The sequence below is a fragment of the Ambystoma mexicanum genome, chromosome 5q, assembly GCF_040938575.1.
Source record: "Ambystoma mexicanum isolate Mex_15411 chromosome 5q, UKY_AmexF1_1, whole genome shotgun sequence".
Classification (NCBI taxonomy): domain Eukaryota; kingdom Metazoa; phylum Chordata; class Amphibia; order Caudata; family Ambystomatidae; genus Ambystoma; species Ambystoma mexicanum.
Window position 1 is genome coordinate 360,653,608 of NC_090933.1, and position 1,028,596 is coordinate 361,682,203.

General features: G+C 46.4%; 1 protein-coding gene across 4 annotated transcripts; it reads left to right on the forward strand.

The window, feature by feature from the left end:
- The first annotated feature begins 130,425 nt into the window (after nt 1–130,425).
- LPIN2 (lipin 2) lies at nt 130,426–949,723 on the forward strand. Of its 4 annotated transcripts, XM_069620856.1 has the most exons (21): nt 130,426–130,548; nt 314,230–314,333; nt 314,838–315,038; nt 330,827–330,922; nt 385,189–385,496; nt 456,969–457,076; nt 488,073–488,196; nt 531,495–531,855; nt 566,631–566,730; nt 603,374–603,561; nt 666,693–666,786; nt 667,228–667,297; nt 667,422–667,511; nt 682,137–682,216; nt 694,698–694,842; nt 732,176–732,324; nt 777,454–777,540; nt 780,640–780,792; nt 805,678–805,792; nt 918,862–918,965; nt 938,532–949,723. In XM_069620856.1, exons 3-21 carry the CDS (start codon nt 314,847–314,849, stop codon nt 938,674–938,676), a joined length of 2,709 nt encoding a protein of 902 aa, XP_069476957.1. In that variant the 5' UTR covers nt 130,426–130,548; nt 314,230–314,333; nt 314,838–314,846; the 3' UTR covers nt 938,677–949,723. The 4 variants fall into 4 exon arrangements, with proteins under 4 accessions (XP_069476957.1, XP_069476956.1, XP_069476958.1 ...); XM_069620855.1 differs by lacking the exon at nt 314,230–314,333; XM_069620857.1 differs by lacking the exons at nt 130,426–130,548; nt 314,230–314,333 and adding an exon at nt 135,010–135,056.
- The last annotated feature ends 78,873 nt before the right edge of the window (nt 949,724–1,028,596 follow it).

Here is a 1,028,596-nt window from a genome sequence, read left to right on the forward strand (position 1 = left end):
TACTGACATCCATACCCTATAGGTTCATGTACATGTACTCATAGAATCCATTACAAGTTCATAAGAAAATTCATGTGATTTCATGTACTCATAAAATCCATAACAATTCATGGTAAAATTCATATTAGAGAAATTCATGATTAAATTCACATAAAGTACATATTCAAGGAGTCAACTGAATACAAAGAGCCAATAGTGTTGCCAAGTCATACCTTTGTATTACTAGTGCTTCTTATTGAAACATACTAAAATAACTTTACAAACTTAATATAGTACCATGTGCACGGATTCCAAGTCAGTGTTTAAACAGTAAGACCAAAATTTGCTTTTAATTGCGTCATAGCTTCCAACAAACTGCCCCAACTTTGTCATATACGTGGGTCCCCTTCTTGGACACAATGTCAGTACATGTCTTGGTGTTTCTTCATGCTCTTCTAGTCTGTACATACGACAAACACGCTGTTCCGCCTTTAGTCTAACTTGTGCACCCTCCAAAGCAAGCAATGACAACTGGTGTGTCCGCAGTTTCAACATAAAGTTCCGAACTGCCGGACTAGGGCACTTCAGAAGATAGCGTTGGGTCTTAAAATAGCAGTAACTAATGCCCTGCACATATTTAAAGTTATGCCATTTTTGCGGGTGTGTATAATTTCCCAGCCAGTCCCACTGTTTCACCTTGCTTTCATATAGGTCCTTCAGGACCTCTTGGCTTGTACCCAGCTCAAAGTCTGGGGACCAATCTATGTTTGTGAAGCACGCCTCATTTAGGACAACGTAGGCTTGATGGATTCCCCTTTCTTACATCGAGCCCATGAGTTGCAGCAGTTCACAAATAGGTAAATTCCTTGATTTCATATATAGTATGCCCCTTTGTATGAGTGCTTGGCTCATGAGGGATACTAGTCCCAGTTCTAATCTTAAGTAGGCCATTGGCGTGGTGTTTGGCAAACCCAGGAACCGCTGCCAGAATTGGCCCTCCACCACGTTTAGCCATGTCAGCTCCCTAATGGCCAAGGCATCAAGTCCATAGAGGATGACTGGTGCAAAGCTCTGTTTGTAGAGCTTTAGGATTCCTTCAAGCGAATACCCTGCTGTTTGCTTTGCAAATGTGTTAATCAAACATGTTAGTTGTCTAGCCTTTCTCTTTTTGCTCTCAACTATGGCTCTGTGGTCCCCTTGTGCCGATAACTCCATTCCCAGGTATAGGTAGCTATCGATATATTCCACCTTGAGTGAGTCCATTTGCAGGCCGACCCTAGCTATCTGACTTCCTGAGACCACCATCATTTTGGTCTTACCCAGGGTAATAGCTAGGTTGTTCTGTTTGGCGTATTCTGACAATATCTTGAATTTATTTTTCACACCTCTTATTGTGTGGTCCAACAAGACAAGGTCGTCTGCATACAATAGGCTAGCTATATGTTTAGAGCAGATCTTGAATGGGTATCCCTCCCCCTCCAATAGTTTAGCGGGCAGATCAGCCAAGTACAGACAGAACAACAAGGGTGCAAGATTACACTCTTGTCTGATGCGCCTATTTACTTCCACCGGGTTTGGCAAGAGACCCATACTGTTCAGACACACGTGCACACTGTTCCCAGAGTGGAGTTGGATCAGTATTACCAGCAGCCATTCTGGACAGCCGCATGTTTGTAGCTTTTGCCACAGAAGTGCCAGATTAACCGTGCCAAAAGCCACGCTGAAGTCCACCCAGATCAGATATAGTGCAAGGTTGCATTTTGTTGCTGCCTCACTAATTACTGTGTCAAGCAACCTGATATTATGTGTGATTGCAGAGCCCGAGCCAAAGCCGGTTCGTGTGTAGTCCAGGATGTTGTTTTCCTTTGCCCAGTCTTGTAGGGCTTGGAGCACAAAGCCAGAGAGCAATTTACCTGTAACATCTAACAGAGATATTAATCTGTAGTTCCCCCGACACGCTCTGTCTCCTTTTTTGTAAATTGGCAAGAGGATTGCCTTCAACCATGTTCCTGGAACTACACCTTCTTCGCACACCTTAGCAAATAGAATTTTCAGGACCGCTGCCCATGCACTGGGGTCATCTTTCAGTACAGCATTCCAAGGCCTGTTGGGGCCTGGTGCACGAGAGGCCTTCAATTTCTTTATTGCAGTGCATATATCATCGAAATCTGGGGCCATTGGCCATCCTCCCACCATACCTATCTCTATTTTTCGATCTGCTTTTGTTCCAAAATGTGCCTTTATGAACTCAGCCCATTTACACTCCGGAATGGGGTTAAGCAAGCTTTTTCGAGTATCAGCCATGACCTTTGCCAGCAATTGAAATATGGTCCTAGAATTTCTGCTTCAGAGCACCACAAACATCTGATGCTAACGGCTGTTTACAGCCGAAGATCTTCTCCTTTTCAGTCAGTTCTTGTATTCTATTTTTATTTTCCTTATTTTGGCCTCTAATATGGGAATGGGTTGTATCACTCCTCTTGCTTTCCTCAACATTCTACGCATCCTCCTTTTGGCGTTGCGGATTTCGATGTGAAAGATCTTACTTACTTACTTCGCGCCTTAAAACACTTGTGTATAGGCACGTTACAAATGCCATATCATATCATATATCATATCATATCATACTATCCTTTCTTTCATGTACTACCACCTGACTATCCTTTGCCGACCCTGTTTCCACAGACAGTTTTTCCAGCCAAGCACCAATTTGACTAACTGTCAGCCCCTCCCAGCTTTCCATTTAAGTTCGGTCTATGCATTGATACATCTTGATGTCCTGGATATGTTTTTAGGTGACCAACTGATCCTGCTTGGCCCGTGATTGACCTCCACCTTCGAGCCTGGACTCATTTGTAAGACCATGGAGAGTATTAGCATGTGGTGATCACTGAACTGCGTCTCTCTGGCTTCCAATGCCTGCACTCTATCAGAGCAGGCATTGGTGCCAAAGAAGTAGTCCAGTGTTGATTCTTGCTTACCCATAGTCCATATAGTCCAGGTACATCAACATGTCCCACTGTTTTAACATGTCGACCCATTTGTTCCCTTTTTGTTTCCCCAAGTGATTTTCATTCTACTGACGGATTTAACACATCAGTATTCCGGGCTGGGTTCCCCGTCTCTACAGCCCGCATTAAGGTCCCCCCCACCAACAGGATGAATTCCCGATCCCCTTCAACAACCCACACAGAGCAAATTTGATCAATGTTCTCATGTATCTCATCAAGATTTTCCCTGTCAGATGGTACATATATATTGATTGGCAACACTGCCATTTGTTTACCCACCCCATTCACCACCGCCTCAATAGCCAGAATATTTTGTCAACTCATAATCAGGTTTACATTCTTCAGAGGAGGGACCGCTTGCTTAATACCTTCGATTAGGCCACCAGAAGGGTGTCCTCTAGGACCCTCAGTCGCCTCTTGTTGAAAGAGTGTAAAACCCTCTGTGGATCGTGGCAGCAAATTCATTGAGTAGGGAAAGGGAACGATTATGGTCCAATAAATGTGCATGCCCCCTGGTGTTCCATCTGGCTATCTTTATAATTTACCGTGATGTCACTATTTTCTGCATAAGGATCTTTCTGAACCAAGCCCATCGCATGTCATCATCCAGTGCAACCTCTTTGCCCGCAACCTTCATGTCGGAGGCTAATACCTCTGTGGGATGATCACATGTTTTGGACAGTCCAGCACATATTCCACATTCCGGATAGATTTTTGGTGGCTCTGTATCAGTGATGTCACCTCTGCTGAAACACAGTGGGCTCTCATTATATTTCCTTTGTTGATTTTCACTGGCTGGACAAAACTAAAGTTAGTGGATGACAGTACTCTCAGTGCTAGTATGCTGGTGCACACTTTGAGCAAATCTGACCTATTTGTTTGGTTTCCTGTAAACGTCAGGGGCCATCTACCCAGGGTAAATATGTCGGACTCCTTCACAGGGCTATTTGGGACCAGGGGTGGGCCGTGAACAGGGCTTGATGTATCTGGTAAAGACACTGCCCCCTCTTCCAGACCCAATAGGCCATGTGCTTCCAGCAACTGTGACAGCTCCCCCTGGACTGTTGATGTTGGTTCATCTGAGTCAGGCCATTTTATTTGTGGCTCCTTGCCCAGCAACCAGCTGGTCAGTGTACCAGCGGGCTTTCATTCGCCTATCCGTTTCTTTGTAGACTTCCTCTGGGTTTCCTTGGTTTGTATTTGCTCCTGTATAATGGATGTAGAATTAGTGGCTCAGCCAGTTGCTTTTGGCCTTTGGTTTCTACTTGCTGCTTGTTTTCTCATTTTCGTCCTTTTTGCCATCAGCCTTTCCTTCTGTGTTTTGTACAATGAGAGGCCGTTTTAGACTTCTACACTGTCCTGTGCGGTTATTCCTGATGGAATGATGATTGCCTCTTGATTGGCACATTCTTAGGTCCGTTCTCTAATTGTACCAAGTTCGGTCACTTCAGAGCTTTTTTCATGTGACTCCTTGTTCTGGGGGTAATTAGACAGTTGACTTAATACGGCTCCCTGTTTTTTCACCTCCTCGAGGATTACCCGACATAGTGTCAGCAAGATCTTTACAGCAAAGTGTAACACTCCATCAGTGTCAGGGTCCGAGTTGCCCACGTAGTGTAGTGGACGAGTTCTTCCACCTGATGTACCCCGCTGGTACTGTAATCAGACAACCAGAGCAGCAAATCAGAGGAAAGAAAGGATACCAGATGAGACCCAGGTGTCGCAATAGGAGACAGCTTCCACGGGATCAATGTCGTAGAAGCCGGTGTCGAGAAGGCAAGACGAGATGCGTAGGGCAGGAAACACAGTGAACCTACAAGCGATGTGCGAGGTTAATCACAATGTGCATATGCAGGGCAACCACTCTTTCGGAACAAAAACGTAGTTTGCAATAGTATACAGTTAGACTAGATGCGTAAACGGTAGTACTAATGCTGTCCTTAGTCAATACATATCTAGCCCCCTCCCCTTATCCAGGTTGCACCAAGAACACGAAACCCCTTACGGGCTTACCATATTAAAGTACGTGCAGTCTTTGGAAGTTCCAAGCAGAGAGGCAAGATGAGACAGGTCCGGTTTCCAGAGGAAAAAGAAGCACACCCTAACCCGACGGCACGAGGACGCCTAAGTACACTGTGGCAGTCTCTAGTCCGTGTACAGAAATCACTGTTCCAACAAAATCCCAGGATCCCAGGTATCCAAAATTCTTTGCTTTCCAAGTTCAGCAGATGAAGAAAAGCACCGTTCAGAAACGGCCTTGATCGTGAAGAGCAGCACAACAAAAGGGGCAGAGACAAGGCAGTTCCGTTAGCTGTCCATGGTCATAACACACATCCGGCAGACACGTAGCAAAGGGCAATCCAAAACGAAAATCCAATAAACAGTCCGGGTCAAGGCACAAGATTTCCAGAAGCAAGGAGGGGGAAACAAGGGCAAGGAAACAAGGAATAAACAAGCAACTTTCCGTAATGCCACTAATACGAATCAGAAGCACCGGGCAACAAGTGGGAGGTGCTTAAGTACAGATCATGTGACGACGTTACGTACTACTCGACGTTGACGGTACCAGGAACAGGGAAGGACGGGACGCCAGCATTGCCATGCCAACTTCCAGGCACCTGGCTGCAGCATTCTTAAAGAGCCATACGCGTATGGTCGTGGACCGATCGTACGCGTGGACATGACAGTATCCTCCCTCAAAGGAACCCTCACCCGCCGGGCGGACCAGAAATGTGACAGAAGAACAGGGGCATGGATGTTTTCTGTAGGTTCCCAGGTAACGATCCTCTGGCCCATACCCTTTCCAATCGACCAGATAGAGGCGTCTGCCCGTCGAAACTTGGTATCCAAGATCGCGGCCACTTCGTATTCATCAGACCCTTGTACCTTGATAGGCAGAGGGCGCGAAGGCAGTCTGGCCGCTGGGTGACATGGTTTTACTAAGGATACATGAAACACCGGGTGTATCTTCCATTTAGAGGGAAGGTCCAAGCGGATAGCGGCTGGATTGATAACTTGTAAAACCTTGTAGGGGTCCACAAACCGAGGTAGCAGGGTTTTTCGGCCTGGAATGCGCAGGTTTTTTGCAGATAACCACACCTTAATGCCCGGAAGATACTCCGGGGCCGGGGTACGGCGTGCATCAGCATACATTTTGGTCCGAAGCTGAGCCTGCAGTAGCTGTTTTCTAACAAAGATATGATTGTCTGATAGTTTTCGCAGGCAACCAAAGGCCGCAGGATTGTGTGGAGGCAGATCAGTAATACTAGGCAAGGAGCGAGGATGTTGTCCATATAGAGCAAAGAAGGGGGACAAGCGTGTCGTGGCATGTAATGAATTGTTATAGGCGAATTCTGCCATGTGAAGGACAGAAACCCACGTATCCTGACGTTGAAAGGTAAGGCAATGTAGATACTGTTCCATGGTGGCGTTTAACCGCTCGGTTTGACCATCAGTTTGGGGATGGTAAGCGCTGGAATATCTGCCATCAATGCCTAAGGTCGTGGTCAAGGCTTTCCAGAAACGGGAAGTGAATTGGGACCCGCGGTCCGTGATTATTACGGAAGGCAGACCAAATAATCAAAACACGTTCCTCAAGAACAGTTGGGCCAGTGTTGGAGCGGTTGGTACACCACAACAGGGTACAAAAAGTGGCATTTTGGAGAAATAGTCGATAATGACCCAGATAGTATCATACCCCTCGACCAATGGAAGTTCCACAACAAAATCCATAGATATTATTTTCCAAGGAGTGTCGGGTAAAGGCATAGGCTGCAACAAACCCACGGGTCTACCACGTTGATGCTTGCACTGAGCACACACAGCACAGGAGGCTACATAATCCTTAATGTCCCAAGCCATAGAAGGCCACCAGCACCATCTTCTCAGAAGGTCTAGGGTTTTCTGCATTCCCGGATGCGCAGCCAGAGAAGAGTCGTGGCTCCATTGCAAGGCTGTATTCTGTGTGTCTGAATCAGGTAGATAGAGCTTTCCCTGTTTGTATGGCTAAGAACGGATGATCTCCAATCCGTGGGTAGAGACTTCTGGAGGACTGGTGGAGACCCATTTCTGGATCAAAGCCTTTAGAGAGGGACGTAATGTACACCCACACACTACTTGATTCGGTAACAACAACGTACCCTGAAGATTGGATGGTTCAGAAACTCCATGGAGACGAGAGAGGGCATCGGCCTTGGAATTCAAAGATCCTGGACGATAAGTAATGGTAAAGTTGAACATGGCAAAGAACTCATGCCATCTAGCGTGGCGTGTCGTGGTACATTTCACTGATTGAAGGGCTAAGAGGTTCCTGTGGTCAGTGAACACTTGGACCGGTTCAGGGGTGCCCAGGAGATGATGTCTCCATACCATAAAGGCATCTCTAATGGCCAAAGGTTCCCTTTCAGTGATAGTATAGTTTCTCTCATAGGGTGTGAGTTTTCTGGAATGGTAGGCAACCGGGTGCAAACCAGCAGTCTCGGGCAATGTTGTGACAAGATTACTCCTAGGGCAATGTCGGAAGCATCGGCTTCCACGATGAATGGCAGGGATGGGTTTGGATGCTGGAGCACTGGTGCAGAGGTGAAAGCGGATTTCAAGGTCTCGAAGGCCTGTTGTGCCTCCTGATTCCACTTAAACTCGCGCTTGATGCTGGTTAGTTCCGTAAGCGGGGATACAATAGCAGAGAACCCATGGACAAAACGCCGATAAAAATTGGCAAAGCCTAGAAATGATTGCAGGGCTTTTCGTGTGTTAGTGCAGGGCTAATCCAATATGGCCGCTACTTTGGACCGACTCATCTGTATCCCTTGGCTAGTGATATTATAGCCCAGGAATTCCACTTCGGACACATGGAACATGCACTTATCCAATTTGGCGTATAGGTTATTTTCTCTTAATCTTTGGAGCACACTAGAAACATGAGTGACATAAGTGGAGATAGATGGCGAGTAGATCAATATGTTGTCTAAATAAACGACTAGATACTGGTCCAACATGTCGTGAAAAACCTCATTGATAAAGTATTGAAAGGTCGCCGGAGCGTTACATAGGCCAAAGGGCATGACACAGTGCTCAAAAATACCATACCTGGTTTTGAAGGCGGTCTTCCACTCGTCACCCTGACGTATATGCACCAAGTTATATGCCCCCCTCAAATCCAGTTTTGTGAAGAGCTTAGCTGAACCCAATTGGTCCAATAGGACCGAAATTAAAGGAATGGGGTATTGATTCCGGATAGTGACCGCATTAGTTCCCGGTAGTCGATGCATGGACGGAGATCCCCTTCTCTTTTGGGGATGAAGAACATAGGGGAGGCAGCAGGTGAACGTGAGGGTCGTATGAAGCCAGACTTCAGGGACTTCTCAATGTACTCCTTCAAGATCAAATCCTCCTTTGGGGTCAGGGAATATATACGCCCGGACGGAATCTTGGCTCCGGGGACAAGCTCAATTGGGCAGTTATAAGGCCGGTGCGGAGGAAGCACAGTGTTAGTAACCGCCCCGACGGTATGAACATTTTCTGAGAGTATCTGACTCGGACTGACAGTGTTTATGCGGGTTGTTAAACAATTGTTTTCGCAATAGTCTGAGAAAAAACTAATCTCTCCAGAATGCCAATCCACAGTGAGGTTGTGCAATCTCAACCAAGGTAAACCAAGAATGATCTTGAACTGTGGCGCAGCTATCAGATCGAACGTTATGTCCTCCTGATGGCCACAATCTGTAGTCATGACAAGATCGGTCGTACGTTCTGTTAACAGACCAGATATTAGTGAAGAACCGTCTACTGCGTTCACCACTTCAGGACATGATTTGGGAACCACTGGTAAACCCAGTTCCCTGGCATAAGAAGAGTCCACATAGTTTCCCGTAGCTCCCGAATCCAAAATCACCACCACATCTAGTTTCTCAAGTTCAATAGCCGAATGAGAAACCGACAAGCAGTAAAGGCTATATAACGTGGGACCAACAGAGGAACCACCCGGCGTCTGGATCCCTTCAGTCACCGGGTTTTGGTGTTTCCCTGTTTCTTAGTGGGTTTTTTAGGACATTCTCGAAGCAAATGGTCTGATGATCCACAATAGTAACATAAACCATTCTTTCTCCGATGTTCCCTGACTTCGGCGGATAAAGGGGCCCTAACTGCCCCTATCTGCATAGGCTCTGTGGATCCAGGAGCAGGTAGAGGGGTTGCAAGGACAACTAGAGGTGTCACTCTCTTTTCTCCCTTCCTAGCGGCCTGCTGAGAATCGATTTGGAGAACCAAATCCAACAGTTCGTTGAAAGCCGTGGGTATTACGGGTACTGTAGCCAGAGTGTCCTTAAGGGAGTCTGATAAGCCTTTATAATACAAAAAGGCCTTCTTCTCTTGGGGCCACCCTGTCTCCGCCACAAGCTGATTGAACTTGGCTAAATACGATAATAGGGACATGTTTCCCTGCTGAAGACCAAGTGGTTCTAGGTCAGTAGTCTGTGTGGCGTAACGTGTGTCAAATACTCGACTCATAGCGTCAATTAAAGCATCACAGTTATAGAGAAGATGACTCCCTTCCTCTAGTAACGGGTTAGCCCAGGCAGCTGCCATTCCCCCCAAGTGAGATAACAGAAATGCTGCCTTAGTAGTAGAATCCGGGAAGGAGGCAAGGCGCACAGAAAGTGCAGCCTACACTGATTCAAAAAGGTTTGGAAAGCCTTGGGGTCGCCATTGAAGCGTTCCGGTGGGGCTAGGGGAAACTGGGCGCTCATATAAACAGGTCCAGTACCCTGTTGTGGAGGCACCACACCCGAGCCGGAAGCAATAGCGGGGGCGGGAGCTTCGGCTCCAAGGGTTTGAAACCCTGCTTGCAACTCATCTATGTGATGTTACATAGCTGTATGAGCCACCGTCATATCGTTACGCAAATCTGCCACTAGTTGCATGATAGTGGCCAATGCCTCATTAGTATCCATAGTGAGGCTTCTGATTATGTCAGGGTCCGAGTTGCCCACGTAGTGTAGTGGATGAGTTCTTCCACCTGATGTACCCCTCTGGTACTGTAATCAGACAACCAGAGCAGCAAATCAGAGGAAAGAAAGGATACCAGATGAGACCCAGGTGTCACAATAGGAGACAGCTTCCACGGGATCAATGTCGTAGAAGCCGGTGTCGAGAAGGCAAGACGAGATGCGTAGGGCAGGAAACACAGTGAACCTACAAGCGAAGTGCGAGGTTAATCACAATGTGCATATGCAGGGCAACCACTCTTTCGGAACAAAAACGTAGTTTGCAATAGTATACAGTTAGACTAGACGCGTAAACGGTAGTACTAATGCTTTCCTTAGTCAATACATACCTAGCCCCCTCCCCTTATCCAGGTTGCACCAAGAACAAGAAACCCCTTACGGGCTTACCATATTAAAGTATGTGCAGTCTTTTGAAGTTCCAAGCAGAGAGGCAAGATGAGACAGATCCGGTTTACAGAGGAAAAAGAAGCAAACCCTAACCCGACGGCACGAGGATTCCTAAGTACACTGTGGCAGTCTCTAGTCAGTGTACAGAAATCACTGTTCCAACAAAATCCCAGGATCCCAGGTATCCGCCGAAGTTCTTTGCTTTCCAAGTTCAGCAGATGAAAAAAAGCACCGTTCATAAACGGCCGTGATCGTGAAGAGCAGCACAACAAAAGGGGCAGAGACAAGGCAGTTCCCTTAGCTGTCCATGGTCATAACACACACCTGGCAGCGCAAAGGGCAATCCAAAACGAAAATCCAATAAACAGTCCGGGTCAAGGCATAAGAGTTCCAGAAGCAAGGAGGGGGAAACAAGGGTAAGGAAACAAGGAATAAACAAGCAAATTTCCGTAACGCCACTAATACGAATCAGAAGCACCGGGCAACAAGTGGGGGGTGCTTAAGTACAGATCATGTGACGACGTTACGTGCTACTCGACCTTGACGGTACCATGAACAGGGAAGGACGGGACGCCAGCATTGCCATGCCAACTTCCAGGCACCTGGCTGCAGCATTCTTAAAGGGCTATAAGCGTGTGGTCGTGGACCGATCGTACGCGTGGACATGACAATCAGCCGCATAAGTGCTGTTACTAGAGTCTGGGCTAACTCTCCCCGGGTTCCATTAATTGTCACGTCCCCATCCTCCACTGTTTCCCTCACAGTTCCTGGGAACAGATTACAGCCTCTGGGTATTTAAAATGTGTGTGCCAGTCGCTTATTTCTGTACCCTCTGATACAGCTGGTACAGTACTAACCTGGGTGTCCAGACTCGACATGTTAGTAGTCAGATGGGAAGCAGTTGCCTGCACTATAGCCTGGGTTACTTCTGTGACACCCACTTTGGGAGCCTGAGCGTCTTCACTTTCTGCTGGTGTTATGCACCTGGCCAATGTGCCGGTGAGTTTGTAGCACAAGGCTAGCAGGGAGTTATTGTCAATGTCCCCCTAGTCAGTGGTTGAAAAGTCCAGTGTCGCTGGGTTAGTGTTGGCATCATTGTGTGTCTGTAAAGATTTGTGGTGGGGATCTGTGCACTGGAAATATGAGTTAATTGTCCCCTTGTCTCCCGTCCAACTCCCCGCTGCTCTTGACCCTCTGGCAGATGCGCGGGTCTGGACAAGGGCTTCATCAGACGCCCTTGATTGTTTACCCCCGCACCTAGGTGGATTCTTGGCCAAGGAATTTCCATTGCAGTGTTTTTGTAGCCTGGGTTTTGTATTTGTATTTGCCGGCATGATTGCCGGCCGGTGGTTATCAGACAGTACAGACAAAACGTTGGCATTGCCGCCTCTCAGCTCCAAAACATGTGTTCCAACAAACCACCTCACCTAGGTCAGGCACTCAGTTCCTTAGTTGAGCTGTGCTGACTCGCAAAGGCCTTCAGTCCGCCGCCTGCAGCCCACAGAAACACAGCAACACACTCCCTGCACACTCTGCGCTCACTCCGCGAGGTGCTGATTTTTTTTCTCCTTCACTAGAAATGGTGAAAAGACCATTGAGAAGACTGCTGCTAACGGTTCTCCTCACACAGCAACACACTCCTTGCACACTCGGATAGTTAAATATCATCTAGGTCAGTTCTTGTTCGAAAATAATCGGTAGCTATTCATTGCATTTATCAAGCTTACAGCAAGACATTCAGCAAGACCAGTTCAGAGATGACTCCCTTCCTCTAGTAACGGGTTAGCCCAGGCAGCTGCCATTCCCCCCAAGTGAGACAACAGAAATGCTGCCTTAGTAGTAGAATCCGGGAAGGAGGCAAGGCGCACAGAAAGTGCAGCCTACACTGATTCAAAAAGGTTTGGAAAGCCTTGGGGTCGCCATTGAAGCGTTCCGGTGGGGCTAGGGGAAACTGGGCGCTCATATAAACAGGTCCAGTACCCTGTTGTGGAGGCACCACACCCGAGCCGGAAGCAATAGCGGGGGCGGGAGCTTCGGCTCCAAGGGTTTGAAACCCTGCTTGCAACTCATCTATGTGACGTTACATAGCTGTATGAGCCACCGTCATATCGTTACGCAAATCTGCCACTAGTTGCATGATAGTGGCCAATGCCTCATTAGTATCCATAGTGAGGCTTCTGATTATGTCAGGGTCCGAGTTGCCCACGTAGTGTAGTGGACGAGTTCTTCCACCTGATGTACCCCTCTGGTACTGTAATCAGACAACCAGAGCAGCAAATCAGAGGAAAGAAAGGATACCAGATGAGACCCAGGTGTCACAATAGGAGACAGTTTCCACGGGATCAATGTCGTAGAAGCCGGTGTCGAGAAGGCAAGACGAGATGCGTAGGGCAGGAAACACAGTGAACCTACAAGCGAAGTGCGAGGTTAATCACAATGTGCATATGCAGGGCAACCACTCTTTCGGAACAAAAACGTAGTTTGCAATAGTATACAGTTAGACTAGACGGGTAAACGGTAGTACTAATGCTTTCCTTAGTCAATACATACCTAGCCCCCTCCCCTTATCCAGGTTGCACCAAGAACAAGAAACCCCTTACGGGCTTACCATATTAAAGTATGTGCAGTCTTTGGAAGTTCCAAGCAGAGAGGCAAGATGAGACAGATCCGGTTTCCAGAGGAAAAAGAAGCAAACCCTAACCCGACGGCACGAGGATGCCTAAGTACACTGTGGCAGTCTCTAGTCAGTGTACAGAAATCACTGTTCCAACAAAATCCCAGGATCCCAGGTATCCGCCGAAGTTCTTTGCTTTCCAAGTTCAGCAGATGAAAAAAAGCACCGTTCATAAACGGCCGTGATCGTGAAGAGCAGCACAACAAAAGGGGCAGAGACAAGGCAGTTCCGTTAGCTGTCCATGGTCATAACACACACCTGGCAGCGCAAAGGGCAATCCAAAACGAAAATCCAATAAACAGTCCGGGTCAAGGCATAAGAGTTCCAGAAGCAAGGAGGGGGAAACAAGGGCAAGGAAACAAGGAATAAACAAGCAAATTTCCGTAACGCCACTAATACGAATCAGAAGCACCGGGCAACAAGTGGGGGGTGCTTAAGTACAGATCATGTGACGACGTTACGTGCTACTCGACATTGACGGTACCATGAACAGGGAAGGACGGGACGCCAGCATTGCCATGCCAACTTCCAGGCACCTGGCTGCAGCATTCTTAAAGGGCTATACGCGTGTGGTCGTGGACCGATCGTACGCGTGGACATGACAATCAGCCGCATAAGTGCTGTTACTAGAGTCTGGGGTAACTCTCCCCGGGTTCCATTAATTGTCACGTCCCCATCCTCCACTGTTTCCCTCACAGTTCCTGGGAACAGATTACAGCCTCTGGGTATTTAAAATGTGTGTGCCAGTCGCTTATTTCTGTACCCTCTGATACAGCTGGTACAGTACTAACCTGGGTGTCCAGACTCGACAAGTTAGTAGTCAGATGGGAAGCAGTTGCCTGCACTATAGCCTGGGTTACTTCTGTGACACCCACTTTGGGAGCCTGAGCGTCTTCACTTTCTGCTGGTGTTATGCACCTGGCCAATGTGCCGGTGAGTTTGTAGCACAAGGCTAGCAGGGAGTTATTGTCAATGTCCCCCTAGTCAGTGGTTGAAAAGTCCAGTGTCGCTGGGTTAGTGTTGGCATCATTGTGTGTCTGTAAAGATTTGTGGTGGGGATCTGTGCACTGGAAATATGAGTTAATTGTCCCCTTGTCTCCCGTCCAACTCCCCGCTGCTCTTGACCCTCTGGCAGATGCGCGGGTCTGGACAAGGGCTTCATCAGACGCCCTTGATTGTTTACCCCCGCACCTAGGTGGATTCTTGGCCAAGGAATTTCCATTGCAGTGTTTTTGTAGCCTGGGTTTTGTATTTGTATTTGCCGGCATGATTGCCGGCCGGTGGTTATCAGACAGTACAGACAAAACGTTGGCATTGCCGCCTCTCAGCTCCAAAACATGTGTTCCAACAAACCACCTCACCTAGGTCAGGCACTCAGTTCCTTAGTTGAGCTGTGCTGACTCGCAAAGGCCTTCAGTCCGCCGCCTGCAGCCCACAGAAACACAGCAACACACACCCTGCACACTCTGCGCTCACTCCGCGAGGTGCTGATTTTTTTTCTCCTTCACTAGAAATGGTGAAAAGACCATTGAGAAGACTGCTGCCAACGGTTCTCCTCACACAGCAACACACTCCTTGCACACTCGGATAGTTAAATATCATCTAGGTCAGTTCTTGTTCGAAAATAATCGGTAGCTATTCATTGCATTTATCAAGCATACAGCAAGACATGGTTCATTTTTAGCATCATTTCATGCTCATTTAAGTATACATAGTTATATTTCTTGTGACAAGAAAGCAATTTTCTATGTGTACCTGCTTATCAGTAATGCTTCTCTTCCTTGCTGTGAGATACCCAGTTCAATCTCACATAATTTCTCTTTTTTTTCTCTTAGTCAGGATAACTATTCTTATCCCAGTCTCCAGAAAATTGTCGCAAAACGCTTTATTACTATTACTATTCTAGGTAAATTCTTACTTAAGTGTAATCTATAGCGAATATCGGTTTCTAGCATGCATGCTGCAAAATAAAGTACATTTTTCTTTCATTTGCTTATACATTCTTATATTTTCTGAAAAGTCATAATTATGTCAAAAAGGTACCTGCTTTTCAGCTTAATTTCACTTCCTTTCTGTAACATTCTCATTTCTATCTGGAATGCTTTCATTTTTTTTTCTTTAGTCTTGATCGTATCACTGTCTGTAAAGAATATATATTGCTTATGTTGTGTTCTTCATGTCTTTAGGGTTGAAAGCAATATTCTTCATGTATAAATGCATATCTTACCTAGTGTCCTTGTTTCTTCATGGTGAGTGCATATGTATTTTGTGTCTATTGCATGCATCGATATGATCCCACATTGAGTTTGTTCATTCTCTCCATCTTTAGTTACATTAGGTCAATTTCCTGCTGTACCTGCCTGGGATACGGGCGGTACGGTCACCTTAGTGAGTAACGTTTCTCATCGATCTATGCGATAATGGGGTGAGGAAGAGGCAGTATCTATGAATGACTTATTCATCTACCTGTCAACATTCCCCCCTTCTGGTCGAGTCCTCGACCACTCCGCTTTTAGCGCCTTCCCCATATAAGGTACCTTGAGAGTCCAAACCTGCACATCTTATGTGTTCATCTACACTCTAGGTCCTATAGCAGCACTCCAAGTCTGGCTTGCAAAAAACACAGCCTCCAATGTAGTTGGTGGGTCTGGGGGAGAAGTACATTTTTATCCTGGAGGTGTAATAGGGCTTTCCCTTACTTGAGCATGGAATGGGTCATCTGTTTGTGTATACTCATGTGAAGGAGCATTCAAGTCTATTACTATTTCCATTGCAACTGCTCCTTTGGAAGCCTTTTTACACCCATTATTTCTATTCTTAGAACACATAAGGCCAGTAGTATGAATACTACTATGGCAATTAGTATCTGAAATGTATTGGCCAACCTGGTGGATAGCCAGGAAAACAGATAACTGAACCAGTCATCATTTTGAGGTTCATCCGTCTCCTCCTCCATTTTTTCGTGTAATTTGGTTAAAGGGGCTATGGCATCTGTGAGGGTCCCATTTTCCTCCTTTTGGGCAACAAATGGCCTGATCTTTGCAAACACGCCACCCTCCATGGCAGTTATTAAATCAAGGGCATACCTGTACTGGACGGCCATAAGTCTGATGGCCCTCAGCTCTTCCCTTATATCATTGAAGCCTTCCACAGTCACATTCATTATTTGCAACAATTCCCATCTTGTTATTTGCAGCCATTTTGCATTTACAACTGTCTGCAACCCGCGGAGAAGGATGGATGTGAAAATCATTGCTGTTTTGCTAAATAACTTGTGCTTATCTAGTATGTCCTCATAGGCCTTTTTTGTTTTTTCGAGATGTAATTATCCCTTTTACTGCATGAGGGCAAGGGACCACTTTTTTCTTAAATGTGTGTTAATTTGGGAGAAATTGCCAATTTGTATGTCACTCTGGGGTATCACCAGAGCTGGAGTACTTAATAGTAGTATGGAACATAGGCCTCCCCAATTTGGGGGAAGTTGCAGATATGCTTTTGAACCACGAGCCCAACAGTGGTCCATCAGCACTGCTGTTACTGTTTTCATGCCTGGTACATCAAAAATACGTTTGCACCCAGTGTTTTTCCCAACATTTATGGCACTATTATTTCAGAAACATAGGGTGCCATTTTTCTGGGTTAGTGCCTGTACTGGTCCTCCCTCGTTATTGATCCATGTGAGTAACTCTGTGATTGTGAAGCATAGGTTGGTGCATTCTGCATTTTCGTTTACCACAACCTCTTCCCATTGTTCCAAGATGGCTAGCACTTTGCATACCACTAATGCTTCAGTCGACTGCTCAGGTGTGAGTACAGTTCCCTTTATTTGTAAGTTGCCCCTTTCCCAACATCAAGGTATTTCCTTCCCATTCCTATCGGTGCACTGGAGCATTTTATTTTCTTCCATTCTAATCCAATGGATTGGTATATATCTAATCACGTTATGCTGTGTCTCAGCCTCTGTCATCATTTTCATCTCTTGTAAGTAATTATCTTCCCGTTTGGATTTTGCTTTGTTCACCCATACGAGTGAAGCAGTCTGACCCTGGAATTGCCCTATAGTCAGACAAAGTGCAAGGTGTGTTAGGCAATGTGCTGTGTTTGCGGGTACTTCTGTAGCCATGAAAACCCTGGACACGCTCATGGCATAAGGGATAAGAGAGCATACATAACTGCTCTCATCAGACGTCTATCTCCCTACTCAGGTCTTGAGCTGGTAGCACAGAATATTAGTGACTTGAGCAGAATTGGTCATATACAAGTTCATGTGCTCAAAGTCATTCATCACACTCGTTTAAGGCTTCTCATTTGCGTACTGACTACAGGAAATTCTTGGGTTAACCTTTCATCATTCATGATGATAGGAGTTATATTGTTGTATATTGGTTTGGATACATTATAAAGAACAAACTCTCTTAAGGCAATGAGAATAATAAAGTAGAGACTGCAAAATGTAAAAAGCATTGCTATGAGCTTTATTGTCAATGTTTCAACTCTGCAAATAACCATGTGCACTATTGTGTCTGTTTGCCAAAAGCGAATATCTAACAACATTGAAAAGTCCAATTTTTCTTTCCTCTCCCATACATTTCTTGCTGTTCTTCAAAAGGTCAGTGTTCACCGAAAAAAACATCAATACAGCAAGAACAATCCTTTAAAAATAGAAACATGTCTCCAGATTCACCAAAAGAATAGCAAGGGTTATATTTCTCACTCGTAGAGAAGGTGCATTGCTCGCCCAGAGTGCACGGACAGTCATTAATCACCAGTGCAATTACAGAGCCAATACTTTAAACACAGGTAGAAGCAATAACTTGCAACCACACACACTCTTAGAAAATAATGAGCACTTATACGGCTATTTATTCAAAGCTTGGAAGCAACAAGTGATAACATAGAAATAAATCACAGAAGAAACAGAGAGTTCAAAAGAAAATACGTCACCGTGGGCGTAACTGGATCCCTCATCTCGCCAGAAGCGGCTGGAAGACCCCAATGACAGCCAGGCCGAGAGCACAACAGCCCACAGGTATGCCGGACGAAAGCGTCCTCCCTCCGGCTGAGGTCTCACCTGACCGCTAAGGGGTTCCGCATATATGCACTCCTCAAAAAGGGGTGGCAATTTCTCGAACCTTCTGGCAACGCACTTGCGCATTGATGAGCAGCCGTTGGTTGCCAGCTGGGTCAATCGACAGTAACCTCAAGGAGCAAAGTGCTTCCCTCCTCTAAAAACAAGCACCACGGAAAACAGTCCCGTAACTCATAACAAGACATAACAAAGCTAGCTTTCCCAGCAGAAATGTCCTTGACTGCATACCAGGTTTGGAAAGCATGTTTTCTTCAGCATCGTGAATCTAGCTCTCAAAAAAATGAGTACATCTTTTCACTGCGGCATGAAGTAAATATCCATCATGGCTCTGAGTGCTCCCAGAATACACTGCGCACCAGCGCCATGTTTTAGCTCAAGCATAACAATTCCACCCTTGGATATTTATCTTCCATAGCCCAGTGGCAGAGGAGCCGGTCTCTGAAACCAACGAAATATTAAAACTAAGTTGGGAATGCATTGAATACAACAACAACAAGCTATTATGATAGCTAATATAATGCAAATACAAGCAAAAGCATAACGCAGTGTACCCCCAACATCAGGAATCCATGAAAATAACCAATCCCACCAATTCCCAGTATGATCTTGGGACACTTGAGAAATGAGATCCCTCAAACCTCGAATATGACTTTCAATGGATCGTGAATGGTCACTTAGATTGAAACAACACATACCTTCAACTGCGTTACAATCTAAATTATGCTTTAGCAATAGATAATCAACAGCAGCTCTGTTTTGCAAAGTTGCTTTTCTAATAACTTTACTATCAAGGAGTAACTCTTCTAATGCCTGAGAAGTATGATTAAGTCCTTTAACTACTAAACATGCTAATTTGATAAAAGATTTGTAACCCCCAGCAGCTAAACCCCAAACTCCCACTAATGAAAGGGTTAATGCTAGAACCTCAGCTTCTGATAGCAAATGCACATGTGAATCACAATCGGGGGATAGACCCACAGACTCAAAAGTTGACCTTTTGCCTCGAGATATCGCTGGGTGTAAAGGGAACATCATTAGTCCTAATCGAGTTAAGGCACATGGACCTCCGGAAATGTTAGCTGGAATATAAGTGTATGTGATGTTGCCACATGAAAAGAGCCATCCTGTTGGAAGTTTCACATGATTCAGGTGACTGGCAGCTATCACTGTATGATTACAAGACATAGTGTTATTCACGCTGGTACATGTGCGTGGAACTCGCGAACACAATTGTTGCTCGAACACAGTGTGATTTTGCTGTTTGGTTAAATTGAGCTGTTGGCATTTGCCAATTTCTTTTCCATTGCATGTCATAAGGTAACACACATTGCTTTGGGTTATATTATAGGTTATAATACGTGTCAAATTTCTCCATTTGCGATCTGTTTCCTGGCAAAACCTACAGTACTCATAGACGGAAAAAGATTGCCTGATATCGGAATCTTGAACCAAAGAATCATTGTGCGTGACACCAAAAATATGCTTTAGAACCGGAACTGGCGTCGGCACTGCTACTAAGCACGTAGTCAATAAGGCTTCAGCATTGGGCACGTCAGTAAGGCAAAAGTGCGTAATGTTGAGCACCTGTTGTGCCAGGTATACCCACATATTCTCCGTTTGGGTGATTATGGGAGAATGTTTTCGCCGTCCTGAAGATGCCTCTCGCATGACTGGCATCAATGTTGTTTTCACTTGCGCTTGACGTGTTTACCGCATTTCACGAATCCATGTCTTCGGTCTGGCTGGCTTTTCAGCATCGGTATAAGGCTGCTTTTGGACATCATTATTCATCATTATCAGTTTCCCTTGATCGCTGGCACAGATGTGACTTTTTTCATTGGTAGCAGCAGTTTAACTCTCCCAAACATAGTTCATTTAGTCCCACAATTACACCATCCAGACACAGGATCTACAACGCAAACCCAGAAAAGAGATATCAGTGTTGTACATCACTCTCTCAGGTAACATTTGTCTGCAAGCACATATTGCCATTTCTTTCTACCGGGCTCCATTACTAAAACTACTTGGTCTTTGCCTGATGCAATGACATCTGCGGGCACTGGTGGGCCACTTGGACTTTCCACCCACACCTTCGCACCCGGTACCATACTGTCTGAAGAGCCAAAACCACGATTCCCACGGGTAGTTAACACTGTAGGAGGCTCCCCCTTCTTAATCATGGACAACTTAACGAGAATGATAATCAATTGGGCCACCAGATCACCCTTGTGGATCGGTAACAATTGGTCCCCACTATTCATCAGGATGACTTTGATCTCGCCTTGGTGATCTGCATCAATTACCCCTCCCAACACTTGAACTCCCTTCAATGCTAGGCCAGATCTAGGGGCAATCCATCCCATATGCTCTGGGGGAATTTGTACTCCAATCCCTGTTTCAATTACAACAAACTATCTTGGGTCTAATCTGATTTCCTCATGGGAATGCAAGTCTACCCCTGCTGACTCTGGAGTCGCCCGATAGGGAGCTAAAGAACCCGGGGTAATTTCCCAGTACAATAGGGTTTCTCTGACTGAATTGGGTTGAATCTGTAAAGCAGGAGTCATTAGCCGCATCAAAGGAGTTTCATGCTCATTCACTGGCCTATTGTTTAGCACTTGCACCGCATCAAACACACGATCACGCCAGCCTGCCAAATTGCCATCTCCAGATTTGCGCAGCTGTTCTTTCAACAACCCATTCATTTGTTCAATCAGCCCTGAAGCGGCAGGGTAATAAAGCACATGGTAGAGCCACTCAATGCTCTTTTCCTGACAATATTCCTGTATTAATTTGACTTTGAAGTGTGACCCATTGTCACTTTGAATCTGCAAAGGCACTCCATAATGCAATATGATCTGATCTAACAACCTAATGGTGTTCAATTGTGTGGCCCGCTTGCACAGCAAAACCATCATATATCCTGAGTATGTATCCACAATGGTGCATGCATACTGATAACCTTTACTTATTGGCAGGGGACCGATATAATCAATCTGCCAAATTGACCTGGTAGTTTTCCTCTTCGCAATGTACCCCGAACAATCTGAGGGATAGGCCTGTTGGTGATGGCACACTGGACATTGCAAAATGATCGTTTTCACTGCCTCTAAAGGAATACTGATTCCTGGAGCTTGTGCCCACCTGATAGTAGCCTTTTCTCCAAGGTGCCCACATTTCTGGTGAGCCCACTTGGCCAAACCCTCCAAATCGTCTTCCTGAGCCTCCACATCCACAGATGAAATCTTGATGTGTTCATCTGCAACAGAATTAAACCAACGTTCTAATGAGTCTATGGCACAATGCGTGTCCACATGATACACAGTGACTTCACTTTGTGATAACATTTCTGCAATATCTTGCCACAGTTCCTTTCCCCAAAACTCTTTTGAATGAATCTTCCACCCATTATTTTGCCAGGTTGGCAACCACACCGCCAACCCATTCGCCACTGACCATGAATCCGTGTACGCATGACATCGACCAGGGGTCTCTTGTTTCAATGCCTGGTAAACTGCATAAAGCTCTGCAAACTGACTGCTCTTCCCTTTCCCTGACGTTGTCAAAATCTTTTTAGTCTTGGGATTGTACGACACTGCTTTCCAGTATCGCTCAGTTCCCACATATCGGGCTGAGCCATCCGTGAACCAGGCATGCTCTGTCTGCTCCACGGTCAAATCGCCGTAAAGTACTCCACATTTCACGGAAGACTCGCGTTTTTCAGGCACTTCCGGTGGTATGTAATATGAGGGCGGTATGTTGGCTACTTGCTCATGTAATTTCGCAACTCCACCCTTCCCTGATTTGGCTCTGTCGTGAATGTACCATTTCCATTTAATTATGCTGGCTTCTTGAGCATGTCCTATTCTATGTGTTTTAGGAGAGCTCAGTACCCATTGCATAATTGGTATTTCTGGCCTCATCAATACATCATGGCCCACCGTCATCTGCTCGGTATCAACAAGGGCCCAATAACATGCTAGCAACTGCTTCTCAAACGGAGTGTATGAGTTACCAACATCGGGTAACTTACGACTCCAGAACCCCAATGGCACACGTTTCCTGTCCTGTTTCTGCCACACACTCCAGTTAGCATAATTGTCTTGTACAGACATATTCAATTCCACTTCGCCTTCCTTCAATGGCCATAAATCAAGCACCTGCTGCATGGTGTCTTTCGCCAAATCAAATGCTTTCTGCTGCTCTTCCCCCCACTGAAACTCATATTTCTTTCGTGTCACTTTGTAGAGGGGGGCCAATATATGCCCTAAATGTCTCTAGAACCCAAACAGCCCTATAAACTGCTGAGCTTGCTTTTTGTTCATTGGAGTGGTGAACTCAAGTATTTTCTGTCGGGCCTTCTGCACCATTTCTCGCTGCCCATTATGCCACTGAATCCCTAGGAATATCACTGTTTCAGCTGGGTCTTGAATTTTATTCGGGTTAATCTCCCACCCTTCCTTCTTCAATCCTTCCATAATGACATCTAACTGGTTTTGCACACTGTGCTCATCCTTGCCCTGAATCAAAATATCATCAATGTAGTGAGAGATTTGTATGTCAGGTTTACACGGTATCTTGTCTAAGTGCTCTGCCACCAGCCAGTGACAGATAGTCGGGCTATGTATGTACCCCACAGGTAACCTTGTAAAGGTGTACTGACGCCCGCTCCAAGAAAATGCAAACTGCTCTTGACACTCTTCAGCAATTGGCACAGAGAAAAATGCATTGGCTAAATCTACCACTGCATACCAAGTCCCCTCAAACTTTTGGACATTCTCAATCAAGGTAATGGCATCTGGGACCGCGGGCACTAAGGGAAGAGTGTGTTTATTCAACCCACGGTAATCTACCGTCATCCTCCAAGACCCATCCCCCTTTTTAATAGGCCAGAGAGGATTGTTCCATGCGGTGGTGATAGGGCGTAACACACCCGCCTCCACATACTCTTTGATGGTGTCTGAAATTTCCTTGTGCCCCCCAGGAATGCGGTATTGCTTCATTGCTACCCGCTTGGTTGCCACAGGCACTTGCACTGGGGGCATCTTCAATTTGCCTACGGTAATGGGTGTGCAGATCAATGCACTCACCCCAAACTGGTACATTTTACCTCCAAGTCCCAAGGTCAACCCTTCCAGAATGTCAAAGCCAATTATATACTCAGGTATCGGGACAATCAACACTTGGTATTTCTGCCTATTCAAATTGCCTATTTTCATCTCCACTTTCGTTTGTACTGCGGGGGTCTCCTTTCCCCCCGAGACCTGTAATAGTAAATTGTCTGCCTTTGAATCGTGCTGCATTGCCATGAATCAGAGAGGCCTCCGCCCCAGTGTCTATCAATGCTCGCACCCCTTGCGTATTTCCTGGGCCCCAAAAAATCTTAACATTAACATGGGGCCGCCTATCAACTTTTATGCGAGTAGCCCTAGTCAAATTTCGAATGAGTGTGACTTGACACTGCCTCTAGCATTGCACTCACCACCTTCCTCAAATCAGCATATGTTGGCTGGTACGGGGAAGGTGTCCCCATAGACCCTTCTTCGTGTTCTTCCTCAGGAGGAGCGGAAGGTGAGGTGTCCCCCTGTGGCTTGGTTACTACCTGTTTCTTAACCTGTTTATAGCGCTGTTTGGCTGCAAGTCCTCTTTTTTTGTATAATTCATACATTACCCTAGTTTCAATGCCATCAATTTCTTCTCGTGGCACACCATCTTTTAACAAAGCCAGAAACATGTCCTTTCTGGACACTCTGGAGGGTTGCCAGACATTTGGTCGAAAAAAATTGGTCGACCAGACAAATGGTCGAACCAATTTGATCGAAAACCAAATGGTCGAATTTTTTTTGTTTTTTTATTTTAACCCTTTTTTTTCATTTTTTTGGGGGGGTCCCCCCCCAACCCCCTTTTTTTCTCTAAACACCCCTTTTTTTACTAAACGAAAACCCGAAAAATAAATATATAAATAAAAAAAAAAATTCGACCATTTGGTTTTCGACCAAATTGCGTCGACCAAATTGCAGTCGACCAGTTTTTTTTCGACCAGTTGACTGGACACCCTCTGGAGTCTCTACTATCTTGCCTCCTGCCTTCAGTTCTTCTCTCACTATGCCCCTCTCTCTCCCGTGGCTTGTCATCACTCTTGTCCCACTCCCCTAAATCTGGCAGTTGCCGAATGGCATCCACTACCTCATCAGTGGGTTTGCCCGTCATACCTACGTGCAAAGTCATAATGACACTTTTGTATGCGGGTAATGCAGTTCTGATCACCATGTTTCTAGTTGAAACTGAGAGCGGCACGGCCCCCATGTGTCCTGGAGCATCTACGTGAATTGCCTCTTTCATAGCATGCTCTCTGACCTTTTGAATTGCCTCTTTCAAAGTATACCACTTTGTCTCCTCACTAGGCCAGTCTGTGGTAATGGGGTATTTACGGTTACATGCTTGGGCTGCTAGGTGCAACAAAGACACCTGTGAATCGTGACCGTTCTCATCAGGGGGCGGCCCTGCCCTTAAGACCTCCTGTACATTGGTGTCAGTTGACAAGGGTAGAAAACGCGGTGAGTCCGTGGAATCTACCAACAACCCCGCAGCGCCCCCATCTAGCAACCTCACCATCCATGTCAATAAAGGTTCCCCTGATTTTTGCCTCAAATGGGTAATCATTTCCCCAACCTCCTGCTGGGTGTAATCCTCCAGCGTGGTTAAATCCACAACTCCGCCTGCAGGATTCTGCGGGTGGGGCCCGGCTCTCCGTCTTCTAACTGGCTTAGCAGCCACTGTTTTCTGCTTAATTTCCATTTTGGGGTCTGACTCATTTGCGGAACTACTCTCTGGACTGGCTGAGTCAAAAATATCACCATCCCAATTATCCGGGTCCCAGTCCACACCAGCGGTAGCGATTACAGCTGCCACCTTTCTTTGGTTGACCCCTCCACGTCTTTTCCTATACTTATACCGGGCTACTCTGACTGCTGCCCTCTCGGCCACAGCCTGGTATGCGTCAGCCTTATCTTTAAAAAGTTTCATTTGAATCTGCTGCATTAACGCAGTCTGCCTTTCTGCAGCCAGCTCTCTTTCCAATCGCAAAACCTCATTTTTCATTTCCAAATTCCTTTGATGTATTTTCCTATAGGCATGCAAGAGAACCCAACCTCGCCTACCTAGTGCAGCGCATTCTCTGCCCCGTTCCACTGGAACTTGTTGTAAGCACAACATTACATCAGACGGATCAGCATCTCCCAATCCCTGATCCCATGTTTCACTTAGCCCCGTGCCGCATGCCCACACCTGGGCCAATTTATCATATGGGCTCTTAGTCCAGCCTGGAATGATAACATCAGAACATTCACCGCCAGCGGGAGCGCTCTTTTTCCTGAACAAACCATTCATTACTGCAAAATGGTACAAAACCTCTTTATATCTAAAAAAAAAATTCTTTCCACACTGCAATCACTCACGCAAGCACGCACACACCAGCAAAGAAAGAGAAAAAAAAACAGCTTAACACAGTTCAACACTCACTGCCAAATTACTTTCGCTTGCAAGGTAAACAAAGCCTATCTACGTTCAAACAGATTCTTTGTTAAGAAAGGAAGAAGCCAATGAATATGGCAAGGGAAATGTGCACGGACTCGCACAGTGAACAACTTTGAATCTAACAACGTGCATACAAATCCCAAGACTTGTGTATACTAAAACCCAGGAGTGCAAATAGAGTGAAACAATAATACCAATATATGAAAAGGGATGTGGGGTAAGCACTTAGAACCTCCTTATAACTGAAAGGAAAGTCGCAAACTCCTTACCCACTATGCTATTACAGATACTGACAGCGCTAAGCCCACGTAGAGGGCAAGCAAGGACAGGATCTGTGAGCTGACACTCTGGATGATACTGAATAAGGAACTTAGAAACAGTACTCACGAGGACCGGAAAGACCACTAGAATGTCAGTAAACCCACGAACCCAGTTGATCAAACAGGGACCCAGAAGGCTATAACAGCAATGGGTGGAGGATAACTAAATACATAAGATCCAACTCAAGGGGCAAGTAGGAATTGTGATTATAGAATAGTGAGGAAAACAAAAGGCATGCACACAGGGACTAGATACAACAGCACCCCACACCTAATAATCAATGGGAAATAAATTCAGAAGTGCAATGGAAAACATGGAATGGATCCCAATAGAAAGTAAGGATCAGGAGCAGGGAAAATGATATCACAAAAGGAAACCTTTCCCACCCATCCAAGGAGAAAAGGCAGGAAGCTAAATCTATAAAGGGAAAAACTAATGCATCAAGTTTTTCAGTAGCAAAGGACAGCATCAAAGAAACAGAGAACACAGGCAAATTGGGCAGCATCAAAGGGTAAAGCACAGAGAAAGGCTGCCTGCAGACAGAGGAAGACAGAAAGGGAAATCCAGAAAGCAGAAATCAATTAAGCACATAAATCCGAAATCCAGGGCAAAGGAACAAGAAACAGGAACTAGGAACTAGGCACACATGCTAGGAACAAGGAACAAGGAACAAGGGACCAGTCACAACAGGAACACTGCAACAATGACCAGCGCTGGACTGAAGTAAACTGAGGCTTTTAAAGCTCCTTAACGAGCACACCCCTCAGGTGTGCCGCCTGCTGCACCTGCAGCCACATGTGTTGCCCATCCTCCACCCAACCTTGTCCTGCAAGGGAAGAGGTGAGGCAGTGAGCCAGGCATTCTGGGAAGCATAGTCATTAGATTAACGTAGCATGCTGGCTGCCAAAAACCTGGAATGGATCCGGATGGGAAGTAACTTGGAAAATAAGGTTTTAGCGCTCCCAACTCATCACAGCACTGTGGCATAAGGTTCGGAGGAAATGTCCAGTAGGGAAAAAAAACCAAAACATGCCCCCAAGTGACGGGAACGGGAGCGAAGGGAGCGAGCCGTGACACTATACCCCCTCCCACGGCCGACTCCAGGCAGTCATCACCCGCACAAAACATCTTCCTTCCATGACAGGAGCGCTTTGTCTTCGGAGGTAGCACTGACGGAAACGATGACCCGCGGGCAAAAGCAGAGGGACTGGAAGGAATAGAATCAGGCCGCAGTCTAGAAGAGCCATAAGCAGGTTTTCGGTGAGGAAGAGACTCATGGGTCGAAGAAAGGCATGAAGGACTTGCAGGACCCGAAGCAGAGTTGGAAGGTCCAGGAAGCTCAGTCTCTAGGAGCGAACACTCATACATCATTGAGGAGGGAGGCAGGCTGGTGCAACATGCTTTAGACAATGGTAGATGCTCTGGTAGCTTCCCTGCTGAGAGCGGACACACAGGAGGTGAGAAAATAGCAGGTTTCAGGAAATGTTCATGTTCAGAAAAAGAAGGTGGCGGCCGAGGTAGAGGTTTGGATCTTCTCCCATCATCCATCTGGTTAAAGGCCTGTGGTTGAGGGTGACCAAGGTTCGACTGCATCTGTTCCACGCCTTGGGGGCCTGGAAGTCCAATGGGTTGTACGAGGCTGGCACTCCTGGTGTCAGTCATGTAGCCACCTTGTTTCACGTGGGATACAACCGCAGGGACGTTTGGCATACCGATAGGAGTGATAGACGCAGTACTTGGTACATCAGGCACACTCGCAGCAGAAGCAATAACAGGCACATCTTGAACTGCAGCAGTCATACCCTTCCTTTGGCTACTAGCACCCGGATGGTGCAGCAGCTGGGGGGCCGTGCCCGTCCCCTCCCTCAGGCTCATGTGGGATCCGGCAACAAAAAAGCTGTCAAGCGGCTGATCCAAACCGGCCCCCAAATGCAAACCGTCCAGCCCGTTATCCTGGTCGGCTACTTGTTCGGTGACTGGGCCATGGCGGATGGTATCCGTCTCCCTCTCGTAACACTCCAGGCAAGTCCAACGGCCTTGCATGTAAGGCCCTCCCGAGTCGTGATCCAGCTTGATGTTTCTGAAGAGTGAGGTGGCAGAAGTCTCAGACTCAGATGTTGCATATTCGGGAGGCGCTGATTCTACAGTCAAGCAGTTGGGAGAATCAACTTGTGTAAAAGGCAGGCCTTCTGGTGATCCTCCTGAAGCATAAGAAGGGCAGGCTGGACGTTCATCCATAATAAATGGTTGGGATTCAGGAGGTAACTCTGAAGTAGAAGAATATGCAACATGATCAGCCAGAGTAGACAGGTGCACTTCCGATATTGGCAGCGAGGCTGAGCAGGATATAGGTCTCTCATGAACTGAAGCCAAACTAGCAGCAGACTCTGGGACCGAAGACAGGCACTCAGGATGTGCTACCGGAGGCTCCATGGCTGAAGGATAATCCTCTGGATGAGTCACTGTAGCCAAAAACAGGCATGCCAGAGGAATTTCTGAGGCTGAGGGCATGCAAGCTGGAGCTGCCTCGTTAGCTGAAGACAAACTTGTCAAGGTCTTTGGCTCTAACCACGTACATGGTGAAGGCTCTTGAGAGACTGGCAGACATAGCAATTGTTCATTGATTGAAGACACGTTTGACAACGATGACTGCAGAGCCGTGGACTGGATAATCGAAGAGTCAATAGTTGTAGGAGGACAGACTGAAGTCCCAGAAGTAGACAGACATATTTGTGGCTCAGGAATGGAAAGCACCTTTGGGGCGGCTGACTCCTTGGCACCAGTAACCAAAGACTGAGCTGTACCCCTGCCGTCCCTTTCCTTAGTGGATGACACAGAGTCTCTTCTTTTGTAGAAGTCAAAACCAACCAGAGGAATCACCATAGTAAAGTCTCTGTTAATCAGGATTTCGTCAAATGTCCATTCCTCTGTCTTAGCTTCTGAAAGTGGCATATTAACAATGAACAGTTCAGGAATCGCCTGCCGGGTCTTTGGTTCAGTATACTGTGGAATGAGTTCATCAAAACATGAATTCTGTACTGTCTTTGACTGTTCGTTGTGACAAAAATTGGCAGAAGGAGGAGCGAACACAGATGTAGCATCGTTTTCCACATCAGCTTGAATGTCTACTTCAGTCTCAGCAGCTAGATCAAGGGCAGAACCTAAGCCTACAGTAGTGACTGATTCTGTGTATGCCTCCATTGTGGATTGTGTTTGGAAATCAGAAGCATGTAAGTGTTCAAGCTCAGAATTATGACAAACTGCTACACAGGAAATCTTAGGTAATGGAGTGGCTTGTAAATCTTCAGCTAACGGCAATTCCTGACAAACGGTAGGACAATTGTCAAAATCTGTGCCCTGAATAAGTGCTGTGCTGGAAAAAGGACTTTCACTCCCAATAGATTTTACATATTGACAAGTCTCATGACCTACAAAAATCTCCGCACTCAGGGACTGAACAGTATTCACTTCATCAACGGATAAAGTTTGAGGTGTATTCAGAAAAGACTGTAAGGTTTTATTCTCCTCTTTAAAGTAATGTATTCTTGTTTTAACTCCTCAAGTTCAGCTTTTAGCATGCCCCGCCTTAACTGTACATCCCTATCAGTAGGCACAGGGGAAGGCATGGTGGCATCAGGGCTGGATCCTGCCCTAGCCATCCGTATGTGCACTGATTGTACATTGTCATTTACTGCTTGCAGGTTTTGTGATCTATACTCTCTCTTACCGACTTGGTCTGTGTTACCCTTAAGCAGACTACTGACATCAGACCTCTTGGTATTAGGGACTACAGTAAGTACTTGTGCAGAGGAGTAAGCAGTAGACTGAGGGCTGAAAACAGAAGATATGCAATGAACCCCTCCATTCTTTATGTTTGAATCATGAAACTGTTCAATCTGAGGTAAAGCACAACCGGAATCATGGGGTTCAACAACAGACGTACTCGTGTGTAGTAAATCTAGCAGTGTGTTGTTTTCCGCTGCTAAGGCTTGTGCGGACATAGAATCTGGATCAAAATTAAAGACAGAACTAGGATCAGGCAATGTACGATGGGCCATCCTGTGGGAAAAATACTTTGCACGTAAATACCCATTTGTAACAAGGAGTTCATTTAAGTCAGGATCAGTGATTTGATTGTCACAGGTAAACTTAAGGGAAGCTTTCTGTACAAACTTGTTAGTGGCCTTGCTGCCTTTCTTTCTTAAACTGGCCATATTCAAACGGGAATAATGGCTGGTCATTCTGTTAAGAAAGGAAGAAGCCAATGAATATGGCAAGGGAAATGTGCACGGTCTCGCTCAGTGAACAGCTTTGAATCTAACAACGTGCATACAATTCCCAAGACTTGTGTATACTAAAACCCAGGAGTGCAAATAGAGTGAAACAATAATACCAATATATGAAAAGGGATGTGGGGTAAGCACTTAGAACCTCCTTATAACTGAAAGGAAAGTCGGCAAACTCCTTACCCACTATGCTATTACTGATACTGACAGCGCTAAGCCCACGTACAGGGCAAGCAAGGACAGGATCTGTGAGCTGACACTCTGGATGATACTGAATAAGGAACTTAGAAACAGTACTCACGAGGACCGGAAAGACCACTAGAATGTCAGTAAACCCACAAACCCAGTTGATCAAACAGGGACCCAGAAGGCTATAACAGAAATGGGTGGAGGATAACTAAATACATAAGACCCAAGTCAAGGGGCAAGTAGGAATTGTGATTATAGAATAGTGAGGGAAACAAAAGGCATTCACACAGGGACTAGATACAACAGCACCCCACACCTAATAATCAATGGGAAATAAATGCAGAAGTGCAATGTAAAACATGGAATGGATCCCAATAGAAAGTAAGGATCAGGAGCAGGGAAAATGATATCACAAAAGGAAACCTTTCCCACCCATCCAAGGAGAAAAGGCAGGAAGCTAAATCTATAAAGGGAAAAACTAATGCATCAAGTTTTTCAGTAGCAAAGGACAGCATCAAAGAAACAGAGAACACAGGCAAATTGGGCAGCATCAAAGGGTAAAGCACAGAGAAAGGCTGCCTGCAGACAGAGGAAGACAGAAAGGGAAATCCAGAAAGCAGAAATCAATTAAGCACATAAATCCGAAATCCAGGGCAAAGGAACAAGAAACAGGAACTAGGAACTAGGCACAAATGCTAGGAACAAGGAACAAGGGACCAGTCACAACAGGAACACTGCAACAATGACCAGCGCTGGACTGAAGTAAACTGAGGCTTTTAAAGCTCCTTAACGAGCACACCCCTCAGGTGTGCCGCCTGCTGCACCTGCAGCCACAGGTGTTGCCCATCCTCCACCCAACCTTGTCCTGCAAGGGAGGAGGTGAGGCAGTGAGCCAGGCATTCTGGGAAGCAGTCATTAGATTAACGTAGCATGCTGGCTGCCAAAAACCTGGAATGGATCCGGAAGGGAAGTAACTTGGAAAATAAGGTTTTAGCACTCCCAATTCATCACAGCACTGTGGCATAAGGTTCGGAGGAAATGTCCAGTAGGGAAAAAAAAAAAAACCATGCCCCCAAGTGACGGGAACGGGAGCGAAGGGAGCGAGCCGTGACACTCTTTAGTATTTGGAACAATTCATCACAAATACCCTGCTCACAGCGCCAAAATGTATTGCTCGCCCAGAGTGCACGGACAGTCATTAATCACCAGTGCAATTACGGAGCCAATACTTTAAACGCAGGTAGATGCAATAACTTGCAACCACACATACTTTTAGAAAATAATGAGCACTTATACGGCTATTTATTCAAAGCTTGGAAGCAACAAGTGATAACATAGAAATAAATCACAGAAGAAACAGAGTTCAAAAGAAAATACATCACCGTGGGCGTAACTGCATCCCTCATCTCGCCAGAAGCGGCTGGAAGACCCCAATCACAGCCAGGCCGAGAGCACAACAGCCCACAGGTATGCTGGATGAAAGCGTCCTCCCTCCGGCTGAGGTCTTACCTGACCGCTAAGGGGTTCCCCATCTATGCACTCCTCAAAAAGGGGTGGCAATTTCTCAAACCTTCTGGCAACGCACTTGCGCATTGATGAGCAGCCGTTGGTTGCCAGCTGGGTCAACCGACAGTAACCTCAAGGAGCAAAGTGCTTCCCTCCTCTAAAAACAAGCACCACGGAAAACAGTCCCGTAACTCATAACAAGACATAACAAAGCTAGCTTTCCCAGCAGAAATGTCCTTGACTGCATACCAGGTTTGGAAAGCATGTTTTCTTCAGCCTCGTGAATCTAGCTCTCAGGAAAATGAGTACAGCTTTTCACTGCGGCATGAAGTAAATATCCATCATGGCTCTGAGTGCTCCCAGAATACACTGCGCACCAGCACCATGTTTTAGCTCAAGCATAACAGAAGGGTGTTTATTAAATAAGATAAAACCATAAGAAATATAATTGTTAGAGAAAGCATTTAGTGAAAACACTTTTTTTCGTTAAAATGCTACTCCTCGTCTCATGCAGGTATGGTTGGAAAAGGTGTCTACTAAGTCTCCTGTGTTGCTGTATATAAACAAAAGGAACACTGTCTCTTTATAGTTCTGGTCTCTGGTTTGCTCTGGTTACAATCTGGTCTGGATTCCACTACAAAAGGTCCTTCAAACCACAGCTTCTGCCAGGGATGCATTAAACTCCCACAGAGGATTTTGCCCCCTGTGTACAACACAAGTCATTTCAGAACTGCTGTAGTGTCCATTTGTTTGTTGTCTTCATCAATTTTCTTCGACCTCCCCTGCCTGCTTGAAGCTGGCGAACATAAAAGTATCACTCACCGTTATAGCAGACAAATAATCATGCATTTCAGTTCCCAATATGTTTGAAACACCATAGTGTTTGCGCTCGAATGGGAGGAGCAATAGGTACAAGTATATGGCATACTGTCACCAGCGACCCTTACCCCAGACCCCTACTGGCAAGTATACTTGCGAGGTAAGGTCAGGGTTCGGGGCTCCATTAAGGCCTTGGAGGCCTTGTATCCACTCCCAAGACTCTCTTGGAATCAGTCCTGGCGCCTCTGGCGCCAGGCTCATATTCATTGTGGAGAACATGTTTGAAGGGGGACTACTTTTCATTGGGCCTGCAGTTAACATGGAGGCATTCGCATAGCTTGGTTCCTAAGAACTAAGCTATGAAGTATAGTGTTTTGGGTGTGGTGGCCTGGGACTACTTTACTTGGACTACTTTGCTGGGAGGCTATGTAAACCACACCCAAGCAACAGAGCACGCTTTGCATTACTTTGCAGTCTGCAACGTAACACTCACCGTATCCTGTGATACCCGCGAGCCTCAGAGCAACGAGCCTGCAGAGGAGACAAAAGGAACATCATTAACAGAATCTTACCTGCAATCTCCATCCTGTCATCTGCTCTCCAGTGAACAGCTTCGTCTGGGCACCGCATACCTAACGGAATGAAGCGACCTGAAAAGGAAAAGGAGAAAGACAACATTAGAAAAGGCAAACTCCGGCATTGCTTAAGCCACAAACATCACAAGAATCTTACCCGGCTTGTCACCTCCCGGCCGGCATCGTTCTGGAGTTCCACACCCCCTGGAGAAGGACAGTGTGACCTGTAAGAAAGAGAGGAGACACAGGTTAGCAAAGGCAAGACAAAGCAGCGCAGCGCATAGCGCATTACTTACCGCATTGCAGTGCACATCTTTCGTCATCATTTGCCGGCAGTGCTCAAACCAACCAGCACGTCACGCTGAATCCCCCGCACGCCTAGGGAGAAAGAAAGGACATTATTAATCACAAAAGAAAGGCAGGCAAGAACAAACAGCGCTAAACAAAAACTGCTGCAATAAGACCTACCTTAAAGACACTTGAACGGGCACGCACCAGTGAAGTAACTCGGTCGCCCACGCCCAATGAAGACTACGCACCCCCGCTAAGAAAGCAGGATGGAGAGTACTCCTAATACCACAACAAGGCTAGACTTCCTCCGAAGACACCATCCGGAAATCGGGGAGAAGGTTCCGGCAACCAAACAGGGCTGAGTGGCGTCCCCGTGGATACCAGGTGAGCGTAACAGAACGCGAAGCCTACAATAACTAATCCGCCTGGGCGGCATGGAGACATCAGAAATCGACCAATTGGCTCAATTATTAGGACAATTACGTGCCGAACTTCATTCAGCCAGGCAAGAGATCAATGCTCTCCGGAGGGACCTAGTAGTAACCAAGGATCGCACTGAAGTGATCAGTAGGCAGTTCCTACAATCACAGGCAGGACAGACTCCTTTGCCTGGAAACAACCCATCGGCACAAGCACCCACCTTATCATCCGCCCCAGTACATATTACGCTACTGTTAAGAGGGATTTCTGAACTCTGACCTGGAGGGGCAGAGGTTCAGAAGGCCAGCCTAGTTTCTTGGAACAGGGTAACCTCTGGACAAGCCAGACCAATCAGGGTAGCTATGGCAGGCCGTCAAGACTAAGTCTCAAGAGGGGTGAGGGTGACTGAAAGACCTCAATGAGCACACAGAGCAAGGACACTTACAAATTACTCCAGACAGGTGTTATATAAAAAATATATACACTTTTATTACAAGGCCTTTGTAACATAGACCATAGCAAAAAATCACAGTAACACTAAAGTAAACCAATACATCACAATCAATACAATCTATATACAAGACCGAGGGGTCTAAGGAGTTAAAGCCCGAAATGTGTAGACCACCTAGATGGGGAGGAAAACAGGCAGTGCAAGTAATCTTTAGACCCAGTTCAACATCAGAAATACACCTAAGAGGCAGTCCAAGCCCTACGAAGAGAGGAGCCTTATGCTCAATAGTACCTGCATGCGCTGGTGCCAATGGACAAAATAGGGTCTCTTCAAGGGTCTCTAGCAGCTCAGGAAGGTGGATAAAGCGATGAAGAACAAGTTCCCACTATCCAAGCAGGACCTCCACTGGAGGGCAGAGGCAGTTTGAGAGTGCGGGAGGGAGTTGCTATTTCGCAATAGCTGTGGAAAGGAAAGGGGCCCTTGGGGGCCACTTCGTGCGTAAAAAATGGGCTCCTGCGCTAGGGGCCACCGTTTGGGGTAAGCACTACTCACCAGTCCCCAATGCAGGCAGACCCAGACTTTGCCAGTACAATCCACTTCGCTGGCAGGTTCGAATGCGACAATCAGGACGTCTCGACACCGTGTAGTTCCCGAGATGCAGGGAGGATTCCCAAACGGCGCAGTGGCGATTTCTCCGCTCAGGGTAGAGGAATCGGCCCAGTTCCACTGCAGCAGGCTTCAGGGGCAAGGGGGTCACAAATGCAGCGAACGTGCACAGGTCGTTACCACAGCAGGGCAACACGGAAACCGCATTTACTCCGGTCCGGGTACACTCGTCTCACTTCAGACATGGGAACGCCAAGTGTATGAAATTCAGTGTGAGGGTGCTGTGGACACAGAGCTAGCAGTATGCCAAGTTTCGAGGGCCTCCTCGAAACGGCAGCGGTGACAGAGCAAACGTCCTGGGTAAGCTGGTCAGCCCACTGGTTGGCCCAGGGACACTTCCGAAGAGGCTTACTTGCAGGGTTTGATGAAGGTGCCGAGAATAGTTGGTCCCACTATTCCAATGGGTCGAAGCGTCTTCACAGACCTTCTAGGATGATCAGAGGCAGAGGGGTCCCACAGGACGACAGCAGGCTCAGGGTGCCAAACATTCCAACGGGTCACCAGCGGTTCCTCGACTCGGCTCCTTGTTGCAGGATACTTGTCTCCTTATCCTTTGTTCGTGTGAACTCAGGAGATCGACATGGTAGTGGTGTTTTCAGCCTCTTCTTATCCAAAGTTCCCTTCGCGCCAAAACGGAGAGGACTCAATGGGAGATCTGCTCACAAACACTAACTCCATACGTGGACCAATCACGGACCACAGTGGTCCCAGGCATTCAGGACACTCTAGACTCTCTGGCACCCAGGATGTGTATTGGGAACAGACATCTCAGCCCACATCCTGGAGGCACACACACCAGGCATGCAGAAGCGGGAAAGTGCATGACCAAATAAGGACTAACCCGGGTCGACTCGACCTGGGGAAGGTGAAGGGGCAAGATGACCAATGACAGGACAAAGAACCTCATGGCCTGGCCATTTTGGAGCCAGGCCACCTATTCGTGCCAAACGCGGTTAATGCGGTTAACATGGCAAGAAAGGGTTAACAATATATGGAAATGAAAGCTGCCACCAGTCCTGTCCATGACACATCTGCACAGTTCATAAAAAGTCCAGCGAGAGTTTCTAGGGCTTTTGGAAAGACTAGAGACCCAAGTGTACGGTAAGGTAAGTTACATTGTACACCTGTTACATGTTGCACAAAAGTTGCAACATGAGGAAAGGACTAAGGGAAACACAGTCCCCCAGTACTGACTGTCTTAAGGGCATGTCAGTTTCCCCATAAAAAGTCAGCGAAAGCCCAGAGGAGTGCAGCTGAGGGCTGTGCTTCTCTGGCAAAGTTTAGTTCAGGGTGTAAAACAGCAGCAACAAGTTTGGGGGCTGACACATGGAGGGAAAATTACATTCAAATATGAAATCTTTCCTAACAGCTACCCGGAGCAGTTCACCTAGCATCACTGGAACGGTTCTCAGGCGACCCAAGGAAGTATGCTGCATTAATGAATCAGTGTCGTCTTCACTTTCTTTGTAGGCCTGGTGCATTCCCCAATGACCAAGCACGGGTAGCTTTTGTTTTATCATACCTGAGCGGTAGCGCAGCGGATTGGTCGGTGCCACTTGTGAGCCATGATGATCCGTTGTTACTTGACTTTGGGGGGTTCCAGAGGGAAATGGAGAAGTTTTTTGCTCGTCATACCAAAGAACAAGCAGTAGACAACAAACTCTTGTCACTCCGACAGGGGAATCAAGACATATTAACGTACATTGCCACCTTCAATAGATTGGTTGCTGAAGCTAGGTGGCCTGAAAACAAAAGAACATTCCACCAAGGCCTATGAGGCGAATTGAAGAATGTTCTAGCCCAGGTGGTTGTTGCACCCAGAGACTGTACCGAATTCATTAACTTGGTTGTGCAACTAGATCACTGATTGCAAGATCGAAAGGCAGATCTGTCTAGGTCAGACACTCGGGCCGTGTATGTTCGACTAAGGGACAATGCATCAAGTGTGCCAGAAAACACAGTAGAACCCATGCAAATCGGAGGAATACGACCCCCGTTAACAAAAACAGAACGAGACAAAAGAAGGCAACAGCAACTATGTTTGTTCTGCAGAAAACCAGGACACTTCCTTAAGGACTGCCCAGTGAAACCTCCAAGGAGAACAGTCGGGGTCACAGAGAAGGACGAGATTAAGGAGTCAGAAAACTACCCAGCTCGGCAAACGTAGAGGTCAGTTTGTCGAGGGAGAAGAAAGAGCCACCGACCTCGGACTTTGAAATAGCAGTTATCTTAATTAACCACCAACGACCGTCTCGGATGCACGCCGTTGAGGCATACATAGACAGTGGAGCAGTTGGGAATTATATCGATCAAGAACTGGCAGCAGAGGTGGGGCTTCCCTTATGTTCAAAGCCGACCACGGACAAGGTAACCACCGTGGATGGGACAGAAATCGCTTCTTGACCAGTAACCTAATGTACAGCCGGAGTAACCTTGCTGTGCCAGGATGGGCACTGGGAATCCATTTCTTTTGATCTCATCAAGGCACCTCAGTTCCGGCTAACATTAGGGATGCCATGGTTAGTTGCTCACAATCCGTTGATAGACTGGCGTGCTCAGAAACTGACCTTCCCCGATGAATGCGCTCCTGCCTGCTATTACCAAGAGCAGAAACCTGACTTCTGTACCCCTGCGATTCCCAGAACAGCAGCATCAACACTTGGAGTAACTAATACCCTACCAAGTGAATACCAAGATTTCCAGGATGTGTTCCAAAAAGAACAAGCTAACACACTACCACCGCACAGGCCCTATGACTGCCAGATTGACCTCATTCCAGGTCCACAAATTCCTTGCGGCAGAATCTATGCACTCACAGAATAGAAAACCTCCATTTGAAATCCTATCTAGACCAGTACCTGGCAAACGGATTTATCCACCTGTCTAAGTCCCCGGCAGCCAGTCCTTTGTTCTTCGTACCAAAGATAGAAGGGACTTGAGGACCTGTATCGACTACCGCGCATTAAACCAGATTACCGTGAAGAATCGCTACCCCTTGCCACTTATTCCTAAAAATGTTAGACCAAGTTAAAGATGCCCAGATTTATACCAAATTGGACCTTTGAGGAGCGTACCACCTGGTCCGAGTTAAAAAAGGAGATGAATGGAAAACCGCCTTCCATACCAAATATGGCTTGTATTGATTGATTGAAATTTTATTTCTATCGCGCTCGTACAGAAGTGTTTCAGAGCGCGAAAATGAATACCAAGTAATGCTCTTTGGGCTATGCAACGCCCCCGCGGCATTCCAATACTTCATGACCAATGTCCTGAGGGAATTAATCGATGTGTGCGCCTTGGTTTACATAGATGACATCTTAGTGTACTCGGCCTTGAAGCAAGACCATATTAAGCACGTTCGCTCTGTTCTCACCAAGCTCCGCCAACATCAGTTATATGCGAAACTCAAAAAATGCTTTTTTCACGTCACCGAAGTGAAATTCCTTGGTTTCATCCTCACTCCGAAAGGCATCAGAATGGACGTACACAAAGTAGACGCCATTCTTAAGTGGCCATCACCAACTTCACTGAAAGGGATCCAAAGCATGCTGGGCTTTGCGAACTTCTACCGCCGATTTATCCCAGACTTCTCTCAAATTGTACACCTGATCACAGTACTATTACGGAAAAAAAAAATAAGAAGTTCATTTGGACCGAAGAAGCAGAAAGAGCCTTTCAAGAACTCAAACAAAGATTCACTTCCGCTCCGATCCTGCGACACCCTCGTCCAGACCTCCCTTACATCGTGGAAACTGATGCTTCCAGCATGGCTATGGTCGCTGTCCTCTCACAGAGGGACCCTGAAACCAGCCAGTTACACCCCATGGCCTTCTGGTCGCGAAGGTTTTCACCTCCGGAAATCAATTATGCTATAACCGACAAGGAACTCTTGGCCATTAAATCCGCTTTTAAGGCATGGCGACACTATCTCTTAGGAGCCAGGCACAGCGTTGCGGTAGTCACGGATCATCGAAACCTGCAATATCTGAAAACAGCAAAGGGCCAGTCCTCGCATCAACTGCGGTGGGCCCTTTTCTTCGCCGAGTACGATTATGTAATCACATTTCGACCAGGAGTCCGGAATGGGAAGGCTGACGCCTTGTCCCGCATGGGCATTGACGAAAAGGTGTATACAACTCCAGATCCAGTACCCATCATTCCTGAGGACAAAAGCTTAGGTCTCACGACAGCTTTGACACAAACCGAACTCCGAAACGAAATCCAACGGGTAATGAATCCCGACACCTTGCTTGCATGGCATACTCAGGGAGAACAATATACCATCAAGGACCAATTGCCCTATTTTAGGGACTGTCTGTATGTGCTCAAAGGGGAACTACAACAACAAATAATTTCAGATTACCACGATTCACTGATGGAAGGTCACCCTGGAATCGCCAAGACCCTAGCCAAGGTGAAACGGAACTATTGGTGGCCTACTTGTCGTAAAGACTTCATCCAGTATGTTCAGACCTGTGATGTGTGTGCGCAAAACAAATCACAAAATCAGAAACCAGCTGGTCTCCTTCAACCATTGGACATTCCTCCTGCCCCATGGCACACCATTGACTTCATTACAGACCTGCCTCCCAGTCAAGGGTTCAACACCATTCTGGTAGTTGTTGACTTATTCTTAAAAATTGCACACTTTATTCCTCTCAAGGGCCTCCCAGATGCATCCAGTTTAGCAAAAGTGTTCCTGAAAAGTATTGGTAAACTACATGGCTTCCCATCAGTTCTGGTCTCTGATTGAGGCAGCCAGTTCGTGTCCAACTTCTGGAAAAAATGTTGTTCAATGCAACAAATCGACATCTGATTATCCACCAGTCACCACCCCCAAACGGATGGCCAAACAGAAAGAACCAATCAAACCCTTGAGCAATACTTACGGTGCATGCTGCGTCAAGTGGAAAGAATTGGAGGGACTTACTATGGATAGCAGAATATGCTTATAACAATTCATTGCATTCTAGCACGGGACAAACGCCTTTTTACATCCTTTAAGGCAGACACCCGCGTACTTCTGAATTAGACCTTCCAGCCAACTTGGAAATGCCAGCAGTGAGGAATCTTCATGCAATCATCTCTCAGGCCTTTAAAAAGGTGACAGAAGATCTAACTCAAGCCAAGGACGGACAAAAGAAATTCCCTGACCAACACTGAAGAAAAGCTCCCGACTATCGAGTAGGGGACAAGGTTTGGTTAGCAGCAAGGTACGTACCCATTAAGGGAACTCTGACCTTTCGTCCTCAATATTTGGGACCCTGTTCCATCAAAGCAATCATCAACCCAGTAGCTGTCAAACTAGCATTACTACCCAATATGCAAATCCACCCGGTGTTCCACGTATCACTCTTGAAACTGATACAACTCGGTACACGGGTTACAGCACCACCAAAACCCATAATAGTTGACAGAGAACCAGAATTCGAAGTTAAGGAAATTCTGGACTCTAAATACACTAGGTCCAAATTATATGATCTAGTCTATTGGAAAGGGTATGGACCTCAAGATAGATCCTGGGAACCCAGCGAGAATACCCATGCACCACGTCTGATCAAGGAATTTAATCAGAACTTTCCATCCTGGACCGAACAGAAGAACCACCGTGAGAGGGACCTTGGGGGGGAGTGCTGTCACGACCCTTACCCCAGAACCCCTACTGGCAAGTCCACTTGCCAGGTAAGGTCAGAGCTTGGGGCTCCATTAAGGCCTTGGAGGCCTTGCATCCACTCCCAAGACTCTCTTGGAGTCAGTCCTGGCGCCAGGCTCATATTCATTGTGGAGAACATGTTTGAAGGGGGACCTCTTTTCATTGGGCCTGCAGTTAACATGGCGGCATTCGCATAGCTTGGCTCCTAAGAACTAAGCTATTGTCATGATCACTGCTTCCAAGGAGCCAGGACCAGCCCAACGTCCTTGGAAGCGGGGCCCTAACCCTAATCCTAGGCACCAGCCGGTCCCCACTGGGACCTTTTGGACCTTGTCCTGGCGCCGGTGGCACCAGGCTCATCAAAACCATTGGTCCCGGCACTGGAAGCGCCGGGCTCATAATAGGTGTGAGGATGCTTGGGTGGACTTACCTGCAGCAGACCATGCTGCTTACTTACCAGCCACTTAGAAGCTATCTAAGAACAGGAACTACTTTCTTACCTGGGTGGGGCAGCTCCACTCCCTGGATACAGCACTGGAACTCTTCTGGAAACTGGACCTCTTTTCTTACCTAGGCGGGGCCGTGGAAGAAGACGCCTCATCACTCCAAGGCTATTTAAACCACACCCGATAGATGAAGCGTGCTTCGCGTTATTCTGCATCTGCAGCAGAACGCTCACCGAGTCTGCTCCGGCTTTTCTTCTTCTGATCCTGGACCTGCAAGAATCATACTTACCATTTCAGTACCCAGACATCATCAGCACCTGCAAAGAACAGAAACAACAGGTTAGCAAGGTGAACTTTACACGCAGTACTTACTCACCTGATCCATCGGCTGTGGCCGCTTCGTCACGCCGCATCTCCACCTGCAAAGGCAAAAGCATTGCCATACTTACCGGCACGCTGTGGATTCCGGATTTCTTCGTTCTGCATCGCCGCCTGTAAAGACAAAGCATCGTTAACAACTTACTGGCATTCCGCGGACTCCGGCGCTGCAAACCAACATCTGAAAGGCAAAAGAAAAGACATTAAGCAGGTATTTACTTACGTCCATCCCGCTCGTCGCAATAAAACGCCTGCAAATACTCCGGCGTCTCTTTAACACGAACTAAGCTGCAAGGAAAGAGACAATTAGAGCGCTTGCCATACTTACAAACTTCCAGGCGCTTTACTTCATCTTCCATCTCAAGAGCCCTGCAATACATAAGGGAAAAGCATTATATAGAGTCTGCATATAAACGTGCCACGCATTTAAAGACTATAAAGACAAAAGGTGTCCAGAAACTCACCGCTCGTGCAGACAACGACGGTAACCATCCTCTGAATTCAAGAGGCCTATGTTTCACCAGTGAAGGAACTGGCAACGGCACCCTGCACCAGACGCAGATGGAGAGCCCAGCATTCACCTATATAAGGTGAGCACGTTGACCTGGGGGCTCTACGAAAAAGCTGGGAAGAGAGAGGGAGAGAGGGACATTCAACTACCCAGACCATTAACCCCCATATTCTTTCACCTGCAGAAACCTCACTCTTCGAGTCCGACACACAGTGCGAAGAGGTTCGACCCCAGAAGCCAATCGAGTCCTGCACATCACTTTTCGAGTCACAGACAGCTTCCTGCCAAGACCCGCGCCTCCGTGGGAATCAGGTGAGCGTTACAGCTATGCGGTATAGTGTTTTGGGTGTGGTGGCCTGGAACTACTTTACCTGGACTACTTTGCTGGGAGATTATTTAAACCACACCCAAGCAACAGAGCACGCTTCACGTTACTTTGCAGACTGTAACGTAACGCTCACCGTGTCCTGTGATACCCGCGAGCCTCAGAGCAATGAGTCTGCAGAGGAGACAAAAGGAACATCATTAATAGAATCTTACCTGCAATCTCCATCCTGTCATCCGCTCTCCGGTGAACAGCTTCTTCTGGGCACCGCATGCCTACCGGAATGAAGCGACCTGAAAAGGAAAAGGAGAGAGACAACGTTAGAAAAGGCATACTCCGGCATTGCTTAAGCCACAAACATCACAAGAAGCTTACCTAGCTGGTCACCTCCTGGCCGGCATCGTCCGTAGTTCCACAACCGCTGGAGAAGGACCACGCGACCTGTAACGAAGAGAGGAGAGACAGGTTAGCAAAGGCAAGACAAAGCAGCGCAGCGCATGGCGCATTACTTATTGCATTGCAGCGCACATCTCGCGTCATCATTTGCCGGCGGTGCTCAAACCAACCAGCATGCCACGCCGAATCTCCCGCACGCCTAGGGAGAAAGAAAAGACATTATTAATCACAAAAGAAAGGCAGGCAAGAACAAACAGCGCTATACAAAAACTGCTGCAATAAGACCTACCTTAAAGACACTTCAACGGGCACGCGCCAGTGAAGTAACTCGGTCGCCCACGCCCACTGAAGACTATGCACCCCCGCTAAGAAAGCAGGATGGCGAGCATGTCTAATACCACAACAAGGCTAGACCTCCTCCGAAGACACCATCCGGAAATCGGGGAGAAGGTTCCGGCAACCAACCAGGGCTGAGTGGCGTCCCCGTGCATACCAGGTGAGCGTAACACCAGCTCATGAGGAGTCAGGTGATGGTCTGAGCTGGGATGATTGCATAATGCAAATAGGGCTAAGGGTAGGTAATGAAGTTGCCTTTTTTCAGGGTCACTTTTAGTTTGGCAATGTGCGCCTTGAGGAGGCTGTTGAGGCACTCACAAAGGCACTCACAAATACTGTTTTCTTGTGGGTGATGTAAAGGTAACAGGAAGCAAGACGCATACAACATACTTAAAGTTCAAAATAAAATACTTTATTAAATCAAATGTCAGGATGGTAGAAGGCCTACCTTGCCCTATGCTAAGGTGGGATTTTCCTACCTGAACGAAACTAAGGAAAGTCTGAGTCAAAGAGTACAACTTAAAAGTCTGTCTGTGTCCAAAACCTATGCTTGCCCTCACAACTAAAGCTAAATAATGTGTAGGGATGTCAAAACCAAAAGGAATAGTGTTCCACTCACAGTTATGAGCTTCTTCCAACTCGCAGCTTTCTCTCAGCTCTCTTCCCCAAGAATAAGCAAGTTCCACGAAAAAGTCTTAAGATGACCTTTCTCAAGTTCAAGGTGATACATTTCAAAACCAATCCTTGGGGTTCCCTTCCCCAAGTTCCAAGCACCACAGTTCACAGAAATAAAAGAGGTCTTGAGGCTGCATTCTCAAGAACACACATTTAACTCTTAGAATCTCAGGGTTCCCTTCCCCAAGACTTTAATTTTATCATCACAATGTCTTTGGGTTTTCAACATTTAAGGCTCACTGGTCTAGGCACAGTTGTCAAACCAAACAGTCCACCCATTACAGGTCACGCAACCAGGGGCCCTGACTCTCGGCCTCTTGGTTTTGATGTGTAGATGTACAATCTTCTGGCTTTTCCTTATCAGCCTCTTGGATCTGCCATTACTTGTCACACCTTTCCAGTCTTCGGCCTTGTCACACTGCATCCATTCATAAAAGTTCAATTTAAGCGTGTTTTGCTCACAACCACCTTCTTATGATGCTCTGTCACAATTGTACCCATTTCGGTAATTCATTTTCACCTGGGCACTTGCGTAATTCACTTTATTTGCTTGGCCCATGAAGGTTTTCATTCCATTCAACTCTTAGAAGGCTTAATTTCAGGGTTTCATTCAATTCAGTATTATTTAAGCATTCATGCCGCTCAATTGTAAAGTTCCATTCAGTGCGGTATTAAATATGCATTGGTTTCACTGAGTTTTAAAGTTTCATTCGGTTCAGTATTCGGTGAGTATTGGTTTCACTTGATTTTAAAGATCCATTCAATTTGGTATTAAATACACATTTGCAGGTGTGCCCCGGTATGCGAGCATCCTCTCTGACACTCACAGGCTTGCAGCGTCTCCTGCTGGGGGTTCCCGCTGATTCTCCTTCAATGCTGAACCCAGGAATCTCATCCGCTGGAGCTCTGCTCGTCTGCCGCGTGCCTTTCTCTGCTTGCCGGCAAGCAGAATACTTTGTTCCGGATGCAGACAGCGTCCGTGTTTCTTGGTGCTCTCTCGCAGCTCCTGCTGCCAATCCCCTATACCGAAGGCTCCCAGACCCGCAATACTTACACTGCCCACTGGCTGTTTATGTCTTCTGGGTAGTTTACCGGCATCCTGACTCCTCGCCAGTCCCACCACAGCTGCCTCCTCTGAAGCACGGCGCCCACCTGGTCTCACCCACACAGGCCTCCCTGTTGCTTCCTGTTCTGCTCCACTGGTCTCTCTTTATACACCTGCAGTCCCTTGACAGGCTGGAGGTGTGGATCTCCAATGAGACTTTCCTGACTATATTTAAAGGGACAAGCCTGACACTCATACCTCCTAGTTGGCATCTTTCTTGTCCCAGTATTAAAGTGGTAAAAGGGTGTAGTGTTCTATTACTCTTAGTTGCTTCTTCTTCGTCCCAGTACTGTCAAGTGTCCTACATGGCGAAATGAGGGAAACAGCTTTACAATAACCTATAAAGGTCAAGGAAAGGTTTGGTTGATTCTCAACAGGATAAGGGATACCATGTCTCTTCTAACGGTACACCCCACTCACAATTCCCAAGGACCCTCCACCCAGGTGATCCTCACTCACTTCTCCACTTCCAGGGTCGGGATCCAAGAAGGATGGCCTTCCCCTGGCCACCTGAGAAGAGGATCCAGGGGGTCTTCGGAGTGAGAACACTCTTAGGCTTCTCACAGTGGTATGTAGGAGAGAATGTATGCTTATTTTATTTATTTATTGTGTGAATTAGTTTGTACATAAAACTTTACACACACATATATATATATAAAACAGTATAGGCGCATACATTAACAAGTGATTCAACAATTCATGGAGAAAGAAACAGAGTTAAAAAAAAGCAATTTCATATAACGGTAAAAGCAATTTCATTAAATGCATTGCATTAATTAGCAGCCTATCATTTGGGTTATTTAATAGATTCCACCACAAATCTTCCCAGGATAAAAGTGGGCGAGCCATAAAATATAATTTAAAAGTCTCTTCCCGAAGGACAGATAAAACTGAACAATCAATAATAAGATGCTTCAGAGTTTCACCTCTTAGTTTACAGCAATGGCAAAGGCAGTTAGTCAAGGGCAACCGTGCCCGGACATCTACAACATCATTAGTGGGGAAAAGGTTCAATTTAAAATGCAACCAAAAGTTTCTGAGTGATTGTGCAACATGTTTAGTTGGGTAATTTTGCAGGAGATTAAATGGTTTGATATCCATAGAAAAATTATCAAAGACATTGTATGAGCAGAGACTGTCTCTATTTCTAATCCAATCGTCTTCAAATAAAAGCTTCTTGACCTTACCAGGATTACGCTCAAGGTCTTCCAAAGGAATAGGCTTGTCTGCCAGCACAATCAATATCTAAGAGCAACACAATTATCTTTCTTGAACAGTGAGTTAAGTTCAGTAAAGAGAGTGATTGCTGGCAGAGACAGGATAGAGCACAGAAGAAGTATTCTTCTCCAATCCACCTTCGTCTTTCGTGAAGTAATGCCCACAATGTGTTTTACCAGGGGAAATGGAGTACCACCTCGGAGATTCAAGAATCATTTGCACACAAAAGCCTCCTCTTTGGCCCAATTCAGGTTGGCCTCCCTGACTAATGCCCCATAGATCAATTTCGGGACAATCACTTGATTATACAGCTTGAGAGCCTGTATGACGGAAAAGCGACTACATTTTTTTATCAAGTGCCCAAGGTTGGGATGCCGCTGTGGTAGCTCCTAATCTCAGTTTGTCGGTTGGAGATGACATAGACATAGACCGTTTAAAGCGAATGGTCACGCCAAGGTATTTGAACCCAGTCACCACCTGTAACCTTTTTCCATCAATATGCTATCCGAAGTCAGATCTCCCCGATAAGATCTTTCTACGGTTGTAGATCAGAACCTTGGATTTTGTTACACTGATCTCCAGGCCCAGTTCCTTAAAGAAATTCTGAGCCCGCAGGAGGGACTTCTGTAATCCAACTGCTGCATGATCGAGTAAAACAAGATCATCTGCATAGAGAAGATACTGAATACTAACAGTCTCCAGCCTCTGAGGATTCCCTGCAATGCAGCCCTTATTCCCAAAATATATAAATTAAAAAGAAATGGGGCAAGAACACAACCCTGTCGTAGGCCTCGATTCACTGCTATCCACCTTGAGTAACCGCACCTCCTATCCAGCCTAACCTTAATCTTCAAATCTCTGTGAAGAAATTCCAAAAGTATAACCAAAGCCTCAGGGCACCCCCAGTGCCAAAGCATCCCCCATAGCTTATTACAGTCAAAACAATCGAACGCTTTAGACATTTCAAGAAATGAGTGATTAATTGAGCATTTTGTTTGAAACTGCCAGGTTGGTAAAAAAATTCTGACACTTCAGGAAATGCATATCAAGAATCAAGACAAGGGGAAAATCCGAATCAAAGGATACACACAGATCATTCAAGCAAATGACTCAGAGAAGAAAAGAGGAGTACTGACAGCTTTCGCCAATTCGCTGAACATTCAAATTCAGGAAATGCTAGTAGACAAACAAGGAAGATACCTGTTTGCTAATATACGAACAGAAGGTTTCCCACTAACAATAGCAACGATATATGCACCCAATGTGGGCCAAGACGGGTTCATAAGAGACTGCATAGACAAACTGGAATCCTTCGCGAAGGCAGACATCATCCTTACAGGAGACTTCAACATCGCATGGGACCCATCCACACACCGCTCAAATCCAAAACATGTGGGGCAGGGCACACCCTCAAAAGCCCTCCAGAAGGCAATGACAAAACTAGCTTTGGAAGACACATGGAGAAAATTTAGAGGCCTGACACCAGGATACACTAATTTTTCACATGTACACGGAACGAGCGCCAGGATAGACTACATATGGACGTCCACAAGCCTACTGGGGAAGATCGGTGAAACAGAGGTGAGCAACATCTCTCTTTCGGACCATGCCCCCCTGTGGATAAGCCTCCCAACCATTTGCAAACACACACGCCTTTGGAGATGCACATTACCAGTGGAAATCCTACACGACCCGGTCGTGAGAGAGACCATCAGGGAACGAACAGAAGAATACTTCAAAGAGAACAACACACAGGACGTGTCCAAGTCAACCCTGTGGGAGGCCTTCAAGGCGGTAATACGCGGCCAGATCATCTCAATCACAACACAAAGAACCAAACTGAATAACAAATGGGAGGCAGAACTAGAAGCAAAGAGCACGGAACTAAGAACAGAAATGGCACACAAAAACTCACAGAAAGTTAAAAGAGCATATAGGCATATCCAGGGCCAACTGGAGGCCCTACGAACTAAGCGAGCAGAAAGGCATCTCCTATACTTGAAGCAATGGTACTACGTGAAATCGAATAAGGCAGACAAACTACTCGCCAGACAACTACGGGGCAAACGACAAGCCCAATCGATAATAGCCCTTACAGACGATCATGGCCAAAAACGCACGCTGACAACCGAGATTGGGAGGATCTTCCAACAATACTACCAAAAGCTGTATGCCACGGAGAACCCAAGAGAAGAAGACCAGACTGCTTACCTCAAAAACGTGACGCTACAATCGGTGACCCAAGAGGAGAAAATAAGACTAGACAAACCCATTACTGAAGTGGAGGTGGAGGCGGCGATTCGGGACCTACCAAAAAATAAAGCACCAGGGCCGGACGGATTTACAGCACAATTCTATAAAACATACATAAAGGAACTGTCCCCGTACTTAACAGGACTGTTCAATACCTTCAAAGACCGTGCAGACATCACCCCCTTCATGAATGAAGCAAAGATCCTAGTCTTCCATAAGCAAGGAAAAGATCCGGAATCCCCAACCTCGTATCGCCCCATTGCACTAATAAATTTAGACACGAAACTCTACACTAAAATCTTGGCCAAAAGACTGTCGGAGGTGCTCCCCAGGCTGATCCACCAAGACCAGTCGGGTTTCATCCCTAATAGAATGACCCACGATAACATCAGAAGAATTACTCACCTGATTGAAAAGACTGGACACACAAGATCAGCGGCCATACTCCTAGCGCTCGACGCAGAAAAAGCGTTCGACCAGGTGGAATGGTCGTTGCTATTTCGCATTCTAGAGAAATGGGGAATGGGGGAAGAATATATAAAGATGATTCGCGCAAACTACATACTCCGTCAGCTCGGGTCGCGGTGAACGGGGAACTCTCAGACTCGTTCAAAATACGAAGAGGCACCAAACAGGGATGCCCACTTTCCCCACTTCTGTATGCAATATTCCTGGAACCGCTCCTACAGAAAATCAGAGAAGCCCCCGAAATTCAAGGAATCGATATGGGAGGGACATCACACAAAGTGATGGCATACGCTGATGACATGTTGCTGGCGCTATCGAACCCGAAGGATTCCCTCCCGGCATTAATGAGAGCAATAGAGACCTACGGCTCCATTTCAGGTTTATAAATCAATAGACATAAATCCGAAATCCTAATCCTGGCAGGCAACCACGAAGACATTCGCAAACCAAGCGGCGGATCTACAGTTGAAGATAGAAAGGAAAGGGATCAAATACCTGGGCATAACCCTCACGAACAAAATCCCAAACCTCTACGCAGAGAATCTTACGAACCTACTAGAAAGAACCAAAGGAGATCTGGCAAAACGGAATCCACTTACGACCTCATGGTGGGGCAGGATGACAGTAATAAAGATAGTGGTTTTACCAAGACGTTTGTACACCTTCCAGGCACTCCCAATCCGGATTCCCCCCTCTTTTGTCAAAGCAGTTACGAAGGCAACATCAGAATACATATGGCAGAAAAAAACACTGAGACTATCTAATCAGACGTTAACAGCACCTAGAGAGTGGGGGGGTATGGCGCTCCTACACTTTAAAAGATATAATGAATCGGCCCAGCTATGGGTTCTCAAAGAATGGATTCCTGATAACTCCCAAAAGATAGGGGAGGCACAAGACAGAGCAGTATCCAGGAATCGACTCCGTAAACTTCTATGGACCAAACCAGAGTATAGACACCACAACGTCTGCATTAGCGAAGTGATGAGTACCCCACTAGACATATGGAATAAATCAACCAAAAAAGAAATTCTAACAATCGATCCAGCCCCCTTAATGCCCATACTAGACAACCCAGAATTCCAACCTGGCTTAGAGAAGGGAGCATATCAGAAGTGTGAGGATGGGGAGTGCACGAAAGTCGGAGACATGTTTGTCGGACAACGAATCAGATCGTTCACTGAATGCAGAGAACTTCTGAACCTATCGCAAAAAGACAAATTCAAATACGACCAACTCTGCCATTGGCTTTCCACACCACAGATAAAACAAGCGGTGAGCAGAGACCCGACCCCATTTGAGAATTACATACTGACGCACACCGGATCCAAAAAATTCGTATCGGCCACTTACAGATTCCTCAACACACCTACAGAAGATGTCAAGTGGCAATACATGAAACATTGGAACACAACGCTGGAGAAAGAGATAACAAAGCAACAATGGGATTATTTATGGCGCATTATACCAAAATGGTCTAAAGCCATCCAAGTAAAGGAAGCATGGAAAAAAGTCATGATTCAATGGCACTATACTCCAGAAAGACTACATAAAATGTATCATACCACCCTCGATAAATGCTGGAGGGGGTGCAACGCGGCAGGGAACTGGAGACACATCTGGTGGGACTGCTCCAAACTAACACAATTCTGGGCAGACGTAAAAGCGCACATGCAAGTCTTGTTTAATGGCGCCGAGAATCTGCAGGAAGAGATGTGGATGTGTGGACTGTGGAATTCAAAAGACAGGACCTTGACGATCTCCGAAAAAAAAAACCTTCATGGGACTGCTAACAGCGGCCTGGCTAGAAATAGCGCAAAAGTGGAAACAACAATCCCCTCCGACCAATCTGGACTGGATCAGAAGAATCTGGTCTCATATCGCCATGGAAAGAGTTGCCTACAACATCCAGGGAGAATCCCAAAATTCTACACAAACTGGGGAACAGCACTAGAACATTTGCATAGCGATTATATGCTACAATGGTGCCCCCATAAACTTCGCATATTGGACCTATTTACCTGACCTAAAATTCCTAGGACCTGAATCCAGAACAGAGCCAATCGTCCCAAACCGGTGGGAGGGAGGGGAGGGAGGGGATGGGTAGTTGTTAGGACTGTATTTCAGTCCGGTAGTATGAATGTTTACCTTGTATTTAGATGTAAATCACAATAAAAATAATTTGAAGAAAAAAAAAAAAAGACTTTCTCTGTCTATGCCCCAACACTGTGAACCTCCTACCCATCAACACCAGACTGACCTGTTGCACCTACATTCCAGGAAGGAGCCTCCCTAAAACCTTGGGCCACACACCACTCTGCACCTGACCTGAGACTGGGGGATCTGCCCCTGTTTCCCTCCCTGTTTGCATGTAGATCCCCTTCAGCCAAATTGCCCGTCCTCCTCCTCCCTGTTAGCTCTGCGCTCCCGTGTATCTCTGATTTCCTCACCATGTCCTTCCCCCATGATTTGTAAAGTGCGTTGTTGCTTCCCAAAGCTAGCTTTGTGCTCAATAAATACCCTAATAATAAGGTAGGCCGGTCTTGGAAGTTGGGTTGCAAAGGCTGGTTTTACTGATGATTTCAGCAGAAGTGGCATTGATGGTCCCTGTGCTTGCCAGGTTTGCCACGTTTTAGGACCCAAGATTCTCCTGAATGGCCAACTCATTAGGTCAATGCACATTGCACAACCACACAGCCCAGGCATTTTGGGTGCAGCAGGAGGTGGATTTTGCATCTGCTTTTAATAGTTAGATCTTCATGAGGCCTCCCTAATCTACAGCCTCAATATTCACATGACCTTCCTTCCAGGCTCCCTGTGCTGCGCATACCCATGTAACCATGAACACCTGCCCTTCAGCCTACTTTGCTAATGCTTCCACAACAAGTAATATATCAGTTTTGCCTGGGCAGACTGAGTGGCTAGCATTCTCTCGCTTTCCTGGCCCATTTTACGCTGCCATTCTTCTCACATCACTATAGAACCTCCTCCTTCTGGGCCTCCATACAGAAATTCTTTTTAGGGTGCTGCAAGCAACATGCTGCTCCCGAGCTACACGTTGGGGATCGCTATGTCATTCGTGTTAATCATTCTTAATGGCAGTATTTCAAGTAATAGGGCCAATAGTTAGGACCTTTTTAAAAGCGTTTGTCCATTAGAGAACAACTCCTCGCACCAGAGAACAGAACCGGTTGCTGTTAGAAATTCTTTTCAATAAGTGGGAGGATACATCACTTTTTCTGTTTTTGCATCCTTTCTCTTCTTTCTACTTGGTCCTCTACGGCGATTACGCACACGCCAGTTGCCTGTTCGCCCATCCTTGTAGTTATAGTGGAGCCATTTCTAGTTGCACTGTCAGTTTCTATTAAATCTATGTCCACGAGAGATGTGACAGTTGTCAGCATTCTGCCTTTCTTCCATTAGTGAGGATTTGTTGGAGTATCTAATTGCCCAATTACCTTTTCCCTCCCATTTTCTTTGGAGAGGGGCAGTTGTAGTGCCCCTATCTCCCTGGGATCTCTGCAGGCATCTTTTTTGCCCCCTGTCGAGTTTTTCTTTTCCCCAGAAATGTGTATTTCCTTGTCTTTCTCATGGCTGTTTGCTTGGCTTCAAAAGTACCATCTTCTGTCTCAAAAAGATGTGCATCTTTTGAGCTCACTCTTAAGTCTTGTTTTTTGGACCCTTACTTTGAATAGTAATTGTAACTTTTTTGTTTCCTTTTAGTTGTCTTTTGGTACTTTTTTCTTTTCACATTTACCTTTGCTTCCTATTCTGCTTCCTCACAATGCAATAGGAACGCAAGCATCCGAAATGTCATCACTGGGGCATGATTCTTTCATGGGGAGCCAATGACCTAACTCACATGTACATTTTCCATAGTGTCATTAGTTTTGTATACATGACCCTTCTTGCCTTGTGTACTCAATCCCAGGAGACTGACAAGTAGACTTTATTGATACCATCCTTACTTCATTGTACTGGACCTCTTTAGTCTTGTGGTTGTGGAACTTGACGATTAACCTGAGGACTAGCTGTAGTGCCGGTAGTGATGATGGTGCTGGAGGGGACCATTGCTAGAGGTGCCAAATCCTTCCTCCTTTTTTCCAACAGCAGCACTATCTGACAGAACCATTCACATTCCTACCACACTAGTATATTTAGGTGGCAGTAGGTATCTCTAACTCCCAGTTATTAAGGAAATTGCAGGACTCTTCCTAAGTTTAATTATCAGTATCATCTTTTTGACTAATTCTCAAATTGCAACTATTTTTCAAAAGAGAGTCATTAAATATCTTTTCCTCTGACAGTGCATTCATTTTATTCAGAGTGTTACTCAGGCAAATCGCCTTCCACTCCGTGTGGATGTCTAAGCATGTTTGTATTGGTACTGAGAGATCTTGGACAGCTGCTCTGACCCTATCATTTATTGTTTTCAAAGAAAAAAAGGTGATCATTTTACCCTTACCTACTTTATTGTCCATGCCTTTTAATATTGGATCTCTACTTTCAGTGTTTTGCAAGGATGCATTATTTTTAATATCCCCAGTCACATTTGTTAGCTCCAAAACTCGATTGAGGGCAATCCTCCATTTTATCATTTAAGTGTTAACTTCTTGGGTTATAGCTATTGCCTTCCATGTCATTACGCACCAAATCCATTCAACATCACTATTCTTACCCTATTCCTAAGTGCTGCGTCCTGTGGTCGCCAAGTCTACCGAAACGCAGAAACTGCACATATGTGCATTTCGTGGGCGCTTCGCGTCTCGGGAGTGCTTTTGTAGAGAATGGCATGGTACAGAGCTGGTGCTAGGAGTCACTAACATTGAAGAGGCTGGTCTCCAATGACCTTGACGAAGCCATAAAACCCACAAAAAAGCTTAGCAGTAACTATATTTCCTTGCACTGCATGAGCACATCGCATCACAGAAGTGCTTTGTCCAGAGCAGGGACGTCATTTGGGAGTTGCCAGGTGTAGCAGCTGCTACCTCTAGTTCCCCTCCGCTACCCCTAGATCTGTCCTTGCTACCCCATGGCCACCAGACAAAGAGGCAGTGCCAAAAGCAGATATCTGTGTTACACCTGAAAAAGGCGGTTGTAAATGCGGCTAAACGTGCCACAGCTTTTTTCAACTGGAATCTCGACCTTGTTAGCTGCAGAAATAATAGGGATGCAGGAGAAAACATGAAGCCGCCATCACTAACAGGAGGGCAGTCCATTAGTGAGGAATGCCTGGGTGGTTGGGTTCATAGGCGGGGCTATCTGTGCAGCTCATACCCAGTGATGTAGCAACATGAAGAGTACGAGGGCTGGGTCTAGCTAGCAGGGAATGGGTACGAGCAGCCTGCGGTACTCAGTGACAGCACAGCATGAACACAAATCTCATCAGTGTTTCTCGTTGTATTCTTTGCACATCCAGTGAGCCACTCGACCTGTGATGAGAGGGGTGTGCCCAAGTGGGTTCTGCCACCAATGCTGCCTGGGCACTCTGTGACCTGACCCAGATCTGCCAGACCTGCATCACAGGCACACTGTAGATAGATGCAAGGTGAAATAATTAATTTACATGAAGTTGCCCCCCGCCTTTGAAATAAACCATCTGTTGCTTCCTCGAGCAAAAAATATATACTTGGAAGGATATCTCAGGGGCAACGCACTTGCTTTGGGAACAAAAGGATGCAGTGCAACATGGGTTCAGTTCCTGTTCCAGTGCTTAGAAGCTGGAGGAGGCTGGCATTAAGCAAAATATAAAGGATCAACGAAAATAATGAAATGGGCCTTTTCTAGAGGTTATGTCATGGAGCTGCTGCTGCTGTTTACATTTTAAAATAAAATAAAAAACCTGAAATTACTGTGACCTGCAACACATCCTTCCTCTCTATCTTCCATCTAACAAAGCCTTCTCTGGGTTACTTACCAAATAAGCAAAACAGAAAGGTGTTCTGGAAGGTTTCAAATCTTCAAATCATTCATAACCACTGGCACAGCTCTTTGCAACCCTCCAGACCATAATTTTTCTGGTTGGACTTGTGTTGGTCAGTTGCTGTTTCCAGTCTGTGGCCAGACACTTGGCAGGCCACAGCTCTTTTAAACACATTGTGTATAGGCGCTATACAAATAAAGCATCATATCATATCAGGGACTGGATGTCTGCGCTTTGGGGTTTAGGCCTCTTCGAGATGCTCTGGCTGTTAACAGTTTAGCCCGAGTGATGTACAATAGTCCAGGTTTTTGTGTTGGACGTCTGCTTCCATTACAGTAATTTGGTAATATGGGCATATACACACTGATATTAACGCTACTTATGGTGATCCATTCTTGTATGAAATGTGTATCATATTACAGTGATATTGTAACCATTTTTTTCTTAGAGTACTGAAGAAAAAAGCTTTGTGATGCCACTTCCAGCTGTGTCAAGGGGGGAAAGGTTGTCTGATGTTACTTCCCATGATGTCACTTGACGGTGGGGGACAAATGACATCACTTCCTGTGATGTCATCAGAGGTCACAGGTCATGTGGTGTCACTTCTGCTGCCCCTGTAACTTTGGTCAAATGACGCCCATGGTCCAGAGCAGGTTTGAGGAGAAACCACTACAATTAAAGGGAGTGCTCAACAACAACCTTCATGAAGCCAAAAAGCTGAGAAAGAAAGTGCTGCAATAACTGCACTTGTACTTAGTATATATTTGATCATACTAATGTACTTGTCAATGGGTAAACAAAAGGCCAAATTAGAAAAGAATTGGTGGAGGTGAGATGTAAACCCAGTTCCCTTTGCTGCTCTGTATACCCGAGGCAAGCATCTAAACCACTTCACAATCAAGGCTGTAACTTGTAAGTCCGTAGAAGCGTGCATTAGCTTAAACACAACTGGGCCCCTCCACACGTTACACAATGCACTCAACCTAAACCTTGCAAATGTCTCAAATGTCTCATGTGGTGTCTGACTAGCACCGCACATCAAAGAGAATTGAGCAGTTCCTTTATTTCTCTTAAGGCCTATTGATGATGAGAAAAAATAAATTAACCAGCCTCACTCACAGAGACAAAGGGTTATGTATTGGGGCAAATAGTGCATCAAGTGTTGACTGATATTACAAGTGTCAATGGCAAGAACTCTAGGCATTACTAGAGAGCAAAGCCCTATAAAACCCCTAGGACGCAGCTAGTAGGTGGTAGAGGATGGAGGAAGAGCTCATACAGTGCTTGCTGGCGAGAGGCGGAGAGGAAGCTGGAGAAGGAGCTGAAGTAAAAGCTGGAGGCAGAAGACTGAAGCAGACCCCTGGATCCCAGAGAAAGCAGGAGACATGAGATTGGCGAAGAGACCAAGAGGGCTGTTACAGGGAAGACAGGAAGCTTCAGAGAGGACCTTTGGGTTGGGTAAAGGCAGAAGGTGGGGATTTAACAGACCCAGTGGTCTTGGAGAAGGAGGACCCATCAATAGAGAAGAGGGAAATGGTGGTGACTATGAGGCAAGTGCCCAAACGGGTGAAGAAAGTTGGAAGGTAAGGAGTGAATTAGGGAACCATAGTTATAATAAAAGACGTGCCAAAAGGTTTGAAGACGGTGCCCAAAGGGGTGAAGACATTGTGAGTGTTGGAGTGCCTTAAGTGGCATGAGAGAGAGGAGCCCAAGGTGGCCAAGAAAGTGAGGAGAATAGACAGCTACTGCAAGAAGCTAATGATAAGTGGTAGATAAGGAAAGAACAGATATAGAGGAAAGTGAAGAACGGTGGGCAGAGGAAGTATTAAAAGAAGTGAAGGAGTGAAGAAACATCAGGAAAGTGGAAAAGGGGGTGACAGAAAGAAGTGAAGGGAGAATTATTTGAATCCTCCAGGAGGCGAAGAAGGTAGGTAAAACAGTGGCTTTAGAGCAAAGTGAGGAGAAGAAAGGTGTTAATACAGAGGCGGTGGACCCCAAGATAAAAAAAGGGTACACCCAAAAAGAAAAATAACAGAGAGCCAGGATTTGTGGATGCGTGACTTGAGGAGCAGTCGAATCCTGACAAAATGTGAGGAAGTGAGTGACGTTGGGAGAACCCTGTCTCAACTTTGAGGCAGCCTTCTGTCACCCTCTGGCACCAGCCCATCTTGGAATGTCCGCCACTCCGACCCACTTACAGAATCCTTCCTCTGCTCCAAGGACAGAGCTAGAACCTGGGACTGATTACCAAGTAGAAGAGTCAGAAAACTGTGAGGAATAGAGTACATGAACCCTTAAAATCCAAGACTGTAAGCTCATGATTTATCGTCTGGATTTGCCTGGGTGAGGACACCTGGGAGATGACTTAATGAGCACTGGCAGAACTTATTGAAACACCCTACACTCACGAGAGACACTTTCTTTTTAATGGGTTTTCCCAGAACCATACCCCTCTGAAGAGAAAACCATCCTGAAAATATTTAGTTTATCTCAGACACTATTTGTTTGTTTTGGCCCAAACTGTGCACATTTATTGAAAACATTTGTTAGCTCGATTACTTTGTCTGGCCTATTTGTCGATCGATGTCCATTGTGTGGCATATGGTGTTATCTATGGGATAGACGGGCCTAGATGTGGTAGGCTACCATTACCAAAGTGCATTCTGGCCAGTGTGAGGAATACCAACCTGGAGGCAATGCTTGAACTGGGGTGGAGTGATAAAGAGCCCTTCTTGATCCCAACTCTCCCACCCTTAGAGATCCAGTGGCCCCTATCCCAGAGTTTTCCTTATGTCACCAACCTCCAAGAAGTCGAACCCCTTGAATCCCAGGACTGCACTTCACCCATTTCACTTGCAGATTTAGGATGCACAACAAACGATCTCCGGCCTAGCTTCACCTATAAAATGTTTTCATCATATAATTGTTACATCCCAGGGAATGAGAACACCTTAATGGAGACTGATGTGCATGTGGACCTGCCACCTGGCTTTTGTGGAATCTTGTCACCACCAACATACAAGTTCATACTTCACCACAGAGTGACGTGTTCTAAGGTCCCCACAGAACTCTCTGGAAACCTAGTGGCCTTACTTCTGAACTATTCAGACATGCCCTTCTATATCCATCAAGGTGGGGTCATTGGTAGCTTTACCTGTGAGAATATGTGGTTCACTGAGAAAACTCAAGAACACCATGAACCCAAAAAATCAGAAGACAGAGATCCCAGTTTCCTGAAGCCAACATCATGGAAGATGCCAATGCGAGGCCCAGAGACACACTGTTAGCAGTACCCACACCGCCGGACTTTAGAGGTGCTCTAACACCACCTTGCCCCCTGGAGGTGCCATGTGAACCTTTCCCTAACTTGGCTGAATTACCTAAACTGTGGCAGGGGGCTCCCTTTGAACACTGGGGAATCCCAGCAAGCAACAGAGGGCTAAGCCGATTTCAAACTGATGCTACACTGGGAGCGTCAGTTCACGTAACCACAAGGAAGAACCAGTGCTGTGTTAGTCAGCACCCATGATATCTCCAAGTCCGCTACCCACCACTGGAACATCAGAGAGCATTATAGCCCTGTCTTGACCTATAGAGAAGCCAGTGTGACACGTAAGGTCTTCAAGGAGAATGGAAACATGAGAAGACAAGAATCACTTTCAAACTTCAGAGTCACCTAAGGAGGAAAGGCCTTTAGACCCAGATGGAAATGAAACATTTCGAGCTTCTGGACTCCAAGCCAGCCTGGACAAAAGACCTGTTTGGAGATCCATAAGGAGATGTTAAGCAACTACTTTTTTGAAGAAGGGTGTTGAGAGGAAGCTTTGCCAACAGGGGAGCCCCCTGGGGAAATTGAAAAAGAAGCCCCTTGGAGAGGTCAGAGGTTGGGCTGATGAGCAGGAGACCCTGGTCCTTAAAAACACTCATCTGAAAATTGGGTAGAGTCACAAGATGATTGACATGGAGGACCCTCTGGAGTTTCCAGACAGAAGAGGCAACTTTACTTGGCTGCAGTAGTCCAGAAAGAGAATATTGTAAATAAAGAGGAAGATGGTTGGCATGGGAAGACTGAGCCGAAGACTGAACAGTCACTGGACTCAATGGAAGTAATAATTACTACTACAGGAATGAGCACCATGGGGAGTGAGACCCAGGGGACCTTGACTACTTCTTCAGGGGAGGCCTTTAAGGAAGGGGTAGAGGTATGTGACAAAGTGCCCTGCTGGGATGCATTGGTAGATGGTGGAGTCACAAAGAGGTACTTCATCACAGCATAACCGTAGCTCCTGCCTGTGGCCACTTTACAAAATTCGAGGAGTGGCCTTTCAAGGGAGCTGGCAGTGCTGGTACTCTCGGCTCCACTTGCGCAGATGCTGAAACTATTCTAGGACCATTTAAAGATAGAGGGAAAGCCAGAGCTGGATCAAGGTATCCCTGAAACAGTTAGCCATCAGATTAAAACATGAGGGAGTTAGGAACTCCAATATGGTGAACGTGGTTCTCGAATCTGCAGCCCAGACCCATCAAGGTGCAGAGAGCTATCACTCTGAAGTTCTATATTCTAATGCCCACACATGATTCTCATTACACTAGAGGGGGGCTGGAAGAAGGCGCCAAAGCCTTATAAAACCTCTAGGGCTCAGTGAGTAGGTGGTGGAGGGAGGAGAAAGAACTCATTTGGTACCGGTACCGGCTAGTGAGAGGAAGAGAAGAAGCTGGAGAAGGAGAGGTAGGAGGCACTGGAGATAGTAGAATGGAGCAAAGCCATTGCAGCCACGGGAGAGCAGGAGACAGGAGGCTGCAGGAGAGACCAAAAAGGCTGGGCTAAGGATAAGACAAGGGGCTACAGGGTGGGCCTAGAGCAGACGTCTTCAAACTGTGGGGCGCTAGAGCCCAGCATGAAATGTAAAAAAAAAAAAAAGAAAAAAAAAATCTTTTTTTTTCTTTTGTTTCTTTTGTTTTTTTAGATTGGATGAAATGGACAGTCTCACTTGGTCAGACTGGACCATAAAACTGTCTCAGGCACAAATGGAAAAGTGGCCCGCTGTTGCAAATGGATATTCATTCCTTTAGTCACAGACTGTTTGAATAGTACCCAAGGGGGTGTTTTTAGTTAAAATATAAGCAAATTGTGATATTTAAAAAATATTTATTCAGCAATAATGGTCAAACCTAATAGCTGCATAGTGAAGTAACTCATTAAACTGGCCCATATTGGCCAAAAAAGTGGGCCATTTTAACTGGCCTAAGGTAGCATTTTGCATTTATGGTACAGGCATAGGCCGGTCCGAGCCTGGCGGCTCAACCATAAAGGGCGAAGGGGCGTCCACCCAGTGCCCCCCTCACCCAATGTAGAGGAGCTAAGGAGCCATCCCAGTGAAAACCTGAGCACTCCCTCAGCTGCTTTTTCCAGCTTAGGGAGTACTCATGGGCAGGCTGAACTGTCAAAGGGAAACAGTGTTTCCCTTTGACAGTTCAGTTCCCCAGCCGCACATGCTCACTGAGCCATGCAAGGCTGGGGGCATTTTGCTTTGTCAGCCTTGCATAGCTCATTGGAAATGTTGGCTGGGCCACTGCATGTCTGTATGGGCGAGGGGGAGCTCCTGTGCCTCCTCGCACATGCGGACAGGACAACCTGGAGCGGGGCACTTCAGCACCCACGTGCAGGCCCCTGCAGAAAGTATGTTTATGTTCATTTATTTTTTATTTAAATATGTGTGTGGATGCGTGTATTCTTGTGTTATGAGTGACTGTATGGTAATGGGTGCTCTTATGAAGGATAGAGTGATTGCTGTGTGAATGTGTGTGTATGTGTGTGTTGTGTCTGCCAAAATCAGCTCTCCTTCTGAGGCGCTGTGTTGCCCAGGGGACAGGGATGGTATTCTTTTTGCTGGATATCTATCAGATGTCCAGTCAAAAATACCATGCTTCCTCCCTTGGCCCCCCAGCACCAATTGCAAACTGTTTGGCTTTTTACCCATTATTTGTTAGAGTATGCTCTAAAATGCAACATTTTAACCCATTATTTAAAATCAGCTCTCCTTCGGAGGCACTGTGGTGCCCAGGGGACAGGGATGGTATTTTTGTTACTGGATATCTATCAGATGTCTAGTCAAAAATACCATGCTTTCCCCCATTGCCCCCCAGCATCAATTCCAAATGGTTTGGCTTTTTACCCATTTTTTCGTTAAAGTATGCTCTAAAATGCAACATTTTAACCCATTATTTAAAAATGATTCATGGGGGGAAACCCCCTGGAACTCCTTTCATTGGTTCGGGCTCACTCGCTGAGCTCGGTCGTTAAGGCATTTTGGTGGAAAATATTTATGCCCCTCCACTTAAAAAATTTCACCAGCTCCCACTGGCCCTCAGACTGCGTTGGGAATGGAGTGGGGGGAGCAGGATGGGCGGGAGCACTGGGATAGTGGTGGGAGCAGGGTGGGGAGAGCCCAGGGTCTGTGATGGGGTGGGGAAAGCCCAGGCGCTGGGTAGGAGTGGGATGAGGGAGCCCAGCGACTGTGATGGGAGCAGGTGGGGGAGACCAGGGACTATACTAGGAGTAGAGTGCAGTGAAGGCGCACAATAGTTCATAGCCATTTGTACATACTGTCCATTTGGCATTTGGCATTTTTGGGGAGGCTCGGCTGAGTCAACTATTGAGATATAGACATATAATCTCAGAGGAAGAAGAGTTTGAGAGGAAATAAGTTGACCTCACGAAAAAGTTTTTGGCATGAGGCTACGATCAGCATAAAATCCAGACACAATCTGAGGAAGTGTAGAAAATGACAAGAGAAGCAACATTGAAACCAAGTGCCAAAGCAACTAGTACGGATTTGTTTTATGTCACAATTTACTCGCAACAGAGTAGTCAAGTGAAGAAAATTGTGAAGTTATTATCGCTTGATCCCACATTGGCTAAATTATTTCCAACAACACCTTTGTTTGCATACAATAAAAGTAGAACTATTCGTGACTTCATTATTAAATCAGATTTCAGTCACAAAAGAGGCACTACCCCAGGGAATTACAAAGGTAAAATACTGTGCAACAATTGCAATTTCTGCCACAATGTTATGAAAGGAAACTATGTCAATTATCTGCACAAAGGACAGCCCATACCATTGAAACACATGTAAACATGTGACACTACTAATGTAATCTATGGGATTAAATGCCCTTGCGGATTGTACTACATGGGTCTAACAGGCAATCCTCACTAAAGTCCCCAGTAGCGACTCACTTCAGAGAACAAGCGACTCACTTCAGAGAACAAAAACATACAGTGGTACAAATCAAATGTATCATTCTGGAACATGTGACCTTGCCTAAACATGGGGGTAACTTAACTAAACTTCTACAACAGAGGGAACTATATTGGATTGATAAACTCAATATGATGCACCCAAAGGGGATGAATTTAGACTGACACCTAAGCTGCTACCTATAGTAGAAATGCGACATGCCCAAATGTCTGATAGGGACTTTTTGACATCTTGATGTTTATACAAAAGTTAACGGAGAATTGGGATTGAAACAACAAGCCTCCTAGAACATACTGTCACGTAGTTGAGAAAGATATATTTGAATCTGTATGTTTACTAGAAAATTGTTCATAGAATATGTGTATGAATTAGGAGACTATAATGTTTTTGGTTACTCTATGATTATTACATCTGATCACGAATTCGCTACAATTCAGAGCAAGGAATGAAGAGTATACCTGTGTAAATGTTTTGTTGCAATGGTTATCGGTGAAGAAATGTATGCACAATTACAGAAATATTTTTATTTTTATTTCATTTTTACTTGCACAGTTACCTTTGAGGAGCTCGCAGACGCAGTTGAAACACTACAGTGTAGTGTTGCTGTGAAGCATTGTTCATTTCATGGCTTCCCTGAGGCCGGTGCAATCAATCGACTATTGCTAATTTTAGGCAGACGATCACGATGGAAGTGATACCAAACCTCGGGACCCATTAGTAGCCGCACCTAGGTGCGTTGCCCTCCATGCCTCGGTTTAGCCCTTGGGAAATTGAATTTTGTATGGGGGACTTGGAGACATGGATTGCCCAACATGTTACCATGGAGTTTTCCAACTGTGAGGGGAGGCTAGGCAGCCATGGGGGGCCCTCTCGCTTCACTTGATTCTGGAGATATTGCCAGCCATGTGATTCACGGCTGTTTAACATTTACATTTATCCTTGCATTTCAGATCTAATCCATAGAGATCTTTTTTTGGCATGGCCCATCTCATTTTCCTGGATTTATAGACAGGTTTCTGGGACCAGCCGTTAGGGTCGAGATAATGGTAATTACCTTTTCTCCCTTATTAAACATTGGGCCTCATTACATGGTAAGCGCTAGCCATGGCGCTATTAGCGCCATGGCTACCCCCTTACCGCTTTCCGGGTCCGTGTTCCCGGAATAGGGACTTACCGGGTCATTCCGACCCTGGAGGACACGGTAAGTCCCCATTCCGGGAACCATTCCCCATTCCCATTTGAGCCCCCATAGGGCTCAATGGGAATGGGGATGGAGCTAATAACGGTACTGCAATTTGCAGTACCGTTATTAGCTCTGAAGTCCCTTAGGGAAGGGACCCACTAAGGGACTTCGTAGTAGGGCGGTAAGGGATTACCGGCACGGTGCCCTTACCGGTAATCCCTTACCGCCTACCGTGTAATGAGGCCCTATGTCTCATGACTTATCTGAACTCTATAGAATGGGAGCTGCTCCCCTTGTAATCATATATATCCAGTTTTTAATCTGTTATTGATTATGTGTCTTTTGTTTTTTATTTTCCTTTTTGTTTTAGGTATGACTTGTGCTTTTTATATATTAAACTGCATTATTCAGCTTTTTAACATTGGGTGTGTAAACAAAGACACAGATGAAATTCTAAGAACCATGACGTTTATGGGAATGCTTTGTCCTGAAGAAGATGGGCATCATCTGCATTTAAGTTAGATGCGTTATTTCCATCGAAACTACCATTAACTAACAGTGTCAGGCCTATTGTATTATTTGTAAATTTTTCGCCTTGACATTTGAGTAGTTGACGCACGGCACCCCATGGTTAGTCTTAGTGTGTTCGTTCGATTATTGTGTGTTTGTTTCATTTTCGGTATACATTTGGTTGCATCATTAAAACTGTCCAAATTGTCTGTTTGCTACAATAATTTTGTTTTGTTTATCTAGACTTATTCAGGTGACCGGGGGCTCCCCACTCGAGTGATCCCCTTCACTCGACTGGGTGAACCGTTCCGGCACGTGTATACCAATGTCTAGGATTATTTTGAGTGGTTGTTTTTTTCCTCTCTCCCTTTCTTTGTAGTCAAAAACAGTTTGAAACAAGCACTTTATATTTATATTATGCACTTTATGATTGGTGTATAGGTGTCTATTATTGCACATTGTAATATGAACTTTAGATGATTTAATAATTATTTTAATGCAAAACATTTAATAAATACAGTATTTTAAAATGATTTATTGTGTCTTGTTGGATGATCTGTGATGTAGAGCAGGAGGGTCCTCCCCTTCTTGTGTTGGTCTGATTAAACCTTTTTGATTGAACATAGTTACATTCCGCTAGTTTGACTTTTCTTTAACATTATTAGTTGCTTCCCCTCTGCCAGCGAGGTAGGGGTAACCCATCTATTGTGTTGTTGTTCAATTACAGAAATATATGCACAACAATTGGTAGCCCTATTAAGAAATATATAGCAGGTGACACGCGTACAATTACATATGCACTCCCTATCTTTTGATAGGATGGTCAATATCGAGCTATGCCAGAATTTAAAGATACATGTTTACTGTTTAAAACACCTTCCAGTTATCTGATACCAACAAAAAACACAGCAACACACATCAAAGATGGCGTACGTAGCTGCCTAAAAAAACGAATGAACACAGTCGCGCTAGACGTGTCATGAAACCCCGGTACTGCCTCCTTTGGTCTTCTTGGTCTCTCCGGCACCGTACCATGGCGGCCTTCCAAGCCCTCCACAATGGCGACGCCGTGTGAGATCTGCGGTCTAGCTCCTGGCACATCCTCACTAGCTTGATAAGAGCCCCGCCCCTGCGGCACAGCGTGTCTCAACGCTCAGTAGTTTCCGAACTCTTCGGATGCTGCTTTACCCTTTGTTCCTGTTCGCTTACCCTCGGAACCGTTGTCCAGCAGTTCCTTCTTCTCTCCACCCTTCCTGGAGTGTTCGGCCTCCACCGATTTCTTGCAGTCCTGCCGCGTTTGCCTTCGGTCCGCTTCTAGTCCTTCCTGGGCTTCCGGATCCTTCAAACTTGCCGCGGTTGCCTTCGGACCACTCTTACTCCTTCCTGGGTTTCCGGAACCTTTGAACTTACCGCGGTTCCTTCAGACTGCTCCTAATCCTTCCTGTGGATCCTGTCTTCTCCCTGGATTTGTTGAACTGCAGTCAGACGGAGACATCCTTGGGATTAGTGCTTTCCCGAGTTACCGCTCCACCCGTGGCAGGAGCCCCCAACTGACTACTCGACAGAGACATTCCAAGCCTCCACAGGTGAGCCCAAGTACAGGTACTGACAAGACGTGCCTAAAGGAGGTACTACCCAGTAACACAGAAGTACACACACCTAGTTGGAGCCGGTAGGAGAGACAAGAGCGGAAGGTTTAAGGGAGATTTATGGGCTTCTAGACTCACGCGTCTTGCACGTATGAGAGAAAGGGCATTAGTATCGGAGTGGCTGCGACAGGCAAGGGGAAGAGGAGTGTTTGAAGTGAGTTACCATGCTACAGGCGTTTTTCAGAAGAGAAAGCAACTGCAGCATCGAAATATAAACAACTACAACAAAGGGAAGGTAAGGGACCAATTAAGCGCGTATTGTGGAGAATTACACATATATAACCTTTGGGTAGCTAAGGACCCTAAGCATATACTTTCTGCTCATGATAGATGATGCTTGAAAACACAGAGGAGACACATATGCTAATAAGAAAATAAAGCTACAGGGTGCTCTAGTACTCCGCGCAAACCAAGTTGAGATCCGGGGGACCATCTTTACCAACAAAACAAAACAGGTATGACAACGTAAATGTCAAAATTAATCACAAAACATGAATAATTTTGATTGGTAATTAATATGAGATCTACGAATCGGTATCCAGTCATTCCATCAAATGACACTCCATCTAACACTAAACCATCACATTTTTTCCATCGAAATTCCTTTCCATAGAATGGCCATTTTGTTGAATAAAATTCAATGGATCCATCGAAATGTAATATTAAGATTAGGTGTTAGATTAGGGTTAGGGTTGGGGCTAGGGTTATTTTAAGGGTTACATTAGGGTTAGGGTTGGGGCTAAGGTTAGATTAAGGGTTACATTAGGGTTGGGGCTAGGGTTAGATTAAGGGTTACGTTAGGGTTAGATTAAGGGTTACATTAGGTTTAGGGTTGGGGCTAGGGTTAGATTAAGGGTTACGTTAGGGTTAGATTAAGGGTTACATTAGGTTAGGGTTGGGGCTAGGGATAGGATTGGGGCTAGGGTTAGATTAAGGGTTACATTAGGTTTAGGGTTGGGGCTAGGGTTAGATTAAGAGTTATGTTAGGGTTAAGGGGGTGGGCAACCCCCCCAATATACAGAAAAAAATTAAAACGTTGCAAGGAGCTGGCCAGTGCCAAAATTTCAGCACTGGACAGCTCCATGTAACGTTTTAACGTTACAACAAATGCATTGAAATGCTATCTTTTACATGTAGAAGTGCTTTTCCATTGAAACCAGTCCATTTATATTTTCAATTGACTGGTTTAGATGGAAAGGCACTTTTCTATGTTAAAGATAGACTGTCGATGCTTTAGCATTAGATGCTTTGTTTTAGATGCTTTGGTATGTCGACACCTTTTTCATTGCAATCACTATAAACCCTACGAATCTCATTACAGCAACATCCTTTCAGACTGCTCAGTGAAGAAGAACTGACATGTGCCATACTAACCCATTCCCAATGACCAAAACATGTGAGTACATCTTGTTCAAAATAAGTGTGGTTAGGAACAACTTAGGTAGTAGGAGTTTGTAGTGGGGCACAGCGCAGATTTATGCGACTGATCCCACACAAACTCCATTTTGTAAAGGCTAACGGAAATATCATATTTGGAATTGGCATATAACTCTTTACAGATTCCTCGAATGAAATAGAGAAAGGGAATAATCAGTGGCCCAGATTTGTCGCTTACTTGTTGACAGTTTTTCTTTAAAAAATCTATATGAATTAGATTTGATGCACGGTACTTAAACCCATTACTTTTCTGTTTAAACTTACAGAATTTTAATATCCAGATAATCCTTACCTGAAGAAGGGCAAATTGACGCCCAAAACGTGTAGTAAAGGAGGATAGGAATACAACACTCATCAACCTATCAGATTATCAGGATAATGTGGAAATATTGTGAATACTTGTTAGACTGTGAAAACTAACAAAAACATTTTTTGCAACTGTTTACCCAACAATTTTTATTGATGTTAAGATTTTTACTTACATGTGATTTCTGTTAAGAATTGTATTTACATGTGATTTCAGAGCAAATGAGTATAGATATGTCTACAAATTGATGTATTGTTTGGTACAAATACCTCACACTTAAAGCAGACCAAAAATAATATAGAGAAATATATGTGATAAGTTGTGTCTCAGAGAATCCTGTAGATCAACGTTTATAACTTGTGAGTTAATGTGTATGCCCCTAGTTGTATCCCGTCTAGTACGAGGTACCTATTTTTTGCACAGATCTTTTAGGGATCCCAACGGTGACCCCTCTTTCATTATAAAAAGACATGAACTTTCTTATTAAACATTTCTGACACTAATCCCCTTCTAGATTCCCTTGGCAGGCGTCCTTTATAAAGGGATATGCCCCGTTAGCCCACCCTTCCTTAGTGACGCTAAAGGGGGACCCCTAAAGTGGACCTGATGGAATAACCCCCTGACCTATACCTGGCACCACTCGCTCTAGAGGGGGGCAAGTAGAAGGACGTGGTAGGTGGGTCCCTCCCTCTAGACAGCCTCTGGCAGGCAGACACTTCCTGTACCTACCTCACACCAGGTTACATAACAGTACCTTAGATTTCCTATCCCCTCCCACCTTGTACACTTAAAGGATAGTTCCGGGCCTTTTTTTTTATTGTTCCTATGGTTCGGCCATGTGTTTTTAAGCATAAATCGGTAGATCGTAGAAAACTTTCCTATGGACCTTACCCGACTTTTCGTCCATTAACGCACTCGAAATCAGCCGCCATTTTCTGATAATCCTATCATTTCCCCCCATCGCCCTGGCTCACCTGCTTTTGCGGCACTAAATCAAATCCCCCGCCCCTGAAACAGACTTGATCAAAACATTCATATTCCCCGCCTCTATCCGTGACGTGACTGAGCTGCGTAGGCAAACGCGCCCAGGCGTCTTCTACGCGACTCCACACAGAACCAGGAAATCAACACAGATGAGCTCACACAACACAGCGCGCCACAATTGGGAATATGAAACTGTACTTTTAAATTAAACCGCAAGATTGTAAATTTGGTAAAGTACATTTATTTGACATCAAATGTTTTGAGAATATTCAGCGATTTGCATTTTTATTTGCTCACGTTCCAAAAAGTTCGTTTTTGAGGCACACGATGTTCCTTTGCTGTACACAGGGTCTTAGATCATCTCACAATACAGCGCCACAATTCGGAATATGAAACTGTGGTTTAAAAGCAAACGGCAAGATTGTACATTTGGCAAAGTACATTTATTTGACATCAAATGTTTTGAGAATATTCAGCGATTTGAATATTCAGCGGTCGCACTGATAATCGCATGGCTGTTCCAACAACGAGGCACTAGGCCACCACAACGGTCTGTATGTTGCATCTAGCCGTTAGTACCGCGTAAGGGCATACTTGTACTTGGCGATCGTCCCATAAAATGGTCAGGGTGGTAACGTTGTTCACGCGGAGAAGCAACTGGCGGTTGAAAAACCCATCCGCCGGTGTCTGGTACTCGTGACACAGACAATAATGGATGATGTACCTGTTTGACAAACATAAAAAATGAAATTAGTCTCACCATCAGATCTTTATTAAAATTATTCATTTTATATATTAGGTCGGGAAATTATTTCATAGCTAGGACAGTGCAGCTGGGTATTATACGTCAAGGGGGGGCTGTAGGATACTGAGACAGTCCCCCAGTGCAGGGGTTGACAGGGAGGCAGTGCAGGTGGAGAGTGGAAGGGCCCAGGACCGAGGTCGCAGACAGTGGACCAGTTGTAGCAGGGGAGAGGGAGAGAGAAAGCAGAAGCAAAGAGGAAGGTTTTGAGGTGCTTCCGTAAAAGGAGATGGTTCTCCTCAAGATAGTGCGCGGTACAAAACAATATGCCACATAGAACGAACAAGTACAATTTAACCCGTCTTTAAAGCTACTGTATAGTAATTAAATTGCGGTATAAACTCATCTAAAGAGTTACTTACATTATATTTGCATTTTCCATTGTGTCTGTGCGTAGGGCAGCCCCGAAATACCACTCCTTCTATGCCGACGTTATTTCTTCTAATGAACGAACATGAAATGGCTTTCGTTTCTGAAATTATATTCATTATCGTTTCTTACGTTATTGCCCCACACCCCCAAAAAGAAGTCTTTCGGGATGGTCCCGGCCTGTCAAGGTCAAATAACAATAGAACCTTATACTGAGTCGTGGGCCATTCCGGCACCCGAGCAAAAAATCAAAGCAGCTGACCTTCACTTTGAACGAGCACACATTCCTAGTTAGCTACATTCAGTGTAAGGCCATCTCACAGGACTTGAAATTTACACTCCATCTTTGCATTTCCATCTTTGCAGCCCCAGAGAACCATAAATACGGAGACATTCTATATTTTTTGGAAAATGATTTATATTACTGTTTGGTTGGATAGACACATTGCATGTACACTGAGCAATCACTTTTATTTACACATTACATAGATACACATATTCAATGGGCCTGCGACATGAGGAGACTCGAGAGAACAGACAATCAAATTACAATCATTTAAACCGTGATGTGTATTTCTCAATGAGCTCTTCTTTAGGTGGACATGGAACAGAGGCAATGTTGGGTGGCAATGCAGTTGTCCCCTGCACAGGTTCGTTCACAACTCCATTTATGTGCCTATCTAGGACGTCAACAATAAGTCTCTCAATAAACTCATATTGCATATCCTCAAACACTGGTTTGATCACCCATTGTTTACTTCTTTTAGTGAAGGCCTTATTGTAGCGAAGCGTCCCTAAAGTTCCGGTCGTCCTACTTTGTTGACGGCCAACATTATGGTTATGTGCCAAGACCGCTAGAAGAGTCCGATTTATCATGCCCTCCATGCCAAAATGCAATCGTTTTGGCCTGTACTTTAGGCACATATTGTGGAACACCTCCAAATCTCCTGTGTGGCAGAATTCCGTGAGTCCCCTCAAATCTCTTGTTATAGTTTTATCAAATACAATCTTTTCCATGGCTTTGTGAGTGGGTGATGAAGGAATCAACCACTTCTTCCGTGCCTCCTCTGTGGACAAATGGCCATGTTCACAATTGTGGAAATGTTGGTTTGTGTTCCAACGGTGAACGTTGGTACAGTGTAGCATTACTGACCGCCATTTTTCCAGTAGAATTTCCAACGACCCTCCACATGTTTTTGAGCTCCACCAAAGATGGTTGCTGATTGACTTGGACCACTGTGAAATACCTTGCATTTCTTTTTTTTTACCTGCAGCAGACATTTTTTTATTGATTGTTTTTGCAAGATGCCAAACGTCAAATTGGTGATTTATATTTTTGTACTCTTCTCTCATTGTCTTGGCAATTGAAACGTGTCTGTCCGTGGCTATCAGGTCGATCACCATTCCCCGCGATTGTAGTTCTTGCAATGATGCTACAAAGCCAACTTTCTCCATGGCCACTGAGGATGTACTTTGTGACACCTGCACGACCACCGAACTCACAATTTTCTTACTTTCCATGTCCTGAAAGTGGTAGGTGCAGTACTTGGCTGAAAATCCTGGGCTGTCGCACTGTCCATCACCGGCTAGCCTGAACCGTTTGCTCGCGAATGTACTATCAATAGACATTTTTTCCATTCTCCAAGCTTCGTTAATGGCTGGAAATAGATAATCGGTTTGGTATTTGTAGAACTGAGTTTTCGCAATGAAATGGATTCCCACAAACTGAAAGAAAGACTCTAATTTTTTAAAACTTGAACCACTAAAAAGTGCAGCCGCTGCACAAAGTAGATTGCCTGCTGGCAGTTGTCCCAGCATGGGTTGTGCAGACCATGAGAAAGGATGATATTTTGTACAGGTGGCATGTATTTTAAGGTTAGTGCCTCGAATTGCACGAGTCACATTAATCAATGGCTCCCCACATACTTCCCCACCTACCGAATGCCCACATTTCAACCGAATAATAATATCAATCAAACAACTATCGAATACAATGAATTTGGCCTCTTTCCTTATACTGTCACTCTGCATCCCAGCTGGTTCGGCCTGTAACGTTGAGGACATGTCACTCACATGAAAGGTAGAATCTCCGATATCGTCTTCCGCTATGTTCTGTGATATTGATGGTGTTTCATTGTAGTCCACTTCATTCTCTTCCATTGCAACATCTGTTCCTTCTCCGGCGATGGGTGAATAAGACAATTTGTTCAACTTTCTCGCGGTCTTAGTTTTTGCGGGTGTGGATTCTGTGAATTGATCTCCGACTGCATCCGAACTACCAGGAGGACATTCACTATCAATGGCTGGTGGTGGTATAGCTCCGTTGTCAATCACTTCATATTCTTCCCATTGGCACAATGCATCTCCAGTCTCAAGTCCCTGCCAAAAGGTTTGACAAGCAACATCTCTCGTTCGCTTCACTGTCTGTGTAGATCTAGTTCGTACACCCACTCGCAACTAGAGGACAGATTGGAAAAGGGATGTTCAGTTTAAACACAACTTACAGTATTGAACTATTAACAGTGAAAAACAACATAATATAGTGACCAGGACACTAACCTTCTTTTGCTTTCTTTTCTTTGAAACTTTCTTGCCTCGAACTTCAACATCAGGACGCTGTTGCTCCGACTCGTGTGTGCATGTCTCCACTTCCTCTTGCGCTGCAACGACTATATTTTCATGATAAGCACATCCATCACGCACTGACGCTCCATCAACTCCCTGAAACATAGAACTTTCATTAGTATGTATAATAATATCGAAAACACAAAATGTACTTGGGGACCAATACCCACGTACATCTCAATAGCAAAACACGAATGAACGCTTTGTGTAGAACATTCAAACGACAATTATTCACGCATAGTTGATCTAGTTAGATGGAACTGTCTCGATCCATACCTCGGGCTCCTCATAGACTTCCATTGATGATATTATTGAAGATGATGCTTCAGTGACTCCCTGAAACACAGTAATTGCATTAGTATGGTTTTCTATTTTGATAAAAAGAACAGAAACTTTGTGCAGGCGTCAACGGCTCATCTAAATAGACCTGCACAAATGATCAGTTGTCTAAAATAAATAATGGATATGTAAATATGATTCGATTTGCTTGATCGTTGGAAGTGTCACCACCCAGAGATCTGCATCAACTACTAGGGGTGATGTTCTTGTAGAAGAAGGTCCGTCATCTCCCTGAAACATAGTACTTGCGTTAATAAAGAAGGAAGTATAGCGGATGTAATCACGTCATATGATTTCGCTTGATCGAACTGTCAGTATCCATACCTCGAAATGCATAAGAACATCAAGGGACGATGTAACTGCGGTGCACACTTCTGCAAGCTGTTGCGCCGACCCGTAACTGCATGCTCCCCCTTCTTCTTGGACTAATGCTCCATCGACTCCCTGAAACATAGGACTTTCATTAGTAATGAACACAATATTGAAAAAAGAAGACACATAGGAGGGCGACGACAGAAGGACATATCAATGGCTAAAAACGAAAGAAACATTGTGTGTAACAATCACGCTACAAGAATGCAAGATCTGATGATCTCCATCGATGGAACTGTCCGGAAACGTACCTCGAGCATCTGAGTGACATCAACGGTAGTCGTCAATACGTTGGACTCCTCAGCATCTCCCTGAAAGACAGTACTTGCATTATTTTGGATAACAATAATTATAACTGAAAACAAAGACTAGAGGACGAGTAAAAGGGTGTACCATTAGGTAAAATAATTACACGATAAATTAAAACTATTGATTTACATGCCTAAAACAAGTCAGTGGCAGAATAGCCAAGTAAGATTACCCGATAGGCGCTTGAAGTGGCTGATGACTGCAATAACGACACGGATGGAGAATCTTCCGCCTTCATATTGAGTGGATACATAAATGGGGAAATTATTGTTAGCTAATGCTACACACTACCGCAAGGCCGAGAGATAAATACGTAAACTTGACTCACCAGTGGAGGGATGTGGACGAATAGAGTGGGAATAGCGGTTGAGAGCAATTTTCGCCTCGCTCGCGGTGTGTTCTTCTTTATTAGCAATGATGTGGAGTACATGTCAGAGGTAAAGTGCCTGCTGCAGATGCGGTATCGATCACCCCTCTTGTCCGCAAAGACTTCTAGGACTCTACTTTCAAGCTCAGACGGTGGATATCCGCAATATCGGACCCATTCTCTTATCTGATCTATTGTCTTAGGGAAAACATGCATTATAGTACCTTCAGATTTATTATGGGTCTTCGAAGGGCAACCGCCAATGGAACAGGCAGGCATTGTGGAAAGTTCTGAAAAGTAAAGATCAACAATTCTCTATGAATACCAATGTGTTAAAAAATTAAATGACACATAAAAGGTTCAATGCAAGGTTCGTTTTGGTTCTTGTAACTATACACGTTATTCACATGCGGATAAGTATTTGAATAACTTTAAAAAAATAGAAAAATAATTTGACTAAACTCAGAACATGTGACTAGTTCCTTGCATGTACTGTCTTGAACGAAAAGAAATTGGACGCAAAATGATTATGGTACATGGCCTTACCTTGACGAACAAACAGTTAGATGCAGGGATCAGAGTAGTTTCTTGTCGTAGAACAGGGAGCAGTTCACAGGTTGCAAACTGAGGAGTTTCCTCGAAGTGGTCACGGAAGTTCACAGAGACGAAGAGCAGATAACCAGCACCTTCACGGGTTGACTAGCAAAGGGCAAAGAAGTGCTCATTAGAAATATGAAGTGGGTTATAAAGGATTCGAAACAGGGGTGTGTTTGTGAATGAATGACGTGTATATGTCGTGACATTATGCGGTTTGCAGGGGGGCGTCCAGCGTGAGGGGGGGATGCTTGGCAGGAGACACGGGGTCTGGAGGTAGACATGGGAACAACAACCCATGCTCTATAGACCACTTTGAAGTGTACATGGTCTTTGGCACCTCTTGGCCTTTATCGCTCCCCGACAGCTCCACTTGCCAGCGCAAGTACCCCGGTGCGAACTGCCTTTGAGAGGGCGGGGGGGTGGATTGGGGCGGTGGTCGTGCAGACAAGACACAGGAAGACTCGTGAATGGAGACACACTTATGTGGATTGCAGGGGGGCGTCCAGCGTGAGGGGGATGCTTGGCAGGAGACACGGGGTCTGGAGGTAGACATGGGAACAACAACCCATGCTCTATAGACCACTTTGAAGTGTACATGGTCTTTGGCACCTCTTGGCCTTTATCGCTCCCTGACAGCTCCACTTGCCAGCACAAGTACCCCGGTGCGAACTGCCTTTGACAGGGCGGGGGGTGGATTGGGGCGGTGGTCGTGCAGACAAGACACAGGAAGACTCGTGAATGGAGACACACTTATGTGGATTGCAGGGGGGCGTCCAGCGTGAGGGGGATGCTTGGCAGGAGACACGGGGTCTGGAGGTAGACATGAGAACAACAACCCATGCTCTATAGACCACTTTGAAGTGTACATGGTCTTTGGCACCTCTTGGCCTTTATCGCTCCCTGACAGCTCCACTTGCCAGCGCAAGTACCCCGGTGCGAACTGCCTTTGATAGGGCGGGGGGGTGGATTGGGGCGGTGGTCGTGCAGACAAGACACAGGAAGACTTGTGAATGGAGACACACTTATGTGGATTGCAGGGGGGCGTCCAGCGTGAGGGGGATGCTTGGCAGGAGACACGGGGTCTGGAGGTAGACATGGGAACAACAACCCATGCTCTATAGACCACTTTGAAGTGTACATGGTCTTTGGCACCTCTTGGCCTTTATCGCTCCCTGACAGCTCCACTTGCCAGCGCAAGTACCCCGGTGCGAACTGCCTTTGATAGGGCGGGGGGGGGTGTGGATTGGGGGGGGCGGTGGTCGTGCAGACAAGACTCGTTTGCCGCAGGGCCTCACCAAGGAGAGGCCATCTAACTGCATGTAAGAGGCAGGCTGCAGGATCTAGTACATGGAAGGCAGGGAGTGAGTTTATAAATACCTCACCCTCCCAGGAGAATATATGGGTGCAGTTCACCCTGGAGACCCTGGATGCCTAGGCAGTTAGTCAGCAGCAGGCTGGCCTGTGGTGGCAAGGCGGCACAGGCCAGAGGGGGTCATCTCTGTACCCGGTGCCCAAAAGGATGATTTATTATGATCAACCATATTGATTATTTACCTATAACCATGTTTTGTGTCAATAAAATCCAACGGCCTTCCTTTTATTGCCAACGCTTGAACAAAGTGGTGTGGTAAGTATTTTTGGGGGAGGAGGCAAGGCCGGGAGGCTTGATGCCAACCCGCAAAATAACATATGTATGTCTGCTGCATATGGGTTCAACGAGACATGTGGTGTGACAAGACAAGGCACAGGAAGACTATTCAATGGAGACACACTAGATTCATTTAAAAAATCAAAACAACCATTGTTAAAATATATGTTGGGTTTTATTTTAGATCTTAATTTCAATTGAACATAAATAATAAACATTACACATTATAAAGTTCCGGTTGCAGCACATCCAGGGAAAATCCGCGGCATTGTCCACTGTCGCTGGGGAAATGTTGTCTAATGGCAAGTACCGCACAGGCAGGTATTACTCTCCGAACGCGGTGTCCGAGCCTCCCGTGAAGCCACCAAGTGAAGCAACGATAGGCCACCAGCCTGTACCACCTGTGAAAATGAAAGATGCAAACTGTATTAAAATGACAAAACTTTCTTATCACTGTCGATTCAGGTAAAAAATGTCATTCTGCTTTGAAAAAAATTCTATCTAGAAAATGCACAATATGGAACCAATTTACATGCATTCGAATATGTAGATGTAATTTTATATGTGGGAGACGACCATGACATAGTAGTGGCATCACTGACATCACAACCAGAGTATACTTACTCGTTACTCGGATTACGCGGACGAACAGTGCCGCGAAGTTCGTGCATAAGCACCATCATCATCCTCAACACGGTCCGTGAGAGGCAGGCTTCCCTGAACTCTGGCAGCTCGGTGATGCATTGCGGACTTGGCTCGCCTTCCGAAATGTAGGCCAAGCACCCGGAATTTTCACAGCAGCAGCAGTTCTCCTCCTCAGTTGGCATTAGCTCGCACCAATTGCACGTGCACCAGGTGGAGACGCCGTCCATGCGACATGGTCCAGGCTCTTCATCCGTTGACTGGTCCTACCAACTGCCGTCCGAATCCCCATCGTTTCCGCGTGCTTGCCTTTCCAGTAGTTCCTCCTCGGTGTACTCGGGCTCGTACATATACGGCATTATTGTAGCCATTGTGTGGTAAAGAAAGTAAAATAATTTACAGAGATGGTACAGGTGTTCACAAGGCCTAGAAGCGGCGAAGGTAGCTGACCAGAGCACAGAAACGAGTCACAGAATACTCAAAGTAACACAGAGAGAGGAATGGAATCGAAAATCTGCTGCTGTGTGTTGTGAAACGGTGTGTTTATACTTATTGAGGAAAGAGGCGTCCTGCCATTTCCATGGCGACACTTCATTAGCTGAGGCGCAGCGATTGTTGACACGAAACGTGCTTTGGCGTTGGGAAATGGGCGGTACGCGTTTGCTGATGTCAGGCTCAGGGGCGGGGGATTTGATTTAGTGCCGCAAAAGCAGGTGAGCCAGGGCGATGGGGGGAAATGATAGGATTATCAGAAAATGGCGGCTGATTTCGAGTGCGTTAATGGACGAAAAGTCGGGTAAGGTCCATAGGAAAGTTTTCTACGATCTACCGATTTATGCTTAAAAACACATGGCCGAACCATAGGAACAATAAAAAAAAAGTCCCGGAACTATCCTTTAACCATAGAAACATCCCCATACTTAACAGTTAAAATACTCTGCAAATAACTATTAACATACATTCTTATAACTGTATACATACTGTGGTGGCTATGATAAGGCCCCTTCCCAAGGGTTCCCCTCCTCGGCCACCCTCTGTTTGCATCAAATAAGGAGATCAGGCACAGACTGGTGGTAAATCAAGCTTCTGGTATTATATAGCAAATGCACAGCATACAGAGTGATCAGCAGGGAACACTGCAGGACAGGTGTTCAGGCAGTCGGCACACATAAACTTCTCTAGGGGCCCACTTTTAGAGTGCCGGTTATATAGCATATCATAGGCAAACACTAATATGTTACTGTACTTTCACAATGGGGTGTTACTTGGCACGATATTGCAGATATTTGCCAAGAACTGTTGACATCTCACTTGTGACCTTGTGATGCATCCCTGCGGGGACATTGTGTGATAAATAGCATTCACAGAAACCCTACTGTTATCTCCCATATATGGGGCTAAAGTTATACATGTAGAGAATAAGCGGGAGAGAAGGTCTGGTATGTCCTCTGCCCTAGGAGGGGTTTGGGCCTGTCAGGGTGCTGCGTGCAGAGGAAGCAGAGGGAGGCAGGGGGTGCTGACATGGAGGGTCTGAGGCCTAACTGTATGGTAGAGCCTAATGTAGCATAGCATTGCATTACCTAGAATAGCATTGAATAACATAGCACAACATAGCATTGCATAACATAGCATAGCATTATAATCCTGCCACATCAACCACCATTTGCATTATAATCCTGCCACATCAACCTCCCCCCCCGATTTGGTCGTCCCTGCGACAGGGCGTAGACCACTGTGTCCAGTCAAAGGATAAAAAAAGGGATCGAATGCCCTTCTATTAGAATCCAAAAGGGCCAAAAAAAAAGAATCGAATGCTTTAATATTTATTTATTTATATGTTTTTTGGTTTATTGTGCGTAACAAAGTGTTTTTATAAAGGAAAACAGGGGATTAGGGGGGGGAACCTCCCCATAAAAAAAAAAAAAAGCCTTTGAAACTTTTGGGGCCTCATTACATGGTTGCCACCGGTACCGTACCGAGTCCGCCATGGTGAATGGCGGAATTACCGCCACATTCCAAGGTGTGTGGGGGCGGTAATTCCCCATTCACCATGGCACTTCCCCATTCCCATTTGAGCCCCCATAGGGCTCAATGGGAATGGGAAAGGCGGCAATTACGGTATCGCAAATTGCTGTACCGTAATTGCCTCCAAGGTCCCTTTGCGGGCCTGTTCCTTAACGGCTGGTAAAACCAGCCGTTGAGGTCGGGTCCTGCAAAGGGACCTCGTAGTAAGGCGGTAAGGGTTTACCGGTACCGGTACCCTTACCGGTAACGGTAAACCCTTACCGCATTCCGTGTAATGAGGCCCTTGGTGTCATAAAAAAGGCATTCAATCCCTTTCTTTTCGATGTTTTCACCTATAACCGTAGACCACAGGGAGCAGGATTGTTCCATAATCTCAATCAAAGATACAGGTATATCAGTGATATAAGGATAGGGAGAAGAGGCACATGGATTGCTACTGAAATTATGTTGTTCCTATAGGCAGAGATTGTGGGCATAAAAGGTCCTAATTCAAAAATTCAGCCCAATCGCTGTTGGACATTTGACCTAACACATTTATCATTTCCTGTTCACTGGAGGTGTCATTCAAGGCGTCCTTCGCAATTTGAGACGTCTCTATTTCAAGTGGCAGCAGTCTGCCTCGGTGGGCAAGTGAGAACATGTCTAGCATAGCATGACAGAAGGCAACGAATGAGAAAAACTATCATTGCAAAGGCGGCATTATAACAACAATGATAAAATACCACGTAGAACGCAAGAGCACATTGAACCAAAAGTGTTTTGAATCCAAGTTAACAGTGAGCTGGCATAACCTTCATTTATACTGTGTAAGGTGGTACCAACCCCTTGGAGGTGTTTTATGACGTTCTCAACCTGGGAGGAGTTTCAGGTGCCCATGTGCAGCATTTTTGTCCTATAATTTTACAGGTACCCCCTTGGGCCACTAGTAAATAATCAAGCGACATTCTATTCTGGAGAACCATAGTTCTGAGTGCAGCTTGTCTGCTTTTAAGTGTCTGTATTCCTTTGGTAGTGTTATTGGCTACCTGTTCGAGCAGGAGTGACAGGGCATGCAGATAGGCCCTGTTGGTGGTAGTGCCAATGCTCGGAATCAGAAACCCCTATGAGGCCTTTGAACCATGTCCAGGTGTCGCGTTTGGACCGTCGGGGTGTGTAGTGAGCCTCTGGAAAAAGGGACACATGGCGAATTGCTGGGCGAATGAACCCAATGTTGCACTGACCTGTCCAGTTAGCTGACAGCCAGTGTTAGGCGCTAGCCCCACTAAGCAAATATAACCTCTGTAGGTGTAGAGTGCTATATTGGCGCTATTACTTTCACATCATCCTATCTTACTGAATACAAAATGTGGTACTGCAAGGTTTATGTGGTGTGCTAGGGCGATGTTCTCAGCTTTTGTAATGAGAAGGGCAGTGCCAGATACCGCTCCGAGACATTTGGGAAATGTGGAGGCTACAGGGTTTAACTGTGAGCTAAAATAGGCTATAGGGCGTTGTAGGTTCCTGTGATTCTATATGAGTATGCCTAAGGCATAGAAACACTTTGCGCCTAGAAACACTTGTGTACATGCGCTATATAAATGCCAAATCATATCATAAGGCATACCCCTCTTTCACATCACAGAACAGGGTGAATGATTTAGAGTAGTCAAGAAGAGCGAGGGCAGGAGAAATGGAGAGGGCATTCTTGATCTTGGCGAAGACTGTGGAAGCGTCAGGAGACCATGTGAGCTTGTCAGTCTGGGTAGCATCTGGATAGGTGCAACAGTGCAGGCATAATTAAGGATCCAGGTGTGACAAAAATTGCTCAGTCCAACAAAGGAGCGCAGCTGCCTTTTAGTGGTGGGCATGGGATATTTTAAGATGCAGGACACGTGAGAGGGACAAGGATCCTAGAGCTGTGGTAAATGTTGTGTCCTAGGTAAAGGACTTTAGGTAGGCAGGGCTGTAATTTTGCTTTGTTTACTTTGTGACCTTTTGCTGCCAGCACAGTGAGGAGCACTTCGGAGTCGGCGAGGGAGACCTGAAAGGAAAGTGATGCTAACAGGAGGTCATCCATGTATTGGATAATAGTGAGCCCCCCGGGAAGGTGACATCCTGGAGGTCTTCCTGCAGATCTGGGAGAAGAGAGATGGGGAGTCAATAAAGCCCACTGGAAGGGACCTGTAGGTGAGCTGACATCCCTTGTAAATGAATGCAAAGAGATACTGAGAGTCCTGTTGGCTGGGGACAGAGAAGAAGGCAGAAGATCAATACAAGTGAAAAACTGTGTGTGGGGCGGGATACAGGAGAGAATGGTCAGGGGGTCTGGGACCACTGGATGTGAAGGTATTAGTGCCTTATTAAGTGCTCGTAAATCATGAGCAAAATAGAATTTGCCTGTGCCCTTTTTCTCAATGGGGAGCACCAGAGTATTGCACAGGCTAGTGGTGTAGTAGAGGATGCCCTGATCAATGAGGGAAGAGATGATAGGCTTGATGCCTTCCTTTGCTCAAGGGGATATTCTGCACTGGAGCACACGTGGGAAGAGTCACCTCTGGATTGAGAACGATGCGAACAGGTTTAGCAGAGAGAATGCGGCCTAACTCATTGGCATGTGCTGCCCAGAGGGACACTGGCACTAAGTCAATATGGTGTTGTACCTGTTTAGCTTGTGCAGGTGTGAGTAGAGAAGGAGGCTCTGAAGGAGGCTTAGTGTGGGTGGGCTGTTGGAGGAGAAACATCCAGCTTGTCTAGCTTGTGGAACCTCTAGATAAATACCATCAGGAGAACAATAAATGGTACAATGCATCTTGCATAGCAGATCAATACCTAACAGATTAGCAGGTGAGCAAAGGCTTAACAGAAAGGCATGGTGTTCAGTGATGGGACCAATGGAAACAGACAATTCATTTGATACTGGGTGTGGGATAGTGGTATGAGATATGCAAACAGCATTGAGACATTCTGTATTGCTCTCCCCAGAATGCACGGAAAATCATAAATCACCAATGCAATTACAGAGCAAATACTTTGAACGCAGAAAGACTCAATAACTCGCAACCACACACTCTTAGAGAAATAATGAGCACTTATACGGCTATTTATTCAAAGCTTAGAAGCAACCAGTGATAACATAGAAATAACTCACAGAAGTAACATAGTCATAAATCACAGAAGAAGCAAAGAATTCAAAATGAAATACATCACCGTGAGCGTAACTGGATTCCTCATCTCGCCCAGAAGCGGCTGGAAGACCCCGGGAACAGCCAGGCCATGAGCACAACAGCTCACAGGAATGCCGGACGTAAGCGTCCTCCTCCGGCTGAAGTCTCACCTGACCACCTCCGGGTTTCCGCATATATACACACTCCGAAAAGGGGTGGCAGTTCTGGAACCTTCTGGAAATGGCACTTGCGCAGTTGATGAGCAGCCGTCGGTTGCCAGCTGGGTCAATCGACAGCCACCCTCAAGGAGCAGAGTGCCTCCCTCCTCTAAAAACACGCTCCACGGAGAACAGTAACAAACCATAACAAAGTTAGCTTTCCCAGCAGAAATGTCCTTGACCGCATACCAGGTTTGGAAAGCATGTTTTCTCAGCACCGTGAATCTAACACTCAGCAAAATGTGTGCAGCTTTTCACTGCGGCATGAAGTAAATATCCATCATGGATCTGAGCGCTCCCAGAATGCATTGTGCACCAGCACCATTTTAGTTCAAGCATAACAATTCCACCCTTGGATATTTACCTTCCATAGCCCGGTGGCAAAGGAGCCGGTCTCTGAAACCTACGAAACATTAAAACTAAATTGGGAATACATTGAATACAACAACAACAAGCTATTATGATAGCAAATATAATAAAAATGCAAGCAAAAGCGTAACACAGTGTACCTCCAATATCAGGTATCCATGAGAATAACCAATCCCACCAATTCCCAGTACGATCTTGAGACACTTGAGAAATGAGATCCCTCAAACCTCGAATATGACTTTCAATGGATCGCGAATGGTCACTTAAATTGAAACAACACATACCTTCAAATGCGTTACACCCTAAATTATGCTTTACCAATGGATAATCAACAGCAGCTCTGTTCTGCAAAGTTGCTTTTCTAATAACTTGACTATATAGGAGTAATTCTTCTAATGCCTGAAAAGTATGATTAAGGCTTTTGACTACTAAACATGCTAATTTCATCAAAGATTTGTAACCCCCAGCAGCTAAACCCCAAACTCCCACCAATGAAAGGGTTAATGCTAGAACCTCAGCTTCTGATAACAAGTGTACATGTGAATCACAATCAGGAGATAGACCCACAGATTCCAAAGTTGACCTTTTACCTCGAGTTATTGCTGGGTGTAAAGGAAACATCATTAGTCCTAATCGAGTTAAAGCACATGGACCTCCAGAAATGTTAGCTGGAATATAAGTGTATGTGATGTTGCCACATGAAAAGAGCCATCCTGTTGGAAGTTTCACATGATTCAAATGACTGGCAGCTATCACTGTGTGATTGCAAGACATCGTATTATTTACACTGGTGCATTTGTGTGGCACTCGAGAACACAGTCGCTGCTCAAACCTTGTATGATTGTGCTGTTTGGTTAAATCGATCTGTTGGCATTTGCCAATTTCTTGTGCATTGTAGGTCATAAAATAACATACATCACCTTGGGTTATATTATAAGTAATAACACGTGTCAAATTACTCCATTTGCGATCGGTTTCTTGGCAGAACCTACAGTACTCATAAACGGAAAAAGATTGCCTAATATCAGAATCTTGAACCAAAGAATCATTGTGTGTGACGCCGAAGATATGCTTTAAAACCGGATCAGGCGTCGGCACTGCTACTAAGCACGTAGTCAGTAAAGCTTCAGCATTGGGCACATCAGTAAGACAGAAGTGTGATATGTTGAGTACTTGCTGTGCCAGATATATCCACATATTCTCCGTCTGGGTGATCATAGGAGAATGTTTTCGCCATCCTGAAAATGCTTCTCGCATGACTGGCATCAAGGTCGTTTTCACTTGCTCCTGACGTGTTTACTGCATTTCACGAATCCATGTCTTCGGTCTGGCTGGCTTTTCGGCATCGGCATAAGGCTGCTTTGGGACAACATTATTCATCACTATCAGTATCCCCTTGATCACTGGCACAGATGTGACATTTTTCGTTGGTAGCAGCAGGCTGTTTAACTCTCCCAAATGGAGTCCATTTAGTACCACAATTACACCAGCCAGACACAGGATCTACAAGGCAAACCCAGAAAAGAGATATCAGTGTTTTACATCACTCTCTCAGGGAACATTTGTCTGCGGGTACATATTGCCATTTCTTTCTACCAGGCTCCATAACTAAAACTACTTGATCTTTGCCTGACGCAATGACATCTGCGGGCACTGGTGGGCCACTTGGCTTTTCCACCCACACCTTTGCGCCCGGTACCATACTGTCTGAAGAGCCAAAAACGCGATCCCCACGGGTAGTTAACACTGGAGGAGGCTCCCCCTTCTTAATCATGGACAACTTAACAGGAATAATGATCAATTGGGCCACTCGATCACCCTTGTGGATCGATAACAATTGGTCCCCACTATTCATTAGGATCACTTTAATCCCGCCTTGGTAATCAGCATCAATTACCCCTCCCAACACTTGAACTCCCTTCAATGCTAGGCCAGATCTAGAGCAATCCATCCCATATGCTCTGGGGGAATTTGTACTCCAATCCCTGTTTCAATTACAACCATCCCTCTCGGGTCTAATCTGATTTCTTCATGGGAATGCAAGTCTACCCCTGCTGACTCTGGAGTTGCTCGATAGGGAGCTAAAGAACCCGGAGTAATTTCCCAGTACAATAGTGTTTCTCTGACTGAATCGGGTTGAACCTGTAAAGTAGGAGTCATTAATTGCATCAAAGGAGTTTCATGCTCATTCACAGGTCTACTGTTTAATACTTGCACCGCATCAAACACACGATCACACCAGCCTGCCAAACTGCCATCTCCAGATTTGCGCAACTGTTCTTTCAATAACCCATTCATCCGTTCAATTAACCCGGAAGCAGCTGGATAATAAGGAACGTGATACAACCACTCAATGCTCTTTTCCTGGCAGTACTCCTGGATTAGTTTGCCTTTGAAATGTGACCCATTGTCACTTTGAATCTGCAAAGGCACTCCATAATGTAGTATGATCTGATCTAACAACCTGATGGTGTTCAGTTGTGTTGCACGTTTGCACGGCAAAACCATCAAATATCCTGAGTATGTATCCACAATAGTGCATGCATACTGACAACCTTTACTGATTGGCATGGGACCGATATAATCAATCTGCCAAATTTGACCTGGTAATTTTCCTCTTCGCAATGTACCCCTAACAATCTGAGGGATAGGTCTATGCAGTTGGTGTTGGCACACTGGACATTGCAAAATTATTGTTTTCACTACTTCTAAAGGAAGACTGATTCCTCGAGCTTGTGCCAACCTGATAGTAGACTTTTCTCCAACGTGCCCACATTTCTGATGAGCCCATTTGGCCAAACCCTCCAAATTGTCTTCCTGAGCCTCTGCATCCACAGATGTAATCTTGGTGTGTTCGTCTGCAACAGAATTAAGCCAACGTTCTAATGAGTCTGTGGCACAATGCACGTCCACATGATATACAGTGACTTCACTTTGTAATAATATTTCTGCAATATTTTGCCACAGTTATTTTCCCCACAACTCTTTTGAATGAATCTTCCACCCATTCTTTTGCCAGGTTGGCAACCACACTGCCAATCCATTCACCACTGCCCATGAATCTGTGTACACATAACATTGACCAGGGGTCTCTTGTTTCAGTGCTTGGTAAACTGCGTAAAGCTCTGCAAACTGACTGCTCTTCCCTTTCCCTGTCGTTGTCGACATCTTTTTTGTCTTGGGATTGTACGACACTGCTTTCCAGTATCCCTCAGTTCCTACATATCGAGCTGAACCATCCGTGAACCAAGCATGCTCTGTTTGCTCCACGGTCAAATCGCTGTAAGGTACTCCCCATTTCACGGGAGACTCACGTTTTTCAGGCACTTCCGGTGGTATGTAATCTGAGGGCGGTATGTTGGCTACTTGCTCATGTAATTTTGCCACTCCAACCTTCCCTGATTTGGTTCTGACTTGAGTATACCATTTCCATTTAATTATGCTGGCTTCTTGAGCATGTCCTATTCTATGCGTTTTAGGACAGCTCAGTACCCATTGCATGATTGGTATTTCTGGTCTCATTAATACATCATGGCCCACCGTCATTTGCTCCGAATCAACCAGGGCCCAATAACACGCCAGCAATTGCTTCTCAAACGGAGTGTATGAGTTACCAGCATCAGGCAACTTACGACTCCAAAACCCCAATGGCACACGTTTCCTGTCTTGTTTCTGCCACACACTCCAGTTAGCATAATTGGCTTGTACAGACACATTTAATTCCACTTCGCCTTCCTTCAATGGCCATAAATCAAGCACCTGCTGCACGGTGTCTTTCGCCAGCTCAAAGGCTTTCTGCTGCTCTTCCCCCCACTGAAACTCATATTTCTTTCGTGTGATCTTGTAGAGGGGGGCCAATATCTGCCCTAAATGGGGAATGTGCTGTCTCCAAAACCCAAACAGCCCTATAAACTGCTGAGCTTGCTTTTTGTTCATTGGAGTAGTGAATTCAAGTATTTTCTGTCGGGCTTTTGGCACCATTTCTCGATGCCCATGATGCCACTGAATCCCTAGGAATATCACTGTTTCATCTGGGCCTTGAATTTTATTCGGGTTAATCTCCCACCCTTCCTTCTTCAATCCTTCCATAATGACATCTAACTGGCTTTGCACACTGTGCTCATCCTTGCCCTGAATCAAAATATCATCAATGTAATGAGAGATTTGTATGTCAAGTTTACACAGTATCTTGTCTAAGTGCTCTGCCACCAGCCGGTGACAGATAGTCGTGCTATGTATGTACCCCATAGGTAGCCTCGTGAAGGTGTACTGACGTCCACTCCACGAAAATGCAAACTGCTCTTGACACTCTTCAGCAATTGGCACAGAGAAAAATGCATTGGCTAAATCGATCACTGCATACCAAGCCCCATCAAACTTTTGGACATTCTCAATCAAAGTAATGCCATCTGGGACTGCGGGCACTAAGGGAGGAGTGTGTTTATTCAACTCCCTGTAATCCACCGTCATCCTCCACGACCCATCTCCCTTTTTAATAGGCCAGAGAGGATTGTTCCATGCGGTTGTAATAGGGCGTAATACACCCGCCTCCACGTACTCTTTGATGGTGTCTGAAATGTCCTTGTGCCCCCCAGGAATGCTGTATTGTTTCATTGCAACCCGCTTGGTTGCCACCGGCACTTGCACTGGGGGCATCTTCAATTTGCCTACGGTAATGGGTGTACAGATCAATGCACTCAACCCAAACTGGTACGTTTTACCGCCAAGTCCCAAAGTTAACCCTTCCAAAATGTCAAAGCCAATTATATATTCAGGTATCGGGACAATCAACACTTGGTATTTCTGCCGAATTAAATTGCTTATTTTCATCTCCACTTTCGTTTGTACTGCGGGGGTCTCCTTTCCCCCTAGTCCTGTAATATTAAATTGTTTGCCTTTAAATCGTTTTGGATTGCCATGAATCAAATAGGCCTCCGCCACGATGTCTATCAATGCTCGCACCCCTTGTGTATTTCCTGGCCCCCAAAAAATCTTAACATCAACATGAGGCCGCCTATCAACTTTTATGTGGGCAGACGCTGCCAGAGCTTGGCCGAAGCCCTAGTCAAACTTCGAATGAGTGTGACTCGACTCCGCCTCTAACATTGCACTCACCACCTTTTTCAAATCAGCGTATGTTGGTTGGTACGGGGAAGGTGTCCCCATAGACCCTTCGTCTTGTTGTTCCGCAGGGGGAGCAGAAGGTGAGGTGTCCCCCTGTGGCTTGGTCACTACCTGTTTCTTAACCTGTTTATAGCGCTCTTTGGCTGCAAGTCCTCGTTTTTTGTATAATTCATACATTACTCTGGTTTCAATGCCATCAATTTCTTCGTGTGGCACACCATCTTTTAACAAAGCCAAAAACATGTCTTTTCCGGACACTCGGGAGTCTCTGCTATCTTGTCGCCTGCCTTCGGTTCTTCTCTCACTATGCCCCTCTCTCTCCCGTGGCTTGTTATCGCTCTTATCCCACTCCCCTAAATCTGCAAGTTTCCGAATGGCATCCGCTACCTCATCCGTAGCTTTGCCCGTCATACCTACGAGCAAAGTCATAATAACACTTTTGTATGCGGGTGGCACGGTTCTAATCACCATGTTTCGAGTTGAAACTGAGAGCGGCACGGCTCCCATGTGATCAGAAGCATCTATGTGAATAGCCTCTTTCATAGCATGCTCTCTGACTTTTTGAATTGCCTCTCTCAAAGTATACCACTTCGTTTCTTCGCTAGGCCAATCTGTGGTAATGGGGTATTTACAGTTATATGCTTGGGCTACCAGGTGCAACAAAGACACCTGTGTATCTTGACCATTAGCGTCAGGGGCGGTCCTGCCCTTAAACCTCCTGTACATTAGTGTCAATTGACAGGGGTAAAAAACGCGGTGAATCCGTAGAATCTACCAACAACCCTGCAGCACCCCCATCTAGCAATCTAACCATCCATGTCAATAAAGCTTCTCCTGATTGTTGCCTCAAACGGGTAATAATTTCCCCAACCTCCTGCTGTGTGTAATCCTCCAGCGTGGTTAAATCCACCATTCCGCCAGCAGGATTCTGCAGGTGGGGTCCGGCTCGTCGTCTTCTAACGGGCTTAGCCGCCACTTTTTTCTGTTTCACTTCCATTTTCGGGTCAGACTCATTTGCGGAACTACTTTCTAGACTGGTTGAATCAAAAATATCACCATCCCACTTATCCGGATCCCAGTTCACACCAGCGGTAGCGATTACAGTTGCCACCTTTCTTTTGTTGACCCCTCCCCGTCTTTTCCTATACTTATACCGGGCTACTCTGACTGCTGCCCTCTCAGCCACAGACTGATATGTATCAGCCTTATCTTTAAACAGTTTCATTTGAATCTGTTGCATTAACACAGTCTGCCTTCCTGCAGCTAGCTCTCTCTCTAATCACAAAATCTCATTTTTCATTTCCACCTTCATTTGATGTATTTTGCTATAAGCATGCAAAAGAACCCAACCTCGCCTACCTAATGCTGCACATTCTCTGCCACGTTCCACTGGAACTTGTTGCAAGTATGCCATTACATCAGCCGGATCAGCATCTCCCAATCCCTGATCCCATGTTTCACTTAGACCTGCACCACATGCCCACGCCTGGGCTAACTTATCATATTGCCTCATAGTCCAGCCTGGAATAACAACATCAGAACAGTCACCGCCAGCGGTAACGCTCTTTTTCCTGAACAAACTACTCATTATCACAAACAAAACAAAACCTCTTTATATCTATATATTTTTTCTCTCCACACTACAGTCACTCCCACAGGCACGCACACACCTGCAAAGGAAAAAACTCCACTACTCAACAACTTCACTTGCAAGACAACCAAATCCTATCTACGTTCAAAAAGATTCTTGAATACTCAGAACAACTCATCACAAGTATCCTGTTTGTGACGCCAAAAATGTATTGCTCTCCCCAGAATGCACAGAAAATCATAAATCACTTTTTCTCTGCCAGCTGTGACACTGTTGACCATGATAACAGTGGGACATACCTCTTCTTCAGAGGAGGCCTCATCCCTGACCTCCTCACTCTGCACCACCGTCACTGATTTCTTACCTCTCCACATGCAGACCGAGGCAAAATGTCTGAACCTTCTGCATTTGGAGCATTCCCTGTTCCTTGCCGGGCAATCTCTGCTATTTGCCAAATGGGTGGTGCTGGCGCACATATGGCACTTTAGTGGCTCACATCTTCCCGTGATTTCTTCCTTGGTTTCACGTTGCCCTCTATCTCTCCATCCTTTGTAGTGTACAACTTCTTTTTCGGGTACTGAGACGCTACCTGCCCATTCCTTGAGCCTACAGGAGATTTCCTCAACTGCTCTCGCAATCTGGATAGCTTTATCTAGTTGAAGCTCCTTTTCAAGGATTAATTTGTCCCGGACTTTGCGGTTGTTGGTGTGCACGATGAGTATGTCATAGATCCTGTCTTCCGATGTGCCGCCAAATGCACACATTGTTGCCAATTCTCTCAGCTTGACTACAGAGTCATTGACAGGTTCTGCAGGCCCTTGTTTTCTGCTGTAGAACCTGTTCCTGTGCAGGACAACATTTTCTTTGGAAGAGAACCTCTTCACTATCCTCCTCACTGATTCTTTATACACATCGCCATTATCCACTTCCTGAGCTTCAGGATTCAGGCCTACAAAGGTCCTCTGGCCCTCGACTCCTACAGCATTGAGGAGCATGGCCTTCTTCCGTGCAGCGGGGTAGTCAGTTCCACCCACCACCTCCAAATACGACTCAAACAAGGGCTGCCACTGAAGCCATGGAATGACTGGCCTGCCCGGACCTGTAGAAATGGCAGGGGTGAGGTTGCTCCTTGCATCTTGATGGATGTAGGCTCTCCATGGATCCTCAGTGCCAATTATTTTGTGGCCCACCCAATAAACATGCGTGGACAGGTTGCTTCTTAGAGGGCCTTTATTAGCAACTGGTACATAAATATATATATTGCTGCTTACTGACCTTTAGGAAGGTAGATGCTCATCTGAGTGGGATGATGCAGGCAGAACATATGTAGGGGCTTAGGCTGGAGCTGGGCCAATGTCAGGAGGATTGCCGGGGCTACCGTGGCCTCCTTTGTGCTCCTCGTGCCCAGAATGGGTTTTTGCGGGTGCGCTACTCTAGAATGTGGACTGTTAGCTGGCCTTTTCTGTTACTGGCACAGAGATTCTGTAGCACCAAGAGAACGCTGTGAGTTGGAAACCCCAGCTCGTTGCTGATATGCAGAAGACGAGAGCCGGTGGACCGGAGGTACAGGAGGAGCGACTGCGGTAAAGAAAAGGGCGGACCTGTGGGGCGTGAAGACAGAGGCGATACCCCAGAGACTAGTGGAGAGCAGAGGCTGGTGATGAGCAGTGGGATCCAGCCATCCTGGACCGGGTTATCTGCGTGGATGGCCGTCGCAGGGTAGCATTTGTCGACATGACAAGAAGCACTTATAACACCACACACATATCGCAGCTGTTGCGTACAGCGAAACCGGAGCAGAACAGACAGCTCCAAGCCTGAATAGAAGCCGCGGTGCAGAGACTACGACACTGCGGTAAGGAGAGGGGGCAGCGGGTAAAAACCCCAGTACTACACAAGGACTCGGGGCCACCAAGTGTGCACAGCCCCCCCCTATTGGGCTGCTCTATTGGGGTTGCACTGAACCCCAATAGAGCAGCCGTTGAGCGAAAATTCCCATCCCCTACAATGGGCCCAAGGAAGCGGGAGTCTAGCGGATAAAAGGGCAGCTGCTCCTGTCCCAGTATCCCACACGGAAGGGAGATACATGAATCTACAGCCATAGGAAAGTATTGAGGGCCATTACACGCTGCGTTAGGCCCGCAGAGCCAGTGCTCCTTACTGATGACAAACAGGGCTATGTGTGGATAACACAAGCTTTGAACCAAATGTGTCTGGAGGTAGCACAGGCTCAGTCAAACAGGGCTAACAAGCAGGGCAGAAACCCACCCTGGCACAACTGAGGCTCCAGTGGAGTTCTATACAAGGCCACAGGACAGATACCCAAGGGCAATTGAGCACACATGGGGAAGGACACACATGCGACACAGCACTTATTGCCAAAGAAGCCGTGGAGAGCACGCAATACTTCAAGGCCTATAACAGCCGGCGGACTAGAGGAAGGGTGTGATATTTCCTGCAGAATTGCAGGGCGGATAATACCAATACAAGCCCAAAGGCCCTGATAACAGTACAGTAAGCGGCGAAGAAGCAGAAGCTATGAACCAAAGATAAGGCCGGCACCAAAGAAGGGATTGCGGGGGATCAGAGTCAGGGGTATACCAGCACCCTAACAGAGGCAAGAGTTTTATGGTGAGAGGTTGGAAAGTGGGAGAAGTGGAGCAGCAGGTGGAGGAGGATTGGGAGGCCCAGAAACAGCACACAGTGTGAAGATGACTACTAAATGCAACAAGACAAAAACTAAGCAGACCATGATGAAATTGTTTGCAAAAGGACAGGCAAGCCCGATTGACACTGGTAGTGGTGACAACGAAAAGGGATCCACTTCGCACCCCAGAGAACCAACGGACTCAGGGAATCAGCACATTCTGAACGCAATCGCAGTATTACAGGCAACACTGGAAGCCAAGATCGACGCAGTAGTGATTGATGTAGGCCTCTTGCGATAAGATGTTATATCCTTGGTGGAATGCAGAGGCAAACTAGAAGATAACGTCCAGAGACGTAGATATCCTGCTGCAGAAGGTGAAGTTACTAGAAGACAGAGCCGAAGACGCGGAGGGACGAGTGCGTCGGAACAACATTAGGATTGTGGGACTGCCAGAGGGAATGGAGGGGTCAGACCCTACCACATACATCGAAAACGTACTGTTGCAGGAAATTGGGGCTGGGGTCCTGACACAGGGATTCACTATCGAGAGGGCGCACCGTTCTCTGACCAGAAGATTGCCACCAGGAGCCCCGTCTAGGCCCATCATTGCCAAGGTCCTAAATTATAAGGATAGGGAAAAGATCCTTGAATTTTCCAGGAATGGGGGCAACATACAGAGAGCTTCTGCAAAGATTTAATTATTCTCAGACTACACCTTTCATGGTACAAAAGAGGAGGGGTCAATTCATCTCAACAAGAGTCAGACTTAAAAAAGCAGGTTTAAAGTATATGGTAATATACCCAGCTAAATTGAAGATTCTACACAAAGGCAAGGCCCTCTTCTTTGAGACACCATCGGAAGCACAGGACGGGTTGGATAGCGCGCAGATTCCAGACGCAGAGGAATAAGGACTTCGACCTTAGGATTGGGTCGGGGCATGCCAAGGAGATCCATGGGAGAAGCAAGTACTATAATAACTAATCATACAACAAAGGTGACATGTTGCAAGCTAACCCAGGAGTGGTTAGCCGCCAGGAGCGTTGAAGCAGCTGTTTGAAATAAACAAGTAGCAGGAGCATGACTGTACAGACATGGGAACCTAGTAGAGGGAACACAACACGTAAACCCTTCTACTGGGTTGCTTTTCTAAGGGTAAAGAATAGTGCCCGCCCGTTGGGCACAAGGAGGATGGTCTGTGACTAGGTTGAATGGAGCGTGAGCGGTGAAGTCTTAGTGTGTGCAGCACGACTGGACAGTTTCAGTTGAACTATGTTTTGTTGTTAGTTATGGGGGGCTTGCAAACAGAAGGGAGAGAGGTAAGCCTGGTATAGTAGCAGGTAGACCTCATAGGATCCTGGTTACAGCCCGGGGTAGTCTGGCGGCCCGGCCAGAGCCAAAAAAGGAATATAAGATGGCTGAAGAAATTAAAATCATGACCTGGAACATCAGGGGTCTGAACAATTATGTCAAACGGCTGAGGGTGATCTTGTATCTTAGGACACATAAAGTTGGGATTGCGCCATTACAAGAGACTCTCTTGAATGAACAGAAACAAAAGAAACTGGCTAATGCATGGGGTGGGTTGTAGTGGGTTCCACATACTCATCATACGCTAGAGGAGTCCTTATATGGGTCTCCACAGCTATCACATTCAAAGTGTTGAATACTAAGATGGACAACGAAGGGAGGATGGCTATAATACACGGCATGGTAGAGAACCGAGAGGTATACATAGTTAACACCTACGCACCCAATCACGATGCCACTGTGTTCTTTAAGACACTATATGCGGAGGGGGCGCTGCTGCGCAACAAGATGGCCGCTTGAGCGAGGAGCTCCTCTCCGGCATGAATCCTGATTGAATTATCCCCTGTTTCTGGATCGCATCGAACCTCGTAAGCTACCTGCGCTGTTCCCGGAGAACATCCTGACCTTGCAGGCAAAATCCCGACTGAAATCGGACTTCCCTGGCCTGGGAACCCTGGTGGACCTTGAGGTCACATGCTCGTGCCGCTTCGCAGTTCCACGAGAATCTACTAGGGCGCCCCGGCTCCCTCTTACGCTGGGCCTCACGGTGGGCGGAGCGGGACCGGCGGACTGTGGCCACGACTCTTCGCGCCACACTTGCTCTGGGCATACTGTGGCCATCCCTCCCTAGGTGGAAGGTGCTCGCACAGGAGCCTCCCGGACCATCGTTGCTGGACTGGTCGTTCCCGTCCCTTGTTCCCGAGGTGAGAGCTGCGTGAGACTGGGCTGATGCGGCGGCTGGGCGCGGGGCACGTGTGGGACTCTCTGACCCGAATCAAACATATCCTGTGCCCCCCCACAGGTGGCTCGGTGCTTCTACCAACAAACTACACCGGGAAAATTCATGCCTTTGCTCTCCTGAGCCCTCCTTTAACACGCGGCCCTCTCACCCAACCAGGCACATGCCGTTTCTCCACCTCCACGATGCCTGGAAAAAACGCGGCCAAGTCCAGGAAGACGGGACCGATGGACTCCTTTACTAGCTCACAATCATCTCCTGAACGCCCGGACCCGCAGTCCCCAGTCTCACCCCTAAATACAGAAGATACAAAATGTGATCACTTGCTGACAACAGTTCAAAATGGATTCCTGGCCATTAACGTCAAACTTGATGACATTGTTTCCACGATAGGCTCCCTAAAAACTCGCCTAGACAAGGAAAGTGCCAGAATCACAGAGGCTGAAAACAGAATTGACTCGAATGAGGACTCTATTCGACAAAACACCCACGACATCGCACTCCTCAGAGGGGAAATGAATAAACTCTGTGATAAATGTGACAATTTGGAATCCTGATCCAGACGGAACAACATCCGCATAGTCGGCCTCGCAGAGAACTTCTGCAAAGGCCCAATGGAGTCCCGAATCGAAGACCTTTTGAAATCTCTCCTCGGGGAGGAGGCACTCTCACCCCAGTTCCTCATCAAGCGGGCACATCGTACCCTCGCTCCACCACCCAGACCAGGGGCTCCTCCCTGCACAGTGATTGCCAAACTGTTGAACTACAGGGACAGGGACGCCATCCTCAGACTGGCAAGAGAGAAAGGACCCCTTAGGTTCGGTAACGACAACATCCATGTATACCCGGACTTCTCCGCAGGGGTCCAGACTCAAAGATGATCCTACGAAACTGTCAAGTGCCTGCTACGTCTGAGACAGGTCCCCTACGCCCTTCTCTTTCCAGCGAAACTTCATATACAACATGCTGGAAGAGCACACTTCTTCAAATCTCCTGCCTCAGCCTTGGCCTACATGGAAGCCTCGCTACCCCTCCCGCCGGGGAGACAGGAACTTGATCAGAACGACTTGCAACAGCCCGTATAACCTGTTTTCCTACGCATTGATCCCAGCCGCGGCCAGGACTGATCTATACTGGCCACTGTGAACGCTGGAAACAGGATGCAGCAGGGAGAACCCACCTGCCCCCCATCCTTTAGCAACGCCGGATGAGATGCGCTCGACCTCGAAGCGGAGTTGCTGCACTCGTCCCCTTCTTTGGGAATGTCCACAAGTTAGTTAAAAGGGTTCAAGATGAAGTTAGGTACGATGGTGTGGGAGGGGGTGGGTACGGGCAACAGGGGACTGTTTTACTGTTCGAACACTACGTTAATGCTGCAGGTAGCCCCTGTTGGGCACCAGGCACAATGTTCGGTTGGCTTAACCACTGGTAAAATTGCACTCACGGTTTCACTTGCTGTCTTCCACTACCAGACAATCCACTTCCCCACGCTCTTGTATGACATACGGAAATGGCGCAGAAAACTAATGCACTCGGGGGGCTTAAACTAAAACTGCTCACCTGGAATATCAGGGGGCTAAACAACAGGGCGAAAGCCAGCAAAGTAGGCGCCTACATTGACAGACACCACCCACATATCGCTATGCTCCAAGAGACTCATGCATTAAAATCCACCAACGAAAGTATCCTGCGACAGTGGGGAAACAATAGGTATTACACGGAATACTCCTCCCAAAACAGAGGCGGCATCACGCTAATACATTCCTCCCTAGGGTTCTCCACCGAGAAAACTATAATTGATCCACATGGCAGATATGTTGTGGTCTGGGGTACCGTGGCTGGCAGAAAATGTATATTGGTCAATACATATGGACCGAACCTGGATGAGCCAGAATTCTACACATACCTCCTTTCAAAGATTGGCCCTACAACGGAAGCCTGGGTATTGTGGGGAGGAGATCTTAACACTATCCTTGACACTACGTTAGATAGGTCCTCAAATAAGCCTACGGCTCTTACTAAAACAGCCAACATTATACACCAAGCCCAGGAGGAACTAGCTTTGTCCGATGCGTGGAGGGGGACCCACCCCACAGACAGAAAATACACCTTATATTCCTCGGTCCATGATTCTGAATCCAGAATTGATTACTGGCTCATCTCCTCCCCCCTCATCAACTCCATTGAATGCTGCGACATTCTCCCGCGCACACTCTCGGACCATTCCCCCGTCATTCTAAATATATTGCTCCCTGACATCCGTCGCCCTGCGCAGCGATGGAGGATGCCCTCCAATATACTGAAAGACCCGAATGTGGTGGAGGTTCTATACACTGAGACGGAGGAGTTCTTCCAACTGAATAAGGGCTCTGTGGGCAGCTGGGCTTCCATCTGGGAAACATTTAAGGTATGGGTACGAGGCAACCTTATGTCCAAGAGGTCTGGTCTCCTCAGAACAGTTAGAACCAACTTGGGCAACACAGAATCAATCCTGCAATCGCTCGAATCTGCCTATAGTAGGACCCATGACAAATGTCTTTTGGCGGACATTAGTCTAAACCTCCAAACCTTCAATGATCTGGCTACCAAAGAACAACAATGCATGGCCATCCCGTCCAGGGCACGCAAATACGGGGAGGGCAACAGGGCGGGCCACCATCTGGCTCATATACTCCGCAATGACCATACCCACACCCCTATTGCGAGTATTCTAACAGATGGGGGGACGGCTGTGCATGGGGAGGATAAAATAAACTCTGAGTTCACGGACTATTACATCAATCTTTACGCCAACCATGATAGGTCCACACGGGACGACGTGAAGTTGTACTTAAGTAAGATTTCCCTCCCTAGCTTAACGTTAGAAGATAACTGGTCCCTTGAACAACCCATGACGGCCGAGGAAATAGCTGAAGCGATGAAGGCACTAGCAGCGGGTAAAACGCCGACCTGTATAAGGCATGCTCTCCGATACTCGCCCCAATATTGTCCCTCGTTTGAGAGGAGGCTATGAACACTGGTTCACTCCCTGAGTCCATGTCAGACGCAGTCATTACGGTGCTCTTGAAACCTAGACGCCCGGCATACGAACGCTCCTCCTACCGTCCCTTGTCCCTGATTAACAAGGACGCCAATATTTACGTAAAGGTGCTGGCCACCAGACTGCTCCCCAAAATGACCACCTTAATCCACCCCGACCAATGCGGATTTATCCCAACGAGGTCCACGGCCCTGAATCTGCGCAGACTGTTCAGTGTTCTAGCACAGATCAAACCAGAGGCACAAGCAGCAGCCATTTCACTTGACGCCAAAAAAGCGTTCGATTCGGTCTCGTGGCTGTACATGTTTGAGGTTCTTCATAAATTCGGATTCAGCCTTTACCCGATAGGATCTGTCAAATTACTCTACTCCTCTCCCAAGGCCAGAGTTCTAACCAACCGTACCCTATCCGATCAATTTATGCTATGCAGGGGTACGAGGCAGGGATGCCCCTTCTCACCCATCCTTTTTGCCCTCACCCTTGAACCAGTGGCGGCTGTAGTCAGAGCTGAACAACACCTTAGCGGTATTAAAATGGCCGGGGTATACCAAGCAATTTCATTGTATGCAGACGATGCACTACTATATGTTCGGGAACCAGAAAAGAACCTGTCCCCCATTTTAGCAGTGATTACCAAATTCACTACACACTCAGGCTACAAGATAAATACATCCAAATCCGAGATCTTTCCATTGACACATGCCACTGCTTGCCCCACAAACACTCATGGCCTGTCGTGGGCTCCCGATCACATTCGATACCTGGGGATCCTAGTCTCCCGCGACAAGAATTCTCTTTATTTAGATAACTATGAATCCACGCTACAAACCATACACTCTAAGCTTCAAATTTGGTCCAGACTCCCCATGTCTCTTGCTGGCCGGATAGCGGTCCTCAAGATGACGGTACTCCCTAAACTCCTATACATCTTCTGTAATGTACCTATATGGCCGGGCAAACTCTTCTTTGACAACCTGCGTTCCATGGCCACTACCTTCGTATAGAACGTTGGCGCGAATAGAATGAAATGGAACAAATTGGTCGAGCCCTGTGATATGGGAGGCTTCGCCGCCCCTGATTTCGAATTGTACTACTATGTGGCACAGGCACACTATGCAAAGTTTTGGCAGGACCCTTCGGATAACACACCACATATACCCATCGAGCGTCAGTCGGTCCGCCCGACCGATTTGAGATCCATCATATTTACGAAGTCACATAAAGACGATTGCAAGTTTGACCCCGCCTCTTGCACAGTTGCGGCATGTGCTGCAATAAGCAAGCGTCTGCACATAGTCTGCCCTTATGATTCCCAAGCCCCGCTCTGGAACTTCCCGGGCATTAAGCCGACGTATGACATTGCCATCCAGAAAACCTGGCTACCCGAATATGAATTCACAATGAAAACCATGTTCCCCTATGGTAAATTTGTAACTCTTGACGACTTCGCAAACACAGTGGGGAGCAGTCAACTAGCCACCCTACAGTTTCACCGTATGAAAGCCGTGTTCAAAGAAAGGTGGCCATCATTCCCAGACAAACCCCCTGAGCATGCATGCTACCAATCATTGTATTCTCAAGCAGGCACTGGGGTGTCCAAATATACAATATTGTGCAGGCCCACACGACATCATCGAACACCATCAAAGCATTGTGGGAAAAAGACATGGGTACTATAATCGAGGAGGGGAAATGGGCCAGATATTGCCTCCTATCTAAGAAAATCTCACTCAATGCAGGCCTGAGATTGATACAATTCAAAGTTCTGAACAAACTACATTACACGCCAGCCAAAATGGCAAGGTTCTACAAGACCAAACCCCGACAATTGCCCAAAATGCCAAGCCCCTGGTGCAGATTCATATGTACTGGGCCTGCCCCAAGATAGCGGGTTTCTGGCTCGCAGTGGCCAACATCCTTGAAGAAATAACACAAATCCCTGCACACCTCAATCCACCTAAATACCTGTTTGGAGACATTGGCAAGGCCCTGGAAAAAACGAGGAGACTATTCAACGTCGCCTGGCAAGTAGCGAAGAAATGCATCCTCCAAAAATGGAAGAGCGGCCAGGCTCCAAGAACAGAACAGTTCCTTGCGACCCTCACTTATGTGAATGAATGTGAGGAAAACTATGTTAATATGATATCTGCTCCATGTAAACCAAAGGACATCTGGGCCCCGTTCAGGGCATACTTAGATGAAACCTCCACAGACACTGAAAACAAGGACAATGATAGCGTAGGAGATGGGCCATGCCACACAGCTAGCTGTATGTAACCTCTCTCTGTGGGTATATACAGGGACATGCACCTGATGTAAATGTTTACAGGGGGAGTGGGGTTGTCAATTTTGTAATGCGAATCTGTATTATGTAGATGCGAAATAGGCAAAGTGTACTGTGACATGCAAGCCAAAAAAGTTCTTAAAAATAAAATAAAGACACTATATGCGAGGCTCGGACCCTATAGAAATGGAATCATGATGTGGGGAGGAGATTTCAACTGTACCCTTAATCCCACATTGGACAGGTCCGACATGAGATACAAAAGACCGGCCCCACCGGCCAAAGTCCCAAGTAACCATTTGAATAATTTTCATTTAAAAGATGTCTGGATGACTACGCTGGGACAACAGAGAAAACTCCCATTATTCGGCCCCACATAAGGTACACACGAGACTCGATTATTTGTTCATAGAACAAGACCATGTAATGGAATTTATGGAGGCTCAATACTTAGCCACGGTCCTGTCGGACCATGCTCCACCGTCAACAAAATGGATGAAATCCGCCCCAAGACCGCCTATACCTACCTGGAAACTCGGGAGTGACACATTACATGATAAGGCATTTATCGAACAGATCAGGAAAAGCACGGTAGATTTTATGGAAGTGAATGAGGGAAGTGTCAAGCATGTAGGTACGATCTGGGAAACGTATAAGGTGAAAATTAGTTGAGAAATGATCGCGCCAGCAGGGGGGTGTCCTAAAGACCATCACTAATGACTTGAAGGAGACCGAAAGTAAACTGGAAGTTGAGAGGCAAGCAGGAGAAGGGGAGGAGCAATTGGAAGAGGAAATTATATTGAGGCAAGAATGTCTAACACAATGAGATAGGCTGGGTAAGTTTAGCTACGCGAAATACCTGGAGAGGAGTCATGCACAAGGAGATAAACCGGGGAGAATGGTTGTTTGGCTGTATAAAAACAGAAATAAGATATCCCCGATATACTCCATTCAAACGGAGGAAGGTGATGAGATAAACACGCAGGTGGCCATTAACAACGTTTTAACTGAATATTATAACAGTATATATACAGACCCACAAATAGAGTGAGAGGGCGAGCTGCAGGATGCCCTGGACCTTGTCACCCTGCCGCATTTAGACGAACAGCATGTAAATATGCTAGAAGAACCCATAACTCCAGAGGAAGTCTTACCACAATAAGAACATTGCTCTCGGGAAATACCCCAGGTACAGATGCGCTACAGGGGGAGTTTTATAAGGCATATGCAGACATGCTGGTGCTGCTCTTAACCAGAGTATACAACGAAGCATACAACTTGGGAATCCTCCAGATAGTATGAGGGAGGCCTTGATAATTCCGCTCCTCAAACCAAATAAAATAGATACAGACTGTGGCTCTTATAGACCGCTACTGAGGAAAGTAATTCCCTAAATGGTACATCAGGATCAGACTAGATATGTTCTGGGTAGGAACATTTCAGGGAACCTAAGAAGGTTACACGTCATCAACAGCACAAGAGACAGACAGCAATAATGCGCTGTGGCCTCATTAGATGCGACCAAGGCTTTCGATTCTGTCCATTGGGACTGGTTGTATGCCACCATGGTTAGGATGCGAATAGGTCCACACTATATGAAGTGGGTTAAGCTAATATATATCCTGCCGACAGCCAGGGTCAGAACAGGTACCACGTTCTTGGACAAGTGGCAGCTGCATAAGGGGACGAGACAGGGTTGCCCCCTGTCTCCAATGTTATACATAATTGCAGCAGAACCCATAGAGGCCTTATTGAGACAGGAGTATGGTGATGCCGGAATAGAAATAGATGGGGTCAAGCATGACGTTTCAATGTATAGAGATGACATGCTGTTGTACCCGAGTGGCCCCGCACATAACCTCCCCCATATGTTTAAAGGTGCTGGACAACTTTGGCATACTGACCGGGATCCGAATAAACAAGAGTAAATCATGTCATCCTGTTAGCAAAATTGTCGACTCTTGAAGATAAAGAGCTGCCAGCGCTTCCCCTGCCGTGGAGTAGGAACACCTTCACTTATCTAGGGCTGAACATATATCATGCCCCGAAGATAGAACATGAATCCAACACAATACAAGCTAGAGGGCCAAGTAAAATCAATGGGATTTTGTGGCAAGCTACCACTGTCAATGGCAGGAAGAGCGGCTTTATTAAAAATGGTAGCTCTATGAAGACTTATGCACAGTTTTGGGAATAACCCATATAATATTTCCAAAAAGTTCTTTGTGCAACTCGACAAAGTATGCAGGGGCTTCTCATGGCGGGGGGGGGGGCACAGGGTCGCACTCAACATACTGCAAAGGCCCTACGAGCAAGGAAGGTTGAAGATCCCTAATTTCGAGTTGTACTTTCTGGCATGCCAAATGCAGTATGTAGTGCAATGGATGGCAGATGACCCCACGGGAGAGACTACTCTCCTACAGCCTGCAATAAAGAGTTTATATCTCAGAGATTTGTTCTGGACTCCCCCTCGGGAGACGCATGTTCATCCACAGTTAGTGAAGTTGGGAATACAGATATGGCAGAGGACCTGTAGAACTATAGGCCTAAAAGACCCAATATCACAACACACACGGAATTAGAGCGAGGGTGCGAGCAAATTGAGAGACTTGTGGTATAGCCACGATAGGGGATCTGAGAAATGACAATAGGTGGCTGGAATTTAAAGAATTGCAAGACTCTGCCAGGATACACAAAGGTCAATTTTTACTACATGGGACTATGTTAAATACAATTAAGGGCAGCTGGCCAGTTATCACAGAGGATACAATGGGATGTGAGGACATTGAAACAATAATAAAGACCTCAGGAGGGGGGCACGCAATTTCTAGGATTTATGAGGTATTGATAGACAGGAACTCAAGGGTCGAATTGAAGTGCAGGAGGGGATGGGAAAAGGAATTGGGGAAAGCATTAGAAGACGGAGAGTGGCAACGTATAATCCTATACCATAAGCAGGTCTCTAGAAATGCCAGGCTGCAGTTGCTCCAAATTTATATCACAAAAGGGCATACCTGACGCCTGCTGCAATTGCAAGGTTCAAGGGTGCGGGTAATTAGGCCTGTCCCAAATGTAAGGAAGAGAGCATAGGCATGATACACATGTTCTGGGAATGTCATAGAATACAAGAAATTTGGAAGAGCGTGGCAAACAGAGTGGCCCCAGGAGGCATTGCCCTTGACATCCAACCCCCAGAGGTATGCATGTTGGGACTGTTTAAGAGAAGCACTTAGCACAAAACCCTGGGTAAGATCAAAGACCTCATTTATGTCCTGTCTAAACATAGCATAGCCATGCAGTGGAAAGCCACTAGAGGACCAAGTGTTGATAAATGGTGGGGAAACCTGAAGAAATGGGAAGGAGCAGAAACAGGAGTATGGGAAAAGGCGCTGGGAGAACAGAAACAACAATTAGGAAAGGACATTCAGCAGTGGATTGCACTAACTGTAACATTGTTTAACCAAAGCGAGAACAAAGATGCTGCACAGACTGCACAGACCTGGGCTGAGGAGGAGGGATCGGAAGAGGAATATAAATGTCGGGACTATACACAGGCAGTTAAGGGGAGGTGGGAAGTTAAAGGGGGAACATTTGCACTATAGTTTTAAGTTTATGGTTATTGTTGCCACTGTATTGTAACTATTGCATGTTGAACAACAATAAAGCTATTTTAAAAAAAAAGCAATCCCCTATGGAGGTTAAGGGTACTAGAATTGCCTAAGCAGTCCTACGTAAGAAAAGCACTGCGGCTGATAACAAGGGGATGTACTAAAGAAGTAACTGCCATGGTCTTGTTAAGGTACTGGCTGCACACCCCCAGTCACCGGTTATCATCTGTGCTCTGTCACTCAGGATTCTCAAGAGCCAAAGTTTCAGAGCAGGTGGCAGGTAGGGGCGATCCCAAGTTACAAAGGAAGATGTTCCTGGAATCATTCTGGAGTCATCCGGTGACTCCATCCTAGAGTCATCCATGGCTATTTCAGGGAGATCAACCGAAACCATCCTGAAGTATGTGTATAGGCTGAAATATTTAAATGAGATGACTCTAGAGTTATCACATAAACTACTCCAGGATGAGTTCTGATTACTTCCAATGATGATCTTGTGTTACTCCAGGATGACCCCATGACAACTTCAGGATGGGTGGGGATTACTCCAGGATGACCCCATGACAACTTTAGGATGGGTCGGGGGGGGATTACTCCAGGGTGACCTCATGACAACTTCAGGATGGGTGGGGGGATTACTCCAGGATGACCCTGTGACTACTTCAGGATGGGTGGGGGATTACTCCAGGATGACACTGTGACAACTTTAGGGTGGGTTTGAAATTGTGAACGATTATTGCAGACAACTTCAGGAGGAATTATTTCATGTTGCTTCCAAACGATTTAGGAAAAGGGTTTTGATTCCGTTTGTGTAAAACGGGTGTTTTTACTGTAGGGTGAGTCTATTTAGACTTAAGGATAGTGTACTGGAAAACCTTAAATGAATTTGCAGCCGTTACTTTCCATCTTTCTCTTCTATGCTAGAACACTCAAATGTCATTAACTAAGGTTGCCTGATTTAGTGCACAAAACTATAAATCCAGTCCACAATGTCACAAACTAACCTGTAAACTCCCTTATTTCAGTTCTCATTTCTAGCTAACATGGCATCACACCCAATAAACTCCCACAATTACAATTCACTGCACTAAAATACACATTTTCAGTGACCTAAACAGAAGCCGTTAAAGGTCTAACTGCATGACAGACTGCTGATCAATTTCACCTAATATCACTATGACCAGCTAGCAATTAGTTTGATCATTCACCACAACCAAGAAAACACTAGCTGACCCCCAACAATCAATAGCACAAAAACATGTACCATTTACAAGTTGGCACCAACCTACAAATTCACCAGATCAATTCTATAGTTCTACACACAAGAGCACTTGCATCACTAGTTTCACAGAGCAGTTTGAGAGCTACAATTAAGTAGTTGATTAGTAGCAGGGGGCTGACGTAGCAACCAAACTCTGTTGTGGGGATGTTCCAATTCCATTGTTTTTTAAAGACCGTAATCTGAATGATTGCCCAGGTGTGGGGGAACATGTAGGTGTCACTTAACAGGCATGACCGTCATACTGTAACAGTCATACTGTAACAAGGACACACTGTTGAAAAAATGTGGTGATAGAGTTGAGCTTGTCAAATTAGATCTGTCCGACAAAACATTTGTAGCAGACAATTGACTGTTACTTAATAGTCCAATATTTTGTAGTTGTTGCGCAGCTACATCTTTGAGAACTGCAACATTACACTGAGACATCTTTCGATTTAATGCTGTGTCTTTCAATTGTCCAGGTGATGCCAGAGGCGGGTTCTGAGGAAGGAATGTAGGAGGAATTAAGAACACTAGCCATCCCTGGCAAAAGACGTAGGTTTTCCAGCTTTTGTGAACAGCCATTAATAAGTTTTGGAATAGTCAGTTTCCACCCATCAGCTTTTACAATATCATTCTCTTGTTTTTTTCACTGCATCTTCTTCTTGTAGTTCATTCCAGATTCCACCAGTAGCTGCCTTTTCTTCTCTACCTTTCTTTTTAAAGCCTCAATTAATCCCTCTGTATCACAATAGGTTTTCATTATTTCGTCAAATGTTTTCTGTGTCTTAATACTGTTTCTTGGCTTTGGGTATGAAAAAGGCAAGTTGAAACTTCATAATGTGAATACCAATACAACAAACATTTTGCTTGAGCTGTACACAAGTGACTCCCCTTAAGTGCAATCCTATCCATCCCCTTGGATTTTTGCTTATTTTTGCTCCTTGACACTTTCCCTCCCTCCCCATGCAGCTACCCACAACTCAGTCTAGCTGCACACATACTCTGACCTAGACTACGGTCCCCAAGGGCGTGCAACCCATATCGATTTGCCAATGACATAAGAGAAATCAGTAGACTATCTATATTTTAGAGAGTTACTTTAGAGGAAAGAGATGCTGTAAAAGAGTGGTTGGCATTATGCAGCATTCATCTGTATGTGTGAAAAAAGGGCATGCCTCCAAATAGGGACATCAGATGTACCCTTCTCCCGCAAACATCAAATAGATGAACAAAAGAAATACATTGCTTATCTGACTAGAAAAGCACAACTGCCTTGAAATCCTTTTCTTCACGTATTTCTCTTCTACTTTCATCAAGACCTTCTGTCGGCTATTTACAATTAACTTGATCAGAAATTGCAAAAGGCTCAAATTCCCCATCCTTTCTAATACACAGAGAATTGTCAGAAAAAGCACATTAAAGAGTGCCATGATTTGGGTTTTTGTCTAAAAGAAATAAAAAATGTAAATTTAGTGAGCTCAAAGTATTTGTGAACCAGGTCTGTACCCTAAACCATTAATTTTTAGTGTGCTTACTTTGGATGTCCCTGCCTGATGTGTCCCGATTTTGTGAGTGAAGCGTCTCTTGGTGCTTGGTAACTTCCTCCAAGACTTTCACCCATTGTGGCTTTAACTAGTTTCAACTGCTCGCTAATAAAATTAGAGGTGGGTGTTCTGGAGAGGCAATACGTTCTTAACTGCAGAGCTCTTGTACCTAAAATGCTGCAATCATTTTGTGTGTGTCCTTTAAAAGACAAGCACCTGTTTCTATAGTTGATATTTACATTTAAGAAACTGAGAGTTCCAGCTTGCAGACAGCAACATGTACAGGAAATGATAGGGACCCGAAATAAGAGGGTATGCAGGGACAGAACCCATGACCAAAGTGATCTTTACTGGGGGGAACAAAAGTAAATATTACACCTTAGCAGGAAGGCCTTTGCTAATATGAGCCAGGTACTATCCTCCAGAATGGTCAGAAGTCTCCCCCCAATCCCAATAAGCATTGCTAATGTGCCATAAATTATGCACTACAGCTGAACTAGCGCAGCACTCATAGCAGTGGAAAACTCCTGCAAAAAAAGTAAACCAAGCCATGGATACATTTTGCAGAGGCATGGTTTCTCACACATGCGCCACAGCCTGATACATGTAGATAACTTATTACTTAGAGGGTCGGGTGCACCTATCTGAGGAAGGCATGGACCTATTTGTGTGGAACATTGTGGGGGCATTAGAGCAGCAACAGTGTTAAAGCCAGAGAGAGGCAGCCAGTAGGAGCATTTATGCTCTACTTGACGACGGTTTGAAAGCGACAAGGCTAATCTGTAGAACATTTCCTTGGGATTGGAACCCTGTTGTACGCTGCCGAGGGATCTGGTTGTTACCCATTGTCAATTGACAGTACGTTAGTTCCTTCCACAATAATAGTAGACACCTTTAAGGCTTTGAGAAGGTATTTATTTTTATTGTGTCAGTTGGTCACAAATGCTCATGGGTTGGCATTGGTTGTCACTTGTGTGACATACATCCTAGAGAGTACATTGTTCAAAATGCAAGTCATAAACTACATGCTTTAGATTTATGCGCCGACACGTGTTTCAACCGATGGTTTTTCTCAAAACTGTGCATTTAAGTGAGGTGGGTGTTGGAGTGCAGGGTGATAGTGAGATGTAGTGACATAGGTGTTGAAGTTATAATACACGTAGCGAGACCAGTAGCAATTAGTTTACATTGGGTATACGAATAATACACAGTGTATGTGCAGTTCACATTTCAGTAAATTATGGTTATCTGCATGCCAGATTTCATGATTGTTACATGTGAGTGACATATTGTTTTTTATAGACAATGGTTGTTTGCATTATAATACATTTGCATGTATAGTGTTATGGTAATTTTGAAAGTCATTTGGAAAATCACATGAGTGTTGAATTACATTTTATAGTTCGATCGATACATTGAACTTGAAAGACAAGCCGTATTTTGTGTGGGAAGAAGAAGAAAGGGAGAAATTCCATGTGTATCTTGTTGGTTGTTTGATGTGGCTATTAACAAGATTACTTGATATGGGGATTGCTTACCAAGTTGAATATGTTGGGGTGTCCCGTGTGGGTCTCTGCCTTGGTGATTCGAAGTGGTCGGCTGGATAGCATCTGAGGACGGAAATTGATGTTGAGAGATCCACGTGGGATGAGGGCACTGGTGCAGCGCAGTGCTGATTAGTGCTTGTCTTTTCTCATTGGGGTGGCTGGATCGGGAAGTGCATGGAGTGCCCTGGATGCCCAGTGCATTGGTTGGTGTGATGGCACGTGCCAGTGAGGCTGGTGCGAGCTATCATGGTGTTGGGTCCCCCTGGGCTGTTAGTGAGGTGGCTTCTCTACCATGGGAAGGTCCTGGGCGCATTGACCCGTGAGGCACGGCTGGGTGGGTGTGGCTAATTCGCATTGGGGTCTAGTTGCATGGTGAGGGCTGCTGAGGAAGTGATTCTCTCTAAAGGGCTCTGACCGAGTGAACTCGGTCGGAGTCGTCTCTATTTCTGTAATTCTTTACTATATCCATTGTGTTGCAGCATATCTTAATAGTTGGGTTGTTGGTTAGGCGATAAATTGTATGTGATCTATGTAAATATCTGCACATGTAAATTACTGTACATCAGTAGCACCATCAGAGAATTGCGCATCAGGATTTGGGAACATTTTGGATCGCTCAAATCACAGGGCGCCAAATTTCTACTTGCACAACACTGGCAAGAAAAACATCAATGGGAACGAAAAGAGGCATCAGATTTGTAGGACTCGAAGTCATCAGAAAATAACCCAGAGGAGGAGACAGAGAACTAAGACTGTGCCAGAGGGAGGCAAAGCTTTTCTGTAAATATAGGAATGTATTGTTGGGTCTAAACTCTGACCATGAACTAAATGTATTTTTACGAATGCTTGCAACCCTACATTAAGTGGCAACCGGGTCTCAAAGTCGCCACCTCCAAGACACTGCACCAACAGACCCACACATTGGGACATCACATAGAACCGCCCACTTAAACACCACACAAGCACACCCCCAGTACCCATCAAGGGCCAGTCACCTCTTAGCCTGCAAACCGCAGGAGCCATTACCCCTTTCTCCGCCAACCCTAACAGTAACCCACCCCATAGGGCTCTGGACTAACAGACCTAATTTTCAGACTAGTCAAGGTCCTAGCTCTATATACACCACTAAGGGACTGCAGTCCACTCCATTCCACGGCAGGCCATACACCCAAAAAGGTACCCGACTAGGCAAACACCCGCCACAGCGGTTCCTCAAACCACGCACCCTAAAATGGCACTGGAATGGAAATGGGATCACTACTCCCGGCCTCACATTAACTATCCATCTGAACACAGCTGTCGAGTCTCTCCCAACTGTCCAGAACAGAGTGAACACCCACATTAGGGAGGCACCGTTATAAGGAGTCTTTTCATGCCTCTTGCCTACGCACTGTAAATTCCACTAACAAGCCAATCAGTCTCTCCAAGGGTTGGCCAACCCGTCGTATCCCGCACAACAACAGATTACCATCTGTGTTGACATACGTCACCTGCCCACCCTGATCTCGACCAATAGGCTCCCCTAACCCTCCAGCCAATCCACAGCACCCTTTCTCACATATCATTCTGAGCCACACACTCACGGAATCGCTAACCAGCAGATCACCGCAGGACCGTCGGCGCACACCCAACCCAACAGGGAAAGGGTAAGTTCACTAAATTGTGTGATTAATACCCCATGTCACCCTCCTTGAATTGCCAGCCGCCGTCGTGGACGTGCTCTATGTGCAGGCTGTAACCAGCACCTACATGTCACCCTCTCTCCCGCACACGCAGGCGAGTTCCCCACAACTCAGCGCCACCCCTTAGGCACTTGCCATTCTCCACCCGTCACAGGGCTCTCTCCCCCCCTTCCTTTGCCCCGTTGAAAAGATCAACAGGGCACCCAAACACTCCACAACCCGGCCCATCCAGCGGCATTAATAGAGTGGTAAAGCACCTATGCATCACCCAATCTCCCGCACATGCAGGCGAGTTCCCCACAACACAGCGCCACCACTTAGGCTTTCGCCATTAGGCACCAAACTTTTTACCACGTGGCCCATGCAGCGCCATCAATAGAGTGGAAGCAAACAGCCGGATGCAAGTCTCATGAGCGGCCGTTCTGGAAGAACAGAGTATGTTCTTCTTACACTCTCTTTCTTCAGTTACTGCGTGAAAACAAAGCGGCAGGCCTCAAGTGATTTTTCAAGTACACAGCTCAATGGCCAATGAGTCCAGCATCTTGGCATAATGAGGAGTCCAAGTGCAATTGTGAATTGCCTTTTGTAGTGGCACACTGTTCACAATAGTGATGCACCCAAAAGAATGGTTTACCGAAAAGGGTACAGACCCAAACCCATCCAATCATATACATCTACATCCGGAACCTCTCTAAAGGCACCAGCGCCAACCCAAATGTATCGCCTAACCAATAACTCAAGTATTAAGATATGCTGCAACACAATGGATATAGTAAAGAAGTACAGAAATAGAGAGGACTCTGACTGAGTGAATTCGGTCGGAGCCCTTTAGAGAGAAACGCTTCCTCGGCAGCCCTCACCATGCAACTAGATCCCAATCCGAATTAGGCACAGCCAGCCAGCCGTGCCTCACGGGTCACTGTCCAGTACCTTCCCACGGTAGAGAAGCCACCTCACTAACAGCCCAGGGGGACCCAACACCATGATAGCTCGCACCAGCCTCACTGGCACGTGCCATCACACCAACCAATGCACTGGGCATCCAGGGCACTCCATGCACTTCCCGATCCAGCCACCCCAATGAGGGCAGACTAGCACTAATCAGCACTGCCCTGCACTAGCGCCCTCATCCCACATGGATTTCTCAACATCAATTTCCGTCCTCACATGCTATCCAGCTGACCACTTCAAATCACCAAGACAGAGACCCACACGGGACACAGTGTCCCGTCATTTTTTCAAAAGCAAAACTTTCGAATGCAATTTTTGAGAATACATTTTTTCTAATAGTCATTTTTTCGACTAGTCATTCTTCCCAAAAAAATTTGAATATGGTATCTAAATGCAGGTAAGTATTAGTGCAGGGTTGGTGCTTGGGTTAGTTTAAGGGTTACATTGGGGGGTTACATTAGGGTTAGGGTTTAGGGTTGGGGTTAAAGTTGGGGCTAGGGTTAATTTAGGGTTAGGGTTGGGGCTTGGGTTAGTTTAATGGTTACATTGGGGGGTTACATTAGGGTTAGGGATTAGGGTTGGGGCTAGGGTTAGGGTTAGTTTAAGGGTTACTTTGGGGTTATGGTTGGGGTCAGGGCTAGGGTTTGGGCTTGGGATAGAGTGGGAGGGGTGGCGTGGGGGAACACCCCCCCAATATACACAAAAACTTTAAAACATAACAAGGGGCTGGCCAGTGCTGAAATTTCAGCTCCATGTAACGTTTTAAAGTTACAAAAAAGCATTGAAATGCTACTTTTAACATGTAAAAGTGCATTTCTATTGAAACCAGTCCATGTCTATTGTCGACGGATTGGTTTCGATAAAAATGCAGCATTTGTTTTCGAAACTTTTGTTTCGAGACTTTAGTGATTCAAAACTTTTGTTTAGAAACAATCACTATAAACCACGGGACACCCCAACATATTTAACTTGGTAAGCATTCCCCATATCAAGTAATCTTGTTAACAGCCACAACAAACAACCAACAAGATACTCAAGGAATTTCTCCCTTTCTCCTTCTTCCCACACAAAATCTGGCTTGTCTTTCACGTTCAATGTATCGATCTGACTATAAAATGCAAATCAACAATCATGTAATTATCCAAATGACTTTCAAAATTTCCATGGCATTATACATGCAAATGAATTATCATGCAAACAGCCCTTGTCTATACATCTCTCACATGCAACAATCATGAAATCTGGCTTGCAATTAACCGTAATTTACTGAAATGTGAACTTCACATTTACTGTGTATTATTCGTATACCCAATGTAAACTAATTGCTACTGGTCTCGCTACTTGTATTATAACTTCAACACCTATGTCACTATCACCCTGCACTCCAACACCCACCTCACTTAAATGAACAGTTTTGAGAAAAAACATCGGCTGAAACTCGTGTCGGCACATAAATCTGAAGCATGTAGCTTATGGCTTGCATTTTGAACAATGTACGCACTAGGATGTATGTCACACAAGTGATGACCAATGCTAACCCATGAGCATTTGTGACCAACTGACACAATAACAATAAATACCTTCTCAAAGCCTAAAAGGTGTCTAATATTATTAAGGAAGGAACTAAAGTACTGTCAATTGACAACGAGTAACAACCGGATCCAGCGCCAGCATACAACAGGGTTCCAATTCCTACTGAAGGGGGTCGGTGGGGGGGGGGGCTCAGCATAAAAAGGCTTTAAGACCTCTGCCTTATGGGAATAAAGTGACCTCCCACTTTCAAATAGCAAAGCAATTAACTGCACTCCTTTCACACCCAGGTCAGAAAACTCCTGCTACCGCGCCAGTCCTCTGATATACAAAGCTGCTGAAAAATCCAGAAAAGCAAGAAAATAGCTCCAAGCACTACATCATCTAACGAGAATGAACTGGTTCCATCATTAGAGAGAAAGAAAAAAAAACATCACCATAAAAAGCATTCACCCCAGATCATCATAAACAATGATCAAAAAAGATATTTTCAAAATTAATGACCCTAGCAAGCATTCTGTAAAGTTTACAGGCATGCTAACTGCTGAGGTCAAGTGGTTGGAAAAAACAAACCGCGTTGAAGGGGCAAAAAATTAACTCCGGGAACCTCATCAATCTATATAGAGAATGTGACATAAGTATAACTCGAACATGCAAGTAATCCCGAGTCCATGAAACTTACATTTGTATATATTAAATCATGTAGCGATTTCCCCAAATTGTTGAACAAACTAAACGTAGATGGAGTAGAGCACGAGTCATGGGGGAATTAGAACACTGTCCCCCGCGCATAAAGGCTGACACACCTAGCCCTACTGTGAACCGAAAAGGCAATGGAAAACAGGGGTAAACAAGCCTACCATGTGTTATTTAAAATAAATGGCATAAAAAGCACTGCCTCACGGGTATAGCATTCGTAAATGCCAGAAGCGAAAAAATTATATTCAAAAGCATTACAATACAAAATGACAGTCTTTGAATGCCAGACAGTTCGCTTTTTATGGGGGGGGCAGCTTTACAGAACCTCTTTAGGGGTGCTTTGACCTTGAACTTAACAGAGTACCTGTCCTGTACACTTTTCACATTACACAAATCTCAAACTGATGCACATATTGTAAACAATCTTCCCCAGCTTGAACAAGGTGGGATGGGGAGGAACAAGAGGGTTGAGGGTCGAGACTCTCCTTTAATGCAAATTCAGTTGCTGGACAAGAATGGATGCCACTTTTTTTTAGTTGGCTGGTGTTGAATGGCTTAAGTGAAAGCAATGATCAGGTTGCAATCATTGTTATGAGAAATAATTAGATGGGGCATCTGTCCACTGTTGGTTAGAGAAGCCTTTTTTCTCCCTTCTTAATGAGAGTTTGGATGGACAATATCTGCAACCATTCTATGTGCGCAGAATAACAACAGCAAATCTAATTGGAGCTTTTGTAAAGTAAAGCTCAAAGCGCCCTGTGCCACCAGCAATGCAGGAATCAAAGAACGCATTCATCAGGACATTTCAAACATCCCTATTCTGAGACTACACCTGGCAGTGTGTGCAGCACCCCTTACCACACAGCGGCTCCAACAGTCTGCCGCACACTTCAAAACTTAGCCACCCTTCATGCCAGCCAAACAAAACTTTGCCACTTGGCACCCTGCTTCAGAATTAAGCAATATTAAAGATGCTGCGAAAGTCACACACGCTTCGTATGAGCCACACATCAACAACCCCCACACAAGGGAAATCTATGCCAGCGGGCGTTTGTGCACCGGGATGCAGCTGTCTGGGCATTTTATTGAAAATTACAAGCACTGTGCCCTTTATATACAATAGACACATTCGTACAGGGGCTTTGCGACTGTAAAGACTGGTAGGGGGTGTCTGTACTTCCGCTCTCTATAAGGTAGAGGAGAGGCATAGAAGACCCCAGCCAAGATTCTCTATAAGGTAGCAATGGACGAGCAATCAAGGCCTAGCTTCTCAGGAGGTGATGCAGGCTGGTTCTTAAGTACAGTGTAGTCCCCGAACCCCCACAAAGGAATGTCCACACACTGTATTACTGAAAACACAGTCTTTATATAATTAATATTCAAACGTATGTACACGATCACAATAACGCACTTTGTACTCGGAAGTCAATAATGATAAATATTTTCAATTCTAAAGTGGTACCACTAATGTTATCAAATCTCAGTAAAGTGCATCAACTGTACGGTTAAAATGTCACACAGATTAATAACGAGGAAACCAGCAATAGAGATAGGAAGGAATGCAAGATGGTTGAAACAATAGGCAGAATACTGACCCCTACCACTAGGCACAGTTCTGTGTGGAGATCCCCCCCACCTGGGCAACCTGTAAATAAAGATATATAGCACAAGCCCAGTCCATATAATGTTCGATAGTCTTCTTCCTATTAAGGTTTTACCCCCCAATGTACCTGGTGGAGTAGAGTTCTCCGACGATGTGTCGACCGATCCTTCTTGAGTGACTCCCTTTCAGGCAGGAGCCACGGATCGTCGAGAGGTGTCGAGGACCTCAGCGTTCAGTGTCGGGGAATCGATGGCCCTTCTTGAGTGCCCTCCCTTTAAGGCGGGAGTCACGGGTCGTCGAACGTCCGACAGTGAACAGGTTGAACTACGGCAGGGAAGTGACAGCTTCGTTCCTAGCGGTGCTCGTCGACGACAGAGCGTTGGCGTCCTGCAAGGAAGAGGCATGCGGGGCACCTCAGTGACGATAGTTCTGGACCGCAAAGAGATAAAGAAGAACTGTGGCCCAGCAAGGGCGTCGAGTCGTCGGCGTCTCTGTGGTCCTTAGGTGGCGGGAAACCCACCGGTGGATGCTCCTCGGTGCGTCGACGGTCAGGCCTTCTCCAGCGGGAGACAAGCGGATGACGATGCAGACGAGAGCGTCCGATGATCAATTAAAGTTCTTAGGCAAACGGGAGCATGGCGGCTCCGGTTGGCGACGGCGGTCGTCGACAGTGGCGGACAACAGTCCGAGTGCTTCTCCTTGGAGTTCCGCAGCAGTCCCCGTATCGGGTCGGCAGCCTGTCGAAGGTCTGTCTACCAGGGAGCGTTGGTAAAGATCAGCTGTGCACGATGGTCCCTTGTAGCTCGGGAAGAGGGCGCCTTACCAGGTCCTCTCTGGGTCAGTCCTTGGAAACACAGCAGCCTTCAGATTGTGAGGGGGAGTCACAGCACTCCTTCTCATCCAGCAGGGCTTCAAGGTCAAGCGTCAGTTATTCCAGTTACTATTTGTAGTGGACTTCAACTTCTGAACACGATTCCTAGCAGTGAGAGGTCCCCAGATATATTGTTGATCTCCCATTCATTTCGCTGGGTCACACTCAAGCATCAAATCACGACTACGGGCATTCATGCAGGCAGGCAGCCAATCAGGCACACAAGGTAATCAGGCCATTCATTCTCTCCAGACACTCACAACAAGTTATGTGTATTGGGACAAGTACCGAGCCATTCAACACTCCAAGCTGCATTCATACCGGTTTCGGGCAGGGTTGTCTCAGTCATTGTGTCAACCACCAGATACTAGACACCCATAACACAGAATGCATATTCGTCACACACTCTATTCACCCAGGTCCCACCCACAGGAGGTACCCACAACATACATCACCGGGAAGGCTCCAGCTAGTCTGGCCGGGCCTTCACAACAACACCATATATGGCATATATGGCACTTCCATCCAACAGCCAGTCAGGGGGAAGGGACAGAGTCAGGGCTTCCCAGGACTTTGGGAAAACAAGGTAATGGGTAATAGAAAGCAAGAGGCCACCGGGGCCATCTTGTTTTCCATCAGGAATCAACTGATCCCAATGGCAGGGATGGGGTATCCCAAAATGGAGGATACTCCGCGCACCTGTCAACTTCAGCATGGAGCTGCCACCAGCCCATACCCTGCTCTGTGGGCCACCCACATACACTAGGGGCACAGGGTTGTACCCCCACCCATGGGTGCCATAAGGGTATCCCACGGGTCCGTTCACCAAACCAAAAGAGAGAGAGCTGCACCGCCAGGAGTCCCACATGAACTCCTGCGCGGAAAACACGACGGAACACACGGTAAAAAGCAGTAAAGGACAAGGATACGGAGGCCCTGTCCCTCCGATGCATTTCCAGTATCACAGTCGCCCCCCCCCAGACTGAGGTGGAGGGTGCCTAATCTCCCACGGGATAGGCACCCTCATCCAGACGGTCAACATACCTTCTGGAAAGGCCATCTGCATTATCGTGACTCTTCCCTGGTCTGTGCTCTACGGTGAAGTCTAGCCCTTGCAGGTTAATGGACCACCTGAGCAGTATCGGGTTCTCACCCTTCATCTGCATAAGCCACTTCAGGGGCTTATGATCTGTTTGGACCTTGAAGGTTGACCCCATAAGGTAGGGCCTAAAACGCCTAAGGCTCCAAACTATACTAAAACATTCCTTTTCAACAGTAGCCCACCTAAGTTCTCTACCCTTGAGTTGTCTACTGATGAATATGATAGGATGTTCTCTCCCTTTCGCATCTAACTGGGACAAGAAAGCTCCAATTCCGGTGTCGCAGGCATCCGTCTGGACGATGAAGGGTCGGCTGTAGTCAGGCGCACACAACACGGGTGCCCGACACAGACTTTCTTTCAAGCCATCAAAGGCCCTCTGACAATCTTCAGTCCAATTAACCTACCTAGGCTGTTTGGGTGAAGTCAGAGCTGTCAGTGGTGCAGCTATGGTTCCATAGTCCGCCATGAAATTGCGATAGTACCCGGTGAGACCCAAAAAGGCTCTCACCTGGGTTTGAGTAGTGGGAGTCTCCCAGTCCTGTACATCCTGTACCTTACTGGGGAGAGGTTGGATTTGACCCCCTCCTACCTCATGACCAAGATATGTGACTTTCCCCTGAGCTATCTGGCACTTGGTGGCCTTGATAGTGAGGTTAGCCCTTTTTAAGGCCTGCAACACTCTACCCAGATGTGTCAAGTGCTCTTCCCAAGTGGAACTGTAGATGGCAATGTCGTCTAAATAAGCCACACAAAAGGCTTCTAGCCCACTGAGAGCATGATTGACCAATCTCTGGAAGGTGGCAGGGGCATTCTTCAACGCAAAAGGCATGACCCTAAACTGGTGGAGTCCCTCTGGTGTTGAGAACGCCGTCTTTTCCTTGGCATGGTCCGTCAGCGCTATTTGCCAATAGCCTGAGGTGAGGTCAAAGGTGCTCACAAATTTGGCAGCACCTATGGTGTCCACGAGCTCATCAGCCCTGGGCAATGGGTGCGCGTCAGTTTTGGTGTCGGCATTGACTCCTCGGTAGTCCACACAGAACCTCCAAACCTTGGTACCTGCCTGGGAACTTGCCTTGGGGACAAGGACCACGGGACTGGACCAGGGACTGGTTGAGGGTTCAATAACACCCAGATCCAACATCTTGGCGACCTCAGCCTGGATGTGGTTCTTAACTGTATCTGACATTCGGTAGCTCCTGCTCTTGACAGGCACGCTGTCACCAGTGTCAATCTCGTGCTTACACCACGGTGTAAGGCCTGGCGATAGCGAAAACAGAGAGACATACTGCTGGAGCAAAGTCCTGCAGGCCCTCTGCTGCTCGGTTGTCAAATCTGGAGAGAGCTGCACTCCCTCCACTGAGCCATCCTGAGGGTTGCTATGCAGCAAATCAAGAAGGGGCTCACTCTCATCCTCTTCTTGCTCTGAAGCTAGCAAGAGACATGAGACGTCTGCTTGCCTGTGGAAAGGCGTGAGCCTATTGACATGGAATACCTGAGGGGCTACCCCTGGGACTCCCATGTCAACCAGATGGTTGACCTTGCCCATCTTGGAGATTATCCGGAGGGGTCCAGTCCATTTATCTGCCAATGCCCGAGGCCTGGTAGGCTCCATCACGAGGACCTCTTGTCCCGGAGTCCAATCCACTTGCGATGCTTTAAGGTCATGCCAGTATTTGTTCAATTCCTGGCTGGCCTTGAGATTCGCCGTTGCTTGACCCATCATCTGTGTCATCCTCCGTCTAAGGCCTAACACATAGTCCCCCACTTGCTTGGCGGGACCAGGAGGGGTGGCTTCCAAACCTTCTCTGATCAAGGCGAGGGGCCCCCTCACGGGATGTCCAAAGAGTAACTCAAAGGGGCTGAAACCAACGCCTTCTTGAGGTACCTCTCTGTAAGCAAACAGCAGGCATGGCAGGAGGAGATCCCATTTCCTCCTTGGGGGCTCTTCCAAAGCACCTAGCATTCCCTTGAGAGTTTTATTAAATCTCTCAACCAGACCATTGGTCTGAGGGTGGTAAGAAGTGTAGAACTTGTAGGTTACCCCGCACTCTTTCCACATGGTTTTCATGTAACTAGACATGAAGTTGGATCCTAGGTCAGAGACAACCTCCTTGGGGAATCCAACACGGGTGGAAATGCCCAGGAGGGCCCGGGCAACCACCTTGGCAGTAAGGGGTATAGCCTCAGGGCACCTGGTGGCATGATCTACCAAAACCAGGATGAACCGATGTCCACCTGACGTGGGAGGGTCAAGGGGACCGACGATGTCGATGCCCACCCTCTCAAACGGTGTGCCAACCACTGGCAATGGCTGCAGTGGGGCAATGACACTGCCTCCAGTCTTGCCAGACAACTGACAAGTTGGGCAGGTCCTGCAGTCGGACTCCACTTCTACTCCCATTCGAGGCCAGTAGAAATGGGCAGAGATTCTCCGCTTAGTCTTCTTGGTACCAAGATGACCAGCCAAGGGCACCTCATGCGCCAACTGCAGTAGGAAGGGCCTGTAAACCTGGGGTACCACCAACCTCTTGAGGGCACAAGGTTCAGGCTTAGTGGGCTCACTAACAAGGAGCTCACCCTCCCAATAAATCCGGAAAGTCCTAGGCACCTCTCCTTGTGCCTCGGACAGGGCCTGTTTCCTCAGACCCTCGAGAGAGGGACACTCTCTCTGTCCTTTACAGAAGTCTGCCCGGAGGGTCCCCCTTCAGCTAACAAGCATTGAAGATCGGGATGATCCTCCGGGTTGAGAACCTCTCCCACAGGAGAGTCTTCTGGCTCTTCTCCCACAGGAGTTGAGACGGGGTTTACCACTGAACCCAGCCCGTCCGGAGCATGGATCCCAATGGATGCTGTAGGAACAGCAGGAAGAGAAGGAGCTCCCTCCACAGAGGTGGCCTTCTTGCTCTTCCTTCGTCGTGCCTTAGGCTGCGCCTTCGGCTCGGGTACCTGACTCACAGCCAGACCCGGTGTCACCTGTGATCTAGTGACCACAGCAGCAGTCATGGGAAGACCATCCGTGATCAATCCCAACTCGACTAGATCATTACCTAACAGAATGTTAGCAGGGACATTGTCCTGAACCAGGACAGGAAGCTTTGCTGTCTTGTCTCCAATTACGAGTGTGACTCGGGCTACAGGCGATAATTTTGGAGGCCCACCAGCTAACCTGGTGGTTCTCAGAGGAGCATCTACATAGTCCTCTGGCTTGAGCACTGTCATGCTTGCCCCAGTGTCTCTCAAACCAGTAGAAGGCTGGCCATTCAGGAGGACACTTCTCAAAAATCTACGGGTGTTCTGTGAGATAGTTGCCAGTACTTCCGCGTACTGGTCCCAGGCCCCAAGGGACACTAAGGAAATCTCTACGGGAGCACCAAAGGTGATTCCTGTAGAGGAGGGGAGGACAGTGGCCTCCACCTCAGACATGGGGTAAGGGTAGGTCATGCTGACAGCCTGTACTCCGAGTGCCTTACCTTTACACTTGGAGTCACCCCTTTTGTGATCCAGAGCCCCACAGTCCCAACAAGTGCCGGGAGTGAGGGGTACGGTACTGGAACCACCGGGAGCCTGCTTTGCAGCAGGTGGACCACTACTCTTATTCCCACCCACAGATGACTTATCCCCACTAGATTTTTGGGTCTTAGGAGAGGAGCGTTTAGGTTTATTCGACTGTGACTGCTTTTGGGACTCCTCAGCTTTCTGAGAGGCCCCTTTTTCTTTGTCCTTGTCCTTCCCACTGGAGTCCTTAGGGGCCACCCGGTGGGAGATCCACTTGTCAGCCAACCTAGCCAGCTTAAAGGGATCCAAAATGTTCTGGTCAGCAACATACTGACGCAGCTCTGGTGAACAGGCTTCAGAAAAATGCTCAAAAAACAACAGGTGGGACAATCCAACAAATGTTTTCACCTTGTAACCATCAATCCACCCCATCATATTCATGTGCGCAGCACTCACCCAGTCGACCCAAGACACATTCTCTCTTTTCTTAAAATCCCTGAACCTTTTAAGGTATTGGGTAGGCGTCTTGCCAAACTTGGCAATCAAAGCAGATTTCATACACTCATATTGACCCCTTTCTTCCACACTCAGCTTCAGAATACAGTCATATCCAGTTTGAGGCACTCTGCTTAGCAAACACTTAGCCCAATCTCTTTTGTCAACATCATGAATTGCACAAGCCATTTCAAACACTTCAATCCATTGGAGGATATCAGAACCCTCCGAAAACACACCAACCAAATCCTTCATAAATTTAGTTGCCGGGGACCTGACACTCTCACTGACACTGAGAGCTGAAGTCTCCACTCGAGCTTTCTCTAGTTGGATTCTCTGACATTCAGTGTCCTTGTCTTTGAGTTCAAGATCCCTATTCTTGAGTTCAACTTGTTCAGCCAACTTCTCTTTCTTAAATTCAGTATCTATTTCCAACTTGCGATATTCAAACCTTAATAACTCAAGTTCCAAGGAATTGCTGGGGTTCGGAACAGAGGCAGCAGGAATGGCGGCATTCCCAGAAACAGATTCAGCAGAAACCCCAGGGGCAGAGTCCTCATTGGTTGCATTCCCCCCTCATCAAGAGTTTCACCATCGGTCTGGTAGTCCACCAGGGCAGCTACCAGCTCAGCCCTAGACTTATCCACAAAGTCTAACTCCCTGGCTTTACAAGCTTGTAATGCAGTTATTTTGAACACACCCAAACCTTAATCTAATAAAGTGCAGATTTTTTGTAAGTGGCACGGTTATACACTGATTCTTAAAACCATAAGCATCCCACCGCTGCCACCAGTGTGAAGACTGGTAGGGGGTGTCTGTACTTCTGCTCTCTATATGGTAGAGAAGAGGCACAGAAGACCCCAGCCGAGATTCTCTATAAGGTAGCAATGGACGAGCAATCAAGGCCTAGCTTCTCAGGAGGTGATGCAGGCTGGTTCTTAAGTACAGTGTAGTCCCCGAACCCCCACAAAGGAATGTCCACACACTGTATTACTGAAAACACAGTCTTTATATAATTAATATTCAAAGGTACGTACACGATCACAATAACGCACTTTGTACTCGGAAGTCAATAATGATAAATATTTACAATTCTAAAGTGGTACCCCTAATGTTATCAAATCTCAGTAAAGTGCATCAACTGTAGGGTTAAAATGTCAAACATATTAATAACGAGGAAACCAGCAATAGAGATAGGCAGGAACGCAAGATGGTTGAAACAATAGGCAGAATACTGACCCCTACCACTATGCACAGTTCTGTGTGGAGATCCCCCCACCTGGGCAACCTGTAAATAAAGATATATAGCACAAGCCCAGTCCATATAATGTTCGATAGTCTTCTTCCTATTAAGGTTTTACCCCCCCCAACGTACCTGGTGGAGTAGAGTTCTCCGACGATGTGTCGACCGATCCTTCTTGAGTAACTCCCTTTCAGGCAGGAGCCACGGATCGTCGAGAGGTGTCGAGGACCTCAGCGTTCAGTGTCGGGGAATTGACGGCCCTTCTTGAGTGCCCTCCCTTTAAGGCGGGAGTCACGGGTCGTCGAACGTCTGACGGTGAACAGGTCGAACTACAGCAGGGAAGTGACAGCTTCGTTCCTAGCGGTGCTCGTCGACGAGAGAGCGTTGGCGTCCTGCAAGGAAGAGGCGTGCGGGGCGCCTCGGTGACAATAGTTCTGGACCGCAAAGAGATGATGAAGAACTGTGGCCCAGCAACGGTGTCGAGTCGTCGGCGTCTCTGTGGTCCTTAGGTGGCGGGAAACCCACCGGTGGATGCTCCTCGGCGCGTCAACGGTCAGGTCTTCTCCAGCGGGAGACAAGCGGATGACGATGCAGACGAGAGCGTCCGATGATCAATTAAAGTTCTTAGGCAAACAGGAGCACGGCAGCTCCGGTCGGCGACGGCGGTCGTCGACAGTGGCGGACAACAGTCCGAGTGCTTCTCCTTGGAGTTCCGCAGCAGTCCCCGTATCGGGTCGGCAGCCTGTCGAAGGTCTGTCTACCAGGGAGCGTTGGCAAAGATCAGCTGTGCACGATGGTCCCTCGTAGCTCGGGAAGAGGGTGCCTTACCAGGGCCTCTCTGGGTCAGTCCTTGGAAACACAGCAGCCTTCAGATTGCGAGGGAGAGTCACAGCACTCCTTCTCGTCCAGCAGGGATTCAAGGTCAAGCGTCAGTTATTCCAGTTACTATTTGTAGTGGACTTCAACTTCTGAACACGATTCCTAGCAGTGAGAGGTCCCCAGATATATTGTTGATCTCCCATTCATTTCGCTGGGTCACACTCAAGCATCAAATCACGACTACGGGCATTCATGCAGGCAGGCAGCCAATCAGGCACACAAGGTAATCAGGCCATTCATTCTCTCCAGACACTCACAACAAGTTATGTGTATTGGGACAAGTACCGAGCCATTCAACACTCCAAGCTGCATTCATACCGGTTTCGGGCAGGGTTGTCTCAGTCATTGTGTCAACCACCAGATACTAGACACCCATAACACAGAATGCATATTCGTCACACACTCTATTCACCCAGGTCCCACCCACAGGAGGTACCCACAACATACATCACCGGGAAGGCTCCAGCAAGTCTGGACGGGCCTTCACAACAACACCATATATGGCACTTCCATCCAACAGCCAGTCAAGGGGAAGGGACAGAGTCAGGGCTTCCCAGGACTTTGGGAAAACAAGGTAATGGGTAATAGAAAGCAAGAGGCCACCTGGGCCATCTTGTTTTCCATCAGGAATCAACTGATCCCAATGGCAGGGCCGGGGTATCCCAAAATGGAGGATACTCTGCGCACTTGTCAACTTCAGCATGGAGCTGCCACCAGCCCATACCCTGCTCTGTGGGCCACCCACAGGTGCCAAAAACATACACTAGGGGCACAGGGTTGTACCCCCACCCATGGGTGCCATAAGGGTATCCCACGGGTCCGTTCACCAAACCAAAAGAAAGAGCTGCACCGCCAGGAGTCCCACATGAACTCCTGCGCGGAAAACACGACGGAACACATGATAAAAAGCAGTAAAGGACAAGGATACGGAGGCCTTGTCCCTCCGATGCATTTCCAGCATCACAGCGACACTGCAATGTTCTTAAGCAGATGAGTGAGTCAAATCTTGAGTGTTGCTGGGCCCGTGAAACTCGTTCTTTCACAGTAAAGCACTGGAATGATTTTGCTCATACCCACTGAAGGTGCGGTCATGTGTACAAGTTGTCCATGCACCGTACACATAGCAACATCGCAAACAAGGGCAGAGCAAGCACATGGATAATGGACCACTTTAAAAAGCAACCAGGGATTTTGCAAAGGTTTGTTTAGTCCATTAAGCTTCTGCTGTTCAAGACCACACGTGCACTGTCCCCTAGGGACCGGCGAGGGTATAAGTGCTCTTCCAAACTCGCAATCAAACTATATGTTAACACATAGCGGTGCCAGCAACATAGCAATTGGGTTTTTTGCCCCCCTAAGAAAAAGGTACCTGGCTTGGGCCCCCCAATACACATGGATTTCAAAAATGTTATCGGTTGCGAACGGTTATCGCCCGCTGGTGTAGAATGGTGCCCCAAATGGAGGTGTGGGTGCCAAACACCAAATTCTTTCAAAATAATTTCTTGCAATAACTCAAATTAGATAAGAGGGCAAACATTTGTAAACACAGCATTTAGAATGTTTTGCTACAGAGGACTTGACTAAAAGTAGTGTTGGATATGTATTTCCTACAGTAACGTTTGACATGTAACAATTAGTTTCTTAAGTACAACAACTTGATTACTATCAATGCAGTCACTTGCAAGTTGGACAGTGGCATACTAGAGAACTAGTGTGAAGGGTGGGCCTGTCTTTCAGCAGCCAGCCTGTCACTATTGGGATCAATTTTTGCAATAGCCAACCACAGGTTTTCTTCCAGCTTTCACCGATATTTAGTCTTTAGGGCTGCAAGTGCTGAGAATTTAATCTGGCAAAAGGTACGAGGTGCTGAAAGGTAACAGTACATTTGGATAAAGTTGGAAACTCTGCATTTTGCCAAAATCCACCCAAAGACAATTTTATGAATTGGCTATCCAGTAGGCTGTCCATTCGAAGCTCCATTAGTTCCTCCTGGAGGTGTATTGGGAGGTGGGCCCCTACATCTGCTAAGAAAGGCTGAACCACTCAATCATTGATGCTTCAATTGTCCTCTGGAAAGTACTTTGAGACTGGTTCTGAGATGGTTTCCTATTAGTTCAGCAACACATGAAAGATCATACTCCGTCTCGAAAGCGTCTGCTAATAATGTAATGGAAACGCATCGGAATGCAGACATCAACCCTCCTCCTCCAAAGCTCCAGCTTCTTCTTGAATGCTGATATTTTTGCATTCATAGCCAATTATGAGGTTTCTTTTCTGTGCCTTGCAGGGAGAGGTTTAGAAAATGTAGCTTTTCAAAGAGGTCGCCATAGAAAGCTAACAGTACATGCCGGTGTGAATCACACAGAGGCTCTTCTTTTGTCTGGTCTAAACCCAGGAGAAAGTATCTCACTTTGTTCCAGAGTTCCTAAACGCGATTTAAAACATTTCCCCCTTGAAAGCCACCTGACCTCCATGCGAAACAACAAAGCATCATGTTCAGCTCCCATTTCTGCACATAATGTGGAAAACAGACAAGCTCTTGTGCGGTGCATCTTAATAAAATTTACAATCTTTACAACAGAAGTCAGCACCTCTGAGAGTCCATTCCCCATATTGTGTGCAGGCAATGCTAACCGGGGAAATCACGTAGTATGCCCACAATATATGCGGAGCTACTGCCAACACTTTTGCTTTTAAAGCAGTTCTAGCACCACACATTGAAGCAGCACCATCTATGCAAATATCAACACACGCCTCCCACTTTAGGCAGTGGGAATTTAGGAAGTAGTTAACAATGTCAAGGACTACAGATGCAGTTGCTCTGCCCTAAATTGGTTCACAAAATATTTATTTTCCACCGCAGTACCTCACAAAAGCAATCAAATGTGCTTATTTCAGTTGCCTCATCCAACTGTTGGGCAAACAGACTGTTTGAAGTGCGATATCAATTCTGTACTGATATCAGAGGACAGGTTAGTGATGCAGCGGAATATTGTGTCAGACATAGGGATACTTTTGCATTTCTCTGCTGCACCGTCACTAAGCATTACCCGTTTGAAGGTGAGCATTTTTGGCAGAATTACTTTCTCAGCATCTGTAAAGGGATTTTTGTTTTTGCCCAGAAAATATGGTAAGAAGCTTGCAAAGCATTTGCAGGTACTGAGGCCACATTTTTAACAGCGTCTTTTTGTTTTTTGCAGCTGCCATACAAACAAATTCCTGGTCTTTTTTGCTATATCGGCATGTTTTGTTTCCAAATGCCGCCTTATTTGTGTTGGCTTCAGGCTTGCTAATGTAGCGCCACAAACTGAAGCCTAACTTGTCTAGAAACTGCGATCATTGTGAACCCAAAGTCCAAATAAGAAACATCATATTTCTGTGTTTTTGCATTTCTTTTGTCTGTTTCCACCTAATCACCTGCTTTTACTTGGAGATTCCTACCATCTTTGGGCACTAGGAAACAATCCAGTTCTATGTGATGTTGCTACATTTTAAAGCCTAAACACAAAACAGACTGATTTTTTTCGGACATTTTTTTGTTGACTTTCAAATGTGGAAATATCATACCGACACCCTCCTTCCCCACCCACTCATTAACTTGTTAATCGGGGGGGGGATTAATCCCCCGAACTCCCAATTTAGCCACCCACAACCCCCATCAACACACGCATACTACCCACATGCACTCACACACACACATACAGTCCAAAACTCACCTCAGCCTCCTGTGATGACTCCGCTGGGGCTCACAGCACCAATCAGCCCCTGCATGCACTTGTGTGCAGCAGGGGTTTGACACGTATGATAGTTCGATTTAGAAAGACCGCTCTGTGCGGTCATGCAGCGGTCTTTCTAAATCAACCTCCTCCCCTCCCAAATCGGTACAGTGAAAAGGATCTTTTCACTTAGCACCAATGATCCATCTAAAAAAGGGACCTGAATGTGTGAAAACATTGCAAACCCCCACTTTAATTTATGTCACTTTAGTTTTTAAAAACCATTTCAAGTTTTCAAAAATTAAAAATACTTCAAAAGATTTAATATGGCAAACACCACACGCAAAGATTTAAAACGAACCACGTTAAAAGGATAGGGAAAAAAAATATTTAAAAAAAAAGTCCCCAAAAGAAACCATGTGAACAGCTTGTGGGGCCAAAAACTCCACATTGATACAAGTCTCAGAAGACTCCCTATTCAGATCGTGAAGTTCTAGCTTGAATATTTTTTTAAGTGTGGTCCTGTACTAGGTCACAGATTGGCAGCGAAAACCACACCTGGAAGCACATTGCACAGGGCCGATATAAAACTTCAGCACTTCTACTCAACCAATGGTACATAGGGAAAGGAAATCCTAACCTGCCTGCGTGACTGGGTCAGGTGCTTCACAGGATTTTTCTTGCTGGGACACAGGTGCTTGGGTTAACACACCGACGCTTGGAGCAATGCTGCTGCAATGAAAACAGTTAGCCAAGTATACATGGTCTACCTAAGACTTCAGAATTAAGATTAGATGAGCAAGGGTTAAAACCAGCTCTTGGCGGTTAGGCATCAGCTAGTAAGCAGGATTTAACACTGGGAACCCGGGGGAAGAGTACACAGTGCACTGTAAATGCAACTCTCACATGAGATGTGAAATTTCAGTACCGCCCCAAACTGGAAGTGAGAAAGGAACAGCCTCAAAAATAGGTTTGAAATCCCAGATTGTGACTCCTAACTATACCTTTAAAATTGTCCCACCATCACCCACAGCAAAATACATTTGTTTTTAAAAAAGGCATTCTTACCGTCAGCAAGTCCTACTACAGATGTCAGGATTTTTTATGGACAAAGTCACAGATAAATACAAACATTATCCAATTAATGATTGACTCAGGTAAGTGTAGGGAGGAGAAAAGGCTCAGTCAGGTATTAAATTGTATCATCATATTTTAATATTATCAAAACAAATCACAATAGAATAAAAATCATTCACACGATAAGATCATAAAATGTATATAGATATAATATAATAAAAAGTCTAAAAACAAACCTATCAAACACTGCTAAACATAATTCATTCCCATCTATATATCTGGAGCAGTGTGTAATAATCAATATAAAGGTGCTGTCAAAAAGTGCTTAGTGCCTTTGCTGCTGTGGACGTTGATGTCCAAGATGGGATGATAGAGCCAATTTGTGTTCCTGGAATTGAAAAAGTACAATGAAAAATATTATAGACGTACCAGATTGACCGTACCAATATTTGCGCACGACACTCTGCTAGTCGGCACACATCCGCCCCCGCAAACAAAAGGGACCTAGGGTTCACGGTCCTACTGGGAAATTTCCTAAGTTCCATATAGGCCAGTCCACCCCAGCTAGCAGAGAGAACAGAGAACAGTCAGAGCACATACCTGAAAATGTGACTCATACTCAGTCAGAGGCAAAAAAATAATAGAGCTCATACTCAATCACAGAGACAAAAAATAATAGAGCGAGAGAAAGGGAATCAGCTTGTTATATTTTACCCTTTCTATTCCCTGCATAGAATAGTTGAGATGTCCAGCCTGCAGGCATTACAATAATTCATCTACATATCTTACATAGACTCCGACACGGTAGTTCTTCACTAACCAAGCTAAGTTTCGGAAACATCAAGTAATAGCCATATAGCTTTTACTGCAGTACGGTGACAGCGCTGACGTAGCAGCAGACTGCTGCGGCTGCCAGGCCAGACACGAGGGCCCCGGCTTCTCTGCACCATATGGTGCCCCATGCAGGCCAAGGCCCGGTACCCACAGCAGGAAGATGTACATGAATTCCACTTTAAATCGCTTCTATGGCAGCGGTGCACCCAAAGTACTGTTAACATCTTTACAAATATAACCTGTGATAAAAACACAAAACAAGGGGCACACAAATTACAGAGTATTGGTGTGATGCTCCGACAAAAAAAAAAATCTCGAAGAAAATTAGTGAACGCAGGTTTCAGCAGTGTTTTTGAATTCGGAAATTACTTTTTTCCCTATAAACGTGTACAATGCACATTCGAACAACAATAATGTGTCCAGCATGTAGAATGCCTTCTTTCGACAGTGACACCCCCCACCTTCCCACCACAGTGATGTTCATGGCCCATTGATATCCGTGGTGTCCCTTTCAGGACAGAAGAAAACAAACGGGATGAGCTAACAGAGCCAGGAAATGCACGAGTGATGGCTGGGGAAAGGAGCACTGTAAAGATTAGGTCACTGATGCCCCAGCTCCCCTCTGCAAAGCTAGGGTCTTGGTAAAGTCTGGTCATGGCCGAGGCAGGTCCCAAGATCCGGCCAGACATCTGATGCCAGATCTCAGACCTGACCAGAGCCGTCCCATGGACCAGAGGGGTGACAATGCAGGGGGGCCAGTGTTGTATGATATCCGGCTCCCCCATGGCAGATTGCTGTAGACCATAAAAATGAGATCGGCAGCCGAATTTGGAAAAAACATCTACCCTGTAATTCCCTCAGCGTGCATGGCACGGCCACAAATCACTTCTGTTTGGGGGAGGAAGGAGCCGGGATGGGGATAATACCAGTCAAGAAGACACACAAAGATCTGCTGTTGCTGCAATCAAAATAGGAAAAACAAACCTACCAGTACCTAAATGTACCTTGCGCTTCGAAGCTCTCACGAGAGGTATAAGCGCCTCATAAATACACAAACATTTGCCCGTGCCCGACATGGAGTGCTCCTTCCTCTGTGATTCTCTTGCTAAGCACATATAGACGTCCTATGTGAAACGTCACGACTTAACAGAAATATGCCATGACGCCGTAAAGGCATTTTAGAAAGTTTCGGCAAACTTTTAAACAAACACACAATGCTATTGGGTATCAAAGGGACTTTAAATGTGTGATTGATAATGAAAGCAATATAAGGCCTCCCTTTAGCCTTCTCTGTCACACATTACAAAGGGGAAAGTGAACAACCCCTTCCCCAGGAATGCCAAATCGGCCCCCATGCACGAGAAAAAATAACTGAACTGTTATGCTGGAAATTTGTACCCAAATGCGTCTGTCTGCATAAAACACATATCCCCATCTGCTGCACATAAATATCCCCATCTGCTGCACATAACAAATCCTCCAACCCCCCTCCCCTCTTCAGAGCATACCTGCCTAACCTCTGGGTTTTCCCCAAGGACTATGGGTTTTTAGCCATTTCTCCGGGGAAGACCCTGGAGTCTCCAAGTTTTCAGGTCCCGTCCAATCCTCCATCCGATTGGCTACTGGCAGCGGTCTTTTGCAGCCAATTGGATGGAAGATTGGATGGGACCCAGAAACGGCGCGAATGCAGTATTACGGCATTCATTTTGCTTAAACTTTTTTTGGAAAGGTTGCCTTATGTTTTAGTCGCCCTAAATTGAAGGCATTGAAGGAAATAAACTGCGGAATACTGCTTTCAATCTGGTGTTATTAATGACACCGGATTGAAAGCAGTATTCTTATTTTTTCAGCTTCATTCTTTTTGGCCAGTTTGCCTGGGTTCAAGTTGATGGTACATGCGGGTGGACGCGGTTCCCCCCAGCTAAAAAGAGAAACATTGAAGGTCCTCTTGAATTCATGCACGTATGTTAATGTTTTTAAAAACATTATTTGAAGAAAATATCCTTTCTTGGATTTGTGTTTATTGCTTTTATGGAAGGCGAATGCCATTTATCCTATGCAATTTGGGTGGTTATGCATGTCCCTGGACATTCACATTTATTGCATTCCACTGTAAAGTGCAAACGTATTTCAAATGATGGCTACAACAGCCAAGTTTACCTTTTTAACGGGTGGGCGGGGTGTGTGGGCGGAGCCGTGTTTAAATGGGCAGTCGTTTATGACTGTGGGCGGGGCATACATCTCTGGGTTTTTGATTTTCAAATGTTGGCAGGTATGCTCCAGAGGGGAGGATAACTAACTATATTCGCTGTTCTGTTCACTCAGGGCTGGCCATTGGGCCGGCTCTCGGCGGATCCGAGATCCGGCACCAGATGTGTAGCTGGATCTCAGGATCCGGCCAGAGTCAGCCGCCCCAAACCCCTGTGCTGCGCAGAGAAAAAAGAAAAAGAAATTGCATGTGAGCAATCTGTAACTTCCTCTGGTGACGCCATGCAAGAGGCCACAAGCGGAAGTTAGTCCTCAGCCCACCCGGTTTATTTATTTATGCAATGCTTGTTGATACATGGACCCGGATTATTTATTTATGTATGCAAACGGGTGGGCGGGGTGTGTGGGCGGAGCCGTGTTTAAATGGGCAGTCGTTTATGACTGTGGGCGGGGCATACATCTCTGGGTTTTTGATTTTCAAATGTTGGCAGGTATGCTCCAGAGGGGAGGATAACTAACTATATTCGCTGTTCTGTTCACTCAGGGCTGGCCATTGGGCCGGCTCTCGGCGGATCCGAGATCCGGCACCAGATGTGTAGGTGGATCTCAGGATCCAGCCAGAGTCAGACCCCCTAAACTCCGCCCCCCCTTGTGGGATCCCCCACCATTTTTTTTTCCATTACCACAACTGTCTAAACTGGTAGTCCCACTGCTGTGCCCAGCCCCACCCCATAAAACACATCTCCCCTGGGCAAATTGCCCATCTGCATGAGAAAACCCAAACAAGAACTAAATCCGCTTGTACTTAAGTAAATCTCACACCAGATGCACATTACAAACCCCCAAAATACATAGAAATACCCCCTTCCTAATAATGCCTCTCTGCATTAAAGTAACAATCAACAGGAGATAACATTAAGACTTAGCATAAACCAAATTCAAGCATCAAATAATCAAATACACGAAATGCGCTTTGCAACGGCGGAATCTCTCCGGCTCGTGTAACGCCATGCCTTCGCGCTGATGCCTTTCCGTTCCTGCAAAAAAAGATGACGTGAACGATGAAACCCACGTGATGCAGAGCAGCCCACGTGACGAAGTGGAGGCGGAGCGTTGCTATGGTCCGTTTCTCGGATGGACACTAGACACTGCCGTTTACGAAAAGCTCAATTCCTGATTCCAGGCAGCATAAGGTGAGTGTGCGCATCCGGCTCTTGCAGTGAATTTGATATGCATTTCTTTTAGCTTCCATTAACGCATACGTTCTCACCCCTTGGTTATATTGTTAAGAGGAGTCCTTTTGCAACCTCTACAGATGCACGTTGAAGCTGTAATTCCTTGTATTGTAGTTATCACATGTTGAAATTAAACGTTTCAAGTACGTGAATTTCTAAACATTTGGTTTTGAAATTACACAGGGCAGCCTGTTGTTCGTATCGTAGACACAGTAGCTGTTCCGAAGCTCGTTTACGGTACGGTAAAGGCTCTGCAATGCTCGCAGACGCAGTAACATCTGTGCAGCTACTACACAGACCCTGATCTGGTGTAAGTGACTACATATACATACTTGCCAACCCTATAGATTTAGGCAGTAGGCTACTGCTTTTGATGCAGCCCTAACGCCTACAGATTTCAGTGACAGGTCCTGTGTTAGGTTTTGACCTGCCCCTGTCCATGTGCAGTATGCTTGAGTCATACTTAGAATGTTAATGTGGAATGTTTATGCTGGAGTGTGCAAGAGAGTTCCAGGGTAATACAGTTGCGACCGGGCACTGAATGGACAAGGGGGCCGGTGGATGTCTCCCTTACCTATATTACCTGTTTTACTTCCCTTATGTACTTACCTGTGAACCTGACCTAGTAAAGACTTGTGAAACCCACCAGCGGCTCCCGCGTGCATATTTGACCCCAACCCCTAAACTTAACATTGGCGACGAGGATGGGATTTGGCTTTGACCTTGGGAAAGTTGCTCGAGATGGTTCTGCAAGTGAAAGGAGAAACGCTGAATGACAGCAAAGGAGATCTTGAGACAGAGGGCACATGCAGCACAGAGAAGCAGGCGGTGCACCACAGGAGACATCCACCGGCCACCCCATCCTGTCCCTTGGCTGGAAGGTGAGCATGCCCCTTTTCTGATAGAGCCGGGAAAAGACTGCAATTTTGATAATTTGGGGGCTGGCTTGCACCTTAATGGTGCAGTGAACATCAAGAGACTGGTATGGCCGGGGAAGCAGCTCTCTACACACCAATTTGGCACGTGTTTTCCCCAGTGTGTGAGCGCTACAATATGTATATGGCCAAAAGGTTGAGGGGGTGGTCCCTTGAACAAAACAATAGGCTACTGTGCAGCGTGCAGGAGCACCTACGGCTGGCAGGAGTTGGAAAGTGGTGCGGGTTGTGCCCTCCTTACAGGCAGCAAGGCGTAAATATCCAGGCACTTACCTCTTCTTTATTGGCTGCATTGATTTTGGGCCGTGGAGCGTGCGGTCCGGGCGGCCGTGTTCCCTACATGGTCCATGTGGCACTCAATGGCTCTTGTTGAGGCTGTTGCTCCTGGCGGCCTTGGGGTGACGGTTGGAGCGGAGCCGTCTGTCCGTGGCCGCTCTCACAATCAGAATGATGACGTCAAATGATTGCTGCGGGTGTTGGTGATGGTGGCTGGCGTAGGTTCTATTCTCCGTATTCCAGGACCTGGAAGCGCAGTGACCGCATTGCTTTCAGATTGACGAAGGTTTAAAGAAAAGGACCTTCTAACGTGAGATACGTGCTCTGCTTCCGTGTTCATATAGGAAACACAACGTTGGACATCGGATGTTTCAGCAGCCACTGTGAACTGTACAATCCCTTTATTCAGGTACTGCATGTTAAAGGAAAATTAAAAAGAGAACAACCTACGCAGTTCAGGTTCTGCAGCGCAGGATGTTATACCTAATGTCTCATTATGTGGGACTGGCTGACAAGCTCTATTTAGAAGATATGTCATTCTTTATGCTCATGTCCGTGTTTAAATGAAAACAGAGACACGCTACAGAGCTATTTGGAATTTCGGCCATGACTTTTGGAAACTTTATTGATTTGATATTTTGCATCCCAGACTGAATTGTCACATGTGCTAACCTTGCAAAGTGTTTTCCATGAACTTATCAGTGGGGCTCTGAGGACTTTAATGCTTGGATTAGGGAGGCGTTATTTTTGAATTGCATTATTTCCACTTTTGGGTCTGATTCGTTCCACTGATATGTTATGGGAAGGGCACAGTAATGTAACAATTTGAAGTAGCATTATGATCTGTGAGAGAGAGTCTGGTTTGGGAAATATGTGACATGGTTTGGCACATCAGGTGTCAGCAGTCTGGCATAGTAGGTGCCATTGGTTTGGCATAGGTTGTGCCATTGTGGGATATTAGATGCCATTGGTTAGGCATGTATTGTGCCATGGTTGGCATATTACGTGCCATTGGTTTGGCATAGGTTGTGCCATGGTTGGCATGTTAGATGCTATTGGTTTGGCATAGGTTGTGTATTAGTGCACAAGAAGTGCCATTTGTTTGGCACAGTTGTGCCACAGTTTGCTTTGGTGATGCCATTGTTTTAGCATAGTAGCTACACAAGTTGCATTGTAGATGCTTTTGGTTTGGTGCATGATGTGCACATGACGTCGCTGATTAGGCGTTAGTAGTACATTTGAAGTGTACAATTTGTGCCTTTGGTCTGGCATAGGATGTGCATTGGAGTTGCATATGAGATGTGTGCATGCCATTATGGGTTTGTGCTAGGCGCAATGTTGTGTAACACATCAATAGTAATGTGTTATGTGTCGAATTGACCCATGAAAAGGAAATGTAAATGAAATACTTGTCATGCATGGTATGTTAACAAACCATTTTTTTCCACACGTACACACAGATGAAATGTTTGTTTAACTAATTAATACCTTTGCCACATGTACGCACAGTATCTCTCTGCAAGCTTGAATTATGGTTCTATTCCGGGCGTATATTTTGTGTTAATGTTCACCATATTTAATGCTGAATTCGAGACTGTGTGGAGGTGTGAGTGGAGTTAGTTATCGGTTTGTGTGGGTCCTGGACAAGGGTCGGTCATATGGTTAAAATGTCGAAAATTGTTGATGGGGATAGTCCTGTCAAATTCATTTGTATTAGAACAAATCTACGCCTGGCATATGTGCTAGGTTTGAAGGTGTTTGTGCACATCTTTTAGTATGAAGTTAGATGATTAGATGGTTTAGCATGATACATGGTGGTTATGACTGATCGGTGAATGAGGGCTGGTTCCCTATTAGTTGATGTCTGTAGTGGGGCCCGCTACATAGTTGATATTGGTCCGAGGTTAGTGTTTAGCCGTTTTGAGCTAGAGAAAGGTAAAGTGAGGGCAGCAAATTTTGCTCTGAGCTATAGCTTGGTTGGTGAAAGTCATATTGAACAGAACTTAAAAGATCTGACCTATGTAGAATGCATGTGGTTTGTTTGTGTTCAGAGCAGTGTTGCATCTTCTCCCTGTGTTTCTTCCTATTGTTGTGTGGTATAAAGGGGGAAGATGTGTTAGGTTTTGACCTGCCCCTGTCCATGTGCAGTATGCTTGAGTCATACTTAGAATGTTAATGTGGAATGTTTATGCTGGAGTGTGCAAGAGAGTTCCAAGGTAATACAGTTGAGACCGGGCACTGAATGGACAAGGGGGCCGGTGGATGTCTCCCTTACCTATATTACCTGTTTTACTTCCCTTATGTACTTACCTGTGAACCTGACCTAGTAAAGACTTGTGAAACCCACCAGCGGCTCCCGCGTGCATATTTGACCCCAACCCCTAAACTTAACATCCTACTGCTTTTTACAGTGGAAAGTAATTTATGTCCTTCTAAGGCAGACTGCTTGAGACCAGCCCAGGACAAAGCATGCAACGCATTAATTAGTCTGTACAGTGGGCTAGTAGGTGATTACTTTGATTGGGCTCAGTCATTCCACCGACCTGTCAGCGACGTGACTCTCTCCTGCACTCTTGCCAGTACAACCCTTAGGTGAACCAGCAGTGAAAGCAAGTGGTAGAGTGTAACACCATTGCACAGCATCTGCCGTCAATTTGGTGTTAGCATTCAGAATGATACATTTATAACATTTCAACATCTTTCCATGTTGTGCTGTTTGTATTTTTGTATTTTCCTGTGATGTCATTGTTATGGGAATTGTTATTTTTCAAACTTGAAAAATCCTACTTTTTTTGGTCACAGAATGTTGGCAAGTATGCATATAGAATAATCAGGCCAGTTTCTTGACCCGGGCGAAGTGAGAGGCTGCGCGGGGCACAATTGGCCCAGTCATTGGAGGGTGAAATTTCCCAGGGTGTGGGGCGCGATTGTCGTGGGGAGAGTAGCCGCAGCACAGTAGTCGCAGCTGCTGACTGGCAGTCACATAGTACTTGCGTAACGTTATGGAAGTCAGAGGCTCTCTGAACTTTTGGGCCACTTGGGTTGGGGGCATAAAAGGGTGCCTTTCCTGGTGGCCGCCTGCCTTTGTAATCAAGCAGGAACAACCCACCACGGAGGGAAAAAAACGTCTGCCTTTGAGTGTTCCCGGCTTCCCACCCTGACACTCCAATTGCTTTCTACCCAGACCGGTGCGCAAAGAAAGAAGACTGCATTGCTTCCCTGACTCGCTTGTGTGCAGAACAACTCAGAAAGAATGTAGATACAGCTCGATGCTTCTGTTGACATTTTTTGAAAATGTTCCTTTAAACTGTGTACATAGCATTCGGCTGGTGCTCAAACAGTAGTTTGCATAGTTCAGAGTGCGCTCTGTACAAGAACGGGTACATGGGAATATTTTGTTTTACACTTTCCTAGCCCTGATTTATTATTAAAAAATCCAATGTCCAAATGATAATTATGTGTTATTATATAGCATTTACACTTAAGCGCTTTATATAGAACAAATAGACATACAATATCTCCCAACCTGTTTTGGCACTCATTAATCGACCTCAGAAGGATGAAAGGCTGAGTTGAGGTGTTTAGGAACAGACTAAATCAGTGACTCACCCCCATAAGTGTGTCTGAAATAAACTTTTAATGAGTCTAGCAATTATTGTATAGAATTCCAGAAAGACAAATTATTTGTTATTTCTATTCTTTCTTGTATAGGGTCACTGCTCAAAGTGTTACACTTTTGGAACCCCCTATTTTTTTTTTTTTTTAGAGGCCTGAACAAAAAAGCTAGCACTCCACAAATAAAAAGCCACATGGCGCTGGCCACAGCCCTTGAGCTTATATATATTTTTTTAAACGTATTTAAAAAAACCAAAAATGGAGTAGCAAGGGAGGCCACAGGGGTCACAACTGTGGCCCCTGGCGCCCCCCAAATGATGTCTCTGGTAGGAACCTCCTCCCTTTTCCGCTTTGTGGGTCCGCCCATGACTGTGCGGGGGGGTTGGAACTCCCCTCTAACTGTGCGCAGTTGAGCCTCCTCCTCGGGTTTTAAATGGCCCTCCTCCTGGCCTTGGTGCCAGGATCACTCTGGCCTGAGCCCGACCAAATGGCCTCTCCCTTATTCTTCCTTGCCCACCACGGATGTAGATGGACTCTTTAGCCCTCTATTCGGCCTCAGGTTTGGCCTGGGGAGGCCAGGGCCACACCGGTCACTTGTCTCCTATGCGTGGTGCGCCTCTTGCTCCCTTGTCTCCCTTGCGGTGCTTCTGGATCGGGGTGCGCTGGCTGAGGCACTATATGCCTTTCCAAAATGTACCTCAAATGGGCCTCCAGCTGCCCCGGCTATAACGCCACAGGGCCTCCCCTGGTCCTTTCTGCAAAATGCTGGCTTCAAAGCTTGGGCAGGGGCCTTCCTGCCAGGTTCCCCCACTCCTTAACATCACTCTGCTCAAAGCTGGTGGTCACTTCCTGCTGATCACTGCCTCCACTGGCCAGCCTCTGCCTGCTTGCACCCCTTCCTTGGACCAGGGCACACGCTGACCTGTGATGGTTCTTCCCCAAGGAGGATCAAGGGGGAGTCGAGCCCCTCATGGTCGCCGCCTTCCTGCCTCTTCGCTCTGCCGCTATAGGTGCTCTTATCCGCTGCGCAGCTCTAAGCAGTGAGCTACGGTTATGGTCCCTCTGGATGTCTCTGATGAGATGCTGTTTTGCCGGGGTGGCTTGGTCCCGCCTCGATCTTCCCGCTGGTGCTCGCCACCAGGGGAGCCCCTGCTCCACGAATCCAGCACCATGTGGGCCTCCAATATTGCAGGCAGCTCCTTCCTGATGGCTGCTTTCTGCCACCCCTCCACGCAGCCGCACTGGATCCTCGGCCACCCTGCGTCTCCCCGAGTGGTTCTTCTTGCTCGCGGTCTGCGAGCGGGTCTCTCAGCTTGCCCTGCACTGGCTGCGGGTGTAGTGCCCCCGCACCTCAGACACCGTGGAGACAAAGGCCGTACACCTGCCTCTGCAGAAGTCCCCCAGCAATCCGGCCTGTTGCACTCCACCACTGCAGCCTACACTGATAAATCCTCGCCTGAGGAAGGCTCTTTTAATCTATCTTTATTGTCTATGGCCCCGGGGGGGTGAGAGCTCCACGATCACGCTGCTCTCACCTCGGTGGCCATCTTAGAATCCCAGTCACGATGCACTTTGTAATGGGTATTCATCATAGATGCCAGTACAAAATGCTGTGGCTTTTTAATTTTATTTTTTTTAAAGTATATGTGCTTTCATGTGGCTGCACTGGCATTTTGGGGCACCCAGTCTAGCCATACTTGCTGTGGCATGTTTTACTGTGATTGTATGACAAAACAAGCATGATGAGTGTTATTATGTGTCTAGGCTGGCATTTAGGGCAGCCAGTCAAGCCATTTCTTACTGTGGCATGGCTTTTATCACTATCAAGGGTAAAGCGAACCTGATGAGTATTATCACGCATCTAGACTCGCCTGCATTGTGCAGCCAGTTTGGACATATTTTCTTGTTGTGAAAAGACATTTTTAAAGGCAAAGCGAACAGGAGTGTGAGGCAAAGCCATGGCTTTCTTATACTATCATTACTGGCATTACAGATAGTATACAGTTGATTTGTACTGCACCGCTACCACCCAGGTGCAGTCTCCAGGTGCTCGCGTGGATCTGCAAAAAAGTGGGGTGGGGGTGTTAGTGGGGGAAAAAGGTGAGAGGATAGGTTCAGAACCAGGAGGAACTGACGTCTGTGAGTGTTTTGCATTTGGTCACTTGTGCATGGCCTTGTGCATTGTAACCGTATGGGTAAGATTCCATGCCTTGGGTTTGTGGTAGTGTTGTGTGGTTATGATGGGTTGGTCGTGTGCACTGGTTAGATAGTGTCCATAAAGGATTCAGAGTCACAGGTGGTCATAGCTGTAAGGTAGTTCGGCATCTTGGTGTGTTGCTACATTTTAGATGGTATTGGGCTATGTGGGTGGTTCACTCTGGATATCGGCATAGTAATGGTTCTCTGTATGCTTATGAGTGTGGCTAGTCCAAGATCTGGTATAGAGACATCAGTTATGTAGGCAGGAAGAGAAGAGGGTTAGTAAAGACGGGCAGTTTGTTGTGGTCTCTCTGGGCGGGGCCCTTTGGATGACGCTTGACGGTATCTAGCCAGATTTTTGTTTGCGGTTCTTTGGCCCCTCTTGTCTCCTCTGTAGTTGTTTGTCTGCTGTGTTGTTGCTGATGTCCCTTCTTGGTTGTCATTGTCTGCTGAATAGCCAGGTTTTGAGCAGTTTCCTGAAGGTGATGTGGTTTTCTGTGGTTCTAATTACTTTTGGCATGTTGTTCAGGTGTTAGCAATTAGACCTGAGAATGCTTTTATGACGAATTTCCTTTTTTCGTGGTGTTTTGCCTCTATTTGTAGGTCGTTGCTGGATCTTCATTCCCTTCCTGAGCGATACCGACTAATCTTGTCTTGGAGGAATTCCGCTCCTTGTCTGTGCAATGCTTTGTGGGCGATGCAGAGTGCTTTGAATTTAATGCGCTTTTTTACTGGTAACCAGTGTAGGATTTTCAGTGCTGCAGTGATGTGGTCTCTTCTGTTTAGTCTTAGTAGGATCCTGGCTGATGTAATTTAAGTGCCCTTTTACTCCTGGGTCTGGTGCGCTATATAAAATAAATAAACAAAAAGAAACAAATTTTAGACCCTTTGGGGTTTCTTGGTGTCTTCCTGGCATTCCTAGGTAGAAGCTGTTTGCGTAGGTAGTTCTTGTGAGTATCAGGGATCTGAGTAGTTGTAGGAGGAAGAAGCATTTTTTTGGCCATTGCGTTGACTTGCGGTTCCTGTGATAGTCCGTTGTACATGAGTATTCCTAGGTTGTTTACTACATTGGTAGTCTCTGGTTGCGTTCCCACGCCGATTGGCCAGTCCAATTGTGGGTTCCCTCCGTCGAACCCTGCGGGTGAGAGCATTATTTCCGTTTTTGCCGGGGTTCAGTTTGCGGTTGTTCGTTGTCATCCAGTTGTATATGTCTGTGAGGCAGTTGTTGAGGGTTGTTTGTTCCTGTTTTCTGTTTGTTTTCACAATCAGTTGTGTCGTCTGCGTAGTTGTAGGTGGTAAGTCCGTAGGATTGAATGATTTTAATCAGTGGGCACATGTAGATGTTGAAAAGTAGAGGGGAGAGGCTGAAACCCTGTTGGACTGCGCAAGATATATTTTTGGTGTTTGAGGTGAACATTGGTAGGTAGGTTCTTAAGGTGCGGTTTGCTAGGAATAAGGTAATCCACTTCAGTGCGGATTCCTGCATGCCACTTTCCATCAATCTTTTTAATAGAGTTGCATGGCTGATTGTGTCAAAAGCTGCTGAAATGTCCAATAGAAGGAGAGCCGATTGGGCGTCGTCTGCATTTATTTTCAGGTCGTCCCACATCGATAGAAGTGCTGATTCTGTTCCTCATCGGTCTGAAGCCAACTTGTGATTGGTTGAGTATTCCATTTGTTTTGATGTGTTTAAGATGGATTTTGTAGACTTGGTTCTCCAGGATCTTTGCTGGGTAGGGCAGGTTGGCTATCGGTCCGTAGTTGCTTGGGTCTTTGACCTTTTTTTTTTTATCAGTGGTTTGATGTATGCTGATTTGAGGACGGTACTATTCCTCTTTTGAGTGATAGTCATTAGGTTCCGGAAAAGTGTCGCTGGGGTTCTGTGGTTGAGGATTCCTTTGAAGACGTCCGAGGGGCAGGAGTCCCTTGGAGATCCTGCAAGTTTGGTGTGCTTGATCAGTGTAGCGAAGTTTCCTCTGTGATTGGTTCTAGGTAGAGTTTTTCCTTAATCTGTGTTTCATCTGGTGTCTCTGGTACAGTGGTTGTATTTGCCCCGGCTAGGTTGATGGTCTCCTGTATTGTCTATCTTTGTTCTCATGTGGTTGGTGATTTTGTCACAAAGTGTTTGTGTAGGGGTGATAGAATTTTAGCAGGAAGAGGTTTTTTTATCTCTGATTTTTAAGAGTTCTTTCTTTGAATTGTTTGCCGATTCTATTCTTGTGGCGTAGTAGAGTATATTTAGTTATTTTATTTATTAATTGTTTTGCTTTGAAGACTGTTGCTTTGTACAGTTTGAGTTGTCTTTGGTATTTTATTTTGTATTGCCTGGTGTATTATTGTCTCCATTTTGCTTCCATTTTGAGGTTGTTTTTTGGAGTTTTTTTCAGTTCTTCTGTGAACCATTTTGCTGCCAGTTTTTTTGGTGTTGCTTTGAATGTTTTAGCTGGTGCTAATTAGTCAAGGGCCTTGGTGATCCAATTGTTGAGTGTGTCTTCTGTTGTATCTGTTTGTATTGGTGAGATCTCTTTTGCCTAGGTTGTCGTGGTGGGTTGATAGCATGGCGGCCTTGTCCGCTAGTTTTGTTGCAAAGTTGGGGTTGTAAGAAGATGGCCTCTGTAGATCAGGAGGAATACTGTGTTGGATTGGTTGTTGAGTTCTATCTTGATAAGAAGGGATTCATAGTCTTCCGCGTTGGTTGTGATGATTCGGGATGCTTAGGCGTTTTTTTTTTTGTGTGTGTGTATAATTGCGATTCCGCCTCCTTCGGTTTTTTCTGTTGGCATTTATTCATTTATAATTGTTGGGTATTGCTTCGTTCACAATGGCTTTATTGTTGGCTGATAGCCAGGTTTCTGTAAGGAATAGCACGTCTGTGCCTCCTTCGCTTAGGTCATTGATTTATCTTGAGTATTTTGCCATGGATCTAACGTTGAGGAAGCTGCAGTGTAGTTTGCTTGATTTCCCTTTCGTGTTGTTGTTAGTATTTGTTCTGACCAGTGGTTTGTTGGTTGGGTTGCCGTTCCAGGTGGGTTTTTCCTGGTTGAGACTTTTGGGTGGGGTGGTTCTTTGTTGGTTAGTCTCTTTGTCGAGTAGACCTGATAAGGTTTATGGCGGGGTTGGTTTGTTCCGGGTGGTAAATAGGGTACCTACCCCTCTGTTGTTCCAGTCTTGGTGATATAAGGGGTGTAGAGTGTGATGGATTCCAATTTGTCCCTTGTTCTGGTTGGGGTATTGTCCATGGTGGAGGCCGCGTTGGCATGGTTTATTAGTTGTCATCTTCCGTTTGGTGTCCTGGTTGGGTCTGCATTCGTGATGCTTGTTGGCTGTCTGTTCGTTGTTGCTGTGCTGTTTTTGTTTATCACGTTGTCGTATGTGGGCAGGTAGTGAGCATTGCAGTCTGTCTTTGCTCTGTTATTTGTAGGTCTCCTTGGGCCATCTTAGATGTTTGTCAAGTTTTTTGGGGTTGTGGGATCATGTGGGTTGGGATTTCTTATTATTTCTGTTGTCTTTTCTGGCTTCTTTTTTTTGTGGCGAGGCATGGTGTGTGGGTTGTGTTTCTTAGAGGACGTCCTCTTCCGATAGGTGTTTTTCCTGGTCTTTTGGGTTTAGTCTTTGCTGTTTGAGGTTTGTTGTTGCTTGCATTTGGTAGGTTGTGGGTAGTAGAGACCTCGGTTGATGGGACTTGGTGGTTCTGTTTGTTTATTGCTTCTTTCTTTTTTGGATCCTTTGTGTTTTTTCTTTTTTTTACCCTGGTGTTACTTTTGGGTATGGTTTTTGGTTTTGGGAGTCTGACAAACTCCATAGGCATCTACTTTTTGTATGGTGACACACAGCACCTTTAGTGCAGTGTCACTGAAAAATCCTTTACATTTCTCATAAGGTTTAAAATACCTTTTCTTAAAACTACTGTTCCCAAGACTAGTAAAGTGAAATTGACTTTACTTACCTTTTCTCTTTGAGGTTCCAACACACGCTATTTTATGTGGAGTGCTTGGGGGTTACCTAGTATCCCCTTATCCTACATTATCATGTAACATTTTTATCAAAGTGGCCCCTGTCTTCTTTTTTCGCCATTTTCTGTTTGTGAGGTCTTTCTTGGGTTTTACCATGTGCGTCGAAACAGATTGGAGCCCTTTGTTTGTCTTGTCTTTGGCGGGCTTCAGCCCGCCTATGGCTCCAGTGTGTCTGGAAGGATAGGATGTGAGGGAGGGTCCCGAAACTCTCGTCCTTTTTCTCTAGGAATGCCTGTATGCAACCAGTCCTATTGGCTGACTGGCTGGCTGTCGATTTCAGGACAGCCAAGCCACCGTGCTGTCTGATTGACAGTGCATGAATGGGAGAAACCTGCTTAAAAGGCGAGGGTTTTGGGACTAGAGGCAGAGTCGACCACTAGGAGAAACACCCGAAGAAGAAACGAAGCTTGCTGCATCCTCCTGGTCCTTTGAATTGCCCGGTGAAGCCTTGCTGCTGTGCTGAAACTCCTTTTTTCAATTTGACAGAGAAGCTCCGGAATGGACGACTTCTCCTCTTGGGTTAATGGGACCAACTAACCCAGAGACTAACTCCACTGGACCATCTTCCCTGTCTGGCTGCACTTCTTCATTGCTGCAAAAACTGAGTGCCGGGGGTCGAGTAATCTGTAGTCGAGTGAAACGTCTGAAATCCGGCTAGAAGTTCCAGGAGTCTCCTAAGGCACCTCCAGAAGCAAGACAACCAGAGCTCGAGTCCCCTCGCCAGAGTGCAGGACCCAAGAAGTGAAGGAAGCCCAACCGGTATCTGAGATCCGCGATGGTGATGTTTACTAAGCGCTGAAACCGCGAAGTGCTGCTGAACCGAAAAGAGCCCGTAGCTGCCGACTACCTCCCAAGTACCGCAGCAGGAGCCCTACAGATGTCCTCCCTCTTGTCCCCATGGCTAAGGCTCAGGAACACGGGGGTCTGTATCGCTGGACCACTCTTCTTTAAACCAGAGGTACTGTTTAGACTTGGGGTACTTACCTCACTGTCTTGTAGCCATGCTTTTCTCAGTTGGGAATTGCAGTGGCTTACTTCTATAGTTTATTCCAACTCTGTTTTCACAGGCTTAACTGCTTGTGACCCTACACGTGATTTTGGAACAAACTCTCTAACTTTGTGCAAGACTTTTGATTCTAAGAAGTGCCTCAGCTCCATAGACTGTTTCAAATTGACTTTGGCTGTCCTGGCTCCCTGCAGACTCTTCTAGCCCATTGGCTTTGATATTGTTTGTCCCTCATAGGTGGTAACTTGTTTTAGAATGTTACTGATAGGAAAGGCTTGTCTAGATTTCATTGGAAGATTTAGTTGTCCTCGCATATACAAAGACCCTGTTTAACCATTTTCCTTCCTTTAACCTTTCCTTTCTGCAACCTCAGAATCTGCAAAGATATAAATGCCATTACTGTCCTTGTGATTGAAGTCTCCCCAGGGGGTAGGAATTGTGTGAGAAGCATATCCAAAGATTATCCACTAACTTGCTCTGATTCTGAAAAGTAATTTTAAAGTATATTTACATTGTTACATGAATTGCCTTTCTAAAGAACGCTTATTTAAAAATTGATGTTAATTAAATAAATATTTATAACTGAAACTTTGAGTGTAAGTGTTACTTGGCTACTTGTATTTACGGATTTCATTTGTACAGCTCACAGTTATCCCTCTTGAGATAGGCTTGGCTGCTCAGTCACACTACCAACCTGTGTAGTACAGACCTATACCCTAAGGTGGGTTACCTAATACCAAGCAGATAAGTGTTGTGTAGTCTCACACAGTGGGACTACACCAATTCTTCCATAACTAGTCAGCATGGAAATGTATTGATTGTGAGGGTGCTGGGTTCCTGCTTTTGACTGGGATGGCAAAGGATTCTCACCAGGAGGTGCATGCTATGTTTAGGCCTCTTTCTTCCACTTTGGCCCAACATAGTCTCAAGCTTTACCCTTGCCACAGTGGGGGGGTCATTCAGCATAAGTGCAACTAAGCAAAAGCGGAATGACAGTCTGTATTGGTCCGCATATCATCCTACAAACTCTGATGTTCTGAATTAATCAGTAAGTCGTCCCCAAATCATCAAGAACAAACATGTTTCATGGCAATGCTCTTAAAGTAATCAGCAGGTCATCCCAGAATCCTTCTCAAATCATCGGGGACAAACGTGCAATCTCTTGAAGTGATCAGCAAGTCATCCTTAAACCATAAGGAACAAAGAGTTTTCTAAAATAGGGATGATGTTAGCATATTCATTAAGTCATTCTAAGCTCATCCCCAAATCGTCACCCACCATTCTGAGATATGTGCTCATGACTTTAACAGCGTGATGACGTCTGATGATGTGGGAATGACTTCTAGTGTAGCTCGATGATCATCAGATGACCTGTGGATGGTCTCTTAAAGTCATCCTTTTACCCACTGATGTTGCATGCCTACACCCCAAAGACATCCATACTAAGGCCGAGTACTGCATGGCTGAGGCACGAACATTGATAGGGGTGTAGTTACTGGATTCGCTGGTCCTCCTATCCTTCTACTTTGAAATTGCCAAAAGATGCAGAGATAAATAGGACTCCTCAGTGAATGAGGCGGTCCTTAACAAATAAGTGACGACCATGTAACTTAACAAATTTAATTTATTTTCATCCGTAGAATTAATTCCATTCTCCTGTGAACAAAACTAACACGAGTTGGCCTGTAAATGGTATTACCCAAATTGTTCGAACACAATTGTTCGAATTACCTAATTACCTAATTGACCGAAAGTCAAGGGTCCGAATTGACCTTTGCACAATTGACCGTATGTGTGTGTGTGTGTGTGTGTGTGTATATATATATATATATATATATAATGGGGGGGTTGCGGGGGTCCCACCGCATATATGTAACAATTGACCTTCACAATTGGGTCAATTGTGCAAAGGTCAATTCTAATTCGAACAATTGTAGTTCGAACAATTCGTATACAACCCTGTAAATTCCCACGTGCCGCACATATGCATGTTTTGATCTTCCTCAGGTGGCCGCCACGTCAGTGCACAATGTTCAGCTCGCGGGCAGGTGCTGTGATGCTCCTAAGCGTCCACATATCCCTCAACATTGACTGTTTTTAAACGGTGTCTTTTGCTTCATGCTACTTCTTGGAATCTTGTTACCACCCTGGTAGTGTTACTGAGTTTTCAATCTCGCTCCTCTGCCAATTGCATGGTCTGTTGGCGCCTTGGCGGATCGGAAAGACACCCCTGAACATGGCTGTAATTAACCATTAACAGGTTAGGTGCTTGGAACACCTAGATTTCGTGCCCGCTCACTGCTTTGAGGGTAGTTTGGCAGAAAAGCCTCCTTCCTGTCGGGCTCAGGAGGGGAGTGGGGAGGGGGGGGAGGGGTTGATGCCGGTTGTTTGAAATGTGCTGGCGGCACACAGGCACATATAACACTGGGAAGCACCGTGAATTCCGGGGTCATCGCTCTTGAACAAAAGCCTGCCTGTTTCTCGAGGAAGGCTATCTTGTTGGAGTAGCTTCTGTGCCAAGGAAAGGTTGTTTTATTTTTTGGAACTTCCAGCAATGCTGAATGAATGGGAACGTTCCAGGAAAGCCTTGTTTTTTGAGTCTGTAACTTGATTCCTTGATGCTCATTCGCTTACACTTTCAAAGTGCACAGCATTTTACGGATGCATTAAGCATTCACTGATTGCCATTAAGAGTGCACGCAACGGATTGATAGTTCACGTTAGCACCCGGTGGAGTTGACGGCGGCCTCCCGCTTCTGAGGGGGCCTGAGCAGGGGCTTTACCTGACTGGCTGGGAGGCAGGCTTGGACTGGCCTATAGGGCAATAGGGCAATGCCCGAACCAAAAATGCAAAATGCCAGTGTGGGCCACTTTTTTGCCCATTGTGGGCCAGTTTGATGAGGCGCTTCACTATGCGGCTAGTAGTTTTGACCCCTTATTGCCGAATAAATATTCTTTAATTCGCATCGTATTAAAACAATTATTTTAAAACTCGCACTTGGGGACTATTTAAACAATCTGTTACAAAGGGAATGAATTGCCATTTGCAGCTGTGGGCCACTTTTTTCATTGGTGCACGAGGCCCTTTTGTGCCCCAGTCCCACCCACACCCCTTTGCTCGGGCTTCTAACTAACTGGCATGATCGTTACCTGGCCTGGTAAAGCACTTGTCCGTCAGGGTTAACTGATTAAATCAAACGAACGCTTGCAGTCAATTTTGACAAACCGCCACCAATCCATTTACTTCTCTTTGGTGTCTTCCTTGAAATATTGTTTTTTGTATTTAATCATACGAGGGGTTTTATGGCTATCCTTGAAACTGCAATTGTTGTGTCAATATTTTTTGGGTGTTTGAATAAAATGTACCTGGATAATGCCAGACAGGTTGCCATGATACCCTTTCTATGAACGGAGTTATGAAGTGGGTGAAGTGGCTAATGTTTTTAACCAATACTAACACTTGGTGACTTCCAAGTGGCAAATGATTCTAGTGACAAAGATGTCCTCTTAGGTGTCCACGTCTTGGCGGCAGTATGTTATATTTACGGCTTGTAAGTTCAAGGCTAATACAGTATTTGTTTTGTCATGTAAAGTATGTTTTTTTTACTGCAGGCGTCTCTACACAGGCCAAAACCTGCAGTTCTTTCTGGAACCTTCCTTGTTTACCTGACACTTTGAATTGCAAGGAAGATGTGTGTGGCAGCAGGCAAGGCTAAGCTACAACAGCACTCTTCCCTTTATTCTTAATCTGACAGCTCTGTGCACTTCAGAAGAGCAGGCAGCCTCTAGATGGGCGTGGTTGGGGACACCGAACATTGCAAGAGAAAGCTCTAAAGACAGTGGCACTAACAACCTACACCGTGTGGGGAGAACATATAGGCTGAAACTGGTTGGAGGTTCACCCACTCCCTCCCTATTGGGCAGAGAGAGGGAAGGGGGGGGTAACGTTCCAGAATGTTCTCCGTAGCTATATCTGCTCAGGGACGGTGGCAGCATACTGGCTGGCTGCAGAGGGCTATTTGGATGTACCTCAAGGCGAAAGGGGCACCTCCCCGGAGTCTCCTGAAGATGATTTGGTGGAGGCTTCACTAGTGGCAGCTCAGTTTGGAGTGCATCACAATATTGGTGGTCCTAAGTGGACCATTGAGAACTGTTTAGATTGATGCTATCTCCAGGTGCAAGAGCCACCTAGTCGACTATCCACACATGGTCGCCCAAGGCATAAAGGTTGCATAACAATTTGCTATGCAATTCTGTAGGTTTGCTAATTAAATTGAGACTTGTGTAGCACAACTAGCTATTTAAAATACCTTGTTCAATAAAGGCACAGCTAACCCTGCATTCCTCTCTTGGCCTCAGAGATCCACCCACCTTCTTTTATCTGCTCCCTGCAAGTTCAAAGGGGTTTATGGCGATTGTGCAGCAGTAATTGTCTCCTCCGCTCTCAAGTGCCAAAGGCCTGTGTGGGAGTGCCAGGCAAGAACCAGCTAGGCAAGAAGCATTCTTTTTCAAATCCCAAACCAGGAGAAATCGGGATGATGTTTTTATCAAGCTAACTATATCCTGCCTGGCAAAGAACAGTATGTTAACTATTTTTTTTTTTTAAGACAGTCCCCCCAAATCCATTCCAAAAAATGAAAGTTGTTACATGATGCAAAATTACATTAGTGATACTTTAAAACACTACATTGTATCCATGTTTTTCAGTAAAGTTTAGGTTAGTGCATCTAAATCCCAGTGTAAGATAGATTTCATTTAGTTGTCAATTTGATGTGAATTTTGCATCATATTGATGAGAACGCTTTTGCAACTGTGCATTATCACAGGGCCCAAATGTTTTTGATGGCAAACCTAGTTCTGTGACCTGCTGATTGCATACATCTGTGCAGCTGGTGCTCAACCCAGGAACGGATCCCAAACTCCTTGACACATATTAACACCCTTTTGCTTTATACCAGCCATCTTGAAAGTGAGATGGCTGCAAAACTACAATATTACACATAGTTTTGCCCAGTTCTCTGCCTGCTATGCCATCCACTCTGCTTATTCACTTACTTTCTTTCCTCTCACATAATGAATACACAAAGCTAACTAGATATTTACGAAAAGTAGCTATCAATAGTTCCATCCAGTCTGTACATCTACAGATGTACTGCAATAGCATACAGTGTAGTAGCCTCCAGAGCTCGCTTTGCTCTCCCATTATGATTGCATTATTTGTGAGCACCTGCAGGAGATCTGGCCAATCCGGAGGATGGGAATGCAAGTGAAATCTGCAAGTAGTGGCCCACATTTCAATGCCGGTCCTCTGCGCCTCGGCCCAGCCTTCACCCTGGTACCCCAGGCTGAGTCTCCACTGAAGTGCCACACCTAAAAGCCCTGCCTACTCACCTGCACATCTTCATCTCGCCTACAGGTTCTGTAAATAGTTCTTTCCAATCCCGGACATATGGGTAATCTCTTTTGAAGTGAAGTATGAATTGCGCAAAGCATTATTCCTGTAACGACAAAAAAAGTATCAGCGCCCCAGATGGCGTCTCTCAGTGCTAATAGCGATCGTTGGCGGCCCTGCCCGCCCCCCAAAAGTGATACTTAATGTTATATTGAAAACAGTCGATATCAATGACAGGCAAGGGCCATCTTGTCCACCTGAAGTTGACAATTGCCCTTCCTACTGCAAAACCATACTGGGTACTTGGTCTCGGGCTATGACGTTCTTTTAATATTGAGCTTTCTGGTTTGTGAAACTTCGGAACTTCTCCTTACACACCAAATGATGGGTCAAGCATACATTATACCGGACACTGCCCTGTGTAACACTGACTGCGCTCAGCTGCATAGAGCCTTGCACTGAAAACTTTTTCAGAGTCTTTTTCATCATATTTGTCAATTCATGCAGCCGTTTACATTTTAGACACTCCTCTCACTAATGTCTTCAGCGGTACACACAAAATATTGTTGCTGATTTTATGACTTGGGTACCAATAACATCTGGTGACATTTAAAATATTAGTAGAACATTGCTAATCAAGAGCATTTTAATTTGCAAACTCTGCTAATCAATTTCTTTAAACTGATTTATGCCTTGCGTTATATTTTCTGATGCCTCCTCTCCCACCCCGCTTATGACTCGATTGAACTGTTCCACTATGCCATTCCTTTGGTGTGTTACAAGATGGTGGTGGTACAATTCTGTATAAGTTTCTTTGTAAGGAATGCTATCATCTGAACAGAGAGAAAGGGTACTACCTTTATCAGAGATTGTTCTCTACTCAACACTCCAACCAAAACAGATCTCTAATAAACTCACTGAGCATAGTTGTGTTGATGGCACAGACAAATTCTATTGCTCATTTTTTGTTAAATGGTTTATAGGAACAATGGGATAGCACTCTTCTGGAGAGGGCTTGTAAAAGGGTCCCAACTGATCAATAGCTACTTTGTGCCAAGGCCCTTCCAGAACCCATAATAGGTGTGAGGGGACCCTGCTTAGTGAATAAGACTTTGGCTTCAAAACAAACTGGACATAGGTGCGCACAACACTGAAACCCATGTGTTGAGGCCAATGTCGGGCCAACAGAAACCTCTCAGAACTTCCCTTTTGGGCAGCTGACTCTGAACACCAGCTGGATAGACCACTGGATCGTCTTGGCAAAGAACCCCTTCTTGCAAGAAAGGTTCACCCTTCACTTTGAAGAATAGGTTGAGCACTTTTTTCTGGTCCCTGTGTGGGACCACCCAACTTGCACACAATAGATGATGTTGCTGAGGATCATGTCTTGTGCATGTTGTATCTGCTCTTCCTTTACAGAAGATAGACAAGGGTGGGAATGTTGTCTTGTCGTTGCTTTGATGTCTGTTGGTGCTGTGGTTGGCGGGTCCCTGCAAACATCCAGCAGAAGGTGCGACACGTTATAACATTGCATTGTCTGGGTTTAAATGCTGTATCGTTGTACTCCTGGATCCTCGCTGACAACCTTGCCAGCCTGGAAAACGCCCTGCTAGTGCAGGCTACTGTGAGCATCTGCAGAACTGCTGCGTAACACATGGGACACCCAACAGGAACTACCTGAAATTTTGGCCACCCCACGTGCATGCAAAGGCATACCTTTTGATCATTGGGTAATTGAACTCTGGGTGCTGCAGTGGGATGCAAAGGCAACTTTAAGCAGCATAATTCCATAGACGTGGAAAAGGATGGTCTCAGGCCCTTAATGCTGTGGTCTAAAGTGAGAAATGCCCTTTTCTGTGTTGACAAAAAAGGGCACATTTGGGGCATCAACTATTTAGTCTTTTGCCTTCTTGGAAGGTCCATTGTACCTGGCCCCATGGGAACGGGCACCTTTTCTTTGTGTGTCTGCGCAGAGGTTTGACCACCATTGTGAAGTCTTTAAGACATTGTAAAATTCTGCATAAAACCCTAAGGCTCAAGAAGGTGAGACATTCTCCTTTGGCTGAAGGGGTGATAGGTGTTCCTTGGACGGCAAGAACCAAATCCAATGTGTGTTTCACACCTTGTACAGGGAGGAGATGTCGCAGGTAGTCTACCTTCCTGACATTAAGCTTGCTCTTGCTCCTCTTCACCTTTTTAGGCCATTGTGTAGCCCGATATTTAGGTGATTGATGAGAAATTCATCATGCCTGGCCTTGGATACCTTTGTCTTGAAATTGACCAAACGGGAATGTGCTGGTTTGCAAGGGGGTAACATACTGCTCAATCATTTTGCTGGGAAGATGTTGTCTGGTGTAGATCCAATGCTCTCCATTGCAGTGCTCTTTAGGATGTTTTATTCTGGAAATTGTGCACCCCAAATGATGTGCACACCATTTCTTTTTTTTAGCACTGGTCTTTTTAAGAACCTTGGACACGCTAGTGCTGATTCCCTACAGCCTCCGTCCCCTTTTGGGACAAGAAACCAGCAGGTCGACATGGAAGCTCTATTCAAAAAAGAAAAAAAAGAAGGGGAGAGTCTATCAACATGCACACCATTTGGGTCTATTTTATCAAATCCAAAGTTTCCAGAAGCCCTTATGCTTCTGAAACATTTACTAATATCCAGGGATTTGCAGTTAATTGATATACCCCGCTTCAGTGCTTTCACAAATAAAAAGGGCCGGGATTTAATATTTTTCTCCTTTTAAAGTATACCGTACATCTGAATTATCTTTCCCCCTAGCGTTCTACTTGCATAGGAATTTCTTTTCTCTGACTGTCTCACGTATAGGTGGGAACCCTCTGAAAGGCTGGTTCAATTCTTCCCCTCTAGTAGCCGATTGGCACCAGTCAGCAAGATGGTTCATCTTCCCTCTGTATCCTTGTTTCTCTGCTTCTGTATTTGGCCTGTCTGCTTCCTCTTAAACCGAGACCTGGGATTGAACTCTAAATAAGCCTCCCACATGGGTCTGCCCGCAATCCAAAACAAGTGCAAAGGAAAGCAAGATGTTCTAGTCTCCTTCTTTATAACCCCTTCTTTCAGTCAGTGCCTTGAAATCTGGTGTTTGGACATTTATAGGTTAAAGACCACCCCCTTTTAGAGGTGTGTATCATATCTCTACTTTAATTGGTCATTATATGGAATTGGGACAGTGCTCCAAAAGTGACATCACACTAAACCACCTGTTTTGTACATAGTAATGGAGATATAAGGGTGCAGTTCTAGGAGAGTAACATTCTAACTCTGTTTCCCTCCCATTTGATGTGCTGGTATCTTGGATATTTAACATTAAAAACATTGTGATTTTCTAAAACCTATTCCACCCATGTAATGAAGTTACTAATTAGTTTGCTACACTGCTCTCTCTCAGGTGAATCAAATAATGCTGTCACTCCGGTGAATCAAATAACGGTAGTCTCATCTCGGCACAACATCTGATGTGCATGTCACAGATTTTTGCTTTTTATTCTCTCATAATTCCACGCAAAGATATTTTTCCCATCTCAGGATCTCTGCCTAGCAGGCAGGGACGCAAGAACATATGAACCACGGACGTGTAACTTTTCTGTGCACACATCTCCATTAATATAATTTGAATAATACAAAAATTCCATAAAAATATACTTTTACATTCAGCTGATATGTTTTCTTTTGATTGTTTAGCATGAGAAACAAAGTTGCTACAACACTCTTATCAAGAGATAGTCAGGAAAATGTGATCCCATGTGTTAAATTCAAAGATGTGTTTTTTTTCTCCATGTAATGGGTTTAACAAAATATTAAATGTTACTTCCATTCCCTGGCCTGGCAAAAGGCCATGTGGTGTCTGTCCTCTTGGGTTCAGAGCTGGGCCATTCACAACACTGGAGAGCCCTGGTTGACATGGCACCATTGTCACAAACGTCTTTGAAATTAGACAAATCTGAGCCAAATGTTGACACAGCTCTCTGCCCCATAAGTGATTATACAAGCTGATGTTGATGCCAGACTTCATTTCTCTGCAAGCGTAAATGGCACCCCTTAATGTAAAGCTTATGTGAGAGTTGCTGATTATTTGGGCAAATTCACTGCAGGCCTAAGAATGTTTCTATATTTTTAATGAATTTTTGGATAGACCCAGTGACAAATGGAAGCTGTTAATTGGCATCATCTATTGTATTACGAAGGCTTGATTTTCAGAACAAAGAGAGCATTGGATCATTTTCTGCAAGGACTTTGTCATAAAGTTTATGGCTCAGCCTCATAGGCGTTGGTTTCGATTCTTTTGGCAGAGCATCTCCTCAGCACTGTTGCGGGGTAATTTTGCTCTTTAGCCAATGTTGCTGGTTTCATGTACAACTATAACATATGAAGTTACTTTTCGTTTCCATGTTTTAGTTTGTTCTTTAAATAGGGGCATTGTAACAATTTTTCAATCGGATGCCAACAATTTAAAAATGTACACTTCACATTTCTGTATGTAAAATGTATGATATGATATGATTGATTATTTATAACGCACTTAATACCCAGAGGTTTCTAAGCGTGTGAGGCTGATTCCTAGTCCTGCAAAGAAGAAAGCAGAAATAATTCAGGCCCAAATTTGATTTTCACTTTTCTAAAAAATGCTGTGCTGTTTCATCCCAGATTGACTTTTCTCCATTTAATATAGATTGCTGGATAGCTTCATGCAATTGAAAATATTTATTTTGGCCTTTTCATTTACCTTGGGGCAATACACTTTTGTTGTAGGTGGGCTGCTGGCATTCCACTATTCCCTTGCATGTATTTCTTTCAAATGCTTTGTTTCTTTCAAATGCTTTCTGCAGAAGGCAGAACGTTTTGGCAAAATCCAGTCAGTGCATGAGTGTGGCGTACATCTTATGAAGTGATGTTAAATTCTCCATCAATATCCTGAAGTTTTATCAAACCATTCCACCATCCATCTCTGCTATGACATTGGTGGCATGCAGGGATGGTATACTAACTCAGCAGGCAGTCTATATGCTAGAGGGTGAGAGGGTGTGGCATCAGACAAAGTTGGGTGACGAGCATTGGGGGGATTCCCTTGTGTATGTCCAGGACAGTTAGAGAGGGTTCCCCGCAGAGCTTTCAAGGCCCTGCCGGTTCTTCCTGTGACTTGAGGTGACCAGTTGATTGGAGAATAGCACGGTGTACGATAGGTGAGCAGGTCACGCCATGGAGAACAGCTGCCAAGGTGTGCCCTGGCAGAGAAGCTGACCGCAGGTTGAGTGTGAAAGGGAATGAGTCTGGGAGCAGAGCTTGAAGAAGCATGATATGAAGAAGGGCACAGAACCATGGTCTTTGGCAGACCAACATGTGAAGAAGGTCTGCAGAGAAGTGAAGTGAGGTAAGCCGGAATTGCTGCAGAAGATGTGATAGGATTGCATTGCACACAGGTGGTGTGTGGGTTGGTCATGGCTGTGCCTTACTTTGAGGTCACTTTGTGCGTTCCTTGGAGCGAGAAAGGCTGCATATTTGACAACCTTGTTGCGGTTCCATGTGTTTATAACGACAACAAAATAACGACATACCTTTTCAGTGACACTTTTTCTATTTTTTTATTTGTGGGGGTGCCCCAAGTCCCTTGTTTCTACAGCTTTTTTTCCTCCCACCCCTTTAAATCCCTTACCCCACCGCCCATATATACTTTTACAAAAAAGTCGTTGTTCAGGTGTCACTGAAAAAGTTTGTCATTATCATTACTAACACTACATACCCCCTGTCGCAATGAGCCGCTGGTCAGACAGAGGGATTCAGGACACGCTTCAGCGGTCCCTTGAAGTGTGTCCTACATTGTTGAGTTGTCTGTGCCAAGTCTCCCATTACAATGAGCCTTGCACTGTGGATTGGGGTCCACAGTGAAACACTGAGGTATTCTTGTTCCTAGGCAAGGATGCAGCTCGAAGAGCCAGCTACGAGGGTTGCCAAGCAGCATGGTTTACGCTGCGGTGGCACACTACAAACGGGAAGCTGCAGGAAAGTAGATGTCTGGGGTCAAGGATTCAGGGGGTAGCAGCCCTAAATGAGGAGCAAGGTTGAGGAAGGCAAGGACTGACCTGGCTCGGGGGACGGGGGGAGGTTCAGGGAGGTGCAGAGGCAACAAGCAATGATGGGACCGGCTGACCAATTAAGTGGCAGGGCAGCATAACGGGACGAGTGAGGGCAGGTTCCTGCTTGGACATGGAGGGTGGACATGCTGGGTGGGGGCAGCCAGGTCCCAACCTCGTTGCTGGTCAAATGAGCAAGGGTTATGGGTAAAGTGAGGCACGTTTTGGTGGAGACCAGAAAAGACAGCCCCCTTGTGTCCCAACCAACAGTTAAACCTTGAACATTGCCTACTGCCCTAACGCTCTGAATTCCAAGGAGGCTGATCTCGTGGCTGCAGGCAACTTGAGAATAAAACGTACATCCCTGCAGTTCTGACAGAAGGTCGGTAGGCCAAACAAACTGTCTTGTCAATAGTCACAGGGTATTTACTTGTATAGCGACATGCCAGGTCTTAGTTCCCAGAGGTTTGTTGTAATGTGTATCTGAGTGTATCTGAGTGTATCTGGTGGTGACATCACCGTTGGATGGAATGTAGTGAGGTCAGAATGTGTGGAGTGTTGGGGATGTTATGCTCTGAATACTGGTTTCGTGAATGGTGTTGTGGGTCAGTGTGGTTTATGGGCATTATGGGAATTTCAGATATACAATGTCTATAAATTGCTTAATGATATTTTCATTTTCAGCTTCTGGGGACTCAATGGTCATTTGACCGCGAGTGGGATTGGACTAGTGGAAGTTTCTTTCACAAAAGACTCGCGGGTGGGTTCGATATTTCTGGGTGATGTAATTTCCGTTAGTTGTTCTGAACTTTATCAACATTGCACCCAAATGTGTGCCAACGTTGCCAAAGTTGTGGCTGTTGAGTGAAGAGTTTTGGGGAAATTTTTTCACGGCGGATATGTGACCCTGGTTGCTAGATGTGTTGTGAGTTGGAGTGTTCCATTTAATGGCGTATAGCGTAATGAGTATCCTGATGGTAGCCTAGATTAGTCTAGGGGTCCCATGTGGGGTTGTGAGTGCATGGCGTTTTAAATGCATTGTGGCATGGACATGGTGTCCTTAGTGTGCGGTTATACACTGCTTTTGGTGCACTGCTTTGGTGGAGCAGTTTGGCTGGACTAGGGGTCCTCTGGTGTAGTGTGGATGTGCTGCGTGGTGCAGTTTGGCAAGGACTAGGGGTCCTATGTGGTAGTGTTGTGTGTTGCTGAAGTTCAGTTTGGTGTTGTTTATGGTGTGCTGCGGTGGTGCAGTTGGCTTGGACTAGGGGTCCTGGGTGTACGTGTGTTGGAGTACTGTCATGGGTAGTTGGCAGGGACCTGGGGTCTCGTATTTTGTTGGTTTAAGGAGTGTGTTTGTGCGCAGTCTTGTTGGACTGTATTTTCTTAGGCGTTCGTGGTTGTTAGGTGTGCTCTGTATGGGCGCTGGTGTTGGACTGATGTTGGGATGGTGTGCTTGTTGTTGCGCTTGATGAGCTGGGATTGTGCCCGGGGGTGGCTGCCCTGGTGTCCTAGGGTGGAAGGTTGTTTGTGCACGGATGGTTGGGCGTGTTAGGTAGTGAACTATTTTTTGGGAACACTGGGTCGTGGCAGGTCCCAGGTTTCAAGGGGCAGCTTGAAACAGGTGGTAGTGCTTAGTTTATTATTTTCGTTTCTCGAGTGTATTTCCAGTTCTGATTTTAAGGGAGGAGTTAGCCCTTATTCGACTTCGGTGGATTCCTCATTGTTTGTGTTTGAGAGGAAGGTGTGGAGTTGGAGTTGGGTGTGTTTTGTTGACACAGGTTTGGTTTTGTTGTCCAATTTCTTAGGGTGTGTATTCTTGGGGTGCCGTATAGGTTATATATTTGTCCCATATTCCATGCTCTTATAGCTAAGCATTCCGTAGTGTTGTATATGTTGGGGGTGATGGCGTGCTCCAGGTGGCAGTTATTCTTGTCGTCAGTGGAGTCCGGTTAGTTGGCACATTTACATGCTGGCCACACGTGTATGCAGGGGGTTTGTGTTGTGATAGTTTTAGTTAAGGCTTCCCTGTTTAAGAAATGTAAGGAGGGAGAGGTGTTGTAATGTGTATCTGGTGGTGACATCACTGTTGGATGGAATGTAGTGAGGTCAGAGTGTGTGGAGTGTTGTGGATGTTCTGCTCTGAATACTGGTTCTAAGTTTGACAGTTGAGAGCTAAGCTGGCAAGAAGGGACATGCCGATGTTGATCTCCTGGCAATTACTTACAATAAACCTACAAATAACTTACTTGTCCGGGTGTTCTCCAGGTACCAAGTTGTTACAAGGTTCCACAGCGAAGCCTCTCCATTTTTTTAGCCAGGTACTTCCAAAATGCTGTATGTTTACTGGCGTGTATGTAGTTGACTTCACAACATAGATTTTAAGATATAAAAAAATAGTAGAAAGGCCCCTTTCCTAACAGCGAGTGGAGATCTGGAGCGCAATACCCTGAGATTCATAGTGATTTGATTTTTATACCACACCGTTTTTTTTTCTCACTATGGTTCGCATTGCATGCCTGTCCTTTTTCACAGATCCAGAAATTCTTGCCCATACCTTTCCTTTTGGGATGTTTTCAGCAGCCAGCGAAAACATCCCATGTGTTCGCCAGGGTGCATTCCAACACTTCTGTGCTAAGTGAACGACTTGTACCATAGCCCAGGGCAGATTGCTTGCAGTATCTGCCCCTGTGTTCTTGCCTGCTGACGCTCCTGTGCTGGATCATATGATCGTTTAAGAAATAATGGAGCGCTGAAGTCATGATGCAGGGCTGGCAACCGCTAGAGCTATCCCTAACTCTGGGCACCGAGCATCACCCAGTCAGCAGGAGCTACGCCTGGAGAAAATGGTGCACATACTGTGCAGCACATCTAACTTCATCATAGGATTCAAACAATGTCCCCTTTCATCCAGAATAATACGTTTTTTAAATAAAGAGAAAACTCTCTGCTCCATTTCCTACAATTATGAAAAACTGAATGCATGCACACCTGCTCAAACCTATGCGTATGATGAACACCTGATTTTGAGGTATTAAAAATTCCAAAACTTAAGCAAGGTGACTTGGTAATGATATTGCATAGTTTTCAAATAATCTCACCATTAGAAATGTGATTAGCACGCACAAAAGCTACTAACGGCTCCAAAATGATGTGTATTTATGGGCATCCAAGATGGCTAGCGGAGGTGTATGTATGTTTGGTACCCGTTGTCTTTGAGTCGGTTATCTCCAGATGATGGGCTTATAAAAACTATGGGCTGTAGCTAAATGGCTCCCAGCTCACACTTATTTTGATCCCATGAAAAACTCTTATTAAAAACTCTTATTAGTATGGGGCTAAAGGCAATGGTTTGATTTCAAGCTAGCAGGCCTGGTCCATATCGAAGTTAGAAAGGAGTAGAACGCTTTCAGGAAGAGCTAAAAACCTGGAAATATAAGTAAACGTTTGTACTGTTCTTAGCATGCTATCAATATGCTATACTTAAAAGCGTCTTTGTTTTCTTTTCCTCGAACTGTACTTCGATAGTTTATTAGAGAATATCCCCTGTTAAAGTCACAGAAAGTGGGCCATGCTGCATATCTCTCAGACCTGGCCCTAGCTTTGTGCGAGTACATATCTACTAATTATAGTATGTTTTTAGTGGTGTTAGATTTTCTTTGCGTCTAATCGCGAATAATGGGTGTTGTTAAAGGGATGGTCTAGTAAAAATTTTTATTTAAAAAATAGATAGGCAACATAAAAAAAAAAATACTAGCATTCTCCGTTTTAAAACTTCCTATGTAAAATTTTGAGCTATTCAAGCTCAAAATTCGCAAAAGCAAGCACATGGGCGCATCCATTTTGTGAAATGGAGGCCATCCTGTGCTGGCTTTTGCTTTTGCGGCACTAATGAAGGAAAAGCCAGCCAGCTGTAGTAAACAAAGGCTACGGCTGGGTGGCTTTCCCTTCATTAGTGCTGTAGGCGGAGGACGTGGACCGGAGACCAGAGCAGGAAAGCTGCAGCTGAATTCCGGTAAGTGCTATTTATTTATTTTTTAAAAAATAAGCACTAGCTGCGTTTTTTTTTTCTAGGTTTTCCGGGCTGGAGGAGCCCGGAAAACTTAGAAATAAAACTGCAGCTTTAAAAACGTTGTATTTATGTTTGCGGTCGCTTTTGAAGCGACCGCAAACATAAATACAACGTTGTGTTGGAAAACGCTGCAGTTTTTCTTTCCAAGTTTCTCAGGCTCCTCCGGCTCGGAGGAGTCTGAGAAACTCGGAAAGAAAAACCGCAGCGTTTTCCAACACAACCGCGTTGTTTCTGCCTGAATCTGCTTTACCATTTGGGGCTCTCGGGCTCCCCACGGGGAGTAAAAATGTTTACTAGACCATCCCTTTAATGCCCAGTTGAACAGTACTTCATGTATCGCCCTCAGATGGATGAAGGGTTGAATTGGCCTCACTGGTATTCAAAACTGTAAACTGTGTCCCGTAGATGGAACAAAGATGTTCGAATCATGCACTTAAACGGCTAATCTACCTTGCGAGCTTGTTGTAGGTAATCTATAGTCACGCCCCACAATGAAGCAAATTCATTAAAAACGCATGCCTGTACCTTGTCTTTGCAAATAATGATGCTTTAAAACTGAAAGAAATCTTGCACCTTTTGCTCTTGGTCACAGGAGTAAGTACTTTGATATGACCCTAGAAACAGTGGTGAGCAGTCTAGATATTGCTTCACTCTCTGCAAGTCCAACCGCTTTTTTTCTGGGGACCTGGGAATTATTGGGACCTTGTTGTGCAGAGGCTTTCAATCTTTGAGCACTTAGTTCATGGTGACTCAAGTCTATTTAAAGCCTCGCCCAGACTTAATAGGATAGCACTTTAAGCCTGAGGGGACCGGATGACCAGATGACCGGCGATGCCCTTTGAGTAATCGCTGCTGTTTGACCCCCTTTATCCAAGCATCAAGAGAACCCCGTAAAGTACGTCTCTCTCCCTTAGACTGGTGGGTCCACTCAAGTCTGAAGACGACCTGCATTTCAAGCCATCCCACGACGAGCTATGACCTTCAGTCTGCAAACCGCCAATACCCTGGGACCTGTGGTCACTGTGCAGTGCATTGACATCCAAAGCTTGATTCCTCCCAAACCTTTGGTGGACTCCTTCTGGACTTCCAGAGGCACGATTCCACTACTTGACGTCCCATTGCCAGAGGGCAGGACCGAGAAAGAGGCAAATTGACCGGGCAGTAACTTTTCTTCACTGGTGACTTTGAAAATGGTGCCAAAATCACAGAACCCCTCAGAATCCTTTGTCTGAAGCCTCTTTACTCGACTGCTTCTGTGAGATCCATTCCAGTGTCCCTTCTTTGTTCTGCCTGACCAGGAATCCGGTGATCATGCTGCAACCTCTTCTTCATTCCTGAGGTACTGTGAGACTCTTGGTAGAACTTACCTAGAGTTTCTTTGCTGCTCCTGTGTTGCTGGAGTGCTGATTCATGTGTTTGGGAGTTTGCCCCGGCCTAACGCATGTGAGCCTGCAGGGATCAGTCTCTGAAGTCCCTAACTTTTTTTTTTCAAACCAAAAGTGTAACTTACTTGCTACAGAAGACTTCCTGTGGAACTTGTAAACTTTTTACAGCTTGTGCCTTACCTGTTTGCCCTGGAATCTGACTCTGAGACACTCCTAAGTGTTTGGGGATAGACTTCTAAAAGTGCTAGGCCTCTGTGAATTAATTACAAGTATTTGCCTGCTTTATGTTAGTTTAGTTTCACCCATTTTGTACCTGAAACAGATATTCTGAAAGTTATTACAAAGGTTTTACATACCTGTGAATTGCATACTGCCATTCTAAAAGTATTAGAAAAGTGATTTACTTAATGTAAAATTGGATTAGTTCTAAATGTACTTATTGTGTGTTATAGTACTTAAATTTCTGAAGAATTACTTTACCTTGTTTTTTTTTGTACTGCCTACAGCCCTTTCTCCCTGGCTGCTCAATCATTGCTACCAGCAAGAGTTGGAGCCCTGTGTCTCAAGTGTTCGTCTTCACGAGTCCTACTATTGGTGGACATGTGTTAAACTCCCTAACAATAAATGAGCCTGTGTGAGCGCACTGCTGCTGAGCAAATCTCTGGTATGACTCCCTAACCGCAGCTCCCTCTTCCTAAGCCTTAAATGCCACGATTCACAATTTGCTGAATGTTGAATCGGATGTAATCGGCTGATTTCTGGCATCCTACTTTGATATTGCATCCCAGCCGCTCTCTTCAAACTATTCTGGCTCTTCATCAATATTCAGACCCGGTTAAAAGTTTGACCTAAAGAGCAACTTACTTATCAAACAAGCATACCCAATTTGCTTCTTTTGAGTAGATCAGCCACAGGGGCAGTATTTACACCCACACACTCCGAGGTCAGTGTGTCACCTTTACCTAAGATAGCCAGGATAAGACCCATATATATGCATAGGTTCAAGAAGCCTGATTACCTGCAAATAGAGTCGATGGGAGCACATTTTGCACCATGGTGATGTAATGAAAGCCTTTTTGCACTGGTATTTATTCTCCTGGTTTGATGCCACAAGGCAGTAACATGCAATAGGGTTGTTCAGAAGGAAGGCAGCCCATGAGCCGCTGTACATGCATAGGGGGATAACGTGTAGAACATAAATCTATAACCCCAAATTGTTCTCCAGAAATTGTACAAAACATTCTCCTGATTGTCTTGCCCTGGCTTATCTAGAAACATGCTCATGGCAATAATACCCCTCTCTAGTCAATCAAGCCTGAAATCTTCCAACTTTTTGTAACATTAAAACAATCTTTATTGTTTGCAGCAACAAAATACACTACAAAAAGACAACCATGAAGAACAGTGGTTTAGTGGGTCAGCCCCCCACATCATATTTCACCAAAAGCATTTGTTCATCACCGTTACATACATTAATCCAGCTCCAGCACATCATTTGAACTGGTCAATAGTAGTGGTATGTGTGCTCCCTGAGTGTAGGGTTCCATCACCCACCATAGCGTTTGCATAAACGTGCCGCTTCAATGAACACCATGAATAATTATGATTTATTGTTTCTCCAGAATCCAACACACAGTTCTGTGCTGGAGCAAGAAGATACCGTACATATGGACCCCAGATTTTTCTTGGCCTGGCATAGGGATGCATCAGCCTACCATACTCCTTTTTATTACAATAAAGAATGACCTCTCACCACTGTTCCAACTTGGGCCCCTGCGGTCTACCCCACATCATTGCCACTCCACTCTTCGCCAAGAGTAGGAGCAACCCTGCCAATCTCTTAATTCGTCCCGGTATCAGTTTGATATAATCCAACAAGGCGGTGACTGGTGATGGTTCCAGCACAACCTCAATCAATGTCTCAAATACCTGTTCCCAGAACTGTGACACTAACAGGCAGCTCCATGCCATGTGCATGAAATCCGCTGGTGCAGCGGTTCATCTAACATACCCCTCTGAGGTGTCTGGAAAAAATCTGTGCAACATGGCAGGGGTGTAATAAAATTGATGCCGGTATTTAAAATGGATCAGCTTGAATCGGATATTGGTGGCCACCTTCCTCGTTTGCCCTCAGCATTAAGCCCACACCTCTTCCGACCCACTACACTCCCCAGTGACTTCTTCCAGGGGGAGTCTCCCGAGCCCGCTCAAACACTCTGTATTCTACCAGACACAGCTTTACCAGATTCAACGCTCTCCAGCATTCCATTTGGTATAGGGTCCACCTCCAGTTCTCTGGGAAAGGTAGGGAAGAGGTTTTTCAGAGATTTTGTTTTAAATCAAAACTATAGAAACAAATCCAAAGATCTGAGAACTAATTTACTCCTCATCTCTTCCACAGAAACGATTCCCGAAACAGGATATATTCAATCCCTTCATACAACTCACAAAACCCAGCTCATTCGTTTATTTTTTATTTTATTTATTTTTTATCCCCGGAAGTCTATAATCGGGAGTTTCAGAGAATAGATAACCTCACCCTTTGCTTTTCTTTCAATACGAACCCATGATCTACAGGTCAACTCCACCATGTTCCCTGCTTTAGAAATTCTATTGGGAGCTGTTAATACGACCGCCCTTAGGAGATATGGGGCTGCGAGAGCTCTCGCTACTTCCACATGTCGTCTATCTATATGTTCCCCAAACCAATATATCAGGAATCCTGCTTGGGATGCTTCATAGTACATCTCAAAGTCTGGGAGTGCTAATCCCACCATCCTAACCCCCCAAACCAATGGTACCACCACTTTCTCCCAAGACACACTCGCCTGTTTACTCGCCAAAATGAACCATAGGATTTCCAACTGTATATCTCGGAAATACGACTTCAGCAGTGCCAGGGACACATTGAGAAATACATTAAGAAATCGTGGTAACAAACCATTTTGACTAACTACATCCTCCCATAAAACGTGAGCGGCAACTCCATCCACCTAACCACTGCTGACCGAGCACATTCCAACACCTGCCCATAGTTGCATCTGTAGAACTCCTCTGGGGACAGCGCAATATTAATCCCCAAATAGCGAGTGTAAATCGCATGCCGCTGGAATCCATAACCATCATCAAATCGACTTGTGCTTTCTGTGAGCAGGAAAAGTACCGATTTTTGTGACATTAATCCTCAACCCAGATAAATCTCCAAAGGTTAACAAATCCACCATAATTGGGTCTAGATTATCCTGTGGCTGCCTAACATAGCGTACCATATCGTCGGCGTAGAGTACCATATCGTCCGCATAGAGGGAAACAACCACCTTGTGCTTACAAAGCTGTATTCCCCTATGGACATGACGTTCCCTGAGTAATTTGGCCAAGGGTTCTATCGCTAAGGCAAACAACGGTGACTGCGGGCAACCCTGTTGCGTGCCCCTTTGCAACTGTATACTTGTAAGTTGGCCATTTACTCTAATTTTCGAGATGGGTAAGGTATAAAGCAAGGAAACCATGGAGATGAACACCCTGCCCCATCCCCATCCTCTGCAATATCACGAAAAGAAAGGGCCACTCCAGAGTCAAATGCCTTTGCAGTATCCACCAATGCCGCCATAATTGAGTTTTCCTGTACGACCACCAACATCAAGCCGAACAACTGTCGTAGACAATAAGAAGTGGAACGCCCTGGGATAAATCCCCATTGATCTGACTTCACACATCTGTGCAGTAAGGGTGCTAACCTGGTCGTCAATATTTTTTGCTAGAATTTAGTAAACCAGGTTAATAAGTGAGATGGGGCGGTAGGAATAGCATTCGTCTGCCGCCTTACCAGGTTTCAACAATACTGCAACCACTGATTCCCCCATGGACTCTAGAGCCGGATTTCTCTCAGACCCTGGTGAAACACCTCCAAAAGATGTGGAGCTTTTTTATTGGAAAATGCTTGTACAACTCAGTTGTGAAGCCATCAGGACCTGGCACCTTCCCCAACAATAGTGACTTGATCACCAGCAGAATTTCTTCAACTGTTATGGGCCGACCTAGTCATTCCGTCTATTCATCTGTACACCAATACAATGCCACCTAGTCTAGGTAACTATGCACCTCAGACTGTGAAGCCCGGGTGTGTGAATTGTATAAGGGGGTGTAAGACATACAAAATTTAGAACAATATCTCCATCCCCAACCTATAATTTCCCCTTGTTCGCTTTTAATCGATAAGACGTATCCTCTTGTGTGTCCGTACTTGCGGCCCTTGCAAGCAACCTACCAGGGCATTGTCCCTCCCTGTACCGCCGAATGGCCGCTTTCCCCAGTAGAAATGTCACCTACTCTGTGCCAGGTCCATAAACAAATCAAACTGTTCCTTCATCTCTGCTTGTCTATCAGGTGTATTCACAGGCATGTCAGCTTGCAATTGTCCTATCCGGGCCTCGCTGGCTGACAATTTTTTCTGAATTTGCTTCAATATTCCAGATTCCTTTGAGATAACACTCCCCTTGTATCACACACTTAAAACTCTCCCCCAGCACAGCATACGACTCCACTGAACCCATATTCTCCTCAAAATATTGGTCAAAAGCACACGCTATTCCCTTCTTGGAATACCTAGTCTGTCAATCCCTCACTTTTAAACCTCCAAGGCAGCCTCCTACCCATTCGTCCCAGTACCTCCAGGGCCAACACAAAATGTTCTTGCCAATATTGCGGTCTCACCCACCCAACCAACTATTGTGTCAGAAACCAAAACATAATCCAATCGAGAAGCCGACTGATGGACAGAGGAGTGAAATGTATACTCTGCCTCTACTTCGTGTCTGGTCCTCCAAATGTCGATCAAATCACAGGCCCAGCTCAGATCCTGTAACTTACAAGTTGCTTTCAGGAGCAGTCTCTGAACCGCTCCCCCTCCACCACCCAGTCCTATCAAGGTTGGGCTGAAGTACCGAGTTAAAGTCTCCGGACTATATAATCGCCCCAGTTGAGGTCTTATCCAACTGTTGAGCAATCCACTCTAGGGTTTCCACTGAATCCCGATTGGGACCATAGTAGTTAATAAGACTAATTGCCTGTCCATGTATAGCCCCAGACACCAGCAATGCCCATCCCTTCCAATCTTTAATCACAGAGGTCAGGCGAAACCCAACAGAGCTCTGCAGCAATATGCACACCCCTCTTGAATAGGAGGAGAAGTAACGGTGATGGCCCCAACTCCACCCAAATCTTGTTTTCCCTGATGTGGTTAAGCGCGTCTCCTGAAGAAACTCTGTCAACCTGGTGACGCTGCATATATAGTAGTACCTTGCAACACTTCGGTGGACAGTTCAAACCCCTAACGTTCTATGTCATGCATTTAAGTATCTTAGCCATATTCTGGAGTCAACTCCATAACATTCCTGGAATTCCCTAACTTATATATAGTGACATTGCACCACCCCATGAACCAGTAAAGAGAAATCCGAGAGTGATAGAAAGCAACCCTAGAACCACTGTCTTCCTCCAACTCCCGTTCACCCCCACCAGCAACCTCAACTCACCAGTTACCACCACCCCCCCTCACAACCCTCCAACAAACATATGCTTCATCATGAGGACACACTAGCGCCCAGTTGCCCTAACACCCTTACAGCAATGTAGGTCCACCCTTGCCACTTCTGAGGAGAAGTGTTATGACAATCTTCATCGACTACCAGTCCATGCTTCTGCATCATGGGGAGTTAGCCGCCCCTGCCCCTGTTCATTGTTCCCTCTTTGATGTGGTACTCTCAGCAGTGAATCTAGAAATGCGTTGGTGTCCTCCGAGTTTTGAAAAAACAGCACTCGTCCTTTGTGTTCTACCCCGAGTCTGGCGGGGAAGAGGATGGCATATTTCATGCCTCTCTCCCTGAGTCTCTTTTTAACATCAATATAAGTCTTTCTGGATGCTTGCACTTTGTCCAGAAAATCGGGGGGAAAGATGCATTGATGCACCCTGATATAACAATGATCCTTTTTTCACTGGCCTTTTGCGGGGCTAGGTCTCTATCATTATAGTTCAACATCCGGGCTATTGTCAATCTGGCTGGAGCCCCGAGTATCGGCTTTGTCCCATTGGGAATTCGATGAGCTCTTTTCATAATGAACACTGCCGAGGAATCCTCGCCCCTAAGGGCCTCCCACAAAAGGCCCTCACCATGGGTTCCATACTGCATTGGTCAGCCACTTCAGGTACACTGACTATTCGCAGATTATCCCGGCGTGAGCGTGATTCAAGATCTTCCTGCCTATCAGCTAGTTCCGTAAGAGGCCTCTGAACTAGAACCAGTTCCCTCATAGCAGAGGAGGATTCATCTTCAATCGTTGACGCTCGTCCCTCTACCTCGTCGAGCCTCTCCCCATTTTTGTCTTGCCGTACCTGCATGTGGTCCACTTTGCTTGTTATTTTTTTTTAATAAATCTTTTTTATTATTTTGAACCATACATAAAACGTACACACATACATACACTTCCTTACAGTTTAGAGTTTGTGGCCAGAAGTGCAGGTCAACAATACAATAATATAGCTGAATACTGTCCAATCCTGGAAATTGAATGTTCCTGCCCTTATAATGTCCCAAGTGTTCTGTTAGTTCCCCTCCTGTGGGGTACATTTACCCTCCCAGCAGAATTCCCCTCAATCACCAATCTGCACTTCAGCAGTTAGGCTGCACTGGCACTGTTGAGCACTATCGCCTTGCCTTACAACTGCATTTTGCAGTCACCAAAATAATGGCTGCGCTGTCTTTGCCAAGCACATATGGGGCAAGATGGAACTGGGAACACACGAAGAAAGGCTGCCAGTGTGTTTCCTGATGTGCACCAAAGAAGAGAGTTGAAAAGCAGCGCTGCTTTGCTGGTAGCTCAGAATTTCCCATTGAAAAAGGAAATATTTTACATTTAAAATGATGCCGCCCTGATGCCCTTTTTCATCTGTTCAACAATACACAGTCCTGATCCAGTGAGACCCAGCTATGCCCAGCCATATTCAGGTTGTACCCCAGCTAAAGATGGCATTTCTCACTGAATGACAGGCTGTGTCAGGAAAAATCTGTGAAATCACAAACAACTTTACTGTCATGATCTCTGCTTCCAAAAGGTCAGGGTTTTCCCAACTCCCTTGGAAGCAGATCCATAACCCAGGTTCCGAGTGCCAACCAGTCCCAATTGGGACCTTTTGGACCCAGTCCTGGCGCCAGTGGCACCAGGCTCATAAATATGCCCAGTCCCAGCGCTGGAAGCGCCGGGCTCATAATGCTTGGGTGGACTTACCTTCAGCAGACCATGCTGCTTACTTGCCTGCCAGTTGAGCCTCTGATCCTCTTCTGTTTGGAACTACTTTTCCTGTTGGGTGGGGCTGGAGCCACTCCCTAGATTCAGAACACTGGAACTCTTCTGGAAGGCAGGAACTCTTTTCTTACCAGGAACTCTTTTCTTACTTAGGCGTGGCTGTGGAAGGAGACACCTAAGCACTACAGGAGGCTATTTAAACCACACCCGGTGGATGAATCTTGCTTTGCGTTATTCTGCAACCTCTGCAGCAGAACGCTCATCGTGTCTTCTGCATCCGGTCCTGGGCCTAGGAAAAAGGCTTACCATCCTGAATCCAGTCTTCAGCAACACCTATAAAGACAAGAAAGAACAGGTTAGCATTCCGGCATCTGAAAGGCAAAGGCTTACCATCCTGAATCCAGTCTTCAGCAACACCTATAAAGACAAGAAAGAACAGGTTAGCATTCCGGCATCTGAAAGGCAAAAGCTTACCTACTCTATGTGCGCTCCGGAGGTCTTCACTCTGCATTCCGGCATCTGAAAGACAAAACAAGGTGCGTTTAAATACATTGGGGAACTTTAATACTCACGTGCCATTACTCCTTTCCACATCTAATCCAGTGGGTATTCCGGCACCCTGCAGCCGCTCCGAACTCGTACCTGCAAAATAAAAAGACAGTTAGAGCGCATCGTGAAGCAGGCAACAATTACGTGCTTCCAGGCGCTTCTATTCATCACACGGGCTCCATCTTCAACTCACTTCAGCCCGTCATCCGCCATCGCCGGAACCCTGAAAAACAAGAGACATCATTACTAAAGACTTTAAAGACATTTGAATGACTCGAAACTTACCGTTCGTGCAGTAAACGACGGACAGCAGTCCTCTGAAGTCAAGAGGCCTGCGCTACCTATCCAGTGAAGAAACTGGTTACAGCACCCTGCCCCGAGGCAGATGGAAAGCTCGGCATTCACTTACCTAAGACATCTTACTCTACACGTCAGGCATACAGTGCACAGAGGTCCAGCCCAAAGAGCCAACCGGGTGCTACACATCACCTTTGAAGATACGGTAGTCGGCCAGTCAAGACCGGCGCCTCTGCGAGAATCAGGTGAGCGTTACATTTACTCCCAGCCGTACGGAAAAACACTTGACTTTTTGCTACAACATATCCCAGATAAACTCTTCAAAAGAAACCCTATCTCTGTGTGCATATGTCGGTTTCAAGGGATCTTTATTTTGACAGATGCTTGTGCATTGGAAACATGACTGGGGCTTTGGAAAGATTCCGAAAAAATGGATGTAAGAAGGCTGCATTTGAAAGTGACATCCCAGCAGAATTAACCATGTGTAAAAAGTGTTGCTTTTGCAAACAAGAAAAATATCTGTTTTAAAAGTGCAATGTTGAATAAGGCCCTGTCCTTGCCTAGCAATGTAAAGGGGGGTTTGCTTGAAAACATAAATGGGATGTTTTATTTCAACAGACTTGCTTTTTGGATCAAGAAAAAAATATATATAATAAATGAATTTGCTGTACTGGGGAACCAGAAAAACAGGTTTTCCTGCTTGGCTTAAAAGGACATTTGTTTGCTGGGAACGGGAGTTGCCTTCCCCCAAAAGGGGCCACCCCCTTGTGGAAACTCTGAATGGACCAAGTGGAAGCATATCACACGCTCTTCAGATTTTGTGTCTGGGCTTGGGCCTGTTACAGTAGAGTTCCAGGACACTTGGGTGTGAAATTGCAAATAACACCTCCCCTCAACTTCACCTGGGGGGCTTCAAATCAAACTCCAGAGCAGCCTTGGAAGCTATGCCCTTATTTGGGAGACAATGCTGGCCATCTAGCTCAAAAGACTATTTTAATTAATAAACTTTAAGACTGTTATGTCTGCTATTAGACAACACAGTAATGCTCCTAATGCAAATGTTTCACAGTTTAAATGCAATTTTTGTGACTTAAAATTAGGACGTGCAAGGCATAAATTAGTTTTCAAAATTGATAGCAGAGTTTGCTAATTAAAATATTTTTGATTAGCAAACGGGCCCATTTGATTATTAATTTTGTACTAATATTGTTAATGTCACCAGATGTTATTTGTACCAAAGACATGAAATTAGCAACAATACAGCAGTTTTGCATACCGTTGAAATAAGACCTTAGTGAGAGGAGTTAGGCCTTGCAAATACTTTAAACTTCAGCTAGACCTGCAAGTCGGATAACTTAGTTTACATATTCAAACTAATAGAAATTCATTCAACCCATAGCCACGGAGGACAACCAATTTAAAATGAGATTTCTGTAAAATGGTGCATGTCACTACAAACACGCTTTGTTTGCCACACTGTTGCCACTCAGAGGCCAGCCATGCACAGTGAAACTTGTATTTGACATTTACTGCAAACAAAGTAAATGTTAAATAAAAGTTTCAAACATCTCTTGTAATTGCTACTCGCCCTTCATAAAATCTACACGACTGTGTGAAAAGACTTAGCAAGCCAGAAATGAGTGTCTGTAAAATGTTAAAGGTTAGCTGCATGAATGGACACAAATAAATAGATATGATAAAAAGGCTGTGAAAACAGTTTGGCCAGCTGTCTCCTGCAGGTGGTAATATATAATACAACCAAAAAGCAAAGCGATCACTAGAGGCCAACTACAGTGTTTGGTATTGCAGTAGATCTGTAGATTTACAGACTGGATGGAACTATTGATCACTACTTTGCATAAGCATTTAGTTTGCTTTGTGTATTCATTATGTAAGGGGAAAGAAAGACTGAGTAGAATGGATTGCATAGCAGGTAGACAACTGGCCAAACTAGGTAAAATATTGTAGTTCGTGGTCATTTCACTTTCAGGGTAACTGATATAAATCAACTGGGTGATAATGTAGAATGACAATGGTTTGGTCATGGGTTTAGCACCAGATAAAAGATATATGCAACCTGCAAGTTACAGAACTAGGTTTGCCATCAAAAGCATTTGATCATGTACATTTTCAAAAGTTCACTAGTCAACATGATGCAGCTTACCCAACAAAATGAAATATAGTTGACACTTTGAAATTCAGATAAGCTAATTTAAACATTACTGTAAAGCATGGAGATGATGCAGTGTTTTACAGTATCAATACGAAATTATGCATCATGTAACAACTTTCATTTTAGGAACGGAATTGCATGACTATCTTTTTAAAAAGGTGTAAAGTTATTTCTGGTTTACAAAAAAAAAAAAAGAAAATCTTGCAGACAGGCCCAGCTGTTTTCTGCTAGGAGAGTCCCGCCATGGTGCCGTGACCAGATCCCTTGAGTCCAGAAACTCGGTTGGCTGTCCCAAAATACCAAACACAAGCGCTGATTCTAAGTATTACCCCATCCCATAGCAATAGATAGTATACCCCAACTTGATACTTTGTCTTTGTTCCACCTTCTAAGTAATCCCATTCATACCCTGATAACTTGTTGAAGATAGTCTGAATCCTCTGTGTATTCTGTTCCTTGATTTTCTAGTGTTAGTGCAATTCTTCCATTCATTTCTGTCTTGCATAAGTCATTTAGCTAAAGCCACTGTTTCACTTTCATATGATCCCTGTGATGTGCATCTATCACCCAGCCCAAAAGCCGCATTCCGATTCTTTCTATTTCACCCGTTTTTCAAACCGTTTTTTTAACCGTTTTTTGACATTTAAACCAGTGTGATTTAGCAAATTCTGTGCGCATGATTCTGGCTACCCTGTGTTCTTACTTTCAAGTTTTTTTGAACTGTATGCCCTTGTTCATGGCTAGCCTTATAGTTGCTAGTGTTCTTACATCGCTGATACTGTTAGAAATCATATTTACCCCATTTATTTAACTTCACATACAAAGTAATTATTTAGCAATTCCGAGTGTCATTTATGCAATTGCAAAGGTTTTCAAACCCGATTGTGCCACCCATATCGCGAGGGAAGGTCAGATTTAAATTCTGTTCGCTGCCTAGTACCCCTGACTCCTTGCTGCTCCTTTCTATCCACTCAAAGGTCGATTAATAGGGGTTTGAGTGAACATTGCAGGGGGAAAATCTTAACTCGGGTGCTGTCTACCCAAACAGTAAAATTGCCAGCTCAATCTGAATTCTAGGAAATAAAGAAAAAGTATTCTAGTTGAGCGCTACATCCTAAGCTAAGGGTAAGGGCCCTGGTCCGGTGAGTGATGCCTGATTAAAATCCTAAACACTCCTCCCATTTGCCCCATATTTTTGTGGCCTTCGTTGGGCATCCACGCGTTGTATATATGCGGTGTTCCATTGTAGCACACATGTCCATGTCTGCTATCCATTCAGCCAGTATCTGCTTCCTCAGTGAGCCCCACAGACGGACAATGCTGCGCTTAATCAGTCCAGCTGCTGTGGAGATAAACAGTTTTTACCATTTGTTAGTAGTGTGTTCATCGGGTATACCAAACAGTAGTAGCTTAGGGTCCATGGGTACCGTTCTCCCCAGTGCTTCTGCCAGTTTATTGCAGCATTTTTGCCAGTACTGTTGGATTTGAGGACATTCCCATAGGATGTGTATGAAGGTCCCCTCCCCCTCACAGCAGCTCAAACAGTTTGGACTGGAGGCCCGGCCCCATCAGCACAGCGCTACCCTAGATAATACACTCTATGTAGTATCTTAAATTGCACCAGGCGAATTCTAGAGGTGATTCCTATTTCCCTTGGGTGCATCAGTGCTACGATCCAGTCCTCCGGGTCAATAGCGCCCACGTCCACTTGTCATTTCTGTTTTAGGGTAACCAGTTCTGGAGTGGCAAAGGCCGTTATGGCATTGTACAGGGTAGACGTGACCTTGGCGGGCACACATTCCATTAAAAAATTACGTTCTATGGGAATACATTGTGGTAAGTTTGTAAAAGAGGGTATATTCCTGCGCAGTGCATGTGTGGCTTTTGTGTAGTGGTAGTGTTCCTTTTGTGGGAGGCCATACTTCTGTTGGAGAGATTCGAAAGTGATTAGATTGCCGTCTGCGAGAATATCGCCGACCACCGTTATCTGGGCCTCGCCTCATCACGGCCATATCGGTAGTGTGTTCAGGTCGGCTAGGTTACTGTTATTCCACAAATGCTGCATCTGGGTCACCTTGTGGTTCCAGACGATTTTATTTGTGTGCTCTTCTCCAAACCATGGCGATGTGTGCTGCTGTCGTTTGCTGGGGGGTTTTAGCGAGGCAATGACTGTTGGGTTTTTAGGTATATCAACTCTAGTTGCTCGGCGCCCAAACCTAAAAATTGTGTCGCAAGCCCGTGGAAGTAAGGAGTTACCCCCTACTCAGTTATAATATTTCTATCACATGGGCTGTGCCATTGTAATAAAAGAACACTTATACAGCAAGAATTGCTTATAGTAATTAAGTGGTTGGTTTATTTGAATGGTAACCCTTATAAGAGACACATGTTTTTGCACGTACTGTGTCTTTTTCAATCAGGGCAGTAATTTCTTGTTGTTTTTAATTAGTATGGTCTTATATATGGTTGTGGTCAGTACTTGGTTAGAGTCCTGGGTTAAATCCCTCCTGCATTCAGTATGGTCCCCGCGCGTCGGCCAAGTCCCCAAAAAATGCGTTTTTTATAATTTCTGGAGGTCGTGACGGAGAAAGGATACTTCTGCTGTTATGCTGTCCATCTTTTTCTCCATGGAGGAGCGAGAATTGGCATTGGCGGCCATCGCGTCTTTCAACGATAAAGGCTCAACTGTGGAAGGGGAGGTCCTCTACGGCTCAGAGTCAGTCGTAACAGTGGAGGCATTGGCTGCGTACTGATCCATGGTACTATGTGTGGATGCTTTCTTTGTCTTATCTTTGCCCATGTTTGGTCTGATGGCCACCGGGGAACAAGGAATTTGCTGTGTCTGTAGGCTCCGTTTGTGACCACCAAAAGAAGGGTAGGGGGTGGAGTGTCTTTAGTAGCATCCTCCCAGGTGGGCCAAGTGGGCCAGGGCGGCTAGAGGCATTTCACTTCCCAGGGAGTCTGGAGCCAAGGCCCTGCTGTGCGGGTACTGCGCTAGTGGTGTAGAGGGAGCAGCAAGCCTTGGGGAGGAGCGCCGGGTGCAGTCTCCACGATGCTGTGCAATTTCTGCCTCAGGAGTCACGTGTGGGGAGCGACTCAGATCCGTATACTTGTGGACCTTATGTAATCCCCATGTCTGCCCAGCGGGTCTATTTTTTTAATTTCATGGAGATGGGGTAGTTAGGCCTTCAATAACCCCACAGTCTAGTTATAGGTGTGCCCAGGTACAGCGGGGTCACCCCTGCGATAGGGTGGGATTGGTCCGGGAAACCAGCTATTCCATGGGCCACCCAGGAGTTCCAGGCAGGGCGAGGTTACGTCCCACTGCGGATGCCGCCGCTGCGGTAATGGGAAGGTCAGGCGCCTCCGAGATAGACTAACCTCTGTCTTGCTGTTTTTTGCTGGTACAGTTATAGAGGAGCCGGTTGGTCCTATGGTCCCACAGTTTCACCGCCGCCCTGCTTATAGTGTACAATTAGCCGTCTGCTGTTTGGTTAACACCCCGGGCAGGGATGTTACACACTGTCAGTTGGTCTGTGGATTATGTATTTGCACAGCCTGGTGCTGCATGGCTGTCTTCTAATGTGCCCTGTGAATCAGACCCCTCTCTTCCGCTCCTAGTAGTCCGTTATCTCGGAGGCTCCAGCCTGCGGGTCCTCGCAATGTCCTCCTCAGTATCACACCGCCTGCTCCGGCTCCCCCAAACTCACTTCTATCATGGGTGCTGCAGGTCTCCGGTCATTCGCCACTGCTTGCCTTCTCAGCCGCGGCCCAACGGGCCGCCGGCCCCCACTCCTGCGAGGAGCGCCTCGGAGGGAGACCAGGGGGGCAGGAGGGGTGCCGAGGGATATCGTGCGTTCGTAGTATGGAGGATGTGCCCGTCCAGGGACCGGACCGCGAGTAAGCCCTCCTCCATGTTCTGCAGCTAATGCAAAGCTCTACCTTCAGCTCAGTCTCCAGGCCGGTCTTGCATGCAGCTGATCCCTCCGGATCCTCACCCGCCACGTACACCGCACCATTTCGGCCAGCAGCGCCCGCCGGCCATGCAGATCCGTCCCTAGCGTTCTGGTGGGGCCTCCTGCAAGCCGCAGCATCCCTGTCCCTCTCACACCCATTCACCAGCATCGGGCTGTAATCTCGGCTGCAGACGCTGTTCCAGCGCCGGCAGCCTTCCCGTTCGTCACATGCAGTCTGCGGCGGCCATCTTGATGGGGCGCTTTTGCACTTAGGAACTGCGGCAGTCTATTTCAGGTAGCTCCAGCAGGAGTTCGGTTTTGGAGCTCCAACTTCACACAAGTGTTCAGGGTATGTTCACCCCTCGATGGGTGTATTTATGACAGCGGCCACAGGAGTGCTCAGGGACTTGCGTCCTTATCGCTCGCATGATGGCCAAGCCCTGGTGCCACTTTGCATGTTAGGGTCTCCATTTTCCCATCCAGTGACTGTATACCTGCCTGCAGCTGACCAAGAATAACTTAATATCACTGTCTACCAGGGTCTAAAGAGGGAGACTGAGAGGTGCCCCCTGGTGAATCCTCTACAATTGCCTGGTGCTTGGCCGCAGTTGAGGTCTGAAATTGCAGCTTCTATTGCTGCTTACCAGCTTTCTGTGATTTAGACATGGCACCGCTTTTCTGCTGTCTATTCCACAAAACAGTTTTGCTTCTCGTTGATTGTGTGAGCAGGTTGGACCGTACAAGGCAAAGTGGCATTGACTGATCTCCTCCACTGGCACCCCGTCAACCAAGGTCCATACACTCCAACGATCTTCACACACTCCTGGGTAGTTGGAATAATCCTATTGTGCACTGCCACTTATGACAATTCTCCCTGTCCGCATTCACACCAAATTTGCGGGTTTATTTATTTGTTTATTTATAGAGTGCACCAAGCCCATGGGCAACTAGGCGCTGGTTACAGTAGAGTGGGGGGGATGGAACAGAGCATTACAATCTGCTTTACTCCACTACAATATGTTGGCAAGAAGGAAGGGGACATAGGCATTACAGCTGGCCTGTTAGTATCCTGAAACCCAATCGGCCAGATCCCCTCCCAGGGCTTGCTTATCCAACCACAGTGGTGCTACAAGTAGCGCTCATACAGAGATCTGGCACAAGTTGAGTGAGTGGAGCAACACTACATAGCTTGTTATCGATTAGGTATCCTCCCTCATTGATCCATACCCATTCCGCATTTGTCTCTTCTGGGGTTGCCGCCCACGTGGATTCCATGCGCCCCCTCATGCATGGATCTCCGCAAGGATCCTGCCGTTCAGACCGTGCAGTAGTTGTGTGTGACGTGCCTCCAAGTTCGTCGAGCTTCTCTGCGCAGTGGTCTTAGCAGGGATCCAGCCACTTAGTCAGTGTAACAGACCCTACTTGCCAAATGCAGATACGCACTCTTCGGGTATGACTCACCGACTCTGTGTCTCCTCATAAATCGATGTGCCCTCCGTTCCTCTTATCGCCACCTGCACTATGCATGGGTGTTATCTGCTGCACATGTTATCTTTCCAACCTTAGTGGATCAGGCTTACCTTTCTACCGTTGTGAAAGTACAGGACAGGAAAGCACAGCACTCATGAAATCTGGGTGTGCTCCAATGCTGCTTGAAGCTGAATCGCCACGCAATCACAGAGCGCTATTGCACAGTTCTCTCCCTGGGCCCATATCGCGCATATACTCCGGTGTTTGCCTGTCTCGCTCGAGCCTCGTGTGGAGGTAGCAGATCTTGAGACAGGCTCACGGAGCCCTTCAGTATGTTTCCCCGGGCTTGGCTCTGATCTGCACTCTGGAGCAGCCCTTAAGTCCACAGATGCCGAGGCTCACCTCACCTCAGCGCAGGTTGGTCTTCTCGTCCACTGCCAGTACGGCGGTGGGCATCCCCCACACGGTACCACAGAGACAGTTTCTGCACACTGAGGCCTCCCCCTGGACAGCGACCTCCCAGGCGGTGTATTCGCCAGGTGCAGTCGTCTCCTACTTCTTAACCAGCAATGTTGCAGTCGGCTTCACCCGGGCCTCCAATCAGTGGAGCAGTACACCCTGCGGTGGTGGGGGGAGTGCTCCCAGTCCGCACGTCTCCCAATCTGACTCGGGCCATGCGCAGGTCCTTCAGCTGACTTCTTCACTGCGCCATTAGCATCACTGTCTCAATCTCCGCCAATAACACATATGGGAACGCTAGACTTTCACAGCATATCCCCCACTTAATTGTATAGTCGACCAGGCATGGATCGTGACGGTGGCAAGTCAGGATTCTGCAGGATACTTTTCAGATTGTCTGGGGTGCTTGGGAGCTTACAGGCCTGTGACCATCTTCACTGGGCTCTCTAGCGCCCCCCTCTAATCCTCCAACATTTGAGAGCATCAGGATGGGCTACCTAACTTCTCAGATAGAACCAAAAATGCCTCACCCTTGTCTGTCCCCAAGGTCCTTCACAATCGCCCTTCTGTCCAAAGCTTAATGAAAACCGACCTGCGCCAAAGTGCTGGACTTTGAAGATAGCTTGCCCCCATATCCAAGCAAAGGCTCACTTACTGTTAGGAAAACTATTGGAAACTCCCACCCTTATTTCACTAAAACCTTTTCCTTCACCACTCCAGCTATCTGGTGAGTACAATCCCTGGTTAACTTGCCATTCCTCGACCCACCCTCTCGCTCTTAGCAACTTCAGCTATTAGGGAAAACATCAAGATTGCTCACAAACAGATTCCTATATTGCCAGAGTTTAATATGGCACAGGTTGCGATAAATCTGTATACTAAATGTACCAACAAATTATTGTACGTATATAATCTGAATATTACACAAAATATATATTGTTCAGCTTTTGTCATGCCTTTGAAGGGTTCCATGTAATAATATGGCCACAGAAATATCGCCATATAAAAATATTGCCGAAAAATGGTCATTTTTTGTGGCCACATTATTGCATGGAACATGCGGGGGACACCCCCGCAACCCCCAAATGGTTTTTTTTTTAAAAAAAATGTTTTACATTTTTTTTTTTGCCCCTATCGCCACATATATGGTCACCCAAATAATATCGCTACGACATTTTCCCGTCAATATTATTTACGGCGACCATATATGTGGCGATATTAATACCTGATACCCTTTGAAGTGGCATATGGTAGTAAATAAAAACCTTCAAAGCATGCAGCCCCTCTGTCAGCCAGAAGGGAAATCTGGAAAATGAGGGGGTATCTTTCATTAGTAAATGAGACTTCCACAATCAGACAAGATATAACATGCCCCTGTGCATCCCCAGCAATCTCCGTAACCTGTGACGCGTTTACGCTTGTACCGCTATGTCTATGCATTTATTCCCTTAATTTAAACCACTCTTGAAAGACCTACTTGCACTCCATCCCAAATCACCCTAGAGACTTATTGTGTGGCCAAACAACTGAGACATTACAAAGCGCACAAACCTTTTTGCATATATGTTCCCTGGGAAGAATGCAGGAGTGGGACGAGAATAGCTCATAATAGGACTTGATCAGCCCAACTCAAGTATGAAAAAAGATTAGCATAGAGTTAGTCAGTCCCTCCCTTTGTCACGACAGGATCCACTTGAATTTGAGTGACTTTAAAAACCACCCAGAACCCATGGAACCTCAGCCTATACATCCCAAGTCTCTGATGAAGTGGGGCGTGGAAGAAGAACCATTCACTGGCAGGAATGTGGAACAGAAAGAGAGATTTGTGAGTCCCCAGACTTCTGTGGAACCTCCCCCCACTTGCCTCTTTCTAGGCAGTATTTACCTAACACAGAGGCCTATGGCCCGGATACCCGTTTGGGTGAGATTTCGGTGATTAGTACCTTGGATTAATGAATTGGAAGCAGTGATCTGTGCAAGTGCAATGAGCCCTAACATGCCCTTAGATAATAGTATGACAAAAAGTGTGGAGAGTCCATGCTATGATCCTATTTCCACAAAAGCATGAACAATCGGGTAGAGCAACATCGCACTCGATTTGTAATCTCTTTTGTTAGTTAAGTGGCTTTGTTGTATGGCCATGAAACGGCTCCTCCCTTTTCTGCGTGCCAGCATGTCCAGACCTGTCCAAATGCCTGTAATGAGGATTTTGGATCAGGAAGAGTTTTTCCCCGTGCTACTTCGTTCGTCCTGTTCCAGGGGCAGTCTTGGTTTTACGAGATGGGGATTGTTGTGGGTGGCCTGCCATTGACGTCAGGCAGGCCCCCATAGTGCTATAAACCTCAGCATCTGACGGGCTCAGTGCCTGTGTGGGGTGGGGCCTGCCCTGTACCTCCAGTACAACTAGGATATGCCACACCTATACACACGGAGGTAACATGGTCGTGGACATACTATACATACTAACACACTATAACCACAACTCGCAGGTGACTGTCGCGATTGGTTAACGCTGGTGAAATGTTGGCAGTCCGACCACATGTTTCAAAACCCTTTATTAACCTGGGGTGTGGAAACTACAACCACTGAATGACGGCATTGTTAGCTGCTGGCCCCATATAGCCCACACCTACGAACAGCGAGAGAACCACTTCATCTGGCTGCTCCTTACCAAAACACCTTTAAGCATATAACTAATGTGCAGGCTATCAGCATCAAAAACAAGTGTTTGCGGAGTCCTCGTTGAGCAATTGCAGGACTGCTGGAGACCAGTTCACTTTCACTTTCCACCAACGTTTGTTCAGGATAATTATTTCCCTGGGTCCAGGTCCGTTGGTGTTACAGTTCACAAAAACCGGCACTGCCGCACCTGCGGATACCAGGGGCCACATCAGCTTAGTCCTTTGATGTTCCGACATGTTCACAAACCGGCAATGCCACACCTGGGGATACCAGGGGCCATATCGGCTTAGTCCCTTGATGTCATGGCATGCAGTGAGACGCTGACAGCCGGGCATCTAGGCAGTGCCACATGATGTTAACAGGGCATGGGGTGACGGCATGTTACTCAACCCCTTTCTCCTTTGTCACATTCTGGCAGGCAGGAGTGCCACTACTGCAGTGGCACAGGAGGGCGCACAAGCACTCTTGCGGAGCTGAAAACCTCACTTGCTTGTTGCACTTCTTCCTGATGACGGGTATCAGGGCTGCATGACGTTGGTTGGCCAGACACAGGTGACGGGGTGCCTGGGCCATTTCTCCCCCCTGCCCCCCCTGGCTGGAGCCACTGCTGTTGATGGAGCAGCAGCAATGACCAGTCCTTCTTCCAGGCCAGACAGTTGATCTGGTGACAGCCAAGCTCGGGGCTGGCAGGAATTGCACCCAGGGCGACATGTGTCTGGGCCATAGATGGAGGGCCCGGTCGGGCGACACTCATGGCTAGGTGTCGGGGCCACTTACGATTCCAGTTTCTCCCTCTCTCTGGGACACCTGCTTGTCCGTGCTCATGCTTGTGGAGGTGAGGTGGCAAACATCATCCGCAATGGATTTTGCATACACACCATTTGGGGACTCCAAACCAAGAGCTGGTTGAGGCATGGACATGTGACTTCGAAACTCCATGCCTTCTTGTCCCCGGAGCTCAGATCACAGGAGCTCCCCAATTCACTGCCTCGTCTTGCTCCAACATGACTCACCTCAATCCGCACTACCAAAACAGCAACACTCCTTCACTTCACTGCCACTGGTCTGTGCAATGGCATGGCATGGTACCTTCTTCCAGTGTTGGTTTACACTTTGGAGTTGCTGCTAGGTTAGCCAGGGCTGATTAACGTCCACAGTTGCGTAGACAGGATGGCAAGTATCACCTTCGCCAGATTGCATGCTCACCCGCATGTGGAAGGATGCACGGATTAGGTTGACCGGGCACAAGCCGTTTCCCCTTACCTGTCCTGCTATTTCCTCCTTGGCAGTATAGGGTATATCTTGTTGCCTTCCTTATGTCGTTACATACCCTCTCACGAGTAGAAAACAGGCTGTTCTCAGCGCTGTTCTTGCCTTCTCCCATCTCTGGGGTAATTTTGGCAGGGCACACGCTCTTTCTTATTGAGGCTTTGGTGCTTCTCGTGCTGCACGTGGAGAGCTTCTAACTCTTGCTCGCGGCCTCTGTTACTCATTCCTTCCCATGCCGCTCTCAGAGATAGTGTGTCCTGTAACCTCTAGTCTTCCTCCCACTGGTGCTGTGCCCAAAGCCCTGGTGTTGGAACCAAACCAACACCCCGCCACACCTCCAATAGCTGGCACTGCTACCGACTACACCTTGGAGGTGTGTGAGGAAAGCCATTTGGAAAAATGCTGGCTAATCTCTGGACTACACCAAATGGACCTCAGTGTGGGGCATCTGGATGTGGTCAACCCTTGAGGGGCAGCACTGGGATCCTCAGACTTTTACGATGCCTTTTGCATACCCATGTCTAGATGAAGACCGTGTGGGACCATGTAGCTGCTGTTAAGGTTCATTTGGTTACCCTGGCAGCATCTGCCAGCGTTTTTCAAAAGCGTGTTCCTTTATTTATTTTTCTTTTCACAGAAACCCTCTGGCATCCGATGCTCAATTACCAGAGGGTGTGATGGACAGCACAGTGAAGATCTGGCACACACACAGCCTGCGGCCACCACAGGCACTACAGTGGACTTGCTGGTGCGGCACTGTGCAGGAAGGCACTGCCTGCCCCCTGTTGCGACATGGTGCAGGCAGCCGATTTCTTCTAAAAATGTCCCCTGCTCCAATACAGCATTACATTTCACTATACTTTGCCAAGTATGTGCTTGGATGGTTGATCCCCACACTCTTCTGCCTTAACGTTTATCCTAATTCTGGAGGCAAAGATGGATGTGCAAGAGGCGAGGGCCAGTTTTCTGGGGATGCCCTTGGACTTGGACAAGCACACTCTAATCTTCAGGAGGACTCTTTGAGGGAGGCGAGCACTGATCGAGCCGTGTAACTGCGACTTTCATGAACTGTCCTGGTGATGGCCCGGGAGGGGCTGCTGAGCCAGGATGACGTGAGTTGGATACTTCTGAAAGGTGCTCTTTTTGGGGGCTCTGTCCCACAGGCCGTGCAGCGAGATGCAGAAACCCCATGCTGGGCACCCGCCCCATACCACATACAGATAGGGTTCAGGATTTCCTGCATTGCGCTATAGATCTCTCCGCCCACTGTTACAGAGCCACCTGTGCTGCCGACGTACGTGTTGATGGGGGCTCTGGCTGCTCTCATGCTGCAGGCACATCATGGAGCCGGTACTCGTTCGCCTCTATCTCTTTAACCACAGGGTGGCCTGGAAGGATCCATCCTGGGCAGTCGGGTCTTAACTTTCACCTCCGGTGGCTCGGGTGTTTCTGTTGAATTGGTCCGACCCCAGACCACCTCCAGTTTAGCTCCGACCTGGAGCTGTCTGCACCTCCAGTGCCGTTGGCCCAGTCCCACTTCAGTGTGGGCCACTAGCACAAAAGAGTGCTGGCCGCTGCCCTGCTTGTGCAGTCTTTCCACGCTCCGACTCAGAGCAACTACTTCATCTTGCCACCCGCCTAGCCTGGGATCTTCATGAGGGCTCGGGAGGGCGGCCAGCTGGAGGCTTCCTGGGGCTCTCTGTTGCTGAGTGTGGGTTGGGAGGGGGGCAGGCACTCGCCTCCCTCTCCTTAGTTTTGTGTCCCCAGTCGCGAGCCCGGGCTACGGCCGCTCCACTTCTTCCTACGGCTGCGGCCGTTCGACGCTGCATTCCCTTCACGACATTGGATGCCGCAGGCCGACCCTCCCCTGGCCGCACAAGCACCCTCTTCACAGAGGGCTGCGGTCAGGGAGGGTCCGCCAGCAGGGTCCCGGTCTCCCCTCTTTGTTTTGGGTGCGGCCACCCCATTTCTCCACCACGGGAAGTTGGCGGGCACTCACCTCAATCTTCCCCGCGGCAGTTGCCACACCATCATTCAATTAACGGCAGGGATCACAAACGCGGGGGAGCAGGGGCGAACTCCCACCCCGGCCGCACGAGCACCCTGCTCAGATGGCCGCGGCTGGGGACAATCGCTGTCGGGACTCCCCCTTTCTTTTCCGCCATCCCAGCTGGGATGGATGCTGCTCCTCCCTCCTTTGCGGCGAAGGATGCCACAAGCAGCTCTCAAAACAAAGGGAGATGAGCTCTGGAACCTGCAGGGTTCGTCCTTGCCGCCAAGGTTGTGGGTGGCCTGTCATTGACATCAGGCAGGGCCCCATAGTGCTATAAACCTGAGCATACGACAGGCCCTGTGCCTGTGGGGGATGGGGCCTGCCCTGGACCTGCAGAAGTACTACAGGACACCGCCATCAATGAGGGTGGGGGCACAGCCAGCCATGCCCTTGACCGTGCGGGCCTCTGCCACCATGCTGGCATGAGGGTCCCACGGCAACAGGGCATGTGGGCCTGTGCCTCCCACATGAAAGGAGACATTTCCTTTCCAATTATCGAATGCGTGGGCGGACCCACGCAGGCGCTTCCCCATCCAAAAGGATGATGTGCACCTACCCCCAATCTTAAACACAGCCCTCACCTTCTCATAACTCCTCCCACCGCCCCGTCTGCTCCACAAAATCTAGCATCACACTGCTCCTCTCCCTGCCTCTCACCCCGACTCCTCCCAGCAAAGCCTTCCCACTCAGTTCAGCCAATCCCAGCGCAGACAACCGAACCCTCATCAACTCTCTCTCCTCAACATGCCTCTCACACGCAAGCAAAAAATGTCCCACAGTCTCAGGCACCCCACACACCGCACAGTCCCTCGACTCACGCTTCCCCACTCGAAACAGACTGTCATTCAGCCCCACATGCCCTATCCTCAACCGGTTCAGCATCACCTCCTCCCTCCTCCTCCATTCCAGTTTCCCTGAAAAACATCCACCTGCCCTTCACCCCACTTTCCCACCTCTCCTGCCACTCATCCATAACCCGCTTCACCACCACAGCCTTCACCTCATCCACACTCAAAGGTATCCTCACATCAACCGCTCCTCTCCTCATACACAGACTCAGTCGCTCCTCTTCTGGAGTCTGCAGCCGCTCTGTTCACGTGTCTGCAGATCCCCTTTTATTAGCTTGGGCCATGACCGTCATGGCCCGTGTTAAAAAGGCAATACACAAGGGGAGGGATACATTCCCTTAAAGGGGCAACACTCGTGGGAGGGTGTCGCACCACAGGGATGACCTGCTTATTTGCCAGTTCTTCCCTCTAGATGCCATCTTGGGTTTCGGAGGCCGAATTACGGAGTTGCAGTGATCCTGACTTGCTATGCACATGAGTGTTTGCTGCCTTTTTTTTAGGATGGGTACACGTCGCCAGTGTGTAGGATTGGTGGCTGAAACCTCTCCACCAATGTAGTGGAAGAGAGGGTGTAGGCAGGGGCTTTGAGTACGGGGGGCTGCGGAGCCCAGGCCCCCCCCGCAGAATGATGTCGGGGCTGAGCCCCCCCTGCCGGAGAGAAGAGACGCAGTATGGATGGTCCTTTGTTCCATCCATACTGTGTCTCTCTCTGGCGGCCTGGGTAAAAGCCGGGGAAAAACGATGTTTGGAAATTGTGGGACAGATGCAAAGCAAGAGGCTCTTGCTTTGCATCTGTCCCTCAATTTCTAAAAATCGTTTTGAGTTGGGTATACTTCTACATCTGTGCACCCCTCTTGGCAAGAGGGGTGAACAGATGTAGAGGTACACCCAACCCAGAAGGATTTTTAGAAATGGAGGTACAGATGCAAAGCGAGGGAGGGGGCAGGGAGAGGGCAAATGAGACTCTTTGCATGTCTCTGAGTGTGCACATGGTGAGGGTGAATGCTATGGGCGGGGAGCAGAGGCGTATGAGCCAGCACTTTCTAGTAGAGCTGCCATATTTGAAATGGGGCAATGCTGGTACTCCTCAGTTAGCTCGCTATACTCTTGATGGGATAGTACTGCGGTAACAGGGCTTTTATAATTGTTGAATCTTCTCAGCGATAATACTATGCTTTTGTTGAGGCAATGCTAGTTCATCTTAGTGGGGCTGCTATACTTTTGATGGGACAACATCAGCACTTCTCAGTTGAGCTGCTACACTCTTATTGACAAGGCCCCAGCACTTCTCAACAGATGTATTTCTTTTTATTTTAATTGGTTATTTATAATGCGTGTACTACCCAGAGGTTTCTAAGCACGGACCGAGGGAGCGAACCTGTGTTGCGCGGACCGAGGGAGCGAACCTGTGTTTTGCCGGACCGAGGGAGCGAACCTGTGTTTTGCCGGACCGAGGGAGCGAACCTGTGTTTTGCCGGACCGAGGGAGCGAACCTGTGTTGCGTGGACCGAGGGAGCGAACCTGTGTTGCTCTGTGTCGTCTTGCTTCCAAGGCAAGCACGTTGCTCCTGAGCTATCCTTCCGATACTCTAAAGATCTGAAGTACATTTAATGATACAGAACCAGAACTATTGAGCAAGTCTGTCATCATCAGAATAACTCAACACTGTCGTGGTTATGTAAGAGCTCATATATTTAAAGGGGTGGAATTACTCGGAATGTAGCAGCACTATTCAATAACCCAAAGTTCTTAAGCATAGTTAATGTGAAAATACTACACTTCTCGCCATTGGGACAGTACTGCCACTTCTCACAGAGGCTTCTACACCTTTTATGGGGCAGCACTGATCCGGCCTACTGCTCACATGCTCAGAATTGTAATTTCTCAGCAGAACTGCAACACTATACCATTGTGTTCTGTATGTTAAGTGCTTCTTCACCACCAATGTGGATTCATGGCTCTCTGTGTCTAAATAGTAGATCTGTCTACATTCAGTTGGCAACAGGCATGTCCGGAGCTGCCTGCTGTCCATAAGCTGCCGCCCAGGATGTTGGGAGCCGTGATGGGGCAAGGGATAGAAGGCTCGAGCCTGTCGGATAGCAGAATCAGCAGAGTCTTAAAACCTGCTCACTCCTCCTGGAGGTGCCATGGGGCAAAATGAGCCTGATCCCACATACAGGGGGTTGTTACCCCTTTATCTCTCCTGAATGAAAGAATGAGCTCTCTCAGACACAAGTTATCACCCCTGCACACATATTGAATGAATATGGTATGGATCTATAGATCGAGAAAAATGGAGTGACAATTCAGAGTGTTTTAACAGAAATATAATTGTCTTCCCAGATGGGAGACTGACTCCATTAATATACATGGGGTCACTGAGATGACCAAGAGTGAAACTGTACATTCAGTTGTGAGATTACCAGCAACGGTTGATACTATGCTCCAAGGAGTGAGGTGCCCACTCAATATATCACACTGTTTATAGGTGTGAGACCCATCCTGAATGCTTGCCCAAAGAGCCTTGGCCTGAGTTTCACACTGAAGAAGTGAGCATGTGATCCGGGGTCTGCAGCCCACACAAACGCAGGGGATTCCCATGCTCCCATTTGCGAGATTTGCACCAAATTAGTGAGATTGTGCTGTAAGGTAGGAGGCACACGCACAGTCTTTGCTCTGACGTTTGACATACTCCCAGGATGGGACGGCATTTCGCTCTCCCATCCTATTTGTGTTGCTCTGCCTTTTGAGGGCTACTACAACCTGGATGATTATAGAGGGGTGGAGTAAGGGCAGTGATGGCCTACTGGAATGCAACTCGAAGGCTTAAATCTCCTTACTTGACTTTAGTATATGCAGTACATGCTAGCCAATGTTCCCACTGTTCTGTGCTGCGCGCGCCTCCACCCCCCTGCGCATCGTTTCACCAAGTTGGCGATTACATGCAAATTTGCGGTCCTATAACTGCCAGTGATGTCACTTCTTGTATTTCACCCCCCCCCCCCCCAGAAATTCATAAGTCTGCTCCCCTGGGTGTAGGCCAGTTTTTGTAGGGTCCGATCTTGTCAGATGGGGTAGAGTGAAGTGATGCACAAAGTTTAGCACCGTTATAGGGATGTTTCGCTGCATGGGGTTAGTGTACTTTAGATTTAACGCAGGCTCGTTCTAGGTTTAATGTAAGATCAGGTTTCCGCAAAAATGCTGCATTTGGTTCAAATGCTGATTTTAAATAGGCAGCGTGAGTGTACGTTTTCTACAGCTCACGTTCCTTTAGCTACATTGAAAATACAAGTACCGGTCTGTTGGACATTGTGGGTGACCACTGTAGCCAGTAAGATTCGCATTGACCAGTCGACTACCTGGAATCTCACTCCAGGAGTAAACCTGCAAACACAATACACAAATGGAATATTTCTAATCGAGATTCTCTTTTTTTCAGACTATGCGCGTCTTTTTTTTTTTTTACTTGAGTTTTTCGTCAACTTCTGCATGCCAAGAGAAGTGTTGCCCGGATTCGTGGTTGCCTGGCATTCCTGGTTACTTATCGGAGGCCTTGTCCTTGTGCCCCGGGTTTGGTTCACGCTGCCGTTTGTAGATTGTTTGGGAGTGTCTCTCAGAGTAACTCGGTCCGCCTTTGTTTATTACTGTTTGTTAATGATAATAACAGCTCGTTGTGTCTCTGGAATGTCTTCTCTGGAGGGAGATTTTTTTCTGAAGCCGTGTGTCTGGTTTCTTCGAAATGACCCCAAGCTCCGTTACAAAACCGGAATAGGGTGAATCTAACAGTAAACGGCAGTGACACACAGACATCCACCCCAGGACACAAGATAATAGACAATAATTCATTTTCAATAAAAACTAGAATTGAACTGCAATTGAATTTGAATCAGAAGACTCTGATTGCAAAGAAAAACAAGCAGTGACAAAGCCAACTTTTTTTTGCTTTGTGTAGGCATGGGATAGGCATTTGCTGGTACTGTCTTAATGATACTTTCTGGCCATAAAATGGCAACAGCTGGAAAATGGTGTGGTTAGCAGTGGTGGAAGTGTTAGAAGAAAAGTAGTAGTGGAATTATGATCCCTCTACCCCGCTCCCTTTCTGCCCACTCCCCTCATACTCACCCTCACCCCCTTCTCCCATTCAAACCCCATACCTGGGTCCTTCCTTGCCTCCGGTCTACCCTGCAACATTGTGTTTTACAAACTGAAGAAAACACAATGAAAGAAAATGTATTTAAATGATATCCGTTAGTGTGTCATTGTCCCACTCAGCATGCACCTTCATGCAGCCCCCCTCTTGCCCCCATCCTCCAGTTCACACCATGGCCAGCCACAGACACACCCCTCCCATTGCCTGCAAACAGGTCTGAGCCTACAGCCATTCATATGCAGCTAGCGATCAAGCCTGGTGTTTTGGCTGCTTAGGAATGGGTTTTTTTTATCTCAAGCAGGCTATTGAAATAAATAATTCTCTTCCAGCACCTGCGAGATAGCGCAGTGCAATGCTGCACTAGCTTGATATCAGAAGGGCTCAGGTTCGAGTCCCCAATGGGGAGGAAATATAAACAAGTCTTTTTTAAAAATGTTGCCCACCTGGAGCGGTATTGTGGGCCGCATAAAGTAAGGGAACGATGACAGGTTACCCCGAGAAGTAAGGCAACGTCGTACCCTCTGGTTCCCTCCCACTTTGACCCCTAGTGGGCATATGATATTAGTGCATGTTCAATGCCTATCTAATACCTTCACATCGAATACAACTGAGTCCCACACAGAATTCGGCCCAGCTGTTTACATAGCTTGAATCTTCTCACAATTTGACACAGCACCCATCCACACCTGTTAATATGTGCTGCTGTTAGGAACCTAGTCATTCCTTACCTATCTTTGATTAGGATATAAATGCACACACACATTTTATCAGTCCTCGCTCTACTTATCAACTGTGACTACAGTCTTTCAAAGGGCGTTGATCCTCAGTGCTTTGAGGCCATACCAATGGCAGCAGGCGCTATATAAATGCTGCATAACCTAACATAATGCAAACCAAAGCTGTTGACTTAGTATGTTTTTAACAGGACTTCAGCCCAAGGAACAGAAATAAATCTAGTGGACGAAGGCCTGCGTGGTTAAGACCTTTTCGAATACACCAGTAGTGCAATTAAGCCATTAACTCTCAGCAGACTGATTAGAAATAACACTGATCGGTTTGTTTGCTCCAAGAGTTCTTAGGTGGATGTGTTTTGGGTGACTTGGGCAGGTAGTTAGGGGGTGGGAATTGTCATTCCATATCATCATTTGTATAGCGCCTTTCACCATAGGTATGGTCCCAATGCACTGTAGGTTGAACGCCCTCGGTGGGACCGAAGTCCAAAGTATGGGAAAATGGAGGGTGCTATTTTGGATGTGTGCATTGTGGCCAGGTCTCAGCTAGCCACCCATGTCTAAATGGCATGTGGATGGGTGGAGAGAGGTACACCAGAGAAGTAAACGGCAGGGGCTGTGCAAGAGGATAGTCAATTATGCGTTTAGCTACAGTTCTAATTTTTGTTGTAAAAGGTAGCTGCAATCTTATGAAAGAAGTGTTGTGTAAAGTGTTGCTTGAGTTGTGCATGAGAGAGGATGTGTATGGGATTGTGGCAGCGCCTTTTGCTAATTCCATAAACACGGAGTTTGAGGGGACAAATGCAATGGTTGTGTTCAAAGTAATTTGGAAGGGGCTACATACCTTATTAATTATGAAATCAGCTGAGGATCTACATTGTCCCTGACGATTGAGTTGTCGCCGTAGAAGCCAGAGAAAAGATGGCAGACAAAACTGGTTCAATCCTGTCTTAACTCTCAGAAAACCACATTAGTATTAAGGTTAGAGACTGGCTACTGAGTGGTGTGAATATTGACTGCTATTATAGGATAGGAAGACAAAGGGAATGGAGAAATTCTGTCTTTCCCTGCCTACCTGTGGGGACTATGCCTAGTCGGCGCTGGTGTGCTGCTGTAGATGGATTAAGGAAAGAGGAAATATATTCAAATTTTTCTTTTTTCTTGCGACTTCAGTACCAGTGTGTTTCATGCGTGATAGTATTCAAGACAGGAATTACCAGTTTGATATCTTACTCGTATAGAATGTTTGAAAAAAGTTAAAAATGTTAGATAGGATAGTTGCCGAACAGTATTGTGGCAATGATAACTTTATTGGCCAGTACTTTAGGGTCAACAAATCCCTATTAAGAAAACACTAAGTGAAGAGCAAAACATATTTTATTGTGAATATTACTGTAGGGGGTCATTGCACTTTGGTTTCTAGATGGACCCCTTATTTTATGTTGGGGACTGCAGCAGAATCATTTGTGCTGTCTTCCCGTATCTCTTGACCGGTTTCGGTCAGCAAGGATTTTTTCATATAACTGAACTATGATTCTTGTTCCTTTAGTTGGTCATGGAAATCCTCAGTGACTTCTCTGTTTACACATTTTTATCAGATTGCTAAATAAGCAGTTAATACAGGAACAGGTAAACCATTTTTAAACAATTATATACTCTCAAGTATCAAATCTATTACAATTGATCAATAACAAGTTGAGCAAAATAAGAATCCATTAGCTTTTTATGCTGAATAATAATTAGGACAAACAAGGGGGAGATGAGAACAAAGATACAAGACGGAAGACAATAGGGAAGGATAGGGCAGATATAACTGTGATTAAAAGATGATGGTATTTAGTCAGGAGTGTTGAGGTATTGAATAATCACATTCAATTTTTTGTTAAGTTTGTGCAAACAGTTAAAAGAAGAAGAATGGCATTTCTCAATCCGGTGGGTGGAGGAAATAGAATTCCACCAGCTATTATAAGATAAATTAGTCGTATTCTTTCAGTTATACGTAATGTTATGAAACGCAATACTTCTAAACAAATTAAACAGTAGGAGATCCAATCTGTCTTATAGCTGGATTAACAATGGAACCAATCATAAGGTTAGAGAGCGTTAAAGGTTCTAATAAATGAAAGATTCATTGCATGCGTGACCAAATCTTAGACAATAAGCATATACAAATTTACATTTAAAAATTACATGAAGAAAATCAGCATTTGGTTCATGACATGACCAACAGTTATTGGATAAGTTAACTACTACTTGGCAATCCGTCGGGGAGTAAAAAAATCTTGGTGAAAAATTAAAATGTAGGTTTGGGTAAGATTGGCAGCGACGGATGTAGAATGACACATTTTCCAAATTTGGGTCTAATAATCCGAGGAAGGTTGAAAGTTAGGATTTAATGGGTTGGGAGAGGGGGGATCATTTAGGGATGCATATAGCTTGGCGGCATTAATAGAAGGATTGCTAGTCAGAAGGTGAAGGGGATGTTTGGGTTAATTTGGGCATGGGTTTAGTTATTGATTTGATAAGGGATGTGTGAAAGGGGAGGTCCGATTCAGGGATATTGTGTTGTAGGCAAATCCATGTAAAGGGAATTGCTTCGGAATTGTGGACAAGTTGTTTGACAAATTTGATGCCTGACGAGTACCACCTGTAAATGGTAATGAGATTGGATTTGGTGGAGTTTTGTTTATTAAACTAGAGAAAGATGTCTGAATTGGTTTTAGAGAAAGAAAAAGTGGGAAAGGGAGAGTGGGGAGATAAAACTAGCTTCAATATTAACTCATAGAGGAGCATTTTCACAGAGGGATTCATAATGTTTAAAGTTAATTGTTTTAGGACAAAAGCTTTATGGTACAGTTGGCAATTAGGGAATTTAACTCCAGATTTAGAGAGTCTTAATTTATTGATGGCAATGCAATGCACTTTATGATTCCATAGGAATTTAAGAAGAAGGGAATGGTGTGTTTTGTAAAAAAAGTGAATTGCAGTGGGGATCATGGACAATGAATAGAGGATAATGGGACTGCTCATCGTTTAATATCTAGGCGCCCCCACCAAGATAGGAAAAGAGGTGACCATCTTGAAGTCAATTCTGTAATTTTCAATTAAGAGATCAGTGTTGAGATTAATAGTGGTGTGGATATCTTTAGCGATTTGAAGCCCTAGGTACTTAATATGTGAGGATTGCCAAGACATGCCGAAAAGAGGGGTTTTGGCTATATTAGATGCATTAGTGAGAGGCATGACCTCTATTTCTCAATTTAATTTTTTATCCAGAGACAATAGAAAATGTATTACTAGTAGTTATTAAATGTTGAATGGAGGAGGTAGGATATTGTCTACCTAAGCAGATAGTTTTATTTCTATATTAATAGGTTGGTGTTCGTTGATACTTTGAAGGAGGGGTTCTAATGCAAGGTTAAAAAGCAAGGGAGAGAGAGGACAGCCTTGACGGGTGCCTCTTTTGATTTGGAAAGAGGGGGAGAGAGTTATTAAGAATACGAGTAGAAGGAGAAGAGTAAAGGACTTGGACCAGATTGATAAAATACAGAGGGAATCCATGCCAAATTAAAGATTGAAACATGAAAGACCAAGAGACACGATGGAAGGCTTTCTCCGTGTCTAGGGCTAGAAGAGGTAAATAATCATCAGTGTATAAGCTTTGGAAGATCTAGCTCTAAGCGTTTTTTGAGGATTTTGGCAAACAATTTTGAGTCAGAATTGATGAGAGAAATGGGTCTATAGTTTTTAATTAAAGAGGGATCTTTATCTGTTTTGGGAAAAAGTATGAGAAGGGCCTCACTAAAGGAACCAGCGCTCGGACGGATTGTAACAAAGTACGAATATAATTCTAGATGTTTGGAAAAATCTGTGGTAACTCCGTCAGGGCCAGGGGCCTTATTGGGTTTAAGGTCTAGAATGGCCTGCTTGATTTCTGTCAAGGAAATAGGTTTTATAACGGGAGAAAGGTCAACTGGGTTGGAAGGCTTTTTTGTTGTTGAAGAAAATTGATTTCAGAAGTATGAATAGAGGGATAAGATGAATAAAGGTTGGAGTAAAAATCAAGAAAGGCATTATTCATATCTTTTGGTTTGGTTAGTCTGTTACCGTCAGAAGGGAGAATATGGGTAATAAGGGATTTTTCTTTTTTAGGTAGGAAGCTAGCATTCTGCCAGCTTTATTGGATCCAATGTATAGTTTAGTTCTTAATCCAAGTATGGAATTAGCAGCTCTGAAAATGTTGTTAAATTGAATACATTTGATCATGAGGGCTTTCATAGTATTGGGATCCTAGTTAACATAGTAGGGATTGTTCAAGATGATTAATTGAGGCTACTATAGCGTTCACATTGCCTTTTTTAATGGCGACGAAGTGAATTATGAACCGCGAAGAGTGGCTTTGAAAGAGTCCCAGTTGTTATTCATGGAGGTGTGTTGGGGACGGTTATTGAGAAAGAACTCTTCAATTAAGGATTTGTCTTGAAGGAGAAACAAATTAAATCTCCATCTTGGAGAGAGTTTAGAAATGGGTATCCATTCTAGAGTGGTGGAACCAGGTGCATGATCAGAAATAGTTAAGGGACCAATTTCAGAGTTTAAAATGGTAGACGTTAGTGAGTGAAGAATTAACAAAAATATAGTCTAGTCTAGAAAAGGATTTATGGGGGGGGAATAAAACGTATAATCTTTTTTTGCATCTGGAATACCGAAGCGGCAACAGTCAACTAGGTTGAGGTTTTGTAGTACGTTTAGGAAACTATTTCGGGACTTGGAATTGATAAAATTCTAGGAGGATTTATGGTTGAGGGTAATGTCAAGGATCTGGTTCATATCGCCACATAGAGTTTTGGAATGAAATTAGACAAAAAAAAGGGACTGGGGGCGTTGGGGCCATAAACATTGATTATAGTAACAGGTAAGTTGTTAATGATTGCTTCTACAATGATCCACTAGCCTTCAGGGTCATTTTCTTCATTAACTAATGAAAAGTTTAAGTGCTTATTGATCAATATAGAAACCCCGCCTTTTTTATCCAGAGCATTGGAAAAGAATGTATGACTGATCCATGAGGCCTTGATCTTAAGATTTTCACTATCGGAATTCAGATGAGTCTCTTGGAGACAGACAATGTCTGGTTTCAGCTTAGTAAGTTGGGAGATTATTTTACTACCTTTGATAGGATGACTCAGTCCTTTAACATTCCAAGTAACAAACTTAATGGACATTTGCAATGATAAAGAAAATAATGGCAAAAACAAAGCTAAACGCAGTGAGAAATAAAACAGTTACATAGTGCAATGAATGTAATTTTTGTTGTTGTTGTTTAAAACAAATATTTTATTAGATTTTCAATTTATAACACATAGAGCAGTAATGATAAAACAGTTCGATAAAGTTCCTCCTGAGTACATTCAACAAAAATAAGCATGACAGTAGGTCATCTCCTAGAGCCGTTGAACAATTATTAAACAATAATCGACCCCCCCCCGCTACGTTTAAAATCCTTATTACATAATCTGACTTAACTTGAGATCGAATATGCAACATATGGGGTAGATACGAGAAGTATTTTGCCCTCAACAATGGATTCTAACTTAAGGTTCCCGTTGTGGGACTTTACAATACATTGCCTTCCTTGCTTCATCTCCCCGCCAATGCTTTACTAAAGCGTTTATACACTCGGAATACCTCTGAAGGCATTGTAAATGACAACTCTGTTCAACTCAATTAATTACCACCAGGGCTTAGTTCGAAATTGACCATGCTTCACCCTCCATTACTAGTTAAATAGCTGTCGTAAATGAGTAAGTCCATCATTTGACCTTAGGCCATGCTCTTTTGGTATTGTTTCGAAGAGAAGTTGTGCTTTTAACCAACTTTATATGTACAAAATCAATTTCACTTACATACGTTGTTTAGGACCGAGTTGTGTCTTGGTGACATTCCATTCTAAGGCTGTTGCACAGACTTTGACATTACCATTTCGGTCTAGCTTCCATGTCTATTTTTGGTTCGAAGGCATATAAGCAATTACAGCATAGCTTTTGACCACATTGAACTCTCGTGCTCTACATTTTACTCATGTTCCTGTTTTATAGAACGTTATAGTTCGCATTACCGCCTGAGATTCCCCAATTCTCTCCTTCCCTCCCTCATCCCTCCTCCCTTACCCTCCCACTTCTTTTTATTACCCCCCCACCTCTATACAGTCCTCTTCCCCCCTACTGTAAGTATTATTTTACATTTCAGATTCTAGGCTTTTACGGTTTTCTTCCCCTTCTTAACCACCTCGTCTCATTATCTTTGTTTTGAGAGAGTTCAGGTTACGTGTGTGTTTCGAAGCAGGCGGGGTTTGATGAAATTGGCTTCTCTGTCCCGTACATGTTCATGAAATGGATTCCATATAGTTAGGAATCTTAGGTATTTACCAGTGCTGATGGCGCATATCTTCTCCATAGCCATCAACCCAGATCTTAACCCACCAGCATGCTGAGATCGGATCTTCTTTGTTTTTCCAATTTTGTGCAAGAGTCATTCTAGCTGCTGATAGTAGATGGGTGATGAGTTTAGCTGTCGCACCTGACATCGCGTATTTCCCTTCTATAGGGACTCCTAAGAGGATTGTCTTCGGAGAGCTCGGTAGATCCACCCCTGTGATGTCTTTTATGTAGCTTAGTATTTCCTTCCAGTAGGCAACTGCTTTAGGGCACGTCCACCACATGTGGAACAGGTCTCCCTTCTCGCCGCAGTTTCGCCAACAGTTTGGTGAGTAAGACTTTGAAATTTTGAGAATGCGGTTCAGGGACATATAACATCTGAGGCACAGTTTGTACGTGGGTTCCTTTATTGTAGTGCATCTGGAAGTGCTGTGTGCGCGTGCCCATATTTGGTACCATTCCTCCTCCGTTAGTGACTCTTGCATATCTCTCTCCCAATTCATTTTATATGCAAGATGGTCCGATGGCTGGTCGTTGGAGAGGAGTTTGTAGAGTCTAGAGACCCCCTTCGCCGTATTGCCTTCCTGAAGCGACAGTACTAGGCCTGATGGTGTTTTCATGCCCGCCTTCTTCACCGTTTGGTGGGTAATCAGTGCCTGATTTGCGCATATCTATAGCGTTCATTTTCCCCTATATTGAATTTTAACTGGCAATCCGTGAAGAACAATGGAGTGCCGTCTTTGTACATGTCTTTCAAGTGCATTGTTTCTGCCCCTGACCAGCCCACCCAGTATCCCCACTGGAGACCCGGTGTGAAGTCTGGATTGCCCATCAGTGGCGTATATGGACTCAGTCCACCAGGAATGCTTCTTTTTCCGGGCTTTGTCCCAACTTAGTAGAGACCATTTCGTCATTTCTAGTAGAGCTTCTCTGTTTCGGTTTTCTTTGCTCAGGCTCAAGAGGGCTATTAGGGGGACGGATGAGACTGATTGTTCGATTCTGCACCATCCTTTATAATCCTCTGGTTTCGCCCATCGCAGCCTTGGTCCTAGTTGTGCCGCCATAATGTATCTGTCCATTTCTGGAACTCCCAGACCGCCCAGATGGGGGGAGCGCATTAGGATTCGTTTCTGGATTCTAGGTTTCTTATTATGCCATATGAATTTGAATACTGCATCTTGGAGTTCTCGGATCATGGCTGGTGGTATTGGCACTGGCAGTGAGCTCACTACATAGAGGAGGCGGGGGAGAATGGTCATTTTGACCGCTGTGATGCGGGCGAACCATGACAGCTCCTGAGAGTCCCATCTGCGCAAGTCTTCCTGTAGTTGTTTCCACAGTGGCGTTATGTCTGTCTGATATGATTTGTGCGGATCGCCGGCAAGGTGAACTCCTATATATTCCAGTTTTCTTTCAACCCTGCTCATCGGGAATGATCTCGCCAATGTCTCGATATCCTCTCTCTTTGCTGTTATGTTCATAGCTCTCGATTTGGAGAATTTTATGGAGAACCCCGAGACTCGTCTGAATTCCTCCAACTGGGCCATAGCTCTGGGCATTGTATTTTTTGGGTCTCACATGAAGAGCAGGATGTCATCCGCGTATAGGGCTATTTTGTGGCTTTCCAGACCTATTGTAACTCCCTTGATACTGACGTCCTGGCGGATCTGCATAGCACATGGTTCCATTGCAAAAATTAGAGGGGCGAGAGGGCAGCCCTGATGCATGCCCCTTCCAATCTCCACGAATTCTGTGCCCTGACCATTGATCCTGAAACTTGTCGATGGATGCTGGTAGTTGGCGAGCACCATTTTCGTAAATTCCGGACCGCAATCGAACCGCTCCCAAATTAAGCTCGGATAGCCCCAGTCCATGCTGTCGAAGGCCTGGGTGGCATCCAGGGCTGCTACAGCAAATGATTGTTGTGTATGTCGCCCAGCATCAATGATGTCTACTGCCCTTGTGACGTTATCTTGTGTGCGTCTGTCTTCGATGAACCCTGCTTGATCATCCTGTATTGTGTTTGGAAGGATTTCCATTAGACGAGTTACTAAAATGTTCGTGTAGATTTTTACATCCGTGTCAGCAATGCTATAGGCCGGTAGCTTTCACAGTTTTTGGGATCTTTGCCTGGCTTAAGCGGTAGTATAGTCATGGACTTCCCCATATCTTGCGTGATCTTCCCCTCTTCTCTAATTGTGTTGAATAGTTTTGACAACGGGCCTAGCAGTTGTGTGCGGAATGTCTTGTAATAGCCATTGCCAAAACCGTCAGGACCTGGTGTCTTATTTGCTGGTAGCGCTGTGATAGCATCGCTGATTTCTTGCGCAGTAATCGGTTTTCCAAGATTGATTCTGTCTTTCTCTGTAATTTGGGGCAGCTGGAGAGAGTTGATATAGGCGAGTTGATGGTCTGGGTCCAGATTTTCCCCCTTTAATAGTTCCATGTGAAATCGTTTCATTATTTCCTTTTTGTGCAATGAATGTAATTTTAAGAATTGTAATAAATCATAAGAGTATAAATTACTAAATATTGTGATAAAACCTGAGTATAAGGGGAAACACATAAGGGAAGGGATAAAACAATAGAGGGAAAACATGTAAGAATGGACAAGATGGATAGAAGAGACAATGTAAAAATAAGTAATGGCAAAAGGATAAAGGTGAGATTAGTTAGAAAGTAAGTAAGCAATAGTATCATGGGGGGATACCCATAGTGCAGAGACTGAATAAGCACAGGTGAAGAGACGCAAGGAGCAAGAGATGAGAATAATGTCAAAAGTTGTATGTGTATGAACGGCCAATGGAGCTATTAAGTAATGAACCATATGGTTAGACGAAGGATAAATTGTAGATCGGACAAGGCAGTGGTGAAAAGCAGCTCGAGTGTGGAGTTGGTCTAGTTTGTAAAGTTGAAAGCGAACGTTCAGTGGATTTGATGGGAGATTTCAATTTGTGTCTCAGGTGGGTTGAGGTAGATGGAGCATCAAATGGAATTGAGGAAGTTGATCTGCTGTGCTTAGGTGTGAACTTGATTTGTTGATTCTTAGGTTTTCTGAACGTAGGTGGATGAAGTAGAGAATATGGCTTGGAAGTGTTGGCCGAGGGGTTCTGTGAAGTTGTATCCATCAGTGATGTTTGAAGAGCTTGGAGTAGATTTTAAAGATCATTTGGGTCTGTGAATTCTTTGGTAGGTCCATCCAGGATGGTAATTATCATCCTTGCAGGATCTAAAAGACCATATCTGATAAGGGATTTCAGGAGAGGTCTCTTATCCAGGAATCTTTTCCTCTTGGCTTGGGTAATCTTGGAAAAGTCTGCGAAGATAAAGACTTTGTTGCCCTGAAAAAGGATAGGGTAGTTCTTCCTGGCAGTTAGTGGGATTTGGCACGCTTGCTGGTGCTTCAAGAAGCAAGCGATAAAGGGTCTTGGCGAGGTATTGTTTCTGGAGAAGCAGGGCCTAATCCTGTGGGCGCGCTGCAGTTCCAGTGGGGGTGAGAAGGTGATTCCTAGGGCTGAGGGGATCCATTTGGTAAGGATGTTGATGGGATAATCTCCTTCAATTTTTTTCTAGAATCCCGTAGAAGCAAAGGTTGTCCCTACGGTTTCTGTCTTCCAATTGCGTAACTTCCCCTTCAAGTTGTTCGAGTCTCAATTTTCAAGGCCCCTCACCCTATCTTCCACAATACCGACTCTTTCTTCCGCTTCATCACGTCTGCCAGAGAAAGTTTTTATTTCATTTTTAAAACCTTTAAGCTCTTCTTGTATGGAGGAGGAGCAGGAATCCAGCGTAGATATAGAGGACCGAATATTGCCAAGTTCCTGTAGTTTTGGTGAGATCAGCCATAATTCATGGCAAAAGAAAGCAGTTGCGAGTTTTTGTATATGGAGTGTAAAAAAAAAAAAAAAAATATAGGAATTCTAATAAAATAAGTGTAATTTGCAATTTAGCCACTGGGTGTCATTAGCGAGTAGGCCTGTCGTGTTAATGAAGCCCGGAGGTAACGTGATTTAAGGGCCGCGCCATGTGAGGAGAGCTTCTGCGTCAGTGGAAGTAAGGAGAGGGTTCTCCTGGTGATTACAGCCAGATGCTGTATGAATATGCCTCAGTAAAAGCAACAAGTAGACTACAATATGTGGAAAGGAAAGCAAGTGACTGCTCTGGTGAAGAACAGCAGAACGGCAACCTAGAAATTGGGGACCCACCTCCTGAAATAATGTACCACCAATGTCGTTGTGGAAGGCACACTGTCGAATGCTGGGAAGCCTCTTCTACAGAATTTTCCGACGGCAAATATCTCCACAAGGAATGGGAAATATCGATGTGAAGTGAAAGGCTTCTGAGGAGAAGCGAGCAGCACAGCATGTTAATCCCTCACTGTGTCGGTGGTGACGAGGTAAGAGAGTTTACTACAGCCGCGGTCACGGAAAGGCTTTAAAAGTTATGTTATGCTGCCGACCAAGCTAAAAAGCAGTAACAATGAATTAAAGTAGGCCGAATTAAATTTTCATATTGATGCAATATTCATTCCGCTCCGGGAGCTCCACTACTATGCGGCCATCTCCGTTGCCGCTTGGCCACACCCCCTCAAGTGACTTCTATAGCCATATAAAGTCCAATATGAGGTACTGATGTGGCACGTCCAAAATAAGGAAAGAGTTGAAGACCAAAACTGACTGCCAAGCCTTCAGACCCAGGTACTACATGCTTGAAAAGGCAAAAGAACCCTGGCTCCAGCTGCAGTCTGTGCTTGTTTCAGAAATGTTTGTTTGCTTTGCACAAAAAAGTAAACCTGTGAATTAAAACTTGTTGCATATTCTTGTGGATCACTGTTGGCTAACCAATTCAGATCAACCCTTGTTGTGCCTCGTCTCTTCACATTTCTATTTTCCACGCTTTTATTTTCAGTAATAAAACAATTTTAAAGGTCTTCCACGCGCACTCAGCTATTCTCCTGTCACAGGAATAGACTGTGTTCTTTTTATAATCTCTGGTAATCTGTTATTCACTTTGATTTTTTAATGTGGTATTTTTTTTCTTCTTCTCACCTATTCCATGGTGGCCTGTAGTAGCCCATCAGCATTATGCTCTGGTGCTTTTCCTCCTATATTCGCTGGGCACACTGAATGTCTTCTTTTCTACTTCTGGGACCTTCTAATACAAAACAATGCAAAGAGGCACTATTGACTCTGACTAAAGTATTCCCACAAGCTGAATCTACAACCAAAAGCAAATGAGAGAGTCGGAATGGCATGCGTTTACACCTTTGCGCTCTGTGCAGGGACTATTGACAAGACTGACCCAAGGTATACTTGTAAAGCTGGTTAGGTGGTCAACGCTTCACTTGCTCTTTGTATTTCTGTCACTTATTTTGGCCTCTGTGCACTGAAAAATTGTCCACAGGACTCTATTCAGATATTGTGTATCCATATTTTTTATTTAACTTGATATTACATTTTGCAAAGATGACTCAATCATGTATAAATCGGCACTCTCTAAATCACATTTAGGTTGCAGGAAAAACAACATTTTAAACATGGCAGATGGTCGGGTTCATTTCTGCAGTGAACAGTTCAATCATTCATCAACATACATTCTCATACACACATCTTCCTACAAAAATACATACACAATACGTGTTTTTTTAATGTAAAAAGACATTCAAATAACATGAAAGAGAGAATATCATAAGTTTAAGAACATGTCGTCAAATGTTGGAATGGATCTGGGTAATAGTTATTGCAATTCTTTTGATCATATCTCCAACAATCTTCGGTTTCCGATCGGTTTTGACGTGTTGGAATTATTTAATCCATGTCTTCATCAGGGAATCCTAAATAGTATACTAAAATCAAGTATACATACATTGACATTAATAAACAAAGCAAATGAACAATACACCAAACACTACAAAAAAGAGCTTTGTTAAAAACACCTACAACAAAACAATTTAAACTGACCTTATCAATACATGTGATAAACCAAGTGAAAAAATACGAATCTCACATACGAATCACCCATTAATATTAAAGCAGTGCCCCACATTTCTAAGTGCCTGTAGGTGGGTGAGACCAGTGAAAACTGTGCCCTGTCGTGGAGGATGGCTGACACCAAGGAGGCCCGTCTGACACCACACCACTGGTGGCAAAATAACACTTCTCATGAACAATATTCCATGAGGAGAAGGAAACAAGACTGAAAACTAACCCGAATAATCGACCGCTGAATCTATGGACACATAGTAGTATGCCTGCAATGGAGTGTCTGAAGGTGACGTAAAGGTCTAGGATGAGCAAAAGAAAAGACAAATCGCTATTATTGAGTGCTAGTAATACCACTACATCATGAGTAATACTACTCTAATCTCAGCTCATCTCACAGGTTGGAAAAGATCATATGTCGCTTTCACTTAATGATGCCCGCAACCAATACTTTCATCAATATGCAGCATTAGATGACTGTAAATAGTCTGAAATAGCTCCTGTAGAGAAGGTGCATATTCCAGTTTCGCTGCACTTCTGCGAGGTCTGTAGAAATAAATGAAACAAGAAGTGGAGCAAAAATAAAAATGTATCCAACTGCAAATCGCAGACCTACGAGGCACCACTTGGGCGCCTTCTAATCTACGTCTCCAAATATCCCTCACAAACGCTTGCCAGACTCGGCACTTAAACTGCAGTGGACATTGCTGAGCCCAATTCGCACTAGAAGTACCCTCAAACAAGGGTGCACATCCAGTGTAATGGTAGTTGATCAAATTAATTATCCCATTTACTGACGACCCTTCGAGTATGCGTCATAAACTCACAAGCGCATATGTTAAAAAAGGGGGATAGTCATTTAGTCAAATCAAGGCTAATAGTGTGTAAAAAAAAAATAACTACTGCAGCGCCCGCTGAAAGGCGTGTGTCAAAGCCACACCACATCCATTGCTATGTGACGTGTTAAAGAGAGAGGTAAAATTCAAAACCATGCCAGTGAAACAAATCTGTCTGCTGGCAGGTAGAGCGCTGTTGATCTATTTCACAAGGCAAAATCGAGAGTACCAATGCCGCCAGCTTGCTGCCTAATAAATAAATACAGCACTAGCCCGGCTCTGTGAATAAGTCACACTTGACTCAGTGAAGATTGATAAGTTCAAGAATGAAATTCTTGTTGTAGAGTAGTCAAATGTAAATCGTATGTGGAATCCACTAAGTTAAGCCAGTCCACAAAAGATGTCAGTGTTTCTACATTGCAGTGCATAGCGATCCCTTTACTTTGCAGGAAAAGGTCTCCTTAAACTTAAAAAAGCTGTTCGAAAGTACCAATTTGGCCCACATACTCAAGAATTCTGTGGGGACTTTGTGTGGTAATGTGCGCCTCTCTAGCATGATTTCTAGGCTTCGTACCACATTGTCTTGGGGTATGTTGGTATAGAGGGATTCAATGCTTTCCATGTTAGGCCCCCTGTACCGAATTGGCAATTTAAATAAAGACCCTACTTCAATGTTCCGTGCCACGTTTGTGTCCGGCTCTTCCTGTAGCCAAAGGTTAATTTTTATCCAATCTAACTGATGGGGTGGGGTTGTGGGTAGCCTTTTCCCATAGTCTACGGTTACTCTTTGCCCCAGCACTGCATTACATGATGGTTTACCATGGACGGTGTTGCCGGGCAGCCAGTCCTTGCTCTGGGGCATCTGGTATGTGTGGTATCTCCGTGCACCACGACCCCCAGTCCCCATTGGAGGAGGCATCACCGCTCCTCGCTACGTGGGTCCCATTAGCAGCTCCTATAGCCAAGGCTGAAACGACAGTCGCTCCACCTCTTACTCAAGAGTCTGCTACCTGCAAAGGGGCTACTCTCAGACCACCGGTGCTTTTCCAGATAGACGAGAGACGTCATGTGGTTTTATTTTTGGATTCAGCTGGAATCCGACTTGAGCAGCTGCTCTGCATGCATTGATCACACTGACGCTTATGGGGCTCCGTGCACCAAGCTATTATCAATCGTCTTCAGTCGGCGATTGATGTATTGTGTGAGGAGTCTTGGGTATGATTAGGGTTGTGGTGGTGATGCAGACACTGAGAGCTACGCCCTGCATTGCAGAAGCAGCCATTCACAATGTGTTCAGGACAGATTTGCATCTAAAGCTTGTTGCTCTTCCAAATGCACGTGTTTTTTGGGGGGGGTTTAAAAAAATATATTTTAACTTGGGCAGCAGATAACATAAATTGACACATGAAATACTGCTGTAGCCAGTATATCTTTCTACAAGCAAGCATCCTGGCTATCACATTATGACGCTGTATTGATGCAGAGCAGGTACCCTCCACACCCCTTATCGTTCAGCCTCTGCATCAACATCTCTCTGGCTCCCTCTTGGAGACCATACACACCCGAAATTGACTCCACATGTTTTTAGGCCTGCATATAGATGCTACACCAGAAATATAGGTCTCTTCTCTACCATTGGTGTAAACCAAATCCCTCAAACATTCAGTTTGTTTTATGGGCCGTAGTGGACTTTCAAGGTCTCAATATACATTTCTTATCCACTATGCACGCTACATTGAAAAAAATATATGAGGGATAATGGAGGCGTTACCAATATCTTCTAGCCACTACTTAATCGGAACCAGTGTGGGCAGAATTTCTATAATGTCTGCAATTTTTTCGGTAACGTCTGACCAAAAGCTATCATTTATGTGCACAGGACCAAAACATATGCATATGGCTTGCTCACAATACCCTGCACATAGAACATGCATTACTGAAGCCTGCTGTAAACTATGCAACATTAGCGGGGGTAAAATAAAAACCGATTTACAATCTGAAATTGAATCGGCCTATAACCGGCATTCAGGGATACCTCGTTAGTAAGGAGACATTTCCTCCACTGCACATCTGAAAGCTCACATCCCAGGTCCAGCTCCCACCTCGATTGCATGTGATTCTTGACAGACTGATGACCTTGGGCCAGGTTATACAGCTTTGAGGCCATTCTCCCAGATTCCCCCAAATCCACATTTTTTTGTAAATCACATTGTTGAACTGAATGTCTTGTTCTTCAATATCTCAACTGCGTGTTTCTGATTTTTATTTTAATAATACTGGCTCCCACCTGTGCTTTCTGTGGGTGAGATAAAGTTCTATTGAGCTTCTTGACCTTGTCGAGGTTGATTGACCTCCTGGGACATGCTGTCCATGCTTGGGGGCTTCTGCAACTCCTGGGTGTCAGTTTGCTGCAAGTTTATTCTTTTGTGTGTTATGTGGGGGCGGGTTGTATGACACTGGTTGTTCAGGTTTTGGGTCTACCCTGGCTCCAGCAGGTCAGTTTTTTTGTGAGTTTTGTCCATTTGTTGATTACCTGAAAGTGGTTGCACGGGTTGTTCTGATTATAATATGGCCTTCTGCAGGGATAAAAATTATGATTGGATAAGCAGGAGCAAAAAGCAGTTCTTGGGTATCCAGCATTAACCAGTGACCAGGAGCAACTTCGACAGGACAAGGAGCTACTACATAGCTTGCTGCAGAGCTAATTTCCACAAAAGATGCTAAAATATAATTTTGTGCATTCTTTTTTTTGTTTATTTAATATATTTTTTAATTTTTAAAGCGCACAAACAGCCCGGGGGCATTGCGGCGCTATTGCCATGGTCGGATACATATATTCAGACGTAATGCAATATGCAGGAGCTATAGTGAGGAAGATTCTGTGCACTAAGGAGGTACCTGCATTGGTCGTTGTGGGCTTGGCCTATTCGAACAGCCAGGTTTTGAGGGCTTTGCGGAATGTCCAGTAGGATGGTCCAGCTGTCAGGGTGTGGGGGCGTGCAGGGAGTTCCACTGTTTGGCTGCAATGTGGGGGAAGCTAGCTCCACCAGCTTTGGCACGCCCGATTTTTGGATTGTATGTGTTGATGGGCATAAGGAGTTCTTGTGGGTCTGGAGGGGCAGGCTCTTATAATTTTCTGTGAAAGATATGGGGTACGGTGTTGGAGAGGCACTTGTGGGTTATGACTAGGTTTTTAAATAGCACACACTCTCTAATAGGCAGCCAACGGGCAGCTCTTCTGGCTGCAGTGATGCGTTTCCTTTTAAGGATGTTTAGTGCTGCTCTTAAAGCATTATTTTGAATGACGGGAAGGGTTTTGCTGCATTCAGTAGTTTCTTCATGTAGGCTGTCGAGGATGCAATGGCATTGACCTGGCGCGTAAACCTCTAGGGTTTTGACAGAGATCGAGACAGGGATTTGAAGGTTGTCAATGTCGAATGCTGAGTATTGGTGATTGAGCTTTTTTAGTACCCCAGGGGGCCCAAACAGCAGGATATCTGCCCTATCCCGTTTAGACAAAGGTAGTTGGCCATCATCCAGGTCTGGGTGGTGGAATATGCTGCATTTAGGGTCATGGAGTCATCTGCAGAGATGCCTGTGATGGGAAGGGGAACTAGCATGTCATCTGCATAGTTAGTGTAGGCTATGCCGATGGAGTCGAAGATGTCAGAGGGGGGTCTGGTGTATATGTTGTATAGGCTATGGGAGAGGCAAGAACTTTGCGGATCCCCGCAAGGTATAGGGGTTGGGGGAAGCGCTTGCGTGCTCAGAAATCACTCTGACTCTGCCTTCTAGGAAGGAGATGATCCATTTTGAGGCTTCTTGTGAGAAGTGTGCCTAGGTGGTGAGATTGTGACACAGGATTTTATGATCTATTAGGTCGAAAGCAGTTGACTGGTCCAGGAGGAGGAGCAGTACCAGTTTGCCACGGTCTCTAATCTCGTCCATCTGGTCCAGCAGCACAGATTCAGTGCTGTAGCCCGGGCAGAATCCGGATTGGCGTAAGCCTATTATATGGTTTGTTTCAAGGAATTGTTGAACATGCAGATAGGCTGCTCTATCTAGAATTTTCAGTAGGAAAGGAACTGTCGTCATGGGCCTCTAGTTGTTTGGGACCATGGGATCCAGAAAAGGTTTTTTAGTAGGGGGGAGTACCCAAGCTTCCTTGGGGCTGGGTGGTACCACTCCCGAGGTGAAGGAGGAGTTTATAAAGGAGGTGATGAACGGTACCAGGAATTCCGAGCAGTCCTTGATGATCGTGGCAGGACAGAGATCCCCTTTGCACTTGGAGGGTTTTAGGTTTTCCAGGATAGAGAGTACATTTCAATTCTGTGACCTCCCTTGAAGTGGAATTGTTACCATGGGCATCAGTGGGTTTGTGGTGGTGGTTGAGGCCACGTTGTAGAGGGGTGCATTAGGACTGTTTTGATTGGAAATTATTTTTTTGTTTAGCAAATCTAATTTGTTGATCATGGCTGTTTGAATGTTGGTACACCATTCTGCGTCTTTCATGAGAGACTGGGGCGGGGGGCCTGGGGTCTCAAGTTCCCTGAAGATAGAGAAGATCTCCCTAGAGTCTGACTTTGCATTGGGGATTCTTTGGTTAAAGGAGGAGGATTTGGCCAAGATGATCGCCTGTTTGTAGTTGGTTGGTGTTGGAAATCTTGGGGAACTCCTGTCTTGAGGTGTCGGATGTTTTTTTTTCTTTTTTTTTTGCCGGGTTGCAAGGGCCAGACGTTTCTTGTTGCGTAGTTCTTGCAGGGCTGGGGTGTACCAGGAGATACCATGTCTGACAGCTTTGGCTTTGTGGGGTGTGAAGGGGGAAATGGTGTTGACTGCATTAACTAGAGTTGAGACATATAAGTCTGCAAGGAGATCGGGGTCCTTTGAGAATGGTGGTTTGAAGTTATGGATGTTCAGGAGGGGCAGTAGATGCTCTTTGGTCAGCTTGCGAGAGCTCTGCGTCAGTGCAGTAGGCAATTGTGCAGTCAAGGGCTTGAGATTCTTGGGTTGGGGGATGGAGAAGAGAATAGATGGTCCGGCCAGGGGCAGGCAGTGTTAAAGATCATTTGAGTGAGGCAATTGATGTCGGAAATCCAATCCAGAATGTGGCCTTTGGAATGGGTGGGATTGTTGATGAGCAGGTTGAAGCCTAAGATCTCAAGGGCTTTGGAGAGTGATAGGGCCTGAGCGTCCTCTAGATCATTGAGGCCCATGTTCAGGTCCCCCATGAGGATAGTTCTAGAGGAGTTCTTGATATTATTTCCCAGGACATGGAAGAGATCCTCGTGGAAGCTGGACAGTCGGCCAGGAGGTTGATAAACGATGTGGAAAGTGAAGGTGCATGTGAGTAATGGATGTGGATAATTTGAATGACAGGGTGTCACTGTTCCCTTTCAGTGAAGTGGTAACCTGTCTAAATGGGAAGGACTCTTCGGTCACAAGTGCCAGCCCCCCACCTGTGCTGTTGGGGCGGTCTGCCCGATATATTGTGTAGCCAGTGAGGAGAGCTAGCGAGTGGGGAGGGCCAGAGGCATTGTGGAGGCAAGTTTCTGAGATGGTTGTGTGAGCTGAGATCATTTATGTCCAAAGCATGTGCTGAAAGGGAGCGTGCGTTAATAAGGGTGCAATTCAAAAGTAGTGGAGTTTGTGCTTGAATTTTGCGTGCAGTTCAGGGTGTGAAGGTCGGGGGGACAATGTGTGTCAGAGTGGGGCGGGGGTGGGCAGAGAAGCAGTTTGGTTAAGGTTTGCACTGAGGGGGGCAGTACTGACATTTGGAGGGAGTTATATGCCTGACAACATTTTCAGTAGAGCTGGCCCTATTGGTGACATTTTTCATATGTAGTAATATCGGGGCTAGTAACATTTTCAACAGAGATGACATTGATGGGGGCATTTTTCACATGCATAATTTATAACCCCTTATCAGGCCTTGCAAATTCTTAAAAGTCCCACTATACCTGCAGGGCAATTTCCTAATTTTACATATTCGACATAAGAGAAATGCACTTGGCCCAAGGTGACTGGTGGCAAAATATTTACCAGTGCTTTTTGTAAAATGGTGCATGTCGCCATAAGCACACTTAATATTTGCTGCAATGCTGTCAAGCATGCACCGTGAAACCTGTATTTGCCATTTACTGCCAACAATGTGTTTCCGCAACACATTATAAGGCTACACAGCGCCATCAGTGACATCATTACATACAGTGAAAACCTGTGCGGCTGATTGGTGTGGCTCTACTGTTAAAATGTATGTCTGAACTCTGACCTGCTGGCCAGAGGTTCAGAAGGCCAGCCTAGTTTCTTGGAACGGGGTAACCTTCTGGACAAGCCAGGCCAATCAAGGTAGCATTGGCGGCAATCAAGACTAGGTCTCAGGAGTGGTGAGAGTGATTGAAAGTCCACAATGAGCACACACAGCAAATGGCACCCAAATGACTTTGTCAGGTGTATATATCAAAAATACATATACATTTATTAAAAGCCTTTTAAGTCAAACACGAGATGAAACCACAGCGATATTAACAATACTAACACAAGCATATACTAAGTTACATATATACAGTAACTGTTGTCCTAAAGTAATATTCAAACAAGTATGGATCCACAACCTGTAACAGAAGGGGGTCGGACATTGTAAATATACTTTAGGCAATTCTTTAGCAACCCAAACCCTTAAACCCTTATTAATAGGCAGTCCAATCCCTACGAAGTGTGGAGCCTTGTGCTCAAAAGTACGTTTAAGCCTGGCAGTGCTCGATCATGCATTAAAGTACAAAACGGGTCTCTTCAAGAGGCTGTAGTGGCTCAGGAAGGGGGTTAAGGCGATGAAGAATAGAGTTCCACTATTCGAGGAGGGTCTCCACAAGGGCGCTGAGCTATTTCCAGGAGTTGGGAATAGGATGGAAGTTGAGACTAGCCTAAGAAAGGTGAGTGGCCGTTAGGGGACACTTGTGCGTAAATGCCGATGTATCCACCGGGGGCCACCAGTAAGTGTTGCAACTATTCACTGACCCTCGACGCAGTCCGGACCAAACTTCACCAGTCAAGTCCAGTTCGGTTGCAGGTTCGAGTCCCACAGTTGTGCGTCTCTCCGGCTTTCAGGGACTGCATTACGGGACCTCAGTCTGTGGCATGACAGTGGCCTTTTCTCTGCTTCTGGGGAAGGGATTGGGCCAGACTGCAGGTTGTTTTAGGGCATGGGGGCACAGCAGCTAGTCACCACAGTGGGCGACACAGGTTGTGCATAGGGTCGGGTTCAGGCTGACTCTCCTAACTCCAAACCTAGGAATGCTAGATGTACGAAAATCGGCAGGAGAGTGCCTTCTACCAAGAGCTTCGAAACCCGAGACGGCGGCGAATCCAAAGCAAAAGGTACAAGCTGGTCAGTTCACTGGGTGGTCCAGGAACACTTCTGAAGAGGCTTGTTTGCAGGCTAAGCAGGAGGTGCTGAGAGTAGCTAGTCCCACTACTCCCAACGGGTCGAAGTGCCCTTGCAGGCCTTCTGTGATCAATGAGAAACAGGTGCTCCGACGGGACAAGAGCGGGGTCAGGGTGCCAAACCTTCCAACGGGTCACCAGTAGTACCGCAGATCTGTTTCTTCAGTTCAGGATACTTGGCTCCTTTACTAAGTTCTGTGTGAACTCAGAAGATCGACCTGGAATAGGTCTAGAGTGCCTTCTCTTATCCACAATCTCCTTCATGCCTTAACGAAGACAAACCAATAGGCGATCTGCTCACATTCAACCATTCCATACGTGGACCAATCAGACCATGGTGGTCCCAGTCATTTCAGCACACCAGACATCCTAGGCACGCACACACAAGGCATGCAGAAGCCTGCAAAAGCTTCAGTTTGCTCAGGGATCTGCATGACCAAATAAGTAATTTCCCAGGTCTGCTCGACCTGGGGAAGGTAAAGGGACAAAATGGCCAAAGGACCAAACAAAGGAGTTTGTGGCATGACCATTTTAGGGACTGGCCACTGTCCTGGGCTATGCGTGGTAAACACGGTTTGGACCATTGAAAAGAGTCAAATACTTTAAAAGTAACAGCTGCCACCAGCTCCATCCTGGGCACACTTGTACATCGACCGAAAATCCTTCGAAGGTGTCTAGGGCCTTTTAAAAATGAAAAAAAGAGACCCCAGTGCACTGTACTGGAAGGTACATTGTGCACTGATAAAATGTTGCCAAGAAATGGCAACAAAGTGAAAGACTAAGGGAAACAAAGTCTCCCAGTACTGACAGTCTGTAGGGCATGTCTGTTTCCCCTTCACAAGATGAGCAAAAGCCCACCAGAGTACAGCAGAAGGCTGGGCTCCACTGGTAAAAGTCAGGCTAGGATGGTCAGACAAAAGCTAAAAGTTGGGGGGGTGGGGGTTCACAACTGGAGGGAAAATTACACATAAATGGAAATCTTTCCTAACACCTACCCATAGGTTACCTGCTCCATCAGGGGTGCCGGGCCATTGGTCTCAGCCCTGCCCGTCCATCTTCATCCACGTAGGCGGTGCTGCAGTCGTCATCGGTCCGGAGGCAGCCAAATAGCAATTATTTTACAGACTTAATAAACATATCTATATCTATCAAGCCTAGAAACACTTGTGTACAGGCACGTTATAAATGCCACATCATGTCATATGTCACAGTGCACCTGGTATGAACAGACATGGGCCCAGGGGGAAATCAGAGGTCATAGTAACTCAAACACTTCACTCGCTCCCGGGCATGCCGGCACCACTCCAAGGTCTCCCGCCCTTGTTGTGGGCTATAATTTTATCCCTCCCTGCACCTCACAGCACAAATCATGTGACCTGGAAGTGTGGAGGCAGGAAGGCTCTGCTTTCTGATCTTATCGATCAGGGATCCAACAGGTTTATGGTTAGTGGTCTAGAGTTATCTTGTACATTGAATTCAGGGGTCCTAAAACCAGGGCATGTGGGGGCTATAACTTAGCAGTAGGACTGGTGGGGGTTGGAGGCCTGTGTTCTCCTTCTCATGGGATTGTATCGTACAAAGACGCTTAGCCCTCCCTCCATGGCCTTGCAGGCACAATCTTCCCAGGGCGCAAAGGTTGGCCACATTTAAGGACGTTTTTGGGTCTGTGTGGCTATGGTTTCTCATTAGTGCCCGGGATACAACCTATTCCTTTGCTAATGTTCGTGGCCTATGCCTGAGACACTGACTACAGTGCTTTGCATTCCAATATGGCTGCTAATGCCGAATATGGCTTGCTATTGCTGCATGCATACCACATGCAATAACATGATTATGTAAAAAAGCTTTTGTGGGTCTCCCCCACCCCCCCAATTCCCCCTAGCCCCCCCCCCCGCCCCCGGTGTCCTACAATACCTGTGATGGTCTTTGCCTTATTCTAAAGCGCTTGGGACTGCAGGAAGATTGTGTCCCCTTCCCAACACATTTTACAGGGTGGGAGTTGGTGTCCCTTCCCAGGCATATATAGTCATTTCCCCCAAATGTTACTAAATACTGGCATTCTATTTGCCTACCCGATTCCTCGATCCAACAAACCATATGCCAGGTTTACTTGAGGGCCGTTTGGAAGACTTAATAGTAGTTCAAAGAGACCTGGTTGTATGTCCACTGGCCCCTGCTTCTGCGAGATCGTACGTAGAGCCTTGGGTCCGAAACAAACAACTGGGGCTAATGATCAAACGCCAGGCCCTATCCGTTTGCCCAAACAAACCCGGAGTTTCACCAAAAATATGTAATTCTATTGTGCCATTGCTTTATTTCCTTTTGCTTTAGTTTCCATATCTGTGAAATGGGATTGCTTGGAAAAGAGCCTGATCACCGAAATTGCTGACTAAATTTGATGATAAAAGGTTTCAAGAGCATCCAAAAGCATGAACTAAATAACTAGGCATATTGGAGCAGCTCTCTAGTTAAGGGTATTGACACACTAAATCAAGACTCGACGGGGCTCATGTGGATTTAAGGTAAACACAGATGTCGAATGTTACTTTAAAAAAAAAAAACAGAATATTGTGTTGCTTCCAACGTCCACCGGTCTGTGGACCCCTCTGACCTCTGTGCCGGGCCCGGCAGTATTTGTTGTTGGGGCGGGGTGGAATGCAGCGAGTCAGCTGCCGAACGATGCCCTCTCCAAGGGGGGCGGCTAACAAAAAACAACCAGTAAGTACAGGATAAAACGCATTTTAAACAGAAAACACAAAGAGCAGCCATGGAAAATAAAGGGATAACCAAGAGGGACATTAGTTTTTCTTCTGTTCCTCCAAGAGCACAGTATTTATTTCCGTTGTTGTATGGTATATCCTGCATCCATCCCCATGGTAGCTTGTGGGAGGCAGTGTTCGGCAATCTTCGAAGCCATACAACACCGTCACGTATCATTGCTTGGCCCTGCTTCCTCGGGGCCCCCGCATTGTACTTTTCTGCCAGTCTACCACATCCTGTTTTCACCATCCCCCACAGATCGGTGGAAAGGGCGGGTTTCGTCTGTATCTTTCAGTCGGGGTTGCTTGTCTTGTTCCTTGTGTTGCAACTTTCAATTATTAAACGTGCCTCTGATTACTATCCTGCTTGGAAAGCTTGTGGCCAGTCGCACTCGGACATCGGTTTACAGTGTGCCATTTCGCCCTGCTCCCGGCACGATAGTTTGTTTTGTTTGTAGTCAACCGCTGGCAGCCCTCGCAGGCCGTTGGCTTGTTTCGTCGCTCCCACCTTTTTTTGCTTTTTAGCTTGGGCTACCTACACGTGTTTGTGGATTGTCATACGCTCTCCTTTGTTTTCCGTGTACTGGAAAGATGCAGGCAGTCCCTGCCGGGCTGGGCGACATTGTCGCCCCTTTCTCAATTGTTTTCCGAAAATGTGACCTTGCAATGCAGTTGTTTAGTTAACTTTCTCAAGGTGCTGAGTGGCGGTGAGGATGGCTGTGCTTCCCCATCCATTTCACTCGTCGTAGCTATGGAGGGAGGCCTATTGGAAATCGCGTGACGTAGAAAATTATGACAGCAAAGCAGGACACGAGTCCTTAAAAAAAAAAAAAAATGTGTGCGATTAATTTACATATGATATGGAATGGGCAAAACATGGGAAGGCGCATAGCAAGACAATGTCGACCACTTTTTGTAAATGGTGTTATGGCTGGCCCTGCTCTCATAGAAGATAAATGATACGGGCGTAATTTTGGGGGGGGGGGGGGTGTTTGTCCCCCCCAACTTTCATGGCACACTATTTTGTCCCCATTCATTTGGCTGGGGCACCTTTTCTTCAGATGTCATGTCCCCCCCAACATTTTCAGCAAAGATACTCTACTGATAAATGACAGGGGGTCATGCTGAATTCCATTAAGCCTGGCAATGTTGGCAAACTAGCCTAACATCACTTCTTGATCGTTTACACCTATTAATAAAAAAATGTTATGTTAAAGGTATTTATACCGCGCACTGTCACCAACGGAGTTGGTCCCCAGGTGCTCTGGCTGATCTGTAAATGAGAAGGCGGGGATGGGTTAGTAAGGTGAAGAGGAGTGATGTTCTGTTGGCAGCTTCAGCTCGGTATACACTGTGCGCTGAGCTTTGGTGCGAGTATCGGATCGATGTCAGTCCTCGTGTGCTGTTGGTGCTGTTTGTGTTGTTGCGGTGTGGTGAAGTGCGTGCGGCTTGTGCGAGAGATGGTCGTACAGAGCTTGGAAGTGATGTTCTGGAAGATACTGCTTTTATCTCGTCATTGTTTAAAGTTTCCTTCATTTGAAAACAGGAAAAATAACACAAGTACCAGAATGAAAGTTGAACTTAAAACCCAGCTCTAGCTGAGCGAATGTTGTGGGTGGGTTTAGTCTCTCCTTGCAGAGTCCCAATCTTCTAGGCCCCGCATACCATTTACATAACACACAGAGACTGGGTTCGCTCGTCATCTTTCTTGCTGAATGATTTTATCCATTAGCAGTGATTTTTGTATACCGAGGTTTGAGCCTCATTATTCCATCTTCTCGGGTTGAGTATGTAGTCGTGGATTAGGATTCTTCTTGGTCTGTGAGGACTTGTCACAGTAGGGCTGGTTTCACAGTGTCTTTGCCGTGATGTGCTGCGGGTAGCGGTTGAAGGGGTTAGGAGTGGGGACCGAGGCAGGGAGATCTCTAACCGCTCTTTATTTCCTCTACAGCTTTCTGATCCTCTCGGGCTCCACTAGCCCCTCCTCTTCCTCCCTCCTCCTCTTGTCCTTGGCTTCCCTCTTCTTTCCTTAAGGTGGTTCTCCTCTTAAGGTGGGCTGGCCATGTTAACTGTCACAACAGGGAACAATTTACGCCTGACTTGGAACTACTTGAAATCATCGTAAACTGTCCTGCTACTTTAACATACTACCAAAACACGTAGACGCCGGCTTTTGTTCATTCTTTGATACAGACATGCAACTTGTTAAATCTAGTGGGGGGCCAAAAACCTTTATTAGTTCAACAGAGCAAACACTGTTTTATGTGCCAAACAAGCTGTCATGGAGATCGAATAGATAGATTTAAAGAATGTCTTTTTGGTCGTTTTGTGCTGGCTCCTTAGATCCGGTTAAATATGGAGCAGCCAACTGAGGGATATGTGAGGGTTGTGCCTTGCTATAAAGGTGGCCAGAAGACCGTCATCTTAAAACGATCACAATAATGGCAGACATTGCTGCGGTTGCTTTGTTTGCTCCGCCTTAAAAGGGACACACTACTTTTCTGCATCGTCTCGCACAAGGGGGCGACCAACTTCTTTAAAATAGGGGGAATGTGTCTACTTGCGTATACCCTCATTTTGTGTCCAGTGGCAAACAAAATATTTTTCATAGTGCCATGATGGTACTTGGGTACGGACAGCAGGCCAAGTAGGATCCTACAATAATTTCTCTTTAAGTAAGTTCAGTAATCTAGTTTTTACCCCCTGTAGCAACTACTAAACACTCCGAAGATTCTCGCAGCAGTGCAGGGACAGACATTTCTTCAGAAAGGAATGTTGCCACTCCCCTGAAGGACAATAGGTTGCATTGACTGTTATTGAAATCAGAATTCATAATTGCTATGCATTAATTTATGAAAAGCTATTGTTATCAAAACAATTTGTAGGGACTCGATCTTGGGTGTGTAGTGACTTGGTCCTGTGCTATAGGCCTGGTGTGATGTCATAAATGCAATGTTAGTGTGGCTGTGGGAGTGTTCTCGTTCCTGGGGTTCTGAGCTGGACAGTTGGTCCAGAAGTTGGAAGGAGAGTTGGATGAGGGTGTTGGGAATCAATGTTTTACTGCACCTAGTATTGATCTAATTGATGTGGTGTGCCCACCTTATTAATCCACGTGCATAAAAGGACTGGAACAATAAAGCAGCACTTGCCTTACTTGGAGTTTTGGTGTTACTTGGGCCAGAGGGCTATAATTTCACTTGAAACAAGTCTTAAATTGCTGGAGGGGGGACAGGGGGAGAGCAAAAAGGAGCAAGTTTTGCCCCCCAAAGTGTCACCCCACACCCAAGACGGTTTGGCGGAGGCGGTCCTGACACATAGCCTTTCCAGGCCGGGTGGGAGGTAGGTGAAGTAGCTATGGAGGTCGGTGGGGTCTGAGGAGTGTGGATTTTCAACAGACCCTCATCTGGTGCCCAGCTGGTGAATTTTGCAACGGGGCGGTGCAGCAAGGAAAGTGTCATTGGTGCGCTGGTAGGGGGGCCAGCGATTTGGTCCGAGGATCCAGCTTTGAGGCCGTCTCAGGTGGCCAAGGGGTTCTGTATTGTTTTGGGTGTTGCTCCCAGGTTGTTCCAGTGTCCCTGGTGGGGCGTGTGGATGGTGTTTTTGGTGTTTTTCTCTTGTGATGCATACTGTCCATGCCCTTAGTTGGTGGCATTTGTTTGAACTTGTGGGTGTGTTAAATTCGTTTAGGGTGTTCCCCATAGGTTTTTGGTTGGCTGGGTCAGTTGTTTCTCCAGGAAGAGCATATTTTGGGGTTGTGCTTAGATGTTGCAGGTCCCTGAGGTGGCAGACCAAGCCAAAAGGATATTTAGTTTTTGGTCAGATGGTTCAGGTTGTCTGGTTGTATATTTTTGCTTGGGGGAGAGAAACATTTGTCCCCGGACGTGGCAGCTCTGATGCTCTGGCAAGCAGACCAGGTTTTTTTTTTTTTTTTTTTGGTTCATAATTTCCTGTGGTGGCAACTGCAGTTTGTTGTCCTTTTGTTAATGCGATGGACTATGTTGCTGCTGTTTTTGGTGCAAGTTGGTTTAGGAGCAAGTGGTGTGGTCTGTTTGCTATGTAAGTTCAGTTGGGGAGCAGCTCGCTGCGTTGCTATTCTGATTTGAGTATTTTGACTTTGTGCCTGTATGCATTTGCATTTGGGTGTAGCTGCTTGTGTGAGATTTCAATTTTCATCCTGGTTATCTCACAATTTGTATTGATGCAGAGAAGTCATACTTTTATCGCCTTCTCATTATGAGGTGGCTATTTGTTCTTCTTGGCACTTGCATTTTTTTGGGTCCAGTACTTGTTGAGGTTCCCTTTATAGTCAGGGGGCTCGAGGCATTTTGATACTTTGCTGGCCACTTCGTAGGGAGGTGTTTGGGGCGGTTGGAGATCGTGATAAAGAGGTATCTTGAAGTGCTGGTCATCTTTGGTGTTTCGTTCTCATGTTTGTTGTAAGAGTAACGGTAGAGGTGTATAGTGACTCGGTCCTGGGTGTGTAGTGACTTGGTTCTGTGTTGTGGGCCTGGCGTGATGTCCTACATGTTATGTTGGTGTGGCTGTGAGAGTGTTCTGGTTCTGGGAGTTTTGCGCTGGACAGTGTGTCCAGGAGTTAGATGAGGGTGTGGGGGAATCAATCATTTGCTGTACCTAGTATCTATCTTTTTGCCCATCTTATTAATCCACGTGCTTAAAAGGACGAACAATAAAGCTGCACTTGCCTTACTTACAGAGTGTTGGTCTTAGCTGGATCGGAGGGCTATCATTTCACAATTTTACACGTTTTTATTTGGCTTTTGTACATACTTGGAACCAAAATTGTTTTTGTGATATTAGGGTCGAGGACCCTACACGTTTTACTTAATAGGGTTGGCACCTAGTCTTTTTTTGACTTCATTGCTATGTGGACTCTTGTGGGTACAATAGGCTTCGCTGTGCAGGCCTTGCAACAGGCGCACCAAAGGCAAGTCCATTTGCGCCTGACCTTGAGCCAGCCAGGTGAGGGCTGGCTCCTTTTGGCTTTTCTGCTCACACTTCTGTTCCTCCATGAGTAGTGGTAGAAGTGTAACAAAACAAGCAGTGTTGTTCCTCCATGAGTAGTGGTAGAAGGGTAACAAAACAAGCAGTGTAACAGAATCTCCGGCGGGAGACTGGGTATGCAGGGGCATGGTGCAACATGTATCCAGGGGTTGATGCTGTGGCAGGCTGACAGTCAAGTGGGTGTCAACACTAGGATGTGTGTGTGTGTGTGTATATATATATATATATATATATATATATATATATATATATATATATATATATATATACATATATACATGAGGAGGTCGAACTATGCCCACCGTCCCGGAAGACACCCCAACCGAAAGAAGAATCAAAGACAATATGGCGCTGATGGTACAATCTTGCACCAGTCGTACCCACGATGGACAAGTACCACGAGAAACACCCTCTCAGTCGACCCCCGACCCTACAACCCCGCAGCAGTGCGAACATACCCAAAGTGGATGAAGACGCACAAGACGGAACCAGAGACAACTATATGGACAGAATCGACTAAAGCGATGAGAAGCCATGCCTCAAGTCATTAGAGACTATACGACATTGAAGCGTCAGACATGAAGCACACGTGCCATCCGCACATTCCGGACACCCACACATTGAAGAACACAAGTGTACAGTTCTATGAGATAGAGGACAGTGACATACACATACTGTCTGCACGTTTATTATTTTGCCGTTAGCTTAGCAAGAAGATCATGTGTACATGCTTACATGCAAATAACCCTATGGAATGGCAGGAGCACTCAAAGGACCTGACAAAGCCATAACTCACTAACCTATGGATGCTATACAGAAGGCACACACAGGAGAAACCAGACCATGGCTTAGGAAATTATAGTAGGCCACAACCGTCTCAGAAAACCTGAAGCCACACTGAGTGCGGTGCAAGCAGAACTACTGCATGGGGAACAAGGCCACTGCGAAGGTTGCAATGTTGCAAAGTGACATTTACCCTGAACCGAAGTAACACCGGCAGCAGAGAAGCACAATACCTTTTAAATGCAGAATAATTCAGAGCTCACAAATAGGGTCTCTGGACATGTGACCCAGCCAAGCTGATAGTAGGCCAAGAATTGGAAGCTGGGAAGAAGCAACTGTCTCACGGACCAGACAATGGTTGCAACAAAGTTGTTACACTCAAGCTACAGTTATGCGCTGGAAAAGGAGCACTCTCAAGGCAATAATGGTCTACACATGGTTATAACACAGACGCACAGTTGCACATCGCAGACCCATAGTTGCACATGGCACAGTGAACAGGTGCAGTCTGAGCTGGGAATTGATTTTGTACCAGGCCTGGGGGCTCGCAGCTCAGCCAATCACAATTTATTGCCCTAGGATGGGTAGCTGGGGCCACCGACCAATCATTAGGTCCACATAATGTAACAATTAGTAAGTAACAGTTTTCGGGGATGGTCCAGGCCTGACACCTGACATTCAGTCCACTAACCTCTATAGGGAAACTACCGCTCAATAGCCAACCCGGAGTGGATATAGGTTTCTGGAGAGGGGCCCACAGTATGACGCACTTGTAACGTAATATTCTATCAAAACTGGTGTTGGTTTGTTGGCTGTAATAAACCTCAGTTTAACTTGCTACTTGTCTGGACTTGCATTCCTTTAGCTATCGCTGGAAGTTAACCTCCAGTTCTGAGCCACAACAGCCAGACATTTGCAAGGCTGCCAGGACAACTACATACCTGGTTTCACCCTTATTAGCGATAATCAGTGCAGTATAGTCCTGACAGCCGGCTTCATCTTCTTCTTCTTGGGGTGACTTCGAGACACCAGGATCCAGCAATTTCCATCTAAATAAATGATGTCTGCCAAACCTTCCACAAATGCAGATACAGACCACCCACAACAACAAACCTCCATTACCAGGAGACCACACCAAACACAATACCTCATTCAAATACTCCTTTGTAAAGCTAACAATGCTCCAAAACATCTCAGCTGCCCTAACTATAATCATTTTCTCCGTCTTGATCTAAGTTTGAAAAGAACTATTCATAACCTCAATCGTAAACAACAAAAACTTCTCCTTCGTCATCACCAATAAGTTACCCAACACCAGTGGCTGCACAACACCAGCCACAAGAACAACAGAAGGGGGCAAGAGCCCACCGCCAGCTAGACCAACCTTCTCAACCAGATCCACACCAGCAGCTGGCAACCGCGCAACTGCCTCGCGTAAGACAAGTTGTCAGACTCTCTCACGGACTGCGCCTGAACCTCACAGACTTACACAAGGGACACCCCTTAAACATAACACAGTGATCGACACCACAGTTCCTACAAACAGGTACTGTCTCACTTAAACACACACTACTTACCTCTGCAGACACCGGCCACATGACCAAACCTCTGACACCGAAAACATTGCAAAGGAGGGGACACATACTTTGCCACCTGGAACCTCTCATAACCAAGCCACAAAAACCGGGTCACTTCTACAGATTGAAACGACACCAAGACCGTAGTCAAAAACCACTACCCCATTCCTAGAACCCAACCTAGGCACCACAACCACACCAACACCCCTAAGCTCAGACACCAAAAAGCCCAAATCGCTACTAGCCGGAACACCCTAGACCACCACCTTACCACCAGCCACACAAACAGGTGGTACAGACCACACCACTGGAATCCCCACCACCTTGAGTAAACGCAACACAATCTCATGCTGCTCAAAAGACGAACAGCAAACCAAACGGTTACCCCGGCTCACCTTACGGATAGACCGAGGCTAACAAGCCCACTCTGCCACTGAAAGCGCAATCTCAATCGAGCACACCAGATTGAAATCCTGACCCTCCACAGCACTGGCCACAAGAACCACAAAGGCTTTAGCCTCAGAAGAACCAACCCCTCTCACAAGACCTAACGCCAGGCACCACACCTACTACACTACTGCCTGAATCTCCCACCACCTCAGAACAGAGAGGCGCCACCCGATCCACAGGAGATTGGCTCCTAGACACATCCCATAACTTATCCCTCTTCTTAGCAGGAACCGACTGCCGCTCAGGTCAGAATCGATAGATCCTGAGGAGTCCTCCATCGGCAAAAATGAAAACCCGACCCAACCTCCGCTGCTCCCTTCAAGTGCCTCTCAAGTGCCCCGTCTGAAGCTGCCAATCGCCCAGTCGGATCACCCCCCAGTTACTACTTGCGCACTGGCGCATCGGCTCCCGCCACAACTCAGGCGTCCCTCCATGATTCTCTTCCAGCTGTCTCCCTCTTGGTAAACAATTTGCAGTGTACTGACAGCCTTGTGGTTGGAGCATTTGGCCATGTTTTCACAACGCCAAGAAAGTTATGGTGGGTTTAAAAAGGTTTGAAAAAAAAACTTTCGCCTTAAATGTGAAAGTGGGAATGTCCATTTGAGCCAAGTCACACACTCCACAGTGACACCTAGTAGCCATTTCTGGAAGTTCACCTCTAGTTCTGTGACATAACAGCAATGCATTATGGTATGCAAATTAGCCCAAATGCAAACCTTTTTCTCCAGGAAATTGTCTTTGTCTAAGTGGGCAGTGCTACTTTAGCTTAATCAACCCTAGACAGACATTTGCAAGGCTGCCAGGACAACTACATACTTTATTTCTCTGTCAGTCAGTTGGAAGATTTATATATTGCCTTTGTGAAATCAATTGCCTCTACTCGCTAATCTTTACTTCGCAGAAACACAGACCTAACCACCACCTGAACAGAGGTGCTTCAACAGGTGCCTGAAATGTGAAAAATCTGTGCTGTCATGATTTGAATTTGTCAAATTATTGCAAAGCCTGGGTCCTAAAACAAAGTATTTTATCCTCTCTGGTCTGGCGGTATCCTGGATATGAAGAGTCTGAGATCCTCAGTAGGTGAAGGGTCCATCATGGGATCTACTGTCTCCACCTCATTTGAGGCTGTGAAAACAGACCCCTGGTCATCAGTCATTCATGTCAACACTAACCTAGGCTGTGTCTCGGCACTAAAAGACAGGTATGCCTAGGTCCATGTGCTTATCAAGGTGATTAAACATATACAGTCAGGAATTGGAAAGTTCTTAGACTCAGGGATACCACTTTGATGCATTACTGATGGTGTTCACTTGCTCCTGGAAGCCTCGTTTTAACAAAAGGAACTTTTACCTGCTCTCAGCTCTTGCCACAGCACTGCGAGCTAAGGGAAGCTCTTGCTGTGCCCAGACTGCTTCCTGGAGGAGGTGGAGTCTATCGCCGTCACGTGATTCCAACTGGGCTTTTAGCCAGCCCCCAGCCGCCCGAGCGGGGTGTTCACTTGCTCCTGGAAGCCTCGTTTTAACAAAAGGAACTTTTACCTGCTCTCAGCTCTTGCCACAGCACTGCGAGCTAAGGGAAGCTCTTGCTGTGCCCAGACCGCTTCCTGGAGGAGGCGGAGTCTATCACCGTCACGTGACTCGTCACGTGATTCCAACTGGGCTTTTAGCCAGCCCCCAGCCGCCCGAGCGGGGTGTTCACTTGCTCCTGGAAGCCTCGTTTTAACAAAAGGAACTTTTACCTGCTCTCAGCTCTTGCCACAGCACTGCGAGCTAAGGGAAGCTCTTGCTGTGCCCAGACCGCTTCCTGGAGGAGGCGGAGTCTATCGCTGCCACGTGACTCGTCAGGTGATTCCAACTGGGCTTTTAGCCAGCCCCCAGCCGCCCGAGCGGGGTGTTCACTTGCTCCTGGAAGCCTCGTTTTAACAAAAGGAACTTTTACCTGCTCTCAGCTCTTGCCACAGCACTGCGAGCTAAGGGAAGCTCTTGCTGTGCCCAGACCGCTTCCTGGAGGAGGCAGAGTCTATCGCCGTCACGTGACTCGTCACGTGATTCCAACTGGGCTTTTAACCAGCCCCCAGCCACCCTTGCGGCGTTAAGCCCGACAGTGTCAAGGGCACTGACTGTTTTATGGCTGTTTGGTGCTGGGGTGCCATATAACCTAGCTACACTGGGCCCTATACAGTCGAACCGAAACACTACGAACTTCAGTGGAGGTAAGGGCTGTGAAGCTGAACTTTACTATTCCATGAAATATTGTTGAGTAAGCAAACATACGTGTGATCAGGAGACTGCGGAGGTGTTAACAACTTCTTTGATCCTGGTTACCTTTTAATCGTTCAAATTGCTCAAAATGGTTAAACCTAAAACTTCCAAAACCCGCTACAACTTGAGGAGGGGTAACGGTGCCAAGGATGATCATACATCTACTGTTAAAGACAATAAGATTGTGCATGAGAGGGAGAAGCCCGATAAAGACACTATACCTGCGTTATTCCAAAAAGTCATCCCTAAAAAAAAATTAATTGGGCTCTGACCTTTTAGGTGATTCCCATGAATCTAATCACAATGGGAGTCAACCATTGGATGTTTCTAACTATGAGGATATTGATAACAACTCGCTGTTGAATCTCTCTGTCCATACAAAAATCTATGATCCCTCTCCCAGGAGGTGGAAATCCTGCCACCAATGGTGGCCAGACAGTTGAAGCGCAGGTTTTGCGTGCGACAGATGCATTGGCAGCATCATTCATTGAGCCTCAAGACCTGATACCAACTGGTGGCACTATCCCTAGCAGAGTTGAAGACCTACAGTCACCTCTCCCCGATATCCCATCATCTACCTCGGATAGGGACCGCCTTTCGGCCTCACCTAATCTGTATATCGACCTGGAAGGATCAGCCGGGGCCGATGAGATCAGGGGAAACGATAACTCCCATTTCCAAGCAACATCAATTGCTGAACTCCAAACTTCGATGGGCACCATGCAATTTGCCCTAAAAATTCTACTCCAACTTTGTGGCAGAATTCATGTTAATACAGTCCTCCATCTGGGTTTACCCGACCCTCGAATCTTGCAAGACACCCCCCATCTGGAACTTGCGAGTCTCAAAGAAATCTCTACAACTGAGGCTCCTTCTATTAATGAAGGAAGGGCATCTGCTTTAATGGAAGGGGAGGTGGCTCCTATATAGGAAGCAACGGAGACTGATCAGACGGTTAAAGAACCAAAAGGTTCCTGTGATTATAGCCCCCCCACTCCCAGCAACAGCACCCGTGCCAATAAAATCTAGGAAAGCACGGAAAAGAGCCCGCAGATCAAAGAAGCGCCTGAGTGCACAAGCAGGCAAACTAACTAGCGGGTTACTACCTGATAAACCTAATGAGATCTCGTATATCAGTAGCAATGATCAGGAGCCAGGATCACCAATCTATTCAGAGGAAGAATCCAATGTATATTCTACTCCACGCAGGAAAGATAAATATCCACAGAAATCTTCATCAGCCGTGAAACAAAACGATAAACCTAACAATGCTCTATTGAAAATATGCTACATTAAAAATTTGAATCAAAGGAATGCAAATAAATGGCTGAACAGACTTGCCAAAACTGGCCAAACTTCATCTAATCCTACAACTGCGGGTTATACGGTCTGAAGATTTCTCCTTTGTGCAACCTTTGAAAGTGCCCAACCCCAATGTAACTGCGCTACACTGTGAGGTACATGAAACGATCGAGCTAATTCGTGCTCATAAATCTAGTCTAGCACAGGTGGGATTGGGGGTTGATGTAAACAAAGAAGAAGAGGACCCATTAATACCAAGCGTAGATAGTACCAGGAAGACCAGTCAGGCCATAATGCCTAACCTCCCTACTAACAAGAAGGTACAATTAAGTGATATTCAAAACACCTTGAAATGGCTGGCTGACTCACTCCCTATGGTCCTCCAAAAGCAATGAACTTGTTCTCTTTTGTCTTGGAATACTCGAGGCTTCACTCATCTTCTTACCTCTCAGGGTTCTCTTCCGCTTATTGGTACTCAAGATTTTTTCCTACTCCAGGAGACTTGGCTCATGTCACTTCTTCTCATGGACGGTTATGCTATACACTACTGTCCAGCTAAAAAAGGACCCAGGGGTCGTCCATTTGGTGGATTATTGATTGGAGTGAAGAATACCATCCCCAGTATCAGGCTAACCACAACCTATGAGGACTATATCTGTGCAATTGAAGCAATACTAGGGATGGATGTCACAGCGATAAAAGTGCTCATAATCAATGTCTACAACCCCCCGGGTGCTAAGCATCGAGAACTAATACAAGAAGCACTCCACGATTTAATTGGCAAATGGAGAATGAACACCGGGTCTAACCACATTATTTTTGCCGGCGACTTGAATTGTCATATTATTGGGGACCGGGGATCTGTTCACACTAATGGCCTACACCAAGACAGCAGAATGGAGACTGCATTAGAGGATACTGAGGGTGAATGCTGGCGTCTATTCTTCAAATGTTGGGACTTGGAGATAATGAATGGGCGAACCCAGAGTGACCAGGAAAGAGTACCTGGCATCAGGGATTGTACCAGAGTACAATCGACTATACTTACACCAGTACCGAAGTGGCAACTAAGGTCCTCGATATGTCAGTAACCCAGAGCCCTTGGAGTGATCATAATCCGCTTATTTTGACCATACATACGATTCTTTCCATTCCTCAGAATATCCATAGCGGTGAATTAATTGTAAACTATCCAGCAAACCGAATTATCTGGTCTGACAATAATATTATTAAGGCCTCTAGGGTTACTGACCAGTGGAACTTAGACTATGCAACAAAACTAGGTGCCATGTCGGCCGATGAAATTGAAAACTGGATAACCAGTTTCTCGGGGGAACATGCGATATGCAGACGCCCATTGGCACTGAAGGAAATGCCCTCGAATCCCCCATTTGATAAGATAATTCGTAATGCAAAACGTAAACTTAGGGGAGATATAAGGAAACTCAGAACCACTAACCATTCTTTAAATCTAATTGCCCTCAATACTCGAAAATTAAAAAATAAATACCATACCTGGTTAAAACACTATAAAAAAATCTGAAATTGGGCAACTGGTGTAAAACAGTAAGTGTGCTTTGCTCCAGAAATTCCCGTAATATTTGGGCAATCCTAGGGGGAGCAAAGAGTAAAGGGAGAATCCCAATGCTGAACCCAATAGGTGCCCAGGAATGGGTTTCCTTTCTTGAAATGCGTAATGGAAGTGGCGCTGGGTTCGAAGAGTCATCTGGTTATATCTCCCAAATACCTTCCCCCTTTACAGTCACTATTAATGATCTATTAAGTAACATCAAGAACTTAAAAGCTTCTCGTGCCCCGGGACCCAATGGACTTTCCAACGCAGTCTTAAAGAGTAATCCCCTATTTTGGGCACACTTAATGAAGTTACTGTTCGAGAAAGTAATAGCTGGCGGTAGAGTGCCGACCACATGGCAAAGGGCCATTCTGATACCAGTTTTTAAAAAGGGTAACAGACTGGACCCTTCTAATTATCGACTCCTCTCAATGCTAGATAGCACTGGAAAATTATTTGCTTCGTTACTACTAAAAAAGCTACAAGCATGGGTGGAAAAAAACGGGGATCTTAGACCAGTTTCAGAGCGGCTTTAGACCTGGTAACTCAACGTGACACAATTTGTTAGTCATGGATTCATTTAGGAACAAGGCATTACAGCCCAATAGTCCACCTTTATATGCTCTTTATGTCGACTTTAGGGCAGCTTTCAACACAGTCAATAGAGCTCTACTCTGGCACAAACTTAAAAGTTGGTCTTGTCCTCCAGCTCTCATTTACTATTTAGAGTTACTTCACACAAACACCTTGGTACAGCTAAGCTTAGATAATACAGGTTATTTAACACACCCAGTTACACAGTTAAGGGGTGTTAAGCAGGGCTGCGTTACTGCTACCCTGCTTTACAACCTCTTTGTCTCAGACATACCTGAATACCTTCGGGGCATACGGAATTGTCCCCCAAAAGTGGGTAAGACCCAGTGTACCATCTTGGCCTACGCCGACGATGTTGTGATTTTTGATCACACATTCAGTGGACTTCAGAGATCAGCGGTTAGGCTGTGGCAATACGCAGAGGCGAATGAATTGACCATCAATCAGAATAAAACCGAAGTACTTCTATACACTGCAGGTAAAGTTGCACGCACCACTATGTATTTTGGCAGGCTTGAAATTAATTACACAAACTCCTATAAATATCTAGGAGTGGAGTTTGATAATAGAGGTAACTATACACTCTGTATCCAGGCAAGAAAGATAAAAGCAGCTCAATTTACAGCTTTAATATGTAGGTTTACCCAGGATCAGAGTGGCTATTCAATCTGGGGTGCAAGACAACTTTATGTGCAGTGTTTCATACCTATGGTCACCTATGGGCTAGAATCATTGACTAACATGAATCTAGACTGGCTTCAGCTCTTGGAGGGGAAATTCTGGAGACGCATACTTGGTCTCCCCTAATGCATCCCGGTGGCAATATTACGCTTAGAACTAGGGCTTCTTTCCCTTAAATCTGTTGTATTGCATAAGAGAGCTGAGCTTTACATTAAGATTAAGAACAATCCAACTAACCCCTTATTGAAATGTGTAAAAGATCTTTTGGGAGGCTGTAAACAGCCTAAATTGGAGCAAGATATGTTGGCGCTGAGTGAGGCAAGCGGCTGGTCCCCGTGTTGGGGCCAAGATAACCAAAAGATGTTTTACTGTCTGCAGAAGTCCATCGCACTTTGGGACTGGCAGGAGAATTATGTGCATTTGGCTACCTTGAAAAGTTATAGTTTTGTGACTTATGTCCTCTATACTTTCAAGAAGAGTCAATTATATCTCAATCTCTGCCCTTCCCCGGCGTTGAGACGTTTCATCTTGCTCCTGCGCATCAATTATCTGCCCACATTAGTAAATAGACCTTGGGTTCATGTGTCTCGACAATCTATACAAAATTGCAGAGTTTGTGGTATTTCATCCAACTCTGAAACAGCAAGGCATGTGTTAACACAGTGCCCATCGATGAGTGACCATTATTCCAAGTATTTCAGAACTTATGTACACAAAATGGATCATCTGGGATCTCATGAGTTCTGGAATTATTGTATTAACACTCTAAACTCTAGGCTCCATATGGCACTATTTAACATCTGGTTAATTGCCGAAAAACAAATGAGTAGTTGTGATCAGTAAGAGGTATCATTCTACGCTCTGATCTTAATGACCGGACCTAAAATCTGATTAATTTGAACACCCCCTTCTGGGAAATTTGCTTATTAGGTGTGTTACTAAGGTTTTCTTCTGTCAATATACATATTATGTATATGTATTTATACGAGAAAGTCCAATGAATTGATTGACATTTGATGTACTGATGTATTAATTATTAAGTAAGTATTCTAATTTCTTGTGTCTTCCTGTAAATTTGTGTTAAATGTGTAAAGTTTTAATTTCTTTAAAACTGTATCACATTACAATAAATAAATAAATTACTCTGAATCATAAACTTGACACAGGAGTTATGTTAATGCATTTAATATGACCCCCTAGCTGCTAAGGGTTCTTATTTTCATTAAACAAGCTAAAGCAAAAGCAGATATAACACAGACTAACATAACGCATATGAACAAGATTGCCAAGTGGGCAAAGAGCATGTTTGACTGGATAAATAATAGAACAAGTGGTGGTTTTAGTTTAACAGCATGTGTAACCTTTCTCTCTAATTAAGCTATGCTACACTTTGCTATTCGCCATCAGTCTCCATACAAACAGCAAGCCCCCACCTGCCACTCACGTTTAGAGTGGAGCTTGCTTCAAATGAAACTTCTCCTTCTTGGGCTGAAGAGTTCTGCTTAGCTGGGCCTGGCTGCCTGCCTCCTATGCTGCTACTGCTCTGCTCTGCACTCCTCCTCCGCTCTGCACCCCTCCACACCCCCTCTGGCTTCAATGGAATGGCAAATGTGCTGGGCATCCTCCTTTTCCCCTTTTTGTGCTGGGCTTTACATGTTTCAAGTAACATGGTTTTCCTGCACATGTGTGTTTGTCATATCTGCTATCTGGAACAGTGAGGGCTAGAGCTAGTGTGTCACTGTGTTCGTTTGAGTTCGGCCCCCTATGTAAAACTATATTAGGTGGGTTTTCGCACCTCAAAGTGAGATCTCTGCAACCAATTAGTGAATGCCTTCACTGTACTCTTATGGCATTCATGACGCTCTGCAGCATTACGCATGATATGCTTCTGCGGGCTACTCTATTAGTCGGCTATCTGTTGTGCAGAGACATCTCTCTCACTTGTTAGCTATTTTTCTCTGTGGTACTCTGAGCCTTAACTGCGAAAATGCACAATGTTTCTGTTTGTATCTGTCAATTTTCTGTTCTTGAATCCTTATCAGATATATAACACTTCCCCTTGTGACGTCAAATGGCTGCTCTCATATAACGCCTAATGGTGTTAACTGTAATTTGTGGTCGGCTCATCTGCCAGAACAGGAAAGCACCACTTCCTGGACATCGCTGCTCTTGCAGCGCCTACAAATATTTGTTCAGCAAGTGCAGCGCACTAACCTTCTGTGTTGAAGTGTGCTGTATGTTTGACCAACATCTTTCATTGCTTCAATGGCTACAGGCCGCATGAGATATGAAAAGCTGTCTTTTACGTCTTTTATTGCTTCAATAGCCGAGTTCATGCCAGCAAGGCATTGTGGGTGTGCAAATTAGCTCAAATGCAAACCTTTTTCTCCAGGAAATGTTTTGTCTAAGAGAGCATTGCTACTTTATACATAGCTACATAGCTTAAACAACCCAAGACAGACATTTTCAAGGCTGCCAGGACTGGTTTCTGTCAGTCCATTGGAAGATTTATATATTGCCTTTCTGGAATCAATTGCCTCTACTCGCTAATTTTTACTTTGTTGGAACACAGACCTAACCACCACCTGAACCACCACCTGAACAGAGGTTTTTCAACGGTGGCCTGGAATGTGAAAAACCTGTGCCGTCATGAATCGAATTTGTCAAATTATTGCAAAGCCTGGGTCCTAAAACTGAAAGTGTTTTATCCACTCTGGTCTGGCGGTGTCCTGGATTGAAGAGATCCTCCGTAGGTGAAGGTTCCATCATATGATCTACTGTGTAATGCCATTCATAAAGTAGTCTGGAACCGCTCTATTGATGCCTATTAAGATGTTGCAGACACATTTAAGCTACCTTTTCTTTATTACAAGCCAAGGGATTAAAATTGGGATTTGATGAGCAGGAGCTAAAAGCAGCTCCTGGATCATCTGCTACGCAGGAGCTACTGCTAGGGCCCAAGGAGCTAGGCGCATAACGTACAACAAACACAACTTGTGCACAAGATGCAAACCAACGTTTTGCCCGTTATGGATTATCTGTTATGCTTTAAACGCTATGTAGGTGTGTATTTTGTTTTCCTTTATGCACATGGGGAAACCTATCCAAATAAGAACACATTGTTATGTTTGCATGACATCACTTGCCACGAGGTGTCAAAAGTAGCTACTGGTTGTTGGTTTTTGATCCGACCAGGCTCTTCCAGTCTAAAAGCAGGAGCTATTTCAAACCCTGAAAACCACAGCAGGTTCCTCGAACACCTTATACATGATCACTTTTCCGACCTACAGAAAACAATTTGATTTGAGCTATCCAGAGTATGCCAATAGGTTTAATTGAAGGGGGCATGGCTAAGGTGGCCATGTAGAGGGACGTGCTCCGTGGGAGCTCCTGTGATCCTGTGTCGATCCGTCAGAATAGGAGTGGTTGCGGGTCTCTGCCGGCGCTGGAAAACCATATCCCTGCCCATGATAGTGGGGAGCACACTTGCTGGAAATGTGGGACATGTATGTCGTACTGCCGTGAAGATTCAAGCGTCCGACTTCAGGAGAGCCGGCGAAGATCGGGAGACAAAATGGCTGCGCACACAAAGGAAGCTTAAGACATTTGCAGAGGCCGCTGCAATAACGGAGCGTGAGCCCCGCGGTTCGTTTTAGCATTAGAAGATGTGTGAACCCAGAGCGGGCGCACACACAGCTGGAGCTCAAAATATCCGTGGATTGAGAAAGTGAACTGACAGCGATCGGCGACCTGCGGTTAAGCCGCCGAGGGAAGCTGCATGAGATACATTGTATCAGAAGCTCCGAAGAGACGAGCGGATGTGCGCTGCGCCGGGAGAATGGCCGGGAGAATGACGCTGGCAGGCAGATCAGCTACAATGTAACAGGGACCCCCAGGATTGGAGCAAGGAGTAACAGTGGCAGCACACAGAGCCACTGAAGACCTGATTCGAACATTGGAGGGGCTGTATGCAACTATGCACAGAAGCCCCACTCGACCCATACTGCAGTAAGCAGTGCTGCCTGTGGGAAGTGTGGTGTCCAGCGAGGCGAGGTGTGCCAAAACATTGGAAGCAAGGCACACTTGGGAGGGCCATCTCCCAAAGTACAGATGGCATGGCTGAAGTTAGACAACAGATGAGACCAATCTGGGGCAATTGCTGTCCCCCAGACATAACACAAGGTTGACTCCCCAGCTTAGGACGACGAGGCCAACATTTTTAGGCTGGACTGTGGACCTGACGGCCCCGGGGCCGACAGAGGAGTGCGCTGGGCCACTGGGTGTACACGACCTCTGGCCTTTGAGGTGGCGCAACAAGGGCAAGTGGCGCGGCACGGAGGGTGCAAAGATACATGGGAGGACACAACCCATTCTGGAAGTGGAGCAGGTAGAGGGCTACACCGGAATACGACCGCAACGGCCCCTGCAACGCCTAGAGAGGCACGACGCCACGCAGACTCATAACACGAAGGGAGGCGCTGCTGGCACAACACAACATGGCGACTTCTAAAGTGGTCAGACCCAGGAACAAACAACCCACGATGGAAGCCTATGCTAAATCGTCCCCCGGCATCGAGGGGAGTAATAGCAAGGATAGTGCTACGGCAATAGCGCAGGCACCGGGCACGATACAGGAAGTGCTGGCGGCGATAGCGGATTTGAAAATTGCCTAGGAAACCAAACTGAGCCAGGCAATGACTGAACTGAAAGAGGGCTTGGACCTAAAGATCGGAGCAGTCCAGGAGGAGGTCAATTTGCTGAGACAAGATGTGTGGATGCTCGCTGAGCGTACTGGAAACTTGGAAAAGGAAGTGGCCCCGAACACAGCGGCATGTGCTGCCCACAGATCGGAACTCCATGCCCTTGTGCAGAGGGTGGGCAACCTGGAAAGCAGGGCGGAGGAAGCAGAAGGGCGCGCCCGACACAATAACATTCGTATTGTTGGCCTGCCAGAAGGAATAGAGGGCTCCAATCCGACAGAATATGTGGAAACCATGCTCCTGCAGGAGATAACTGGCGGTACATTGACCCAGGGGTTTGCAGTTGAGAGGGCTCATAGGGCCCTGGCGAGGAGACCGCCCCAGGAACTCCCCCACGGCCGCTGATCGCTAAGATCCTGAATTACCGAGACCGGGAGAAGATACTGGAATTTTTCCGGAGGGGAGGGAAGATCGAAAGGTGGTCAGCGACCATCACGGCGTACCCAGACTATACTCTGCACGTGCAGCGTAGCAGGATGAACTACGGGACGGTGAAAAGGAGGCTGAGAGAGGCAGGCCACCGCTACATGCTGCTCTACCCAGCCAAATTGAAAGTGTTCTACAAGAACAAAACCCTGTTTTTTGAGACGCCGAAAGATGCGATGGACTGGCTGGACATGCAAGGTCGTCCTCAGGAATTGGATATCCAGACAGGAATCGCAGGAGATAAGTGCATGAATGGGCCTTCCCTCGGGACATGGCCCAGTCACTGGGACTTGAATATAGTGTTTTAGAATAAAGCCTGTGAGAATGTATTGTACAATTATGGGCCGGTGGGACCCGTAAAACGCATAATCCTAGTACAGGTGAACGGGGGCTCCTGAGGGGCAATCCTTATTCCCCTTAGTAGTATATTCAGTTAGGTCACTGGTAGCACAGTGACGACCCGCGGGATCCTAGTTCTCGTTTACGAGTCAGGAACAGACGCGGGTGGGCCTGAGATCCAGGGATGGAGCTGGACATTTGTTGGGGCCGGGTAGGGTCGGGGAGGGGAAGGGTTGTGTGCAGTGGGGTGGAGTTGGGGATAGGGGAGGGGTAGAGTTGTTGGGGTTGGGAGGAAAACTAGTCGGACAGCGGGCCATTGAAGAAAATATTGGAGGGAGAGGTGGAGGGGGAACGAGCCTAGGGGCGTGGAGACAGAAGTGGGATCTGTGTTACATGCATCATGCCAATGGCATCGAGTAATCTCAGAATTGTTACCTGGAATGTGCGGGGCCTCAATAGTTACTTGAAACGTAATAAGGTGATGATGTACCTGAGGAGGATGCGGATTGACATAGCTCTGCTACAGGAGACCCACCTCACTAAAGAGAAGCTGGAGGTGGTCAAGAGAAAATGGAAAGGCAAAGTCATAGGGGCCACATACTCTGCATATGCAAGAGGGATAATCACATGGGTGGCACCACACGTGCCATTTCAGTTGCTCAGCTCGACGATAGACCCAGAGGGCAGGATGGTTGTGGTGGCGGGACTCCTGGAAAATAGAGAGGTAAACATCATAAATTTGTACACCCCAAACCATGACACAGCGGCATACTTCAGATCCCTATATAGCAAAATTAGCCCCATGGTGGGAGGCGCGATGGTGTGGGGTGGGGACTTTAATTGCACCCTGCATCCCAGGATAGATAGGTCAGATGATAAACTAGAAAAGCCAGCGCCGGCAGCCAGGGCGCTGTTGTCACTGCTGACAGACCTCGGCCTAGAGGATGTGTGGAGACGATTGCACCCAGCGGATAGGCAGTATACGCATTACGCAGCACCTCAGGACCTTTACACGAGGCTGGATTATGTGTTTGCGAATGTCGGGATAATAGGAGAAATGGGGAGCGCGGAATACAGGGCCCGGGTGCTGTCCGACCATTCACCTTTGGTCGTCGAATGGCGACATCAACCCCCCAGAGCGCGGATCCCGACTTGGAAGCTCAGAACTGAGGCCTTGCAAGATTCGGGATTTCGAGAAGACCTTAGGGAGGCCATTGAGGAATATTTCGAAATTAATACCGGTAGTGTACGCTCTGAGGGAACGGTATGGGAAGCATTTAAGGTGTTGGTGCGCGGGGTGGCTATATCCAAATCCAAGGGGGTATTGAACGGGAATTGCAAGAAACGGAAAAAGAGCTAGAGGGCTTAGCACAAAGTGGAGGGATCACCAGTGAGGATAGCGTCAGGAATAAGGAACTTACAGATCACCTGTAGTGAACTCTGGGAAAGATTATGCAGACTAAACTACAAGAAATATACAGAGAGACTACATGCAGGGGGGACAAGCCAGGTAGATTACTAGCTTGGTTATACAAAAATGAGACCCCCCCCCGTCCAATGATCAGAGAGATCAAGGACGTGGAAGGCCAAATCTATAATACCCAGGAAGAAGTAAACAGGGAGTTCCTCAAATATTACTATATGAGGATGTAGGAGGAGAAATGAGGCAAGAAATCCAGGAAACAATTGAGGAGATAGGGCTGCCCACCTTAGATGACTTGGAACGTGCGGCACTAGACGCCCCCGTCACCTCAGACGAATTGGAGACGGTGATCCAACACCTACCCACATGCAAAGCGCCTGGGTCGGATGGGTTACCCAGTGAGTTTTACAAAACATATAAGCAAGAGCTGCTCCAGCCGCTACTCGCCATGCTCATTGAGGCATACGAGCGGGGGGAACTGCCAGCGTCTCTCTGCGAGGCAGTAATCATCCCACTCCTGAAACCAGGCAAGCCAGACGTGGACTGTGAGTCTTACAGGCCCCTGTCCATGCTCAACCAAGACAGTAAAATACTCGCGGCAGTGCTGGCTAATAGATTTAAGAGGGTAATTGGTAAACTGATACACTTGGACCAAACAGGCCATGTCCCCGGTAGAAACATCACTGACAACCATAGGAGGTTGCACCATATTATTGACCAGGCTGAGGGAGACCAGGGTGAGCTGGCTATCGTGTCATTGGATGCGGTCAAAGCATTCGATTCAGTGCGGTGGCCATGGCTGAAAGTGGCCCTGAAGGGTTACGGGATTGGGCCAGGATATGCCAGGTGGGTCCAGATGTTATACAGCTCCCCGATTGCTAGAGTTAAAACAGGAACCATAATCTCTGATAAATGGCAGCTCAGCAGGGGGACCAGACAGGGATGTCCATGGTCTCCCATGTTATACATCTTGGCATTAGAGCCGCTGGCAATATGCCTGCGGCAACAATACGGGGAGGTTGGGATCCGAACAAAAGGCGGAACACATCTGATATCATTGATATGCTCCTCCTATCTGCGCTACCCCGAGGAGAACCTGCAATATGTGTTGGAGGTGATGAACCGTTATGCCACCCTCTCTGGAATATCGGTAAACCCCGGGAAGTCCAGTTTGTTCCCCCTGGGCAGATACAGGAACACCCCACTGGAGAGATTACCCATCCTACAGATACCCTGGCAGCCTGAGACATTTCGGTATCTGGGCGTAAACATTTACCATAAGTTAGAGACAGAACACAAACACAATACAGCAAAGGCAGTTGAGGGCATTAAGAACAGCATGGGGTTCTGGTCTCATTCTACCCCTGGGCATGATGGGAAGAGCAGCCCTGCTCAAAATGGTGGTTTTGCCCAGACTTTTACATTTTTTTTGTGAATATCCCGTTCTTTGTTCCCAGACGCTTTTTTGTGAGACTTCACAGCATGTGTAGGGGCTTCCTATGGGGCAACTCTAGGAACAGGGTTGCCCTGTGGAAACTGCAAAACAGGAATGATAAGGGGGGCATAAAGCTGCCGAATTTCGAACTGTATTACTTGGCGGGACAGCTGTTATATGTGGCTAGGTGGCTATCTACAGAGGACTCTGCGGAAGCCAGGCTTTTACGAAGTGACTCTGCCCCTTACTTCCTAAACGAGATAGTATGGCTGCATAGAACAAAAGTGGCAGAGAGGGGGAGATTGTTGATGCTGGGCTGGGAGATCTGGCGCAGAGCGTGGAGAACAGTGGGCGACACAGACCCGCTCTCACAGCAAGTCCCACTGGGGGCGCTATGTGGGGCGGACTCCCAACTGCTTAAAGGGGTCTGCAGATACTGGGAACCGGTGGGCATAGCTACTCTCGGAGATATATGGCGGGACGGGGAAGAGGTGGAATTTCAGGAGGAGACGGGGTGCATGGAGGCCAATATATTACTTATACCAGACTTATTAAGTGGGTGAGGGAGAGGTGGCCTGAGACAGTGTTAATGGAAGAACCTGATGCCACTTTAGAAATGATGTATGACATCTCTGAGGGAGGTCACGAAATATCAAGGATATACGAACTCCTAAGAACGAAGACAGAGAAGAAGTTGCCCCAACTGAGGGAGGCTTGGGAGGAGGAGGTGGGAGAACCCATGACAGAGGGACAGTGGGAAAGAGCGCAAAGGTACCACAAGAAGGTGTCCCGGAACGCGAGGCTCCAGCAGATCCAGCTGTATATTACTCATAGAGCCTATTTGACCCCCGAAAGGATAGCTAGGTTTGGAGGCTCGGCTATACAGAAATGCAGAAATGCCCCAAGTGCGGGGAGGTGGAGGCAAGGTTGCTGCACATGTTCTGGGCCTGCCCTGAGATACGGAAATTCTGGGAAGAAGTAAGGATGAGAATGGCTGGCGGGGGTGTGGAGCTGGATGTGAGGCTTGCTTGGGTGTGCATGCTTGGGAGTTTTCCCAGGCCACGTACTTCAAAACATATAAGTAAAATGAAAGATCTAGCCTATGTTCTGGCCAAGCGCAGAATCGCAATGAGGTGGAAGGTGGCCCACAGGCCGAGGGTGGAGATTTGGTAGGCGGACCTTTTAGGATGGCCTGAAGCAGAAACTGTGGTATGGTTTGAAGCTGTTACCAGGGGAGGAGAGGAGGAAGTAGGCCCCCTGATAGCCTGGAGGCAACTGGTGACCTCAATGGCGAACCCTCACCAGGATAACCACGAAACGGAAGACTCGGATGTGTCAATGAGCACTGAGATCCCCGTAGACACTTATGTAAATGGCACAGATGTGACGGCTAGTGTTTAGGGGGAAGGAGGGGGGTGGACAGTAAATATTTTTGTGTAATATGACATGTGATACGGACTATGGAGGTCCACAAAGGTTGTAATGTTGTTTGTTTTTTGAAATAATAAAAATTGTTTAAAAAAAACAACAACAAAAAACGTTTAATTGAAGTAGCCACCAGGCCAAATGCCTAGTCACTAAACCTCCTACTAACACTTCACACTTGTCCAGTGGCATGAAGGGACCTAATATTATTAAAATAGAAGGCCTTGTGAGTTGCCTTGACTATTATCAACTGTAATGTCTTCGCATTTAACCTGAGATCACAACTTGACACATTCTCCAAAAATCAGGGAGAGCTGGCTGTGAGGAAGGATTCCTTTTGGTTTTAGGGGGGGGAGAGGGGTGGGCCTAGCAATATGAATGTAAACATCTGAATATTGGAAATGGTGACAGCCCAGGCAGGCGACAAAATACAAGTGGTACAATTAGTCTGCGCAAGAGCTGGTCGATTTAAGCATATTTATGAGAGCAACCACTTTTCTAAACTAAATTAGTTTGGGGAAGGAAATAAAAATGCAGGCGGATGATCGGGGCAGGACAGCACATTTCGAATTTTCCGCTCACTTTATATGTAGAACATCGGCTGTGTAAGCAAGGAGACATCCCCAGGCTTGTAGAAGGTGGTGGTTGTTGCTTGGAAGATTACTTTACTGCCACTAAACAAACACACACAATGGAACAAGTGGGTCTACAAGTGCAAATGACTCCTGGGGCAAGAAGATCTGACACATTGTCTGTTAATTTGTCCTAGTTTCATAGTACTTTGCAGAGTTTGGCTGAGGCAAACAGAATAAGGACATGCCGATTAGCAATGTGCTTCATTATGAATTGTGAACACTTAGATTTTGTGTATAGCTTGCTTGAATTTCTCAGCTGACCTTTTCAATGAAAATGAGTGCCTTGTGTAGGAAAGCCCCTAGATGCTCACACCAGTAAAAATACAACCCACTAGGGGAAAAAGGCCCAATACACCTCTTGCAAGGATAAAAAGGTTTATTTCCATACAAAAGGGAAAAGTGCCAACAAAGAACTCTGCTGCCGTGGAACATTTGGGCAACATTGGCATGTGCAGCACATTATATAAAAAAAAAAAGGTACACAGCGTCATCCGTGACATAATTACACAGGATAAACCCACGCAGCTGGTTGGTAAGACCCTACACATAGGTCACCTGCTCCATAGGGGATGCCAAGCCATTGGTCCCAGCCCTGTCTATCCATCGTCTTCCATATGGGGGATGCTGCATTGGTCATCAGTTGCAAGCCGAGTAATAGGCAATTATTTTGCAAAGTTAACAATGCTTCTCTATCTGTGTAGCAGTGCACCTGATACGAGCAGACAGGAGTCCGGGGGGAAAAGCCGAGGACATACTAGCTCTCACACTTCTCGCTCCCAGACAGGCTGGCACCTCTCCAATGTCTTCCACCCTCGTTCTGAGGTATAATTTTATCCCTCCCTGCACCTCGCTGCACAAATCACGTGAGCCAGAAGTGAAGGCAGGGAAGCTCTGCTTTCTGATCTTTTTGATAGATTGGGGGTCCAACAGGGTTATGATCAGTGGTCTGGGGCTGGCTGGTACATTGTAAGTCAGAGGTCCTAAAACCAGGGCATGTGGGTGCTATAGCTTAGATTTGGGACTGGTGGGGGTTGGAGGACGTGTGGGATTGTATCGTACAAAGACGCTCAGCCCTCCCCCCATGGCCTTGCAGGGCACATTTTTCCCAGGGCGCAAATGTTGGCAACATTTTAGGACAATGAAGTGTTTATGGATCTGTGTAGCTCTGGCCCTTCTCATCAGTGCCATGGAATACAACCTATTCCTTGCTCATGTTCGCAGCCTAGGCCTGGGATGCTAATTGCTACGCTGCATTTAAGCTTTATGCTACAGTATGGCTGCTAATATCTAAGATGACTGCTATTCCCACATGTGCACTGCATCTACGAAGCATGCAATAACGTAATCGTGTAGAAGGCTTTAAGGCCCATCTTCATGGTCTCTTGCTGTACCTGTGAATGCCTCAGCCTTATTCTGAAGCACCTGGGGGTCTGGGAAGATCATATCCCTTTCCCAACACTGGCGGGGGGGGGCTGTGGTGGCCTCCCAGCCAGTGAGGAGGCTCAGACCGGGGTCTATACCACACAGTACAGACTCCTCTCCAAGCCTCCCCTGAGCGGGATACTGGCATTTTCTCTTGCTGGGAATAAGTGCGTTCTCTCACACGTTCCCTTCCCCCATCTCACTCCCTTTTTCCACATACTCATTCCCTCCCCTCTTACCTTGCACTTTCTTGTCCCTCACAGGTGCCGGGAACAGTAGTGTAATGTCTTTGTGATTTAGACCATAGGAGTTTTTATTTCTTTTTTCAGACCCAATATCTCAAAATTGTCTGCTTCGAGTATTGCGGTTTTTAGCATGCACCTAAATCTTATCTGGATTTGGTGTTCCCAAAAAAAAAATCAAATCGCAGCTGGTCAATTTTGACATATTTACGTTTTAATGTTGATCTGTATTTCATAGAAGTACATCTTCTATGCAAACTGTACTTGTGTGTGAAGGAGATGTAAGTTTCATATGTGCAATTTAATATGCATAGGAAACTTACAAAACTGTGATTTTTCACATTTGTTTGATATGTATACAAGATATAGAGTACATGTACAAAATGTTACTCTTATCTGCCACCTATACTGTGCTTGCTCCTTGTTCGCAGATTTTATGTGCCCTTCTTATTTTGTTTTTTCGGAGGCATTGTAGTGTAGAGGAGGTCCCAAACACAATTCACACCCCCACCGCCCATTTTGAGGTGCCAGGAACGTTCACACTGAAATAAGTGATGTATGATGAGCAAATCAGAGAGCAGCAGCAGGGCTCTGCCCAGTACCTATCAGACTGACAGCAACTATTGAAGTACCTGCATCTAAGAAACCTTGGACAGTAAGGTACCCATTGAGAAAACCATATCGACAAGTGAGACAGAATGACGATTGTCAAAATGCAATACCGGAAGAAGCCAAGAAAGTTCTAAAAGAAGACGAATGGTGACATCACAAGAACCCAGACTGACTCACACATAAAAGATATGACGATCTATGAATGATGAAAAGAGACAAAACACCATGGATAAGTGACATCCTGAGTTTGAAGCGAAATAACAATGTCAAATGTTAGATGCTTATGCCATGAGCGTGATGCAGATCTTCAGCCAGCTTACACATGTACATATGCAAGGAACCGCAAGAAGCTAAGAAAATCGTGAGGCTTGCTAAAGCTTAATAGTAAAAATAGAGTGCAGCAAGCGCCACCTATACATATCTACCTCAGGAAAAGAAATGTATATAAGTATACTTCCACTGTGCACAAGAGCAGAACTGACCAAAGGTTACTTAAGGTCTCACGAGGAGAGCTTCGCAGCAGGAAAATTGAGAATTAAGGACAAACGGAAACTCAGACCAAGGCAAGTCATGCCAAGAAGCCAAGGCGTACGAGCTGAAGCAGGCCAACAGTAGATACATTTAATAAAGAGAAGAACAGAGAATCCTATTCTGAAAGGTCAAGACAAGCCACAGGAGGCATATGGCTGACAAAATTAAATCAAATGCACCAATTACATGGAGAATAAGACGACTTTCACGGTGTCAGAATCACGTGACCGAGCCAGCAGAAGAGATGAAACTTTCACACCTATGTATGGATTTGTGCCATGCCCAGGCGCCTTCACTTTTCCAGATCAATAAGCAGTTTGGGGGATCAAACAAACTCCCTGCACCTGGCTGGCTATTCTGCACGCTGCTAGGCTGGTGGAAAAGTATGAGTGGGGTTGATGCCAACCCAATCATAGTGGACTAAGTAAGGGACCTATAGTTAATAGAACCAATGAGACGACGTACTTTTAGTGACGTCTACGGCAGCCATTTTGAAGGAAGGGCTCGGATGCCCCACCTGACACTGTTTATCCAATCCTCTCACTTCGTTACCGTTTACAGATATAGTACCTATACTAAAGTTACTTTCCTATAACCAATAGAAGCATTTTAAGCGTTACAAGTCAGTGATGATGGGTTGGTAGTATAAAAGGTGTGTTTTTTATGAGGTTTGTTGGAGTTGTGAAGCAAGAAGGAAGATCAAGCAACAGCTGATGTTCATGAACTCCTCGTTTTTTGTACTTGTCATTAAACGGACTCCCTTTGCCAAACTATTGAGTTGTCATTATTGATTTGATGCAAAAGTATTAATTTGCATCCCCATCCATCTCACGGGTGCTGCTACTCATCGGTGCTGTTGGGCAACCTCCAGCTTTATGGGCCGGTTGGGGTCCTAGTGCACAGTAATGATTAAAACCAACAGCACTCTTTTGTTAAGGGAAAAAAAGTTATTTTTATAGAATTTTGACATTCACAACCAACAGCTCCCCCACACTCCCACCCGAGCCCCCCCCCCCGTCCACCTCTTTCGCCTCCTTCCCAGGAAACAAAGCTAAACAATCCAACCATATGGACGAGTCGTTCTGTCTGAGATGCCAAGGATACGCAGTCTTTGTGGACACACATATAGTCTTAATCTTTCTGTAGGAATGAAAGTATGAGACCCCCTCCAGACCCCACAGTCCTTGTTGAACTTTGACTGTTCCCACGTGCCGGGAGTAGGTCATCCATTACATGGAAAAAAAATGCCACTATTCGCAATCCAGTCTTGTTACCCCGGGGGGATCGGGCTGCTTCCATCTTTGGGCAATCACCAATAGAGCTTCTAGGGACAATATTGCATAGGCCCTCCTCTGCTATTGTGATATGCATTTCTGCTCTGGCCCTCTAAGACCCACAATACACTGCTCCATGTCCATATTCCCCGGGAGTAGAAACAGCCCGTCAAACCTGTTGTTCACAACTTTCCAGAACTGCGTGATTTTAGGGCAGGCCCACCAGATATGAACCCAGTGCCCTATCCCTCCTGTTTAGGTCGAAAGTATGCAATTCGACCACGGTGTAGTGCCACATCACCATCATTTTTAGCTACATCTCTCGAATTTTAATTGTCCTTGTATGTTTTGTGATATGTGCCCACGGACGCTCTGATTGCCCCGAATTAATTGTATTGTTCAAGGCCACTTCCCACTGCCACTTGTATGTCCAAGACGGGTTCTCAGGGTCAGAGGTGAACAGCTTGGACAGGGCTGATATCAGATGCTTGTCCCCTGGACTAGTTACGGTATATTTTTCAAAAGGAGTCAAGTACCTTGGTGCAGCTTGCCTCGCCTCAGGTTGCACAAGCCAGTGTCTCAGTTGGCAGTATCTGTATTCCTTCAACTCCTGCACCCCGAAAACTAACTGGCATTGCTCAAATTGTTTTACTTCCTGTCTGCTGGTCATATCCTGCAATCGTAGATGCCCCTTTCCCTCCCAATGTTTAAATGTCCCAGGCTGTACCGTAGGGGAAAACTGCCGGTTAATGAGGGTCTGGGTAAACAGAGATGTGTATGAGGTTTTATATTATATTTATTGTTTTTTTTATAACGCGCTTAATACCGATACGAGTATGGTTTCTAAGCGCGAATCTGGGATTCTAACCTCTGTTGCTCTGCGTGGTCTTGCTTCCAAGACCAACCAGCACGTAGCCCCTGTGCTATCCTCCATCCCAAAGCAACTCCACCAGGGCTGTGATAGCACTGTTATGTATGTTTTCCGGTCGATCTGCATGCGGGAGCCATAGCACCTCATCCAACGGTTTCCTCACTTCCGCCCTTTTCACTGCTGTTCCGTAACCATTCCTTAATTACCCTGAGTTTGGCCGCCACGTAGGAGGTGTGAGAGAGCCATTCCCCCCCATACCTAGTCGCCATCATTACCTTCATGGAGACCCTTGGTTTTTGTTTTTGCTGTACAAATGGCAGTATTAATTTCTGGAGCGTTTTGAAAAATTACTGTGGGATCCTAATCGGGAGCGCTAGGAAAAATGGCAGAATCACCATCTTTTTATGGTGGCAAGCCTACACAATAGTTATTTTTCCATCATCAACTAATGAGCACTATTTGACCCTCCAACCAAGCTAACTGTTCCTCGAGGTGTTAGCTGACGCTAGATGTTGGTGGTGTGTCGCTTATCTAGGGTGAGGGGACAGAGGAGAGGCTTGCCAACCATTACAACCGTTGGGGGACTCAATTTGACCAATACCTGTTTCACCCTTCCCAAAAGAGGGGCAAAGTTAGCAGTGTACAGGGACCTGTATAGTCGTGGTAATCTGGATGCCTAAATATGTTAGCCTGTTCTTAACCATCGTAAACCGGACCCTACATTGTAGTGCGGTTACCTGGGGGGTGCTCACTGACTGGTTCCGCCACTCTGATTTGTTAGTGTTGGTTGTTAACTCCCGGGAAATCCCTTGGAAGGAAGCGTCTGGGTCTGTTACGTGAGAATCGGGTTGCCCGCAAATGCCATTAACATATGCTCCCCCCACCCCCGAATGGGATTACTTTAATTTCGTCTGCCAATCGAATTGTGGTCAATAGGGGTTCTAGCTATATGGCATAGAGCAGTGGGGACAAAGGGGCAGCCCTGTTAAATCCCCCTTCTAATTCAAATAGGTAGTGATAGAGACCATTGATAGACAGCCGGATTGTTGGGTTTACATAATTTGCCCTGATCCTATGCAAAGACCCTGGACCGAAGCCCATGTGTCCCATTGCACGAAAGAGGAAGGACCTTTCCACTCTATCGAATGTATTCTCCACATCAAGTGCTAACAGAACTGCTGGGCAATGTTTCTTGGAGACCTTTTCTACCAGGTGGCAGAGATGCCTGACATTGTCCTGGGTCTGTCTATTTTTAATATATACCGACTGATCAGGCTTAATCAGATGTGGGAGTATGGAGTCTAGCCTATTAGACAAGATTTTAGTGTATATTTTTGTGTCTAGGTTAATTGGCACAGTAGGTCTGTACGACCCACACTGCATTGAATCTTTAGTTGGCTTTGGAAAAAGCAACATTTTTGCTTCTTCCATTGTTGGGGACATTTTTGCCCTCTCCCCTGGTTGGTTGTACAGGGCTGTCAGTTTGGGGACTAGGATTTCCCTAGATGTTTTGTAGAAGAACTCTGAGAACCTGTCCCGGACCAGTGCCTTGTTAAGCGGTAAGGACTTAATCACCTCGGACACCTCTTACTCCATGATAATCGCCTCCAGGCATTCTCTAGTTTGCGCAGTGATTTTATGGAGGGGCAACGTGTGGACATATGCCTCCTGAGATTCCCCATCCGGGCAGTCAGAGGAATATAGACTGGAATAGAAGCACTCAGACTACTTCATAATGTCATAGGTAGAGGTGATTAGCACCCTGTGTGGATCTTGGACCTGGGTGATAGTCTGATCGGCCCCCCCCCCAGACCTCCCTAAGATATCTAGCCAGGAGGCTATCGTCTTTGTTTGCTTTTATATAATACTAGCTGGGGTAACCGGCATTGCCGTGTCCTGATCCAGTGGTGTCCCATGTGCCCTGGAGGATGTTACTCTTGTCCTCTTATCAGACACTTTTTCAACTTTTGCCCCCTTCTAGTACTTACTGTAGTGAATCGTGGTGAACATCAGTAAATGAGGGTGTCTACGGAGTGAATTTTTTGCATCCAATCATAGAATACAATCTTGACCCAGACAAATGAGGAATCCATGCAGAATTTGGTAGACGCAGGTTCAATGGTGTGGATTTGTATAGCCGAAAAAACCTACATACATACACACAAATACATACATTCAGCTTTATGTATTAGATAATTATCTTGCACGAAGAAGTGCTCTTTCGGCCTTCCAAAATCAACAGCATTCTTAAGTCAATTTCTGTCGCCGTACAAGTGGCACGTGTGCTAAGGATTGGATCACGTTTATTTGCGATTGTGTAACAGCAGCTCTGATCTATTAGTTAAAATCACTTAACAGCCGGCCAGCTGATTGCTGTCGGCTGCTAATGCGCTTGCGCTGTACTCCAGTTGAAGTACTGTCAGCTCAGGTTGTTAAATAGCGAGTTCTCCACAGGCAAAGAAATCCACTCTCGAGACGGCCCAACGGCAGACTGCAAGTGTAGCTATCTGCTGCAGGAGCTGGCAGGTAAGTTGGAGTAAGGAAAGATGGCCTGGGGAAAGAGGGGGACAAAGATGAAGGGATATCAAGGCTCTACTTGTATGTGTAGGAGTTATACATTTCATACATGCGCTGTACTATGCATATGAAACTTAAAAGATTGACTGTGATTTTTCATATTGATATATGTATACAAGATGTAAATAGAGTACATGTGCACAATCTTATCTGCCTCATATACATATAAAAACTCACTTCAAAGTTCACTGCATTTTAATGCGAGTTCTCGCATGTGTAGGTGGCATATAGGACATGTGCATTTCATATGACTAAACAGAGTACTCAAACACCTTATCCCAGGTGCTCATATGCCAGATGTCCTTACCCGATACACCATATGAAATACATATACAACATATGCCATACACTGATACCCCTTCCCCCCCCACAAAAACATTGTTTTTATTTTTTTAAAGAGCACCCTATGAGAAAGTAAAGTTTCCAAATGATGAAAAGAAAACATTTAAGGTACAAGTCTATACCACTACAAATTCTCCCATTCACCCTTACCACTCACTCCAAATATTAGGCAGGTTACAACAATAATACCATATTTTAAGTGACTGTAAGGCTATTCAGACAATTGTAGAAAATTGAGGACTGTTTGGAATCCTGGAATAGGAACCAAGGAGTAACCTTTAAGATCAGATCCATGAGGCCTAGAAACAAGCCAGACAAAGGAAATGAGTTGCAGCCCGTGGGAGTGGGCTAACCGCTAACCCAAATACTCCGGAGTAGCGATGTTCCAGTCTCGGCGATGAGGAAGGAGAGTAGACCGAACCCCACAAAGAGCTAAAAGAAGATCCAGAAAAATAAAAGCCTTAAACCACTTTCACCCCCGTGGAGGATTTGCTAAGGGTGTTATTGGAAGGTGAAGAAGCCTTTCATCAAGAACACCAGAAGACACTAATGGCACAACAAGGAGTCCTAGGTAACAGACCAAGTATAGTTAGGGATTCCGCCAGTGGTCCTTTAAAAGTTGAAGGATGGGGAAGCTCCTGCAGCCTTTTTGTGCACTTTGAATGAGTGGCTGAGACCCCTGGATGAACCTGATTATTGGGTCAGATATATATAGCCCCCTCCTTACAGTAGAAGCTCAACAGGCAATCCAGGCCCTAAAATCAGAGTTAACCACACTGCACGAAGACCTCCAACAAGGAATCTTGGAGTGGATGGGTTATGATCGAGAGCATAACCAGTTGTGGTTTAGGCCTATACGGCTACGACGGGCAAACACCACAGCAAGTAGCATACCAAGTCACAAATATGTTGAATAAGTAGTTGTGGCATAAGACCTATGTGGAAGTCAAGGAGATGCTAATCCTAGAACAATCCACTGACTCCTCCCCCCCCCACACACACCTGAAAAAGTTGGGTATATCAATGCCACAAACTCTCACTCAACGAAGTTGTACATACTGCAAATGACAAGGGCTATACACGCTCATGGGGGTCAACAAAATCCAGAGAACCTAAACCCATCGGTGGAGTTAGAGAGGTGAATTTTGCCGGGGGACGATTTGGTCCAGTACCAACTCCGAACTGTAAGAAAACCAGGCCCATTCCTTGACCCAAAAGGAAAATCTGTTTTGTATGTTGAAGATTTTTGTCCAGAACAGAAGAGTGAAGAATCCATGGAAATTGGTCTCCTCTTGGCTGAACCCCAAATGGAATGCCTATGCAAACCCCCCCCCCCATCGGCATCGGATTCACCCCCATGCTCCTACAATTCAGAAAATAATTCAAGACCCACCTCTTCAAGAAGTCTCTCCTCCTCAATACATAGACCATCACGTTGCTCCCCCCGGTGTCACCTGACTTGCTATATGCTGTCTGCCCCTCTCCTCCCCGCCACCCTGTACAGCTCTGCCGCTCGTCTGTATCCTACCCCCATTGTACATATGTGCTGTTACCTCTGAAAAGCGCTCCGTCCTGCATCTGTACTGTTGTATACATCCTATAAAGCGCTCTGTTGCTTCTCCCAACTAGGCCTGCGGCAAAATAAATACCAATAATAATATTAATAATGGGTTCCTAGTGATAGCCTCGACATTCAAAGCATCGAATGCAAAAGCCTCGAAAAAAATGCATTTTTTTTCCTGTTTTTTTAATGGGGTGGTGTCCCCCCGAACCCTTGTTTTTTAACCCTAAAACCCTTTTTTTTAAAAAAAAAAAACCTTTACCTTAAAAAAAAAGGCATTTTTTCGATGCTTTTTTTTCGAGGCTTTTGCATTCGATGCTTTGTATTAGAATCACTGGATACCATAATAATGCCCTTGAGAAACCAACCAGATCCCAAAGATACTGCCAGCCTTTCAGAGTGTTCTCCAGACCAATTCCTGGACACAGTGGCGTCTCAAGACACACCTCCCTGAGCATTCTACTCCTTGCGGGTAGGGGGAGTGGTGGGGGGGAGTGGTGTTACTGACCAATGCTTCCATATTCCAGTAAGAATACAAAGGTCCCCAATAGACTTATTGGATTCTGGTAGTCTGGGTACAGCATCTCGCACTGAACTCCTATCGTGGGATTAGGGATTAACTAGTTGCTAGACCCCTCACCCAGGTCTGGATACATGGAGATAATGGACCTCTATCCCCAAACAGAACTGGTATTTGAAATGCTAGACAATTCCTCTAAAATACCAGTTATTGTGATGCCCAGATTGCCATAGGAATTACAATAGTTAGACTTCCCAAATTGTATCCACTATTAGGACTCTACAGTCTCTGGAGGATAAGATATATAGGAGAGGGGGACTTCAAAGAAGGGGTGGAGAAATGTGACAGGTTAAGGGGCTTAAACCGGTCATGGGAGAACCAAACCCCTTCCATCATTGTGTTGGCTGTGGTGCATGCCAGTGCTGATTCTACCCCAGATTTGGGTTAGAGAGTTTGGGGCCCGGTCCCTCAACTCCGCTCAACGTGCCTGCCATTCTTGTAATGTTCTGTACCGCCGTCTTTCATACTATGCCTTCCAGCCTCGGGTCTGGTCAGAGATCTTCGCACAACCTCACCTGCTACAACTACGCTGAGGATACCCAAATCATCCTGTGAATTCCCAAAACAAGCTTCAACCCATGACCCGACCTTGAAGCTTGCCTCCTAGACATTGACTGATCAAATGTGTGTGGCTACACTGCCCTTCTCCTGCAACCACTGCCATGGCACCCCTTCCTTGGTACCCCTCTCTCAACCTTGGCTGCACTATGGACTCAGGCTTAACCCTCTTCCATCAGATCTGTATCAAAATCCTGTCACTACCACCTCAAGCTCCTAAAATGCATTTTCCCTTACCTCACCTACCCCAACAGACTCGCTACTATTATGTCCATTGTTATGTCGAGACTGGACTATGCCAACTCGTCGTATCTGGGTACACCAGCTTACCAACTTAACCAACTTCAAAGAGCCCAAAACGCTGCCGCCAGACTCCTTCTTGCTCTGGGACACCGGGATCACATCTCCCCCGCTCTCCACACTCTTTACTGGCTTCCTGGTGGATAAAGGGCCACTTTCAAAATCCTATGCGTTACGCACCGCGCAGTGCACAAGACCGGCCCAGCATACTCACAAGAGAAGATTACACCCTACCACCCAACATGCACCCTAAGGTCAAGCACTGCCCTCTTACTAGTGATTCCAGCCTCCAATTCAACCAGTAACCAACTCTGTGGAACTCGCTCCCTCTTCAACACACCCAAGACTACATGGTCTTCCGTAAAGCTCTAAAAACCTGACTTTTTACGTAAACCATGATTTGGTCCGTCTAAGGCCGCCAAAACCCACCAATATTCTAGAATCATGAGTTCAATGAAAGCTGGCCAATACATGTTCCTAAGGATGCTGAGGGAAGGGACCACGGAAACTGACTAATAAGACATCAAGGTGCAATTGGGAACTATGAGGCCACAGTTGGCAGCCTTAGTGTCCTGCCGGCTCTATGATATGCAGCTGCTGACCCTCCGCCTCCTGATTCTACTACATAGGCCTAGCAGCCTCTCGTGCCATCAAGTTGATCATACCCATTCACTTCCTACCTTGGCCAACTACATACCTAAAATACAAACCCACCCAAGGCACTAAAACAACCAGGCTCTACAATGCCTCTGTCCAGCCTGTCCATTAGCACCGCTGCCTGGTAGAACTACGTTGCTGCGAGATATATCCTGACCTATAACCAGTCTCCTGCCAAGACCTATCCTGTAACCCACCAAAAACCACAACCAAGGACCTGGAAAATCGGCTCCCTGACACATGGTGCTGAGCTTAAGTATAATGACCCTCTGACCATGCAAATCATAACTTACTCCGGTCCAACCTGTGAATCTACCTCAGAGTACCGCTACCACGAAACATGAGGACGATCACTGCCAGCTCATGCAGACCCAGAAAGTAACCGGGAACAGTGGGTTCCTAAGAGCAAATCATCCACTCCAGACACACACTTCTCCTACCACTATGCTCACTCTCCACTTTACACCAACAAACCATAGAGTGCAGCTATACCCCTCGAACAATTTTGGCCTAGCTGCACACATATCAAACAATTCTCCATGAACACCTCAACAACCTGTTAGAACGCAGCTATACACCACAATAAAATCAGCCTAGCTGCACACATAAACGTCCTACACAGGCCTAATGCCGTCAGAATGCAGTCTCTGAGACCAACCACCTGACTGCACACATTTCGACTGATCTCTCACTATCACCAAAGCACCTAGTGTTGGGATGCAGCCAACATCACGCAAATCACACTGGCTGCACACATAATGAGTGCACCCAAGCACTTTCTTCTACCCTACTCTCTCGACTGACCTGGACTACGGTCCCCAATGGCGTTCAATCCACAAGCGCTTTGAGATCATACCAATGATCTATAGAGCGCTATATGAATGCCAAATAACATTACAGAACATAAACCACCAGCTCCAAAATCCAGTTTGTCTGCCGCAGATAGCACTGCAAGTGGAAACTGGGATGCAGAATGTGAGTCTTGTTCCTCCGACACCATCCAAGCGACTGCAAAAACCCCAACTTCCAGGGGCTGCAGAAAGTGGATGCTGGCAGCAGATGCCACCGAGACCAAACTGCAGAAGTCACATGAATGGCTGCGAGTGTAAAGTGGGCAGAGCCAAGTGGGGTTTTTGAACCCATAGGTGATTGCAACTTGGCATCTGGGGAAACATAGGGATAGATTGTCCGGAGTGGTCAGGCGCTAGTAGGAACCAATGCAGAAATGGGAGGACGCAGTAGAGAAGAAAGCCCCAGATATAAAAGACCTGTGCTTTCAAATATGGATTAAAGGTGTTGGGTTGAGGTCAGGAGGAGAGTTTGTGGACTAAGACAAGGCAGTTGTTGCAGCGGAGTGCTGAGGAATTGTTGGAGATTGTGTTTTTTTAAAAAAAAATGAAGTGGATGGTTGTTGGGAGAGTGGGTGGGAGATGAGTGAGAGTAGAGGGTGAAGAAAGCTATTGGAATCCGAGATTGCTACAGAGGGAGTAGGATTAGAGAATGGGATGGGTAAGGGAAGGTGGAGGGAGCGAAAGCAAAAGGTACATCCTTTAGACCCTCACTTAAACTCTGTTATAGTCCCAGACAGTAGAGGTTACCTGTCACTAGTCTTGCCTTATGACTGGCTGGAGAGTAGGGAAGCCTGGACGAGGGTGGAGTGAGCTTGTGGGAGGCTGAGGTATAGACCAGGAACTCCGATTCGTCTAGCCTTTCTGACAATAAAAGCACTGCAATGCAAACCAAAATCCTTCAAGAGCGTGTGTGTGTATGTGAGCCTTATTGATATTGAGTCAATGTCCTCATGCAGAGAGGAACTGAAGTGTTTGAAAATGATTACAGTTTAACTAGGTCCTTCTGGAATGGTTCTATGTGGGATAAATGCCTGTTAAAGGGCACACACAGAAAAGAGTACTGTTAGGCAGATTTATTTATTTTATTGGGCATTTGTAAGGTGCTTATACATCAAGAAATGGTGTCTCAAAGCACCCACAGGGCACGGGGAGGTAACAGTATGACAATGGGATATGATCATAGTGATGAATAAAATACAAAAACTGTCCTTCTAGGCCTTGTGAACATTCAGAGCGTGCAACGATTGTAGCAGGATTGAGCCGACATCAGGGTGGGTGTGCTCTCCCTGGACCTCGCTTTGAGCTGCACCCACACCCAAACCTGCCCTTACAAAATGCCCCCCCACACTCACCTGCTTACAGGGTTTTTATACCCTCCCCCGAACCTTCCTATTTGCGTCGCCCCCCCACCAGCTCTATAGTGAGGACGTGTGCACACTTGTGTGCGGTGGGTCCCCAATCTGCCCGAGTGGTCTTTGGGAGTCAATATTTTTTCCTCGTAATCAATCGATTGGGGGCAAAATACCTGATGCCTCTGGAATTCCTCATCTGTTCCAAACACTTCTTTTCATCTCGGCCTGAGGAAGTGGTCTCAAGATCATGAAGGACCATGAAAGCCCCCAAATAAATGGCTGTGTTAGCCTAAATAACGTATAGACTTGTTTTCTTTTGGACCAGCACTTTTTGTCCTTGTGTAGCATGATATAGGCAAAGCAAATAATCTTCACTGTGTCGCCTTTTGGTTTCTGTTAAACTGTCCACAATACATTTTATATATAATAAAAACATCTTCAAACAATCGGCTAAAATTGTTATATATCTCATTTATGTTTGATATTCTTTCGATAAAATGAAGTTGCCACAAAAACGGGTCACCCCTCAAGATTCTGCTCCAAAACAAATCCATTAGTTAATTCATTTACATTATTAACATCGTTGAAAACAATCCTTATTCCATACAAATCTGGACATTTCAAATATAAATGTTTCAAATTCTGCACTGTAGTTAAACCATTACCAAAATGACAAAGCCTTTTTTAAATTGAAATTCCTGTCCAGGCTCCTAAACTTTCAAAAGTGTCGGAAAGCTTAATTGTCTGTTTGGAAATATTTTTGCGTACTTTAAAATGTCCTTATAGTGCGTAAAAACCTTGTTTATTTTACTTCAAAGTAATGTTTGTAGTTTAAATTCCATGCATTTCACTTCTATCCAAGAAGTATGTCTTTTTCGCATGAAGAATCTTAACCAGCAAAGCGGTTTCTGGTGGTATCCGCAGAACAATTCAAATGAAAAAAAAGAAAAAGAGGCAGAAAATGGGGAATATTTGTATTTGAATTTGTTTCAGCTTTTTAGCAAATTAATAGATGGGGAGTGGGGTAAGGGGATATATTTGGGTTGGGGAAATGTTAGGGGTGGCTGTGGGGGGAGTCGCCCCGCATTTCAAGTTGAACATCTGAATAAAATTTAATTCAGCATTTTCTGCCTCAGTATTTTCTATTCAATCTTTTTATGGCCAACCATATCTGGTATCTTTGTGTATTCAATCTTCTTTAAAAACTGAGTTCTTCAGAGAGAGAATATGTTAATAAAAACTATTTTGGCCCTGCTCTAATTCGATTCTCAATGCATACAGTACTTGATCTATTTTTGCTTTCTGTATGCACTTTTTTGTTGTTAAACACATCTTTTTGGTTTTATTCTAGTCTACTATTTCCAAATTCTTGGCCTTCGCCTAATTTTGTAATGCTGATGAACTGTGTTGCAGACACGCTTGCATGTGGTCAAACACATTACAAAATTGTCTGTGAAAGCCATCCAGTTTAAACAAATAGCATTGATCTTTGATGCAACATGTAGGATGTTTTAATCGGGCGACCTCCAATTCGGGGGGAATTTTCCAACCACCCCAAACCAGATGTGCACATTGTTTATTTATTGAATAGAGTTCTTTTTATGATCTTGGGACCTCCAATTTAATAATTGATTCCCAACAGCCTACCTCCCCTTTTTGGACAAGAAACCTGTAGGGTTTCACAGGTCTATTAATAAAAATAGAAATACATTGAATCAATGTAAGTCTACACAAATTATGCATCTATGAAATTCCAACATCAATAGTCAAAACACCATTATTATGAAAGTTTACCTTTTAAAAGACACCCATCACCATGTGTACATTTTATTATCCTGAGCGCACATCCCCATGTGTTGAACGGTGAATGAGGGCTTGGGATAAAATTATCATTTTATGCATAAATTAAAACTGCACATCCCTGCCTATGTAAATCTTTCGACTTTGTATTCATTGCAAATAACCTTTCATCCCAACACTCGATGAACCTGTCAGAAATTAAAACTGCATCCTAGAAAACTCAATTGCAAGACAAGCTACTCCATATTCCACCATGTGGATCACTTACAAAATGAAAGTGTATGTTTGCTAACCTCCCTACAGTGGTGTTACTATTTAATTACCATGTGAAAGTGGTAATTCGTCATCTTCAACAGGCAGCTAGGTGGTAGTTACTGACCATTTCCCACTTTACTTGAATGGATCAGCAGCAGTAGCAGAACTTTGCTTGGTGATGTAACCAGGAAATAACTTTGATTACTTTATTTTTCTAGGTTGCACACAGTGAGCTATCCTTTGCTCTTCTATGTTTGTACATTGCACAGAAGAGGAGTCAAGGGATCTCCCAGTATACACACTATAGGATCTATTTAATCAAATCTATAATTCCAGAAGCACATATGCTTCTGAAATATTTACTTATTTCCTAGGATGTACAGTCAATTTATATCCCACTGTCCCTCAGTGCTTACAAATGACAGGGACCGGATGTAATCGATTTTCTATTTGAGTTTTGCTTCCCTCAGGAATATTTCCCCTTAATATTCTACTTACATTTGACTTGACTTTCTTTTGGCTGTATCGCAGACAGGTGAGCACCCTCTTAAGGACTAGTTCAATGTCCCCCCCCCTCTTGGAGCAGTGGAGCACCAGTCAGCAAGATAGTGTCCACTTCCCTTCTTTTTTTATTGTAATATTGGTTTGAAAGAGAAAAAAGAAACCTTACACACATTTCCATTATTACCCAAATATTTTTTCAAATCCTTAGTACCAAATGTGTAAAACTAGTTATTTCAAGCCACACACTTACAGTACATTTTTTTAAAAACAATAAAGCGTACATACTGGATTACACTTCAATTAATTCAAAAACCTCCTTTAAAAATGGTTGCAGGCTAAAATCAATTAAACATTTTCTCCCCACATTAATCCAAACCAAAGCCAGTTCCTTGAGAAAACATTGTCCTTACATCCCTTCTCTTTGAAAAAAGGCATCCTGCGATCTTCTAAAAAAGGACAAACAATTACCCAATGCTTCAATGTTTTAGTAGAGTGGGGATCTTTGCAAAATATACATTGGGTTAAAATGCGTTGTGCCTCGTGATCTTTCCAATAGTGAGTCCTCGTCCCAGTATGAAGCTGGTTAATCCTAAACCAGAGATGCGTGTCGCACACTCTACTACAAGGAAACATATGCTGATAGTGTCGCAAATTGTCTCTCCTGTGGATGAAATTAGTGTATTCCGTACACGTGGAATACATTGCTATCTTTTCGCAGGTAATGGCCCAGTCAAAAGTATACAATTCTTTTCTTTACCCCCCGGGGCCATAGATAAGATAATCAACAGTTGCCCCAATATTATCCAAGGCTGCCATCATCTGACCCTTGAAAGAATTGAGACAATAGTTTCTTCGAACATGATGGAATTCAGATCTTCATACAATGAATTAACCTGGAGCAGAATGATCTTTGCATAGGTTAGCCCATTTGTCTCCATGTAAAACGTGCGCTGAAGGAAGATGAGCATAGTTTCTGCCTTACGAATGTATTTGGAACGGCCCTCGACGGGCCCAGTATCTCCTTCCACAGTTTCCCCTGGGCAGTATCAAGTAGATTCTGCACATCAACCAAATGGATATCTAATCCGTATAACAGCACCAGCTCTACTTTGGCCCTGTAATAGTGGAGAATGGGTAGTAGAGAATGTACACATTCTCGTGTGCAAGCATTCCATCTGAGAGATAAGAAGATGCCATTTGTCCTGAATACAGTCCCTCCACTTGCCAATGGAAGCAGTTTTACTCAGGTTATAGCCCAGATATTTCAAAGCAACTAGTTCCAATTTTTCAGATCCCAAAACCCAGCACCTAATTTTTCCTTGAACACAATGGCCTTAGATTTAACTCCAGTAGGTGTCATATTGCTGTCAATACAGGACTTTAAAACAAACTCAGCTTCACCTGAAGACCCTGTGCTGTCCTATTGAATAGGATAAAGTTATCGGCAAAGGCTAGCCAGTCCAACCTGAGACTGCCCGGCCTTGCCAAAGCTATCGGTGGGCTTTGCTATAAGAAGTCCACTTTCCTTCACAACCTGGTATCCTCTTTCTGTATTGGGACCTGTCTACTGTCTTCCACTGAAGCAGGACTGGCTCTTTAACTCCCGGTAGGCCTCTCTAACAGTGTCCTGCTAGTAATCCAAAAAATGGGTCCAAACAAAAAGGAAGGCAATTTATTACACTCTCCTTTTTATTTCTCTTTTCTCTCCTTCTTCCTCTCAATAAGTGAGTGAGCCAGTGTGAATATATGCATTTTAACTTTTATGTAGATGAAGCCATACCCCTTAAAGGTGAGTAAAATTTCTCTAATCTAATTGGTTAAGATATGTGAAAGGACAGTGTTCCAAAAGTGACATCACATTAAACCAACCCCATCTCGGTCATTGGGTATATTCATGAAAGGGGCTGTCTGATGCGAGTACATTGTAAACCTAGTGACTCTCCCATTTAATGTGATCTCATCTTGGATATTTTGATATTAAAAAATAACTTTCTGAAACTGCATATTCCACGCATATAATTGTGTTACTAATCGGCTCATCAGATTGCTCTCTCTCAGACCAATTAAATGATGCTAGTCTGATCGCATCATGACATGGTATGTGTGTGAGCTGCAAATTTCTGTCTTTTTCTCGCTGATACTTTTACACATTGTTTTTACAGTTTAAAGTAACAGGCTCTCCAGCATGGATTCTAGGATATATAAATCACTGGTGCGCTCTGTTTTTGTGCAACGATATCCACATTCACCTAATTTACGTAATGAAGATAACATCACAACAAATTAGTTTTGGATCCATCTAAGAGGTCCTTTCAAGCTGAACTTGTTTTTTGTGTGTAAAATTAAGTCTTACCTTTCAACCGAAAATTATTAGCGATAAAGTGCATCCAATGTAATTTAAATGGTGCATTTTGTTTCTTATTTACAGATATTATGTAGGCACTCCAGGTAACCTGCCCAGCAACAGAACATCCAGTGTTCCATCCCTTTAGTTTAGGGCTGGGGCTTTTGACTCCTGTGAATGCTTGGCCACCATGGCAAAAATTCTTTGTAGTTAAGCTAGCAGGGTTTTTTATTGACTTCAGTCCCGCCTATTTCAGTGATTCCAAGTCTTGGCTGCCACTTTGACGCAGACCCTCAATCCTGAAGGGTGTTAAATTCCTTCCTTCAGGAAAGCCTGGCTGATTGTGAGAGATGATTATTTGAGAAAAGATTACTGCTGACCACTGTTCAGAATGAATCTAATGCACATTTAAGGTATTTAGTCCAAACCCAGAAACGGATGGCATTTGCAAATGGGGGGGGCATTTCTTTTTATTGCAGGGCCTGAATCATGTGAAGTAACTCCAGGCACAGGCCTAACGTTTTATGGTTTAGTTTCTAAAGCCTTCAGTTTCGTTTCCTTGAGGGAAGACAAACAAGCTTCCCCGCAAACCCCCCCCACCCCCCCAGTCCTGTTCATGTTGTGTTGCTATGGGTTGGGGCAGGAAGGAATACTATTTGTCAATTTAAGCCTAGTTCCATTCACAATTGCATCCTTCAAATTTACATTTTCTTTTCCCTGTGATTTTACATTTTGAAGCACCAGGAAGCAGACACAGAAGGTAGTATGACCAGGCCCAGTCGCCACTTCATCACCCCCACTGGGAGGCAGGCTATCTCATTTTGTCGACATGTGGTGCAACATCTCCACAGACAAATGGGTGATGAACGTCATCGAGCAGGGATGTTCTCTGGTGTTCCAAGACAAGTGCCCTTGCATTCCTCCCGTAACAAGACAAGAACAGCACTGAGCCCAACTCGTCAAGGAAGTTCAGGCCATGCTGCGAAAAAGGGGTAATATTACTGGTCCCTCTGCACCTCCGGGGCTCCAGAGTATACTCCAGATACTTTCTGGTTTGCAAGAAGTCATGCAGGTGGAGGCCCATCCTGGAATCGCTTCGTCTCACCACATTCCTGAAGTCCTAGAAGTTCAGGGTGGCCTCATTGCAGCACATGCTCAGCCAAATTGAGGAGGGAGATTGCCTGGTGACACTAGATCTGGAGGATGCATATTTGCACATCCCCATTTACCGAAAACATCGGAAGTTCCCATGGTTTGTTGTCCAAGTAAGACATCACCAATGCAAATCAGCCCTGAGGGTGTTCACCAAGTGTGTAGACCCAGTGGCGGCATTCCTTCGTCGGAAGGGAGTGTATGTCTACCCCTACCTGGATGATTGGTTGGTCCAGTCTCGTTCTCGTGCACAGGCGGCGCAACATAAAGCAGAGACAGTCTGGACTCCAACCTCTCTGGGATTCTCCATAAACTATCCCAAATCCTGCATTGTGCCGTCCCAAGATGCTCGGTTCCTTGGGATCCGACTCAACACAGTTTCGTGCCTCGTGGGCACATCAGAGGAAAGGATACGTGCCATCCTGGGACATTTCCACAGGCTATCCTCCGTCAGAGTGGCAACAGTCCTGTCCATCAAATCACTCTTGGGGATGATGTCCTTGTGTATACATCTGGTCCCTCATTGCAGACTACAAATGAGACTGCTTCAGGAGTTTCTGGACACCAGGTAGAAACCGATTGCAGGCTCATGTAACGACAGGATAGCTCTCAGTGAAGGTTTCTGCAAAGCCCTGCACTGGTGGCCCATTCGCTCTCACATCTCACAGGGAACTCCTTTCAGGATCCCTGCACATCAGGAGATGGCCACGACAGACTCCTCGTTGGAAGGTTGGGGCGCCCACACAGGCCAACTATATACCAGAGGCCTATAGCTCCCGAAGGAGAAGGCATTGCATATCAACGTCCTGTTTTCTGGGCTCTCAAGTCGTTCAAGCTTCAGCTCTTGCGAAAGGTGGTCAGGGTCTTCATGGACAACACAACCACCATGCATTACATCAAGTAGCAGTGCGGGACGAGGTTGCCCATCCTCTCTGTGGAGGCGCAGAACCTGTATTGCTGGACCATTGCTCACTGGATGTTTCTAGTCCTGTTCCACCTGGCAGGCGTTAGAAACACCATTGCAGACTCTCTGCATGGAGCAGCAGTCCTGCCATGAGTGGGAGCTCCAGCAAGCTCAAGCCTCTCAGATCTTCAGCGATTTGGGCCGGCCTCAGATCGACCTGTTTGCGACAGCAGCCGCAAGTGCCAGCGGTTTACCTAAGGCAAGGAGTCTGGGCGACGCCTTCTCGTTCCCGTTGGAAGACCTATACCATTACGCATTCCCCCCAATTCGGCTGCTCCTATGTGTGATCAACACACTATCCCACTGCAAGATGATACTTCTTGAACCGGCGTGGCCCAGCCAGATCTGGTACACAGTCTTTTTTCACCTGTCATTGGTTCTGGTCATCAAGCTGCCCCCTCTTCTGACCTGCTGTCCAGGGAAGGAGGGGCAATCGTGCCCCACTGCCCAGCGTCCTTGAACCTGTCGGCCTGGCTCCTGCAGCCTTAGAATTTGGGCACTTCCATCTGCCGTTGGAATGCAAGAAGGTTCTAGCCAAGGACAGGGCTCCGTCTACTCTTGCCTGCTACAAACACAAGTGGAAGCGCTTTACAGCGTGGTGCCAGTTAGGGAACATCTCTCCACATCGTGTCACAGCACTGCTATTTCAACCTTACCTGCTCTCTCTGGCTAAGGCTGGCCTTGCCCATGCGTCCATCAAAGTGCACTTCGTCGCAATATCCCAGTATACCCAGGTTCCTGGCAAGCTCTTCCTGTGGTCTCACAGGCCTGTTACGCTGTATGGTTCTATTCCATGCTCCTCTGCCATTTGCATGACCCCTTGGTGCTCTGTCAGATCTGAAATAGGGGAGGGGGCCCCCAGTTTGATAAACAAGGAAGTGAGAAAATGCATGATTGCTTGGTTGTTGTTTTGATGCGTGCTGGTCATGAGTACCTGGGTGCTGTGTGTGGATTTATTTCTGGGTGGTTCATGTGGAGAGCACTCGAGTCTGTGTCCGGAGGGGTGCTACAGAGTTATGATGCGTTAGATTGGAAGTATACCATTCTGAAGTTTGATGTATGTTGGGAAGGGTGTTCAATTGCTTTGTATGACTTAATTTATTTTTAAATTTGTTTATTGGCATTTGTTATGTAGTACAACCACAGGGCAGTTACCTCAGCTGCCATTAGAGGATGAATTGCATTGCATCTCAGAACAATAATAATAACAACTTAACATTAGAACTTTAACTATCTCCAATTTGTTTCCTGAGAAGCCGGTGCCAAATGGGGGTGTAACGGGGGGCTAAGCCCTTCAGGGGAGGGGGGGGTCTTCTGGTCGGGACTACGAGCAGCCATGAGTGGACTGCTTCCGGGGCTCCAATTTAGTCTATGGATCTTCTTATAATGGGTTCGTGCCGGCTCATGGGGGCTTATCGTCAGAGGGGTAGAACAAGGGGTCTGTGAGTCCTTTCCAGGCATCCAAGGTCATGCTCGAGGCATCTGCGGATCTGGCCACACTTTCCTCCCAGGCTTTTGTTTCTGCTAGCACCCAGCGTTTCAGTTCTTTGTGCCAGATTTTCTGTTGAGGCCCCGAGGGTTTCTTCCAGGACATCGCGATTGTCCTCTTAGCCAGGATGCACATGATATCCATTAATTTGGCGAGGTGCTTTAGCTTTGCTGGTCTGGGATATGTGCCCAATAGGCATACCGCCGGAGACCATTCGTATCTGGTCAGCCCCAGTTCCTCACTAGTTTGTTGTATAAAGAACCATAGAGACTGTGTCCTGGCACACTGCCAGAATGCGTGAAGCAGATCAGCTTTGTCCATTTCGCACCATGTGCATTTGGAATTTTGAGTCTTGTGAAGTTTGGCCAGCCTGGATGGGGTTAAGTATGTCCGGTGCAAGAGGTTCAGTTGTATTTGTCTAAATCTATGGTTCCTGGACACTGTTTTAGGATATGTCAGGGCCCTCTCCCATTCGCCATCTGTTAATTCTCGGCCTATATCTGCTTCCCAACTGGATTTTAGACCAGCGCTGCGTGGATTGGGGGTGTCGCTTAGGTGGCTATAGATCTGAGACACCGGTCTACCTCCCTCACCCAATTCGTATAGTAGTGTGATCAGGGGGTTTGAATTTGGTTCCTCTGGCCATGTCGGCCAGTTGGTTCTTGCCGTGAATCTTAACTTTTGGTACCACAGAAACTGGCCTGTGTGGATATCATTTTCTTCTCGGAGAGTTTCGAATTCTTTGAACTCTCCCTCTGTGTACAGGTCCCCCCATGTGTATATCCCTTTTTGTTCCCAGTGTCTGAGGTGCTGTAAGTCCTCGGGGGATTTGCATAGGTCCGAGATCAGCGGTATGTTCGGGGAGTATTGATGTTTGGCATGGGCAAGAGATTCTGTCCTACGCCAGACTCTGCGGCCAAGGGTGACCAACATGGGAGCATTTACTATCAGGTGGGTGGGGGCCCAGGGAAGTTCTTTCATATACAACGGGGAGATCAGTGGCTGCAAGAATGGCGTCTCCGATGTGGCCTCGTCAGCCAGCCACTTGGTGATAAAGCCAAGCTGTGCTGCTAGATAGTATTTTTCAAAGTTCGGGAGTTGGATTCCCCCGTGGGTGTACGGTAATGACAAAGTAGTAAGTGCTATCTTACGTCTTCCCTTCCCCCACACACAGGAAGTCTCTCGGCATCCTTTCCATTAAGCGAAAAAAGGGAGCTTTGATATAGAAGTGTACGTTTTGAAACCCATACAAGAATCTGGGGAGGACGATCATTTTAATTATGGAGGCCCTGCCCATCATGGATAGGGGGAGTTTCGCCCAGAAGGCCATAGATTTCCTCAAGGCAGGAAGAGCAGCCTTAGTGTTGTGTTCATGCATTTGTTCCGGGGAGTGCATTATGTGTATCCCTAAGTATTTGAACGAGGTGAGCTCCCATTTTATTCCCACCAGGGGTAGTTGCGAAGTTACCTTTCTCTTAAGGTTTGCCAGGGGGAAAAGACAGGATTTTGCCCGGCTGAATTTTATACCAGAAAACTTCGCAAAGTTGTCTAGGACGTCCAACATCGTGGGCACATTGTTGTATGGGTCCTTGACAAATAATAAAACATCGTCCGCATAGAGGGAGATAATGTGGTCCGAGTTGCCCAGTCGGATTCCAGCATCGAAAAATTGTTTTCGGAAGTAGATAGCAATGGGTTCTAGTCCCAGCACATAAAGCATAGGGGAGAGAGGACAACCCTGTCTGGTTCCCCTGCATATGTTCCAGACCTCTGATATGTATTTCCCGGTTTTTACCCTGGCTCTAGGCTTTGTGTATAATATCTTGATCCACCTAATGAACCTTGGGCCGAAGCCAAACCCTTCCAAAACTGCTAGTAGCCATTCCCAAAAAATCGAGTCAAACGCCTTGATGGCATCAAGGGACAACAGGGCGTACGGTTCTGTGCAATCTTCGGTTTGAGCAATAACGTGTTGCACTCTGCGCAAATTCATGGTAGTATTTCGGGCTGGTACAAAGCCGAACTGATCTTCATGTACCACGTCCCCTATGATTCTGGCTAGTCTGTTTGCTAACACTGTGGTCAGGATTTTCACATCGCAGTTAAGGATTGCTATCGGACGGTAGGAGTCGCATCTATCAGGGGGCTTATCAGGCTTAATGATCGGGATCAGGAGGGTCTCCCTCATGCTGTCGGGTAGAATCCCTATTTCATGTGCTTCCCGAAAGACCTCATGTAGGAGGGGCGTTAGGGTGGACTCGTACGCCTTGTAAAACTCAGTGGGCAGGCCGTCGCTCCCAGGAGTCTTGCGGGTGGCTAGTGATCTAATTGCCTCCGAGATATCCTCAGATGTAATGTCTGCATCTAGGGCCTCAGAGTGTTCCGGGGGTATCCTGGGGAGTCCTATCTCTTCCAGCGTATCCATGATTTGCTCTAGGGGAACCTGATCCTTATGAGAGTAAAGGTGTTCATAAAAGCCTTTAAAGGTTTCGTTTATGGCTTGCTGTGTCTGTGCTACCTCTCCGTCTTCAGTCTGTACCCCCGTGATTGTGTGCCTGGGGTGCTCTTTCTTGCAGAGCCAAGCTAACATTCTACCAGGTTTATCTGCCTCGGTGTGTATCCTGTCGGTTTTGGTGGCATAGTCAAATTTGGCGAGCCTATCCCATGCTAAAGCAGTGTTATTTCTAAGTTCTTTGAGGTTGACCTCTCTTTGCTCTGTGGCCACCGGGGCACTTTCCAGTTGTTCAATCTGCTGCTCCCAATGATTCAGCTCGCCCTTAAGTTGTTTCCTAATGCCCCCTGCCCTTGCTATGGTTTCCCCCCTTGTCACTACTTTTAGGGCGTCCCACACCGTGCTTAATTGGTCCACGCTTCCGGTGTTTCTTTCAATGAAGCTCTCTATAAATTCGTGTAGGTCTTCCCTGAATACTGGGTCATCAAGGGCATCTATCGGCATTCTCCACATTGGAATGGGAGGCTTAGGGCCCGTGTGGTTCCAATCCACCAGGAGTGGCGAGTGGTCGGAAATGGTTCTGCCCAGATATTGGGCCTCTACTATTTGTGACAAATGTTCATTGCTTATGAAGACATAGTCTAGTCTCGTATGGAGACCGTGTGGGGAGGAGAAATATGAGTAACCCCGGGCGCTAGGATGGCACTCTCTCCAGGTGTCTGCCAGGTGTAACCTATGCGTTAACAAGGAGAGGGCAGTTGTAGCCGCTGAGGGCCCCTTTGGGTGCGGGAGGGACCTGTCAAGTTTCGCATTGTGGACACAGTTGAAATCTCCCCCCAGAATAGGATTCCATGCCTGTATGGCGCAATCTTGGCGTACATGGAGTTTAGGTGGGTTGGGATGTTGGTGTTAGGGAGGTAAGAGTTTACTATGCAAATCTCCATTTGTTCTAGTCTGCCCCATAGTATTACGAACCTTCCCTCTGGGTCTGCCTCCGACTTAATTAAATGGAAAGGGAGTTGTGGGTGAATCCAGGTATATACTCCTCTTGCATATTTGGAGTACGAAGTTCCAACCCCTTGGCCTCCCCAGTGTTCTCTCAACCTCGCCAGGGATTCCGCCGTACAGTGTGTCTCTTGCAGTAGCGCTATCTGCACTTTCTTTCTGGTCAAATAGGATTTGATTCTATTCCGGCGTAGGTAAGAGCCCAGGCCCCTCACATTCCAGGTCAATATCTTTATGTTTGCATTAGGCGTCATTTCAGGGCAGTTGAGTTACACTTAAGGTTGTCTGGCCCCTGCCGACCTCCTTTTTTCACTTTTTCACCATGTCCCGACCACCTCTCCGCCTGGCTCCTCGTCCCGGCTTCAATCTTTTCGCTGGTTGGAGATTTTTGAACTTGTGGAACTCCCATCATGTTAAATGGGGAAAAACTAGACAAAACTTTTCAAACTGTCCCTAGCAGTTGCTTTTAACTTGCAGCGTTCAGGGGTTCCTGAGCCTTCCAGGCCACTCCTGGCCTTCCGGATCAGGTTGTGTGTGAGCAAAGTGCTTACACCTTTCTTGGTGGGGTGGGTTGCTTGTCTGCCACTCGTGTGTTCTTCCGAGCTCTCGTCCGATGTTGCATACTTTACAGCGGGACTATCGTGATGATACATTTGTCTGCAGTTCGTTTTCCGTTCATTTTATTGCCTGTACTTTCATTTTGGGGGGGACTGCCCTTTGCCTGCTTTCGCCGGGGGGTGAACGGTCATCTCCGATCTGGGTTCAGTGGTTTTTCCTTGTCGTCCGCCAGATTATTATGCTCGAGCCACAGGTTGGCTGCGGCCGGGGTCTCCAGGAACGTCGCCTTTCCGTTATATAAAATCTTGAGACGTGACGGATATAGCAGCATGTATTTCAAGTTGAGCTTTCTCAGCCGGGCTTTTATAGGAATGTAGGAGTTTCTGGCCTGTTGCACTGCCGGGGTGTAGTCCGGGTATATAACTATTGTTGAGTCTTTTCTTTTTATCTCCCCGCCTTCTCTGGAGAACCGTAGTATGGTTTCGCGATCTCTGAAGTTTAAGATCTTAGCTATGATTGGCCGGGGATGAGATCCGGGCGAGGGACGCTTCTGGAGAGACCTGTGAGCCCTTTCAACAGAGAACCCCTGGGAGAGGTTTCCCGCCCCTATCTCTTGTTGCAGGAGCGTCTCAATGAAGGTTGTCGGGTCTGAGCCTTCTAGACCCTCGGGAACCCCCAGTATGCGGATGTTGTTACGGCGCGCACGACCTTCGGCATCCTCAGAGCGGGCCTCCAGTCTTGTCACCTTTTGTTCCAAATCTCTAACTGTCTTCTTTAGATCTCGGGTGACTTCAACATTTTCATGCAGGGCGGTCTCTGCCACTGTGACTCGTTCCGTTAGGTTGCGGGCATCCTGGCGCATGAGTTGTATATCTGACTTCACCTCTTCCAGTCGTCCCTCGAGTGATGTGCGGAGGGCAGCTATTGCTTGGAGGACTTGCGTGTGTTTAAGGTCCTCTTCCTGTTGAGGCGGGTTTTCGGGGGACTCTTGGTCTTGTTGTGTTGACTGTCTTTGAGATCTGATTGTTGTAAAGGAGTCCATCGTGACTAGTTTCGGTTTGACCCTGGGGGGAGACATCTCTTGCCTTGGAGGCTATAAATGCAGTCTCCTGCGGAGTGCAGGTCGGGCCCTGGCCCCTGTTTGCTGGTTTTCGTAGGGACACAACCCCAGCTCTTCCGCTGTCGCAAGCAGCTCACGTTTCCGAGACCAGTTTACAGGAGCTTGTGGGCGCGGGTTTTGGAAGGCCTCGGTCTTGCAGACGCAGTGGTGCAGATCTGTCCGGGACCACAGTCTGTATTCGGGAGAGTTCTGATTCCTGGGTGTGCCCCCAGTGGGCCGCCGGCGGGGAGATGTTGTCCCACCTCCTATGGACAGGGCTTCTTGGGGACTCCAGTCCCTATAATGTTCGCCCTTCTTCTCTGGGCTTTAGTGCTGTGGGTGGATTCCCGCTTTTTTTTTTTGGGGGGGTCTGCCTATTTTTGGATCAGGGGCGGCAGGGGCCCTACTGGGCCAGACCAGGCCCCCTCGCAGGAGTTAAGGCAGGGCCCCAGGGTCAGGCGTTCAGTGCACCCTCAAGCCGCTGGGGAATTGAGGCAAGATCAGACGCGTTGTTCGAGGGCCCTACGCCTGCGGTTGTGCTCCCCGCGCCTCCGCCCAGTCGGAAGCCCACCCGGTCGCACCTGCGGGTGGGTCGGCGGCTCGGGAACGATTCTGAGTCCCACGATCCTGGGTCTTCGGTGGGAGATTTTTCTCCCGGGTCGCGCCCACGCACCTGCTCCTTCGACCTCCGTCCTCCGCGGCTGCGGGGGACCTCAATGCCAGTTTGCGAGTCTCCAGTGCCCGCTGGCGGCGCAGGCAGCAAGCTCCTCCGTCTTGGCTCCCTCAGTCACAGCGGTCCGCCGGATGGCCTGGGCGGGCGAGTCCGAATCAGTTACACTCCGCAGTGGGCGCCGCCATCTTGAAGGCGCAGGGGGCTCGGGGTCAGGCTTCCCGTTCTCCGGCGTTTGCTCACCGATTCCGCCTAAGCTTGCTGTCGAGTGCGGGCAATCGGTTCCCCTGCGGGATTTTAGTATTATATAACGTTGCGGACGTGGGTTAAGCGAAAGCAGTTCGTTTAATTAAGGATCACGGACGGAGCTCCGTGGAAGTCTGTCCTCACGGCATGCGTGCTGGCCACGCCCCCCTTTGTATGACTTAATATGAGCGTTGTGCGTTTGAACATAGAATTTGAGAGAATTTTTGTTGGGAGCAGTCGGTGGAGACCTCTGTGTGCCTTTAGACCATCCAGACAGTGTTTCCTTACTCTGGATGGGGCTGGTGTTTAGCAGTGGACATCACAACATGCAGCACCTGGTACTAAATCACATTAGAGAAAGATAGATATCAAATGGATTTTATTTATTGGACATTTGTATGCCGCCTATACACAAATAACTAGTGGAGTGGAGTGAAGTGCTTCTGGGCAAACTCCTTTCTTGGGACACCTAGACAGAGCGCTGTAGCGGTGCACATGGTAGCAAAAACACAGTGGGACATATGGGAGTGTAATCCCAATGGCCAACAGAGAAACAAATCCTAACTGGATGAATCAGCGGGACACCTTGGAGCAGAATCTCAATGGGACATTCTGACATTTGGGAGGGGCTGATGGGGGTGGAGGGGACTCCGCTTAATTAAGTGAAGTGCTCCGAGTTGTGGCAATTTTGGGAGATTAAAGAGCTGTTCAACATGTGAAATGGACCGACAAGTAGTGGAGCGCTGACCCTTTGATTTCACAATTGTGGGTCATAAAAGCTGAAATAACTACCGACAATTTGTTCTGTGGAATTTCTGTGCCAACTATTGCATTGCTCTTCATGTCACAATTCACAGAGTAGTACTTTGTGCAAGTCTTCCCTGATGCCTAGGCAGATGCTTTACAGATCTGAAACCACGAGTCATTTCAGAATGCTTACGTGAAGGCTGCATTATACCTGGTGGAATGACACTTGGTCTCAAGGCAGTGTTCGAAATTGCCAGGAGCCTGGAGCTATTTAACCCCTGGTTTTGGCCTGGTTAGCATCAAACCAACCGCTACCAGGGGCTGCTCCTACTAACTTGGTGATGCCCGATACCCAGGAGTTGCTTTTAACTCCTCATCAAATCCTAATTTTGATCCCTGCAAGAGCATACCTGTGAGCCAAGTCGTAGCCACTGCAATGCCTTGTAGTGACTAGTCTGTTTTATTTGATAGCCTTTTTGTGTGCAAATTAACACCACGATTTCTCATATGCCGTATTATTAGAATCTAAAAGAGGGACACCTTAACGACATCGAGTTTAGAAAGCATTATTTTTGCAATGGAAGAGTGAGGCTTATGGTTAAAACATGAGTCATGGAGAAGTGGACTTGGCGAGTTGAGATGGCATGCATAGAAAATTAATATTTATCCACGGGCAGTATTACCTTGAGGGGAACATAGTGGAATACGCACTATGAGAGTGAACCTGCATGATTAGTTATATTGCTAACCAAATTTATGAACAATTCAACTGACTAAAATAACCCCGAACATAACGTGCAGTGCACACTTAAATCCCCACTGCCCTCACTAAAATTAAAATACTTGAGACGAGTTGGTGTTTAGTACATTTCTGTGAGCTTTCCATACAGATAAATCATCCAAAAAATCCTTAGGGCCTGATTCATGGAAGTGTTTTATAATAGCGCAATCCCATAGGAAAACGTTACATGAATCAGGCCCTTAATCTTCACATATATAGGCAAAACAGATGAACAAGCATAAAAATATGTATGCTTTACCTGGGAAATGGATGTTTTTAAAAAAAATAATAATACAGAAACAACTTTTTAACACATGACAAGGAAACAAAAACATGAAAAGGGGAAGAAAACGGCAATTGGAAATAAAACAAAAGTCACAGAGTGTCACTTCAGAAATGGATTATTGATCTAATCCAGTGGCATACGTGGCAGCTGCTTGTTGGGATATAGTCGACTCGCACTGAAGCATCAAGGGCGGAACAGTTTCTAAGCTTCCACTACCACATAACCTGCATAGCCGTAAAGGCCTAAGGGTATGATCCCACGCCCTTGTTACCTCCAAGGTTTTGACAGAGTTCGTTTTCAGCTTCAGATAGTCCCATATCAGTGAATTGCCCACACATTTCTCGATGTACTTCGGGGTGTTAGTCCCTCCCAAGATGTACTAAATGAACAGTCAGCTATTATGTTTAGGTGGCAGCTGTTCAACGTACAGTTTACAAAAGTGTGCTTGAACCACCTTTTTCATGGCTGTTTTAAAACGTGGATGGGACCAACAAATGGACACCCCCTGGGGCCACAGCCAGCCATTGGTGCACAGATTGTAGAATGCGATGCAACGCATTGCCCCTCTTGAGTAAAAATGTGGTCGTAGCTGCCTTGAAGATAATGGAGTGCCATCTGCTGCATTGGCCAGGTGCCAAAAGAAATTCAGCAGAGAAATCTGCAGTCTCGCTTTGCAAGAGAATATCTCAAGCTCTAGGAAGATGGTCTGTATTGGGGTGCACAGAGACAAGCAAAATAATCTCTTAAGCACCATGGATTCAAACACAGCAATGAGTGATTCAACCCCTGAATGCCAGAATTCAGCACCATACAATAGGATGAGGCTAATTTTAGCTGAATATAGCTGAGTCAGGATTCCAGCTGAGTAGCCACCCACTGATGTGTTTTTGTCTCCCTACTGATCCAATTATCTGGGCACATCTGACCTTAACATGGGCAAGATGAGAATTGCCCTGCATACTTTCGTCAACGTTGATTCCCAGGTACTTGTATTCCCCAATCACCTAAAGGGGAACACAGTCGAGGTTCCAGGGAATAGTAATCCTGCGATGGTGTTAAACGAATCTTCACGAGATCGTGGGTTACCTCTGCTTCCTGTAGACCGTGGAGTTGAGGTTGCCAGAATGTCGATGTCTGATGGCCGATGAATAGGTAACGCGAGAAATTAGCCCAATCCCCTCCTGACGATATAAGACAGGACGGCACTGGACCAACTCCCAACGCCACGGGTGGCACTTCTCAGAATTTGCGTGACGTCGGGACAGTGTTTCCACTGGCTGAGAAGGCTTGAAGAAATCACCGATGATAACAGGGCTGAACTCAGGAACTTCCAAAAGGCAGTAAGGCACAGGTACCGGCAGGGCACAAGACAGGCAAAGGAAGGCAAACTGCAAGAAAAGGCAGTACTGACATGAGAGTCCCCACTACAACTAGGAACCCAGACAGGACCTACTCTACCCTAAACCAGGGATAGGCAAGGTATCAGAAATAAAGAGTAGGAGGACCAGGAAGCAAGATGGGAATAAGGAGATGAGGCAGGACTTGGCAGAAAAGGTTAGAACAGGGAACTGGAGGGCTGGAAAACAAGCGCCAGGACTCCAGCAGCGCATACACAGTAACAACCGCGTTGAGACGCGTTGTCCCTGTGTATGCGGTGCCCTTTTATGGCCCGGGGTCAAAGCGAGGCTTGGAACGCATGTTCCGACACTGCGCATGCGCGGGACGTCGAATACTGACGATCCGCGCATGCGCAGATCCTCGCAAGATGGCGGCGTCCACGGCGCCCATCCGAACCGCGGGTCGGCGTGAGGAGAGACGCCACCGCGGGTACAGTCTCCATGAAGGAGGAGATCGCTGCGGCCGTGGACCAGGGACCCCAGGACAGGTAAGTGGCGCCCGCGAGCGAGCGCGCGGCGTGACAGATGGCCAGGTGGATGGAAGACCAGAATCTTGGTTTTCTGAATGTTAACCGTAAGGTCCAGGGTGTCGGAGAACCTCTTTAGGGAATCAAGTGATGCCTGCAATCCTTTTGGGGTTAGGTCTAAAAGGATGATGTCGGCGGCATAGCCGAGCCACTGCAAGGGAAAATCGCCCAGCTTGGGAGGAATCGATTTGGGATTAGCCAGGGCAGGCCCCATATATGCAAGGATGAACAAGAAAGGGGCAAGATTACAGCCCTGTTTCAGGCCCTGCATTGTCGTAGTCCAGGTAGAAAAAGACCTAGTTTGATTGAGTCGGATCTTGACCCGACTGTCTGTATGAAGCTGGATTGTCATGGACTAGAGCCCTGCTGGAACATTCCAAGCTGACAATTTCCGCCAAAATGTATCCCGATTTACAGTGTCGAAGGCGGCACTATAATCGATAAAAGCAGCATATACGGGGCACTGGCGGGGGTCGACCATGCCTGTTGGATTACAGCATGCAGTGCAACACAATTAGTTAGTGCTTGAGCCATGTTGGAACCCCGTTTGATTAAGTGGGATGATGTTTGATTAAGTGGGATGAGGTTAGCCTCAGTGCTCGTCCCAAGTCGCAGAGAAGCAGCTGAGTGAAGGTCTTAGAAGATACGTTGAGCATCGCCAGAAGCCCGTAGTTACTAGGGATAGATCGATCACCCGTCTTCCAAATGGGGACTATGATGCTGTCTCTCCAAGAACAAGGAATAAGTTGAGACTCGCCAATGCTCCCAAACAGGTGATCCAGTGCCACAGCCCAGGTGCCCACATCGTTCTTAACCACTTTGCTACAGATGCCATCAGGGCCAAGAGCACTCAAAGGATTAAAGCTGGTAATAATCCTCTAGATGTTTGCTGAATTAGTACAGTAATGCTGTCTGGCTGGCATCAATGACTCCCCATTGTGGCTTTCCAGTGATCCACCCAGGGTTTTCTCCACATGTTCAACCCATCCAGTGAAGCTCGTAAGAATACTGAGGCCCCAGCATTTTTATTCCAAGAAATACAAGTTAAAGAGGGGTTCACCGTTAGATTGCACCGTTAGATTGCCTGTAGGCACGGGAGCCAGCGGTGGTTCGGCAAAATTCAAGAACATGACAAGATAGGAATGATCACTCTTGAGCCGTGGATGGATCTCCAGGCCGACCACCAACTCTGCACCATATGACTGAAAGCCAGAGTCCAAAATGCTGCTGGAATTGGGCCCAAACAGGTGAAATTGGGAGGATCATCCGAGCAGGTGGCACCGTTAAACATGGTGAGTCTATGAGAATAGAAGAGGGTCGCGCATTCCAAACCCCTGCCACAGGTATCGGCAAGCGGACTGTCGTCGACAGGAGATGACAAATGAGGTGCATCCTGCTTAAAAGGGTTTGTAGAGGCCGGGATGCGGGAGTTGAAGTCACTGCAAACGATGCAGGCTAGGTGAGGACTAACATTGCTCAGAATAGTTTCCAACTCTGACAAAACAGAACTATGCAGCAGTCTGTAAAGTGGGCCATAGATGTTAAAATGACACATTCCTCATGTTCCTCCTCTGGCGGGGTTGTGATCATGGCCATTAAAACATTGGGACTGCAAGTTTGAATTTCCACCAATTTGTAGATGTTCCGGGCACCCACAGAGAGGCCTCCTTTGAGCCGCCCACAGGGACCTTTAACAGCCAGTTTGTGCACAAATTGCCACCCATCCACCACAACAGATTTGAGGTTCCTGGAGGGTCACTAATGAGAAACACTCAAATTCGTCCAAAAGCATCCTCTTCAAAAAGCTTTGCATGTCCATGTGTATTCCAACTAATAAACTGCACAGCACTGGGTATAGCAGTAGCTAAATTGCTGGACCCCCCTCAGAGTTGCTAACCTGGTGAGCCATGCCCAATGACACTCTTCCCCCGACCGTACCACCCCAGCCCCCACCCTAAGGTGGGCGCAGAGGCAGGCTGGGGCCAGAGGGTCGAGAAGCCGGCCATAAAATCTTTTCCCATATTCAGTCGATATGCACATATTCATATCCGAGCCGATTGAATGAAGCAAACATAATCCAAAGTTTTGGGGGAGTAAAAGTGGACCACAGCTCTTGCTTTGGGGCAATTGTCACAAAGGTCGACCATCCTCATCGTTGCTCCGTATGATGCGAAGAGGGATAATGCAGTGGAACAAGTAGAGTAGCCGTGATTGATTTAGGAAGTGTTTGTTGCCCTCACCAAATACACTGAAACAATAAAGCCTTGGATTTAATGTTACTCGGCAGCTGATTGTAAGAGGTCACCCTTGACCCCACCAGAAGAGGGTGCAAACTAGTTAGTGGCATTCCCCTGCTATCAGAAGCCAAGTGGGCCGCTGTTGCAGCTAAAGTAGTCAGACCAGCCTCAATAGAAGACGGGACGTGGGCCGCTACCTTGGCCGGCGTATTCATAGTAGCACACACAACATCCGAGGAGGGCTTGGCTAAGGCAGAGAAAACAAATTTCACATTTGTAATGGCAGCCTTGCTGGCTGAGCTAGTGTTGGTAGTTATGTCCTTGGTTGCTGCCCTAGTTTGGCTGGTTTGGGAAAAATGTGCATCTGGTCGGGCAGCAGTAAATTCAGACTAGCACCCCTAAGCACTGCACAGTTGGACAAGGGGGTGCTCTTCTCAGCAACTGACAATGGCGTATTTGAGGGCACAAGGGGTTTAAAAAAGAGGCAGAAGTTACTATACCCCCAACCCCTGAAATCGCTCCAGGCGTCCCGTTCTTGCGGAACGTGACCTTTTTTTTTTTTCTTTTTTCTCTGTTAGAGGTTCATACATGGACACATTGCTGGTTCTCCCGCACGGGCGTTTCTTTTGGAGAGAAGGATTACGCCATGGACTCTCACCAGATAACAGAACTTTGGGAAGGCTGCCGGCACCAGGTGCCGATGTAATGGGCAGTTTGACTGTCGGCATCAGCTTCGAGATGGCATCCATGGGAGCGGAAAGAGGCCGAGAACAATACAACTGCAGCTCTGCCCATTTAGACTCTTGCTTGGCCAGGGTGGAAGTCAGGCTCTCCACAGTGGCTATGATTTTTAAAATGTGTAGAATCTGTACTTCCAGTTTGGCGTTCATCACATTGGATTTGCTGAAAAGATCAGAGAGTGCGGATTCCAGAGCATAGTATAAAATGTCAGAACTAATGCTGTCGTCGGAAGGACTCTTGGAAGGAAAGGAATTCGAAGCAGCAGTGAGAACGCAATTTTCTCTCTGGATGGAGAGACAGGATGTAACTCTGCAAGGTTGCGGGCAGGGTCAGCAGGTAGCAAGGAGCCCACGCGTGGGGGCGATGGCTGAGGGGAGATATTGAGCGACCTCCCAGAAAGTGGAAGAAGAGTCCACCAGGGACTTTAGGTCCTCAGAAGGGCTGCTTACAGTGTGTACTTGTGCCAAGTACACCACGTCCCCCTGGGGCATACACCAGATGACACTTCTCCAATGAGGGCAGATTCAATATGGGCAAGCCAACATTAGTGGTTGTGACTGGGGAAGGTTCCTCAATGGATTCAGACAGAATGTCCCGGGCATGCGGTCACAGGTGAAGGCTATAGCATAGAACCCACACACTGTAGGGGGACTGAAAGGTCTGCATTAAATCCTTGGTGCTGGTGGACAATGCACTTTCAGTTTTATGCTTGTTGCACAAAGGAAAATAGGTAGTCGTTTTTGATGCCTCGGAGATTATGGGAGTTTCAGCATACGTTGAGGGCAAACACGCTTTATACATGGGGTGTTCTTTGCAGGATAGTCAGATAGTCAGGTTTGCTAGGCCCTTCATTATGCTAGCATCAGGAGATACCACAGAGACCTCTGAACCCCCCCATGGTGGGTGATCCATCAATAGCAACAGCCATAGAGTTCATCCCCTAGATGGTGAAGCGGGATGAAATGCGGTACCAGAGTGAAGAGTACAAAGTTCAGATTGTGAGAAAGAGCCAGTCAAAAAAGAGGGGTGGGGTGGGAGACGGCCAGAGTGAGACCCTCGCCAAAATTCTCCATACTGCAAAACTGTGTTCTCACTTTCTCCCTCACTTGCGCGCATTCGTGCTGCCAGCAAGGTTTTACAGGAAGCAGAGGGAGCCAAAGCCAGCCGAGCACCGAGCTCCCAGACAGCCCAAAGTGAGTGCAGAGTGAAGATGTGGAGCAGCAACATATCGGAGTCCTCGCAGTAGACAGCAGAATGAGATGAAACTGACTGCACAGCTGTGCAAAACTGTGTTCTCAATTTCTCCAAGCTCCGGAGTACAATTGAAATTGTCAATGGAGTAGTCCAAGCTTTGATGTAAAGTGGCCCATCAATCACGCATGTTTCCCTTTGGCTGCACAGCGTTGTAGCAATTCAATCAATCGCACATGGATGTCTGCCCCCTTCACCCAACCAATTTTATGGATGATAAGACCTTGACATTCTGAACCTATAGACCTTGTTTCAGAAAGAGGACAGATATCCTTTTTGCAGACTTAGAATGTCTGCTTTTTTAATTAAATGATGATCCTGACTGCCTGGAATTTTGAGGCGTAAGATTCTGCTCTGAGAACTACAAATGAACTAGACATGAGCTATTGAAGCAAGACTTCTCCTAATTGTGTGTACCTTGCTGCTTTGTTCTTTCTCGCCCCTTGGTGAGCATCGAACCATGGGGAACCATACGCCCGAAGTGTGAGAGTCCCTCTGCTGAGCATGAACAAGGCCAAAAAAACTGTTCTATGGAATGCTACACACTCACATTTTAAGTATGATCACGTTTTAGCTCTTTGTGCCATACCTGACATGAAATCACGAATTGCAAGCCAGGGTGGTCATGCCCACAAGAACATTACAGCACCAACATGCCAGGCTCTTCCACATTGAATAACACCAACCTCAGACACCTGTTTCCGCCTTGTTGGGCGTTCTTTTCACTGCACTGACACCCAATAAGGTAGAAAATCATGTCTCTGGTTGCTGTTCATACTCTTGCTCAGAGGAGAATTGCCAGGTGTTTTAGTGCTAGGCTGACTTGATGGGTGGGACCAGAGTGATCTGCATATGGATATTTCTCCTTTGGTATGGCACATGAAGCCAACAACCACCCCGGATGAGATTTTGCCTGGTTTGTTTTCTGAATTGGGTTCTCATGCTTTTGCCACAGGATAGACATAGACCCACTGAATCCCTCTCTGCATGCACTACTGACTTGCAGGAAAGCTTAGTCTCTCCCCAAGCCAGAATAATCCCACAAACAATACTTTGTTAGTTGGTGGCGTATGTCTCTGTGTATTGTGAAGGGTCATAAGGACGCAAACTCATCTCACTGGTACTTTGTTTCTTTCACTTAATAAAAACACCTATCTTTCCCTATACTAAGGGTTTCCCTACCTAACAAAACTAACTAGGGTGCTCGTCAGTAGTCCAAATGCAGTTCAGTTCTCTGTCCAAAATGAACATATTCTAACCCTACCACTATTGTAACAACAAAGGCCAGGAGAAAGAATCCCATCTCATGGGAGCTGGTTCATCACCAAGTTCAATTCAATAAAGTAGTTTTAAGTAGTTCTTGGTAACTATTTTTATTAAATCGCACAGTTCTACTAGTGGGTTCTTCAGGGTTTCAAGTGTCACTTTCCTTTGATTATTCGTTTGTTCCTTCTTTTATTTCTCTTCTCTTACTCTACTTGTATTTGTCCTTTTCCTTTCATAGCATACTTTTGTCCCACAGTTAGAACTTATCCCTTGACTTCCTGAGTTCTTAATGTCTACTTTGCAGACTTTGGTTTCACTTTGGCCTTGACCCTGTTTTCTATTTCAGTCTGTTCTCTCGGTTTGACTGTATCTCCTATTTGGAATGTCTCAGTAGCAATTTGCGTTCTCTTCCTCTTATATCCTATCCGATCTTGACTGGGGCGTGTATGAGCATGGCAGGAATTTAGTCTCTCCAGTCCCCCTCTATGGTCTCCCGTTATCCCTGTTATTTCTTCTACACGAGGACCACGTCGCCGGGTCTTTCGGCAGGTTGGGACTTACCTCTGCACTTGTCAAGTTGGCCTCTCAAAGTGCTTGCAACTTCAAAAACGGTCCGTGTGTTTTTGGGTTACAGCTTTGTTTCCTCTTTCATTCACTGAAGTTGTATCAGCATTGTTCACTGACCTCCTAGTCCATCTCTGCTTCACTTCTGCCATGCCACCACTTATCTCTTGGTCTGGGTTAGGACATCTCACTTTCACGCGGACTTCTATTGTCCCTTCTCTTCTACAAAGCAATGCATTGGGAGCTTCAGCTGTACTTCGTCTTCACATATGATATGATCTGATATGATAGTTTATTTATATAGCGCCTATACACAATGTGTGTCAAAGCGCTTCAAGGCAAGGAAGGGAACAAGGGAAAATACGACATTCTTACAGGCCATGAACAGTAAGGATGTGAAATTAACTATCGTACTCGGCCTGACGACATTTCAGATAGTGCAAGTGCTAAGACATAGATAAGGGAGGGGGAAAGTGGGAAGGAAATGAAAACAGATAGGCGACTACCGTACTAGGCCTGATGACATTTCTGGTAGAGCCGGAGGAAAACAAAAGGTGAGGGAGAGGAGTGCAGAAAGGGAGGGGAGGAACAAAACAAGTGATTATCGTACTAGGCCTGATGACATTTCAGATAGTGCAAGTGCTAAGACATAGATAAGGAAGGGAGGGGAAGAGTGGGAAGGAAATGGAAACAGACAGGCGACTACTGTACTAGGCCTGACAACATTTCAGGTAGAGGTGGAGGAAAACAAAAGGTGAGGGAGAGGGGTGCAGAAAGGGAGGGGAGGAACAAAACAAGTGACTATCGTACTAGGCCTGATAATGTTTCAGATAGTGCTGGAGGGAGGGGGTACAACAGTAAGGGGATAGGGAAGCGACAGACGAGGTTGCTCTCATAGTAGGTCCAGGGACAATTCTGATAGAGTACGTGCATAGAGGAAAGTAAGGGGAGGAGAGGAGGAGATAGGAAAAGGGAGAGGGGAGGGGAGGAGAGAACAGAGAGTAAGCGAGGAGAGCGAATACAAATGCAGGAGTCAGTAGTAACACATAATGTTGCAAGCCAGGATAATAGATGAAGATGGAACAGCATGATTCAGGGCCACCATGAGTACAAGATGCAAAGGAAGTCCAGCATGAGAGTCGAGAAAGGGTGATGCACCGTGAATCAATGAAGTCCATAAAAGTAAAATCCAGCATTGGCTACAAGACGGTGATGGTGAAACCAGAAGGTATCAGGACAGACTCCTGTGTGCAAGAAGGGGGGGGGGTGCACAAGGGAACAACACGGGCGGACCAGAGAGGGTGGGGATGGTCTGTTGGGACAGAGGGTGTAAACACATGTTGGTACATGCTTACCTGATGTCTTAGCAGGGGGTCGGACACTGGATCCTCCTGGTCCGAACAGGTCCAAACAGCAATAGCCTTTTTCTTTGACTGCCCTTCTGTTTGGATGCCTGGGGCGAGAGACGCCCTTCATCTAAGAGTTGAGAGCAGGAAGGAAGAGGCAGGGCTAAGAAGGTGGGCGGGGCTTAAGGAGCCCTCCAGCCTCTTTTCCTTTGCAGCTGGGGAGCAGGTGTAAGTGGATCTAGGTCACCTGGCCTAAGCCAAGCCCACCTGGAGCCTTCCTGCTTGCCGCTCCTTTTCACCACTTAGCAAGCCCCGCCCACCTGGTGCCTTCCTGCTTGCCGCTCCTTTTCACCACTTAGCAAGCCCTGCCCACCTGGTGCCTTCCTGCTTGCCGCTCTTTTCCCTACTTAAGGAGCCCTCCAGCCTCTTTTCCTTTGCAGCTGGGGAGCAGGTGTAAGTGGATCTAGGTCACCTAGAACGTTGAACCTGCATCTTCCCTTCAGGATACCTCTCAAAGCATGTTTCTATCTCCTGGGTTCTCTCACTCGTCACTAAGTCTCTACCTACTTCCTTTATAATGCTTTCCTGGACCATCCCCAGCATAACGTTACAGTCCTTTCTCTCTGTCTGCTTCATGATCTTTATTCCTCCACAGGTCTTTTCCCTTGTCTCAGTATCAAGTCGTTTTCCCTTTGAGGAATACTCAGTACATCTTGATGGCAATTACAGATTTTGGTATGTTTATCATACCTGTCCTTATTGGATGTCTTTAGAGGCATGTTGGTGGTATGTTTCTTAAGGCGTTCCTCATCAGAACGGGAGTCCTTGTCCCCAAAGGGGAGTCTCTGCCGGGGAGGTCCCCTTTGCCTCCTAGGAAGATTACTGCAGAGAAGGCTGCCCTCCCTAGCCCCACAGGGAAAGGCTCCCCCTTGGGGAGAAGTGACGAATTTACATGATTTGTCGCAGTATACTCTGAGAAGATCAGTCTGCAGGACATTGTTCTTGACCTTCCAGCCGCACAACTTCTCAGTCCTGTGGAACTTGTTAGACTCTCGGCATTGCCTTGCACTAATGTAGCCAAGAGGTCACACATTGAGTAGATGAACCATGTCCTGAAACTGTATGTTTGCTGTGACTTGAGTTCACTCTGCTTGTTAATGGAGAAAATAACCATGATGTTTTTTGTAAGAAAGAATCATGCGTGCCCTGAATTGGGAAACCCCCAACAAGACAACATGACTGCCTTAACTTAATGGACCATGACCTCTAAAGACCACTGGCCATCAGTGGAAATATCTCCAGTCAGGCTGTTGATCAATAGTTGAATGCATCTGCTGTTAGAAGCGCCCATTGCACAAGGCAGCCATAGGAAGAGAGCCAAACAAGTAACTAACTGGGGGTGCTTTCACCAAGTCTGAGAATAGACTGACCGGTTTGGAGAAAGTTGCACATTCCGAGAGGGCTCTTCACCAATGCAGTCGGGGAAGAGTTAATATTATCAGCCTACTTGGAAGTACCTCCTGGATGCAGTAAACCATCAAGTCCAGTTTACAGTGACATGGGAAATATCTTCTGCGTGGAACTGCTTCCACCGTGTGGTGTACCAAATATTTCCAGTGCAAAAGATCCTCCGTTTGTGAACTTGATCCAAACCAATAGCAGATCTCTGCAGCTTTGGACAGGACACAGTGCTTTCATTGCACCACCCTCTGTCTAGCTTGCCTCCTCATGGGAGCAGAGTTATGTCTTTCATGACCACTCTTGTACCTGTGCCAAGTCCTAAGAGAAGAAACTTGAATGCATGTCTACCCATCCAGTAGCCTTGTATTGGGACTTGACTAATCTGCTGAAAATGGCTTAATCATCACTCCATTTAGGAATTTAAATATGATGTTGTACCTTTCTGCTTTGTAACATGCATAATGATCAAGTCTTACTTTGAAGGACGTGTTGGCCATCACTGTCTCGATATATATTTGGAGTTCTGGGCATGTTGTCTTTAGTAGTTCACAGTATTGTACAGGAAGTCCCAATAATGTTTAAACTGAGACACGCATTCCCTTAATTCTGCTGGAAAGTTACCTGTGCTTCTGTTCCCCATGGGCCTTAAACTATTTTCCCACAGAGGGTCCATACTGAAACAGTTTATTTTTTCTGTTTGACATTTGCCATCCAACACTTTCCTCGCAAATCCTGCACTCCAAACCTGTGACTTTGTAGGTTGCTGCTTTTGATTGTTAGTAGCTTGGTTCCTGACCGCTCTAGTAACTTTTGAAAATCTTGTCCCATTTCCCACACTCCATCTACAATGGCACAGTACTGAGAATTGTTGCACATCACTTATCCACTCCTTTCCAGTAAACTGATTCCATTTGCTGATCTTGGTAAACCTACAGAGCCAGTAAGCTAGGTTAATCCACCTGGTGTAGAGTTCCATGTGTAAAGGTAAGGTTATGGGTTCAGGTTTTATTTGGAACGACTTACACTTTAATTGTTCATGGACTTTAAAATGAGTGCCCGATCCTTTTGTGTAACAATAATTCAAATGGATTGTGTCCTCCCATGTATTCCTCATCTTAGATATTCGTATCTTCCAGCTTTGTTGCTTTGGAATTTATTTTCCACCAGAGGGTGCTGTGTTTGAGGTCGACTCATCTATGTCCCTCGAGGGCTGCTATCAAGCGTCGACGTCATCCGCAATATAAAGGGCTCGAGCTGCACCCATTGGCTTTAGTTCTGTTTTTTCCGATAGCTACTGCTTTGTGTCATGAAAACGGCATTCAGTTTTCTGCAAAATGTCTTCCTCGTCGATTCCTTCCACGGCCAAAACTGGCTTTAAGAAATGTCAGAAGTGCGGGAAGAAGATGCCGATCACCGCCCCCCCCCCCCATAGAAATTGCCTCTGGTGTTTGGGCCCTGACCATCGGGACGACGAGTGCGTTTTCTATCAAGCTATGACCAACAAGGCTCTTAAAGGCATACTCTAGTAAAAAATGTTATTTCAAAAATAGATAGGCCACATTAAAAAAAAAAATACTAGCATCCTCCGTTTTAAAACTTCCTATGTAAAATTTTGAGATATTTAAGCTCAAAATTCGAAAAAGCAAGCACAGGGGGGCTGCCATTTTGTGAAATGGAGGCCCTCCTGTGCTGGCTTTTGCTTTTGCGGCACTAATGAAGGAAAAGCCAACCAGCTGTAGTAAACAAAGTCTACCGCTGGGTGGCTTTCCCTTCATTAGTGCCGGGACTCGGAGGACGCGGACCGGAGACCAGAGCAGGAAAGCTGCAGCTGAATCTCGGTAAGTGCTATTTATTTTTTTTACAAAAAATAAGCACTAGCTGCGGTTTTTTTTCTAAGTTTTCCGGGCTGGAGGAGCCCGGAAAACTTAGAAATAAAACCGCAGCTTTAAAAACGTTGTATTTATGTTTGCGGTCACTTTTGAAGCGACCGCAAACATAAATACAACGTTATTGTGTTGGAAAACACTGCGGTTTTAAAACCGCAGCGTTTTCCAACACAACCGTGTTGTGTCTGCCTGAATCTGCTTTTCCATTTGGGGCTCTCGGGCTCCAAAGCAGATTCAGGCAGACACAACGTGGCATGGCGGAAAACAACCGTGTTGTGTCTGCCTGAATCTGCTTTTCCATTTGGGGCTCTCGGGCTCCCGGGGAGCCCGAGAGCCCCAAATGGAAAAGCAGATTCAGGCAGACAATGTAGCATTTCCCATTTGGGGCTCTCGGGCTCCCCACGGGGAGCCCGAGAGCCCCAAATGGGAAATCAGCTGCAGGTAGAAACACTACGCGGCATGTAAACACAACCGCGTAGTGTTTCTACCTGCAGCTGATTTCCCATTTGGGGCTCTCGGGCTCCCCACAGGGAGCCCGAGAGCCCCAAATGGGAAATCAGCTGCAGGTAGAAACACTACGCGGCTTGTAAACACAACCGCGTGTGTTTCTGCCTGCTGTGGCTTTCACTTTGGGTCTCCGGTGCTCCCCAGGCAGAAACACACGCGGTTGTGTTGGAAAACGCTGCGGTTTTTCTTTCCAAGTTTCTCAGGCTCCTCCGAGCCGGAGGAGCCTGAGAAACTTGGAACGAAAAACCGCAGCGTTTTCCAACACAATAACGTTGTATTTATGTTTACGGTCGCTTCAAAAGCGACCGCAAACATAAATACGTTTTTAAAGCTGCGGTTTTATTTCTAAGTTTTCCGGGCTCCTCCAGCCCGGAAAACTTAGAAAAAAAAACGCAGCTAGTGCTTATTTTTTGTAAAAAAAATAAATAGCACTTACCGAGATTCAGCTGCAGCTTTCCTGCTCTGGTCTCCGGTCCGCGTCCTCCGAGTCCCGGCACTAATGAAGGGAAAGCCACCCAGCGGTAGACTTTGTTTACTACAGCTGGCTGGCTTTTCCTTCATTAGTGCCGCAAAAGCAAAAGCCAGCACAGGAGGGCCTCCATTTCACAAAATGGCGGCCCCCCTGTGCTTGCTTTTTCGAATTTTGAGCTTGAGTAGCTCAAAATTTTACATAGGAAGTTTTAAAACGGAGGATGCTAGTATTTCTTTTTTTTAATGTGGCCTATCTATTTTTGAAATAAAATGTTTTACTAGAGTATCCCTTTAAGGAACGTAGAGGTAAACTGGAGGTGGAGGAGGAATCCTCAGTCTTCTTCGAGAAAGAAAAACAAATTGAGAGAATCAAGTGAGAAATCCCAGCATAGGTCGAGGAAATTGAGATCGAGAAGTCGTTTGAGGAAATCTTCCTCTTCTTTGTCTAAAGAAAATCGAAGAAAAGACGACACCAATCTCCTTCGTCCTCTTCCTCGTCGGCTGACGCAAGTGTCATCTCATACCCTTCAAAACATGATTCCCCAAAAAATGGGAGGTCTTCAGGGCCTCGACGATTAATTTTTTCGAGAGCACACCCAGACCCCCTCGAAAAAGCCACGTGGAGACCGTGCCCCATCTCGCTCCAGAAGTGACAGGTGGAGGTAAAAGACCAGACACACGAAATCCGACGACAAGTCGTCGAGGGTGTCGTCGGAAGAAATTTCCCTGATACCTCGTAAAGAAAGATCAGACCTACTGGTGCATAAATCAGAGGTGACGACTAACAATATGGTGCCGAGAATCCACCCGCCATCGAAGTTGATGTCGAAAGATACTTCGACGCATCTATCGAAGGTGCTCTCAAAGCTGACTTCGAAGATGGCGTCAGCACCTTCCTCTACTGTATCGAAGGCTCCTTCGACGTTGTCGAAGCCAGCAACTATGACATCGACTCCTTCAATGCCATTGTTGAGGCCAACTTGAATTCCGGTGCCAAAAACGACACCTTTGTTGAAGCCAAGGTCCATGCCTATTGAGTCACCCAGAAAGATATACCAACCACAACCTAGACAAGACCTTTTCAGGTCTATGTCGTCCATTTATGAGGAGCAATCCTCTTAAGAGGACATTACTCTGGCTGGAGTGAAATTTGGGTCCCTGAAGAATTAGTAGACCCTAGATCTAAGATGGCTGACATGTATGAATGCCTACAAACAGCCAGTGGGCTGGATACTTCTCCTGAAGTAGATTTTGATAGACCCGACCATGCAGACTCTGGGTACAGATATTTGATGAATAGAGTCATTGAGTTTATGGGATGGAACACTAATTCCCCTCATTTTGATCAAGACGACATGACTGACACCCTTAATGAAGGCCCTCAAAAGGATCTCTCCTACCCTTTCTTAAAGCATTACAAAAAAGGGTCATGGCCACATGGGAAACCCCAGATTCTGGCCCAGCTATAAATAAAAAATGTGTAGGGAAGTACAGGCCTTCCTCTTCTGACCCGGAATACCTAGCAAAACATCCCTCGCTTGAGAGCTTAGTGGTGCAGACAGCCACATCTACTAGGCATTCCGCCTACCCTTCAATTTCCTCCACCGGATAGGGATGACGAAAGGATTGATGCCTCGGCCCGGAAGGTTTTTTTCTTCAGGCAGCATGGCCTTAAAGTCTACTAATGTGACTTGCACCCTTGCAAGGTTTCCTTACACTCAGTGGGATTGAATGACGGCAGCGGCTGAAAACCTTCCTGAAGGCGAGGAATGGGAAGGTTTCCTTGCAATCGTCCGAGATGGAAAGGAGGCTATGGGGGAATGCCTCCAATCAGGATTGGACACTGCTGACAGCATAAGCAGATCCATGGCGTCTAGCACAGTCCTGCGCAGATTTGCATTGCTGAGGAAGTCTGGTTTTGCACCGGATGTGCAATTCAGATTACTCAATATGCCTTTTGACGGCTTAAGGTTGTTTGGCAGCAAGGCGGAAAGTTTAGAAAAGCTGCAGACCTCGAAAGCAGCGGCTAAATCACTTGGCGCCTGTATAAAACAGCCTCAACAACACTCCTACGCAGGGTCATCTTCCTGGAGGAACCTTCCTTTTCGATTCTACTCCTCATTTGGGAGAGGGACAGGACAGGCCAGTCAAAAAGGACAACAAAGACAATGTCCTCGTGGTGGAAGAGGAAAGAGTGTTAGATCAGCCCCAGAAGCGGCAACTGTCCCCTCAGCCTCTGCTGCAAAGCCACACTGAGGCCTTGACCCACAAGACCCCAGTGCAAGGCAGGATCACTCGGTATCTGAACGAATGGCGTGGCATTACTTCAGATGCCTGGGCACTAGAAACAGTGGCCCATGGTTACTGTCTTCCATTTCGACAAAGCCCTCTGGACCATCCACCGGGAGCCAGCGCTATCAAAATTCCAGACACACTCCTTGTGCAGGAGATTGTAATCCTGCTTGAGAAAGGTGCAATGGAACATGTACCTGTAGCGGACAGGAACAAGGGTTGGTACTCCCCTTATTTTCTCATTCCCAAGAAGGCTGGAGGATTGAGACCCATCTTGGACTTGAGAAACTTGAACAAGTTCCTCAGGAAGGACAAGTTCAAGATGGTGACCCTTTCTCAGATCCTTAAGGCTCTCCAACTCCAAGACTGGTTGGTTTCATTGGACCTTCAGGGTGCTTACTTTCATGTGCTGATCAGTCTCAAGCACAGAAAGTACTTGGGGTTCGCGATTGGCGGTTCTCATTATCAATTTCGAGTTCTGCCATTTGGGCTGACCTCCGCCCCAAGGGTTTTCACCAAGCTGATGGCTGTGGTGGCAGCGAGTCTCAGGAGAGGGGGGATTCACGTCTACCCTTACCTGGACGATTGGCTTATCAGGGCAAGTTCACCCAAACGAGCCCAGGAACATCTGACCATGACCTACCACTTCTTGCACAGACTGGGCTTCTCGCTCAATTACAAGAAGTCGCAAATGATTCCATTCCAAAAGCTCCAATTCATCAGAGCAGTCCTAGATACTTCCTCGGGCAAAGCCTCGCCTCCCGAGGAGAGAGCTCACCACATTCTGCAGATGGTAACAAAGTTTCAGAATGTCCAACATCTGCCGGCCTTCGATTTTCTGAGGTTGCTCTGCCTCATGGAATCCTGCATTTTTCTGGTGCCGGAGGCCAGAATGAGGATGAGAACCCTTAAATGGGCCCTCAGGACTCAATGGTCCCAGTTTTCGGGGGATACGTCAGATCTTTTACAAGTCCAGACCATAGTGGCTCAGTATCTGCTATGGTGGGCTTGCAAAGACAATATCCTCAGAGGAGAATCTTTTTAGCAACCATGGCTGGGGATAACTATAGTGATGGATGCCTTCAGCGGCCGTTGGTCTCCATCAGAGTCCAAACTTTTAGAGCTGAGGGCAATAAGACTAGCGTTAAAGGCTTCCTGCCAACTGTATGGGGAAAGAATGTCCTCATAATGACGGACAACACAGTGGCCATGTACTACCTCAACAAAAGAGGAGGTGTAGGGTCACTACCACTGTGCAGAGAGGCAATGCAGCTCTGGTTCTGAGCAACACAAGAAGGAATCTCTCTATCGGCAGTTCACCTAGCCGGAGAGCAGAACAAAGGCGGCAGACACTCTGAGCAGGCAGAGCACAGTCTCCCACGAGTGGGAACTTGCTCAGGAAGTCCTTCAAGAGATCTTCACCCTTTGGGGAACCCCTCTAGTGGATCTGTTCGCGACTGAGGTGAATCGGGAAGTGCGAACAGTATTGCTCAAGGGAATTTCCTCCAAGAGGAGCTCTAGGGGACGTGTTCGTAGTGGACTGGGAATTTCCACTCCTGTACGCATTTCCTCCAGTCTCTGTGATTCCTCATGTAATCAGGAGGTTGAGAAAGTTCAGGAAGACCATGATCCCGATTGCCTGGATTGGGCCAGGAGAACGTGGTACCCAGACCTTCTGGACATCTCCATCTGCCCTCCAATGCGTCTTCCACAAAGAGAGGATCTCCTCTCGCAAGAGGAAGATCACGTTCTCCATCCAGAGGTCAAAACGCTTACCCTTCACGCATGGCTTCTGAGAGGTTGAGATATAAGGATTGAGACCTCCCGGATGACGTGATGGAGATTTTGCTTTTGGCCAGAAGGCCAGCAACAAAGTCCTTGTACCGGTGTTGTTGGAACAAGTTCAGTCACTGGTGCAGGGAAAAGAATGTGGACCCATTCCTATGTAATACCCCTATGGTACTCTTTCCGGTTACACTTGGCCGATTTGGGGCTCCAAGTTGGCACTATAAAGGGATATTTGGCAGCGCTTTCTATTTTCAAGCGCTCCTCAGAAGAGAGATCTTATTTTAAAATGCCCTTTGTTATTCAATTTCTGAAAGGGCTCACAAATGTGTACCCTCCAACACCCTTTCAGGTTCCCATCTGGGATTTAAATTTAGTTCTAAAATTTCTCACATGTATCCCTTTTGCGCCATTACATTCTTGCCCGTTAAGGCTCCTCACTTTGAAGACAATTCTGCTAGTGGCAATTACATCAGCCCGCAGGGTGAGTGAGTTGCAGGCGCTTTCTTGTAAGCCTCCTCACACTATTTTCCATAAGGACAAAGTTACTCTTAAGGTCAAACCTTTTTTTTTTAATCAAAAATTGTCTCCGACTTCCACCTGTCACAGAAAACTACCTTACCTTCTTTCTATTCTCCTCAGCATGCAAGTAAGGAGGAAGAAAGGTTACACAGACTGGACCCGAAAAGGGCTTTCAGTTTCTATATCTCCAAATTGGCTAAATTTCGACAAAGTGACCAATTCTTTGTTGGGTATACTGGACACAAATTGGGTCTAGCGGTATCAAAACAGACACTGTCCAGATGGATAATTTTGGCAATTACTGAATGCTATAAATTGGTTGGTAAAGAGCCTCCAAATGGGCTATGGGCCCATTCAACTAGGGGCATGGCGACTTCAACGGCTCTTCAGCGGGGTGTCCCGGTGCAAGATATTTGTGCAGCGGCAACCTGGTCATCAATGCACACCTTTGTGAAGCACTATTGCTTGTACTCAACATCCTCTCAAAGTGGCCTTTTTGCAAAAGCCGTCCTTCTCACGGTTCATGAATAACATTTCTGGTACTCCCTCCTCCAAATTCATACTGCTTTGGGAGCCTATCTAAGATGAGGAATACGTGGGAGGACATAATCCATTTGAAGAACAAGTTACGTACCAACTGTAACGTTCTTTAGATTGGATGTTCCTACCACGTATTCCTCATTGAGCCTACCCCGCGGTACAGTTTACCCTAATTGCTCTCTAAATTCCTTAAGAGCTGGAGGTCAATGAATGCCTGGTCATCTGATGCACTTTCTCATATCGTAAAAACAGAACTGAAGCCGACGGGCACGGCTCGAGCCCTTTATACTGCGGATTACATTGACGCTCGACAGCAGCCCTCGAGGGACATCAATGCCGTGACCGCACCCTCTGGTGGAAAAGTTTTTCCAAAGCAGCAAAGCTGGAAGATACGAATATCTAAGATGAGGAATTCGTGGGAGGAACATCCAATCGAAAGAACTTTACAGTTGGTAAGTAGCTTGTTCACACATTCCAGAAATTGCCTTTGCGCTCCATAAAGAGTGTGAAGTCGATTTTGAGTGTGGTCGTTATCCTTACTTAACCCGGCTCTTACTTGGCGCTTAATCCAAAATACTTACCAAATGTACCCAGAGTGGCTCCCATTGTGTTGATGTTAGTTGCTGACGTTTTGTAAGCCTGGTGCTGAAGGCTTGTCGGCGGATGTCTATGCCGTAGTATATGGGCATGAAACAATTTGTGACTACCTCGGAACAAGTCAAGATGTGGAGAAGGGGGCTTGTGATTGACGTTCACAAACATGGTGCTTGGAGCAACTGGGAGTTCAGTTGTAACATTGACTGGGGAGTTACTATGGTGAGGCTGTAGGTGGGTAGATTAGGGTGCGTGGTGTGTGCAAGCCATCAAAGACTGAGCCCCCTTCAGGTAAGGCTGCATACACAATTCAAAGGAGGATTGTTTTACCTTCTTGTTGGACTTTACTCACCTATTGGGCTGAATGTACTCCAGAGATACTAAATTCGAAAGAAAAGGATGGGTTTGCATAGCCGTAATCCATGAAAACCAGTTCAGTTCTATGCATGGAACGTTCTGGGGCATTCAGGAGGTATATATGACCTTTGCTTAGTCCTAAAACCATGATTAAATGTAGAAGAGGGAGTCTGGGGTAAATATATTTTCAGATTCAACCGCCCAGATTACCACAAGGCGCTCTTGGATCTCCAGTACTTTCAGCAAACTGAATTTTATGAGAAACAAAAACCCTTGGTCTCAGTGCGCTCAGTTAGTAAACTTCAGAGTCGGCTGTATGAATTATATATAACAATAGTTGTATTAGGTGTTCAAGTATGTGTGTATATATATATATATCTTGTAAGATGAACAGATCTTTGGCCTAAATAAAGCCCATGAAGGGCAGAACTGTATATGTATAAAATATGTGTTCATGTTCTAATACCTTTTAAGAAGGAGAGGCTTTTTGCCTAGACATAGCCCAGAATCGGTGAAATATTAGCCCCTGCAGCCGTGGGTGAATGTTGGCACTAGGGCACAAGGATTCCATAGTATCAAGGGACAGTGTAAACACATAACACTACTGTGATATACAATTAATACAGTTGACTCTGAAGTTTAATAACTGAGCGCACCAAGAGCAAGGCTTTTTATTTGGTACGTTTAAAGGCCGATTGCTGTTACAGCCTCCTTGCAACCGCTGCTGCCGGTTTGCTTAATTAGGCAATAAATTGCATCATAATCTGTTCGATCTGTTAGATACTATATGTACATATGTGTAACCTGCTTGACGCCCGAGGGTTTAGTGTGCTATACAAATGCAAAATAAATAAATAAACCAACAATTTGGTTAAACCGTTGTAGGGGAGCACTGTATTTCCAACAACACTTTCTGAAACGCATGCATACCTGCTACGTGGGAGGGAGCATTCTTAGACCACCTGGCATTGCATCAGTCATCAGTCTTCTCCACCCAACCCCCAATCACGCCATATCCCAAGGTTCAGTGCAGTGATTTCAACAAATACCCTGAACACACCTCTACCTACATGGTCGGAGAGACCGATTTGATTACATTTTGAAGCTGTGTGGGGGATGGATGGATGGATGAATGGATGGACTCCAAGCGGTCACGAATGTTAACTTGATTTGTATAGCGCCTCCTGCTATAGTGTATGGTGTCAAAGCGCTTTACCTGTCGGAGAGATAAAGGAAGAGTATGATGGCACGTTCAGTAGTGACAGGGAGAAGCAATGCCAGGTAGATAGTTTGGATGAGGCGAGCGGTCGATAAGATGCACAGGAAGGCACATTAGAAGAAACAAAATATTTTCTACATCATAAATTCTATGGTTCACCAGTCCGACAGGATTGACATGCCCTTAAGTGATCACAACTCTCCCTCCCTCTTTAAATCTCTCCTCCTTTTTCCTGTAGCACTTATCTTGGTGACTGCCAAGTATGCCAACTCTCAGACAAGCCAAATTGCCCAGATTACTTTGATTTGGATCAGTAAAATAATGAATTAAAATGGCTGTAAGGCAGTGTCTAGAGTAGACGGTACTGCGCCCACAGTGAAACCACAGAATATGCGCTCTCATCTTCTGTTGCCCCACACTGCACTCACTCTCCAAAACTATTAAATCATTCAAATGTAACGTTTTTATTGACTTTTATTTAAATGTACTATGTTGACTATGTATACACAAAAACTACAAACGGGAATTCATATTCATTATTCCATGTTTGTTCATTGCTATATAAATGAAGGTCACTCTTGGTGCTGTATACTTTTTCTGACTATGTCGCTCTCAATTGAAAGTGTAGCAAGAGCCAATACTAATGTTCAGTTTGTGAACACAACACTCCGAGGCTGTCCCAAGTGCCCCAAGTATGCAATTTGGGGGCATTAGAAATAGGAAGAGTTAGGTGGTGGAGTAAAGGGGTCAGTTCCCAGCTATATTAAGTAAGGTTTGGTTACAAAGAGTGCCTAGAAGCTGCTTTAAAGCACCATCAAGAAAGACGAGAGAAGTAGGTGTGCTATGATGTGAGGCAGCCATGTGGCAATTTGATGCAAGCACATCACCAGTCGGACTGCATGAGCATTTAATGGCATAATATGACCAGGATGTAAGATATTGGTCTAATATTTCACTTTCTTAAACCAATTCTCAATAAATAAATGAAATCTGCCATATAGTGAGAGTATCGGAGCATTAAGATGTCACAATCCGGAAAGGAAACTGGTATGCCCAACATGCAATGGCAGTGGCTGCTGTGGCAGATCAGAAGGACACAGACACTCTGAGGACATTTTGACTATGTTGTTTAACTAAAAAAGAAGGTCTGTCTCTTCCTATCACTGTGGGGTGTGCTCTACCTAGATTACTAACTAAGGTGCTTATCAGTCGAGAATCAATGTCTAAAAGAATCAGTCTGCTGTCCAAAACTAACCTAACTGACCACTATTATAATCAACTAAGATCAGGAGAATTACTCCCTTCTCCCGTTGGCTGCGTGTTTGCACTGTGATTCTCTTGTTAAAGTTCTGGTCAATATACAATCTGTAACTAGTTTCTTGTTATCTTCTGAATTAACTTGCCTAACTCCCTTAGGGAATTAGTAATCTTGCTCTCCTCTTGTACTGTTTTTTTTATTTCTCTTGTAGGTCTCCTCTCTTTCTTGGAAGGCTCTAAATGTCTTGTATAAGATTTATCCTAAGGACCCATTGGGGCTTTACTACACAAGTGTCTCCCTCTCTTGTGTTCCACTCTTTGTTTCTTAGCTGCTGGGTGATTTTCCCCTTTTCCCAGGGTAATAATACTCAAATTCTTCTCTTCTTGCGCTGTGATTTCTGTGCTTCTTTTTATTACATTAACACAGTTTGGAGTTGTTGGCTTGCTTTCTACTCTTTTGTCATGGATACTGGGACATGTTTCTTTGAGGCTGTAACGATTCCCCTTTGGCTTCCCGGCATTGCCGTTATCCCTATTACCTTCTTTTGTGTAGGGGAACATCTCTGTTCCCTGCACGTACTGGAAAGCTACTTCTTCCTTCTGTTTGCCTCTAGGATCGCTTCCCGCAACGTCTGCTGTGTATATGTTCCTGTCTCCTTCTTGGCTTTTCAAAACTGCCACAGGTAATCGATTCAGGAGGTGCTTCCTCGCTCTAGTGGTATCAGTATAGTTGAGAGGGCAGCCTGCCTACCACAATTCTTATGTGGTCACACCACCACTGAGCTCTCCACCCCAGCCTTCCTGCTCCTTGTACCCACTGGACTGCCAGCATTTCCTGCTCCAGCTCGGAGCAGTCGCGAACTTCGCGGTCTACGTATGCTCTGCCTCATTCAGGTATGCTACGCACAGGGGTCTTCCCCCGTCTGTCTCTGCCTTCTGCTCTCTCTGGCCTTCTCTCTGGCGTGTCATCCCTTTTCAACAAACACGGCACAGTCCATTGGAAACTTTGATTTACGGGAACAGCTTCATCTTCTCGTTGATAACGGTATGCTTTCATTTTATCTTCATTCCAGTCATGGGACTTCTACTGATTTGGTGTATTAGATATTTCCATATAGGCCATCGCATGGAGGGCGTCAGGGAGTTCCTCACGGAAACAGGAGTTCTTCTCCCCAATGGGGGGTGTTGAGCAGCAGGCTCATCTCCCTAGCCTCGCTGGCGGGGAGCTCCCCCTGGGAAGAAGGGATGAATTCCCTCGATTCGTCACACTGCTTAATGATGTGAGTAGCTAGCATATAATCATGACATCTGGAAAATAGTTGCATGCCAAATTGATAGCTCCTGTGCAACATGCTTATTTCAGGAATGGGACGATACCACACCACAAGTTTGAAACTCTTGTTGGGCCAACTAGGCCTTCGATCCTTCTGTGGGCGCTGAATCGAGTACCATTAGTGGGTAATAAGACAGATTATTACAAAGCTCAGAAGTGATCCATGTACATGAAGTGCTAAAAAAATCACCACATTATTATATGATGCAAGCAAATGCCTAGGAAATTGTGAGTTTGTTGTCTGCTGACAAAAGATGGAAGTTTGTGTGAGTACACAGCATTGCTGCAAATGTCTTGCTGTATGATGACAATACCTTTTTAATATCTTGTCAAAACCCAGCAAATGATGGTAACTTCGACATACCATTGTAACACCTGGAAAATAGCGAGTGTGTATGGGCATGTGATCCGAAAGCCTACAATAGCAACAAAGAAAACGTTATTACTACACACAAGTCAAAACTGTTGGCTTTAATGCTTGTTTTCCACTTTTGCACATACAATATGACCTATCCTTCCACATAGCCAGCATTGTATGGGAACCCCCATCGATCTTGACTTTCGCCCATTAAATTCATCTGTGCCCTGCTGTATTGGATGTCCGAAACCTCTTCCCCGGGGCACTCCTCTCTGTCCCCATGGTCAATGATTCATGTTAACCCTTCCCGCGAAACCTCCCCAATTGCCTGCGGCTCGGTTTTGTATATTCTGGGTGACTATTCCCTCTCCACTTGTCAGCATCGCCCCTTCCATTGTATACTTCGATAGTTTTTTCTGCACTAACTTTGCTTCTTCCTGCTTCCTTCTCACATTCCCTTGCATTAAGCAACAATAGTGCACTATAGTTTGTTGGATTTCTGACCATGGTTTAGCACCCATCCCCGCTAACTTCTTCAGCTGTTTCTGTACCTGTTGGAGCTCTTGACATATTATGTGGTAAAATGCCCCATTGTTTTATCCCACGGCTCTCTAGTCTCGAGACGCCAACACTCTTGAATCTCCTGAATATACTGAAGTGGGTCTTCATCTCACATTTTGCATGCCATAATTGCGCTTATGTCTGCTGTATCTGGATAATGTACTCTTTGAGCTTGCCATACGGCTGCTCTGCAGTTATTGAACGGTGCACCATTGTGCGCCGTGTTTTGTGCCATCACTCCAGGGTAACCTGCCCTTTTCCAAACATCGTCTGCTACCTCTCCAAGAATGGCTGAAAGTAGGCTCCTTGTGTCGCCCACTGCCAGTGGCCTCCAAGCTGTCAGTCTTTAGAGTTCGTAAATGCATTTCCTAGCCCCAGCAGTCAACGAAGGTAGCTTGCATCTTAAATGATCCTTATCCATCTGTTGCCATGGTATATACTGAGATCGTCCACCACCCTTCTCTAATAATGGAAACTGTAGTCTCATTCCTCCATCCCGTCCACCGTGTCTTTAGTGGCTGTAAAAGCCCTTGTCATCTCTGTCCGTTTCCATCCTGGCAGAGCTCTGAGCCTCTGCGCATACAGGCTAATTTTGTCTGCACTTTGTGACCTGTCCCTCGGACGCTCCAGTTTTCCCTCGGCTTCTCCCTCTTCTCTCCCCATGTCTTCCCCTTCTCCCCACACTGTCTCTGTCAGGGCAGGTTTGCCTGGAGTGGCGGCGAGGCGTCCACTCCCCCCCTGTCATCGTCTCTTTCCCGTCGGGCTTCATCTGACCCCATGGTCCCAGTACTATTGTCGCTGTCCTCTTCTCTTTCATCCTGAAACTAAGCCTCATTAACATCGGTTTCTCCCATTGTTTGGCGCGTTCCCCGCTCACTGAGGCTCCTGTGATACCCCTACTCATCTACGAGACAGCTGAACTATCTCTCCTGCAAAGTTCCCCTAGTCGTTTTTCGTATCCCTTCCTTTTCAGTGTCAAGTCTGTCTTAATGTCCACCGCTTTCCTAAAATGTTTCTGCCTACCTTTTGTCTCTTTCCAGCTCATGTCTCCTATCCGCTTCTTCTCTGCGTCGGCGCTCCTTAACGAGTCACTCGACTTCTAACCTTTTCCCTCTCTTTATTTGTAATGGTCTCTCCTGCTCTATGGCTTTCTTCTCGCTGTTTCCTCTTGCTCTTTACTTTTTCTCTTTCTCCCTTTCTTCTACTCGCTCTGGTTCTCTTTTCAACCTATCATATTCCTCCTTCTCTTCCCTTTCTCTTCTCTGTACTTTGCCCATTATTTCTACCCATTCCTTAGCTTCCTCCTCTGTATCTTCACACTTTGGAGCTTCCTCTCCCGTATGCCCCATTTTTCTTGTGGCCTTCCTGTCCAGTTTAAGCAATATCTACCCACCTACCCATTCGTTTGATGGAACTATCACCTCATGACCTCCGCTATGTCCCGTCTTTCCCCCGCACCCCCCCCAAGTCATTTTCCTTCAGTTTTGCTTGCAGTTCGCTGCGCTCCTTACATTTGCCACTGTTATCCTGCGCTTTTCTATTCGATTGCTTTGCGCCACTAAGTGTGCCTTTGCTGCTGTATGCAGAAGGTGCAAAAGTAGGATTGGTGCATCCTGCTGCTGCTTTGAACTGCTTTGTAGAATCCCTGACTTTCTAGTGTTGATTCTACATCTGCAGTTTGAGGAGGAGGAGGAGCAGGACCTGAAGGCGGTTAGCCTTCCATATCGCCTTGACTCAGCATCCATTGCTTTTGGATCGAGTCCCCCTCCTCATCCTGAAACATTTTCCATAGCTCTAATATAGCCAACCGTTGTGTAATTTCTTCCCCTTATAAGCTGCATGTAAATACATGGTCATATGTTGCTGTACACATTTGGAAAAGCTTCCGTCTTTGGGCAATGGCATCGCCAATTTGCCCTTGATATCATGAGTCCATTCCACGCTATAATTGCTAATTTTGTCTTGATATCGCGGGACGGACTTGCACAAATGTTGAATAGGTGTATCCCTCATTTTGTTGCGTTATTTAATACTTGTCAGTACTTGCATGACCTCAAATTGGGATTTTGACACATCAAATATTTTTCGTACATTTTTTATTCACATAATTGACACCAGTTTTACTCAAATTCCTCTTAATCATGACAATACAAAGACTCTTTTCACCAGCCTCCCTGGCTCGCCACCATCAACAAGAGCACGCTCCGCACACGCTGCGTTTTCCGCCCTTTGGCCCAAACCACAATTCCACTCCGGCTCCTAACACTCTTCATCGATTCAAGCAACAGTTGGACAGATGAAATCCACCACCTTCTGCACACCTCGAGTCCCATCCAACAACCTAACTGGGAACTCAAATCCTATTCAACAACCTTGCAAGTGACGTCACCAATTGCTTGGAGGAAAAAGCCCTTGATAACTGATACTTCACTATATGTATGTCTGCTTTTAATCCCAAAACACAATGACAAAACATGACGTAACACAGGGCAGTCTTCCTGCCTAACAGGGTATCCTCAAAATCGCGTGGTCTCTCTTCCATACAACTGCATATGAGAATACATCTCTAAGCGATAGATTAGGAAACTGCCTTCCGTGACATAACTCCCACTAATACCTATACGTAGGTAACCATACATAATCATCCATGAGCCAAGCTAAACTTCCTAACTCACAGGGTTACTTTTTTTTTTGGTCATTTAAGTATTTTTCTTTCATAAAACAAGCTGGCGCCTAGAATACAGGTAACCTTTTTATAATATTTGTATATTTTTCATCCGTAAACCAAGCTGACCGCCTAAACTGACTGCCTAAACTGACCGCCTAAAGAACGGGGAACCTTTTACACAAAAACACAAAACCATAAAATCACAACACTAAGCAGAACATTTTCCCTCCCCCCCTGCCCCCATATTTGCCATATAGTTGAGCCTATACTTACATGTGGTTCACTGAAGCCCCTCAGACACCTACTCTCCCACAATCTGCCACTATTTTGTCTGGTCTGCTTGGCATCCCACAGAGAACGAGCAGGAATTTCCTCCAAAGCAGCTCCTGTGATCGGTCCAAGCGGGTCGCCGCGCAGCCCTTCAGGCATGCGGCAGGACGAGGCGGGACGAGGCGGGCTTAATGCTAAAAGTTCTTAGCGACCATCCTCTGCTACCACTTGTAAAGGGTTGGCTGGGGATCTCTAACAGTCACCCTGATTACCAGCAAAAGGATTACCAGCAAAAGGGCCCCAACAAAATCTCTGCGGCAAGAACGGAAGACTCAACTGTACGGCACATTTTACTGTCTTTATTATCCCAAAAAAATGACCGGGACCACAATTGGAACAACTTATCATTTCCAGAGCTCTCATCCTCCTAACGTGTCACCCCATTTTAACCAGGAGTGACGTCACAAAAACAGGTTATGCCCCCTCCCCCCCAAAACCTATCAGGGATGCAGATTGGTCAGTTTAGGGAAAATACATAAATGCTATATAGGAGTTACTTCGATCATTGGATCGCCATATCTGGTGACTCCTCCTGGGACCACCTCTACCTACAAAAAATACAAAGTTGCAGGAAAGTGAAAAAGCTATTGGTCACTGCAACATAATGTCTTGACGTGAAAGGTAACTATGGATTGGACAGAATGTGTCTTCCCAGCCTTGGGCCCAGGGACAGCTATCAGACTGGGTGTACCTTTTCAAGGTGATGGGACCAAGCACAGAGGTGCTGTCCCCCCCCTCATGTTGCCACCTCTGATCACCCAAGCCTGAGAGAGTACATTCAGTTGTTATCTTTGAGCAACACTTGTATCTTTCCGCCTCTGGTTTGATGGGAACAGATTCCCTCCATATACCTTGAGTGAATAGGCATTGTCCTGCTCTTCCAGGTCACGTGTTTAGGGACCATGAAATGGAGCTCTCCTGCTTGTTAATATGAGGATTTTAAAAGGAAGCTCTGTCTGCCTGCCTTTGGCTGAATCAGGCTATCCGTCCCTCTGTGTATTAGAAGTCTGTCTCCCATTCCTCATTCACTGCAGTGAAGCTTCCATCTTTGTTCTTATGGCTTTCTATGTTAGTTGCAATTAAGCATGTGCAAGTTGGAGTATTCTTGGTATCTTGCACTTTATGCTTTGGCAAAATATATATGTCAGTCGTGTATCTGCGTGAGTCATAAGCATTTGTTTCGTGTCTACCTGCAATAATCTAATGTATGTTTGCATAGCTTCATGCATGGATGCCTATGTGCTTCATCTCTCCTTGCACCTACGTCGTGATGCCCGTGATGATGTCATTAACTTCTCAAGCTATAGTCGGTCGACCTATTCAATTGACCCCTCTACCTCCTCCATCTCGTCAGTCAGGTATGGTTTGAATGGCTGTCTGAGAGAGTAATGTTTCTCACATCTGCGATACATTGATGATGGTGATGAAGGACCTAGGAGTGATGTGCATCTGTCATTTCTCTGCCTTCGGGCTGCGAGTCAGGTGGGGCCGCAGGGGGAGGGGGAGTTGAGCAAAGGGAGAATGCCTCTGAGGAGGTGCAGCAGGAAGTGGGCCTTCTTGGCAATGTCCATGATGTGAGGAGAGAACAGAGTTGAATATAACGCCATGGTTTTTTGTCTCAAAGGAAGGTGAGGGGAGGGGGCCCATGGAGGGAGGCCAAAGTGTGGGAGGGAAAGAGGGAGCAGGGGTCCCAATGTAAAGGATCTCTGTCTTACTGGAATTAAGGCAGAGATTGTTAGCAGAGCGCCATGCCTGAATAGCAGTCAGGTGTGAGAGGAAGGAAGCTTGAAGGAGAGTTGTGTGTCATCTGCATGACACTGGAAGTTAGGAGAAAAGGAGGAGATCAAGTGTGCTAGAGGAGCCAGGTAGATGTTGAACAACCAAGGCTAGAGGATAGAGCCCTGATGGACTCCGCAGGTGGAGATTGAGATGGTGGAGAGAAAAAGGCCCAGTTGAACCTGGAAAGGTCGGCCCGAAGAGGAAGGAGGTCAATCAGTCCAGAGCCAAGTCTGTGATGCCAAGGCTATCACAGAGTTGATTTCTCAGGGTGGCATGAATGACCGTCTCAAAGGCAGAGGAAAGGTCAAGAAGGATGAGAACGGAAGATCATCTGGAACCGAGATTAGAGAGCAGTTGTTCAGGAGAGCAGTTTCTGCGCCTCTGGCAGCTGTCAAGCCAGACTGGCGGTCGTGGAGACAACCAACAGATTCAGTGTGGTGGACAAGCTGGGAGTACGCGGAATAAGCGACTTTTCACAAACCGCAACAAACAAACGGAAGGCAAGAAACGTAAATGAATAACGGCAGGCATTTTTCGAACCCTGTCAAACTACGGGTGCTTTCCACTGTGACGAAGAGACAGAGATCCTAATTTATGTATCTGTGATTTGCAGGGATACGACTATATCGCTTATGAGGCTTTTTGACTTCATGTAATGGAATTAACATTTTTGCAAGCAGCGTATAATTGTTACGCTCACCTGGTTCCCACAGGGGCATCGATCGGACCCGGACAGCTGTGGTCTCCACCAACGTGATGCGTAGTGAAGAGATGACAGTCTGGACTGGCCTGCATAATCTTGTCTGCTGGACTCGTAGAAGTATTCTCCTTCAAGTGGAGAAAGGGATTTACCCACCCGTGGACTTAAGTGATGGCCCCCCCCAACAGTTCTCGTTCTCCCCACTAATCACCTCCGATTTCCCCTTTTGGTAACCTCACCTTATGTTTTTAAATGATGAGCTCTCCATCCTGCATGGCATGCAGGGGCGTGTAGATACCAGTTAACTTCACTGGGTTGAAGGTACTGGAGGAGTTCCGGAGGAATATTGACTCCAGTGTCTATAAAGTTCAAAGAGTTCAATATGTCCGATGTTCACTCTTGTTCCATTCCCTCATTAGGTTGCAGCTGGGTCCAAAAGAATATTGCCTGGAGGCAGCTGATGGCGTTCAGGTAAGAGTCTGTATTACCAAACACTGTCCGGTAAAAGTTGCACGAGTTTAACTTGCTCTTTTCTCTCCCTTTATAGGTGCGGCATAGGAAGATGCGGCGAATTAAAGAATAATACCTCCGGTGGTAAAGCAGGTAAGCCTATGGTGGCAAAGAGATTGTCTTTGTCGGTTTTCTCGGCTCACCTTGTTATTCCTTTTGTTTTCCGCCCAGGTGCTGGATTTCGACGAAGAAAATGATGGAGGCAGCGCTGAGTCGAAAGATGCGGTGGACTGGTGAGTATAACGCGGCGCTGCTGTTGGCGAAGCGACGCGTGCTGAAATAATGTCCTTTCCAGGCTCGGAGATGTGCTGGGTACGGAATCAGGTAAGGAATCAAATAATGTCCGTGATCTAACCTCTTCTCCTTTCTTTTCCTTTTGTCTAGGAGCTCCGGATGCGAGGCGGGCGTGGCAGAAGACTGGATGCTGACTTGCAGACACGGTGAGCATCACGCTGCTGGATGCAGAATAACGCGAAGCATGGGCTGCTGTTCGGGCGTGGTTTAAATAGCCTGCAAAGTAGTCCCAGGTAAGAAGTTCCCCAGAACCACACCCGAGTGAAAAATAGTCCCTGTAATAAAATAGTCCCATCCAGGCCTCACGTTGGCTTGGACTCATTTGCAGCATGGTCTGCATAAGGTAAGTGCGCCAGGACTGATTTCTATGATGAGCCTGGCGCCTAAGGCGCCAGGACTGAATCCAAACAGCCCCCAGTCGGGGCTGTTGGGGTTTTAATGAGTATCTGGATGCCTGCTCCCGGGGCTGATGGACTCGATCCGGATGCCCGGGGGTAGGCATCATGACAATAATATACGCATTGAACACAAAGGTATGTGCGTATTTAAACTGCTAATAAATAACAGATATAGAGATATGATAAAATCTAAAGGATTATAGTTTGAACTTTTTTCTGTGAGGGACAGTATGTTCCAAATATAAAGGGATACTGGTCTTGTGGAAATATAGTCTCTGTGTCAGTAAGGAGACCTATGTTTCAAACTTTTGAAGAAACATGATTGAGTCCTGTTATTAGTAAAAAGATCTCATATAATTAATGTATGTCTATAGACTGAGGGTTTAGCCCACGGCACATTCGGGTTATGTATCCCCTATACGGTTTCACAATCTTTTAGACAAAAAGTGAAGATTCTTTCTTGATTTTTGGTCTTTTTCTAGAGCAGTGTATACTTGGATCACTTTTGGAAGATGAGTATTGGATTAAAGAAATATGGACCTGTCCAGATGCTGAGTTGAACACAAACTAGGTAAACTGTTCCCCATCTATTCAAATTATGACCATTTGGAAAATGGAAGAGAAATTAAAGTTGGGCTATAATTTTAATAGGAATATGTTTTTATTTTATTTTAGTAAAACGTGTCAAGTTACTTGTTGGTAAGAACAATATCTACCTCTGTACAAGTCCTGATGAAGACGAGCTAAAGTACCCACGTGTGGGCATCTAGATACATATTGTTGAAACTATAGTTGAGGGATGTTTGTTTAAAGATACAAGTAGGAATATGTCAGTTCACAGAATCCTCCACAAACACCTATAATCTGCTATTATTTGTATGGTCTTGTTTTCCGGCGGTAGGGTGTAATATTTGTGAAAACAAGTTGGCTCTAGTAATATAACGGACGAGCTAATAGATCTACGATGTTACATCGATTCCATTTTTGCACATGCACTTATTTTGCACAGAAAAAGTTTACTTTATGCAGACCAAAGTATTTGATTATCTATTTTGATATATGTACTATTTTTAACAAAAAATGATGTTTCATGTTGTGAATGTTTACATTTGTAACAAGTATGTTTGTCAGATTTTTAAGAAAATGTTAATTAAATAAAGAATTTGATAACAAATAATGTGGATGCATGATTAGCCCATACTGGGCTTTTTCGCGCTTAAATTCTTTTCCATATGGCCCATACTCCTTGTCTTTAGAACAATTCAGACTCAATGGAGGTTCCGTGCGCCATCTCTTCTGTTTTTGGTCAATTGATTCATCCCCAGATGCCCATGAAGAAGGGGACTCCCACTCTATTCCTTTCGATAAGCTGGGAGATGGCCAGCCTCTCCAAGAGTTTGCCCAGGAAGTTAGCAATGGAGATAGGGCAGTAGTTTGCTGGACAGGAAGGTTCGGCAGAAGGCTTTTTTGAGGAGAGTGTGTGCAAGGAAGGGCTTGAGGATTAAGGGAAAAGATCCAGTGGCAAAGGAGTGATTGCACCTTCCACGCCAAGCCCCACTCTTTACCTCTTGTAGCTCCACCGGACCCCTCCAACCTCTTCCTGCCTCTCCCTGTTTATGTAGCCAAAGCACATATGACCATGCCCACAGGGTGCTGGGCGAAAAAAGCGGCATATCGCCGGGTGAGGGGATAATGGTTATGTACATTTGCATTCTGGCATGCCAGTGTCCCTGTGTAGCAGTTATCCCACTGCCTAAAGTTGTGGGTAGTTTAAGGATGCTTAGTTTCACAAAAACATGTTATTGTGGGAGGTCTGAGCCTTATTAAAAAATCAGCAGAGTATTAAGCCTTTGGTTGCATCATGGTGGGGGTGAGGGGGAGATAGATATGAGCAAGGCAGGATATTGCCCCGGCTCTCTGTGTAGTGCTGCTGCATGTTAATGTTAAAATGTAAAGTAAATGCTTACCCAGGTTTGAAATGTACAGGCTGTCCCTGCAGCGACCCTCCTGTCCATCTGTACCTCTGTCTCCTGGTTTGCCTGCTCCTAGAAACAGCCCTGCATAGCTCGGAGGATATCTTAAGCATACCCTTTGTGTGTGTGAACAGGACGGTGCTGGTCGGGCCAGCTCAGCCCTTCATTGTAGGGTGACCATATTTCAAATGTTAACGGTCCGGGGCCACTAACATAAAAGTAGGATTAACTCTTGAAAGTGTCTCTCAAGGCCCTACACTTCAGTATTGGTTAGAGGAGAATGAGGTTTAAGTGTTACTGGTGGACAAAAACATACATTATAATTAATTTATCACAAACTACCACTATCGTAATTCGTAAAACGCAGCATTTCTTCTGTGTGAGATTGTGCCTGCCTGCCAGCTATGAAGACCTACTACCAAAAACCGGAAGCACTGCAATTTCCAATGGGAAAACTATATCTTGTGAAGGGGGGCCCAGAGCACCCAATTTCGAGACAGTCCCTGCAAAATTGGGACGTCTGGCCACCCGACTTCACTGGCACAACCACCTGTGAGATAAACAGCAGAGCTCAAGTCGAAGGGAACACCCAAGTGTGGACGCAGTCTGCCCACTTTTCAAAGGCCGGAGACCGTCCCAGTGTGTTTTCAATGAATTGATATTTAGTAATTAAAATAACTGCTTCTTCTAATTGATAACACAGCACTGTGTCCGCGATTCGAACCTGGGTCGCGTGTGAGGAAAAACACTTTGCTGCAAGACCACAAGAATCTGAACAAATCCTGGTCAAACACTCCTATTGATTTTCTGCAGTACAGGACGCGTTTTCCTACACATCTTAAGATATAAAGGTGCACCTCTTTTCTGTTTAGCATGCAACGTTTCAAGAAATGATGTCTTTTGGGAAATGCTTATTTGGCCTGTGGACTTTCTTGAGTTGGGAAGACATTTTAAAATGAACATTCAAATGTCTTTCAATTTACGTTCACTGCCGGTGACGTCCCTTCCCACTGCATTCGCCAGAGTCTTTTAGGACTTGAGCCTTGATAAACTGGGTATAGGAATGGGTGCATCTGTGTCCAACCCGCTTTGAAACTCGATTTCTGATGATACTGGCGCTATTATAAAACACCAAATTAAATTACGTGTTTGTGCTGTGAACTCTGGCGTGCGTCTGCCGCCCCGCTGGTTACACAAATAAATAGTTTTGACGTCTCACCTGGAAGTTAAAGCCACATTCCAACGCACGAAACGTAGAAGGAGCAGTTGCCATTATTTTCCTTCCCCAGCCCGCGCGGTGCATCTCTAGTACACAAAGTGCAAGATCGTGGGTGTTATTGTCAGCTCTTTATTGTCTTCCTGGAAAGGAGGGGGCAAGCATAGGTCAGAAGAATGATTAACTAAAGCTGGGCTCTTTCATGGAAGCCCGTGTCGCGGCATGTGATCGTGTTCATGCACCTGCAAGGTCTGCTCGTGTCACTCGTGTGCGGAGAGGGAGGGGTGCAGCTCATTGGCGAGCAAAGAGCGCCCGGTAATGTGGTTAAAAAGGCCATTTCCTTCCCAATTCCAGCACATACGCGTGCGGCGAACCGAAGTTCATCTCTGGGTGTGAGAAAACGGCAAGGTCACTTATGCAAAGCGGATTCCCACTGCGAAGCGCTCTCCGCAGAGCAGCCATGTAGACGGCGCGGGCGCCATCGAAAGTGGACTGCCCGCCAAAATGTACCACCTGGACAGTGGCGACGACGAGGATACTCTTGAAGGCTTTTTTAATGAGGATGCTGGGGCGTTGCACCGCGTAGGGTCATCGGGGCTCTTGGTAAGGAACTTTACACACACCTCGCCTCTATCCTCAGGTCCCGTGCAGCCTGCCATTCTGTTCTTTCCAGTTAAAGACTACAAAAAATACCGACTTATTTATGAGAAACAAATATATTTGCTAACGTACTTCTTAAAAGCAAAGACTTGGAAGCAGTTATTCATATGTACAGTTAGTTTACTGACATACAGTGATTTTTCAGTTTTCTCCTACACAAATTCATGTGTCAATATCATTTTCAAGACCGAACCCCTGACTCAATTTAGTTGCTTTCAGCAGACCTTTATATAGCGGAACCCGGGACTGCTTTCACGTAAGCAAGACCGGCCTGCAGGGCAGCGAGGCCTTAAGACTTTCAAATGGGCTCTATACACACCCTTAAAGTAAAATCCTGCTTCTTGCGTGACATATCTTTCATTGTTGTTCGACACTCTGCTACTTCGGGCGCTACCCGCTGCACAGCACTGAACAGCGTAATTCTAAAACGTTTGTGAAGCCACCGTAGTCTAACTTTTGTTGCATAGAAGTACATTATGCTGAAGAGAAATTCTGCATTGAACCGTAGCAGCGCGCCTCAGAGGGATTAAAGTATATGGGTTTAACAGGTTTAAGGTTTTCTCTGTTAATGGCAGGTAAAAGTAAATACAACTGTTTCGTGTAACACAGGTTCTTTTATTGATCTAGGAATCTGAGAGATGTTTTGGAGTAATCTGACTCTACTCTGAACCCTTGACCCCAAGACAGTTGTTCCAGGATAGCAACTGTGGAGACCGCACTAAAATCTGCACCTACATTCAACAAACCAACAGACAAAACTAACATCGTTTTTTGTGTTGCCATGTGAAATGCATGATCAAGATGCACTTTTGAGCCTGAACAGTATGTCTTTAATTTTGGCTAATCTGTGGTGCTTTAGCATCACCTATAAAGCCCAAACTATTGCCATAGGAGTACAGATCTGAGGGGAAATACTTGCCCTGTGGATTTTGTTTGACTTTTTACCCACCCACTGGCCATCAGACCATGCAAATTCCTCTGGCCTTTCCCTCGCTGCCAAAACGCATCAAACTATGGGCTTTCATGGGGCTGCTGTTATTTCGAAGTAGTCTTCTGAAAGGTGACTGCAAAATTGCAGATGTAAATCTGCTCTTAGTAATACAAATGTCTTCAGTAGGTGTGGCTTCAACCACTTGATTTTTAAGCAGTTTGTGTCCTTGTATACGTTCCTTGCATTGAATTCCTAGCACCTCATTTTATACCCAGATATTAGCATCTTTGCCAGCTGTTGCCTTTTTATGGCCAGGTAGCACCATTGAATGTCTCATGCCCACACAAAAGCCAAAAATGTTGGCGTTGCCAGTGCTTTTGCTATCATGTTATACTGAGACGTGCATGTAATGTGCACAGTCCAACTGTTGGAAACAGTGCAGTAAGAACTGCAGGGCCTCGGTCTTTGGGTCAGTGCTTTAAATGGACCAGTCCAATCCGTCCCTCAGAACCTGCTTGCTGCCTCAGAAATAGTGGAAATATCAAAAGATAAGGAATATGTGGGAGGAACATCCAGTCGAAAGAACGTTACCATGGATAAGAAACTTTTTCTTCTCAAAGCCAAAAAGACAGTACCGGTACTCAACTGCATGGCGAGATGAGAAAGCATTTAATTTAACTGGATTGCAAAAATAATTTGTTCCTCTAGCCTTTAGAGTTGTGCTTTCCCCCCCCCCCTACTCACAGCATCCATAATGTTTCCTACAGGGCACACCCTATAAAACAAAGAGAGCCAAACATTCAGCACCAGGGCTTCCAGCAAATCGGGCACGGCACACCATTTTGCTAATTGGCCTATACCTGTTAACGCAGGGGTCCCTTGAGAGTTTTCATACAGAGCATGGATTGATTAGGAAAGACTGGGAAATAACTTTCAAAATACTTTCCTTTGTTATTAGCAGTGGTGTTTCTATTGTGTACATTTTTATGTTTCGGACTGAAAAACCCCCACACATCACCATTTCCTACTAAATTCCTTATAAATAATTAGACAATGAAAGCAAGCAATAGTTTGACACAAAAAGAAAGTCCTATTTATACAGCTATTCAAATGTTCCTCACAGAAAGCATAACAATACACTGGAGGTTTGCCAAAGTGTGTTCCTTAGTAAATAATTTAATTTCACTCTGCATTGTGAGCACACATTTTTAAAACATTTTTTTATTTGTATTTGGTTTACAAGAAACCTTCACAAAATTTGCATAGTACATCCATCAATACCCAAATACCTCAAATAGCATATAATCGGACAAAACAACAAAGGGAAAACAAGGCATTAACCTCATATATGAATTTATCCTAAAACACTGTCATCAGACATATTTTAAAAGGACCATTATTCCATTAATACATGAAATTCAATTAATCCAATTCATCACACTAAAGAGAAACGTCAAGTTATTAATTCATCAAATTCATATCATCAAATTCATAGTTTTGATAAAACCAGCCACAGCAAAGCCCTCTTTAGTAGAGTTAATGTTTAGACATCTTTTCCAAATATGGGCGCAATTCAATGTGCCAATCTGATATAGTATGGAAATATTTCATCCTACTTGTATTTAAAACTTCACATTCCAAGACCAAATGTCATGCAGTCTCAGTAGGGCCCAGATGACAAAATCTACAATTGGTTTCTAGCTGCAAGATTCTTCCACTTCTCAACAGACTCTCTTTGGTTAACAGAAGATTTCATCTTAATCTCAGTTGAATAATTCTGTAATACTTATTTGGAAACTGTGAGAGAATCATAGATGCCCCCGATCTATGATCCAATACCAAATTATAGAGGGATGGGTAAGAGTAAAATGAGTCAGTAGTGCAAACCCAGTCATGATTGAAAAAGGCTTTCTTTACTCTGCCGGGGTTAGCCAACGACACGCTAAGTTTTCCAGAATTGACAAGGACCTCACTTCCAACTGGGAAAGGAAGTCACAATTATTCTTAATGGCTGGGAATTGTTTACCTAATAGCTCATAAAGGGATTGTGGGATTGGGTCAATTAATTTGGAGAATTGGGCGACAATTTGCCACTGCACCCGTGCCCTCATCGAGACAATCCCCAACGCAAATCTAATGGCTGCTAGTGGTACTGCATTAGACACTTTCAATAAATTACACCAGATTTTTGCTTCAATGAGGTCTAAAACCTTAAAAATAGTAGTCTACCAACTCCAAGCCATAGATTAGTTTCGGGACTATCTTTCCTTCGTGGGAAATAAGAGCTAATTTAATAGAGAAACAGCCATACTTCCTGTCAATTTTTAATACCTGGTTAGTCAGGAACTTCTCTTTGATTGAAGGACTCTTCATAGTAATTGCGCACCCTGGCCGAGCACTGATCTGGAAACCTAAATAGACCAAGAGCCCACAGTTCCAATCGCCCTATTCTCCAAGGACCAGACCCCTACTTTTCTGTTCCCTCCCCCCCCCCCCCGAGAGACGGCTAAAATCTTGGTCTTACTAGGATTCACCACAAGGCCATTGTCTTTGGCAAACGAGGAGAACTTGGCTAATAGACATTGTATGCCTGTCCAAGAATTATGAAATAACAGAAAAGTAATCCGCGTAAACCAGCCATTCAACGCTCAACGAGCCAATACTAGGTGTAATCAAACCCACCCCGCCAGGTGATTTACCATGTCAGAGACGTAAAGGTTGAACGGGCATGGTGACAAATTACAACCTTGTCTCGGGAACGTAAACGTTTCAATGCGTTCTGCCAAGTTGCCATCCCTGTTCAATCTTACACAGATACCGGAATCCTCATAGAGACGCATCAAGAGTCTCAACAGACCACCCGGGAGCCCCCTATGGCAAGTTTACTCCACAATCTGTCCCTAGATATCTTGTCCAATGCCATGGAGAGGTCGATCGATGCCAAATAGGTGCATCCATTCGCCTTATGCCATGCCGAAATTTGCAGGGCCTTCACCATCAAACCATTTTGGTTTGTGGAGTGACCTTTGCGGAGTCCCTTCTGAAAGGGTCTCAATTGTCCAGTTGCCACTGCCCATTCTTCTACGTGCGTTAAGAGTACCAATGAGAACATTTTGCAATCTACAACGGTTAATGAGATCGGTCGGTAATTTTTGGGATGGGACCTTGACCATCGCTTGAAAATAGGAACCACTTTAGCTGTACGCCATGACACAGGAAAAATACCTGAGTTCATTATACTTTCAAACAGTAAATAGAGGACCCTAGACCAGTTTGCCAGGTCTAGTTTCAAGGCATAATTCGTAAGACCGCAGGGCCCAGAGGCCCACAACTTCTTAAACCTCTTTATTAGGTCCCAGATGACCTCACACTCGATCTTCATGTCCCATGTGGATTCAATTATATATTTGCTAATGTCAGGATCAAGTTCCTTGTCAATTGACTCAACTCCTTAAATCTCATTTAAAAAATCCACCCATTAGGTTCAGGAACTGCATTCAATTTCTTAACCTGTGGGGAAGGTTCCATGTTATTAACTAATGATGAAAGTGCAGAGCATACATCCCACGTCAAGATAGTTGCTTTGATGGCTTTGCAGACATTTTTATATTTTTGTTTTAATTTCTTCAAATTGGCCCCGAAGTTGATATTCCCCTTACTGCCGACTTTCAGGGCCCTAATATCTCTATGTAGCTTCCTCTTTGCCTCTACCACGGTAGAGTTATAAACGGGAGTCGTTTTCCCCCTTACCTTGCTGGAGAATTTGCAATTCTGTTTTACACGATCAAGCAATTGCCCCCCCCCCCCATGAAGTCATCGAAAATCTGAGAATTAAAAACCCTCAACTTCCATTCTAGGGGGTTACCTCTAATTACACCATCTAGCTCTTCATTCAGAATTGCGATTTTCCGGTCAGACCACCGAATTGTGTTCCCAGAACGAGTGACTTCAGCGTTCTCCATACACAGACTTAACCGCGTTTTACTTCTAAATTTAAATTCAGCGAGGAGAATTGCATGGTCACTCCAATTATTATGTTTAACTAGAAGACTTACAAACATAACTACTTAAAACCACATCCGCAAAAATATAATCCAAGGTAGAAAACATGTCCCTCTTCTCCAAGTTAGACATATCTATCCCCTCCCCCACTGACATGGTGTTTATAAGGCTCAAACGCAGTGCCTCCATGGTTGACCATCACATCAAACCATTTTGTAATTTAGGCTCGTTAGGAAAGCTTTCCCTCATCGCATCCCAGTTTCCATCTAGTTTTTCTGGAATGATTCAATTTAAGTTAGTATCGCCACCCACAAAAAGTCTTCCATCGGCTTAAGAGTTAGCCCAAGTGATACTACAATCCGATATAGCCTGAAGAAAATCTTGCAAATTAGCCTCCCCAATGCCAGTATAAGTTCATGATCAACATATTCATTAAGCCATCGAAGGAGGTTAATTTCGTAGCCATCACTGTGAAGGGAGATTGCGAATCAGAGATGCCCTCATTCCTAGAGTAGAGGCCACAGCCGCCAGCCGGCCAACCCCCCCACATCTCCCCCAGGCCTTTTCCCCCATTGCTGGGCCTTGCCGATTGTGTAAACACCTGAAAGTCACCAACATTATTTTACCCTCTCTCAGGATTTGCATTGCATCAATATTACTAAACACATTTTTTGCTTCCTCTAGAGTACCAGGAAACAGATTTCAGACCTAACTGGTCGATCTTCTCATTTCTAGCTTTCCTGATGCTATGGTCCCTCTCTTTTCCACAAAGCGGATGTGACTAGAGCCCAATGGCGGTCGTCCATATCCATGTGTGTGCACAAATTGGGAGTCGCAAAGTCTGCCATCATTTGTACATCACAAAACTGGTGTCAAACCAAGACAAAATCAGTCTTTGATGGGCGTCTTTGAGAGGTGGTTGCATTAGGCTGACAGAAACAAATTGAAAGTTGATCATTTAGCAGTAAACCATTATAGTCCGATTTGGGATGGAATCGCGGATCTGTTTCAGTACAGCATGCTCCAAAGGTCAGGCTCAGAAAAAAATAGACATACACAGAAAGTTAAAGGGAGTGTGACATGACTGAAGGGAGAGTCTGGGGAAAGAGATGCATAGAAATGGATACGACGAGAGAATGAGACACAGAGTGAGACAAACATTGAAAGTGAAACAAGTGGAGAACTGTGAAAATGGAGTGGGACCCACATTGTGAGATTCACTGAATTGGTCACTAGGACCCGACCAGAGTAAGAGAGACTCTCACACCCTTCCAGGCTGAGCCCCGACCCACTTAAACCCTAGATTGGTGAGTAACTGCACTTCTTCTTTTTTTCCATTTAAAGCACTGCTTTGGGTGCCTCAGCATCCCGATTCGGAATGCTCCGAGTTGCGATGGCTGGCTAATGTTTTACTGTTTAATGGCATGAATTCAGCACTTGTTCCTAAATCTTGTTCCAGCACAATTTGCAAAGACCCACTGTAGCCAAGGTTGCTTTGCTTTTACAGCATGTAAGAGCTGTTGCCTCCTAGGTGGTCGAGTGTTGAATGTAGCACTCATCTGGTAGATTTCCACCGTCAAATTGAAACCGAATGCAGACTTAGTTTCAGATTCAGTCTGCGGTGCACGGTATGTGTGCAGCACCGTGTGAAACAAAAGCCGCACTCTTCTGCATTGAGCAACGCCAGCCGCTGCAGTCGGCCCCACCCGGCTTACTTGTTTATCTTTGCCATAGAGCTGAAGGAGAGAAAGAGCCAGCTGCCAGAAAAAACAATAGTGCCGCAAAAAAAGGCAAAGAGCTGCATTAGTCTAAAATCACTGTGTGTAAAATAATCTATCTCCCCAACGAAAAGGCCCTGATACTAAAATATGCCTCCATCGGAATTCTGGAAAGAATTCTGAACCTTTGGTCCTCTTCCTTGAGGAATGCTTCTAGAATTTTGTTGTAACACATTTTCAGAACTCTGCATAGTTGAACTTGGATGTCCCAATTGACAAAAGCCACACAGCGCTTATGAAATGATTCAAAACAATCTGCCAGATCAAACAAGGCAGGAGAATCTTCAGCACAGTCCTATTTCTGACGATTCAAAGCAAGTGGCCTTCATTATAACGAAAAAGTAAGGGATAAAAATGGCTTTAGCCAAGGGGAAGCAAGCCAGCAAATCGAGTCTTACTTTCAGGACAATACTCCTCAGTCTGCTGTCTCTCCCTTAGGTTCCATAATCCGGGTGTCTGAAAGGGCCCCTCATTCTCTTGGATGGGTTTTAAGTGCTCCATACTTCGTTTTTGGCTGCTGTACCTTTCTTTTCATGGCAGCATTTGTCTGCTTCTCATCCTACATTCTTTAGTCACCACCACTACAGTCATTGTGTTGTCAGGATGGCCAGTCATTCAAATCTTTTTGAGCCTGCATAAGATTTTTGTCAGCAAATGGCTTGCTGTCGTATGCCCTTTATTGCTTTGCTGTAGACTGTTTTGGATCGGCCTCCTCCAAGGTTCAGGAGTCTTTGCAGATGTCCTGCTCCAGGCAAAACCTCTTCTCCCTACTCCTTTCTTCTCTTCCCTCCTTTCGTAGCCTCTCTTCTCCGCCATGCACTGATCTGTGTTTTATCTCTTCATGGCTGCTGCCCCAGTTTGTCTTCTTCCAACTCCTCCCCTTTGTGTTGCTCTTCCCTTCTCTTGCCTAGCTGCTCCTCTTTTTCTTCTATATTGGTGTTCTCGCCTCGCCCCTTTCCTTTTCTCAGCCTCTTTCAGCATCTCTGTTCTTCCTGTTCATGTTCTCTCCACAATCTCCTATTTTGCCATCTGTTTGCTGCACTCCTCTTGTTCCTTCTCTGCCGCTCTGCCATGCACCAACACTGAATCCAACACTACCTGGGTCCATCTGCTCCCTTTTATAGTTTAGTGGGTTGGCATGTTGAATAAAGTTTTTGTTACTTTAGCCTGCGGTTTGTTTCAGGCTGGCTGATTGATTCGCTGTCTTGAGCGGGGACTACCAAACGGGCAGCATTAGTGCATGTCCACAACACAAGCCTTCATTATGTCCGGCCGCCATCTTGCAATTGTTTTGTTGTGATATTTGGGGAGTGGCGTCCAGAAGAGACGTGTGCTCCTGTGCTCAAGTGATAAAGATTTGGATCTGGGTAAAGCTTTGTAGGCCCTCACTCTACAGGCTTGTGGACTGTGCCCTCTGAGAGTATTTCCCACTAAAGATGTTTCTGCTTAAACCACATGATGATGATCAGTCATTCAGTTGTGGCATCCACAAGAGGGAACGCATCCACAAGAGGGAACACCTAGGTTCACTCTTGTGGATGCCACATGTGATTAATTTTGAAAAATCAAAGATCCCTTTACACAACACTCGGATCCTTTTAAGCAACGACTACTGAGTATGAGGTGATTTACCATGTCAGAGACGTAAAGGTTGAACGGGCATGGTGACAAATTACAACCTTGTCTCGGGCACGTAAATGTTTCAATGCGTTCTGCCAAGTTGCCATCCCTGTTCAATCTTACACAGATACCAGAATCCTCATAGAGACGCATCAAGAGTCTCAACAGACCACCCGGGAGCCCCCATCTGGCAGGTTTACTCCACAATCTGTCTCTAGATATCTTGTCCAATGCCATGGAGCGGTCGATCGATGCCAAATAGGTGCATCCATTCGCCTTATTCCATGCCAAAATTTGCAGGGCCTTCACCATCAAACCATTTTGGTTTGTGGAGTGTCCTTTGCGGAGTCCCTTCTGAAAGGGTCTCAATTGTCCAGTTGCCACCGCCCATTCTTCTACGTGTGTTAAGAGTACCAATGAGAACATTTTGCAATCTACAACGGTTAATGAGATCGGTCGGTAATTTTTGGGATGGGACCTTGACCATCGCTTGAAAATAGGAACCACTTTAGCCGTACGCCATGACACAGGAAAAATACCTGAGTTCATTATACTTTCAAACAGTAAATAGAGGACCCTAGACCAGTTTGCCAGGTCTAATTTCAAGGCATAATTCGTAAGACCGCAGGGCCCAGAGGCCCACGACTTCTTACACCTCTTTATTAGGTCCCAGATGACCTCACACTCGATCTTCATGTCCCATGTGGATTCAATGATATATTTGCTAATGTCAGGATCAAGTTCCTTTTCAATTGAATCAACTCCTTAAATCTCATTTAAAAAATCCACCCATTAGGTTCAGGAACTGCATTCAATTTCTTAACCTGTGGGGAAGGTTCCATGTTATTAACTAATGATGAAAGTGCGGAGCATACATCCCACGTCAAGATAGTTGCTTTGATGGCTTTGCAGACATTTTTACATTTTTGTTTTAATTTCTTCAAATTGGCCCCGAAGTTGATATTCCCCTTACTGCCGACTTTCAGGGCCCTAATATCTCTATGTAGCTTCCTCTTTGCCTCTACCACGGTAGAGTTATAAACGGGAGTCGTTTTCCCCCTTACCTTGCTGGAGAATTTGCAATTCTGTTTTACACGATCAAGCAATTGCCCCCCCCCCCCATGAAGTCATCGAAAATCTGAGAATTAAAAACCCTCAACTTCCATTCTAGGGGGTTACCTCTAATTACACCATCTAGCTCTTCATTCAGAATTGCGATTTTCCGGTCAGACCACCGAATTGTGTTCCCAGAACGAGTGACTTCAGCGTTTTCCATACGCAGACTTAACCGCGCTTTACTTCTAAATTTAAATTTAGCGAGGAGAATTGCATGGTCACTCCAATTATTATGTTTAACTAGAAGACTTACATAACATAACTACTTAAAACCACATCCGCAAAAATATAATCCAAGGTAGAAAACATGTCCCTCGTCTCCAAGTTAGACATATCTATCCCCTCCCCCACTGACAGTGTTTATAAGGCTCAAACGCAGTGCCTCCATGGTTGACCATCACATCAAACCATTTTGTAATTTAGGCTTGTTAGGAAAGCTTTCCCTCATCGCATCCCAGTTTCCATCTAGTTTTTCTGGAATGATTCAATTCAATTCAACGACTACTGAGTATGGTTTGCTTGTGTTTGCTTGTGTACTGTAGAGGTTTCTACCTGTATTCTCAGTAACCTGCCTTTCGTCAAGTCTACTGGGAGCTTCTTGGCTGAAAGCTTGTACTACAAGCAGAACTGATAGAGAAATCTGATGGTGGTGGTGCCTAGACATTTGAAGCTAGTGATGGACTGAGGAACCTGAGGGACACACCATTTACTTCCTTGAAGGCTTACTTCATGCAGTGGGTAGTGGTGGCCAGCCCCCCATCGCCTCCCCAGTCCTGTCCTCTAGCCAAAGGGGTGGGACTAAGTCACAGAACCCTAAAAGGGCCTTGTATAAAAAAGCCTGGGTGGGTTCTGAGAAGGGTTTGTCACAGCTGACCAAATAAATAACCTACTTTTTGTTCTATTCATACAGTGGGGAGGAAGAAGACTGCCAGTCTTTTCTGGTTTTCTTTCTTTTGCAGCAATTTCCAGAGATCCTTAACTCACTGTGGTCACTGCGGGAATGCATGCAGGGAGTTAAACATGATTGAAACAATCTTCCCCGAGTTGGAGCTCCCTGACTTATCTGCCCCCATGTCCTGCCTCTGAGAAAGCAGAGCCTCTGTCCTTAATTACCTTCTCTTGCCTTATCACAGCCTGCCAGACAGGCTCCAAGAGTTATGGCCTCAGCTCAGTCTATAGAATCAGCCTTTCCAACATGTGGGACAGATGTGAAAGGCTCGCTTGTGGCACACATGGAGTCTGACTGACCTCCTGCTCGATCAGTTTAGAAGAGGAAAAGGTTTGCAGCAAAGACTGCTTTCTTCTAGAGAACGAATGTGTGCAAGGCAAGACTTTATTTCTGTAAATCCTAAAATGGCTATACCTTTACATCACTACAATCACAACATTCTCCTTTGGCGAAATGTTGCTTATCATTTCGATCCACCCACCTTCCAATGTGTATAGTTCCAGAAGCCTGCCACCAGGTATGTGAGCATTGACATACCAATGCATTTTAACATGGGGCATTTTTTAGCTGAAATACAATCCCATTGCTGCCAGGCAAAATTAGGCCATATCAGAGCGTTCTGATTCATATCATACTTTCCCTGGACCGTATCCTTTAGTAGTGATAGGGCCATAGGCTCCAGGAGTCAACTGTGTGGTGTTCGACTGTTCGACCTGTTGACTGTGGTCTCTTAAAGGGAGATGCACTGGAAAAGCGGCTGCAAAGTTTTTCATGTGCTCATTTGATGTTGCATGCATCTTTTGTATCTGGAATGTGGCGTGGCGTGTGCATTTGGACCGCGCACAGTAGAGTATACTTGTATCCACTGCATATGCCAGTGATTGTTACACACTCGCTCAGCTGGGAGTCAGCTCAGGTGTAAACACGAACACCCCCTGTTAGCTGCAAGAGCGCACGTGGAAAGTGTGTCTGTTGAGGCTCTGGAAAGAACACCACTGAACATTGAAATGTGCCACAATTCAATAAGCAGGGAGCTAGGGCATTCACATGTTCTAGCAGTGCTGAAATGGCTGCACGGAATCCTCCTTTACTCGGGTGTGACGATTTCACACACAAGACGTTCTTTCTATCGTTCCACTTTAAACATCTAAGGCGTATCTTCGGAAGCTCATGCCTTTACGTGTTTGGATTAAGGTGCCTTTTCCAATCGTGTAGTATTAGCAAGGTCATGATTTTCTGTGCAGACGGCCCCTGTCTTATCACTACTTCCTGTGTAGTGCTTGACCTTGTGGCGTGCCAAGCGTGGAGCTGCGAAACAGAACATACTCCTATCTCGCAGAGCAATTCGTTTTGTTCTTAGAAATAGATTGTCTTTCATTAATGAAGGTGTGGTTGTCGGATCTTCGTGAATACAAAGATTTTTTTTTGTTCTTCTTTAACTGCGAATCCGAAATCCTCGAATTTGTTTATACGATTTTTTGTGTGTGCACATTTTATCGAAATAAATCGACCCCGCCAGGTCGCCCTAACCTTAATCCCCCAATGCCTCCCCATTTATTTATAAGATGAAATGTTGTAACATTCGTCAACAAAAAATCGTTGTTTTTTGACTTGCAGTAATGGTGTGAAATGTTTTTCGGTGAAACCTGGTTGTCAAGTAAGAGTCTGCTTTTAAGAATGATTGTTCAACTAGCCCCTCAAATCACCCGCAGTGAACTCTGAGGGACATGGCTACACAATCACTTTGTGAAATGTCATTGTCCTCTGACTTCATTAAAGCCAATGCACAAGTTCAACTTGTTTAATCTTAACTTATTACCACATTTGTCACTTTATCGGAAAACCATTTTTCAAACAAGGAACGTTAAATATAACCATTTAGTAGATAACACCACACAATGAGAACTGAACGTTAAAGGGCTGTAAAGTTATAGAAAAGCATATTATTTGTCAGAAGGCCTGTCTAAATTGGAATCTATCCCTGACCAAACTTCCGAAATAACACGCAATATTCAGAGGGATTAGAACTGTATGCAGTTTGATATCCACTCCAGTTCTCTACGTTTCTCCACGGTTCAGGAACAAACCCCAGGGCCCAAACGGGGAAAGGTGCCACACTGCATGCAGCGAGCCCAGGATATCAAATGGTGCACCCTCGCCTGCTAGTGTGTGTCAGTACATACTGCAGTAATGTTTATTTGGGAATTGTGGAATGCCAAAGTTATTTCCTTGTGACTAGAAACTACAGTTCAAAGTTCACTCAAAATGAGTCAATTTATTGGGTAAGGTAAAAATAAATCAAATTAAATTGTTGCTTTTAGACTTGAATTGGGAACAAACTCGGCCCAACATCTGGAGTATTCGCTTGTAGCAAAATTAAATATGCCCAAGTGGTGGACAAGACCTTAAGACGAGTGTAGCGTTTTCCTTCTATAATGTTCTATCCAGGGATTTTCAAAAGGGTTTTAATTAATGTGTCCCTGAATCCCTTTCCCAGCACTAGTTCAACAGTGTGGTGCTTTCTCCACCACCATTTTCAAAATTGCTATGTAATTTAGGAGTACAGTTCTTCGAACTGGAACCTTCAGGCAAGCCACCCTGGCCAGGGTGATCAGGCTGATCTCTAGTAATCTGGGAAGTGCAGTCTGTGCTGAACTAAATACAAAATGAACTTGATTCCCTCACCATGCACATCGTCTGCACTCCAGTGATCACAAATTGAGCAGATTGATGAACCCGCCCAGTACCTTTTTGACTCTAGGGCTCTGCTGTCTTAGTATGTGCCATTTATTCCTTCAAATTCCATAGCATTCATATGCTGATTAGATATTATCCATTTCATATTCTACATTGATATGATGCAAGACATCGTGTAAATTACTCTTTTGATTGAGCAGTCCCCTCCGGTTTAGTGGTTGTAAACACCCACATCCGATCATGAAGTGTGAATTTTTGTTTAACCGATTGTCTGCTTTCCCAGGAAGTCAGTGGAGTAGAATCATGTAATCTAATGTATATGTTCTCTTTCTCTAATGTCACTGTTGTGTGATCCAGAATAATCACACTGCTTATTTTATCGTCCTTTTTCTTATAGATCAAATGCTTTTCAGAGTGAAGAACGGCCCAATATAACTACATGGCAACATTGTTAAAGCATTGGAGGGTTTTGCAATCCCCTCCCATCTAGTCTTTAAATAGGTATTTGATTCTTGTGCGATACTCTTGAATGCCATGTGCTTGTATGGTCCATCTGCCACACTGGATTTGGCATTGAACACAACACTGAATATTTATTTACTGGAGTGTATGATCTTCTGATCCAGCACAGCGAGTTGATCACATTGGGATTTGCACACTCACATTGGGTATAAAAAGATGCATGGCAAAACCAGCTGCTTCCTAGCCAAATTTGTAGTATAACACTACTGCTTGATCACTTTCACAAATTATTGTTATACTGCTCACTTTTGCGATGATAGACTATCAAACTGTGCTCGGTCACCATATCTTTTACTGCGAAACAAATATGCTCAATTGAATAAGTTAACATAACCGTATGTTGACATTGTTGGTCATAAAGCATGGTCTGAAAACAAAGCGCTGCATTGTTTTCATATATCAATCAGTACTCCTAGAAAGCAAAGACAACCCACAAGGACTGCAATTGTATCATAGCTTTTTGCATTTGTTTTTCCTCTGTAGACCCAAACCATGAACTACGTAGGACAGCTTGCTGGTCAAGTCCTGGTCACTGTGAAGGAATTATATAAAGGAATCAACCAGGCTACGCTTTCCGGCTGCATTGATGTCATTGTGGTACGACAGCAAGATGGCACCTATCAGTGCTCCCCTTTTCACGTTCGCTTTGGAAAACTTGGTGTTCTGCGCTCAAAGGAAAAAGTGGTAAGCATAGCAAGCTGGATTTTTAGGAAAATCCTTTTTGTTTCATGAATTTGTCAATTTAAGCATAGTATCTGATTTTAACATGTGGGCTATTTTACTGGGAAAATAATAAACACCTCCAATCTATATTCGCATTGAACAATTTCAGATATGATCAATCTATAATTTAATGTTAAAAGGACCCGTTTTTGTTGTCAAGTTATGCAAGAATCTAACCATTGTAGAACATATTTCATGCTGAAAGGGTAGTTTTCCTATGCCATTGGCGAGTGAGAATTCCCTCTTGGAGAAATGGTGTGCTTTGTGCAAGCGAACAGCAACGTATTCCTAATGGGGCATACTAGGCTATGGCCTAGGATAGCAGATTTTAATTGGAGAACTATTTTTTTATGTTCTTTTCTGGTTCCCTCCTGTATGTTGCCAGTGCCTAGCAGGTGACTGCAGCACTGCGGGGGGTGTCTGCTGTGGCCCTCTGGCTGGTCTACACCATTGTTTCCCCTGGGCCAAGCCTCGCAGTGAGCATACAGGCAGAGAATATAAATATATATATATGCACACACACCCTCCTGCTCCAGAGAGCCTCGAAATCAGTGTACTGCGAACCTGACCGTGAAGACATGTTGACACTGGTGGCCTCAGTACGTGCCTGTGAAAGGGCTTGTCCAGATAAAGCCATGGCATACACAGACTTCCTGGGTGATGACTTTGCACATTAAGCATTAAGTCCCCCTTGCATTTGATCCTTGGCCCTCCTGCTGTCACACCCACTAATATGAGCTGAGGTGTCATCTTAGATAGCCCATTTTATAGGTAGATTTTTTAGCTGTCCTCTTGAGAGGGCATATAAAAACCTACATGTGGTGTTCCATTATAAGGTCATGTGTTGAGAAATAGGTACAATGAGGCAAGTACTTGAATATAGATAAATAGTAATATAAATGCAGTCTAAAAGCAACCCGAACACATTTGAAATCACCAGCACACACCTTTACAGTAGGGAAAAATGCAAAAGCTATATGTAAGGCAATAAAAGTGTGAAAGTTCATGAAAGTGAACAAGTAGGATTACAAATTAAACAGTTAAGGCACACAATCCAAACAATGCTGGTAAAAAGAACACATTCCTACCTAAAATAAATAAATAATAATAATAAAAACATTTTTTCAGATACTTTGTAAGTTTGTTCATACAGTTCAACTGGGCACAGTCCCCAAATATGGACGAAATGTATCTAGGTATTACAAAGATCAGTCTGAAGATCAAAGGCTCAGAGGTGAATGTTTGTGCAGCTGGACCACCAGCCCAATCAAGAGAATGGTTGTGGGCAGGGGCCTTACAAGAAAGACTGCACACACAGCCCAGGGACCCTGATGTTTATTTTATTTATTGGACATTTGTACGGCTACTGTGCACAAGTGTGTTCAGGCACCACAAGACATGATTGAGGGTGAGTGGGGGACATGGGAATAACAAAGTAGAGCAACAAAAAATGGTTATATTGGCCTTCTGACAATCCTACCGTGCAAGTGCATTAACAAGGAGGTAAGTTCAGGGGGGTAGGGGGGAGGGGGAGTAGAGGGAGAAGTGCAGGACTGGGGTGCCCCCCAATGCTGGGGGCAGGCAAGTGCTGGACGGGCCAAGGAGGCATGTTCCCTGGAGAAGAGGGGGGGGGGGGCGAGTGCAGTGGACAGGGACAACCAGGTTGGGTAAGTCCAGGAACGTGTTCCCGAGGGCAAATGCTGGCAAGGGATGCTGGGGGGACTGATAGGGTGTGGTCTGGCCCCTGTATGACTTTGACGGGACCAGCCACCAGTTGCAGAAGGGAGAGTTAGCACAGGATGGGGAGAGAGAAAGAAGAGGATAAAAAGAAAGTCTTGAGAAGTTTCCAGAACTTAAGAAGAATCGTCTCAAGTCTGAGGAGGGAGGCCCTTCCAGAGGGAGGAGCCACCCGAGGAGAAGGATCGACCTCCCAATCTCTGCTTGGAGAAACGTTCAACCTACAGAGAGTTGGAGCCAGAGGACTGACGTAATCTGGCCGGGAGGTATTTAGGGAGGGGAAAGCTGGATGCAGAGTGTTCCTAGGCCCCAGACAGCCTTGTGGATGATGCAAACAGTCTTGAGTTTGATCCTTGTGAACACTGGGAGCAAATGGAGAGATTTTAGGGCAGGAGAGATATGGTGCCTGGGCTTGAGGCCAAGGATAAGTCTTACAGTCCTATTCTGGATTAGTTGAAGGGGGCAAAGGGAGGGAAAAGGCAGATTGAGGAAGAGGCTGTTGCAATAGTCCAGCCTAGAGACAACCAGGGCCCTGGAGACGTTGAGTTTATGGAGGAAGGCGAGGAAAGGTAGAATGCCCCGGAGAAGGTGCAGCTCAAAGTTGGACTTCTTGACAATGTTCGTGAGTGAGTGAGATATATATATTTCTGAGGCTTGTGGAATCTGCTTAGATCACATACTGTGCATAGGCCGACATCTAGTGGAACCGATGCATGCCTGACGGGGTGGGGAGCTCACCATCTACACCACACAGCTCAGGGTCTCTGGTCGCACTCAGTGGCCAAGAATCACATCGACCTGTTAGAGCTTCTGGCAGTATTCAGAGCACTTCAAGCGTTCGAGCCCTACCTGTTAAATCTGTCAGTGCAAATCCGGACGGACAGCACTACAACCATGTTCTATCTGAACAAGCAAGGAGGAACTCGGTCGCCAAATCTGTCCAAGCTTGCCAAGAAAATCTGGATATGGGCACTCAGATGGAACATCTTCCTGTCATCGCAACATGTTCCAGGGGATCTCAATTCCCTAGCTGATGCTCTGAGCAGAGACCCCCTCCCAGAGGAACACAAATGGTGTCTACACAGAGAAGTCGTAGAAGATATCTTCTCTCAGTGGGGTTTCCCCACTATAGACCTATTCACCACAAGCAAAAACAGACAATGCCCAGGATTTGCATCCAGGTTCCCCCAACCAGACTCCCAGGGGAGCGCCCTGTGGATGAACTGGTCAGGGATGTTTGCGTATGCTTTTCCACCAACTCCTCTAATCAGGAAGGTGGTCAACAAGATGAACAGAGAATCGATGACGCTCGTCCTAGTTGGTCCCATGTGGGCAAGACAACCGTGGTTCCCACACTTACGCAGATTAGCGGTGTGCAAACCCATCAAACCTCCGGGCTGGTACAACCTACTGTCCCAGCACCAAGGTCAAACAGTGCATCCTCAACTCAATGAACCTGGCAGCATGGCTCCTGAGGTCATAGAGTTCGGACATCTCAATTTACCACAGAGGTGTATGGACATCCTAAAGGAATCTAGGAAACCTAACACGAGGCACTGCTACTTTGACAAATGGAAGAGATTCGTTATCTGGTGCCAGAATAAACAAATCAACCCAGTTGATTGCACTCCTTCCACTATTGTTACATACATGCCCCACCTGCTGGATGCAGGACTGGTTTTTAACTCACTGAAGGTACACCTGGCAGCCCTGTCAGCATACACCACTTCCCATAACAAGGTGTTGTGGTGGAAAGTACCAGTAGTTAAAGCCTTCATGGAAGGAGTAAAGAGACTTCACCCTCCTATTTCAAACCCACCACCAGGATGGGACCTTAACGTGGTGCTATCTAAGCTCATGGGCCCCCCATTCGAGCCCATACACAAAAGCAGTCTCAAACACCTGACTTACAAAACGGCCTTCTTAGTAGCAATTACATCTATAAGAAGAGTCAGCGAAATTCAGGCTCTGTCAGTGCAAGATTCCTTCTTTACTGTCCATAAAGATAAACTGGTTATACGCACACACCCTAGGTTCTCACCTAAGTTTATTTAAAAATTCCACGTGAACCAGTCCATCGAGCTTCCGGCTTTCTTCCAAGACCCACAAAGCTCGGCTGAGGTGAAAATACACACACTAGATGTGCGTAGAGCGGTCCTCTACTATGTAAACAAGACCAGACCGCTAAGGAAAACAGATCAGCTGTTTGTCTCCGTAGCTACAGGCAGAGAGGGGGATCGCGTCTCTAAAGGTGCCACCTCTAAGTGGATTATTAACTGTATCCAGCTGTGTTACTCACTTTCTGAAAAAACTCTGCCTTTCACGCCTAGGGCCCACTCTACAAGAGGCATTGGGGCCACTCTGGCTTTCATTGCAAATGTACCCCTTGACACCATTTGCAAAGCAGCTACTTGGAGCTCTATCCACACTTTTACTCAGCACAGATACACAAGTGGGACAAGCGGTTCAAAGACATTTATTTGCTCATGACCCTTCTCACATCCCACCGCCTTCTTCAGGTACTGCTCGCTAATCAATGCACAGCATGTGAGCTAAGCAGATTCCACAAGCCTCAGAAGGGATACATTACTCACCGTAATCGTATTTCTGATGCTTGTATCTGCTTAGATTCACATGTGACCCACCCTTCCTCCCCTCTGAGAGAAGGCGCATGGATGCTTGTAGTCTTACCTTTCTATCTGCTTGGATTATCTGTACTCGCGCTACTCCTCATGCTACCTCATGTCAGAAAAAATACAATCTGAGGGTCCTAGACGCGTGAGGGATCATGGGTACAGTGGACGTCGCACTAGGGATAGTATTACTGGCACGCCCTGTGTCAACGCCCAAAACTGTAATACTCTGCAGCTTCCACTAGATGTCGGCCTATGCACAGCATGTGAATCTAAGCAGATACACACATCAGAAATACGATTACGGTGAGTAATGTATTTTATATATATATATATATATATATATATATATATATCGGTCTTACTGGCATTAAGGCAGAGATCATTGGCAGAGCACCATGCGTGAATAGCAGTCAGGTAGTCATATGTGAGGGAGGAGGTAGAGGATGGCAGTTTGAAAGATAGCTGTGCCGTCTGCATAACACTGTAAGTGGGGGGAGGAGGTGGAGATCAGCTGGGCCAAAGGGGCCAGGTAGATATTGAAGAGCCATGGCGATGGGATAGAGCCCTGAGGGTGGCCACAAGTAGAGAATGAGGTGGAGGAGAGGAAAGGACCCAATTGCAATTGGGATGGTCTGTTTGAAAGGAAGGCGGTAAGCCACGTCAGTGCCCTGTCCGTGATGCCTAGGGTATCATGGAGACTGTTTATGAGAATATGATGGTATCAGGTCATATTAACCCCACCAAAAGTATTGCTGTATGTATGGTTGTTTGGAACGGCCATAGGTGATATTTTTGTGGGAGATAATTTTGGGGGGTTTTGGGAGTGGGGGTTACGGGGGTGTCCCCCGCAGGTTCCATGCGTTAATATCGCCGCAAAAATATGCCGATATTTTTGCGGGGATATTAACACATGGAACCGATTTGATATGGCATTTATAATGCACCTATACACAAGTCTGTCAAGGCAGAGTGGTTGACTGTGTCAAGGGCAGAAAAAAGATAGAGGAGGATCACAACAGAGGGAGAGAGTCCAGGTTAGAGAGTAGGTCTTCACGGGTGTTCAGCAGAGCAGTTTCCGTTCCTCTGACTGCCCTTAAACCAATGTTGAAGAGAAGTGGAAAGAATGGCGGTGAGAAGTCTTTATTTTTTATTTTTATTTTTTAAATTTTAATAAAACAATTGTTTATTGATTTTCATCATAAACCTATGAATTAACGCAAATCATTGAAACCACAGGCCAATCATGCCATATTCAAAATCAAAATGCATCCTCCCCTCCCCTACAGCACTGTACCTCCCCAAGAATGTTCTACCCATCCTCTTGCTCCCCTCCTCCACCACGCCCGAAGACTAGTGTGAGAAACCTGAAGGTGTCTCCCCGGCTAATCCCCGGGGGTCTGTCATCATGGTGGCCACGTCACAACCATCGCTATTGGATCCAGTTCCTGGGGGTAGACCACTGAGGGAGGATCTCCTGGATGGGGGAGGAGGGGTCCTCGGGGAGTGGAAGTGGGACACCAACGGGTGAGATGCGGTATCCGCCTTCTTTTAACACCTTTTCCCCAACCTACCATGTAGGATGCTCAAACACTTTACCCTTCCCCTTTTCTGACGCAAACACTTTCGCATATCACGAAGGATGACAGACTAACACTGGAGCCATTTACCCGACTTCTCCCAACACCAAAGTCAGGCAATTGAACAGAACCGCACTCATCTGACGGTCCTTTCACTTCCCCACAGGGATAAAAGGTGGAGCACAAGAGCGCAATACGACCAAGGCAGACCGCACTACGAGAGAGCTAACTCAGCACGGCAGTTCAAGAGGAGGAGAAAGATGGAGAGAACCGAGAGGGGGACAAGGAGAGAAGCGACCTTGCCCTTTCCGACCAAGGCCAGTGAAACCTCTGCAGAAGGAATCGTAGGACCGCAAACAATAGCCAGAGTATGTTGCAGCAGATGTCAACGGTACACAAGACCCTCCTCCACTGATAACCAAGCCGGGGAGAGACGCTTGTCTCTGTGGTACTAACCTCGACTCCAAAGAGCAGGAAAGCCAAGCGGTTCATCACAGCCAGTGCGTAGAGGGGAGAGCTGATAAGAAACCGAACTGTGTTGACCGAAAAGTAGCAAACGGCTAGTTGAACTATGAAAGCATAAAGAGCTATTCATGCTAATAAGGAGAAAACCAGTAACAGAGGAGTCGGGCACCATGTGGGTGCTCACTTAGGAAAACTCTGGGCGATTACCCGATTGTTGAAACTACGAGTAGCAGGAGGCCTTGGGAAAGGCAAGAAAGGGGGTCAAAGTGGTCATATAGGGGTTCAGTAAAATCCTCTGTACATTCAAGTCTTTGACCGACAGAAGATAGTGAAACTAAGGGAAGTGAATCCTGCATCGTAAGAACTGATTGAGAGAATGGTTGAATGACAAAGTTGGCAAGAGTGAACCTGAAGGAGTGATGCCGATAGACTTTGCCCCCTGTCTAAAGTCCTGATATGCAGTGTGTTGACAAGAGTGAACCCAGCCAAGGGATGTCCACAGTGAACTGTTCAAAAAGACATTACGATTCCTGAATATCACAGAAGAGTGTTTTTGAGAAGCCGTAGTGAACCCGGCTGAGGGAAGCTAATATTGAAAGAGTCTGAGCCCAGAAGAGGGGAGATCCAGGGCTGGAAAAAGGCATCACTCAATGTACATGTGAAAAGGAACGTTTTGTTTATTATTTTGGATACATCAGGTCCATGGAGGCAAGAGACTTTTTGTTAGAAAAGACGAGGGCCCAGATTGCTGAGATCGGAACTGTTGGCTCGTGCTGGGAATGCTCGAGCTTGTGCTCTGCTCCAAAATCCTACCTTGTCCCATGCTGAAAAATGTGGGGAAGGGTGACCCCAATTATTGCATCCTGACTTGTGAACACTTGCTTCTTTCTTATGAACATTATCCCACACTTCTTTATGTGTTCAGCGTAAGGATTGGCAATAGGTATTTTGAGTATAGGCCCTTTTATTTGACAAAGGCACCACTAGGACTGCCTTATTATTGTTTGATGGTCGAAGCTTGCTCTCATCTTAGATTTAGATGAGGCGTTTTTCCAACCTACCTCAACAGTTTAATAAACACCCTTGAACTGTGATCATTTGTGTCTGTCTTTACTGTCTTTACTGGCCACCATGATTTCCTTACACCAGTCCACCACTCAAAACATCCCGTCTCCAACCATTTAGTCCAGATTTTGTTAAGCTTTTGGGGACGCAGGCGGTGAGAAGTCTTGAGTAAGTAGACCAAGGCTGATGAATGCTGCCATGGAAAGAAGACCAGGGGTCGCCAGTGCAGTGAGTGCACAAGTCAATTTTGGCATCTGGATTTTTTTGCTTAAGTGCCAGTCCCAAGCAGAGCCCTGGGATTTGTTAGGACCAGGAAGACCGGACCAGTGATTTCGTATAACATCCTTCATGCACCCCATGAAGTGGAGGGCACAACGGCAGTAGCAACCAGTATGCCCTCAGTTCCCCTTTTAAGGCAGGTCACAGGCAGCTCTGGTGAGGACACAGGGCTTCAGGATATGCATTTAAACGATCCCTCAAGGAGGGGGAGCTGCAGAGGTCAGATCCTTTATGTCCCGAGCAGGAACAGTTAGTTTTCAGAATAGGCAAGGATGTTCCACAATGAAGTAACCGGTGGCAGGCAAGGAAGCGTTTGAAGCAAGATTCCACAGCATGTAGAGGCAGAGTTCTACTGTCAGCAGAGTCAGGAGTACTGCAGTCGAGCCAGCCTCAGGGATTCTCAGGCAAGTTCTATCCCTTCAACAGCATTCAGATGAGTTTCAGGACATGAATCTCCAGAATGGCATGTGGTCTGCAGAGTTATAAACGCACAATGATGGGGTATTAGCCCTGCACACCAATTCATAACTGTGCACCCTTCAAAGATTTGGCAGCTATCTTGTCAAGATTTGCCAGTCAAGCCCAGTGTTGTGACCACGCACACACATATGTGCACATGCGCAGACATGCAAACACATGCGCACATGCACAAACATGCACACCCATGTGCACATGCGCAGATAGGCAGACTGAACGTCCAGCCCTCGTGCCTGCACAGCAAGCTGGCCGATGAGCATGCAGCCACACTCTGAGGTGTATAAAAGGCCCTCATCCAGTTTAAATACATTCACACAAGGGCCATAGTGGGTCTGCAAAAAACTGACTTGGGCAGTACGACCATTTTGACCAGTCCTCGTGTACCAAAGATAGGGCACATAACTAAATGGCCAGGGTGTAGGACTTCTAAAATTCTTTGCAATTTTGCCACCATATAGAGGCTACCAAAGAGGTAGAAAGGCAACTGAGTGGTGTATCCTAAAGTAAATGATATAGCCACCGCCCTCTGGGACACAATGGGTGCTGTAGAAGCACCCCTGCCCAGGTAGCTCTGTGGTTTTAGGGCAGCACATCAAAATGAGTTCCAGCCATAGGACCATAGCAGAAGTCAATATGAAAGAAACAAGAAAGTATAGGAAACCTAAACCCCATCAAACGATTTAAGGGACTACCCAAGTTAACAAAAGGATCCCCAAAAATAAGCTGAAGGCTTTCATCCACTTCCATATGTACCGAACTGGTAACCAGCGCTGTACAAAATAATGTTCACATTCCCTTACATCTCCTAAATGGCTGCTGTTGCCCTCATAGTCTTCCTTTCCATTGAAAGCAGCTGTGCAGATTCCCCATGTTCTGGCATACTTGTAAGGCATCAGGGAGCAATGCTGGTAATGTTGGAATAAAGAGGAAAGCTTAACCTCTTCCTTAAGAAGATCCCTGCAGCTGGTCAAAGGGTAAACCAATCAGATGTGCGGAATGAGCAGGCTACAGAGGCTGAGCACCGAGATCTGTTGCATTTTCTCTGATATTGCCACAGCTTTATAAAGACAGGCCAGTGAATTCCGGAGTAATTGGGGACAGCAGCCAACGTCTGTCGATTACAGGTGTCTGGTGACTTCAGGAAAGTCAGTTATGCTGTATGGGCAGAGGGCTGTGTCAGTATGCTAAAATGGTGCTCTCTGCAAACAGTTCTTATGCTCTTTGAGTTTTCTCACTAAAGGACATAACTGTAGCATGCATAGCAAGAACAGTATACAGACAATCAATGCTAAAAGTACACCAAAAAGCCTCCCACATAAGTGTACTATGAACATATTTAAAGATGGAGAAATCATATTTTGCATCATGTAGTGCACACACATGTAATCAGTCTTCCGAATTTGTCAGAATGGAGAAATTGCTCTAATTTCTCCTCTGTTCAATTGCCACAGGCTTGTGTTAGTGTCTCCGAGAGTGGGATGCAGACTAATAGCTCACCCATCTCCTGACTTCTCACTCATGACTGTGACGAATTCGGCTCTTTTTCCCAAGAGGACCTCCCCTGTGACCCTACAGAGGTGAACCCGCTCTGAAACACCCTCCCTAGGGGACCTCAGCGGGAGAGACTTCCCCTTTGGGGACAAGGACTCATGTTCCTGTGAGGAACTTTCTAAGCCATTCCCCTTAATGGCATATATGGGACTATTAGAAATAAAGAACAATATGAAATCAAGAGAGTTGCCTGAAGACAAAGCTGCAATAAATCATCACGAATAAGAAAGCGACTCTGTCTCTTTAAGGAGAAACCGCCATTTAACTATGACTAGTAGACTGGAAGAGGAGGACACACAGAGGAGAGGCGAAGCACAGTTAAAGCGTAAGCAAGGTAAGCCCACCCTGACATCCGGGCATCCAAGAGGTGGAGCCAAGGAGAGCCGCAGAGCTTGCGACTTTCACAAGTGTTCTGAACGCGAGAGTGAAACACATGAGACCCAGCCTTCCCACAGACTGGAGAGCCGAGGGGATGGGGATCCCAGTCCTGGCGTTGGCGTGAGCACGACAGCTATGTGGTGGGCAGTACACCCACCCAACAATGCCAAAACCACCACGCTGAGCGAATAGCAAGGCATCCAGTTACCCACAGCCATACCAGGTCGTAGAGGAGAAGACCAAGAGCAGGACGCCAGTGGAGCTCAAGAGAGAGCGGAACCAAAGAGAAGAACCTGAGCGAGTGCCAGCTCCGGGGACCCTTCGCCAACCAAGAGGTAACAGGGAGAACCAGGAGGTCGCCAGGAAATTGTTATCTATCCAGAGAACCCTGTCCCAGTGAAATTGACTAGCTATGAAATAGAAAGACAATAAACTGAAATTGAACCCATGTGAGAAAAAGAATCACGATTAAACCTACTAGAGACATGTCCTTAAGTATTGGATACAAATACCCCGGGACAGGGGAAAATATCCTATAGAGCAAGAAGTGCAGAGTGGAGAATACCAAAAAGAGAATTCTACAAGTATTAAGTGAAGGCCATTAGAGCCAATAAAAGAGAAACGCTAAATATGCCGTCCAAGAGACGGAGAACATTAATCGCCAAGATGTCCTATCCCAACTAAGTAAATATATGCCAGAGGAATCTAAAAGCCATAGCAGGCTGGATCAAAGGATAAAACAGAGGGAAAAGAGGATCAATTGAACATTGTCCAGAGAAAAGGCAACACGCCCAAAATCCTACTGAAGGAGTTCCAAGAACTGATACAGAAGGTGACAAACTAGCATACTGAAAGAACTTTGAAGTGAAGAAGAAACTCTTGAGAAGAGACAGTAGAAGGTAAGTCATTCTCCTTACTTCGTTGAATTGTTTGGAGCAGTGGTAGGGTCAAGTAGAACTAATTTTTGACAGCAGACTACTTTTGTTTGGATACTTTCTGATGACTGACAAGCACCGTAGTTCTGTATTTAGGCAGGGATTACCCACATAGCAATTGGAAAGAGAGGAATTATTCTTATCACTTAATAAACCATCAGTGGAAATGCCAACACCATGTCCACGTCCCCCTTCTGACCTGCCACATGCCCTATTGCCTGACCCATAAGGGCAAGCTGAAAGGCAAGAACAGGAACCTTTCAGGTAAGGTTTTCTGGCCACGAGTGTGAAAGAGGGTTGAGAGTGTGTGGTCATGAAGTGAACATGGGATCAAGAAAAGGCTAACTAAGCATTTCTTAACTGCATTCTATTTAAGGTGCATCTCGGCGGAATAGCTTAATCCCAAACTCGGACAACAAACGCAGTTGCACACTGTCTCCTTATTGCTAGCCCAACCTTCCTCTGCTCCTTTCTCCCCTCCTGCAGTTGTGAGGTTCAGGATGGCATGTTATGTGTATGTCTCTGGTGTCAGCAAATGTCCTCCAGTTCTTATCAAGCCCATGTCTTCTTTCCAGTAACTATTCAAGCTAGACCAGCCATCAAAATGAATAGGGTGGCTGAAGGCAAATTAAAAGTCTGCAAACAAAGTCTCTCACACTGCCCTACTTTGGGGAATCTTTCGGGGTCTCTCCCAGTCACTCAGTCTTTTGGTGAGGTTTGTCTTGAGCTTCCTAATTTCTTGGAGCTGCATTTTAGTGGCTCTGGTACGGTGGGGAGATATTTTCCTGTGGTGTCAGGTACGGAGGGGTAGTCGCCAGCTGGGCTGTGCAAGCTGTTTAGTCAAGTCTCACTTCTCACAAAAAGATCCATAGTTTTAATAGACAAGTCAGACAATCGCATGATTCCTTCTGGCCTTCTATAGGGCCTATGCTTACTTGCGGTCTGAGGAATCTGGCTCTGTTGTCCACCAACTTTCTGTCTCCTCATGTGCTCGTACCCAAGAGCCTACTCCTAGTTTCTCCCCTCATCTATACCCACTGGCTTCTCCTGCTCAGTATTCGACCCATTCCAGGCTTCCTGTTTTCTAGTCTGAGGTTTGCTTCGCTTTCTCCTCTTCCCCTCACATCTCAATCTTTATTCCAATGTCTGTTCCACCTTTATTTCCCTTTTCTTCCTCTTACCCTCTTCCTTCACCCATCTCCTACAATATCTGATGATGTTTCTCTTCTCCTCTCACCTCCCTGCTCTTTTTTCTCCAATCTCTATTGTTCGTCTTTTCCTCCAAGTCTCTTAGTTTGCCTCCAAACTGCCACTTGCTCCTTCTCTAAACACCCACACCTCTTTGCAACTCCCTCCCTTAAATAGATATTTGACTCCCCCACCACCCTTTAGGTTTGTCCCTCTCCTGGCTTAAGTGTTGGCCCGTCAATGTTCTGACAAGTGAATGGTTACTGTCTGGCAGTGTGTGACTACTCGGGCACTCGGGAGGGCCCAACTACACTCCCTATATGTCTGCATACCAAGCTTTTGTTTGGAGCCTCATTCCACCATCATGAATTTTCTGCATTTGCCCCATAGGAGAGAGCCGCTGTCTCCAGCGCACAAGTTACTGGTTGCGAATATGTCCCTGCAGGCAGAGTCTCGCACCTGCAGGCTCCTTCCATATGTGATTCTGTGCTTTCGTTTTCATTGAAAGCCTGCTGAGTGACTATTTTGTTATTCCTGCTGAATCTGTGCGTATTCCTTGCGGCTCCTGTACATATTAGTCCAGCATTCACCTGCTTGAAAGGATGCCATCAAGGTCACACTCCCATACCGCACCAGGCCTCCGTCAACCCTACCTTATCAGTAATCAAAATATATACCTTATGAATTGTGCTATAGCTTTCATAGGTCTATTCGGGTGAAGCAAAGAATACCCTTCTTAAACAATGAAACATTTGTAATTCATGCAGTAGCACAAATCTCCTTTAGCTGATCTTGAGAGAGGGGTCTGTCGGACCTTGCCTATGTCTGGGCTCAAAGTAAGTGGTCTGAGAGCCATTAAATGATCAACCTTTGTACTAAATTCATTATACAGTTATAATGTAGTGCTTAAAGATGGGAATTAAAGTATTTCAGGAATATTTGCTCTGCTCTCAAAAGGGAGGGGAGGAAAAGTTGTCACACCCCGAATGTCCTCACCAAACATTACAACACGTCATACCTTTAACTTGTACATGAAAAGGGAAGACAAAAACTCACACTTCGGTAGCTTGCTATGCAGCCCTGCTAAAGCACTGCTAACGTGGACCATAGAACAATTTAGCCCAGTCCAACCGCTGCATCAGGGGGCCTTTGGCTGCAGTGCATTCCCTTAAGTAATCAGAAAGAAAGGTCTGCAAGCTGCTTATTATTACCTATTGGGTGGAACTTGGATCCTTCTATCACTCCCCCAGGGATCTAATCTGTCCCCCTGGTTCTTCAATATCTACATGACCGCCTTTGGCCCATAGGATTGATAGCTTTACCTCTAACTTTCAGTGTTATGCAGATGACATGCAGCTCTCTTTCAGGCTACCCTCAGCCTCCTCCTCGCTCATCCCTGACTATCCGCTATTCAGTCTTGGTGTGCTGCTAACAATCTCTGCCTGAATGCCAGTAACACAGAGATGGTCCTCATTGGGACCCCTGCTCCCGCTTTCCCACTGGCTGGCCTCCCTTGGCCCTGCGCCCTCACCTACCAATGAGGCAGCAAATCTGGGGGTCATCTTCGACTCCACCCTCTCCTCTTCTCACATCTCAGATATCTCCAAAAAGTCCCACTACCAACTGCACCTCCTCAGAGGTATTCTACCTTTCCTCACTTTCCCCCAGAGGCTGACCATCTCGAGAGTCTTGGTTCTCTCTAGGCTGTACTATTGCAACAGCCTCTTTCACAATCTTCCTACTTCTACTCTCCATCCTCTACCACTCATCCAGAACAGAGCCGCAAAACTTATCCTTGGCCTCAAGTCCAGAGACTGCATCTCTCCGGTGCTGTAATCCCTCCACTGGCTCCCCATGGCTGCAAGGATCAAGTTCAAGACCCTCTGAATAATCCACAAGGCTTTCTGGGGCCGTGGCCCACACTATCTACCACGCTCTCTTCCTAAATACTCTCCCTCTGGAGTCCTCCGCTCGTCGTCCTCCAACTCTCTGTTGGTGAGCCGCTTTCACAGAGATTTGGGGGTAGATCTTCATCCTCTGCAGGTGCCTCCCTCTGGAACAGCCTCCCTGCCTCTCTCTGTCTTGAGCCGGACCACCTTAAGTTCCAGAAACGCCTCAAGACCTTCCTCTTCTCTTCCTCCTTCCTTCTCCCCTGCTAACCGCTGTTCTTTTTCTCTCCACCCTTCCTCGTCCCTAACTCTGTTCAGTTTTTGCTGACTGGTTGCCTGGGTCGCATCCACAGTCTTACAGGTCCCAGGCCCCCCGCCAGTCTTTTGCACTTGCTTCCGTCCCACTGCACTATGTTCAGCATTACTGCACTTTCAGCTTACGCTCCATGAGCGAGGCAACCTCTCTGCACTTAACCCAGGGCCCTGTTGGACTGGATGCGTTTGTTCCCCCACACCCCTCTTCCTTGCACTTCCGTCTGTACGCATGCATGACCTAAATGTACTAGGACCAGAAAGTTTGACTGTCCTGTCTCCCCCGGGTCCCCCCCCCCCTCCTCCCTAGCGTGGTCGCAACTGTAACACTTGCACTAGGAGAAAAGCAGTCAGACCTAGTATGCTAGTTTTTCTCTTTCGATCATTCAGAAACTTCAGAGCCTAAGAATGATTACTTGTACTCCTTTGTTCCCTTCCCGCCTTGAAGCACGTTGAAGCACTCCCTGTGTATAAGCGCTGTATAAATGTACAATTAGGAAAATATTCTAGAGGACAATATTACTGAATGGTCACGAAAGATTTGCAAAATGTTCATTTTCTCTGCGTTTATCACCAACTCATCAAAAGTTAAAGGAGAACTTCAGGATAAGAGCAAGCACTCCTCCCTCCTTGCTTACCCCCTTGATCGTTATAGTCTTTCCTTACTAGCATTCAGACTTGAGAAGGCAAGGGTGAATGGAGTGCTTGCCATATAACATTGGCACTTCTCTTCTGAATTCTACCCAGAGCATGTCCTCTGCCATAGCAGAGCACATAGCTGCTTGCATGACAAATAAAAGTATGTACGGGTTTAGGACTGACAGTACTTTAAATCTGTCCAGGTTATCTGTCTATGAACTTTACACAGGATTTCACATCTGACAAATCCTATTTTCAAAATGAGTTCAAAGCAAACAAATGTGTCTAGGCTACATCATTGGTGTAAACATGACCTGAATGGATTCACCTTTCACCATAACCTAGGCAGAGCTAAAGAAAAAATGATCATTTAATAATCTGGCTCACGAGTTCAGAAAGATTTGGTTGAAATGACCTGAAACGCCTCTGTTGTAAACACATTCTATTCAGATATTAAGACCTGGCTTACAGAGTGATCTCCTTGCCGTGCTCACTGCAGATGCAATCCTCTTAGGCCCCGTGTTTGTGTTCTTGTTTATGAGCAGTAATGTGCATTGTTTATGCCCGTACTATTTATTCTAAATGAGCTTTGCAATCGTTTCTGCTTTTTTTCCACTGCAGATTGACATTGAGATCAATGGTGACCCGGTGGATTTACACATGAAGCTAGGCGACAACGGAGAAGCTTTTTTTGTGCAAGAAACAGAAGAGGAAAATGTAAGTGCTGATTCCCTAACTTGGGAAGCGTGGAGCTGATCTACCCTGTGTGAGTCAGAATGTTGCCATCTCTGCAGGGGTGGCACGTTGATCACTTGTGTCGAACTACTTAATGGAGTCAGATTTATTTTATTCTTCACTGAAAATGGCGCTCAGTTTAAAAAAAAAAAAAAGAATTTCAATAGCCCATCCTTCCCTAAACACATACACACCTTAACCTTTTTACAGTTGTTTTGAGTCATTTGAAATTGAAATGCTATTCCAACATGACGTTTCTATCAAAGGCATTAGACTGGAGCAACAGTAGAGGCTCACGGGAGGCAAATGGTCATATGCCTGTCTAACAATGAGTGTAATATGCTAGTTGAGACATAGTCTTTTATTTTTTTATTTGTTTTTATTAGTTTTTGATACAGAAAAAAATATTACACAGCACTGCTACATGCAGTGTCCACAATTGTCTCAACACACCTGATCAAACTGCGCATACAACCAACCCTTTACCCCCATCCTTCCCAACTCCCCCTCCTGTTTTTGTCTACGATGCTATTGTCCTCTGACTGCTGTATCCCTTTCATGTCAGAAACCCCTCATTCCCTCGATGTGGGTCCCTTTCCGCCACCTCTGTTCTGGCTCCACCGTCAAATACAGTTTGTAATAAGGCTTCCCATTCCTTGACTCCTGTTGTGCATTCCCGGGGACTACCTCCAACCGCCCCCTTCCATGCTGCTGTTTCAGCTAACGCCCATTTCTTCAAGTTCCACCACAACTCTTCCACAATTGGACCCCTAAGGGACTTCCATGCCATGGTAATTCTGCGCTTGGCTCGAATACATGCCATATCCTTTGCTACTATGCTTCTTTCTCTTGGGGCGCGAGAAACGACCCAACAGGCATGCTGCCGGGGAAAGAGCATCTAATTGCACCCCCTCGCTCTCCAATCTACCTGCCACCAGTATTGCTCCACTACTGGGCACGGCCAAAACGTGTGCAATATCTCCGCATCTACCACCCTGCACCTAGTGTACACCTTCTCCCCGGCGCCAGGAAACTTAAAGATCCTTTGGGGTGTCATGTATGCTCTGTACGTAATCAGCAGTTGTATAAGCTGAAGCCTCGAATTCCGGGACATTTTCTTATGGTATCTCAGGACCATCCCCCATTGTGTGTAAGTGAAGGGTGTTCCCAAGTCTTCCTCCCATTTGCCCCTTATAGCCAGGTGGGATGGGGGCTGGTTAGTTAATAAAAGGTCGTATATATGTGATATTGTGTGCCCCCCCCTCAGGTGTCCACTATAGAATGTTTCTCCTGTAGTTCGCTATGCGCAGGCCAACAACGTAGAATCTCTTTTTTAATCATGCCATGTAATAAATATTGGCCTGTATGCAATCCTTTGTGTTCCGCCAACTCAGCATAGGGTATGAAGGAGGTGTCATGCAATAAGTCCCCTATTGTGGCCACCCCATATGATTCCTAGTGCGCTCGTATACCCAGCCTCGCATGTGCTGTAGATGCTACCACCGAGACCAGGGGGATCTGTACCGAGAACAGGTCCGTGAGCCCTATCGTTGCTAGTGCTCTCTCCCACATTTTCACCCCCAGGGGCACTAAATGCGACCAGTGCCCTCCCGCCGGGTTCTCCGAGCCATATGTATTCCTTTAGATAGAGGCTTGCCCGACTGGGTTGCAGTATGTGTGTGTCTGGCGTGGGATCATCTGCTAGCCAGTCCACCACAAATTGCAGCTTCCCCGCTATGTAATAGATCTCAGAATTTGGGATCCTGATGCCTCCTTCCCCATATGGCTTGTGCAGAGTTGCCAACTCTATCCTATTCCTCCCATTTCGCCACAGAAAACCTCTACAAATGCTGTCCAGTGTGTTACAAAAGGATTTCAGTATGTAGAATGGGACGTTTACAAAGACATGTAACAGTCTAGGGAGTACCACCATTTTCAGCAGGGCCACCCTCCCCCTCATTGATAGTGGCAGCTTAGCCCAGAACTTCATTGAGCTTTTAATGCCCCCTAGGGAATTCAGCGTGTTGCATTTCTGTTCTTTCGCTGGCTCATGGTATATATTGACCCCCAGGTACCTAAATGTGGGCGTTTTCCACTGCAGGGCCAAAACAGGCATCGCCTTCAGCTCTGTCCTATGCCAGCCTGCTATTGGAAATAGGGCTGATTTGTCTGTGCTGATCGTTATCGCCAACAGATTTATGAATGGCGCGAACGCTTCCAGTAGTAGCTCTAGATTGTCTTCTGGATTCTGAATGTATAGCAGCGTATCATCAGTGTACAGTGATATCAGATACCTCTAGCTCCATACCTGCATTCCGCCATGAGATACTGTGCTATGGGTTCCATGGCAAGGATGTACAGCAACGGGGACAGTGGACAGCCTTGTCTTGTTCATTTTTCCAATTCCCATGCTATCAAGATACACCTACCAGTCTTTACCCGTGCCATCAGTCTTGTATGCACCAATTGGACCCACTTAATATACGTTTGTCCAAACCCAAACCTACAGAGAACTGCGTAGAGCCAGTCCCATTTTATGGAGTCGAACGTCTTCACTGCGTCTAGCGTGGCTATGGCTCCCGGCATCTCCCATGATGCTGCGCTGTCTATCGCATGATGTAACCTCCTCAGGTTCCAGGCCATGCTGCGGCCTGGCACATAGCCGGTTTGATCCAGGTGTATCAGGGTGTCTATCTCTTCCTTCAGCTTGTTTGCTAGTATAGACCTCAATATCTTATTATCCTGATTGAAGCCTATATGAGCTACACATGGTTGGCGGCTTGTGCGGTTTAAGAAGCGGTATGATGGTGGATTCCCTCAAACTAAGGGGAAGTATGCCTGCCGCGTAGGATTCTGTGAATGTGTTAAGTAAATGTGGGGCGAGTTCTGTTGCATATGCCTTATAGCATACACTCGGCAGCCCATCTGTTCCCGGGGCCTTCCCTGTCGGCAAAGCTCTGATCGTGCTTTGTATGCCTTCCAGGGTGATGGGCTCCTCAAGCCCATCCCTCGTTTCCTGGCTTAGCTAGGGAGAGCTATCTCCCCCAACACCTCTTCCAGGTAGTCCCCCAAAATCGGTGGCCCCTCCTGGTAGAGATCCTTGTAGAACTCCTGGAAAGCCTCATTCTGCCCGGCCTGAGTGTGGCACACTTCTCCTAGTCTTGTGCGTATCGAGTGGATAGGGCCCTGTTTCTCTTCTTTTTTGTACAGCCATGCTAGCAGTTGGCCCGGTTTATCTCCTTCTTTGTGCTGCCTCTCCATGTATTTTGCATACTTATCCTTACCCAACCTCTCCAAGCACTCCATGCATTTCTGCTTGAGCTCCATAACCCCTGCTGTCTCTCCTGGGAGCCTCCCCCGGGACTGCTCCAATCTCCTCAGCCGTTCGTCTGCAGAGGTCAGTTCTTTGCTGATGGTTGCCTGGACGCCACAAGACCCCGCCACTGCTACACCCCTGATCATTGCCTTTTAACGCCTCGCAAAAGGTTCCTGCACTAGATAGGCTCCCTACATTGTGTGTGACGCAATCTGTGATGCCGTCTTTTAGGCAATCTCGAAATGGGGATTCTTTCAGGGATTCACATCGGAGTCTCCATGTCGGTATTGGGGCTCTTGGGGGCACATATTCCCACTGTAGGCTGAGTGGGGCATGGTCTGACAGAACCCTCCCTTTGTATTGTGTGCTCGTAATAAGGTGTGCAAGCTTGCGCCCCACAAAAAAGTAATCTATTTGTGTGTGCACGGAGGGCAGCGCCGAGTAGTGTGAATATTGTCCAGTATCCGGGTGTAGTACTCTCCAAGCATCCACTAGGGCAAACAAATCTAATAGCGTCTGTAATGTTCTGGCCGCAGAGCCGGTTTAATGTATTTAGCATCAAATCTATCTAAAGACGGATTAAGCGTGCGGTCTGGCCCAACTCCAGTGATGCAACGTGTTGGCCGTCATTTTCCTACCATTTGAATGGGGCTTCCATTCTTGGAAAGCTTAAATTCTATGTGTCTCCCCCAAGTAAAGAACTGTCCCCTTTGCGGCTCTTTTTCTCGTAGTGCCCAACAGTCTTCTAAAGATGCAATGCCATCAAACGGAGCCATCAGCCCACCCGGCCGATGCCTCAGCCAGTCCGGACTCCGGTTACTTCGAGCTTCCCTTGTGTCTCTCCTGATCATCCTCTCCGTCTTTTTCTCTGAGGCCTATCTTTTCCCTGTCCATCCATGTATGCGCCTCTTCCGGAAGTTCAAAGAACAGGGTCTTGTTCTTGTGTATGATTTTCAGGCAGGCTGGATAAATCGGCATATATTTCAGACCCGCTGCACAGAGCCTAGCTTTAGCCGCAAGGAATTGTGCTCTATTCTTCTGCACCTGGAAGGTGTAGTCGGGATACACTGCCAGGTCGGCCGATGCTCTCTTCAGTATCCCCATGTCTGGAGAAGGCTAGTATTCTTTCCCTATCCTTATTGGTAAGGACCTTTGCAATTATCGGCCTGGGGGGCACCCCAGTAGGCAGCCGTCTGGTCAGTGCTCTATAAGCCCTCTCGATAGTGAAGCCCTGTGTAAGATTCCCAGGCCTAATTTCCTGAAGTAGCATGCTCTCAATGTAAGAGGTAGGGTATGTGCAAACTATGCGATGTTGTTTCTTCGGGCCCGCCCCTCCGCTTCCTCAACCCGATTTTACAGCAAGCTGACCTTCTGCTGCAAGACATGGACTTTGGTATGTGTCTCTCTTATCTACTCCGTATTCTCCTTCGCTTGCGTTTTCAACGTAGTAGTGCGCTCTGCCAGGCTACTCACATCCTGGCACAGCAGCCCAACCTCTATCTGTACTGCCGCTATCTGTGTCGCAAGTGAGGTCTTCAAATCCGCTAGAGCTTGCAACAATTTATTATGTAGTTCCATGGCCTCTCCCTCTTTTGCATGTGCCTGGTCCATGTTACCCCAAGGAGCCTGCTGAGCTGCCCTGGCGTAGCTATCTAGTGTTGACTAGCCCCCTTTTGATTTGGCTACTTTATGAGGCATTCAGTCTACATGCTTTTCTAGTAGCAGGCCGCAATTATTGTTGATGCCGGGCTCTACCACAAATACCTAGGCTCAGTCGCCCCTGCTGCCGCTGCTGCATACCAATTGCCCAAGCTCCAAAAGGGGATTCTTACTTATAGGGCAGTTATCGAAGTCTAGGAAGGGGGGCTGTTGATTAGCCCTTTCCTTTCTCCAGTTCAGTTGCCCTGCGCTTGTCACCGACTCTTTGTGCCTTCACCTTCACCTCCCGCCCCCCTACCCCCCTGACGCACAGCCCCTATTTACCACTGGATATATGGTTGCAGCGACCAGGCCTGGTAGGCGGCAGTTTGATTAGGGATAAGCAAACACCCAAGCTCCTCAGTCTCTTGATATCCTGTTAATTACGGTGTGTTCAGTTCCCAGACTCTCTTGCCAAATTAATTCCCTAGTCCTTTCCCTGGGGCCTCCTGATTGTGGGGACCAGCCAAGGCGAGTTCTTTGATGTTATTAGTATAGCTCCTTAAGGAGCACCCAGGCCCTCAGGCTCTTCGTAGCGTTCACCACCTGTCCCAGGTTCTTTCAATGCAGGCCGCCGGCTTCCTGCTCTCTCATCGGGCGTTTGGTGCATGGGGGAGAGGGGGTTAAGTGCAGCCCAGCCCACCAGCTCTTCTGTGGGCTGTAGGGCACAGAGACTGCAGCATATAAATATTCCCGCACGCCCGGGCTCACCAGTCTGTGTCCCCGCTCTCCCGACTACAGCTGTTTGCGAAGTCAGACTCTGGGCGGGGGAGGGAGGGTCAGCGCATCTCTTGCCTCTGTTGTGCCCGCAGGGCTGGGCTCTGCTGATTGCCAGCTCGCTCTCCACTGGGAAGTCCTCTGCCACTTCCACTCCTTGCACGTACCTCTTTCTCTCCTATGCTGCACCTCGTAACCCGCCGTGGCCGTCCCTCACCGCTTCTCCCAAGTTCAGCTGGGCAGCTCCTCCGGACCTCCTCCAGACTTCGTATTTGGGTTGTCCTGTAGCTGTCTTTGTCACCTCCCGGCCACCATTTTAAGTCTGGATGCAGTCCACAACCACTCGCTTCTGAGCCTCGGCCAGCATAAACCGTGAAGGCTCTGCTCTCCTCCACTCTTCTGGGCACTCCTGATGTGTTCTGCTACCGGTTCTCTGCATTTCAGGTATAAATGCTGCGGATTAGCTTGCTTTCTTTACAGATGATCAAGGATCTGGCGGGAGCAGCCAGTGGAGACGACCTACTCTGTGGCACTAGCCACACCTACATCTAGTTGAGACCTCATCATATGGTCACTTAAGATCTATGAACACGTTTGCACCATTGCTACGACTTTTGCCATGGGCTATATCCTCCTCTGCTGTTATAGACCGACCAGACAATACCCTTTTTAGACAACTGTACCTTGTGATGTTGTTCACAGTAACCAGCCCATGATTCAGTATGATTGACATTGGTTCTTGTTTTGGTTGTAGAGTTGGGTGAACTTTACTTAATTTGATATCTAGTCGCTTCTGTAGCTTCTCCCCGGTAGGCTTTTAAATTGATCACCAGAGTTCTGGCGGAGAGATCGATTAAGCATTTTATAAAAATGACTCTTCTATGAATTTGACTATGTTCTATAATTATTTTCTCCAGGTTTTATTATCTGTAGTCTTTGGTAAGAATGAACACATGGTGCACATTGTATTGGTTTACAGTGAGAATTGACTGAAGACGAACAAAAGTGAAAGATCCTGAGAAAAAGTTCATTAATTATTTGGGTGGCATCGTTGGAGTAAAGGGAGCTGCAAATGAAGTATCCGGTTACGCTTCTTTCCATCTCATCGTGTGTCTTCTTATATATTTCACTTAAGTGTCAGCCAGGGTTTAAACACTACAACTACCAACTCCTCTCTGCCTATATTACCATCTCGAGTGCAAGGATTCTACGATTCTCTTTAACTCTTTAACGTCCTTAGTTTTGCCCAGCTTTCTGCTTTTGCTTGTCATTGCCCTTTTTAATACTGCTGCTGCACATCTATGCTGCTCACTGTACCGCAAGTGAGTGATAGTTTAGATTCACTGTGGTAGTAGATCTGCAGAACATCTGATACAGATGACTTCAAGGGTTTGTATTTCTGTCCGGATAAGTTTGGTATAAACACCTACAGGAGATTTAGGGGTTTACCTAACAAAGTAAGTCCTATTCAGGACGAATGCAAACATTTAGGTGAAGGGATGAAACAAACTATAATGCTTATGTAGTTTGGCCCGGATCCTTGCGCTTAAGAAATTATTTTTCACATTCTTGTTTGTAGTAGGTTAGGGCCTTTATCAAGGCTGAATGAGTAAATTCTTAACACATTTCTGCAACATATTGTGATACATTGTGTTAGTGGTTAATATATCCAGTGTTTGGTAGAATTGAATGCAAGGATAGAAACATGATCATTACAAATTATTTACAATGGCATAATGATTAACACATTATTTGCAAACAGTGGAGGAGGGGAGAAGAGAGAGAAGGAAGGAGGCACATTATTTAGTTAATATAAGATGATGGTTCAGTGTTTTAACACTTCTGGAGCCGCAAATTGCGGCTGGTGAGGGATCTACCTTTAAAATAACAAACCTCAAAAGCTCGAGTTACAAAAATGCAAAGGCGACTTATTCGCATTTTGTAACTCAAGCTTTTGGGATTTTCTTCTGTTGTCCCTGCTCTACATTTAATGTTTGCAGGGGACGGCCCCACATCCCACAAAGCCAAAAATGCTGAACTAGGGAAGCGGGAGACACCCCTGTAACCCCCGCTCACCTAGGTTGGCATTTTTGGCTTAGGCATTTTCTGCAATGCTGAATGCACAACAAACGCGCATTCAGCTTTTTCTTTACAGTATTTTGGTGCAATACCCTGGTGAGTTTTGCCTAACATGGAAGGCCTTACCTAGTACATGGGTTCCCATGGACCGGTTGGTTGGTCTGTATTGGTAGTCTGCTTTCACGGTTTGTCCGGTTAGGTGGCTTGTCATTCCGGCTGGGCGGTGGATCTAAAAATAAGAGTGGATTGGGGTCAACTGGTGTCAGGTGCAGACCCATGGTGCACAATGTGGAGTGTGCAGGACCATCTACCATAAAGTGGAGTATTGTGAAGGCAGCTGGTAGGATTTCAGCATGTCCATGATTAAGGACTTGCGCTGTAAGGGTAAGCCTAATGCTTGAGAATGGATCCGTTGCTGGTCCTTCCTATCGAAGGCTATGAGGAGTGCATCATTGTCAATAAATCACAGGTGTAGAGGGGCTTGGGATTAGCCTCCCCCGTGATATATATATTTATTTTTTTAAAACATATTTTTATTATTTTCAGAAGTAAACAATCCCCAACCTTCCCATCCCACACCCCCCCCCCCCGCCAACCCCGTTCGGAAGAGAAGTTCATGTTCAAATGTCCTCGAGATCGATTAAGAAGTGAAAAAGTCCGTAATTTTTATGGAGTGCGGGCACCACTGTGCCATATAGTCTGATTGGAGATATTCTAGTACTCCTCCCCATTCTTTTGTGAAGGAGCCTTGTGTTCCTTGGAGATTGTGTATTATCTTTTCCATGGCCATTTGGGACAAGACCGTATATAACCATGTGTATAGCAATGGTGGATCTTTCTTCTTCCATCCCTGTGCGATCGTGTCCCCGGCCGCTATGACTAGGCCCATGAGACTCCTCCATTGCTCCTTAGTGAGTGTTTTGGCATGATGCTCTTTAAGTCTGCAAAGCCAGATTTTCTCTGTAAATCGTTCCGCTTCTGGATATATCTTTTTTAGTTCGGAGATTACTTCTGTCCAGAAGCCTTTGACTTTTGGGCAGTCCCACCAGATGTGTCTCCACGTGCCTGCGTCAGTGCAGCCTCTCCAACAGCGGTTTGATGTGTGTGGGAACATGCTAGTTAGCCTCTCTGGGGTGTAGTGCCATTGTGTAATAATTTTAATCCACATTTCTCTGGTTTGGGCAGCTCGGGTTAATTTGGGGATATCGGCCCATAGCGACTGCCACTGTTGTAGTGTGATGTCTTCTCCCAGTGTCTTTTCCCATTTTTTCATGTATGCCCACTTTGTCTTCCTCCTGTGTATTTATGAACTTGTAGAGAGTGGAGACTAGTTTTCTGTCTCCTGAGTTGGTAAGGAGAAACTTTTCAAAGGCGGTAAGCTCCCTCGTCGCTGCGTTTGTTATCTCGGGTGAGGACAGCCAGTGTCTGAGCTGTTCATATTTATATCTGTCCGCATTTGTGAGGTTCCATAATGTTTTGCAGTCGGCGAAGGATCTCAACTCCTTGTCCACGAACATCTCCCCAATTTTTCTACAACCAGCCTCCTCCCAGTTCTCGTATGCGCCGTGCTCTGTCCCTGGTGGGAATTGCGGATTCCTGCAAATTGGAGTGAACGGGGCTGTAGCAGTGGTAATGTTACCTTTCCGTGTCTGCTCATCCCAGGCATTCAATGTGGCCTTCATGATCTCGCTGATGCGCAGGTTTGGGTGCCTATGTTGCTTTGATTTCCATAATAGGTCCTCCAGTGGTGTTCTTGCGACTGCTCTGTCCTGAGTCACCCAGATCGCGCGCTGATTGTCTCCCAGCCATTCTTTTAGTATTCATAGTTGCGCCGCTTGGTAGTAGTTCTTAAATTGAGGGAGCGCTAGACCCCCCTCCTTGATGTGTGACGTGAGAACTGATCTGGCTACTCTGGGGGGTTTCCTGTTCCATATGAATGACGAGACTGACTTTGCCAATGCTCTGAAAAAGGAATCTGGGATCACGATCGGGAGGGATTGGAAGTGATACAGTAGTTTAGGGAGGATGTTCATTTTTATCAATTGGATTCTTCCCACCAAGAGATATTTAGGGGACACCACCGCTCTAGATCTTTTTGTATTCTTCCCAGGAGTTGGGGGTAATTTCTTTTATATAGAGCCTCTACCTTCTGTATGAGAGTTATACCCAGATATTTTATGCCTTCCTCTGCGACTTTTAAGCCAAATTGCCCTGCTTCTCTGTTCAGTGTTTCTCTGTTCCAGGTTAGGATTAAGATTTCTGACTTTTTTTTGTTTATGTTTAGGCCCGATATGTTCCCGAATGACTCAAGTAGGTGGATTGCCGCGGGGATGGACTGGGATGGGTGTTCGAGTGCCAATAACATGTCATCTGCATAGGCAATTACCTTATGTTGTTTACCCGCCATCTCGATCCCCCTGATTCGGTCCGATTCCCTGATTTTTATTAGTAGTGCTTCTAGGAACAGCGCATATAGGAGCGGTGATAGCGGGTAGCCTTGTTTCGTTCCCCTAGAGATTTCCGCCCTCTCCGTGACCACCCCATTTACCGCTATTCTTGCCGATGGGGAGGAGTAGTTGGCCTTGATCATATTAATATATTGGTTCCCGATCCCATATGTGCCATGGTTTTGAAGAGCATTGACCATTCTACCCGGTCAAACGCCTTTTCTGCGTCTAAAGATAGTAGTACTGCAGGGGTGAGGGATACCCCTGTGATATTTTAACAGGAATACAACTGTTGCCATCACAGGTTGGGGCAGGTAGGGATTGAGGGGACCATGAACACAAGTGTTTGAACAATGCATCAGGTGCTGGGTAGTAGTTCAAAGGATGAGTTGCGCACAATTGTCTAGGGCAGCTGAGCATGGGTGGCTCATGTTGATGCTGCATGGCGGAGGATAAGCTAGCTCACTTCATGTGAGATAGATGGTGAGTTAAAACCATTTGATCTAGGAAGCAGTGGAGCTTCCTAGATCGAATTGCCGAATGTCCTAGATCGGTTGCCGCCGGACCCGTAAAAATGTACCGCCCCCTGATTTCCCGGTACCACCGGCTCATTATGAGTCTGGCGGCTGGGAAGTCGGGCACCGGTAAATGTGTTAATCCCCATTCCCATAGAGTCCCACAGGACTCAGGAAGCACCCCGTGAAGGGTTTGTCTACCGTGACCGCTTGGTCCGGCAGGGTCAGACCTGTCACGCACAGCGGCTCCGACAGGAAAATGCGTAGTTTGCCGGTCCAGAAACAAGGGTGCCAGTGAGCTTACCCGCACCCTTGTTTCCGGACTGGCTAACTTGTCATGAGGTCCATTGGGCCTCATTACGGGTCCGGCGGTAACCCTGTCGGTGCTACCGGTGGGTTGCCGCCAGACCCGTAAAAATTTACCAGCACCTGACTTCCTGCTGCCACCGGCTCATTACGAGTCCGGCGGCCGGGACTCTATGGTGTGGGGACACGGAAGCACCAGTGCTTCTGTGACGGGTCTGCCTACCGTGGCCGCTGTGCCCGGCAGGGTCAGACCTGTCCGGTACAGCAGCTCCGGCAGGCAGACCTGTACTATGCCAGACCGGAAACAAGGGTGCCGGTGTGCTTACCGGCACCCTTGTTTCCGGACCGGCAAGGTTCTAATGAAGCCCATTGTCTTTCATGTTGTCATTTTTATTGTTTTACATATTCCTTCCCCGTTGAACATTCCAACATGTCCGATCACAAGAGTATTAGCAGTGATGATGTTTTTATTTGGTTTCGGAATTCATTGCCACTGAGGAAGAAAGCAACTCGCATGAATAGCACTGCTGAGAGTTGGCGCTTCTTTAAAGTTAATAAACACTGTTCCATTAATGAGGCATAAGAGGTACATTACACATTCTGCAACAAAGCTCTACGCTGTGGGACTTCAAATGTTCTGTCTCAAAGCTTGAGGACATTATTCATGATAAGTCATTTGGTGCGAGTCTTCTTGAATGATGTGTATTCTGAGTTTTGGAAATTGGACAAGATGTTCTGGCCCATACTGGGTTGCAGTCTTTTTTTACTTCTATGTGGTCTTAAATCTTTACTGTAGCTGTGAGCTGTGGATTTGCATAATCAACTGCAGCAGTGTTGTCAACTGCACGGACTCCTGTTTTACCAACTCCCGATCTTTCCATGATGCAAGGCATGTGTAGATGTCTTGAATGGGTAGTCCAGGGAGGTGCTACATTTGAGGAATGGTAGAAGTTATTCAGTGAATGTATGATTACTTGTAATTCTTATTTCTTGTTTTAAGTGGCATTTCCCCCTCCTTCCCCCCCAAAAAATAAAAAAAATATATGTTGCTTTTTATTTTAATTCCCTTTGTTAGATGTTTCATTTTTATGTGTTTTCCTCCCCTATTACATCGCCCTATTTCCTTCCACGGAAATGGCCCTTTTAAGGGTCGCCTTTTAAGTTACAAAAATAGATAAAATTGAACACAGACTGCAAATATATATTACAATATCTGTTGTAATTTATTTTATGCAGTTTGAGTAATTCAAATCTCCCAATTGTTTGTTTGTTTCCGTGGTTATACTGTTAACAGGGGCAGTAGTTTATCTGTGAATAAAAGCACTCCAGTCGTTCTCGTGTTCGCTCCGCACGTAAAATCCTGCAATGCATTGGCTGATGTTGTAGCTGCTGCTACAAATAATATTTAAAAATATGCAACTTTGTGTATAGAATAACAAAACCCTTGAAATTCAAGGAAAACACTTTAGTTGCAGGGATGTTAAGGTGAGAACTTAATGCAACAAAACCATGGAAATTCAGCCAAAGCCACCTTAACTTCGCGCCCCCTGTTGCGCAGACTATGATCACAATGATATCACAGATCACATCACTAATTACTTCACTAATTACATGTTGTATGAGAACAATGATGACATTACAAATCACATCACTGATGCCATCACTAGTGACAACACTGATTGCATTGTATATTACATCAATAATGGAATTAGACATAACATAATTTATAAGTTACCTCATGAAAACTTTGAATACCTTCATAACAATTTAGGCCGTAGACTTGGCCATGACAAAGGTGGGGTCAGTGGCCAGCACCAAAGGTCATTACTAGTGGTCGGTTAGTGTTAAAAGATACCAATGTGCATGGTTAAAAGCCATGTTTAGTAGCATGTCACTGTTTTAAAATATACATTAGGCAACGTTGAAAGCTGTAGTCAGTGGCCATGGCTAAAGACCATATCTAGTGTCTATTAATATGTCAGAATATACAGAATATACAGTCGGCACAGCCAAAGGTCATTGCCACTGGCTAGTATTGTGTTGAAGACCATGGCTAGTGGCTGATTAGTGTATATAATATACAGTGAGCACAGTAATACAGAGTGGGCATTTGTGAAGGCTATTGCTTATTGCATTTTTTTTATTAAAAAAATGTACACTGGACATGGCCAAAAGATGTACAGACTGCTGAAGGTCAAAGGCCATGGCTAGTGGCCCATTTATATGTTGGAATGTATAGTGTGCATGGTCAAAGATTGCGGCCACTGGCCAGTATTGTGCTAAAGTCCATGGCTAGTGCCTGTTCAATGTCTATAATATACAGCGGACATCGTTGAAAAATGCATCCACTGGTAAAGGCCAAAATCTATGGTTGGTAGCTTTTTAGCATTTTCAAATATTCAGTACACATGGGTGAAGGTTATGACCACTGTCCATCACTGAAGGCCATGGCTAGTACCCATTCATGTGTTAAAATATATTTGGCCATGCACACGGACCATGGCTGAAGCCCATGCTTAATGCCAGTTACTGTTGTGTTGCAATTAGTGATGTCATCATTGTGGTCATAGTCTGCGCAAAAGGGGGCGCAATGTTAAGGTGGCTTTAGCTGAGTTTCCAGGGTTTTGTTGCATTAACTTCTCACCTTAATGTCCCTGCAACTAAAATTCTTTCCTTGAATATAATATATATTCGGGGTGATTCATGGAATCAATGTGCGCCGAAATGGGTGGCACAAGCGTGAAAAACGCAGCGCACGTGCCCATTTCCTGATTCATGGAAGGCACTGCGCGTGGCTTACCTGGGACCTGCGGCGAATCCGCACGTGGATCACACGTCACTGCGACTTCCCAAACGCTGTGCGCGAGTCGCCGAGTGAAGGCACACAATGTCCAGCGCACCCACCTAAAAAGTGGGCGGAACATGCGGAATGGGGAACAACACGCGAAAATGTGGCCGTAACGGGGGAAGTTCAGCAGCGAAATCCTCGCAACGCCCAAACGCACGCTAACAACACGTATTCATGGAATTGAACAGGGCAAACCCGCGCACGCCAAAAGACGCGTAAAGCTGGAAACGCGTCTGCCACGTGAAAGCAGGCAGAAGCGCCCCCACACAGCATAAAAGTGCGCGCAAACAACAAACAAGTATATAAAGCTACGATGAACGTCCCATTTCTCGCAGCAGTGATTGTGGGACACCGCAGGAGGAGGAGGATAGCCATGCCCTGCATATTTATACCCAGGACCAGCCTTTTTGGGATGCCTGATGACCAGGTCTATGGCAGGTATAGGTTTCCACTTCATATCATCCTAGACCTGGTCACTGATTGGGAGAATGACCTCACATCACCCACCATCTCAAGCACTGAGCCCCTTGGAAAAGCTGCTCAATGTCCTGCATTTTTTTGGCCACTGGGTCATTTCAGCGGACAACTACCATAGTTGAGGGCGTCTCACAGGCCATGCAATCGTGCTGCTTACACTCCCCTCAGTCCGCAGGCACATATACATGCCCAGAACACCCGCGGAAAGGCAGGCCGTGGTCCAGGACTTTTACAGGGTGGCACACTTCCCCAAAGTGCTTGGTGCCATTGATTGCACCCATGTGGCCTACGTCCACCTAGGGCCAGTGAGCACATCTATCGCAACCGCAAGCACTGGCTGTCATTATCACACAGGTCCCAGGCGCAGGAGTGGATTTAACTAACCACCCCCGCAGTGGTCTTGATGCCTGCAAGTCCGAGCTTACACAGACATTCGCGACCAGAGCAGGGAAGGAGGGTTAGGGTGTCGTTGATTGGATAGGTACGGGGGAGTTAGGGTAACTGGATAGCGGGTTAGGTAGAGGTTATGGACAGGGTTGGGGAAATTTGGAAGGGTTTTGATTGTTGCGCACCTTTTTCACCTGTCAAACAAGGTGGTTCCAACTATCCTTGAGTATTGGTGTACGATTCATAGGAGTACAGAAAACAGGCTTGGCAACGTTATACTTACATAAAAACTAGGCGAATTGTACATAATGATGCCAGTTTAAGAACTCACTGGCGTTGCACATAAAATGCATGCACACTTAGCTCTCTCAAGTAGTCCTAGTCCTGAGATGTGGTCCTTGGTTGTCGCCAGTCGAGAGCTGTCAGTCTTGTGCTGTGTCTTTAGTAGTTTGCAGGCAAGGTCCAAGCTACAAAAGGAAAAGCAGAGTTACTGGGTGTGAATACGTTTTTTGGTCATTCTCTCCTCATGCCACACTCGTACACCCACCCACCCACCCACACACACACACTTTTGAGGTTACTACTAATGTGCGGCAGCGCACGTGGCTTTTGCCAATGGGTTGTTGCCCCTAAAGTTTGCCGGGTTAATGCTGCTCAACAATGCCGGCACGGGCGTCACAGCGCGTGGCTTGCAGCATATGTGTTTTTTGGTTCCGTGGTCTTGGGGATTGTGTTTTATCCAAGATGCACAATTCATGTGTCTACACGTGTTCTTAAACAAGAAGCCGCAGCTGCAATGCGAGAAAATAGTAGCAGTAAGCGGGTCACCAGAGACGCGGCTACTTGGCTTTGCATGCAGGGGCGATTGTGCGGGCAGAATTAGCCCCCTGTGCTTCCCCAGCTCCCCTCTGTAACGCAGCAGCACTTATCTTTAGTGAGCGAGGGGCCGGATTGTTGGTCTGGTTGGGTGGGGCCCCTTGCGTGTGAATTTCGCCAGAGCTGCTCTGCGTACGTCCTCCTCTCCTGAAGTCTCAAGCACAAGCCCAGTGCCTCGGGGCTCGCGCATGCGCGGTAGCGCACCACACCCGGTCTGCCTCCTGATTGGCTGCCCATTCCCAAAGCATACTGGGCAATGTAGTTCTGACGTGCTTCCAGCCTACAGAGAGGACAAAGCAGTCTCCTGTAAGGCAGCATGCCCTTTCTCATAGGTTTCAGAGCCGTAACAGTGTTTTTGGATAAAAGGTAAATCAAAGCACTTACACATCTGCTGCCATTCACAATATTTACGTGTTTTGTCTGCTTCTTCTGCCCCCTTGCCTGGTCCGCCCCTGACACTGGCATTCTATGAACGTGCAGGTTGTATGCGATGCCAAGGGAATCATCACCTCTGTCTATGCAAACTATCCCGGGTCCACCCATGACAGTTTCATATTCAGAATGTCAGCCCTCCACCGGGACCAGGAAGCTGGGAGGCATGGCAACACATGGGTCATTGGTGAGTACAAATGCCTGTGCACATGCATGTCACACACAGACAAATACACAAACCCAACTAATGACAACCATTATCACCTCCCCAGGGGACAGTGCCCACCCTCTGAGCACCTACATGATGACGCCAATATGGAACCCCACCACACCATCCCAGGTAAGATACAACGCAGCCCATATTGCAACCAAGGGCATAGTGGAGCACACATTCGGAGTGCTCAAGTCACGTTTCCCCTCCCTTGACCGCTCTGGTGGGCAGCTACTATGTGCGCCCCAGTAGTGTGCAAGAATATTGTGGCATCATGTGTCCTGCACAACTTTGCAACCCGGCGGGGTTTACCGGTGGACATGGTGGTGCCCCCACATCCCCAACCACATGCACGCCTCCGGCGCATGGGAGGGGAAAGGGCACATGATGAGGCAGCCCGTACCCAGCTTGTGGCTACATTTTTCACCTAAACTCCCCCCCCTGCAGAGTGCACATAGGCCTGGCACATTCTAGGTGACAATCGATGATGACAAAGGGACAGCCAACTGTCACAACCTTAACACCCTGAGTGTCCTTGGAATAGCAGCATTGTGTGCACCCCTAACCACTTAAACACAATCCTGTGTGACCAAAAGGCACACATGCAAGCTACAGATACCACCCCCCCAAGCAAAACAGCACATCCAAATGCTGGTATGTCACCTAAACCTCCCTCAACCCCATGTCACCCACCTGACACACCATGCCATGGTATGCAATGTGAAAACGTCAATACAAAATCAACAGTCCTGACACAACTGCCACAAAGTGCACTGTCACAAATGGAAACGGGCTACAGACAATCCCTTCAGACACGGACTCTGAAGAAAAGAGTGAGAAAAAATATCCAACTTATACTAAAAGGATGTAAATGCATGCCAGCAAAGGCGTGAACACCAAAAGCTTGCACCTTTGGTGGCATGCATTTCAGGGAATCCCAAAAAAGAAAAGAAAATGTGTGTGCTGCGGGGGTGTCCCCTGCAACACCCCGCTTACTACACAACACAGTACAATGAGTGATGTTAGCGGCCTGGAAACCCCTGCAGCTGGATAAAAAAACAAATTAAAAAAATGACCCAGCGGCGCCAGTTCACGAAAGTCAAAGTGAACTTGTGCAGCAGGACACAGCACGTCTCAGAAGGTAAGTGGTGTGTGCTTGGGGGGATGTTGCGGTGGTGTTGGGGTGGTGTTGTGGGTGGGGGTGTATTTGCAGGGCCATTCAATGCATGTTAGCATGGGAAATGCATGAACCTTCAGTGTTGCATACATTTTCCTTGTGAACTACTCCGTTGTGGACACATCTGCAATGGAAACATATTGCCGATGCTGTGACACATCATAAGCAAAACCAGCCCAGGACTATCAATTTGCCAGCATAACATATCATGAACACAGGACCCAACAGTGACCATGTCAGACAGTGATGAATCACCATAGCACAAGTGCCTCAATGTGACATTGCCACCACACGTCCCCCCTTCCATCATGAGTGACTTCGACAGCTAAAGGGGGCATGGGACCACATACAGCATGAAGTGCATCAACAATGTATACAGTCAAGGCAGTACATGAATAAACTACATGAAATAATGCACAGTCAACAATATACTCCCCAAAAGGCAGTCCAACCATGCACTGGAGAAACCATCATGAATCACCACTAGGGGTGCATACACAAGTTGGACTTCAGACTGGCCCACAGATATGACGGAAGCCCAATGCCTCTGTGTAAGTTACTGTCACACTGTGCCATCCTTGCGAGCCCATGGAAAGGGGAAGCAGGTGTGGCATGTGTCCGGAGCCCAAGCCACAAACACAAGACAAGCCTGTATGGGCCCAGCCGGAACACACAGTGGATGCCATCGGATGCCACCGGATGCCACAAAGCACCATAATGTAACATGAATGCACAATAGACAAATAATAAAAAAAAGAAATGGCCATAGTGGACCCGGGGGTAGAGGTGCCCACCCAGGAGGCGGGAGGTGCAGGGTGCACCTGAACACCCACATGTGTTGATGTTGAAATTTAAAAAAAAAAGAATCCTCCATGGGCTCATAGTCTGCACGGCCCGACCTGAGTGAGAGATTCGTCGTCACCCTCTGGTTGTACATCAGGAGGTGCATGTGGTACAGGTGCCTGACCACGCATAGCCCCAGCAAGCCCCTCCACGGCAGCAAGCATGCAGGCCTTGTAAGCCTGGTTTTTCAGGAATATGGCACGGAGGTCCCCATGCAGCACCTCGCGTGAAACGCAGAGTTCCTTCTGCAAGGACTCGCATGTAGCACGGAGTTCTGCCTGCGAGGCCTCACGTGACAGACGGACCTCCTCCCAGTTTGCATGGAGTTCAGCCAAGATGGTGCGTTCCAGCTGCTCCATCCTCTGTTCTGCACATGTCCCCTGGCTCATAATGAGTGCAGATAGAGTAGTTCTGAGGGAGGTGTTATCTTTCCTCAGGGCTTCCCTGTGGGCCTGTGCCTCAGCAGCAATAGCTGTAGGCAGAGCCACCAGTTCAGTACGGTGGGCCCTGTTGGAGGCCACCGTGCACAGCCTGAGTGAGCGGCACGTGGATTGCGTTGCCTTCTGCTGGAGCTCCACCTGCCTATCAGGGCGGAGAATAGAATCGGTCACATGTTCCATGCCTTGAGCCAACATCTCAATCGCTCCCCCCTGTTGCTGTGTAATGGCATGCATGGCATTCTCCCACCCAGTGGCCCACGGCCACCGTGTTGCTGGACACCACACCTGTTGGACCCAAGGAGACGTGGTCTGTGGCTGCAGGACTGCATTCCTCTGTCGATCTGCAGCCCCAGGAACAGGAGCAACTGGTGTGGAGCATGACCCTGCACCCGGAACCACCACAGGCGGACATTCCAACACTGACTGGCCCCTTGAGGGGTCTACCCCCACTGCAGGTGTGGCGGACAGAACAGCGTCCACTGCAGAATCACTCACTGTCTCTGGCATGGATTGATGAGCATCCAATTCAACATCAGAGTCAAAGAGATCCTAAGAGTTGTACCCAGAGGCAGCCCTGGACAGGATGGCCTGGGGCATCAATGGATGTTCGCGGCCTACCACACCATGACCACCACTGGTGCATGGTTGTTGACCTGAACCCTCCACCCTGTCTGCCATCTCCTCCTCCTCTGCTTCCGGTGCCTCATCACCTGTAACAAAATAAAAAAACACAAGAGCACACATGTCAGTAGCACATACCACACACAGACATCACAATATTGACAGCCAACACAGGAAGCAGCCCTGTCCCACATGACACAAACTCTGGCATGCATGCAGTGGCAATTAAATGGAAGGGGACCCTGAAAGCAGACATGGGTGTGTGTCAAATGTGGAGCCCACACATGTACTGCATGTTGCATATCACCTGCATCACACACAACCTTCTGGCAGGCATAGATCTTAGCCGAAAAGGACACATGGCAACAAAGAGATGGCACGTAACATAACCATGGCAGAATTCCCAAATGGCCATAGCAGTAAGTTAAATAGAACTGTCCATGACCCATGTAAAATGCATGTCACCATGCACTAAAAGAAAATAAATATTTTAAAAAGTACGTGTCACAGTATGCAACAACGCAAGTGCATTGAAATACAGTGAAGGGAGGCACATGGATACATACATGCCAGGTCACTTTGACATCACACAAGTGAATAGGCATGTAGAAGGGTGAAAAATCGCTCAGAGGTGCATGGGTGCAGTGTGTTGCATGTGTACGGCCTCAACTATCAACATAAAATAAAACGTAGAGATGTCAATCTCGTGACATAGCGGCAGTGTAAGGGCAAGTGCAGTCATGTGCAAAGTGTTGGCACTGGGTTGTAGGGATACAGTGAGCCCCCCGCCTCCGGCGAATGGCAGGGAGGCAGTGCATGGCTCTGAATGGCTGACCAGAGTACTGTGTAGTTGCAGACAGTGTTGGCAGGTGTCAATTGCATCATCTCAGTCAACTGAGACTACAGCAGATGCGAGGGGGACAGAAAGCAGGACACATGAGGAACCATCAGAAGTACACCCATACACGCAGAAGCCACAACACCAGTTGCCTAGAGGCAGGGTGGCTGTACCAGACAAGGACAACCTAAACATGTGTGTGATGAGGAAGTGGCACCTGAGTGAGCATGAAATGGATGACCAACTACCATGAGAGGGATGACATACCAGAACTGTAGTACAATGAGTAGCCTGCCACAGACTCATAGGGGCTTGCAGGGAATGCAATGGTCCATGAATAAACACTCATGTCCACTCTGAGCCTGTGCCATCTGCACGGTCCAAGTGAGACACCCTCCATAAAGGACAAAGGATGTACCCCACAGTACAGGTTTGGCAGGGTTGCAGAGGGAAGTGTGCATGTACACAGGAAAGGGGAACAGGCCATTGCAGTAGTACAACACAGAAATCACCAGTACCATGGAGACCGTGAGCTGCAGGGTGGTGGAGAGGCAAGGAAGCATGCCCGTGCGGAGGAGCAGCTTGCAGGGTGACCTCACATAGCCGTCAGTCATGTGACGACATAGGCCGAGTGTTGAGTGGAACAACACTAGAGGCTATATGCAAACATGTCAGTGAGCTTGAACATGGACAGGAGAGGCTGCCGAGTGACTTGCATGCAAGTAGGGTGCATGTGTGGTGATGAGGACTGCCCCCGTATGCAGAACATGGCCTGCATGCAGACTGCATCACAACAAGCACGCATCAGTCAAGCATTGCATGTGTCGCACATGGCACTCATGAATACATAGCCTGAACTGGCAGTCAATCACAACACATCACACAAGCAAAACACAATGGGCTGGACACACACGCATCAACACTCACTGGACGTTGCATCATATTTCAGCATCTCTCCCACTCCCTGGATTAGTCCCTCATCGATGAACTCTGCAGCGATTAGCTTGTGTGTAGTGAGTTCATCCTCCTGTGGTGGTGGCCCACTGCCAGTCACCAGAGTCAAGGCGTAATTAGAGGCCCGCTTTTGTTTTGCACAGTGTCGGAGGTCAGTCCAACGCTTGTAGCAATCATGAGCTGTGCGCCTCTCAAATCCCATCGCACTTGCACTTTCCGCAATGCACTGCTAGTGGACCTGGCACTGGACAGGCGTAATATGGCAACCTGGGCCCACCAGCATATCGCGGTCGTGTGCCGACACGAAGCCCACAAGTCCAGTTCCTCTTTATTGAAAGACTTCATCCTCGACGTGCTGGAGGCCGCAGCCGTGTCTGGGGTCCCAGCCTCTTGCACAGAAATACACTTCCTCCTCTTGGCCGGTTGTGCTGACCCTGAGTGGCTAATGCCGCTCTGGTCAGTAGGGGCAGTGTCGCTGGTGGACTGGCCAATGGGTGTAGTCAATGGTATGAGGACGGAAAGGCCTGAATTGAGTCATTGGCATCCAGCTGGCCACGCGACTACACGCAGAAGACCATGCTCCTGCCCAGAAGGCTATTTACCTGCCCCCAACACCCTGAGCTGCCTCCTACTGCCTCCTACTAGCCATCTGCTGCTGCCAGCCAAGCCAGTGTGCCTGCTGGCAACGTGTCCTGCAATTTAGTGCCTGCACAGAAGAAATTGCCAGAGGTCCTGTTGCTGCGACCACCTCTGCTGAAACAGAAGACTCCCGACTGCTGTACCATCGCTCCACAGCCCAGCCCCAGGACCCAGTTGCCCACCCACACCTGCCTCTGGGGTTGACATGTCGGAGAAAACACCATCTGGGGCTAGTAGCAACCCCCAGTCAGAGAGGCAGAGGGCTGCCAGCTTCACTGCCAGTGAAGTTGGCATCCTGGTGGAGCAGGTCCTGGGACATTATGATGCCCTCTTCTCGATATCGTGCCTCGACAAGGAAGGACGGAGGGGGATCTGGTCGGACATCGTGGATGCCATCAACGCGCAGGGGGTGGCATCCCGCCACTACCAACACGTCCGGAAGAACTGGGAGGACTTCAGGTCCAGGACCCACAGCAAGGCCCGGTGCCTAGTTGCGGCTGGTGGAGAAGTGGGGTGCCAGGACCAGTTTACCAACATCCTGATGAGGGTCCTGGAGTATATACGCCCAGCGCTTCACCACCAGGTCCTCGAGTTGCAGACCCGTCTGGAGTCGAGTGGTAAGTGTCCATGTGTTCTTGTCCAGCGTAGTGCATGTTGAGGTGTGGCAGGAGTGTGCACCTCGGCCGTATGTCTTGCATGCCCCATGTATGGATGTCTGTGTGCAGGGACTTGACTGTGCTGCATGTGAGTCCAGTCAAGCGTGTTCCACATCAATGGTGTCTGTGTTGCAATGCATGATGTGCACCAGCATGTGACGACGCACACATGTTTGCATGCTTGTGTCTGTACTTGCCCATGTTTGTGGTGTTATACATGGATGCTTATGTTACCTTCATGGACGTGCATGGTGTACATGTGCGTGTGACTGGGAATCGCAATGGCTGTATGACACATGTTCATCTCGATGCATGATTGACTGATGCGGCACAGTTGCCAATGAGTGCTGTGTGACAGGAGGTAGACATGGCCAGATGCATGACTGTCCGGTGGTGTGTGCATGTGATGTGCATGTCCCATGATGCATGTAAGGTTCAGCCCCCCTTCTGATGTTCCTACAGTGCCTTGGACATGGATGCAAATGTCTGTTGCACGTGACATGCTTGTTTGTGGATGTGTGTTGCTTGCACTGACCCGTGTGTTGTGGAGGGTGATGATGGTTGTGACGTTTGACAGTGCCACTCATGTGCATTTTCTTTGTGGCTAGCAGACTACTGTTCAGTAACCCTGATGCTTGTGTTCAATGTCTCCCTATCTACAGCGGCGATTGTGGAAGAGGGCGGAGACGGCGCTGTGGAGCAAAGCGGCAGGGATGCCTCCACCAGCCGGAGATGCAAGGCCCAGTCACCCTTCCAGGTAATATCTTCCGGGAGTGAGGGGACTGGTGCCGCGTCTGCTGATCTGGACACAGCTGCTGAGGGGATGACAAGAGGGCAAGGTTGGACATGGGCTCTTTGGCAGCAGAAGGGGCAGGTGAGCCCCCACAGGGGCAGGACAATGCGGAAGACGATGCAGAGGCGTCTAGGTCGGTGGTGGTTGAGGAGGAGGAGGGGGCCGCATCAGACCCGCACATGGGGCCCGGATGGGGTGATGCCACCACTGCAAGTGGTGCAGTCCAAGGGCAGGGGCAGGAGACAGCGCAGGTCGCTGCGGAGGGGCCTGTGCCTAATCCTGTCCCTGAAACTGAGACTGCATCACTGTGCACTGGCATGGATGCCTCAGTCCAGCCACTGGTAGAGAGGAGTCCACCTCAACTGACATTCCTCTACCTGCGGACGAGGCAGTCCGTGACAGGGTTGAGCCCGTCCTAGTCTGTCGCGATGCACACACGCGTCTTTTGTGATGTGCTTGCTTCCTCGCAGGACCATGCACGTCATCACAAACAGGTGTGTGCCATCCTGAACTGGCTAGTGTTAGGCAGAAACCTGGGCAGTTCCCTTAGGGACCACTGCAAAAAGTTTAAGACTACAGGTGTTAGCAGTAAACCCAATTGGTAGCAGTCTGTACCACCCAGATTTACCTGGTAGCTGTGGCTGAGCAGTCAGACTTCTCTCAAGAAGAGTTAGGCAGTATATAGAGTATACACAATAGAACTAAAAATACAGTAGCACAAGCAAACACTGACCAGAGCTTTGGTATAAAAGTATATAATTATTTATTTAAAAACACACTTGTAAAAATACACTGGCACTAATATGTCAAGCAAGTTCAAACACAGTCACTAGAAATATATACACCTCCCTAATTAATTATGTGACAAGTCTAGGTTAAGACACTACTTATTTCGCAAAACAGAGGTGAGCGCGTAACCATAGATGGCACTCCAATAATTTGTTAAAAAAGGGAGAGAAAAGGCAGAATAGGAAAATCACACAGTACTAGCACTTTTAAGAAACCACAGCAAGTCAAGAAAGGCAGGGTCTACTGTAGAGCAAAAAGTTCATAGGCCAGGCCCACTCTTGGAGAGAGCAAGGCGGAATGTGACCAAGATCACACAGTGGAAATGCACTCAAAGTCTTTGCAGGAAAGTCAAAAAGAGGTTGGATCAAGTTAGAAAGGTAATGTTAACAGGTCAGAGGTCACCCCAGGATAGAGAGTCAAGGATTTATGGGACACCTTGGACACTCTGTTGCAAGGGGGACCAGGCGGGACACAGTACCTGAAATGGTGAGAAAGCTCCAGCGGGGGCAGTTGTTCCTGGCAGCGGGTGCAAGTTGGGGCTTCGTCCAGGGGAAGAGAAGATCTCGACGTGGAGGAAAGCTGGAGGTCGTTGCACTGCCAGGGAAGAAACCAGCTGCGGAGTTTCCCGGTTAAAAGGTACTACCCTTTTATTCGCGGTAGTGGTGAAGCGTGGCTATCCGGCCGCTGGGGTGCTTGGCACGGGCGATTCGACCACGAAACGATCCAGGAAGACCAAAAAGTTGAACTGGTTGGTCCCACCAGCTCAAATGGAAGAAGACTCTCCTGGAAGAAGATCTTCTCTGTCGTCGGGAAAGTGGCGAGTTTTGTACAGCAGCGCTCCACCGGTGGTGTCGTCATGGTAGATGGCTCAGCTTCTCCCCTCTTCGGATTCTTTAGGTCCTGTGGCGACTTCTGAAGTTCCAGTCCCCAAAGCCCTGCTTTTATGCAGCAAAACCCCCATTCATCAGCCTAGCTGTCAATCAAACATGCTAAGTGGTGAGCCGGGCGGCTCACCACTGGGCTAATCACACAAGAGTGCGACTTGAGTAGCCAAGGCATCTCAGTCCAGGGTGCCTATTCCCCCCCTCCCACACATCCTGTAGACCCAGACAGAGTGGCACCACTTTTGGAGGCTTCTGTGCAGAAACCCGCCAAAAGTGGAACAAAGGGCTCGACTTGGGTTGGAGTTAGAGGCGAACACAAATGCCATTTTAAAACCGTGTCCTGGAAAACGACCCAACCGGGGAATAAATAAATAAATCAATAACCCGGCGGTATCTTTAATATTGCACCAAAAAAGTGGTGCGTTTAAAATGAATGGGAAAATCCCATAGGAAATATTCCGGTGGAATATTTTGCGTGGTAACCACTGCCACCAGCCAGAAACTTGACAAGGGGGGACTGGATAGTGCCCCCTTGGAAAACAGACCCAGGGGCAATCGAATTACCCCTACCAGTACTTCCACAATATGATGGTTTGTACTGGTTCTGTTCACAATTTAAGACTAGTAAAGTCAATGGGGACTTTAAATGCCCTGGGAGACAGTAGTCAGTCCCAGGGTATGGAGTCTATGTTTGGGGGTCACTATGACACCCCTGTGTTACTGCACTGAGGGTGCTGTGTAACACATATACCAAAAACACATGAAGCCCTATGGAGTAAAAGACCCCATAGCCCATAAAACACAGTACATAGTCAAAGGACATCCTCAAATCGTGCCTAAGAGTGGGAGAAAAAGAGTCTCACTCTTAGCAGGAGAGAAAATTAAACCCCAAAAATCGAGCAAAGCTGCTGGGGGACTCGCTAGGTTTGGGAAATTAGCTTTAACAGAGAATTCTCCCTAACACTCGCCCCCCCCCCCGCCCCCAGACTAAGGGACAGGAGGATTTAATCCACTCCTGGATGGATCTCATACATCTAGTCGATGACATACATCCTAGAGAGACCATCAGCATTTTGGTGGTGACACCCTGACCTGTGCTCAATGGTGAAATCAAACCTTTGAAGGCAGATTGACCATCTCAATAGTTTTGGGTTTCCCCCCTTCATTTGCATCAACCATCTCAAGGGTTGGTGGTCAGTCTGAATGACAAAAGTAGAACCATACAAGTATGGCCTAAACTTATTCAGTGCCCACACAATGGCAAAACATTCTCTTTCAATTGTTGCCCACCTTGTCTCAGGATTCTTCAGCTTTCTACTGATGAAGCAAATGGGGTGCTCCCTACCTTTCCCATCCAGTTGGCTAAGGACTGCACCTATACCTACATTAGAAGCATCTGTCTGTACAATGAAAATTTGATGGTAGTCAGGAGCTCTCAGTACTGGTGCTTGGCAAAGAACTTTCTTCAGGTTTTCAAAGGCCTGATTGCACTCCTCATTCCATCTGACCTTCTTAGGGAATTTTGGAGAGGAGATCACATTCAGTGGAGAAGCTATGGTCCCATAGTTCTCAATGAAATTCCTGTAATACCCAGTGAGGCCTAGGAAGGCTCTCACCTGGGTTTGAGTAGTAGGTGTTGTCCAATTTTGCACAGCTTCAATCTTACTGAGCAAAGGCCTTATTTCTCCACCTCCTACCTCATGCCCAAGGTAGACCACCTTACTCTGTCCAATCTGGCATTTGCTTGCCTTTATGGTCAGGTTGGCCTTCCCAAGAACCTGCAAAACATGTCCTAGGTGGTTAACATGCTCTTCCCAGGAGTGGCTGAACACTGCAATGTCATCCAAGTATGCCATGCAGAAGTCATACATCCCAGCTAGAACCTGATTTACCATCCTTTGGAATGTTGCAGGTGTATTTTTCAGTACAAAAGGCATAAACTTAAATTGACATAAGCCAACTGGGGTAGAAAATGCAGTTTTCTCCTTGGCATGGTCTGTCAGGGCTATTTGCCAATAGCCTGACGTTAGATCAAATGTGCTGAGGAACGTGGCTGCACCAAGTCTATCCACCAACTCATCTGTTGTAGGCAAAGGGTGGGCATCAGTCTTGGTGACTGCTTTAAGAGTGCTATAATCCACACAGAATCTCAATTCTTTGGATCCTGCTTTTGGTACTAACACAACTGGGCTAGACCATGGACTAGTAGAGGGCTCGATTACCCCGAGGTCGAGCATCTTGCTGAGCTCCCCTTTGATGTGGGATCTCACATTTTCTGACATTATGTATCCTCTGCTTTTGACTGGCAGACAGTCACCAGTGAGTATATCATGCTGGCCCCAAGGGGTCAAGCCTGGTGAAAGTGAGAACAGGGAGGCAAACTGATTTAACATAGATTTGCACTCCTCTTGTTGCTCAGGTGTCAGATTTGAAGAGAGATTTACTCCTTTAATCTTTTCATCCAAGGGTAAGCCTCTGAGGAGATCAGGGAGAGCTTCACTCTCTTTTTCCTCTTCTGTTGAAGCTAGAAGCAAGGCTCCTACTTCAGGCCTGGAGACATACGCCTTTAGTCTATTGGTGTGGAAGACTCTGGGAGCCTCCTTGGGATTGGCCAAGTCCACCTGATAGTTCATGTCATGATCTCTGCTTCCAAAAGGTCAGGACTTACCCAACTCCCTTGGAAGCAGACCCATAACCCAGGTTCTGAGTGCCAATCAGTCCCAATTGGGACCTTTTGGACCGTGTCCTGGCGCCAGTGGCGCCAGGCTCATAAATATGCCCAGTCCCGGCGCTGCAAGCGCCGGGCTCATAATGCTTGGGTGGACTTACCTGCAGCAGACCATGCTGCTTACTGACCTGCCAGTATGAGCCTCTGATCCTCTTCTGTTTGGGACTACTTTTCCTGTTGGGTGGGGCAGGAGCCACTCCCTAGGTTCATAACACTGGAACTCTTCTGGAAAGCAGGAACTCTTTTCTTACCTAGGCAAGGCTGTGGAAGAAGACACCTAATCACTACAGGAGGCTATTTAAACCACACCCGATGGATGAATCTTGCTTTGCGTTATTCTGCATCCTCTGCAGCAGAACGCTCATCGTGTCTTCTGCATCTGATCCTGGGCCTAAAGGAAAAAAGCTTACCATCCTGAATCCAGTCTTCAGCAACATCTATAAAGACAAGAAAGAACAGGTTAGCACTACGGTCTTCAGTGACAGCGCATCTCTTACCTGGTCCATCGGCTGTCACCAACGCCTCGCGCTGCATTCCGGCCGGAAAGACAAAAGCTTACCTACTCTTCACGTGCTCCGGAGGTCTTCGCACTGCATTCCGGCATCTGAAAGACAAAAGCTTACCAACTCTTCGCACGCTCCGGAGGCCTTCGGCGCTGCATCCCGCATCTGAAAGACAAAAGAAGGTGCGTTTAAACACATTGGGTAACTTTAATACTCACGTGCCATTACTCCATCCACGCCGAACCCAGTGGGTATTCCGGCATCCTTCAGCAGCTCCGAACTGGTACCTGCAACATAAAAGGACAGTTAGTGCGCATCCTGAAGTAAGCAACAAGCGCTTACTTACGCGCTTCCAGGCGCTTCTATTCCGCATACGGGTCCATCCTCAACTCACTTCAGCCCGTTATCCGCCATCGCCGGAACCCTGCAAAATAAGAGACATCATTACAAAAGACTTTGAAAGACATTTGAAAGACTCGGAACTCACCGTTCGTGCAGTAAACGACGGACAGCAGTCCTCTGAAGTCAAGAGGCCTGCGCACCCTATCCAGTGAAGAAACTGGTTACGGCACCCTGCCCCGAGGCAGATGGAGAGCTCGGCGTTCACTTACCTAAGGTGAGAGCGTTAACCTTTGGGGTTCTACAGGAGAGGAGAAAAGGAAGGAGAGAGGGACACCCAATAACCCCAGTTCATTAATCCCATATTTTCTATCTGCAGACATCTTACTCTTCGAGTCAGGCATACAGTGCACAGAGGTCCAGCCCAAAGAGCCAACCGTGTGTTACACATCACCTTTGAAGATACGGTAGTCGCCCAGTCAAGACCGGCGCCTCTGCGAGAATCAGGTGAGCGTTACAGTTCACCTCTCCAAGTTTACCCACAACCTTGAAGGGTCCATCCATTTATCTTGCAAGGCCCTCTGCCTTGTTGGGATCATAACTAGAACTAGCTGGTCTTGAGTGAACTCAAGCATGTTCGCTTTTTGATCATGCCAATACTTGACCAAAGCTTGTCCAGCTTTCAGGTTATCACTAGCTTCTGCCATCATGTGTGACATTCGCCTCCGGAGACCTTTCACATAGTCAGTCACTCTGACTGGCTTGGGGGAAGGAGAACTCTCCAACCCCTCCTTAATCGGGGCCAATGGACCTCTGACTGGATGGCCATAAAGAAGTTCAAAGGGAAAATAACCTACTCCCTCCTGAGGGACTTCTCTATAAGCAAAGAGAAGGCATAGCAGTAGAAGGTCCCACTTTCTTCACCTATCATGCTCTTCATGGTTCTGTTGAACCTTTCTACCAACCCGTTTGTCTGAGGGTGGTATGCGGTTGAGAACTTGTAAGTAACTCCACAGGTTTTCTACTTGGCTTTCATGTAGTGGGACATAAAATTTGACCCCCTGTCAGAGATTACTTCCTTAGGAAACCCAACCCTGGTAAAAATAACAAGGAGGGCCTTAGCCTCAGCCTGTGCTGTAACAGTCCTCCTAGGAATTGCCTCAGGGTATCTAGTAGCATGGTCTACTACAACAAGGATAAACCTGTTGCCTGAGGAGGTTGGGGGATCAAGGGCACCAACAATGTCAATCCCTACCCTCTCAAATGGGACTCCCACTACTGGGAGAGGCACTAAGGGTGCCACATTATTGGAACCAACCTTACCAGAAGTTTGGCAGGCGTGGCAGCTCTTGCAAAACCTATCTACCTCAGCCCCCATCCTTGGCCAATAAAAGTAGAGTGAGAGCCTTTCCTTGGTGTTTTTGAAACTCAAGTGACCAGCCAAAGGAATCTCATGGGCTAGTTGCAAGAACTGTTGTCTGTTAACTTGAGGTACTACAAGCCGCTTGTAGTCTCCAGGTGCAGACTCAGTCGGTTCACTGTAGAAGAGGCCATCTTCCCAGTGCAACCTATACTTCCCAGGCTCTTGCCCATCAGCCTGTGAAGCTGCATGATGGCGAAGACCTTCCAGAGTTGGACATTCTCTTTGTCCCTTACTGAAGTCTGCCCTGTTGGGTCCACCTTCTGCCAGTAAAGACTGCAGCTCAGGATGGTGAACAGGATCCAGATCTCCAATAAGTTATTGGCTTTCTACTAGCTCTTCTTCAGAGTCTAGTTTAACCATACAGGGTTGTACCTCCCTTTCAGCCTCAGCTGGAGGTGGAGATACAGGTGTAACTTTGGACAACCTAGGGAAAGTCCTTGTTGGAAGCACTGGAGTACTTGCTGCTGGCTTTTTATTAGAAGTCTTGGGGTGCCCCTTTGCGTCTGTTGATTTTGAGACTGCAGTAAGTTGCTCCAGTGGAGAAGGAGTGATATTCATCATCATCATCTCCAGAGAAGAACCTCTCATGGGTTTCTCTCTTGCAGGTCTGGTTAGCTCCTGTAACCTTTTACTAGGAGGGCTGGGGGTGTGTGACACTACTCCAAGAGTTTTCAGGTCATTTCCCAACAGAACCCTTCCTGGCACCTCACATTGTACACTGACAGGTATCTTCACAGTCATATCATTGCACTGGATGAGAACTGGTGATTGGGGAAGCATCTGCCCAGGCCCTCCACCTAACTTGGTGAGGCGTTTGGGTGCCCTAGCAACTTCCTCTGCCTTGCAAAATGATTCATCCACCACAGTTATGCTGGCCCCAGTATCCCTAATGGCAGGAGTCTCCTGACCATTCACCTGGACACTGTCCTTATAATACTCTTTAGTATTATTTGGGATAGAATTATATACATCTAAATTCGGTTGTTACCACAACCCCAGAGACACTAAAGAAACACTGGCTGAGACTCCAATGGGATCATCAGCCAGTTGTAGAAAGTTTCCACTGACCATCTGTACTTCATCCTCTGGAGCAAAGGCTAAGGAGACAGTGTGGACCCCTGAAGGTTTACCCTTACATCTGGGATCCCCTTTCACATGGTCATGTGAGCTACAAACATAGCATTTAACAAATGCTTTTTGGAATGGTGGCTTGCTCTGACCTCCTTCTGGTTTGGCACCAGAAGGTACACTAGCCTGATTCGGTTTCCCTTGTGGATTACCCTTATTGTTTTATTTGGGGCCCTCTTTGGGATTGGAATTATTAGAATTCTCTTTGGAGTCCTTTTTAGGCTGTCTCCCCTCATCCTTTTTCTGAGTTGCCCCAGAGTCCTTGTGAGTAGCCCTGTTGGCAACCCACAAGTCAGCAGCCTTAGCTAGTTTTCTGGAATCTAATTCCTTTGAATCAGCCAAGTGCTGTCTGAGCTCAGGAGAGCAGGCATCATAAATTGACTCCAACATCACAAGATTCTTCGTTCCCTCATAAGTGTTCACCCTGTAACCCTTAATCCATCCCTATAAGTTCTTCAAACTTTCACTCACCCAGGTAGCCCAAGGGGTACCATCATGCTTTTTGAGGGTCCTAAACCTCTTAAGGTACTGGGAAGGGGTCTTCCCAAATCTAGCTATCAAAGCTAGCTTCACACATTAATGATCCTTCTTATCCACCTCCCCCAATTCCATTACCATATCAGATGCAACAGGGGGAAGCCTAGAGAACAACCAGGGAGGTAACTCATTCCCTTAGATGTCCTGGAGCCCATGATTATACTCAAACATAGCCAACCAATCCAACACATCCACCTTAGGCTCATACATACCCACAATCTCTTTAGGCATCCGGGTTCTTTTTTGAAGACTAGTACTCCTAGAGGATCCAGAGAGAGAAGCATTTTCAACAGACAAGTTCTTCATCTCTAGCTCATGCTTGAGCTCCATTTCTCTGTGCCTTAGTTCTTGATTCAGTTCTTGGTGTCTTTGTTCTGCTTGAGCATTAAGTCTCTTAAACTCCAATTCAAGTTTCATTTTCTCTAGTTCAAGACATTGAGGACTAAGTGTGGGACCTGGTAAAGGTCCAGTAGGTACAGCTGGTAGAGCAGACAGAGGCCCAGGGGGGACAGTTACAACAGCCTCACCCTCCTCTTCTGACTCTGCCTCAAGATTTTCAATACTTTGATCAATATCCATATCATCACTGTTATCTACATTCTTTGGGAGAGTGGATTCATCTGAACCATCACCCAGGCTTTGGTTTACTAACAACCTTTCTATTAGCTCCATTTTCTTGCCTTTAGTCAGGAGATTCTTATGCTCACAGAGAACTCTTAAACATATAAATACGCAACTAAGACAAAAACAACTACGCAACTAAAAAACAAACATTTCCTGTAACATCGCCTTGATGCCCGTGGGCTGTGTGAGCGCTTTAAAAATGCAAATAAATAAAACAATAAGCAGTTTTTGTAGCAAGGGACTCTTGACTATAACTTTCCATAGTTGACAGGTTAGAAAATAAACTTTTTAGTGCTAAGCTTTGTGGTTAGTTGCACTAAGGTATCAAAAAGCACACTAAAATGTATACTCAATACAAATCCCATCACTGTACACCAGTGTTAGGCAGAAACCTGTGCAGATCCCTTAGGGACCACTGCAAAAAGTTTAAGACTACAGGTGTTAGCAGTAAACCCAATTGGTAGCAGTCTGTACCACCCAGATGTACCTGGTAGCTGTGGCTGAGCAGTCAGACTTCTCTCAAGAAGAGTTAGGCAGTATATAGAGTATACACAATAGGACTAAAAATACAGTAGCACAAGCAAGCACTGACCAGAGCTTTGGTATAAAAGTATATAATTATTTATTTAAACACACTGTTGTAAAAATACACTGGCACGAATATGTCAAGCAAGTTCAAACACAGTCACTAGAAATATATGCACCTCCCTAATTAATTATTTGACAAGTCTAGGTTAAGACACCAATTATTTAGCAAAACAGAGGTGAGCATGTAACCATAGATAGCACTCCAATAATTTGTTAAAAAAGGGAGAGAAAAGGCAGAATAGGAAAATCACACAGTACCAACACTTTTAAGAAACCACAGCAAGTCAAGAAAGGCAGGGTCTACTTTAGAGCAAAAAGTTCATAGGCCAGGCCCACTCTTGGAGAGAGCAAGGCGGAATGTGCCCAAGATCACACAGTGGAAATGCACTTAAAGTCTTTTGGGTGGACATTTCCTGCATGATTGTATGTTGTGACAATGTGTTTGTTGGGGGGGGCCTTGAGTCAGGGCCTGCTTGCAGGTTGCCGTCACTGGTGGGGTGGGGGGGACATGAGTCGGGGCCTGCTTGCAGGTTCCCGTCACTAGTGGGGGACATGAGTCGGGGCCTGTCTGCAGGTTGCCATCACTGGTGGGGTGGGGGGGACATGGGTCGGGGCCTGTCTGCAGTGTATGGTGCCATATGGGCTGCGTGCGGGCATGGTCATGGGTAATTGGGGGGTCACTTGGGGTGTGGGCTGCCTGAGGGCATGGTCACGGGTGATGGGGGGGGGGGTCCCTTGTGGTGTGGGCTGCCTGCGGGCTTGGTCACGGGTGATTGGGGGGTCCCTTTTGCTGTGGGCTGCCTGCGGGCATGGTCACGGGTGATGGGGGGGTCCCTTGTGGTGTGGGCTGCCTGCGGGCATGGTCACGGGTGATGTGGGGGGTCCCTTGTGGTGTGGGCTGCCTGCGGGCATGGTCACAGGTGATGATGATGGGGGGTGGGGGGGATGGTCCCTTGTGGTGTGGGCTGCCTGCAGGGTGTGTTCGCGGGTGCTGCCAGCACGCGAGGCATTTTTCACACGATTTGGCAAGCCCGAGCGGGATACGCGAGTTCACAGGGGTACGCAAGGTGCTTTTCACGCGATTTTGTTTGCTTGTGTGGGGTACACTTATTCAAGGGGGTGCGCGGGTATATCTTCATGCGGTTTGGCTGGCGCAAGCAGGGTACACGTATTGAAGGGGTTACGGTAGGCCTTTTTCACAATATTTGGATGGCGCAAGCAGGGTACACGTATTTGCAGCGTTACGGTAGGCCCTTTTAACGTTATTTGGCTGGCGCGAGCGGGGTACGCGTATTTAAGGGGGTGCGCAAGCTGATTTTTATGCCATTTTGCTGGTGCAAGCCTGGAACGAAATTTCGCTGGGTTTCGCAAAGCCCTTTTCGTGCTATTTGGCTGCCGCAAGCGGGGTACGCGCGGTTTCTCATGCGAATACGGTGTAGCAGGGCTGTGTGCTGGTCCAGGGTTAGCGGAGCCCTTTGTGCTGTTTTGGGGATTTCGATGGCTTTTTCTGGCGCAAGGGACGTTCTTGGGGGCGTTACTGGCACTGCTGGATTTTCGCTGCGCCACGGCTGCAAATGGCTCAGGAAATCCATGAATACACTGTGCGCCCTAATGCTCTTTTGCGCTGCGCCTGGCGCACGCTCCCTCTCTGCGCCAGGCGCGTCGCTACTTCTGCGCTGAATTCTATGAATTGGCCCGATTATGTTACTTTTGTAATCTTAAATGCATAGCAATGCAAAGTATGCATTTTTTAACTCCACCTTTCAAGTATTTAACTTTCAAACTTTGTTTCAAATTTAAACTAACAGCCTTTAATCCATAAATTGGTTTTGAGCAGAGAGAGAGAAACACACACACAAACTCCTCATTCTCTTATTCAAGAACTGTGTTTTAGTTATGTCGGCGATTATTAACATTTGTCTTTTAAATAATATAATGTGTACTGAGGATGCCCTCCCTTCTCCCCTGCGGGGAGACCTTTCCCTTGGGGCCAGGGTGGTGCATCCCACAGTACAGTAGTCCCCCTGGTGGTGGTGCACCGAGGGAGGATCACATGGGGAGGGAAGCCCCCATGAGATTGTGGACGACTATTCTCCGGGAATGCAGTATTCCCCCGCCTAAATACATCCGACTTCTTCTCAAATCCCTAATCCTCTCTAGGTAGCGCAAATGTGCTCTGTTGCCAGGTCAGTCACTTTAATCTGCTTGACAAACCCAAAATACAAGAGAATACGAAGTATCTTGTATCTGAGTTGAAAGTGAGTACTGTGAAGATCTTTGAGAATTTGAGGATCACTCGGAAGAAGCAGAGTGAACGGTCTAGCTTCTCACAAGATTCCATTTGCCCAAACAAATACAGTAAGACAGTGCAGGAGTTAAAAAGGATCTCAGCTGGGAGACAGATGGAGAAGATCTTCCAAGGAGGAACTGCGGGAGCCGTGCATGGGCGGAGAAATGCCAAAGGGGAAGAAACCGTGAAACAAGGAGAAGAGGAACCTGAACGCAGTCCAAGCTGGAAGGACCATTCGGGCTGCTGCCAATACGTACCTCAGGTCACCGCAGGCTCTGTTGAACTGCCTGCAGTGCAGGGCACGCAGCTGGGCATACAGACGCCTGCAGAAACGCTGCTGACCCTGCCATTCACCTACAAGCTGCTGGTGCGTCGAGGAACAACACAGTGACTGGAGAAACGCTGGTACCTACTGAGAAGCAAGAAACTGGTATGGTGCATCCTGGTGGTCTTGGGGGTTTGGGGAAGCAGTGGGGTAAATACAAACATTGAAAAGGAGGGTATGCAACCCTGAAGTAACATTGTGAGTCTGGTACCTACACCCATATGGAAATGAAAGTATAAAAGAGCCGGGGAGCCTGAGAAACCCCAAGAGAAAGGAATCTTATGTTTGGTAGGAGAGTAAATTAAACAGATGCGACAACAAACGCATGAGCCACAAGAGGATATTAGCATGGTAGGAGGGTGAACCAAGCTATATTGCGAGTCTGGAACCCGCAGCCGTGTGAAAAGCAAGTGCCTAATATAAGGAAGAATAAGACTGTCTGGGACCCACGTGAAAAAGACAGTCCATGAGAGGACACTAGTTTAGCAGGCGAGTGAACCATGCTAGTTCACCCATCTGGGGGACCCGCACCCACATGATCCATGAGAGGATGTTAGCTTGGCAGGAGAGTGAATCGAGCTATATTGCGAGTCTGGGACTTGCACCCATGTGAGAGATTGTTAAGGGTAAAGGACCCGGAATTGGTGAAAAGGAATCCTACATTTTATAACAAACTGTATCAAGTTGACAAGTTAAAGAATTGTGAAGCTAAGCAACATATCCTTGTGAATTGTCCAGTGACATTTGCCTAGAAGGATAAAGGGGCAGAAGTCTAGGGGAAAGAAGCACAACCCCATCATGGGAATCTTACTTTTATTTAATCACTTTTTAATACCAGAGAGACTAGGAACTTTTCTGTTGATAGAAAACACAAAGAACACTTGTTACTTTAAGAAGAGATCATCCTTGCCGAGTTGCTTTAGATTATTGGTGCTAGGGGCAGAAGCAGGTTTTTGACACAATGTGATAGACTTTAGTTTCGGACTTCCTGACAATTGTGAGGTAGGGAAACCCCTCTTGCTTTTCAACCTTTTTGTATTTAATAAAACTTAATACCCCAAAACATGCCACCATTGTTTCTGAGTTTTACGTCTGCACCCTTACAGTACGTTTGTACTTGAAGGCAACCCTATGCCTGATCCACAGAAGTATATTATTAGGCTGCTTAAGAAGAACTCCCTCAATACCACTATTGAATGACTGCCAGTAAGCAGAACGAAGGGGTTGGTTGGCTTTTTCAAGCAGTCGTTCTGACGAACTGCATTATCATGATTTCTCTTTTAGTAGGAAAGGTTTTCACAGGGATTTCCTCTCGTCTACCTTGTGGAACAATTGCTGGAGTCCACTGGGTGTTAACTGCCCAAACTATCTATTTTTGTGTTGTGTTGGAGGACTGGAGAAAAGCAGATCCGTACCCACTTCACAAAATAGGAGGAGTATGTTAGTTATTACCCCACCAACTAGATTGTGGGGAAAGTACGGCAATTCTATAAAAGAAATCTGAGTGGAGTGGACTTGCACAATCCACAGCATTGTGGTTTGTCCTGGAACTGGATTGGGAACGGGATAACGTGAGACACTGCATCAGGATACATGGAATAGCCTTCTGGGAGTGGGGAGAGACCAGCTGAGTGCCTTATTCAATGGCCTTGCAAAAGGTGGGCCATACACAAAAGTGCCTTTTTGTAGCTGACATTAAATATCTCTCAAAGTTCAGTGCTTCAGGTGAGGAATAGTATACTGGTGAGTGGTCAGTACCAAGAGTCAGTTGTGGCACATGACATCACCTCTGAACACTACAACATAGTATGGGGGTGTTGGAAGCCTGAACTACTGTACAGTGACGGCAATGTTTCCCATCAGTGTTCATATGCAGTGCGACAAGCCAGTGCAATGATGAAATACAGAGGGAGCATAGACCTTGGACAAGAGGATTACAAAAGTGAGATAATATGGAAGATACAGTCGGAAGAGAAAAGATAGAAGTGCAAATATGATTAAGAACAAGTACAGGAAGTGAGCATAGAAAGTGGTGCTGTGGTGAACAAAGGGGTATTGTCAGGAGATGACCTAGAGTAACTTAAACAAGGGTTTCCTTTTGGAAAGGGTGTTTAGTGCATTCCAACAAGAGTGGTCGGAGCAACTTCAGAACAATATTCAAAAAGGCATGGGCCAGAGACTGGGCAGTGATGACAGAGCGGGAGGCAAAGTAGAGTTTAAATGTTCCCATGCAAAGGGAAATGGGTGTGCCAGTTGGGCCCGACAGGCTGCATATGTCATCCTTGGCGATGGTGTTTAAGGATTGCAATTGCCATAATATACCAAAGCATGCACTCTCTCCTCTTCTTCCCTCTGCCGGCTTCTTGTTTACCAGCTCTGGCTGCGTTACTGAAAGGTGCATAGATGTGTTCCTCGGATCAGCACTGATAAACGGTCTTATAAGTGCAGCACATTAGTACACTGGCTAGTTTATGCAAGGCCCTACTTTTTGCTTACGAAAGCACTGGCCCTTTCTTCAGTGTCCGAAGTCTTCTCTCCTTCATCTCCACCCACTTCTGCTGATTTAGCAATTTCTGTCTCTTTTTTTCGAACACTTGTGCTGTGCACGATTTTTTTAGTTTTTGTTTTAAACTGTGAGGCCTTTGCTACATTTTTATTTATACGATTACAACGTATGTGAATGTTGTTGCGTGGCTCCTTTACTCAACTATAATTTCCTCCTGTTTAGTTGAAGAGAGCGCAATCTTTGGTGCTTTAATACTTAATACTGTTTAATATTCCTGCAGCGTTTTGCTCAGCTTGTATTGGCAATAACCATTTCAGTAACTCGTTTCACCTCCAGTTCCACCACCAACCCTCCGATTTCTCAATTTAAGTTGGAAAGGATTAGTTTAATTCTACAGCCCCTGATTCCTATCCAGAATTAGTACTGGTGATATCTCATTTTGATATAGCATTTAATTCCGAGTTATCTTGCCTCTAAGCGCTGTAACGTAACAATGGGCGTCCAAAGGGGATGCTGATACGTACACCCTGAGCACCCGAGAGATTTAACAGCAACAACTTGAAACGCTGCCACTTATCCGAAGGTATTAGTTCAATCAGAGACAGTAAACTCTGAATCAGCGTTATTACTGCAGGAATTTTCTTTTTGCCTTCCTTTCCGCTAACTGCCTTTTCACGTCTTTTCTTGCAGCATCCCCTGCAGTAGGGCAATTGTAATGTTTAAACCACTTGCGTTTGAAGCAGGGGTGTTGCTAGGTCTGGCAAAGACCCGGGGCTACGCTGATGTCGGTACCGTCGGGAATGGGGGCTAGCTAGCCTTTTGGTTGTAGCTCCTGAAATTCTATCCGGGGCTACAACCAAAAGACCAGGGGCTATAGCCCCATTAGCCCCCCCCCCCCTCCCCCCCCCCCAGCAACGCCTCTGGTTTGAAGGCTTGTGCAGGATGAGCAATACTGCCAATTTTATAATGTCGACTTTGTGAAACTACAGCAGTGAACTCCTTAACAAGGGTTCCCTGATTAAGCTAGAACACACTATCTGTTCATACTGACATTGGGGATGTCTAGGACATGTACTGTTAACCTTTGTGGCTAGTCTAGCCAGGCTGAGATTGAACACCAGTTTGCGAGTAAACATTGCTCCCGTGTATGATCCATATGAAAGGCCGCTAGAATGACAGCCTGTCGCTATGTTCCTGGAACTGAGACTAAGCCACCAAGTATGATTTAAGGGGGTTTGTTACCATTTTTATACAGCCTAAATAGAATGTTTCAGGATGGCTGGAAAACGATCTAAACAAGGTTCAGGGATGATGGTACCCAATGGTCGGGTGGCAATGTGAGGGCATGGTAAAGTCTCTCAACAACCGACCAACAGAACAGGGTCGCCTACTCTTACTCCAAATGGGGTCAGTCTGGGAAATTATTATACTTGCCACATTCCAGAAATCAAACCAAAGCAAGCTTGGTGACCGGTAAAAAGCAAAGTGTTCGATAATTCCTTCAAGTCCATCAAACAAGGGGCAAATCACTCTTCAAGGGGGATGTCCTCACTCCTCTTGCTATATAGCCAATGCGGAGGTCCTCTGGTCCTTTGGCCCATGGCTTGGTGCATAGACTTTTACTTGCCACCGACCCATGGCTTTTGGATAGCCAAATGTTTTTTGGGAACTCCTGCTCCCTTCCTCCTGGGGAGATTCTTTCAGGCACTCTCCAGTTCGGTTGGCAAAGACATCCTGCAGGGCTAGGACCTTTGTTGTCTCTTCTTGGTGGGTCCAGTGCAACCTGGAGGTTTGTGTCGGAGAACCATTGCCCTACTCTCACCTTCCACCCACTGCCCCACCTGCCATTCTCCTTGGTCCTCTTCTCTGCCCTGACTGCTCCTGTGCTGTCCTTCCTATCCGCTGGCATTGTCATGCTGTCTTGTTACTCCACCCACCTATGCACCTATGCACTCTGGACCAACATGGTCTTCCAGAACCTCACTATCCTTGCAACATAAGGGGATGGCTTTCTGTTCTTTCCCCTTCCCAGGATGACCTGGCGTTAGCCTAGTCTAGCTTTTCTTAAGCTTCTTCCCTCTACTGATTGTATCCCTTTTTCTTCCTCCGCCAAAAACACTCCCTCCTCTGTTGATTCATTTCCTTCTCACTGTAATATTTGCTTGCCTCCCACTCTTCTCATTTCTCCACATCTCCCCTTCTAGCTCTTGACTCTCCTCCCCCACCACAGGGAATTAGTCTCCTCCAAAATACTCTTCTCCACTGTCGCCTCCTAAATTGTTTTTCTCTCCTGCAAAATATTCCTGTCCCATGGTTATACCCATCTGTGTATGCCTGCTCCCAAGCAAGTCCCCTCTGCCACTCCCAATCACTCTCTCTCTATCTCGTTCGCCTCTCAACACAACTATTACTCCCCACCTCTAACAGTGCAAGGTAATCCTCCACACCACTTCTGCCTCCTTACCACCCACCACTATCGCCTCCTTCCTGGTCTCTGCTGTTCCACTCTCCTAGCATGGGGCCACCAGGACAGGGTTATCTCGGGGTCTGTTCTTCTCCTGTAAGCTCTCACAAGGCTTTACGGACTGACGGGACTGGCTGCCTTTGAAAGGCCGATCTCTCCTCGTGGGGGGTCCTTTGGACTCTTGTTTGCACTCATGTAGAATGTGCTGGCCTTGTCTGTGATTTGGCCATGTGCTTGGTGTCATATGGGTTGAGTGGGTCAGGGCCTGATGTTATATTGAGTGCTGCTGCCATTTTAAACTCTGCTTTCAGTGTTAGTTGATAACTGATGAATAGCTCGGACATGTTGTTGTGCCCTCTAAAAGCAGCAGGTCAAGGTAAATGCTGCACAATCCTTCTAGTGGGTGCAATGCTGAACATCCATTTCTTCTAATGTGAGGAGGGAGTTACAGCCTCTTCCTCGTCTATGTTTGATCATTGTCCGAGGGATACATTTGCTTTTCTCCGCCTCTCCAGACACCAAATAGGAAGGGTTCTGGTTCCACATAACTGTCCGCTCCAAGGTTTAGGAATCCCCTCTGTGGGGCGCTCAGGTCCTTCCCATAGTCTGCCAGCACTTGAATGTGCATTTACAGTTCCTTGACCCATTTCAGGTTTTCCTTATTCAAGCGAAGATGATTATGGGAGATTTAGTTTTTCCCAGTCAGATTTGCCAGCCAAGGTTTGAGTTTGGATTATGCTCCTCAGTGTGTTGCTCTGTGACCCGACTAGGATCACCCTAGAGTTTTCTTCCCTCCAAGAAGTCCACAGATAACCCACCAACCCCAGATCCAGTCCAGGTTTTCCCTGTGACAAAAAGGGGGTGGGTGGAATTATGTGACTTGCAGTTCTTGGGCCTTGTGTTTTTTAAATTGTGTATTAGGGTCCCTTGAGGGGGTCAGTCAGGGTCGATGGGGCACTCTGTCGCCTGCCAAGTAAAGGGGACTTTGACATATCGCCTCATACTTCTCACCTTTATTAGAAAGGTGATTTCAAATGTTCCCCATGTTTAGGATATCGTCTTTTGAATTCTGTTTCCATGGTCTGAATACCCGTTTCCATGGTCTGAGTGCAATTGAAGGACCTTCAATTCTTGCTGTTTCCACATGGCCCTCTGTTTCTGCACTGTCTAAAGCCAGACCGATTTGTCCCAGAATTTATGTTCCTTCTTAGGGAAACGAAACCTTTATTTTTCATGTAATGATTATTACCCAGAGCGCTCTTAAATGATTGAATGGCAATTCCTGAAAATGGCAGCCTAAGGCCCAAAAGAGCACAAAAAATCCCAAAGGGAAAAAAGGGGTTCGCATGGAAGAGTACTGTATTAGTTTGAGTACTCAATTATAAAAATAGAGGCGAGGAAGAGAAGGAAGCCCAGACATAAATCTTCACATTTTCATTTTTAATTTATTACCATTGTAAAATTGCATAATATATCAACATCTAAACAACAATAAAATAGATGAATTAATTTTAGTATAAAATTCTTGTCAAATCTCATGCCTCAAAACATTCAATCGCAGTTTAGTTGCCACAATTCATAACCTTGTATTACTCAAGGTAAAGCATCGCTATCTCATTTTTAAATTTCATTCAAAAAATGGAATTGCTGTAGAGAAAATGAATAGTTAACAATTGGATAAAGTGCTAAATGCAACCAAGTGCTAAGTGCCAAATTGTTAACAAAGAAATAAAGTACTGAATGCAAAAAAAGTGCTAAGTGCCTACTGTGCATACTGTGCATACATGATCTTCAAATATCAAAACAGTTTCGGCGAATTCAACCTATCTGGCTCAATTAAGCGAGCCAGTAGTCGCCTTCTTCAGGGCGCACTAAATGTTGCAAATATGAACCTAGAACATACTAATGCTTGAATTTTGATCTATCATTCAGTAGTTCTCACAGGTAAAATCTTTGTACAATTCATAAAGGCTTGATTGTAGATCTGGAAGTCTGTTGGAGACATTGACCCTTAATAAAACACATTGAAACAAACAGAATAGAAAAAACAAACAAAAAAGCTTTGTGTTAAAAAACAGAGTATAATGAATGAGCCTCCTAATATTCGATGCCTCTAACCATAGAAATGAAGCCTAGGGATATATATATATATTCACCTAAGTTGGTCCAAAAGTGGTGCCGAAAAATATGTTTGTTTCGATCCGCCACCCAAGCTGGACTGATGATGCAAATGAATTTACATCTAAAAAAGACAAAAATGAGAAGCTAAGAAAGATATCCCAAGATTATCTCAAACTTCAATAGCTAAAACACAGTGTCCCCTGTCTCCACAGGGAGTAGATCAGGTTTTTGCCTCTTCAATTACTAACCTTAAAATGTTTCAAACTCTTAATCGAAGCCGCAATGGACTCAATTCTGCAAAAGGATCGAGAATATTCCAAATTTTTAAATCTTAAACGGTGTGAAATCAAACCGGAGGGAGAGGCCAACAATTGCAAAAACCGTAGATGAAAAGCCGTAGGTGGAAACCCTAAGAAAAAGATATAAGGCAAGTGTGCATTTTAATGGTTGCAAAACATTAAATGCAGCGGTTACAAAAAGCCTTAAAAGATGAAAAACAAGCTGCCATCATAATTAAATAGATTCGACCAGATGGATAAACTCCGAACCTCTGAGAAACTGGAATACGTGAAATTTAGAATATTGAAATGAATTTCAATTTCGTCGAAGAAAAAGGACTAATGCTTGAGTCAGGCAAATGCCACTTACACAAGCCTGTCCTTGTCCTAAGACTAAAATCAGCTCGCGGAGGGGAGAACCTGCAAGTGTATATAAAGGAATAACAAGATTCTCACCCGGAATACGCCTTCTCTCTCGCCTCTAAAAGCAGCCGCTAGAATTGCACACCGTCCGGTATAGCCTCCGCGGCTGTGTTTATAAACACACGCGGTACTAGGAAAAGAGATAGGACTACGTATGTGCCCCTAGTCCCGTAGAGACTAAAAAAGGACTAGGTATAGGCACACGCGATACTGGGAAAAGAGGTAGGACTACGTATGAGCCCCTAGTCCCATAGAGACTAAAAGAGGACTAGGTACGGCCTCGCAACGAGCAGAAACAACGAATGTAAGCTATCAGATGTAATATATTGAGAATAGGCCAGTGGAGTTACATAATAGGGCTATATTTGAATAACTGTCGTAAAAAGACGCCATTTGTGTATTGTGACCATGGCTGTGTTCATCAATACAAGCGGAAAAACGCCCTAATCGAAGTAAGGCTACATACGTCAGTTTTAAGTCCCAATGAATGTTCAGGAGGGACTTAATCTCTAAACAATGCAGGGGCAGAAGCAAGATTTGCTGGTATGGATATATAAAATAATCAAAAGCGAAACCGGATAAGAAAACACCTGCAGGGCTCTAATAAAAAAATTATATTGATTTGTGTTGCACGTTAAGGTATACAATGGAGCCATTCTTCATTGAGATTAAAATAAGATTTTAAGATTCGACAGTTTTCATCCTGAATCATTACGTAAGAGCATTCCCTATAGTCAGTTCCTTAGGGCTAGACGAAACTGCACCAAAGTTAAGGACTATAAGATTCAGGCGAACATTATTGAAGATAGACTGCATCAGCGAGGTTATCCAAAATATTTACTTCGTCAAGCTCGTAAAAGAGCCAGATCTCAACACCGAGATATCCTCCTTGAGAAACACTCTCGGGAAGACATCACTAAGGAGCGGCTAGTTTGTGCCATGACTTTCAACACCTTTCATCATAAGATCAAACAAAGCATTATGAAACACTGGCATCTGCTCCAATTAAATAATCCAGGACTTGCAAAACCTATTTTTGCATTCAAGAGAGGCAAGAACCTCAAAAGTTGGCTCACTAAAGCCGACAGGTCGAGTACTGGACCTAAATCGAATACGGTGACAGGTCTTTGGGGCGGGAAACCTATCCAAGGCCACTTTCCATGTGGTTTTTGCAATCAATGTGCTTCTACAATCACTGGAACCTCTGTAGGGATTAATGGTAAAAATTGGAATCTCAACCATCATACCACGTGTAACACTAAAAACGTGATTTACGTAATCATCTGTCCCTGCGCTCTAACGTACATTGGCAGAACATCTAGGCCTATTAAAACCAGAATTGGTGAACATAAGTCCAAAATTCGTAACAAAATCGTATCTGCTCCCTTAGTGTCGCATTTTGTTGAAAATAATCATGATCTGAATAGTTTGAAATGGTGCGTTTTGGAAAAAGTCTATGGTACCGATGCTAATAACACAGCAGCCCGTTTGGCGCAAAGGGAACAATGGTGGATGTACAATACCAATAGCTATGAGACAGGACTAAATCGCCAAGAAGAATGGCTCCATTGTATACCTTAACGTGCAACACAAATCAATATAATTTTTTTATTAGAGCCCTGCAGGTGTTTTCTTATCCGGTTTCGCTTTTGATTATTTTATATATCCATACCAGCAAATCTTGCTTCTGCCCCTGCATTGTTTAGAGATTAAGTCCCTCCTGAACATTCATTGGGACTTAAAACTGACGTATGTAGCCTTACTTCGATTAGGGCGTTTTTCCGCTTGTATTGATGAACACAGCCATGGTCACAATACACAAATGGCGTCTTTTTACGACAGTTATTCAAATATAGCCCTATTATGTAACTCCACTGGCCTATTCTCAATATATTACATCTGATAGCTTACATTCGTTGTTTCTGCTCGTTGCGAGGCCGTACCTAGTCCTCTTTTAGTCTCTATGGGACTAGGGGCTCATACGTAGTCCTACCTCTTTTCCCAGTATCGCGTGTGCCTATACCTAGTCCTTTTTTAGTCTCTACGGGACTAGGGGCACATACGTAGTCCTATCTCTTTTCCTAGTACCGCGTGTGTTTATAAACACAGCCGCGGAGGCTATACCGGACGGTGTGCAATTCTAGCGGCTGCTTTTAGAGGCGAGAGAGAAGGCGTATTCCGGGTGAGAATCTTGTTATTCCTTTATATACACTTGCAGGTTCTCCCCTCCGCGAGCTGATTTTAGTCTTAGGACAAGGACAGGCTTGTGTAAGTGGCATTTGCCTGACTGAAGCATTAGTCCTTTTTCTTCGACGAAATTGAAATTCATTTCAATATTCTAAATTTCACGTATTCCAGTTTCTCAGAGGTTCGGAGTTTATCCATCTGGTCGAATCTATTTAATTATGATGGCAGCTTGTTTTTCATCTTTTAAGGCTTTTTGTAACCGCTGCATTTAATGTTTTGCAACCATTAAAATGCACACTTGCCTTATATCTTTTTCTTAGGGTTTCCACCTACGGCTTTTCATCTACGGTTTTTGCAATTGTTGGCCTCTCCCTCCGGTTTGATTTCACACCGTTTAAGATTTAAAAATTTGGAATATTCTCGATCCTTTTGCAGAATTGAGTCCATTGCGGCTTCGATTAAGAGTTTGAAACATTTTAAGGTTAGTAATTGAAGAGGCAAAAACCTGATCTACTCCCTGTGGAGACAGGGGACACTGTGTTTTAGCTATTGAAGTTTGAGATAATCTTGGGATATCTTTCTTAGCTTCTCATTTTTGTCTTTTTTAGATGTAAATTCATTTGCATCATCAGTCCAGCTTGGGTGGCGGATCGAAACAAACATATTTTTCGGCACCACTTTTGGACCAACTTAGGTGAATATATATATATATCCCTAGGCTTCATTTCTATGGTTAGAGGCATCGAATATTAGGAGGCTCATTCATTATACTCTGTTTTTTAACACAAAGCTTTTTTGTTTGTTTTTTCTATTCTGTTTGTTTCAATGTGTTTTATTAAGGGTCAATGTCTCCAACAGACTTCCAGATCTACAATCAAGCCTTTATGAATTGTACAAAGATTTTACCTGTGAGAACTACTGAATGATAGATCAAAATTCAAGCATTAGTATGTTCTAGGTTCATATTTGCAACATTTAGTGCGCCCTGAAGAAGGCGACTACTGGCTCGCTTAATTGAGCCAGATAGGTTGAATTCGCCGAAACTGTTTTGATATTTGAAGATCATGTATGCACAGTATGCACAGTAGGCACTTAGCACTTTTTTTGCATTCAGTACTTTATTTCTTTGTTAACAATTTGGCACTTAGCACTTGGTTGCATTTAGCACTTTATCCAATTGTTAACTATTCATTTTCTCTACAGCAATTCCATTTTTTGAATGAAATTTAAAAATGAGATAGCGATGCTTTACCTTGAGTAATACAAGGTTATGAATTGTGGCAACTAAACTGCGATTGAATGTTTTGAGGCATGAGATTTGACAAGAATTTTATACTAAAATTAATTCATCTATTTTATTGTTGTTTAGATGTTGATATATTATGCAATTTTACAATGGTAATAAATTAAAAATGAAAATGTGAAGATTTATGTCTGGGCTTCCTTCTCTTCCTCGCCTCTATTTTTATAATTGAGTACTCAAACTAATACAGTACTCTTCCATGCGAACCCCTTTTTTCCCTTTGGGATTTTTTGTGCTACTTTGTTGTTCCCCAGTTCCATGGTTTAGGGGTTACCTATCCGGTGTGATATATTATTGGTGCAACTGTGTGTTGCATGGGTTGATCAAAAGGTCAATTCGAAATTTGAGACAATATTTTGTCTGGGTTACCCATCCGGTGTGATATAAGGCCCAAAAGAGACCTGTGGCATTCCAAATTCTTCTTTATAATTGGGGATCCACATTCTTTCTGTTAACCTTGCTCAGTTTGACCAAGATGCTGTCTGCTGCTTTGAGTACTGGTATATGTGCATGTGGCTGCCACAGGCCTTAATTTCAACTGTATTTTGTAATCTCTTGTCAACGCTTTGCAAGGCAAAGTAACATGTTGCTGACTGTTCATCTGGCTTACTTTTATATCTAAGGTTCTTGTACTTTTGCTACCTTCTCCGTGCCAGTACTGGCATAATTTGGGCTCGTCTCGACGGGCTCCATTAGAGCTGGTTTGTGTGTGCAGATAGTGTATGTGTACTGTGTCCTGTATGAAGCTACAATTGCTTAAGTGTTTGTTTGTACCCCAAGGTCAGTTGGGTTCCCCCTGGCTGCTCTGTTCTACTCTTTCAAAGCCCCCTCTCTTGGGTTTAAAAGACTTACTAAAAAACAAGTTCTCTAAAGATTCTTCACTCAATGGCATTTGCACAATGTATTTGAAGCTCCCGCCAACTACGTCTGGGAATGCATCTGGTAATTATACACTTTTTAATTGGAAAGAAACTGCAGCGACATTGGGTCCAGTTGCAGCTCTCTGAACATTCCCATCTGTTCCCAATTTCACGTCCATAATCTGAAACGGGGCCCTGCAACGTTTAGCTTTCTAGATTATGTTGGTCTGCATCCCCCATAAACCCTATGCAGTGTATGGTCCATGGTAAGGGATCATGGGAGTTGTAGTCCAAACAGTCTGGAGAGCCACATGAGACCCTGATTGAAAAATAAAATGGTTAACACAGTTTATTTTTTTGCTATGCAAATTATTGAATTTATATGGCTATAAGCAGTTTCTAAGAGAAGCGAAGTGAAAATGCATTGTTATTCCTAATTCATTGGCGTGTGATGCTACTTTACTCAAAAAGATCATTCAAAGGGATTGTGTCCTCCGACGTATTCCTTATCTTAGATATCTCCTTCCAGCTCTGCTGGCCTCGGAAATTTTTTTCTAGACGTCATCCTGCCTATAAAGGCCGCGCGCAGCGTCCGTTGCTCAGTTCTGTTTTTCCGCGCTTACTCAGTGCCTCGGAATACCGTTGCTCAGTTTTGTCAAGTTAATCCTATTTACCTCGAGATATTCGATCTGTACTCGATGGCTTCCTCGTCGGAACCGACAACTCCTCGGTCCGGCTTCAAAAAATGCCGAGATTGTGGGAAAAAGATGTCGCTGACTGACCCCCACAGAGTTTGTCTGTGGTGTTTGGGAGCTGAACACCATTGTTCGGAGTGCGAGGACTGTATGTCCATGACAGCTAAGGCCCTGAAGGAGCGTAGGGGGAAGCTGGAGAAAGGTAAGACTTTTAAAGCTTCTTCTTCCTCGACGAAGTCGAGACATTCGTCTCCTCGTCACCATTCGCGCTCCAGGTCTCGGAGTGGGTCCCATCACTCCTCGAGATCGAAGCACTCGAAGAGGAGACGTCGAAGATCCCCTTCTCCGTCCTCCTCTTCCTCTGTTTCTCCAAAGAGAATCCCTTGCCCCACGAAACATAGTTCCCGGGGTGAATGGGAGGAATTCCGCAAAAATATGATGTGCGTCTTCGAGAAAGCGGCCTCGACCCCCTCAAAGACTGCCGAGTGCGATGCTCTGGTCGAAAGACCCGAAGGTAAAAAACGCTGCGAGTCGCAGTACCCGGCGAAGGAAGCTTCTCGAGCGCGTCTCGAACCCTCGAGTAAGGCTATGACCTCAAAACCTTCTTCGAATGTTCCGTCGATGCCATCGACGAAGGTGCCATCGACGCCGAGGTCGGCGTCTTCGACGCCGTTGTCGAAGGGACCTTCGACACACGGGTCTGTCGACTCGACGCCATCTTCGACACCGGCGTCGAAGCCAAGAAAAGTCACGGTTACGACGCACCCAGTGGCTATCCCCAGGTCCTCGATGGCGTCGAGGTTGTCGACTTCCTCGAGCAGAATCCCAATTCTGTCGAGGTCATCGAGGCCTCCGCCTTTGTTTCCGACGCCACGCCCGAAGCCTTCGACGTCGGCGTCGACAACATCGACGTTTTCGAGGCCGATTATGACAAGTTTGGCACCCTCTGCCTTGGAGATGGGGTTTACACCCTTTATGAGTTCAGAACAATTGAGAACTATGTCCTCAATTATGGAAGAGGGTGAACTATCTGAACAGGAAGACACATTTGAGTTGCAGGGACCTGCAACCCCAGTTAGAGAGCAGTTATCCTCTGAAGAACGCAGGTTAAAGGATCTTCATGATTCCTTACATGAGGCAAGTGGGTTAGACACTTCCCCTGAGGTGGAGTTTGCTAGGCCAGACCCGGGGGAGCATGCTGAAACCCCCTATAGAGCCTTAATGGCCAGGATCACAGAATTTATGGGGTGGTCTGCACCTTCACAGTCTTTCCAACAAGATGACCTTACGGATATTCTTGACAAAGGTCCACAGGAGGATCCTGTAGTGCCCTTTCATGAAGCTCTTCAGAGGAAGATTATGACGAACTGGGAAACCCCAGATGTCGTCCTGGCAGTAAATAAAAAACTGTCTACAAAATACAGGGTATCTTCTGCAGACCCGGAGTTTTTGTCAAACCACCCATCCCCAGAAAGTCTGGTGGTACAGGCAGCATCTTCTACTGACGTCAAGACTGCTTACCCTACCGTCCCACAGGACAGGGACGATAAGAAATATGATGCTATGGCAAAGAAAGTTTTTTCGGCGTGTAGCATGGCGTTAAAATCTGTTAATGCTACTTGCTCCCTTGCTAGATTCAGCCATACACTTTGGGAGTGTGCTTCTACAGCAGCTGACTGCATCCCGGAGGGAGAAGAAAGGGAGGCGTTCCTGAATATCATACAGGACGGTAAAGACGCTATGTGCGAATCCCTCCAGACGGGCATTGATTCGGCTGACAGTATCAGCAGAGCAATGGCGGCAAGTACAACAACCAGGAGATTCGCTTGGTTGAGAAAGTCTGGTTTTGCCCCAGATGTGCAAGCCAGGCTCTTGAACATGCCATTCGATGGCACTTCTTTGTTCGGGAAAAAGGCGGATGACAGTTTAGAGAAACTGCAAACATCAAAAGCAGCAGCAAAATCCCTAGGCGCTGCAATCCGTCAGACGCCTTTTCGTCCCACAGGAACCTCTGCGAGGGGCAAGTCCTTTCGCTTCTACTCCGCATTCGGAAGAGGTAGAGGACAACCGGCTCAAAGGGGACAAAGAACTACCCGAGGTGGACGGGGTAGATATTCAAAAGCCGCAGCAACAGAAGGTGCCTCTTTACCATCGGCGTCTGCATCTGCCGCCCCAAAACCACTCTGAGGACTTCCCTCACAGGTCACCTGTAGGAGGCAGGTTAACTCAAAATTTGGCGGAATGGCAGGCTATCACGTCAGATGCTTGGGCATTGGAAACAGTTGCCCAAGGTTACTGCCTGCCTCTCCTACGCATACCTCAGAGTCATCCACCGGGGATCAGCTCTCAGAAAGCTCCAGATCCGCTCCTCTTGCAGGAAATTTTGGACCTGCTAGAGAAAGGTGCCATAGAACCGGTACCTGTAGCGGAGAGGAACAAGGGCTGGTACTCCCCTTACTTTTTCATTCCAAAGAAAGACGGAGGACTGAGACCCATCTTGGACTTGCGAGAATTGAACAAATTCCTCAGGAAAGACAAATTCAAGATGGTAACTCTTTCTCAGATCCTTCAGGCCCTTCAGTTCCAGGACTGGTTGGTATCTCTGGACCTTCAGGACGCTTATTTCCATGTGCCTATCCATCTCAAACACAGGAAATACCTGAGGTTCGCAATTGGCAACTCTCATTATAATTTTGAGTGCTGCCATTTGGGCTGACCTCCGCCCGAGGGTCTTCACCAAGTTAATGTCGGTAGTGGCGGCAAGTCTAAGGAGGGAAGGGGTTCACGTCTACCCCTACCTGGACGATTGGTTGATCAGGGCTGTATCTTCGGAACAAGCTCAGATCCAGCTAAATCACGTTTGCCACTCCCTTCACAGACTGGGCTTCTCCCTCAATTTAAAGAAGTCACAAATGATACCATCGCAGAGACTCCAGTTCATCGGAGCGATCCTGGACACTTCCCTGGGAAAAGCCTCGCCACCAGAGGTGAGGGCTCAAGATATTCTACAGATGGTCACCAAATTCCAAAATGCCCAACGTCTCCGAGCCTTCGACTTTTTGAGGTTTCTAGGCCTCATGGCATCCTGCATTTTCCTAGTGCCAGAGGCTCGCCTGAGAATGAGATCCCTCCAGTGGGCACTGAGGACTCAGTGGTCACAATTCTCAGGGAGAATGACAGATCTTCTTCAGGTTCCCGACAGGGTGGCTCGAGACCTTCAGTGGTGGGCCTGTCAGGTGAACATTTTGAAAGGAGAACAGTTTTGGCAACCCTGGCCGGAGATAACAGTAGTCACGGATGCCTCACTCACGGGGTGGGGAGCCCATGCCAACGACTTGACTATCAGCGGTCGTTGGTCTCCATCGGAGTCCAGACTTCATATCAACCTGTTAGAGCTGAGGGCCATCAGACTTGCGCTGAAGGCGTTCCTGCCAGCTGTACAAGGGAAAAATGTCCTGATAATGACGGACAACACAGTGGCCATGCATTACCTCAACAAAAGAGGAGGCGTAGGATCACTACCCCTGTGCAGAGAGGCGATGCAGCTCTGGTTTTGGGCAATCCAAGAAGGAATCTCTCGATCGGCAGTTCACCTAGCCGGAGAGAAGAACATGACTGCGGACGCTCTGAGCAGGCAGAGCACAGTCTCCCACGAGTGGGAACTAGCTCAGGAAGTCCTTCAAGAGATCTTCGCCCTTTGGGGAACCCCTCAGGTGGATCTGTTCGCCACCAGTGTCAACAGGAAGTGCAATCTGTTCTGCTCAAGGGAATTTCCCCCGAGAGGAGCTCTGGGAGACGCGTTCATAGTGGACTGGGAGTTTCCGCTTCTGTACGCGTTCCCACCGGTCCCTGTCATTCCTCAAATGATCAGGAGGTTGAGAAGATTCCGGAGAACCATGATCCTAATTGCCCCGGATTGGGCCAGGAGAACATGGTACCCGGACCTTCTAGACTTGTCCATCTGCCCTCCAATTCGACTTCCACTTAGAGAGAACCTACTCTCACAGAAGGGAGGTCAGGTTCTCCATCCAGACATCAAAACTCTCAACCTTCACGCTTGGCTTCTGAAAGGCTGAGGTACAAGGATTAGGACCTCCCTGAAGATGTTATGGAGGTGTTGCTTTCGGCAAGGAGGCCAGCAACAAAGTCTTTATACCGCTGCCGTTGGAACAGATTGTGCAGCTGGTGTAGAGAACAGAATATCGACCCCTTTTCATGTGGTACACCAATGGTTTTGTCCTTCCTACTCTATTTGGCGAATTCAGGCCTTCAAGTTGGCACCATTAAGGGCTATCTCGCAGCGCTGCCCATCTTTAAGCGCACTGCGGAAGAACCATCCTATTTCAAGTTACCCTTGGTAATACAGTTTCTAAAGGGGTTAACCAACGTTTATCCCCCAAGACCATTCCAGGTTCCCCTATGGGATTTAAACTTAGTTCTAACTTTCCTGATGGGCACACCTTTCGAACCACTCCATTCTTGTTCGTTAAGATTTCTTACTCTTAAAACTGTTTTATTAATAGCACTTACATCTGCTAGAAGGGTCAGCGAATTACAAGCTCTTTCTTGTAAACCCCCTCATACAATCTTTCACAAAGACAAAGTTGTCCTGCAAGTGAAGCCTAATTTCCTCCCAAAGGTGGTTTCGGAATTCCATATCACTCAGAAGATTACCCTGCCATCTTTCTATCCTCCTCCTCATCCGGGGAAAGAGGAAGAGAGGTTACACAGGCTAGACCCTAGAAGGGCTTTAAGTTTTTACATCAGTAGACTAGCCAGGATAAGACAAGCAGACCAGTTGTTTGTAGGCTACACAGGTCACAAGCTGGGGTTACCAATAACTAAGCAGACCATTTCCAGATGGATCATTCTAGCCATTTTGGAATGTTATAAACTGGCAGGAAAAGAGCCCCCTCAAAACCTTAGGGCTCATTCGACCAGAGGTATTGCAGCTTCATCGGCCCTCAAAAGACGTGTGCCGGTTAAAGACATTTGTGCGGCCGCCACATGGTCATCTGTCCATACCTTTACATGATTTTACAACTTGGATTCCTCCTCCAGTCAAGAGACTAGGTTTGGAAGGGCTGTATTGCACTCTATTCATCAATAGAAGACAGCGTGAAGTCAGTACTCCCACCTCCATTAATAGAATACTGATTAGTCTAGTCCAGACTGAGATTCTGAAATTCTGTGGGCTACAAAACGGAACTGAGCAACGGACGCTGCGCGCGGCCATTATAGGCAGGATGATGTCGACGTCGATACGGCGGCTGTCGAGGGACATCGACTCGCCAGACGTCGACGCGCAGCGCCCTCAAGAGAAAAAAAATTCCGAGGCCAGCAGAGTTGGAAGGAGATATCTAAGATAAGGAATACATCGGAGGAACATACCATCGAAAGAACGTTACAAGGTAAGAAGTAACTTGTTCTTCTTTCTGGCATTACCATTTCAGGGACATTACATCTATGAGCCAGTGCATTAGTAAAGCACCCTACTATAAACATTGGTGTTAGCACAAATCCTTGGGATCTGAATGCACTCTTTCATGCTCGCTGTGAATCGGGGATTCAGTCGAACCCCTCAGATCTCTTCTTAATTCTTCTAATAACCTGTGCACAACTGTCAGAGAAGACAGTGACTCAAGGGCAGCCAGTTATTATGATCCTTGAAAATGCCTCTCTGAGTAAGGTCCACTTTGCTCAGAAAGCAAGCCAAGCACTGAGCTACCTACCGTCTGTTTGTGCGGGACACAGAATGTGCACTCACACTAGCCATTGGCCAGTGATCATTCACTCTTTGTGAGCGAGAAATTGGTTGTCTGTGGGTCAGGGTGTGTGAAGAACTGCCACCGTTCATGCTGGGGGTGGGGGGTGGGGGGCGGGCGACGGGGCAGTAACTTTTATGCCCGACTAGTAGCTTGCAACGTGAGCGGTTTCCTGTGCTGTGTGTAGCTAAAGTCCTGTTTGTCTCCTACCATTTCAGGAACGAGTCCCAGCTCACCTCGCTACATCCCCCATCCCCACTGACGAGCAGTTCTTTAAGGACTCTCATGCCGATCTGCTTAAAGCAGGCATCGGGGAAAGAAGTGGCCAGGACTTTGAAATCCCACGCCTTGCGGACAGTGAGGGGGTGCCCATCATATTGGGATCCGTCAAAAAGAAAAAACGACGAAGGAAGAAATATAAGCACGACAGCAAGCGAGAAGAGCAGCACGCCCCCTCCGCTGTGAGCGACGAACCCGTTGAAATAGAAAATAGCTCCGATGATGAGAAGGAGGTGCAAGGCACGAGGTAATACATTACAAGCAACCCGGACCTCTCGGCATGCTGCCAGAACCGCATTCGCGTGAAGCTGAGAATGTTGGAATGGTTGCATTTCTGTGTAAATTGTGCTCATGTTGGGTGGAGAGTAGACATTTGATGCCCTGGGAATCTATGCTCGTAGAATAGATGCACAGTCCCATAGTCTCCTGCAGCCCCCCCCCCCCCTTCCTCTCTGCATCGTTGAACAGCTTTTGCAACAACATAGACTGCCAGAGATGTATCTTGCTTAGCTTCAGTGTCGGTGCAGTAGGAATTCCTTTTACTCATCAAGACAGACGTGCAGTGAGTTTAAGATCAATCACTGCGCAGAAAATACAACCAGTACCCACACAGAAAACCCATCATTTTAACGATATTTCCAAATACGAATGCCACGTATCACAATTTTTGATATAAAATTGTATTATTATTCCAGTCCATCCTTTCATTGCTGCATGTCTGTTCAAGTCTTCAGCCTGTTCTTTTCTTTATTTCCCGAACATAGTTTTATTGACAAACCTGCATACAGACATGGTACTGTGGTGAGTGCGCAAGCTGCCCAGTTCCGTTACTTTTCTCCACTCTTCTCACGTATTGATTCCAAAATGCAAGAATTGTGGTTTCCCAGATTACCCTCGACTGCCATAACTTTCACTTGTGTGTTAATCCTCCCTACAGATAAGGGGTGTATCGGACACTTTTACTCCTTTAAAAAAGGCAAATAATCCTAAAAAGAAAAATGGGCAGTAAAAGCACCTAATGTCACTGGAAGATACTTCTATTTATTACTGCCTAGTATGAAGGGGTAAACATGTATCTTTTAATGTGCATGAATAACTAGGTGCAAAGGCATGCTTATTACAAACACATTTCTGTTTTGCACTTGAAACATATTTTTCCTCGCTTATAAAATGCTCCCGTTGGGAATCGGACTTACTTTTTTACTCCCTAAACATTTTTTTTTTACTCCCACCTTTAAAACCTTATCTGGAGCGCTGGTGTTAATTATTTTTTTGCAATGCCTTTAGCACCTCCAATATAGCATCTCCCTGACTGCTTTGTTACACTCTCTTGCAGCTCCACTCAAAGCAGGGATTCCGGGGCCAAGGAAACTATCTCTTGATCTCTTTGTGGTCTCTATAGAGGTAATCCGGACTGAGCAAGGCCCAGCGCAGCGCTGAGAGTAAACACCCCTTCACTGTGTGTAATTTGCTCCGTGCCCAGTGTCATATCTAGCATTGGATCTAGATACAGCACCGTGCCCCCATACCAACAGATAATATATAATTCCAACACTCAATCCAGCATCTAAACTCTGACTTGTGCCTAGCGACTTTATTTGACCCTGCATGGCCTTGGGCCTTGTGCACTCCTGCACAACCCTGCCCACTCACTGTGTCCCAGCCAAACCATAGCAGTACCCCATGCACATTATGTATGCCACCACCCGCAGGTACTGATTACCATACCTATTGTGCACCCTAGTGGCAATAGGCCTATTTGCCACAACTCCAGGCCTCATCCCTGCACTAAACCCATACTCCAGACCTCATTCCTGCACTAAACCCATACCCAAATTTGGCGAATTTAACAGCACTAGAAATGGGTATCAAACCTACACCATTCCTGCCCTCGCTGAAGCATAACCATATGATAATCATACCCACTAGATGTTTACCTTCGCTAAGTGCAAATAGCAAACTCTTCCAACCGGTACACACCAGTTGCCTACCCCAAAACTATCAGGCTCTTATGAACACCAACTCTACAGTAATAAACCTACCTTGTTCCACCATAGCGAGGAATTTCAGACTCCGCGCAAGATTAACTAGACTCCATGAGCCTCAAACCAGAACATTACACAAACCTTGTCCCCCCCCCCCCTTAGGGAAAGACCCCTCTGCCAAAACGAATTCCAGTAATAATACTTCCAAGACTAGCAATCACACTACCAAAAAACTACGCCAGGGCAAACCCACCACCACTCCACCCTCCAAAAAAGATAGCCAGGATAAACCCTCCACTACCTCTCCTAGCAACAACACCTCTAACATTAAGGGTGCTCTAATCAACGCCAGATCGCTGGTGGCACATGCTATTGAGATAGCCCGATCTGGGCCAAAGATTACGACTACTTAGCAATTAGAGTCATGGCTACACCCAGCTGCGGGCCCGGCCCTCCTACTGGCAGTACCTGACAATTATACAATTTTTAGAGCTTCAGCTGTTGCAAAAGCTGTTCAACGATGCAGAGCAGACAGGGTCGGCGCCAGAGGGGGGAGGCTCAGCAGTCATTGCCAAGTCTAGCCTAGCAATGAGACTAGCCCTATCACCAGCTGTCAAATCTTGCGAACTAGTCACTTTTAAACTGCCTATCTCTGACTCCCGAACTCTTACAGTCCATTTTATCTACAGACCTCCAGGTCCCATCGGCTCTTTCGAGGAGGACCTCTCCATAATTCTATCTGACAACACCAAGGCCTCACAAATATTACTGCTTGGGGATCTCAACCTTGACTTCAACACCACCAGGGACCAACAAGCTTCAGCTATAGCCAACATGCTTACTGAACTTGGCTTTACCCAAAGAGTGAGCCAGCCCACCCATGACCAAGGCAAAACCTTGGATTGGGTGGCAGACCTCAAATGCAATGCATCTATAACCTCTATCACTCCTCAACTATGGACTGATCACTTCCTTCTGTACTTCACCCTCGCAGCGAATGCCCTTTCCACTAAGGTTAATGCTATAGCACCTCCTCTCCTTACTAGGAATAAAAGGAACATTACTGGGAATAAGATCCTACCACACATACTCCCCACCCTCAACATGCTGCCAGCATCATCCGACCCTGACACTTTAGTAGATGACTATAATGCTACTATGACCAAAGCTTTAGACCTAATCGCCACACTAAAGTTGCGGAAAAACAAACCTAGAGCTCACCTGAACTCTTGGTTCACTCCCCAAATCAAAACGCCGAGAGCTGAAAAGAGATAACTTGAACTCCTCTGGAGACACTTAACCCACCGAGGAAAACAAAACCAACTTGACTAATATCTCTGCCCAATATAAAAAAGAAATTATACGTACTAAGCAGGATACGTATAACAGCAGGATTCACCAAGCCAGTTGAAATACTAAGGAATTATTTGTGATCTTCAGGGAGATGGATGCCAACATACCGCCAACAGACAACTGCTTGAAGGATAAACTCTGGTGTACCAACATCCAGAATGCCCTTCCTAGCAAAATTGCCCTTCTCCAGAAAAAGATTGCTGACAAAAGAGCTAGTTTACCTAACCTAACCACACACGATAGCACATTTTCGCATTCTACCAAACCGCCTCATCGCTTCAGATTCACACGAGTCTCTATCCTTGAAGTAGAAAAAATTATCTTATCCCTCAAACCATCAAATTGTCAGGGAGACAGTTGCCCAGCCCAGATTATTAAAGATACTGCTAGAGACCAGGCACCTTTCATTAATAAATTAATTAATGCCTACTTTTCACCGGGCACAGTCCCCAGTAACTTAAAGGAGTCTTGAGGCCTACCCCTCCTAAAGAAACAATCTCTCGACCCATCCATTCCCACCAACTATAGGCCCATCACCACAGTACCATTCCTGCTGAAGATCCTAGACAAAGTAGCATAAATTCAAATACAGAAGTACCTAGAGAACCATCACCTCTTGGGCATCGGTCAATCTGGATTCAGGCCTCAACATGGCACCCAAACCACGCTAATCGATTTAAAAACCCAAATCGATGAACTTAAAGACGAGGGAAAAATAGCTTTGCTTCTTCTCCTTGATCTTTCTGCCACCTTCGATTTGGTGGATCACAAAGTGCTATGTAAACACCTTGACTCAGCAGCCCACTTCTCACAAGACGCTATAGCATGGACCCAATCCTTTCTGAACAATAGGACCGAGTGTCTTTTTGCCTTGAGCAGCTGCAGATCCAATCCCGATTACATGTGGCGTGCCACAGGGTTCCTGCTTCTCGCCAACAGTGTTCAATATATTTACAAAGCCATTGTTCGATGACTTGGACCATCTGGGTGTCACCTACACAAATGATGCAGATGACATCCAGATCCTCCTACCACTCACTGGGGACTATGTAAAGGACACTGCCCTTGTAAATAAAATGTATCTTATCATCCAGGCATGGGCTGTGCCTGAATGACGATAAAACTGAGATTATCATACTCGGAACCACAGCAAATCTGCACAAACTCAACACTAATTATACCTCATTCAACATCAACGGTAACCATATCAAAGTGGTTAAAGAGGTCAAAACTCTAGGTTTCTACCTAGACTCAACTCTCACACTTGGCAAACAGGTCAACGCCATGGCCTCGGCCACAGCATACACCTGCAAGTTGATCAGAGCCTGCAAACCGTTTCTTTCTAAGGACAGCTGCACTATCCTAGCTAGACCCCTTATCCTCTCCAAGCTGGAGTATTGCAATGCCTTATAAGTGGGTGCGAGTAAGCACATTATTAATAAGATCCAAATCCTCCACAATAACGCCCTTAGAGCGGCTCAGGGCATACCAAGGAGAGATCATATCTCAGAGATGAGGTGACAAAACAAATGGCTTTCCATTAATGACAAAATCTTACTGAAAACTGTCTCATTATCCCATAAATGTCTCAACAATGCTGCGCCAATCTACCTCTCTGAGAGAATCATTAGAAAAACCTCAGTATGCCCTAGTAGAACAGCCAAATCATTCTGCTTGGTTGTGCCGAGATTTAAACTCAAAAAAGCTGGTGGGAGCAGCTTCCCTGTCATGGCCGCACAGTATTGGAACTCCCTCCCTCCACCATTGAGAGCTGACCAAACCTTCCTAAAATTTAGGCGCAATACCCTTAACTGGCTCATTGCCCCACCTAAATGCCTGCCCCTACATGTGCTTCACTGTATGAACCTGTTTATTGTGTATAACTGCACTTGTATATAAATACTGTAATTTCTAAACAAACAAACAAAACATTGCTCTGATCTCTATATGTATATAACTGACAACATTGTAATCCCTTCTATATCTTGCCACAATTATTGTAACTCAAGCCTAAAGTATTCCTGTAACCTTTCCAAATGTTGCACCCAGTTACCTTCGGGTTTGGTGCACCTTATACATGAATAAACAAACAAACACACACACACACACTGTACCAGACACATGTGTTTATTCCAGGGTCCCAGTGATAGGAGCTGTGAGGGGCATCTGGTATGACTAAAGAAGGGTCATTGCCCAAGAGGGAGGCAGAAACCGCAGCTCATCATGCCGCTCTCTCACCCACCCATCCCTGTCTCTTCTTACCCACAGCAAAGGTCGAATTTAAGGGCATTGCAACAACACAAGTATCCTGTTACACTCCTGCCTTCTCAGCCTCTGCGCCTGTAGAATGGAACATCCATTGAAGAAGCTGCTCCATTATGCAACCCTTTAGCACTTTTGGCCCAAATGTTGCTGCGGGCCATCTTGGGACACTCCTCTGCACAGTGTCATCCACATCCCACACAGAGAGCATGCAGAGTCCCTCAATGGGAGCCCTACGGTTTCCTACTCTGTTACCAGCTATCACAGACCTGCAACTCGACTCCCGACCTGCAGATCAGCCCAGGCAAGGGGCCTGTGCCAGAGCTCTCCCAGATTGCAGTCCTCATGGAGATTGTATAGCATGACCCCCCTCCCGCCCCCAAATCCCCAGCCTGTTCGTAATACATATCTTGCCAACACTTTTTCTATTTTGGACATTAGCATTTTGTGCTTTCAATATAAAGGAATGTTTGGCCACCAACATATTTTGTAATCGCAATAGTTCTCCCACCAATAAAGGATGATAAAAAGCAGGATTTTTCTTCTGAGTGGCGAGTTCAATATGCTAATTGCTTCACCAGATATCGCATACTTTAACCCAATCCCATGCAAGAGTTTTGAATTTCCTTCAATCCTGCTTTTAAATTACAGCATATCTTACTTTCTTTGATAAACAATGTAGCATTGCAGTTGTTAATGATAGATTGGGCAAGTAGATCAAGATCCACGCACTAGTCATATTGCCCCAGATTGCATACAAATTGCCATCCAACTCTTCTTTCTAGTTCTCCTTTCGCTTGACTGTTCAATCCATTAAAGCCATTTGCAAACTCCCATAGAATTTAGATACTAATAATGAATTTGAGGCACGTGGATCTGCTTAGAATCACATGCTTTGCATAGGCCGTCATCTAGTGGTTGGTGCCTAGTATTGCATGACTGGTTTTCGAAATTCGAAAAAAAGGGACCTGGACAGGGAGTGTATGTAATACTATCCCTAGTGTAATGTGCACTGTACCTATGGTGCTTCATGCATCGAGGTCCTCGGATTGTATTTTTTCTTTCGCCATCCAAGTTGGTCGCTTTACACAGAGTTCTTATAGGTAGTAGCTAACTTATCAAATTGTTAATATTATACTTTATTCATATTACTGCTGTTGCCTCAACGCTCTCCATCGAGGCTCGACATATTGTGTGGTGCTCGACAAAGCACCAGCAGTCTGGAAGGACCGACTTCTTGACAGCCTTTCTTCGGGCCTTCATCAGGCTTCGGCCTACACAATAGGGAGAGGGTGGAGAATTGCATATTAGATTCACTTTTAGAGAATGTATCCATTCACCTTTGCCTTTTTACTCCCTGTCTGGCTGTCTTTTGTCATTTACCATGGAGAAAACTCCATTTAAGTTCTACCCATCCTCTAACCGTAAGTTTCAGTGGAAAGATGCACACAACGTGTGTAATCATTGTCTCCCTCGGGACCACCAGGGAACGCAGGGTAAAGCCTGCAAGCTTTTTCGTCCCAAGACCCTAAAGGAGCAGAGGTTGAAATGGTGGCGGCCTATGCCATTGTTAGGACAAAAGTACAACTAAGGGTTTCATAAAACCACATGTAATTTTCTTCTATTAAAAATGGATACAGTCACACTAACACAATTACTTTTAAGAACACAGTTTAAAAATAGTAATCCAACTCCTATTTCTTTCTGAGGGGCAGTCAGCTACTCCGGGACAAGTAATAACCAAGTAAACTATTTAAGAAGTGCACTAAAGCAATTCAGGGAAAGCATAACCCAATTGCAGTTTAAGAAGAGCAACAGCTATTGAAGGCCAGTATAACCTATTGGTATATCACTTTTACACTATTTCTAATACAAAAATAGACAAGAAAGGCAAGCAGCAGTTCAAGGTAAGTAAGGAGCTATATACTTTTCAGAGGGGATACAAGCGACTCAAAGACAACTCCAAGACGGTTTTAGAAATGCACCGAAGCAGATCAGAGGAAGCAAACTCAATGGTACACATTAAGAAGAACACAGTTATTCAAGGTAGTGGTATGGGGGGGTTCCCGTCCCAAAGAATCATGCTGAGTCTTAATGAAAAGTCCAAGGGTGTTTCTTACAAAGAAACTGGGTAACTCTCCCACCCCCAGACGTCCCTACCGGGTTGTTAGTAACTCTGCGATGGGTAACCCCTACCAGTCTTTCACTTCTCTATACCTCTGGTGTTTACCCTAAGAGGTTGGCTATCCGACTCCCAATGGAACTTCTAGCTTTCCCTCTCCTATCCCGCTTAGTACTCTCAGGAAATGGGGAATGGTGCCTTCTCACGCCCAGCGTCACTCTCACTTCTTTCAGACCCTCTCGCTCCTGACCCTTCGCTATACTGGTCCTTTACACTGTTTTCCTCCCACCCCGTCACTGTCCATCCAAACTCTCACTCTGCCTTCCTACCTCCACCCTTCGATCTTACTTCCTTTCTCACTCCTTTTCCTGTTACCACTTGTATCTGAAACTCTTATATACCTCTGTCCGACTGTTGTGCATCCCGTTCCACTCTACCTCTCTTACTCCCCTTACTCTGCTGCTACTACTACTACAGCCTCTCTACTACCTCTGTCCTCCTCAAGGGATATGGTGCCCGGCTCACCCCTCTATTACCGACTACCCCTCTACTAGCTCTGTCCTTCTCTTACTTCTCCCACTACCTATCTTTACTCCCAACTACTACTACTAACTCTGCACTACCTCTGCTCCACTCCACTACTCCTATTCTTACTCTCCTACTCCCACTCTTCTCTCTCTCACAAACACTCCACAGACCCCTCCCCCCTGTCATGAATAGTTTCTGCACTGCTTTCGCCTCCTCTGGTCTCTTGGACGTCCTTCTCGACAGAACAGGACTGCAAGACTTGTCCTCGGCCTTAAGCCCTGGGATCGTATCTCTCCAGCTCTGAAATCCCTCCATTGGCTCCGAGTGGATGCAAGGATTAAATTTAAAACCCTTTGCATTGTCCACACGGCTTTCTGGGGCCTGGGTCCAAAATACCTTCAACTATCCCTCCGTAAATACGTCCCCTTTCGAGCCCTTCGCTCCTCTTCCTCTAACTCCCTCAGGGCCAGCTGTTTTTTAAAGAAACGAGCTGGGGGCAGATCTGTCTTAGGCCGGGGCTTCCCTTTGGAACTGCCTCCTTGCCACCCTGAAACTTGAGGAGAACCATTTACGGTTCCGGAAGCTCCTCAAGATCTTCCTCTTCGCCTCTGCCTTTGCCACTCTCCTCCCCTGTTGATCTGCTTTCTCTCTCGACTCTGCCTCATCTTCCAACTGGGCCCTTTGGGCTCCGTTACCTGCCCGCTCGGACACCCTCTTGCACTGCCTCCCGGCCATCCCTGCACTAGGGCCTGTATCTGTACCCATACAGTCCCCCCCACTCCTCTTCTGCACTTATCAGATTAACCCTATCTGACTTGCCTTGTACTTTACCCTTCACTGGCTGCTCTACCACTGCCCTTGATCACCCTTATTTATTCATTTATTTATCCATTTTAATTTATCTTGTTTCTCCTATGCTCTGCACTCCCCCCCCACCTTTTTCAATGCACTTTTCCCCTTTCCCTTCCCCATGCACTTGTGCGTGTTTCAATGTCACTGGGCCTAGTAAGATCGTTTGTTTTTGTTTTCTCCCCTGCTCCCCCTCTCTTTGCCTGGTCGCGCTCTGAAACACCTGTATATGAGCGCAATATTCATAAAATATCATATATATATATCCACCGCCTGTCCTCACCCAACTAACCCACACTTGCACACTCGCACACCTACTTAAATACCCCACCCCCTCCCAGGACTGGCCACTCACATTGTCCAATCACTTAGGGGGAGTGCTTAGGGAGGCTTTAAAAAGTGCTTGTAAGCCCTGCCCCTTTTCTGGAAGAATCTCTGGCAAGGAAAGTGAAAGAGTTTCTGAGGAACTGGAGTACCTGTGTTATAAGGCCATCTGATGGGTCTTTCAATCTTAATGTCTCGGGTTAGTTGGTGGGAGCCTCATTAATAAGGCTTCCTTTTTTGAATGGCATGTAGATCCCTGAAGACTTCGCTGCACCCCTCTCTCACGTGGCCGGTGTTAGGCTGCTGCGACAAAGTATGAATTGTTGCTGCGTGGTGGCTTCCTTCTGCGGCTTTCACCCCCGTCTGTGTTCGCCATCATCATCATTGGTAAGAGGTTGGGAGGGCGGTCTGTACACACTTGCGCGAGCACCAGGGAATGTCTGGGGTGTACTCCTCCCACCATGACCTCCGCCCCTCCCCCCATTTCCTGACGCAGCTTGTAAGCAATCTTCGTCACGGTATGTAAACCCTATTGGTAAGCTTTTACACTCATTCAGTTAAGGGCAGTACCAATGCTATTACTTTTAAGCAGAGTGAAGCATTTGAAGCACAGTTCAAAGTAACTTATATACTTTTAAAGGAGTAACCAGCAACTTACAGGTAAGTATAACTTTCAGGACACTTTGTAACTTCTATTACAGACATACAGATACAGCACTGACTTCTTTAGCAAGTAAGTACTTTTCACACTTGTTATAATTTTCAAGACCGAAGCCTTATCAAAGTCCTGCCCTATTCTAGAGCATGAGTTTTCTCAGTGGCAGAAGAGGGACACTAGTGGTCTAGGAGCCAGCTGTAGGCAGGTCAGGATAGTGTTCAGTTGCAGGAAAGACCGTTCCAGAGGATATCTCTTCAGACAATTAAGTATTCACTTCAGAGTTAGTTAAACGTGTTCTGAGACTTCACAGAAGACTCCCTATAGGCGTTCCTGTGTTGTGTCTGGGCGAACGGTATGGGCAAACTCCCAAACACACGAATCACCCACTCAGCCACACAGGATCGACACAAGACTTGAGGTAAGTATTACCCAAGCCAACACAGTACCTCAGCTAAGAAGAAGAGCTTGGAGATGGTTGTCCTCCTAAAGCAGCAGCACAGGGCCCAGTCCTTGGATTCTTGGTCTGGTGACTGAAGAAACCGACACAGGATGGGAACTGGCAACAGTAGTCGGAAGGAGAGGCTCGCAACAAAGGATTCTTCAAGGCTTCTAGTGGCTCTGAAGTTTTGGCGCCCATTTACAGGTAGGTGATGAAGAATCAATATACCTGATCGGATTTGCTTCACTGTTCTGGTCATACACTCTGGTGAGGGGACTTCAAGGAGTCGAATCATGTCTCTGGAGGTCCAGTAGGCGTCCACCCTGGAATCAGACTTCGGAAGACCATGCACCTGCACACTGGCTCGAGGTCCCTGGGTATTGGCAGTTTGCAGCCCAGCAGAGTTTTGGACTTCTCCCTCACTTCACAGATACTCAGCAGGGAACACAAAGTACTCCTTCTGAAGACAAAGCTTCAACCAAGATCTTTCCCACCTAGGACAGCAGAAGAAGACCTTAAAAACAAAAAGGGTACTTAAAAATGGCAAAAAAGGAGCCCACCGTTCTAGCAGAATGGTGACCTCATATGCATTATCACATCTGATTTGACAGCCTGCGAGTAATGGGACTAAGTTAATTAAGGTATAACCACTGCCACCAGCCATTGAATTGTAACACAATTGTTACACAAGGAGCTGTGTGCTGCCATAGTAAATTACACCCAGCCCAAAAGTGAAAGGGAACTATAAATCCATACACCCACTATGGAGAGACATACAAAGATTCCCAATCTACTAGGGACAAGGGAAAATAATCACCAAGTCCAAGAAAAATGTTCTGGAAGATTGATCACATGTATGAAAATCTTACCCAACAGCCATGCAAGGGCAGGCTTCTTCAGACTACACCACCAGCGCAGAGGAGTCTGATGTGGAACGTGACATCAGCACCAGTAGTAATGCCGAATACACAAAGCAGGAGTTGGAAGACTCCTGCATGCTCACCCCCAGCGTCGAAGGGCAGGCATTATGCACTGTTGTGGGGACGGCCTCTGGCAACAGGAGCACACTCCTTCATAAGCACAAGCATGGAGGTACACAACATTAAAACATTAAGCACATTAGTGCCCTCAGCCAAACCTCCGAAAAGTGGATTGGCGATACCCAAACCTACCATTTCGGCAAGCAGTTCGGCAGTAAGGCAGACCTCTGCGCCTGCGTTTCCACCCTCAATGCATGTCTCAAAGACTAAACAAATTCCGACCACGTCTAGTACCATGTTAAAATCTTCGATGCATATGCCTAGTCAGACGCCCGTGCTGAAGCAAACACCCGCACAGAAGCAGAAATAGCTGCCAAAACAGAGACAATGTTTCTCAAGTGTGTCAATATAAAAGGGTTCCCTCCCCATTATCCCAGGCATTACATGGTAAAGCTTATGCCACCAATCCAGAGGAAATAGTTTTTCCACTTAAGGCCACCCCAGTTACACGATCATGGACCAGGTACAGGTTTGAGACCACTATGGACAGGGTGGCATCATTTGTAGATTTGTTAGGGAAAAACCCTATTTTTTTAATAACACATTTTATTGGTTTTATAACATACAACCGCTGGGCCTTCCATGGCCAGCGTTCAAACAACAGCAATAGTACTAATAACAAAGATAAAGATAACGTTGGATGGAAAAAACACTCATATGGAACACATACTGTATGCTTTCATGTAATCTTCGATACACAGCGTAATGTAGTTTGGTAAGCGATCAGGTTTTTCGTAGTAGTGTCCACAACTTCTAGTCTATGATGTTATGATATCAAAGGTTCAATAGTTCACATCGTGTTTTCCCAGCGCTGCCATACCTTATCTGCTTTTTCAGGGCAGCCTCTGGCTTTGTAAACCCTCCTTTCTATTGCGATGCAGATTTCTACATCAGTTATCCACTGCTCCACCTGCGGCGGTTCCACTGCTCCCCATAGGCGTGCTATGTTCCTTTTAATTATCGCTGTATTAGTCATGAGGCATAGTTTCTCATATTTTGACAGCTCTATCTCACTGTCCGCTCCCAGTATCAACAGTTTGGGATCTCTGGGGATAGTCTGGTTCAGAACCGTTGATAATACATTGCAGCATTGCTGCCAGAAATGACAAATTACTGGGCAATCCCACAGTATATGGAAGAAGGTTCCATCCTCCTCCTCCTCCTCCTCCTCCTCCTCCTCCTCCTCCTCCTCCTCCTCCTCCTCCTCCTCCTCCTGGCAGCGCAGGCAGTTGGGTTCAGCTAATTTACCCCAGTGGTACAGGGCTACCCTCGGGTAATAGATTCTGTGTAATATCTTCAGTTGTACTAGGCGTAGTCTGGCTGATATGGTGACTTCCCGGGGGTACATTAGGATTTGGACCCAATCTTCCGACATAATTTCTCCCATTTCAGCCTCCCATTTCAACTTCAATCGCTCCAGTTCTGGTGTGGCAAAGGAGGTGATGACACTATACATAACATTGGTGACTTTGGCTGGTACATGGTCCACCACAATGTTCCGTTCCAGTGGAGTAGAGTCTGCCATGTCAGAGAGAGCGGGGAGGTGCTGCTGCAGGGCGTGTCGAAGCTGTGTATAGTGGTATCTCTCTGCTTCTGGGAGGTCGAAGGTCAAGATTAGTTCATCAAAAGGTCTAATGACTCCTTCCTCCATAATGTCCTGCACTTTTTCTATACCATGTCTCATCCACACCGGCCATTTCGGCAGTTTGATCACCTCGGGGAGGTTCCTATTATTCCATAGTGGCTGTAGTGGAGTGATTTTATCTCCCCAGCCTATAAAGGTGTGTGACTCTGCCCAGATGCGTGGTGTGTGCGAGGTCATGTCACGAGGAGATGCTCTAGGTGTCACAGCGTATAGTTCCATGGTGGGGATGCTCTCACATGTGGTAGTGTTGGATCGGCGTGTAACGCATCGTTTATCACCGCCATCTGACTGGCCCAATAGTATGTCTGTAGCCTCGGTAGACCGATACCTCCTTCCCATATTGACCTTTGTAATGTTTGAAGTGCTATTCTCGGGTCTCCACCACCCCACAGGAGTTGCCTAAGTACACGATCTATCTCCTGGAACGTCTTGGTCGGTATATGCAGTGTAGCATTCTGTAGTACGTACAAGTAACGGGGAAGTGTTAGCATCTTGAACAGTGCAGCACGCCCTAAAAGGGTCAAAGGTAGAGACTTCCAATGTTGCACATCTCTTGTGAATCTTTCCGTTATAGGTTGTAGGTTATTCAGTATATAGTCGTTGAGGTTTCTTGTAATCCGGACGCCCAGATATCGAAACTGTTCATGCGCGACTCTTTATGGGCAAGGTTCAGGGGCCTCATTTCCTAGTTGGTTCAGTGCAAATAGTGTGGATTTGGATCGGTTCACCTTCAGGCCACTGTAGGTACCGTATTCTTGCAGTAGCTGTGCTACCACTGGACATGCTGTTTTAGGTTGTTGGAGGTATATCAGTAGGTCATCCGCATATACTGAGACTCTGTCTTCCCACTCTGAACCTCCAGGGATGCCTTCCCAAGTGCGCGTGTCTCTCAGCCATTGGGCCAGTGGTTCCATGGCTAGCACGAAAAGGAGGGCCGATAGTGGACAGCCTTGTCGTGTCCCCTTCCCCAGGGCGAAGGATCACGACATCCAACCATTCACCCTCACTTCCGCCGTCGGCGCCTCGTACAGTAGTTGGATCCAGGTTAGGAATCGTTCGCCAATCCCCATCTTACGCATAATCGCCTAGAGCGCCTCCCAGTGGACCGAGTCGAAGGCCTTCTCAAAGTCCACTGCGAGTACTCCCACAGGGGTAATCCAGGGTCTAGGCGCACTCAATGGCTAAGTGAAGTCTGCGTATATTCATTCTCGTGGATCTGCCAGGCATAAAACCACATTGATCTGGGTGTATTAGGGATGTTATGACCTGTTGTAGACGTGTCGCTAGCAGTCTCGCCAGTATCTTTGTTTCGCTATTAATTAGAGATATTGGTCGATAAGAGCCGCATTCGTCCGGGGGTTTGTCTGCTTTGGGTATCACAATTATTGTTGCCTTCCTTAAATCCGCTGGTAGACTGCCCTCGTCTCGGGCATGCTGATACAGATTAAGTAAATGTGGGGCCACTTCGGTTCCGCCTATGTTCTTCCAGGTTTCAATGGAAAGCCATTCGGGCCAGGCGTCTTTCCGGACTGGAGTTGCATCATAGCTGCCACGATCTCGTCTTCTGTAATTTCCATTTCCAGCACCGCCGCTTGTTCAGCGTTAAGAGAGGGAAGGGCGATCTTTTCCAACAGAGAGATTTCAGGGGGAATTTCAGGTGCGCTGTATAGCTTCTCATAATATTTTGCAAATTCCTCTGCAATATCTGCATCTGTGAATCTTGTTTCGGCGGTTTGTGTTGTGATCGCTCTCACTTGGCTGTGTCCCTCATCCCTCCGCTCAAGCCACGCTAGCATTTTTCCAGCTTTATCTCCTGTTTTGTAGATTCTGGCTCTCATCGCCCCGTGTGCCTGTTTGGCATTGTCTAGCGCAATATTTTGTAACCTTTTTTGAGCTTGGATCAGAGCTCTGTTCGTGACGGGGGTGTCCTGTATTAGGTGTATTTCCTCCGCTAATTTGACGTTTGATTCTGCCTCTCTTATTGATTCCAGGTGTGCTTTCTTTTGTGCCGCTACCCAGGAGATGATCTCTCCACGAATCACAGATTTGTAAGCTTCCCACAGAGTAATAGGGGAGTCCACAGTTCCTTCGTTTAACTCAAAGTACGTTGTGCTAGCGTTCTGCAGACGTTCTAATAATTCCGGGGACCCTAGATGATAGTTATTCAGCCTCCATACCGGAGGCGGGATTGGTTTGTACGTCGTAATGTACATGAGTAGGGGGGAGTGGTCCGAGATGCCTCTTGGGAGGTATTCTGCCTGTGTCGCCATGTGTATCATTGATGCTGGTATAAAGAAATAGTCTAGGCGTGACGATGATGCGTGTACTCCCTAGTGGTAGGAGTATTCTTTACCTTCCGGGTGGAGGTCCCGCCACACATCTCTAATTCCAAAAGCTTCGACGAAGGTGGCTAGATTAGTTCGGCGATTTGGATCTCTACTGCGCAGGTGTGTGCGGTCTCGGACATTATCCATCACATCATTGAAATCCCCCCCCCAGGATTAGGATGTCTGACGTGTCCATCGTGAGCAGTGGTGTAATGTCTTCTATCAGCGTGGCTTGCAGTGTGGGTGGGGCATAGATCGCCAGTAGGGAGATCGTTTTGTTCCAGAGCGTGTCCGTGACATGCGTGTACCTGCCTCAGGTGTCTTGTGTTGTGTCCGTAAGGGTAAAAGGAAGCCTTTTATGTATCAGAATTATTACTCCTCTGGCTCCCATCGTGAATCCTGCTTGTATTGCTGTGCGGTAATTGGACCGCTTAAACAGCGCATTGGTTGTACCCGCTAGATGGGTTTCAGTTAAGAAAGCAATATCTGGGCTATGTCTATTGAGGAATTGCCGCACTAATCGTCTCTTCAGACTGCTTCCTAGACCATTTACGTTCCAGGTGAGGAGTTTTAAGGTTCGAGTCTTAGTGTTTTGTGAAGTCATTTAGACGTACGTGGGTGTATGTGACAACAACGTTCTTTGGGTACTGGCCATTGTGTTCATGTGCACCTCGGCAGCGAACAGCGGCCTATGTTGCACGAAATCCTGTGTCTCGAATACTTCAATGTCCCATTGAGTTTGTCCATCCTTTAAACATAAAAACATATACCCAACTCCCTCCTCCCTATACTTCGCCCCCAACTGAAGCATCTGTCACCCCATTGCAACTCAAATACAAATTAACTTCTAAATAAGTTCCAAGGAAAGGTCTTTCTCAGTGGGGGTCCTCTTTCTTGCGCCGAATGTTAACATTTTACATGGTGGGGTGCTTTTCGCGACCCAGCCAGAGGTATGGCTTTGGTGCACCCGTTTGTTGCGGTAGGGCATTCTGTCCCTCCGCTGCAGGATGGTACCATATTCAGTGTTCAACCAGTTCCGCAGCAGGTTCTGGAGCCTCTTGTTCCTCTCGCTCCGGATCTCTCCTTGGGGAGGCCCGCCGTGGCCCAGGTCGGGGTCTTCCTCTCTGTCTTCCTGGTCTCGTGGACCAATCCCCTTCAATATGAGCCTCGGCCCATTTCCAGGCTTCTTGTGGGTCCGTAAAGTGAACAGTCGATCCCTTATGGTGAATCTTAAGGTGGGCCGGGAAGAGAAGGCCGTATTTCACCTTCAACTGCGCCAGTTGTTTTTTAAGTGGCTCAAAGGATTGCCTTGCGCGTTGCACCTCCCGGGTGTAGTCTGGAAAGAAGGCTATTCGCGACCCATTGTGTGTAATCGACCCATGTGAGCGCGACATTTGCAGGAGAGCGTCCCTGTCGCGATAGTTAAGCAATCTGGCAATTATTGTCCGAGGCGGAGCGCCCGGGATCGGTCTGTCCGAAGGCATTCTGTGGGCCCTCTCCACGGAGAAAAACTTTGAGAAAGAGTGGGGTTCAAAGATTTCCGTGAGCCACTGTTCGAGAAATAATTCCATGCAATGCCCCTCCTCTCCCTCCGACAGGCCCAGAATGCGGACGTTATTGCGGCGGGACCTTCCCTCTCCCTCATCCACTCTAGCTTCCAGAGTTTTCAGACGTGTCAGGGCTTGGGACAGCTGTCTGTTAATCCCATTGATGTTGTCCTCAGCTTCTGAGATACGGTGCTCGGCCTCACCAGTTCTGGAAGTTAACTTTTGTAAATCATGCCGCAGGAAGGAGACATCCGCTACAATGCTATCCATCTTAATCTCCATGGAGGAACGGGAGCTGGTGATGGCAGCCATGACATCCCGCAAGGAGAGGGGTTCTTCATCTGGCAGGGGGTTTGGTCGTGTTGTCGCTCCCGCCAGAGCCGGGGCGGCAGCGACCGCAAACTGGTCCATGCTGCTTTGGGTTGATGCTTTCTTCTGTCTATCTTTCCCCATCTTGGTGTGCGTTTGATGCTGCAACGGCGAGATCAGCGCTGCTTGACCAGTCCTGGGGCAGCAGCCGAGTCCCAGAGGGGACCGACCCCTTCGTTGTCGCCGCTTCCTGGTGGTCTCTTCCCCACTATGTAGCGTGTTGTGGCCTGTCCTTCACCGGGAGCAGTTGCTGGGTGAAGCTTGTGTTTTAAATCACTTCCCAGATGGGGCTGTGAGTACCCCCCGCAGTGGTTCTGGCGTCCGCACGCCCAAGAGACCCTGAGAAGGGCCCTCGCCGTATCACCAGACTCCTATTGGGCTTGACTCCCTCTGTTGGCCTGTAGGGCCCCTCCGTACCCTCTACCCCCTGCCCCGTAGGAAGAGATCACCCCCTCACCACGGGTATTTCCTGGGTTGATTGTTCAGTGATGTCGGGAGGGCCCACTTACTTGCCGTGCTCCAGAATCACCTCCAGTTCAGGCGCAGGTCTCTTCCCGCAGGCCTCTCCCCGCACGGCGCTAAGGCCCGAGAGCACAGGGAGGAGGAGAAGGCTTGCCACACACGGGACCGTCACCAGGCTTCGGCGGCCATTTTGGATACGGGTCACGGGCCAACGGCCCTCAGTGTTTAGTCCCCCAAGCTTTCTGCTCCCGCGGCCAGGCAGGCACCAAAGGTCCACCTAGTCAGAAGCACCTATAGATGAATCGGGTGCACGCAGCGTGTGGATCCCAGGAGTGTCGGTGGGTAGAGATGCACGTACCAGTCTGGAAGTGGGTAGTCTTCCCATGCGACTCCAGGCAGTTAATGCTTCTTGGATTCGGCTCCCCAGCCTAGTCGAGGGGTGTCATCCGGTTGCAATCCAGAAGGGTGTCACCATCGGTAAATCAAACGGCTCTCCATCCGCCGTTATGTTCCAGCAGCAGCGCCCCTCAGCACCAGAGGGCCACTGCCCAGCTATGGTCCGTTCCCCTCACGAGAACGCAGCAGCCCTGCGTGCATGGAGAAGAGGGGGTTCCAGGTGATTTTGCCGGGGTCCAGCGGAATGGCACCCTCTTAGCGTCAGTCTCTTCCCCCGGTGCACCGGCCACCAGGGTCACAACTGCCAGTGTCCGCGGCCAATGTTGCTCTCCCCAGCCACCACCGCCGTCGTCCGCGGCGTGAAAAGCAGCGCTGGCTCCCAGCCGGCGAATATGAGGCTGTAAGCTTCAGCTCCTCCTCCGCCCCTCAGGTGCTCGGCACACCCGATCTCTAAGGACGCCGATGGAAGTCCTCGCTTCCCGATCTCGGGGACGGCTCCAGTGTTTGCAGTGCACCGTCTCCCCAGCAGCCGGGCATCGGGTTTCAGCTCCGCTCCCCGTATGTCAGTAGCCGTTCACAGGGAGCAGTTGTCGTCCATCCGGCCGTGATGTGAAGCGGCTCAGAAGTCCTGTCTCACTGCAGTCTCCGGGAGGCTCTGTCCGCTAGGGGAGACGAGCCGAGGCGGCCATCTTGAAAGTGATTTCCCGCATTTTACGCGCCGAAACCTCTCGTCGCCCTATCAGCCCAAGAATTAGGATTTTTGGGCTGAAAGTTGTCACGGAGCTGCTCCCATCGGTCTCCAAGCTGCTCTTGAGATCTCGAGTCGCTTCGTCCCACCAAACAGGATAATAACCTCAGGATGTTATCGGCGGCAAGAGGAGCTCACGGGATTCACGTCTCCTGAGCTTGCATGTTGGCCACGCCCCCAGGAAAAACCCTATTCAACAAAAATACATTTCCAGGGAGGGCAGGGGGACAGTGTGGTCACCAGCTAAAGCCCCTGGTGTGGATGTCTCCTACCCATATGAGGAATATGTTATTACACTAGATGGCCAGCGGGACGACATCTTTATTGATGATGATTCTGGGACAGATGTAGATGGAACAGACGAAAACTTTATTCACTCCGAAGATGTTCCGATGAGGCAGTGGCCAGCTCACCAATTGATGCTCAGCTGCTCTATAACGACTTGCTAAAGAGAGCTGCTGACTGTTTCAAAATGGAGTCACAAGTCAGAGGAGGACACTGACTTTGACAACATTTTAAATGAGTAATCCTGTGGGCCAATATATACCATTATTACAGTCCGTTAAAAAGCATGGCCTACAATCTCGGTCCGCTCCTGCTCTTACCAAGCCAGTTAATCCACGCTAGAGAAGCTCTTTAAACCTGCTCCAACTGATTTCATCTACAACAGAGGTCACCTTTAACTGAACTCTCTAATAGTTACTACTACACGTAAGAGGACAGGCAATCCCTTAGCCACCTCAGAGGCCACTCCTGATAAGAGTAAAAAGATTTACACCATAGGGAAGAAAGTGGCAACTTCAGCTGCTTTCCAAATGGGGATTTCAAATAATATCCTTATGGCAAGCTATAACCGGGCCCAGTGGGACCTAGTAGAACAGGTAGATGGGGTACCTGAGCCCTCACGGTCACAAATACTGAAAACATTAACAGAGGGCAAACAAACTGCCAATACGATCATCAAGAATGCCCTTGTTGCGGCAGACACAGCTGGAAAGATGGTAGCAGAAGGTACGATCATTAAGCGTCATTCCTGGCTTAGAAATAAGTTTTAAACCTGAAACACATGCTACCCTCATCGACATGCCTATTGAGAGTGATGTTCCTTTGGGGAAGGGAGTAGAAGACGCATTAGAGACAGCAAAGAAGGTGCACGAAACCCTTAAGCCCCTAAGATCTTTTAGAATGGGACAGGGTCAGAGCGGGTCAGGGTGGAGGCCAAGCCACTTAAGACTCTGCCACCCCCACAAAACAATGGCTCTCACGTACAGATTCCTTCCCATGTTTTTCCGGTACGGGGTCGCATTTCACTATTCACCCACGCTGGGGAAGGAATTGCTTCAGGCAAGTGGCTGCTGTCAACAGTTGCAGACAGTTACTGCATCGAGTTCCTGGTAATAGCATGCAATCATCCTCCCAGGTCCAGAAGGATGACCAGGGAACATCAACTCATATTTGAGGCAGAAGTCCAATCATTACACAAAAAAGGGCCGATGGAACTCATCCCCCTTCCACAGGTAAACCAGGGTATTTATTCTGTGTACTTACTTATTCAAAAAAAGACGAGACAAAACGCTGTATGTTAAACCTAAGACCTGCAAGTGCTTATGTTAAACCTCAAAAGTTCAGGATGCCAACCTTCCAAAAGGTCATCCCTCTGCTAAACAGGGGAGACTACATGGCAACACTGGACATCAAAGATGCATACTTTCATATTTCAATGTTGCCAGCTCACCGGAATCACCGAAGGTTCAAAGTAGGGTCCACTCACTACCAGTTCAAAGTACTAACCTTTAGCATTGCTTCAGCCCCTTGGTTGTTCACAAAAGTACTGTCAGTAATGGCAGTCCGCTTGTACAGGCAATCCATCCCAGTGTACCTTATCTAGACGACTGGGTCATAACAGGAGACGCACACCGAATGCGTCAGCAGCACACTTGGGACACCATCTTCTTTTCCAGTTGGTGTTTTCCATCAACGAGAGACTCCAGTGTAGTTCCCAGTCAAGTCGAACCATTCCTGGTTGCATTGGTTCGGACAGAAGACACTCTAGTCTTCCCCTCCAACGAGAGGATCCAAAAAATGATGCTCTAAGTCCCTTGTTATACAGCCGGTCACCAGATAACTGTCCGGAGGGTTATGCGTCTCCTTGGAATGATGGCTTCTTGCATCTTTTTAGTGTACCACTAAAGGTGGCACATGTGTCTAATACAGGAGTGGCTAGCGAAACAATGTTCTCAGGCAAACGGACAGTGGGATGATCCAGTTGTGGTTTTGCAGACTGTGGTGGAAGCACTTCAGTGGTGGACAGAGGAGAATCTGTTGAAAGGGGGAAACCCTTTCTCACCCCTGCAATACAAGCCACTCTTAACAAGACTTATCACTTTCAGGTTATCACTTTCAGGTTGGGGAGCTTATCATCTCTACCAGACAGCGCACGGCATGTGGACGCAGACACTGGTAAACAAACATAACAACATCCAAGAGTTGTTGGCAGTGTTCAAAGCCTTGAAATCTTTTCAACACCAATTATCTTGCAAAATGATACTAGTCCTCACAGCAGAACGACCCCCATGTTGTACATCAACAAACCAGGCGGGACACATTCACTTAGTGTAGCTCACAAGATCTGGAGAAACAAAGAGCTCCCCTCTGAACACAAGTTCGAACTTCACACAGACATTGTGAACGAGATTTTCATAAAATGGGCGCATCCAGACATAGATATGTTTGCAACACAAGAGAATGCAAAATGCCACGCTTGCGCATCCAGGTTTCCCCTGACAGAGTCCAGGGGGAATATACACTTGAGGGCACCCCTAACTACGGGGGCCAGGTAGAAAAGTCAAAAACGAGAAGAATTGCCCCGCCACGCAAACAAACTTATTCGGAAATGGATTCTAAAAATGCGAAGTGACCACGGAAAATTACATAGGATTCCTTTCCAATCTGCCTGATGCAATTCCCACTCAGTGTGGAACAGACAAGTCCCACCTCAAACCTTTTCCCTACGCTCTCAAAAATAGAGTTAAAAAAGATTACACACATATACCTCTTACCTTCTTTTGAAGCATATGGAGCAGACAATCAATATTTATTTTTATGATGCGCCTAATACCATACCCGAGTTTGGTTTCTAAGCACAGATCTGGGATTCAAACCTCTGTTGCTCTGCGTGGTCTTGCATCCAACACCAGCGCATTGCCCCTGTGCTATCCTCTGTTCACAGTAAATAATGAATATTCTTGAAACATAGAACAGGCAATAAATATACAGTCAATAATTGATATTCTGACAAAAACAAAAAGGAAAACACAGGACTGGTTTCAAGGGAAGAAATAGGGTAGTAGGAGCAAGTGCTAGATACGATCCTCAGCAGGTTGGTCCTCTACTTGACCTCTCAAAACCTGTCACTAAGTCCCCTGCTACTATAACTAAACCTCTCTAATGAACGTTACAGGATAAACCGACCTAGTCATGGGACAGGAGTCTAAAAAACACATCTAGACAAGGAACAAACTGTGCCACCACACTGTTGTGTGTAAAAAGTGTTCAACAGTTAGCTAGACGTTTCAGCGGTTAGATGGTTGTTACTCCACCTTCCTCAGGACCTGGAGTTCTAAAAGGTGGACCCTTGAGGACCAAACAAATGTAAAGTTAGACCACCGCATGGTGTGAAAGACTCGCAAACCCACCATGATCATATAATAAAAACATGCAACTCGTGCATTAAAAATAAGAGACAAAAGTGAATAACAATTCCTCCACCAAAAGGAAAAACTGGACAAGCAACTTCATGTGGTGCCAGGACCTGCTTTGGACAAGCTCCCCAGTGAGATGCAAGAGGGGCATGCCCCGGGATACACTTATCCTATAATTTGCGTGGGGGACTGACAATTGCACTTGTACTATATCTTGAGAGTAGTGGGTCTCCCTCCACTCCAGTAGCGTTAACCAATGGAATTTACTTTGTCTGGGAAGTAGTGCCAGTGTTCAAACTAACTCAAGGAGGGAGAGGAAGAGGAAAAAGGATATGTGAAATCATGGTGTTCAAAGCCTTTCGACACCAATTATCGGGCAAAACGATACTAGTCCTCACAGACAGAACGACCCCCATGTTTTACATCAACAAAACCAAGCAGGACACGTTCACAGAGTCTGTAGCACAGAAGATCTGGAGATGCTGTCTCTAGAGAAACATGTACCTCCTGTCACAACACATTCCAGGGGAACACAACTGTCTGTCGGAGGTGTCTGTCAAAGGTGCTAAGTAGAAACACAGAGCTCCTCTCAGAACACGAGTTCGAACTGCACACAGACATGATGAATGACATTTTCACAAAATGGGGGCATCCAGACATGGATATGTTTGCAACACAAGAGAATGCAAAATGTGACGCTTGCGCATACAGGTTTCCCCTGACATTCCAAGGGGAACACACTGGGGATCAGTTAGTCAGGGAGATTTGCGTATGCTTTTCCACCAACACCACTTCTAAACAAGGTGGTCCTCAAAAGGCATCAGTAGCATCTAACTATGATCCTAATAGTCCCAATGTGGGTTTGACAAGCCTTGTTCTGGCACCTCCTGAAGATGTCATTTTGCCCACCAGTGAAAATACTAAGCCCATAGAACATTTTAACACAGCTTTAGGGAGCAACCCTCCATCCACACCCTCAGACACTCAAGTTAGCAGCTTGCCTCCTGAGGTCCTAGAGTTTGGAAACCTTAACTTACCTGAATGATGCATGGACCTCTTAAGGGAAGCACGAAAGATACTTCAATAAATGGAAGCGATTTGTGAAATGGTACAAAAAATCTAATATCAATCCCATTGACTGTTCACCTTCTAACATAGTACACTACCCGCTGCATTTGTTTGGCTCCGGTCTAGTGTTCAATTCGCTTAAGGTCCATTTAGCTGCGCTTTCAGCCTACACTACCTTGCAAAACAAAGTGTCTTGGTGGAAAGTTAGTGGTTAAAGCCTTCATGGAGGGGGTAAAAATAATGTATCCCCCAGTTTCAAACCATCCTCCGGGGTGTGATTTAAATGTCATCTTAACCAAACCTATGGGTCCTCCATTGAACCCATGCATAAGTCAAGCCTCAAACCCCTTACCTACAAGACTCCCTTTCTTATAGCCATCACCTGTCTTAGGAGTGTAAGTGAGCTACAAGCATTATAGGTCACATCCTTGTGTCCTTATAGATGAGGACAAAGTTCTCTTAAGAACATGTCCATGTTTTTCACCTAAATTCATTTAAAAATGGCATGTCAATCAATTGAACTTCCAGCGTTCTTTCAAAACCCAAAGAACTCTGGAGAATGGGCCCTCCATATACTTGGATGTCAGGAGAGCGGTAATGTACTACCTGGACAATACAAAACCATTAAAGAAAACGGATCAATTATCCGTGTCCTTGGCTGCAAGTAGAGAAGGTGAGCCTGTCTCCAAAACAGCTATTTCTAACTGGATTGTAAACTGAATTCAACAGTGCTATACATCATCCAACAAAACACTACAGTTCACGCCCAGAATAAACTGAACTCGAGGTACTGGTGCAACTTTAGCCTTCATTGCAAATTTGCATCTAGAGGCTATTTGTAAAGCAGCAACATGGAGCTCAGTTCACATGTTTCATTCAACATTACTGTGTGGATACTCAAACAAGAAGCGATTCTCAGGTGGTAGAGGTGGTGTTCATTACTTTGCTTCTTTTCCTTCTAACAACCCACCTCCTTCTCTTGGCACTGCTCACTAGTCTATGCAAAGCATGTGATTCTAAGCATATCCACAAGCCTCAGAAGACAAATGTTAAATACCTGTAATAGTCTTTCTGATGCTTGTATTTGCTTCATGCAACCACCCTCCCTCCCCTCATTGGGAGTAGAAGGTACATAGACAACTTACACCTGCTTCACTTTCCTGTACTCCAACACACACTTCATGCATCCTCATGTCATGTCATCCTGGCCTAAGTACCACCCACCTTCTTAGCCCTGCTTCTTCCTTCCTGCTCTTAACTCTAAGATCAAGGGTGTCTCTCGCCCGGGCGTCCAAAGTGAAGGGCAGTCAAAGAAAAGGGCAATTCCTGTTTGGACCTGTTCAGACCAGGAGGATCCAGGGTCCAACCCCCTGCTAAAACCGCAGGTAAGCATGCACCAACATGCGTTTACACCCTCTGTCCCCACAGGCCATCCCCACGCTCTCTGGTCCCCCCGTGTTGTTCCCTTGTGCCCCCCCCTTCCCGCACACAGTAGTCTGTCCTGATACATTCTGGTTTCACCATCACCGTCTTGTGGACAATGCTGGATTTTACTTTTATGCACTTCATTGATTCACGGTGCGTCACCCTTTCTCAACTCTCATGCTGGACTTCCTTTGCATCTTGTACTCATGGTGGCCCTGAATCATGCTGTTCGCATCTTCATCTTGTATCCTGGCTTGCAACATTGTGTTACTACTGACTTCTGCAATTGTATTCGCTCTCCCCTCTTGCTTCTCCACTCTTTTGACTGCTTACTCTCTGTTCTCTCCTCACCTCACGTCTCCCTTTTCCTATCTCCTCCCCTCCTCCCTTCTATGCACTTACTCTATAAAAATGGTCCCTGGACTTAGTATGATAGCAACCTTGTCTGTCGCTCTCTCATCCCCTTACTGTTCACCCCTCTCCCTCCAGCACTATCTGAAACGTTGTCGGGCCTATTATGATAGTTGCTCGTTTTGTTCCTCCCCTCCCTTTCTGCACCCCTCTCCCTCACCTTTTGTTTTTCTTCGGCTCTACCAGAAATGTTGTCAGGCCTAGTATGGTAGTCGCCTGTCTGTTTCCATTTCCTTCCCACTCTACCCCTCCCTTCCTTATCTATGTCTTAGCTTTTGCACTATCTGAAATGTTGTCAGGCCGAGTACGATAGTTAATTTCACATCCTTACTGTTCATGGCCTGTAAGAATGTTGTTGTATTTTCCCTTGTTCCCTCCCTTGCCTTGAAGCGCTTTGAAACACATTGTGTATAGTCGCTATATAAATAAACTATCATATCATCTCAGAAACCAAACAATCAGAGGACCTTGACACGTGAAGGACCATGGGTACAGTGCACATCACAGTAGGGATAGTAGTACATACACGCTCTGTCGACGTCCCTTTTTCGAATTTCAAAAACAATTCCTGCAATACTCTGCACCAACCTCTAGCTGTCGACCTATGCAAAACATGTGAATCTGAGCAGATACACGCATATGAAATACGATTACCGGTATGTAATATTAGTTATCCCTACCCTAACCCACTTCAGTACCTTATTTCATATCTTTGAGTCTTAAGTTTTTCTTATATTCAAACATAAACTTACAGATGAGATAGGTGGCTTTTCCTTTAGATGGGTGTACCCGGTCTAGGCAGAGTTTTCGGACCACACGGTCCACCCATTGCGGGTCATGCAACCGACACACCTTACTTGCTTCTTCAGTTAAACTGACACTGTTTCAGCTTCACAGTGGTATTGGACTTCTCCTCTTAAAGTTTTCTCAATATTTTGCCACCATTGACTTGTTAGATTATCAAATCTTCCCAAAGCTTTTGCCATTGCCTATTCTTTAAATTCCTCTTATCCTTATGGCACTTGCCAATGCGTGTTCTCTTCAGTTTTATATAGTTCACAAAACTCCTTTTTATCAGGGAACTTCACCAACTGCTTTCAATCCAATTGGTATTCAATCACACTTGGTTTTCCTATGTTTCGGTATTCAAATTAGTTTAATTTCACTTAATTTAGTCACATTAAATAAAGCAAACTTAAATTCCAATTTACTCTCCTGTGAGGAATTTGCACCCTGTTCACAGGCTTGTTCACACTTTCAAAGTTCACTGTTTCTCCGGCCCTTCCTTGGCCTGCTCAGTTTAATTTTATTCAGTTATTCAAAAAATCCTTTCATTCATTTCTTTCAGCCTTCAAGTTATCGTAGTTATCAATCATCTGTATTTTAAGTTGGACTGGCAATCCAATTGCCTACCCAGTCCCTCACTCACGAGTGATCCAACCTTCATAAACCACGCAGCTCGCACCACAGTGTCCCGGAGTCATTCATACGGCTTGGAATCAGCGGGTGACTCCATGAGGTAGGCTGACCAGCCCTGCCACTGGAGAACTTACAAGTGCTCCCGCCACAATTTGCTTCCGTGGCGCTTCGGGCATGCATCTGCCTGCCTTCATCTCCGGTTTCTCCTGCAAGCGTTCCACAGGTGATCGCCCATGCACCCTCTCAGGCAATCTCAGTAGCCTCACCTGAGCGGGCCATTTATACCGCCCTTTCGGCCCCAGGTGCAGGCAATGTTCCTTTTCTGCATAACGGTCTGGGTACTCGGCATCCCTCTTCCTCGTCCCAGTACCAGAGTGGTGTTTGTGTATTCCTCCAGCATGCGGTCTGGCATGGATTCAGATTCTCAGGAATATTCCCTGTCGTCGGGCCGGGAATCCTCGGTAAAAGAAAAAAAACTGTTTCACTTTCATTTACAAACTGTCTTTCTCCTATAAACCAATCCCTGAGCTCTGGGTCATACTGCCCCCAGCCAATGACTGCCCTCTCCCTAAGCCCCTCCTCTGGCAGCCGTCTTCAGATATTTACTGCACGTTCAAGTGTTGGGAGTCCTCATGTTTTGCTCCGAGAGCTTTTCTACGTTTTTGTGCTTTTTCGATAGTTTCTGTTTTTGTCAAATGGAGCCCATGTGCTCTTTTGTTCCTTTGACCGGCAAGCGGGAATTCATTTGTCAGGTTCTTTCAACGCCTCTCAAAGGCAAGAATCATCAAGCGTTTCATCAAAGATTCCAGAAGGCCATCGGGCCTACACCGCACACCGCACCATGTCGCAGGGCAGAGGAGGAAGGCTCCCGCTTCAAGCTCTGCTTCAGCTGCGGATTGAGGAACGTGTTTGTGGAGGACAAACACGCCCAGTGTCTCTATTGCCTCCAGCCGGACCAAAGGGAAGCGGATTGTGAAATCTGCCTTGGGTTCTCCAAGCGCACCGTCCAGGATCGTTGCAGTAGGTTGGCAGCGTGGCTCAATGTCGAGGCCTCTACCCCGTGCGGCAAGCAAGGGCATGCCTCACCCAGGACCGGCTGGTCCGAGGAGCGGGCTTTTAAGTCCTTTGAGGGTGCTCCATCCATGGGGGCCCAAGACAAGGCCAAGTTTCCGTCGGGGTCGCAGCGCAAGCGGGTCTCGCAACGGGCAGGGCGTGTTCATCTTCGCCATCTGCATCATCTCCAGTCATCGCTCACGCTCCTCCTCGAAGAGGAAATTGGCTAACCCAGGGAAGCTGCGGGAGAAGCTGGAGAAGACCACGGCGCAGGGAAAGGTGTCCGACCTGTCCCTGAAAGCCCTGGTGGTCCAGACAGTCATCCTCGACGATCGAGCTGGTGGTGCCTGCCCTCTCGAAGGCGAAAGGGGCTGTCCTGGTCCAGGGGACCTCGGTGGTGCCTAGAGTGTCCCTAACCCCGAGGTGGGAGGCCTCGGCCAAGCCGGTGGAGAAAACACTGGAGAAGAGGATGCCATCCCTATGCCCGAGATCGACCCCTCAGGATGCAAAAAAGGGGGCGGGGAGTGGATCAGGACCTGGACCATGTCAGACCCTTTCGCCTTCGAGAGGGCAGGCGCCACCAGCTCGATCGTCGAGGATGACTTTGTCTGGACCACCTGGGCTTTCAGGGACAGGTCAGACACCTTTCCCTGCGCTGTGGTCTTCTCCGGCTTCTCTGCACCAGTGGCACCGGGCCCGCCGCTGGGGAAGAAGGGAAAGCACCCTAGGCCGCCTCATCAACCGCCGCACATGCACCCCCGCCACCCCCTCCAGCCCCCCTTAGCGATACGGGGACGGACACAGCGAACACGGACGACTGCAGCGTTTCTCCACTGCTGAGGGATTCTCCCCGGATGAAGTGGGGTAATTTCCACGCCATAGTCGCCCAAGCATCAGTGCTCTTCCAACTGATGCCAGAAGAGACCAAGAAGGAAGGTTTCCTTTACAAACGACGTGAGGCCAAAAGGAAGACCATTCTGGTGGTACCTCTACTGGATGACTTTTGGGATGAGGGCCTGGCGCTGATGTGAAACCAGGCCTCATCCGCAATGAAGAGGGATAGGCTGGAGAAGAAGTACCGGGTGCTGGAGTCTGCACCCAAGTGCCTATGGTCACAGCCTCGCCGGACTCAGTGGTCTTGGCGGCAGTGAGGAAGAAGTCTTCTAAAACCTCTTCTTCAGCCTCCGTTCCCCCAGACATTGAGGGGAAGAAGTTGGACGCCACAGGTAGGAAAGTGATCTACTTGGCGGCAGTGACTGTCAAGGCAGCGAATACACTTGCAATCCTGCCCAGATACAACAGGGAGCTGTGGTATAAGATAGCCTAGCTGCTGCAATTTCTACCCGACTACAAGCGGGTTGAGGCGCTTGAGATCCTCCAGGAGGGTGAGGTGGCATTGGACCATGCCATCACTGTGGCCCTGGCCATCGCGGACACAGGGTTCTGACAGATGGGGAACGGTGTCTGCCACCGTCGTCGTGGCTGGTTGAAGGCCACCAACTTCCGTCAAGAGGTCCAGATGAGGGTGCTGGACATGCCCTTCGACGGGGACAACCTCTTTGGGAAAGCTGTCGACAAATCGTTGCAGGCCATTAAGAAGGACACTGAGACGGCCGTGTCCTGGGCACTCTTCAGCAGCATAGTCCATCGTTTCGTGCCTCAGGTGGAAAATTGGGCAGATCGTCAAAGGGGTTCGGCGGAGAGCCCTCCTGATACCATCAACCCTGCTCCAAGGCTTTTGGTGGAGGTGAGTGTCGTCGCTCCCAAGACAGCACGCAGGCCCCAAAGCAAGATTGAATAGGCCAGGACGTCGGGCCCCCACCCATGCACCCTGGTGGGAGGCCGGCCGGCGGGCTCCGTCAGCGAGTGGGAAAAGATCTCCACTGACCGATGGCTGCAGGACGCTCTCGCCCACAGACACACTCTAGAGTTATAGCAGAAGTGTCCACGGATACCACTGGTGGCCCGGCAGGAGCAGTACATCCCTCGGCTCCTGCAAGAAGTGCGGGCCATGCTAAAAAAGGGGGCGATAGAGCTGGTTCCAAAGAGACTCCGGGGCTCCGGAGTCTACGACAGATACTTCTTGCTAAAGAAGACCGAGGGCTGGAGGCTTATTTCAAGTCCCAAAAATTCAGGATGGTCACGTTCCAGCACATGAAACTGGAGGAAGGAGACTTCTTGTCGTCGCTGGATCTGGAGGATGCATACTTCCACGTCCCCATTCACGAGAAGCATCAGAAGTGCCTGCGCTTCCTGGTACATGGAAGGCACTACCAGTTCAAGGCCCTTCCCTTTGGACTGAAGTCGGCACCCAGGGTGTTCACGAAGTGCTTGGCGCAAGTGGCGGCCCATCTGCGTCTACAAGGGATACAGGTGTACCCGTACCTCGAGGGCTGGCACATCCGTGCCAAGTCCAGGGAAGTAGCTGTCAAACACACGGAGATGACCGTCCGGCTGCTGATGGATCTGGGCTTCTCTGTCAATTATCCAAAATCCTGCTTGATACCATTTGCGGAACGCGCTATTCTTGCGGGCCAGGCTCAATGTGGTCTCCTGCCTGGCGCCCCCCTCAGAAGAGAGGATAGTGGCCATGCTGGGCAAGGTGCAATGGTTGTTGCCACTGAAGACCGCCATGATGCGCACCATCAAGTCGCTGCTCGGCATGATGTCGTACATTTACCTGATCTGACTCTGCAGATTGCGGATGCGACCCCTTCAGGAATTCTTGGACACTCGGTGGATCCAAGTTTCCAGAAGCTTCGCAGACAAGATTGTTCTCGACAAGGAGTTCCGTCGAGCGATAAGGTGGTGCGGCATGTGCTCCAACATCGACTGGGCACGGATTTCCAGAGCCCCCCATACCAGGAGACTGTCACCACTGATGCTTCCATGGAGGGCTGTGGTGCCCACGCTGGTTGCCTCCACGCCAGAGGCCTGTGGCTACCGGAAGAGAGGGATCACCACATCAATGTCCTTGAGCCGTGGACAGTGTTCTGGGCCCTAAAGTCAAGGTGGTGAGGGTCTTCACGGACAATATCACCACTATGTTCCACATCGGGAAGCAAGAGGGTACCAGATCCCCAGCGCTCTCCAGACAGGCGCAGGACTTTTGGCACTGGGCCATCGCCCAAGAGATGTTCCTGATTCCTTTTCAGCTGGTGGGAGTCAAGAACACCATTGCAGACTCCCTCAGCAGGGAGCTGATCTCTTGCCACAAGTGGTAACTTCGACAGGATCAAGTGGACAGCCTCTTCCTCAAATGGGGCAGACTCCAGATTGACCTGTTTGCGACGGCGACAAATTCCAAATGCCAGAGATTTGCCAGCAGGTTCCACCAGCCAAGGAGCATGGGGGATGCATTTTCCTTCCTGTGGGAAGGCCTGTTCCTGTACACGTTCCCCCCCCCATTGCCTCTCCTGCTGCGAGTCATTAATCAACTCAAACAATGCTGATGCGGGAGGATCCTTTTCGCCCGGGCGTAGCTGAGGCAGATTTGGTACCCGGATCTTCTCAGCTTGCCAGCGTCGCCCCTGGTCAAACTGCTGGTGGTTGCGGATCTGCTCGCCAGAGAAGGAAGCGCAATTCTACATCACGACTTAGGGCCGCTGAACCTGAAGGCTTCCCTCCTGCAGCCTTGGAGTTTGGAGGGTACGAGCTGCCGTCGGACTACAGGGAGGTCCTTGCCAGGGCCAGAGCATCGTCGACTCTTCAGTGCTACGGGCACAAGTGGAAACGTTTCGCAGCTTGGTGCCGGACACAGAAGATCAACTCTTTGAGGGTCTCGCCTCTGCATATTCTTCTTTACTTGTTGTCATTGGCGCACGCCTCTATCAAGGTGCATCTGGTGGCGATCTCCCGCTACACCAGGTCTCCGGGACGGTCTTCTCTTTGGTTCCACCATCTAGTCAAAGAATTTCATTTGTTCCCGCTGGTGAAGGCCGCTGCCCCGGCATGGGAACTCAACGTGGTGCTGAAGCAGCTTTGCTGCTTCGGAAATGTTTTCTCTCTCCACCAGAGGGCGCTCCACTCAAGGCTGCGGCGTCGATGTCCCTCGGCAGCATCCATCGAGCACCGACGTCATCTGCTGTATAAATGCCTCGAGTGCGCCCGTTGGCTTCAGTTCTGTTTTTCCGCTAGCTTCGCTTCGGATCATTACAAACGGCGCTTCAGTTTCGTGAAAAAATATGTCGTCTTCATCAAACTCTTCCACGCCGAAAACTGGATTCAAGAAATGCCAGAAATGTGGGAAGAATATGTCGCTGACTGATCCCCATACAAATTGCCTCTGGTGTCTCGGTTTCGACCACCGTATGGATGACTGTGGTTCTTGTCAGCTGATGACCCATAAGGCCTTAAAAGAACGAAGAGGTAAACTGGCGATGGGGGAGGGATCATCGAAGTCTTCTTCGAAGGAGAGAAAAGACTCGGTTGAGTCTTCGTGTAAACATCATAAAAAGTCTAGGTCGAGGAGCGGATCTGGGAAGTCCTCTTCTTCGTCCTCCAAAAAGGCGAAAAAAAAGATGACACCGGTCTCCCTCTTTTTCTTCTTCTTCGACGTCATCTGAGGAAGTAATAACATGTCCTTCGAGACATGACTCCGTGAGAAAATGTGAAGCATTTAGGGCTTCTATGTTAAAAAAATGTTGAGAACGCGGCCCAGACCCCTTCAAAAAAGTCTTAAGGAAGACCATGCCCAGCTCACAAGAAAGGTGATGGGGAAGATCTAAAAGAAGAAAATCCGACAAATTGTCGATGGTGTCATCCAGGGACTCTTCCCATACACCTCATGGAAAAAGCCTACCGGTGCATAAACCGGAGGTAGAAGGAAAGAAAATGGTGTCAAACTGTAATGCGTCATCGAGGTCTGTATTGAAAACTCCCTCGAAGCCATCGAAGGCAGTCGAGCACAAGACGCCGATGACTCAGCCTAAAAAAGTCACGTTGAGTATACAATCGACAATATCGAAGGCTCCTTTGACAGCGTCGATGGTCTCGACAATTCCTTCAAGGGCATCGAAAGCTACCTTGACAATATCGAAGGTTGTTGCTACAACATCAACGCCATCAATGTTTTTGTCGACGCTCATGCCTGTGCCAATGTTAAAACCTATAAAGCAAACAGAGAGGTGAGTGGGCACCACAAGGTAAAAAATCTTCCAAATTTTAAAGTCAATATAAAGGTAAGGACTAAATGTTCAAAAATGTGTTTTAGAAGGAGCTGGCTGTGACAAGTCTGGAGACACCCTGACTCAAAATTGCAACAAAAGCTGAAGACCGAGTAACAATACTAGGTCACACAGCCGCTCTCATTTGGGCCCAACCTGGGCAAGTAATTATTCAGAGTTCAAAGCAGTTAGATCGGGTATCAAAAATATGGTGCTTGTTCAAAAATAAAAGTCTGTTGGTAGTTTTTATCAAAGTGGTGATTTATCCAAAGAAATTCAAAACAAAGCAATCACTAATGAATTCTTAGTGAGGAAGCAGTTGCCACAACCCATACGTAGTTCATTCAGACTAAATATGCCAATGCATTTCGGAAATCATTTCCTTCTTCAGGGCGAGTCTAGTAGTTTTAGTAATTTCACAGGTAAGTAACATTATACATTAATATCATCATGATAACAAGTCGAACAAAACACAAATTATTATAAAAAATAAAAATAAAACATACCAATCAGTCGTGATGATAAGTGAAAGGAAAAAATAAAGACACAATGAGTGCATTGTCATGTAAATAGATTGAGCAAAAAAGATATGTGAAACTAGGTTTACCTTAATGGTGTGGCAAATGGCACAGATAAGAATGTTCATAGTTCATGCCCACAATGGAATGGGCCAACAAAAATGCTGTGGATACTGCGGCTGAAGTGCAAAACACAAGCGTGTTCACAGAAGGTGGATTGTATCTAGTAATGGAATTGGATCCAGTTAGATGCCGTGACATGATAGGGACGGATGTATATAGAAAGGTAAGTGAGGAGAGCCGATCGTATCTCTTACGTTGCAGCACACGAAGCGTTCGAATCCTCCTGTGTGCAGCTGCAGGGCAGTGTCTCAGACTGCCTTGTTAGGCCGTTGCTGGGACAATGGTTATTTTGTAAAGCACGTGACCAACTCGCATCTGAGAGAGGCTGGTGGTCACAAACAAAGATGTATGGCAGGAGATAGTCTGCACGGATAAGAAAAATAAGTAATTATGGGGCATGCCAAATCAATGCCCACAATTATGGAAACGTAATATCCAAAAAAGAAAAAATAGAAAAAATAATGGAAATGAAAAAATTACTCAAAAATACAAACGAGAGCCCGCTGGGAACTGAGGCAACAGAAAGAAAAGAAAAGAATGGGCTATAAAAGCAACAAGTAATGTCACTCCATTGCATAATGATCATATTGATGAACATAACCACAATAAAAAAATAAAAAAATAAGCATCAAAATATGAAACACTCAATTGAAAACTCAGAACATGAGAAACATAAGAGGATGCACCTAATGATATACATATGGATTTAAACAGACACTGGAATTAAAACACATATAATGGGACTACTCTTAGATCAATGTAATATAGATATTCAGCCTTGTCGCAGTAGGTGTCGCCCATAGGCGGCACCTTGGGTCCCAGACAAATTCCGGGACTTGCAGCAAGGTTGATGCTAGGTAACATGGAACAAAATATAAAATGTCCAACCAGAAATGGTACGGAATTTAGGAAACATGTAGCCAATAACAAAAACAAGAACAGGAAATGCAATAGAAGCACCACACATGAAGTGCGTCAGGACATAACGTAATGTGTCATATGCTAGAGAGCATGCACTAGCATATCAATGTATCTCAGACATAACAGTGGTAATTAATTTCCTCATTCAGACCATTCGGAACCAGGCTACAGAGTTTGTCAATCCAAAATGTCTCCCTGCGATTGAGGCGTAGACCTAAATCTTCATGAGGGTTGTTCCTGGTCAAAACCTCTAGGATCAGAAACTTTATTTGTGAAAGGTTATGGTTATTCACGGCCCAATGGTGGGCCACAGCTGAATTTGGGTTGGAATTGCGGATGCAAGACCGGTGTTCATTCCACCGTATTTTGGCTGCTCTGGTTGACTGACCCACGTAGTATTTCCCACATGGGCATTTGATGCCATATATGGTGTTGACACTGTCACAAGTCCCAAATGTCTTTAGGAGAATCCTCTTGCCCGTTCGTGGATGGAAAATAACATTGCCTTTAATAACGGAATTGCAATTAATGCAGTGTAGACAGGGAAATGTACCATTGCGTTGTGTGATCAATTTATTAGAAGGTGGTCTCGTATGTACCAGTTCATCCCTGAGATTCCTGCTTCTGAATAGATTCTGTACTCTCGTGTCGTTTTTCAAAATGTCCCAATGTTTCTTGATTGTTTTCTTGATTTTGTTGCTCTGGATGGAAACATTTTTACACATACACTGGTGATTTAAGCTCCCTAACTGGTTTCTTTGGAGCGGATAGTAGAGCTTCGCGGTCAAGAATATTGACCCTCTGAACTGCCGAATCCAATTATTCTTGGTGGTACCCTCGCTTGAGAAATTTCTCTTTCATCTCAAGTTGTTGCTTCCAAAAAATCTTCCAAATTGTAAAGTCAATATAAAGGTAAGGACTAAATGTTCAAAAATGTGTTTTAGAAGGAGCTGGCTGTGACAAGTCTGGAGACACCCTGACTCAAAATTGCAACAAAAGCTGAAGACCGAGTAACAATACTAGGTCACACAGCCGCTCTCATTTGGGCCCAACCTGGGCAAGTAATTATTCAGAGTTCAAAGCAGTTAGATCGGGTATCAAAAATATGGTGCTTGTTCAAAAATAAAAGTCTGTTGGTAGTTTTTATCAAAGTGGTGATTTATCCAAAGAAATTCAAAACAAAGCAATCACTAATGAATTCTTAGTGAGGAAGCAGTTGCCACAACCCATACGTAGTTCATTCAGACTAAATATGCCAATGCATTTCGGAAATCATTTCCTTCTTCAGGGCGAGTCTAGTAGTTTTAGTAATTTCACAGGTAAGTAACATTATACATTAATATCATCATGATAACAAGTCGAACAAAACACAAATTATTATAAAAAATAAAAATAAAACCTACCAATCAGTCGTGATGATAAGTGAAAGGAAAAAATAAAGACACAATGAGTGCATTGTCATGTAAATAGATTGAGCAAAAAAGATATGTAAAACTAGGTTTACCTTAATGGTGTGGCAAATGGCACAGATAAGAAGGTTCATAGTTCATGCCCACAATGGAATGGGCCAACAAAAATGCTGTGGATACTGCGGCTGAAGTGCAAAACACAAGCGTGTTCACAGAAGGTGGATTGTATCTAGTAATGGAATTGGATCCAGTTAGATGCCGTGACATGATAGGGACGGATGTATATAGAAAGGTAAGTGAGGAGAGCCGATCGTATCTCTTACGTTGCAGCACACGAAGCGTTCGAATCCTCCTGTGTGCAGCTGCAGGGCAGTGTCTCAGACTGCCTTGTTAGGCCGTTGCTGGGACAATGGTTATTTTGTAAAGCACGTGACCAACTCGCATCTGAGAGAGGCTGGTGGTCACAAACAAAGATGTATGGCAGGAGATAGTCTGCACGGATAAGAAAAATAAGTAATTATGGGGCATGCCAAATCAATGCCCACAATTATGGAAACGTAATATCCAAAAAAGAAAAAATAGAAAAAATAATGGAAATGAAAAAATTACTCAAAAATACAAACGAGAGCCCGCTGGGAACTGAGGCAACAGAAAGAAAAGAAAAGAATGGGCTATAAAAGCAACAAGTAATGTCACTCCATTGCATAATGATCATATTGATGAACATAACCACAATAAAAAAATAAAAAAATGAGCATCAAAATATGAAACACTCAATTGAAAACTCAGAACATGAGAAACATAAGAGGATGCACCTAATGATATACATATGGATTTAAACAGACACTGGAATTAAAACACATATAATGGGACTACTCTTAGATCAATGTAATATAGATATTCAGCCTTGTCGCAGTAGGTGTCGCCCATAGGCGGCACCTTGGGTCCCAGACAAATTCCGGGACTTGCAGCAAGGTTGATGCTAGGTAACATGGAACAAAATATAAAATGTCCAACCAGAAATGGTACGGAATTTAGGAAACATGTAGCCAATAACAAAAACAAGAACAGGAAATGCAATAGAAGCACCACACATGAAGTGCGTCAGGACATAACGTAATGTGTCATATGCTAGAGAGCATGCACTAGCATATCAATGTATCTCAGACATAACAGTGGTAATTAATTTCCTCATTCAGACCATTCGGAACCAGGCTACAGAGTTTGTCAATCCAAAATGTCTCCCTGCGATTGAGGCGTAGACCTAAATCTTCATGAGGGTTGTTCCTGGTCAAAACCTCTAGGATCAGAAACTTTATTTGTGAAAGGTTATGGTTATTCACGGCCCAATGGTGGGCCACAGCTGAATTTGGGTTGGAATTGCGGATGCAAGACCGGTGTTCATTCCACCGTATTTTGGCTGCTCTGGTTGACTGACCCACGTAGTATTTCCCACATGGGCATTTGATGCCATATATGGTGTTGACACTGTCACAAGTCCCAAATGTCTTTAGGAGAATCCTCTTGCCCGTTCGTGGATGGAAAATAACATTGCCTTTAATAACGGAATTGCAATTAATGCAGTGTAGACAGGGAAATGTACCATTGCGTTGTGTGATCAATTTATTAGAAGGTGGTCTCGTATGTACCAGTTCATCCCTGAGATTCCTGCTTCTGAATAGATTCTGTACTCTCGTGTCGTTTTTCAAAATGTCCCAATGTTTCTTGATTGTTTTCTTGATTTTGTTGCTCTGGATGGAAACATTTTTACACATACACTGGTGATTTAAGCTCCCTAACTGGTTTCTTTGGAGCGGATAGTAGAGCTTCGCGGTCAAGAATATTGACCCTCTGAACTGCCGAATCCAATTATTCTTGGTGGTACCCTCGCTTGAGAAATTTCTCTTTCATCTCAAGTTGTTGCGAGATAGTCTTCAGGATCACTATCGTTCTTCTTGACCCGAAGAACTTAGCTAAACGGAAGGTTCCTCAGTAAGCTTGGTTGATGAAAGCTAAGGCGGTGCAGCAGATTATTACGATCAGTTGGCTTCCGGAAAAGGGTAGTGCTGTAATCACTGTCCTCCTTTATTATCTGTACATCGAGGAAAGTGATCTTGTCCTCTGATGTCTCCCTGGTAAATTGAACTCGTTGATCAATGTTATTCAGGTACTCAAAAAAAGTCATCAAATGCTGTCTCTGTGCCTGTCCAAACGGCAAAAATGTTATCTATATATCGAGTCCACAGATGAATATCTTTCTTCCATTCTTGCTTACTTAAAATGTGATCCAACTCGAATTTATACATAAAACAGTTAGCATATGTAGGCGCAATGGTGGCGCCCATTGATGTACCCGAGATTTGCAAGAAAAACTGGTTGCGATATTGAAAATAGAATCCTCAGCAATGAATTTCTTTGGATAAATCACCACTTTGATACAAACTGTCAGCAGACTCTTTTATTTTTGAACAAGCACTATATTTTTTATACCCGATCTAACTGCTTTGAACTCTGAATAATTACTTGCCCAGGTTGGGCCCAAATGAGAGCGGCTTTGTGACCTAGTATTGTTAATCGGTCTTCAGCTTTTGTTAATGTTAAAACCAATACCATCTGAAAAAGTTTTTCATGCTGAGAGTAGACCTGATTTTTTTAGGACCATGCCATCCATATACGAAGGAGAGTCATCGGCATATGAAGATGTTTCTCCTGCTGGTGTTAAAATTGGTACAAGACCAGTTCCTAAGGAGTTAGTTGACCCTTAATTTAAAATGCTTACCATACATACATACATACAAATACATGACCTACATGAATGCTTGCATTCAGCAAGTGGTCTGGATACCTCTCCAGAATACGAATTTGAAAAACCTGACTCAGCAGAACATGCTGATGCGGGCTATAGAAAGTTAATGAGTAAAGTTACTGAATTCATGGGATGGGGTAGGAATTCACCTGTCTATCAAGATGATGACATGACTGATATCCTTTCAGGAGGTCCTCTGCAAGACCCCATATTTCCCTTTGATGTAGCCTTACAAAGGAGGGTTAATACTGCATGGGAACATCCTGAAGCCATTCCAGCAGTAAATAAAAAGTTTGTGTCAAAATATAGACCCTGTAATTCAGACCCAGAATACTTAAGTAAACACCCATCTCCAGAAAGTCTGGTAGTTCTCAGAGGAGAATGTTTTTGGCAACCATGGCCGGCGATAACAGTAGTAACGGACGCCTCACTCATGGGGTGGGGAGCTCATACCAGCGAGTTGACAATCAGCGGCTGTTGGAGTCCAAACTACACATCAACCTTTTGGAGCTGAGGCTGATCAGACTAGCGCTGAAGGCCTTCCTGCCCTCTGTAAGGGGAAAGAATATGTCCTGATAATGACGGACAACACAGTGGCCATGTACTACCTTAACAAGAGAGAAGGAGTAGGGTCACTGCCACTGTGCAGTCAAGCAATGCAGCTCTGGTTCTGGAAAATACAAGATGGGATCTCTGTCAGCAGTTCATCTAGCCGGAGAGCAAAACACATGGCCGGACGCTCTGAGCAAGCAGAGCGCAGTGTCCCACGAGTGGGAGCTAGCTCAGGAAGTCATTCAAGAGACCTTTGCCCTTTGAGGAACCCCCCAAGTGGATCTGTTCGCGACCGGTGTCAACCGGAAGTGCGAACTGTACTGCTCCAGTCCCTGTGATCCCTCAAGTAATCAGGTGGTTGAGAAAGTTCAGGAAAACCATGATCCTAATTGCCCCGGATTGGGCCAGGAGGACGTGGTACCTGGACCTTCTGGACATGTCCATCTGCCCTCCAATACGTCTTCCAAAAAGAGAGGATCTTCTCTCGCGAGAGGAAGGTCACGTTCTCCATCCAGAGGTCAACACACTCAACCTTCACGCATGGCTTCTGAGAGGTTGAGATATAAGGATTGGGACCTTTCGGATGACGTAATGGAGATTTTGCTTTTGGCCAGAAGGCCAGCAACCAAATCTCTGTATCGGTGTCGTTGGAACAAGTTCAGTAACTGGTGCAGAGAAAAGAATGTGGACCCGTTTCAATGTAATTTTTCCACAATATTGTCTTTTTTATTACACTTGGTTAATCTGGGGCTCCAGATTGGTACGATAAAAGGATACTTGGCAGCGCTATCCATTTTTAAGCGCTTGTCAGAGGAAGAATCTTACTTTAAGATACCTTTTAATAATTCAATTCTTAAAAGGTCTAAATAATGTGTTTCCTCCAATACCTTTTCAAGTTCCTGTGTGGGATTTAAACTTAGTTCTGAAATTCCTCACATGCATTCCTTTTGAGCCTTTACATTCTTGTCCATTAAGGCTCCTTTAAAAACAATACTTCTTATAGCAATAACATCAGCCCGCAGGGTAAGTGAGTTACAGGCGCTTTCTAGCGGTCCTCCTCACACCATCTTTTATAAAGATAAAGTAGTCCTTAGAGTAAAACCATCTTTTTTGACAAAAAATGTTTCAGATTTTCACCTGTCACAAAAAATAACACTGCGTACTTTATACCCTCCTCCCCACGCAAGTAAGGAAGAGGAACGGCTACATAGATTAGATCCTAGAAGAGCTTGTAGCTTCTATATTTCAAGATTGGCAAAAATACGTCAGTGTGATCAACTTTTTGTGGGATACACTGGCCGCAAATTAGGACTTGCTGTAACTAAACAAACATTATCTAGATGGATAATTTTGACTATAACAGAATGTTATAGATTGGCTGGGAAAGAACCACCAGATGGGCTGAGGGCTCATTCAACCAGGGGCATGGCAACTTCAACAGCACTAAAAAGGGGTGTCCCTGTACAAGATATTTGTGCAGCAGCCACATGGTCATCCATGCATACGTTTATAAAACATGCTCTAGATTCGACTTCTTCTCAAGGAGGTCTGTTTGCTAAATCTGTACTTCATTTTGTACATGACTAGAACAATTCTGTACTCCCACCTCCAATACAAAACTGCTTTGGGAGTCTTATCTAAGATGAGGAATATGTGGGAGGATACAACCCATTCGAAGAACAAGTTACTTACCAACTGTAACGTTCTTTCGATTGGATGTTCCTCCCAAGTATTCCTCATCGACCCTCCCAGCCAACCCCACAGTACAGTTTACGTGATTTACACTCTAAATTCTTTTAAGGCTTCGGTCAAAAGAGGCACGCCCTTTAACTATAATCTATGGGCTATAATACACAAAAAAACAGAACTAAGGCCAACGGCGCGTTCAAGGCATTTATACAGTGGATGACGTTGGTGCTCGACCTTGTATAGGTACCAGGGTACAAGGAGGGAAGTGCAATATTTCAAGTGAGGATGCAAGGAGGGATGCAGGTGCGCAAGAGAATGAGAATGCAAAGGGGAATGGAGCGCAGGAGAAAGCTATTGGGAGAGGGTGCCATCAATGATGAGAAGGAGGAAATATGAAAGAGAAAGGGTAAGGTAAGGGTGGTAGGGTAAGAGGAAAATGTGTGAGGAAAGATGAGAGAAAAAGGGCTGTGACTAAAGGTAAGAGTTGGAGAAGGAGGAATAAGAGTGAGAGGAGAAATCTTCATGGTTGCCAGGGTGAGAGGGAGAGGAAGGGGAGAGAGAGAAGGTTCAGAGAGAGGCAGTGCACAGAGAGGGAGAGAGGCAGCACAGAGAGGGAGAACAGAGCGAGACGGCACAGAGAGGGAACGGAGAGCGAGCGAGAGAGACAGGCAGAGACAGGCAGAGAGGGAGAGGCAGCACAATGAGAGAGGCAGCACAAAGGGTGACAGCACACAGAGAGGCAGCACAGTTCACTGAGCGACTGAGAGCGACTGACAGAACAGGGAGAGAGCGTGACAGTGTAGGGAGAGAGCATGCAGAGAAAGCATGCAGAGAGAAATAGAGCGCAGAGAGCGAGAGAGACAGCGCTGACGGATAAAACCGAGATGGCCAGAGTGAGAGAGAGATGACGCAGAGTGAGACAGAGATAGCGCAGAGAGACAAGCGATGCAGAGAGAGAGACAGTGCACAGAGAAAACAAGAGGTTGGACCTTGAGAGGCTGCGCAGGAAGAGTCAGCGCGGCGAAAGACAGCACAGAGACTTGCAGCAAAGAGAGTGAGACGGAGTGACTGCGCAGAGATTGAGAAGGAGTGACTGCACAGAGAGATGGCACAGAGAGTGACATGTATGGCCATGGCACATCTGTACATGTTAGGGTTGCGGCGTCTACCAGTTAAATCTGTATTCAAAAACATACATTTCATTTCTACATTTCAACCCATTATCTGTAAGAACGGAAAATGTTTAATCTGGCTTCCAATTGTAAACTCAACTCGCAAATATTTCACATTTACCCATGAAACCACATTAATCTTCACCTGGAAATAGTGTGCTGTCAGGGACGTCATTTAGGGGTCGCCAGAAGTCGCAATTGCGACCTCTGAGGTCTCCCTTGCGACCTCCTTAAAAAAAAAATTAAAAAGTGTTTTTTTTTGTTTTTTGTTTTTTTGTAATGCAAGCTCCTTGGCTGTGGCCAGCACCACGTGGCTCTTTTAGTTCTGGAGTGGCTGGCTTTCCTGTTCAGGCCCCTTATAAAAAAAAAAATAAGAAAAATAGGAACAGGAGTGCTACAAGTCTAACACGTTCAGCACTGACCCTAAAAAAGAAAAATAAGAATACCAAATAATGTGTCTTTCTGGAATTCTATACAATAATTGCTAGACTAATTAAAGGTTTATTTCAGGCACACTTCAGGGGGTGAGTCACTGATTTAGTTTGTTCTTAAACACCTCAACTCATCCTTTCATCCTTCTGAGGTCGATAAATGAGTACCAACACAGATTGGGTGTATATTTTTTCTATATAAAGAGCTTAAGTGTAAGTGCTATATAATAACACATCATTATCATTTGGTCATGGACGTCTGCTTGCATTCAAAGTAATTTGGTAATATGGGCCTATACACACTGATCTTAACGATACATATGGCGATCCATTCTTGTATGAAAAGTACATCACATTATAGTGATATCGTAACCATATTTTTCGTAGTGCACAATGCTATGTGATGCCACTTACTGTTTTGTCAACAGTTGAAAGGTGTAGTGTTCCATCGCTTCCCGCGATATCACTTCGGGGTAGGGGTCAAATGACATCACTTCCTGCAATGTCATCAGGGGGTCAAGGGTTGTGTGATGTCACTTCCGCTACCCTTGGCATTTTGGTGAAATGACATCCCTGTGGGCTGTCTCGGCCCATTCATGTGCCTTTCATTTTCCGTTCCCACGGGCTCTCTACTTTCTCGCTATGTGATCCAGGTTCTATCACTGCCCTGTCATTACTGCACCTCGGCCTCGTCAGTAATTCGCCAACACCCATTTCTCTTCTTCCAGTATGCATATGGTTCAAGCGTTTCAGCTGTCTCACATGAGTAGATAAGCTCTTGAAGTCCCAGGAAAAGATTTATTCCCAATGGAATGTCCTGCAAACCGCTCTCTCTACTCTTCCCATATACGTCTGTTTGTACAGACTCCCTTCATAAATCGCTCCACACAATTAATATACATTTCTTCTATTAAAAGTGGATAATGCTGTACCTGGTACACTCTGACTAGACTCCTCCATATCGGTATGCTCCTCACTAGCACCAATAACCCCCTCTCCATGCTCACCTAGTCACTTGTCTCCATGTTAATCAGGGCACCTTTTTTTTGGATCAATGTATTTTCTTACACAAAATGTTGGAATTACTTGGATATAATCTCGTGTTCCTATCTCAACAAGTACACGCCTTATCTCAACATTCTGATAGTCTGACGGTCGCTTTTTATTTTCTCAGATGGATGACTGCAAACATCAGAATGCACATCTGCGTGATGCTACCTGTGTGTTTAACAAATGCCAAAACAATGGCTCCACACAACACTATCATTTAAAATGTGTCTGTTTTAATTAAATAGTGAGCGGACTAAGCAAGACACGTTCACAAGAAGAACACATTTCTGATTTTTTCTTTTTCCTTTTTGTAACAATGCGCCGTGGGACAATGACTGTTTCACAGCGACATGCGTTACCGCAAAATACTGTTTGGGGAGATCGGGGAGACAGCGTGGGATCCTCGTGTAGGTAAAGGAAGCAGGGGGAATGATTGGCAATCAGTCGGGGAAAGTGTGAAAGTAGAGGAGTGTAGATGAGGGCGGCAGACGGACCTGATGCAAGGAAAGCAGAAATGATATGCTGCAGCCAAAGAAAAGAAAAAGGCACTGGGAGAAGAAACACGGAGCAGAGTACAAAATTGCATGGCAAGAGTGATCAAATGCTGAAATCAAATGGCTGCCCCCCCCCCCTACAGAAACACAGGTCCTGTTTACATCAAGAGACACTAGAACAACACCCATAAATCAGTATATGGTCAATTAGCAAGCCATTTTACAAAACGTGTATTTTTAACAATACTTACTTTATTTTGAAAAACAAGTACATTAACGTATGGAACATAACGTAAAAGATGAAGTAAATATTTTCTAAAGCATCAATCAAGTGAAATAATTTTTAAATAACATTAAAAGATGACAGCTGCCATCTGGGGAGTCAAAATGGCTGACAAATTCAACACAGCAGAAATTGAGCCAAAGAGTGCAAAAGGAGGTGTTGTTGGAGGGAAAATGGGTGGGAATGGGAGGCAAATCAGATAGATTTTACTTACCAATGGGCATTAAATGGGTGGGACACTTGGCCAAACTAAATATATCCATCCTCATATGTCGACCTGCATGAAAAGCATTGCAAACCTGCATTCAAAGCCCCTATTTCAAGCTCTCATGTTAAAGCTCTTATTTTAAGGACAATCGTTTCAGCCTTATAGGTAGTGCTTTCAGTGCCAGGTAATAGCCAAAACTAAAAAACTTGTTGAAGCCCCTTTTTATAATTATCTGGGGGTGTGCTTTACCAGCAACAGAATTGACATGATCAATTGAAGAATGTCAAACAGACAACCTGACATCTTGCAGCGCCTAGTACGTTTGTTGCATGACATTTTGGTTTTGGTTTTACTCTGAACCCGTTAATTAATTGATTGATGGTGCAGAAATATTGGGAGCTGCTAAAATGGCTGAACATATTAGATTAGAAAACACTTGTTTAAAAAAGTTGCATGGGCTCCTAGAAGTTTACCAGTCGAATATATACGTGCCGAGTTAGGATATGTCTGCTTGTACTTCATTATTGTTTAGCATCGTCTTAAGTTGTAAGGAAATTGGCCCACACTTTTCCTAACCGCTTGATTCTTTTGGTCATAGTCATTGGGTTAAGCATAGTTGCCAGAAGAGTATGATTGTTGAACAGCTACTGACAGATGTTCATTCGTTGTAGGACTCAACCTCTTCTGCCAAGTTGCTAATTAAAAATCAATTAGAATGTTGGCCACAAACAAAATCTGGTTTTTATAGGCACCAAAAGACACAGCAGGGAGTACCTTCTGTATGCTTGCAGGATGTATCCTGTGCACAGATATGCAACAGAATTTCACAGCGCCTAACTGAGATGTAATTGAATGTGCCTAAAATGTAATGTTACGAATACTATGGAGATTATTGGGGGCTGGACCAAAATGGATAGGACATTCAGGACCTGGCAATGAGACCTTGTAGTGCCTGACTGGGGAACAAAGTCTTTAAAAAGCTGTGCAGCATTTTTTTACTGTAGCCATATGCACGTTTTGCTGGCAGTTTGATTTTCTTTCCTGCTGGTTTGTTTGCCTTTTTCGGGGTAGAAGAAGGGATGGTGTGGGGTTTTGAATTTCTTGTGTCCCAGAAGTGGGGGGGGGTTTCTTTCTCCTGGCATGTACTGCAGTTGAATAAAGGGTGTGCATGGCTGTGGCTCTCCTGAGACCTGCTGGGCTTTGCGATTTCTTGACTACAGAGAAGGTTTTTCCACTGAAATGGAAAGCAATATGTGGATTCCATAGATCCCAGTTTACTCTGACCCCCACGTTCAGACTAACTGGAGAGGAAGCAGGTCGTGGGATGTGGTCTGGACACTATATCTTTTCTGTGAAGAATAAAGGGAATACAAAATAATTTTGAATTGGGTCTATATTTGTTCGGAAAGTTTTATAAAGTTCCATCGATCAGCAGCAAAGTTATAAGCCTCTCAAAGTGCTCTTCCTGTTTGGAGACCAACTTAATCATAAGCACATTTGCCATCACTGAGTCAATAATAATAATACAGCTTTCAGGGGTGATGCGTAAGTTGGTCTCAACATAGCACTTTTTGAGATGCTAATAACTTTGGTGGCGTTCGAAGAAACGTTACAAAACACACCCTGTATCCTACTCTTATTATAGGATTTTTTAAAAGTTTTTTTAAAAAATTCAAATTCTAATAGAGATTTTTTTTCCTCTCTGTAGCGCAAAACCAAAGGATGGAGTTCTACCAAACATATGCGAGAAGCTGGCAGCTCGGCCCATTCACATGCTTTGCTTGATTTGGTGAAAAGCAAGCAGGCTTATTGTCTGAAAACACCTTCAAAAGTGTGGCAAAAATCTAAGCGTTAGATTGTCCTTTTGAGTCTCTTGATGGTCTGTGAACCTAAATTCAAATCTGATTGGCTGATGTAGGACTATTAGCCTGACCTGCAAAAGCACCAAATCAAATTGTAGCTCCAGCTGGCATATCGTGATCCTCTGGCAGCTAAATACATGTCCAAAAGGAGTTGTATATTCCCCCTTTTAGTAAAAATAAACACCAAATTTGGCCACGGTCTTCAAGAATCCAGAGCAGCGTCTATAGGCCTATTGGTGGAGCTATGCAAAAATATGGGTGCATTTACAGGTTTAGAATGACTTTGGATGATGGGAGAAGACAATTTTGGGTGTGTTAATGTCACGAACCGAGGAAGCTGGCGGTTGTGGCCCCGTTGAGCCGCCATTGAGATTGCCGCCACGTTCCCATCCACCGTACTGTGACGGTCTAGTTTTTCGGAATACGCCGTCACAAGCCTATTTCTTTGCGTTCAACCCGGAAGCCGACGCGTTGCAACCCTTCGCGTTTAGGCTTTCGGGTTAACACGCTGTTTTCCTCTAGCTCTCGCTTCCCTTCCCCCTTCCTGCTTTCCGCCCTGCTATTGCTGAACTAGCGCTCCTCTCTCTTCTTCTGTCTACTTCCCCATCTTATCTCCGCATCTATTTACTGTATGCCTCCAACGTACCTTCCACCGCACAGTGCACGTCCGCTGGAACGACCAAGGAACTCCTCCACCGGAACCCTCAAATTCCTGCGGTTCTCCTCTACCATCCATCAAGACAGGGGTTTTTTATGCCGTAAGGCTTTTTCCCCGGACCGGTCTGCTGCGGAAGGAGTGCCCCTCCTGGACCTCCTAATAACGGGTTCAGAGTGGCTTCCTCTCGCGGCCGGCCTTATCTGCACAGCAAAGAAAAAACATTGTGGCGGAAGAGGTTCGGGGCAAAACCGGAATTCAAACCAGGTGAGGAGGAGGATTGGGAGCAGGGGGATCAGGAATTGGAACCATTACAGCCCGAGCCTGATAGTTAAAGGCATTTAAAATGTGCCACTCCAGCAATGGCTAGGGATGACCATGAAAACCTAAAATATATTTTAATTTTGTTTTATCAAAGTTACAAAATCAGGTTTGACTTGACTGGATGCCAGGGTGTTTTACAAGTAATCGCTTAAGTTAAGTAATGCCATAGATGGGATATCCCCTAGTATGATTCTGTTGGTGATCCCTGTATTCTAGAGTAATCAAAAGCTGCAACATAAAAATGATTTAACCTCTTCTGAGGAGTCTTTCACTCCAGGGATGTCTTATTGATGCAACGAAAGTTGAAACGATGATGGCCAATAAAGTTCAAATCTATTCTTATAAGTAATTTAGCTTACAAGCCAAACTAACTCTACAACACAAGAATTTTCCAAATTTGGACAGCAAATGTTTTTCATAAACCCATCCTTTAAAGTCTATCCCTATGCTTTTTAAAAAAAACAATCATATTTCAAAATATCTTCCTGTGCAGTCCATTCCTGTAGTGCTGCCTTCTGAATTATCTCTTGTCTTGGACAACAAAGTTTCTATATCCCCCCCCCTCCACCTCTTGTAACATTCTATCGTCAATTTTTGCATCTCTCCACGAACTCCAGTTCTTGGACTTCTTCACTTGGAAAATGTCCTCGCGTTCCTTTAGAGGTCTCTTTCTCAGCATAAGCTTTCTGATTCTCTTCATGAACGGTTTCCCAGGTTTCTCCATGGCCTTGAATTTTCTCACATGACTCTAAATGGTCGCTATTCATCTTTTCTAGACTTCTAAATTTCACATTACATCACAGTTTTTAATTGGTTTCTTTTCCATAAACGTCACAGCAGAATTCACTTATCTTGATTTCACAGGAGATTTTCTCCTCCAACAGTTTAACAATGTTTCAATAGATCCTCATCTCAAGGTTTAAAGATCCTTTAGGTAAGAAGAGGCTTTCTTTCTCCACAGACTCAGTAGCCCCTTTTGTTACCTTTCTTCAGAAAGTTTCAAGGTCACACTTCAGTTCCTTTCACTTGGTTATCACTTGTTCAACACTGGGGTTTCCTTCCCCAACCTTTCAATTGCTTGTAACAAATCTTCATATCGGAGACTTTCGACAAATGCACAGTATTCCTCAGCCCTGTGCGGGACCACTCTGATACCTGGCTTACATTTCACTTGAGTCGTTCCCCTGTCTGTCATGACCCATCGGACACGCCCCTTCTGGGCCTCCTGGTCCCTGTCACGTTGGTAGTACGTTGGTAGTACTCTGTTGTACTACCAACATGGCCACAAACACTGAACGGTGCCTGCCAGCCTTCATGTTCATTGCAGCACGCTCGATAAAATAGCCACACCTCAGCGCTTCGGCGCGTCTCAACGCTACTGTTAGCTGTGGCTAGACGTGTGCTCCGTGGTTCGCTTTCTCTGAACTTTGTTGCTTTCCTGGTTCCCGGACCCTTGCTTCATTCTATCCCTTCTCCTTCTTACCCAACCTTCTCCCGGGAATCCGTGCACCCGCCTCCGAGTGCTTCCTTATTTTTCTTCCTGGAGTTTACTATCGATCCCGGACAAGAAGTTGAACGAACACTGGAAGCCGAAGACGGCCGAGCGGGCTTGTACAAGACCCGAACCATAAGGAAGAAAACTTCTACAACAGAATCCATCAAGCAGCGAAAACAGGTGAGAAAGACATGGAGGCGGCCGTTAAGGATCTTATGCACGGCATGCAGGAACTAACGACCGAAGTACAAAATCTAAAGGGGGAGAATGCCGCGCTAAAGCAATTGGTTTTATCCCGCGATTCTGCCGCAAAGGAGAGCGTACTATTGGTCGGCATTGTTGACAAATACGATGGATCAGCAAAGAACCTTCGTGGATTCCTAGATTCCCGTTTGGTCCACTTTACTTTTAAGCCCTATTATTTCTCCACACCCATTGCTAAAGTGGGCTTTATTATTTCACACCTTACCAGGAATGCATTAACCTGGGCCACACCATTAGTTAATGCCAGAGATGCCCTCCTGGATGATTATGACGGATTCATTCGAGCACTTAAGACCATGTTGACCGCCCAGATCAGGTCTATACTGCTCAGGAATGCCTTCTCGATTTCCAGCAGGGCTCCCAGGATATGCTCACATATGTTACACGATTTAAGCAATTGGCTAAAGAAGCAGACTGGTCCTCTGAAGCCTGTTTCACTCTCTTTCGAAGAGGGTTGAACGAAGACATCAAGGATGAACTGGCCAGGGTGGCACATCCAAGTTCATACCAGGCCCTTATGGATCTTGCTCTACAGATTGACTTTCGCATACAGGAAAGGAAGGCAGAGAAAAAGAAAACCAAGTTACCCTTCCAGAAGAATCCCATAGAGACCCCCACGAAATCCGAAGACAGTTCTGTCACTATTAACCAACCTGAACCCATGCAATTAGGGGCCTTTCGTGGACCAATATCCCCCCAAGAAAGATTACGAAGGATCCATACTGGCTTTTGCATGTATTGCGCATCGGACAAACATTTAGTGAGAGAGTGTCCTATAGCTCCTCCACGGCGTTCGGGAAATGCCAGCTCCCGATCCTAGATGGAGCGCAGTTTCGGTAGAGAGATGTTGGCTCCACATCTATACCATCCTTTAACTCTCCAGGACAGAACAATCTGGTAATTTTACAGCCCTTTCTATCGCCGTCCAAGAAGAACACCTATCCCATTCTGGCATTAGTGGACTGTGGGGCCATGGGAATATTCATAGACCAAGAATGGGTCCTTAAACACCATATTCCCTACGAATCCCGGAATGTCATATAACCTGTAGAAGCAATTGATGGGAGACCCCTTTCTTCCGGACCAATAACCCTCCAGACTAAGGAAATCGAGCTAGCAATAAACCACCATCGAGAGAAGATGAGGTTTGACATCATAAAGCCCGCCCATTACCCATTGGTTTTGGGAATGCCCTGGCTACAAAGACACAATCCATACATCAATTGGGCAGCAGGTTCCTTGTTCCTGGGTTCCGAACATTGCATGTCTCATTGCCTACCCCTGGACCCCGCTCCGACACCAGCGGAAGGACTTTCAGTCTCAAACATCATCCAGGTTCCTAAAGTCTATCAGGAATACTCTGATGTGTTTTCTTCTGCTATTGTTCAAGCCTTACCTCCTCATAGACCAGAAGACTGTGCTATTGAAACCGAACCTTCAGCTGTGATCCCCTTTGGGAGGATGTTCATTTTATCCGAACCCGAGAAAAAGGCCCTCCGTGAATACCTAGATACTAACCTTGAAAATGGCACCATACGACCAGCCTTCAGGACACCCTTTGGTCATTATGAATACTTGGTCATGCCTTTCGGACTTGCTAACGCCCCAGCGGTTTTCCAACGTTTCATGGATCGGGTGTTTTCGGATATGCTATTCCTTTTTGTCATCGTGTATCTGGATGATATCTTAATATTCTCGAAGGACCCACTCAAGCAGGAGGAACATGTTAAGGCAGTGTTACAATGGCTACGTGAACACAAGCTCCTGGCAAAACCCGATAAGTGCCTCTTTCATTTCCCTTCTGTCCACTATCTAGGATTTGTTCTTAGCCCAGAAGGTATTGGAATGGATCAATCCAAGGTAAAGGCTATACTATCCTGGCCAAGTCCGACCTCCGTGAAACAGATCCAGTCCTTCCTGGGCTTAGCTAATTTCTATAGGAAATGTATACCTTCCTTTTCCGAGACAGTCCAACCGATTATTGCCTTGTTGGAGAAAGATGCTCCCTTTCATCGAGGAACAGCTCAGGAGGAAGCCTACCAACGCTAGAGTTAACTCAAGCTCCCATCCTGGCTCAACCTGATATTAATCGGCCCTTCTTAGTGGAAATAGACGCCTCTAACTATGCCATTGGAGCAGTTCTGAAACAAGAATTCGACGACAGACTGGAACATCCTATTGCTTATCTTTCACAGACCTTAACTCCCAGTGAAACCCACTACTCTGTCTTAGAAAAGGGAACTGTTAGCCATCCGTCAAGCCTTTACTGAGTGGCGTCATTTACTCTTAGGAGCAAAACATCCGGTCCAGGTTCGCACGGACCATTGAAATCTTCAAGTATTACAGGCCTTGGAATGCAGAAATAGCCGTCAAGCCCGTTGGGCCTTCTTCTTTGCCCAAAACCAGTTCCAGATTCACCATGTCCCTGGAACGCAGAATATAAAAATCTCGACGTCCTGATTACGAACCTCCTGAAGACCGGACATTCCCTAAGATGTTTCCCCATACGATATTTGTAGCTCACGCAATCAACCTCCTGGAAGAAATTTGCTTACAAACCCAGTCCTCTGAACTCTGGAAGAACATTTCAAGGAAGAATCAATGGGATCTGAAAACCAAGAATGGATATTTGTTCAAAGATAATGCTTTAGTCATTCCCACACAGAAACTACAACAAAGGATAATAAACCTTTGCCACGATACACTTCACTCTGGACATTGTGGCATTACCAATACCCTCCGTCTTATACAAAGGCAATTCTGGTGGCCTAGAATGAAGACTGACGTTAAGCTGTACGTCCAAGCCTGTTCTGTCTGTAGTCAGAACAAACATGATAACAAGAGACCGGCGGGTCTCCTACTGCAGCCCACACTACCAACAAGGCCCTGGGAATTTATCGCTACAGACTTCATTGTGGAATTGCCAGCTTCCAGGGGATACACGACTATCATGGTCACCATTGACTTGTTCACTCATTTGGCTCATTTTACACCCCTGTATAAACTACCATCTTCATCGGAATTTGCTGGAATTTTCCTGGAACACATATTTCCGGCTTCCTGGTCTCCCTTCTAAGATAATATCCGACAGAGGACCTCAATACATTTCTCAGTTTTGGAAACACCTTTGTCGAATACTAGGAATTCAACGTGCTCTCTCCTCAGGCTAGCATCCCCAAACCAACAGAGCTACTGAACGTGTGAATCAAACCTTAGAACAATATCTTTGATGTTTTGCTACCAAGGTCCAGGATGATTGGTCCCTTTTAATACCTGTGGCTGAATTCGCCTATAATAACTCTGATCACTCGGCTGTTAAAACCAGCCCTTTTTTCTGTAGCCAAGGGTTCCACCCTTCGGTTCTACCTTCTGTCCTCCCCCATCCTACACCGGTTCCTACAGTCGATTCCTGGATTGAAACACTTATCAATGTACAAAGAGAAGCCAAAGAACAGCTAGAAAGAGCCCGGAATCAGACCAAACATTATGCGGACTCAAAGAGAAGACCAGGGCCCTCCTACGCAATAGGCGATAAAGTATGGTTATCCTCGAAACTACTGCCTCGACATCTACGGCCAAATAAACTGGCTCCCTGATATTATGGGCCTTTTCCTATAAAAGAAATCATCAACCCAGTGGCCTTCCGCCTAAAATTGCCCGATTCCTGGAAGAAGATCCATCCAGTTTTTCATACATCTCTAATAAAGCCATACATCCAGACCTCTCGGACTCACCTCAGACCTAGCCCTGTCTTCGTCAATGACCAACTGGAATATGAAGTCTCCCGAATGGCTACCAGTCATTTGGTCGAAATCCAAATGGTCGAATTTGTTTTTTTTTTAGTTTTTTTTACATTTTTTTGTTTTTTGGGGGGTTCCCCCCTAACCCCCCTTTTTATATATTAATTCTTTTTTTTAACCAAACAAAACAAAAATATATATATAAATAAATAAAAAAAAATTTCGACCATTTGGTTTCGGCCAAATGGTCATTTGATCTTTTTTTTTCGACCAAATGAGCGGACACCCTCCCGAATATGTGACTCCAGCTATAAACTTGGTCAGCTCCAGTACCTGGTGGAATGGAAAGGATATCCACCCAGTGAACGCACTTGGGAACCCATCTCCAATTTGAATACCCCCAGGTTACTCCAAAGGTTCCATCTCATACACCCGGGCAAACCTGGCGGGACGGGTTTTCGGAGGAGGCATGCTGTCATGACCCATCGGACACGCCCCTTCTGGGCCTCCTGGTCCCTGTCACGTCGGGGCTTGCACTCTGTTGTACTACCAACATGGCCGCAAACACTGAACACTGCCTGCCAGCCTTCACGTTCATTGCAGCACGCTCGATAAAATAGCCATACCCCCGTGCTTCGGCGCGTCTCAACGCTACTGTTAGCTGTGGCTAGACGTGTGCTCTGTAGTTCGCTTTCTCGGAACTTTGTTGCTTTCCTGGTTCCCGGACCCTTGCTTCATTCTATCCATTCTCCTTCTTACCCAACCTTATCCCGGAATCCGTGCACCCACCTCCGAGTGCTTTCTTTATTTTTCTTCCTGGATTTCCTGGAGTTTACTATCGATCCCGGACAAGAAGTTGAAAGAACACTGGAAGCCGAAGACGGCCAAGCGGGCTTGTACAAGACCCGAACCATAAGGAAGAAAACTTCTACAACAGACTCCATCAAGCAGCGAAAACAGGTGAGAAAGGGGGAAACCTGTGACACTGTCACTCTGTAGGTCCACTATGGGTCCCAGAGCCCTGGATTTTCAGATGTGGGTCCCAGACCCTTTTGGGCTTTTCATATGGGTCCCACACCCCTAGGTCCACAAATATTAATCACAGTTCATTTCTAGAGATAGACTCACTTGGGATTTTTAGCTCGCTTTTCCTTTCTTGCGCAGCTCCCCTTTTTAGGCTTTCTATCTCACTTCTATTTCATACTTCACACAGCTCCCCTTAACTCTAGAAAGCTGCTTTCAATTTTTACGAAGTATTTTTCTTGTCCCGGGGCCGCTTGTACCCTCATTAAACTACATTTCCCATATGCCTCTCTCCCTTAGGCTATGGCACTTTACATTCAAGGCTTTTGCATAGCTTCCTTTCCTTGATGTCCATAGTGTCGCTTGTACTCCGCTCCTTTCATTTGGAAAAAAAGGCTTTCTCTAAAGCTTTCTTTCACACGTGCGCTGGCTTTCACGAAACTCACTGGTCGCGGCGTTATCGTCTGCTGGTTTCTGCTACTCTCAGCGTTGGGTCAGGGTTTTTCTCACTGCCTCTCTGACACGTGGGATTCCATTCACACACCCAGGGGAAACAAGACACAGCCTGCAGGCTGCAGTCTATCTTCTCCAGCCCTTTAGAGACACGGCTCCTTAACCACGCTGCAGCCCCCCTAAGACACTGTGCCAGCGCTTCGCCACTCCTTTCTCCTCTAGACTCTCCAGGCAGCTTCCTCTGCTCCCTCCTGGTTCCTGGCTTTCCAGGTCCTCTCTGCATCACCAGCTCACTCAGAGTGGGCCTGTGTGCTCCACCTTTTATACTTGGTGGAAAAGTCTATTGGAGTTTGGTGGGAGTAGTTTCCCAGCACAGCCTGAATCTGCCTGACCTTATTAAAGGGACAACATGGAGAATGCCCATAGGAATCCATTGCCCATGGATTCCCGTGGTTAATCCTCACAACTCTCAACATGTTCTTCTTCGTCCCAGTCATTTGGCAGCTAAGTGGGGAAATGAGTGTCCCACTGAAAGGGAAGAAAGTTGGGTAGATTACTGCCAGGAAAGGTGGGATACCATGTCTCACCTTTAGGCACTCCCTCCTCAACCCCCGAGAACCCTCCACCCAGGTAGTCCTCCTTGGTTAGTTCGCCCTCAAGGTCGGGATTGGGAGTAAAGTGGGAAAAGCCCTTAGGTTTTTCACATTAAGTAACACTGCAATTTTGATTTTACTCTGATCACTTTTGGATACTACCAAGACTGTTTGTTTTCTTGCAGATTATGCTTTGTTGCTCTTGTGTCTCACTATGACCAGGGGTTCTCTCATGTTTCCCAGGTCTCCCCATGACTTGGTTTCTCTCAACACAACACTCTACACTCTTTTGACAGTAATGAGTATTTCTTCCTCTGTCATTAATGGTCCTTTTCAGATGTGTGATACTCAGCCTCCTGCCAGGGGTTGCACTTATCAGTTTTCTCAAGAACCACCTCTCCTTCAAACTCTATAGCTAGGGCCTCTCGCTAGGTCCTCTCTCCAGTAAAGCTTCAGCCATTCTGTTTCAGCTCTGACGCACTCTTGCTAGAATAACTGCAGTGAGTAGCAACTGTACTACCTCTTCCAGGGTAGTTTTCTTCCCCTGTATCCATGGGGTGGAGGAAAGCTGTCTGCTTCCTTCCACTCTTCTCTCCTGACTGGCATTATTCCTCTTTTTTTTATGGGCCAGTGAGTTATTTCCTATGCTGGCCTGGTATTGGTTTTTCCCTTATGGGTCTTGTGCTGATTGGCCCATTCTCTCGTAGTGTGGCTTTTAAATCTTGGGATCATTATCCATTCCAGTGGCAGCTGTGGAATGTATTAATTGGAGAGGCGTAAATGTTTCCCACTAGTATGAAGAAGCAACCGAACATAGCGAGGGAGTCCAAATCAACCAAGAGGGATTTGTGGAGTTGTGGTGGGCTCTACCCTGGATACATTTTAAAATACTGGATTAAAATGGTGCATTTGCCAGCACATTTCCTGTGCAAATGTGGGTAAAAAGCCAGTTTAACAATCTGGTGGTGTAGGGTAACTCATGAAAAAAATCCAGTAGGCGCAAGTTACCAACAGTGCACAGGGGCACATTCAATGTATGTTCATGTTTTTTTCCACAATATATGACAGTATAAAAAACATTTTCAGACTGACTGCACCAATCTACGCTCGTATTCTCATATCGGCACACTCATGTTTACTTTGCGCATAATGCCAGTAATCCTATTATAAGAAAAATGGCCATGATGGTTCTGTCAATATATGCCAGTATCAGGCCATAAGAACATGTTCCTGTTGGAATTTCCATTATAAAATGCAGTGCAATAAGAAAACATGTCCAGACTGTAATTTGGGTCAGTCTAGCCACATGATTTCCCAGACCCAAATGCTATGCCACAGTAAGAATGTATGGCCAGACTAGTGGTACCAATGTAGGCCAAACTAGCAATGTAATACCTTTATGGTTGCCGTGCCTTTGATTCCCAGTAACAAATGCCATGCCACTGTAAGAAAAACATGCCCTGGGTGACGGTGCACAAATAACCCCCACTCCCTCACAATCGGGAGCCTGCTCCCTGGCACACACAACATTCATTCATCCATCCATCCATTAATTTCTCTCATTCACACACACGTTCATACATGCATTTATTTTTCTCATTCAGTCGTGCACACTTTAAAAAAAATGTGCGTGCATACAAGGCTGGGGGCAGACCTACATGAATACATTTCTTTTCTTACCTGCAGCTTGGACTCCATCTCCCACGATGACCAGCCGGCTAACGCACAGCATGCAAAAGTTATCAGGAAACAGAGAGCTTCCTAGTTCCTTTCTGCATGCTCCGGTAGCCAGAACCCCTCCTTGATGCTGCCAAGGCAGACCTATGTGTGCTTGGAATTGTAGGAGCACCCACTAAGCACACTTAAGCCTGCAGTTCCCCAGCCTGCATCTCCAATGGGCCACGCAAGGCTTGGGAAGACAAACCTCCCATCCTTGCGTGACACATTGGGCATGCATGCTGGGGAACTTAGCTGTCAGAGGGAAACTATGTTTACCTTAGATGGTTAAAGCCAGCCAGGGAGCACTTGGGAGCACCAAGTCTTTTCACTGGACTGGCTTTGTTTTGTCCATAATGCACAATGAGATGCCATTGATTTGCTCCCTTTCGGTATTGGTTGGGATTAAATTGCTGTTTCAACTGTTTAACTGTCTGCTGGAAGCCTTCAAACAGAAACAAAAGTCCTCCACGCCAGTTTAGATTCACAAATGTGTTGGTGTGCTTCCACAGCATTCAGGAATGTTCATCTGACTTGGAGCCAGCGGAGCCCGCTATTTCAAGTGACCATTATCATTCTGCCGCTTGCTCGGAATGTAAGCTGCATTCCACCTTCTGCAATCTTCTGTGGTTCATTCTTTTGTTAATTTGCAAGCTGGTTACAGTACTAGGGCGATTATGTTTCAAAACCCCCATTATCTTAATTGCATGCGTTTAAAGGCATTCGGATTTTATTTTACCTGACACATTTACTTCGAATGGATTGTGTCCTCCAACGTATTCCTCATCTTGGATGTTTTCGCCCCAGCTTTAGCCGTTTTGGAAATTATTTCTCAGCAGAGGGCGCCGTGCGTCCATGTCATCGAGTGAAAGTCCCTCGAAGGCCTCCGTCGAGGGTGACGTCATCGGGTATACAAGTAGCACGCGTGGTGCCCGTTGGCCTCAGTTCCGTTTTTCCACAGTACGTGTTGCTTCGGAGACTCGGCGCGCCTCGAGTAGTTCTGTGACGCAGTTACTGTAGAGCGATATTCCAGATGTCTTCATCGTCAACCCCGAATACCCCTCGTTCGGGGTTCAAAAGTGTAAATCCTGCAGTTCGAAAATGTCCATCACTGACCCGCATTGAGAGTGTTTGTGGTGCCTCGGTGAAGGCCATGACATGGATGCCTGTACGAAGTGTCAGGCTATGACGGGAAAGGCCTTGAAGGGAAAACTGCGGGTAGGTTGAAAACCCGATTGAAAAGCCTCTAGCGTCGAGTCGAGGTCTCGTGGGGAGAAATCTCCTCGACGCGAAAGGCAAAAGCATCGATCTAGGTCCACACCATCCTTCGATGAAAAGTCCAAAAAAAGACACCACTGGTCCCCTTCCACCTCGTCCTCGGACAAATCCCCTAAAAGAATGAAATGCCCCACAAAACATTCTTCCTCCGAAGAGTGGGAAGCATTCAGAATAAAAACGATGGAGGTGTTTGAAAAGGCTAAGCCTCGGTCCGCGCCTTCTTCGGAAGCCTGCCGGGAGCATTACTGTTCTGACACTTGCGCGCCCTCGAGCCCAGGTGATTGAAGGAGAAAGGAGCGGTAACCCACCAGGACACAGAGTGAAAAAGATCTCTCGAGTCGAGTCAACCGTTTGAGGGCACAGACGCCGTCCGGAACCCGACACACCTCAAAGGGCGAGCCTTCGAAGAGCACCTCGACGCACTCGAAGCCAGCTCCGTCGACAACCATTTTTTCATCGGCGCCATCAACGCCTTTGTCGACGTCGACTCCGAAGCCCTCGGTGCCAAATGTTCAAAAGGCTCCAATTCCTGAAGCTGTCAAAATTACAACAAAAGAAAAGGCTGCAAAGCCTATAAAGCCTTCAGTCTCCACTAACACACCTCTCCCAGAAAAAATGTTTAAACCTCTTCCGAGGAAGGAATATTTCAAATCCCTAACTTCTATTTTTGAAGAACAGCAGAGGTCTGAGGAGGAGAACGTTCCTTTTGGACTGGAATATGGTACCCTAAAATGTCCCAGAATGACTGACTTCTGAGGAAAGCCGGATGAGGGATCTGGTGGAAACCTTACATAATGCGAGTGGAATTGACACTTCGCCTGAAACTGATTTTGGCAGACCAGAACCAGGGGAACGTGCCTGTCCTTCATACAGGGAGCTAATGACAAAGGTGGTAGATTATTTAGGATGGGCTAGGCAACCAGCTCAATTCATCCAGGATGATTTGACCGATATATTGGATCGGGGTCCTACCGAAGATCCGATTTTACCCTTCCATGTAACCTTGCAAAATAGGGTGGCCAAAAATTGGGAGTCCCCGGATTCTATTCCTCCGGTGAATAAGTCCCTCACTTCAAAATACCGCCCATCCAGTAGCGACCCCGGCTATCTGTCCAAATGCCCTACTCCCGAGAGTCTGGTGGTCTAGGGAGCCACAGCTTCAAATAAGGTGACGTACCCTTCCATCCCTCCGGATAGGGACGAAAAGCGTGTGGATGGTTAGGCGAGCAAGTTATTTTCAGCTGGGAGTATGGCGTTAAAATCGGCCAACTCCACATGCGCCTTGGCAACATTTTCATACACTCTGTGGGAGTGCATTGCAATGGCGGCGGAGGACATACCAGAAGGGGAAGAAAGGGAAGGATTCCTAGCCATTGCCAGAGATGGAAAGGAGGCCATGCAAGAATCCCTTCAGTCTGGATTGGACACTGCAGATAGTGTGAGCAGGTCCAAGGCCACTAGCACAGTAATGCGCAGATTTGCGTGGTTGCGAAAGTCGGGTTTTGCACCTGACGTGCAAAACTGTCTTTTGAGCATGCCCTTTGACGGGTCTCACCTTTTTGGCAACAAGGCTGACGAAAGCCTTGAGAGGTTGCAGACCTCAAAAGCAGCTGCCCAATCTTTAGGAGCTGCTATTGGGCAACCTCAGCCTTTTTGTGCATCAGGACAATCTTGGAGGGGACAATCCTATCGTTATTACTCCTCATATGGAAAGGCGAGAGGAATGGCCAGTCAAAGAGGCCAGAAAAAAGCCACACGTGGTGGACGAGGAAAACTGGCAAAGCCAGCCCCAGCTGCAGCCTCTTCACCATCAGTGGCCACAGCAACCGCCGCAAAACCACTTTGAGGACTTGCATCACAAGACACCTGTGGGAGGCAGGCTGTCACAGCATCTGCAAGAATGGCGAGCCATTACTTCAGATGTTTGGGCTCTAGAAATAATAGCCCAAGGTTACTGCCTTCCTTTTCTAGCGCAACCTCAAAGCAATCCACCAGGGAGACACACTTTGAAGTTTCCAGACCCGCTCCTACAGCAGGAAGTCCTAACCCTGCTGGAGAAAGGTGCTATAGAACCAGTACCTGTAGCGGAAAGCAACAAGGGATGGTACTTTCCATATTTTTTGATTCCCAAAAAGGATGGAGGACTGAGACCCATCTTGGACTTAAGTGGCTTGAACAAGATCCTCAGGAAGGACAAGTTCAAGATGGTCACTCTTTCTCAGATCCTTCAGGCCCTTCAACGTCAGAATTGGTTGGTGTCATTGGACCTCCAGGATGCTTATTTTCATGTGCCAATCCATCTCAAGCACAGAAAATACCTGAGGTTCGTAGTTGGCGACTCGCAATATCAGTTTCGAGTCCTGCCATTCGGGTTGACCTCCGCCCGAGGGTCTTTGCCAAGTTGATGGTAGTGATGGCAGCACACCTCAGGAGAGGGGGGATTCACATGTACCCCTACCTGGACGATTGGTTGATCAGGGCACGTTCTGCTGAACAAGCCCTAGATCATCTGAAAGTCACCTGCCACTTCCTCCACAGACTGGGCTTCTCCCTCAATTTCACGAAGTCACACAGGACACCTTCCCAACAGCTCCAGTATATAGGGGCTGTATTAGACACATCCTTGGGTAAGAGCTCGCCTCCCAAGTCGAGGACTCAAGACATTCTTCAAATGGTCTCCAAATTGCCCAAAATCTCCAGGCCTACAACTTCTTAAGGTTGCTCGGCCTCATGGCATCCTGCATTTTCCCATTGCCGGAAGCACGCCTGAGGATGAGATCCCTTCAATGGGCTCTAAAGACTCAATGGTCCCAGTCTCAGGTCAAATGACGGATCTCCTTCAGATTCCGAACAAGGTTCGGCAGGATCTTCTGTGGTGGACTTGCGCAGAGAACATCCTAAAAGGTGAACATTTTTGGCTACCATGGCCAGAGATTAGAGTAGTGACGGACGCCTCACTCATGGGGTGGGGAGCCCATGCCAGCGATTTGACAATCAGCAGTCGTTGGTCTCCATCGGGGTCCAAACTACGCATCAACCTTTTAGAGCTGAGAGCAATCAGACTAGCGCTGAAGGTTTTTCTGCCGTCTGTCAGAGGGAAAAATGTCCTGATAATGGTGGACAACACAGTGGCCATGCATTACCTAAACAAAAGAGGTGGTGTAGGATCACTACCTCTGTGCAGGGAGGCAATGCGGCTTTGGTATTGGGCAATTCAAGAAGGAATCTCCTTAACGGCAGTTCATCTAGCCGGGGAGGAGAATATGGCGGCGGACGCTCTGAGCAGGCAGAGCACAGTGTCCCACGAGTGGGTACTGGCTCAGGAAGTCATTCAAGAGATCTTCACCCTTTGGGGAACCCCTCAAGTAGACTTGTTTGCGACCGGAATGAACCGAAAGTGCGAAAAGTATTGCTCTAGGGAATTTACCCCGAGAGGAGCCCTAGGGGACGCGTTGTAGTGGAGTGGAACTTCCCACTACTATATGTGTTCCCTCCGATTCCCGTCATTCCTCAGGTCATGAGGAGATTGATATGGTTCGGAAACCGCATGATCCTAATTGCCCTGGATTGGGCCAAGAGAATGTGATACGCGGACCTTCTAGACATGTCCGTCTTCCTCCGAGAGAGGACCTTCTCTCACAAATGGAGGGCCAGGTTCTCAACCTTCATGCTTGGTATCTGAAAGGCTGAGATACAAGGATTGGGTCCTTCCAGATGACGTTATGGAGGTGTTGCTTTCGGCAAGAAGGCTAGCAACGAAATCTCTTTACCGTTGCCGTTGGAAAAAGTTTTGCAACTGGTGCAGAGAAAACAATGTTGATCCTTTTCTATGTTCAATCCCGGAAGTGTTGTCCTTCCTCTTGTCCCTGGCACATAGAGGCCTAAATGTTGGGACCATTAAAGGTTATTGTGCGGCGCTTTCCATTTTCAAGCGCACTTCAGAAGAATGTTCCTATTTCAAAATTCCCTTGATAATACAATTCTTAAAGGGACTCACCAATGTGTTTCCTCCTTACCCTTTCCAAGTTCCAATTTGGGACCTTAATCTGATTTTACATTTTTTTTATGTGTGCCCCTTTTGAGCCCTTGCACACTTGTCCATTAAGATTAATAACATTGAAAACCGCTTTCCTGGTTGCTTTAACATCTGCAAGAAGAGTGAGTGAATTGCAGGCACTGTCTTCTGGGCCACCCTATACTGTGTTCTGTAGGGACAGAGTGGTATTGAGGGTTAAACCCTCATTTTTACCTAAAGTTGTGTCTGATTTCCATTTAAATCAGAAAATCATTCTGTCTGCGTTCTACCCTCCACCTCATCCCAATAAGGAGGAGGAAAGGTTGCACAGGTTGGACCTGAGAAGAGCTCTAAGCTTTTACATTTCTAGGCTTTCCAAGTTTAGAGTGGACAATCAACTTTTCATTGGCTGCACCGGAAGGAAACTGGGTCAGTCGGTATCAAAACAAACCATATCGCGCTGGATTGTACTTTGCATTTCAGAATGCTACAGATTGGTGGGAAAAGACCCACCAGAAGGCTTAAGGACCCATTCCACCAGAGGCATAGCCTCTTTGACAGCCCTTCAAAGAGGTGTTCCCATAAAATCTATTTGTGAGGCAGCAACTTGGTCATCGCTCCACACTTTTTCTAAATTCTATAGTCTGGATGCTTCCCAGTCTAAAGAGCTTTCTTTTGGTAAGGCAGTGCTATATTCGACCATATAATGGTATTCAAAATCTACTCCCTCCTCCAGAGAGTTTTCTACACTGCTTTGGGAGTCTATCTAAAATGAGGAATTCGTTGGAGGACACAATCCTTTCGAAGAACAAGTTACTTACCAACTGGTAACGTTCTTTCGATTGGATGTTCCTCCAACGTATTCCTCATCGCCCTCCCATCCTACCCCTCTGTAGATTTTCTGGGTTATTGCCACTTCAACTCTCGCAAGGCTGACACCTGGCTACCTACACTATCTATACAGCAGAGCAAGAGGGGAAAAACAGAATTGAGGCCAACGGGCGCCGCGCATGCTACTTGTATACCCGATGATGTCACCCTTGACAGAGGCATTCGAGGGACTTCGACTCGACGACATGGACGCATGGCGCCCTCTGCCGAGAATTTCTTTCCAAAGCAGCTAAAGCTGGGGCAAATGCATCTAAGATGAGGAATACGTTGGCGGAACATCCAATCGAAAGAACTTTACCAGTTGGTAAGTAACTTGTTCATCTGCCACATTCCTCATAATTGAAGTTTGACACTTACAGTGAGTTTCCCAAACCCCCCATTCTAACATGTGGAAGTAGAAGGCCCCTAGAGACAGGGCTTTCCAGAACTACCAAATGTGCCTCCCAGAGGGCAGGTGAGGTGGGATCTCGCAGACCTGCTTCTGTCCTACCCCCCGCCCCCTAAAAGACACTGTATTGCTTTTCCAGAGGTTGCTTGGGGAGAAGTTGATCCTTCGAACTACATTTCCTAAAGTAATCAAGAGCACTTGCACTCAAACAAGGAATCAGGCGGCCTGTTAAATGTTTGAAGATCACTAAATCTGTGAAACTGCTGGGTTGGAGGAAAATAACTTTGAGTGTTACCTGAGTGGGAGCTGAAGATAAGAGTTTTGATCACGGCACTTTCCAAATTTCCCAGCATGGCGCCAGCACCAATGATGCCAAGAAGAGATGACCCATGCAGCCCTGCATTCCGTATAGGAGTAGTTTTCCGAGATGGTGATGAACTCTGCACTCGCCTTGGACTCCTCGCTGACCCTCATTAATGCCGATCAGACTCTTCAGGTAATCTGAGGGAGACGCTAATAATAATATAGTCCGAGGGATTGAGCAATGCTCTGGGAATAAACAGTCAGATCTGATATTTCAAACTATAGTAATAATAATCTGTCAGAAGCCAGACTGGAAGCCAAGCCCCTCTTGAAGTATGAAAGGGGCTGGTGAAATTCATTTAGCGAGAGAGTCCTTTAGGACACAGTTGTGCCTGCTCATGCTCCCTTTCTAAAAGGGGAGAATCTGTAAGGAATGATCCCGGAGAGGAGTTACATTTTGAAGATAACAGCTTCTGGAAAAAGCTGGAAGAGTCCAGGGTGGGAGCAATACATGTATGGAGACCCTGGAAGAAAAGGTTAACAACAATATTAGCAACGGTGTTTCAGCGACTTGAGGGAATTGGATGGCCAAGAGCCTGAGTTTTCCACCAGAAAGCCTGTAGTAAATGGGATATGGACCCATGGCAGTAAGTTGTAAGAATATCCACTTCCTAACAAGGACTCTAGTAAGGGGGTGAGAGGAGATATACCCATTACTTCAGCTGAGAGGCCAATTGAGAAACCGGAGCAGAATCCAGGTCTAGAAAAGGCCTGCCTAAGAACCTGAACCAAAACCAAGGACCAGGAGGGACTGGTTCAGAAAAGTTAACTAACCTCAGGAAGGATCTGCTGGAAAACCTGAGCCGAGAAAGGTCCAAGAGAGACCAGTTGATAAACCTGAGCAGAACCCAGGTCCAGTAAGTACCTGCTGAATCCCTGAACAGCACAAACGTCCGGAAGGGACCGGTTGCGGAACCTGAACTCAATCAATGTCCAGAATGGACAGAGACCTAGGGCGAGTCCTGAACAGAACCAAGGTCTAGGATGGACCTGTTGTGAAACCTAAGGGGAAACCTGTGGATATTCTGTGACAAAGACAAGAGGTGAGAACCGTCATGAACCATTGAAGCAAGTCTGGGGAGGGTCCTAGAAAGAGTATGGCTAAAATGGAGTGGCCAACAGAACCAGACACAACAGAGAAACTGCTTAAGAGCAATGTGAACATTTCTAGGGCCTAATAGCAATGTAAATATTTCATATTGGCTTACAGCCATGTATGTTTGTCATTAAAATGACTTTTCTCTATTTTATAGTACAGATCATTCTTGAACCTTACTTAAAGTGAGACCCATTCTTGATCTGCTCATTTGCGAAACTACATTAATGTTGAGAACACTAGAGGACACTTTTGTATTAATTTCACATATGCGCATGGTCCAGGGTGTATACTTTCTCTTTGTAAATGCTTCAAGGGCCCAACCCGAGGAACTTAATAATTCTTTCTTTTGGTGGTGTTATAAGATCACAAACTTATTCTTACATATCATCCCCATTCTGAGTGAAGCTGAATCTTGGAACATTTCTGTTCTACTAGGGTAGTCTGGAGGCTAAAGGCCTAATAAATATAGGGATTTGAACTTTTTTTGGATCATTTGATTGTTCATTTGAAAGGCTTTCGTTTATAGAATAAGGGTGTCTCTGGAGGAGACAAGGACTCACAAGAATAGGAATGCCTAAAGGATATACCGTAGGAATGAACACTTCATTTTGTTGTCCCAAAATTTTAGTTGACATGGGTCATATTGTTTGTAAGTCGTAAGTGAATCACTTTCTTTTGGTGTCACGTGTCTGACTGCATGACCTACCACTCTCCTATTTTCCCAAAGTCCTCTGGAAGGTAGGACTTCACAAAACTATCCCAATGGTTTGTAGATCCCCAACTCTTCGTATCAGTCTGTACTACTCATGAAACCTTCGCAGAGTGGCAGAGTAATCAGGCTTATCATAAGAGGATGATGTGAGCTGTAGGTAAGTACACTGAACCTAGTTAGTAATGCACATCAAAGAAACACTTAAACATACATTTATATTAAAAATATAGATTTATTATATTTACACAAGAATCACTTTTAAATACTTAGCACAATAAATCAAAACATTTCGGAATACTTTAGAATACTTTTCAAAGGCCAGTGCTTACTTTGTAGTTACTAGCTGTTACATTTGTTACAGCTTTTGATAGTAATGACAGTTCTATTGTATTATCGGTAATAAACGTGCATTTGGGAATCTTAGGAGAAATACGGTGAAGTCATTTACTCTGCATACACATAAGATAGGGAGTTTTGGGAAGGAAAATAGTTGGTTAGTGTAATACTAGCAAGGCTCAAGGTTCTAGAGGCGGTTTCTTCGCACAGCAAGTCTTTTACATTCCAAAACGCAACCCTATCTAAAGGCAGTTTGGAAAGGGCTTAAAAGTCAGACAAGCAGCAGAATTCAAAAAGTTCCTGTCAATATTTTAGAGTCTCTAGTCTTTAAGAAGTAGTATGATTAAACCAGAGTTGGAGACCCTGTTAAGGACTCGTTAAAGGGGCGACTTCACAGATCAAGGTAAGCAATACGTTTCTCCCCACAGTACCTTAGGTTGGAAGAAAAGAACGTGGCTAGATTCTCCTCTGTGGCAGCTCTGGACCCGACCTCCGGATTCCTTGGTCTGATGACAAAAGGCAGGACAATGGATGGGATCTCTCAGCAGCAGCCTCGAGGGAAGACCTCTGGCATGGCTTTCATCAACTTCTCTGACTACTCTGCGGTTTTGGCACCTTTTCTGCAGCACCGACAAAGGATGCGATTCGCCCGGACAATCTTCTTCAGTTCCTGACTGAAGTCCTGCACTCTGCTGATGGGGACTTGGACAGGTCGGATTGTGACTCTGGAGATTCACCTGGAGCTCAGCAAAGACTTCAATGGATTCGGCCTTTCCACAATGATGTACTTCAATTGGGTCATTGGTATTACTGGTATTGGGGGTTTCTGTATCTCTGAAGAGGCACAGCACCTCGGGAGATGGCTCTGATTAAAGTTAGTCTTTAGAAGGAGGAGTCATATTCAGAGTTCCTCTGTTGCACAGAAAACGGGGTCAGGACAGCAGTGGTCGCTTCAGTGTTGCAAAGGATCTGCAGGCGTCTCTGGTCATCTTGGTTGCTTACTTCATTTCCCAGTGGTGGACTTGCCTTTCCCTTCAGGAGCCTTACCTTTTATACAGTTCCCAGAGCACACTCCTCTGCAATCTCTCAGCAATTTACAGAAAGGGGTGGGTGGCTGTCAAATCGGAACAGCCAGACCCCCAGTGGGAGCTGGTTCCATTCAGGCACTCAGGCAGACAAAGTAAAGGAGAGTGAAAAACGTATCCCCTACTTCCTACCTGCCCAGACACACTGGAGCCGAGGCAGGGACACCCAAGGGTTCCAGCCAAAGGCAAAACACTCACACAGGCCTCCCCCTCCCGGGACGGTAGAAGTAGGGCTGACAAAGAACACCCATGCTAGTAGTGGCGAAAAAATAAATGAGACACCAAGTTAGTACTTGGGTGACCTTATTGTGTATAACCGGGGCTATGGAGATAGTCTGCGGTAGAGAATTCTCACAATAGTTGGTAGAACATGTCCACTGCCACCAGCCATAACTAGGAGATTGTCTATGTGACATATAAAAGTAACAGGAGCTGATAGAAGGGGGATACAAAGTATCCCCCTGGCACTCCAGATAAGGTGGGGTGTACCGATCTCTCATACTTTCAAGTTTTAAGAAAGATACTAAGTATCTCTCTATCCTTAAGAACTGTAGTTACTCTAGGATAAAGAAAACCCATCTCAAAGGAGGACCCAAAGGGTCCCCAGCAACACTGCCCACAAGGAGCTGTGTGCTGCAATAGAAAAATACATATGTCTTAAAAAGAGATATGGAGGAAAGTAGACTCCATAGGACAGTAAAACATAAAGGAAAGTGTTCCAAAAGACTGAGCCCATAAGAATGAATGAGTGGAAAAAGGCTCCACTCATTCAGGATTAAAGAAAAAGGTCCAGAAGTCCAGTAAAAAGTGCTGGAGGCCTCACTGGGATAGGGGGGGTGAAGCATAAAAATGCTAAACCTCCCTAACAGCTCAAAATCCTCTCTACAGTGTAAGTTGGTTCTTTCTGCTTCAAAGGGATTTCTGAGGTGAAGACTAATTTGGAGAATCCCACTTCATCCACTCAGTGCGATGGACGTGGATAGCGGTTGCACTAAGCCAGTTCCCTGTGGCTCTGCCCCCTCATACAAAAGGATGGGGAGTTTCTTTAACTTGTCACATTCCCGAGTCAGAACTGCATGAAAATATCCAGTAAAGCAAATGTACAGTATCAATTTCCAAAGGTTTTTGGGAAGGTTGTAGACATTCTGCCTGGGGAAGGCAAAGTTATAAGGCTAGGTCAAAATATAAACTTTCCTATTCAAATTTACAATTGGAAATGTTGCCGATGTGTAGATAATAAAAAGGTGAATGGATTGACCTCAAACTCTAAAGGGAAGTTGGCAGGGCGTGTCTGTAGGTCATCGTATGAGGCAAGGCAGGGAGGATCGCTGTGCCATGGACTTGACTGAAGGCACTGCCCAAGGCATGGTGTCAACTGGTTATTGCTGCATGTGTGATATGAGTAGTGTGTGGCGGGTGAGTGTGTTATGGTTGAGATTCTAATGGCAACTGTCACATTAAAAAATGTGCATGTTTTGAAATATAACCATGACGTCCCATCAATTCGAATTTTTTCAATGATTATATTGAGGCATATTTAAAAAAATAAAATAAAAAAAAAACATTTCCCACTCAATGTCACAAGAATCAGGCAGTGCTTTCACTGCTTATTGAAACCCACAGTACCAGAAAGGCCTCCCAAGATCATATACTGAGGAAATGTTCCCCAGACACTTTGGACGACAAAACAAATAAGGAGCACATCTCCTAGTTCCCCCCGCCCCTCCCTCCTCTTTCATAGACTGGAAAACCCAAAGCAGATACAGCAAACTTAACTTCAGATCCAAGAGAAGGAAGACTACAGGGAAACTATACTGAGCACCATGAAGAGAACAGTTAGGGGAGAACAATTAGGGAAAAGTGCAACTCTTCCTTGTGCAATAAACCAACTCTCCACATTACGCAGACCGTAGGAATCAGACACTCGTGTTTTCCTTGCAGCTGCAACCAAAATAGGCACAGTCTCCTGCAGCTAACAGACCCATTGAAATAACTGGGAGAACCACTCACACAACAAAGAATATAGCACAACGTTTTTTGAAAGTCCCAGTCCAACAGAAGGACTTTATATGGCACTCACTAACCTTCCGAATACAATGGATTGCCAGTTTGGACTCCAATAAGGGACGATCCTGCGGTCAGAGGTGTGGGAGAGTAGGAGGCAAGACAGCAGCATCATCATCACAGCAGCTTGCGGATGTACACAAGAGAAATTCAAAATTGCAACTGACCTTTTTAAAGACTTCTCTCCCAGGCTCAGGGCTACAAAACATCCCTGCCATGAAGCATGCTAAAAAAATGACTTTTCCAGCCACGCAGGAAGACTCTTTTTGCTTCATAGCCTACATAAAAGGCATGTTCCAGTACAGGAGTTTTGGGGTGCAATGCTAGTGAGTGACAGTATTAAAGAGCCGAAGACCTGTTGGATGAGAGTCGAGGAGTGCAGAATGGAGGACATGACCATCAGGAGTGAGGAGCAGCCCACTGGAAAACCCAGATATTGGAGGATGTTGGCAAGAAAGAGAAAATGCAGGGAGTCTTGGGATGTCTCACCAGTAGATGAAGAGGGATTGGTCGCTCTGGCGGCATCAAATGAGACCTGCTGTACCAGCAAGAGCAGCCCATTGACTTCCATGCCTCCCTCAAGATGGCACTTACGCACTCGCATTTCCAATTGTTGGTTATGGGTCAACCAGGAAGTCAGCTTCTCAGATGGATTGGACAACGCTTGACTCCATATCACAACACAAAAGGTATTTTGTCCTGATCCTAGTTGATCATTTCTCTTCTTCTTTTTTTTTCTCCTCTATTCCTGCCTCTCCCATGGGCTGTCTGACTGATTCCAGAACCTTGCTCCCATGTATCCTGCCTTCTTTTCAGGGCAGACTATCTTCGACCTTCACAGGTGCCTCTGAAAATTCTTCGGTGGTGTTCTCCCATTTGCCTGTTCACCTTGCCTCAATTCCGTGATTGCCTTAACATCAGCAGACTTTTTTTTTAAATCCCTGTGCAGTTTCCCTCTGAAATTAGTACTTTGCTCGGTCCATTACCTACCTCGCTGTACCTGTATCCGTTGACAGAGTGTTGTCTTGAGAGGATTGGCCCAGAGATCAGTCCTATATTCAAGAGCCCCTTACCCACCGATGACATCTGGTGAGCTCCTTCGCTAACGGAGAAAGGAAATCCGTATAGTGGAGGAAGGTAGAAGAGAACACCAAGGAGGAGGAGAAGACAGTGGGCAGAGCAACATTATTCCCAGAGCGGAAAGACATAGGCTGCATCCTGTAAAAAAACAGGGAAAGTAAAGGCAGAGGCTGACTAAATGGAAGCCTGAACTCCAGTCTAAAGAGAGTATGAGGAGAAAAGGTAGAAGCCCTGGGCAAAAAAGTGAGGTGAGGAAATGCTGAATCCCCGACCAAGGAAAATGCAAAGAACAGAGTGAGCCTGGTAATGGGATGAGCCAAGATGCGGGACCTGGGCACAAACACACGGAGAAGGCAAGCTAAGGGAGTGTCCTGGGCTCTACCCCAGGGAGAAGAAAAGCTAAGAAGACTGAGCAAGTGACTAACTCTGAATAAAATAATTGTCTTGGGTATTCGGGGATCTAAAAAAAAAAAAAACAGATGGACGAATAAACATCCTGACAAATTTCAATAAATTGCCATTTCACAAGGTAGGTGCACACTGGGTCTTAATATAATGCCATGAGAAGATGCAACACTTTATGATTGACAAATATGTGATGGTCACTGATTTTAAATGACAGCTAGTTTTAGTTTGGGGTTTACATAATTTCAGACATGTGGTTGTGATCTGTTCTAAAGAGGTAAAGGTGTCCCCACATACATTCCAGCTGAGAGCCTCTCTATAAAAATGTTCAAGAAGCTTTATTATACATATGAACTGCTCTTCATGGTTCCAGTTAATCTTGTAGTAGGTACATAAGAAAGAGACCACCCAATGGCCATAATCGTTCACTCCAGCTCAGGCCCCCAACTAGTACATTGGAACACTCGCACACACCAGACTTTGCAACATTCTCTTGGGTGGTCCGTATACTTGTGCATCAACATTCCATTAGCATACATGGATGACAAGCAGGACAAGATATTTACCCAGCTGCAACAGTTATATTGCACGCAGCACTGTTATTACTTGTTTAGATTGTTACTTTATCGAATGCAGGTAGAATGGTAAGGGCTTCTATATTTCCAGATAGTTAATGCAGTGTGGTGCCCTCAAAATGCCTTTACTGAGGAAAATTGTTCCTATATAAGCCTAAAGGTATGTAGTGTCTTCACTGTAGAATTTGTTACTTGCCTGAAGCATACAAGCTTAAGATAGATACTGGTAAGCACCCCTGAAAAATCTAATCTTGTACAGTAGGACACAGTTGGCCAACTGATTTTCTGTAATAATGTTGTTTAAAACATTGTTGCTAGCCCATGTCATAGAGTATATTATTCTGTTTTCAGGCGGTCCTCCCATTCAACCTTATTAGAAGAGGAGTGTATGGAGTCCTTTTCTTATCAATCAATGGAACATTGTGCTTTATCGGATGGAGACTGGTCCCCTTTTGACAGGTATGTATCTAATAACGGTCTGCAGCTCTTGATTTTCGTTTAGCAGATTAAACGTTTTTATTTTAATGGACATGCATGCAATGAACAGAAGACTTACACTAATGAAATAATGAAAATAACTATACAGCTCTGGTATGAAAGATCAGTGATGCATATTCTGTTATGGGAGTTGACTGCAAGTTAAGAATGAAAACTGTGTGCTTAAATCGGCATACCCCAAGTTTCATGGGATGTTTGGTTTCAGCCGTGGGAGCGGGATATATATTCAACAAGACAAAGTGAGTGATTGAGAGACCAAAGACCAGTTAGTCAAACTAGCAAGAAAGATGTTTGATATTTCACATTAGTGATGGGGAACCTCAAATTCACATGTGGGGCTCTACAAACAAAACACTCAATGTAAAGAGTTTCCAGACAAAATAATATTTATTACAGAAAATGTAATACAGGGATAGAACCGGTGCTCCGTGGTACTTGGTCCTTGTTCTGGTTTTCGGTTTATCAATGAATACCTGCCATGAATGCTAATCTGGATAAAGCACTCTGGCCCCGTGCTTTAGGGAGAAAATATGAACTCTTTTCACTACTGCACAAGGTATACAGTTTCTTATTCAAACTTCTTGTTGACTACAGTTTTATTTTGTTGGTGAAATTGATTCCACATTGGGGGTTACAAGAAACATGTCAGCAATCAATTTATACTGATACTAAATTAATATTCAGTCCAAAAAATGTTTTAGAAAATTCAAGAAAAAAACTTAAATGCATACATGTACTTCGCCCCTTTGACTTTTCCAAGGCAGATTATACATACATATAACTTGTAGAAATAACAAATCTTGAATGTGAAGCATTTAAAGTAATCCCAACATGATCATCGCTATGGGTTATTGTATGACTGAATAGTATGTTCTAAATAAAGTTAACGTATGGGATCCAGCAAATCCACCTAAATCGTATATTGGCAACATTGATACAAGTGAAAATGGAGTATGAACACAATTTAGACAATAAGACATTTAAAAGAAAGTTGTTTACATTAAGAGGAAATGGAAAACATAAAAAGGAAACCAATTGGACATTTTAAACAAACTCGCAATTCAGACATTTCTGAACAAATACATAAAATTCACTCATTTATGTTTGTCTAATTACATATTTTTGTATAATCTTACTAGAAGCATAAATAACCCTGAACATGTTTTCCCTCATACAGATTATACAGCAACTCTTATTGAGAGTTACTTCCGTTAGGGTCTATACTTCAATGTATGCACAATTATCGTATGCAAGTTATGTAACTTCGAGCTGAAATATTTGTTATCACTAAGTATTGTAAATTATACTTCAGTTTTGTCGGGAATCATTTGTATATGCTTGCCATGCTAGGGACTTTGAGCATAAGGTAGTATAGTGTTCTGTAAACATCATATTATTGATGCTTATTTGCATCCGGTAATGAATAGTATTACCATCCCGTCCAAACGGGGTAGTTATTAGTTTGGTTACTATACAAAGGAGGTAGAAGGTTGGGACTCAACAATTATTTGTTCTTTTGTGCCTAAAATTATGTAGGGGTTTTGTTTTCTTCCATTATAAGAGGTATGTTTGGTGTACACTCTGATTCAGGGTCACTTACCACAGATAGATTGTTATTGTAATCTCCAATCACTATCATAACTATTGGGAAAGCCATTCTAGTTTGGATGTTGTTCATCCAGGCTGTTTTCAGACACTGTCTTATTGTCTCTGGAGTTGCTGCACAAATGCAGTCACCGTATTTCACTGTTGCATTCATTAGCATTCGATGTAATCACATTGGCATGCATGGCATCATGGTGTGTCAGTGTTTGCACAGGCTCCTGCAAAAACGGTTTGAGACATCCTGTGTCTAAAGTAGTGTGTTATGTTGTGATGTGGGTGCAATCATTCATGGTTGTTGAGCTAGCTCTGATATTTTAATATTACTGTGTTTTCCAAGAGTTTTTATTTAAAATGTGTATTATTAGTGTGTATATGAATCTTTTCGTCACGGTGCTTCGGCCAATGGTAGGCGTGGAGCCTTGTTTGTACTTTAGAATAACATGCTGTACTTAGGCCGACATCTAGTGGAAGGTACAAATTATTGCATTTTTCTTTTCGAGTTTTGAAAAGGGACGTTGACTGGGCCTGCTTGTAATTCTATCCCTTTGTGACGTGTATTGTACCCATAACCCTTCTTGCGTCAAGGTCCCTCAGATTGTTTTTTTCCGCCATCGTGGTCGGTTGCATATGCACAGCTCGTAGCCTTGCTACTGAGAGAGATTGCATTAATATAGTTATGTTTCAACAGTCATCTTGTCAATCGATCTTCCTACAACAAGTTGCTACTGTCTGAAGCTTCGATGAACATCTCCTTCTCGACAGCCGCCCAGCTGCGCTTTCACCAGGCTTTGGCTTTGGCCTTGCAGTAGGGAGAGTGGGGGTCTCTACATTTACATCCTTTATAGGATGCCTCTTTCTGCTTTCTTCTCTACTGATTTTGTCTAGCTGCCGCTAAAACTATACAACAATATGGATCGGAGACCCTTCTGTCCTTTCTGCAATAAAAACGTTCACTGAAAAGATACACACAGTGTGTGCAACAGTTGTCTTCAATGCGATCACGCCGAACAGCGTTGTGATTTCTGCAAACATTTTAAGCCAAAAAATGCTTAAAGACAGGCACACCAAGTGGTGGGCGGCCTCCGCCATGTGGGCCGAATGCCATTCCCCCACTGGTGCTGTTGAGTCGAACGAGGAAGACCTCTGCAGCTACGGCTCGCTTTCTGAGGCCGAAGACTTACTGGAGGAGTCGTTAGACTACCTCATGCATGTCCCCAGCACCACATGGTGGGTCGAAAGCTCTGCTATGGGAAAGTCTGTGGCGAAAAGGGCACACAAGTGCACTCACAAAAGCACCCAACCCCAAGACAACCTTCAACGGCAACTGAACTTCATCGAAAGCGATTGAACCCTTGCGTTCAAAGCCCGCTGAGCATTTACATCCCTGCTTGCTCCATTGCCCTAAACGCAAAGAGAAATCGTTTGCCGCCCATAAACGTCCATCTACTGGCGGTTCAAATGCATTGAAACGGTCTTCGAAACCCATGTTCAAACGGAAACATGGGGGTAATAACGTGTCAAGCCGACACCACAGGCATCTACACAGCCATCAAAATATTAGGCAAGGGGACGCTGATCAAGGAACCTGGCTAGCAACTTCCACTCATAATTTACATGAAAGGGCAGCAGAGCATTTTCAGATAGAAACTCCGGAAACTCTTTAATCCTAACTTTGTAGAGGACATCCTAAAAGAGAAAAAGGTTGTTAGCCAATCTATCCCCCTCTTGAACTCTATTAAGAAAATGATTGCACCTTCCCTTCTTACACCTTCCCTCACACGGGCAGTTATTCCACCTGTGGAGAAATTAATAAAACCTGCCCCAACTTTGGGTGCTGTTCAGCAGTGAGCAGATGCGAACGTGAGCCTTGGTGGCTCCATTGAGGCTGCTGACATCCTGCTCTATATATCCTGATCCCAGAGATATCCAAGTGTGCAATTAGCACTGCAGCCGACGCAAACACTTCGCTACATCTTGTGTTTTTTTGGGCTATAAACAGAGCTGTGAAGCTCAGCAAACCAAGCTTGAAGGCGGGCAGCGGCACGAGGGCCCAGGCGCCATCTTGCTTGTGAGGCCGAGTGCAACAGCTTTTTTCCCATAGTGAAAATGTAGCGGGACACCACTGTGAGGTGTCTCGCCGAGCGGTGCAGGACAAGTGAGTGACAGAGTGGCAGCGGGGGAAGGCTGCGCATTGCTGTGGGTCTGCACCGGTGCAACCCGTCCCTGGAAGACAGTGAGGCCCAGTCTCGCCAAGATGGAGACCGGGGTAGAGGGCTCTGTGGGCCCATAAAGCTACTGAAGGAACCCAGCGAGTGACCTCCTGAAGGCAGCGGGTGGGATCCTCTCCTAGTCCCGCTGCAGAGCTCCTGGGCCATACAAGTGAAAATAGAAGGCTACCGGAGTGTGGCGCAGGCCTGCGATAGTGAGCCCAGCAGGAAGGCGGACCCGTCGTGTGGCATGGCCCGGGGGAGGCTGCAGCAAGCTAAACAGGATGCAGCAGGAGGAGGCAGTTGCCATCCCCCTGGGAGTGCCGGTCCCATGGGGCACCAGCACCCCCGCCCCCCATCTTGGCTCTGCCATAAAAAAACACTCAGGCAGCAGCAGTGAAGCCTGCAAACTACTGGGGTGGCCCGGCGCCACAAGGGACAGATGAGCACAGCACGAAGCCGGGACTACACCATAATACACAACCTGGGCAGCGGTGAGACTTTAAACATGCTAATGTGATCCAGCATCGCAGAGGGCATTTAAAAACACTTTTGGAAGCTGGGACTCTCTTAATAAAGTACACGGGCAGTGGCGGTGAAGATTGCAACCTGACAATGTGGCCCGGTGCCACAATGGACAGATGAACACTATAAGAAGCTGCACTGTGTGGCGCTGGCGCACTGTGGCACAAGAAGTGGGCTTGAGTTTAACTGCAAGATCCATAGGGTCAAAGCATAAACAGTGGAACTTCTGCCAGAGCTAAGGACAATACTGGTAGCCATGCACTCTACAAGACAGTGAAGGCTGTGAACTGAGGTGCTCCGGGGCAGCAGAATCTTGACCTGCCAAGACAGGACAGCAAGCAAAGGTGGGTGAAGATGTGATCCCGCGGGATTGCTTGTACGCAATTGCGATCTCGGACTTCAAATATGGGTGGAAGCACACCAGGACATTGGATAGGGTGGCAGACCGACCCTGGATAAGCCCATCTGGGGTAATGCACACCTGTCTGAATTGCTTAAGGTGAGGCACTTCAGGAGCTTGTAGGCAAAAGGGATAGTTGCCATAGCATATGTGATACATACTCTGCTAGGTTGAGATGCTGCAGGAAAAATATGCTCTACTGGGAAAGTAACAGTTTAGATATGTGCAATTTGCACATGCAATGAGTGCTCAGTTCCCCTCTTTGGAAGAAATCCCGAAGAGCTCACCCCTAGATACTAACTTATTCCCAGCAGATATCCCTTCCAAGGTAACATCCACACTGTACCAAGTGATCACGGCCTTCGGCACCAGGGAATCAACCCACTTGAGGGAGAGATGGGAGCGGGATGTGGGGCTGTTGGAACCAGAAGAGTGGGTGGAGGCTCTAATGTTTCCAAGGGAAGTTGGAATTGTGGCCAGGCTTCGGCTAATAACTCCATTGGGTGTATTATTCCTGTACTGCACTCGCCAAGTGGGGCATTGTGGGGAGTGACACATGCCTCAGATGTGGAAGGGAAGGGGGCACCTTTTGTCACATACTGTGGGACTGTGCACAGATTCAAGTCTTCTGGGGGAGATGTATATGTAAACTGTCCACTGTAATGGGCAGGGATATGGAAAGAAGATGGGTTTGTAAAACATGAAAAATCGTTTTTGGTGTTAACAATGGGGCTTGCTAAGAGGATTATTGCTGCGTTGTTGGGCTCTGTGAAGCACCCCTGACTGAGCCAGTGGACTGCAGAAGTGGACTGATGTATGTCTCTTGAGAGGAGGGTGTATAAGGCGAGGGGTTGCCCCCAAAATTTCTTGAAGATATGCTGCAGATGGGTCGACGAGGGCTGAGGGAGTATTGTAGTTTGCTTTTGTTTAAATCACAGACCTTTCAGACGGTGGCTCTGTCTGTTATTGCAAAACTAATAAATTGTGATTAAAAATAAAACCTGCTCCAACGGACCCGCCATATACTACTCGCTAATAGTCACTACCACTAGGAAGCGTGCTGGAGTGCCACTTTCCAATACAGAGTCACCTCCAGACAAAGAATGGAAGAAGGTTTACGCTTTAGGCAAGAGGGTCACTGCTTCAGCCGCTTAATCGGCACACATTGTCAATAATACTCTGCTGTTGGCAAGCTACAGCGATGTTCAGTGAGGGTTGCTCCAAAATAACTTGACTGACATTCCTGAGCCAACCAAGTTCCAACTACTTATCATTAAAGAGGGTAGGCAAGTTACCCACAATATCTTACAGAATACCCTGGACTCTGCAGAAACAACTTTAAAGAGGCATTCTTGGCTGCACAACTCTGGATTAAAACCAGAGACTCAGGCCACCTTAATTAATAAGCCCATTGAAGAATTAGTCCTGTTTTGCAAGGCTGTGGATGAGGCTTTGGAGACTGCTAAGAAGGAACAGGACACCCTTAAGACCCTAAGTCAAATTTCAAATAAGACGTTTGTCCAATGCAGAGTTTTCAACACACATCGTTCCTTTTGTAACCGAGCCTTCTCCAGACCCACTCATTCAGGGTTTTCATCAGGGATCCTCTGCCTAGTACACACCCAAGAGTACACAATATTCCTACCAAACATCACAACCGCAAGGTTTTAGATGAGGCAAGGGTAGAGGTAGGAGTGCTGCCTCTAGAGGCTCCTCTGCCAGCAAGTGACTTCCACATCAAGGTTTCCTCCCATGTATCTCCAGTAGGATGTCGAATATCATCATTCACCCATGCATGGAAGGAAATAACCTCAGACTAGTGCGCACGGACTACCATCGCAGACGGATAGTCAATCAAATTTCTACTAAAACCTTGTTACCATACGCCAAAAAACAGAAAGAAGTTGCAAGAACATCAACTCATCCTGCAAGCAGAGGTCGAGACATTACTGCAGAAAGGAGCCATAGGAACTGTCCCCTTTTAGAGGTAAACAAGGGTATTTATTCAGTGTACTTCCTTGTACCCAAAAAGGACATAACCATGCACCCTGTATTAGATCTGCGTCCTGCAAACAAGTATGTCAAGCCACAGAAATTCATTATGAGTGTACTGCAGGAGGTAATACCTCTTCTCAAACGGGGGGATTACATCACAACACTTATTTATTTGTATGGCGCTCCAAGCCCGTAGGCAACACTAGACGTGAAAGGTGCTTACTTTCATATTTCAATTTTGCCAGCGCACAGGAAGTTCCTAATGTTCAAAGTGGGGGACACTCAATTATCAGTTCAATGGGCTTCCCTTCAGCATAGCCTCGGCGCCAAAAGTGTTCACCAAGGTTCTAGCAGTGGTGACATCCCTGAAATTTGACTAAAGGTCTTAAGCATGTCGTGTTCTCATCTTCACAGAACATCCATTCCAGTGTATCCTTATCTAGATGACTGGCTAATAACAGGAGACGCACCTCAAGCATGTCTCAAAAACACCCAAGATACCATCAACCTAGTGTTCCAGTTAAGGTTCTCAATCAATGAGAAGAAGTCAAGTCTTGTACCCAATCAAAGCAATTTCTTGAAGCGTTAACTCAGACAGAATACAGTCTCATCTTCCCCTCCAACGAGAGGGTCCAAAACATGGTATTCCAAATTGCACAATATATAGTTGGTCGTCGGATAACTGTACGCCAGCCAGTGCCCCTGCTCGGAATGATGACTTCCTGCATTCTCCTGGTACCTCATGCCCACCTGTGCATGCATCCGATGCAAGGGTGGCTCGCAAGACAATGGTCTCCAGCAAGCGGTCAGTGAGACGACCTAGTGGTTGTCTTGCAGTCTCTAGTTCTGTCTCTAGAGTGGTGGTCAGGGGAAAACCTTCTTATGGGGAAATCATTCACCACACCAGCAATAGATGCCACTTTTACAAGGTGCTTTCCTCTCGTGGCCGGGGGGCGGCACATTATCTCCATCAAATAGTGCACAGTGTGTGGACTCGGACACTAGCAAACAAGCACACCGACCTGTTAGAGCTTCTATCAGTGTTCAAACCTCTCAAAGCCTTCTGAGACCAGTTACAAGGGAAGACAGTTCTAGTCCTATCAGACCGCACTACAGCCATGTTTTGGACACACTCTCCAGATCTGTTCAAACGAGCTCAGAGCATATGGAATTGGCCTGAGACACAAACATGTTCCTCCTGTCCCATCATGTTCCAGGGGAACACAATCTTCTAGCAGATGTCCTCAGCAGAAACGTACAACTTCCTGTAGAATACAAATTGCATTTGCACACTGACATTTTACACCACGTCTTCACAGAATGGGGTCATCCACGTATTGACCTCTTTGCAACACTGGAGAACACGCAATGCCCAGACTTCACCTACAGGTATCCCCAAGCAGGATCCAAGGGGAACACCCTGTGGATGAATTGGTCAGGGAAAAGTGCTTATGTGCACCCCTCGACTTCTCTCCTCAACACAATAGTCCACAAAATCCACCAGGAACAAGTCAAACATATCCTGATGGCTCCAATGTGGGTCCAGCAGACATGGTTCCCACTCCTAATAAGCATGTCCTTGTCCTCCAGTCAAACGTCCATGCTGGTTCATCATGCTGTCCCAAGATCGGGGATCAACACTGCATCCATGTCCTCAAACTCTAAACTTAGTAGCGTGGCTCCTGAATTCATAGAGTTTGGGCATTTAAATCTGCCTCAGGTTTGAGTGGACTTTCTTAAGGAGGCACGTAAACCTGATACTAGACACTGCTATTTAAATAAATGGAAAAGCTTTTGTCATTCGGTGTAAATCACTTAGCATCAATCCTTTGACTGCACTCCCTCTCACATTGTTCTATGCCTACTATATCTAGCTGCTCTTTCTGCTTACATTACCTCTCAAAAGAAAGTCTCTTGGTGGAAAGTCCCTGTCATTAAAGACTTTATGGAAGGGGTCAAAAGATGACACCCCCCAATTTCAAATCCAACTCCCGGATGGGACTTCAATGTAGTCCTTACTAAACGTATGGGCCCTTCTTTTCAGCCAATGGGTAGAGGAGTAGCCAAGTACCCCCACCTCAACCACTTCACCTATATTGCCTATATGTTGGGAGCCTGAGTATGAAAACCATGCAGTGCCATTGGGAATACCAATGTTATCCAGTTAAAATTTTGAATGCACAATTTCGAATGCATTCATGTCGAAAAAAAATGTCACTTTATTTTTCGAATATATATATGTTTTTATTTTATAGGTTTTTTTGGGTTTAGTTAGTAAAAAAAGTGTCAATAAAAAAAAAAACAGGCGGTTGGAGGGGGACCCCCCCTTTAAAAAATAAAAAATGCGAAATTTTTTTCGACATTATTCATTCGACATTAAGGCATTCAAAATTATTACATTCGAAAATGTCACTCTAAACCAATACCAATAGCTAGGAGAACCCTAGAAGCAAGATTCCCATTGAAGAGCCCATAGCTTCATACAAAGAAGTATGATAGTCGTTTAAATGAGATTCCTGAAGGAGCAGAGCAAATAAACAGTAAAGACGAATGGTGACGTCACACTGAGTCGAGTTGACGTATATAAAGGATGCCGAGATATAAGAGAATGTAGATATTCTGTAAGACATCAAGAAATTAGCGAGGATAAATGACATCTTGAGATCAAGGTGAAGAAACTTATGCCATAGAGACAATGAAGAAATCAAGTCATTTTACACGTGTACAGATGCAAGAAACACAAGCAGACGAAGCCTTCGTGAGGCTAGCTTTATAGTGAGTAGATTGCGGCAAGCGCCAATATATACATATATGTAAGATGATCAAGTGGAGGATGGATGTTTCCACTACGCATTATAGCAGAAGGCCTAATTTTCAGTGTGTCGCAGTTAAAAAGTAGCTTGAATTAATAAAATAAATCCCAGAAGGCAAAGTTGGATGAGCCAAAGAAGCCATGGTCTTATCAAACCGGAGCAAACTGACATTGGATACAAATCGTGTGAAAGAACAGAACTCCTGTTCAGAAGGCATGAACAGAACAACAAAGACGTCAGAGGTCTGTTAGAAAATAGTATTTTAAATGCACGAAAGGCTTGATTTCATGGTTTCCAGTCACGTGGAAGGATGAAGTTGGACGAACGAGATGGTCACACCTATGCATGAGGGCAGAGCGTGCCTTCACTCCCTGAATTTCTCAGAGCTAAGAACACTCTCTAGGACAAGCTTCAAAGCCTAATTGACAGTAGACCACTGAGTTGATGATGGATTGATATGCTAATTGGTGGGAAGCTATGGTTAAGGCAAGCTCACCTGCACCTGGACAGCCAGCCTGCATGCTGCTAGACGTAGATGGAAAAGTACTGACGGAGGTTAGAAGCTAACCAATTGTAGAGGACCGTGTAACCAATGGGACGTCGTACATTTAGTGACGTTCATAGTGGTCATTTTTACGTGAGAGCTTAGTTGCCCCACCTGATGTTAAGTAACCAATTACATTCACTCATTATCCCATACTAATATAGGACATATACTTAGATGTTCATTGAGAGCCTATCACCCATAACCATAGGTTTTTGTAGTTTGCCACGTAGGTTGACGCTAGTGATACGCAGGTTAACGTCATCAATTACAAGTCTTCTATATAAGAACTCAGTTTTTTATTAAATGCTTTGAGTAAACGGATCGAGCGAGTTTGTTGATGTTCGTTGTACTCCCTGTTTTAGACAATTGATTTTAAAACAGTTATCCGTTTGCCAAACTACCTGAGTCATTACGATTATTGATGTATGAATACAATCTGCATTCCCATCCATCTCTGGGTATTGCTTCTCATCTTAAAAGGTTGGGATATCCAGTTCAAATGCATAAAACCAGTCTTAAGTGTCTCACTTGTAAGACTGCCTTTCTCGTGGCCATTACATCTATAAGTAGGGTGAGTGAATTGCAGGCGCTCTTAGTTCAAGATGCATTTGTAACCATTCACAAGGACAAAGTGGTTTTACGCATACATCCACACTTCTTTCCTAAATTCATCTCCCCAGTTCCATGTCAATCAGTCTATAGCAAATCATAACTGGCATTTTTCTTGGGTTTTTCGGTTTTACTTTGTAAACATGAGATCCATCTAACAAAAGATTTTTCAGTGAATTCCATGGTTTTTATTAGTAGGACTTAACTGTAACCTCCCATTAACGAAGTTATTTCAGTTAATTTCATAGGTTTTTATTAGTGCAACTTAACCATAACAGCCCTTTCAACAACTTTTTTTCACTTATATATTTCTGAGGCTTGTGGCTCTGCTTAGATCAGATGCTTTGCATAGGCCGACATCTAGTGGTAGTTGCAGAGTATTACTCAAAAAGGGACGTCAACTGGGTGTGTCAGTAAGGCTACTCCTAGTGTGACATCCACTGTACCCATGGTCCTTCACTCGTCGAGGTCTCTGCTATTATGGTCGTCGATAATTTGCGGAGTTCCTCAGTCTAACGCCTTTTGCTAGACAAAGTTCAACTGCAGACTTTCTTCCTGTCCTTTCTTCAACCTCCTATCGCCCGCCACTCAACCAACTACTTCGACAGCTTTCCACAGACAGCAACCTCGTCGATGACTACAAATGCCTCGACGATCAACGACTGCAGCCTTCCCAGGCATCACCAGCCCTGACAGTAGGGAGAGTAGGGGAGGTTTCTTACACACTTTTTGCTGCTAGAGAATGCCTTTTCTGACCCGCTATCATCATTTCTATCACTGTGCTACCTTTCCCTTTCGCCATGAAGAATATTTAAATTGTGTCCATCCTGTAGCAGGAAATGCCCCTGGAAGGACACGTACAAAGTGCAATCACTGTCTGCTGAGGGACCACCATGTAAGGAAAGTTTTTTCTGAAGTCCAACTAAGGGTTTAGTAAAACCATACAACTGAGACAGTACAAGGCTCCATCCTTAGTATAAGGCTGTACCACCTGAGTATATGGTAGCACAGACAGAGTAGCCAGGCTTATTTTAGGAGTGAGAGAGGCCTGTAGGAGAGTACAAATGACTTGTAGTATACTAAGGGTTCAACAGAAACACTTACAACCAGAAGTATTATTAGAAAATAAAGGTTTATTATAAATAGTTAGGCCAAGTTAAGTCTTGGGATAAGTTCTTGGTCATAGTCATAAACACATTATGAAAACACAAAACAATGCTTGAAGGTACGCAGACCAAAACATAAACCTTGTTCAGAATACGAACAGTATTTCTAGGGGAGTCATACCTTATCAGAACACATTTAGTATAGGACACACCTATTCATGATGAGTAAAACCATAAGTTACTTTCTGATTACTTTCAGTAATGCAAGTGTAGTAAACCCTAGCAGTTGTGCAGTGACAATCAGTTAAGGAATCACATAGTAAACCTGCAAGTATACCTTTCTTTGCGTTTTTTCTTTTACACATTTTTATTATGTTTCCAAATTAAATACATCAACAACATAATTTCCCCAACGCCCACCCCTCCAATCACCCTCCCCCATTCTCCCTCCCGGAAGAGCTAACGTCCCCACTCTCCTCCCAGGTTAGTGATTCATGATGCAAATCTGTCCAAAATTCTTATTTTTTGTGGGAACCATTGAGCCATATAGTCGGATTGTAGATACGATAGCACTGATCCCCGTTCTTTCTGGAAGGTTTCTTGGTTACCCTGAAGTTTATATGTAATCCATTCCATTGTAACCAGTGCCCACACTTTCTGCAGCCAGTCATATATCGGAGGCGGGGGACGTTGTTCACATTTCTGAGCTATCGCGAGCCATGCTGCTATCAGTAGGCCCATGAAGCTCTGCTTCTGCGATTTCGTAAAGATCTTCGACCTTGGATCACACATCCTGCATAGCCAGGCTTTTTCTCCTACTTGGTCAACCTCTGTAAACATCCCATGCAGCTGGTTTTTCACTCCATCCCAGAAGCCCTGTATTCCCTGACATTCCCACCAAATATGCCTCTAGTTTCCCACCCTTGTACAGTCTCTCCAGCACAGCTTTGACATCTGCGGGCTACATCGTGTTCAGCTTCTCCGGAGTATAGTGTCATTGGACAACCATTTTTACCCGCATTTCTCTCATCTGAACTGGCCGCGTCAGCGTGGATATGTTCTTCCATAGCCATTCCCATTGAGCCCTGGGGATTGTTTCCCCTAGAGTAGTTTACCACTTTTTCATGTAGCTCCATTGGAGCTCCTCTTTTGTATGTTTATACATTTTTATAGCCTTGAAACCAGTTTCTCTGCGCCTGTGTGCGTCATAGCATATGTTTCTAAGGGGGTAAGGTCTCTTGTCGCGGCATGTGTGATGGTCGGGGACGCTAACCAGTGTCTAAACTTCTAATATCTGTCTGTACTTGTCAGGCCTAGTCGCGATTTACATTCCACAAATGTTCTGATGTTCTGTTCATGGAACATGTCCCCTATTTTTGTGCATCCTGCAGATTTCATTTCCTAAATACCCACCTCTCCATTCCTGAGAGAAACTCTGGGTTCCCAAACATGGGTTTAAACGGGGCCTGGTCTTCCGTTAGGATGCCCCTCTTGGTCGACTCGTCCCAAATGTCCAAAGCTGCTTTCATCACTTCTCTAATTTATAGGTTTGGGTGTCTGTTCTTTCCCTATCCATAAGATCTCTGTCAGTGGGGCTCCTGCCACCAAGCTGTCTTGTTGGTCCATATTTTTTGTGGGACTCTGGAGACTCATTCCTTTAATACCTACAGTTGTGCCGCTTGATAGTATTTATGGAAGTGCGGGAAGGCAAGCCCTCCCTCATGCAATGGAGCTTTTAGCAGTGTTCTTGCTACTCGTGTTTTTTTCCCCCCCGGATATGACATGATTTGCCTTAGTCAGTGCTTTGAAAAAGGATTTGGGGATCTTGATCGGAATCGCCTAAAAGTAATAAACAAGCTTGGGTAAGGTATTAATTTTTATTCAAATCATTGGACCCCACAACAATATTATTAGGGGGTTCCATCTTTCTAGGTTTCGCTTGATTCGTCCCAATAGCTGCGGATAGTTTTCCCCAAAAAGGTGCTATTCTTAGTTGTAGGGATGTCGCCCGTCTCCTAATCTCGTCATGGTCCCCCCGCTAAGATTAGTAGCTCCGACTTCTGTCTGTTTATTTTTATCCCTAATATTGCTCAGAATTTTTCCAGTTGCTGTATAGTTTCTGGGAGCGAGCGTTGTGGATCTGAGAGTGCCATTAACATGTTGTCTGCATACGCTACTACCTTATTGAGCCTCCTTGTCATTTCTATCCCTTTCCCGGTGTCTGATTCCCGGAATCTGATTAGGAGAGGCTCCAGATAGATGGTATATAGGAGCAGAGATAGAGGGCATCCCTGTTTTTTTCCCCTGGTGATCTTCACTCTACCTGTGACTTCTCCATTTATAGCTATTCTGATGGAGGGGAGTTATAGTTTGCTTAAATCATTTTTATAAACTGTTCCCCCAACCCCATATGTTTTAGTATGTGGAAGAGGAGCAACCATTCTACTTGGGCGAATGCCTTTTCAGCGTCCAGTGATAGCAGTATTGCCGTGGTCTGGGTAATGCCAATCTTCTCAACCAGATGGATAATTCCTCTCGTATTATCATGAGTTTGTCTCCCTGGAATAAAGCCTGATTGGTCCTGGCCTATCAGGTCTGGGAGGAGAGGTGATGATCTGTTTTTCGTGAACAATTTTGAATCGAAGTTGATTAGAGCCATCAGCCGATAGGATTCCGGTTGCAATGGATCCTTTCCCGGTTTGTGGAATACCAGCACCTTAGCTTCATTCATTTATGCTGTGATGTTCCCCACCTCTTTGAACGAGTTGAAGAACCTTGTCAAGAATGGTGTCCGAATATCTACATATTTCCTATAGAAAGTAGCGGTGAACCCATCAGGGCCCGGCGCTTTGTTTAGTGGGAGTCCTTCAATAGCATTCTTTACCTCCTCTTCGCAGATTTCTCCGTTGAAGGACTGTCTATTTGATTCCGTTATTTGCAGTATGGCCATCATGTTTAAATATATTTCTTGTTCTTCAGTATCTGGGTTATCTGACTTATAGAGGGACTGATAGACATCTTTGAAGACCTCCCCTATATTTTCTGTAGGTGTCTGTGTCTCCCCAATTTTATTTTGGAAATTTTTGATAGTTAGTGTTTTGCTCTATTGTCTAGCTAGGTATTTGTCGGCCTTGTTTGCTTTTGTGTAGTACCAATGTTTAAGGTATAGTAGACTCTTTTCTGCCCATTTTGTACGGAGTGCCTCCAATTGACCCTGCACATGTGTCGGGGCCTTCTTCAATTTATTTGAGGGGTTTCTAATTATTTCTCCCTGAATGTCATGTCATTTCCTCTCCAACTCCCTTTCCCATTGATACCTCGGCTTATCTTTGGACGCCCTCAGGGCTATCATTTGGCCCCTCATTACCTCTTTGAAGGCTTCCCATATGGTTTCTAGTAACACTTCTTCGAGTGGATTGTGTCCTCCGACGTATTCCTCATCTTAGATGTATTCCATCGAGCTTTAGCTGCTTCGGAAAAAAAAATTCGGCAGAGGGCGCCGTGCGTCGATATCGTCCAGTCGATGGTCCCTCGAAGGCCTCCGTCGAGGGTGACGTCATCGGGTATACAAGTAGCAAGCACTGCGCCCATTGGCCTCAGTTGCGTTTTTCCACGGTACATGTTGCTTCGGAGGTTCGGTGCGCCTAGAGTTATGTGATGCAGTGAAATATTAAATATATATATATATATCGATATGGCCTCGTCATCGATGCCGACTACGACCCCGCGATCGGGTTTCAAAAAGTGTAAATCTTGCGGTTTGAAAATGTCTATCACGGACCCGCACAGAGAATGTCTGTGGTGTCTCGGGGAAGGCCACGACATGGAGGCCTGTACGAAGTGTCAGGTGATGACAGGGAAGGCCTTGCGAGAGAGGAAGGGAAAACTATAGGTAAGTCGTAAATCCGACCAGAAAGCTTCTAGCGTCGAGTCGAGGTCCCGTGAGAAGTCTCCTTGACGCGAAAGGCATCGGTCCAGGTCCCGAAGCGATTCCCATCGCTCGTCGTCTTTGAAGAAAAAAATCGAAGAAAAGACGCCAAAGGTCCCCCTCCACCTAGTCCTCGGATGAATCCCAAAAAAGAATGAAATGCCCCACAAAACATTCTTCCTCTGAAGAGTGGGAAGCATTCAGAGTTAAAATGATGGAGGTGTTCGAAAAAGCAAAGCCTCGGTCCGCGCCTTCTTCGGAAGCCAGCCGGGAGCGTCATCGCTCTGCCTTCCAGGACGCCGAGCGAGAAAGACCGCTCAAGTCGAATGCTCAAGATCACCGACGCCAAAACCCAACGCACCTCAAGGGCAAATCTTCTAAGAACGCCTCGACGCCTTCGAAGCCGACTCTGTCGACGGCCACTATTCCGTCGGTGCCATCGACGCCTTTGGCGACGTCAACCCCAAAGCCCTCGGCGCCAAAGGTTCCAAAGGCTCCAGTTCAGCCAACTCAACCAGATAAAGGAAAAGAGAAGGCTGCAAAGGCTGTAATGCCTTCAGGGTCCACTAACACACCTCCTCCACCTCTCCCAGAAAAGGTTTTTGAACCTCTTCCTAGGAAGGAATTGTTCAAGTCCCTGACCTCAATTTTTGAGGAACAGGACAGATCTGATAAGGAGAATGTACCATTTGGACTGGAATATGATACACCAAATGTCCCAGAATCCCTGATTTCTGAAGAAAGCAGGATGAGGGACCTAGTGAAATCCTTACATAATGGAAGTGGCATTGATACATCTCCTGAAACAGATTTTGGCAGGCCAGAACCAGGAGAGCAGGCCAGTCCCTTATACTGTCAACTAATGACAAAAGTGGTTGATTATTTAGGATGGGCTAGACCACCAACCCAATTCATCCAGGAAGATTTGACCAATCTATTGGACCATGGTCCCACCGAAGATCCAGTCCTACCCTTCCATGTTGCCTTGTAAAATAGGGTGGCCAAAAATTGGGAGACTCCGGATTCTATTCCTCTAGTGAATAAATCCCGTACTCCAAAATACCACCCTGCCAGTAGCGACCCTGGCTATCTGTCTAAACATCCCACTCCCGAGAGTCTGGTGGTCCAAGCAGCCACAGCTTCAAATAAAATGGCGTACCCTTCTATCCCTCCGGACAGGGACGATAAGCGTGTGGATGGGTGGGCACGCAAGGTATTTTCAGCTGGGAGTATGGCGTGAAAATCGGCCAACTCCACATGTGCCTTGGCAAAGTTTTCGTAAACTCTGTGGGAGTGCATTGTAATGGCGGCGGAGCACATTCCAAAAGGGGATGAAAGGGAAGGAGGACATGCAGGAATCCCTTCAATCTGGATTGGACACTGCAGATAGTGTGAGCAGGTCCATGGGTAATAGCACAGTAATATGCAGATCTGCGTGGTTACGGAAGTCGGGTTTCGCACCAGACGTACAGAACCGCCTTCCGAACATGCCCTTTGACGGGTCTCACCTTTTTGGCAGCAAGGCTGACAAGAGCCTCGAGAGGTTGCAGACCTCAAAAGCAGCTGCCAAGTCCTTAGGAGCTGCTATTAGGCAACCTCAGACTTTTCGTGCGCCAGGACAATCTTGGAGGGGGACGATCCTATCGTTACTACTCCTCATAATGAAAGGTGAGAGGAATGGCCAGTCAAAACGTGCAGAGCCAGCCCCAGCTGCAGCCTCTTTGCCATCAGCGGCCGCAGCAACCGCCACAAAACCACTTTGAGGACTTGCATCACAAGACACCTGTGGGAGGCAGGCTGTCGCAGCATCTGCAAGAATGGCGAGCCATTACTTCAGATGTTTGGGCTCTAGAAATAATAGCCCAAGGTTACTGCCTTCCTTTTCTAACGCAACCTCAAAACAATCCACCAGGGAGACACCCTTTGAAGTTTTCAGACCCGCTCCTACAGCAGGAAGTTCTAACCCTGCTGGAGAAAGGTGCTATAGAGCCAGTACCTGTAGCGGAGAGGAACAAGGGATGGTACTCCCCGTATTTTTTGATCCCCAAAAAGGACGGAGGACTGAGACCCATCTTGGACTTAAGAGGCACAAGCTCCTCGGGAAGGACAAGTTCAAGATGGTCACTCTTTCTCAGATCCTTCAGGCCCTTCAACTTCAGGATTGGTTGGTGTCATTGGACCTCCAGGATGCTTATTTTCATGTGCCAATTCATCTCAAGCACAAAAAATACCTTAGGTTCGTAGTTGGTGACTCACACTATCAGTTTCGAGTCCTGCCATTCGGGTTGACCTCCGCCCCAACGGTCTTCACCAAATTAATGGTGGTGGTGACAGCGCACCTCAGGAGAGGTGGGATTCACATCTACCCCTACCTAGACGATTGGTTGATCAGGGCACGTTCTGCCGAACAATCCTTGGATCATCTGAAAGTCACCTGCCACTTCTTGCACAGACTGAGCTTCTCTCTCAATTTCAAGAAGTCACAAATGACACCTTCTCAACAGCTCCAGTACATAGGGGCTGTATTGGACACATCCTTGTGAAAGAGCTCGCCGCCCAAGTCAAGGGTTTAAGACATTCTTCAGATGGTTTCCAAATTCCAAAATGCCCAAAATCTCCAGGCCTACGACTTCTTAAGATTGCTCGGCCTCATGGCATCCTGCATCTTCCTAGTGCCAGAGGCACGCCTGAGGATGAGATCCCTTCAGTGGGCTCTAAAGACTCAATGGTCCCAGTTCTCAGGTCAAATGACGGATTTTCTTCAGATTCCGAACAAGGTTCGGCAGGATCTTCTGTGGTGGACATGCACAGAGAATACCCTAAAAGGAGAACAGTTTTGGCAACCATGGCCGGAGAGTACAATAGTGACGGACGCCTCACTCATGGGGTGGGGAGCTCATGCCAACGATCTGACAATCAGCGGTTGTTGGTCTCCATCGGAGTCCAAACTACATATCAACCTTTTAGAGCTGAGAGCAATCTGACTAGCGCTGAAGGCTTTTATGCCATCTGTCAGAGGAAAAAATGTCCTGATAATGACGGACAATACAGTGGCCATGCATTATCTACACAAAACAGGAGGTGTAGGATCACTACCTCTGTGCAGAGAGGCAATGAGGCTCTGGTATTGGGCAATTCAAGAAGGAATCTCCTTAACAGCAGTTCATCTAGCTGGGGAGGAGAATATGACGGCAGACGCTCTGAGCAGGCAGAGCATGGTGTCCCACGAGTGGGAACTGGCTCAGGAAGTCATTCAAGAGATCTTCACCCTTTGGGGAACCCCTAAAGTAGACCTATTTGTGACCGGAATCAACCGGAAGTGCGAAAGGTATTGCTCAAGGGAATTTCCCCTGAGAGGAGCCCTAAGGGACGCGTTCGTGGTAGAATGGAACTTCCCACTATTATACGTGTTCCCTCAGATTCCCGTCATTCCTCAGGTCATCAGGAGACTGAAACGGTTCAGAAACCGCATGATCCTAATTGCCCCGGATTGGGCCAGGAGAACGTGGTACCCGGACCTTCTAGACATGTCCATGTGTCCCCTGGTACGTCTTCCTCAGAGAGAGGACCTTCTCTCACAAATGGACGGTCAAGTTCTCCATCCAGAGGTCAAGATTCTCAGCCTTCACGCTTGGTATCTGAAAGGATGAGATATAAGGATTGGGACCTTCCAGATGACATCATGGAGGTGTTGCTTTCAGCAAGAAGGCCAGCATCAAAATCTCTATACCGTTGCCGTTGGAAAAAGTTTTGCAACTGGTGCAGAGAAAATAATGTTGATCCTTTTCTATGTTCTATTCCGGAAGTACTGTCCTTCCTCTTGTCTCTAGCACATAGAGGTCTAAATGTTGGGACCATTAAAGGTTATCTTGCAGCACTTTCCATCTTCAAGCGCTCTAATCGGAAGAATGCTCCTATTTCAAAATTCCTTTAGTAGTACAATTCTTAAAAGGACTCACCAATGTGTTTCCTCCTTATCCTTTCCAAGTACCAATTTGGGATCTTAATCTGGTTCTAAAATTCTTAATGTGTGCCCCTTTTGAACTCCTGCACCCTTATCCATTAAGATTACTAACATGGAAAACTGCTTTCCTAGTTGCTTTAACATCTGCAAGAAGAGTGAGCGAATTGCAGGCACTGTCTTATGGGCCACCCTATACTGTGTTCCATAGGGACAGAGTGGTATTAAAGGTTAAACCCTCATTTTTACCTAAAGTTGTATCCGATTTTAATTTAAATCAGAACATTGTTCTACCCGCATTCTACCCTCCACCTCATCCAAGTAAGGAGGAGGAAATATTGCACAGGTTGGACCTGAGAGGAGCTCTAAGATTTTACATTTCTAGGCTTTCCAAGCGGATAATCAACTTTTCATTGGCTACACCGGAAGGAAATTGGGTCAATCGGTGTCAAAACAAATCATATCACGTTGGATTGTGCTTTGCATTTCAGAATGCTACAGATTAGCAGAGAACCCACCAGAAGGCTTAAGGGCCCATTCCACCAGAGGCATTGCAGCCTCTTCGACAGCCCTTCAAAGAGGTGTTCCCATAAAATCCATTTGTGAAGCAGCAACTTGTTCTTCGCTGCATACTTTTTCAAAATTCTATAGTCTGGATGCTTCCCAGTCTAAAGAGCTGAATTTTGGTAAAGCAGTACTATATTCAGCCATTTAAGGGTATGAAAATGTCTCCTCCCTCCTCCAGAGAATTGTCCATACTGCTTTGGGAGTCTATCTAAGATGAGCAATACAGTGGAGGACACAATCCACTCGAAGAACAAGTTACTTACCAACTGGTAACGTTCTTTTGATTGGATGTTCCTCCAACGTATTCCTCATCGCCCTCCCATCCTACCCCTCTGTAGATTTTTCCGGGTTATTGCCACTTCAACTCTCGCTAGGCTGATGCCTGTTTACCGGCACAATCTACACAGTAGAACAAGAGTGAGGGGAAAAACAGAACTGAGGCCAACGGGCGCCGTGCGTGCTACTTGTATACCCGATGACGTCACCCTCGACGGAGGCCTTCGAGGGACCATCGACTCGACGACATAGACGCACAGCGCCCTTTGCCGATTTCTTTTTTTTTTTTTTTTTTTTCCGAAGCAGCTTAAGCTTGATGGAATACATCTAAGATGAGGAATACGTTGAAGGAACATCCAATCGAAAGAACGTTACCAGTCGGTAAGTAACTTGTTCTTCTGTGTCGTTGTGGGTGAAGTACTCTATAATCTTTTTTCAAATATTGTTCTCCATTATGGGATCTTGGAGCAGCTCTTGCAGCAGTTTCCACCTCCAGAGCCCCGGGCTTCTCCATGGTAGGGAGATTTCCACCCATAAGAGGAGCGTGATCTGATATTGTGATGGGCCCACTGTCTATCCCTTGGACTCTCCCTATAAGCCTCACTGTCATGATCTCTGCTTTCAAAAAGGTCAGGGTTTTCCCAACTCCCTTGGAAGCAGATCCATAACCCAGGTTCCGAGTGCCAACCAGTCCCAATTGGGACCTTTTGGACCCAGTCCTGGTGCCAGTGGCACCAGGCTCATAAATATGCCCAGTCCCAGCGCTGGAAGCGCCGGGCTCATAATGCTTGGGTGGACTTACCTACAGCAGACCATGCTGCTTACTTGCCTGCCAGTTGAGCCTCTGATCCTCTTCTGTTTGGAACTACTTTTCCTGTTGGGTGGGGCAGGAGCCACTCCCTAGATTCAGAACACTGGAACTCTTCTGGAAAGCAGGAACTCTTTTCTTACCTAGGCGTGGCTGTGGAAGGAGACACCTAAGCACTAAAGGAGGCTATTTAAACCACACCCGATGGATGAATCTTGCTTTGCGTTATTCTGTATCCTCTGCAGCAGAACGCTCATCGTGTCTTCTGCATCTGATCCTGGGCCTAAGGAAAAAGGCTTACCATCCTGAATCCAGTCTTCAGTAACACCTATAAAGACAAGAAAGAACAGGTTAGCATTACGGTCTTCAGTGACAGCTCTTCACTTACCTGGTCCATCGGCTGTCACCAACGCCTCGCGCTGCATTCCGGCATCTGAAAGACAAAGGCTTACCTACTCTTTGTGCGCTCCGGAGCTCTTCACACTGCATTCCGGCATCTGAAAGACAAAAGCTTACCAACTCTTTGCACGCTCCGGAGGCCTTCGGCGCTGCATCCCGCATCTGAAAGACAAAACAAGGTGCGTTTAAAGACATTGGGGAACTTTAATACTCACGTGCCATTACTCCTTTCCACATCTAACCCAGTGGGTATTCCGGCACCCTGCAGCCGCTCCGAACTTGTACCTGCAAAATAAAAAGACAGTTAGAGCGCATCGTGAAGCAGGCAACAAGCGCTTACTTACGTGCTTCCAGGCGCTTCTATTCATCACACGGGATCCATCTTCAACTCACTTCAGCCCGTCATCCGCCATCGCCGGAACCCTGCAAAACAAGAAACATCATTACTAAAGACTTTAAAGACATTAGAATTACTCGAAACTTACCGTTCTTGCAGTAAACGACGGACAGCAGTCCTCTGAAGTCAAGAGGCCTGCTCCCCTTATCCAGTGAAGAAACTGGTTACAGCACCCTGCCCCGAGGCAGATGGAGAGCACGGCGTTCACTTACCTAAGGTGAGAGCTTTAACCTTTGGGGTTCTACAGAAGAAGAGAAAGGGAAGAAGAGAGAGACATTCAATAACCCAGTTCCTTAATCCCATATGCACAGAGGTCCAGCCCAAAGAGCCAGCCGTGTGTTACACATCACCTTTGAAGATACGGTATACGCCCAGTCAAGACCGGCGCCTCTACGGGAATCAGGTGAGCGTTACACTCACCGACACCCAGAAATAATATTTCGAGGGGATTGGGTCCTCCGACGTATTCCATATCTATGACATGTAATCACCACAGCTGTGCTGCTTCGGAAACTTTTTTCGGCGTCTGCGTCCTGCGTCGATGACGTTGATGCGCCGTCGTCGAGGGCCTCGTCCGACGTCATCCGATGTGATAAGTAGGACGCACGACGCCCGTAGCCTCAGTTCCGTTTTTTCCGTGAACGTGTTGCTTCGTGTTTCTCGGTTCAACGCCTCGACTCTTTGGAGTTCTGTTCTTCTCGGTTCTTCGAACCTGTTGGTTTTGTGTAAATCCTTCGTGTGAAGATGTCTTCTACTTCGTCTTCGACCCCGTGTCCGGGTTTCAAGAAGTGCGGGGAGTGTGGGTCCAAGATGTCGGTGACGGACTCGCACGACGCCTGCCTCTGGTGCCTCCGGGAGGCCCACGACACGGATGACTGTATCGACTGCCAGTTGTCGGTAGGTCGGGTGTCCAAGCCCCGGAAGTCGAAGTCTGCGGGGCTTTCGACGGATGATTCGAGGGGTGACTCTCCGCGTCGTCGTCAGAAGTCTCGTGGGTCTCCTTCTAGGAGTCGGTCTTGCCACTCCTCAGCCTCTTCGAGGCGTTCTCGGAAGCGCCGACACCGGTCGTCTTCCAGGTCCTCTTCGGAGGACTCTGCCCGGCACGTCGCTTACCCCAGCAGCCGTGCGACGCCGGAGGAATGGGCTTCCTTCGGGAAGAAAATGCTGGCGATTCTTGAGTCGCACGGTACTCAGCCGTCCGCGCCCCCGAGTGGGGTCGGTCGTGAGAGGTCGAGAGACACCGCTCGCAAGAGTGGTCGGCACGAGTCACGGGAGAGGTCCCGTTCGGACAAGGAGACTCGTTCTCGACGTACCCGTTCCGGGTCCCGGTCCTCGACGCGTTCGAGACCGTGTGCACCTGTGAGGTCTTCGAAGGACACGCTCGGGGCTCCGGCCTCGAGGGCTGTGTCTACGCCGCCGATTCTGGAGGCGCTGCATCTGACGTCGATGCCGATTTACTCAACGTCGACGCCGATGCTGGTTCTCTCGGCGCCGATGCTGGTTCTCTCGACGCTGGCACCGATTCGCTCGACGCCATCGACGCCTTTCGTGTCGGAGGTACCCCGTGGCACGGGTGAACCCCCTAGGAAGGCTCTGGTTAAGAGCAAGCACTCTAGGGTGCCTTCTTTTCGCCACCTGGACTATATTTCAGAGACGGATGAGGATTCTGATGGCCTGGTTCCTAGTCAGGTTCCAGATGAACTTGTCTCGGGCCATGGTCGGTTTGATGATTTGAGACAGTCACTGCATGATGCCAGTGGACTGGACACCTCTCCGGAGGTGGAGTTTGGTAGGCCTGAGCCTGGCTCTCATGCCGATTCCTCGTACCGGCGCCTTATGGCTAGGGTTTCTGAGTACTTGGGATGGTCCGCTCCCCCAGGGGAGTTTGTGCAGGATGATCTGACGGACATCCTTGATGTTGGTCCCCCAACTGACCCGGTACTGCCGTTCCATATGGCTTTACAGAGAAGGGTGGCGGCGGCTTGGACTGCTCCGGAGAGTCTCCCGGCGGTGGGCAGATCCTTGTCGCGAAAATACCGTCCAGCCAGTAGCGACCCCTGCTACTTGACCAGGCACCCCACTCCGGAGAGTTTGGTGGTGCAGGCGGCCACGGCCGCAGCTAAGCAGGCGTCGAACCCTACCATCCCTCCTGATAGGGACGACAAACGTTTTGATGGCTGGGCGAAGAAAGTGTTTTCTTCTGGTGGTATGGCGCTTCAGGCGGCCAACTCCATTTGTGCCTTGTCTCGTTTCACGCACACTCTGTGGAACTGTGTTGCGTTAGCGGCTGACCATATTCCCGAAGGGGACGAACGGGATGGTTTCCTTGCTATGGTCCAGGATGGTAAGGATGCCATGTGTGAGTCCGTTCAGTCGGGTTTGGACTTAGCTGAATGCGTCAGTAGGTCCATGGCGGCGAGCACCGTGATACGCAGGTTTGCGTGGTTGCGGAAGTCGGGGTTTGCTCCGGATGTGCAGTCCCGGCTCCTCAACATGCCCTTTGACGGTGAACACCTTTTTGGCAGCAAGGCTGACGAGAGCCTTGAGAGGTTGCAGACCTCAAAAGCTGCAGCGAAGTCGTTGGGCGCTGCAGTTCGCCAACCTCCGCCTTTTCGTCCTAGGGGACAGCAGTGGAGGGGTGGTTCCTTTCGCTATTACTCGTCCTTCAGTAAAGCGAGAGGAGCTGGCAGTCAAAGAGGCCAACGCAGGGGTACCAGAGGTGGACGACAGGGTACCCATGGTGCCAAGGCCGCTCGGGCAGTTGCCTCTTTGCCCTCAGGTAACGCCGCAGCCGCTCCCACTCAGTCATGAGGCCATGTCCCATGGTTCGCCGGTTGGGGGAAGGCTGGCGCAGCATCTTGTAGAGTGGCAAGCCATTACTTCAGATGTGTGGGTTCTGGAGATCATAACCCACGGCTACTGTCTTCCCTTTCGGCACAGGCCTCACGACAATACACCGGGGAACCTCTCTTTGCGGTGTCCGGATCCGCTCCTTGCGCAGGAAATTCAAGCCCTGCTGGAGAAAGGCGCCATAGAACTGGTGCCTGTAGCGGAGAGGAACAAGGGATGGTATTTCCCATATTTTTTGATTTCCAAGAAAGACGGGGGATTGAGACCCATCATGGACTTGCACGGTTTGAACAAACTCCTCAGGAAGGACAAGTTCAAGATGGTTACTCTCTCTCGTCCTCCAGGCCCTTCAGCTTCAGGACTGGTTGGTGTCACTCGACCTCAAGGATGCTTACTTCCATGTGCCGATCCATCCCAAGCACAAGAAGTACCTGAGGTTCGCGGTTGGCGACTCGCACTTTCAGTTTCGGGTCCTGCCGTTCGGATTGACCTCCGCCCCGAGGGTTTTCACCAAGCTCATGGTGGTGGTGGCAGCGCATCTCAGGCAAGGGAGGGATTCACGTCTACCCCTACCTGGACGATTGGTTAATCAGGGGGAGCTCTCCCGAGCAAGTCCTGGATCATCTATCGGTCACCTGTCACTCCCTTGGGGCTCATGCCAACGGGCTGACAGTCAGCGGTCGTTGGTCTCCGTCGGAGTCCAGACTCCATATCAATCTGTTGGAGCTGAGGGCCGTCAGGCTAGCCCTGAAGGCTTTTCTGCCGACTGTGCGAGGGAAGAATGTCCTGATCCTGACGGACAACACAGTGGCCATGCACTACCTCAACAAAAAGGGGGGGGCAGGGTCACTTCCTCTGTGCAGGGAGGCGATGCAGCTCGAGTTCTGGGCCATCCAGCAGGAAGTTTCGATCTCGGCAGTTCATCTGGCCGGAGACGAAAACGTGACGGCGGACGCTCTGAGCAGGCAGAGCGCGATCTCTCACGAGTGGGAGTTGGCTCAGGAGATTCTCCTGGAGATCTTCGCCCTTTGGGGGACCCCTCAAGTGGATCTCTTCGCCTCCAGTGTCAACCGGAAGTGCGAAAGGTTTTGCTCGCGGGAATTTCCTCCAAAAGGAGCCTTAGGAGACGCGTTCGTGGTGGAGTGGTCGTTCCCGCTGCTGTACGCGTTTCCTCCAGTCCCCGTCATCCCGCAAGTGCTGCGGAGGTTACGGAAGTTCGGTTCCCGGATGATCCTCATTGCTCCGGCGTGGGCTCGGAGGACGTGGTACCCGGACCTTTCTCGACTTGTCCATCTGCCCTCCACGTCGTCTTCCCTACCGAGACGATCTGCTCTCACGGGAGGGGGGGTCAGGTTCTCCATCCAGAGGTCAGATCCCTCAACCTTCACGCTTGGCTTCTGAGAGGTTGAGGTATAAGGATTGGTACCTCCCTGAAGACGTGATGGAGGTGTTGCTTTCGGCCCGAAGGCCAGCAACAAAGTCTCTGTACCGTTGCCGTTGGCGTAAGTTCTGCGACTGGTGCAGAGTTCAGAATGTGGATCCTTTTGCATGTGACATCCCCATGGTTCTGTCCTTTTTACTTTCTTTGGCCCACAGGGGCTTGCAAGTGGGTACCATTAAAGGTTACCCGGCGGCGCAGTCCATCTTTAAGCGCTCGTCTGAAGAGTGTGCTTACTTTAAAATCCCTTTAATTTCACAGTTTCTGAAAGGGCTCACTAATGTGTTCCCTCCGTCACCTTTCCTGGTGCCCGGTTGGGATTTAAACCTTGTTCTTAGGTTTCTTATGGGTGCTCCGTTTGAGCCTTTACATTCTTGCCCTTTGAGGCTGTTAACTCTGAAAACTGTGTTTTTAGTTGCGGTTACTTCCGCTCGCAGAGTGAGTGAGTTACAGGCACTTTCAGTTAAGCCTCCCTTCACTGTATTTCACAAGGACAGGGTTGTCCTTCGTGTTCGTCCTTCTTTTCTTCCGAAGGTAGTGACGGAATTTCATTTGTCCCAGAAGGTTGTTCTTCCGGCATTCTATCCTCCTCCGCATCCTGGTAAGAGGCTCCATAGGCTTGATCCTAGGAGAGCTTTAAGCTTTTATGTTTCACGCATGTCCCGGGTCAGAGTGGACGATCAACTCTTTATTGGTTACGCTGGGAAGCGTTTGGGGCAAGCTGTGACGAAACAGACTTTGTCTTGCTGGATTATTTTAGCCATCTCGGAGTGTTACCGTTTGGCGGGTAAGGACCCACCGGCTGGCTTCCGGGCCCATTCTACCAGGGGTGTGGCTGCATCTACTGCCCTGCAGAGGGGTGTTCCTATTCGCAACATCTGTGATGCAGCCACCTGGGCTTCAGTACATACATTTGTACGTCACTATTCCCTCGATTCCATCCAAGGGCAGGATCTGGCCTTTGGCAAGGCGGTCCTTTGCTCTGCTGTTTGATTGGCTATTCTAAATTTTGATTCTAAATTCTTTCCCTCCTCCTTGCTCTGGTACTGCTTTGGGAGTCTGTCATAGATATGGAATACGTCGGAGGACCCAATCCCCTCGAAGAACAAGTTACTTTCTTACCTGGTAACGTTCTTTCGATGGGATGGTCCGACGACGTATTCCATATCGCTCCCGCCCTGCCTTCCCCGCTGCAGAATTTCTTTTGCGATTGCAGCTTACGTTCCGCAAGGCTTTGTGTCTGACTGACAGTTGACTTATGTCACACGTTCTGGGGGAAAAAACTACAACTGAGGCTACGGGCGTCGTGCGTCCTACTTATCACATCGGATGACGTCGGATGTCGGAGGAGGTCCTCGACGACGGCGCGTCGACGTCATCGACGCAGGACGCAGACGCCGAAAAAAGTTTCCGAAGCAGCACAGCTGTGGTGATTATATGTCATAGATATGGAATACGTCGTCGGACCATCCCATCGAAAGAACGTTACCAGGTAAGAAAGTAACTTGTTCACCTGACTTTCCACGAGTCGAAGGTGGTGTTGCGGACGCACCCCTCTTTCATGCCGAAGGTTCCGTTGGAATTCCACCTCAACAAGGGTTTGGTGTTACCTGTGTTTTTCCCAAAGCCTTCGTCACTGGCTGAAAGGGCCTTGCACTTGTTGCTCGTGCCCTGAAGTTCTACGTGACACGCACAAAGACACGCACTAAGAGTTTTCTGAAGACTTCTCAACTGTTTGTGAACTTTGGTCCTGTGAACCAAGGGAAGGCCTTGTCCAAGGCTTCCGTCTCAAGGTGGCTCTCCGGCTGCAACACATACGGTCATCGGTTGGTGAACAGACTGCTGCCCGGCCGTATGAGAGCCCACTCCACCAGAGCGATCGCTGCGACAACGGTGTTCCTGTCTGGTGTGCCTCTGCTGGACATCTGCACGGCTGCCACGTAGAGGTCCACGCACACCTTTACGAAGTTCTACTGCGTCGACAGGGATTCCAGGGAGGAGTCCACAGTCGGCCAAGAAGTGTTACGCAATCTGTTCGCTTGAGGTGAGTCTGTTTCAGAGGTAAGAGTAAATGCTTTTGTTGAGCCTTTCCACCTCCTGTGGTTGTGTAATGTTGTACTGCTATGTATTCATTATTCACAAGCATGTGAATCCATGCCAGACTGTGTTAGGGAGAATTCTCAGAAATGTGCCAATTTCTCTCTACCTTAGAGACCCACAGCACTTTTGCTGGACTCTAGGACTTTTTCATTTTTAACCTGGAGAGAGTGAGACATTTTTTCCCACTCCCTCATGTATTTTTCAGTGATTTTAACTCTGTTTCTCTTTTTTCTGCCAAATGCCTTAGGCATTATCTTTTTACATTTTGACACACAGCAGCTTCAGTGCAGTGACACAGGGAAGTCTTTTAGATTGCCAAATGTATAAATACCTTCTCTTGGATAAACTACTGTTTCCAAGAGCAGTGAAGTGAAATTGACTTTTTACTTACATTTGTAACTTTCTAGACCCAGCACACACTGACGATAGGGTGCTGGAGGGGTTACTTGGTATCCCCTTTGTCTAGTTTCTCATGTAACAATTTTATGTCACCCTTTCTACAATTAATGGCTGGTGGCAGTGGTTTACTTTTAACTACCGTTGTGTGTTTTTACTGCGGGCTGCGTTCGCAGCTACAGTATGGGTGCCCATTTTGTCAAAATGGCCCCGGTCTTTTGCCATTTCTTGTCGGAAAGGTTTTTCTTGAGATTTACTCTGCGCGCCAAACCAGGTTTGTGCCTTTGTTAATTTTGTCTTTGGCGGGATTCACAAGTGAAGCCTGCCTCTGGCTCCAGTATGTCTGGCAGGGGCAGGAAGTGAGGGAGTTGCCCGAAACTCCCTGTGCTTTATCCCCTTGGTTACAGGAATGCACCTAAAAGTGATTGGCCGGCTGGCTGTCCGGCAAGGACAGCCACCCTGCTGTGTGATTGACAGCTAGGCTGGAATGAATGGGAGAAACCTGCATAAAAGGCAAGGCTTTTTGGCTTGGAAGGCAAAGTCAACCACTGGACGAAGGAATCCGAAGAAGAACTTGGAAGAGACGCCTGATGCAACTCCTGGACCGTTGGTTTGCCCGGTGAAGCCTTGCTGCTGTGCCGAAGCTCCGAATTCACCTCGACTTGACAAGCCCTGCAAGGACGACTTCTCCCCTTGAGTTGGTGGGACCAATCGACTCCAAAGTGAACTCGTCTGGACATCCTCTCGGAGCTGGCTGTACTTCCTTGCTGCTGCAGGAACCGAAGTGCCAGGGAGATGAACACCAAATTGGAGTGCATCACTTTTAAGTCGGACCTGAGCTGCTGGAAGATCCTACGGACTCCCAGGAAGCAGGACTGACCAACCCTGAGCCACCTCAACCGAGTGCTGGACCCCAGATGCAAGAAAAGTCCAGAGTGGTATCAGAGAACCTGCTGTGGTGCTATTTGCTGAGACGCGAGGAGCTGAAACCACAAAGTGCTGCTGAATTGAAGTTTCCCCTTTGCTGCTGCCGCCTCCCTGTTTTTTGGGTTTTTTGATAAATCCAAGAACTAAATTAAAACAGTCCTAAATTGTACTCAAAGGTAAATCCTTTCCTTCTCAGGAAATTGCATCCATTCAAACTGTGTCATCCTCTTTTCCAATCATTCAAGTAACACATAATCTTGGTGCAGGAGGTTTCTAGGCCTCATGGCTTTGCGTATGGATGTGGTTTCTTTGTCCAGGTTGACAATGAGGGAAATTCAGTGGCGTGTTTCCCAAAATTGGGATCGGATCTTTGATTCCTCCAACTTGTTAAAATTCACTCAGCTCTTAGTATCAACTACAACATACAAACCTTTTGGGTTTCTTCCTGAGCAAACACCCAGAATGTAGATTTTGCCTTGAATCCCAGACATCCTTTTACGGATGCCCACCAAATCTTACGTGGGCTGTCCTGGCCCAGGCCTCCTGGGCTCCACATAGCCAATACTATACCATATATGTGTGCATCAGTTTCCTATCTTGCAAGAAAACAAAGTTTTAACTGTGTAGCTACTTCACGAATGCTAATGTAAGAGTGACGCCTAGTAACGCTGTGCCAAGATACCTTTAGGCCCTTCATTAAGGAATGTCTGGAAAATGGTCTGGGCAACTTGCACGTGTCCTTGTGTCGTCATTCGGGGCACACGCAGCTAACTAGGACAGTTTTATGGCCTAGAAAAAACACAGGTTTCAGGTTCAGCGCCACAACCGAAGAGGATGAAGATCTCTCAGTGCTACATCTCAGGAAAGTGCTCTTAGTGAGTCCGTGGATGTAGCATCACTGGGAAAAAGAGGTTGTGAACCATTCAGGGAAAGATCAGTAAGCACAAATCGGAGCCAAAGTCAGCTCTTCTTAATTCTTGAGTACCAGACTCACCTTGAAGGTCATTTTTCCATTCTTGCTGGCAGCCAGTAGCATTTGTTTGCACCTGAACTTTGATTTCTATTTAATTACTGAAGTTGTTTCTCTTTATTTGCTTTGACAGTGCTTTCTTGGAAAGCATCGGTCCAAAGAGTGATTCTGAGCTGGAAGTGAAGCCCAGTGAGAGCATGCTGAGAGCAGAGACTCACATGGAATGGACATGGGGAGGTTTCCCGGAATCCACAAAGGTGAACCTTGGGGCATGCATCCTGTGGTGGATTGTCTCTTATTGGAATAACATTTATGACAATATGTTATGTTGAAATGTATTGTGGACATAATTTGATAGAGCTTTGTTCTAACCCACCATGGACCAAAAACTTGAACTTTGCATGCTCATGTAAAAGCTATAACGGATTATGAAATAGTACCTTTCTCCCAAATCTATTGTTTCAATGTGCATGCTTGGATTTGCTGGTCAGGTATGCCTTACCTTCTCAAAAATACTCTAATTGACAGAAATTATCAATGAACTTGTTAGGCTGTGCAAGCTCTTCGGACAATTTTCCATACAATTAATTTTCAGCATTTTCATGTTCAAAACAGAAATGAAATCGTAGTTTGGAATGACTTTCTGTTTTGTCACAGTAAACAGCATTCATCCATTTGGGTCGTCCCTACTCTGAACAAAGTTTTAGGGGTGAGCCTTGGAACATCACAAAGAGCATCAGTTTATCCTGAAAGAGATGGATTTTCTTTGGATCTGAAGACCAGTGTTGACAGAGAGGCTAGTTAAGTCTGAGGGTTAAGAGCTTCAACCTGCTAAGTTGTTCTGGTCTACCACTGAGTTGTTAAGGGCAGAAGGCAAATGGCTAGAAAGACCATGCTTGAAAACCTGCATGTCACAAAGGTTACATATTTTGATTTTGGGCTTTTCAGCAAGTTCTCCAAAGGTGTCCCAAACTTTGCAGAAAGTGCACCAACTTCCCAATTGAGAAAATTGCCAGACATGTGAAAAGCTATTCTGTTGTCAATGAGTAGAAACCTGTGATTACTGTTTCCAGACCTTGAAAGAGCTCATGAATCGGCAACTAAATAAAATAGCCATGACAACATTGTCTATGGTGCATTGTCAGAGCCATAGGCCTTTCCTTGAATGCATAAACCAACCCTTTAACAAACTGAGCAGTGGCAGACAGCATAAACTCCCAAGTTTGGTTCCTATAAGGATTTCTTACTGTGAACTCCTAATAGTCCAGTAAATCTTTTTACATTTTATTTTTATTATGTCATAGATGGTGTGATAATTTGCAGAGACTCTGATAAGGTTTCAAGAGTTTTCTTTCTTTCGGTAGTTCATAATAGGAAACTGTCAGTGAAATTATCGGTATTTCAGTGTAGCGTTTGAGCTGAAAAAGAGTTTTGTGGGTGGTGCGAGGGGCCATCCCTCTTTCTCTCTCATTGCCCTTGGGAGGCCCACAATAGCTATGCATCTGTAGCCCCTGGTTAGTTCTACTGATCTATAACACCTATTATCTAATCTCTGGTCTTTATGCTGAGGTGGTTGCCCTGAATGCAGGTCCACTGTTCACTGACTCATTCAAGGACATTCTAGCTGTCCCTACTCTAGCCTAGCTTTATGTTCTGTAGGGAGTTCGGAATGGTGCCTGCACTTACTCTGTTGATCCAACTAAAAAATGCCCCACAACCAAGGACACCCCTTGGACACTGCCGCAAAAAAACGAATCGAAAAGAGCAGTGCACAATGCCAAAGCCACCAATTACCTCCAAGAACTCCAAACTCCAATCCACCATGAATTGTACACAGGAACTATTCAACATCGTCAACTCCCTCTCCAAACCACCACCCACACCTTCCACACCCCATACACTTCAGTATGCAACTTCCTCAAGGAATATTTCAACTCATAAATGGACAAATCCGACAAGCTCTGTCCTCTGCTCTTCCACCCTCACTCCCAAACATTCTAACACATGGAACACCTTTCACCCCATCGACACAAACGCCCTCTTCACCCTCACTTCCAAAACAAAACCTGAACACTTCCTGGATGGTGCATTCCCGCTAATTGCATCACCACCCTCCTTTCCACTGGTTTAACAACAACTGCTGGCTCTTGCCTGTTTCTATTCCCTCTGCACTCAAAACTGGACAAATCCCACCCTCTTCAAAAAAACCATACCTCTACTCCATGCTCCCCGAAAACTACTGCCCCATTACTATTCTGCCATAGCTCACCAGAATCATGAAACGCTTCAGCACTACCCAACTGAAACAATGCTTCACCACAAACAAACTACACAACCCCTTCAAGTCATAAAAAAGCATTTTCGGATTGCAATTTGAAGTGTTATTCTGTAGGTTTGCTAATTACTTTGACACTTTTATAGCACAGCTGGTAATTTTAATTAAATGACCATGTTCAAAGAAAACCGCTTACCCTGCATTCTTCTTTGCCCTCAAGGCTCCAACTACCCTCCTTCCTCTGTTCACAGCAAGTTCAAATGGGCTAACCGATAGTTAATCAGTAATTATCTCCTCCACTCTTAAGTGCCAAGGACCTGTGTAGTTTTAGCCAGTAAAATTGTTTTCATTTCCAAATAATTACAAACCAACAGTAATCGGAATGATAATTTTATTAAGCCTACTATATTTTGCTTTTCAAGGACCAGTGGATTTTAACTTTTCTTTTTAAAAACAGTCTAGCAATTCAGTTCTTAAAAGCGTAAGTGATTGCATTATGCATAATTTCTTTCCTGGAATGTAGCAGGGTTAAATCGCCATATGGATGACGAGGCATGGGTGTCCTTTGTCCAGAACCATGACATCGTTGGGTTCCAGAAAACATGGGCATGGGCATTTAGCAGGGCTACACAACATTTTCAATATCTGCAACAAAGGGCAAGGAGAGGGTACACCAAGCGGGTGTGTACTCTTTTGGATTCTTTCATTGACCTAAAGGAATATAAAAGTTATCGAAACAGCCCAAAGGGACCTGCTGGAGCCTCACGTTTTGGGATTGGATGGGACAAATATTTTATTAATTAATCTTTATAACCGGGAGGCAGTCATGGTTGGACCACTATATTTACCTATCTAGAGGCCTCCATAGAGAACTGGAGAACTAAACATGGTCAATTCGCAAGAATTGTTGTTATGGGTGACTTTAACTTGCAATATGAGCCAATGGAGATCATGAACGGTCTATCAGAAATGAGGATAGACTATGGGGCATCAGTGAGCTAGTAGCTCTACCACCCAAGAGAAAGTTCAACAATTCTGAAAATGTTGCTGCCCTAACGCTGGGAAGCAATATGAGTGCTTGCAATGGTAGATTCCCAGGGGACTCTCCAGCAAGGGAAACCTACCAGTCCGCTAACCACTCTAGTATGATAGACTATATACCAGTGAACTTGGAGGCTTGGACCACCATTACTGATTTCAGAGTAACTGAGACATGAGCGACCACAACCCAGTAACCCTATTGATGTCGACAGCATTGCTGGGGGTACCGAGTGAACAGGTAGATACCCCCGCTGTTGGCCTGACTATTGGTGGGCATGCAAGGTGCACAATAAAATGGGCAAAAATGGATTTGGAAGCAAACTTACCAATGATCTATAATTCCATCCTACCAACTCTCATGAACCCCTTTGTCCAGTATGTGAGAATATTTTTGATATCTTTGATGATCTAATAGATAAGCTGGGAGAGTGTTTCTCTAAACTATCAAACACCCTAGGGGCTCAGTCTACGCGTAAAAACCTGTGGCATGATGGCGATTGCTGTAGGGCAAGAGACACTCTAATAAAGCAGGCAAAATTGCTGAACAAAAGGGGCAGGACTTTTTCGCGAAGCGCTAAGAAAATATGCCTGGATTGTAAAATCCAAGAAGTCTTCATAACAAGAGGGTTTATGGGAACTACTGCTCAAAGGGATAAAAAAACAAACACGAAGGAGTTTTGGAAACTTATCGGTAAGGGACGCCCACTGAAGTATAACTTAATCCAGGGAGCTATCCCTCAGGAGACTTGGCCAGCTCACTTCGAGACCCTCTATGAAGAAAGCAGAGCCTGCGGGGAGATTGCCCAGAATGCTCTTATGCCAGAATGTGATATTCTACATCTGGTATTCAGGGAGTGGGAGGTGAAAAAGGTACTGGAGAGTAAAAAAAAAGAAAATATCAAAGGCCCCGGATATGACTCCGGTTGACTTCTTTGTGAACGAACCATTAATTTGTATACATTAATTTAATTTGTTGTATTACTTTTTTTTTTTTTAAAGATGTTTATTTTTGATTGACACACCAGAGAAAAGTAGATTACAACATATTCTTTCTTGACAATCTATACAGCTCATTGATCATCTCCTCCCATACCAACCCCATTCCCGCTCCCACTCAGTTAACGTCCAAATCTTGTTCTTCTGATCGTTGCGTCATCTCCGTGCTCCCCGCCCTTAGAGCATTTGCTACCGCCCGTGGCTTAAAAGTTAGAGCTGGATAACTCTGGTCATAGTCTATTACTGGGGACCAAATGTTCGTGAAGCGGTGAAGGAGGCCTCTGTTTGCCGCCGTAATCTTTTCTGCGACAAAAATGTCCCAGAGTTTCAGCCACCATAGGATCATTAGGGGTCCTTCTGGCGTTTTCCAGGTTCGTGCCACCGTGATTTTAGCGGCCAGGAGCAGGTGAGTAAGGAGTGTGGCTCTTCTGCCCGATCTTGGGTATATGCCTGCGATCGGGGCTCCTAATAGGATTTGTTCTGGCTCCAGGGGCAGCATTATCTCAGTTATGTCTGCTATGGTGGCGATGCATTGGGTCCAGAAATTTACAATCACTGGGCAAGACCACCACATATGAATGAACGATCCCTGGAGGCCGCATCGACGCCAGCATTTGAGCCATCCCACGCATTGCTGCGACCTTGCGTTCCTGCAATACCCCATTACCCTGGGACCTCAACCCATCGTGCGGTGCACGGTCTTCAAAATTCCAAATCTCGCTGAAACTTCGTGGGCATCCTGGTGGATCTCCAGAAACACAAATCGATTCTGAAAAGTCCCCTCAACAGAGTGCTGGACCTTTGTAACGACGAGAATTGAACCGCGATTTTCTGTCTTATTCTGTGCTCCTTGAAAAGGCGCCAAATCCGCAGAACCGCATTCAGCCGCGAGGGAAACCTTACCTAGAGCCTTCTACATCGATCCCTGCTGTAAAGTTCCTTCTGAGGTCTTGTTTTCAGTCACTACGACAAGGAATCCACTGACCAGGTTTTTGGCTGCAGATCCTGAAGTCCTCCTGCTGCAAAATCTTCTTCAATGCTGAGGTACTGTTTTGGCTTGGGTATGTACTTATCTAAAGCCTGTTAGGATTTCTGTGTAGCTGTGGGGTGTTTTCTGTGATTGGGAGGTCCCTCGTCCAGTGCACCCAGTGCCACTGCTAGAATCCTGCTAGGGTGTCTTCTGCGGAGCCCCTGGACACTCTTCTAACCCAAGAAGTAAAGTACTCACCTGTTTGCCCAGGTTTCCTAAGGAACTCAGACTTTTGCTACTAAAGAACCTATTCTGACACTGTCTATTGGTCACTAGTCCTAGTGATCCCCCCTTCTGCCACTGAGAACACTCGCGCTCCAAGAACCAGGGAAAGACTTTTGAAGGGATTGGGACTTCTGCCTAGAAAAGAAAATAAGTGTTTAAAAGTTGGTTGGTAACTGTAACTCTAAGAGTGAGCAGTTACAAAAGTTCTTACTTATCTTGAATGTGTGATGCACTATTCTCAAAAGTATGGTTAACCTCTTTCTTTCCTTAGAAACCGTTTTGCCATTTTATAGAAAGTAGATGTGTATGTATTTTACTCTCCTGTGATTAGGTTGTGCCTCTTCCGAAAAGTAAAGTGTTGGTTACACCAGATTATTCCTGCGGGGTAATTGTATGAGTGTTCCCCAACTGGGTCTTTCTTCCCCTGACTTGCTGCTAGCCTGTCCAGAATAGGTCTGTATTAGGTTGTTGCCTACCTAGAATAACTTTGAGTCATTCAGTAAGAGTGTAACATGGGGTTTTATTTTCCATGTGCTATCTAACCTGGACTTCCTTATGAGATTGAAAAAGTATGTGGGTTTTACTTACCTTGAGTTAGCTGTGTGCCATCGACTAATACGTTACCAGAGTTACTCTATCTGTGTTTCACTGATCTCAAAAGCACCTGTAATTGAATATTACATCCTTAGGTTTTACTCACCTTGTATTACTGTGTGTTATCACAGAAGTAGTTATAGGTTTTTACTGTACCTGGAATAAGTGTTCCACTATTCACAAAAAGTATATTGTCCAGATTACTGATTAATTGATTTGTACTGAGAGTCATTGTACAACTGGTAGGATCTACTGCCCTTGCATTAATGAATGTAATCTGAAAGTAACCATTGGTTTTTACTCCCCAAGAATAGGTGTGACCTATACTGAATGTGCATGAAAAGGTATGTCTTTCCTAGAACTACTGTTAGGTGTTCCAAATAAGGTTAATGCTTTGGTCTGTGCACCTTGAAGCATAGTGGTGTGTTTTGATAATTGTGATTACATATACTGTGTGATAGTGCTTACTTACCCCTAGATTTATCTGGGGCTACTAGTATTTAAATAAATCCTTTATTTTTACATACATAGTGTTTTTAGTGTTCCTTTTGATCATTTGTATAACAATTTCATTTGTACTGATTTACTGCCCTCTCTCCCTCCTACGATCAGCCTGGCTGCTCTGCCTATGCTGCCATGTACTCAGTTGGTACTGTCTTATACTAAGAGTGGAGTCTTGTACTGCCTCAGTTGAAAGGTTTTGAAGACGTTGGTAGCATCTCAGAAATAGTCTTAACACGCGTAATTACTCTGCCAGTCCCATATTGTTAGACGTCTGCTAAACACTCCTTTCAATGTTAGATAATCGGAGCAGTGCTTCATGTCAGGTGCCCAATCAATCTCAGTCCACAGTACCTTAAAATACTTTAGAAGTGGCTCAGGGGATCCACATGCCACTCCAGTTCCATAGGTCTTACCCAGCACACACAGTAATGGGCAGCTAGGACTGGTGAGAGCCTTTAACATTAATGCACCCCTAAAGCTTAACAATTGTGATCTTAATGACAGCAGGCCTAATTCTAAACGTACATACTCAATGGATGTTGCCCTGGGTAACTCCAACACATTGCTCCAAAAATAGGCCTCGGTCACATCAAGCCAATTAAGATCCTTCATCACCAGTGCCTCTAACCCATACAAGACTGAAGGACAAAACCATTGCCTATAGAGTACCAGAACGCCACAGAGCGAAAAACCAGCATGTTTTTTTGTGAAATTTTCATCATGGAGGTAATTTGCCTTGCTCTCCTAGTTTTACTCTCAATAATGTCCCCGTAGCCCCCTACAGTTGACATGTCCAAACCCAGATGTTTGTAGGTACATGTATAATCCACAGGACCTATGTTTGTGACAATCCTACATCTATTCCTCTTCATGGCACATACTAGCATTATCTTAGTTTTAGCCAGATTGACTGAAAGCTGGTTCTCTATGGCGTATACCCCCAATTAATTTAAGAAGGACTTCATGCCTGTCAGCAGATGATGAAAAATTGCCAGATCATCAGCATACAACATTGCCAAAATCTGACAAGTTCCAATCTTTGGGGAACACCCAGCTCTACACTTCAGCCTGGCCAACAGATCTGCTATGTAAATATGGAACAGCAGGGGGGCAAGCATACACCCCTGCCTCACCCCCACTGCTAATTCTCATTGGTCTAGACACTTGGCTGTTATCACCTACACAAATCTGGGCCGTAGTTTCTTTGAGCAAGGCCATAAGTACTTCTAGCAACCAGCTCGGACAACACCGCCGTTGCATCTTCATCCAAAGAGCCCTACGGTCCACCTGATCAAATGCTGATCTAAAGTCCATAAAAGCTATGTAAACAGAAGTGTTTTTGCTTGGGACATTATAGTGTCAAATGCTCGAATATTATGTATTGTACTCGAGCCGGGGCTGAAACCCGTTTGAAAGGGGTGCAAAATGTTCTCTTTACTCACCCATGACTGGAGATGTTCCAATACATACGAGGCAAGCACTTTTCCTGTTATGTCCAGCAATGATAATAACCTATAGTTATCGGGGGATAATCTGTCCCCAGCTTTGACTGATACCAAAATCACCCTAGTCACCCTAGTCACACAAACCTTCTCAAACAGAGGACATAAGATACCCGCCCACAACTTCACATCGCCCTTCAGGGTTGCTGCAGACAGGCCATTTGGACCCGGAGTCCTAGAATTTTTAAATTTGGTCAAATGCATGCACACATTTTCCACAGTGAACGTAATTGGCCATTCAAAGGCAGATAAGCCACCCATGTCTGTCTATCACCCACTTGGAACATTCGCTGTTCAATGTGGGATAGCCAAACATTCTCTGGGATAGGATTTTAAATCAACAACTCTGGCATCTCCTAGCCAATAACAATACCCTCCACAAGCTATTAGATTTCCCACACTTCAGGACCTCAAGCATGTGCTGCCAATTCGCAGTACGGCCACCGGTCAACCCCCTCCCCCGACTCCTGCCCCCTCTCCCACCCCCCCCTCTCAGGCATTTCCTAAAATGCCAATTCCTGAACTGGTTTTTCAACTTACAAGATTTTCTCCCCAGGGAATAACCAGTAAGGTTTTTTTTTAAAAAAAGAAACCTGTTTCCCACGCCTCCTTTTGGCCATATTTATCTTGTGATCATAGACATAACTAGTCTTACTGGGCACCCCTATGATAGTCTTGCCCCTCATTTTGCTGGTACTATTGGCCAGCTCCAAAAGCCATTGCTCAATTTCATTTGGTGTCTGTAATTTTAGGTTACAGTTTCCGCTTAGCATTTCATACCTCAATATGTTACAAGCCCTCTACACATTTCTCTCAGTCCACCTTAACCTATTACCTGCATGGGACGGATTAAAATCCACCGGGCCACCCAACCTAGGGCCAAATTCAATTCCCAATGGAGTCTCAGCGCAGAGTGATCACTATTCATCATCTTGTAGATCTTTAAGGGACTAATCCGGGTGCACAAAGCGTTGTTACTGCAGAGGTAATCCAGAGTGGCCCTCCTCGTCCCCTCCTGCCCTAGAAAATCACCTTTTGTACGCCCATTCAATACCAATAGTTCCTACTCATAGTAATCTCAACCAGATTTTACCACTCTCGTTTGGCTCTTTCATCACCATTTGACACTCCTCGGCTAAGGAGCAAAATTTGCTGATATTGGTATGATCTCCTCATATGGCATTTAGGTCTCCCCCACACCCTCAAGCAGAATCCCGTCCTCCCCTGGCTTTTGCACCCAATTTGTGATCAACTCATCTACATAGGTAAATATTGAATCCGTCCCCACTTCACCCGGGGGATTGTATATATTAATCAACAATAATAATTTCAAATCAATACCTCCCCCTAGCAATATTTCCACCACCAGTACATTGCCATCCGGGTCAGTTGGATACACTATACTAGAAGGCAACTCATGTTTTACCCCAATTAGAAGGCCACCAAAAGGGCGACCCATGGAGCCTTTCTTGGCACTAGCCTGATGTACACTAAAGCCATCCAGATAGAAAGGAGCTGCCAACCAGGTTGGTTCCTGTAACATAAATTATAAAATCAATTCAAGGCCCCTTTTGTAACAGATGGGAATGGCCACTGGTGTTCCAAGAGGCCAAATAAAATGTTCATGTATCCAGCTTCTTGCTCCCCGCAAACATACTCCTCAGCAACTTCCAACCTAGAGCATTATCAATGGGACCCCTATGAGGAACACTCTGCGCCTTTGAGGCCACCCCCCTCTCCCCTCGGTTTCAGAGGATGAGAGCAGTGATCACAACAGATACCATTTATAACCAGACTGTTTAACACAGTCCTGATGATGGGCAGGGTCCCTTCATCTTGGACCAAGGCCATTATAGTCCCCATCTTCAAGAAGGGGGATAGAAACCATCCGGTGAATCTCCCTCCTTGATGCTTGTTAGGGAGAATTATAATGTTTATGCTTCATGCCCTCTCCCAGTGAGACCTCCAGCACCTTTTGCTGGATTTATGGACCTTTTTCTTTAAATCCTGAATGAGTGGAGCCATTTTCCGCTCATTCATTCTTATATGCTCTGTCTTTTGGAACTCTGTTCTGTGTTTTACTGTCCTATGGAGTCTACTTGCCTCCATATCTCATTCAAGGCATCTGTATTCTACTTTTGCAGCACACAGCTCCTTGTGGGCAGTGTTGCTGGGAACCCTTTGGGTTCTCATTTGAAATTCTTTTCTAGATTGTAGAGTAACTACAGTACCATTATAAATTGGCACACACCACTTATGTGGAGTGGCAAGGGGATGCCTGAATGGAACCAGCTCCCACTGGGGGGGCCTGGCTGTCCTGATTGGACAGCCACCCACCCCTTTCTGTGAACTGCTGAGAGATTGCAGAGGAGTGTGTGGTGAAACCAAATAAAAGGTGAGGTTCCTGAGGTGAAGGGCAAGTTGACTATTGGAAACTGAAGTAACCAAAGAAGACAATGACCAGAGACGCTTGCAGACCCTTTGCAACACGGTGAAGCAACCACTCCTGTCCTGGCCCTGTTTTATGTGCGACAGAGGAACTCCGAAAAGGACAACTCCTTCCCTTTAACTGGTGGGAACAACCAGTCCTAAGATTAACTTTAATCTAATCCATCTCCCGAGGTGCTGTGCCTCTCCAGAGCTGCAGAACTCCAATGCCAGGAGACCACCCACCCAATTGAAGTGCATTGTCATGGAAAGGCCAAATCCGTCCAAGTCTTTGCTGAGCTCCAGATGAACCTCCAGAGACAAAATCTGACCCGCCCAAGTCCCCTCACCAGAGAAAAGGACTTCAGGAACCGAAGAAGATTGTCTAGGCGAATCGCATCCTTTGTTGGTGCTGCAGAAAAGGCGCCAAAACCGCACAGTGACCAGAGAGGTTGCTGAAATCGGTGCGAGAGGTCCTCCCTCAAGACTGCTGCTGAGAGATCCCATCGATTGTCCTGCCTTTCGTCACCAGACCAAGGAATCCAGAGGTTAGGTCCAGCGCTTCCACATCGAGGAGAATCCTGCCACAAACATTTCTTCTAACCAAAAGCACTGTGGGGAAAAAGGTATTGCTTACCTTCATCCGAAATGTCGCTCCAGAGCGTGGGAGTGCACGTAGGGGTGTCCAGAGCAACCCCCCTCTTACCTCAGACCCAAGCTGCTGCTTGTGTCCCCCTAGCGAGTGCTTTAACAGGGTTTCCAATGTTGGTTGTATCCTCTTGCATCCTAAAGACTAGAGATTGGAAAGTGTCCACAGAAACCTTTAATCTTCTGCTGCTTGGCAAGGCTTTGAGCCCTCTCTGACTTGCCTTTAGCTAGGGTTGCGTTTGGGACCTTTAAAAGCCTTGCTGTATGAAGAAACTGTCTTTAGAACCTTAAGCCTTGCTAGTATAAAACTAACCAACTATTTTCCTTCCTAAAAGTCATTATCTTATGTGTTTGCACAGTAAAAATGTCTTTACCGTATTACTTCTAAGATTCGTGAGTCCGCGTTATTACCGATAATACAGTAGAACCGTCATTTATTCTCAAAAGCTGTAACAAATGTAACCGCGAGCAACTACAAGCTAAGCAGTGGCCTTTGAAAAATATTCCAAAGTATTACGAAGTGTTTTGTTTAAGTGTACTAAGTATTTTAAAGTATATCTTGTGTTTATTTAATAAATCTATATTTTAATATAAGTTCATGTGCAAGTGCTTCCTTGATGTGCATTACTAACTAGGTTCAGTGTACTTACCTACAGCTTACATGTTCTTCTTATAAGCCTGACTGCTCTGCCACTCTACCAAGGTTCCAAGAGTTGGGGGATCTCCAAACCATTGGGTTAGTTTTGTAAAGTTCTATCTACCAGAGGATGTTGGGAAAACTCCCCTAACAATGCTGCGGGCAAGCTCTTTGCCAAGACGATGTTGGGGCATTTGGAGACCTGGGTCAGTGAGACTGGTGCCTTGAATCAGTTGCAGGTCGGGATCCAAACTGGTATTAGCACGGTGGACCAGTGCCTGAGGTTGCGATTGTTGTGCGATAAGTATGTCCTTTTGAGAAAGATGCCCATTTATGCCTTCTTTATAGATTTAAAGACTGCTTTTGATACTGTACCAAGGACAAGGCTGTGGTCGACCGTCGTGATGGATCTGGGTATCCCCCCAAAAACTTCGTAGACGCCATCAGGCTATTACATCAGGGCAATGGCGCGAACATTCGTTGTAGGCTAGATGGGGGTGATGGGGCATGTCTAGGAGAGTGAAAATTAAGATGGGGTGCACCAGGACTGTGTCCAGGCCTCCCCACTCTTTTGCCTATTTATCAATGGCGTAATCGCCAAACTTCTGAACATTCCTGGTGATGCCCCCACACTGGTACAAGACAGAATTTATGTACTGATGTTTGCCAATGACGCAGTCCTGTTGTAAAGTACTCATGGTGGACTGCTCTTCCAGTTGGACACTTAAGCAGGCTTCTGTAGTGAAAACGGCCTGACAATCAATATTCAAAAGACCAAGGCCAAGGCCCTAAGGGGGACAAAAATAGCCAGAATTAGCTTGCCATTGGGCGAAGCACGAATCAAGCAGGTTCAATAATACCATTACCTGGGCCTAAGAATCAGCAAAGACTGCACATGGGGGGAGCAGATACTGAAGACCGCACTGGTGCCATCCAGATACAGCGGTGTAAAAGCCAACTTTGCCAAAGAGCATGGCGGTGGGGCTGTGCGAGTAGCCCTAGAGGGCTACAAGCCTCAGGCACAACAAAGTGCAGCTTTTGGCACCGAGCCATGGGGGTGGGGCAACTTCTCTAATCTGTCTGTAATGGAAAATAGATTTTTGAAAAATGTACTGGGCCTACCGACCCCTGCTTAAATCTCCAGGTTCTACTTGAGTTGAACTGTACCTACAGCCCGTAGAAAACTATGTAGGGCAAAGCCACTTTGCTTCTGGTTCAGGTTATGCAATAATGTGAGCTTGCTTAAATACTGGAGTGCAGTAGATGATGTTGTGGTACAGGCAGGAGCAATGCCCAGGCTATTCTTCTTACAAAAGGATTTCCTCGCCTGTGGCCTTTCAGAACTCTGGACCAACCCGGCTGCTATCAATGTTAACTAAAAGGGCAGTGTGCAGCATGCTCTCATGGCTTAAAGAGAAGCAGAGATTGGAAGGAAAATCCAGATGTCATCCCAATTTTCCAGATATTCGGCCATGATGCAGAGACAGGGCTATGAAGATTCCCTGAAGATTCCCTGAACCTAATGTATCCCAAAGTGACGAGAACTCTTTACCAAGGCTCGCCTAGTTATATTGCCGTTAGCGACCGGGAGGTCCAGGTGGAACACCAACTTTAGCCCATCCTGCTTTCTCTGCTCAGGCCCCAGGGATGAAATGGTATATTTTCTGCTCCTTTGCCCTAACTACGTTGATTTGATAAAACGATTACTAATTTCGAGTGGATTGTGTCCTCCAACGTATTCCTCATCTTAGATGTATTCCACCCAGCTTTAGCTGCTTCGGAAAAAAATTTTGGCAGAGGGCGCCGTGCGTCGATGTCGTCGTGTCGATGGTCCCTCAAATGCCTCCGTCGAGGGTGACGTCATCGGGTGTATAAGAAGCATGCACGGTGCCCGTTGGCCGCAGTTCCGTTTTTCGGCAGTATACGTTGCTTCGGAGAGTCGGCGCACCTCGAGTACTGTGTAGAATAGCAAAAAATACGAATATGTCTTAGTCATCGACGCCGACCATGACCCTAAGATCGGGTTTCAAAAAGTGCAAGTCGGGCGGTTCAAAAATGTCGATCACAGACACGCACCGAGAGTGTTTGTGGTACCTCGGAGAAGGCCACGACATGGACGCCTGTACGAAGTGTCAGGCGATGACGGGGAAGGCCTTGCAAGAGAGGAGGGGAAAACTACAGTTAGGTCGTAAATCTGACCGTAAAGCCTCTAGCATCGAGTCGAGGTCCCGTGAGGAGAAATCTCATCGACGCGAAAGGCATCGGTCCAGGTCCCGAAGCGATTCCCATCGCTCGTCGCCTTCGACGAAAAAATCGAAGAAACAACGCCACAGGTCCCCCTCCACCTCGTCCTCGGACGAATCCCCAAAAATGATGAAATGTCCCACTTAACATTTATCATCCGAAGAATGGGAAGCATTCAGGGTCAAAATGATGGAGGTGTTCGAGAAAGCAAAGCCTCGGTCCGCGCCTTCCTCGGAAGCCGGCCGGGAGCGTCATCGCTCTGACACTCGCGCGCCCTCAAGCCCGGGTGATCGAAAGAGGAAAGATAGAGAACCTTCTAGGACGCCGAGCGAGAAAAGCCGGTCGAGTCGACCACTCGAGGTCACCGACGCCGTCCGAGACCGAACACACCTCGAAGGGCAAGTCTTCGAAGAGCGCCTTGACGCCCTCGAAGACGGGTATTACGTCGACGCCATTGACGCCTTTGTCGACGTCGACCCCGAAGCCCTCGCCGCGAAACCTCCAGTTCGGCAAAATCAGCCAGAAAAAAGGGAAATAGAAGGCTATAAGACCTGTAATGCCTTCAGGACCCATTAATACGCCTCCTCCACCTCTCCTACAAAAGGTTTTCAAACCTCTTCCTAGGAAAGAGTTTTAAGTCCCTGACCTCCATTTTTGAGGAGCAGGAGAAATCTGATGAGGAGAATGTACCTTTTGGGCTAGAATATGGCACCCCAAATGTCCCAGAATAAAGCAGGATGAGGGATTTGGTTGAATCACTGCACAATGCAAGTGGTATTGATACATCTCCTGAAAATGACTTTGGTAGACCAGAACCAAGACAACATGCCAGTACATCATACCATCAGCTAATGACAAAGGTAATAGATTATTTAGGATGTGCCAGACCTCCAGCCCAATTCATCCAAGATGATCTAACAGACATATTGGATCATGGTCCTACTGAAGACCCAATACTACCTTTTCACGTAGCCTTGCAAAATAGGGTGGGCAAAAATTGGGAGACTGCGGATTCTATTCCGCCAGTGAATAAATCGTATCTTCAAAATACCGCCCTGCCAGTAGCGACCCCGGCTATCTGTCTAAACATCCCACTCCTGAGAGTTTGGTCATACAGGCAGCCACAACTTCTAACAGACTGGTGTACCCTTCTATCCCTCTGGACAGGGACGATAAGCGTGTGGATGGCTGAGCACGGAAGGTATTTTCAGCTGGGAGTATGGCGTTAAAATCGGCCAACTCCACATGTGCCTTGGCAAAGTTTTCGTACATTGCGGGAGTGCATTGCAATGACGGCGGAGCACATGCCAGAAGGGGACGAAAGGGAAGGATTCCTAGCCATCGTTAGAGATGGAAAGGAGGCTATGCAGGAATCCCTTGAATCTGGATTGGACACTGTAGATAGTGTGAGCAGGTCCATGGGCACTAGCATGGTAATGTGCAGATTTGCATGGTTACGGAAGTCGGGTTTCGCACCAGACGTGCAGAACCGTCTCCTGAACATGTCCTTTGACGGGTCACACCTTTTTGGAAGCAAGGCTGACGAGAGCCTTGAGAGGTTGCAGACCTCAAAGGCAGCTGCCGAGTCTTTGGGAGCTGCCATCAGGCAACCTCAGCCTTTTCGTGCACCAGGTCAATCTTGGAGGGGACGATCCTTTTGTTACTACTCCTCCTATGGAAAGGGGAGAGGAATGGCCAGTCAAAGGGGCAAGACAAAGGCCACTCGCGGTGGACGAGGAAAACGTGCAAAGCCAGCTCCAGCTACAGCCTCTCTGCCATCAGCAGCTGCAGCAACCGCCTCAAAACCACTTTGAGGACTTGCATCACAAGACACCTGTAGGCTCCTATAGCAGGAAGTTTTAACCCTGCTGGATAAAGGTGCTATAGAACCAGTACCTGCAGAGGAGAGGAACAAGGGATGGTACTCCCTGTATTTTTTGATCCCCAAAAAGGATGGAGGACGGAGACCAATCCTGGAATTAAGAAACTTGAACAAGTTCCTCAGGAAGGACAAGTTCAGGATGGTTACCCTTTCTCAGATCCTTCAGGACTTTCAACTCCAGGATTGGTTGGTGTCATTTGAGCTCCAGGATGCTTATTTTCATGTGCTGATTCATCTCAAGCACAGAAAATACCTGAGGTTCGTAGTTGGCGACTCACACTATCAGTTTCGAGTCCTGCCATTCGGATTGACCTCCGCCCCGAGGGTCTTCACCAAACTAATGGTAGTGGTGGCAGCGCACCGCAGGAGAGGGGGGATTCACGTCTACCCCTACCTGGACGAATGGCTGATCAGAGCACTTTCTGCCGGACAGGCACTAGATCACCTGAAAGTCACCTGCCACTTCCTCCACAGACTGGGCTTCTCCCTCAATTTCAAGAAGTCACAAATGACACCTCAACGGCTCCAATATATAGGAGCCGTATTACACATCCCTGGAAAAGAGCTTGCCTCCCAGGTCGAGGGCTCAAGACATTCTTCAGATGGTTTCCAAATTCCAAAATGCCCAAAATCTTCAGACCTACGACTTAAGGTTACTCGGCCTCATGGCATCCAGCATCTTTCTGGTGCCAGAGGCACGTCTGAGAATGAGATCCTTTCAATGGGCTCTAAAGACTCAATGGTCCCAGTTCTCAGGTCGAATGACGGATCTTCTCCAGATTCCGAACAAGTTTCGTCAAGATCTTCTGTGGTGGGCTTGTTCAGAGAATATCCTGAAAGGAGAACTTTTTTGGCAACCATGGCCGGAGATCACAGTAGTGACGGACGCCTCACTCAAGGGGTGGGGAGCTCATGCCAACGATCTGACAATCAGCAGTCATTGGTCTCCATCGGAGTCCAAACTACACATCAACCTTCTGGAGCTGAGAGCAAACATACTAGCGCTGAAAGCTTTCCTGTCATCTGTCAGAGGAAAAAATGTCCTGATAATGACGGACAACACAGTGGCCATGCATTATCTAAACAAAAGAGGAGGTGTAGGGTCACTATCTCTGTGCAGAGAGGCAATGCAGCTCTGGTATTGGGCAATTCAAGAAGGAATCTCTTTAACGGCAGGAGGAGAATATGACGGCCGATGCTCTGAGCAGGCAGAGCACGTTGTCCCACGAATGGGAACTGGCTCAGGAAGTCATTCAAGAGATCTTCGACCTTTGGGGAACCCCTCAAGTGGACCTATTTGCGACCGGAATCAACCGGAAGTGCGAAAGGTATTGCTTTAAGGGAATTTCATGCGTTCGTGGTGGAGTGGAATTTCCCACTATTGTACGCGTTCCCTCCGATTCCCGTCATTCCTCAGGTCATCAGGAGACTGAGACACTTCGGGAGCCGCATGATCCTAATTGCCCCGGATTGGGCCAGGAGTACGTGGTACCCGGACCTTCTAGACATGTCCATCTGTCCCCCAGTACGTCTTCCTCAGATAGAGAACCTTCTCTCTCAAATGGAGGGTCGGGTTCTCCATCCAGAGGTCAAAACGCTCAACATTCACGCTTGGTATCTGAAAGGCTGAGATACAAGGATTGGAACCTTCCAGATGATGTCATGGAGGTGTTGCTTTCGTCAAGAAGGCCAGTAACAAAGTCTCTATACCTTTGCCGTTGGAAAAGGTTTTACAACTGGTGTAGAGAAAAGAATGTCGATCCTTTTCTATGTTCTATTCCGGAAGTACTGTCCTTCCTTCTGACCCGAGCACACATAGGTCTAAATGTTGGAACCATTAAAGGTTATCTTGCGGCGCTTTCCATCTTCAAGCGCTCGTCGGAAGAATGCTCCTATTTCAAAATTCCTTTGGTAGTGCAATTATTAAAAGGACTCACTAATGTATTTCTCCAGCATTGGATCTTTCATGGGTTCACATGCTTAGAATTTTCCCCGTCGACAGACTGGGAACCCTTGGTAAGCTTATATAGCCTTTTCCTATAGGAAAACTTTCGACACTTTAGTGTCCTATCTACGTCGTTTTGGGCCGCGCACGCACGCCCTACCAAGACGTAGCGGTATAAATGCCCCGCCCCTGCGGCTCCTTCCAGATTTCGACCGTCTCCAAAGTGGGAACACCTCGTGTATTTTTCTACTTGGTTAGATTGCGCTCTTCTCCTGATGTCAGGAAAAGCACTTTTCCGCCCGTGGGCTACGTGCGGCCTAAAGAAGGTCTTCGCGGGGGATGCGCATATGGACTGCATTTACTGTCTGCCCCCTCACCACTCGGCTGACGACTGCGGCATTTGTAAGGGCTGCTCCCAGAAGACCCTTAAGGATTGGAGTCGCAGACTTGTCGCATGGTTGAACGATGGAGCGGGGGCATACCCGCCTTCAGAGGTGGGCTCAACACGCAGCGTGGCCTCGGCATCGAAATCTTCAGGGGCCCCGCGCCGCTCATCATCATCGGAGCCCCCGGTGAAGAAACCTAGACCGGTGGGCAAGGAGTCGTCGGAAGGCCGCTCCAAGGACTCGGCGTCGAAAGGTGCCTCTTTGTCCTCATCTTCGACGAGAAAAGATAAAGACAAATCAAAATCCTCCTCAGGCGATCGCATGGATCGACCTCGAGTCGAGAAAAAGAAAAACGGAGGTCGAGTTCAGAAAAGGCGGGAACAACGCATAAACCTGCACGACCACCACCGTCGTCGACGGTTGGGCGGTCGTCGACGACTTCTCTGCCATTGATGCAGTTAACATCTACCGCACCTGCATTGTCGACGACGCCGACAGGACCAACTATGGCTTCGTCGACAGATATACCTCAAAGGGCCTGGTGCCCAGAGGTCTACGACCCAGTTTTACCGGACACACTCCTACAGCAAGAGGCCTTGTCGGTGTCTTTGGGGGACGAGGTCGAAAGGGTAGCTGCCCCGGCAGACCTGGGGTTACAACTTCCCAAGCCTGTCGCCGAAAGCTGTCCGGGTTCTTCTCCTCTGCTGAATCCACAATCGATTCTATCGTTGGAAGTCTTATCCACGCTGCAATCTCTGCTACGGACACTGGACGATAGACTGCCTCGAACATCCCCGGCCGGGTTGGTCGTCGACGACCCGGGCCCGTCTCGCCGTCCTCCACCTGCAACCCCTGCTGCAGGGCCTCCGGAAGCAAGCCGCTCGGTTCCACGCCGCGAGGAAGGGGAGCTGTTGGATTCGGAATCAGGCAGCAGGGCGTCGTCAATAGTCTCAATTTCCCCCTCCAGGGATCCGACCTGGGAGTCCGATGTGGAGTTGGAAACGCTGAGGAGCCCGGCTCAGCCGTCTCCCCCAGACGATATCGGGTCATTCCATAACATGATGGCTAAAGCCTGCAAGGAATTTGGGCTGGCACAGGAAGAGGAAAAGAAAGATTACTTCCTTTTCAACCACATGGGTCAAAGGAGAAAGTCAGTGTTTTCAGTACCCATCCTAGAACACGTGTGGAAGGAAGGTCTGCAGACCATGCGTCACCCTTTCTCAGAGCCAGCGGTTAAAGGTCGTCTGGAAAAGAAATTCAAGGCCCCGGACTCTACTCCCAAGTGCCTTTCCTCACAACCGACACCTGACTCTGTGGTATCGGCGGCGGCGGCGAGGGCTCAACACAAGTGTACGATCCCCCCCAGAAAGTGATGCTAGACGCCAAGATGCGTTCGGCAAGAAAGTCCTGACGGTAGGTGCTACCACGGTTAAGGCTGCCAATTCTCTTGCCATACTCGCCAGATACGACAGGGAAATGTGGCACCGGCTGGCACTCATACTCGAACACCTTCCGGATGAACATCGAAAAGCAGCTATGTTGCTAGTCAGGGAAGGTGAGGAAGCTTCAAATCATGCGATTAACATCGCAGTAGATCTTGCAGAGTCGGGTTTCAAGCAGGTGAACAACGGTGTGGTCCTCCGACGGCAGGCGTGGCTGAAATGCACCAACTTCCGACCCGAGGTGCAGTACAAGGTACTGGATATGCCTTTCGAAGGGGACCTCCTTTTTGGCGAGAAGGTCGACGAAGCCCTGAAGGGCATGAAGGAGGACTCGGACACTGCGCGTTCTTTGGGAGCTCTCCAGAGTGGTCGGGGTTCCCGGTCTTTTCGTCCCTTTGGAGGAGCTTCGGGGAACTCCAGGTTCTCTTCCAGGGACCGTTCCTTCGGTAGATCAACATATTCCTCTCAAGGATACAGACGAGCTTCACAAGCAGCTAGACAGCGCCGGGACTACCAATCCCCTAAGAAAAGGGCAGGTTGCTCGTCGTCGACGAGGGATAAGCAAACTAAGAGTCAGCAATGACGGGCATCGGAACGTTCTGTGGGGCAGAGTATCATGTTACATCAAGGAATGGGAGCTGATAACCACAGATCAATGGGTGTTGGACACCGTAGAATACGGACATTCCCTGCAGTTCAAAAGCAACCCTCCGCATATTCCACCGGTGCGTGTAGCTCATTCCCATCTGAGCATGTTGCTGCAGGAAGTATCACTTATGCTACAAAAAGGGGCTATAGAACAGGTCTCGTCGTCGCAAAGGGGTCAAGGGGTTTACTCCCGGTACTTTGTGGTGAAAAAGCCGAATGGAAAATGTCGTCCCATCCTAGATCTGCAAGAACTGAACAAGTCGTTGAAGAACATAAAGTTCAAGATGCGCATGCTCCAAGAGGTAATCCGGTCAGTTCAAAAAGGGGATTTTCTGGCGTCTCTGGACCTGCAGGACGCGTACTTTCACATACCGGTGTGTCCGCGACACAAGAAATACCTCAGGTTTGTGGTAGAACACAATCACTACCAGTTCACAGTTCTCCCTTTTGAACTAAAATCTTCCCCCAGAACGTTCACCAAATGCCTGGCTCCGGTGGCAGCCTGGCTGAGGAGGCAGGGCCACCATGTATACCCGTATCTCGACGACTGGTTGGTGAGGGGATCTTCCCCGTCGTCGATGGGGAAGATTTGTCGAAGTTTCTCGCAAACCCCAATCGTTCCAATACAGAGGAATCGTCAGAATATTTCCAAGGGAGTGCCTCTACAGGAACCGGAATTACAGTTCACAGTGGTGACGGACGCGTCCCTAACCGGCTGGGGAGCGCATATGGGCACTGTGCAGAACAAGGCCGCTGGTCTCAGAAAGAATCTCTCCTACACATCAACATTCTGGAATTGAGAGCAGTCCGCTGGGCCCCGAGAGCATTCCTGCCTCACATCAGGGGATCCACAGTGAGAGTTCTGACGGACAATACCACAACAATGTTTTATTTACGAAAGCAAGGCGGTACGCGGTCCAGGACCCTCTCCATCGAGGCTCAGAAGGTGTGGCACTGGGCGCTGAAGCACGATGTATCCATCATAGCCCATCATCTGTCAGTTGTGAAAAACGAGCAGGCGGACTCGCTCAGCAGAAAGATGAACCAGATTCACGAGTGGGAAATAAACGACGATCATTTGGCGAAGGTCTTCCAGAAATGGGGACAACCGACGCTGGACCTCTTTGCCACAAAGGCAAACAAGAAGTGCAAAATGTACGCCAGCAGATGGCCACAGGAAAATTCAGTGGGAGAAGCTTTTTCCTTCCCGTGGACCGACAAGTTTCTCTATGCCTTCCCATCCGTTTCCCCTTATACGGAGGACTCTGCAGTGGATACGCAGGTACAGGTGCCGGGTCATCCTGTTAGCGCCATGTTGGCCGAGGCAACCATGGTTTTCCGACCTCCTTCATCTGTCAGCGGACCACCCGATAACGTTCCCAAAAGAGCCCAACCTCTTGTCCCGGAACGAAGGAACGGTGTGGCATCACGACCCGAACAGTCTCAACCTCACGGCTTGGCTCCTAACTTTTCGGAGTTTGGGGCCTTGACCATTCCATCGGACTGTCGAAAAATATTACAGGCTGCGCGGGCCCCGTCCACCAACAAGTCTTACAGGTGTAAGTGGAAAAGATTCTGTGTGTGGTGCCAAGGGCAGGCGGAAGTGGAACCTCTGAGAGTTACTCCGGAACAGATCCTCCCGTATCTGTTGCATTTGGCGAGGAGTGGCTTGTCTATTTCATCTCTAAAGGTTCACCTGGCGGCCATCTCTAGGTTCACACGAAGGAGGAACTCTACGCCTTTGTTTAGTGACAGATTAGTTAAACATTTCATGAGAGGTTTGTTTCGGACGTTTCCCCCGGTTAAGAGTTTTCCACCAACACGACCTTAACTTGGTACTTGCAGGTTTAATGAAATGACCTTTTGAGCCAATGGCCACGGCGTCCATGAAGTTTCTATCTTGGAAAGTGGCTTTTCTAATAGCCATAACGTCGGCTAGACGAATCTCAGAGTTACAAGCATTGGTCATAGACCCTCCATATCTCAGATTCTTCAAGGACAAAGTGATCTTGTCGACGTGTCCTCGTTTCATCCCGAAAGTTCCTACGATTTTTCATAAACACTCTACCATGGTCCTACCAACCTTCTTTTCAACGCCATCGTCGGCAGCGGAAAAGGTTCTGCATACCCTCGATGTCAAGAGGGCTCTAAAATTCTACCTGCATCGTACCCAGCAACTTCGATCGACACAGCAGCTCTTCGTTGTGTATGGCCCTTCAGCAAAGGGGAAAGCAATTTCGAAACAAGGTCTGGCTCGATGGGTCTCGTCGACGATTGCTTTCTGTCACTCGAAAGCGGGAAAGCCGCTACAAGGGCGTCCGAGAGCCCATTCGACCAGAGCGACCTCGTCGTCGACGGCATTATGGGCGGGGATCCCGCTGGCAGACATTTGCAGAGCAGCAGCATGGTCAGTGCCCCATACATTCACCCGCCACTACTGCTTAGAACGACAGCATGCGGACGAAGTTCAAATGGGCCGAGCAGTCTTGCGGCATCTCTTTCAATAAGGTAAGCCCTTTCTCTTCGAGAGGGTTCTATGCTGGTTGGATATGTGTTTACTCATTACAAATGCAGAAATATATGCACGAACATGCGTATGTGGTTCCAATTCGTGCTTTATGTATCCTGTTTTAACTTATGTATATTGCGGTATACAGTACGGTGACAGGTGGTTAATTTCGAATCTTATGTAATCATGGTTCCTTTTCTTTGGCAGAATGGGGTGATTGCTCGATTGCAGTTACACCTCCTTCATTGTTTCACGTTCACTGCTGTGCATTCTATTCTAGGCATGTGAATCCATGAAAGATCCAATCCTGGAGAAGGGAATAGTTTCTTACCTGTAACTCCATTTCTCCAGCATTGGTATCTTTCATGGATTCACATGCACCCTCCGGCCTCCCCGAAATGCAATCTTCAGATTTTTTCTGGTTTCACCCTGTTCCACTTGGAGGGGTCGAAATCTGGAAGGAGCCGCGGGGGCGGGGCATTTATACCGCTACGTCTTGGTAGGGCGTGCGTGCGCGGCCCAAAACGACGTAGATAGGACACTAAAGTGTCGAAAGTTTTCCTACAGGAAAAGGCTATATAAGCTTTCCGAGGGTTCCCAGTCTGTCGACGGGGAATATTCTAAGCATGTGAATCCATGAAAGATACCAATGCTGGAGAAATGGAGTTACAGGTAAGAAACTATTCCCTTCCTCCTTACCTTTCAAGTGCCAATTTGGAATCTCAATCTGGTCCTAAAATTCTTAATGTGTGTTCCTTTTGAGCCTTTGCACACTTGTCCATTAAGATTACTAACATCGAAAACTGCTTTCCTAGTTGCTTTAACATCTGCAAGAAGAGTGAGCGAATTGCAGGCACTGTCTTCTGGGCCACCCTATACTGTGTTCCATAAGGACAGAGTTGTGTTGGGGGTTAAACCCTCATTTTTACCAAAAGTGGTATCTGATTTTCATTTAAGTCAGAGAATTGTTTTACCCGCACTCTATCCTCCACTTCATCCTAGCAAGGAGGAGGAAAGATTACACAGATTGGATCCAAAAAGAGCTTTAAGCTTTTACATCTCTAGGCTTTCTAAGCTTCGAGTGGACAATCAACTGTTTATTGGCTACACAGGAAAGAAATTGGGTCAGTCAGTGACAAAGCAAACAATATCACGCTGGATTGTGCTTTGTATTTCAAAATGCTACAGATTAGCACAAAAAGACCCACCAGAAGGTCTAAGGGCTCATTCCACTAGAGGCATCACCTCTTCGACAGCCCTACAAAGGGGTGTTCCTTTAAGGTCCATTTGTGAAGCAGCAACTTGGTCCTCGCTGCATACTTTTTCAAAATTCTATAGCCTGGGTGCTTCTCATTCTAAGGAGCTGAATTTTGGTAAAGCAATACTATATTCAGCCATCTAAGGGTATCGAAAAAATCTAATCCCTCCTCCAGAGAAATTGTCCATACTGCTTTGGGAGTCTATGTAAGATGAGGAAAACATTGGAGGACACAATCCACTCGAAGAACAAGTTATTTGCCAACTGGTAACGTTCTTTCGATTGGTTGTTCCTCCAACATATTCCTCATCGCCCTCCCAACCTACCCCTCTGTAGATTTTTCCGGGCTATTGCCACTCCAACTCTCGCAAGGCAAATAACTGTCTGCTGGCACAGTCTACACAATGAAAAATCAATAATGAAGGGGGAAAAACAGAACAGAGGCCAACGGGTGCCCCGCATGCTTCTTATACACCTGATGACGTCACCCTCGACGGAGGGCTTCGAGGGACCATGACTCGACGACATCGAACATGCCCTCTGCCGAACATTTTTTCTGAAGCAGCTAAAGCTGGATGGAATATATCTAAGATGAGGAATACGTTGGAGGAACATCCAACCGAAAGAACGTTACCAGTTGGTAAGTAATTTGTTCATCTCTCTTAATCCAGTACTCAGTCAGTACTGCTACTGAGGTTATAACACTCTGCCCAGCAGCTAAAGACTGCCTTGCTACCTTTGTCAGAGGGTGGTTCTTGGTGGGGGCTTGGCGAAGGAGGTCTACATCTGTGCGGTAGTCAAGTGTTGGAAGGAATGGTTGGTTTTCTGTGGGACCAAAACATAATTAAGATATCCCCCCACACTATGAAATGTACGAAATTAGTTAATGGGCATATCCTTGGGCTGCCCCTAGCCATAGGGAATTCCCCCCATGCTAATGGTTCTACCTGTGGTCTCTACAACAAGCCTTTGTGTCTTATAAAAGTACAGCTAAAGGAATGGCCTGAATCATCACGCATCCTGGGCCCATTGGCACGTCACAAGTTCTATTTCCGCTAAATAACAATCTGAAGGGGTATGGAAAAGGATACTATTGTTATGTACTTGATGAATTCTTATGCACTTTAGGCACACTTGCACTTTATGAATTCTATTGCTGCTTAATAATCTGAAGGGACACGACAATGTTTAGTTATTGATTTATTTTCTAAATCCCAGTGATCAGCCTCGCTTTTAACCTTTGTATGATGTGCTCTTAAGTTCTGGTGCTCTGAAATGATATTTTGTTTCTAATGTTATGATCCTTTTAACCCTTTAACTGCCATGGGTATGCCCCCTCCCCCTGCCCCCCCAGTGTCAAGGCCTTTTATGGTGATTTCGGTATGTGGCCATTCAAAGCCTTGTAACTTTTTTGTTACATGAGATATCTCGGCCAAATCTGGCTCCTTTTTTCCCACATATAGGCGGTCGTAACGCCACCTTGGAATCCTAGGTTGCTGTAGTGGTGTGAGAGAAAATAACCAAAAAGGGCGAATATTTTGTGTTTTTTCAAAAAATGCAAATAAAATGATGTACAAAGAAGCCTGTGGTTTTTTCCTTGTAAGAGCTAGGAACAAATGGTTTGCGGTGCTGAATTCCCCAATTATTTCCTGGCTTTCAAGAACAGTTTGAGTGGAAACGAAAAAACATTATTTTGATGTGGTTATCAACCGTTTGTGAGAGGTAGGCAATTTTGGGCATTTTTGCCAATTGGACGTGTATGGACGGAATGGAAGAAAAGGGTAGGAAAGCCGAATTGGGGGACAGAAAGGCATATATTTCTGAAAAGTTGACAATTTTCCAAGTTTAGAAAGGGGTGATTTGCGTAGGTCGGGCAACAACTAGATAGGGGAAAAGGCCATAGATTCGGGGAAAAGCTGGAAAATGACCGAAAAAAAGGTATGTGTTGGACATGGTTGGCTTGGTACGGCAATGGCTTCTATGAATTTTGAGAAAAGCAATGCTCCGCTACATTCCCCCGACTCTTGCAGTTAGGAAAGCACACATTTTTGTAGTGTTTTACAAAACGAGCAATACCACAAGTCAAACACTGAGCCATGGTACACAGGAGTTTTTTTATGCTCACAGCCTGAACATACGCACTTAGCATGTGTAAATCAGGAAAACCAATGTGGTGAGGAAAAGCAAGCATACATTTTTTGAAAGAGCACAGGCCGACCTTTTCAAGGGTAGGTGACTTGTGCAGGTTACAAAAGTGTATGGTGCCTAAAGCAGCGACTAAATGTAGGTCACATTTGGGAAATGAAAGGGTTGTGTTACAAAGGGCACCAGAAAATGGGTCAAAACGTTATGAAAACCACACAAGCACAACAAATGTTATACCTTTCTGCGTTCCCACAGGTGTCCCGATGAAAACGGTACCTCACATGTGTGGGTGCCACCTACCTGGCGCCAAGGGGAAAACCTAAAACACAAGTAACCCCAAGTCTGTTTTCACACCTGAATTTCACACTCTCTGCAGACGGGCACATCATACAGATATGGGCCTTAGGTGTCCAAGCCACCAAGGAAAACGGGGAATCCCATGCATGTCCGAAAAGAGGACACCCGTGGGAATCAGCAGAGGTATGATTTGCGCAAATCGGCTCAGAATTTATTACCCAGACACTCCCGCAAAGTCCGAAATGTGGGAAGAAAAATGCATTTTCCGCACATTTCACTTGGCTCACCTATCGAAACACGCTGCCAACAACCCATGGCCTACCGTCCCGCGTTCCCATGGGTGTCCCGAGGAAAACGGTACCTCACATGTGTGGGTGCACCTACCTGGGCGCCAAGGGGAAAGCCTAAAACACAAGTAACCCCAAGTCTGTTTTCACACCTGAATTTCACACACTCTGCAGACGGGCACATCATACAGATATGGGCCTCGGGTGTCCAAGCCACCAAGGAAAACGGGGAACCCCATGCATTTCCGAAAAGAGGACACCCGTGCGAATCCGCAGAGGTATGATTTGCGCAAATCGGCCCAGTTTTTATTAGCCACAAACCCCGACAAATTGTTATATTTCGTGGGGAAAAAACATAATGTTCACTTGGTCTGGGTATCTTGGTAGTAAATTCTGGGCTGCTTCGCACAAGTCAGACCTCTATGCATTCCCACAAGTGTCCCCTTTTGGGAAATGCATGGGGTTCCCTGTTTTCTTTGCTGGCTTTACACCCTAGGCCCAAATCTGTAGGTTGCCCACATGAACAAAATGTGCTGTGGCGAAAGGCTTGGGGTTACCAGCGGGTTACGCTTTTCCTTTTGTGCCCCCGGTAGGTGAACCCACACATGTGAGGTACCGTTTTCGTCCCCCTGCCACCCCAAATGGGGTGGGGGGGAGAGGGCCCCCAAAAATGGTAGGACAGGCCCCCCAGTGGGTGGGACAGTAAGCTTTGGGCACCCCAGCACCAGATTGGCACACCAATGTGCCCCTCTGCGCCAAGGCAAGTTTCGTAAAAAAAAGAAAAAAATGGAAAATGGTACACTACACTTTAGGGCGGGCTGAGGGGCAGCCTAAACCGCCCAGTAATTTTCTAATGTAATGGGGGATGACCCTCTACCCCCCCACACCAAATGCAGGGGGGCATCTCATGCAGCCCTCCCTGGGGTCAGATGCCCCTTCCTAGGAGCAGATATCTGCCCCCAGGGAGGGCTACAAGGGGTGCCCCATTTCCCCTTGGGGTGAGGGGGGGAAGTGCCACCCCCCTTTTCTGTAAAATATATCCCTGGTGGCTAGTGGCCCCCCCATTCCCACCCAAAATTCCCTTTATTTTGTTTTCGTTTTTATTGGTTTTATTTTGCCCCCTTCCCTGGGGGCAGATGATCAGCCATCTGCCCCCAGGGGTGGGCTAACGTGCAGGCCCCATACTTTGGGGGGCCTGCACACTTATTCCTGGTGGCCCTCCCTCCCACCCCCCAATTGGATGGGGGGGCCATCTCATGTACTCCTGCCTGGGGGCATAAATCTGCCCCCAGGGAGGGCTACAAGGGGTGCCGCCCCTTTCCACTTGGTGTGGAGGGGGAGGGCACCACCATTTCAGGGGGCAAAAATGAGGCTGATGGGTACGATATGGATTGAGAGGGCAAGAAAGCACCTGCTGCAAAAGCCTAGGATGGAAACTGATTTGGATAATATAATTGGTTCAAGTAGCTCCACTAGAGGCTTTAGTAATGACTCTGGTTCCTCTTCTCATGCAAAGTTTCTTAAGGATCTGTTGAAGTGAATCATCAGAAGAGTGGCCTGATTGAATGTGTTATTGCTTTTGAGTTTGCCAGTGATGTGCAAGATAGGAGTTCTTCTGATCAAGTTACCTGGTGAATCAATAGGCTCCCGCAGAGTGGTTGTTGTGCATTGATTGAATTACATGCTGCCGTTAAGAAAGGATTATAAGAAGATCAAGTTTGGGAAGACTGTTGCCAATAATTGAAGTTTAGAGACCATAAGAAGGACCATGTAACATGGGTTATCTTTGTGACTGAGTCCCTGAACTTGTCTGGGTGGCCTGATGGCCCTAAAGTATCTCCTTTTGAAAGCATAATCAGTCTGGCCAGGCTGGAATATATTTTTGACTCTTGTTCCCCAGAGTTGAAGTTGCATTTGACGTACTGACTGACTCCAAAGAGTTCTACCCCAAGGAATTGGTAAAAGCTACTGACTTGGGTGGTGCCAAACAGGAGTCTTATCAGCATCAGACTCCATACTGTAAGTCATTTGGTGTTTGTATGACTTGTTAACCTTGTGAAGGGGGATCTCAGATGTAAGGGTAAGACCTTGGGGGTCCACTCTATAAATTAGTCCTTCTCTCCTGAAGAGGGAAACATTCCCACAGAGACATCTCTCTTTCTTCGTACTCTGTACTCCGAGATGTCAGTGGTAAAGTTGTGCTATTGTTCCTTCGGTCTTTGGAGCGACATGCAGCTGACAGAATTGCCACCATCCCTGACAATAGTGTTCCCATTGGCCATGAGTTCACTGGAGTCAGCAGAACAAACATAGATTCTTCGTTTATAGATGCAGACCAGCTTACCAGAGCTCCTCTTCGACCTACTATAGTTTGGAAATTACTTAAGATGATGGTCTTGTGGGTGATACTGCAGATCCTCCCCTAGGGTAAGGTCTCAGACTAAAAAGGCAGCTGCTTTTGCAAGTCTAGGTACAAGGCAAAAGGGAAACCTGAGGCCAAAAAGAGGAAGTTGTCTACCCAAAAGACACCTCCACTGTTAGAGGTTCCTGCTCCTGAAGAAGGGGAGAAGTAGTGTTCCTGATTTTCTGAACTCTGGAGACCATGCGAAGCAGCAAAGTTTTCTTGTAGAAGCTGGGCCCTCCAGGGTTTAACTCAGTAAGGGTCAAAGGTAGTGTTCCACCATTGAAGCCCCAAGGAGAATGCCAGCTCCCAGCCAGAGGGTGAGTAAGCTGGGATGCCTAGGATATTCTGGGAAGATGGCTCCTTTATAGTGTACCTACAAGGTTCACACCTGGTGACAATAGTGGGTTGGTGGTCCCACAGTCTGAGGACTTTCATATTGCAGTTGGCCCATGATGTCCTCCTTTCAGGTCATCTTAGAATCAAGATGATGAAGGATACTTTACCTTTGTAATTCTGTTGGCTCAAGATGGATGTTTAAATAGGCCATTGCTGGAGCTGCCCCATTTGTCAGCTTTCTGGCAAAATTGGTGCCACGATCCAGTCATCTTTTGCTGCTTCTCCATGTGGTGGGGTAGCTTTTGAGAATGTAGGGTTTGACATTGTTCCTCCCCTAGACCCACTTACATCCTTGTGCAATAGGTTTATCTTAGAGGTAGTTGCCACCAGGTATACTGATATCATCTGCTTAGGACACTGACTGCAAATTCAGAGGCTATGTCCCTGCTTGGTATTTTTTTATACCATGGTTAGATTCCCTTACTACTCCATTTGGTGCACATGGACAATCCTAGAGAGGCTCCAAGAATCTTCCACATTAATACATTGAAGGCCTTCATCCCTATGGTTGAACGGGGAGCCCTACTTTTGCCTTCACATGGGGAAGACCAGAAAAGTGAGCTTGTCACTGACTTGTTTCAGGGTAGCCCTTCAGATGGTTCAGATAGAGGGGAAGTGTAACCCGCCACTCAAATGCAACAAGAGGTGTCTCTTTTCTTCAGCAGTTTGCCCCTCTATTTTCACTATCTCCAGGTCTGCTACCTTTGTGTCAGCATGACTAGAATCTATAAGATGTTAGACAAGACAATGTCTTGCATCAAAACAGAGGTAAATGATATGTTGGTCTTTGGGGTGATTGTGCCCACCTCTAGTGCTTCATCCAGTACTCTAGTACTGGTTCCCAAAGAAGGATCTTTAGTTTTGAGCTTCTGCGTGGATTAAAGGGTTCTGAATGCTGTCACTAAGACAGATACCCCGTTCTACAAACTGACGCGTTGTGGTACAAGCTTGGTACTGCAAAGTATTAAAGAACTTTGAACCTCACCAGTGGACGTTGACAAATGTCCTTGAGAAGAGCCTGACAAAGAGAAGACTGCATTCTCTGCCCCTGAAGGGTTTAACGATTTAGGGTTAAAGAATGCTCCTGACACATTCTAGAGGTTGGTAAACCATGATTTGAATGGGCTTCAAGGTGTTTGCATGGCATATCATGATGACATTGCAGTATTCATCTCCACTTGAGAGGAACATGCATCTCCCCTCAGGAGAGTGTTTTCAGGCTTTAAGCAGGCCCTCGCGACATTAAAAGCAATCAAGTGCCGGATAGGTTCAGGCTCTGTGGTCTGCCTTGAGCATGGATATATAGGGGCATGATTCAAACTCGACTTGGTGGTAAGGCAGAGCTGTACATTACTGGAAGACCTCCACTATCCAAATTGGGAGAGGACTTTTTTGTGGCCTCAGTTGGTACTATAGGAATTTCGTGGCAGACTTTGGCACCATTGCTACTCCTTAAACTGCTCTCACTATTCCCAAGAAACCTAAAAAGGTGTCTTGGGAAGAGGCGTGTGAGAAGGCTTTCCAGGGTTTGAAGGATACCCTTTGTAAAATGCCCCGGTCCTCCGGTCCCATGACGATAAGAGATCTTCTTTTACTCTTACGTCCTGTCCCCTTTCCTCCATACTGTATGGGCGTCCCTTGCGAGGGATGAGAGACAGAACCCTTTTCACCAGAAAAACCTTCTTCCCCTTTAAATTTAGAGATTTAGAGGCGCGCAGGGGTGCGGCCCTGGGAGCATGCGCTGCCCTGACTCTGCCGCCACACCTCAGTACCCTTTTCCGCATCGACAGGAACGGGCCGAATTCACCAGAGCTCCTGGGTTTGACTTCGGCCACGTAATTCCACGCGCAGATTCTTCTTCTTAGTCTTCTTCGTCTTTGTCTTCTTTCGTCTTCTGTCTTCTTCGTCATCTTCGTCTTCTTCTTTCTTCTTCTTCTTTCTTTTTTTTTTTTTTTTTAAAATGTATTTTATTTTATAACGACCACACAGTGCAACAGAACATAAATAGAGCACATCAAGCCACAACAAAGGCCAAACAACAGATATGAAAGAGAAAAGAAAGAAAAAAACAGAACAGAATTAACTTAACAATCCCCTTCCCTCCCCCCTATGAGCCTGTAGGGTGTCCACCGTCATTGTCCGTTTCGTGTGGTGGGGTTCCGTCGCTCTCAGATCCAGCCGAGGTCGACCCCGTACTAAACAGTTCAGCCAATAGCACCTTCCATGCCATGAGGGAGCTCACCTCTTCCTCCCCTCCCGCCCTGCTGGCCTCCCACCATGCTGTCGTCTCGGCGGCAGCCCATTTCTGGAGGTCACGCCACCATACCTCCACCCGTGGCTTCTGACAATTCTTCCATCCCATGGCTATTCTGCGTTTGGCAAGTGTATAAGCCAAATCTTTAAGCTTCTCCACGTGCCGAAGCTTGCGCGCCCTGGGGTACCCTCCAAGCAAACAGGCCCAGGCCGAATCTATCTTAAGTACAATGCCCCTCCCTGCCAGCTTCTGCGCCACTTCACTCCAGTAGGTTGCAATCACAGGGCAGGCCCAGAACATGTGAATCATATCAGCGTTCTCTGTGTTACACTTGGGACACGCCTGGCGCCCAGCGTCTCGAAATCTGGAAATTCTCAGGGGGGTCATGTATGCCCTATGCGTGATATATAGTTGTATCTGTTTAAACCTGGCATTCCTCGATACTTTTTTGTGGTACCCCAGGGCGCACTCCCACTGCCCATCCGCCATCGGGGCCCCCATCTCAGTTTCCCATTCCAACCTCAGGTACCCCAAATCCTTCCCAACCTTTGCCATCAGCATCTCGTACAGCCTGGAGACCTCATGCCCGCCCTCGGATGCGTCATACACAATCTCCAGCTTCGCATCCGGCTCGTCAGCCAATACGGTCTCGGGCCAAGTGCTCCGGACCTCCCTGACCACTCTGTGGAACGTCATGTATTGCCCCGCATGCAGCCCCGCCCCCGCCTCCAGATCTGCGAACTCCGCCAAGGCCCCATCCTGCCAAATGTCCCCCAAAGTGACCAGCCCCACTGACTCCCAGTATGTTCGCAGGATGGCCCTAAGCTGTCCGTCTTCCCCTGCCAAGGCCACCAGCGGCAGCTGCGGCATGCACGGCCGGGGATCCCCCATCATCCGGCAGGCTCTTCGCCACATGTTCCTGCCCAACGCTAGCATTTTAGGACGCCCCCTCATCCATGTGCTGGATACCCAAATAATCTCTCGCAGGTAGAAGGGGGAGCAGTCCTTTCCCAACAGTCTATGTTCCGGGGTTTCGTCGTCCGAAAGCCACTTGGCCACGTACTGCAGCTGCGCTGCCACGTAGTAGGCCTCAAAGTTCGGCAGCCTCACGCCGCCTTTCTCATAAGCCTTCTGCAATTTCCACAATGCGACCCTGTTACGCGTGCCCTGCCATAAGAAATCTCTACATACCCCATGTAGTCTAGCAAAAAACCCCTTGGGTATCATGTATGGAATGTTATTGAAATAATGCAGCAGCCTAGGTAGCACGACCATCTTAAGCATAGCACCCCGGCCCATCATCGCTAAGGGTAGTTTCTCCCAAAACCTCATGCACTTCTCGATCCTCCCCACTGCCAATTCAGTATTGTGCCTGTGTTCCTCCCCGGTCGTGTGATATACGTCTATGCCAAGGTACCGAAAGGTGCTTGTCGCCCATGGGATTCGCAATACTGGCAACCTCTCAGCCGGTATCCCCACATAGCCGCCCAGCGGGAACAGGGTGGATTTCCGAGGGTTGACCGCTATACCAGAAAGCCAAGCAAACCTCTCCATCACCTCCAAGACATATTGCAAGTTCTCTTCAGGGTATTGGAGGTACAACAGCATATCGTCGGCATACAGGGATATCAGATGGCTCTCCCCCCCCACCTCTATGCCCACCGGGTCATACTGTTGCCGGAGGTAAATTGCCAAGGGCTCAAGGGCCAGGATGTACAACATTGGGGACCAAGGACATCCCTGCCTGGTGCCTCTACCTAACTGCCACCTATCCGACACTACTGCCCCCGTACGAACTCTGGCTAGAGGCGCGCTATATAATAATTCGGCCCACCTCCTGTACCCTGGCCCCATTCCGAAGTGATCCAGTGCCGCCAACAGCCACGGCCAACGAACAGAGTCGAACGCCTTGACCGCATCCAGCGCCACTATCGCCATTTCGCCGTCTTTGCTACATCCCCATTCGACCACTCTGTGTAGGCGTCTATGGTTGTGGGTAATGTTCCTGTCCGGGACATAGCCCGTCTGGTCAGGGTGAATCAGCTTGCCTATCACTCTCCTCATTCTAGCCGCCAAGACAGCTGTTAGGATCTTGCTGTCCTGGTTCAGCATTGACAAGGGTCGATAGGAGCCGCAACCGTGTCCCGGTGTATTGTGCTTGGGGAGTGGCACTATGACCGCTTCCCTGAGTGATTCTGGTAGCTGTCCCAGCTCAAACGCCTCATTAAACATGTCCAGCATGGGCGGGAGTACCTCCTCCCCATACGCCTTATAAAACTCACTGGGGAACCCGTCCGCCCCCGGGGCCTTGCAAGTGGGCAGCTGTCGCACTATTTCTCTGAGCTCTTCCAGAGTGATCAGAGCATCCATCTCCTCTCGCTCTTCATCGCTGATTCTGGGCAGGCCTATATCCCCGAGTACTTCATCTATCTCCTCTCGGCTCCCCCCTTCCCGATCTTCATACAATGTTTGATAGTATTCTGCGAATGCCCCATTTACCCCTTCTTGCGTATCGATCTCCGCACCCCCTTCAGTGATAACCGATCGGATCGGAGCCCTAGGGTTTTCGCTCTTATATAGCCAAGCGAGGAGCCTGCCTGTCTTGTCCCCACCCGCATGCAACCTCTCAATGTACTTCGTATAATTCAGGTTACAAAGTCTGTCCCAATGCCCAGAGCACCGCTGCTGCAGCTCAGTAACTACTTCCACATCGGTCCCACCCTTCTCCAATTCTTTTTCCAGCTCGATCTCGGCCTCTCGCAGGTCGGTCAGGATTCCGCCCATTAATCCCTTGGACTTCGCGATAGCAACTCCCCTCATCACCACCTTAAAAGCCTCCCACAAAGTACCAGCCGATTTGACACTCCCTGTGTTCGACTCAAAGTACGCGACTATCTCCTCCCTCATGTCCTCCTTGAATACCGGATCCCGTAGCGCTTCCGCCCGAAGGCGCCATGTTGGAATCCGTGCACGTGGGGGGCGCAGCCGCCAATGCATGATTAGGGGCGAGTGGTCCGAGAGGACCCTCGCCCTGTAGTCAATCTGTTCACACTCCGTAAGAATGTCTGGAGTGGCAAAAAAGTAGTCGAGCCTCGTGTGCAGTTGGTGCGGAGCCGAATAGTGCGAATACTGCCTCCCACCCGGGTGTCTCGCTCTCCACACGTCTACCAGGCCTAGATCCGCTAGCAGCGACTGCAACACCTTGGCCGCTGGGCTGGGCCTAACCATTTTGTCATCCGACCTGTCCTCCCTGGGGTTAAGCACACAATTAAAGTCTCCACCCCAGATTACTGTGCTCCCCATCCCTTCACCGAGTCTCGCGCACAGTGTCTTGAAGTAAGTCACTGTGTCCTGGTTGGGCGCATAAGTGTTTATGATACAGACAACTCTACCTTCCACAATCCCCCGAACCATGGCCAGCCGCCCGTCCGACTCCACAACCTCCCCCAAAAGCTTGAACGGGACATGTGGTGCAACCCAAACCAGCACACCCCTGGCATACGCAGAGAATGTGGATCCAACCACTGTCCCCCTCCATTTTCTCCGCACCATTTCAAGTTTATCCCGTGTCAAATGCGTCTCCTGTAACAAGGCCACGTCTATCCTCTGCCTCTTCAAATACAACATGACCTTATTGCGCTTCAGGTAGCTATTCAACCCTCTAACATTCCATGTCAATACCTTAAGGTCTCCCATGATTTATCCGTAGTTCCCACTTCCCCCTCTGGTCTGATCGCCTCCCCCCAGTCCCGACTACATCCCTTCTCAGTTTCTTCCCCAGGCTCATATAACAACTAACACCCCCCACCCCCCTAACCCAACCAACCGCCCAGCTCCATCCCTGGATCTCAGGCATCCCCGTGTTCGGTTCTCCACGGAAGCCCCCGTAGAGAACCCGACAGGGTGTCACACCCCACACAGTGACTAACCTAACCACACACTGGGGTACGAATAAAACGGCCCTCGGATGCCCCCTACACATTTATATCCGCGCTCGCGGACCATGTTCGAACCAGTTAAAACGTGCATCCCCATCACAAAGTGGCAAAGACTATATTCCAGTCCAAATGTTCAAAGTCCGCCAGGCCCACTGTTTCACTTAACTCTCCCTGCTCCGTCCGCCATCTGCTCATCAGGCTCCTGAGGGCAGTTCTGCGCATCGAGCCATTCCATGGCCTCCTCAGGGGTGTCGAAAAACAGCGTCTTAGCCTTGAAGAAGACCTTAAGTTTGGCTGGGTAGAGTAACATGTACTTGAAACCGGCCGTCCGCAGGCGCCTTTTGACCGCCCCAAAGTTCATCCGACTGCGCTGCACTTGTAGAGTGTAGTCGGGGTAAGCAGTGATGGTTGCCTCCCCTCGCCGTATGGTGCCCCCTTTACGAAAATGTTCCAGAATCTTCTCCCGGTCTTTGTAGTTGAGGATCTTGGCGATCACGGGCCTGGGCGGATTACCCGGCGGTGGCCTTCTGATCAGGGCCCTGTGTGCCCTCTCCACTGCAAATCCCTGCGTTAGGGCACCTCCGGTGATCTCCTGCAGCAGCAAAGTCTCAATAAAATCTGTGGGATTCTGGCCCTCAGCTCCCTCCGGTAGGCCCACAATCCGGATGTTGTTTCTACGGGCCCGACCTTCTGCCTCTTCAGCCCTGCTTTCCAGGTTGCCTACCCTCTGCACCAGGGCATGGATCTCTCGTTTGTGCGCGGTGCATTCCGCCACAGTCGGGCCCATCTCCTTCTCCAGGGTCTCTGTGCGCTCGGCCAGGGTTCGCACATCTTGCCTCAGGAGGTTCACGTCCTCCTGTACCGCCCCGACCTGAAGTTCCATCGCAGATTTCAGTTCGGCCACCGCAAGTTGGAGTTTGGTCTCCCATGTCGCCTTCAGATCTGCGATCGCTGCCAGGACCTCCTGGTTCGTTCCTCCTGCGGCCATCTCCTTGGGCTGGGCCTTCTCTTTGCTCCTGGTCCCCTCGGTGCCAGGCGATGTCTTGGCAAATTCGTCGAGCGTGGGCTGTTTATTCTTCGCCCTCAGGAGCTTGCTCGTCATATCTTCGATCAGGAGCGTCCCTTCGATCTCGCTTAGGCCCCAGGCCTGGGGGCACTATGTCCCCCCGTCGCCACACAGTTTCGGCTACCTCCAGTCAAGCTTGCTTCGCTGGATCGCGCTGAACGTGAACTGAGGAAATCGCCTCCAGAATCCGGTCCCCGATCCTTTGTCCCAACATCAAGCGACGGCGGCCATTTTGTCTGCCGGCGAAGCTCCGGCCCAAAAACTTCACGCGGCTCCTGAGTACACAAGCGCTGCACAATCCCGTATGAGAATGCATCCACATGTGCAGCCGAGCTTCGCATTTACAGTCATCACCGTCTATGCCACATCGTAGCGGCCGTTGCGCGGATTCAGCCGGATAATGTTCGGATCAGCGGGAGCTCACGTTCAGGCACGTCCTTTCACATGGCGTCCAAGCCACGCCCCCCTTCTTCTTCTTTCTTCTTCTTCTTTCGTCTTTTTGATTAGATACTCGGTCCTCAGGCATCACGCTCCTCCCCGGCGCATGTCGACAGCAAACAGGTTTCGGGCTCTTTCCAACTTCAGACCCCCACGCTCTCTGCCTATGTTGCCTTTGCCCAGACCCCGGTTGGCAAGCTTGTACAGCGTGCAATGCACTGTCCGCCAGGTCTCTGAAGAACAGACTAGCCAGGTGGAGGGAGCTCTTTCAGAAGTTTTCTCCAGAGGACTTGAAGGACTTTTTTACCATCGATCCAGGCCCAAGGTAGGGCCTCTATTCTCAGTTGCACCCCGCGAGGGAGACTCCTTCCCAGGGACTCGCCCGCACGGGAGGGACCGCTCAGGTTCTCGTACCGACACGTGCACCGAGGCTACCTCTGCTACTGGCCTCCAGGCCGAGGGATCCACAGATCCTCCCGGTGAAAGTGTTGAGGAACCGGAAGGTTCTTTTAACGGGTTCTCACCCGAGGTGCCACGCCCTTATACCGGCAAGATGGCCGAGGGGGGACCTACACGCAGCTCTACCGGCCTGCGGGCCGAGGGCATAATGCCTACCGGGCCTCAGCCCGCAGAGCAGGGTAGGCCTCATGATCCACACTGAAGAGTCCTGGAGGAGTTTTTGGACCCAGCGGCACGACACACGCATGTGGAAGGCAGTTTGACAAGATGGCCGCCTCGCTGGACTTCAGCACCCACCCAACGCCGCACCAGATATATGATTTCGGCGAAGAGCGAATGTCAAGGTGGGACTGGCATCAACCAGGTACGTGGCCTACGGCCTATCCTTATTGACGCAGAGTTGATTCTCTGTGCGTCCATATGGGCAGGGTAAGCAGCGTCTCCAGCAGCCTCCTGTGGCCCCTTCTATATGGCCTACCACCTCTTGAGCCTATGTGGACAGTTTGTTCGAGAAATTCCTCGGGTTCATGAAATCTCCTCAGATGGGGCTAATTCTCAGGGACGCCGTCAGGGAAATCCTCCCGACTATGCTGGCGGCACCATAAATGCCTCTGCCGACGCTTCCGGCCCCAATGCAGCCTCTGCCGTCTGCTCCGGCCCCTCAGCCTGTTGCACAGGCGGTTCCACAACAGCCCCCGCTGCAACCTCTGGCTCCAGTTTCCGTACCTCAGCCTCCGGTCTCCGTACCTCAGCCTCCGGCTCCCAATACTCCTCCGGTACACGATCCTCTTGCCCCTCAGGTGGACACTGATGACAAGGAGGACCTTGACACACCCTCATCAGCCAAGGCCTTCCACGAACGTCTTGCTGGTCTGGCAGAGTACTTGGGCCTTCCTCAACCCGAGATAGAGCAACCAGCAGAGGCGGTCCTCGCTGAAGTCCTCACGTGATGCCCCTCTGCTAAAACGGGAATCCCTATGCAGACTGATGTAGTCGCCTTGCCCAAGAAGGGTTGGCTCAAGCCGCATTCGGTCCAGCTGGTCAATCGTCGCAGTTACACTCTTGCTGTCTGTCCATCCTCAGTCACACTCTTCGGTGATCGCTGCGGCATCACTATACTCCAAACCGCAGGCGTCCTCAGCTACCTCCTCGACAGTGCTGCTAGACAAGGAGGAGAAGATCTTGGAGGCGTACGGGAAGAAGCTGTATTCCAACTCATTATTAAATCTGCATCAGGCCAATGCTGATGCCATGTTGGCAACTGCCAACCAGAGGCTTTGGCGTGAAATTGCCAACTTCCTCCCAAAACTTCTGATGCAGAGCCAATCACGTTTCAAGGCAGCTTTGGCAGAGGCCAAAATGGTGGCACAAGACATCATGGAATCCACCATGGCCCACATTGATACCTCTGGCCAGGCCATTTGCACCGCCACAGACATGAGAAGATCAGCCTGGCTCCGGGTGACTAAATTTAACCTGGACGTCCAGGTATGTATACTAGATGTACCGTTCGAGGGGAGACCTCTTCCACTCCACCACGGACGAAGAGCTGGACAAGAAGAACCGCTCACAAACCGCCAAGTCTTTATCCATACTGGCAAAGACTACGCCCAAGTAGTACACCCAGTCACAGCAGCGCTCCGACAAGGGTCGTACACATGGCCGGTTCCGTGGCTTCCAAGAACAGAGGTCCAGGCAGCCTGACCGCTCACTGACTCAGCATTGACGCAAGCAACACAAAGGGAAAGGGGGTGGTGGGAGTAAGGTCTTTTTCCAGTCTCCCTCCGCCGCAACAGCCTCAGATGGAAAGAAAGCATGACACGCCCCTCCGGGTCCACGTGTTTCCGGTGGGGAGCAGGCTTGCCCTCCTGGCACATTTTTGGCACCAGAAGTTCGTGCACCCCTGGATCCTCTGCGTAGAATCCATGGAATACTGTCTACCCATCCCTTCTCCCCTCCACTCCTGCAAGTTGGGACAGCAAATCTTTTGGCAGAGATTCGGTCGCTCGTTCTGAGTCAGACTTTTACTCCAGGATTTTTGCCATTCAGAAAAAGAACCAGGCGGGCCGGAGAGTTGTGCTGGACCTTTCCACCCTCAACCTCTCCTTACCCCTACAAAAATTCTAGATGGTTGCGCCAGCTTTTATTGCAGAGACATTGTGCAGGGGAGACTGGATGTGCTCCCTGGATCTGAAGGACGTGTATCTACACGTCTCGATTTGGCAGCCCCATCGTTCTTTCCTCCGGTTCAGGATGATGGGCTACCATTTCCAGTACAAGGTCCTTCCTTTTGGCCTCGGTTCGGCCCCCAGGGTCTTTACCAGGCTCACAAATTCGGTGGCTGCCCTCCTCCGGGCTCAGGGCCTCCACATCTACCCATACCTCGACGACTGGCTAGTCGGAGCTACATCTCTGGAAGCCGTTCACCACTCTTCCCAGGCTCTTATGAACACACTGCACGATCTGGGCTTTTCACTCAATCTCAAGAAGTCGCAGCTGCAGCCCATGCAGACTCTGACCTTCTTGGGCCTCATCTAGGACACGTGCTCCGAAAAGATGTTTCCGTCGGAGGACAAGATCACAGCCATCAAGAGGGCCATGACTCACTTCCTCAGCAGAGAAGTGACCTCGGCCTGGTGGTACCAGCATCTCCTGGGTCTCTTGGCAGCGTCCTATTAGCCATCCCCCACCACGAGACTAAGGATGGGCAGGATACAGCTGCACTTTGCGGCATCATGGAACCGGGAGCGGGGCTCTCATTCCGAGATGATCAGTGTTCCTCCATCTCTCCACCTGGACCTCACATGGTGGTCCAGGGACTGCAACCTACGGACGGGCAAGCCCTTTCGGCCTCCCACCCCGCAGGTCACCATCACCACGGACTCCTCATTGGAGGGCTGGGGAGCCACCCTGGACGATCTCTCTGTCCACGGGAGCAGGACCCGACAGGAGCAGGAGTACTGCATAAATTGGCTAGAGCTGAACGCCATCTGGCTAGCGCTCAGAGCGTTCCTTACGCTGCCTAGGGGCAAGGTTGTCCTCATCCAGACAGGGAGGCACCAGATCCCCTCAACTGTGCCGATTGGCAAACAGCTTGTGGGAATGGGCCCTGGAAAACGACGTCTACCTCACGGCAGTCCACCTTCCGGGGGAATCCAACCTGGAGGTGGACAGGCTCAGAAGGTTGGGAGCGGATAACTGAGTGGCAGCTAAACAACCTCGTATCTCAGGAGATACTCAACAGATGGGGTCTCACCAAGAAGTGCCCGCAATTCACCTCCTGGCAGGGACAGGGCCCCCGGCTCCCTGGGCGACGCATTCCGGATTCAGTAGAACGGCATGACAGCATACGCCTTCCCGGCCATTCCGCTGATTCACAGAGTGATCTGCAAGATCAAGGAGTCTCCCCGGCTCAACATCATTCTAATAGCTCGATGGTGGCCGACCGGGCCATGGTTCTTGGAGCTGATCAGCCTCTCGGAGATGCCTCCAATTCACCTTCCGACGGGCCCAGCTCATCCACCCTGCTCCACAGAAACTAGCCCTCACAGCGTGGTTCCTGAGCAGGTAACGCTGGGGCATCTCAGCCTCTCCCAGGCAAATCTGGAAATCATACACCGCGCAAGGAGCAAGGCTACCGGGGCCCAGTATAAAATTGGACCAGGTTCTGCCACTGGGCAGACTTCAAGCAGATCAACCCCTTGGTATGTACTTTGTTAGACGTGCTCTCCTTCTCGGCGCACCTTGCCCACTCAGGTGTGCAGGTGGACACCTGCCGCTCTTACCTCGCAGCCATCCGGGCTTATAGGAACTCGGAGGAGGGAGTCTTCGCCTCCTTCAATCCGATTGTCAAGAGACATTTGACGGGGCTGGTAAGGCTCTACCCTCCCATCAAGAAGCCACACCCTGTGTGGGACCTTAACATAGTCTTGGGCGCCCTGGCGCACAAACCATTTGAACCAATTGTGTCTGTGGACATCAGGCTGGTCACCATTAAGACGGCCTTACTAGTCGACCTCACCTCAGCTCTAAGAGTCAGCGAGATCAGGTGATGGTCGCCTCAGAACCATAATCTACATTTCACAAGGACAAGGTGGTCCTTCGGACACACCCAGTGTTTCTACCCAAGGTATCAACAGCGTTCCACTTGAACGAAGAAATAGTCCTTCCTATGTTTTTCGCTGATCCTAAGGATGAGGCACAGAGTTCTGCACTGGCTGGATGTCAGACGTGCCTTGAAATTCTACCTGGACACGACTAAGGGCTTCCGCAAGTCAGATGCCCTGTTTGTCACTTTCAGAGATGCAAGACCAGGCTATCGGGCCTCCAAGGCCTCCATATCCCACTGGATGGTCTCGGCCATCAAGGAATCATACGAGGGCCAGCACAAGCCACTCCCGTCTAACATGCACGCTCACGCAGTCAGGGCCAAGGCAACGGCCATCGCATTCCAGCGCCCTGTCCCTTGGCAAGTTATAAGCAGGGCGGGCACGTGGCCCACTCCCTCGGCTTTCTGCAAGCATTACTGTTTGGATGCCGGCTTCAGGTCAGATGCGGCTTTCGGACAGGCGGTTCTCCGGAACCTGTTTGCTTAAGGATGGTCTCCTCTCAACCCTGGGGGTACATTCAGCTATAATCGCTCATACAGCATGGAGGAAAGGGGACAGGACGGAAGAGTAATTATAAGTTACTCACCGTAGTGACTAACATACTCTTAGTCCATAGTCCCCTTTCCTCCATACGTCCCACCATCCTCCCCCCTAATAATACTGGTGCCATTAGGTAATGTTAAATCTATTGTCAGTGGGGACTGAGGTGTGGCGCCGGAGGGCAGAGTCAGGGCAGCGCATGCTCCCAGGGCCGCACGCCTCTAAATTTAAAGGGGAAGATGGTTATTCTGGTGAAAAAGGTTCCATCTCCCGTCCCTCGAAGGGAACGCCCATACAGTATGGAGGAAAGGGGACTATGGACTAAGAGTATGTTAGTCACTACGGTGAGTAACTTATAATGTTTAGTATAAACGGATGCTTCTGATTCAGGTATTGGAGCAGTTTTATCCCAACTTGTTGACAAAGGCAGGGAACTCTGTGTTGCAGTAGAAAGAGGTTGAAGGATAGGGAATTGAGATGGTCCACTGTTGAGCGAGAGCTTTGCCATAGTATGGACACTTTGGAAGCCGTAAACCTGCTTTTTTGGAATTTGCTTGACGATATAGACCGACCAGGCTTGTGTATTATTGCTTAATTGCACTTTCCCACCATTTCCTGATTTCTTATGTCTGCTTTACTGCTCAATCTATGCTACCTTGCAAAGGTTTTGTAAGGCCAAGTGTAAACATCTGTTGCTCATCACTGAGGTTGACCGCTCGGAACACTGTCACAAGGCTCGTTCTGAAAATCCCTCTTAACAGAGATGCTCTATTGGCGCATTCTTCAAAGATCTAAATCGCACCAAGACACACGTCATTGACAACAAGGCCCAATGATACCATGCTGCTTGTCTGTTGATTGATTGATAGCACAATTGTTTTTTTCCTCCTTTAGTGATCAGAGCATTTGTTTTGATAATGAGCCAGTGGAAATTCTGAATAGCTAAATTATTTATATTTTTATATATAATATATATATTGTGAGGGTAACGAACTGTCATGATCACCAGTGAATATGTCATCTTTTTAGGTCTGCAAGAAAGAAAGAATGGAACATCCCAAGACAGCCACCATAACCCCATCCGAGAATACTCATTTCAGGGTCATTCTTAGCACAGAAGCCATGGCAATAGAAGTGGATGACCAGATTTCCATGGAGAATTCTATTTGTACAGTATTAAAGCCTGAGCCAAGGTCACATGCCAATATTCCACAGATGGACACCACAGACTCTTCAGTCCCTGTTTCATTGGAACTGAACTTGGGAAAGCCTATCGATTCACCAATTTCACCGACTGATGTGCCCAACCAGTTACTGGATACATTAGAAGTGGATGCTTTGTCGGATTTGAAACCAGTATCCAAAATGGACTCTCCATCAAAAAAGAAAGGTAATAGTCTACTTAAATGGTGTGGTAGTGTACATTCATGGTAATTACAAGACTTAATCAAAGGATGTGGTAGTTTAATCAAATGATTATACACATATTAGAATTGTCTTAGACCTATAGATCAGCAGAGAACAAAATGGTTCTCTGAGCCTGCTGCAAAATGACAGCACAACTGATAAATGTACACTTTGGGTTGCTGGAATGTAGCTCTGGTTTGCCTGATATTTATTATGTGCATCAAACCCTGTTGGGCATTTCAGCACTTTCAATTGTTATAAAGATGTGCAATATGCAAATATAAAACTATTCATGGCAGGTGCAGGTCCTGCTCAGAATAAGAGTGAGGTTATCAGCGAAGCGGTAGTGTTTTGGCAACAAAGCTGGGGTGAATAGTCCATATGAATGGAGTACCTCTTGTGATATTCAGATGTAGCTTGCAGGTTTGGTCTAACATTTGTCTGAACTGTAAGTTATATGCTAAAGCCTGCAGAATGATGGCGAAGATGTTGTATGGATGTACTTTTTGCCTCTAGGAACAAATGATCAATGTCTTGCTTTTGTTTTGTTGAGAAATGGAAGTCTTGAGTCTGAGTGTTTCTAGGGTAGTTGAGCCAGGGGCCTTCGTGGATTTGAAAGTTACTGCAAAGTGAGTGGGTTGGAGCTGTTTTTTTTAATATGCATTACAGTCCAGTTTGTAAATAATGTGAGGTTTGTTTAATACCAAGTAAATTGAGATCAGTAAGGGATGTAGAAGATTTAGACATTTATTGGTGTAGAGAGGTGGTGTTGCGGCAATAACTGTAGTATTATTTGAGTGACATGTTGCATTGGCTGCGAAAAAGGCCTTTGCCAGTGTCTGATCTGGAGAGCTTTAGTGGCTTAGACCAGAATTCGGATATCTGGGTTTGCGAGTAGACGGGGTTGGTTTTGGAATGCTTTTGTAATGTGTGGTGAAGGACAGAAAGGCATATGATGAGTGCCGGACTGTGAGAGATTGTGGAAAAGAAGGAGTATGTCCGCATGGTGCATTCAAGCCACGACTGGATCGATGGGTGTCAAATATGAGGTGGTTAGTCTTTGAGGGGAAATAGATTTGGATTGTGTGGTCATTGTTGGGGAGTTTCTTTTTCTAAAGTCCACGCAAAGGACTTTATAAGACTCTATACTTGGCAATACAGAGCTCCAACTTCTAGTATAAGTCTGTGCCACTCCATGTAGAGGTAGAGATGTAGCTATGGTAGAGCAGCCAGGCTTATTTTAGGAGGGAGAGCAGCCTATAGGAAGGTACAAAACATGTAGCATATATATGGTCCAAAGAAACACTTATACACTTGTATATGTAAAAATACTGGTTTATTTTACATATACATGCATACATACATACGTAAAGATAACTTCAGAAAGGTAAATACTATTACAATAAGCAAACACAGTGTATAACCAACACAGTACTTCTGGTAAGTGAACCTCAGTGAAAAAGACTTATTGAATGGTAGTATGCAATTCAAGGTAAGTAAAAATAACTTTGTAGTACACTTTGTAATTATATTTTAGAGTAGTAGACACAATTCAAAGGTAAATAAGAACCTAACAATTACTTTTCAGAATGGCCTTATGTAATTCAAATGTGAGTAATAACTTTGCGATACTTTGTAAGTTATTCGGTTTCAGGGATAACATGAAGGTACAAGACCAACACAAGCAAGTAAACACTTTACAGCACTTTTAGTTAGTTACTTTTCGGAATGGAAACAATTCAAAGGTAAGTAGGAACTTGGCAATTACTTTTCAGAATGACAGTATGCAATTCAAAGGCGAGTAATAACTTTGTAATACTTTTTAGAATGACTCTAGGCCCTTCATAGGTAAGTAAGAACTTGTTTTCAGAACCTTATGACAGTAACCACACCCACACAAGACAAGTTACTTTAGCAATCTTTTTACAGATCCTAGGCTTTAGGGGTCCTTCACTATCTAGTTCTGAGTCTCTTTCAAGATCAGATTGGAGGTCAAAAAGGCAGGCACAAGCTGTACAAAAGTCAAGGGTTCCTGTGGAAATCTTTGGAAATCTTCAGTAGCTAGTAAGTAGCAGTTGTTGTGGGTAAAAGGGTTCAGGGGCTTTGGAGAAAGCTTCCTGCATGTATTTCAGCATTGGGCCTGGGCGAACGTGTACGGGCAAACTCCCAACTACACAAATTATCCCCCTACCCACACAGGAGCGACAGAATTACCTGGATTCCCAGAGTACCTTAGCAGTGATGAAGAAGATGAAGCTGGATGCCTTAATGCTGTAGCAGCTGTAGACCCGGTCCCATGTTCATTGGTCATGGTGATGAAAGGAGGGACTGTGCATGGGATTTCACAGCAGCAGACCAGAGAGGGGACTCCAAGCAAAGGATTCTTTGTGTTCCAATGTTTATCTGTAGTTTTGGTCAGAGACGCCACTGAAGAACGCTTCTCGTCTGATCGCCTTGCTTGCTTGGTCCTGCACTCTGGTGAGAGGACTTTGTGGAGTGGAATATTGCTTCTGGAGGTCCTGCAGAGGTCCACCAAGATTTTGGGAGGATTTGTTCAACGGAAGAAGATGGCTGCAGCACGTTGTGGGATGGCTCAAACTGCAGGTTGTCCTGGGACTGATCATGCACACCAGTCCATGGGAGGAAGTCCTCTTCAGAGCTTCCCTGTCAATTCAAAACGGGGTCAGGACAGCAGCGGTCACTTCAGCAGGCTTCACTGGTTACTGGAAGGGGCTGCAGGCGTCTCTGGTAGTCTTCCTCAGTTCTTATGTTGCAGTGGTTGACTTGTCTTCAGCTTCAGCATCCAGGCCATTTATTCAGGAACCCAGCCAATCAGCACTCATGCTACATTCAAACTTTGGCAGGTGGGTCTGCTTTCAGGACAGCCAGCCTCCCAATTGGAACTGGTTCCAGGCAGGCATGCCGGAAGACAGAGTTTCGAACTCCTCATTCGTTTCCTGATTTCAGACACTCTGGAGCCTTGGCGGGCTTCACAAAGAATTCATGCCGAAGACAAAAGTCAAACCAGGGTCTCCCCCCTCCAGGACGGCCGAAGAAGGACGAAGAAAGGACAAGCACACAAAAAAATGGCAAAAAAAGAATACAGCCATCGTTTTGGGTCAATGGTAACCCTTCTGTGCATTACCGGGGCTGGGAAAACAGCCTGTGTGTAATGATCGTACAAAAGTCGGTATAACATGTCCACTTCCATCATCCATTCAGGTATGCTTGTCACTGTAACATAAATGGGTTCCATAATAATGTCCCCTCAAAAATATCGCCATGCAAAAAAATAGCCGAAAAATTGCTGTTTTTTGTGGGGACATTATTACATTATTACATGGACCATGCAGGGGACACCCCCGCAACCCTCAAACCCTTTTTTATTTTTCATGGGGAGCGGGGGACACCCCCACCTCCCCCGCTCCCCCTGTCCCTATATATATATGATCACCTATATAATGTCGCCACAATCTTTGCCCGGCGACATTATACACGGCGACCATATATATAGGGATATTATTATCTGATACCCATGAATGTTACAGGAACAGTGAGAAAAGGGATACATTATAACCCCTCAGCACTCAACATGAGGTAGGGTGGTCTGGTCTCACAATATAACATGTAAAAGGGATACACAGTATCCCTCTACCCTTGGGAACTACTTCACCCAAGGAGAATAAAAGAAACTACAAAGGGAAGCCCAAAGGGCTCTCAGGAGCACTGCACAAAAGGTGCTGTGTGCTACAAAAGTAAATTACAGATGTCTCAGAAAATATGGAGTGATGCAAGACTCCATAAAATAAAGTACACACATTATGAACTAGGGTTCCCATACAATGGAGCAAAAGATGAGTGCGTTGGAAAAAGGTTCCCTCTTACTCAGGAGAACAGACCAAAACATCCATGAGTCCAGCAAAATGTGCTGGGGATCTCGCAGGTGATGGAGATTTTGCTTAGAAATGAAAAATCTACCTAACAGTCATCACCCGTATTTAGAGCTGGCACTTGAGGCAGTGAATGTCAAGAATGCAAGTTACGTTTAGGTAAATGTGTGTATCCTCTTCAAATTGATACCCTCCGAAGTTATGCAAGTTGAATAGAGCAGGCAAGAGGGTCCCTGGGGCCACCCCCTCAGCAAACGTGCTTGTTGGATTTAAGTAAATACTTCATGAAAGATGTGCTTGTAGCCTCCTTCGCATATTCTGAAAATACCACTAACCTTTGTTTGTCATTTTCTTTGCAGTTTTCTTTGATATGTTCTTTCTCAGTGTAGGACTTGCAGAGGTAAATCCTGTGCTCCTGTTCAGTGCCATTTATCTTCAGTGCTTGGGAAGCGTGCACTGGAAGCTCTCAAAGATTTTTAGAGATAGACAATCACACTGACTGATAGTGCAGACACCCTTCTTGCCATAGTTTTTGCACCCAACGGCACACCCAACATGGCAGACATAAATTCAGGACAGTTTTTTAAATCTCTTGCAACCGACTCAGCCACAGGAGTCACTGCGCCCTTCACAATTGCACCATCTCTAAAAGTACATTTGATTTTTATCAAATAATTTGCAACTTTGAAGGATGCCTCTGTAACAGCATTTGCATTGCAGCATTTAGTTTATCTACTTTTTAGGATCGCAGTGGCCTCCTCTGGACAAGCTATTTTCATAATTGTGTTTATTATTGCAAAATGCCTCTCAAAGTTACTCTTTCTTCCCACTTTAACTTGGGCACCCTAAATTGGAAGTAAAAAAGATCTAGTTCCCACAGGATTGAAATGGTCAATCTTTTGCCTTTTTTTGGATGGTGCGTCTACATCCAGGATTTCAACAAGCTTAGTTTTCTTTTGGACCTGCATGGGCAAAAACAATCTGAGGAGTATTTCAATAAATGTGTTATGTGTTTTCTTTCAAAACTGGCATGCACCAAGTTCTGATTTATCAAAATATAAAATACACTGCCAGTTTAGCCTATCCGCAATTCATGCAAATTGCTCACGTCAGGTTAAAAAATTCAGCAAAGGAAAAGTAAGCCAAAGCCGACTTTGTTGATTACACTTTAAGGTTTTCATGTCAAAATAATTGGCAAGATTGAAAAAACACACGTGTAAAAACCATATGTACAAGGTATTTTCAAATGAAGTGCAAATCACAGGGCTAAAATAGCATTCAGTTTTATAGCAATGACTTGAAACGTGCACACATCATATAACAACCCAACAAGATAATACATGGATCGTCATATTAATATTTTGAACAAAGAGGGTATGGTTGTAGCAAAGGGCAACTTATCCATAATGGGCGGTGACCTGCCACCCATCGGCCCTTCATGAAGGAGGCAGTATCCCACTGAACAGCTCACAAGACCGCTGCCTCTCCCTGCAGGAATCACGCAGGCCATTCTGGTGCATGACCAATGGGTCAGGCCTGGCTTGCACATACAGCTCTCTGACATATTGTCGGCTCCAGCATCACAAAAATTGTATAAATGACCATTATGACATAATGTCTGCTATAGCTCAACAGGTGTTTTACAGTGGCAGTGCCGGCATATCCCACATACTGTTGGTGACCAAGCATCTATTGGAATTTTGCATGTGTTTGATAATTACTTTATGGTGAGGTTTTGCTCAGCTCATTGTTTAGCTAAAACAGTGCTCATCAATTGCACCATTTCAACCTAGTATTGAAAAGGCTCAAAATTCCCTGCCACAATTCGAACATATGAATACAGGTTCTCCACAGATTTCTGCAGATTTCCCAATTTGTGTACCTTGCCAAAAGGGATCAAACCTATTTGTTGTTTTCCCATCCCATGGCTCTCCTCAATGTGTTCTCCTTGTACTTGGCACCCTATTTGTAAAGTGCTTTGTTACTTAGTAACTAGGTTTAAGCTTTATTAATCCTATACATAACCAAAATATGAACATACAAACCACTGCTCACTTTTCTCGCCCTATTACTTAATTCGTACTTTTATTTCGTAAAACATAGGCTGAAACATCATGTTCTTTTTAACTCTTGGCATTGATAGTACATATCATTTTATATTCCTGCTTAGTTTTTATAAATGTAGGTGGACAAGCACCAGAATGCATTGCAGCTAGTAGTTTTCCACATTTGCTCAAATGTGAAAATGCGGTTAGCGATTGCAGGGCACGTATAGAGGTGGGCTCCTCCATATCACAACAAATTCAATCTTAACCTTTAATACAAATGGGTATCTACTGCATTAAAAATAAAAAATAAAGAATGTGTTATTTTACCATTAGCAGAATCTTGTACCGCTGGATGTATCTTTTATATCTATATTTTTTTTCTGGCAAGCTGGGACTACATGGATTGTCTTTTTCTTCTGCAAACACACGCACGCACACACACATGCAGAGCAAAAAATTATTACAGCGAAGGCTTTATTTTCCCCATTCTGATTGAAAGCCTACAGTTACCAGCAGGCAAAGAATGTAGACTAAATAAATCTAAACAAACACAGTGAGACTGAAAAGATCACAAACCCAGCTTTCACGTGGCATGACAATTTATGCACCCCTTTCCTTTCTAAATAGCCAGCATTTGCATCTCTTGGTGACAATGGGCTCAATGCACATTCCCATCTACCTTTTGTTATTGGTAGTTAACCCCTTGTTGGCACTCTCCCGAGCCCTTCAAGACTAGATGCAGCCCGCGCCTCTCACTGTGTACACGCCTTTTGACTGTTTGCTAGTGTTGGGGCGATTTATCATTTTTATGCTTCATGCCCTCTCCTAGCGAGACCCCGGGCAATTTATGCTGGACTTCTGGACCTTTTTCTGAAATCCTGACCGAGTTGAGCCTTTTTCCACTCATTCATTCTTATGGGATCTGTCTTTTGGAACTCTATTCTTTTTATTTTACCTGTCCTATGGAGTCTATTTTCCTCCATAACTCTTAAAGGCTTCTGTATTTTTACTATTGTAGCACATCCCTCCTTATTGACAGTTGCTGGGGACCCTTGGGGTCCTCCTTTCGGATTATTTTCTTTATCCTATAGTAACAACAGTTCTTAAGGATCTCTCCTAAAACTTTATAGTCTGATTGGTACACACCACCTTCTCTCTGCTCCTGTGACTTTTCAGTCACATAGACAAACTCCTAGTTAATGCTGGTGGCAGTGTACGGGTCCTACCTACTATTGTGTGTTTTCTGTGTGATTTATCTGTTGCAGGCTATGTCCATAGCCTCTGTAGTGCACAACGGGGGCACCCAAGTACTAACTTGGGGCCTTCCTTCTTTTTTCGCTATTACTAGTGTGGTTGTTCTTTGTCAGCCCTTCTTCCACCATTCTGGGAGGGGAAGGCATGTGTGTGTTCTGCCTTTGGTGGGAAGCCTTGGGTGTGCAACCTCACCCCCAGGCTCCAGAGTGTCTGGGCAGGAGGAAGTGGGGGAGGAGTTTTCCACCCCTTGTCTTTGTCTGCCAGAGTGCCTGAATGGAATCAGCTCCCACTGGGGGTCTGGCTGTCCTAATTGGACAGCCAAACACCCCTTTCCGTAAACTTCTGAGGAAGATTGCAGAGGAGTGAGTGCTGGAATGGGATAAAAGGTGAGGCTCCAGGAGTGAAAAGCAAGTGGACCACTGGAAGCCGAATTAACCAAAGCAGAAGATGACCAGAGATGCCTGCAGACCCTTTGCAACACCGTGAAGCGACCACTGCTGTCCTGAGCCGGTTTTCTGTGCGACAGAGGAATTCCGAAGAGGACTCCTTCAATTTGACTGGTGGGAACAACCAAATTAACTTTGATTTAAGCCATTTCCTGAGGTCCTGTGAGTTTCCAGAGCTGCAGAACCCCATTAGCAGGAGACCTGCTGCCCATTTCGAGTGCATTGTTCTGGAAAGGCCGAATTAGTCCAAGTCTTTGCTGAGCCCTCAAGCACACTCCAGAGACACAATCCAACTCACCCAGACCCCCTCATCAGACTGTGGGACTGCAGGAACTGAAATAAGATTGACCGGGCAAATCGCGTCCTTTGTTGGTGTTGCAGAAAAGGCGCCTAAACCGCAGCGTGACCAGAGAAGTTGATGAAAGCCATGCCAGAGGTCTAACCTCCCTCGAGACTGCCGCTGAGAGATCTCATCCATTTTCCTGCCTTTCGCCGTCAGACCAAGGAATCCAGAGGTCTGATCCACAGCTGCAATGTGAGGGGAGATTTCCTAATGTCCTACTTGGAACTAAGACTTTAGTAAGCTATCCCATTGGTTTGTAGATCCTCAACTCTTAGTATCAGTCTGTACTACTCGGAGACCTTCGTAGAGTGACAGAGCAGTAAGGCTTATCTTAAGAGGAAGATTTGAGCTATAGGGAAGTACACTGAACCCAGTTAGTAATGCACATCAAAGAAACACTCTTACATTTATATTAAAATATAGATGTATTATATGTACACAAGTCACTGATAAATACTTAGCACAATAAACCAACACACACAGGTATACTTTACAATCTTTCAAAAGGCCACTTCTTAGTTGGTCATTGCTGAATGCGCACAATTGTTACAGGAGTTGAACAGCTCTACTGTACTATCGGTCATACCGCGAACCTCTTCATGATAAAGACTGCAGAATTTAAAGGCCACACCCTAGATAAGGTCCCACTTCTTTTGTTTTCTTTGCATTACTTTCGTGATATACATACTCTATGGTGGAATTTAATTTCAGGTTGACAAATCCGTCCTAGAAAGGTGCTTTTTGTTGCCCTTTACAAAATACACGAGTAAAGCCAAATGGTAATAGATTCCCATGTAGTCGGAAAGATCCAGTGTACAAAAAACATATTCACAAGATTTTAAATTAAAGTGTCCTGCCAGTTTTGCAGTCTGATCTAAGGAAACAAACCTTGTTGGTAGACCATTTATCACCAATGGATGTCAAAACTAACTAAACTAAGTTATACATGTATCATAATTACATGCCAGGATCCTGCTGAAATGCTGCAGAATATAATGGTCTATTTTACCTTTTTAAATACATTATTTTTGTAGTTTTCAGCCTTTATTGACCACACTTTGTTTTCCTTTCTTGATGTTCAATATGGGTTTGTACTTTAATGTGCTCTACACCCTGCCTCCTGTGCCCTTAGCATTGTGTGTGCACCTGCCTCCTGCGCTGTATCCTCATTAATCTAGCCCAACCTATTAGCTCAACCCAGATAACCTATTCATTTTCTCACCATTTTCTTTTCTCCCTCTGTTCAAATAGCTGATGTAACCCACTCATTAAAGTGACATGCAAACTGCAAAAGCTGTGCTGAAGCAAGACCCACTAATGTAACATAGCAAATGATATACAGTTATGCTAAGAAGTGAAACTGCTCTGTTCCCCCCCCACCATATATTTTGTGCTTGACTAGATGTGTTGCTTTAAGTAACAATAAGGCTCGTGCTTAAAAACAGTTGTTTTGAAATGCGTTTTTACAGATTGTTGCCTCTCTGCTTCTTGGGTAAATGTCTTACTGGGGGAGGATTTTACCACTGTCTGGGTCTGTATTGTTTAGCCTTTAGATGAGTTGCCAGTCAAAATTCCCCACCAGGTATCGTCAATCATTCCCTTATTCGTGTAAACATCAAAAGAAGGGTTCGGGTGTAAGAATTTCATTGAACTGCTCAAGAAGCCCGACGATACAGATATTGCACTAAAAGCTTGATTACCCATCACAAATAGGAAACCAGGGCACGGAATAACCAGATACGTCTGATGAGCAAATGTCATTATTTTGGATGGAAGAGAGGAGGAAAACTGAGAAGGAAGGCCGGTAACAGCTTTGTGGTCTTCTGCTCTGTTTACCAAATCAAACAAAATTCAGATTTTGATTTTATTGGACTAACTGAAAATATTATGCTGAGAAAGTAGTTCTATTAGCTTTCAAAGTCCCAAAAACGACTTAATCAGATGGTGGTCATACAACAAATGAGCAATAATGGGAAACACAGAGTTGGCATTGCTACTGCATAGAAAGAGAAATGAAAGACAAGGGATTCTCCCATTTTGAACTCCATTGGCTGCAGGCAGTCATATGCGAGGGACTTAGGGCCTCATTAGGACCCAGGCGGTAAGGGGTTTACGCCGGCGTAAACCATGGCGCCCCTTACCGCCTGAGTACGAGTTCCCTTAGCGCCATGGTGATTTTAACGCCTGCTTTTAGCAGGCGTTAAAATCCATGGCGCTAAGGGACCTTGTTGTTAATTACGCCACCGTAATTTACGGTGGCGTAATTAACGGCTTCCCCACTCCCATTATGCCCTATGGGGCCAGAAATGGGAATGGGGAAGGGTAAATGGGGATTGGGGACTTACCGCCCCGCCAACCTCGGAATGGGGCGGTAAGTCCGCCAACCCCCATGGCGGAGTTGGCAGCTTAGCGCCATGGACCATGGTGCTAATAGCGCCATGGTCCTCCGCCAAGGTCCTAATGAGGGCCTTAGTCTTGAATGGGCCCTTTAATTAGAAGGCCATAACAGTAGAAGGTATCCGGCACATAGTCAACACTGAGAAGCAGTTCTCATCGCTCAGAAATTAAATTTCAAGCAGAGCCATGGTATTCATTCAATGTTTTGCATGTAATGAGTCCAAACACTGAACCACAATGAGCCTAATAAGTGCAACCCAGTATGAAAAGAAACACTAAGGCTATTGAAGAGAAATTCCCAAATGTTTGCTTCAAAGGTACACCGTTTGCAGATATGCTTTTTCACACCTTTCCTGCTGAGCCTAAGGTCTTTCTCATATACAGTGATTTTACAGGCTTTAGAAAAGTGCTAAGTACCGCATTAAACAAGTCTATTATAAATACATTATCTAAAACAGCTAGCTTTAACCACGAAAGGCCCCTTTATGTGGCCAGTATCGATAGATCCTTGGCATTTAATTAGCTAAAAGGGGCCAAATTATGGCAAACATTAAAGCAATGGAGTCTACATGTAGGCCTTCTGAATACTTTAATGTATATTCATTCAGTGATTAGATTGTGAATTAGGTTAAACCTGCAGGGGGAAACCACAAAGGAGGAGTACGCTGCAAATGGTTTGTGGCAGGGATGCGTATTAGTGGCCCCCTCCCAAACCCCACTGGCTTGTTTAATCTTTACATCTCAGCTCTGGGAGAACCACTCTCACGTGTGGCATTTGTTTCTCTTAAGATAGGCATGACAAGAATTAGCTGACTAACCTATGCAGATGATGTTCTACTAATGGACCATTCCCATATAGGCCTACAACGACTCACTCCTTTGTACATTATACTATTAAAAATGATCTCGAACTGAATGCGTCAAAGACATAAACTATTACATTCACAAAATGCCCGTCTAAAAGATATGGTTATAGATGGAGGGCATGTGATATTCGGAAAAACACTAACAAATTTACTTACTTGGGATACTGTTTGCAATCCTAACCTGCAACTGAGTTATTCTTCAGCATTGGATCTTTCATAGATTCAAATGCTATGAATATTCCCCATCGTCAGGCTTGGAATCCTCAGTTACCTTTTGATTGCCCTTGCTAGAAGCAAGAAGAACCTAAAATATGTAGTCTTACACCCTTATTATGGGTGGTTTTGGTCCCACCAATGGGACCTCGGGTAGCCAGAGACTAGTCCATCCTCTTCCTATTTCCTTCAGATTCTAACCACATGTTGAAGCTGAGGAGTCCTCTGGTTTTTCACCACATAGAATCTAGGTTTATACTTCAGTGAAAATGGGATTTTTCTTCTACTTCTGAAAAATGTATCAAGTCTACAACAACAACGTGTGGCAGATAAGTCGGGATGGAAGGCAAAAGGAGACCCCTTTTTAAGGCCTGTGCCACCTGTGGTCTAAAGAATATATATGAGGGCGATAAACACTCTTACTGCTTATACCCCCACCACTCGTTTGACAATTGCTCTATCTGTAGAGGTATTAGCTCCAAGGCACTCAAGGATAGAAATCTGAGTTTGGTCTGCTGGCTCAATGAGGAGGAACTACCCTGAGTACCCTCCCAACGTCGGACCGACAAAAAGCATGGCCACTCCCGCAGGGAAACTATCACAGTCGAGGGAAAAGGCCAGGTCAGTTGAGCTAGCCAGCGAAAAAGACTAAGCACTGAGTTGCCCACGGCTGTTAGGCAGAATTGCATGGAGTACCCTCCGGGACCACCACATACAATTAAGACTACAGGTGTATGTTAGGGTGAATTCTCATTCTATGGCTAATTTCCCTTACCTATAGAGTCCCCCAGCAGCTTTGCTGGATTTGAAGGGTTTGTTTCTTTTCTCCTGCTAAGAGTGAGACTCTCTTCCCCACTCTTAGGCATTTTTGCTATGTGTGTTCTAGGCTATTTTTGTGTTTTAATGTCTATGGGGTTTTTCTCACCGCCATAGGAACCATCTTTGTTCACATGTGTTACACACCACCCTCAGTGCAGTGACAAAGGGGTGTCGTAGCGACCCCCAAACATAGACTCCATACCCTGGGACTGACTACTGTCTCCCAGGGCATGTAAAGTACCAATTGACTTTACTAGTCAATTTCTATGAACTAAACCAGTTCAAACCATCTTACTATGGAGGTACTGGAAAGGGTTAATAGTTTTTCCCTTATGTTAATTTTCGAAAGGGTACCGTACAGTCCCTCTCTCAAAAGTTTCTGGCTGGTGGCAGTGGTTACTAGCATAAATATTCGGCCGCCAATATTTTCCTATAGGATTTTCTCATTGTTCGAGGCTACCACTTTTTTTGGCAGCCGCCAACATACCGCCGGTGCATTTTAATATTAACTTTACTACGGTAGGTTTTATTTGCCAGCACTTTAATATAACTTCTTTCTCTAAACTCCTAAACCAGGTCGGGATCCTTTGTTCGTCCGTTTGGCGGGCTTCTGCCAAGAAGCCCTCCTTTTGGCGCCACTGAGTCTGGGGTGGGTCCATTGTGTGGGAGGGGGAGTAGGATCACTGGACAGGGTTGCCTCAGCAACCCATGTCGCACTCTATCCTGATAGGCTGGAGGGTCTCTCGCCAAGACGACCACTCCACTGTATGAATGGGGATCTTTTTGCATAAAAGAAAGGTCCTGAGGAAGGAAGAGCAAGACGTCGCCACTGGAACTAAGAAGCCGAAGAGGAGAGAAGCCAAAGACATCTGCAACGACTGAACCACCGGTGAAGCCCTGCTGCAACGTCTCACCACTTTTCTCCACACGACGAGAGAAGATCTTCACCTGAAAGAGCCTTCTTCCCTTGAGCTGGTGGGGCCAACAGTTTGCCAATCGCCTTCCCGGACCTGCCTTGGTCGAATCGCCAGTACCCTGTACTCGAAGGCCGGATAGCCAGGCACCAGTCCACCCGGACCGTGTTTTAAAGGAGCGTACCTTTTATTCGTCGGGCAGCCCCGCGGCTGGTTTCATCCCTGAGTAGTGCAGTAACTCGAACCTTCCTCCACGACGAGAGCTTCTCTTCCTCTGCTGGATCCCCCGAACTTTAGGAACTACCAGGAACAACCGCCACCGCAGGAGCCACTTCTTCATTTTAAAGGTACAATGTTCCGCCAGGCCGCCCTTACTTCGCGGTAGCACTAAAGTTGTTTTAAATCCTTTACCTACCTGTTGGGTTGGCCACCCCTCTCTCTTAACATTGTCTTTCACCTTCTGCATCCACCTTTTCGAAATCGTTAACCAAAGACCTGACTGCAGCTACAAGAACATTTTGCTCCTGGACCCTTGCCCTGTAGCACTGACTCTGGCTACATTTGTTAGAACTGCCTTCTTTAGATTGATTCTCAACTAGAACTGTGATGGTGCACCTACTTCTTATAACTACCCTTTTCTTCCCCTTTTTAAACCTTGTGAAATGCCATTTTGGTCAGTTTTCATTAAGTATTTCCTATAATGATGCACTGTCTTGCTTAAACTGGTTCACAAACATATGGAAAGTGTGGCTAGGGTGTGTAAGAAGTTATTTCTATATAACTTGTGCTTTCCCTCCCTTGTGAGAAATTGCTAGAGTATCCCTTGTGTGTGGTTTTCACTGTGCCGTTTGGCTCAGTTTTCACTCTGGTTCACTTGGTCTACAATTTAACTAGGGAGTGTGTATATTTTTCCTTTGACTTATTTTAACTTGCTTGATGACTGTGATACATGTGTTTTATTAGAAGTGTATAAAATAAATATATATATATACTTTTTAATAGAATACTTTGGTCAGTGTTTCCTTGTGCCATAGTACTGTAGACCTATTGTGTAAACCCTGAATACTGCTCATCTCCCTCTTGAGATAAGTCTGACTGCCCAGCCACAGCTGCCAACTAAATCTTTGTGGTACAGACTGATACCAAAGGGGATTTATTGCTCTCACCTGTAGTCCTAATCTTCTGTAGTGCTCCCCAAGGGAACTGCACAGGATTCTGCCTAACAGTGTAAGCAAAAACCAACCTTTGTTATAAGTCTGTACTACACAGTTTGTGGTAGTGAGCTGAGTAGCCAGGCTTATTTCAAGAGGGAATGTGAGCAGTAAAAGGATGTTACACAGAGGTCTTACAATCGCAGTGGTTCAAGTAGAGACTTACACTCAAGGTTTCTTGGTAAAACACTTATTAATTTTACACAATCATTTAGAAAACATTCACTAGAAGGAGGCAACTTAATATTATACACAAACACAATTCAATACCAAACCAATATGTTTCTGAACAAATTAGGCTCCCCTGAAATAGGAGCAAAATGGCATTTCCGTTACTTTCAATGGGAGTAAAAAGGCACAAGTTAGCAGAATAGATCACAAATACTTTCTTAGGCGGAGCATATAGTTTTAGTTCACTAGAGACTCGATTCAGTTCAATAGGCCTAGGCTAAAGTCAATGCACTAGTGTCTTGGATAGGAAAGAGCAGTTCTTGAAGTAAACAGTAAATTCTTTTCCAAAGTTCACCGAAGTAGTTTGTACGAAAACGAATCATATGTTGGGTCACAAGCTGATTAGGCCTGCAAGTTGGGGAAGTTCAGCGAACTTTCACCGCGAGAGGTAAGTTCTCTCAATCGGGTTGGCACAGTATGAAGAACAAGATGCAGCAGAAGACGTTGGTTCCTGGCAGTTCCTGCAGATCGCACTGTTTCTGAGCCTCAGTCATGTGCACAAGAGGTAGGACGTCTGGGGACTCCAGCACTGCACGGGATCGTCAGAAAACGCGGACAAAATGAATCACTTCAGTTCCAGTAGCTGTAATTCAAGCACACAAGCTGGTGTCCTTCCCCCTGGTTAATCCTAACCAGCTCTGAGAATGGTATCCAGGTGGCTTACGAGTTGATTCGTGCCACCAACTCCAAGGAAGAAGTCGTCCTTGAAGGGGCTTCTCTGTCGAGATGAACTTGGCAAATCGGACCTGCAGCAGGGCTTCGCCGGGCAAAGCAACGGTCCAGGAGTTGCAGCAGCCGCCCTCTTCCAGCTCTTCTTTGGTTCTTTCGTTCCAGTGGTCGCCTCTGCTTTCCAGTCCACGAGACTCGCCTTTTAAACAGTGTTCTCCCTTTCATTACAGCTTAGCTGCCACTCACCCAGCAGGGTGGCTGTCCTTGCCGGACAGTCAGCCAGCCAATCACGCCAGAGTGCATTTGGGTCTCCTAGGAAACTAAGCACTGGGAGTTTCGGGCACCTCCCTCACTCCCTGCCCACCCCAGACACTCAGATGCCAGAGGCGGTCTTCAGCCCTGAAGCCCGCCAAAGGCATAGAAACAAAGGGACCAAACCTGGTTTGGCACGTAGAGACAAACACTAGAAGGACCTTTCCAAAAAGAAATGGTGAAAAAAGAAGACCGGGACCTGTTTAAACAAAGGGGCTTAAGGCACCATCTTGAAAAACATGACTCCCGCAATTTTTAGCTACCGGTGTTCGCAGTCGGGAAAAATGATGGTAGTTCGTTGTAAAACCACTGCCACCAGCCATTTCAATAGGAAAGGGTAGCATTTGACTGCTACATGAGTTTCTAGACACAGGGGATACCAGATAACCTCTCCAGCACTCTATAGGAAGATAGTGTGTGCTGGGTCCAGGAATTTAAAAAGACTAGTAAAGACAGTAGTTGAAGGTATTTAATTTAAACCTTGTGGAAGTCTAAAAGACATCCCTATGTCACTGCACTGAAGGTGCTGTGTTACACACATGAAAAGATGCCTATGGAGTTATCTAAAACTCCATAATCCAAGAACACAAGAGCAAAACACACATCAAAATACATGCGAGTGGAAAGAAAAGCTCACACTCTTTCCAGGTAAAAAAAAATAAGTCCTCAGAATCCAGCAAAGTTGCTGGGGGTCTCTAAGGTGAAGGGAATTAGCACATTTTTGAGAATTCTCCCTAACAACGGCTACGAGCCGTCGACATTGGGCGAGAAGAGGCCCTCCAAGGGGCTGGTAAGGCTGTCATCATCAGGGAGGAAATCAATGACGGAAAGTGGCAAGTCAAGACACGAAGCAGAAGCACAAGTCAAGGTCAGTGAAGGAGGCTAAAGAAGCCTCATCAAAGACATTGCTCCTTTCAGCGGGAGGATGTAGGGAACACCTAAAACCCTGGGGCTAGCGAAGGCCAAACACAGGGACCCTCAGTCTTCTCCGGCCATAGCCGCAGGCCCCTCATCGCCTTCACCTTTGCCTATGCTGAAGAGGCAAATACACTCGTCGACGAAGCCTGTAGCTACACTGAGGACATAAGCACCCTTCACCCTCATTGATGGAAATGGAGCGTGCAAAGACGCCTAAGGTGGGCCCAAAAACAGTGACGAAGCACAGACATAAGGCCACCTCACCTATGAGACACCGGGCAGGTAGCCCATCAACGACTCTGCATAAATCCTGCTTATCCACGGCGCTCCATAAAACCTGCGTGTACACGGCGCTCCATAAAACGGCTTGTCCACGGCGCTCCCTAAAACCGGCTTGTACACAACGATCCATAAAACCAGCTCATCCATGGAACTCAATAAAAATGCCTCTGCCGTGACGCACCACATATCCGGCTCGTCGACGACGCTCCAAAAAAGCCGGATCGTCGACAAAGTCCACAGAGAAAGACCACACAGATAAACTGACACCTCTTTGTTGCCTAGAGCGACTGCAGTGGGGAAGGAAAAATGCCCAGGACACAATGCCACAGAAGAGCGGCTCATCATCGTCGTTGATGCTAAAATGCAAAATTCCTCAGGTGCAGTTCCTACAGCTTCCTGATCCAAATAAGTCAACACCTCCGGTGACAGACCACCAGCTGGTAGAACATATACATCAAGTCTCCCCAATTCAATACTCTGAAGTGATTCCTGAAGAGATATTGCAGTATGAGATCGGCACCAACTTTGCGACCCAACAGCAACAGTCCCAAGTGTCAGACTCAGAAGAGTCAGTTATAATGCAAGAAGAGGCCCCAACTAGCCCTCCGACACCAGGGAGGCAAATCCCAGAGGTAGGCCAATTGATTGAGGAGCCGCTGGGGGAGGCGGGCCCAATTCCGTTCCCAGGAACCTCACATAGAAGCCTTGCAAAGGGAGCTAAGGGCACTGTTATCAAACCCACAAGCCTTGCTGTCCATACAGGTGCTCTCTTCGTTGAAAAGGATAATCACAAACTTGATGCAGCACTAGTGAGGCCAGTAATGCCAGCCTTGCAACCTTCACAGCGTTTCATCACTCTTGGTCACATAAATCTTCCCATATGTTTCTCTGCCCTTGAATTTCAGGTGTGCCACAAAATATACTATTATGTCAATTTTACTTGGATTGTATCCACCCGTCTTTTTGTCAGATGGCAACAAATCGCATACCTTCCTGCACACTATTTTCGTATATATCACGAGACCTCAATGACAACTTTGTCCCCAAATCTTCATCATTCGCATACTCTTTCCTTCACCATCTATTTCTGCGCACAAACTGTCACATTCCTCATCGCATCTCACCATATTTACTGTTACCACTTCTACTTGCTCATCGTCCTCATCACCTGATGATTGTTGAGCTTCCTCATTTACATATAATACTTTTCTACTTCCCCCAACAGAATAATTATTACAGCAGTTAGCATAGTGGTGCCATCTTTTACATTCAGAGAATGTTATTTTCCTCCCTGGGCATAGATGAGCGCTTGCAAAATGATTTGTGCTAGCACATCTGAAACAGGCTCTCCTTAGTTTGCTGTCCCTTTTGCCTCTCCCCTTTATTTTCACCTAAATCACGAGAGCATTGCCAATTAGCTCTACCGTACTTTTTTCGTCCAGTCCCCTTTCCTCTATACTGTATGGGTGTCCCTTGCAAGAGATGGGAGACGGAACCTTTTTCACCAGAAAAAACCTTCCTCCCCTTTAAATTTAGAGGCACGCGAGGGTGCAGCCCAGGGAGCATGCGCTGCCCTGACTCTGCCCTCCGGCGCCACACCTCAGTTCCCTTTTCCATGTCGACAGGAACGTGCGCTCCTGGGTTTGGCTCCGGCAATGTAATTCCATGCGCGAATACTTCTTCTCTTTGTCTTCTTTTTTGTCTTTTTATCATTTAGGTACTCGGTCCTCAGGCGCCACGCACTTCCCTGGCGCATGTTGACTTCTACAGTGTTTAGCAGGTGTCCATCCTACAACGGCTCTTCCCTACCTAAAACCCCAACGCCCTTTCCCTACGTTGCCTTGGCCCAAACCACGGTTGGCAATCTTGCTCAGCGTGTGACTCGCTGTCCTCAAAAGCGCTGAAAAGCAGACTAGCAAAGTGGAGAGCTTTTCCAGAGATCGCCTCCAGAGGACTTCAAGAACTTTGTGAAACATCGAAACAGGCCCAAGGTAGGGCCGATATTCTCCATCGCACCCCGCAAGGGAGACTCCTTCCCAGGGACTCTCCCGTGTGGGTGCTTCTACCAGCATGTGCACCGAGGCTGCTACAGATACTGGCCCCCGGGCCGAGGGGTCCGTGGATCCTCCCGGTGTCAGTGTTGCGGGACCAAAAGGTTCTTTTACCGGGTCTTCACCCGAGGGGCTCTGCCCTTATAATGGCACCATGACTGAGGTGCTACGCCCTAATGCCGGCAATACGTACGAGGGGAGTGCCTAAGCACAGCTCTACCGACCACCCGGGTCGAGGGTGCCACATCTAACGGGCCTAGGCCCGAGGAGCAGGGTAGGCCTTGTGATCCACATGTCTTGGAGGAGGCCGGGCCCAGCGGGCCGAGCAACACGTCACAGGCACGTGGCAGGCAGCCTGAAAAAATGGCCGCCGTGCCAGAATGAGGCACCCGTCCGACACCATTCCCCGAATTCAGCGAAGAACTAGTGTCAAGGTGAGACTGGCTTCAACCAGGTACGTGGCCTACAGCCTACCACTATTACATGCAGGGCAGCTTTCCTTTGCGTCCATAGGGACAGGGTATGCAGCAGGCACAGCAGCCTCTCGCTACCCCATCAGCACCCTCTGCCACCGCTTCAGTTAGTGAGGAGGTTTTCTTCGAGAGGTTCCTCGGCCTCATGAAGTCCCCTCGGATGGGCATTATCCTCAAAGACGCCATCAGGGAAGTCATTCCTGCCATGCTAGCGGCACCACAGATGCCTCCATTGGCACCCCAGGCCCCGGCGCAGCCGCCTCCTCCGGCTCCCCAGCCGGCTCCTCCTGCGCCGCCTCTTCAGCCTCTGGCCGCGGTCCCTGTACCTCAGCCTCTGGTGCCAACTACTCCTCCTCCTCCTCCACAGGATCCCCCAGATCCACAGGATCCAGACCCGCTATCCTCAGCCGGGGTCTTCCATGAACGTCTTGCTGGTCTGGCAGAGTATCTGGCCTACCCCAGTCCGAGGTCGATCAGTCGGCAGAGGGGGTTCTGGCTGAAGTCCTCACACAGTGCCCTCTGCCAAATCAGGGATTCCTGTGCAGACCGATGTAGTCTCCCTGGCCAAGAAGGGCTGACTCAAACCCCACTCGGCCCAGCCGGTCAATCGACGCCTGGACGCCAAGTACAGGCAGATGGAGGGGGATACATTATTGCTCTCGGCCCATCCTCGGCCGCACTCCTCAGTGATTGCTGCGGCATCACTGTACTCCAAGCCTGTTGTCCTCAGCCTCCTCCTCTACGGCACTGCTAGGCAAGGAGGAGAAGATCTTGGAGGCGTATGGCAAGGCGCTCTATTCCAATGCATCCTTGCATCTTCGTCAGGCCAATGCAGATGCCATGCTGGCTGTCGCCAACCAAAGATTATGGTGGGAAATTGTGGACTCCCCGCCCAGAGCCAATCACTTTTTAAGGTGGGGCTAGCCGGGGCTAAGCTGGTGGCGCACGATCTCCTGGAATCCACAGTGGCCGATATTGACATCTCTGACCATGCCATCTGCATTGCCACGGACATGGGAAGGGCAGCCTGGGTCCGGGCAACAAAATTCAACCGACGTCCAGGAAAGCATACTAGATATACCGTTCGGCGGTTGGGGGGGGTACCTGTTCCACTCCTCCGCGGACGAGGAGCTGGACAAAAAGAAAAATGGCTCACAAACGGCCAAGTCTTTATCCATCCTTACAAAGACCACGCCCAAAGCGTACACCTAATCTTAGCAGCGCTCCGAGAGGGGTCGTACATATGGAGGTTTCCGAGGCTTTCAGGAACGTAGATCCAGGCAGCCGGACCGCTCGCCGTCTCTGAACCAGCGCAAACAGCAAAAGGGGGGGAGGAGGAGAAAGGGCTTTTTCCAGTCCCCCTCCTCCGCGACAGCCTCCGAGGGAAAGAAGGCATGACACGCCCCTTCGGGTCCACGTGTCTCCGGTTGGGGGCAGGCTTGCTCTACACACACATTTCTGGTGCCAGAATTTCGTGGACCCCTCTATCCTCTCCGTAGTATCCGCCTTCCTATCCCAGACTCTCCTCCCCTCCACTTCCACAGGTTGGGACAGCAACTCTTTTGGCGGAGATCCAGTCGCTCGTAGAGAGCCAGTGTTATGCACCAGCCATGGAAGTTATGGTATAGGTGGAGATACACCTAACATGGATGCCTTTCTATGTCCAGTCAACGGTCTAGCCTTCCACCAAGATGGCGTCCGGAGCGTATATACGCATCGCGCACAGTAACAACGGTGCGTTGTATCATCGTTAATTTCTAACTTTGTTCGTTGCCCCTTTGCTCGTGTTTTTCTGTCACACAGAAGACCTTACCTTCTCCTTCTTGCCTTAGCCTTTTCTCCCTTTCTGCATTCACTCGCGGTGCTACCCCTTTCAGGTGTTTACTCATCAGCAGTTTATTCTGGTAAGTTCACGGGAGTTCCTTTTCTCATTTCTTCGGTTTTCTGTTCCTTTACTTGTATTTTACTTTCTTTCTAATTCTGCCTTATCTACTACCTTTATTCTCATTATTCCTTTTTATTCTGCCTTTTCGCCTTTCTGAGGCTCTGTCTGCTTCCAGTTCCTTTACCAGTGAACTCCCTCACTGCTGCAATTATACTACGGTGCCGCAGCTCCTGGTACCGTAGTTTCCTACGAAACCGCTGGTCCTACGCACCGCCTGCCTTCTGCGGTACCTGCCGAGTCTTGCAGTATCCCCAGACAACGTCTGCCTTCTGCGGTGCCTTTTGGATTACAGTTCTCTTCGAACAGTGTCTGCCTCCTGCGGTGCATGCTGGATCTTGTAGTTTCTCCATACTACAAGTCTGTTCTTGTCCTTGATTACTTGACATTCTTCAGCATATCTACTACCCCTACAGACCCTTTGTCACCACAGCGGAATCACTGTTAACATATTGGATACTCCTTCCCACTATTGAGAAGATCCGCTACACAGGGTTTTTTGCCAACGGCTTTTTCCCTGGAGTTTTGGGACTGGCTCCTGGGAGATCACCGGATTTGGTACCCATCCAGTCAAGGTGGCCTCCGAGGAGCCACCTCCTTATTTACGTCAAAAAGAACCAAAAAGAAGAAGTAATCAAAGAAATACCGAAGAAGACCGGATTGGTCAACTTCTACTAGCTCTACCGGAGATTCAGGTGAGGAGGAGTTGGGGATAGAGAAAGGGGAAGTTGTACGTTTTGACAGCCAGGCAGTGGAGGAAGTCCCAGCCTCCCAGCAAGGCTTTGGCTTTTACTCCAAGATTTTAGCCATTCAAAAGAAGAACCAGGCGGGCCTGAGAGTTGTGCTGGACCTTTCCACCCTCAACCTCTCCTTACCCCTGAAAAAATTCAAGATGGTTACGCCAGCTTTCATAGCCGAGATATTGGACAGAGGAGACTGGATGTGCTCCTTAGATCTGAAGGACGCGTACCTTCATGTCTCGGTTTGGCAGCCCCATCGTTCTTTCCTACGTTTCAGGATCATGTGCTACCATTTTCACTACAAGGTCCTCCCTTTTGGCCTCAACTCGGCCCCCAGGGTCTTTACCAGACTCATGAATGCGGTGGCGGCCCTCCTCTGAGTGCTGGGCCTCCACGTCTACCCATACCTTGACGACTGGCTTGTCACGGCTACATCTCTGGAAGCGGTTCACCACTCTTCCCATGCCCTTATGAACACTCTGTACGATCTGGGCTTTTCGCTCAATCTCAAAAAGTCGCAGCTGCAACTCACGCAGACTCTATTTTTGGGCCTCATCTGGGACACCTGCTCCCAGAAGGTATTTCCTTCAGAGGACAAAATCTTGTCTTCAAGAGGGCCACCACCCACTTCCTCAACAGACAAGTGACCTCGGCATGGTGGTACCAACGTCTCCTGGGTCTAATGGCAGCGGTCCTATTAGCCGTCCCGCATACGAGACTAAGGATGAGGAGGATTCAGCTGCACTTTGCGGCCTCATGGAACCAGGAGCGGGGTTCTCAATTCGAGATGATCAACGTTCCTCCATCTCTCCGCCCGGACCTAACTTGGCAGTCCAGAGACTGCAACCTACAGATGGGCAAGCCCTTTCGACCGCCCACTCCGCAGGCCACCGTCACCACAGATTCCTCACTCAAGGGCTGGGGAGCAACCCTGGACGATCTATCTGTGCACGGTACCTGGACTCAACAGGAGCAGGAATACCACATCAATTGGCTAGAGCTGAACGCCATCTGGCTGGCGCTCAGGGAATTTCTACCACTTTTCATGGGCAAGGCTGTCCTCATTCAGACGGACAGCTCTACCAGCATGTACTACGTCAACAAGCAGGGAGGCACCAGTCCCCTCCGGTGTGCAGACTGGCGATCAGCATATGGCAGTAGGCCCTGGAAAACTACATTTACCTCACGGCAGTCCACCTCCCGGGGGAATCCAAAATGGAAGCGGACAGGCTCAGCAGGCCGGGAGCGGACAATTACGAGTGGCAGCTAAACGACCTAGTTATTCAGGAGATCTTCAACAGGTGAGGTCACCCCCAGGTGGATCTCTTTGCCACCTGGCACAACAAGAAGTGTCCCCAGTTCGGATCCTGGAAAGGGCATGGCCCCAGCTCTCTGGCCGACGCATTTCACCTCCAGTGGACTGGCATGAAAGCCTACGCCTTTCCGCCCACACCTCTGATTCAAAGAGTAATTTGCAAAATCAAGGAGTCTCGCCAACTCCTCATCATTTTAATAGCTCCATGGTGGCTGGCCAGGCCATGGTTTTCAGAGCTGCTCAGTCTCTCGGAGGTGCCCCCGGTTCACCTCCCGACAGGCCCAGCACATCATCTGGCACAGCAGGGGGAGCAGAGTAATCCACCTTGTGCCAGAGAAACTAGCCTTCACAGCGTGGTACCTGAGCAGGTAACGTTGCAGCAACTCACAGGCCAATCTGGGGATCATACAGGGCGCCAGGAGCAAGGCTTCCAGGGCCCAGTGCAAAAGCAAATGGACCAGATTCTGCCACTGGGCAGAATCCAAGGGAATCGACCCCCTGGCGTGACCTTGGACGATGTGCTATCCTTCTCGGCGCACCTCGCCCACTCAGGCATGCAGGTGGACACCTGCCGCACATACCTCGCAGCCATTGGGGCTTACAGGAACTCGGAGGAGGACATCTTCTCCTCCTCCAATCCCATCGTCAAGAAACACCTGACGGGACTCGCAAGACTCTAACCACCCGTCAAGAGCCTGCACCCTGTGTGGGACCTTAACATGGGCGCTCTGGTGCACAAACCGTTTGAGCCTATGGCGTCCGTGGACATCAGGCTGGTCACCATCAAGACGGCCTTACTAGTCGTCCTCACCCCGGCTCGTAGAGTCAGCGAAATCCAGGCGCTGGTCACCTCGGGACCATATACTATCTTTCAGAAGGACAAAGTAGTCCTGCGGACACACCCAGCATTAATGCCCAAGTTTCCATCTGCTTTCCACTTAAACGAGGAAATAGTACTTCCTATGTTTTTCCCGATACCAAGGAGGAAGCACAGAGAGTGCTGCACTGCGTGGATGTCAGGCGTGCCCTGAAATTCTACTTGGACAGGACCAAGGGCTTCCGCAAATCGGACGCCCTGTTTGTCACTTTCGGAGGCTCAAGACCAGGCTATCAGGCCTCTAAGGCTTCCATATCCCGCTGGATGGTCTCTGCTATTAAGGAAGTGTATTTGGGCCAGCACAGGCTGCTCCCGGCCAACATGCATACCCACGCAATCAGGGTCAAGGCAACGGCCATCGCATTCCAGTGCCATGTCCCTTGGCAAGTCATAAGCAGGATGGCCACTTGGGCCTCTCCCTCGGCTTTCTGCAAGCATTACTGTTTAGATGCCGGCTCTAGATCTGATACAGCTTTCTGACAGGCGGTTCTCAGGAACCTATTTGTTTAAGGATGGTCTCCTCTCCACCCCGGGGCTACAATCAGTTTTGTTTAATTTCTTTTTATTTTCAATTAACAACGTAAATACATACAACATACAAACATACGAACATTCAACTGGCATTTTGGCTTTTTCGGCGGATTCTGCCGTGGGGTCATCGTCTTAAAGTGTCCAACAACTTATCTGCCCAGTCTGTGGCTGCTTCCGCTTGCTGCCTCCGTGTCCATACAACGGTGTCTATTCTTCCATTCCTTGTGTCTCCCTGTCCTGGGCGCTCTGGTATCCCCCAGCCTCCTCCGGATCCTCCTCGTCGGTTTCCTCTTCTCCTCGTCCGAATAGATTCTGCACTAGGGAATTCCATGCCGCTATTTTCCCAGCCGTTTCCTCCTCCCCTCTTTGCACTGCTCTGATCCACACTGCAGTCTCCGCTAGTGTCCACTTTCGGAGGTCTGCCCACCATGCTTCTATGGTCGGGCCTCCTCTAGATTTCCAGGACATGGCTATCCTTCTTTTAGCTAGTATGCAAATCAGGTCTTTCATTTTTGCTAGGTGCACCCTGTCTCTGCCTCCTCGAGGGAAGAGGCCCAGTAAGTACCATTCGGGGTGCTCCGTCTGTATCTGGAGGCCACTGTTCGCTATTTTGGTCCTGATGCCTTCCCAAAACGTCTGTATCACCGGGCATTCCCAAAACATGTGCACCATGTCTGCCTCCTCGGTCGAGCACCGTGGGCACCCGCTGGGGTCACCTCCGCGTATCACTTTCATCCTCTTAGGTGTGAGGTACGCCCTGTGTGTCACGTACAACTGGGCCTGTTTGAACCTTGCGTTCCTGGACACTGGGGCTACAATCAGTTTTAATCGCCCATGCAGTATGGAGGAAAGGGGACAGGACGTAAGAGTAATTATAAATTACTCACCGTAGTGACTAACGTACCCTTAGTCCATAGTCCCCTTTCCTCCATACGTCCCACCAACCTCCCCCCTAATAATACTTGTCTCATTAGGCAATGTAAAATCTATTGTTGACGCGTCAATGGGGACTGAGGTGTGGTGCCGTATGGCGGAGTCAGGGCTGCGCATGCTCCCTGGGCCGCACCCCCGCGCGCCTCTAAATTTAAAGGGGAAGAAGATTTTGTCTGGTGAAAAAGGTTCCGTCTCACGTCCCTTGGAAGGGACGCCCATACAGTATGGAGGAAAGGGGACTATGGACTTAAGAGTACATTAGTCACTACAGTGAGTAACTTATACTTTTTTTTCTTTCCTTTACCAATATCTTTTGCTTGCTCTCCCACTCTCAAAATCTCACCAGGAGGACATTTAGTCTCCTTTTTATTTAGTTTAGCCACGCATGCCATTGAGTGCTCTACTCCTTTGCCAATTGTCACCACTTCATCCAGATTAGGCTCGTCTTTGAGCCACTGCTCTTCTCTTATTTTGTCGTTGCAGCAATGAATCATAAACTGATCCCTAATATGCTCTTCCAGTTTTTCACCAAAATGTACAGGTGAGGGATAAATGACCAGAGCAGTTAGGTGTTCTTCCGTTTCCCCTTCTTCTTGTGCCCTTGTACCAAAATTGTACCTTTCAAGGATGGTGCTGGTTTTAAGATTTAAATGTATGTCAAGTTAATGCAAAGCTGCATCAAATTCATTTGAACCTCCCTTTTCATCCAATTCTGATGGATCCGATAGTGTCTCATATATTCGTTGCCCTTTAACACAGAAAGTGCATTTGTAGTGACACATTCCAGTCCGTTGAAATGGTGTTTCCACAAGCTGCCCTCACATAATGAAGAAACCCCTTTTTCCATGGGGCCCATTTGATTCTGGCCGGTCCTAGGGCCGGCATGAATGCTGCAGTTCCCGGAACACCTGACATTGCCATTGTATTCCAGAGTACAACACGGCCTTGTTGAAGGGAAGAAAAAAAACAACTCTCTTCTCTTCTCCTTTCACTCTTTTTTGTGTTGTTTGTTCCACCCTCCTTTAAGTCTTTACAGACCTTTCACATTGGGACTTAGTCTCACATTAACACAAAGATGTGTTTCTCTGCCCCGTTTGCCTTCCTTCAGCATACACAGCTCTTCCCTTGTTGTCCTATCCCTCCGTGCTGGATCAGCTCCATTGTTATGACATGCAGTTTCCTGGCAACAGCAAACTTTGCTATCCGGCTGCGAAGATCCCTTCCTCTAATCACACGCAATGGTTGCTGTGTAGGCTGCAAGCAACCTCGCGCACGTCATCGCGTACTGGCAGTCTTTTGCTTGGGACGATAAGGAAGCACGCATGGCCCAGATTTCCTCCCCTTCCTGACTGCTGCTAGTCCTATCAGGAGGTGGGACCGATGTGGGCTACGTGCGTGGCGGCACGGGCAGGACTTATTTCCTCTCCTTTCTTCTGGGCATATGCCGGTCTCCTTCATCATTCGAGGCCTTCCCACTGGGCGTGGAGACCGCACCTTATCCCAGGTGCCTTTTGCTGCAGCGGGCAGGCTGCTACTTCATCTATCGGCAGCTCAGCAGGAAAGATTGAAAGTGCTGCGGTGCCCCAGGTAAGTCGGTGATTTGCTGGAAGTCGCTGTACTCTCAGGCTATTAACATCCTCGTTGCCAGTGAAATTATGTGGTCTACACTCGGTTTGGACAGGCACATCAATAGTTTATTGATAAGATCCTTAGAGCAAAACCCCCAGCGTTGCAAGCTGCTGCCTTGGTCTCCATCAGCTTCCCCTTTTCACAGCATAACATTCTCTTCTAGATTGTGCCACTGTGTTCCATTGGAAAGGTGCTTCACCCGGATAGAATCACAACATAACCGTGTTTATAGGGAGCACCTGTCTCCTTCAGCAGCAATATGCATGGATCCTTAGAAAGCTTTCAATAAGTTAGGTTGAGTCTACCTGAAATACACTCTGAGGATGTTCAGGTTTGGGAGCTGGTTTAAGGCCTTTGTAACTCTGTACTATGCTGCAAGAAGGATCTTTTTGACTAAAGTACTGTTTATGAACTGCTTTAAGTTGGGGAGAGGAAGCAGGCTTTGGCCCCCCTCCACTGTGCATCTGTGAAGTATATTGATCAGATCATGTGTAAGAGTTATTGATCTCTGTTTTGGATGCACAGTCTAGGTCTCCGCAGCAATGGTATTTGCGGTAATTGTAAGACAATAGAGGGGTCTCTGCACACCATGTTGCAGACTTGCTCAAGGTTCGGGCAATTTTGGCTTGATGTGTTGAAAATTATTAATTTGATGCTCCGTATCCTCAGGGTCGCTGATGTAGGGGATTTAAGCATGCTGGTCATACTTGACTTGTCTGCAGCATTCGACAGTCGACTTTGACATTCTCACTTTTCAATTGTCTAAGGTGGCCCGGATGTTTGAGGAGTCATTTTCTATCAAATCGGACCCAGCAGGTCAAAATGTGAAAATACTATACTGACTCCTTGCCTGTTCTTTGTGGCGTACCACGAGGTCCTTCTCTTTCCCCCTTCTTGTTTAACATTCATGTTCGGCCTCAGTTAACCCTTTTTTGTGAGTTTGACCTAAGCTATCATTCCTACAACGATGGCACGCACATCTGTTAGGCTCAAGAATCCACCAGAACCAGCCCTACAGATAAGGGGTGTATTAGTCCCTTTTACTCTCTAAAAATAGGCAAATGCTCCCAAAAATAAAAATGGGGAGTACAAATAATCCTAACAAGAAAATGGGAAACAAACAGGTAGAACCTTATGCCCTTGCTCTCACCCGACACAGCTCCATGGATGTATTTGGACCAGTAGTGCACGTAGTCCTGCAGTAAGAAACTACCATTATTACTGCCTGGTCTGAAGAAGTAAACATGTATCTTTTAATGTGCATGAATAAACTGGTGCAAAGAAATCATTATTTCAAAAACATTTCTGAGTTAACATGTTTTGACTCGCTTTAAAAAAATAGTGAGTAAAATACTCCCACTTCCAAATCTTATCTGGAGCTGTGACTGGAAGCTATCAATCAGGTCCTAGCATGCACTCACAAAAAAAAAATTGCATGCTCAAAAATAAGTTCCAACTTGGAGTTAGATCTTAGATCCTGTAACTACAATCCCTTAAGCGCCTCCCTCTCCACCACCGGTAAGGAAGCCCAACCCTCCCCTGCGCAGCACCAGCCACATACCCACTAAACCGCTTCAAGCTGTAAGCTACTGAACATCTTCTTGTCTGCATTCGTGCTCCAACTGCGCCACCGTAATACCGAGCCTCCTACAACCACAAATTGCTCGCAGCGTTTAAAACTCGCCTGAGAGACATTCCCATGCAAACCCAGCCCAGCAACCTCTGCAGCAGAGTTGCACATAGAGTGTATGCGTGATTACCTGCATGAACGTCTGCAATGCGCCTCTGCCTACCTGCCTAGAGTACCTATGCTCACATTAGCAAATTTTATTCTAGATTATGCGAAACTGTCTTTGCAACATGCATGACTGCCTAACAGATTGCCTGTGCTGATCTACTCTGGCCCACACTAGCAAAGTCGCACTCACTGTTCTTTGCTTCTGCTCCAGCAACCTGCCACTAACCTATTTTTCTATTTTTGCCTAAGGTGGCAAAGTCAAACCTAATTGTGTGCCCTACTTACTATCCACTGTCATCCCAATCCTGCCCATACTAGTAAAGTTGCATCTAGACTGTGTGTAAACAGCTACTACCAATCTATTCTTGACTACAATAGCAAAGTTGCATTTAGATTGTTTTTGCATCTGTTTTAGTAACTAGCCATTGCCAACCACTTTTGCCTATAGTAGCTAAAGTCGCAACTAGACTGTATGTAAGCAGCTATTACCAATCTATTCTTGACTACAATAGCAAAGTTGCATTTAGACTGATTTTGAATCTGTCTCAGCAACTTGCCACTGCCTACCTATCTCTGCCTATAGTAGCCAAGCCGCATCTAGATTGTGAGAACCTGCTTTAGCACGAGCCAACATAACATTTGGTATTCGCCTTCACTGCTGGCCCTGATTGGCATCTTTAGTTCTGCCTAGCCAGAGCCTCCTGGCACTCTAGCCACCCATACAGACATACCATGTATTTGCTGCCATTCTACACTGTTCTACTTAGAACTATCCTCAACTTAATCACCCTACAAGACTTCAACATGTCCCAGCCACAAAACCACCTATCACATGTAAGTGTACCCTTTGAGATTGTCGATATGGCCACCAAACCTTGTAGTCTCCAACAGAGAAACCTTAAACTTCGAGCCAGACTCCCAAGAATCTATGATCCACTAACTAATGCCTACCCCACCACTAATCGCCCAAGGATCACCCTGCCTACCAATAACATCCCACGCCACAAGGACAACAACGCTAACACCCACTTCAGCTTAACTGTAGAATCTTTAGAGATCCCACTTCCTCCTCGGACTGTAAACCCAAAGATCAGTCGCCATCCCCCCCAAACAGGCATAAAAGGCGCATTAATAAATGCCTGCTCTATGGTAGCCCATGCCATAGATATAGCAGATATAATCCAAAATCAAAACATAGACTTCCTGGCCATTACCGAATCCTGGCTTCACCCTGCAGCTGGCCCAGCAATTATGCTAGCCATTCCAGACAACTATACTCTTATAAGACTGGCTCGCACCACTTGCAGAGGTGGAGGCCTCGCTATAATTGCTAAGAACAACCTAACGCTAAGACTCTCCACACCCCATAATACAAACTCCTGTGACTCTCTCACAGCCAAACTCACCATCGCCAACAACCAAACTATCACCATTCATTTGATATACCGACCACCAGGCCCTCTAGGCTCCTTTGAGGAAGACCTTACGAACTTACTATCTGACAACCTAAAATTCTTCACAATGCCTTCTACTAGGAGACTTCAATCTCGGATTTAGTGACCCACTAGACCCTAATGCTCTACAAATTAATAACTCCCTCGAAGAACTAGGATTCACCCAAAAGATCACAGAACCGACGCATATTAAAGGAAGGACCCTTGATTGGATTGCTGAACACAACTGCCCAACCTCCATTACCTCTGTAACGCCTCAGTCTTGGTCTACCACTACCTGATCTCCTTCACCCTAGAAGTCACATCACCCACAAACACCAGCAAGATAGCTCCTGCTGCGCCCACCAGAAACAAAAGAAATATTACGCCTGAAAATCTCATCCCCCTCATCCTCCCTACACTAAATTCCATCTCAGACCAGACTGACCCAGCTACCATGGTAGAACTGTACAACGAAGCAATGCTAGAATCTCTAGACATCATTGCACCGCTGAAGGTTAGAAAGAGCAAGCCCCGCCAACATCTGAACACCTGGTTTACACCTCATTTGAAAGCTATCAGACAAGAGAAACGTCTAAGAGCAGACCCCTCAGACCTCAACAAAAACAATCTGAATAAACTCTCCACTCTTTACAAAAAAGAAATTATCTCAGCCAAACAAACCTCCTACAACCTCTGAATTTCTCAAGCTAAATCTAATACTAAACAATTATTCGCCATTCTTAAAGAAGTAGAATCCTCCATTCAAATTCCTGACACCTGTCTGAAGGATAAAAACTGGTGCATGAGTATACAAAATGCCTTGGCCAACAAGATTACAATGCCCCAGGAGAAGATTAACAATAAAAAAGATACCATTACTGACCTCAATGGTACCACCCCTAAGACTACCACAAACCTCCTACCACTACTGCATTACACCACAACTCCACCCATACCACCAACCCCCAGTTTCCACTTTCGCAAAGTATCCACCAAAGAAGTTGAGAAAGTCATCCTCACCATTAAACCATCCAACTGTCAGGGCGACCCATGTCCAGCCCATATTATAAAAGACGCTGCCCGTGAACTTTCACCCTTCATCACAAAACGTATAAACGCTGCATTCACATCAGGTACCATACCTAGCAACTTGAAACACTCCTAGGTTCTCCCTCTCCTTAAAAAACAAACTCTCGACCCCTCTATCCCTACGAACTACCGCCCTATAACTACTGTGCCGTTCCTACTTAGTTTTGGATAAAGTAGCATACCTACAATTCCAGCACCATCTGGAACTAAATCACCTCCTACGAGTTCGTCAGTCTGGCTTCAGACCTCAGCATGGTACTGAGACTGCACTCCTAGACCTCAAAGCACAAATAGACACACTGAGGGACAAAGGTAAGACAGCACTCCTAATACTCCTTGACCTTTCTGCCGCGTTCGATTTGGTAGATCACACTATACTTTGCAATCACCTGGCCTCCGCAGCCTGCTTCTCCCAGGAGGCAGTTGCCTGGATCCAGTCCTCCTTTGATACCAGGACAATGCGAGTCTTCTCGCCCCTAGCAGCTGAGGACCCTGCACCTATATCATGCGGTGTACCCCAAGACTCCTGTGTATCACCCACCTTGTACAACATCTTCACAAAGCCCCTTTTCGATGATCTAAATGGTCTAGGTATCACCTACACTAATTATGCGGATGATACACAGATCCTCATCCCGTTGACGGGAGATTATGACAAGTATTTGGCCTTTGTGAACAGGGTTTACCTCATCCAGGCATGGATGGCCTCTCACGGTCTATGCCTAAATGATGACAAAACAGAACTCCTCATTCTAGGCACACCTTCCAACATCAAAAAACAAGGTCCTAACTATGCATCCCTCACAATCGATAACATTACTGTGGCCAAGGTAGTTAAAACACTTGGATTCTAGATAGACTCCACGCTCACCTTCAGTAAACAAGTTAATGCTATGGCCCCTATACCCGCAAGCTAATCAGAGCAGCCAAGCCCTTCCTCTCACCAAACAACTGCATCACATTCGCACAAGCCATAATCTTATCCAAATTGGATTACTGTAACGCCTTATACTTAGGCAGTAACAAATACATCATATCCAAAATTCAGACTCTTCAGAACAATGCCTTGAGAGCTGCCTTAAGTTTCCCTAAAACTGCCCATATATCTGACCTTAGGAGATCCGTCAATTGTCTTTCCACAAAAGATAAAATCCTCCTTAAAACTGCATCCTTGACGCATAGATGTCTTAACCACACAGCCCCACAATACCTCACAGACAGATTCACTAGACAAACAGCTTCTCGCCCACTAAGAAAAGTCAACTCTAACCTCCTAGTACCGAGATTCAAGCTGACTAAGTCCGGTGGGAGCAGCTTCCCAGTTAAAGCAGCACAATATTGGAACTCTCTCCCCCCTGCCTTAAGGGAAGACCTACCCTATCCACAATTCAGATCTAGTCTCATCCATTGGCTAAAGGAACATGATGTCTGACCCTACCTTACCTGCATCTGCCTGTATACCTAGTGTATATATGAGCCCTCAATGCTTCGTTATTTTTATGTGCTCCACTTCTATATTCATGTGATTTACTGTATATATTTATTTGCCTTACTGTTGTTTCATGCATACAGCATTGTAACCCCAGCTGTACTTATTTCTGTCCACTGTGTAACTAAGTTTAACAACCCTCTTGATGCTTTCACGCTCGAATACCTCTGGGTCTGGTGCGCAATATAAATAAATAAACAAACAAACAAACAAACTTAATCCCTCTAAGACCAAGTTTATTGTATTTGGCCCAAAAAAGACGGTCTTTCAGGGTCCGCTGCCACCCCTTTTTGATGCTCTGATCACCTTTTCCACCAAGGTTAAGATTTTAGGCTGTATCTGGCAGGTGAATTTAAGTTGCATCTCACATGTCAGTGAAGGTGAATCGATTTTTTTTAATCAACTTAACTTGTTGAGACCTGTCCTGCCCCTTATTGCAGAACCAGACCCTTCTGCTGTTGTGGGGACCTTGGTCAACTCCAGACTGTATTATTGTAATGCCCTGTTATTGGGCATTCCAGCCGACCAAACGCAATGCCTCCAAGTTTCTCACAATGCTGCACTTGCACTTCTTTATAGCCTCCCCAGGCCCACCTCAATCTCATTGTTCTGTAGAAACCTTCACTGGTTGCCAGTTCCTCAGAGGATTCTGTTCAAGGTCCTCTGTTTGATCTTTAAATGCATTAATTGCCCAACTTGTTTCCTTCGTTCTACTGGTCAACATTTTTTGACTATTCCCTCCTCCCGTATTTTGTACTGTGGAGAATGTTTTCCATCACTGGCTTCCGTGCCTGGAATTTGCTGCCTGTCAACCTTCGGAAAACAGATTCTTGCCCTTATTTCAGAAGAAGTTGCAAATATAGCTTTTTCAATGATCTCCTTCTTCTGAATTTTCCATCCATTGATTCCTGGTTTCGTGTCCTGATCTAACATCTGCGCCTAGATGCGTTTTCTGCCTAGTTCCTTACGGATTTGCACACTACAAATTCAAAAATCAAATCACTAGCGACCTACCCCAAGAACCGATGAGGGTTCTGGTAAACCTATGTGATCGCCTAAATAAGAATTCAAAGGCTTGCAGACACTGGTTTGTCAATGCTTTTGTGGTTGCTAGTATTGTGATCCTAAAACCCTTGAAATGTGATGCTTGGCTGGTGGCCAAATTGTGGGTGGCGGTCGCCTTCCTGCAGTCTAAGATGGAGAAAGTACTGTTTGAATGCTGTGTTGGCCCAGAAGGGTGTTTGTCTCAGTGGGGCTCATTCAGTGACCTTCATGGCTAATTGAAGCTTGGGAAGCCTACGTTGGCTAGTCATTTGCACTATTTTGTTCGGCAGCTCTTTCTAGGTGTTGTCTTCCCCTCTTGCTTTTCCCCTCTCTGTTTTGTGTCGCTCTCTGTTAAATCTCTTCCTATAACTTCTGAAGTGTTGTATCGATTAGTTTATGAAGCAGTTACTTTTTTTTTTCTTTACTGCAATGCTGTACTTTGAACACTTCTATACACACCTTGGTTGATGTATGCTGCCTTTCTTAATAAACCTTTCCATTGACAAATAAATATGCTTGTATGTCAAAGATATAGCAACGCTTATTTGTTAGATTCTTTACTGTGCACTCTAACCTTAACACAACATTACTGAAACATAATTTGTGGTGCAATATTTACCATAGTATTAAACCTGTTGCTCATTGTGATTACATGCAGGTGTACGTAAGAGGAGCCAGCACCAAGGGCCAGATGACATTTACTTGGATGATCTACAGGTTCTTGAGCCAAACGTTGCTGCACTTTATTTTCCGAAAAGGTATTTTAGAATAACAGCACTATTCGGTTATCGTGAAGTACAATATGCTTGTATCAGAATAGTAAGAAGTAAAGGGCAAACATTTCAGCTGCTAGCCGCCACCCATAAGAAAGTCAATTGCAACCTCAATTCTATACATACACACAGCATATCATGTCTTAATCGCCAAGAGTCAAATATCACTAGCCAATAGCTAGCACATGTTCACATCTCTGGAGACTTGCAAATTAATCCGTACTTGCCATCAGGAAGGCTATGGTGAACCGATCCTACCTGCTCTTTTGTATGCCTTTTTCTTAAACAGAATGTGGTCTATATCATTTAGGTCAGGTGAGAGAGCGTTAGCTCTCTGCCAAAGATCTTGCAGCAGTATGTAGGAGAGGCCTTGTATAATTAATTTGCTATGTGGCGCATTAAGAGTGCATCAAGTTGAAAGCTTGGTACTAGTTTCTGCCATTTTGGGCAAATGTGCAAGTTGTGCAGGCAATTGTCGAATGCTGCTTTTAAGTGTTTTTGTTTCTATGCTTCTTGATACATTGATATTCTGCTTTTGTGCTGCATTTAAGTGGTAAATGATATAATGAGGCTCCCAAGTATAATCCAAACCACCAACTCCTCTGTGATGTGGAGTATGCCTTTTATTTGAGCCATTGCATCTTAACTAAGGCAGTATATTCGCAATTACTATCTTGGAATTGTAGTTCATGCCTACCAGGTAGGTAGGTAGGTCGGTCTGTGTGTGTGTGTGTGTGTGTCAGCTCTGTGATTGTTCATACTCTGTGTGCATTTTCCTTTAATGTGTGACCCCTTTCAGCTTCAGCATGTAATCGTACATTAAAGCAAATTAATTGATGTATTAAGTTCTTCATTTCTGTGCGTTTCTACTTTCAGCTCTGTGACCTGTAATATCTGTGACCTGTAATATTACAATAGATTGTAGTGAATTAATAATTTATTATAGAAGAATATTTTAATTACAGATTATTTTTGCAAGATAGCGTAATTCATTGGTGCAAGCGAATGGGTTGTGGACAAGGTACAGCGTGTGAAGGCGTGATTTATGGAACTCCAAAACACTTTAACTTTGGTGAAGTGTGCTTCTTCCAGTTGTTTCGGTGTCTAAACCTAATTCTCTTCCCTTATATTTTCTCGTTCCCTTAATCAATCTCCTTTGCTCTCTTCTCTACTGTGTTCAATTTTTTTAAGGTTCATTAGCTAACTTGAGTAGGCCCTGTGGTGAGTCAAAAGGAGGACATGGACTCTCTGAGGACATGGTGTACAATATTTCTTTTAAGTAAAACTATATGGCCTAACTTTCCCATCACTATGGGTGATCCCCATCTATGTCACTAACTAAGGTGCTCATTATCAGTTGTGAACGTCCAAAGAAATAAGTCAGCTGTTCAAAACTACCCTTACGGTCCCTAACACGATGAAAACTAAGTTAGGTGAGGAGAATGACTCCTGAGGTTACTCCTAGTACCAGTCTATCGAATGCGCTTTAATACATAATCTGTAAATAGTCTCTTGTGACTTCTTGGATCAGTCTCTTCAAATTGGCTATTGCTTCTCTCTCCTCTTTGGAAATCCATTTTGGGGATCTCTTATAAGATCTATATTCTGTTGATCTCAGCGTTTCCTCTGAAGGTATTGTTGCACTGGTAGGCTTTCCCTTTAAGGTAATTACAGTTCTCCAGCATGGGGTCTGGCATGGATTCACATGCTCTTGAATATTCCCTGTCGTCAGGCTGGGAATCCTCAGTAAAAAAAAAAAAATGTTTCCTTTCACTTACAAACTGTATTTCTCTTCTAAACCAATCACTGTACTCTGGGTCATCCTGCCCCCAGCTACTCCTCTCCCTAAGCCCCTCCTCTGGCAGCCATCTTCAGATTTTTACCGCATGTTTAAGTATTGGGAGTCCTCGAGTTTTGCTATGTGAGCTACTTCTAGGTTTTTTCATTTTTCGACTGAAAAATGTTTCTATTTTTGTCAGAAAGAGCGTGTGTGCTCTTCTCTCCATCTGCCGACAGCGGGGACCTGTTTGTTGGTGAATTTCAAGCGCCCCGCAAGGGCGAGGATTGTCGAAGTTTCTTCAAGGTTTCCAGAAGGCCATCGGGCCTACTCCGTACCTCAGGCCATGACGGAGGAGAAGAAGGAAGGAAGATCCCTTTTCAGGCCCTGCAGCAGATGCGGGCTACGACAAACGCCTCCAATGCCTCTACTGTCTTCACCCGGACGACAAGGGAGTGCAAGATCTGCCTTGGCTTCTCTAAGAAAACGCTGAAGGATCGACAAAGTAGACTGGCGGTGTGGCTGTACACCAAGGCCTCTGTCCCGTGCCCCGGGCAGGGTCATGCCTCATGCAGGACTGGCCGGTCCGAGGAGCGGGCTTCTAAGTCTTTTGAGGGCGCCCCATCAGTGGGGGCCCAACACAAGGCCAAGCACTGCAAGTCCAGCTCCACTGGGGTCGCCGTGCAAGCGTGTCCCTCGATGGGCAGGGCACGATGAACATCACCATCTGCCTCCATCGCCAGCTAGTGATCGAGCTCCTCCTCAAAGAGGAAATCGGCCAACCCGGCTAAGCTGCAGTAGATGCCCGAGAAGCCTGGGGCTGAGGAAACGGTGTCAGACCTGGCCATGAAGGCCCAGGCGGCACAGGAGAAGTCGTCGTCGTCGACGATGGAGCTGGTCACGGCCGCTCTCACAAAGGCGAAAGGAGCTGACCCTGTGAGGGTAACCCCTACTGCGCCCAAGGTGTCCCTGCTTCTGAGGAGGGAAGCCAACATTGTGACTGTGGCAAAGCCGGCTGGCACACCGGAGAAGAGGATGAATCTCTGAGCCTGGGTGTGACCCCTCAGGGTGAAAAAAGGGAGGGGCGAAGAAGTCCCAGGCCATGGAAGTTTCATCCACAGATGATGAGGACCTGGAGTCCCTGCACACAAGGACGTGGAGGATGATGACGGCGCAGCCGAGGGATGTATCCCTAGACATACTATCAACCCTACACACATGAGTGTCGAAAATCTAAAAAAGGTTGCTGCGGACTCTGATTGCTGCGGCCCCCGAGCACCCTCTGGCTAAGAAGAGGAAGCGCCATCCAATGCCCCTGTTTCATCCTCCACACACGTGTTGGGCGACACCCTCTCCCCCAATTGCCCCCCCTCCCCGCTCGACACGGACACATCAATGACCGAAGACGACGATATCGTCACAGCTGGCAGGTCTCCTCAGCAGAGTGCGTCCCCACTGGATTAAGTGGTGTCATTTCATTCCATGGTCGCCAATGCCTCCGGACTCTTCCATCTTACGCACGAGGAAACCAAGAGGGAGGGTCTCCTGTACCAGAGGCACAAGCCTAGAGGAAGATCATCATGGCGGTGCCCCTACTGGACGACATTGGGGATGAGGGCCAGGCCCTCTTAAAGAACCCAGGCACGGCCCATGCAAGTGGGATAAGATGGAAAAAAAGTACAGTGTGCATCCAGGTGGCTACGGCCGCAACCATCGCCGGACTCGGTGGTTTCGCGACAAAAAGGTTGTTGAACCCTTCCTTGTCATCCCTGGCCCCTCCGGACAGCGAGGGAAAGAAGTTGGTCACCATGGGAAGGAAGGTTATTTACACTGCAGCGTCAACCATCAAGGCGGCCTATGCACTGGTGATCCTGGCCAGGCACAACAGGGAACTGTGGTACAAGGTGGGCCCGATTCTGGACTTCCTCCCAGACGACAAGAGGATGGAGGCGATTGCCCTCTTCCAGGAGGGGGAGGTGGCTTCGGCACATACCATCACAGTGCCACTGGACATCGCTGATACAGGGTTCCGACAGATGTGGAACAGTGTCTGCCCCAGTCGTCAAGGCTGGCTAAAGGCCATGAATTTTTGCCAGGAGGTACAGGCGAGGGTTCTGGAAATGCCATTCGATGGAGAATCTCTCTTTGGGAAGGCCGTCGATGAGTCCCTGCAGCGGCCATCAAGGCAGATGCAGAGACAGCCCGAGCCCGGGGCACTCTTCAGCAAAACCTCTCATCCTTTCGCTCCTCCAGAGGGAAGTCGGACAGATGGACAAAAGGTTTCTCCCCGTTGTACCGCCAGCCCTTCAGGTCCACGACCCAGGAGGCCTAAGGAGAGCATTCCAAGGCCTACAGTGGAGGTGGTCAGCGCCGCCGTGCTCCCGCAAAGCTGGACGCCGAAGCAGGACTGAACTGGCCAGGATGTCGGGCCCCCACCCATGCACCCCAGTGGGAGGCTGGCTGACTGGATTCATCAGCGAGTGGAAGATCACCACCGACAGATGGCTGCTGGACGCTCTCGCCCACAGACACACCCTGGAGTTTCAGCACAAGTGTCCGAGGATCCCTCCGGTGGCCCAGCGGGAACAGCACGTCCCTCAACTCTTGGAGGAGGTGCGGGCCATGCTGCGAAGAGGGGGCGATAGAGCTGGTTCCCCGACGACTCCGGGGCTCTGGAGTCTACTCTAGATACTTTTTAGTTAAAAAGAAAACCAGGGGCTGGAGGCCCATCCTAGACCTGCAGCATCTCAAAATGTGCAATTCCCAAAAATTCAGATTGGTCACGTTGCAGCATGTGCTCAGTCAACTGGAGGAAGGAGACTTCTTGATACCACTGGATCTGGAGGACACCTACTTCCACGTCCCCATTTGCAAGAAGCACCAGAAATTCCTACACTTCGTAGTGCACTCCCCTTCGGCCTGAAGGTGGCCCACAGGGTGTTCACGAAGTGCCTGGCACCTGTGGCGGCCCATCTGCGTCTGCGGAGGATACACGTGTAGCTGTACCTTGACGACTGGCTCATCCAGGCTGGTTCGCGAGACTTGGCCGTTGGACACAAAGAGACGATCGTCCAGCTGCTGACGGATCTCAGATTCTCCATCAATTATCCAAAGTCCTGCTTGACACCATTGCAGAACGTGCTGTTCCTGGGAGCCAGACTCGATACGGTCTCCAGGCTGGTGTCTACCCTCAGAGGAGAGGGTAGCGGCCATTCTGGGGAGAGTGCACCAGCTATTGTCAGTGAAGACTGCCACGCTGCGGACCATCAAGTCTCTGCTCGGCATGATGTCGTCTTGCATCCATGTTAGGTAAAGATTTGGGGTATTACCCTTTGGGTGCACTACAACAACCATAGCCTCCTGGCAGTAGGACCCAACCTTTGGTATAAGTTTGAACTTCTCTTTTTGGAACGATTGTTTCTTTTTCTTTTTTTTTTAATTGAATTTAGCTGAGTGAACTCAACTTTTTCAAAACATTTACATTTCCAAATTTACACAACATCACAAAACAAGAGGCAGAGAAGGAAAGTGATAAAAAGGAAAAACAAATGCCTTAAAACACATGAAACATATAAAGCATGTAGTCCATATAAAATACATATAACAATCCATATAAAAGCAGAAAGTCTTCAACACAAATGTGTAGTTGTTCAATGGTGCTTACATTGATGACAATCAAAGTATTTAGTTTATACAGAGGTTGTTAAAGAGCATCCCACAATGTCTATTACATATTAAGTAAGCTGTTACATAATAGCCTCATAAAAGCAACAGTTTTTCTTAGGAGCTCTAGACAACCACAGGGTCATTTGCAGCACTTATATTTAAAGCATTCATAAATTTAAAAGTTGCAACTGGAATGCTCATAACTTTGGTGGCCAGGATGGTTGGCCATCTATTTTCTGGAGACATCATACCAAAATAAGTCATATGCTTCCAGAAAAACTTTGCTCTCAAATCTATGAGAGCGGGCATTCCACTTACATGTTTCAAAGTTTCTCTAACAAATATATCAGAGCAATATCTACAGTAATTATCTTTTGCATTGATAAAATTCCTTCTTGCCAAAACATCTCGTGTCAAATACAAATTGAAACGTAAGCGTAAAATCACTGATCTCAGCTGTGGTAACGGTGCTCACATAAATATGATTCTAAGTCTTTACGTTTTTTTTGTTCAAATGCAGAGGCCTGAAAATCCTTGTAAGTAAGACATGTTGTTCTTGTTTCAGTCCAGTCCAACCTATATAGTTTATCCTTGGCTCGATCCGGATTGGTGATAAGAATGTCAATGGTCACATCCGCCTTCGCCAACATTTTCAAAATACATACTAACCAGGTTCGAACTAAAGCATGTGATGACGATAGCATATAAGCGGACAGGATTGCTAAAATGTTGTCGGTTTGTGTGTAGATTAGGCATTTGCGAAATAGGGCACATAGTCGCCAATCATATTCAGCCACTAATGAGGTGAGTCCCAACTCGTGTTCCATCCAAGGTCCTGGTATGCATTGTGGAAGATGAAGGACGCCCCTCCAAAATCTCGCCTCTAATTTGTTCAAAAACAACACTGAGATTATGTTTTTAGTCTCTAAACCATAAAGAATCGTTGGCATGACTTTCTGGCGCCAGTACATCACAGCAGATTTGATTGAAAATTTGCCGTATTTGTATACAATTAACTGTGTCTGCGATATGGCTGAGATTAGTTTGTGTACAAGCCTTTTTAGTTGTGAGTCAACATGCAGCATTCCATCAAATAGTATACCAAGATAGAGATAGGTCTGTACAGTCTCCAGGCTCACATCTTTGATCTTCCAATCCAATTTGGCTCTGTTGGTTAACCTTGGAGCATATAACACTATCTGAGTTTTCTTCAAATGGATGACTAATTCATTGTCATCTAGATAGGCACTTAGTGCAGACAAGAGATGCTGTAGGCCTGTCAGTGTTTTTGAAATCAAAACCAGGTCATCCGCGTACCACAAAGCCTTGATCGCAAAGTCGTTCATTTTCGGAGAATCCGAACACACTTGAAGAAAGGCCTCGGTCACATCATGTATGAAAAAGTTAGAGGGCTGAGGCAAGGATACACCCTTGCTTCAACCCTCTTGATGTCATGATTGCTGCGGAAAGAAGGCCCATTAGGGATAACCTGATTTTTATAGTGGTTTCTGAGTGCAAGGCATAAATGATGTCACATAAAGTAGCCGGGCAATTTGCATTCATCAATTTTCTCATTAACTTAACTCGTGAAACTGAGTTGAAGGCTGAGTGTAAGGCGACAAATGCAAAATAAATCGATTGTTTAGACGTTAGTGCTTGTGATTTAAGGGCATTAAGAGTTAGGAGGTTCACTGCAGCTCCCAATACAGCAATAAAACCTGTCTGATTCGTATCATGTTGCTTACATGTTTTTGCCCACAGGCTAAAATCTCTCAAGACTAATCTTGAGAAAATTTTGCCCGGGGCATCGAGCAAGGCGATTGGTCGGTAGCTTGAAAGTGCACCCCGGTCACCTTTCTTAAAAATTGGTACAATCAAAGATGATTTCCACGAGGCCGGTAATTTTCTAGAATGTAAGATCTGTTGAAATACATTATTAAGGATACTAGCCCACTTCGTTGGATGTTGCTTAAACATAAAATTACTCAAGCCATCCAGCCCTTCTGCACGGGAGGATGAGGATTTGTTTGAGATCCTCTATTATTTCTTTGGAGCATTCTAAGTTCCACCCCACTGTAGATTGGTTTTCATACCTATATTTATCAAAATTCTCGTCAGCGTATAGGTGTGAAAAATGGTCAAGCCGTAGGACTTTGGAGACCCCATTCAGTGGAACGCTTGCTTGGATTTGATTAGATGTTTTGCCAAGCAAGGCCCACACTTCGGCAGAAATTTTGTTATGTACCAAGCTCATTAACTCCTCACTATCGGTTTGAAATAGTTTGGCTTTTCTTGAGCGAGTCCAGTTTCAATGCTTACACTTGGTCGCTCTTCGCGCCTGATTACGTTTACTTGGCGAAAGTCTAGCAATAAATCTGAACTCTCTCCTATAAGCAGCTCTAGTTTGTTGTGCAGGTAAGTCAAACCTATGATTATGGTTAGGACGGCATGTACCTTTGTCAAGATGGATGTTTCTGAAAGAGGACAAGATCTCTACATAGGACTCAAGATAAGTCCAACTGATTTTGTACAGCCTCATTTAGGGCATCAAGTGAGTTATCAGTCCATCTAAATCGGGTTTTCGCATTGTTAACTGACAGTATCTGATTGAACCACTGTTGGTTATTCTCAGACAGCTTAAGGTCCCATTGCCAAAATAGTGTGAGAAGATGATGGTCGCTGACTGTTTGTTGTATTATTTCAAATTTGGTGACCTTGTGAAATAAGGTATCAGTCATATATATATATAGTCTTTGATGGATTTCGACATACCTCGTGTGATGAGGTGGGATATCTCCCATTTTAGAGCCATTTGCCATATGGAAATTGCGATCCGCGACACACTTAACCCACCTCTCCTTATCGTGTGCATGTGGTGATTTTCTCAGCCCAATGCAATCAAGATTCAGATCCCCTACCAAAACAGTGGCTAGAATATTATGAGCTTGTGTTACGAACTCTAATACGCTAGATAGGTCTTTGTAAAATGTATCGTCTGAAATGCCAACCGGATTGCGGTACAAATTAATTAATGCTAGGGATTGAGTGGCGTTAGATATCTTAACCAATTGTATGAAATTATTCTGCGAAGCCCACTCAGTTATAGTCAAACCTCTGTTTGTTTTTACCGCAACCAAAAGGCCTGAGGTGGGCCTTCCCCTTTGAGCAGCCATCGCTGGCAACAAAATGACATCATGATCATCCCATGCTGGAGCTACCAGCAACCAGGTCTCCTGGAGTGCCACTATGTCATATTGATTTATGGGATGGTTTATGCCCCATTGCAGGCGAGTGTGTCCTCTGGTATTCCAACTAACTAGAGAGGATGTATTTGTAGTGTTTTCAGTTAGTGGTTATGCTTTCATGATATGCACTTTCTCTCGTTGTGGGGTTGAAGTAGGGCCACAATATGAGCATGAGCAAATGGGGTGACATTGTGATTCTGGGATTGGAATCTCCTTGCACGCAAGGGTTGACTTTCTTTCTTGAATCGGGCGTTCAGGATCCTGTGCGACCAGGAAGCCCATCTTAAATAAGTCAATTTTAGCTTTCCAAATTGAATTCAGGACCAAGCCTGATTTAATCCATAGTCGCACAATGGACACATTTTGATCACAAACAAATTCAACTTGATCGATATCCCTTGATGATATGTCTTCCAAGTTGTCTACATCTCCACAAATGTTCAATATACTTGTGCAGCATAAATCATATCTTTCAAAAGGAGCATGACGACATTTTACAATGAGTGAATGATAATTTTTGAAAGTATTTTATTCTCCTGTCAACTTGATCTGGCAGTGTCATTATTAGTCGCGAGTTTTTGTTTTGAGCTGCTGTTAAAGCAGAATCGACTTGAGGGCGGGTTCATTTTGAGACCGCAAACAATCATTTGATTGTTTAAGTGGGAGACGAGCGTCCACTACTACTTTCGTTATGGATCGATTGACATACATTGATTGGGAGACTGCCTCTCCCATAACAGGAAATGGGGGTTTAACCACCTTAGCTTGTGTGACGCGTTGTAATAAATATGCATCAACTGCTGCTTTGATTGATGTCATACGATCTTGTAAGGCATTATCTTCTGCAAGTTCAGTTGTTTTATTTCACCCTGAGCTCATTTCCATATCTAAATTTACTTGTACTTCTTGTGCAGGGTTTTCTTTGTCTTTCGCCATTCTATGCACCTCATTTGACAAATTCTCAATTAGGTTCAATATTTCAGTCAAGGGTGCATAATTCGAAGGAGGTGTTTTTATGTGGGAGATCAACAACAGCCACTTTGTGACTGTGCACAGTCACCATTGGTACGTGAGTTACAGTTGGAATCGTCAATACTGTAACTGGAGCCTGTGAGGGTTTTGACAAGTGTGGTTGCTTTATTGATTGAATTAGAGGAGGCACAAGGGGCATAGACTTATCTGACTGGACTGGCCTTGTCGCCTTCCGAGTGGCCGCTTTTGTTTTGGTCACAGTCCGTTTCGGACGGTTTGTAAGACTCGTATTTGGAGTAAGGCATCAGCAGGGTCACCACAAACCTTGGACCGAGATTTATTTGTGCTCCTATCTAAACTAATCCATGAGTCATTTAAGTTGATAACTTTAAGTGTGCTTTGCTCAACAGGACACATTATATTCTTGAACAAGAGCAACACCGATAGGACTCGCACTATTTAAATTTCTCAACAAGGAATGTGGTTCAGTTATTCCTTCGTTTTCTCTCATGTTTACACCATTCCTAGAATAGTGAGTGTCTGCAGCTAATTTTGAAATCTAGTCAAGTATTTGTTGTATCTGACTGGATTGTTGTGTGATTTTCATGTCTAAGCATTCAAATAATTTGAATAAACTTGCAAACGTTGTGTTTACAGCTGCCAGAGTAATTTCAATGAGAGCTAGATTTTCCGTTGGGTTGTCAGAGTTATTGATCGGGAGACGGCGCTGTGGTGTGGGTTGTAAAAAGTAATCGGCAATGGAGTGGATGGACGTGTCCATGGAACCTGGGGCACCATAATCTCTTGTGCTGTGTGTAGTGCTCAATTTACCCGTGCTCGCATGTATGGATATATCCGACAATACAGGCAACACTTCACTAAGCTCGTTCACAGGTGACATGTGTTTACCATTACTTATGTGTTTTTTAGACGTTTGGGGTATTGTCAAAATGGTAAGATCAGAAATGCTAGATGTGATAGTCTCCTTAAATAATCCACTCGTAGTTGGTACAGAAGGAAGTATAGTACCCAGGGTCATGGGCAACACCGCTTCCTCTGGGTGCAAGTCCTCCGACATACACTCCTTTTGCTTAGCACAGAAGGAGCGGATGTCTCGATTAGTGAGCGGAGTTCTCAAAACTGGGGTGAGGGTGATCGTTTTTCTCGAAGTGCGAGATGTGGGTGTTAACCTCTTGCTAACCATTGAAGGAGTATTTAACAACAAACCTAATGATTCAGGCATGTTCGATTTTAAAGTATACGGGCGATGTGACATGAACTCGTGTTTTCCCTCACAGCAGACACGCCTGTTTTACCCAGTTCACACAAAGCCCAATGTAAGGACAATACTGCCCACTTAAGCCACATACAAAGTATAATACAATTAAGCAATCAACATAACAGTACCTATTCAAACGTGATTCTAAGCAGCAGCACGCAGCACCACGGCAAAGCAGCTAAGCGGTACTTGCAGGTACTTGACTTGGAGCGTGCGCGCACATGCACAATATATAGTACGCCTCTAGAGAGGTGCGTTTACTTTCTACCAGCCTACAGAAAGCAGGAAAAAAAGGCACAGTAAGTAGAGTTTGTATCAACGTGCAGAATCACGCGGCTAAGCGGTACTTGCAGGTACTTGGCTTGGTGTGCGCGCGCTTGTGCGCGTGCATGCACAATATATAGTACGCCTCTCAAGGGGCACGTTTACTTTCCACAAGCCTTCTGGGCCAGTTAGTTCACATCCAGAAAGGGTCCAAGGATTCAAGTAGATGACCTTTCCAGCCGCTGTATCAACGTGCAGAATCATATTGCTGCCTGTCATCACCCATGTGTCTTGTTACAGCTGCCTGTGACAAGCCTTAAAGGATCATGTCTGTGGTTCACTGCTGCTAAGGTCATGCTCTTCACTTTGAGGGGTTCCTGAAGAGAGCGCAACAACATTTTTGATCGTGTTTTCTTTGTCCTGTCATTTCCTATGGCTTTGATAGCAGACCCTGCAACTGCAACCAACACTAGGACCAAAACTAAATAGCAGCACCAAAAGTGACCTCTGTATTCACGATTCCTGGGATTCCTAGATGGCATTAATCAGCCTAATTGGTTGCTGATCCTCTTCTCTAGGATCTCTGGGCTCTGTGTGAAGTCCTTCAAGATCCCCTGATCGCAAAGGGACTTCTGCTCCTGCTCCATCGTCTTTCTCTGGCCCACTGGTCATCGATCCTGGGCCTAGGTGTCTTCTGGTGTGCTCTTGAAGACTCTCCAGTGCTTTAGTTGCCACCTCTTTGGCTCCAGTGACCCACAGGTAATGCTTACTTAAGTTCACCATAACTGTAACTAACCTACAGACTTTGTGATGTTGAACTTTATGGGTATACTTTTCAAACTATCTTTAACTTCTTAGAAGTACTGTTACAAGCTTCCACGCCTGGCTCTGGGGACTTAAACTGGGGTGACCCTGGGAGCTGGTGCCTCCCCAAGCAAGAGGAGGATGTGCCCAAAGGTGGTATGGGGGCGAAGATCCCCCAGTCACCCTTACTTAGTCACTGTCGCATGGCGGAAAGTGCTTAGTAAAATAACTAACTCCATGCTTTTTTTAATCTTATTTTTTCTTAATTTGCATGTTTTTCTTAAAGTTTGCCATTTTTTTTTGCTGCATACTAGATCACACTTTATACTTGGGGCATTATCAACTAGCAGGCCTTTTCGTTTTAGGGAACCATACTTTTGCAGTTTCTAGCACATACCTTCTTTCACGATGATATGCATGCTCTGTTAAAAGTACTACATTTCCTGACTCCCACCAGTGTGGGCAACCCCTGTGCATCATTTTTGGCCACTGGTAGAGCACAGAAGACTTGCTTCAGTGCCGGATGGTGCTAGCCACTCGGCCTCGTCTGATTAATTTTCTTTTTTTCTGCCCCTGTGACACCTTCGGGATAGAAGAAAGTTCCATCTCAAGCTTTAGCTCTCTTCTCACTCCCGCATTCCAATTTCCTTTCTCTTTCCGGTTTCCCATATTCATCAACAAATACCCCTGCTTATCCCTTGCAAAGCTACAATGTTGTAGGTCAGCTCGCAATGAGAATAAATGATCAGTTCGTAGCTGCCTTGGTCACATGTTTTCACCCAACATGGTCTCAATTAATAGGGCTGACTCAACACTACATTTCGTTTCTCTACCTCCAACGCCTCTATTGAGAGAATCCAGCTCCTGGCGAGTTGCCCTCCTTAATGCACGTTCCCTTGTGTGCCACACCATGGAAATAAACGTTCTCATCAGTCTGGATCTGAATTTATTTGCTTTATTAGAAACCTGGCTTACCACCTCCTCTGGTCCTGTACTCAGTCACCATACCCGAAGGTTATTCTGTTGTGAACATCAATAGGAACTCTGGCAGATGCAGCAGTGTTGCCTTGATACATATATCTTCAATTATTTTGCATCTTCTGCCTGTGCAGAGCGAGGGCTGTGATATACTAAGCATCAAAATGGCATCCACCACTTCACATACCTCTATAATATTGCCCCTACCCAAAGCACGGTAGAGAGTTACATGATCTTCTCCTTGATCTTCTATTGTCCACTTTGAAGCCAGAGGATAATCAATAATTCCAGAAGACTTCCATTTGGGTTTCACTGATTCCTCCTATCTTTACGCATTAGATCTGTGACTAGTTATCAGGACCTTGCGTTTCAACCCAAATGCATTCTTCGACATCCATGCAAAGGGCTGCATTTTAGGTAGGATACTATCAAGAAATGTTTCCATAAACATTTTTCATGGCAATATCATTTACTGATCTAATCATCGTTGTATTCTATTAAATGTGGTTACTCAATAAGGCAGTGATCAAATCTCTTAGCTGCCAATCATGTTACGTACCGCATGAAAAGTGATATATGCCCTAGGGAGGCTCCTAGAGAATTATTTTAAACCTTAATGCTCAATTAGCTAAGGTAGCCAATACCTATAATTCCATGATTACGTCTGTGTTGGACCAAGAGGGTCCATTTAAAAACAGAGGGCCTCATTACACGGTAGGCGGTAACCATGGCGCTATTAGCGCCATGGTTGCCGCCGGTATTTTACCGTTTCCGCCTTGGTGAATGGCAGAATTACCGCCCTACTCCAAGGTGAGCGGGGGCGTTAATTCCCCATTCACCAAGGCACTTCCCCATTCCCATGTTTGCCCCCATAGGGCTCAATGGGAATGGGGAAGGAGGTAATTACGGTACTGCAAATTGCGGTACCATAATTAGCACCAAGGTCCCTTAGCGGGCCCGTTCCTTAACGGCTGGTAAAACCAGCCGTTAAGGTCGGGTCCCGCAAAGGGACATCGTAGTAAAGCGGTAAGGGTTTACTGGTACCGGTGCCCTTACCGGTACCGGTAAACCCTTACCGCCTACCGTGTAATGAGGCCCAGAGTCTCTTATTCCCCCCAAGTATTTGGTACAAACATTTTAGTGTGCTCTACAAAAATGAAAAGGCCGATCAACAGGAGCTACCTCTGCAACACACTATGTGCATTGCATTCCTGCTACTTTTTCAATTAGTGAGGTGGAAGAGGCCCTTAATGGTTTAGGTGGTGGGAAAGCCTATTGATTTGCTGAAAGATGAGCCACGAGTATGGTCCCCACTGCTGAAATCTGTGTTCAATTTTGGGACAGGGACAGGGGGTGTCCCAAGATCTTGGCACAAAGCCATAATAATTCCTTTGTAGAAGAAGGGCGACAATAAGAATCTGGGTAACTACAGACCCATATCGCTTTTGGATGCAGTGGGCAAAGTGTATGCAAAAGGGCTGTTGACCCACGTACAAGATTTTGGCTTTAGAGAACAGTATTATTAATCACCTCCAAGCTGGGCTTTCCCCTGGTGTAAGCACAATAGACCAATGTGTCAGGTTGAATGTAATACTGGCCAAATATGTGTCTTCGCAACAAGTTAGAGTCTATGCCATATTTATAGTTCTCCGTACAGTGTTCGACAGCGTTTCCTGTTACAAACTGTGGTCTGTGCTGAGAGAGAAGGGAGTGCCCGGGCCTTTATTGGCTGCTATACAGAACCTTTATTCTGACAATAGGGCATCAGTGAAATGGGGGTTAGACGGTGAGCTCACAGATTCCTTTTCTGTAAAGAGGGGGATCTTGCCAGGGGTGTGTGCTTGTCCCCTCCTCTATTGTTAGTACATTAACGCTATAATAGTCGAACTGTTGGTCTCTGGCCTAGATATTCCCAGCTTCGTTTTATGCAGACGACACTGTTATTTTGTCCACCACCCTGATGGGGTTGAGGCATAATTTGAGGGTCTTCATCAAGGTATTGGTATTTGGACGGAAAAGCCGTAAAAAGGCCAAATCGTGTGTTTTGGTAGATGAGTACGAATTAGAGCAAGTATGCCACTACGATAACCTGGGGATCAGGTTTTCGAATGACCTTACGTGGACGGCCCATCTTGCAAAGGCCACAGCAACACTGGAAAGGTATAGCACTGGAATGTGCAGTTTTTATAATGGGCACGGCAAGGGTGATATCTCCTTAGCGCTAAAATTGAATAAAGCCCATGGTTGGGCAGCTGCCTCATACGGGGCTGAGCTGTGGGCACATTGCAAAACTACTGCATTAAATGTAATTGACGACAATATTTTACGGGGTGTACACATGGAATCCAAGGGCGCCCCTATGGCCAGCCTGATCTGGGAATGCAAATTTAAGTCCATCAGTGAAGTGCTAGTAAATAAGCCATTACAATATTGGATCAGACTATGGAGTACACCAGAAGTAGTGAAGTCCTGAGAGCTGCTTGCAAACTTAGAGCATTACTGGTTCTGGCTTGTTCCCATGGTTTAGGTCCATTCAAAAGCCCTTTGAGGAATTGAACTTGATTAGCATATGGGCTAACCCAGAGGTGATATCATCTAGCTCAAAGATGCTAGCTAAGAAAAAGTGCCATGAAGCCACTATTAGGGAAATGAAGAGGGCGTGTGTTGAATTAAGAACGGGTGCCCTATACATAATATCCAAGCAATTAAATGGCTTTGAACTTTATTTGGATTGCTTGACCCCTGCATATGCCCGAGCCCTATTTATCCAACTGCGCAATAATACCCTGAAGGTGGAAGTTTTTACAGCAAGATGGTCAAATACAACAGATGTCAAATGCAAAGTGTGCGGGAACCTGCAGGAATCTATAAAACATTTCTTGTTATTCTGTCCAGGGTACAGTACACTGAGGAAGTACTACTTGCTGTCACTATTCCGCCTCAGGGGTATTTGAACGATTGAATCAGCAGTTCCATTCTGTAAAAGTACAGTGGATTTAAACTCAGTTTATTTTGTCACTAAGTACTTGCACAGAGCCTGGCTACAAAGAGTAAAAATGCAAAACGAGAGTCTGATTGGAAATCATGTTATCATTAATGAACTATAGTGTGAAATAATGTTGTTTTTTAAAAAGAATCTCAAGTTCTAAACATTTATATTTGTATTAGTAGATTAAATTAGCTGGGTGCTACTGTATTGTATTTAAAGGACTACTGGTGTCCATGTGTTTTTTATAATTGTGATGTTAAAATGCTTTTATGGTTTTAAGCCGAATAAAGATATGTTAGAAGAACTACTACTTAATGGCCACAAGCAAAGCAAAGCATGCTACGTTAAAAATCTGCATGCCTTAAAAACCAAGTGCGAGCCTCTCAGAGTAAATGGTAAAAATATCCTACCTCTCCATATTTTTTAGCTTAAATCATGTCAGAAAAACTAAACCCATAGACATGCTATTTTTGGAGGCAAGGACATCTCATAATGTACAAGTTGCAGCGGTATCTAATTCCATGAAGATGTTTTTCAAGATTCTGCCACGACTCAGCTCCTCTAATCGTATGGACATGGGCCCTCCACCCTCAATCACTTAGTGTAATGAACTTCAAACATGCTTTACAAACAGAATATCGGTAATTATGACTGAGGCCCAGGAGAGCGACTCCCAAACCATAGAGGACCAGTATTTTCTTAAGCACAGTGAACATATCTGCTCCTAGAACAAGCCCAGAAAACTCTGGTGTCCGAAGTTAAGAGCTGAACTCTAAAAAGCCCCCGCTTTGTCAAATGAGGCCGGCTACTGTATCGAGTGGATATGAACCCATAGGGAGAAGCAGGCAACTACCACAAACTCCTGGTTCCAAAGCAGTTCCGAAAGGCTGTGTTAGAACGTGATTACTCCAACTTGAAGGCAGGAACCTGGGATTGTAGAAATCCCAAAAGACATTGCTGAGGATATTTTACTGGCTAGGGTTATATGCAGAAGTCGAACAATTCTGCTCAACCTGCCCAGTTTGCTAGAAGACATCTCCAGCTGATGTACCCCATGCTCCATGTGAGGGGTCAGAAATGCAAAACGGACAAAAAGGTAACGTTTTTTAAAAATATTTACCATTTATTAAATGAAAAGGGGTTAGATAAATGCCTATCTTTCCCTATCCTAACAAGGATGGCCCTACATAGCAAACTAAAACTAGAAGAATGGCCTAGTGTCCAAAAAGTATTTGACCCTCACACTAATATACACAACAAAAGCGTATACAGAATGTGTGGCTGTCTTCAGTTCAACAAAACAGTATACAACAGTATAAATGTTCAAACTTGTAGGTTTTAGAAAGTACTCCTTCTGGCCATGTTTGGGGTCCCGTCCCCTGGATCAATTCAGGAATAGACTTGTAAAAGTTCTGATTCAACACATTTCTGTTCAGTTCAACACAAAATGTCTTTTCCCCCAACTACATCCTTCCACTTGGAAGTAAATGTGTCTTCTACAAATATTTGCTTACAATCAAAGCAATTGTTGTTTTCCACAAAATCCTTCTTGATAAAGCAAATGTCTCTCACAAAACCCAAGTTCATAAACCAAGGCAATTGTTCTCCTTGGGATGTAAAGCAATTATTAGCATACCAAACTTATTCTTCCAATGGAATACTTTTGTCAGGCTAGCACAGCAACTACCTTTGGTAATGCAACAGTTTGTCAAAATGATAAGAGTTAACAATTTCTTTCCACCACACATTCTTTTCACAAACGCACTTATTCAAAACATCATCATCTTCCCTGGCCTGCCAGGATAAACTACTATGATGCCTTTCCTGGGGGACTCGCCTGCCAGGAAGAAAAAAACTCCTACATCTACCATTGATCTTAGTGGCAATATTTGTTACAAGATTCGCCACACCAGTATCCCATGTGAGGAGGGCTGAACAATGGCTGCCTCTTTTTATATCGTCTTGGCTGTTGGCAATGCGGGTTACAGGTTTCCCTCAGTTGGTATCCCATAAAGGGGGAATTGCGCCCTTGTCGCCTCTGTACATTATTTGTTCGGTATTCAAAATTGTTTACTGTCGGTTGTCCTGCTCGGGTCGCCCCGGGGTCAGCTTTAACTTAGGCCAACTCAAAGGTCTTCTTTGTCATCTCCGCTTCATTGTCTGCTGCTGCAGCGAACCTCCTCTGTACTGCCCGCTCTGCTGTCGGCTCCTGCATAACTTCAGTGAACTGCATGGTCCTCTGTGTCCTCTTGCACTCCGAAGCGCCACACGTCGGGTTGGGAGCAGGTCCCTCCTTTGGCCTCTCTTCCTGGCACCGCTTCCTGCTGTGCGCACTCTGCAATGACGCACACCTTCACTTTCCGTGTCAGCAACAGCTGGCGTTCTTCCTTCTGCGGAAATCCCAGCACTCCGGACGGCTTCTGCCTCTGCTTCTCCTTCTGTATCTCTCTTCAGCTGCAACTAATTCCTGAGTTTAAATGTCCCGCTCGGGTATCTTGCTCTACAGCAACTAGACCAAACATTTTGTTTAATAGCACCTTTTGATCCTTACTTACTTGAGTCTCTCTTCCTCGTTCCGGGACTACAGGCATTATGGATCCTGCAGTACATGGTGGTTTTGGTCCTTTGATATTTAGTTAGTTTTGATTGCTTTGTGAACTGACAGTTGTCGGAGTATGAAGATGTTACGAAAAGGGTTTGTGATTTAACATTGGAGCGAGGACCTCCATCTAAGGCAGAATTATGACAATTAGAGGATGTCCTATTTAATTTCTGAACTCCCGAGGTGCACACCTTATTCCATTTAGATGACTTTTCATAGCATGTTCTTTGGGTAGTTTCTTTGGAGGGACTGCATGCCATTAGGTATTTCGGAATTATGGGACCCTCATCCTCACAAGAAGATGAATACTGTGTCCCTCCCAAAGGAGTCACTGCTTCCCCTGACAGCCATATCCTCCCATGTGATCCTCCCTCATGTTACCACCCCCAGGGTTAGGATCAGGTAGCGGCTGCCTTCCACATGCCCAATGGGAAGAGAGCCTAGGTTGGGGTTCAGTGATGACTCTGCAAGATTCCTCACACCCACTGCAACCCCTTCCCATAACAGATGTCCCCTTCTACAGAAATGGTATGGATATTATGGTATCCTTTGAGAGCAGGAAATAACTATATGTCCTGGTGATACTGAACTGTGATACCAGATACTGAAGACAGAAACCTTGGAGTCATCTTTGTATCCTCTATTATCCTTACTCCCTCACACGCAGGGCTTTGCCAAGAAGTCCCATTTCCAACTCTGCCTTCTCAAAGGAATTCTCCCATTTCTGACTTTTCCCGAGCAGCTCAATGTTTCCAGAGCCCTGGTTCTCTCTAGGCTTGACTATTGTAACAGCCTCCTCCTCAATCTACCCTCTTCCACTATGTGATCCCTTCAGCTAATCCAGAATAGAGCATCAAGACATATACTTGGCCTTAAGCCCAGGGACCGCATCTCTACTGCCCTAAAAAACCTCCACTGGCTCCTGGTTGCTGCACGGATCAAATATGAATCCCTCTGCATCATCCACAAGGCTCTCTGGGGCCGGACACCACACTATCTGCAACTCTCTCTCACCAAATACTCTTCTTCTAGACCTCTGCGCTCCTCGGGCATCAACTCTGTGTTTAAAGCGTTTCACTAAACAGAGAGCAGGAGGTCGCTCGCTTTCCTCAGCTGGATTCCTCCGCTGGAACAGCCTCCTGCTGCGTCTTGAGCAGGTCCTTTCGAAGTTCTGAAAACACCTCCAGACTCTCCTCTTTTCCTCCTCCTTCCCTTCTTCCTTCCTCTGCTGATTCCACTGTTGCTGTGATTGGTGTTTTGGACCCTTATGCATCCTCTGGGGCCTCTGACCATTCACACCCAATCTCACCAGCATCTGTCTTCCGTCAACACTTGCCTCGGCACAGCCTCCGTGCTGGAGATTTGCCCTTTTCACCCAACGCGGCTCCTGGCTTCATAGCACTTAACATACCTTGCACTTCATCTGTTGCTCACCCTCTAGCACGGACACCACAGCACCTACCCCACTGCCCTATTCCTTCCTGCACTTGCACGTTCTGAATACCCACAGGGCATAGCAGTTTCGGCCGTCCCTTCCCCCTCTGTATTTTTTGTATTTAATTGTATTGATAGCCCATGTATCCTCCCTACTGCCCTGTGGGTGCTTTGAAACAGAATGTATTTACTGTTTAAGCACTTAACAAGCAAACATTAAATAAATAGATAAATGCTTTGATGCCTTCAAATATTCAGCACTGTCTAAGCCCGTTAACATAACATACCCTCTCAGGGCAGAGAAACCTCCTTAAAAGAGCCAACTGGCACCAAGACAAGTCCACAGGCCCACATGCCTGGCCCCATGCCTGGGTCAAATGCCACCACAGTCATTTCAACGGACTCTAAGCTAGTGGACCACTAACAGCACTGTTATAGATTTCAGCAAAACAAGCAAAGTCCACTTTTGCAACCAAGTGCTTGGTTCTTGTGCATGTTTGGTGCACATTTGACCAGTGGCTTTTGCTGTTGTTGAAAGCAAAGGTTGTCTTGGGAGAATGTGCATGTCGAATAGTCGTTTTGGGCCCCACCCCTTTATGATTTTGCCCCCCATCTCTGCAAGGAACTATGGGAACTTTCCCAAAAAGTTGGATGTGAGAAATGTTCATTCAGATTAGTCTAAGAGCACCAACGTTATATACGTATTTGAAAAATGCTCTTGTTATCTGCAACAGCGACTCTTTAGTTAAGTTGGGCCTGTGCTTGGTAGGCAGCCTCTGTGCATGGCTGCACTCGAGATATTTCTGAATACTGAGAGGAGCTCTAGATAAGGAACCCACAAAAAAAGTCAATGAACTGGGCTAGTAACAATTGCTCAAAGAAAGGTGAAAGTAAGCCTCCGCAGAAAGGGGAAAATGCATGGCAGGGCCAATGACAAGCAGTGCATGTTAGGCTGTTGATGGTGTTGATCTTAGCGAAAAAACTGATCAAGGCTGGTTGGCCTACAGTGTGGGCTGCACTCCCTTATTACGCTCCCTTTTATTACCACTCAAGTGGTCACATCAGTTTTAGATGTCGTTTGTGAAAAAGTAATAATCGTGAGTTGTAGATATTTAGAAATGATTTTTCTGATGCTTGTTAATCTGCTTAGAATCACATGCTGTGCATATGGTCCGACATCCAGTGGTAACCGCGGAGCATTCCATCTTGCCTTTCGGGGACCGAAAGGGGACGTCGGCGTGTCTGTAACACTATCCCTATCGTGGCATGTAGTGTACCCAAAATCCCTCACGCGCCTAGGTCCCTCAGATTGTTTTTTTCCGCCCAGATAACTGGTCGCCCTATAGCAGATCTCTTATAAAGAGACATTGTTTATCTTTATACCGACTTTGTCGGTTATTTCCCCTTAAGTCACTTCAACAAGCAACTTCGGCGAAGACTGCATGAAGTTTCGACGGTGGTGGTTTTCGGCACCTAACACAGTAAGGAGAGTGGGGTCAGGGTGGCCATATCTTTCGTGATGTCTCTCATCTTTCCCCCTCTTTGCCCTCTAGGTCTGGTCATCTTTGTTTATACCTTTCGCTATGGAAAGGACACCATTTAGGTTCTGCCCTAAGTGTAGGGTCAGGTACCCATGGAAAGACGAGCACAGAACGTGTACTTCTTGTCTACCCCTAGATCATGACGAGAAGCGTCATGAACCCTCTTCCCCCACTGCCACACCTGCTGAAAGTGATGGGGGCACTGATGATGACCACACATCCGTGTCGGATGTCATCAACCTTGAGGCGCACACTTCTAGGCCCGCCACGCCCGTCCCGACCCCTCTAGGCCTGACGTAAGTCTCGCTTCAGGGAAAACACCCGGCAACAAGGGCATACAGAAACCACGAAACACTAAGCACACAACTCCACCACCGGTTTCAACGGTTCCGTAGAAAAAGGTAAAAGTGCCAACAGGAGCGCCGAAAATTTCAACAGAATCCTCTTATCTGGTAGATCAGCAGCCTTCCCCGCATCCAAAGCAGCGTCTTGCGACTGGGCACTCCAAAAATAAGGGCGCTACCTCTAAATTGGGTTTACACGCCAAAGCGCGATCATCCGACGCTCCGGCGCCCCGGTAGGCCCTAAATCTACTCCTAGGCCTCCTAGCCTTTCCACAGGCAAAAATTCTACCGCAAGGCCCTCTGATGCTGCGGTAGGCGGTAAATCTACCGCTAACCCGTTACCTCACGCTGATTCAGCGGAGATTGAGCATAGTATCGCAAGGATTACTTCGGCGGTTGGGCTGACGCCTAAAACACTGTCGAATCACATGGAGCGTGCCCCGGACAGGTCTAAAGACACGCCATAGCGCCCCAGTACTCGTGACACCTACGAGGACAGTCAGGAGCCTCTGTCCAACACCCTTGGGGACAAATTTCGATGCCAAAGAGAGGAAGATGACATTTTTCAACCTTTGGGCCCTTCTGGTTCATCTAAGTGGACCAGGGAAATGTTTGAAAGATGCATGGACCATCTTGAAAGGATTGTCTCGCATTCTGAGCATCCTTCCCTTAAAAGGTCTTGTGAAGACCCTCTTTTAGGGTCAACTTCACATTTCCAGGAAAATCTTGACTCTCACCCTTCGGCTTCTGTCCACCATGAAGATGTGGTCCAGATGAACATTTACCAAGACATCTACGACGAGGAAGAAGACCCTTCCTTCCTGCAAGACTACCCTGATGACCAGGCGGATGCCATGGACATCTTGGAAGAAACCCAGCAAGTGGAGACTGAGCCATGGACGCTCCCCACGCAAGATCAGGACACTGATGTCCTAAGCCTGGATTCTCCTCCCACCACTCCGGCCCGCCAGGCCTCGCCTGTAGACGATCAAATGACCTTCAGTGCCATTTTAAGAAAGGCAGCAGAGTACTTTCATATCACCACCCAGGAGGCGGTACCCGAACAAGATTTTGTGGAGGACATTCTCAAAGAGAAATCCCACTTAAGCCAAGCCATTCCCCTTCTGAACTCTGTTAAAAGAAGATTGGCCCCCCTCCCTGGTCACGCCAGCTCAGACCTGGGCAGTGAATCCAAGAGTGGAAAAAACTATTTTGACCAGCTCCTACGGATCCTCAGTATATTAAAGACCACTCCAACCCCGACTCCTTGGTAGTCACTACCACCCGGAAACGGGCAGGGGTACCCCTTGCTACGTGGGAGACACCTCCGGATAAGGAATCCAAAAGGTTGTACGCCTGTAAGCGTGTTACCTCGGCAGCTTCATACACCACACACATAGCGAATAACACTACGCTGCTTGCCAGTTATGCAGACGGCTAATGGAACCTTGTACAAGAAGGTCTCCAGGAGGTTCCTGAACCCACTAGGTCCAGACTTCTCACCATCGTGGCCGAGGGAAGGCAGGTAAATCAGAATATAATCAAGAACACTCTGGACACTGCTGAGACCGTAGGCAGGTCCCTGACCCAGGGCACACTACTCAAGCGGCACGCTTGGTTCCGCAACTCGGGGTTCAAGCCTGAAACACAGGCCGCTCTTATTAATAAACCTAGAGAAGAGACCAATCTCTTCGGGAAAGCGGTTGACGATGCTCTGGAGACGGCCAAGAAAGAGCGTGAGACTCTTAAATCATTACAACAAATAACTCAAAAACCTTCCCCCCCAAAGGGGGAGGCAGTTCTCGTCGGTCCTTTCGAGGGCAATCCCATGCAGGTCAAAACAACTACAATACAGGAAATTGGAACTCTGGACATACATCCGGAAGCCCCGCCAACTACCCACCTAGAGGTTAACGACGCAGCAAAGGCAAAGGCTCCAACCGCAGAGGAGCCACAGCCTCTGGTCAGAAATGACCAACGGATCCAGGCCCCCGGTCGGGGGGCATTTAATATCTTTCCTCGCGGTATGGGAGGGGATAACTTCAGACCAGTGGGTCATAAAGGCGATTCCCCCCGGATACAGCGTGGAATTCGCCCAACCACCACGGTTCAGACCGCCACGTTCACAACGCCTCTCGCCGGACCATCTGCAGATGCTGAATCAAGAGATGGAAGTGCTTCTGGGAAAAGACGCCATAGAAGCCGTCCCTATTATTCAGGTAAACAAGGGTATTTATTCAGTATACTTCCTTGTACCCAAAAAGGACCTCACCATGCACCCTGTTCTAGACCTGCACCCAGTGAACAAATTTATGAAACCTCAAAAGTTTCGTATGGTAACGCTAGAGGAAGTGATCCCACTGTTGAAACCGGGGGACCACATGGCAACATTGGACATGAAAGAGGCATTACCAATTCAAGGTGCTCCCCTTAGGCATTGGCTCAGCACCAAGGGTGTTTACAAAGGTCCTGGCAGTAGTGGCAGCACACCTGTGCAGACTATCCGTCCCGGTTTACCCTGACCTCGACGACCTGCTAATAACAGGGGACTCTTACGACACATGCTTTTTGAACACCCCGAACACTGTGGACCTTCTGTCCAGTCTGGGATTCTCTATCAACGAAAAGAAGTCCAGTCTAGTCCCCAGTCGAGTAAAACAATTTCTGGGGGCTCTAATCCGGACGAAGGACGGCCTCGTCTTCCCCTCCAACAAGAGGGTTCAGAACATGCTTTTTCAGATCCCTCAATATGTAGCCAGTCGGGAGGTGACGGTAGGCAAGGCCATGCGGCTGCTAGGTATGATGGCGTCATGTATATACTTGGTTCCCCACGCGCTCCTGCGTCCCATGCAAGAGTGGCTCAACAGCCAGTGCGGTCAGGCCTGCAGACAATGGGAAGATCTGGTAGTTGTCTCGCCAGCTCTCATTCTCTCTCTGCAGTGGTGGTCGAGGGAAAACCTTTTGAAGGGGAGGTCCTTCACCACCCCGGCAGTGGAAGCCACTCTTACGACAGACACATCTCTCACGGGATGGGGGGCTCACCTACTTCAGCAGACAGCGCATGGAGTGTGGTCCCCACAAGTAGCATCCAACCATATAAATCTGCTAGCGCTATTAGCGGTGTTTAAACCACTGAAAGCCTTTCAGACTCAACTACAAGGGAAGACAGTTCTGGTTCTGACAGACCGCACCACAGCCATGTATTACCTAAACAAACAAGGGGGCACACGCTCTCCAGGGCTGTCCAAGCTGTTCCAAAACATTTGGATGTGGGCTCTCAAACACAAGATGTTTCTGTTGTCCCAACACGTTCCAGGGGAACTCAATCTTCTGGCAGACATGCTCAGCAGAGATGTCCCACTGCCCGTAGACTACGAAAGGCATCTGCGTGAAGACATCGTCTCCAACATCTTCGCAGAATGGGGCTTCCCAGAGATCGACCTGTTCGCAACTCAGGAGAACGCCCAATGCCGAGACTACGCCTCCAGGTACCCCCAGAACTGCTCGAACCAGAACTGACTCTGGATAACCTGGTCAGGGAAATGTGTCTACGTTCCCGCCCGCCACCCCCCACCCCCCAAACCCCTGACGCCTCTACTCAACAAGATAGTGCACAAGATGCACCAGTACACCAGGAACCAGTCACCATGTCAACCCTGGGAAATGTCCCTCTCCTCACTAGTAAAACTACCCTGTCCTTACAACATGTTGTCTCAGGACAGGGGGGAGGCCCTACACCCATGCCCACAAACTCTGAATTTAGCAGCCTGGCTCCTGAGGTCCTAGAGTTTGGACACCTACAGCTCCCTCAGAGATACATGGACATACTCAGGGAAGCTAGGACACCTAACACCCGATATTGCTATTCCAGTAAATGGAAGCACTTTGTCATCTGGTGTAATACCAAGGGCTCAATCCCATCGATTGCTCACCCACAAACATTGTGCTGTATCTGACCCATTTGTTAGACGCAGGACTGGTCTTCAATTCCGAAAAGGTTCATCTTGCTGCTCTCTCAGCCTACACCGCGTCACAACAGAAAGTGCCATGGTGGAAAATACCGGTTATTAAGGCCTTTATGGAAGGGGTTAAGAGAATCCATCCCCCCATTTCTCACCCAGCTCCTTGATGGGATCTAAATGTGGTTTTAACCAGACTTATGGGATCTCCCTTTCAGCCAATGCATAAAGCAAGTCTAAAAGACCTTACTTACAAGACAGCCTTCTTAGTGGCTATCACGTCTATTAGAAGGGTTAGTGAACTACAGGCCCTTTCTGTCCTAGATCCTTTTGTTACAGTCCACAGGGATAAGGTAGTGCTGCACACTCATCCCAGATTTGCGCCTAAATTCATCTCGAAGTTCCATGTGAACCAATCGATCGAACTACCCACTTTCTTCCAGAATACCACAAGCATGGCCAAAAGAAGCCTACACACACTAGATGTGCGCAGGGCAGTCATGTTCTACCTGGAAATAACGAAAACACTGAAGAAAACCAACCAATTTTTCGTTTGTGGCAGCTGGCAGAGAAGGGGATCCTGTCTCTAAATCAGCTAACAGCTATCTCAAGGTGGTTTGTCAAATACATCACACTGTGTTACACTCTTGCTAAGAGAGAACTGGCCTTCAAGCCTAGAGCACACTCTAATTGGGGCACTGGGGCTTCCATAGCATCTATTGCAAATGTTCCCCTCAAGTCCATTTGCTAAAGCGGCAACCTGGAGTTCTGTACACACCTTTACAAAACACTATTGCCTAGACACTTATTCTAGATCTGACTTTCAGGTGGGACAAGCAGTATTAAGACCTCTTTCTCTACTGTTCCTTCTCATAACCGACCTCCAACTCCGGGTACTGCTCGCTAGTCTATGCACAGCATGTGATTCTAAGCAGATTAACAAGCATCAGAAGGCATGCATTACTCACCGTAATAGCAGTTCTGAGGATTGTATCTGCTTAGATTCACATGCGCCCTCCCTGCCTCCCCGCTCGGGGTGGAAGGAACATAGATGTCTTACTACTTTCTCTCTTTATGTACTCACTCACAATAGCCTTGGGCTCCCTCACGGCAGAAAAAATACAATCAGAGGGACCTCGGCGCGTGAGGAATGTTGGGTACACTACACGTCACGATAGGGAGAGTGTTACAGACAAGCCTATGCCGACATCCCCTTTCGGTCCCCGAAAGACAAGATGCAATACTCTGCTGTTACCACTGGATGTCAGACCATATGTACAGCATTTGAATCTAAGCAGATACAATCATCAGAAATGCTATTACGGTGAGTAATGCATGTCATTCATGGATGCAGGGGGATGCCAATGCATTTCGGAGAATAAAAGTCCTTCATCAGGTCATTTCTCATTCAATCTGATGAAATGTGAACGTTTGTTGATTCAGTAAGACACCAATGACAATAGAATTACATTGATACATGCCATAACATGACCCTCATATATTGCCATAATGTTGTTGCAAATTTCCCCATGATATCGATAATTGTTAGAGAACATTGGTATTTCACACCACGGTAGGATGAATGCATCAAATTACAGATGATAGTTTGATTGCATAAACGGTCCAACGATAAACAATAACAATACAACAATTAAGAAGAAAAGGAGAAAAAAAAGAAGAAAAAACAGAGTTAAACAGCAGTTAGATAATGACATTGGTCAAATAAGCTAATCACATGTTTGTTATGTATCAATGCACCCATGCTGTGAACAGTGGGCTAAGAAGGTATTGAAAATATATATATATAACATTGTCAAGTGGACATAGTGTGCTGTGCCCCTAAATAATGGTTATCTTATTAACCATTATTACTAGTTTACCCATACATTTTGGTAATGTGATCTTAGCGGTGGGTTAAACCTGTAGCAGCTCACATGGTCACTCATGCAGCGCTGTAAACCGGTGGAGAAAATTAAGTAACAACTTAAGAGATCTTCTTGTCAATACAAGGTGCAGCACTAACCAACGCATAAACAATAAAAACCATTGATACATGCCATAATATGACCATCATATATTGACATAATTTATTGCAAATTTACCCATGATATCGATAATTGTTAGAGAACATTGGTTTTTCACACCATGGTAGGATGAATGAATCAAAATACAAAGGATAGTTCAATTGCATAAACCACTGTCCAACAAAAAACAATAACAATACAACATCAATTAAAAAGAGAGAAGGAGAAAAAAAGAAGAAAACAGTATCAAGTGGACATACTGTGCTGTGCCCTTAAATAATAGTTATCCTTTAGATGTAGACTAGTCTGCCCATACATTTTGGTAATGTTCTCTTAGTGGTGGGTTAAACCTGTAGCAGCTCCCATGGTCACTCATGCAGTGCTGTAAAACGGTGGAGAAAATGAGTAACTACTGATCTTTCATGTGGTGCAGTGGCACTGACACTGCATGACAAAGATGCGTCATCTGTGTGAAATAATAGGTTAGTTTACGTAAAAAGTAGACTAATCGCTCTAATCTACTAATCATTGGTATTCTTACCTCATTCGCACGTGGCTAGAGCGCATCGTGTCGTGAGAGTAACTAATAATTCGGTAATGACAGAGTGCACCGAGGTCTGTTACAATGTGGGCTCACAGTGGGGGATCTCGATCGCTTAACTCATACACTTGTATGAGATAAGCGACAGCTTACCTGTTCTACTTGGACTGTGGTATCCAAGGATCCACACTGGCAGCTTAGCAGACTGTACTGTGTTGTGTGCGCGCATGCATACTCAAGTAAACATATAGTTACTATGGCAACATGTGCCACTGCTTCTAAAGGGAATGCGGTCGGCCATGCTTGAAGGGAGTGTAAGCAGTCTAAAATGCTAGCTTCTTTGCTTCGTATGCTAAAAGCATTTACTGTTATATTTGCGTTGCTCCTGCTCCCCGATTATTGTAGCCAGGATAAAGTGTGGGCATACGGCACAATTCTCAGACAGACCAAAACAAATAAACAAATCTAGGAAAATATGATGTACACAGAACTTAAATTACATTATCAACTTCAAGGTTCATTGTGGCGTATAACGTGTGGCATTACTTATAGCTCTCAAACAATTAAAAGATTGGGGGAGGATAGTACCATGTCTCTCCCAGGTGGTGAATATGGGGGAAAATGCAGTGCAGTACCATTGTGTCGGTACAATTAGAAATCAGTGTTACCTTGTATGTCAATAGTGAAACCCACAATGTGGTTGTATGTCACCATGGCTGGAACCTCATAAGGAGTTGAGCCATTTCCGTTACATCTTGTTGTTGTTACTCAAAAGATAAAACAAGAATAAAAACAAAATAAGGATATGAAACCAACAGTTCATTGCAAACAGACCATTCTCGTTGCGATGGTGTATTGGGACTGTATTGTAATCTTGCAAATGGATAGTGAGATCCACATGGTCAGTGTGATGTTGGGAACTCATGAGGTGTTTTGCCAAATATGTCACTATGTGAATAAAGGCTGGCCATTTAGGATCATTAATATGAATTCTAAATCAGCAGAAATTAAAAGAACTTAAACTTGGTAGGTGCAAGATGTCTCTGCCTGAGTTCATCATATCTCCTGGGTTGAACTCCAGTTTTATGCTGTCAAGATTAATTAAAAAAAGGGACTTAGTTCTTTCTTTAAAGTACAGTGGGATCCCCAATGCCTCATAGGAAGCAGTTGAGGTCCCGTTCTTCTTTCATTCCTCTGTGGCTCAAGGAGTCCAACCGGTCAATCCAATAGGCCTCTCTCTGTGATCTTAGTTTTTTAAGATCCTGTCTTTGGTTCTTTGTATCTATGGTTTCCATTACTTGGAACTTTAATTGAGAAACGCTGTTTCCTTTCTCGTTAAAATGTTTTGTTTTGTGACAACTCATGTTAAATCCTGTTCTTAATGCAGCTTTTGTGCTCGTTAATCCTGATGCATGTTTTTCTGCCTGTTTCTCCAACATAATATATGCCACACAGGCATCTTATTCAATGTATTATGTAGTCCTACGTCCCATCCCCTTTCATCCATACTGTATGGCGTCCCTGGCTAGGGACGGGAGATGGAACCTTTTTCACCAGAAAAAAATGTCTTCCCGTTTAAATTTAGAGGCGCGCGGGGCACGGCCCTGGGAGCATGCGTTCCCCTGACTCCACCCACCAGCACCACTCCCCAGTCCTCTTTTCCACTTCGACTGGAATGGACCGATTTCACCAGCGCTCCTGGGTTAGGCTTCGGCCTAGTAATTCCACACGCTCTTCCTCCGCAAAGTATCTTTGTCTTTTGGTCTTTGTTTCAGATACTCTCTCCTCCTCAGCGCATGTCGACGTCATCGGGCTTCAGCAGGTGTCCAGCCTGCGAGGGGCGCTTCCCTACGTCCGACCCCCAAGCTCTTTGCCTGCACTGCTGTGGCCCATTAACGGCTGGGAGGGTTGTTCCACGTGTGACGCACTTACACTGCATGCTCGGAAGAACAGGTTAGCTCGGTGGAGAGAGGTCTTTGGAAGGTCGCCTCCAGAGGACTTGAACAACTTCATCAGACACAAGTCAGAACCCAAGGTAGGGCCACTCTTTTCATCTGCACCCTGCAAGGGCGACTCCTTCCCCAGGAAACGTCAGAGCGGGACGGACCGGTTAGGTTCTAGCACCAGCAGAGGTACCGAGGCTGCTTCAGCTACCAGACACCAGGCTGAGGGGTCGTGAGAGCCTACCGGTTACGTTGCTGAGGGACTGCAAAGTTCTATTACCGGGTCTTCACCCGAGGGGCACGCCTACTACCGGAAAAATGTCTGAGGGGCGCCTGTATGCTGCACTACCGGCAACACAGCCAAGGGCACACTGCCTACCAGATCCCGGCCTGAGGTGCAGGGTAGGCCTCAACCAGTACTCCTCCAGCTGCACCGGACCAACATGACACTTTGGTGGACACCGATGAGGAGGAGGAGCCCAACACGCCTTTGTCTGGCAAGGCATTTCATGAACGGATCGCAGGTCTAGCCGAATACTTGGGGCTCCCATAACCTGAGGTTGAACAACCAGAGACGGGGGTTCTGGCGTAAGTCCTCACTCTATGCCCTGCGGCTAGAAAAGGGATTCCGATGCAAAAGGACGTTGTGGCTCTGGCCATGAAAGGCTGGCTTAAACCTCACGCAGCGCAGCTGACCAACTGGCGCCTCGATGCCAAGTGCAGGCAACTGGAGGGGGATCCACTCGCTGTCGGCACACCCTCACCCACACTCCTTGGTGATCGCTGCAGCCTCACTCTACTCCAAGCCGCAATCATCCTCGGCTACCTCAGCCTCGTCACTCCTGGGTAAGGAGGAGAAGACCTTGGAGGCGTATGGAAAGAAGGTCTATTTTCCAGTGCTTCTTTGCACCTGCGTCAATCCAATGCGGACGCTATGCTTGCTGCTGTCAATCAAACGCTTTGGTGGGAAATAGCCGGAACTTCCAGTACAGAGTCAGGCATGCTTCAAGGCGGGGCTGGTGGAAGCAAAAATCGTGGCACAGGACATAATGGAGTCCACCGTGGCCCATATAGACACCTCAGGCCATGCCATCTGCATCGCTACAGACATGAGAAGAACAGCCTGGCTACGGGCTACCAAGGTCAACCCGGACATCCAGCAGCGCATATTGGACCTTCCATTCGAGGGTGGCAACCTTTTTCATTCCACTTCCGATGAGGAACTTGATAAGAAGAAAAACAGCCCCCAGACTGCAAAGTCCGTATCTATCCTCACGAAGTCCACGCCTAAGACCTACAGCCAGAAGCACCAGTGTTCTGGCAAGGGTCGGGCCTTTGACGGGTTCCGAGGCTTCCAGGAACGTAGCTCCAGACAGCCAGACCAGTCTCCAAGCCAGCACTGCCGCAAACAGCACAAAGTGGGGAATAAAGGCTTTTTTCAGGCCCCCTCCTCAGTCCCTGCCTCGGAGGGAAAAAAGGCATGACACACTCATCCGGGTCCACGTGTCTCCAGTGGGGGGCAGGCTTGCCCTTCACTCCCAATGCTGGTGCAAGAGGTCCGCGGAGCCGTGGATCCTGTCAGTGGTGTCCACTGGCTACCACCTACCAATCCCTCCTCCCCTCCGCTCCCACAGATTGGGACAGCAACTCGGTTGGCGGAAATTCGATCGCTCGTAGAGAGTCGGGCAGTGGAAGAGGTCCCAGCCTCCGAGCGGGGTCTGGGCTTCTATTCACAGATTTTCGACATAAACAAGAAGAACCAGGCAGGCCTGAGAGTTGTGTTGGACCTTTCCACCTTCAACCTTTCCCTCCCTCTTCAAAAGTTCAAGATGGTTACCCCCACCTCTTACAGCAGAGAAATTGTGCAGGGGAGACTGGATGTGCTCCCTGGATCGGAAGTCCCTACACGTCCCGATCTGGCAGCCCCATCAGTCCTTTCTGAGGTTCAGGATCATGGGCTTTCATTTTCAATACACAGTTCTGCCCTTTGGCCTCAATCCAGTCCCCAGACTTATGAACGCAGTGGCAGCCCTTCTCAGGGCCCAGGGTCACCATGTCTATACATACCTAGACGACTGGCTCGTCAGGGCAGGATCTCCAGAGCCTGTCCAACCCACCGCCTCCGCACTCATGAATACTCTGCACGAGTTGGGATTGTCCATCAATCTCAAGAAGTCACAGTTGGAGCCCACGCAGAATCTAACTTTCCTGGGCCTCAACTGGGATTCGAGCTCTGAGAGAGTTTTCCCCTTGGAGGACAGGATCACAGCCATCAAGAGAGCCAAGGGGCATTTCCTCAGCAGGGCAGTGACCTCAGCATGGTGGTACCAACACCTCCTGGGCATTATGGCAGCATGCCTCCTAGCAGTGCCACACGCAAGGCTCAAGATGAGACGCTTGCAGCTGCACTTCGCAGCCTCCTGGAGTCAAGAGACTGGTTCTCAGGCGGAGCTGGGCAGCATCCCACTTCAGCTACACCAAGACCTAGCATGGTGGAGCATGTACTACAACTTGTGGATTGGCAGACCCTTCCGGCAAACCGGCACTGCTGGTTACCATCACCACAGACTCATCCCTAGAAGGCTGGGGAGCCACCCTGGACAGCCACAATGTCCACTGGGTTTGGTCCCGTCAGGTGCAGGAAGCTCACATAAACTGGCTCGAGTTGAAGGCCATCTGGCTCGCTCTCAAAGCTGTTCTCCTGATGGTCCACCAGCATGTATTGCATCAACAAGCAGGGTGGCAACAGATCATCTCCCCTCTGCGCTCTAGCAGTCAGCTTTTGGGAGTGGGCTCTGGTAAACAACATACACTTGGCTGCAATCCACCTGCCGGGGGAGTCCAACCTAGAGGCGGACAGGCTCAGTAGGCTGGGTGCGGACTGTTACGAATGGCAGTTTAACAAACAGGTCCTTCAGGGGATCTTCAACAGATGGGGTCATCCTCAGGTGGATCTCTTTGCCACCTGGTCCAACAGGAGGTGCCCTTAGTTTGCATCCTGGCAAGGACAGGGCTGGGGCTCTCTTGGCGATGTGTTTCAGATACAGTGAAACAACATGATCGCATATGCCTTTCCTCCCACGACTCTGGTAGACAAGGTAATCTGCAGGATAAGGGAGTCCTGGCACCTACGTATCATTCTGATAGCACCTTGGTGGCCGGCGAGGCCATGGTTCTCGGTACGGCACAGCCTGTCCGATCATCCCCCGATGCACCATCCGCTGGCCTCATCTCACCTACTAGCTCAGCAGGGAGGCATGGTCATCCACCCCGCCCCCCAGACGTTAGCCCTCGCAGCTTGGTTCCTGAGCAGGTCACACTGAAGCATCTGCGTTTGTCACAGGCTAACTTAGACCTCATAAAGGGCGCTAGGAGCGAGGATACTAGGAGCAAGTACAAGAGCAAGTGGACTAGGTTTTGTCATTGGCGGAATCAAAGGCTGTCAATCCGCTGACCTGCATTTTGGACGAGGTGCTATCCTTCTCAGCACACCTTGCACACTCGAGGGTCCAAGTAGACACATGCTGCACCTATCTGGCGGCCATCAGAGCCTATTGGAACTCGGAGGAGGAGGTCTTTTTATCCTCCAACCCGTCACTTGGTGGGCCTCACCAGGCTCTACCCACCTATCAAGAAGCTGCACCCGGTGTGGGACCTCAATGTAGTCTTGGGCGCCTTGTCGCATACACTATTTGAGCCAATGGTGTCCGCAGACCTCAGGCTAGTCACCATTAAGTCAGCCTTCTTGGTGGGTCTTACATCTGCACCCAGGGTCAGTGAAATCCAGGCACTGGTGGCTTCAGAGCCCTATACTACTTTTCATAAGAACAAGGTGGTGCTTAGAACTCACCCTGCATTCTTACCTAAGATAGTGTCCTTGTTTTATCTGAATGAGGAGATAGTGCTACCCACTTTCTTCAAGAACCCTAAGGACGAAGCCCAGAGTGTACCGGATTTCGGGCGTGCCCTAAAATTCTACCTGGACAGAACCAAGAGCTTCCACAAATTAGAGGCTCTCTTATAGCAAGATGGATGGTTTCGGCCATCAAAGACGCTTTTGAGGGGCAGCACAAACCACTCCTGGGAAAAATGCATGCTCATGCTATCCGAGCCAAGGCCATGGCGGTGGCTTTCAAGAGGCATGTTCCGTGGCAGGTCATCTGCACTACTGCTTGAATGCCAGTTCCAGGTCGGACGCGGCATTTGGTCAGGCAGTATTAAGGAACTTGTTTTCTTAGGAGCGTCACCTCTCCACCCCGGGGCTACATTCAGTTGTAATCGCCCATACAGTTATGGAGGAAAGGGGACGTGGTGTAGGAATAATGATAAATTAATCACTGTAGTGACCAATGTACTCCTAGTCCATAGTCCCCTCCCCCCCCTTTGCTCCATATGTCCTACCACCTTCCACCTTAATACTACTGCTGTCATTAGGCAATGGTAATATTGTCGACGCGTCAAAGGGGACTGAGGAGTGGCACCGGTGGGCGGAGTCAGGGGAGTGCATGCTCCCAGGGCCACGCCCCGCGCACCTCTAAATTTAAATAGGAAGATGACGTTTTCTGGTGAAAAAGGTTCCGTCTCCTGTCACTAGCGAGGGACGCCATACAGTATGGAGGGAAGGGGACTATTGACTAGGAGTACGTTAGTCACTACGGTGAGTAACTTATATTTTTTCCATCAAACAAGTTGCATATACCTTCAGTTGTATTTTTTTTACCAGTGTGTGGGTGAAATACTCAGTACCCTTTGATGATGTTATTACAATTTCCGCTATTAAGGCATGGAAACGTTCATTGGTTTTTATTGTTTATGCGTTGGTTGGTGCTGCATCTTGTATTGACAAGAAGATCTCTTAAATTGTTACTTCCTTTTCTCCACCAGCTTACAGCACTGCATGAGTGACCATGTGAGCTGCTACAGGTTTAACCCACCGCTAAGAGCACATTGCCAAAATGTATGGGTAGACTAGTAATAATGGTTAATAAGATAACCATTATTTAGGGGCAGAGCGCAGTATGTCCACTTGACAATGTTATATATATTACATAGGAACATAAGCCGGAACAACAGCACGCGCAGACTGACTCCGACCCGATACCCGCACCAAAGCTCAGCACCCGGTGTATACTGAGTTGAAGCTGCCAACAGAACACCACTCCTCTCACTATCCTACTCCCTTCTTCACCTTACTAACCCATCCCACCTTTATCATTTACAGATCCACCTGAGCGCCTGGGGACCAATTCCGTTGGTGACGGTGCGCGGTACAAATACCTTTAACATTTAACATATTTTTTCAATACCTTCTTAGCCCACTGTTCACAGCATGGGCGAATTGATACGTAACGATCATGTGATTAGCTTATTTGACCGATGTCATTTTCTAACTGCTATTTAACTCTGTTTTTTCTTCATTTTTTCTCCTTCTCTTTTTAATTGTTGTATTGTTATTGTTTATCGTTGGACTGTTTATGCAATCGAACTATCATCTGTAATCGAATTACATTCATCCTACCGTGGTGTGAAATACTAATGTTCTCTAACAATTATCGATATCATGGGGAAATGTGCAATAAGATTATGGCAATATATGAGGGTCATATTATGGCATGTATCAATGTAATTCTATTGTGATTGGTGTCTTACTGAATCAACCAACGTTCACATTTGATCAGATTGAATGAGAAATGCCCTGATGAAGGACTTTTATTGTCCGAAATGCATTAGCAATCCCCTGCATCCTTGAATAAATAATTTCGGAATATCTACAACTCACGAATATTACTTTTTCACAAACAAACCTTGTTAAAAACCAATGAGCTTCAAAAGGAAATAATCTGAATTTCTGGTCTACTATCTAAAACTGATGTCACCACTTGAGTGGTAATAAGGGAGTGCAGCCCACACTGAACGCTAACCAGCCTTGGTCAATTTTTTCACTAATACTATTTTGCATGCCCAGCATGGAGTCATGATATAGTGGGCTGCACCTCACTCATAATTGCAGACGGATTAAACCAATTTTGACCTTTTAACAAATAAAGAAGAAGCTACTCTTAAGTGGTGCCCGCTCTCCGCTTCGAGTGATGGTGTTCATCTTGCCTCCTCTGAGCATGATATAGGTCTTCTAGAAAAACATAAAGATCATCCCTTGATAATGGATTTGCTGTCCAGATTTAAATAAATATGGTACTTTTGTGCATTTCCAAGTGTGTAAAGAAAGCATCATGATTAATCCGTCATATTTTGTTCTTGGCCCACAGTGAGTCTGATCCTGGTTCTATGCAGTGGGTGGAGTCCGACACCCTGTCTGGTTCACAGTCACCACAATCTGTGGGAAGTAATGCTGCGGACAGTGGCACTGAATGCCTATCCGATTCTGCCATGGATTTACCAGATGTTACTCTTTCATTGTGTGGAGGCCTCAGTGAAAATGGGGAAATCTCTAAAGGTATGTACGAATACCAGAAATCTCAAAATGTGCGTTATCCCTCAATCTGGCGATATTTGCTGTGAATGAATGTTAGTTTGTTTAATGCTTGCACTGTAATCACATCACCACTAGACACATTATGACTTCAACTGACTTGTATTTGTTGCCTGAGAAGTGAAAGGAGGCGGGAGATTATAAGGGCCACGCAGTGTTTGAGCTTGTGTTTTATGCATGACCTTTGCTAGGAAGTTACATAGATGTGCCTGTGACGGAAGGGATTGCTGTCCTTAAATTTAGTTCCCAGCATTTGTTAGTAGGTTAGCCATTGTTTGCTTGGGTCATATCCATGGATTTTGTTATTCAGGGAAGAGAAGACAGTCACTGGTAAGTGTGTGTTTTTATTTTTTAAACTTTTTTTAGGGGGGGTTGCTTAACCCTCTAGTGAGGACTGTGCAACAATCTCACCTAAAGGAAGAACAGTGTTTCTTACCAAAAGGCAAGACAGACTCTCTAAAGCCATAGCTGTGGCAAAGCAACCAGGCGTAACTCAAGGGGGGAGGGTATTAGTGAAGTACAGTTAATCCACACAGTTAACCAAAGAAAACACACAAAACTGACATACTAAAAATATAAACTTTTAAGAAATCACACACACATTTCAATAAGGTCCAATTAGTACTTGGGTTAAAACATAGCACATAGCAAAACCTCATGAATGTATACAACAACCCCAAGCCCTAAGGGAACCATATGTCAGGATACACTTACACTGATGGTACCAGACCCAACATGCCATATCACACTCGTATAAAATAACTGGAAGTTATAAATTGCGACAGGGGTGTAATAGTAATACTTTTAAAATCATAAAATATTAGTGGTAAATGCTAAAATTATACTCTTTATCCTAAAACACCATTGACCGAGGGGGGACCTACGAAAATGTCCAAATGCAGCTAAATACCATCAGTAGCTTTCAGAGTTTCCAGTAAGGTAATAATTCCCCATAGGAATCAACGGGCCAAAGTCAGTAGGCACAGCTGCCGTTTTGGGAAAAGGAAGGACATTTCTAGTTCTATCCCCTGAAAGGGTGCAGACAGAGGAGACTGACACACCGGTGGCATAGTGATTGCTGAAGACTTTTATTTGTGTGAAAATAAAGAGAAACCTCGTCATCTGAGGGGTTTCCCTGCCTCTACTAAAATGTTAATGGGTCTGTCAGGATGTCTTAGTAACTTAAATAATCCATCGTCTTGTGTCAAAATGTCCCTATATCTGTCCCTTACACTTATAACTAAACTAATCAGTTGTACCAAAGTTCTTGGTACAGGAGAATGTCTCCCTCCTCCTGGACTGGGTGGCACAGTTCTGGCTGCAAGTTCCTTACCAGGTGAAATTACTCTGTTCTCCTGGTTTAAGTACTTCACAAACAGATCCTGGCTTCTCTTCTTTCACGAGAAGTACTTGGTACACTCTCCTGCCACAGTGAAGGCATCAGGAAGAAGGACACAGACAACTGATTCACTTTTCCTTAAAGGCAAAGGTTTATTTCTTATATGTCAGGATGGATAAGGCCTAACTTGCCATATGCTAAGTTGGAATTTCCCTAACTAAAGAAACTTAGGATAGTCTGTGTCAGTAAGTTCAACTCAAAAGTCTGTCTGTGTCCAAAGCCTATACTTGCCCTCACAAATAAAGACATACAATGTGCAGGGATGTCAGCAACCAAAGAAACAGTGTTCAAAATAATGTTCCGAGCATCTTCCAGCTCCTGGCTTGTTTTCAGCTTCTCAAGTTCAAAGCAGTTCCACAAAAAAGACCACAGGTTTCTCCTCCCCAAGTTAGACAAAGTTTCACCAAATTTGCTCGGTGTTCCCTTCTCCATGTAAAACACAGTTCCACAAAATGTCCTCAGGGTTCCCTTTCCCAAGGACAACACGGTTAACATGACTTTCAATTCAACTGTCTTGGCCGATTTTATTTACATGCTTTTCATATGCTCTCTTTATCCACCTTTCTTTTATGCTCTTGAACATTTATTAGGCATTACCACTTCAGCCTCTTGAACCTTCTTGGTTTGCTCCCGATAGGGGTTATTCGATCTAGACGCAGTTGTTGGACCACACAGTTCACCCATCACAAGTCACACAACCGATAACCATTGGCACTTTGTAATGTTCAAATGACTTTCCTTGGACTTGTCAACGCAGATTTCCTTCAGTAACTGTCCTTGGTCTGTGTGCACTTTTGTACTACCTTGACAGCCTTTCAACTCAGCTGACATGTGACTTTGACATACTTTACTTTGTGGCATTTCATTTTGTCACACCTTGCTTTCACACTATTCCATAGTGCCTCTTAAATGCTTTTGGTTCGCCTGCTGGGGTTTCATTAATTGCTTAGTTAATTTGCACTTTCACTCCATTCCAAAAATGCTTTTTACTTGGTTTCAATGCATTCAGAATGTTTCATCACTTTCCTTTCAATCAAGCGGAATTTCATATACATTGTACATTTCTTTCATTAGTTCGGTATTCAATAATTTGGCAGATCTTTTGCAGTTTGTTCATATTTCAATAATTCACGTTTGTTAGCAGACCCACTTGTTGCATACTTTTACTTGACCAGCATCTGCTGTTACACACACCATGCGCTTGGATCACCCCGGCCTGAGTGATCCTTTCCCTGTCACTCACCAGTGTGGGGCGGCTCCACTGGGTGCTCTGGCTTTCCTTTCGGGTTCTCGCTCGCTCCTCTCCCTCTCTCTGGGAGCTCCGGCGAGCAACACTCGCTTCCTCCAGGCTTTCCGGCAGCTGTCGGCAGCAGATGTGTTCCCCACTCCCAATGGGGAACACACGGCACAGGGCTCTGCAGAGCTCTTGACCCTCTCGCGGCCTGCTCTGGCCCCGGGATGCTTTTGGCTTTCTTGCAGTTGTCGGCATCCTTTTCACCGGCCCCTTGTCTGGCTGCTCCGCGTCTAATTGTTGCACTCTCCTGCCCAGCTGGATATCTCTGTGTTTCTCTCTGGCCTCTCTTCATATGCACCTGTGAACCATTAATTGGTTGCAGGTGCAAGTCCTTTGCCTGACCATGATTACTTCCGTCACTGGGACATGCCTGACTATAGTAGTTTTCTACAGTCCTCTTCCTCGTCCCAGTACCAAAGTGGTGTGCACAGAGGGTAGTGTTCATCACTCCTAGTTGCCTCTTCTTCGTCCCAGTCTTAAAGGGATATTCATAAGGGGCCGTTGGAGTGTATACCAATGGGGAAAACTGATAACCTACAAAGGTGGAGGGAGGTAAAATGTATTCTGATAAGGGAAAGGGGGATAACGTGCCTCACCTAAAGGCACCTTTCCTCCACTCCCCAAGGACCCTCCACCCAGGTGGCGAATATCCACTCCCAGGGTCAGGATCCAAAAGCAATTGCCCTTCCTTGGCCACCTGAGAGGAAGACCCAAGAGGAGTAGATGGGAGGATGCCCTTGGGTTCTTCACACCAAGTACTGTGACCCGGCGGAAGATGATTCGTAATCTTCTTTTCTTGTGGGTGCAGGTTCCAGGCCCGTATTTCTCTGTGGCTTGGTTTTGGCAGACCTGGTTCACTCTCCTGCTAGGTACTGCTACGAGGAAAATTATTTCCAATTTACTTTCTTCCTGTATGCTTCAGGAGAGGTCTGCGACCAATGACTGTGCAGAGGAAGATGTCTTCCAAGGCACTTAACTACTTCTGTCACACCCAGTCCCAACCTGGACTTTCTCTCTCCCGTTACCAGCCTCCCGGGAGCTCTTCACCGATTCTTCACAGGGCTGCAGGATGTTGCTGGTACCCACAGCATTGTTTCAAGACCACCTGGCCCACCCGCTTCGGGTCACTGCACTACATTTCAGCTTCCAGCTCTGGCTCAGACTCCCACTCACCTGGGTCAAGGATTCCCCTCTACAACCTCAGGACCAACCTCTGGACCTAGGGGGAGGGTTGCTTTTGACTTCTTTTTCATCCTCTCCTTGAACTTCCTGGTTTGGTTTGTCTCACACGTTGGTGCTTTTTCTATCTTTATAGCAGTTGGTTGGCAGTGGCTGGCATTAGGAATCGGGTCCTTCTTCAATGTCTTTAGCCCTTAGATCTTCATTCCTCTGAACCTCCTCCTTGTCTCAGTGCTTCTACCATAAATCTCCCTTGGGTAGCCAAAGCTCCCCTCGTCATAGTAAAAGTCAAGTCTGTGGCCCTACACAAGTAAATGGGTTGGTTAGGGGCGTGACTGTGGTCTACAGGGTAGGGAGGTGAACTGGATAGTCCCAGCCCTTTAAGGCGAGTAGCAGTACCCTGGAGATGGGTGGGGATGCAGATTGTATTCGCACATCAATAATTGAAACGACTCAGGTAGTTTGGCAAAAGGAAGACTGTTTTATTTTCAATTGTCTAAAACGGAATACAACAAACATCAATGCACTCGCTCGATCCTCTTACTCCAAGCATCTTATAAAAAAAACTGGGTTCTTATACCCCAAATTAGTCATCTGTGACATTAACCTGCATCACTTCCAACGTCATCTTATGTTGCAAACTACAAAAACCTATGGGCAGTGATGATAGGTTCTAAGCGAATATCTAAGCATAAACTCTATACTAGTATGGGTCCGTGAATGAAAGTGATAGGGTACTTAACATCAGGTGTGGCAACTAAGCCCTTCCCTCAAAATGGCCACTATGAACGTCACTAAATGTACAATGTCCCATTGGCTATAAAAACGATAGGACCCTTAATTACGTGGTCCTCTACAATTGGTTGGCTTCTAACCTCTGTCGGTACTTTTCCACCTACGTCTAGCAGCAGGCTGGCTGAACATCCTGGTGAGCTTGTCTTAGCACCAGCTTCCCACCAATTAGCATACCAATCCATCATCACCTCAATGGTCCACTGTCAATTAGGGCTTTGAAGCTCGTCTTTGAGAGTACTCTTAACTCTGAGAAATTCAGGGAGTGAAAGCATGGTCTACCCTCGTGCGTAGGTGTGACCATCTCATTCGTCCAACTTCATCATTCCACGTGACTAGAGACCTTGGAATCGAGCTTCTTGTGCATTTAAAATACCAATTTCTAATAGACCTCTGACATGTTTTGTTCATGCCTTCTGAACAGTTCTGTTCTTTCACACGATTTGTATCCAATGTCAGTTTGCTCCAGTTTTATAAGACCTTGGCTTCTTTGGCTCATACGACTTTGCCTTCTGAGATTCATTTTGTTAATTCAGCTGCTTTTTTTAACTGCAACACACTGAAATGAGGCCTTCCTTCTCGTTACTGTTCAGCACTGCTATAATGCGTAGTGGCAACATCCATCCTTTACTTGTCCTTATGTGTTTATGTGTATATATATATATTTCTGAGGCTTGTGGAATCTGCTTAGATCACATGCTGTGCATAGGCCGACATCTAGTGGAAGCTGCGGAGTATTACAGTTTGTTTTTCGAAACTCGAAAATGGGCGTCGACACAGGCGTGCCAGTAATACTATCCCTAGTGTGACGTCCACTGTACCCAAGATCCCTCACGCGTCTGGGATCCTCAGATTGTTTTTTTCCGCCATACTGGTCGGAAGCATCTTGCGGAGTCCCCTGGCCTTAGCCATACTTTTGCTAATTATTGCAATTTAAAATTATTTATTGACATCCTTCCCCACCCCAACGTCGACCATCGACACTCGACGACGGCTGGAGAAGACATCGACCGTCGGCTGCTGCACGACGGATCTGGGCCTCGGAAGGCCGCTGGCGTCGGCCCGGGCCTAGTAGGCCGCTGGCCTCGGCCCTGCAAGTAGGGAGAGTGGGGGGTGGTACATACTCTTCACTCTTGGTATATAGGTACACCTTATATATTTCCTACACTTACCAGCCCGCTGCCTCAAGGTGCGTATGGAGGGTACCCCTTTCCAATTCTGCCCCAAGTGCAACCGCAAATATCCTTGGGTCGACAGGCACGCCACGTGCAATCTCTGCTTGCCGAGGGACCACCCTGAAGCGAACTGCAGAGCGTGTAGTAGGTTTAAACCTAAAACACTTAAGGACCGTTCGACAAAGCGTTGGGCCCACCACGCCAGGCAGGCAGCCATGGCAGCGGAGGGCGCCTTCAGCGATGGCAGCGACGCCGTACTTTCGGACGGCGAGGGCATTACGGCGTCGAAAGACTGCCGAGCGCAGGTCCCCGACCTCGGAAGGTTGTCCGGCAGGGCGGCTATGGGGAAGACCCCCGGCGACGCAAGCGCTACACACCCTACACACACAAAGCACACCAAGTCCAACCGAACCTCGACGACGTCGACTTCTCGGAAAGAGGCACGGATAGAACAGTCCGACTCGGTGTCCTCTGGGCGCTCTCGATCGAGATCGCCTCATGACGCAAGGCAATCATCCACTCTTGCCAAGAGTGCCTCGCTCCCTAGATTAACGGAAGTTCGATCGTCGGAAGACGAAGACGACTTCCACCCCCAGGCCGCGCTCCAAGAGACCGAGAGCGCAGTTAACACCAGCGAGGCCCCATGCTCGAAACAAGATACCTCTCCCGACCCTCGGCGCCAGGCGTCGAAAGTCTCTGGGGCCTCCAAGGAGCAGGGAAAACATTTTTCCACGCACGGGGAGGGAGGGAAACAGCGGAAAGCTCAGCCTTCCACTCCTGTAAGACCATCCTTCCACCCCAAGCAGACAGATAAACATAAATCTACTGGAACATCAAGCAAGGGTACCCTTGATAAGTCCTCTAAGTTGCCTACTAAAGTCATACCCTGTTCCAAAGAATGGTCCAGTGAGGACATAGACAGGGTCATGTCAAGGATGTCTTCCTTAGCTGATTTTTATGACAAAAACCCAGAACATTTCCTTTCGTATGACCCTCAAGGGGCCACACCCTCAGGTTCCTCTGATCCTATCCCCCTAAGTAAAAAGGCCCGGGTCGAAAGACCTGACCCCTTCGAGGTGCAACCTTACTCTACTCCATACTCTACTCCACACCCCAGATACCAAGGAAAACCTTTCCCTGAAGGGGACCAGGAGTTTACGATTATGGAGGAACGAACCGGGTCTGAATACTATGCGGAGGATGAGGACCTGGAGGAGGTAGAAGATGAGCAGGAAATTTACAGAGTAGATTCCCCGGTAGAGAGCGAAGCCCCAGTTACCGACTCGCCAGTTGATAACCAACCCCTCCTTAATGAAGTTCTTGCTCGCGCAGCAGAACATTTTCACATCGACACCCACGGTGTACAGGAGGAAAGGGACTTCGCAGAAGAGTTGGTGGGAGAGAGGAGGCCGGTCGCTCAGACCATCCCTATCCTTAAATCCATCCAACGTAGAATAGATCCATCCCTGGTGAATCCTAACCTCACCAGAGCCGTCAACCCCAGAGTCGAAAAACTTTTTCGGGCAGCCCAGTCTGACCCTCTTCATATAAGAGGTCATCTTAAACCAGACTCCCTAGTGGTTACCAACACTCGGAAGAGGGCTGGGACACCCTTATCGTCGTCAGAAGCTCCTCCCGATAAGGAGAGCAAAAGACTGTACGGGTTTGGCAGGAAGGTAGCCTCAACGTCCGCCTACCAAGCAAGGATTCCAAACTCCACCACCCTGTTGGCAAGTTACAACTGCCATCAATGGGAAGAGGTCGCGGCGCTCATAGCCTCTGCTCCTGAACCGTTAAAGGGCCAGTTGGCTCGGATCTCGGCAGAAGGGAGAGCCGTGTCTGGTTGCATCTTAAAAGCAACTTTCGACGCTGCAGACAACGCAGGAAGATTGATAGCAGAAGGTACTGTTATCAAGAGACATGCGTGGTTACGGCAGTCAGGGTTCAAAACAGAAACACAGGCTTCATTAATAGACAAGCCGGTGGAACCAGATCTATTGTTTGGGAAAGCGGTCGAAGACGCACTTAAGAATGCCAAGGACGAGTACGAGACTCTCAAATCCCTTGGCCAGCTTACCAACAAACCCCCGAACCAGAGGGGGAACAGTAATTTTCGTCGCCCACGCGGCCAAAATTCACAAAGAGGCAACTATGCCCAAGGACAGGGTACACAATGGAACAACAACCAACAGTCTACCCAAAGTTACAGCAAGGGTAACAAGAGAGGTCGTGGAAGAGGCAGAGGCAGCCCCAACAAGGGAGGTGGCACGCCTCCGCCAAAGCAGTGACGCTCAGTTCAGGGTCCCTTCTCACGCAACCCCAGTAGGGGGACGCATTTCCAACTTCACCCAGGCTTGGGAAGGGATCACCTCAGACAGATGGGTGCTGTCAACAGTGTCCACAGGATATTGTATAGAATTACTGCAGCGTCCCCGGAACCACCCTCCACGACAAAGAATACACTCCTTAGAACATCAGAAGATCCTTCTCGAGGAGATCGCCATTCTGCTAGAAAAGGACGCGATAGAACTCGTCCCAGGACACCAGGTAAACAAGGGTATCTATTCAACTTACTTCCTTGTGCCAAAGAAAGATTTGACAATGCGCCCAGTATTGGACCTACGGCCTGCCAACAAGTATGTCAAGCCCCAAAAATTCCATATGACCACGCTACAAGAGGTAATCCCCCTCCTAAAAAAGGGGGACTACATGGCAACCTTGGATATGAAAGATGCTTATTTTCATATTTCCATGCTCCCAGCGCACAAAAAATACTTGCGCTTCAAAGTGGACAGTCGCCACTACCAATTCAAGGTATTGCCCTTCGGGATAGCTTCAGCACCAAGGGTATTCACCAAGGTACTGGCGGTGGCAGCTGCACACCTACGCAGGGAGGCAATCCCAGTGTACCCTTATCTGGACGACTGGCTCATAACGGGGGAAACCCCAAGAATTTGCAGGTCAAACATTCAGAGGACTATCGACCTCCTCCACGAATTAGGCTTCTCTATCAACGAGAAGAAGTCAAGTCTGGTGCCAAGCACCTCAAAACAGTTCCTAGGAGCAATCCTAGATACTCAGAAAGGGTTGACCTTCCCCTCGGAAGAGAGAATTCGGAATATACTACTGAAAATTCCACATTATCAGTCAGGTCAACAAATAACGGTACGCAAAGCAATGCGGTTACTGGGCATGATGGCGTCATGAATTTACCTGGTCCCCCACGCGCGTCTGCGCATGCGTCCCATGCAGGAATGGTTGGCGAAACAGTGGTCTCAGGCAAGTGGTCAGTGGGACGATCTAGTGGTCGTTTCGCCAACACTCGTACAGAGCTTACACTGGTGGACAAAAGAAAATCTCGCAAGGGGAAAACCCTTTTACGATCCCGAAGTACAAGCAGTGGTAACTACAGATGCTTGCCTGACTGGGTGGGGAGCTCACCATCTCCACCACACAGCTCAGGGTCTCTGGTCTCACTCAGTAGCCAAGAACCACATCAACCTGCTAGAGCTTCTGGCAGTATTCCGAGCGCTTCGGGCGTTCGAGCCCCATCTACTAAACTTGTCGGTGCAGATCCAGACGGACAGCACGACAGCCATGTTCTATCTGAACAAACAAGGAGGGACTCGTTCGCCAAATCTGTCCAAGCTTGCCCAGAAAATCTGGATATGGGCACTCAGACGGAACATCTTCCTATCAGCACAACATGTTCCAGGGGAGCTCAATTCCCTAGCGGATGCCCTAAGCAGAGACTCCCTCCCAGAAGAACACGAATGGGTCCTTCACAGAGAGATCGTAGAAGATCTCTTCTCTCAGTGGGGTTTCCCCACTATAGACCTATTCGCCACAAGCGAAAACAAACAATGCCCAGGATTTGCATCCAGGTTCCCCCAGCCAGACTCCCAAGGGAACGCCCTGTGGATGAACTGGTCAGGGATGTTTGCGTACGCTTTTCCACCAACTCCTCTCATCAGGAAGGTGGTGTACAAGATGAACAAGGAATCGATGACGCTCATCCTAGTTGCTCCCATGTGGGCGAGACAACCATGGTTTCCACACCTACGCAGGATGGCGCTGTGCGAGCCCATCAAACTCCCAGCCTGGTACAACCTACTGTCCCAGCAACAAGGTCAAACAGTGCACCAGGAACCCAACTCAATGAACCTGGCAGCATGGCTCCTGAGGCCATAGAGTTTGGGCATCTCAATTTACCACAGAGGTGTATGGACATCCTAAAAGAATCCAGGAAACCAAACACAAGGCACTGTTACTTTGACAAGTGGAAGAGATTCGTTATTTGGTGCCAGAATAAACAAATCAACCCAGTTGATTGCACTCCTTCCAACGTGGTAACATACATGCTCCACCTGCTGGACGCAGGTTTGGTTTTTAACTCTCTGAAAGTACACCTGGCAGCCCTCTCGGCTTACACCACATCCCATAACAAAGTATCGTGGTGGAAAGTACCAGTAGTTAAAGCCTTCATGGAAGGAGTAAAGAGACTTCACCCTCCTATTTCGAACCCACCGCCAGGATGGGACCTCAATGTGGTGCTAGCTAAACTCATGGGCCCCCCTTTCGAACCCATGCATAAAAGTAGTCTCAAACACCTGACTTATAAAACGGCCTTCTTAGTAGCCATTACCTCCATAAGAAGGGTCAGTGAAATTCAGGCTCTGTCAGTGCAGGATCCTTTCTTTTTTATCCACAAAGACAAACTGGTTTTACACACACACCCTAGGTTTTCACCTAAAGTTATATCTAAATTCCATGTAAACCAGTCCATCGAGCTTCCAGCTTTCTTCCAAAACCCGCAAAGCTCGGCTGAGGTGAAACTACACTCCCTTGATGTGCGTAGGGCGGTCCTCTACTATGTAAATAAAACCAGACCGCTAAGAAAAACAGATCAACTGTTTGTCTCCGTAGCTACAGGCAGAGAGGGGGATCGCGTCTCTAAAGGCGCGATCTCGAAGTGGATTATCAACTGTATACAGCTGTGTTACTCTCTTTCTGGAAAAACTCTGCCTTTTACGCCAAGGGCCCATTCTACTAGAGGCATTGGTGCCACTCTGGCTTTCATTGCAAATGTTCCCCTCAACACCATTTGCAAAGCAGCTACTTGGAGCTCTATTCACACTTTTACTCAGCATTACTGCATTGACACTCATTCCAAGACAGATACACAAGTGGGACAAGCGGTTCTAAGACACCTGTTTGCTCATGACCCTTCTCACATCCCACCTCCTTCTTCGGGTACTGCTCGCTAATCTATGCACAGCATGTGATCTAAGCAGATTCCACAAGCCTCAGAAGGGATACATTACTCACCGTAATCGTATTTCTGATGCTTGTATCTGCTTAGATTCACATGCGCCCCACCCTTCCTCCCCTCCGAGAGAAGGCGCATGATTACTTGTAGTCTTACCTTTCTGTCTATCTGCTTGGATTATCTGTACTCACGCTACTCCTCATGCTTCCTCATGTCAGAAAAAATACAATCTGAGGATCCCAGACGCGTGAGGGATCTTGGGTACAGTGGACGTCACACTAGGGATAGTATTACTGGCACGCCTGTGTCGACGCCCATTTTCGAGTTTCGAAAAACAAACTGTAATACTCCGCAGCTTCCACTAGATGTCGGCCTATGCACAGCATGTGAATCTAAGCAGATACAAGCATCAGAAATACGATTACGGTGAGTAATGTATCCCATATATATATATCTATTCACTATAAAGCTAGCCTCATGATTACTTCATCTGCTTGCATTTGCGTTTCTTGCATCTCTACACGTGTAAAATGACTTGATGTCTTCATCGTTTCTATGGCATACGTTTCTTCTCCTTGATCTCAAGATGTCATATATCCTCGATGCTTTCTTGATGCATTATAGAAAGTCTTCATTCTCTTATGTCTCTGCATCTTCTATGTATGTCAACTCAACTCAGTGTACATTACACAGCAGAAAGCACCAAGATAGTCATACAAATGACAGTCAGAGATGGAATAAAAGCCGTAATGGCTGAGTGAAGTATATTACTCGTTAAATCGAGCAGCGCAACAAAGAACAAGGGTAATCAGTGAAGGATACAGTGAGTAACATACTTGACTTTATTCCATCTCTGACTGTCATTTGTATGACGATCTTGGTGCTTTTTGCTGTGCAATGTACACGGCCATCCAATAGGATTCTCCAGATTTTCCATGACTGAAATTGTGCACGCCTTGAAGACGACCTGCACGTCGAAACACATGTCGGCTGTTCATGATCTAATTAAATCTATATATACTATTGTCTTGCCATTATTGTAATGGTGCAATTAGTTTATCTTTTATTTGGTCTGCTTCTTCAGGAATCTCATTTAAACAACTATCATACTTCTTTGTATGCAGGTATGGTTTCCTCAATGGGAATCCTGCTTCTAGGTTTTGCACAGTTTTCATACTCTGCCTTTTATCGTTTTAACTGCTCTGTGTAGGTTACCAGACATTTGGTGGAAAAAAATTGGTCGACCAGACAAATGGTCGAACCAATTTGGTCGAAAACCAAATGGTCGAATTTTTTTATTTTCACCCCTTTTTTTTATTTTTGGGGGGAGTCCCCCCAACCCCTTTTTTTTCTAAAAACCCATTAACGAAAACCCGAAAAATAAATATATAATTTAAAAAAAAATTTGACCATTTGGTTTTCGACCAAATTGCGTCGACCAAATGTCATTCGACCAGTTTTAGGTCGACCAAATGTCTGGACACCCTCTGTCTATGTCACATACTCTGGCTTCCAATCTATAAGCCACATAGACGACGTGGTTGAGGTGGGGGTACTTGGCTCCTCCTCTACACTCCACCCTCTGGGTGATTCATCGACGACTCCTTCATCATCCTTTACATCCAGGCATCCTCTTCTGAAAAATAACTTCTTTGGGACCCATATCTTTATGACTCCCTTCAGCAAACCTGCTGTTTTGACATGCTCATCTTTGGTCCATGTCATATGGTGACACTATCCATGTGGGCTGCAGTAGACCCATCTTTCCACATATTTCTTATGGTTCTTCGGGTAGAGGAACTTCATTCCGTCAGGTGCATGGATACTAGCCTTCACAAAGTCTCTGATTTCTTCATCTGTCAATTCTTTTGTCTTCCGTCCCTGTTCAACATCTATTATGATCGTCATTCCTATTGCTTTCTTTGCTGTCTTCCTGCATTGCAAAATTATCAACTTGATCACACAAAATCCAAGCAATATCATCACTATCAGGGCTCCAAGAAACTTGAAAATGTCTGCCATCCACTGTGGGATCCAAGAGAAGAGTGCTCCAAACCAGCTATCATCAGTAATGTCTTCAACTGCGTCTATCATCTGACCATAGAGCATGGTCAGCATGTTTATGGCCTCTATCAAGGTTCCATTCTCATCATCATGAGAAGGTATGAATGTGCAACATGATTCTCCGATTTTTGCACAAGCACCTCCATCCATAGCTGTGATCATGTCCAATACATATCTATTCTGGAGAGTCATCAGTCTTATGGCTCTCATTTCATCTCTGATTGCATTGAATCCTTTGATAGTCTTGTTGATCGTCTGTAGCAGTTCCCTTCTGGTAATCTGCAACCATTTAGTATTTGCTCCAACCCTGATAGCTGGCATAAAGATCAATGTAAACACTGAATCTGTCTGGCTGAACAGTCTGTGCTCATATGGATTGGCATCTGCTTTCGGAAAACTGTCGAGATTCAGATCACTTTTCAGAATCACTAATGCTGGACCATGAACATTCATTATTGAGCAAAGTCCTCCCCAATTCTCTGGCAATTTTATATATATGCTGTGGATCCGCAGGCCCAGTAGTGATCCATGATCACTACTGTCCCAATCTTCATTCATCAAAAATGTGTCCACACTTATGGTTTTCTCCCATTTTTCTTGTGCCATTATTTCTGAAGCACAATTTTGGAACAATCTGCAAGGGTCCCCCTCCATCTTCGACCCATGTCAGTAACTTGGCAAGTCTTGGCCATAATGGCTTGCAGCCCTTATGTGCATAGTCAATGGAAGGTTAGGTTGGTAACACCCAATTGCCACCCAGGCTCTGCAGATTACCACTCCTTGTTCCCATCCGTCTGGTGATAACACTGATCCCCAATCTGCATTTGACCTCTGTTCTTCCATCTACGAATTTCTTCTATGGATTCTCCTAGACTTTCAAGTTTCTTGTTCACTTCCCTTCTGATTCCAGATCCTTTTTCTCCAGGCTTTTTATATCTTATCACATGATTCTTTGTCTGTTCTTTATGTCTTGTCTTTGAGTCTTGCACATAATCATCTTCGTCTGGATCTGTCCATTCATCTGCCTATTTGGCCCATGAACTGGCCTCTGGTACGGCAAAGTGCTACGTGCGACAATGTGCTGTCTGCATGTCTATTTCGATAGCTATGAAGATCTTGGACTTTCCCATGCTATAAGGCAGGAGTGCACACACAAAGCATCCCTCCTTTCAGGTCCTTCTTCCCACATGTGTTGATACCAGATGTTATTTCCCAAGTGTGCTGTGCTGTCCAGGTAATCATTCAGCTCAAAGTTATCCTCTTTGTTACTTCTCTTTGATCTCATTGTTCTCTCGTGACCTTCCATGATTATTTCATAAAGGACTTCAGCATAGCGCTTCCTTACTCAACCAATCCTAGGAACATTTATCAGTTGTCTGGGCATGTTCATCTGTGCTACTTGAGTAGGAGAAAGTTCAGAAAGTTTCACTCTCTCAACATACCTTTTAGGCATAAAAATGTCTTCCAAAATCTCCATGTGTGACTTTCTTTTAGGAACTGACCTGGGGCCATCTGTAACAGGACCAAATGTGTTTGCATTACCTGTATTGGAAAAAGGTCTAGAAGTTGCTTTCTATCCTGAAATTTCTGTTTTGTCCTTGCATAGTTTGGCCATAGGGAATCTACTATAACCTCTGTACGTGACCTTCCCCCAAAAGGAAACTTAAACTTTTCTAACTCAGGAGTAGAGTCATTTGAGTGCATTTCTGTAATATGTTCCTCCTTTTTTGGAACAGGAATGACTACATAGGGTCTCGGCTGCCCCAGTACTTGCCACGTTCATACCTTCCTTCTGTTCAGGAAGGTTCACTGAAGTCTTAGCTCCATGTACATCTATGTAGTACAACGTTCGTACTGTGAGTGAAAGCAGTATAATTATGAACAAAATGCAAAAGCAGATTATACATAAGTAGGAAATCTTGCAACATCTACTTTGTGAACAACGTGGACATCTTTCTCGGTCAGGCATGAAGACGTTGCTACTAACAGTGCCCATTTTTATTGCCTAAGTAAAGGAAAAAAAAACTTTAATAATGCAACATTATGTACTGCTTCTGGAAACTGTTGACTTGACTCAGCGCTTTGTCCTGACTGATCAAGGACAAGACTCTCAACGATCTCATTGCACCAATCTTTTCATCTGACGAAATGCAAATGTCTCCTCAGTATGAAGAAAACTATTTCACCAATGTACTTTAAATGCTTCTCTCCAGAAAGTCTCCTTTTAGACTGTTGTCATTTTCTCCACTGTTTAAACAAGTTCAATGACATATGTCGGCTCCCAGTCTATGCCTCAAATCTGCTTTAGACCAGACCACATGATGAATCTTCTTTCAGCATGAAACAAAGTCTTTCTTGATCAGCACCCTCTTGATCTGTCCCTCAAAGGAAAGTTTTACTCTGACCTCATAGTTCGCTCGGAATATAGACTTACTTGGATTATGCCTTCCAAGATTACATTTAAGTCTGCAGTATTTCTCTTATCCCTTAGAAATGTACACACATCTGTGTGCCTTACAACAAGAGACGGGTACCCCTCAATCAGACGAAAGAACACCACGCTAACCAGTCTGTGTGCGTCATCAGTTGATGGGGGCATTGTGCTCTCCCCACTGTACTAGGGTAACTTCAAAATTTGCTCAGCGAGAACTATAAGCAATCTTCTCACAATTGGGTCATTTTTCGATCTTCCAAAAAATCAGGAATGCAGTTCTCCCCACAATCGAAGGGCATGCACGTAACACAAACTCAAAATAAACAAGAACGATCCGTGAAATGTTGTCATTGGGCAAACCCAAACAAGAACTCGGTGTGGAACGAATCAGGATACTGTACTCTTTTCCAATTGTCAAAATCACGATCATAATCTGGTATATCTCTGTTCTTATCAAGGCTTAATTAAGCATGCCTCAGTCCAGCGTTTTAACAAGCTCCTCTGTGGCTCAAGAACAAAGATTTTTTTTCTCAACTCTGCAATGACTGCACAGAGTATTCGCAACAAGCCACAGTCCAAGGAACTCTTTCACTCCCATTGACAGCTTCTGCGTCCTTCTTCCTTGTCATAGACCTTGTCTGCACGTGCTGTCGTTCTTCCCCGATGTCTGTACTTGCTTCCGATGGGTGTGGGTGCAGAGGGGTTTCTCCAGTATACATTTTCACGTTACCTATAAAAGTCCAAGCATGTCTGCCTTGAACTCTGACTGCAGATGGAGTGACGTCTTCCACAATGAATGGGCCGTTAAAACGGGGTTCGTCCCACTTCTTCCTTGTACGATTGCAGATTAAGACCTCATCTCTGGTGAATAGTTGGGGAACACATCATTCTTTAGATTTGTCTGTTGAAGCATCTCCTTCTGTGTTCCGTACTGCCCAACACCCTGCTCGCTGTCGCTGACCTGAAATGACAGAAATACTGGAAGTCATACAGTTCAAATAATCACGCAATTCCAACCCTAAAACTTCTGCAGTTGGCTGAGCATCACTTCTAACTCTGGATGGAGGCATTATGGATGTTTTCATTCTCCTTCCTGACACGATCTTGTGGGGATGAGATGGTGGTCGGAACCTAGCTGGTTCCTCGGTGCATATAATGCCAGTGGTAGGCAATGCAACCACCCTTTCTTTGAGGTAAGCTTCAACTTGGCTATTCTTTCTTTAAGCAAACTGTTGAGCCATTCGCAGGTCCCATTTCCTTGTGGATGATAAGCCGAAGAAAACTTGTGCTTTATACCAAGCAACAAGCTTATCTGCTCAAATATCTGATTCACAAAGTGAGGACCATTGTCTGACCTCATTACTTCACATATTCCCCATCTAGGAAACACTTCCCACAATAAGAATGTTGCTGCACAGGTGACATCTGGGTGTGTACACGGAACTGCTTCAATCCACCTTGAAAAGGGACATACCACTACAATCGGGTATCTATCCATTACTTACTTGTATCATATCGACATAATCGATGTGCAAATGCTGAAAAGGGCCATTAGGTCTCGGGGTACCTCCCCTAGCTGTGCGCAGTGTATGCCCAGCCATGAATTTCTGACAGACTATACATTTTGTCATAAAAAATGCAACATGCTCTAACAGATTTGGCACAAACCAATCCTCAACAATAGTTCCAGCGAGATTCTCCCTAGTTACATGCACGGTGTAGTGTAGCTGTCCCAGCGCTACCCTTAATAAGGCTGCAGGCATCATCGATTTACCAGTGCTGTCTTGTCGCCACAATGCTTCAGAGGGTTTTAAAGAACACCCTCTTTGCGTCCAAATATTCTTTTCAAATTGAGGTGCTTCCCCCTGGACCTCTACTATTTGCGTTTTTGACAAGTTATTATAACCTTCAGATATAGTCATCATGATAACCATTTTTCCATACACATCTGGCGTCTCAACATTCATCATCACTTTATCTGCAATGGTTACGCGCTTGACGTCATCGTCTGCTGCTTGATTGCCACGTGAGATAAAATCTGTCTTATTAGTATGAGCTGCGCATTTAATGACTGCAAAGCCTACTGGGAGTTGTAGTGCCTTAATGAGCCTGTTCAATAAGGCGGCGTGCTGCACTGGTGTGCCGTCCGCTCGGCGGTAGCCCCTCCTTTTCCAACGTGCTAACACTGCATGCACCTTCGACGTCACATAGACGGTGTCACTGTACACTGTCACATCCTGGTCTGTGTGATTCTCTAGCGGGAGTATCAATGCCAATAATTCTACAGCCTGTGCTGAATAATGAGATGTTAATTGTGTACTTAGAAGCACCCAAAATTCCTCATCAGCCGTGTGCTTCACCACAGCGGCACTGTATATCGCTGTCCGTCATCTTGATCAATCCTTGAACTGTCAATGAAAACAATCCCTCCCCTGCTAAGGCGTTCTCTTTTATTCTAGGGATTTCATCATAGAACTGTTCATAATTTGTGCAATCGTGTGCAGGTTCTCCTTCTGTCATTGGCTCAGCCACAAACATGGCAGGATTCACTATTTTGCATTGGACTATTTTAATCGCTGGATTTGATATAACTACCTTATAGGTAGAAGCCCTTTGTGATGTCAACGTGCCTTTCCGTTTCTCTAGAATAGCAAATAATGCATGCTCAACAAAAAAACGTCATGGAACATCCCATCACTATGCTTGCAGCTTTCTCTATGGCGAACTCGGCGGCTGCTATAGATTGTTTGCAAGGAAAATGACCTCTCATTACTGGGTCTAAGATCCCACTGTAATGTGCAAGGGGCTTGTACCCCAACGTTGTTCTTTGTATGAGTAATGCTGTCATTACAGTGCCATCTGTGTGTAAAAATAAAAATAATTCCTCTGCATAATTAGGAATCCCTAAAACTGGAGCTGTCCAAATTGCTTTTTTCAATTTGTCAAACCATTCCTCCATCTTCTCAGTCCACACGATTTTTTCCTGTGTTGCCTGAGCTTTATTTAAAGCCTGTAATAAAGGCTTTATGTATGAGCTGTAGTCAAAGACCCATGCTCTGATGTAGTTAGATAACCCCAAAAACCTCTGCATGTGTTTTATTGTCTGTGGTTTTGCTGTTTTTAAAATAGCCTCAGCTCTTTTAGGAGTAACCTTCTTTCCTTCATGCTAAATCAATTGGCCTATGTACAGCACTTCTTGTTGACAATACTGTAACTTCTCTTTGTCAACTTTATATCCTTTGTCAGCGAGTATAATCATCAGCTGAACTGAATCGTGTCTACACTCTTCTCTGTAGTGCTGCAAACTAAAATGTCATCTACGTATTGCAACACAACGCTTTCTAAATCAGTATTGCTTAAGTCCATCTGTGGGACACTATTGAAAATCGATGGAGACTCACAATACCCTTGTGGTAAACAAGTGCTTTTCAGACAAGTTTGTCTGAACGAAACATTACGTCCGATTCTGCGAGTCTTTTTGCAATGGGATTGAGAAAAAACAAATTTTTCAAGTCAATCACAGTGAAATATCGTGCTTCAATGGGTATATTACATCGGATTGTAGCCATGTTAGGAACTAGAGGGAACTCAGCCTCTACAATCTGGTTTATCGGCCTAAGATCTTGAATTAAACGCCACAACTCCCCCTTAGATGTTTTGATGGGGTACACTGCAGTATTGCATGGTGACTCTGATGTCACTAAGATTCCCTGATCCATCATGGCGGAAATCGTCTTAAAAATACCTTCATCTTACTCTCGAGACATAGGATACTGTCGTGCAGAGGTAAAATTGCTCCTGGTCTCAATTTAATCTTCACTTATCCAACCCCCTTCAGCAGGCCTACGTCATAGGGGCCTGTAGTCCATAATGAAACTGGCACTTTTGCCATATCTTCATCAAAATACTCAGGACGCTTTTGTGCCATCATCATTTACTGAGGAACTTCTCGTTTGATTGCTCTCACCCAATAAGTAAGGCTCATTTCAAATATTACATCGTCATCAGATGAAGGATCTCCAAACAGATCGTCATCATTAACGTCAGTTAATCTGTAACCTTCCCCATTACCGATTACTGCGCACCATTGTCTGCCTTCATCATCATTTCCATCAAGCAAAGCCATTTCTCCTCGCACTATGGCTGCTTGTAGCTCTAAGGGAAAGACTCGTCCCTCCTCTTCAAGCATAGGTATCCTTGGTCTGAACAAAAATTCATCAGGTATTTTCATAGTTCTGCCTTCTACGCCTGGTAGCCATGTCAATAAAATGTGTACTCCATAATGAAAAACCTCTGGTTCAAAAGGCATCGCCCTCATGGCTATCTATCCTGCAAATGCCAAAATGAATTCACACATGTTTAAATAGTGCATTCCTGGCGTTGAACATACTATGCCTTCATCATTAAACGAGATTGTCATATTCAACTTTGTCATTAAATCCCAACCTATTATATTGACAGGTGTCTGCCTCGAATATAGCAATGGCACCGACATGTTAACTCTCCTTTAGAGACTGGTAATTCTTCAGTGAAAGGAACTCTACTTGTAGCTCCTGTAAAACCTTAGTATTCATGGCATTTCCAGACATTGAAAACTTTCCCTCTCGTATACACGAGCGCGTTGCACCCGTGTCTACTAGAAACGAAAAACGTTTGCCTCCTATACTGACCTCAACCCTTGGTTCCTCATGAGGATTCGGCGTCACGGATAGTATTGAACACATCAGGTCTCCCAGTGAGCTGTCCTATTGCGGGTACAACCTCATCCCATTACCTATAAAAGGATTCACTCCATTGCCAGTGGCACTCCCTATTCTAGGAGTCATTGACTGTCCTGTACTTGTGTTCTGCTGAAGCTGCATAGGTGAGTGCTGTGACTGCCCTTATGGCGGATTGGCTACTACCTGCTGGGTTTGCAAACCTTGCTGCACTCTCAGCTCTTGTGTCTGTTGCATCGTTTGATTCTGAGCAAATCCATCTCCACTTTGCTGCGGGTTTGACATCCGACCCTCTTGAAAACTGGCCATTTTGCACAAACCTTTGACTTTTACACGTGCGAGCAAAGTTTCCTGTCATCCCACACGTCCAACATATAGGCGGAGGTCTCCTACCCTGCCCCTCTTGCTTATTCTGATTATCATTCTGCATATTCTGAAACCCACCTTGGTTATTCTGGAGGCCTCCCTGATTATTCTGCCAATTCCCTTGGTTACCTTACACATTTCTTCCACAAAATCCGCTACACTAGTCCGCATTGCCCCTTCAATGGCGTACTTGGACAATATTTTCTGCACTAGCTTTGCCTCTTCGCCTTTGCTTACATCGTTTTTTTTGCAATTCTTTTCCTGCAGGAGTCTGCAATAATGCGCAATGGTCAGCTGAATTTCCGACCACGATTTCGCTTCCATACCAACTAACTTCTTGAGCTGCTTCTGCACTGGCTCTGGCAGCCCTTGGTACAATATATGATTAAATACGTGTATAGATTTTCCCCAAGCCTCGTGCGTTTCCAGGGCCCATGCCTCCTGAAAATGTTCAATGTAAACCAACGGATCAACTCCTTCCAGCATCTTTTTTGTCATTATAGCTCCCATATCGGACGTGTCCGGATACAGCACTCTAAGCGCTTTCCAAACTGCTGCTCTGCAATTATTAAACAGTGCTCCGGCATGAGCAGTGTTGACTGTAGTAACACCAGGGTACCCTGCCCTTGCCCACACGTCATCAGCTCTCTCACTGAGAATGGCGATTAGGAGACCCTTAATGTCCCCTATAGCGAATGTATTTCTTCCCGTCATTTTTTCTAGCTCATGTATCCATTTTCCTTTGCCGGAAGTCAGGCTCGGGAGTTTACACCTTAAATTATCTGTCCAGTTGAGGCCAAGGTATATACTGTGGTCTAGTTCCTCCTTTCTCTAGCAAGGGAAACTGTGACACTCCAAACTCGCTCTCATTTCTCATCATCTGTCTATCCACCACTGGTGTGATATTCCCGCACCGCCTTCTTCGTGGCAATGACCTCAGTCTGCTCACATATGGTGGTGATTCCCCCCTCTCACCATGAGTTGCCCCTTAGCTCGGTCTGACTGTGTCAATGGTTCTGACGCCCTGGGTACAGGTGCGTTAAAATCTGACCATCTCACTTCCTTTTCCATAGAAAAGCATCCCTCAGGACCACATGCGTCACCCCTCTCCTCCCCACGGAAGGTATCTCTATCTTCGTCTGACATCTCATGTGCCCAACTTGTGCAACTTCTCTCTTCCTCATCTCTATTCAGAGTCAGTCTATCTAAAGACCGCTTCTTTGGCCTCGGGTTACATGGGGCTCCCTCTGGTTCGTACAACTGCGTGCTTTCGAGGCGATCATTTTTTTCCCTTCCCCAATTCTTTCTGGGCTCGCATTTCATGGCATACTTTATTGATCGCTTCCCCAATGCTCCTAGAGTCAAACTCGTCATCTAGATTTGCTCTAGACATGCCTGGTAATGACTCGTATTCTGGAAAAAATTCCTCTGTCCTCCCATGCTACTTCTGGATCGGGATTTCTTACTTCCTTCTCCAGGCGATCAAGATTGCGTGCTCTTTGCCTTCGTTTGCGCTCTAGATCATCATCAAATTCTCCACTTTCTTGCTTCCTCTCTCACTCTGTCTTCCTCTTTTTTCTTCGTATCCCTTCTCTCATTTGCCCTTCGTATCTCCTCATCCCTTCATCTCTGTATTCTCTTGTCCCTTAACTTTTGCACTTCCTCTTCTATTCTTTTTCTTTCTAGCCTTTTCTGCTCATTGATTGCTCTGTTATGACATTTTCTTTGCTCCTCTGCTAGTTTTTTAACTTGTTCATCTTGATATAACTGTTCCCGTCTCTATCTATCTTTCCTTTTCACCCCTTCATCTTTCAATTGTTCCTCCCTTTCTTTGTCCTTTTTATCTTGCTCATCTCTATCTTCCCTTTGCCTTACATCCTCAATGCCTTTACCATCGAGTTTAAGCAAAATCTGACCGCCCATCCAGTCATTCTATCTAAGTGCTAACTCGTCAATTTTATCTTTCTCCCTTCCATCTCTTTATTTCTCTTCCTAGATCTCGAAATGTGCTTGCTCGATCACTTCTTTCCTTATCACCTCTCTCCTTGTCCCTCAGGACCTTAGAGATTGCATCTTTCTCAGTATTCTTCTCTGGGCCCTCGTCACTGCTTTGCACAGGCGACTCATATGTCGGGTTGCTATACCCTGCTTCTGCCTTAAGCTCTCTCGATGGGTATAACACATTGTCTTTCTTATTCTCGCCTTCCATTTCAACTGGGGCGGGCGCAGCAGAAGGCTCTTCACCCCCCCTCTTTGCATACATTAAGGATCCAATCGAAAGGAGGCTGCTCATCTTTCTCCTGTTAGTACATTTTCCAGCGCTCTAAGCTTGCAAGTCGCTTGTCTAGCTTCTTTCCAGTATATTCTGCAAATATGTCGTCATATACTGCAAAACTGCCTTTCGATAGGTACCCTCCTTGTGGCCACGGCATAAACATTTTTTCTGTGGTTCCATTAACCCATTCTACACTGTACGGTCTAGGCTTAGGTGCATGTTTTGGCAATTGCTTACAGAGATGCATAAGTGGAGTAACTTCCACCATTCTTAACTCGTCACTTTTCGATTCTTAATGCTTATTTACTTTTATCACAGGTTTAAAACTTTGTTTCAAGAAATAAACACATGAGCGTGCACCAATCTACGCAGCTCCGATCCCTTTGATCACAATTTTTACTTTAATCTTGCTAAAAAACAACCATCAAGTTCAATTAAAAAAAACAATCAATTTCTCTTATGACTTTGCGCTTTTCTATTTATCATCAATCTTTTCAATTTATGACGTCATCACCAATGCATGAATACATAAAATTAACAGACGAACAAACACACTCGACCGGTCACATATATTTCTCTCTGCAGTCCTTCTGTGGGACCTGTCTTACCCCCTAATAAAATGCTCCGAACTGAACTTTAATCAATCTCTTCAAGTCTGTTTTTAACCAGACTCCTCTCCTACGTCATCCGCTACGGGACTCCAGATTAAAATTTCTTCTAACGTTCTTTAAAACTTAGGTATGGGGCGTATCCTCTTTATTGTGGCCTCTCTCATGATACTTTGTTACTTGCTCGGCCACACTCAAGTCAAGTTCTACTCCATTTTTAACACTCTTATTTTCACATTACGTTTATCCCGCCTCCCTACGTTACTCTCCTTTCCCTTAATATTTCCTTTCATTCACTGCCCATGCATCAATTTGCCACTCTCCTTAGTTTTTTACTCGCCATTCGCATGTTTTCTTCTTCCGACTCTCGGGATCGTACGCCTCTTTTACCGCCTCTTCAAACTGCCGTCCGATCAGCTGCTTGTAGACGTGGGAGGGGATCTTGTTTGAAATCAGGGGACCCGTCATACCCGCCTTGCAAGGTCTTTGGTAATTATACGAACCACTATCTACGGGGCGCTTCACGTCCTGTCAGCCATATGACAAAGGTCATGCAATATTTCCGGGACTCTAAAGTTTACTTATGGCGATGGATTTTTTGATAAACCATCCTCCCCGCTACCAAGTGAGCTGGATAGTCGCAGCCCTTTAAGGCGAGTAGCAGTACCCTGGAGATGGATGGGGATTCAGATTTTATTCATACATCAATAATCGAAACGACTTGGGTAGTTTGGCAATAGGAAGACTGTTTTATTTTCAATTGTCTAAAACGGGGAGTACAACAACCATCAAAGCACTCGCTCGATCCTCTTACTCAAAGCATCTTATAAAAAACTGGATTCTTATACCCCAAATTAGTCATCAGTGACTTTACCCTGCATCACTTCCAACCTCATCCTACGTGGCAAACTACTAAAACCTATGGGCAGTGGTGATGGGTTCTAAGTGAATATCTAAGCATACACTCTATACTAGTCTGGGTGGTTCCATGTCTTAAAATCGCGGCAAAAATGGCTGTGTATACAAAATATTGCAGCAAAAATGCTGTGGTTTTGCCGCCATAATCATGTAAAGGATGCGGGGACACCCCCGCAATCCCTGGACCCATTATACCATTTGAGTGGAGCGGGGGACACCCCCACAACCCCCGCTCCCCTTAAATGGTATAATGGGGTGCACCTTTACCGGGTCAAACCACAGCATTTTTGCCGCGATTTATTTTACCAGCGACATTCTTGCCGCAATTTTATTACCTGATACCGTCTGGGTCAGTGAATGAAAGTGATAGGGTACTTAACATCAGGTGGGGCAACTAAGCCCTTCCCTCAAAATGGTCACTATGAACGTCACTAAATGTACAACGTCCCATTTGGCTGTAAAAACTATAGGACCCTTAATTACGCAGTCCTCTACAATTGGTTGGCTTCTAACCTCCGTCAGTACTTTTCCACCTACGTCTAGCAGCAGGCAGGCTGAACATACAGGTGCTGGTGAGCTCGTTTTAGCACCAGCTTCCCACCAATTAGCATACCAATCCATCACCTCACTGGTCCACTGTCAATTAGGGCTTTGAAGCTCGTCCTTGAGTGTTCTTAACTCTGAGAAATTCAGGGAGTGAAAGCACAGTCTGCCCTCGTGCGTAGGTGTGACCATCTCGTTCGTCCAACTTCATCCTTCCATGTGACTAGAGACGATGGAATTGAGCTTCTGGTGTATTTAATGTCAGTTTGCTCCAGTTTGATAAGACCATGGCTTCTTTGGGTCATTCGACTTTGCCTTCTGAGATTCATTTTGTTAATTCAGCTGCTTTTTTAACTGCGACACACTGAAATTAGGCCTTCTTGTTACTTTTCAGCACTGCTATAATGTGTAGTGGACACATCCATCCTTTAATTGTCCTTATGCATATATATATATATATATATATATATATATATATATATATATATATATATATATATATATATATATATATGCTTGCCACAATCTATTCACTATAAAGCTAGCCTCATGATTACTTCGTCTGCTTGCGTTTCTTGCATCTGTACATGTGTAAAATGACTCGATACAGTCTTGATGCCTTATAGAATGTCTTCATTATCCTATGTCTCTGCATCTTCTATGTATGTCAACTCGACTCAGTGGGACGTCACCATTCATCTTTACCTTTTATTTGCTCTGCTTCTTCAGGAATCTCATTTAAACGACTATCATACTTCTTTGTATGCAGGTATGGGTTCCTAAATGGTAATCTTGCTTCTAGCATTCTCTTGGGTATTGAGATACCTAAAGGTGCTGCACAGTTTTCATACTCTGCCTTTTGTCATTTTAACTGCTCTGCGTATGTCACATACTCTGGCTCCCAATCTATAGACAACATAGGTGACGTGGTTGAGGTGGGGGGGTACTTGGCTCCTCCTCTAGAGGTGTAGGGTGAGGGTTATTACACTGCTTTTCCCTTAGATGGTCGTCCTTGTCCCTAGAGGGGCGTCTCTCCTCATTCTTGGCTGCAGGGCACCCTACAGCCAAGAATGAAAAACTGAGCTAAGGGTATGAGACACCATCCCGGTCAGTATGGGCAAACCTGGTTGCAAATTGTAGTAGGAACCTGCATACTTCCCAGTAGAATCTAACAGAGTTGAGGCTGCATCGGGTTCTCCTCTAGATAAACTATATTCTCATGGGCTGGCCGAAGCCATCACTCCAGTCACACACATGGGCACTCAAAGAAAGGTTTGGTGGCCAGACTAACTTATGTAAAGACTAGTCTAAACTGTCCAAACCACTATCGAGGGTTCAGGGGGTGGCGACATAGAGTGAGCGCATGTATGCACAACAGCCATTTTAGGACTGCCTCATGGTTTCCCCAAATGGGATTGCCCAAAAACAAAATGGCAGGGAGCAGGACTTGAAGCATGTGTACCCTCGTGACTACCAATAAGTTACACTGGTCTGTGTGACAGGGCAGCCGCATGATGCCATTGCAATCCCCATTGTGGGGGGGCCCAAGGGGTCTGAAAATGTCCTTTAAGGTAAAGCGCATAGCTTTAAAAATTAAGAAAACTCCCCATAGTCTGACCCAGCTTCTTACCATGGAAAAGGCTCCTGAGGAGAAATAATTTATACAACCCGAAAAATGAACCCTTACTTAGAATTCAAAGGCAGTTTTGCTGAGGGAAACGAAACAAACACTAACATCTATGCCTAGAAAAAGCAATTTGAAAGCCTCCAAGAATACATTGGATTCGATTTCTCCTCTGTCCAGGGAAAGCAAACGAGCACACATATTGCTAAAATGTACTGGGTGATGGTGGGCGAAATGGCTACATTTTTCTCCATGGAAAAAAACGGTTTAATTCTGGGCAAAATTACTTTGCCAATTTTGCCCCCAGAGTGAAATTGACCATCTCAGGCTTTTGTGTTTTTCCATGAACAGTTTTTTTTCTTTTTTATGTCACAAAATGTGTTGTCGCTTTTGTAAAAATGAAATTTCATGTGAACAAATTTCTGTTTTCCAGCCTTAAATTTTTATTTTGTTTTGTTTTGTTGAAATTTGCCTTTTTTAGAGCCGAAAAAACATTTTTGGGACAAAAAACGAAATTGTAAAAAATGTCTAAAAAGGGTGCAAAACCATCCTGCAAGTGAAACGGAATCGAAGGCGAATTTTGCCTATTTTGTTTCACTGGCGGTAATATCGTTCTGCCCCAGTATTGAGCATTGTGATCTTTCGGCTAGAGTCATTACAAGAGATGCAATGTTAAAATGTTCACGTCCTAAACTTCAGTAGAGGAAACCAATATAACCAACACTTTCCCTGACTTACAAAAGTGTTTGCTGATAGAACAAACACATGTTGGATTTACCATTGTACACAGAGGAAACGGGCAGCCTCCGGGAGGGGAATGAAAGTAAAAACAAAGAGGTGATGGCTGTAACATGTAACAGTGGGCACTATGAAATTCAAAATCGCCCTTATATAGCTTTAGGCCAGACCCTAAGAGGCCATCTAACTCCAGTGAAATTAGCCAATGGCAGTAAAGCACAACCAACAGCACATCTGTGTGCAGCCTATCACCCTGGAGCCCATTCAAGGAGAGGAGCGCTCACTAGATAAAAGGCTGCCATCCCAAACAGCCTTTGTCAGTACTGGGAATAGCTTAATGGAGGAAGGCAGACCCTGGAAACAGGGCAGATCCCGGGAAACCCTAAGAAAGGAGGCTGGGCTAGAAAAAGGAAGACAGACCTGGGAAGAGCTGGCAGGACAAAGAGCAGCTTCCTCTGTGAAACACGAAACAGAGGTTTGTCAAGAAGAGAACGCAACAGGAAAGTACTGAACAGAGGAAGTCAAGTTCATTGGAAAAAGCATGGAATAGTGGGTCTTTTGAAAGGATGGATACTCGGTAGCGCGGGTAAGAGCTTGGTAAAAAGGGTGCAAGCTTTGGAAGAGATATTTTCTGGGAGGAAACGGAGAACGGTTTCTGCCTTGGAAAAGAAACCAAGGGTTTACCAGCTGGGAAATAGGAGGAAGGGATCATGAAGAGTGTGGTCACACAAGCAAGGGAGATTGTTGGAAAGGTGACAACAGAGGATGGTGTGAGGTTGAAGGGGGAAAAGACAGGGGAAGACCAAACATCATGATGTTTTCTGTTGAGTATTATTGTAAATAAACACTTAAGCATATCCTTTTGTCTGTCTCTATTCCTAATGTAGCCTATGGGTTCATGGGGCCCCCTAGTTGTGGCTACATGCTTGTCCCCAAGGAACCCTAGCGATAAAGAAACAGATATCCAGGTAAAAAGGCATAATAATGTGCAACTGTTTATTTGTGGCCTGTGTATGTGTTTTGGTCGAATCCATCCAGCCCACCATGGGGCTGGATGAAATGTTAAAAGAAAAGAAGAAAGGAACAATGGAGCAGTACTCCTCTGCCCAAGAATAGGCTGGTGCAGGGGATAAAAAAATCCAAAGAAGATTTAAAAGATGGACAGCGAAAGACAGTTGGGGGAGAAAGACTTGCCTGGGAGAGTTGCTGACTGAAGCGGCCCCCTAGGGCCTAAATACTGAAGAAATGGTGCCGAGTGGCATGTGGGGATTTAAGGACAAGGGCACAGCGGTGACAAAGCGGCAGACCCCCACTCACGCAGGGGGCAGACCAGGACATTAGTTAATAGCACAGGCTTCACAGTGAATGTAGGTCGCTTCATGTGGTGAAGGGGGCCACCTGGAAGAAAGGAAGAGAGGCCAAGCCCCATTGATCAATGGTGAACAGACCTCAACCTGCAACCGGTAAACAGCCAGGTATTCAACCAGCAGAAAGCCAGCCCTGCTCACCAACCACAGAAGCGACTGAAGGGGTGACTGACTGCAGCAGTCAACCCATTGTGACATAGCGTTTTAGGTGGTGTATATATGTTGTACGTTATTGTATATATACATGTGTAGATGATTATGTAGGGTAATTGTTGTGTATGGGAAGTGTAGTGTTTGGGTTAAGTGTTGGGGAATGTTAAGTAGGGTAACATATTAAAAAGGTATATAAATGTTAACTAGAGAAAGGGGATAGAGGGTATGTACCCTGGCGTGAGGTAGTGGGATAGTGGGGCGTCCTGCCTGAGGCGGACGGCTTTTGTGAAGATTTTTCAAAAGATGCAATTTTATCAATCCAGAAGGCTGGATAAATGCCTCACTATCCCTACCCTGATGAGGATGTCCCTGCCTAAAATAAACTAAAGGAAACACTTGATAAAAAAGGTTTCTGTCCCTCACGCATGTACATACAACAACTCATCAAGGTGATATGTCAGTTTCAAAACCTATCAAATATAACAGTTAAGTTTGCATCAGGATAACTGTCCCTCCTTATAATCTGGGCGAATTCCCCTTCTGCAGATTCAAGCAGGATTATGTTCAATAGTTCCAACAGAATGGGGAAATCCTGTCTTGTAACGAAGTTCCAATGCAGTACTTTTGATTCCAATTTGGCAACCAAAGTTCCAATACTTCAGAATTGTTCAATAAGGTTTTCTTCTTTCCACTTGTGACACAAAAAACTCAAAACAACTTCTTCTTAAAAGCCAAGAACACTTTTTTAGTCCATTAGGACCAACAGAAATTATCTTTGTCAGGATTATTCTGCAACAGTTCGTATAACACTTGCTTAAACAATGTAAGATAATTCTGCATCAGTTTGCACAACACTTGCTTCAGTAATGTACGTTTGTCAGGGTGATTCTGTAATATTTCAAAAAGACATCTTAGTGGTTCTACCGCTTCTTCTTCGCGCCTTTTCACCACAACACTGTTGGGTAAGAATTAGTGCAGTCCAACTGGTGTGGGACTACACAAGACTTATGAAATGATATGATATGATATGGTATTTGTAACGCGCCTATACACAAGTGTTTCAATATCTCTTGGTATTGGGTAACCCACCTTTCAATACAGGCCTGTACTACACAAGTTGGTAGTGTGACGGAGCAGCCAGGCTTATCTGAAGAGGGGTAATGTGAGCTGTAGAGCCGTACAATGAAATCAGTAAACACAAGTATCCAATTAAAAACGTACACACTGAAAGTTAAATAATACATTATTTATTCATGTATACACAAAGATATTTAAAGCATTCTTTATAAAGCAGAAATTAGCTGTAGCATTAATCAAGTTAAAATTTAAATACAAACAGAGAACAATAAATCAGGTGAGTAATTCATGTTTTACACATTTTCTAGCACCCGGAGGTGACATCATTTAAGGTCAGTAAAGCATTAATATAGTATCACCTTTGCAATTTTGAGTTTTTAAAGAAGGAAAGGTTAGTGTTAGACCAGAACAGACTGATCGGTTATAAGAACAGTTAGATTCTCCCCAAGGGATGCAGGCAGTATATTATACCAGCATTAAAATGTTCAACATTTAAAGCCTGTGGGGGAACAAGCACTGCCAAATCCGATGGGTTCAGAAGGAGGCCTTTAGACAGCCAAAGACAATGGACAAAGTCAAAGTTCAGATGCTCTTTTTCTTAGAAATATGTTCTTAAGTAGTCAGTGTTCAAAAGAGAAATCGCAGCAACTCAAGAGGAGTCACTTTTAGAAAGCACAAGCTGTAAGGCCAATGCAGGTAAGTTGAGGTCAACTTAGTGTAGGGTTCAGTTGCACTCCCAAAGATGGGAAGCACCCCAAATGGATAAAGTACCCCAAGCCCCACAGTACCTTTGAAATGAAGTTGTTCCAGCTGGTTGCCTTCACGATGCAATGCAGTAGACCCTTTTTCCTGGTCTTTGGTCGTGGTGATGAAAGGGAGGATGTCTGGCAGGCTCAAGTGGCAGTACCTGAGAGAGGGACTCGCCAGCAATGGATTTCTGTCGATTCAGCTTGTGGTTTTGGTGCCTTTTTCTCAGCACCAAAGAACATCGAAAAGCTCTGGTTAGGATTTCCTTTATCCCTCGGTCCTGGACTCTTGTGAGTGGACTGTGGATGTGGATTTCTTGCTTCTGTAGGGTACTCTGGATACCCACGAAGATCTGGCCCGATTCAGACTTTGGAAGACAATACACTCACAGGTGGTCGAGGTACCCCGGGTACTGGGCTTCTGCAGCCTTGGAAAGTCGCAGCAAGTCAGGGGTTGTGCCAAAATAGTTTGTCTCTAAGCTAGTTGGTCCCACCAGCCTAAGCGAGGAAGTCATTCTTTACGTGTCTTCCCTGTCGATTTGAAAACGGGGTCAGCACACAATTACAGGGCTTCACCGGGCACTTCACGGTCCAGGAGGGTGCTGCTGGCACCTTCTCTCGTCTTCTGCTTCAAATGTTGTCCTCTGGCGGTCGACTCTGCTCTTAGTTCCAAAAACCCTGCTTTTTATGCAAGTTCCCATTCATTCACAGCCTAGGCTGTCAATCACACAGCAGGGTGGCTGTTCTCCAAGACAGCCAGCCGGCCAATTGGAACTGGTTTCACTCAGGACCCTCCCTCACTTCCTAACTTTCCAGACACACTGGAGCATGGGTGGGCTTCAGGGGTGAAATCCTCCAAAGGCAAAACACACAAAGGACTCAAACCTGATGAAAACAGAGTAAAAGCCCTTATGAAACTAACTAACAAGAAATGGTGAGAAAAGAAGACGGGGGGCCCTTTTGAGAAAATTAGTCACCCTTGGGTGCAGCACTGCAGCTGAGGTATCAGCCTGCAAATACATGTCACTAGGTAGTAAAAAAGAAACCTCTGTCACCAGCCATTCAAGTGAATTAGTGTAACAGAATGTTACATCAGGAATGGGTTAAAGGAATTACTATGTAACCACCAGCACTCCACATAGGGTGGTGTGTGCGGGACCCATAAAGTAAATTTAAGTAAGACAGGGGTCATCTTACTATTCTTGGGAACAGTAGTTTACCCAAGAAAATGTAGTTAGACATTAAGAGAACTTCTCAGTGGTATTGCACAGAAGGTGCTGTGTGTCACAATGCAAAAGCAGATGCCTATGGAGTTTACCAGACTCCATAAAACAGTAAGGAACATAGAAAATCATAGTCGGGAAAACACATGAGTGAGTGAGAAAAAGGTCCCACTCACTCAGGAGTAAAAATTAAAGAGCTGGGGGTCTCTACGGTTAAAGTGAATTGGCACAGAAATGAAGATTCTCTCTAACACTTGTCCACCGTAGCCCCCTCCCCACCCCTGCCCACCCTTGACTAAGGAACAGGAGGATTTAATCCACTCCTGGGTGAATCTCTTGTTCCAGTCGTTCATGCTTCCTGGAGAGACCATTAGCATTTTGCTGGTTGCATCCTGACCTATGTTCAATGGTAGAAATCAAACCCTTTGAGGCTGATAGACCATCTGAATAATATGTTCCCCCTTCATTTGCATTAACAAATGTTGGTCTGCTTGAATAAGGAAAGTAGAACCATACAAGTATGGCCTAAACTTCTTCAAAGACCACACAATGGCAAACCACTCATGCTCTATAGTTGCACACCTTGTTTCATAGTCCATTCCGTTTCCTATTGATGAAGCAAGTACTGTGTTCTCTGCCTTGCTCATCCAGTTGACTTAGGACTGCACCTATCCCTGTATTAGAAGCATCTGTGTGTACTTTAAAGGATTGGTTGTAATCAGGCCCTTAAAACTGGAGCTTTGCAGAGGGCTTGTTTCAGCCCTGCGAATGCCTTGGCACACTCCTCATTCCATCCGACCTTATTAGGATATTTTGGAGAGGTGATGGCATTCAGGGGAGAAACTATGGCCCCACAGTTCTCAATTAAATGTCTGTAGTACCCAGTGAGACCTAGAAAGGCTTTCACTTGGGTTTGAGTAGTGGGGGGTGGCCCAGTCCTGTACAGCTTGTACTTTGGTAGGCAAGGGCCTAATCTCACCACCTCCTACCTCATGTCCAAGGTAGACCACTTTGCTCTGACCAATTTGGCATTTACTTGCTTTTATGGTAGATGAGCCTGTTCAAGAGCCTGCAATACATATCCAAGGTGATGAAGATGGTCTTCCCAAGTGGGGCTTAACACTGCAGTGTCATCCAAGTATGCCATGCAGATGTCCTCTAATCCATTCAGAACCTGGTTCACCATGCTTTGGAATGTAGCAGGTGCTTTCTTTAGTACAAAAGGCATAGCCCTAAACTGGTACAAGCCTCCTGGGGTGGAAATGCAGTTTTCTCCCTGGCATGGTCTGTCGGTGCTATTTGCCAATAGCCTGAGGTTAAGTCAAATGTGCCAAGGAACTTGACAGTTCCAAGTTTGTCCACCAGCTCATCTGTCCATGGTTAAGGATGGGCATCAGTCTTCGTGACTGCATTTAGAGCTCTATAGTCCACACAGAATCTCAATTCATTGGTTCCTGCTTTTGGCACTAGTACAACTGGACTAGCCCATGGACTTGAAGATGGCTCTATAACCCTGAGGTCAAGCATTTTGTTAACCTCCTCATTTATGAGTTATGACATTATCAGATATTCTGTACCGTAGCCCCTGCTTTTGACAGGGTGACTGTCACCAGTGAGGATATCATGCTGGCCCCAAGGGGTTAAGCCTGGTGTCAGGAAAAACAGGGAGGCAAACTGACTTAACAGAGCTTTGCACTCCTCCTGTTGCTGCAGAGTCTGATCTGAAGAGAGTTTGACTCCTTAAATTTTCTCATCTGAAGGGTGTCCCCTGAGGAGCTCAGGGAGATGCTCATTCTCCTCCCCTTGATCAGAAGCTGCAAGCAAAGATCCCAGTTCTGGTCTACAGACATAGGCCTTCAGACAGTTAGTCTGAAAGACCCTAGGGCCCTCCGTGGGGTTGCCCAAGTCCACTAAATAATTCACCTCTCCAGGTTTTCCTACAACCTTGAAGGGTCCTATCCATTTATCCTGTAAGGCCCTCTGCCTTTGTCAGGTCCCCGGGAAATAGAAGACCTTAGGTAGGTTAGGCATTACTAACTAGGAAAGGTCAGTTGCATTGAAAAGGCATTTCCTTAATTTAACTTTAATATCAGCCAGCAACTATTTTCCCAGCTCAAGATGGTGGAGTGCTTCCTGTCCAGCAATGATTGGTCTTTGGCTACTGTGATGCAGTTTGGAACCTAAGGAAAGGTTCTAAACTGCCTTTCATTCAGGATCAAGTCATGGATGGTCACAGCGCATCAGAGCTCCAGTAAATCCAAAGAGAGAAACTAAAGAAACTTCAGAATACCAGAATTCAATTCTTCAAAAAAGCCAGTGAAGTGAAAATTCAGATAAGTGACTCAATATAGCTAAAAATAAGTCGTGTGAAAAAGTTTATATTTTTTGATTAGCTAACTCAAGTTCAGTTTTTTTGAAAGTCAATTAATTTCAAGTTATTTATTGAAGAAGAGAAAAAGACAGAATGTTGTACAACTAATGTAAATAATTTATGGCTAAGGAAGTAACTACAACGCTCAATTGCATGTTTGTTTCTTAATGTGCGCGCAGACTTTGAAATATAGAAACATCAGCTCGCGCACGTCTTTAGGAAGCAAGCAGTGATAGCAGAGGCGTTCGTTCGCAGGGCGTCGTGAGTCGGCAGTATCTAAGGAAAGGACCTGATGACGTGAGGCGGCGTATGCAGGAAGCTCCTTTGTATGCGTGTATGCGCGTGATACATTTTTTTTGTGGCGTTGCAGTTGAGGTGATTAATCGAAGTCGCGGTCATCATTTTAGCGCGGTTTCGATCCTGAGGCAGAGTGCGGCTACAAGCGTGCGCGCATTAATTAATGGCAGCAATCGTTTTGTTACGCGATCCTGTGGCAGTGCGCGGTCTCTACATTTGAAGGTGGCGTGCATCTGTTTAATGAGATTCTGTGGTGACGTGAGAAATCAGGTAGCGTGTGCGCGCGCGTCAGATCTGTATCCTCTCAGCTGAAATTAAAATGAGTGCATGTATTTTGAAGAGTACAATATATCTACTGATGAACTCTATATCAAGCCAACAGAAAAAATAAGTGAACTCAGCAAATTAAGACATTTAAGAATAACAGGAAGTTCTATTAGTGGAGCTCAGCAAGCATTCAAAGGCATTCTTCACAAGTAAAAGTTTGAAAAAAGAAAAGAAGATTCCTCACAACATAAAGTAATTCAGATATTGTTTTGAGGAGTTTGAAGACATTAAATTCAGCACAGAAAGCAAGTTAAATAATAAAGATAAATTCCTTCAAGAGTATCTAAGTAAAGTTACAGAGACTGTCAGGTAACAAGGGTTCCTGGGAAAGCACATAATGAAAATGGTAGTGAGTTTTCAATTTTGAATATAACTATTGCTGTATCATTTGCAGGTAACCAGAGTTCCAAAGCAGTTGAGGACTCCAGTGTTTCCTGACCGTTTGTTTTGTTCTCCAATTCCCCTTTTCCCCCATTCTGGTCAATTAAATAATTGTTCAAAAGATTGTTGGATGTACTGGTTTGAGGGACTAGGTGGGCTACTCATCTGCAATCGAAACGACTTGGGTAGTTTGGCAATAGGAAGACTGTTTTATTTTCAATTGTCTAAAACGGGGAGTACAACAACCATCAAAGCACTCGCTCGATCCTCTTACTCAAAGCATCTTATAAAAAACTGGATTCTTATACCCCAAATTAGTCATCAGTGACTTTACCCTGCATCACTTCCAACCTCATCCTACGTGGCAAACTACTAAAACCTATGGGCAGTGGTGATGGGTTCTAAGTGAATATCTAAGCATACACTCTATACTAGTCTGGGTGGTTCCATGTCTTAAAATCGCGGCAAAAATGGCTGTGTATACAAAATATTGCAGCAAAAATGCTGTGGTTTTGCCGCCATAATCATGTAAAGGATGCGGGGGACACCCCCGCAATCCCTGGACCCATTATACCATTTGAGTGGAGCGGGGGACACCCCCACAACCCCCGCTCCCCTTAAATGGTATAATGGGGTGCACCTTTACCGGGTCAAACCACAGCATTTTTGCCGCGATTTATTTTACCAGCGACATTCTTGCCGCAATTTTATTACCTGATACCGTCTGGGTCAGTGAATGAAAGTGATAGGGTACTTAACATCAGGTGGGGCAACTAAGCCCTTCCCTCAAAATGGTCACTATGAACGTCACTAAATGTACAACGTCCCATTTGGCTGTAAAAACTATAGGACCCTTAATTACGCAGTCCTCTACAATTGGTTGGCTTCTAACCTCCGTCAGTACTTTTCCACCTACGTCTAGCAGCAGGCAGGCTGAACATACAGGTGCTGGTGAGCTCGTTTTAGCACCAGCTTCCCACCAATTAGCATACCAATCCATCACCTCACTGGTCCACTGTCAATTAGGGCTTTGAAGCTCGTCCTTGAGTGTTCTTAACTCTGAGAAATTCAGGGAGTGAAAGCACAGTCTGCCCTCGTGCGTAGGTGTGACCATCTCGTTCGTCCAACTTCATCCTTCCATGTGACTAGAGACGATGGAATTGAGCTTCTGGTGTATTTAATGTCAGTTTGCTCCAGTTTGATAAGACCATGGCTTCTTTGGGTCATTCGACTTTGCCTTCTGAGATTCATTTTGTTAATTCAGCTGCTTTTTTAACTGCGACACACTGAAATTAGGCCTTCTTGTTACTTTTCAGCACTGCTATAATGTGTAGTGGACACATCCATCCTTTAATTGTCCTTATGCATATATATATATATATATATATATATATATGTGCTTGCCACAATCTATTCACTATAAAGCTAGCCTCATGATTACTTCGTCTGCTTGCGTTTCTTGCATCTGTACATGTGTAAAATGACTCGATACAGTCTTGATGCCTTATAGAATGTCTTCATTATCCTATGTCTCTGCATCTTCTATGTATGTCAACTCGACTCAGTGGGACGTCACCATTCATCTTTACCTTTTATTTGCTCTGCTTCTTCAGGAATCTCATTTAAACGACTATCATACTTCTTTGTATGCAGGTATGGGTTCCTAAATGGTAATCTTGCTTCTAGCATTCTCTTGGGTATTGAGATACCTAAAGGTGCTGCACAGTTTTCATACTCTGCCTTTTGTCATTTTAACTGCTCTGCGTATGTCACATACTCTGGCTCCCAATCTATAGACAACATAGGTGACGTGGTTGAGGTGGGGGGGTACTTGGCTCCTCCTCTAGAGGTGTAGGGTGAGGGTTATTACACTGCTTTTCCCTTAGATGGTCGTCCTTGTCCCTAGAGGGGCGTCTCTCCTCATTCTTGGCTGCAGGGCACCCTACAGCCAAGAATGAAAAACTGAGCTAAGGGTATGAGACACCATCCCGGTCAGTATGGGCAAACCTGGTTGCAAATTGTAGTAGGAACCTGCATACTTCCCAGTAGAATCTAACAGAGTTGAGGCTGCATCGGGTTCTCCTCTAGATAAACTATATTCTCATGGGCTGGCCGAAGCCATCACTCCAGTCACACACATGGGCACTCAAAGAAAGGTTTGGTGGCCAGACTAACTTATGTAAAGACTAGTCTAAACTGTCCAAACCACTATCGAGGGTTCAGGGGGTGGGGACATAGAGTGAGCGCATGTATGCACAACAGCCATTTTAGGACTGCCTCATGGTTTCCCCAAATGGGATTGCCCAAAAACAAAATGGCAGGGAGCAGGACTTGAAGCATGTGTACCCTCGTGACTACCAATAAGTTACACTGGTCTGTGTGACAGGGCAGCCGCATGATGCCATTGCAATCCCCATTGTGGGGGGGCCCAAGGGGTCTGAAAATGTCCTTTAAGGTAAAGCGCATAGCTTTAAAAATTAAGAAAACTCCCCATAGTCTGACCCAGCTTCTTACCATGGAAAAGGCTCCTGAGGAGAAATAATTTATACAACCCGAAAAATGAACCCTTACTTAGAATTCAAAGGCAGTTTTGCTGAGGGAAACGAAACAAACACTAACATCTATGCCTAGAAAAAGCAATTTGAAAGCCTCCAAGAATACATTGGATTCGATTTCTCCTCTGTCCAGGGAAAGCAAACGAGCACACATATTGCTAAAATGTACTGGGTGATGGTGGGCGAAATGGCTACATTTTTCTCCATGGAAAAAAACGGTTTAATTCTGGGCAAAATTACTTTGCCAATTTTGCCCCCAGAGTGAAATTGACCATCTCAGGCTTTTGTGTTTTTCCATGAACAGTTTTTTTTCTTTTTTATGTCACAAAATGTGTTGTCGCTTTTGTAAAAATGAAATTTCATGTGAACAAATTTCTGTTTTCCAGCCTTAAATTTTTATTTTGTTTTGTTTTGTTGAAATTTGCCTTTTTTAGAGCCGAAAAAACATTTTTGGGACAAAAAACGAAATTGTAAAAAATGTCTAAAAAGGGTGCAAAACCATCCTGCAAGTGAAACGGAATCGAAGGCGAATTTTGCCTATTTTGTTTCACTGGCGGTAATATCGTTCTGCCCCAGTATTGAGCATTGTGATCTTTCGGCTAGAGTCATTACAAGAGATGCAATGTTAAAATGTTCACGTCCTAAACTTCAGTAGAGGAAACCAATATAACCAACACTTTCCCTGACTTACAAAAGTGTTTGCTGATAGAACAAACACATGTTGGATTTACCATTGTACACAGAGGAAACGGGCAGCCTCCGGGAGGGGAATGAAAGTAAAAACAAAGAGGTGATGGCTGTAACATGTAACAGTGGGCACTATGAAATTCAAAATCGCCCTTATATAGCTTTAGGCCAGACCCTAAGAGGCCATCTAACTCCAGTGAAATTAGCCAATGGCAGTAAAGCACAACCAACAGCACATCTGTGTGCAGCCTATCACCCTGGAGCCCATTCAAGGAGAGGAGCGCTCACTAGATAAAAGGCTGCCATCCCAAACAGCCTTTGTCAGTACTGGGAATAGCTTAATGGAGGAAGGCAGACCCTGGAAACAGGGCAGATCCCGGGAAACCCTAAGAAAGGAGGCTGGGCTAGAAAAAGGAAGACAGACCTGGGAAGAGCTGGCAGGACAAAGAGCAGCTTCCTCTGTGAAACACGAAACAGAGGTTTGTCAAGAAGAGAACGCAACAGGAAAGTACTGAACAGAGGAAGTCAAGTTCATTGGAAAAAGCATGGAATAGTGGGTCTTTTGAAAGGATGGATACTCGGTAGCGCGGGTAAGAGCTTGGTAAAAAGGGTGCAAGCTTTGGAAGAGATATTTTCTGGGAGGAAACGGAGAACGGTTTCTGCCTTGGAAAAGAAACCAAGGGTTTACCAGCTGGGAAATAGGAGGAAGGGATCATGAAGAGTGTGGTCACACAAGCAAGGGAGATTGTTGGAAAGGTGACAACAGAGGATGGTGTGAGGTTGAAGGGGGAAAAGACAGGGGAAGACCAAACATCATGATGTTTTCTGTTGAGTATTATTGTAAATAAACACTTAAGCATATCCTTTTGTCTGTCTCTATTCCTAATGTAGCCTATGGGTTCATGGGGCCCCCTAGTTGTGGCTACATGCTTGTCCCCAAGGAACCCTAGCGATAAAGAAACAGATATCCAGGTAAAAAGGCATAATAATGTGCAACTGTTTATTTGTGGCCTGTGTATGTGTTTTGGTCGAATCCATCCAGCCCACCATGGGGCTGGATGAAATGTTAAAAGAAAAGAAGAAAGGAACAATGGAGCAGTACTCCTCTGCCCAAGAATAGGCTGGTGCAGGGGATAAAAAAATCCAAAGAAGATTTAAAAGATGGACAGCGAAAGACAGTTGGGGGAGAAAGACTTGCCTGGGAGAGTTGCTGACTGAAGCGGCCCCCTAGGGCCTAAATACTGAAGAAATGGTGCCGAGTGGCATGTGGGGATTTAAGGACAAGGGCACAGCGGTGACAAAGCGGCAGACCCCCACTCACGCAGGGGGCAGACCAGGACATTAGTTAATAGCACAGGCTTCACAGTGAATGTAGGTCGCTTCATGTGGTGAAGGGGGCCACCTGGAAGAAAGGAAGAGAGGCCAAGCCCCATTGATCAATGGTGAACAGACCTCAACCTGCAACCGGTAAACAGCCAGGTATTCAACCAGCAGAAAGCCAGCCCTGCTCACCAACCACAGAAGCGACTGAAGGGGTGACTGACTGCAGCAGTCAACCCATTGTGACATAGCGTTTTAGGTGGTGTATATATGTTGTACGTTATTGTATATATACATGTGTAGATGATTATGTAGGGTAATTGTTGTGTATGGGAAGTGTAGTGTTTGGGTTAAGTGTTGGGGAATGTTAAGTAGGGTAACATATTAAAAAGGTATATAAATGTTAACTAGAGAAAGGGGATAGAGGGTATGTACCCTGGCGTGAGGTAGTGGGATAGTGGGGCGTCCTGCCTGAGGCGGACGGCTTTTGTGAAGATTTTTCAAAAGATGCAATTTTATCAATCCAGAAGGCTGGATAAATGCCTCACTATCCCTACCCTGATGAGGATGTCCCTGCCTAAAATAAACTAAAGGAAACACTTGATAAAAAAGGTTTCTGTCCCTCACGCATGTACATACAACAACTCATCAAGGTGATATGTCAGTTTCAAAACCTATCAAATATAACAGTTAAGTTTGCATCAGGATAACTGTCCCTCCTTATAATCTGGGCGAATTCCCCTTCTGCAGATTCAAGCAGGATTATGTTCAATAGTTCCAACAGAATGGGGAAATCCTGTCTTGTAACGAAGTTCCAATGCAGTACTTTTGATTCCAATTTGGCAACCAAAGTTCCAATACTTCAGAATTGTTCAATAAGGTTTTCTTCTTTCCACTTGTGACACAAAAAACTCAAAACAACTTCTTCTTAAAAGCCAAGAACACTTTTTTAGTCCATTAGGACCAACAGAAATTATCTTTGTCAGGATTATTCTGCAACAGTTCGTATAACACTTGCTTAAACAATGTAAGATAATTCTGCATCAGTTTGCACAACACTTGCTTCAGTAATGTACGTTTGTCAGGGTGATTCTGTAATATTTCAAAAAGACATCTTAGTGGTTCTACCGCTTCTTCTTCGCGCCTTTTCACCACAACACTGTTGGGTAAGAATTAGTGCAGTCCAACTGGTGTGGGACTACACAAGACTTATGAAATGATATGATATGATATGGTATTTGTAACGCGCCTATACACAAGTGTTTCAATATCTCTTGGTATTGGGTAACCCACCTTTCAATACAGGCCTGTACTACACAAGTTGGTAGTGTGACGGAGCAGCCAGGCTTATCTGAAGAGGGGTAATGTGAGCTGTAGAGCCGTACAATGAAATCAGTAAACACAAGTATCCAATTAAAAACGTACACACTGAAAGTTAAATAATACATTATTTATTCATGTATACACAAAGATATTTAAAGCATTCTTTATAAAGCAGAAATTAGCTGTAGCATTAATCAAGTTAAAATTTAAATACAAACAGAGAACAATAAATCAGGTGAGTAATTCATGTTTTACACATTTTCTAGCACCCGGAGGTGACATCATTTAAGGTCAGTAAAGCATTAATATAGTATCACCTTTGCAATTTTGAGTTTTTAAAGAAGGAAAGGTTAGTGTTAGACCAGAACAGACTGATCGGTTATAAGAACAGTTAGATTCTCCCCAAGGGATGCAGGCAGTATATTATACCAGCATTAAAATGTTCAACATTTAAAGCCTGTGGGGGAACAAGCACTGCCAAATCCGATGGGTTCAGAAGGAGGCCTTTAGACAGCCAAAGACAATGGACAAAGTCAAAGTTCAGATGCTCTTTTTCTTAGAAATATGTTCTTAAGTAGTCAGTGTTCAAAAGAGAAATCGCAGCAACTCAAGAGGAGTCACTTTTAGAAAGCACAAGCTGTAAGGCCAATGCAGGTAAGTTGAGGTCAACTTAGTGTAGGGTTCAGTTGCACTCCCAAAGATGGGAAGCACCCCAAATGGATAAAGTACCCCAAGCCCCACAGTACCTTTGAAATGAAGTTGTTCCAGCTGGTTGCCTTCACGATGCAATGCAGTAGACCCTTTTTCCTGGTCTTTGGTCGTGGTGATGAAAGGGAGGATGTCTGGCAGGCTCAAGTGGCAGTACCTGAGAGAGGGACTCGCCAGCAATGGATTTCTGTCGATTCAGCTTGTGGTTTTGGTGCCTTTTTCTCAGCACCAAAGAACATCGAAAAGCTCTGGTTAGGATTTCCTTTATCCCTCGGTCCTGGACTCTTGTGAGTGGACTGTGGATGTGGATTTCTTGCTTCTGTAGGGTACTCTGGATACCCACGAAGATCTGGCCCGATTCAGACTTTGGAAGACAATACACTCACAGGTGGTCGAGGTACCCCGGGTACTGGGCTTCTGCAGCCTTGGAAAGTCGCAGCAAGTCAGGGGTTGTGCCAAAATAGTTTGTCTCTAAGCTAGTTGGTCCCACCAGCCTAAGCGAGGAAGTCATTCTTTACGTGTCTTCCCTGTCGATTTGAAAACGGGGTCAGCACACAATTACAGGGCTTCACCGGGCACTTCACGGTCCAGGAGGGTGCTGCTGGCACCTTCTCTCGTCTTCTGCTTCAAATGTTGTCCTCTGGCGGTCGACTCTGCTCTTAGTTCCAAAAACCCTGCTTTTTATGCAAGTTCCCATTCATTCACAGCCTAGGCTGTCAATCACACAGCAGGGTGGCTGTTCTCCAAGACAGCCAGCCGGCCAATTGGAACTGGTTTCACTCAGGACCCTCCCTCACTTCCTAACTTTCCAGACACACTGGAGCATGGGTGGGCTTCAGGGGTGAAATCCTCCAAAGGCAAAACACACAAAGGACTCAAACCTGATGAAAACAGAGTAAAAGCCCTTATGAAACTAACTAACAAGAAATGGTGAGAAAAGAAGACGGGGGGCCCTTTTGAGAAAATTAGTCACCCTTGGGTGCAGCACTGCAGCTGAGGTATCAGCCTGCAAATACATGTCACTAGGTAGTAAAAAAGAAACCTCTGTCACCAGCCATTCAAGTGAATTAGTGTAACAGAATGTTACATCAGGAATGGGTTAAAGGAATTACTATGTAACCACCAGCACTCCACATAGGGTGGTGTGTGCGGGACCCATAAAGTAAATTTAAGTAAGACAGGGGTCATCTTACTATTCTTGGGAACAGTAGTTTACCCAAGAAAATGTAGTTAGACATTAAGAGAACTTCTCAGTGGTATTGCACAGAAGGTGCTGTGTGTCACAATGCAAAAGCAGATGCCTATGGAGTTTACCAGACTCCATAAAACAGTAAGGAACATAGAAAATCATAGTCGGGAAAACACATGAGTGAGTGAGAAAAAGGTCCCACTCACTCAGGAGTAAAAATTAAAGAGCTGGGGGTCTCTACGGTTAAAGTGAATTGGCACAGAAATGAAGATTCTCTCTAACACTTGTCCACCGTAGCCCCCTCCCCACCCCTGCCCACCCTTGACTAAGGAACAGGAGGATTTAATCCACTCCTGGGTGAATCTCTTGTTCCAGTCGTTCATGCTTCCTGGAGAGACCATTAGCATTTTGCTGGTTGCATCCTGACCTATGTTCAATGGTAGAAATCAAACCCTTTGAGGCTGATAGACCATCTGAATAATATGTTCCCCCTTCATTTGCATTAACAAATGTTGGTCTGCTTGAATAAGGAAAGTAGAACCATACAAGTATGGCCTAAACTTCTTCAAAGACCACACAATGGCAAACCACTCATGCTCTATAGTTGCACACCTTGTTTCATAGTCCATTCCGTTTCCTATTGATGAAGCAAGTACTGTGTTCTCTGCCTTGCTCATCCAGTTGACTTAGGACTGCACCTATCCCTGTATTAGAAGCATCTGTGTGTACTTTAAAGGATTGGTTGTAATCAGGCCCTTAAAACTGGAGCTTTGCAGAGGGCTTGTTTCAGCCCTGCGAATGCCTTGGCACACTCCTCATTCCATCCGACCTTATTAGGATATTTTGGAGAGGTGATGGCATTCAGGGGAGAAACTATGGCCCCACAGTTCTCAATTAAATGTCTGTAGTACCCAGTGAGACCTAGAAAGGCTTTCACTTGGGTTTGAGTAGTGGGGGGTGGCCCAGTCCTGTACAGCTTGTACTTTGGTAGGCAAGGGCCTAATCTCACCACCTCCTACCTCATGTCCAAGGTAGACCACTTTGCTCTGACCAATTTGGCATTTACTTGCTTTTATGGTAGATGAGCCTGTTCAAGAGCCTGCAATACATATCCAAGGTGATGAAGATGGTCTTCCCAAGTGGGGCTTAACACTGCAGTGTCATCCAAGTATGCCATGCAGATGTCCTCTAATCCATTCAGAACCTGGTTCACCATGCTTTGGAATGTAGCAGGTGCTTTCTTTAGTACAAAAGGCATAGCCCTAAACTGGTACAAGCCTCCTGGGGTGGAAATGCAGTTTTCTCCCTGGCATGGTCTGTCGGTGCTATTTGCCAATAGCCTGAGGTTAAGTCAAATGTGCCAAGGAACTTGACAGTTCCAAGTTTGTCCACCAGCTCATCTGTCCATGGTTAAGGATGGGCATCAGTCTTCGTGACTGCATTTAGAGCTCTATAGTCCACACAGAATCTCAATTCATTGGTTCCTGCTTTTGGCACTAGTACAACTGGACTAGCCCATGGACTTGAAGATGGCTCTATAACCCTGAGGTCAAGCATTTTGTTAACCTCCTCATTTATGAGTTATGACATTATCAGATATTCTGTACCGTAGCCCCTGCTTTTGACAGGGTGACTGTCACCAGTGAGGATATCATGCTGGCCCCAAGGGGTTAAGCCTGGTGTCAGGAAAAACAGGGAGGCAAACTGACTTAACAGAGCTTTGCACTCCTCCTGTTGCTGCAGAGTCTGATCTGAAGAGAGTTTGACTCCTTAAATTTTCTCATCTGAAGGGTGTCCCCTGAGGAGCTCAGGGAGATGCTCATTCTCCTCCCCTTGATCAGAAGCTGCAAGCAAAGATCCCAGTTCTGGTCTACAGACATAGGCCTTCAGACAGTTAGTCTGAAAGACCCTAGGGCCCTCCGTGGGGTTGCCCAAGTCCACTAAATAATTCACCTCTCCAGGTTTTCCTACAACCTTGAAGGGTCCTATCCATTTATCCTGTAAGGCCCTCTGCCTTTGTCAGGTCCCCGGGAAATAGAAGACCTTAGGTAGGTTAGGCATTACTAACTAGGAAAGGTCAGTTGCATTGAAAAGGCATTTCCTTAATTTAACTTTAATATCAGCCAGCAACTATTTTCCCAGCTCAAGATGGTGGAGTGCTTCCTGTCCAGCAATGATTGGTCTTTGGCTACTGTGATGCAGTTTGGAACCTAAGGAAAGGTTCTAAACTGCCTTTCATTCAGGATCAAGTCATGGATGGTCACAGCGCATCAGAGCTCCAGTAAATCCAAAGAGAGAAACTAAAGAAACTTCAGAATACCAGAATTCAATTCTTCAAAAAAGCCAGTGAAGTGAAAATTCAGATAAGTGACTCAATATAGCTAAAAATAAGTCGTGTGAAAAAGTTTATATTTTTTGATTAGCTAACTCAAGTTCAGTTTTTTTGAAAGTCAATTAATTTCAAGTTATTTATTGAAGAAGAGAAAAAGACAGAATGTTGTACAACTAATGTAAATAATTTATGGCTAAGGAAGTAACTACAACGCTCAATTGCATGTTTGTTTCTTAATGTGCGCGCAGACTTTGAAATATAGAAACATCAGCTCGCGCACGTCTTTAGGAAGCAAGCAGTGATAGCAGAGGCGTTCGTTCGCAGGGCGTCGTGAGTCGGCAGTATCTAAGGAAAGGACCTGATGACGTGAGGCGGCGTATGCAGGAAGCTCCTTTGTATGCGTGTATGCGCGTGATACATTTTTTTTGTGGCGTTGCAGTTGAGGTGATTAATCGAAGTCGCGGTCATCATTTTAGCGCGGTTTCGATCCTGAGGCAGAGTGCGGCTACAAGCGTGCGCGCATTAATTAATGGCAGCAATCGTTTTGTTACGCGATCCTGTGGCAGTGCGCGGTCTCTACATTTGAAGGTGGCGTGCATCTGTTTAACGAGATTCTGTGGTGACGTGAGAAATCAGGTAGCGTGTGCGCGCGCGTCAGAACTGTATCCTCTCAGCTGAAATTAAAATGAGTGCATGTATTTTGAAGAGTACAATATATCTACTGATGAACTCTATATCAAGCCAACAGAAAAAATAAGTGAACTCAGCAAATTAAGACATTTAAGAATAACAGGAAGTTCTATTAGTGGAGCTCAGCAAGCATTCAAAGGCATTCTTCACAAGTAAAAGTTTGAAAAAAGAAAAGAAGATTCTTCACAACATAAAGTAATTCAGATATTGTTTTGAGGAGTTTGAAGACATTAAATTCAGCACAGAAAGCAAGTTAAATAATAAAGATAAATTCCTTCAAGAGTATCTAAGTAAAGTTACAGAGACTGTCAGGTAACAAGGGTTCCTGGGAAAGCACATAATGAAAATGGTAGTGAGTTTTCAATTTTGAATATAACTATTGCTGTATCATTTGCAGGTAACCAGAGTTCCAAAGCAGTTGAGGACTCCAGTGTTTCCTGACCGTTTGTTTTGTTCTCCAATTCCCCTTTTCCCCCATTCTGGTCAATTCAATAATTGTTCAAAAGATTGTTGGATGTACTGGTTTGAGGGACTAGGTGGGCTACTCATCTGCTCCTGCAGGATATCGGCGCTGGGACGTGATAGAATGAAAGGCCCACGTTGAAAAAACCTGCCTGAGCAGAGATGGAGCCTGAAGTTGAGGTGACTTTAGGCTCATTAGCTAGAATGCTTTCAGAAATGAAGGAAGAAATGTCAAAGTCAAGGAGAGAGACTACAGAGTTGAGCGATAGACTTAAGGAGTTAAGTGTTTTGGTGTACAAAGGAGGAGTAGAGATTGAAAGACCAGGGGTTTCAGGTTGGGATCCGGAAAGGGAACCACCAGTGTTATGGTCTGAAGTGGAGAATCTTACTTTAGGGAAAAGTCAAGGGGGTGGAAAAACGTGTAGAAGGGAGTTCCAGCGATTAATGTGGTGACAACTCCATTGGCTCCACCGGAGCGGTTTGCAGGGGATCAACAAAAGTTTAAATCATTTCTTATGCAATGTGAATTGCATTTTATGTGTAGGCCAGAGTAATTTCCCAATGAAAGAGCAAAGGTGGCATTTTTAATATCATACTTGACTGGTGAGGCGGCCGCCTGGTCAGTTCCTTTGATTGGAAGAGGAGTCAGGGAATTAGACAGTTGGGAGTTATTTAAAGCTGAGTTTAAAAAGATGTTTGATAGGCGGACTTTAGTTCAAAGTGTAGCTAGTGAGTTACTAGAATTGAGACAAGGAAATAAGGACGTATCAGTTTATATTACACAGTTTAGAGCATTAGTTTTAGAATGTGCTTGGCCTGAAGAGAAAAGATCATCTCTCTTTTATAGAGGGTTACATGATGAATTAAAAGATGCCTTGATGACAGTTGTAGAAAGACCAAGTTCTTGTGAGGAGTTAATACTCTTGTGTTAAAACTAGATGCTAGATTAAGTGAAAGACGTTTAGAGCGGAGGAGGTCAGGTTCTGAGGGAAGACCTTGGGTACGCAGTGAGAGACCAAAAATAGATGTTGTTCCAAGAGAAGTTAAGGTGCCTGGAAGAGAAAGACAGTTTAGACCTCCATTAACAAAAGAAGAGAAGAGGCGGAAGGAACATCTTAGTCTTTATTGTGGAGATGGTGGTCACTTTGTTGGAAATTGTCCTAGTACCCCCCCCCCCCCCCGATACTAACTGGTCTGGAGTAAACTCCAGCATTGTGGCCTTCTGGCATGCCAATGTTTGACCAGAGCCTCACCAGCTTTCAGGTTTTCTGTTGCTTCTGTCATCAAAGGTACCATCGTCCTCCTTAGGCCTAGCACATATTTAGTGACACGGACTGGCTTCAGGGATGTGGGACTCTCCAATCCTCTTTATTCAGGTCCAAGGGGCCTCTGACTGGATGACCATATAAGAGCTCAAAGGGGCGGAAACCCACTCCAACTTGAGGCACCTCTCTGTAAGCAAATAAAAGACATGGCAGTAGAAGGTCCCACTTTCTTCTCAGGGGTTCTTCTAAGGCAGCTATCATGCTCTACATTGTTCTGTTAAATCTCTCTACCAACTTGTTTGTTTGAGGGTGGTAGGCAGTTGAGAATTTGTAAGTTACTCCACAGTTCTTTCACATGGTCTGCATGTAGTGGGACATAACATTAGATCCTGTGTCAGAGATAACTTCATTAGGAACCCCCACCTTGGTAATGTACCAAGGAGAGCCTTAGCCACTGCTTGGGCAGTAACGGTTCTCATAGGTATAGCCTCAGGGTACTTGGTAGTATGGTCTACCACAACCAATATAAATCGATTGCCTGAGGAAGTAGGAGGGTCTAGGGTACCAACAAATGTCAATCCCCACCCTCTCAGAAGGAACTCCCACCACTGGGAGGGGCACTAAAGGTGCCATATTCCCAGATCCACTTTTGCCAGAGGTCTGGCAGGTGTGGCAGCTTCTACAATGTTTGTCAACATCTGCACCCATCGTGGGCCAGTAAAAGTACAGAGAAAGCCTCTCTTCGGTCTTCTTGGAGCGCAAGTGTTCAGCCAGAGGTATTTCATGTGCTAGTTGTAGTAGCTTAGATCTCATCTTCTGGGTCCTGGGGTACTACTAGTCGGCCGAAGTCCTCTGGGGTAGATTCTGGATTCTCACTGTAGAGGCGTCCATCCGCCCAGTAGAGTCTATGCTTCCCTGGCTCTTGCCCTTTCAGCTGGGAAGCTGTCTGTTGTCTCAGACCTTCTAGAGAGGAGCACTCTCCCTGTCCTTTGCTGAAATCTGCCCTAGAGAGCCCACCTTCTGCAAGCAATGTCTGCAGCTCAGGATGGTCTCTAGGATCCAGATCTTCCAAGCATGGAAGGGTCTCCTCCAGTTCTGTTCCACCAGTAGCTGGGTTTTAAGGAGTTGGTTCGTCCACCCACTCAGTTTCAACTGGGGATGGGGTTGCTGGGGTGACCTTGAACTGTCCTCTCTGGGAAGTCCTTGTCTTCAGAGCAGGTTTGGGTTTGAGACCCTTTTTCTTTCCAGAGACTCTGCATTTCTCCTTGGCCAATCTTGTCAGCTCCTGTTTCATTTTGCTGAGAGGCTTGGGGGTACTGGAGACTACTCCAAGAGTGTTTAAGTCCTTCCCCAACAGAATTCTCCCAGGTACTTCAGATTTCACACTATCAGGAATCCGTACAATCATGTTATTGTACATCTAAGTTTTGCAGGCATTCACAAACCCAGGTAGCCCAAGGGGTACCATGTTTCTTTTTATGGTCTCTAAACCTTTTTAGGTGTTGAGAAGGAGTCTTCCCAAATCTGGCAACACGTGTCTGTTTGACTAGTTCATAATCTTTCCTGTCTGTAGCACTCAATTTCATAATAGCATCGCAACCACTCTGGGGGTGCCTAGACATGATCCATGCAACTAAATAATTCCCACAAATATTCTGCAAACCATAAGTGAATTCCGATGTACTCAACCAATCCAACACATCAAATTTAGGATCATACATTCTTACATCCTCTTTTGATCTACTTCCTTCACAGGGTCCTCTCTGTCTACTATTGAACTAGTAGACAGAGAGGACCCTGTGAAGTGAAGGAAGCAGAATCAATGGACTTTTTTTCATATCATACTCATGCTGCATTTCCCTCTCTCTGAGTTTTCTCTTTGTCTTTGTCTTCAGATTGAACTGCAGGCTTCTTGAATTCTAGTTCCAGTCTCATTCTTTCAAGAGATGGACATTCTGGGCTTATATTGTGACCCACAGGGTTCGTGATAGGAGTCTGTTGAATTACAGGAGCAGACTGTAGAGGGGATATGTTCACTCCTTGAGGATCCTCCTCACCTTCTGACCCATTTGGCAGATTGGAGCTAAGCTCTAAACAATCAGTTCAATCAATTTCCATATAAAGGTTGGGTGTAGGGATTCTGGGCCTACTTCCAGGGTTTTGGTGATTTAACAATTTTTCAAAAATCTCACTCTTTCTACCCTTTAGACTCAGTCCACTTGTCCTACATAAATCGTTCAATTGTTCCATTGTAAGTGCAGTAAGGGACTTTTCATTAAAATTATCCATTCCAGGCATTATTTTCAGTTACAAGATTACTTTTCTTTTTGGTGTAGCTAGCCTTGTACATGGTTTATTTGTGCAAAAGTACAGCCAATAGTCACTATATCCCCTCTGCACCAATCCCACCGCCTGCCACCAGTGTTGGGTAGGATTTAGTGCAGTCCAACTGTTGTGGGACTACAGATAACCTATCTCTTGGCATTAGCTAACCCACCTTTTAATATAGGCCTGTACTACACAAGTGGGTAGTGTGACTGAGCAGCTAGGCTTATCTTAAGAGGGGTAATGTGAGCTGTAGAGCTGTAGAATGAAATCCGTAAACACAAGTATCCAATTAAACATTTATACACTTAGTTATATAATTATATATTTATACACAAAGTTATTTAAAGCATTAGCTGCAATAATAATCTCAAGTTGGGATTCAATTCAAACAGGGAACAATAAAGCAGGTGAGTAATTCATTCATATGTTACACATGTTCCAGCACCCGGAGGTGACGTCATTTTAGGTCAGTATAGCATTTATATAGTATCGCCTTTGCAATATTGAGTTTTTAAGGAAGGAAAGATTAGGGTTAGATCAGAACCGACAGTTTCTCCCAAAGGGAGGCAGGCAGTCTATTATCCCAGCATTATAGTGTTCAACATTTAAAAGCTTTGAGGGAACAAGCACGGCCAAAGCCAAAAGGTTCAGAAGGACGCTTTAGGGAGCCAGGACAGCCAAAGTCAATGGACAAAGTCAAAGTTCTGATGATCTTCTTAGAAATATGTTCTTAAATAGTCGGTGTTCTAAAGAGAAATCCCAGCAACTCAAGAGGAGTCACTTTTGGAAAGCACAAGCTGCAAGGCCAATGCAGGTAAGTTGAGGTCAACTTAGTGTATGATTAAATTGCACTCCCAAAGATAGGAAGCACCCCAAATGGCAAAAGGATAGTACCCCAAGCACCACAGTACCTTTGAAATGAAAAGGTTATTGCAGCTGGTTGCCTTCGCGATGCAATGCAGTAGACCCTTGTACCTGGTCCTTGGTCGTGGTGACGAAAGGGAGGACGTCTGGTGGGCTCCTGCTACAGCACTCAAGAGAGGCACTCTGCAGCAATGGATTTCTGTCAATTCAGCGGATTTGTGGTTTTGGCGCCTTTTTCTCAGCGCCAAAGAAGAAAAAAAAGCTCTGGTTAGGATTTCTTTGATCCCTCGGTCTTGGACTCTGGTGAGTGGATTCTGGATGCAGCTGTAGTGTCCTCTGGATGCCCACGAAGATCTGGCCGGATTCGGACTTCGGAAGACAATGCACTCACAGGTGGTTGAGGTACCCCCTGGTATTGGGCTTCTGCAGCCTTGGGAAGTCGCAGCAAGTCGGGTGTTGCACCAAAATAGAGTTTGTCTGACCAGCCTAAGGGAGGAAGTCGTTCTTTACGTATCTTCCCTTTCAATTCAAAAACAGGGTCAGCACAGATACAGGACTTCACCGGACACTTTGTGGTGCAGAAGGGTGCTGCTGGCTCTTCTCTCGTCTTCTGCTTTGGATGTTGTCCTCCAGTGGTTGACTCTGCTTAGTCTGAAAAACCTCGCTTTTTATGCAAGTTCCCACACAGCAGGGTGGCTGTCCTTCAGGACAGCAAGCCGGCCAATTGGAACTGGTTTCACTGAAGCACACCTAGAGACAAAGGACAGGGAGGTTTCGGGATCCTCCCTCACTTCCTGCCTTTCCTGACTCACTGGAGCCTGGGCAGGCTTCAAGCTGAAGCCTCCCAAAGGCAAAACACACAAAGGACTCAAACCTGATGCAGAGTAAAGCCCAGAAGAAACTAACTAACAAGAAATGGTGAAAAAAAGAAGACGGGGGGCCTTTTTGAGAAAATGGTTACCCTTGGGTGCCGCACTGCAGCTGAGGTATCAGCCTTCAGATATGTCACTAGGTAGTAAAAAGGAAACAACTGCCACCAGCCATTCAAGTGAGATAGTGTAACAAAATGTTACATGAGGAATGGGTTAAAGGAATTACTATGTAACCCCCCAGCACTCCACATAGGGTGGTGTATGCCGGACCCATAAAGTAGTAAAGTTAAGTAAGACAGGGGTCATCTTACTGTTCTCGGGAACAGTAGTTCACCCAAGAAAATGTAGTTAAACATTAAGAGGAGTCCAAGGGACTTCTCAGTGGCACTGCACAGAGGGTGCAGTGTGTCACAATGCAAAAGCAGATGCCTAAGGAGTTTACCTGACTCCATAAAACAGTAAGGAACATAGAAAATCATAGTCAGGAAAACACATGAGTGAGTGAGAAAAAGGTCCCACTCACTCAGGAGCAATGTTCCCTCTAATTTTTTTGGGCTGTGTGCACCAAATAATAGTTGTGTCTGGGCTGTTTTTCAGTCATGTGCGCAACTAAGTGATGCGCTGCCAGACTGGAGGTAGTCGGTGCTGCGGCGCAGGCCCGGCGCCCCACCGGTGAGCAAGGCTTAGTGATCCGATTCCACAGTGTGAAAGCGAAGCGAGGAATGCGAATTTGCGGCACAGCAAGCTCTACTTCAAGGGACATTTGGGTGCTCTATTATCTATGTTGGGTTATGTTGAGTCTGTTGACATTACCTGCCTGACGTACACTACAGACCCTTTAGCAGGCAGGGCACAGACGAAAAACCATGCTCGCCGCAGCTGCACAGTTAACAAAGGCTCTGCAATTACTAATGTGAAGGGTTTCATTGTTAGCAACTCGCTTCATATGCGTAAGTTTTTAGGCAATTGATGGGGTTAGTACTTGCATGTCATGGCAGGGACTGGGAGTGATTAGAAGGGTACTAAGGGGCAGGAGACAGCTCATTCTCACAGCACTCCTTTACTGTGTGGTTCCAGATGTGAAGGAGAGAGTTAACTGCTAATAACATTGACGCTGCACTAGAATAGTCTCATTAGAATGTGTGAAGAAGTTACAGGACCCCACACAAGTAAGTTTGCTCTGACCCAACAATCTATGAAGTTGGCACCTCTCCCACATTTAAAGGGTTAGACCTCCTCCCCCCAACATTTTGACTTAGGTGCACCCCTGCCTCCTTGTAGATCGCTATATGAACTGAGGAGGGCCAGGGCAAAAGTATTTAAAAGTAAATTCTGTAAAAGGGCATGCTTAGATTTGGGACAGAGCAAAGTTAGAATCAATCTGCTGCTTGCCTACTAGGCAAAGGCACAAACCGTGTTTAGCCCCAATCTGGGGTTGTATTTTTTTCTGGTGTGAAGGTCTAGGTGCTTTCCTCCAGTGTCGCTAAAGTGCTGCCTAATAACCAAAACTGAAAACGCGACTTGATGAGCATTTTTCAAATGAAAGACGGAGGGAATGTTAGCAATGTCTGCATCCACCTACAGGGCCTCCTGTTCTGTGCTTATTCCCTTGACGAATTTACCATCCTTCGAATCACAGAGCTCTAACAACAATCATCTGGAGATCCCTCATACTGTCCAATAATCTGCACATTTTAATCAGCTTTCCCAGCCCCTGTATATTTAAGGTGATAACTGCTGCTGACACCATGTCAATTAGATTGTGACACCATATTATCCCCTTGCTCCTCGTCCTATCCCACCCCTTCCTTACTCAACGGGTTTCCCCTGAGAACCCATCCCAGTCTATTTCTGGCATTTGCTGGGTTAACCATTGCCTTGGTGTGTGGAAGGCCGTCCAGAGGTCAATGCATCACCAACAATCGCAGTTTGGAATTGCACAGACAATCATACCACACCTGAATACACCAGAGACAGCCAGGCACGACGGCACACCTACCCTCCCCCACAATCTTATACCATAAAATGCTGTGTGCAAGCCAGTGCATCATCATTCACTTCAGACAGCACCATTCAGGATTTGCAGGGTTATTTATCACTGCAGTAAACACACCAGGTACGTGATGCACAGGGAAACAGACTTCCCTGCCACGGTTACTCACTTCTCAAACACCACAGATTCATATCCACCCAGTCAACCTTGCTCTGCTCACCAGGACTACTCACTCCCACCAAGACCCAAACCATACCAATCCTAACACTGCCCAATTCAAATGAAATCAAGCAAAGCGGTCCTTAACTTCACAATGTCATGTAAATGGCAATGGTGCACTTCATAAATATCCTGTGAAACAAATGCAACATATCAATTACGAGTGGCTTTAGATGGGCCGAAAACCCAAGATTTCTATCAAGGGATATCGCATATTTAGACAATATGAAACTGACATTTTTCAGGCTAAATAACACGTTTTAGTTCTTTAGCTACAGACAAAAAGGTGCACAGGTGTTAGTACAGGTACCAGACAAGATAATCACTAGGACACACTTACAAACGCCTTCATGCCTTCTATATTTTCGCATGAGAAACAGCGGCCTTAAAACCTCTCTGTGAGAGATTGCTTCCAGTTTGGAAGCTAAATAAGTACATTTGGACTGGAATTCTGCAAGTTTGGAATCTAGTACCGACAACGATTTTAATGAAGCATAAATGCTGCAAGATGTACATGTTTGTGCCACAATATTTCCATTTTTGGCTGCAAAATTTGGAAATCAGTGCCGCAATATTCTGAAGGGTCGGCACAAGGAGAGACAAGGCTCAGTGTTCGATGCTTGTGTAGCACTTTTAATCAAATATGTCCTTTGTGTCTGCATTGCCAACCTCGCCCAATTAAGCATTTACATCTCGCAATGTGCCCTCTTCCTCAAGAAAATGAACATCTGGGCTGAACACCGACCTAGTGTTGATCTTACGCCGGATTTCCAAACTCAAGATCACAGCAAGAAACCTTGTTTAAGGTCGGCTCATGTCCTTGTCAATTTAATTATTGTCGGCAAGATGTGCCCCAGACATGCCACCATCCGAATGGGTGCTTGCCATGGCCCGCAAGCCATGCGATCATATGGTCCACATTGTCTGCTCTAAGACATGTTGTACCATCCTGTTCTCGATATATACTATGCTACGTATAACACATTCATCATGCTGTAACAAAACACAGAATAGAACAATACGGAAAATGAACATTGGATTTCCGATCGAAGTATCCCAATAAGAAAACAGGACCACCAATGCAGGAGTCGGGAGTCAGACCTGCACCCTCGTCTGGTACTTAGATACAAATCACAAAGTGTTCTGATCTATTTTCTACCAGCAAGAAATCAAAAGTGGGGATTTGATGGTCGCCAGTGGCTACAAAGAGTTCAAGGAAGAGGTGGAAATCATGAGAGAAGAGTGGAGACTTTGCATAGTCCACAACACTTTCTGGGGTGGGGGCTTTACTATCTACAATGCTCACCGCACCAGAGCAGAGTAAGTACCCAAAGGGGGAAGCGGGACAGAACGGAGTCGGACAGAGGGAAAGAAGGAATGGGAGAGAAGGGAAGAAGAAAAACAGTATAGCGGTCCTGTGTGGGGGCTGCTCATTCACCTTTAAAATCCTTGCCACAGCACTGGCAACAGGATTTTATATGGTGCCCGAATGGAGTGCTGCTCAACTGTCTCTGACAGTGACGTTACACGTGCCTCGGGAACAATCGATTCTGGAATGTTCCAGTCTGGCAGGGTCCGGGCAAACTCCACTTCCTCCAAGCATGGTTAAGCAGCCCAGCTCACGCTGGGCCCAGGCAAACTCCACCTCATAGGCCCTGGCAAACTCCACCTCCTCCACCCAGCAGGCTCCCTCCTGAAGCCCTAGAAACCGAAGCAGACTCATGCCGAGTGCTGAGTGCTGACAGGGCCATCCTCCTCCTAGTCAGACCCTAGTCAGACCCTAGTTCAGCACATTACCAGCCCAGCCAACGGGTCCCCAAAAAATAAATGTGGTTTATACAAAAAAAAAGAAAATTGATTTGCAGCAAAATGATGATGGGAGCAAGTGCGCAGTAAAATAAGCAGTATGCGCGGCTCCCAAATCAAAGGTGCGCGGCCATACAGGTGCGCACCTTACAGGGAACATTGCTCAGGAGTTAAAATTAAAAAGCCCTGAGTCCAGAAAACGAGCTTGGGGTCTCTAAGGTTAAAGGGAATTGGCACAGAAATAAACATTCTCCCTAACAAACACCACAGTACTTAATCAACTCCACCTGGTCCACTCACCTGCCAGGCCTCCTAATACAAAGTTCTCTGCTCTGGTGTACTCTCCTGCCAGGCCAGAATAAACTACTAACTATAAGTACTTCTGTGGTAGAGGTTAACTTCTAGTAATGTCTCTTGCTTCACAATATCAAGTTAAAGAATTTCTTCCATGGAAAAATGAATCGCACTGGTGCCGTTTGTTATCCCCTGGTGATTGCTACAAGCAAGGCAAATTATGCTTCATTCCCTCTGAATGTCTTTTATCAGAAGGGCAGCCCTCGTACCATTCTTGTCTCCCCACTTATGCGCCACAAATTCAAGTATTAATTTGTGGTACACAAGCACAGTAGTGCTGTTTGGTACACCCTTGTGTTTGTCCCATGCAATAAAGATTATGCTACACCTCCTGGATGCTTCCTTTCAAAAAGGCAACTTTCCTGCCACTCTTGTTTCTCCACGTGCGCGTTAACCAAATGCTGACAATTATTCTGTCTCACTTTAACACTTCTTTGGCTTTGGCAATGTGGATTTTAGCCAGTTTCACTTATGAGTTTCTTTGCAAATGGGCAACAGGTTTTACAAACCTTAGATTGTAAATTGCCTTCTTTTGGCTTTGGCAATAGTTGTTTAAATTGGTTTCTTTAACTCTCACCCTCTCGTCATTGGCTTTTATTTTGTCCCATAAAACCATATCTTTCTAGTCTGCTTGGCAAATTCTGCCACCTCCTCCTCTTTACATCAGCTTGGTTTTTAAATGTTTTTTTTGTTCTGCTTTACTTCAGTTCGGTATTCAAAATATATTCTTTTTTTTTTTTTTTGCCCCTGCACGTTCTTCAAAACAGGTTTAGGCTTAGGGCAGCCTGGATCGGCAAGCGGGCGATTACGGAGCGCTCCGAAGTCACAATACCATAGTGGACTCAGATTCTGGCATGCGCATCCGCTTGCTCGGCTGCATTCAGGTCTTCTAGCTTCTTTGCATGGTCCGGCAACCTCCTTCTGTCAGCTGCCCATGCCACTCGCAAATGGAGCGTTCTCTGCTCCGGAGATTCTCTGGTGCTCGCCTGCTACCGGAGACCGCCTCAGCTGGGGGAAAACTTTCAAAATGGCCGCTTCCCGCCATGCAACCTCTGCATTTAGAATTCCTAGAAGAAAAGACCCTGTCAGGACCAGCAACTGGTTGGCCTCTGGCAATGGTACCAGCGTCGCTGCTCTCCACCAGTTTCTGCTTCGCCTGCAACGTGGAGAGACTATGGCTACTTCACCTCCTGCTGCTACTCTTCGCCTTCTCCTTTCTCTTGGTTTGCACTTGAGGGGGAATTTTAAGCCTCCCAGTCTCCCTCAGGTGTGGGTCACTTTCACTAATTGACTGCACTTTCGTGCCTCTGCAGCCCTCTTCTTTGTCCCAGTACTTTGAGAATTGTGGGCCTTGGAGTCCACAATGGAAACAGTTTTTTGTATGGGAATATTAACACCACGTTAATTTCTTTTAGTTTTATTTCTCAAAGGAGTATCATAATGATTTAATGAAAGATTTGGCTTTACAGAGGAATGGAGATCTTCAGAGCCTAAATTGGGAATATTTAAAGACTTTACTATTTGTGGAAGTCATGGAAGCTTTCCCCTCTGATTCTACTTGCTTTTATTTCTCCCAATGCACAAGAGGTTATGACTTTATTCACCCACCTTAAGATGGTCAACCTGGGAAGTTGAAAGCTCTTTGACAGCAAGCCATTACATATTTTGGCATCACTGATATTTCTTCCCTGGAGGAAGACAAATACCACATCTCACCCAACAAAGTCCTCCTGTTGCCCTCGGGCCCTTCTCCTCGCAGGTGATCCTCCCGGCTAATACCACCCCAAGGTTCAGGATCTGGGAGCGTCTGCCTTTCCCTGGCCCCCTGGGAGGAGACTTTAGGCAGGGTCTTTGTGAGGACTCCACAGGATTCATCACACTGCCTACCATGATGGGACCTCCCAAAGAGGCCATCCTCTGGCCTCACACTCCATGTGGGTTGTACCTGATTTAGGTAAGGGGTCGGTTGCATCAGACTCACCCTAAGGGTCCCCGAGACCACTTTAAGGAAAGGTGAGCTGACGAAGCAGGTTCCCCTTCAGGTGCAGCTCACGGCAGGGGAATCCTAGGGGAAAAGGTGTTAAGGATAAGTGTGGGTTTATTGGGATCCCTATAACATTCACTCTGGTGTCTGAGTCTCTTAGTGATATAAGAACACAGGGTGTAGCCCATCTCCTGTTAACAGTGATATTATTTAGCAGGTGCAGAGCCTCTTCCTACCCAGTGGGCTGGGGAGGCAGGGGTGGTGGTTTTCCTGGGAACTGTTGCTGCTCCGGAGAAGGGAAGAGTACACCCTTACACCGACAATGGGCCGGGAAACAGAGGCTACATTAATGTATGCTGGCGAGACACTGTGGCCTTGCCCGAGCTACTAATGCAGTAAATCTGTTTGTACCCCTAGTGAAGCTAAAACTAAAATACTACTGCTCACTGTGATATAATCACCCTAGGACCATATTGGAGTGCTTAAAACACACACCCTTTTCTAGGAGCCATATGGGCTACCTAACATGGGATTTTATACTCCAAAGGGGTTGCAGTTGCAACTTCAGTAGACGTCTGGTTCTAAAAGCCAAAGGCGGAGGAAAAGGCAAATGGGTTCATGGGTCCCCTATAAGGCACAACAGAACCTGCAAAAATGTAATTTATGCCCTAATACTGTACTTTAATGTGGATGATTCCAGTCTGAGAGACCGGTTGATGTTGATCTTCTCCACAGCGGAGTATCCGTGCAAGGTTTTGGATATGTTTATAGCTTGGTGAATCTACATCTTTGTAAGGCAAAGGAGGCCATTTTACATATTTTTGCGGCCTTCCTCTTATAAGTCTAAAGGGGGATTCTCCAGTTGTTTCTTCCTTTAGTAACTCTGTAGACCAGAAGCATGTTGCACACTGGTTAAGAGCGGAAGGGTATCTTTAATCACGTGGTTGAACCTCGCAACCAGTCAGTTGGCCTGGGGGCTTGTACAAGGGCAAGATGCAGTTTGTTATGCTGCACTTGTGGCTTACAAAACTAGTTGTGGTCCATTGTCCATGACTAGTGTCCTGGGAATACCTTCTCTGGTAAAGAATTGGTCTACAAATTCTACAGTTAAACTTTTTTTGTAGGGCCTATCCAAGTTAATTCGGCCTCTCAAGGTCGTCTTTGCAGGGCTCACCCCAGTCACCACCACCTGCAATAGGATTTGGTACATGGGCCATCCCTTCTCGCATTACAAAGCCCTATGAACAGCTTCATAAAGATTCCATACCATCCATGTTGTCATGAGAGAATGAACCATCTCAAAACCGTCTAGATCCAGGCCCTGATTCTTCCCCAAAGAAGGGGGGGGTTCTTCCTCCATCTTTTCCTAGTACATCCAACATTCCTGCCACACTCCCTCCACACACACCTAGCACTCCTCCATATATCTCGCCAGGCTTTTACACCTGTAAGGATCAGTGATTTACAAAAGAGTACAACATAGGCTGTGAGTAATCCTGGTATTCCAAATAGCTTGTCTAGGTATGTTGGCATTAGGAATATCAGGGAAGATTGTATCCATCAGAAGGAATATTGCACACAGGGAGTGATATGTTCTTTTAATGGATAGCTTCCACCCACATTTTGTTCCCTCTTTTGAAACACTTCTAAAGCAGCTCTTTGCTACAGGATGGCGGACAATGGCTTACAAGAAACCAATGTCCTATGCGAGAAACTGTTGCAAGACAGGCCATCCAGAACTGGCATCTGCCCCTGCCAGTCCTAGTAGAAATACGTAGTAAAAGTAGTCAGAAACTAGTTGTAGCCTGACTGGTGTCCAGCAAGTGAATATTCCCACTCTGCAAGGCAGAAGTAGTAGCCCGACGCCTGGTGAACTGGGCTGTGATGCCTTCAAGAACCACTTTGCTCATAGCAAGTCTTGATGCTCATTTCAATCTTGTGAGAGATGGTCTGTCTGGGAATCATCTTTTCCTGCTGAGGGCCAGCAAATCCAACAAATGGGTGACCAGCATCTGGTTGTCAGTGGACTGAAGTAGATTAAAGTTGGGATTACTCTTGCGGCACGGAAACCTCACGGCAGACTTTGAAGGACGTGGAAGAACACAGAATGATGCATCTTCTCAGATAGGTGACTTTTGGTACAGAAGAGTCTCACCCTCGGAGTTACCTTCTCATTTGTGCAAACTCCCCTTTTCTTGTATTTTTAGAGCACCTGCAGCCCACTCTCATTATGTGCAGAAGTGATTGCCATCGGGGAAAATCTTTTCATTGTGAGGAGCCACAGGCTTCAGGAATTGATGGCCTGCAACAGTTACCATCAGAAATGTCAAGACTGTGTTCATGTACCAAGAAACAACATTAAAAGGCTTTGGCGATAACACATTTACCAACTCTCTCAAACTGCATAACAGTTTCAATTACAAAATAACATGCCCTCTTCAAAATCGACATAGCGGATATCTGCCCATTAACAGTGCCTATTGTCATGAACCCAGGAGGGTTACATAGATGCGCAATCCAAAATAAGGCTCATGCCCAGTGCTTGGGAATTGGTTCCGAATCGCTATAACCTAGGAGCCCATGAGGCCAAGATTTTGAGATAAATTGACAATAAAAGGGTACAACACACAGTTCCAGCCAGCTCTCCTACCTAGTTCATTCTAGTGTTTGGTTCCTTTCCTTTCTTCTGGGGATGTCAAGGCTCCTCTGTCTCTTTGGGTTTAGGGATCCTCCCCCTTCTCTAAAGCCCAAAGGTTCTCTCTCCCCCCCCCCCCCCTCTGTGGCTCTCGCTCCTTCTGGGGATTAAGGGACATCCCCCCCTCTTTCTGATGCTTGCTATTCTCTTAGGGAGATCGAAGTGCTCTCCTAATCACTGGTGTTCAGTCCCTTTTATGTGCATAAAGGTGCTTTTGCCCTCTTGTGCTAACCCCCTCATCTAGGGTTGATAGTGCTCTGCCCCTCTCTGGGGCTCACCCCCACTTATGGGGATCATGGAGCTCTCATTCACTGGTGCTCTGGACCTTCCTCGGCAGCCAACTCGGACACACTACCTGATTTTAAAGTCCTCACTGACCTCCCATTGGCTGAGGCAAAATTGGTTGCACAGTTGGTTAATAGTCAGGTGTTGCACCATTGGTTATTGGGTCAGGTGTTCAAACATCTTTCGCTTATTGGAATTACTCAACCCCAAAGAGTGGAGGAGTATATGCCTTCCTGTAGTGTGCAGAAAACTCTGCCAACAGGCTGGCCTTGGCCAATCAGTATATCCGGTATGTAAATATGTGAAAACACTGCCTCATATTGGCAGCTGCAACTCTGCTGGGACCCTCGCCAACACCCACAGAACTTAAGTTATGTCGAAACAAAGTCAAGTAAAGTAGTAGCATATTCCTGCCATAATAAATCACAGCTGCCTCCTGTGGCTCTCGTGTATGGGTGGAAATCGGTCCCTGGAAGTGCAGGATCACCAACTCCTGAAGGCAGGAAAAAGCTTGGCGAAACCAAGCCAAGGTCAAAATCGCGAACCTTTTCTTTCTGAGTAATATGAGGAACTTGCTCATTTCCAGGACAAGCAGCAGATCAACCCAACCCATGCCGAGGCAGTATCTTCAGTGGCAGCTACTCCAAGCTACTCCGTTGGAACCAGCACAGGGAAGCGTCTGCAGAGTAGAGCGGCATGGCCCTCGGGCTTAAAATGGGGGTTCGATGGGATGGAGGAGGTTAGGTAGGATGGAGATTGAACATCCTGAAAAGGATGGCGGCCATCTTGGAAGGTAGGTGGCCCTGATGTAATTCATCCCGCGGGAGGTGTTTCTGCCGTATAACACAATTTCAGCCTCCGAAATGGAAAGGTAGAAGTGGGGCGAGAGGCAAGGAAAGGCCTTGTGTGTGCTCGCCCTGCCCGCTTTCCTTTTTCTACTCTGCAGGTCTTTGTTCCTTTGCTTGGTTTACACACCACTTAATGTATTCTCCCCGGAGGAGGGGGGTGCAGCGCATGGGCGTAATTTTAGGGGGGCACAGGGGTGTTTGTCCCCCCCCAACTTTCAGGGCACATTATTTTGTCCCCATTCATTTGAATGGGGCACCTTTTCTTCAGAGGTCCATTTTCAGCAAAGTTTCTCCACTGGTGCAGCGCCAGAGAAGGAGAGGAGCCCCGTGTGGAGTTCGTGTAGACTGGACAGGGAGAGCATGCACACGTTGCTGCAAGGGCTCTCCCATTGGCGCTTTCTCCCGTGATGGCGCCGCTCTATTCCTGCACACGTCTCTCCCTACCCGGTCCTGCTTCACCTGCCTTTAATGTGTTTTGCATCTTGTTACAGCCTCAAGGGCCAATCTCACCGTGGCGCATGCTGATATCCTTAGAAACCTTTGGAGGCTCCGTTATTTATTACTTGGGATACCGGCCCTTTGCCAATTCATGGTCCTCGGATGTGCAATAATTTTAAGGCAGGCAATTATCTCGTAATAATGACCATTACCCCAGTCTTCAAAGCTTAATTGGTTCAACGTGTCCATATTTCGTACTAACATAACAAGTTAGTTATGTGTACTGGTATAACCTGCATACAGTGACCTTATTGGTAGAAATTCTTTCATGCGGGCACATACATATGACTCTGAGTTGAAATAAACAAAATGAACACTATGTGTAGCTCGTTTCTTGCAGAAACATGTGTTGTGTAGTAAATGGCATTCATATGCAGTAACGGTATTGCCAATTATGAAATACTGTGCAATTTGCCCAGTGAAGACATGAGCTGCTAAATTCAGAGACTAACGTTGCAATTTGTTTCCATTTTCTTGTAGAGAAATTTAAAGAACATATCATAACCTATCATGAGTTTGCAGAGAACCCTGGGATTATAGACAACCCTAACCTGGTTGTTAGGGTTTACAACAGGTAATTAGTTACACACTGCTCTTCCGCCCATCTCGTCTGTGTTGGGCTTGGGGGAAAGATTCTGTGAGATCATAATAGGGTGGGTAAAATGTTATACTTGCCGTGATGAATACTTTAAGTAAGGCATGTCATTCCGCGTGCCTCGTAGCTTTAACCCTCGTTCTCTCCCTCCCCACTGCATTTGGGAACTGAGGCACGAGAGATGCCAAGCCATTGTGTTGTAGGAGCTGGAGCTGAATCTGCATATGTATGTGTCATTTAACAATTTAAAAGCAGTTCAACCTGCAGGAATGTTTGCTGGAGATTGTGCTTTGGTTAAATGTATACATCTTCATTGTTTTCAGCGCTACAGTTCTTATACTATACCCTTTTCATGTAATGAATGTTATGTTACGTACAGCAGTTCAAAGTGGTCACTGAAATCCAATCTGTGTGTGACAGGTACTACAATTGGGCCTTAGCTGCACCCATGATCCTCAGCCTGCAAGTATTCCAGAAAAGCTTGCCCAAGGTAAGCCCAATACTTGTCATTTCTAATCGTGTTGCTTCTACTGAATGGCTGCACTGTGAGATTGAGACATTGTGTGAGCTGCTGTTCCTGAGTGTGTTTTGAATGAATAACTTTGTCTTTCTAGCACACCATCGAGTCCTGGGTGAAGGAGAAAATGCCAAAGAAGTCTGCAAGGTGGTGGTTCTGGCGCAAGAGAGACAGCCTGGTCAAACAGGTAAAGGACCGACAGCAAGTGTAATGCTTGCCAGCTCTTCTTGTATCTCTGGTCAGCATAGCCCAGGCCTCTTCTCCAAGAGTATCGCCCGGTTTGCATTTCTTGAAGTGGTTATGCTTTTATGGTGGCTGGACTGCACAACGCGAAGGTTGAGATTATAATAGAACCAGCTGCTCGTGGCGTGCAGCAGTCTATCAGAACGTGGCCTGTTCTGGGGTTTATCCGCAGCTGAGTAGAGAGAGGGATGCTTGCTTGATCGCGAGAGCGGTGTCCATCCATCTTCCTTTCCCCTCCCTTTCTGTGTGCCCAGTACCCTCCTTTTCTCCTCGAGCCCTCTGTGCCCCACACACTGAGTGCTTCATCTTCCTGGCCCTCCCCTGCCTCCCTTCCACCTGCCTCTGGTGTCTTCCTCCTCTCCGTGCCCCGCATTTCTTCTCTCCCCCCGCCCCCCACTCAATTTCACCTGCTATTCTCCATACTTCACTCTTTTCTCAACTTCTGTGCCCTATGTTTCTCCGCCTCCTCTTCTGTGCACCACTATGCTGCCATCCGCCTTGGCGCCTCCTGCCCCATTGGACTTTATTTTCTCTGTGCTCTACTCCGTTTTCTCTCCTTCACTCTTCATCCTCTCCGTGCTCTCTTGTAAGTGTGGTGCGCTCTGCATAAGGGAGCAGGCCTTATAATGTCCTGTGAGGACTACTGCTCTGCATAGGAGAAGGAAGGTGTACAGTCCGGAACAAATCGACCAAAAAAACTCAAAGATTTTTTTTATTTTGGTACCGAGCCCCAAAACCCCCCTTTCCCCTGTGTTATTTAACCCCACCCCCCCCCGCCCCCGGTCCCCTTTTAGCCACTACTTACCCGACCCCCATATATATTTCAATTAGTTTTTCCGATGGAACTTTTTCGGTAAAAATGTCATCGAAAAAACTACGGCAAAAGGACGTCGTACCTTGGTTTCTAGGCTGGTGAATCTTTTTAGAATAGATGCACATACCATGCATAGTCTGCCATCTAGTGGTTAGTCTGCAGCATTGCAGGTTTCTTACTTTCAAAGTAAAAGATATAGACGTTGTTTGACGGGGACATATTTTTTGCCATACTTATCCCAATATTCTGCGTGCCGCCATTGGATGCTTTTAAGTGTGAGAGGCTGAAAACGTAATCATCAAATAACAAGTCATCCACCATAACTGGAGTCACCGAAGACCACAACAACTCAACTCTACTCCGAAAGTGGTGCTGATTCGGATTCCAAAAAGTGCTCCAGCCAGTTCCGACCCCTAAACACTGTGTTTATAGTCGTATATAAGAATGACGTGGTACGTACATGCAATATTTTGTTCTCAATAATCTAACAGTTATGGCCTCGATGGAGAACACGTTAATGAAATGCAACTCCTGATTCCCACGGGTGAATCCACTGCTTAACCACTGCCTTCCAAAGGACCGTAATTGGGAGACCTGTTCGGGGTGTACCAACTTAAGGGTCGAACGAGGGAAACCTGGGCTCCATAGGCTACGGAGGCTGCACACTCACATACTCCAAAGGAAGGCCCATCAGATACAGGCCAGGTTAGAGTTGCAAAGGGAGGCCAATGAGTCACGCTCTGAGGAGAGAGACGTCCCAGACTCCAAAACCAGCTACCCTCCCATAGTCCCTCCCACCCATACCCTCCTCCAAATCTCCAGAAAGCTCTCTACAAAGGCAACCCATTAGCCTACACATGGTGTGCAAAAGCCTAGTGGATAATAAAGCCCAAGAAACAGCCAGTGCCTGTCAAACTTGTCAGCTTGCATTCCGACCCGTTTTTTTGCATCAAGGCCTTGAACGCCCATAAGGAAGGGGATATCAAAAAGTGCGCCCATGCCAGTGGGACTATGCTAGGCCAATCAGTGAGACCTGCGGCACACAACTTCAGTTTTATAGATATCTTTAGTTGGGTTTATGGTAGAGGGCAGGGTTGGGTTAACTCCCACCAGTCACGGGGGTATCACCAAAAAAAAACATTCCCTTTGTTAGAGAAATGGTGTGGGATAGGCACAACATGATTGGAGGGGAGCCCCACACCCCTTCATTTCTCATAAAACCTTGCCTCCTGCGAGACCCCCAATCTAAAACGAAAATGGTCTCTTCCAAAAGATGGCCAACCAAAAGACCAAATCCTTAGTCCTCAGCTTGCTGCCTGTTGTAGTCTATTAACTGAACATTTATAAAATATAGTCCAAGCAAAGGTTTGCAAAGCTCTGCTCTTATAAGTCCGAATCCACTATACCAAGTCATACTCCCTCGGGTCAGACTCATGTAGCCATCACTCAGACCGGTCATTTTCTAGTGACCTCTCTGCTGTCGCCATTGTTTCTCAGACCATCTTCCTGGCATGTTTTAGGGTCTCTCCACAGGTTATGGCTTTGATTTAGCCTGTAATCTTCATAGGCTGATCCTTGTTTCAATTTCTGGCTTTTGACTTGTCCTTTTCCCAGACCTTGGATCGGTTCCCTCCTCACCCAGTCTCTTAGATGTATGCTCTTTCCGACCATTTAGTAGATCGACACTTGATTGCTCTTTCTTAGCGGTTCTCGTCAGATTCCCCCTGGATCTTGGGCACTGTCCAGGCTTCATGACTAGTACCTACTGGGCATAGTTTTGGTGCATGGTCGTTTGGTAGGTCCTGGACCTTCATTCGCCTGCCACCTCCTGGCCCACGGTTTGGATTCTTCAGTTTGATCCTTTCCCTCCTGTGCCATAGATGGATTCCACTTGATGTGGTGGGTATTTTCCCACTCCTCCCTCATCAGAGCCCATGTGGGTTAGACAGTAGGGTAAGGACCGACTGCCACTAGCCAATCACTCTCATTTCTTGCTCTGGGATTTCTGGTGGGAGGCCCAGGCTCTTGGTCTCCCAAGTCCCCAGAAAGCAAATGTCTCTCAGCACACTGCTAGCCTTCCCTCCTAGGTTTCACACATATGGACAGCTTCGAGCCTGGTCTTTTTCAATCTTTACCAGAAGCTCACAAACCTTCTGCCAACCAGCACTCAAACTCCTCTGAGGTGTTCCACCATTGGGGTTCTCCCCTTTTAGCCAGGGAGAATGAGTAAGCACATAAGCCTCCCCCAGCGCATCTTGTAAACCTTTTGTGCAGAACACGAGGCTGTGCAGTTCTCCATCTTCTTTGCCGCGCTGGTACTGACGTCTAGCGGTGACATCCGGAGTGCACTGCGGGCATGCCTCCTTCCTCCTGCTTTCTTCCGGGTAAGATGCTAGCACATTGTGTCCACAAATGTCACATGTTCATCGAAATGAAGATCATAACCTGAGTTTGGCATAGCTCCTAATTCCCGGACTGTTAGTAAGAGTTCCCAGGTATTCTGGGACTTGTGGTTCACAGAGCCCCACTCTTCCCTGGCACTAGCAGATGGTGTAATACTTTGTATCGTAATGAAAAGCGAGATTGCAGGATCCCAGCTACCCCCTAGAAGCACATCTTGCAGCAGCAAGGACAACCCTGTTTAGTGGCTCGCTACTCCCACATGCTATGATGGGGAGATCACCACAGGGACACATAAACCCATTCATAGCACCGAAGAAGTTGACAGAAAATGGCACTGGCACAACGTGAGCAGTATCACAAATTGCCAGAAAGGTTGACACAGAAAATCATGGTGCAGAGGTCACCATTTCAGAAAAGCATGCACTCTAAAAACACAACTGCAGACGGAATGCGGAATACACCGAAAGATACACGCTTGCTCAGAGTCGAACAATCCTTTACACCGACTACACAGATACGCCTCATGTCAATTTTCAAATAAACATTAAAACCGACAAGAAGCAAGCCCATTGGCTACACACTTCGCATTAGTTACTTTGCAGCACTCTCTACATTCAAGGGGAGGAGTCGGACTTTATTTATAAGGAAAGGGAAGACTGATTCAGAGGAAGAGATTGATGTGTGTTAGACCCCAACTATCCAAAGCACTCCATGGCAAACTAGGGCTATGGAACAGGAATTGCAAATTCAAGCATCTTCATGAGAGAACGTGAGGTGACGGTGAAAAAAGAAGACACGGTAAATCCCATGAAGGTTATAGGTAGATGACCAGCAAAGGCGCCCAAAGTAGATTAGTTACACCTTGACGATATAATAGTGGAATTACACACAGGGCAGTGAAGATTAGCTGGAAGGTAGGATGAGTTGGTGCAGCCTATAAAGGTTTCAAGAATCTTGTCTTCCTCGTCCCTTTCTTCAGCATAATACCGCGCCTTTCCTTGGATATTCCCGCAAGCATAACCCCCGGTCTCACCTACCCAGATGATCCTCCCTCACTCGTCCACTTCCAGGGTTGGGATCTGAGACCGCCAGCCCATTCCTGGCCACCTGAATAAGGGATTCTCGAGGTTTTCTTGGGTGAATAATATCAGGTTTCTCACATACCCTTCCTCTATGCTGGTTGGACAGTGGGGCTTCTTGAGGGAATTGCACCATGGAACACCTAGAATGTTGGTCCAAGCCTTCCAGCATAATACCGAGAGCATCAGCGCTGGGACTTTTAACCTTTCCTTGGTTAGAGCTTGTGTAGGAGACGTTCTAGCAAGTTCTCTCCTTTCCCTCCCGATTTTTCCTTCCCCTTTCTTGAGTGTCCATTAACTCTTCTATTTTATCAAGGCAAACCTCTGCATTATGGCCCCACTTACCACTAAATAAGCATTGTTCGGAATTAGGGGCTTCTGATTCAGCTAGAGATATCGTAGATGTTAACTCTCCTTTATCTTTATTCAGGGGGCTAAACATTTTTTTTAGGTTGTTCTTATTCTCCAATTTGTGTTCTTCTTTGTCAATAATGGTCTCTTCTTGCCTCCTCCCACCTGAAGTTCTTACCTCTTCTGTTATTTGCTCACCCCCTATTTTCGCCTCTGAATGGTAAGGATGGGGTTCTGAGATTTAGTTTCCTAGAGAATAGGTCTCTGGACCTCCTCCTGATGTTTTATCAAGTACTTTTTCTCCCCAGGTCTCATATGTTTGATTCTCTCTGGGCAGTTCCCAAGGGGTTTCATATGCTAGAATTCCTACTCTATCTCCCTTACAGATTTTTACGGGGTTATTGGTTAAGTTTAGGAGAAAGATGGTTAATTCGTCTTCGTACGAAAAATGGGGTAACATTTTCACTTGGCCTTCCTTGCATGACAAAATATAGAAGGACCAGTTTAAGGGACATCTTACTCTAATTTCTAACGAAATTAAGGCTTTGACCCTTCCCTGTAGTAAATAATCTTGAGGGCAAAAAAGATAATAAGTATTGCCCTAAACATTCTTTTGAACCAGTGAAATGGCTTGAGAGGTCAAGGGAAGAAATTGAATTCCCATTCTCGGTTCCATGGATTTCGCCCAATTGATGGAAAAAGGGGTTTGATTGGCTTTGAATAAGGGAGATTCATTAGGTGGAAGGGAGGTTGAGTTGGTGCAGCATATGAAAGTTTCAAAAAGCTAGTCTTCCTCATCCCTTTCTTCGGCATAATACTGCACCTCATCTTGGATATTCCCCCAAGCATAACCCCGGGTGATCCTCCCTCACTCGTCCACCCCAGGGTTGAGATCTGAGAGCGCCAGCCCATTCCTGGCCACCTGAATGAGGGATTTCCGATGTTTACTTGGGAGAGTACACTCTGGTTTCTCACACCTGCTAGATTACCTGCAGAGTTGTGGAAGATACTGGTGGAAAAAGTGAGCGGTCATATGCTTAAAATGCTGCAGGAAAGTAGGGAGGCTGGGACATTGCCAGCAGATCTGCAAGCCTCAACCATTATGGTAATCTACAAAAAAGGGAGGGATAAAGATAGATGCAAATTGTACTGCCAAGGCATTAGCAAATGAGGTGTTAGGGGTACTGCCACAGCTAGTACACTGAGATCAGAATGTATTCATGCTGGGTAGGGCGATGCGCTATAATCTGAGGAGGTTGTTCACTAGGATCACCTCAGCGGACTTGAGGGTGGGTGGGGAGCAAGGAAGCGATACTCTCATTAGACTCCCATGAAGCATTTCATATGGTGGAGTGGGGTTCGGGTGTTCTGGGCTATAATGGATGGCATTCTCCTGTATGTGAGCGACCCAGTGCTGAGGGCTGGAGTGTTAATCCAAACCTTTGGAGAGACGAGTGGGCTGAAGATTAACTAGGGGAAGTCAGTGCATTTTATTCTCCTGGGGGATTCTCGAGGGGCACGAGCAGTGAGGGGAGCTCCAACCATCGACGCCACTATTTAAATACCTCAGAATGGTGATGACACAGTCGAGGAGGGATTTCTTTCAGCGGAACTGGGAGTCTATGGTAACCGGCTTCCTTCAAGATGTGGAGAGGTGGGCAACTCTCCCGCTCTCACTAATGGGAAGAGTGGAGCTCTTAAAGACGATTCCCTTCCCGAAATGTCTTTATGTACTTCAGGCCTCGTTGTATGAGGTACCAAAAGGTGATTTTTACAAGGTAGATGGGGGACGAAAGGCGCATGTTATGGGGTTTGGGGCACTTAGACTCGCGTTAGACACAATGCAAATCTCAAGCTGTGAGGGCGGACTGGACCTACCCAACCTGCAGATTAGTGGCAGCCAGCGTTTGGCTTTTTCTAGAGTGGGGGGACCCGGCAATCTAGAGAGAGATGGAAGCCAAGGTGAGTGGGAATTTGACCAGATTCTGTATGGAGGTACTTATCCCAGTGACTTTCCTCTGCATGGGAGATTGGTGGTTAAGGTTTGGCTCACTGTAATGGGTAAAACGAGGATGACTGCAAACTGGCAATGTACCAGACGCTCTGGGGGAATAGGCTGATCCCGGAAATGAGGGCGGTGCAGGGCAGGTCGCAGGTGGGCGAGTACAGGGTGAGATTGGTGGGCGATGTGACTCAGGAGGGTGCCGTGAAGTAATTTAAGGATTTGAGGAGAAGTCATGGGGTGGCGCTCAGTATGTTGTCACACACTTATAAGAGGCTGGAGGGATTATTTAATTGGACCACTCTAAACAGCCCTCCTATCATATACACTATCAAACACTGTGTTATAAGACCGAATACTTAGTACAAAAATATATATTGCTTTATTCCATCAATAGAAAAATTACATACATCATAACATACAACAATTTAATTTTGTTTTCCCAGGGAATCACCCAATTCTTCTTCTTGGATTCTCTGCATTTTACAATTTAAAAACATTAGCACAATCAATATTGTGTTCAGTCTATATTATCTATTTCTTATTTCAAAGATTAAAACCTAATTTTACAGATCTATTTGACTGCTCTTCCACCTCGTCAGGTAAGACACATAATAGTCTTTTCAACATTCAAAAATTAGTGACAGATACTCATTCATTCATTCTTACTACATACACCTCAACACCCAACATGTTTCATTCCTCAAGCAACCTTCAATCCACAGTATTCAGGAAATTCACCAGGGATACAATAGACTGACAATTTGATTGTACACTTTCTTTACATCAGTTTCCTTTTAGTCCTATAGACTGTATAGTGTTTAATCCTGTTTCTCACTTCATTTTCTTTAGTTTTAAAGCCGGTAAGGGTTTTTACCTGGAAAAAAGCAAGTAAGAAGGGCTTGTTTTAGTAATTGACAAGCCTTATTGTATATTAATTACAACAACTTAGCCATATACAAATTATGGTTAAGTTACAAAGGAGATTATTGCCTCCTTTGTCTATTAACTCTCTCCTGGTGACAGTCTCATGCTAGTATGACAGCCTTCCAATATCTTGGTATCTATTGTTCACATAATAGTCGTGGATTTTAATCACTCCTCTCAAATTAGCTATAGTTTATCCTTCTTTGCTACTTTTTGGGGCACTATATTTCCATTGGTTTCATAGCTATTCTTCTACACATTTTATTAATATAGGTCCGATCTCACATGCAGTGCCTTAGCACTTTTCTTGCCTCTACTGCTGACTAGCTTGTTTATTCGATAGCTGGATCCATTGCGTCACCGTTCGGGGAGTGTTATTCTTAACGTGCTTAGTGTTTATTACTCTGTGTGGCGCATTGTGTTCATGGCTCGATTTATTGGAACCTGCATGTGGAAGAACAGCAGGGCAAAAATGGGAGAAATCCTTGGATCCGCCAGCTTAATAGTGGCTCTTTGTTTTGCTTATTATTAGCTAAAAGAAGATACAGTGTAGAACCTCTCTACGCATTTTTTCTGATTTACTCTATGGCCCTTACCATTAAGCCACACCGCTCTTTGTCATGGATATTCATGTTCAATCTAACTGTTGGGTCAGTTATGGGGCATCAATTTGCTTCGTGCCGGAGTCCTGTCTCATGATATGGGTCCTCACGTTGCACTGCAGGTTAACGTAAAAAAACAACACCGGGACTACTTCAGATGTTATTGTTAAAGTTTGGCATTCAGTCTGCCTGTGTGTTCTAGATTTTTGTCATAGCAATTGTTTGCTGAATTACCTGCTTTTTCTGCTTATCGTTTCCTTTTGCTCATGTCATCTGAGCGTATCCAGTATGTCCTTCCACCACTATCATCTAAGCGCATAGCCTCCATTCTGCAATTTCTATTGCACCATGTCCTCTATCATATAGAGACAGTGCTCCTCAGTTTATTAAGATCTGCTTCTCCTTTTGGGATCCATGGGCATTAGTCTGGTCTCTACTTGAGTCCCAGCTCGATACTTTTTGTCAGAAAAATTAATTCCTTTTCTTTTCTCAGGAGTTTATTTTTATCCATGTTTGCATCATTGCTGGGTTTAATTTGATATACCGCTGACCAAGTTAATTCTTCTGCCTTGTGCATGTGTTCCACAAAGTGTCCTACTAGTGGTGCTGTATGGGTCCTGTTTTTAATGCAGCTCTTGTGTTCTGTTATATGTGTTTTGGCTTTCCTTTCGGTTTTGCCAATATATATTTTCTTACATGGACACCGTATCACGTATACCACCAGTCTCGAGTTACAACATACTGAGCTGTATCATTATGGGCAGCGGAGGCACGCACTGGGAACGCGGATCAGGTTGGAGGCTAAACTTCCACAAGACTCTCCACTATAGAAAATGGTGACAACTGAAAGATTGGAGGGGGGGGGGGCAATTTCGGTAGCCTACAAGTGGCTTATGAGGACTATGGCCAAGCCATTGAGCAAGTTGAGCAGCTTGGAAAAGGGATATAGAGGGGATGGAGAATGGGGATTGGGAATGTGCGCTGGGTGCGACTAAGGGGCTAACGATTGATTCTAAGTTGAGGGCCATACACTACAAGATCCTGCACAGGATGTATTATAGCTCCCAGGGGCTGTTTAAGATGGGAAGAAGGGATAACCGGATGCGCCCCAAGTGCAAATCAGAGGAGGGGACATTTATTCACGTGGTTTGTACATGCCCGGTAATTAGTAGCTTGTGGCGCGAGGTAATTACTGCTTTGAACACAGTGGTGGAAGAGGAACTGGCGTTAGATCTCAAACTGTGTGTGTTGATGATTTGAGGGGATACAGCCTTGACTGCAATGGAGAGATGTCTGCTGGGGCAGCGTTTGGCGTTGAAGAGATGTATAGTGATGAGATGGGGGAAGAAGGCCCCTCCATGTAGATGTGGGAAGAATGCATGGATAGGAGCACGAGATAGGAAAAACTTGTGTATAAGAACAGGTGAGGCCTGCAAAAGCACACCGAATTATAGGGAAAATGAATGCAGACAGCTCAGGGAGACTGATCGGAGGAGTGCTGAAGATGTGGGAAAGGTGGGACCTTGATATGGGAGGGGGGTGTGCCCAGGTGGTAGGGGAAAGGTGGGTGGGGGTGTTTGGGAGGGGGAAAGAGGTTGAGAAGTTGGGGGGGTTGGGTAGGTTTTAGGGGAGGGGGATAAAGTTGAGGGGGGTGTTAGCTTTGGACTATATTGTTTGAGGTATTATACTGGATATTGTATTTCTATTTCTGCTATTTTTCTATCAATTCAATAAAGATGTGTTCTCAAAAAAGAAATCAATTGGGCCACAGATATTGCATAGAATTCCATGCAACTCTTGTTACAGTAGAATTCCATTTTTGGGGGTTCAGCTGTTTCTTTTTATGGGATCCCTAAAGTATTTTTTCCTTCTGAGTTTTTCCAACATCTTTTGAAGGCAGGGGGACTTCTACTGCAGTCCTTCTGGTCCTGCTACCAACTTTTGGTATATATATATTTGGTAGGCCATATGGCTTCCTCAGACATGGGTACCTTTTATCCTAGGGTGATTTTATCATACCACATTGGTTTAGGGAGCGGTTGGTAGAAGCTGTTATTTAGTTTTGGCTTTCACTGGGGTACAAGTGGAGTTACCACACTAGTAGCCAAATGTCTTATTGGTCGCCGTTGGGATACTGCTGTCCTGCTCTCAGCCATTTTGTTTTTGGGCCATCTCTTTGTCTATTGAAACAGATGCCTAAAATGGCAGTTGTGCAAACATTTGAGGCTGGCCCTGCACCTTCTAACGTGACTTGGACTAATCTAAAGCAGCCCCTCGCTTCAGACAGGTCGTTGCATATCATGTGTGGGTGAACCTGAATTTCTGGCGGTTTTGGGGGCCTACTTCATTGGCTTGCTGCTAAAACCCTTAGTGGGTTTCTTAGTGTGTGATTGGAAGGGCTGGCCTAGCCCATCCCATGGGTTTTAGGGTATTTCTAAGGGAAACATTGACGCTGCCTCAGTTCCACTTGATTTATGTGAGTGCTTTGTTGAACGCTGCAGGTTTATTTACCTTATGGAGGACTTTGATGCTAAAAAGCTGCTACTGCAATTTTGAGACCAAACATGGCCATAGTGGCGGGTTTGTGTCTCATTACCCTAGTTCCAATTCGAATGTATGACTGCCAAACATCCTTGCTGGACTGGTTCTCCCCAGGTCCTCCTTGTTGGATGAGCAGGGATATGGGTGCCGGTCCATCGCTCGGCCGTTTTTACTGCTGCTTTCAGGTTTTACTGCCTTGGTCATCTGTCTTCATGTAGGAAGCGGCTATCGCCCAGAAAGATATCAGAACACCAATACCCAACCTCGCCTGTTAGTTTGGGACATCCTGGTTCTCCTCCTTTGTCGACTTCATCATGGTATTATTTGCTATTGGATGATGTCTCTCTGCTTCCATTGGGCCGTCTGAATCAGCCTGGCTGTGTTCCACAATCTTTGCTGTTGCTTTCTCATCTCGCTGGTAGGCCCCCCTCCAGGGAATACTGATTAGTCTTCCCTTTGGCCTTCTGGGTAGTCGTTGGTGTGGGGTTCAAGATCCTGGGTGACCGGATCTTTTAAACTGCACCTATAAAAGATATGTACTCGCTGGTTTATGACACGGGTGCTTATCTCTAGGCCCAAAGGTGGTAGATTATTGAAGATATCCCCAAGGGTCTTTACTTCTACCACATTTTGCCATTGAGTTCTTTTAGCCTGACTCCTGCTTTGCTTAACATCTTCTTGTGGCTGGTGGCTGTACTACCTCGCACTGGAGGCCCTTCAAGAAGGTCTCCTGGTGTCTCCAGGAGTCTGTGTGCCTGTGGACTAGAAATGCAACATGCATATCTTTTTCCCATAACCATTGCTCCATCTATTGACTTTGCCCTGTTGATTTCCTACGGGGAACATTTGAACTTACCTGGGACTCTCCTAAAGGTTCTTTGGAGGTACTTACCTGCCTCTGTATACTTTTCTTCTGAGTCACCCTTCGGTGCCAGGTGTTTTCGGTCAAAGATTACAGTTGTAGTAAGTATTGTTGATTTTGATATGTATTTTTACAGTTCCACGCTTCACTCCTTTTTATGCAGAATGACTGGTTATAGTGTATAACTGCAAAGTGCTACCCTATTTTTCTAGGAGTCTAAAGTGGCTGGTGCTGTCAGTTGAATTGCGTTGCGACTTTTGGTGGCCTCTGGCTTTGTGTTCAGTGTTCTCCTTTTCCACCTTTTAGGACCTACATTTATTGCAAGATGGACATTTGTATTGCATATACCACTATGTCTTTTTGTTTAAGAATACTGTGACTGTGTTCTTTGTTGGCACGTGGGGTCCTGATCAGGATTGCCTTAATGTATGTTATTGTTGTCTAGCGTTCCCCTTTTCTTACCACCCTTTAGTCTATATGTGCAGTGTCTATCACCAGATAGTGGAGTTACATTTTAATGTTAGGAGTGGGTTGGGTCTTAACTGCCTTTGCTGTTCATGCTATGTGTTTTTACTTTAATGTTTAACTTCTAGAACTTATTTTACCCGATGGAGAGTCCGTGTGTAATATTTAATAAGCATTACACAAAGCGAGAGAGCCGGTTAAAATGTGCAACATCCCGGCTGCAAACAATGCACGTATCACACAAAGTTGCACATTTATATTTGGCATAGTCGTGAACACCCTTTACATATCTGAATCACAATATTCATTATTTTATGTATCAAAGAATACATTGCAAAACAATATATTGTGTGATTGCCATTCCATGACAATTGGCAAGGAAGTCTCTTTGCCACTTGCTAACCTAACCTAACTTGCAAACCTAAGGGAATAATTCTTAGGATGAGAATATATAAAGTCACAAACACAAGGCCCCAACAGCATAGTTCTCTCCATCCGCAATCCAATATAATATGCTTCCTTGTTTGAAACACCCCTCCATCGTACACTTATCACAAGATCGATCAGTTACGTTGCCTATTTTAGATATTGCCTGCCGTATCTCTCCCGTCAGCAGCAAGTTCAACCTGAACCACAGAAATTGGGTGTGTTGGGAAACTTCAGAAGGTATAAAGGGACAGTTACAAACGGTTTATCATATGGTGGCAGAACCATGGAATTTCAATTGTCTGTCTCCAGTCCGATTCATACAGTCCATTGGTTGCAGATCAAGTTATCAACAGTTTGGTCACAGGTCAATAGTATCAATTCAGCACATTTTTCAAATTCCTTTGCGGGGCCCTTCAGCTTTCTCATCACTGCATCGGAAAAATTTACGTACAATCACTTTGCAGGTGGGTCCAAAAATGTACGGTATTCCGAGAGGATTTTCTAATTCAAATGGCAATGCAATGATGATACCTCAATATCATTAGCACAAGGCCTCATTCGGCACACAGTCTGGTACATTGAGGGCCCTTTTCCGAACTCTACCTTCGACCCTTGTGAAATATATCGACCGGGATACAACACCAAGATCCATGTTGTATAATGATGATGGAATAACTTTCATTTTATAGAATTTAATTAGAGGACAGATAGAAACATGACAGAACCTATTATGGATCTTCCTCATCTGTGCTGAACATTGATTGGCCTTAGTCATCAGGTGAGAGAGGGTGGCAGCATGACTAGGCTTTGTATCTAGGACAAAACTCAAATAGGTTTCGGACCGTACAGGGGGAAGAACCTGACCTGATCCTGCAACACCAATGTAAAATCCATCTTCCTCTGTGGATTCTTACAGAATCCTATGCTTCTGGCTTTCTTTCCGTTCATTGATGAATCCTTCTGTAAATTATAGCACCGTATTGAGACCAGCTTTCTCTGCAAACTCACCTGGGTACCATATAACAATACCACGTCATCCGCATAGGTTAAAAATGGGACTGACCAACACTGATATTCTGGGTGGGTCAATGCAGTTCTCAACAGATGCTAACCCAAATCTGACAAATAGCGATTGAATAGACAAGGGGCAAGGACACGCCCCTGTCTAAGACCTCGAAAGGTTGGGAAACTATCAGTCAAAGCCACCTGTCCATTCATTGCTTCTCCCCATGAGCAAGCCTCATGTAGATACACCAATATCGAAAGAAGTGGGGATGTAATGTGCAATTCTGTACTTTGGTCCAAAGTAAAGACCGATTGACAGTCAAAGTGCTGGGAGTAATCGACCGCGGCCATAAATACACAGGCGTTGCCTACCAAACACACGGACTCCTTGCAGACACATGACGATAAAACCATTCAGGGAAGTTGACAAACCCTTCAGAAATCCCGTCTGATTGTTTATTAAACGGCCCACTGATTCAGCCCAGGCTTCCAGATGCTTGAGGACCAGTGCCGCAAAGATCTTGCTCTCGCTATCTAATCGGATCCATTATATTTAAATGGGTCCTAGATGTTTCTTAATTCTTCTTTATTTAGTAGCTCAAACACTCAAAGTTAATGTCGCATGAATGTTAAGTCATCGGTTGGCCCAAGGAGCCAAAAGTAGCTCTTGGGAACTATTGGTTTTAAGCTAACCATGCTTTCCTGGGGTAGAAGCAGCAGCTAAATAGCTCCCAGCAATTTCGAACCCTGCAATCTAAACACTAGGAGTACAGCAATCACCACAAAGATATGTACTTTTGGAACGTAATCTAGTAGTATCCATTAGGTGGCACTGCTCCCTCACTTGAACAGTAGAGGCTCAGAATTGAAGTTACTGCACCAAATGAGTATCTTATTCAAAAAAGATTTTACATTAAATGATTACCCCAAGAGTAATCTTTGTTGTAAAATCTGTATTTGTTACATTTGCATTGCATGTTAATCTCTTTAAAAATAAAATAAAAATGAAAGTGAGAGAAAATGCTTTGTGCTTAAACAAGACCAAATATGGCATGCTTTCTTGGTGTTCACTTTGTGATGTTTTCACAGCCCGAGGCAAAAGACGGCAAATCAGATATGGAGCCAACAAATGAAGAATTATCAAAAATGAAAGAGAAATCTAATGACAGGTATGAATCACTGGTTATGATTGTTTGTCTATTACATGGTGGATTACAATGTATTATACTTCTCTAATTCCACAGTGAAGTACAAACATATCGAACTTACTGATATTGATATTTTATTTCTATCGCGCTCATACACAAGTGTTTCAGAGAGCAACAAGGCAAGGGAAGGGGAACAGGGGAGAACAAAAACAACAATCTTACTAGGTCCAGTGACATTGAGAGAGAGGTAGAGGGAGGGGGAGAAGTGCATGGAAGGGGGGAGAAAAGGAGAGTGCGGAGCAAGGAGAAACCGATAAATAATAATAAATGAATAAATAATAAAGGCAACAAATAATGTTAGTGCAGCCAGCAAGTGACAAGTGCTGGGTTTAAGGCAGCAGACTGGGTAGGTCTGATGAGTTATCTTATGTTAAAGGTACTTATATAGTGCACCGTCACCAACGGAATTGGTCCCCAGGCGCTCTGGCGGATCTGTAAACGAGAAGGTGGGTGGGATGGGTTAGTAAGGTGAAGAGGGAGTAGGATAGTGAGAGGGGTGGTGTACTGTTGACAGCTTCAACTCGGTAGACACTGGGTGCTGAGCTCTGGTGTGAGTATCGGAGTCAGTCCGCGTGTGCTTATGTGGTGCAGCTTATGTGGTGTTCGTTGTGGTGAAGTGCGTGCGGCTTGTTGTGCGAGAGATGGTTGTGTGAGTTTGTTTAGAGAGATATGTATGCAGAGGGTTTGAGCTTATATTGGTTAGTGGGTTATATGACATTTAACATGCTAACATTCACAGTTCTAAGTGTAGCACTTGCTGACCTACATATTCCGTCTAAGTGTGGCACTCGCTAACCTTCCCAATAATTATCTAGATGTAGGGCAGGATAATGTTCTCAATTCCAAGTGTGGCGCATTCTAACATTCAAGTTCCATCCAGGTGTGGCATGTGCCAACATTCACAATCCTATCCAGATGCAGCACAGGCCAATGTCCTCAATTCTAAGTGTGGCACATGCTAACATTCAAGTTCCATCTAGGTGTGGCATGTCCCAACATTCACAATCCTATCTAGATGCGAGGCAGGCCAAAGCTAGGAAATCTGACTAAGTGTGACGCAGGCTAAAGTTAAGAAATCCATCTAGGTGTGGCACATGCTAACATTCAAATTTCTATCTAGGTGCGACATAGGCTAAAGTTAAGAATTCCATCTAAGTGTGGCACATGCTAACATTCAAATTTCTATCTCTATGTGACGCAGGCTGGGGTTATATTCTATCTAAGTGTGGCACATGCTAACATTCAAATTTCTATCTAGATGTGACGTGGGCTAAAGTTAAGAATTCCATCTAAGTGTGGCACATGCTAACATTCAGTTTCTATCTCTGTGACACAGGCTGAGGTTAAGAATTCCATCTAAGTGTGTCAACATTCAGTTTCTATCTCTGTGACGCAGGCTGAGGTTAAGAATTCCATATAAGTGTGGCAACATTCAGTTTCTATGTTTATGTGACGCAGGCTGAGGTTAAGAATTCCATCTAAGTGTGGCACATGCTAACATTCAGTTTCTATTTCTGTGACACAGGCTGAGGTTAAGAATTCCATCTAAGTGTGGCAACATTCAGTTTCTATCTCTATGTGACATAGGCTGAGGTTAAGAATTCCATCTAAGTGTGGCAACATTCAGTTTCTATCTCTATGTGACACAGGCTGAGGTTAAGAATTCCATCTAAGTGTGGCAACATTCAGTTTCTATCTCTGTGACGCAGGCTGATGTTAAGAATTCCATCTAAGTGTGGCAACATTCAGTTTCTATCTCTATGTGACACAGGCTGAGGTTAAGAATTCCATCTAAGTGGATAACTAACTAATAAATGCTAACATTGAAATTTCTATCTAGATAGAATAGTCTAACTATGTTCCAGAGTCTCGTATGGTCGGAGGGTAGGAGGGGCTCTAAGGAGTATTCTTACAGTGCAATTTTAGGAACAGAACCCTTCTCAATTTGAGAGACCTGTATAGTGGGAGAGATGCCTATGAATGCAATCTGAATATCATACAATGCAATTTGGGAACAGAACCCCTGTTAAATTTGAGAGACCTGTATAGTGGGAGAGAGGCCTATCAAGGCGATCTGAATACAATGCAATTTGGGAACAGAACCCATGCTAAATTTGAGAGACCTGTATAGCGGGAGAGAGGCCTATCAATGCAATCTGAATACAATGCAATTTGGGAACAGAACACCTGCTAAATTTGAGAGACCTGTATAGTGGGAGAGAGGCCTATCAATGCAATCTGAATATCATACAATGCAATTTGGGAAAAGAACCCCTGCTAAATTTGAGAGACCTGTATAGTGGGACAGAGGCCTATCAATGCAATCTGAATACAAGGCAATTTGGGAACAGAGCCCCTGCTAAATTTGAGAGACCTGTATAGTGGGAGAGAAGCCTATCAATACAATCTGAATAACATACAATGCAATTTGGGAACAGAACCCCCTGCTAAATTTGAGAGACCTGTATAGTGGGAGAGGGGTCCATGGCCAGCAGGTCAGATGAGTACCTTATTTCTTGAGGGTGTGGGAGCGAGAGAGGCAATGGGGAAATAATCATACTGTTTTGGATCGGTTTGTTAAGTGGCTAGGATTCTAGGGTAGAGTGGTTGCTCTACTCTTAACCCAGGCCACTCCTGCCTTACTGGTCCTTGTAGTTGATGGTTGATGGCTGGCCACTGGCTTCCCCTGTGGACACCTGCTGACACTTCCTGCAGCCGCCTCTGTTGGAGCCCTTAGCCGCAGGGGCAGCTGGGCAGAGGGCTGCCCTGGGAGGGCTCGTTATGAGATGAGGGGGATCCAATCACTGCCCATGGGCTGAATATATAAGTCCAGCAGGAAAAGGGGGGAGACTGTATGGGTACAGATGCCGACCCCAGTGCAAGGGGTGGCCTGGTGGCAGTGCGTGCGGGTGGCAGGGTGAGCAGGTACCTGGGCCTGGAGGACACAGGGTGGCCAGGTGCACAGTGCCGAGGGAGAACAGAATCAGCAGTGGAGGGGGGGATTGAAGGCAGAAGCAAAGAGGAAGGTGTTGAGGTGCTTCCGGAACCGGAGATGGTTCTCCTCAAGTTTTAAAGTGGCAGGGAGGCTGTTCCAGAGGGAAGCCCCAGCTGAAGACCGAGATCTACCCCCAGCTCGTTTCTTTGAAAAACGACTGACCCTGAGGGAGTTAGAGGAGTGGAGAGCTCAAGAGGGGAGGTATTTGCGGAAGGATAGCTGAAGGTATGTTGGACCCAGGCCCCAGAAAGCCTTGTGGACAATGCAGAGGGTTTTGAATTTAATCCTTGCATCCACTGGGAGCCAATGGCGAGATTTCAGAGCTGGAGTGATATGATCCCAGGGCTTGAGGCCAAGGACAAGTCTAGCAGTCCTGTTCTGGATAAGTTGCAAAGGGCTGAGAGTAGAGGGAGGTAGATTTAGAAAGAGGCTGTTGCAATAGTCCAACCTAGAGAGATCCAGAGCTTGGGAAACAGTGAGCTTCTGGGGGAAGGAGAGGAAAGGCAGAGTACCTTTGAGGAGGTGCAGTAGGAAGTTTGACTTTTTTTGAGACATCAGTGATGTGGGCAGAGAAGGAAAGTGTGGACGCAAAGGTGACCCAGAGGTTCTTGGCCTTGCAGGTGGGGATAGGAGGAGGGCCAAGCGAGGCCGGCCAGAGAGTGAGGGGAAAGGATGGTGATGGTGTGCCGATGAAGAGGATCTCCTTATTGCTGGCATTTAGGCAAAGATAGTTGGCAGCACACCAACCTTAAATGGCAGTTAGGCAATCGGAGATGAGAGAGGTAGAGGAGGTGGCCGAGGGCAGCCTGAAAATGAGTTGTCGTCGGCGTAGCACTGGAAGTTTGAGCAGAAAATGGCAATGCAGCGGGCGAGAGTTGCCAGGTATTGGTTGAAAAGCCAGAGCGAGAGGTTAGACCCCTGGGGAGCACCACATTTGGAGAGGAAGATGGATGATAGCAAGGACCCATGTTGGACCTGGGAGTGTCTATCAGAGAGGAAAGAGGTCAGCCAGGCCAGACCCTGATCGGTGATGCCCAGGTTATCACGGAGAAGGTTGAGCAGGATGGTATTGATTGACCAATCAACTTAAAGGGATGTTAAGGTTCCAAATCAACATGGTCACCATCTTTGCTAGTTGAGGTGCCTACTTAAGGTACCCTGCGCCCCGATTCTTCAGCCTATGCGTAAACCTCAGCCACATGTTGTAGATGCAATGTAAAGTGTTCTTATAAGGCACCCTTCTAACAACAATGTTGGCCTCGCAGCGCATGGCTCTGTAAGAAAGGAGGGCAGGGTGTGTTAGTCATATAGTGGGAAGACAGATGCAGAAACCTTTGGTGTTGATGTATGCAGGTCGGAAGTACCCATTACCTCCGATGTGAACTTCTCTGTGTGTGTTTGTTACTGGCCGTGCATGTTAGCCATTTGGACAGCCCTCGGATTGTGGAGTGCAGAAATTGACAGCATAGTGGTTAATAGAAGATTGCTGTGGTCTGAATCTGTTAAGTACATTAGACCTGGTGGTCCTCTGAAGGAGTGTGGGAGGTGTAGTTAGTTGAGAGATGAGGGGGCAGAGATGGATGATGGTGGGGGGGGTGTGGGTGTTGTTGCTTCCTGGCTCTTGCTTGTAGATTTTGCTGAGATTAATATGCAGACCAGTGCCACGCAGCAGAGGTTCCATGAATAAAATTGATTTCCCCCAGATGGTAGCGCCGAGAGTTTTGAAAATAGCTTGTCGTAAATTAGCCCATGTTTCTGTTTCCCAGTTTTTTCTCGGTTGCCATTTTTTTATTTCTTTCAAAATGGTCAGTTGAAAAGCCAAATCTTTGGCTGTTTCCTGAAAGTCAGGTGGTTCACTTTTAGATGGAGAGGTTTGGGAATTTGGGGACTAGTACTAGTGCAGCATTGCTCGACATAAGTGTTCTGGGGAGAGTTTAGTGTTGAATCTTACTTCTGAAGGAGGAAGGCCCCATGCAAACTATGAATGATGGGCGATGCACAAAGTTTTGAAATAAACTCTTTTTTGATGGGTAGCCAGTGGTGAATACATAATGCTGGTGTAATATGTTCAAATCACTTCATTCTGAGAAAGACTTGCCACTGCATTGTGAATTCTTTAACGTTTCCTCATTAGGTGTTCTGGGAATCCAAGATATAGAGGCTGTTTGCATAGTCTAGTTCGGATAGTATTAGAGAAATTATAGCCATGGCCCTGTGGGTGAATGTTAAGTAAGGTCAGATGCGGCGTCGCATGCACAGCAGAGAAAAAACACTTCTGACTATGGCTTTGACCTGTGAATAAAGAGTGAGGGTGTTGTCCATTTTTGTTCCAGGATTACTGTGAGGAGCCAAGAATGAGACACGGACACAGAGGAGACATGATTGTGGCTACAAATATTTATCAAAGCAAATGGGGGTTGGAAAATGCCTCACTGTCCCTACCTCAACTAAAACTAGGGGTCTGTCCAGTGTCATGATGTTCAAAATAAATGTACATCCTGTGTCCAAAATCCTATCCTCGCCCTCACACTCTAAAACTAACTCTAAGGTGCAAAGGAAGTTGTCTCTGCTTCTTGAAGTGCAAAGATGTTCAAATCCAACATAAAAGTTCAAACTCTAACACAAAAATTCCAAATGGTCAATGTTCACAGTTACAATGGGGGTGGCTCCCTTCCCCAGGAGTCTTTCCAGCCAAAGCAAAAGTTAAAAACTAACAATATTCTGCTGATCAAGTGGATAGGTCTCGCCTCCTGTACTGCAACTCCAGGGGATATGGCTCTCTTCCACCTTCAATACAGTTTAATTCTAAGAGCATGTGTCTTCCTTCGAATTCTCTTTTCATAGAAGGACCATTTGGGTGTGAGTCCAAACCCACAAACACTTGGCATGCACCCCTGCCAGGTTTTCGTGTACCATTCCTTATGGGTGTGAATCCCAGATCCACTCTTCGCCTGGTATACTCTCCTGCCAGGACCTTATAAAGGAATCTCTCTCTAAATGCCATGCAAGTCAAAATCCCAGGGGCATGGGTTTTGATTCTCTTATGCAGCTTTACACACACTTGACCTTTGCCTGATATACTCTCCTGTCAGGAATATTGCACACTTGTAATAGCTTCACAAAGTTCAGGAGGGGAGGGGTTGTCCTTCTTTCCCCTTGACCTCTCTGACTTTGCTGCCCAAACTAGTACTGTGGGTCTCAGACTCTTCTTGGCCTTCCCCAAGTTTGTACTGTGGTACCAGACCCTTCTTGTTCTTCCCTAAATTCATACTGTGGGTCCCAGTCCCACTGTCTAGGGCTTTCGTTACACTGCCCGACAGTGCTTCGGTGTCCCAACCCTTTCCCTGGGCTTACCGGACTTCCCTTAATGGCTACTCTGCGTCTTCAGTGGGCGTCTGTACTCTGGACGTCGTCCCAGCCTCTTCTGCTTTCAGGAAGCACGACTTGCTTCCTCGCTCTCCGCTCTGCTTTCCGTGAGCCTCTCCAAAGCACGTTGCTTACCGAGCTGTCCTCTCGCCCCTTGTAGCTGTCGGGACTCCTGCGTCGCTGCCAGTACCTTGCTCTGCCGTGAGCTGGAGAACTCCTCCTGCTTTCAGCTGCACTTACTCAGTGAGGGAGCCTCCAGATTCCCTCTGGCACACTGCTGGTGCCAAGGCACCCCCTTATTGCAGGGCCAAGGGTCTCCTGGGGTTCCCCAAGCAGTCCCCAGTCCTCCACCAGCTGTTGAGGTGCAAGGGTTCCCCCTTCACTTCTCTGGGATAGCAGTCTAAGGCCCCTTCTATAGCAAATTATTCCTGCAGCCAGGTCCTCTAGGGAGGGCCTCACACTTCCTGAGTCTTTCCTGGCTTTTATACTGGCTCTGGCCAATAGGATTTGGGGAAAAACTAGACTGCTGACAGTGGTTCTCATTAGAAGTGATCATCCTTTCTCCTCGCCTCTTTCTCGTCTCAGTTGTTGGGGTAAGACTGGACCAGCGACAATGGTTCTCATTAGGAGTGATCATAATTTTTCCATACTTTTCCCTCGTCACAGCACTGATCTTATAGCTTTCTTGAGTCATTTGGGATCGTTCTCATCACAGTACTGGGAAAGTGATCTTCGTTCAGGATACTCCTATTCTTCCTCATCCCAGTACTTTTTAGGGGAATGGTAGGAGAAGTATAACCCATGAGTCCATTCGGCAAGGGAGGGTTATTAAGGTTGTAAAACAGGAGTTTAGGGTCCATTGATTGGCAGGCATACAGTGTCTTACCCGATGAGGTCGTGTCACTCCCTTGAGGGTTCAGGATCAGGTAGTGGCTGCCATTCCCTGGCCACGGAGAGAGGTCACTGCCAGAAAAGAAGTGATGACACCATTGGACTCATCACAATCCCTAATCTAGGAGGCATTTTCCCTACCTGAACCAAAACGAATGGGTCTGTCCTTTGTCAAGATGTCCAAACAAAATGTACGTTCTCCGTCCCTAATCCTATTCTGGCCCTCACACACTAAAACTAATGTAAAGGTGTAAAAAGGGTACTGTCTCTTGATTTCTCAAAGTACTCAAAAGTTCAAATCCAATGAAAAGGTTTTCAATGGACAATATTCACAGTTTCAGGGAATGGCTCCCTTCGCAGATTCCTTGATACAATACGTTCAATAAAGAATAATCAAGTTCCTCAATCACTCTCTCCCCTTGGTGTATTCAGGGAAACTTCTCCCTTGCTCAGGTTTTTTTGTCACCTTTAATATTCTGCACCTTTCAAAGTACAGGTTCCAAATTCACAAGTTATCTGGTATCTTCCTTGAGCTTCTCTTACCGCCTTTATAACAGTTCAGACTCTCAAGGGCATAGACCTTTCTTGAGAATCTCTTTACGTTATAATTTGAAAAAAACACACACACACACACACTATCTCTCTCTCTCTCTCTCTCTCTCTCTCTCTCTCTCTCTCTCTCTCTCTCTCTCTCTCTCTCTCACTCTCTCTCACTCTCTCACTCTCTCACTCTCTCACTCTCTCACTCTCTCACTCTCACTCTCACTCTCACTCTCACTCTCACTCTCACTCTCACTCTCTCTCTCTCTCTCTCTCTCTCTCTCTCTCTCTCTCTCTCTCACTCTCTCTCTCACTCTCACTCTCACTCTCACTCACAGTTTAAATTTGTCATTCTTAAAGGATGCAATTCCAGTGAATCGATACAAATAATTCACTGGTGTTAGATACTTCTCATCATTTGTGGGTTTTCAAATGTATGCATGCTTTTTGTATATTTATTTGATTTGAATATATACATTTTTTATTAAGGGTAAGTGTCCCCTCCTTCGGCCTCTGCTCTTTCCATTTCCTCTATTTCTTTTTCTGCACTCTTTCCCTCCTTCTCAGGGTCTTAGTATGTCTTCTTCCTCTAGAGGGCCTCTTTGATCCACTCCTTTCAGGTTCCTCCAAAGCTTATCCCCTTACTGGCTTTCCACCTCTCCTTACCTTTCTTTCTATATTTGTACCTTCTCTCCATGTTTCTCTGGTCTTCTCCGCGCCTCCCCTCTCCTTCTGCCTCTATTCTCCCTAGCGATTTGGCACATTCTCCTGCTTGTTCTCATTCCTGAATATCGCACTTGGTGACTGGAGGACCTGGTCCCAGCCCTTAATAATTGCATAATTTCTTTCAGCAGGGTCGTGGTGCACAACCACCCTTCGATTGGTTGTTTGCTTAAAGAACTAAATGCTCTGCATCTGTGTAAGATCTGCCTTTGTGTGGAAGCACACATCCACAGCCCAATCCTATAGTCAGGCTGGCTTTCTTTAATTATTTACATTTTTAGTCCATGCAAGTGACCCCTGTCCAGTGCGTAACCAGTCTATTCTCCTGTATCAAATAACTTCTTGTGTGCTGGCTTCATGGATTCCTGCTCAACCACCCTACTAACTCCTGTTGCTGCAAGAGGTTGTTACAGAAGATGTCTCCTTCTGAACCAATCTCCAATATCTTCATAACGTGGCTCATAGACTGCAGCAGCAGGAATGCATTGTCTGTGTTGTGATTGTCTACCAAACACTATTCCTTTACCCTCTAGGAACATCCATTTCTCCTTCAGTTCTGCAGCTTTGCAATATGCACATGGGCTGGGTAATCCAGTGTCTGCTTAGGCTCTTCTACAGTTTACTTCTCAACGGTCTTACAGAATCTTTAAATTGTGTGGTTCAAAGTCCGCCAGGTCCTAAACCCTACCAAAGGACTCTGTTGTATTATACAGCTGACTACCAGTCGGGTTTCCCTGATTCTCATTTTCTCAGCATCTGAATTCACAAGCAATGGTACGTATTGGTCACGTACCTCCCCCTTTCTCCTGAGGTTTGAGAAACCAGCACATAATGTGTGGATTGGTTTTTCTTACTTGCCAACCAGATGAGATGTTTGTCGAAAATACATCCTAAAAGTCCTGGATATCTTGAACTTGGTATGGTTTGAGGCCCTCTGGGATCTTAGTTTGGGTCATAACCTCAGGCTGCTCTGAAGTTGCGTCCGCCATAGTGCTAACATTGACTTGCTAGGAATTAAGCCAGATTGGGTTTACTATCAGCTTGCTGAATCCGTTCGGTCAGGTCACTGAGGACTTTACTGGTCCAATAGGGCTCATGCCACTGAGCTAGTAGTTTGTTCTGAGGTTGGAAGCAACAGGAGGACTTGAACCGCAATCTTATTGAACTTGTTGATCAGAGAAACTATTCTTTTGCTATGTGTTTATATGTTGGTTAATCAGAATGCGCACCAATGTTTCACCCTCCCTTGTGGTTTTGATGAACTTTGCAATGTTCATGGTAGGGTTTTCTTGACTCTTCTAGGTTTCCTTTAACATGCTCAAAACATCATGGGGCTCTCGTCAAAGACTAAAAGAGAAAAAGCCTCTGGATTCCTATGTGGTCGTTCACATGGCAAATGCGTCCCACAGAAGTGAATTGTCCCAGTTCCTACCATCTATTTTGACTGATTTCCTCAAGATGTTCTTCAAGGTTTTGTTGAAGCATCTTACCAAGCAATCAGTCTGCTAATAATAAATACAGTTACACATACCCCATGCAGTGACTGGTGGTCCCTGCCCCCCTGGACTTCCATTCTCCTGCCTACAACATGGGACTTGAGTGTAATCTGTGAAAAGGTAGCAGGAGAACCAAAGGGAGGTGATGAGCTTTCCAATAGGAGGGGTATAGATGGTACAATGTTGAGGGACAAGCACAGAGCCTTGCTCCTCATTCCCAATTGGGAAGTGTGCAGTGTTTGATGTGCTTTTGTTTGAATACAAATGAGAAGGAACAGTCTAAGTATGATGCTCAGGGCAGAGTACCGGGACCCGAGCCTGGAGGAGGAGTGAGCGGTGTTGAAGGCTGCCGAGTGATGGAGGATTGAAGAGAGCTTTGAGTTATGGGCGGTAGTGAGAAACATGGGAATGTGGGTCAGTGCTGTTTCAGTGGAGTGCCTGCTACGGAACCCATATGGAAGTGGGAGCACAGAGTTCCATGAACTGCTGGTAAGTGGTGATACAGTTGAACACCACAGGTTCCAGCACTAACGTTTAGTGGTAGTTGGCAGGGTCATTTGGTTAACAGAGGTCCTTTTTAAGATGTGTAAAGCACCTATTATAAAGCAGGCAGGAAGAGCCCAGTGGCAAGACAGGTTAAAGAGGATAGAGCTGTAAAAAGCAGGTGACCTGTGCAATTTCCTTGAATGTTTTTGGTGCAAAAGGAGTTTGAGAGGTGTAAGCAGAGGGATAAGTTTTTTTAGTGGGTTGGTTAGTGGTGGCGCTTCATCGTATCCCCTCCACTTTGGCCACCTGTGACATGTATCCCTGACAGTGTTGTGCATTGCGGTGTGCTAGGGCAGTCTCCCTTCTGTATTCTGTGCAGAGATATGGCTTGTCAGCAGGGCTGTTTAGTGGTGATGCCTCCTCCAAACTACCACCCCTCCACCCCCTTTGTGTTCAGACTAATGAATGTCTAAACTGCTTTGTCCCGTGGCATATCCTGGTGTGCAGCCACCATTGCCTGCCTGGGCCCCTTGGGGCAGCGTGGAGGGGAGGGGGGCTCTTCCCTTTGTCCTTGTGCTCCCTGGGCCCATTGGTATATCTGTTTGGTCGCCACCGTTTCCCTTCAACTCTAATGCCATCTGTCTGTGGTTCAACCTAGGACGCTCCCATCTCTCTCCCTATCCTCCGGTAGGGCCCTCCTTGGGAACAGGTTCACCCGGGTCTCCCTCCCACTCGGACGTCTCTCCACCTCCCTGGATGTTGTTGTGGTTCGGTCTAGTCCTCTGTTTTGCCATTTTTGTGTTCATTCTGAGGGTTGTGGGTGTTGCTCATTCGCTTTCATCCAGTTCTGAGTTGAAGAGCCAGGTTTTTAGGAGTTTTCTGAGTTTTAGATGGTCCTTCACGTTTCATATTTCTCTCGGGGGGGAGTTCTACATTTTAGCAACTAGGCAAGAGAATGGTGATCTGCCAAGTTTTTTCCTTGTGAGAGTTCGAGGAGAATTCTGCCTGCTGCGTTCTGCACACGTTGCAGTTTCTTCAGTAGATAATCCGGCATTCTGAGGTATAGGCTGTTGGCGTGGTCTATCCTGGACATGATGAGCGAGATGATGGCCATTGTTTTGTGCGTGAATGAGAGGAATGGTAGGATCTTTTTGATTGTGTGCACGTATAAAAAGCATTTTTTGATTATTAAGTTTACTTGTGGTTCTAGGGTAAGCTCGTTCATTAGGATTTCAGGGTTTTTGACTATTTTGGATGGCCTGGGTGCTGTTCCTAGTTCTGTGGGCCATGGGATGTATAGGTTGCTTCCCTGGTTTTGGGATACAATCATTATTTCTGTCTTGCCCGGGTTGATTTTGAGGCTGTTTGTTTTCATCCATTCATAGAGTTCTTTGAGACATTCTACTAGCGTTGTGTTCTCCACTTGTACCTCTTCGATTGTGTAGATGATTTGGGTGCCATCTGCGTAGTTGTAGCAGTTGAGGCCGTGCCTTTTGATGAGGTTGATTAGTGTAGTCATGTAGATGTTGAAGAGGATTGGGGATAGGGAGGATCTAATGCACAATGTCAAACTATACTCCATTCCAATAATCTTTTATCACTAGAAATATTTGCAACACTAAACCGAGTTCCATTGAAACTTCACAGTATGCGGTTGAATTCCTAATGATGTAGTTCATTTAGATATCTAATTATTTGGCATACTCTACACTACATTAGGAGTAATGCATGTTTAATACATGTTGAATTTAGCTGTTACTTCCTGAACATTTTGATCTTTTTAAGTTTTCAAATTAATGCACAAATTCTTGATTATGAAGAGCATTACTGTGGATTGAAGTTCCAGAGCGATTTAATATATACATATTAAAAGAAATGAGGAAATTGGCATGTTACAAACTGATGGCATGAGTGCCCCTTAATGTATTTATTTACTGATGCTTAGGCCACAAGATGACGATTCTTCCAGTGATGAAGATATGCCACACGAAATCAAAGAAGCAATTAACGATTCTTCGCGGATGGAGCATTCAGTTCATACAGGGACTACCACCTACAGAAAAACACTTCGACTCTCATCTGACAAAATAGTGAGTAGGGCATGTTAAATCACTCCAACCTAAATGTGAAAATCGGTTATGCATGACAACCTTCTATTTTCGTTTCTAGGACATTGCATGAAATGTAACGCAATGCATGTTCTACATGTAATACGTCAAGCTGCTGTTATCTCACTGAAAATATCTTGTTGCTTAGTTATTTATTAATGTTTTAAATGGGTTGGTTTATTTGCAAATTAAATGTTGTATAATTTTCTGGCAATACTATGCCAACCCAAAATGTGTCACAAATTAACAATCTTAATAAGCAAAATATGTAACTGCTAGGAAACTTATGAAAATACATCATCACATTAATTTGAATCTTGAGCATTACAAGAAATTGGGTTGCTTGGAATGTAGTCCGTAGCTAGCAGTACATTTCTTCAGTTGAAACTTTACAACAGACTGGCAGGAGGGAAAGGGATGGAGAGAGGAGAGGCTGTTATATTGCATTCATGTGCTATAAATGTTATTCACCTTGGAAACTACAGTTCAGGCATGAAAGTCAGGTGAGGGGTAGGATCTGGCCCAGCGATTAATACATCTGAAATGTATCAAATCATATTAAATCAATATCCATCCCACTGTGGGTATCTTCCATATGCATCTTCTATATGCATGCCTGCAGCGTGAGGTCTTTTATGACCTAAACCTGAAGTATAGAATGCACTTAAACTCAAAGCTGTTTAAAAAAAAAAGAAATGTTTACACCATCTGACAGGTTAAGGCCTGAAACAACATAGCTGGAAACTTTATAAAGGACACAACAAGGATTCAAATAATAAGAAATCCTATGGTTCTCCATAGACACGTTATCAAGAATTGCTTGTTATTGTGATGAATTTCCGCAACCTATGCGACTCTCCCTCACTATCCTACCCTCTGGCCCCACGCACACAGCAGACAACACTTTGGATGCCCTCATCTCTACGGACATCCCTCTCATTACCTCTCTCTCTTGGACTGACCACTCACTTCTCTCATCCCACCTGAAGCTCTCCTCTCCTCTTGCAGCGGCACACCCGGCACGGCCACTCGGCTTTGAAGTCACCAGACCCATGAAAAGAGTGACAGTGGCTGCCTTTGCCTCCACCTACTCTCCTCCTCCTATTCTTGCGGCTAACTCCCACCCTGACACAGCACTCGCTAAGTTCAATCTCTCTATGTCCAACAAACCTGATACTCTTGCCCCTGTCACGAGGGTCCGACTGAAGCCTTCCAAAAAGTGCAACTCTTGGTACGACTCCGATCTGGCTGCCCTTAAACGCAAGTGTAGGGCTGCTGAGCGGATATGGAATTCGTCAGGCGAACCCTCTGACAAACTGGCCTGCTGCCTTCTTCAAAGGCAATATCGACTCTGCATCCATTTATTCAAGCCCACATCTCTGCAGCATCAAGCTGCACGGCCCAACTTTTAAAAGTCTGTGAAGAACTGGCCGATCCTGCAGCAGCCTCTTCTTCTGTCACACCCACTCAGGACCTTTGGTCGGCCCTGGCTGCACACTTCACCACAAAAACCCAAGCCCTCATTTCCTCCCTCTCTTCCACAACATACACCAACACCAGAGCCTCCCTTGGCGCCCCCCTCCACTTTCTCTCTCACCCGTCACACCCGATGAGGTAGCCAGGCAAGTCTGGTCAATGAAGGTTTCATCCAAACAGGTGCACTCCTGCCCCTCCAAAACCATTAAGGACAATATTGACTCCCTCGCTCGAGCCTTGGCTGATCTCTGCAATCTCTCTTTTGCCACTGGAGTTTTCCCAAATGTTCTTAGGCACTCCCTTGTGCACCCTCTACTCAAAATACCCTCTGCCGACCCCTCCATTCCGGCAAACAACCGCCCTATCTCTATCACTCCTTTCCTGGGCCAACTCCTGGAGAAGTTGGCAATCTCTGTCTGCTCCACACTGAATTTATTAGTTGCTTCCACGACCATCAATCTGGCTTTAGAGCATCCAGAGGTACGGAAACTGCTCTGCTGAATACCAGGAAAGACCTGCTCTCAAATCTTGACACTAACACTCCCTCTGTCCTCATTCTCCTTGACCTCTCCTCTGCCTTTGACACGGTTAACCACAACATCCTGATTGCATGTCTCTGTGATACCTTGGGAATCACAGGTCAGGCTCTGGCGTGGTTAACCTCCTTTCTTTCCGACTGCCCATCACAGGTGGAACTCTGAGCCTTTCTTTCTACTATTGCCCTTTCAACCTGTGGCGTTCCCCAGGGATCTAACCTATCCCTCTGGTTCTTCAACATCTATATTGCTGCCTTGGCACTTGTGATTGCCACTTTCACCTCTAACTTCCAGTGTTATGCGGATGATACGCAACTATCTTTAAAGCTACCCCTAGCTGCCTCCTCTTCCTCGCTCAAATTGGACTGGCTGTCTGCTATTCATTCATGGTGTGCTGCAAACTACCTCTGCCTAAACGCTAGTAAGACTGAGATCGTTCACATTGGGAACCCTGCTCCCGTTTTCTCACTCTGGCCGGCCTCTCTTGGCCCTGCGCCCGCACCCACGCGCGAGGCTAAAAACCTTGGGGTCATCTTCGACTCCACTCTCTTCTCACATTTCGGACATCTCTAAAAAGTCTATCAGCAACACCTCCCCAGAGGCACTCTACCTTTTCCCAGTTTCCCCCAGCGGCTCACTGTCTCCAGAGCCCTGGTTCTCTCTAGGTTGGACTACTGCAACAGCCTCTTTCTCAACTTCCCTGCTTCTGCTCTGCACACTCTGCAAGTTATCCAGAACAGAACCGCAAGACTTCATTTTGGCCTCATGCCCAGAGACCGCATCTCTCCGGCGCTGAAATCCCTCCCCTGACTCCACGTGGCTGCAAGGATCAAGGTCACCATCCTCTGCATTGTCCACAAGGCTTTCTGGGGCCTGGGACCTACCTAGCTGCAACAATGCCTACCTAAATACTGTCCCTCCAGAGCCCTGCGCTCATCTACCTCCAACCTTCTGTGAGTGAGCAGGTTCTCCAAGCAGAGATTTGGAGAGAGCTCTTTATCCTCAGCAGGAGCCCCCTCTGGAATAGCCTCCCTGCCGCCCTTCATTTTGAACCTGATCTCCTTAAGTTCCGGAAACTCCTCAAGACTTTCCTCTTCTCCTCTTCCTTCTCTCTCCCTCTACTCTGCTAACCTATCTCTCTGCTCTTTCCCTCTCTCCCTCCCTTTCCGTACAGCTTGCTGACTGGCCGCCTAGTGTACCTGTGTCTCACAGGTCCCTGGCAACCCGCCAGTCCTCTCGCACTCACCTCCGGGCCCTGCACTCGCCTCATCACTGCACTTAAACATTGACCCAAAAGAGTGGCATCTCTCTTCACTTACCCTAGTCTCCACCGACTGGGTGCAGTTGGACTCCCCCAGGACTTGCCCCTCCTCCCCTGTAACCGTCTGTGCACTTGCGCGAGCCGAATGCACCATTCCTGAAGATCGTCGGTCTGTTCCCCCATGTCTTCACTCCCTGCATGGTGGTGCCTTAATGCACTTGGAAAAACTGCAGGTTCATTGTCCGGCCTATTTGCTTTTAATTGTATTACATGCACTTACTCTGCCTGTGCAGACTATTATTGTTTCAGAATTTCAAGGGCTCTGGACAACCGTTTTTCCCCTTGTTCCCTCCCTCCTTGAGCGCTTTGAAACACTTGCCTTGTGTTTTTTCTATTTCTATTTCTATTTCTATTTCTATGTGTTTATAACGCGCCGGCAGCCTGCAGTCATCAGGGCGCGGAGAACATCCTGAAAGGAAAATAGGATATTAGGGAAGTAGGACGGACAGGGTTAGTTCGTAACAGAAGCTAGTCGGTCATGTGAATGCCAAGTAGCCCGTGGCAGGTCAGGGAGCTATTATCTATGTGTATAGATGCTTTACAAATAAACATTATCATACTATGCCATAGCCATTTGCTAGGTCAAATCTCCATTCTCACTTTCCATGTATGTTATTTTGGATTTGCAAAAGTGGAACTCAAGCCTTGGACAAGGCACCTAGACTTTGGAAACGGATACGGGAATCCCACAATACTCTGTTCCTGTTGATAATGTAACCATGTTCTAGACTTTGTCGCAAGGTGAGGTGATCCTCCAGCTGACTTGTCTCGAGTGTTTATTCATAATACAAAATGGATTCTTCATAGGAGGAGGAGTGGGTCCCTATCTTTCATATTTTATCCCGGGGAGGATCTGTATTGCATTTTTCAGTATCGTCCTGTGAAGTGGAGTGCATTGATGACATTTGGCATTAAGGCGTGCAGACCCTTTTCCGTAGTAGGCGCTTGTGTTTCTTTGATTATACTGGCATTTAGTGTAGCTGCTTCAAGGCTAGTATTGTGTGTGATATTTTGGGGATTTTTTTTGCTGTATTCTTGCTGCTCTGTTTTGCAACCTCCTTATGTTTTTTTCGTGTCATATTTCAGCAGGCCCAAATAAACAGAGTTACAATAATCTAATTGAAAACGTACAAATGCATTCATAAACATAACTTGGTGCGAAGGTGCAAAAGCTTTTTTTTTTTAAAGAGCCCATTTGACAAAGCTGTATTTTGCAATCTTTGGATTTGGGGGTACTAAAGCGATTGGTAATAAAAGATCAAGACACGATTTTGCACACAGACCACATGGATAGGAGGACCAAGGGCCGGTGGGCAGAATAATGGATTGCAAAATGTGTTTAGCTGAACGCATAACAGCACCTCTGTGTTATTGTGACGAGGTGCTCAATGAGTCCCAAGACAACTCCAATATACGTTTTCAGTGTTCATTATCAGTTCAGTTATCAGTTCAGTTCAGTTACAAGCCCTTACAGTTACAAGCCTTATTTGACATAAAAAGTCACATAGGCAAACATTTAATCAAGACAAGTACAAAAAGAGCCATACAAGGTAAAAAAAACTAAAATAATTACCATAATGATACCAATGCAGGTTAAACAGATTGGATTATACAATTGCAGATTATCATCAGTCCGTGTACTTAGTTCATAATGGCGTATTAGGACTTTATCGTGTCGCTTAAGGTAACCACTTCAACAAATGAGACCTTCTGAGCCAAGCTCTGTGTAAAAATGTTGCAACAACATTTAAAGTCTCTGATGACTTGCAAAGGCTTATCGCCTGAACTAGGCTATGCACATTGTAGGAATTTAAAACCGGTTTCAAATACCTAGCCCTCAAATCTTTAAAACCATCCCATAAAAACATTAAATGACAAATCGTCTCCTCCCCAAAAGCTACATATTTGGCAAAGACTTGATCCATTAGCTTTCCAAATGTGCGTTAATTTAGCCACACTCAAGAGTTCATTCTGAGTTTCATGTAAAGTGAACGTGCAAAATGAGTAACAACATCCAAGAAAATGTCATTCCCAAAGTCCATCTTAAATTGTAAGTGTTGCAGTCCAGTTGATAGCCAGTGGCAAACGTCAGCCATCCTAGTATGCAATAGGACATCCTCTTCTTCACAATGGTTTTTCCCCAGCACATATTTCATGGGTACTATCCCAGTAAGATCTTAATCCCAGACTAATCAGGCATCCCTTAATGTGTGCATACCAAGGGAGCGACCGGTCTCCCTCCAATAGCATAACGTGCAACTATGCCTCCCTATACTTTGCTAGATCTGCAGACCCCCAGGTCCGAACCAAGACCAGCACTGATCCTCGCTTGAGATCTTCCTCTATGGGTTTTATATCCATCTCTAGGTGGAGATGAGCATTATGAACACTTAGGGAGAGCAACAGTAAGTTCTTTAGAAAGATGTTTTCAGCATTATCGAGGTCCTGGATATTAGAATACCCCCATATTTCAGCCCCATAAATTGCTGCGGGGGGAGGGCCTGGGCTTTGTATATGTTGATCGCTGGTAACACTGCCCAGCCACCTTGTCCAGCAGTAGTCGCCGGCAGATCTTAAGCCCAGATATTCAAATGATGAAACAGCTGCCGTCCACCCGCAAATCCCAAAAGTGGACCTTACGATATTTTGGTCTGAAGACCTTAACCTTAGTTTTACTGGCATTTATCTGTAGGCCCCGGGCTTTACATTTCACATAAAAGCTATCCAGGGTCTTGCTATTCCCCGTTTGTGATGTGGGCAGCAATACATTGTCAGCTGCAAAAAAAGTGTGGGTAGCTAATCCATGCCTTACCTGGGCTGATCCATAGAATTCTCTAGGAGATACCTCATTAATATATATGCAGAATAGGAATGGGGCCAGGACACAACCCTGCCGGACTCCCTTCTCAACAGGAAAGGAGTGGGTGAGATTGCCCCCAGACCATAGCACACAGTTGCATAATTACTAGTATATAATAACTGGATTAGTGCAAGAAGGCCTGGGATATGTAGATCTTTCATACCATTCACGCAGGACCCCATCAAAAAGCAGTCTTTCAGTCAACAAATACTGCATAAATGTTGACCTTGTACAGAGAGACATATTTCTGCAGGATCAGGAAGAGCCGAAAGGCCTGATCTAATGTGCTCTTCCCAGCCTGAAAACCAGCCTGAAGATGGCTCATCTCATCTAGGGGAATGACCCATTCCTGCAAGTGCCCAAGGAGAACTTTAGCAAAGATCATCCCAGTCGAATCTAACAAAGAGATCGGACTGTAATTTGTGGGGAGGAATCGCTCCCCGCCCCTTTTTATAGATCCATATCTGCACTCCTCCAGGAGTCGGGGACAACTTTACATCTTATGAGTGCATTAAAATAGCGACACAGTATAGGTGCCCAGACAAGTCATTCTTCCTTGAATAAATCAATGGGGATCTTATCTGGGACAGGGGCCTTCCCTCCCTTTGGGAAAGCTATGGCTTCACAAACTTCACAGAGTGTTAGGAGGGGGTTAACATCCGCTGACTCGAGCCACATTCCCTGCCCACCTGGTGGATCTTCAAAGGGAGTGGACATATCTTTAATTTCCCTATACAGGCCGCTAAAATGCCTTATCAAAATTTACAAATACAGGCACTTTGGGGCCAACAGTCTAAATAGGATCCCTGTACACCTCTCCCTCAGCCTTTGTGGGGGTGTGTCCACCCATCCAGACTCCCTTCTCCAACAGGTCATAATTCTTTGCCAAATCACTATAAATGGGGTTCCCCCACTGTCTGGTCTATCCCACCGCTCTGGATAACCTAAAGGCTGAGGCCTTATTTTTGACTCCCTCAGGGGCTGCCTATGTGACCTAGTGGGATAGTCTGGTTGTCCTGGCACCCTTTTATCCCAGGTGACAGTCTCTCCTCTCTTGATACTACGTCACCTGGTCTTACCACTCTTTCCCCCCTCCATGCCCCCATTTCCAACCTCTAACTGATCTCTCCCATTTCACTATACTTCGTCTTCTGGTCTTACCACTCCCTCCAAATATCACTCCTTCCAACACTATCCCATCTCTACTTGCCCCTGCCTCTCACTTCCCTTTCTCTTTCATACACTCTCGCACACACCTACTCCCAACTTCTTCCCCTGCTCTCCAAAACTACCTTCAAGCACCCTCTCACTCACTTACAAACTGCCAAATTGGTAGCGTTGGCGAGAACTTTCATTTCGAATTGATTTTGTCCTCCCACTTATTCCTCATCTTAGATCATTTGTATCTTCAGCTTTGCTGCTTCAGAACAAACATGTCTCCACCAGAGGGCACTGTCCTCATGGTCGCGTCGCCGATGTCCCTTGAGGGCAGTCGTCAAGCGTCAATGTCATCGGCAGTATAAAGGGCTCGAGCCGCGCCCGTTGGCTTCAGTTCCGTTTTTCCGATTGCTTTCGCTTCGTGTCACGAAAACGGTGCTTCAGTTCTTCGAACTATGTCTTCCTCATCGAATCCTTCTACGCCCAAGACTGGCTTTAAAAAGTGTCAGAAATGCAGGAAGATGATGTCAATTACCGACCCCCATCGAGTTTACCTCTGGTGCTTGGGTCCGGACCATCAGGTTGACGAGTGCGGTTCCTGTCAGGCAATGACCGACAAAGCTCTCAAGGAACAAAGAGGTAAAAAGGCTGTGGGGGAGGAATCCTCGAAGTCGTCTTCAAGAAGAAAAAAAGACTTGGCCGGGTCGAGTGATAAATTACGACACAAATCGAGGTCGAGGAGTCAGTCTAGGAAATCGTCGTCTTCTCCAAAAAAATCGAAGAAAGGGCATCACTGATCTTCCTCTTCGTCGTCGTTTGATATAGGGGTTATCACCTGCCCATCAAAGCATGATTCCCCTAGAAAGTGGGAGGCTTTCAGAGCCTCAATGATGAGAATCTTTGAGAATGCGGGCCAGACCCCCTCGAAGAAATCTCATGAAGACCATGCCCCAGCTCATTGTAAAAGTGACAGAGGGAGGTCAAAGACCAAACGGCCAAAATTTGACGAAAAATCGTGGACGGTGTCGTCGAGGGAAACATCTCCAACACCTAATACAAAAAGTAAATCACGCCTACCAGTGCATAAACCGGAGGCAACACCCAACAAAATGGCGCCAAGTGCCCAACCGTCATTAAAGTCGATGTCGAAAGTTTCCTCGACGCCTCTGTCGAAGGCCTACTCAATGCCAGTATTAAAGGCATCGACAGTTCACTCAACGGCACTTTCATCAAAGGCTCCTTCGACTGTGTCGAAGCCTGCGTCGATAACATAGACGCCATCAATGCCTTTGTCGAGGTCAATGCTAATTCCGGCACCCAAATCAACTCCTTTGTCGAAGCCAAGGTCTATGCCCATTAAATCACTGAGTAAAACGTATCATCCTGAGCCTAGACAGGATTTCCTCAAGTCTACGACTTCCATTTTTGAAGAGCAATCCTCTGAATAGGACATTTCCTCTTCTGGTGTTAGATCGGGGACAAAGGATGTTCCTGAGGAGTTAATTGATCCCCGCTCTAAAATGGCTGACCTATATGCGTGTCTACAGACAGCAAGTGGTCTGGACACGTCTCCTGAGTTGGATTTTGAAAGACCTGGCCCTGCTGATCATGCGGACGCAGGAAATAGGAGACTTATGAATAAGGTGACAGAATTCTTGGGGTGGAACAGAGATTCCCCTACTTACCAGCAAGATGACATGACAAACATTCTCTGTGAAGGTCCTCAAAAGGATCCTGTTCTTCCTTTCGACATAGCTCTTCAAAAGAAAGTGATGGCTGCAAGGGAAGCCCCTGAGTCAGGACCTGCGGTCAATAGAAAATTTACAAGCAAATACAGGCCCTCTTCTTCTGATCCTGAATACCTAACAAAACATCTGTCACCTGAAAGTTTAGTGATCCAGGCAGCCATATCCACTAGGCATTCAGCACACATTACAATTCCCCCAGATAGGGAAGACAAAAAGATTGATACATGGTCTCGCAAGATTTTCTCTTCGGGAAGCATGGCATTAAAATCGACAAATCTGACTTGCACCCTTGCAAGATTCACATACACCCTGTGGGATTGTATGACACCGGTGGCTGAACGCATTCCTGATGGAGAGGAGCAAGAAGGTTTTCTTGCGATTGTGAAAGATGGAAAGGAGGCTATGGGGGAATGCCTTCAATCAGGACTGGACAACATCAGCAGGTCCATGGCATCTAGCACAGTGCTACGCAGATTTGCGTGGCCGAGAAGGTCAGGCTTCGTACCGGACGTGCTGACCAGGCTACTTAATATGCCATTTGACGGCTTGAGGATGTTCGGCAGCAAGACAGATGAAAGTTTAGAAAAGCTGCAGACCTCAAAAGCGGCAGCTAAGTCTCTTACCGGCTCTACAAGACAACCTCAACAACACTCCTACTCGGGCTCATCTTCCTGGAGGGGTCGTCCCTTTCGATTCTATTCTTCATTTGGGAGAGGGAAGGGGGCAGGCTAGTCAAAGAGGACAGCAAAGAAAATGTCCTCGTGGTGGAAGAGGAAAGGGTGCTAGATCAGCTCCAGCAGTGGCAACTGTCCCCTCAGCCGCTTCTGCAGCCGCCGCAAAGCCACTCTGAGGTCTTGGCCAACAAGACCCCAGTGGGAGGCAGGATCTCTGAGCATCTGACCGAATGGCGGGGCATTACTTCAGATGCTTGGGCACTGGAAACAGTAGCCCAGTGTTACTGCCTTCCTTTTCAGAAAAGACCTTGGGATCATCCACTGGGATACATCTCTTGTCAAAATTCCAGATCTGCTCCTGTTGCAGGTAATTTTAATCCTGCTAGAGAAAGGTGCAATAGAACATGTACCTGTAGCGGAGAGGAACAAGGGTTGGTATTCCCCATACTTTCTCATACCAAAAAAGGATGGAGGATTGAGACCCATCAAGGCCAAGTTCCAGATGGTCACACTTTCTCAGATCCTTCAGGCTCTTCAACTCCAAGACTGGTTGGTATCATTGGACCTTCAGGATGCTTACTTTTATGTGCCAATCCATCTCAAGCACAGGAAGTACCTGCGGTTCGCGATTGGCAATTCTCACTATCCGTTTCGAGTTCTGCCACTCGGGTTGACCTCCGCCCGAGGTTTTTCACCAAGCTGATGGCGGTAGTGGCAGCGAGTCTCAGGAGAGGGGGGATTGATGTCTACCCTTACCTGAACGATTTGGTTAATCAGGGCACGTTCACCCGAACAAGCCCAGGAACATCTGAGCATGACCTGCCACTTCTTACACAGACTGGGCTTCTCCCTCAATTACAAGAAGTCAAATATGATAGCATTCCAAAGACTCCAATTTATCGGAGCAGTCCTGGATACTTCCTCAGGCAAAGCCTCGCCTCCCGCGGTTAGAGCTCACCACAATCTGCAGATGGTAACAAAGTTGCAGAATGCCCTAGATCTACCGGCCGTCCATTTTCTAAAGTTGCTCGGTCTCATGACATCGTGCATTTCTCTGGTGCCAGAGGCCAGATTGAGAATGAGATCCCTACAATGGGCCCTCAGGACTCAATGGTCCCAGTTTTCGGGGAATATGTCAGATCTTTTGCAAGCTCCGGCCAGAGTGGTGCAAGATCTTCTATGGTTGGCCTGCAATGACAATATCCTCCAAGGGGAATCTTTTTGGCAACCATGGCCGGAGATAACAGTAGTGACGGACGCCTCACTAACGGGGTGGGGAGCCCACACCAACTATCTGACCATCAGCAGTCGTTGGTCTCCATCGGAGTCCAAACTGCACATCAATCTTTTGGAGCTGAGGGCAATCAGACTAGCGCTGAAGGCCTTTCTGCCCTCTGTACAGGGGAAGAATATTTTGATAATCACGGACAACACAGTGGCCATGTACTACCTCTACAAAAGAGGAGGCGTAAGATCACTACCACTGTGCAGAGAGGCAATGCAGCTCTGGTTCTGGGCAATACAAGAAGGAATCTCTCTGTCGGCAGTTCACCTAGCCGGAGAGCAGAACACAGTGGCAGATGCTCTGAGCAGGCAGAGCAGTGTCCCATGAGTGGGAACTAGCTCAGGAAGTCCTTCAAGAGATCCTCACCCTTTGGGGAACCCCTCAAGTGGATCTGTTCGCGACCAGAGTCAACCGGAAGTGCGATCAGTACGGCTCAAGGGAATTTCCCCCAAGAGGAGCTCTAGGAGACGCATTTGTGGTGGACTGGAAGTCCTTCAAGAGATCTTCACTCTTTGGGGAGCCCCTCAAGTTGATCTGTTTGCGACCAGGGTCAACCGGAAGTGCGATCAGTACTGCTCAAGGGAATTTCCCCCAAGAGGTGCTCTAGGAGACGCATTTGTGGTGGACTGGTAATTTCCACTTCTGTACGCGTTTCCCCCAATCCCTGTGGTTCCTCACATAATCGGGAGGTTGAGAAAGTTCAGGAAAACCATGATCCTAATTGCCCCAGATTGGGCCAGGAGAACGTGGTACCCGGCCCTTCTGGACATGTCCATCTGCCCTCCAATACGTCTTCCACAAAGAGAGGATCTCCTCTTGCAAGAGGATGGTCGAGTTCTCCATCCAGAGGTCAAAACACTCAGCCTTCACACATTGTTTCTGATAGGCTGAGATAAAAGAATTGGGGCCTCCCAGATGACGTAATGGAGATTTTGCTTTCAGCCAGAAGGCCAGCAACAAAATCCTTGTACCGGTGGAACAAGTTCAGTAACTGGTGCAGGGATAAGAATGTGGATCCATTCTTATGTAATACTCCTACAGTATTCTTTCCTTTTACACTTGGCCAATTTGGGGCTCCAAGTTGGCACAATAAAAGGATACTTGGCAGCGCTATGTATTTGTAAGCGCTCCTGAGAAGAAGGGTCTTCAAAATACCCTTGATTATTCAGTAACTGAAAGGGCTCACACATTTGTACCCTCCAATCCCTTTTCAGGTACCCGTCTGGGATTTAAATTTAGTTTTAAAATTCCTCACATGTATTCCATTTGAGCCATTGCATTCTTGCCCGTTAAGGCTCCTTACCTTGAAGACAATACTTCTAGTGGCAATTACATCAGCCCGCAGGGTGAGTGAGTTGCAGGCGCTCTCTTGTAAGCCTCCTCACACCATTTTTCATAAGGACAAGGTTACTCTTGAAGTCAAACACTCTTTTTTGCCAAAAATAGCCTGACTTTCACCTGTCACAAAAAATCACTTTACCTTCCTTTTATCCTCCTCCTCATGCATGTACAGAGGAAGAAAGGTTACACAGACTATACCCTAAAAGGGCTCTCAGTTTCTATATCTCCAGATTGGCTACATTTCGGCAATGTGATCAACTTTTTGTCGGATATACTGGACACAAATTGGGTCTAGCAGTAACCAAACAAACATTGTCCAGATGGATGGCAATCACTGAATGTTACAGATTAGCTGGGAAAGATCCTTCAAATGGGCTAAGGGCTCATTCTAAGATGAGCAATATGTGGGAGGACACAATCCATTCGAAGAACAAGTTACTTACCAACTGTAACATTTTTTCGATTGGATGTTCCTCCCATTGGATATTCCTCATCGACCCTCCCAACCTACCCAGCCGTACTGTTTACGTCAATTGCAAACAGAATTCCTTGAGAGCTTAAGGTCTAAAGAACACCTGGTCAACTACTCAGCTGGATGTTTTGAAAAAACAGAACTGAAGCCAACGGGCGCGGCTCGAGCCCTTTATACTGCGGATGACATTGGCGCTCGACTGCAGCCCTCGAGGGACATCGGCGTCGCGACCTCGAGCAAAGCGCCCTCTGGTGGAGAGACATTTTTTCTGAAGCAGCAAAGCTGAAGATACGAATGATATAAGATGAGGAATATGTGGGAGGAACATCCAATCGAAAGAATGTTACAGTTGGTAAGTAACTTGTTCTTCTGTGCCAATTTCCTTTAACCTTAGAGATCCCCCAGCTCTTTTGCTGGACTCAGGGCTTTTGAATTTTAACTCCTGAGTGAGTGGGACATTTTTCCCCACTCCCTCAGGCGTTTTTCTGACTAGGACTTTTGGTTTCCTACTGTTTAATGTAATCTGGTAAACTCCATAGGCATCTGCTTTTTGCATGGTGACACACAGCACCTTTTGGACTTCTCTTAATGTTTAAATACATTTTCTTGGGTGATCTACTATTCCCAATAATAGTAAGATGACTTTTTCCTTCCCTGTTCTTTTGTCGATCCAGCACACACCACCCTATGGGGAGTGCCGGGGGGAAGGGTTAGATAGTAACTCCTTGTCCCACTTCTGATGTAATTCTTTTGTTACACTAACTAACTTGAATGGCTGGTGGCAGTGGTTTCTTTTTTAGTACCTTTGTGCCATGTATCTGCAGGATGATTTCTCAGCTGCAGTACATCACCCAAGGGTGACCATTTTTGCAAAACAGCCCCTGTCTTCTTTTTTTTCCATTTCTTGTCAGTTAGTTCCTTCCGGGCTTTTACTCTGTTGTTTGAACCAGGTTTGAGTCCTTTGTACATTCTGCCTTTGGCAGGCTTCAGCCCTGAAGCCCACCCAGTCTCCAGTTTGTCTGGAAAGGCAGGAAGTGAGGGAGGGCCCTGAAAAATTCCCTGTCCTTTGTCTCTAGGTGTGTCTGAGCGAAACAAGTTCTGATTGACCGGCTGGCTCTCCGGGAGGATAGCCATCCTGCCGGGTGATTGACAGCCCTAGGGCTGTGAATGAATGCGAACATACTTAAAAGGTGAGGTTTTTGGGACTAGAGGCAGAATCGTCCACTGGAGGACAACATCCGACAAAGAAGACGTGCAGAGGCGCCAGCATCACCCTCCTGAACAGCAAAGTGCCCAGTTAAGCCCTGCAGCTGTGCTGACCCTGTTTTCATTTCGACTGGGAAGACCCACAAGGGACAACTTCCTCCCTTGGGCTGGTGGGACCAACTAGCCTCGAGACAAGCTTCATTTTGGCGCAACCCCGACTTGCTGTGACTTTACAAAGCTGCAGAATCCCAATGCCGGGCACCCCTGACCATCGAGTGCATTGTCTTCGGAAGTGCGAATCCGGACAAAACTTTGTGGGAATCCAGTGGACGCTCGAGAAGCAGGACATCTTCATCCAAAGTCCCCTCACCAGAGTCCACGACAGAGGGATCAAGTAACTTCCAACCGGAGCTGTTCGTACTTCATTGGCACAGAGAAAAAGGCGCCAAAACCACAAAAGGCTGCTGAATCCAGGAGAAACCATTGCTGCAGAGTCCCTCTCTCAAGTGCTGCTGCAGAAGCCCACCAGACGTCCTGCCTTTCGTCACCAAGACCAAGGACCAGGACCAAGGGTCTGCTACACTGCAACAGGAAGTGATCCAGATAGAACCAATTCTTCAATTCTCCGGTGCTGTGGGGCTTGGGGTAATTCTACCTTTTGCCATTTGTAGTGCTTCCTAGCTTGAGGGGAGTACTATTTTAAACCCTTTTGAGTTGACCTCCACTCACCTGCACTGGCCTCCCAGCTTGCGCTTATTCAAGGTGGCTCCGCTTGAGCTTCTGTGATTTTTCTACTTAACTACTGACTAGTCTAAAACATTTTCTATGAAGAGTGCATCAGAACATTCAACTGGCCCATTGACTTTGGCTTTCCTAGTTCCCTAAATACTCCTCTTCTAAACCTATTGGCTTTGGCAGTGCTGTTCCCTCACAGGTTTTAATTGTGGAACACTATTATTGCTGGGATAAAAGACCGCCTTCATCCCTCTGGGAGAATCTAACTGTTTTACTACTGATCTAGTATGTACTGATCTGACTTTAACTGTTCCCTCCTTAAAACTCAATATTGTAATGGTAATCACAAATAATTGTTATCACTGACGTCAAATGACATCACTCAGTGTGCTGGAACATGTTTTGCATAAGAAAGATTTACTCACCTACTTTGTCTCTTGTTGAACTGAATCCTAACTTTTGATTTAATGTTACTATTAGTTTCTGCTTTTTAAAGATTGTCTAATTATCCTTGTGTATATATAAATAAATATGTATACAATATATTTAAGTGTGTAAGAGTTTACTAGGATACCTGTATATACTAATTTCATTGTACAGCTCCACAGCTCACATTACCCCTCTTAAGGTAAGCCTGGCTGCTCAGTCACTCTACCAAAGTGTGTAGTAGAGGCCTATATTAAAAGGTGGGTTACCTAATACCAAGAGATAAGTCTTGTAAAGTCCCACACCAGACAAATTCTTACCTAACAGGTACCTTGCTCTCTTCCCCCAACACTGTCGACTCTTTCCAAGCACTCCAAAAGTCTCCTCTCTGGTCTCTTGGTTGCCTCCCAGCTCTGCTAACCTCGCCCAAATACCTACCTCTCAACCAACCCTTCTGGCTTTTTATAGCCCTCACTTTCCAGCCTTGAAGCTCCCCTCGGCTCCTATTGTTACCTGAGTAAGCTGCCCCTTTGGGCCAGTTTGTCTGATGTATCCCCTTGAGCCAGGGTTTCCCCTGGAAGTTTTCATGAAGCCCTCTACCCCATCCCGCTTTCAGTCTCAATTTTTCTCCCACTGACCTGCGATCAGAGTGGTTGTATGCTCTCTGGTTCTTTCCTGTTCTTGGTGAGTTTCTGCCCATGCAGGGTTGGGGGAGTGCTTCTTGGTTGCCCCTGTTCCTATGCAGTGCTTAGCCGGTTTGAGTTTCATGCTGCTGTCCCATTGCCTCGCCCCCTTCCTCCATAGCCTGTAGTTTTTGGGGTGGTTTTTTAGCCTCCCATTCATCTTCTAAAGGTGGCAGCCTAGCACATTGGTAATTGGGAAACCCGTGTCTACCTCCTGTTCCATGCTGGGGGTCTTGTCAGTTGGGCCCAGATGCATTGTGGTACATGTAGTTCCAGTTTTTACTTTGTGTTGCTTCCTGGGATCCAATGCAGGTTTCTCAGGAGTCTGGTGCATGGTAGTCATCGTATTCTCTGAAAGAGTAGAAAAAGATTTGGCCTGGAGAGAGGCTGATGGAAATCGGGTCAGAGAAAGGGGCACCAATGTGTACACACGGCTCCAGACATACCAAGGAGCCGGGGACAGGCCCCTGACCCTCAGAGCTACTAGCAACCACCTGAAAACCCAAGGCTAGGTCCAGATAGTAAAACCAAACCCAAAAGAGAAGATTTTAATTATTTTACTGTGGGGTGAACTCAAATCTATTCACAAGAAGAATAGAGCAAGGTTGTGACTGAAGACAGCAGGATAGAACGAAACAAGGGTACTATCCCTGCCTAAAGTGCACTCTTGGCTAGGTTGCGGTGTTACAACGCCTGTCTATTAGTGACCATAATAGGAGACTCTGCTTTATTAACAGAATTCCATGGGTGCAGTGAAAGGTTATTGTATAGACCAGCAATTCTGGCATAACCGGCTGGAGAAGGCCGGTACACTTTAGAGGGATTGGTAATTGAGGAGAGTAACATTGATGAGGAAGAGAAGAGACATCTTCACACCAGGTGAAGTAATTTGGCATTACCATTTATCTTGTACACACTGATCCTGCTCTGTTTACGCTAGTTAAGAGGTGTCTTTGCAGCGGGCACACTATTTAAAATGGTTGTTGCAGGATACATTTCACACCATTATGGTAACCCAAGATGTACTTGCATCATTTTGGGGGTTTTCAATTATAGTGCCTGGTGATGAGCTGGGGATTTTATTTTAAAGGTATCCATGGTTCTGCATTTATATATTTTCTCCATGTCAACCCACTACTGCTTTGCCTTATGCCTTGAAAGAAAGTCTAATAGGCCTGAACCATGTAGGGCTAGAGAACCCTCGTCTAATGAATGTATAGAACATTTTTAGTGGGATGCCTCAATCTTTGGTACATCATTTTGATTTAATGGTTATGATGTGTATAGTTTTGATTTAGTGGTTATGATGTGTATATGTATTGTAAGAAAGATGGTCTCAAATCCTGTGTGGCCACGACAAGCCATTAATCCTCACTATAATCACATTTTGGATAGCAATAATGAAGATGCCTGAAGGACTATGAAATTATTCCCAAAATGAAAACAAAAACCATAGTTATAATGTGGAAGAACCATAACGAGATAAATATGTAAGATAAATGTAAAGTTTGTGAATCAAACATACCATTTACAAATAAAATTGAACAAAATTACAACCAGAAGTATTATAAAGGTTTATTATAAATACAAGTAGACCAAGTTAAGTCTTGGGGTAAGTACTGGCCATAGAGTCCTAAATACATTAATAAAAATACACCTCAATGCTTGATTAGTATTGCCGGTCTGCTGAAAGGACCTATGTGGGAAACCCACTGCGTTATCTTAAAAATATCCGTGAGTTATCAAAGTATGTTGAAAAAAGTTCTTGGATTCGATGAAGTAAAATATATATGTATTTATTGTTGATACATCATCTTTGTAAGGCCGTTTGCAACTATTTTACTGTCCAATGCATTTTGGTCTATCCTAGACCTTCTTCAGGGACTGATAACAATAAAGAAAACAATAGAAAATGGTAAATAACTAAAATATTCATAAGTCTGATCATTCTAAATTATATGCATTTTATCTTGTGTGTTTTCACTTCAATACCATAGCATTTTATATACATTTGCTTTAAAACCATGACATTATACAATATGAATAAATGTACCTGTGCCATGTTGCTTAATAACTTGAGCCTTATTTATTTTTAACTTTCTTTTTGGATATATTCCAATTCCTGCTCCACCTGAGCGTTCTTGTCTGGGTTTTGCTGGTGTGAAACCTCTCAAAGTCTTCCTGTGTGTTCTGACAATCTAAGTTGTAACAAATGTAAATATAAGGTCTAAAGGGGAATTGTTATTAAATGGATGTTAAGTAAATATTCTAACTATTAGAGCTTTGCCTCCCCGTGAGGGGGTTCTTACCTGTGATTGGGCAGTATTGCAGCCGCAGGGCACCTCGCTCGCGTAGATACGCGTTGCTGGTAGCCCCAGCTATTTATGTATTGAAAAAATGGCACCGGCAAGTACCGCGGTGACGTCATCAACGTGATGACGTCATTGCGTGCCGGCGGCCATTTTGAAGTGGTGTTCATTGTTGCTGCAGTGTTCGTGTATTGTTGGTAATGTGTAACCTTTGTAATAATACCAAACTCATAATTCTGGGCACACCATTCGTATTTCTCAGACAATAAGTGCCCATACACTGGGTCAACCTTATATAACTCGTGCTCAACGAAACGTGTTGTTCAACAAAACCTGTATATATCATAATACAATCTTTTATACTAACGTGGTTCTGCTAAGATACTACACTTGTTGATATTGTTACTTAAAGGTACATACACAAATGAAACAACTCTCATTGAAAATTGTATAATGTACATATTAGATAATGAAGACATGTTGAACGCTCCATTGTGTACTGATGGATCTCCTAATACACTCTTAAGTGCATTTCTTTCATAAACATCGACCTGTTATTCATATGGTGAATCGTTTCACAAATACTTACCAACAATTTTTTCTCTTTGGTTTAAACTTTTTAAACTCATGAAATAATACAATAGGGATTAAAGAAAACATGCAAAATTACACTCTTCATTGAGACCACCTGGCTGCATAGAGTTGAGCTTTTCAATCCAATACGTTTCTTTCTGATTTAACAGTCTGTTAATGTCCACATTAGTGCCACGGGTAACTTCCAGTACGTCAAGGATTTGGAATTTCATCTGTGCCATTTGGTGTTGAGCTTCCTTGAAATGTCTCGATACAGGCGATTTCATATTGCCTGTCCGGATATTGGATCGATGTTCGTTCCATCTCACTTTTGCTTTGCGAGTAGTTTGGCCCACGTAATACCTGCCGCATGGGCACTTAATGCTATATATAACATTCATGGTGTCGCAAGTAGCACATTTCTTCAAGTAGATTTTTTGACCTGAATTTGGATGGAACACAATGTCTACCTTCTGAACCATATTACAGTTCGAACAGTTCAAACATGGATAAGTTCCCTTTCTTTTTGGTCTTGGTTTCTGTACTTGAGTATCACTGCGTATTAACATGTCCTTGATATTCCTGCTTCTTGTGTAGGCAAACATTGCTGGAATGGTAAAGAGATGTCCCAGTATCCTGTCTTCTGCCAAGAAGTGCCAATGTTTCAAAACAATTTTTTTAATCTTGTTACTTTGTGTTGAATATTTGGTCACATAGATAAATGGAATTTCTTTAGTGTCCTTAGATTTAGTCAATATCACTTGTCTATCCAGCGTAGCCACTTTAGTAATTGAATCTTCAATTTCTTGTGTCGAGTACCCTCTTTGTTCAAATCTCGTGGCCATTTCTTGCGTCTGTTTTTGACATTCAGCTTCTTCTTGCACTATTTTTTTAACCCTTAAGAGCTGACTATAAGGGAGACTTCTAAGAGTGTTTTGAGGATGAAAACTTAGACGATGTAAAAGGTTATTTCAATCACTAGGTTTGCGATACAAGCTTGTAACAAGCTTCAATTTTTTTTGCATCACAGTAACGTCCAAAAAATTGACTTCTTTCTTGCTGTGAGTAGTTGTGGATTGTATATGCACATTGATGGTGTTAAGGAATTCTGCAAATTGTATGAATTGTTCCTCTGTTCCCTGCCAAATCCCAAATACATTGTCGATGTATCTGCCCCAGTATCGGAGGTATTGTTTCCAGGTCTCATGTTCTATGATATTCTCTGTTTCAAACCTGTACATAAAGCTGTAAGCATAGCTCGGTGCTATTGTAGGTCCCATTGAAGTACCGCTTGTTTGTAAGTAATATTGTTCCTTGTACCTAAAATATGAATTTTGAGCAATAAATTCTAAAAGAATCATTAGGAATTCTTTTGATGCTTCCACTTCTCTAGTATTAAGTAAGAGCCATTCCACTGATTCTTGTCCTTCGTTATGTGGAATTGAGGTATATAAACTCCGTACATCTGCTATAAACAAAATAATTTCCTCATTGATAGATATACCAGCCAAAATATTGAGAAAATGAGTGGTGTCCTTGATATAGGTCTTGGTATTTTGTATAATGGGTTGAAGAAAATAGTCCAAGTATGTTCCCAAGGGTTGTAAGATGCTGTTTGTGGCGGACACAATGGGTCTGCCAGGTGGTTTAATTAATGTTTTATGAATTTTAGAAATGGTATTAAAAACCAGTATTCTTGGATTTGTGGTGGTTAGAAAACGTCGAGTTTTTTCAGAAATCCATTCATTTTCTTTTGCTACATCTAATATATGTTCCAAATTCTGTTGAATTTCATTAGTGGGATCTCTGTCGATAGGATTATAAACTAATCTGTCCGACAGTTGCTGGGTACATTCTTGATGATAGTCAATCGTATCTTGTATTACCATCGCTCCCCCTTTATACGCAGGTTTAAATGTGATATCTTTGTTGGAAAATAGTTTTTGAATAATGTTCAACTCATGTTTGTTGAAATTACTGTGGCGTGGTGATTTGTACGACAGTTTCTTAAGATCAGTGGTGACCATCCTTTGGAATAGATCAATTATAGGATAATTGACTCGTGGTATAAAGTTGCTCTTAGGTTTGAATTCCTTGTACTCAGTTCCAGATGCTGAGTTATCTATTGTAGTCTCCTCAATTGTGTCGAAAATAGTTTGTTTCCTTGTGAACTTGAAAAGTTCTATTTTCTTTTCAAATAAATTGGAGCGATACGTTGGAACAAAATGTAATCCCTTCTGCAACAGATAATTCTCTTCTTTAGTCAACTGGTATTTAGACAAATTAACTACTAGGTTTTCCTGGTGTTCAGTCGAGTATGTGGGCGTTGTTGATTTCTGTCTGCGTCCCCTCATTGTCCTCTTCCTCATTGGCCTCTGTCTAAAAAAGAGATATTTGAACTGGATCCTCTTCCTGTGGCTCTGCCCTTCTTACTGCACGATTTCCCTTTTCTCAAGCCCAGTTTGTATTTTCCTAGTATTCAGCAGGTTAGTGTGTGTGACTTATAAAGGCATTTTTTTGCACAGGGAGTTTGGAAAAAACACATACATTTTTGTCGGATAATTGTTTCTCCTGTCGATTTCTATGGGGCTGTTGGCTGTATGAGACGCGTTTCCTACTGGGGTTGCAGCTGAAGCGATACAGGAGTTTGCCTTTCCTTAGCTTTTCATATTGTGTGGGGTAGAAGTTAAGTACTTGTGGGTGTCTGGTTGTTGCACAGGGAAGAGTTGCACTGCTCCGTAGGTGTTAGAACAGTTATAGGAGACCCATGTCTCTCGCATCTAATGAGGAGAGAAAGATAGATCTGTGGGCTGGTGAGGGTTTCTTCCAAACATTGCTTCGATTGGCTATGTAGTTACGTTTTCTGGATCTGCTGTTGGCTTTCCTTCTGTGAGAGGGTGCATTATAATGCATAAATACACCTTAATTGAACGGCTTAAAACCCACCAAGGCAAACTATATACACCTGGACCCTATGTGCAATAATGTCTATTGACTTTAACAGGTTTCAGCAAACATGTAGATAGATAGATATGCACATATGTCACCTCAGACCTACTGGCGTTGACATATATTACTTGTAAACAAAAGTAACATACACAAAACTGTTAGCTACCCTTTTCAGTGGAATCTGACGCTGATTGAAGGGTTCCATGTCTTAAAATCGTAGCCAAAATGGCCGTGAATACAAAATATTGAGGCAAAAATGTTGTGGTTTTTTGCGCCACAATCATGTCAAGTATGCAGGGGACACCCCCGCAACCCCTGCTCCCCTTAAATGGTATAATGGGCTACACCTTTACCAGGTCAAACCACAGCATTTTTGCCGCAATTTCTTTTACTGGCGACATTTTTACAGCGATTATGTTACCTTATACCGATTGAAGTAGACCACTGTATGGGATATGGGAAGTGCTGATAAATCCAGAAATGCGGTTACATTTATAATACCTTTCTTCTATGCAAGACCTACAGAGATATCACTTCAATGTTCTATTGCTTACACATTATTCTGTAAAACATTACTTCATGTTTAATGGCAAAATGAGTACGCCCTTAAGAAATGTTATCTGCTATCCTGATTTTATTATGAAAATGAGAACACAATTTCAAAATCTTGAGGCTCTGTGTTAAACATGCCATGTTATTTTGAAAGGGTTTGTTGCCCAGTGTAGCTAATATAAACCATATTTACATTATCTCGTAGAACTCATAGAATTGTCACATCAGCAGTTTAGTTAAATAATGCTCATAGATAACTGATGTAAAAAATGAATTTTGAAAATCTGACATCTTGGAAATCTGACTGCATGAAAGGAAAAAATGCTTAGTTCAGAATGTTAGTCATAGGAAGCAGATGTTAATTGCTTGCAGCTATAAAGAGCAGAGTGCACATGTTATAATCTGAAGTTTTAAAGAACATTTTTGATAAATATGTAATGCAATGGGCCATGAACTTTATGGTGAGGTACATGTGATCAAGGGCAATTTATAGCAACCAGCATTGGCCATGGAATCTCACTGTTTTTAGTAGGCGTTCCCAAGATGGATGACATTTGAAATGTAACATTTTACAAATTGCATATCATTCTGTTCGTAACGGACCTCACATTGAAGTCCAGCTGATTGTAATTGGTTATTAAATGATTGACACTCGCTAGTGAGGATTGACTGTCGAGCAAACAAACATGGTGCAGATGAGCTTAATGGGGATGCGCGTACAGCCTATGGAACTAGCTGCTCAGAACAGCAGGCACAAAGGCTACAGAAGAGCCCGGAGGCCAGGTTCCTGAAAAAGCCAGATGGAGTAGAGTTTGGAGGAACCATCTGATTCCGAAGCTGGACTGTCTGGGTAAAAGGAAGCAAGTAGCCAATTCGATGCATGGGCCATAACATTCGTTCTCTCTATGAACCTAAAGTTGGCATTTTTGCCAATTTCTTATTTTTAATGCTTGCTTCAACAGGTTGGGGGCAACACTAAATTACAGAGCTCAACTGCTTTGGTAAGTAGAAGCAAACAGCTTTCATATGCCTCCACCTGAGACAATACATCTGCTCATGGGCCTACACCTCGTAATTTGGCAATTTTTCTAAATTCTAATTTCTTTATAGTATTTTGGGTGCTTAAATAAGCCACTTTTATCCATATTTGTGCAACATATATTTTTTATTTTTCTTACCCATTGTTACACCTTTAAGAGACACCTTGATGTATTTTTATTAGGGAAGCCTTTCATCCAGTCCTGTGCTGGTGACACACCGAGATTATCGCGATATGAGTTTCGTCACAGCACATAACATCAGCCTATGCTGCCCTTTATATTTCTTTAGTTAGGGTAAGTCGAGCCAACAAAGCAAAGAGGGTAGAAGATGGGATCCTTTGCAAGGGGTTTAAAAATGTTTACCTGTTAAAGATCCCAAGGAGTGTGCCTCCTACAGATCGATTTCGCTCTTAAATATTGACACCAATATCTATTCGAAGGTGCTTGCAAATCGACTAGCCCCCCTGCTCCCTTCCCTGATCGGCGCTGACCAAACAGGGTTGATCATGGGGAGAAAGACCGGGGACAATATTAGAAGAGCACTAAACCTTACTGAATTTACCACGTGTGGAAGGAGAAAATAGCTTTACTGGTGTTAGACGCCAGTAAGGCATTTGATAAGATAGACTGGTCCTTCCTACGCCTGACGCTGGAAGCGTTTAACTTGGTCCCCAATTTAGAAACATGATCATGGCTAACTACTCCTCCCCTAATACTTTACTACAAATTAATCGCATGCGCTCAGCCCCAATTCCCCCAACAAGTGGTACGTGACAGGGCTGCCCACTTTCGCCCCTCCAGTTTGCCCTGGTTATGGAACCATTTGTGCAGCATGTCTGGCGTGATGATCTGATTTGAGGGGTATAGACCCAGGATTCTCCACACAAAGTCACGCTTTATGCTGATGATGTGCTTCTCACCATCTCTGCCGTCCAGAACTCAGGACCTTTGGTGATGTTGCAGGCTTCGAGATAAACTATGGGAAGTCAGTGGCCCTGGGGGTGGGTTTGGCCCCACACGACATCTCCGCCCTCCAACCCATGTGCCCGATTTATTGGGCCACGAGCACCATCGAATATCTAGGAGTCCGGCTCACGGCTTCACCAGCTGATCTCTATTCGGCCAAAACAGGAGATATCTCTAATGGACCGTACAACAATGATAAAAATTAACCTGCTCCCTCGCCTACTGTACTTATGTGCCTCCCTCCCAGTGGTGATCCCCAAAACAGCAATAGAACATCTTCAACGGAATGTCCTGGGATTCATCCGGCGGGGGAAGAAAGCTAGAATTCTAAAGAAAGTTATGAACGGTGGAGCCCGCCTGGGAGGTCTGGGAGTCCCGAATTTACTGAAATATTGTGAGGCAGCCCAACTCTCGCACCTACTGATGTGGACGTCTGTAGCGCCTCCTCCAAAATGGATGGAGATTGAGCAATCACAATGCTCACTCCGTCTTCACTTTCTTCCATTCATCCCGCATACACAATGAAAACCATGGCCTCTTACCGCAACCAAAGTTACTTTAAAGGTCTGGGATGAGACACTAAAGGGGAAAAAGATTCAGAGAGGTACGGGCCCACTCTCCCCGATTTTTGTCAACCCTTCTTTCACTACGGGCTTACCCCTGGGGGCCTTTAAGAACTTGAACGGGGGGATGCGGAGGGGGACGACTACAAACGCTTGCCAAATTGTATGTGGGGAGTCTACCCCGCACGTTTGAAGACTGTAAGAGAGAATTTCACCTGCAGAAGTCGAACAGGTTTCCCTACCTCCAACTGCGGCACTGGATCATGCACCCCGAGAACAAACATAAAGCCACATGCTCCTTAAGCCCGCTTGAATTAACCATTTGGGAAGGCTCGAGCACAAGGAGCGTCTCAAGACTGTATAAACTCTTGAGGGCGGACCTGCTCACCCCCCATAGACCGGACTTCATGCCCAGATGGGAAGCTGATCTAGGCCTACAGCTGTATGACGCTGAATGGTTAGACATGTGGGTCAGGGCCCATTCATCTTCCAGATGTGTTACAAACAATGAATGTGCCCTAAAGTTGGTATTTCGATGGTACTATCCCCCGACCCAGATTCATCACTTTCAAGCGTCTATACCCTCTACATGTTGGCGGAACTGTGCGGCACAGGGGACGTATTTTCATATGTGGTGAGTTTCCCCCGGTTCCAGCTGTTTTGGGAGTCCATTGTGAGGGTAATAGAAGACATAATGGGTAGAAAACTCCCAATCTACCGCAAAACCATGCTTCTGGGGTGCCCGGTGGACAGGGTTTACCCCAAAGCGGGGGACGCGTGCTAAACTTTTAACACAGTTGCTATTGGCGGCACGCATTACCATTGCCCGTCGATGGAAAGCTCTGGAGGGCCCAGACATCTTTTGGTGGGGAAAGGTTCTGGGATATATTGGTGTTGGAGAAAGTAACCACAGCTGGTGAGGGAAAGCTTCACCAATTTCATTCAATATGGTCACCGCTTCTTGAGTTTGATGACAGATACCCAGCTCTGACCTTTAAGCCCTATCTGGCCAGAATGGTATCTGAGCCAGGATGATAAAGAGAGACGCAGGGGGAGGCGGGCACTAACGGAAAGACATCAGGGGAATGTGGAGAGAGGTGGAACTGATCTTCTTGGTCTTGCTATACTGTTGCCTTCTCTGGTTGGTACCATACTGTTGGACACTGTTCCAACGTTTAATAAAAATGTGTTTAAAACATAAATGTTATACCTGTAATGTTTTAACCCATGGCATTAGGCTGCTTTTAGGTTGTGCTTAGGTAACTATCGTTGGACGCCATAGACTTTACTTTCCATTTAATTGGTTATTCAGGGTTTGGGTATAACTTCACGTCCCTCAGCTTGCCAATCCTTACAGCACCACAATTGAGAGTATGCTTTTAAGTTTTACTGTGACGCAATTGCTGTACACACATTGCTGATTGATTGTGGGTTGCTTTAACATTTTAGAAACGAATAGGAGAAAAATAGGCTGATAACTCTTATTTTATTGCTTATATAATTCATGCCTATCCAGATCCACAGGTATTTTATAGATTCCCTTGCTTATAGGGTTATGCCGCTTAACTAACCAAACTGCCGTAGTTGCAATGTGTGGCTTGTGGACATCCATGGCAGTGGCTCTGTGAGTGGCTTGCTCCACCTCCATTTTTCCATTTCACCATGGAAATTACATTTTAAAAGGTGAAAACCGTCTTAGAGCATTGTCCTACATGCAAGGCCAGAGATTGGCTGGGGGATCCATATATACCCTTTTGGGGACCTGCATCATGGATCGCACCCACAGGTCCTCCCACATTATTATACCTTTGCCCAAGCATAGGATTTTGCCACTGGGGAGAAATAATAGCCAGTAAAGAGTCCCTTTATTTTAACCTTTTAAATGGCATATGTTTCCCATGAAGAACCACCATTTTATTTATTTATGAATGTATGGTACAAAGTCCCCCTTTTCCCACTTTGTTATGTTATGTTAATGAAATTTATAAAGCGCACGCTCACCAGAGGTATCTTGGCGCTGTCTGCACTTTGGGAGCCCCCTAATTGGATTTCTGTGATATTCCTGATCATTCCAGTGAGTCCCATCCAGGTCCTTTTTGAAGCGAAACTCTGCATTGTTTGTGCCTCATTGGGCACACTTATGTCTCTCAATGTGGGCGGTACCACATAGGCAGCCTTTGGATACCCTGGGTAAATAACTCGGCCTAGAAAGTGCACCCAGGTTTTCATTGGTGGCAGTGTTACCTTATGCCTTAGCTACACCATGTGTTATTGTTACTATTTGGGTATTTATAATGATAATGATAATGATGTGTTATTTATATAGCGGTTTAATCCTAGCTTCGAGAAGCAACGGAGCACTTTACAGAGGTTACAGAGGTAAACAACAGTACAGCTGCATAACTGAGCTCTTTTCAGAGGTAACAGAGCAGATAAACAGCAGGGCATAGGATACAGTGGGGCACAGAGAAGGGGTACAGCTGTACAGGGTGGCGGGGAGGAGAGTGGCCGGCAGCGTCTAGCGAGTTGGGGCATGGGGTGATGTGATGGCCTAGGTGTTAAGAAGAGACTACTTGAAGAGGTGTGTCTTGAGTTCTTTTCTGAATTGTGGGAGCAAGTCCGATGCTGACTGGGAGGAGGTGCCATGGTATTGGGGCGTAGGCAGAGAAGGCTTGTTTTCTGGTCCTTTTCTTCTTGCAGTGGGGTATTTCAAGTCTGCACATGTCCTGGCTGCTGTCCGTCAGAGATGCAGTTTCATCCACGAGGTGGCTTGGTGACTTGAGGGCGTTTGCCTTATAGATGATGCAGCAAGATTTTGAGGTGATTTTTGCATGCAGTTGGAGCCAGTGAAGGTCGATGAGGGCTGTGTTGATGTGGTTGTATGTGCGCAGACCCTTGATGAGGCGTGCAGCCGTGTGTAGGATGCTTCTCAGGGACACAAGGGAGGACACTGGGAGGCCTTCGAAGGGGGCGTTGCCCCCATCTGGGTGGGATAGGACCAGTGCTTGAACGGTGGATCTAAAGCTGTCCGGAGGGAGGAAGGGCTTGACTTTCCGCAGGAGGAAGGGTAGATGCCAAGCTGTTTTCTTAGCTATGTCTGTTCTGAAGGAGAGGTTTTTGCCGATGTGGAACCGGAGGGACTTGCGCAGGAAGTGAGCTTGGGTGTCCAGCCCTCCACGTTCATGGTTGATAGCCAGGGCTGTATGTCTGGGTGTTCAGTGTTTTTGGTGAGGAGTAGGAATTTGGTCTTGGAGGGATTGAGCTTCAAGTATGCACTGGACATCCAAGACTGGATCAGAGAGAGGCAGGTTTGGAGCCTGTTGGTGTCCTTGATGGAGTCAATCTTGAGGTATCGCTTTGTGTTGCCGGCATATTGGTGGATGTTGTGTGTGGCTTACAGGGCTTCCAGCAGTTCCATGTATAGATTGAGGATTACTGGGGAGAGGACTCTACAGGTTACTGGTAGCATTGGCGATCTAGAGGAGCCCATCTGAACATACTGCTGCCGGTTGGTTGGCGAGGCAGGTCTTGAACCAGTGTAGGACACGGTCGCGGATCCCTATGCGCCGATGCAGGGTGTCCATGAGCGCCTGGTGGTCTACTGTGTCAAAAGCGGCCAAGAGGTTGGGTAATACCAGGGGGCAAAGGTGGCAGTTGTCAAGGATGTTGAGGGAGTCATCGACCACCAGTATGGTTCCCGTCTCAGTGCTGCATCAGTGTCTGAACTAGGATTGGTTGCTTTGGAGGAGATTTTTGGTGTCAATATGTTGCTGCAGTTGCACAGCTGCCACAGCTGCCACTTTCTCAATGATCTTAGCTAGGAAGGGAAGGTGGGTGATAGGGCGATAGTTACCTAGATTGTCGGGTATCTTTAGAGAGAGGATTTGTCCTGTCTTTAGGGTCGATTAGAAGGTGCCTTGAGTTAGGGAGCTGTTTATTATCTCCAAGTAGGGAAGGAGAGTTTCTGCTGAGAGGGTCTTGAGGATGGATCCTGGAAGGATGTCGTCTGTATAGGATGTTGCATTAAAGGCAGCCAGAGTTTCTACCAGGTCCACTGTATGTTGTCCAGGCTGTGGAGATTTTGCAAGGGAGCATGTGAGGTGGGTCTGTGGATGTAGAGCTGGCGTCCATGTGCTGGTGAAGCTTGCTGATTTTGTTGTTGAAGTAGATGTTGATGGCGGTGGATTTTTCAATGGAGTTTGGTATGGCAGGTTCGGGTAGCGGGTTGATGCTGTGCTTGACCTCTTTGAAGAGGGCTCTGCTTTTGTTGTTGGCTTCTGCTATAGTGTTCTGATAGTAGGAGTCCTTGGCTGTGTTCATTAGTTGTCGGTGGGTTGCTAGGAATTCCTTGAGGAGCGCCAGGTTGGATACGGTCCTGGAGTGTCGCCAGGTTTCCTCTTGTTTCCTGATGACTCTCTTGCTGAGGTTGAGTTCTTGCGTGTACCAGGGCGTTGACGTTTTGGTTTGCAGATGGGGTTGTTTCAGAGGTGCATGTCGGCCGAGTGCTTCCACTAGAGTCACAGTTCGGTTGGGGATGTTTGATCCATGTGAGGTGGGGGTTGGCGAGGTCTTCCGTGAGGGCTTCCACCAGGAAGTTCTTGAAAGACCTGAAGGTTTGTCTGATGGGTTTGTGCTGGGAGTGCTTGACTGGGGTAGTGTGCAGGATGTTGAAAGGCACAGCCAGGTAGCCAGACAAGACAAGCAGGGAGGGGAGAGCTGTAGTGGAGGGAAGGCAGTGTGTTGATGATTAGGTTGAGGATGTTACCTTTCTCGTGCTTTGGGTCTTTCATGTGCTGTGTGATGCTGAGGGTGTCGATCAGGCTGAGGATAGCTTTCTTCATCGGTTTGGTGACCTGTTGCCTGGGAGGTTGAAGTCGCCTAGGAAGATGTTGTTGGCATGCGTGAAGGACATGGTGATGACCAGATAGGTGAAGTCTGCGATGAAGGCAGTTTAGGGTTTGGGTGGTTATGTCCGTTGGGGAGAGCTGGAAGTGGCAGGCGAGGACATCGAAGGAGCCAATGTTGTCAGCATCAAGTCTGGTGCAGGGCCAAGAAGTCTTGTGGATGACTACGAGGCCTCTGCCTGTCTTGTTCGGCCGGTCTCTGTGTTGAATGCTGTAGCTGTCGGGGACAAGGACGTCTAGGATGTGGGTGGAGGTGGGTGTCGGCCAGGTCTCGGTGATGAAGATGGCTTCAAGGTTGTGTGTAGTGTTTAGGTTGGTAATGTCTGCTGCATGGGTGGTAGCTGAGCAGACATTAGCGTGCATCAACTTCCATGTTGTGGATGGTGAGTGGGTGCTGATGGGCTTGAGGCTGATGTGGGTGAGGTTGCTGCATTGCGGAGTCCATGCCTTACAGGAGGTGGTGATATTGTTGGTGTTGCCTGGCGATGGTGGGGATAGCCTGTGGGGACAAGGGAGAAAACGCATGTCGGCACGTGCTTGCCTGTTGTCTGAGCAGGGGTTCGGGCCATTTTACCACACCTGAAGCCTTTCCTGCTCCCTAAGAGAGCACTAAATTGGTGATCTGATTTGTTTAACTCTAGTAGCTTGGAGTCTCTGCTTTATGTTGCCCCTTTGTGTGTGTCTAGCAATGATCATAAATGGTTGTTCCGAATGTGAGCTCTCACAAAAGGCTTTTGGGGCATGTGTCTTTTGTATTCAAAGGTTTGTGGCCAGTAGCACCTATTGGTTAGCTGCTAAAAGTTTGAATAGTGTGGTTTTGCCTCATTGGTGGTTGGGGTTCACCCCCAAGATTCTGCTTTAGTGATCCAACCGGTGGCTCTTCACCATTACTTTGTAAAAGACTGGCATTCAATCCGGAAGCTTAGAGTCCCATGCGCAAGGCTGTGCACTGGCATATCTTGGACCCTTGAAAACCAGATGGCAAAGCTCACCTGTGACCAGAAGGAACCATGTGTTGTTCTGCTTACTCTTATTCCAGCAGGGCCAGTTGTATTTGCACCTCTTCGATGCTTTTTGTGCTCTTTTGGAACATCTGGGTCTGCCAGTGTCCGCTGTCGTAGAAGTGAGATCATCATAGCCTCCAGCGACCCATGGCTTTTGCTGCTGCTTCTGCACACTTTTGTTGTTGCCTGAACCATCAGGGAATACCCTAGTACCGTTTCTTTGGCATTGAGGGCTTAATGGGCTTGTCCTTCAACCTTTGTCCAGAACCATGACCTTTCAGCATGGCTTGGTTCACCATTGTGATTTCTTCAAGATGTTGCTGCAATGCACGTTCTTCATGGAATCTTCATTTCTGAAGTAATTAGTCTGCACCCATTCTTCGGGGGCTTAGGTTCTCTGCTGAACCTGCCCCCTCTCGTGATGAACTACAACCTCTTTGGCTGTAATGTTGCTAGCCCACTCTATAGACTCTTCATCGACTAGACTCAATCACATTTTTGTTTTAGCTTACCTTTATCTTAGGAATCCCTGGGCTTCACCTGGAATCTTAGTTAATTTCCTCTCTCTGTGGGTCTTCTGTTGCTGACTCTGCTCATCCTGTTTGTCAAACTGCAACCTCTTCGGCTCCATCTCCAGCTTCTCCTGTTTGCAACCTCAGTCTCTGCTACTTCAGAACTACTTTGGCATAGGGATTTCATCTTTAGGGTCCCTTGTCTCACCTCGTTTTTAGTTTTGTTAAGCTGGCATTGTGTGGATCTACTGCAGACCTCCATCCATCTGAGCTCAAACCACAACTCCCTCGGCTGCTGCCATTAGTGCTCTCCCGCCAGTCGTACACCTGCACTGCCTTCCTGGCAACCCTCGCACTTGGGGACTGTTATCTGTACCCCTACCGTCCCACTACCAGAACTTGACACCTGATGTCTGCACTTACCCTTGCACTTGCCAGCTGCTGGCAGTGCTTTACCTATTGTTATGTATTCTATTATCCCATGTACCACACTGCCCCTCTCTCCCCCAACACTTTCCAACTTCTACCTTCCCAGGCACTTGCACGATCTGAATGACACTTGGCCTAGTATGATCATTGTCGGTCTTCCCTCTGTTCCCCCTCGTGTATAGGTGCGTTATAAATGCCATATCATATCTTCTCTGCAATCTTCATCAGCCCTCACTGTTCATTCTTCGGACACTGGAATTCCAACTTTGGGATCTCCTAGTCAGAGTGTTTTCCTTATCTGCAGAGTAAAGGGGTCCTTTCCTGAAACCCCATGTCCTTTCCCCTAGTAAAGCATTGGGGGACTGGCTAAAATTGGACCCAGTCAGGCAATCGCAGCTGAGCTGTATAGTAAAGGGAAATAAAAGGTGTATCCCCATTAAGGGGATTTGTTCCTAAAGTGCCCCAAGAGTCTTGCCAGCGCTTGCATTGGACTTTGTTCCACTATTGAACAGTTTACAGCCCTATTGGGTCCTGTTTTCTTTAAGTACTTTGTTCTAAAATATGACTTAACTGGGCATTTGTATTTACATTTTTTGCCAAGGTTTATATAAAGTATACATTTGTACACATATTGTGTCTCTTCCCTTAGTAAGCACCTCGAAAGTGTTTACTGTATCTTTTAACCGCCACCCCGCCCCCTTCCAAAGAATTTGACGTGATCTCTCTGACGGTTACAGGTCATTTGGTCAAAAATAAATGGTCGACAGGACAAATGGTCGACGCAATTTGGTCGAAAGACAAATGGTCGAATTTCTTTTGTTTTGTATTTTCACATTTTTTTTGGGGGGGGGGGGTCCCTCCCAACCCCCTTTTTTTGCTAAAAAACCCTTTTTTTCCTAAACGAAAACCTGAAAAATATATATATAAATTTAAAAAAAATTCGACCATTTGTCTTTCGATCAAATTGCGTCGACCATTTGTCTATCGACCAAATGACTGGACAGCCTCTCTGACATATTACCACTTGGGGAGTCAAGATAACTCAGATAAAATACTTTGTAAGCCAGGTAGGTTGATATATCTGGGTCCTAGAATTAAGGACCAAAGCAAAATCTCCCTAACAATGCATTTTATAGTTTGTGCTATGCTAACATACATACCTGCACTTTTGTCTGGAAGCTTAGTTCCTGCGGCTTGGTCTGGCCCTCTGATGAATCATCCTTAAGGAAAGGGGAGGTTCAAAAATTGAAATGAGCAAGGTATTGTGGTGACAAGGAATAAAGAGACTGACCAAGTGGTGCCATGCTGGTTTGTATAGACGTTTATTAAACATAAAATAAACCTATCTGGCCTTGTCGCTAATGGGAGTGTCCTACCTAAACTAAAGAAACTCTAGTGATTGTCAGGAAGTCTGTGTACGTTCAAATCAAAAGGCACCGTCCCAGTCAAAAAGGCTCCTATGCTATCCGTGTCACTACAATAAAGAATAGTAAAGATCTGGCTCTGCTTGTGAGCCAGGCGAATGACTCCCTTCTCCTGGGTGTAAGTGCCCAAAATGTAAAGCTTTTCTCAAAATAAGATTTCCAGGGCGTTTTGTAGCCAGAAAAAACAAACTAAACAGTTCTGCAGGATCCTCGTGGGGCTACGAGAATGACTCCCTTCTCCTAGCTGGTTCCCCAATGTCTCTTTATCATTCTCAGCAAAACCTGCAATTCCTTTTCAGAGATTTTGCCATGTGCGGCTTTCTGTATATTCTTTATTCTGTCCCCACTGGGACGACAAAGATGTCCCCTTAGTTCCTCTTGACTCTCCATTGCCACACCTTTGAAGAGCTGGGCAGGGAATTATGGTGGGAATTATGGTTCAAGGTGATTAACTGTTTTCTTGCTTTCCTCACACCCAGTCTCCAGTGTTCAGTTCTCCGGATGTTACCCAGTTCCTTTCAGAGAAGGAAGGATTGGATTCTATCCTTTTTTTATAAAAGAGAATACAACGACAAAGACAATGATTTTCTTCTTAATTTAAAAGGGATGTTTGACCCCGTGGATTGAAAAGACTGGACTCTTGACAGGATCTGATGTCCATCAATCATAAAGGTGCAACAGCCTTTTGATGGAGGTTGATTATTGTTTCCTTGGAAGACCAGCCCTAGATGATTCTGGGGTGTGAGCAGGCAGGCCACGTGTTTTGGGATGTTACGACTTTGTCAACAATTGTCCTCAAAATCACCTTGAAAAACTCTGCTCTCGCCAATGATGCACCAGAAGACCCCTGGAAGGTTTTCTGTTCCTTTGGGAGTTTGAGAAGATAACCACCTCAAATAACATTTCGGGGAGTTGAGGTTGGATTTTTAAAGACAGACTCAATTCACAACCACTGAGGTGAGTGTTAATTCTGTTAGTTAACCATTCTTTATACTTGATTGCTTAGTTGGCAGTTCTTCATACTAGCTTGTTGTTGCCTATTTTCCAAGGCGCTCTGAGCTGTCCCTCGGCTCCCTCCTGGACCCTTAACAACTCATGTTACCTGCTCTTGGAGCCTGGGATCTTGGGATAATCAATAGTTTTTCTCTTGTTGGGTCCTTGCCTGGGATCTTGTGATAATCAATAGTGTTTCTCTCATTGGGCCCTTGTTTGCTGGCCCTTGTACTGATGGTTGTTATTCTGTCGGTATCAGACTTGCCCGTCCCCTCCGTATGGGTCGTTCAGCCACCACCACTCTGGATGCATCTCAAACCCGCCTGTGCGACTTTACGAAAGGCCGGGGTTAGTGATCTGGGTGCAGTTGTCTGGCCGTACGGTCCACACACTACAGGCCATGCCACCAAAACTCAATCGCTTTCCTTCTGTTGGGCCAGTTTCCGGCTGACTCATAGGATGCTTTCTGGGCGTCCCATAAACGACATACGTTTGTTTCGCTGGGATGTTATGCCGATTCTCTGCTTTCTCAGCCTCACTCTCGCCCACCAGACACCATGTTTCACTTGTATAACGTTTGGTGTTATGCTTCCGTGCCAGACGCCTTCTCAACTTTCTCCTTCTGCTTTGACTACTGCAAACACGCTTGAACCACACCCTTGACGTCTCTCCCTTGAGCCTCTCAAGTTTTCCTTTGGCTTCAGCCTCGACCTCTAGCTCAATTTCCAATTTCATCTTCCTCTTAGTCTCTCTCTCTCTCTGTCTCCATCTCTCTTCCGCCATAGTTTTTCTGGCATCTTGATATATTGCAGGGTCTGCCCTGGCCTAACGTCAGTTCCAGTGACAACAGCTGGTGGAGTGTTTTTCTCAAGTTTTTCTTTGTCCCTGTACTTGTCACATTAAGATGCACTGACCCAGTACAATAAGACATGGTTTCCGAGATTTCAGTCTTGGGAAAGGAGGTTTGGCCGATGTTACTACCCTATGGGGTCAGGCGTTAAAAGGGGTTGTATCCCTGATTCGCGTCCTTGTCCCTAGGAGGGAAGTTCCTCTCCATGAGGTCCTCCCGTGTAATACCACCCCTAGTGGAGCTATTGGTTAGCGGCTGCACCTCTTGGAAAGGGACTCCGCCCTGGGAAAAAGTGACACTATCTGAAGTATCATCACAGTATTTGAGTGCTTGTCTGATGTTTCAGGAAAACACAAATGTATCCCTTGGGTAGCACACGTGGGTAGCAGTTATCCATTTCCCTTTTAGGACATCACTTAAAAAGCACAGCAGCACATTCTAGGTTATGCCCCGGTCATTGTAATATCAACAAGCCCTTTTTGGGATGTCAGCATGTGTAGGGCAGAATCTTGGGTAGAGGATTCTTTAGTATATTTTTAAGAGATGTAGGACTCTCTCACTTCGAGGGGTACTGTGGTCCATGAACGAGGCAATAAGTTAATTCTTCCTATTGTTAGTCATGGTTCTTATCGAGCACTGGAAGTCTAAAATCCCACTAGAAGCTTTTGGCCTCCGTATGGGGATACAGTTTGTTGGGAGGCCTCCTCCCACCTCGGCGGGGATGTGCTTTCAGGTGACTTTTTTGGCTGAATGATTTGGTGGACGCTCTCCGTGAATGCAGAGGAAAAAAAAGCTCCCATTGGAGATCCATGACTGGGAATCTAGAGTCTGGAGTTGTATAGCATGAAACCTGTATTTGAATTCAATCCTCATCAGTCAGTGGCCACCAGTTATTGCAGCCAATTTAAACTGGGTTCAAGGAAGAGAAAAACAAACTTCCACTGAAAGTCTCCATGCAAACTTTATTTGAATGTTGCCATTTTAGCTCTTCCCCTGTGGCAATGGCACACCGCTTTCAACACGGTCCGATGCTTCACCTGCCCCCACAGTTCATCAGAGTCTTTACTGCTGCCTTCTTATATTTAACAGCGAGTGTATGTAGCACTATGTAAGTCATAGTAACTCAGCAAAAAGGGCACATGTATCAATTGCTATGGATATTCTGGCATTCATTTCTATTTGCATTTAATTGCAATTTGTACACTGAAACGAAATTAAAATCATCTAATGGATTGCATTCATATCTGATGTGTTTGTCATAGAACACAGCTGTTTCCTAAAAAGGTACAGGGCCTTCTAATTCAACAGGTGGGCACAGTATTTCACGCCTCCTTTCCAAAACTGAATTTGAGATTAATATGTGAAAATTAACTTATGTCCATTTGTGAATGCCAGATGAGAATATATATCTTTATGTTCTGCTAGAAATAAACATTCAAACGGAATAGAATAAAAGAGGAAGACCATTAAATCCTTTATGGGCTTTGCTGAGGGACATTTCGTCTTTTCTATGCTTCTTAACTGGAACTGGATTTCTGGTGAATTCCTGATAATAATTATGTTAGGCCATTTGGACAAGTTTGTAGAAATTGAGCAAGATTTGCTTGTTAAGAAACAAGAATGGAAAACGACATTATGGGTGAATTACTTATGTGTTCTCTTTTTAGGCTGCGTGTTGCTCAGTGGGTTCTGAACATATATTTGTCTTCTGCCATGCACAAGGCTTTTGCGCCTTTTGTTTCCTGTGACCAAGACTTATTGTCCTTGAAGATGGCCTTTTGTGTTGCAATCAGTTTGTACAGACAAGTCGGACCCCTCAGACCTGGTTTGCAGAAGAGACATCAGTCTTTCCCTCGCTCTTGTGGTTTGATGCAACCTTAAATGCAGAAAAAAACATCTAGGAACTAAGGTCATTTTTTAGGAAGGATTGGCCGCCCTCGACACACAGAGGGATGCATGAGTGTACATGGAAACATTCCAGTGCAGGACGCGGCAGTGTGAACACGCTTTATTTTGTTGCATTCGTTGCCACACACAGTGAACGATGCAGCTTTCATTGTATAGTCAACATTCTAAAATGCAACTTTAATGACAGATCTCATTTAATTAGTGACTTATAACAGTGGTCAATGCTAATGGAAGAGAACCATTTCACTTCCGTATATACATCTGTCCTGTGCCTGAAAATGTTGATGCTGTGTGCTAAATGGAAAGAACCCCTAAACCACTCAATGTGTGCACCCTTCAGTAGGAAACCATTTGTCAACCTCTCGCATGTATTCTCTAGGCTTGTTTGAAACTATTCTCATGTTTGTCTTTCTCACAGGAAAAATTAAAGCTGAAAGATGGTCCAAATGATGTTGTATTCAGTATTACCACCCAGTATCAAGGAACCTGCCGCTGTTTGGGGACAATATACTTGTGGAACTGGAATGACAAAATCATTATTTCAGACATTGATGGCACAATTACCAAGTAAGTCATGACATGACAGCCCGGTGTTGGGTGACAATTAATACATGTTATCACCAGCCAAGTCTCTGCCTGAATTGCTGTGTTGGGTATGTGCTATCTATGCCATGTATGGACTGTCCGAATGCTAGTGGAATGGCTGGGGGAATAGATGTGATGGGTGGGGACAGCCTTGCAGCATTGTTGCGGCTCCCAGTGGGAAGAGAGAAATGGTCAAAAGCCTATATTTTTAAAGTACTTGGCCAGGGTTGTGAATTCTAGGTGGTTAACTGTGTAGGTAGGCTTACTGGACATCAGAGTGGTTTATCAGCAGTGGCTTTAAAATACTTCCCAAAGGTCTTGGGTTTTTAGAGGCCTGAAGGGAGATTAATCCTTAAGCTATTCTGCTATTTCAAGAGCTTCATTCTTCCCATGCCTGATGAACCAATATGAAGATTACGAAAACTTGCAAGTAAATGACTTTGTTAAACAAAATGGGGACAGGGTCACATGGCACTAGTGGACATAGGAACCAGTTATGCTATATAGAAAGGTACAGTGGGGGACAGGCCCCCCTGCACCGATAGCCGCATGATCTAGTCAATGTTGTTCAAAGAAATGAGTTGTACTGGCAAGTAGAGTAGTGAACAAAGCACTTCCTTTGTCAGAAAGAGTCAAAAAGACAACAAAAATAATCTGGCAGTAAATATTCTATGGCCCTCAAAGAATGGGACAGTACAATTTCCTATAAGGAAAAGCGTTCCTATTAGCCTAAACTAGGGGTTTACCCACTCCTTCAAACAGCGGCAACCATGTGTAGCTTCAAAACCAAACTGTTCAGCTGAGCACAGATTCATGCCAAACATGAAGTGTAAAATATATTTCATAATGTAAATACTTAAAACAGTGCAACCCTATAAGACAGTTCTCTAGAGACCATGGCTGGCTACTGGGTGGGGCTGTGACACATGTGGCTTAGCTGAAATTACCTGTTCTACTCCCACACTTTAGTACAATTTGTTCTCCAGCATGGGGTCTGGCATGGATTCACATGCTCATGAATATTCCCTGTCGTCAGGCTGGGAATCCTCGGTAAAGAAAAATCAGTATCAGTTTCGTTTCTGATCTGTCTTTCGTAGTAGTAACCAATCACTGATCTCTGCGTCATACTGACCACAGCCAATGACTGCCATCTCCCTAAGCCCCGCCTCTGGCAGCCATCTTCAGATTTTTACCGCACGTTCAAGTGTTGGGAATCCTCGTGCTTAGCTCTCGAGCTTTTGCTGCGTGTTTCGCGCTTTTTCAGGTGAATTTTCACATTTTTCGGTTAATCGAGCCTCAAGCTCCACCGTTTCTACTTCCGTTAACGGGTACCCGTTGTGGGATTTTCCTACGCCCCTCAAGGGTGAAGATTTTGTCGAATCAACCTTTTGGAGGATTCCAGAACATTTGCGGCCTACTTCGAGATGGCCCAGGACGCGAGTTTGTCACCCGGACCCAAGCTGTTTTGCAGCTGCCCTGGATGCGGGCTGCAGAATGTGGTTAAGGAGGACGAACATTCGCAATGCCTCTACTGTCTTCATGGGGACAAGACTCATGTAAAGAAGGACTGCCAGTTCTGCAAGAACTTGTCGGAGCGGACCATGAGGGACCGTCGATCCCGTCTCGCCAGCTGGTTGGAGAAGGGCTCAACGGGTGAGAAGAAGAAGAAAGGGTCTGAGCGGGCTTCTAAATCCTGTGCGGGCGCCCCGGCGACAGGGGCCCAGCACCAGGCCAAGTGCCGCGAGTCCGCTGGCTCCGGGAGCACCGAAAGGTCGGGCTCTTCGGTCGCCAGGCAGGGCGCACCTTCCCCGGTACCGTCAACCACGAGCCAGCGCTCCGGTTCGGGGAAGAGGAAGTCCGAGACCCCGGGTAGGCTTCGGGAGAAGCCTTGTCTGATCTCGGGAGAGGGGGAGCGATGCGTCGCCCCTCCCCCTAAGGAGAAGGCCCAGGACGCACCTAAGGTGGTGAAGGCCCCTACCCAGCAGGCAAAGGCCTCTATCGAGGCGACCGCGGCGACTCTGGCAAAGCCGGCAGAGACCCTGCCAGCAGAGACTGCCTCCGGGACTAGAGTTTCCCTGCCGCCAAGGAGGCAATCCTCTTTTCAGCCCATCGTCATGGCCTCCATGATGGAAGAAGTGAGGGGGGGCACGGTAGCCTCCTCGAGCTCGGAGTCAGCCTCGGAGGGGGAACTGACCGAGGACGTGAGGAATCTCGAAGTCCAATTCGAGAAGGTTCGATCCCGCAAGGAAGATCCTCGGGAGATAACCGAGGAAGATGACGATGGCGAGGAAGAGCAGCCTTCCCTTCCGGCGCAGCCGGAACCTAGGCCTCAGGATAGCTCGGCGGCCATTTTGTTTGCGATCCAGTCCTTATGCTCTGAGATAAGGACGAGATTACCACGGCCCAGGCCGGAGGACCCGCAACCTGGCCCGTTGGGAAGTCCTCAGAACAAACGACGGAGGACCCAACCCTCTCCTCCACTCGCCCCCGTAAGGCCTGCAGTCCCCTCCTCATCCTCCCACGAGTCGGTTGATGACGGTGCGGTGGGCTCGACGACGGGTTCTGAGGGCGGCGACGACGGAACGGGTCTCCCGTCGCACGGGCCTCTCCGCCCGACGAGATTGGCTCATTCCACGCCATGATCGCCAGGGCGTCCGAATTGTTCCAGCTCTGCCCGGAGGAGCAGAAAAAGGAAGGTTTCCTCTATCAGCGCCGGGAGGCCAAGAGGAAGACTGTCATCGCAGTGCCTCTAATCGATGACATCTGGGAGGAGGGCCTGTCGGTACTCAAGAACCCCTCCAAGGCACCAGCCAAACGGGACCGGTACGAGAAGAAGTACCGGGTCCCCGAGACCGCTCCCCTGTGCCTCAGGGCCCAGCCCAACGCCAGACTCGGTCGTCTCGGCGGCTGCGAAGAAGAAAGCGGCGGGGTCAGGAGCCACAACGTCGAATTCCTCTCCGGACGGCGAGGGAAGGAAGTTGGACGCCATGGGGCGATGGGTCATTTCGTCGGCGGCGACGACGATCAAAGCGGCCAACGTCCTGGCGATCGTGGCCCGTTACGACAGGGAGCTCTGGTTTAAGATGGCCCCCATATTGGACCTCCTACCGGACGACAAGAGGTCCGAGGCCCTGGAAATACTTCAAGAAGGCGAGGTGGCGTCGGACCACGCCATAATGGTGGCAACCGATATTGCCGATACCGGGTTCCGCCAGCTGGGCAACGGAGTTTGCCTACGATGACGGGGTTGGCTCCGGGCGACCGACTTCCGTCAGGACGTCCAGAACAGGGTGTTGGACATGCCGTTCGACGGCAGCAACTTGTTCGGAAAGGCGGTGGACGAATCCCTCCAAGCCATAAAGACTGACCTGGAGACGGCCCGCACCCTCGGAGCCCTTCAGCAACGACGGCCCTTTCAGAGCTCCGGAGGCAGACAAGGGGCGTCCAAGGGATCCAGCGGTGGCTCGTCGTCCTACCGCCAAGCGGCACGCTCCTCGTCTCAGGAGGCCTACAGGGGTCGCGGCAAGCAGGGAGCGCCTCGCCGCCGTCGGCAAGGTGGCCAGGGCGGCAAGACCACCACCTCCAAGCAGGACTGAACCGGCCGTGGCCTCGGGCCCCCACCGAAGCACCCCGGTGGGTGGCCGGCTGACGAATTTCGTCGGCGTGTGGAAGTCCATCTCCACCGACCGTTGGGTGCTGGATACCCTGGCAAGAGGACACTTTATCGAATTCCTGAAGAAGTGCCCTCACGTTCCACCTGTGGCCAGGAAGGAAAATCACGTCCCGCAACTGCTGTTGGAAGTACGGGCGATGCTCAGGAAAGGCGCCATCGAGCTCGTCCCGAAGAGGCTCCGGGGCTCTGGGGTGTATTCAAGATACTTCCTCGTCAGGAAGAAGACGGGCGGCTGGTGCCCCATCCTGAACCTTCTTCGTTTGAACAAATACATCAGGTCAGAAAAGTTCAGGATGGTCACCCTCCAGCACATGCTGGGACAGCTGGAGGAAGGCGACTTTCTATCGTCGTTGGACCTGGAGGATGGATACTTCCATGTTCCCATCCTCAAAAGTCACCGAAAGTTCCTCAGGTTCGTCGTCCAGGGACGCCATTACCAATTCAGAGCACTGCCGTTTGGATTGAAGTCGGCCCCCAGGGCCATTACCAAGTACCTAGCACCTGTGGCGGCGCGGCTGCGCCTGCAGGGGATTCACGTCTACCCCTACCTGGACGACTGGCTCATCCGCTCAAGGACGAGGGAACTCGCCGTCGAACACACTGCGAGGACCGTCCAGCTACTCACAGACCTGGGATTTGCAATAAATTACCCAAAGTCCCACCTGGTGCCGTCACATGTAGCCCTGTTTCTGGGAGCGAAGCTCGATACAGTGAGGCGCCTGGCAGAACAGACGAGGACCATTCTGGGCAAAGTGCAGCGCCTGCTAGCCACGGACGTGGCCAGGGTGAGGTCCATCAAGTCCCTCCTGGGGATGATGTCCTCTTGCATCTACCTGGTGCGCCTCTGCAGGCTACGGATGCGCCCTCTTCAAGAATTTCTCGACGCTCATTGGATGCAGGCGACGGGCACCTTCGAAGACAAGGTCCCCCTCAACGAGGTGTTCCGGCGGGCGATTCAGTGGTGGGGCGTTCGAGCGCACCTTACTGCGGGCAAGGACTTTCAGACGCCGGCGACGACGGACGCTTCCCTGGAGGGTTGGGGCACCCACACCGGAGATCTCCACGCAAGAGGCTTCTGGCTCCCGGAGGAGAAGCTCCTGCACATCAACATCCTGGAACTCCGAGGCGTGTTCTGGGCTCTCAAATCGTTCCTCCCGTCGCTCAAGGGCAAGGTGGTGCAGATCTTCACGGACAACACCACGACAATGTTTTACATACGGAAGCAGGGAGGCATCAGATCCCCAGCCCTATCCAAGGATGCACAGGACCTGTGGCACTGGGCGGTCGCCCAGGGGATGTTCCTGGTTCCCTTCGACCTGGCAGGAGAAAGAAACACCATCGCCGACTCGCTCAGCAGGGACCTGCGCGCGTGTCACGAGTGGGAGCTGCACCAGGATCAGGTGGATCAACTCTTCCGACGATGGGGCAAACCCCAAATCGACTTGTTCGCAACAGTGACGAACTCGAAGTGCCAGAGGTTCGCCAGCAGGTTCCCCCAGCCGAGAAGCATGGGCGATGCGTTCTCGTTCCCCTGGGACGGCCTATACCTGTATGCGTTCCCTCCGTTGCCGTTGCTGCTTCGACTCATCAACCAGCTCAAGAGGTCCCGGTGCAGGATGATCCTCGTCGCACTGGCGTGGCCAAGGCAGATCTGGTTCCCGGACCTTCTGGACTTGTCAACGTCCCCACCCATCAAGCTGTCGGCAGACGCGGATCTTCTCTCCAGAGAAGGAGGCGCCATCTTCCACCACGACCCGGCGTCGCTGAACCTGCAGGCTTGGCTCCTGCAGCACTAGAGTTTGGAGGGTACGATATACCGGCCGACTGCAGAGAGGTTCTTGCAAAGGCCAGGGCGTCCTCGACTCTCAAATGCTACAGTCACAAGTGGAAGAGGTTCTCTATCTGGTGCCGAGCACAGAAGATCAACCCCCTATGGATTACGACCCCTCAAGTGCTGCCGTACCTGCTATCACTGGCAAAGGCTGGGCTAGCCCATGCCTCCATTAGGATTCATCTGGCGGCAATCTCCAGATATACCAGAACCACAGGACGGACGTCCCTGTGGTCCCATCGACTGGTAAAAGAGTTTATGAAAGGACTGTTCCAGTCATTCCCGCCGGTGAAGGCCCCGGCGTGGGAACTTAACGTGGTGCTGACCAGGCACAAGGGGCCCCCATTCGAGCCGATGCACTCCGCACCGATGAGGTTTGTGTCGTGGAAGACTGCATTCCTGGTGGCCATTACCTCCGCACGATGAGTGGGAGAGATCCAGGCCCTATCCTGCAAAGCACCGTACTTGACTTTCCATGCCTCGAGGGTGGTGCTTAGGACACACCCCTCCTTTATGCCCAAGGTGCCGTCGGACTTCCATCTTAACGAGCCCCTGGTGTTATCTGTTTTCTTCCCGTCTCCTTCGTCGCCGGCCGACAGGACTTTGCACTCGCTGGATGTGGCTAGAGCGCTGAAGTTCTACGTGGACCGCACAAAGAGTTTTCGGAGGACATCACAGCTGTTTGTGAACTTTGGACCTGTGAATCAAGGGAAGGCTCTCTCGAAGTCTTCCATTTCCAGATGGCTATCCGGCTGCATCATGCACTGCCACCGGTTGGCTAACCGACCGCTGCCAGGTCGCCAGGAAGCCCATTCGACCAGAGCGATCGCTGCTACTACGGCGTTCCTATCTGGTGTGCCCCTGCTGGACATCTGCAGGGCTGCTACGTGGAGGTCGACGCACACCTTCACAAGATTCTACTGCGTCGATCGGGATTCCAGGGAGGAGTCCAGGGTCGGCCAAGCAGTGCTGCGCAACCTGTTCGCTTAAGGTGAGCCTGGTGAGGAGGTAAGAGATGCTTAATGTTGAGTTGTTGTATTGCTTAATGTTGAGCCTTTTGCCACCTCCCGTGGTTGTGCATGTGTGTACTGCTATGTATTCTTATATTCATGAGCATGTGAATCCATGCCAGACCCCAGGCTGGAGAAGGAACAAGTTACTTACCTGTAACTGTTGTTCTCCAGCATGGGTCTGGCATGGATTCACATGCGAACCCTCCCGCCTACCCCTCTGTGGCTCTTCACGTGGTCATACTGCCACTTCACGTGCTACCAAATCTGAAGATAGCTGCCAGAGGCGGGGCTTAGGGAGATGGCAGTCATTGGCTGTGGTCAGTATGACGCAGAGATCAGTGATTGGTTACTACTACGAAAGACAGATCAGAAACGAAACTGATACTGATTTTTCTTTACCGAGGATTCCCAGCCTGACGGGGAATATTCATGAGCATGTGAATCCATGCCAGACCCATGCTGGAGAACAACAGTTACAGGTAAGTAACTTGTTCCTTTCATGCTTTTTGCATCCAACATAACATTGATAGTGTTTGCTAAACATATCTGAATGCGGCAAATATAAGGATGTTGGGCTATCCCCCACTGATGAAGGCTAATGAATGTGAAACATTTATGTAGTTGTCTGCCTCTTTGAGAGTGGTCTATCGTGGGGTGATAAAGCTATGCTGTCCTACAAGACAGAGAAAAAGCGATCTTTTGAGATTGTTTGCATACACACAACACATTGCTCAATAGCTGTGAACTGGAGGCAAGCTTTCAGGGCTGGCTACCAGGTGGTGCTGTAGCATGTGTGACTCAGTGGAAATGGGTTATAATCCTATGCTCTGCCCCTTTCCTCCCTACTGAAGGGGAGTCCATCACACACGGATGGGACTGGAGCCCTTTTTGCTCCACAAATAAACGTCCCCTTTTAATTTGAAGCATGCAAGTGTGTCTGCTCATGTTGACTCCTCCCACTGACCTCGCCAGTCTGTCCTTTTTACTGCTTGACAGGAGTGGATACCTTGTACCAGCATTGAATGTATTCTTTTTTTTTGTTTTTGTCATACCTAGCTACCCTAACAGTTTTTTTTCTCGTAATTGGGATTAACGCCAACTCCCTGATCCCCCCCCCTGCATGCCAGTGATAACTGGATTTTGTTCCTGCACCCCCTTTGTCAAGAGCTTCCTTACGTGGTGCACCACTGTTATTGCCTCAAGTGTCTAAAATCCAGCCATTAGTGGGATACCTGCGGTCTTGTTCAGCCTTGGGCTTGCACTCTATGCCACTTAGGCCAAGTCAGTGAAAGGACATGTTCATCAGTTCTCCTCCTCGTTGTGTGAAGAAGTTTGTTCAGTAATGGGTCAGATTCTATCACTGGTCTCTGGGCAACCACATCCAGCCTTTACTTGCTTGTTCAATGATGTGTTGTCCTTTGTCTCTCATTTGGCTTTGTCAGATATCTCAATGAAATCCTACTTAGTGGCTGTTGGGGCATACCGCATCACACAAGATGCCTCCCTTTCCTCCTCATTCCCAGTTTGCAGGCATTTGGAGATGCTGACAAGGCTTTACCCTCTCATTAAAAGGCCTCACCTTGTACGGGACCCTAACCTTGCCTTGGCTTCCCTGTCCATAAACCCTATGAGCCTTTGGCCTCTACATAGTTGAGGTTTTTCCTCGAAGAATGCCCCTTTAGTGGCTCTTGTATCTGTGCAGAGGGCCCATGAGATACAAGCTCTTTTTGCTTCTGAGCCATACATGTTCCTACAGAAACAAAGTGGTTTTAAAAATTCATCTGGCTTTTTTTTACTTTTGGGGCCAGACCCCTGGTACACATGCTTCCAAAGCTACCTATTGCCAAGTGGTTGATTTTGGGTGTAAACAATGGCTGTCTCCTGCAAAGGTGCACCCCACCAAAAGGCCTGCATGCTCATGCCATCAGAAATAAGGCTATGGATGTGGCCTTTCAGCACAATTTCCCCTGAGACGTTATCAGTAAGGCTGCCATTTGATCACTCCCTCTGCCTTCTGGTGGCAATATTATCTAGATTTTAACTCCAAAACAGATGTGAGCTGTTTGCAAATCATTTGATTATTAGATTATTAGATCTCCTACTCCCTAATGTTTCTGACTTTGAAATATCCCATCAGAATGGGGGAAAGGGGAAGTGTTGTTAGGAGTAAGAAACAGTTACCCACTGTAGTCTCCATAATCCCCTTATCTCCATACAATCCACCTCCAACCCCCTCTCCCTGTGAAATCTCCACAGTGAACAAATGCTGGTGGAAGGAGTATGTATGGGATGGCATGCACAGGCATGTCTTTGCATGCTTCAAAATTGAATGGAAAGTTAGTTTCGCAGTGCAAAAAGGCTCCTGCCCCCGTGCAACAGACACCCATCAGTATAGCGGAAAGGAAAAAGACTGAGACTAGGAGTATGGTAGGAACTATGAGGAGTAACTGTTTCATCTTACTAAGACGATGTGACTCTTTCTGCACAGTCATATACACAGTATCCCCAAATCTCTATTAGACATTCCTCAAGGGAAGCATACTTTGTTGTTCAATTGCCATAAAAAATAATGCTTTCCCGGCAGCAGGGAGTCTTCCTCATTTCCTCTCTTAATGGGAACAATTGACTCCAGACCAGTGGATTCTAAGCACCATTGGTCTGATCTTCTCCATTGCCCTTCCAACTACCCACCCTGTATCATATCCAAAACTGCATAAGTATGTCTAAATATTCTGCAAGAAGTCCTTTGTCTTCACTTGATGGGAGAATCAGAGGCAGGGATTTTGATTGTACTCCTGCTCCTTCTTTACCCCCCCCCTCCCCACCCTCATAAAATGTTGGGGCTGCAGGAACAATTCTGGACCTTTGCAATCTTAATTAGTATCTTTTAGTGGAAGCCTTTCATGTGTTAACATAGCCGCAAACTCTCTCTGCCCATTAGCCAGGGATCTACAGGATGCCTATTCCACATTCCTATTCTAAAATAGCACTGCCAATTTGAGTTTCACCATATAGGACAACCATTAGCAATACACTTGTGTTAGGTAAGATTTTAACTTTAGTGCTAAATCTTCCTCACTTGAACATTTAGCTGAACTGGTGGATGATTTTTCCCTATACCTCAGTGAGAGGGAACCTTTTTCCACACTCAGTCCTTTACTCTTTTTATGAGTGTCATTTTTAAGACTCTCCATAGTGTCCTTTTAATTGTATTCCTTTTGACACCTGTTTGGTGTATACCTTTTTATTGTTACAGGGTTGCCCTTTGGGCTCCCCTTTTACTTTCTCTGGTTAACCTTGTGAGAACTACAGTTCCCAAGGGTAGAAAGGATATTTCTATCCCTTCTACATTTTGATAGGTGAAACCAGCACACCACACCTTATGTGGAGTGCTGGGGAGATGCAATGTATCCCATTTTCTCACTAGCACTGTAACATTCTGTTACAGGGACAAACTTACCTTCAATTGCTGGTGGCAGTGGACCTTTTTACAAATGTGGTGCACCTTCATCGCAGGCTGTTGTCGCACCTGCGGTAAAGTGCCCATTTTACCATGATGGCCCCTGTTGTCTTTTTTGCCATTTTAGTGCTTCTTGTCCCTTCTTGGATCTTCCCTGACCTCCAGGGTGCGAAAGTCCTTTGTGTGGATTTTATCTTCGGCGGGACATCTAGGTCCAGCCTGCCCAGCTCCAGAGTGTTTGTGAAGGCAGGAAGCGAGGGAGTAGTCCAAACCTACGCACCTCTTTGTCTTCCGGCCTGCCTGTGAGAGTCCAGTTACAACTGGGCGACTGGCTGTCCTGAAAGGACTGCCAACCCCCCAGGATTGAATGTTGCATGCCTGTTTGATTGGGTGTGTTCCTGCATAAAAGTTCTTTCCTGGAAGCTGAAGAGGTAGTAGACCACTGGACCTGAATCCGAAGAGTAAGATGAAGAAACAGTGGCTGAGATGATTCCCAGTGACCGGAGAGCCTGCTGTGTAACCAGAGCCTGCTGTCACTTTTCCTTCAAAGCGACCTGGGGACTCTGAAATGACGACCCCGATGAGAGCCTGGTGAGATCCACTAGACTTAAGAAGACCTCCATTTTGAGCCATCCCACTATGTGCTGCGACCTTGCCGGGCTGCAATACACTAATACCCTGGGACCTAGAGCCGTTGTGCGGTGAACAGTCTTCCGAACCCCCGAATCGAGCTGAAACTTTGGTGCAATCCTGCTAGACCTCCAGAGACACGAATCAAGTTATTGAAGTCCCCCCACCCGAGTGCTGGACCAGATTAGCGACGGGAATCCTTCCAGCGATATTCAGTCTTCGTCTGGCTCCTGAAAGGGCGCCAAAACCACATAGCTGCATCCAGCCATGAAGAAACTCTTGCCTGCAGTCTTCCACGTTGATCCCTGCTGCAAAATCCCTTCCAGAGTCCTGTCTTCAATCTTCACAACTAAGCAATACATCGATTGGGTTTTTACCTGCAGATCATGAAGTCTTCCTACCGAAACTCTTCTGCGCTGAGGTAATGTGTTGGCTGGGGTATTAACTTTGTGATTTCTGTAAAGCTTTTTGGGTGTTTCCTGTGATTGGGAGTCCTCTCATCCAGTTCACCCAGGCCCACTGCTGGAATCCTCCTAGTGTCTCTTCTTAGAATCCCCTGGACCATAACTAACTCAAAAGTGAACTACTTACTTGTTTTGAAGAGACTTCCTCAGGAACTCTGAACTTTTCCTGCAACTGAACCCTATCTCACCCTGCCTACAGCTGCCACCTAGACCACTAGGGTCCCTCTTCTGCCTCTGAATGAACTCATGCAATAGATTAGGGAAGGACTGGATAAGAAAAGGATTCTTCCTTGAAAAGTATAACAAGTCTTTAAAAGTTACTTACTTGTAAAAGAGTTGGTTGGTAAATGGAACTCTGGGAGTGAGCAGTTAAAAGGTTCTTACCTTGAATGTGTTCTGCCATTCTGAAAAGTATTTGTAAGGTTATTTTACTAACCTGTGACTTTATTGTGCCTCTTTTCCAAAAGTAATGCTGTTGGCATTCACTTTACTATGTCTTTTAGGATATACATGTAAAAGTAGACCAACTGGGTCTTGCTTCCCCTGACCTGCTGATAAGTTTGTTTTTACCTGCCTTGAATAGATGTGTGCCATTTTTAATACGTGTAAGAAGTTATTGCTTACCTTAGTCTGTGTTCCACTGAACTGAAAAGCAACTGTAATAGTATATTACACCCTTAGGTTTTACTTACCTCGAATAGCTGTGTGCAATTCTTAATAAGTGTACTATAGGTACCATGGTCTGCTTTTTTCTCTCCTAAAGTAAATTAGAGTTATTGCTTACCGTAGTCTGTGTTCCACTGATCTGAAAAGCAACTGTAATAGTATTTTACATCCTTTGGTTGTACCTGCCAAGACAAGCTGTGTGCCATTATTTAAAAGTGTTCTGTAGGTGTAGATGACTTTGGTCTGCGTGGTGCAATCCTAAATTATTGCTTACCTTTGTCTGTGTTCCACTGAGCTGAAAAGCAACTAATTGTATATTATACCAAAAGGTTTTACTCACCTGGTATAACTGTGTTATCCTGAATGTAGTATAGGTGTATACTGTTCCTTGAATGTGTGTTTCACTATTCAGAAAAGTATCCTGGTAACAGGGTTGATTTAATAAGTGATTCTTAACTGTGTGTCACTGCATGACTGACAGGGTCTACTATCCTTGACTTACTGTAAAGTATTCTAAAAGTAACTGTTGGTTTTACTCCCCATGACTAGTGTTAGAAATGATTTTCTATACTCTGGCCTGAGGGACAGATGTATAGAAGGCCAACTGATATTGTGACGGGGACAACTCTGTGAGCTGTAACCAAACCAGTTCAAGGTAGCAGTGACAAGAGGTTCACGCTAAATCTCAAGAGGTGGTGAGCTTGTAAGGGGTCATCAATGAGTACACACAGTGTAGCAGTTAAAGATCACACTTGGACAATTGGGTATAAAAATATGTCTTTACTTATGGCCAAAACACAAAGTGAAAAATGACTACTTACATGTAATACTATCACACAACTATACATATATACAGTTCCTGGTTTAGGGCAAAATACAGATCAAACCCCTGAAAAGAAAGGTACAGATTTGTTTGTGCACTAATGGTCCACAAAGAATAATCCTTAACTTCAGATGTCCAACCCTCAGTTATCTGGGGCCTGATGCCCAAATGTTCACCAAACTTACACTGTTCTTTGAAGCTGGAATAAATCAAGTTAGGGTCTCTGGGGTCCAGTGAACAGTTCCAGGTGTCCGGGGACAAGTTAATCTAACTAAAAACATGTTCCCAAGTTTCGGAGTGCTTGTGTGAACAAGCTATGGCAAAGCCAAAGTCCATTCCTGTTCCAGGTATATATTCACATTACCCGTTCACCACCTGGCCCACCTCTTGCATTGCAACAAAACAACTAAGTAGTGATGGTTGCAAAGCTTTGATTTAGTCACAACCACAGGAAATTACTATGAAAGCCTTCCATTCCCTGATTCTTTAGCGTGCCTTTGCCACTGAAGTAGTGACAACATATGCAAATCGGTCTTGGTCGCACTCCAACGGGGGCATTACATCCCAAAGTTCAAATTCCTGCAAAATGGCTGCCTATCATTGAAGCTCCGTGTGTTACCGATGAACATCCAAGAACAACGGCGGAATCCCTAATGGTGGAGCTCTAAATTTGCTGACAGACATTGCTTTGGGCGCAGGGTGATATTCATCTCCGGTCTCGAGGAAAAACCAAAGCCCCAAGACCGAGATACAGCCGCTGGCGCCTGCGGACGGCTGATCCAGCTTTGGCCTGCCCGCATGGGCTGTGTGGTCCCGGCCCTACGCCAGCCCCTGGTGAGATCTACCGATGTGTGCGGACCCCCTTCCCCCCCCGATGCGGGCGTACCTCATCTGAGGTGTCTGGGGCTGTCGTCGCCTGCCTGGTGGGCTGTGCTTGGTGCGGCGCTTGGGGGCCTGGATCTGGCGTGGAACACGCGGCGGGAGCACCCTTGCCTGAGCGGCCCGTTGTGAGCGGCACGGGCCGCTATGTGTGGCGTGTCCTGGAAGCAGACCCGCATTGGCTGGCCTGTGCCCCCGTGGGCGGCAACTGGACCAGCAAGACCCAAGTAAGCGGGCGTGGGTGGAGACACCGTGGCAGGGTGCCATGGCTGGCGGTGGCTGGCTGGCCCCTGCCTGCTTTTCCCTGGCACGCAAGACGTACGTGAGCCCCCCACAACGGGGACTGGCAGGGGGGATCACCGCCTCTCACCTGCTCCCCTGCTGCTTGTGGGACACGGCTCCTGCTCTACCCTCTCTGCCCGGGCAGGATAAAGACGTTGCCCGAGCCTCGGGCTGTGGCTGCTGTGTGGGCTGATCCCATGCTACGTGTACCTGCACCTCGCTGGCTGGAGCCGGCCGCGGGTGCACCCGCGAAGATCAGTGAACACTGCATTTGTAGCTTGCCGTGGGGCACCCACCGACTGCCCCATAACATCACGCTCCCGCCGTGTTGCCTGGACGAACACTGAGCTGCAGACCACCCTGCTCCTCCTCAAGCCGTAGCAACGCTCAATAATCAGGCCCTACGACCGCCACCTGGGCCCCATCCATGCATTTCAGCCCGGCCAGCTGTCACCTCTGTTGCCCTACAAGTATACCTGCTAAGTTGCTACTTGGCTGGTCACTGCCACTCGGATACTAGGCTGGCCCCCCGTGGGCGCTGGTCAGCACAGCTGGTCCTTGCCTGCCACCCTACGTCATGTGAAAACACAACGCAGGCCCACACACCAGCTGCACTGCGGCCCCGACAGCGAACATTGCCCTTATATGAATCTGCTGCAGCAACCTACCTGTTCATACCTGGTTCCCCTAGACTCCCAGTAGGGGCTCAGCTGAGGCGGCCGGGTCCTTCCAGCGATCGGCGTTGCGCGAAGAGCTCACCGGCCACTCCTGAAGGACTCATGGATGTACAACGTGCTCCCACTGCTGAGGCTTTTACCACATCACCTCCTCATCTGACTCTAAACTGTGCAACTTGTAGCGCTGAGAACCCGGTGGACGCACACGCTGCGCCTGATCACCCTAAAGTTCGGACTGTCCGACTCCACGATGTTTAACAGATCACGGGGTGCAAATAAATCTGGCACTATGGACAAATTTACCAAGGCGGTCCCCAGGCCGGAGCAGGGGGGCCCTTCCACAGGCGAAGAAGATATGGATGTACTACCGGATCCCCCTCCTCCCAATCTGACAGCTATGAAGAACTTTGCGTCATTCCACGAAAAACTGGATGATATAAAGGCGAATGTGGCGTCAATAAGACCCAAGCTCAACCAACATGGAGCCAGGATCACTGAAGCGGAAACCAGAATTGGTGCCAATGAGGATGGGGTTCAGGCGCTGCAGAATACCATCACAGAGCTTACTCTCGACATTTCATTTGTCAAATCCAAGTGTGACGACTTGAAGTCCAGGTCACGCAGGAATAACATTTGCATGGTGGGTGTTCCTGAATCTGCACTCAAGGGACGCATGGAGATTGCAACTGAAAAATTACTCGGGGACCTGCTCGACGATCCAGAGCTCTCCCCGTTTTTTGCTGTGGAGCATGCACACCATGCACTAACTCCCCACCCCAAACCGGGCGACTTCCCCAGGCCCATAATTGCGAAGATCCTGAGCTACAGAGACAGGGATCACATACTCCGATTGGCACGCAAAAAGGGAGAGCTCTGGCTAGAATCACAAATCATCAGGATCTTCCCGGATTTCTCCACGGGGGTGCAAATGGAGCGACGGCAATTCAACGGAGTGAAGAAGATGCTGAGAGACAGGAACATCGAATATGCAATGCTCTTCCCCGCCTGCTTAAAATTCACCCATCGCAATAAACTCTACTTCTTCACAGTCCCGGATGAAGCGGTGAAGTACATAGAGGCGCATATCCCGCTCAACAATCCAGTGGACGATCTGATGGATAATGCCTGAGGTTCTTGACAACTGCCGCCTGAGGCGGGCCTCCTCAGACAGACCTATAACCTTCGACCTATAGCTCACCTCTACCCGTGTGATTCACACCTTCATGAGAAAACTGTTTCTTGACATTAGTACCTCTGCTTCACTCCTAACTCAGGCCGAATGTCACCCCGAACTCTGCAAGATGTTGTTGCATCCACGGGGGTGGTGCCACCCCCCAACTGAACTTCAAAGCCCCCCCAATATATGCGGGGGCTTTGAAGTTCATCTCTTGTACGATATGTCGTCTCATCATGCATGCTGAAATTAATGTTGTAACCCATAAGCAGCATTTGCCATTGAAAGATAAGTTTGTTTTGCTTCCCACACCGAGTCACAAGTAATTTTGGTCGCACGGCAGCGGCGAGCCCCACTGCGGCTGCAATGTTTGCTTTGTTGAAACTGTTGAGAATGGGCCCCAGTTGGGCATGTGGACTGGCGGTGCTGAGTTGGGGATGGCACACTCAAGCCAGCATTACGGGGGTGGGGTTGGGGGACGGCATTACACTGCTGGTTGGGGTTGGGCAGTGAGGGTGGGGGGGGATACAGTTGGGGAATGTTATGTGAAAACTGGCATGAAAGTGGTGGTTGTGGTTGGGGCGTGCCACAAGCACGCCGCTGCAACACGCACAGTGCCAAGCGGTGACGCATCCTTCTACTGGGATGTTCCATGATTACACGCCTTGAACATTAAACGCATGACGTGGAATGTTCGGGGTTGAGCAACTTTACAAAGGCCCGTAGAATCACTGCATACGCCCAGAGGCACGGTATCAAAATACTCCTCCAGGAGACACATGCCCTGGGGCACCTTGCATCTTGCCTATCGCCAACATAGGGACCGAATAGGTTCTACACAAAATACTCCCCCCCGGACCAGGGGTGTGCTGACTCTTGTTCATAAATCAGTGGAATTCACACTAAAGGCGAGCCACATCGACCCAGAGGGCAGGTATAATATACTCCAGTGTATCTTAGCAAGCGAGGAGTGCTTACTGGTAAACACATATGGCCCGAATGTAGACGCCCCTGAATTCTTCGATGAGGTGGCCACCCTACTCATGAGATACATTGATGTCCATATCATCTGGGGGGGATATGAACCTCATACTATACGACGACCTTGATAGAACGGGGGTGACTCACAGAGTTACGACGCATGCAGCCCGCTGATTGCATACACACATGAGATCGTTGTCCATACTTGATACTTGGAGGGCACTTCATCCACACGCCAGAGAATACACCTATTACTCATCAGTGCACGACAGCTCGTCCAGGATAGATCTCTTCCTACTATTGAGTGGGATCATGAGAAGGGTTATAGACATCCAGATGCAGACGCAAACACTCTCGGACCACTCCCCGGTTGTATTGCAAATGAGGCTTGGGATGGACACGCCCGTCCACACTGCCTGGTGCTTCTAATCAGATGCACTGCATGACAGTGTTCAAAGCAGAGATACTATCTGATATCCACACCTTCTTCGAGTGCAACAAACGCAACACAACAGAGGGAACTCGCTGGGAGGCATTTAAGGTCTACATCAGAGGCATGTCTATCTCCAAAGAAGCTGTGATACTTAAGCTCATAAAACACAACCTACATCACTCTGAAACTAGACTCAAGCAGCTAGAGAGAGAATGCCCCACATCTTCCACCCCAGCTAAGCTGGCACTGATCAGATCTGAATTGGAAACCTTCGAAGCGCATGCCTTGAGGGAAATACAGTACTGCGCACGTCCGCTAGGGGCTCAGAAGTAAGGGGAGGGTGACAGACCAGGGAGAACACTAGCTAGATTGGTGCGCGCCGAAGGGGGTAGGTCCCGCATAGATAGCATCACTGATGCAAGAGGCACACAACACTGGTCAGACCAGCGAATCCTAGACACCATCTCGGAATTCTACGCCACCCTATACACGCCCTAAAAGGAACATGCCACCCAGGACATTAACGATCTACTAAACCAAATCCCCATGACCCATATATCCCAAACCACTAGAGAACAGCTCGACACCCCTATTACCCTCGAGGAGATAGTTCAAGCCATCTCAGATCTCCTGAAAGGTAAAGCCCCGGGACCGGACGGGCTCACCCCTGAATTCTACCAAGAACACGTGGCCATCCGACGGCTCTTCAATGTAAAGTCCAGAATCGATCCAAAAGTGGACGCAGTCGCGGTCACACTAGATGCCCAGAAAGCATTCGATATGTTGTCCTGGAACTACATGTGGTCCCGAGCATGATGTCCTATATTAAACTATTATACACAGATCCTGTTGCTACAATCCTAGTCAACTCCCTGACGTCTTCACCCTTCAGACTATACAGGGGTACTCGACGGGGCTGCCTCTTCTCATCCTATTCGCACTAGCCATTGAGCCTATGGGCGATAATGTCAGAGCTCGCCACACCCGCAATGGCATATGCCTGCAGGGTATGCCAGAAGTAATCTCATTATATGCGGATGATGTATTGCTATACATTAGAGACCTGTCCATGCATCTAGACCCCATTATCCACGACATCACAAAAATAGGCACATTCTCAGGCTTTAACATTAACTACTCTAAATCGGAGATATTCCCACTCACTGCAGCCACCCAGCAACCAGCATGCAAATTACCTCTATGCTGGTCCCCAGGCGGCATCAAATATCTAGCGGTCCAAGTGTCCTTACCTAGCTCCTCCCTATTGGAGGACAACTATACTGCTACGGCGCAGCTCATAGAAACCAAAATAGCACGATGGCGCAATCTCCCACTCTCTCTAGTGGGCAAACTCTCATTGATAAAAATGTTAGTGGTTCCTAAACTCCTCTACATCTTTGCTAATGTCCCGATTTGGCGGGGGAAGCACTATTTTGAAAAGCTGCACTCCACATGCACCCAATTTCTCTGCCACTCTGGCGCAGTTCGAAAGAAGTTGCAACATATGACCCTCCCCTACGAGAGAGGGGGCTTTACTGCACCCGACCGCACTCGATACTGGATTGCCACACAAGCCCAGCATGCCACACACTGGTACAGGCTTCCAACTGCACCTCCCCATCTGAAACTCGAAAAACTAGCGGTCCAGGACATTAAAGGGATGGTCTAGTAAAAAATGTTATTTAAAAAATAGATAGGCCACATAAAAAAAAAAAATACTAGCATCCTCCGTTTTAAAACTTCCTATGTAAAATTTTGAGCTATTCAAGCTCAAAATTCGAAAAAGCAAGCACAGGGGCGCTGCCATTTTGTGAAATGGAGGCCCTCCTGTGCTGGCTTTTGCTTTTGTGGCACTAATGAAGGAAAAGCCAGCCAGCTGTAGTAATCAAAGTCTACCGCTGGGTGGCTTTCCCTTCATTAGTGCCGGGACTCGGAGGACACGGACCCGAGACCAGAGCAGGAAAGCTGCAGCTGAATCTCGGTAAGTGCTATTTATTTTTTTTACAAAAAATAAGCACTAGCTGCGGTTTTTTTTCTAAGTTTTCCGGGCTGGAGGAGCCCGGAAAACTTAGAAATAAAACCGCAGCTTTAAAAACGTATTTATGTTTACGGTTGCTTTTGAAGCGACCGCAAACATAAATACAACGTTATTGTGTTGGAAAACGCTGTGGTTTTTCTTTCTAAGTTTCTCAGGCTCCTCCGGCTCGGAGGAGCCTGAGAAACTCGGAAAGAAAAACTGCAGCGTTTTCCAACACAACTGCGTTGTGTCTGCCTGAATCTGCTTTACCATTTGGGGCTGTCGGGCTCCCCATCGGGAGCCCGAGAGCCCCAAATGGTAAAGCAGATTCAGGCAGACACAACGCGGCATTGCGGAAAACAACTGCGTTGTGTCTGCCTGAATCTGCTTTTCCATTTGGGGCTCTCGGGCCCCCCACGGGGAGCCCGAGAGCCCCAAATGGAAAAGCTGATTCAAGCAGACACAACGCGGCATTGCGGAAAACAACCGCGGAAAGCAGATTTAGGCAGACAACGCAGCATTTAGCATTTCCCATTTGGGGCTCTCAGGCTCCCCACGGGGAGCCCGAGAGCCCCAAATGGGAAATCAGCTGCAGGTAGAAACACTACGCTGCATGTAAACATAACCGCGTGTGTTTCTACCTGCTGTGGCTATCACTTTGGGTCTCCGGTGCTCCCAGGGGAGCACCGGAGACCCAAAGTGAAAGCCACAGCAGACAGAAACACACGCGATTGTGTTGGAAAACGCTGCGGTTTTTCTTTCCAAGTTTCTCAGGCTCCTCTGAGCCGGAGGAGCCTGAGAAACTTGGAAAGAAAAGCCGCAGGTTTTTCCGACACAATAACGTTGTATTTATGTTTGCGGTCGCTTCAAAAGCGGCCGCAAACATAAATGCAACGTTTTTAAAGCTGCGGTTTTATTTCTAAGTTTTCCGGGCTCCTCCAGCCCGGAAAACTTAGAAAAAAAAACGCAGCTAGTGCTTATTTTTTGTAAAAAAAATAAATAGCACTTACCGAGATTCAGCTGCAGCTTTCCTGCTCTGGTCTCCGGTCCGCGTCCTCCGAGTCCCGGCACTAATGAAGGGAAAGCCACCCAGCGGTTGACTTTGTTTACTACAGCTGGCTGGCTTTTCCTTCATTAGTGCCGCAAAAGCCAGCACAGGAGGGCCTCCATTTCACAAAATGGCTGCGCCCCTGTGCTTGCTTTTTCGAATTTTGAGCTTGAATAGCTCAAACTTTTACATAGGAAGTTTTAAAACAGAGGATGCTAGTATTTTTTTTTATGTGGTCTATCTATTTTTTAAATAAAATTTTTTACTAGACCATCCCTTTAATGTCATGTCCCTCATACTCCATCGAGCATACCGCACGGATGCCCCTGCTGACCCTGTGACTACCACAATTAATGCATGGAATCGTTTGTTGCACTCCCAGCCTGAGCATCGGCCAGACAAGTGGCTACCCATATGGCAATTCCCAGGTCTCGCCCCCACACATGACAAACTACTTGCCTGTCACTGGCTGGGTCTGGGATACCAGGCACTGACAGACCTATACCCCGAAGGCAAATTCATTACCCCTCAGACATGGCGCCCGGGCTTTCGGGTTCTGCTCTAGAGTTACTGCAATACTTCAGGCTAAGAGCTGCAGTCCGTGACATGTGGCCCTCTTACCCGGACAAGCCTCCAGACTCTCCCGAGATCCACTACATCGCTAACTCAGCTGACGGCAGGGGCATTGTATCTCATCTATACAAAATACTGCTGGAAAAATCCAAAGATTGTGGAGGGAAATGTGCTTACACACGCGCAAGGTCTCCTTCAACTTTAGATTCCGCTGCGTACAATATAAACTTCTCAATCGTCTATACTACACACCACACAAGGTGGCGAAAGTCACACGTAGCTGCCCTAGATGCAGATCCAAATGCTGATCACATGCACATGTTCTGGTCATGCAGTGCGCTGAGCACATTTTGAAGCGCGGTGATTGAGGCCCTCTCAGAAATAGTTGAGACCACAGTGGGGCTAGATCCGCTAGCTATTCTATTTGGGATCTGGGATGGAAACGATGTGAAAAAGAGGTCTACATTTTTGAATGTGGGTGCCATGGTGGCTAAAAAATGCATACTACAATGTTGGAAACGCCGATCCCCCCACGTTTAAGATGAGGTTAAGAACACTTGCATGGACACAAAAATGCAAGGAGGAATAAGTCAACTCTCTCCCAGCGCACTCCCGCCCGAAAAATGTGTGGACATACTTCTGCAGTTATCTCAACAGCAGGGAGGACGCAGGGCCTGACTCTCCTCCACCGCCAGGTATACAGGGCTAGCATTATTTCTGCGCTCTGGGTAAGAAACCGGATGAGTAGCTCTCCCCATTGAACATCTCCCTAATGCATTGTAAGAGCAAATACTGTGATTGTAGCTGTTTGTGTACTGTGTTGTGTACCTGCCACTACTTCTTGCCAATAAAGAAAAGTTAAAAAAAGTTAAAATTACTTATGCATAGTACCATAAATTACCATCGCCCACTGCGGTCATTTAAGGCTTCACATTCAAAAAGGTAACTATACCTGAAGTACAAAAAATGATAGCCTCATTGAAACCTTCAAACTGTAAGGGGGACAGCTGCCCCGCTCAGATGATAAAAGAAGCAGCTAGGGATCTATCCCCTTTCATTACCAAACGTATAAACCTGTCATTCACTAGCCACTCAGTCCCAAGTAATTTGAAACAATCATGGGTTCTACCACTGTTAAAAAAAAAAAAAAACACTCGACCCGTCTATACCTACCAATTATAGACCTATCACCACCGTCCCGTTCTTACTAAAAATCCTTGATAGAGTGGCCTACGTACAAATTCAGGATTACCTAGAGACAAACCAACTATTAGGAATTTGTCAGTCTGGCTTTCGCCCTCAACATGGAACAGAAACGGCCCTTGTTGATCTCAAAAGTCAGATCGACGAACTCAAAGACAAAGGTAGGGTGGCCATCCTTCTTCTCCTAGACCTTTTCCGCCGACTTTGACTTGGTTGACCATAAAATCCTATGCAACCACCTGTCATCGGCAGCACATTTCTCCCACACTGCGGTCACATGGATCCAATCCTTCCTTGCTAACAGGACCATGCGTGTCTTCTCACCGCTAGCAGCGGCCAACCCTATTCCAATCATCTGTGGTGTCCCACAAGGCTCTTGTGTTTCGCCTACTTTATATAACATATTTACAAAGCCTCTATTCGACAAGCTGGACCATCTGGGTGTCACCTACACCAACTATGCAGATGACACCCAGATACTCCTAACTCTATCCGGTAACTACATCTCGGACATCAGCCGGATCAACAAAGTCTTCTCCATCATTCAGGCATGGATGGCCACACATGGCCTCTGCCTGAATGATGAGAAGACTGAACTGCTCCTTGTCGGATCGCCCAACACCATCCTGAAGCTCAGCCCTAGCTATACTAGCTTCACTATTGATGGAAACACTATTCCCATCCCAAAAAGTGTAAATACCCTTGGTTTCTAACAAGATACCAACACTAACCTCTCCAAACAAATCAACATGACCGCCTCAGCCACTGCTTACACAGGCAAGCTGATCAGGGCCTGTAGACCTCTGCTATCCTCTAACAGTTGCCTCACATTAGCTAGAGCACTTATACAGTCTAACTTGGACTACTGCAACGGCTTATATGCAGGCGCAAACAAATCAGTAATCAACAAATTGCAGGTCCTTCAAAACAATGGACTCCAAGCTGCTCTTAACATTCCTAGGAGTGAACATATCTCTGCTATCAGAAAATCATGTAAATGGCTCTCCATCCAACAAAAAATTGATCTAAAAACTATCTGCCTCACCTACAAAGCCCTAAATCACCTTGCACAGCCTTATCTAACCAATAAATTCACCTTGAAACCTGCTACCAGAATCACCAGATCCAACAACACACTATGCCTGCTGGTGCCTAAAAAGAGCCGGCGGAACCAGTTTCCCGGTACTAGCCGCCCAACTCTGGAATACACTTTCATTGGACATCAAATCCATCCCCACCTTTCAACCTTTCAGAACCCAGGTCATCATCTGGCTACTAAATAAACAACTAACACCACCTCAGGTCCTTCGGGACATCTCACGTACTTACCAGTACTCGCCCACCACCACCCTACATTTATTGATACTAGCTTCTACATCCCCCGTATCTCTGTGTACCTATTATTTAAATGTATAACAAAATAGCACACTGTCTGTTTGCCATCTGTGTTAACTGTATTTTTGTAAATTGTGTAACAGCTGCACAATTGTAGCGATGTATTTTCCTATGCCTGTAACCATATTGAAGGGAAGCGCCCCCAATTCAGCACGATCCTCCCCGCAATGAGAGACAATAAGGGACTCTCCCGTAGTGGGAATAAGACCAAGACAGAGTGCGGGTGAGCGTAAGTGGGATTTTATCCAAGGATAAGGCATGCAAAGAACTCTGCAACCTACGAGAGCGCTCTGTCCGACAATAGCAAAGACAGGCGTATTTCTAATACAAGAAACGTCATCAGCACCTAAACACTATAGGGGGCACAAGTCAATTGGGATTGGGTATCGTCGACTAACTATAGGTGTTGCTGCAGCATGGTTGGTCTTGGCAAGACGACGTCACTAGTCAGCCTCGTGGGTTGGGTTGGGCCTGGCAGGCCGGCTTGAGGTCATCCGTGCGGTGTTGATGCGCTGGGGCAGCCTGTGACAATGACGAATACCTTTCCTGTCTCATTTGCCCTAGGCCATGCACACTGCAGTTATTCAGAAAATGACATTTAAGTTCGTTGATAAATTGCTTCAGCATCTTATCTTATAAAAATAAACACAACACATGAGGAATGCACCTTGTGAGAGGTCTGGTGGTCGTCGGTTGGGGTGAGATTTACCTGTGTCCTATTGACCGGTATTTTAGGTCGCGGGACGGGGCTCTGGGGCCGGGGCCGAATGATACATGTCTGTCTGCTGCGTTAGAAGTTATTATATAGATGGGTCTCTGTGTCTTGTCTCAATGATGGGGGTCGTCCTTACACGGGGTCAGGATTCTTGGGGGGTTCGTGGGATTTATGAGAGGGTGCTGGTAGATCAGTGGGTTCAACCGTGGGTTTATTACCGTGCTGTAAATAACACAGGTGGCGGGCTGTGGCCTTGGTTGCGGTGCCGGGGCCTCTGACTCTCTGAAGTAACGCCAGCTTGGTTGGGGGAGGTGAGGGAGCGCGGCACAAGTCTTAGCTTTTTTATCTGGCAGGCTTGGTGGGGTGGGAGAGGGAATGGCCTTGCATATATCCACAAAGGTATTTTCCTCGTGCGTTGCTGATCAGTGAATGCAGAAGTTCTATACTGTTTTGCCTTATTTTGACGTTATTTAGACACACATATATATTTCAATTTCGTTACACATTTCTTTAATACAGTCGATTCCAGTACCTTTTCATTACCTAGCATTACATTCACTACATTGTGTGCGTATTGTATGTACATTAGACGTTATACGAGGGATATCTAGGTTATGGCCTACAGAGATTGATGCTCGCCGCTTTGGGTGATTCAAAAACATATATGAGTTCAAGTTCCTACATACTATTGAAAAACACTTTTACAAAATAGAGGTTACACGTTTAGTCAACATCTTTCTCCGTGGTTATAGCAGCATTAGTCCAGACCTGGAGGGATATCATATAACGTCACATTTTTATGGCTTATTCACATTTTAAACAGAGGTAGTTCATTAGTACCAATACTTGAATTGTTTTCTACCTTCTTCAGATAGTGATGCTTCAGCTTTTTTCCTCGCTACCCCGGCCTTGCGGTCCGGGTCATACGGGGTGCAATATCACATTGTTACTAATATAATGTTGCCGTGTTGGCGTCTCGGGTTTAGCTCATCTCCGACTTTCTCATGGGAACGCGCTCGCAGCGGATCTGTCAGGGCTGCTGAGGCGACAGAGATGCATGAAAGGCCCTCCAAAGGTGGGGGCCTCGTTACAGTGTGCTGAACTCACGCCATGTTTGCTAGACAAGATGGCGTCTAGGCCTGACTCAATTTTTGGTAAATGCAAAGACGGGGTGCGTGTGGGCAATATCGTCGGCGGGCGAATCCTCCTCCACCTGGGCCCGGGTGGCATGAGGGGGCGTCCACCGAGTCATGGTCCTCACCTGGGGAGAAAGCTGTAGGTGAGGAGGGCCTCGCGGCCAGTCCTCCCCTACATTTCCCCCCTTTCGTTACTTAAAGTAACGAATTTCTTTAGCTCTTCCAATCTTCTACATTCTTGTTCCTCTAACACTGCACCATCCCATGCAGGGGTTCCTTTTATAGGCATCCATGCTCTACACACCCCCCTTAAACTCTCACCTCTCCTAGCATACTCATCTGGTGTACATGTTAAATATATACAGTCGCCAGTTTCTTCCAGATCTACCCAGACCTCCTCATACCATTCCAGTTCTACGTCGCGTGGTTCTTTGATAGTGGTGTGCCATAGTTTATCTACTATGTACTTATCACGGCACATAGGCACTAACTGGTACCTGGGGGTGTTGTCTGCTCCTGTCTGCACATGTACTTCTTGTGTTGCTTTAATTGTACCACCGGAGTTGCCCATTGTCACCATCATCATTGCACCGTTAGGAACTGCGTTAGCACAACATCGGAGGCCCACCTGGCACAGGCAGAACATCACAAGGATGATCACCACTATTGGTATCAGGAACTTTATTGTCACTCCAAGCCATGAGGGAACCCAAGAGAAGATATTGTCGAACCACGAGCTATCCTCAGCTCCACCTTCCATTTTCATCTTCTCGCCCAGGTTATGTACTGCTTCGATAACGTGGGACAGGGACCCATTTTCTGCATCTTCGGAAGGTACGAACGTGCAGCACGCACTTCCTATTTTTCGGCAAACACCTCCGTCGATCGCTGTTAACAGGTCTAGAACATACCTGTTCTGCATGGTCATTAGTCGCAGAGCTCGTAGTTCCACCTTTATTATGTTGAACCCTTCTTCAGTGTCATTGGCCAACTGGATCAGTTCCCACCGTGTGATCTGGAGCCATTTTGCATTTGCTCTTGCTTGGACACTGGATACTAGCGAAGCAAAGAATGTTTCCACGGAGCTGAACAGGCGATACTTGTCTGGGATCTGTGCCAATAAGTCAGATGATGATTGTGATATGTAGTTCGAGGTTCGCTTATTCCGTGAGAGCTCTTCTCCTTTCCCTCCGGAGGACAGGACATCAATGTGGCTTTCTGGAATCACCATTAGTGTTGAATGCAAAGTGGCCATTGAGCAGCTACCACTCCATGATTGGGGGAGGTGCAGGTACGCCTGGTTTCCGCATACCCAGTAGGTGTCCGTTAGTGCTGCTGTCCCTTTTTTCATATCTGGGATGGTGAGAGTTTTGTTACAGTTCGTGTTCGTTCCCATTGCCATTTTTCCTTCTCCCTTGAAACATAGTTCGTTTTGTATTTCACTTTGTAGCTTGAAGTGTTTCTCCATCGCTGTTACCCATGTTAGTTTAGGGATGTGTTCTTTCCATATTGGCAAGCACGTTCTTTCCATCCACCGCAACTTGTCCGGTTGGACACCTTTCAGTGCTTCTGCCTTGCACAGCACTTCTTCGTCTTTCCATTTGTTTTCGGAGAACAGTGTCCCTTGTATCGCAAAGAAAGGTTCTTTAAGACAGATCACTCCAGACGCCTGCGAATAGCACGTTTTGTTGTTCTGTAGCATTCTGAAAGAGACATCGTGTGCTTGGAAAGTGTTCTTTATTCTACACAGCGTGAGATGAAGGAGACATTGGGCATCCACAATGGGCAATTCTCGTGGCAACAATACTTTAGGTGTGCCTGATGCATGGGGGATAAGTGAGCAGACATAACAGCTCTCATTGGTTGTTTGTTTGGCTGTTGTGCTCATATCTGCATACCATTTATTTGCTTGGTGTGGGTGTCGTGGGTCTTCCATTTTGTCTAGCCCTAGTCCATAATACTCATCATACCCTTTCCCACCAGTCTCTCTTCTCCGCCTACTTTTCTCCCTTCTTCTGTACCTTCTCATTATAGTAGGTGAAGAACCAGGCCCCCCTTCCTCCCTCCCACCCCCCTTTTCTAATTCTTCATATAGGGACTTGTGTTCTGTCATCATAATCACTTTTCCATCCTCCTTAATAAACAAGAGATCGTTGTTTGAAATTGGGGCGGGAGGGATCGTGTGGTTGTTGTATGTTCCAGGTTGGGACATTGTGTCATTATTTACATTTTTGGTTCTCGATTGTGAGAGGACAGCAGTGGGTGGTGTAGTATAGTATCCCCACACAAAGTGTGATCCATCCCAGATCAAGAAATCACCTTCTTTGATACCTACAGTCGGAATTGTTTTCGTTCCAGGGGCAAGGGTGGTGTTGCTCCCCCCTCCCCCCTCGTTCATCTCGGTAGAGATGAACGCTATAATCCAGTGTAATACCAGACAAAACATTGAGATGAAGAACACGATAGCACACATTGATAAACCACATTCAAATGAATATGTTAATCTAGCCACTAACATTTCTCTAAATCTAACATATCTATTAGTTGCAGGCTGCCCATTCGATGCCATGATAAATCCTGTTTGAGACACAAGAGTTCATTAAATACAAACATGTAAGCATTTCCACGTTGTAACGTTTCGGTGATAAAATATAGGGTTGGGTGAGGGAGGGGGTGTGTTGACAGACAAGGTAGCTTTTCAATGATCATTATTCGTACCTTACTATATATATATATATAAATAATAAGAAACATGACATTTTAAGAACAACAATAATAAAAACATCTTAAAGAGCACAGTGGGGGAAAAAAAAAAGAACCCCACGCAAAACTTTCAAAAATTGTAATAAAAAGAAAATTTACATATACATGTGTACATGTTTTAGTCCAGGACATTTGTTGCGCGCTTAATTGTGCTTACTGTTCATTTCATAAAGCACACAAAATTCCAATCATTCATTCCGCACAACTTCATCGTCCGCTGTTGCCTGTGCCTCGTCCTGCACCTCACTTTCCGCAGCGCTGTAAGCTTTACGTACGTCTGTCAAATGCACCCAATATCGTAGGCCCTTCACCTTTACTGCTGTAGGTGTGCAAAACACTACCTCGTAGGGGCCATGGAAACGTGGTGCATTCCACCTCCGCACAAAACTTCTGACATATATAAGGTCACCAGGCATTAGTTGTAGTGGTTTTTCAGGCAATTTGTCTGGTTCAGTTGCGTTCCCCTCCTCTCTTGTAGAGGGGGGGGCTAGTTGCTTTGCAATTACGCGCGCTGCCCGTGTCAGTTTTCGCAGATATTCTGTGAACTCCTCCCCCAATATAGCTGCGCTTCTGTGTGCATCAGAACGCTCACGGAGAGGCGAATGCGCTGTATGCATTCTTCTTCCCGTGACGATCTCGTGCGGGGACAAATGGTGATCCTTACTTGGCTGGTTTCGCAGTTCAAACAAGGCCAAAGGCAGGCAGTACATCCAAGTCTTTTTAAGGGAAAAACAAAGTTTTGATAATCTGCTTTTTAACAGGCCATTTATCTTTTCCACGACGCCATTACTTTGAGGATGATAAATCGAACATAATTTGTGCTTTATTCCCAATAATGTAGTCACTTCTTTAAATAATTCATTAACAAAATGCGTCCCGTTATCTGAGCGAATAACGTCGCAAATTCCCCAGCGCGGAAACACTTCCCGCACTAGGAACTTCGCGGCGCCCTTCGCGTCAGGGCGGGCACATGGGCCTGCCTCCACCCACCTCGAAAATGGACATACAACCACAATCATGTATCGAGCCCCGTTACACCTTTCTCCCATATCTACATAATCAATGTGGAGCTCTCTGAATGGGCCACTTGGTTTTGGTATCGTACCCCTTAGTGTACGCAATGTCATACCTGAGTTGTAAATTTGACATGTCGTGCATTCTAGAGCTAACCTTGTGACGTGTTCCTGGAGGCAAGGTGCAAACCAATTTTCTTGTATCTCTGCCATTATGTGTTTCTTTGTGTTGTGTGCGGGAAAGTGTAGTTGTTGAAATGCTATTTCTAACAGCGTAATTGGCATTACCACTTTTCCTGAACTCTCTTGTCGCCACAATAAATCAGTCGGCGATTTGCTGCATCCTCTCTTAGTCCACAGCAATTTTTCCTCTGCACTAGCTCCCTCTTGCAGCTCTATTATCTCCTGTGTGGACATCATGTTGTATCCTGTGGGGACCTCTTGGCTTGATGTGTGGTGCAACATGTACTCTCCTATTTCACCTTTCTGTAAATATGAAGCTGCTTTGGCAGCGGCGTCTGCTGCCGCGTTCCCCAAAGATACAAGATCTGTATTGGTGGTATGAGCTTGACATTTTACGATGGCCACTGCCGTGGGGTCTTGCAGGGCCTCAATCAGTTCTTTCAATAATTCTGCATGCTGGACTGGTGTTCCGTCTGCTCGTCGGAACCCTCTCCGCCCCCACCGGGCCAACCCACCATGAACTGTTGTTGTCATGTATGCTGAGTCTGTGTATATGGTCACTGCGCACCCCTTGGCGGCATGCAATGCTTCTATTAGCGCTATTAGTTCTGCTGCTTGCGCTGAATAGTGTGATGGGAGGCGGTGTTGTACTAGTATCTCATATTCATCTTCCTCTAATCGTACTACTGCCATACCCACATGCTTTTCTCCTGTCTCCATGTCTATTGATGCTGACCCGTCCACAAAATACACCTCACCCTCGGTCAGGGCATTTTCAAAAATCACTGGATCCTTACTTTCGTCACCTGTGTACGTGGCGCAGTTATGGTTTTGCATATCCTCTACGGTGCATGCCTCTGTGATGAATGTGGCTGGGTTCACTGTTTTACATCTTACTATATGAATGTTAGCGCTGGACAGTATTATCTCATATGCTGTGGCGCGTTGTGTTGTCAATGTGCTCTTTGTTCGCTCTAATATTGCAAAAAGTGAGTGTTCCACAAACAGTGTCACCGGGCAGCCCATCACTATCGTGGCACTTTTTTCAATTGCGAACGCGGCTGCAGCTAGGGATTGCTCGCACGCGAAGTGACCTTGCATTACTGCGTCTAGGGTGCCGCTATAGTAAGCAAGTGGTTTGTGCCCTAAAGATGTTTTCTGCGTCAATACTGCTGTCATCAGTGTTCCTTTGCAATGTGAAAATAAGAAAAATTCGCGCCCATAATCTGGATTTGCTAGTACTGGAGCGCTTGATATTAGCTCTTTTAGTGAGTTAAATGCTGTGTTCATCTCCTCTGTCCATTCTATGTGTTTGTGTTCTTGTTGTGCTTCTTTCAGTGCCTGTAACAAGGGCCTTGTGTACGCCGCATAGTCCAATATCCATGCTCGGCAATAGTTACACATACCCAGAAATTTCTGCATCTCTTTTACTGTTTTGGGCTCTCCAATTGTTCTAATCGCCTGTGCCCTGTCTGGTATAATTCGCTTGCCATCCTTTGATATCAACTGACCCAAGTATAGGACCTCTGTCAGACAGTATTGTAACTTCCCTTTGTCCACCTTGTATCCTTTGTTGGCCAATAATGTCAAAAGTGTTATTGAGTCCTGTCGGCACTCTTCCTCCGCCTGTGCACAAACCAATAAATCATCAACATACTGAATCACTGTGCTTTCTACAGACAAATTCCCCAGATCTTCATGTAGTACCCTGTTAAATATGCTTGGGCTCTCGCAATATCCTTGTGGTAGTCTGCAATGTTCGAACCTCCTTCCTCCCAATGTAAATGCTGTCAAGTACCTGCTCTCTTCCGCTAAGGGAATCGAGAAAAATGCATTTTTTAAGTCAATTACTGTGAAGTGTGATGCTACTTTTGGAATGTTGCACAGTATTGTCGCCGGGTTCGGGACTAGAGGGAACTCCTTCATTACCACATCGTTCAGTGGGCGTAAATCTTGTATCATCCTCCATGAACCCCCCTTCGCCTTTTTGATTGGGTAAATGCATGTGTTGCATGGGGAGTTTGAGGGCACTATTATACCCTGTGCTAGCAGTGCATCGATTGTCTCTCTGATCCCTTCTTCTGCTTCTCGCGACAGTGGATATTGTTTCACCCGGGGTAGTATTGCTCCCTGTTTTACTTTTATCACCACAGGCTGAACTTCATGCAGCAACCCTACATCGTGGGGGCCATTAGTCCATAAGTTAGTGGGTACTGAACTCATGTCCTCATCAAAAAATGTGTGCGGTGCTCCTACTACCGCCATTAGTTCAACCTTAGTTTGTCTGGCTGTAACTACAATGTCGCAGGGCATTGCCAGTTCCATCACTATTTCACCATCTCCCTCAGTGTCAGAAAATAGCTCCTCGTCAGAGAGCTCTCTCAGCGGGATATTTGCCTTTGTACACAATACTGTCCGCCACTCACACCCTTCCATGTCAATACCAATCACACATATTCTGTTTGTTGATACATGTATTGCATGCAAATCCAACGATAGTACTGTCCCAAGAGCAGTGTCAGGGCTTGCTATGGGACGAAAAAGGAATTCTGCTGGGATCCTCCACTCCACCCTTTTTAGTTCTGGTACTATGAGAGCCAATGTTCTCATACCTTCGACAAACATCTCCTCATTTCTCGGTACCCCTCTGATCTCTTTCATGATTGTGTGGCCGTGTATTACTGCTAATATGCGGAGGGGGCATATGCCTGGCGTTGAACATACGATACCGCTCCCTGTGAATGATATTGTCATGTTTAGTTTGCTCAAGAGATCTCTCCCCAGTAAGTTGATGGGAGAGTTTTCATAGTACAGTAAGGGTGCTTTCACTGTTTTACCCCCCACTGTCACATCCAATACCTCTGTGTAAGGAACTTCAATTACAGCCCCAGAGAACCCCTGCGTCTCTAACGTTCTATTAGATAACGGGAACCGGCCCTCTCTAATGCATGATTTCTCCGCTCCCGAATCCACCATGAAAATGAATTGCTTGTCTCCTATCTGCGCTCCTATCAATGGTTCCTCTGATGCATTGTGGGTCGTAGACAGTACTGGACACGCAAGTGCTCTCTGTGGGCTGTCCTATGCGGGGTGTCTCATTGCCCCCCCTTGATCGAAAATGTTCCCCGAAACCACTGACACTCCACTGTAAGGTGCGGGGGCGGGTGCTCCATTAGCTACTGTGGCGAAAGTGTTACCAGGCGTGTAGTGCACATTGTCATTATTCTGTGGGCTGGTTTGTGTTCGGTACTGATGTCCGTGCAGTTGTGCGTTATTCCTTTGTACTACATTGTCTGGTTGCTGGTATTGTCCCATGGGGAGGCCGTAGGGGCTTCCCGGGTGGGGGTGTCCGTGTTGTTCTATCTCTTGGAACCCGTTGTTTTGTCTGCTCCTACATTCTCTTGAGTAATGCCCCCATCTCCCACAATTCCAACAGCTCCCCTGTGGACCTCTGGGACCCTGCCACCCATTTCCTCCCATTCCTCCATACCCTTGTCCTCCTCTTCGACCCCTGTACCCACCTCTTCCTCCTCTTGGGGCCCACTCTTGCCACGTTGGACCTCCGTTCTGCTCCTGCTCTGTCCACTGTCGTTGCCCTTGTCCTGCCCAATTCGCTGCTATTCTTCCTTGTATTGCTATTTGCCCCTCCTCTCCTTCCTCTCCCTCCCGTATGAGTGGGAGTCCCGCTACCGCGGCTGCGACCTTCACCAATTTTGATTGCACCAACTTCGCCTCGTCCGCCAACCTTTTCTGTGCTACTTCCCTCTCTCTTTCTTTGATCCGTTTACAATGGTGTATTATTATGCTTTGGATCTCTGGCCAGCCTTTTGCCTCAACGCCTGCTATTTTATCTAGTGCCTTTTGCACTTCTTTTGGGAGCCCTCTCTTAATAATGAAGTAAAATAGAGACGTGGATTGGTGCCAGGGCGTACCCGTTTCCGCTCTCCACATCTCCTGCACCCGGAGAATGTAATCCATAGCGTCCTCCCCGTCATTCATGGTACATTGCATTACTGACTGCAAATCAGGGGTATCCGGGAAGGTTTCCCGCAGTGCATCCCACACCCTTGCTCGCACAGTGTTAAAAGAAGCCCCATCATGGCGATCACACTCTAAAGTTACAGCTGGAAAACCCGCTTTAGCCCAAACTCTGTCTGCCTGGTCCCCTACTGCGGATACTAGTAGGCTCTTCACATCGCCTACTGCCAGCGGTATACCAGCGGTATGTTTCTCAAATGCATATATCCACTTGCTTGCCCCTCCTGACAGCTGAGGCAGTGATTTCATTAAATTAGCCTTATCCATCTGAGCCCACGGTATATAGTTTGGCCTCCTGCCCCCTCTGTGGAGTAATGGGAGTTGTAATTTCCCTTTTACCGTTGCAGCTTCCTTTTCCTTAGTCACTACTGACTCCAATGACGCCATCTTCCCCACTCTATTTCTTAGTCGTCCCATCCATTCATCTTCTATAGTCTCCAGTGAACAGGCACCATCTAGCTCCTCGCCTTCTCCTCCTATTGCCATGCTCAATCTATCGCTCTCATCCATCCCTCCTCTGACATCACATAACAAATCCTCTCTGATCCCTCTTCCTCGTGATACATCACCAATGCTTCCTTCTGCTGTCCCCACTTCTATTATTCTTGTCGGTTCTTCCTCAATTCTGAACAGTATTTCCCCCTTTTTCCATCCCTCCTCAATTTGTCTAGTTTCGCTTGACGCTCTAGACGTGCGTCCAGATTGTGTAGGGGCGCATGCTGTGCGTTCACATATGTCTTTTATTCTTGAGAGTTCATCTCTTGCCACTGTAAGCCTCGACTCTAAGTCACTCGTTAACTTCTCTATGTCCACCCTCTGTGTGCCTCCCTGGGCGCGCTCTCTGGTGTTTTCGTATGGTGGGGGTGCAGTTGGCCTCTGTGGTGTGCTGGTCGACGGGGGAGGCACATAAATCGGGTCGCTATATCCTGCTGCAGGGGCTGGTTTAGGTAACATTGGGTACAACATAACCACCTCCGCAGGTTGTTCTGTGCTTACCTGTTCCTTTTCCTCTCGTGGAATCATTAGTGGATTGTCTGTGGTGGAGGGTAAATCAATATTTGGTGCTGGGGCTTTGGGTGGGGGTACTTCCTCAAACAATCTCCAGAGATCTAATATCTCCTTCCTATTCTGCCATTTTTTCCCCTTATACTTGAGGCGAATACATGTACATACCATATCAAGAACGCTTTTGTCAAAAGACCCTCCTTCTGGCCAAATCTGGGGCAACCCCTCCCCTTTCAATTCTGTTAACCATTGATCATGATATTTATTTATGCGTTCAGCATATCCCGGCAAGCTCTTACAAATGTGTGACAAGGGAGTTTCAGCCCCCATCCTCTAAATCGCTAGCGCTACCGCGTTCGCCTTCGTAACTTTTAATTAGGTGTAAATATGCGTACGTATACCTTTATGGCACAGACAAGAGCGGACCTCTCAAAATTGTCACCCACTGTAATTCACTGCACAAATCTCTTCTCACTCACCATATCTCATCTCTTTCCCATTCTCAGGCACACTTATGTGATCTCACTTGCAATCGATCTAGTACTGGTTATGTCCACACTCTTTGACACCACCTCACGGCCACCTGTTCGTCTCTAACACTCGTACGGTGCGCGCACCCTTCACAATACTTTCCACTCACACTTTTGTCTTTTTCCTCCCTTTCCTCCCTGGCCAGCTATCCCTGTTTCCCTGCTAAGGTTACTATGTTCACGTCTGTACGTGCCACTACTGAGTCCCCACTTTTTTTAAGATGTTCTAACTACTTTATACCCTTCTCATTTTCACCCCCCACCCCGTGGAAATGGAAAAAAGAAATGGAGAGAGAGAGAGAGAGCACAATCACTAAAAAATATTCCCGGTGTCTCCTTTTGCTAGACACCAATAACTTATTTCTCACTTCTTCATATATTCCCAGTACTAGTTTAGATAGTACTATGCGGCGCCGCCTTCCACCCCCTTTCGGAGCTAGGTTTCCGTCACTTCTACCACGTCACTTATTTCTTACTCCTAATGGCCATATGCAAAAGAAAGAATAAAGAAAGTTTCAAGACCCGTCTTTAGTAGACCCCCGCAATTCTCCTTCTCTACCTTTCCCCGTTCTTTTATTCCCACTTCCCCTTCTTCTCCCCTTGACGATCACTCGCACTCGGTACTCACGTGCCCGTCTTGAACCGATACTCTCCGAAACTGGGTCCGTCCAGGCGGCGTTACCGGTAACTCAACGGTCAGCCCCTGGCTCCGGCGAGCGGCACTCAAAGGGGATTTTTTTCCAATCGGGATCCCGTACCCTTTCTCATTGAGTGCGCACTTCTTATTGTGCCGGTCGCCGTTGGCGGGCGGCCTCCCGGAGACGGTTCACCGTGCGTATCCCTTCTCAACCGGAGATTCTCGTGCCACAAGGGGGTCGTTTAAGAAGGAGTTAGGAAAAATAATTTGGAGATATCACGTCGGGGTCACCACTGAAGGGAAGCGCCCCCAATTCAGCACGATCCTCCCCGCAATGAGAGACAATAAGGGACTCTCCCGTAGTGGGAATAAGACCAAGACAGAGTGCGGGTGAGCGTAAGTGGGATTTTATCCAAGGATAAGGCATGCAAAGAACTCTGCAACCTACGAGAGCGCTCTGTCCGACAATAGCAAAGACAGGCGTATTTCTAATACAAGAAACGTCATCAGCACCTAAACACTATAGGGGGCACAAGTCAATTGGGATTGGGTATCGTCGACTAACTATAGGTGTTGCTGCAGCATGGTTGGTCTTGGCAAGACGACGTCACTAGTCAGCCTCGTGGGTTGGGTTGGGCCTGGCAGGCCGGCTTGAGGTCATCCGTGCGGTGTTGATGCGCTGGGGCAGCCTGTGACAATGACGAATACCTTTCCTGTCTCATTTGCCCTAGGCCATGCACACTGCAGTTATTCAGAAAATGACATTTAAGTTCGTTGATAAATTGCTTCAGCATCTTATCTTATAAAAATAAACACAACACATGAGGAATGCACCTTGTGAGAGGTCTGGTGGTCGTCGGTTGGGGTGAGATTTACCTGTGTCCTATTGACCGGTATTTTAGGTCGCGGGACGGGGCTCTGGGGCCGGGGCCGAATGATACATGTCTGTCTGCTGCGTTAGAAGTTATTATATAGATGGGTCTCTGTGTCTTGTCTCAATGATGGGGGTCGTCCTTACACGGGGTCAGGATTCTTGGGGGGTTCGTGGGATTTATGAGAGGGTGCTGGTAGATCAGTGGGTTCAACCGTGGGTTTATTACCGTGCTGTAAATAACACAGGTGGCGGGCTGTGGCCTTGGTTGCGGTGCCGGGGCCTCTGACTCTCTGAAGTAACGCCAGCTTGGTTGGGGGAGGTGAGGGAGCGCGGCACAAGTCTTAGCTTTTTTATCTGGCAGGCTTGGTGGGGTGGGAGAGGGAATGGCCTTGCATATATCCACAAAGGTATTTTCCTCGTGCGTTGCTGATCAGTGAATGCAGAAGTTCTATACTGTTTTGCCTTATTTTGACGTTATTTAGACACACATATATATTTCAATTTCGTTACACATTTCTTTAATACAGTCGATTCCAGTACCTTTTCATTACCTAGCATTACATTCACTACATTGTGTGCGTATTGTATGTACATTAGACGTTATACGAGGGATATCTAGGTTATGGCCTACAGAGATTGATGCTCGCCGCTTTGGGTGATTCAAAAACATATATGAGTTCAAGTTCCTACATACTATTGAAAAACACTTTTACAAAATAGAGGTTACACGTTTAGTCAACATCTTTCTCCGTGGTTATAGCAGCATTAGTCCAGACCTGGAGGGATATCATATAACGTTACATTTTTATGGCTTATTCACATTTTAAACAGAGGTAGTTCATTAGTACCAATACTTGAATTGTTTTCTACCTTCTTCAGATAGTGATGCTTCAGCTTTTTTCCTCGCTACCCCGGCCTTGCGGTCCGGGTCATACGGGGTGCAATATCACATTGTTACTAATATAATGTTGCCGTGTTGGCGTCTCGGGTTTAGCTCATCTCCGACTTTCTCATGGGAACGCGCTCGCAGCGGATCTGTCAGGGCTGCTGAGGCGACAGAGATGCATGAAAGGCCCTCCAAAGGTGGGGGCCTCGTTACAGTGTGCTGAACTCACGCCATGTTTGCTAGACAAGATGGCGTCTAGGCCTGACTCAATTTTTGGTAAATGCAAAGACGGGGTGCGTGTGGGCAATATCGTCGGCGGGCGAATCCTCCTCCACCTGGGCCCGGGTGGCATGAGGGGGCGTCCACCGAGTCATGGTCCTCACCTGGGGAGAAAGCTGTAGGTGAGGAGGGCCTCGCGGCCAGTCCTCCCCTACAATATCCTTGAGCGCCCATATACCCCTGGGTCTGGAGCGCTATACAAATAAAATAAACAAACAAATAAGTGCCCAGGCATGCTTTAGTAATATTGGGTGTACTCACCAATGTAAACCTTTGGATCCTACATTTGCAAACACTCAGGACCACTTGTACTGGAGCCAGTTAATGCATTCAAACTCCTTTTTGTGTGCATTGAGCCAAAGCTCTATAAACCAATGTCACCTGAGAGCTGCAGGGCTCTGCGGATGGGTGAAGCCAAGGTTCTGCCAGATGCAGTTGGGCGGACGGGGAGGAGCTCTACTACTCCCTCTGTGGATAATGCTTTCCAATGCAACCCACGTGATTGGGGACCAAAGCAGCTGCAGGAGGCCATAACCACCTTCTTGCCTCCGTAACCTCTCTCTGAGGCCACCAGCACTTGATCATTGGATCACTGCTGGAGTGTCGAGATGCCTCCCTGGAGGTGTGCGCTGCAATAGGTAAGGGATTGAATATTATTTAAAAGCACATTTCGAGGGGATTGGGTCCTATGACGTATTCCATATCTATGACATGTAATCACCACAGCTGTGCTGCTTCGGAAACCTTTTTCGGCGTCTGCGTCGATGCGCCGTCGTCGAGGGCCTCCTCCGACATCCGACGTCATCCGATGTGATAAGTAGGACGCACGACGCCCGTAGCCTCAGTTCCGTTTTTTCCGCAAACGTGTTGCTTCCTGATTCTCGGTTCACGCCTCGACTCTTTTGAGTTCTGTTCTTCTCGGTTCTTCAAACCTGTTCGTTTTGTGTACATCTTTCGTGTGAAGATGTCTTCTACTTCGTCTTCGACCCCGCGTCTGGGTTTCAAGAAGTGCGGGGAGTGTGGGTCCAAGATGTCGGTGACGGACTCGCACGACGCCTGCCTCTGGTGCCTCGGGGAGGCCCACGACACGGATGACTGTATCGACTGCCAGTCGCTCATGTCCAAAGCCTTACGCGAACCTAAGAAGAAGTTGTTGGTAGGTCGGGTGTCCAAGCCCAGGAAGTCGAAGTCTGCGGGGCTTTCGATGGATGATTCGAGGGGTGACTCTCCGCGTCATCGTCGGAAGTCTCGTGGGTCTCCTTGTAGGATTCGGTCTCGCCACTCCTCAGCCTCTTCGAGGCATTCTCGGAAGCGCCGACACCGGTCGTCTTCCAGGTCCTCTTCGGAGGACTCTGCCCGGCACGTCGCTTACCCCACCAGCCGTGCGACGCCGGAGGAATGGGCTTCCTTCGGGAAGAAAATGCTGGCGATTCTTGAGTCGCAGGGTACTAAGCCGTCCGCGCCCCCGAGTGGGGTCGGTCATGAGAGGTCGAGAGACACCGCTTGCAAGAGTGGTCGGCACGAGTCACGGGAGAGGTCCCGTTCGGACAAGGGGACTCGTTCTCGACGTACCCGTTCCAGATCCCGGTCCTCGACGCGTTCGAGACCGTGTGCACCTGTGCGGTCTTCGAGGAAGACATCGACGTCTGAGGCGTCGAGGGCGTCGACAGGCTTTCTCGAGGCTCCGGCTCCGAGGAAGTCGTCGAAGCCGTCGATGCTCATGTCGTCGAGGGACACGCTCGGGGCTCCGGCCTCGAGGGCTGTGTCGACGCCGCCGATGCTGGAGGCGCTGCATCTGACGTCGATGCCGATTTCCTCGACGCCGATCCTCTCGACGCCGGCGCCGATTCGCTCGACGCCATCGACGCCTTTCGTGTCGGAGGTACCCCGTGGCACGGGTAGACCCCCTAGGAAGGCTCTGGTTAAGAGCAAGCACTCTCGGGTGCCTTCTTTTCGCCACCTGGACTATATTTCAGAGGCGGATGAGGATTCTGATGGCCTGTTTCCTAGTCGGGTTCCAGATGACATTGTCTCGGGCCATAGTCAGTTTGACGATTTGAGACGGTCACTGCATGATGCCAGTGGACTGGACACCTCTCCGGAGGTGGAGTTTTGTAGGCCTGAGCCTGGCTCTCATGCCGATTCCTCGTACCGGCGCCTTATGGCTAGGGTTTCTGAGTACTTGGGTTGGTCTGCTCCCCCAGGGGAGTTTGTGCAGGATGATCTGACAGACATCCTTGATGTTGGTCCCCCAACTGATCCGGTACTGCCGTTCCATATGGCTTTACAGAGAAGGGTGGCGGCGGCTTGGACTGCTCCGGAGAGTCTCCCGGCGGTGGGCAGATCCTTGTCGCGAAAATACCATCCAGCCAGTAGCGACCCCTGCTACTTGACCAGGCACCCCACTCCGGAGAGTTTGGTGGTGCAGGCGGCCACGGCCCCGGCAAAGAAGGCGTCGTACCCTACCATCCCTCCTGATAGGGACGACAAACGTTTTGATGGCTGGGCGAAGAAAGTGTTTTCTTCTGGTGGTATGGCGCTTCAGGCAGCCAACTCCATTTGTGCCTTGTCTCGTTTCACACATACTCTGTGGAACTGTGTTGCGTTAGCGGCTGAACATATTCCCGAAGGGGACGAACGGGATGGTTTCCTTGCTATGGTCCAGGATGGTAAGGATGCCATGTGTGAGTCCGTTCAGTTGGGTTTGGACTTAGCTGAATGCGTCAGTAGGTCCATGGCGGCGAGCACCATGATACGCAGGTTTGCGTGGTTGCGGAAGTCGGGGTTTGCTCCTGATGTGCAGTCTCGGCTCCTCAACATGCCCTTTGACGGTGAACACCTTTTTGGCGGCAAGGCTGACGAGAGCCTTGAGAGGTTGCAGACCTCGAAAGCTGCAGCGAAGTCGTTGGGCGCTGCAGTTCGCCAACCTCCGCCTTTTCGTCCTAGGGGACAGCAGTGGAGGGGTGGTTCCTTTCGCTATTACTCCTTCAGTAAAGCGAGAGGAGCTGGCAGTCAAAGAGGCCAGAGGTGGACGACAGGGTACCCGTGGTGCCAAGGCCGCTCGGGCAGTTGCCTCTTTGCCCTCAGGTAACGCCGCGGCCGCTCCCTCTCAGTTATGAGGCCATGTCCCATGGTTCGCCGGTTGGGGGAAGGCTGGCGCAGCATCTTGTAGAGTGGCGTGCCATTACTTCAGATGTGTGGGTTCTGGCCCACGGCTACTGTCTTCCCTTTCGGCACAGGCCTTGCGACAATCCACCGGGGAACCTCTCTTTGCAGAGTCCGGATCCGCTCCTTGCGCAGGAACTTCAAGCCCTGCTGGAGAAAGGCGCCATAGAACTGGTGCCTGTAGCGGAGAGGAACAAGGGATGGTATTCCCCTTATTTTTTGATTTCGAAGAAAGACAGGGGATTGAGACCCATCATGGACTTGCGCGGTTTGAAAAAACTCCTCAGGAAGGACAAGTTCAAGATGGTTACACTCTCTCAAGTCCTCCAGGCCCTTCAGCTTCAGGACTGGTTGGTGTCACTCGACCTCAAGGATGCTTACTTCCATGTGCCGATCCATCCCAAGCACAAGAAGTACCTGAGGTTCGCGGTTGGCGACTCGCACTTTCAGTTTCGGGTCCTGCCGTTCGGATTGACCTCCGCCCCGAGGGTTTTCCCCAAGCTCATGGTGGTGGTGGCAGCGCATCTCAGGCAAGGGGGGATTCACGTCTACGATTGGTTGATCAGGGGGAGCTCTCCCGAGCAAGTCCTGGATCATCTGTCCGTCACCTGCCACTCCCTTCACAGGCTGGGCTTCTCCCTCAATTTAAAGAAGTCCCATTTGACGCCAACACAGCGGCTCCAGTACATCGGAGCAGTGCTCGACACTCCCCAGGGGCAGTGTTTTCCTCCCCAGGTGAGGGCTCTTCGCATTCAGCAGATGGTGCACAAGTTTCAGCATGCCCAGACGCTCCCAGCGTTCGAGTTCTTGAGGTTGCTCGGCCTCATGGCATCCTGCATTCTTCTGGTGCCAGAGGCTCGCCTGCGGATGAGATCTTTGCAGTGGGCGCTCAAGACGCAATGGTCGCAGTCCTCCGGCAGGATGTCGGACCCGGTTCAGGTGCCGCCCTCGGTCGCCCAGGACCTTCTGTGGTGGGCCGTCGAAGGCAACTTGATGAAGGGGGCTCCATTTTGGCTTCCCTGGCCGGAGGGAACGATCGTGACGGATGCATCCCTCACGGGTTGGGGAGCTCATGCCAACGGGCTGACAGTCAGCGGTCGTTGGTCTCCGTCGGAGTCCAGACTCCATATCAATCTGTTGGAGCTGAGGGCCGTCAGGCTAGCCCTGAAGGCTTTTCTGCCGACTGTGCGAGGAAAGAGTGTCCTGATCCTGACGGACAACACAGTGGCCATGCACTACCTCAACAAAAAGGGGGGGGCAGGGTCACTTCCTCTGTGCACGGAGGCGATGCAGCTCGAGTTCTGGGCCATCCAGCAGGAAGTTTCGATCTCGGCAGTTCATCTGGCCGGAGACGAAAACGTGACGGCGGACGCTCTGAGCAGGCAGAGCTCGATCTCTCACGAGTGGGAGTTGGCTCAGGAGATTCTCCTGGAGATCTTCGCCCTTTGGGGGACCCCTCAAGTGTATCTCTTCGCCTCCAGTATCAACCGGAAGTGTGAAAGGTTTTGCTCGCGGGAATTTCCTCCAAAAGGAGCCTTAGGAGACGCGTTTGTGTTGGAGTGGTCATTCCCGCTGCTGTACGCGTTTCCTCCAGTCCCCGTCATCCCGCAAGTGCTGTGGAGGTTACGGAAGTTCGGTTCCCGGATGATCCTCATTGCTCCGGCGTGGGCTCAGAGGACGTCGTACCCGGACCTTCTCGACTTGTCCATCTGCCCTCCGCGTCGTCTTCCCTACCGAGACGATCTGCTCTCACGGGAGGGGGGTCAGGTTCTCCATCCAGAGGTCAGATCCCTCAACCTTCACGCTTGGCTTCTGAAAGGTTGAGGTATAGGGATTGGGACCTCCCTGAAGACGTGATGGAGGTGTTGCTTTCGGCCGAAGGCCAGCAGCAAAGTCTCTGTACCCTTGCCGTTGGCGTAAGTTCTGCGACTGGTGCAGAGTTCTGAATGTGGATCCTTTTGCATGTGACATCCCCATGGTTCTGTCCTTTTTACTTTCTTTGGCCCAAAGGAGCTTGCAAGTGGGTACCATTAAAGGTTACCTGGCGGCGCTGTCCATCTTTAAGCGCTCGTCTGAAGAGTGTTCTTACTTTAAAATCCCTTTAATTTCACAGTTTCTGAAAGGGCTCACTAATGTATTCCCTCCGTCACCTTTCCTGCGGCCCGGTTGGGATTTGATCACCTTTCCTGGTGCCCGGTTGGGATTTGAACCTTGTTCTTAAGTTTCTTATGGGTGCTCCGTTTGAGCCTTTACATTCTTGCCCTTTGAGGCTGTTAACTCTGAAAACGGTGTTTTTAGTTGTGGTTACTTCCGCTCGCAGAGTGAGTGAGTTACAGGCACTTTCAGTTAAGCCACCCTTCACTGTATTTCACAAGGACAGGGTTGTCCTTAGAGTTCGTCCTTCTTTTCTTCCGAAGGTAGTGACGGAATTTCATTTGGCCCAGAAGGTTGTTCTTCTGGCATTCTATCCTCCTCCGCATCCTGGTAAGGAAGAGGAGAGGCTCCATAGGCTTGATCCTAGGAGAGCTTTAAGCTTTTATGTTTCACTCATGTCCTGGGTCAGAGTGGACGATCAACTCTTTATTGGTTACGCTGGAAAGCGTTTGGGGCAAGCTGTGACGAAACAGACTTTGTCTCGCTGGATTATTTTGGCCATCTCGGAGTGCTACCGTTTGGCGGGTAAGGACCCACCGGCTGGCTTGCGGGCCCTTTCTACCAGGGGTATGGCTGCGTCTACTGCCCTGCAGAGGGGTGTTCCTATTCGCAACATCTGTGATGCAGCCACCTGGGCTTCAGTACATACATTTGTACGTCACTATTCCCTCGATTATATCCGAGCACAGGATCTGGCCTTTGGCAAGGCGGTCCTTTGCTCTGCTATTTGATTGGCTATTCTAAATTTTGATTCTAAATTCTTTCCCTCCTCCTTGCTCTGGTACTGCTTTGGGAGTCTGTCATAGATATGGAATACGTCGGAGGACCCAATCCCCTCGAAGAACAAGTTACTTTCTTACCTGGTAACGTTCTTTCGATGGGATGGTCCGACGACGTATTCCATATCGCTCCCGCCCTGCCTTCCCCGCTGCAGAATTTCTTTTGCGATTGCAGCTTACGTTCCGCAAGGCTTTGTGTCTGACTGGCAGTTGACTAGTGTCACACGTTCTGGGGGAAAAAACTACAACTGAGGGTACGGGCGTCGTGCGTCCTACTTATCACATCGGATGACGGCGGACGTCGACGGAGGCCCTCGACGACGGCGCATCGACGTCATCGACGCAGGACGCAGACGCCGAAAAAAGTTTCCGAAGCAGCACAGCTGTGGTGATTACATGTCATAGATATGGAATACGTCGTCGGACCATCCCATCGAAAGAACGTTACCAGGTAAGAAAGTAACTTGTTCTTTTGTTGTTTTTCTCTAGGAACTGTGTTTGGGTTATGGCTTTGCAATTTTATTTTGTTAGTTCATTCTGGTCACGGTCATGGTTTTTATGCATTGGTGCCTTGGCCATTGCTTTTAGCAGGGTCCTAAAAAGTCGGTAAATAATATTGAAAATGTATTGCATAGCAGTTGCTGTCATAGTATTGCGGCTTTGCAGCACTACCTCAATGGGTGTTGCAAATACTGCCTGGGAAGTGTAAAATGCTGACTGGGACATGGGCACATGGCCTGCTGGTTTCACAAACCTTTCTGCAGTGCATTTCTTAACCCACCGAGATATATAATTTGAACCTAATCTAACAGAAATGTTTTTTTAGGCCAGTGTAAGCAAAGGGTTTGAATGTCATGTTGCTGTGTTGAAGGTGAGGTCACGTTGTCCCTTTCCTGTGTGGGCAGCGTAGGTGGTGCATGTTACTCTATGCACAAGATTACTGTGAATTTGGCTCCAAACTATGTCTAAAGAAATATGGTGCTTAATTAGTAACAGTAATTGCTGGTACTTTTGGGACGGACTAGTGGCAGTGACCCAAGTAAAACATTGTGCAGATCAGTATTTTAGAAGCTCTGTTTGGCAGTTTTGAGGCTTGCAGTGCAATGTGTGCCAGACACTTATTAGGCCGTGACATGGAGATGTGAACATATGTGTTCCCTCTGCACACGAGATCTGGGTGAAAACGGCGGGTACTTAATGCTGTTCACTCTGAGACATGTTTTTTCATGTGCTCTTTGGTGTGTGTCCATTTTCTTGAAGTCCCTATGCAAAGAAAAAACACCCACAAAAAAAGCCAACTGTAAGGGGGAGGGTGAGTAAAAAAAAAAAAGTAACAAGTTAGCTGGAAAATTGCTCTGATCTAAAACATTTCTGTACTTTGAAAGCTATTTAATGAAAGAAGGGCTTTCCTATCTGTGTTTTATAATGGAGAAATAAATAATTGTTTACGTGATGAGGAAAGGTGCTACTTTAGTCATCTTAGAAATGACATACCTGGTGGCAAAGTCAATGCTAAGCAGCTGCTGCATTTGGACAGCGTATACACCCGAGGTTCTGCTATCCTGTACATGTCTAAACCCTCTGAGTCCTTTCTCATAATCCTCTCTGGGCAGTGCTATTGCTTATGTAGAGCAATGTGCCTTCTTGGGTTGTACATTCTACTGCTATATTCATTGCAACAATTGCTCTCCCCCTTTGCAGTGGTCTCAATGCCTTCTTGTCTCCTTTTTAGATCGGACGCCCTGGGGCAGATTCTCCCACAGCTGGGAAAAGACTGGACGCACCAAGGAATCGCGAAACTCTACCATTCCATAAACGAGTACGTTCACTTGATAAACCACTACTGTAAAGTCAAATGCATGTTTGGAGTTGATGATGGCATTTTGAATGGGAGTGCCTGAGGAATAATGAATTGATTTAGGAGGTAAACATTGTTCATGTTCTAATGTGTGCCAATCCCCGAGGATTAGTGGCACTCCTAGTGGTGACATGTCATGGGACATACGGTACAGCACAGATGGGATGGACCTCGTCCTTGAGTTTAGCTATGTTGATGTTCTAGTGCAGAGTGTTTCGCAGAGAGCATGTGTTGTATGTGCAGCATCTCGAAAAGGAAGTTACTGTAGTGATAAGAGCATGGTGCCTTGGCTAGACCAGGACATGCTTTGGGTATGAGAACATGTAATTGGCAGACTTCGAAAGAACACCCTTTACAGGTGGCATTTACATATTTGCATTACACATTACGAGTGTGAAACACATGTCCATAGTGGTATGTGCCAAAACCTGGATTGGGACCAGACTTTCCAGGTTGAAAGGTCCGGAATTAGCCACTGGTCCAGGTATGGGCTGGTGGCCGTGCGGCATCCTTGATTTGAAACCATGTTCATTCAGACGCCATTCATTTTGCAGAACTGCACTATACTAGTTTATTCATTCATTAAGGTGTATGCTTTTGAAGTGTTACAAAGCAGACACCATACTCAATAATTTTACTCCAGTGTTGAAATCAAGTGACAAGTACAAATGTCTGCGGAAAATGATCCATTGTAAGACCGTGCAGCATCTTGCATATATGTAGATGGCCAACCTGCGCTGATCATTTGCCATATTGGCGTTAACGTGGAAGGGTTGCTGAGAAGTGAAGACCAGTTGCAAGAGCAATCAAGGAGAAGCTACTTCAAATAGGTGGACACGCAGTGCATGCGAGGATGGATGGCAATACAGTTGGAACTGCAGTCAAGGCAAAGCCAGAGACAAGAGGTCTATCCATAGAAACAACCTAGTAGAACAAGGAGACAAACAGACACCTGTGACTGCAAGGAGTTACAAGAATGTACTTCGATGATTCCCAGCTGTAAGTAGTACATAAGGATATCCCTTGGATGAGTCCAGCTGTTGCAAGTGTGAACCTAGCAGATACATGGAAGGAGACCACACACTGAGAAAACACATGCATCACCAAACTGCGTGAAATACGATACTCCCTTGGCCCTTATTAAACCTTTCGGCAAGAAATAATAGCCCACAGCACAAGTTAGCTATTACATATTTATTTATAAGGTGCCGGAGGCCCCAGGCATCAGGGTGCACCAACATAAACATATATGAGACAGAAGTAGACGTGACACAAGTGCTATAACAGAAAGGAAGGTCCAGGAGTGCATTATTTATTTAAAAGGTACTGGAGCCCGCAGGCATCAGGGCACACTAACATAGATGGTCTGTTCTATAAAGTTCCAGATGTTTTGTACATCTCCCTATATATCTAATTGGGTACACTTTCCAGGTGTTTGCGCATGTCCTTAAACTTCGTTAATTAACAAAGCAATTTAATCATAATTAAATATTTATTTTTTGCTTGACTTAAGTTTTGCAGACACGTGTATCGACCATCTGTCGTTTTTAAAGGCATTACTCGTCAGTCACAAATGTATTAATCTTCTAATGTCTTGCGAAAAAAGTTTCAAATTCCCTTGATCAAATTCCAAGACCAGCTCTTCAATTGTTTTGTATCTTCTCCGTAGTCGACTCAATATTACGGATGATTGTTATCAGCATCCCTAGTTCAGTTGTAGTGATCGTTCATCTATATTTTAGGTCCTTCTTCTCAGATATTCTCACAATTAAGTACGATAATTATCAGCATCTAGTTATTTTAACAATTCCCCAGAACCGGAGTGTAATCCTGGTCGGTCGCTGAGCATTTCGGCATGCGCTCCAGGATTACGCTCCAGTTCGGGGCAATTGTTAAAATAACTAGATGCTGATAATTATCGTACTTAATTGTGAGAATACCTGAGAAGGACTCAAGGAAGTGTGACCTCTGAGTTCCTGCCTCCTTTCAACCCTCCATACAACAGCTTAACAGCAGGACTTGGCATTGACCTGGGCACACCGCTGGCTTGGACACTTTATTACAAGGGTGCAAGTGTGTGCAGTGCACCAGCCACCAGTGGTTCCCGTCTGCTACACCCTAACAGGTGGAGGCACTTCCCCTAATGGTAAAAGATTGTTATTCTGACCAAGGTAAACCCTCCCTGATAAAGGGTAGCCACAGATAACTGGAGACAGAAACTCAGGAGGGTATTAAACTCCAACTCATACCTCACATAGAAATAAAAGGAAAGGAGGGTTGCACATTCCTTACCCGTACCTCCTCCGCGTAGTTTACTTATCTTTAGTAAAATATGAAGTGTATTTTCATAATAGCCTCAGTGTGGACATCCCTTTATTCAAAGTAATACTATTATTCTGTATTGTTACCTACCCAGTTCCCCCTCATAAGCATTGACCTTGACGGCTCCACTGCTACTTCTCCTGGATTAGCCAACGAAGACTTGCAGAATCGGTTTCCCTGTGTTTGGGATGGGCCCTCGCATCCTGAATCCCCCTTCCCAACTTCCATTCCTTTACAACTTATGCATCTTTTGACGGGTTGGACCTGAACTAGGTTTGTTATGAGTAAAAACAAATTGCTGCATTCTTAAGTCTTCTCCTTTTACAAGAACCCAATTTCCATCTGAGACAAGAACCCAGTCTGCCTGTTTGCTGTTCAGTACTCATTACTACTCTGAGATATTCAGGAGTGAGGCTGCTGGGTTTGAAAACATACGTTGTACAAGCCACTCACTGCAGCCTCCCTCACACCTTGGTAAATTGGATACAGTTTCTATTATTATTCTAGATCAGTTGGTGTTCACATTTTGGGAACAAAGAGGTGTTAAGACCAATCATACAGACGTTATTTCAAAAAGGCTGTAATTTTTTTTTCCATCTATTATGAAAAAGTGTGTTGTCAAGTTCCTGGAATGGTTCCAGATGAGGATAGCATGCATTAATGAAAACTACGTTTTGCACCCTACAAGTGTCATTTCTCTTAATAGTTCTGATTTTCTTTTATATTTTTTTATCATAGGAACGGATACAAATTCTTATATTGCTCTGCACGTGCTATTGGAATGGCAGATATGACCAGAGGTTACTTGCACTGGGTCAATGACAGAGGAACAATCCTCCCCCGCGGTCCCCTGATGCTGTCTCCCAGCAGCTTGTTCTCAGCCTTTCATAGGTAGGCACAGTAACTCGGGAGTGGAACATTGTTCTCTACAATGGGGCATGCTTTTAAATGGACACGTGTTGAAAAATATTGTTATTGTATGTTTTTTGTTGCGTTTTTACCAGAACAACCAGCCAGGGTTACCTCAAGTAACTAACTTCTCATTCCTAAATATTAGTAATTTCATCAACAAATGACTATTATTCTGGGTTTTCCACTTCTATATATATATTTTGTTACCAACCTTACGTAATATGATTATTTCAAATGAAGAAACACAAACATCACATTATATTGGTTGTCACAGTTTATTACACGGCCCACACCATCCAGGGACTCCTACAATGAATGTGGCGCACAATAAAACGCTTTTTATTTTTAATAAACTATGGATTCTTTTTTAGTAGGCCTCCAACCTGTCTCGCACCCAACCTCCACAAACACCCCATGTCACAATGGACTAGGAACCAGGCCAGTGTCTATCAATAAGATATTTATTATTTAATGACAAAGGAAAATCAACCAACTGCACAGCAACAATCTCTACAAAACCACCAGTTTACGATATGCTATTACAGTGAATTCCGTTTTTTTTATGGCAGAACAGAAAAAGAACAATTTACCACAAAGTGATAGCACCAACAGGTAAGCACTCCCCCCCTGCAACAATGGAAGCATAGGTTTTCAGTGATTCAATACTACTGCTATGGGACAGCACACAAGGGTACTTTGGGCTGCGTACAATAAAGGAAAAATCAGGCTTCAAAACAGACTAGCTAGCACACTTAGGAAATTCGATTTGGACACAGGCACATGAGAAAGAAATTCAAAAAAATAATGGGAATGCAATTCAGAATCCGTGATCGGGTATAGTAGGGGAAGAGATATAAACTAGGGACAAGGAGTTTTCCATGGTTAATAGAACTGTTTAGAAAAATGAAAAGACAAATCACACTAATGTTGCTGGGGTTGTGAAGTGACGGGCAAGCTCTGAGCAATGAAAAATCAAGGTAAGGCAATCCGAAACCCACCCATGCCCGTCCGCAGTCACGCTAACCATGTCGTCAGCAGTGCGATGGGGCCTTCCTAAGGCCAAACACTCAACATCTCAGCCTTCTTCAGTGGACTCGTCGAAAAAAAAGCCATTGGTGCCCGTAGGCCTGTAGAATGTTTTGTCAGGGCCTTCTGAACCTACAGGTTCAAGGCACGCTGCGCCCCTGCCGGCACAGGGTTCCAAGGCTTCAGCCTCATGGGACACCACCCCTAAAGTTTCAATGCATGTTTCTGGAGCGTTGAAAGACACGCCGAAATGCGCTTCCCTAGTGAAAACTCACCCCAAACTTCGAGAGAAGCATTCCCAGGCCCTGCATCATGGTTCTGAGCCCCAAAAGGACACCTCTTTACTTTTAGGGTATTCCCCAGCCTCCCCTCCCTTGTCACAGGCCCTACAAAAGGACCCTGTTCCTTCTGACTCGGCTTTCCCTCTCCCAGAAGATTATTTTTCCTCTGCCTGAACTAGAGGAGAGGTTTTGAAGGCTGTATGAACAAAATTTCAGAATTCATTGATTTATTTATTTTGTTTATTTGTATAAGTTGGCGAAAGCCCGCAGGCATCGGAGCACCAGGAAACATCAACACAAAAAGACGTAGGAAGACGGGCCATCGATCAGAAGAGTTAGATCAGATCACAGATCACAGATGGCATTACTTAAAAAGGTGTTTTTAACTCTCGCCAAAATCGCATTAGGTTTTGTTCTGGTCTCAGGGCCTCTGAAGAGAGTTCCAAAGTGTAGCTGAGAGGACTGGGAAGGACTTTGCCAGTCCATTGGTCCGCTTAAAATTTGGGTTGGTGATCAATGCTATAGCAGACGAGCAGAGAGTTTGTCTAGGCCCCTTGGGGCGGGGGTCGCCATTTTTTTAAGGTAGACTGGCAACGTCCTGTGTAAGCATCTGTAGATAACCACAGCAGAATTGATTTTTTCAGGGAAGTTAAGAGGACACGTCCCCTTGAAGTATGCCATTAGGCCATTAAGACCATTAAAGTCCCCTAGGCTTCAGTCTCCCAAGGCTCGTTCTTCACCTCAACAACGCTTTCCTGATCCCCATGAAAACCTTTTTCAAGATTTTTCAAGATTTTCAAGATTATCAATATCTACCATGTCCAGGATCAGGGGAATGCCTCCCAGGACCCTGTTTCTCAAGATCCAGGTGCTTGGACCCTGCTAATGATCAGGATAGTTGTCTCACTTCCTCTGCTCAGGTAGCTGAGCCAGATAACATATTTTGGATGCTCCTCCTGTATCTCAACCCATGGAGGCTTTACCGATAGATGATGAATGCTGCTCAACACCATCCTTCGGAAGGCAGTAGACCATTGTAAAATTGCCACGCAGGAGGTGGTGCCTGATTCAGACTTCATAGAGGATATCCTCAAGGGGAAAATGTCCTGTCAACCAAGCCACCCCGCTTCTTAATTCTATTACAAAGCTACTGTGCTGACTAAGGATGGGGTACTTACCTCTTGTTTGATACTGGGCAGAAAGCCTCTGTTAGATCTACAGCTTTCTTAGTGCCATTCAGGGACCATTTGCTCTGGTCCATTGTGTGCAAAGACATTGTGTATGGCTGCCAATAGAGTTGGTTCAAAGTCATTACTTAGATACTAGAATCCCTTTTCTAGCCATAGAAGGTTGCTGCCATGTTGAAGAGTTACTCCTCGCCACAGTTCTGTACAGGTCCCGTCTGCCCTGGTGCCACTCACATTTCGCCCTGAATCCCAGGTGATTCTTCAGTAGGAGAGGATTGCTCCTGGGCGGAGACCAGTTCCAGTACTGGAAGCTCAGGCTGCCTACAAAGTTGACTTGTGAGGCCTAAACAGCCAGCACGCAGCGCTGCATGACTGGGCCCCTCCCCCCATATAATATTAACATTGGAAGCAGGGCCCTGGCGCCTGCATCACCACTGAAGCCTAAATCCTTGAGGGAGATGAAAAGGACCCACAGGGCCTGAAAGGATACTACTGCACATAATTCCGGGGCACACTAACAGGACCGGAGAGCACCAGAGACGGCTGCACAGCATACCAGAGACCCCGTATTGGCCACGGGCAGAGGAATTGCACTTCGACCAACGCTGCCACAAAAGCAACATAGTATTGCACATAAGTGCCCAAGTCCGCCCAAGTCCGCCCAAGACCAAGAGGAGCTCCACTGAGGCCCAGCACAACGAACACACGTCTGCCAAACAACGGAGGACCCCCACCTGAGCCGACATCACCACGGCTATTGGAGATACCGCAATAAAGATGTCCCCACCCAAAAGCAAAATGAAAGCGTCCATAATGGACTCATTCTCAGCGACAAGGCCCAAGCAACAGCTACAACACGAGGCCACCACAGATGAAGAAACACCTGCTTCCAACAAAGACCCCAAAGACACACAGATACTACAGGCTATAGCAGCGCTAAGGTCGTTCATTAACACTAAAATCGAGATAGTCAAGACGGACATGCAGCTGATGCGTCAGGATGCTCGCTACCTGACTGAAAGGGTAACCATTGCAGAAGCAAGCCTGCAGAGCAATGTCGAGAATACCTCTGACCTGCAAGTGAAGGTTCAGAAGCTTGAGATGAAGGTGGCACAACTAGAAGCACGATCTGAAGAAGCGGAGGGTCGAGCCCGCCGCAGTAACATACATATACTTGGCATACCAGAGGACATGGAGGGATCAAACCCGACTGACTTTATGGAGACCCTGCTCCTACAGGAAATCGGGGCTGGGAAACTCACTCAAGGATTCTCTGTGGAGCGGGCCCTCAGGTCTGTGCAGAAACGGCCCCCGCCAGGATCGCACCCATGCCCAATGATTGCGAAAATCCTAAATTTTCGTGACAGAGAAACGATACTGAAGTACTCAAGGGAGAGTGGGGAGATCACATGAAACAACTCCAAGGTAGTAATGTATCCTGATTACACCCTCACGGTGAAACGCACCGGGAATTCTTTTGTGCCAGTGAAGGCGAGGCTACAAAAACTCAACCTCAAATATATGCTGATCTACCCCTCCCTTCTGAAAGTCATCTACAAAGGAAAAGCGATATTTCTGGAGACCCTGGCAGCAGCAAACATGTGGCTGGAGCATATTAACCTAGCTGGAGAAGACAAACCCACGCTGCAGGCGGAGGCCAGATGATACATAAACAAAATGCACCCAAACCTGCAAACGTCACCACAAGAAAGCATGACGCAGGACAAGCAGACTCTGATTACCGCTGCAACAAAATTAGCCGCAAAAGCAGAAGAAAACACAAGATAACACTGAAGAAACCGGGTGCAGCACAGCAGCTAGACGATCCGGACGGAGCTCCAGGAGTCACCCATGCAGCTCGTCACGACCCACCCCTTCAAAACCCGTGCTGGCTGGATGCTGGCACAACACCCGCGCCTAACGACCTGGAATGGTCCAGACGACGCGGGAGCCTCTGAGCGTTGCAAGCAACTGCTGGAGGCAGTTCTTTGTTGTTTAGTTTTGTTTTATCATTCATCGGAATGATGGTTGACACAGTTGAAAAGTCTCCAAACACCAATGCGTAACCTCTTGGGAGGCCGGGGGGAGCAGGCTGGAAGGGACAACACCATGGGAGGGCACGACACCCCTTCTGTTCAGGGGCCACGACTAAAGTTCAAGATAAGGGGCCAAAGAGACCCCAGGAACCCCCCCACCCCAGAAACAGCATGGCAACAGGGATTAATGTGCTGACGTGGAATGTGCGAGGACTGGGCACCTACCTGCGCAGAAATCGGATCAAGTCATACCTTCAAAGAAAAAAAGTTGGGATAGCCCTGCTACAGGAGAACCACTGCACAAAGGAGTCCATAGCAAAGTTGAAAGACCACTGGGGCGGACAGGGGTTCGGAGCCACCTATTCCAGGTACGCAAGCGGTGTGTTCACCTGGATTGACCCCCACCTTCCCTTCCGTTTGACTGAGTCAGAGACAGACACGGAAGGGAGATTCGTGATACTACGAGGCTACATCGAATAGACAGAGGTATGCATTGTGAACTTGTATTTCCCCAACACCGACATCCCAACCCACCTAAATGCCATGTACGCTAAAATTGCATAACACAGAAACAGTCTTCTCATCTGGGGGGAAGATTTCAATTGCGTGCACAACCCAAACCTGGACAGGTCCATACCCCCCAAAAGCGGCCCGACGGCGGCCACATCATCATTCCACTCTATGCTCGAACGCTTGGAACTGGCCGACACCTGGCGAGAACTGCACCCGGGGGAGAGAGGCTATTCCTACTTTTCATCCCCGCGCGGCCTCTTTACCAGGCTGGACTATGTTCTTGTTGGAAGAGAACGCACATTCCAAATAAGAAAAGCGCAGTACCTAAGGAGAACTATCTCTGACCACTCACCCTTGCTGGTGGTGTGGGACAACACTGGCCCCAGACCCCCCATTCCCATGTGGAGAAGGCCAACCGAAGCCCTGAAAGACCAGGCATTCAGGGAAGAGCTTCGCGACTCCATAGAGAATTACACAGAAATAAACATGGGAAGCATAGATAAGGTGGGCACTGTGTGGGATTCTATGAAGGTGGTGATGCGAGGGGAGATTATAGCTAAAGCGGGAGGGATTAGAAGACTGCTGAGGTCAGAACTGGGGAGCCAGGAGAAGGAAATTGGGAGGCTGGAGTACACCCCCCCCCCCCGGATAACGCACAAAAGGAAGACGCCCTTAGAATGCTAAGAGAGGAATGTAGGGTGGCTTGGGGGAGACTTGCCCAATTAGACTACACCACCAGAACCACTAGGGCACATGCAGAAGCAGACAAACCCAGCCGCATGCTTGCCTGGCTCTGCAAGAAAGAACACCCCAGACACCTAACCACTGCACGCAAAGATGAGAATGGCACCTTAAACCAAACACAATCAAGCATCAACGACATCTTTAAACACTATTACTCAAAAAGACCAGGTCTCCCTTGAAGAGATAACGAGCACATTAGATGAGATAGGACTCCCCAGGCTGTCCCCCGCGCATGCCGAAGCACTGGAAGCAGATATTACCATAGAAGACATAACCGAAGCAATCAAGTCCCTGGCCACAAGTAAGGCACCTGGCAGCGATGGGCTCCCCTCAGAATTCTACAAAACTTACGAATCATCCCTAACACCCATACTACACAAAGTCTTTCAAGAAGCATTTGAACAGCGAGCCTCGTATCGCCCTCTTGCAATGTTAAATTATGATGTTAAAATTCTTACCACAATCCTGGCCAAGAGGTTGTCCAGAGCCATAGGCGAAATAGTGCATACCGACCAAAGCGGCTTTGTACCGGGCCGCAACACCACCCTGAACCTACGCAGGCTCCAGCATATAATAGACCAGACCAATCAGAAAGAGGGCTCATATGCATTGCTGTCCCTGGACGCTATTAAAGCTTTCGATTCTATTTATTGTGAATGGCTGGTAATGGTCCTCAAAAGATTCGGGTTCGGACAAGGGTTCATCAGGTGAGTGAGAGTGCTCTACACAAGGCCACGAGCGCGGGTGAAGACCGGGAGGTGCGTCTCTGCAGTGTGGGACATAGGCAGGGGAACCAGGCAGGGCTGTCTGCTGTCACCCATGCTCTACATACTGGGGTTGGAACCCATTGCCATTTTTTTCAGGAAGCAATTCTTCGACGCAGGCATACGGGTGGGGGGGGGCAGATCACATAATCTCTTTATATGCGGATGACGTACTCTTGTATGTCAGGGACCCGCACCTGAATGTACCAACCATGCTGGAGGTCCTGGAAAATAACTCCAGGGTATCCGGGATACAGTTTAGTAGACAAAAATCCTGCCTGTTCCCCCTAGCAAGCCTGAGAGGACGAAACGCTGAAGACCTCCCTTCGGTGGGAATACAGTGGCAAAGTAACTTGTTCCGTTACCTAGGGGTTAACATCCTGCACACTCCCACGCTAATGCACAAACACAACACTAGGCCAGCGCTTCCCACCCTGCGCAAATCGATAGGATTCTGGTCTAGGCTTCCCCTATCCATGATGGGTAGGGCATCAATCATCAAAATGATTGTCCTCCCTAGATTCTTATATGGGTTTCAAAACGTGCATTACTACATCAATGTCCCCTTCTTCCGCCTACTTGATACACTGCTCTGTGACTTCTTATGGGGGAAAAGCAGACATAGACTGGGAGTCTCCACACTGACCCTGCCACATAGACGGGGAGGAATACAACTTCCTAACCTGGAGAAATATTACTTAGCAGCACAACTCAGCTTTATAACTAAGTGGTTGGCTGACGACACTACGTCTGAAACGACCCTACTGCGCCAATTAGTCTCCCCAATACAATTGAAAGAACTTATCTGGGCGCCACGGCAGCTTCTGCGGGAGGAACTTTTACTCGTTGAACTGGGCAGGAAAATATGGCGCAGGTCCATGACACTCTCACATGCGAAGCACCCATACTCGCCAGAAATCCCACTGATTGCAGACATATGCAAGTCTAGCACGGACCTGAAAAATATCAGACTCCGGAAAGAAGCGGAGTATATAATTGGGGAGACCTATATGCGGGGGGCACCTTTCGGGAGTTTGCCTCACTACAAGAGGAGGACGGCATGCCTGGGGGCCAGTTCTTGTGGTACCAAAGAATTTGCGGGATAGCACGAATCAAGTGGGTGACCTGGCCTGAGGAACCTGAAGCAGACCCCCTGGTGACACTGCTATAAAATCTCGGGGAGGGAGGGAGACCAGTATCCCAAATATATGGCCAACTAAATGACACCCCGAATCCCCACAGCGCTATGCTGCAGTCCAGGTGGGAAGACGACCTGGGAACGGCAATGACCGACAAAGAATGGGACAGGGCGCTTATTTATCCCAAGGAAGTATCTAAGAACTCCAGATTCTGCCTCATTCAACTGAACGTATTATACTGCACATACTTAACCCCACACAAAATAGCGAAGTTCAACGCGCAGACACCACCCAACTGCGTCTGGTGCAACACGGATGATGCGGACCTGATTCACATGCTATAGACCTGCACAAAGGTGCGGACCCTTTGGGTGGGTGTGGAGCAGGCCTGTAAAAGGGCAGGCATGACAAGATACAAATGGTCCCCCAGCGAATGCTTACTAGGAACCTCCCCAGGCTGGCTAAATCCAAAAACACAATGAAACTCATGGATATAGCGTGTGTACTAACAAAAAGGACATCGCGATGGCCTGGAAATGCCCCACAGGCCCACAATACAACACATGGTACAGAGAGCTGGAACGCTGGGTGGGAGCGGAAACCAGAGCCTGGGAAGATAGCATTGCCAGATCAGTAGATGGAACAAGCGAGGCCTTGAGCACCTGGAAAGAACTTACATGGAGCATGTTTCACCCCTCAGATGACATGCCCCCGTGAATGCCCCCCCACAAACGCCATGATCCTGCCATCTGTGATGGCACCTGAGCTGGAACATCCTGGAACAATGTCTGGAACCCCCCTCCAGCCCCTGCTCCCCGACCGGTTCCACCTGAGCTGGAACTGATCACACTGGAACACGCAGACAATGTATGGAGACAATTAATGTTGTTTGTTACCTTTTGCATTCTTTCTCTTCCTTTCTTTCTTTCCTTCTATTTCTTATGAATAAAACACCAGATTTACCATGTACCAATGATGAAATACCCATAAAGAAATTTAAAAATAAAATACAAGGTTGACTTGTATGCCCCCAAAGAGGAAAAAAAAAGTTTTAAATCTGTTCCAAAAGCCAACAAAGATGGTATGCACCAGAAGCGCATCTGGAGTTCACCAGTACTAAAATTATGACTTAAAGACGTTTCGTGAAAAGGAGAAGCACAGATCCAAGGAAGAGTTATTGTAGTGCATCAAATCTCCACACCGATACTATGCTTGGTTAACAGAGGATGATTCTGGTATATTTAACATTGAAAATACTATGGGTTCAGCGAAAGACACATTTTCACCTTGCAGTACCGAATACTTTTCCTCCTCATCAGACTTTTAGTAATGTGTTTTTGGCATGTGTCCTGTGTCTTTTATTATTTACTTTAAAAATTCAGCAGCTTCCTACACCTTTTATTCTGGTTGTTTCAGTAACTCAACAGGGCTTGCCTTACCTGAAGGTCATTTTGGTGGATTCTGTGTGTTCATCAATGTCCTTTTCATTGCTCTTCAGATGAGGAGAGGCTGTTGGGGCCGGTCATTCGCTGGTACTCCAGATTGAGACAGGCTGTACAAAGTTCTTTCTTCAGACAGATTTTAGATTTGTGTGCTAAGAAACGGGATGGTTAGGTTTAGCCTGTTGCTGTCGAAACTTGATTTACTCTAGCTGAAGTGGTTTCTGTGGACATTCCTGAAGTTGCTGTTGCACTGGTGGGTGAGCCTCCAGTTTTCTTTAAGATGCCACATCAGGTTATGTCTATGGAGGCTCTAGGCCCCCGCCCCGTCAGAGTAACCAATGAAAGAGTTAGTCTTTTTGCCCGTGGAAACTACCTTGTTGAAGTGTCTAGCTCAGCTCTGTGTCAGAGATGGCATAAAACTACTTTGACGCTCAGACGTTCAAGGTTTTCCATTTAGTTCTTGAATGGACCTATGGTTGTCCCTCTCTTTCGTCTAAAAAACACTGTCCATTCTAACCTAGGCATCCCTGCACCCCAGGTTAATACAAACAGCATATTCCATCCTGCTGCCAGGTTCTTACGTGTGCAAGATGTGGAGACCTAAAGACTGATTGCCTTCTCTAGCTGAACTCCTTTAGGGACTTCCTAACTCTCCATACACTTTCCAGTGATTAGTGTTCTGAACGGGTGACTGGGATGTACCATGCAGACACTTTTTCCCGATTCGGCCCCCTTCATTGAACTCCACCTATCCTTCTCCCTCTCACTTCCTGGTGGTCTTTCATTACTTCTTCTTTCCTCCTTTCAAATCCACCCACTGTACTCCGCCTGCTCCCTTTGTCTTCCTACTCTGTCCCTCCGATATCCTTCACTACTAAGACACGCCTACACCCTTTCATGTTAGTACGCACTCCCCCATCCACTCTACAGGCCCTGCCTCCAGTCTAGAACTCCTCCCTACACACACAACTACCACTCCACTCTCCTCCTACTCAGACACCCTCCGTCCACTCACAAAATCACTTCATATTCGCTCTCTACTCTCCGTCTCCTAACCACACCTGCCACACTTCCACGGTCACTCGCCATGCAGCACCACTTGCACTCAATAACCAAACTCTCAATTTATGAAGAAATCACCTCCACATTCCACTGCTCATTCCTAATTTCTGCCTCCTTATCTCTTAGTCTGCCGCCTCCTCCTCCTCTTCCTCCTCTGACCTCACCTGAACTACCCATCTCATGATGTTCCCAGCCATCCTTTTTCTGCACCCCCTTCTTCCTCCATTGGCTCACTGGCCCTGACCAATCTGGCCCTGTCTTCCCCTTCCAGAAAGGTGACCGGAGAAGCAAAGTTCAAAAATAAGTCCTGTCCACTTTCTCTGTGAGTGCCCTCTGTGGAATAGGTATGGTGGATGGGGCAGCTGAATGTCCAGGTTTGTGTTGGAGGGTGTGGGGGGGGGGGTCTTGGGCCTAGTTCCCCCAAGATAATCCATATTTGCTCAGTGGTCTGCATTCACCTGTCATATCCTGGGTGGTTTAGGGACTCCTGTCAGTGGCTGTGGGGAGGTGCCAGTGCTGCCAGGTCTTTTTCCCTGTGGATGATTATTACTACTGATGGATCGGGTAGGATTGTTTTTGTCAGACCTGGTACAGACTATGTTGTGGATATTATGCGGCACAGGAGGGCTGCTGGTTCCTCGCTTTTGCTCACCTTTGTTCATCTCGGGCAGCTTAGTCCAGACTGGGGAGCATTTTGCTTTGAAGCATGGTGTGAGACAAAGCAGTACTACACATGAGTAAGCTAACACAAGTGGGGTGAGAGGGTTAGGAATTAAGGCCCTCTCGACTGCCAGCGTCCTCGGGGTTTGAAATGGGCCTGAATTGCTCTTTGTATGGCTCCCATCCCCGGCTAAGGACGGTTTCCATCCCCGCTCAAAGTCAGGATGCTGGCCTCATCACATTTGGAAGAAGGCTTTGCATGAGCCAGCATTTCCTAAGAGTCTGGGTGATTAATATAAAACTCCTATGATATGGGCATTTATTGTTCAGGTAAGATGCCTCCTGGGCTCTCTGCCATTACAGGAAAATGGTACTTTTCTTCTTCCCAGATTGTGCAGTTTTTGCATAAGGAAACCAATGTTTGAGAGGCTTTAGACCTCTCGCTTAATCCACCATGCTCTTACCACAAATGGGCAGGCTGAGTACAAAATGGAGCCCTCTGCTTTTACTTAGTCTATCCATTACCTGGTAACCCACTATTGCCCTACGCACCCATTCCCACATGCTCACAATCCCAGCGCCACCTTGGGACCCCCTGCATAGACTTGACGTTTTGGTAATTCTTCCTCCTTGCCCCTACTTACTGGAGAGTGGTTCCCATGGAACTAAGACAGTTGGGGTCTACCAGCATTAAATTGTCAGGTGAGGCAATCACCTCATAAATGGAAAAATACCATCTATATTCCTGTATGAAGTCCTGGAGATCATTGTAGGGCATGACAGGATTCCATGTGTTTGGATTCTGCTTAATGGGCAAAGGACAGCAATACTTCTGTAGTTAATGTTAATGTTAAAGGATATTTATACTGCGCACTATCACCACCGGAGTGGTCCCCTGGCGCTCTGGCGGCTCTGAAAGAGGAAGGGAGGGTGAGTTAGTGGGAGGAAGCTGGAAAAGTGCAAGAAAGCAGTGATGTGCTGTTGGCGGCATCAGCCCGGTGGGTCCGTTGGCTGGGCCTGGGGTGTTTTCGGCCGGTAGTCGTCGTGTACTGCTGTGCTAGTCTGTGTGTTTTTTGTTTTGTTGTTGCAGTGTAGTGAAGTTTGTACGGTTTGTTGTGCTGTAGATTTGTGGTTGTTTGGTTTGGAGTTTTGAGAGGTGTATGCAGAGGGGTGATATTGTTGGTGGAATTGGTTAGTTGGCATCTCTATCCTGAATTGGCGTGTTGGGCTAGTGTAATCTCACCAGATGGGACAATGGCACCCCGCGCCTCTGTCGCCATCTGGGCCCATCCGGCATTCGATGTCCTCTCCATATCTCACTCCCACCTCCACCAGCCTCCCTCACAACCCCACCTGTCCTCCCTACCCACTTAAGTGGGCAGCGCACCTGCCAGCGTCCACAGCTCAGTTGGATGGGGTGATTGGCAATATCCCGATTAATCCACAACAGTGTGGTACCTAGTAGCAACTAAGGGGTGGGTGAAGATGTTGGATGGGAATGGCTGGGGTTGTTAACTCTGTCTCTATGGGTGTCGCCTGTGTTCCATTCTACCAAACGTCACCCGTCCAGGTGCCATGGGTGATTCTCAGTCAGCTCTGGGAGCTTATCGATGTCCTTTCCGGTTTAGTCATTCTTTTTTCCTTTCTGTTTCGGTTTTCAGTTTTGGTCTGTGGTGTTGAAGAGCCAGGTTTTTAGCAATTTTCTGAATTTTAGGTGATCTTTGGTGTTTCTTATTTCTTTTTGGATGCTGTTACAGGTTTTTGCGGCTAAGTGGTAGAAGGAAGTGCCTCCCAAGTTTTTTCTTAAGGTACAGTTTTTGTTCCAGCCGGATTTCGTTGCTTGACCTGAGGAGTCATGTTGGCTTGTAGATGGTTATTTTCTTTTGTAGGAATTGTGCTCCTTGTCCAGAGATTGCCCTGTGCGTTATGCACATTGCTTTGAAGGTGACGCAATGTTTTACTGGGAGCCAGTGTAGTGTTTTTAGGGTAGGGGTGATGTGGTCTCTTCTGGATAGTTTGAGGAGTAGTCTGGCTGCTGAGTTTTGGATCCGTTGTAGTTTCTTTAAGAAGTTTTCTGGTATTCCGAGGTAGAGGCTGTTTGCATAGTCGATGCTTGACATGATGAGGGCGACGATAGTGAGTGTTTTGTGCGGGAAGGAGAGGAAAGGTAAGATTCTTCTTGCTGTGTGGAAGAGGAAGAAACATTTCTTGACTGTTGCATTTATTTGTTTTGTAAACAATTTTTATTATTATTAAACATACAACACACCAAACATTGCACCTTTTTAGGACATTCTTAATCAAAGTCAAAACATCACATTATACAATTTTATTCTCCAACCTCCCCCTCCCACCCCACAAACTCGAGCCGTCAGACCAGCGTCCTCTGCATGCGCATTTTCAGGAATCTCAGTGTTAGTCGACTCATCAGAGTCTTCTGTTTCATGATTGGCCTGGTGGGGGTTTGCCATTGAGGTCACCAGTTGCCTCCAGGCTATCAGAGGGCCCACGTCCTCCTCTCCTCCCCTGGTGACAGCTTCAAACCATACCGTGGTTTCTGCTTCAGCCCATCTCAAGAGGTCCGCCCACCACATCACCACTCTGGGCTGCTTTCCAGCACATTGCAATTCTGCGCTTAGCCAAGATATATGCCAGGTCCTTCTTCTTACATGCTTTGAATTACGTGGCCTGGGGAAAATCCCAAGCATACATGCCCAAGCCGACCCTATGTCAAGCCCCACCCCCCTACCAGCCATTTTCATCTTTATTTCTTCCCAGAATCTGTGTGCCTCAGGGCAGGCCCAGAACATGTGCAGCAACCCTGCCTCCTCCTCCCCGCACCTAGAGCATTTCTGTATAGCCACGCCCCCAAACCTGGCTATCCTTCTGGGAGTCATATAAGCTCTATGGGTGACGTACAGCTGGATCTGCTGGTGTCTCGCATTCCGGGACACCTTTTTATGGTACCTTTGGGCTCTGTCCCACTGTCCCTCTGTCATGGGTTCTCCTACCTCCTCCTCCCAGTCATGCCTCAGTTGAAGCAGCTCCTTCCCTACCTTCGCTCTCAGGAGCTCATATATCCTGGATATTTCATGCCCACCCTCCGAGACATCATACATCGTTTCTAGGGTGGCATCAGGTTCTTCCATTAGCACCGTCTCAGGCCACCTCTCCTTCACCCGTTTCATGAGCCTGGTATAAGTGATGTATTGGCCTCTATGCACCCCTGTCTCCTCCTGCAGCCTCTGGAATCCCAATGCCTCCCCACCCTGCCATATATCTCCAAGGGTGGCTAAGCCCACCTGTTCCCAGTATCTGCGGACCCCTTCAAACAATTGGGAGTCGTCCCCGCATAGCGCTGCCAGCGGGGCCTGCTGAGAAAGCGGATCTGGATCACCCATTGTTCGCCATGTCCTGCGCCGGAATTCCCAGCCCAATTTCAATAGTCTCGCCCTCCTCGCCATTTTAGTTTTATGCAGCCACATTGTCTCTCTCAAAAAGTATGGAGCTGATTCGCCTTGCAAAAGCCTAGCTTCTGCCGAGTCTTCCGCAGACAACCACCTAGCCACGTACAGCAACTGTCCCGCCAAGTAGTACAGTTCAAAGTTCGGCAGATTTATGCCCCCCTTATCACATGTGTTCTGTAGTTTCCACAGGGCCACCCTGTTTCTTGAATTGCCCCATATGAAGTCCCTGCACATGCTATGAAGCCTCACAAAAAAGCGTCTGGGGATCAGGTACGGGATATTCACAAAGAAATGCTAGAGACTGGGCAAAACCACCATTTTGAGCAGAGCTGCCCTCCCCATCATGGCTAGGGGTAATCTAGAACAGAACGCCATGCTATTCTTAACTCCCTCTATCGCTTTCTCTGTATTCTGTTTGTGCTCTGTCACTATTCTGTGGTAAATATTTATGCCCAGATACCTAAATGTCACGGTCTGCCAGGGTATCTGCAAGATGGGCAGCCTCTCCAATGGGGTGCTCTTGTACCTTCCCAAGGGGAACAGACTAGACTTCCCGGGGTTCACCGATATGCCTGAGAGGGTGGCGTAACGGTCCATCACCTCCAGCACATATTGCAGGCTCTCTTCCGGGTAGCGCAAATAGAGAAGCATATCATCCGCATACAGCGACATCAGGTGTGTGCCCCCTGTAGTACGGATCCCCACCTCCCCGTATTGTTGCCGCAGGTATATTGCCAGCGGCTCTAATGCCAGGATGTGTAGCATGGGTGACCAGGGGCATCCCTGTCAGGTCCCCCTACTGAGTTGCCATTTATCTGAAAATGTGGTTCCTGTTTTAACTCTTGCAATCGGGGAGCTATATAACATCTGAACCCATATGATATATCCTGGTCCCATTCCGTATCCTTTCAGGGTCGCTTTCAACCACGGCCATCTCACTGAATCAAAAGCTTTGACCGCGTCCAGTGACACGATGGCCAGCTCGCCCAAGTCTCCCTCGGTTTGGTCAATGACATGGTGCAGGCTCCTGTGGTTGTCTGTGATATTTCTACCGGGGACGTAAACTGTTTGGCCCGGGTGTATCAGCTTACCTATTACCTTCTTTAGCCCTGTCGTAAGGATTTTGCTATCCTGATTGAGCATGGACAAGAGCCTATAGGTTCCGCATTCCACGTCCGGCTTGCCTCGTTTTAGGAGCGGGATGATCACTGCCTCGCGGAGGGACGCCGGCAGTTCTCCCCGCTCATAGGCTTCATTAAACATGGCCAGGGCATCAAGGTCTGTGCGTTCTAGCTCATCTAAGGTAGGCAGCTAGGGTTGTAACGGTACATCGGTATACTGGTGTAAATATCGTGAGCTTCCTCATTTAACTGTCAAAACCGTCACTTTGTTAAAACCGGTTTACCGTGGTTTACCGTATTGCTGCCAGCAGCTGTTGCCAACTTGTGTGCTTTTCAATTTGCATGGGGCTGCAGAGAGTAAAAGCAGCATGGCTTGCTCTCACACCCTGGGAGGAGTATGCTTGGGCTGCCTTGCCTTGATCAAAGCAGCTTATTACATTTTCGAGTCCCTCCACCTCAGACGTGGATAAACATCAGTCCGCTTTGCCCAAATCATGCTCGCACTGCTGCCGCTGCATTGAGCACCCTACCTAGGACAACAAACAGCAAAGCAGGCGACCTGCTGGTGGAGGGGGCTCTGCATGAATGCACGAGACTCCAGTGCAGGGAAGGCCCGTGCTAAACTGGACTTACATGGGAAATATACCAGCAAAGTATTTTTATTTTACCTCCTTCATTTGAAAGCATAAACACTTTTTTTGTAATCTTTCAGAAACTTATCTGATCGTCTATTCAGCCCGTTTTCCAATGTGCATTTGGCAAGGCCTCGTCTGTCATGAGGAGGAGTAGGGGTGGGGGGGGCGGGCAGGGGGCTTTGAGGCGCAGTGGAGCTCACACTTATTCGTGGCAGGCCGTTGTAAAAAGAAAAATTCTCTCCCTTTTGCTCGCATGAAGTGTAGAAAAGAGTTGCGAGAGACAGAGGTCAGGAGCCAGCAAGCCTGTTGCTAACAATCTCCAATCAGGCGCCTAAATGTATCGATTTTGCCCGGGCACACTGGACATGCTGTTAGTTCACAAAATTAAAGGTCCTGCAGCACTGGGAAGAGAGCACACTTTACAAGAGCTCTCCTCGAGTGACACGTGCAGGGCTGCGGTGCTAGGAAAAGTGCCCAATATAGTCTCCCGAGGCGTCCTCTCTAAAGCATGCCTGTCGGTAAGTAAATCGCCCCCTGGCATGCTCTGCGTGAGGATTTGCAAAGTGCAACTAGGGTCCTCTCCGTGGCAAGAGTTGTGCCTCCCATCCGCCCTTATCCTCACCTCTGCACACAGCACTGTCGGACAGGGAAAAGGCTGGACTAAGTAGGCATGCTGGGTGGGGTGAGAGGGCTTTTCTCTGTGCTTTTGAATTGAAATTTGTGTGGTACCTCCAAGTACATTAGCACAAGCTCAAATATCATAGAAACACTTCCACTTTACTTTAGATTAAAGAAAAAAAGTTATCTGTGTTTGGTAGACTCTGGAAAATCTTTTATTTCTTACTTGGCTAAATGCACATTGAAAATTCTTTTATTTTCACCTCTCACTCATACTCTCATCGGCTGCATTATGAGCAGCAATTCTCTTTTCAACCACGGGGTCGTCTGCCGTATTCGTTTCTTTTGGTGTTCCCATTGAGGTGACTTTGCTTTCGCATTGGTAGAAATATTTCCTCTTGTTTATTGGTCGGGTTTGTGTTGAGTTGTAGTTTTTGTTAAAATCATCTTTTTTGGTCAGCTCATGTAAGAATTAATCTGATATTGCTGGGCTGAGGCTTGAACTCATGTTGTCCTTTTACATGGTGGGGAGTGCATATTTGTGAAGGGAGCGTACGGCTCTAATTCAAAATGTATGGTCAATAAAACTGCTTCACAATCACTGATGGAGCACCGCACGCACAAGGTCATGAACACAGAATTGATGATGCTAGAATTCGTGCAACCTGTGAGTGTTCCTTTCATAAGGGTATCTAGTGCGTTTACCAGCCTTGGTAGTGTTGGGGCGGTAATGGGTCCCCTGTGCTGTGGGTCAAACAGTGTGGCCATAACATCCATGCTGCTAGATTGGTTGCTAGCCCAAGAATCCACCTCACAAAAGTGCCAAGTTTGAGTGGCGTGTATATTTATTGTCAAATTATAAATGCTTGTTGGCATGAAGGGCAACTGTTGGTTGTTCGAATATGTTTAGGTAAAGTGCTTAAAATAAATAGTATACATTTGCTTAATGGGTTTTATTTGCTGCAACGCAAACGCGTGTTTCACACGTAGGTTATTTATTTATTTCCAGGCATATTCTAATCTGTTTTTGCTCGGGTCGATGTACCCATACCAAACTGCAGAATGCTGCTGAAATGGCAGTGACTGCTAAATCTTTTATGCCAATCACCTACCTTTTAATTCAACAATAGATTCTGTATACAGCATTTAATACGCGCTTATTGCCTGCATGCTTAGTGTCTCGTTTGACAAGTGATCTTATCAAAAATGCTTAGCATGTATTTAAGGTTTTACGTCATTGAACTTCTATATTGCTTGCTGATTTCCATTTTAAACCATCATATTTTTACATTTAATGTTACCCTCGACCTTAGAATTTCAGTTTTTAATTTAAAAAAACAAAAGCATATTTTTGCTAAGGATTTCTCTAAAGAAAACGTGTCTAGGAGCTTGCTTTTGAAGACAGTTCCAGAGATTAAGGCACGCGACACGCTGTCAGTGGCATAAATGTGACGAGAGGCAGCAATACTAAAACAAAAGCCTTTCTGAATCTTACAAGTGGGGGTTGTAGGGCAAGCAGCTTCTGTTCATGGGTCCCAAGACCCCATCTATTTCAAAACCAGGCAGCCCAGGATGAAAATTATTGTGACTGAGCAACATGCACAAAACGCTGCTCCAGTTCACACTCATTAGCCCCTCTTCAACTCGAGATAAGGCAGTGTTAACCTGCAAAGATCAGTTTTGCAGGTTTCTTATATTTGTGCGGGTCCATTGTAAAAAGTCCCCTTGCTTACAGCTGGAAAACCTTACTCCATAAGCATATGCGAACAGCGAAAATGCATTGATGTGGTGGTGTATTTTTAAGGTTTTCAAATGCTAAAGACCAGTGGAAAAATAGTATTTTATGTGGTACAAGTTGTTTCAGTTAAGGTAGTTTTGTGTCCCTGTTCTCCGAACCACACACGTGATCACGCAATCCATTATAAGGAATAAGACAATGAATTCAGTGCAACATAGGAAAAGCCTTCCGTTAGGGAAATCTTCTGTATAGTTTGTAGATAACGGAACATGTTTCCTAACGCATACAGTAATGGGATATTTCCCTGGTTGAGCATTATATGTGCTTAATGTGTGCCAAATTGTGTATGAATGCCACTAATCTCTGTGTGTTGTTCACTGTCGCCCCCACACCAAAGGGTAGAGTATGTGCATATTGATTCACCATCAAACTCCTTCAATCTGTAGCTCGCAGATTATCAAGACAGGAACATGTTTTTGTACAACCAACGGGCCCCATGCACGTGTGACAGTTTTTCAGTTTAAAGTGTTTTGAAATGCCTTGTGTGCTGGTGCAGCTTGAGCACAGGGTACTTGGTACGACAAATAAAACACATGCTTTATTACCAAATCCACCATTACAGTGGCTAACTGAAGTCGGACTTCAACTTTCCTGCCATTGTATAACTTTTCGTTACTGTTAGGACAAACTTTGTATTTTGTATGAGAATGTCAAAAGGGACTAACCAGATTCCGTCCAAATTTGGCTTAGCAAAGTTAAATTAGATGACATTGATTAAAAAAATATAACTTGACGGTGCTGTATTGTTATTGTTGGGAGTTTTTCAGATAAGTAACCTTTTTTACAAAGATAATATTCCTAAGTGCAGTTGAATACATGTGTAATACGCGATAACCACAGTATACCGTCAATTGGCAAAAAGGTCATCATACCGTCACAAAAGCCATACCGCGACACCCCTATAGGCAGCCCTATGTCCTCAATTATTTACAGTATTTCTTGACTCACATCCTCTCCTGTGTCCTCATATAATCGTCTGTAATACTTGAGGAACTCTTCATTTACCCCTTCCTGGGTATTACAGATTTGACCTTCCTCATTCCTGACCTCTCTAATCACCGAGCGGGGGGTTTCATTTTTGTATAACCAATCCAATAATCTACCCGGCTTATCCCCCCCTGCATGTAGCCTCTCCGTATATTTCTTATCATTTAATTTGCATAATCTATCTCAGAGTTCGCTACAAGCTAACTGTAAGTCCCTTATCTTGACGCTGTTCTCTCGGGTGGGCCCCGCGCTCTGTATAAGGCCCTCCAGCTCTCTTTCTGTTTCCTGCAGTTCCCGTTCAATACCCCCTTGGAGCCCTTTGGATTTTGATATAGTTACCCCACGCACCACCACATTAAATGCCTCCCATACTGTTCCCATAGAGCGCACACTGCCTGTGTTGATCTCAAAGTATTCCTCAATGGCCTCCCTCAGAACCTCTCGAAATCCTGCATCCCGTAGAGCCTCAGTTCTGAGCCTCCATGTCGGGATACGTGCTCGAGGGGGTTGATGTAGCCAATCTATGACCAAAGGCAAATGGTCGGATAATACTCGGGCCTTGTATTCCGCCCCCACCATTTCTCCCACTATCTCAGCATCAGCAAACACATAATCCAGCCTCGAATGCAGGTCATGTGGCGCTGCATAGTGCGAATATTGCCTATCCATTGGGTGCAGCTTTCTCCATACGTCCTCAAGACCTAGATCTATCAACAGTGTCGGCAATGCTTTAGCTGCTGGCGCTGGCTTCCCTGATTTGTCATCTGACCTATCTATCCTGGGGTTCAGGGTGCAATTGAAATCCCCTCCCCACACCATCGCGCCACTTACCAGGGGGCTAATTTTACTATATAGGGATCTGAAATATGCCGCTGTATTGTGGTTAGGGGCATACAAATTTATGATATTCACCTCCCTGTTCTCCAGGAGTCTCGCCACCACCACTATTCTGCCCTCTGAGTATATAGTCGAGTTGAGCAACTGAAACGGCACGTGCGGTGCCCCCATGTGATTACCCCTCTTGCATATGCCGAGTATGTGGCACCTATGACAATACCTTTCCATTTTCTTCTGACCACCTCCAACTTTTCCCTGGTGAGGTGGGTCTCCTGGAGCAAGGCTATGTCAATACGCATTCTCTTTAGGTACATCATCACTTTGTTGCGTTTTCGATAACTATTGAGGCCCCGCACATTCCAGGTCGCCACTCTAAGATTACCCGATGCCATCTACTCAATGTACTCCCCATCCACTCTCACCTCCGATGTCTTCCCTGATGGCCCGTAGTCCGGCTCTTATCCCTCCCAACAACTGCCCCCTACCCTCTCCCCAACTCTACCCCACTGCACACAACCCTTCCCCTCCCCCCACCCTACCTTGCCCCAACAAATGCCCAGCTCGATCCCTGGATCTCAGGCCCACCCGCGTCTGGTCCTGTCTCGTAACCGAGGACTAGGACCCTACGGGGCGTCACCGATCTAACAGTGACCTAACTAAATGTACTACTAAGGGGTCCAGGGATAGTCTCCCCGGAGCTCCCACTCATCTGATTGGAAAGGTTACATCCAACGGATCCTACTAGCACATATATGCTGCAACGCATTCCCCACAAGCTTTATTTAACACTATATTCAAGTCCCAATGTCTTCATCTAAGTATCATCGTAGCATCTAAAGGATCTTGCCAGCCTGTATTTGCTGCAACCCATTCCCCACCAGCTTTATGCGATGCTAAATTCTAGTACCAATGTCTTATACTATGTCACCGGGGATGGCCCAGCTGCGTGCTACTTATCTTCTACGGCACCCATCTGGATATCCAGTTCCTGAGGGTGACCCTGCATGTCCAGCAAGTCCATGGCATCCTCCGGCGTCTCGAAGAACAGAGTTTTGTTCTTGTAGAACACTTTCAGTTTGGCCGGGTAGAGCAACATGTATCGATGGCCGGCATCTCTCAACCTCCTTTTCACCGCCCCAAAGCTCATCCTGCTTCGCTGTATGTGCAGAGTGTAGTCCGGGTACGCTGTGGTTTTTGCCGGCCCCCTTTCTATCGTTCCTCCCTTCCGGAAGTATTCAAGTATCTTCTCCCGATCCCGATAGTTCAAGATCTTTGCTATCATCGGCCGCAGGGGGGGGGGGGCTCCTGGTGGCTGTCTCCTTGTCAAGGCTCTGTGCGCCCTCTCAACTGCAAACCCCTGGGTCAGTGCACTGCCAGTTATTTCCTGCAGAAGCATGGATTCTACATATTCTGTTGGGTTAGGCCCCTCCATTCCTTTCGGCAGGCCAACAATACGAATGTTATTGCGTCTGGCACGCCCTTCTGACTCCTCCGCCCTGTTCTCCAGGTTGCCCACACGCTGCACGAGGGCATGGAGCTCCGATCCGTGGGCGGCGCATGCCGCTGTGTTCAGGGCCACCTCCTTTTCCAGGTTTTCAGTGCGCTCGGCGAGTGTCCGCACATCCTGTCTCAACAGATTGACTTCCTCTTGGACCGCTCTGATCTTGAGATCCAGACCCACTTTCAAATCCTTCATTGCCAGTCCCAATTTGATCTCCCAGGCAATTTTCAAGTCTGCAATCGCTGCTAGCACTTCCTGGATCGTGCCCGGTGTCTCCGCCCCTGCAGCGGTGGTGTCATTGCTTTTACCGCCCTCTGCACCTGTAGGCGTCTTGACATAGGCCTCAAGCGTGGGCTGTTTGCTTTTGGGTCTGACAGTTTTGCTAGACCTCATGCAATGCTATTTAGGTGTGGGCCGGCAGCGCCCCCCCCCTCGCGCAAAGGTCTGTGCGGCGCCAGGTCACTCTAGGCGTATCCGGGGCCGTGTTGACTGTGTTCAGATGTGTCCTTATCATTCATTCCACACCTGGAATGGGTTGGGTCCTCCCACGTACCTGCGCCCCCGCTGTGTTGCTCCCCCGGCCTCCACTATGGTTCTTTCAATCTCCCTCCAGTGCTCCGTGAGCCCCAAGGTTGTCTGGCCTGGGGTCTTGCCTCAGGTGTTTTCCTCACGCCCCTTGGTCAATGAGGCCACCCGATGCTGGCTGTGGGCCAGCAAATGCCCCGAGGTCATCCGCCTTCACTGTCTGACTCCAGCGGCTCGCAGTGAGGTCCCATCGGGCCCAGCCCCTATTCGCCCTCCACGGCGTATTCCTGTGCTCAGATTGGCCCGCTTAATGCCTCAGTGCCCCAGCTTGGGTGCAGCCCCATTTCGCCTTGTCACCGTTCACACATTATCCATACCGCTTTGTTACTTGTACAGCAACCAACGTTATAAAAAGCAGCATCCGCCGTATGTGTTGCCGCCTTTCACATATTATCCATTTCGCTTTGTTATTTATGAAGCAACCATCGTTATGGATGGAAAGCAGCATGCACTGTTCGGCACTACTCAATGTCTCTGGCGCCGTTGCTACAGTGTCGCACACTGTTCCAGCAACCCTTCCGGTTTGTGATTACTGCCCGCCGCACCCTCCGAGCCCAGCGCTCGTATCTGAATGTTCGTTGCCACAATGCATCCTCTCCAGCAACCACAGAATGCAGGCTTTGACTGCCGCCTATGCGATCCGGTAGCACAGCGATATTCTACGTATGCGCGGTACTGCCTGTTGTTGCTCTCTTCAGTTAATATCAGTTTTTGGTTCAGGGAGTCAGTTGGGCAATAAACCACATCAACCTTCTTCCTCCACTCTGCCTCGTGCCGAGCGTCACTTCCCAGAGTATGATTATTCGGCAACGAGCTGACACTGCATGTTGGGACCGCGGCTGTGTTTTCTGTTAACTGTACGTCGCGCAGCTTTGTTTCTCCTCACCGCGGACCTACAGATGCGTCCTCTCGTAGGGCTCCTTTGTTCTCTTCACTCGTCTGCCATTTTAGATCCGGACATCGCACTTCCCCGCCATCCTAATTATGCCCAGGACTATAGCACCAGCACTTCCCGTGGTTTCCTGACGGTCTTCAAAGAGGCCCCATACGTTCATGTGCATGCACATGTGTTTTCTTCCACAGCAGGCATCTGCATGTGCACCTTCGTGACGGATTAATGCAGGATCATCCGGAGCTCCTCTGGGAACACGTCTCTCTACATGGCTCTGCAGCCACGCCCCCCGTTGCATTTATTTGTGGTTCTAAGGTTAGGGTGTTGTCCATCAGGATTCCCAGATTTTTTACTACCTTAGATGGTGATGGTGCGGTTCCCACTTCCGTTGGCCACAGGATGGCGATTTGGTTCTCTTGGCCATTGGATATGATCACGATTTCTGTTTTTCCTGGGTTGATTTTTAGGTTGTTAACATTCATCCAGTTGAAGACTTCTTTTAGGCAGTCGATTAGGGTTGAATGATCGGGTTGGGTGGCTTTGATTTTGTAGATGATTTGAGTATCATCTGCGTAATTGTAGCATGTAATGTTGTATTTTTTGAAAATTCTGATAACTGGTGTCTGGTAGATGTTGAAGTAGAGTGGTGCTAGTGAGGATCCTTGTGGCACCCCACAGTCGTTAACTCGTGGGATGGATTTGAAGGGTTTAATCCATACTGTTTCTGTTCTGTCTGCTAGGAATGATTTAGTCCAGCGTAGTACTGTGTCTGTTATGCCTATGTCTTCTAGTCTTTTGGTTAGGGTGTCATGGCTAACTGTGGCAAAGGCTGCGGAGAGGTCGAGCAGAATAAGGGCTGAGGTTGTGTTTGAGTCTGCATTAGTGTTTAGGTCGTCCCAGATGGATAGTAGTGCTGTTTCCGTTCCTCTTGCGGGTCTGAAACCGACTTGAGCTTGGTCTAGCAGGTGTTGTTTTTCTACGTGTTCTTGGGTTCGTTTGTATAAGTAGGATTCCAGTAGTTTTGCCGGGTAGGGGATGTTTGAGATCGGTCTGTAGTTGGAGAGGTCTTCCACGTCGCCACTTGTGTTTTTTAGAATTGGTTTAATATATGCTGATTTGAAGGTCCTCGGTACAGTTCCTGTTGCTAGTGATAGATTTAGAAGGTTTCTGTAATATTCTGCTGCTGAGATTACAGCTCAGTTAATGTATCGTCTCGCTTAAAGCAAACAACATTTAAATGTGTTTTGGTTTTGTATCTCGACATATATGTCTAATTTGTGGATAGTTAAAGCTTGACTGTTGTGCCGCCCTTGTATGACATGCTTTGCTTGAATCAGTATGTCGAAACAACCCCAATAATTGTCAGCAATAGTCACAGAATCACATTCACAAAATCACATTAATTGATGGTAGGTGAAAGCAATAGCCATTGATATCACCTTCTTTGGGTATCGTCAGAGTCTAAATTAATTTGCAAATTGTGGTAGTGTGTAATGGCTGTTCATTTGCTGTTACCTTGCTTTACAATACCTCATCGATTATCTGTATTTCTTTCCTCATCTGTTTCAGGGAAGTGATCGAGAAGAAACCAGAGAAGTTTAAGATTGAGTGCTTAAATGATATAAAGAATTTATTTTTGCCATCCAATCAACCTTTTTATGCTGCCTTCGGAAACCGTCCAAATGTAAGTCTGCTATGACATAATTGATTAGATCTGTGTATTTCAGTAAATCAGTACGTGCAGGTCCTTCTTTATACAGTTGTTCTACTGGGAGCAGCTCAGCCTTAATGGCCGGAGGTTTGTATTGATGGACCGCATGGTCTTATTGATTCCTAGGAGAGACTACCTCTTTCATTTTCCTCACATGTCAAAAGATTGTTTACCAAGACAATGTACACCTTTGTGAGCATTACTTTGATGAATGTACCGGACATTGCCACCTTAAACTGTTTGATCATGTTCCCATCTGAAATGCTTTTCCAATTTATTTTAAGAACGAGGTGTCTAAACAGTTCTGTTAAAAAATAGACTGATTGAAAAGCACTTCTGTCACACCCACTGTACTTTTGATGCAAGTTCCCAGCATCCATACCAGATAGTCCTTGCACTTCTTGGGCTTTTTCCACCTTTCCACCTTTCCTCATCCCTTACATGTTTCAGAATCAGAAACTCAATGTTGGCATTCCTCTGCTGGAACATGGGGTTTGGTGCAGCAGAAAACCTTGTAGGCCTCTATTATTGATTTGAAGATTGTGCTGTTAGTGTTTTGGGGTGTTTTTGTGTAACCCACGACTGCCACACAATAGAAGCTCCACCGATAACAAGACCCCTCCTTCCAGTGCTCTTTTGCCCCCTCCTTGTTTTTCTATGGCATGAGAGGGAACGTCAGTAGCCCTTTTTTGGTGTTTTCATGTGGATTACCACGCTAGAGTTCAGGCTTGGTTGTGATCTTGTTGGACAGCCTTTTAAAAATTGACTATCTGCTGGCCCGAGGTGTCACAACAACCTGAATTTGTTACCCCTACCAACTTGCTGTTGCAACCTAAGTTTTGCTTGTGTGCAAAGGTATGTTGCAAGTGGAACATAAGTCTTCCATGTCAAGAACCTCTCTGGGGCTTGTGCTGAGACCTGTACAGAGTTTTCTTTGAAGAAGCCTAAGCCTAGTACAGCCGAGACACTTTTGTGGGGGGGATCCAAAGGCATACACAGAGATTTGGGAGATTGTGGAGCTCCAGAGTCTATAGCTCTATGAGCAATGTGAGACACTGTAGTACTGATAATGTTGAGTTTGGTACCGGGGCACCAGATTGGCTAACTTCACTTCCTTCTATGTCCTCCCTTTTCTAGGACCATTTGCAATGTCAACTGCTGAACTGCTTTGTCTGCCAAGAGGGCACAAGATTCAGTAGGTTCTTCCAAGGAGACCAACTCTGACATCTTGCCTTTCTATGAAATCGAAAATTGTACCCATGTGGTAGCCCTGATGCAAAACACATGTATCAGATTATAACACATTGAATACCGCTTTTTGTCCATCAAGCTCAAACTTTAGTGATATCTGGCAAGGACTTAATCAATGGCTTATTTATGCACATTGTGAAAATGAAAAAAGCCTCTTGTTAAGATGGATTCCCAAAATCAAACCTGTGGGTGAATTTTGGGAGGCCACCATATTATGGTGAACAGGGAGGCACGGAGGACTAGCCACGTGGTTGCAGGGGTGGCAAGGCATAGTTTCAGGGGGGCTGTTAGTGGTCTGGGGCTATAAGGAGTCCACAAAGAACACCAATAATTCAAGTTAGACAAGTAAGCACAAAAATATACAGTTATTTATTAGGTCTTTAAAATATACACCAATCAAGTAAAACCTCTAGTCAAATATTGTCACACACGTGCTATAAAACGGATATATACATTCACCCTTAGGAGAAGAAAGAAAACGTATACTTCAATAACTTCTTTTAGCCTCTTCCTTCCCCACTCTGTGCTTCGCTCTTGCTAATTGCCCACTCTGGGCTCCTCTGTTCTTTCTCCACTCTGGGGCTTTTTGGCTCTTCCCCCACCCCGGGCATTCTCTCTTTTTTTTCTCTCTCCACTCTGCACCTTCTCTGTTCTTTCCTTACTTTGGGGGTTTCTCTGTTTCCCTCCCCACTCTGTGGCTTCTCTGCTTCTTTTCCACAAATGGGGTTTCCTTTGGTTTCGCTCCCAACTCTGGGGCTTTGGTGTTTCTTCACCATGCTGCAGCTTCTTTCTGTTTCCTGATTGGTTCCTCACCTGACATGACTCCAGGAGGCTGGTATTCCGACCTTCTACTGTCTTCCCTAAAGAGGATGAAATGAAGTTAGTCAGAAGCGAGCCAGCTATTGTTAAAGGGTTCTCGTACAACTTAGTCCTGCATACCCAATAAAGATATTAGTGTCTGGGGTGAGGAATGATAATTTAAGTCTGTCTGGGGTTTCCCTGTCCCCTAAGGGCTGGGGTCGCACCTGCAGAGGGATCCTGCTTACCCTACCCTGTTTGCTCCCCACTCCCTTCTTCTCTGCTTAGCTCCCTGTTTTCTTCCCCAATGATTGTAAAATGCTCTGTTGCTTCCCGAAGCTAGGCCTGTGCTCAATAAATACCCTAATAACACCATGTTCCTTGGGGGTGTTAGGCGTAGCAGGCTCACCTCCCTAGTCCCACAGGGGGTGGCTCCCCCTTGGGGAGAGATGCCAACTCCCTGGATTCATCAGAATACCTTCCAGCTGAACACCCAAACAGAGAAAAGATGAAAATTTCAGAGATGCAAGTGACCTCTGGAAACCTCTAGGATGCGAAGAAGACTAATTGCAACGGCAGTCACCACCATCAGGTGGCGACAGACGATCTTCCAGGGATGAACAAAGGAGAAGGTCCTGCATGGTTTCCGTTGATGCAAGAAGGCTGAACATGCAGGAGCTGGCATCTTTTTTTACAAGTTGAAGATCGTCCAAGCTCCAAGGATGCACTCGGAGCAGCAATGGCTGCAGTGAGGTAGCCCAGGAGAGATCTGTCGAGTCCACACATTGGTCCAGGAACACTTCCAAAGGCTCAGAAGGCACAGATCCTCCAGTAGTGGTCAAGACTAGTTGTTCCCACCAGTTCAGGGTTTGAAGCAGCGACAAGGGTCTTCTTGAGCAGGGCTTCACTGCGATTTCACTGGAGTTGGCGCTGTTCACCGGAAGGGGATTGTCCTCGAGTCATCAACTTACTGCTCTTCTTCATATAGGATTTGGCTCCAACAGTGATCTGTCGAATGGATGCATGTGCCCTCCTTTTATCCAAGATTTAGGCTAGGAGCCCAAGCCCAGCAATGGTAAGGATCTGCACCATTCAAACTTACAGCCACTTGCCACATTATCTGCCCAGCAACAGACACTAGGGCCACACTGTCCCAGTGTTAGGGGAGTTTTCCTAATGTCCTCCTGGCAGTAAGACTCTAGTAAGCTATCCCAGTGGTTTGTAGATACCCAACTCTTAGTATCAGTCTGTACTAGCTCAGGACCTTGGTAATGTGGCAGAGCAGTCCGGCTTATCTCGAGAGGAAGATGTGAGCTGTAGGTAAGTACACTGAATCTTAGCTAGACAGGGACCACAAAGAAGCACTTGAACATATATTTATATACAAGCAAATATTTATTATATTTACACCAGAATCACTTTAACTACTTCACACATTTACGATAGTACACTTAGGAATACTAGATAATCCACTTCAAAGGGCACTTTCACTTTTGTCTTTGTTGTTACATTTGTAGCAAAGTTAGAAAGGGAAAAGACAATGTTATCATTATCGGTTATTGCACTCATGCGGTTTTTAACAGGTCATACGGTAATGCATTTACCCTGCAAACATATATATAAAAGTCACTTAAAGGGAGGAAAATAAGTGGTTAGTGCAACATGAGCTTAGTTAAGGTTTCTAGAGATGGCTTCTTCGCCTAGCAATTCTTTTAAATCCAAAAACGCAAACCCTAGCTAGAGGCAGTTCGTAGAGGGCTTGAAGTCTTGACAAACAGCGAATTGTGAAGAGTTCCTGAAGATTTCTTTGTGCATAAAGTTACTGAAACCGCAAGATAGCAACTAACAAAGGAGACCTAAAATGCACTGGAGAAGGGGACACAATCAGCGGCTTGGGTCAGAGGTAAGAGGCGGTTGCCCTGGACACCTCTACGTGCACTCCAATGCTCTGGGGCAACTTCTTGGAAATAGGTAAGCAATACCTTTTTCCCCACAGTACCTTTGGTTTGAAGAATTGTTCATGTTGGCTTCTCCGCAATGTGGCAGCTCGGGACCCAACTTCTGGATTCCTTGGTCTGGTGATGAAAGGCAGGACAATGGACGTTGTCTCTCAGCAGCAGTCTCGCGGAAGGACCTGTAGCATGACTTTCAGCAACTTCTTGGTTCACTCTGCTATTTTGGCGCTTTTTCTTCAGCACCAACAAAGGACACAGATCGCCTGGTCAGTCTTCTTCACTTCCTGCAGTCCCACACTCTGGTGAGGGGGTCTGGGTGAGTTGGATATGATCTTTGGAGTGTCCTTACTGGTTCAGCAAAGATTTGGACGGATTCGGCCTTTCCACGATGATGCATTTGAAATGGGTAGCAGTTCTCCTGGTATTGGGGTTCCGCAGCTCTGGAAGCACCTAGGACATCGGAAGATGGCTCAATTCAAAGTTTGTCTTGGGAATGGTTGTCCCCACCAGCCAAAGGGAAGAAGTCGTCCTTATCGGAGCTCCTCTGTAGCATAGAAAACGGGGTCAGGACAGCAGTGGTCGCTTCAGTGTTGCAAAGGGTCTGCAGGCGGATCTGTTAGTCTTCTTCTTTGGTTACTTCCGTTTCCTGTGGTCGACTTGCTTTACACTCCAGAGACCTCACCTTTTATACAGTTCCAGCACACACTCCTCTGTAATCTCTCTCAGAATTTTAAAGAAATGGGTGTTTGGCTGTCCAGTCAGGACAGCCAGACCCCCTGTGTGGGCTGGACCTATTCAGGCCCTCTGGCAGACGAAGGACAGGGGGGGTGAAAGACTGTCCCTACTTCCTGCCTGCCCAGACACACTGGAGCCTATGCAGGGATACCTACTGGTTCCCGCCAAAGGCAAAACACACACACACACACACCTCCCCCTGCCAGAATGGTTGAAGAAGAGCTAACAAAGAACAAGCATGCTAGTAATGGCGGAATAATAAACAAGGCCCCAAGTTGGTACTTAAGTGCCCCTATTGTGCACTACCGGGGGTATGGACATAGCCTGCGGTACAACAAATGCACAATAGTTGGCAGAACACGGCCATCAGCCATAACTAGGTGATTGTCTACGTGGCTAAAAAGTCACAGGAGCAGAGAGAAAGGGGATACTAGGTATCCCTTTGGAATTCCACTGAAGATGGTGTTTGCCAATCTCTCATACTATAGAATTTTGGGAAAGATACTAAGTATCTCTCTATCTTTAAGAACTGTAGTTTCTTGAGGATATAGAAAAAGAATCTTAAAAGGAGGACCCTAGATGTCCTCAGCAACACTGCCGATAAGGAGCTGTGTGCTGCAGAAGTAAAACACAGATGCCTTTAATAACTATGGAGCAGACGGACTCCATAGTACAGGTGAATACAAAGAATAGAGTTCCAAAAGACAGAGCCCACAAGAATGAATGAGTGGAAAAAGGCTCCACTCCTTCAGGGTTGAAAGAAAAAGGTCCAGAAATCCAGCAAAAAGTGCTGAGCATCTCACTAGGAGAGGGGATGAAGCAACAAAATGATACATCTCCCTAACACCCATCGCCCACATCCAGGCTCACACACAAACTGCCTCCAGAAAGGGCATGTCTTGATCTGAGAAGGCAGGAAGAAGGACAAAGAACAATATGGGCCAACGACATGCCAAAATCTTGTGACACGGCCATCTTATGGTGGTAGCCATAGTTGTTAGCCTTTTGTATTAAATGCAAAAATGCAAAGTCAAAAGTATAAAACACAGTAGAAAAACATCCCCGGCACCAGCTCATCCTAGGTACATTGTAAAAGTAACAAAAAAGCCATTACAGAAAACGTTATAAGGATCCAAATGATCATAACTGCACGTCACTTTAGGGTGCAATTGTGACAAATTCCCAAAGAGATACAGTCTATCAGTACTGATAGTCTTATGGACTGTTGAGTTTCCCCATTTCAATGAGCAAAAAGACATGAGAAGTAAAGCATGAGTCTTTACTTCCAAAAAGTCAGGTCAGGATTCAAAGCAAAAAAGAAAGGGTGGCTCATTGAGGTCTACGGTGGGAAAGCAGCAACAAGATCCTATTTCCTGACACCCCTCTCCTTAGTCCTCGTTAACTAGACCAGGCATTATGCCCTGCGAATAACACCCACCCTGATGCCATCGCAGATTGACATCATCCCACCACATGCCTGCCACACAAACTCCATCCCCCACTACACCTTCCTCTTTGGTGGGTGAAGAATCCCCCAAATTATTCATGTGCATAATCTTTCCCAGATTGAGATCTTGGTCAAATTGGAACGGTCCAGAGCATATGTATTCCACAACCATATGGCCATGACCTGACGTGGTCATTTTAAATGGATTTTGAAACTTTGTTGATTTAAAGGTGAACTTGCGAGACAGTTTAAAAGTGATATCGGTTGCCAAAATCGTGACCACCCTTTGACTGGTTGCCAGTGATGGACCTCACGGATGCAAATAACCACATAAAGGTGCGACTATGTCGTCTAAAACCAGCGACTCCGGCTTCTAGTACAGTGTGCCCTTTAGCCTCTGCTTGACTTCTGAAGTCTTTACAAAGATCACGGTTGTAATTCTGATGAGCTTTCATAATGTGTCATTGGCTTACATTTCACATCATTAGTGAATGTGGGGCACCCCACGTTTGTTTCTTTCTTTAAGATAATGGAGTGAAGTGGCCTGGCTTACAGGCACAACCTTCTTGCTTTAAGCACCCTTTGCATTGCAGCATTTGGCTTTGAGTAATGCTGAAAAGCACAATTTGCTGTAGTCTATGTACACCTATTCTAAATAGCAACCCACTAATGTGCATGGCAGCCCCCCTTTGCCACTGCTCCCCAGTTTAATTCAGGACAGAAGTTGTGAGTGCAACTTCTTTAACAAGGTCAGTTGCAGGCCTCTGAAGATTCTCGCTCTCTACTCCCGCTGTGGGTATTTATTGAAAGGCTGTAAACCTCAAATGGTACTGGTGGTTTTTCCCAGTGCCAACCTTGTGCCTAGTTCTGTCCAAAGCACTGTAGGCCTCATTACTAGTTGGGCAGTAAGTTGTAAAATTCGCAGTAACTGAGTTACCGCCAATTTTACCACTCCGCTAAATTATGAGGTTGCGTTTTGAGTGGAGGATTTACCACCAGCAAAACCCTGGAGATAAATCTTCCCACTCAACGCTGAAAAATTTGCAGAATTACCGCGGTGGTAATTCTGCCGCAATCATTCTGCAAAAAAAGCCCCATTTGGTCTAATAGACCCAAAATAAATGGGGAATTACACAGCTACGACCACTTGTAATCAGGTGGAAATTGCGCCTGACCAAGTTGCGGTAACGGTAATTAGTTTTCGGCGGATTTATCGGCGAATGACCGCCTAACTCGTAATGAGGGCCTATGTACTGTAACTGACTGAGTAGATGAGTGAGAAATAAGCCACTTCTTTTGCTGGAAAAACGTGTAGGATTCAAGATGGTGTTCATTCTGAGAATGCTGCAGCTGTTGGAAGCATATGTAAAATAAACATTCCACACAAAAATACTCAGACTTTTACTCTGAATAGTTCTTTGTAGCAAACACATGGTCGCAAACATGTGGTAGACTAATTGGAAGTTTTGCAATACCGGAGAGATAGGATTGGTCCTTTTGGTGATGGGCACCACAGCTGCCTTCTCTGCCTGCTGTAATCAATTTGTAAGCAGAGTTGTCATCCTTTCCCAGTTGTGTTTTCATAGTCAAGGTGGGATTTAAATTTTGTTGCTCATGTTTGACCCCAATGCTGAAAGGTCACGGGTAAACGGTCTCCACTTAGAGAAAACCAACCTGAACTTCATACGTTTGAATCCCCGACAGGGCCGACGCAACCCTTTTTGCTGCTTATTTGTTTAATGAGAAGGCCAAGGGTTTCATGTGTATCCATTGAAATATGGGCCAAGACTGATGACCCTTTTTTAAGATGCTCCTTTCTTTAATGCCTGTAAAACGGCATCTCAATGTCCTCCAAACAGAAGGCGGTCTCCAAAAAACGGAATGTCCCATGCAGCCTGTGCGGGAGTAAAGAAGAAACCCACGCTACTGTGGGATGTCGAGAGCATATAGTGGCTGCATAAAAGTTGAAACTGTGCGACATCCTAGTTTTGTGGCAGCTGATAGATGGTAAACCAAACACTAATGGTGTTTGCAGCGCCTGCCATGCGTAGCTCCACACAATGAAAAAAGGTTGTCAATCCCCATAACTCGTTGACACCAGAGGAAATAAACCAAAGCATTGGCAATAGTGTTGGCCTTTCCTGTTGTTTGCATGTATAGGCACCAGGGTGCAAGTAGGAGAGTGCAACATTTTAAAGGAGGGTGCCATAAGGGATGCAGAATGAGAAGGGGAATAGAGCAAGGGAGGAAGCCATTGATAGAGGGTGCTGATGATGAGCAATAGGAAATATGGGCGAGAAAGGGTGGGAGAGTAAGAAAAAGGGAGTGTGAGAGGAAGGATGAGAGAAAACGTAATGGCTGAGAGCAAAGGTGGGAGTTGGAGAAGAAAGTGGATGAAAACGGATGAGGGCAACATTGGGTGCCGAACTCGGTCACAACATTACATATTGTGACGATGTGAGACCATTTTGGTGTCATTTACACTTGTTTTTAAAGTAACGTTGCTTGCGATGAAAGGATGATGGAGGAAACAAAAACACTGCGTTCTAAGGCATTACAGAAGGATGTTGCTATTTCTTCGGACTGGAATTTTACATGATATATTAACATAAACTAGGAAGTGAATCAGAATCACTTACAGAGCTGCAGATAAGACGGCGCAATTAAATGATTTGCCCAGGATCACACACTAGTTGTACCAGGCAGACAGTGTTGCGATGGCACGTATTTATGAAGGCCAGACCACCCCTGTGCATTTTTAGATGTTCTCCATTAGGCCATGCCCATCAAGTCTTAGACAATGCCATCAGGCATGCCACGCCCCCAAACGAGCCCCTCCCCCTCAATTTCTTACCCCACTTAAAGGACTGATAAAACGTCTAATTAACCTCATTTCACTTAGCTGACCGAATTGCTTACTCATTGGTTTACTAATAGCGGACTGTTCTGAAAGGATTTTAGAAAATGTTGAGGTGTTACCAGTGCCCTTTTGCAAGCATCTTCTGTGGAACATTGTAACCCCTCAACATTGCAACATTTTCCTTTCATCGTTTTTTTTCATATATGCAGTACCTTTTCAATAACCCGTATTACAAAAACTTTGCACCGGTGTAGAGCAATTTAGCGTATACTTTGCTATTCGTGGTAATCTATTTTGATGGACTTTCTTGTTTTCCTGAATTAATTTAAATCTGTTTGTTTGGAGTTAAGAGAAGAAAAATAGGGGTGAGAAGGGTAGGGGGGTGGCTTGAAAGTGGGTATGGAGATATGGGGGAAACCCTACATTAAAAAAGAAAACACAGTAAGCCACAAAGTATTTCACTCAAATGCTGCTCCAATGAAAATAGGTTTTAGAGCAATTTCTTTGTATTTCAAGGGCCTTTTTAACCTGATACAAATACCAGTGTAAAATCACACTGCAATGCTGCAAAGTTTCAGAGTCTTTTATGCAGGTAAATATGTTTTGAAGTCAACTTTGAAGCAGATGTGGTGATGTAATAATAATGCTGGGGCTAGTATTTGGTTCAGGGTAGGCTATAACAATGCTGCTTTTTCTGGCAACGCGGCATGCTGCATTTTACATGCAGCCTGTTTGAGCCATTAGCAGCCATTTGGCCATGCACTTTATTTTATAGATAATGAAAAGTTGAGTAAGACCGATTGTCTGTGCGCTCTAGTCCTAAAAGTAGAAGGATGGGCATGCTGTGCAGCTAGTACAATGAGGCTCTTAGCCTCACAAAATATACAGACTATAATGCGCAAGTGCTAGTTAATCGCGCTCGCCCTAACAAGTTATAGTAAGTAGAGTTATCCAGTAATCTTTTTTCAAATTGATGCTTTAATAAGCACACTGATATATACATAATACAGCCAGCACGTGTTTCGACTTTGTCTTTTTCAAGGCGGTTCGATGATGCAGTATTAACATTTTTGTGAATAGTAACATTTACAACACATTGCATAACAAGTCATTGGTAAAAACAGCTAGGTATGCAAAAATCCTCATAGATATACATACCAAAATAAGTGGGTATGGCATATTAACTGAAGGAAAGAGAAGAGGTAATCCAGATAATCAGTGGTTGACAACAAAAAGTCACAAAATTGACCATTATTTGACAACTAAATCAAAGTTGTATCTCAAATTAGAAGCATAACAATAGTACTATTAGATGCAAACTAGAAGCAAATAATTGGTTATATAAACAATTAGCCTTTTTCGTTAATATGTCAGCAAAATAAGGCACCCCCCAAAATACTCTCATCGAGTACGCTAATATAGCTGCTGTTCCTGTGAACAGTGAGTCTGTCAAAGAGAATGAATATGGTTGCATATAAGTGAGCACGCCAGTGATTTATCATAGCATGCAGGTGTGTCCAATTTGGTAAACCAATATTGGATACTGTGCGTATATCGTAGGGCATAGAGTTGCCACTCACCATTGGTCACTAAGTGGATGTCCCAATGGGATAGAACAGAGGGTATGCTCCTAATTACTTCCAGTCGGTGAGGAGCATGGTTATTGGGCATTGCATTATTATGCAATGGTTATTATGTAAAGGGCACCTACCCTTATACCTTGGCGATTTCTTCCGACTATGATGGCAATCTAATTTGAATGTTTTAACAAGTGATCGTTCTGCCAAAAAAGAAATATTGTTTTTAAGTTATATTGTGTATAAACACAAGCCCATTGCTGGTAGTTAAAAACATCGACCATCTATACAGATGTGGGTATAGACCCACAAGGAGCTATCCACCCCCCTTGTGTGCTGTTATTTCAATATGCAAAACTGGTAGGATCATGAATCAAAAACATACATAGTCCTGCAACGAATACCGACTCCAAATGTTGGCATCCAGGTAATACGCTTAATAGAAGGCATGTGAAAATCTATGGTCCTTAAAACGACAAGACACGATATATGATAAGCTAGCATCTCTATTTGGGCTTCTGGTATGCGGTTGCTCTAAACAGTTAGAGCATAGATTTAGCAGTTGGGAAACGCAGGTTCAGAGAACGCGTCGTTATGTAAAGGCTGTGCAAAGAATTGGCATTTAAATCGGAATATTAAACATGGGGTGTTCCATACCTTAATAGGTTGGGGTTCCCAGTTATGGGAACCCTCAAACAGGATCTGCTTGTGTGTGGCAAACGCCCACCATCTTGATGCTCTTGTAAGCATCAATGATGAGCGGCCGACATCACACGCATAACGTGCGTGACGTCATACGTGACCAATCATGTAGTAGGTGTGTCGTCACAAGGATGACGTCCAATTCGTCATGATCACAGAACAAATTGTAAACATTACGACCAGGCAGTGCCAAAACTAATGCTACAGATACCTGTATCAACAAAGCTCTTTTCGTATTCATTGGCGTCATCTTGGTAAACCACCCTGCGCTAGAACGATAACACACATGACAAAACACTGCCCTGACAGAGCCGACATCGTGCAGGGATCCTGGGCACCTTGAATAAACTGCATTAACCTATTTAAAGAAAGGTGACAAAATTAAGGTTTTGGGGCCAAAGACCCAGCATTTCGGACAGCTGAATCCAGTACAAGGCGGATAGGGGGAGTTTGCCTACATAAATCGTCCAGTGAAAGGTGTCAAAAGGAAATTCGTAACGTGTAAAGCTGTGAGAAAAATATAACGTTTGTCGAATTCTCCAGACAGTTCTGCGCAGCAGATTAATGCACCGTCTGCAGACATCTGCCTCTGATTTGCTGCTGACAGGGTTGAAGCCCATCAGGTTCATAGAATAGCTAACACATCCATCCGGTAATAGAGGATCTGTAAAACATTTTCGAAAGTGAATAGACGCGTTGGCAGGCGGAGGGTGTACTCTATAGGCACATATTTATACATTTCTGAGAGTTTGCGCATGTATATCATAATCCTATTTATTTCCTCACAGTCAGTGGGGGTCTTTTGTGTTCAGGGATACGTTTGTTGCCTAAAGAGCAGACTTCTCCAAAACCAAGCAATCCGTTTTGAAGCAACGTAATGAATGAATGATAAATCCCAACTGCCATTTGTACATATTTAATAATTCAGTGAAGTCGTAGAGGACAATGCGCTTCGTGTGTGTGTGTGTGTGTAATGTTGTAAGTCTCTTAATCTTTACCCTGCTACTGGTTCCAGTGCATCTATATGTCAGGGTCGTTTATAAACGTTTACTGGGTGGTGGCAGGGGTTGAGGCGGTGTGTCTGTCTGTCTGTGTGTGTGGTGTGCAGGGGGTGATGATGGGAGCACAGCCCATACCAGTCACCAGAGACAGGCTTCGCTCGGGCCTGTAACTTGGGGCATTACCTGAAGTGGTAATGCCCCCAGCCCCCTGCTCGGGGCTTATTGCTTAAACAATTCCCTCAAGAAATTGTGTATAACAAATCAAAACCTTGTGCATGACATCAACCTAAAACATTCAAAATGATAAACATTCACAATAAGGATCACCTCGAAATACATAAATGTGATAAAAATAAGTGGTCACAACTAAATCACAATTTGATAATCTAACTGCATAACAAGAATGGAGTGAAAGATCTTAGATGAGCGGACACAGCCTATGCCCCCACTTCCGGTACATGCATGCCTCGGCTCACCATTGGATACGTCTGCTAACCAGAAATGACTCGACTCTGAAGCACGCCATTTCAACTCTGCCGCCTGATGATAGAAAATGCCTTTTGGTGCTTGATATGTTGCCTTGTAATGTTTTGGTATTTTTCTCTGATTACATCTTTCCTGACTTCAAGAAGCAGTTGCTTAGGCAGAGGCTGTGATCTTATTTAGTTGCTTTGTGAGTTTCCATCTCACTGAGTACTGCCTGAAAATTGCTTGGTTTCGGTCCCTTGAGGTGAATACACAAACTGTTGCATTGTCAAAAAGGTGTATAAAACCTTATACTCATTGGAGTATAAGGTTTTATACACCTTTTTGACAATGCAACAGCCTTATACTAAGAGTGGAGTCTTGTACTGTCTCAGTTGAATGGACTTCAGGAGAATTGTCCTAAAACAATACAAGCGTAAGAAAGACAGAGGGAAATTCAATCATTTGTTGAATGCAGGGGAGAGTAGTGCAATCCCCACCCCAAGCCTATCAGTCAGAGAGAATAGGAATCATTGGTTGCATGAAGACTCCAATGTCCAAGCCCCAGCAGGAACTCTAGAAAAACTGAAAAGGCGAGGAGGAAATCTCGGGTTATCCCATGTCACATACAGTTGAAAGCCCAGTGATGTTAGGGGAAGACCAACTGAGTTGAAAGTGAGCTTCTGGATCCTGAATGTCAAGTTGAATGTCAGAACTTCATCATGCTATGTAATGCAATCGTTTACTGCACAATGCAAATATTACACTCGCCACTAGTCATTGACTAGTAAGAAACTGTGTGCTGTAAGCATGTATGGAATGGAGGCGGCGAGTGACCTATGGTCGGCTAGTAGCTTGCAACTTGAAGCTTTGCCACTTGGTTTACTGCATTGCCTTACCACACACTGGTGATTGCACCAGCCATAGAGAGTGCCATTGCACACAGTTTCTGTGTTGCCTGGAAATGTGAAAAATATTTACTGTCAGATTTTCATCAGCGTTTTCTATTTAAAAGGTATCTACAAGTTTGTGACGGTTTTAGCCACCTAGGTGGGTAGGGGAAGGTGCAGGATGCCACGATGAGGTTAGGTTCTGAACCTGACTTTAACAATGATATCCTGGGTAATTCAAGCAGCTCATCTTAACAGTGTGGTGTTCTTCTCTTTTCAATGCACAGTATGTCCACAGTTTAGAGTCTTTTAATGTTGTCCTCTGTTTCTCCTGAGCTATGCTGGTTGACATTCTTCTATTTGCCAATTGCAATTCAACCTATGCCCCCTTCTTTCTCGCAGAAATAGCTGATCCCAATGTTCATTTATTGTAATCCTTTCCCACGGATTTAGCCGCATGTGTCTCAAACTCTCAAGGTGGTCTGTTAAGTCCTGCATTGTAAAACCACTTCATTCATGATTGTGCATGTTTGTGTTTAATATAGGTCCCATATTTATAGTGCCACGTGTGTGGTAAGGCAATGCAGTAAACCAAGTGGCAAAGCTTCAAGTTACAAGCTACTAGCCGACCATAAGTCACTCACCGCCTCCATTCTATACATGCTTACAGCACACAGTTTCTTACTAGTCAATGACTAGTGGCGAGTGTAATATTTGCATTGAGCAGTAAACGATTGCATTACATAGCATGATGAAGTTCTGACATTCAACTTGACATTCAGGATCCAGAAGCTCACTTTCAACTCAGTTGGTCTTCCCCTAACATCACTGGGCTTTCAACTGTATGTGACATGGGATAACCCGAGATTTCCTCCTCGCTTTTTCAGTTTTTCTAGAGTTCCTGCTGGGGCTTGGACATTGGAGTCTTCATGCAACCAATGATTCCTATTCTCTCTGACTGATAGGCTTGGGGTGGGGATTGCACTACTCTCCCCTGCATTCAACAAATGATTGAATTTCCCTCTGTCTTTCTTACGCTTGTATTGTTTTAGGACAATTCTCCTGAAGTCCATTCAACTGAGAAAGTACAAGACTCCACTCTTAGTATAAGGCTGTACCACCTGAGCATATGGTAGACAGAGCTGCCAGGCTTATCTTAGGAAGGAGATAGGGCTGTAGGAAAGTACACTGAACCAAGAATTCAATAGAAACACTTAGAGCCAAAAGAATACAAAACAAAGGTTTATTATGGATACAAATAGGCCAAGTGAAGTCTTGGGGTAAGTACTGGTCCTAGAGTCATAAACATATTATAAAAGCACAACACAATGCTTGAAGGTACACAGACCAAAGCATAAACCTTCTTCAGAATATCTAACCGTAATTCTAGGGAATTTAGACCTTATCATACACTTTTAGTACAGGCCACACCTATTCATGGGGAGTAAAACCACAGGTTACGTTTACAGTAAGGCAAGGGTAGTAGACCCTGTCCGTTATGCAGTGACACTCAGCAAAGAAATCATATAATCAACCAGCCCTGTCTATTCTGAATAGTGGAACACAGATTCAAGGGACAGTATATACCCATAACTACATTTCTCCAGCACGGGGTCTGGCATGGATTCACATGCTCATGAATATTCCCCGTCGTCAGGCTGGGAATCCTCGGTAAAGAAAAAACCAGTATCAGTTTCGTTTCTGATCTGTCTTTCGTAGTAGTAACCAATCACTGATCTCTGCGTCATACTGACCACAGCCAATGACTGCCCTCTACCTAAGCCCCGCCTCTGGCAGCCATCTTCAGATTTTTACCGCACGTTCAAGTGTTGGGATCCTCGTGCTATTGCTCTCGAGCGTTAGTGCTATTTTTTCACGTTTTTTCTCAAAAACTTCGATTTTTCGGTCAAAAAGAGCCTCAAGCTCCACCGTTTCTTCATCCGATCAACAGGGACCCGTGTCGGATTCGTCTACGCCCCTCAAGGGTGAAGATTTCGTCGAGCCACGCTTTTGGAGGACTCCAGAAGTTTCTCAGGCCCATCTCGGACATGGCCCAGGAGAAGGGAAGCTCGACGCCCAGAAAGCTGTTCAGGGTCTGCCCTGGATGCCAGCTTCAGAATGTCTTTAAGGAGGACGAACACTCCTTTTGTCTTTACTGCCTAAATGAGGACAAGACGCACGTGGAGAAGGACTGTGCGTTTTGCGGCAATATGTCGGAGTGGACCATGAAGGACCGCCATCAACGTCTCGCCAACTGGCTGGAAGGGAAGAGCCCGTCAGGCGAGAAGAAGAAGAAGAAATCCGAGCGGTCTTCTAAGACCTTTGAGGACGCCCGGCGACGGGGGTCCAACACAAGGCCAAGCACCGCAAGTCCGCTGGCACCGGGAGCGCCGAACGGTCGGGCTCTACGGGCGCCAGGCAGGGCGCATCCTCCCCGGCACCATCTACCACGAGCCAACGCTCTGGTTCGGGTAAGAGGAAGGCCGAGCACCCGGCGAAGCTCCTAGAGAGGCCCCGGTCGAGCTCGAAGGTCCCATCGGAGGGAGAGCGAGGCAGTGTCCCTCCCCCCAAGGAGAAGGCGGTGAGCGCACCTAAGGTGGTGAAAGCCTTAATCCATCCGGCCAAGGCCTCTATCAAGACAGTCGCGGCGGCCCTGGCTCAGCCTGTGGAGGCTACACCAGTGGTGGCGACCTCGGGGCTCAGAGTCTCCCTGCCACCGCAGAGGGAGTCCTCTTTTATGCCCATCGACAGGACCCCCGTGAAACTTCCGACGGAGAAGAAAAAGGGGGGGCAGGAGGTCGTCGTGGATTCGGCCTCAACCTCTGAGGAAGAGCTGATCGAGGTCTTAAGCCACGGCGTTGGCATGGAAGAAGACCAGCACGTCGGGAGGGATCCCGACGTAGGAGACGACGATAACGTCGAGGGTGCCGACGGGGCCCCTGACTGCCCATCGGACTCCCCTCAACCAGCGCCGCAAGACAACTCGGCGGCCATTTTGTTGGCTATACAGTCCTTATGCTCGGACATAAGGACGAGACTGCCATTACCACCAGCGGAGGAACCGCTCCCGACGGGGGACCCGGAGCCAGGCCCTTCTGGGAGCCCTCCCCCTAAGAGAAGAAGGATTCATCCTCCACCTCCTTTTCAGCCATCGCGCCCTGTTCAACCCTCCTCCCCGTCCACGACTCGTGGGGATGATACGGGGACTGACACGGCCGCGACGGGTACGGACGACGAGGTTTACGACGAGGATCTGCCGTCGTCACCTCCCACCCGGGCTTCCCCGCCCGACGAGATTGGATCGTTTCACTCCATGATCGCCAGGGCATCCGAGCTCTTCCAGCTCTGCCCGGAAGAGAAGAAGAAGGAAGGTTTCCTTTATCAACGGCGCGAGGCCAAGAGGAAGACGGTCCTCTCCGTGCCTCTACTGGACGATATTTGGGATGAGGGCCTCGCCCTCCTCAAGAACCCATCCACGACGCCGGCTAGAAGGGATCGGTACGAGAAGAAGTACCGGGTCCCAGACGCGGCCCCCTCGTGCCTCCGGGCACAGCCGACCCCGGACTCCGTCGTCTCCGCGGCGGCCAGGAAGAAAGCGGGGGGGGGTGTGGCCTCGGCCTCGACGTCGACTTCCCCGCCAGACGGCGAGGGAAAGAAATTGGATACGATGGGACGCAGGGTCATCTCGTCTGCAGCGACGACGATTAAGACGGCCAACGCCTTTGTTATCGTAGCCCGCTACGACAGGGAGCTGTGGTACAAACTGGCCCCCCTGCTGGACTTCCTACCGGACGACAAGAGGGCGGATGCCCTAGAGATCTTGCAGGAAGGAGAGGTGGCGTCGGACCACGCCATTACGATTGCGACGGACATCGCTGACACTGGATTTCGCCAGTTGGGCAACGGCGTGTGCCTTAGGCGGCGTGGATGGCTCAAGGCTACTGACTTCCGTCAAGACGTGCAGACCAGAGTCTTGGACATGCCGTTCGATGGAAACAACCTATTTGGGAAAACAGTGGACGATTCCCTTCAAGCCATCAAAGCAGACACGGAGATGGCCCGGGCTCTTGGGGTTCTCCAGCTACGGGGGCCGCCCTTTTGGAGCGGCGGAGGAAAACAGGGTGCCTCCAAAGGTTCCGGCGGCGGATTTTCCACCTACCGTCAAGCGGCCCGTTTGTCGTCGCAGGAAGCTTACAGGGGACGAGGCAAGTCAGGCGGACCCCGCTGTTGTCGCCAAGGAGGTCAAGGCGGCAAAGCCTCGTCGAAGCAGGACTGAACCGGCCATGGGGTCGGGCCCCCACCGAAGTACCCCGGTGGGAGGCCGGCTGGTGAGCTTCGTCAGCGCATGGGAGTCCATCTCCACCAACCGTTGGGTGCTGGACGCCCTAGCCCAGGGTCACGCGCTCGAGTTTCAAAAAAGGTGCCCGCGCGTCCCCCCTGTGGCCAGGAAAGAACATCACGTCCCTCAACTTCTCTTGGAGGTAAAGGCGATGCTCAGGAAGGGCGCCATCGAGCTTGTCCCAAAGAGGCTTCGGGGCTCCGGAGTTTACTCAAGATACTTCCTCGTGAAGAAGAAGACGGGAGGATGGCGTCCCATCCTGGACCTACGACGACTGAACAAATTCATCAAGGCACAGAAGTTCTGGATGGTCACCCTCCAACACGTCCTGGGTCAGCTGGAGGAGGGCGATTTCCTGTCGTCGTTGGATTTGGAGGATGCCAACTTCCATATTCCCATCCTAAAGGGACACCGAAGGTTTCTCAGGTTCGTGGTCCAAGGGCGTCACTATCAGTTCAGAGCCCTTCCCTTCGGACTAAGGTCGGCACCCAGGGTGTTCACCAAGTGCCTCGCACCGGTGGCGGCGCAGCTGCGCCAAGAGGGGATCGACGTCTACCCCTACCTGGACGACTGGCTCATCCAAGCCAAGACGAGGGAGCTCGCCGTGGAGCACACGGCAAGGACCGTCCAACTTCTCACGGACCTAGGATTCTCCATAAACTATGCCAAGTCCCACCTGGTGCCCGCGCAAGAAGCACTGTTTCTGGGAGCGAAGCTCGACACGGTGTCGCTTCTGGCCTCTCCGTCGGAGGAAAGGACGAGGGCCATTCTGGGCAAGGTGCAGCAGATGCTGGTTGCGGACGCGGCCAGAGTGAGGTCCATCAAGTCCCTCCTCGGAATGATGTCTTCTTGCATTTACCTCATCCCCCTGTGCAGGCTCCGGATGCGCCCGTTGCAGGAGTTCCTGGACGCGCGCTGGATCCAGACGACGAGCAGCTTCGAGGAGAGGATCACACTCGACAAGAGTTTCCGACGAGCGATCCGGTGGTGGGGCACATCTGACGGCGGGCATGGACTTCCATACCCCCGGCCACCAGGAGACAGTGACCACGGATGCCTCCCTGGAAGGGTCGGGAGCGCACACCGAAAATCTGCACGGGAGATGCCTTTGGCTCCCGACGGAGAAGTCCCTCCATATCAACGTCCTGGAGCTCCGTGCAATGTTTTGGGCCCTCAGGTCCTTCCTTCCGTCCCTCAAGGGCAAGGTGGTGAGGATCTTTACCGACAACACCACCACCTTGTTCTACATCAGGAAACAGGGTGGAACCAGGTCCCCAGCCCTGTCCAGGGAGGCGCAGGATCTGTGGCATTGGGCCGTCGCCCAAAGGATGTTTCTGGTACCGTTTCATCTGGCAGGGATAAAAAACACCATCGCCGACTCACTCAGCAGGGAGCTGCGCTCGTGCCACGAGTGGGAACTACGACAGGATCTAGTGGACCGCCTCTTCCGACGGTGGGGCACACCCCAGATCGATCTGTTCGCGACGGCGACGAACTCCAAGTGCCAGAGGTTCGCCAGCAGGTTTCCCCAGCCGAGGAGCATGGGCGATGCTTTCTCGTTCCCCTGGGAGGGCCTGTTTCTATACTCGTTCCCTCCATTGCCATTGCTGATCCGGCTCATCAACCAGCTCAAGAGGTCACGGTGCAGGATGATCCTCATCGCACCTGCGTGGCCGAGGCAGATATGGTTCCCGGACCTTCTGGACTTGTCAGCGTCCCCGTCAATCAAGCTGCCAGTGGACGCGGATCTGCTCTCCAGGGAAGGAGGCGCCATCCTCCATCACGACCCAAAGTCGCTGAACTTGCAGGCCTGGCTCCTGCAGCGTTAGAGTTTGGAGGATACGACATACCGGCCGACTGCAGAGAGGTTCTTGCAAAGGCCAGGGCGTCCTCAACTCTTAAATGCTACGGACACAAATGGAAGAGGTTCTCTGTCTGGTGCCACGCACAGAAGATTAACCCTCTGCGGATTACGGCTCCCCAAGTACTGCCGTACCTACTGACGCTGGCCAAAGCTGGACTGGCGCACGCGTCCATCAAGATTCATCTTGCTGCGATCTCCCGATACACCAGAACCACGGGGCGGACGTCTTTGTGGTCTCATCGTCTGGTGAAAGAGTTCATGAAGGGACCGTTCAGATCGTTCCCGCCGGTGAAGGCTCTGGCCCCGGCGTGGGAGCTCAACGTGGTGCTGACCAAGCTCATGGGACCTCCGTTCGAGCCTCTGCACTCGGCTCCGTTGAAGTTCTTGTCGTGGAAAACAGCGTTTCTTGTGGCCATCACGTCCGCACGACGCGTGGGAGAGATCCAGGCCCTTTCCTGCAAGGCCCCGTACTTGACTTTTCACGACACGAGGGTAGTGCTCAGGACGCACCCCTCCTTCATGCCCAAGGTGCCGTCGGACTTCCACCTCAACGAACCCTTGGTGTTGCCTGTTTTCTTCCCGTCGCCTTCGTCGCCGGCTGAAAGGACTTTGCACTCGCTGGATGTGGCTAGAGCGCTGAAGTTCTACGTGGACCGCACAGTGTTTTCGGAAGACGTCACAACTCTTTGTGAACTTTGGACCTGTCAATCAGGGGAAGGCTCTCTCGAAGGTTTCCATTTCCAGATGGCTCTCCGGCTGTATCATGTACTGTCATCGGTTGGCAAACCGACCGCTGGCTTGCCGTCCGAGAGCCCATTCCACCAGAGCGATCGCAGCTACCACGGCGTTCCTATCTGGTGTGCCCTTGCTGGACATCTGCAGGGCTGCTACGTGGAGGTCGACGCACACCTTCACGAAATTCTACTGCGTCGATCGGGATTCCAGGGAGGAGTCCAGGGTCGGCCAAGCAGTGCTGCGCAACCTGTTCGCCTAAGGTGAGCCTGGTGAGGAGGTAAGAATTGCTTAATGTTGAGTTTGATGTAATGCTTAATGTTGAGCCTTTGCCACCTCCCGTGGTTGTGCATGTGTGTACTGCTATGTATTCTTTATTCATGAGCATGTGAATCCATGCCAGACCCCATGCTGGAGAAGGAACAAGTTACTTACCTGTAACTGTTAATCTCCAGCATGGGTCTAGCATGGATTCACATGCGAACCCTCCCGCCTACCCCTCTGCGGCTCTTCACTTGGTCATACTGCCACTTCACGTGCTACCAAATCTGAAGATGGCTGCCAGAGGCGGGGCTTAGGTAGAGGGCAGTCATTGGCTGTGGTCAGTATGACGCAGAGATCAGTGATTGGTTACTACTACGAAAGACAGATCAGAAACGAAACTGATACTGGTTTTTTCTTTACCGAGGATTCCCAGCCTGACGACGGGGAATATCCATGAGCATGTGAATCCATGCCAGACCCATGCTGGAGAACAACAGTTACAGGTAAGTAACTTGTTCCGTATGATGACACAGTTATACTAGGTGAGTAAGACCTGTTGGTGTAATATACATTTGCGGTTGCTTTTTTAGCTCAGTTGAACACAGTCTAAGAAGAACTCTTTATACTAATTTAGGATTGCACCAGGCAGACCAAGGTCAGCTACACCTAAAGAACACATTTTAAGAATGGCACACAGCTATTCTAGCAGGAAAACCTAATATTGTAATATACTATTCCAGTTGATTTTCAGGTCAGTGGAACACAGACTGAGGTAGCAATAACTAACTGTTTTAGGATGGCACACAGCTAACTCGAGGTAAGTAACCCCCATATACTTTTCAAGGCAGACTTATTCTAGACAGGCTAACAGCAAGTCAGGGAAAGCAAGAGCCAGTTGGGGACACTCAAACATTTATATCCCAAGAATAATAGGAAAGTGAAACCAACAGCATTACCTTTGGGGGGAAAAGGCACAACCAATTCACAGGTGACTAAAATAACCTTGTATATACTTTTCAGAATGGCACAACACACATTCAAGATAAGTAAAAACTTTTGTAACTGTTCACTCTGAGTCACAGTTACCAGCCAACTCTTTAACAATTAAACACTTGTTATACTTTTCAAGACGGAATCCTTTACTTATCCAGTCCTTCCCTAGTCTATTGCATGAGTTCATTCAGAGGCAGAAGAGGGACACTAGTAATCTAGGTGCCAGCTGTAGGCAGGGTGAGATAGGTTTTGGTTGCAGCAATTGTCAGAGTTCCTCTGGAAGACTGTTCAAACAAGTAAGTAGTTCACTTTAAAGTTAGTTAGGGTCCTGGGACTTCAAGGAAGACACCCTAGAAAGATTCCAGCAGTGGGCATGGGTAAACTGGACGAAGGGGACTCCTAGTTACAGAAAACACTCCAAAGCTTTACAGAAACAACCCAGGCTTAAGGTAAGTAAATAACCCAGCCAATACAGTAACTTAGCACGGAAGAAGAGTTGCAGCAAGAAGACTTCAGGATCTGCAGCCAAAAACCCGGTAGATGAATTCCGCTATCATGAAGACTAAAGACAGGACACTGGGAGGGCTATTGCAGCAGGCATCACGTTGAAGGCTCTAGACAAGAGGTTCTTTGCAAGGTTTACTCAGAACAGAAGAAGAGGTTGCAGCAAGGGAGACTTCAGGATCTGCAGCCAAAGACCCGGTCGCTAAATTTCTTGTCATGAAAACTGAAGACAGGACACTGGAAGGGGTTCTGCAGCAGGGATCAACGGGGAAGGCTCCAGGCAAGAGTTTCTTTGTAGCTCAATGCGGCTCTGTGGGTTTGTCGCCCATTCTCAGGAGCCAGAATAATACTGAATATCGCTGATTGGATTCTCGACTTTTGTGACGTCCAGCACTATGCTGAGGGGACTTTTTGGACTCAATCACCTCTCTGGTGGGCCAGCAGGATGCCACCAAAGTTTCAGCTCGATTCGGAAGACCATGCACCACACAATGGATGAGGTCCCAGGGTATTGGGTGCATTGCTGCCCTGCAAGGTCACAGCATGATGTCGGATGGCTCAAAATGCAGGTCTTCTAGAGTCTAGTGAATCCAACCAGGCTCTGGGTCATCCTTTTCGGGAGCCCCAGATCAATTGTAAGGAAGGGTAACAGCAGGCTCCGGTTACACAGCAGGCTGTCTGGTTGCTGGAAATCCTGTTGTTTCTTCATCTTCCTCTTATGTTTCAGCTTTCGTGGTCGAGTTGTCAGCAGCTTCCAGGTTCAGAGTTTTTATCAGGAACTACAACCCAACTTCTGCCTTCTCTCCCTGCGTTTTACAGCAAGGGGCGGTTTGGCTGCCCAATCAGGACAACCAGCCCCCCACTGGGAATTGTTTCCTTTCAGGCAAGGTGGAAGACAAAGGGATGCAGTGTTTTGGACTCCTCCCTTGCTTCCTGGCTTTCCAGACACTCTGGAGCCTGGGTGGGGAACCTAAAGGATTCCCGCCGAAGACAAAACTTCCACTGAGGTTGTTCCCACCTAGAATGGCAAAGAAAGACCTCAGAAACAGCAAACACACAAGAAATGGTGAAAAAAGGAGCCCACCATTTTAGCAAAATGGTGGCCCTTCTGTGCATTACTGAGGCTGAATTAACAGCCTGCTAGTAATGAAGACTAAAAAGTCATAAAAGTAGTTATACTGCCACCAGCCATTCATGGAAACTTTTAGTTGTAACAAAATGTTACCAGGTAAGTAAGAAAGGGCATACATTGTATCCCCCTGCACTCAACATAAAGTTGGGGTGTGCTGGCTCACTATACACAATGTAAAGGGGGATGAAAATCCCTCTTTACTACTTGGGAACTGTAGTTCACCCAAGTACATGAAAGAGAAATTAATAGGGGAGCCCATAGGGGCAAACAACCCAGCCTAAATCCAAAACTTGCAGGAAACTATAACTTTAACCATACACTATGGAGAGACATAAACATGTCACCCACAAAAAGAGTAAAATACTAGGTGAGAGAAGAAAAATATTTCCCTTCACCTAGCGACAAGGTAAAGTAGTTAACTAGTCAAAGCAAAATGTTCTGGGGTTGACGCAGGTCAGGAAGATTTATCATTGATCTGAAAATCTTACCCAACATACTGTGTATTAGACATAGTTTCCCAGCATGCCTCAAATAAGTCAACTTCTTTCTTGAATGTGGGCGGTGTGCAGCACTTCACTTCAGAGCATGCAACAAATAAGTCCTTCTTAGTCTCTTTTGACCTGTGCATTCTGAAGCCCTCTCCTATGGGCACTTTCAAACCCCGTCCTTTTCATGCTTACCTTCCTGTTTTCTCTTCGTAACCTTAAGTGCTGGTCACGTCTCATTGCTTTGCGTTGTTTCCCGGCAGTGTTTCTGCTGTCTCCTTTCTTTGCTCTCCAAAATAAGACGTTGGCTTCTTCTAGCACCTGCATGCCTTTCTTCTCATGCACATTGTCGCAGGGAGTTTTGCAAGCTCTGCCACAGGAAACAAGACTTGAAAAGTCTTCCTTCACCAGCACTTTCCTCAGCTTGTCACTTCGAGGGCTTTGTTCTGTCGGAATGCATTCTACACCCTGCAGTATTGATATTGAAGGCCCTGGAGGTGGTGCTCTCCCCCTTGCTATCAGTCTCCCAACTAAGCTTTCTGTGGTTACACCTCTGAAGGAGCTGTGGATCTGTGGTCCCAGTTAATGGTGACTGCAAGGAAAGACCGACTTGAAATCCCTGGCATGGTTTCTCTGCCACCTGCAATTCCATATGGCTAGAAAGGCCAGTAGACTTCGCACTGTCTGCACAGATTATTTGTATAGCAATTAATTGGTAGGATTGTTTTCCTTTGGCCGTGTTTCCAGGTCCTAGGGATATCTACCTTGCTTGATTTGCAGGGATTTCTTTAATTATACCATGCTCTCCAATGGGTGTAGTGGCAGCACATCCTGGACCCAACTCCTATGAGGTGATCTGGGTGGTCAGAATAGACAGCAAACACTTTGATAAATACACACAAAAAACTGTCCACACAATATAGTCTTAGAAAATTGTAATCTTCAATTAGATCATGCAAAACATAAAAGTTTGTAAGGTAAAATGTATTAGCCAATGTTTCAAGACTTAAAGTCCATGTCACCTCCGGATTTCTCCGGAAGGGGAGAGAACATTTAAACAGCGAGTAAGGCTTGTTCTATTTTTCATAAAGGTAGGGAAAATGCAGTTGATGTGAAGTCTGACAAAGCCTTGCGGAAACGCTTTGATATTTGCAGAGAATGTCTCACTCTTGCAAAACAGTTGCATACCCATGTTCTGGTCAGATTTGGAGGCTGGCAGATTCTTAAATCCAAAGGAAGGACCTGCAGAAGAGGATCAGTATCAAAATGAATCCCTCCAGTAGTACAAGAGTAAAGAACGATGAATCCCAGAGACCAGATGCCGGTCTGTGCACATGTGCGATGCACGTTTTACAGAGTCGTTACAGTGGTAAATTTCTCCAGTGCCCCCTGAATGCTTCACTGACAGTGCACTGGTGTAGTGAGAACCAGTCTGACCATGGTTGGACAGATTATTCAGTGTTCTCTGCCAATTCAGGCATGTGGCCAAGCCAGCACCACATGAAGTAAGTGTTCATTCTTCAGAGTTCTACTCTTACGTCCTGTCCCCTTTCCTTCATACTGCATAGGCGTCCCTTCCTAGGGAAGGGATAGGGAACCTTTTTCACCAGAAAAAACCTTCTCCCTCTTTACATTTAGAGGCACGCGGCAGTGCGGCCATGGGAGCATGCGCTACCCTGACTCTGCCCACCAGCACCACACCTCCCCTTTTCCTCATCGACGGGAACGCAACGATTTCACCAGCGCTCCAGGGTTTGGCTTCAGCCATGTAATACCACGTGCTCTTCCCCGGATTATTCTTCTATCTTTTTGTCTTCTTTTTGTCATTCAGGTACTTGGTCCTCTGGCGTCACGCTCCTCCCTGGTGCATGTCGACTTCAGCAGGCTTCAGCAGGTGTCCAGCCTGCGAGGGGCTCTTCCCTACATCCGTCCCCCACGCTCTTTACCTCCGCTGCCTTGGTCCTGACCACGGCGGGGAAGGTGGTACTGCGTACGACGCACTGACTCCACTCGCACTGGAGAACAGGCTAGCTAGGTGGAGGGAGCTCTTCGAAAGGCCGCCTCCAGAGGACTTGAAGGACTTCGTCAGACAGAGATCGAGGCCCGAGGGAGGGCTGCCATTTTCCATCGCACCCCATAAGGGCGACTCCTTCCTGAGGAAACACCCGAGCGGGAGGAACCTCTCAGGTTCTCACACCGGCACACGTACCAAGTATTGTCCAGCTACCGGCATCACGGCCGAGGGGTCATCCGATCCTACCGGAAGCCGTGCTGATGGACCGCAAGGTTCTTTTACCGGGTTTACAGCCGACGGGCAATGCCCTTGTTACCGGCCTAATGTCTGAGGGGGCGCCTGCTTCAGTACTACCGGCGACTCTGCCAAGGGCAATACGCCTGCCAGGCTTCGGCCTGAGGTGCAGGGTAGGCCTGGTAGGCCTCATGTTCCACCACCAAGAGTCTTGGAGGAGGCTGGGCCCAGGGAGCCAGCATTACGATTTTGGCACGTGGCACAAGATGGTCGCCGTGCCAGACAATATGGCCGCTCGTCCGATGCCACTCCTGGGAACGGAGCAGGCGGGAGAACGAGTTTCCAGATGGGACAGGTGTAAACCAGGTATGTGGCCTACAGTTTATCCATCAGCAGCGCAGGGCAAGTTCCCCCTGCAAACTAGACAGTTTGCTCCGGCCCCAGCAGCCCCCAGCCACTCCGTCAATATCTCCTACCACCTCTTCAGCCTCCCAAGACAGGTTCTTCGAAAGGTTCCTGGTGCTTATGCGAACCCCACAGATGGGGGCCATCCTGCGGGATGCAGTCGGGGACTTACTCCCTCCGGTCACTCCACCGGCACCCATAGTCATTCCTCCCATGGCTTCGGCACCACAGGCCCCAGCGCAGCCCGCATTGCCCCTGCCGGCTCCTTCCATTCCGGCTCCCCTGCCTCCCACAGTTCAGGTGGTTCCACAACAGCCTCCGCAGCAGCCTCCGGCTCCGTCCGCCACACCACAGCCCACTGCGCCCAGCACTCCTCCACCCGCTCCAGACCAGCTGGACACTCTGGTGGACACAGACGAGGGGAGGACCCTGACACGCCGTCGTCAGCGAAGGCTTTCCACGACAGGCTTGCCGGTTTGGCAGAATATTTGGGCCTTCCTCAACCTGAGGTTGAGCAGCCTGAGGAGGGGTCTTGGCAGAAGTCCTCACCCTACGACCCCCTACCAAAACGGGTATCGCGATGATGAAGGACGTCATGGCTTTGGCCAAAAAGGGGTGGCTCAAGCCACGCTCGGCCCAACCTGTCAATCGGCGCCTCAATGCCAAGTATAGACAAATGGAGGGGGATACACTCTTGTTGTCGGCGCACCCTCCTATTCGGTGGACCGTCCTATTCTTCTCTCACGTCTAGCACAAATCGGGATCTCTGGATCAGTCCTGGCTTGGTTCACCTCTTTTCTTGCAGACCGCACTCAGACCCTTGCTATGCCCCCTTTTCTCTCTGTCCCTTGTGCCCTCACCTGTGGTGTCCCCCAGGGATCCTCTCTCTCTCCTATCCTATTCAATATCTACATATGGGCGCTGGTCTGCCTTATCCGCTCGTATGGACTTAATTGTTATTCCTACGCGGATGATACCCAAATCCTGATCCGTTTGGATCAGGATCATATCAAGGTCTCAGCTTCTCTTCATGACTGCTTGACATCAGTCGGTGTCTGGATGGACCAAAATTGGCTCAATCTTAATGGCGACAAGACTGAGGTGATGTTGGTGGGTTGCCCTCCCTGCCCGTCATTATGGACCCCTGCTTTTTGGCCTACCTCACTGGGCCCCTTGCCCTGTCCAGTGGACAAAGTAAAAAACTTAGGAGTCATTCTTTCCACCTTCCTGTCCATGACAAATCAGGTCTCTACGGTCTGCCAATCCGCCCACCACCAGATTAGGGTACTTAAGAGGGTCCTTCCGATGATCCCATAGGCTATGCGCCCTCCAGTGGTAGTAGCATTAGTCCTCTCACGGTTGGACTATTGTAATTCCTTATACCTCGCTCAGCCGACGGGCCTTCTCCAACGTCTCCAACGTATACAGAACCTGGCAGCTAGACTAGCCACAGGTTCCCCCTATGGAGCTCATATCTCGCCAGTGCTTCGTCAACTCCACTGGCTCCCAGTGGCCCAGCGAGTTAAGTTCAAGTCACTGTGTATTGTCCACCGAGCAATCCAGGGCCTAGGTGCTGAGTTTCTTCAAACCAAATTTGTCCGTTATATCCCGGAACGCAACCTTCGTTCCCTGAACACCAATCTCTTGGTGGTTCCTAAGTATAACCGGGAAAGACTCGGTGGCAGAGCCTTTTCCATTGCTGCGGCAAGGCTTTGGAACACCCTCCCACTGCCACTCAAGTCTATCTCCAACCATCTGGCTTTCAGGAAAGCCCTGAAAACTACTTTATTTTAGCTCTCTGACTATTACTGTGCTTCCTGTTTGATAGCTTCCTCACCAGCGCCATGATGCCCTAGGGCGACCGTGCGCTTTACAAGTTCAGGTAACATAACATAACATAACCCTCAACCGCACTCTTCAGTGATCGCTGCAGTCACACTCTACTCTAAGCCTTAGTCGTCCTCGGCCACCTCGTCATCGCCGCTGCTAGGCAAGGAGGAGAAGATCTTGGAGGCGTATGGGAAGAAGCTGTACTTCAACACCTCGCTGCACCTATGTCAAGCCAACGCGGATTCCATGCTGGCAGCCATTAACCAGAGGCTTTGGTGGAAAATAGCGGACTTTCTTCCAGAACTTCCAGTGCAGAGCCAGGCACGCTTCAAGGCGGGTCTAGGAGAAGCCATGCTGGTAGCACAGGACATCATGGAGTTCACCGTGGCCCACATTGATACCTTTGGCTGGGCCATCTGCATCGCCACGGACATGAGAAGGACGGCCTGACTTTGGGCTACTAAATTTAACCCTGATGTCCAGGAACGCATATTGGACCTTCCCTTCGAGGGTAGTGACCTCTTTCACTCTACCACCGATAAGGAATTAGATGAGAAGAACAGCTTGCAAACTGCAAAGTCCTTATCTATCCTACCGAAGGCACGCCCAAGGTGTATACCCAGTCGCATCAACGCTCCAACAAGGGGGTGGTCGTTCGGTGGGTTCCGGGGCTTCCAGGAATGGAGGTTGAGACAGCCTGACAGCTCACCGAGGCAGCACCAGTGTAAACAACAAAGGGGGGGGGGGCGCAACGGCTTCTTCCAGTCCCCCTCCTCAGAAGCAGCCTCAGTAGGAAAGAAAGCATAACGCGTCCCTTCGGGTTCACGTGTCTCCAATGGGGCACAGGCTTGCCTCTCAAGTGCATTTTTGGCGCCAGAACTTTGCAGACCCCTGACCATCTCTGTAGTATCCTCGGGGTACCGCCTACAGGTCCCTTCCTCTCCTCCTTCCTCCCCTCCACTCCCACAGAATGGGACGGCAACTCTGTTGGCGGAGATCCAGTCGCTCGTCAAGAGTCAGGCAGCGGAAGAAGTCCCAGCCTCCCAGAGAGGATTGGGCTTCTATTCCAGGATTTTCACCATACAAATGAAGAACCAGGCTGGCCTGTGAGTTGTGTTGGACCTTTCCACCCTCAACCTCTGCCTCCCTCTTCAGAAATTCAAGGTGGTTACGTCAGCACTCATTGCGGAGACACTAGACAAGGGAGAATGGATGTGCTCTCTGGATCTGAAGGACGCCTATCTGTACATCCCGATTTGGCAGCCACATCACTCCTTCCTGTGCTTCAGGATCATGGGCTGCCATTTCCAGTGCACGGTGCTACCCTTTGGCCTCAACTCAGCCCCCAGGGTATTTACCAGACTCATGAATGCAGTGGCAGCTCTCCTCAGGGCCCGCGGCTACCATGTCTACCCGTACCTGGACGACTGGCTCGTCAGGGTGAGATCTCCGGAGGCGGTTACCCACACTTCCTCTGCACCTTTGAACACACTCCACGGCCTGGGGTTTACTATCGACCCCAAGAAGTCTCAGCTGCAGCCCATGCAGAGCCTTACCTTCCTGGGCCTCATCTGGGATCCAAACTCCGAGAAGGTCTTTCCCTCGGAGGACAAGATTACGGCCATCAAGAGGGCCACTAAACACCTCCCTACCAGAGCAGTGACCTTGGCCTGGTGGTACCAACACTTACTGGGTATCATGGCAGCGGTCCTCCTGGCCATGCCACATATGAGACTCAGGATGAGGAGGTTACAGCTGCACTTCGTAGCCTCATGGAATCGGGAGAAGGGCTCCCAAGCAGAGCTGGTCAGCATACCTCCTTCTCTCCACTCGGACCTCAGATGGTGGTCAAGTGACTGCAACCTGCGGACGGGCAAGCCCTTCCGGCAGCCGTACCCGCGAGTTACCATCACTACGGACTCCTCCCTAGAAGGCTGGGGCACCACTCTAGACAGCCACAGCGCCCATGGAGTCTGGACCCGGCAGGAGCAGTAGTCACATATCAACTGGCTGGAATTTGGGGCCATCTCGCTAGCTTTCAGAGCTTTCCTTCCGCTCATTGGGGGCAAGACCATCCTTATCCAGACCGACAACTCCACCAGCATCTACTATGTCAACAAGCACGGGGGTACCAGGTCCCCTCTGCTGTGCAGTCTGGCAGTCGGCATGTGGGAATGAGCCCTGGAGAACATCTACCTCACAGCCGTTCACCACCCTGGGGAGGCCACCTTGGAAGTGGACAGGCTCAGCAGACTGGGAGCAGACCATTACAAATGGCAATTGAACGACCAGGTGCTAATGGAGGTCTTCAACAGATGGGGGCACCCTCAGGTGGATCTGTTTGCCTCCTGGAAGAACAGTAAGTGCCAGAGCCCCAGCTCCGTGGGAGACGTATTAAAGATACGGTGGGACGGTATGACAGTCTATGCCTTTCCTCCCACACCCCTGGTCCACGGGGTAATCCGCAAGGTAAAAGAAGCTTGTCACCTCAGCATCATTTTGATATCTCCATGGTGACGGGAGAGACCGTGGTTCTCCGAACTGCTCAGCCGCACGGACAGACCTCCCATTCACCTTCCGCTGAGTCCAGTCCATCTCCTGTCCCAACAGGTGGGCAGGGTCATTCACCCCGCCCCACAGAATGTAGCCGTTGCAGCGTGGTTCCTGAGCCGGTCAACCTCAGGCACCTGAGCCTATCACAGGCTAACCTGAAAATCATTCAGGGCGCCAGGAGCAAGGCTACAAGAAGCCAATACATTGAGTAAATGGACTAGGATCTGTCATTGGGCGGACTCTAAGGAGATCGACCCCCTTAGGTGCACTCTGGATGATGTGCTCTCCTTCTCGGCACGCCTTGCGCACTCAGACATGTCGTACCTATCTGGCAGCCATAGGGGCCTACAGAAATTCAGAGGAGGTGGTCTTCTCCTCTTCTAACCCGATAGTCAAGAAACATCTGGCAGGCTTGTCAAGGCTCTACTTGCCCATCAAGAAGCCACACCATGTGTGGGACATCAATGGGGTGTTGGGCACGTTGGCGCCCAAACCCTTTCGAGCAAATGGCATTTGCAGACATCAGGCTGGTCACCATTAAGACAGGTTTGTTAGTGGGACTCACCTCTGCTCGCAGAGTCAGCGAGATCTAGGCTCTGGTGGCCTCAGAACCCTATACACTTTCCACAGGGATAAGGTGGTCTTGCAGACTTACCCAGCGTTTCTGCCTAAGGTACCCTCCACTTTCCATCTGAACGAGGAAATAGTCTTACCTATGTTTTTCGCTGACCCCAAGGACGAGTCTCAGAGAGTCTTGCACTGTCTGGATGTCAAGTGCGCTCTGAAATTCTATCTGGACAGGACCAAGGGCTTCCGCAAGTCGGACGCACTGTTTGTCACCTTTGGGGGTTCCAGACCTAGGCATCAAGCATCCAAGTCTTCTATTGCACAGTGGATGGTTGCAGTCATCAAAGAGGCCTATGAGGGGCAGCACAAGCCGCTGCCAGCTAACATGCACGCTCACGCTGTCAGAGCCAAAGCCACGGCCATCGCATTCCAGCAGCAGGTTCCGTGACAAGTCATAAGCAGGGCGGCCACCTGGCCCACCTCTTCGGCTTTCTGTAAGCATTACTGTCTGGACTCTAAGTCAGACGCGTCCTTCGGACAGGTGATTCTAAGGAACTTATTTGCTTAAGGAGGGTCTCCTCTGGGGCTACATTCAGTTGTAATCGGCCATGCAGTATGGAGGAAAGGGGACGGCACATAAGAGGAATTACAAGTTATTCACCATAGTCACTAACATACTATCTTATACTAATCTTTAGTCCCCGTTCCTCCATACGTCCCACCATCCTCCACCCTAAGAATACTGGTGTCTTTAAGCAATGTTAAATATTGTCGACACGTCAATGGGGACTGAGGTGTGGCACCGGTGGGCGGAGTCAAGGTAGTGCATGCTCCCAGGGCTGCACACCCACGTGCCTCTAAATTTAAAGGGGAAGAAGGTTTTTTCTGGTGAAAAAGGTTCCATCTCCCGTCATTAGGAAGGGACACCCATGCCGTATGGTGGAAAGGGGACTAAGAGTATGCTAGTCACTACGGTGAATAACTTGTAATTTATGGGCGCTCACTGGAGTTGCTCGGTTCTTATGACCTACATGTGCTGAGGAGCAGGATTTCATCAATGAGATCTGCATTAGGGAAGAGCCCAGGAATGAAGGGCATCTGCATATGCCATTCAGAGCTCTTTCGAATGCCACAGTACCCAGCTCAGGGAGTCTGGCATCCTGTGACCATATAAGGCCTCTTCCACAACGCACCAAGGTACATAGTAGTAATGTGATGGTAGGAAGGATGAAGGCAAACTCTGCAGCTAGACACAATGGTTCCTCATTGTGTAGACCACTGTGCACAAAGGGCAGCTATCACTAGCCTAGCACCATTGCTAAAGGGGATGATAAATCTGCTATAGAGCACTTTCGGAGCCCCCCTTCCTTGGGAGTCTTAAGGGATTTTAAGGAAGAGTGCAAAAGTGATCAGCACACTCACAGATAGGCTTTGGATTACACCTGGCTGAGAGGAAAAAGGGAGCCCTAAACCAAAGAGACCACCACCTCAGGTAAAACGAGGACTTTATACTGAACACCCATTGGGTCAAGTTTCACTTTTTGATGACCCATCTTTGCACTACTTTCTCCAAGGATTCACATTCCCTTCATGTAGGGAATCAACTTAAATTGTTTGTTAGAAGGGCTTTGATTCTCTTGTTTGAAAGATCAAAACCTGTTTGGATTCCAAGGCAGCTGTTTATGCCATTTGGGGGTAAGATCAAGGTGAAAATAGGTGAGCAAGTGACTAAGTCTAGATAAACTTAATAGTCCAGCAGTCATCACATTTAGTTTGCAAAAGAACATGTCAATATTTCTAAATGGTCCCTCTTCAAAGACTTTTTTGTATGGATTTCACCAGGACAATATATGTGGTGGAAAATCAAGGCTGCCCCATTGGTCTCTTGTGTTTTTTGAAAGAGAAAATAATGCAAAGTTTCCCAGAGATGCAGTGTAGCAGCACCCGTATTTTAGCATGCCTCAGACTGTACCCCATTATTTCACGTGTCGTCCTGCTTTAGCAGTTCATTCAAATGATTGCTCCATAGGCTTGGAATATCTTCCTCTTCTTTTTGTTGTTTTTGTACTTACAAGTCTTGCCTAATTCTCTGCAACATTATGGACTCCCTGTTTATAGTCACTGCTACCTTCCCATTTCCCGAATTGACAAAGGTGCAGTAGAGCTCAAAGTAGAGTTGAGATTTGGATGAAGATTCATACGATGCTAGGCTTCAGAGCTTTGGCCTTGGATTTGCCCATGTTATGTGACCATTTCTTCCAAGTCACCGGATGCTTCCGTTAGGTCAGAGGTTAGTGGATCAAGAGACAAAGGTGCATCCACCCCCTTCAGGATGTTCTTACTTGCTTTGTATAATTCCTCAATGTAGGAAAAACTGTCAAGCCTTCCATCTCTCCTAGAACACGCTCAGATGAAATCTGTTCTTCAGACTGTTTAGTTCCATCTTAAAGTAGCGTTCTTGCATGCAAGCAGAATTAAAATAGGAGGTGAAATGCACTTCTAGTACCAACTCCAGTACAATGAGAACAACAGCTGACTTGTATTTTATAATCTTATAGCATACAAATCAAAGTTGAGGCCTTACTTCATTGCTGTACAGTTGTTTGAAAACAATTCAGAATACAGACAGAGCCATTAACAACCTGCAGAAATTCTGGACCATTCTATATGGCACTTATACACCTTCCTCTACTAGGCTTGCTTCATTATACAGCTACTCCATTCAAGTAATCTATATTTGTTTTCTGTATGTTTAGTAAATACCACTGCCTATACTCTTACTGCACGTTTCCTTTACTCAGTAGTCTTTGCTACAGTTGTGCATTTCAATAGATAATTGAAAGTCATGTTTGGGTACTTAATCACCCAAGGACAATATATTAGGGGAGGACTATCAATCCGTTGTTCGTAATCTGAATTCTCACTGGCTCTCAGTTTTGTTCTCATTCCATGCCACCCTCTGATATACTCAAGTGCCTTCTTGGATATGGAGTTGTTTGTGTTTTTCACAAATACATGGAGTCTGTGGATCTTGGGGTTAATCCTAATGTGCTTTTAGAAATTACTCTTCAGAAGTTTGCACTCCCCAATTTATAATGCATATTCAGCTTTGCTCTTACAGAGATAATGGTGGCTCTCCGATGGCATAAATTGTAGGATAGCTGTTGGGTAACCGTCTTTTGTTGTCATCTGCATCAGTCAGTCATGTTCATAGATGCTTCATTGAAGGTTTGTTTGGCTCAACTATGTTTTCTTAAGGGCAACATAAACGTATGAATTACTTAAACAAGAGGTTATGTGGCAAGTCAGACTCTGGAGATGGACAAGAGGTCCTCTTTACAAGTCTAAGGAGGTTTTCCCCATTTTATAAAGAAAATAACAAATGGTACTCATCAGGATCTCTCACCATAAATCCAGCCTTTGTCTAAACCTAACCTAAAGTCTGCCCCTACAGCTAGAAAAATAAGGGTTAGCATAAACATTAACAAGAAGAATTTGGTAAAGGTTTGTCTCTCTCAAGATAATGGTGGCTGGTTGCTGACCCCCATCGAAATGTCGTTCTGGTCGTTCAGAATTCACAGTTTCACAATGTCTCTTTATTTTCCTCTCTTCTTGCAGCACCATGGGTCTGATAGCGGTCACCCCGCCTTGTAGTGCAATCTCTATCACCCACTCTTGGGGTACGACTCCTTTCTCTCTGCCTTGTGGTATTATAGCGCACACCCCTTCTTGGGGTTTTCTGTTTCTTCTCCCTTCATGGGGTTTCTTTGCCTTCACCCCGGCCTGGGCTACTTTGTCTCCTACCCAGGCTTGGGGTTTCTTGGTTCTCACCCTTATGCTGGTAACCGTTTCTCTCACCCCTGTTTGGGGTATATTGGCTTTCACTCTGTCTTGGGTTGTTTATTCTGTCACCCAGCCTTGGTGTCTGGCCAGTCCTCTGCAGCCGCCTCCTAGTTCCCAGGAGCCTCTGCATAGCAGTGTTCCACGAACGAGGCAGCCCCTTCGGCTGTGATGGAGCCACATCTCGGGTTCCTTTACAGGCTTCGCCGTCCCTTTGTCGGTTCCACTTCTTCCTGTCGGTGCTGAACGGGTCCTCAGTGTCATGAACTTCTGGTGCTGGTTAACCAATTCTGATGCTGTCGTGCTTCTTCTTCGGACGCAGTCGAGACTCGCTGGCACTGCACCACTTAGGTGAGAGACGCATTTTGTGGGATTCTCCGATCGACATGATGGCTGCATGTGGCTGCTTCCTGTCTCTGCCTTTCTGAGAAGGACTCTCCTCCTGCGGTGCACTCCACAGGATTTCCTTCTCACTTTCCTTCTCGCCATGTCTCAGTTTTACTGGTGCTTTATATTTCAAGCTGTAACAAGATTGGGCCTTGTTTCTGTGATTGATATAATGATTACATGCTTAACGGGTCAGAAACTCTGCCAGCCATTTCAAAAGGGTCTACACACCAGCCAACAAACAGGTGTGGCTCTGTATATGAGGGAGGATGAATAAATCCCTTTCTGGGGATTCCTTGTCCACTGAGGGGGCAGGGGGAGGGACCTCCAGTGGGATCCTGCTTGTCCTGTCCCCTTGGTGGTGGGGGGGGTGGTAAGCTTAGCAGTCTCCCCTTTCCAGTCCCATTGGGGGGTGGCTCCCCCTTGGGGAGACGGGACAGATTCCCTGGATTTGTCACACTTCGGAAATAATTCCTAGTCACTCTTTTGGGACGTTTCAATGGGAAATCTTATTCCGTCTCCCATCTTTCTAATGTACAGATTCCTCATCTTTGGAAATATCCAGCCGACACAGGAAAACCTTTATCAGCCAGTTAGTTTGCACCATTATGCTCCGTCCTCTACTCATTCACCTAGGCGACTCAGTCTTTTGCTGTGACATCATCATCAGCGTGCATTATAGAGCCGTGACCGCCATTTTGTGTCAGTTCCTTTTTTTCTGTGGCAACACACTGGAACTCAGGATGTTCATTAATTAAAGAAGTTTGCCAAACGTGTCATTGCTTGATGTTTGTGATGGAACTACAAACCTTGTGTCTTTTCTGTCTAGGGAAGTACCACGAAACTGGGGGGAGTGCAGATCCAGTCAGACAGTGACACCCTAAACCGTTAAAGAATGGCATGCAAGACTATGCATGACCTCGTCAAAGACGATCTCGTGAAATCGAAGGTCATCTCACCAAGAAAATCGACTAAGAGTCCTGACTCCTCAGATCATTATTCCTGGTCTGGGAGAAGAAAAAGAAGCACCACCAGCATTCTGGTAGCTTTTACGTATCCTCTAGGATGCACAAGTCCTCCTCATCAAGGAGACGGAAAGATCCAAAGAGTCAGGTAAGTCTGAGCTCCGCACGGCATCTTACTCAAAGGAGATATGGTAGATGGAGAGAGAGAGAGAGAGCGTGAGAGAGAGTAGAGAGTGACAGAGACGCCACTAAGCTTCAGGTGGTTACTAAATATTCCAAGGCATTCATAGCTTCAAAAACACTTACAGTGGGTTGGATATGTAACTTGGCTCATAAATAGATCTTAACCCTATCGCAGCATTGGCCTATAACGTTGACTTTCAAAGCAGTAGAGGCCAGAGCTATTGATTCTCTGAATTTAATATCCTCTTTTGAGGAGTTACTATCTCATGGCATCATTGATATACTAAAACCTAGTCTTTATGGTAGCTGTCATTAAGTAAGTATGGAGTAAACCTGCACCTTTGACTACAGTGGACAAAGATATTGCCCAAAAGCATAGAACAGGACGAGATGAGCCCTAGTTTATAACTTTACACCCCTTAGTGGATAGCCTAGTAATCCAGGTAGCTATGATAGGATCTACAGCCAGCCATTGCATTCCCTTCAGTATTACCAGATAAGGAATCTAAGAAATTGGATGCGTGGGCAAGAAATGTTTTTGCAGCAAGCAATTTTAGCCTGTGGAAAATGTTAACTGTACCCTGGTGTGGTACTCTCATTCTCTGTTCGAAATTGCTGACCCTGCTGCTGCTTAGACGAGATGTAGAATTCACTGAAACAATTTGCACAGGATGGTAAGAACACGGCCAGGAATATCCTGGAAACTGGACTAAACACCAGGGATTGCTAAGGAAAGTCTTTGGGCACAGCTATAGTTGTGCAAAATCCTTCATGGATGAGGAGAGCAAATTTTACACAGGTTGAACGAGGAACATTAGATATGCCATTTCATGGTTCAGATTTATTTATAACAAAGGCTGATGAAAGCCTGCAAAAATTCAAAGAATCTAGGCAGGCGGCTTAATCATTGGGGCTATCAGTATCAACCCCCACAACTACTTTGTGAGAAGGGAGGTTTAGGCCTTAGCCCTTTCCATCACAGGGCAGGGAAATCACGCAAAGTCAACATCCCCTTCAGGGGTTTCTTCAGGACTTCAGAGGCGTACACAAGCCAAAACCTTCAGTCTCTGTCCCTTCAGGGCCTCGGGCTTCAAAGCCCCTTCTAAGTTAATCTCCCTGCCATATCACAAGACACCTGTGGGGAAGCAAGATTCGACTCTTCTGAAATGCATGGCATCAAATAACTACTGAAAAATGAGTTCTACAATCTTTCTTGAAAAAGCACACCCAAAACCGCCTGCATTACCATTAATTTCCTCCAGGACTGCTCCTAGTGGAAAAACGTTCAGTCCTCCTGAAAGCAGTGGTGGAGCTTGTTCCGATAGAGCAAGTTGGGAAAGGCTGGTATTCCCATTACATTTTAAAGCATGAGAAGGATGGAGGACTCTATCTTTCACCTGAGACTTCTCAGTAAGCTCCCCGAAAGGACCGATTCAAGGTGGTTACCTTCGGACAAATCCTGCAGGCATTGGAACATAAGAACTGGCTGATGTTTTTGGACTGGTAGGGCACTTACTTCCAATGGATTGTGTACTCCCACGTATTCCTCATCTTAAGATATCTCTTTCCACTGTCAGCTGCTTTGGAAAAAAGTTTGGCGGGAGAGGATGCTGTGTGTCGTCTTAAACTCAATGTCCCTCGAAGGCCTCTGTCTCTCTTAGAGGTTGACGTCATCGATAGTATAAATATCCTGCACATCTATGACGGGTAAGGTGTTTAGGGAACGCAAGGGGAAACTTGTTTAGGCCCCCTCTAAAGTCCCCTTCCACGACTCCATCTAAGAGGCGTTCCTCCAAAAATTCAAAGGGTGACTCTCCAGACGAGAAAACGTAAAAAAAACATTCATGATCACATAGCGGTTCTCACCATTCCTCACCTTCGAAGACACAATGCCACTGATTCCTCGTCCTCCGACTCCTTGCCAGAACGCAGGTTTGCCTGCCTGGGTATGTCAGCATCTAAAGCTCAATGAGAGGCTTTCAGACTGCAAATGTTAAAAATATTCTAGAAGAGCTCTGGTTGCCGCCTGCCAGTGGTGTAGCTGGTCGTATTTGTATTGGTCTTTTTCTGTGCGGCTGAGTTGTTCTTGGGATTCGTCAAAGGATCTAATTTGTTGCTCATTGAACATGTCCCCTATCTTAGTACAGTCGGCCTCATCCCATTTTTGGAAAGTTCCCTTCTCCATTCCTTGTTGGAATTCCGGATTCTTGATTATTGGCATAAAGGGGGCCGGGTCTATTGTCAGTATTTCTTTTCTGGTTGTCTTATTCCATATCTCCAACGATGCTTTCATGACCTTGCTTATTCGAACATTCTGGTGTCTGTGTTTGGCGCTAATCCATAAGAGTTGACGAAGACAGGTTTTTGCCACTGCTCTGTCCTGTGCTATATTCTGACAAACACAGGGTCGAAAAAGTTTGTCTGTGCCACATACAAATTTCTCAACAATCCGACAGAAGAAATCAAGTGGCAATACATGAAGAGGTGGGAAACAACGCTTGGGAGAGCAGTGACGAAAACACAAACGGAGTACATCTGGCACATCATCCCCAAATGGACGAGAGCAATACAGATAAGCGAAGCGTGGATGAAAGGAAAGGGAGGGAATGGGTATGGGACAGGGGAGAATGTCTCATTGTTGATGTTTAAGAAAATTGCAATAAAAACATGTTTTAAAAAAAGAAAATATTCGAGAAGGCAGCCCCAGCCCCCTCAAAAGAAAAAGTGAAGAGCCATGACCCTGTCGCGCTCTCAACAGCCGATAAGGCGCCCTCGAGCACGGATGAAAAGCCATCGATCCATCGAGAGGCCTCGAGTCGAGGACAGGCCCAGTCCTCGTCCTTCGATGACTTCTTCGAGTCACGGGTCGAGCCCTTCGAAGCGAATACCATTGATGCCGAAGCCTTCAATGCCTTCGAGGGAATTTGAAAAATCATATAAACCACTTCCGAAGAAGTCCCTTCCTTCAATTTTAAAAGAAGATGATCCATCTGATGAGAAAACGCCACATTATGGGTTAGAATATGGCACACCCAGTGTTCCTGATGCCTTGATTTCAGAGGAATCAAGGATGAGAGATTTATAGGATATTTACAAAGCACAAGTGGCCTTGGCACTTCACCAGAGTTGGAATTTGGAAAACCCGATCCTGAGCATGCCATTTTAAAGATAGCTGATGAACAAAGTAAGAGTACCTGGGATGGGGCAGACCAGCTCCATCTTTTGAACAAGATGACCTTACAGACATTTAGATTAGGTTCCCCAAAAAGTCACTGTTTTATCTTTTCATGTAGTCTTTCAAAAAAAGAGTAAAAGCTAATTGGGAATCTCCAGAGACAAACCCGGCTGTGAATAAGAATTTCACAAGAAAGTATAGACCTTCCAGTAGTGATCCTAAATCTCTAACATCCTACTCCGGAAAGCCTTGTAGTACAAGCTGCAACTTCCACCTCAAAGACAGGCAGCATATCCTTCATTACAACTGCACAGAGATGACCAGCGTTTCAATGATTTGGCAAAAAAGTATTTTTGACCGGAGTATAGCCTTGAAGTCTGCCAGTATCACTTGTGCCTTTGCAAAATGTACCCACACCTTGTGGGATTGCATCTCCACGGCAGCTGAACATATTCCTGAAGGAGAGGAGGGAGAGGGATTTCTGAATATTGTGAAAGATGGGAAAGTCTCTGTGTGAGTCTCTCCAATCAGGTTTGGACTCTGCCGACAACCTTAGCAGAGCCATGCCAGCCAGCACAGTTATACACAGATTTGTGTGTTTGAGAAGGTCTGGGTTTGCGCCAGATGTACAATCTAGACTTCTAAACATGCCCTTTGATGGTACTCAACTATTTGGCAGCAAGGCTGGCGAGAGCCTAGAGAAATTACAGACCTCGAAAGTGGCAGCCAAGTCAATCAGCGCAGCTCTCAGACGACCACACCCTTCAGACCTCACTTCACAGGTTTGGACAGGAATGATAAGTTCAAAACTGCTACCCTTATTCAGATCCTTCATGTGCTCCAGCATCAGGATTGGATGATGTCATTGGACCTTCAGGATGCTTACTTTCATGTGCATATCCATCACAAGCACAGAAAGTACCTGAAGTTCTCGGTTGGCAGTTCTCATTATCAATTTCGAGTTCTGCCATTCGGCATGACCTCCCCAAGGGTTTTCACCAAGTTGATGCTGGTGTTGGCAGTGAGTCTAAGGAGAGGGGGGATTCAGGTCTACCCCTACCTGGACGATTGGCTGATCAGGGCCCGTTCTCCTGGACAGGTCCTGGAACATCTCAGCAAAACCTGCCATTCGCATCACAGACTTGGCTTCTCCATCAATTTCAAGAAGTCCAACATGATACCTTCCCAAAAGCTCCAGTTCTACGGAGCAGTCCTGGATGCTTCCTCGGGGAAAAGCCTTGTCACCCGAGGTGAGGGCTCAACAAATTCAGCAGATGGTCTCAAAATTCCAGAATGCTTAGTCTTCCGGCCTTCCATTTCCTAAGGTTGCTCGGCCTCATGGCATCCTGCATTTTTCTGGTGCCGGAGGTGCGTCTGAGAATGAGATCCTTGGAGTGGGCCCTCAGGTCCCAGTGGTCTCAATTCTCAGGCAAGATGTCGGATCTTCTTCAGTTTCGGGAAAAGGATCGCACAGGGTTTCCTGTGGTGAGCCTGCAAGGACAACATTCTGAAGAGGGAACATTTTTGACAACCATGGGCAGAGATCACGGTAGTTGGGGACGCCTCCCTCACAGGGTGGGGAGCCCATGCCAATGATTTGACGGTCAGTGGTTGTTGGTCTCGATCGGAGTCCAAACTACACATGAACCTTTTGGAGCACTAGCGCTGAAGGACTTTCTGCCCGCTGTATGGGGAACGAATGTCCTGATAATGACGGACAACACAGCGGCCATGTACTACCTCGACAAGAAAGGTGGTGTAGGGTCACTACCACTGTGCAGAGAGACAATGCAGCTCTGGTTCTGGGTGATTCAAGAAGGAATCTCCCTATTAACAGTTCACCTTGCCGGTCAGGAGAACACAGTGGTTGAAGCTCTGAGCCGACAGATTAGTCTCCCATGAGTGGGAACTACCTCAGGAAGTTCAAGAGATCTTCACCCTTCTGGGAAACCCTCAGGTAGATCTGTCCGCTTCCAGTATCAACTGGAAGTGCAACCTGTTCTGCTCCAGGGAATTCCCCCCGAGAGGAGCTCTAGGGAACGTGTTTGTAGTGGACTGGGAGTTTCCACTCCTATGCGTTTTCTCCAATCCCCGTCATTCCTCAACTGATCAGGAGGTTGAGAAAGTTTGGTAAATCCATGATCCTAATTGCTCCGGATTGGGCCAGGAGGACATGGTACCCGGACCTTCTGGACATGTCCATCTGCCCTTCAATTCGTCCTCCACAAAGAGAGGAGGGTCGGGTTCTCCATCCAGAAGTCAAGGCCCTCAACCTTCACGCATGGTTTCTGAAAGGTTGAGATACAAGGATTGGGACCTCCTGGAAGTGATGAGGGAGATTTTGCTTTTGGCCAGAAGGCCAGCAATAATATCTTTGTATTACTGCCGCTCAAACAAGTTTGCAGCTGTTCCAGGGAAACAAATGTGGCCCCTTTCCAATGTGACACATCTATGTTGTCATTTCTACTACATCTGGAAAATCTGGGGCTCTGTGTTGGCACTATTAAGGGTTACTTGGCAGTGCTTTCAATTTTTAAGCGTACGTCTGAGCAAACACATTATTTTAAGGTGCCACTGGTTACTCCATTTTCAAAGGGGCTCACTAATGTGTTCCCTCCAGTTCCCTTTGTGGTCCCTGTTTGGGATTTAAATCTAGTATTAAAGTTCCTCGTGTGTGCTTCTTTTGAGCCTCTTCATCTTGCCCCTTGAGGCTACTTACATTGAAAACAATACTGTTAAAGACTTTAACAGTCTCCGGCAGGGTGAGTGAATTACATGCTTTAACATGTAATCCACCATTTACAATTTTTTGCAAGGACAAAGCTGTGTTGAGAGTTAGACCTACCTTTCTACTGAACGTGATATTGAATTTTCAGGTTTCACAAGCAATTGTCTTGCTGACTTTTTACCCTCTTCCACACCCTAGTAAGAAGGAAGAAAGACTGCATAGACTAGCCCAGTGGTCTTCAAACTTTTTTGGTCGGGACCCCCCTGAGCAAAATTTGGGCAGGTCGGGACCCCCCAGAAATGCCAAATGGACAGTAAATATTGCGCGCCGTCACCTGCTCCCATCACAGTCGCTGGGCTCCCTCATCCCACTCCTACCCAGTCCCTGGTCTCTCCCCACCCCATCACACACCCTGGGCTCTCCCCACTCTGCTCCCACCACTATTCCATGGTTCCCGCCCATTGCGCTCCCACCATAATCCCTAGGTTCCCCCCATCCCCAACACAGCCTGAGGACCAGTGGCGGCTGGTGATTTTTTTTTAAGTGGAGGGGCATAACTATTTCCCCCAAAAATGTCATAGCGACCGAGCATAGTGAGGGCACCCGAACCAATAAAGAGGGGTTCGGGGGGAGTTATCCCCTGTGATTTTTTTAAAAATAATTGGTTCAAATGTTGCATTGTAGAGCATACTTTTAACAAAAAAATGGGTAAATGGCCAAACAGTTTGCAATTTGTGCTGGGGGCCCAGGGGGCAGGCATGACATTTTTTACTGGACATCTATGATAGATGTCCAGTAAAAAGATACCATCCCTGTCCCCTGGCCCCCACTGGGCCTAACACAATCAACATGATTATGTGTGTATGAAAGGTGCTGCACATTCATACAGCAATCACTCTATCATTCACACGAGCATCCATCACCACACACTCACTCATGTTTAAATAAAAACAATGAACATAAACGTACCTTCTGCATTGGCCTGCGTGTGGGTGCTAACACGTCCTGCTCCAGGCTGCTGTCCGTATGTGTGAGGAGGCGCAGGAGCTCCCCCCTCGAACATACAGACATGCAGTGCCCCAGCCAGCATTTCCAATGAGCTATGCAATGCTGGCGAAGCAAAACGCCCCAGCACTTGCATGGCTCAGTGAGCATGTGCGGCTGGGGAACTAAACTGAACTGTCAAAGGGAAACAGTGTTTCCCTTTGACAGTTCAGCCAGCCGAGGGGCACTCCATCAGCTGAAAAAAGCAGCTGAGGGAGTGCTCACTGTTTCACTGGGTGGGCGCCCCCTTGCCATTATGGATGAGCCGCCAGACTCGGACTGGCCTATAGGGCGATGTCTGTACCAAAAATGTAAAATGCTAGTTTGGGCCAGTCAAAATGGGCCACCATTTTGGCCAATGTGGACCAGTTTGATGAGTTACTTAACTATGCAGTTAGTAATTTTGACCATTGTTGCTGAATCACATTTCACAATTTACTTACATTTTAACACAAAGCACCCCCTTCGGTATTATTGAAACAGTGGGCCTCATTACAACCATGGCAGTAGCTGTGCCGGTAAAACCGGCACAGCTGCCGACGGAGTTGCATCCGGGTTCGGCACCCGCAAATGGGCAATTACCGGGTCATGCAGAGTTAGGCAGACCTGATAATTACCCTTTCGCGGGTGCCGGTACCGGTAGATCCCCATTCCCATTTGAGCCCCATAGGGCTCAATGGGAATGGGGAGCTCGGATGCACCGGCACCGTTAATGATGGTGTCAGTGCATCCGACGAGCTGTGCTCGCGGGTGCCGCACGGCCTGCCAGTTCAGAGCTGGCGGGCTGTCAGGCACCCGTGAGCACAACTCTTACTATGGCGGTACGGTAGCTACCGTGCCGGTAGCTTACCAGCACCGTTGTTACCCTACCGCCATAGTTGTAATGAGGCCCAGTCTGTGAATAAAGGAATGAATATCCATTTACAACTGTGGGCCACTTTATAATTGTTGCCTGAGACAGTTTCATGCTTCAGCCCGACCATGTGAGCCACCCCTGCCCATTTCTTCCAATCTAAAAAACATGCAATCTTCTTCACACAGGTTTCTTTATCACCCTAAAGAAGTCCTCTCTAACTGCCTCCAAGTGCTTACCTTTTGAAAGGGCAGTTTTGGATACAGAACGGGCAAGGCCTTCCGACCACCAGAGAGAGTTACATGCATTCACATCACAGTATCGCTCTTCCAACCAAAAGGGTAATGCCTAGCAGTTGTCTTGAGCATGCTTGAACTCGTGGCATCCCGCATCTTCATAGTCCCAGAAGCAAGACTGTGGATGTGGTCTCTACAGTGATCCAAGTTGAACAGGGAGTTGAGAGACATTGTCCAGGTCCGACCACAAGTTTCACAAGAACTGCTTTGGTGGGAATCTTAAGACCAGCCACCTTCGGGGGAGGCGGGGTGGGATGCATCTTTGAGGGGACGGGCAATTAATCTGCATGATTTTTCAGTCACACTGCTCTCTCGCAGTCGGAATACTCAGGCGGATGCGCTGAGTTGACTTTCAGGAGTTGCTCACGTGGCAGCTGACCAGGGAGGCTTTGGAGGAAAACTTCTCCAAGTGGGGCAGATCGTAGGTCAACCCGTTAACAACCGGCTTGATTAACATGGAAGTTTCTGCAGAGCTCTCTGCTAGATGCACTGGTGATACCCTGGGAGTTTAACCTTGTGTACATGTTCCCGCTCATTTCCACTGATTCCTTTTGTGCCGAGGAAGTTGAAGCAGAGAGGGACAACCATGATCTTGATCGCAATGGACTGGGCACAGAAGAACTGGTACCCAATAATGCTCTCCATGCTGCTGTCCTCTGCCTGAGGAATCCATTAGAGCATGGATCTACTGACCCAATCGAACAGCAGGGTACCACACCACAATGCCAGGAGTCACAACCTTCATGCCTGGATGTTGAGAGTTTGAGGTTGAAGGATTGGGATTTTTCATAGGAGATTCTCAGTGTGATACTCTCTGCAAGATGACCATCAACTAGGTTATTATACTCTTGTCGCTGGCAGAAATCTGGTGCTGGGCGAATCAGGATGATGCATTGTTTGCTCCAGCGACAGTGTTTTGAAATTTGTGCTCTCTGGCTAAATTAGGCCTTGATGTAAACCCAGTCCAGAGCTATCTGGCAGTCCTTTCAATATTCAAATGTACACATAAATAGATTTCTTACTTTAAGGTACTCTTCATTTTATCATTTTTAAAAGGTTTCATGAACATGTTTCCACCTAGTCCCTTTGTGGTCCCAGCGTGGGATTTAAATGTTGCCTTAACCTTTTTAATGCCAGCCCCCTTTGACCCTCTGCACACATGCTCTAGGGCTCCTTTAATTCAAAGTAGTGTTTAAGTTTCATTGACATCAGTGAGAAAAGTTTGAGGTTCAGGCCTTATCTAGCTCATCTGAGTTTATACAGTTGAGTAAAGTCAACGTACCTTTTGAGGATAACACCACTGTTTTTACCCAAGGTAGTCTCTGAATTTCCTCTGTCCCAAAAAGTACATTTACAGGTATTCTATTCACCCCCTCATCCATCGAAGGTGAAAGAAAGGTTGCACAGATCAGAGCCCATGAGGGCATTAAAATTCTGTTTGTCGGGAGACTGCTAGGTGGCGCAGACAAGATGGTTGCCTGATGTAATCCTTCCTTGCTGTCTGTGGAAACTATGGTGGCAGGTTGAGGCAAGATTTACGGAAGGCTACGCCTCGAAGCACTGAGTGTTGTTGAAGCCCCCAGGCACTGCCGGATCCAGAAAAAGAGCACCGGGGAGACGCCGTAGGCGCAACGCAGAGAGGCGAGGACAGCGCGGCCTGCGTCTCTGGAGCGACTTGCTGGCATAGTGCCCTGGGGTGGAAGGGTTTCATGCGGTGAGCAGCAGCAATTCGGCATACGTAGAGGAAAACGTGAGAAGAGAAAGGAATTGCCCTTGGCGGCATAGCGTGGCACCTGACCTTGGCAGTGAACAACCGTATACACAACAATAAAGGTAATTGGCGCCCCCCACCCCACTGCTATCTTAACATCAATGCACGACAAGTACAGTAAATTAACTAGTAAGAGAGCATGAACATGTGGCGCAGACACTTAAGCGGTGCAGCTCAGTGTTAATCAAAAGACAATGCACTAAACCAGTAAAGTCTGGCTGAGGTGCCCCCCTCCTGTAATGAACCACGCAAAACCTGCCACATTAGGGATCCTATGAGCTTGAGTAGGCAGGGATCTGCAAAGTGACACTGAACCCGAAGAGAACCAACCCTAGGGGTACCCCGGGGAAAAGCTGCAAAACACATGTATGACAAAGAGAAACGAAGACTGTCTCAAGAGAGCCTGGCAGATCAGCAGCGCAACGTCCTGCACAGTAGTGACCAAGCATCAACCAAAGCGCCTAGACCCCCATAAAAGACACAGAAGAATTGATATTTTATTTCTATCGCGCTCATACACAAGTGTTTCAACACGGCTATAGATCAGCAACACGGCTCTGAACAAAAAGACTACCGGACACGTAACTGCCTCCTGAAGCAGCAAACCAATCATAAAAGAACGACTTAAAGTAAAGTCATTAGCCCCACTTCAGCTTTGCACTGTATTAGTGGAGAAAGGAGCCCATAGCTGTCCGATAGCACAGCGAGTAGAGCGCTCGCTTTGACATCTGTGCAGAACCTGCTGAAGCAGGTTCGAATCCCGGCAGGGCCAAACTCAGCCTTTCATCCTTCCAAGGTCGATAAATGAGCACCACACACCGTGGGTAATAATAAGCAGCGCTCAGATACCTGAGGGTTCGTAGCGCTATATAAATGCTAAATGTATTATTATTATTATTTTTATTTTATTATTATTATTTTTTATTATTATTATTTATCTATTATTATTATTATAGCTTCCTCGCAGACAGAGCTGGATTCCAGGACAAAAACTGCATTGCAGTCATTCCTTCACGACCCCACAGCAGTGGGGCAACCTCCACTGGCGGTTAACGCTGCAATACCAGATGAAGACAACGAGGCCTCAACGAAAGCAGATATTCGACTGCTGCTGGAGGAGATTAGATCAATGAAGACCAGTGTGGCAGGGTTGATGGTTCTATGTAATTATGTCCCCACAAAAATGTCTCCTGACAAAAAAGACACTGTTTTTTGCGGAGACATTATTACATTACTTTTTACAAGGGGAGCAGGGGACATCCCTGCAACCCGTCACCACACATAACGCACCCTATATAATGTCGCCAATGGCTTTTCCAGGCCACATTATGTATGGGGATATTGTTACCTGATACCCTCAATATCAGCAGACCAGACAAGGGTAACCAAGCTGGAAGACGGAGTTGAAGTGGTCAAAAAATTACCGTCAGCAGCAGTTGCAGAAATGAAGACCGAAGGCCGCTTTCAGGACCTGGAGCAATGAGAGCCAGACTTAGCTGCAAAAGTGGATGATCTAGGAAACTGAGAGCGGCACACAAACATTAGGATACTCAGACTCGAAGAACCTCAGGGAGAGACTCCACAGTCATTAGAAAACAGAGTCAAAGCTCTCGTTGAGGCCCTCTTTGTAGTGCCTCCAACACCAGCCATAGAGTTTGACAGAGTACATAGAGGAGGCGGTCCTCCCAATGGCCCAAAATCGGTGATCGCAAAATGCCACCACTACAGGCAGAAAGCTGACACTATCAACAAAGCAAGAAGCCAAGATAGAATCGACTTCGAGTGGTCCAGTATACGTATCTATGAGGACTTGTCCTTAATCACCCAACAAAAAAGGAGATACTGTGCACCATTAACATGGCTCTGGGATCAGGGCACTAACTATCGCTAGGGATTCCCCTTTTTGCTGAACCTCGAAAACAGAGAAGACTACAGAACCACAAGTAGCGAGGAAGCAGCAGGGTGTTAGGTTGTGGGTTTGGGGTTAGAAATAACCACTCAGGAGCCTTGTTTAGTATAGGTAGATTTAGTAGGTTCACAGAAACACAGGTAAGTACATTAGGTATAATATAGGATAAGTACATGGGATAGAAGCATCCACCGGTCCCCCTGTGCCAAGCTTAAGTTTCCAACTGGCAATATAGGAACACAGGCACTCACATCAAAACATTCCAACCAGAACACTCCATACCAAACATTCCAGACGCAGGCACGCATACATACAGGGAATGGCCACATAGTGAGGATAGGTAAAACACAACACATCTCCCCCCTTACATAACCATGCAATCAAGGGAAGAAACAGAAGGAACAGCATTACTAACAAATATATATAAAAAACTATCTTTCTGAATACCCATCCAGCAAACTGCTCCTAGCATAAAGCTATCCCCTACCAAATCCTTTGGAAGCTAAAAATAGCTAAACCACTCCCAACAATCACCAGAACCATAACAGGCCTTTATTATGGACTCAACTTCCAGGGAACCAGCCCGCAATTTAATACACAACCATTTCCACCAACCACACAACAAAAACCCTACATCATCATTCACTTACCACAGGTTGTGCTACCACAACCTACAGGGGTTACCCCTTTGTCTGCCTAAAGCATATTTTAATTCTACTAGCGAAACAAATACTCACATCACTCCACCACTCTGGGCACCATACCTAAGCTAATTAATGCTCACCAAATGAGCATCCCATGCTCACCATAGAGCAACTAAAACACGCAATAATATCACCACCACTCCACCACTCCAGGCACCATGCCTGAGCTAATTAATGCTCACCAAATGAGCATCCCATGCTCACCATAGAGCAACTAAAACACGCAATAATATCACCACCACTCCACCACTCCAGGCACATGCCTGAGCTAATTAATGCTCACCAAATGAGCATCACATGCTCACCATAGAGCAACTAAAACATGCAATAATATCACCACCACTCCACCACTCCAGGCACATGCCTGAGCTAATTAATGCTCACCAAATGAGCATCCCATGCTCACCATAGAGCAACTAAAACACGCAATAATATCACCACCACTCCAGGCACATGCCTGAGCTACCAAATGCTCACCATTGAGCATCCCATTGCTCACCATAGAGCAACCAAAACTTGCACTAGTAACCTCCACTCCACCACTCCAGGCACCAAACCTGAGCTACCAAATGCTCACCCATTGAGCATCCCATTGCTCACCATAGAGCAACCAAAACTTGCACTAGTAACCTCCACTCCACCACTCCAGGCACATGCCTGAGCTACCAAATGCTCACCATTGAGCATCCCATTCTCACCATAGAACATACTACCACATTCGTAAAACTCTTTGCTCCAAAACACCAGCAAATGCATCCCGCAACACTTTGCGCACTCATCGGCAATATGAATTAACATTTAGCATTGCACTTATACATTGCTTGCTACATAACAGTTGCAACCTCACACACATTCCCCAAACAATACATTTAGAATCATTTGGCATAAAATATGGTAATCAAATGATAATCCTACACTTGAGTCCAATATTTAACACTTGCAACCTCTTTCAAGGTCTTTCACCTGTGGGAAAAATGTGTTACATTAATGTAAGACATAGCATGACTGAACATTTCCCAGGAATGCAGTAGACCCAAATATAACAAAACATTTCTAAATTTTTTTTTTTTTTTTTTAGCACTCTCACTCTCACACATGCCATCAGAGCATATGTCGAAAAATAAATGCCTCTGGAGAAATGGTCACGTTAGTGCAATTTAAACATTTCTGAACATTTCTTCTAAAAGCAGTAGGACCAATCCATATTCACAACTTGCCATAAACACATTGGCACCATGAAACGCCCAAAATCACATTTTGTCAACACAAAACACCACTTAACTTGGCACCAAACCAGTAAATGGCTCCAACATAATAACTTGCCCACCATGGAGCCATCATATGCCAAATAACAAAGCTCTGCCTAGACTAGACTGGGAACAAACTTCCACTACATGGAATAAAAATGTGGCCACTTTGCAATCACCATGTTTACAGACACACACACACACATCCCTGTGACAGCACCACACTCATATGTTACAGCAGAACTGAGATCACCACTTGACTGTCAAACATAAGTGACCCACCACAAAAACATTGTTATTCATTGAAATGTCACATTATGCACTACAACTTTTCCAATATTAGCGCACTTCCCAAAAAACATTTTTTTTTTTTTTTTAGCATGTATTGACCTCTGGTTTCCTATAAAAATTGCACAGCTAATAACATGTTACTCTCAGTCAATTTAAATACTCGACCACTCAGAAGGTCAATGTCAGGTGAGACTGGATGTAATTACTATCCCGCCCTACAAATCGCTTTCCATATCCATTAAAAGAAAACGTTAGTACAGTACCTGATGTCCACGAAACAGCAATGACACAATATGTACTAAGCAAAACAAAACAAACTGATCCGATTCAGCAGCCTGTTCAGTTGATGCACTTGAATAATATCCATTCCATACGATGTCACAAACGAGTACTCTGATCCCGATGTCATTTCCACACCATAATAGTACAACCTGCGCCGTCCAACGTATTGCCATTGTTGCCGTACTCTTCCCTGATGAATAGTTCTTAGCACGCAGATGAAATGAAGCCTCAGACCCGGAAATAACACACGCTTCGAGCACGTCGAAAGGTGCCCTTTTCAAAACTTCCATCCGCCTTCTATGATGAGACGTTCTCCATTGCAGAGTCCCAGAACGTTGGCACGAACATTCTGTGCCAGCAATCATCACTGATACCTTCAGCCACCCCGTGACGTCACCACTTTAACGATGAGCAGAGCCACAAACGGAGCTCTCTGGGCCAACCGTCACCTCGTCATGGCTGCACTCCATACCGGACCACACAGACTGCCCTCTCACACGGCGCTTCAAGAGAGAAATGCCAGTACGGTAAGACACTTAAACAAATTCCAAAGTGTTTCGTGTCACTCCAACCGCCTATTCCGCTGCTCTTCTGCAATGCTGGGCACTTTTATTCATGAACTCTCCCCCGGCCCTTTTACGCGCTGTAACTACTGGCTACTGCACACCTCTTGGCCATTTCCATAATGATACAGCCGCGCAGCGCAGCCCCCCTATGAAAGTTCTGGGCCTGCCTTAAATAATGCAGGTGTGGGGCGCGCTTACCTTGGGGCCGGGGGGCCCGGTGGATGCCTCCGTTGTTCCTGCTTCTTCTTGGTGGGCAACTTCCTTGTCCCCTTTGTCTCCTGGTACCAGTCTTTATTTGTACAACCTGCGTCCTTGCACCTTTTTATGTTCCTGCTCCCTTCAGTTTCCAAGATCCTCGTCGCCAATGTTAGGTTGTGGGTTTGGGGTTAGAAATAACCACTCAGGAGCCTTGTTTAGTATAGGTAGATTTAGTAGGTTCACAGAAACACAGGTAAGTACATTAGGTATAATATAGGATAAGTACATGGGATAGAAGCATCCACCGGTCCCCCTGTGCCAAGCTTAAGTTTCCAACTGGCAATATAGGAACACAGGCACTCACATCAAAACATTCCAACCAGAACACTCCATACCAAACATTCCAGACGCAGGCACGCATACATACAGGGAATGGCCACATAGTGAGGATAGGTAAAACACAACACAGGGGTACTTCAGAGATTGCAAGGAGAAGACAGAAGCACTGATTTAGGCAAAAATATGAGAGACACTGAACAAAGAGGCGCGTGTTCTGAACGCCCACCAAAATGAGGAAAAGCAGGCGCATCAAGGAAGTATTGAAGATTTAATACTCTGTTATCTGGCCTGGCACAATAAAAATAACTTCATACTGCTCCAGCCAGGGGCAACGTATTTGAAGGCGACACATAGACCAGTGCTTTCTTTCCATTTATTTTCTTTTTTTAACCTTTTATTTTATTGGCAGAGTTAAGGTGGTTGCATGTTTAGAGCAACACATACACAACATAAAATTACAAGTAGTGGTAGTAGAGCATATATACAGGCAGTTATGAGCATCATGCGCCTAAGCAGCGCTTTCTATTTCTTTTCAAGTATGGTTTGGCATCAGAAGTAGGGTGCCGGACGCAGGCATCTAGAAAGGCTCAGCCGAAATCACATGTGCTACGAGCTAAAACGACTCCCTGCACCTGTCACAAAAGGACCATAGCAACTCAGCCCCCGGAGGGTCGAGGAACCACCAAAAAGCAGCCCTAGTTTTTTCATTTTCTTTCATGGCATCTCTTAGTTTCTGGTTTACAATAATGTTTTCATTGGCCTTTTTTTCTTTTTTTTTTAGGGTTTTAGGGGTGGGAAGAGTGATGGGCAGTTTGGTGACTGGCACTAGCCAATTGGCAAAATGGTCTTCTTTCTGGAATGCGTATTTTGTGCAAGCAATATGTTTTGTAATGGACAGTGGCTACTACTTAGTGAACACATTGGGCAACTGGTTTCCCGGGTTAGTAACAGTCAAGAGCATATCCTCAAACATAGATATGGGTTAACACTTTGATTAAATGCGGCACGCTAAATGTAAAAGGACTTAACTCACTGCAGAAACGCTCAATGCTAATAAGAGTTCAAGCATGTAAAGTTGGATGTTTTATTTGTACAGGAAACCAAATTCAAAAAGGGGGAAGAACTACTGCTCAAAGGAAGGCAACTGGGAGGAGTTGTCTGGGCCTCTAGCTTAGTTAAGAAAGGAGGAGTAGGCATTTTGTACAAGGGCTCCCTGGGCCTCACTATTACCAACCCCCTTTGGCACGAGGAAGGTAGATTTGTGGCGGTAAAGGGCTTAATTGTTCACACTCGTTTCAGTATATGCACCCAACCAACAATAATTTTCCTTTTGCAGATCATTCTTAAATTTCCTAGAGGGATGGGTGGGTATGGTTACTAATATGTGGAGGGGATTTCAACATAACGGATCCCTCGGTGGATTGGTGGTCGCAGCGCCCGGATGCTGAGCCGCCACACATCCCCAAAAAGGTGGCTTGAAAGTACTATTAGAAGAAGCACACCTAATAGACACATGGCGATACTTCCTTCCTACATCCAGAACGTACACATTTTCTTCACCACCGGATAGGACATATTCCCACATAGACAACGTCCTCATAGAAGCAATACACGCATACAAAATCACATCCATGGAAAGCGATTGTGGGATGGCCGGACCATGATATTGTAGTACTCATATTAGCCGTCGGGCCCACCACACCATCCACAGATGGGTATGCAACGATAGAGCGCATCTCGGCTGAGGGTATCGTTACAACGAGACGCGCTCTTTCATCCACAGCTGCGAGAACACATAAGTGAGTATTCCACGAATGACGGCACAGGGGAAACAGCACTCAACATAGTCTGGCAAGCAGCCAAAACAACCTTTAGGGGAGCGTTAATAGCAGAAGAGACGGCGAATAAGAGGAGCCACATGTCACAGGAGTCCACACTAAAGTAGGAAATTAGGAGTAAGGAGGTCCTGTTACACACACAAGTAGATCCATCCGAAGAGAAGGTCAGAGAAATAGCAGCTTAGGAAAGAACTAGGTGAATTAGGGAAAGGGAAAGTCTTGACCCAGCTTCGTTATCTGAAGCAATGATACTACGAAAAGGGAGATGAAGCCCATTCTATGTTAGCAGCTAAATTGAGGGATCAAAGAGTGAACAGAGCGGTGCTGAAGATCAAGAGCTTAATGGGAACTCCTATAATCTCCCCTCTAGAAATTATGCAGCGTTTCACCCAATTCTATGCTGCACTATACACATCGGAAAGTCAAGATGACCCCAAATGCACACATCAATATTTAGCATAAATACCACTCAAGACAATCTCCTCTGAGGACTGTGAGGCATTAAATGTCCCAATTAATAAGCTAGAAGCTCTGCAAGCAGTCTCTCAGCTCAAAACTGGGTCAGCACCCGGCCAAGATGGCTATACCCCAGCCTTTTATAAAATATTTGGCCGATCCTTGGCCCCAATTTTGGTTGCGGTATATAATAACACATTAGCAACTGGAGAAGCACCAACTTCCTTTACTCAAGCCAGAATTATAGTGACACCTAAAGAAGGGAAAGACTAAACAAATTTTGCCTCATACCGCCCAATCTCTTTAATTAACATGGATGCAAAGATATACGCGAGTGTCCTAGCAAACCACTTGGGCAGCATTCTTCTGAAGCTTATACATAATGATCAGACAGGATATGTCCAGGGAAGTCGGGGTTCGGATAATATCTGCAAAGCACTAGACCTACTGGCGATTTTGGGCGAGGAAGACAAATTCCCATGCCTCATCTGAATATATGCTGAAAAGGAATTTAATAGGGTTGAATGGACATTCTTGGGTGTAGTCCTTAGAAAGGCAGGCCTGGGAGAGCAGTGGATCACAGGAGCTCTAGCACAGAAACACATTGACCCAGAAAGTAGTAAATGCTGAAGCATCTGAGAATTTTCAACTAAGCAGAGGCATCCGGCAGGGATTTTCCTTGTCCCCACTGTTATACGTCCTTGCGATTGAGCCACTGGCCCAGGAAATCTGCCATAACACTAGTGTGCAAGGTTTTCAGAGGAGTGGTTAGGAATACAAACTTGCCATGTTTGCGGACAATATCCTTGCATACATCACTTCCCCTGAGGTCTCAGTTCCGGCCTTGTTGTGCATGATCAATAATTATGGCCAGCACTTGGGGCTTCAAATCAATATTCACAAAACGACAGTGCTACCCTTGTTACCAGGCATCTTGCACACCCAACACAACATACAGTGTCACGATCTACAAATTAGCACAACTAACATCAGGTACCTGGGTGTAACTCTCACAAGACAGATTGGCGATCTATATGAGACCCGCCACTGTGGGCTTTCATCACCTGAGATCTTAATAGATGGTCAAAAATGACTCCATTCTGGGAAGTGCGTTTTACATCAATCCAAATGAATGTGCTCCCTAGATTGTTGTTTGTATTTCAAGCCCTTCCGGTGGTGTTTCCCGGAGAGGTCTTACTAAAGGTGAAAAGGGAACTTCTGTCCTTTCTCTGGGCAGGACAAAGACCACAAATTGCATGCAAAACACTTGTTCTTCCCAAGAAAGAAGGTGGGATGAGCCATCCGGACATAAGCAAGCACTATAAAGCAACCCAACTCAGGATAATAGTGGACCATTTGAGGGAAAATAAAGAGAAACAATCGGTCACCCTTGAAAACATTCTTTTCGCTGTGGTCACGATTGGAGAATGTCTGTGGGTCCCCCAGAGCAGACTTACCAAAAAGATCAAGCCCCACCCCGTATTGGCTGTTATATTAGCAGTATGGCGACCAGGGGCAGACATAAAAGGAATCACTACATGGCCTTGCCCACTGAGCTGCATATGGGCACCCCCAAAATCGACCCAGTGGTAGACTTAGAAAATATCCAAGAATTGTATGAAGCATGACTGACCAGGGCTGGCCAAGTGCAGAGCAATGGTGTGTTCATGTCCAAGACTGTCCTAGAACAAGCGCTGCAGATACAAAACATCCCGCACTTATCTATCTACAGCTTAGAGGGGTTCTATTTGACCATTGCTGGAAAGACCAATTGAAGAGGCCCTTAACCCCCTTTGAGCACATTCTTGATTCACACACTGGTACAAAAGGGTTAATGTACACTCCCGCACTCAGACCAGCTGGGAAAAAGACTTAGGGCTGCAGGAAGGTATAGAGCTCTAGGCCACCTTGTACAGGGCGCTTTGGTCATCAACAGTTGCAATGCAGTACAAAATGTTGAATTGTAGGCTCCTGTTTCGATGGCAGCTGACCCTGCTCAGGCCCTCAAAAATGTATGCAGGGGCCAACCCAATTTGTTCGAGAGGCTGCATACAGGTCTCGGATTACTGGCATCAATGGTGGAGGTGCCCAAAAGCGCAGACTTATTGGAAGGAAGTGTTGGGTTGGGTTGGGTTGGGTTCACGCAATCGAAAAGATTGATAGAGTATGCTCCTCTATTATTGCTATTCATGGTTGAAAGGAGAGACGAGGACTATTATTTGCTACCCCACATGCCTCGGAATCTTTTTCTGGCAGCAAGAGTATGCTTAGTACAACAATGGAAAATAAACACCCTGGTGTCCAAAGTGGACTGGCTCAACAAAGCATTTGGCATTTACGAGATGGAGAGCCTCACAGCAACCCTCATGGAAACACACACATGTCGAGGCCGAATGGCTCCCCTTCATGGGATTTTACAGAAAGAGAAACTGGGGAGTGACCATTCACAAGCTATGGGATGACCACAGCAGCAAACACTGTTAATTCTGGACATTACTTTTTGTACACGCTTTCTAATCACACCATCGCCGGCTCTAATGAGGTACAATAATGAGGAAACACCAGAAAGACTGTTTAAGTGTCAAGAGAAACCGGATTGGCCTTCTTAAATTGTCCACTTGTCAGCTCCACAAGCCCTGTTTCGAGGCAGTAATCAAAACCCTGCTATTTGTCTGACTCCGAATGAACCTGCAACTGCACCCCACAGTTTAGCCGTACCCTCAAGCCTGCTGCAATACTGGGGCCAGCTTTCTCCTGTTTTTTGATAGTAGATAACTTTAATTTTTGTTATTATCTTGTAACTAAGAAACTGTGGGCGGCTTTGTAACCCTTAATCAAGCTCACGTTCATTTTCCTGTGACAGCGCCTCGATGCCCCCGGGCTGAAGTGCCCTATAGAAATCCAAATAAATAAATATCCCTGTGTCACTAAAGTTTGGGGAGGCAGAGGTTGGGGTGGGGGAGGTTATTCTTTTGTTAGCTTCCAGTAAGTAACAGTATTGCTTCATTACCACATTCGGTTTTATTACAATATTCATTTCACTGCACACAAGAAAGTTGCTAAATGATTGCCATGACTTTGTTTCTTTAAGGGGTCCTTGCTGTTGCGTAGGTGTGCATTGTCATTGAAAGTTGTTTTGGTGACGATTATTTTGCTGGACAAACAAATAAAAGTCGAATATTTAAAAAAAATCTGTTTGTCCAGACTCCAGAAAAATAGACCTCAGAATAGATGACCAACTATTTATAGGCTATGACGTCCCCAAGAAAGGAAAGGCTGTATCTAAAAAGAGGATTTTGCATTTGGTGATGCTGTGCATCGCCTTATGCTATGGTTTAACAGACAAACGAATACCTGAGGGCCATGGAGTTCACTTTACAAGAAGTGTGGGAGCTACGTCCCCTCTACAGAGAGGAGTTCCATTTGCGGATATCTGCTTTGCAGCCACTTGGGCCACTCCATTTATTTTCAAAGCCTTATTATACTGAGTGTTCAAGAATAATGCAGCGGTTGGGAAATCAGTCCTTCAGAACGTGTTAATTGAACTGAATGGTTGCATATATACCTCTTTTGGATAGTAAACCCCTTTGGGCGTTTTCCAAAAGATGCAAAATCTGTGGGAGTGGGCTGTATCCATTACACGAATACATTACTTTAGTAATGTTCTTTCTAAATGGACACTGTATTCCTCCCACAGTCTTAATCACTCTCCCACCTGCCCCTCTAAAGGACCTATCCTGTTAAAGGAGTTAAGTTGTGCCTGTGGAAGCTCTGAGACTGGAATATGGCATTCAATCTCTGCGTTCTATATGGTCTGCTAAAAAAGTGTTATTTGCTAAATTGCATAAAGATGACTAGCTCTAACGATCTGTTGAAATTGCTGAGTCAAAGATGTATACAGATTGTTGAAATAATTTCATTTTGGATCTTCGAACTTTTTAGTAAAAAAATCTGTTTGACTTGGGTCTTCAATTGGAAGTGATTGAAAGTCGCCCAGACTATGAAACAGTCATCAAACGTAAAGCATTGCAAGTGGATCTAGCAAATAACATTGACAGGCTACATAACCTTAAAAGATATAGTGACTATTCCCTTCAATCTTTTAAGATTGGATCGCCACATAGCTATATAATTAAATGGTCTAGCCCAGAGTTGAGGCGTTTTACAATGCAACTTCGCCTCAACATTCTACAGACCAAAGGGTTTACCAGCTATTGGAAAAAAGTATTAAAGGAATGGTTCGGTCAAAAAATGTTATTGCCCCTATGGGTCGGCCATGTGTTTTTAAGCCTAAGTGGCTCGATTTTAGAAACATTTCCTATGGACCTTACCCGAGTTTTCGTCCATTAAATGCACGCGAAAACAGGCATCAGGGAGCTGCCATTTTGTGATAATCCTATAATTTCCCCCATCGCCCTGGCTGACCTGCTTTTGCGGCACTAAATCATATCCCCCGCCCCTGAGGCTGACCTTATCAAAACATTCATATTCCCCGCCTCTCTCTGTGATGTTTCTGTGCTGCGTAGGCAAACGCGCCCAGTCGTCTTCTACGCGACTTCCCACAGAACCCGGAAACCAACACAGATCAACTCACAACACAGCGCGCCACAATTCGGAATATGAAACTGTACTTTAAAATCAAACAGCAACACGGTACATTTGGTAAAGTACATTTATTTGACATTAAATGTTTATAGAATATTCAGCAATTGCCATATGAGCTCCGAAAGCCATTTATTTTCTTTTATCTCTATCCGCAAATCCGTGAAAGTTTATCATGAGTCACGCGCTGTTCCTTTATGGTACACAGGGTGTTGGTTTTCGTTAAAAGAAGCACTTTTGTCGCACTTTGAACCGCAAGGCTGTTCCATCAAGTAGGCACTAGGCCAGCGTAAAGGTTGATATGTTGCTTCTAGCCACTAGTAACGCATAAGGGCATATGGGCCCTTGGCGATCGTCGCATAAAATCATCAGGATTGTGCAGTTTTTTACATTAAGCTGCAGTTGGCGGTTAAAAAAACCATCTGCCTGTGTCTGAAACTGGTGGCAGTAGCAAAAGGGAAGGCTATACCTGTTTTGAAAACATAAAATTTATAATTAGTCTCGCCAGCCGATCTTTATTAATATTATTCATTTTATTTATTACGGCTGAGCTGAAACTATTTGCTTTCAAGGATAGTGCAATGGAGTATGTTCGGAAAGTAACGAAATAAATTGAGGTTAGTACACAATGAGAAACGACTTTTTGTCTACATGCGTGTGGAATGTGGACCTGCATGCCCATGTGCCCGCTACAAGGACGATCCCACAAACGTTTTCCAAGATCTTCATTCATTCATTTATTCATACATCCATTCATTAATTCTTCATTCCGGTATAAAAGCATCTAAAGAGTCACTTACATTATATTTGCAATTTCCATTGTGTCTCTGCGTAATGCAGTCCGTAAATCCCACTGTGCTCTTGACAACGATTTTTCGTATACTGAACTAACATGAAACTCGGTCTAGTTTCAGAATTTTCTGCCTTATCGTCTCTTAATGTTATTGCACCCTCCCCCCCCCTTCAAATAAAGTTCTTTCGGCATGGTCCCTGTCTCTCAAGGTCAAAAAACAATAGAACCTTATACTGCCAGTGCGAGTTGTGGACCTCTTCAGGGCGCGAGCTGAAAATCAAAGCCGCTGACCTTCACTAGAAATGAGCATACATTCTTTCTTTGCAACATCCCGTAGTAAAGCCATCTGTGAGAACTTGAAGTTTCGAATCCATCTATGTAGTGCGCCTCAATGTGCAAATGCAAACTGGCTTCTCTCCCATCTGCAACGGCTCGCTTGGTGCGTTCTAAGGCCCCCGATTTTGTCCTCGTTGTCTGCGAGCTTTGAAGCCCTAAAGAACCATAACTATTGAGACTTTTAATTTTTTGGGGAAGGTCAGGGAAAGTATAAAGTACCTGAGGAGTTGAGTTGAAAGTGAGATTTATTGTTTTTGTTTTATTATTTGCAATACGCAAGCCTCCCCTCGGTTAACAGTGCGCAGCATTTAAAAGAGATTGCGAAAATTAGTTACATCAACAAAAATATACATACACATATAGACAATGTCAGCAATATGAGGTGAATAGAGAGCGAATTCAAAGATGACACCCAGGTTGTTAGGCACCCAGGATGGTGAAGGTAGGGGTTAGGGTTAGCGTACTTTTTATGCACATTGTACAATAACATTTATTTACAAAAAGACAATCGTATTACAATTATTTAAACTGGGATTTGTACTTCACAACCAGCTCTTTTGGGTGGACATGGCACAGTGGCAATGTTGGGTGGCAATGGATCAGTGCTCTGCACAGAAACGTTCAAAATTCCATATCTGTGCTTCTCGAATACAGCAACAATAAGGCTTTTGACAAAGTCAAACTCCATTTCCTCAGACTGGTTTGATCACCCATTGCTTACTTCTTTTCGAAAAGGCCTTAGTGTAGCGAGGCATCCTTACATTACCCTTAGTCCTAGATTGTTCACGGCCGAGATTCTCGTTATGGGCCAAGACCGCTAGTAGAGTCCTATGTCTCATGCCCTGTATGCTGAAATGCAAGCGCTTTGGCCTGTACTTTAGGCACATATTGTGGAACACCTCCAAACCTCCTGTGTAAAAGAATTCTGTCAGTCCCCTCAAATCACTTGTTAGAGTTTTATCGAAAACAATTTTCTCAATGGCTTTGTGTGTCGGTGAAGATGGAGTCAACCACTTCTTCTTCCGTGCCTCCACTGGGGACAAAGGGCCATGTTCACATTGGTGGAAATGTAGGTTTTCTGACCAGCGGTGCACGTTGGTACAGTGGTGCATCAGTGACCGCCATTTTTCAAGTAGTATTTCCACTGAGCCTTCACAAGTTTTGGAGCTCCACCAAAGATGGTTGCTGATAGACTGGTACCACTCTGAAATACTTTCCAAACCTTTTTTTTCCCTGCAGCCGAGATTTTCTTATTGATTGATTTAGCAAGATGCCATACGTCAAATTGATGTTTAATATGTGGGAGCTGCTCTCTCATTGTCTTGGCAATTGAAACGTGTCTGTCCGTGGCTATGAGGTCGATGTGCATTCCCCTCGATTGCAGGCGCCAGGCTCATAGAGTAGAACTTACCTGATGCAGACCATGCTGCAAGCTTACCTGATGCAGACCATGCTGCAGAGCTCCAAGCCAAATGAGATGAGGCTTGGAAGGGACTATTATACCTAGGGACAATTTTTTTACTCGGGTGGGGCTGGGGAGGAATACTTACCTGGGACTACTTTGGAGGCTATTTAAACCACGCCCGAAGAGCAGCACACGCTTCGCGTTATTCTGCATCCAGCAGCGTAACGCTCACTGTGTCTGCAAGCCTGCATCCAGTCTTCTGCCACGCCCGCCTCGAGTCTGCAGCTCCTAGAAAAAGGGAGGAACAGAAGGAGAAGAGGTTAGAATAAAAGCAAAACCTTCGATTCTTACCTCAATTCCGGATCCACCGCGCCTTTGAGCTGGAAGGAAGAAAGAAGCATTTTACGCGCGCCGCCTCGCCTGCTGCAGCGCCACGCTGAACTTACCGGCCTTCGCAGCATCCTCACGATCCACCGTATCCTTCTGCACGTTCCGGCCGCACTCTGGCACCTAAGGTGAACACAAGAACAGCAAAAGTGAGCCAAGGGAATAAACAGAGGCAATAGTAACTACCCACATAGATTTACCTGATTACCGCCGGGGGTACTATTCCTCTCCACGGGTCGGCGCAGTCTCCATTGCATCCTCGCTGTACCCCGGCCCCTAAGGGAAACAAAAGGACAACAAGGTGAGACGAAGGGACAAACAAGGGACAAACAAGGGGAACTCTTCCCACCACAATGGACTTACCTAATTTTACCGCCGGAGGCATTATCCCCCGAACTTCATATTTTCTCTCCACACCTCAATAAGGGAGCAAGCCACAGGTTACATTCTGGCCTTATTTTATTGAACTGTGTAGGATAAGCCAAATCCTTACCTGAACTTCGTCAGCTACCACGAGGAACTCTTCGCTGGGGTCAAGCTACAAACTGCACGGAATCGGACAAGAGTGAAAGTCAGACATGCGAACTACATACTTTTCGGAGTCAATATTGTTCTGGAACTCACCAATTCCTTCGAGCCAGTGAAGCAACTGGTTATCAACGCGCCCCTGCGCTCAATGCAGGATGGAGAGCTCATCTTTTCAAACCATTAGGTGAGACTATAAGAGGGGACATCAAAGGTGATCTGTGGGGAGAACAGCAGGGGTGGGGGGATTTACGCTCAACTCCACGGGTGGTTAATTCCCTTTCTCCATTTGCAGAAGAATATTCCTACGGGTCAAGCAAACGAAGCTAGGTGGGCCAGTCCAGTCTGTCATCACGGCCCTACGCGTCACATTGATGGAGACCGCAGCTGTCCAGTTCAGATTGACGCCTCTGTGGGCGCCAGGTTAATGTAACTGTAATGTACAGACAGCATGTATTGTGACGTTACTGCCTTGTTTTTGGCGAGTCACATGAATCAATGGCTTCCCACACACTTTCCCTCTGACGGAATGCCCACATTTCAGCATACTTATAATATCCATCAAACAACTGTCGAATACTATGTATTTGCCCTCTTTCATTAGACTGTCATCCTGCGTCAAAGTTGTTTCGGCCTGTGACGGTGAGGACATATCACCACATTTGAAAGAAATATCGCTGCTATCAAGTTCTGATGCGTCGGTGAATGCTGCTGCTGGTTCAATCTGTGATTTCAACATTGATGGGAGAACACAACAATGTCGACAGCTTTTTTGGTGGCAATTTTTTGGCGGGTGTAGATTGTGTGAATTGATCTGCGACTACTTCAGAGCTATCTTCAATATATCCAGTATCATTCATGTTGTTACGGTGGTGCGGTCGTACTGTAGCAATGGTCCAATACAACTTTGCCGGATTCTCCGGACACATTAATTTCATTTTCTGTACATTGGACATGAGCATTCCGAGTCTCAACACGCCGCATCTGAATTAATAGTTCCTCCATAGTGTAAATGGTCTGGCAAGCAACATCTCTCATTCGCTTCACTGTCTGTGTATGTATAGTTCGTAGACCCACGGGTAACTAGAGGACAGATTGGAAAAGGGATGTTCAGTTTAAACACAAGATAAAGTATAGTACAATTGACTGGAAAAAAACATAAAATAGTCCCCAGCACAAAAAAATTTCTAAAGTTATTAACTATTTGTAACTAACCTTATTTTTGTTTCTTTTCTTTGCAACTTTTTTGACTCGACCTTCAACATCTGCACGCTGTTGCTCCGATACGTATCCGCATGTCTCCCCTTCCTCTTGCGCGGCAACGACTATATTTTCTGTATCCGCATAGACAGCACGGAATGAGGCTCCATCAACTCCCTGAAACATAGTATTTTCATTACTGTGTATCAAAATATTGTTAGCATAAAAAGCATGTGAGGACGAACACACATGTACATCTCAATAGCCAAACACGATTTAAACATTGTGTGGAACAATCAAACGACAAGTATTCGAGCTCTGATGACCTAGTTCGATGGAGCTGTCAGTATCCATACCTCTGGCTCTGCATGGGCCGCCACGAATGATTGTATTGAAGAGGAGGCATCAGCAACTCCCTGAAACACAGTACTTGCGTTAGTATGGTTTTCAATATTGTAAACCTAACACACACTTGGGGTCGACGGCACAGGTACATATAAAGAGATAACCACAAATGTTGCATTGTCTAAAAGAATCAAGGAATATTTAAATATGATCAGATTTAATCGACTTATTTTTCTGATTTCTTTACATCTGCATCATCTAAATGGGATCTTGTGATTGTAGTGGAAGCTCCATCGTCTCCCTGAAACACAGTACTTGCGTTAATAGGGAAGAAAGTATAGCAAATGGAATCACGTTATATGATCACGCTCGATGGAGCTGTCAGTATCCATACCTCGTGCTGCTGAAGAATATCTAGGGCTGTTGTCAATGTGGTGCGCACTTCCGAAAGCTGTTGCGCCGATTCGTATCCGCATGGTCCCGCTTCCCCTGGAATTACTTGAATGCCAGGCTCCGCATCAAGTGCGTGGGTTGACGATTCAACAACTGCCTGAAACATAGTATTTGCATTAGTAAGGATTACAATATTGAAAACACAACACACGCTTGGGGTCGACCGCACAGGTACATATCAATGGCTAACCACAAATGAAACATGGTGTAGAACAATCAAACGACAAGTGTTCCAGTCCTGATGATCACGGTCGATTGAGCTGTCAGTATCCATACCTCGTGCTGCTGAAGAACATCTAGGGCTGTTGTCAATGTGGTGGACGCTTCAGCATCTCCCTGAAAGACAGTACTTGCATTAGTATGGATAACACTAATTATAACTGAAAACAAACACCAGGGGACGACAACTAAGGTGTATATCAATTGGAAAGCACTAACCAAACAATTGGTAAAATAATCACACGATACATAAAAACTATTACTTGACATGCATAAAACAAGTCTGTAGCGGAATAGCCAAGTATGATTACCTGATACGCGCTAGAAGTGGTTGATAACTGCGAGCACGTCACGGAAGTAGAATGTTCTTGCTTCAGATTCAAGGGATAGTCAAGAAGTTGTAAAGGTAAATTATTGTTTGATAATGAAATGCCAATATTTAAAATTGCCATGTAAGGAGACAGAATACTTGAGTAATGCGCAATATAGCACAGTTGCCTCTGCCCATATATAGATTTCGTTTGTGGGTTATGAAATCTAAAAATAGTATATTGATAAATGTCATTATTCAAAAAGCTATACACTCCTATCAATGTCGAAAGTATTATAAATTGGAAACAACGCCTAAAATAGCAATGAATCCATTCGGCTACCTACACACTACCGCAAGGCCTAAAGCTAAAAACGGACACTTGACTCACCAGTGGCGGAATGTGGACGAATAGAGTGGGAATAGCTTTTGAGAGCAATTTTCGTGTCGATCGCCGTTTATTGTTCTTTGTTACCCAAGATGTGGTGTACATGTTCGAGGGAAAGTGCCGGCTGCAGATGCGGTATCGATCACCCCTCTTGTCCTCAAAGACTTGTTGGACTCTACTTTCCAGCTCATCCAGTGGATATCCGCAATGTCTGACCCATTCTCTTATTCGATCAACAGTTTTCGGGAATACATGCATTGGTAGTGCCTTCAGATTTAGCATGGGTCTTCGAAGGGCAACCGCTAATCGAACAGGCAGGCATTGTTGAAAATTCTGAAAAGTAAATATCAAGATTATTATAAAACCTTGATGAATAAAAATGTCATAAAGTAAATGAACCATACCATGCTCAATGCAAGGTTTGTTTTGGTCACCGGAACTATACCAGTTCATCATGTGCGGCTTAGTATTTGCATAAGTTACAGACATTTTTAAAATTATGTGACTAAACTCTGAACATGTGACTCGTCCCTTGGATGTTCTGTCTTGCACGAAAAGGAATCATGCTTACATTATAGACTGGACCCCCGAAGGATGCAATTCGATGATAATTGACACAGATGAAAATAAATAGATCTATTGATAGCATAACAATTGAAACTCAAGTCAATAGCAATGAGACCAATGACCATAGCTCTATTGGGTACTGTAATCGCAAATAGATAGAAATATAAAAATGACCGAAATATGACTAGGATACATGGCCTTACCTTGACCATCAAACAGTTGGATTCAGCAGGCCGAGCAGCATGTTGCAGGAGAACAGGTAGATGGCCACAGGTAGCACACTGACGAGTTTGCTCGAAGCGGTCACAGATAGCACGACGACGAGCAGATTAGCATAGATCTCAGTGCTTCTCAGGTAGAAGGTTCAGGAGTTGACTTGCAAAGCACAAAGATGTTCTTATGAGACATATTAAGTGGTTTATAAAGTATTAGAAACAGGGGTGTGTTTGTGAATGAATGACGTGTGTATGTCGTGGTATTATGTGGATTGCAGGGGGGCGGCCTGCCTCAGGGGAGGCCTGCCTGGAGACACAGGGTCTGAGGAGGCCATGTGAGCGATGGCCCCTGGGTGTGGGATACCTTTTGAAGTGTACATGCTGTTTGGCACCTTGGCCGTTTGCGCCCGTGACAGCCCCCTATGCCAGCTCTCATCCCCGGGTGCGAACCGCCTTTGATAGAGGGGGTGGGATGGATGGGCCTGGGGGTGCAGATAAGGCACAGGAAGACTGCTGAATGGAGACGCACTTATGTGGATTGCAGGGGGGCGGCCTGCCTCAGGGGAGGCCTGCCTGGAGACACTGGGTCTGAGGAGGCCATGTGAGCAATGGCCCCTGGGCGTGGGATACCTTTTGAAGTGTACATGCAGTTTGGCACCTTGGCCATTTGCGCCCGTGACAGCCCCCCATGCAAGCGCTCATCCCCGGGTGCGAACCACCTTTGATAGAGGGGGTGGGATGGGCCTGGGGCATGCAGATAAGGCACAGGAAGACTGCTGAATGGAGACACACTTATGTGGATTGCAGGGGGGCGGCCTGCCTCAGGGGAGGCCTGCCTGGAGACACAGTGTCTGAGGAGGCCATGTGAGCAATGGCCCCTGGGCGTGGGATACCTTTTGAAGTGTACATGCTGTTTGGCACCTTGTCAGTTTGCGCCCGTGACAGCCCCCCATGCCAGCGCTCATCCCCGGGTGCGAACCGCCTTTGATAGAGGGGGGTGGGATGGATGGGCCTGGGGCGTGCAGGCAAGTGTGTGGGAGCGAGGGGGCCATCAGGCCCCTCTCATCCTTTATTTCTCAGTAGAAACTCGTACCAAGTGCCTCCAGTAGTGGGTTCGCCCCTTGCCCTTATGTGATGTTAACTTTGGATGACATTCGCGTAGATGGGAACACTGAGCAGGACACGGGGCATCCATTTTTGTACCCCCTTTCCACTCCATCTTGGTGACCAGGCCTCACTGCGATAGCACAGCGCGCAGAGCACATGGCCCACGCCCTCGTTCCCACTCTGACTGGAAAATTCCAGAGGTATTTGCAACAGCTAATAAATGTAACACATCACTCTTCCTATGAGATCACGGTCCTGCATGTGAACCAGCCTGAACTAAGCACATAGCTCGTTCATCTCCACAAACGTGTCCTTGCCCACGCACCCTCGCCAGTGGAAACTTACTGCCATTCTGACCCTGTGTCCCTGCAAGGTATTCTCTTCATGTGCCAGACCACTGACCACGCCATGATGCCCACCTAGCAGATCCCCAACTAACATTAGACCCCTACTGCAGTATATCGTTGCCTATCAATAACAAATGCCACATACTGGAGATTCTTGTGAGCACAGACCCACACTTTAAACAGTGTATTATAGTGGTCAAGACCCTTGACCTGAGGCCTGTATAATCCAATGTACCCTCATAACCCGATGTTGGGGAGAATTTAAATTTTAGTGTTTAATTCCTCCCACCTTAGAGACCCCCCGCTCTTTTGCTGGACTTTGGGACTTTTTACTTTTAATCCTATGCGTTTTCTGTGTTTGTTTTTGGAGTCTGACAAACTCCATAGGCATTTACATTGTGACACACAGCACCTTCAGCTCTGTGTCGCACAGAAATCCTTTGGATTTCTGCTAAGGTTTAAATACCTACTCTTGGATAACTACTGTTTCCAAGAGTAGTAAAGTGAAATTGACTTTACTTACAATGTCCTCTTGATAGACCCAGCACAGACTTACAACAGGGTGCTCGAGGGGTTACTTAGTATCCCCTTTGTCTATCTTTTCGTGTAACATTTGTATCTTACCCTTTCTTCAATTAATGGCTGGTGGCAGTGGTTTACTTTTTCCTACCATTGTGTGCTTTTACTGCGGGCTGCCTTTCGCAGCTGCAGTATAGCACCAATGGGTACCCATTTTGTTAAAATGGCCCCAGTCTTTTTTCTTTCGCCATTTCTTGTTGGAAAGGTCCTTCTTAAAATGTACTCTGCGCGCCAAACCAGGTTTGGTCCCTTTGTTCATTTTGTCTTTGGCGGAATTCACTGGTGAAGCCCGCCTCTGGCTTCAGCGTGTCTGGAAGGGCAGGAAGCAAGGGAGGTGCCCGAAACTACCTGTGCTTAGTCTCCTTGGTTATATGAATGCACCCAAAGATGATTGGCTGGCTGGCTGTCCTTGGAGGAGAGCCACCCTGCTGTGTGAGTGACAGCTATGCTGCGAATGAACAAGAACGACTTGCATAAAAAGAGAGGTCTTTTGCAAGGAAGGCAGAGGCGACCACTGGACGAAGGAACCGAAGAAAGAAACTGGAAGAGAAGCTTGCTGCACCTCCTGCACCGTTGGTTTACCCGGTGAAGCCCTGTTGCTGTGTTGAAGATCCTATTTCGTCATCAACTAGAGAAGCCCGGAACGGACAACTTGTCCCCTTGGGTTGGTCGGACCAATCGACCCCAAGACGAACTCTACTGAAACCCCTCTCTGCTGGCTGTACTTCCATTGCTGCTGCAGGAACCGAGTGCCAGGGGACAGGAACACCAGAATCGAGTGCATAATTTTCAAGCCGGACCCGAGCTCCAGGAAGATCCTCTGGACTCCTCGAAGCAGGGCTGACCAAGCCTGAGCTACCCCAAGATAGTGCTTGACCCCAGAAGCAAGGAAAGTCCACAATGTGTCCAAGAACCGCGGTGGTGCTATTTGCGGGTAGCTGAAACCGCGAAGTGCCGTTGATCTGAATTGCGCCCATTTCAACCGCCGACCTTCGAATCGCAGTGAAGGAGTCCCCAGATGTCCTCCCTCTTGTCCCCACGACTTAGGCCCAGGAACAACAGGATCTGCAGGAACTACAACATTAACAGAAGCCCATCTGGAACCATTTCTTCAGACGTAAGGTACTGTGAACTAAGGGGTACTTACCGCCTTTTGTGTGTAGCTTGCTTGCTCTCACTGCAGACTTGCATTGGGTGCCCTTTGCAGAGTTGCCCTTCACAAGCCTCCCAGATTGTGGCCTAACAGTGATTTCTTTTTACAACAAAACTCTCTTTAACATTGTGCAAGACTTTTACCTACCTCCAAGAAGTACATCAGCTCCCCTAGACTTTGCTCAAGTGACATTGGCTGTCCTGGCTCCCTGAAAGACTCTTCTTACCCTCTGACTTTGTGTTTAACTGTCCCTCCAAAAGTCATACATACCTTAGTTGTATAGCTGGGAAAGGGTTCATCTACTTTGCATTGGGGTGTTCAAAAGTGCTTACCTGTTTGAGAAACTTGTTAAAGGAATAGTGCGCTCAGAAATATTATTGTCCCGAGCATTCGGGCATGTGCTTTTAAGTAAAAAGTGATCGAATATAAAAACAATTCCTATGCACCTTACCTTAGTTTTCCTCACTTTTACGCATGCGGAATCAAGCAGCGGGACGCAGCCATCTTGTGCTAATCTTATCCGTTGCTGCATTACCCTAAGTTGAACTGCCCTCGCGGCACTAAATCATATCCCCGCCCCTGAAGCTGACATCACTATTCCTAGTGATATTCTCCACCTATTTTCATGACGTTGGTGTGCCGCGTAGCCAAACGTGCACAGTCATCACCTATGTCTTAAAGTTAGTTGACGCAGAACCCGGAATATCAACACACACATCCTCCCACAGCACGGCGTGTCCCAAATTTGAACAGGAAACCCCAATACTCTGCAATTTATAATGTGCTTTTATTTCACAATAAACGCTCTGAGAACATCTGCCAATTTCCATTTTCAACCAAATTTTTTATTTCATTGTGTTTCAACATCAAATCTTTATCATGAGGCACACAGTGTTCCTTTCGTAGAAGAAAATCATTGGACGTGCCTTGATTCGCAAGGATTCGGCATTCGCTTCTTGCTAGACCACCGTAAACGATGTCAGGATGCTCCTTGTCGCTGGTACTGCTATAGGGCATATCCGTCCTGGGCGATCCTCCCACATCAGCGTAATTGTGATCCAGCCATGAGTATGCATGGCCAACACAGTCAAAGTGAGATCTTTCACAAAATCAAATTCCATTTCCTGGTATATCGGCTTGGCGACCCATTTTTTGCTTAGCTTTGCAAAGGCCATTGTGTAATGAAGCACTCCAAAGTTTCCTGCAGTTCTCGATTGTTCTCTGCCTAGATTCTCGTTATGCGATAATACGGCTAGTAATGTTCAAGATTGCATACCGTCTATGCCGAAATGCAACCTCTTGGGCCTATACTTTAGGCACATATTGTGGAACACCTCCAAATGTCCGGTGTGACAGAATTCTGAGAGTCTCTTCAGGTCTCTTGAAAGAGTTTTATCAAACGCAATCTTCTCAAGAGCTTTGTGTGTAGGTGAAGATGGAACCAACCACTTCTTCTTGCGTTCCTGTTCCTCCGATAAAGGTTCATGTGCACATTGGTTTTTTGTCCATGAGTGAACGTTGGAACAGTGGTGCATCGATGAGCGCCATTTTTCAAGTAGAATTTCCACAGACTCATCACAAGTTTTATAGCTCACCAAAGATGGTTGCTGAAAGACTGGGACCATTGTAAAATATTTTCAGAACCCTTTTTTTAGCTGCAGCTGTAATTTTCTTTATTGATTGATTTGGCAATGTGCCATACATCAAATTGATGGCAAATGTTTGGAAACTGCTCTCGCATGGCCTTGGCTGTTGAAACATGTCTGTCAGTTGCTATGAGGTCTATTTGCATTCCCCTCGATTTGAAGATGTTCGAGGGATTTTATGAAATCATGTTTCTCCATGGCCACTGAGGATTTACATTGAGACACCTGCACTAGCTCTGAACTCAGAATTGTTTTAATTTCCATGTCCTGAAAGTGGTATGTGCATTACTTTGCTGAAAATCCGGGGCTGTCACACTGTCCATCGCCAGCTAGCAGCTTGAACCGTTTGCCAGTGAATGTCCTTTCAATTGACATTTGTTCAATTTTCCAGGCTTGACTAATAGTGGGGTATAGAAATTCTCTTCGATATTTGTAGTACTGCGTTTTAGCAAGGAACTGAAGTCCCACAAATTGACAGAAACTGGACAACTTACTAAAAGGTAGAGCCACTGAAAAGTAAAACTGCTGAATACAGTAGATTTCCATCTGGCCCTTTGCCCAGCATCGGTTGAGCGGACCATGAAAATGTATCATGGAGGTGGGCACAGTTAGCTTGGATTTTCAGGTTAGTTTGTTTATTGAATTTATATAGTACTTTAAGCCAAAGTGCTTAGTACCTTGTAATACACAAGTCACATTCACCAATGGCTCCCGGCATATTTTCCCCATCACTGGATGGACACATTTGAGCATCAGTATAATCTCTACCAGGCAGCTGTCGAATACAATGTATTTCTGCTCCTTTATTAGCCAATCGTCCTGCATGATTGTGGATTGGGACTCAACTTTGATGGACAAATCGGCCAAACTAGACAAACTGTAGTCGAGATCTTTGGCAGGTTCCTTGATCAATTGCGTAGAAGCTTCAGACTCTATTAGTTCAGCTTGTGTTATTTGCACACAAATTGGACAAACCATCAGCGTCAATTGTTTATTGAGTGGACCTTTTTTTGCGGGTGTAGATTGTGTCAAGTGGTCAGCGAGGAATTCAAAAGCATCTTCATTATATTCAGTTTCATCTTCATCCTGTCGAGTTCTCACATTGTAGCAATGGTCCAACAACACTTTGCTGGCTTTGCCGGTCACATTCAATTCATTTTCTGGCCATTGGACATAAGCATCTTGAGTCTGCTTATTGACTGGATCACGCTGCACCTCAAATAGTAGTTGCTCCATGGTGAAATCTGTTTGGCAAGCAGCATCTTTGTTTTCGTTGTCTGTCTTTTCCTTCTGGGCCTCTAGGAGATGGGTTGTAAAAACATGCTCAATGTAAATCACACATTCAGTAGATAGCACTTTAAATAAAAAAACATATTATGAAGAAAGCACGAGGCCAAAACACTTCTAGAAAACGAAATTGTTTGGTAGTTACCCTTGTTTTCTTGATTTTCTGTGAAACCGTGGTCTTCTCTGTAACGACCACACCAGCAAGCTGGTCCACCACCTCTGATCCATGTGCCTCCTCTTCTAATTCCCGACCTTGTATACATTCCTTGAATAGAATATTCATTAAAAAAAACAAAAGTCAAACATTTTTTAAATTAAAATCTTTCATCTCACACATCGCTTACATACATACCCTCGTAATCAGTGTATGTCATTTAGTCAAAATATACATTTTCGAATTTCACCTGATTGATGGCAAGTGTACTCGATCAGAGATCGCAGTGCAAAACATACTGATTGTAATGTTGCCCTCAAACATTTAGCAATGTATTCTGCATTAGGGAGAAATTGTAACGTTAGAACTGAAATGATAAAAGTTTGAAACCCTGCACGTTTATATGAATGTCACTGTCTAATAGTATCCTATGTAGAATTTGCTTTTTTTCATTCAAGGCAAATGTCAGTACGCATACCTCATACTCTGGACCAGCTCCAAAGGATGATGTAATTGTAGTCCAAGTACCAACATCCCCCTGTAACACAGTACTTGTTTTAGTATGTATGAAAACAGTGAAATGGAACAGAGACAATGGGATGCAGACAATGCTACATATAAAGAGAAACCCATAAATGACAAATAGTGTAAACAACCGACAGGATACATAAGCAATTTCAAATTATTTTAAATTCCAAGCATAATACATTCTCGTAATTGAAAAGTGAAATAAAATGACCCGATAGGTGCTCAAAGTTGTTGTTGACTCACTGAAAAATGGAAACATCTATTCATAAAAGATGATTTATATTTTATTTTATTGATGGCACAAATGTACTACAAATTGTATACTTCGGGTTGCAGCACAGTGTCGGAAAATCCCCTGTACTGACCTCTATCAGTGGGGAATTTGGCTCGAATGGCACCAACGAAACAGGCGGGTATTACTTGTTAAACGCGGTATCCAAGCCTCCCATGAAGCCACCATGTAAACGAACGATATTCCACCAGCCTGCACCACCTGTGGAAGAGAAACATACAAACTGTATTTAAATGAACATAAATGTACAAACCTTTGTTGAAAATGCAATCTTGTATCCTATGGCATAGTTGCCAGTACAAATGTTACTTCATGGATCAATCAACTTGGGCTTTAAAGTGTAGACACATTACACAAGTGAACACCCATGCAATCCATAGTTTGGGGCACAGAGGAATATTGTTTCATAGTTGTACATGAAAGACACATAAAATGACCACTATGATTTCCCCAAATCGCAAGAGATGTATTGAATTGCCAGACTACATTCATTTGGCAGTGATAGATCAAAGTTACGACATTATAGGAGACATATATGAAATGTTAGTGGCCTAAGTGACATCACATCTAGAGTACACTTACTCATTATTTTTATTTCTTTTTACATTTGTATAACGCAAAAACAGCCCATGGGCATCGTGGCGCTGTTACTTGAGGGGAACTTAGTTACAGGGAAAGTACAAGTGGGTTAGGCATACATTTTTTATACTTATACATTTATACGTGCATGTTGTACATTAGCACATTCATACATGATTGATCATAGGTTACACTGTGCAAGTTAACAGAAGAAGCAGTGAGCACTCACGAAAGGCGAGTGTGGTGTTAATCATGCAAATAGTGTGGTTTTCATGGCCTTTATCGGAATGCCATGAGTGATTCTTCAGCTCGAAGAGTTGGTGGTAGGGCAATCCAATGTAGGGAAGCTAGGTAAGGGAAGCTAGTGCCGCCTGCTTTAGCTCTTTTTACCATAGGCACTGTTAGCATGTTTGAGTATGGCGTTGTTGTTGGCCTAGTTGAGGTAGAGGGGTTGATCCTTTGAGATAGGTAGGCAGTTGCAGAGAGGTGGATGCACTTATGGGTAAGTGTTAGGGTTTTGAAAATAACCTGTTTTTTTATTGGGAGCCAGTGGGCCAGTTTTCTGGCGGCAGTGATGTGTTCTCTTTTGGAGATGCCTTGGGCTGCACGAAGAGCACTGTTCTGAATAACTTGCAATTATTTTGAGGTTTTTAATAGATGTCCCTAAGAAGAGTACATTGCAATAGTCCAGCCTTGAGCCGGTGATAGCTCTGGCTATGTTAGTGCAGTTCTCCTTGAAGAGGAATGGTCTAGCTGTGTTTAAGAGTTTGGCATGATATGCTGCTTAGGAGGCGATTGCATTAACTTGTCTAGTCATGTCAAGTAACTTGTTACTTGGATTGCGAGGGCGAACTGTTGTGCGAAGTTCGTGCATAAGCACCATCATAATACTCAACACGGACTTTGTGAGGCAGGCTATCCTGAAGTCATGCAGCTCGGTAAGGCATAGCGGCCGTGTCTCGTCTTCAGAGATGTAGGCCAAGCATATACAGTTTTCTCTGCAGCAGCAGTTCTCCTCCTCGTTTGGCATGACCTTGCACCGATTGCAGGTACACCAGATGGAAACGTCTTCCATGCGACTAGGCTCTGGCTCAGGTTCCGGTGATTCGTCCTCCCAACTGTCGTCCGATGCCCCATCGTTTCCGCATCTTTCTCTTTCAACTAATTTCGCCTCGAAATACTCTGGCTTGTACTGGTAGGGCTGTATTGTTTCCATTATACGACAAAATTAAAATTGATAGTAATGCTAGTACTAGCATCTGTTCGCACAGGCTATGAGCCACGAAGATAGCTGAACAGAGCACAAACGAGTCACCGGATATACAAAATAAGACAATGAAATGATTGAAAAAGCATCTCTGATGTTGTCTGATGCGAAGCGTTCTGTTTATACATAATGAGAAAAAAGGCGTCCTGCCATTTCCATGGATACACGTCATTAGCTGGCGCACAGAGAACGTTGACACGAGACGTGCATTCGCATTGTGAAATGGGCCGTACGTGTCTAGGGATGTCAGCTTCAGGGGCGGGGATATGAATTAGTGTCGCGAGGGGAGTTCAACTGAGGGCGATGCAGCAACGGATAAGATTAGCACAAGATGGCCGCACCCCGCTGCCTGATTTTGCATGTGTAAAAGTGAGGAAAACTAAGTTAAGGCACGTAGGAAATGTTTTTACGATCAATCACAGTTTGCTTAAAACCACATGCCCGAATGCTCAGGACAAAAATATTTTTGAGCGCACTATTCCTTTAACCATTGTTTTCTTCCTTAACCTTTTCCTTTTTGCCACAACATCAGTATTACCATTTAAGTGTGAAAAGTGATATATTAATGTCCTATCCACAGTGTCCTAGCAATGGAAGTCACATCAGGGTGTAGGAAATCTGTGTGCCATCCCAAAAGGGTATCCACTTTCTTTATTGAACTGAAGAAGTGTATTTTGAAGTGTATTTTTATTGTTGTCAATTGCTCCCTTCTAAAGAAAGCTTATTTTAAAACTGACAAATGAATACATATTTATTTAATCAAGAAACCTTGAGTATAAGTGTTATTTGATTACTTGTCACTGTGAAACTCTGTTGCAACCCTACAGCTCTAGCAAAACAGAGAGTTGATGACTGGAAGGTTTTCAATGAATCATAACCACGGGCAAAGCTCTGGGCAACCCTCCAGACCATCGTTTTTCAGCCTGCCAAGCCATTACAGAAGGGGAAAAACCATATGCAAATCAGGCTTGGTCCTACCCCAAAAGGGGCAGTCCAGCCCGAACTGCTAGGTCACATCCCTTCTGCACGAGACCACAAGCATCCCCATACATGTTTCAGCCTTGTTCTAGCAGTTCGGGGTGGACTGCCCCTTTTGGGGTGGGGCCAAGCCTGATTTGCATATGGTCTTTCCCTTCTGTAATGGCTTGGCAGGCGAAGAACGGTGGTCTGGAGGGTTGCCCAGAGCATTGCCAGTGGTTAAGATTAATTCTAAACCTTCCAGCCATCACCTCTTTGTTTTTGCAACCCTACAGCTCACATTGCCCCCTCTTGAGATGAGCCTGTCTGCTCAGTCACAGTCACACTACCAACTTGTGTAGTACTGGCCTATACCAAAGGTTGGGTTACATATTGCCAAGAGGACAAGGCTGATGTAGTCTTCCACATGGTTACTACATACAATCTTGCCTAACACCGGACATCCGCCATTGACCCGCCACACGCTTCACAAATGGTGTACATGCAACAGCTGCAAATGTCGGGGTGACACACCCACAAAACACTACAAGGCACTAGCGGGAAGGCCTCAACAAAGAGTGCCTCCCATTAAAAGACACACTAACACTACCATGGCGAGCAGGGCATCCCTCATGTGACAGGATAACAGGTCAATTTTGCAACAACGTACCAGCCCTGCATTGGCACACATTCCCTTGCACAGTCACAAAGTACATGCCAACCCGCCCAGGCAAGGCCCACATAAACAACACGTGACGTACATACAGCAACATTACGACACCTATTTCATCAAACTGCCTGTCACATGCAGCAGGACACCCTGGGGTGGTGTGTCACTTAGAACCCACTGCGCAATGTGTTCACTGCATGTGAGCACACCCTACAACCAACAAGTCAAGTTGATGCACCGTTTACTGTCTCCTGACAGACACGCAAGACACCCAGGACCCAATGGAGGACAGCAGTGGGACCGGCACACGTGGAGAACCAAGTGCAACGAATGTTGCAAGGCATGCCACACCCATGGAGGAGATACCCCAGAAGGAGACCACCAGGATGCCCCAGTCAAATGGCCATGCAGCTCGCACCTCTGGCGTTACCGGTACACAAGCCACCGTCGTGTCACTGGAAAGGCAATCCACCGTGGACACCTGCACCACACTCGCTGTTAAAGCGGCACATGACACCTCTCCCTCCCACTTGTCTTCTCGCCGTACCCTCCATTGGCCCAAATCTGAGGGCAATGATCTGCTGGCAGACGACAGGGACATGCGTGGCGAGCAGGCGTCAAGGCACCAGGAAAGGCACCACCATGCATCACCAATGCAAATGCAACAAACAGCCATGGATGACATTTGAGAGGGGCTCAGGCAGATGGAGCGGCGTCGGAACGCAATTGAGCGACTGACAGACTGACACATGTGCACTGCACGAGGTGGTCCTCAATGCCTCCAGGATGGTGTCCAGTGCCCTGGATCGACTGTGTACAGTGCTGCTGCTGGGACTGTGAGCACCACCCTCATGAGCAGAAGGGTACATGAGTTGTGTGCCCAAATGTCGCCCACCAATGAAAACATCTCTAGGGATATCACCCTCAGCCTGCAGCATATCTGGGACAGTGAACCGGGCAGTTCCATATTGGAAACCCCTACAGAGGGATCTGTGGCGAGCATGCCACCAAGGCGGTCTCAGCACCGCACCTCACGTGATCGTACGCCCACGTGGCAAGAGGAGGCAGTAATGGACACATGTCACACTGAATGCAGGGTTATCATGTTGGGGATGGGGTTGGAGGTCGGTATGTTGGGGATGATGGTCGGGCTGGGTATCATGTTGGGGATGTTTTACACTTGTGCAATAAATGGCAGTTGACTTGGAGCTATGCTTGCAGGTCCCTTCTTGCGTGCATGTGATTCCTACTATACCTGCAAATGCACAATGGTGAGCAGTATGTGTACATCGATGTAACCCTCAATGGTTGCATTATAGATTTTGTCACACAAGCCGTCCATCCCTTCCCTACTCCCGCTCGCTGTCTGCCAGCACTGCCCCTGGGGGAATTGGGTCTTTTTTGTCTCCTTGTGGTGGCATGTCCTCATCAGAGGGCAGGGGGTCCTTTCACCTGAGCAAGATGTTGTGCAACATGCATCACAGACATACTATTGCATTGCCCAGCGTGTTCTCGTCTGGTATGTCGGTGGCTGATATGTGCAGGCTGGGAGGGCAGGTCCTGCATGTACAGTGCCTTGACCGGCCATGCGTTGTGCGGTTGTTGTATTGTCCCCGCCTTCACATCGCATTACACTGGTGCTGCAGTATCATTCAGTGTGATGGCACTTGTGCTCACCCAGTACCCAGGTCTGTTGCTCCTCGTGTGTGCGGGCAGTGCAGGGTGTTCAGCTGCTTTTCAGTTGGGATACAGGGTGATGTATGACCGGGACGATGGGTGCTCGCATTGCATGCCGTCTCCTCCTTCTACTGCTGCTCTGCCTCTTCCTCCTCTATGCACCCTGTACTCTGCGGTGATGTTAATGCCTGTGCAACTCAGTGGGGGCCGTGGGCAGCTGTGTGTCCAGGTTTGCAGCAGCTACTAGCAGCAATATGTTGGGTAATGTGTTTTGGGTAGGTGTGGCCCTTTTATAATTCTCCTGAGTGGTTCTGGGGCATCTGTGCTTGATTTGTGACACCTGTATGTATTTACCTCCACCTTTTTTGTGGCGGTAACTGTGCTGTGTTATTTGCTGAATTACTGCCAATTTCTGGAGGTAATTCTGCTGATTTTGGACTTGTAATGTCAAAGAAATGGGGTTTAGTTTTGGGGAGGTTATCCCACCAACGGAATTAGCCCTGGCGCTAATTCTGCCAGCTCTTGGAGGAGTTACCGCAACATTTTCTGTAGGTCATAATTTGGCACAGTGGTAAAGTTGGCGGTCACTTTACCACTTACCACAATACTTGTAGGCCCATTGTCTCTTCACTGCTTAACCAGCCTTCCTCCTCCTTTACCCAGTCTTGGGTGAGGTGGATGTCATGGGGATATGTTTGTATCAATGCCTGTGGTAATCAAAGGTATGAGCACAAGCCCTTCATTTCTTAATCAGTCTGGGTTGTACCGCTTGCAAGCAATTTAATAGGTCAGACCAGTCATGGCAACAAATAGTGACCCAAGGCAAAACGTGTCTTGCAATTACCACCCCTTGGGAATCTCGCAGGGTCTCTTCCCTTTGATTAATTTGCGTATTATGTAATGGTATCCACTGAGGTCACATGTCCAGAGGGATGGTCACCTATTGCATGGCTCATGTCCAGAAGGGGAAAACTATAAGTTGGATCAGTGAAACGGGTTAACTCTGGTAGAATTTAGAACATATCATCTTTTATTTAAATTGTTTTATTACAAAAATATATCATTAGTTACATAAGAATTCTAAAAACATCAACAATTCATCATCTCTTTCATACCTTCATACAATCCCCATTCTGACATATCTATCTAAAAAAAACATCAAGTGATACCCAATGCTTAATTTTTAGTAGAACATCTATTATTGCTGTTTGTTAACATTTTTCAGCAATGACCCAGTCCATAGTTTCAAGTGTCATTGTATAACTGGTATGATGTTTAACCAGATATCGTATTTCTAAAGAAAAGCGTCGACACGTGTTTCGGTCAGAGACCTTCTTCAGGACGTTGGGCAGGAGGACACTTCTCCGCCCTATTATATACTTGTATGGGCCAGAGTTCAATCTAAAAACAATAAGAAAAACCAGAATGTCAACCCTATTTCTTTTTAGAGGTGACGCATTAGTGTCACATTGTGTCAAAATTAAATCGAGACACTCGCCTTACTCACCCCCAAGAAGCAATTCCTAGGATCGTGAGAAAGGACCCAAGGATCAGGAACTTTAGTGCAGGTCTACCCCTTTGTTTCTTACTTCATGTCCAGAAGGACCAGAAGATGTGCCATCTCACAAAGGCTGAGACTACAATATATTCTATAAAAACCGAGAACTAGGAAAGGGAGGCGGAGTGGCTGTAATAGCCAGAACCGAACTACACCTATTTCCATCTACTATTTTTTGCCAAGGGTGTGAAACCCTACTGCTAAAAATGACACTGACTCAAAACAACTGCATTAGCATCATAGTACTCTACCGCCCACCCTCCCTGAGCACAGACTTTAATGAGGATTTAATTCAGATACTAAACACCCAAAGAAGGACCTAACAAAGGTACTGTGGTCCTAGGAGACCTCAACAGAAGGAGAGGCAACATCAAAGATAAAGAGGCCATTGCTCTCAAAAAAGATCTAAAATCAATAAACTATAATGTGATTAACAATAAACCCACCACAAATAATGGAAACCAACTGGACTGGATTATATCTAGAAATGCAAATATTACCACACGGCAAACAGTCCCTTGTATCTGGCCTGATCATTACAAAGTTGAACTTATACTGACACCCAAAACCAGCATAAAAAAGCTGGATAATGCGCCAAACACCATCACAAATAGAAACTTCAAAAACCATAAGTCAGACATTTTAGCCAATACCGTTGCCACTATCCTGTCTTCTACAACCGCAGTCGATTCATGCAATGATATTGTTAAAATGTACAACACACACCCAAGAGTGCAAATTCTGACCGCGTTTTTGTAAAACCAAATAGTTTTGGTAAACACAAATAATTAAAAAAAAAATATACAACACACACTTTCAGAAAATTGACGACACTCATGCTCCAGTAAAACAAAAACAGATCAGACCAAAGGTCAACCACCAAAAATGGTTTACTGATGAGACAAATGCACTAAAAAAAGAAAAACGGAAACTAGAAAGACACTGGCAAATAAATCAGACAGACGAAAATAGAAAGACATGGAAAGAAATAGACAAAAAATACAAAGAGAAACTGAGACTAAAAAAGACTTTTACAACCAGCAGATCTCTACAGCCTCCAACTGCTCAGGCAAACTCTTCCAAATCCTAAAGTCCGTAGAAAAACCCCCTTCTTTGTCACCCCCTTTTCAACCTACTCAAGAAGGCTGCGAGAAGGTTCAACTTGCCTTCCATGAAAAGATACAAACCATCAGCCTCTGTCAAGTATCCACTCAAGCACAACCTTCATTGGACTTCGCAGACCCCCCCATTACTCATGAGGAAAAATTCAAGTTTAAACCCCTCACCTTAGATGACACAAAAAAGCTTCTTACATCACTTAAGCAGACATACTGCTCAGAAAACATTCTACCGCCAAAAATTGTACTCGAAAACTCAGACACATTTGCACCTTTTAATTTGCAGAATTGTAAACGCCTCTTTTAAAGACAAGTAAGTACCTATCTCTATTAAAGCAGTGACAGTCACACCATTAGTTAAAAAACCAGGACTCTACAAACAAGACCCAACAAATCTACGGCCAATAACTAACTGCAATCTACTCTGAAAATCTGAGACAAAGCTGCAACCAAACAATTGTGAACCTATGTGGACGAACACAATCTACTTCATGCACTACAATCCAGTTTTAGAGGCTCACATAGCACAGAGACTGCGCTTCTTGATTTACAGACTAGAATGTTGAACATCTTGGAAAAGGGAAAGACGGTGTAACGCTCAACTGGCTCCCTCGGAGGCGCTGACCTGGTCTGGATTGCTGTGACCTCTTCAAGCGTGATGCGCAGGATTCGAAACACCGACTGAACTGGACCCCCAAATCTGGCTTGTCTGGCCCGTAGAAAAATCTTTCTGTAGGTGGAGAAAGGGGATTAACTGTCTGCAGAGTATTGTGATTGCTTCCCACCTCCCCTTTGCTCTTCTCTGACCACCTCCGAAATCCCCAATCAAGGCTCACCTTAATGTTTGAATGGATGAGCTCTCCATCCTGCTTCTGGTGCAGGGGAGCGTATTTGACCAGTTAATTCACTGGTTTCGGAAGGCGAAATGCCGTAAGTATTCAGTTTAAAAAGTTCCAGAGTAGAGTCTTCTCTTTGTTTGCTTTTCTTAACCTGCGATCTGTCCTTATTTTCAGGTGCAGAGTGGAAGTGATGCTTCGAGGGATATTGCCGGAGATCAACTCAGGTGAGTTCCTGATAAAATGATCCCTTTAAATGTCTTTGAATCCCTCTAGTAATGTCTTTCTTTTTTCCCCTTAGGGGCCGGGGTGCGGTACCAGGCCAAGAAGTGGCGCCGACCCGAAATGAGGAGTGGTTCCGCTAAAATGGCCAGGTAAGTCTTGTGACGGAAAATCAGGCTTTCCTCATTTGTTCCTCCTGCTCACCTTTTGTCTCTTCTTCTCCCCTGCAGGTGCAGAGATGTGGCGGAATGCCCAGAAGGTTGCGGTAGATAGTGAAGAGCCCACGAGGCAGGTGAGTGATGCGCGGCGCTGCAACAAGTAGCGCAATGCTTTTAAAGAATGTCTATCTTCAGGATCGCTGGCGTGATGGTTCCGGACACAGGTAGGAAGTTAGATTAAGTTCTTGGTTTTCACCTTTTCTCTTCCTTCCTTCCTTTCAGGTATCCCAAGATCGAGGCGGGCGTGGCTGGAGGCAAGATGCAGGAGCAGGCACGGTGAGCGTTCAGCTGCTAGATGCAGAGCAACGTGAAGCACGTGTGGCAGTCCGGGCGTGGTTTAAATAGCCTTGGAAGAAGTTCCAGGTAAGTATTCTTCCACGGTCCCCACCCAAGTAAAATCGTTCCTTTGATAAAATAGTCCCCCGTAAGCCTCATTTGTCTTGAGGCTTCATGCAGCATGGTCTGCGTCATGTAAGTGCACCAAACACCCTCTTTTATGAGCCTGGCGCCTATGGCGCCAGGACTGATGTCCAACATGAGCCTGGCGCCAAAGGCGCCAGGACAAAGTCCAAAGAGCCCCTATTAGGGGCCGCTGGGCTTTTACCCGAGGGCATGATGCCTGCACCCGGGGGTACTGCGCCTGTCCTGGTGCTCCGGGGGTGGGCATCATGACAGACGGGCATGCTGATGCTTTTAGATCTATCCGCAGCGTTTGACCTGCTAGACTACTGTTAGTGCCCACCCTATCTAACACGTGTAAAATAAATAAGACACACACTCCCTGGACAGGGAATAAGGCACAAAAGCGCATGTTGCGAGAGTTCCAAGGAAGGTTTATCTAGATCTCTGAGAGCGCTCTGACCACATAAAAATGACAACACATTTATATAGTACATCTACATTTTTGACATATGATGCTACGTTGGACCAGGATTGGTCAGCCGTGGTGGTGACTTAGGTGTGGGCATCATCTCTTCCTCCGGGTTGGTTGCTGGGTTGGCGGGAGGATTGACATCAGACATTGTGCTCCGGATGGGTGAAGGTCAGGTCGCTGTGAAACACGGTGGTCACTATCTAAGCTAAGAAAATACATTCTGAATAATGCATGCACTAAATAACAGTTGATGAAAAGACTCTTAGTAGTGTATCATGTCGTTATACAAATCACTCAAGGGCTTACACCAGCTACACAGTTGGGTTACACAGGTCACAGGTTTAGAGCCTTGACCACTACAATACTGTAATTGAACTATAGGGTTAGTCTCACAAGAATCTCAGGTATGTGGCATTTGTTAGTACTAGGCACGATATACTGCACTGGGGTCTAATGTTAGTTGGGGGGTCTGTTGGGTGGGCTTCATAGCGAGGTTGTCAGTCTGGCACATGAAAGGGATGCCTTGCAAGGACACAGGGTTAGAATGGTAATAAGTTTCGATTGGCGAGGGTAAGAGGGCAAGGACACTTTTGTGGAGATGGACGAGCTCTGTGCTTGGCTCATGTCGGTTCACATGCAGGACAGTGATCTCCCAGGAAAAGGGATATGTTACATTCATTATTTGTTGCGAGCAGCTCCGGCCTCAGCGTGAGAATGGAGTCGCAGAGTTTTCCAGTTGGTGTGGGGACGAGGGTGGGGGCTATGTGCTCCAGGCTAGGGCGGCAGCAAAGGGGAGAGATACGTTTTGTACTGTCACAGTGAAGCCTAGTTACCAAGACGGAGTCGAAAGGGGGTACAGAAAATGGATGCCCTGTGTCCTGCTCGGTGGTCCCATCTACGCGAATATAACTAAAAGTTAGTATCGCATTAGGGCAAGGGGTGTACCCACCACTTAGAGGCACTTGGTCCAAGTTCGGTACTGAGAAGTGACGGTAGAGAGGGGCCCATTGGCCCCTCGCTCCCACACATTCCCCCCTTTTGTTACATCTAAAGTAACAAATTCTTCTACTTTTTATTATTTTCATTTTCCCTTTGGTAGTACTCAACCTCTGCCACCGCCTCGTCCCACGCAGGGGTACCTTTTATGGGCATCCAAGCTCTGCAGGCACTTCTTAGGCTGTTCCCTCTTCTGGCATATTCATCTGGGGTACACATTAAGTAAATACCTCCATCCCCATCTAGATCTACCCATACTTCTTGGTACCATTGCAACTCTCTTGGCTCCTTTATTGTCGTGTAATGCAAATTATCCACTATGTCCCCATGTTGCCTGTAAATTGCTGTCATCCTGTACTGTACTCCCCTGTTTGCATTTGTGCATCTATCATGGTAGTTACCGTTGTCGGTCGGCCCATTGTCACCATCATCATAGCCGAGGTTGGCATGCTTTTCTCACAACACTGCAGTCCCAGTTGGCACACACAAAAGAACAAGAGCACAAAAACGATGATGGGGATCAGTATTTTCATTGCCACATTTACCCATGACGGTATCCAGTTGAACAAATTGTCGAACCATGTACTTTCCTCTGCTCCTCCTTCCACTCTCATCCTCTCCCCTAGGTTGTGTACTGCACTTATCACATGGGAGAGTGTCCCGTTATCAGCGTCTTCAGTTGGCACGAATGTGCAACACGCCCCCCCTATTCAGTGTTGTTAGCCAATTGAACGAGCTCCCAGCGCACAATCTGCAACCATTTGGTGTTTGCTCGTGCTTGTAGTCCAGGGGCAAGAAGTGAGGCAAAGAATGTCTCTGCTGATGAGAGGAGCTTGTATTTCTGCGGGATCCCAACAAGTAGTTTCGATGATTCGGATGAGATGTAATTGGAGGATCTTTTACTTCGTGTCAATCTTTTCTTTAGTTCATATTCTGACAATAGTTCATATGCTGGACCTTCTATTAGCGTTAGTTGGGGCGCTGTCGATGGTTCAGCCGATTGCCCAGCTGCTCATATGCCAGCCGATTGCTCTGCTGCCGACATGCCAGCCGATTGCTCTGCTGCTCCTTGGATGTGGCTCTCCGGTATTACCATCAGGGCTGTGTGGAGGGTCGCTAATGCACAAGTTCCTTTCCACGATGCGGGGAGGTGCAGGTAAGCTTGTTTGCTGCAAACCCAATACATGTCCATTAGTGCAGCTGTGCCTTTCTTCATGTCGGGGATTATTACCGTCTTGTTACATTTCCTTGCTTCTCCCATGTTTACCTTTCCTTCCCCGCGGAAACACAGTTCATGTGGCACTTCTTTTTGTATTTTGATAGGTTTTTCTAGTGCTGTGACCCATATTAGCTTTGCGACGTGTTGTGACCAGATGTGGTCACATGCCCCTTTTATCCATTGCAAAGTGTAATTTGGTAGGCCTCGAAGCGCTTCTGCTTTGCATTGTATTGTTTCTTCATGCCATTTATTGTCTGCAAATCGTGTCCCCTTGATGACAAGAAATGGTTCTTCAAGGCAAACTACTCCTTGGCGTCGGCTTGTGCATGTTTTCTCGTTCTCTAGCTTTTCCAATGTGACAGTGTGCGCCTGAAATGTGCTCTTTATTCTGCATAGAACCAGATGAATCAAACATTGCGCCTCCGACAAGGACACTTCCTGCGGTACTAACATTTTAGGTGTTCCTGATGCGTGCGGGATGAGTGAGCAGACATAGAAACTCTCATTTGTTGCTTGCTTCGCCGTGGCACTCATGTCAGAATACCATTTATTCGATTGATCAGGGTGGCAGGGATCCTCTATTTCATCTAATCCCAAATCGTGATAGATGTCGTATCTTTTCCCTCCCACCCCCCTTTCCCTCCTCCTCCTCCTCCTCCCTTCCTGATCATTGTTTTTCACCCTTTTGTAATGTATCGGAAACATCCCAGCCCATGTTGTATCATTATTATTCAATATGGCATATGTATCATCATCAGTAGCAGCAATTTTGTGCGAGGTAGAGTGTATGGTTGTTTGTGCATTAATATTAGTGTTAATTAAATCATTTGTCCAATAATAATCTCCATCATATTCGTTGTATCCATAAGCATCGCTCGTATTTACATTGAAACGTGACATTGACACACTTGTTGATTCCACAGTTATGTACTCTGAGGGGTGCATTCCATCTGTTTGGTTAACATTAAGTCCATGTGACTCCTGCCATATTGTCCTTACCCCAGTCCATATCATTTGTGATCCTTCTCTTATCAAGTTAGCCCCGCTCCCTCCCCTTTGCATGTCATCAACAAGAGATAAAAGGGTGTAATACCATGCTGCAAAAAAACACCATTACCGACATAAAAATTGCAGCACACTTCAAAATGCATTCAACATCACTGAACCTTTTAGCCCTAATGGCGACCCTATCGCTATCTAACATTAATTCGCTCTCTCTGATCGTGGGTCGTTGTTCACCTGGAGGGGCGATATAAATTTGTTAAGTCGTCATAATATATACAATTATTTACAGTCTTGTTCAACTTCACATTTAATCATTATTTTCAGTCAGGCTTGTTCTGTTACTCTTTTGATCATGTTCTTTTACTGTAGAGACAGCCATTAAAAAAATGAAGGTGGGAGATAGAGGGGTAGAGATAGGTGAGGTTAGATAGTATGCTTGGTCAATTGAAGAGGAGAGTGGGGAAGAGACAGAAAAAAAAGGAAGGTGGACGCAAGTTGTGCAGAACAAAATACATTTCATCATTTTTATCTCTGCATGTTCTTTTTCCTACGACCTCGTTTGTGGTTCCAGTGGCGATGTCTTGCTCCTCTGGGGGGATTGTACTACTGTGTGCCCTCCTCACCACGGTGGGGGTACTATAAATGACTTCGTATGGGACAGGAAACCTGGGTGAATTCCACCTTCTCACAAAGCTGCGGACATACACATGTGCCCCCGGCATTAGTGGCCCGCTTGAACTGTCTGCGGCCGGTGTAGTAGTATCAGTCATCACATTTTCAGTAAAAGGCGGTGCTATTTATCGAGCTATGCTACCTACTGCACGTGTTAACTGAGTTAGGTATTCCTTGAACTCTTCCCCCAGCACTGTGGCAGCCCTGTGCACATCCGAGGCTCTTCTAATTGGGGATACTGGTGTGTGTATTCGCCTCCCAGTCACAATTTCGTGGGGGCTTAGGTGGTGGTCTTTGCACGGCTGCGTCCTGAGTTGGAACAGTGCTAGGGGCAAGCAATAAACCCAGTTCTTCTTCAATGTGTTACACAATTTAGACAACTTACTCTTCAGTAACCCGTTGATCTTTTCTACCATCCCATTCGCCATTGGGTGATAAATCGAGCATAATTTGTGCTTCACCCCCAAAAGTGATGTCACTTCCGTAAAGAGGTCATTCACAAAGTGTGTGCCATTATCTGATCTAATGACGTCGCATATCCCCCATCGCGAAAACGCCTCCCGCACGAGGAATTTGGCCGCACATTTCGCGTCTGGGTGGGGACATGGGCATGCTTCCACTCACCTTGAAAAGGGACACATCACCACAATCAGATATCCCGCTCCGTTACACCGCTCTCCCATATCAGCATAATCTATGTGGAGCTCTCTAAATGGTCCTGTTGGTCGGGGCAAAGTGCCACGCAGTGTTCTTAATGTCATTCCAGAATTATATGTTTGGCATGTTTTACATTCTACAATGAATTTTGACAGGTGCTGTTGTAAGTTGGGAACAAACCAGTGTTCTTGGATATCTGCAGCAATGTGTTGTTTTGCTATATGGCCGGGGAAATGCAACTGCTGGAATGCTATTTCCAGTAACGCTATGGGTATTACAACCTTCCCTGTCGTCTCTTGTCTCCAAATGAGATCTGTGGCTGATTGTGTGCATCCCCGTTTGTTCCACAGCTCTTGCTCCTCTTGGGATGCACGTTTTTGTAACTCTATTATCTGTGCTATTGGGGTATTAGTGTATGCTTCTTCTCGTGGGTCTATTGTAGTTGCTTTTGTGATGCACTCAAGTGTTGGTGTCATATTGAAGTACGAGGCCTCCTTCGCGGCTGCGTCGGCTGCCGCGTTTCCCAATGAGATTGTGTCTATGTTGTTGGTATGGGCTTGGCACTTCACCACTGCCAATACTGATGGGACTGCTAATGCATCTATCAGCTCATTTAACAATTTTGCATGCTGTACTGGGGAACCATCTGCCCTCCTGAATCCCCTTCTACGCCACTGTGACGGTCCTGAGTGCACTGTGGTAGTTGCATAGGCTGAGTCTGAGTAAATTGTCACTGCACAGCCTTTAGCAGTGCGCAGTGCTTCAATCAATGCAGTTAATTCTGCCACCTGGGCTGAATAATGGGATGGAAGGCGCTTTTGCACAATTGTCTCATATTCATCTTCCTCCATGCTCACTACCGCCATTCCGACGTGTTTTTCTCCTGTCTCTGGGGTCTATTGCTGCTGACCCATCTATGAAGTATATTTCTCCCTCCTGTAGGGCATTCTCACTTGCTTTAGGGATATCGTCACCTTCCCCCTCATATGTGGCACAATAGTGTTCTTGTATGTCCTCTGTCGTGCATGGCTCTGTAATAAATGTTGCAGGGTTTACTGTCTTGCACTTCACAATGTGTACGTTGGGGCTTGATATTACTTCATACGCTGTTGCTCGTTGGGTCGTTAGTGTTGATTTTGTTCGCTCAAGGATGGTGAACAAGGAATGCTCCGCATATAGCGTTACCGAACATCCCATGACAATGGTGGCGCTTTTTTCAATCGCGAAGGCTGCAGCTGCGAGGGCCTGTTCGCACGCGAAATTACCTTGCATTACTGGATCTAGTGTCCCACTGTAGTAAGCCAATGGTTTGTGACTTAGTGATGTCTTCTGTGTTAGTACTGCTGTCATCAGTGTCCCATTGCAGTTTGAAAATAAGAAAAACTCCCTCTCATAATCTGGGTTCGCGAGGACTGGGGCATCTGCAATAAGGTCTTTTAGTTTCGAGTACTGTGTTATCATTTCCTGCGTCCATTTTATTGTCGCCCTACTCTTCTGTGCTTCTTTTAATGCTTGTAGTAAGGGACGTGTATATGCCGCATAATCAAGGATCCAAGCTCGGCAATAATTACAAATGCCAAGAAATGTTTGCATGTCTTTCACAGTTTTTGGTATTATTATGTTGCGTATAGCAGCTGCTCCGTCTTGGAGTATTCGCTTCCCATCTTTTGATATCAGCTGTCCGAGGTATACAACCTCGGCAAGGCTGTATTGCAATTTCCCTTTGTCTACCTTGTATCCTTTGGCAGCTAGCACATTCAGTAGTGTTATCGAATCTTCTCGACACTTTTCTTCTGTATGGCTACAAACGAGCAAATCATCTACATTTTGAATGATGGTGCTTTCTACATCTATGTTTCCAATGTCTTCCCGCAAATACCCTGTTAAAAATGCTGGGGCTTTCGCAGTATCCCTGTGGGAGTCTGCAATGTTCATACCTGTTGCTCTCTAATGTGAATGCTGTCAAATATCGGGATCCTGGGTCAAGAGGTATTGAGAAGAAGGCGGTTTTCAAATCAATTACAGTAAAACATGTTGATTCTTTTGGCACACTACACAGTATTGATGCCGGGTTAGGGACTAGAGAACTCTTTTTGAATGACGTCATTGAGTGGGCGGAGATCCTGGATCATCCTCCACGCCCCTCCCTTTGCTTTTTTGATCGGAAAAATCGCTGTATTGCATGGGGAGGTTGATGGCACTATAATGCCTTGTTTCAGGAGTGCATTTATCGTTTGTTTAACTCCCTCCTCCGCTTCCTTTGATATGGGATATTGTTTTACTCTCGGCAGCATTGCACCTGGTTTGAGTTTTATTTTTATTGGTGTCACCTCATGCAGCAGCCCTACATCGTGGGACCCAGTAGTCCAAATTTCAGGTGCTACCTTTGTCATGTCTTCCTCAAATATAGTCAGTGGCGCTTTAACGCTAGCCATCAATGGGTTGTGTACCTCTCTGTATTGGACCATAATATCACATGGTATGCTTATTTCCATTATTATTTCTCCATCATCCTCACCATCGGTGAACAATTCCTAATCTGTTATGTCTCGTAGCATTACATTTGGGTCTATGCATAACACAGTCCTCCACTCGCACCTCTGCGCGTCCAGTCCTATGACCACAATACGTTTACTGGATACTTGAACTGCCTCAATGTCTATGGACATTATCGTGCCTGGTACAATGTCTGTGTGTGCAATTGGGCGGAATATGAAATCTGATGGTGTTCTCCATTCTTTTCTCATTATTTCTGGCACCACCCGTGCCAACACCTTGCTACCATATATGAACATGCTTATATCAATGGGTACCCCTCGCACCACAACTTCATTCATCACTGTGCTGATCATCAACATTGCTCGTACTGGGCACACTCCTGGTGTTGAGCACACTATTCCTCGTTCTGTAAAAGAGATTGTCATATTCAACTTGCTTAACAAATCTCTCTCCAACAGATTTATTGGCGCGTCTTCGTGGTAGAGTAAGGGTGCACGCACGGTTTTACCCCCCACCGTTATATCAAGATCTTTAGTGTAAGGAACTTTTAAAATAGCCCCAGAGAACCCCTGCGTCTCTAAATTCCTGCCTGAGAGCGGAAACCGGCCTTCCATAAGGCATGATTTCTCTGCTCCAGAGTCTACCATGAAGATAAACTGCTTTTTTCCTATCTCTGCCCCCACTAGTGGGTCCTCTTCTGCACATAGGGTGGTGGATAGGACTGGACATGCAAGTGTTCCCTGTGGGCTGTCCTAATCTGAATGTCTTTCTTGCCCTGGCACGGAGAAGACATTATCTCCGATCACTGTCACGCCACGGTACGGTGCAGGTGCACCGTTGGCAGATGTTGCATAACAATTACTGGTCACGCTTCCCACTGCATTTTGCCTTACCATTGGTTGTGGTTGCTGTCCTTGCTGTACCTGAGGTTCGTTATAGCAGTAGTCTTGTTGTCTTCCACTTCCAACCTTGTTCGTTCTCCATGGGCTGTTGCCCCTGGAAATACCCTGAAGGCCGTATTCTACAATCTCTAGAGTAGTGTCCCCATCTCCCACAGTTCCAGCATGACCCTTGTGGTCCGCCTCTCATTCCTTGGCCGCCAAATCCCCTATTTCCCATACCTCCAAACACCCCTCTCTGGCCACGGTACCCACCTCTTCCTCTTGCCGGTCGGTCTTGCCACTGTTGTCCACCGTATTGCTCTTCTCCGTTCCACTGTCCTGGCCTCCTTTAGCCCGTAGTGCTGCTATTGTTGCTGGTCTGTTCCCTGCTCCTTCGTCCCTCGTTTTCTCGGTCTGTGGTTGCGCTGGCGTTGACGGTGGCGACCTTCACTAATTTGTTCTGTACCAGTTTCGCCTCGTCTGCCAACCTTTTTTGTGCTATCTCCTTTTCTCTTTCTTTGATCCTCCTGCAGTGGTGCACAATTATACTCTGTATTTCAGGCCAGCCCTTGGCTTCTATCCCAGCTTTTTTGTCCAAGGCCTTCTGCACCTCCTCCGGGAACCCCTTTTTGATGATAAAATAAAACAAGGCGGTGGACTGGTTCCATGCCGTGCCAGTTTCACTTCTCCATAAATCCTGCACCAGTAGTATGAATTGCGTAGGATCCTCGTTCTCCTACACTGCATCACTAAATGTAAATCCGGAATATCGGGAAACATGCGCCTCAATGCATCCCATACCTGTGCTCGAACATTATTGAACGCCGATCCATGGTGGAGATCACAACTCATCGTTACTCCAGGGAATCCGGCTCTTTCCCACACTGCGTCTGCTTGGTCACCGATTGCTGACACTAATAAGCTCTTCACATCCCCTCTTGCTAGCGGCACTCCCACTGTGTTTTTCTCAAAGGCGTGTATCCATTTTCTGGCCCCTCCCGACAGTGGGGGGAGGACCTTTAGCAAGTTGTTTTTGTCCATTTGTCCCCACGGAATATAATGTGGCCTACCTGCTCCTTTATGTATCAATGGAATTTGCAACTTGTGTTTCTTCCCTATCTTACTTACTGCACCTTTCTTTGTCTTATTTACCATCATATTTCCCTCTGGCTGTCTTAACCTACCCTGCCCATAGTGGTGGCGATGGTGTGTCTGGGTACCGGCGGTTTGGCAGTGGGGACCCTGTCTCGGCAGCTGCCTCTTCATACTCGTCTAAGTCACTCCACACTTCTTCTATTTCTGACACCTGTTCATTGTTCCCTTCACATCCTTCTCCTCTCTCACTTTCTGGGGTAGGTGGGCGTATAATTCTCACAGGCTTGTCATTCAGATGGAATAGGAACTCCCCCGACCGCCACTCCTTCTCTTGCCCTTGTGGTGTGCGTGTTTCCTGTGATGATACTGACTGTGCTGGCTCCGAGATTGCTTGCACCACTTCTCCTGCTGTGCTTAATGTTGGTGTTGGATCCGCTGTAGATAATGGTGGCACCTCTCCTCCTCCTGGCAGCATCTGGCTCCTATCGCACAATGCTCGTAGCCGCGTTATCTCTATCTGTGTATGCGCTAGCTGGCGGTCTAATTCTCCAGTGATATGTGCTAAATTCACGGGGGGTGCGCTTGTTGGGCCATACAAACCTCCTTTATCATAAGGGGGTGGTGCTGTGGCAACTGCTCCTGTTGTAGGTGTAGGAGTTGGACAGGCTGGTACATACAGGGGCTCACTATATCCTACTGCTGGTCTGGACATTAGAGGGTATATTTTTGTTGTATCGCCTTCAGCTGTAGCGGTTGTGCACTCGCCTTTGGTGTTCCACTTACCTCTTCCTGTGTTTTCTGTGTTTCATTCCCCTTCTCCTTGCTTACCTCTGCTGCAGGTGCAACTTCCTCAAACATTTGCCATAGGTCTAGTACTTCCCTTCTGCATTTGTTTCCCCTTATACCTTGCTAACAAGTGTGTAGATACTAGATCCAATACTCTCTTGTCGAATGACCCACCCTCTGGCCAGATTGGCGTCACACTGTCCCCTTTTATCTCCGTCAACCATTGATCATGATATTTTTGTATTTTTTCACTGTATAACGGAATGTGCTGACAAATATGTGCTAGTGGTGTTATTCCTCCCATGTTGATGTGTTTCCTTCCCTCCCTCTGTCTGTACTTACCTTTTGACCTCCCTTTCCACTCAATCACTTCTTCACCAGTTGAATAATATATCACGAACTTTGTCACTTACTTGTAATTTGTATGTATATATGTATGCTCCCCCTTTCAACGTTAACCCTTTAGTTATTGCATGTTCAAATTCAACAGTTCATTGTTGCATAGTTTGCCAATTTAACCACAAATTAACTACAGTACTTGGATATCCTTGACAAAAAATGGACAGAACACGAAAGCACATATAACACTTATCATGCACATCCACTGCCTCCGTGCGTTTTCTTCCCCGTTGCTCCCTTTTTTCCCACTCATTTTCCCGTTTCACCTACTGTTCTCATTCAATCCCCACCTCTTACACCCTCTTACTCTTCTCCAAGAATCTTTTCGTACCCAGAAAAAGAATTTTCTAAATAACTACTCCGAGTCTACTCAATAGAGTCTTCTCTGTAATTTCACTTATTTATTCTGCACTGGACGAGACAATGCTACGTGGCGCCGCCTTCTACCCCGTTCGGGCTAGGATACCACTTCTCTTTTTCTCTTCACTTCTTACCAAAACCTAATGGCCATATAAAGGATAGATCAGAAAAGCCTCATCATCACTCACACAGGCCCTACTCTTTCCCTGCTACCCGTTACCACCTGTACCCCCCCCCACTATTTCCCCCTTACCTTTCCTTCGTAACTTTCGCAACCGGCACTCACGTGTTCAGTCAGGTGTCACTGAGATCCAAAAATCAAGGTCTTGTTAAGATCACTTGGACAAATAAAGGGAATGGAATGCTCTTTCCCAGTTAAAGCATCCCTAAAATGGAGCGGCTTGCCAACCATGCTCAGACTAGAAGCCAATTTTCAGATTTTCAAAAAGAAATTGAAAACACTGCTATTTACATAACGTATCTAGTATCTTGAACTAGGCCACATGTTCCCGTCTTGTTTAACTTGTAGTCCTCTGTCTTTATGTCTGTGCTATGATGCCTGTGGGCTTTTGGGGCGTAACAAAAATAAATACACATACAAATACTCATGACGGGGGGGGTGTCATCTGCCTGTTTTCTTCAGAGTCTCACCCTCTCCCTGCTTTGGATTCCTGGCCCTGTTCCCCACAAGCCCCTCCTTCTCTCCTCTTGGACATCTTGCCACATGCTATTACCTAAGGGCTTTCTACTTTCTTCTCCTGCTCCTCCTCAACGCCATGCTTGGTGCTTATTCCTCCAACTGCACAAGATTCCTCCTGGTTAGGTCTTGGTGGTGTATTGGCCTTCCTATTGGCACTCATTTCCCTGACGGTTAAATGCCCCCATGGTCTACTCTAATGCTCCTTTTTTATAGGTTACCTTGTATTCATCCTCTCCTACTCCCCTGACTCTTCTCCTCTGTCCTATGTTTCTCCTTTTCCTCTCCTTGTGCTCTCACCCACCTACTCTCCTCCACTCTCTCGTGGTCCTTTTTCATTCTGCTTCCTCTCTCCACCCCTCCTCCCTTCTCTTCTTTCCTTCTATATCTGGAGTTCTTCCTTTTCACCTCCCCCTCCAATCTCAGGTGTTCTGCTTTACCTCTCACCTGCCCCCTCTCCTCTAACCTATTGTTCCTTATGCAGGAAAGTGATTTAAATTAACAGATATTTTCAAGTTGACAGTATTCATATTCCTTTATCAAAACAGTTCTCATAGCGCATGTCTAGAACTACCCAAATCTAGGTGATTGACTCTGTGACAGTGTCTCCCTGATTGTCCCATTGTGTTGGGGGATGAGTCTGGACCAGGCGACACCACCCACTGAGTGATTTAGCCTCAAGGTCTCCCTCTCAACACAGGTGATCTGGGACTTCGGGACCAAGATTTTATACAGGAATCCAGGGATCTAGTACAACAGAACACGTGGTACATGGGCCGTGTGAAGGTCCATGATACAAATCGGTACAGCCTACTCCTGACAGTCACGCCACTCCCGCGTTGGATGAGCCATGAAGCAGAGGCGGGCCCTGACAACTCCACTTGCAGAGCTTAGCACTACCATCCCAGGTGAGCATCCAAGATGACGGACTGGCCTTCTTAGTTTGCAGTGGAAAAAAAGATAACTGAGCACAGATAGACTTGGGCACGAGAACCTTGGGAGAACTTGCCAATCCCTAAGCAATAGAACCTACTGCAATCAGTTGTGAGTCCGTACCCTAGACCTAGCCCAGCCGGAGTGGAGTGGAGTGTAGAAACCCACTAATGAAAAGCCAACATGGGTAAAAGCTTGGGGTGGGAGTTTGAAGTAATGGAGCAGCAAGATGAGGCGGGGGAGTGGAATGGAAGGAGGTGAAGAAGGGGCAAAATAAATGAGTACAAGAAGAGGGAAATGTGGAGAAGTTGAAAGTTGAGACATATGGAGAGGAAACATAAGGGGGGAGAGGGGAGACAGTTGGCATTCTCGTAGTGTGACTGGGAGGATTCCAGACAGAATGCGACAACATCAGCCTGTTTACTGGGTGATGTGGGAGGAGGAACACGCATGTGGAAGAACATTAAGGTGTTTAGATATGGCAGGCTGTTGCCTAGGTCGAGCATCAGGCCTTTCGGCATGAGGGAGCATTGGTTTAGCCATAATGGGAACAAAAGTTTGTTTGTTTTATTATTTATAATGCGTGCCAGACCCGAGGGTATCAGGTCAAGTGGGCTTGAAGGTAATGTGTTCAGGACCCGAAGGCAGGCTGATGAATCCCCATCAGGCCCCTAGTCATCCTCCGGGCTCCCCTCTTGGAGACACTGTCGCCTCCTCAAGAGGAACCTAGAGTAACAGCAAGAGGCCCTGAGACAACTTGGTGACTACACCCAACTAGTGACTACACGGGAATGGCCACTCACCCTGTTGGGATGCAAGTTACTGGAATAACCTTTCTGCACACGAGACTCTGAGTGGTACCTGGTAGAGACTCACAGCAACGTGATCTGAGTTTGAGACTTTGGTGTGTGGAAACGGAGTCAGATGCCCAGGTAGAGACTGTAGTGACTCTGGTATTACTAGTCCTCAAAGCCCCCATTCCCACAGACGTCCACTCACCATGACCACTCTTCCAACTTAAACCTGTGTCCTTGTTATGGGCAGAAAGAGGAGTAACTGATTTAGTAGAAGCTGGTAACCATCGTGGCAGCCTCATTGAATGGAGATTCTACAGAGGTAAGGGTGACTCTGTGGGCTGGGGATGCCCACAAGCTTTGTGATATACCACCTGGAGGCGGAATATTGGGGGAATCCCAGAATGCCCCACTACACCTCCTACCACTTTATGCTTCATGAGAAGTCCCTGTCAGGGGGAAACTAAGGGAGTAGAAAGGACTTTCTACCTCCATGCTGACCCAGGACCACCTAGTTTCAAGCTGCACAACCCTCCAGACCTGTAGATAAATGCATCTTTTATGTGTTGGAAATGAGTTGCATATCATTCGTACATACTGTGATGCTGGAAATGCATTGGAGGGACAGGGCCTCCATGTCCTTGTCCTGTACTCCTTTTATCATGGGTGTTCTGTTATTTTCTGCGCAGGAGTCCATGTGGGACCCCTGGCAGTGCAGCTCTTCCTCTTTTTGGTTTGGTGAACAGACCCTTGGGAGACCCCTATGGCACCCATGAGTGGGGTACAACCCTGTACACCTAGTGTATGTTTTCAGGCATCTGTGGGTGGCTCACAGAGCAGTGTATGGGCTGGTGGCAGCTCCATGCTGAATTTGACAGGTGCTCTGAATATCCTCAATTTTGGGATACCCAGGCCCTGCCATTGGAATCAGTTGATTCGTGATAGGAGACAAGATGGCCCCTGTGGCCTCTTGCTTTCTATTGCCTGTTACCTTGTTTTCCCAAAGTCCTGGGAAGCTCTGACTCTGTCCCTTCCCCTGACTGGTGTTGGGTGGAAGTTCCATATATGGTATTGTGGCTAAGTCCAGGTCAGACTGGCTGGAGCCTTCCCAATGACTGTATTTTGTGGGTACACCCTTGGGATGGGACCTGGGTGACTGGAGTGTGTGACCAATATACATTTAATGTTATGGGTGTCTGGTTTCTGGTGTGTGACACAATGAATGAGACAGCCCTGCCCGAAACTGGTATGAATGCACTGTGGAGTGCTGAATGGCTGGGTGCTTGTCCCAATTCACATTCCTTGTTGTGAATGTCTGGATGGAGAAGAATGGCCTGAATGCACTGTGAGCCTGATTGCCTGCCTGCCTGCCTGAATGCCATTCTGAATAATTGGCTGCCTGAGCTTGGCTCAGGAATGTGAATGAGAGACCGAACAGTTTATCTTGGGGCCTCTCACTTACTAGAATTGTTCAGAAGCTGAAGTCGAAACTTGATGTTTACCTTGAAGCCCAGCTAGAAGAAGGTGGCTTTGCTACTGCTTTCCTTTGCTGCAATCCGAAAGCTGTTGTGTCTCCAAGAACTGATCTAAGAGAAGACCTGGCTAGGAGACGTCTTTTCGAGCTATGAGGGAACATCGTGCACCAGCTAACCTTCACCAAGGCTCCCTGGAAGTCAGTCAATCGAAAGGCTGCCGACCGGAGACTGGGACCACAGAGGAATCTGAAGCGAAGCACCCGAACATTGAAGTCTATCGCCGTCGACCACAGCTGCAACGCTCCACTGCCTAAGACATTTGAATCAAGGACTCCCTTGCTCATCACCATCAACCGCTTTGTTCCGCCGGACAAAGTCAAGGTCGCAACCGAACCGAGGAGAAACCGCTGGTGGGTTTCCCGCCACCCGAAGTCTTCAAAGACGCTAACGAAGATTCGGTAGCCAGCCGTGGTCGAGTCCCGATCACCAACCGCCGACGATCCGACGCCCTTTCTGGGCCTACATTCTTCACTGATCTGCTTTGCGGCAACAAACTATCATCGTCGAGGTTCACTGCATGACTCATCTTCGCAGGACGTCCACGACCAATCGTCGACAAGCACCGCAAGGAACAAAGCTATCGCCTCAATGCCATTGTTTAACTTTTCTTCGAGGAATCTCGACGATTCGTGCCTCCTGCCTTAAAGGCAGTTCACTCAAGCATGATCCGTCGACGACCCGTCATCGAACTCTGCTAAGCCATGTACATTCGGATAGTAGAACATTTGTAGAAGGAAATAAGACTCTGCTAAACAATATATGGACTGGGCTTATCAATACTTTATTTACAGGTGGCAGAGGTGGGGGGAATCCTCACACAGAAGTGTGTCTAGATAACGAGACAAGTATTCTGCCAATTGTTTAACCAACTTGTTTTCCTCCCAAGTCTATGGTTGCTATTGATTTGTATGCCATTTGAAACTGTCAGCAGTTGGTGCATTTTAACGAAGTCAAAGAGGAATTGCCTGAGCACAAAGTGTTATTGTGTGTGTACATAACTTGAACCTTATTTATATAAAGAACTGTGTTATCACTAACATAGTGTGTGGACATTCCTTTGTGGGGGCTTGGGGCCTACGCTGTTAAGAACCAGCCTGCATCACCTCCTGAGAGCTTAAGCCTTGATTGCTCGTCCATAGCTACCTTATAGAGAATCATGGCTGGGGGTGCTATGTGCTTCTACTCTGCCATATAGAGGGCAGGAGTACAGAAAAAAACCCTCCAGTCTTTACACATACCCACACCCACCCCTATTAATGGGGCACAGGGGAGAGGCCGGAGCAGCAAACACCCATGTGGAAATGTGCTGGTGCCCACATGAGCCTATGTCCATAAGAGAGCTACATAGAGGACAAACTGCCAGACTGGAAGCTGTGATGACTGACAGGCACTTCTGCCTGACTCCATTGTGTCAGACTGGGATTTTAAACCCCTGGTGTCCTCCACTCAGGGAATTGGCTCAACTAATCACAAAGGTAAGGAACGTGAATGTGCCTGCGAAACACAGGAAACAATTGAAACAAAACAGATCGGACTAGGGAGGGCCAATATAGATTCTAGGGGGGAACCGATCAAGGGAATTGTGCTTAATCTGAAGCTCTTAAAAAAGTGCTTAATCAGAGCTAGAGAATGGGACTGTCAGTGAGCAGATCCCAGAGAGAGAGAGGGTGCAAATATCGAGCAGTGACCGGAGGAGCCACAAGCCTCCTGAGGGCTATATCTCAGACACTGGCTGAGAATGAAACTGAAATCAAAGGAGAACCAGCTGCTTCAAGCTTTCCATGGAGTACAGCAGGGAACCAAGAAACTGTTCAGGCTAAAGCCTTATCACAGTTTGGCAGACCCTGGCTGATGAGTTAGAATGATACAGTCTGACAATGTATCTAAGGCAAGGGGAAATAAATACTTGCTGATAGGAGTATACAATGGGAATATGCTAAGGCAAGTGACAGAAGAAATACACTTGCTGGGAGCAGAATGCTGAACATCCTGTCAAGACGTATAGGAAGGGGATCTGCTGCCAGATAGAAAAATACCTGCACCAGGGAAACAATGCCAGTCTGAGAGGTCAAGAGGTGTACTGGGCACTATATCCCTTGGACTGTGTACATTGGAGTATGGAATCCTGATAAGGACCAGGAGTCCTTTGAATAGGCTCTTACACCTTACTGAGTTCAGGAGTCCATATTGCATTTTGAGTGGAAACTCTAGACCATTTAGGTGATGATCCTTCTGGGGATAAAGCGCTGCTAAGGGTTGGACCCTAAAACCCAGGAAGACCGGGAGAATTCAGCAAATCTAGAGAACCAAGAATAGTCCACAATGTTTAGAAGAATCACATTTCAGCCACTGTTTGGTCAGCCTGTGCCAGATAGGCTAGCCCTGGTTGGATTATGACAAAATCCATCTTCCTAGTAGGCATTCACTCAACCAGCCTCATATGTTTTGCTAATACAGGTTGAATCTCATATTGCCTCATGTGTTATGTTGGTCACTTCATCACTCTATAACAAAATAGAGGCTCGAGGGTATTTAAACAATCCCATTGAGCAGCTCCTCTTTAGGTAACTAACCTTATCAAAACCAACAATGCTCATGGGTCTGAGTCATTTCAGAAGAGTGAGGGTCACTGTTAGGGAGAATTCTCATAAATGGTTAATTTCCCTTACCTACCGAGTCCCTCAGCAGCTTTGCTGGATTTCTAGGATTATCTTTTTCACCTGGTAAGAGTGTGAGCCTTTTTTCCCACTCTTACATGTGTTTTGCTATGTGTGTTTCTACTTTTTGTGTGATCTTGGGCACTGGAGCCTCACCTATTCCATGGCACCACATTGTTTATGTGTGTTACACAGCACCTTAAGTGCAGTCACACAGGGTTGTCTTTTAGACTTCCCACCAACTCCATTTTCTGGGGCTGACTACTGTCCCCCAGAAAAGGGTAAAGTTGCCATTAACTTTACCTTAGTCACTTTAAACCACAAACCCAGTACACCCCATCTTCCATGGAGTATTGGATAGGGTTCATTCTTATCCCTTTTTGTCTGTGCCTCTTGGGGCATTGTTTTGCCCCTTTACATTAAGACTTGGCTGGTGGCAGTGGTATCTACCCTAACATGTCTACCGCGATTATCTCATATAAACGTGGTAATGCTTTGAGCTATTATATTAGCCTCAAACATAAACCCACTTGACCATATACATTTTATTTTAGCTCCGTCTGGGTTTATTCGCCATTTCTTTTTGTTAAAGTCTTTCTCGTGTTTTACTCTGCGTGCCAAACCAGGTTTGGTCCCTTTGTTCATCGCTTTTCCGCAGGCTTCCACACAGAAGCCCTCCTTTAGGCGCCTGAGAGTCTGGGTAGGCAGGATGTGAGGGAGGGGTTTTAGGACCCCTGCCATGGGTTCCCTTGGTAACCAAAGTCGCACTCTTGTCTGATTGGCTAAGGGGACTTGCCAGGCCAGCCACCCTGCTGTGTGATTGACAGCAGGCTGTATGAATGGGGGAAAACTGCATAAAAAGCAGGTCTCTGGGACTGGAAGAGCAGTCGCCACTGGAACGAAAGAACCAATGAGGAACTGGAAGAAGAGGCCCCCTACGACTGGACCGCCTTGGTGAAGCCCTGCTGCAGGTCCGAACCTCCAGAATCCGACGACAGGGAAGATCCTCCAGGAAACCTCTTCCCTTGAGCTGGTGGGACCAACCAGTTCACCCAAACTGCAAGCCAGGACCCCTCCTCTGGTCGAATTCACTGTACAGAGCTACAGTGGGCCGGATAGACAGGAAGGTCGGACCCTGCTTGGGTTTTAAGGAGCGCACCTTTTATTTGTTGCTTTGCTCTGCTGCTGGTTTCTTCCCTGGGTAGTGCAGGAACCTCCGTGAGCCTGCAGGAAATACCAGAAACGTCTGCCTCAGCTACAGCTCCCTCTCCGTTTTAAGGTACTGTGCAAATCCGGTTGTGCGTTTCGTTTAGCCGCAGTGAAAGTGTTTCAAATCTTTCTCCAATCCGAGGGCTTGCCCTTCTCTTTGAACTAACTTTTCTACCAACCAACCTCGTCCGTAAACCGTGCCACAAACTTTACCGCAAACTACCCTGAACTGTATTATCTTGAGCAAAATACTTTTGAACCATTGACTTTGGCCCTAAGCCTTTTCTTTCTGATTTTATCATTGTAGCCCCTCTTGTTCGCTTGCCCTGAGTACTTAACTGTTGGTGTGGATCCATGTCTGTTAACTTTTGTCTTTCCCTCCCCTTTAAATTGCTGGAGTGCCATTTTGCTCCCACTTCATTTTGTGAGCTTAACTTGTCTGGAATTTAAGGGAAATGGTGTGGTGTATTAAGAGTGTGATTTTTAGACTGCTTATAATAGTGTAATGTTATACAACTGAAGAGTGAAATACATGTATATTCTTTTACTTGAAAACCTTGAGTCAGTGTTTGCCTGAATCATAGTAATTGCTGTCCTTTGTGTAACTATTTGATACTGCTCACTTATTCTTGAGATAAGTCTGGCTGCTCTGCTACTGCTACCACTTTAACTGTGTAGTACAGGCTTGTACCAAAGGTGAAATTGTACTGTCACTTGTAGTCTCATTTGTGTGTGCTGTTCCCAAAGGGTATGGCATATAATTCTGCCTAACAGTCACCTATTCCACTGGGATGCTATTCATTAGGTCCTGGAAATTTGACACTCAAACATTTTCATACTATGTTAAATATCAATTTTTATTCAATTTGATTTTGTTTAAAAATGGTAAAACACATAGAAAACAGCCACAATATCACAACAAGTCTGAAATAGATAAAGTGCTTTGTGCTATAAAGTACACTATGGAAAAGTACACAACACAACTCATTCCTCACAGACTCAATTTCACCCTTTCGTACAATTCAAACTACAAATTCCCAACATGTTTCATTCCATTTTGTCTATTGACACTACAACACTACAGGAAATTCATCAGGGACTTGCTGTCTCCTGTTTCCATTGAAAAACAATGCCTGGGGCTTTTTTCTTAATCCAAAAGTGACCCAATTATCTTCACCTCAATGTATTTGGGCATCTTCATTTCTAAATGACCCATTTTACTCTCCTGAAACGACCGGAACATTGGCCTCAGTTACAATATGTTTGTATGGTTATGAATACACTATACAGGTTATCTCTGGTTGAAAAAAATACATATTATGTGTAACGTCTTGCGAGTTTATAGAACTACAAAGTTGTCATTAACTTAGGCGCATGTATATTCGTCTCTGTCTCCACCTGAACCCCATTTGGGATAACTATGTTTGCAAAGTTGTCCAATGAAAAGATTGACCATACTCAGGTTTTAACACTTCACATACTTGTAACTGTCTAGCAGTAGTCTGGCTCTGGTGTTTAACATCACTTGTCTCGGAGTCTTTTATAAATACCATTCCGGCAGTGTACTAATGGTATCCACCAACGTTCTCAAAATTCAATGATTAGTAGCCATTAGTGCTCTTACCTGGTTCGATCTTACTACTAGTCTGAGCACTCTTGCTATGCACACTTGGAATTCCCTCAGGGATAGGGGAGGGATGTAGGTGTGTGGCTACAGTACCTAAATTAAAAAGGACCCTGGTTATCTCAACTGCTTGTACGAAGATTTAATTAGCGCATGCACGACTGGCAATGATAAATCTAGCATCCCTAATGGAGTGGATGGTGGGCAGCATTCTTACCTGGTGTGGTTACTTCACTGTTTCTCAGCGTTAATATTGTTGAACATTGGTAATGCGGCTTAGAAACACAAATGCATCGTATGGATCTTAATCCACAGTTGTTCGTGTTACTGGGCAGAGAAGGAGAGACATAGCAGCTTTACGTTGCACTTTTCTCTTCCGATTATTTGTATTGCCTCAGGGTAGTATAATTGCTAGCGTTCCTTATGGACTATGCATACTCACATGTTTCCCGCTATTGTGTCCTCTTATTAACCCAGGGTCGATCTTCCTGCTTCCCAGAGCTCTCTCAGGCGGCGTTGCTAGTGCTCTTTTCATTTGTTCCTGTTTCCATTCATTTGGCTGGAAATGAAAGAATTCACCCCCGTTCAACATTTTGCGCTAGTCCTACACCTATGTTCATCGTATTCTAGGAGTCCCACATGGGGGCACTGTCGACTTGTTACGGGGAGAAACTTTGCAAGTCTTTTCTTTTTTTGTTAGCCCAAACACATTGCTAACTGTCCCCAGGCCATATACGGTATACAATGAACCCCTGGACTTTCAGAGTGGATGCATAGTGGGAAAGATTTCAGTTGCATAGACCATACTGATCATACAAGTTCTAATTTCATTTCCACATAGAGGGCACTCATATCACGTTACATGGTATACAAAGGGCCCCTGGACTTTCAGAGTGGATGGACATTGGGGTAAAGGTGTGTTGCATGGAGCATGCTGATCTTACAAGTTCTAATGTTAAGTCACCATAGTGAGCACTCATGTTGGTAAAATCCGAAGAGGCCTAGTGTAGAATAACGGGCTAAGTACGAGTAACAACGCCTCTTGCCAATTTATAATTCCTTCCATTCTATTTTCTCATTTAGCTAGCAGTTTTCTCCTGTCCATATTAGTGTCATTTCCAGGTTTGAGTTGGGAAAGAACTGACCATTTCATTTCTTCTGATGTATGGATAAATTCAATCCAGTGGGTTACTAGTGGTGCATTTTGTACCCGATTCTTTTTATACAACTCTTGTGTTCTGTTATCCATGTTTTGATTTTGCTCTCGGTTTTTCATATGTATAGTTTTTTTTACTCAGGCACCATATTCCATAGATGACCATTTTAGAGTTACAGTTGGTAAAGCTAGTCTATCTCCATGGTTTTGCTAACCCAATATCGACTTCCATACTTTTAGTGGTTTGGGCACAGCACACGCACTTTCCACAGGGAAAGTGGCCCTTCATTGTTGGGAAACCCCACTTTTCAGTCGGTGTTTGTTGTCCTTGCAGCCTCATTCTTATATAATTGCGTGTTATCTGATCTTTATGATTCTTACTTCTTTTAAGGGTACAATTGGTTTGCTAATTGCGCATGTCCCCTTTTCCAGAATCTTCCAATTTCTGTTGTAGTTTGAGAGGTTGCTGTAAATGTTCACAAAAATCAATTTCTCGTCTTCTTTTGTGACTGTCCGCATTTCTTTATTTTCTAATAGGGACTCTCGATTATTGTTACTGGCTCTCTTCAAGGCCTTATCTGTTTGTTCCCTTGGATAGCCTCTTGAACTCTTGTCTTTTGGTGCTGTTCCTTTTAAGCCGTAGGAATTGTCTTAGTGGTAGATTATCTCTGAAGTGGCGTGGGTGAAAACTGCCGTAATGAAGAAGTGAATTCCGATCCGTGGGTTTGCTGAAAGGTTTTACAAAGAGTACTTTTCTCTCTTCTTTGTCAGTGATGGAAATGTCCAGAAAGTTAAAGTTCTTTCTTACTTAAATTGTGGGTGCATTTCAAGTATCTATCTTGTGGAGTAACCCACTCACACAAGTTTTTATCCTCTGTCTCATTGCCCTTCCACACAATCAGGATATAGTCTATGTAGCGTCTCCAAATTTGTATGTGTTCCTTGTAGAGGTTAGTCTCATTATAGATCTTATTTGTTTCAAATAACTGCATATACAAATGAGCTACACCAGGCGCCAGGGTGGCTCCCATGCCTGTCCCATGTATCTGTCGATGGAATGCTCCATTGAAATGGAAGTCGTTTTCGGTTACCGTCATTTGTACACACAATAGAATGAAAGATACCGGTGTTGTGTTTTCTCTCTGATCAAGGAGTAGTCTTTCTTCCAACATTTCCTCTGTTGCCCCTTGGGGGAATACTTGCGTACAAGGCTACTACATCTAATCCTAATAGTACCTCTTCTTCTGGATTGAAGTTAATTCCCTCTATTTCTTTAATGATCTGTGTTGCGTCTTGGATATATGAGGACATTCTGCGTACCAATGGTTTGAGAAACGCATCTACGAATCTTGACAGAGGTTCTAGGATGGAATTCACCCCAGATACAATTGGGCGACCATGGAGGTCTATTAGGGACTTGTGAATCTTTGGAAGTGTGTAGAATTGCGGTATCTTCCCCTTTGTCTAGTCCCTTTGTCTAGCTCTTTCGATCTTGTGGGTCATTATTTTTTGTAATCTTTGAGTTGGGTCATTGATCAGTTGTTCGTAACATGTAGCATTCATCAGTTTTCTCATATTCTCGGACATACGCACCTCTGTTCTGGATAACTATTTCACCACCCTTATCTGCCTTCCGAATTATAATAGTCTCATTGTTCAGCAGATTCTTGATAGCTAGTTGTTCTTTCTTGCTTGTGTTGTATAAAGTGGAAGTCCCTATGTTCTGTTTTTCTAACAGGTCTTAATCACTTAATACTCTATTCTCCAATACCCTTGCCTCAACACTTTGCGCTTCTACCGGGACACAGTACGTTGATTTTGTATGTAATACAGTGTCTGTTGTGTTGTCATCTAGCTCTTTATCCTTAAGGAGCTGTCTTAGGTGGACTTTTCTCACGAAACCGAAAAACTCTTGGCGGAGTAAGAAAGTGTTATGGGTGTTAATTGTAACAAAACCCATTCCTTTTTCTCAAACTTTGTTCTTCTGTTCTAGGTGTATAGGTAGAGAGATTTACCACAAGGCTTGCATGCTCCGTTTTACTCTTTGTTCCATGTCCCAAGTCTGGTTGTCTGGTTTTTTAGAGAGGTCTAAAAAAGAAAATGCTCCCCATTGCCTCTTCTTCCTCAATTGGGGTGGTTCCCACTCCTCCTGCCTCTGAAATTATTCCTTCTTGCTGGATAGCGCAAATTGTACCCTCTAGAATTGGTACCTGCTTCATCACTATTGCTACCATCACTAGAACTGAAAGACTTCTCCCTGAATCTTACTCTTTTCTTTTAATCATTACCATAATTGCTCTGCACATAGTCTTGTTGTTCATTGTGGTTATAGTTTTCTTGTGTATAGCGGATAACGTTCTCATGGGTGAAGTTTTGCAGGGCCTCTTTCATTCTCCGGGCCCTATCTTTCATTGTCTCATCTTTGAATTGATTCATCTCAGTGAGGAGGGGATCTAATCTTTTTTGTATAGATCAAGTGGGACTATTTGATTGATTTCTTCTTCTAAAGTTTGTAGGTCAATCATTTTTTCAGTCATCTCTGTTGCTGTATCTATTATAAGAATAACCCAATCTCTCCCACGCTTATTCCCGATGTAGCTCCACTGTGGTATGAATTTTTATTACGTTCCAAACGACCAGCCCTTGGGGAAAGGTCCCTTTCTGCAAGTATTGCACCATGATTTAGGATTGTAGCTTAGTTCTAATGAGTCTTTTTTTAAGTTGAGCTAGTTCATCCCAATTTGTTATATTGGTGACGTCTTCTACTGGACCACCAAACAGTAATTTCTGTAACAATTCTGTTACGTATTGCTCATCATAACTTTTTCAACGGTCTACCACCATTTTGTATTAGATGTGGGGGATAGAGTAGAGTTCTTTATATTCCTTAACTCTATTCAAATATTGAAGCAAACAGGAGCAGCAGGATGAAGGCAACCTACCCCCCGGAAGTAGTAGTACGACAGCCATTAGGGCGATTTCACCCTGCTGAGCCACGAGTACAGGCTATTGCCAGAAAGGGCTAGATGTGGGGGTGCCTGAGATCCAGGGATGGAGCTGGGCAACAGTTGGGGAGGGTATTGTTGGGGCAGGGAAGAGAGGTGGAAGGGAGGGAGGTTTGGGTGTTTGATGTGTTTTTAGTTAGGGGAAGTTTAAGTTGGGGAAACGAGCCTACACGGAAGGGAAATACACTTGGTCTTGGACTGCACTTGTGGTGGGAGGAGCGGGACCCTAACAAGCCATGGGGGATCTTATGATAATTACTTGGAACGACAGAGGGCTCAATAGCTATCTAAAGAGGAATAAGGTTATGCTGTACCTACGCAGAGAGAAAGTAGATATAGCCCTGCTGCAGGAGACTCACCTGACGCTGGATAATATGGAGATGATCTGGAAAAAATGGAAGGGGACTGTAGTGGGCGCATCATATTCGGCATATACTTGGGGAGTGATCACCTGGGTGGCGCCGCATGTCCCATTTCAGCTGTTTCAGACGGGAGGATGGTCATAATGAGAGGACTGGTGGAAAACAGGGAGATAAGCATTATAAATATGTATGCCCCGAATCAAAACATGGCGGCATATTTCAGAACCTTGTGCAGCACACTCAGCACATGTGTGGGAGGGGCTGTGATTTGGGGAGGAGACTTTAATTGCGTGCTAAACCCTAAGGTAGAGAGATCAGATAGAAAAATGGATAGACCTGCCCCAGCTGCTAAAGCACTGCAGACACTGCTGGAGGATTTCGGGTTTGGGGATGTATGGAGGTCACACCACCCCCAAGAGAGACAATATTCGCACTACTCTGCTCCACAAAACCTACATACTAGGTTGGACTATGTTTGCTACACAGGAGTTAATGACAGAGATTACGCAGACGGAATACAAAGCGAGGGTCCTCTCAGACCACTCGCCATTAATCCTGGGATGGCAATATCGACCCCCAAGAGCAAGGATTCCGACATGGCGCCTCAGAGCAGAGGTGCTGAAAGATACCATTTTTAGGGAGGAGATTATAAACTACTTTGAGATCAACACTGGCAGTGTGGATTTAGCAGGTACGCTTTGGGAGGCCTTTAAAGTGGTGATGAGGGGGTTAGCTAAAGCAAAGTCCAAAGGGTTACCAGGAGGGGTCCTGGCTGAACTGCAAGACACGGAGAAGGAGTTAGAAAGGGCGTTAAGGGGAGGAGATAATACCAAGGAAAACAATTAAATAATATTTAGGCTGCAGCAGAAATGTGCGTGCATTGGGAGAGACTGTGTAATCTTAACTACAAGAAGTACATAGAGAGAGAGCATGCAGGAGGGGACAAACCAGGGAGGGTCTTGGCTTGGCTATACAAGAGTGAGACCCCTAGGCCCACAATCAGAACAATAACGGGGGAGGATGGAAGCATAGTGGATACCCAGGAAGGAGTTAACCAGGAGTTTGTAGAGTACTACAGATTACTATATGGAGATGATGAGGAGAGTAATCACATGGAAATAGCAGAAACACTGGAGGACATAGGACTCCCGCAGATCAGTGCGGAAGAACGAGAGGAGCTGGACGCACCAATTACTTTAGAAGAATTAGAATAGGTGGTGAGGCAGTTGCTCACCAGCAAGACCCCGGGGGCTGATGAACTCCCAAGCGAATTTTATAAAACATATAAGGAAGAGGTGCTCCCCCTGCTCTTAGAGATGTTGAATGAAGTGTATGAAACGGGAAGGCTGCCAGAGTCCCTCAGAGAAGCGATAATAATACCGCTTCCCAAATAAGCCTGGTCACAGCTGTGGTTCGTACAGACCCCTATTAATGTTAAATCAGGACAGTAAAATACTGACGGCTGTCTTGGCAAACAGACTGAGGAGGGTTATTGGTAAACTGATACATCCCGACCAGACGGGTTATGTCTCAAATAGGAATATATCCAATAATCTTAGGCGACTCCATCGAGTCATTGAGCATGTAAATGAGAGCAAAGGTGAATTGGCAATTGTATCGTTGGACGCAATAAAGGCCTTTCACTCGGTCAAATGGCCGTGGATGATGGCGGCGTTGGCTGGTTATGGAATAGGGCCGGATATCTTCAGTGGGCAAAAATGTTATATAGTGAGCCCTTGGCTAGAGTTAAAACAGGAGCAGTGATATCAGAGAGATGGCAACTCCGTAGGGGCACTATACAGGGATGTCTGTGGTCTCCTATGCTTTAAATTTTGGCCCTCGAACCTCTTGCGATATACCTGAGGCAACAGTACGACACGATAGGCATCACCGTGGGAGGGGAACCGCATTTAATCTCACTGTATGCGGATGACATGTTGCTGTATTTACAACACCCGGAAGAAAACCTCCAGTACATTCTGGAGGTGATGGGGAGATATGCGGGGCTGTCTGGCATAGCTGTGAACCCCCAAAAATCTAGCATATTCCCATTGGGTAGGTATAAAGTGATCCCGTTAAAACAGCTACCGGTGTTACAGAAACCATGGGAGGTTAGCACATTTCGATATCTTGGGATAGATGTATACCATACGGTGGAAGAAGAACATCAGCATAATACAGAGGTAGCGATCCAGAAAATTGAAAACAGCATGAAGTTCTGGGTGAAGTTACCTTTAGCAATGATGGGGCGAGGGGCAATGTTGAAAATGGTGGTCCTACCGAGACTCTTGCACTACTTTGGGAACATACCATACTTGATAGCAAAGAGGTTCTTTACTAGATTAGACGGCATGTGCAGGGATTTCCTTTGGCATGGAACGAGAAATAGAGTGGCCCTCTGGAAGCTACAAAACTCATATGAGAAAGGGGGTATAAAACTGCCAAACTATGAAGTTTAATATATAGCAAGCCAGCTGCAATATGTAGCTAAATGGCTCTCTGAAGAGCTGACCTCTGAGTCCAGGCTGTTCCGACAGGACTGTGCTCCATTCTACTTAAAGGAAATTATGTGGCTGCCCAAGGCAGTTATGGAAGGGCATCCAAATATGATGATACTTGGGTGGAAGATATGGTGCAGGGCATGCCAAGTGATGGAGAACCCATTCCCGTGTTCCCCGCAGGTACCATTAGTGGCGCTGGTGGACAAAGAAAAGCAACTAAGGATGATGATTAGGAAACACAGGGAACCGGTAGGGATAGTAACAATGGGTGATATATGGCAAGAGGGGACTATAAAATATGGCAAGAGGGTACTATAAAAGACTTTGAAGTGCTGGGGGAGGAAACCGGGTTACACATAGGCCAGTATATCACATATCATAGAGTGGTGTGGAGAATCAGGGAGAAATGGTCCGAAGTGGTACTAGGAGAGGAACCAGACCCCACCATAGATACAATATATGATATAGCAAAGGGGGGACTTGAGATATCTAGAATATGAGTTGATGATGTCCAAAGTGGGGAACGAGGTGGCACAACTGAGACAGGACTGGGAGGCGGAAGTGGGAGCCCCGATGAGTGATGAGATGTGGGAGCGAGCCCAAGGATATCACAAAAAGGTGTCAAGGAACGCAAGACTACAACAGATGCAACTATATATTACACACAGGGCGTATATGACGCCCCAGAGAATAGCTAAATTCAAAAATGCAAGACGGCAAGCATGTCCCAAATGTGATGAGGAGAATGCCGGAATGGTGCATATGTTCTGGTCATGCCCAGTCATTGAGCGTTTTTGGGGTGAAGTGGCACACAGATTAGCGGAAAAAGGTATCAAGATTGTGGTAGATACAGTGTGGGCCTGCTTGATAGGAGGGTTTCCTAGACCACGTAAACTCAAGCATGTGAGCAAACTGAAAGACTTGGCGTATGTACTCTCAAAGAGGAGAATTGCTATGGGGTGGAAGGCATGCCATAGACCACGACTAGAAGTATGGTGGAAAGATTTACAGAAATGGGGGGGCTGAAGCAGAAACCACGGTATGGCAAGAAGCAAGAAATGCCGGGGGGGAGGAGGAAACAGAGACCCTGATGGTCTGGAAACTATTAATAGCAGAGTTATTTGGGCCAATGCGAGACCCAACGGAACACATGGGAGAGGAATCCCTATTGCAAGGCGCAGAAACAGAACATGAGAGGAAGTAGGCTCGACGGGGGGGAGGGAATGGGAGAAGCGGTGAACATGATGAAGCCATGTATATTTAAAATGTCATTTTATGCACTGCAAGTTTGGTTTGTATTGTTTGTTGGAATAAAATAATAAAATAATTTAAAAAACAAAAAAAACTCTTCAAATATTAGATGAAGTAGACTGAAATGTTGTCGAAGCTTCTTCATTCATCACAACATTCAGCTGCTTACAGTGGAATTATTTTTTTTGTATCCATGATGTGCAGAAATGCTCTGACCGTTCCCATACCAACACCTTTTCCTGTTAATTTGGACAAAGGGGAGTTAGGATACCAAGTCATTTTACAGCAGCCTATTTGTACTTCTCAGACATGTATGAGAGGACAGTCCTTTGCATGCTAAGTGACTCTGTATAGTCCCTTATATCAAAATGTTGCTGTACATTACTCCATGGTGGTTTCAGGTGCAAGGCCCAAAGAAGGCCAACACTGCAACATTATTGGTTAAGATTGATTTACCCAAGTCATTACAGAAGCAATGTGGAGATCAGTGAAGTAAGTGTGTGTATGTGTGACATGTGTGTGACATCACTAGGGGCTTAGAAGTGGGGTGTGTAAGGATAGCAGGAGAGCGGAGGATCTTGTGCAGTAGTGTCAGTACTAAAAGAAGTCGTTACGTCTGTCTTTTTGATTATCTGCCCCTGGGTACATTCTTCAGAGTGCCATGCCATCCTTCTTGTCCAGCCACCCTCAGAGTCTTATATGTTTCATGATCTTGCTACTAGCGGTTTTGCTATGCAGGCTATCGTATGGGTGTATCTGCATTGTAATGAGCGTGCAATAAAAGGGCTGTTTTCACAGAGGTACACAAGTGTGCAAAATCGCCCACCTCATGCTAGAGGTTATTTTTCCCAGCCTATGACTCTGAAGCCATTATTCTCATGCCAGAGAATCTGTGTAACCTATCTTCTCTATTCTATTTTTGATTTTGTTATTTTGTTTTTATTGAATCTGCAGAATGAGTTATGGCAGTAGGCCTTTGTAGTAGTTAGAATCTGCCGACTGGGTATATTTGCTGGTCCTCCATGCCTGTTAAACTGAGTAGAATTTTACAGATGTCTGCTGCAGCTCTCCAGCAACACGTTCAGGTTAGCTAGGTCTCTTCCCCCGCCCTGAGCTGCGTTTTCCTAAATGTTGCCCGACATGGGCCTGTCCTCAACAGGCCACAGTGTGCAAATGTCATGTGTTTTTCATTTTTGCGTTGTTCCATTGTTTCTTCATGATGTGTATTTAGATATCTTACCACACAGATGTCTTGTTGTTTTGCAGGATGTATTTGCTTACATGCAAGTTGGAGTGCCAGATTGTAGAATATTCACAGTGAACCCAAAAGGAGAACTTATACAAGAAAGGACTAAGGGGAACAAGACATCGTAAGTGCACCTTTAACTCTGCTTTGAAAATGGCCAATTAGTTGTGTGCTATGCTCAGTCATAGGCAAGACCAGCCTCAGGGCAGGGCCGGCCGGGTAATCGCCCGGAGCGGCGTACCCTCCAGAGCGCCATTAGCCCCCAGCCACGCCAGCGTGGTGGAGTCTTTCAAAGGTTCCCCCGAGCTAGCATAGTGGGAGAAGGCGCGGCAGGCGCCCTTTTGTTATTAACTGCACACGCTGCGGTGGGGCGCATTTAATAACAATAGGGTGCTGATGCTCTACATCAGCACCCTATTCAGATGATTATCGCCCGTCTCCGACGCGGGAGCGAGGAGGTTTTCATTGAAATAAGGCACTCATGCACTATTCCAGTGTTTAACTCCTTGCCAGGTGCTGGAGCGGGGAGTTAGAAAAACTAACCCGCTCTTACCCCCCCCCCCCCACCACACCCCTCCCCCTATTGACAAGGGGAACGCGGGGGGGTGCCAATTTGCCCAAGGCGCTGCTGGCGCGATGGGTGGCCCTGGCCAGAGGGAACCTAAAATATGTTTAAGGTTTTATTTGGTCTTCATGTTATGTCCACGTTGGAAGGTATTCGCCTTTTGAATGAGTTAATAGATAATTTAAGCTTAGAAAAAGCTGATTGCGCCATCTGCCAGGTACATGGGCCCGAGTGCTCACAATGATGCATGAACCTGATTGGGGCAGCTACAGCTGTCCCAATCAGGTACTCTTTCTGTCATCAGGAAGGGTTTGTTCACATCCTAAAAAGTCTACTGTTATATTGGCTAATTATGATGTCACAGCTAGAGAATTACATGATCAGCTAGCTTTGATGTCACAACAGGATTATAAGGAATATGCTGTGCCATAGATTATAGAATAAAGTACTCCATCTGTAAAAAAGAATATTGAAAGCCACCAAGGAGTTTGACCATACAGAGGCAGCAGATTCAGCTCCTTTAAAAAGTCATGGAGCTCAGAGGCGGCTTGCAGTTTTCTTTGTATGTAAAGAATGGGGCTATGTTATTCTTACAGAACATGTAGGCAACCGTCCAGTGTGCTGTTATTTTGTATTCCTGCCCTTCTTCATTTTCTGTCTTCATTTTACTCTTGGTATACTTTCCATTATTTCCTTCCTTATTTTCAAGCACAGTGTAAATTGTTTAAATGTTTGTTTTCCTTTTATCTATTTTTACTTGTCATGTCACCTTTTTTCTGTAGTTTTCTGCTCCATCTAATCTTGTGCTTTTCACCCCACTTCCTCTCCATGTATATTCAGGAATTCCTCTACAATATTTCTGCATTTTGTGTCTTTTTATCTTTTTTCTCATGTAAGTCTTCCTGAAATTATAGTGGTTTTTGCTTTTTTGATTTCTACCTTGCCCCTTTTTACTAACCCCTGTCTTGCTCTAGCATTACATCTTCATCACTCTCTTTATTTCTTTGTTCTTTTTGTTCACCAAAATGTCCTCAAACCATCCCTCAATCTAACCCCTTTTTTGTTTTGTTAACTGTACTTGTACAGCACTCCACTGAGATGGGTGGGCTCCTGGCGCTTAAGAACTCCCATACCACAGCTCTTACATTGACAACATGCAATTAGGCGCGCATATATTTTGTTTTTCATAAAGACCCTTCAATATTGGATCAGGGTGTTTCAGAGTCTGGTAGCTTGCAAGGTGAATGCCAGTCTTCCTGTTCTATCTCTTGAGCCTCGGGACAGTAAGGAGTCTGACGATTTTTTTAGAGCTCAACGCTTGTTTGTAATGCCGAAGTCATTCATGAATTAACCAGAGTCCTTGTTCATTAAAAGTATGGTGTGCCTTACGGAGGGCTTCAAATTCTGCTCTGCATTGGCTGGCAGCCAGAGGAGAGCGCATAAGGCCTGTGTTATGGACTGCAACTCTAGTTTCAGCAGCATTCCGGCTTCTGTAATTGCGATACCAGATGTGCTGAATTCGCGAGTAGATACAGTTGGCATAGTCCAAATGGGTCATTAGCAAAGGTAGCACCACCTTTAACTTACATTAAGAGTTCAGGCATAGCAAGATATGACTGAGCATTCTCAACGGGTAAAAGCATTTCAGAATGTCAGTAATTAAGCAAAATTACTGTTTTCTTTATTTAATCCTCCCTTCACTTATCTGTTTCATTGAAATACATTTCTCCTTCTGCAGAGTGGTTTTGCTAAATTAGCATTAATGACTGCAAAGCAGGTCAGTATATACTTGTTTCTAATGGATTCCTTCCTCCCACAGATTCCTCATCTTGGATGCATATCATCCAAGCCAGCTGTCTTCGGAAATGTTTTCAGCCATTAGGAGGCCCCATTCGACTCCACATCAGCTCTGTCTGACGCCAGTGCACACTCATGATGTCAGATGTGACATCAGGTGCATTGTATATGAAGCCATTGCCATCTGATGTCCTCAGTTCCTTTTTCCATTACACTCAGTACGCAGCTCAGGAACACCTCTAGCATTTCCTTTTTACTAACCGCATCGTGCCAGATCCCAATGTGTGGGTTCAAGGCAGATGTCCATTACGGATCCCCATATGCGTTCTATTTGCTGCCTGTAGGAGGAACACATGATGAGCAAAACCACATGTGTGCCAGTCCATGCATAAAAAGACCCTTTCGGAATGTGCCGTTATACTGCACACTCCCTCCATGTCCCCATCTTTGGAGCCTCTTCCCAAGAAGGCAGTTTCTTTTGAGAAGACAGGCTTGAGAATTGCTTGGGCGGGGACAAATATTGAGACGGTTCCCGCTTATATGAAGGTGACTGGAAAGAAAAGAAGTGTCACTAAAGTTCTTGCTTTCCAGCCAACTTTCTGGAACCGATTCTAATCCTCCAAGCAGAAGAATCATCACTCCCATTTTAGGTATGACAATGAATCATCTGGATAATCGCCACCCTTGAGAAGGTACCGTTCTCCGCTAACTCTTCTTAATTCGTGCATAAGTAGGAATATGTTGGACCTCTTTGCCAAAGCACTGCCAACTTCAGTCCAAGCGCTGATGGTCGAGCAAGGTCCACCTGCGCTTGGGCAAGCCAGAAGGAGTCTCTTGGCTGCACAATCATATACCTTCTGATTAAACTCTGTTCTTGACAACAGATTGTTCCCTCCAATGCTGAGATGTTCTACCTTCAGGGGTCAGAGCCATGGCACTGGCTTCCTCCGCCTTGTTCTCAGTATTGTCTGGTGCCTACACCTCCCCAGAGTTTACTCTGACTGCAAGGGCCAGTTTTTAGCAAAAATTGACCCAATGCCCATTTTATGTGGGTGAGGGCGATCCCCTCTCTTATGGGCTAAAACCCTAGGATTCAGGAGAGGTAGAGGATTTCCAGAGGAACTGGACAGCCAAGATGTTGCCCCTCATAGATTTTGCTACGGACCTTTGTGATGACAGTGGTCTGGACAACTCCCCTGAACTGTTCATCATGAAGGCCTCTGCATATAGTCTCAAACTTTTAATTAAAATTGTTGATTCCCTGTGCCTGATATTCTAGAACACAGACACTGCAGTACCTGTCCTGGTGTTGGCCATGTGATAGAAACTTGGCTGTGGATCATGACCTTGCGAACGAGCATTGTCTGGCCCACACAGATCTAGGCTTCCTAACCATGCACCTGACTACCCGTGAGGCTGTCAGTTCATGCTTCTACAGTGGGCTTGAACTCCTTGACATCCCATCCCCACGATTGAGAAAACAAGAAATGTGACACTTTAGACTAAAGGTGTTCGCATTCACAGCCTTCAAGGCAGGGCTGCCAGAAGCAGTCTGTACCCTGACCAGATACACCCACTGTTTGTTGAATGTGATCTCTGGGACAGTAGAGAGTAGAGAGAGTCTTGCCATGCTTGAGATGCAAACAGGTTTTACCTCCCTGGTTAAGGATGGGGAGAAGGCAGCCCTTCACATCCTCTAGTCGAGCCTGGACATGGCTGGCTCTGTGGTGTGAGCCATGGGAACAGGCTCTGTCATCTGCAGACATTCATACATGTGAGCTACTTGTTTTGCCACTAGCATCTAGGCTACATTCTTGGAAATTTCCTTTGACGTTGACAAAAGAGTCTCTGGAGAAGTTTGAGAACTCCAAAGCCTCCAAAAAATCCCTTTGGTTAGTAATGCAACAATTGCCTGCCTCCTCTCCCTCCTGGGGTTGTTCCTTTTGGGGTTTACCTTCTTTCCCCCACCTTGGCAGAGGCTTCCTACAAGCAAGGCTGGAAGAGTTCTAACCAGCAGCGTAAAGGCAGGGGAGTGCAGAGAGCCAGAATTGTCTCGTTCCTCTCTTCGACCTCAGTTCCAAATTCCTCTGAATAAGACTTTACCCACCCCTCCACAAACCATTGGGGAAAGCTATCCTTGCATGTCAAGGAGTTGCAACTCACCACTTCCAATGCAGGGCCTTTCAAGGCTCTCATGTGGCAATTGCCTCCCATTCATTCTATGTCCTGTGGCCTATCTTTGCTCTCCCCCTCTCTCGAGACACCCTCTACTGGACAAAGTTCATCAACTTCTTGCTAAGTGCACCAAAAGGTTGGTACCCTTTACATTCTGGCTCCAATGAAATATGGGGGCCTGTGTCTCATCTTGGACCTGAGGCTTCTGTGCTTGTACCTGCACAAGGACAAATTCAAAATGGTCGCCTTAGCACAGACCCTGCAGGCCCTTGAATCACATGAATGGCTGGTATCATTGACGTCCAGAACGCCTGTTTCCATGTGCTGATCCACCCCAGGTACAGGAGAAAATGGAAGGTCGTGATTAGTAAACTTATTTACAGTTCAGGGTCGTGCCTTTCAGACTGCCCTCTGCTCCAAGTGTCTTCACCATGCTGTTGGCTGTAGTTCCTGCACGTCTCTGGAGGGACACGGTTAATCTCTTTCCCTTCCTGAAAAATTGGCTCATTCTAACCCACACCCCAAATCTGGAGTCTGTCCACCTGCACCACACCTGCCATATGCTACACAGTTGGGTCCTCCCTGAACTCTGAGAAATCTTAGGTGACCCCATCCGAGCCACTCAATTTCCTCAGGCAGTTCTGGACACCTGCTCGGGCAGAGAATCTTCTGCACTCTCCAGGGCTGGACTATGAAACAAAAATGGTCCTGGAAATGTTTTTCATAGTAGCCATGTATTACACTGTCAGAGAATAAAGTGCGCAGAGCTAGCCCAACCCTTCCAAGTATGATCTGGGGGTTCTCCACCCAAGGAAATTTGGAACAATTTATCCAAATAGTGAATTTTAAAGAACGTGTCCCTATACAGGGATTAATAAGTAGTTCAACATAAACTGGCACATCACATTGGTTTTGCAACGCTCACCTGGTATCCACGGGGACGTCACTCAGCCTGTTCTGACCTCTTACGACCTCGAACCCTCCCCTGGAGTCTACCCGACTGGTGACTGGGCCTGAAACACAGGATTGGTAGAGTTTAACTCCCTATTGTCTCTGTGTGCTTGAACCCCTTCTTCCCCGGGGTCCAACCCTTCCCTTTGATCCACAGCTCACCTTGTTTTCTTGGAAAGTGTGCTCTCCGTCCCGCTTTCAGCACAGGGGCGCGTTGATTGATGCGGGTTCGTTGCTGCCTAGTTACTTCAATGGCAAGAGTCCGACAGGTAAGTATGAGTCTTTTCAACAGTTCTCTAACTTCGTTCCTTTCCTTCCTTAGATGATGGCCGGCGTTTGGGGATGGCGACGTGCTGCTGAGATGAGTAGTGCTGAAGGTGAGTGAGAGCGCTATGTGACCCTTTTGTATTTGTATTGAACTGAGTTCTTTTTCTGTGTCTTTAGGGTGCCGCGACGTTTTCAGCGTGGATGCCAGTTGTGAAGAAGAAATGCAGTGAGTAAGCGCGGTATGCGGCGCCTCTAGATGTTTCCACGCCAACCTGGAGTGTCTTTTCCCTCTTGCAGATGGATGAGAAGTTCCGGAGACAGAGTTCCCCCAGAGCGGCTGGGATTCAGGTAAGCGTTTGAAGCTCATACAGTCTTTAAAAATAAGCCAAGATTTGCTAAATGCTTACTAGTGCCTTTTTTCTGTTTGTTTCCCTTTTCCTTAGAAAGCGGCGTGCCGGGATGGGAATGACACCGCCGAAGATTCCCGCAGAACAGAAGGAGCGATGAATGATGGGCAGAAGCGCCGCAAGGTAAGGCTGTTCCTAACAGTGTTCTTGCAGGAGCTGAGCGCAGAAAAAAGATGCAGGCCTACTGGAGACCGATCCGAACACGGTGAGTGTCACGCTGCAGGTGCAGAAAACGCAAAACATGTTTCTCAGCCTGGGCATGGCTTAAATAGTCTCTGGGTATCACAGGTGTCTCTGGGCTGAACCACACCCAAAAGGCTAGACTGCACATGCAGTTCTGGGAACCGAAATATGTGGGGGCATCCATCTTGTCCCCATCAATGCACTACAAGTCCAATCCCCAATGTTATCCTATGGGAGTGAGTGAGTCTGGTGCCACAAGCGCCCCTGTAAAGTTTAAAGTATCCTTGAACAACGCGCCCGGTTACCCTCGGGTCTGGCGCGCGCTATAAATAATAAACTCAAACTCAAGTCTGACTCCAAGTGGGTCTTTGGAGGGATGGAGAGGCCCTTGAGGGCCATATAGGTGATCGTGGCCTGGCTCCAGCCTGACATCTTGGAGGGCTGGGGACATGAGGGGCAGGAATCATGACAGGTTTCGATCGAGGAATAGCAAACGGGAAGCTTCATAACACATTCTTTGCTTCCAAGGGATGTGGGGATAATGAGAAATTGTAAGGATTCAGTTGGGTTGACTGGGAGATGGTGTAAGAGCATCAGAAAAGATGGGTACCCACAGAAAAGAAGCACATGGCATAGAAACCCACCAGGAAATCGCCAAAGTTCCCTGCAGGCCACTCCATCACTGCCACTCTCCCACTGACTCCCCCGAAGAGAGGGTGGCAAACATCCTTCAGATTCTCTTCCAATTCCAGAGTTTGGTCACTGCCTTACTCCCCTTTCCTACATATTGTACGGGCGTCCCCCGCTGCCCCAGCCGGCTCTTCCAATTCTGGCTTCCCTGCCTCCCACAGTGCAGGTGGTTCTACACCAGCCTCCGCAGCAGCCACCACTCCGGTCTGCACACCGCAGCCCACATCGCCAAGCACTCCTCCACCAGCTCCAGACCCTCCGAGCACCCTGGTGACACTGACGAGGAGGAGGACCCTGACACGCCATCTTCAGCCAGGGACTTCCACGAACGACTTGGAGGTTTGGCAGAGTATTTGGGCCTTCATCAGCCCGAGGTAGAACAGCCCGAGAAGGGGGTCTTGGCTGAAGTCCTCACCCTAAGATCCCCTACCAAAACGGGGATCCCGATGCAGAAAGACATAGTTGCCCTGGCCAAGAAGGGGTGGCTCAAGCCGCACTCTACCCAGCCTGTCAATCGGCGCCTGGACGCCAAGTACAGGCAGATGGAGGGTGCCCGGAGAAAGCAGCCAAGATATGGCAAAAATGGGAGGACAATTGAAGGTGGGCAAAGATGACCCATAGAGACACTGAATGCCGCATGGAGAACGGACACGAGCGATCGAAATGATCGTAAAGATGATTAGATGTAATAACTCTATAATATATGCAAAGAAGAACCGGATGCCAGGAAGATGTGTACACCTGTGTGTTTAAATGTAGTAATTAAGTATTAATTAGTTTTCATTGTCTGATTGCTTGTTTTGTTTCGATTGTATCTATAAAACAATTTTAAAAGAAATTCATGAAAAATATGTACAGGCAGATGGAGGGGGACACACACTCTTGCTTTCGGCGCATCCTCAACTGCACTCTTCCGTGATCGCTGCAGCGTCACTCTATTCCAAGCCTCAGTCGTCCTCGCCCACCTCTTCCTCGACGCTGCTAGGCAAGGAGGAGAAGATCTTGGAGGTGTACGGGAAAAAGCTGTACTCCAACACCTCCTTGCACCTACGTCAGGCCAACGAAGATCCCATCCTGGCAGCCGCTAACCAAAGGCTCTAGCGGGAAATTGCAGACTTCCTCCCAGAACTTCTGGCACAGAGCCAAGCGTGCTTAAAGGTGGGACTAGGAGAATCCAGGCTGGTAGCGCAGGACATAATGGAGTTCACCATGGCCCACATCGATACCTCTGACCAGGCCATCTGCATTGCCACAGACATGAGAAGAATGGTCTGGCTCCGGGCTACCAAGTTTAATCCCGATGTCCAGGAACGCATATTGGACCTTCCCTTCGAGGGTAGTGACCTCTTGCACTCCACCACGGACGAGGAATTAGATGAGAAGAACAGCTTGCAAGCTGCAAAGTCTTTATCTATTCTGACGAAGGCCACACCCAAGGCCTACAGCCAGTCACAGCAACGCTCTGACAAGGGGCAGGGTTTTGGCATGTTCCAAGGCTTCCAAAAACGACGGTCCAGGCAACCTGACCGTTCTCTGTGTCTGCATCGGAGGAAACAACAAAAGGGTAGGCAAGGGTTTTTTCCAGTCCCCCTCCTCCGCAGCAGCCTCAGAGGGAAATAAGAAATGACACGCCCCTTCGGGTTCACGTGTCTCTGGTGGGGGGCAGGCTTGCCTTCCACATGCAATTTTGGCACCAGAATTTTTCGGACCCCTGGATCCTCTCCGTAGTCTCCATGGGGTACCGCCTACGGGGTCCTCCTCCTCCTTCTCATCCGGTCGCTCGTCGAGAGCCAGGCAGTGGAATAAGTCCCAGCGAGGATTTGGCTTCTATTCCAGGATTTTCACCATACAGAAGAAGAACCAGGCTGTCCTGAGCGTTGTGTTGGACCTTTCCACCCTCAATCTCTCCCTCCCTCTGCAAAAATTCAAGATGGTTACGCCAGCTCTTATTGCGGAAACACTGGACAGGGGAGACTGGATGTGCTCCCTGGACCTGAAGGACGCTTATCTACACGTCCCGATTTGGCAGCTACATCGTTCCTTATTGCGCTTCAGGATCATGGACTTCCATTTCCAATACAAGGTGCTACCCTTTGGTCTCAACTCGTGCCCAGGGTATTTTCCAGACTAATGAATGCAGTGCAGCCCTCCTCGGGGCCCAGGGCCACCACGTCTACCTATAACTGGACTGGCTCATCCAGACCACCTCTCCGGAACCGGTTCAGCATACTGCCTCCGCACTGATTAACACACTCCATGACCTGGGGTTCACTTCAATCTCAAGAAGTCTCAGCTGCATCTGGGACACGAGCTCCGTGAGAGTCTTTCCCTCGGTGGACAAGATTGCAGCCATCAAGAGAGCTACAGCTCACTTCCTCTCCAGGCCCGCGACCTTGTGGTATCAACACCTAATGGGTCTTCTGGCAGCGGCCCTCTTGGCCGTGCCCCACAGACTCGGGATGCAGAGATTACAGCTGCACTTCACAGCCTCATGGAATTAGGAGAAGGGCTCCCAAGCTGAGCCAGTCAACATTCCTCCCTTTCTCTCTCGGACCTCATGCAAGCCACTCCGACAGCCGGCGCCTCAGGTCACAGTTACTACAGACTCTTCCCTAGAGGGCGGGGGAGCCACCCTGGACTGCCACAGCATCCAGGGTGTCTGGACTCAGCAGGAGTCCCACATCATTTGGCTAGAATTGAAGGCCATATGGTTGGCCCTCAAGGCTTTCTCCCTCTTATCGAGAGCCAGGCAGTTCTTATCCAGACAGCATGTACTATATCAACAAGCGGGGGGGGGGCACCAGATCCCCTCTGCTGTGCAACCTAGCAGTTGGCATGTGGAATGGGCTCTGGAGAACAACAAATACCTCATGGCTGTCCACCTCCCGGGGGAATCCAACCTGGAAGCGGACAGGCTCAGCAGACTGGGGGCGGGCAATTATGACTGGCAATTGAACGACCTGGTACTAAAGGAGATCTTCCTCAGGTGAGGGCATCCCCAGGTGGATCTATTTCCCCCTGGGACAACAAGATATGCCAACAGTTCGCCTCCTGGCAGGGCTCTGGCCCCCTGGGCGACGCATTCCATATACAATGGAACGACATGACGGCATATGCCTTCCCGCCCACACCGTGATCTGCAAAGTAAAAGAATCCTGGCACCTCAGCATCATTCTGAAAGCTCCCTGGTGGCTGGCGAGACCGTGGTTCTCCGAGCTTCTCAGCATATGGGACAGACCACCCATTCACCTACATCTGGGCCCAGCTCCTCTCCTGGCCCAGCAGAGGGGCAGGGTACTCCACTCAGCTCCTCACAAACTAGCCCTCGCAGCGTGGTTCCTGAGCAGATCATGCTGAAACACTTAAGCATATCTCAGACTAACCTAGAGATCGTCCAGGGCGCTAGAAGCAAGACTACTAGGAGCCAATATAAGAGTAAATGGTCTAGATTCTGTCATTGGGCCGACTATAGGGAGATCGACCCTCGTAAGTGCACCTTGGATGATGTGCTCTCCTTTTCAGCACGCCTCGCCCACTCTGGCGTGCAGGTGGATACATGCTGCACCTATCTGGCAACCATAGGGGCTTACTGGAAGTCGGAGGAGTGCCTCTTCTCCTCCAGACATCTGGCGGTCCTCTACAGGCTCTACCCGCTTATAAAGAAACCACACCCTGTGTGGGACCTCAATGTGGTGGTACTGAGTTACTCACCTCTGGTTAATACGCTCAAGAGATATTACAAATTGTGGCTGATATTGAATGTAGGCCCTATGCCAATGGCTCTCCCCAGATTTGCTATGAAAAGGCATAACAACCTTTGAGATTCCCTTGTGCATTCTTATCACATCCTTCAAGTAGTTGGTAATCAACAGACCATCTGGGATGCATCGAGACTGAGAGGCCACAGTCCATGTGGCATTTTCTCAGTTGGTGCACAAACAGTGTGCAGTAAAACTGGGAACCTTGATTGGCGGAAGCCCTGGATCCAGAAATTCTTCACAAACTGTAATTCAGCAGATGTCATTTATCTGATCATATGCGCATGCCGACTGAGCTATATCAGAATGACTAACAGACTGGTTAAAAGGCACATTATTGCACACAAATCATGTATTCACACCAAAAAGATTGCAGCAGCTCTGGTAGAACATTTTCTGAAAGAAAAACATACAGAGAATGATTTCGACTATTTTGGAGAGGATTAAAGGCCAAAACGTGGGGCTAATATGCAGGCAATCCTTTTGCAACAAGAACCACGCTGGATATTTATACTTCATACAGATGTTAGGGGCCTAAATGAACAGATATGATGGCAAGTGCGCTCTACTTTAAGCTGATTGCTTTTAACAACATCAATGTTGCTTGTGAACACACATTTTTCACAAATAGCACTAACTTGAGAATTTAAGTGACAATGATACGAAGGCTGTGGGATCTAGTGTAATCACACTTGCAACAGTGTTTATACAGAACAATACCCGTTTAATAGTAACGGGTTTGTATGCGTCTGTACTAGCTGAGCACTGGTCTCCTAGGTTGCGCCTTGATGTCAGTCTGTGGTTGCGTCAAGTGTTCAATGGTTAATGGCGCAGGTCCTCGATTTTACCTGCAGCAGTAGCCGCGTAATCTCTTTTGAGCTGAGACACTGTCAACCTCGCAAATACATGCAGGCGCTGAGCAGGTAGGATTAAGTGGTAGTTGTTAGAAATAGATGATTAAACAGTGAAGTTTGTAACCGTTATTTCAAGGATTACATGCAATCTTAACACTAATATTGATCAATTTTATCAATGCAAGCAAACTGAAAGCATTTATGGTGAAGTACCTGCACGAGTTAGGAGCGCGATAACCAGCCTTATAAAACAAGTAAGCTGATACATCTAATGGACCATGTGTATGGACAACACAAGTCCTTTTTAAGACATTTATAGTGCAACATACGCATCTTGTTTTTGTCTCCTATACAGCGAGGAGTGGGGAGTGCTGACACTTAAATCTGTCTCTGAGGAGGAATGGGTAATGGTATACACCCACTAGCATTGAGTATCACAAATAGTAACATTCGAGATATTGTGCCAATCTGGTCCTGACGAATGTGGCTGCCAATGAGCATATGTCGCTGAAACCGGTCAACCTGTGCTGGGGATATAAGGAGTGAGAGTGATACCTCCTACTTTTTTTCAATTTTTTCAGGAAAATAAATAATCGCTGTTGAGTCAGGGGTTTAGATACCCCATGTGCAAATAAGAGCAATTTTAAAGATGGATGCATTAATGCCATTCCCCCTTGTTTTTAGATTTGCTATAATTTTATTACAATTTTTTGGGCTTGAAAACAATAATAAATAATGCAGTATAGCTGCAATATAGTCCTTTTTCTATCCACTGCCATAGATAAGCGGCTCATCAACACCATCTTGGGACCGGTGCATATGTCCCCAGTGATAGTTAGTCCTCATCGCATTTTTGGATGACTTGGTGCACTAGACGCTCTGTAAAAGCATGTTACGTGTATGGGTGACCTGTCCACTTTTGTGTTATGATATGTTTCAGCTGAGGGCAGGTTCTGGTAGCTCTGTTTTGGCCACCTTTGTGTGTTATTGGTGGCTATGAGTTGGCGATTCCATCATCAGTGGTCTCAGTTTCAAGCCGCATGTCAGACCTATTGCAGGTGACAGAGCATGTATCACAGGACAATCTGTAGTGGGTGCAGCAAGAAAAGCTGGGGTTCTGACTTGGCGGATTTGAGGGCGAGTGGGTTGTGGTTCCCGTCTAGTACAGAAAGATATCAGTCTGCTGGAAATGCGGGCTATCGGGCCAGCCCTGGTACCATTCCTTAATTCTGTAGGGTGCAAATGTATACTAATCTTGACCGACAACATAGTGGCCATGCATCACCTCAACAAATATTGTGGTGTGGTGTTGCCTCTGTGCAAGGAAGTGATGAAGCTGTGATTTTGGGCTCTGGAGATGGACGCGTCTGTGGGCTGCCTGCCTGGTGAGCATGAAGAAAATCATTGCGGATGCCATGAGCAGGCCACCCACAAGTGGACGCTTTGTCAGAACATTCTGTGCAAGATTTTCACCCTTTCAAATGAACCTCTGTGAATGGATTGTGTCCTGCCACGTATTCCTCAACTTTATATATCTTCCTTCCAGCGTTAGCTGCATCGATGCGGTCGACTTGAGGGTCGTCTCGGGGTTGAGGTCACCAGAGGTGTATATATAACACGCGCAGCACCCGTTAGCTTCAGTTCTGTTTTCCCACGGTAGCTTACGCTTCGAAGATTACAGCACACTTTTTCACCCGGCCCCCTCGAAGGGGAAGACAAAAGGTCAAGTTCCTGTTGCGCCGTCAAAAGCCAACAAGAAGAGGTCTAAGGCCAAATCCTGTGCGCCCTCGACCCTGGGAGACAAGCCATTGACCCTTCGAGAACCGTCAAGTTCTCGACTCGATGATCGGAATAGTCCTTGTCCGTCGACTCAATCGAGTCGTGGATCGAGCCTATCGAGGACTCCATTGACGCTGCTAGCGTCGAAGCCTGTAATGCCAAAAGCATAGAAGTCATCGATGCCATCAGCATCAAAACCTTTGATTCCATCGAAGGAAATGGAGCAACCTTACTGATATTTTGGATAAGGGACCGCAAAAGGATCCTGTATTACCCTTTCACATTGCCCTACAGAAGAGGGTTAAAGCAAATTGGGAGGCACTGGATACAAGTCCGGCTGTCAACAAGAACCTTACCATAAAATACAGACCTTCAAGTAGCGATCCAGACTACTTATCCTGACACCGGAAAGCTTGGTAGTCCAGGAAGCAACTCCCCCATCCAAGCAAGCGGCATATCCCATCATACTGCCAGATAGGGATGATGAGCATTTGGACGCAATGGCGGAAATTGGTGTTTTCAGCTGGAACCATGGCACTAAAATCATCCAATTCTACTTGCACACTTGCAAAATTCTCATTCACCCTGTTGGACTTTATCTCTAATGGGCTGAACACGTTCCCGAAGGGGAAGAGAGAGATGGCTTCCTGAACATTGTGAGAGATGGAAAGGAAGCGATGTGTGAGTGTCTCCAGTCATGTTTGGACTCTGCAGACGGCATCGGCCGAGCCATGGCGGCGAGCACAGTAATACGTGGGTTTGCGTGGTTGAAGTCTGGATTTGCACCAGACGTGCAGATCAGATTGCTCAACATGCCCTTTGACAGCATTCAGCTGTTTGGCAGCAAGGCTGATGAGAGCCTGGAGACCTTTTTACTGTACATTTGTAACGAGCACCATGGACTCGAAGGCTTAAGGGCGCACACAGAACTGAACACGGTAATAGTCCTAAATGACGGATAGAACATCCATGCCCCAGAAATGGGGAGAGCCAAAAAAAACAGTGACTTAGCAGAATAATAAAGATTTTAATTTCTTTTTGAAAAGTTCAGTAGACTTAAACTTCCCTTAGATCCGCAGGAAGAGAGTACCATGCACTTGGGGCAGCGGACATAAAAACTCCCTTCAAAACTTTGCAAGTATTGCAGCAGGGTATCGCCAATTGGTTGGTATTATTAGACATTGGAGCTCTAAGGCTCTGTTTCTCCACCAAGTGATCCTTCAAGTAGGTTTGCATGAGTCCCATGCAACATTTGTGGGTAACTAATAGCATCCGATACTGGACTCTAGCCCTAACCGGGAGCCAATGCAGACTCCGTCTTGCGTCCGACACATGGTCTCTCGACTTGAGGCTTTTGACCAACCTGACTGCACTATTCTGAATAACCTGTAGCCTATTACATTCTGATTGTGGGATACCAATCAGAAGGCTGCAGCAATAATCAATGTTAGAGCCTATTATTGGCCTAGAAATAGTCTCAGCATTTTTTTGAGAAATGAGTGGCCGAAGATGAGCTAGTCGTTTTATAGAATACGTTAATGCCGAAAATCACTTGGCACCGCCATCCGACACCCACAACCGCCTCAGCCCAGTGGACCAGCTTGGTTGGGTAGGTCCTTTTGTTGCTACTCCTCTTATGGTAGAGCGAGAGGACTAGCCGGTCAAAGGGACCAAAGAAAATTCCCTTGTGGTGGGCGGGCGAGAAGTGCCACGTCTGCCCAAGCAACAGCTACTTTACCCTCAGCCACTGCTTTAGCCGCCTCAAAACCTCTGAGGCCTTAACCCACAAAACCCTGGTGGGGGGCAGACTCACAGCATCTGCAAGAATAGCGGGGCATTACTTCAGATGCATGGGCATTGGACACAGTAGCCCAGGGTTACTGCCTCCCCTTTTTAAGAAGGCCTCTGGGATCATCTACCAGGGAGCCACTCATTCAAAGTTGCAGATCTGTTTTGCAGGAAGTTTTCAGCCTGCCAAAGAAAGGTGCTATTGAACCAGTACCTGTGACGGAGAGGAACAAAGGGTGGTACCCTCCCTATTTCCTAATCTCCAAGAAGGACAGATGATTGAGACCCATCTTGGACTTCAGATGTTTGAAAAAGTTCCTCAAAGGACAAGTTCAAGATGGTCACCCTTTCTCAGATCCTTCAGGCCCTCCAGCTCCAGGATTGGATGGTGTCATCAGACCTTCAGGATGCTTTCACATGCCTATCCATGACAAGCACAGAAAGTACCTGAGGTTCGCTGTTAGCGGTTCTCATGATCAGTGCCATTCGGCTGACCTCCGCCCAAGGGTTTTCACTAAGTTGATGGTGGTAGTGGCAGCAAGTCTCAGGAGGGGGAAGATGTCTACCCCTACCTGGATGATTGGCTGATAATGGGTCCCTTCCCACGAACAGGGCCTGGAACATCTAGTATAACCTGCCGCTCTCTCCACAGACTGGGCTTCTCCCTCAATTTCAAGAGGTCCCACCTGATACCATCTTAAAGCCTCCAGTTCATCGGAGCAGTCCTGGATGCATCCTTGGGGGGGGAAAAGCCTCACCACCCGAGGTGAGGACTCAACACATTCTGCAGATGGTCACCAAATTGCCCAACGTCTTCCGGCCTTTGGCTTTTTGAGGTTGCTCGGCCTCATGGCATTCTGCATTTTCATGGTGCCAGAGGCTCGCCTGAGAATGAGATCCCTCCAATGGGCCCTCAGAACCCAGTGATCTCAGTTCTCGGGCAAGATTTCAGATCTGCTTCAGGTTCCGCGCAGTGTCGCACAGGATTTCCTGTGATGGGCCTGCAAGGACACTATTCTGAAGGGAGAACCTTTTTGGCAACCATGGCCGGAGATAACCGTAGTTACGGATGCCTCACTCATGCGAAGGTGAGCCCACGCCAACGATCTGACAGACATTGGTCGTTGGGCTCCATCAGAGTCAAAACTACACATCAACCTTTTGGAGCTGAGGGTGATTGGACTAGTGCTAAAGGCCTTTCTGCCCTCTGTATGGAGAATGAATGTCCTGATAATGACGGACAACACAGTGGCCATGTACTACCTCAACAAAAGAGGAGGTGTAGGGTCACTACCACTGTGCAGAAAGGCAATGCAGCTCTGGTGGTTCTGTGCAATTCAAGAAGGAATCTCCCTAGCTGCAGTTAATCTAGCTGGAGAGGAGAACACGGCGGCATACGCTCTGAGCAGGCAGGGGAGTCTCCCACAAGTGGGAACTAGCTCAGGAAGTTCTTCAAGAGGTCTTCACCCTTTGGGCAACCCCTCAAGTGGATCTGTTTGCGACCAGTGTCAAACGGAAGTGCGAACTGTTCTGATCCAGGGAATTTCCTCAGAGAGGAGCACTGGGAGATGCGTTCGTAGTGGACAGGGAGTTTCCACTCCTGTACGCTTTTCCTCCAGTCCCCGTCATTCCTCAAGTCATCAGGAGGTTGAGAAAGTTTGGGAAATCCATGAGTCCATGAAATCCATGATTCTAAAGATGAGGAATACGTGGGAGGACACAATCCATTCGAAGAACCAGTTACTTCCCCCTGGTAATGTTCTTTCGATTGTATGTTACTCCCACGCTATCCTCATCGCCCCTCCCAGCCTACCCCACAGTAGAATTTCCATGCAGTATACCGTACGCTCCTTCATTGTCTGATACGGCCTTGGACACACTAATGCTGGTAATCCTGTGTGAAGAAGGTGAAAAAACAGAACTGAAGCTAACGGACGGTGTGCGTGTTATATATACCCATGATGACGTCGACCTCCAGACGGATGCCCTCGAGGGACATTGATTCAATGCATTGACGCACAGCGCCCTCTGCTGAAAAATATTTCGGAAGCAGCTGACGCTGTAAGGAAGATCTCCAAAGATAAGGAGCAACATCCCATCGAAAGAACGTCACCAGGGGTAAGTAACTTGTTCTTCTCCAACACTGTCGACAGGAAGTGAGAGTTGTTCTGCTTCAGGGGAATATTCTCCTAAGGGCCTCTATGGGATGCATTGATTGTCAAGTGGAACTTCGCCCTCCTTTATACATTCCCACCAATTCCTGTCATTCCACTGCTTCTGCAGATACTGCAGAATTATCGGTCCTCCATGATCCTTTTCACTCTGGACGTGCTCTTAGAAATTGGTAACCAGAAGTTCTGGACCTGTGCATTTGGCCACCTTTGTGCCTTCCAGAAAGTGTGGAGCAGCTATCCCCGTCAGGGATTGTGTCCTCCGCCCGACCCTCCGCAACCTCAGCCTTCATTCTTGTCTGCTGAGGTATAAGAAGTGGAATTTGTCAGACGGTGCCCAAGATGGACTCCTTTCCACAATGGGACTTGCCACCAAGTCTGTTTATGCCTGCAGGTGGTGTACATTTTCATCATGGTGCAGGGACAAAGGCCTGGAGCTCTTAACTTGTCCTACCTCTGTTGTTCTGTTTTAGATTTCCTACTCCCTTTGGCCCGGCTTGGCCTGCAGATTGGGATTTTAAAGGAGTACCTGGCTGCTATTTTGGTATTTAAGAGGTCCCCTGAACGGGGGTCATTTTTCACTATGTCCTTTGTTATACAGCTCATACAGGGCTTGGGTAAAGAGTTCCCACACCAGTTTGTTGTTCTGGTGTGGGGCCTATTGTGTTGCCCTTCTTGATGGTGGCTCAGTTTGAGCCAGTCATTCTTGTTCTGCTCCAGGCTGTTTGGATGAGGCCTCTGTACCTGGTATTCCCCAAGTTGAAAGTGACTCAGTTCGTCCAATTGACAGTCCTTCTTCAGATCGTATCGATTTCTGTCTTTCTCAGAAGATTCACCTTCCAGTTTTCTACCCTCCACCAAGATGGACTAGCTGTTTCATCGGCTGAACCCCAAGCAGGCTGTAGACTACTAGCTCTCGTGGATGAAGTACACCTGAAAGTGTTGGTTATGTTGGTGCTTGTGTTGGCAGTGCAGTTATCAAGAATACTGTCTAGGTGTATCATCTCCTGCATTTCCGAGTGCTACGATCTGGCTGGGAAGTAGGTGCCTGCAGGTCTTGGTGCTCATTCCACCAGACCACTTTTGCCCTTCAGAAAGGTCCATCAGTTTTGGACATCTGTCTGGCGGCTACATTGGGTTCCTTGCACACCTTTGCTGAGCACTACTGCCTGGATTCCTTGTCTGGTTAGGGCACTTGTTTTGGGTGGGTGATTCCTCAGAGTTTTCTGGACCATGTGGTGATTCCAACTGCCCTTCCTCCTGGGTTCTGTACTGCTATGTGAGTGTATGAAAGAGGAGGAATCTGGGAGAGGACGGAATCCATTAGATGATCAATTGACTTAACTCTTGGTAATCTTCTTTCTGTTGATTAGCCCTTCCTCTCACAGCCCTCCCATCCTATTCCTCATGATGGGTAGCTCACATTCACCTTTTGCTGTTCTGATTTTCCTTGGCTGCCTTGGCTGCTGAGTGCTACAGAAAAAGATTGAACTGAGGTCATGGGGCATCAGTGGATCCATGTATACTGCTCCGTACTTTCTGTCTGGTGGCATGAGCACGCATTGAAGTTTGGCTGACCTGGCACTGGAAGATATGATATGATAGGTTATTTATAACGTGCTTAATACCCAAAGGTTTCTAAGCGTGGACCCGGGGATCGAACCAGTGTTGCTACGTGTCGTCTTCCTTCCAAGGCGAGCACTTTGCCCCTGAGCTATCCTCCCGTGTATATGTATCGAAGATGAGGAATCTGTGGGAGTGACACTAAGCCATCAGAAATGTAATGTGTTATTGGTCCTAAAGCCGCTGATGCGCCCCCACTCCCACCAACCACCCTGTGATGGGACATAAGAAGGGTCAGGGACATCAGCCAATATTATTGATGAGCTCCAAGTCACTAATGCTTATGAGCGCATGAATGGGTTATGTTGTCACTCCAACCTGCCCGTTCTTCCCGATGGCAGAAGGCCATGTTTCTTTAGAGGGAGGACTTGTACCTTTTGTTACAGGCTGCAATCCAAGCAACCTTATTGGCTGTGCCACTCCCTGCACTCCAGTTCATGGGCCCATGCTGAATAATTGTTCTCCTTGTTCACGTGTTCCAGGCGTAATGAAACATGGACACATCCAGTTAGTGTCTGCTTACCCTTTGATTATATTTGTTCTGTGCATGATTTCTTATTCCAAACCACTCAATGGTAATGTAGGACAGTATATTTTCTGTTAACTCTGAATTAAGCCTGTTGTGCAAAGATTGAATTAACATATTTTCTCCTTTTTTTTTAAAATATATATTTTTTTATAGATACAGCCGGCTGAGTGAACTTGTTGAACATGTATTTCCACTGCGCAATAAAGAACAGACTTCTGCATTCATGTGCCCAGAATTCAGTAGTTTCTGCTTCTGGCGGCAACCAATCCCTGAAGTGAATATGGACGAGCTAGCCTAAATGCTAGGCTGCAGTAGCGCGGACAAATCTTCAGTCTACAGCCACGTCCTGATGGGAAGCCATTGGCTTGGCTGCACCACAAGTGTTATATGTGTTAAAAGCCGGTGTCTACTTGCCCCATGACGTCATCACTCCCCTAGCTGCACACGTCTTGGCTTCGTGCACACAAACAAATCTTTGTGTTTAGTTTTTGTCTGTATGTTCAGGGAGCTCAATTACAAGATTTAGGGCAATTTGTCCTTATTGTACATTTCATTTATTTTCAGTGTGATGCATTGCAGACAATCCTTTTGGAGGAAGCCCTTTTCACATCGCACTGTGAATGATTTCAGTTTGTGACCTTGCAAGAGATGACATATTCCTCAGTTTACATCAGTAGAATAGCCATTAGAAAGAGAAACTTAACTTACCTCCACGTACCTAATAATGAAGAGTCTCGTAGTTGGGATAGTTAATTGCAACCGTAAAAATACCTCATTTTAATCGTAGGGGCGCAATTGAAAACTCAGTTGCTTTGACTCCTATCCACTATGCTTAGATGCAAAAGGTCCCAATTTCATATTTGGTGCATGCACTTTTGGTCGAACATTTTAGTTTCAACTCTTTGAAGGAACCTGTTGCCAAGGAACCTGTACATGTTAACACAGAATCCATGTGGGGCTAGGGCACAATGCTCATCCCGCATCTTGGAGCCGCCGTCCAGAAGAAGCGACTGAGCAGAGTCACCGATTGCCACAAACGTCCCAAGAGTTCGGCTACTGTTAGGTTGGTAAAAACATGTGAACTACATTGCCACTCTGGTGAGGTGTTCACTGCCTCAACGTACAAATATTAGGAGTCTGAAATGTTTGGTCTGTGCATTCACAAAAAGATGGGCAGACTGTATATTGCCTTCGCCCGTCCGCTAGTTTACTACTTGGGGACCAATTTGTATTTGGCCCACAAACATAATGTGTTTCTGTGCATGAATGTCACTTTAATATTGCCTCTTAAATATAAAGAGTTGCCAGCTGAACACTTGAAGAGAGAACATCAGAATTCCAATTATACCAATTTCATGTATTGTTTTTCCTTTCAGATTCTTAATTGTTATATTATTGCGGCTCAGCCCGTGACTGGATGTTGAAAACTATGGAATTGATGAGCAGGGCATATGAATGCTGTAGTTTGATGATGATCAATATGCCATATTGTCACATCCTCCATAGACTAATCATTTATTTTTTTGCAAATATCACAAGTTCCTCGAAACGAAGCAGGCATTGTCTTACTCACGTGGGGCCGACCTTGATGTACCATACAGGGTTCCCCGTTTCAGTAGATCGGATCTGTTTTTATGAGCTGGTTCCAGTAGATGAATTTGGTGATGGGGCCATGGCTTATGCCAACCAAACCTGCTGTACCAGCCGGGCATTGCTGTTGGTCTTCTCCTGCCGGCTACTATTTGTGCAATAGCCAAAGACTGACATATTTTACACAGATCTATGCACTGCTAACCCGGCTCACTTTTAGGATGTCAAAACACGCTACTTACTGCCAACCTAAAACTTCTTTTCAATTTTCTGAGCCTCTGGGGACCTTGGAATGTATATTGTGCAAACGTTGCCATCCAAATCCACTCAGGAATGCTAGTTCTAAGGCTCCAAAAACTGCAGGATAATTCTTAAAGGCTAGTCTAAAGATGTAACTAACAGAAAATCTTGCAAATTACTACTCTATCCAGAGCAATGATTTTTAAATCATTTTTGTAAACCTTTCCACGTGTTCAATGTTGTCCTTGAAATGATATAGCAATGTAGTTGGCATGGTGGACTGGAGGTGAAAATATCATCCCATTAGTATGAAAATGGTAAGTCATGCCTGCAGCTGAGGCAGGAACTGGCATGAGTTGAAACATGCTTTTTTAGGACTTCACAATGCAACCATGCCCACAATCTTCCTTTCTAAAAGTACTGTTGCGTTCATTTACAATTCTGTAGAGTCAGTGTTCTCTGGAGACATACATGGCAGTTTTTGAAGATAGAAGCCAAAGGAGTAGAGATTGTGATATTGAGAGAGCTCAACATTCCCTCCACACCCCCTCACCCACAGCTCAACAGCCCCCCAACCTCGAAGGCCAAGTGGTAAGGGAAACCTGTGAGTGTGTGGGACCTTCAAAATCCAAAGTCAAGATTGCTTCCTCTTCTAAATCTGCTGGCATTCCAAAATCATTTAGTTAGAATGTTTTCAAACACCTCCCATTTCACAGCACATAACTTTCCCTGTATGCGTCATTAAGGTAGTATTGTGGATTGTGGTTATTCATATTTGAAGATGTTCATTTCCAATCTAAACATTTCTAAAGATGTGGCAAGCTTTGTGGTGGTTAGTGTGATCTCAACGCTACCCTCCCTGCTTTTCTGCTCTGCTTAAGATCTACTCGGCTAGGTACAGGTCCATTGGGCTGGAACGCATGCAAGAGCAATTTGACCACTTTGCCACACTGCAAAGTAAAATGCAATATATGCCACTTTCCAAAATCTACTGCCATTGTGGAGCTTGTCCAAATTATGCCATGTCCCAGTGTGCACTCTCTGAAACCGCACACATGCAGAGATTGCAGCAACGACTGTCATGTCAAACATTTCTCCAGTTACCATCAAACCAAGTGGGTAACCAGCTTCAATGCAATCTGCTGCAGTCTGCGGCACTTCCTCTTGCATGAGGTGTTTGTGCTCATGGTGAAATGTTTAACAAATCACATTTCTGGCAAAGTCAACTTGACCAGTAATTGTATTTTTAATATTTGTATCTTTTACAGTTGGGAATCTATAGTCTGATCTGAATATGCTGCCCTCTCTATTGTGAACGTCCTTTTGGCCTACTTAACTCCTTGCACAATCGGGGACAGCCACACAGCATCAAAGACCTCCAAAATATCTCATTGATTTAGGTGAACCTATATCTTTCACCCGTTATTTAACCTAATCCTGTATTGAAGTACATTCTTTCAGAAGTTATTTACCCATCGGCCTTTGAGCCTCCATCAACTTTTTGTGGTCCACATGGATGAGTATGTCTAGATTTCAAATGCCATTTTCATGTCAACCAAAACTATGGTCTGGCTTCTTGTTTGCCCTTGTGTAAGCACTTGTGTTGACCTTTTCCCACAACTCTTACTCTTAGCTTATACATTGGCAACATGGACGGAATACTTTCTCCTAAGCCTTGTGTCAAGGTGCTGATACACAAATGGTTCCCCCAACGTGTTCCGTCTCTTAGCCTCACATTTCTCAGTATTGCCACATCTGAAAACCAGCTCCTTTCTCAAAGGGCATTCCGACAGAGCTTAATCTGCAAAGTGCAACACATGTACCCATAGAGAGGTGTGCCAAAAAGCCACTTGTATTGTACTGTTTGCTTTAATGCAAGCTTTACACTCTAGAGGGGAATTCAATTTTTCACCGTGTCCTAATCTGTCCAAACTCCTCATGTATTTCTGATTGGGAATCAATCTATTTTCAGTGAGTTAGTAATGTGATTAAATCAAACCTAAAAGTACATTTACTTTTACTCTAGTATTCTTAATCAATATTCCCTGAATCCCCATCCACCACTCCATATTGCCAATGCTCTGCCACGATCCCTCTATGGGCTAACATACACATCGGAATAGAGAGCGAGTTCTGCAGGGAAAGTAAGGGTCAAGAAACAAGTGGGAGGATTTGATTTGCTCATGCGTAAAACCCTCCATACCCTTTCACATCTTGTTTCTTGGCTAACACATAGATTGCTGTGAGTGAATGAGAGTACAGTGAAAGGGTCAGGTGGGAGAGTCGTGCCCTTACACCTCTGCGCCCCCCGCCCCCCTCCCACCTAACTTATTTCTAGCTGTGTAAACTGGTGTAAGAATGCCATCTCAAGGCCTGAGTGTTTGCACTGTAAGAATATGGAGGAGGGACACCTTCCCTTTTTAGACAAATGGAAACTGAAAAGGCTGGTGTTGGAGGACCTTAATGATATTTAGAAAGTTAAACTGTTGCAATAGCCGACCTCCATTTCGAAAATATGAAAGGGGGTGTATTCTCTAAGGAATGTCAACTTTTTCGGTGGAGTCCTTAAGAACATATGAACTACCTTTGTTGGACACAAGGAACATTTCAGGACCTGAGATGCTCCCCGGTCAGCCAATAGATTGCAATCTTTCCCTGGGCCAGTAAAGCGTATGGGATACAGGAATATGAGTGTTTTAAAGCTTCTGTAGCTTTTTTGTCAAGTTTGATGAGTCTTGCCTGGCTACTCCTCCTCAAACCCAGACTATATTATCCATTGGAATATCTTACACTCCTTTTTAATTTAAAGGAAACACTCTGTTTTTCCTAAAACAGTATTAATCCAGCCAGAGTATAATATTAGGTTATTGCTTAACTGTCTGTAATACATTGCATAGAAAATCATAAGTATGAACATTCATCAACTGAAGAGATTTGTTAACATCAGAATAGTGTTTAATGGTTTCACAAGACCTTTCTCTTCTAATCATGATTTCAAACAGCCATTTCAGTATGTTAATCAATATACAAAAAACTCACAAGCATATAAAGATAAGGCATATAGTGTCATTATGGACACAGCATATACTTAATCACACTGATGTTATGTTTACTGTTAGCATTAAGCAGTGGCTTACAGGTAGACAGTATACAGAAGCCTTGCAGCTTAGAATCACCATGAATTTCCCATTCATATACGGAAATTAATAAAGGTGAGGTGAACTGTGATTTCACATAGACTCAGACAGGATGGCAGAAATATTGCACATTCTGGAGGCTCGTCTTTATTGAAAATGTGCTTCAGGCTGGAAGTACCAGGCACAGTGCTGTGACAATTACACCAGTGTTGCTTTTTCTTCGAAAGCGAGCCAGTCCTTCAGTTACTTACAGGTCCCTTTCCTCCAAATTCCGGGATTTCCTCTTTATAGAACAGCATACCAACATATTCTTGGTACGGCACTCAGAATTTCTAAAAGGGCAGCAGCATGTGCACATGCTTTCACTAATGTTCTCTCTCCCTAATGTGCATCATTTGCATAGTGTCAATTCCCTCCAATTGTGTCTGCCTGTTCCAAGAGGAAGTGAGCTACAGAAAAGGTGTCAATCCTACTTCAAGCTGTCTTTCTTAGTCATGACAAAGAACAGACCTGAAGCCCTACACCACAATGCATGGCATCGGGTTATTTCTTCTCACAAATTAGGGTCTGTGCATTTGTCTGAACCATTGTCAAGCATTTCTTAATTTCTGTCTCTGAGATCGATATTAAGATGCATTTATCTCTTGACTGCTTTTTGTGTCATAAATTAGAGAAGAGCGCTTCTACCTACACAAGTAACCTGCTTCCTCAATGGTACTTCCTCTAGCAATCGTGTGCTTTGGGACAGGTAGGACTCCTATCTTTTTGTCACCAAGAGCTAGTCACATGGCATTCTCCTGCGCTTTAGGAGTTGACGGAAAACCTTTGGACTCCAAATTTCCCATATGCCTAAGTTGGACCATCCGCTACCTGGCAGAGGCCCAAAAATTGGGCTTCTTTGTCAAATTAGACCTTGGAGGTGATGAGAGATTACTTTAAGAATATCATTCTGCAGGTCCACTCTCCACTGCTGTTTGCTGCTTTGGTATGGGTCCACCATCTTCCAGATACTGCACCAACTGTTTCCACTCTACTCTGTCCAGCAACCTCCTATCTTGTTACATGGAGGGAGCACCTGGACATTGATCCGGCTCCTTCGTCAGGCTGATGATCTAATGGATTATGCCTCTTCCAAAATAGATGGTTTAACTCCCTCAAAGCCATCATGGGTTAGTCTCTCCTGTGGAAGGTGGTTGCAGTACTTATTTACCACTCTTGTTTCCGATTGGTCTAGGGCCCTCTTGTAGCCTAATGTGATCAAGATCGCAGTGAACATTTGGAGGAAAGCATATTTCCCCACTGTGGTGTGCAGCATAGTTGATAGTGAGCATAGAACTTTTCTGGCCACATCTTTTCTGACTCAGTAGGCAAGAAAGTGTATCAAAACTCTTCCTTGTATCGGCCACTGGGCTTGTGCAGCTTTGGGTGCAGGCACAAGACGGGGAATCCCTTAGCAAATGTTTCTTGATGATCATGGTATCAGAATAGGTACCAGGGACCAACATTTCAGTCTTTCAGGGGCACGCGGACTGCTATCTTTTCTGTCAGGATGGCCCTAGCACAAATTAACAATGCTGGTAGAGGTAGGAATTTGGGCACAGTTGGCAACATTCTTCTGATCTGATTAGACACATGATCTGTTTTTTGATGTTCCATGAGACACTAGCAAGGATTATTCTCTCCCCCCAAGGGAATGGCTCACAAAGTGTAAGTTGGCAGCGCAGGCATCAATATTACCTGGCTCATATGTCCTCCAACACCCTTTCGAGGGTCCTCAAGCTTCGTGCATTAAGGAAGAATTAGGATCACTGCAGGGATTTTGAGGTTTCTTTAAACATTGTAATAGATGGGACTGATCTCCCAGTGGCCAGATGCAGAAGCAATAGAAGGCTGCCAAGAGTGTCTGCTAGGAACCCTGCTGGAAAGAACTCAGGACTCATTCATTCCAGAGGTCGGGTAGCACGCAAACCCTGTGGGAAGAAGGTTTCAAATAATTATGTAAGCCTAGAGGTCCATCACATGCACCTATGAACTCTGTGTTGATCGAGTGTTTCAGGTTTTCTCTCCCTCAGCCTCCTCCCAGCCCTAATCAACGGATTTCAAAAAAGACCCTCAAGCTTCTTGGAGATTTAGAAGCTCATGCTTCTGATGTTAATAGAACTAGGACTTGTGATGGAGAGATCAGCTTCTTTTTCAGATATTTTTCTCTTGACAAGTTGAAGGGCTGTCTGTGCACCATCCTGGGCCTACTCTGTTCAGAATTTGCTTCTGATGCAGAATCTCGAAGACTGTTACTCAGGGTCTACTTCCTTTGCACTTGACAATTGAGTCTGGCTTTAAGTCCTCAACCTCTGACGTGTGCGTCCACATTCCTCTCTGGAAGCATCATAGAAGAAATATGAGATTTGTTGCACATGAATCCAACTACCAGTACACATTATTACTGTTGAGTCTGAGCTTAGCTGTTCAAGACTTAAGGAAGTGCATAGCCTCCTTGACACCAAGGACCCACACATCCATACCTATTTAGATGATTGACTGGTAAGATTCCTCTCTCGTCTGACAACTTTGAAGGGATTCTTATTGTTTTGAAGCTCATTGGACTTTCTTCTCTCCTGTTTCTTTACTGTGCCTCCTCTTCATAGCAATGAAATGCACAGTGTAAGATATGACATTGCTTCAAGAGAATGAGTTTTAGTGCTGCCTCAAACTCACAGCCCTTAGTTTATCTCCAATACACCTGCGTGTGATGGTTTAGGCAAGTCCTTGGCCAGATGTGTCCTTATGCTCAAGTGGTCCTATGTGTGCCTTTCAGGTGGCAGATTTCTTAGCATTGAAGACTGCAGTTTGATCCTCAATCATACTTGACCCCCTTCTCAAGTGTGTTGTGGGTGGATATTCTGGATTAGTCAAAGGCATCCAGAAGGTTGGTTGGGGGCCCTTTTCTATCAAGCAATACTCATAGTAGCATAATGTGACTCCTACGAACACGCAAGGAGGCCCACTGCTCCATTGAAGAGAAGAGGATTCTAATCCAAGAAGACACTGTTGCTATTGACATGGGGAGTTGAGGGATGCAACATTAGATGCATATTTCCGCTGTATCTTGTCAGATTTGAGAGCACTTGGGCACACCGCCCAACCAACCAACGCTCCTCAGTAGTGGCAGGGCAAACATTCTCTCGGGATCCTCTTCAGTAGATTACAGGGGTCTGCAACCATTGGCTCACCAGATGTTTTGGACTACAAAACCTATGATCCCTCACCATTGACTGTTCTGGCTAGGGCTGATGGGAGTTGTATTTCAAAATATTTGGAGCGCTTTTCAGACGCTTGGTAGATTGGATTATCAAAGTAAAGATCATTTGTTTGCGGTCCGAACTTCAAGTGCATTCTCTTTGCTTAATGGATAGACATTGATCCTCAATTTGTTAGGCATGTTGTTGGTCTGGATGAAGTCAGCAATTGCTTTGTCTTTCCTTGTCGCCACAAATAATTTCCTGCATCATGTGATTGTGGTGGCCCCTTATTGGACAATGTGGTTCCTCTTTTCTGAGCTATTTAAACCTTGATTCCCTTTCCTTCCACTCTTGTCTTGCTCCTGCTTGCAGCTTGTCGACGGCAAGGGCTGATTCTTCACTTTTGCCCTGCAATGTAAAAGCCAATGGCTCAGATGTGTTCTTGGGTACTTTGCCAATGAGACTTCGGAGAGGTTTTGTCTTTTGCATTCCCACCGGGCTTTGCCTTGGATCCAGGTGAATTAATGGAAATCTTATTTGCACACCCTTAAGAACCGCAAGAAATTATGTTTATCTTTTTACAGGATGTTGAGAATGGTCTCTAGTGTCTTCTACATGCTCACCCATGTTAGGACAACCCACCCGGTTTGGCATGTGAATATAGGTATGTTCTGCCTCACACCTGTGTCCATCAGTGATCATTAATTGATGGCTTTTCAAAAATATTTTCTCTTTGCGATGAGATCTGCACAGGGAACAAGTAAATGATTGGTGCTGTAACCCTTACCCAAGTGGTAAAAGAACAAGATGTTTTGTTTGGTGACCATCCTTCATTTCTATAGTGCTATCCAACGTCTAGTTGCAGATCGACATGTTTGCCTTTCGTCTTGTCCGATTCCTAAAGTTGTTCTTTCTAGAATGGACAAAGGCCATCTGCCCCTCATATATGGTTTTATTAGCTTATGATGTCTTTCTCTTTGAAAACAACTTTCTACAGCTTCCACTACGCTTGGATGTAGTCTTGCAACCTAGAATGCTACAATTTGTTTAGTTTTCGTTTCTTTTGTTGGTAGTGTGCCCAGTATGTACAGACTCCGCCATTATTCTTATGTTATGATGGTAATGTTAGAATTAAGGGATTTACTCATGTCTTCTGTACGCACTATTTCATGGACAGTCAATCGATTGAAGATGCTCGGGTTGCTCAAGCCCTCCTTAAAAATATCTCTGAAAATGAATATACAAATAAGCTGCCTTATCCTAGCTGTAGTCTCAAGAAAATTGGTCCATGAGTTTGGAGAAAGGGGAATTGTAGTGACTGCTGGTAGCCCTAGTTTCCCTTCCTTCCGATAAAACCCTCACACCTGCTGCCTCGATCTATATAAGTTTTGCGGTGTGAAAGACTGCGGCACAGAGAGCTGATGAGTGCATACTCTGGTAGAGCTTGTGGTCACCTAAGGGCACTGGGCTCCCCTTTCTTGTAAGGCGAACATTGTGGTACCAAGGCCCTAATCCGGGACATCTCAGCAGCTAGATCATTTAGCTAGCTTAACTTTGGGTAAACGGTGGGCCGAATGCTCAGTGCTGCCGTGAGCAGAAGTAGAGTGAATGTTCTTCAGAGCAGCTTCACAATATTCACAAGCACAGATCATGGAAATAAATGATGGGGCAGCTTGTATTAGCTTGGCCATCTTGTCAGTTGCTGGTCACCAATTACTTTAGTCTGGTGCGTTAGTCTGGATCAATCTGCAGAATGTCTTCATAATGTTGCTCCAGTTTCTGTGTCATCAGCAAAGTGGTGCATTGTGTGCAATGGTGTGTTTAGGATCCTTCCTCTGCAGGACACGAGTGATGGTTTCTGAATGTATGTATGTATGGGATACTGTCTGATACATGTTAAAGCGATTTTGGGGGATATCGTTATAAAGTAAAGTAAATTAATTGTGCACTAACCAACCCAGCGTGGCACAAGTCGACCCATTCTTTCTGTGAAAGACTAGCATTTCTGTGTAACTTACACATACATTCAGTATAAGACGTTACACTGATGAAGAAGCGTATTCCCATTTTTTGTTCTGAATTGTAAAAGCTAACTGCATTGACTGTGTGAAAAACAATGAAACCTTGATGAACAAAAATTCCCAAATGGCCAGTGAAATAAGAGAGTCGATATAAACTAGGAATCAAGCAAGGTATTCATTCCTGTCGAGAATAACAAAGATCTGGTAGCCTTTTTTCTTCATCAATTTGCTGTTTTGTTTGTTCAACAAATGTGTAGAACTATTCATTGAAATATTGGATTGCATGGATTGCATTCTTAGATTTGTTTCCAGATCCTTGGGAATATGAACGTTCAACGTGTAATAAATGCTATTGCTGTGAGTTATTAAAAACGTTTTTCACCTGGAAAGGCATTTGATACTAGAATCAAGTGCTGTCAGCCTACAAAATGCAACGCAACATTCCACCGAGTCTGAACAAGTCTTTGGAGGCGCAATACATGGCTGCTCTGGGTAGAACCCATATGCTGGATGCAGCACCATGACATGTGATGGTCATTGGAAAGGTTTGCCTTTTTGAAAGGTAGCCCCAGTTCCCTGCCACTGTTTAGAGGGGGGTGGGTACATTCATGAGGGTCTTTAATTGAACTGCTGTAGGAATTCTGCCTCAGTGCTACCAACATGCATCAGTCGTTCCGCCATGCCTTTAGCACTGAGAATGTAGTGCCAAGGGTGTGACCAACATGTCATTAGCACTAAAAGGGTTAATGCCCTATGGGAACGTCTTATACGTCTACACTACTGCGTCCAAATGTGTAGGGTGGCTACCAAAGTCATTGATGCCTTATTTTGCATATTGAAAAGGGGGACGCAGCAGTCCTTCCAGGTGAAAACTGTAACTAATTTGTTTGACGCAAACAGTGGGTAATGTGCTTTACGTTCTTTGGATTCATTCTTAGACGTCATAATTTGAATGTCTCAGTCACATAATGTTTGAAGTAGTCATGAAGTGCTCTGTAAACATATCAATATTTTTGATTTTGAAGACTGGACGGATTGTGTGGTTAACCCACGCTTTTGTGCAATGTTTACTGGTGTTGAGAGCAAAATATTCCCACAATAAACAAACCAAACGTAAACTGTCTTTCTATTCTTTCGCCGGAGGATTCTCTGAGGATCTGCCAATGTGCTCCCACATGCTGTCCAGTCCCCTTTCCAGATGGCCACAGGGCGCCATCCTAACAGTTTGGGACTAGAAAAGGTAGTTCTTTCGAAGAACAGAGAGGTTAGTCATTGCCATTACGTGCCAGGAAAGGTTATCCAGCAGGAAATCCCTCAGCCGGCCTCATGCAAGTAACATTGTTTAGTGTGCAAGACATTGCTAACTTGTGCACATGGGGGCGGATACGCATGGCAGTGCTGCAAACAGGTCCTTGACCCCTGCACTGTGTGATATGAAATGACTACTGCCCTGCAGGAGTGCAGGGGCTACCTGGTGTTGATGCATCCCTGATACCGTTTACTTTCAAAAAGAAACATTCTGATAGTTTGCAGTTTGCGCCCTAGATTCTATAGGTGTTTGCTACAACCCCTTCTCAAGACACAGAGTTGAACCACATGAGTATCGTTTTAAATGACCACCTAATTATAAAGGTATGTTTTGCACTCTTAATATATTTTGCATGCTATTTCCAGGTATTGTTGACATGTCCATCTGCAACACTGTAAGATAGCAGTGCAGCATTAATGATGGCCTAGAGGGGCAATCCTAATGAGTGAGCAACGGTGCAAGCAGTATTGCTGTAAAACGACAGTCGCCCCCCATTTATGTCTGTATCTGTGAGGCTCTGTAAAGTCTAACAGTCCCTTTGGACAGTGGTGTCTTTTCAGCAATGTGGTCAGACAGTCGTGATATGGTGTCGGATGGCCAAAAGATGTAGAGAGTTTGGTGCTGGGACGGGCCAATTCTGTTATCCGGAGCAGTCGTCAGTATCCGTCGCTCCCCAGCACAGTCTTCAGAGCTCAGCATCTCTTGCATTCTCACACTGCGTCACTGCGAGCTCATTGAGGAATTCCTCTGCGTGGGGAGTCTGCGCAGCTCTTCCTATCTAAATGCAACAGGTGAAAAGCACGGCCATGCACGAGCACGCCACAGGAAAGCGTCAAACATAGTCACAGTGATGGGCGACCACTGCCCTGAAAGTCAGGAAACCCCTCCTTTGACTAGTTACATTTCTTGTAAAGTGATGCATTCAAATGCAGCTTCTTTTGCCGAGACAACACGGTCTATAAGCAAACGGGATGTCTCACTCCGGTTCTCGAGGGCCAGCTTCACCTCAGGTGTTCGGGATGTCCACAAAAGATACATTTGTAAAAAGCAAATCTTACAGGGAATTATTTACATAGTGGTTGTCCCGAAAACCTGGCATGATGTGAATCTTGAGGAGATTGCCAAATTCATATCATATACATGTGCGACAGAAAGCTGTTTGTTCAGGGCCGGATAGTCTAAGCTTTGTTTGATTTTTAAATAGTCCAATTGTGTGATGAATTCTGTCTCGGAAAGTGAGATCTGCTTAACAGATCCCAATGACATAAAGCGCCATGCCAAAAAGCATATCAGATGTACCTTGCTGGGGCCGTCTCCTATAATCCCCAGGACAGGTTTAAGGGCCACAGGTGCCTCGCTGAACACAGCTGCTGGAACTCAGTGATCAGGGTCCCGGGTACCAGTGTCCAGCCCACCTGGGTGTCCAAAATATGTGAATGGGATGTTTGGGCAGAAGAGCTTTCCTCTTCCTTGCGGCTCTCGTTTCTTCACCTCTGGCAGAGGACTTTGGAGCAGACTTTGCCCCCAAATGTGTTCCAGTAAATGTTCCTTAATGCAGTTTCCAAAGAAGAATCAACAAAGGCGAGGGTCTCTCACCCACCCTTTTACGAGCAGAATGCTGCAGCAGCAGAGTTATCCAGGGCAATCCTGTCGTCACAGGCTCAATGTTGGATGCTGTTTCAAGTGTCCTTTGCCAGTTGCAGGAATTTGGGGGAGGTGGTGTTAAGAGCCCTAACAAAAGCCATGATGGTGAAGCGAGACCCCTCTGGGGTCTGAACCTCTCCTCTGGGCTGCTACTCTAACTCTTCCCCATTCCTTTGTCAGCCTACATCAAAAGGGATCCATTTAGCAGCACCCTAGTGTGCGATGGCCATTGTCTCGACAGCTCTGTCTTCGAACCCGAGTCCCAGGGGACCTCCAAGAGAGGGTTCCTGTGCATGATTGTTGTGGGTACACCCAGGCCAGACGGCTATTACACACCCAGGATGTCATGAATTGCTCACTGAGCACCAAACTGCCCACAATATGGCATCCAATGCTTGTGGCTGTATAATTGTGCAAGCTAAGTAGCAAACATGATAAAACCAGACATGGCTTATATTTAGATATTAACTGCCATCAGGCCATCTGGAATACACAATTATAATACTAGAGTTCCAGCGTAAATGCATGCCTTTAGCTCTAGAAAAAATGCCTCTGCCTTGCAGCGGCAGGAAGGGTGAAACAAGTATGTAGTTGTCTGTAGTTCTGAGAACTGTCTGTTTAGTGTTAAGGAAGTTATGTATGAAATAGCCCTGCCCTGTAATACAAAGACATTTGTCTGGAGATAAAGCTTGCATTTGTCTAATTTGCATACTTGCAATGCTTTGCTCGTGTGGTTCTGTGCTGGAGATAAACTTGTAGCATTGGCTATTGGGTGGCGTTGTGGCTTGTGGCATGTGACTTTGCTCAAATGTCTTTTTCTACTTGCAGTAAATAGACACACTATTAGGTTTAACTTGGGTAAATTGATAGGAATTCAACAAAACACAAACCAGGCAGGCTTCTCTGCAGGTCTGTGCTCCTTAGTCCTTCCCTCTGTCCCCTAGACTCTGCCTTCCTGACGGCTCAAACATCACTGGCAATCTTTGGGGTTTCTTTGCTTTTGAAGTCACTTGCTTGGCTTTTGTAGAAATGGTCATGATGTTTTGCTTCTTCTTAGGCAAAGCTGTTCACCCAGTCCCTGGTGTATTAGGCCTAAATGTGGGAAAGGCGTAGACCCCAGCGTTTTCTGGTTTTCCACTTCCGGTCTGTCCATCCTCCCTGGGTACTACTACCTGACAAAGCTTGGCGTCCCTCCAGGAGGTCTGGTCTCGACCGCTGCCCTCCTTCTTTCCCCTTTCCCTAGGCAGGCCCCCTCATTGCTCCTCTGTTGTTTTCACCTCTCCCTTTCTCCTTCCTCTCCTTGATGTACTGATCGGCTCCTCCACCCATCTTTCTTCCACTTGTCTTTTCCTCCTCCCTCTCTGATGCTATCTTAATGTCCTTCTCCAACCTTAATTCCCTGTCTTCCCCCTCCCGTCTAATGTTATAATGTTGCTCCTTTCTTCCCTCCTAAATAATCTTCTTCCCCTACTCTCTTTAGTACTCCTTTTTACCTCCTCTTCAGTTCTTCTCACTCTGATGATCTCCCCTCCTCCCTGCTGCTCCTTTTCACTTCCACTCCTCTTTGTCTCAGATGCCCCCCTCCTCACATGTCCTCTTCACCTACTCTCCTTCCTGTCTGTTCCTTTCCTCCTCACTGCTAACCATGCACTGTCCTTCACATAATTGCCTGATCGGCTTCATCTATGTGAATGCAGTGATCAACGTGTTTGGAGCACCTGCCATGAGATTGTAAACTTGTTTCTCTGATTTTGAGGGTCAATAATGCAGTCCACCAACTTGGATTCATACTTGCCGTTGTTGCGGCTGCATTTGCTGGGCTGACACCGCAGCTTCTTTTCAGTGGTGGAAGGTAAGCAAGTTATTTTTTGCCTCATACATGCTCCCATGGACAGCGCTGGTCCAAGTTCACTTGGGTGTGCGTGGCGACACCAGCTGTCAAATGCCTCTGCTGAAACCCATCTTTAATGTTGCCATGTCTTTACTGCGCTGCAAGTGCAAACCAGGTCTTTACCATAGCTCACTGGCATCGTGGCAAAGTATCACACAGTGGAGGAAGGGGCAGGTGGGTGTGTGTATGGGGTGGGGTAGTGAGATAGTAGTTTGTTCGAGGTGGCATCTATGGGGCAGGGCAAGTTATTTCTGAATTGTACAAATGTAATTTCTCCCAGAGAAGCATCAGTAAGGGGGGAGTGGGCACCACCACCAGTGTATGTGAAAATGACAATAAACCCACGTCGTTCCCGGAGTGTAACGGGTAACACAACGTGGCACCGTCACGTAGGGCTACACTGCAAGTATGACCAAAGAGAAACTCGTAGCTACTATGCACTCTTCATATTAGTCATAACACCATTAATAATCAAGTAAATACTCTTTCTAGATAGGGCAAATAATGACAACAGTCTCTGAGATTCCTTCCTCGGGGCCAATCTGTAATACAATAAAAAACGGACATAAACATGAACATATAGTGAGACCAATCTAATGGCGTAATCGGAAATAGTGGCCTTATCAAGTACATAAAAACTAAAATCATACCATTCTAACTGGAATGTCGTGCAGGTGGCATCTGTATCATATATATATATATATATATATATATCACAAAAAACGTTGTTAAAGGGACGTTATGGTTAAGTTGCACTGGCAAAAACCTATGAAATTCAATGGAAAAACTTTGTTACAGTGACGTTATGGTTACAAGTAAAACCACAAAAACCGAGGAATTTGCCAGTTATGGAAACTTAAGCAACCATAACTCGCGCTTCCACTGTGCATTGCAAGGACGAACACCCATGACATTAAAGATGACATCACACATGTCATTGATGACATAACTGATGACATCACATGTGTGGCTCCCTCTTTTTTTGTTCAGTGACATATGTACACCGGGTGCTTTTCTTCACTGGGAGTCAGGAACTAAACATTGAAAAGGTACTATATTTGTTGACCTTACCCTTCTCAGATGGTCTTACACTACCTTCCTTAGGGTTCAGTCACATCATATGATACATATGCATAGGGGAAGAAGTAGGCCTGAAACACAGCAAGCATTTCTGTGCATGAAGATAATCACTTGGGGTATGCACACTTTCTGATAGTGCTACTGTGTTGCTAACTGTACTGTCCTTGGAGATGCTCATATTTGTATATGTTGTTGTCTCTTTATATTTTGTGTATAGTAGTACCATTATGTAGTAAGTTAGGCATTCTTAGCTACTTAGTACATGTTCCACAGTACCCAAAACTTTTAAACAAAATCATTCATCATCTCACTATCCAACATGGGAAGATTTCGAATAGTGCAGCTGTATGATGCATGCTGCAGACAGTGCCTACGTTTGTACATGAGTTGGTTCATGTACTGGAAAGAACTCTGTAATGCAATGCTGTTTATAGAAATGCATTGGTTAATGAACTGTTTGTCATAATAGTTCTTCCAATGATCTCTGATAGTTTTCTTCCAACCGTACAATGCCAATCCCTTGTGGAGTCTTTTCATGAAAACTAAATACTCAAGTGATGTCATCAGTCATGTCATCAATTACATTTTATCTTTGATGTCATGGGTGTTAGTCCTTGCAGTGCACAGTGGTAGCGCAACTTATGCTTCCTAAGCTTACCATAACTGGCGAATTTCAGTTTTATTTTTTTGAATTTTTTTTCGGTTTTACCTGTAACCATAATGTCCCTGTAACAATGTTTTTCCATTGAATTTCATAGGTTTTTGCTAGTGCAACTTAACCATAATGTCCCTTTTAACAACATTTTTTGTTAGTGAATTTCATAGATTTTTATTAGGGCACTATAAACCGAACGTTGCTTTAGCATAGTGTATTTAACAATGATGCTATGTTTGTAGTACCACACCTTCACCATAACGTCCCTTTAGCAATATTTTTTGTGGCTGATTATGATATAAAGCTCCTTTCAGGGTGTCACAATGTAAGTGCCAATGAAGGGAGGCAGTGCGACGCGCATCGTATACCTGCCACAAAATTGTATGCTAAATGGAAGTTACTGTGGAAAGCACTGCAGTGGAAACAGGTAGAAATGTGTGGCTGTTAAAACAGATGGTTCTGCGTGTTGCAGTGCGTATTCAAGTGCGCAACAGCAAGCACAAGCATTATTCCTATACTTCCAAAAAGGGCAGCAAGGTAATGTGTGTAGAGCGTGCACAAATCACAAATGCAGTAATATCAACAAGAACGCTATTTGTGGGGGAAACTGTTTGTGCTGTGAAATGATAGATTACCGTTTGTACAGTACAACAATGGCACAAGTTGTAAAAAGACATAAATACACTTCTTCACAATACACAATTCACAATACACTTCTTCACAGATTGGAAACAGAAGCATTACCTGGCCTACTGCCTCCCTCAGCACAAATGGCCTTGAAAATCGTGTTACATGGTGTTCATTTGTCCCTCCACAATCAATAACAATAATATCTTCATGATGGAGCGTCACCAAAGTCTCACACAGACAAACCAAAAGCAAACACTTCAGTGTAGCTGCTCCATACGCGTACAAACCCACATGATACACTCCACACATAACTTCCACCAGACTCTGGTTTCCATGCACTGTCAAGTAATGCATATACAATTCACCCACAAAGCATACACTGTGGCTCGTACAACAGACAGCCATAAGCTCACCCTATGCATTTAGGTCGACAAATATACTGTATACCACAGTCTGTGCGTGCACTCCACACCCAGAAAGCTTATTGCGCAATCTCGTGTCCTCCACAGTCCCAAATGTAAGGTGGCCATGTGCAAAAGGGGAGTATATTACACGTACAACCCTGCAACTGTCGTGATTTGCGCTGACTTTTCCAGGTGGGTGCGCACGGGAGTAGGGGAATAAATGTCAACCAGGGTAAGGGATGTCCTTTGTAGCGGTGGCTCTGAAAAAAGCCGTTTTGTTTTTAAACAACTTCTACATTAATAACTCTTTTTTTTCGGGCTTTTATAATTGTTTTTATTTGTTGCACTTCGCCTCACATTCTAACAATACCATCTTCAGTGCAGCCTGTAGATTGGAAAACCGAAATGTCATTGCCACTGGGTGCACATATCGATCACCAATGTTGTCATTGTCACAGGAGTACATCCGAGCAGCACGCAAAACATTACACATGCTTTTGTTAATAAGACGCCTTCCCAACTCTGGCTGCCGACAACATTCATTGGGATAGTTATATACTGGACTTGGTGGTATAGATGAGAAAAGCACCTTTGAAGTGGCACAAATGCACTGCACTTCTTTCATCATCGGTACACACTTGCGAAAGCTATGGAACCCAAAAGCAATGCTCCATGATGCACTACCACAACGTGTACATTACCGAAACTGGCCACTCGTCGACACTCTGCAAGCAAATGGTCGAAAGTAAGTACAGCGACACCGCACCACAAAGTCTCCACTTCATCACATTGCACCCAATCACGAAAACAGGTCGCGATCCGGACAATGTACAAACATACCACAACCTCCACCACCCCTACTCACACCCATTCACAAAGTATTGTCACGACCAACCTACCCGCAACTTTTTCACCACATTGGCCCTACTTCAACAATTCAGCACACACCATAGTTACCAAGCACAGTGAAGGTGCACTTCTACAATATCCTCTTCCATACTAACAGTATGCAAACCCAGCACCCAGTTCCCACACTGCATTACTTTTCACAGCACCATCGCCAAGTACACATCAAAAACTTTATCATGTTATAACTGTGTGCTCACCTGCAAAACCAAACATTTACGCATGGCATCTCACTTCTCCTACTCTTTTGCATCTGAAATATGCTCTACACCCACTATTTACAGGTCACCACCCGCTAACTGCTGCACAATCCAAAATGCAGTACTGCCGAGTGTATCGGAAACTCCTAGCCTCTTGAGTGCATTTCTAGGCCTTCAACACTCTCATTGCTACAGAATGGCACCATCCATTGCACCATGTTACCAACTTCGACCATCCACATACAGAGCACTACCACCAGCACTCCTACCCAACCTGCGCACCGGCATGTAACTATGTAGCAACAAATTGCACCTGTTGCCATAATGTAGAAAGAAAACACTCTCTCCTGCACCCCTCTACACTTTCATTCACATACCATGGCCGTCCCCATTTCCATTCCCAAACTATTATGTCACTGCCAAAGTACCCACAATCAGTTTGCAACAATGCCCTAGCCTCTTGAGTGCATGGCCTTATGCCATGCACCCAACAGTCTAGGCCTTCAACACTGTCACTGCTACAGAATGGCACCATCCATTGCACCATGTCACCAACTTCGACTACCCACATACACAGCCCTAGCACCAGCACTCCTACCCAACCTGCACACCGGCATGTACCTATGTAGCAACAAATTGCACCAGTTACCATAATGTAGAAAGAAGAAACTCTCTCCCGCACCCATCTACATTTTCATTCACATACTATGGCCGTCCCCACTTCCATTCCCACACTATTGTGTCACTGCCAAAGTACCCACAATCAGTTTGCAACACAGCCCTAGCCTCTTGAGTGCATGGCCTTATGCCATGCACCCAACAGTCTAGGCCTTCAACACTGTCACTGCTACAGAATGGCACCATCCATTGCACCATGTCACCAACTTCGACTACCCACATACACAGCCCTAGCACCAGCAATCCTACCCAACCTGCACACCGGCATGTACCTATGTAGCAACAAATTGCACCAGTTACCATAATGTAGAAAGAAAAAACTCTCTCCCGCACCCATCTACATTTTCATTCACATACCATGGCCGTCCCCACTTCCATTCCCACACTATTGTGTCACTGCCAAACTACCCACAATCGCTTCACAACCTATGTCATGTGCACTTCATTCCCCTTCTAAAATTGCTATACCACCACTCGCCACGTAAAGAGGTCTGCGCAAACAGGTTGCGGCACAACCTATCGGGCCGTTACGACACCTGCCTCTAATCACCACACAAAGTAGTCACCTGTCTAGCTAACCGCGACTAAACGCAGTACGTGCGAAAACTGCAGGCACTCCTCCGTCTTCTTCCACCTACCTACCTATGTTACATGAACCACTTCTCCTGAGCCGCACCATCCAAAAGTGAGCTCATCGAACCTGGAAGACAGTGCAGAGTTCTGGATGGCGGTGAAAGCCTGATGTGGGGATTGCGGTGGCACACTACATAGGTCAGAACTGCTCCGATGAAAGAAGATTCTGACCAGTGAGCGTGCTTGTGCCGCGATCCTGCTGCGGGCCCAGGGTTGGGGGCTATGGCCCTTCGAGTGCACTGCAGAGTCACCGCTGCCTTGCCTTGTGAACACTGCATAGGCCCTGGGAGACCTGTTACTGCCTGACTGCAGCACAGTAGGTGTGCCAGCGCTGTTGTCCAGCTGTGGGCCTGTAAACCACAGCGGCACAGATGCGAACGCTGACCCACTGCCATTTAGCCTCTGTCCCACCCCTTCTACATAGTGGAGGCTCTTCTGCATCTACAGCTGCCTGGCCGAGACACGCAGGGGCTCAGGTGAACGGGCGATGGCCTGCACCTTCTCAGCAAATTCTCTGCTCTACCCTAGATGGCCCAAAGACCAGAGCCAAGACCACTGCTAGTGTGTCTTTCTCAAACTGTCTCCAGCTTGGGCTTGAGTTGTCTTCTGGGGGAGGAGGCGCCGCCCTGTGGGCTCTGCAGGGGCTGGGTGGGGAAGCCACCTCTTTGCACATGCACCTGCCCAATAGCCTGGCAGCTGGCTGCTCCACTGAGGTCTCCAGTTAAATGTGGGTTAATTTCATGAAGAGATGACAAAGGGGGTACATAAAAAGCTGGGAAGTATGGGCAACTTCACCAAATTTACTCCAAAAGCGTCCAACAAGGCGTCGGGAATGACAGAAGATGCCCCCCGGAGGAATGGTCAGAACTGCAGAAAATAATGGCATGCATGCAGGAGGGCTTCTCAGCTGTTAATGTTAAACTAGATGACATCATGATTCACATAAATTCTCTTTAACTTTAAAACTGGTAAAAGCCGACAAGAGATTTACTGAAGCCGAAGTACAGGTGGGGTGGTGGAAGATGTTGTTTCCACTCTCAAGAATTAACTTATTGCCCTTACAAAGCAGGTTCAAACCACCCTCAATAAGTGCAACGACCTGGAACCAAATCACATCGAAATAACTTTCAGATAATCGGAATTCCGAAGGGGCCCCAGAAGGGTAACATGGAAACATTTGTAGATGAGATACTCGTGTCGATATTGGAAAACCATAAACTGTTGCCCACTTTTATGGTAGAATGGGCTCTTAGATTGCTTGCTCCTCCTCTGAAAACTGCACTGCACCATGCCCAATCATTACTTAGATCCTCAACTACAGGGACAGAGATTCTATACAAGGGGCAGCTACAGAGAAGGGTGACCTGCAACTCGGCTCATACAGAATCCACATTTGAGAGATCAGGAGTATGTGTTCGTTCTGGCAGGATTTATCCAGAGCGGAGGTGGCTGCGTTAGGCCTGAGGAGAACGCCTGGCTGGGGGGTGAGTAACCAGCAGTGTTTACTTAGAATGATGTTGAGTGAGCGGCAGATGTTGGTATGAGAACAGTTATACCGAATGGTGTCATAGTATCTCTGTGTTCTAGTTCAGTGGTGATGTAAAGGAGAGAGTAAGCATGGTGATGTGATATGGTGGGTTGTATGATCTTTCAAACATTCTCTGTATTCAACCATACTATATACATCACTTCTATGCGCTCCAGTCTGTTCCATGCACTCCTATCCACTCATGCATCCCAGTCTGCTCGATACACTCTGGTCTGTTCCACGCACTCATGCATTCCGGCTCCTCCCTCGTGCTCGAGTCTGCTCTGCGCACTCCAGTAGGCCCCACGCATGTTCTCTTGTCTGTCCTTCACATGTGATATACATACACCTGTTTTACGCACTCATCCACTCTAGGCACTCATCCCCTCTAGGCACTCATCTGCCCCCCCCGCACTCATCCACTTTAAGCACATATATTCATCTCTGTACTCACTTGTTCTATGACTTCATCCGTTATGTACACTCATCCTCAGTGTACCCTTATTTGCTTGTCCACTCTATCAACTCAATCAATCCATCTGCCCTATAAAGTCATCAGGTCTTATACAATCATCCACTCTATCCACTCATCCGCTCTATCCGTATTCATCCGGCACATACGCATTCATCCGGCATATATGCATTTATCCGGCATATACACACTCGTCCCCTCTGCGCACTCGTCCCCTCTGCGCACTCGTCCCCTCTGCGCACTCGTCCCCTCTGCGCACTCGTCCCCTCTGCGCACTCGACCCCTCTACGCACTCGTCCTTTCTACACACTCGTCGTTTGTAAAGAGCATAGAACACATAACGTTATATTGTACACATTAAGAAAGCTGAACGCCTCAAATTGAGCCCATGTCGATGTTCATTTAAAAGGGTCGCTCTATGTGCTTTCATGATTCAGTTCCCGCTTGCTCGGATTTCTCTCGCAGTGGATCGCTCCATCTGTCCACATTAAAGTTTACCACACAGTGCGCTGCATTGCTGCCCCCGCCACAAACCCAAACATGGAGACTTAGTACCTCACTCTAGGTAACTAGAGTGGAAATAAAATGAACGCTGGTGTATCTGCGTGGCCCAACCTGCCTTTTAATGAGTGGGAACTACAGTGTGTTCGGTCATCCAACACTAGTTTACCACAGTTGGCTTTTCCCAGATCCTCCAAGGCTACTCGTACCTTTTTTTAAAAATGTTTATTTATAGTATATACAATATATCGGCCACTACATTAATACAGAAACCAAATTATAAACAAGAGGAAAAAAAAAACAAAGAACCAACTTAAAAGAAGTCATTGAACACGTTCCAAATCTTCTCATATGTCGACATTTTACATTTCAATCTGTAAATAAGTTTCTCCGTCCGTGAGAGGCATTGCAATTCCTGGATCCACTCCCCATAGGAAGGAGATTCCCGCCCTTTCCACCCGCGGAGAATCAACCTCTTGGCCACAATAAATGCACGAAAAAACCACTTCTTGTGGGCTGAGCTGACATCACCCAACCCGGAATCATCACCCAGGATAACCGTCCTAAAATCAAGAACCAAACCACCTCCTGCAATCCTGTCACTACATTACAAACGTCACTCCAAAAATCTCTGACTCTCACACAATCCCACAACATGTGTTCCAATGATCCGACTGCCTGGACGCACCCCCAACAGTTAGAATTGTCAGACATGCCTCTTTTATGCAGTGTTTCAGGGCACCAATACACCCAGTTCAGGATCTTTATCTGTTGAGAACGTTCACTTAGATTCAGAGAGCACAAAGATACATTACTACACATATTCTGCCAATCATCCAAATCAATCTCTGATCCTATTTTCTCACTCCATACTCTCCGTAAATTGTCATTACTTCGAAAATGTGACACCATTAGCTTGTAAAGCGGACTGGCCAGGCCGCCACACTTCCCACTAGAGTCTGTCAGCAAAGCGCACACATCCAAAGAGTCAGACCAGTCAACCTCACCAACCGCCCTCTTTAGCCGTCTATATGCAGAGTCCGATAAACCATCAAAATTCCATCTCTCTCTCAGCTCTGCGGCAGTCAACCATCGATCATCATTCCCCAAATCAGAACCCTGTTTAATATTCATCAAAAAACATTCAGGCCAAAAAACAGTCCTCAAATTGTCCCTGATCCTAGGATTCAACCAGATAGAGGCACTCCTGCTTTTGAACGCATCCCGATCAAGCAATGACCAAACTGCAATCCATGAATCAAGCAAAAATGACGTTGCCAACAAATTGCCACCCGGAATCTTGGTATTAGTGGTCAACAAGGCTGTCGGGCCCAGCGGCCCATAAGCGCTGGACTCCGCCACCGCCCAGCTGTCTAATTCACCTGTCAAAAATGGAACAAAATAATGGGCAGAAAAGGCCAAATGATAGGCCCGAAAATTCGGTACCCCAAGACCACCTAAATGGACAGGAAGCTGTAACTTCCAAAGACTAAGTCTTGGTGGCTTTTTGTCCCACAAAAATTCTTGAACTAGGCGGTCCAATTCCTTCCAGTAGCAGTTCTTAATCTTCAAAGGAAGCATGCTAGACACAAAATTGATTTTGGGTGTTGTATTCATTTTCAGGGCATTGACTTTACCCCATAAAGAGAGCTTAAGCAAAGACCACCTTTCTAGATCCGATTTACATTCACGAATAACCACGGTCATGTTCTCAACTACCATCCTGGAAAGAGGATACGTCAACCATACCCCCAAATAACGCAAGCGTTCCCCACACCACGTAAACCCCTGTCCCGTAACCAGGGTTTTATCACAACCATTCGTTAGGGGCAGCACTTCAGACTTCAAACGGTTAATCTTGTAGCCCGAGCAATCATGAAAATCGGATAACAGCCTCATCAAACTAGGCAAAGACACCTGCAAATTCTCCAGTACTAATAGAAGGTCGTCCGCATAAAGCCAAGCCTTTTGTACCATACTCCAGCAACCCACCCCGTGCAAATCTGGTTCATGTTTGATGCAAACAGCAAGAGGCTCAATTGCCAGAATGAACAACAGAGGGGAGAAAGGACAACCTTGACGCGTGCCGCGTTCCAAACAAAAGGGTTCTGAAATTACACCATTAGTCTTAACGGCAGCAGTCGGCCTGGAATATAAAAGAGCAACCCAAAAAATGAACTCCTCACCCAGATTCATCCTCCTCAGTACAGAATACAAGTAATCCCAACTAACCCTGTCGACCGCCTTTTCCGCATCAAGCGAAAGGACAGCAGCATCTCGATTCGTTCTATCCGCCATTTCCATAGTAAGTAATAATCTTCTGATGTTACTAGAGGTACGCCTATTTTTCATGAAACCAGATTGTTCCTCACCAATCAGATTAGGCAAAAATTGCACCAGGCGCATAGCCAGGACCTTGGCAAGAATCTTATTATCTGTATTGATTAAGCTGATCGGACGGTAACTGGCCGGGAGATTACAATCCCTACCCTTTTTCAAAAATACCGAAATAGAAGCATGATTAGTACTTTTAGGCAGCATCCCAGTCTGTTTGCTAGATACATACACGTCTCTCAAGAGTTCCAAGGCAGAGTTCGGAAGAATCTTATAAAACTCACAAGGGAGGCCATCAGGACCCGGGGATTTGCCTGTATTCAGCGCTGAAATCGCTCCTTTGATCTCATCTACCGAAATCTCAACACCAAGTAGATCACGATCGTCATCTAATACCGTCAGCATTGGCAAATTACCAAAGAAGTTCTCACCCAAACCGGTAATACCCGCCTCATTGCTATACAGATTCTCATAGAAGTCACGAAATGTCAAGTTAATTTTATTTGGATCAAATGTAATTCTACCATCCTTGTCAATAATAGACGTTATTGCAGATTCCGAAATCCTTTTCCTCAACCTGTATGCCAACCATCTGTCGCAACGCTCCCCTTTCTCAAAATATGTACATTTTGAATAGAACAAGCCTCGTTCAGCCCTCATCGTCAAAAAGTCCTCCATTTCTTTTTTAAGTTTCTTCAAAGTTGCCAAAGAAACCGAATTAGTCGGGTCAAGCATCAGATCCCTCGAGATCCCACTAATACGTAGATCTAGATCACGCCTCTTACACTCCTCCTTTTTTCGCTTACCACACGACAGCCCTAAACAGACACCACGCATACTGCATTTAAAGGCTTCCCACGTGTTCTCAACACTGATCTCTTCCGAGCGATTCTCCGAAACAAAATAATTCGCCTCCGAAACAATCCGTTCCAGAATGTCATCATCTAACAGAATAGATGTGTTCATCTTCCATGAGAAACTCCTTTTGCACTGAAATTTAAGTCTCAAATGCATCTCAACGGGGGCATGATCACTCAATAAAATATTGCCAATACTACTTGATACAACACTTTCCGACACATTCCCACCAGAAAAAATCATATCCAATCTAGAGAACACACCATGCGCACTAGAAAAGAAGCTATATTGCCGTTTGTCTAGGTTCTCCAAACGCCACATATCTTTCAGATCATGTTCCTCCAAGAGTGAATGAAGTGCTTGATGATGATAATCACAACGTAACACACGCCTGACTTGACTTCTATCCAGATCAGGATCAACTACCGTATTGAAGTCACCCCCAAGCAGAATATTAGGGTTATTCAAATCTAAAAGGGTTTGTGCCACCATTCTGAAGAAGGAGCCATCATCCACTGTGGGAGCATACACATTGCAGAGGGTTAACAACTCCCCCTGAATCTCAACCAGCAATGCAATCATTCTGCCATCCTTATCCGCACATTCCCTCAAGATTTTAACAGGCAGTTTCTTCCGAATCAGAATGGCCACACCCCTCGACCTTGACGAGAAGGAAGATCCATAAACTGATCCCACCCACTCCCTTTCCAGCCTCGAAATCTCGTCTCCCAAAACATGAGTCTCTTGTAAAAAACAGATATCAGCATGCATATCCTGTAATATGTGAAAAACTTTCTTCTTCTTTAACATATTATTGACCCCATTAACATTCCAAGAGACAATGCACAGGTCGTTAGTGGTCCCACCTGTGCAAAAAGGCATTGTAACTAGAAAATCTGGAACATCCAAAGCAAAACTAAAATAAAAAGGAAATGAAAAGAAACAAGAAAAAGAAAATAAACATGAAAATGAACCAAAAACATAAAATAACAAACCAAAAGAACAGATAAGACTGCGAAGTCTGTTCAGCTCAAAGAACAAATGAATCCACATACATAACCATTCCCAGGACCCCTCCCAATATCCAATAAAAACCACATTAAAGTATTAGCGATAAGCATACTAAGAATAATCATAACGTGTAACCGAAAACCGCCAAATCCTCCACCCCCCAAGAGATGAGTCAAACCATGTAAATAAATAACAACTATTAAAGCAACCGGTAAGCCCTACCCCATATTATGTAATGAGGCCCTATGTGTCCCATACTCATACATGCTAATTCGGAACCCGGAACCAGAAATCAAATTCAGATATTTCAACCTGACTGAATTGAAAGTGCTCAACAATATGTAAACTGCGTTCATGGGCATGCAGTTCAGGCCAGAAGTACCTAGAAGTCGTGAAGTATTAGCTGTAGTTCTGTGGAAGTTACTTCACTCTCCCCCTACCTTCAGACCCTAGAGCCAACCCACAAAATGTAGGATTGAGCATTAGGAGATGCCGCACGCCTGCCTGTTAATGAACGTGAAAACTACGCACTTGGTATCTGTCTCACTCCCCACAATATCCCTAACACTAACCTGACTAGGAGAACCCATAAAATAATCTTAAAAATAAAGTTATTGCTATCATGAAGGTTACCAACTTTTAAACCCGCATCAACTAAACAACTACAACTGACCATATATGTGATAGTGCCTTCAGTCCCACAAAGCAAGGAGGTGCAGTGAAGATCATCAAAAAGAGATTACAATTATCCCCATCCCCCGCCCCCAGGAACGATAACATCAAACCTTCATAAAATAAAACTGGAAGGCACTCCTGTACCCCAAACCATCCAAAATTCCCATGTACCCACAATCCCCTTCCCCCAAAATAAACATCAAGTGAGCCAAGCTATCAACATATCTTAATCTGGAAGTAAATATCCCAAACAAGGATGCCCACACAAAGAAGAAGGGTAACATACTCTTAAACATTAGGGAGAAAACATGGAGTATAGGACACGGACATGCCAGTCAAAAAGTGGGAAAAATGTAACAGGAAAGTCAGTACCGGGCCCACACGCTAGGATAAAAGGAAACATCCAGAGCGTGTGCGTGGAATCCACTTAAAAAGAGTCCAAAAGTAAAGCCCAGCGGTCCGATAGATGTGAGCCGGAGCCCCTTGACATATCGGCATGACCCCATAAATGAATACATAGTGCCAAAGGGAAGTGCTTCAAAGTACCTCGGTAAGACAGACACATCTGATCCGTATTAACAGTTGCAGGCGCTCCTCCAGCTGGTCCAGTAACCCTTCCCTCAATCCGATCCAGTAATACCACGAAGGTGCCATCCGTGCATTTCGGGAATCACCCGCGCCGCTAAAGAATGAGTCAAAGCCCATTGTTGGGTGTTAACGATCCGCTCTGGGCTTCCCCGCACCGAGAGCACCAGCGGAAGTGCATCGGGTGTATTCCTTTCGTACGAAGACGCCGGGCGGATCAGCTGACATGAGCGCCGCTCGGCGTGCTTCATACGTCATTCCGAGCGGGTCCTTTCTTCTAAAAATGCCGGAAGCAACGCTGAGCTCCGTCCGAGGCCTGGAATTCAAGTAAGTGAACGTTGAGGAAGTTCTAAATCGATTTACAAAAAAAAAAAAAAGCACTCGAAATGCCAACAGTCATCGGCCACCGGCGCCATTTTAAATAAATTAAAACATACTGCAGAAAAAGGTTGAAATGTAAAATCAAAAGACTGATCCATTGGGGGAAGAGGCAAACGGATGTATTGTTAAATCAAACGTGATCATTAGTCAGAGCAGGTGTAGGGACACTTTTCTTATACGTCTCCAGCCAATCCAGCGCTTGTACAGGGTCAGAAGTGCTTTTTTCCCCCTCAGGAAATACCATGGTGAAAACATTATTTCTGTTAAGAAATTCACGCAGAGACAGCTGTCTGGCCATGTCTTTAGCCCCCCTAAATGACCTCCTCAAGAGCAGGATTTCTTTGGGATAATCAGGGTATAAATAAACAGATTTACCTTTGAAGGAGGCATTCCCAGTCATCCTAGCAGCTTTCATTAAACACTCTTTTGACCTCTGATTCAAAAAGGAAATCAAAACATGCCTCGCTTTGCCCCCCTGGTGCTTTCCAATCCTAAAGACATTGTCAATATCTTCCATTTTAACGGTGAGGCAATGGAAACTTTCCCTAAAAACCTGATCAATCAGGGAAGGTAAATCCTCTTCATCTCCTGCCGGATCTTCCACTCCAACCAATCTGATGTTTTTAGCCCTGAGCTTCAACTCCAAAACCAATCGTTGTTCCATTTCTCTCTTCAAGTCAGACTTCAGGTTATTATATGCTTGAAAGCTGCCTGCAATCTCAGAGCTCATAGTCGAGGATGATTTCTCCAAGTCTGTGACTCTGCCATCCAGTTGACCAGTCTTCAGATTAAGCTCAGCCATAGTCAGCTTGATTTCACTCACATCCTGGGCCACCCTAAGAATAGTTTTGTAGACGTCAGACAGGCTCGGGGTGTCCTCCATCTCAGGGACCTGCTTGGATTTTTTTGAGGCAGGGTTCTCGGCTTCAGCAATCTTTTTCTTAGAGTTCATGACAATGTCTTTATAAATTTCTTCAGGGAGAGGTCCAGAGCAGTTGAGCTAAGCTGCTACTCCACTGCCAGCCATTCTAGAACCCGGCTACTCGTACCTTAAGAGTAATTTCCTAGTGCCAGAAAGATTTTGCCTTGGAAAATAGAAACTGCTGCCATTAACCCCACTACGGGAACAATTACTGACCTGGGAGCCTGCAGAGGGGCTCACTCCATAGTTCAAATGACGAGCGTCCGTCACTAGCATCTCTTGGTCCTCTCTCCATAGGCGGGTCGCAGGTTTACAACCAGGTCTTACAATCCAGTCTCTGTGTTAAGGCTGCCCGATAAATGCACACCTTTCATCACTCCAAACCTCTTTCCGGCTTGGAGACGGTCTGCTCTTACGCCTTTCAGTCAAGACCAGGATTTGACATATATATATGCTGTGGGCCTGTCCACATTTGGGAGAATTCTAAACCGATGTGCTTCCGACTGGAAACTATTAAAAAGGGAGTACACATTCGGCCGGACCCAGTCATATGTTGGTTTTGCATGTTTAATAAAGTGGCTTGTATCACCTGCAGGTTTCAGAATTTGGGTTTTATGCTTGCCGCGAGATGTATTTTACGCAGTTGGTTGCAACCATCTTCCCGGAGCAAAGACCAATGTATTAAAGACGTAGTGTCGGCTAATGAAAAAGAAGAGCGTTTGTGGACGTTGTCACCAGCTGTTGGCCACCCTAAAGATATGAATTACCATTTCAGGGTGTATCTACTGGCGCTGAATTCATCCCAGGAATAATTGAAGCCACCATCTGTTTGTAGAAATCTACACGTGATGTTCTGATGTGATGATGATTATTTATTTTTTCCCGTTTGATTGAATGTTAACTAACTTTGGTTTAAATATGTGGTGAAATGTTTTGCACACTGACGATCTATACCGTTATTTACGAGGATTGTATCTAATTCCAAGTATGAAAATAAAACATTTTTAAAAAAAGAAACCCTTCGCTATTTACTCAGACCAATTTGTCAATATTGCTCTCTCCCTAAATCCGGCTGAAGCACTGACTGGAAATCGTCACCCTATTTTGCGAGACATTGGGTCATTACGAGTTTGGAGGTAGCCATGCCTGCAGGGGCGTTGCTAGGGTGGGGGCTAAGGGGGCTATAGCCCCTGATCTTTTGGTTGTAGCCCCGGATAGAATCTCAGGAGCTACAGCCAAAAGACTAGCTAGCCCCGAGTCCCAACAGTTCCGACATCAGCGTAGCCCTGGGTCTTTTCCAGACCTAGCAACTCCCCTGCATGCCTGTAATACAGGCAGGCTACCTCCAAACTTTCGAAAAAATCTGGCACCCGCGAATCGACAATTACTTAGTCATGCCGAGTTTGGCGGACCTGGTAATTGCCCATTTGCGGGTGCCGGTAATAAGGTACTCCCCATCCCCATTCGGCCCCATAGGGCGGAATGGGGAGGGTGGTAGCACCAGTACCGTTAATAATGGTACCGGTGCTACCATCATGTCCTGCTCGCGGGTGCCAATATGGCCACCAGGTCACACCTGGTGGCTGGAAGGGCACCCGTGAGCAGAACTCGTAGTATGGCGGTACAGTAGCAACAGTGCCGGTAGCGATACCGGCGCCGTTGTTGCCTTACTGCCATACTTGTAATGAGACCCAATTTGAGGGAAACTCAGAAAGAGATGAGCGGTTCACGGACTGAGGCGATGTATAAAACTGTTCTCTTGCTTTTCGGAAGCTGAGATCAACATGACCATAGAAGAACCGCCCGCCCGCTCCACCATTTGGCAGAGTTCATGGGCCGTAGTCCGAAACCAAATATGTGTACAGTGCTCTGCCCTATGTGGCCAGCGTGAGAGTGAACACATCCCTACGTTAGCTGCAGGAAGCTGGTATAGAAGTAGGGGTCATCAAAACAAACACAGATAGAAAACCCAACAGTGTTCACACTCACCAAAGTTCCAAGCTTGTCCCAGGCAGGCAGGCAGAGAACTCGAACAGCTCTGCCATCTGGGGGCTGCTCAAAAAGAGAAGACTCGTGGTCTGAAATCCAAGAAGAAGCGGGGCAGGCATTCGAAGCCTTGGTTCCGCCTCACACACATGCATATACCCTCAGCTGGGGGGAGGTTCGAGCAGTCAATCCCTGGCTTGAAGTAATTACCCAATGGAAGTGCAAGTCCCCACTGAAGACCCAGCCCTAAGGTAATGGCCAGCCAATGATAAAAAGAGACGGGCTCAAACAGAAGTCGAGGGAGTTTCAAGAAGTCGTCAGCTGGCAGTTGAAGCATTGTGGAGTAATTTTGGGATATGGGAGAGGGTCTGGGATGTCGGAGAGAAGTAGGTGGTTGGAGACTAGGGGAAAATAGCGATTGGTGAGAGTGGGGTTTGGCAGAAGAAAACTTAGAAGGAGGATGTCTACGTGAAGAAGTATAGAGGGGGAGAACAGGCGATGGTTTGGGAGAGGGTTTTGCTGGAGGGGAACAGGAAGGGGGGCTGGGAAGAGGTGTTTGTTGGAAAAGAACAAGAGGAGAAGGCTGGAAAGAGAAAGGAGTTTGGCAAAACGTAACAAGAGGAGGAGGAGGTTGAAGCACATAATCGGGAGGAAGTGGGAAAAAGAGACAATCGGTGCCTCAGAAGGAGGTGGGGAAAAGAGACCGCGGTGAGACGAGATGCCTTCGAGGGAAGATTTCAGACAGAACTGATGAGTCAGAGTCCGCAAGGGGGAAAGGGCTTGCTTAGCCCAGGGTTGAGGCTGGGATTGGTGGCAAAGCCTCGAACAGAAGGGGTGAAGCCCATGTCGGGAGAAAGAAGCAAGGGGCGGCTGACCAAGCTCTGGGGCCAGGGATATGCTCCAACCCACCCAGTCCTCTGATGAACCGGGAATGTCCATCCCAGTTTGTGATACTGAGGTCTTCAAGCAAAGTTTGAACTCTATGTTCAACTTCTGAAAGACCCGGAGTGGCAGAGAGAAGAAGGAAGATCAACTGGCCACAAGGCATGCTGCAGTGGGATTTGCTTTGAGTCAACTGGACACTTCAGGGACTTAGTCACAGAACACTAGCCTACCACAGACTTCTGGAATGGCTCCATAGAAACATAGTGCAGGAAACCCTAAAACTCAGGACTGTGAGAACTGTCCAAAGGAACGCCTGTTTTCTTGATGATTAGCAGGAATAAAAGCTTGTTCACCTTTAACCCTGTTTGAGTGTCCTTAGTACATACCTGCTTGCCTTCCTGACAAACGCCACACTTCATAGCTGCTGCTCCACTGTGTATGGCTAAGATTTCCATCAATTTAACTCTGTGTTGCACCGCTGTGACCTAGAGGCACAGTCACTAAACTTTAGTACTTGGAATCTCATTCTCAGGTCCGATGCCTTTTGTTGGTGCTCTTGATTGCAGCTGTTTTGTGATCTTGCATGCCAGATGTCGCTGTGGGGGGCACATATTGTTCACATACTTGAGGTATGTTTCATGGCCGGAACTTTCTGGGGTTACTCTGAAACCGAGATCAATAGGTAGGCAAGCATGACCAAACATCAGATAGTATGGGTAGTATAGATGGTGTTATTGATTGTACAGTTGTAGGCATATGTTGGTTCCAGGGACTCTTGTATTGGCAGTGTGCTCAACATGTTCGGTTGAATCTTTCAGCTTCCTCATCTCCTGTGGATGAAATGGGGGTCTGCAGGTGTGCTTTAAGCCACCTGCAGACCCCGCAGTTCACAGATTAGGCAGGTTTCGAATTCAGTATCTTGATCTGAATGAAGCGGAGTTGAGCAAGCATAGTACACAACAAAAAATGCCCCCTATAACACTTAAGCCACTGTAGTACCTCTCTTGTCCGGCAAGCTTCCTCTGATGACGAGACCCTCTGAGCAACCATGAAGCTGTACACTCCAATCTGGAGGCACTATCCTCCCTTCAACCTGAGCAGGGCCGGCCCTAGCTCTGGCCACCGCCTGGGTCGAGGACACAAAATGTGGCGCCCCCCTCCCCTTGGGATACAGCATGGGCGTGGAGCCAAATTTGGGGTTGCTCTGCTAAATAGAGCGCTGCCGCCAAACCCGCATGGGTCAGCCTTTGGAAGGCTGCCCCATGCTGGTTTAGCAGTAGCACCCTATTGGAATGATAAGCACCCCTCTCCAGTGCTGGAGCGCCAGCACGAGAGCAGGGAACATTTTTTTTCCTTCACCCACCATGCTAGCTCGGGGGAGCCCTTGAAACACTTCCTCAAACTGGTGTGGTAGAGGGGCTAATGGTGGGCTCATGTGGCACCTCGGGTAACCGCCTGGATTGCCCAGGCCTAAAGCAGGCCCTGAATCTGAGAATCCCTGGGAGATGAGTCATCTCAACAGAGGAGCCCTCCTTGACATGCCCCCTATATAATGCATCAATCTGGCTCAGGGGTTTATTTGGGGAGACCAACACAAGTATTTAGAGCAAAGCTATACCCCCAGGAATCTAATATAAATTGTAATCAAAAAGTATCTGGAAATTCCCATAGGAGACATAGACATAAAGGAAAACTGCAGCGCAGCTGCATGTGGAACAGTTCCCCTTGTATAGATGCTGGCATTAGAAGGGTGCTTCACTTTGCAAACAAAACAAAGGCTAAATGCCTGGAACAGAGATTCTCTTGGAGCTTCAACAACATGTTATGAAGGATGCCTGGATCGCTGAAATTGCTAGAATGCTGCTCTCACCATCTTGAGGTTCTTTATGGTTCCTCCTCGTCTCAGATTTCACCACATTGTTGAGATGGGTACTGATGTCATGAGTTTAGAGGAGAAGACCTTGCTGGGTCATTGATGCATGGGCTGCTGCGGTTTCCAAGTCCAGAGAGATTCTCTGCATTAGCCTTAACCTAATTGTGTCGCCTTCCACTCCGGTGTCCTGCTGTTGGGTATCTGCAGGGCGACCACACGGAGGTCTATTCACACCTTCACGAGATGCTATTCTATTGACAGGGATTCCACTGAGCAGTCCAGGGTCGAACAAGCAGTTCTCTGTTAGCGGTTCACTTCATTTGCATGTCCTTTTATTCCACTTCCAACGGGTTGCAACTGAACTCTCCTTTGATAATTCCGGGGGATATAGTGCTGCCGCTCAGGAGGCTGGAAACGCTAGCTTGAACCAACTTTGTAAACCCACTATCGATTGCAGCCTCTTACGTAAATTTCCCTGGTTCTGCCTTTTTTACTGGCTGTGACCCAAACCCATTTCTGGCTCTTCCACCTCCTTTACTTTACCCCCTCACTCCCCTTAACCGTTGCATGCCATTCCAGTCCCTTTCCACTTGCTCTGGCCACCATCAACATAGAAAAGGAGTGTACGCCCTTTTCTACATTACGTATAAAGGGAATCTGGTTAACGCTGTACTTGTGCTCGCAATTCCCTTATAAATGTATATATGTTAGCATCTTGTAGGGTGGTGGGATGCTACTGGCCAAGCCCATCCCCCAACCAAGTGCCAGAGTTGGCTGGTGAATTTTTAATTGGATTGGTGCAAATGTTTGCCTTGAATATCTGGGAGTCGGAATCAACCCATACGTTTTTTAAATAATGGGGTGAAATAGTGTGATGTACAACACACTTTCTGTGAAAAATTGGGTAAAAAGCCACACACTTTGCAATCAGTTTTTGTCACAAAAATCCACTAGATGCAAGTCACCAACACTGTGCAGGGGCATACGCATTTTCATGATGACGTTGCCACAACATGTATCAGTACTAAAAATATTTTCATGCGGGCTGTGCCCTTACGTGTCCATGCAAGCTGCATCAATATATGCCAGTATTACCATACAAGAGCTTACTCCTGTTAGCTTTGCCAGTGAAAAGTCCCATGCCACAGTAAGATACCATGTCTGGGATGGCTGCACTAATGTAGGCCAGTCTAGCCATGTAATAATACTTACGTTTGCTTTACCCTTGATGCGTAGTAAAATCATGCCATGGCACGGTCAAAAAATTTACTCGAACTGCCTGCACCAATTAAGGCCAGATTAGCAACTTTTTAACACGTACTGTGTTGGCTATACCCGATATGCCCAGTGAAAAAATGCCAGGCCGCAGTAAAATAAAATTCCTAAGCCCCCACATACAAAATCAGAGGTCCGTTCCTGGCCGTTCACACATCATTCATTCATACAAGCTTTCCCATTCACACCTGCACCCACACTGCATTCATACACATTTACATGCACACCCATACACACTTTCGTTCACACACACACAAACATATCTTCTCCTTCACGTGTGCACACTTACAGATTCAAACCCGCACATAGATCAGCGCCTCGATGCCTGTGGGCTGTGTGAGCGCTTTATAAATGTAAAATAAATAAATAAATAAATAAATAGATAATCTGCCTTACCTGCAGCCACAGTCTGTGCTCTGCCTGACACGATGGCCCCCCCACTCTTGCACAGCACTCTACAGGAACCAGGCAGCAGTGAGAGCTTTCTGGCATGCCTGGTGGAGCTGGAGCGCCTCTTCCATTTTTCCTCAGGGGCTCTGAATGTGCAGGGAGGTGCAAGAGCACCCCCTAGGCACATTCGTGTCTACAGTGCCCCAGCCTGCATGCCCAACGGGCCGCGCAAGGCTGGGGAAGCAAAACACCATGGGTTTGCATGGGACCTTGGGCATGCATGTTGAGGTACTGTAAACTGCCAAAGGGAAACAATGTTCCCTATGACAGTTAAGCCAGCCCAGCATCCCTCCCTCAGCTGCTTGCTGCAACTGACGAAGCACTCAGTGTTTTCATTAGATGGATTGGCTCATCCATAACGAGTGATGGGCTGCTGCCTCATCACCTATTAAGAACAAGCTGTGCCTGCCAGAGGCATAACTCTATAATAGCACAATGAGTGGGTTCAGCAGCCAATGGGGTTGCTCTAAAACCAGGCTGAATCTAACAATCTAAGCGTGGGTTCGGAGCAAGCTGCATGCTTCTCACAATTCCATGTCATTCCATCGCCCGTTTTTATTTCGCTGCATTTTTTGCCGCCAATTTTTTTGCTGCAAAATCTCAGCATTTTTTTTTTGTTGGGGGGGTTTACCCCCCAAACTCCCTTTCCCACCTATTTAGAAGCTAGTCCCCAAAACCTTATACCCCTCTGATCCACCCCCCACCAATATTTTTCAATGAGTTTTTGCGGTAAAAAAATCTGCAGCAAAAAATGCAGCGGAAAAAAAAACGGCGATGAATGTACGTCGTACTGCTGCTCACACCCACCTGCTATTTATTCTCCCAATCTCTGATGCTCCCCTTCAGCTCCTCCATCCACTCCCTGACTCCATCTTACCTGTCTGTGTTGCAGCACCGCTTCTCGGCAGCCCCTAGGTCACCATGGTAATGGAAGGTGGGGCTCCATATAGAGCCCCTTTTTCATTTCCACGGAGGCAATGTTGGGTGTCTATTTGTATGAAACCGGTCCCATACCATTGCTGCAACCCGTTATTTTATACAAATACATTGCTGTTGGCATCCTGATTAGAAAATACGGTCCTAATAGCAATAATACACCCTCCCGGGGCTTCACTGGCTGAACCGCATCGGCCGGGGCCCCAGAAAAATCCTAGCTGATGAAATCCGCGGCAGGGGGCTTTATTGCCTAAAGGTAACCCTTGGAATCTTCAATAAGTGTTCTCCTTTAACAATCCGCAGAGTAAGAGAAGCATTAGCACCCGGAAGGCGGGCACTAGCCAATCAGGAAGCTTGGAGCATGGACTGCCTTCACTGATATAAGCCTATGATCGCAGCTCAGCTGTTGCATGCCGCTCCTTGATTCCCTCCCCCTGGGCACCCTCACTGAAAACATGCAGACCTCCGCTGAGGGGAATATCGCCATTAGAACCCATGTAGCTGACACGTGGGTGGTAAGGGCTCTTTAGATAAAAAAAAAGAAAGAAACTGACCTTACACAGTGGATCCTTAAGCTGCTGCACTTGTAAAGTCCAATTTTCTTTGACGACTTCCTGGTCATCAACAAAGAAAACAGACTTTACAAGTGCAGCGGCTTCAGGAACGGCTGCATAAGCTCTGTTTCTTACTTTTTTTGTTAATGCGTAAAGAGGCCTTGGCACCCACATGGCACCTACGCAGGTGCTAATGGAGACATTTCCCTCGGCGGTGGCCTTATGGGCCAGTAACGGCACTGCTGTCTGTGTTAAGGGTCCCTCGCTATGCTCAAGCCCTTCATTTTGGGTGGCGAGCTGTTAGCGGGAGGGTCAACCATATGCCTCGGGTAATATCATCTCAGGATAGCTTGTAGAATTGTTCTTATAGCCTGCAGATTTTTCGGAGCACTGCATTCCGAGGTGAACAGCAGCATAACCACATGCACAGCCAAATCCCTGTGATCGCACATGCTGATTTATGAACTAAGTCTGCCAGGGTGGTCACAGGGAATTAGCTCTGGGCTTCAAAGCAATGTATATTTTATACGTTTAAGAGAGATGAGGGGTTTAATAGCTTAATAGACTCCACCATTTGGCCATACCAGGTGTTATGGGCATGTAAACCTCATCAAACACCCTTGCTGCGCTTAGCCATTTATCTCAGTCTTCAGAGTCAACTCCAGACTCCTCGGGCAAGGTTTGTAAGCTTAAAAAGTCAAAATACTATCAGAAGCGCTTGCATTACAAAACTGAAGGCGCACCAGAGTCACCTGGCAAAAGAAAAGTCCTCACAAAGTAGACTTAGAGATTGCAAAGCTTGTGGTCAACACAATCTCTCTGCATCTGCATTCACTAGTGTAGGGGAGGCATGGTACCACAAGTATGACACTGACACAAAAGATACCATTTGTAAAAACTTTATTAACTTTGTGGGGTTTGGAAAAACTCCTACTTTGCCCTACAAACTAAGATGGGAGTCGTCTCGACCATGAAATAACAAAGATAACAGTCTTAGTTGTGTCTGTCAAATCAAAATGGCCCATGCTAACAAAACCTAATGCCTGCCCTATCTCTTGTACTAAAAAGTGTGTAAAGGAGGTATGTATGTAAATGTAATGTCAGTGTTCAACAATAAATGTGGCTGAATCTGCTCTCCTTCCCAAGTTTAGACAGCACAGGATAAGGAAGTCTCTGTAGGCAGGATGACGCACTCTGGTTCTGGCTTTACCACTGAAACAGTTCAGAACCTGGATCGAGGCCTGCCTGGCCTTCCACGTTAAAGGCTCCAGTTCTAATATATGATATGATCGTGTATTTATATAGCGCCTATACACAATGTGTTTCAAATTGCTTCACGACAAGGGAGGGAACAAGGGAAAATACAACCACATTCTTACAGGCCATGAACAACAAAAATGTGAAATGAACTATCATATTCGGCCTGACGACATTTCAGATAGTGCACGTGCTAAGGCACAGCTAGGAAGGAAATGGGAACAGACAGACGACTACCGTACTAGGCCTGATGACATTTCTAGTAGAGCCGGAGAATAACATGAGATGAGGGAGGGAGAAGAGAAGGAGGGAGAGGAACAAAACAAGCAACTATCATACTAGGCCTGTCGACATTTCAGATAGTGCTGGAGGGGAATAACAAGTAAGGGTGGGGAGACAAACATTTGTTACTATCATACTAGGTCCAGGGACAATTCTGATAGAGTAAGTGCATAGAAAAAAGTAGGCAGGGGGAAGAGAGAGAGAGAGAGAGAGAGAGACGGGGGAAAGGAGAGGAGAAGAGAACAGAGAATAAAAACAGTGAAAAGAGCATAGAAGCAGGGGGGAGCGAAAACAGTTGCAGAGGTCAGTAAAACACATAATGTTGCAAGGGAACTGAAAAATGAAGGCAAGGATTCATGATGACGATGGGCACAACATGATTCAGGGCTAACCTAAGTGTGAGATCCAGGGGAGGTCCAGCAGGAGAGTTGAAGGGGTGAAGCACCAAGAGTCAAAGTGTCCAAAATTCGGAATCCAAGCGTTGGCAAATGGTCATTGATGGTGAACCCTTTGTGAATCATGACAAAAGCATGCAAAGAAGGGGGAGGGGGAAATGGAAGAGGGGGCAACAAAGGGGGGGCGAGAGTGGAGTGGGGGCACACAGCAAATATTACGGGGCAACCAGAGGGTAGGTGAGGCACACAGCGAACAACACGGGGGGGCAGAGGGGGAAGGGGGCACACAGTGAACATCACGGGGGGCAGAGGGGGATGGGGGCACACAGCAAAAATCACGAGGGGGCAGAGGGGGTGAGGGCACACAGCGAGCATCACAGTGGGCCAGAGGGGGTAGGGGGCACACAGTGAACATCGCAGGGGACCAGAAGGGAGTGGTGGCACACAGCAAACATCACGGGGGCCAGAAGGAGGTGGGGGGACAAGAGGGGCGTGGGCACACAGTGAACATCACGGGGGACCAGAGTGGGGGAAGGGCACACAGTAACATCATAGGGGGCCCAAATAACAAAACAGAAAGTTCACACCAATTTCCCTCTGTCGGGCTCAGGTCTCTTCAAAGAAAACTAAAGTTCAACATTGGTCCCCCTCTGCCGGGCTCATATTTTTCACAGTTCCACAGCACTTGCCGAGGCTCCCTTCCCCAAGCCTTTTACACTTTGGGTCTCCCTCTGCCAGACTCAGACCGCTTTTCGGATGTCCAAGATTTTCGAATGGGTGGGGCTTCTTTTACAGACCACCGCAGGACCACTTCGACTCAGTATTCAATGCTTAGCTTTTCTTCTCCCCTTCTCCCAGGGTTAACTTTGCTCACTTTCCTTTATACAGTTCATGTACATTTATTGTCTCAAACAATGTAACTTTCACAGAGACTTTCGAGTGGGCTTATCCTTTACACCTGACCACTCCATTACATGTTATTGCTGATACCACAGCTGTTCTTGCTTTTAAAGTTAATTAGCATGTCTGCTTTTCTTCACATCTCATCCATGCGTATGTAGCCTTCACTTGCAATATTTTGTTGCAAACTTCAATCTTTCTTAGCACACACCGGTCTCTCAGGTCGCTTGCCAACTCACCTGCTGTCCACGGTTCTCTCTTGCTTTTTCGATTTCCAATTCACAAGTCAAGGTTAATACCACCGACTTGGCCGCGCCTCCCCAACTCTGTGATTCACCCGGGAGGGTCGCTGGCATCCTTGAAAAACAATGCAGTCTTCGATATTGGCATCTGGCGTTCTCAACATGTCTTTTATGGCCTTGTGGAGGGAACAACCTCCTTTAGGGAACTCTTGGGGTTTTCGGCCCACTGCTCTCGTCCCTTGGTCCATCGCTGTGTTCCAGTAGCTTTGCCTTTGCCCCAGAAGTTCTACTCGTACTCGTGTTCCACCTTCCTCAGTTTATGTATCTAGGTTCCACATTTTATCCGTGTGAGGAGAGCTAATTGGAATCGGGTGTATGCACTTGAAGTCAAGTGCCTGACTCGATTAGCGGGACATCTCCAGTACAATGTATAGGAGTTGGTCTCAGTCACCCTCTTCCTCGGCCTAGTGGTTGTGCAGAAAGGTGGGCGGGAGTGAGTTGGGACATCGGACCCTACGAAATAGGGGTTGGCTGTACAAAAAAAGGATACTGTGTCTCACCATTGGCTGCCACAACCCCACTCCCCGAAGACCCCTCACCCAGGTGATCCTCCCGCACTGGTCCACCCCGAGGGTCTGTATCCAAAGGCGATGGCCGTTCCCTGACCACCTGAGGGAGAGATCCCCGGGGACTAGCAGGTGAGACACCCTCTGGTTTCTCACAGTAGCCACAGGGAAATCAACCTTGCCTGTCTGTTTCAATGTGATCTGAATGTACTGATGAGTGAGGGGTTCCTTAGAATCATAAAATCCAGTTAACCCAGCAGAAAACACATAAATGGTAAAGATCAAATGGTAAAGAGCTGCACATTTTGGCAGACCCTTGCTCAAATTACACAATTATCTGTGCAGAGCCGTTTGAAATTTTGTTGGGAAACATATCCCTGAAACCCTGTCCCACCAGACCTTTTCCCAGAAGAATATTGCAGTATAATAACAATCCTAGGATACAAACACCTTAGTCAGTTTAAAGGTCGCAAGACATATTGATAGGTCTACATGGCAAAGGAATGCATTTTAGTACAAGGATAGAAGGAAATCTGTGTTACCGTGGAAACAGCAATTTCTTAATCCATACCTGCATTTGCTTAACAAGGAGCCAGCCTATCTGTTATGTCAAATTGTCTTATACCGTTCACTGTTACCATTGGCATAGTCTACAGGCGCCCAAGTGGTTCTGTAAGAAAGTTGATTGGATAGGTTAGTGATGGAAGAGGGACTAAGATAGAAGTTGTGCTTTTTTTGCTGGTGCTTGTAGAACCAGGAGGAACTGGCTTTTAGTGTGGGTCTGCTTTCTAGGTGGTTTTTGTATTGTGCGCCGTGTGGGGCTATTGTGTCCGGGTGGACAGCTCCAGTGATTGGGTGTTTGTTTGTGGTAGTTCGTTTTGTGGTGGATGTGTGGGTTGTGTGTTTTAGTGGGAATTAGACTGATCAGAGCATCGTGTGAGGTAGGTGTGGGGTATGCAGGGGAGGAGTCGGACGCGGGAGGGTTAGTAGTTGGTGGATTTTCTTCGATGCCCATTGATATTGCTGCCAGTGTCCATTTTGTGCTAGTCATTGTTAGTTGAATATCCATATTTTCAATCATTTTCAGAAAGGGAGGTGGTCTTCTGTTGTTCTTATTTCCTTCAGTATTGGGTTCCATAGATTAGCAATTAGACATGAGAATGTGCTTCCTCCGAATGTCCTTCTTTCGTATTGTTTCAATTTGGAGGTCGTTGCTTGATCTTGGGTCTCTTTCTGGTTGGCCTGGAGGAATTCAGCTCATTGTCAGTTTATTGATTTGTGGGCAATGCAGAGGGTTTTGAAGTTGATGTGTTTTTTTTTTTACTCCGAGCCAATGTAGGATTCTCAGGGCATGATGTGTTTTCTTCTGTTGAGCCTCAGGAATATCGTTGCTGCAGTGTTTTAGAAGAATCTAAGTTTTTTTTTTGTGAGCCGTTCTGAAATTTCAAGGTAGAGGCTGTTTGCATAGTCGATTCTTGATAGTTCTATCTGGGAAGGAGAGGTAGAGGAGCATACCTCTATGTAGTCTCAGGAGATAGAAGGATTCCTTTGTAATAGTGTTGGCTTGTGGTTCCAGTGAGAGTCTGTTGTACATGAGTGTTCTCAGGGTTTTTACATGTGCATGCCAAGCACCAGAAACAGTGCAGCCATACCAATGTGCCCCACACATGCGGAAACACTAGGAACACCCCATGACTGTACAGTAACCACGAGGCAATAATACCAACACCACTGCAAGGTCAAACACACCATGATGACAATATGCAAACATGCTGCATGATGTGAAAGCCTTAATATGCACATGCTCCAGCATAGCGGAAAAGCTGGTACGTGCCTTGATAAAAAATTAAAAACATGTCACAACAAGAATGCTGTAGAAAGAAAACTTGAAAACCCACAAGCTCCAGCAAAAAAGAAAAACTGGAACTGGTATGCCTAGACAGCAAAAGGGAGAATGGAAAACTCCACAACTGTAAAACTCCATCACCAAATGTAACTTCCCAAATTGGAAATACCAACTCCCAATGAAAAAGTCCCACACCAAATGAAATCCAACTCCAATTGGAAACAAAACACAACCAAAATCCCACTTCAATTGGAACTCAAACGCCAACTCTACTCCCTCCTTACACAAAGCAAACAACTTTTGTTAAGGTGCCATGCACCAAGATGGACACCTCACAAAAACCAAACGTTCTACCACTGGTATATGTTTACAGATCGTGATTCAGATCTGATTTTCTAAGGGGGGATTTCAAATTAATTCTCCCACTTACCACTACCTTGTCTTAGTACTTTGTAAATAATATTTATTCACGTCATATTGTTTGATTCAATACATATATACAAAATAAACTAGATTCAATAAAAGAATTAGTATAAATACAGGCAAATACTCCAAAATAAAACTAAGTCAGACCAAGGGACAGGACCTTGGATATGTGTAGATTAAATTAGAAAGAAAAAGATTATACAAGGTAAGAGACCGACTGAGGGTATATAGTACCCTTTTCCTCGTATTTTTCCATAGACTCCAAACCTTTACACTAGTTGGGGGAGAGACATGTAAGTAAAGAATCATAAATACAATAAAGCAAAATCACATTTGAGAAATCAGTGAAATGAATGGACACCTCAACACCGACCTTAACCGTACAGGTAGGTCAAACAACACTGTAACCAACAGTGGCACCAACCGCTGTAACAAACAGCCATTACTAACCTACAGAAGCACTGTAAAGTTGTAACCAACAGCTGCAGAACCCACTCAGCATTCTGCAAAACTCCCACATGTAACAGCCACCACTAACCTGCAGAACCCACCATGCAATATGTAACACACAAAACGCTGTAACCACAGCAAAACCTCCACCATCAGGCACACTATAGTACACTAGCTTTAACCAACAGCCGTGACCTATTGCAGAACCCACCTGGCATTCTGTAAAACTCCTAATCAATAGCTGTAACCAACAGCCATGACAACCTACAGAAACCACGCAGCCTTCTGTAATACCCAACACTGTAACCAACAGTATAACCAACAGTCATCACCAACCTACAGAACCCATACAGCATTCTGTAGTACCCAGAACATGGTAACCAGCTGTAGTCAACAGCCATCGCACAACCACACCCCTCACACACCCCAATAACGGAACACAACACACACAATATGGGCAAATGCAATCTAAAGATGCAACCCAAAATTATGCACGAACTAAACATAAAAAATGGCAAGCACACAGTACCTTTATGGCACCAAACCAGATGTCGAAAACAAAACGCAAGATGCAAATCACCAGCTCCCCGCACCCACATGCCCATAGAAATGTCTGCTTCACCAAAAAAAAGAAAAAGCTTGCAGCGCACTATAAATCCATATACCTATATGTGCTAAATAAAACCACTCCCACATGTCCATGCTTCCTCCTTGGAAAGGAAAATACACTAAGCATGAACAATTGGTAGGGCCCACAACATAAACACCCACATGTTTTCTAGAAGACCCCGGACAAAACATTAACCCATGACCCACCCACTTAATACAATCACTAAACCAGAGGCCCTAACATGTATATCTCAAATGGCAGAAACATGGGCCTCCCCCAACACACCCCCAACACAACTAACTGCATCAGTCTTCTGACGAAGTAAACCTTTCAGCTGAATGTAAAAGCTCCATAAATCAGGGTCCAGTTCACGCAAATTGCTCATGAATTCCAAACAGCCATGACAAAATGCCATGCTAGACAATTCCCCCGCTGTGCAGAAAGAACACATTAACTCTGGACCGCAGTTGATGCGTTGCGGACCATCACCATCCAACAGACGCCTTCTCTACACTGCTTCCTCCAAACCGCTCTTCCAGGTAGCACAATAATGATGTATCGTCCCTACTCAATGGGACATCGTGTCCAAACATCCTGTTTCACAGTCGTCTCACAATCATCAGCATTAAACCCGTCCATCCCTTCAACGCTCCATACTGGCCGCAATGCCATCAACTAAATACTGGCATGTGCAGGATCACCTTGGCAACATTGCCTATCCAACGCTCCACCGTCACGTGATGCAGGATCTCCACGGTAACATACTTTTATCGTGGCTGCACCGTCATGTGAAACGGTTGATGCCGCCGCCATAACAAACAACGTTATTGTTGGCCCACTGCCTGTGGACCTGAATACACCTCCGAGCCCCCATGGTCTGCCGGGACCTGCGTCAGCTCCGGCTCTCCTTTGCTCAGCTGCTACTTCCCCTCTAACGCTTACCTTGTCCCCACATGAGCATAAATGGTCTGGGACCCTGGCGATCTGGCAAGACTGGTTAAACAGGAATTCCCCCTGTCATAAAGGAGAGATAAAATAGGAGGGGTACTGGAATAAATATTATGTGGTTTCTATACAATGGCTCTCTCACCTTTTTTCCACCCTGCTGACTCCCCTATAGTTTTTATGTGCTCCGTTCTCCTCCTCACCTGTGTTTTGATGATAGGGAGCTCTCCATCCAGCTTTCATGCAGGGGCGCGTTGGTGGTGAGGCTCAAGAAGAACTCAGGCTGGAAAACATTGTAAAGGCCTCTGAAGGTAAGTGTTTAAATCCTTGGTGGGATCTTTTGTGTTTTTTAGTCAACTGGGTGTTGAAGTCTCTGAGAGAAACAAGGTTCTGAAGTGAGAGAGCTCTCTCTTGATGTAGGTTTAACAACTTTCCCTTTCTTTTGCAGGTTCGCTGAAGAGAGAAGTTTCACTTGAGGAGCACAGGCGTTGTCAGAGAAAAGACATGCAGTCTTCTCTTGAGGGAGGTATGCATGCATTTAGGAAAGGCACGCGGCCCTACGTGCCTTCATTACCAAGCTATGATACCTTCTCTGTGAGGAAAGGCGTTGGAATGCTTGGAAGAGCTCGTCGGAGCTTCAGGTACGTAAGCGCGTAGTTTTATTTTCACTCGCTAATTTCTTTAATGTTCTTTCATTAACTATTGTACCTTGTCTTTGTAGGTTTTCGGAGGTTGGAAGATTCCAAGATGAAGCCACAGCTGTGGAAGAAGACGACTGACTGAACTACAGAGAATGAAGTCACCTGTCGGAGGACTGCTGCTGTAGAAAATTCTTGTCAGGTACTTTGAAGACTATGGTCTGTGGTTTTTTCTGTTATCTTAACAAGTTTATAACATGACTTTCTCTAGTGTCTTACAGGTCTGTGAGCTGAGCGCCGGTAGCATTACACTGCTGTCAGCAGAACTAACGCGTGTTACTACAGAGGTGGGGCCTTTATAGTTCATCATGTCCAACTACTAGTTCTCATTTGCTACTTAGTGACCTGAAGGGCGGCCATTTTAAGGGAAATGGTAAACCATTGGATCTCTATGGAAGCCCACATAACTTTAGTACTGAGGAATGTGAGAATGCCAGGTTTCCCATGCTAATACCCATCTAGCCGCCACAGATCTGCACCACATCACCTTCTTGGCCTGAATACCTGATCCCAACCCTGCAATTCTGGAGGTGATCATGACACCCCTAAGGCCCATCCTAAGGGTGGTCTTTTCGGCCCTGGCTTGGTTGGATGATCCTGATGAAATCTTTTAAGTAGCTGGGGAGCATAAATGTTAGAAGTAGGTTCTCAAGTTCTGTCCTGGGGACCAAAACCCTTCCAATCCACCAGGTAAAACAATTTCCTCCTGACCACTTTGGAATCTAATATCTCTTTCACTTCGAACTTGGGTTTCCCTCTACACTCACTGGTTCTGGAGATTTTTGCATTCTGGTTCCTGGTTTCATCGGCTTTAATAGGGAAACTTGAAACACAGGGTGTATTTTCATATGAGATGGAAGGGTCAACTTCAGAGCTACAGGATTGATGATTGCTTCCCCCCAGAAATCTAGGTTGGAATTTATGCTGCCCCTTAACAGCGATGTATTTAGAAGCTAGCCACACCTTATCCCCCACTTGATAATCCAGAGTGTCGCTTCGTTGCTTGTCAGCAAATTTGTTTTGGCTCTCCTTCGCTGCAGTCAGAGGTACCAAGGCTTCCTTTTTAGCTCGAGAAATGTTCTCATGTAAACTTTGCACTACTGGCATCTCGAATGGCTCTTGTGGATCAAAGGCGGAGGTTCGTGGATGGCAACCATTTAGAACGTAAAAAGGAGTATGCCCTGTAGACGAGTGTTCGGAATTGTTGGAAGCGTACTCTGCAATCCATAGCAAATCCACCCAAGTGTTATCCGTTTGCTGGAAGAGACATTGTAAATACTGCTCTAGGGTTTGGTTTGTTCACTCAGTCTGTCCATCGGTTTGTGATGGTGACTAGTAGACAAATGCACTTCTATCTTGGCCTTCTTGCAACTGTTAGGAAGAATTCTCTGTAAAGGCTAATTTCCCAAACCTAGTGAGTCCCCCAGCAGCTTTGCTGGATTTTTGGGGTTTAATTTTTTCTCCTGCTAAGAGTGAGACTCTTTTCTCCCAATCTTATGCATGATTTGAGAATGTCCTTTGACTATGTAATGTGTTTTATGGGCTATAGGGTCTTTTACTCCATAGGGCTTCATGTGTTTTTGGTAAGTGTGTTACACAGCACCCTCAGTGCAGTAACACAGGGGTGTCATAGTGACCCCCCAAACATAGACTCCATACCCTGCGACTGACTACTGTCTCCCAAGGCATATAAAGTCACCATTGACTTTACTAGTCTTAAATTGTGAACAGAAATAGTACAAACCATCATATTGTGGAAGTACTGGTAGGGGTAATTCGATTGCCCTGGGGTCTGTTTTCCAAGGGGGCACTGTCCAGTCCCCCCTTGTCGAGTTTCTGGCTGGTGGCAGTGGATACCACGCGAAATATTCCACTGGAATTTTTCCTATGGGATTTTCCCATTCATTTTAAACGCACCACTTTTTGGTGCAAGGTTAAAGATACCGCTGGGTTATTTATTTAATATTTATTTCCCGGTTGGGTCTTTTTGCCAGGACTCGGTTTTAAAATGGCGTTTGTGTTCGCCTCTGAAACCCTAACCCAAGTCGAGCCCTTTATTCCACTTTTGGCGGGCTTCTGCACAGAAGCCTCCAAAAGTGGTGCCACTCTGTCTGGGTCTACAGGATGTGTGGGAGGGGGGGAATAGGCACCCTGGACTGAGTTGCCTTGGCAACTCAAGTCGCAGTCTTGTGTGATTGGCCCAGTGGTGGTTCACCACTTAGCATGTTTGATTGACAGCTAGGCTGATGAATGGGGGTTTTCTGCATAAAAGCAGGGCTTTGGGGGACTGGAACTTCAGAAGTCGCCACAAGACCTAAAGAATCCAAAGAGGGGAGAAGCTGAGCCATCTACAATGACAACACCACCGGTGGAGCCCTGCTGTACGAAACTCACCACTTTCCCGACGACAGAGAAGATCTTCTTCCAGGAGAGTCTTGTTCCCTTTGAGCTGGTGGGACCAACCAGTTGGCCTTTTTCAACTTCCTGGATCGTCTCGTGGTCGAATCACCCGTGCCAAGCACCCTGGCGGCCGGATAGCCACGCTTCACCACTACCGCGAATAAAAGGGTAGTACCTTTTAACCGGGAGACTCCGTGGCTGGTTTCTTCCCTGGCAGTGCAACGACCTCCAGCTTTCCTCCAAGTCGAGATCTTCTCTTCCCTGGATGCAGCCCCGACTTGCACCCGCTGCCAGGAACAACTGGCCCTGCTGGAGCTTTCTCACCATTTCAGGTACTGTGTCCCGCCTGGTCTCCCTTGCAACAGACTGTCCAAGGTGTCCCGTAAATCCTTGACTCCCTATCCTGGGATGACCTCGGACCTGTTAACATTACCTTTCTAACTTGATCCAACCTCTTTTTGACTTTCCTGCAAAGACCTTGAGTGCATTTCCACTGTGTGATCTTGGGCACATTCCGCCTTGCTCTCTCCAAGAGTGGGCCTGGCCTATGAACTTTTTGCTCTACAGTGTAGACCCTGCCTTTCTTGACTTGCTGTGGTTTCTTAAAAGTGTTGGTATTGTGTGATTTTCCTATTCTGCCTTTTCTCTCCCTTTTTTAACACTTTATTGGAGAGCCATCTATGGTTACGCGCTCACCTCTGTTTTGCTAAATAAGTGGTGTCTTAACCTAGACCTGTCAAATAATTAATTAGGGAGGTTTATATATTTCTAGTGATTGTGTTTGAACCTGCTTGACATATTAGTGCCAGTGTATTTTTACAAGTGTGTTTTTAAATAAATAATTATATACTTTTATACCAAAGCTCTGGTCAGTGTTTGCTTGAGCTACTGTATTTTTAGCCCTATTGTGTATACTCCATATACTGCCTAACTCTTCTTGAGAGAAGTCTGACTGCTCAGCCACAGCTACCAGGTAAATCTGGGTGGTACAGACTGCTACCAATTGGGTTTACTGCTAACGCCTGTGGTCTTAAACTTTTTGCAGTGGTCCCTAAGGGAACTGCACAGGTTTCTGCCTAACAGCAACACCTCTTCCAAAATTGGGATACAAATTGGCTCCCTCTATCACAGACCACAACTGACGGAAAACCATGTAGAAGTACAATGTGTTCCAAGAAGACCTTGGCCAAGGTTGATGCCGGCGGAATTCCTTTTAGTGCTGCAAAGATGGCCATTTTGGAAAACAAAGCCACCACCAACAAGATTGTGTTGTAACCCGAACAGAGTGGCCACTCTTTAATGAAATCCATTGAGATGGTGTGCCATGGTGTTGGTGGAACAGCTAAAGGTTGAAGACGTCCTGCAGGATTTTGCTTTGATCCTTTATTTTGGGCGCATATTCCACAAGTTTGGATAAAATCAATAATATCCTTGCGCCAAGTGGGCCACCAGAGCAGTTGTTTAATCTTAGCTGTTTTAGCAATCCCTCGATGACCCTCCAATAGCGCTCCATGATAATCTGCTAGGACCTGCTCTTGCAGGACCTGAGTGGGCAGATAAAGACACCCCTGAAAGTAGGTAGGTTCTCTTGGATTGAACACAGAGGCCCTTTAGACTCCCAGACCTCTAACTCAGAGGTTGTCATACTAAGCCGGATCTTGGTCTTCAAATCCTCTATGGAGCATCCAGTAACTCCCAACATCTTTTCTTCCGGAATGATGTTCACAGGATTTTGAGTTACATGGATATCTTCACCCTCCCCGATCCATGACGAAGCGTCCGCCTTGCCGTTGCGTAATCCAGGGTGGTATGTGATGACAAAATCATATTCTGCAAAAAACAGAGCCCAACGGAGCTGTCGCGAGGACTTGGCTTTTGCAGAGCGCAAGTATTGCAGGTTTCTATGGTCTGTGAGAACAGTGATAGTGTGCCGAGCTCCTAACAAATGATGTCTCCATTCCTGGAAAGCATTTTTGATAGCCATAGTTCCTTGTCGGTGATGGCATAATTAAATTCTGCTGTTGAAAACTTCTTAGACCAAAAGCCCACTGGGTGCAACTGTCCGGTTTCCAAGTCCTTTTGGGACAGTACTGCTCCCATGGCAGCACTAGAAGCATCAGTCTCCACCGCAAACAACAAATCAGGCTGAGGATGTCGTAACACTGGGGCCGTTGTGAATCTATTCTTCAAGGTCTGGAATGCATCTTCAGCTTCAACGGGCCAATCACATTTGTGTGTTTCCGTAGTAACACCGTTATTGGATGGACAAGTTGAGAGAAAAATACAAAGCGCCGATAAAACTTGGCGAATCCCAAGAAGCTTTGGACTCCTTTCACCGATGTGAGAGATGGCCAGGTTAAAACTGCTTCCACTTTTCTGATGTCCATCTGAATACCCTGTGGTGACGAGACAAATCCCAAAAATTCCACAGAAGTCACATGAAAGGAGAATTTTTCCAATTTGAGGTACAGTTGTTGTTGCTGTAACATAGTAAGTACCGCTCGTACATGGGCAATGTGTTCCTGGACTGAAGCTGAATAGATCAAGATGTCATCAATGTACACCACTGCACACACATCTAACAATTCATGTAGCACATTATTCATGAAATTCTGAAAAGCGGCCGAGGCATTGCATAAGCCAAAAGGCATCACTTGGTACTCAAATAATCCATACTTAGTGCACAAAGCAGTCTTCCACTCATCACCTTCTTTAATTCACAGCAGGTGATAAGCTCCCTGACGGTCTAACTTAGAAAACATTTTAGCATTTTTGACTTGTTCCAACAATACTGGAATGAGTGGAAGCAGATACCTGTTCTTTACTGTGATTTGATTAACGCATGATAATCTATACAGGTGCAAAGGTCCCCCTCCTTCTTTGGCACGAAGAATAGGGGAGAAGCTGCAGGCGACTTTGAAGATCAGATAAATCCATTAGCAATGTACTTATCAGATGCATACTTTCTTGCTCGGTCAAGCCATAGATTCTGCTACACAGGGTTTGGGATCCAGGAATCAGATCGATTTGACAATCGTAGGGCCGATGTGGCGGTAGCACGTTAGCCTGTTCCTTTTCAAACACAACCTGGAAATCTCGATATTCTGGAGGTAGGATCCCCAACAATCCCAATGTGGGACCCTCTCTGCATACCGCCTGAATCTGTTTTCCTGATTCTTCTTCTACTCTGTAGCATGAGCTCTTGCACTCTTCTGTGAACGTCAAGGTTCTGGCACGCCAATCAATCTGTGGATTATGTTCTTCTAACCATGGGATACCTAAAATAACTTTGAACTGCGAAGCACTGATTAGGTCAAACGATATCTTTTCTTGATGTCCATCCTGGCAGAGCAAGGTGCAGACCTCCGTGCACTGTGTCACTGGTCCTGATATTAACTGGGTACCATCTACCGCTGTGACGTTCTCAACCACAGGCTTAGGGTACATAGCAATACCAATTTTGCTTGCGAGTTCATGATCCATGTAGTTTCCAATCACACCACTGTTCACGTATGCTTCTAAAGCATGCCATTTGGAAGGTTGATGGTGACTACTCAGGATGACGGGTACAACAATATGAGAGATCTGAGATTCCTTCTTCTGGCTCGACAAGCCGACGTCTAAGCTTGCCGGGCGTTGGAGTTTTCCATCTGATCTTCTCTATGTTCACCTTTTTCAGCCTTATCCAAGGCTACAACCAGTTTCCAGGGAGGATTCACCTGACAGTTGTGAAGGAAATGACCAGCCGCACCAAAATAGAGGCATAAATGCTGCGGTCTTCTCTTTTCCCTTTCCTCCCCCGAACACCCCCAATTTCATAGGCTCAGGTTGACTCTCAGATACATGGCGACTCCCATTATCTTATGGACAGACATAGAATGATCTATTATCTGAGCGGGAAGGATCTACTCGACGATCTTGCAAGCGATGGTCCAACTGAATAGTGAGATCAATGAATTCCACACAACCTGTGGGAGGATTCTCAACCTGAGCCAAAATGTCTTTTAGTCCCCCCCCCCGTAAACTCTGATAAAAGCGTGTTGTTCTTTTTGCTTCCGGCCAGTTAGTTTCTGCTACCAACCGATTGAAGGAGGCTACATAAGCCAGCAAATCCTGACTGCCTTGTCGTCGGTAAAGTAATTCATTGTCTAAGGCCTGCCCCTGTGTATGACGGGCAAAGAGTTTCTCTAGTTCCTGCTGAAATCTAGAAACATTTCTTAACAAAGGATCATCCCTGTTCACCAGAGGAATGGACCAATCCGCAGCATGCCCACCTAAATAGGACAATAAAAATGCCACCTTAGACTGGCCTGATGGAAAATCCCCTGGTGTACACAGGAAATGCAAATGGCACTGATTTATGAAGACTGCGAAATGCTTGGGATCCCCCATAAACTGTTCTGGGGTGCCAACTGAATATTTCCTGGTACAACCACCTGAACCGGGGGCACTGCAGGAAAACTTGCACTGGAGGAAGACCACCAGGAAGTGGGGCCTGGCCTGCCTGTGTTTGTAGAAGTTGAAGGCCCAACTCATCAGTGTGATCTCTATTAACTACCAACTCTCGCCTCAAGGGATTGGTTTCAGACTGTGCTGCATGGATTTCAGCACGTAGTTCCCCCAATAACTGGGACAAATTATCTATATCTGTGGTCTCCATTACGCTCGGGCAGAGTATTTTAAGTAATGGCTTTGCGTTCTGTAACGCTTACCTTGTAAAAGCGTAAAAGGTCTGAGACCCTGGTGATCTGGAAAGGCTGGTTAAACAGGAATTCCCTCCGTCATAAAGGAGAAAAAAAATAGAAGGGGTACTGGAATCAATATTATGGTGTTTCTATACAATGGCTCCCCCCCTTTTTCCCACCCTGTTGACTCCCTATAATTTCTATGTGCCCCGTTCTCCTGCTCACCTGTGTTTTGATATTAGGGAGCTCTCCATTTTGCTTTCATGCAGGAGCGCCTTGTTGGCGAGGCTCAAGAAGAACTCAGGCCGGAAAACTTTGTAAAGGCCTCTGAAGGTAAGTGTTTTAAATCCTTTGTGGGATCTTTTGTGCTTTTTAGTCAATTGGGTGTTGAAGTCTCTGAGAGAAAAAAGGTTCTGAGGTGAGAGAGCGCTCTCTTGATGTAGGTTTAACAACTCTCCCTTTCTTTTGCAGGTTTGCTGAAGAGAGAAGTTTCACTTGAGGAGCATGGGCGTCCGAGACAAAACATGAAGTCTTCTCTTGAGGGAAGTATGCGTGCGTAGTTAGGAAAGGCGCGCGGCACTACGTGCCTTCATTACCAAGCTATGGTACCTTCTGTGTGAGGAAAGGCGTTGGAATGCTTGGAAGAGCTCGTCAGAGCTTCAGGTACGTAAGCGTGTAGTTTTATTTTCACTCACTAATGTCTTTAATATTCTTTCATTAACTATTGTACCTTGTCTTTGCAGGTTTTCGGAGGTCGGAAGATTCCAAGATGAAGCCGCGGCTGTGGAAGAAGACTGCTGACTGAACTGCAGAACTGCAGAGAATGAAGTCACCTGTCGGAGGACTGCTGCTGCGAAAAATTCTTGTCAGGTACGTTGAAGACTGTGGTCTGCTTTTTTCTGTTAACTTAACAAGTTCATAACCTGACTTTCTCTATTGTCTTACAGGTCTGTGTGCTGAGCACCGGTAGCGTTACAGCACTGTTAGCGGAACTAACGCGAAGCACATTTTACTGCAGAGGCAGGGCTTTTATAGTTCACCATATCCAACTACTAGTTCACAATTGCTACTTAGTCAGTGACCCGCAGGGCGGCCATCTTAAGGGAAATGGGAAATCATTGGATCTCTATGGAAGCCCATTATAACTTTAGTACTGAGGAATGTGAGAACGCCGGGTTTGCCATGCTATTACCCATCTAGCCCCTACAGATCTGCACCAAGACACCTTCCTGGCCTGAATACCTGATCCCAACCCTGCAACTCTGGAGGTGATCATGACACTCTCACGCACAGCACACAACATCTTCACTGGTTCACCTCCGCACTGCGTGATTTATTCTCTCCAGCATTAGCCGCATCCGATGCCCGAGAACCTCCAGGCCTGCAGACTGCATCCACCTTAGGCCTCTGCACATGAGGCCTGCAGACACCTCGCCTGCACTGGAGCTTACCCAACTGCTGCACCACCCGGCTTGCAGGATTGCCACACAGGGCCTGCAGACACCTTGTCCGCCTTGGAGCTTGGTCAACTCCTGCATCACCCAGCTTGCAGGATTTCCCAGGGCCAATACCTGCTGCTCCCAAACACAGCTGGCACCTTCCTTTATAGATGACTCTTCTGGAGGGCAGTATCTAGTCCCCTAGTTACCCCCTCCTCAGCAGCCAAGACCACCTTGTCATCAGTGAAGTAATGGGGTTCTTGTGCTCACACACCATGCTAGAGTCAGGAGTTATGTTGATGGTAAGTTTATTCCATGACTGTGAGCACTCAAGCGAGCCATATAGGACATATACTGAAGCATCCATCTGAGCCAGCTAACAAGCTCTGTCACTTTCAGAACCATAGAACACATTCCCCACAAACACTCCAGCATTCCATGTGACATCACGCCTTTCAGCACTCACACACAAATGCCAATTATAACACAGTGCCTGGCAAATGCTGAATACGTATACACAAGCAAAAACGGTTGGCTTTGCAAATGTTTGTTATTAACACTACTTTAGAGCAGGACCCCGATAGTGCTTATAAATCAAGTGGCTGAAGGGGACCTAGTTAAGACATTTTTATTATATCTGTAGCGCGTTTACAGATCTAATTAAGTCATTAACTCCCAAAACACTGCTTTGAAAAAACAGTGGCAGTCACGTCGGTTGCAAAACTTGATGGTAAATTTAGATTAAAGCTAGCTCAAAGAGTTTCCATGAGGAGGTGTTTTGGGCAGGAGCAGGCAGGAACTGAGTGGGAAATTCCATAGGTATTAGCATTGCGAAGGGCCGTCAAGGGGTGGGTAAACTCCCAAATAACACTGACAAACTTTGTGTCCTTCCTCATAATCCATTTCTCCATATCTGTACTGTAATGCAATAGTTGTGGCTTATAGATGATGCTAAAGCACCACCTAATAGCTGAAACTAATGAGTCTCAGCAACTCTGAGAAGAGTTAGACATGGAAGAAGGCAGAAAAGCGCCGGACTCACAACTGAACCTACTGGAGATGGAGATGGAAACGGACAATAGACAGAGTAGGATAGTGACTATTTAATGTGTGTGTGTGTATGTGTGTATATATATATGTATATATATATATATATTTATTTTTTAACTAATGCTCATGGTTTGTTACAAACCTTTGTCAAGACCTAAGACAAAAGAACCACAAATAAAATCAACCAACACCTGTTTCACTACTTTACGAAAGGCCTGTGACGCGTCCTCATTCTCGTTGAACATGTTATTTAAATCCCATCAAAGACCTCCTTGAGATATTGTATGATGCCAAAGAGAATCGTCAAGTCTTCCCCTTGCAGTAGGCACAGCCAAACAGCCTCAACATCTCTTTATTGGATGGCATCATCCATTTGCCCATAAACTTTGTTCTTGGATATGTTAAACCTGTGCAAAATAAAGCAATATATTTCAGCGTTTCCGGAATCCCTGGATTTTTACAAAACAGACAGTCTGCTTAGTCATTTAACTTATATATCTTTCTCAGCTGGTTAGTAGGGAAGAGATTGAATCTGAAACGCAGGAATTGAGACCTGTACCAATTATTAGGGAATTTGATCAAACATCCACTACTCCATTGGACTAATAGATCATTAGATCCTTTCTTAATCTCTGCAGCTAGCATTAAAAAAGGTGCTGGGGGCAAGCCATTGTACAATTTCGAAAGAGGGCTAAGGTTTTCCATGTAAATCTTGCTAATAGCGAAGTTAGGCCCAGTTTGTATCGGATAACTGAGATGGGAATTGAAGTAGGCTCCCCGAGATCTTTCCTCCAAAAACTCTCTCCGAGTGACGTCCAAATTGCCCATGGGGTATGTGGGAATCCCTCATCACCATACGTAAGGCATGGCGTCACCTTGGATTTATAGAAGGTCAGCACGGGTAGAAGAAAGAACCAAATTTCCTGTGAATCAGTAGGGCCTGGGCAATTAGAATTCTGAGTCTTACCCTCATGGCCATCTGACACGGTAGATCCACCTTGCTATTGGTGACCAAGGTCCCTAGGTAGAGAATCTCGTTAGTTTGAACCAGCAGGTTGTTTTCCACATAACACTTAAATGTTGGATCTTGCTGCGGGTCCCTTGGTCCCAATATCATCACCTTGGTTTTGACTAAGTTCATGGCAAGCCCATTGGTGGCCAGGTATGTACAAAGGATATCCAAAGTCCTCTGGAAGCCAATAGGCGTTGAATCAAACAAAACCAAATCATCAGCTTACAAAGTCTCAATGTCTTAATCCCCCATTTTAGGGGGGAAAGCTCGAACCTTGTTCTGATAGGTGCCCACATCTGATAAAAATAAATAAGATTGGAGCCAAAGGACACCCCTGCTTAAGACCTCTGAACATATTGATGGGAGATGTTAGGAGGCCTTGTGCATTCAATAGAATCTGCATACTGGCGTTACTCACCGCTCCGTAAATAGGTCAGGAAGATAGATAGATGACCTTGGAGACTATATGTACACAGGAATTGATATTCAGCCTCCATCTCCAGCTCCCATGAGTTCAAGACTCAGGCTTCCTCAAGAGAGGGGCTCTTCTTTACAACGTACCTCTCTGCTGTTTCAATTGGAACAGGCAGAGGTGTCACTTGAATAAAAGAGCGGGGAGAACACACACCGCCAATATCCAAGCTGCAAAGGAATACAAAGATATTAGACAGTGCTGAGAAACCAAGTAAGCAATCAAGCACAGTATGGGACAGGAAATACCTAGGCAGGGATTGGAGTGGAACTTTCCCCGGAATGGACCTACAAGTAAAGAAGTAAACCCAAATGAGTGAATTCATCAAATGGATTCTTCCTACAGAGAGTTTTAGTCAAAACTACAGACCTGAATTGTGGGACTCTCAAGGGTTAATGATTTCCAGGATTGGAGAAAACGACAGGAAAAAATAATAAACAGGGAGGTTAGTACAGGGAAGTAAACCCGGGCGGCACGAGGGTCGCGCTAGAGCCGGGTTGGTGCAGGATCAGGAGAGCGTCAATATGCACTTTGAAAATAAGTTTGTTGAGTGTTGGAGTTCAATGAATGTCCCAAATCCAGTAGAGAGGAATACCAACAGAGCAGTAGATAAAGAATGTACAATAGTCAAAGATGGCGCTGGCAGAAATAGAAGAAAATAAACGCAGTTGGTTACCTGAAACATACTTCCCAAACAAGGGTTGGAGCAACTGGAGTGTTACGAATAACTGCTGACAAAGGTGTTGCGAAGACAGCAGGAGCAGGGAAGAACAATCCAAGTGACGTTCCGTGTCAAATACCAGAAGATCACGACAATGATAAGGGCGTAGAGAAGGCAGTCCAAGGGCAGTCCGGGTCGATACCGTAGCGGTCTATGAAGTATCAATGGAATAGGAGACGTAACAATCCAAAAGTTCGGGCGTGGGTCGGAACCAGATCATCAAGTTGGGATTTCATGACAAGATTTCACGAAGGAAAATGGACGTAACCGCAAATAGTAAGAAACACTAATTAGCAGCAACAAACCCGCTGGAGGACGCTAGTTTTAAACCCGTAAGGGGGGCGTGACTTGTTGTACGTCCTTCACGTACGAGACGTGTCAGCTGACACGGGTTCCGCCGTAGCTTGTAAAGACGCCATGGCAACCTGTATCTGCTCCACAAAGGAGCCTGTGAATAGGACGTACACCGCAAAGAAGTTTTTGTCTGCCAAAGTGTAACAACTGGTTGACTGGTAGAGGGATTTAATCGCCTCCAATAGGTCTACCAGGCATTTCCAGGCCTCCAATTTTGATCATAATAAAAGACGATCCACGTTGTCGAATGCCTTTCTGAGGTCTATGAAAGCCAAATAAATTCTTGATTGACTTTTATGAGCTTTCCCTTTCAATAAGTGTATCAAAAACAAGTTAAAGACTGTTCCAGTGCCCTTTACGAATCTGGATTGTCGAGGGTCCCCAATTTAAGCACTGGAGGACCAAATCTGTAGCTGGCGCAAGAGAAAGCCTGCAAAGAGTTTGCCCAGTAAGTCTAAGAGGGCGATCGGTCGGTAATTTTCTGGGTCAGCTCTGTTTACCTTCTTGAATACTCAGACAATTTTTGCTGATCTCTGGGAGCTTTGGATCACACCAGTCTTCAGAATTTGAGTAATAAGCTTGAAGACAAAAGGGACCCATTCTTCCATGGCTTCCCCAATCATAAAGTTGGAGATTTCATCGGGGTCGAGAGCTCTGGGGTTATTGGCCTTCTTTATAAGCATCTACACAGCAAGCTTGTCAAGCGGAAGGAGCCATCCCTCAGTCAGCTCAGCCAGTTGTTGAATTGTTTGTTCCCGCCTAGATGCGAAGAGCTGAAGATAGAATGACGTCCAAGAAGCTTCGGAAATGACATTTGACAGGGGATCAGAGCGTAAGGCCCCAGGTCCATTAAGGAGTTGCCAGATAGCTCTTGCGTCCTTCTTCGCAAGTGCCGCTAGCATGCATTCAGCTTCTTTTTGAGAACGCTCAGCCTTATACATGCGCAACCAGTTCTTATATTTCTGCTTTTTTTCCTCGCAGTGTTTGTAGCTTGTTGTTTGTACTAATGATATGTCTCAGATCTTTCTGAAGAAGCTTCTTTTCCTGGATGATTTTTGCATCAAACAGATGGATGTGAGGTCTGTGTCTATTCAAGTTTTTTTGAGAGCGAGACCTAAACTCCAAGCGTAGGGGTATGTAGTTTATCCCACCTCCGTTTCGCAAGCTGGCTTGAAAACGTACATGCGTGGGACGGAATGTAATTTCACCTTATTCTCAGGCGATTTAGCCCCTGGTTTAATTTGATCGCAGTTGAATTAAATGGAATAGAAGTTGACCATGTTTCTTGCTTGGGACTCAGATTAGCAAACCAGGTGAACCTTAATAGGGCATGGTCACTTGCTGTTGTGTACAGGACTTCAAAAGAAGATACGTTTTGAATTAACGAGCTGGATACAAAAATGTAGTCGGAGATACTGGAGGAAGAACCGTTGGACCGTTTGGATGTCAGCGGACAATCACCAGGATTTTGGCCATTTAGAATGTGAAGATCTTTTGCATGCATCAGGTCCATCTATTCAGATGCACGCCTTTTCGTGCTGTGAGCTGGAAAATGTCAACTCTTTGCTAATACAAGGGCAATTTAAATCGCCTCCCACTATCATGTAGTGAGGGTTGAGATATAACACCCATCTATCAAATGCCGACGTAACAGAATTCATGAAGCTTTCACTTGTAATGGCGAGCGGGTTCCAGTATATGTTAAACAAAAGACAACGCTGGGGTTCTTCACCATCCAAGGACTTGAAGGTAGTCCCAATGATCTTAAGAAATGGATTGGGAGTGGCAAAGTCATTGACCTTCATAACCCTTTCAATCTTCACAAAAGTGAGTAAACTGGAAGCCGGGCATCCTTTAAGCCTTATGTACGCCAGGTTGAGGAGCGAGGCGTATCCGTCTGAGCTGGCCAGCGTAGAAGCCACGTTTCCTGAAGGCATATTATAAACGGGGTTCCTGAAAATAGATCCAAGTCTGTGAATAAATGTGAATAGAGGCTCGTTGTTAAGCGACGTTAAGAGCCGAAGGAAGTGCATGCCCTGGAAGCCTGATGGACGGGAATTCTGTTTAGAGTCCATCTGAGCCAGCGTAATCATTCGTCCAGTGGATCTACCATAACTAACATTGATGGTTAAAGGAGAAACCATCTCTGGCAATCTCTGGAAAGACAAAGGTACTCTGGAAACATGTGAGCCCTTATTAGAATCCAGTCCACCAGCAGTCCGTAAAAACTCCAGGCCAGTAATAGATATTTTCTCTGGTGTAGGATTCGGCTATGGCCGAACCAAGAGGCCACACTGCACGGGAAAGGGAGGATCTCAGTTTAAGGGTTAGGTCAGTGCTTTCAAGGCCCATTGGAAGAAGAAATTGGGCCATCTCCAGTAGTGCCGATCTCACAGTTTGACCGCAGATGAAGAATCACCTTATCAGTGATGTGTTCTTTAGGGAATTCAACAATCGTAATGTCATCAGTTTGGAGAAATCATAAGAAAGGGATGTTGTGAAATCACCTGAGAACGTTGGTGCTGTTCAAAATCAATCCGTCTTTCACTGGGAGGAGATGTTCCAGACTGACTAAGTGAGTAGATTTCTTCAGGTCAAAAAAGTTGTTTGAGGAGCCCAACCTCACTTAATGAGGGAAAATATGTTGAGTCTTGCAAGGGTCACAATTGCGTGTGCACGCGCTTCATGGGCGACACAAATTTCCTTCTACGGCTTACAACTTCCTCTTGCTCTAATGGGTTAGCTCCGTATATATTTTCTGTCTTTCTTTCTGCCAGTGTAATAAATGGCGATGGAATTTTTACAGGGTGAGGTTTGGGAGGGAAATTATTCCCATATGTTTGGAGCCCCAAGACCATCTCTTGTGTCGAGAGCAAAGAATCCCGGTCACTCCCCATTACCAGCTCTGGGAGCGAGGCAAGATTTGTTCTCTGAGAGGAGCCTTCTGGCAGCACTGCTGTTTTGGGTTTAAGGGTTGAATTCTGCCTTTTCTCAGCTAATGTCAGAAATAATAGTGATGATTTATTGAGAGGAGATTTGGAAGGAATGTAGGGCTTCGAAGGTTGGCGCCCCAAAACCACTTCTCGAAGCAGATCCAAAGAAAGTACCGTGACCATGGTGATCGGCTGAGAGACCAAGTCCATCTGTGGAGCCTGCCCGGAGAACACTTCCGGCTTGTCAGGCCCGAGCTGGTCATCATCAACCGTGTAGGTAGAAAAGTTTAGACAGGGGACCCCATCACTGTCAAGTTGGACTGCGTAGTCATGCTGCCACACTTCCAAGTCATATGGCTTCGTCCTCGGTGGTTGTGAGTCTGCCATCCCTGATCTTGCCACTGATAGATCTGAGTTGGCTAGATCTTTGTTTAGTCATGGGATTGGTACATTTCTGATAAAAATCAGAGCCGAGTCCTCGGCATCGGGAAGAAGTGAAGCGTACTCTTTGCTGGTTCCATAAGTGGTGAAAAAACAAAAGAAGGTGCTCTGTGGCACTTCCCCACTCCACACGACCACACCGGCAACACTGTCAACACTCTGAATCGATCCACGAGTAATTGGAGTTTTTGAAGAGTCGCCTCAACCCCGCTTCAGCAGGGAGTAGAGGTGGAAGAGAGATGCACCAGCAGGAGGCAGCACAGCCCGATCAGCCGGAGCAAAGCAAGGAGCAACACTCCGATGCTCCTAATATCTAATGTATATAATGTTCTGCAGTTTGTGTATAATGTGAACTTTATTGAAAATTATATATTGTGGCAGTATTTATTCAGTTTATCCCCTACAGCAGTGGCAGTTGCAGTGTGGGGTTTTATCAATAGCCTGAACGTGATTTCTGTGTGCAATGTTTGAAGGGGCTGCTGGAGCGACCATCGGTAATGTTGAAAGCTGGATATGGTTTTTTATGAATGTTAAGCATCCTGGTGAATTGAGTGGGGATGATATTTAGAATGATTAATTAAGATGAACTTTTTAGTGATAACTTAATAATGCTAATATAATCTGATGTTAATGGATATGTTATTTTCTACTTTTGCTGATATTGTAAAGGTTGAATTTTTTTTAACCACATACAATAAAAAAACTAAAAACAACGATATAATGTATTGGACAACACAGAGGAAGGCATCACACCCTTCTCTTTTTTTCCTCACTCCCAGGCACATTCTGCCATCATCTTATGCTCTGTGGGCTGAGACGGCCAGCTGAAGGGTTCAGTGCATGCTTATTGGCGCATGTACAGTGAGTGTTGAGACACTGCAGCTCATTTTGGGCTTACTGCACAAAACACCCAGACTCGCTTGTAGTGGAAAAGGTTGCTTTAATGTGACAGGCCAACGCTCACAAATAAACGCTAACCTGGCCCCTGGCCTTACAGACTAAAAAATCTGTTTTTAACAACTTGCCAAACTTATTAATAATTAAACACTTTCAATTCCCCCAACAATAAAATAATTAAATCAGTTCCACTTCCTCCCTACCTATCCCTTGGTCCCTACCGTCTCCTTAACATCTTCTCAAGGCTTCGCACTTTCTCCCCGTTTGTGCAAACAGCACCACCCCCATCATTTCCTGTGCTATTCCCCCCATTGTGCTTCACTCCCCCCTCATCCAAAGGGGCCATGCCCCGGCAACAGAAAAACCCTCCACTGAGGTGTTCTTTCTGCCCCACCCCTCCTAACTTACCTCTTCTTCCAATTTGTATTATGCCCTGGACTGCCCACTTCGCCCCCTAATTCACGAACTATTCCCATAAACCAATAGATGCCCTCCCTCATATTAAAAAGGAATCTTCACACAGATGTGTCCCTGAGCACCAGCACTCGTGCCCCCCACTGCCCCAACAACTACCCATACAACTTCCTCCTAGACCTACCCACTCCCCCTTCAAATACCATTCCCTTGCAACCCTGCTCGGTGACAACTTTGACCAACCACCTTACCTTGAGTTCCACTCCCGAAAACCAGCTAGTTCCCCTGTTATTTCTATAGCAAAGCTACTACTCATTAATTTTCTACGCCATACCTCCTGCGTGTACTATAAATTCCTCTGAAACCCCATGACACTCCCTTCCCGCAGCTAACATGGGCAGCAAATAGACCCGTCCTAAATCCCTTAACTCCCTAAAACACAATTATGACTGCGTCCTCGGTTGCGTCTGAACAATCCGCTCTCTCTCCCCACATACCCCGCCCCAATAACCCTTTGATGGCCACAATTCCACGTCCACGGCAACTCACCTCTCCTTCAAGCCCCCATCTGCCAAGGAAAATAGATATGAGTCTCTCTTCTCCATTGCCAAACCACCCCCCTTGTTCCTGCCCTCGTTCCCAATCTGCCCCCAGTTCCTGGAAATCTACACTTATATCCCCAGAACTTCCCTTATCCCTGCGCCCCCCCTTGTTCCCACTTCCTCTGCTAGTCCCCTTTACAACTGCCTTCCCATGCCTTGCGCCAACCTCCTTCAGGCCACAAACCCCACCTCTGCTCACTGTCCCACTTCCTCAAAACCCTCCTCATGACTCCCTAATACCTGTGCTGCCAGCGCTGCAGACCCAAACTTAACTCTTAAAAACCACCCTTCATTTACCCCCCTCTGTCTCCTCCAAGACAACCCATCCTCACCTAACCACCACCTTACTCCCACTACGGTAACACCCCCCGGCCCTTTCCTACCTGGGCCACATATAATTCGCACCTTTTACAGCCCTCTTCTAAACAATGCACCTACCCCCACTTAGACCTCTTATCTCCTCTATCCTATTTACCCTCCTGTTCACACTTGCCCCCCACCCTCCATCACCTTCCTACTATTGCACTGTGTTGTTCCCCCTGAACCGGAGGCCCATGTGCACCCCCGTCCATGCAGGCCCTTCTTCTCATTCCTCCTCTCCGCCACTGCACCAGGAGCCAAACCTGCGCCCCCGTCCATGCAATCCAATCCATATAACTTACTCTTCCAGCACCTTTCTTCCATCACACCATGTTTCCCACCTGCACCAGAGGCCCTTGTGCACTCCCGTCCATGCAGTCACAAATCATCACTTCCTCAAGGGCCAAAAGTTCCTCCAGTGATGTGCGTACTCAATTCCCGTCCTAGCACATGCCCTGCCTCCTGCCAATTTAATTTCAAAATATTTTTATTGGCATTTCAAGATATACATTACATCAGTGACAATGTCCCCTCCAACTGATTATCTCTGCCATTCTGCAAATTTAATACATATTCGATTATTTCCTGGAAGGAAACATCCCTCAGGACAAAATAACAACATTAACTAAACATAAACTGTCTTCATGTTCAACGATTATGGAGTCTATAGCACCTTATGTCAAGTTGGTGGCCTGTCCATGTCCCTGTAGGTGGGAGACGGGTAGGGTTGGCATTCTTTCCCTTTGAGACTCGTCACCCCCTTCTCTTTATTGTGAGCTATGCATTTCTTGCGGCTGAGCGCCGTTCATCACCTTTCTAGGCCTCATGGGGGCATGTCCTCGGATGGTAGGAATATGTCTCTCACCACAGCTTTCCATGCCTCAAATTTAGCGTTGGTGTCCCCATCACCCCCCACAGTCCCCGAAGCCCAGGCTTCTGTCTCTGCAGCCGTCCATCGCTCCATTTCCCTTTTCCACCTCATGTATTGTGGGCCTTTCTTGGACTTCCATGACATTACCACCTCCCTTTTTGCTAGTATGCATGCCATGTCCATCACCCGGACAATATGTTTTATTTTGCTTAGCCTGGGGTATGTGCCCAGCAGACATTCCTTCGTTGACCATTCATATCGGGTTACTCCGCCCTTCTCACATGCTTGTTTAACGTTGGCCCAAAGACTGCCCGCTTTCGCGCACTCCCAAAACATGTGTATTAGGCCTGCTTCCTCACTAGTGCACCATGGGCAGTGTGCCTCTGCCTGCCGTTTGAAACTTGCTACCCTCTTTGGGGTCATGTATGTTCTGTATAGCACGTTTGCTTGGATAGCCTGAACCTGGCGTTTCTGGACACTGACTTTGGGAATTTCAGTGCTCTCTCCCATTCATTGTCGGATAACGCCTCGCCGATGTCCGTCTCCCATTTGGTCCTTAACGTGGCTCAGCGGGGGTTGGGCCTATCGTTTAGCTGCGCATAGATTCTCGACACTGGCCTCCACCCGTCGCTCAGGTTGTACATTTCTGTCACTAGGGGGGGTCGTTGCTGGTTCCTCGGGCCAGCCGTCCCATCTCTCCTTAGCCTTGTGTCTGAGTTTGGTAGACCCTCCACCTCGTGCAGTGATTCCAGATCCCTAAATTCTCCCTCCTCGTACATGTCTCCCCAGGCGTATATACCCAATCCCTCCCATTGCCTAAGTATGTTAACCACGGCTGGAGTCGTTCTCATGTTCGCCATTATTGGCAGAACAGGGGAGTAGGGGTTCTTTAGATGTGTGCTGGTCTTGACTCTTTCCCATACCAGTCTACCCAGTTTGGCCAGTAAGGGAGCTCCTCCGGCACGATCCGGGGGCGCCCATATTATCTCCTTGAGGTACATGGGTTTGACAAGCTCACTCAGTAGGCCGGTTTCATTGGTGACCTCATCTGATAGCCATTTAGTGACGTGGCTGAGTTGGGCCGCTAAGTAATACCTTTCAAAATCCGGGAGTTGTATGCCCCCCTTATCATAGGGGAGGGTTAAAACATTCAGTGTGAGTTTATGGCGTGTTTTTCCCCATATGAAGTCTCTGATCTGAGCTTCTAGCTTTCGGAAGAAGGGTGGCCTGATGTAGTGGCAGATGGTTTGGAAGAAATATAGGTAACATGGCAATATAATCATCTTTGCTATCGATGCCCTTCCCATCATTGAGAGCGGTAACCTTGACCAAAATTTCATTGAGTTGTGGAGCCCTTGAGATACCGCCTGTGTATTCTGCTCGTGTGTAAGTTCAGGTGTGTGTCGGATCTTGACCCCCAAGTATTTAAACATGTCCTGCTGCCATCTTATCCCAACCTGCGGTAGGCTGTCTATTTCCACCCCCCTCAGGCCTGCCAGTGGGAACATACAGGATTTGTGTCTGCTAAAGTGTATCCCCGAGTACCGTGCAAAGTTATCCAGTACTTCCAAAATTGTAGGGGCATTATTTTTTGGGTCTGTTAGGTAAATTAGGACATCATCCGCATATAACGAGATAACGTGAAACCCCCCGCCTACTCTTATTCCAGCATCCCAGAATTGTTTCCTTATATAGATAGCGATTGGCTCCAACCCCAGTATACAGAGCATGGGGGAGAGGGGACAGCCCTGTCTGGTGCCTCTTTGTATTTCCCAGGCTTCCGATACCCACTTGCCCGTTTTCACTCTAGCTGTGGGATTGTTATATAATATCTTGACCCAGCGCACAAATCCCTCCCCGAATCGGAACTCCCTTAGCACCTCTATCAACCACTCCCAGTAGATGGAGTCGAATGCCTTTATGGCGTCCAATGACATCACTGCCATCTGTTCCTGGCCTTCCGCTGTGTGTGCTAAAATGTGCTGTAGCCGTCGCAAATTGGCAGTTGTGTTGCGGCCGGGCACAAAGCCATTCTGGTCCTCGTGAACCAGACTGCCTATTACTTTGGACAATTTGTTGGCCAGGATGGTGGTCAGTATCTTACTGTCATAATTAAGCATTGCTATTGGTCTATAAGAGTCGCAATCTTCGGTTGGTTTTTGTGGTTTGGGTATTGGGACTATAAGAGTCTCCCTCATGGTTTTGGGTAAGGTTCCTGTCTCATAAGCTTCTTGAAATACCTCGTGTAGTAATGGGACCAGTGTTGTCTCGTATGTTTTGTAGAACTCCGGGGGAGCCCGTCTGTCCCTGGGGTCTTGCATGTGGACAGGGCTCTAATTGCTACTGAAATGTCCTCTGGGATGAGGGCCTCTTCCAGTGAGTCGCGCTGTTGATCGTTCAGCTTAAGGAGTCCTATCTCTTCTAGGGTGTCTTTTATATCTGTCAGCGGGACTTGGGTGCCATGTGCGTATAATGTGGAGTAAAAGTCCGCAAATGTGGTGTTGATCGAATGCTGGGTTGTTCTCCTTAGGCCTGTCTTGTCTTTTATCGCGGTCACTGGGTGTTGTGGGTGTTCTCGCCTACAAAGCCAAGCCAGTAACCTGCCTGGCTTGTCGCCTTGTATGTGTGCCCTGGTAGTGCGTGCTGTTTAGTCAAACTTTGCTAGCCGTCCCCACGCCTGCTGACAGTTTGTCCGTGCCTCCTGTAAATGTTCCTCCTCCTCCCTAGTGCCAGAGCTGTTAGTTTCTCCCAGCCTTATTTCTTCCTCCCTTTCCTCCAGCTCCCTCCTCAGCATTTTCCTGACACCCGCTGTCCCGGCTATAACCTCTCCTCTCGTTACCACCTTTAGGGCCTCCCATACCGTGCTCCAGCGCTTCACACTACCACTGTTGTTGGTGACATATTCTACCAGTTTGTCTCCCAGCTCCTCCTTAAATATTGGGTCCGTCAGAGCCTCTGTGGGCATTCGCCATAGCGGGATAGGGGGTCTAGGGCCTTTCAAAGCCCAGTGCATTAACAGGGGGGAGTGGTCCGAAATCGATCTACCCAAGTATTGTATTGATTCCACCTGAGCCAGGTGCATTTTGTCTATAAACATGTAATCGATTCTCGTGTAGAGATTGTGTGAGGAGGAATAATGTGAGTATCCTCTGTCTGTGGGATGGAGTTCCCTCCAGACATCTGCCAGGTCCAGTTGTTCCAGCAGATTGTTTAGCACCCTAGAGGTTCTATCCGATTGCTTCTGCGGGGGTTCAGATCTATCTAGGTCCACGTCCCTCACACAGTTAAGATCCCCTCCCCATATGTACAGGCCATCCCTGTGCCCCGCCAGTTTCATCTGCAACCTAGCTAGGTAAGACGGAATGCCGTGGTTTGGAAAATATGTGTTGACTATGCAGATCTCTACCTGCTCCAGCACTCCCCACAGGATCAAATACCTCCCCTCCGGATCTACTTCAGTTCTTGTCATCTGGAAGGGCACCGCTGGGTTGATCCAAGTATACACTCCCCTAGCAAATTTGGAATATGAGGCCCCCTGACCTTGTCCCACCCAGTGCTCCTTCACCCTTGCCTGGTCCTCCACCGAGAGATGAGTCTCTTGGAGCAGTGCAATGTCTACTTTTTTCCTGCGCAGGTATGACCTGATCCTGTTCCGGCGTAGATATGACCCCAACCCTCTCACATTCCAGGTTAGTATTCTAAGTTGCATTGCCATATTTAGGGCACTTCCTCCCGGGGCTTCGTTTCCCCCCCGCCTCCTCACCTTCCGTCTTGCATCTTGAATGTCTAGGCCACCCCTCCTTCTTCCTCGTTCTGCATGAAGATTGTGGTGTTGAACTAGAACTGCTGCAACAACGAATGCAGCTTAAACAAACAACTCTGTGAACTGGCAGTCCGACAAACAAGCAGTTCGGGCTGCGTAACTGCAAACTACCCCCAGCAGTTACAGTGAGCCTGTAGCACTCAGGGGCTCCCACGCTTTCTGAGCCTCCCCTGGCTTTCCGGCGTGGGCGGTGTGCAGGAGTGTGACCTGCACGCGTCTCGTAGGGGTGGGCCATTGGCCTGTTTGCCATTGACTTGGTCGTGTGTGGTGTCTTGCTCTACTGCCCAATATTGCTATCCGAGTATTACGGTCGTAGTTGCCGGTTGATCAACCAATTCATGCCTCATGTGCAAGATCAGCGGTCTATGTTGTCGGTTGATGCTTCTTGTTACATCTATCATTCAGCTTGAGACAGTTTTTCGCCATCGTCCGCTAAGTTATTGTGTTCAAGCCACATATTTGCCGCGGCCGGAGTTTCCAAGAAAATTACTTTCCCTTTATAAAGGACCTTGAGGCGAGAAGGGTAGAGCAACATATATTTGAGGTTAAGTTTGCGCAGCCTCGCCTTAATCGGTATAAATGAGTTCCTAGCGTATTGTACTGCAGGGGTGTAATCCGGGTACATGGCAATTGTAGAGTCCTGCCTCTTGATTTCTCCACCCTCTCTGGAATATCTCAGTATTATCTCCCTGTCGCGGAAGTTTAGGATTTTGGCAATAATCGGTCGTGGGTACGAGCCTGGAGGTGGACGCTTCTGAAGAGACCTGTGGCCGCGTTCCACTGAAAACCCTTGCGAAAGCCTCCCTGCCCCAATTTCTTGTTGTAACAACGTTTCTATGAATTCTGTAGGGTTCGGGCCTTCCATGTCCTCGGGAACCCCTAGAATCCTGATGTTGTTGCGCCGAGCCCGACCTTCTGCATCCTCGGATCGTGTTTCCAGTCTCGACACTTTTTGTTCCAATTCCTGGACTCGCTTCTTCAGGTCCGCAGTGTTTTCGACATTAACCTGTAGAGCGGTCTCATTGACATTTACTCTTTCCGTCAAGTTGCGTGCGTCTTGGCGCACGAGTTGCATGTCCACTCTTATTTCATCAAACCTGCTTTCAATGGAGGTGCGGAGCTCTGCGATGGCTTGTAGGACTTGCGTGTTATCAGGTGCCACACCTGCGTGTGCTGGCTCACCCGTAGTTGTGGGTCCGGGCAGCTGCGGTTGTTTAGGTCTGACCGTTGTATAAGTGTCCATTATTGTGTTTTTGAGTTTAGCTTTAGATGGAGACATCGCGTCTCGCAGGGCCGGGGTGCCTGCCGCCTTGTTCCGCTATGCTAAATTGGGTTTTAGCTTTCCGTGCTACCGCCAGCGGCGGCCTAAGGGGTGTCCCCGGCAACGCTGGGTCCCCGGTTGCGGCGCAGCGCAGATGTAAACTCCGCGGCACCACCCTTCCTAGGTGCAGGCAGGTCCAGAGCATCACCGGCCAAGGGTGCGTGCATTGGGTGAACCCCCCCAGGCCGGGCGCATCAGGGACCGCAGGCTGCCTGTGTCTTGCGGGGTGCTTCCGCGGCTGTAGAGCAGACCTCCGTCTGCCAGCTAGGCCAACTAAGGTAGTCCGGGGCCTGACCCAGCCGATGGGCCCTCTGCCTGTCCGCCACAAAAAGGGAACTGCTCCACAGTGCGGGGCCTCTTCTGGCTCCTCCAATCTCTCGCACGGAGCCCGTGCTCCGTTCCCTGAGACCCAGCCCTACGCCGCAGTGGAAGGGCGGTGGAAGGGGACTCTCCCTCTCCGTCCCCAGGTTACTGCTGTCTGGGTCCTCCGGTGTCCCTCGAAGGGCTACGGGTGGCGTTCCGATGGCGATCCGCAGGTCCCAGCGCCGCTCGGCCCCACAGGCCCCCCCCAGACAACAAGCCGTCCCCAGTGCGGGATCCTTTCCCCCCGCTTCCTCCGTTTCAGGCGAACGACGTCGGCTCCAGAGGCTCCGCGCTGGTTCTCTGTGTTTCGCGCTCAATTGAGTTCAGCGCCGGAGGCCGCCATCTTGGGCGCGCCGGGGGGGAGCCTCTTCCAACAGTTCGTTTTTCCCTTTGCAGGCTCCGATTTCTCCTGAAAATGAGGTCGAGTGGAGCAAATGGGTTCCCCTACACTCGACCAGGTTTATAGCCTCGTACGCTCTCGATTAAGCACTGTAACATCTGTCGATTCAGGATCATGGGCACGAGCTCAGGCGAACACCGACCTCACTGCATGCGTGTAGCCACGCCCCCGTGCCCTGCCTCCTGCCAATCACACGAACTGGGGCTACTACCGTCCGCTCGAAGTTGTGATATCCTCTTAACCTCTGTGAGTCTCTCCGTATTTACTCTTTGCTGCTATAAACCTCTCACGTCCCCCAAAGCTTGTTCACCTTGTCGTGCGGCAAGCGTGAGCGCTTCGCCACCGTCTTCCACACCCTCTAATGACGGCACCACCCCCTATCAGTTTTCCAGTTACACCCACAAAACCTTTCCCCAACCTTTGCGCCACCCCCACCCTTTCTGATAAACCGCGGCCCCACCTACAGAAACCCATACTTTAACTAGCATATGGACCTTCCTCCACCTCCTTGTCCCGCTCCTCGCTCTTTCCCTCAGTCCCCTGCCTGAAAACACTGCATAATTGGATGCCGACCCGTGCACCTGCTGCACTCGTGCTTAAATTTGCACATCATCCTTGTGTAGCCTTCTTTATTAAAAGCCCAACATGCTGCTGAGGGCTGACCTCTGCCTCCTCCCCCCACCCCTTCTGGGGCGGGGCAACCAAGAAAGGGCCGGTAAGGCACGGGTAAGCCACTTGCCGTGTGTACTGTTGGAGCTGGCCTCGTCGGTGCCATCCACTGCAGCCACATGTCCATATCTATCTCACCCCAGACCGCCTGGCTGTCCTCTGCCATCCTCGCCCTAAATTCCTCATCATACCGCAACCACGCGAAACCCCCGAAACTCGTGAATGCCTTTCTAATCACGTCCATGTACTTCAACAGAGCCACACATCTCTCTGGAAATTTCTCACAATAGACACCCGCACAGACAATAAAAGCCGACGTCCAATTCTCGATCGGCACCTTTGGACGTGAGGCCAGCTCCCTCTCCTCCTCCTTAGAACCCTCCTTGGCTCTCACCTCCCTATGTACAAGCCTGAACATGTCCACAAATTTCACTGCCCATATCTTATCATTTGTTGTTGTCATCAAATGTGCTCCCAGAGGCTTCGTAATGCCCATGTATGGCAACTTTTTCTCCTTGCCCTTTCCCTCTACCTCCTTCTCTTTCGGAACCTGTGCCTTGGGTGCCAGGGGCTCAATCATCCAGTCTGTCTGCACCTCCACCAAATAAATCTCTTTCTCCCCCACCAAGGCTCCCATAGCCTGCACGTCAATCTCTCTCGTCACCACTTGCAGCCCTTGTCCCTTCCCTTCTTGGCCCCAACCTCGAGTCCCCCCTCTGCCATGCCGCTGACCAGTCCCCTTCCCGCTCACCTCTTTCTGCCTTGCCATCGCCCGTCTGCAGCCTGGCCTACACTCCAGTGCTCCTCATCTCCTTTCTTATTGGCCTCCTGCTGCAGGGACAAAACATGTCAACAGTCTCACCCAGCCAGTTATCTCCCCGACCTCTTGCCCCCCAAACCCATTGCTCCTGTCTTTCCCTTTCCCATCTTAGGCCCCTTCTCGCCCTCTCCCTCCTCCTTACAGCACTGTACCCTTCATCCTCCCCCCCACATATTCTTCCACCCCTTCATCATTGCCCATGTAATACCCTTGCTGTTGCGAGCACATGCTCGGGCCGGGCAGATCCTCCTCTTGTGAGCCCAGGGCGTCCGCCCCGCCACTCCGTCAGCGCCTTTCTTGCCAGGGCCGTAGAAACCCCTTCCTGGTCCTCTTCTCTCGGGCGAGGGGTCCTCTCCTCCACCCTGTGGCCTTCCTTGCTAGGGGCTGTGCTCAGCCCTCTAGACAGTCCACGCGAATTTTGTGGAGGGGCCGTTCTTAAACCCTCTCCATATTCCACCTCTGAAATAGCAGGGGCTGCTCTATGCCTTGCCCGAAATCCTCTTAGCCGGCGGGGCCGTTCTGTGCCCCTCCCTCACCTCACTAATCAAAGGGGACTGCTCTCTCCTCCTCCCACCTGCACTCATATGCAGGTATTTTCCTCCCTTGCCCCTCTGCCCTGTCGCTCCTCTCTGCACTCCGTCACCCCCACCTTCACCCCCTACCCTCCCTGCACCTTTTTGCAAACTCCTGCCATCCCCTTCATCCACCTGGTCGTTTTCCCCCAAACCCTTTCTTGACCCCTCTCCTAACTGCACCCCCCCCAACGGACGCTCTCCTGTCAATCTCCTTCCTCATCTTCCTAACCCTCGACTCCCAGACCTCCCCTCTACCTGCCGCGGGGCTGCAGGCCACCACTGCTGCGAGAGCCCCAGCTGCCGCTGCTCTCCGCTGCGGCCTCCCACTACCGCCCTCCACTTCACCCGTAACCTCCCCAACAGCCCAATCAAGCAGGGCTTTGGATGCCCTGCACTGATCTCCAAAGCGTCCCTCAGTGCCTTGGCATCCACCAGTCCCTTCTTCTTCGACCCTTGCCCCACCATTGCACACCCGTGATACTCTAACAGGGTACCAAGAAAATGCCTCTTGCTGAACTGTCCCTAAATAAACTAACCCCCGAACCACAACCGACCCGTGGGAAGATAACTAGCTGACTTTGTAGAGGAAAGATAGCCTCCTAAACTAACGCCTGCCTGCTCGCCCTGCTAGAAGGGCTTAACAACCCTTACAAAATAATTTACTAAAATGACCACTCAATTGTTCTAACTCCCTGTTAATTTCTAATTAATATTCTCCTTTTTTTGGGGGGGGGCACAGCCTTATAAGGCAACACGTGCTGTAACAGGGGGCTTGCGCAGGCCCCTGGCGGTACTGTAATGGCACCGCACTGTTTCCTCTTCAGGCAGCAGCCTAATCCCTAAATGTGCTGGCCCTTTAACGTGAGAGCACCGCCCCCTGTGCGAGCAGGGTGGGCACTGCACTTGCACACGGAGCAAGGACCTAGCCAGCCGCACCACGGGTGCGCTGCTAACGTGCAGGGGAAGTGCCGTGTGACAACCTGCAGCGCTCTCCCCAAACCCCCGGTCCCTCACTCACAGCACCCGCTCGCTAAGACCTGCACTCCACCGACATGGCCTGCCCCACCTCACCCACCTAAGCCACCTGACCTGCTGGCTCCTAGAGGACCTTACTGGATACTGCGGTACCATCCTGATGCAGACAACCCCCTTAGACCACCCTTGACCTTCGCTACTACGGATGAAAGCCCCCACTACTAGCCGTCAAACCACGCGGAAACCCCGCAATAAGGTACAGTTGGGGGTACCTTATGTACGGTAACCCCGGCTATGTCTTTTTTTTATTATTAGAAATGTAAACCCACTAACTATGCCTACCCACCCCAGTAACTAACTACCCCCAAAAACCTGCCTCATCTCCTAAAATGACACGCTAAGCGGCCCCACGCAGGGAAGGGTTGGGAGCAGGCGACCTGGACAAATGCTCGTCCTAACCGCCGCCTGCTCTCGAACCTTCCCTGCCCCCCTTAAATACCCTGATGGCGCTCTATGCGCAGGCCAGCTCTCTGGCCTGTGCAGCGCCCAAAACAACCCCAGAGGGAAACGCTTTGCGTTCCCCCCAGCATCCCCCTTCTACTATGCCGAGCAACCACCACCCCGTTCCGTATGGTGCTTATAAAGACAACATTAAATTAATTCCATCATTCAATGGGTCAACTGTGGCATTGTGCCGTCCCCATGTATGCGTCACGGGGGAAGTGACGCATAGCACACAGGACCTGAACTAGCGCTGGAGTGGAAATGAGTGGAACTGAGCATGCACAGCACAAGGAGAGAGCAAGAAGCTTAGAGCGTAGAACCTGCAGTCTGTGCTGATGGTCAGCGTCACCGTCATCACTGAGGTAATTTGCTTTTACTACATTGGCCACAGGCAATTAGTTCAGTTGCCACCTTACCCATAAACACAGCAAACAGGATGAGCTCAGTAGCAAAATGTCAGTTTTGCAAGCATCCCAGCAACCAAAGATTAAGGAGTCAGGCCGCCATCTTCATTTGTGTCTATCCTGGGGAACAGCCGCATCCCCTGGAACCAGTGAGTGCCCTGTTCGATAACTATGTCAAGGCACTGGTAGCATGGAGTATGCCCCAGGCAGGAAAAAAGAGAAAGCTGCTTAAGGCAATGGGGTGGAAACAGATATTTACTGGCCTGAAACAAATGCAGACATCATTCTCGAAGAAGTCAAGAGGAGGGCGAGCACTTTCCTGATAAAATGCGATCCTGCGCAAGGTAAAGTGTTAGACCAGAACTCCAGGTCCAGAACTGGCAGCCGACTCGGCAAACTAGAAGAGGAGATATGAGAAGACTGCGCGCACCAACGCAAGGAGGTGGTCTTACAAGGTGTGGGATCTGCGAAGAAAATGGTCCACAAAATAAACGACACCACGGATCATGATCTACAAAAAGGGGGCACTCTAGAACCTGTTGGAATGGTCAAGAGAATGAGCCCAGTGGCCGCGCTAAAAAAAGACCAACGTAGCAAATTGCAGGTTTGTGTGGACCTCTGCAGTCCAAACCAAGACGTTGTTTTCCTCTTCCCTGCATGTGAGTGAGTGCTCATTCCGAATATTGCTGAGTCCCCGCGAAACCCAACACGTGGAACGTCTCTCACCAAATCACGATGCACGAAGAGTCCATCGCTAGCAGGCTCCATCGCCCCATTTGGGGTATACATGTATTCTCTGGTGTCATGCGTCGCCTGGTGGGCCATTTCAGAGGGGGAGGGTTGAAAATGCCAGAAGTGCATCTTATATTCAAGAGGATATTCTGATAATTGGCGAATATAAACGAAGCCACAGTGACTGTCTAACTGCCTGACACAGGTTGCAAGGTACAGGCATTCACTTGGAGAAAGAAAAGTGCAAATACATGAGATGCTATAACCCAGGAATTTGCGTCTCTCAAGTGACAAAATCGGACCCACGTTACACCTTCTTAGATCAAATAAAGAAACCCCTTCTCCCACTTCGCAGGAAGAGCTGAACTTTTTTCTGGGACTGTCAGACTATTATGTAAAGTGTCTGCCTAATTTCTCTGAGAACACAGAGCCAATGCCACAGTTGTTGAAAAAAGTCACTGAATTCAGGCAGGAACAAGAGCAAGAAACTTCATTTGACGATGTGAAGTCGCTCATTTTTAATGTCCTTGCCTCCAACCTTCTGACCCAAATGTGTACACGTGCAGCACAATTGATAAAAGCCACCTTTGGATTAGGGGCAAATCTGACCCAGTTAAAACACGTGTACTAGCCTTCGTGTCAAAGCTGTGCCTATATTGGAAATTCATTATTTAGTGATTGAAATAGAAATGTTTCCTGCACCTGGGCATTGGCAAACTTCAGGATGCATTTACAGGAACCAAAAAAGACCTAATAACCATGTTCAGCACACGGTGGAAGGACCAAGTTGTCCATGACAAGACTGGCTGTGAAGCTACAACAATATGCATCCACACCGAAAGTGGCAGGCTGTCAAAAATAGTCTAGCTGATTCTGTCTTCCTTCGCAAGAAGAGATATGGCGCCTACCGCGTTCCCGAAGGATGAATGCCCAGTAACTCCCTGGAAGTGACGTCTGAGCAGAAGCTGAATTTCTGAGTGAGAAGGAGTAGATTGATGCAAAGAAGATACGTCTAGACTGATATGATGAAATATATCTCCCAGAGACACTGCAGGCAGATATCCAGATAGCACCCAAACTCTCTGTAACAGAACGTATGGTATTTAGAAGTCATGGAGCCATCACTCCCTTCAGAGCAAGGCCCATCACCGTTGTCATGGCACACAAGGGACATTGGATAGCTACCCTCACCAACCACCGAGCCAGAGATGAATACTGGTGCCCTCAAATGGATGATATGGAAATCACAGTAAGGGAGCATAGTGAAACCCCCCCCCCCCCCCCGGGCGGAGTCCCTTTCAGTGTTGATGGAGACACTTGGAGTGAGTACTCAAGAAAAGCCCCTGATCCGATTCTCTTTCAGTGTCGATAGAGACACTTGGAGTGAGTAATCAAGAAATGCCCCCCACCCCACACTCCCCGGGTTGGATTCCCTTTCATTGTCGATAGAGACACTTGGAGTGAGTAATCAAGGAAACCCCCCGGCCGGATTCCCTTTCAGTGTCGATTAGAGCATTGGCTAAAGGAGAAACCCTAACGTGTCCCGGTAAGGAGTGCACTGTACGCCTCCTCTTCTTCACAGGAAAAGTGACCTGAGCTGACAGCCCGTCAGAACTAATAACTGTGTGCACGAAGAGAGCAATGAGAGCGTGGAAAGACTTCTCTAATCGGGTCCACACCGGCGATCTGCTTTGCTCTCATACCTTGGACTAATAAGTAGTGCTTTGCTTGTTTTAAATAAATTCTAATTATTCTTTTTATCTAGCCTTCTTTTTCATCCAGCCTGGGTCCAGGCAGCCCTGAGTTCATGGCCCTAGCGTCTATGACCTGGTGGCTTAAGCCAGGCGATCAGACCCTATAAGCTCTCCCATTGGATTCTCAATAACTCATTTCCTTACAGCAACCAATTCTCCGGCATTGGTATCTTTCATAGATTTACATGCTTTTTGAATATTCCCTGTCATCAACCTGGGAATCACTTTAGTGCTCTATTAGTCATTTTGGGTCATATTGCCCACAGCCAATTGACAGGTCTCCCTTAGCTCCACCTCGGAGGCCATCTTCAGATTTTGTAAGCACACATGAATGTGGCAATATGAGGGGCAGGTGGGAGGGTCGCATGTGAATCTATGAAAGATACCAATGATGGTGAACAGAGGTTACAGAAGAACGGGAATGAAATTTACAGTCTTATGAGGTCAATTCCAATATGGTTGCTTAGATGTCGCAGGCTTGTTCGGAACATGCTGAAAGAGGTCTTTACATGTTGTCCACTAGCACTTCCTGTATGAATGAAATGGCAGCTATAGTGATAGAGGTGTGGTTACCATTTAAAACCCTGTGCCAAAAGTGGCAAGTGTGCATAGACTGAAAACTATATACAGATTTTGCAAAATACTTTACCCTTATGCTAACGAGGAGGAGACATACTACACATAGATGTTCAAGGGATTCAGTTACCCCGCCCAACTTTGCAAAAACGGCACCATCTGTTAGCAATCTCCCAACTAAGCCTAGTCCCCAGAATTTCCCTTGTCGAATATATATTGAATCTACGTCTCAAGAAGAGACCTCTATACTGAGTATTTGGGAATAGTTTTAAATAGTTGGGCAGATAGTTCAGTTTTTAAGTGTCATAGTATAGATGGGAGAATAGTTTAGACTTCTTTTTCTCTTCAATTGTTGTCGTCCAGTCGAGAGACCAGTGGAGTTGTTTTATGTTGAGGCCATGTTTGAAAATCCTCTTTAGTTGCGTTCATAATGGCTAAGAGCTCCATGCGTCGAGAAATCAATGTATTTAATGTCGGGCATGTGCCCTGTCCTACAAGGACAGATAGATCAATAAATAGCTATTTAGGAGCTGAAGTCTGAATTTTCCTATAGAGAGACAATATCTGCCACTCCATTATTGTCTTCAAGGATGTAAGCCCAAGCTCAAACCTGATGACAGAAACAGGGAGGCCCTGAGTAAGATGTAAGAGTCGCCGCCACAGTTTCCCTTCAGCAGTCGACCATTCGATGGTGGGCCCTTTAAATCCTGCCCCATAAGTCAATGCAGGTATTACTTTCACTTTATAAAATTTGATAGTTGGAATTATCGAAAGCGTCCCATACTTGTAGTTTATTCTACCAATTTGTGCCGCAAAAGCAACAATCTGTGGTTGCTTATCACTCAGACCTGTCTTAGGGTTTGAGTTTTGTTTTAATTGAAAACCCAAGTATTTCCAACGTCTTACTACTTCCAGGGCCAAGGTGTTGCAGTACCATTTATAATTGTTTAATTTCCGTTTCAAGATGCCAGAAGAAATAAGTATTTTTATTTTGTGTGAGTTAACTTCTAAGTTAATGGGCCTCATTATGACCCTGGCGGTAGGGGTTTAATGGGGCTGGTAGAGCTGCCCGCTCTGTTAAAACCCTACCGCCTCCTTACGAGGTCCGCTCGCGGGACCCGCTAAGGACGCCTGGTTTTCAGCCCAGCATGCTAACAACAGGCCCGTCATTAACGGGCCCATTGTTAGCATGCTCCCATTCCCATTGAGCCCTATGGGGGCTTTAATGGGAATGGGGATGTACCGTGTCTGGGTTCTCTGAATGAGGAAATCCCGGGCCCTCCAAGGTCGGAATGGCCCGGGAATTTCCCCATTTAGGGAACCCGGACCCGGTACCCGGAATGGGGGTAGCCATGCCGCAAATAGCAGCATGGCTACCTCCATTCTTGTAATGAGGCCTCATGTCTTTTGCAAAAACTGCAAAGGAGTTCATTGTGCGCTGTTAGCCTATTGGTGTTTGATCCAGCTATATAAAATCATCCGCATTTTGGAGTTTCCCTATCGAGGCCTCTCAGATAAGGCACAGTGCGATTGAATGACTTGCCTAGGATAACACACTTTAGTTAAATTGTGAAGCCAGGGTCCCCTGTCAGTGATTGTGGCACTTGGTTGCATATCTTCTCGTTCCGGTTGATAACAACGTGCATTAATCTTTGGCTTTCAAGAGCTTACATAATACTGTTTTAGAGTGATGTCTCGAAAAGTACACAAATCACATATTAAACCAAACTGACAAATACATATTTGTACTAGAGTGAGCTACGAAAATATGTACAACGTGCAGTTTACAAGATTACCTGCTTGTAGTCATTGGTACATATTATTATTCTGCCAATTTGAATTTCTACCAAAAAAGCAATCCCCTTTTTATGCGTGCGATACATTAATTGACATAATGTTGTGTGTTGCGTAACTCAGTTTTGCTCTCTTGAGAGAAGGCACACATTTTAGTAGGTAACTAGAGCTGCACATATATTTTCCAGGATGCAGCATCAGTTCTGAACTGCATACTCTTTAGTTAATTGATTATGTGATGTGGGTACTTCTCATTTTAATCTTTGTTAGGAGCAACTTCTATGTAAAAAATGAGTTGCATGATGTAACTAGGGAGCGAAAGATCAGTGACTGTCTAGTAATGCGTTTGATGCTTTGGTGTGAGGCTATGCTCACGTGGGGAACAAAAGTTTCTAGTGAGGATGCTTGATGTGTTCCCTTTCAAAATCTAGGTGCACTCAGCATTTGTAGAATCAAAGCAATTAAAAAAAGAAAAAAGTCAAAACATTCTGAGTTCAGTGGTGAAAGTGAAAAGTCAACGAGCTACAATGTTATATCTACTACGATTTGGCTGTGTAGTTATGGTTAAGTTGCTGTTTCCATAGGAAGAGCACTTTTTGGACGGCTTATAACTTCGCTCTCCCTGGACGAATCCTTGCCAAACTTTGCAAAAAAAGTTTATGGCCCACTCTGATTTTTTTTCAAAGTTTGGTGAGGTTTGGTCCATGGAGGGGCAAAGTTATAGGGGGGTCCCAAAAATGTCTTTTTTTCCCATAGGCTGAATGGGGAAAAAACTTTGCTCACCCCTACAGCCCAAATCGCTGGACGGATTTTCACCAAATTTGCGGCAGGAGCAGTGGCTTGGTCCCGAAAGCGTGCTTTTGTAAATTTGGTGAAAATCCGTCCAGTAGTTTTTAATAAAACTACCAAAAAGTACGTCACTAAAAAAATTGTGATATCTATGTCCAGTCTGTGGACACACTTCCCTGTTCGGTCCGCGGACAGTGTCCTGATTGGCTAATCGGCTTGCGGCATGTCCGCGTACATGCAACGTGTTCGCTGATTGGATGGTGAGGAGCGGAAAGTGCATCAGATTTTTGGAAACGCCCGCCATCTTGGATTCGCAGACAGCGGCCGATGTCCGTGGACATCGCGGTAAAATCATATGAAAAAACACAGCATTCCACTTGTCAAACTTATCAAATAATCTATGGGGAGGTGAGTGGTGATGAGGATGGGATGGGAGATGGCTGCAAGAAGCAAAAAAAACGGGAGTTTTTTGCAGCGAAAGTCCGCAAACAGTTTGAATGTTCGCGAACAGTCCTTCCATGAACTTTTGCATGTATAGTCCTGGGCTGATTCTGAGTGGGTGTGCACAGTTTGGTGGGATTCTGTCATGAGGGGGCAAAATTTAGAGGGGGGGGTCCCAAAATAATGTAAAGGCTTATAAATGAGGGGCCATTTGACAAATCCTCACTTAATTTGGGAAACTGATAATACATTTTGATATGAATGTTTTTCCGAAGTTTAGTAGGATTTTGTGAAGAGGGGGAAAAATTAGAGGGGGGGGGACCCAAAATAATGTAAAGGCTTATAAATGAGTTGCCATTTCACGAATCTGCACTTCATCTGGCAAACTGATAATAGATCAAGATATACATGTTTTTGAGAAGTTTGGTGGGATTCTGTCGAGAGGGAGCAAAATTAGAGTGGGGGTCCCAAAATATTGTAAAGGCTTATAAATGTGGTGCCATTTGACAAATCAACACAAAGGTTTGCAAAAAGATTATAGATCTAGATTTAGATGTTTTAGTAAAGTCTGAATGGATTTTGTCAAGTGGGGGCTAGGTTATATGACGATTTTATGTGCATACATTTGACACTTTTGAAAAAATAAAACATGGGTGGATTTCCAGCAAAATTGCGTAAGGAGCATTGGCAAGGACCTACAAGCATAGTTTTGCAAATGTGCCAGTGTGTTATTATTTGACAAGTGTCATAATGTAGCTACAAATAATAGCGGTATACCTTTAGTGACTGAGGGGTAGCCTGTGGCCATGGCCAGTGGCCAGATTGTCCAGGTCATGGAATAAGGTCATGATCCGGACAATCTGGCTACTGGACATGATCACAAGGGACAAAACATAGGATTAAAGTGGCCATGTCCACCTGGGTCTGGCTTTGTGGTAAAGTTATTCGAAATTGGGATAGATTTGAAAGGGAAGAAAAATGTGCTTGTGGTAATATGGTCATAGGGTTCTCTTTTTGCCTTCTGAAGGCTGCTATGGAAAGCGAAGAGGGGCCCTGTATGGAACCCTCATCTTCCCTTTACATGGTGGCCATCCTGGAAAAGGATTTTCCTTCCTACACTGGGACGCCGCAGGCGTCTCGGTGTTGGAAGAAAAATCCTATTTTTTAGCACCCCGGGTTCCCACTCTGGGAACCTAGTGTGCTAATGGCCTTCATCCCCCATTTCAGGGGCTGGAATGGGGGGATAATGGTCCAGAGACCTTGTTATCCACCCTCGCTTCTCTTGGGCTGATAACTTGAGCTGCTGGGCCAGTATCTACTGTTCCAGTCCCTGGAAAGGAGGATGAACGCCACAATATTCCCATTAGCATAACACAAAATGCAAATAGAAATGATGGAAAATGTTATTTAGTCTATGTACCTTACTGAGAAATATAAAGTAGATGAAGTCTATACATTTTCTTTTTTAGTTCTATTTTTTAACTGTGAAAGGTGGTTCCTAAAGGAATTTGTCGTTTGTTGTTTTTGGATGTATTTTTTTTGGCAGAAGAGCTGAGAACGAAAGGTGGGGAGGGAAATGAGGGAAGAGCAACCAAACATTAATATGGAGGGGTAGGTGGACAAGGGAAAATGTTACACGTATGTTATTTCTAAGTTAGGGGGCACTGTTTCTCATGCACCTTGATTACAGGAGTGGTGGTGGCTCTTGGGCAGGAGGGATGACATTAGCTGATGCCATTTTAAGATAAATAGCAGTTTTGCTAAAAGTATGTACTGTGTACTAAATTGTTAATAGATAATGAGTAGGAATAGGTGTTGGAGCTGTGCAAGGGAAATTTTGAAGTTGGAAGTTTCTAGATTAGTAGAAAATGCAGTTCCGAACGGTCCGCCAAGCAGAGATCTTATCGTGAAGTGCGGACGGGTTGTCAGACACGTCATCATGCCGCGCGCCAGCCTATGGTCATGTGGCACTGTCCGGAAGGTCCGCTATGAAGTCAGATGTTCGTAGACGTCTACGGATGCAAAACTAGTTGAAATAGTTGCAAGAAGTGTATATAAGTGTTAAAAATGAGTCCAAATGGTGTGAAATGGCAGGGTTTTAAGGTGTAAATTTGGAAATTGGACACAAATATTGCTATATTGGGTAAGTATGATATTAGTAAGTTGTAGGAAAATAGCATGCACTGGTAAAAACCTATGAAATTCAATGACAAAACTTTGTTAAAGGGACGTTATCGTTAAGTTGCACTAATAAAAACCTATGAAATTCAATGAAAAACCCCTGAAATTCACCAGTTATGGTAAGCTAAGTAACCATAACTCGCGCCACTAATGTGCACTGTTAAGACTAACACCCACGACATCAAAGATGACATCACCAATGTCATTGATGACATCACTGATGACATCACACGTGAAATACATTTTGATGAAAAGTCTCTACAAAGAGTTGTGTTTATATTGTTGATAACAAGATGTCAGGAGTGATCGGGAGACTTATCATGAACTACTTAATCTATTAAAGAATGTACTCATCTAATATAAACATAGGCAATGACTGCAGCATGCACCATAGAAGTACACTATTTATAATATTGTAATTTTGGATAGTACAATAATGCATACTCCCTTATCAGAGTTTTGAGTTATGTTAAATATGTAATAACTAGCTAACAATTCAAGACTTTCAGCACTTGTGCTGGTACAAACAATACATATGAAGCACCACAAGACATACAAATCAGAGGCACATAGAGGGAAAATAAAGTAAGGAAGAAAGAAACTGCATCATCAGAAAATATTAATGATATTAAAGTTCATCTTCATGTATACAAATGAATTGTGTGTTTGGGGCCTGCTCATTTCCCCATGTATGTGCACCATGAGCTGAGACCAAACCCTAAGGAAAGTACTTAAAGAACATATGACAAGGTTAACATTTAGATATATAGCACCTTTTTAAATTTTATTATTCTGACTGCCAGTGAACGAAACCACCTGGCTTATATATGTCAAGGAACAAAAACAAGTGGCCCAGATATGTGATGTCATCAGTGACATTTGTGATGTCATCTTTGAAGTCCTGGGTATTAGTCTTAGCAGTGCACAGCGGTGGGGCGAGTTATGGTTGCTTAGCTTATCATAACTGGTGAATTTCAGGGGTTTTTCGGTTTTACTTGGAACCATAATGTCCATTTAACAAAGTTTTTTCTTTGAATTTTATAGGTTTTTATTAGTCCAACTTAACCATAACGTCCCTTTAACAAAGTTTTTTCATTGAATTTCATAGGTTTTTATTAGTGCAACTTAACCATAACGTCCCTTTAACAACGTTTTTTCTTTGAATTGCATAGGTTTTTATTAGTGCATCTTAACCATAACGTCCCTTTAAAAACGTTTTTTCTTTGAATTTCATAGGTTTTTATTAGTGCAACTTAACCATAACGTCCCTTTAACAAACTTTTTTCATTGAATATATATATATATATATATGTGTGTCTGTCTTCAAGACGTTGGAGCAAGAGCCTGGCAAAGGAGTGAAGCATGAAAAGAGGCAGAGGACAGTCAGGGGGTGGTGGGTGCATGCATTTGGGCTTAGGGCATCAGAAAGCCTAAGTATGTCACTGCACACACCCTACACCTCAATTTTTAGCTCTACGATTGGTCTTCTATTTTTATCATCTTCCCATTTCCATCCCTCCCTCTCTAGCTGCTATTCGTCTGCTGTCTTTCCTCCCACTTGCTCAGTTTTGGGGTCTTTTGTATGGTCTTTAAATGTCTTCATAACATGGTGCCTTCCATCTCTCTTCTCATGTTTCCATTTACTCTCCAATTCACCCCCTTCAGTCATCATCTCTTGTTCTACTCGCCGTTCTCAGCTCTCCTTGTGCTGAGTCCTATTTCTGCTCATTCTCCCCTCCGTCCGGCTCCTAAACTCTGGAAGTCTCTTCCCTACTCTTTACATTCTCCCACTCTCTTTGTTTCTTTCTGACGCCCTGAATGCTCATCTTCTAACTACACCGCAATGTTCAGAATGTACCATCGTGCGGTTTGGCTTTTATTCCTCATGTATTTTTGTCATTACTGCCTTTTTTTGTAAATCTGTACAGTGCTTGGGCACACGAGTTTTGGTTGCTGCCCTGGGGAGAAGCTCGGGGCTACAACCAAAAGGCTAGCTAGCCCAGAGTCCTGACTTTAGCGTAGCCCCAGATCGTTTCCAGACCTAGCAACACCCCTGCATTAAAGAGTGGGATTCCGAGTTATTGCAATTAAACATCATAGGAAAAACAGAATTTGTAGTTTATCAATGTTTTCAAGCCAGCTCCTTACCATTGTAACCAGGTATTACAATAGTCCTTTGATATGGGAGTGTACAACTACACTCGAATTTTTGTTATTGACCACCAAACTGTGCAATGGTGCAACAACATCTTGGCTTGGCACCCCCAATGTATGCTGCCTATTCTCTGGAAGCAGCGGAAGGAAGCATTTGTAACCAACCTGAAGGTTATTGACGGTGCAGATGTGGCTCCCCAGAAGCAAAAACCTGTCCTTCCTCACTGTCTTGCGCACAAATGGTTTTAGGGGGGTACCCTAGATTTAAGGTGATGAAGTAATTCATGACTTTTTAAGAATCTCTAAAAGGGTTAGACAGTTAATAGACACCTTTGGCACAAATCACAATGGGATGTTGCAGATTTTACACACGCTATCAGCTACCTGTACCCATGATAGATGAATAAAAAGGTGTCCGCTTTAAGACAGTGAAGCATAATGCGCCATTTTGAGCAAGTAACTCATTGTTAGAACCAACAACAAAAGCACTCACGAACATCTATGTTAAAGCTGGAACCTCGCACTGGAATAATGCAAAGTCAACAGCAGCAAACAATTCACGGCCTTAGTCAAGTCAGTTACTGAAGAAGAACATATGTAGTCCATTCCAAGGTCAACGGAACATCAGAGACCCGTGCACCCAGTTCACAGTTTCGATCAACCATGCTAAGTTAGGAAACCGTGAATGACAGTGGTGGGGCAGTACTATGCATATCTATTTATTTATCTTTTATTATATGCCAACTTAAAATGGCGTTTCAAAGAGCCGGGAAAAGGCAAGTGCAAATCAAACAATGTAAAGAGTAGGGTAAAGTCCTATTTGACTATCACATCATGTAATTAAAGTAGAAATCAAAGCAAGTATAGTAAACAGAGGATTGTCTGGGGGGTTCGAAGGGGCGGGTGGAGTAAGAGGTTTGAAATACTGTAGGTTAATGTCAAACATGTTTAGATTTAGGGAGGGGCCTATTTAGTGAGGGATGTCTATGTTCATAGCCAGGGTATTCCAATGAATCCATCAAGAGGATCAATTTTTCAGGAACACTGACTTGAACAGGGCAGATTTTACAGTTCACTTGAGCCATTTAAAATTGGGTTCAGTTCTCAAGCAGGTGGGGGAAGATCATTACACATTTTCTGCAGAGGGCACCCTTTTCCCTCCTACTCTCCTCTTTCTCGCCTATATCACCTGATGTGTTTTCCAGACAAGTCTGCTGAATGAAAGTGTAATCCAAGCAGGTGCTCCCCTGCTCCTCCAGAACTATCAAGGACAACATTGTTGCCCTTGATCCAGTCTTGGCTGATTTCTGCAATCACTATATCCATCCTGTCACTCCTCAAGCACTCCCTTGTGCACCCTCTCCTCAAAAAGCCTTCTACCGATCCTTCCTGTCTGGCTAACTACCACCCTATCTCCATTACCACCTTCCTGGGAAAACTCTTAGAGAAGCTGGCCATCTCCCAGCTTACCCACCACAATGAATCTGTTGGTGGTCTCCACGACCACCAGTATGGCTTCAGAGCTGTCAGAGGCATGGAAACTGATCTCCTGAACACCTGTGAAGACTTGCTCTCTAATCTCAATTCCAACTCTCCTTCCATTCTCATCTTTCTTGACCTTTCCTTTTCATTTGATGTGGTCAATCATGCCACCCGTACAAATCCGCTCCATGATACCCTTCGCAACATGGACCTGGCTCTGGACTGGCTGCCCTTCCTCTCTGAACGACCTTCCCAGGTTCAACTGGACCGTTTTCTCTCCTCCATCTCACTCTCCACCTGTGGTGTCCCTCTGGGCTCTATCCTCCCGCCCTGGATTTTTAACATCTACCTTGCCCCCCCCCCAGCCCATTTGATCTCTGCCATTGCTCCTAATGTCCAGTGTTATGCAGATGACACACAACTCTCCTTCAAGCTTCCCTACTCTGCCTCCTCCTCTCTCATTCCTGACTGTCTGACTTCTATTCAGGCTTGGTGCATTGCTAACGATATCTGCTTTAATGCCAGTAAGACTGAGATCCTTCTCATTGGTACCCCAGCTCCCTCCTACACTCTGGCCACCCTCCATGCCCCCCCTTCACCTACGCATGAAGCAAAAAACCTTGGTGTCATCTTCGACTCCTCTCTCTCCTTCTCTCCTCACATCATGGACCTTGCCAAAATGGCCCACTTTCAGCTGCACCTCCTCAGAGGCATTCTCCCTTTCCTCACCTTCCCCCCGAAACTCAATGTCTCCAGGCTGGGCTACTGCAACAGCCTCTTCCTCAACCTGCCTTTATCCACCCTTTGCCCCTTCAACTAATCCAGAATAGGAATGATAGACTTATCCTTGTCATCAAGTCCAGAGACCGCATTTCTCCAGCCCTATAATCTCTCCACTGGCTCTCAGTTGCTGCAAGGATCAAGTTCAAAACCCTTTCCATCATTCACAAGGCTTTCCAGGGCCTGGGACCCCACTACATCCAACTCTCTCTCCCCCCTACATACCTCTGTGCTAGAGCTCTTCCGTTTTCTTGCTCCAACTCTATGCAGATTAGACGCTTCTCCAAGCAAAGAGTGGAGGTAGATATCTCTCCTCCGCAGGTGCCTCCATCTGGAATGGCCTCCATGGCCCTCTCAGACTTCTGCCAGATCTCCTTAAGTGTTAGCAGCTTCTCAAGACCCTCCTTTTCTCTTCCTCCTTCCCTCTCCCCTGCTAATGTCTCCCCTCTGCCTCTTGGCTGGCTGCCTGGGTCCTTCAGATTCTTACATGGCACCAGGCCTTCCCCAGCCCCCTCCAACCTGCACGTGCCCTTCTGGGCTCCCTTCCCCTGCACTATCTTGGTTGGGCCTGCACCCCTTGAGCCCTTCCAGCCCTGTTCCTCGCACTTAATACGCAGACCTTCTGCCCTTGCACTTGCTTCTTTCCTCTGGCTCTGTCCACCTGGCCTCACCTGTCTTGGCACTCGCTTTACCCTCCGGAACTTCCCCCCCTTCACTCCCCTTCACTTCTTTTACTGCACTTGCACGATCCAAATGTCACAAGGCCTAGTATGACCGTTTTGTCTTGTCCACCCTGCCCCCTGCCGCTCCTCCCCACTTGTCTTGTTGCGGTTTGAAACACATTGTGTATAGGTGCATTATAAAAATCCCATACATAAATCAATAAATAAATAAAGGTTGTCTTCCCGTGTCTAGACCTTTTAAATTTAGGGGGAATCGAGAACAGTTTGCTGGTGGATCGAAGATGCTCAGCTGGGGTTTATGGTCCTTCCAACGAAAACTTTGCATCGAGGTGACAATGCATCTAAAATTTTCCATCGGAAATTTTACCATCTAATGTATTTTTTTTATTTTGGGGCTTGGTGGGGTCCTCCTGCCAAACCCCTGTTTTTTTTACTATTACAAGCCCACCCCAAACAAAATGAACCCCTTAACCCACACAAACATACATTCAATGGTAAAAGTTTCGATGCAAATGTACAGTGGAATTGTTTTCGAAGCAAGGTCTTTCGATGGAAAGACCAGATACCTCAGCTGGGATGTAGGGAGTTGGTAGAGTTCTGAGGAATATGGATCCTTTGTTATGACTCAGGAAGGAGACAGTGGAAAAGGCTGCGGCAATAGTGGGCTCTTTTCACCAGATGGCTTTACCATCTAGGTTGCATCCTGCGTGCGTGGAAGCAGTTTTACAAGTGGGGTATACATGATAGCAAAGGAAAGCTTGTAGACAGGGTGCTCGAGGTGGATGTTGCACTCACCCAGATGAAGGCCAAGCAACGCACAATAGTTTTGGCCGTAGCTGCACCTCATTGTCTTTTGGCAAAAGGGAAGCCGGCTACATGCATTGGCCCTCATTCCAACCCAGATGGTAAGTTCCCTACTTTACCACCATGGTGTAAACTTTGTTTACACCATGGTGGATGCGGATTTACCGCCCCATTCCAAGGTGAGTGGGGCGGTAAATCCCCAATCCCCATTTACCCTTTCCCCATTCCCATTTTTGCCCCATAGGGCATAATGGGAGTGGAGAAGGCGCTAATTACGGCACCGTAAATTACGGTGCCGTAATTAGCGCCAAGGACGCTTAGCGCCTTGGTACTTAACGCCTGCTAAAAGCAGGTGTTAAGGTGGAAATCAGGTGTTAAGGGTTTAACGGCGCCGACGGCGCCGTTAAACCCTTAACGCCTGGGTTGGAATGAGGGCCAGTTGTGTCTGAATATGCACCCGAGTGTTCTGAGTTGACGCGGGCAGGCACGCTCAATGCATATGCACAGGATGGACATTTGCATTTGCTGAAAGAGGTTTCGGTAGACTAAGCATCCACAGACTTTGTTCATTGATGGGGAAATGCAAATTCAGTTCAAGCTGATGATGGTGTGCTTAGCGTCACAGGGGCTGGAGCATCTGACCACATTCCAGCATTAACCCCAGAGCAGCGCCCCTGTGAATGGGAAACACAACACGAGGCCTGTAGGGATGGAAAGAGGGGATTAAGGTGCAAGGAAGAGATTAGTAGGGTTGCAGGTTTTCTCCAGCCATGCATGCAAAAAGGTTGCAGACTTTTGAGAGTCTGCAGCCACCCCTGGCTCCCTGTGCTCAGAGAGGCACAGCTCCACCTCACTGATGAGGCCCAACAGGGCTGCAACACGTGGCTGGGGTTGCCGTTGGTATTCTTGTTCAAAGGAGGTTTGCCTGGCATTTCGGTGATGGACTGCCCTTGGGGCCGGGACCCAGAATGATATGCAAATAGCTATTCCTCCTTTGTGAAAAGTACAGTGAGCAAAAAGTGATGGTTGAGGACTCACAAAGTGGGTAAAAACCACTGAATAGGTTATCATGCCATGTTCTTTCTAGAGAGGGGCGGCTGCTGCTGCTAACTTATTTGTATTTATCCGGCCATACAAACTGGAGCGGTGTAGGATGGTGGGATCTGGTGCATGCACAAAGCGTCAGCAAATGCACTGTGGTTAGGGGTTATCACAGTCCTATGCTACACATTATTTCCCAAAAATAGAATCTGACTGCAGAATTCCACCCTCTGGTCAAGCTGACGAAGCATCCATCCAAATATGGGCATTGGACGGAAAGCAAGAGTGGGGAGTAAAGCGCGTTCCTATTGTGTGGGATCGCTCCGTGGGGAAGCATTAGCTCAGTCTTTGCGGGTCCTTGTGCTATCGTTTTCTCAGCATGATCTCAGGATGCAGTCAGTT

Coding starts and splice junctions, on each gene's coding strand:
- LPIN2 (XM_069620854.1), top strand. CDS start 300,584: ATGTACCACCTGGACAGTGGCGACGACGAGGATACTCTTGAAGGCTTT. Junction 315,039..330,826: donor TGCGCTCAAAGGAAAAAGTG/GTAAGCATAGCA, acceptor TTTCCACTGCAG/ATTGACATTGAGATCAATGG. Junction 566,731..603,373: donor GCACTTTATTTTCCGAAAAG/GTATTTTAGAAT, acceptor CTTGGCCCACAG/TGAGTCTGATCCTGGTTCTA.